Raw genomic sequence first — 1,053,712 nt, forward strand, 5'->3', positions numbered from 1 at the left:
TATTGAAGCAAAACAATTATCCGATACCAACTGGCCTGTGTGAAAATGGATTTGCCCCCGTAGTTACTAATTCCTCAAATCTATGAAACTGCATTTATAATGTGCATCAGCTGGACCAAACGCAACCAGTCCTGTTTAATGCAGCCCTGTTCAATCAAATCAACACTTAAATGGGACTTTTAACAACAGCATGGAGTTGGTTTTAAAGGTCTCAAACAGTAACACTTCGCCAAAGGTGAAAGAAACTCCAGAAATAATGAGGATGAATATGAATACATTACATCTGTCTGTGAGGGATTACAAATCTATTTCAAAGGCTCTTTAAAAAAAAAAAAAAAAAAAAAAAAGCTCGCAACAGTAGCAAACCTTTCCAGAAGTGGCTCATCCAAGAAGTAACAAAAGAGCCAAGAACAAAATTAAAGAAACTGAATTGTTCTGCTTCCAACCAGAAAATCCTAAAGGAGAATATCCGATCTTCAGTTTGTAAGTTGAAGCTCAAGCAGCAAGACAATGATTCAAAGCATAGGAGTAAATTCACATCTAAACGGCTCAAAAAAGCACAATTAAAGTGCTGGAGTGGTCTCAAAGTCCTCAAAGTCCTGACTTGAACCCAATTGAGATGATGGGGCAGGACCTTAAACAAGCCGTTCATGCTTGAAAATCCTCCAATGTGACTGAATTAAAGTAATTCTGCAAGGAAAAGTGGGTCAAAATCCACCATACCGATTAGTTTTTCACATGGGTGAGGTGTTAAAAACTGTACTCTGTGTTTACTGAGGTTGCCTTTGTTTTATGTAGTATTTTTGTTTTAATGTCTAAAACTATTTAGTAGAAGACACACAAATCAGAAGAAATCAGGCAAATACTTTGTCACAGCATAGTAAAGAAACATGTCATATGAAGTTGATTAAAAGGGTGTGATTATATCTGTGTTTATGACTAATTATTGTTCTTTACATGTGAAACAAGAGACATTTGTCTTACTGTACCTTACATGATGAAACCACTTCACTGATGGGTCTGAATTTATGATTGTCAAGTTGTTGTGAAGTAATGTACATGACACACACAGGCTGTTTGTCCTCCAGACAGAAGAGTTTGAGTTTCTCACTGTGTAAACTGCAGATCTCTCAGACCCTGATGAACGCCTCATCCTTCTTTTGATGGATTTCTCTCCTTCAGGAACGACTCACACAAGTTCTTTAACACAAGATTAAATGAAAGTTCCTCTCTTGAGGATCTTCCCCTGCAGACAGGACACTCCTGAATTTTCTTTTCTCCAGAACTGTCGAAGACACTTTTTACAGAAACTGTGACTTCATGATAAATTAACAGGCGCCCTGAAAATAGCACGACACACGGGACAAATATAATCATCTTCAGCTGCTGAAGTCATTTCCACGGTTTCAGCTCCAGCAATCTAAACTTTACTATCACTTTCTAGAGGACTGTTTTAAAAATTAAAAACCAAGAGAATCAAAAAGATACTGTCTGTTCAGAAACAAATGTCAAAAAAAAATCCTTCTTTAAAGTGTTTTTCTTCATCACTGATCGCTGATTCTTCAATGTTTTTGTCGAGACATGAGAGTCAGATTGACAGAAGGGAGAAATGAGAGTCTCTTCCTGGTAAGTTTTTTAAAGAGGTGGACTTTCTTATCACCTTCAGGTGTGTTCAAAAATGTCAGACGACACCATCAGGTTTTCTTCAGTTTAAATTTGAACAAAACGCATTTAAAATTAAACCGTATTGAAGCTCTCTCAATTATAATGCTAGCGAAACATTCGATCAATAAGAACACATGAAATAACACAAATATTAATCATAAAAACACTCAAAGCAATTTATTCTTGTGTTTTATTTATTGCTCTGCACAGCAAAATCCCTAGTGTTAAATTATCACTGCTATTGTGAAGTCCACACTTATATGAGCTCCACATTTTCATCAAAAAGAGAAAACTTTTTATGCCGTTTTACCGCTCATTCAAACGACAAGGAAAGGCAAACTTTTGAAACATTTTTTAAAACCGATACCGTTATCGTCTCCATGTAAACAATAAAAACATGAAATTGTGAAAATAGTGACATCATGCACATGCGTATTACATACAATCTTATGCGCCAGACAATCAAGAGCGCAACCATCTTTAGAATTTGGTCTTTGAACTTCTGTTTTTGCGATAGCTCTGCATATTTCTATTGCATCGTTGTCGAAGAATAATTAGCTGGTGAAGTGGATTTACTTATTACAATGCTCATGATAACTTCCGTTAACTCTACAATGTTTAAAACAGATGTCTTGACAAATGTCAGTAGACCGGGAAGATTTTAAAACAAGCAGTTCATTCATAAATACGTAAGATCGTTGTGGAAATACAAACGGGAAAACAAAAGACAATGATCACAGCGCTGAAAAGGGGCGGAGGTACATACGGTCTGAAGGCGCATAGTGTTTCTTTACAAAGTGACTTTGGCCACGTTTCCACCAAAATTACCTTTCTTTCCCCCAGACCTGTTGCTTTCTGCGTTTCCTCCGCAGTCTAAAGTTCGGTTACGAATAGTCGGTAATTAGTTCGGTTACGTATAGACTGCTTACACCGCAACAGATTTTTAAAAAATGGTTGTTGAAATTAAATACTGCTTGGAGTCAACCAATTAAAATGCGGCATGAAATCAACCAATCAGCATGTTCAGCACCAAAATCCCACCCCTGAAAATTCCTGAACTTTGAAAAGTACTACCTAGCAAGCAGGGACTTTCTGAGGGGGGAGTTTTTATCCGGAACTTACTTAGATCCTGGTTCCTGCGGTCGAAACACACCAAATACCACCCCAAAATTCCTAGTTGCTGGGGGAAGTTCCTGCGGTGGAAACACGGGTTTTGCCAACTACTGGCCTGGCAGCACAATACAGCGATTTTAATCGTTTTTACATATCCTTGTGAATTCATTGTTTTGACAACATTTCATTTGTCTTTGAAACCCTCATCTGTTCATGCCAGGGGTTCCTTAACCTGCTTCTAAAGGGCTGCAGAGTTCAGCTCCAACTCTTACTAAACACACCTGAACCAGCTAATCAAGTCCTTCAGACTCACTACACAGCAAAAACCCCAGGCTGCGTTCCAAACAACATACTCACTGAGCAGGTGCTTGATTTCAATAAGTGCTTACTTAATGAGCGCTAAAAGAGTACATACTCTATTGCCCTGATACGTGTAGTATGAATGTGATCCAGACATCATACGCTATGTTGACATTATAATGTGATCTATGTCGTAATAGCAAGTGCAACAACTTAAAAGATATGAGCGAAAGTTGCACTAACACCTGATTGCATCAGTAACTCAACAACCTTACCTAGCACGTTTTTTTTTATCATTTTTTTTTATCATAACATCAATTTATTCAGATGGTACCTCCACATGAACCACTTCTCTCTTTGCACACACATAGTAAAGTTACAGTGTGAGAAAAACACTCGACAGCAGGTGAAGAGAGTTCAGCTGAGACTTCAGCAGTCTTCCAGGACTTTGTCCACACTGATCGCAAAGAACTTGTGTGCCTGAGACAGAGAAGCGGACATAGCCTGCATTCTCATTAACTGAGCATGCTGGGATGCCTGTTTATGTCACAACAGTGGCCGTGATGTTTCCCTGAGGTTTATTCACAACACCTATGGAAACAGGAGAACCTAAAAGATAGAGGATGGAAAGGCAAGAAGTGCAGATGATCTTATATGCTGTCATGTCTTTCAGTACCACTGGGAAATGATGCAACATATAGCCAGAAACGTACTTTAAGGAAGTTTGCAATCATGCTATCCTGTTGTATATAATGTATGTTCTAGCCTTAGTTTGGTGATTTTAATTACTAAAGATTTTAATAAAGATTTTAATACTAAAATTTCAGTGCTATGTCTTCATCTAGCTAGTTATAATTTTAACAGTGTAGCTCTGTACCTTTACTATAAGATAAAATAAAAATTCTGCATCAAAATTTATAGACAAGTAGTTTGTTTAGGCATGGTTTGTAAGAAATTACAAACCTGCGCACATATATTCAAACGCAGATAACTATAGAATCAATTCTTAATGCGCATGTGAATGCCATCAACGTCTATCACAGGTTCACGTTTAAAGTCTGTTTAGAGAGAACGGTGTCGTCTTAGCGGCCCCTAATTTAATAACAAATGATCATTTAGACGGAAGTGAATCAATCAAAACTAACTTTAGCTGGAAAAAACATTTTTCAAGAGCCACTATAAAACCAAACCAATCTCTGTTACCTTAAATTATATGTTTATCTCTGTAAAGCTGCTTTGAAACAATCTACATTGTTAAAAGCGCTATATAAATGAGGATGACTTGACTTGACTTGACTTTAACTAACTGATTGATAAATTGTTTATCAATCAGATTTAGATTTTATAATTATTTATATAGGTGAATAAGACTGATGTAGAAGCACTTAACCCTTGTTGAAAGTCTAAACTTTCAAAAGAACAATGACTGTAAACTTGTTCCTCAAATCTGATTGGTTGTTTGGACTGTTGTTTCATTATCAACAGTGATGTTGATCCAGGTACATGTTGTACTTGGTGAAATCAGGCTCTGCATTCTCACCACAACTGTGCATTTTTACAAATAAAAAGGAACAAGAAAATACATGTAAAATATTTATATAGAAGATAAATATGAGCTAAATAAGGAGAATAATCATTCTAGAATAAACACATCAATAAATGTTAAGTACATGTATACAATCCATAAGCAGTATAAACCCAATAATGCACCTTTTATGTGCCTTATTGACTTGAATGTTCAAAAGAGCAGTTTGGTGTTCAAATGTCCACATTTGAATATAGAATGATAGAATGATTTCTGAGGGATTGTGTGACAATAAAGACTGGATAAATGGCGCTGACAATGAAGACTTCTGATAAATGGCTGGATAAATAGCTTTGACATTACATGAATAAATAACATTTTATAAAATATATTCAGATAGACAACACTCATTTTAAATTGTAATAATATGTCACAATATTACAGTTTTGCTGTATTTTTGATAAAATAAATGCCTTGGTGAGTATTAAATACTTCTTTCAAAAACAAAAAACTGAATCCATAGTCCAAAACATCATAATGGCTGGTAACACACATATTGAAAAGCCAAATAACATGGAAAAAATTATATGGAAATAAATAAGTAAACAAAGTTTACCTCAGCTACTTTGCAGCATTAATAATCAACCAGCTTGTAAGCTAAGATGGTGAAAGCATCCACACACACAACCTGCCAACACCTCTCCCAGCTGGAGTACAGGTCTCTGTGGAACAGTCATATCAGAGTGTCTACAGAGTACACATCTGTGTGAAGACATATGGGTGAGACCTGTGAGAGCACACACACATACACACACACACACACACACCAAACCACGGGCACCTGCGCTCCCTCTACACCATAATTACATTTACTACTCTATTTATGGGCACTGCAGCACACACACCGGGTGATCTGAGACATCACTTCCGGCTCCTCGTTTTATAGAGACAGGTGCAGATGTGCTCAGCTGGATGGGACATGATTGCGGCCTCAGAGAACTGTCTAGTATCAACACTCCCGTTGAGCGTTCAGAGATATCTGTTCAAATATCCTCTCAAACCTTAATGTATGATTCTGTAGTCAACCCATGTAATTCCTTCCTTGAGTGTGTTTGTGTGTATTTGTTTAGCGCAAACTGTGGTACAAGATATGATAAAAATGTATCATAAAAACATTACTCTGCAAGTTATAGACCGATCACAAGCTGTGCACTTCGAGATATTTACATTTATATTTTTGGCAGATCAAAACAGTTTTGTACAATCAAGGTAATCGAGGCTTGGCGCCCAACCACAGGAAGTACAGGTATTATTCAGTTTGGCCCAAAGAGCGATCTCTAGATTGGTCCTAAAATCTGACTGTCGAGAGGCGTCTCAAAAGTGTTGAAATAATAGCACTGTTCACTGTTTAACCACTCCGCTTTTCTGAGACTTAGCGGTAGTCTGTATATTAGCGGTAGGGAATTACATAGTTACACCAGTAGGTGGCCACAAGTGATGTGCTGCGTCCGAAATCGTCACAATTTCACAATTTTATTGTTTACATGGAGACGGCAACAGAATTGTTTTTAAAAACTTTTCAAAATCCGAAAACGTACTTCTTGACTAGTATGAATGTGTGAAGCATAAATAAAATACGGGCATATACATCCGCCATGTTGTCACCCAGAAAGCAACACAGTGTCGGCCCAGATCCAGGACCTATAAGAATGCAGGCATATTCGGATACAAGGATTGTATTTATAAGTAAACCATTGATTGATTCATTTAAGAAGTTCATTCAGAAACGCTGGTTTATGAAGTGGCTTTCTTTATATGAGTCATTGAAACATTTACTCTACCGATTTGTTAAAAAAAAACGATTAATTCAGTAACAAAACAGCACATATTGATATTTGAGAACTTTTGCTTGAACGATATTTGTGTGAATTTTGCTTGTGTGATGAAGTTAGGCCTAAATGTATGCAATAAATACGATATATGTTTTAAGATCTAATTCCAAAATAAATATTCCACAAAGTTTTTTTTTCATTTTTATGCTGCTCAGGTTTCTTTCAAAGACTGCTAAAATGGCCACTCAAGGGGCTGATGATTTATTTTGACCAGAGCAATGAATATAATCAAGGTATGTCACTCACACAGCTTCTGGACACACAGACATATCAATTAGCTAAACAAATTGTTGTGACTATACAGTAAGTGGTACTAGAAGGTCACATATGAACGAACATACCTGTTTGAGAACCAGTGATTTTAGTTTTATCTCTCCAAGGGGGCTTATGGTGAAAATGTTTAAAATGACAGAAGATACTTGGCAAAGCAGTACACTTATTACAGGAGACGGTCCCCTTTGGGCAAACCTAGAATTAAGCACTTTGCTCAAGGGCACAGTGGTGATGTGGGATTTAAGGAGCTCTTCAGTTCATGGATCAGCAGAGTCTTTCAGAGGTTGCAGGTTCAGATCCTTTACCACCACTCAACTAAGCTTGATTCACTTTTGAGACAGTCATCACTAACCTTCACTCTTTCTTGTTTACTCAGAATTACTACCTTCACTTTACAAAGCCCCAGAGTGGCCATACAGTGTCCACTTGTCTAAACTCTCTAATGTAGGTCTCACAGCTGCCAAACTACATTAAAGAAATGAGGCTTGTAGTCCTTTCATTAGACCAGCGCTGGAGAGGAAGAAAAATGTTTAACGCTGCTAGACAATGTTGGGTTTACATGATTTATGCCAACATTCCATAGACATGATTTTGATACTGCACAAACTGTATATTGTTTCCCCCAACCCTATACTCTACCTCCACACACAATACTCACAAAAAACTTTTTACATTTTTATATTTTCAAAAAAACATAATTTAGGTAAGCAATAAGGGACTCGAGGCTGTGCTGTGTCGTGAATAAAACACAGCTATTGACCAATCAGAATCAAGGCTCGGAACTAACCTTTTTATAATGTGATTTATAAGCTGTTTTCCTCATGGAGACCAAAGAAAAATGTCCAAACAAGGTCAAAAATGACTGGTATTACTATCTTTTTGGGGACCTTTGGCCCTCGTAGCGTTTGCTATAGGACCCCCCACCCCCACAGTTAGGAAACATTAAAGCAGAAGCATAATGATCAGCTATAGCCTGCATAAGTTATATCTCTTCAACCATGCAGCTGACTTAAAATACAAGTTAATTAAACTGAAATATTACTGCCTTCAAGGCATTTGCACAGAGTTCTGAATCTTAGAAGAACACCTCTTCTATTTTATTAATAGTAATTATGTCCAATATTAAGATTAAGTGATTGGATATACAATTCATAGTGTATTTAGTTCTCACAAAATAATGTAATTTGCAAGCATGAAAGTATTTTGTTACCAACAGTCTCCAAAATTGCCAATGCTGTGGCTTGTCAAGTCGTGATTCACCACTCTTGGCTGCAGGAGTCGGGTTTGCACTTAGTGAGGACACATTAAAGTGGACAGGAAAAATTCAGCATTTTGGGGGTGTTGTTATTTACACCTTGTTATTTACACCCGCCTCCTTCTTCCCTGAACTGTGTTACACTGGTGCCGAAACCCAGGAAGAGGGAGGAACGTGCTGTCAGAGAGTCCTCGCCGCTGTGGGGAATCCGCGGTGCCATCGAGCATGGTGTCGAGCCACTCGCTGTGGGCCGGAGCCTGCTGCCATCCACCGAAGAAGGGGAGGAGCAGGGAGCGGGGGACTCGCGCTCGAGGCGGTGCGCTAGAGTGAGTTCCCGGGGGACGGTCTAGCTCGCTGCCGGCCGCCTGGGAGTTGGAGGGGCGGCTGCCGTCCGGGAGGGAGCGGAGGAGTCGCCGCCGCTTGCCGAGGGCCGGAGCCTGCTGTCATCCGCCGAAGAAGGGGAGGAGCAGGGAGCGGGGGACTCACTGCCGGCTGCCCTAGAGCCCAAGGAGCCGTCGCCATCCACCGGCCTGTGAGGGGCAATGGTGGTATGTGGCGAACAGGACGAGGCCGAGGGACGTGAGAGAATGACAAACGAGGGACGTTGTGCGACAAACAGTGTTTAATCTCAAAGCTGCAGGGGGTGAAAATTCTGATTTTATTTACAACAGATAGATATCAATTTAATTTGTGCCATTTAATATGTGAATATTGTCTTTGGGAACTATTGCATCTCATTATGCAATTCATCTTTTTACAAGCATAATTTTCAGTTTGCAAACTACAAGTAGTTCCTAAAAAGACTAGGCATTGTGACACATCTTCAGCACATGGCTTGCTTTCAGCAACCCAAAATCCTAATTACTCTTAGTATTTCATATAGCTTTTTGTTAATAATGTGCACTGACACCATTGTGGTTATGACAAAGGGAGAAAAGGCAAAAGAGAAAAAGATGATGAAATATTCACTTCTTTGAGTCTCACTGTTAAAAATGTAATGTGTTCCCTTGTGTTTTAGACATTGGTTCTGACAGCTCAGATCTGCTGATGCCACATCCTACATCTGTGGCTTTGTGAGGTTAATACCACACTAACAGTGAACACAAATATGTCACTCCTTTCCACAAAGTGGTGGAAATGCAGGCAAACAAATAAAGTATTTCTTGTTTTACTTTTTTTTTTTTTTTTTTGGTTTAATTTTTAAAATTAATTAATTATTGTCTTTTCATCAACTTAAGAACCTTCTGCACTTCTTTCATAAACCAGGTAAATCCTTGCATTTAAAGGGGCTCTAATATGCCCTTGTACAAAGTCTTGATTTTGTTTTTTGGGTGTACTAGAATATATTTTCATGCTTGATTGTTAAAAAAAAGGCATTATTTTTAACATATTTTCCATTATTTCAGCATCTCTCTCCCCAGTCTAGCTAGAACACACTGATTTCGATGAAGCCCCTCCTTTCGGAATACGAAAATGTGCTGTGATTGGTTAGCTGGCCCAGTGTGTTGTGAATGGCAGCACTTAGCACGTGTTCGGGAAACGTCCCACCCCTCCATAACTGCGAGTTCTTCTTTAGTGTAAATATTAATGATGGCGTCAATTTCAACTTCGATGCCAATTCAAACTTAACGAACAAGAGGATCGTGCAGAACGTATTTCATGTGCAGACTTTGCAAGCACAGATTTAACAGGACGTTTCAGAGTGGTATGTTTTTTGTAATTTTCTTATACATTATAGATACGATGTTATCCACCATTTAATCGTAATATTTGTCAGAAAACTAATGTGATACAAACATGTATGATCAAAAGTAATCTAAAAATAAATCAAAAAGTAGTCAGAACACTACTTAATTTATGTAATCTAATACTAAAACTAATCTAATTACTAATTTCCTCATGCAATTTGTAATCAGTAATGGACTACATTTTGTAAGTAATCTAATAAGCACTGAATGTTTGTAATGTTTTCACAATGTTTGTAGTCCGCTAGGCAGATTTTTACTGGAAGATTTCAGCTAATCTAAAAGTAAAATAAGATTATTTCAACTCAAATCAATATTTCATGTGTAGTATTTATTTATTTATTTGGTAAGTGACTACTCTGCTTTGCGCTGCAGTCCTATTTACCCTATCAGAGTTTATTTTGCAATGATGACCAAATAACTGTTATTATCCCTATTAATTATGTGTCCTGGAATCATGTCCAGCAGGCGCTTGAGGGTTTACACAATTCTAGGAACAGATTTCTCATGCAAATACAATATCCAACTCACCTCAAAATCAGAGCTAGCTATTAAAGACACAGCAAGACTCATTAATAATGATTTGTTTTTTTCCCCTCCACTTTTTAAAGTGGCTTTTAATTTTTGAAATTCAAACCAGTTCTGTTTATCTACATTTTGTTCTGAACCAGCAGGACAGATTGTTGACCACAAAAGCAAGATCCTACAGGGGATTTTGACATTTACATGCCACTGTTCAGTGCGCCCGAATATCGAATGGACTCAAACACTCAACCATCCTGCAGAAGGGAATAATATGATGAGTGTTTTCTTCTGTGGAGCTGACACTTCCAACAAAGGAGACTTTTTATGGTCTCTTTCTGGTCAATCAGTCGGGACACGCGCCTCCATCTGCGAAGCTCTATTAATTAATTCTTCTGTCCGTTCAGAGTCATTTTACATGAGCTGCAAGAGGGAAATCAAACTTAATTGACCTTTGCATTGATATTTGAATTTGGCCAGATTGTGCAGTATCCTTTTAAACTGTCATTCCCTGTTGTTTCATGTCAGCTTCTGTCCATAAATAACATCCACCATCCAAGGAAACTGGGATGAAGTCTGTGGTTTTCCCACAAAAACACGTGCAAAATGCTGGATGGACAGCCGATGAGAGATCCCTACTGAGAAGACCAGTGTTCATGAGATAAATGTCATTGCATCTCTAGAACCCCACCAACACAAACCTAGAAGGATACAGTATTATTGTGTAACCTCTTCAAGAGAATCAAGAGAAGTGGTAGCATTTTACAGTCCTGATCCCCATGTGCATGTACTTATTATATTAATTACAATAACTGGGTAATAACTAGGTATTAACCCCAATAAACCTAACCTTCACCCAAGTAGTTACGTTGTATTACACAGGTAAGGTAAGTACTCTGTAAGTTCACATAAGTGCACATACTGTACAATAAAGTGCAACCAGAGAAGTCGATAACCAGATTCTCTTCTGGATTGCTATCAAAGTGACCACATCATACACTTTTGTAGCAATTTGTTCTTCCATTAAATCCAGAAATTTAAATTTAGATGTCAATTTCCACCCTGCCTCTAACTCTAAATTAATAGAGCGTTGTTGCTTTAAGTCAATCATCTGAGCCATAAATGACATGCGACTAATTTACTGGAGCTTCCATCCATCCATCCATCCATCCATCCATCCATCCATCCATCCATCCATCTATCTATCTATCTATCTATCTACCTATCTATCTAAAAAAATTCTTTTAAAAAAGCTTGTAAAGTCAACATTTAAAGTCTTGACAAATTTAGTTTTCTTAGTTAAAATTACATTTGCATTACTTTAAGTTCAATTAAATTTTTAATCCTACATTGATACATAATTGTAATTCTGCATCCTCTTTGCTAACTCAATTCAAATTCAGATGATCCCTTTATACAGACTAATGACACGTTTTGACATTTAAGTTATACTATAATATTATAATATAATATATAAATGTACAAAAGCAGTTCAAGTATAAAAGTATTAAAAACTATACTTTGTGTTCCATCATCTTGGCATTAAATTACAGAGAAGTGTTTCTTATTCAACGGCAGAGGGAGTGACGGCAAATTTGATATCACTCTTTTTTTCTTTTTTCGGAAAGTCATTGAAACACATTTTTTTTTGGTAACATTTTATTTTGATGGTCCCTTTTGAATATTCTGTTGGCAATAAGTAACTTTGCAACTACATGTCAACTAACTGACTCTCATTAGAGTATTAGTAGACTATCTGCTTAATATCTGCTAACTCTTTATTGTGATGGTCCTCCAACAGACATTCTACTGACTATAAGTAATTTTGCAACTACATGCCAACTTATTCTAACCCTAACCCCTAACAGTCTACTAACACTCTAATGAGATTTAGTAGACATGAATAGGTGCAATGTTACTTATAGTCAACATAATGTGTTATAGGGACCATCAAAATAAAGTGAGACCAAATGTAAAAAATATTCAATTCTGATTTGTGTTCCGTAGCTTGTAGACATTGGATGTTTGGCACACATGATGTGCAGTGATCAAGCTTCCGTTTATAGCTAATCCAAACTGCAAAATGACCAGAGAAGAACATTCCAGATGCTTATTTCATGAACATTGTCTTTCATCCATATCCACTCAAATTATTCCAAAACACTGTGCATCTGTGGTGTGCTCGCTTGTTTGTTATTTATGCAAATGTACTCCTCACCAGACAAAACACCTTTTGATGTACGAGGACATACAGAGAAGCACAGGTTTAGGATTACCTTTAATTCTGAAGGTAAGTCCTAAAAAAAATCTGTCAGGGGACTTCACGCAATCATCTAGTTTCTTTAATCTGATCCATCATGAGAAAGATGCAAATGCGATTCAAGTTCAGTGACTTTCTCGCACCGCTGAATGTCAAATCTTAGATTAAAGAGACTTGGCTCATTTGGTTGTGTAACACAAGGGAGCTTGAGCAATCAGAGAAAACCAAATGTGTTTTTCCCTTTCATTTTCTGTTGAATGAATTCAGCAGGTGCAACACTAGAAAGAGGTGTTTTTTTTTTAAATAAACATTCATTTCAGAAAGAAAAAAAAAACACTTACATGGACATTCAATGTCAGTTGCTGAGGATTTATTGGGGTAAACTTTAAATAATCATGTCTAATGCAGAGGACTATAGAATTTGCAAAGTTCTATGCATATATCATGCCCGTAATGATTAATCATGACTAAAGAAATGAGCAGATCGTGCCTCTTATATAGTTAAGCACATTTGGAGGAAGAAGATATTCAAGAAGCCAAGACAGTTAGCCCATGGCAAAATATTCCATTACAGCTGGATGAATCCAGGCATTAATGCATTATTGAAGTGGTATTCGGAGGCTGTTTTTAATTTCAGATGGAGGATTCACCTTCGCATCCTTAGCTAATGGCGCATCAAGTATTAAAATTCGCAGCTATGCTTAGATCAAAGAGCCGTCAGAATGACAGACTTGAGCCCCAGTGCCGAGACTTGTTGAGGTAAACACCCCTGCAAAGTGAGGTGAAAATTCTGTGTGAGAAGTATGACCCAGACTAAGCCTTTTAAGTAATTCACCCTTATAAGACCGCTTAAAGATTTAGATGGAAATTAATAATTTTCAAATAAATCTCAACTAATTCCTCACAAAGCCTTTACCTTACCTTAAAAGAATAGTTCACCTAAAAAAGAAACATCTGTCATTCACTCACCTTCATGTCGTTGCAAACCCATATGACTTTTTCTTTTCCGATAATAAAAGTAGAATTGTAACAAAAATTCAGGAAACTCAAAGGCACTCTATTTGAAAGATTAAAAAGACTTTATTGTTATGGCTTGGTCATCTTAAACCTTTAAAAAAACACTCCGACGCGTTTCGGCATACAAGCCTTCGTCAGGGAGTCAACCTGTTGACGTATGATTATCCCATCCAAAAGCACCTCAAGCAAACATTTTGAGTCCTGAAAGCGCTCCTCTACAGACATTTGGTAATGAAAGTTGAATTGTCAACTTAAAAAGGACAGAAGTGTTCTGAAGCAGTTGGATAACTTTGAATGCAGAACATATTGAATTTTAAGTTATTCCATTCACTTAAAACAGTTCAGGCTACTACGTGATTTCTGAAATTACATAAACCCGAATGGCACTTTCCTTGCGCAGGTTAAGTGGTTAAATGAAACCTGGATATCCTGGATTTCTTTTTTTAATGCACAATTTAAATGCATTCTTATGGGCATGCAGGTCTGTGGACGGGGCCTCAGCTGCATTGGCACATTAATTGCCTCAAGTTACTCACAGTACGCCTTGCGCTGGGCCGCCTCAAAGGGCCACTACATGGCAAGCACGTACTGGTCCATATGGTCTGCACTGCGACCGTTGCATACATCAACCGTCAAGGTGGTCTACGCTCCCGCCGCATGTCGCAACTCACCCGCCATCTCCTCCTATGGAGTCAGAAGCATCTGAGGTCGCTTCGTGCCATTCATATCCCTGGTGTGCTCAATCATGCAGCCGACAGCCTACGTTTCCGAGAAAGTAGCGTCTCCATCCCCAGGTGGTCCAGCTGATATGGGACTTCTTCGAAGCTGCTCAGATAGATCTGATGCACTGGCACAGATGCACTGGCACACAGCTGGCCCTGGAGCTACGCAAGTATGCATTTACTCATGCTCCTCGCTACAGCACCTCCCTGGCCCATTCCTCTGAGGAAGGACCTGCTTTCTCAGAGACGTGCAACTCTATGGCACCCGCATCCAGACCTCTGGAAACTCCATGTCTGGTCCCTGGAACCTGTTCATTGAATGGTGTTCTTTCAACCGGGAAGACCCCCGAAGATGTCCGAACAGAGTCGTGCTTTCTTTCCTGCAAAATAGGTTGGAGCGAAGGCTGTCTCCCTCCACCCTCAAAGTGTATGTTGCCGCTATCACCTCACATCACAATGTAGTCGAAGGTAAGTCGTTGGGAAAGCATGACCTGATCATCAGGTTCCTGAGGGGAGCGAGGAGAGGGGAGACTTGCCCCCCCCTCTATACCCTCTTGGGACCTGTCTCTGGTGCTCAGTGCACTGCAGAGACCTCTCTTTGAACCACTGCAGTCAGCTGAGTTAAATATCATTTCATTTCATTTTAGGTCGACGAATCGTGCCTAGAATTCGGGCCGGGCAACTCTCACGTTGTCATGAGACCCCGGCTTGGATACGTGCCCAAGGTTCCTACCACTCCCTTCAGGGAACCTGCAAGTGCTGGCCCAGCCTTTTCTCTTTCCCGTCCGCTACTTGCGGTTATACGTGGACAGAACGCAAAGCTTTAGGACCTCAGATCAGCTCTTCGTCTGTTACAGAGGCCAGCAGAATGGAAAGGCTTTCTCGAAACAGAGGATTGCCCACTGGATAGTGGATGCCATCGCCTTGGCTTATGAAGCCCAACTAGAAGTGTTGCTTCCTCCTGGGCATTGGCCCAAGGCGCCTCGTTGACAGATATACTGTATGTAGAGCTGCGGGCTGGGCGACACCTAACACATTCGCTAAATTCTATAGCCTCCGTGTAGAGCCAGTTTCTTCCCATATTCTCGCCCCCAGTGGCCAGAAGCACGAGGGACCCATTCTTAGTGTCGGCTTGCAACGCCAGTCTCGCCCCCATGGGCCGGATACATGCGTCTATTTGCTCCAGTAATGTTCCCCAGAAATGGCTATTCCTGTGAGTTTCTCCTTCACCCCTGCGGCAGTCAGATGTTGCGGAGCGTCTACACTTGTATGTATTGTGGAACTTGTGTTAGGCAGGGTGTCCACATGTAGCAGTATCTGCGGCGACACCATATGTGCATTCCTCCACGATCAGCTCCTCTGCGGACGAGCCCATGTCTTTCCATCGACAGAGCCCACTATGTCGTCTCTTCTGGTGTCCTTCCCCCCTACAACTCACTGCGTCAAAAGGGGTGTATACGGGAGAATTCAGACAATGAATACGCCCGCTAAATGTGCTGTTTGGCAGGGATCTTTGGAACTTTGTTACGCGTACCTGTAAATGCCCGCAAAGGCCCGAAAACAGGAACTTGTCTGACCACATGCTGTTAGTTGATGGCTTGCTTTGTAAATGCTAATTTGTTTTGGGACTGGCAGCTCAAGATTGCCCCTATTCCCCTGCCCCCCTCATTAGTATTCAGGAAAAGTGGGCTGATAAGTGCTTTACATTGTGTCAATCTACAACAAAGACTGTAGACCCTGAAAAGCAGTTTGTATCTAGGTGTCCTCTGCTCTTCAAGATGGCTTGCAAAAGATCGCTGGAGTTTTACGGAGAGCAGAGTAGAGATGTTACTCCTTTACGTCGGGACAATGTGGCTATTCAAACTCTGAGTCCGAACGAAAACAGACTGGTGTATATGGTTAATGCAAGTTTGAAGAGGATATTTGAAAAGCTGGAGACGATGGACAAGAGGTTGGATAAGATGGAGGCTGACATCAATGAGCTCAAAGAGGCTCAAAAATGTTGGATGTTTACAGAAAGCTGTACGGAGATTGCACAATGGGGAAAACAACATACACAAATATGACCCACAGACAAGGTATATCTTTAAAACTATTGTTTCATAACAGTCCTTTCTTCTAAATTATATTTTTAATCAACCTTCTTTAATTACTGCTCTACAGTCTATCCTCCCCCCACAAACTCGAGGTCACAACCTATCTTTATAATGGCGTCTCCATGGCTGTACTGGACGTAGATCCTGCTGTTTTTAAAGGTAAGTCACAAGAGAATGTCCCAAGGCTACAACTATTTATCTGTATAGATTAGTTAGTTATAGATAAACACATTATCCCCCCTCACTATCTTCCTCTCTCTAGCATCCTGCAAGACGTATTTTGAAACTGTTAGAAGGGGTTACAGGATGGCCCAAGATTAGAACAAAGACAAGATGGAGGACAGCAGGATCATTGTGCGCATGAGACAAAGAAAAAGAAGAGTAAGTGTAAATAAATATAAATCTCAGTAAAAGACTCAGCCTGGGAGAGGCTCCCATCCCAACCAATTTGATATTTTCAGTGGTTTAATTACTTTTTTGACTCCTATTTTGCAGCTGCTGAGCAGCAGGACTGGCGTTCTCCAGACAAGAGGAAGAGGCAGCTATCTGGAAGACTACAACAGTTGACCACATGTCTGAAGAGGAGGATGCTATCTTGGATGGAAAGTCAGTGTGGGTTGTTCGGCCTCCAGTCCGCAGTACAGTTTTGTCTGCGCTGTGTGGGGTGCTACAAAAAAGACTGGAAGCAGACCAGAAGTACTTGGGAACTCATCATGCACGAGTTGGTGCAGATCGAGTCGTGGTGGAGACCACAGAAGCTGGCCTGTGAATTATTTAAGTATTACGCATCTAAATATTATTCTATACTATAATTTGAATATTCTGTTGTTTTTTTATATATAGTATTATTTATATTATAAAGTATTATTTATAGATTGTATTATATATAATTCTATATAGTTTTCTATATATATACTGCATTTATATATTCTATACAATTCCATATTGTTATCTATTTATAAATTGTATTATTTATATATTGTACTATTTATATATTCTAAAGTATTTGTATATTATATTGTTTTCTATATATTATACACAGACCTTATATATTATATGGGGTTACATATTGTATGACTAATAGTAAAGTGTATTCTGTGCTAATGTATTTTTATTTATAGAATTGTGAATGTGTGTATATATATGTCATGTGCCCAGTGTCATTTACAAATAATAAAAATAACAAACTCAACTTTGTCTATCTGATTGTCTTGACATTATAACCATGAACACCAATGATAATAAATATTAATAATGAGTAATTCTAAACCCAAATGAGGCCATAAACTGGACCAATAGTGTGGGGGTTTAGAGGAGGGACAAAGCATTGTGCAGCCAATCCTATGTAAGACCTCTGACCAATTGAAGGAGGCCACTGCCTTTTGTCCCAAATGTGTGAAATGCTAATATTCCCTTGCATTGACCCCCTACCGGGGGATTATTCACCATGGTAACTGATGGCCCTTAGTGGCTCCCTGCTGTGCCCCAAACTTGGTACATATCCAGGAGTATTCGGGATTGTGTGACGGGACAGCAAACTCCCGTACACACACGTTTATTTGTGGAGTACACTGGAGTACTCAGGAGTTTTACATGCCCGATTACAGCTCTTTTCACGCAGTGACTAGGCTGGAACCACCCCAGAGGCTTCCATATTTTGCACTACCCTGCTTGGCTAGTCCATATGTATATCCGTCACAGTGCCTCACTCAGGGGTAGGATGTGGCTTCCACAGCGTTCCCTTCCCCAAGGGCACGCTTTCCCAGCGTTATCCAATAAGTCACATTGAGTGGGTCTTGCGGAACAGCAGTGACTGACCTTCTCTGTTTAGATCTCCTATTTTCTGCTCAACATTGCGGTCAGGCCAGGAGGCTCAAGCAGTGTGCTGGACGGGCCAGCAGCCGTGGCGTCTTGTTAGATATCCCCATTTGTCAGAATCACTTCTGACTCACGTCTTAGTGAGCTGATGAAGGGGAACGTCTCGGTTACGTATAGTAAACCTCGTTCCCCGAGGAGGGAACAGAGATGTGAGTCCCCTTGCCACAGTTGCTGAGCCGCTGGACGGCCGAGTCACAAATCCGGCTCCTCAGCGAGAAAAACAAGGATGCAACGCACCTTCTGCTCATTATATGCTCGCGCCAATGTGGATTGGGTCATTTAGTTTCACTCAAAGTAGATAGATTCTCGCAAGCGATCTCCATTCGTCAGAATCACTTCTGACTCACGTCTCCGTTCCCTCTTCAGGGAATGAGGGTTAACCATACGTAATCGAGATGCTCTTACTGATGAAGAGTCCACATGTGCATGGGAAAACGCAGGTCAAAAGTACTGCGCTAACAGTGCATATATAGCGCTTCCATGTATTTTTAACTCTTTCCCCGCCAGTGTAATTTAAAAAAGTTGCCAGTCAGCGCCAGCATTTTCGTTTATCTTCACACACTGTATAAATGTGCACAGAATTTGTGGAAATGTTTACAAAAACATATTACTTATGTAACTGAAAGTGCAGTTCCTCACTACTGACAAGCTCAGAATTCTTCTAAAAAGTAGCTTTTAAGATATCTACCATAAGAGATGTTGTCATTTTCTTATTATCGGTTTTAGGACGAGAACCTTTAATGCCCGAAGGATTAACATTCCATTAAGATAAAGGTGGTTTGTAGAGGAAGCTTTGGGAGTGTATTCACAAAGAATAGAATAACTTCAGACAGATTCCATATGCTCGTTACACTATCTGGAATGGGAAGTGAAGGGACAGATGTTGTCTGGAATCATTTGGGGATCCTCTTCATCAAAGAGTTTGAAAACTCTCACGGAATTCCAAAAACACCCGGTGAACTCACAATGCATTTCCTATCTTAAGTCTGTGTGTCTGACTAAATGTGCTGATCAATTTTGGTGTATTATTGAAATTTCTTGGTCGAGTCATATTTATTTTAAACAAGGAGTGGCATCCTTCACAAGGTATATGTGCCTTGTGAAGGATGTGAACTGGAATACAGTCAAGTCAGCGTTATGATAATCTGGATCATTTAGAAAAGAAGAAATACTATTAAATATTGCATTGGATCGATATTAGATATCTCTGATGTTTCGGGAGAGCCATGTAACCTTATGAAACTGATATAAAATTACAATGAGACACAGAATGATACAAAATAGCGGCTGGTAATAAATTTCAATTTCCTACTTCACACATGATTGCTCTTATCTTTATGAATATTCTGTATATCTAAATTAAAATCACTGGGATAATGTTATACTCTGTACATCAGAAGAACATTTTCTTATCTGGAATCATCGATGTGCCTCCATTAATAGATCGTCTGCTGAATATTACTTTCAGAGGGCATCCGCCAAGGTCTCGTGTCAAGGGATAGAACATCAGCAAAAGCCCAATTATAAGGGTGAATATGAGTTTATAAGAATATTAGACATGTACCACATTAACTGAGACCTTTCTGGTTACCTGTCACTCTCTGTTAATTAACATTGGAAAAGTATTTATTTAAGGATTTCTTGTGCATGTATATATGGACTTGTGATATGCCTTCACGTCATACACATTTATGCATCTGCAGTTATATAACTCAGACTAAACTAACACATAATGATAATGAACTCCTGACTGCCCACTGCTTACCAGGAGGTAAGAGAAATGGTTAAATATGTAGTTTGTTGGCTGATAAATCACCACTGCTGATGGTGGTAACTGATCAAAAAGTTTCACATTAATTTCCATGTTGGGCATATGTTGAATATTAAGCACTTCCATCTGCTCCGAAGACAAGCAAGTGTATAGTCATACATAAATGTATGAAATCCTCTCCACCCCTCATCTCTAACCTGTGGCAGAGAAGATTGAAAATATGATATTTATCATGTGTTATATCTCAATAACACTCATTTGATGAGATCCAAATACTGTGAGAAATTAAAAGCTATTTATAATCTCTTGGGAACCAGCAACCAATACATTTTTACCTCATTAGTGTTCAGAAAAAAAACCTCAGAAAAATGTGTTTTTGGGGACTAAGAAACATCAACTTTAAATAAATATTCAATAAACTTCGCACATAGTTTCTCAACTGTGTTATGAAAGTTATTACAGCATGATCAGCTTAAATAAATGAATAAATAAAAAAATAACTACTACAAAATACCACATTAATAATAATAATAATAATAATAATGTTTTTGTATTCCATAAAATACATTAATAATAAATATATATAACAACAATAATGAAAAAGTATTTATTTAATATTAATATACTTATATTAGTATTTTATTCATAATTTAATATTTTCCATTTTCATTTTCAATTTTTATTTTTTAATGTCTATATTGTTTTCATTCATTTTAATTTCTGTTTTAGTTCCCTTTCAGTCGATAACGTCGGACGTAGTCGACGCGACTGAAATGGGATCACGCTAGGGAGCCTATCATCTTCGATTACTATTGAACGAGCCAATGGAATTTGGCGTGCGTGATTTGCATCACACACTCCGCCCCCGCGGCGCGGGTATAAATACGGAAGTGGATGCACGCACTAGTTGCCTTTCGCTTCGGAGCCGTTCGTCTTTGATGTCTCTGAAGAGTGCTGTTGTGTTCAACGAGCGAGTGTGTCGGTGTTCTTGCGGGAAGACCTCTCCAGTGTTGGTGTTCTACAGCGTGGTGCAGCGGTGATCGCGAGCTTCTCAGCTCTCAACTGCTGTTTTAACAGCATCAAATTTCTACTGTTTGTTTGTGTGTTGACGGTTGGTTAGAGGGCGAGAAGTGAGTGCTTCACTGTTAGTTGAAAGACTATTCAGTGTTTGCCGCGGTCATTCCCTGTGTGCTCCGGCACTGGTGACGGTCCCATTTCCTAAAAGAGCAACACGGGTGTGAGTGCGTCTTTTTCAAGATGCCATTCCATCCGTGCGTTTCTGGGTGCGGTCTGGCACTATCCCCTTCTGACGGTCACGAAAGTTGTGTCGCATGTTTGGGCTTACAGCATGCTGAGGCAGCTTTCGTGGATGAGACATGTTCTCACTGCGGGAACATGTCCATCTCGGTGTTGAGATCTAGACTCGCCTTCGTTAAAAGCGTTGGCGCAGTCCCCACCTCTGGGCCCCGCCCCTGTTCTTCCTCTGGGTTACCTTCCCAGAGGAGGACTGGGGTGCCGTCCAAGCTGGGTGATCTGAGGATCACAGTGAGGGGTAATCCGCCCGGCCACGCCCCGTGGGTCCCTCACTCCTCTTTCACACCGCAACCGGTGGAGCTCCCCATTGATCCCGCTGGTCCCTCTGTAATGGACGGGCCAGCCGTGTCATTTGGGGCCCCTCCAGGGGATACGTTGTCAATCGCAGCATCGGAGGGGGAGCTGAACTCTGGAGATGATGACTCGGCTGCGCTGCCTCCCTCCGGGAGACCAGTGTTGCCCGAGCCAGATCCAGAGATGTCAGCTATGCTGAAAAAGGCCGCCGAGGCGGTAGGGCTCGTGTGGAACCCTCCACCGTGTCCCGAGCCGTCTCGGTTGGATGATTGGTATATCGGGGCGGGCCGTACTGGTTCTCAGTCCGCCGCCCCGGTTCCTTTCTTTCCTGAAGTGCATGAGGAGCTTACGAGGGCATGGATGGCACCTTTCTCTGCCAGAAACCGCCTGAGTAGCTCCTCCCCTCTCACTACCCTTGATGGGGGAGCGGTGAAGGGTTACGAGGCTATCCCTCCGGTGGAGCAGGCCGTTGCGATGCAGTTATGCCCAACGGCGGCCGCTTCCTGGAGAGGTGATCCTCGTCACCCCTCTAAAGCCTGTAAGTTCTCGTCCGCTCTTACGGGCAAGGCTTACAAAGCTTGTGGGCAAGCCGCTTCCTCCTTGCATGCCATGGCGTTGCTCCAGGTCCACCAGGCCCAGGCACTCATGAACATGCACGAGGGTAGTTCGGACCCTGAGCTCATGGGTGAGCTCCGCACTGCAACTGACCTCGCCCTCCGGGCGGCGAAGGTTGCAGCTCGCGCGGTGGGTTCGGCGATGTCCACACTAGTGGTCCAGGAGCGCCATCTCTGGCTCAACCTGGCCGATATGAGAGATGCGGACAAGGTTCGGTTCCTGGACTCTCCCATTTCCCAGGTTGGGTTATTCGGCGACGCTGTGGAGAACTTTGCCCAACAGTTCTCTACAGCTCAGAAGCAGACGGAGGCCATCCGGCACATCCTGCCTCGGAGGGACGCTGCTGCCTTCACCCGCCCCCCGAGGTCAGATCCTCCGCCTGCTCGTCGCCGAGGGCGTCCGCCTGCAGCCGCCTCAGCTCCCGCCGAACCACCGCAGCAGCCTTCACCCAGGTTCCGGCGCGGAGCCGGCCGCGGAAGGGGCGCCCAGCCCGCTCCAGGCGCTGCCAAGCCAGGTGGTAAGTTCCAGCGCAAAAGAAAACGCTGAACCTGGACGGGCTCTCAGGGATGGAGGAGTTGCTTGTGGAGTGGTCGCCGATCCACTCCCTCTGGCTGGTTGGAGGGCCGGCTGGAGTTTTTTGTTATGTGTGTGTCTGTTCCGCCGCTGGCCCCTATAAAAACGGGGTCAGCGGTACCCACATATTCAGAAAAAGAGCAATTTTTCTATTCCTGAGTCCCAAGTGGGCCAGTATGGCGGATGTGACCCTGTATAATAGCCTTACATCCCCCAGCTTCCCTTGGTCGCCAACAGGCAGCTTGGGGCGTTCGAGGACCCGGTCATCCGCCTTCTCACGTCCCCTGCCGCTGGTGGAGACAGGTAAGTGTTGCACGGCACACTAACACCACTGTCTCTACTTTGCTGCCCCACCTCAGGCTCGGCGACCCCGCTCAGGTCAGTGATAGTAACATCACATTAGGTGTTGAGCAGACGTGCTCCTGAAAATTCAGTGATATTCTTCACACCAGGTGTTGAGCAGTGCTCCTGACTTGGGCGTGCTTATCTTATCCTGCTGGCGAAGGATTTGATATAGCCGCTCCTCCAGCCGGTACGAAGGCCAGTTGTAAACTCGTTCTTCGTGCTACTAGGTGGTGGGTTGTGACCATCTTGGCCCAAGATTGGTCTGCAGCTTTGGCCTGAAGGACACGTGGTGTCCTTCCCCTCGAGTGCTCCAGAGCCCGTTGGGTCTTCAGGTCAGCTGGAAGAGAGTAATCTCGCCCACGGGCTGAGTATCTCTGTTTCAGTTTTGGAGAGGTACTCGATCCAACACGTCTCTCCAGTGAGAATGTGTTCAGCTGGGGTTGAAGTGAGAAAGGGTCCCACTGAAAAGATTCAGAGGCTCCTGGGGTATACGATAGCGACAGCCTAAGTTGGCTTCCTCCGTATGTGACCGCTTCAGCGCTAGCTTTACGATCGAGTCCCGAGGTGACCGTGGCAGAGCAGCTCACCCTGTGTGACTATAGTTCATCCCGGTCTGCTGCCAAACCCTCCTCAGCAGAGGGGCCATGTACAAAGGGCGTGTTTTAACGGGGGCCTGGGCGACCCCCGACTACACGGGCATTCGTGCCTCGAGTTGTTAGACATTGCGGGTGTCACAAACTCTCCCGTCACCTCCTCCTTGGAGTCAGACGCTTCTGAGGGCGCCTTGTTCCACCCCTCCCGCTTACTCAATCGTGCCGCCATCGAGCCTCACGACAGTTATAGCCAGGGCAAGTGGAGACTCCATCCCCTGGGTCCGCTGGGTCTTGACCATTCCGGGGCCGCTCAATTGCCCCCCCGGTTTTATTTTTCCGCCAGTGTTTGAGTAAACCGAGCGGACTACCCTTGGACAAACACGGGGTCCCAGCTGTCCCAGGGGCCCGCAGAATACGTTTAACCCCAGTGAGCCTTCTAAGAAGTGACGGCGACTCAGGGTCGCCTTGCGCTGCTCAGGTCAGTGAGATCATCACACTTCATGTTGAGCAGAGTTGCTCCTGAAACTCAGTGAAGTTCATCGCACTCAGGTGTTGAGCAGCAATGCTCCTGTAGCTCAGTGAGTCCATCACAGGTAGCGCAGTGAATTCATCACACGCAGTGCTGAGCAGAAATGCTCCTGGTGCTCAGTGAAGTTCCTCGCACTCAAGTGTTGAGCAGTAATGCTCCTGAAGCTCAGTGAGTTTATCACACTCAGGTGTTGAGCAGTAATGCTCCTGAAGCTCAGTGAACTTGTCACACTCAAGTGCTGAGCAGAAATGCTCCTGTCGTTCAGTGAAATTCTTCGCACTCAAGTGTTGAGCAGAAATGCTCCTGAAGCTCAGTGAGGGAATGCTCCTGAAGTTCAGTGAACTTGTCACACTCAAGTGCTGAGCAGAAATGCTCCTGTCGCTCAGTGAGGTTCTTCGTGCTCAGGTGTTGAGCAGAAATGCTCCTGAAGCTCGGTGAGTTTATCACACTCAGGTGTTGAGCAGGAATGCTCCTGAAGCTCAGTGAACTTGTCACACCCAAGTGCTGAGCAGAAAATGCTCCTGAAGCCCAGTGATCTTCACATGTTGTGTTGAGCAATGCTCCTGTCCTTTGCGCCCGTCACTTGCACCTACGTGCCATGTCAGGAGAGGAACAGGTCTTCATAGTTGCCCCTTATTGGCCCAACTAGACCTGGTTCCCTTCAACAGCCTTCCTGACTTCCCCTGGAAACTCTTTCGGGGACGGGGCACGATGGCACACGCGTTCTTCCCCCGGAGATTCCGGGCGGTCTTACATCTGAACGCGGAGGTTCAGGTGGCTATCACAAGACATGTGATAGTTACCATCACTTCTGCGAGCACCCCCTAGAATTGGGTAGCGTGCTTACGCCTTTAGAAGTGGAACCTAGTCGTTGAGTGCGTCTTCTCTCCTGAGGAGATCCTGAAAGCTTTCGATCACTTCAGTGCTCTCTTTCCTGCAAAATGGGTTGCAGTAGGCTGTTTTCCTGAATCACCCTCAAAATGATGTTGCCTCGGTGTTTAAACGACGCTCATCGTGTTGCAGAAGTATGCAGAAGCACGTTCTGGTCGTCAGGTTCCTGAGGAGCAAGGTCTTGTAAATCCTTGTGTCCCTCTTTATCCTCTTGGGCCTTGTCCCTGGTGCGACTGCACTGCAGAGACCGCCCCTGAGCCACTGCAGGTAGTGAGTTAAAAATTCTGTTATATCAGTTCTCCTGCTCGCGTGGTCTCTACTAGAGGGTAGGGACTTGCTCGCTTTCGGTCAACGTATTGTGCCTGGAGTCTGGGCCGGCTAACTCTCACAGGCTGAGACCCCGGCTCGGATTGTGCCCAAGGTTCCTACCTCTCCCGTAATAGGAGCAGGTGGTGAGCCTGCAAGCGCTGCCCTGGAGGAGGCAGATCCAGCCCTGGCTTCTCTGTCCGTTTGCTTGGACGTGTACAGAATGCAAGTCATAGACCTCAGACCAGCTCTTCAAATATCTGTTGGAATTCAGCAGAGAGGGAAGGCTGTTTCCATGCAAAGTTGCACTTAGTGCTTGCCTTCATTTCGGCAAAGATCCGAGATGCAACATGTCCACTTAGGTGTTGAGCTCCTCTATGATGAGTGTAAAGGGCTCCGCCTGGGCGTTGACGATATACTTTGCTAAACAGATTCTAGAGTTGGGGGCTGGACGACACCTGGTTGAACCGCTGCTTCCCGTGGGCTCCCTTCTCATGAAGCCAGTTTCACCGTGAGCCCGGTTCAAGTGTCGGCTTGCTGCGCCATTCCCCTCCTATGGACTGGATACGTGCGCCTTTTTACTCCAGTTGAGTTCCCTTAAAATTGAACCCTGTTGAGTTCCTCCACACCCCTCCGACGTCGGACGTGCGGAACGTCTGGTGTTAGGCCTACCACTCGTAAGCAGTGTGGAACCTGTGTTAGGCTGGGTCCATATGTTGCGGTCCCTTCGGTGACCCCATATGTGTATTCTTCCACGATACGGCTCCCTGCGGTGAGCCCGTGTCTTCCCTCGGCAGAGTCTCTCTGCCGTCACTGTCCGGTGTGTCTCCCCCCGTCTTAGGCTGGAGCCACCCCAGTGACATTCCATATGTTAGACTGCCCGGTTGCCGCCCAGTTCATATGTGTATTCTCCACATTACCTCCCTCTGGGTTGGATGTGGCTTCCGCAGCGTCCCTTCCTTCCAACGTACGGGGAACGCTTTCCCAGTGGTCCTGTAGGAACAGCAGTGACTTCCCTGGCCTAAGCCCTGTCCTTCCCCGCCTTAAGTTTGCGGGGGCATCAGGAGGCTTTGGTTTAGGCACTGGAAGGTGGCAGCGTTAGTGGCGTGTTCAATGGTTGATCCCATTTCAGTCGCGTCGACTACGTCCGACGTTATCGACTGAAAGGGAACGTCCTGGTTGCGTATGCAACCCACCGTTCCCTGAAGGAGGGAACGGAGGACGTAGTCCCCTTGCCACTACCGCTGGACCACCGCTGACCCCGGGTTACTCTCGGCTCCTCAGCGAAAAGCAACTAGTGCGTGCATCCACTTCCGTATTTATACCCGCGCCGCGGGGGCGGAGTGTGTGATGCAAATCACGCACGCCAAATTCCATTGGCTCGTTCAATAGTAATCGAAGATGATAGGCTCCCTAGCGTGATCCCATTTCAGTCGCGTCGACTACGTCCTCCGTTCCCTCCTTCAGGGAACGGTGGGTTGCATACGCAACCAGGACGTTTTACTTAATTTAGTACATCATGTTAAACTAAACATTAAACATCATGTTTAAGTTTATTTTATTTAAAGCAACACATGTTTTAGTTTTAGTCAACTATAATAACTTAAAATAAATAACTACAGCATACCATTTCTCAGTTTTGTAAAAGTGTAAGAGTACACAAGCATATAGATGGCTTCAAAAACAGACAATATTAATTAATATTATATTAATATTCTCATATATTTTCCATTTTAATTTTGTTCATGTTTAAGTATTTTTTTGTTTTTAATTAATTAAAATTTCTGTTTTAGTTATTTGAGTACATATACGTTTAAGGTTTTTATTTATTTTATTTAAGTTTATTTTATTTAAAGCAACACATTTTTTTGTTTTAGTTTAAGTCAACTATAATAACTAAAAATAAATAACTACAGCAGTGTAAGTGTAAGAGTACACAAGCATAGAGATGGCTTCAGAAACAGACATCAACAAAAAGCCACACATCTTGGGTGTTGATGTCACGAGGGTCTTCAGAAGCCTCTCACATCATCAAGTGTGTCACAAAGGCATCACAAAGATTAATGAGATGTTGATTGTTTTTAAAAGCAATTACACATTAGGACCCCTGCCAAAATTGCAGCACGTCCTGCGTGTAATTGTTTGAGTTAAGGTCTTTTCATTACCTCTTTCATTGTCAGTAACCCCACTAGACTCAAGCGCCCATGTTTGGGGATACAGAGATGTAAAGCGCACCGTGATCCACTCTCAAGGTTGAAGGTGAGAGAATAATAGACCAAGAGGGGAAAAAGAGAGAGAGAGAGAGAGAGAGAGAGAGAGAGAGAGAGAGAGAGAGAGAGAGAGAGAGAGAGAGAGAGAGAGAGAGAGAGAGAGACAGAGGAGCGAGAGGAAAAGATGGAGGAGAAGATTGGATGTGAAAGGTAGATAGCAATTGCGTGAGTGTATGAGAGAAATAGAGAGAATGTGGGTAGGAGAAAGAAGGAAGGACAGGTTGAGAGATTAATCTAACCTATGGCGTAATGAGGCTTCGGTCTGGCTGCCTTCCTCCGCAGATAGAGGAAAAATCCACTGTATTTATGCCAACTTGCCATCTAGCATGTCTATTCCATGTCCAAGTCCCATCAGCCAGCTGTATCCCCCGCCCCCAAAAATATCAAATAATGAAATAAACTTTAACGAAGGGACGCCCTATTAACTGACAGAGTACTTTCTTATCCTGGCGAGAGCGATCTCGTGGGTCTGAGTTCTGAAATGCCAATGTGCAATGACAATGCTGCCAACTTCCCTGACAAGGGTCTTTTATCAAGCTCTGCGGAAAGCCAGGTCCCAATCATTTCATTCCTGGAGCGAGAAAGAGAGTAAGCGACAGAGAAAATACAGAGAGAAAACCCAACATCCACCCACATAGACTCTACTTACTTCCTGTTGATGCGGATTGCAGTTGATGTCGTGTTAGACTTGTGTGACTTTTTCTGGCAGTAATCATTTGTTGAGGTTCGTCTCATGCAACCTAAATCTAAAAACATATTTTAAACCAAAAACTGAAGTTTTGTGAAGTTTTTGTGATGTGTAAATATTATATCATATATTAGACAAGTGATAAATATTGGCAGTACGCATGTTTGACGATGATCCAACTGTCTCTATGGTTACTTTGTTTGCGGGCATCTATTTAACACATTATGGGCCCTATTTTAACGATCTGAAACGCAAGCATCAAATGCAAAACGCAAGTAACTTAGTTGGCGGATCTCGGCGCAAATCTAAAATGGGTTGGTCTGAAGTAACTGCATTATTCATTGGTGTGGTTTGGGTGTAATGTGTATAATAAACCAATCAGAGCGTCATCTCACATTCCCTTTAAAAGCAGGCGCGCTTGTTCGATAGCGGATTACTATTATCTTTGGCGGATTTGCCAGACACACGCCAGTAGCGGTTCACAGCCGAGGAGACCGACGTTCTCATCAGGGCCGTAAAAGACAGAGAAGTGACATTGTATAGGGATGGGAGAAACCCACCCAAATTAGCTCCGGTTAAACAGGCGTATAATAATTTGGGTAAATGTGCAAGCTAGATTTATGCCTATTTTTTCACATCTTCATGGACACCACAATGATTTCCCTCGTGTGGTAATATTTTTTCCTTGTAATTATGTATGGTTTGCATAAATGGGAACTGCTGCATCTGTGTAAATGACAGAAGTAAAGTGTATGCGCGTTATGGAGGTCATTCGCAAGAATTGGGCAACTGGTAAAATATGTAAGAATTAGTAAAAATCGCACAAATTCGTAGTACGAGTGAGGTCATATGGATTCGTTCGAATTAGCAACTTCGTAAAATACATACGAATTTCCGAGAGATCGGGTTGAAATTACTTCAAAACCAATAATACTTGCATAGTAATAGCCATAAAAAATGCATATAAATAATTTTGACACGATAATATCAAACGGGTTATGGTTATTTCACTCTTTAGATCGTGATAATTGTAGAAAATTGAAGAAAAAAAATGAAGATAGATTTTCAATGTACATTAAAATTACCTTCATAAAAAAATCTATAGAAATCACATAAATAGTCGCTGTAGTTGAAGAAACATCACTGGCCTAAAGATGGAGAAAATGGAGCTTTGATGAAAGTGTTTGTTTCTGCGTGTGTGTGTCCCATATGTTCAAGGCTAGAAAACTAAAATGCCCTAGCTAGCTAGTGATAATTAATGTAACACCAGAGGGAGTATCTTATATCAAAGTTTGATCACTGAACTCACAAATCATCTGCCATTGGGAGAATTTATGTATTTACGGACTCTGAGAGCTGTATGGGAACTCAGCCTTGGGCTAAATTTAGATTCCCTCATCCGCACATAAACAGCAACTATCATTTACGCTGTATCACAGTGAAGACATCCACCTGTCATTCCACAGAAGAATCCCCCAGTCAGTCGGTGAAGGACACCTTGTGTGTTATTAGGTTAGCGAATCAGACCAAACGCTACACTGAATCTGTTCTCTGATTCGTTGTTTTCCTCCCTGGAACTGCAGTCATTTTTAGAAAGGACTAAACCTATTTATTTTGGCCCTCTTTTCTCAGATCTAGCCAGCAAACATGTCACGCAGTCGCACACCTCCATATACCCTCGGCACCTTTGTGCCTCTGTTTATAGAACGACTTGAGAGGGCTGTGATAGGATTATAAGTTTTCGCCTAAGGTTTTCCTTGTGTACCTGCACAATTTGCCTCCAGCACACATCAGCTGTGCACACTTTGCCAAAAGACACTAATGACAACAAAACATCATTAGAAACCGAGTATTCGCCACTGTAGCGTGAACCGTGAACTTGCGATTCGGGGAATATCACAGACTGGAAACCGTATCTGATGTACAAAAATACATTTATTTGAAACGATTCCAAAATGACAGTAGTTTTCCATAGAAATATTGAAATAAAGATGTAACAATAACCATGAGTCATGCAGCTGTAGATTTTGTGCGACGGGAGATTACAATTATTTGCTTGACAAAACATCACTGGTTTTCTATCACACATAGATCATATGGCAAGTTTCTTTTCAACCAGTTTCATTTTGCTTTAATGCCTACAGTGTCGTTATTGATACAAAGTTATGATTTATATCACAAAGAGAGTGTCGGTACAGCAAATAAAACCTGATGAATATGACAACTCCACTGAATGAGAAAGGGCTCCTTAGCACAGAATGGCAATAAATAAATAAGCTAAAAATAACTAAAAGAGTTGTTAAACATCAGCAAGTACTTTTCTACATTAGCAAGAGATTCTCACTAACATATATACTGTAGCAACAAGTGCTCGGCTCTCGGCTCAGACTAACCATAACTTTTACACTGAAGGCTGTGATAATATGCATGACACAACACAATCACAGCCAATCAGAACTTGTTCTTGTTTGACATACAGTTGTGAAGCTGAATTTTGGACCAATAAGATCAGTGCAGTTTAAGGGTACGTTTACACGACAACGATATGCTTAAAACGGAGAAGTTTGAACACGTAATATGCATGTGCATGACGTCAACCTCTTCAGAGATTCGCATGTTGTTTACACAGAGACCGGTTTCAAAAACTTGCACTTTGAAACCTGTTTTCAAAAGTTTTTGTTTTCAGGCACCCAAAACGCCGTTGTCATGTAAACGAATGTTTAAACGCATTATCCATTTTATGTTTTTAGTCGAAAGCGGTGTCCTGTAAACAGCCCCTAAGTTGGATACAAATCACATACCTACATCATTAACCCATATTTGATATTGTGGAAATTAATTCAAAATGAATTGATAGATCTGCAAATTTTAAAGAAAAATTTGCCAAATCAAGGGAACAACAAAAAGCCTTGATACTTGTAACTTGGCATGATGATAAGGACAAAAATTATTAAACTGGGGAAAGAGTAGCGGTAACACTTTATTTTACACAGCCATTGTTACACACTGTAGTAAAAACTATAAATTATTCATGCAATTGACCCTAAACCAAATCCTCATCCTAACCCTATATTAAGTTTATGTAGTTAATTATTATTACTCAGTACTTAAATGTATAATTACACTGTAATACTGACACCTTAAAATAAAGTGTAACCAAATTAGCTTTATGTCTTATAGATCTTTGGCTTTGGCCTTGTAAAAACACATAGATTAAAGAGAGTGGGGGACTAAGGATATGAGCAACAATGAGTTATCCAGTAATCAAAAAAAAAATCAATGTCGATATTAAAACGAGACAATGACTGTGAATTGTAAAGATAATGCGGCGTGCTGAGATGAACCTGCGGGTGTTAATGAGAGACTGCGCGACAGGATGGTAAAGTACCAGTTTTCCCCCGTTCCCTCAGCTCAAGGCCTGTGCTACTGTAATTGCATGCTGACTTCAGCACACTGTAGAGGCTCTGAGAAGTCGAGATTAAGGGTAAAACACTGTTTCATGTCGCACTGCTTTGACTACACAGACATCATTAATTAAATGAGTCTCTGTGGCCCGTTTTAAGTTTCTTTATGGAGGAGGAAGCGTGTTAAGCATAACTAGCATCTGTTGAGACTATGCTCACGTTTACAAATGCAAAGCTGTTTTCAGCAGCTCTAGAGCTGTTAAAAACGCTGTGGTAAGTTTCATGAAGATGTAGCCTAAAGTAAGACAAAAATGCAATTAGGCCTAGATGTCTACATCTCTTTAATACACACACACACACGCGCGCACACACACACACACACACACACACACACACACACACACACACACACACACACACACACACACACACACACACACACACACACACACACACACACACACACACACACACACACACACAGTTTGGGATTGTAATTTTTTTATGATTTTAAAATAAGTCTCTTATGCTCATCAAGATGAGCCATTGATTTGGCTAAAACAAGAATATTATGAAATATTTTTACACTTTATACACTATGGAAGCTTGTTTCTGCCACCGACTATAAAAAAAAAAAAATCTCTTTTTTTCCACTTTTTCTCTCGCAATTCTGACTTTTTTCTTGCAATTGCGAGTTTATATCTCACAAATCTAAAAGAAGTCAGAGTTGTGCGATATACGCAATTGAGATTCTGATTATTTCTCGCAATTGTGAGTTTATATCTCGTAATTCTGAGAAAAAAAATCAGAATTGCGAGATTAAAAAATCAGAACTGCATTTATCGCAATTATCTTTAATAAAAATGTATACGTGGTGGAAACAAGCTTACATAATATACTGTATATATTAAAATGTAATTTATTCCTGTAAAGCAAAAAGCTGAATTTTCATCATCATTACTCCAGTCTTCAGTGTCACATAATTCTTCAAAAATCATTCTAATATGATGATTTGCAGCTCAAGAAACATTTACTATATTTATCAACGTCGAAAACAGTTGTGTTGATATAATATTCGTGTGGAAACCATGGCACTTTTTTTAACGATTCTTTGGTCACTTTTGATCAAATTAATGCAATCTTGAAGAATAGAAGTATTAATTTCTTAAAAACAAAAATATATAAAAAAAAAAATCTTACTGACATTTAACTTTTGCACAATAGTGCATATGTTCCAAACTCGTATTTTCGAATTTGCTTCCGTGAAACACCTATTGTGGTGGAGTTAGTGCGTCAGGCACTTCTAGATGTTCTACATTCGAAAAATGAGTTCACATTGGATTGAAATCAGAACATACCATAGAACATGTTGAGGTTGTGGTTAGTCTGGCTGGTTTATCAGTAAACTTTGAGTCTGATATGATCAAAATACACTGAATATAATATAAGATCTGTTCCAAAAACCTAGTTAGCTGTCTAGGTAGGTATCATTTTAAGGCATCATAGTGCTCCCAGTGCAAAGACTAAAAAGTATCATTCTAAAACACCCTGTTTTTGGGACAAATTCTGATCACTGGATCTAACATGGAGAAGGCAATCCCATAAAGCAAATAACAATTTAATGCATAAACAATTCAATGTTTAATCTAATTAAAACATCATATTGTACCCAATATTTGTTTGTGCTCTTTATTTTAAGCATTTAATCAGTACCAGAGTATCACACTTTTAGCTTAGCAACATGCTAACAGCAAACGCCATTGTAATCAATTTTGCCTCAAGTCTCTTTACGTGAGGAGCACTATTTGATGACACAATTTCCTAGTTCCAAAACAGAGGTTTTGTTTAAATTAGGACGCTGCCTTAGAAGACAGCAAGGCAGCTGACTAAGTTTTCAAAACAGAATATTAAAGTACGGTGCATGCATTAATTAAAATGATTATAAAACAAAACAAAAAAAAGGCAAATGATTAATTCACTAATTCAGCACTAGTTAAAGAGAAATACTGAGGCATCTAACCATTTACATAATAATATTTTCATTTTTATGAATAAATTGATTGTTCTGTTTCACGCAGGAAAAAAAAACCCCAGAAAATATTCTGAAAATAATTTTGCACTTATAATTCATGGATTATACATGAAGCGCAATGTTTTGATTTGTAATATGTCACTAATTGAATAGAACAGGTATTAATTGCTTGGGAAGTAATTTTGCCCAAAGTCCCTTATATTCTGATATATTGCTATACTATTACATTCACAATGGAATCTGCTTATTCATGAATTATATTCATCTTGTGTGAAACAGGCAATCAACTCCAATACAGAATGTCTAACCATATACTGAAACACTGCTCTCTCTATAGGTTCAACTTTAAATCTGAGGTCAAAATCCAGAATGGCAACACTGAAGCATTTGCAATACCACTTTACTATTTTTCTTGTACAATGCATGAATAATAATAATAATAAAAAAAACTATTTACAGCACCGGTTTATCTACAGCACATCAATGAATCACTGTTTCGATTCATAAAACACCCTTTGAAATGTATAGCAGACTGTGTCCAGTGAAGTCCAGTCTTCATTTCTATTATATTTACAGTATAAGGATATGAAATGAAAATACACTTGCTGTATATACAGAGAAATTAAAACTTGACTTATTGTACAGTTCAATGGTTTTTCAATCCCTGGGAGATGAGACACCTTAAAAATGTATCCAAAAGAACAAATAAAAATAAAATAAAAAAACACTTAACTCAATCATGGCAGTTTGTTAAACTGTTTTAAATTAATTAAAAATTCTAAATGGCCAGCTATTATGATGAATAAACATTATTCAAAAGGCATTCTTATTTATAAGGCATTCACTTATGAAGCAAAATGACCATGTAACCCCTTTTATCTACAAAAAATGAAGTCCAAAGTACAAGCTGAATGTAAAATAATTTCATAGAATGCACACGGACGGTACATTATATATATGAGGAGCTTACAGAAACTTACATTTAGCTGAAGGTATGTTAGATTTAAAGTGAAGTTTTATAATATTTTCAAGAAAGATATCAAGCTCTATTGTGTCTATGTTTGTATATCAAGAGATTTATTCCACAAAACATTCTCAACGTTTGATATTTCATGGACTTTTAACTAAGAAAAAATTAAAGCTTAGCCATAGAGATGTGATTTTTAATAGTATTCTCGCTTTATATAAGTACAAAAAGCTTGCCTTCAAATTGACATTTTATCACAGTGATTTTGGGAAGGTTTCTCACTTCTTGACTGAAAAATTCACATTTTATTCCATATCTCTCCGCCTTCAGACTAAGGCGAGATAAATGTGTATTTAAAAGTTGAAATGTTTCAACAACTAACAATTTAGAAGATTGCTTACATGAAGGCAAAGCTGTGATAGGCCTTTTTACACCTGGTATTAAGCATTTTGGTCGATCGAATCACAAATCACAAGACATACCCGTTTACACTTGGTGTTTAAATCCGTCTCTTTTGTCCACTTTCAACCAATTCTGTCCTGATTTCTTCAAGGGGAGGGTCTATGGGCGGTTAAATGTATGGGCTTTTGTTTCGATCAAATAGACAAAATAAGCTTGCGCAATTTACATTTACAGCTTTCGTTTCTGCTCTGACAGCTGCAAGACCACGCCGAACGCTGTGAGTGTGTGTTAGAAAACAGGAATGGTGAGAGAACATTGTGCTTGGTGTTTTTCGTCTTCAAACCAAACTTGGGTCTCCAGCTGTCAAACTATAAATACCGTCTGCCTAGCGCGCTTCCCATAATGTTCATGCATTAGGTCAGTAGACGGAGAGTAGGAGGTTCTTGTGGCAGTTTGAACGCATTTGACCACATGAGCATTTACAATACGAAAGCAATTCGGTCTAATGTGTTTTTGACTACCTCTGGAAGTGGTCGAAAGTGGACAAGCTCAAAACGTTTTAGACCCCGTTTAAACCTGTATTTAGTGTCGTCCACTTGTGATCCGATCGACCAAAACACATCTTAATACCAGGTGTAAACAGGGCCATAGAGAGGGATTTAAACACTGTTGGCTTTTTTTTGTTGCCTCAGGTGCAATTTTGCTCCTTCAGTTCAAATTATAACAAATATAAAAATGAGATGACCTACTGAAGAGATTAAAAACCTAAAAATGAAGTTAATATAGCCACTAAAAGCACTCTTCACAATGTGTGAAAATCAGTTTGAACAGTTAAACAAACTTGGCATAAGTTGTGACCCAACAAAATCACAGTTTTTGAAACTAAAAGCCACTTTTTTCCCCCCACAATTTATATTAATCTGAAAAACTGTCTCAGACTAACAAGCGTAGTTCAATGATGCACAAAGGAAATGCACTGAGAGAGGTTTAGTGGCTTTTACCCCAACATCTTCGCTTTGTTCTGTAATATTCAGAACGGACCATTTGGAATTTCAAAAGTTGGTCAATTCCTAGGCATGTTTTCAGTGACTTGTACTGTAGTTAAGTCTATTCTTCTTTTCCACACAGATCGTAACAAACAAGACATCCATGCAAATCTGAGCTCCTTAGAAAACTATTAACAATGACAGTGTTTTGAAATTACAAAAAAAGCAAAGGAGGAAAACTGTCAACCTTTAAAATTGTGATACCTCTGTACACATTTTTACAATACACCTCCATCTTTTTTTCCTGATGTTTTCAGACACTCGTGCAGTTTGGGATCTCCCTTGTGCTTTCACAGGTGTTGATCACTCCACCTACGTGTCAAAGACAGAAATGACACATAAGCCTTCATAACTCAACAAATCAAAATTCACTATTTTCTTAACAAATGTCCTTAAAGCTGCAGTCCGTAGTTTTTCCTTTCTCGTCATCTCTATTTGAAATCTGCAATTGCAGTTATTCGCGGAATTATCAACTTTACGTGGGTTGTGCCTCGGCACTGAGCGGATGAAGAATGTGCAGCTGTCAGTCGCCGCGCCGGTGTGGATACTGTCATTCGGAATCACAGATTCTACTTTTTGGAAGTATAACCAACATAAGAATTGTCACCGGAAAATGTCTTCTGTAAGTAAGTTACATCCACTTGCATTGCAGTAAATCACGCTGATTAAATCTAACGATTGCTTATCATATCACGTCAAATCATGCAAACGATACTTTGTTCTCAAATTGTTAATGTTAACAACATCAGCATTGCAAGACTACATTTAATGCCCTTCTGATATTTGTCCTTGTTTTCGCATGGGCCCGGTTGCAGTCTCTTTTTTTCTGTAGCCACTCCGAAGTCCGAACAAAGTCTTTTGCATTTTACAACGGATGAATCTCCAGTTGTCACTGGTGATTGTCGTTTGAACCTCTCTGGATCCGCCATCAAATGGATAAGTTTAATTATATCAAGTGCTGTGAGAAAAGGCTATAGATCTCCACCTCCAACATCCACACACGCAATATAGCCTACTAGCCGAGACACCTTCTTTATGTGTACAGATGTGACGTAATGACGCAAAGACATGCTCGAATTTCCTGCGGAAATCCACCAGTACCACTGGTATTAAAAACACTATTACGAGCTTACCATTTTGAATCTAGCTAAGGCAAGCAGATAGTTTTGAACACTGGCTGGTTATGTACTTGCTTTTTTAACCTAAAAAAGTTACGGAATGCAGCTTTAACAAAAGTGGTTGATTATACATGTTTTCACCATTCAATCAAACCTCAATCAAGTCTGAATATGATTTCAAGTTGAATATATGGTTTTGCTACATTCATAGTGAATGCCATTTCACGTTATCTCTAAATGCTTGCTTATACATCCAACTATATACTACTCATCAATAAATGAACAGACTGAAAGTTTTCTAGTATTAGACTCATTAAAAATTAATATCCTGGTTAAGGGAAGCAAATTAATGTAAAGCAGGCTGGAAACTGAACCATTAAGTGAGAAATAATGTATTTATTTTATTTTTTCTTTCTAATGTACCCCCCCCCCCCCCCCCCCCCCCCCCCCACAGAAACAGTGGTGGGATTTATCTTCTACATGGCACCGAATGTTGCATGTTTATTCATCACAGTTGTTGTTATCACACTGACCCCAATTTGACCCCTTTTATAGTTTAATCAGTGCTCTTTTATAATCACTACTTAATAGCACCAATTAAATATTAATTTGCAGTTATTAAGCAATTACATGATCACAGAAGCATCCACTCGGGAAATAAGGACACTTGGGCCCAATGTAGATAGTTCTCATTAGCATGCATTAGTTGTCAGATTATAAACTCTCCTGATTCCAAAGGGGTTTTTTTTCTGATAGTTTTCACTGTGTAATTCTGAAAGCTGACTGATTCATATTTTTAGTGGGAAACGGAGCATTGCAGAAAATCTCGCCACCACAATATGCATTTTGTTTGAAGTTTTTTAATAATTGATTGATTTTCTAAGCATTTCACTCACGTTTGGCACGGGCCTCCAGCTCTTTCTCCATCAACTCACTCAGGGTGATTTTGGGTGTGGCGTCATTCTGGCCCACCGTGTTGATCATCTCCTGCTCTTTCTCATGGTTTACCTCAGCGTAGATGTTAATCCAGGGGATTTTTCTGCACAAATTGTTGTTAGGAAATGAAAAAAAAAACAATTGTGTTTAAAATGTGAAGTGTAATTTCTGTGCACCACTAGTGGCACTAAATGGAACTGCAATCTGTTCTGTTTGAGCAGATATTCAGAAATCAAAATCATCTCAAATCAAATTACCAAAACAGACAAATATGAACAAATATGTGTGATTTTGCACACATTTCAGTAGCAAATTGGCATAACACGCATGCAACACAAGGTAAGGGCTGTGCACAAGCAAACTTGTTAATCTGCAATATAACAGGTTGTTAAATACTATGCGAGTGCAAGTGAAATCCTTCATTGTATTCCTGAAATAATGATTGCTGAGTATATTTAATAACGTCTGGAGGAGAAGTTGCACAGGCAATCAGAGGTAGAGCGAAGCAAAATACATCGTCTTGATAACGCTGTGACAACCCGGAAAAAATTATAGCAATGTATTAGTAATTCCCCCAAATTTCATGGTGTACTTTTCCAACACACAAACCAGACTGTGATGCGTTTGCCATTTTCTGAGCTCACTCTTAATTTTTATGAATTAGAAATGCCCCCCCCCCCCCCCCCCCCCTAATTTTTTCCTCTTCAAATTACTATTAACTTTGTAAGTTAATTGCTTTGTTTTTCCAAGTGTAACATTTCCATAAATATGCTTCCTTTTTAAATTACTTGGGGGTCGAAAAATTATATCCATTATTAATGATTGTTTCAACATTTCCCTGAGTCTTTTCCATTTGAATTATTTTGAGACCAAATAAATTATTCAAAGCATTACAAAACAGTTTTCCAGTAAAGGAACCACGGCTGCATATTAAACAATCCATTGATATTTCTCTGCACTTTCACAGGAAGGTTTGTCCCCCCAATTGTTTCTACCATATGCAAACTAATAACTAGATATCACAACTATCATGAGTAAAAATAGCACTGCCTGATGCAAAGGAAAGTCGCTCCTGATACCGTCCCATCAAATCTTACTTATCATTATATATAGATAAACAGAAACGAGAACTATGGTGTGCATGAAAAGAAATGAAGTTCAATTGCTCGAGTCCTGGTAAAAGGAATGTGTGATATAAAAACTGTTTGCATGGATATACCTCTTAAATTTGTAGATGAGAAATACAGCTAAACCCAAAAACACCACCGACAGAAGCATCAGCATTGCAGAACTGCTGTGTCTTGGGATGGAGTCAACCAGAGGAGCTGCGACAAAGACAAAAACAATAATTAATGTACACCGTATCTTTTTTATAAAAAAAAACCCTCATATATCTTTCAGGTCTTGCTTTATACGTACAGTTCAATTGTTGGGTCATTAAGATTTTTTTTTTCTTTTTAAAGAAGTTAATATTTTTATTAAGCTAAGACACATTAAATTAATCAAAATTGACAGTAAAACTTTTACATTGTTACTTTTTTTTATTTAAAGGTGCAATGTGTAAAAATGTTGAGTATCTATTAACAGAAATGCAATATAAAATCCATAACTATGTGTTCAGTGGTGTATAAAGAACTTACTTAATAAACCGTAATGTTTTTATTACCTTAGAATGAGGCATTTATATCTACATAGGCGCGGGAATCCCCTTCTATGAAGGTCGACATATTGTGACGTCATTTTTCTACCGTAGCCGACAGCGAACAAACAGCGTTACAGAGCGTGTTTCGTCACTACCTTGAAAGAGAAGCCACAGAAAGCTAGAAGCTAGCCATAAACACCGTGAGTAGTGACTTTTCCCTTGTCAGTGGTGTAAAATATGTAGTTGGATTGTTTCATGTAACTTAATTCTTCTCCCTCGCTGTGTTGTGGCTTTGCTATGTGGGGATAAATGTGCTGGTTACGTTCGTGAGACAGCTGATTAGTACTCCTGTCATTGACCGTAAAACAGTTACAGGAATCACCAACCCGTCGATCTTGGAAGCATTTTAAGTCGATCGAGTTTCCAAAATCAGAGAAAAAAAGCCTATTGTGTGTAGTAAATGGTGTCTAGGGGATGCGGAGGCGCGCGCTGTTACAATCACGTTATTTTTGCCGCACGCACCTTTGGGCTCATGCGGACGCGTCCAGTATAAACAAGGCTTAACGTTTTAACCAGCTCAGCCACAGTAACAGCTCATATGCTGGTAAAAATGGCTGTAAAAAAATAAATCTGCATTGTTTATCCTCTTGATCTTTCATTCAAAATATTCGCACAAATCTAAGCTGAAGTAAAATAATTGAAAGTGTGGGGGTAAATCACATTATGAAATAAATGCTTATCTCCAAAAATCGCTGGCCATAATTATTGGCTCCCTGTTATTAAATACTTTTTGCAACCTCCTTTTGCCAAGATAACAGCTCTGAGTTTTCTTCTATAATGCCTGATGAGTTTGGAGAACACCTGACAGGAGATCAGACCATTCCTCCATACAGAATTTCTCCAGATCCTGCAGATTCCCAGGTCCATGTTGGTGCTTCTTACTCTTCAGTTCAGCCCACTCATTTTCTTTATGGTTCAGTTTAGGGGTGTCATGATTCTGCCATCAGGTCTGTGAGTTCTAGTATTTTGGCAGGATCATGACAGACCCATGTTCTGTGTGCAAGCACATGGCCTTGTGTTTTGGTCATGTGCTTGTGTTGTCTCGTCTCGTTACCCCGCCCCCTTGTTATCCTGATTCTGTCATTAGTGTTTCACCCGTGTCACCTGTTATGTTTGATTAGTCTTCCTATTTAATCCCCTTGTGTTTGCTGTCTTGTGTCGGTTCATTGTTATACGTTGATCGTGAGTACCCTGTGTACATCTAGTCATTGTTAGCATCTCTTGAAGTCTTGTTTGTTTTCTTGTTCATTTGTTTCCCAGTTTAGTCTAGTCAGTCTGGTATTCTGTGTTCCATCTGTTTTGCCCCCTCGTGGGTTTTGTTTTCCTGTTTTTGTCATTAAACCGTGTCTTATTTTATACTGTCTGCGTTTGGGTTTATCTCCTCATCTCACCGTGACAGAATGAACCGACCCATTCTGAACCCAGCGGACAGTATGTCATTCCCACTAAAACAACAATCAGCTGACCAGGAACTATGGTGGCAGTCAGCTATCAACGACAGCAAGTTGGGCAAGCTTCCTTTCCCTCCCCAGGGAGAGAGGTCCCTGAGAGGATATGCTCAGGCCGTGGAGGCAAAGAGAAATTTTTTACCGGAGAGCCTGGTTAACCGTTACCTCATCGCGGGTCTCAAAGTTCCTCCACCTCTGGCGGAACGGGAGAGGCTGGCCCACCGCCCGTTCCGGGACGGTGGGCCAGCCTGGTGGCCCACCGTCTCATGGTGGACTCATGGTGGACTGGGCTGGCCCACCGCCTCATGGTGGACTGCTTGGTTCGTCGGGAGTCACAGGGTCCCATGGTGTCGTCACCTCCTGCCTGTCTGCCGGTGATCCCGGAGGATCTGAGGTTAGGCTTCGTGAGGCTTGGAGAACAGACTCGTCCCAGTTTGACTCCCGAGGCACTCGCTCCGCGAATCAGGAGGAAGAAGAGAAGGAGACCTGCGTCTGCCCAGCCAGAGCCAGTTCACGTCCCGTCTGTCCAGCTAGAGACTGTTCACGCCCCGTCTGTCCAGCTAGAGACTGTTCACGCCCCGTCTGCCTTCCTGAGCTGGGACTATCTGGAGCGTCTGGCTCGGATCTTAGAGAGGCCGGTGTTCGGTGTTTCGGAGCTGAACCCAGTGCCCGTTCCAGAGCCCGCTACGGCAAGCGCTGTTCCAGAGCCCGCTACGGCAAGCGCTGTTCCAGAGCCCGCTACGGCAAGCGCTGTTCCAGAGCCCGGTACGGCAAGCGCTGTTCCAGAGCCCGCTACGGCAAGCGCTGTTCCAGAGCCCGCTACGGCAAGCGCTGTTCCAGAGCCCGCTACGGCAAGCGCTGTTCCAGAGCCCGCTACGGCAAGCGCTGTTCCAGAGCCCGCTACGGCAAGCGCTGTTCCAGAGCCCGCTACGGCAAGCGCTGTTCCAGAGCCCGCTACGGCAAGCGCTGTTCCAGAGCCCGCTACGGCAAGCGCTGTTCCAGAGCCCGCTACGGCAAGCGCTGTTCCAGAGCCCGCTACGGCAAGCGCTGTTCCAGAGCCCGCTACGGCAAGCGCTGTTCCAGAGCCCGCTACGGCAAGCGCTGTTCCAGAGCCCGCTACGGCAAGCGCTGTTCCAGAGCCCGCTACGGCAAGCGCTGTTCCAGAGCCCGCTACGGCAAGCGCTGTTCCAGAGTCGGTCGCCGTGAGCGCGGCACCCAGTCCGTCCCATCACCAACCATGTTCCCCGTCAGAAGTCCCCGGACTGTCTCCTCGTGTGTCCCTGTCTCTACTGCCCCCGGACTCCCGTTTGTTTCCCCCGTCATGGTTCAACCTAGGACTGTTTCTCCGTCTACTCACACCACTCCACCCAAGTCCGTTCGGGTCCCCCGTCCTAAGCCCACACCCTGTAGTTCCAAGATCACCGCCCCGCCCACCCACCCTGGATTCTCGCTCAAAGACTCTGTTGTCCCTCCGCCTCCCCTTCCTTGTTTATTTTTTCTGATATTTCACCCCAACCCGGTCATTGTTCACGCTTGTATGCCCCTGTTATTATTTGTCATGTTTTGTTGGGTCTGGTCTATGTCTCTGTCAGTCTTGTCCCGCGTTTAATGTCTCCTTGGGGAGCGTCTGGTAGCCGCTCTTTAAGGAGGGGGTACTGTCATGATTCTGCCATCAGGTCTGTGAGTTCTAGTATTTTGGCAGGATCATGACAGACCCATGTTCTGTGTGCAAGCACATGGCCTTGTGTTTTGGTCATGTGCTTGTGTTGTCTCGTCTCGTTACCCCGCCCCCTTGTTATCCTGATTCTGTCATTAGTGTTTCACCCGTGTCACCTGTTATGTTTGATTAGTCTTCCTATTTAATCCCCTTGTGTTTGCTGTCTTGTGTCAGTTCATTGTTATACGTTGATCGTGAGTACCCTGTGTACATCTAGTCATTGTTAGCATCTCTTGAAGTCTTGTTTGTTTTCTTGTTCATTTGTTTCCCAGTTTAGTCTAGTCAGTCTGGTATTCTGTGTTCCATCTGTTTTGCCCCCTCGTGGGTTTTGTTTTCCTGTTTTTGTCATTAAACCGTGTCTTATTTTATACTGTCTGCGTTTAGGTTTATCTCCACATCTCACCGTGACAAGGGGACTGTGACGGTCATGGCAGAAGCTTCATTTTGTGCTCCGTTACACATTTTTGTATTGATATTGATGTTTGTTTTGGATCGTTGTGCTGATGGAAGATCCAAACATGGCCCATTATAAGATTTCTAGCAGAGGCAGTCAGGTTTCGATTTTTTTATCTGTTGGTATTTGCTAGAATCCATAATACCATGTAATTGAACAAGATGTCCAGGACCTCCAGAAAAAAAATAGGCCCACAACAAATAAGATCCAGCAGTATATTAAACTGTAGGCATGGGTACTTTTTATCCCTGTTTGCACCAAACACATCTGGAGGGTTTGCTGCCAAAACGCCCTTTTTTGTTTCATCTGACCATAGAATCCGGTCCCTTTTGAAGTTCCAATCATGTCTGACAATTGAATATGCTGGAGTTTGTTTTTGTAGGAGCGAGGAGGATTTTTCTTGAAACCCTCCCAGACAACATGTGGTGATGTATGGGGCTGCTTGATGTATATTTTTTAGGCTTTCTGACCCCCAAGTAATCTCTGCAATTCTCCATCTGTGATCCTTGGAGAGTCTTTGGCTTCTCAAATTTTCCGCCTTGCCATGCATTAAGGCAATATAGACACACATCCTATTCCTGGCAGATTCGTAACATCTTTAGTTGGTTGGAACTTCTTAATTATTGCCCTGATGGTCCAAATGGGGATTTTTAAATCTTTAGTTATTTTCTTAGTCACTATCTATTTTGTAATACTCAACAATCTTTTGATGCACATGATAACTATATTCTTTGGTTTTACTCATTGTGATGATTAAGGGAATTTGGCCTTTGTGTTTCCTCATATTAAAACTCCTGTGAAACAAGAAGTCATAGCTAGACAATTTCATGTTCCTAGTCACTCTGGTGTGCTAAAAGAAGGTAAATATTAATGGGAATATACTTCAGTATGGAAGCCCGTTTCCGCCATAGTTGAGAAAAAAAAAAGATTATCTAAGTCATAATAATGAGAAAGTTTCTCATAATTATGACTTAGTATCTCATTATATTGAGAAAGTTTCTCATAATAATGAGATAATAAGTCATAATTATGAGAAACATTCTCGTAATAATGAGAAATTTTCTCATAATAATGACTTAACATTTCATAATAATGAGAAACTTTCTTGTAATAATGACTTAGCATCTCGTAATAATGAGAAACTTTCTCGTAATAATGACTTAACATCTCATAATAATGAGAAACTTTCTCGTAATAATGACTTAACATCTCGTAATAATGAGAAACTTTCTCGTAATAATGACTTAACAACTCATAATAATGAGAAACTTTCTCATAATAATGACTTATTTTCTCGCACTTCTACGCATGCGCAAAGCAGTGGAACAGAAGGGAGTGCCACGCTGGCGACATCCGCTGGTCAAAGCCGTGAAAATGCATCACAGCAAACATGGCACGATCTGCAAACCAGTTGTTTCCATTAAAGTCAGTGTGAACTAAGAAGTGCAATCTGTAGATTCATAAAATAACATCAATTAAAAATCATCATTATCTTCCATACTTTTCCATACCCATTAAAAAGTGTGAAAGTGCAAAGCAGAAGCAGGACGGTTACCATGGTAACGAAGGACGCCTGCTTGTGCACACCGAGGGTGTTACGTGAACTTCACAAAAATATCAGATTAAAGTTGGAGTTTAAGTGTAACATCTTCATAAAATATATGGGTATATTTGTTAATATATCACGTATTTTGTGGATGCGTCTAGGATATTTGATGTGCAGGTTCATCTGAAGATATCAATGCAATATCAATTAAGATGTTTATTACTTTCAGACATTTACACATAAGTGGGCTGTGGGCAGTGGAATGGGGAAAACGCAAGGTCTTGAGACGTGTTTTTAAAAGCTGAACTTCTTTTCAATTGAGCGCCGCGTTTTTTGAACACTGAACCCTTCTGTGCTGCTTGTTCATACACGCCTGTATGCCTGTACGGAAGCCTGTCTTATATACTGATAATTTATCATTAATGTTATTCACTGCAGAGCGTGCCATGTTTGCTGTGATGCATTTACACGGCTTTGACCAGCGGATGTCGCTAGCGTGGCACTCCCTTCTGCTCCACTGCTTTGCGCATGCGTAGAAGTGCAAGAAAATAAGTCATTATTTCGAGAAAGTTTCTCATTATTACGAGATGTTAAGTTATTATTACGAGAAAGCTTCCATACTTCAGAGATGTTTTACATGTAAAAAAAAAAAATCTAGGGGTGCCAATAATTGTGGCCAATAAATAAAAGTGTTTTGTTGAAAAACATTTATTTCATAATGTGATCTCCCCCACTTTCAATTATTTTACTTCAATGAAAGATTAGATTTTTGCGAATTTTTTGAATGAAAGATCAAAAGGATAAATGCAGATTTTGTTTTTACAGCCATTTTTGATCATATTTACCAGGGGTGCCATTAATTCTGAGCACCGCTGTATATAATATCACTTTAAATCTGAAGTATGTAATTTTTGTGTAAATATTAAAATTTGCTTCCTCATATTCCAGTTTAATATTCAGAGAATAATTTGCTTTCAAAACATTGCTGTTTTAGCATCCCGACCCATCAACATTGTCTCGACCAATAGTGTGAACTGGACTGGACTGTACTATCCGATGGTTTGACCATTGGCGGATGGGAATTGTTCGAGAAATGACCTTGAAAACAAAACCTCCTGGTGATGCAAGTGGCATAGAAACTATACACTTCAGGTTTTAAAAGACATACTTCTAAAACAAATTTTGTATCTATTTTCTCTGAGGATATGACACATGAATCATATTAATGATAACTTGTGAAAGTCAGAGCACTTAACCAAGGCAGATGAAGTAAGATACTAATTTCTTTTGGCCTTACCTTTAATATAATTTCAACAGCACAATATTTGCTAGAGGATTCACTGCTAATTTTGTCAAATAACAATATCATCTGAACAATATCCATTTCAGAACAAAATGTACCAGTCTAAAAATGGCAATTCATGCAGATCTAAGACCTTTTATCTCAAGTGAAGTAAAGAACTGAACTTGAATCGCATCTCCGGTGACAATTTCCACAAAACTTCTGCACTCTCCCAGAGGGACTTCTGCCAAATGTTGGCATCCCTTCAAAATTGTTCTTGGGTGCTTTACACTCACTGACTGTATATTTCCCCCGTGACTATGCTGTTGAAAGATAGCTCCATGAATCCTCTGACCTTTTCGAAAGATTCTTGAATGCTTTCCAGAACTTTGGCTATGAAAACGAGAAAAGAAATGGGCAAAGGAGGCGGCCAATGTTGTGCTGTAAAAATGGCTCATAGCACAGACCATGAGTCAGAGTAAGAGAGCGTTTACTCTCTACTACTCAACGCTATTATCGCTAGAAGAAATTAGTAACCATTATCACATGGCTGGCCTAGTTGTTGCACAGAATAGTAAAGATATATGTGGCACATGCAGAGTGCGAAATACCCCACCATAATTGGGGGGTACTGCCCCTTCACTTCTTATATGACCATCACGGTCCACTACCATATCAATCCCCACCGTGATCGCCAAGTGCAACATGTGTTGTGCAACACACATACAAGGTCTAAACATGCGACAAACTGATAATCAGTAGGCTACAGAATATCTCATTGTTATTATATATCCAGAAAAGAACTGTTTTGATCAACTCCCATAAGTTAGAAGTTAAGTGCACTGAAATACCATTCTAATTACTAGTAAAAGTAATACCTTTTCAAGAAGCCTATTGCCTATTTCATGAAATATTGATTTGGTTTATTTTTAGATTTCATAAGACCTGGAGGTAAGACCCAACCCTCTCATATACTGTATAAACAGAAACCAATTTTCCATTGTAGTCTATGGTAGTCAGTGTCAAATCAACACAATCTTTAATGTGATTAAGGAGCATACTATGAAAAACCATACTACCACCTGGGGTGGCAAAGGGGTGGCATGAGGTTTCAGGAAGGGGGCCATGGACATTATTCATAATTTAAAATGCTACGGTTTTCATTGAATGCGTTTTGTTCTCTACACTACATCACACGGAGTGGGAGTCAAATCAGAGATGTAGCTGGGTTTTTGGATGGTGAGGGTCTTAATTTGTGAATTGTGGACCCTTTCTCTGTGTAATCACTATCAACAGTCTGTGTAGTCTATAATTAAATTGTACTTTGTGAAAAAGCAATTCTTGGGGGTTTGCACCCCAGGATATTTAAAAAAAAAGACCCCTCAAATGATGTCTTCTAGTGAGTTTTGAGGAAATATGAACAGATTTAGTCATAGGACAAACACACACACAGTTCGATCGCGCCCGCGCCTCTCTCTCTCTCACACACACACACACACACAGTTCGATCGCGCCCGCGCCTCTCTCTCTCTCTCTCTCTCTCTCTCACACACACACACACACACACAGTTCGATCGCGCCCGCGCCTCTCTCTCTCTCTTTCTCACACACACACACACACAGTTCGATCGCGCCCAAGCCTCTAATACACTAACAATGTTGTTTGTAGATCCGCCCCTGATTTTACCTCACCACAATGTAAAGCTTGATTTAAATTGAGAATTATCTTGCTACCTAACCTTGGTAAATAAGGTCCACTTAAATAGCATCAATGGGTAAGTAGCAGGTAAGTAGCCGGTAATTCAATGTATGAAGACGTGACATGAGCAATGAAAGAACAAAGCACGTTAATAAATGAAGGTTATAAAATCAACAAGCTAGACGTCAGCTAGCAACTTACATTTATCCATGCACGTCAGCAGCAAACCGTTCTCTATCTCCGTTGCTTCTAGCCACGGTGTTTAAAAATGGTACGGTCCACAATAGGGGTGTCTGAAATCGCTTTACATTAAAATGTTCCTACAGTGAAAATATGAGTTGACTTGTAGCCTATTGTAACTCGAATTATATTTTTTCACAATATCAGAAATATTATCTGACCCCCCCCAAAACTGATATTTCTGTCCCTTTGGGAGGTACTTGGTCTTCATTGGGGGGTATAGTACCCCCCAGTACCCCCTGTAAACTAACTATGGGCACATGGCAGAGTTCAAGATGGATGATGATGAATATAGGCTTGAAGGGGGTGGATTGGAATCCACTGCTGCTTCAATGTACATGTAATGATTAATTATAATTAAGGTATTAATCAATATTTTTCCTTCTAAATATCAAATGAGTTGAATGACCTCTCTGGAGATTTTACTTTATTTATATAAGTTACCATTGTGATTACTGAAATGTTCTTTTCATGTATTCTTTAATGTCTGTATTTGATATCTGAATGCAGTGCTTGCTTATTTAACCCAGCTTCCAGAAATGAAATGGGGACTTGTTTTGTGTTTGAGAAAGGTCTTCAATGTGTTTAAACATATAGGGGTCATTGAAGCCAATAGTTTAAGGGGCCATTTCTTTGTTAAAGCCTTTCTTTCCAGTTAGACTAAAGTTTAGCTATCCTTGAGAGAAAGAACGCATTATCTTGATGTTTGGAGAGGACTCTCCTGTTTATAGTGAGAGCCTGGCCAAATCCAACCTTGGAAAAGCTGTGTGTCGGTGTGTGTGTTAGTCTTCTTGGTTACAGGTTAAGGAACCACTGGCATTATTGGACATTGACTGAGTTGTTGTTCTGGACATGCTGGCGCCCAGCAACCCAAATCTGCGACCTGGAAGGTCATGACGTGCCTAACTTCAGCTGCATAATCGATGGAGATATGCTTCAGTCTATCTGTATATGTGTGGAAAATTACTGTGTTTATCTATTTCATAGCCAATGAGAATCATTCATCCTGTAAGCAATGACGTAGCTTAGACCTTGGAAATCGTATTACTGCTGTGATCTTTGTAACTGTAAGCGGGGCGGCCTACGAACTCCTGTGCGAGTATTGAAGCTGACTTCTGCTGATGAAACTGCAAACTATCTTCAGTAAATATTTTCTTTAATTTTTTATAATTCTGACTCTGGGTCTTCATTCTTCATATCTGGTTCTGGGTCTTTAACTGTACACCCCTTACAGGCTAAATTAGAACAAATTCAGTAAAAGCATACCAGACATCTTTTTATTTGGGATTCTGGTTCCAATTCAAATTATTTATTAATTTGGCCCATGTTTTATCCAAAAAATATTACAGTATTTTTATGTGTTTCCCCTAGGAATCAAACATCACATGACTGTTTCTACCGCTATAATGAAGGTAATATATTTCTGTCATAATTTCAAGTTCACTCATTCATTCTAAGACGTGCATAACATGCGGACTTTATATTTAAAAAGCAGTTTAATAATCACAGACGGCCTCCATACTGCAATTTGAATCTGATTAATTGTATATGCCTAATTTTTGATTTATGAATCCAATTTAGTGGCATTCTTATACAGTATATCCATTTTAATGACTGGAATCCACAATTCCATCCATGATTTCTACATACCAAAAAAATCACATATTCTTCTAGTTTATCTATAGGAAGCGATTTCAGTTAATTTGTTACCTGAAATATTCCTCAGTGGATAAACAACACTTAAAAAAATAAAACAAATAAAACAACACTATTAAATGAAATACCAACTTCTGAATATGAATAATTTTTGCCTACTTTTTCAGGCTATGAACAATGAGTCACTAATTAAACTGATTTAATGACAATCATACTGACTTAAAGTTCAGTGAGTAAGTGAGTGAATAATTCTGAGCTGAATTAAATATCAAGATTGATATTCTTCATGAGTGATTTTGAATCAAATTGCACAAAAGAAAATGTGGCTATAATGTTTTGCAAGTCCAATAATTTTTTTCAAAATCTTATTCAAAAGCTGGCCAAAATAAAACAAAAGACCAGAAAACCTACTTCTAATTGGGGTAGACTCTTTGTCTACTTTGAAAATGAGAAGATCTTGCAAGCTATGATTGCTCGAGAGCAATTATCCAATTATCTTCCATAAGGCTTTCAGCATCACTAGTGGAGTATAAAAGCCCAATCTTTCAACAATTTATAGTGCTGTCAAGCTTCTGGTCTCAAGAAAGCAATCAACGAAATTACTCTACACAGTATATGGCACCAAACAGAGGCTAGAGAGGGAGATCAACTGAAATACCACTAAGGTAATCAAATAAAAGCAGTCGCACTCTTCATTCATCAGCTAAATCATGCCGAAATAGCTACAAACAATATGTTTTCAACAGTTTGTTACCTAAAGTTAATTGCGTGATGTAAACGATGACCCGGGAGCCAGGTTTCAACTCGAACTCCAGCGAAATCTGATTCAATGCATTGATCAGGATTTCTGATATCTAGGAAAAGAAAACAGCATTCAGAACAGTTATATACAGACTTCAGAAAATGTGAGTGGCACTTGCCAGATTGCTAAGTGGTTTTTGCATTTATGCAGTTGCTAAGGTGTTCTACGGTGGATGAAAATAAAAATAAATCCGTTCTGCATCTTCGGTAGTAGATAATAGCCCATATATGCTTCTATTAACAGGATTCTGCACTTCCTACTTATTACATTGTGCATCATCTCCACTGTAATGTCTGTCTAATATCAGATTTTAATAAACTGCAGTGTGACTCATCCACAAGCAAGCAACTTCAGACTATGCTGCGCTATATCCAGTTTCTGTAATGTCATGTCATATTCACTGTGTGTACTGTATGTAAAATTAGCATTGCCTGTTCTTTATTTGAGGATATCTGTATCCCAGTGTGCACAGATTTACCAGATTATTGTGTGCACAGTTGGTGGTTTACTTGCTTTTTGTTCATGAATTAAAAAAGTCATTGCATTTTAAAATGCACTGAAAATGCATAATAGGATTACAAAAGTTGCTATCTTAAAAATATATATTTTTCAATTGATAAAATTATCAATTTATTATTAAATAATTATTAAAATTATTAAATGATTTATTTCAAATTATTTTAGTAAATATTATGTAAAACAAATATAAATGTTACTGCAGAAATTGTTATGCTTGTTATTTACTATTGTGAAATTAAATGATCTGATACTATAGTTATAATGCTTTAAAAATCACTACCAATAAACACTTCACCCTCGAAAGTGTATTCAATTTAGAAGTCCCTACTGTAAATGTCCTTGTCATGTAAGCCTAATTAGACACTAGTATTTCTGCTATTATCACAGAGATAATTTTGCATTTAAGGTGAAAGGAAATAGGTAAAAATGTCATACAATCCCCTTAGGGGATATATTTGACACATCGTCTCCTTTATGTGACAATTACTTCCGTTGTAGCCCCAGGTAGAAGCTGCTCTTTTATTCTGATAAAGGTCCATCATCCTCAAGCGCATTTCAACCTTGACCATTAATGTGAAACCGTAAAATTTGCATCAGATCACATCTAACCTGCTCCAGATCCTCCTCTGTACGTTTCCTGCCATCCGATTGGTTCCCAGGAGGAAGCAGGAATAGTTCCGCAGCAGTCGGAATGCCAGGAAACACGGCCACCAACAGCTGTTCTTCCGGAACGTCAGCGACCTGGACAAAACAACACTAATTACATAAGCCTCAATGATTTATATGTTACCGTCTCCTGCATTTATGAGGGTTACATTTATTTTAAACAAGGCTGATGGCATCCAGTAAATCAGATTTGATGTATACAGAATGAATCCCGGCCAAGAAATTATTAGACGCAAGCGGTTATACACACATTGAATTCCTAAAAACCTCAATCAATATCTTTGTCAGAGAGCCACTACAACAACTCAAAGGTCTAGACGTTATGGGCTGCCGCAAAGCCAATAAAGGGAAGCCCACCATGTACTCTCCTAGAGATACTCACTAAAGGACATTTCCCTCATAAAGAGGAAACTATCCCACCTCAGGTAAATAATCTTTGTTTTATCTGCCACAACCACACAGGGCTCAACCGGTTATAAAACAATAGATCAAGAATAGACAGCCTGAGTATAATTTACAATGAGCAATGTGGCCAGAGCTGAAGCGGTCTTACCAATCAATACTCCGAGTCTAAGTTGGGACTCACCGCTGCAATATTGGAGAAAAAAAAAGCCCTGGGGCTCATTGAAGGATTCAGTCTATGTGCAACTGCTACTGATATTCCTAATGATTAATGCAAATCTCCAAACTCCAGCCTGTATTTCTTTCTCAACACGCTAGATTCAACACAACACACACACACACACACACACACACACACACACACACACACACACACACACACACACACACACACACACACACACACACACACACACACACACACACAGACACAGACACAGACACAGACACAGACACAGACACAGACACAGACACACACACACACACACACACACACACAGACACAGACACAGACACACACACACACACACACACACAGACACAGACACAGACACAGACACACACACACACACACACACACACACACACACACACACACACACACACAGACACAGACACAGACACACACACACACACACACACACACACACACACACACACACACACACACCTTCTGTTGGCGAATTAAGGCCTAGAAAGGCAATTAGACAGCATAAGAGAGACTTAACGTTGCAGGGCTCTTAATTACACCATATAATAGCTTAAGAGTCATTGTTGTAATTAAATCTCTTAATGTCAAAACATTCTCTTCCCAAACCCGAGAACTGTGGAATAACATTAAAAGGCACCGATGCAATAATCCATTATAATAGAGGGCAAAGTTGTTATTAAAGAGGTTGTTTAGACATCTGTTGCGTTTTCTGACATTGTAGTCCATCTTTCCCCATTTAAGTCAATTTTTTTTCTCTAATATTGACACTCCACCAGAATGCAAATAAAGCTTTACAGGCAAATGTAAACAATTCAACACTTCTGTTTATTTACAACTTGTTCCAGTATTTTTCATTCAGATGTATAGTGCTATTAAAAAAAATGCATTATTGTCATCTTTATAACAGAGACCATCCATTGTGTAAATGCTTCCTTGGCCATAAAACCATCAATGTGAAAGTCCTTTTATGAGCACAAGATTCACAGATGAACAATTTACTGAGAATTATTATAAATGGACAAATAAGCACAGCATGAGCTGGATTTTTGCTGAAGAATGTGCAGACGTGCACTCTGGACATGCTTAAAGTTCAGGTAAATGTGGTGCAAATGGAAATGCAGTTCCTCCACTTTCACCTCTATATACAGGCTGGAGTTTGAAGAGTAATGTGTCTTCCTGTTACTGGAGAAACTACATTAACATTTGCACCACATACAAATATATTTACCAAATATAATATATACATATACAATACATACACTACCATTCAAAAGTTTGGGGGTTTTTAAAGTTGATTTGATCAAAAATACAGTAAAAACAGTAATATTGTGAAATATTATTACAATTTAAAGAAGCCGTTAGAAATTTGAATACATTTTAAAATGTAATTTATTCCTGTGATGGCAAAGCTGAATTTTCAGCATCATTACTCCAGTCTTCAGTCTGTCGAAAACAGTTGGGCTGTTTAATATTTTTGTGGAAGCCATTATATATATATATATGTATATATATATATATATATATATATATATATATATATATATATATATATTATTTCTTTTCAGGATTATTTAATACATAGTAAAGTTAAAGAATCACATTTGATCAATTTATTGCAGAATAAAAGTATGCATGTCTTTAAAATAAATCTTACTGAACCCCAGTCTGTTTCCATGTTTTGGAGAATTTCCATAGACATAAATATTTTTATATGACACAAACTGTATATTCTACACTGAAAAAGTGTGTTAGATTGACATGATTTAATCATGTAAATTGGTCCCACATGAATCAGAGAAGTTAAACAAACACAATTTGTTCACGTAATTTCAACATTATGCAATTAAGTCATTTTTAAGAAACCCAAATATGTAGTATTAAAGTGATTGTATAGGTTCCCTGACAGAATTAATTAATTTAAATAAAAAAAAAACTTTTGTCACATGACTGAAAAATAAGATTGAACTAGCTAGCTAAGAAAATATTAGTTAGTAATAGCACAGATTAACATGCTACGTGCTAAGCATAACTCCTTGAGCAAAGCAGATATAAACATGCACTGTACCAGTCCACAGCCTAAACAAATGCTCCACTCTTCTCCACAATGGAGATTAAAACAGTTCTAATAATTCCAACATAATTGAACATTAAACACTATCAAGTCTTGTTCAGAGGAGAATGGCCAAGACTGGATCAAGCTGATAGAAAGGCAACAGTAACTCAAATAACCACTTGTTACAATCAAGGTCTGCAGAAGAGTATCTCTGAATGCACAACACTTTCCTTCTTCGTACCTCGCTTAATATATCTGAGATTATTTGACATCTCAGATCTTCTAATCATGATAACTGATCTTTGTCTAATTTGGTTATTCAAAAGAACTTGTGATTTGATTAAAATATCTGGATTAAATTGTCTGAGATTACTGCACGTTCTTGTGTCAATTGGAAAAGGCAGATATATCGATACTTGTTCAGCAATGCTGCGATCGGCTGGTGGCAAGACTGCAACGTAATGACATGCCTGGGAGATGGGGATGCTGTCATTCTGGCAGTCTGTGTACCATTGTGGAGAGAGGAAGGATGTGATTAAATCACTATCACCCTTTTCTCGTCTAGCTCAAAAACACATAAAATAACACTTAATTTCAACATTTTGACTTCCCTCATTAAGAGCCAATCAAAGCATGCTGGGAATTACAGTTTTAGCAAAAATCATTTTCAAGTGCTTGATTGGTTCACATTCACCCTAAATAATTTAATATATTCGATTGCACATTTTAGAGAATTACATTAATTGAAAGCACAAAGAAATCAAGTTTAGACAAGAAGCACAATTTTGTTGTGTAGATAGCAAATAATATGATGGAGTAAATTGGACAAAATGTTTTCAGTGTATCCCCTGCTAATGTTTGTAATACGTGTGTGATTTTTGGAGAGTGATACTACTTATTTGGCTTGTTATGTGTTGCGTACTTGCTCTCTTCTTTCTCTCTCTCCCTTTGGTAGGCTGCAAATTGGGATCCAGCTGAGTGAACGTCGTTGAAATCCCAAGCATAATGGACTCATTGCATTGAGCTTTGTGATACACTTCCGTTTTTAAATAGTACAACTAATTTTTATTTACGGTTCTGTATATTTTCAACGTGCTGTAGTCACCTAGTTGATTAAACGCCAGCCAAAATGAGTGTCCGCAAGATGATTTAACAATGTGGACATTTACAGAGACAGGAGTAGAAGTAAAAAAAAAAGAAAAAAAGAAATTAAGTTAATCTTAAATCTATCTATCTATCTATCTATCTATCTATCTATCTATCTATCTATCTATCTATCTATCTATCTATCTATCTATCTATCTATCTATCTATCTATCTATCTATCGCAATGAAACCGCACATGATTTGGCAAAAGCTGCAATTATTTTATGTGCAGCTTGTCAGTGCAGTGCGGCTGATCGATAGTAAATGCTGTTCCATCTGAACACCAGAGGACGCTGTCACGCATACAATCCAAATATGCCCCACCGCAGAAGTACGATAACACGCGTCATTACAGGAAATCCCTATGGGCATCATACCATCTGTAGCTGAATAAACAGGAGATTGAAACGCTTTGATTAAACATGACTAATAAACACACAACTACCTTATTCTGTGTAAGAACATCTCACAGAAGGATGCTCAACTGTTGTTATGAAATGAGTTTGGAGTAAAAGCATGTTATAAAATGTTGTCTTTTGTTGGACAAGAGGTTCATAAATGCTTCTCATGTTTGGAAAGATGTTTGGCGGGTTTTGCTTTTTCAAATGCACGTTATAAGTGACTCACATTGCTTTCAGATGAAGCAGCGTTTACAGAGCCGCACATCAATGACAAGCTGCACATAAAAAAATTAATCACAGCCTTTGCTGATCTATAGCATCTAGTATCTCTCTCTCTCTCTCTCTCTCTCTCTCTCTCTCTCTCTCTCTCTCTCTCTCTCTCTCTCTTTCTCTCTCTCTCTATATATATATATTATTTTTAATTGCAATGAATGAGGTCTGAGGCTATTAAGCTTTCATAACCTCTGTAAATCATTACTGGATGTAAACTGTTGTGAAGTAAAAACGTGTTCCCTTTCGTAGTCACTCCGAGTTACAACGGATGACGACGAAAGGGGGTTTCGCTTAGAACACCTATCGTCTTCGAGTATTACAAAACGAGCCAATGGCGATGAAATGCCATGGGTCTGCGGAATTTGCATTGCGTATCTCCGCCCCACCGCGTGTGTATAAAAGGAGGACGCCGGCAACATGCAGATATGTTTTCGCTTCGGAGCCAAGAGTATTTCTTCACTCCACAGTCATCTCTGACTTCGCTCTGCGAGACGAGCTTCTCTCTCCGGTGTTGGTGTGACGGCGATCTGCAGCGAGCTCACAGTGCTTGCCAGTGTGTGTGTGTCTCCCTGTGCGATTCAACATCGCGGAGTTTTTTCTCCTCTCATAAAAGAGCTTGCACGCGGCACGTCTTTTTAAAGACGGCTCGCCCGTGCATTTCTGGTTGCAGCGGACTGGTATCGGACTCTGATGGGCACGAGCGTTCTGTTCCACTGGGTCACGCGAACCATTGGCTCGGCTATGCGATTCAGTTCGCACGGTCTTCTCCCCGCTTCAGGGGAGTCCGCTCCACTTTGGTCGGTGGCTATGCCCCTATCATGAGGTTGCTACCCTACTGGCGAAGGGTGCGATTGAGACTGTCGCTCAAGCCGAAATGAGGTCCGGGTTTACAGCCCCTACCTCATTGTCCCGGAGAAGTCTGGTGGGTTACGGCCAATCCTGGACCTACGCATCTGAACCGCTCCCTTCAAAGGCTGCCGTTCAAGATGCTCCTGGCCAAACGCATTTTTGGATGTGTGCGGCCACAGGATTGGTTTGCAGCAATCGACCAGAAGGACGACTACTTTAATGTCCCCGTTCTCCTTCGACTCAGACCATACCTACGGTTTGCTGTCAGGGTGCGCGCATATCAGTACGCTGTTTTCCCATTCGGGCTAGCACTGTCTCCTCGCGCCTTCACAAGGTTGTTGAGGCAGCCCTTGTTCCTCCATGGGAACACGGGGTTCGCATCCTGAACTATCTCGGTGACTGGCTGTCTTAAGCTCAGTCCTGAGACCAGGTTTGCGAATACAGGGACCCAGTGCTCCGGCACCTAGCTAGGAGTAAACTTTGCCCCGTGCAGAGGAGCTCTTTTCTCGGTATGGACTTGGTCGCCTTCTTCACTCAGCCATTGCTGACTTGCCTGAGACTATCAAGCGCAAGAGTGCGGTTCCACTGAAGTTTTTTCAGAGGCTCTTGGGGCATATGGCATCTGCAGCCGCGGTACGCCGCTCAGATTTCTTCATATGAGACCGCTTCAGCTTTGGCTTCGCGACCGAGTCCCGAGGTGGGCATGGCAACACGGCTCCCTCCGAGTACCAGTTACTCCGACCTGCCGTCAGTACTCACCCCGTGGTCGAACCTCAGTATTCTACGGGCCCGAGTGCCCCTGGAACGAGCTTCCCGGCATGTTGTTGTCTCAATAGATGCCTCCACGGGCTGGGGCGCCATGCGCAATGGACATGCTGTCACACTCTCATGTTGAGCAGAAATGCTCCTGAAAAATTCAGTGAGATTTATCACACCCAGGTGTTGAGCAGAAATGCTCCGGAAGTTCAGTGAATTTCTTCACACCTAGGTGTTGAGCAAGGTTGCTCCTGAAGCTCAGTGATTCTTGCATGTAGTGTTGAGCAGTATGGCTTGTCTATTGCCTCGAGTTGCTGGCAGTACGCCTTGCCCTGCACCGCTTCCGGGCGTTGCTCAGGGGTCAACACATACTAGTCCGATCAGACAATACCGCCACAGTAGTGTAAATCAACCGTCAAGGTGGTCTACGCTCGCGCCGTATGTCGCAACTCCCCCGCCACCTCCTCTTATTGAGTCAGAAGCATCTGAGGTCGTTTTGAGCCATTTTCATTCCGGAGTCCTAAACTGGATGAAGAGCTCTCACGGCTTCAGCCCCTCCCTGGAAAATGGCGACTCCATCCCCAGTCGGTTCAGCTGATTTGGGTCCAGTTCGGGGACGCACAGATAGATCTGTTTGCCTCTCACGACTCGACCCGTTGCGATCTGTATTATACCCTGACCGAGGGCACGTTCGGCATGGATGCACTGGCGCACAGCTGGCCGCGGGGCCGCAAATATGTGTTCCCCCAGTGAGCCTTCATGCGCAGGTTTTGCGCAAAGTCATGGAGGTCGAGGAGCAGGTCCTTCTGGTTGCGCCCTACTGGCCCACCCGGACCTGGTTCTCCGAACTTATACTCCTCGCGACAGCACCTCCTTGGCCCATCCCTCTGAGAAGGGCCTTCTTTCTCAGGGACGGGGCACCCTGTGGCACCCTCGTCCCGATCTTTGGAGCCTCCACGACAGACACGTCTACGCGTTGAAGTGGAACCTCTTCGTCAGCTGGTGCTCTTCTCGCCGAGAAGACCCTCGGAGATGCTCGGTCGGTGTCGTGCTTCCTTCCTTCAAGAAGGGTTGGAGCGAAGGCTGTCTCCCTCCACCCTCAAAGTCTATGTTGCCGCTATTGCTGCACTCAATGACTTGGTAGAAGGTAAGTCTGTGGGGAAGCACGACCTGATCATCAGGTTCCTGAGAGGAGCGAGGAGACTGAATCTTCCTCGCCTCCTCTCGTTCCCCCTTTGAGCCTTTGCAGTCAGTGGAGCCAAGCAGCGCTCCTGGTTGCACCGGCCTCTATCAAGAGGGTAGGGGTCCTGCACGTATTCTCTGTTGATGAAGCGTGCCTTGAATTCGGGCCGGCTTACTCTCACGTGATCCTGAGACCCCAGCCTGGATATGTGCCCAAGGTTCCTACCACTCCCTTCCGGGACCAGGTGGTGAACCTGCAAGCGCTGCCCCTGGAGGAGGCAGACCCAGCCTTGGCACTGCTCTGTCCAGTACACGCACTCCGTGCTTACGTAGACAGGACGCAGTGTTTCAGGACCTCAGACCAGCTCTTTGTCTGTTGTGGTGGGAAGCTGAAGGGAAAGGCTCTCTCCAAGCAGAGGTTGTCTTACTGGATAGTGGACACTATTGCTTTGGCATACCAGCAGCAAGGTCGACCGTGACCCCTTGGTGTGACCGCCCACTCCACCCGGAGTGTGGCGTCCTCTTGGGCTCTAGCGCATGGTGCCTCGCTAACAGACATCTGCAGAGCTGCAGGCTGGGCGACACCTAACTCATTCGCCAGATTTTATAATCTCTGAGTAGAGCCAGTGTCCTCTCATGTACTCGCTTCTACCAGCTAGTATTGGACCCGCTCAGGTGTCTTCGCTTGCTCACCATTCCACTCTACGGACTGGATATGAGCGATATATTCCTCAGGTGAGCCTTCCTCTCTGAGGCCCTGAGTTCCTCCAGCACTCTGACGCTGGCGCCAGTGTCTATTGCCTGTGCGTCCGCTAGGTGCCTCCGTGTGCATGGTTCCTCCCCTGAGTAACAACCACATGTGTATTTCCACTGCAAGCCTCCTTGAGCATGTGTCTTTCCCTTGGCAAGCCACCTTGCCACCCCTGGGGTTGAAATATTCCACCTGGGGCTGGACACCCCAGTGTTCTCCATATGCATCCTTCGGGTCATAATGTGTATTCTCTAACCCCCTACCCCCCCTTAACCCCCCCCCCCCCCCCCCCCCCCCCCCCCCCGTATGGGCTGGCAATATTATGCATATTTCCTCCAAACTATGGGATATGCTCCCCAGTGTACCTTGGTATACTTGCATCATTTCCTATTGTCTCAATTACATCAATAAATGTGGAGAAAAGCCTAAAATAATAAAGACAACTTATCATTGGTACTTCTTTCAGTATCAAAGTGTTTGTGATGCAAGTTGACTGAGGCATTGGCTCTGCCTTTAACCCATCTATTCTCATCTCCTCAGGCTGTTAAAGCGCTATCGCCCCGGTGCACCAGAACAGACACTCACCTCGCCTGCCCACTGCCTCAAACAGACATCTTAAATGGACCTTGACTTTGATTATGTCTGAGCCTCACTCTCCCTCTCTTTTTAATACACTGAGCTGTTTATCATCGGCAGTATGGATAAAGTGTATCTGCTACCTCTAGGGCACTATTGGGTGTGTTTTATATGCGAGAGGATAAATGAAAGGAACGAGGAAAAGTGAGTCTCTTTACCACGAGAGCTCAATATTAAGCCATCAGGCTTTGAACTTGATGTTGAAACAAAGGGTGGAAAAGTTGGAAGAGGACAGTTTTACTTCTGGAGAATTCTGGGGAAAGCCATTTGAGGCCAGGAACCCAGACTGGCAGATAATGAGAGAGAAAGAGCACATGTGGAAGACGGAGGTGCGTGTTACGAGCATATGTGAGATCAGTAAGCTCTTTGTGCTGAGCTATTCTGACCTTGTTCTCTGGCAGATTCCAAGGCTCTGTTCTATATGAGGGAGTTTAGATTTAAATGAGATATTTAGGGACTGTTTTTGTGCATGTCTGAAATAGAGAGGCAATGTGAATGGCTTGATTAGAACAGTTTTGGTAACACTTTACAGTAAGGTTCATTAGTTAACATTAGTTAATGTATTACAGTTTTTTACAGTCGCTAGGACACATTTCTCAATCTTAGGTCACTTTTTCAAAACTCTTCACATAGTGAGCACAACAGACGTATATGTGGGCTAAACTGTGGATCATTTATCATTGCTTTGGCACAAAATGCATTCAATGACTACATCTTTCAAATTACAATAATTATTTTCTCACTTCGACACAACAACCACCAAAACTCTGTGTACTTACAGGCCAATTTGCACATGCTTACATACTGTTTTCAAAACTGTTAAACTTATGTTCAAAACAATAACATAATACAAAACTGAATATGACAGCAATTTGCTACATTTCTACAGTAATATTGTAATGAAATATAATTCGAATCTAAAAATGAAATGCTATAAAAACAATTGGACAATTGGACCAACCACAGCTAATTCCTATTGTATCTGTATCGGTGAATGGTGTGTACAAATTCTTGTATTTTGTAATTAGTCTGTGAAAAAAAAAAAAAAAAAAAAAATATATATATATATATATATATATATATATATATATATATATATATATTGAAGCATACTGCATCATGTCTGATTCATTCCAGTAAAATATATTGGAGTGAATTCTAAACAGTAGAGAGGTGTGCTTGTTTTACAGAAGAAAACATAATGCTACCTGTTGTTAGTGTTTTTTAGGTCATTGTTTTGTGGGTGACAAAGTGTGTTTGTTGTCTGTCAACCTTTGCTAGTGTGATGGAAGAATATGTTGATTTGAGACATGTATGAAGTGATTTGGTAGTTTTAGTGCATTTTCAAAGTGAAATGAACTGCTATGCCGAGCTGAAAGTTGGTTTGGAGAACTGTGAGAAGAGTTTTGAAAAAGTGACCTAAGTATTGAGAAATGTGTCCTAGCGGCTGTAAAAAACTGTACATGAACTAACATGAACTAACAATGAGCAATACATTTGTTGCACTATTTATTAATCTTTGTTACTGTAAGTTAATAAAAATACAGCTGTTCATTGTTTGTTCATGTTAGTTCACAGTGCATTAACTAATGTTAACAAATACATTCTTTGATTTTAATAACATATTACTAAATGTTGAAATGAATATTAACTAAGATTAATAAATGCTGAAGAAGTATTGTTTATTCTTAGTTCATGTTCAAATAATATAGTTAACTAATGTTAACTTATAAACCTTATTGTAAAGTGTTACCACAGTTTTTTTTTAACTGTAACAATATTTTGACAGTCTTCTTAATCAAATAGATAAAATATATAAAATCATTTCTTCAAAAGGATTAAAAAAAATGTCACTGCCACCAAACTGTTTGTGTAACATTACAAAAAATTACTGCAAAATTATTGGGCATAAACAGATTAACCCCTCATCCCCCACCCTACGTTCTTCCCAAAGTTACATCTTACACCGTAAACATTTACAACTTCAACTATCAAGAAAAGTATACACATCCAATATTAACATCCCATATGTATCCTGCTCTGTTATTAATAGAGCATACACATATTAAAAGGGCTGTGATTTACTGCTACTTGGAAGGAAACTGATATTGAGCTGAGACGGTCCCAGGGTTGGACTGACAGCTCAGGTACATGTGTCGGTGTGTGTGTGTGTGTGTGTCTGTGTGTCTGTGTGTGTGTGTGTGTGTGTGTGTGTGTGTGTGTGTGTGTGTGTGTGTGTGTGTGTGTGTGTGTGTGTGTGTGTGTGTGTGTGTGTGTGTGTGTGTGTGTGTGTGTGTGTGTGTGTGTGTGTGTGTGTGTGTGTGTGTGCACTGAGACGGTGTAGTGTCAATGAATCGACCAGCAGTGGGTTCAATCTCTCTGTCAGCACTGAGAGTCACAAGAGCTCCAAACAGTGCGCACGCACACACACACACACACACACACACACACACACACACACACACACACACACACACACACACACACACACACACACACACACACACACACACACACACACACACACACACACACACACACACACACACACACACACCACAGAGGGACTGTCAGAACAGTAAGCCTTTACACCACCCAAACACTTCCCTAGTAGACAATGAATTACTCCCGCTGAGTGCCGTTTGCTGGCTAGTTCACAAGAGGATTTATGCAAATCGGTTAACGCCGCCTACAAAATCTGTGCTGAACACAATTTGCTTGACCTTGTGGGTCAGTTCTGAGTGCTAGGTGAGTACTACATATACTTCACTACCGCTTCACTCCACCACTGTGATCTAGACACCTGAATTGGCTCTTCAGAATGTTCTTGTCTACATGTCTATTTTGGATATATGCCCTGTTATAACTGCTGCCATGATTAGGAATAGGAAAACTGCACACAAACTTCTCCTTAAAATGAAGTTTAATTCACAGCCTGCTTTCTGCGGGCAGTAATATTGTAACGTTAATTGCATCACGGAAATAGGTGCTGAGTTTTGATATCTATAATAAGCCTAATTTACATATAAAGGACTTGTGTTTGTGCTGAAATGGAAGACAATGGCTTAATTAAAATACAGTGCAGTGCTATTTTAGTGCATTTAGCACCTGGTAAAGTCAGCTGTGGGTAGTTTAGCAAATAAGATGCAGGATTTTGGGATGAAATACAGCTAAATGGGTGCAACTGTTTAGTGAATACACCCCACTGTGTGATGAGGAACTCGTTTCCTCCTGAGAGTCAGAGAGAGATATTTTTCATATCTAAATATCATATCATATCATCTCTATATGCAACCAAAAAGTTTGATTTTCTTGTTTTAAGCATAAATTAAGGAAAACATGGTCAAAATCAATTTGCCAGTGAGGTAAGAAAAATAAATGTAGTTAAGTTTGTCTTGTTGCAAGGCTGATTGCTTTCCCTTTAATCTAAATAATATAATAATATAATGCATTTTAATAAAAGATTGTTTCAAATGTAAACAGAGACATTAAAACACTGCAAACCATAATTTTCTTAATCAGTATTTTGGGAACATATCTACATTTTTGCCACCAATATTTTTTAAGCATAAATTCAAAGAAAATATGTTAAAAAACAATTTGCCAATGAGGTCAGAAAAATACATTTAATTAAATTGCATCTTGTTGCTAAGCCGATTGCTTTCTTTGATGTAATGGAATGTTTAATCTAAAAAACATAATAAAATAATTTAATAAATTAGGAATTAAAATGTAGATGGAAAGACATTAATACACATCAAAATGTCATTTTCTAAATTAGTATTTCTTTTCTTGTTTTCGAGTGAAAATAACCAACCAAATAGGATTTTTAAAGCACAAAACAACAAAAATATGGACAAAAATCAGTCAATGTAAAATAAAATGAATTAAAATTTGTCTTGTTGCTAGGCAGATTGATTTCTCTGTAATGGATGTAACAGAGGCTTTAATCTCAATAATATAATAAAATATTGAATATATATTTATACATGTAAATGGATACATGGAAGTACATGGATGTGAAATATTGTTTTGAGTTAAATTATTTAATTAGTATTTAATGTATTTTTTAATACTATATTTAATTTATTATTTCTTTATTTTATATATATATATATATATATATATAACAACTCAAATCAATATTTCACATCTATGTACTTATTACCCTGTCTAGATTTATTTTGTGTTTCTGACCATCTTACATTGCACTATCCTTTGTAAGGATCTTTACTTATTGTGCCCAAAGCACACATTTATTTGTTTTTCAGTGAAAGAGAACACAGAAGGGCAAGTGAAGTGAAAAGGACAAAAGCTCAGGCAAAGACAACAGGAAATATTTGACCAGGATCTCTGGGAACTACAGAGATGAGCCAAGAAAAGACAGCAAGAGACAAGACTGAGGGAATAAATTCCCACTCACCTGAAGAACAGTCTTCTTAATGACCCGGCCCACATCCTGTCTCCACTCTGGGATGTCAGGGTTGGCCTCGTCCAGATTAGGAGAGAAAGATAAAAGAAGCGATTTGAAGAATTCTGTCACAGAGGGAGAGAGAAGCAGACAGACCCTTAATTCTTTCTCTCATAAGATGCCCAACACCTTCTATCTGCTGTGATTTGTTCCAGATGATTTAGTCGAGCTGTAGCAGAGTTATCATTACTGACAGGTATGGAAAGGTTAGCGCTGATCACAAAAATGATTACAGTCTATTTGGCAGTTGCCAGAAGGGAGGTTTATGACTAGCCTGCAGTGTCAAAAGACAATTTCCTGTAATTCTGAACACTCAGAAAGCAATGATAATACATTTCATCTAGGGTTGTCGAATCGGTTAATTTTAATCTCATCTAAAATAAAAGTTAGTGTTTATATAATATATTATACACTACACACACACACACACATACACATACACATATACATACATACATATATATATATATATATTAGGGGTGGAACGGTACATGTATTCGTATTGAACCGAATCGGTACGGGCGTATAAAAATAAATAAAACTCTTAATGGCGACAAAATGCGCTCAATTCGCGTTTGGTTTGAACACAGCATAATGAACAGACTGCGATGTCAATATTGCAATGCTGAACTGTGTGTGTACGCGCGCGAGAGAGGGAGAGGCGCGGGCGCGATCGAACTGTGTGTGTGTGTGTGTGCGTGTGTGTCTGTGTGTGAGAGAGAGAGGCGTGGGCGCGATCGAACTGTGCGTGTGTGTGTGTGAGAGAGAGAGAGAGAGAGAGAGAGAGAGAGAGAGAGAGAGAGAGAGAGAGAGAGAGAGAGAGAGAGGCGCGATCGAACAGTGGAAACAAAAACATGTTGTCATGGCCAAAGCAGCAACTAAAACGAAAAAGGCAAAGGTTTTGTCGGAGGAGACTAGAAAGAGAAAAAAGCAGAGTGACAAAATAAAAGGCCGGACGAGGATCAATATTGGTCCAGCGTTCGCTCGCTGGCGTGAGCTAAAGGAGGAGGAGGGGTGCCCGACCGATGCTGACCTAGCCGCATGCTTTTGGACTAGTAAATATATTGCTTGCATGCCATCTATATTTTTTCGAATTTGTCGTCTGCCTGGCCATGTTACGGAATCTATCTGGTCCTCCATTTATCTTTTGGTCCTCATTTACCTACCACACAAACACTGAATTGAATTAGCATATCCGTTATGTAAAACAGTAGCCAATATGCTACTATAATGACGCTGGTTTGTAAACGTGAGCTACGCAATCTTTTGGCGTTTGAACAAAAATAAAACCCATGAAATTATATTCATATGACGTGCTGAAATATATGCCAATGTACCCGGGATGAAGACATTTCACACGCAACGCTGGCAGTCTGCCCAAGACGTGAGAACTCACGAGAACTCAAGACGGTATCGGCTTGTCAACAAATGCATGTGTATCCCCTGGTGTAACCATGACAGATTTTATGACAATAGTAGAAGACAATACTGTTTCCCAACTGTAGGGGGACCCTGAGTGCAAAAGTTACATGGTGTTGCTTTAAGGCATGAAAAAAAATATTTTCACAGAATTTTTTTTTTTTTAATATGTCATTTTGGTGATCAAAAATGAGTTTTAAGGATAATAATCTTAACTACAGGGGGACTTTAAACAATGATTAAACATACATAGGCCTATATATGTATATATATATTTTTTTAAATCATCGTTGATTTGATTTATATATTTTTTTAACATTTTAAATTCTGAAAAATTGATAAATCCCTTTTTACAAAATAAATATTGAAATGTTTATTTCACTCTTTTTTAAAGATTATTAAGAATACAATCATTCAGATTTTTTACCTAATGCATTTTTTTTGTTTAAAACTGAAAGTCTGGGTTTGAGATTGGAGAAAAACGATAAAAAAAACACAAAAAGGCATTTGAAAAGTAGCAAATAAATGATGAAAGGCATAGTGAAAAGTTTCCAAGACAGTGTCATATATAAAAGAGAGATAGAAAGTAGTGTCCTTATACCTGTCTGAAAGTGAACACCTACCTTTTATGGCAATGGTTCTGGTGTCCTGCAGTATCGAGTCCGCTGACGAGACCTGAACAGTCACGGTGATCATGCCCTCGCTCCTGAACGTGTGGGAGATACTGCTGTCCAACGTAATTATTGGCTAGGGACACAAATGTAGTGGATACAAAACAAAAACAATCAATACTCAATACAACGGTAGACAAGAAATCACATTTTTTAATATATGTACGTTCTATGACTTCCTTAAAAAGCAAACCCTTTTAAAACACAGTGCCAACAGCTTAATTGATGTTTCAGGGCGAACAAGCATAAACTAAAGAATACATCTAAATACCAGAACAAAGACAGGAACAAGAACTACATTATAAACGGTTCATTGCTCCTGTTCTGTTTATCTTCCTACGTAAAATGTCTCGGAGGTATTCGCCCAACAAAGCGAGGCAGAAAATCTGTAATTAGGGGCTGGTTGTACCTCAGTGTTGTTCCCCAGCCACCAGAAATAGGTGAGCGTTCTGAAATGAGAAGGCCAGACCACTGCCGTCAGGTTCACCTCCTTATTCATAATGACTACATATGGAGCCAACAGCTGAATATGTTCCACAGGGCCTGAAACACACACACACACACACACACACACACACACTCACTCAGTACAAGAACAGCGAACATATTTTGGATAATCAACTCGCCGGTGGCTTGAATAATTAGTCTACTATTTGGTCTTGTATAATTAGACTGCTTTCGGCTTCACCTGACCCCAATTGGACGCTTTTCAAACAGAGCTAGACGGAGTGCAAAGAAAACAGGAACAGAACGCAGGGGTCTCGAGACCTGTTTTTAAAAGTTTTAGTATCAAGTATTTTTAACTTGGCACAGCATTTTAGAAACGCAACACTCGCAGTGGGACGCTAAAAAAAAAACAGCGCCAAGGAGTTAGTCAGCATGCGGATGTCTGTATAGCGGAGGCGTTTTAAGCAAGATGAATTTAAACAAGCAACTTTTTCAAGAGAGTTTTATTGGGATGACTGCCTAACACCTAAAGCACAGAACGTTAACTGAAGCAAAAGTGCTAAAAAATGACAAAAAAGGCTATATGGACAAGTAATCGACCTTTTCGACCCATACCTTGTTTGTTCGCAGTCATGAAGAAACAGCCAAAGGATCATAAAACATGAAACAAAAATCCTTACTTTGATTTCCGTCATCATTTACTCCATCATCTCAAATATATCTGTATTCTTTACCCTTCCCCATGTGCATATTTTTGCTTGTTTAAATAGTTCAACTGATGTGTTTTTTTGTTTTAGTTTTTTTTTGCTATTAAATACTCTGTACACATCAGGAAATAAAAGTTGGACCTAATTGCTCTCATCAGATCAGAAGTGGCCACCTCCTGTTTGTTTGTGAAAAGTGCAGAAATAAGCTGCAATTAAGCACCGCAGTCGACTACACCTGCAGAGTTGGAGGACACATGCAGATTTTGGCAGAGCAACTGTATGAAAGACAACCAACCAAGTGTATTGTACATATTTTTTAAATGGATTGTTCTCCCAAAAAAATGAAATTTCTGTTATCATTTACTCACCCTCAAGTTGGTTCAAACCTCTATGAGATTATTTCTTCTGTTGAACACAAAAGAAGATATTTTGAAGAATATTGGTAACCAAGCAGTTGTATTCTTTTTTCCTACTAAGGAAGTCAATGGGGTCCATCAACTGATTGGTTAACCATATTCTTCAAAATGACTTCTTTTGTGTTCAGTAGATGAAATAAATTCATACAGGATTGGAACAAATTGAGGGTGAGTAAACGGTCACTTTTTGGGTGAACTATCACTTTAAAAGATGTTTATTCAAAGTTTACATACCAGTGTTCCTCCACTTAATTGCCTGAGGCGCTAACAATTTTTTCTGTATAAATGTGCTTTATTATTTAACAGAATAGACAAGACAGTCTTTAAGTATTTTTTGCTAGCTAAAAAGGGTATAACATTAGTTAATATATGGGTAACTTAGATTGATAAAGCTTTTTATAAAAAACAATATCAGAGATTGTCTAAATCAATTTGTAAGTCTAAATCGATTTAAAAAAAATCTAAACACCATTAAAACATTTATGTATGTATGTATGTATGTATGTTTCAGAGAACATATCATAAATTAGTTTTTCTTACCCTGAATTAGTTTTTGGGTTTTAAAGCATACCCTTGTGAGAAAGAAGTGCGCTTAAATCCATTGAACTTCTGTGTACTAGACTGAACCTATTCTTGCAAGAATATATACTTATCTTTTTATTAATTTGACTCTGAGTGTCTCTTACGCAGTCATGATGTTTAAAAGGATTTTTGCCACAACAACAAAAACGGTCTTGCATATAATATATATTATATTAATGAAATAAAATGCCACTTAAGTGTACTCAAAGAGAGTACATTTCAATGAAAAACATACTCAAGTACATTTTAAAAAGTGTTTTTTTGATTTTCAAATTAAATTGTTATTTGGTATTGCATTTAAAGTTAACAATTTAAAACATACTAAATTGCAACTTCATAATTAAAAATGTGTAATTACAAATATATATTTATATACATGACATAAAAGTGGTAATTAAATTAAAGCCTATATTTTAGTTTACCATTGTCAGTATATTCAGCAGAATCATATTTCAAAGAAAATATAATTATAACATGACATATGAAGATAAAAAACACTTAATTCAGTTAAATGCATTTAATAATAATTATATATATATAATACATTTTCATTTAATTGCAATTAACATTAAATTGTGTGTCAGAAAACTACATTCAGTCCACACTAAAGTATATTATTTTTTAATACATTATATAAAAAAATAAAAAAATTAAGTATGTTAAAGTGTACTAGGAGGAAAAATAAACCCAAATTAAAAATCTGTTCTCTAACAAACCGTCTTACTATTTTACTTTTTTTTTTCATGAAATGACATTTAGAAAGGCAAAAATGCTATAATTATATTATATAACGTTCCCTCACTTTTGGTACCTCGGCAGATTGGAGAAAGTAATATAACGTGATTGAAATGACATCCCATCATCCTGCAGAATAAAAATAAACCCTGAAGTAGGCACTCGTTTGCGTGTATGTGTGAAACCTACACGTCACATGCAGGTAGAGGGATGAGGTGTCGAACCCGAGGCTGTTCTCTGCCAGCGCTGTTACTCTGAAGATCCCAGCACTGCGGTACACGTGCCTGATGCCCTCCTGCGTCCAGCTCAGGTTAGAGTAGGACACCGCCGTCCCGTCCCCAAAGTCCAGCTGAATGTTTGTCCTAATGGAGTCGCCCTAAAACAACACACAGAGCCAAGTCGAATTATTACAACAACTCTTTAGCACACTTTCCTTAATGACGCTGTCTGGCAGCTGCGACCAAAAACAGCTGCGGGTAACGTCACCATTCTGCTTACACAGACACTGTCCCATCTGTTTTCAGACACGAAGCATTGTTTTCAGCCCCTGAGTTCATTCTTGCTATAACTCTGCTTCATATATGAAATGAAGTGTATAAAATCAGAGACAGGAGAAACAGTTATTGTATCAAATGAATTACCTCTCAGCATGCGTTTCAACTTCCTGTGGGAAGCAGTCATATTACTTTTCATATGCAATATATATTTGATACTTTATATTGTGTTTGTTTTGCATACAGTGAAATCTAAGATATCCTAACGGGTCAAATGTAATCCACCGCAATCATAATTACTGGTTATGAGATAGGATATTGCACAGGGAATATGAGCGTAAATGTGACTCGTACGGCTGTGAGTGAGTCTGCTGTCGAGTGGGAAAACATGAGTCCTCAATCAAACCAATTTCTTACTATGTATTCCAATCCAAACAGGCATAACACTCTGCCATACAGTATGTACACTTTTAACTACATAATACAATAAGATTTATACAAAATGAGCATATCATATACTTCATTCTGCTACAAAGCGGAGACTGTTTAACGTTATGGTAAAATAAAACCCATTTGTTGGCTTAATGGTGACAGTTTTCTTGCATCTAGCACATCAGACTACTGAAAGTCAAAAGTGACAAGCGTTTTTCATTTTTCTAATACCAGTGCTACATAAAGAGTTAAAAAGACAATATTTCTGACTCTGTCTGAGCATGTTTACATTAGGTATTAAAGGGATAGTTCACCCAAAAAGGAATATTCTCTCATCATTTACATTTATGGGTAATCAATCAATTGATGGTCCCCATTGACTTCCATTGTATTATTTTCAAGTCAATGGGATCCATCAACTGTTTGATTACCCCTATTCTTCAAAATAGCTTCTTCTGTGTTCAGCAAAAGAAAGAAATTAATACAGGTTTGGATCAACGAGGATTACTGAGTGCAAGTAAATGATGACAGATTGTTCATTTTTGGGTTAACTATCCCTTTAAGGTTAGCAGAACGTTTTAGCTTTAACTAGTCTAGTCATGACAACTATAGTTTGTAAAACATTGAATTATTGTAAATATAATGTAGGTTTAGTCTTGGCTATGGTTGCTGCTATGAGACCTCCGTAGCAGATCTAGGCAGGTGGTTCTGGGGAGGTGGAGGGATAGAATGAGAATTTGCAAAGTGCGCATTCGTTTGGATGTGTTGTGGTTATATTGGTAAACCCTGATATGTGGAATCTATTGGCTGGGAACATTACATTGAACAAACCAATCAGAGACGAATAGAGTTTCATGGCTGAACTATTCATTCATATTAAAAGATGAATTAAATTAATATGAACAGATGTAAAATGTCATTATATATTTGTAAGTCTATTTGCAGGCATGTGATCAGCTAAGTACAAAAAAGAAGGCACATATTTTTTTTGTCCCCATTCATTATTATTATTCTTTAATACAATATGGTTTATTTTTATTTTTATTAACTATTATAAAATATTTTGTATCTTATTATTTAAACAATATAACATTTAATCATAAAATATTGTATAAATTAAATATTTGGTCACACTTCATTTTAGGGTCCAATTCTCAATAATTAACTAACTACTAATTACAATTTTTGCCTCAAACTACTAATTACTGCTTATTAGGAAGTTGTTGTAGTTAAGTTTAGGTATTGGGTTGGATTAAGGGATGTAGAATGTGGTCATGCAAAGTATAGACATTAATATGTGCTTTATAATTACTAATAAACAGCCAATATTATTGTAATATGCATGCTAATAAGCAACTAGTTAATAGTGAGAATTGGACCCTAAACTAAAGTGTTACCAATTTTTTTTTATTCTATGAAAAAATATATTTTTATTGTTTATAATACTTATTATTATTATATACTTAACACTTCTTATTATAATACTATTGTACTGTAAAATGATTATTTAATAATATTCGAAAATGCAGTCTTTTTTTTTCACCCCTCAGATTTACGGAGCTCAAGAGTCCCAATAAAGGTCGGAAAAAATGGAAATCCTTTTAACTATGGAAAATTAATATCCCTGACTGAATAAAAGGCCATCTATCAATCCACAGATATCAGATCTTATAAGCCTTGCATTTCTTCTGACACTTGAAAGGCCTCTGGTGTAACTCCTGAAACATCTGCACCAAAATCAACCGTTAGCACTAGTTATGCATATGAAACTGCTTTACCAGCCAGTTAAAAACATTAAACACCTAGAAAAGAAAGAAGAAGAGCGGGAAGTTGAGATGAGCCCATGTCTTGAACCATTCCAGATTATAGGTGTCCCGTGCCATGAGAGAAGAAACGCTTAAACGCACGCATGTGGTTGCAATACTCCCAAATCCGTGCTTACGCTTCCCCAAATCCCTCTCCTTTCTCTCTTTCCGCCGTTAGCACATTGTACGCTAATGCTATTGGGATATTAATTTGTAACACTGCATTAGCAGAACATGAAGGAAAGAGGGTGTTTATGCCCTGCATAATGACAAATCCAAAGCTGGCTGCTTTATCCCTGTCTGTTTTACTCTTAGACACTGCTGACTGTGAGAAGTGGCCCGCCTCTGTGCGTTTCTGCGCAAGCATGTGCATGGTCGCTTTTAAGACATTCCACGCCACTTTGTGCAGAAAATCAAGACTACACTGTGGGAGGAGAAAGGAAAACATTACTGAGAGGAGGAACAGTTTGTGTAAGTAATGATGGTATTGTTGTCTGACTATTAGTTAAACTGCTTCCATTGCTCTCATTTGTAAGTTGATTTGGATAAAAGCGTCTGCTAAATGAATACATGTAAACGTAAATGTAAGGACACAGTTTGTGCTGAGATCATGTCCAGACAAAGTCAATTTTAATGGAAATGCACCCAGCAGCTATTTCCAACTGATTCACAGCAGCAATGAATGAATCATTTCCTTAATTTACATTTTTATCGGGTTGTCAAGTACAAAAATATCAATATATGACAAATATTTATCAAGCAAAATAGCGTGATGTGGTAAAACTTAAAGTTAGGGGTTAGTACGATTTTTTTATGAAAGAAATGAGTACATTTATTCAGCATGGATGCATTGAATTGATCAAAAGTGACAGTAAAGCCATTTATAACATTAGAAAAAAATATATAATTTAAAATATATGCTGCTATTTTTAACCTTCTATTCAGTGAAGAATCACGGTTTCCTAAAAAAAAAAATATTAAGCAGCACAACTGTTTTCAACATTGATAATAATAATAATTATCAATGTTGTAAAAATAATAATTATTGAGCAGCAAATCAGCATATTAGAACGATTTCTGAAGGATCATGTGACAGTGAAGACTGCAGGAATGATGCTGAAAATGTAGCTTTGATCACAGGAATAAATTACATTTTATATATTAAGAATGAGACTGGTTATTTAAAATTTGAACAATATTTCCCAATACCACTGTATTTTACTTTTTTCCTGTATTTTCTGTATTCTTTTACAAACTTTGGTCCTTTTTTGAATATTCCGTGAAGCAAAGTTTTTATAAAAAAAAACAACAAACAAAAAAACTGTGTTATACCTTAAAGGCATTAAATATTAAGGTCCATTTGATTTGCCTAAGAAACAGCCCTGACTCTGACCCTCATGAATATAAATAGGTGGAATTCTTAGCCCATCTCACTATCTCTCTCTTGCTCTCTTGCTCTCTCTCTCTCTTGCTCTCTCTCTCTCTCTCTCTCTCTCTCTCTCTCTCTCTCTCTCTCTCTCTCTCTCTCTCTCTCTCTCTCTCTCTCTCTCTCTCTCTTTTACTAGCTCTCTTAATGAAAGGAATAAGCCCTCATTTCCTCATCTCATCATACTGTAATGTGACAACTCTGCTGTGGTGAGATGCCTGGGGGGAAACACTTTACCTGGAATGAGCGTGTGTGTGTGTGTGTGTGTGTGTGTGTGTGTGTGTGTGTGTGTGTGTGTGTGTGTGTGTGTGTGTGTGTGTGTGTGTGTGTGTGTGTGTGTGTGTGTGTGTGTGTGTGTGTGTGTGTGTGTGTGTGTGTGTGTGTGTGTGTGTGTGTGTGTGTGTGAGAGAGAGAAAGAAACTAAGAGAGAGTATGTGTGACCATGTGTGCATTGCACATCAATGACAAGCTATTTCCCAGTAGGCTTGTAATATGTATCCGGCTTGCACTTTCCCTTCTGTACGAGTGAAGGCTTTTCATCTGCCACAGAGCTCCAGCACAGCTCGGAGCGGAGGACACAGAATTAGGGAAAGATTCTAGAATGTCAAAATGACCCATGTGTGTGTAAACGCTCACATAGAGCTTGATGATAGTCTCACTTAGCCACACTGGTCTGCAAGTCTCGGAAGACCGTCAAGCAAAGAGACCACTCATAGTTCATTTTGTGATTGTGTCATTTGGTGGAGGGTTACTATAAAATAGCTAAGACCATAATAACAAATGGCACAGTAAAATCATATTCAAATAATAGCTCAACAGTGTTGGCCCATAACTGGCAGCAAAACCCACTGTAAAACCCCACTGTTTTTTTTTTTTTTTTTTTTTTTTTTTTTTTTTGCTTTAGGTGGTATTTCTATCTGATCTTAACTTTAAAAAGACTTTTGTAAGCTAATGTAGGCTTTATGGGTTGTGTGATTTTACGCAATGATTAATCTTATTTCACAATAACTATATATCACAATAGTTATTTTTGCTTTAAATGAAGTTAGATCAAAATGTTTGATACCATTGAAATTTTGTGATTCTCCTCAAACAATTTCAACATCACAAAAAAAAACGGCCCCACTTTATATTAAGTGGCTCTAAGTATTATGTACTTACATCGAAAAATAAGTAAAATGTACTTATTGGTTTCAGGTTGTATTGTAAAACACTTGCTGCTATTGAGATGTGATACTAGTAAGGTTAGTGTCAGGTGTGGTGTTATGGGTCGGTTTAAGGGTGGGTTGAGGTGTAAGGGAATGGTCAACTGTGTAATTACAAATGTAATTACATAAATTAATTACAGCTGTAATTACATGCAGATATTTTCAAAATATAAGTACAATGTAAAAACACATATGTACATAGTAAGTCCATTGTATCAAATTGTTAATTTCAATTAAGTGCATAGTACTTAAAGCTACTTAATATAAAGTGGGACCAAAAAAACTAATAAAATCTCTAGCTTACTAAAGTATTTTTCATTGTTAGTTCACGTTAACTAATGTAGTTATCTAATGTCTACAAATGGAACATTATAATAAAATCCAATAAATACTGTGTCTACATCAGTGCTTCTCAAATAGTGGATTGTGAATTAAAAATGGGTTGCATTTCTGTTCTGATAGGGTTGTCAGCATGTTAAATACAAATGAAAAAAATGCATCTAAAAATATAATCATGCATTAGTAGGACAGCAAAATAAACACGCTTATCAACTTTAAAAGGGAGAAAACGCTTCCCATTTCTTTTTAGCGTTAATGCCAAAGTCTGTGTCTAATTATAACTATTATTTTTGGATAAATGTATCAGTGACCTGACTGCTACTAATATTTCTATATTTAATAATTTAAAAGTAATATTGTGCATACTGCTGGACCTATAATATGCAAAGTGTATGAGAATTTAACACTGTTACGTTGTAAAATTGTGAAACATTATAATTTTAAGGACCTTTTAAAGAAAAAAAAAATAAGAAAAAAAAAAATATATATATATATATACATATATATATATATACTATTTTGCCACTTGAAATCTCAATCCTGAAGTAAAGCCAGTTGAGAACAACTGTTTGAGTTAACATAAATAATAATTTCCGCATACATGGATGTCCTTATATCTGATCACCTTTTCATATGGAGTTAGCACATCAATTTAATAATTACTACAGCATAATTTAGGTCTTGACTCAATACCAGGCCCATAATTATAGCTTCTGGCCATGCTGCACTTTAAATGATCAGATCAATGGATCTGATATTTTCCATTAGCGTGAGGTGTGAGTTTCTGAGATTCAGATCTCACCTCCTCCAGTCGCAGAAGGAAGGTCACATTGCTGCCCAAGTTGGCTGTGAGTTTGTCATCACGGGTTGTCAGGACTAAACCTCGTGGGGGGCGGTTCGGACACTGCTGTTTCCTGGCCGAGTACATCTCCTTCACTCCTTTTGTGCAGTTATTCGCTACCACTTTACGATACCTGGAACACACACAAAAACAAGCTTTAAAATGTGTCTTTCTTTTGAAATAAAAGATTTGACGGTTTGAAATTATCTGACTCATCTGCATTCGTCTATTTTAAAGTGCGACTTTAGTGTCTGAATACTTGGAGGTCACTGTAGTTATCCATTTGGATACAACACTCTTTATGCAAGCCTGATAGATACATTCTAAGCAACTGTTTTTTCAGGATGAATCGGTTTTGGCCACAATTTATGTGCCAGCTCTTACACAATCTCTGGAAATAATAATCGTGTTATTTCTCTTTCTCTTCCCATGTCTATAATCTTGCACTCTTTGCTCTGAATGGACATGCTTTCTTACTGATGTTGGTTTTCAAATTAGGTTTAAATGAAGTCTTCCCATTACACGCTGTTATCTGTGCGGCTAGGTCTCTTTGTATGGATTGTCTGTCTAGAAAGTTGTCGTAAAGACAGACGCCACAATCTCCAGGAAGTTTAAAACCTGCTCACATCAATATGGCTTGCGCCAGCTCATCAGCACAATAAGTTTAAATCATGGTACACTTAATTAAAAATAACCACTTCCCTAAAACAAGATTAGTGCAAGTCTGATTGAATTGTTTCACAAAATGCTCTCTACTTCATCCCAATGAACACAGGAAAAATAAACGATTATCAGGATGTGGGATCTAAGTTAGTAATTTTTTTCTTATGTATTATTATTTAAAATATATGAAACAAATAATAAAAAAATAAGAATACATATATATTTAATTTTCCTATAATATTTATTCAAATTAACTTTTTATTTTATACATATTTTGTATTTTTATTATTATTAATACAAATAAATATTATTAAAGGCTTTAAAAATATTAAATATTATATATATTCTGAATTAAATTTTAATTTCCATTACTTAAAATAAATGTTAACTCAAATTATATATATATATATATATATATATATATATATATATATATATATATATATATATATATATATATATATATATATATATATATATATATTAGACATACAAATGGACAAAATACAACTAAAAATACAACTACATTACTAAAGCTTTAACTACAGTCAAAATTTAAAAAAAATATATATAATATAAAAACATATATATATATATATATATATATATATATATATATATATATATATATATATATATATATAATGTTATTTTTATATTTTCATTTTATTTGTGAATAGAACAATGCTATTAAGCAGGGACAGGGTTTATGATGTTAATCTAGTCTTTATAATTAGCTTTATGTGAAAATTAGCCATTTAAATAGCTGAGCTACTGTGTTTGGAGGTCCGATTTAGCCATCAGTGACCAAATGTCCCACCAAGGAAAGTAAAATTCCAGCATGATTGAATAAGATCTGTATGTGTATGTGAATGCCTCTTACCCTGTGCTGTTGAGGAAGTTTTGCCCTTGGCTGCAGCTTCGAGTCACCATGAAAGGGTTGAACCAAAATGCTGGCAGACAGTTTCCATCTCCTCTTCTCTCAAAACCATAATCACTACAAAAGATGAAACAATTCTCATATACTGACCATAAAGACTTATTTCTGTGCTCCATTTATTTTCAGTGTTGTTTGATATATCAATCCATTCTAAAAAACATCAATTCAATCCAAGTGTGATTGACTAGTTTCACACAAGGTCAACACAAGTTCAAATTTGCTTTGCGACATTTCCTCATGCCGTTCCCCCCTCTTCTCCATCATTTCTTATCCTGTAAAACATTCTCTTAACTACTTGTACATCCTTTCATTCGTGCACAGCACATCTTGTATTCAAGCGTGTCCCTCTTTTATGCCCTTGAGACAATTGCAGCATTGAGATGTATTAATTCTGGAATGATAAATGTCTTTTCAGCTCTGAGAGCTGCAGGCTTCAACGTATGTCCTCAATGTCTTTCAATTCGCTCTCCTCCCAGAAGCCTTGGAACCTGCTGAAGTGAATGTCTGTTCATATATCACCGGTGACTTTGATTTATCAATTAATTACTGATCCACAACAAAACCCAGCAGACCACACGGTCCCTCTTTGCATCAGGCATTTGGGTTTTTAATTATGAGCAGTTCCAATCCAGCACTCAGATAAGATTCAAGCTTTAAAAGATTTGTGTGCTATAGCGCTCAGATTATTCCTATAAAAAAGAAGTGTTCACACTTCACACGTAAATAGCTAAATTATTCAGTCACACTTTATATTAGGTGTCTTTAACTACTACTGTATGTACTAACATTTAAATTAATAAATTGATAAAATGCACATTGTGTAGATACATGTTTATACATTGTACTTTTATTTAAAAAAAAAAAAGCTGTAATTAATATCATAATATCATGCTGCTTGTGAGCGTTCATGAGTTTTGAAGCGTGGCTTTGGAGAGAGCGCTCTGAACAGAAAGGTGGACTTTCAGATCTAGCTTGCTAGCCTTTACGAAATGGCCCACTCTAGCTTTAACTTGTGTTTAACTATCTACCCACATTGCAAATATTTAATGCAGGTCAAGAAATTAAGAATTCTTAATTACATGTCCTAACAACAAATGCATTACAAATGTTATTTCTTTCTGCACAGCCCTCAGTGATTCTATCAGCATCCCATATTTTATATCTGCAGCTAGAAGATGTGTTTTTAATTCTTACGCCACAACCTAAACCAATAAAACTTATTAGTTGAGCTCTCTGTTGCAGAGTTAATAGAAAGAGGCAATATATTATATTCCACAGAATAATTACTCTGCATATCATGTCACCAGTTCCTTTTTGGCCCTTCAAAACAAATTAAAAGTTCTCTGTGGTTTCACAGCAAATTCAGCAAAACTTTCTTTTCAAGCATTTTCCTATCACACACATGCAGGATGAAATATGTAAAGGTGGGTCAAATTCATCTGGTCAATGAATATAATGAAACAAAATATCACAGCGGCTAATAGACTTAAATTAGACTGCTAAAGTTTGACTTCGTTCAGAAACAAATGAGGCTCAATGGGAGAAAAAAGAAAAGTACCACAGCTTGGCTATATTTAGTTAATTTAAGATAAAAAATCAGAAATGGGTACAATTTGCAAATTAATTAACATGCAAATTAAATCTGTTTAGTAGTTTGTCATATCTGTATCATCCAAACTATTGCAAGTGCAAATCACATAAAAAAATCCATTATAAAAAAACAAATAAACCAAAACAAAAAACGCAAATGTAATAACACTGTGCATTATGGTTCTTTGATTTATCTACACTGAAAAAAAAGCGTATAATCATTCACTTGTGTTTCAGGAAAACTAATCCTAACTTCATTCAAACTTTAATCAATAAAGGAGTTGACGTTTCTTCCCTGCGATTTCAACCGAGGACGTAATCTGTACACATATTCGTGATCACCTCAGTCCCCTTTAAAACTCATATGAAAACAGCAGCAGGCTTCGGCTCATCCCCATCTTTAAGTCTGCATTATTCAGTGTGTTTAATCTGTAACAGAGCAGTGCCAACGTCAGCAGCAGAGGGCAAGGTGTGTGCATTTATTGATAGGTTATCATGACACCTACATCTGTGTAGTTCTTTGTCATTAGTTCAGTTACCATAATTGATGCAGGAGCAATACAATTTGCAATACAATACACTGCGTTCACCCCTCATCACACTACAGTTGTTTTCCTCCAACAAAAATGGAGCACTTCAACATGCGTGAAGTCATACTGTAGTAGTGTTGTCACGGTACCAACATTTCAGTATTCGGTACCAATACCAGTAAAAATCCACGGTTTTCGGTACCAATTTCGGTACAAAGATGGAAACTGTACATCTGTATTAAAAACACTTTACAATAAGATTACATAAAATGACCTAACAATAAACAATAGTTTATAATGTATAATATACTGTATTATTCTCCTTGGGGTTAATTTAAAAATGTACTAATACATTTTTAAAATCAAAATTTTTATCTGTTAACATTATTTAATGCACAATGAATGAAGTGAACAAACATGAACAATCAAGTGTTTGTATTAAATAACATTCCCAAACATGAATTAATGTTGTAAAAATATATTGTTCACTCAATGTGTTGATGTTAGATAACGCATTAAGTAATGTTAATGAATAGTATCTTTTTGTAGTGTTACCAAACTATACAGGAGATAAAACGTGTTTTATTTGACTTGACTGTACTTTTATTTAATCCAAAACTGCATTCATATTTAATTTTAAAAGGGCTTTTTAAAATAGCGTTATCCAGGCAAGGATAAGCCTGGAATTGCTTTCATGACGGACTGATATTAATTACATAAATAGGGATGCACCGATACTGAAACCAGTACTCATCAAGAACCCGGATTAATCCGGAGCTTCTGTACCACCGGTACTTAAGAAAAGCTGGTACCGTAATAGTTTAATTTTTTTAGTACCGACTTTTGACAACACTATACTGTAGAAAGTGAAAATTATGCTATTTTCATTTTAAAATGTAAGTTTTACATTTATAATTTAAATAATAATAATAATAATAATAAATAAACCTGTCTAGGCTGTTGGGACTGGGCTTTTTTATGTTAATTCCCTTTATCTAAATGGCATGAGACTTTGTGATTGCTATAGCTATTTTGCTAAAAAAAAATTATAATAGAAATTTTTTAATAAATCCAAAAGCAAAATGCGTGAAAAGACTCACGAGTGGGAAAAGAGTGGGAAAGGAAAATGAGCTAATAAATGGTCCTCTGCTGCCATCTATTGGTTATATTGAAAATTTCATGTCATATTCCTCATTTAAAAGTGTTTGTTTTCCACCAGGTGACAGAACATTTTCCATGTTATCTCCATGAATGAAAATGAGAAATGTGGATATTTTAAAATTAATATTTTACTGCACAACTGCGGAGTTAAAACATAATAGTCTAAAATATACATGTTGCATGTGTTTAAAACCTTTTATACCCCTGATGAGTTTGCATCTCTGCATTTAATCTGCTCATCAGAGTGAATGACAGAGACAGATAAACATCCCATAGAGTTGACTGTGCATTGATATACAATTGTTATCTTTATGTAAAAGTGTTTCTGGTTTTGATGTCAGTTTGAGTTATAAAATGTCATTGATAGTTTCTTTTTTTTTTTTATATAAAAAAAAAGATTTGATATAGGACAGATTACACATATTTCCAGTCTAGAAAATAACAGTAATATAAGGTTTTTCTATATTCTTAATGAATATTAATTAATACTAGGTGGTTAAAATTATTTGTTATGAAATCAACTCGTTTAGTAATTCCTAAATTCCGCATTCCTATTGCCCTCTGTCAAAAATAAATGCAGCAAAGATAAAATGTTTCTATAATTATATCCCTTGACAGAAAAGGGAATCAATGTTTCCTTCTAAATTATGCGCTGCAGAGCTTTTATATAAATTAATTGGAATGTACTTTTAAGAAGGAAGTTGAATTATATATAATATATATGTATGTAGATCTACATGTATCACAGTTATCAAGAGAAGATTTCTGTGACGGCAGAGGTAATGGTGTTAACATATACAGAGTCTGGCAGGAATATGTAAGTGCAAACATCAAAGGATAAAATCAAGGCAATATAGAAACAAGTTAAGATGTCTTCCCAGATGTCGATTTTCAGACGATTTCAGTTGTAAGCTGCATTAACATTTACAATAACAATAACAAGCTGGCTTTGGGAATTTTTCATATTTTGTGAAAAAGGTCCTCGCAAAGAAATCATAATTTTAGGTGGTCCTTCCGTTTCATATTTTGAACAAAGAATTGTTTAATTAAAAATTATATTATTAGAATCAAAGTACTGGGCAAATTAAAGAGGCATCCTGGGGACTACTTGCATTTAGAGAAGATGAATCAACACATCTCTGAAAGCATGTTTAGATCCCTCCACTGGGTTTCCAAGGGTTTTAACTGCAAAACAAGACTGAACAGGAGAGGAGAATGTGCTAAAAGTAAGGATACATGGTGAGTTGTTGGAAGAAGATGGAACACTTTGTCTGTGAATGTGATAAATGATGTAGATCCCAAGGTTTTTATATATACTTTAAAAGGAGCTCCAGACAGACAACAAAAGACTATGATGATAAAGAACCTCAATATTCTCATCTTCTTTTAGCCCTGTGGACTTCAAAAGCTTTAAAGTCCAGAGACTGTCTGTGTCATGCATCTTGATCCCATCTACACTGACCCTACAGAAGGGGTTAACCAGCTCACTGCTGTAGAAGCACTATGTCTATTCTGAGATCTTTGAAAACACCTCCTGGATCCCAGTGAACAAAACATGAAGGTTTTATAAATACCTGTGAGCCCACCTAAAGAGCAGACTAGGATATAAAACAACAAAGCTGCACTGAACAAGAACATCTAGACCAGACTTTATGTTTTAAAGAGTTTCAGGTCTTGCTCTGTTTAAACTGTTTTTTCTTTACAATAGTTCACTCTAGTATATTATGAGTAGTTTTATTATGATGTGAATATACATTTGTGACCTGGGTTCATACTAAGGCCAGTGGGAGGTTGATATGGGAGCTTCAGACATACACTACTATTCAAAAGTTTGGGGTCAGAAAGATTAATATTTTGTAAATACGTTTCTGATGCTCATAAAGGCTGCATTTATTTAATAAAAATACAGTATAAACAGTAATATTGTGAAATATTATTATAAATTAATATTTTAATATTTCAAAATACTATTTACTCCTGTGACGGCAAAGCTGCATTTTCAGCATCGTTACTCTACTCTTCAGTGTCACATGTTCCATCAGAAATCATTCTAATATGATGATTTGCTGCTCAAGTAACATTACTTATTATTATCAATTTTTGAAAAAAAAAAGTTTTTACACTTTGGGACTTTTTACAGTTTGATTATATTCAGACTAGTGAGTTTGTGAGAATGTGATCAGCAATGTGAATGAATGAGTATAAGCATACTATAATAATAATCAAATGTCTAAATTAAGATAACATCTAAAACTGTGATCAGCATATAATTACAATCAGTCTACATTTGAGACCTTCTTTTAATTGGTGTCAGATCAAATTAATAACAGAGCAAATCTAAAGTAAATGAAAGCTTTCAAGACAGTTTCTTCAGAAGCAGAGGAAAAGATATACATGTACGCATGGAATCATTGCCCATTCTACTAAATATAGCGGTACCACTTCAGTTTAGGGTCCAATTCTCACTATTAACTAGTTGCTTATTAGCATGTAATTACTAGCGTTTTTTGATGTTTATTAGTACTTATAAAGCACATATTAATGCCTTATTCTGCATGACCATATTTTACATCCTTCAATCCTAAATTTAACAACTACCTTACTAGCTATTAATAAGCAGTGATTAGGAGTTTTTTTGAGGCAAAAGTCATAGTTTATGTTAGGTAATAGTAGGGGTTGAACCGACTAGGCGATTAGTCGACCTTAATGCAATGCCGTGACGCTTTAAATGATACTAAAATATTGCAGACGACAACAGATGAAGAGCCCAGAGGGCCATTGCAGCAAGAAAGCAGCATTGGTTAGTGTGTGTAAATACAAGTGTGTGTAAATACTTTACTAACCTAACACTATATTGTTGAAAACGAAAGTAAAAGTATGACGCACGCTCATTGTTTTACCTGGATATGAGAGTTCATTCTCTTTATTAAAATCGTTAAAACGTTATTTTTTTCTTATATTTATTTAAACATATTAATGATGTACCTCTAATTCGCCCGCAATTAATTGGAATATTATTTTGTATTACATGGATCTGCGCATCACTAACGCGCAGATGTGAATTTATAGCTTTTTTTCTTTTCTTTTTTCTTTTCATCCTGAATGATGATGTAAACAGCGGGCTATTTACACCTGGCCACTTCATGTGTTTCTGTGATCTGATAGCTATCCGATCGTGAAAATACCAGGTGTAAATGCCATCCGAAGTGCATTCGAGACGGATTTCAATACAATCGCTCAAACCACTTCAAGAGGAGGTCTGGGCCGCCCGCATTCCAGACGAAACGGGACAAGTGTAAATGCATCTGGTTGTTGAGACCACAAATGTAAATTGGATTTCTCCCAACAATGCTAAAAATAAACGTGTGAGAGTGTCTTAGCCTATATGTCATGTTATATTCATTAAATGATGAAGCTATGGCAACACGCATCACCGCAGATGAGCAGCTGAGCAGCTGAGCATCTATTCATAAAGCCAACGTGCAAACTATCGCAAATCAAAGTGAGAGTAAGTCGCAGACGCTTAACACACAATCATCTTCGTTAAAAGTAAAGAAACGAAATGATCTTACCAGTGCTGTCTCTCTTATTGCGGTCTTTGATTTTGAAATTAGCTGATGATCAATAAAATGCAGCTCATTACTGTTGCCTTCGGTGACGTGAACTCCGTTAAATCTGCATATAGCGCGTTGTTTGAAGATCGGATTTATATCCGTTTTGCGAAAACATATTTATGTGACCAGGTGTAAATGGAATTGTTTTGATAAATCAGATCAATAAAAACGTATGAAGTGTCCAGGAGTAAACGACCCCATTATGAGCTGTCTGTCAGCATCTGTATAATTTTCTGTTATTTAATTGCAAATTGTGGCATGTTGCAAAGCAGTCCCATCTCTTGTGTTCCCTTTCGAGGGAACTCGCGCTGCGTCGAGAATCGACACATTGGTGAACGCCTTCAGCGTGACGCGTCTGAAGCCTGTATGGAACTAGTCCAATCTTGATTGGTGTTGCGTCATGACGTCAGCCGTGACGTCGCATGTGATGGTGAGCGGAAGCAATAAAAGGGAACCGGATCATAACAATGGCAGCTTTCTGTTCTTCAGCAAGCTTCTATGTCAAACTGTGTGTCTTATTTGGTGTTGTTTGTTCGGTAAGGTAATAGTGATGGAATAGACTAAACAATTCAGGCAGTGTGCGTCCCCTTGTCCGCGCTATTTAAGCGAGGGTGACACTCACATTCTTTGTGTTGTTTGTCTTGGAGCGGAGCATGCACGGGCAGCGCTCGGGGGCGCTGTCTGTGCGAACTGTGAACAAATGCCCATGAGAACGCTGCGCTCTCGCCTTGCTCTGTTCGATGAATCAGGCCAGGCTCGCGCTCCCCATGGATCAGGTCCCGCGTCTGTCGAGGCGGCGTGGCGCTTGCATTCATGGGGATCGCAAAGGGATCTGGCTGAGGATGTTGAGACGGCTTCGGCCCTTTCTCAACATTCATCGGCCAGTTCCCACGGCCCGCCCAGCGGCTTCTTCCGCCCGAGAGAGGGACCCGATGTTCGAGCTATCTGGTTCTGAGGGATCAGATAGTTTGAACATCGAGGCAGGTGGATGTGAGACTCCATCATCACATTCACCTGCCTTTGAGGAGTTGCTGGAGGTTGTGACCCGGGCTGTGGGTAAATTAAAAATCGAATGGCCCCTAGATAATCGTCCCTGAGGGCTCCGACGCTTCCCTCCAAGCCCTGCCGTACCTGCTAGGCGCTTGTTGGGAAGGCATATATGGCGGCAGGTCGGGCTGGTGCGTGCCTGCACATTATGGGGCTTCTGCAGGCGTACCAGGCCGACCTCCTTAAGGAGGTGGACGACAGCGGGGAGGTCTCGTTCGACGACATCCAAGAAATGCGTCGATCGGTCGACCTGTCTCTCCATTTTACCAAAGAGACGGCCTGTGCCATTGGCCGCTCTATGGCAGCACTGGTAGCCACGGAGAGACACCTGTGGCTGAATCTGTTGGGCATCGGGGAGAAGGACAGGGCTTTCCTCCTCGATGCCCCGATTTCGTCTTCTGGCCTCTTCGACGACGCAGTCGATACTGTCGTCGAGAGGTTTCAGGAGACAAAACGACAGTCAGCCGCACTCAAACATTTCATCCCCCGCCGTCGTTCCAAGTTTCATGGGTCTGCTGCCAAGGGGGCAGCCCCATGAGGCCACCGACAGCTCCTCACACCAGCAGCAGCAGAAAGAGAGTGTTGCTTCTCGTGCTCCCCTGAAAAAAGCCTGGAGCCAGGGGGAACACACTCAGTCGAAGTCTTCCAGACCAAGGGCAGATCTTAGGACTTTCATCCAGGCTAGGAAGGCTTCAACGAAGAGGCCCTGACGTGTTGCGCAGGCCTCTGAGGGCGGTCCCCCCCCGTGATCGAGCAACAACATCTCGCTCCTTCGCGGAGCCCTCAGGAAATCGATGTGTGCTTTCCGCCGCTACGTGCACTTCGGGACACATCGGTTTTCAACGAACGCAAATCGCAGTGTCCGCCCGAAATGTCCGCCCGAAAACATTGCGGCCCTGTCGACTGCGTTCCCTCTCACGAGGCCTGCAGAAAAATTATTATATCGGTTAGTTCCTGCCAATCAAGTGCTTCAGGTCACCGATATCTCAAACACAACACTCGAGGTCAGTCTCGAGAGGCTGATCCCCCTAGTAGATTATCTAGACGCCTGGAAGGGTCTTCGAAATATATCTCAGTGGGTCCTGCACACAGTGGAAAAGGGGTACAGAATTCAGTTCGAATATCGTCCACCAAGATTCAGTGGGGTGGTTCGTACACTGGTCAGTCCAGAGCAGGGTCAGGTTATGGAGCAAGAAGTTCAGTCCCTCTTGACAAAGGAGGCCATAGAACAGGTGCCTCCCCAAGAAAGGGAAGCCGGGTTCTACAGTCGGTACTTCATAGTTCCCAAAAAGGATGGAGGGTTACGACCTATAATAGATCTAAGGGTATTGAACCGGTCTCTGAGGAGATACAGGTTCAAAATGTTGACTATACCTCTTATCGTGAGTCAGATCAGGTCCGAGGACTGGTTTGTCACAATAGATCTGAAAGATGCTTACTTCCACATTTCCATCCTTCCCCAACACAGGAAGTTCCTAAGATTCACATTTGGGGGAAAAGCGTATCAATGGAGGGTACTTGGAGGGACCATCACCTTTCATGGCACATCAATTGCCTGGAGATGATGGCAGTATTTCTGGCCCTCAGACATTTCCTTCCAGGCCTCAGAGGCCATCATGTTCTAGTGCGAACACACAATACGTCGGTGGTTTCATATATAAATCGACAGGGGGGCCTGAGATCGCGCCCTCTGTGCAGACTGGCGCATCAGGTTCTCCTGTGGTCCCAGGGAAAACTTCTTTCACTCAGAGCCATGTATATCCCTGGGGACAGCAATGTGGGAGCAGACATCCTGTCGAGGCAGGGGCTGAGGCCCGGGGAATGGAGACTCCACCCCGAGGTGGTGGAGTCGATATGGAGGGAGTTCGGTCTGGCGGAAGTGGACCTGTTTGCCTCTCAAGAGAACACTCACTATCCGCTCTGGTACTCCCTCACACATCCAGCTCCTCTGGTACTGGATGCTATGGTGCAGACGTGGCCGAGGCAATGTCTGTACGCATTTCCCCCGATCGCTCTGCTCCCAGGTGTTCTAGAGAGAGTTCGGCGGTACGGGATCAGCTTACTCCTAGTAGCCCCGTACTGGCCGGCCCAAGTGTGGTTTTCGGACATTATGGTTCTTCTAGCAGGCCCTCCGTGGCAAATTCCAATCAGGAGGGATCTTTTGTCTCAGGCTGAGGTCACACTATTTCACCCTCGACCAGAGCTATGGAAGCTGTGGGTTTGGCCCCTGAGGGGGACCATCTCTTAAATGCTGGTCTCTCAACTGAGGTTGTCGAGACCATTCTAAACTCTAGAGCCCCCTCCACGAGGAAACTGTATGCATTAAAATGGAATATATTTTTGGTGCAGAGAACATCAGGTGGACCCAGTTAACTGCCCTGTGGCTTCATTGCTGGAGTTCCTCCAGAGTCGTTTCTCTGACGGGCTCTCCCCGTCCACGCTTAATGTCTATGTGGCGGCCTTAGCTGCCTTCCACACACCTTTAGGGGTGGGCACCTTGGGGAGACACCCACTTATAGTATGTTTCCTTCGTGGAGTTAGGAGGATGAGGTCTGTCATCCAGTCCAGGTTCCCCACGTGGGAGCTGGCAGTGGTTCTTAAGGGGTTATCCCTGGCACCCTTCGAACCTTTGGATGAGGTGACTGAGAAATGTATGTCTTTCAAGGTAGCGTTCCTGCTCGCCATTACGTCCATACAGAGAGTCGGGGACCTTCAGGCTCTATCTGTCGCTCCTTCTTGCCTCGAGCTTGCTCCCGGCAAGGTAAAGGCCATTCTCCACCCTAGACCTGGCTATGTGCCTAAGGTGCCGTCAAATGTGGCACGGCCTTTAATTCTCCAGGCCTTCCATCCTCCACCGCAGTGGCGTGCACAGACCTCCTCAGGGGCAGGGCCGGAGGGACGAAAAAGGGCACTAAATAAAAAAAAATGATTACTTCTTGATTTTTTTTGTTTTTATTCTTTCTTTCCTTGGCATTCTAAGAAAATATGTTGATACAATTATTAGAATACATAACACATCAAATGAAAATAGGGAAATTATGATAATATTAAATATTATATTACCAAACAAAACAGTGAGAATCAAGAAGGTAATTATGGAAAATTAATTTTTAGTTTTGTTGATGTTGTAAATGTAATGTATGTATTATATGTATGAAAGACCGTGTTAGCTATCATGAATCAGTAACACTTTACAATAAGGTTTCATTAGTTAACATTAGCTAATGAACTGCACTTCTACAGCATTTATTTATCTTAGTTAATTTCAGGATTTACTAAAACATTAAAATCAAAAGTTGTATTTGTTATCATTAGTTAATGCACTAATGACATAACATGAATAAACAATTAACAGTTCTAGTATTAACTAAGATATAGCCTACAGTAAAAAATGTGTTGCTCATGGTTAGTTCATGTTAGTTCATACATGAGTAGGCTAATGATGTAAAATTTTTGTAAAGCGTTACTATGAAATCAAAGATATAAGTTCCTCACAATTTAGAGTTGGACATGGACTTAAGATTTCATTAAACTAACTGTTAGATGTATTTCCCCTTGCACTTTTATTCCTTGGATAAAAAAACGAATGACATTGTCACTCAGAATGCGTCTGAAATCGAGTTATACTTTTATTGTAGTTAAGAATAACTCGCATCCTGCAGCAACTTTTAGAGTAGCATGGTGATGGTAGGATAAATTTAATTTTCCGTATTAGCTTAAACGTTACCTGCTGCTCGTTTGAAGAGACTCGCGCGAACTGCTGCGTAGTGCGTACCAGAACCGTTAAATGCGTATGAGGCGCTGCAAAGGAAACTCCGCCCACCACTTCTCCGCCAAATTTTTTTTAATATAATATTTGTTTGTATTATTATTTTTAGTGGCAAGGGTTTGTGTGTGTTTCATTTATTATAATATTTATAATAATAATAATTATTATTTACAATTATCAGAAAAGGGCACAATACATTTGAGACAAAAGGGGCAGGGGCGTGGTTCGACCAATCAAAAGCTGCCATTGTTATGATCTGGTTCTCTTTTATAGCTTCCACTCACCGTCACATGCGACGTCACGGCTGACGTCATGACGCAACACCAATCAAGATTGGACTAGTTCCATACAGGCTTCAGACGTGTCACGCTGAAGGCGTTCCCCAATGTGTCGATTCTCGACGCAGCGTCTCGTTCCCTTCTCAGGGAACGAGGGTTACAGTCGTAACCCGAGACGTTTTTTTGAATGACGTCATCGACTAGTCGACGTCAACTCGACTTTGATGTCATAACAGTCGACTTCAAAAAATCTGAAGTAGTTCAACCCCTAGGTAATAGTGAGAACTGGATCCTAAAATAAAGCGTGACAGATTCAGCTGTTGGATCACTGGATGGATCTAATAAGCTTAAGCTGGTTAAGTTGGTGAAGTGTGCTGTTCACTCACCACTCAAAGTCATGTGCTCTGCAGATGCAGGGTTCTGCAGAAAGGATCCTGGAGTTGTCCCATCCCACCATGCAATAGTTTCCAGGACGACGCTTCATGTAGATCTGCTTTTGACCCATTATGCATGGCTCACCCTAAGAAAATATTAAAGTCAGCTACAGTCAATACTGCAATTTATTGCCCCCGACCCTGTCCTCTCCCTTCTTCTTCTTTTTTTTTTAAACCTGGTTATGCAGGTGCCAGGTTTGGTAGTCTCCATCTGTGCACCTTCTGGTAAATATGGACTTGTAGTCAATTTTGATAAGCTGCCATTCAGACCGGTGGCTGAAGTGTCCGAAAAACCTGTCAATAGACAAAGAAAGGTTTAACTCTCAAACTACTCACTCATTTTCAAGTAAACCAGGAGACCTTCATTAGCTGGTTCGGGCATGTAATGTATGCATTGTAAATAAACTTTGCAAAAAGGTACATCTCCAGAGGCCGGGCAATCCTGGGTTACTTCATTAGCTATGTCTAAAATTGCTCCCTATATCCTATAAAGTGCACGATATAGGGTTTATAGTATTATCTGAATTCAGAGTGAACATTTTATGCACTCTGAAATATATTATACTACCCTGACTAACGTGGATAATGCAATAAATAAATACATATGCAATTGTTCATATTTGTTTATTCTTATTGACAGTTCTTTAATTCTCTTATTTTTAATCATGAGATATTTTAAGCATGGCAAACAAACAGAACAAAGATTTATGAAACAGAAAATGTTAATATAGATATTTACAAAGTAAAGTTATAGCGAATTTGTAATGAGACAGCCAGACACAGTATATTCATAAACATCAGAAGAAATACATACAGTATACCAGCCCTTTGCCTAACGACATAAAACATGGGCTCTATAACCACTGTAACGGGCCAAGGTCCGCCCACTAAAACTGTTTTATTTTTTAGTCTGTAGTCGTGACGTTTGAGGCTGAGACTAAGTAACACCAACTGCTCTGTAGATCTTTATGCAGGATTCCAGTGTTAGCTATAATATTTAACAATAAACCTGATCATTTCCATTCTATCTTATCCAATACTGCAAGGATTGTTTAACGTGTGTTTAAAGTAACAATTAAAAAGCACAAAATGACCCTGTTAAACTAGATACAGTACCAGCACTGAGACATAATGAGAAATGCTGTTGGTTCACTGACTAACAACATTAGCTTAGGAGTCTGATTAATTAACCTTTCCTCATGACTGTATCTCTTGAACGAGCAGAACTCAGAGAAATCTATTCGAAAAATAGGACATAATGAGGATGCACAGGCTGTGGCGATCAAAAACAAACCTCTATATACTTACGTCATGATGTGATTTTCTGCACCTGTCTCCACCAAAACACCATCCACGAACAGTGGCATGGCTGAGAAGCTGTGACGAGTCCACTGACGACCTTCATCGAAGCTGATCCTGCAGCAGACATCGAGATGTTCAAATGTCAGTGGATGACAAAATTTCAAATAGAAGAACGAATGTCATGAGGGTTTGGAATAGTGTTAAGTTTGTCAAATATATATGTTTTAATTTAGCCTTAGTGTGTCAAATGTCCATTTTACTCTATTTAGTCAACCTATCCTGTTTTTGTTTAAAAGTTTTTTTGTAAGTCAAAAATGTTTTGTTTTAAAAGTTTTTTTAAAAGTCTGGGAATTAGGGATGTGCCCAAAGCCAAATACTTTATTTGGAAATGCACGGAGAACGGTTTAAAATGAAAAAAATCTTCCAACTAAAAAAGAAAAATCGCCTTGATAACAGGTGAGCCAGGGAGTAGCACAATATTATAGCCTACATAATTATACATATACATATTATAAGCTAGATGGATCACTCGCATCTTTTGCAGCCTCTCTCTTTCTCTCGCATGACGGCTTTCTAAATACGCGTCACTCAAAAATTGTTCAACTTTTTAAAAAACGCGTCTATGCATCTTGCACTTTTTTTGTTCCAGTGACCAAAAGAACTAATTTTTGCTATTAAAAAAGGGAGACGCAGGTAGAGCTGGGCGGTATATCGAGTTTGTAGAATATATCGATATATTTTTTTGAAAGGATATGGAATGAGGCAATACCGTTTATATCGATACAGTAGTTTGATACAAGCACATCTGAAAAATAACGTTAGCTGAGGACACAGTGTGAGCTCCTGCAGTGAAAGTACAAAGTACAATTTGTCCTAAACATGACACAAGCTTATATTAAGGGCAACTCACTATATTAAGTGAATATCCGCTACAATTCAAGCTTTCATGAATGAGTGTGCCAAAAAGACGGAGCACAGAATAGTAGCGCAATAATTCTGACTAAAATATACATATTGCTAAAATATTTGTTGTTGCAGACAATAAATGTGCCATATGTAGAATTTTAAGTATATTTTTATGAAAGAGACCATTATAATAGGGAAATCAAATGCAGGCTAATATAATTAGTTTGTGCTTTAGTTTTAGTTTTTGTTTTTATTTTCATTTTTAGTTTAGCCTTTGGTCAATTTAAAAACAAAAGCATTATTTTTGTTTTTAAAATGTAATGTTAGAATGTAATGTGATTTTAACCACCTTTTTGCACATAATATATTGCACAGCCTTCAATATCAACATTGTTTGTAGGATATCATTGGGCAGGATGTGAATTTTTATTTTTATTTTTTTATAAATATTGATTTTCTTTATCCAAATAGAAAAAAAACTTAGAAAGTACCAATATATATATCGTATAACGCCATTTAACCAAAAAATACCGGGATATGATTTTTTGGCCATATCGCCCAGCCCTAGACACAGGTCAGTGGAACGAAAAAACGTTTACATTGAAAAATAATGGAAAACCTCTCAGGTTACTATCGTAACCTTGGTTCTCTGAGAGGCAGGAACGAGACATTACGTCAGCTGTGAAGTGTATGGGAACTCCTCCCTTCTCCACCTTCGCTGAAATCTTATGGGCTAACGCCAGCTGGCCAATTGACGCGAAGCATGCAAATACTGACAATAAATTGCATGGGCGCGAGAATCACGACTGAACGCTAGCACAACTGATCAAACAGCGATCACGGCGGCTAACGTAATCTCTCGTTCCCGCCTCTCAGGGAACCGAGGTTACAATAGTAACTGGAGACGTTCCCTTTTAAGGTTGTAACTCAACATTACATCAGCTGTGACGTATATGGGAGCTGTATTAAATCCCGCCGTGAGAGCAGTGAGGATAAGCCCTGACAACAGGGTCAAACCACACCCACAATGAGAGACAGACAGTTCTTGCCAATAGCCATGTTGCTAATAGTACTCGCATCTGATAGGCGGAACTAGACCAATGACACGTCTGCTCCGACCCTATTAAAATTTGCATATCCGAATGCAATGAAAGCAAAGGCTGCACTGATCAGGGCAGCACAACACAATAAGCACTCAAGCATGAGAGTAAAACACAGTGTCGACGGTGTTTTACGATGACAGCTGCATCAACCTTATTAGCCATAACACAAAGTTAGCAGCTATGGTAACTACTGCTAACTGGTTAAAACAGTTCATAAGCAAACTTAACTCACCAAAAGCACTTGTGACACTACAGAATGTACATCCAGCTTGTAAAACCTGGTGAATGTGTTCCGCGACCAGCCAGCAGCAAGACATCATTCCTGGATAGACATATCTCTAGACCAGGCCCATGAGGAAGCAATTGCCCTAGTAGAATGAGCTCTGACATTAAGGGGACAATCTTTCCCCTGGCATCCGTAAACCAAAGCAATATCACCCTGTAGCCCAAGACTGGTTGCCCACTAAAGCTAAGCAGGGCTGAGCCTGGTCAGTACCTGGATGGGAGACCTCCTGAGAAAACCAGGTTACTGCTGTAAGAGGTGTTAGTGAGTCTGTGTGGGTCCTAACGGCCCAGTATAGTGACGGGGAGACACTACTGTCAAAGAGCACCGTCCTACAGATGAGATGTAAAACCGAGGTCCTAACTCTGTGTGGTCATTAAAAATCCCAGGATGTCCTTCGAAAAAGAGTAGGGATGTAACCCCGGCATCCTGGCCAAATTTGCCCCTTGGCCTCTGTCCATCATGGCCTCCTAATCATCCCCATATACTGATTGGCTTCACCACTGTCTCCTCTCCACCAATAAGCTGGTGTGTGGTGGGTGTTCTGGCGCAATATGGCTGCCATTGCATCATCCAGGTGGATGCTGCACATTGGTGGTGGTTGAGGAGATTCCCCCTTCCATGTAAAGTGCTTTGAGCACCCAGAAAAACGCTATATAAATGTAACAAATTATTATTATTATTATTATTATTATTATTAATAATAGCATCCACAATCCAGTGAGAAAGTCTCTGTTTTGAAACAGCACGTCCCTTATTACATCCACCAAAGCACACGAACAGCTAGTCTGACTGATGAAAGGCGGCCGAGCGATCCACGTACATCCACAAGCCCTTACCAGGCAAACAGCGCTCTGAGCGTCACGCGAGGCAGATAAGGCGGGCAGGAAACAACCTGTGCTCTGAACGGTGTATTGAGTGACTTCGGAACGTAGCCTGGTCTCGGCCGGAGAGTGACATCGCAGTCGCCAGGTCCAAAACAGACGCAATCGTCATTCACCGAGAATGCGTGAAGGTCTCCAACGCACTTCGCCAAGGCGAGAGCAAGAAGTAAAGCCGCCTTCAGGGAAAGGACACAATCAGCCGTGAAGGACACAATCTACTCGCTCCCCTGAGAAATCTGATTACCAGAGCGTGCTTACCGATCGATTGCTCGTCAACCGGGGAACGAAAAGCAGCATTAGCGGCCACATACACGATCAGTGTGCAAACTCTGGCCATCCATTCTGTGCTGTAGAAAGCCCAAAACGTCTAACGGCGGAACAGGTCCCCAGGTCAATATCGACGTCTTGGAACCATTTTGTAAAAACTCCCGACTTCAGAGCATAGAGGCGCCTGGTAGAAGGTGCACGCGCCTCCATGAGTGTGCTTAGCACTCGTGAATGCAGAGTGTCCCGCTCATTTAGGGTCCCCGCAGCAGCCACACATAAAGGTTCCAAGGACCCTGACGAGCTCCTCCAGGAGGTCTGCAGGGCCCTCTTGGTCGGGGCGGTCCGATTGAGACGCCCAGTCCTTTTCCGACATCGAGAGCGACATGGAGTCGTTTTTCCCTCCAGCTCCGAAGGAGACGATGTCTTCTACTTGCAACATCCACGATGACTTAGTGATAAGACTTAAGCGTGAAAAAAGAGATTCTGACGTAATTGTCGCGCCCATGCAATTTATACTGCCCACGAACCTGTCAGTATTTGCATGCTTTGTGTCAATTGGCCAGCTGTCCCCAGCTGGCGTTAGCCCATAAGATTTCAGCGAAAGTGAAGAAGGGAGGAGTTCCCATATACGTCACAGCTGACGTAATGTTGAGTTACCGCCTTGAAAGGGAACTAGTGCAGTGGAATGGAAAAACAAGTTTTGTGCGTTTAATAATGTCTGTGTCGTCTTGTCGTTGTCTCAATGGAAAAAGGTTTGTCGTCACAGTTTTCATTCACGGAATTAAAGGGATAGTTTACCCACAAATGAAAATGATAGCCTACCATAAATGACTCACCCTCAAGCCATCCTAGGTGTACATGACTTTCTTCTTTCATCCAAACACAATCGGAGTTATATTAAAAAATATCCTAATAAAGTTATAAATATGGATATATTTCTTACAAAACGCATCACTTCGCTTCAGGAGGCCTTTATTAACGCCCTGGAAACATATGGATTACTTTTATGATGAATGGATGCTGTAGATTTGAAAATCATGCTTTCCCCATTATTGTTGAATCACGGAAGCTACACCAGTTACTTTTCCAAGAGATCTCTATTTATTATGTATCATGTGTCAGACAGAGAGAAACAGGCTTATAAGAATACGGCTATAGGCGAGGAGGCCTTCATTCCAGATTTCTCTGTTACCCATTTCTCTATTCTCTCACCCCATCATGCCATCATTTATAAACCACCCTGGGACTTACAACTTCCTTGTAAGGTAGCAAAACATGTTGCTTATGTTTAAAAATGGAACGGATACCTCATGCTTACACATGGTATAATCCACTTGCCCTCTGTGTATACATTAGTGGTACATTTGCATCAATTGAAACATTACTTTACTTGTAAAGAACATGCCAACTGAAGTATCATCATTAGTGGAACGTCTCTGCTCAGTGAACGTTACATTGCACACATACTTCTAAGCAAAATATATAACTCTCCCAGCTCTCTGCTCAGCACACATGTACAAACATACTCTGACTTCACAAAATACATTATGAAATTATTATAAAAATGAATAAAGAAAAATAATACAAAAAAAAACCTTAAACAGTAAAATGTTAGTTTTCAATGTGCTTTTTTGGACTTGGCCAATGATATTATAATTATATTTTTAATAAATATAACTCTGATTGTGTTTGGCTAAAAGAAGAAAGTAAAATGTACAATAGCTTAAGGGTGAGGTCAAAGTTTGGAACAACATGATTAATAGTAAATTATGACAGAATTTTCATTTATGGCTGAACTACTGTATACCTTGAATAATTTATCTTAGTTTTGAAAGGGAGTACAATGCAACTAAAAGCTAGAGATACAATACATACAACCCAGTACAAAAAAGAAGATGAAAAGGTAAAAAGAAAGGCAGAGGTCTAAAGAAAACCAAAAACAACATGAAAAAAATGCTTTAAGAAAAAAAATAGTTTTTAACATCTTAGGTAGGAGGAAGTAAATGCAAGTAAGAGCTGGAGAACTTTCTTCCTGAAAGTTTGATTATGATACTTCCTGACAGCTTATCAACATCATTTCACAGGTGCAAACAGTATAGTATCATGTGTGACAAGTTCGCAACGAAAGGACTGAAGCGTAATGGCAAAGTTGCCTCCAAGTTGTCTTCACTCTGCTAAAAGCAACAGTCTGAGGCAGTGTTGACGTATCCATTAAGAGAACATACAGTCAGGGCTGTTATTTGAAGTCATACTTGCAGGAAATGACACGACTGCCCTCCACAGTTGTGACTCCACTTACTGTCTCGCTTGAGTTGTTTAAGAGAACTAAAAAAATGAAGCTGCCACACTTCAGTGGGCCTAAAACTAAAGCCAAACGCTTCGAGTGATAAGAGAGAAAAGATTTAAGACTCTGGAGGATTAAACATCACTGAAGCAAAACCAGGGAGGGCCAATTTGAAGGAGGAACCTATGTGTGAACTCTGGGGGATAAGTGGGAGGCTTTAATATGGAACACTTCCCATGGTTCGTCACATAAAAACTGATTCCAATCTGCTGTTTGGCAGCCTTTGTGTCCTGCTGTTTCATTTTTGTTCTTGTAGGGAGCATGTTCGACCCACACCAAGGTGTTTTTTTCTTTCCTTCAACGATCTTAATAACACAGAACTGAACCTGTCAGACAGTCAGAGTGCTGACAGAAAGCAAGTGAAGCAGGAATTTCACCAAACCAGCATGAATAAACGTGGCAGAATCAAAAAAAATTTCACCTACCAAAGATGTCTAGTGGGCACAGTGGGCTGCTTCACGGCAACCAAAGCTCCACCTTTGTCCAAAAACCACACGTTGTGCTCTTCTTCAAAAATCTGCACCATGGGAAAAACAACATGGAGTTATTTTCATCTTATTAAACAAATCAGAACACAAGTGGCTTTGGCACCAGGTAATTCTAGGAACTAGCCACTGAGAACTAATGGTTTCCTTAGGAACAGTTTCTTGGTTGCATTCACACCATCTGTAGGAACTCTGAAGTGACATAAGCCGTGCTTGTTGTTGTGACTTTTATTTTGACGGCGCGGCGGATCTTTATTTTGACGGCCCTGAGAACGCCAGCCTGAGCCACACAGTGCTCGCATTCTCCGTGTTCATTAGTTTACAATCGGTCGAACAGTCCTATCTAAAGCCCTATTCACACGGGATTAGTACTATCTGTGGACCTCGTGTGATTTAGAAATTACACCCCCACATCTGAATTTCATGTGGCGAATTCGCACGGGATAACCGAAGCCTGTAATTTTACTCAAATTTACTGACTTGTCTCCTGGATATGACGTCAATAGGCTATTGCTTGGAAATGTCTTTTCGTTATAGATCTAGCTGTATGATATATTATGAAAAACGGAATAAAGTTCCTTACCGCATGCTGCTATACATGCCATTAATCTCCATCTAATCATTCTTTTTGTTTTTGCTCTTCTGATGATTTTCAGGTTTCACTTTCAGAAAATTGTGTAGTTGTGTATAGCGATATGACCCAGCACCCAAAATACTATAAAAACACTCCAACACAGCCTCTTTTCTTCGCCAAAGATGGATAAAAAGGCGCACATGAAACAAAAACCTTGAAAAAATTATATACGATCCGGCCAAATCACAGAGATGCCGATTCGCACGGGACTAATATTATCACAGGACCAAGGTGTTCGGCGAAATATAGTAGGTAATTTGCGGGGAAACTTTTACTTTACAAATTACAGACATGGCCGATTCGCACGGGATTAAGATCTCAGACAAACTCTGCAATTATTACAAATGACTAGAGGTCACCAGGTAATGCTTATCCCGTGCGAATAGGGCTTAATACGTTGTTAGATAGAACTGTTAAACATAGAAAGTAGACAGTATATGAAAAGGTATTGGCGTTTGCTGTGTGGTTGATGTCCAGTGTTGCTAGCTGAGCGGAAATACATAATCATGTTTTGCTTGATCCACTCAAAGATGCGTTGGATTTTCTCCTTAGCGTAAAAGTTGAGAGGTCCATCTATCACTGTTTTCCATGTTTGTAGTTTGTAGAGTAAATATATAGGCTATAATCTATGTGATTACACAGCTTTTTTTTTAAATGTCAGGTGCTGGTGTTTTGTGTGAGTACGGCCAATAAGCGTACACTTACATCACTGGTAGTTCCTATAGTGCTGGTTTAGACTCTACTCTGAAGTAGGGGCTAAATTAGCTCCTCTGAAAGGAGTTCATAGAACTAAAATCCTTCATAGTTCCTGCGGTGCGAACACGCCAAAATCCGGGTACTTCTGCCAATGGTTCAAGGAACTATGAAAAGGTACCTCTGGTGCGAAAGCCCCTAAAGGCAGTTTGTATATTGAACAAATTTGACTACTTTTCTTGCAGTCAAATGCCCAATTTACACTACAAAGGTGGCACAGAAGCACTTCCGCAGTGGCAAGTATGTGTCTTTACAAAGACCCCTTAATGCTGCTCATAAATGCATTTACACAACAATTTGTACTGCATATTGTTATACTAGGGGCTGAGGTGGTTCAGGGCAGGTATAATTTAGTCTGGCTTTCATGCTGCATTGCGTCTTTACACAAAATTTTGAGCAGGCACAGAGCAGCCTTAACTCAGCTGTGTAAAGATGCCTTTTATTTTTTATGCTAGCTTTTGCACTCTAGTTTAACCTTTTCGGTTTTGCCAAGTAAAAACCAATTAATTGCTATGATACATAATAAAACACTCGGTTAATCTTTGTAACGTTTATCTCCTCAGCTGACATAGACACCTGACAAACTTTGTTGTTGTGATTATACAAGCAATACAGCGAGCTTATGCCTCACCACTACCGCACTGCTTAAGCAAGGTTCCGTGAAAAAGTATCAGCTTTTATTTACGCTCCGAAGAAGATATCACGGGTTCATCAAGTTCGTTTCGATCACTTTTAGTCAGCTTTGACGAAACTCCTCTCAGCTAGCGCGACTTTTCGAAGTGACTAACAGCCTTGTCACCTGACCTGAATACTGCGCGATGACTTATCGGGTTGTGTTCACAAACAACATGGGTGCTTGTCTGTTTATGCAGTAAAACATGAACTTGCGATGCCTTGACAGTGGACAAAACCGGCTTTTGTGACAAAACGTGTTTAGGTTCAGTCAATCTTGTCAGGCTCAGTCTCGTGGATGGCTTGTGTTTAGGGTTCATTCAATATATATATATATATATATATATATATATATATATATATATATATACACACATACATACATATGAATCTTCTTAATTTAACATTGTTAAATTAAATTAGTACAGATATTTGTAGTACAAAGGTGTCAAGCAGCCATACCTGTCTCCAGTTATTGCCTGCGTCTGATGAAATGAACATAGCCACATTATTGTAGGACAGTTCGGAGCCAATATTTCCTAGAAAATAAACCATAAAAAAACATTTGTGTTAAATAATGAAACAGTGTAAAAACCAGCATGCCACATTTAAAATCCATAAACCAACAAATATGTATTTATATTTGAATAAGCAGCCTTTGCAATTGAGGTCAGGCAGTATGGTTCAATATTTGCTCAATTCATGCTCATACAAGCTCAATATACACACAACGTGCATATACACACATACACAAACACACTCAGCTCTGACTGCAATGTTTCCTCACATCCTGACAAAAAAAATGTAATGCACTATCATTAAAATATTTTTGTAATGTTTTTGAGTCTCTATTGCTCACCCAGGCTGCATTTATTTGATAAAAAATACAAAATGTGAAATATTATTTCAATTTAAAATATTTGTAAATAATTGTAATATATTTTAAAATGCAATGTATTCTTTTAAAGCAAAGCTGAATTTTCAGCATCATTCAGCATCATTCAGCGTCTTCAGTGTCACATGATCTTTCAGAAATATACTAATGTGATGATTTGCTACTCAAAAAAACATTAATTATTATCAATGTTGAAAACAGTTGTGCGGCTTAATATTTCTGTAGAAACCATGATACTATATTTTCAGGATTCTTTGATGAATAGAAAGACCGCCGAATCAAAAGAGCACATAGTTGAAATCAAAATCTTTGTAACATTATAAATGTCTTTACAGTCTCTCTTGATCAATATAATGCATCCTTGCAGAATAAAAGTAGGCTATTAAAATATTTCAATATGATTTCAAACCCTTCTAATCAAATTCATCCTCCAAGAGCAAATGGTCTGAGCTACTGTATAGTATCCACACTCATGTTGTATATGTAAATTGTTACTGTATGAAAACAATAAAAAAAATTGTGAATTTTAGGAGAAACATCTGAGTCAATGTTCCGAAGCTCTAAAAGAGAAAGTTCTGAGCAACAAAATTTCCCTCTGGGAACGACTCTGAATTACAGTAGAGCGAACAAGACAGATAAGGAAAGAGTGCTGCCTATTCACAAATGAACTGATACTCTTGTGTAGTTTTGTTGTGTCGATGTTGTTTTACGCCTAGGCACACAAACATGATGGCTAGCGTATAACCTGCAGTCGCCTCTGCTGTGTGCCGTTGCCCTGTCTTCTAAGACTGTCAGAATGAGATGAGAAGTGAGAATGAAGTGATTGTACTTCCTTGAGTTGCCTGTGAGAAATTAGTTTATTTCCTTCGAGTGAAAACTTTAACAACAAACCCGCTGGAGATGTGAAATGAGAGAGATGTTTATGTTTAGAGAAATCCTGTATATTTAATAAATGATTGCACTTGAGGTGATTTCATGACAAATTTTTAACACCTGGCCACTAATTAAAGAACAGGGCAACTGAGAAATGAGTTATGACACTGGATTACTATCAATGTTCAAAACTGTTGTACAGATAGATATTTCTGTGGAAACCAGGATAATTGTAATGGTTTTACGTAACAATACAAAATTTTGGTGCATGGCCTCGAACATGCATCAAAACCGTTGCATAAGCCAAAAAAATGCAGACAAATATGAGGACATTCATATAAGAGAATAATGTGCATTACTGTACATTGCTAACTGCATGGAACTGCATTCGTTTTTTTCTAATAGCAGGGAAGTGTAACACAACCTGAACAACTGAGATTTAAATTTCTTCTTGACTTTCTTCTGCAGAACACAAAAGAAGATATTTTGGAGAATGACTGACTTCCACTGTATGGACATTTCTCAAAAGATCTCATTTTATGTCCCACGGAAGACAAAGTCGTGAGTTTGGAATGACATAAGGTTGAGTAATTGACAGAATTTTCTCTTGTGGTTCGTTTTTGTAATTTAGGGTGAACTGCTCATTGTAAAGCTGAGAGGAGTCGTATGCCAAATCACATTTTCAATTGATGCCAAAAACCACTTTCACACCAACTAACAGGACACATCTCTGACTGCGAACAGCAAAAGCTCTGGTGTGAAAGCATTCTTAGTGACCAGCCTGAAGTAACAAGCAGCATTTTAGTTTCTCACAAACACGCCAACACACACAACAGCAACTAAACATGACAGTCCCACACATGTCATTCAGGTTTTCCATTTACCTGTAGCCACAATGGCTCCCGGCGCCGAGCTCTTGGTGGAGATGGAGCCTGAGAGGTACGGGTTCTCTGACATCTGCAGTTGTAGGTGCAGCGAGCAAAACGGCTGAGCAGAGAGAAAGTGACACATCCTCCATTAGCCACAACAAAGCTATTATGTAGCTGTCAATCAAACCAACCCAACGTGATCCCGCAGGCATGAGAAAGTCTGAGACAATAAGCGCACAAGCAGTGCTGTGTTGGCCATATTATAGGTGACTTTATGCTTAATATTAAACAATTCATGATATAGAAACAACTCCCATAATTCACTGTCATGACCCAAGAGTAACATGGATAATGCTGTGTGATCTATTGTGCACTGAGTACTGTTAATCTTGTGGTCGGATATCTGCATGTAAACAAAATAACAGCTCAGGTAAATCAAGGCAATAAATCTATGAAGCAAACCTAGCCAATCATGTTAAAGGATGATAGAGGACAATGCTGCAAAGAGGTACTACGATTATCAAGGCAACACATGGAGAATTTTGAAAAATACAGCTGTTGTGAGAATAATGCGCGTTCCATTCAAATTCGGATGTAGAATATTCCATATTTGACACCCTGAATCACAAAACCAGTCACAAGTAGCATGGGTATATTTGTGGCAATATTCAACAATACATTGTATGGGTCAAAATGATCGATTTTTCTTTTTTATCAAAAATAATTAGGATATTAAGTAAAGATCATGTTCCATGAAAATATTTTGTACATTTCCTACCGTACATATATAAAACATTTATTTTTTTGAGTGGATGCAGCACAATCGCGAACATTAATGGACAACTTTAAAGGCGATTTTCGCAATATTTAGATTTTCTTGCACCCTCAGATTCCAGATTTTCAAATAGTTATATCTCGGCCAAATATTGTCCTATCATAACAAACCATACATCAATGGAAAGCTTATTTATTCAGCTTTTTCATAAAATTGACCCATGTGACTGGTTTTGTGGTCCAAATTTGATATTTTCTAAATATCTGAAGTACAAACCATAAAGGCCAGATTTTTGGTAGACGATACAAAAACAAAACAAAATGGCAATGCATCTATTAGATTAGTAGGTGTTTGGCTGTCAACACAGTCACCTGGAAAGCAATTTGCAGAGGATAAACAATGTGATGTGATGTTTTATAGGTGTACAATTATCAACACAGATGACCACCCCTGTCTCTGCACACATTTGCTAACATTTTATCACATCATTTCTGAGCTTTGACTCATTGATGTGTTTTGTTTGCTTGATATGTTTTTAAATTAACTTTGAGAATCTCCCTGGGTGCAGAAACACTGCACAATGATGTCCTGAATTGTGAATTTGTGTATACGTTTCCAAGTTCATGTGTTATTCTATTACACTTTTCAAATAAGGAAGTTGATTCCTGAAATTGAAAGCCCTACACTGTGGCATGCCTTGACACGTCAAAACTAAATTGTGGCCATTATAATCACCTGTACTACATGGGAAGCACTAAATGTACATATAATAATGTAAATAAATAATAAATCAGTCTACTTTATTTTGACTGCTATTAAATGACTGTTGTATAATTTTAGTAATCTTCTGTTTTTCAGTTGTAGTTAAACTATCATACACTATTATTTGGGGTTAGCACTTTTTTAAAAGCCAGGATGCATTAAATTGATCAAAAGTGAAAGTAAAGACTTTTAAATTGTTACAAAAAATCTATTAGTTAATCTATTCATTACAAAATTCTGAAAAAAATCATGCTTTTAGCAGTTTTCAACATTGATAATCATAAGAAATGCACCGTATTAGAATGATTTCTAAGGATCATGTGACACTGAAGACGAGTGATGATGCTGATAATTGACATCCAAGGAATAAATTACATTTTTAAACTATTTTGAATCTACTGTTCCTGTTTTACTGTATCTTTAGTCAAATAAATGGTGAGCATAAGAGACTTCCTTTACATTACAATTTCTTTTTATTACCACCAAACTTTTGAATGGTATGTATTTTACTATTCTAAACTAGCTCATGCAAAGTCAATTTCATAGCATTTCCAAATAAAGTAGCATTTTATTTAATTTTACTATTGCTGAAGTAGCCGCACGCTTACAGCTGATTGGTCCATGTTAGTAAATATTCCAAAATAGCATGTAGAAACTAGACAGCCTCAAGCCGTGACTTGTACAAGTATGTGTATGTATTTGAAATAAAGGGCATGTGTGATGTTTTATTACTGAGTGCAATTGTGGGTACATATTATTTATCCAACAGTGAAAAGGTAACATGAATGGGGGTGGGGGGTATAGCATTGTTGAAAGTGCTATCCTTACCATACGGGCAAATTGCCTTTTAAAGTCATTACCGGTAAAAGACAGGGATTTGACATTAAAGCAGAGAAGTAACTCTCCTAGGACCTCCAACATAACAAAACGTCTCAGTTACATATGTAACCCTCATTCCCTGAAGGAGGGACAGGAGAAGTAGTCGACGTGTTGACTGATTGGGATCACGCTTAGGGAGCGTGATCATCTTCGAGTATTGATAAAACGATCTAATGCACATTGGCATGCGAGCTATGCATCTCACGCTCCGCCCCACGGCACGGGTATAAATACGGAAGTGGATGCATGCACCAGTTGTCTTTCGCTGAGGAGCCGAGCAGAGGCCGGTGTCAGCGGCGGTCCAGCAATAGTGGCGACGGGACTACGTCTCCATTCCCTCCTTCAGGGAATGAGGGTTACATACGTGTCATGATTTCATGACAAATATTTAACAACTGGCCACTCATTAAAGTAGATGGCAACTGAGAAATGAGTTATGACACTAAAATACTATCAATGTTCAAAACTGTTGTACAGATAGATATTTCTGTGGAAAACAAGATAATTGTGATGGTTTTACATTACATTACAAAATGTTAGTGCATGGCCTCGAACATGCATCAAAGCCATTGCCAGTGTTGGGATGGATACTTTTACAGAATACAGAATACATGCCCAAAAATGTAATTTGTAACGTATTCCGTTACATTACTCAATCTGAGTAACGTATTCTGAATACTTGGATTACTTCCACATTGAATTGCATTTTATAAGTGTAGGAATGCGGCCATCAAATCCTGCTTACTAAACAGGCCTATTCTGGTGTGTTTTTCTGTTCCAACTGGCTGAATGTGTTAGGCCCATGTCTCCCTGAAAGTGCAATATATTATAATTTGCTATAGAAAAACAAAGACTATAAGTGTATGTTGCGGTCACTGGTGCGATGATGCGGTGGTGACACGTTCATGTAACATGTAAGGGTGGCGCTGCCTATAAAGCACCTAAAAGCTGTCACAAAGAACCGGCAGAAGTAATGATTATGCATATGTTAGTGTCAGCTGCAAAGATGAAGTTGACGATGATGACTCGCGATCTTCGCAGCAGCCTAACGCGTAAGAGAGAAATGCACATTTCATACAGATTACATAAGCAGAGAGCAGTCTGTTTTCTTTCATTTTCAATTGTTGAATTGTTTAAAAGTAGACATGTCTGTGAGGCAAGTAGACTACCTTATACGCTAAGTTTCTCCAGTTCACGCGCCGGCGCCTCCGTGCCGTGATATCTATTGTCTGCTGCATTTACTTCTTATTTATTAAATCCAGGCAATTGGTTGATGAAACATTGATTCAAATTAAGATACAATTAATACAAAACGAAATTCACTTTAAAGAAAGGCTTTTGTGCATCTGTTTGAGGCCTCTTTGAAAGTTTTAAAGCAGTCTTTCAGAGCGGTCACGTCCGTAACATTCTTTTTTCCTCCTAAATGCGAACACGAAAAAAAAAAAAAGTATATTTTATGTTCTATGGAGACCCAACCCTTCCTCATCCGGTGGGTACTATTACTTTTGGTTTGCGCAGTGTTGCCTAATTCACAGAAGTAGTAGCCTACTAAAAAATATTTGGCCAGCTAAAAGTTAAAGATTTTTTGACACGCATGTTTATTTCCCTCATATTAAATATAAAACGCATAGACAGATATTTTTCTAATGTCTGGGCTCCTTTATTAAGGGAGTATGAATATATAAACAGACGTTTCAATGGTATTAAATGCATTTTCTGAGAATTTATATTTCAAGTTTTGTCTGCAAACACATCTGTCTGCTGTCACATCCATAACGCTGGAATTGCTCAATTTTAAATAATTATTCCTCAACTAGTTTTGTGGTGTAGGTCTACGTATTTTATAAAGTTAACTTCAAATTTAAAGATGTGGTAGCATTGGATCTGGACGGGAAGGATAACTCTGGGATTCCGCCTTCTCACACCGCGATAAAGGTTCATGGATCTGAGTGTTGCGATTTCGGTTTCATATTGCATATCATTACAGCCCTGGTAGCTAGTTGTCACGTGGCAGGTTGGAACATTGAAGGAAGCAGGATCCAAATAGAGCAGTAGTACTTTTATTAAATAAACTACAGACTAGACAAACTTAAAAAACTCAGACATAGAGAACGACACAACCAATATCTAACAACATCATGAACCTACAAAAACTGTAACAAGACGCAGGGTTTAAATACAGAGACTAACAAGCTAAACAAGATAACAAGAGGGTGTGGTTATTCAGAAACACCTGGGGATACTAATAAACTAGAAAAAACTACAAGGACTACAAAACATGACACAGAACAGGAAATAACTAAGGTTAACACAAGACAAAGGAAACACAGACAGGAATCATTACATAGGCCCCCACTTAAGGAGTGTATTCCAGACACTCAGAAAACAATAGTCCAGGAGGGTGGTGGAACGGAGGCGGATCCCGGGGCGGGGTGGAGGGCCAGGCCCGTGAAACGGAAGAGGGCCTGGAGACTGCGACATGACGAGAGGCAAGGGCGGAGCAGGCCATGCAGGCGACCAGGGCAGAGCAGGCTGTGCAAGCGACCAGGGCAGAGCAGGCTGTGCAGGCGACCAGGACGGAGCAGGCTGTGCAGGTGACCAGGGCGGAGCAGGCGACACATCGGGCGACCAGGGCGAAGACGTCAGTCTATCGGGCGGCCAGGGTGGAGACTTTCCCTCTGGCGCCCATGGCGGAGAAGACCCTCCGGGCGGCCACGGCGGAGAAGACCCTCCGGGCGGCCACGGCGGAGAAGACCCTTCGGGCGGCCACGGCAGTGAAGACCCTTCGGGCGGCCACGGCGGTGAAGACCCTCTGGGCGGCCACGGCGGTGAAGACCCTTTGGGTGGCCAGGGCGGAGACGACCCTTCAGGCGGCTAGGGCGGAGACGACCCTTCAGGGCGGCCAGAGCAGAGACGACCCTTCAGGCGGCCAGGGTGGAGCAGACGGTTCAGGAGGCCTGGGAGGAGACGACCCTTCGGCTGACCAAGGCAGGGCCTTATTGCCCCCCCCCAAAAAAAAAATCCCTTGGGGGCATCCATGGGATCATGGGCAGGAAAAAACTGGCTCAAAAACAGAAACCGGCTCAGGAACAGACTCTGGCTTAGCGGCAGCCATATTGTCCGGAGACACTGGCTGGGCGGCGGCCATCTTGTCCGAAGACACTGGCTTGGCCGAAGTGACGTGAACAGTCTCTGGATCGGCAGAAGTGACGTGAACAGTCTCTGGATCGGCAGAAGTGACGTGAACAGTCTCTGGATCGGCAGGTGTGACGTGAAAAGTCTCTGGATCGGCAGTAGTGACGTGAACAGTCTCTGGAACGGCAGACGTGACGTGACAAGACTGCGGAATGAGGGCTAATGTGGGAGTACCACGTTTCTCTTCTGTGATCCCCACAGCATATCTCGAATCACTCAGTTGCAGGGCCAAGCCAATATAAAATCCTAAAGTGCAGTGAGGAGGGTGCAGTGGCATGGTTAACCCCAGTGGCTCTGATAGTCTCCCTCTAAAAAATATCATGAGGCACGGAGGGTCAATAGAAGTAACATTTGCCAGATTGATAAAATCCTGTACATACTCCTCAATGGGCCGGTCTCCCTGACGGAGATGCATAATCCGTGCTACTGGATTCCTGGAGGTCATTGCTGCTGGATCCACGTTAGTGGTGGGTTCATCTGTCACGTGGCAGGTTGGAACATAAAAGGAAGCAGGATCCAAATGCAGCAGTAGTACTTTTATTAAATAAATTAAAGACTAGACAGACTCAAAAACTCAGAAATAGAGAACGACCCAACCAACATCTAACAACATCATCATGAACCCACAAACACTGTAACAAGACACAAGGTTTAAATAGAGAGACTAACAAGCTAAAAAAGATAACAGGAGGGCGTGGTTAATCAGAAAAACCTGGGGATACTAATAAACTAGAAAAACTACAAGGACTACAAAACATGACACAGAACAGGAAATAACTAAAGTTCACACAAGACAAGGGAAACACAGACAGGAATCGTTACACTAGTAGCCTACCAGATACAACTATAAAATAACAAGGTGACCAGTAAAACTACAGCAGACGACTACCCCTGGCTAATTAAAAAATAATAATAATAACTTTAAGATGCTTCTTCAGGTTGAAGGTGGAGTCATTCGACGCTGAAAGGAGGATGGTTGCTTGCAAGCAGATGTTGCACTGCACAGTTAGTCTATATTTGTTCTCCCTTCTCTTTCTTTAATGTGAAATGCTGTTTGAATTTCCAATATAGAAACGCATTCTTGCCCTGGCTCTGTTCTTCCGGCTCCATCTCTACCTCTAGCTCCCACTGCTCCTCTTCCGACTCCATTGTGACTGATCACTAAAACCGCACATTTTTTTCGTTTTCATATTGGGGCTTCTGGGAAATGCATAGAGTTGCCTTAATTTATTTAGAGAGTGATTAAACTTGTGAAACAGAAAAGTATCGTCATGTAATCCATTGATTTTAACAATGTAACTGTATTCTACATACCAACTATTTAAATTGTAACTGTAACGGAATACAGTTACTCGTAATTTGTATTCTGAATATGTAACGCCGGTACATGTATTCCGTTACTTCCCAAAACTGGCCATTGCATAAGCCAAACAAATGCAGGCAAATATGAAGACATTCATATAAGATTATATTGTGCATTACTATGCATTGCTAACTGCATGGAAATGCATTAGTTTTTTTTTTTTCAAAATGGCAGGGAAGTGTAACATAACCTGCACAACTGAGATTTAAATTAGCAAATTAAGCATTAAAAGACTACACAAGCTGCTCACTATCAGATTGGATATTAAAATTGTCGTTCTAAACCTGTATGACTTTCTTCTGCAGAACACAAAAGAAGATATTTTGGAGAATGACTGACTTCCACTGTATGGACATTTCTCAAAATATCGTATTTTATGTTACACGGAAGACAAAGTCATGAGTTTGGAATGACTTAAGTTTGAGTAAATGACAGAATTTTCTCTTGTGGTTTGTTTTTGTAATTTAGGGTGAACTGTTCATTGCAAAGCTGAGAGGAGTCGTATACCAAATCACATTTTCAATTGATGCCAAAAACCCCTTTCACACCAACTAACAGGACAGATCTCTGACTGTAGCCTGTCATCTTAGTCATCTCTGATGGGACTACGTCTCCGTTCAGGGAATGAGAGTTACCTAGATAACCGGGACGTTCCTTTTCAGTCGCTCACGTTCGACGTAGTCGTCGACTGATTGGGATCCCAATTAAAACGCCACTAGTGCTGCCAGGGAAGTCACTGCTGTTCCGCAAGACCCACTCAGTTAGACTTAGAAAAAGCACCGGGAAAGCGTGCCCTTTCGATGGAAGGAGGGGCGCTACGGAAGCCACATCCAGCCCGGCAGGGAGGTAACATGTGGAGATACACATATGGACTGGGCAGATTACCGGTCAGTACAACATATGGAATGTCATTGAGGTGGCTCCAGCCTATAAAGGGGGGAGACTTAACCAGCCAGCGCCGGCAGAGCAGGCTCTGCCAAGGGAAAGACACGGGCCTGCCGCAGGGAGCCGTACTATGGAAGAATTGACATATGGGATCGCCGTAGGGATCACAACATATGGACCCAGCATAGCACAAGTTCCACCAGTGCATACGAGTGGTAGGCCTAGCATCGGACTCTCCGCCACGTCCAATGCCGAAGGGGAGTGGATGAACTCAACAGGGTTCAGCTAAAGGGGAACTCAAATCGAGCAAGAATGGCACACATATACAGTCCATAGGAGGGGGATGGGGACACTTACAGTGTTAACTGGCTTCTATGTGAAGAGAGGCAACTGGCTCGACACGTAAGCTATGGAATCTAACCAACGTGTTAGGTGTCACCCAGCTCTACAAACATCTGTCAGCGAGGCATCCTGTGCCAACGCCCAGGAAGTAGCTACACTCTAAGTGGTTGAAAGTGCTATTACTACCATATGGGCTAATTGCCTTTTACAGTCATTACCGGCAAAAGACAGGGACATTAAAGCAGATAAGTAACTCTCCTAGGACCTCCAACATAACAAAACAAAACATAATTGTTTTTTAAAGTCATTACCGGCAAAATACAGGGATTTGACATTAAAGCAGATAATTACCTCTCCTAGGACCTCCAACATAACAAACACTACGACTGACTGTGGTACATCACCTAGAACCTCCATGTCCCGTCCAGAGACCAGACATGGAGTTTCCAGAGGTCTGGACGCGGGTGCCATAAGGTGCCCCATCCCTGAGAGAGAAGTTCCTCCCTCAGAGGAATGGGCCAGGGAGGGGCTGTCGAGAGGAGCACAAGTTCGGGGAACCAGGTCTGGTTGGGCCATTAAGAGGCAACTAGCAAGACCTGCTCCTCTTCCTCCCTGACTTTGCACATAGTCTGTGAAAGAAGGCTAACTGGGGGAAACACATACTTGCAGAGGCCCCGGGGCCAGCTGTGTGCCAGCGCATCCATGCCGAGGGTCCCCTCCATCAGGGAGTAAATCAACTGGCAATGGGATGAGTCCGGAGAGGCAAACAGATATATCTGTGCGTCCTGAAGTGTTCCCACATCAGCTGGAGCGCCTGGGGATGGAGTCGCCACTCTCCCTGGGCCACTGGCTGTCGTGAGAGCTCGTTGGCGGCACGATTGAGCAGGCCGGGTATATAAGTGGCACGAAGCGACCTCAGATGCTTCTGGCTCCATAGGGGAGGTGGCGGGCGAATTGTGACATGCGATGGGATTACAGCATACTGTAAGCCTAAACACGTGATGCAACAACTGTGACCATCAGAGGGGGACAGGAAATGACCGCATCGAGAAACACATGGGTGGAATGACATCTTGAAAAAGACGCAAACGCACACATGTTGTTCTTTCAGGAAATGAAAAACTCTCACCAGTGCCGGAGCACACAGGAAAATGATCGCGGCATCACTGACAGGGATGGTGCAGCCTGTACCAGTGACGCACTCAACCGGCAGTCAGACAAACAAACACAGAATTGTGATGCTATTGAAACAGCAGTTGAGAGCTCAGAAGGCGCGTGACCACCGCTGCACTCGCGCTGTAAAACCACCAGCACCCGGAAGGACTTCCTGAAGAAGCGCCGACACACACGCTCGTTGTAATATAACAACACTCTTTAGAGACATTGGCATGAAGACCGATCGGCTTTAAATCGAAAGGCAACTGGTGCGTGCATCTACTTCCGTATTTATACGCTGCTGGGCGGAGTGTGAGATGCAAAACTCGCACGCCAATGTGCATTGGCTCATTTTATCAATACTCGAAGGTGACAGGCTCCCTAAGCGTGGTCCCAATCAGAACGTGAGCGACGGAAAGGGAACAAGAATTATATCTGCTCTCCACGTGCAAGAAAGTGTCCTTTTCATCCCCTCAATGGATGGCTTGACATTATTACGTGGACGGCAAAGGCAACAGGATTTCAAGTCAATAACCGTAAGGATTATAGGAGGCTAATGAGAGTGTCAAACAAGAGTTTACAGTCAACTCAGATTCAAGCCTCTTCAATCTGCAGGGGCCCTCTGTGTGTATTTCGGCCTTCATTTTTCTTCTGCATCTAAACATTATACTGCTATTAAATATTCATGGTTCCCTATGTGTATCCAAGACCCTAAAACTAGTTTTCATTTAATAATAATAATAATAATAATAATAATAATTATATATTACTTGATCTGTAGCCTTTAATCAAATTATTTGTAGAAATAAAATTACCTTGAGAGAATTAGACAGTTAAGCTGAGTGCATGCCAACAAAAGATATTATCTACATTCCTTGCATATTCTTTTGTATAGCCATAAATAACAAAATAAAATAATAATAAAAAATAATAAAATATTATTTTTGTAATAATTAATGATTAACAAATTGACCAAGTTAAAGGAATAGTTCACTCACTATTAAAAATTGCAATACAATAAAAACAATTACAAATTTAATTTTACTTTATTTTTATTTGATAACAATTACAATGTATAAAATGTATTTTAGTAATGATTAACATGAGATAAATAAATAGTTCACTGAATAATTAAATGAAATGAAGTGAAATAATAAATTAAATGAATTTTCGTCCAACCCACATCTTTATTTCTCTCTCTCACTTCCTTACCAGCACACAATGAATGGGATTTCCAGCCAGGTCAGTAGCAGGCGCCTGCAAAAGTCTCCAGTCACGGCCCTTGTTGTAAGTAATGTACGTCTTCACCTGGTTCTCCACCTTCCTGTTAGCAATGAGCATACCTTCAATTCCTGCTACCTGGGAACAAGGGGGAAGAAATACGATACAAATATGAACATCTATCTCCATGGTTACAGCTCTTTCGACTGTCATCTAATAAAGCCTCTTAATTACGCAGTATCTAGCGCCCACTCTATGATAGCTCAAGCTAACTGACATGTTCCAGACAATTTCAAGGTATTCCTCTAGCTGACAAGCATCTAACCCACAGCCAGGCTGCTCATCCATGGCTTGAAACAAGTCCAAACTCAGAAATATTGAATCGTGACAGTGGTGCTAGCGACCGGTTTAAATCACTCCGGCTAGCAAAGCCTGCTCTAAGGCAGGGTCCGAGTCTGTAAGTGGCACTAATAGGGACTGCATTTGACAGTGTCACAGTGACGGAGCCGCATTGGATGGACACGGCTAATGATGTCCCCTCCTCCGCTGGCCAGACGTGTCAATCACAGTGGTAATTATTTATTATCCTTTAGCTTCCATCTCTCCATTCCAATGTTCTCCCCGGAAGAAGATGGATGTACTGGTTGTGGTAGAGTGGTTCATATTCAGCATGCTCTGCAAATCGGGTCACACTTCAGTGAGTGGATCCGCTGCTCATTCGTGTTTACAATGAATTCATCAGGACTACGTGTTCAGCACTATGCAAACAATCAAAAGAGCAAACAAAGCAAAGATCTTTAGCCTGAAATACATCTGTTAAAAACAGAGTAAAAGCCAAATGACCAAGAAAGTCTTGATGTTTTAACTGTTTGCCATTTGGGATGCAACATACAGTATGTTGGTGACTTTTCAACTGGGAGGAAAAACAAAATTGGAGATCATTGGCAACCTGGGGAAGTGACTTTCTACATCTGCTTATAATCAACTTAGAGACCAGTTGGTTAAAAGTAATAATAAAAATGCCTAAGACAATTTTATTCTGAGAAAGCAAACAATGAAACAATGATGTCAATAAACTTTTTGGGTCTATTGTACACTAAATAAAGGTTCTTTATTCTTATTGTTGGTTCTATGAAAAACCTTTTTGAGGGGATAGTTTTCCCAAAAATGTACTCGCCCTGAAGTTGCTCCAAACACGTATGAATTTCTTTCTTTTGCTCAACACAAAAGATATTTTTAATAATATGGGTAACCAAACAGTTGATGGATTGACTTCCATAGCATGGAAAAAAAGAATATGGAAGCTAAGGGGGTACACAAACTGTTTGGTTACTTCATTCTCTTACTGACATTCTTCTAAATATATTATTTTGTGTTCATCAGAAGAAAGAAACTCATACAGGTTTGAAACAACTTGAGGGTGAGTAAATGATGACATATTTTTCATTTTTGGCTGAACCATTCCTTTTAACATCCACGGAAACTTTCCATTCCACAAAAAGGTTATGTATAGTGCAAAAAGATTCATTAGGTTATTAAAATCTTCTTCACTCTAAGAAAAAAAAAAAAAAAGATTGTTCTATGGCATCCATGAAAAAACATTTTTTTTAGAACTTTACTTTTAAGAGTGTCCCGTTCAAACGATTGAGAATGTTAAGATTATTTTAAAGTTTTTGAAACTTGAAGTCTCTTATGCTCACCATTCATTTTATTATTTTAAAATATTATTACAATTTAAAACAACTTTGATGAATAGAATATTGGACATTTTTATAACAATGTAGAAGTCCTTACTGTTACTTCTAACCAATTTAATACATCATGGCTGAATAAAAGAATTCATTTCTTTAAAAAAAAAAAAAAAAAAAACTTACTGACCCCAAACTTTTGAACCGTAGTCTATATTTTAGTGTTCCAAAGGAAATCATAATGCATCCTTTGCCAATAGAATGATATGCTGCTGATGCCAACACCAAAAAAGTTTGTGCAAATGGTGCCAGAATCAAAAAATGCATTATTAAGCATTACTGTTATAAAACTATATAAAAAAGTAAAACAACCCCACTTCTCGCCGATCAATAAGCAGATAAATATGACAAACTTCCAGCCACAAACCGCGTCTAGGCTCCAACTGGAGTTTCAGTGAAAAAGGCCAGTTTTCAATAAGCAGTAATGAAGGCTGCTGCAATCTATTAGAGATATGGATGGACTGCTGATTCAGTATTGGCAGGGTAAGCGTGCATTGAGCCAGCCTTGGCACAGCAATGGGGAGGCGCATCATAACCAATGCATTAATGAAACCATCCTTGCTTGCAATCACTAATGGAGACTATTTTTAGCTGCTTGGACAAGGGGAGTGAATGTTTCAGTCCTCAACTTTTTTTGTGTAGGCTGCTAATTTTAAAACAATGTAATACAGAATTTGCTGAGAGCAACCATAGTCTGGTGGTAATGTCTTACTGTCATGAAGGAAGAATGGTTTCCTTGAACTCAATTGGCAAATATGTTCTTATAGAAAAACTGCAGACAATATTCTTGGTCACAGGCAGTTGGATCGATCTTGAAATACTTACACTTCCGATGCTTAATATTTCAAGGGAGGACTTATCCTCCCAAAATAATATTGATTGTGGTAGACTAGTGATTTTATTATTTAGTATAAAAATGCATGCAAATCATATGGTTTAAATTAAATTATCAAAATGAATTAAAAATTAACATTACAAATATTTCTATATACATACATATAGCGATGTTTAGGTTATTGTTTGCAAGTATCTATCTAGACGTTATTCAGAGCAGCTACATGAAAGGTATGAAAGCGAGGCTGTGAGGGATTGACTTTGTTTTCAATGGCATCTGCTGTAAAAAGCTGTATAAAGCTCCTATAGATCACTTATACTTTTCCAGAGCTCATTGTTGTTGTTGTTTTTTTTAAGTTACTTGGAAAGATATTTTTGCAGTGTTTCATCAGCAGAGCAATCCAAAAACACATTAAATAACAGCACAACCCAGTGAAGAGATGCATGTCTATCCATCACAGCCTCACTTTCATTCTTGTTAAAAATCAAAGATGGCGCTGCTGTGAATAAGGTCTATTCACTTTAGTACTTAAAAAGAAAAGATCTAACAGCCTATTACTACAACATAGAGAATTTAGCCTTTTTAAAAGAAGCAAGCAAAGCAAATCCATTGACCTGAAAAGGGTATAATGCAGACTACAGCTGATAGGTGTTTAAAGAACATGGGAGGAGACATAACAGCAGAAACTGATAGAGAGAAAGGCACTTCATTTCATTTAGTTCCACTTGCCGTATGTTCTACTCTTTTTATGACCTTTTATGACCTTTTAAACAACTAAAAGACTCATAATTATTAAATAGACATAATAAATAAAAAGTGTCTCTAGAAGTCGACATAAGTACCTATCCTACACAACTATTTTAAGGTTCTAATATGCATTAACATACTAAATAAACAAGAAATAAATATGTAAACAATTAACACAATATGAATTTTTATGTGAGAATTGTAGTGTCATTCCTTAACCGTGCTCGAGACACCAGCTATCATGTTCCAAAACACAGCTAAACTTAAGCTAAATTTTCCCAGAGGGAGAAAGTTACAGTCTGTTTTCATGGTACAATGAACTCTTTTATCTCAAAAGATCAAGGGAAACGTCATTACTCATGATAGGACCCCTTTAAAACGGGGTTGTACACGAAACGCGAGCAGTTCCCATTGAATCAGCAGCCTCTCCCCGCTAGCCCCCCCTCGACAACATTTAACTACAACTCAATTTATCTCTCTGTCTAATTCCTATCGTTCATTTACGCTTGCTAATTCCCCAGAGGCTTAAGATAATGTGGGCTATGCTTGAGTGCCAGGGCGAGAAGTGCCGTCTGACATGAATTCTAATGCAGCCCGAGGAGTCATGAGCATCTAGCATGAAGCGTTGACGTGAAGGCTAATGTTAGCGTGTTAACAAGTTAGTGATGAAGTTATGCCTCGTAAAGGTCGATCATGCTGTTGCCTCCGAGGCCACGGCTGGTCCTGACGTTTTCCAGGGCCAAGGTGAAGTACACCCCACGCGTGTCAGATATGTACAGGTTGTAGGTCTCGTTCTGGTTCCACTCCTGGACGGCGGTGAAAACCTGACCTTGATCTGTGCTCACAATATGCATGTCCTAGAAAAAGAAAGAAGGAGAAAAGACGGCTGAAGGGTGAGAAAAAAGAAAGCAGAAGTCATTAGTAAGGACCCCTGCTAGTTCTTGCTGGGCATGATCTACGGGATTACATGTTTGTGCAGAGCTCAGTTGAACATGTGTTTTAATGTATACCCAGCTGACCAAAGCTAGCCAACTGAAAATATATTGTACTTCAGTTCTGTAACTGGAGAAATGTGCAGAAATGTGCTTGGCATTGGTATTTAAAAAAACCTTTACTTTTGTGTAATCATTCATCCAAGCCAATAGGTGTAAGTATAAAAGCCAAAACCACTGGTGTATCAAGCAAGGTGTCTGCAGGGGATTTGTAAGCTGATCAAAAGCTGAAAATTAATTAAATCATAAAAACGCACAAATAAAATTCATAAATGATTTTAAAATAAACAATCAAAATAAAACAGGAACCCTGTATCTCCATATTTTGTCTTTTTTTTCCTAAATCATTTATTTTGGTCACCCGTTACATCAGTCTATGGGTTTTGCAAATATTTAACCAGTGAAAAGTGTTAAAAAATAGCTTGTGACTAAAACGTGTAACTCCATTGGCTCCGGAAATTGCCGGTTGGTAAAGCCTCAAAACTTGGGGGTGGGAGGAGTGCATGGGCCAAAAAAATAATTTTGTCGACGTTTGAGGCTAACTAAATAAAACTGCAAATATTTAATTTTTCAATCAATCTAATTCATTTGAAATTGTATGTAGCCTCTTACCTTTGGAAGGGAGTATTTGGGGATTTTGATGCGTACAAAATGTTCTCTTTGATAGGATACATAGTAGCTCGCTCTGCCAGTAGTCGTCACCTGAATGGGAAAAAAATACACATATCTCATATCTCAGATATCAAATAACTGGCTTCAACACTGGAAGATCCGCTGACAGTAAATATTGATTTGTCTTTGTACTTTGAAGAAAAGTTAAGAAGGGATCAGTATGACCAAAATCTTACAGTATGAGTAATTTTATATAACGCTGATGCTGTAAATTAAAATATACACTCTAATATTGGCTTTGTCAAAAGTAACTTAACTGGCAACTCAGAGATGGTTAAGTTTCGGACAGAACATATTGGGTTAAATAAGTATAATAAGTTGGGTTAAGTATACAACAAAATTTACAATTTTTAATGCGTCTATCATGATATACCAGAACATCTATCAGCATGTCTATCAGTGTAGACCTTATGTAGCCCCGCCCCCTTTTCAGCACTGCGCTCGTGGAGTTCTGTCTTCCGGTTTGTGTTTCCACAGAATGAACCGCTCATTTTAAACTCTTCCAGGTATACTGACATTTGTTATGACATCCACTTCAAACATCACAATGCCCATGATAACTTTTATAACTCTACAATAAGTAAATCCACATAAACAGCTAATCATTCTTCGAGGCGATGCCATAGAAATATACAGAGCTACCGCAAAAATGGCGCATAAGGTATATACTATAATAGCATCCCTAGCACATTCATTTAATGAGATCCTGAGCTATTAACCTTCTGTCTTCTCCAGCACATCAAACAAAGCTGTAAATTCAGAAGGCTAATTCAGTAACGGAGTGTGCAGGTTATGTCTAGAACGGCTCGTTTAAAAGAATCTCCCCCTATGATTTGGAAGATACTGCATGGTCTGGATTTGTCGATGCCCTTTGCAGTTCAGGAGTGGAGAGTGGTAAATATCTTGTAGGACAATCAATACCCTCATTATTCTCTGTCAAGAGAAATCTTTAATTCTCACAAGCAACGCGGCTGCTCCCATCCCACTCCGAGGGGGGTTGTTGGCACTAATGATAGCGTGTGTAGCGAATACACACTGGTTGTTAGCATACACAGCAAGAACTGTCAGAAGCTTGTCAAATCTACAGCTACACAAGGGATGGAGAATGAAATAAATAACCGTTTCACAGCACAAAAGATACCTCATTCTGCCAAAGTAGCGGGCATGTTTAATTCATTCCACCTCTTTTCATAATTTCAATTAGAGGGCATATATACACCCAACAGGACTCTGATTTGAACATGGGAATAAAATGGGTCCATGATTATATGACAGAAACAATTAAGCTTCTTAGCGGGTAACATGCTTCCAATAAAGGAGGAGAGAGAGGCAGAGGAGGAGAGCGGTGGTCTGGGGAAAGTTGTAAACAAACAGCATGTCCGACGTGTCTCCGAAAAGCGGCTCTGCGTGCAACAGAAGGAAGGAGCAGGCAGGATCGATGGTTTCCAGGGGCAGTGGAACTTCGAAAGAAATTTGGATGATCGATTTTTCTGTTTCACATTCTTTGGACTGTGATGCGACGTGACAAAACATTGGTGTTGAGCATGTTATCTGCTCTGCTGTTCTTCTGAGAGGGATGGGAGTAAATGTTTAGAAACTTCCCATCAATGTGTGGAACTTTTCGGTTGTCTTGGAAATATTGCAATTTATAATTTCCAGCCTGAAGTTGTGGCCAAATTTGGCTATTGACTATAGATGCAATTATTTGTATTTCCCCACACTGCTACATTTTACAAGAAATTACAGAAGGTACCAATGAATTACACGTTAAATTTAAGGGCATTTTCATACCTGTAGATAATTGGATTTGTTCCGAAACAGGGACTAAGGGTACGTTTAAATGACAACGGCGTACAGAAAATGGAAACCTTTTTTTTTGCACAGGTGATAACATTGTCAAAACAATCCCTGTTCACACGGATCTGTGAAAAAAAATAAAAAATCTGTATAATACAGCCAGGCCAGTAGTTGGCGATGTCACTTTGTAAAGAAACACTATGCGCCTATAGATTGAACACGTAATACGCACGTAAATTACATCACTCTTTTCACAGATTCATGTTTTTGTAGTTTACAAGGAGAAGATTTTAAAAAAACTTGCATTTTGAAACTCGTTTTCAAAGGTTTGCGTCTTCAGGCCCCAAAAACGCTGTTGTCGTCTATATGAACGGCCAAAACCCATAAAAAGTTTTCAGTTTTAGTTGAAATCCCCTTAATTTGTTACAATGTTGCATTTTCGTCTTGGTTTCAAAGCATACCATTCAAGTCATTCAAGTCACATGTGAGTAAAACTGTCTTCTTATTGGTCAGAGTTTCCTCCGCGTCATCCTTTAATATGGCAATATGGATTCCCATACAGAAATTTAATATATGTCAATATATGTAAATTACATATATAATGTCAGTGCCCATGTATGTCTGCTGCCTATATGAGAATATATGCAAAAATTCATATATATAAAACACATAGACATATATGAAACATATATTTCAAAATATAGCAAAAATGGCCGTTTTCATGTAAGTGCCATATATTTTCCAGTATATGCACATAAATGTTAAATATATGTAAGACGCATATATGTTTATATGCATATATGTACTTATTTCAATGCATCAGTATCATATGCATGTATGTTTACATACATGTATTAAATATGTGGGAAACAAATATGTATGTCACATATTTTTACTTAATGTTGTCCATATATGCGAGAAACCAATACTATACTGTAATATATGCAGATATATGGTATCATATATGGATGAACTCAAACATTTTCTTCACATGTTTGGACACATAAATGTTCATATATGTTGCAGCCATATATTGTGTTCTCAGGTAAGTCAAATATATGTAAAGATATATGTCATGCTATTTAAAATATAAGTACATATATGGCCATATATTACATTTTTGTATGGGTTGAAAAATTTGGTCCGCTTATTGTGGCTTTATCTGTAGCTGTCAAGAAACTCGCAAACACCGGCCCTAAATGATCAATTATATATTTTTAATTATATTTAAATGTATATAACATTTATAACGCAGTTAGAGTGGGAATCAAGGCTTCGTTGGGACAGCATCATTGCACCGCACAAAGAAAAGCAATCATTCAACATTTTAAGATGAAGAAGCGCTGTTTAGTTTTCAACTGTGAGAACTAATGTGCTCAACTCACAGAATCAGACACTGCTGTTATCAATTATGATACCGCTTGGTTCGTTGGCCCGTTGGATTGGATTACTTTCTCACCTCAATCAAACCGCCCCAGAGTTCGTTTTCAATCAGGCCGAGACCACCAAGTTCGGGTGATCTCGGAGCAATAGTTTTGGTGCGGATCCAATCGGGTTGCCATGTCCATATATGCCCAAACTAACCAAACTAAGACAGAAAGCACACCAGGTTCTGAAACAAATGCTCAAAATGAGCCAGGTGTGAAAACGCCCTTAAAGTACAGAAGGACTAAAATAGCATTTTCTTGTAAAATATACACTAATATATTTGTAAAAATTCATTTTCAGTGTAGGTGGTCTAAAATAGTTCATTTGCACTGTTTCAAAGACAATTGTTTTGCATGCAGACAGAAATTAATATATTCCAAAACTGTCCTGGATTGGAATTGGAAATTTAGGCCATTATCATTTCACTTTTTTCCCTTGAGTATACGATTATTATTCTGATCCACTGGAAAGTTGAAAATGACACAAAAAAGCATAAACATATAGATAAGTATGCATACAAACTTCACCTGAATAGTAAGGAAGCTTCACAAAGTTTTTGGTTTGCAATGTCATGAGGGTGAGGAAATGATAACAGAATGTTCATTTTCAGGTGAACTATTTCTTTAAGGTACATTCACACTGACAGTGATCTGAAGCCCAAAGCAAGCAGAAGTCGTTCATTTTCAATGAGATTTGGTGATTTGAGGCGAAATGAGTGGCAGGAACCATTGTCAATGTGACAAAGGTGAGCAGAGTTCAACTTCATGCAAATGAGTAGCGATGCCATGGGAGTGAATACAGAGGATCTTACGTGATCCGCCTCGTAATAGCTAGATATTTTAATTAAGTATGTACCAAATTTTGGATGCCACTTGTTTCAACGTGATTTTGAAAGGGAAACACTATATTTCACACTGTGTTCCAAAATAAAGTTATTGGTTCAGTTTAGTTGTTAGATTCTCTGTGAAGTCACAAAGCTTGAGATTTTGCAAGACTGTGAGTTACAAGATCACCGTTCTACTAGTGCCTTATAAATGAGGAGCAGACAGAGCATTCCTCAGTGTGAATGAACTAAGAAATTCCAACAGGTCTCGAAAAAGTCCTCATCTCAAAAGCATAGGTTAAAGTAAGGTCTGGTCCTTACCTGAACAAACACGTATTCATCCTGAACCACGAGTGAGTTGGTCTCAATATATCCAGAAAATGGATGGGTCTTGCTGGACTCAGAGCAGGCTTGAGCTCTGCATGTTACATACTGACAGTCTGTAGTAAGGAGAGACAGAAAAAGGATTCTAGCTGTTAATTAGATTCTGATTCTGGGGCCATTGAGTTTAATAACCTCTGATTGCTTCTTAGAATCTCTAAGGTCATCTTAGCTTCAGAGAACATCAAGTGGAAGTCGTTATTTGCTCACCCACCAAATTTTGTTTTTTGGAAGCTTGGTTACTATGAAATATTGTACAGAAAAAATCCTCAATTCTCCCTTTTGTGTTACGCAGAAAAAAGAAAGAAAAAACACCATGAGGGTGAGTAAACATTGTCAGATTTTTCATTTTTGGTGAACTATTCCTTTAACCAATGAGAGAAAGAAAGGTAGAGAGAGTCCGGGTCCTGCATTAATCTGCTATCAGATGGTGTATTTATCATGACGGTAATCCTGTCTGGCTGCCTGCAGGACTGGCTTTATCCTCAGCTTCGGAATTGATCCCCAAGCTCACGGGCTCTCGTCTCATCTCTTTTCCTCCTCTAACATCAGGTTTGAAGGAGGAGTGGACCGCAGAGCAGTAGATGGGATGTGAGAGGAAGGTAAAAGTGAGAAGAGGCAGGAGAAAGAGAATTCGAAATAACCTTATAGTATATAGTGTGAAGAAGCCTTTCTTTAAATGGACGAGCATACTGAAAGAATATATCCCTTTACTGAGCGAGCCAGTGTTTTGAGTCTGAATGAGACTCACAGTGACACTGAACGAAACAAAAAAATATACCTGGTAAAAAGTACTGGGACATGTTTCAGAATTAACAGAAAGAGTGTGTCACGCTCTGGCTTAACTTGATAATACAAAAATGAGGCTTGGCACTGATGTACGATGAAAACAAATTTAATAACACAAGGAAACATAGAGAGAAACTTACAACCACGAAACCTTAACACAAGATGATCAACAAAATGTCGATGCTGCACATTGGTGGTGGTTGAGGAGATTTCCCCATTCTATGTAAAGTGATTTGAGTACAGAAAAGCGCTATATAAATGTAACAAATTATTATTATTATTATTATTATTATTATTAAAAGATGACTGAGTGTTTAAATACACAATATAACAAGGGACTGAATTAAGGAAAGGTGATGGTGATTAGTACTCATGGTAAAAAAAAACTAAAAAAACCAAAAAAAAAAACCAAGGGTTGCTAAGGAGATTATCAAGACAGCAATGGAAACACAGAAAACTGGAACTAAACCACAGGAACTGAAAACCAAACACAACAAGACAAAATAAACTTGAAATGAAATGAAAACAGAGAGACAGGTAATCGTGACAGAATGAGGCATAAGCGAGAATCTGCTGGCTTTTTCTTTTTTCAAATAAATCTGTTGAGTGAATGATAAAATGACTCAAAAAAGTGTTCACTTTAATAATATAATTACTTTTTTCTTTTGTATCCCTTTGATGAATGAATTTGTAGTATTTTAGAGAGTATTATACAATAACTAACATAACTCAGAATAGAATAGAATAGAATAGAATAGAATAGAATAGAATAGAATAGAATAGAATAGAATAGAATAGAATAAACAATGGCTAAAGCCATGAACATTAAAAAAATCTAAAGATTTGAGTCACTGGGATGAATCAAAATTCTCTGCACTAGATTGCAGGAAAGAATAGAATAGAATAGAATAGAATAGAATAGAATAGAATAGAATAGAATAGAATAGAATAGAATAGACAATGGGTAAATCCATAATCATTAAAAAAAAATGTAAAGATTTGAGTCATTGGGATGATTTAAAATTCTCAGCACTAGATTGCAGGAGAGAATTTAAGAATACAGACAAAGAAAGACAGAAGCAACTCACGGCCATCGGGAGTGTGGGCCTCCATGTGCACTAGATCTAACTCCTTGTCCAGACCGGATACTGACCTGCATTGGACACACAACAGAGCGAGGAGAAAGACGTTTTATCACAGAGACGGAAAAAAAAATCCATAACTGATGTCTTACTGAAGGTCCATTTCAGCCAGCAAAGTGACATAAGAGTTGTGAGGTGCTCTTTCTCCAAATACCACATGATGGGAAAAGTAATCAAGGTACATTTTGCAGCAGTAACTAGAAGAGTGTCTAAAACCATGTACTGTATTTGTAGGTGTATATTTGTGCATGGTGGTGACAGTGAAAGAGTATAATGGGAATTAAAATGATGACACCTGCTGGAAACATGAGAGTATGTTGCAAGTCCATACTAGTGCACTAGCCCTTAGACAACCCTACCATTAACTAGACAGTGTCTTTTATAGCTCAAGTAGGCTGTACTAGGGACCACTCTTTCTCTGCGACTCATGCTCAAATTGAAGAACAAATTCTTCTAAAGCTCTGCTTTCTCACCAGCAGTTTAAAGCATCATTAGTGGTTCGCACCGAGTTATAGTATAATAAGTATCATTTTAGCTACATATTGTGTGATTTTTTCACTTTTTAGTCACTATGGTAAAAAAGACATTGACTTAGAATGCAAATGTAGCAAATGCAAAGATTTTCCCTTGCAAATTAAGTACTGTCCATTTCTTTTAGTCTAAAACAGTTGTTTTCATCTTTAAAGTCTAGATGCAGTATGGAGTACACTATTCCTTTCTCCTTTGCTCTCCTAAGCCATCTTTATGCCTCTATTTTCTTTCCATCTTGCCTGCCATGCTTATTCTCTCCCCTTCTTTGCCTCGATATTGAACAGAGAGGAGTTGTGCAATAAAGGTTATAGAGCTCAAACATCTGTGCAGATTTCATCTCACGTAGACACGCATAACAGCCTGTGGCTTTTCTAAGCATAAGAGCGGGCAAAAAAAAGCACACAATTTTCAGCCGTATCCATCTTCTCAATTGCTCAAACTCTTTCCACATTTCATCAATGCGTCAATATCAACCAGCACTCTATAAACTCACGTTGTTTGCCCATAAAAATGTAAGTTAGTAACATTGTGTGAGAAATGGAGATGAGGTGTGATTTTGACAGTATCACCTACCAGTAGAAGCGGTTCGGAGTCACTCGCTCATGAACTAGCTGCCACTTTCGGCCGAAGTCAAACGAGCTGTACAGCTGCAAAAAGAGGAGAAACGAGAGAGAGAAAAAAATAGGCAGCCATTAAAATCTGCAATCATTCGCTCTGTTAAGTTAAGGCAGTTTCTTCTCATCTCATTTAAGAACCTTTTCTGCAGAATAACTGATTCATCATTGTGATTTGTATTTCATTACATAGTTGAATCATTGTGTGTAGTGCTTTTTAAAGGATTGAGCAAAAAGCACATTTCTTAAATCAGTTGTCATGGGTTAAGGAGAGCACCATTATGGTTGAGCTTTTCTAGGTAATTGAACACAAAATCGTATGGAAATATATGCCATTTTAATAGTGTGGAAAATGGAAATTGTATTTACAGCACATAAACATTGTTAAGTGGGTCATATAAGGATCACATTTTTCCAGATCTTTTGATACGTAAAAAAAGTTGTGTTTTAGTTTGAAAATACATTGTAACATTCATAACTCAAAGCCTTTTCCATCTATCCATCTATCTATTGAGAGAGAATATAATGTATATGTAAATATATATTAAACCTTCGAAACTGTGGTTAGTAAGTTATTATTATTGTTTAAATAAATTTTTTTTTTTGCTGTCACATAAATAAGTTATATTTTTTAATATTGTAAAATATGTTATTTATATTTGTATTTTAACTTTATTATAGTTTTATTAATATTTTGAATTAGCTTTTATTTTTATATTTAGTTCTCATGTTAATTTAAGATTATTTTTGTAATTCATTATTTTGCCATTTTATTTGTTTTAATATTTGTTTATTTATGTTTTAAGTATTGCTATTCATTTCAGGCTCACTTTATTTTTATTTCAGTTTTAGCTAGTTTCAGTTTTTATTTAATTCCAGTTAATAATTTTAGTGCTTCAATTTAAAATTATTTCAGTTTATTGTCAAGGCAAGTTTTCAATTAATAGCTTTCAACTAATATTTATATTTTATTTCAGCTTTATTTCAATTAACATAAATGTTTTTAATAGTTTTACATTGAATAAACGATAATAACAGTGTTCTCAAGTGCAGTAATATTTTACAATATCAGTTTAACCAAATATTATATATATATATATATATATATATATATATATATATATATATATATATAGATATATATATATATATATATATATATATATATATATATATATATATATATATATGAGCCCGTTCTCATCCTTTTGCGGCATATGTGACGCCATATGACAAAACGGCGAAATACTACGCACATGGCACCCTTTAGCGTGAATATAACACGCGAACCCAAGGCGTCATAAAGTTGACTGGCATCCTTTAGCGTGAATATGAGATGCAGACCCTACCCCCCACCTAAACCTACCCATCACAGTGCGTGTTATATTGACGATAAAGGGTGCCATGTGCGTAGTATTTCGCCGTTGTGTCATATGGCGTCACATATGACGCCAAAGGATGAGAATGCGTTATATATATATATATATATATATATATATATATATATATATATATATATATATATATATATATATATATAATTGTGATTTGTTTAAGCATATGAAAAAAATTATAATAATGAAAAGAAGTTGCTTAGCACTTTTGCATTTTTAACAGAGTTTTAGCCATGCAGTTTCCTGCTGGACTGTATCTAAATTATCCATTTTAGTACTGCAAAGTCAGAGTCAACGACGATACATTTCCCTATTGTGTTCAGGCAAATGATATTTAGCAAAATACTATCCTTCCGAATCCGTTACTCGTTATTATGGCTCAAATATCGAGACGTGACAGACAGTGGGCCATACAACAGGCAGGAACAAGAGAAGAGAACTGGCAGAAGTTAAAAGCACAGATCATTTGAGCCTCAGCACTTTACCTGGAGCTAGCAGCGCGTGAAACAGAACACACATTATAATGTGTCTAAATGGAATTATTTGGATTGAAGCTGCTAGGTGAATCTCAAGGGAATCTTAATGGATGAGATGAGTTCACTCAGGTCCGGAGGGAATTCATTTGGAAGTTTCTACTCTACTATGTTCTCTAGTCTGTACATTCGTCTCAGTCCACAGAAAATAACAGACTAGGCCTATCCCATCAATCTCTCTTTCTAGAGCCGGTAGGACAGCATTTCTCAAACATTTCTCAAAACGGGATTCTGTCTCAAATAGCCAGGGGGCCCGCAGAAACTTTCTGACTTTTGTACAAAAATTGCGCTGCAAGCAATATGAATGCAACAGAAGCAGCATTTTCTGCAGTCTGAGTTTCCTATTCATTTCCAACATAGACATTTCTAATAAAGTGTTTAAGCGTTGAACCAAACCATTCAGCTCTGAAAAGCAAGATGGGGTCCGTGCTATGACAGCTATGAACTTATGAAAGGGTTCAAAAAGTTAGAGAAACCTTGGCTTAGGGATTTTTTTTTTTCTAACATATAAAAAAAGACAAAATGCAGGTGCCAAGTGTGTTGTGGAGTAGTCATCCTTTCTTAATTTCTACAGAAACATTGATGCAGTCGTTCAAATAATCAGACAAACAGAGACACGAGTCAAACAATGTCTGAAGATTGAATTGTACATCTTTACAAGTCGCTGAACATTACATTAACACAGAATAAAGAGAGTTTGGACCACAAGCTGTTTACTGAAAGGAGCTGGAAGCATCACACAAACACTCAGTAACAGAACTGATGCTTTTGATGAGATCTGAAAAGACTATTTCTGAAAAGACTGACCCATATCATTGAAGCCCCATCAAATCCAGAAATACACAATGTTCAAAATGTACATTAAAAACTAGGGATGTCAGTTTACAAAAATTCCCACAAATCGACTGTTGTCTAAATTAACGATCAATTAATCGTTAACCTTAACCAATTAAATCTGAGGCTACTAAGTTGGAGAACAGTTGGACTCTAACCCATATAGAGTCATGTTTTCCCACACATTACCAGAAATATAAGTTAGACATATTGAACATACTGTCAAAGAAGTGCAGAAAGACCCCTTACTGACTCGAAACATCCCACCAGCTGGCTTCATGACATATGAGTGCCAGCATGACCCTTACAAGTTGCTAAACACATGGCCTAATTTCCACTGCTCTAATTGTGTTTCTGCATGCCCAGCCGCACAATTAATGGCAAAGCCTGGTGCGTTCCTATTACACTGATTGATGCCACTGTTGATCGGCCCCCTGCCGGGAATAGAGCGTTGTTATTCTAGTCTTACAGTGAGAAGGCACCAACCCAGTCAAGCTCTGGCCTATTTCAACCACAATTCTTTATGATTATTGATGGCTAATGGAGACAGAGTATAAAAAATGGAAAGGATATAGGAACTAATGTTCCTTAAGATAGGAAAAAAAATGATTAATGTAACTTTTGTATAAATATTTTTTGCTAGAGGGGACACTAGAGGGATAGTATGTTGAAGTGAACCCCCGAAAGACAATTATACATCACACTTAAAAGTATATGAATGTAACTATAGAAGTTCATCACATTAATGCAAAGGATTGACAATGACACAAATTGTCCAAACAGCTTATTTTCTTAAATGCGTTAGTTCACACAACAATGAAAATGATGTCATTAATTACTCGCCCTCATGTCGTTCCAAACCCGTAAGACTTCCGTTCATCTACAGAACACAAATTAAGATATTTTTAATGAAATCCGAGACCTTTCTGTTCCTCCATTGACAGTCTACGCAACTACCACTTTCAAGGCCCAGAAAAGTAGTAAAGACATCAAGTAATCCATGTGACTCCAGTGGTTTAACCTCAATTTTATGAAGCGACACAAGTGCTTTGTTTGAGTAAAAAAAAACATAATTTACCACTTTATTTACGAAACGTTAATCTCCAACGCGTGTTCATGAGAGCACCACGACGCATGAGAGTTGCGTTGATGAGAGAGCAAACGTTGTTGCATGAACGCACATTGGAAATTAATATTTTGCATATAAAGCAGTAAATTATGTTGTTGTTTTTTTGTTCATGCAAACAAAGCACTTGCGTCGCTTAATACAATTGAGGTTAAACCACTGGATTCACATGGAATACTTTAATGATGTCTTTCTGGGGCTTGAAGGTGGTAGTTGCATAGGCGGTCAATGGAGGGACAGAAAGCTCTCAGATTTCCTCAAAAAGATCTTCATTTGTGTTCCGAAGATGAACGAAAGTCTTACTGGTTTGGAACGACATGAGGGTATTGAGAGTAATTAATCAAAGAATAAAAATTTTTGGGTGAACTATCCTTTTAATTTTAAACTGCATATGTAATGTACAGTCAGCCTGGACATTATTGCTAAACAAATAAATAAAGTGGACAGTTGAAGTTGAAGTTGCGATAGTCTTTTCTTCCCTATTGTGAAGTATATAGGAGAGAAACGGCTTCTCGAATGAGGAAAAAAAAAAGTACCTTCACGCCAGTAAACACATCATCATAAATGAGAAGAGATGAGCTGCAGGAGGGAGGGGAAGTTATGTTGATTAAAGATTACAAGGGTACATGAATTAAAAGATGATTTGCATAGATAAATCATTTATATGATTACTTCTGCAATGTTCCATAAGACTTTTGTTATACAATTTAACATGTATTTGAGACTTTTTATGACCTTAAATTTGATCAAACTGAATGTACGACTTTTTCAGGACCCACAGGGTCCCTGCAAACAAGAGTTTCAGTGCCTCGTCAAATTTTTAGACCTTTCAAAACAAGTCGGTGCTTAATCAGATCTCAAATTGTCCCAGGCCTTTCACATTTGACGCAATCTGTCCAAATACGGGGGACAGGGTGGATTTGGGCAACTTGTATATATCCCTGTCGGTGTAAGAGCCTATGGACCACTGGGTCCCTCATAAGCGTGGACGTTGACATATTGTGCCGCTGGCTGAGCTCAACCTGTAGTCATTCATCAGCCGGATGACATGCTCAATTTTAAAAGCTCGGAGCTGTCACAAAGTCGGCTTCATAGCTTCCCACTTACATCAATAAATCACTAGCTGCAGCAAGGACCCACTGCTGACAGTCAGTGACTGCCAACAGGGAGACTCTGGGGCCTTCTAATAGGAGGTGAGGGGAACAGGGAGAGGAGAGCTGATTTTAATAATGTACTTATAATGAAAAAGAAAATCTATAGTACATATTTGCATAATGCCCTGAACACTTGGATCATTTCCATTAAATTGTGATGGAGAGAGCAGGGAATATCAGGCATGGTTTGGAAGAGGAGGGTTAGAATGAACCATGCCAGAAAAAGACAGGAAATAAGAAACGGCATGTAATAGCATGGAATAAGAAAGCAATTCATCTGGGAATGTTTTAGAGACAGATGAAACAAATGACCATGGTTTGTAAAATAAATTACAGACAAAAACATAACCACAAACACTGAGTTTAGGATTTGTTTCTAATAGGTCAACTTACAGAAGAAATAAATAATCACCCAATCAGAACACAGTGCATTAACATTTGTCCCACATCACGTACATTTTTCTCCTTGCAATATGCAAATTAGGGCTACATGATTTGCCTCGATCATGAACATGTTGATATATACAACACTCCATTTACCGCCGTGTCAAAGGTTTCTATTTACAACATGCACTGAACATTAGCCAAACAGAGTTGAGCGCATGAACCCAATGACCAATCAGAGAAATGTTTAAGTGAGTCACTGGGCAAAAGGATTCTGCTCAAAATGCAGAAGCTGCATCCAAAATTTATATGCATCCGCATATATTTGGTACTACATTTGGTTTGAAACTTACTTTGTGGTCATTAAAAAAAAAGTAAGTTCTTTATAGTATGAATGTAGAGAGTACGAATGAAATTCGGATGTACAGTACTATATCCACCATGTTGTCATTGTCAGTTGCGTAGCTTCACAGTTCCTCTCCCGAGGCCAATGGGTCTTTATGGGATAGTAAAGTGTCTATTGAAACGTACACTTTAGAATCTCGCCAGAAGTAGCAAGTCATCGGGTACTTTTAGCCTAATATTTCTGTGTTTGGATACTGTACAGTACTCTAGATATAATGACTAGATACGAAGATAAATGGGTATTTATGTGACTTTTTTTTAACTAGATTGGGCATATATGACATTAGTTAGATACAACTATAATTACTCGTGCCACGAGATCTAGCGATATTAAAAGGTGACATTGGTGATATTTCTGGTCGAGGTGAAAATTTGTCTTGCAATATCATCAGCATGACAGAGTTGAATTTGAGGCAAAATCTTGCTGTTTGTTTGGGTTCCCAATAATGTGCATTTGGGAATGCATATTACGTCTGACACGCTTTATGCTTCATAGCAAGTGTTGCACTGTTTTTATTTACATGTGTGGCTAAGCAGCTCAGTTTACAAACTCCATCACACCATATGCTGTCGTTTATAACATTCTCTGTAATATCCGATTACTCGGCCGAAAATAATCGACCGATTAATCTATTACCAAAATAATCATAAGATTAGTTAAAACATTTCAAAATGCACCTGCATTGTTTTACATTTTGTGACTTTGAGTTGAAAAAAAAGAAAACATTTCCAGGCGTATATTTCATAATTGCCGATTTATGAAATATTGAGTTAAAATATCATCTAGTCTCATGAACCCAATATCATGTATCGTCTTGTGAGATAAGTGTATCGTCACACAACTAATAATAACACGTAAAAGTCCAAGTAAAAATTGTATACAGTACCTCTAGATGGTAGTAACATTAAAGTTATTCATTTTGTGTGTGCTGACAGCGACCTAAAATGTTTGACACTGCGGGAAACTTGCGTTTGATGCCTAAGTTATGTGAATGATTTTAAGCGTAGGTTATATGAAGCAGGTAAGGTGGCAAAGGAACAATTGCATTCTTCACAAAAGCGTATGAAGACGATTTTCGATCGACGAACTGAGAAACGGAAATGTGTGCCTGGCGGTCAGGTTTTGGCTCTGCTACCTGTTGAGGGCTCCCCATTTCAAGCTCAGTTTATGGGTCCGTATGTGGTAGAAAAACAAGTTACTGACTTAAACTATCTGATTGCCACTCCAGAGAGAAGAAAGTCCACCCAGTTGTGTCATGTTAATTTGTTGAAGCCCTATTATTGCCGTTCTCACAAGATGTCAAACGATGAGGTGAAACCTGCATTAGTAGTTGAGAGAGTTTCGCTTGTGGGGGAGGAAATGGAAAAGGGAGTTTCTTTTCCAGATGATACAGTACTATTGGGACGTATAAAAAATTCAGAGACTCTTAAAGAATTGTATAAAATGCTGGCTCATTTGCCTGAGGATAAATCTGGTGATTTGATTGATATTGTTAATCATCATGTTTCCTTATTTGGTGATGTACCTTCGCGTACACATTGGTTGGAGCACGATATTGATGTTGGGGATTCGAAGCCCATTCGCCAGAATTTTTATCGGGTGTCCCCAAATAAACTCCTGTATTTTAACGCTGAAGTTCAGTATATGCTGCATCATGATATTTGCACGACCGTCATTTTCTAGTTGGGCATCTCCCTGCTTTCTTGTGAATAAACCTGATGGTACTTATCGGTTTTGCACCGACTATCGTAAAATAAATAGAGTAACAAAACCAGACTCATTTCCACTGCCTCGTATTGAGGATTGTGTTGATCGGGTTGGGTCGGCGAAATTTGTAAGCAAGTTCGATCTGCTTAAAGGCTATTGGCAAGTTCCATTGACCAAAAGAGCTCAAGAGATTTCCACTTTTATTACATCGGAGGGGTTATTCTCTTATAATGTTATGAGTTTTGGCCTTAGAAATGCGCCTGCAACCTTTCAGCGGCTTATGAATAGGGTTGCTTCTGGGTTAGAGGGAGTGGCCGTCTATCTAGACGATGTAGTAGTTTTCAGTGATTCATGGGAGCAGCACTTGAAGCATGTCGCAGCCCTGTTCTTTCATCTTGAAGAGGCTGGCTTGACCGTCAATCTGGCTAAATACGAGTTTGCCAAGGCACTGGCACTGTGACTTACTTGGATAAGGTAGTTGGACAAGGATGTGTGCGACCAGTTCGGGCCAGGGTTGAGGACATTGATCACTTTCCTTCTCCTACTACTAAGAAGGAGTTGATGCGGTTTTTGGGGTTAGTAGGTTACTATCGGGGATTTTGCAGGAATTTTTCTACCGTGGTAGCCCCCCTCACTGATCTGTTGAAAGCAAAAGTAGCTTTTGTTTGGACATCTACCTGTCAGGAGGCTTTTGAGGCAGCTAAATCATTGCTTACATCCACTCCTGTGTTGGCAGCGCCTCGTTTTGATCGTTCTTTTCAGGTAGGTGTGGATGCTAGCAATGTGGGTGCTGGAGCAGTGTTGTTACAGGCTGGTGTGGAAGGAATTTATTGTCCAGTTAGCTACTTCTCAAAAAAGTTTAATTCTTATCAGTTGAATTATTCGGTGGTTGAAAAGGAGGCATTAGCTTTGATTTGGAATTGCAACACTTTGAAGTGTATGTGGGATCCGTGTCAGACCCATTGGTTGTGTATACGGACCACAATCCACTTGTCTATTTACATTCTTTGCGGTGCCCAAACCAACGGTTGACTCGTTGGTGCCTTTTCTTGCAATCATATGCACTTGACATCCGACATATCAAGGGGACTGACAATGTGGTAGCTGACGCATTGTCTAGAGCTCCTTATTCTTTTTAACTGATTGACTTACTATGTTTTGCTCTACTTGTCTGTCTTAAATTGCTTCCACAGGGCCCGTGGTTGCTGAGGATATTGGAGAGTATTACAGAGTGGTGGGTCTTTCCAGTTTTGAGAGTTATCAGGTGACGGGTTTTCATAAATGTCCACTCTTTTTTTTATGGGGGGGGGGGGGGGGGGGGGGTGTTACGACCCCAGTGTGGGTCATATTGTGAGGGTTCGGTTGTCTTTGTTACTTTTTTTGTAGGTTGGAGTTGGAGTGAGTGACGTCATGATGACCGATGGTTTACACATGTGCTAGAGCTGATGCCGGTAATCAAAAGCAGCTCCCTTCGGTCGTGACGGGGCGCGCTCTCCCCTCGTGCCATTTTGTTGTTGTTGTCCTAGTTATTGTCTTGCTCCCGTTTTGGTCTATTCTCTTACTTTATTATTTTTACTTTAATAAATGTTATTCCTTTTTGCATACCACTTTAACGTGTCATCTCCTTCTTTGTTGCTGCTTGCGAGTCGGCCGTGACACTCTGTGAAGTAATAAAGAAAGAAAAAAGAGGAGGCAAACAATGTATGACTGGTAAGATGTGTTAATGAATACTAACGTGTTAGTAGTATAAGAATAAATAAATGTTATGATGCTAAGATAGTTGATAGATGCCAGCTTGGTCTCCAGAAGTTAGGCGTTCAGAATCTTAGAGATCTCTACAGTGTTTAAATGATCTGTCAAGCACAAAATGTTTATGCTAGCAAGGCAGATGGCAAGATTAGCCCAATTTATGACTCAAATAGTGGAAGGAGGACACATTTAGCTTGCTCATGTGCGATTTTCAAAGGACTCAGTTTAACTAAGTCCAAAAACAATAACTAGCTAGGCAAAATTCAAAGATGCAGGTAATTTAGAGTTTATACAGTATACACAGGATTTTTGCGTTTGTGTGTATAGCCTACAGATGTTTACCCATAGATTATCTCTCTCATTGGCCATTTCAGTAGTATCGGACCTATTCTATGGCCATCTCTTGCCATACGCGATAGACTGACAATGAATTTTCTTGCCAATTATTTTTATGGGGTAGGTCGCCAGGTCTTCCCCCAACCCTCCCCATTACATGGCACATTACACACGCAAGCTTTCACACCTACGGACAATTTAGCATCTCCAGTTCAACTACTGCATCTTTTTGGATTGCGGGGGAAACCGGAGGAACCAGGAGGAAACCCACGCGGACACAGGGAGAACATGCAAACTCCACACAGAAAAGACTCCTGGCTCACCCGGGACTGGAACCTTCTTGCTGTGAGGTGACAGTGCTACCCATGCTACTTTGAATTTGAGAGTTTTCTAAATTTAGTTCTTACTGTACAACTGTTTATACTAAAAGTTTTTTGTTGTTTTTTATAAAACTTTACAATGAAGCATTCCCTTTGACTACATTTCTTTGTCAATTTTATATTTTTTTATTTTACTTATTCATTTTGTATTTTTCTTTATTTTATTGTAATAATCCAATTTCAATCCATTTTTAAACGCATCCTTTTTCTCTTCTAACTTTTCCTCTAACTCCTAACTTTCTCCTAATTTATGCGTTTTTCTTCTCCTTGGCTATCTGTTTGTAGCCTGGCTCCACCCTCCTACATTCTTCCGCTCAATTTTCATTTTCCTTCAGTACTACGTCTTGGATTGTGCTGTAGTCTTTGGTTTTCTCCGATCATTTTTTTTACCGGGCCAATCAGCAATCAGAGGGAGTGGCTGAGAACGATGACATTGATATCGTGCGTTATTTTAAGTTGTAGTTCACTATTGGCAGCGGAGAGAGACGGGAGCGAAGCCATTCAGTCCGTTGTGGCAACGCTGCCGAATATCAATAAGTTAAAGCCGGAGCAAGAATCTCCCCATGGTTCGGGAAAAGTTAGATTTTTTTGATTTTGATTTCGAAGTTTCGTTAGTGGTGAATGAGTTGGCTAAGGCGAATGCTAGGCGATTGGTTATGGCAGATCCAGAGTGACTCTGGGAAGATCCAATAGTTTTAGACTTCAATAGAGTACCCGCCTACAAGGAAGTTAACGCTTGTCAATGGAGCGGTGCCAGACTCTATGTACAAATAAAATTAAATGTACGAGAGTCTGGTGGGACCAGGCTAATCTGTTTGTCCAACCAATAGAAAATGTAGTGGAAACTTGCAATTCCGTTTGGTGTCTCTAGAGGTCTCTTAAACACTTAAACACTTAAACACTTTCAGATAATATTCAGCTTCTACAGTGAAGTGTTGACCTGCCCTGCAGAGAAGGAGAATGAGTAGGTTATAGAATTATGGAAATGAGCAACCAAGCGTTATTGTTACTGTGTCTGACCATTTTCATAATTCACTTTTATACCAGCTAATTGTGTTAGCTATAAATTCCCGATGCACTTATATACAGCACTCTAAATCATCTGGCGTCCTGTAGAGAGAGCCTGCAATGGCAATAGCTGAACTAATCCTTCCTTTCTTCATTTCCCTGTTGAGCTAAAACACACTCAGTGATCACAATCCCAAGACATTATAGGCAGAAGAAGGTAGCATAATGCAAATCATGCATCACTATTGTTTGGGGTTGGGGTTTATCTTTGACACCCAGGCCCCCAACATTACAGCTCTCTAAACTGTCACTCTCGATTTTGCCAAAACCATTAGCATTTTTTAGAAGTGTTTTGACTGGTGCATTTTTCAAGGGTGTTTGTAGACATGCTCTACCTTTTTGACTTTGAAAGTTTGACTTTGAACTTTATTTAACTTGTCCATTTACAATATCTGACAGTTGATATATGTATTGTTGAAAGTCTGTTTATGAACCAACAAATGTCATGTCCATTTTGATCTTAAATTATGTATTGCATTTAAGAGCATTCTGTGAAATGCACCTTTATTAGTAACAATTGTTGGCTGTCATGCCTCAACTGAGGAACTACAAATAAAATATATACTAAAATTGTGTATTTCATGTTGTTTAGATTATTATAGTTTTCAAAATATATAATTGCAAGAATGTTGGTCTGGTACAATAAGAACAATAAATGAAGGTCCCGTTTGGTTAACACTTTTGAAGAAGAAAAAAATAAACCAACAAAGATTTTAGTTTGCTTTGACCATCATATCAAACCTGGTTCAGATGGTGTCAAGTAAGATCAGAGAGCATGTGTGCATTCCTGTGGGGAAACAGTTGATGAGGTGGTATTATCTGCCCAATGAGCCAGTCACCCCATGGAAATTAATGAATTGATCGGGTTATTAAAGGCACTTTATCAAAGGCACAGTCCTCCAAAATTCTGTCTGGCACAGCGTCGTGCCCTCCAAAGCAAATGAGGTAACCGCCAGAAAACACAGATGTAGAATATAAAAGAAATAGCCATTTTTACTTCTGCTGAAAATGTTTTCCTCATTAACAGATGTTCATTAGAGCATTACCTACACAAAAGTGCACTCCTGCATGTATGTATTCAAGCACTGTGGAAATATTTGAATAATTTATCACAATAGTATGTATAGCTCAAGTGCATCCATTAAATATTACTATAAACATTCATTCATTCGTTACTTTAATGTTATTTAAATTGTAATATGTAACTATTTTTTTTAAGGTCTACAGGTTGCAATTCCATTTGTTGCCAATAGGGGTGCAAAAAAAGGGGTAATAAGATTTTAAAATTGGGAATTGGGTCCAAAAGCCATTTATAACAGTGTTTCAGAATATTGTCCTGTTATTGTTTACACTACTGTTCAAAAGTTTGGGGCCAGTAAGATTATTTTGGTAGCACTTTATTTTACAGTCCTGTTTCACATGAACTTACTACTTTAGTGACTAGTAATTTAGTGACAAGTGAAGTCCAAGTATAGTAACCCACACTCGGAATTTGTCCTCTTCATTTAACCCATCCAAGTTAGTGCACAAATTATTGTAGTAATGATACTAACTAGGTAATAACCCTAAACCTATATCCCTAATCCTTAACCCATGTAGTTACCTTACGCAGTATTTTTGAGGGTAAGTACACTCTAAGTACATTGAAAGTGCATGCACTGTTAAGTAAAGTCCAACAATGTATTTATTTTTCAAAAGTAATGTATACTTTTATTCAGCAAGAAAACACTGAATTGATCAAAAGTGATAGTAAAGACATTTACATAGCTACAAAACATTTCTGTCAAATACATGAAATACACTATTAGTCTTCATGAATACTTCATTAGTCATCATGAATATTCTGAGAAACTAAACAGTCTCTTGGCTTGGCACTGGAATTGTGTGTTCCACATTAAGGGAAGTTCAGAACGCCTGGGAGGCTTCGTCAGGAGGCATTCAAGCGAGGCATGAAGAGGGAGGTTAGACACAGGGAGGTGACAGGCGGGAATCCGGCTAAAGATATGCGCCATCTGGATGAGCAGTGAGCTGAGAAATTTAGCTCTAACAGCACTGAAACAACTGACTTCACAGCAAAGAGATAAAGGTGCACACGGACAAACACGTTCCTTGCTCACACACTCAAAAGAGAAGTCACCAACGGACATACAGAGTTTGAGGGAGGATTATACACAGGGTTGATGGAGTGCATGAACATATACACTAAGGTCGCTCAAGTTATCATGAGCTATGAGGTATGACAGGCCATCATATATTGTGAATATAGACGCGACTAAAGTCCGTTGTCAGGCACGGCACGCAGCGGCCTGTCTGCAAAACCTTCAGCCATGAATATATTCAAAATACTGGATGACCTCATGTTCCTTATTGCTTCATAAAATGCCATTAAAATGTAAATTATTTTATAAATAGAAAAAAAAATTATAATAATAATAAATAAATAAAAATATATATATATATATATTTAAAGCCCCTGGCATGTAAACCATTATTGAAAAGTTTGGGGTCAACAAGACCGTTTTTTTTTTTTTTTTAAAGAAGCCCCATATGCTCACCAAGGCTGCATTTATCAATCAAAATATAGTAAATACAACTAACAAATAACAATGTTTTTTTTTTTAGTAATAAATTTTCAAATGTAATTCATTTCTGTGATGGTAACGCTTTTTTTATTTTTTTTATTACTCCAGTCTTCAGTGTCACATGATCCTTCAGAAATCATTCTAATAAGAGTCATTCTTATATCATTCTGATATGATGCTCAATAAATATTTCTTGTTTTCAATGTTGAAAACACTTGTGCTGTTTAATTTTTAATTTTTGAAACAGTGATAATTTTTAATTATATAAATTAGATAATTTTTAAGAAAGAAAGAAAGAAAGAAAGAAAGAAAGAAAGAAAGAAAGAAAGAAAGAAAGAAAAGAATCTTATTAACTAAAGATTTTGAACAGTATGTGTAAACAATAAAAGAAAGTTATTTGGAAAACCAGCTACATTTACATGGTCACCTTTTGTTTTAATCGGAATGAATCCCTACATAGTGTTTACATGAACACTAAATAAAGTGATCAGGTTGATGGGCGCGTTTACATGTCACAAGCTTCAAATCGGAATCGATTTTTTTTTCATGCCCACACAGCATGAATATAGTTTCCTGCTTTTTGTGCATACTAACCATTCTCCACTTTTCTTTTGTCATCATTTACTTACCCTCAAGTTGTTAAAAACCTGTATGTGTTTATTTCATCTGTTGAACACTAAAGAAGATATTTTGAATGATGTTAGTAACCAGACTCTCGATCAGATTAGAAAAGATTTAAACCACCCCTTACAATCCAAATCCAATTCATTCCGATTGATGTGGTTACATGTGACTTTTTATTCCAACTGTGCTATTTGTCCGATTACAATCGGAATAGTAGGCTCCATGTAAACGCAGGTACTGTTATAAAGGTATTCTTAAATCTTAGGGCCAGTTAAAACGCAAGACGCAGGTCAGCTAAATGAAAAAAAGAACACCACCAGCTCCTTATATTTTGAGTTGGTTGCCTCTTGTGGCTAAGCTTATTTTGGCTAGGAAGGCCTTGGAGGGCGCTCCCCCCCGCGTGGGCATTATAAAACTTCGCCCAGCAGAGCCATCAGGAAATCGATGTTGCTTCCCGCCGCCAAGTGCGCCTCGGGACGCATCGACTTCCCGCGAATGTATTGTACACAGTGTTCATCTAACATCTATGGCCCTGACACGTTCGCTACCTCTCACGAGGCCTGTAGAGAAAATTATTCAGTTAGTTGCTGCCAGAAAATTGCTTCAGGTCACCGAAAATATTACGACACCTGAGATCCGTCCTGAGAGACTGATCCCCCTTGTAGATTATTTAGGGTCTTCTTACCTGGAAGGGTCTTCAAAATATATCTCAATGGGTCCTGAATACAGTTGAGATATAGAATCCAGTTCCAGTATAGACCACCTAGATTTAGTGGTGTTACTCATACACTGGTATCTCCTGATCAGGTGATGGAACAAGAAGTCCAGTCCATCTTAGCCAAGGAGGCCATATAATATGAGATGTTTTTTTGCGTCATCTGAGGAGCTTGGGGTTGAAACTCAATGTGAAGAAAAGTTCCTTAACTCCTCTTCAGAGAACTATGTTCCTGGGAGTAGAGTGGGACTCAGTCACGAAGCAGACACAATTCTCCACTGCTCGTATAAATACTATCTTAACCACAATAAAGAGTATTAGGTTAGGCCAGGCGATCACTGTTTAACACTTTCAAAGACTTTTTGGGCCTCATGGCTGCAGCTTCCATCGTAATTCCTTTTGGTCTGCTCCGCATGAGGGCCTTACAGTTCTCCGCTGGGAAACCCCTTCGTGCTCTTGTCATGTGGAAGAAACCATGGTTCCTGTCTCAAGGCCCGGTTCTGGGAGCACCATATCGGAGAAAGACTTTGACCATGGATGCATCCCTCACGGGCTGGGGTGCGGTTATGGAGGGCCGTTACACCAGAGGTGCTTGGAAGGACCATCATGTCTCATGGATATTAATCGCTTGGAGATGTTGGCCGTATTCTTTGCTCAGAGGTCATCGTGTTCTTGTTAGGACAGACATTATGTCTGTGGTCTCTTATATCAACCGCCAAGGAGGTCTGAAATCACGCCCTCTTTCTAGACTGGCACAATAGATCTTTCTGTGGTCCCAGGATAAATTTCTCTCTTTTAGATCCATTTATATTCCTGGGGTTGATAATGTGGAGATATCCTGTCGAGGCAGGGGCTAAGGCCCGGGGAATGGCGGCTCCACCCTGAAGTAGTTGAGCTCATATGGAGAGAGTTTGGCCAGGCAGAGGTTGACCTGTTCGCCTCTCGTGAGAACACTCACTGCCCGGTCTGGTACTCTCTCTCACATCCAGCTCCTTTGGGCCTGGATGCCATGGTACAGATGTGGCCGAGGTCACATTTGTATGCTTTTCCCCCGATCGCTCTGCTCCCTGGGGTTCTATAAAGGGTAAGGAGGTACAGTGTGAGCTTACTCTTGGTAGCCCGTACTGGCCGGCCCGAATTTGGTTCTCGGACCTTATTAGTCTCTTGGACAGTCCTCCCTGGCATGTCCCTATTAGGAGAGATCTCCTTTCCCAGGCCGGTGGTACAATATTTACATACACGGCCGGAGTTATGCAGACTATGGGTCTGGCCCCTGAGGGGGTCCAACCTGTAAATAGGTGCCCTTTCCACCGAGGTGGTTAGGTCATCCATTCTAGAACCCCACTCTATTAGGAACGAAATATTTGTTAGGGACGGCATTGAACCCAGTTAAATACTGCCCAATGGCTTAGGTACTGGCGTTCCATCCTGTTCTCTAACGTGATCGCCCGTTCACGTGTAGGGCCTCTGTGGCGGCCCCAGTGCCCTCCGCAAGCCTCTAAGGGTGAGCATGTACGGACATTCCCACTAAAACTCCATGTTCCTGTAGATTGGAGGATAAATCCTGTCATCCAGCCTAATGGCATCAGGCTGACGGGTTACCCCTGGCACCCATCATGTACTGTGGATGAGTTATATGAGAATATATAAGAATCTTTTGAGTGTTGCCCCCTCTTACTTAAGGGCGTGGGAGCCACTCTACCTTATTTCTGCCTCGGCACCGAGGTGCCTGTAGGCAATATCATGATTCTTCAGGTATCCATCATCCAAAGGTCATAGCGTTGGAGGCCCCTATGTTAGGCCTCGGGCTGGGAGGGGTCAAATCTATCTAGATATGTATCAAGGGCTAGGAGCTATCCCCCTTTTTGGTCAATTAGACAGTTGGTTATCTGCGGAAACCTCTCATAACTGATGTACGAGGTGCGCCTTGGCCTTCACCTCTCATCTAATATTCCTTTACTGTCTGGGGTTCCCATCCATGGGGTCCGTTGAACCACTGGCTCCAGACGTCCCCTTCTTACACCAAATCTTATGACAATCTAGGTTGGATCTACCTTCTCATTCCTATCGTCCTTGAGTGTGCCAGATGCTTCACACCAGGGCGTATTCAATCAGTGTGGCGCAGTGGGCATTTCGTTCCCCAATGTGTCGATTCTCAACGCAGCGCGAGTTCCCTCGAAAGGGAACGTCTCAGGCCACGACTGTAACCCTTGTTCCCTGAGAAGGGAACGAGACGCTTCGTCCCTCGGCCACACTTTTCGCGCTCCTGAGAACGACTTGCTTCGACCAATCAGAAGCTAACGCTGTTATGATCCGGCGTCCCTTTATAGCTTCCGCATCGCCGTCACATGCCACGTCACGAGTGACGTGATATGGCTACGCCGATCGAAATTGAATAGCCGACTTCAGACGCTTCATGCCGAAGGCATTCCCCAAAGTGTCGATTCTCGACACAGCGTGTCGTTCCCTTCTCAGGGAACGAGGGTTACAGTCGTAACCCGAGACGTTTATTTCATTTATATATTTGTTCTGTTGTATTATTTTTTTTGTGTGTGTGCTATTGCTCGTAATTTGATTGTTTGTTCCTATTTTATTAATTACTGTTTAAATTAGTTAATCTAGTAGCTTTTGGTGTCAAAACTTTATTTATTATGGTTAAATTTATCAAAAATAATGAAAATAATACTAGGCTTATTTTATATAGGCCCATTTTCTTTTCTTTTATAACTTTTTTGTTGTGGGGCCAGTTAAAATTTTGTCAGGGCAAGTAAAAATTTGAACCACTGGCCCGGCTGGGCCAGTAGAAAAAAATCCTTAGCATTGAGCCCTGAGTTGAATGTAAAAAAAGTGTCATGTGCGAACAGCCACATTCTCCCATTTTTGCACCCCTATTGGCAACAAATGGAACTGCAACCTGTTGCTAAACAATGATAAACAATAAACCTTAAGAGTTCTACATAATAAAAAAATAATAAAAAAATACAAAAACAAAATTAATCCTATACAATAAAATAAAATTAACATAAAAAATGCAATTAAACAGTTCAATGACATTCCTATATACCAATGTGAATGGACATCACGCGCACAATTACACTCACTGAAGTTGAAGTCTTGTGCGTCTGCTATTTTACACACTGTAATCCTCTAAAAGGGCACATTTAAAGCAACAAGCCAGATCTTCCTTGCAAAGTCATTCTGCATTACTAATCAAAGCAATGATGAATAAAAGGTGGCGTTCTAGGCTTAAATTACATGATCTCATGCGCTCCGCATTAAGAGACACAAATCCATCTACTTCAGTTAGACATGGTGCGTATTACAGCCAGTAATCTCTCACAGCCTCTCCATAAGTGAGGACTCATCCGCCGAGACACAGTTCAGGCTATTACTATTAACACCTCGTGCTGCTAATTCCGAAACACAATGCATTTTCACTGCAACAGCACGAACGGCACTAAAAAAAGATTCTGTGTCTTTGTCTGTGTTAATACTTGTAATGTTTACCCTTCCCACGTTCTTCTATTTCTAGCGATGTCCCTGAAGCATCAAAGCTAGCTTTTGCAAAGCTAGCAGTTACGATCGTGTGCATAATAATTAACGGGATACATTTGCATCGTTAGAATGCAACCACTTGGAAAACTGTTCAAGGTTTGACGGTAACTGTTATGAACCCAGTATGGGTCATATTTGTGGGTTGTGTGTTTTTCTTTCTGTTTGGTTTGCAGGATGGAGTTAGAGTGAGTGACGTCATTATTGACTAAGGAGTTACACCTGTGTTGGAGCTGATGCCGGCAATTAAAAGCAGTTCCCTTCAGCTGTGACGGGGCGCGCTCTCCCATTCTCGTGCCATTTGTGTCTTGGAGTCCGTTGTTTGTTTATTTTCCGTCTCCGTCTCATTTAATTATTCTTATTGTAATAAATGTTATTCTTTTGAGCAATATCCAACGTGTTGTCTCCTTCTTTGTCGCGGCTTGCGAGCCGGCCGTGACAAATGGGGGCTCGTCCGTTCTTTAACGTTTGAAAATTCCAGTTGTATTTCGACATGATTTGGAAGCGCTTTGGGTTTTTTTTTTTTTTTTGTTTGTTTTTTTTGCGTTCGGTTATTATGTAAGTAAATCGGCGTGTTGATTAACCGAATGTAAAATTGTAAGATTGTTTGTTTAGCGCTATTGTTTGGGATGTTTTTATACATCGTACTTTGAAGGAAATACGCGTTGGGTTTGTTTTTGACAACGGAATGTGTGGAGTGCTGTATCTGTAATTTGGCTGTTCCATGCTGTTTTTGTAGGAGGTAAGTGATTTTTGCAGATCCTGTTGTGGGAGGAATATTTAACAATATATGTGTTCCCTGGTTAGGTTTAGCTGCTCATTCCCTTTTGGAACGAGTGGATGTAATGTAACTTTTTTATTTTTGTGTGGCGACCGTGAGTAGAGCAGTTGTCTCGGGTGCATATCCATGATATGAGTGAGTCGCCAGCGTGCTGGTTGCTTTTCTTCGTATTAGTGGGAGTTGGTGCTTAAAATACCCCTCACCAGTAACCACATGAAGATTATAGGGTTGAGTTAGTTAGATTTTAGAGGGAACTATTTTATTCCTCCTGCTGTGATTTGTAAAAACACTTTTTTTTTTCTATTTGTAACGTGCATTTAAGGTGGAAAGATGTCTAATCTAGTCGAAGAGTTTATTAGTTCTCCTTTTGAAGGTTTGCTTGATTCGTGTACAAAAGATCAGTTAATCGAAATTGCGGATCATTACGAAATTGAACTTGGAGAAAAGAGGTTAAAGGATAGTACAATTAGAGAGGTACTTAAAACAAGACTAATAAAAAAGGCCGTATTGTTTGAAATGTCCGATACAGCTACCACCTCTCAAGTTAAACCTCATGTCGGCTCTTTAACTTTTGAACAACAGGAACGATTATTGTTGTTACAGCTTGAACAGGAACGTTTGAAATTGGAAGTAGAGCGTGAGAAAACTAGAAATGAACAGACTAATGTTGAGCTGCAGAGATATCGCCTGGAAATAATAAGAGAAGGTGGACTAAATGGTTCAACTGATGCTTTGCATGGTGCTCAAGTGTTTGACACTGCTGGGAATTTGAGGTTAATGCCTAAGTTTAACGAGCGAGACCCAGATACCTTTTTTATATTGTTTGAGCGAATAGCGGAGGCAAGAGGTTGGCCTAGTAAGGAACGTACACTGCTTTTACAATGTGTGCTCACAGGCAGGGCTCAAGAAGCTTATTCCGCCCTGTCACTCTCGGACTGCAACGATTACGATACCGTTAAAGCGGCTGTTTTAAAAGCTTATGAGTTAGTACCAGAAGCGTACCGACAAAAATTTAGAACATTGTCTAAGGGTGTGAAGGAGGCTCATGTTGAGTTTGCTAGAGAGCTAAGTACAGCATTTAGTCGCTGGTGTATGGCATCTGAGGTAACCACATTTGAAGAGTTGACTAACTTGATTGTGCTTGAACAGTTTAAGAACTCTGTTCCTGCTCGAATAGCAACATACATAAATGAGCAGAAAGCTGAAACAACGGACTCCAAGACACAAATGGCACGAGAATGGGAGAGCGCGCCCCGTCACAGCTGAAGGGAACTGCTTTTAATTGCCGGCATCAGCTCCAACACAGGTGTAACTCCTTAGTCAATAATGACGTCACTCACTCTAACTCCATCCTGCAAACCAAACAGAAAGAAAAACACACAACCCACAAATATGACCCATACTGGGTTCATAACACCCTCCCCCATAGAAAACAATTTTCAGAGAATTTTCAGAAAATCAGAGAACATGCTTCTGAAGGCAAGCCAAGACAACTAATGCAATCTCTAGCTTTTGAATGAGGGCAAAGTCATGAGGGAGATGGTACAAAAACGAGACATTTTTGTTCTGTTTTGTTTTGTTGCCTCACATGTTGCTAAACTTGACAAACGCCTAATTAATTACTTTCCAGGTAGAGCTTCAGGAAAAAGCAATCACGGTCCGTAAATGTGATGCTTGAACAGCAAAGCAGTATGTAAATCACTGCTGTATCTGTTTCGCATACTAACAAGTAGCATCCATCTGCTTAAACTAATCCTCACCTACAGCTGATAATAACTTACCAGACATCAGTTTTTACAACCAAACATTACATTTCGCACCCTCTCTGAAAGCTAATACCTATAATCCTATGGGCATCTGTCAGGTCAAGCTTATCCAGGTGTATCAGCATCTGTTCAATGTGATCTCACAAAAAATGTCTGGAATAAACTTTATGTCCAGCAAATCCACAAAAATTGAACTGCTGAATACACTCATATATATATATATATATATATATATATATATTTTTTTTTTTTTTACTTTAGCCAGTGTTCAAATTACATGACTGGACAGGATGTCACAGTTATAGCCCCTAGTTATCCCTAAAATTAGGATTATTTTAATAACAATAATAACAACCAAATAACATACAATTACATACATTAATGTGAATTCATATAAAATATAAACATTCTTTTTTTCACCTCATGTGAAGCAAAAAGGAAATGAAAGTATTTGTAAAATCCAGAAAGGCAGTTTTAAAATGTATTAAAGTCCCCTTGTAGTCAATAATTGTATCCGCTGTTATATCTTTGATAACAAAAATGACATTTTTTTTCCTTGAAATAAAATTCTTCATGCCTTAAAATAGCTTGAATGTAACTCTACACCCTTGCCTCATTTAGTATACGCGGTTCTATGAATATGCAAATTAGCCCCGGCTCCACTCACTCACACCAGCTCAGAGATCCACTCGTTAACAATCACACGGTTGATGTGATTGGTTACAAGGTAGTTTGTGACGTCAGAAACACCAGCGATTTCAAACCATGTTTTTGAGTCTGTCTTTGGTTCACTGCAGTTTTAATGAGAAAATACTCAGCAATGGTGTTGACTCATGAATTTGCACATGGTTTGTCTAAAAGCATATTAAAAACACCACATACACACAGGCCCCGGGTGTCTAATCGGGAGAATTCCCGATGGGCTGCTTCACTTTTGGGCCAGTTTTCTCAGGTAGGCTACTGATAGCTGGGCCGGCCCTACCGTAACGGTACGCGTCAGGGAGGATGGATGGGAGGGAGAGGCCAGGAGGGGCTGAAAAAGCCAGGTTGAAAAAAAGAAAGGCATTGGAGGAGAATGCAGACAAATTTGGCAAGCTTACAGATTTATTTTCAAGAGGACAAACACAAGTGGCAACAGGTAAATAGAGATAGGCCTAGTAATGATTAGCATTAGCAACGCTGCAACGTAATTATTCAACTAATACCGTTGTAGCGTTGTCAACCTATTCACAAGCAAAATATTAAATTTAATTAAAATATTAGCCTTTTTGTATCACCCAATATATGGAGATTCATAAACTTTGCAAATATTATGCAAATATTGATAACAAAACTCAAGCTTGATCTGTGTATACAGTAAAATCTTAATTATTTAATTATTTTAATTACCTCTTAATTATTTTTTTGTAGCTTCTGAGCAGCAGATAAGCCAGTCCCCTGCTGAAAATGAGACGGCCATGACTACCGGGACAGGTAGAGAGGATACCAGAGTAAACAATATGAATTAAAGCTATTTAATGTAAGAAAGAGCAGTATATGATGGTACATGATAAAACAATATGTATTGTTTGTTTAGAAGTGGGTGTAGTAAAGGATAAATTACCACAATATGACACCCATGCAGAAAAATGATAATGACCATGACCATTTTTTTCTGCTTTTGTTAATTTATCAACTTAACCTTGTGGAATAGTGGAATGTTTTTTGTTAACATCTCAGCTAAAGTGAATTATGATTTAACCATTACATTATTTGTTGAACCATGGTATTAATAAAAACTACACAATAGTAAGAGCTGAACTGTTGCTTTTATTTATCCAATTTCCACCACCATGAAAAAAGTGGGCCGGTCTTAGGCCTAGGGGTGTAACGATATTCAAACCGAACCGAAAAACCGCGATACAGAACCCACGATACGTATCGCGGTTCTCTCATGGCGTACCAAACACGCCCCCCGCCCCCGCCAAGCCATGAATCATTGGACCTCATGTCTTATGTATACACAACAATTTCAGTTTTGTAGCCAAACCACCATTAACACCATATAATTGCAAGCTCCGTGTTTTGTTACGTTCGATAATAAGCAAGGTGTAATCTTTCAAATTATGTCTATTTGATCACGAAATTCAAACAATAAATGCCGTTTTGGCGCTCTTTGATGTGGCGTGAGTCGTGACAGATCTCTGTACTAGCTCCTCATTTCAAGCGGCAGCTCGGAGCGCGATTAAAAGCGATCATCTCTTCCTCAGTTACAGAATAAACATGAACGGACACCTGAAGGTATGTTGAAAGATACAGTATACTTATTGAAAGGCATCATAACTCGTGTAATCGCTCAATCAGTGTTTCAGCAGCGGAAAGACATCAATAAAACAGCTTTGTCACATAGCATTATATTTACCTCAGCAGGCTAGTCACAATTACAGTGTCCACAGCTTGTTGGTTCCTAGAGAAATGAACTCTTGCACTAAATAAATTCAATATATTAGCCTATATATTAGGCTAGATTTTACTTAACCTGTTAATGATATATTAATTATTTAATGTATGTTTAAAATATATTTAATGAAAATGACAGCAACTTTGTAAATTATTATATTTCAATAACAAATTAGAGTAAAATCATAAGTTATGTATGTTTACATGTTTTCATAAAATGTGTTGGGTGTTGATTATTATCCAGGGATAATCCAAGGAAAACAAAGAATAAGGTACACAGGACACGGAACAGCTACAGGAAATGTCTCACATCAAACAACGACCGACAAACACCAACTGAAGAACAAGGGTATAAATACACAGGCAAACAAGCTAAACAAGATAACAAGGGGGCGTGGCTAATCAGAAACACATGGGGTGACTAATCAACAAAACGGGGAACAGCTGAACATGAAAAGACAGGGAAACACATGACAGACAAAAACAAGGAACAAAACACAAACCCACACCGTGACAGCTGGCTCCATATAGTTTACAGCATTAGCAGATATTTTTTTAAATCCTTGCAAAACGTTTAATTGTAAGTGAATTAATTTAAAGACAAAGACAATTTTTTCATTTAACCACTGTTTTAAAAAAGCAATTTTAGCTTTCTAAACCCCACCCCTCTGAACCGAACCGTACCGAACCAAACCGAGACGTCAAAACCGTGGGAAGAACCGAACCGTCAGTTTTGTGTATCGTTACACCCCTACTTAGGCCTGAAATTCCCGAGCTGAACAGTGGCCCCACTCCGGCCCTGCATAGACATATAAACAACATGAAAAACTTGATTTTCACCATAGGGGGACTTTAATATGTTAAGCCATTTAAGATTGGGTTTACAGTTGTTACAACCTTTTTACCAACACTTGGGACATGAATGGCATGTAAATACATTTTATTCATCCTATGAAATAGGTCATATTCAAAAAATGGGGCATTTTCATGGGGCACTAAAGTTACTGTATTCATGCAGACTGGCAATGGAAGCAATAGTTATAACTTGCAGCCAACAGCTGCTGTCAGCACCAAACACATCTGTAGTAAAAGGTGATGAAACTTGAAAGATTACATTCCAGTTACATAACCAACACTTGTCCCCAGAGCTCCTACTAACTTCTGAGGAAACAAAATTAACTTTTTAATTTTTCCCATAGCTCTTTGCCTGCCAGCAAAACAGGTTTCAGTTTGAAACACTTACATGCGGTGCATACCGAATTAATGGAGCTGGTGGCGAGTTATGGTCATTAGTGGAATAGCAGGGAGTGGAAATGAAGAAGAGAAGATGGACAAAATAACACACAGCTGGCTGGCAGCACTGCGCTTTGTACCTATAAATCTTTGGATCCTCCTTCGCCTCTCTGACCGCGGCACGTTGGCCTTCTAGTTTCATGGCTCAATTAGTAAATGACGGTAAGGTGTCCTGGATGAATTCTATTCCAGTGCCACTCTAAGTGTACAGGTTTTTTGGTCATTCTTTTACTTGCACCATTGCAGGTTGCTTTCACACTTGGTCTGAACTCGAGTTTCCCCTCCCTTCGCCTCCACGGGTCTCTTGTCACATTGTAACTTTGGTTCTGAATGGTTCTACTAATGGTAGCTCTTTACTGCTGTATTTAGGTAACAACTCAGGAGGGGAAGGTGTCAGCTTTAATGTTGTCATTGTGTCTGTCTGTCGCAGATGCACTGCAAGGGATGCTAAGAAAATGAGCTGCTCACAAGTGACAATATCTGTGAAGACAAGCTGCAACAAGAAATGCATCATACTATGATATAGGGCTGTCACGATTCCTCGATTAAAGTCGTGATTTTTTTTTTTTTACCCGTGTCAAGTAACCGGCAAAATACCGGAAGTGGCGTGTTCCACTAACGGGAACCCATGAACCGCATCATAATACAGTTTTCTAAGACTACGCAATATATTAAAACCATTTACAAACATAATACAGTATAGTGCTATTGTGAAATCACAAAGGCTGCGATTCAGTTAAATAAATGTTTGTTTGTTTTTTTTCACAGAGAAACACAACACTTTAATTATTTACATGCGTGCAAATTACCTGAAAATTACCCTAAAAGTACCTCAGCTCCGTTCACAGTAAACACTGCTTCACACAAACTCAGTTTCTGCATGTGCTGTTTGTTTAGGTTTCCAATAACGTGCATTTGGGAAAGCAAAAAGTCTATGTGTTTCATAGTTGCACTGTTATTATTTATATGCGTGGAGCGAGTCTCGTGTTTCTCAAACTCCATCTCTTCATGCTTTGAGTTTCGGTAGCTTATAATGTTTATCTGTGAATGCAGTGTGTGCCATTACAAAACATTTGTAACGTAACTCATCTGTAAATCTGATGTAATATTCGGTAGAAAACTCGATTACTAAAACAGGAATCTTCCTCAATGTTTCCTCTTTCCTTATTTAATCTGTCCCACACAGTAAGTGGCTTTTAACATTCACTCAGAGTAGATCTTAATTACAAATATAAGTCCGCAGCTTGTTATGTTGGAGCTAGTGTTGGAGTTTGTTATGTTGCTGAAAGATGAAGCTTCACTTTTCCTAAAGCAAAACACTTCCAAGGAACAGTAAGGCATGATGAAATGCCATGCTTTTTGACTCCTCCATTGGCTGCTGCATCCACAAGCTTATCAAAAGACTGAAGACATCAGCATGCATGTCTCCACAACACTTCTTTTGACATACTGGCGTCTATGTGAATCCGATTTTTTTTTTTGATTTGTCCTCAACAGGACTTTCCATCACTGGTTGTCACTCTGTGCTACATGGACTTCCATATACTGTAGCTACTGTTGTCTCTTCAGCTAGCTGGTTTTCCGCAAGAATGGTTTCTTAGCTGTAACCAGCTCTTCCAGTTCACTTCTTAAAAGACTTCTCATGGTTGAAGTGTGCACCTTGCTGCTGGATGGCTCCCAGATGCTGAGCAAGCACTTTGATGGATTCTCACAGCCCCTTAAGGAAGTGACCTTTAAGTACCGCAATACCTTTAAACATCATTTGCCTGGGTGGTCTAAGCTAGACATTTATGCATGTCACTGTTTCTAGTGAAGAATAATCTTTCCCTTTTATCGATTTTCTGTTAAAAATAACAAATAAAAACTTTAAATAAACAAACTTAAATAAAAAAGTTTGACACTGGCTCTAGTGCTAAAGTGGTACTATAAGAGTTGAGGCGAATCTCACACAAAAATGTATGCAACGTTACTGTAATACTGTTAATGAAGACCATTGCACCTAGAATTTGTGAGTTTGTAATTCTCATTACATTGAGAAATTACTTTGAGAAATTATTATTGTAATATAATAATGATCATTAAATATAATGATATATATATTTTTTTTCTTGACAAGCTTGCTGCGTAGCATCCATTGATTGAACATTTGTGTCACATCCATCTATATTTTTTTGGTAGTACAATAACTATAGCCGAAGTACAAAAAGTTAAATACATGGAAAATACTTGCATACATGCTCTAAACGTGTGCGAATTGAGGGACATTTGTCTTACACTTCTCAACAGACGTATTGAGGGTACAGAGTGGCGACACTAAGCTGCTCCTGTTTGCGTAAGTAAATGTCAGCCTTGTTTACAGCTCCTATGTGGTCTTCGATGGCAAACTGTGATGACAGGTTCAAAAATGTAGGCAACGACAAAGGAATAATACAGGGAGTGTGAGAGAGGAGAGGTGACATAGGTTGAACAGGAAGCATGTGAGCAACACAGCATCAAGTGACTGCCACAGTGGGTTACTGAGACCTACAGCTTCAGAAAAGTGAAGTGACTCCACTGACAAGGAGTTAAAAGATACAAAACGTCATTAGAAAGTAAGAAATGTATGGTCTTCAGTGACACTTTTGTATCCTTGGTGTGTGTGTGGTTCAGGTATACATTAATTTATGGGAAAGACATTTTTTGGTCCACATGAGGAAAACAGCTAATAAATCATACCAGATGAGTTTTTTTGAAAATGTAAAAATGCTGAAAGTTTTCTGTGATGGTATAGGTTTAGTGATAGAATATACAGTTTGTACAGTATAAAAATCATTATGTGTGTGTGTGTGTGTGTGTGTGTGTGTGTGTGTGTGTGTGTGTGTGTGTGTGTGTGTGTGTGTGTGTGTGTGTGTGTGTGTGTGTGTGTGTGTGTGTGTGTGTGTGTGTGTGTGTGTGTGTGTGTGTGTGTGTGTAAATATATACAATTATATACATTTCTTTATTATTAATATACTGTATATATATATATATATATATATATACATAGATTTGTATCTTTCATAAATCAACCCCTGAAAAATCTAAGTGTCCATAGTTAAAGAAACACCCATTTATTAAAGCTTTATGAAATTCATCTTAAAGGGCAACTGAAACGAACAAAATATAATTCAATAACATGTTGGTTATTAAAATTGCAAACAAACTAATTCAAAAATAATGTTAAAAACAAAACATATATGAAGTTTTCCCCAATACTGAAATGAACTTTGTTGTTCGATGACGTCACTGGCATGGTTCCACTGTAGGCTACCAACCTTATGTCAGGCTACTCTACTGCTACTCTGACTGATTTTGACAGTATGGACCGAGAACTGTACAAGTTAACACTAAAAACAGCATTTAAGTAAGAAATTGAATAATCAAATGAAATAATAAAACTGCATATTCTTCACTGTATGAATGAAACGTATACTGCTTCAGGGTTTCCCGCAGCACTTTGAAACTAAGGCGGCCGCCTAAGCAACACACGCCTGCCGCCCTTAAAAAAATAAAAAAAATTATATGAGCGATATCCGCCGAGTTACTCTGTCCTGTTTTCTCCCTTTCAATCTTTAAATATGTGATAAGCCCTCGTGTTCACTTCAGTCTTGTTATCAGCGCGTTCTTCCGCAGCGGCGCCAATCATGTCAGAACAAACAGAAGACAGGTGTGTGTGTGTGTGTGTGTGTGTGTGTGTGTGTGTGTGTGTTCATCTGAGCCTCATTGGTCTGTCACTGCTCATCAATGTCAGAATATTTGAGATGACCCATCAAATCAACGGGACGGGACAAGATTTCTTTCTATGGGAGTGGGACGGGACAGGAGTGAAAATCCACTCCCGTGTCATCCTCTAGTTCACAGCGCGAATTTTAGCAGAGCGACAGGAGCGACTCGACGCGCTTCAGTTCACGGTCGTCGGGGTCAAGAGCGAGATAAGATGTAAGTTGCTAAACTATACATTTCCTATTTGACTGTTTTTTTTAGGTCATAAATGTTAAACGAATCACAAAAATAATCAGGCAACCTAATAAACTTGTGTCTATTTTCGCCATTTTGAACTGAAAATAGACCACCATGTGACGAGACTCATGTAATGTAACGTTAGCCAAATAATTAGTTTACTGTCATTTTGAGGGGACAAGACACATTAACCAGGGTACCCGCGGGATCTTAAAAGCATTGAAAAATAATCTCAAATTAAGGCCTTAAAAGTGTTGAATTTGGTATACAAAGTCTTGGATTTTGTTACAAAGGTATTATATATGTTTTGCTTTTTCTAGGATTAAGTTCATACCATAACAAAATTAACTGTTACTAAAACTTCATGCAACGTTGAGTGCATCTCGCACTCCACATCATAGCAGAAACGGGAAAGCGTACGCACTGTTACTATTCTAGGCAAGTGAGTTACAGAACAAGATAGTAACGGTAGCCAAGCGTAGTTTGTCGTCTGAAATAGGACAGTTTCAGTTTAATCCGCTGTGGCCACAAATGCCAGAATTCAATAATTTAACCTCCAAATCAGAGCTTTTCTGTTAAAAGAACTTGTTTTCTACCCGGTCTTTTCAATAGTAGCTGGCAACCATGCGCGCGCGCTCTCTACACTGCTCAAGAAGCGCGGATGATCTGAAAACACAGACAAGCTGGAGTTCAGCAATCTTCATTTGAGATTTTCAACCTAAATTAAAGTGTCATTCAGTCGGTCTGTGTTCTGTCACGAGCCGCTTGCTTTTGTGCGAACAAAAAAACAAAAAAACAACTGGCGATTTTAATATAATATTTGTATTAATATTAAACGATTTTTAAAATTGCCTATTTATTGAACATTGTTTCATTTAAGGAATTATTTATTTTTTTAAAGGTATTACAAAGGTAAAAAAATTACATGGAAAAATTGATTAAAGGGGGCAAATATCGTCCCATAATGGAAAAGGTGTGGCTGCAGTCTAAGTGGAAGAGGGGTATGGCACTCTAAAAAATTGGTAATGCAATTCCAATTGTTCGCTTGTTGGACAGATCACAATGCAATAAGACCCCCCTCTCGAACTGTTATGCTCTTGACATGCTATTTTGCTGGAGCTGTCAGGTAGCCTACCATGCCAGTGACGTCATGGCTCAAGATGGCTGCGCCCTTCTAACAAAACAACAAACTAACATCACTGTTTTCCCCCCTTGTAACTACTTCAGTAGATGTAAGTGTCCTACCACAATAACAATGATAACACATCTGTTATATCACCTTTACTTCCTATTTCGTTTCAGTTCCCCTTTAAACAATTTCTTACTCAACAATATGCAGTGTTTTTTTTTTTCCTCCTTTTTCCCCCATTTGTTTTTAATGCTTGGGTCACGTGAAGAACGTCTCGGTTACGTATGTAACCCTCGCTCCCTGAGTAGGGAATGGAGACGTTACGTCGGATGACGACAAATGGGGTTTCGCTTAGAACACCTATCGACTTCGAGTATTACAAAACGAGCCAATGGCAAAGAAATGCCATGGGTCTGCGGAATTTGCATAGCGTAACTCCGCCCCACCTCGTGCGTATAAAAGGAGGAATCCGGCAACATGCAGATATGTTTCTTCGCTGAGGCGCCAAGACTAGCTCAGGCGATCCCCGCGGTACAGCGGAAAGTGGCAGGCAGACGTAACCGAGACGTTCCCTTTCGTTGTCGCTCCGAGTTACGTCGGATGACGACGAATGGGGTTACCAGTCTAATCACGCCACATTCTCGGCTGTCTTCCAGTGCCCTGCGTAAATCTGAGATCCTTGTCGTGAGACTGGCACGGACGAAGGACTCCTATTTAGCACAGGAATACCAAGGTACACTGGGGAGCATATCCCATAGCTTAGAGGAAATATGCAATTATTGCCAACCCAGAGGGGGGGACTTAGAAAATACACATATGACCCAGAGGGATGCATTTTTAGAACACTGGGGTGTCCAGCCGCAGGTGGAATATTTCAACCCAGGGGTGGCAAGATGGCTTGCCAAGGGAAAGACACATGCTTAGAGAGGCTTAAAGTGGAAATACACACGTGGGGGTCGCTCAGAGGAGGGACCATGCACACGGGAGGCACCTAGCCAACGCGCAGGCAATAGACACTGGCACCGACGTCGGGAGTACTGGAGAAACCCAGGGCTTTCGGAGAAGCTCACCTAAGGAGAAATCGCACGTATCCAGTCCGTGGAGTGGAATGGCGAGCAAGCGAAGACACCTGAGCGGGTCCAGTACTAGCTGGTTGAAGCGAGTACATGAGAGGACACTGGCTCCACTCGGAGATTGTAGAATCTGTCGAATGTGTTAGGTGTCGCCCAGCCTGCAGCTCTGCAGATGTCTGTTAGCGAGAGGCTATGCGCTAGAGCCCAAGAGGACGCCACACTCCGGGTGGAGTGGGCAGTCACACCAAGGGGGCACGGTCGACCTTGCTGCTGGTATGCCAAAGCAATGGCGTCCACTATCCAGTGAGACAACCTTTGCTTGGAGAGAGCCTTTCCCTTCAGCTTCCCACTATAACAGACAAAGAGCTGGTCAGAGGTCCTGAAATGCTGCGTCCTGTCTACATAGGCGCGGAGAGCGCGTACTGGACAGAGCAGTGCCAGGGCTGGGTCTGCCTCCTCCAGGGGCAGCGCTTGCAGGTTTACCACCTGGTCCCGGAAGGGAGTGGTAGGAACCTTGGGCACATATCCGAGCCGGGGTCTCAGGATCACGTGAGAGTAAGCCGGCCCGAATTCCAGGCACGATTCGTCAACGGAGAATGCGTGCAGGTCCCCTACCCTCTTGATGGAGGCCAGTGCAACCAGGAGCGCTGTATTCATAGACAGGAATTTAAGCTCAACTGATTGCAGGGGCTCAAATGGAGCACTCTTCAGGGCAGTTAGAACCACTGAGAGGTCCCAAGAGGGAACGAGAGGAGGGCGAGGCGGATTTAGTCCCCTCGCTCCTCTCAGGAACCTGATGACCAGGTCGTGCTTCCCCACCGACTTACCTTCGATGAGGTCATGGTGTGCGGCAATGGCGGCAACATAGACCTTCAGGGTGGAGGGAGACAGCCTTCGCTCCAACCCCTGTTGAAGGAAGGAAAGCACAACGCTGATCGAGCATCTCCGGGGGTCTTCTCGGTGAGAAGAGCACCAGCTGACGAAGAGGTTCCACTTCAACGCATAGACGTGTCTCATGGACGATGCCCTAGCGGTAGAGATGGTAGCCACCACCACTGGTGGTAAGGTACTCAAACCTGGCTCGTCCCATCCAGGAGCCACACGTGGAGGTTCCAGAGATCGGGACGAGGGTGCCATAGGGTGCCCCGTCCCTGAGAAAGAAGGTTCTTCCTCAGAGGGATCGGCCAGGAAGGTGCTGTCGCGAGGAGTACTAGTTCGTGGAACCAGGTCCGGTTGGGCCAGTAAGGGGCAACCAGAAGGACCTGCTCCTCGTCCTCCCTGACCTTGCGCAAAGTCTGCGCAAGAAGACTCACTGGGGGAAACGCATACTTGCGGCCCTGCGGCCAGCTGTGCGCCAGAGCATCCTTGCCGAGCGTGCCCTCGGTCAGGGAATAAAACTGGGCGCAATGGGTCGAGTCGTGAGAGGCAATCAGATCTATCTGTGCGTCCCCGAACTGGTCCCAATCAGCTGAACCGACCGGGGATGGAGTCGCCATTCTCCAGGGAGGGGCTGAAGCCGTGAGAGCTCGTCGGCTGAACAGTTCAGGACTCCGGGAATGAAAATGGCTCGAAGCGACCTCAGATGCTTCTGACTCCATAAGAGGAGGTGGCGGGCGAGTTGTGACATACGCCGCAATCGTAGACCACCTTGACGGTTGATGTACGCTACCGTGGCGGTATTGTCTGATCGGACTAGTACGTGTTGACCCCTGAGCAACGCCCGGAAGCGGTGCAGGCCAAGGCGTACTGCCCGCAACTCTAGACAATAGACATGCCATACTGCTCAACACTACATGCGAGAATCACTGAGCTTCAGGAGCAACCTTGCTCAACACCTAAGTGTGAAGAAATTCACTGAACTTCAGGAGCATTTCTGCTCAACACCTGGTGTGATAAATCTCACAGAATTTTTCAGGAGCATTTCTGCTCAACATGAGAGTGTGACAGCATGTCCATTGCGCATGGCGCCCCAGCCGGTGGAGGCATCTGTTGAGACAACAACATGCCGGGAAGCTCGTTCCAGGGGCACTCGGACCCGTAGAAAACTGAGGTTCGACCACGGGGTGAGTACTGATGGCAGGTCGGAGTAACTGGTACTCGGAGGGTGCCGTGTTGCCATGCCCACCTCGGGACTCGGTCGCGAAGCCAAAGCTGAAGCGGTCTCATATGAAGCAATCTGAGCGGCGTACCACGGCTGCAGATGCCATATGCCCCAGGAGCCTCTGAAAAAACTGCAGTGGAACCGCACTATTGCGCTTGATAGTCTCAGGCAAGTCAGCAATGGCTGAGTGGAGAAGGCGACCAAGTCCATACCGAGAAAAGAGCTCCTCTGCACAGGGCAAAGTTTACTCCTTTCCCAGTTGACCCGAAGGCCCAGACGAGCTAGGTGCCGGAGCACTGGGTCCCTGTATTCGCAAACCTGGTCTCAGGAGTGAGCTTAAGACAGCCAGTCACCGAGATAGTTCAGGATGCGAACCCCGTGTTCCCATGGAGGAACAAGGGCTGCCTCATCAACCTTGTGAAGGCGCGAGGAGACAGGGCTAGCCCGAATGGGAGAACAGCGTACTGATATGCACGCGCCCTGACAGCAAACCGTAGGTATGGTCTGAGTCGAAGGAGAACGGAGACATAAAAGTAGGCGTCCTTCAGGTCGATTACTGCAACTGTGCCAGCGGCGTCAAGAACCACAGACGTCCCCCCGGTGGAGCAGCGAAGCGGAATGACCGGCCCAGACGTGGACGGCATAGCGGCCCGGTGTGGGGGCAAGGTCAAAACCGCACCCTGACAGAGGAGGCCAGGAAAGGACCAGCGTTCCACGGGGGCCTGCTCTGTCAGGGGTCTGGCGACAAAGGGGGACAGGGGCGAAGCGGTCCGTGGACGGCACGCCGTGTCAACCGCCTCTAGGACAGAGGGGGACGAGGAAAGCACGGCTTGTGGGCGGCGCTCTGTGTCGTCCGAGAACTCTGTATGCTCAGAGACGAGAGAGTCAGCTCTTTCTGAATAAGGATTCTTCCCCAGCCCTCCACAAGGGGAAAGGAGTGGCCCTGCTACCAACTCCTGGAAAAAACTGAGTCTCATCTCTGAGCAGCCCATCTCAAAAGTGCCGCTTAACCCGGGGTAGTAGCATGTAGCATGTAGCATGGCACAGTAGCATGGCAACAGATCGTTCAACCGGGGGGACCCGAGTGTACCCATGGGCAGCGGCCCCTGAGGGGAGGAAAGGCGGATGAGACCAACGAGCGGACCCGTGATCTCATCATGCACGTCCGGGAGGAAAGATATTGGGGTTTGCCGTGGACGCGGGTCGGCGGCCTCACCCAAAAACCAATCGTCCCTGGAAAGCATGGCCGTCATCTCCGGATCAGACTCAGGCACAGCCGTATGCACACCAGAGGGTGGCAGCTGTGACGAGTCGTCTTTCCAGAAGAATCAAGCCCACCTAGTGATGCTGCTACAGACACAGCATCATCCTCTGTAGCTTCAAATGAAAACACACGGGCCACCCGAGGGTAGACTCGTGGAATCATCAGTTCGCTAGCGGGCACCGTCATTAAAGAGGGTGGCTGGGGTCGCGGACACAGAGTCGGCGCCTTGTTCCAGACCAACACCCTCAGGTCACCCTGGCCACCAGCCGAAGATCGGGGGGTGGATGAGGGGACTCTCACTCTTGCGAGTTCACCGAGTCTCGACCTATATATGACGCGATGATCACGTTCCCAGCGAGAACATGAGTCACCCACGAGCGCTGTTCAAGCATGATCAAAGCCCAAACACACTAGACAGCGCTCGTGCCCATCAGAAACCGATACCAGTCCGCTGCAACCAGAAATGCACGGGCGAGCCGTCTTTAAAAAGACGTGCCGCGTGCGAGCTCTTTTATGAGAGGAGAAAAAAACTCCGCGATGTTGAAGCGCACAGGGGGACATACACACACTGGCAGATCACTGCACAGATCAGCAGGCACTGTGAGCTCGCTGCAGATCGCCGTCACACCAACACCGGAGAGAGAAGCTCGTCTCGTAGAGCGAAGTCAGAGATGACTGTGGAGTGAAGAAATACTCTTGGCTCCGAAGCGAAAACATATCTGCATGTTGCCGGCTTCCTCCTTTTATACCCACGAGGTGGGGCGGAGTTAGCTATGCAAATTCCGCAGACCCATGCCATTTCTTTGCCATTGGCTCGTTTTGTAATATTCAAAGTCGATAGGTGTTCTAAGTGAAACACCATTCGTCGTCATCCGACGTAACTCGGAGTGACAACGAAAGGGAACTGCAGTTTTACACCAAGTTTACCCTTGGTTATGAAAGGGATCATATTACATTCGTATGGAGTGAACAGAAATTAGGGTCAAACTTTGTTTAAAGAGAGTTTGTGAATATTAACTGAAGTATTTTCAAAGCTGCTTTAAAAATTCTGTAAATTATTAAAAAGCAAAACAAGAAAATCAATTAGAAACTGAAGACATTTCTTACTGATTACCTCGTTATTCCATTATAAACTGTCACGTCCAGTCTAGATTTTACCTCTACATCTACAATTACTTTCTTTTTATTTTCTTAGTATGCCTCTCAGCAGTATGCTTAGTATGCTTCTCTTGTTCTCTCTATTTATAACATGCACACCTTTCTAGCAGTTATTATCCAAGATGACAAAGGCTAAATGACAGCTCCCACCTTTAAGAGAACTGGTCAGTCAAAAAAAATAATAATAATAACGAAAGGTCAGCGCACAGATGAAAAAGCAACGTGCCTGTTGTAGATCTGAATTATAAATACTTTCAGAAAGCAGACAAGTATCTAGCAAGGGCATAAAACATGCTTTCTTTTGAATATAGGCCTCATTGCAGTGGTTTGAAAATGGGAATAATGCACAATAATGATATTTTTCGTAATGAAATATAACTCATCGTTTTAAAGCCTCAATCATGCCACCCTAAATTACACATCATTGCTTCATAAAATCTTAATTGTTGCTTTAGCCTCATGCTGTAATATACACACTGCAAATGTCTCCTTGCAATCCTGAATCTGAGCATCCAAGTTGAATAGTAAACCAGATACAAAATTAATAGCAGACTTTCCATGCAAAATAACAACACATTCCAAATAGATGTTATACCCAAAGAGCCCCATAGATTTAAAATTGCTAAAGAACCCCCCATGTTTATCAATGTTTCTGCTATATCGTCTAACACCTTTCAATTCTGATGCATTTTACCCACAATGCACCATCTGCTAAGCTCACAGTCACAGCACAAGCACTCTATTTCTCAGTCCAACCCAAATGTTATTCCATCTGTCTCCTGGCAATTTTTTTCCATAAAGCAATGGCACTTCATAAGAACCCAACTTTAATTGCAGGTGTGCGGCTGCATTCTTTAGAGATTCAACAGGCGTACAATCGCATCCACCTGTCTTTTTCATCTGCATCATCCAAAGCAACCACAGAAGGAAAAAAGCTGGAAAACTTCACAGATGCAACAACTTCTCAAGTTTATTTATATCTGTTGCGTATTAGTTAACACAAGCACAGCTTTTGCCTCTGTGACTAATGTTGTGTGCCACAGTGACTGCTGTTGTCTTGATCATCACTTTAAAGGGATATTCTTGGGTCCAATACAAGGTAAATGCATTTTAAGCATTTGAGGAATGTTGATTAAATCATAAAAAAGGAACCGACTCTTCTACTTTAAGCAAAAACCAGGGATGCAGTGAGGTACTTACAATGAAAGTGAATGGGGCCAATTTTTGACATATTTAAAAGCAGAAATGTGAAGCTTGTAATTTTATAAAAACACTAACATTAATTCTTCTGTTAAAACCTGGTATTATTCACGCTGTAAAGATGTTTAATTCATTAATATAGTTTAATTAATTTATAGCGCACAGTTGTCTTAGGGTTTTAGTCATTACAACAAAGCAGAAAAGGTTAGTAAGCAATTTGTACAAAAGTTGCGCACCAAACAGTGCTAAACACAGTTTAAAATGTAAAATAAATACATTAAAATAGTTCAACTTATATAATCAATCACATATATTATAATTTAAATAAAAGAAGCATATACATACACTACATAAATAATGTCCGTTTCTGCTGTCACATCAAGAATAAGGTGAATAGGTGTAGACATTTAGTACAGAAGTGTGCAGCCGGTATCACCTTTGCTTATGTCAGACACATGCACAAGTAAATGCATTTAAACATGCTCTCAGATGACTCTCAGTGGATGTGATGCTATCTCAGGGCCTGTAATTAATGTGTGATATGTGGTTATGCTAGTGTCAATCATTTGTAATCTGTACAGCCATTAAGGGGCGAACTTGTCAGAGCGATTGATCTGCGGCGCCTCTCAGACGCTGTTTTATTCTCCTGCAGTGAAAAGGCCGTGGCATTTGATTGACAGTGTGTCTCTGCCTGCGTAACAACTCGCTACCTAATGTTCACACTAAAAGCAAAAGTCATCTTTCTCTGATAATCATGGACTGGTTCTGCCAGAGATGTTATGGGTATGTTGCAGTTTAAAATGGGAAAATGTAATAGTTTTATATATAGATGGCTGGATGTGGAGTACCTTGACGGACGAGGATGCTGCGTTGTTTACTGGCTTACACAACATCAGGACTCGACAGGTATTGCTCGAAATTTGGCAAGCTAATACTACTGATGATGATGATAATCAAATGAAGCATTCCTTTTCAAAGGAATATAAATAAACTGAAAAGATGAAAATGCTTTAAAGCCAGCATTTTTCAGCTGCTGGTTAGTGACCCAGTGATTTACCAATCTAATCTGAGTGGTTAAAAAAAAGTTAAATAACACAATACACAATTGAAAGCACAACCGTTTTTTGTTGTCATTCTTTTTTATGAGATTTGTTGTCCAATGCTTGCATTATTTGGTGTCAACCGGTTAACATGTACGACTGTCTATCTCTGACTGTGCCATCAGGTATATTAAAAATCCAATTGTTTATTCATCCACCATCGCATTGCGTGTTCATGTTTTAATCATTGTATATGTAGGCTACGGGATAAAAATGGTTTCAAATATTAACACTCACACATATAGGTTAGCTGGATAACCATAAAAAAAACACTGCTGTAAATCTGTGCAATTATAATATAATAAAGTAAATAAAATACCCAGCAGAGACGTGATATGAACATAGGCCTATTGCTTAAATACGCTCTTGAGCACATATATTATAATATTTGCTATAGATCGACATAATAACATCTGTTTTAGTAAAAAAAAAAAAAAATATATATATATATATATATATATATATTTATTTATTTTCACACGCGCTGCAAGGATTTTATTCCCATTGTACACACAAAACCCAATGGCCTGGGCTTGTATGCTATGTGGTAGCTTATTATTGTCTAATTTGTCAGCGTGGTTTTGCTTTAAAATAAAATAAAACACACTTTCGGATTTATCAGATGTTTTACTGAAATACAGGGAATTATCATCATTTGCGTAAAATCCTGAGTTTGTGTTTATTCACCGATCCTAATGGAACGAAGAAGCATAAACGAATGATGTAAAATTACCTCAATCAGACAAAAATATTGTCTAAATCAGCCTATATAGAAATGATCTCTCCTTTGATATACCAGTAATTTCATGCAGTCATGCTCATTGCCCACCAAAAGTGGCACTGACTTATCTGCAGGGTAAATTAATATAGTATAGCTAGGCTAAATCTCAAACAGTGTATAATTTGTAAGCAAACATGTGATATCGCAAAGCCAAAAAACTGCTCAATATTAAAGCTTACAATATTACTTTTTGTAAAGCTGCTTTGAAACGATGTGAAATGAGCGCTATACGAATACATTTTGACAGTAACTTCATCTAACTTGATTCGTAAGTTCATTAAAACATTATCCAATTGATCGTTACTGAAATCGCCATGGTTATCACTTAGCGTCGTAGATCATTCATAAACTCGTAGCATTCGTACTACATAAAGGAATTTGAATGTTCATGCATCAAGCGTCTATGGCAATAAGATTTCTGTATTATAAACCAATAAAATCGGGTGTGGGCGGAAAAGTATCGCCCTACCCCATCGTCCAGACTGCACTCTGGGGTTACTCATTCACACGGATCCGAGAAAACAAATAAAAATGCTGTATTCTGCTTCCGGACCATTAGATGGCGATAAAACACTATAGACAGAACACGTAATCAGTGGTGCAAAAAGTGGGTATGCGCTATATGCGGCGCATAGGGGCGCCGCATCATGGGGGCGCCAAAGCGATGGTTAAAAAAAATCAATTTTTTTATAAGTTATATACATTTATATAAAAGTTATACAAGTTAAATATAAAAAAAGTTATATAAATTTTAGAGGACTAACAGGCTAGAGTAGGCGCCGGCGCCCTCATAATATTCCACCATAGAATTTATTTTGACATAGAAGGGTATCGCGAGCGGGCGGGGGCGCGCGCGTGAGTGCTGAGTCAGCAGCACAGGAGTGCGTTATTGTTGAAACTCGAAAAAGATGAATTAAGCAAAAAATCGGTCGGGGGCTAAAAATAGAAAAAGAAGGAGGTTAAAGGAGATGGCATGTCAAGGGGTGCGACAGCAGCTAAATAAGTGGATGGTGAAATGCAACAGGTATGTGATGTTTGTGCTTGGAGGAGGCTTGCAAATATTCATGTTAACAGACTAACGTTTGCTAACTCTGGGAATGTAGCAGCCAGAGCTAGCTAGTTTAGAATATGCAAAACCGAGGTTGCTGAGCTGAAAACTAAAAAATATAAGGTAGCATGTACAATAAATGATAAGAATCTGGAAAACAACTAATGCAATATCTCTGGTTTACCATGGAATCATGCGTAGATTTGCTACCAAGCTTGGAGGCTTGCAAATATTAATGTTAACAGCAAGTGTTTGCTAACTTAATGCAAAATAATATTGCTGATATCTACATTTAGATTTTGGTTAAACCTTATGGTACCAATCCCATGCATGACATATCTAAATTTTATTAAAGTAAAATAACAACTGGAAAATATAAGGTAGCATGCACAATAAATGACTAGAAGCTGGAAAACACGACTTATGCAATAAGGCTGGTTTATCATGGAAACAAATAGATTTTGTTTTACCATTCATGTATGTTCATGTTAGCTGTGCTATCAGCCATACAAGCTATAGTTACATCTGCTGGGTGACATGGAAGCTGTATTTAGGGTCACATCTCTCTCTCTCTTTAAAGATCTGTGCTATATAATATGTATGATCAAGTGGCAAACAGCAAAGAGGCTTTTGTTGACCACTTGGACAAAATCTGTTTCTGTTTTTTTTTTTTTTTTTTGTTCATTGACATAATTTATGTGATCATTGTTGTCATTGTCACAAGTACAGGGATTTGCAAAGAAAAAAAGAACATTTTCTGGGATAAGGAAGATTTGATGGATGATCATTTTGATAGAAATGACAGTATATATATATATATATATATATATATATATATATATATATATATATATATATATATATATATATGTGTGTGTGTGTATTGGGGGGCGCCAAAATTGTTGCTGCATACCCCTCTAACACTGGGTAGTTGCGCCCCTGCACGTAATACATATGTGCATGACGTCAACCTCTTCAGAGATTGGCATTTTTTTGTTGTTTACACAGAGACCGGTTTCAAAAACTTGCACTTTGAAACACGTTTTCAAAACTTTGTGTTTTCAGGCACCCAAAATGCTGTTGTCGTGTAAACGAACGGCCAAAACGCATAAAAAGTTTTACGTTGAAAACGGTGTCCTGTTAACAGCCCCTTACTGTCAGTCTGTGAATGAAGAGTTCAGATCTCTTTCGTTCTCTCCCTGTTTGTCACTATGGTTTCTAATTGAATGTTAGTTCTGTTCAGGTGTGTCTTGTTAATTAGTTCCTCAGCTTTTGTTTAAGCCCTGTGTTTTCGGTTGTCTGTAGTCGTTGCATATTAGCTTGGTTGTTCTGTTCTTGCAAAGAGTCTGTTCATAAGGGTTTTGTTTCTTCTATGTTCTTGAAAATAAAAGCTAAGCTGCTGCAACCAGATCCTCACCTCATCTCTGTTACATTAATATTACTCAAATTTGCCCTTAAATGCATGAATGTTTCTCCAATCATAATTACATATCCGGGTCTTTAGTGACCCGGATCGAACATGGATGGATCTCTAACTGCCTCAATAGTATAAAACTCTACTTATATGTTAATAACAATTACAAAAGAATACAATAAAGCTTTTTTGCTCACTGTCTCTCCCTTCTGGAAAAAAATATGCAAAAATATTGAAGAAATGTTCCCTTGACTAACTTACCTCTGACTAACAAGTGTCTCTATTTGTAAGTAAATACAGGAAAACTTCTATACAATATAAACAATGGATATTCATGGCACTCCATTAAACAAAAGCACAAAAGCTTCACGTGACCCATGAAAAGAAGAAACAAAATCAAAAGGAAGCAACACAGGACAAAAACAAACATCTAAAAACCTCACTAATGCAAGTCTGGTGAAGGTCTGCCTGATGTAACATCTTAAATTAACATATCAGTTGCACTACCCAGTCTGAAGGCCGAGGAAGTTATGCTAATCGACTCCAAGACGAGTGCATTCATTTTTAAATGTTCAGCCCATTGGGAGATCTCCAAAGAGATCTGTTGTACGTATAATAGTCAGTGCATTGAGAGGCATGTAATTCTTCTGTCGCTTTAAAGCACATTGTAGGGAAGGTTCTTTTGTCTACCAATGAATAGTTGAGACTATCTCATGTCATGGCATCTTACTGCTGCTGGTATTGAGTCCTTGTCAGATATTTTCACACCATTCGCTGTTGGCCAGTCAATTAGGGGGCTGGGTAAAGCCCCAGAGAACTGTACAAACCAGAGCCCTATTTCATTTAACAGCGTTCTGTTGTTTTCCACTGTTGTGCATGGCTCGGCTCTTTAAAGATCTATCTGAGCTACTATAGACTTCACCCAGCACTGTCAGTCTGACAGTATAGAAAGCAATGTTGTAAGCTGCCCTTTGATGCAGATCTAGGACTTGGAATGCAGTGGAGACTGTACAGCTGACCTTAGAACGAAATCTGAAAGGACCAAAAATAGTATAACAGGAGAATGTAGACAAACGGTGAAAACTTGCTGCCCTAGATAAAACCTGACCTGCACAGACAGGAAATATGGGACACAATGTTTAGACAAGCATTTTCAGAAAAGGTAAATCATTATTATGTTATTTATATATACAGCAAGTAAAATAAGTATTGAACACGTCAACATTTTTCTCAGTAAATATATGAAGGTGCTATTGACATGCAATGTTCACCAGTTGTTGGTAACAACCCATGCAATCCACACATGCAAAGAAATCAAACTATAGATATCCATAAATTAAGTTATGTGTAATAATGTTAAATTACATAGGGAAAAGGTTTTGAACACATGAAGAAAGGGAGGTGCAAAAGGGCATGGAAAGGCAAGACACTCAGTAATTAGAAAGCAATCCTGCCCCTTGTCAGTGCAAATTAATATCAGCTGGTTCAGTCCAAACTGATGGCCTATAAAAAGGTGTCTCATTACCAAGGTGTCACACAAGAAACATCTCAAAACTTCTGAATGTTCCAGTGAGCACTGCTGGGGCCATAATCCGGAAGTGGAAAGAACATCATTTTACCTTAAACCGGCCACGACCAGGTGTTCCTCGCAAATTTTCTGACAGAGGAGTGAAAATAATTATCAGAACAGTTGTCCAAGAGCCAAGGACCACTTGTGGACAGCTTCAGAAAGACCTTGCCTTAGCAGGTACAATTGTTTCAAAGAAAACAGTAAGTAATGCACTCAACCGCCATGGCCTGTATGCACGCTCACCACGCAAGACTCCATTGCTGAAGAAAAAGAATGTTGAAGGTTGTTTAAAGTTTGCTGCACAACATTTGGACAAGCCTGTGAAATACTTGGAGAATATACAGTATCTCACAAAAGTGAGTACACCCCTCACATTTTTTTCATGGGACAACACTGAAGAAATTAAACTTTGCTACAATGTAAAGTAGTGAGTGTACAGCTTGTATAACAGTGTAAATTTGCTGTCTCCTCAAAATAACTCAACACACAGCCATTAATGTCTAAACCACTGGCAACAAAAGTGAGTACACCCCTAAGTGAAAATGTCCAAATTGGGCCCAATTAGCCATTTACCCTCCCCGCTGGCATGGGACTAGTTAGTGTTACAAGATCTCAGGTGTGAATAGGCAAATAAGCAAACTTCATATAATTGAAGGAAGGATGAATGTAAAAATGTTCAGAGACATTTGTGATATAAATCTGCTGCCATGTACCATGAAGATGAAGCGAGGGTGGACATTTCAGCCAGACAATGATCTAAAACACACAGCCAAGGAAACTCTCAATTGGTTTCAGAGAAATAAAATAAATCTGCTAGAATGGCCCAGCCAATCGCCTGACTTGAATCCAATTGAAAATCTATTGAAAGAACTAAAGATCAGAGTCCATAGAAGAGGCCCACGGAACCTTCAAGATTTGGAGACTGTTTGTGTGGAAGAAATCACACCCGAGCTATGCATGCGACTAGATTCTCCATACAAGAGGCACCTTGAAGCTGTCATTACCAATAAAGGCTTTTGTACAAAGTATTAAATACATTTCAGTAAGCGTGTTCAGTACTTTTCCCCTGTGGCATTTAACATTATTACACATAACTTAATTTATGGGCATCTGCGATTTGATTTATTTGCATGTGTGGTCTGCATTGGTTGTTTCATGTCAATAGCACCTTTAGAAGTGTGTGTGTGTGTGTGTGTGTGTGTGTGTGTGTGTGTGTGTGTGTGTGTGTATATATGTGTATATATATATATATATATATATATATATATATATATATATATATATATATATATATATATAAAAATCTAAAATGGGTCCTATAACGCCCTTTTCACTAGATGTAAAATAAGTATATGATGTCCCCATAGTGTGTATGTGAAGTTTTAGCTCAAAATACCCCACATATTTTTTATAGCATGCAAAATTGTCCCTTTTTGAGGGTGAGCAAAAACCATAGACTGTAAAAAAAATTTACAGAGCGTCTGTGACGTCACCCGTAGACTTTCTGAATAATGGTTTGAGGCCGTTTATGGGGGCTATGGGCGGCGCCATCTTTGAAAATCTTGGGAAATCCTAACCCCGCCCACCTTCTGGCCAATCCATATATGGGTAAAAGGGTGGGCTTTGTGTGAGACTGAGCCAAGCACCAGCAGCCTCAGCTATCTGTAACGTTATAAGATCGACTGGCAGACTAGGCAGTGTTGTCAACTTAGCGCCTTTGTCACTATTTTAGCGACTTTTCAGACCCCTTTAGCGGCATTTTTTTCAAAAAAGCGACTAGCGACAAATCTAGCGACTTTTTTAGACAAACCTCAGTAACCTCCAGATGTTGCCAGTACTGTTCTTTCTCCCTGCCGTCACTATCTCTGCGTCTAACGTTAATTTGTTCAGTGAATGGCTGAGACGAGCAGCAGCACATTCATGTGTTGAGCACGCGCCTTTTTTTTTTTTCACGGAACTGTAATTTATCTGCTTCTCTTTTTATATTTAAAGAGTTTTGTTTGACCATTTTAATTTCCTTTCTTTTCTTGTGCTTATTACTTGTTAAACGCACTATCACAGATCTTTCACTCAGTTCCCGAACTCTCTCAATTCAGATAATTTTACATATAAAAAAAGTTAGTCATTCACTATATCATAGCTATTTGTTCTATTTTCTGACAAAAATAATATATTAGTTAATGAGAACAGCTTTATTGGAAATTCAGCTATATTATATAATATTATATTATATTATATTATTCAGTTGGCAGACGCATTTACAGTGTTTCAAAAATCAGTTATAACCATAGGTAAAGTACCTTGGACGCTAACTTATCTGTCCACAAACATTGATACTAAATAGTGCTAACTACGTGAAATAGTAGTGGAATGTCACTTACCGGAAAAAAAAATGGAGCGAAGTACTCCTACAGTGTCGGTTAGTGCAGTTTATAGAAGAGCAACCCATTTTATGTACGATATTTCAATACAAATGTTCAGAAAGGATCTGAGGTGGTATGATGTCTTGTGTCAGGCGTCACATTTCAGGAAATCCACTCGTCGCAGCCCGTTATCAGCTGTCAATCAAGCTGTCAATCAAAGTTAACCATGCCCTTATTTGTCATACATTTTATATCTAAATACGGTCTAAACCAGTGGTTCTCAAACCTGTCCTGGAGGACCCCCAACACTGCACGTTTTCTTTGTCTCCCTAATAAAAAACACCTGATTCAACTCATCAGCTCATTAACCCATGTGATAATGACCTGATGAGTTGAATCAGGTGTGTTTGATTAGGGAGACAAAGAAAACATGCAGTGTTGGGGGTCCTCCAGGACAGGTTTGAGAACCACTGGTCTAAACTAACGAGTTAGAAAAAAATTCACCCCCCTCACAGTTGTCAGGCACTCAGAACCTATCGAAAAATACAATAAAAGTCCATGGAACAAACCTGTAAAAACATGAATTTATGCTCTGAAACGGACATTTTAACATGGCGTCTATGGACATTTGCTCCCTTTTGGTACCTGCCCCTAGCGGATATTCGATGTATTGCAGTTTTTCGCACTTCCGGGTAGGCTTCATTTTTCAGATTGGAATGTTGCCGCTTGGCAAAAACGCACTGTTTTTGTGTGTCCCTTTAAATGCAAATGAGCTGCTGCTCTCGGCACAGAGGGCGGAGCTTCAAGAGCTTGTGTGTGTTACTTCATTACTTCACACAGACACTCAGAAAATGTCAGAAACTGTTCAGCCTTTTATGTTCAAACCAGAGTCAGACAAAGATAGAGAGACTCAATAAGAAGTGACATGTAGAATGCAACAGGACATTTCTGAATGCTTAGTTGATGAATTTATGTAGCTGATGTGGAGTTAACTATCTTCTAGTCATTGATTAGTATTTTCTGTCTTGATAATATATAAATCGCGTTCCCGGGGGCGGGGTTTATGTCAATTTTGGGGTTAGTGATGTCACTACTCTGTAAGGAATCTCATTGTAGTCCCTACCACCCTTTAGTTGTAGTCCTTAAACTATTTTTGTAAAAGAAAATATCTCCCTTTGTTTTGTTTGAACTTTGAGCGTTGTAACTTTGCAGATGTTGTTTATGCTTAACAGCAACATTACACACTAACTAAAGTTGAAAAAGTGAAATCATAATCAACCAACCCTTTAAGGCAACATGAAGCAAGATGTATTTATTTATTTTCTAATAATTTATTTTTGTATTCTAGACAGGAAAGAAATCCATATTGGTTTGGAACAGCTTCATTTTTTAGAGAACTATCCCTTTAAGACTTCCATAAATTCATATAGACCCTCAACACTTAAATAATACTTAATAGTGGTGATAATCAACAAACACATCATTACATAAATAGATCTGAATATCACTGCAAGACACAAAACAAACAATAATAAATAAAATGAATCCAGCCGAAACTGCATTGCATTTTGGGAACACATAAAACCTTATCCTCAATATAAAAACCTTTATTCCCAAGTTAGCTTGGGCAAAATATGAAGACATTATTATTCATCTGATTTGTGTTTATATGTAGAATCACAGTAATTCACGTTTCTTTGTATCTGTCACTTAAAAAAATACTGATCTCTGCCTCGTTTTTAAGCCAGAACCTCACGGAGCATGTCTGGCAGTCAACTGCCTTCAAATGGATGTGCAAAGTTAGTCTTGTTAGTCTAAATTGATGGGTTGAATGGGATAAACTTGCTAATTGAATTTCAGTTTTAAGTCAAAATATATTTTAATGGTATTGTGTGGAATAAAAAAATGTCCATATGCACAATAACATTGTTTTATTATAATTAATTGGTTTATAATTATTCATATTTTGTAATTTTAGATATATTATTTTATTTATTTGTATTTGTTTATTTATTTACAAATTCAAAATTTTCAATAATATTTTTTTAAACAAAAATAATCTATTTTAAATCACATGTTTTTGGTCAAACCATCATTTTTAAATTTATGTTTGGCCAGAAATAAACCTTAAAAAAAAAAAAAAAAAAAAACTTGCGGACGCAATCACAAGCAAGGCTTAACACCCGGCTCTGTCTCTTCTAATTCTCCCTGTATCTTTCTGGAGAGCCTGTCTTATGAATTCCTATACTGCCATTTCTCTCTTATTCTCTCAATCTGCTATCCCCCATCAACCCTCCCTCTCTTTCCCTGTCTGTCTCTCTGGGGAGGTATTTCAGCTTTTTGAATGATGCGGGAGGTCAGGGAGCACCTGAGGAGTTATCCACAGGCATTTACGAGCCGTCCCGTGAGGCAGCCACCACAGGGGAGAGGTCAGAGAGCTGGAGAACTACAGTGCTGACAGTGTGACTGGGGTTTAAATATGGCCAATGGGTTTTGTATTCCCATAAAGACTGATGGGAAGTAGTGAGGGAGCAAAAACATTACACATTCACAAATATATTGCCAGAACATGCTCACAAAAAATAGGACATAGGGTATATATTTGGAATGACATACTATATTTTCACAACGTCCTGGCCAATAATCTCAGAATGATTATTTGTAGTTGAAATGCTAAACTCATTCAAATACAAGGTATGTTTTTTATTTATAATTTACAATCGGTTGGTTCTGTGGCCAGTTGCATAAACTGCTTAGACTAGTTTTAGACTAGCAATATTTTTTTCTTCAAGAGTGTTTATAACATTTTGAAGTCAGTTATGCCCCTTGCATAACTGCTGCAGTTTACACGGCACCATTTTCAGCTAAAAACGTAAAACTTTATGCGTTTTGGTTGTTCACGATTACAAAATAACAGCGTTTTGGGGGCCTGAAAAAGCAAACCTTCTAAATCGGGTTTCAAAGTGCACGTTTTTAAAAATGATACCTTTACCGTCTCAGTGTCAATGTGAATTTGTAAAAACAGTGACGTCATGCTCATGTGTATTACGTGTTAAGTCTAAAGTGTTTCTTTACAAAGTGACATTGTCCACTACTGTCCTGGCAGCAGAATACAGCGTTTTCAGTCATTTTTGCGGATCCGTGTGAACGGGGATCGTTTTGACGATGGTGACGTCTGAATATTAGTTTTGTATTGTATTTGTTTACACGTTTCAGTGAGTCGAGTGGGAAGTTTTCAGCAACTCTTTCTGCAGGTTACATTATTATGCCAATAGGAGGCAATATCTATAGGAGTCGTTAAATCTTCATTAAAATGATTATTTCAAGCATTCAGGCAATTCATTATTATCTCAATCGATTCGCTTAAAAACGCTGATTCACTCAGAAATGAATCACCTATGATTGACGCAAGTGACTCTTTATCATTGAGCCAATGAATTATTCACTTCAATTGATTTGTTCGAAAACACTCATTCAGAAATGAATTACAGGTACACTCGGTTTAGAACTATGCTTTTTTATCGTTGGCAGAGTAAAAAGCAGACAAAGTAACTGGCAATATTGTGTCTGAAATATAAGTTTCTCAAAATTAGCATTTTGTTTATTAAACTGTTGAATGCAAGCAATATCACATTTGTAGACATACCTTTTTTTACTTCTGAATATCACTACTTTGGCATGATGCTGCTTTAACGGGAACAACAGCTCTCAGTCGTGATGTTGTTTGAACAATAATCTTATTTCTATAATAAATTATTGGTTGATAATGCTTAGACCCCACACCGTAAGAAAATAAAAAGCTTTAGAAAAATGGATAAGGTACATTAATTTTCAGCGAGGAAATTATCTGTTAAGTTTACAGATATTGAACCCTAACCCAAAAAACCCAACACAAATAAAAACATGGGGTAAACACCAGTGTAAAATCTACATGCCTTGAAAAATTCCTTAATTTCAAAATGAATAAAAAAATAAATAATAAAAATAAAATGCAAACTTTCGCATAAAAGTTTTTTATAGTACAAGTAGTGTGGTTACAGTAAGTAATAATCCATTCCTAAAATTCTCAAATGCACAAAACCCTTGCTATTGCTGTTTCCGTCGTATAAATATGGCCTAATATTTCTTCTGTTTATCTCTTTTTCGTGCTTGGATTGGGTGTTTTTTTAACTTTTTTGGGTGTTTAAACTAAACTTGTTTAGTGCATTGTTTATTCTTTATTATCTCTTTCGAAGGAACATTATGAAGGGAATTCTGTAAAATGTCAAGTTATGTATAAAAAAACCCCCATAGATTCATTTCAGACAGGTGTTTGTTTTTGACTCCTCAATACAAGACACAAAAGATGCTTCAAGTGAGTCACAGTTATAAACAAGAGTGTTTATCTGATGTGTCAGATTGTCAGAAGTATGTGACAATGATATGCACTCAGCTGAACAGATTAATGCTTTTTTTGATGGAACAAAGCAACACACTATCATAAGAAAAATCCAAAGCTTTTTACAATGGATTTACTTGTTCTTACAGGGTTTTTTTTATTTTTCATACACTGTACAATAAAATCAGATGCAGATTTTTACTGTCAAACTCCAAAAATTAGAAAAGTATCATAAAAGTGGCCCATGGCGGAGGGGAGATTTACCTGCTAAATGGTGGAGGAGATTTTTGTCACTTTTGAATTAAATTATCGAGATTTGACATCGAGATTTCAGTGTCACATGATCCTTCTGAAATCATTGTGCTAGGGGTGAGCGATATGGCAAAACATATTATAACACTTTTTTTCATGTTGGTTTTTAAGATGTTACAAGTCACAGAGCAGTACAGCCAAACCAATTTATCTATTTTAAAAATTTAGCTTTGTAAGGTAACAAAATGAAGAAAGAAAAGGTAAATCAGAAAAATGATTGTCAGACCATTCAGGCCAAAGTAGAGGTAGGCAATATGACAAATCTTATTTTATCTTTGGAGTCATTCAAACCTGTGATAATATAGTAGAATACAGAGTAGAATCGCACATTGTGCCTCAAAGTAAGTCAGTACATTGCTTCAGTATTGTGGGTTCATAAAACAACCAATAATCACAACATAAAAGAATTTAATATAAATAACATGACAAAAACAAACAATTCTATGAATATTGCTATGGTGCAAAGTCCCTGAAGCTGAAATGAATTCTCTGTCATCTCATTCAAAAGGAATGATAAAGCTGACAATACACCGAAATTCGAGAATGACATGTCTGTTATCAAGAGCAAAATGCTGGAATGATAGAACGTGGGCATCATTTATTTGTCATTTATTTAGACAAATCCTGCAACAACAAGAAACAACAGTTGAATTCTTTAGCAGTGACACTGATGATATATTTTTCTTCAATTTAAAATGGAAGATTACAGGGGAGAAGCCAATGCCTGAGGGAATGAAAGTTTTGTCATCTCTCAACTCTTTGCTGCCGATGAATCAGTGCTGGGCTCTTCCAGAAACACCCAAAGCTGGAAGATTTGCACACCAAACATATGTTTCAGGAAACGGGGTCTGTAATACCTGGTGAAATCCGTCTGACGGGCTGATGGCACCAAAAGCATGTACACAGTCTTTGAGCACAGTCACACTTTTAAGAGCCCTCCAGAAGCAAATTCATCATTGGTAAAATATCTACTTCAATACACTGGATTATTTGCTATTTCTTTGTCATTTCTAGCATATTTTTGAATGGAGAAAATTCTTGCTAACCTGTAAAACCTTGAATCCATGGTTTCAGCCAATTGACTGCGGACAAAACATTCTCATCAGTTCAGGCCACAGTCCTAGATAGACTTCTTTATAGAATTTATTTGGACATGTTTGAAATTCATTAAACCTTTTGCTCGCAGCACATCAAGGCCAGAAGCCTCCCGGAAGACTTTTTAATAGCTTTCACCCTTGTGTGTAAATAAAAAAAAAAGTTACACATACTGTAGGTCCATAGTGGACAAAAATGTCTGTCAAAAAACTGTCATACAAATTTGAAGCTTGGGAGCAGAGGCTTAAGTTTGGTCTCATTGTTTTATATAAAATATATATTTATGAAACATGTTGAACTCTACAACTGCTATAAAATCAAAGCCATAAATATAAGAAGTTGTGTTGATATCTCAAAAATTAGCTTTCAGAAAGATTTTGTTTGGGTACCAGTATTTTTATACACACAATTATAATTTATCCAATTGATGTTATAATATCCAGAAGCAGAAAACAGGAAGAAAAAGAGAGTTCTTTATTGACCAAACCTGAGAAAATGGCACCATCTGGTATTTTTTTTTCTTTTGAAGCCTTGCCAAAAGAATGAAAGCCTATTAACAAAAACTTTCTTCTTTTTAGCAGAACAAAATCAGAGTTGTATTAAATAATATCATGGGTCTTCCCAGCTTTCTAATAGCATTGAATAGTGCCCGAGTTTTTGAAGCCCAAAAAAAGCACATCTGCCCATCATAAAAGTAATCCATACGACTCCAAATGGATTAATAAATGCCATCTGAAGCAAAGCGATGGATTTTTGTAAGAAAAATATCCATAGTTAAAACTTTTGAGTTCAAGCGGAAGGGTGACCTCTAACCCGACTTATGACTCATTAAAATACGTACTGTTCCAATAATATTGCCACGAGATGCAAACAATATGCATGTTACCATGCTTTTAAAATCACTTTTTTTTTTTAATTCCTGTTGGCATGAAAATGCAATGCTATAAACCCCAAAATGACTGTAAATATGATGATTTAACAGCAACATCAAATAATTGTTTTTACAATATAATTATTATATTGAAATAATTTATTATTACAATATTAATAAATTATTATATTGACAATTTTTCTTATTATAATATAATGTCAAATTATAAGCTTCAAGTTTTTGTTTTAAAATCCTCAAAAATTGACCCCATTCACTTCATTTGAAATTGCCTTACTGTAACCTCAATTTTTGCTTCTTTTTAAGTAAATCAACATTATGCAACAAATACTATTGCATAGTTTATATTGCATCAAATAAAGTGAGGCTTGTTTGGTGTAGCTTTAAGTTCATGGCCATGGCTGTTGCCATCTTTTTCCTCACGTTTGCATAAAATGGCCATTTAGAGTCAGCTATTAGTATCATTAAAGACATCGAATGGCTTTTGTGGACTTTTGCTGGTCAATGAAACCTCAGTTAACCAGGCTTAGAGAGTGAGCAGGGATCAATTGCTATTTCTTCTGCTAGATTCCCAGAGGCTCCTTTATAGTAAAAGGTCGTGAGCTGCAGTTCTTTAGAGGAAAGGCAGAAAGCTGGGCCTAAACCACCATCTGTTTTTAATGAATCATCAAGAAGTGGGCCTGACCAGCCCGACGCCTCTCTATAAGATAATGTTACAGGTGTTGACCTAATCCACAGTTCTGCTCTGTTCCTGATGAGACTAGACACAGTGTCAGCCACCCTTGTCCATTCAGAAAATGAGACACTTTAGTGCCATGTCGCCACAGCATTATTGTGTGTCATTTTTTGAGCGAGTAAGCATGACTGTCTCCAAGCACATTGCAGTATTGCTGAGATATTCCATGTTTTATCACTAAAAGTTTAGAGACAGAAGTGAAAAGGATTCTACATTGACAAAATCAGTCTTTTTGGTGGGTCAGTAAGATCTTTTGGTAAACTTTATTTGACAGTGTCCTTGTTACATATGTTACATGTACTTACCATAGTAATAACAGTAAATTATGCATAATTACAATTAATAATTACTCAGTACTTAGATATATAATTTAGTGCTGTCAAACTATTAAAATATTTAATTGTGATTAATCGCATTAATGCCATAGTTAACTCGCGATTAATCGCACATTTTTATCTATTCTAAATGTCCCTTGATTTCTATTTGTCTCATTATTTTTTCTAATTTTAATGCTCTTATCAACATGGAAAAGTGGATCAGCATTAAGTTTGTTCTTAGCTGTGGTATCCATGTGCTTCTGTCTGAAGTCATCCATTGTAGAGCTTAGATCGGGCCCAAAAAAACCAAGCCCGACCCGAGCCCGTGCGCATTGTGTCCGAGCCCGGCCCGACACATAAACTGTAATTATGAGCCCAAGCCCGATTTAAACCCGTCAATTTTTTTCATACGTGGGTCGTTATAACTGAGGTTCTCAACTATTTTCTATGTTACTTTCTCCCGCCCGCAACATTTTTGTCCCGCTCCCGCCCGCAAATACACTCTTTTTTTTGTAGGCTACCTCCAAATACTTTCGCCTACGTGTCGCCACCATACACATCAGCATAAATGCTCCTGATAAATTATTTGTTATTAAAGCATTAACACACAAACCACTGTTATAACATAAAAGCAAGCAGGCTACTGAGTGCATGGTTTGGCATGACTGAATGCACGCAAAGTGCGCTCCCTTAATAATTCCTAAAAAGCTGACATCAGTTCATCGCAATCTCACACATCTGTTATTATCAGTGAAGCTGTCTGCACAATGCATCTTTCATAATATATACACTTTGTTTGTTATAATTTGAGGATTTGCCAGCTTACAGAATTCAGCACTGAACAAAAAGTCTGTTTTGAGCGGTGAGGGGAGTCTATTTTAAATGCTTCTGATGCTTCTTCATATGTCTGTGATTGGCTACATCCCTCAACGCTGCAAACATGTTATAAAAAGAAACTCTGGCCTGTAAATCGTTTCTATTTTGTTTTAGTTGTTCTTGTTGCTTTTCTGCAACATATGAATAAAAATGTATTAGTTTTTATGTTTTATTCATAGATATTTCTAGTTTGCGGGAGTCCCGCGAATCGTTTTATTCTCCCGTATCCGCACACAGAGTGAGTGCATTACCGCTCGAGCCCGCCCTCGCACTCGGCCATCAAATCTAGTCCCGCGCCGCACTCTATTGCGTTGAGAGTGCACGTCTCTAGATCGGCGTCTCGCGCTCGCGCCATCCACTCAAAACGTACCGTTATGCCTGGCTCACACTACAGGAGTTTTAAAATCCTAACCGATTTTAAAATCTGCTTGCACCACACACTTAAGGAGAATCTTTGCAGATTTTCTTCCCTCAAATCTTAAACATGCTCACACTACAAGATTTGAAAATCATGGCGCATCACACACTACAAAATGTTAATAAGATTATCATGCCAGATATGATTCCACCATGATCACGTGATCTCACGCAACAGATCGGAAGCGGAAAAGTGGATGTAAACTAAATATCTGTCCTTCAGATCAAGTCATATTTGAAAAATATGCCGTGACCAAGGAAAGCGAAATCTTTAAAAAAAAAAAATCATCCTTTTAACATTTAAGGATATTTCTAATGAATGGCGTCATCTCTATGAGGTGACGTGTCAGCTTCAGCGTTGCCTTGCCCATGTGCCGGAATGGGCAGCTGAGCCTTATAAAGTGGAGCTCAAAGTTAAAATTAAATGTTAAAATAATTAACAGCTTGTTTCATTACTTATATATTAGAATGAATCCGAATTTCTTGTTATGACTCACTCAAAGGCAGTATCTTGCCGCCACCTAGTGGCCTAATTGTGTAACTGGACTGAGTGACACCCTGTCTATAACACGCAGAGACGAGCAATGACGATACTGATGAAATATCAGCAGAAAGCCTCTCGTTTGGTGAGATTACAGGATCGGAACTAACTGTTATATAACAATGATCTAACAAGCTTGTGTCAGGTTTATGTTCTGTTATACTATGTGGACCCTTATTTTGACACTGTATCTTCTGTTTACTCCACTTTCTTTTGTTTCGGTTTCATTACTGAACATGTACTAGTCTTCGTGCCTGCCGACAACAGTGTAACACTTTTATTTAGCAATAAATAAATAAATAAAGATAATAAATAAAGGTAATACCGCATATCCTTTTTTACAGTCTATGCGCATATCACGCTGTTGAGTCACTCAAAATTACCTCATTCCTTCACCACGACAGCCCTACTTGTTTCTTATTGGCTATTGTGACAATACTGACGTAATCACAATCTTGCTCATCCCGATAAATATCAAACATGTTTGATATGATCGGGGCGACCCCGATTTGTGTGAGAGCAGATCGGGAGGTGCAAGATTCGATCTGTGAACGCCTCACATTACCAGATAATCTGCGCCGAACATCGGAACCGATCGAGGTCCTCGACAAGATATTTTCTCCGATTCTCGGGAGGGGGAAATCGGGCATAAATCGGCCTAAAACTCCTGTAGTGTGAGCCAGGCATTAGCCTACTACTCTTTGGCCGGCGCGCAAGCCCAAACAAGTACGTGCGGCGTGCCTGTTGTTTTGTTTCCGGTCTAGCTATCCGGTGTGGTGTTGTTTGCTAGGCCAAAAAGAGCGTTAATCTCGCGATAAAAAAATTGACGCCGTTAAAATGTGTTTGCGTTAACGCCGTTAATAACGCGTTTAACGCACAGCACTAATATAATTACACTGTGACTTTCTTTTTGAAAGTCTCTCACCAAGGAGGTATTTTTTATCAAAAATACAGTAAAACTGTAATATTGTGAAATATTAAAATAACTGTTTTCTATTTGAATTATATATATATATATATATATATATATATATATATATATATATATATATATATATATGTGTGTGTATGTATATATATATATATATATATATATATATATATATATATATAGTATATATATATATATATATATATATATATAGTATATATATATGTATATACAGGTCCTTCTCAAAAAATTAGCATATTGTGATAAAGTTCATTATTTTCCACAATGTAATGATAAAAATTAAACTTTCATATATTTTAGATTCATTACACACCAACTGAAATATTTCAGGTCTTTTATTGTTTTAATACTGATGATTTTGGCATACAGCTCATGAAAACCCAAAATTCCTGTCTCAAAAAATTAGCATATTTCATCCGACCAATAAAAGAAGTGTTTTTAATACAAAAAAAAAAGTCAACCTTCAAATAATTAAGTTCAGTTATGCACTCAATAGTCAATACTTGGTCGGGAATCCTTTTGCAGAAATGACTGCTTCAATGCGGCGTGGCATGGAGGCAGAAGGCAGAAATCGTCTCTCAACTTTCTCTTCACAATATCCCACAGATTCTCTATGGGGTTCAGGTCAGGAGAGTTGGCAGGCCAATTGAGCACAGTAATACCATGGTCAGTAAACCCTTTACCAGTGGTTTTGGCACTGTGAGCTGGTGCCAGGTCGTGCTGAAAAATGAAATCTTCATCTCCATAAAGCTTTTCAGCAGATGGAAGCATGAAATGCTCCAAAATCTCCTGATAGCTAGCTGCATTGACCCTGCCCTTGATAAAACACAGTGGACCAACACCAGCAGCTGACATGGCACCCCAGACCATCACTGACTGTGGGTACTTGACACTGGACTTCAGGCATTTTGGCATTTCCTTCTCCCCAGGCTTCCTCCAGACTCTGGCACCTTGATTTCCGAATGACATGCAAAACTGAGCAACAGTCCAGTGCTGCTTCTCTGTAGCCTAGGTCAGGCGCTTCTGCTGCTGTTTCTGGTTCAAAAGTGGCTTGACCTGGGGAATGCGGCACCTGTAGCCCATTTCCTCACACGCCTGTGCACGGTGGCTCTGGATGTTTCTACTCCAGACTCAGTCCACTGCTTCCGCAGGTCCCCCAAGGTCTGGAATCGGTCCTTCTCCACAATCTTCCTCAGGGTCCGGTCATCTCTTCTCGTTGTGCAGCGTTTTTTGCCACACTTTTTACTTCCCACAGACTTCCCACTGAGGTGCCTTGATACAGCACTCTGGGAACAGCCTATTTGTTCAGAAATTTCTTTCTGTGTCTTACCCTCTTGCTTGAGGGTGTCAATGATGGCCTTCTGGACAGCAGTCAGGTCGGCAGTCTTACCCATGATTGCGGTTTTGAGTAATGAAACAGGCTGGGAGTTTTTAAAAGCCTCAGGAATCTTTTGCAGGTGTTTAGAGTTAATTAGTTGATTCAGATGATTAGGTTAATAGCTCGTTTAGAGACCCTTTTCATGATATGCTAATTTTTTGAGACAGGAATTTTGGGTTTTCATGAGCTGTATGCCAAAATCATCAGTATTAAAACAATAAAAGACCTGAAATATTTCAGTTGGTGTGCAATGAATCTAAAATATATGAAAGTTTAATTTTTATCATTACATTATGGAAAATAATGAACTTTATCACAATATGCTAATTTTTTGAGAAGGACCTGTATATATATATATATATATATATATGTATATATATATATATATATATATATATATATATATATATATATATATATATATATAATTCAAATAGAAAACAGTTATTTTAATATTTCACAATATTACAGTTTTACTGTATTTTTGATAATGTGACGCCACATACCCCCATCGCCCCTCACAGGCCGGGGGGTACCCACGAGCCTGTGCCTACTCCCCCCCCCGGCGGCGGCGATCCCTGGGGGGTATGGACCGACAAGCCGAGGGAAACGGAGACGGAAGCAGAGGAGCGACAGATCAAGAGAGGGGAGAGAGGAGAAAAAAAAGAAAAAAAAACTTGGTCCGGTTCCAGCAACGCGCTGCCATCTGGTACCCCACCAGCTGGGCGATCTCCTCCGCGGTGCCTGGCGGTGACGCTGGATGGCTCTCGGTGGACGGCTCAATGCTCCTCCGCCGCCCGGTGGACGGCGACGGACACGGCTCCTCGGGGGCCTTGCGCAGACGGCAGGAGTCCCCCGCTCCCTGCTCCTCCCCTTCGTTGGTGGACGGCAGCAGGCTCCAGCCCCCGGCGAGCGGCGACGACTCCTCCTCTCCCTCCCGGATGGCAGCCGCCCCTCCAATACCCAGGCGGCCGGCAGCGAGCTCGACCGTCCAACCGGCAACTCACTCCAGCGCACCGCCTCGAGCGTCCATGGCCGCGAGTCCCCCGCTCCCTGCTCCTCCCCTTCTGGCGGATGGCAGCAGGCTCCGGCCCACGGCGAGCGGCGGCGACTCGCGCACCATGCTCGATGGTACCGCTGATTCCCCACACGGGCGAGGACTCTCTGACAGCACGTTCCTCCCTCTTCCCAAGTTTCGGCACCAGTGTAGCAATGTTCAGGGAAGAAGGAGGCGGGAACCGGCGAACAATTAAACATACTTTATTTAAAATAAAACAAACAAACCAAAATACCGCCAGCAGCCCCTCATGGACGACTGCTGGCTAAAATAAAATACAAATACAAAAACAAAACACAACTAAAATACAGGCCTATTCTTCTCTCGATCATCAACGTCGTCGATCCTCCTTTATGCTTCCCCTCTCCGTGAGAGATGCAAGACCGGTGTGTTTCACAGGTGTTGCTCATTAGCAATCGCACCACCGGCCTCGCGCCGTTCTCTCACGTCCCTCCGCCGTCCCTCGCCACACCATCGTTTAGAAACAGAAATCACCACGATTGTCTACTTTATGCAGCCAAAACAAGCAGAAAATACCCTTCACTGCTCAGTTTCTTATTGTACACTCAACAATTGCTACTCAATGAGACAATTGCTATTCAATGAGTTCTTCAACGGCAGTGCTGCGAAAACCTTTATTTTTGGAGTAGCAAGAACTGATGAGTCATTTTCAATAAGACCAGGTATGCGCATTAAGAAAGCAAATATGGTCAACTGTGGTTTTTACCACTGGAGGCTCATTATTTTGCTCAGAATCAGCAATGCTTACCTTCTGGTCATGGCTGTAGGCTAATGCCCAGTCCTCTTGTGTGTGATGAAAAAGCAGACTTAAGACGAAGAAGCTCAAGCGGTACTTCTGATAACTGGCACCCTCATCGGAGCTGATGAGAACACTGCTTTCAAACTCTGGGTCGGTCAGCACCATTATCTAAGAAAAACAAAACAGAAAAGCACAGAGGTTAACCCTTTAAAGCTCAACATATGAAAGAGTAGTCTGAAAACTCTTGGCCAAAAAGTAAGATTCAATGAAAACCAATAAGATCTTACAGTATAGCAGTATAGCAGACTACTGACATTAAATGCAAATAAATATCAGTTGTCATTCTGTATCTCCCAAGTATATGTCTGTCAGAGTGATCCGACAAGGGAAAATTAAAACTCAGGGTTGTGTATACAAAGGAGAATGATGTGTATAAATCCCCACGGTATGACTATTTTGCTCTATTTAATTTTAATTTTTAGGTGAACTATTCCTCCAATAAGGCTTTAAACCCCCAACTAAAGCTCAGACTAGATCAAGGTTGACCATTACTTCCAGTCTAAATGGAATAATAGTGACACACTGAGCAAACTGGTTCCACTTTAGAACTGACCTTGACTTAGTTTCCAAGCTCTTCCTAAATTGTTTCTGGCTGTAAGGCAACTCTGTGGATGGGAAAACCATTTAATTAAAACTCTTCTGGTACCGAATATGCTGCATTACGGAAAGTGTTTCTTTATTATGCCCGTGCTTGACTGGGCAGCTGCATCTGATCTCCATGATAATTAGAGGGCAAGTACACCTGTCTGCACATTAAATGAGCTCGCACCTGAATGCCAGGCGCCGTGTTCACTGTCATGCCAGGATAGCCTCAGTGCTAAAAACAGTTGCAGACATTTAAGGATTGTTACTGCTTGGAAAAAATATGGCACATTTATATCCAAAGTTATATAAGTTTAAGTGGAAACTAACAGTCTCTAAAGCATTTCGTCGCGCATTAATTTAAGCGTGCACACTTATAGTTGACATCTAGATGTGTTAATATTTAGCAAGCAAACTGTGAAACATAAGCTACCTCTATCGTCTCACTCTATCGTCTCACTCACCTCCATCCACCCTAAATGTAAATGGCTGTTTTCTTCCCACAACTGGATTTGAATTGGAAAAACAGTGGTGCATTTGTCACTGACAAAAATCCCACCTCTCTCTCCACAAGCTTTAACTAAGAATCCTCCGGGGCGGGGATTTAGATAAATTGTTTTTCATTAAGCGGCAATAAACAGCCAGCCGAAACGCAGCCAGGATTTTGTTGGCCTGGGCACCCGATTTTTACTGTTCATTATCATTATAAGAAGATGGAAAAGGGCCCCTTGTGTGTTCTGGTGTCTTTGGGCTTGTCAGATGCAATTCAGAGATTTTAGGGTCTAATCATTTTTCATAATTTTGCATTAAGTAGCAGCGTTTGTTATTGAAGGGAAAAGACTTGCGCATTAGGTCTAGTTAACTTAGTGCTCAGGAAGAACAACTTCCAGTCAATCATCTGAAGCATAGGCACTGATTTATGTTTCTGTCCATAACATGTTATGTTGTAGCGCTAAATATAACGATAGAATTGTGTGTATTACGACCCGCCGGGACCCAATGTGAGCCCCACCAATCAGAGAGATTCCTGAATCTCAATGGATTTTTTGATTGGTTAAAATTACGTAGGATATCTTGTGGTTTGCCATGTGTGCTCGGCAATTTTGCAGCTATGATCTGAAGAATTTTTTTTTTAATATAAATTAGTGTCATCAGATCTAAAACATTTCTTCTGGGTAGGGGTACCAGGCAGGGCTGCCCACTTTCGCCATTATTGTTTGCCCTTGCCGTTGAACCCTTGGCAGAAACGATAAGATATGATTCATTGATTAGTGGGGTTACAATAAGTGACAGTCAACACAAGATTTTACTTTATGCAGACGATTCTGCCATTTTTGTCGGATGCAAATACAACGGTTCCACGACTGGTTGATGTTATACACTTCTTTGGAGAATTTTCTTGTTATAAAATTAATTTGACAAAATCTGTTGCTTTACCATTGGGCAGTCTCACCTCGGAAACACAAATGCTCTCCTCTTTCCCTGTTAAATATTCCATGTCAAGTTTTACTTATATAGGTCTTCATATAACCTCAACATTCCAACTTTTATTTAAAAGTAACTTTGCTCCTCTTTTGAAAAAAATTCATAATGATTTGCAGAGGTGGAATGCTCTTCCCATATCTTTTTTGGGAAGAATTGCTATAATCAAAATGAACATTTTACCTTGTTTAATGTACCATTTAATGATGCTGCCTATTTTACTTTCTAGCAAAGTTATTAAGGAGCTTAATGGATGGCTTTCTTGTTTTATATGGAGTAAAAGGAAACCAAAATTGAAAATGAGCAAACTACAGCTCCCTAGTCATAACGGGTGGTCTAGATGTTCCCAATATCAGATTGTATTAGCTGGCGTGTCAGCTTCGTTTTGTGGCGGATTGGTTGAAGAATGATCCATGTTCTATTTGGCTTGATCTTGAAGCCTCACAATCTATGTGCCCTCTTCAGAATCTTTTGTTTGTTGTCAATCCTAAAAAGTTAAAAGTTCTATATGATAGCCCAATCGTACGGAACACTCTTAAAGCTTGGGCACAGTCGCGCAAGCTAGAGGGTAGGTTCAATTTGACATCAGCTCTTACACCAATTCAAAATAATCCAGATTTTCTTCCTGGTACTGATGACTCTGGGTTTAACCTCTGGAATTCTTTAGGTATTGTGAGGCTGAACGATATATTTGAGGTTTGTTTTGGAAGAAAATTGCAGACTTGCAATATTCTGGGAATGATAATTGATGTTGATCCTTGTTCATTTATTCTAGGTCTGCCGGCTGGTATTATTTTGAATACATATCATAAACTACTTTTTAGTATTTTAACTTTTGCTGCAAGAAAGAACATTTTGATGTTCTGGATAAGTGAGAAAACTCCCTCAATTAAAAAATGCATAACCTTGTGAAAGAACTCATCCCAATGGAATTTTTAACATGTATATTACATTCTTCTACAGATGTATTCAATCGGATATGGACACCCTATTTGGACTATGTTTCTCTCACCTTGGACGATTGCTTACATTTTTCTTGAAAGCTGTTGTGTTGGCTCAAAACGAGAAGCCTATTCCTGTGAATGGTTATGCATTTTCCCTTGTAACCTATTTTATTGAGAATTGATTTGAGAATTGTACATTTTAGGTCTGCCTGAACGGGTTTTTTTTTTAGGTTTTTTTTTTTAGTTTGTGTTCCACTAGTTCCACTTTGTGGGTTCCACTAGTGGGCCTCACCGAATTTGCAAAGGGGCCTCAAGATGACTTAAAAGGGTTAAAAATAAGACAAAACAAGCATGACAAAACAATTCAATATCAATTAATTTCTCATTTTATTAACCCCCTCAACTTTTCCCCCCGACAAGATTCCCACAGGTTTGGAAAACATGGATATATAAGGGAATATTAAAAGTGATTTCTAGACCTGAAAAACTCTAAAATACCTAAAATACCATTAAAATATTTATTGTATCATTTAGTAAAATAAAATAAAAATTCCCATCCTTCTAAATTATAAACAACTGGAAAAGATGAATAGTGTTATGGACAATCAGGGACCTTGGAGACATAAATGTTGAGAAACTGTTGCTGTAAAAGAACATTTTGTGCACTGGAAAGGTTCCATGGATGTTAAATGTTCTTCATGGAACATATGCCTTTATTTCAAGAATGTATATAGTCAGATGTACTGGACTATTTTACTTGACAGTGTTCTCATAGAGCTAAGCATAACATGCTTGCGCTAGCAATTCCCATTTTAGATTAAATTAATGGGTGGAGATCTTCATCCTTTACTGATGTAATATATGGATATTGGATATGCTGTAATGAAGTTAAAAATGAGCAAAAATGTGCTACTTTTTTTTAGTATGCAAGGCAGAATATTCTATAGATTATATGAACATATGGATCACAGTCAGATAATGTACAGTAGAGCTGCAGTCTACTGACTTTTCCATTAATCATTCACAGTTTTTAGTCTATGTTCATGCTAAAAGATTGTCTTGCATCTACATCAGGCATCACTGATCGTATATTATGTTGTCTGGGCGCATCAGAATGACATCACATCACAAAACGGATCCAATTTACACCTCTATTTAGCACTGTCCATGTTAATACCAGGTGTGGACGGGGTCTCCGAGTCACAACTGGGCTGTGCAGCGGGAAACCGCAAATCTGAGGTCAAACTGATACTGATGGAGCATTAGCAGATAATTACGTTTTCAAGTCACTAGAACATGACAACTGTGAACAAATGTTCCTGAGCTGAACAAAAGAGTGAGGAGAGTTGCAAAGAGCAATCAATAGTGTTGAGGGTTTTCTGTTATCTGCCGACACCTAGACGATTACCATCTTGCAAACTAATCTACATGCAGCGCACTGTTAATGGCCCACACCAAGCCTCTCGCCACTGAACGAGATTGGTGTCAGCGCCAGTAAGGCAGTGTAAACAGCAGGAAAAGGACACAGAGTTTCAAATTAATAACGTCATGGCCGATCAACTGTGTTTTATAACAAATAGGGTGGTGGAAATATAAACAGGCTCATTTGTCGGCGATCTTCGCATCAGCATGTAATCTCGTCTCCATCGGGTGCTAAAAGAGACGCACACAAAGCACTTTGGATTCTTGGCAAGTTCCCATTTAAGAGCTCAGGCAGAGCTGCGGAAATGTCATGCCCATCTCACAAATGGAAAAGTGATCTGTTAAAGGTTATAGGCCTAAACTTAGCCCTATTTGAAAATAGCCATGGGATCTGCCAGAGTCAATCCTTTTCCTAGATTGGGACTGTGTTTGCCCACATAGTCAGGGAAATAAGCAGATGCATTAATCCAGTTTGTGCATAGAGACACCAAACAACAACGATACCTTCAGATGATGCTTATTGTGCACTGTGCGTGTCCACTGAGCCTATACAGTTCACAAAAGCAGAAATAAACTAAAATCTAGCGCTGTTCCAAGGAGGCCATCCATCTGTTCTGATGGGAAATTGTACTAATGGGACCAATGAACTGTCTGAGGGCAGATAGGGACGAAAGTTTAAGAAATGCTTGAAGGACTAGTATGAAACTGTGGTTTATTTTTGGATGTTTATGGGCTGTCTTTACAATTTCTTTCAAGAAACTGATACTTTTAATAAGCAAGGGTACGTTGAATTGATTAAAAAAAACATCATGGCAAAGACATGTATAATGCTTCAAAAAGTGTTTTTAAATAAAATGCTGAAAAAAACACTTTCCATACTTCATTAACCATTTACAACTAAGAAGAAGGAGAAGAAGAAGACTGTTAAATGTGACTCTGTGACATGTGACTCTGAAGACTGGGGTAATGGCTGCTGAAAATTCAGCTTTTCATTTACAAATGTAATAAATAAATATAGAAATAGAAATAGAAATAGAAAACGGTTCTTTTAAATGGTAAAACTACACCAACCGGCCACTTTATTGGGTGCATCTTGCTAGTACCAGATTGGACCCCCTTTTTGCATTCAGAACTGCTTTAATTCATCATGGCAGATTCAACAAGGTGCTGGAAACATTCCTCTGAAATAGGTTGAAAGTTGCTGCAGATTTGTCCACTGCACATTAGGGGGTGTAACGATACCCCCATGTCACGATTCGATACGTATCACGATACGATATTATTGTGATACTCTAAGACATATGGTAAGACAAAAAGGTTGACAAAAAATGCACTGTTGATTAAAATGCTAAATTTGATATTACATTGTGGGTGTAAATGAATAGGCCTGGACTTGGTGCTGGAAGCACAATGCACAGGACAATAGAGACACCAGAGTAAAAATAGTCATGATTCTGAAGCTGAAAATACAGAATTATTTCAGATGAATTATGCTTGCACAAATATATATTTAAAATAATGTAGGCCACTTTTACTGGTAACATCAGACATTTGGCATTATCAGGACCCACAACCCACTAATATTCCCCTATTGCATTATTATACATTATATATGGCAGTTAATGTAGTACTGACACTAAAACTCTGAAAACTTTAATTTTTTTCTCACACAGTAGTTTTCATTTTGGGTGAACTATACACAATACAGATTGTCACTATCCACGATACATAGTTACATTTTTGTATTGTGATATATTGTAACACGATATATTGTTACACCCCTACTGCACATCCATGATGTGCATCTCCCGTTCCACCACATCCCAAAGCTGCTCTATTATTGGATTAAGATCCATTTATATTATAGTGAACTCATTGTCATGTTTGAGTTGATTTGAGCTCAGTGGCGGCGCGTTATTCTGCTGGACAGCCATGAGGAGATGATACACTGTGATTATAAAGGAATGGACATGGGCAGCATCAATACTCAGGGGAGACTGTGGTGTTGCAATGCTCAATTGGTACTAAGGGGCCCAAAGTGTGCCAAGAAAATATCCTCACACCATTACAAATGGTACAATGCAGGATGGATCCATGCTTTCATGTTGTTTAGGCCAAATTCTGACCCGACCATCTGAATGTCGCAGCAGAAATCAAGACTCATCAGACCAGGCAACATTTTTCCAATCTTCTAATGACCAAATTTGGTGATCTGACGAGAGTGGCACTGGTGTGTTTTTTGCTGCTGTTACCAGTCTGCTTCAAGGTTCGACTTGTTCAGAGACACTCTTCTGCAGAACTCTGTTGTTACGAGTGGTTATCTGACTCCCTGCTGGCCTGTACTCACATTGCACTTAACGTTCTGGGCTGTGTTTTTGAAGAAAACAGGAAGAAAAGTGCTTTCCCTAATAGACTGTCTAATAGATTTATCACTTACGCAGCGCAGAGATTTTCACTTAATTGTACTGCACGCATCAGAAGATTATTAAGAGGGCATCTGACATTGATGGAGGAAGTTGCAGCTTTACTCGCAAACTACAATTGATGTTCATCAATAAGGTTAGAACCTGACCGGTTATAAACCTAAATACAGTACACTCAAATTAAATCAGCTCAAACCAGTCATTCTCCTCTGACCCCTGACATCAACAAGGCATTTTCACCCAAGTTGTGCGTATAAATCCCAGTAGATCAGCAGTTTCTGAAATACAGCCCGTCCGGCACACATGCCACGTTCAAAGACACATTAAACCCATTTTCTACCCTAGTCTGATGCTCAGTTTTAACTTCAGCAGATCATCTTGACTATCACATGCCGAAATGCATTGAGTTGCTGCCATGTGATTGGCTGATTAGATATTTGTATTAACAAGCAGTTGAACAGGTGTACTTCAATAAAGTGGTCGTTGAATGTATTTCACATATCACTGTTTTTGCTGTATTTTTCACCAAATAAATTCAGTCGTTTCAGGCATAAGAAACGTCCTTTAAAAATATTTTAAAAAAAAATCTTAATCTATTATGGGCACCTTAATCTATTATCAATCTAAAAATCTTAATCTATTAAGGGCATCTATTATGCACAAAACACTTTAACATGATGTTTGGACATAAATGTGTGTTGGCATTGTGTGAACACAATCACCCTACAGTGATAAAATCCACCCTCTCCTTGTTTTTAAATCCCCATTTAAACAAAGCAGTCTCATTAAACATGCCGTTTTGATTCTCTGAGCAGTGTGACATCATACTGACTGACAGTCCTGCATTACCATAGTTTCCGTCCTCAGCAAGTTGTACACTATCTGCCTTTTTCTCCCAGCTCGAGCAGCTGTAGTGACAACAATGTCTCGTAAGCAATCCTGGTGTTCTGTTGTTGGATATAAGAGGGAACTCTTCATTTTCTCCCATCATCTGAGCCACTGAGGATGCAGAGGATTGGTTTTATTTTGAAGGGAATGCGCCCCAAAATATACCTACATTCGTTTATGTCTGGGCAAATTATTTCCCTCCAGACTGCTATGTGAGCGAGGGTCAGTACAAAGCAGGCTTTGCTAAAAAGTTGTTACTCAAGGATTGATCAGTACCAACTGTTCGTGATCCAGCTTATAGTCTCTGGAGAGATACTGGTCACGGCAGTAATGAAAGGGAAGAGCGCGCACTTTATTAAAGTTCATAAGAGTGGTTTTACGGATATAAAGTTTACCAGTTTAAAAGCACCCTCCATAAAATCTATGTATATTAGTTTACTATTAGTTATAACAAGTGTTTCTGTGTAATTCGCAGTGTATGTCGATGATAATGAAACGGAGAGAGAGAGTTTATGGATAAGACTTAAACACTTCTTTTACTGTTTTATTCAGCTCCTACTGTGATTTTCTGGAGTGAAAACGGACACTTCATCGCTAGTATGCCGGAAAATTTAAAGTATGCACTTCTTGAAAGGGGGACGGGAGCAGCAAATTATTTGTATTTAAAGGGACACACACAAAAAGTGGCAATTTTAACATGCTATAAAAATTATCTGTGGTGTATTTTGGGCTAAAACTTCACATACACACTCTGGGGAAAACAGAGACTTATTTTACATCTTGTAAAAAGTAGAATAAAAGGTGCCCTTTAAAAAATCTAACTGAACTGAAAACATTTTAGCATAATATTGGTGCAAAATATTAATATCATTAATACAATACTATAAGTGCACATTCAAAAAATAAAATATCTGAATATAAAATAATTTTATTAATAACTATTATAAATAACTAGGGCTGTAGCGATAACCGCAATATTGTAGTACCGTGCTACTGACAGGCCAACCGCAGAGGAATGCAAGAAACCGATATTCACATGTTTTCTTTTTTCATAAGCCTTCTTGTTTTAAACTTCGTGCCATGTGTATTGAATGTTAAATGAGTTAATAATAATGATAACAAGACTGTTTATCATGGTGATTTTCTACAGAGGCTTCGTAGATTTGCACTTAAGCCTAAACATACAGTGAATGAGAGATCGACCGAGCAAAAAGGTTGCCGTGTCCAAGGAACGTGAAATATTTGTCGTATCACCCTTTTAACGTTTAAGGGTACCATGAATGGCGTTAGCGGCAGCGCTGGTCAGCATCAACAGCGCGAGGAAGCTGTGGGAAGAAAAGTCAGCGAGTCGCGCATTGAATCAATGCCATTGGTCTCTATTAAGTGAAGCATCAGCATCAGCATCAGCGATACCCACGCGACGCATTGCTGGTCAGCTGAGCCTTGAAAAGTGGAGCTCGAAGTTAAAAATAATTAACACCTTGTTTCATTACATCTATCTTTTAATGAATCAGCATTTTTGAAATTTTTGAAAGTCCATTGCCGTAACGATGCGCTGAGTGACAGCCTTTCAATGCGCAGGAACGCTGTTTAGTTTCGGTTACATAGGTTACTTAAAATGTCCTCATTTTTGTATATGCTGACCACATTGTAACACTTATTTATACAGCAACAAATAAATAAAAATAAATAAATGGCGATAATACCGCATATCGCGACACAGCGACAGCCTTATAAATAACTATTATAAATATAATATAATATAATAATATAATGCATGCTGTTCAGGTGTGATTTTGGCTCATTAATCCAAGAATTGTTGCAGGTTGTTCTGGTTGGTATATGATCTTTTTATAGGCTTTTGGAAAGCAGAAAATAAAGAAATATTTCTAAATAACTAGCTTTATTTGAAGTAGGGGAACATGGAGTCTCTCAAAGATAAGAAAAGGCGTCTTACCTTTCTCTTGTTGGTGGGGCAGACATAGAGGTAACTCAAAACGGTCTTGACTCCCACTTTATCATTCAGTCTCTCATAAGTGCTGCCATAATCAGTTGATCTGCAAATAGAAGCAACATTTTCAAAATGGCATTCAGAAGGCGTTTAGTTTCTTGTGTGTGGTGGGTTGGGTCCTGGTATTCCCTATGTTATGGGGACCAAATGTCCCCACATGTATAGTAATACCAGTAAATCTTGACCTTGTGGGTGTACAGTTTTTACAGTATAAAAACCATTATGTCTATGGAGAATCCTCATGATAATAGGTGCACTTGCGTGTGTGTGCGTGTGTGCGTGTGTTTGTGTGTGTGTGTGTGTGTGTGTGTGTGTGTGTGTGTGTGTCTGTGTGTGTGTCTGTGTGTGTGTGTGTGTGTGTGTGTGTGTGTGTGTGTGTGTGTGTGTGTGTGTGTGTGTGTGTGTGTGTGTGTGTGTGTGTGTGTGTGTGTGTGTGTGTGTGTGTGTGTGTGTATTGTATCCAAGCTCCATTCATAACCTGACCGAAATGACTACATTCCCCAGCAAAATGAATCGAGATTGGAATTTGTGGACCTCGGCCGAACTCAAATGATTGAACAGATTTCTGCAAATTATATTCATGAGGGTCTTTCACAGATTTTTTGTTATTTTTCCTGGCTATGTATATTTCCCTGATCCTCAGCGATGAGCGGAATAGCTTGCTAAGACAAACACAATCTGCTGAGCATATGCTGAGCAATTCTGCCTTGTTCTACAAATAGCAAAACTAACATCATCCTGCAACCCCTGGGCATAAAAGTGTGACAACTGATCCAGAGCATACGCTGATTTGTTTGGAAAGGCTAATGATATTTACAGTCTTGCAATACAGACCTGAGCATGGACGGTAGGAACATGTCCCTAACACAGATAAGAGACTACTGAATGATACCGGCATTTCTAACCAATGTATCAAATGAAAGTATTTTATTTCGCGTAATATATTGATGTGCAATGGCACGTCAGAGGGGCTGAGAGGTGTTTATATGTTATGCGTTTATCATTGCAACTAAAACAACAGGTGCTATTGCTGAGAAAATACATTCGGAACTAGTGAGAAACACTTTACAGGTCGCATGAGGAGTTTTTTTTAGTAAAAAAACTAAAACTAAAAAACACCCGACAACCACAATACTAAAGCTGTTGATTTTAACATTTAAAATCCTTTATAAATATCCTTTTATAAAATCACATTGAATTTAAAGGTATACAGTAGTACAGTAAATGCTTTTTTATTTAAATTAATACGATATTATAGAAAAATATAAAAAAAAAATATATATATATATATATATATATATATATATATATATATATATATTAGTTTTATAACCTATACTATAAAGTACATAACATATAACATATATACAACTTGATATACTAACATTGAAAAATGTCTCTAAATATTAAAATGAAACCTATGCCTGTGAATACAGAAACATAACAAAAACACACTTTTTTTTTTTGTAAAAAGACCCACAGTTCTTGTCAACTCTACAAAATCCACTGCATGTACTCGGTTCCTGTGTTTTTTATTTGCCAAAAGCTTAATAGAGCTTCATATTTTACTTTGATTTCCTTTTCCTGAACTGGCTCTCCCCTCCCCTCCAACCCCTCATTTTATCTCAGCAACTCTGTCTTGCCATTCCTGCCATCTCTATTTTTGCCTCCACCTCTCGTTCTCCTGAGTGTTGCCTATTTCAGCTGTGTAAAATATGCTTCCCATGTCTCGCCCACCCATTTCTCTCTCTTATTCAACCTCAGTGTGGGAATATAACGCTCTTTAATAATACAAGCAAATGTATATTTGCTATATAAGCCTTAAAGGAATAGTTCATCCAAAAATATAAATTCTGTTGTCATAATCTACCCACCCTCATGTCACTCTAAACACATTATGATTTTCTTTCTTCCGAGGAACACAAAGGTGAATTTTTGAAGAACATCCTGGCCTGATTCTTTCAAAATATCTGACAACTCTCATTCAAATGTTGTATTTTCCACACAAAAGCTACACCATTTTTTTTTAAGGGTGTGTTCACACTTGTAGTTTGGTTCGCTTGGTTTAAAAAAAACATTTAGTCCTGGTCCATTTAGCGTTCACGTTGGCATTGAACCTAAAGATACCAAACCTAAAGGCATAGGAATATGATCACAACCTGATTGGCCGGCTTTTATTACGTATATTTCGAGACGGAATTTACCGAACATCCAAAACAATGCTGTGTTCTGGGCTAAATGTGCTCGTAGTATGTGCGTAGCCTACATTTGATGGTATTTTGACCAGATGAGAACTTGTGAAGAGCTTATAAAATGTGTAAAGGAGTTAAAACAGAGGCAGGAAACCCTCCGTCACACGAACACAGATCTGCAGAGACGCGGATCTAATGCCTGTACTGAACTGTGATGGGCAACATCACGACTAAGACAAGAAAAGACTCATCTTTTCAGTCCGCTTGTTTGATGTACACCAGGGTTCGGATGGCAGCGTTCACACTTATTCAAATGAACCGCACTAACCGAGCCATCGCACCAAGGTTCGTTTTAATTAAGCCAAACTTCTCAAAGTGTGAGCAGCACACACTAATAGCTTGTATGTGAGGAACAGGTTGAAATGCATGACCAAACGTCTGGAATTCACTGAAGTGAAGTAGCAATCTGATTAATGAATGAATCATTATTTTGAGTTGGATCTTTTCATGTAATCAGAATGATTCATTCATGAATCGGACTAATCAGGTTCTCAAGGTCAACTCATTCCCTCATGAATCGGTTGCAGTTTAACTGGAGGTGAAGATTTTCAGTGCACAATTGACATTTCAGCATGTTCTTCACACAACGCGATCTTACAAAAATACTTCATTTATGATGCTTCTGCATCCTTTTTCAAGATTGCTTCTTCATTCTTTCCCAGAAAACGTGACTCAGTGAAATGTGGCTCTAACATGTCATGTACCTTTACGTATGCTTTTGTATAATCTACTTGTGAACAAGTTAAAGTTGAAAAATATCAAACATGACAGCTCACAAAAAAAAACATTAATTTCTGTGGGGACCAACACAAAGTAAATAATTAATGCTCTCCCAATGACTTGCATGTAAAATATAGCCAAAGCAAAAGCAAGTGAATAGGCCCAGCTTCTCAAGTCTGAATAATTTAGTAGGAGAAACGAGCTGTTAGCCAACACAATCCTCCCCGAATCTCTAATACCTCTCCATCACGTTAGCTTGCTGTTCACAGCAATAGTGCAGAGATGATAGTGTTTTGAACACCATCACTGACCCCATACCAAAGTGACAGTCTCAGAAACACATCCCACACGCCGCTTCCAAACAGAGGCAATCTAATTTGAGGCACCATGGAGGATTCCTATTTTCCATCGCTCAATTCCTGCTTGCCTCTTCCTAGGAGCGGGTCCCACCACCAATGGGGCAGTAATGGATTTCAGTGAAATTACAATGCAATCTTACCTTTACTGTTTAATTTTGGAGTGGCAGCAAAATAAAGTCACAAGGATTATTCACAGTAAAGAGACCGTCACTTCTTAGATATGAATGTAAAAGGAAGGTGAAGTGAGAAATACATACAGGAAAATTATAGAGTAAACTCCATCTAGAGCTAGGTGGTATGATGGTGTAAATACTGTGCAATGTTTGAAATGTATCAACCGGTAGATTTTCTGCTATACAGCAAAACTACAATTTATGCTTTTATGGCTTGAAACAGCTCACCCAATCAGAATTCAGAGCCATATCCATATTATAGTGCTTGTATTATATATTTTTTTGCACTGTTGCCAGGTTAATCATTTAATATCAATGTGATATTTTTCAATGATATACAATCCAATCAATCAAACAAACAAACAAATACATTTTCCTATTTTTAGGATGTAAAAGTGGATTTCATGGCACTCGTATTTGAACAAATCTACTTGAAAAGGAAAGAAAAATAAATAAACGAACGAACGAACCAATGAAATGAATGAAATTTTCCTGCCGTTTTTAGGATGTAAAAACGTCTCAGGTTACGTATGTAACCCTGGTTCCCTGATAGGGAACGAGACGCTGCGTTTGAGACGCGGTGGGAACGCTCTGCGTGATTACGTCGTGAAGCACGTGTAAAATCAGTCCAATGGAAGCCCGCTACGACATAGGTGACGTCATAGACCAGGAAACTATAAAGCAACCCTGAAATCAGACCGCGATAGCTTCTGAAAAACCTGAAGCAAGTCGATCAGGGCATGCAGGAAGTATGGCAGGCAAACGCAGCGTCTCGTTCCCTATCAGGGAACCAGGGTTACATACGTAACCTGAGACGTTCCCTTTCAAGGGAACTCGAGCTGCGTTTGAGACGCGGTGGGAACCCTATACCCACTACGCCATAATGACAAATGCCCGTTCTGTGTGAGGTCCTGCGCACACTAAGAAGCAAGCAACCTCGCCCCAGGAGTGGAGAGGTCAAGGTGATAAAACCTGACAAATGTATGCGGAGAGGACCATCCTGCCGCATTACATACGTCAAGAAGGGAAACTCCCGAAATTAAGGCCATAGAGGCCGCCATACTCCGAGTAGAATGGGCCCGCACAGCTGCAGCACTATTGGGCATCCAACATTCAGTGGGACCTTAGGAATATAACCCGGCCTGGGGTAGAGAAATGCCTTCACCATACCAGGTGCAAATTCCAGACATGAAGGAGCAACCGACAAAGCATGTAAATCACCAATTCTCTTGATAGATGAGATAGCAAGGAGAAATAAAGTCTTTAGAGTGAGGAACTTTTCAGAAACCTCCTCGATGGGCTCAAAGGGAGCTAAAGCCAGACCCTCGAGTACGATGGCCAAGTCCCAAGCCGGTGCTCTAGAGTGCAGTGCAGGTCTCAACCTCAATGTACCAAGGAGAAAGCGAGTAATTAGAGGGTTTCTCCCAATAGAAGTACCCCCCAGAGGGGTGTGGTAGGCAGATATAGCCGCCACGTAAACCTTTAGGGTGGAAGGAGATAACCTGGCCGAGAAACGGTCTTGCAGAAAATCAAGAACTGAACCAACAGGGCAGTTAACAGGATCTAACTGACGTTCAACACACCACGTGGTGAAAAGTTTCCATTTTAGCGCATACAGCCTTCTCGTGGAAGGAGCTCTGGATTGAAGAATGGTTTTTACAACATCGGTCGAAAGACCGGTCTCCCTGAGCCTGGCCCCCTCAGAGGCCAGGCCCACAGTTTCCACAACTCCGGCCGAGGGTGAAATATCGTTCCCCCGGCCTGAGACAGGAGGTCCACCCTGATTGGGATCTCCAAGGGGGAGCCGTCCAGAAGAGACACCAAGTCCGAGAACCAAACTCGGGTCGGCCAATAAGGGGCTACTAGTAGCAGACGAGCCCCTTCTCGGCGAACCCTCTCCAGAACCCCCGGAAGCAAAGATATCGGGGGAAAGGCGTACAGGTGCAGCCTCGGCCACACCTGCACCATAGCATCCAGACCGAGAGGAGCTGGGTGCGTTAGAGAGAACCACATGGGACAATGGGTTGAATCTGATGATGCGAAAAGGTCTACCTGAGCACGACCGAACTTTTCCCACAGGAACTCCACCACTTCTGGGTGAAGTCTCCACTCCCCTGGCCTCAGCCCCTGTCTCGACAGAATATCTGCTCCCACATTCTGACGCCCCGGAATATATACCGCCTTTGAGCTTAAATCTGTCGTGCGACGCAATTCTCGAATTGCGTCAGCACTAACTTCCTCACTATCGTCTATGTCCTTCAGCAGGTCAGCCTGGTACGCTTGGAGAATCGACATAGTGTGCAAACATGCTGCGGCCTGACCTGCTGCCGAATACGCTTTACCCACCAACAAAGATGTATTTTTTAATGGTTTGGTGGGTAACGTCGGGGCTTTCAGAGAAGAAGAAGACTCAGGGGAGAGATAGCTCGCTAGTGTGTCTTCAGCACGAGGCATAGTCAAATAACCATAATGATCAATCCCTTGAACTTTACTGTAATTCTTAGTTTGTGGGTTATGCACTCTGAAAGATGCCGGTTTAATCCACGATCTCGAAACCTCGGCGTGGAGATCGGGAAAAAACGGGAGTTCCCGACGAGGAGGTCGTGATCTAGATGGTAAATAACGTTCATCTAAAAGACTCTTTCTAGATTCAACATCGAAATCATCGGCTGGCCACTCAATATTTAATTTAGTAACAGCACGAGATAAAACCTCCATAAGCTCCTCATCAGCAGGGGTATGAGCTGGCGAACACTCAATATCCCCCATACTACCGACATCCAGATCCTCAGAACTGGATAGCCGTAATATTGGTGCCTCAGCCTGGGAAGGAGAAGCCGCAGCGCGGGCTCCTTCCTGGGCAAAGACACCGAATCCAGTAGGTAAGGGCTGAGAAAGGGCGGGGCCCGTCTCAAACCCCGCTACTAGATCCATCTGCGAACCCCAAGATGAAATTCGACGCTGTGCCTCGGCAGCAGCGGGACCCGCACCTCGGGGAGCGCGAACCGAACCGTCCTCCTCAAAGAACGCTCGGCGAGAGTGGAGAGTTTTCATAGACAAACTCAAGCAATGCTCACAGTCAGCCCCCTCGAGGACTGACTGGGCATGCTCCACTCCCAAACAAGCAATACACATAGGATGTGTGTCCCCACCCGTGATATAACGAGGGCAGGGCACAACACAAGGTTTATAACTTTGCTTGCTCGCCATAGTGATATATATATATATATATATATATATATATATATATATATATATATATATATATATATATAAGGGGCTTGACAGACAACAATAAATAGACAAGGACAGATATACAGAGAGCGCTTGCTGAAGGTGCAGAAGCTATCGCGGTCTGATTTCAGGGTTGCTTTATAGTTTCCTGGTCTATGACGTCACCTATGTCGTAGCGGGCTTCCATTGGACCGATTTTACACGTGCTTCACGACGTAATCACGCAGAGCCTTCCCACCGCGTCTCAAACGCAGCTCGAGTTCCCTTGAAAGGGAACTGTATTTTCATGGCACTCCACCAGAAAAAAGAAGCACAATAGCATGTGACTCATGAAAATAACAAGCAAATAAATAAATGAATAAATAAATAATTAAATGTACAGTAATAAATTGGATATCATCTTTAATATGATATCTATTTAATACTCTGTGTTGTCCAATAATAGACATTACCAAACATAGACATAACCTCAATAGTTATTTAATGTAAATATATACCAGAAAAAAAATATTTCTATATATTGCAAAAATATCTATATTGTTTCAGAGTAAGAAGTGTTCTGCTTGAGACTGCTTTCATATATATTTAGTAAAAGATGAGTTCCTTAAATGGATTCATTAAAAAAAGTGAAAAAAGGAAAATGAAGTGCAGTATCGCCATAGTTAAGGTAGCACAGCAGGAAATGAGCTCATAATATATTGTCTTGTCATAAGCCTCTTATTTAAGAAGATGAGGTGGTTCATATTTTTATAGTATCATGACATCTGAAAGAATAATGTTAATAATGTTCATGTTATATGTTTTATTATTTTTATGATGTCAGAAGACACAGAGTTGAATTATGAAGGTGTAAGCCATTAAGGGTAACCTGCTAAAAGTGGTGTGAGGATTTCCTGCATTTGTATGACGCTATTTTATGTTTATAATGTGTTCCTTGAACACAGCTAAGAAAGATGTGGTTTGTCATGCTATTCAATTATTCAATTCCCACCAGAAGAGCTCTGTTGCGGTGGCTGGTATAATTATGTTTATACACCTGCTAGCGAGTTTGGAGAATTGCGACAGGGACTTTAGAAAACCATTAAGAATAACGAACATCAAAAAACAGTATGTTAGGAGAAAAACACAAGTCAGAGACGTAAAAGACCAATAAAAGCAAATGCCTGAAGCAGTGGTGACATTAACACGGCCTAAAAACACAGAATGGACCTTTTCCAGCCTTCCAGGAGAGAAATGAATGCTGTGAAAAAGCACTGCATCAAAATCCCAGTGTGAATTTAAGGTCCGGAATTAAAAAGAGAATTTGTTCTGCGGTGGCACGTGTGTGAACGTTTCACACTGAAAGCTACGGGGACGGGCACACTTTGGTGAAACATAGGCAATAGCTTTACGGCACATTTCGCGTCTCATATGGTTTCACTGTACCTTGTATTCCATTTTCACGTTGAAGATTGGAATGCACATCTGGGAAATATGGCATTTCAACAGGAAAAACACACACAAGAAAACTGTTTGTCTTCTACAATGTGGGGACACCCAATGCCAAGATGTGATTCCCGACATCTGACCATGTGCCATCTTTGTTTCTTTGAAAATTGGCTTAGTCCTCTGAATCTGGAACCGCACGGCAAAAATGTAAGTCAACACAAACTTTCAGTGAATGTAGAAAGCTTGGTAGACAAAGACATGGAGAGAATGTGAAAACGAGAGGTTTGGTGGCCAGGTATCACGTTAGGGATTGTCTGTGAGGAGAAGCCAGATGGTGAGGCAGTAAAGTAGAACAATGTGGAGGCATGTGCACCAGGCTCCAGGGATGGCAAAAGAACAATGAACACAGCAGAGAACTTCAAAAACAAGCCACCACATTACCAAGAGAGGCTGAACCTCCTCAAAAATGCACTCAAAATAAACCCAATAACCGGGGCTGTAACATTAACTGTTGTTTCAATCAATCCCTTACCTACAGTATAACTCTGATGCATATGATGTATACAAATGATTTTGTTTGATATTTTTTTCTTTCATGTGCAGAAACCTTGGCCCTAGAAGTGTGAAATCACGAAATCCGAGGAGCCCGACGTACCTCTGATGTGTAAATTGACCAGAATGAATATGGAAATTATGTAACGTCATTTATTTCCGGCGCCTGAAAAAGGACAAAGGGAGAAGAAATGATTCTCCTCTTACTGTATAAATAACTAATTGCTGGTGAGCTTTCAAACTAGTTGGCTCTCTGTATCACTTACAGAAGCCTCATCAAGCCTGATCGTGGTTAACAAAATAATGACTATTAACTTTAGCTAAAATACATGGAGTCCAAATTATGGAAGGATTTCAAAAGAAGAAGTTGGCGATTGTACGACAGAGCCATGTATAAATTTGCAGTAATACAGAAGCATTACTAATGTTTATAATGATCATAGTTTGGAGACGGTGCTGTGTGATTTGCTTTATTTGTTTTAATAAATTCACATGTTAGCATCAACACAGAGATGTGAAGGTAAATGCACCATTATAATTTATTGTTACTCTGTCTAAAAAGGGAAGCAATATGACAAAATATAGACTTATAATTAACAAAGCTGTTATCTAAGCTATTGATATATTAACTGACACCCACGACAGGCACTTGTAGTGTAAACCGCTTTGTTGATTATAATGATGAAAAATGTATAATTTAATTCAGAAAGAATGCATTTAATTGTTTAAAAGTGACAGTAAATGCATGTGTAATGTTGCTAATTCTATTTTGAAATAAATGCTGTTCTTTTGAAATAAAAAATAAAAAAGATCACACAGCACAATAATTTTCTACTACTAATAATAAAATAATAAGTTTACTGGGGAATTTAACAAGGACGATATAGCACTGAAGACAAGAGTTATATCTGCTAAAAGTAGTTTCATGATTACAGAAAACCATTAAAAAATACATACAATAAACAAATATTTCAAGATATAATCTTCTATTTTAAACCATAAAAAAATAATCTTATGAACTATAGAATTGCAGTATATGGAACTCTCATTATCTCACTGTTGCCAAGTCTACAGTCCAATTAGTGAAAGATCTGGAAGCGTCAACGTTTCTAGTGTAGACACGATGTAGGACGTACGAGTTTGATCAATATTCATTTGCACATCAGCCTCTCTGGGAAAATCCCACACAGAGCAGCACTTCTCATCAAGACAAACTCCCAAAGATCCAGGCCTAGTTGAGACCTCTGTGATTCCACCTAAAAATATAGAACTTGTTCCTGATCTGTTCCTCAATGCACATACACACATAGCTCTACTTTTCTGATGCCAGCTGGCCACTGTCCAGCAGATAGTGTCCATGTTCGCTCTGATAACACCGGGCAAAAACACAAAGGTGTAGAGAGCAGTGAAAAATTAAAGGGAGGAAAAGATACCCGCTGGATCAATCGCTTGGCCTTATATTCCGAATCCCCAGGGAGACTTGAAAAGGATTCTAAATGGAAGAATAAAAATTCGTACTTGAACTTGTGCTAGTAAGATGAGACTGTGGAGACCTGAATCCCTCTCGCGTTGGCAGCCCTGGGGCTAAAGTGAGCCTGGAGGCTGGCAATACACATTCAGTATTGTTTGGCTGTGTGGGAACAAAGACGGAAAGGGAGGTGAACACGGGCGAAACGCAGGAACGACGCATCACTGCCGGCTTTCTGATTCTGATTCTGTTGTGATATATTATGCCGAGGAAGTTTGTGCGTGAGGTGGAGGTTAATCTGACTCCAGGCTGCCGACGTTGACATAAATCAAGCGTTTGCACTGACAGACTAACTGTGTGGTGGTTTGGGGAAGAGAAACAAGACAGGGAGGAAAGAAGCCTGTTGCCCTGTTTAACCTAACAACCACTATAGATGGGTTTCCGTTTCCGTTTTCTCTAATTACCCATTATCCTCTGCGGCGCGCCACCGTGTTGTGTGTCATCGAAAGTATCGATACTCAAATAAAAATATCGATACTACAGGTTTTTTTTGTGGGTTTTTTTTGTGTTTTTTTTTACCAGTGATTGTGTTAATTTGACAAGAAGTTTAATGCGTACAATATGCATTGAATTGGATGAATAACCTGTTTAGTAAATAATTGTTAGTAAATAACTATTTTCCTGCTTAACTGAACACACGCAAATGCTGCAAGTCAGAAGCAATCAACCACAGAGAGTGTTCACACACTGCCGACAATGCATTCAAACAGGGCTGCGTTTCCCAAAAGTATCGCAAGAAACCATTAATGCTTTGGGAAACGCAGCCCAGAACAATGCTTAACATAAGACAGAAAAATATCATATGTTTGAGCTATTTCACAATAAACTAATTTAAATTGTAGCCTACACAGTTTGGGCAAATAAATTATTTTTTGAATGTTAAAAGTTCATAGTTCTATTTTGTAACTAAATTTAATATAAATCATACACTGTCAGAATAAAAAGGTTGCAGTTTTATGGGTGCAACAGCCGGTCACTGGCAGTCCCTTATGAAAATTATCATTAAAGTGATCATAGTTCAACTAGGCCTATAATATTTTGTAGATTTCCATGGATACCACTACAAGTAAACATTGTAACCACGTGTAAATAAAAATATAATCTAATAAATTCCAATTGAATTCCATATTGAATGTTAAAATGCCTTTAAAATATAATGTTAAGTCGGTATCATTACCCATTTTAATCTTAGTAATTCAATAATTTAAGAAATTTTCAAATTTAAAAGTTCAGTATAGAAGTATCAGTATCGATATCGGCGATACTGGCCTTGAAAGTATCGGTATCGTATCGAAAACAAAATAAGTGGTATCGCCCATCCCTACGAAAAGCCATTCGATGACCATTATCTTGTTAGTCAGCAAGAGAGCTCGCCACCAAGTGGACAAGGGTGAGAATTACAGTTACAAGATACAATATCACCCTCAACTTAACTACCTAAATAACTAACTAACTGTCTTTATCATTGTCTAAGTCATTGAATCACTTCGTTCAAAAACGCAGATTAATTTAGGGACAAAACAATGAGTGTGTTTCTGAGTGGTTTATGAGAATCATCATTCAACCAATTTGTTCAAAAATGGTGTTTAATTCAGTAACTAAACACAATTGACTCTGTTGCTTAGAGCCATTTAGCTGCAAATGTCTATTTAAAATATTATAAGTTATCAGCGATATTTTTAAATATTTTTTAAATGATTTTATGAAATATTATTACATTTTAAAATAACTTGTTTATATATTTTAAATAAAATATAATGTATACTGTGATGTAAAGCTGAATTTTCAGCATCATTACTCCAGTCTTCAGTGTCACATGATCCTTCAGAAATCATTCTAATATGCTGATTTGCTGCTCAAAAAACATGTCTTATTATGATCAATGTTGAAAACAGATGTGCTGCTTAATATGTTTATTTTATTGTTTAAGTTGTTACTATCAAGTTCAATTTGATGCATCCTCGCTGGATAAAAGTATATATATATATATATATATAGTTAATTTTAAAAACCCACCTTGCCTGAACAAGCTGTGCAATTTTGAGGACTTAATATATATATATATATATAAGAAAAAAACTTTAGACTTCAGTTAAAAAGAAGGACCTGAGCCATAGGCACCAAGATTTCATGAATTGAATATTGAATTATACTTGTAACAAACTACATAGAAACCATCCAGAACAACCTGGCAACCACCTAACGATAGAAACAGCAAGCAAAATCCTAGTATAGTGCGTGCCACACTTAAACCCTAGTTTGTTCAAAAATCAAGTCTGCTGTTTTGAGGATGCCACCAGGGCAGATCAATTTAAAAGAAGCATAACAGTGATAAGGGAAACAAAACAGGAAGTTTTGCTGAAACTGCGTGACACTTGATACCGTCTGACAGATATAGAACATGTTGTGTTATAAAGACTAAAGCCTTCACACTCTTGACCTCCAGTTATTGTCTCACTGGTGATTTGTGCATGTTGCTTGGAAAACATCGGAAAGACTGCTTGCGTCACACTGTCAGGATGGAATACTTGCAGTGGAGTAACACACTTTTGTTCATTTTTAAATCCCATTGTTGTATCACTACAGTTTCATTGGAGAGCTCAAACAGACTTGACATCGCACCCAGATGCATGACTGAAAGTTTTATGATGACTATGAAAATACATTCTGCTAAGCCGAGACGAGGACGGCGGATATGTGACGGATGTGTTTGCTATCAGGGTGTCCAAGGAAATGGAAGCAAGTAAAATTTTCATAATCTGGATTTCATCAGCAAGCTTATCTCAGTAAGAAGAGAGCTTGTGTGCATGCTGTCATTGTGTTTAATGCTGGAATGTACATTCACACCAATACTTTTACCTATCAAAACTTTAAAGCAACCCTCTGGTGTAAATCAAGCTTTTTATGTTGTTTATATGTCTATGTGGTGTTTTTAATATGCTTTAAGCCACAAACCATGTGCAAATTCAAGTCAGCACCATTGCTGAGTATTTTCTCCTTAATTAAAACTGCAGTGAACCAAAGTCAGACTCAAAAACGCAGTTTGAAATTGCTGGTGTTTCTGACATCACAAACTACCTTGTAACCAATCACGTCAACGTGTGATAGTCAACGAGTGGATCTCTGAGCTGGTGTGAGTTAGTGGAGGCGGGGCTCATTTGCATATAGAACCACATATACTAAATGAGGCAAGGGTGTAGAGTTACATTCAAGCTATTTTAGGTCATGAAGAATTGTTTAAATATGTTTAAATATGCCATTTCGGGGATCAAAGATGAGTTTTAAGAGACGAAATTATTGCTTTGTTTTTTTATTGTTTATTGCATTATTTTAGTATTGTGTTAATATAGCTAATTGTTCATGGAAATGCCGATATTAAACATATGTAACTTCCTCACTGAAACTGCACAAATACTTTCTATGTGCAAGCCTCACAGGAAGAAATACACACAAGGTACAGTTACTCCATGAATTGAGTCTAATTCAGTCTATTACAATTGGTTGCGCTGTACCCCTGCACTTATGTTGGCAATCCATGACAGCGGATCGGAGAGAAAAGTCACGGGCGGTCGTAATAGTCTGTCACCCAAAAACAGTCGGTTTAGGTGTGACACCCTCATCCAAAAGTGAGTTGGCAGTGGGACGCTGCCCTAAGCAATTTCCTTGTGAAACCGCAACAAAGACAAACGTATATCCTCACACACAAAGACGCTTTCAATCTGGCACAAGTATACACCTTTCAATTTCCTCTCAGACACACAGCAGAGACAATCACACACATGCTCACACAATTCAGGCCTGAGGCAGACTGTCAGCGGCAGCGTCTCTGCTCTAATAACAGAGCTCATTGAAGCATAATTGAAAATGACTTTGGAGAATTGCCACATTAAGGGAGCATGGTGGATATCTGCAGGTGTTGAGGAGAATTGTGTTTGAGAAAAATAGACTGAGAGAGAGAGAAAGAAAGAGATGAAAGCCGTGGAGGGGTTTCCCGACAGACGCAGAGAAGAAGCCACATGCGGAAAAGGAGGGTGATAGGGAGGAACGGAACGGGATAGAGAGTGGATAAATAATAGAACTAATAGCATTTACATTTATAGACTGCCCTCAGTCGGAGAGGACGTTCCCTTCTATACAGGTTCTGAAGGTGACCTCAAGAAATGAGACAGCTTTCAGGGGAGAGATAGAGAGAGGTGAGATAGAGAGAAGAGGAAAACGATGCACGGATTGCAAAAACGACAGTTCCCCTGTAGATGTGCATTTGCAAGGTGTTTCGTAGAGACTGAGAAAGGATTGCTAGTATGATAGTTGAAGCGAATCTCTTCACGCCGACAACACAAAGGTCAGAGAGCTCCAAAAGCAAAAAACTACAAAACAGGGAACAAAATAATAGCTGTGTCCCAATGTGAAGGCTGCATCCTCCGAAGGCCGCATTTGAAGGCCGATTGGCCGCATTTGAAGGCCGATTGCGTCACAGTGGCGCGACGAATCGTCACAACGGCAAGACGAAGGATGTCCCAATTCAAAGGCTGCATCTTCGAAGGCCGCATTTGAAGGGTGATTGCGTCACCGCGGCGCGATGAAGGCTGTCTCAATTCAATTCTCCACCCTTCGAAGGCCGTATTCGAAGGCCGTTTGGGTCATCGTGGCGCGACGAAGGCTACCCTGATTCAAAAGCAACGCCAAATGCACCCTTCGTTTCCCCGTGAAAGGAAGGATATATAAACGGATCCTTAGCGGCCTATCCTACCCCATAAGTCGCCGGTGACGACAGCATTTTTATTAAAGGGTGGTAAAACACGATTTTTAGCTAGTATGAAATGTTGCTGTTTGAGCTTTAACAAATTCTGCAAAGTTACAATGCTCAAAGTGCAAAGCAAAGGGAGATATTTGCTTTTAAAGAAAAGGACTACAACAAACAGCTGGTAGGGAGGGACTACACGACATTCCTCCCGGGTTAGTGACATCACCAACCCTAAAATGTACATAAACGCCGTTTATCTGACTCTTGTTTTAACAATAAAGCCAGAATAGTTTCTGTAATTTTAGTGTGTCTGCGTAAGGTAATCGCAGCTGCTAACACACAAGAGTTCTTGAAACCCCGCCCTCTGAGGCAGCTCATTTGCATTTAAAGGGCTAGGCACAAAACGGTGCGTTTTTGCTAACCCTCAAAAAGTGACAACTTTAACATGCTATATAAAAATATCTGTGGGGTATTTTGTGATAAAACTTTACGCACACTCTCTGTGGACATCAGAGATTTATTTTACATCTTGTGAAAAGGGCATTTTACCACCCCTTTAAAAAAAAAACTACGGACGATTGTTCTTGTCGCCTAGCAACTGTGACAGCTACCGATGACGAGCGGGAGTAACATGTGAACTGCACTTTTTTATATTCAACTGGGTTTTATATTTCCGTATTACGGAGCCCTGGAAGTCACCTGTGGGAAAAAAAATAATAATAATAATCCGTGGCGACGGTTTTGCAATCCGTCCCCTCAGTTTATAAACTGTACTCACGAATTCTTAAACTGTTCCATTGGTTAAACAAATCGTGCCCACGGATAAATAAACCGTTGGCCTACCCACAAGTTCCTAATCCGCGCTCTCGGATTTGTAAACCATGCCTTCACTTTTTGCAATCTGTAACCACAAATTCATAAACCGTGCCCACGCTTTCGCAATCCGTTCCCACGGGTTTGTAAACTGTACTCACGGATTTTTGGCCTCTTCCCCAGTCTGTGCCGGATGATTCAACCAGTGTGGAGTGCGTGGCTTTTTCTAAAACATTATTTGAAATATTTAATAATATAAGGTCCGTGTACTTTTGCATCCATTCGTTTTTCTTTTTTTAACCCAGAATTGAAAAACAAAAAATGAACGGTTGTTGTATTTTAAAACGCAAAGTTGAACACCAACATTTAAATTTAAACTGTAGGCTACACACCAAATGCTGCGCGAAAAAAATAATTAAAAAAAATTGAGGTATTTTCAAATTTATTATCTTTATTTTATAATTAAATTAATTCATAATATTTAATTAATTTATTAAACATTTAAAATATTCACAAATTAATATGGAAAAAAATGTCGATTTTAATGGTTTTCTAAGGTCAAACTAGAACCTGTAAATTATATTTTCCCCGCAGTGCTGAATGAGAAGAGCCATGTCTCTGGAACCATACAGAAAGTTGATTTATAGGCTAATGATAATAAATGTGTCTGAAAAAATAATGAGGCATTTTAATTGTTTGTTTAAAAGTGGACATTTCAAGCTTTATATAGGTAGGTTATATTTTGTTTCAGTTCATTTATGAGACGCGCTCCAGTTCACGGAGATCATGAGAGCACGCCTGATTGTTTTCTTTTATTTTACAAAAGCACAACGTTTTCTTGTTATTGTGAGTTTGGACAAATAAAAGTAGTTGCGAATGAGGTATTATTCTTTTTTGTATGACCAGAAATTATAGAGTATTTTAAGTTGTTTCCCCTGTTGATAGGAAAATTCAAGTGTTTGCCCCGGCGCCTCCGTGCCATGCAGCAAGAGCGCTCCACACTCCGCACAAACACTTGAATATGCGTCAAAATCTTGTGTTTATTTTTGATAATCTTAGCCCTGTATTATTGTTGTCTAACCTGTATTATGACTGACATTTGACAAATTGCTTTGTTCCGATATTGATTTATTATTATGATAATAATAATAATAATAATAAATTATTATTATCATTTTCGTTTATAACTATAAATGAGTTCACCGAAGACAGTAATATGTTAATCATAAAATAATGTATGAATGTTTTATTTTTATATAACCTAACCTTGTGTTTGTGTTATATTTTTTTTTTATATGTGAAGTCTTTTTTTTTTTTTTTGCTTATTCTATTATACTGAGCCTTTTCTCCCAAAAAATAGACGTTAAAGATACAAGTAGCCTAAATGTCTTTTTTTATTTTTGAAAATTCAAGAAATTTTAAAAAATAAAGTTTAAACATAATGAAATGCATCCCGCACCTAAACAGGAGGCCTGGTTGAATCATCCGGCACAGACTGGGGGAGATGCCACAAATCCGTGAGTACAGTTTACAAACCTGTGGGAACGGATTGCGAAAGCGTGGGCACAGTTTATGAATTTGTGGGTATGGAAGGCAAAAAACAAAAGAATAGGAAGTATCATCAGCAAAACTTGAAATGGCTCAGTGATTTACTGCAGAGCAAGTCCTGAATGCAATCAAATAAGTGTCACTGTCACTTGATGGTGGATCTGGTGAAGAAGCTGTCTGTGATCAAAATATTGATTTTGAAGATATTGAAATGATAGTTTTGAGAATTTGTTTGAGATCGTGAATATGAGGCAGATGCTGAATGTACTGGGAAATGAGCTCTGACAAGGATAGTGATGATGGTATAAAACATCTGCTCAAACTGAACCCTTCCAAACTCCAAACGGTAACAAAATATGCGTTATTGTATTCTTCTGTAATTGTTACTTACATGAGGCTGAGACTTGAGGAGAAACAAAATCAATACAGTATAGCCAAGCTATTCTTTTGCCATGATTTTGAATCAATACAATTTAGTATCAATCAGTATCAGTATTATTATCCTGAATTGATTTGATTTTTAGGTAGGCCAACTTATAAAAATCGATTGCTTCTTCTTTAATAGTTCAATAGTTCTGTCTGTCTGTCTGTCTGTCTGTCTGTCTGTCTGTCTGTCTGTCTGTCTGTCTGTCTATCTATCTATCTATCTATCTATCTATCTATCTATCTATCTATCTATCCAGTGCTTGAAGTGGGGGAAAAAAGGTGCCGGTATTCTCTTGCACTGGCATATCATAAAATTTTTCTACTGTGAAAAACAAAACTTGGAGATATTGCTGGTACAACAACAATGTATTGTTATTTATTAACAACATAAATGTATTTAAACAAGTCGTGTGTGTGCGTGTGTGTGTGTGTGTGTGTGTGTGTGTGTGTGTGTGTGTGTGTGTGTGTGTGTGTGTGTGTGTGTGTGTGTGTGTGTGTGTGTGTGTGTGTGTGTGTGTGTGTGTGTGTGTGTGTGTGTGTGTGTGTGTGTGTGTGTGTGTGTGTGTGTGTGTGTGTGTGTGTGTGTGTGTGTGTGTGTGTGTGTGTGTGAGAAAACGGTACTCCTCCAAGTCTGCAAGTCCAAAAATACATTTATGGTGAGATACTATACATTTTATTTAATTAAATGCATTTATGGTAAGATTATTATATTTTCATGTCAATCTGTGTTCATTTTGACCACGAACCATGCGCTGTAACTTTAATTCAGCACGTGCAGCACAGCAGAAATAGACTCGGTGTGTAAACGATCTCTGCACTGCTGTATAGGCTACACACCGCTCCTGGAACGGATCGGCGGAGCGCATCCGCGTGCAGTGTGAACGCTCTAACCTGTTAATACGGTTGCGGAAAAAATATGCACCACATACGCACTGCAAACGGAGTATATGTGAAACGGGCTTGACACTGACGCTTTTTCTGTCAGTGGTAGAGTACCGGCTACATGCGAGAAGTAGCGGTACGCAAGAAAAAGTGCAGGTACGCTTAAGAGTAAAATGTAGAAGTGCCGGTACTCCGTACCGGTGAGTACCGCCCCACTTTGAGCACTGTATCTATCTATCTATCTATCTATCTATCTATCTATCTATCTATCTATCTATCTATGTATGGTCTGTCTGTCTATAAAACAGAACTACAACTAAACTCCAGGATGGTGACATCTTTCTCAACTGCCCATCTTGTCAAGCATGCAGAAAATCCTCTCTAGACCATTCTTTTCTCACAGTGATCTTCAAGATAGCTTTTATGTTCAGAAATGAATCTTTAAAATAAAAGAAGTATAAAAGTTTGACATTTCCACAAGGCACTATTATTCTTGCATGAGAACTGAGACATTCTCAGGTCGCAGCCAGAAGGACAAACATTGGTTACACACACACGCAGATGCTAGCTGGGGACCTAAATGGGGATCAGACTGTGGTCAATTCAGGATCATCCCCAGCATGTCAACATCCAAAAACATGGAGCTGGGAAGAGAGAGAGACAATGAGCTCCCTGTGTAATCCATTTCTGGTTTCAAGGCATCTGTTTTCTGGGTAACTGTTAAGCACAGCTTACATACAGTATGAGTGGATCTGAATGTGGAGAGGAGAGGGATTTGTCCAAAACAGATGCACAGACATGGACGCATCCTCTCAGGACAGGAAGACTGATATAAGGTGACATCTCCATGTCATGAGAATTCAGGTCTGCGAGAGTGTAAATGCATGTTTCTGACTTTATATCCAGAAAATGTGACATAAGGATGAAAAGTAACAAGAGGACACTTTCATACAGGGCCAACCTGTGAGTTTGAGATGACCAGATGACTATAAAATGTATAGAAGTTATACAGTATGTAGAAGATGAGGGAAGATGCCCCTTTTAAGAACTGTGAGCATTCACTGCTAAATATTAAGAGATGAATTTAGCTTTACATGATGCTCATCCAATGCATTATTAAAATAAATAAATTAAACAGCTGCTATAGCACGAAATATTGTCCTACCACGCTGTAAAATCGATATATGCATTTTGATAAATAATTTGGTTAAATAATTGAATGAAGACTGATCAAACAGCATCCTGGTCAAATACATACATCTGATTTACACTTGCCTTTATTTTTAATTCATGACAGCAGTAAACTTTGAATTCAGATCAAATCATTCCACTTATTTGGCCTTCAGGTTGTGATGAATAATGAACATGTTTGAAATGTACAACTCATTTGTGGAATTATTAAATTATGTGAATTACAACAATTGTTCATTAACCTCGTGAAATATTAAAATTCTAAAATGTATTTGAAATACATTTAATTTATGCTAAGTATACTACAAATACATTGACATATCTATGTACGTATTATAAATACCCTGCAACTGTACTTTTAGTATACTAAATTCATATACTTAAAGTCTGCTAAATTTGAACAATTAATTTTGTTCTTAATGTACTTAAGTTATCCAGAAATAGTGCTGAGGTCCAACTAAAGATATACTTAAGTATATTTGATTGTGCTAAAGTGGAAATATTGAAAGTATACTTTAGGTATACTTTAAATCCCAGGTGAAAAGACGTAGTATTAAATGTATTAAACATATACTTGAAATTCAAGTAGTATGTTTAGAATAAATTTGTATTTCCAACATGCTTATTTGAAGTGCATTAAAATATATAGAAATGCATTTTAATATTTTTCTAAAAAGTGTACTATAAGTACTTTGGTAATAAATATATGCTTAGTTACACTTTTAAGAAATATGCTAAACACAAGCATACTTTAATATATTTCTATCGGGTCCTCGGGTCGATGATCCCATGCTGCAACTGTCTGATTCTGAGGAATTAGACGTGCTCAGCGTCATGGAAGGGGATTTTAATGAACAGTTACCACATATTGTGCCATTTCATTCTACACCTGTAAAATATGAGGAGCTTGTGGAGGTTGCGACGCGTGCTGTGGCCAAGTTAAATATTAGTTGGCCGCAAGAGAGACAAGACGTGCGGGCTACAAGTAAGCTTGATAAGCGCTTTCTGCAGCACTTGTGCGAGCCATGGCTAATTTGCAGGCGGAGCAGGCCGACCTGTTAAGGGACCTCGATGAAGGCAAGGGTCCAACCCAAGATGATATTGCTGAACTGCGCAGAGCCACAGATCTGTCTCTCCGGGTTACCAAGGAGACCGCCGGTGCCATTGGCCGCTCCATGGCAGCTCTGGTAACCACGGTGAGGCATCTGTGGCTCAATCTTTCTGGCATTAAAAAGAAAGATAGGGCCTTCCCTCTTGACGCCCCTGTTTCTACGACTGGCCTGTTCGGCGACGTGGTTAATAAGGTCGTCGACAGGTTCCAGGAAGCAAAGAAACAGAGTGCAGCTTTCAGACAATATATCCCTCACCGGTGGGCACCCTCAGCCGTCATCAAGCTCCTCATACCGGCAGGGCCAAAAGGAGAGTGTTGCCTCTAGAGCTCCCCCTCAAATAGCTTGGGACTCTAGACAGTGCTCCCATCTGCAGCCTCCTGAGAAGTTGGATTTGAGAACCGTCTTTCAGGCCAGGAAGGCGAAGGGAAAGAGGTCCTAACTGCTAATGGTGCTTCGGGACACATCAGTTTCCAGCGACTGTCCACCCCACATCAGTTTCCTGCTCTGTCCACCCCACAGGCTAGTAGTCAGGCAGCGTTCGCGTCCGCACAACAAGAGTCGTTTTCGATTATTCCCTGTTGGTCCTCCGCTTCAGGGAATCGTCAAGGGCTCTCATAAAACACTTGACACCAGCACTGACGGTTCCTGTTGCGAATTCCCTTGGTATATCGCCATGGGTCCTGCATGGATTCTGGCCCAGTCTCGAGATCTGGCAAGTTGGCATCGAGATGTCGTCCTTGGCCATATTCAGAGCTTGGGATTGAGACTCAACACGAAAAAGAGCGTGTTGGCACCAGCCCAGAGAACTAAGTTCCTGGGAGTGGTGTGGGACTCGGTGACGATGTGGGCACAGTTGTCTCCATCCTGGCTACGGTGACCAGGATAAAGCTAGGCCAAGCCATCACTGTGAAACATTTTCAGAGAGTTTTAGGGCTCATGTCAGCAGTGTCCACCGTGATACCCTTCAGCCTGATACACATGAGGGGCCTACAGTGGTGGTTGAAAACCAAGGGGTTTTCTCCGAGGGGAATTCCGTTCTGCATAATAAGGGTTACGCGCAGATGCCTTTGTTCCCTATCAATATCAAACTGTCCCAAGGGCCTATGTTGGGAGCCTAATGTCGCCGTAAAGCCGTTTTGACAGAGGCATCCCTCACGGGCTGGGGCACGGTCACGGACGGCTGCTTTACAAGAGGTCTGTGGCAGGACAGGCATTCTTCCTGGCCCATAAACTGCCTAGAGATGTTGTCGGTCTTCCGGCTCTAAGGAGTTTCCTCCCAGACCTCAAAGGTCACCACGTTCTTGTGAGAACAGACAACATGTCAGTGGTGTCCTATTTAAAGCATCAAGGGGGTCTAAGATCGCACCCTCTATGCAGACTGGCGCATCAGATTCTCCTCTGGTCCCAAGGCAAACTGTTGTCTCTCAGAGCAATGTATGTCCCAGGGGACCAGAACCGAGGAGCAGACATCCTGTCGAGGCAGGGGCTGAGGCCCGGGGAATGGAGAATTCACCCCGACGTGGTGAAGTTGATATGGGAAAGGTTCGGCCCAGTGGAAGTGGATCTGTTTGCGTCTCGAGAGACGACACACTGTCCACTGTGGTTCTCCCTCACACATCCAGCCCCGCTGGGGTTGGATGCCATGGTGCAGACGTGGCCGAGGCTGCGTCTGTATGCATTTCCCCGTAATTTCCCGTTATTCACGTAATTTTCACGTTTCGAGTTCTAGAGAGGGTCCGTCGCGGCCCACAGTAGCCCTGTTGTGGCTGGCCCGAGTATGGTTCTCAGATATAATATCGCTCCTCCGTCTAATTTGGCGAGGTCGACGGTTATACAGGCATTTCATCCCCCACCTCATGGGATGGCGGAGGAGAGTAGTTCAGAGATCTTCTCAGTGGAGAAAGGCAGACCAGTTGCTGGACCCGAAACCACTTGTGTTTCGGGTTGCCCAGGATTTCCATTACACGAGAGTAGATGTTAAAACTTCATGCTGATTTGTACTCGGCTTTCGCCAAGATAATCACCAACTAAGACGTAGCTTTACAGTAACCTATGCTTCTCCATCCATTTACGCTTCTTTCAATCTGGTGACGTGAATCTTCTGTCTGGTGTTAATACAGTGTATTGCGCGTCAGCACACACAAGGGCTGCAACCACAGTGCGGTCCCCCCATAACAACCCTCTGGATTGAGTGGAGTAGTGAACATCTCTAGGGTCTTCAAGTGGACACCTTCCGTCCTCAGTGTTTCGTCGACTAGCCCACGACACCTCAAGAGGGCTCGACAGTGACTCTGGCGTCCCAGAGTCACCCCCCTCCGTCCCCCACTTAACTCAGCCCAGCTTACTGACCTCTACTTCCCTCTTGCTGCTGAGACCTAACCACAATCTCACAATCTCTCCACAACCCAACAATACGCGCCAACCCGTTTGACTAAGGCTGTCGAGCCCCAATGGTGCGTTACTATGCAGTTTCAGTGGCAACGGTTCCGTATGGCATACCACCTACCACAAAACACAATATCTGCCCAACCACCCGTCATTCACGCAATATACACAGGAACGTAATGACTGTAAATACTATACAACCTATACAAATAAACCAACAGTTGCTGCTGAGACCTAACCACAATCTCACAATCTCTCCGCAACCCAACCATACGCGCCAACCCGTTTGACTAAGGCTGTCCAGCCCCACTGGTGCGTTAATATGCAGTTTCAGTGCCAACGGTTCCGAATCATGGCGGCCTGTACACAGCCAGCTAGAATCTTTCCGTCTCAACCACAGCCAGTTGCTGCTCCTTTCTGCTGCTTCAGATAAGTTCTTTACTGTACGACGCAACTCTTGGCCACTGAATCCGACGTCTCTGAGGAACCGGGTTGTAGAGTGTGCCACAAAACCTCGACAACCCACTTCCACTGGATAAACCTGGACTCTCCATCCTCGCTGTTCTGCTTCAGTGGCCAGATGAGCATACCGCAGTTTCTTCCTCTCATATGCCTCATCTACCGCATCCTCCCATGGCACTGTTAACTCTATCAGTTGAACAATGCGTGCTGATCCAGACCACAAAACAATATCTGGTCATAGGTTAGTGGTGGCAATCTCAGGTGGAAAAATAAGCCGTTGATCAAGATCAACCAGCATCTTCCAGTCCCTAGCAGCTTCTAGTTGTCCTGGGCGAGAATTGGTGTTAGCACCTTTTCTTGGTGGTTGCTCGCCTGGGCGGAGGAATATTGTCTTCTGCGTGTAATGTTTTGCTAGAACAGGCGGCAATTTATTGGTCATACTACGCTCGGCTTCCAATGCTAAAGCCAAACATTGCAATACTTGGTCATGGCGCCAAGTAAACCGACCCTGGCTAAGAGCCACCTTACATCCTGTCAAAATGTGCCTTAATGTGGCAGGTGATGAACACAAAGGACAAGAGGGATTCTCTCCTACCCAGAGGTTTAGGTTCTGCGGTGATGGGAGAACATCATATGTTGACCTAATAAGGAAACTGATCCTACTCTCTTCCATTGACCAAAGGTCTTGCCAGCCCATTTTGCGTTGTTCCACACTCTCCCATCTCATCCACTCTCCCTGCTTGGCCTGGGAAATGGCCTTTATACATCTCATCCTCTCCTCCTGCTTTCGCACCTCGTTGACTACCAGCTTCCTCCTTTGGGCTGGGCCTGCCATGTGCCATTTAGGAGGAGCTAAACTGAGCCCAAAACCCCCTCTTCCATGCTGTACCTGTCCCACGATATCCCCAATTTGAAGGTCAGCTTTTGCCTCTACTACAGATTTCTTTGCTGACTACTTTCTACCAGTTTTTACCACAGGGGCTGCCTCCCTTACACATTTGTCGTGTGACTCTGCTAAAGTCATTTCCAGTCTGACCTTGGCACACTTAAACTCCTCGGTTAAAGTAGAGACTGGCAGCTGCAATACTCATTTACTATAAAGTCCCACTCTGCTGAGGCAGCGTGGAACTCCCAACCATTTCCTGATGTATGCACTTATTAACGCTTCCAGCTTATCCACTGTTGTCAAAGAAACCTCATACACAGTCAGTGGCCACACCAAACTTGGCAGTAGGCCAAACTGAAAGCACCAGAGTTTCAGTTTGCCTGGTAGAGCACAGCTGTTTATGCTCGTCAACCCTTCCACTGCTTGTCGTCTAACTTCTCCCACTCGAACTGTGTCCTATAGATCCCCATCGTACAATCTCCCTAGACTCTTCACTGGCTTCTGAGAAACTGTTGGTAGTGCCTCACCATTAATGAAGAATGTTTTATCTACTACCTTGCCTTTAATTATTGAGATGCTCCTTGATTTAGAGGGCTTAAATTGCATTCGTGCCCATTAAATATTATCTGTTAACTTCCCCAATAACCGATTAGTGCAGGCTACCGTTGTAGTCATGGTTGTCATGTCATCCATGTATGCTCTGATTGGTGGTAGTCGCATCCCAGAAGCCAAGCGCTCTCCTCCTACTACCCATTTTGATGCCCTAATGATTACTTCCATTGCCATGGTAAAAGCCAGTGGAGAAATGGTGCATCCTGCCATTATTCCAACCTCTAAGCATTGCCATGTAGTTCTGAATTCTGGAGTTGAGAAACTAAATTGCAATGAACTGAATTCATTGCCAGATAATACTGATGTGTTCTGAGCATCCTGAGAATCCTGGAATGCCCGCTTTTTGAACTGAAGTGTCAATGAAGCCATTCTTTAATAGGTAGGTTGACAATCTCTGAGCAATAATGCTGAAGAAAATCTTGCCTTCGACGTTTAATAGTGAAATGGGGCGAAACTGATTGATGCTTGTAGCATCTTTTTCTTTGGGTAGGGGCTTCCTGCATCCAAGCAGACCATCCGTAACTGGATTGTTCAGGCTATTTCCCTGGCCTATCAGGTGCGCAGTTTGCCTTCACCTTTGGCTGTGAGGGCTCACTCTACCAGAGGCATAGCATCCTCTAGAGCCCTCCTTTCAGGGGTATCAATTCATGAGATATGTGACCCGTCACAGAAACCAGGGACACAAGTCGGCAGCACAACTTTCGAGCAAAATGAGAAAGAAGAGTTTTTTTTCAAATTTGGTGAATTTCATTTTTTTGCAGAATCTGTTCATTGAAATCACGAAGAAGCCTCTCCATGTTTGAGATAGCAGTATTGATATATTTAAAAGCTTACATTTTGAGGTTGAAATCGGCTTGTTTTCGGAGATTCTAGCATGCAGTGGGGGCGTGGCGTGTCATTGTCTGTGTGTATCCATACTGAATAACCCAACACTTTTGCCCCCGCCCTCCAAGTGAACCGCATGGCTACTTATTATGCTGTGCTCTGGCCGGCTCTATCTGATATCAAAATTCAATGAAGATGGATACCGCAAAGATTGTCGCAGACGAGCTGAACCGTCTGGCAGTTACACCGAAAATGTTTTCGCCGTACTTCGTGGGCTCGGGAAACTGAACCGGAGGTATGGGCGCGGCGCGCGTGCCCTCAGTGCTTGAATACGGCGGCTCGGCTCACTGACAGCGGTGGCTGGCTGTTTCACACTGACGTCCCGATTGCTTTGAATGGGGAACGTTTTGTGAACAGGGAACAGAGTTAATGGACTGGCAACAATCTCTATAGAACATGAACTGGCACAGAGAATCGAAATAGAGGATGCAGTTAAGACCTTTGCTGCGATGAAGGCCTGCCGTGTGTGTTTCTGAAATGTAAGTTAAGCTTCATTTGCTCTTTAGTCGTTATTTAAGATACTGAACCTGCTGATGATATAATGTGCTTGCGGACATTTCATTTGCGTGTGTATACACACATAAGAAAGTGGTGTAAAGAGATTTGCAACCGTAATTTGAGGAGGTGAAATTTGATTATTTGGAAAATTCCTGTCATGACTGCTTAAAGAAAAATGTCAGCAGGCATTTGCCTCCTGCATCAACTTTAATATTGTTGACATTTTGGGCACGCGAGCGTTGCGCACTATTTGCGTTATATCTAGGCCTATGGCTTATTGGTCTCTGTGTGTTGTTGCTGATTTTGCGTTATATGTATATGGCATATTGGTCTTTGTGTGTTGTTGCTGGTTTTGCGTTATATGTATATGGCATATTGGTCTTTGTGTGTTGTTGCTGGTTTTGCTTTATATGTAGGCTATATGGCATATTGGTCTTTGTGTGTTGTTGCTGGTACGTTGCAAATAGAGGGGCAGCACAATTGTTTTTCGCCTAGTGCGGCAGAAGTGCACTCATTCGAAGTGCAAAAAAAGCTGTAAAGCACAGGGGGGAGCTTTACAGGGGGTATGGCTTATCTAAATGAGATGTAAATGAGCCCTATTGTCACTCCCAGCAGCAGAGACAGGTGAGAACTGCACAATCTTTAGAGGTCGTTTTCTCATCTTTGAGCTTTTTTAAGTGCCTACTTTAAAATGGCCACAACTTCTCCAAATATTATCAGATTTCCACATGTTACACAACGTTGGAAAGCTTGGAGATTACACTTTCAGAATCTATGAATAACTCAAAATGCCCCAGAACCGACTTGTGTCCCTAGTTTCCGTGACCGGTCACATATGTGATGCGGCTGGCTGGGCCACTCTGCACACATTCATAAGATTTTATAGTGTGGACCTCCCATCGACACCTGGTGCACAAGTGATCAGTGATCATACTATCCTTACTAATAGTGATATTAAAACACATTTTAGGCTTAATATTAAGAAATGTGCATTGTACAATAAAAAAGTACTCAAAAAAGTCTCAAGTGATATGTCAGTAAATATTTTAATAGATTTGTAGTATACTTATATATGAAATAAATGTATTTAAAATAAAAATTTCTTTAGGTTTTTTTCAAAGGGGAAATATTACAAATAAAAGCAACAACTGTTCTGCACTGCCAATTGAATGTCTGAATGTGCAAATTTAACTTTTCATGTCCCAAAAATTTTACTGCACAAATATGATGAATAACTGAATAACAAATGAATAACTGCGTCCACAAATCACCATTAACACAGATTTTGAAACGCCAAGATAAAATAAAAAAATATTCTTGTTTATATTACCCAATGAAAAAAAATACATTATTTAACCTCATAATTGCCCAGATGGAATTAATCTTGTAAATTAAAAATTAACATTAATTAGAACATAACCACCAATAATTGGGTTGAGATGTGATTTAGTTTTTACTTTATTAATTTGATCAAATACATGTAGTCTTGATGAGCATAAGAGAATTCTTTCAAAAAACATTAAAATGAATATTATCGACCACAAACTTTTTAATTGTAGTTTACATATGAAATTACTACTGCTTAGAGAAAAAGTTATCTAAATGTTCTACATGCTTACTTTTCATAATTATCTGTCCTTGAACAACTTAAGTGAACAGTTATGTTTCCTTCCAAATCATCTCCAGCCTTTCCCCCCACATCCTGTGATCCTATTATACCCCAACACATACATGCAGTGTTCACATGAACGATTTAACAACATGAACAGATGCAACACGCCAAGCCCTGCTAATGAAAAACGTCTCGGTTACGTATGTAACCCTCGTTCCCTGAGTAGGGAACGGAGACGTTACGTCGGATGACAACGAATGGGGTTTCGCTTAGAACACCTATCGACTTCGAGTATTACAAAACGAGCCAATGGCAAAGAAATGCCATGGGTCTGCGGAATTTGCATAGCGTATCTCCGCCTTACCTCGTGGGTATAAAAGGAGGACGCCGGCAACAGGCAGATATGTTTCTTCGCTGAGGAGCCAAGACTGAGCTCAGGCGATCCCCGCGGTACAGCGGAAAGTGGCAGGAAGACGTAACGTCTCCGTTCCCTACTCAGGGAACGAGGGTTACATACGTAACCGAGACGTTCCCTTTCGTTGTCACTCCGAGTTACGTCGGATGACGACGAATGGGGTTACCAGTCTAATCACGCCACCTTCTCAGCTGTCTTCCAGTGCCCTGCGTAAATCTGAGATCCCTGTCGTGAGACTGGCACGGACGAAGGACTCCTATTTAGCACAGGAATACCAAGGTACACTGGGGAGCATATCCCAAAGTTTAGGGGAAATATGCAATTACTGCCAACCCAGAGGGGGGGACTTAGAGAATACACATATGACCCGAAGGAGACATATGGAGAACACTGGGGTGTCCAGCCGCAGGTGGAATATTTCAACCCCAGGGGTGGCAAGGTGGCTTGCCAAGGGAAAGACACATGCTCAAAGAGGCTTACAGTGGAAATACACATGTGGGGGTCGCTCAGAGGAGGGACCATGCACACGGGAGGCACCTAGCCGACACGCAGGCAATAGACACTGGCGCCGACGTCAGGAGTGCTGGAGGAGCTCAGGGCTTCCGGGGAAGCTCACCTGAGGAGAATATCGCACGTATCCAGTCCGTGGAGTGGAATGGCAAGCAAGCAAAGACACCTGAGCGGGTCCGGTACTAGCTGGTTGAAGCGAGTACACGAGAGGACACTGGCTCCACTCGGAGATTAAAGAATCTGGCGAATGTGTTAGGTGTCGCCCAGCCTGCAGCTCTGCAGATGTCTGTTAGCGAGGCGCCATGCGCTAGAGCCCAAGAGGATGCCACACTCCGGTGGAGTGGGCAGTCACACCAAGGGGGCACAGTCGACCTTGCTGCTGGTATGCCAAAGCAATGGCGTCCACTATCCAGTGAGACAACCTTTGCTTTGAGAGAGCCTTTCCCTTCAGCTTCCCACCATAACAGACAAAGAGCTGGTCTGAGGTCCTGAAACACTGCGTCCTGTCTACATAGGCGCGGAGAGCGCGTACTGGACAGAGCAGTGCAAGGCTGGGTCTGCCTCCTCCAGGGGCAGCGCTTGCAGGTTCACCACCTGGTCCCGGAAGGGAGTGGTAGGAACCTTGGGCACATATCCAGGCCGGGGTCTCAGGATCACGTGAGAGTAAGCCGGCCCGGACTCCAGGCACACTTCGTCAACGGAGAATGCGTGCAGGTTCCCTACCCTCTTGATGGAGGCCAGTGCAACCAGGAGCGCTGTCTTCATAGACAGGAATTTAAGCTCGACTGATTGCAGGGGCTCAGATGGAGCACTCTACAGGGCAGTTAGAACCACTGAGAGGTCCGAAGAGGGAACGAGAGGAGGGGGCGGATTTAGTCTCCTCGCTCCTCTCAGGAACCTGATAACCAGGTCGTGCTTCCCCACCGACTTACCTTCGATGAGGTCATGGTGTGCGGCAATAGCGGCAACGTAGACCTTCAGGGTGGAGGGAGACAGCCTTCGCTCCAGCCCCTGTTGAAGGAAGGAAGGCACAACTCTGATCAAGCATCTCCGGGGGTCTCCTCGGTGAGAAGAGCACCAGCTGACGAAGAGGTTCCACTTCAACGCATAGACGTGTCACGTGGACGACGCCCTAGCGGAAGTGATGGTAGCCACCACCGCTGGTGGTAGGGTACTCAAACCTGCCTCGTCCCATCGAGGAGCCACACTTGGAGGTTCCAGAGATCGGGATGAGGGTGCCATAGGTGGCCCCGTCCCTGAGGAAGAAGGTTCTTCCTCAGAGGGATCGGCCAGGGAGGTGCTGTCGCGAGGAGTACTAGTTCGGAGAACCAGGTCTGGGCGGGCCAGTATGGCGCGACCAGAATGACCTGCTCCGCGTCCTCCCTGACCTTGCGCAAGGTCTGCGCAAGAAGGCTCACTGGGGAAAACGCATACTTGCGGCCCTGCGGCCAGCTGTGCGCCAGAGCATCCGTGCCGAGCGTGCCCTCGGTCAGAAAATAAAACTGGGCGCAATGGGTCGAGTCGTGGGAGGCAAACAGATCTATCTGTGCGTCCCCGAACTGGTCCCAAATCAGCTGAACCGACAGGGGATGGAGTCGCCAATCTCCCGGGAGGGGCTGAAGCCGTGAGAGCTCGTCGGCTGCACAGTTCAGGGCTCCGGGGATATAAATGGCATGAAGCGACCTCAGATGCTTCTGACTCCATATGAGGAGGTGGCGGGCGAGTTGCGACATACGGCGGGAGCGTAAACCACCTTGATGGTTGATGTACGCTACAGAGGCGGTATAGTCTGAACGGACTAGTACGTGTTGGTTCTTGAGCACAGCCCGGAAGCGGCGCAAAGCAAGACGTACGGCCAGCAACTCGAGGCAATTGACGTGCCAGAGGCGTCGGGGTCCTGTCCAGGAGCCCGCGGCAGCACGTCCATTGCACATGGCACCCCAGCCCGTGGAGGAGGCATCTGTCGTTACAACAACATGCCGCGAAGCTTGTTCCAGGGGCACTCGGCCCGTAGAAAGCTGAGGTTCGACCACGGGGTGAAGGTCTGACGGCAGGTCGGAGTAACTGGTACTCGGAGGGTGCCGTGTTGCCATGCCCACCTCGGGACTCGGTCGCGGAGCCAAGCTGAAGCGGTCTCATATGAAGCAATCTGAGCGGCGAACTGCGGCTGCAGATGCCATATGCCCCAGGAGCCTCTGAAGAAACTTCAGTGGAACCGCACTCTTGCGCTTGATAGTCTCAGGCAAGTCAGCAATGGCTGAGTGGAGAAGGCGACCAAGTCCATACCGAGAAAGGAGCTCCTCTGCACGGGGCAAAGTTTACTCCTTCCCCGGTTGACCCGAAGGCCCAGACGAGCTAGGTGCCGGAGCACTGGGTCCCTGTATTCGCAAACCTGGTCTCAGGAGTGAGCTTAAGACAGCCAGTCACCGAGATAGTTCAGGATGCGAACCCCGTGTTCCCATGGAGGAACGAAGGCAGCCTCAACAACCTTGTGAAGGCGCGAAGAGACAGGGCTAGCCCGAATGGGAAAACAGCGTACTGATATGCGCGCGCCCTGACAGCAAACTGTAGGTATGGTCTGAGTCGAGGGAGAACGGAGACATAAAAGTAGGCGTCTTTCAGGTCGATCGCTGCAAACCAATCCTGTGGCCGCACACATCCAGAAATGCGTTTGGCCAGGAGCATCTTGAACGGCAGCCTGTGAAGGGAGCGGATCGGACTAGGATTGGCCGTAACCCACCAGACTTCTCCGGGACAATGAGGTAGGGGCTGTACCCCTGGACCTCCTTTCGGCTGGAGGGACAGTCTCAATCGCACCCTTCGCCAGTAGGGTAGCAACCTCCGCTCTCATGATAGGGCATAGCCATCGACCAAAGTGGAGCGGACTCCCCTGAAGTGGGGAGGAGACCGTGCGAACTGAATCGCATAGCCGAGCCGATGGTTCGCGCGGAACAGAAGGGAAGCTCTAGGCAGGCTCCCAACTGTGCCAGCGGCGTCGAGAACCACAGACGTCCCTCCGGTGGTGCAGCGAAGCGGAATGACCAGCCCAGACGTGGACGGCATAGCGGCCCGGTGTGGGGGCAAGGTCAAAACCGCACCCTGACAGAGGAGGCCAGGGAAGGACCAGCGTTCCACAGGGGCCTGCTCTGTCAAGGGTCTGGCAACAGAGGGGGACAGGGGCGAAGCGGTCGTGGACGGCACGCCGTGTCAACCACCTCCGGGACAGAGGGGGACGAGGAGAGCACGGCATGTCGGCGGCGCTCTGTGTCGTCCGAACTCTCTGTGCTCAGAGACGGGAGAGTCAGTTCTTTGGAGAATAAGGATTCTTCCCCGGCCCTCACCCGGGGAAAGGAGTGGTCCTGCTACCAGCTCCTGGAAAGAACTGAGTCCCATCTCTGAGGAGCCCATCCCAAGAGCGCCGCTTAACCCGGCGTTTAGCGGGGGGCGGGGCTGGAGAGGACTGTTTTGGCTTCCGACCGCGGCCTCCAGAGCCGGCCCGGCTGAGCGGGCGGGGTGGGAGCCGCGGGGGAGCGCCCAAGGCGGTGGGCAGACCGAGGGACCTGAGCGGACGGCGGGGCCGTCGGGACAGAGTCAACCTCAGTCTGCTCCATCCCCGAGGAGCCCGTCTCAGGAGCGCCGCTTAACCCGGCGTGTAGCGGGGGGCGGGGCTGGAGAGGGGCTGTGGCGTCCGCCCGCGGCCCCCAGAGCCGGCCCGGGTGAACGGGCGGGGTGGGAGCCGCGGGGGGGGCGCCTTCGGCGGTGGGCAGACAGAGGGACCTGGGCGGACGGCGGGCCGTCGGGACAGAATCAACGTCAGTCTGCTCATGAGCGGCTGAGAGCTGTTGGTCAAGCCCTCAACCGCACCGCCGGAGAGGCCGACCTGGGATATGGGAATGTCAGACAGACGGGTCCGTGTGACATCCAGCACATCAGACAGGTTCAGCCACAGAATGGTGAGCATCACCTGACCCAGGGAGCGTACGGCCACTTCAGTCGCTCGGAGAGCAAGGTCAGTGACGGCGCGCAGCTCAGTGAAGAGCCCTGGGTCAGTCCCGCCCTCGTGCAGGTCCATGAGCATCTGGGTCAGCCATGGCATGCAGAGAGGCGGCTGCCAGTCCCGTGGCACTATAGGATCTCGCCACAAGCGTAGACGAAAAACTACAGGCCACGGGCGGGTGCTTAGGATTGCGCCGAGAAGAAGCACTCTGAGGACACATAGCATCGCAACAGAGCGTTCAGCCGGGGGAACCCCAGTGTACCCAAGGGCAGCGGCCCCATCGAGGGGAGGAAAGGCGGATGAGATCAGCGAGCGGTCCTGAGAAGACAAGGGGGTCTTCTAGGACTTCGAGATCTCATCATGCACGTCCGGGAAGAGAGGTATTGGGGTTTGCCACGGACGAGGGTCGGCGGCCTTACCCAAAACCAATCGTCCCAGGAAAGCATGGCCGTCATCTCCGGATCAGACTCAGGCACAGCCGTATGCACACCGGAAGGTGGCAGCTGTGACGAGCCCTCACTTCCAGAAGACTCAAGCCCACCTAGTGATGCTGCAACAGACATGGCATCTTCCTCTGTAGCTTCAACTGAAACACGCGGGCCACCAGAGGGTAGACTCGCGGAAATCAGCAGTTCACTAGCGGGCACCGTCATTGAAGAGGGGGGCTGGGGTCACGGACACGTAGTCGGCGCCTTGTTCCAGACCGTAACCCTCAGGTCACCCTGGCCACCAGCCGAAGATCGGGGGGTGGATGAGGGGACTCTCACTCTTGCGAGTTCACCGAGTCTCGACCTATATATGACGCGATGATCACGTTCCCTTGCGAGAACATGAGTCACCCACGAGCGCTGTTCAAGCATGATCAAACACACTAGACAGAGCTCGTGCCCATCAGAGTCCGATACCAGTCCGCTGCAACCAGAAATGCACGGGCGAGCCGTCTTTAAAAAGACGTGCCGCGTGCGAGCTCTTTTATGAGAGGAGAGAAAAAAACTCTGCGATGTTGAAGCGCACAGGGTGACACACACCAGATCGCCGTCACACCAACACCGGAGAGAGAAGCTCGTCTCGTAGAGCGAAGTCAGAGATGACTGTGGAGTGAAGAAATACTCTTGGCTCCGAAGCGAAAACATATCTGCCTGTTGCCGGCGTCCTCCTTTTATACCCACGAGGTAAGGCAGAGATACGCTATGCAAATTCCGCAGACCCATGGCATTTCTTTGCCATTGGCTCGTTTTGTAATACTCGAAGTCGATAGGTGTTCTAAGCGAAACCCCATTCGTCGTCATCCGACGTAACTCGGAGTGACAACGAAAGGGAATGAGTGTTCAATACTGTAGATGAGCATCTCTGCTAGCGGACGATTGCTATAGAAAGACAGAGACAAAGAGGAAATGCCTCGGTTACGACTGTAACCTCGGTTCCCTGAAGAGGGAACGAGACGTTGCGTCGATTGACGCTAAGGGAACGCTTTGCGTAATTATGTATTGAAGCACATGTAAAACAGTCCAAATCAGTCCAATGGCATGACGGGACGTCAGAAGCGGGTGACGTCATGAACCAGGAAGTATAAAGCCGGTTCAAAACCCAGATGCGACAGCATTGCAGGGTCTGAACAAGTCGCTTAAAGGCACGCAGGCGATATGGCAGGTGACGCAACGTCTCGTTCCCTCTTCAAGGAACCGAGGTTACAGTCGTAACCGAAATGTACCCTTTCAAGGGAACTCGTGTTGCATCGATTGACAAGGAGGACAATAGCCAAGTCGGTACCCTAGTGCGTACAGCAGGCCTCAGCCTCAACATGCCACGTAGAAAACGAGATACCAGAGGGTCTTTACCCACAGACAGTCCACCCAAAGGAATGTGGTAAGCACCTATGGCCGGCACATAGACCTTCTGAGTAGAGGGGAATAGACCTGCAGTGAACCGATCCTGCAGAAAACTCTAGCACTGTACCAACCGGGCAGTTAACTGGGTTCAGCTGACGGTCACTGCACCATGAAGAGAAAACCTTCCACTTCAAGGCATAAAGTTTCCTCGTGGAGGGAGCTCTGGATTGTAGAATGGTCTCCACAACCTCGGTTGAGAGACCTGACCCTATGAGCTGGGGCCCCCTTAGAGTCCAAGCCCACAGGTTCCACAGTTCGAGATGAGGGTGAAATATAGAGCCCTTTGCTTGGGACAGAGAGTCTCTCCTGACGGGAAGCTCCATAGGAGGCCTGTAGAGGAGAGACAATAGATCTGGGAACCGTACTCTGCCTGAACTGCCAACAGATGCCACTGAGCTAGAATCGGCAAATCGTCAATGTAGTTCATGATGCGAATACCCTGAGGACGCAGTGGCGCCAGAGCTGCATCTACGAATTACGTGAAAGTGCGGGGTGATAGTGCTAGGTCGAACGGAAGAACTCGATATTGGTATGCTTTGCCCCCCAAAGCAAATCTCAGGAACTTCCCGTGATATGGAAGGAATGGAAAAGTGGAATTATGCGTCCTTGAGATCTTTCGTGACAGACCAGTCCTCGGAGCTCATCTGTGGCACGATTTGTCTCAACATTTTGAACTTTAGTAACATGATGGAAACATACAGAACTATTAAAATCAAAATGGGACGCAACCCCCCATCCTTCTCTGGAACAATGAAATACCGGCTGAAAAAGCCAGTGTCCCTGCTGGAGGGGGGTACATATTCTATGGCCCCTATGTCCAACAGGATTTTCATTTCTTGTTCCATTACCAGAACCTGCTCAGGGCTCACCACGGTGGGATGAAAGCCCCTTATTGTCTGCAGGACCTAACGAGAAATATTTGGCAGTAGCTTCCACGCTGCCAAGAATTTTACTAGAGGTACCAGCCTCTCGAGACTGGTCTCTGGATTCAGTTTTTGTTGAGCAATCAGCCCATTGCCCTGTAACGGCGAACCGGCAGGGAACGACTGAACTGACTGTTCTAGGACCCTCCTCGGAGGGGGCGGGCATCCCAGGGCCACTACGTTTTCGGGTGGCACCTGAGATATGTGCTCGCTGGAGACCGCTGCACCCTGTAACACAGGAGGTGGCAGGGTTAGCATAACGGTTCCCCGAGGGCACCGAAGGGAGACGGGCACCGTAAAATGAGGTGTTAACCGCTCTGCTTCGGTGGGGAACTGCCCTCGATGGTCTGTGCCCTCGGACGTCAGGCCTTTTCTTTGCAGCTTATTATTTCTTGGAAATAACGATGGTCCTCAGATCCGTCTTATCCCTCGAAGGCTGCTGTTAAGCGCGCTTTCCGTGTCCCCAGTCTTTTTGTGGGGGAACACGGGAAGCCATGCTCTGTTTTTGTGTGGCACGGTTTTTAAAAGTTTGGGGCTGCTCCCACTCAGCAACCCCGGAGACATGAGTCTGGCGAGGGAGAAGTTTTTGGAAGGCAGCCGTTTCTTGTATGGCTGACTCCTGAACCCTCTCGACGACCGTGTTCGCTGCGTCGCCGAAGAGGCCAGATAAAGAGATAGGAAAATCCATAAAAATTATTTTCTTTAATATTGCTCAAATTGAGCCAGAAATGTCTCTCAGTGGCCACCAGGGCTGCCAAAGACCGGCCGATAGAAATAGCCGTCTCCTTGGCGACCCTGAGAGACTAATCTGTGGCTCAACGCAGTTCGCAAACTGCGTTCGGGCCAATAGCCCCGCCCTCTATAATGTCTCCTAACATTTCAGCCTGGTAAGCCTGCAGCAGCGACATTGTGTGAAGACATGCTGCAGCCTGACCAGCCGCTGGATAAGCCTTACCCACCAAAGCTGAAGTTACTCTAACTGGTTTGATGTGTAATAATGTGGCTTTAAGGGAAGATGCAGATTCAGGGGAGAGATAGCTCGCAAGCGTCTCTTCCACCTTCGGCATTTCCCCATATCCATGCTCTTTATATTGTGAAATAGAAGAGTAGTGTAATGATTGTGCACTGTACATTCTATATTACACAGGTTTCTTCCACGATTTCGACACCTCAGTGTGGAGATCGGGAAAAAACGGAAGGCTCAGGCGTTGAGATTGTGAAAGAGAGGACAGGAAGTGTTCATCTAGTTTGCTTTTTAAACGAACGTCCTGCTTATCTGCCGGCCAATCGATATGTAATCTTTCGACCGCTCTCGCTACAACCTCAACGAGCTCCTCAAAAGCATGAGACTGAGGTGGCGAATCCTCAGTATCACGAGCATAAACACTAACAACATCTAGTCCCTCGGAACTGGATAGCTGTAGTGTTTGTGCCTGTATCGGGGTGGAAGAAACCGCAGCGCGTGCTTCTGAACCCTGATACGAGGCATTAGATCTGTCAGTTGAAGTCAGAGATAAGGCAGCAAGTCTAACCCTGCTGACAGATCCATTTGCGAACCCCAAGTCTGAAGTCTTCGCTGTGCCTCGGCAGCAGCGGGACCTGAGCCTTGGGGATCATGGGCCGGGGCGTCCTCGTTAAAAAACGCCAGGCGGGATCGGAGTGTCCTCAAGGGAAGCACAATACAGTGCTCACAGTCAGCGCCCTCGTGCGCTGATGGTGCATGCTCCTCTCCCAAACAAACAACACAAAAAGTGTGTGCGTGTCCACCCGTTAAATAACGCGGACAGGGGTGCACACACACTCTAAACTGCTGCTTGCTCGCCATAGTCTTATAAATATATATATATATTTGAATATATATATATATTTGAATATATATATATATTTGAATATATATATATATATATATATATATTGATTTGAATATATATATATATATATATATATACAGTATATATATTTTTATTTATATATATATATATATATATATATATATATTATATATATGACAACATCAAATAACAAGGACAATTTCACATCGATTGCTTGTGAAGACACAAAAGCTGTCGGGTTTTGAACCGGCTTTATACTTCCTGGTTCATGGCGTCACACGCTTCTGACGTCCCGTCACACCATTAGACTGATTTTACATGTGCTTCAATACATCATCAAGCAAAGCGTTCCCTTAGCGCCAATTGACGCAATGCGAGTTCCCTTGAAAGGGAACTGTGATTTATATTTGTCTGGATTTTTTTTTCTGTCTGGACACCTAAATCATTCAGCAAATGTGCAATTGTTTCTTTTTGGCTCCTTTCCTCATGCTCACCCAAGTGAAAAAAAAAAATACTTAAGCACAATTTATTGTAATGTACTTTAGTATTACTAAATGTATTTGTTATGTATTACTAAATGTATTTAAATGTATTGGTATACTTTAAGTCAACAACTAATTTTGTACTCCACCCCCTCTTTTTTCATATAGACCTGAAAATAACAATCCATACTTTTTCACTAGATGGACAGCCAAGCTTCCTTACTGACCATATAAGGGCGCCTCCATTTTCATATGTTTTGAGTGATTTGAGCCATGTATTTACATAATGTTCATACAATTTATGAAGTAGACATCCTATTTAGAAGTATTATGGGTGGTTTGGCAGTATTTGATTTGAATTCAACCTCTAATAAATGTATAAAATGTGCAGCTATGTGCGTTATAGCTTGCAGCCGCATCACAAATCGAGAATCCATAATATTTTTCTTTATATTTAAAACATTTTCAGACCTTTTTTTTCTCATAAAATTGAATTGGTGTTATCCTTTGAACTCTTGGCATGAAAACAAACTGAGGTTTCTACCAATCGTTCATGATTGTTCATGTTTATTGATATTTCAAAATAAATTAAGGCCTAATGAATATGAAATGTTCTTGTTGCAAATTGATAAATTACTGCTCCTCTGTAATTCATTTTAAAAACCAGCCACCAAATAGGAAAACTAGAGACTGTAAGCTTTCAAATGATATATAGTTTGTCAATATGACTTTAAGTTTTTACTAAGATATTATTGTTCTAAATATATAATGGCATGGTGGGACGGTGACAGGGTACACTTTAAATATACTCTTGTATTTAAGTTTTGAAAGGCAGAATTCACAAACTGAGGTCATACTTTTAGTGATTTTAAAACACATTTCAATGGCATTCCAAGTAAACTTGAAGTGTGCTAAATGGCATTATTATTGTGTGCTCCAAATAGAATTAAGTACACTAATCTTTATAAATAGACTTTAAGTATATCAATTTAGAATACCGAAAGTACAATAGCAGGGTATTTATATTAAGTACATAAATATGCAAATTTATTTGTAGTATACTTAGTATAAAATAAATGTATTTAAATTTTTTGGGGGGGAGGTATGGAAGAGTAGACTCTGATATTATGATTTTCATTTTCTCTCTCCTTCCGCTCTCCCAGCATTTCTTTTGTTTTTAGGAGGTGTTTTTGATAGTATGTTCACACAGACTCTCACATCCTCATTAAAATTGCCAGTGTGTTTCAAAGGACTCTGGTTGGTGTTTGAAAAGGCAAAGCTCTGTAAAAGAACTACCCTCAGATTGCAATTGAAAGTTTTAACTTTCATCCCTTCATTCTTATTTCAGTATGTGTGTTTGTTTTGGTTGTGCAATTTGTTTTAAAATGTTCCATTACCTTTATGCATTAGATTTTAATTATTTTACTTATTGATAGTTTAAGAGTAATGGAAGTAAAATTAGTTTTGTTAATGAGTTTAAGTGCAGGCACTATTAAAGGAGTATAGGGTTTACATTAAGTGGAAGTTCATTCTAGGACTCTGCATCAGAACAAACTTCAAAATATTCGTGCAACTTTTTGGACATGAATGATAACCCAAATCATACAAATCGTTGAGGAGTGATGTACTATTACTAAATGATCAATCTTACGAAGTGTCAAAGCAAAAAAAAAAAAAAAAAAAACAGAACAAAACACTAAAAAGAAAAGAAAAGAAAACAGAACAAAACAAAACACACACAAAACAGAGCAACACAGACAATACAAAAACAAATCAAAACGAACCGAAAATAACAGACACAAAACACACAAAATAACAGAGCAGAAATAGAATAAAACACACACACACAAAAACTGAACAGAAAAGACACAAAACAGAGCACAAAAATAAAGTGAAAAAACAACAACAAAAAACAAAACAACAAACAGACAAGACAGATTGGGGCTCTTTTGATTTGGGCAAGTAAGTAATCATCTAATAACTTTAAATAAATCACCCTTATAATAGCACAACAACATAGCAAAATCTACTAAGAATACCTTACAAAACCCATAGCAACTCCATAGCAACCACCCACAAGCATGTGACGTCCAGAAACAAGGATGAGCATGCATCGTTTGCAGTTTTGAAAATGTATTAATAGTAATACAACATGATTTAGTGGTTTGTTCTAATTCCAGGGTATTTTACAGCACAGTGATATATTCTTAGTATTTGCAGCCAACTGAAAACAAGACGTGCTCTGAGTGCCACGACAACAGAAAAGGGGCATTAAATTAACACAGAAACACAAAATAAAAGCCTATCTATAATGCTACTCTTTTTCAGCCTTCCAAGCACTTGCATTTTCTTTGAATATCAGCAAAGTTGATACTAGACTAAAATAAGTATAATTAGTTTATATTCATGCAACAGCACATGCAGCTCAAGGGTTTCAAACCATAGCAACTGTACATGGATTCATTTGTTTTTGGTGTGGATTTGTCTGAACAACATGCTCTGTAGAGTTTTTTTTTTCTTGACAGACTTGCATTAACAGCACAAAAAAGGAAATAAACAACAGTGATGAAACCAGATTTTTCATCAACAGAACCCTCTCAATGCAACAGATAAGCTCTGGAGGCAAGCAAAATATGACATGTGTCATTATAATAAATAATTGGGGCCGTGACAAAAGGAAAATGAGACCTTTAAACCTTCCGTCTTTATGTTGGCAGATATTATCTGTCAAGTATATGAGTCAATTACTCTTTTTAGACTATTTTCCTTAGAATGAAAGACCCTTGGGGCCACTAACGCAGGACAGGGAACGGTCTGACTCCCATTTCTGACACATCTGGTGTGTTGATGGGATTTTAATTTGATTACAGCAAACATAACAAGTGCCTCTGAGGCTGCTTCTGAAACTAGAAACCGCTCGCAAATCCAGTCTAGTGAGCACATGCTGATGGCGGTGATGATATTCTCAATTTATTATTATGACAGACACTAAATTAGAATTGGCTCCAGGATATAAGGGGAAGTCCCACCAGAGTGTAATTAAAAAGGTAAGAATATCAATGAAAAAAACAGAATGTGGTAAATGACCTTCTGAATAATAATCGTTAGTGATTTATGACCGTCGGAAGGCACGGGGAGGGGGCAAAGCAGCACAGAATTTTCATAAATCTTATATATATTAAAAGTAGAGGTTCATACTGAAGAGGTTCATGAGCAATGTTGAAGTACAGCAGAGTAATAAGGAAGGAAGGAAGGAAGGAAGGAAGGAAGGAAGGAAGGAAGGAAGGAAGGAAGGAAGGAAGGAAGGAAGGAAGGAAGGAAGGAAGGAAGGAAGGAAGGAAGGAAGGAAGGAAGGAAGTGGACCTTGTGTTACAACAAGAGACTTTTGAACTACAAACAGATTAAACACTTACTGAAACAAGACATGGGTGGATGGATGGATGGATGGATGGATGGATGGATGGATAGACATATAGACATATAGATAGATAGATGGATGGATGGATGGATGCCAAAACTGATGTCTGGCCTGAAAACAGTACCACGTGTAGACAGTTTAGTATTTACTATAAAAAATAAATTCTAAATTGTTGGAATAGTCAAGATTTCACTCAGTCTGGTCTGATCAGAGTGCGTTGTTTGAAAGTCGAACAAATGTCAATTCCATAAAGCCACTAAGATTGTAAAAAAAAAAAAACGCTAGATGTTTTTGTTTTTGTTTGTTTAACCCTAATAAGAGATGGCACAAAGAGAATCCCTGGGGAAAATGAAGATTGCCCAAGTTCTTGTTTTTCCTCTGGCTGAGAGGTAAGTTCTGACTTCTTTAAAAGGTCAGGGACATCAGGTAAGTCCTGCTCTGAAAGGTCTGACTGGTGTTGCACGCGCTGACCTGTGAAATATCAACTCTATATAGGACCTGCTGCTGCCAAAATGATGCAATTTGAAAGTCTGTCAGCGGTCACCCTTGCATGACCCCTCTCGGGAAGCAACGTCAGACGGAAGGAAGGAATGGGGGAAGATGGTGCAGAAACACGTCCATTTGATGCGGAAACCATATGACGTTTTATATATATATATATATATATATATATATATATTTGGGATCACAGCTATTTCAGTTTTGAACACTTTTCTTCTCCTCCTGTGAATAAACTTCTATCCTAACAAAGCTTAAGGATGTCTCAGACCTTAAGAGTTCTATTTGTTGCTGATGAATTATAAATAAGATATTAGGTGTTTCCTCTTCCTCTGAGAGCGCAGGATGCTTGCATAAGAAAGAGGTACAGTGCTTTGAGCAAAACAAGTGTCAGTTATTTTCCTGCCGTCGATATTTCCTTCTCATCCACATACAGAGGGGTTCATTCACTTTGAATATTATCTGGGAAAAAATGACTGATCCGGCTCCATTGTTTAAGGTCACGCTGTTCATTAAAACTGACACGCCGTTTCTCAGAGCGATGCTCGTGCCCTGACCTTTCTCAAAAAGTCAACAGCTGTCTAGTTTTCTGCTAGCGGAACTAAACTTCAACAATTGCTCCTTCAAAATCCACCTCCATCTTAATTGAACTTTGATCTCAATTAACAATGACGGTGTGTGGGCCTTGAAGTGTATTATATCATGAAAAGCCACTGGTGGTGACCAAAGCTAAACGCAGGCACAGGAAGAAAATGGCAATCGGAGCCAGGGTTGTGCTTAGATTTGCTGCAAGCCTGTGTAAATGAGCACAGAACTCTCCAAAGGCCTGATTTGTGGAAAACTGAGTATTAGCGAGCCATCATTTTGTCAATACATACTTTCATTGCTGTGGGAGCAGTCATTGTGATGTAGTATAACTGCGGCTGCTCTGAGCCGCAGGGTTTAGCAGGCCAGTGTGAGAATTCAGTCTTCCTCATGACAGCTGGGTTTGTGTTTGCATTTGGGTTAGTGCTGATTGGTATTACGATGGTGTTTTTTCAAATATTTCTTTCTCTTCATCTCCATCTTCAATCCATTTTTCTATTTCAAATGACATACATATCAGGGTTGAATAAAATTCTGAATTGAAGAATGAAGAGGCATTTACTAAATTGGAATTCAAAGATATTCAACACTGGCAATGCATTCTGGGCAATGAAATTTTCTTCACCCTTCTATGAAAGGTTTTAAATACTATGAACTGTGTGGTCCCACTCTATATTAAGTGGCTTTAAGTACTATGTACTTACATCAAAAAATAAGTGCAATTTACTTATTGTGTTCAGGTTGTATTGTAAAACACTTGCTGCTATTGAGATGTGATACTAGTAAGGTTAGTGTCAGGTGTGGTGTTATGGGTCGGTTTAAGGGTGGGTTGGGGTGTAAGGGAATGGTCAACAGTGTAATTACAAATGTAATTACATAAATTAATTACAGCTGTAATTACATGCAGGTATTTTCAAAATATAAGTACAATGTAAAAACATATATTTACACAATAAGTCCATTGTATCAAATTATTAATTTCAATGTAAGTACAAAGTACTTAAAACTAAATACAAAACCTATAAACCTTTCAACTAGTGGGCTTTCTTTGTTCCAAAAATTTAATCAAGACAACATTACACAATATCAGAAAACTAAAAAAAATCATTATGTATATATATTAATATCTATGCATCCTTGTATTTAAAATTGTAATTCAACACACTAAAATAATTTGGTGTACATACAATTTTCACAATAATTACAATGAAATGGCAAGTAATACTTTGAATTAAAGGGGTACTTTACCACTGGCAAAATGGGCTTTCAATAAAACTTGGATGCTTATATAGCAGAATTTTTTTTTTAATTGATGCTACCTGCCTAGAGAAAACTGAGAAATAAGGCTGTCTTCCCTTTTGCCAAATAGGAAAACTTCTACACCCATAATCCACTGGGCAGGTTGAGCCCAATTTATACTTCTGCGTCGAACTACGTCGTAAAATGCGTAAATTCTACGCGATTGGTCTGCTGGGACCCCTCCCTCGGGTTTCACATGCTCCCTCTGCATGTGTAATTGCGCGTCAACGCGGACAACGACGCAGAAGTATAAATGTAAACCAACGCATAGTCTATAGCGAAGAGGCTCCGGCGTAGGTCCGACGCAGAAGTATAAATCAGCCTGCAAAGAATCGTAAATAAGTAGAGAGCACCGCGACGGAAAATCTGAAAAACCTCTGTGTTTGTAGTCAACATTTCAAACCAGATGACTATGAACACAGTGCTTTAGAATTAGCCTACACAAGACACATCCTCCATAATGTTTTACATGACTGAATAATGTTGTTTTCTGTCACGATTTGAGCGTTTAGAAACAAAATTTATGAGACAGTTGATGTCAGATTTAATTACGGAAAATAACAAATTTCGGCTGTTGTTCAGCTGAAGTCAGTTCAGTGTTGATTCAGTTTTGTTGTAAAGATAATCAATTATTAAATGAAATTAGTACTAAAGAACTACTACTATAGTAGTAAAATAAGGAATCAAATTCAAATCTAAAAGGCATTCTCAATTTAACTGAAATATAACACAACTGTGATGCACATACATATTATTGCTGTTGCATATACAATTATATTCACATAATAGATGTGATAGGCAAGTAGTGTAAAAGCTTCCATTCTTTAAATGCATTTAAAACTGAATTATATACAGTATAATTGACTTATCCTTCCAAATTCTTTAATCTGTTGTATTGTATATGCTTTAATTCCACAATGATTTATATTGCACAAAGAATGAGACATCCTTGAATAAGAAAATCTATCCATATATTCTCAGAAAATCCATTAACCTTGAAACCCTTCTAAAAAGAGCACTGCACTTGTCATCTCAAATCAGACGTCATCCCAAATCGTCAGACTTAAGCACCTCAATACGGAGCTTCTCTCTGTCCAAATTGAAGTGTTCAGCTCACCGTGTGAAAGATAAGGCTGCTCCTATTACTCTCAATTGCACAAAGCATCTAAAAACACCAGTAAACGAGAATCAAACAGAGCCAATAAGGATTACGAAGGGATGACAAAATGAATTGAATTTGAATTGTAGAGGACTTTTGTAGTTTGGATCAGTGTCAAAGTCTTTTTTTACCCCCTCACAGCTCTGAATATTAAGAATTAGGCTTATGTGCTACTTTCCAACTGAGGATATGAATTATTTAAACTAGTAATAAAAAATAAATATTAAAAACAAATGTTAAAATTAAATTAAATTAAATTAAATTAAATTAAATTAAATTAAATTAAATTAAATTAAATTAAATTAAATTAAATTAAATTAAATAGTATTGGCTAATAACAAATGCTCAAGATGGAATGTTCCTGAAGTTATTACTGCCGCCCCTCACTTCAGGCAAAACCACACAACTCCGCTCCCATACTCTAATGTAATGGAGAACGGGAGATGAGATAAGATGGGAGGAGAGAGATGGGAGACAGAGGAAGAAATGGTATCTTTTAGCTCACCTCCATAGAGTGCTTTCTGTTACACTGCCAAGATGAAAGTCATACAGCTTGGTGAGAATCAGAATCACCTGTGAAAAGAAAATCAAGAACACGATAAATCTATATGCACTGATTTCTTGTCATATATTCATTACCCTTATTTAGTTTATTCACATTTATATTCATTGCTGGGGTTTTTTATTTCTAAATTATTATAACAGGAGACATATTGCCAGAGGCTAATGGCAGGACATAGTAGCGAACAATTCAAGTTAACAATAATAGTGCTAGAGCTCTCAAGAGACAAAACTGAACTTCCATGATTCTCAGTACCATAAAAATAAACTCACTACTTTTTTGAATATCAATAGAAACATTATAATTGGATTCAAGCAATGGCTGTATGTATGTATATAGCAGTATATGCTGTATACTGTTGTACAAATAAAATTTGCCCTGCCTGTTTACATTCACTTATATTAACACAAGACAAACTAACTATGTGAGTAGCAAACTAAAATAGTGCCAAGTTGGACCTTTTTCACTATCAACTTAGCTGTTTAGAAGCCAGTGGCATCTAAGCAAGGGTGGATAGCTATGCTCATTTTCCAAAAGCCCTTCAATTGTTTCTTTTCCTGACCCCTGCGTTGTTGTGTTTACTTCTCTTTTGTGTCAACAGGTGAGACTCAATCAGGCTTCAAGGCTTTAATCTGGGCGGGATTGATAGTTGATAGTTCTCAACCCTGACCTTGGGCTCTATGATCTGTGAGAGCTTTTACCCTCAGGGTCAGTGAGAAGACAGCGGGAGCTGAACCAGCCGTCCAGAACGGCAAACACTCATGCATGCACCCGCATAACACATTCACAACACTGGCCCCATGAAACGCCTCGACATACTTCACTGCGCACACCACTGAAAATAATAAAGGCTTAAAAATGTGTTTTCTCTGTGGTTTCCTTCACTTTATGGTGGCACAGTATAGTGGGGTAAGATGTGTCGCCTACTTAATCTAGCAAATACACGATCATATACAGCTGCCTGGACCAGGCCTAAAACGAACAGGGTATTTATAGTTAACTAAAACTATGGCCATTCAAAAAAATTTTACTTGAAATAAAATAAATGTTAACGGAAATAAAATATAAAAAAATAGTTTAAAAACACTGTATATAGACATATTAAAATTATATGTCTCATGATTCAAAATATAAATAAAAATATAATAGTATCTCGATACAAAAATAAAATGGAAAAACACAAACCACACAGCCATTTTACATAGTTTATATTTCAATTTATTTTATTTTATATGCTCATTACATATATAAAAATAAATTACATATTTTGTTCTTATATTGTATTTTAATTAATGTATTTTTATACTGATTAAAGTAAATATAAGCAAATCACTATTTCTTTCATTTGGTAATTGTTTTCTCCTAAAATCGTTTGGCAGCAGACATTCTCTATAGAGAAACAACATGAAGCAAAAAGTGGCACAGCTTACCCCACTCTTCACTATACATAACCGTTTGGAATTTAAACCAATAAGCTGACAGCATGGAAGATATGTTTACAGCTGTTACAGTAACTTATACAAAGCCAAACACAAAATTTTAGACAAAATATTGGCCTACAAAAACTATAAACAAATCTCTAAAATGACTTCCAAAATGAATTTAGCATCTTCACGCACATTAACACAGTCAAATGGTGGACTGACTTCCACCATGACTTAATTACATTTGAAACCAAAAGCACATACATGAACAGCATGACATTATGACATTAGGCAACAGACAGTTATATAATTAATAAATGGCTCAGTGCTTATACATTTGCCTAACAAACGCAAGGTGGAAGACAGCAACTGACAAAGGGCAGCCATGATTATAAGTCACAGTTGCAACACATGGTCCCTCACGCTGACATTTTACATAATTACAGCCATTTCCTTATGTCAGAAGCTGCTGTGTTTCCTGTTCAGGTCTAGGTAAGTTTGAGATTATGGGTTTCATTTGCATATTCATATTCATTTTCCTTTGATAGCTTTGCCTAGTGTAAAACAGGCCTCTTCCCTGAAGCAGGGCGACAAACAAGGTGTCACTTTGACTCATGTTGGTAGTAGCGACTACTCCGTGTCTGTTTCAGCAGATAAAAGTCACGAAACGTGAACAACATGTTGGAGAGGGGGAAAAAACTGTTCAAACCTGTCTTCCTCAAAGAAAGAGTCTACTTGTTGTCTGAGAGGTGATTTGTGTGATGATGTTTTATGGTATATTTATATGTGTTTGTTGGATTGTCAATTGTATGTCCTTTTCCTGCCTAGGGTTCCAAGAAGCTTGTGTGATGATGTTTTATGATATATTTATATGTGTTTGTTGGATTGTTAATTGTATGTTTTCCTTTCCTGCCCAGGGACTACAGATGAAATTTAGCTTGTAGCTAATTCTGGTATGGCTGAATGCCATACACTGTCCCTATTTAAATAAATAAATAAATAAATAAACTGTACAACCAAGAGGTTAAAGCAAACAAAAAGGCCAGCCGTGCTGCATGCCTAACCGAGCGATGCTGATATTTACAAGCAAAAACAAAAAAATTGTGTTTAGACTGATGGAGAACAGATGGTTCAAACCAAAAAAGATCAGTCTAGCCAACTCAATCTTACAGGAAAATGTAAATATTTTACGAGATGGTGATTTCGTATGAACTTCAAAAGTAAGCATCTTCCCCTAATCCCACCTCAAACTTAACCGCCACTGGGGTGTACGCGGATCATACGAAAATGTACGTACGAGATTGTACGAATTAATACGAATAAGCAGTGCTTGACATTAACTTTTTTGCTCACCAGCCACTGTGTTTTCAGCATTTTTACTGGCCACAATTTTGACATCGATATCATGGGGGAAAACTGCCACATAGATATTTTTAAAATTATATCATAATTTGGCAGCAGGTATATTAGGCTGCTGTCACTTCAAGTCCTTATGCACGGATCCATTATTCTCTCTCAATCATTTACATTCACTTAAAATATAACTGACTGTGTTTATGTAAGTACTCGCCAAGACCGACATTTTTTTTTTTTTTGTGGGTATTTGACTGTTTAAGCGCAATAAGCAATGAAAAAGAGCTCAAATTAGCTCTGAGAGGCGGCTCTACGGCTTTACGCACTTTGGGTGTGAGCACAAAATATGTGGGAATGAGTAAAATTATGAGCAAAAAGTACAGTCCTGCACTAAAATTCAAGCCCTATAACATCAGCAATATTCAACCGGAGCAAATGAAACGAGTGAGTGAGGGGAGGCGGGTTTGTGTGTCAATTTACTGTCGGAGAGATGAGAGAGCGAGAAAGCGTAGCTAGTATTCTGCGGAAAATTTGTATTGGAAGTGTTTCAGATGATTCACTATCAAAATATCATTTTGACAACACTATATTGCACTTAGTTTATAATTCCAGATGCCTTTTTAAAAGACTACAATTGGAAAATGTATATATTATATATAAAATTCAACCAGACAAAGTGGCTAGTAGGAGTCAATGCGTTATTTGCCAGACGCCACTGCTGAAATCTCCCCGCATTTGGAGATTGGGTTGGTCTAGAACAGATAGGGGCGAGCCATTTAAATAAGAAGAGAAACAAATTATGGGAAGTCTTGCCCGAGCAAGAAGAATCACAACCTCTGAACTCTTTACTCCCGCTTAATTCTTATGTCCTGTTCAGAGACCCCGGGCCATTTTAATAGAGATTAACAGTAAATAATTTAAAGAGAAATAAATCCTCTGAAAATATAGACTTGATCTAGAAATTGAGAGACACGCACTTCAAAAATCCTGAAGTGAGCAGAATATAAGCCAAAAGAAAATGATTTTTTTTTTATTATTATTTTTTTAAAATCTTTTTCATAGACTTACTATATTATATTGATCTTTAAAAAATAAATAAAAAAATTACATTGCCGATACAGAGAAAATCCCTGATATATTTGGAATGGATGAAAGCCACAGTGCTAGAAGCAAAAATAGCATAGCAATATAAGGAAAGAAAGAAAGCAAGAAAGAAAGCAAGAAAGAAAGAAAGAAAGAAAGAAAGAAAGAAAGAAAGAAAGAAAGAAAGACTTATACAGGTGTGTGTGAGAGACACAGAGAGATTTCTTGTTGTCCCTCAGGCTTTCAATTGTTTATTGTGTGAAAGCCTCAGCTGCAGTGGCATTTTACACAAGCACAGTGTGGAAGCTCCAACTTCTTTATGCCATTCTGCATTGTACTTTCCAGCAGATCAGCAGAACTCTTGCTGACAAATAAAGCATGGATCCACCTCTGATTACTGGTGCTCGGGATAATACACAATAAACCACTGCAAAACCAGCAGAAGTTAAGTTCCAAAAGTAGACCCCAATCACTCAGTCCTGTTAATCATAATTTCAGGCGTCCCACTGATAATTCTTCCAGTATCCCTCCACCCCAGCAATTATAATTATATTATATTATATTATATTATATTATATTATATTATATTATATTATATTATATTATATTATATTATATTATATTTTATTTTATTTTATAATATTACACTATTGATCTGATGATGACATCACTGTTTTCTGCAGAACTGTTTTGCAGATGAAATAAACTAATTTAATAATTAATCATCTTTACAAAAATAACTAAATCAACAATGAACTGACTTCAGCTGAACAATAACAGTTATCACTGCAAATCTGATTTGAAACTGTATTGTATTGTATAAAGCGCTATATAAATAAAGGTAAGGTGACTTGACAACTTAATGTGTTTTTTTTTTTTAATTAACTTGATTAAACGAAGTAAAATTTGACATCCAATTAGTTTAGGTCAGAACAACAAACATACAACAAGTTAATTTAAATCCATAATGTTTTGATGAACCCACTTAATAAAAATAAAAAAAGTTAATACAGTTTCATTTAACCAGACATGCTGTTATACTAAATACAATTCCATTCACAACATAAATCAAAATCATCACAGAAACTCTTGTAAACATCACTGAGCATTAAACACTAACAACACTAACAGTTAGTTCTCAAAAAACAAAAGATTCACAATCCCAACATAAAATGATTGGGCTAACATCTATTTAAAAAAAGAATTTTTTTTGTTGCATCAGCTCATTTTAACAAAGTAATTTGAACAAGCAGTAAAAATATATATTTTTTAATGTTTAATTCCTTTAAAAAAGTTCCAATTATTGTGTAGTTGTCGTCATCCATTATTACATTCATACATATCCATATCCTTTTTACAATTTGTATTCGCTGCAAGGAGTGTCGGAGCCTATATGAATAAATATAGCCTAACTGTGCATCTAATATATAAAATATTTAATAATTGCAATATGATTTTTTTTTTTTTTACCGAATCTTACATCCCTAGTCAGAAGCCTGAGCAGAAAAGGAAATGTTTGCAAACTATGTTCAGCCACTGATAAATCGGTTTTGAGCATTTCATTATATTTACGTTTGTGCAAAACCCATAATCCATTTAGCTTTCAGACTGTTGGTTTTAATCATTGAGGCTCAGAGTCCCATTCATGAGCTCACCCACTAGTTAATTCATTTATTTAGTCACATGATTACTGTGTGTACTAGTAAAAAGATGATGGAAGTAGACACTACTCATTCACTGATCCTGCTCTCTGCAAAACCCCAATTGACCTGCAATTAATCAAAGAAATGTCAATTATCTATGACTTGGATTATCATTATTGGGCTTTAATTAAAGCAACTGCGACAAACAGAAATATTATTAGCATAACTAAATGTTCCATGCTCACAAAGACCAATTTAAAGTGTCAAACTCAATTTCGAAGTGACACGGTTTGCCCCACTACTAATGAAGGGACTAATGGCTTCTTTAGAAAAACGCCTCTGTCTCTTCCAAACTCTCTTTCCATCCCTTTTGAAGCATCTTGAATCCTTTTATCGCCTGTTAGCTGGAGGCTATTGCAGGGTCAACTACATGCTGACCCGTGTGGCCATAATTTTACTATTGCATTTTAAGCAGGAGAGTGTGAGGCCTGTTTATGAATCTGCTGATTTTTAATCAGCCACTGAAGTCAAAAAGCTCAGCCAAGATTTTTAGGAATCAACTGTTCAACTCATCAACACAAGATGTTTTTAACAAATGCACCTGCAGTTAATGATGGCTGACAGACAAATGTTTGAAAATGTCATCGCTGCCTCTTGGCTGACACTTTTACAATGTTCAGCGAGACATAACGGACGCTGAACAGATTGTTCCTCTGCGGCAGAAGGCAGATTTAATGTTTCAGCGCCACATCATGTCAAAACAGCATTGCAGGTGGGGACTGAAACACTCCCTATGGATTAGAGCAAAGCATTAGCCTTGATGCGTCAACATGTTTGATTTAGATGTTGCAACAGGAGTAAAGGACATATCTATCTATATATCTATCTATCGATCTATCGATCTAGCTAGCCATCTATCTTCTTGACAAACTTTGTTTTTCTAGTTAATAATTAGTCTGAATTCCTGAATTTCAATTTAGTTATTATATTCAAATCTAAACTGCAATGTTTCATCCTGTTTGCTGTTCCAATTCAAATAGGATTTTTGCAATGATTTCTCAATTGAATTCTCAATGTCACAGCCCATGCTTGTTACATACATGCAACATGTACATGGCCCAGCACTTTTTAGTTGATTCATAATGAAAAGAGACAATTGCCTGAATCACATTGGTGAAGCAATTCTGAACAATCCCAGTGAAGTATGCCACTGCTAGTCTGGTAAACTAGTACTGCAAGATGGGAAATTGCACAGCGAAAATTGCATTCAGCTTTAATATTTTTTAGCCGTGTTTGTGTCGTTACCTGATTTGCATAATTCCTTAACAGGCAATGAAGCAAAAAAGACATTGAATGGAAAAAATTACACTATATGTGGGAGCAATTCATTCTTAGTGGATTCCTCCCTTACTGTTCGCAAATATCCAGAAAGAGAGATAGTTCAGCCTCCTCCGGGTATTGGCATTATAACGTATAGAACAAACATCTCAACATTTAGATGTAGTACCAGAGTAATGCCATATAACTCAATTAAATGGCGAGAGAAAATAATCCATACAGTGACATGTGACATGCACTGATGCTAGATTGCTATTCATAACATAGTGTAGTAATGTCAATATGGCTGTTAACAAAATGAGAAGGATTTCTCATTAAAATGAACATGGAATACCCCGTGCTTTCTCTCTCTCTCTCTCTCTCTCTCTCTCTCTCTCTCTCTCTCTCTCTCTCTCTCTCTCTCTCTCTCTCTCTCTCTCTCCCTCTCTCTCTCTCTCTCTTTCTCTCTCTCTCTCTCTCTCTCTCTCTCTCTCTCTCTCTCTCTCTATCTCTCTCACACACACACACACATATAATCCGTCGTGCTCTCAATGTAATTTATGGCATTGACTGCCTCATAACTCAGTGAGGAATCAAACTATTGCCAGCTTGTGTCATTTCACACAACCTTAAAATGAAACATAGACATCTATTTTAAATGAGTCAAGATATCTCCAGGAAGAATACTTTTATAGAGTGTCATTATACAGAACACAGTTGGAGTAAAGACACCAAATGATTTTCATTTTTTCTTCTCACTTTTTTTCTTAGTAGAGAAAATGAAAGCGGATGTCTCATGAAACACACACACACAAACACACACATACAAACACAACATACATACTTAACTTTATGACTTCATGAGTAAATGCATGGTATATTATAGAGTTATAGGGCCCTATTTTAATGATGTAAATGCATGGTCTAAAAGGGTTGTCCCTATTCTCTTAAATAGTAATGGGTGTGTTTTGGGCGTAACGTGCAATAAACCAATCAGAGTCTCATCTCCCATTCCCTTTAAAAGCCAGTTGCGCTCGCGCCATGGCGGATTTGCAATTTACATGGCGGATTTTGCAAACGGAAAAACTGAATGCTTCTCTAGTTAGGAAACGGATCTGCTCATGCACGAGGTTAAAAAGTGTACGCGCATTGTTACTGCTTTTACTACTAGTTATTACTAACACGCTCTTCAAATAACAAAAAAACATAGACTTTAGACCAGCTTTCAGTTGGTCAATGGTGCAGTCTATTTCAGTTGCCTCAAAATAGCAACGCACCAACAATGCTCCTGAACACACCTCGTTTTCAGACCAACAGCCCATGGGTGCACATTATTTTCCATAATGCAATGATAAAAATTAAACTTTGATTTATTTTAGATTCATTGCACACCAACTGAAATATTTCAGGTCTTTTATTGTTTTAATACTGATGATTTTGGCATACAGCTCATGAAAACCCCAAATTCCTATCTCAAAAAATTTGCATATCATGAAAAGGGTCTCTAAACGAGCTATTAACCTAATCATCTGAATCAACTAATTAACTCTAAACACCTGCAAAAGATTCCTGAGGCTTTTAAAAACTCCCAGCCTATTTCATTACTCAAAACCGCAATCATGGGTAAGACTGCCGACCTGACTGCTGTCCAGAAGGCCATCATTGACACCCTGGTGTCACCTGCGGAAGCAGTGAACTGAGTCTGGAGTAGAAACATCCAGAGCCACCGTGCACAGGCGTGTGCAGGAAATGGGCTACAGGTGCCGCATTCCCCAGGTCAAGCCACTTTTGAACCAGAAACCACAATCATGGGTAAGACTGCCGACCTGACTGCTGTCCAGAAGGCCATCATTGACACCCTCAAGCAAGAGGGTAAGACACAGAAAGAAATTTCTGAACAAATAGGCTGTTCCCAGAGTGCTGTATCAAGGCACCTCAGTGGGAAGTCTGTGGGAAGGAAAAAGTGTGGCAAAAAACGCTGCACAAAGAGAAGAGGTGACCGGACCCTGAGGAAGATTGTGGAGAAGGTCCGATTCCAGACGTTGGGGGACCTGCGGAAGCAGTGGACTGAGTCAGGAGTAAAAACATCCAGAGCCCCACACAGGCGTGTGCAGGAAATGGGCTACAGGTGCCGCATTCCCCAGGTCAAGCCACTTTTGAACCAGAAACAGCGGCAGATGGGCCTGACCTGGGCTACAGAGAAGCAGCACTGGACTGTTGCTCAGTGGTCCAAAGTACTTTTTTCGGATGAAAGCAAATTTTGCATGTCATTTGGAAATCAAGGTGCCAAAATGCCTGAAGTCCAGTGTCAAGTACCCACAATCAGTGATAGTCTGGGGTGCCATGTCAGCTGCTGGTGTTGGTCCACTGTGTTTTATCAAGGGCAGGGTCAATGCAGCTAGCTATCAGGAGATTTTGGAGCACTTCATACTTCCATCTGCTGAAAAGCTTTATGGAGATGAAGATTTCATTTTTCAGCACGACCTGGCACCTGCTCACAGTGCCAAAACCACTGGCAAATGGTTTACTGACCTTGGTATTACTGTGCTCAATTGGCCTGCCAACTCTCCTGACCTGAACCCCATATAGAATCTGTGGGATTTTGTGAAGAGAAAGTTGAAAGACGCAAGACCCAACACTCTGGATGAGCTTAAGGCCGCTATCGAAGCATCCTGGGCCTCCATAACACCTCAGCAGTGCCACAGGCTGATGGCCTCCATGCCACGCCGCATTGAAGCAGTCATTTCTGCAAAAGGATTCCCGACCAAGTATTGAGTGCATAACTGAACATAATTATTTGAAGGTTGACTTTTTTTGTATTAAAAACACTTCTTTTATTGGTCGGATTAAATATGCTAATTTTTTGAGATAGGAATTTTGGGTTTTCATGAGCTGTATGCCAAAATCATCAGTATTAAAACAATAAAAGACCTGAAATATTTCAGTTGGTGTGCAATGAATCTAAAACATATGAAAGTTTAATTTTGTATCATTACATTATGGAAAATAATGAACTTTATCACAATATGCTAATTTTTTGAGAAGGACCTATAGACCAACTGAACACATAATCTTATTCTATTAATGGCTATTCAAAACTAGAGAAGTATTCTGATAATATAACTTGTTAAAAGCAACATATACTGTATATATCACTATCGTAGGGTTCAGATGCAGCTGGACCCAATATCAATAACACGTATAGAATACCAAGGCCGTCCCAATATCGTCTTCCAGAAGCCACATGCACCTCTACATAAGCATTACCTCCACACTGTTAATTAACACATTAACTGTCCATTAGCCGCTAATCAGAGCAACAGGCCATGCTAAAACAGAAATGTGAGTTTGCTGCCCTGTGACAGTTTGTCTGGAGGGCTCCTATCACAGTCTAATTAAGTTACTGCAGTTCACTGCCATGAGTCGTCACAGGGTATTCTGAGGAAAAGTGTTGGGGTGCGTGCTATTCTCATTGTTCAGATCTTTTTGTCATTAAATGTAAGAGAAAACGCACAGACGTTCCTGGATCACCACAAAAAATTCCACAACAGAGAGGAACGTCCTGGTTGCGTATGCAACCCACCGTTCCCTGAAGGAGGGAACGGAGGACGTAGTCGACGCGACTGAAATGGGATCACGCTAGGGAGCCTATCATCTTCGATTACTATTGAACGAGCCAATGGAATTTGGCGTGCGTGATTTGCATCACACACTCCGCCCCCGCGGCGCGGGTATAAATACGGAAGTGGATGCACGCACTAGTTGCTTTTCGCTGAGGAGCCGAGAGTAACCCGGGGTCAGCGGTGGTCCAGCGGTAGTGGCAAGGGGACTACGTCCTCCGTTCCCTCCTTCAGGGAACGGTGGGTTGCATACGCAACCAGGACGTTCCCTTTCAGTCGATAACGTCGGACGTAGTCGACGCGACTGAAATGGGATCAACCATTGAACACGCCACTAACGCTGCCACCTTCCAGTGCCTAAACCAAAGCCTCCTGATGCCCCCGCAAACTTAAGGCGGGGAAGGACAGGGCTTAGGCCAGGGAAGTCACTGCTGTTCCTACAGGACCACTGGGAAAGCGTTCCCCGTACGTTGGAAGGAAGGGACGCTGCGGAAGCCACATCCAACCCAGAGGGAGGTAATGTGGAGAATACACATATGAACTGGGCGGCAACCGGGCAGTCTAACATATGGAATGTCACTGGGGTGGCTCCAGCCTAAGACGGGGGGAGACACACCGGACAGTGACGGCAGAGAGACTCTGCCGAGGGAAGACACGGGCTCACCGCAGGGAGCCGTATCGTGGAAGAATACACATATGGGGTCACCGAAGGGACCGCAACATATGGACCCAGCCTAACACAGGTTCCACACTGCTTACGAGTGGTAGGCCTAACACCAGACGTTCCGCACGTCCGACGTCGGAGGGGTGTGGAGGAACTCAACAGGGTTCAATTTTAAAGGAACTCAACTGGAGTAAAAAGGCGCACGTATCCAGTCCATAGGAGGGGAATGGCGCAGCAAGCCGACACTTGAACCGGGCTCACGGTGAAACTGGCTTCATGAGAAGGGAGCCCACGGGAAGCAGCGGTTCAACCAGGTGTCGTCCAGCCCCCAACTCTAGAATCTGTTTAGCAAAGTATATCGTCAACGCCCAGGCGGAGCCCTTTACACTCATCATAGAGGAGCTCAACACCTAAGTGGACATGTTGCATCTCGGATCTTTGCCGAAATGAAGGCAAGCACTAAGTGCAACTTTGCATGGAAACAGCCTTCCCTCTCTGCTGAATTCCAACCGATATTTGAAGAGCTGGTCTGAGGTCTATGACTTGCATTCTGTACACGTCCAAGCAAACGGACAGAGAAGCCAGGGCTGGATCTGCCTCCTCCAGGGCAGCGCTTGCAGGCTCACCACCTGCTCCTATTACGGGAGAGGTAGGAACCTTGGGCACAATCCGAGCCGGGGTCTCAGCCTGTGAGAGTTAGCCGGCCCAGACTCCAGGCACAATACGTTGACCGAAAGCGAGCAAGTCCCTACCCTCTAGTAGAGACCACGCGAGCAGGAGAACTGATATAACAGAATTTTTAACTCACTACCTGCAGTGGCTCAGGGGCGGTCTCTGCAGTGCAGTCGCACCAGGGACAAGGCCCAAGAGGATAAAGAGGGACACAAGGATTTACAAGACCTTGCTCCTCAGGAACCTGACGACCAGAACGTGCTTCTGCATACTTCTGCAACACGATGAGCGTCGCAACATCATTTTGAGGGTGATTCAGGAAAACAGCCTACTGCAACCCATTTTGCAGGAAAGAGAGCACTGAAGTGATCGAAAGCTTTCAGGATCTCCTCAGGAGAGAAGACGCACTCAACGACTAGGTTCCACTTCTAAAGGCGTAAGCACGCTACCCAATTCTAGGGGGTGCTCGCAGAAGTGATGGTAACTATCACATGTCTTGTGATAGCCACCTGAACCTCCGCGTTCAGATGTAAGACCGCCCGGAATCTCCGGGGGAAGAACGCGTGTGCCATCGTGCCCCGTCCCCGAAAGAGTTTCCAGGGGAAGTCAGGAAGGCTGTTGAAGGGAACCAGGTCTAGTTGGGCCAATAAGGGGCAACTATGAAGACCTGTTCCTCTCCTGACATGGCACGTAGGTGCAAGTGACGGGCGCAAAGGACAGGAGCATTGCTCAACACAACATGTGAAGATCACTGGGCTTCAGGAGCATTTTCTGCTCAGCACTTGGGTGTGACAAGTTCACTGAGCTTCAGGAGCATTCCTGCTCAACACCTGAGTGTGATAAACTCACCGAGCTTCAGGAGCATTTCTGCTCAACACCTGAGCACGAAGAACCTCACTGAGCGACAGGAGCATTTCTGCTCAGCACTTGAGTGTGACAAGTTCACTGAACTTCAGGAGCATTCCCTCACTGAGCTTCAGGAGCATTTCTGCTCAACACTTGAGTGCGAAGAATTTCACTGAACGACAGGAGCATTTCTGCTCAGCACTTGAGTGTGACAAGTTCACTGAGCTTCAGGAGCATTACTGCTCAACACCTGAGTGTGATAAACTCACTGAGCTTCAGGAGCATTACTGCTCAACACTTGAGTGCGAGGAACTTCACTGAGCACCAGGAGCATTTCTGCTCAGCACTGCGTGTGATGAATTCACTGCGCTACCTGTGATGGACTCACTGAGCTACAGGAGCATTGCTGCTCAACACCTGAGTGCGATGAACTTCACTGAGTTTCAGGAGCCACTCTGCTCAACATGAAGTGTGATGATCTCACTGACCTGAGCAGCGCAAGGCGACCCTGAGTCGCCGTCACTTCTTAGAAGGCTCACTGGGGTTAACCGTATTCTGCGGGCCCCTGGGACAGCTGGGACCCCGTGTTTGTCCAAGGGTAGTCCGCTCGGTTTACTCAAACACTGGCGGAAAAATAAAACCGGGGGGGCAATTGAGCGGCCCCGGAATGGTCAAGACCCAGCGGACCCAGGGGATGGAGTCTCCACTTGCCCTGGCTATAACTGTCGTGAGGCTCGATGGCGGCACGATTGAGTAAGCGGGAGGGGTGGAACAAGGCGCCCTCAGAAGCGTCTGACTCCAAGGAGGAGGTGACGGGAGAGTTTGTGACACCCGCAATGTCTAACAACTCGAGGCACGAATGCCCGTGTAGTCGGGGGTCGCCCAGGCCCCCGTTAAAACACGCCCTTTGTACATGGCCCCTCTGCTGAGGAGGGTTTGGCAGCAGACCGGGATGAACTATAGTCACACAGGGTGAGCTGCTCTGCCACGGTCACCTCGGGACTCGATCGTAAAGCTAGCGCTGAAGCGGTCACATACGGAGGAAGCCAACTTAGGCTGTCGCTATCGTATACCCCAGGAGCCTCTGAATCTTTTCAGTGGGACCCTTTCTCACTTCAACCCCAGCTGAACACATTCTCACTGGAGAGACGTGTTGGATCGAGTACCTCTCCAAAACTGAAACAGAGATACTCAGCCCGTGGGCGAGATTACTCTCTTCCAGCTGACCTGAAGACCCAACGGGCTCTGGAGCACTCGAGGGGAAGGACACCACGTGTCCTTCAGGCCAAAGCTGCAGACCAATCTTGGGCCAAGATGGTCACAACCCACCACCTAGTAGCACGAAGAACGAGTTTACAACTGGCCTTCGTACCGGCTGGAGGAGCGGCTATATCAAATCCTTCGCCAGCAGGATAAGATAAGCACGCCCAAGTCAGGAGCACTGCTCAACACCTGGTGTGAAGAATATCACTGAATTTTCAGGAGCACGTCTGCTCAACACCTAATGTGATGTTACTATCACTGACCTGAGCGGGGTCGCCGAGCCTGAGGTGGGGCAGCAAAGTAGAGACAGTGGTGTTAGTGTGCAGTGCAACACTTACCTGTCTCCACCAGCGGCAGGGGACGTGAGAAGGCGGATGACCGGGTCCTCGAACGCCCCAAGCTGCCTGTTGGCGACCAAGGGAAGCTGGGGGATGTAAGGCTATTATACAGGGTCACATCCGCCATACTGGCCCACTTGGGACTCAGGAATAGAAAAATTGCTCTTTTTCTGAATATGTGGGTACCGCTGACCCCGTTTTTATAGGGGCCAGCGGCGGAACAGACACACACATAACAAAAAACTCCAGCCGGCCCTCCAACCAGCCAGAGGGAGTGGATCGGCGACCACTCCACAAGCAACTCCTCCATCCCTGAGAGCCCGTCCAGGTTCAGCGTTTTCTTTTGCGCTGGAACTTACCACCTGGCTTGGCAGCGCCTGGAGCGGGCTGGGCGCCCCTTCCGCGGCCGGCTCCGCGCCGGAACCTGGGTGAAGGCTGCTGCGGTGGTTCGGCGGGAGCTGAGGCGGCTGCAGGCGGACGCCCTCGGCGACGAGCAGGCGGAGGATCTGACCTCGGGGGGCGGGTGAAGGCAGCAGCGTCCCTCCGAGGCAGGATGTGCCGGATGGCCTCCGTCTGCTTCTGAGCTGTAGAGAACTGTTGGGCAAAGTTCTCCACAGCGTCGCCGAATAACCCAACCTGGGAAATGGGAGAGTCCAGGAACCGAACCTTGTCCGCATCTCTCATATCGGCCAGGTTGAGCCAGAGATGGCGCTCCTGGACCACTAGTGTGGACATCGCCGAACCCACCGCGCGAGCTGCAACCTTCGCCGCCCGGAGGGCGAGGTCAGTTGCAGTGCGGAGCTCACCCATGAGCTCAGGGTCCGAACTACCCTCGTGCATGTTCATGAGTGCCTGGGCCTGGTGGACCTGGAGCAACGCCATGGCATGCAAGGAGGAAGCGGCTTGCCCACAAGCTTTGTAAGCCTTGCCCGTAAGAGCGGACGAGAACTTACAGGCTTTAGAGGGGTGACGAGGATCACCTCTCCAGGAAGCGGCCGCCGTTGGGCATAACTGCATCGCAACGGCCCGCTCCACCGGAGGGATAGCCTCGTAACCCTTCACCGCTCCCCCATCAAGGGTAGTGAGAGGGGAGGAGCTACTCAGGCGGTTTCTGGCAGAGAAAGGTGCCATCCATGCCCTCGTAAGCTCCTCATGCACTTCAGGAAAGAAAGGAACCGGGGCGGCGGACTGAGAACCAGTACGGCCCGCCCCGATATACCAATCATCCAACCGAGACGGCTCGGGACACGGTGGAGGGTTCCACACGAGCCCTACCGCCTCGGCGGCCTTTTTCAGCATAGCTGACATCTCTGGATCTGGCTCGGGCAACACTGGTCTCCCGGAGGGAGGCAGCGCAGCCGAGTCATCATCTCCAGAGTTCAGCTCCCCCTCCGATGCTGCGATTGACAACGTATCCCCTGGAGGGGCCCCAAATGACACGGCTGGCCCGTCCATTACAGAGGGACCAGCGGGATCAATGGGGAGCTCCACCGGTTGCGGTGTGAAAGAGGAGTGAGGGACCCACGGGGCGTGGCCGGGCGGATTACCCCTCACTGTGATCCTCAGATCACCCAGCTTGGACGGCACCCCAGTCCTCCTCTGGGAAGGTAACCCAGAGGAAGAACAGGGGCGGGGCCCAGAGGTGGGGACTGCGCCAACGCTTTTAACGAAGGCGAGTCTAGATCTCAACACCGAGATGGACATGTTCCCGCAGTGAGAACATGTCTCATCCACGAAAGCTGCCTCAGCATGCTGTAAGCCCAAACATGCGACACAACTTTCGTGACCGTCAGAAGGGGATAGTGCCAGACCGCACCCAGAAACGCACGGATGGAATGGCATCTTGAAAAAGACGCACTCACACCCGTGTTGCTCTTTTAGGAAATGGGACCGTCACCAGTGCCGGAGCACACAGGGAATGACCGCGGCAAACACTGAATAGTCTTTCAACTAACAGTGAAGCACTCACTTCTCGCCCTCTAACCAACCGTCAACACACAAACAAACAGTAGAAATTTGATGCTGTTAAAACAGCAGTTGAGAGCTGAGAAGCTCGCGATCACCGCTGCACCACGCTGTAGAACACCAACACTGGAGAGGTCTTCCCGCAAGAACACCGACACACTCGCTCGTTGAACACAACAGCACTCTTCAGAGACATCAAAGACGAACGGCTCCGAAGCGAAAGGCAACTAGTGCGTGCATCCACTTCCGTATTTATACCCGCGCCGCGGGGGCGGAGTGTGTGATGCAAATCACGCACGCCAAATTCCATTGGCTCGTTCAATAGTAATCGAAGATGATAGGCTCCCTAGCGTGATCCCATTTCAGTCGCGTCGACTACGTCCGACGTTATCGACTGAAAGGGAACTACACACAGCTTGGGGTGTTCATAATTAAAATCAGTGTAAGTGTGATGAATGCCCATAGAACGAAACAGGGAGTGCTTATCTGTGAACATTTTAATTAAGCAAATATTTAAAATATTGACTTCAGCCCATCTGTCAAGTACGTAACTAGACGTAACTTTAGTCTTTTAAGTGAAAATCCGATTCTACTTGGTGATGAGAGAAATGCCAAAACTGATCTAAAGGAAGATATTGAAAGTTTACTTCTATCTGCACGCAGCGTTATGACAGATACCTTGAAACTGTCACTGCAGAAAAAAGTTCCACCTACACTGTCAAAAAAAATGATATGATCAATAAGTTATGACAACATCTGTTTTACATTGCTTTAACAAATCAAAATAAGATAAGTAATTTACAACTCTTTTATAAGCTATACAAGATTTAACTCATTTTTTAAAAAGTGAGTTTAATGTAATTTAAGTTAAATTGACTTAAACATCCAAGTGTAACGGTTGCTCTGTCTATGAGGGCACGAAGAGGAAGATGAAAGGTTTCCAAGATAATTTAATAATATTCCACAAGGTAATACAGACAGCTAGTGCAGACACAACCAAACACATACGAGACCGGACAATGAACATCAGACAAGCAGAAACTTAGAGCAGATAACAAGATGCTAATCAAACACAGCTGAATAATAACTCATAATGATGCGTAACCATGGAGACGGGATACATGTGATTAAACAAACTATAAGTCCAAACCAACAGAGCTGTGACACCAAGTTTATTGTACTTTCTTTTTTTTACTATTTTTTTTTTACTACAGTGTACTTCAGCTTAAAAAATGAAGTTCGGTTGCTATGTGAATACACACAAAAAAAATCATGGACATGATTCGAAAAGGTTAAATGGTCCTGAAAAAATTTGTCACACTTGTGCTCCTCACGGACAAAAATTAGCACATTGGAGATGAAAGGGAGATGAAATTCATCAAGTGAAAACTTTTGGAAATGCAGCCAAACAAAATCTTACTGCAAGCGAAGTTTTTGGGATATCAAGCTCAAATTTGGAACACAACATATTTAGATCTATGGCTTTGATTTTCTTGCAGTTTTAGAGTACAACGGTTTTTTTTTTTTTTAGATATAGATTTCAATTAAAAATTGAAAATAGTATTTTTGTGCATTTTTCATAACAATAAACGTAAAATTTTGTAACTATTTTTAAGTTAACTTTTTTTAACTTTTTTCACTTCAGCAATAATTTGCCAAGTGTCGTCTTTGAAAAGAAATCAAACTTAAGTCAAACTCTAAAGCAGTCAAGATTTACGATAGTTTAAGTTGGAAATTTAATTTTCAGGTCCATGCTCAAAACGTGAATAAATTGAATATAACTACTGCGTAAATATAATGTAGTACCATAAAATCCCCTAAAAATACAAAATTGAGTAATATTAATTAACTACATGTACTTAACTTTAAAATTAGGGTTAGGGTTTGGGGTAGACACTTGCAATAATGCATAATTTACTGTTATTACAATAGTAAGTAAGTACATGTAGTAACGTACATCACCTTAAAATAAAGTATTAAAGCCAAATGCATACATGTTACTTGAACATTGAACAGCAGCATTCTGTGTAGGGAATCATTTAGCACAAACTTTCTGAATGAATGAATTCACTAAATTGAATCAGATTTCCCAATGCTTCAAGCCAAACAGCATTTTGACACGCTACATGCTGCTCAGTGGAAAAAGTAGCTTGTTACTTTAAATGCTAAATGCAAAAGTGGTTCGGATGCTTATGCACGTCTTTACTTTTAATCAAACATAGTAATTAAACACTTCAATCATCTAATGGCTGCCATTGATTCCCATTATATGTCATGTATATCAACAACACAGATTTATACATAATATACATCGCTGACTACACTTATTTCCCAATTCAGTTCTTTAAAGGAGCACGTTACCATGGCAACAAGGCCCCCCACAAAAATCAGTTTTTGCTCTTTAAGACTGGCTGGCAACCACCAGGCATCCAATTTGTGCATAGGAACACGTTTTTATTTGGATGTGAGTACAAAAAGAAAGCAAAAAGGTAAACAGAAAATGTTAAGGTCAAATGACCTCAGTAAACCTGCAAAGTGTTTGCATCCTAAGCTGTCACCTTAGATATGATCAACTCCTCTGAGGGTTTATTTGCTCAAATTTTCTGTTAGAAAAACAGTGACATGACTGCTTTGAGTCTTTCCTTGGAGAAAAATAAAGAGATAGATGACAGAAAAAGCAGTCACTTGCTTTAGTGCAGATCTATTGTATTCATGAACCTACCAGCTTGTTGACAACCCCTGCAAAAAGGAGAAAATAAACTTCAAAATTATGCACAGACTAGTGTTTCCTCTCCCTCGTACGCCCACTTCCCTTTTCCCAGGGTGCATCTGCTTCTCCCTGGCCGCCTCTCCAACAAGTCAAGTGAATCAAACACTGTTTGACTGCCTGGAGTACAAGCATCAGACCCTTAGTGACAGACAAAAGTTAAGTTATCTTTCCGTCTATCTGTCTGTTGGTCGATCTATATATCTATCCATCTATCTATCTATCTGTCTGATATTTCTAAGGTTTTACATTTTACTTTTGAACAATTCAATGATTTTATTCATTCTTTGCCATTTTAAAATAGCTTACACTCAGTCCACTTCGGGCGTCTGCATTCAATGGCGGTCTGTGTGACGTCATTTTCATCATCAGGAGACGGTGCGTATTCAACAGCACATGTCTGAATTGTCTTGAGCGCTTGATAGTCCACTAAATAGTGTGTACATAATTATAGGTAAATAGTGACCTGAATCTGGGTCTGTCCACATCCCTTTTCACTTATATGTAAAAGAGCTTCCAGTACATTTGGAACGACATCAGGTTGAGTAAATGATGACAGAATTTTTATTTTCTGGGAACCAAAGCTTTAATTACAGAAATATTATTATATGATATCAGTAAAATTATGCTGTGTGTATATTGTGCATAATGCACACAATACAAACGTCTGTGATTGAATAAATATTAATTTGCTCACTGCTGGGAAAAAAAAAAACAGTTTGAATTGTTAAATAACCAGTGGCTTTGTATTGAGATCACACTATAAATTAGTTTAACAGTTCCATGACCTTATCAGTTGAACCATAGCCATGATTAAACACTCATCAAGAAACACAAACACTCATCTCTCAAGCATTGAAACCTCACGTGCCTTCACTCAAATCCCTTTACCCTTCCGATGGAATCAAAGCAATTAGCTTGGCTAGGTCCTTGCTTTTTTATTCTTATCTTTCAAGCAATTATATAAATTTCCCCAAAGAAGCAAGGCATCACTTTAGGTTCTCCATGTGTCACACATGCAAACATGAACCCCCGGCCCATACCCCCCACCCCACCCCAATCCCCCCCACCCCCAGACTCAGACGGCATGTCTTCTTGATTAACGTCTTGCTACATCCTTCAGTCTTAATTATGTGTCTCTTTTTTCACACTGAGCTCCTGCCAGCTAATGGGAAACATTTTACCTCAAAGGAAGCGAAGGGGGTAAAAAACACATAGACGTTTGAGAAATTGAGACAAGTAACTAATAGCGCAACCTTACGTCCAGGCATCAATCAGATGAAATTAGAAAGGGAATATGTTGTCTGTTTTACAGCTGTGAGATATGACTTCTGCCCAGTAGGTGTTACCACGGAGACTGCTTGCTGTCATCCATCAAGAAGTGAATCCTTGAGGATTATGGGATATTACCTGATGTGCGATGCACGGCAACTTAGCAAAGCGCCGACTGTCAAGGACAGCATGATGTGAGAGCTAAATGATGATGTTCTTCCAGGGAATGTGACTAATGGTTGCATTACTCAGAGCAAACACTTTGGACAATTAGCACTAGTTAATAGTTTAACTAAAAAATTAAAAAAAACATGTATGGAGTCAAATTTAATGTTGTCCTTCCATGAAAGCTAGGAAGAGTTATAATAGTTAACTAAAACTTAAACCATTAAAGGATGGATGGATGGATGGATGGATGGATGGATGGATGGATGGACGGTTGTATGGATGGTTGGATGGAAGGTTTGTTGTGTGGGTGGGTGGGTGGATGGATGGATGGATGGATGGATGGATGGATGGATGGATGGATGGATGGACGGTTGGATGGATGGTTGGATGGAAGGATGGTTGGGTGGGCGGGTGGGTGGATGGATGGATGGGTGGTTGAGTGGGTGGATGGATGAATGGTTGGATGGATGGATGGTTGGATGGATAGATGGATGGAAGGAAGGATGGATGGATGGATGGATGGATGGATGGATGGATGGATGGATGGTTGGGTGGGTGGATGGATGGATGGATGGTTGGATGGTTGGATGGATTGATGGATGGATGGATGGATGGATGGAAGGATGGTTGGTTGGATGGATGGATGTATGTATGGATGGATGGATGGATAGATATATGGTTGGATGGATGGATGGATGGATGGATGGATGGATGGATGGATGGTTGGATGGATGGATGGATGGATGGATGGTTGGATGGATGGATGGATGGATGAATGAATGGTTGGATGGATAGATGGATGGATGGATGGATGGATGGATGGATGGATGGATGGATGGATGGATGGATGAATGGTTGGATGGATGGATGGATGGATGGATGGATGGTTGGTTGGATGGATGTATGGCAGGATGGAAGGAAGGATGGTTGGATGAATGGATGGATGGATGGATGGATGGTTGGGTGGATGGATGGATAAAGGAATGACAGAAATAACCTAAATAACAGAAATAACCTACAATATTAAACTGTAAAAAAATTGTAATCTAGTTGCCAAGGCAAAATGTCTAATTAACATTTAGATTAACCTGATGTAGTAAAATAACAAACTAAGTCAAATAAAAACAAAAACTGTATAGACATATTTAAAAAGCACAACAAATGATAACAATGGGAAATTAAAAACTGAAAATAGACAAATATATTTTTTTTAAATATTAATACAATATTATTCCACAATGGTATTTTAAAGAAATTAAAATAATGATGCATATAGGAATAACTATATATATAGTATATATATATAGTTATTCATATTTGCATCATTATTTTAATTTCATTAAAATACCATTATAATACACACACAAAAAAAAATGTTTAGCATATGTAGACCATTTAAATAGTCTTAAGGGTTTTTATAGTGATTAAATTTTTTTGGATTGATTCCACAATATCAGAATTCTATAAAAAATGGTCAGAATATCCCCAAGTGGAGTATAACGAATTAACCTCTATTACAGTAAAATACAACAAAAAGTGGGAAAAGAGACAGTGAAATTGCCCATGTGGAAGGAACAAATGTAAAACACAATGACTCAACTCTTCACATGTTAGACTTCCTAAAAAATCTTCTTTCCTCAGAGCAAATGTAGGAAAAACAGGTTCTCCGTGCTTTGTCTGCCGTGATTCAGCCTGACATGCACAGAGAGCCCTTGCAAGGCCCGTACCTGTGAGTCACTGCTTCAGCTCCAGTGCACTGAACTTTACCCCTCGGACTCGACCGCAGAAGCACACAATATTACACGAGAAGCATAGTGAACGAATACCCAATAGGTACTATGAGTTGATGACCGAGAAACTATTTATATAACTTAGGCAACTGGAAAGAATATGCTTCTTATTACACACAGATACAGTACATATACAGTATATATAGAAAGAAAAAGAAAAAGAAATCTGTGTGAAAACCAAGGTGCATAAAACAACTTAAAGGGCTCTAATCCATTTAGAATACAATGTTGCTTTGGGTTATTTTGTTAAAACCAATTAGCACTGGAAAGGTCAAAGGATTAGATGGGAGAGAAAAAAAAACATCAAAGTAGATTGGTCCTTAGTTTAAATTTGACCAACAGAGCTGATGCTTTGCAATTCAATTGTGCATTTTAATAAGAGCACTTGAATTTAAGAGGAAGGAGGAAATGAGTGCAGAGAGAGAGAGAGAGAGAGAGAGAGAGAGAGAGAGAGAGAGAGAGAGAGAGAGAGGGAGGCAAGAAGAAGAGAGAGAGAGAGAGAGAGAGAGAGAGAGAGAGAGAGAGAGAGAGAGAGAGGCAAGAAGAAGAGAGAGAGAGAGAGAGAGAGAGAGAGAGAGAGAGAGAGAGAGAGAGAGAGAGAGAGAGAGAGAGAGAGAGAGAGAGAGAGAGAGAGCGAGAGAGAGAGAGAGTTCAGTGGAGACACAATATGGCGCTGGCCTTTTTTTGTAGCTCATAAGTGCGCACATTATCAGGTGGCTGTTTACCACAAGAACACTTCTGTGCTTGTGTGGGAGCCCGAAACAACAAAAGCCATCATCCAGGAGACCAACCTCTCTGCATATTTTATCTGAACATTCAACATGGTCCACCTGACAGATTTATAAATGACCATAATCATCTATCAAAGGATGCTTTTTGTCCAGAGACTTACAATGCTGTAATTGAAAGGCCAGTCCACATTTCACCTGGGGTTAAGTGTTTTGCACAAGGGCACAGCGGTAATTTGCCAATGGAAGACATTAACTCTCAAGTCAGTGTTTTTTATGCTTTTATGTCACTAATATCTCAACAGGGTTGAAAGCAGGTTCCAAATGTAATGTCTAGCTAATATAAAAGCAATGCAGACGCTCACTGGTGCAAGTAAATCACTGAAATCCAGAATTACACATAGTGAAAATATTGGACACAGCTAGAAACTGTCTTGGAAATGGGTCTTTTGCCTTTTGAGCCTTTTGATATAAAGGTTTGTTGAGGGTTAGAACAACACTAGAAAAACTAGAAAAGCAGCCAACAATGAACATGCAGCCGGTGCAAGTAAATCACTGCAAGTAAATACATGGAAACTCCTTCAGTGCTGATTACAAATTAAATTAAATTAAATTAAATTAAATTAAATTAAATTAAATTAAATTAAATTAAATTAAATTAAATTAAATTAAATTAAATTAATTAAATTAAATTAATTAAATTAAATTAAATTAAATTAAATTAAATTTGTCAAGTGAGGCAAACAATAATTTTGGCCAAGTCAAGAAGTTGGGATGCCTTAAATTAATAGCTTAGTCAAGTAGTCAAGTTAAAAAATGTATTAAAGAAATACAGTTGCATACTTAAAGTGCAACAGAAACCAGGAACAAACTCAGAAGAAGAAAAAAACACACACACACACACACAAAAAAAAACTGTGTGAAAATGCCAATTTGTACCACACTAGCCGTGACAAAATAGCCTACTGGAGCTCTGATCTGGAGCTCTCTGACTCTTCACAGTAATCTATTTCTAAAGTTTTGGAGGGAAATGGAAAAGAAAGCAGCCTAAATTACAGCAATTTATTACAACCATTAAAGCTTATTAGCCAGAACTTAAGCCTCATCAAGTTTCTCCTGGATACTCTGTGCACTTTGAAGATAGCAGACGCAAACAAACAAGCACAAATATCCCGATCGGTACCATGTGTAGCACATTTATTTTGTCTGTCAATATCCTGAGCATAGTCAATGGATCTCATGAATTTCCAATGCCTTTAAGCCACATAGATGCCGAATTTTCCACAGAACAGCAACAACTTCTGAGAAAGGCCTTTTTTGTACGGTCTCTCTTTTTTTTCATTCTGCTCATGTATTCTTTGTTTTTTAAATCATAAGCTCTTTGATGTGATGCATTATATCATAATTTTCCTTTTTAACAAAGATTAATACCAGAGTAGTGGCCTCACATTTATGCCACATTTCTGCCGTAAAGTCATTTTCATTGACCAAGAACACTTGAGGAAACATTATAGCTCTAAAGTTCCAACTGAGAAGAAAATAAATTACATTTGAGATCTATTTAATAACTAAGTTGTTTCGCCTAGACAGCAATAAGGAGAGATGGAGAGATCTCCTGTTTTAAAAGAGATATCAGTGATGCCTCAGACTAAATCAAAATCAGATTTCAATTTCGGCTTAAAACGTTTCCACACCAAAATCTGAGCTATGCTATCAGCATTTGTTTTTTTCAACTAAGAACTGAACCCCAAGTCATCTGAGCAATGAAAGATCAACTTAAACTAGACACTTTCTGAATTAGGTGTATATAAACTGATGGGGGCTCTCATTATTACGGGAGCAAAGCGATCTCAATACTTCCCTTTTCGACTTGATTCAGTATTGTGAAGAAACCTTCCAAGACACCAACACATATTATATACACAATAATATGTTTCACACAGAATGCATTTTTGCTGTTTTGCGGGTCAGTGGAATTGAAAAAAATAAAATAAAATAAAGATTGGAATGCCACTGTATATTTTATAGAAACATTCAAAAAATAGCAATGGCACTAAAGACAACCCTGCTTTCATCTGGTAAAAGCAGTCTCGTGGTAGATCTTTTTTGAGCACTCATTCTGCACGTCCTGTTCTGTTCTAATTCTAGTTCTGTGTACATTAGAGTTAATAAAGCCATCAGGGATTGTGAAGGAGGATGGGAGTTATGTCTATGTGTATATACGCAGTGCGTTTACCATGGACTTCCAAAGGCTTGTTATCTGAAGAGAAGTACACAGCAACATCTGTATTCTATCTCTATCATCCCTTTGTCTGCCTTTATAGCGAACTTTTTATGCATTTTGGCCATTTATTTACATGACAATGGCATTTTGGGGGAGACTGAAAACAGGGTTTAAAGAGCAAATTTTTGAAAACAATACTGTTATCATATATGTATAAACTGCAAAAACATGAATTTGTGAAAACGGTGACGTCATGCTCATGTGTATTAGGCGTGTCGTTTTTCTTTACAAAAGTGACATTAGACGCGTTTCCATTTCGGATTTGCGCAAAACTTTCTAAATGTCGATAAAAAAACTGTTGCGATAAGACGGCGTTTCCATTAACAGATGTTATGCGACTAAAACGTATTTCTACGTATGACTAAAAATCATGGCAATGGATTGTTGGTAGGTTTGTGTATATTCTAGCCACTACACTAGCCATTATTTTTAATCGAAGGAGACATAGGTTTATTATCCAAGCATCACTGGCAAGGAAAGCCCGTTATACTTGGCAGTGGCACGTATGAGGTGTTTCTGGGTGTTTCTCCCTCATATCTGCTTCAAGGTCTTGATAAATTGTGGCATTTCATTGTTGTTAAGAATCCAGTATTCCTGTAATACTTTTGTGTTTTATGAGTTTAATGAAGAACTCTGTCTCGTTTTCTGTCCAACATACCGCGCCATCTATGCCAGGTGACCTGTAAATGCACAAAACCTGTTTTCATTGCAGTTTTGCAAAATATAAATTTTTCGAATTGCCTGAAAAACCACCTCATGTGAGCGTAAAAACTTTTTTGCAATATATGGGAGTTTTTACGTGTTTCCATTGGGCGTATTTTCAATTTTCAATTTCAATTTGCACAATTTGAAGGGTAATGGAAACGCAACTATTGCTGACCTGGAAGCATACTACAACATTTTTAATCGTTTTCGTGGATGCATGTGAAAGGGGATCGTTTCGACAACGTTGTCGTCTGAATGCGAAAAAATCAAGGGAAAAACGTTTCAGTTTTTAGTTTTGTGTTTTTTATTCAGGTCAGAGTTTTTTGGTTCGAGTTGGCTTTCCATGTTTGCTGTTGCCATTTGAAAGATCTCACAGACCACAAGAACACTCAGAGCATGAATAAATCAAGTTTATGCCATAAACCATGATGAATGAATCCTCAGAAGAAGTGTCTTGGTGCTCTGGTGATCAACACCAGGTTTAATGGGAGGAAATAAGAGTACAAGAGAATATTTCCATATCTATGGCATAATTGGAAAACTTTCACACATATTTGAGACAGTCTTTCGGTTTGGAGCACATCCCTGAATGGTGTCGAACCCCTATTGTTTTATTGTGGAGGAAATGTCTGCAAACTGCCGCTTGGTTGAACGGTGAATAAAAGATGGATTTTAAATGGCTTTTTTCTTCTTTTAGACCAGTCTCTGTCTCTTGTCCTCTCTGACTTCCTGTTTAAGCAGCCGGAGGCTAAGAGCATATAGCACATATTAAGATGGAATACAAATTACTTCCTGTTATTTTTTTCCCCTTGCTGTGTCCAGACAGGTCATGAAAACCATGCCCTGATCTGTCATTTCGCTACATGTCTCATTGGTATTCATAGGTATTCATATGTAAATCATTCACACAGACAATGAAATGTGCAATAACAGTTATTGACAGTGATTGAAATTTAGAGATATACAAATAGTTATCGATGCTAGAGACACTATTCAAAAGTGGCATTCATTAATAAATCATTGAGACAAAAATTCAGATAGGAATATTAAAAGCAGTGAAAGACATTTGCACTCCTAATATGGATTAATTTAAATATCATCAAATCTTAACCTCATTAAATGAAATATAATTGAAAATATCAGTCACAATGTGTGTATCGCTCATTTACCGATTTGTGAGTGTGAGTGTGAGTGTGTGTGTTGCGGTATTAAACATTTAATTAATATTCAATGTGTACCTCAAAGAATTAATAAACATTTGTGTGTCAAGAAAGAAAAGAAAGACATTTCAGCATCTATCCAAAAAGATGAAAATGATTGCATGCTAGTATGTATAAGTTTCTTTCTTCAGCTGAACACAAAAGAAGATATTTTGAAGAATGTCTAAAACTAAAGAGTAGAAGGTACCCATTGACTTCCATAGTATTTTTTTCAATGGGGTCTATCAACTGTTTGATTGAACATATTCTTCAAAATATCTTATTTTGTGTTCCGCAGAAGAAAGAAACTCATACAGGTTTGGATCAATTTGAGGGTGAGTAAATAATGACATAATTTTACTTTTTGATTTGAACTACCCAATCAATCGGCTTGCAATCACATCATTCTCTATAGTGCACAGTTGATTGGTTCCTGCTGTATCAGCAGCTAATAAGCTTGCTGCTCAACTTTCAAATACTTGGCCAGCGTTTGCTGTAGCAGTTTGCAGTGCGCTTTAGAAACACTCCACCTTCCCCAGCTCCACCTGTATAGATCTGCTGCATGTCATTTATGTAGTTTTTTACAGCAGCAGCATGTATTTTTGTTCACATCAGTGTGTCGTGTCATGTATGTATTGGCAGTAGCAAGTCCCGTAATTGCTCTGCAGCAGCAGCAATAACCAACAACAACATCAGCAGCAGTGTAGCAGATCTACAGTATTCCGCCAATACCAAACACATGAATATTGGCATACCTATTAACATGCCAAACACTCTGAGTGTTTACAGATTTAGCATTACATTTTTGGTATGAACACCTACAAATACAAAGGAGATGTTGACAATTGTCAAATGTAAATGAATGTAAATGATAATCACCTCAGATTTCTCTGTGGAAGGACAAATATAGGTGAAGCTGCTTTAGGCATAAAAAAGGGGCAAAACTGTCAGTGCCATTTAATTGAATTTTACACACAATAAAAACTAAATTTAAAAGTTAAATATGTTGCGTGATCCATCATAATTTTTTTTATGGTTTGATTTTTCTCTTCGTCTTTCAGTTGTTTATGAAATAAATTCAATTAAAAATAAAATAATAATAACTTGGGACGTAAATCAAATCAATCAATTAAATTTACCTAGCGAAGCATGGAATAAACAAATAGTGGGATGGACATATTGCAGACATGGAGATGGAGACAGGGACCATGCATGGTTCCATGAGCAGATTATATGCGCCGTGGCCATGCATCTCAATTAATATGCCAAATGTAAAATTGGTTTACTTGTACTTGACTGGGTTTTCCAAATTTATTTGTGTACAGCATTACAGAGAAATGTTTAACAAATATTTCTGGGATCTAATGAATGTTTTGAAAATACCCTTTTTGAACACATTTGCCCTCTTATATGTACCCATTTAAAGAGTATCCTTGTTTAAATACCGTGTCTCAAAGGAAAAAAATAGAAGCGGAAGAAGATATGATAAGAATTGTTCTTTTAAGCAATATCACAAAAGCAAAAATCCTATTGCTGCAGGTAGCGAAAATTGCTTAAAATACAGCAATGAATATTACATGTATTCAGAATAGCCCCACACTACAGAATAACTGAAAAATTCCTCACCATTTCTAATCTAACTAGTAGTAGTAACATTCTTTTGTTGATTTTTTTAAGAAACTTTAGATATTTATTCAACAAAATATTCTGGGGGCTATGAATGTTTAGTGAAAGTGATCAAAAATCCTGCAACTGGATGGCAACTTAAAAAAAAAATAGTACCGAAATAGTACACTTACTAGTATACTACTACTAGTACATTGATATCAGTATACTTACAACTTAAAAATATACTTGAACTTTCCTTAAGTATACTTAATAAAAATAATTTGAAGTATAGCCAACTTAATTTTTGTAAGGGTTATCAATTATTAGAAATGTGTTTGTGTTATTCTTAGCACTATACTATGTTATGGCCTTAAAACACTTTTACCATAAGGCATGGTTTGTAAACTAATACATTTTGATTTTTGCATCATGTAACCAGCTCCATATGTATGGCTTTTCTGATAATGTAATAAACGTTCTCAGTAGCTCATCTGGTACAGCACTGTACTTGCAATGCAAAACACATGGGTATGAGTCCAGTGAAACACGAATCACAATAAAAGAGCTCAAAGAGTTGTAGAACCCAGATACAATGGTATGGTTGTTTAAAGGTGCCATGTGTCAGAATTGAGTTAAACATATACAAAAAATGAGTTACACGGATCAAAAGAATGTGAAGAAATAAGGGCGATGATGTCATTAAAAAACTGAAAAGTTATAGTGTTGCAGAGATATCAACCTGAATTAGCATGCTAAATTACTAGCCCTGGCCCGACAGATGTCATAATACCAGTTTCGGCCATGGGAGGCGGTATGCGGGCAACACCAGCCAAACTGCAATACACGAATAAGTCGCACGGCGTGTGGGCGTATTTGAACCTGATGTCAATCGTGTGGAAAGTACACCCCACTGCTACAGTTCAGTTCAGGGAAGAGAGCGGAAGAATGGCTGAAGCCCTTGGCAAGAGACCCTTACCACAACCACCCTCTGCAGGGAAAAAAAACGTGCTCAGAATCACAAATAAAATCGGATAAAAAAAGGAGCAGAACCAGAGTTAACATTGGCACTGCTTTCCATCGTTGGAGACTACTAATGGAAATGAAAGAAATGAGGTTTGACTCCAAACTTGCAACATTTCTTTTGGATTGGTAAGTAAGATGCTGTTAGTATTTCGCTAGAAGTTTGTTTTATATGTTTGTTTAGTTTTTTCGGGAAGTTATAACATAGAAATGTATCGAAGGCTGTTCGATATAAGTTCTAAATTTAGCGATGGCTACATTGAAAGGTGTAATGAGAACTATGTGAGCTATATTATGTTTACTAAATTGTTTTCCTGAGGTAAATCTGACATATTTGTTCTCCAGCTATGTTATTGACCACTGCACGCGGATTAAAAAAATGATTGGTCGGTATCATGTATGAAGAATACATTTTGGTAAGTTGTAGCATACTGTATCTTTCAACATTGTTTGTGTTTTTTACTATTAGCTAGTAGAGATGATCGGTTCACGTGCGCTAGGGATCTGTTGTGTAACCTTAACATTTACAAGCGCCAAAACGGTATTTTTTGTTTGAATTGCGTAACAACATTGACAGAATCGGTGACGGTGAATTCGTGAATGTTGGCAGCTCTGAATGGCGCTAGCTTGGTCAACAGCAGTATGAAGTATGGAGTATGAATTGATTTTTTTTGCGGATATTACACAAGGCACCTTTAAGCAAATGCGTTTTTATCTCACGTTTGATTTTGTTAACACTATAAATTAGGTTTAGGCTTATTTGCACATGCAAAGCATATTAATCATTTAGCGCCACTCACCGGACATTTCATTTCCAAACTCCCGTGCACAACAACCAACATAATAAAATGTTTCCAGATTTGCATCCCTCTGTTTGATAGAAAACTGAATGTGCGATTAACATTCACTTTGAAAATGAAAACATGCTAGAAGTAATGCTACATATTTTTTGCAGAAACGTTGCCACCAAGCGGCAACCTTCTGGTCTCTCTCTTGAAACCTACGTGGAAGTGACTTAAACTGCAAATCATCGACTGGCCGCTAAAGACAGGCTCCAAAAGAGAGTCAATCACATGTTAAAATGCCCAACTTTACAGCCGAAAAAAATGTTTACAGCCTGGTGCAAAAAGGGGTTTTGGTCTATATAGCTAATTAGCTATATATAGCATGACAACTGTGATGGGTGATTTTTTTTTAACTCATCCGTTTAAATTATATTAAGCCTTAAAGTTCTGCATAATTAATGGCGTGACCACTTGAGTGACAGGTGGATATCCACTGCTATCACTACTAGCCGTTTGTCTGCTGTCTGTTATGGCGCTTTTCCACTGCCTGGTACCGCTCGGTACGGCTCAGTACAGTTCGGCTCGGCGTGGCACGGTTCGGCTCGCTTCGCTTTTCCACTGCGTGGTACAACTCGGCTCGGCGAAGCACGGCTCGGTTCGCTTTAGCTCGGTTGCTTTTCCACTGCAGTTAGTACCACTTCAAAGTGGGTGGGATAATGACTGATCGCTATAGTTTACCCTCTCCTCGGCAACTAACAAGAGGAACGTCTGCGCTTCTCGTCCACTGACCACGATTCAGGCATTTCTTTTTTGGAAGTTTTGTTTCTTCAAGCATGTCAAGTAAGTAGTTTTAAAACATTGGAGGCTGTTACTGGCTATTTAAATCTAGCGGGTTTGATGTCTCGCAAATACAATGACGCTGGTAGTGACGATTCTGTCTGTCTGACCAATCAGTGATCTACAGTGCTTCCACGTCACATTTTAGTATCGGTACGGTACGCTTGGAACCTCAACAGAGGTGGTACCATTTAAAGCGAGCCGTACCGTACCGTACCATGCTGTGGAAAAGCGCCACAAGTGAGCCGTGCCGAGCCGAGCCGTACCATACCATGCAGTGGAAAAGTGCCAAAGCGTGCCGTACCGAACCGAACCGTACCATGCAGTGGAAAAGCGCCATTAGCGTCACGTCACCTCAGCTAATCCCGCCTCTTTGACCATTTTCGGTTATCCGGGAGTGACGCGCTGCAAAGATGGCGACGGCCGGCTCCACCTATTTTGGGCTTCAAAAATGCTCTTTAGGAACCAGCGTCAAGGACACTACAAACATATTTTATTACAGTCTATGGTTGCCACACAGGAATGTGTTTCTAATGAGCTTGGGTTGTTCATATCAGTTAGGAAGCCTTTGTAGGAAGTAGCTTTCGAACAGCGCTTTTTTTAGTTCAGATGAAAAACAAGGATTCTAACAACAACATTTTTATGTCTAAATAAATATTGTGGAAGACAAAAGAATATATCTTCAAAAATGTTTCGGTCCATTCGATGACAGTTAGTGGGGTCCAAAACAACATTGAACCCAATTCACTTTCATTGTATGAAAGAAAGGAAAAAAAAAAATCTTCTGCAGAAGAAAGTAATACCGGTATGGAGCAGCATGAGGCTGAGTAAATGATGACCAATTTTCATTTTCATTCTATTTAAGTCCTCTGAAACATCGCCAAACACGTATACACATGCTCTTGCACGCTCGACAGTCAATTTTTCATTTCTTTATCTTTTCCCTGCTGCTTCTCTCAGGGTGTGTCTGCATCTCTCTGTCATTTCTTCAGTCTCTCCCGTCCTCCGTTTCCCCTGAGGCCGTCGCCAGATCAATGTTAGTGAATGGCTAGCCTCCAGCACTTCCGCTGAGTCAGAAAGGTGGGAAAATATGGTGAACAGCGAGGGAAAACCACCCCCTCTTCCAAAGAAGCTGTCCAACCGTCTTTCTCTCTGTACTTGCAGCCTCTATCAGAACCCCTCCCAGGATACAGCCTGGATAAACACAAACCGGGGACAAGCGTCTGAGGTAATTTGTGTCATTGTGAGATGTTCCAGTCTTTCGGAGTAAATCTGCACACGCGCACAGGCTAAAGTCAGCTGATTCGTCTTCATTCATAACAATCTGTCATAACTTGGCCATGTTAAGATTTTCAGGGGAAAGAGTCTTTACCCCGTCTCCCTTCCCACTGCTTTGGGCTAAATGAAAACCAAACAGAGCATAGCGGCGTGTGTGTGTGTGTGTGTGTGTGGGCTAGCAACTACATCCACAGTGTTACGTCTCTCCATGCTTTGGAATTTCCATATGTCTCTGTGGTTACTCCTGCCATCCATCACAATTGTTCTCTAGGCAAGACAGCTGTCCTCGCCTCGGGAATATTCACAGCCCACCAGCCCATCAAATTACATCTAATTCTCTTTCAGTCAAGCCTGAGACTCCAAAGAGAAGTTCAAAACGGCCCGTCACTGCAAGGGAATTCGGGGGCAGAGTTGTTGTTGTCGGCGGTGGCGGCGGCACAATGTGACTCCAGTCGCGCTGCAGCCTTTTGGGGAAGGTGAAAAAGTGTGGGAGTTAGAGGGAGTCAGTGACATTTAAAAATATTACACCGGAATCAAATTTTCTTTGTGTCTTTTCGTCTATGTATGATAAAGTGACAGAAGAGATAAGGTCAACAATAGTGTGAGACATCATTAGTGTTTTGTTTTGGGAGGCATGGAAAAGGCATCAAGCAAACATCTATCTTCTTTCTCTGATTTCTGTTTTATCTTTCACTTTTTTTTCTTGTTCTGTTCCAAAATGTAGTGAGCTGCCTTGCTGTCTGTCTACAAATGCAGATGCCTTCTAAGTTAGCATTCTAACTGAAACTGATTTGGAACACTTTAGTCGTTGACATGTTGCTAACAATGTGATTCTCTAACATGCTTAAAAATACATAGCATACACAAATATTGTGTAAAATAGTTTGCATTACATACTATTTTATCATAATTTTTTCAATATTGAATAAATTATAAGCATACTCACAATATTGTCAACAATGTTTTTTTCTGTTATAAAAAGTGTATACGTATGTGCATTCATGCCATGTCAGAATTACTGCATGAGATTCTGACATGTAAAAAGTATTCAGGTCCTACGAACTTGTAAATCCAACTTGTAAACTCTGTATTTTCTGAGAGCTCCGACTTGTACCACGTGACCGCTGTACCACCTGACCACTGCAGATTAATAGAGTGCAACAGTCTGGCTCCAAAAGTAAAAACTCAATACATTTTCTCCATAGGGAAATATAATTTTTTAACGATAACTTTTATACCTTTAAAAAGAGGAGTTTTTTAACTGTGAGTTACGAGGTTGTTAATTTTTGGTATTTGCTTTTGCTGAAGCCTCCAGCCTGCAGCTAATTTTTAAAACAATCGTGTTTAACAGTGGAATTCTGGTGAATTCTGGTGAAAAACTAGATTACCCATGATGCTATACATAAAATTACACCAATCAGAAAAAACAACATGCTCCAAAATAGCTCTTTAGCTCAGCCCACTCACATCACTGAAACGTTTGTGTGTGTATATATATGCATATTTTGCAATAAACTTAAAGGGGTGGTAAAACACATTTTTTCAAAGGCTTGATTGTGTTTGTGGGGTGCACTGTAACATGTGTTCATGCTTCGTTTAAAAAAAATTGCATTATTTTTCATATATTTTACCTTTATTCTACACTGCTCTGTCCCTCCTTGTAAAATGGTCTGATGGTTTTCGGGTTCTATGAAGCCAGTCCCTCAAAAATACGCAATGGGCTCAGATTGGTTAGCTGGCCCAGTGTGTTGTGATTCGCTAACCAACTAGTGCACGTTTTCCGGAAACGTCACGCCCCGTACCTTTACCGGTAGCCTAGTTTGTGCTTTGGTGTATTATAAACGATGGCGTCAATAAAACCATACCAATTTGAACCCGAATCGGACCCAGAGAATGTTAGTGAAGATGATCGAGCAGAACCTGTTCAAGAACGGCTGTTAAACGACGTTTCAGAAAGGTTTGTTTTTTGTTGTCTCATTACCTTTTAGATACGCTGTTATTTAATTGTACTAATTATTATAGTATTACAAAAAAAATAAGCTTCATAAACAAGAATTTCATATAATCGTTCTAACAAATTATACTACAGTCCTCAAAGGGAATTTTTTTTTAGTGAAGACTGCAGATCTATAGTGATCGTTACTGACTGTATGCCACCGTTACTTTTGTATTTTTTTTTAAATTGTTTTACTTTTGTAATGATTTTAGCCAAATTTCTGTCGCCAGAACTAACCCAAAATGAACACTAAACATTGGCTTTACTGCAGTAGCCAAATCAAACACAGAACCATGTTTAGCATGCCTGTAGATAAACAAGCGATAAACAATACATAAAAGCTCTAATCAAAGAATAATTTACTCTAATTCCAAGTTCGCTGTTGAGATTTAAAAAAAAGTTTGTAACGTTAGGTGTTTGTCGGATAACGTTAAGTATGAATGAGCATTTAACAAGCTGGTTTGCAAAGCCACACAGCGTTGTCATTTGTTTACTGCCTTGATACAAGTACAATTAACAATACGAACTATTACAGGAAAACACATAGATGAAAAAGAAATCATACTTACAGGTTGTGGCCCGTAAACAAAAGCTTCTGTTCTTAAAGTTGGAACTGCTCCATCTTTCAGGACAAGCCGTTGTGCGAATCCTGCATTGAACTCGCCAAGATTGTGGAAGCTTTCCTCCGTAAAATGTGCAGCACAGAGAGCGAGATTTGGCTAATAATTAACCATTGATCCCTAACTCCCGCCACCCTAGGAAGGCTGAACTAAGTGGACCTGCAATCCGGGCACTGATGAAAATAACAGCATTTCGACGACATTGCGGCGGCAACAACACTCCTATACCACAATAACTCCTCTCCAACACAATATAAAATGGCCTCGCCCCCCTTATTTAGTATTCTCGGAGGAGAGGTTTATTGGGGTTGCTGACGTCAGAAAACCTGGAGGAATGTAGTGTAGTCCAAAACCAGTTGTTTGCTGTAGTCCTTAGAAATTGATTTCTTTAAAAGCAAATATCTCCCTTTGCTTTGAACTTTGAGCGCTGTAACTTTGCAGATGTTGTTTATGCTCAAACAGCAACATTACACACAAACTAAAGTTAGAAAAGTGAAATCGTGTGTTTTACCACCCCTTTAAAATATACTGTTTTTATACATATACCGTTTGTAAATGAGTAGTTTTATATTTCTGCATTTTTAATCCGATTATGCTGTAATTCTTGTACCTTTGTCGTTTTGCCCATTTTTTAAAAAACTTTTTTGCTTCAAATCAAACGTTTGTAGTGTTATGATTCACCTCTTCGTTAATTGGCTTGGTTCATGGCACATAACTCTCTCACAAAGATTACTTTAAAATCCCTACGGGAAAAATATTTTTAAAAAATAGTTCCGAAACCAACGCCGCTGAACAGGGGGCAGGCTCAGAGTTGCCATAGAAACGCATAATTCCGACTCCGAGGATGTGAAAAGCTCCGAATAGAACATCACAAATTCTCATCGCATAATTACTTAATTATGGCATGGCCTAATTCCAATAATTAACTACTGTTAATGTCTTAGTGCAAGATCTGCAGACATAGAGACATAACACTTTAAAGCATAGTAGCTAGCACAGAGATGAATAATTATGCCTAATTATCATTAATGAGGCTTTTGCATTTATCAATAAGACAGTTACATTCTCATTGGTAGTTGCTGCAAAAAAAGTTACACTCATTTGCATAAACCTGCATGCTACCAAACTTTGTTGCATTGCCAAACAGTTGAGGCCACTCATATATCTCCAATATTCACTGAAAATAGGTTTGCTTTGTCTTTGCAATTCCCCAATTGTATGAATGGCCATTTAAAACGCTGCCTACACAGACAGCTCACTAGGTTTTGGAACATAGCCACTGTCTGCATTCTCAATATTTTTTCTCTATCTCTCTTCTCCTCTGCTCAGTTAACTGTCCCTTTGTAGCGAATGGCGGCTCAGTTTGTACATGGCCGGTCTCCTGCATAATTAAACACAGCCAGTCTTTTGGGATGGTTTGTTTGTGAGGGAGACTCATTCCATCCCAGCTGTTGTGGTGCGGTACTAAACCTCCCCTCTGCAGATCCATCCGCAGACCTCCTGTTCTGTCCTCAGTCGATCCCTGTAATGTACATCCACGTTTGGTGAGTGAAACATTGTTTATGGGGCTAATGTGCAGAGGGCAGCAGTAAAGTATTAGAAAATGGAAAGAGTGGACAGTGCTTTTCGCAAATGAGCCTATGCAGCAGTTTTGTGATGCTCATTTTTTGATAAAAGATGCAGACAACATCGGCACGTTTGCGCCTGGGGCACTTTTTAAGGATGTTTTTAGCACTTTGTGTGTCCTGGCTGCTGTTACGGAATTGTGAGCCACATCATCAGAAGATAGCAAAACCGAGCATAAGCGCTAAGTGAGGAAGGGTGTGGGAGCTGCATCATATCAGTTTTCTGCCCACTTCATATTCTACGCTAGGGCTTTTGTTCCATGGGGGCCCACTTTGTTGGCTCACTTAAGGAAACTAGAGTGTAATTTATTTGATGTCACATGGCATGTTGCCAGACGGTCTTGATATTCTCTCTGATCGTCTCTTATACTCTACATCACCCTTCTCCGCTTCAACTGATAGCAAGAAAGTATAATAGAAACCACATCACTCCTGAGCGTAAGTGACACCTCCTGTATATCAAGGTCCAAAAATAAAATAAAATAAAATAAGATATTAGTAGGGATGTTTGATGTCAGAGGCAAAGACAAAGACAAAAATGATAAAGATAAAGATATTACCAATTATTGACTATGATTGAATTTTTTAAAACAATCTAGATTTGTTGTCTTCAAATATATGTATGTCCAATCACAAAAATTTATAAATATTACATGACAAAATATTGACTAAATTTAACAGATATTTTTGTCAAAACACACATCCAAAACATACTACACACAGACACACACACACAAAATATATATATATATAAACATAACTTTGGTTTGAAGGAGCTGCATGTTGGAATGAGACAATTTATTTTTAATTTTTTTCATTTAAGACTAAATTTCAATAAAGATTCCAGCATTGATGACTAGGGTTGACTATTGTGTCCACTAGGTGGAAACATTTATATTTGGGATTTCGCTGTTAAGTACTAGACCATGAAGAGAACAGAAAATGGCAATTAAAAAAAATTTAAAAATAGACGATGAAGGTGGAAACAAAAACAAGGGATGTACAGTCAGGATTTATTTGCATTTGTACAAAACTAAACTATCAAATAAAATAAAATAAAATAAAAAAACAAAACAACAAAAGAAAATTAAAATAAATTATAAAATAAATAAAATAAAATAAAAATAAAATAAAATAAAATAAAATAAAATAAAATAAAATAAAATAAAATAAAATAAAATAAAATAAAATAAAGAGCTGTTTACTCTACAGGTCAGCTGTGGTATCACCAAACAGCCATGTGTTTAATTTATCCAGAGTGGTCAAAGACGTGCACATTGAAATGCCAGAACACCTTACCATGTAACAGGAGAAAGATATTATGTCCCACTGGATTTCTCTTTCTATCAGTCTATAAAGTGCCTGCAGCCTCATTATCAGCTCATAGTTTGGTAACCGTTCTCATTCTAACCCTCCATCATGCATTCGCTGTGTTTGTAAAGGTCAGAATCAGACTTTGGCCCCAGACCAAGAAACACAACAAATCATAATAAATAAAACAGTCATGAGAGCTTAGCTTAGTTATAATGATGACTAAAGGTCAGTATTTCTTTACCTGGTCAGGATTTGAGGAAGGAGGAGAGAACATGGCCATCTTATGCCATCAAATCTATACACTTTATTATTTAAATTATTCTTATAACTAGCGACCCATCGATATAAAATGACCAATTTCTGCCGATACAGAAAGTTACAAATTTTCTTAAAGGGGACATAACACACACAGTTTCCTTTCATTCGAGAACGTCAGACGTAGTCTTATGTCGACTGAAAGGGGCATTGTTTTAGAGAGCCTATGGTCTTCGTGTACTATTGAACGAGCCAATGGAATTCGCATCACACACTCTGCCCCCGCGGCGCGGGTATAAATACGGAAGTGGATGCACGCAATAGTTGCCTTTCGCTTTGGAGCCGATCGTTTGATGTCTCTGAAGAGTGCTGTTGTTTACAACAAGCGAATGTGTCGGTGTTCTTCTGGAAGACTCTCCCAGTGCTGGTGGTTTCTACAGCGTGAGTGCGGCGGTGATCGTAAGCTTTGACCTCTCAACTGCTGTTTTAACAGCAACCAATTCTAAAGGTTTGTGTGTGATGATGGCTGGTTAGAGGGGGGGAAAGTGAATGCTTCACTGTTTCAGTTCACTGTTAAGTGTTGCCGTGATCATTCCCCTGTGTGCTCCGCCACTGATGATGGATCTTATTTCCTGAAAGAGCAACACTGGTGTGTTTGTGTCTTTTTCAAGATGTCATTCCACCTGTGCGTTTCTGGATGCGGTCGTTACCTTTTCCACTCTGACGGTCACAATTGTTGCGTCACGTGTTTGAGCTATATATTTATGTGTATATAAATATGTATGCATATATATTTATATGTTCAGCACGCTGAGGCAGCTGTTGTGGACAGCTCGTGTTCTCATTACGGGAATATGACTGTCGCAGTGTTGAGATCGAGACTCGCCTTCTTCCGCGATGCGCGAGTCACCATTACCATGCCCCACCCCCGGGTGCCATGTGGGATGGGTGATCGGAGGATGGTGATCAATGTCTCGCCCGGTAACCATTCCCTGTGGACTTCTCACTCCTCCATCACACCCCAGCCGATGGAATTCCTGTTGAGCGTGCTGGTCCCTCTGTAATGGACCGATCAGCCGTTTCAATTGGGGTTCCCCCAGAGGATAAGATGTCGATAGCACCATCGGAGGGTGAGCTGGCCTCTGGAGATGACGACTCGGCTGTGTTATCTCCTTCTGGGAGTGTAACATTGCCCGAGCCAGATCCAGAAACGGGCCGCCGAGGCTGCTGGGCTCGAGTGGAACTCCACCATGTCCCGTTCAGTCTGGGTTGGAGGATTGGTATCTCGGGGCGGCCCGCGTTGGTTCTCAGCTCGCCGACCCCAGTGCTTTTCTTTTCCAATGTGCATGGAGAGCATATCAAGTTGTGGACGGTACCTTTCTCTGCCAAAAACTGTTTGAATAGCTTTTCCTATGATGGAGGAGTGGTGAAGGGTTGCAAGGCTGTCCTTCCAGTGGAGTGGTCTGTCACGACAGACTGTCTGGCGCCCGCTGCCTTTTGGAGGGATCCTCATCCCCCCTAAGGCCTGTGAGTTCTCGTCCGTTCCAACGGGCAGAGTCTACAAAGCCTATGGGCAAGCCGCCTCCTCTTGCATGCCATGGCGCTGCTACAGGTCTGTAACAGGCCAGAGCACCCATGGACATGCACGAGGGTAGCCCAGACCGTGCGCTCATAGGTGAGCACCGCACTGCTCCGTCCTTGCCCTCCGGGGCACGAATGTCATGGCATGCGCGATCGGTCGGGCGATGTCCACCTTCCTGGTCCAGGAGTGCCATCATTGGCTTAGCCTGGTTGATATGGCAGAAGTGGACAAGGTTCGGTTCCTGGTCTCCCCAATTTACCAGGTTGGGCTGGTCGGCGATGCGGTGAAGAATTGCGTCCAACAGTTCTCTGCCGCCCAAGCATTGACGGAGGCCATCCGGCACATCCTGGCCCGGTGGCCCGTTGCTGCCTCCGGCCCGCCGTCGGTGGAAGTTCCTCCGCCTGCTCGTCGCCGAGGGCATTCCCCGGCTGCCGCTCCCGCTGGGCCTCCACAGTAGCCTCCAGCCAGGCCTCAGCATGGAGCCAGCCGCAGTAGGGATGCCTAGCCTGCTCTAGGCGCTGCCAAGCCAGGTAGCAAGCGACAGCAAAAGCATTCCGGAGCGGGCCGCCCAGGGATGGATGAGGATGCTCTTGGAGTTGGTCACTGATCCACTCCCTACCCCCGTGTGAGGGCCGGGTGGAGTCTTCGCTTGTGTGTGTCTGTTCCACCGCTGGCTCCCAAAAGAAGCGGAGCAAGCGGTACCTACACTTCAAAGAAAGAGCAAATTCATCTGTTCCTGGTTCCCAAGAGGGCCAGTCAGGTTGTGTGTGACCCTGTATAGCCTTACACCCATTAGCTCCCCTTGGTCGCCAGCCGGCATCTTGGTACGTTCGAGGACCCGGTCATCCGCCTTCTCACGCACCCCCTGCCGCTAGTGGAGACAGGTAAGTGTTGCACTGTACATTAACACCACACTCTCCACTTTGCTGCCCCACCTCAGGCTTGGCTATGCCGCTCAAGTCAGTGATGATCATCACACTACGTGTTGAGCAGGCGTGCTCCTGGAAAAGTCAGTGATATTCATCACACCTAGTGTTGAGCAGTGCTCTTGACTTGTGCGCACATATCTTGTCCTGCTGGCGAAGGACGTGATATAGCCGCTAACTCCAGCCGTTATGAAGGCCAGATGTTGTAAACTCGTTCTTCATGCTACTAGGTGGTGGGTTATGACCATCTTGGCCCAAGATGGTCTGCAGCATCTGACCTGAATGACATGTGCTTCAGATCTCTACCTTCTGCACCGCAGGCCATCCAGTGTGTTGCGTGTGAGGGTTTGAAGTATCAGTACAGAGTCCTTCCCTTCAAGTGCTCCATATCCAGTTGGGTCTTCAGGTAAACTGGGAGAGAGCAATCTCACCCACGGGTTGAGTATCTCTTTTTCAGTTTGGATTGGACTCGATCCAACACGTCTCTCCAATGAGAATGTGTTCAGCTGGTGTGTCTATAGAAGTGAGAAAGGGTCCCACTGAAAGAACTTTCAGAGGCTCCTGGGGCATATGGCAGATGCAGCCGCTGGCTTCCTCCATATGAAGACCGCTTCAGCGCTAGCTTCATGATCGAGTCCCGCGATGACCGTGGCAGAGCAGCACACCCTGTGTGACAACAGTTCACTGACTGAGGGGCCATGTACAAAGGGCGTGCTTTAACGGAGGTCTGGGCGACCTCCGACTGCAGGGGCATTCGTGCCTCGAGTTGTTGACATTGCAACCGTTGCGTAAGCTTCCCTCGCATGTCGCAACTCACCAGTCACCTCCTCCTTGGAGTCAAAAGCCTCTGAGGATGCTTCTTTCCACTATTTTCCCGGCCTACTCAATCGTGCCGCCAACGAGCCTCACGACAGTTATGGCCAGGGTGAGTGGAAACTCCATCTCCTGGCGGTCCAGCTGGGTCAAGACCACTCCCGGGCCGCACAGTCATTTTTTTGCCTCTCCGGATTCATCCCCTTGCCAGTTGCGTAGATTCTGTCCGAGCGGACAACCCTTGGACAGACACTGGTTCTCAGCTGCCCCCGGGGGCCCGCAGAAATGCGTTCCCCAGTGAGCCTCCTTAAAAGCGATTATGCGATTCATTGTCGCCTGGCGCCTGTTCAAGTTCAATGATTTCATCGCACTCACGTGTTGAGCAGAAATGTCTCTGGTGCTGCTGCACTGCAGAGACCGCCCCTGAGCCACTGCAGGCAGTGAGTTAAAAATTCTGTTTATAACAGTTCTCCTGCTCGCATGGTCTCTACTAGAGGGTAGGGACTTGCTCGCTTTCGGTCAACGAGTTGTGCCCGGAATTTGGGCCGGCTACCTCTCCCGTAAAGGGACCAGGTGGTGAGCCTGCAAGTGCTGCCCCAGAGGAGGCAGACCCAGCCCTGGCTTCTCTGTCCGTCCGCTTCCCTTCCTTCCATGTACAGGGATTGCTTTCCCAGTGGTCCAGTGGAACAACAGTGACTTCTCCGGCCTAAGCCCTGTCCTTCTCCGCCTGAAAAGTGCGGGGGCATCAGGAGGCTTTTGTCTAAGCACTGGAAGGTGGCAACTTTAGTGGCGCTTTCAAAGGTTGGTCCCCATTCAGTCGACGTAAGACTAGGTCTGACATTCTAGACTGAAAGGGAACTTCCTGGTTGCGTATGCAACCCACCGTTCCCTGAAGGAGGGAACGGAGGACGTAGTCCCCTTGCTACTACTGCTGGACCACCGCTGAGTCCGGGTTTCGCTGGGCTCCTCAGCGAAAAAGCAACTAGTGCGTGCATACACTTCTGTATTTATACCTGCGCCACGGGTAATAATATGATATTATTCCATGGTCTCGTTCAATAGTACTCGAAGGATATTGGCTCTCTGACGCGATCCCCATTCAGTCGACATAAGACTACGTCCTCCGTTCCCTCCTTCAGGGGAACGGTGGGTTGCATACACAACCAGGATGTTTCAGCTAATCTCATTGTTTTTAGTTTTTAATTTAAACTCTAGTTTAATCTAGTCTTTAGTTTTATCAGATTTAGAAAGACAGATACAGCTGTATCGAGCTCCTGGAGGCGTACAGTTCGCGGAGTTAAAGAGTCGCCCAGCTTTTCCGTAGCGATCGTCTGCAAGCTGTGACATCGATATAAATAAAACAGAAACCAAAACTTGATTGTCTTAAATTAATTAATTATAATTAATACAATTTGTATAAAAATGTGTATTTAATTGGAAAAAACTATCGCTTTGTGCTGCCGCTTGAACTGAGGCACTACAGCATTCTGTCACTTCACATTTAAGAGATTATTGGATGGGAGGGATGCTACAAATAATGTATGGTGTTGGGAAAAAAAACACGGACCTGGCGTTTTTGCATTATTGTTGCATTAACTTTGCCAGCCCTAAATTCAACACAAGAGACTTTTTCTTCTTGAAAGTAAGTTGAAGTCTTACACGTTTTTCTGCCCCTTTTTGATTTACAGGATACCATCGACCCTGATGATTGTCTATATTTAAACACTCAGCCGTTTAATTGTGTCAGTTTAGTCAGAATGTTCAGTCAAAATTTTCAAAAAGTTTGGATTTAGAATCATCAGGCATATTTTCACTTTTGAGCCAAGTGGATTCAGAATGTTTGAACTTCGAAGAAAAAAAATTAACAAATCAAAAGCAAAACTACGCAAACATCACAGCAAAACAAAAAGCAGACAAAACAAGCAAACAAAAGCAAAACAAAGCAAAGTCTTCTAAAACAAAATAAAAAATAATAGCAAATGTTCAAAATATGTTAAAATTGCTATTTATTAGACAAAAACTGAAAGTATGTACAATTGATAATTTCTTTTAAAAAATATATGCAGCTGTGACTAGCTCAAGAGAACATGGACATCCTCACACAAATGTTTTTTTTCTTCTCTATTTCACATTAGTCCACTAAGATCAAATTTCTCCATTGAAATTTTCTTTACACATACCTACTAATATCACATAAAAAACAAGAACTAAAACACAAGATTCAATTGACAGATAATATGAGCAGTTTGGTACAAGTGAACTTTCAATGTCATTGATCTTTCATTAACAGAAAGCTTGAAAGATATTGGAATGTATGGCATCTATGGCTTTATGAAATGATTCTCATTAACGACAACACCTCATCAGCACTCCAGCAGATCTCCTTAATGTTTTATTAATGCCGTAATCTGCTAGAGGGTGGAATGTTTTATAGCTATTCCAAACACACACACACACACACACACACACACACGAAATTGGATATCTAAACCAACATGCAATTATGTAATCAGTGTTACATCAATTCAATCTTATGTCTTCATGTCTTCAGTTCAATAGAAATGATCGCTATTTATTTATTTACATGGAAAAGTGGCATTAAAATATCATTTGCGTTGAAGTGTGAAATTTCGCTAGCTTGCGTTATTGATTTTGTTCTTTCACTAAAACAAAAACGGTTTAAAAATGCTTATTATATTGACCTATATAAGTGATACTTCATCTATTTTCTGTTTATTTCTTACTAAAACCAGTTCTCATCTGCATAAACCCCCAAAGAATCTGCAATGAAATTTACGCTTATGGAAACCAAAGCCCACTAGTCATTGGCAAAATTTTATCTCATTGGCTTATTGCCATCAGATCATTGCAGGGATGTTCGGAAAATATTCCTCCACGCATGCACTAAAATTCGGAGTTCAGTTTACCGAGATGGACGAGGAAAACAGAACCAAGGCCAGGACCTTGGACTCTGACCTTTCGGCCAGCCAAGGAATTCAGCCTGCAGGTAGAAGAACTTTGGTGGGTCTCTCTGGATGTAAGAAAGTTAATTCAAAGGTACCTCAGCTGAAACCTTGACCTTGGTGTTCGCAAAACCCGCTTCTCTGATAAGGCTCTGTATTTCATGAAAACATAAAATATATTCATCCACATTTACCTTGTTTATTTGCTCTCTTGCTTTATGTAACCTCAGCCAATCCATCATCCACGGTTGATTTTTCTGGCTTTCTTCTCACCTGTGTTAGGTGCACCATATGGCACATACAAATAAATGAGTACAAAAAAATCTGCATTTGTCTTCATTGCACATGTTCTTAGCTGGCAATGCAGTGAAAGCAGCATTCTGCTCCAACAAATTGAGATGGCTCTTTCGCTCTCCCTCCCAAAAACAATTTATTTAGCAAACCTGAGGTACTTTTTCAAAATGCTTGTTTTTATTGTGAAAATTGCTAAGGATGTCTTTGTAGCATGAATACAAAGAAATCTGTGAAGAAGGGGCATAATAAATTCACACCACTAAAAATGCTGCAAAGTTGGTGGGCACGGGAAATAGCCATATGTTTTTGTCTGCCTAGAGACTCTCCACTGAGCGACAGCTCATCCGTTAGCATATGTTAATTTTTAAAGTGGAGGTTGATGGTCATTTGAGTCATTATCATTGATATCTTGTGACTTCAAAAAGCTTAAAAGACCATCAGCTAAATCTGAGAATGAAAAACACTATGAAATGGTATTCGCAACCCACTAAACATCCATACCATGATGTATTTCCAAGTGAAAGAATATTCAGAGGGAAATACTGTAGGCCAGGACTTGATTTCATCAACTGGGATTTGATTGGATTTGAGAAGTATGCTATGATATTAAAGGGTAATATTTTATTAAGAGTTCACATTCAAGTAATCCTTAATGCCGGATATGGGCAGCACTAAGAATGGGCTTATGGGGATTAAGTGGTTGATGTAAAACTATTTTCTTAACACACAAGCCCTTCACATGCAAGACTGCATTTTGACAGCCTTCTAACTTCTAAACACACTTTTAAACAAACAGCGAGGCAAAGACATAAAACTGTAATTAGCGAACAATGAAGTACTACAACCCCAAAAGAAACCACTTTTAAATGTTTTTTGTTTGTTTGTTTATTTTTTCCCTTACTACAGCGTTCTAAAATGCATGCGGTAATAAAAAACGTTGGCATGCGTAAGGCTAAGAATAAGGTCAATTTGGCCATTTCCAAATTGAATTCCAGTATTAATTAATGATTTGCTTACCAAAAATTATCCCACAAAGATGTAAGACTGCAGCATTTATTATCAAGTGCAACATAAAGCATATTTAATCAAATGATATTTAATATTCACTGAAGCCTGACCCTACAACTGCTTCTGACCGCAGCCATGATTACATAAACAAGAAAAAATGATTATAATAATAACATGCACTGAAAAAATCATGGACAATAAGGAGATGGATGGATGGATGGATGGATGGATGTTTAAAAAAAACTATCTTGATGATCTCAGATCTCAGATGATCCCACTGCACATATCTCAAGCTGTCTGGCGGACATCTCGGCATGGATGAAGGAACATCACCTGCAGCTCAACCTGGCAAAGACTGAGCTTCTCGTCTTCCTGCCAAACAGCACGACTTCGCTATCCATCTGTATTCATCCTCAATCACCCTATCAAGGTCGGTCAGAAATCTTGGAGAAATATTTGATGACCAGCTGACCTTCACAGACCACATTACAAAGACAGCTAGATCATGCAGGTTTGCAATGCACAACATCAGGAAAATCAGGCCTTTCCTAACTGAGCATGCAACACAACTTCTCGTCCAGGCCCTGGTTATTTCTAGGCTTGATTACTGCAATGCTCTTCTGGCTGGACTTCCATCATGTGGAGCTAAACCTCTACAAATGATCCAGAATGCTGCAGCCCGTCTTGTCTTCAAGAAGCCCAAAAGGGCCCACGTCACTCCTCTGTTCATCTTTCTGCACTGGCTACCAATCGCTGCTCGCATCAAGTTCAAGGCACTGACGCTTGCTTACAGATCAACCACAGGCTCAGACCCATCCTACTTTCACTCGCTCCTATGAGTCTACATCCCTACCAGAAGCCTACGATCGGTCAATGAGTGACGGATCATGGTACTATCCCAGAGAGCCACAAAATTACTCTCCCATTCACAGTTCCATGCTGGTGGAATGATCTCCCTACCCTCGTCCGGAATGCAGAATCCCTGACAACATTCAAAAGACAACTGAAAACTCATCTCTTCCGTGAGCACTTAACATGAAAAAAAGGGCTACTGAACTTCTTAGAAAATCAAAATGTCTCTGTTCTATGACCTCAAGTTCAATGTAACTGAACAACAATTACATCAAAGGAAGGTGTCACTGATTAATTGTTTATCATCCACACTGTAAATGTCAGCGGGTTCAGGCCATTTAATTATGAACAGATACACAAAGAACATATTTGTTTGCACTGCCGTGATATTTCAGAAGGCCTGTGTTCGTTATCTGCACCGTAACCTAGAAAGATTACTGGGAGCATGTAGGACAAAATTTAAAATGCCACTTAATTCAAAGTCCCATCTGGGGGATACGGCACGCATGCAGACAAGCATCGTTTCACCTCTATTGAAACACAGCAAAGTCGGCTGCGATGCTCTCCGTACACTAGTCCCGGGAGCTAAATGGGATTAGTTACGCTGCAGTTAATCCATAATTGTTTTTTTGTCTTCTTCAAACAGAGATCTTTTGTGTTGCAAACAGGCTTTTGTTTCTTCCAGAAAATGTAATTGCATATCTCTGATCACCTAATTTATGAACGGTGTTGACTTTGGCATTGACGATGTCCTTACTTGTACAAACTAAAGGATGGAACTAATCGTAGAACCTGATAAAACTCGCAGCTAGAATATATTTCTCCCACATATTTTATTCCTTGCACTGTTTTGTTTTACCTTTATTTAGGCAGATAAGATTATGTAAATCAGTGTGGTTTCTGAATGTCCCTTGAATTTAGATACTTTGGGCCTATAATTCAGAGCAAAAAATATATATTTATAATAAAAAAAATATCTAGACAAATCGTGCCTACCTCCCTACAAGTTAAAGGGTTGGTTGATTATGATTTCACTTTTTTAACTTTAGTTAGTGTGTAATGTTGCTGTTAAGCATAAGCAACATCTGCTAAGTTACGACGCTCAAAGTTCAAAGCAAAGGGAGATATTTTATTTTAAAGAAAACACTTTTTAAGGACTAAAACTAACGGCTGGTAGGGACTACAATGAGCTTATTCACGGGTTAGTGACATCACTAACCCTAACATTTGCATTTTGCATTTTCAGTGAGTGCCTGTGTGAAGTAATCGAAGCGGCTAAAACACACAAGCTCGTGAGGTTCCGCCCTCTGTGCCAGGAGCAGCAACTCAATTGCATTTAAAGGGACACACACACAAAAACGGCCCGTTTTTGCTCACCCTCAAAAAGGGACAATTTTAACATGCTATACAAAATATCTTTGGGTAATCTTGAGCTAAAACTTCACAAACACACTCTGGGGACATCAGAAACTTATTTTACATCTTGTAAAAAAGGGCATTATAGGACCTCTTTAAACTGCATTTCATGTAGTCCTTTAGTAATTTTGTTCATGGTTTTAAAGGATAAAAAAAGCCATTAAGCAGCATGTCCATTTCATCATCTGCCTAATTAAAATTTATATCCGAACTCAATAATATAGGCAGTTAAATTTTATAATTTGCATTTGGCCTTGTTTTTCTCTGCTGTCTGCAACCCTGTAAAAAAAGACCTATGACCCATTTTTGCATTGTGACCCACCAGTTGAGAACCACTGATATAAAGCATTAGTGTGAGAGGAATTTAGTTTACCACACTTAAAGTCATATGAAGGACAAATAAACAAAATGCAGCTCATTAAAACAAGGATGTTTCATTAAGACAGGGGTATGCCACATGCCTTTGCCATCTAATGGAAAACAACATGAAGAAAAATCATCGTATCAGTTAGCTTATACTGTCTTGTTAGAGGGCACATAAACCTTCCTTCCAGACGTCTGCACTCAAAATAAGACACTCTGAAATAACACAAACAACTGAATGTTAACCATTGCAGACATACTGAACGCAAAGGTTGAATCTTTCCCTTGGCTAAACTGGTCCTTTTTTATCATACTTCAGGCATTCATTAACTAGTTTTTGGCAACCATAAACAATGACATCTATGTACTTACTGTACTGCTTTTATTTGTGTGTGTGTGTGTGTGTGTGTGTGTGTGTGTGTGTGTGTGTGTGTGTGTGTGTGTGTGTGTGTGTGTGTGTGCATCATGTCTCTAATGTTTGGTTTTTCCAAGATGCAGGATGTTCTTGGCCATGATTCCTTGTCCAATTTGTCTTCTGGGGCCGGTTGTATAAACATAGCCATTATGTTATGTCTTAAGTTCTAGTGTGACCCACAAGCAGTTAGTCAGGGGCAGTCAGTTTTACTTTTCAGTATTAAATTAGGCTAATCTACGTTTATGTAACTGATTTTAAAAAGCTATGAACAGTCTTAAAGAAAAGAAAAAAAGGTGTCTAACTGGTAAGACTAGTCTTAGCGGTCCCTGGTTTCCATTGTAGTCTGTTAGCCTTTCCATTCATCTCAATGGCAGTTGCTCAGGTGGCATACAGAAGCAGCACTGCATTTAATATTAACATATGTTTTCAGAGAAGGTATCTTTAACAAGTATATATTTTGGCATTGTGCAATAGCATATTTTGTCACTTTTGTAAGTATAAACAAGTTATAACAAGTATAAACAAGTAATAAAATCTGAAAAAGAAAACAAAATTTACAAAATATAATCTAAGTTAATCTAAGTGTTGCTTAAGTAAATTTATCTTGTTTCTGTACTGTAAAAACATGTTTGTAATTTTACAGAAAAATACTGTAAAAAATACTACAGTAGAAACCTGTTAATTGGTTAACTGTAAGTTACCTTTTTGTAGAGTAAAACCTATGAATCACCATAACAGACATTTTTTAACAGTATTCTACTGTATTTAATTAATACGTTTTTTTAATACGAAATCCTGCATCTGCATTGACCTGCATCTGCACCTAACTTACACAGTAATTAAAACATTTTTTTATATTCCTTGTCAGTATTTTCAGTTAGTATTACCATGAAGTAATGTTTGAAATCGATGCTCAGCAAGTGTGTTGTTTTAAAATGTCTCTTCAGCACTGAAATGTGAATCATTCAAACATAACTTATACACGCATTTTACAGTCACCAGGTTTTATCAGTTTTAAAATGCCTATTCAACGCTGAAATGAGAAAAATTCTAAATGATATATTTACACTCATTTTAAAATCACCAGGTTTTATCAGCTTGTTTTAGATCATCTGTAAACTTTGAAGACTGGTAGTGGTTGTAGCAAACTGCAAGTTAATCTGTTTCTAAAATTGATAAAAAGTAATTTAAACAAAAAGGAAAAGTGTGCTAAAAAAAAAAGCAATACAACTTTTAAAAAAATGTTTTTGAAAAATTGAAATCAATTAGACCAACCACAGTTGATTGGCATTGTAGCTGAATATCTGTTCAGGTGTTAGTTACACTGAACAACATTATAAATGCAACACTTTTGTTTTTGCCCCCATTTTTCATGAGCTGAACCTAAAGATCTAAGAAACCATAGGCATGTAAAATGTATGATTGTATGTTGTTTAAATAAATTGGCATATATAAATTAAACATATCGATGACATATATGGTCATAACAATAATCATATACATCATCTTAATATACAGTGGTGTGAAAAAGTGTTTGCCCCCTTCCTCATTTCCTGTTCCTTTGCATGTTTGTCACACTTAAGTGTTTCGAAACATCAAACCAATTTAAACAATAGTCAAGGACAACACAAGTAAACACAAAATGCAATTTGTAAATGAAGGTGTTTATTATTAAAGGTGAAAAAAAATCCAAACCATCATGGCCCTGTGTGAAAAAGTGATTGCCCCCCTTGTTAAAACATACTATAACTGTGGTTGTCCACACCTGAGTTCAATTTCTCTAGCCACACCCAGGCCTGATTATTGCCACACCTGTTCACAATCAAGGCATCACTTAAATAGGAGCTGCTTGACACAGTAAGGTCCACCAGAAGATCCTTAAAAGCTACACATCATGCCGAGACACAAAGAAATTCAGGAACAATTGAGAAAGAAAGTAATTGAGATCTATCAGTCTGGAAAGGGTTATAAAGCCATTTCCAAAGCTTTGGGAATCCAGTGAACCACAGTGAGAGCCATTATCCACAAATGGCGAAGACATGGAACAGTGGTTCCCAGGAGTGGCCGGCCGCCCAAAATTACCCCAAGAGCGCAGCGACGACTCATCCAAGAAGTCACAAAAAACCCCACAACAACGTCCAAAGAACTGCAGGCCTCACTTGCCTCAGTTAAGGTCAGCGTTCATGCCTCCACCATCAGGAAAAGACTGGGCAAAAATGGCCTGCATGGCAGAGTTCCAAGGAGAAAACCACTGCTGAGCAAAAAGAACATCAAAGCTCGTCTCAATTTCTCCACAACACATCTTGATGATCCCCAAGACTTTTGGGACAACATTCTGTGGACCGATGAGACAAAAGTGGAACTCTTTGGAAGGTGTGTGTCCAAGTATATCTGGTGTAGAAGGAACACTGCATTTCATAAAAAGAACATTATACCAACAGTAAAATATGGTGGTGGTAGTGGGATGGTCTGGGGCTGTTTTGCTGCTTCAGGACCTGGAAGACTTGTCGTGATAAAAGGAACTATGAATTCTGCTGTCTACCAAGAGATCCTGAAGGAGAATGTCCGACCATCTGTTCGTGTACTCAAGCTGAAACGAACTTGGGTTCTGCAGCAGGACAATGATCCTAAACACACCAGCAAGTCCACCACCGAATGGCTGAAGAAAAACAAAATGAAGACTTTGGAGTGGCCTAGCCAAAGTCCTGACTTGAATCCTATTGAGATGTTGTGGTATGACCTTAAAAAGGCCGTTCATGCTCGAAAACCCTCTAATGTAACTGAATTAGGACAATTCTGCAAAGATGAGTGAGCCAAAATTCCTCCAGGACGCTGTAAAAGCCTCATTGCACGTTATCGCAAACGCTTGGTTGCAGTTGTTGCTGCTAAGGGTGGCCCAACCAGTTATTAGGTTTAGGGGGCAATCACTTTTTCACACAGGGCCACGATGGTTTGGATTTTTTTTTCACCTTTAATAATAAACACCTTCATTTACAAATTGCATTTTGTGTTTACTTGTGTTGTCCTTGAATATTGTTTAAATTGGTTTGATGTTCCGAAACACTTAAGTGTGACAAACATGCAAAGGAACAGGAAATGAGGAAGGGGGCAAACACTTTTTCACACCACTGTATGTCAATATACTCATTTAATATGAAAAATGTATATATGTTATAAACTTATATCAACATATATCTAGATATATGTATGTATGTGATAGCAATATATTGTCTTATATTTAGCATATATGATGGCGTCACTTGCGATATAGGGACATATATGTCATATATTACATTTCCGTATGGGATTGCATAGGTGTGCATAAGGCTGGCCACAATAAAAGGCCACTGTGTGATGAAATGTGCAGTTTTATCCCACAGCAAAATGCCACAAATGTCGCAAGTTTTGAGGGAGTGTGCAATTGGCATGCTGACTGCAGGAATGTCCACCAGAGCTGTTGCCCGTGAATTGAATGTTCATTTCTCTGTCATAAGCCGTCTCCAAAGGCGTTTCAGAGAATTGGTCAGTACATCCAACTGGCCTCACAACTGCAGACCACGTGTAACCACACCAGCTGAGGATCTCCACATCCAGCATCTTCAACTCCAAAATCGTCTGAGACCAGCCACCCGGACAGCTGCTGCAACAATCAGTTTGCATAACCAAAGAATTTCTGCACAAACTGTCAGAAACCGTCTCAGGGAAGCTCATCGACCTGACTGCAGTTCGTCGTCGTAACTGACTTGAGTGGGCAAATGCTCACATTCGATGGCGTCTGGCACTTTGGCGAGGTGTTCTCTTCACGGATGAATCCCGGTTTTCACTTTACAAGGCAGATGGCAAACAGGGTGTATGGGTGTGTGTGGGTAAGCAGTTTGCGGATGTCAACGTTGTGGATCGAGTGGCCCATGGTGGCGGTGGGGTTATGGTATGGGCAGGCATATGTTATGGACAACGAACACAGGTGCATTTTATTGATGGCTTTTTGAATCCACGTGATCCTGATCCATTGTTGTGCCATTCATCCACAACCATCACCTCATGTTGCAGAACTAAAATGTTACATTTGTTGCATGTTACATGTTCTTAGTAGTGCAATTTTTTGGGGAAAAAAAAACTTAATACGTTTGGTATACTTTGTTATTTATTTATTTATTTTTATTGCCATTGTTTTTATTTGTTAGCCAAAATCTGTCTTCTGTTATTTTACATGGGTCATCTATATTTGGTTTAAAATCCTTGTTGAATGTTGACTGCTCTTTTAAATAAAACTTTATTTTGATTTGATTTTACCGAAAAAAGCTGTTAAATAAAGTATGAATACTGTAAAATAACAGTAAATTGCTGGCCACTCTGTTGCCAGTATTTTACCGTTATTTTACAGAGAAATATTTTATAGTGTGGCCCAAGAGGAAGAGATGTTGGATTCATTTGATTGCATATCTTCTGGCAAAGCACATACTGCAGAGATGACATCTGACCATATCCTGTAAAATAGTGTATAATGTTCTCATAATTATTTCTAATACCTTTAAGGTGAATATACTTTTTTGACCGAAAAGACTTGTAGCCATAATTAATGTTAAAAATGCAGATTCAGAAAATGTATACACTGTTAGATGGAAAACAACGGCTTTGTAAAACTCTCCAGAGTCCATTTCCTCAACTCCCATCATCCCCTCTCAACCCACCTCTATTTCACCCCCAACCCAACATTTACTCTTCCATTGATGAATTTCACTGTGCCTCACAGAGCAGGTTTTCCATTCTCATTAACCTCTCAGTGCGGGCATCCCTCAGGGCTATGTTCTGGGCCCTATATCTTTCAGTCAATACACCCACTCAATGGTACATCTCTGCATTTCTCTCTCCTCCACCTACCCAAATGACCTTTACTTACCACAGGCTAACCACAGATGGTCCAAACTACAGGCTGTCAATTAGACATGCTTCTTTCTCTGAGTCTCAGTATGCTGAATTAACGGTCTCTAGCCTTTTTTTTCACACAGTCTGAACCTGATGGTGGAGTGTCCAACATTTTTTTCATCTCATCAAACCACATTGTCTTGATTTGTGTGTATTCTGGTGTATAGTGTAATTTACTTGAACTCATAATTAACTAAATCTGAAAACGAATGATGCTAGACGTTCTCTCAGAAATAGCTTTTCTCAGCCATTTTTATAATGAATTTCAACTTGTCAAAAAGTAATAAAATACTCGTGTTTGTAATTGTGCCTTTTTTCTAAAAAAATAAAATGCCACTGTTTGATTTAATGCAATAACATTCATACATTTTAAGTTTGATTTAAGTGTGTGCATAACTTTTGGGGTTACTGTAGTCCATAGGTAGGCAGTTAAATAATATTATTTTTTTTAAACCCACAAACCAGCTGATTGCTCTCTAAACCCTAAAAAAGCATGACACATGCAATGTTAATGTGCTTTGATTTGATTTGATTTGTTGCATAATACAAACGTTATATGCATTAAAATGTAAGCTACATTTATGCTTTCAGAAACTTAACAAGATCAACAGAATTAGAGGCTATTGCATGTCTAGCCGGGCATTCAAGATAATGCCAAACGTCTGTCCTATAGTCTTTGAGTCAATCTCCCTGGGAGAAAATCTGTAAAACTGTTCATCTGCAAACTGCAATGGATTAAGAGCTCCACGCTGGCTTTTTGCAACCAGCTTCCTCCAATCCATGCCAGGAGGAAAAGCATTGGAAATTGGTGCCCAGAGCAGATGGAAGCGACAGCATTACAGCATGCATTTCTACAAAGGTAAAGTCACTGAATTTGGGGACAGACGGTGAGAGAATGTCATCCAACCTCAGGTCTCCAAAATAAAGAAGTAAGTGATTAGGGATTTTATTCCCACATTTCTTTCCACGTGGTAACAGAATGACAAATCATGTGAAAATTGTGGGATTCTAGTTGTGTATCCCAATTTATTTGGTTGGGATGGCCTATGAGGGGTGCCCAACCGGTTACCTCCACCCACATCTGGCAGTCAATGTTATTAACCAAAATTTCAGCTGTATGTTAGTGGATATCAGCAGCAGAAGCAGGGACACAAAAAGTTATTTATAAGCAGATTGGATGTCTGGGAGCTGCGCACATTGATTGCTGCCATCGCTTTCCAACACAAATGACAACCGCAACGACCACACAGTAAAAACAACCATTTTCAATGCCTAATCGCCACCCATTTAACTCAATAATGAAAAGAAAACCTATTCAACCTCAATTCTGTCTTCATTTACTCACCCTCATGTTGTTCTAAACCTGTATGACTTTTTTCTGTGGAACACAAAACAAGTTAAGGTTAATTTTGTCAAGGATTCTTTTGTCCGTACTATGAAAGTCAGTGGGGTTTCGCTAATGCTCTGGACCCCATTGACTTTTATTTTACTAATAAATGCAGCTATTTATCTCATTTCTCAACACTGCTTCCTGCTATGATTTAAAAGCAGATTATATATGGTTTTATTAAAGGTCTAAAACAAAATTAAAAATGTTTAGTTGGCCAATCAAATTGTAGGCACCCATCTTAATATTCCCCTTTTTCTCTATACATTATTATTATATACATTTGGCATTTACTGTAAGGTATAAAGTATTAACATTTAAGGTCGTGCGGGTACCATGTTCTCAGACTAAGACTCAGATGAAGCAGAAATTATAGAGCCATCCATTTGTATCCCATTTTAATGAAGTGACTAAACACTGCCTCGGGCTTGGATCTGAAGAGAACAGTAATGAATCCATTACATGAATGAAAAAAAAAAAAAACTTTACACGGAGCTACGAGACCCAGTGCCTTTTCATGCCTAAATGCAATTCAGGTCCTGCTTGTACAAAGTAGATAAGGAGTCCATAAATAGTGTTTTCAATGGCAATACTTTCTTGCTACATGATGCATAATTGTTATATTCCAAATGGTTCACGCAAGGGCTTGTTAAAATTAAATTTAACACCAGCAGAAATGTTTATAGAAAAAAAAACTTGGGGCTTTTGCAAACTTTGTAAGTGTGCTGCATGCAACAATAATACAGTAATATAATTCATCACTGCTTTCATCAAAATATAATCTGAAACAATCAACTGCAATTAAGGGTAATTTCTGATAAGCTTTTGGTATCTTACATCAGTAGACGCTAATCAAATGTTTTCCTTTCCAATCATCAGAGATGCTAATGGTCACATTTCCCCTGCCTTATTCTACCTAGAGGAAAAGTGTATCGCTCAGAATTGTCATTTAGTGTAGACTGAGTTTTATTTAAGTATCTTACTATTTAACATTTTACTATTTAACTTTGTCTGATGTTCGCTCTCAGAGGCCTGAGGCAAAACAAAACAATTTGTTCTACAAAACATTTAACAGAATTTCTACAGGGCTGAAAGCAGTTTCAATAATACCACAGCATTAGCGATACATTCTAATACTGAGAATATTTTAGAAAGGGAAAAATTCTGGCCACTTAAAAAAAAATGCAAATGTTACAGGAACATTTTTATTATCCTAGGCTCATTAGAGAGCGCTTAGGGAGTTTTCCACTGAAACGAAACACAGATGGCTTTAGAAATTGATGTGCTTACAAACAAATGGGCCATGAACATTGTGGTCTCAAAGAATGGTATATATCCCTAATGCTGAGAAAGATGGTGTAAAAAAACATTTCACAACAACCCATGCAAAAAATTCCACATATGATAATTTCAAGGGTTTAAAAGCGTTCATAAGTTTTCATGCTGGGGCAGATTGGTTTATGCAGGTTAGTGCTGGTATGTTTCCATCCATCTATTTTTATGCGCATTTTGGGATATCTAAAAAAATAAAAAAATAAAAATAAACTGCTGGTTGGAAACGCCAAGATGTCCATAAATCCTAAAAATGCAAATAAAAAACTTCAGCATATGTTAAAAAGAGAAGAATCCCAGAAGTCCCCGGATGTTCTACTATTTTCGAATTGTGGATCCGTGCACACTCTAAAGGCTAATATTGCCCACAACCCACTGCGCTTTGGTGTAGGAACTACAAACACGAGTAAAAAGTGTTGAAAAAAATTACAAAACATGTCTTTCCCTTCAACCTTCTACGTCTGACAACCCACCCAACATTCCCGCTGATGTCATTCACGCTGCACGTCAATCACTCCAGCACTCAACACCCACTGCTTCATCCGCTGCCTATGCTAGTCCCATGGACCGACCTACGACATTCACAGGAGAGGCGGAGGATTGCAGCGGATTCCTTTTACAGTGTTCCCTATACTTCGAGATGCAGTCTCACCAGTTCGCCACTGATCGCGCCAGAGTAGCCTTTGTCATCTCACTGCTGTCTGGGCGTGCACTACAGTGAGCTCAATCACTGTGGCAATCCAACCCCAATCATCATTTCACTGTCTGCTTTCTTCAGCCAATTTAAATAAGTGTTTGGACAAAACGCCTGTGATTTGTCAGTTCACGACCAGTTGTTCAACCTGTGCCAAGCCAGTAACTCGATAAGTGCTTACGCTCTCCTGTTTTGCACTCTAGCTGCCGCTAGCGGCTGGAATGAGACTGCACTTCTCACCGCCTTTTGTCAGGAACTCACCTGCTGTCTTCCAGGGTTATATGAATGAGGTGTTCCGGGAATTCCTTCGACGATTTCGTCGTGGTCTACATAGACGACATCCTCATCTACTCCCGGAACCTGGCCAAACATCGCCTCCAGGTGACACAGGTACTTGAGAAACTCCGTCATCCCCATCTCTACCTCAAGCTGGAGAAATGCGATTTCCATACCACCTCCGTCCACTTCCGGGGGTATGTCATTGACCAACATGGCATCCAGATGGACCAGAGGAAGGTGGATACCATCCAGAACTGGCATCAACCCACTACCATCAAAGAACTCCAGCGCTTTCTAGGATTTGCAAACTTCTGCAGACGATTCATCCACAACTATAGCCTTCTCAGTTCACCTCTGACCTCTACACTTAAGGGCCGGCCCAAGTCTCTGTCCTTAACCCCGGCAGCATCAGAAGCTTTCCAACAACTCAAAATGGCCTTCCAAACCGCTTAGATCCTGGTCCACCCACATCAAGCTAGCTCTAGAAGAGTGGAGACACTGGCTGGAGGGAGCACATCACAAATTTGACAATCACAGACCATCATAACCTCGAGTTCCTGCAAGAAGCTAAGAGACTGAACCCACGTCAAGCCCGGTGGGCTTTGTTCTTCACCAAGTTTAATTTCACCGTCTCATATCGACCTGGGGATAAGAACACTAAAGCAGATGACTTATCCCATCTTCATCAACCTGTTCCTGATGATTCTTCTCCTGAAACTATCATCCCTCCAGCCATGATCATTAGTCCTATAAGATGGGCCATCGATGAACAAATTGCCCAAGCCACTCGCTCCAAACCTGCTTCGCCGGGAGGTCCAGAAGGGCTCCTCTATGTTCCACCCACCTTTCGTCTGCCCCTTCTGGACTCAGCTCATACATCTCCGGGCTCTGGACACCCAGGTATCCAACGTACCCTCTTGCTCCTACGTCAACGCTACTTGTGGCCCACCATGACTCAGGATATCTCCCGGTACATCAAGGGATGTTCAGTCTGTGCCGTTACCAATGCTCCCCAAAAACTCCCTGTAGGAAAGGTTACTCTGCCAACTCCACATCGTCCATGGTCACTTCTGGGCTTCGACTTTATGGCGGACCCACCATCTTCAAACAATCACACCTGTGTATTTGTCCTCGTGGATCGCTTCTCAAAGGCCTGTAAGTTGATTCTCCTCAAGGAATTGCCAACTGCCTTCGAAGCGGATGAAGCATTGTTCCAGAGCGTTTTCCGTCATTTCGGCATCCCCGAAGACATAGTATCGGACCGGGGTCCTCAATTCATCTCTCGAGTCTGGCAAGCATTCTTCAAACTCCTCAGAGTATCTGTTAGCCTCTCCTCCGGTTACCATCCTCAAACTAATGGCCAGACTGAGCGGAAGATCCAGGAAATTGGGAGATACCTGAGGTCCTACTGCCACCAGGACAGCTGGAGCCAATTGGTGGGCTGAATACGTCCAGAATTCCCTACGACAGTCCACCACAGGGCTCACCCATTTCCAATGCATCCTGGGATACCAGCCTCCCCTATTCCCTTGGTCGGGTGAGCCCTCGGAGGTTCCAGCTGTCAAACACTGGTTTAAGCAGAGCGAGAGTGTATGGGACTCAGCTCATGTGCATCTCCAAAAGGCAGTGCGGAGACACAAGAGACAAGCGGATACTTATAGAACATCTACCCCAGCTAGACTTGCGACGGCGGGGTCCCAGATTGGAGTACCTCATCGACTGGGAGGATTATGGTCCTGAGGAACGATCCTGGGTAAATCGTCATGATATCCTTGATCCTACACTCCTCACAAAATACCATAGAGAACATCCAGATCGACTGGCTCCCAGGGGTCGAGGTAGGCCTCGTCACCGTTGTCCCATCCAGCCGTCAGGAGCTGCCCGTGGAGGAGGGGGTACTGTCACGGAGTCACCAGATCAGCACGCTCCGACCCACTCGCACCTCACCTGCACTTCATCATCAACACACACTATAAAGAGGCACTTCTCCTTCACTTCCTTGTCTGGTCTCGTCCTTACAAGAACGTACAGACTCTACTCGAATACTTACCGATTCCTACCTACCACGAAAATTCCTCACCTGAACTTTGTCTCCGATCATCCGCTTCCCGTCATCCATCTTCTGTCATCTGTCTCCTGCCATCAGCCTGCCGAATCCTCTTCCATCATCTGCCAACAATGTATTAAGATTATCGTTCAGCTAAGTTCATCATCCAGTTCTGATACTCTTATTCATACTCACCAGTCTCCTCTGCTGTTGCACTCTGTGACTCTGTTCAATAAAATTCTGTTTGAACTATTTACCTGTCTGCTTCACCCTGTACCGTGACACAAACGTTGTATAGAAACCTTCCCCACTTCTTTTTTTTCCCCAATTTTGTTCATGAACATTTTGGAAACTGATGCGCGTTTACATTTAGGATTATTATACGCACGTCTTCATAAATGAGGCCCCTGGTCTTTCTCAGCTAAATAAACAAAAATCTTTTCAAAGTCACTTTTTTAATTACTTCCACAATTTTGGATCCTTTGAAACTGTGTAGAAACTAATGAGATTTCAGAGACTGAGCTAGTGCTGAAAAACACCATGTCAGTTGATACAACTCTTATCTTCACTGACACTCACAACCATTCATTTTCACTGGGTTCCTAATTAAAGTTATGAAGATGAGGAGAAAATGGAATTGAGAATATGACTTTGCATGTGTAATGTAAACCAAATCAGGCTTGATACATACACTACTAGCAACATTGAGAAAACGAACAACCCCTTTTTATTTCTAATCCTATTGCTATCTAATATTAATGGCAAATATACATGCATACATAAAAGTATTAATGATAGCCTTCACAAACATTGTCAATGCACCTTGTTCTAACTTTCAGTGAATACATATTTGATAAGGTAGACGTTTTGAATAAACTCAATTAGCATGAGCTGCTAGCCACTAATGATCACAGGGACATGCAGTGGATTCACTGTGGCGCTCGGCTCGATTGGCGCATTATTGCAAGCGGAAAGGGAACATAAAGTTCACTCACCGCTAATCAACTGTCTTGATGCATTGGGTTGAAGTGGCATGATAATTAGCATAATTTGTCACAGTGCCGAACTAGCTCTACATAAGTTGTGCGCCATGTGGAAAGGCTTCATTCTGAGTTTTATTTGTCTTTATTGTGCTTTCACAATTATGGTTGTGGGCAGTTGAAGAGAAAGAGGTGCTGAATGGGCTTTTAAAAGCAAAAATGAATCCCAGGTTTATTTGAAAAGGGCATATGCTGTCAAGTGATGCTTAGCAAGCTGAAAAATAAATATTTTTGTACTGACAAATTTTTTTTAACTGATTCACATAATATCCTGATCTCATTTCCCCCTCTCTCTCTCTTTCTAATAAGTCTACTTGCTACTAAAAGCCTCTATTAAAAACTGAATATCTTTTAAATGATTTGAAACCTATGACAGCTTTTTTCCGCAACAGAATAAAAAACAAAAAAAGTAATTGTGACTTTTTATCTCACAATTCTGACTTTTTCTCACAATTGGGAGTGAGAAAAAGGTTTTATGTCGTAATTGAGTGTTATAAAGTCAGAATTGTGAAATATAAATTGCATTATAAAGTCAGAATTGCGTGATATAAAGTAGTAATTGCGTGTTATATAGTCAGAATTGTGAGATATAAAAAACTAACTTTTTTTCTCTGAATTGCATGTTTACCCTATATCTCGCAATTCTGACTTTATAACAATTGGGAGTTAATAAGTTAGAAAGTTAGAATTGGAAGATATAAACTTGCAATTGCTTGTTATAAAGTCAGAATTGCAACGTATAAACTCCGTGAGATAAAAAGTCGCAATTATTTTTGCAAACATGTTTTATTCCGTGATGAAAAAAAGCTTCCATAGTAACCATAAACCTGCAAATCTTGCAAACTCAAATTTACATTAGTTCTTCTCAAGCATTTGTAATATAAATGCATTTTTTTTTAGTGTGTTAGTCTCGGAAGACTGACTCCAACTCCCAAAAGTTGTGTTGCAGTTTTCTATTTTCACATGTGCTTTCTAGTTTTGTTTAATGCATCAGATGGTCAGTAAGCGTACTGTGGATACTCGACGGCCGTGCCATCTGAGGCAGAGACTGAAGCTGGGTGCAAACTGTGCTTTTTTGACAGAAGCATTTCTTGTCAGATTGTATGAAGTTATTGGCTAAACGGACAATCACGTATACAGATACACAAAGATTTCTACACCTAGGAGAATACCTTTTAAAAAAGATCTGAAATACAAGCTCTGAGGTCAATGTATGGATAATTCAAGAGGAGAGACTGTCTGCACTAGAAACAAAAAACAAAAAACAAAAACCTTTATCGCACATTGTATTAAATATATATATACATACAGTATATAAAGAGAAAAGTGCTGCTGTGACTTTACATTTGCCCAGGCACTAAACTTAAAATAATCTGCAAGGTTGAGACATATACAACGGTTAATCAGGAAAAAAATAAATATTTTCCACCTGATCTTACCCACCAGCGTTGAAGCTTCCTGTGCAGTGAGGTAATCAGTTTTACATTTTTTGTAGGTTCACTCCAAGGGCAAGTGTCAGTAAAATGAACACATAGTATCATGTTTTGGGGTAATGATCCATGTAATAGCTAAGAGGGATAAAAGCGTCTGTTCTAAAACCCAGGTTTAGGATGGCTTTATACACCCTGAGGTGTCTACACATATACAATGCACACAGATATGCAATGTCTGACAACAAAATTATAACTTATTAAATATAGTCACATGAACTATTTTGACACGTTTTCAGCAGCAGAATTGAGACTGATGCACTGGTCTGACGGCGAAAAGCTTTAAAATGTTAAAACAACAAGTAGTGAACTCATCCGTTTTCATACTTAAGAAATAAATAAATGATTTTGGCTTTCTAAGCATCTTCCTCTAGAGAAGATGAGGCCTAAACAATTGGCTATGACTAAATATACCAACCTACTCACAAACAGGTTGATCTGAATGGTCTTTGAAGCCAAAGGCTGTACAAAAGACAGAGTTAGAGACAATAAAACCCCAAACATGATTCATAGATATTTATGTGATCAATAAACACAATAAGCAAGCGTGCCTAGGTAAAAAGGTACGGTAGGTAGGAAGGTACGGTAGGAAGGTGCAGTAGGTACAGTAGGTAGGAAGGTACAGTAGGAAGGTGCAACAGGTACAGTGGGTAGGAACGTACAGTAGATAGGTAGGTAGGAAGGAAGGTATGGTAGGATGGAAGGTACGGTAGGTAGGAAGGTACAATAAGTAGGTGCAGTAGGTAGGAAGGTACGTTAGGTAGGCACAGTAGGAAGGTACGGTAAGTAGGTGCAGAAGGTACGGTAAGTAGGTGCAGTAGGTACGGTAGGAAGGTACGTAAGTAGGTGCAGTATGTAGTAATGCAGGTAGGAAGGTACGGTAAGTGCAGTAGGTAGGAAGGTACGGTAGGTAGGTACGGTACGGTAGGAAGGTACGGTTGGATGGATGGATGGATGACAAGATGACAAGGCATTAAAAATAGTAAACTAGTTTTTAAACACACCTAATATGTGACTGTATTCAAACTAACTGACCTTGTTACCAGTAATTTGAAGAAACTGGTAAATATATGCCAAACCGTCAAATATGTTACAAAAATATATTGAATAATATTCCAAATCGTTGTAATCAAGATTTTTAAATGCCTTTGAAAGAAATACTCTTATGCTTGCCAAGGCTACATTTATTTGATAAAAAATACAGTAAAAATAGTTATATTGTGAAATATTATTACAATTTAAAATAACTGTTTTCTATTTTAATATATTATAAAATGTAATTTTAAAAATTCCTGTGATGTCAATGCTCAATTTCCAGCATCATTACTAGGCTTGGGTATCGAGTATCGAGTATCGATTGAAACCGGGAATAGCTTTGCGATTTTCCCGTTATCGTTCAAAAGTTTAAATTTCGATTCCTAGTTTCGATTCACAGTCCGCCGACCGGAAGAAGAAACCGCTGAACACCAACAAAGAAGCGTCCACTGGAAGTGTTGGCATAACCGAGAGAAGCAACTCGAGACTCGTCCTAATGCTGCTAATAGAAATTTTTTACGCGCGTAACGCGTCTTTGCATTGAAATCTCTCGCGCCAGACGCTCTATTCGCGTCTGGTGTGAACCCAGCATCAAACCAAGGCATGGATATGTTCCAAAAGTGCTCTCGACGCCGTTCGGAGAACAGGTTATTTCGCTGTTTGCTCTCTATTCGACAGATGACGAAGGTTTTTTAAGTTGTTTCTTATTGTTTATTTGCTATTCTGCACTAGGTTAGCCCATCAGTGGGAGCACAGTAACATGTTTAAGTACCTGCAGCATCATACACTCATGTGTAAATGTGTTTATGAGGTTTTCAAAAATAAAGCTATCTTGAGGAAAGTGTACCCCTGTGAAAATATATTCATAATTTATAATATTTATATTCAAGTTCATAGATTTGATATTTATATTGTAGTTGAAAACAACCCTGTGAGACATTCATAGTAAAGTTCATAAAAAGTAAAAAGTTCATAGAATTAAAACTGATGGAGAAGGTTAGACTATTTCCTTCAGAAGATCGTTGGTTAGCTAGCTCATTTAAAATATCCTAAACTTTTTTGAGCCTGCCTCTTAAAAGAATCGGAATCGAAACAAGGAATTGAAATCGAAATCGGAATCGTTCAAATTCAAACGATACCCAACCCTAATCATTACTCCAGTCTTCCATGTCACATGGTATCATCATCAATCATGATTGATTTTACAGTATTTTTTGTTTTATCAAATAATTGCAGTCTTGGTGATGGGAAATCAATAACTAGCAAACTTCTGGTGCCCCTTTAAATTAACATAGGTGAAATCTTCAATTTACTATTTTAAAATGTATTATTTAATGTGATTTAATATTAGATTTATAATAATAATTAATAATAATGCACAAATCAGGGATTTAAAATGTATACAGACCCAAACTTTAGTAACAGAGTTGAAAATCAAACCAACATTTTTTAAGGTAATGCATATTAACTCTATTTTGAACCCTACCCTACTACTGAATTTAAAGTGCAGTATATATCTTTTTAATAGTACTAGTATCTTTTTTAGTAAATCCGATCACAAATTGAAAATCCATTCTATAAAGTACTTCTAACTGATTATGGCCTATCAGTTGCCCTCAATCACAGAGTTCAAAATGACCCACGGGACTAAAGCTGCTGAAAAGAGATAAAACAAAAGCCCAAATCCCTCTCGATCCCCTGAAAGCTCCAGCTGTTGAGCTGTCCCCGCTATGTGGGGTAGACCTTATCCGAACTGCCAATTAACCACCAGTGCTCGGAAATTTGTGCACACGGAGCACTGAAACTCTCAACACTTTTGACAGAGTGCATCAGAAGCCTTGTGTGAGAATTGGTGGAACACAAAAACAGCTCCTCCACTTGTCTCTCACTTTTCGTCTATATTTGATAGGTGATGTTGGAACACGACTTTACCATCAGTTTCTCTTGACTGCAGTCAGCCTGCAAAGGGGTCTTTGAAATTTTTCTGTGACAATGTATAGGTGCCAGATTTTAAGGGCTTAGGTACAAGCTCGATCTTAACTGACGTTTTGGAAAAGGAAAAAGTTTGCTAATAGCGAATGCATATGGTTAGCTTAAAACAATCCAGAAATAATTGATCTAAGAGAGGAAAGTTGGAAAGAAGCACTTAAGTTGTCTAAATATTCCAATACAATCATTTCAGCGCTTCTTTTAGTGGCAAGATAACTGTAATTTGAACACATGAACATTGCAGTTTCCACTGGAGAATTTCCTTAGAGCAAAGTCACATTAACAACAAACTTTTATCAACATTGTGCTTCAGAATCAGCAGACACAACTGATAATAGGTTTTTTTTTCAAGGGCCAATGTCTCATGGAAGCACTAGCTCTGTAACACGTTGAATGAAACCAGCAGCGTAATTTAGATTCAAAATCAGACAAGACCTACTTTGGCGTTGTCAAATCCTCAGTTTGTTATTTAATGAGGGGTCTTGTCAGAGACGATCTAACAAAGCTCCAGCTCTGTTAAATATTTAGGTTTAGCCTATTTAAACGGCACCACTGATGCTGCTCTTCTAGCATTTGGGCTCTGAAAGTTTGACATTAGCAGTCGACTATGATCTGACACTAGACGAAAAAGGTCCAAAGATGATGAGAACTCGGGAGATTGTAGTGTGGATGCTTTCAACCTGTATTCAGCACGTCCTGCAGCTATGATTCACATATAAAAGAGAGAAGAGAAAAGGAGATAAGGGGAATATTATCTTATGAATTAATGAATTATCTCCCTCTTTCATTATTACTGTATTTTGTCCCCATGAAAAAAAGCCACTAGGAACTAATTGTTGGAAATAAGGGTGCATATGCAGAAGCGGACAGAGAATATGCCCTCAAAACACATAATCAAAGCTTTTGCACAAATTCTGGAGACATTGATGTCCAGCTGCAGGCAGATACACTTTGCACAGAATTGGTGAAGAAATTAAAGGCTGGGGGAAAACTGACAAACCAAAATGTCCCTGTACCAGGGGAAGGTCACTTAATAAAAAAAGGGGCTAAAAAATGCAAAAGAATTAAAGGACACAAAAGTTCAGAAAGGCTCAGAGCAATGTGACATTTTCCTTGTAATCTAGCCATTGATTTTCAGCAGACTTGTGCAGTGCCTGTATTTCTGAGGTTTATCATACAATAAATGGCAAATTTACTTGTGAGACCAGGTTGGTTCTGACTGGGTCCAGGTTTACTGTATATAAATCAAGATCATTCTTAAGAGTTAACAGTGGATATATGTCTGTTTTTTCAAACCAGGACATTGTCCACTAGCACAGAAGAAATTATTGCTAAAGATCTGCAGAATCATTGCTAGTGATAAAGATTATTGCCAAAAACAAAATTTAAAAAATAAAATTTTAATGAGTAACTGTGACAAATTTTCATGTTAAAGGGGAACTTGGCAACTATTTCAACTTAATAAAACAATCATTTGGATGGTTTAAAAACCTCTTCTGGTGAGAATGGTGACTTTCCCCGCTTCCCCCAGCGTTCCCAGGCAGAAATACAACCTTGCAACATGAGGATTAAGGTCACGGTAAGTTGGAAATAGGAAGTCTCGTGAGAAGCGAGAACGAGAAAGAAACACAAAACTGCTTTACGGCAATTTGACATAAACACACACGCTGCCCCTTAATGTGTATGATGTATTACCCACCTCGGTAGACATAGCTCCACACGATAAAGTTGGCCGGCTCCGATAATAACAAATGCACATGAGCAGCGGTAGAAAGGGGTAGGAGCAGTGCTTTAAGTGGGCCGGTACGCGCCGGTACTCAGTACCGCCACTTCCAAATATAGCTCTTGAGCGTACCGCCACCTCTCCATGCACCCAGAACGTACTTTTAGCATACCGGTACGCTCATTTGCACATCTGTTTTAATCCTTTGGCTGCGCTGTCGCTTTTCAGAGCGCCCTTCACAATGCACGCTTCCTAATTCGTCCCAACGAGAGCAGAGACTACATTACCCATACACCCTTGAGTTTTACAAGTGAAAAGAGCATGCGTCGCTTTTGCCGCTGTCAGTACTACGTTTACATGGACACAATCGGAATGAAATCAATACGATTGATGAATCTGAACAAGGTGTTTACATGAATGATAAATAAAGTAATCGTGTTGTTTAGCGCGTTTATATGTCACAAGTTTCAAATCGGATCTGATTTTTTGACATGCACAAACTGCACGAATATACAGAGTTTCCCGCTGTTCGCGCATAAATATTCTCCTCTATTGGTTCTTTATTTGTTTTAAACAGCAGGCGTAATATTAATTCTTCTCTGGTCATAATTTAAAGCATGTTAACCGTTTTGCCGTGCTGATCACGAAGTAAAAATGCCCCTCCCCGCGGCCAAAACCAGGCGTCTGTGGATGAGAATCCACAACAAGGACTTGTGGGACGTTGTCCTGCTTCACTTCACATACGCGCGAGTAAAATGAGAATTTTAGAATGACGGCAAGCTTATTAATATGACACTTTATTCAACAGGAAAAACAGCTCGTTCCGCGCGTTATACTCATTATGTTTATTTAACGTCATTGCACATGTGCAGTCCTTTCAGTTTCGGTTTTCAATCAAGTGTTTACATGTTCTCTCGATCGGATTACATAAGGGATAAACCACCCCTTTCAATCCGATCGAAATGTCATTCGGATCGAGCTCAATCGGATCGATTAAGGTGTTTACATGAGGGTTTTTTAGTCCAATCGAGCCGTCAATCCGATTATAAGTGTCCATGTCTCAATCATGGTGTCAACTCAACGTGGTCCGGAGAGGGTGTGTGAAACGGGTAAAGAAATGAATGAACCAAATCAAGACTCATGTTTATGTTCTACTGTTCTATGGTTATTATGTTAATATGTTTTATTATTTATTTTATGTAGCCTACATTTTGTTCAAAATGTTTTCAATACCCTTTTGCACATTTTATTTATGTTCAGTAGCTCTTTATAGCTCAAGCAAATCCACAATTAAATTATGTTTTATAAGGTCGTCTGTTGACTGTAAATATATATATATATATATATATATATATATATATATATATATATATATATATATATATATATATAAAACCCCTTCAATATAGTTGTTGTTACCTCAGGGGAGGAGGGGAGTCAGCAAAAAAAAAAAAAATAATAATAATAATAGAGTACCAGCACCTCTTTTGGGCTACTTAAAGACTGGGTAGGAGGGTGCCGCAATTGAGTTGTTTTACGAAAGTGTTGTGAAATATACGCCCCACAGCTGTAGGGGGAGCTCGCTGAGAAAACATACGACAACAAAAGTGAAAATCAGCGAAGAAATTGCTAGAGTTGCCAAGTTCTAAAAAAGCCTTGAAGAAAGATATTGTATATTTACTTGAAAATTAACTTTACATAACAGGGCTCGCAAAATCGCTAGGCAGACGTCCCGATGCTAATGTATTTTCCAGTTGGGCAACCAAAATCCATAACTACTGCTAATATCTGTAATAGTGTAATCAAATTGCACACTTTAATCACATGGTTATTTTAAGGAAAAATATGACTGCGCAAGTATTTATTCATGCTGATTTATCCGCAGCGCAATTTTTGATGAATCTCCGTGCCTGTTTTAAGAGAAACACGTGATCAGTGGCGTACGTTTGTTTTAAAAATTGGGTGGGACAGGTGTGTCTGTGTGTGTGTGTGTGAGTATGTTGCCAATACAATGCAAAATCAGATATGTAACAATTCAAATAACAATTTGAGGGGAAAAAAAAACATTGCGATGTATGGAAATCAATTTTAATAGTAACGTTACATTGGGTTTAATTAGTCTTTTAATGAGATCCACTAATAAAGCTTGTGTACCCTTGTGGTTAAAACTTTTGCCAAGTGTGGTTCTGGGTTCTAATCTGCCCACATAAAGATTTTTTTTTTTCTCATCAAAACCGAATATGTTCATCAGCGGTTACAGTTGATATCAAGCAGGGACACATTTGTGTGCATTTTGTTTTTTAATTTCACCGGAATGAATAGATCTCTGCAACGGCGATAGATTGAAGCGTGCGTCCGAGTGAAGACTGCGCGAGCCACAAGAGAACGATCGCCGCGGCAACGAGCACTCAGCTTGATTTCAAAAACAACACATTTTAGCGCTAGATTGTCTCTTATTTAATAAGAACTAAATGAATGCTCTGCTAGTTAACTGGAGATGTTTTATTTATTTGTATCAGGACCATCCGTGCCTCGAAATGTTTCACAAAGTGGTGGGGGACAATATCGACCCTGAGAAAAGTGGTGGGGAATGCCCACCCATAAATTACGCCTATGCACAATAAAAATTAAAGCTCCACTTTAACATGAATGCTTTACTTTGCGTGTTAGAATGTTTGAATCCATGTGCTAACACACTATCACTGTAAAGCTGCTTTGAATCAAACTAATCTGTATGGTAAAAAGCTAAATAAAGGTGACTTGACCATCATATATTCTAAACAGCATTTATTATTTATTGCTACACTTCCATATGTGAATTATTCCATCAGAAACGTATCACTTTTAGCGTTGTCAGACTTTAAAACAATAGAGCTGCGCACTTGTTGATATTTGTGTTTTGAAAAAGTTTTTGATTGATGTTTTGACTCCTCACCAATTTTCTACATAAAAAATTGTCTTTTTATTTGGGCTAGTAAAATTCATTTCGGGCTACCAAAATCTGAAGAGTGCCTGCCCGAAGGGCTACCAGTGATTTTGAAATTTTGCGAGTCCTGCATAAGATATTAAAAATTGTTTTAATGTGAGTGTATTTTGTCTAACTGCACTCTCAGAATGCCTTTTCACACTTACTTTAAGTGTTAAAGTTAGAGAAAAAATGCCAGTGCAGTAAGAAAAAAAAATTGTGTTCAAGATACAATTATCAAAAATGCTGGCACTTGCAGGCAACTTATTTTTTTTTAAACGCTGGCGAGGAAATAATTAGGCCTAATATAAAAAAAACACTGGGGAAAGAATATTAACAAAAAATTATCAACAATAGACTGTGCTATGAAATTGATCACAGTTAAACATTTTAGTTAAACGTACAGTACTAAAAATAAATAAACTAAAACTAGAAAACTCCTCACTATGTCAAAAACGACATCAAACTGAAAAGACAAATTGAAAATAAAATAGAAATAAAAGCTAAATTACAAATTCAAACCTATCATAAACCTGAGTCCATTTTTACACTTTATTTACCGGAAACAGATGATCAAGAGAGGCTTAAAAGGCCTTTACAGACAGGCAAACTGGTGGAGTGCAGGAAGGTGGAGGCTTTGTTTGAGGAACATTAATAAATCATCTGATGGATTGCAGTTTGCCATGCCCAAGCAACTGTAAATTGCGACTGTCATGCAAGATAATATTGCTGTGCAAAGACTATACTGGAAGACCTCCTGGACACGCCTTGGGAGGAAGACAAGGCTGACAAAGTAGATGAAGAGCGAGATGATGTTCACTATAGGCAGAATAATGAAGCACACATTCGCTCCAATCTCTGAAAAAAATAAAATAAATCACTGTCCAGACACTGTGTGTTTGGAACAAATAAAGACTTTTCTCAATCCCATATATTTATTCATTCATATTGAAATTGAGGTAGCTCTTTATTTTACAGTCCTGTTCCCCGTGTCCATTCTATGTACTTGTAATAACTAGGTAACCCTGAACCTACCCCTAAACCTAACCTTAACCCATGTAACGTTAGTTACCTTATATTACTATCTTAGATACGTACGTAAGCAATAAGGTACGAGAGGCTGTGCTGTATCGCTTCGTGTCGTGCCTAGTAATAACGCCCTTCAGCCTTGACTTATTCCCGATACAGCACTAGCCTCTCGTACCTTATTGTTTTTATAAAACGGTTACCACACAATACAAATATTAAAGCCAAGAGATATGTATCAATGCAACTTTCATGAAGTAAAATCACTAAAAGCCTTCCTTCTGCTTGAAAAAATATTCCCAGACCGTGAACAGCAACAGAATTTACATTATTTTGCCATTAGATGGCGGCAAAGACTGTCTTTATGAGTGAGTCTGTCAGTAGAGAAGACTTTTATATTGAAAGGATAGAAACACAGAGAAGCAAGACGCAACTGACAAATGCCTAACTGTTAGGTGTCAGGGCCATATCCCAGCGGACATTCAAACGGGTATTTTATTATGAATATAGGACTGACCTGAAGGAAAATGATACTGTAAATAAAGGTACACTCACTTACTCGATCTCTCACAATACTCGACTCTATAAGCTTCTATGAACAATATCAATGAGCACATATGTTTAAGTTGCTAGGGGTGTTGTGTAGTAATACTAGTACTAGATACTAGTGTGTAGTGAACCGTTGGGGGAAGTATCATTGGCCATTGGCTATTGGCCAATCAGAATCAAGGACTGGAAATAGCCGTTTTATAATGTAAAATAAAGTTCAACCAAATAAAGTGCTATCGAAATTGATGTAGGAATGCCAGGATAGTTGCAAATGTATTTTTTATGAAGTAGAATTGGAGAAGATCTATTTACACTGCATTATACAGTCTAAGGAGTGCTCTGGGGATCTTCTAGGAGGCATCAGCATGTAGCACAACTGCTGATCTCTGGTTTAGCATTTCATTACATATTTTGGATACACTTTTACAATTCAATCTTCCTAACCTAGGTTAGGGTTTCCAATAGCCTAGCCATATACAGTGGTGCCCAAATCTGTATGTAGAACATCAATATAAACTCACAACCACGTAAAGTCTGTCTTACTTTTTTAAAGTCGGTATACTTTTGCGAAAACAAACACAAATTATGTTCTGAGGTTTTTCTCAAAAATGACTGTTCACACCATGGAATCAGAATCCTACAGTTTCAATACTTCATCACACAAGCCCACACCAGTCTGGCCTCTACGATCAATTTCTTCTCAGTGGTAGCAACATGAGTTCAGATTGAACCAGTCAAATTCAGAATACCATCAAGTTTATCTTCAAAATTCACTCAAGACCTCTTACAGATACATATAGTGAACTGCATGTTTCCACACAAATAACCTACAAAATCAAATGTTTTCTAATGACATTGGGTTGCCTCTTTTGAGTGCAACTTTTCTATGTGAGGAGAGCTTCTTTAGCAAGAAAGCATTTCCTAAAAACATTCATGTAAACGTAAAATGCTCAGTCAACTCACTAGTACATATCGTAAATAAGTTTGACATTTACTTTAGATTTTGACTGGTTCTATATATTTCAGCTCAGAGATAATTATTCAAGGTAATTAAAATGGAAATGGTTTGTCTTGATATAAAATTAAGTTATTAAATGATTTTAGGATGACGTTTTGGCCTGGTTCAGTCAGAAGACACATATTTATGGAATAACCCCTCACGCATATGCTTCTAGCTTTATTAGAGGCCACAACCGAGGTGACGCTAAAATGATTTTGGTACATCTGCAACTCATGGGCCTCTAACAGCCACTGACATTAATAAAATGACACATGTGTTTTTTATATATAAACATGACACATAAATGAAAATGTGACCATTAGGGGGTCTAAAATGCACAATGCCATCCAGTGTGGAGAGTAAACAGCATAGATGAGAAACGCAGCATGTGGGTGGATGCTTTGAAAGAGAAAAAAATAGTGGTTTTCTTTCACCATAATGTCTGCTGTGTTGCATCCCTTCAGCAACAGCTTCAAACACGTTCAGTTTGACTTACGTTCACTTTGTAACCCTCCCTCGTTCCCTTATGTGGGCTGTGAGGATAATTTAGCCAATACATTAGCGCCACAGCTAGCCAGCCCTGCACATAAGGTCCTGTTGAAGCCGTGGGCAATATTAGCCAATATTGATGCAGCCCAGCGGTCTTCGGAGAGCTAGAGTTAATGACCAATAACCTGCAGGTGGTCTTACACCACTTTCTCCCATTCATTTTTTCCTCCTCGTTTTCGAGGTGTATTGAATTTCCTCAAAAGGACCGATTTAATTTACTGGACAAATTAACTTTCCTCTTTAAATCACATCCAGAAGAGTGGATTATTCCAAAAATCACAGCATATGCATACAGGGATATGTGAAATGTGATTCAGCAGTGTTGGGTGTATCTCATTACTAATTAATTACTGTAATTTAATTACTTTTCCTACGAAAAAAAGTTAAGTAAGGGATTCCTCTTTTTTTCTGTCATTTAATTACAGTTATGATGTATTTGCATTAATTACTGTATAGACTAGAACAATTCAATATAAAACCATAGTGGATTTAGTGGTTTTTTTACTAATATGGGATTTAGAAAGTAATTTGTAATTAGTAACTTTTTAGAGAGAGTAATTAGTATAGTAATCTATAATTACACAGATGTAAATATAGCTAGTTTAATCACTTTTTTAGACTACCTTACCCAACACTACATTTGAGTAGTGAAAGATAAAAACATAAACATAAGACAAAATGCATGAAAAAAAAAACACTGTTGAGATCGACTTTGTGGTCCTCCATTATTCAGATTAGAAAAAACACAATGTGAAAAATAATATAAAACATATTCAAGTAAACAACTACAGTATTTGATGCCTATGAACTATAGATAACATTTTCCCTTTTATTTACCATAGAGATACAAATAATTTTGCCATTGGCTTCACCCTAACTATAGCAAATGAAAATTGATTGCATTTAACAGTAACAGTTATCTGAGACCCTAGACATATGTAATGCAATACTTCTCACGTAGAAAGTTAAAGCAAAAGTTTAAAGTTACATTTTTTGTAAATAATTAATTAAAGATTAGAAAAAGTCAAATTCGAATCATCATCGAAAGCACATCTGGGCCTCTCAAATCTCAAAAAGAACATGAGGGTTAAGAACACTAAATATTTAAGGATTCTAAAATAATAATCTTTAAATATCAGAGTTTGTGGATGAGAACCATTAACTGATACGTGAGCTGAAAGTTACATATGCTGAAATTGAAAATGCTTGATGCTGCCTGTGTATTGATCCTCAGTACAGCTTCCCACAGTTGGCCTGAGGATGAGCCTGAAATGAAAGACTTTAGACACTCGGTCAGATCCAGTGCCAAGTGTTCCCAGCCCTGTCCTGTTTCAAGCCAGGAATACTAATTGGTCTCTTTTGCCGCTAATAGAAAGAGGGAATGTCTAGGCGCTGAGATCACTGATTAGTTTGACTCAGGGTTTCACGCTTTCTGATGTTGTTCCTACCTCTACACTTTGCACTTTTGCGGAGTTCACAAAACGCACAATGAATACTTAACAATGCTGCTGACACAGAATGCTCTCTATATTCAACTCTGGAAGATCATTTTCAGTGTTCAATAAAGCCTGCAAAAACTTCATGAAATCTGATGGCTAAATAGTTCATATCCTTGTGATATGGTGAATTATTAACCTTTTTGCATTCTGTATTCACGCTTTATACCTTAAAGGGATAGTTCGCCCAAAAATGAAGATTAGCCCATGATATACTCACCCTCAAGTCATCCTGGATGTCTAAAGTTGTGCTAAGACTTAGTTGATTGAAAGTTGTGGAATCCGTATGTTCTTTTGGCCGGAAGCTAGTTATTTTACTTTTTAAAGTTTTAAATATGGATATTTTTCTTATACAAACGCATCGCTTCGCTTCAGAAGGCCTTTATTAACCCACAGAGCCATGTGGATCACTTTTATGATGGATAGATGCACTTTTATGCACTTCAAATCAGAAACAGCAATTCACTGCCATTATAAAGCTTAGAAGAGCCAGGACATTTTTTTAATATAATTCCGATTTTATTCATCTGAAAGAAGAATATCATATACAACTTTGATGACTAGAGGGTGAGTAAATCATTAATTAAATTTTTTAGGATAATTTAAATTTTTAGGTGAACTATCCCTTTAAATCCTGAGAGGAATATTAGCTATAATGCTTGCTCTTATATTGTACATATATTACATTAAAGTAATATTTGATTGGCTGTGGAAAAAAAATGATATTTTCAAACACAAAACACAATTTCCAGAACCTGCAGTGTCTACCCTACTGGTGAATCTTGAGCTAAATGAATCATAGCAGAGCGAAAGGAGAGGATGATTGTGCCGCGGAGGCGAGCTTCATCTCTGTGGGGTCTATGGTGCAATTAATGATGTGCTGATATATTTATTTAGGTCTCATTACAATGCAACCCCTGAGGGGCACATCCTGTCTCTGAAACCCTCCCAACGGAGAGTTCATTTTGTTTGGGCGACATAACAAAGGATAGATAAAGCATAACTAACACACGCTCGAAGTGCCAGACTCGCTTTGAATGTTCTGTAAATATGAGTTACAGTTATAGCACATGTATAAAAATAAATGATATGAAATGTTATTTCCCCAAACCCACATGCATTTCAATTTAATAAGCTAATGTTCAAGCTGATTCAATATGGGGTGTTCAATTCTCTGAAGTCAACCAATCTGAACTCAAATTAAAATAGAAATTACTCTTCAGTGTAGTTTTTGTTTCAGATTTAATGATGCCAGATTAAATTAAACCACATTTCTTCAATCAAACTCAGAAAAAAAAAACCAAAAAAACTATGGTTTATTTTATGATTATTATTTGTAAGGTATCAAAATGAATGTCATTTCAATATTGAGACAATTTCAAGTGGGATGGTGTGGTCATTGGGTCATACGTTTTCAATGTATTGAATTAAAGAGTAGAACATGGCAGTTTATATTATGGTAGTATTGTATGACTAGGGTTGGGTATCGTTTGAATTTGAACGATTCCGATTTCGATTTCGATTCCTTGTTTCGATTCCGGTTCCTAACGATTCTTGATTCCGATTCTTTTAAGAGGCAGGGTCAAACAAGTTTAGGATATTTTAAATGAGCTAGCTAACCAACGATCTTTCTGAAGGAAATAGTCTAACCTTCTCCATCAATTTTAATACTATGAACTTTTTACTTTTTATGAACTTTACTATGAATTTCTCACAGGGGTGTTTTCAACTACAATATAAATATCAAATCTATGAACTTGAATATAAATATTATAAATTATGAATATATTTCCTCAAGAGAACTTTATTTTTGAAAACCTCATGAAAACACATTTACACATGAGTGTATGATGCTGCAGGTACTTAAACATGTTACCGTGCTCCCACTGATGGGCTAACCTAGTGCAGAATAGCAAATAAACAATAAGAAACAACTTGTAAAACCTTCGTCATCTGGCGAGGAGAGAGCAACCAGCGAAATAACCTGTGCTCCGAACGGCGTCGAGAGCACTTTTAGAACATATCCAAGCCTTGGTTTGATGCTGCGTTCACACCAGATGCGAATAGAGCGTCTGGCGCGAGTGATTTCAATGCAAAGACACGTTACGCGCGTAAAAAATTCCTGTGGCGCGAATGGGGACAGACCCGCTTTTCAGTTAATAATGTCTATGTTTATAGACACGGATACTCCTTTTTTACGTGCGTCAATTTCGCTCTTGACGCGCAAATGGATTCAAAGTGTTGAAGCGTATAACTAGACGCGGTAGGCGCGAATTTGACGCGCTATTAGCAGCATTAGGACGACTCTCGAGTTGCTTCGCTCGGTTATGCCAACACCTCCAGTGGACGCTTCTTTGTTGGTGTTCAGCGGTTTCTTCTTCCGGTCGGCGGACTGTGAATCGAAACTAGGAATCGAAATTTAAACTTTTGAACGATACCGGGAAAATCGCAAAGCTAGTCCCGGTTCCAATCGATACTCGATACCCAAGCCTATGTATGACTGAGCACCAGATTCTCTCTCTCTCTCTCTCTCTCTCTCTCTCTCTCTCTCTCTCACACACACACACAAACACACACAATCCCTGAGTGCCAAGCTACCTAAAATGATGCCTTCGGAAGGTACTGAAATGTTTAATCATTATCAACATTATCTATATTTTTTATATATATAAAAATAACTCCATAAAAAAAGACAAAATCTTTTTGGAACTTGACGTTTTGCATCGTTCATTACTGTAATCAATTAGAAATGTTCACAACCACTACAGAAAAATAAAACGTCAATCCTACAACTAGTGGCACCAAAGTGAGTTGAACGAATCAATTGTAGACATATCTTACCAAGATGCAATTTTATATAGTTGATACTCTTTATTATGTACATGAATTGACCAAGGTGAACATATTCAGATTTTTTGTTTTTATGCAGTTAAATACAAAAATTTTACTGCCACTCGTCAACGGCAGCTGTCACAGTTTCAAGAACAGTCCTCCAGTAAGCAAAACAGTCCCAGTTAATAATGCCCTGTCCGACCTTCGAAGACATGGCCTTTGAAATCCAAGCCCTTTGAAGGATGCAGCTTTTGAATTGGGACACAGGTAGAGTGTTGTATTTTCTTCTCCTGCTTCCAATTCTTCTGTGATCCAAAATGGAAGCACAACTGAAAGGTTTATATGAGCAGCGCCCTCTACTGTGCAGGCCTGAATTTGTTTTTCTTTTAGCCTGAGGTTTATTGATTTCAGTTTTGATGTGAAAAGACCTTTTGTTATTACAAAAAAAAGCAAGCCCAGGTGAGAAAAAGCAACGCAAAAGTAACCTAACCCATTACTTTCCCAAAAAAGTAACTAAGTAACACAATTAGTTACTTTTTTAGGAAGTAACGCAATATTGTAATTAATACTTTTAAAAGTCACTTTCCCCAACACTGCAGGTAACACTTTAAATGAAACTGAAATAGAAAGACTAAAATAGTATTTTATGGTCAAACATACTCCAATAATTTTTGTTTTATATACGACTTTCAAAAATATTTTTTCAGTATATAGGCCTTAGCCTTAAATATTTAACTGATATATATTTTCACAACTGAAGTAGAAAGCTAATGTTAATTCTACATATTAGAATTTGTAATTCACATTTTCTTGCAGTTGAATCATACAATATGTCAAAATTTTATTAAAAATAAAGTTTAATTCAACAGAATTTGATTGAAAGGATTCGACAATTCAATAACATTTTGTTTGTTTCCATAGAGGCATCACAGAGTCATTACAGTTCACCCCAAGATAATAAGTCCTCCATTAACAAGAACTTAAATGAGTATGAATAATTTCTCCCAAAATTGTCATAATGAGATTAAAACTAGCTGTTATGAGAAATATTCTTAAAAAGAAATGTGTTAAAGAATGCAGACTAAAGAATGTTTTCAAGCGATAGACAGACAGACACTAATCAATGATCTTTTAAATGGAGAAATGCACACAAGCATAAACACTTGCAACATCAGCTTCTTTACTCGCTGTTGTGATACGTTTGCGCTCTCTTTGAAAACCACAGGGCCTTTAGTTAGAAAGGTGGAGAGACTTCACAGTTTCATCTTCCTCATCTCTCCAGGGACACCCTGGCCTTTTTATCACCCACAATGACCCCCGAGAGTCAACAGATAAGCATGTCATCAAAGCCCCGCTAACACGGCCCAGCCGCGAGGAACTCAGTACATCTATCCGCTTGATCACGTTCAGAGAGCTAATGCCTGCCTATCAGCAGCAGAGCAAAGAAACTTTCCATGTTAAAGAGCTAAGCACTTCAGATAAGAGAATACAACCTACAGAGTCAAAGCATAGATTCCAATTCAAAGCAATCACTATGTTAACAATGAAAGTGAGCATGCGTTTGGAGCATTTCTGTTCTGCTTGTTGGCACTTGACCACTGTGCGGGTCTGCAAAACAAAGAGGTTGTCTCCTATTACAGTAGTATAGAAGAAAAAATAAACTATTTCACTATTTTTGTTAATAATCAGTCCCTACCAGTAACCTGTCCACTGTGATTTGCCATGTGAAAATTGTTTCAAAGTAAATTCTATTTTTTTCCCTTGCATAATTTCCAATATATATTTATAGAAAAGAAGAGATGTAGCTGCAAGAGGGAGGGGAATTTATTTTAATTAAAGATTATGAGGGAATATGAATTTATTATGTGCAAAATAATGATGTGCACAGATAAATCATTTATAATAAATACTGCAATATTCCATAAAATAAATATATATTTTTTTCAAATGCATTTATCATTTTAACAATATATATATATATATATATATATATATATATATATATATATATATATATATATATACATACAAATATTGTTAAAATGATAAATGCATTTGAAAACCTCACCTTTCCCCATGTTGGGAAACAGTGGTGTATTAAGATGCACAGGCACTTATCAGTAGTTTACAGTGCAGGTTAGCCCATACGAGAATTATGTTTCAAAAAATATTTTATCATATCATAAAAAAGCCTTATGCACATTTAAAAGCACCTTTTCGTAGTATAGGCTTAATTTCACCAGATACAAACCTTGAGGGCATAAACGGTTGTCCAATAAAAAACACTTGCAACCCAAGCAAACTCTGGAGGAGAGAAAGCCTCAATCAGCTGTTGAGGAGAATATTTTAGCTTTGTATCGCTAAAGTCACCATGAAATCAAAATTGACCATTCTTACTTTTTTACGGAATTTTGCAGTATTTCTTATAAATGATTTATCTGTGCACATCATTATTTTGTTAAATTCATGTGCCCTCGTAATCTTTAATTAAACTAAACCCCCTCCCTCGTGCAGTGACATCTCTTCTTTTCTGCATCAAAAATCACACACTTCCCTACTATATAGTATAGGCAAAAAACGCAGTATGTCACAACATAAGTAAGTCCTGGTAGCTTCCTCTCTCATGTGTCCTCAAACTATTCTACATTTTCCTGAATCCCCACTCTCGCCCTGTGCTCTGTTCTCTCGCACAAGGGAAAACTTTCCCTCTTTTGACCCATTTCAAGGAACATTTTCACATTCTTCCTCCCTCTGATTGGATCAGTGCCTGAGGAGGATTTGGAAGTGACCGGTCAGTCTCTAAGAGGGTGCATATGGCATGAATGACTTTTAATGCAGCGTTATAATTGATGTGTGCATATCTCTCTAAAGGACTGGATTGGGTTTGGCAGGAGAGAGAGAGAGAGGGAGGGAGAGAGAGAGAGAGAGAGAGAGAGAGAGAGAGAGAGAGAGAGAGAGAGAGAGAATTGAGAATCATTGCCACAGAGCTGGACTATGAAATGGCCGACAGAATATCATGCATTCTCGTTAATTCCGTTGAGTCCAAAATATCTCATTTTAATTAAGCCTTAAATCTGAATTAAATTAGTTATTTGAATTCTCATTTTAGTCTTAATGAAAACACGTCTAAAGGCTCAAACGGTTCAGCGGACCATCTTTGCTCACTTAAATGAAGCAAAAGAGGGAATCATGCTTCTAATCATAAAGTCCTGATTGAGACATAAAATATTAAAAATATTTTTGATAAGGTGCGCAACAGTGGCATGTGTTCCAGGTGGGGAGATAAACTGAGTGAAAAAAAAATCCTTACAAGGATGATAGAATTTATTACCATGTACGTATCTGAAGGATGAGACATCTGCGTATCTGAGAACTAGAACCTGCCAAGTGTAGTCAAGAGCTTTAGTAGGGGTTATGAGCGTTTCATCCGGCCTGTGATGGAGTATAGAAGACGAGATGTTCATTCTCAAGGTCACAGACAGAATGGAAATAACCTGATGTTCAGAACAGGAGATTTTAAATCAGCTTACAATCTAGATTGGCCCCATTTACTTAATAGACATTTTTTTGTCTTTTTGTGAATAATTGGTGCATGATTCTAATTTAATATTATATGTCTCTCATATTTCAGCAGAATAGAGCATGTGAAGAACTGTGAAGAAAGCACTACATTTTTTAAATTGTATCATGCTTTGTTGTGCTAACACTAACTGATGCATATTTTTATTTTTTAATTCTTTATTCCATTAAGGTTATGCGAAATATGTGAATCATCCTTGCAATTTTGGGGAATTTACTCTTAAAATGTCAGTTTGCAATACGATAATGGGAATTGTTCTTAATGGGCTTCATTTTCTTGACTTTCTTACTTTAACATTTAGAATTTGGGGTGAAATGTGACCTGGCCATGTTTTTGTGAGATTCAACAAATTAGCCTGAACAGCCCAAAAAGAGGAGTGAAGACTATCTTTCCTGACATGCTCCATAGGTCAAGGGTGAAGTATCCCAGCTAAAGCAGAAAAAAAAGGAAATTGTAAAATCTTCCATGCCTTGTATGTGTAATTACAGACAGATCAGATAGTGCACGCCGGATTTGCTGGGTAAAATATTGATTTTCCACCTGAGTTGCATCTAGAGGCAAAAGGAAGCTTATTCTAGATGTTGGAACAAACACAGAAGCCTGAGAGACAGAAGGAGAGAGAGGTAAGTCCATGCGAGTGGTCACTTCTGTAATTGCGTGCATGTTGAACACACTGTGACTGTATCTTGTATGCCCTTACATGTAAACACAGACTCACACACAAACACAAACACAGAGCATGCAGATCGGAGCATTTACAGTTGGCTGCATCAGCTCTCCCATGCCGCCTTTGTGCATTGATGCTGGAAATGATAGCTCCATTGCTCCTGTGTATTTGCAAAGTCTCCATATGTTCGTCAGGATCTTTCCTGCACAGCCGTTAACCTCCCTTCGGATTCAGATCACATTATCAGCCTGCAGATCTCTCCAGTTGGGCAGACGTTATAGAAGATTTTAGGAGATATATGTTTGCCCTTGAGATGTTACAACCAAATGTTGCTTACACCACAAAGTGCATAGAATAAAAACTTATTTTCTTTTTTGCTACCCACTAGGCTGCAGAAAATTATATTTATATTATAACTGAATATTGTAGATGAATATCATGAAACATGTCATGGTCATTTTTAACCCTGAAAACTAAACTAAAATTGTGTGTGTGTGTGTGTGTGTGTGTGTGTGTGTGTGTGTGTGTGTGTGTGTGTGTGTGTGTGTGTGTGTGTGTGTGTGTGTGTGTGTGTGTGTGTGTGTGTGTGTGTGTGTGTGCGTGCGTGTGTGTGTGTGTGTGTGTGTGTGTGTGTGTGTGTGTGTGTGTGTGTGTGTGTGTGTGTGTGTGCGTGTGTGTGTGTGTGCGTGTGTTATGAGAACTGGGGTGAAAATAAGTACATAACTGTCATCAATTGACCATCCAGCAACAAAAAAAAGGCCAAAAAATGGCTTATGGCAATTGCTTTTATTCAAAGTAAAAATGTTATCAGCATGTATTCTCTGTGGGTAATTAAACCCATGACCTTGGCAATACGAGTGCTCTGCTCTATAGTAACAATATAAAACACACATATAATTTCAATATTTATTTTCTTTTGAATGGGGCTGTAAGCAAGATGTGTTCATGATATGAGCTTCACTCCTCCGCTACTCCTGCGCTAACCGCTAGGACACAGCTCAACAGAGAAGCCAAACTGTTGATTTGGTGACATGTATCTCATATAACTATTTCTGCATTATTCAAGATACTTGAATACAAGATTACGTTTTTTCATGTGAATGATATTTTAACGTAACAACAAGTGTGGCCATTTATTAACCTGAATGTGCAAGGCTTCCGTTGTTATATCCGCTTCCAGTTATTTTTACCTGTAAAAAACAGGTATTATCATATCATTTCATATATATATTATATTTATGGAATCTTGTTTCAGCCACTGAATAAAAATTAAAAAGGTTAATTAAAAAATTAAAAAAATTGCAACACAATTCTGACTTTTTTCTTACAATTGCAAGTTTACATCTCACACCTCGGACTTTTTTCTCAGGATTGCGAGATATAAACTCGCAGCTACGAGTATAACTTGTAATTGCGAGTTTATATCTCATCATCCAAATAAAAAAAAGTCGGAATTGTGAGATAAAAAGTCCCCCTGGACCGGACTTGCACTGAGCCCCACCCCACGCTTGGGACGGCCCTAAATGACCCATTACATCTATTACAGTTTTTTACCGTAATCAGTAAAGGAAGTTACAGTTAATCCATAAACAGATTTCTACAGTCTTTTACAGTTACAAGTTACGATCATTTTATATTAGATCCCTGTTAAAAAGACCAGCATTGCTGAAAACCAACATATGCTGTATTTTGGATGCTGGTATCCCCAGCAGAAAAACAAGCGATAACCATTCAAATTCACCCTGGTTTAAGCTAGTTTTCCCTCAAAAGAGGAAAAAGAGAGTGATACCAGTCAGCTTTATCGCTGAAGCACTTTCTGAGGGTCAGGAATTGGTTAGCCTGCCTTTCTCTAGCCCTTAAGTCTGTCATATCCCACGCCGTGTGAGAGAAGGATGGAGGGAGGGGGATCAAACAGCCCAGTAGCCTTTGAGCCCATGTTGACAACTCAGGACTCTTCGAGTAGCCTACCAGAAAAGCTCATGAATATTGCATTTGTCGCATCAGAGCCGACAGTGACACAGAAGAACTGACATTTCTGAAACAAACGTCTCGCTGTGTTTTGTCAAGGTTGGATTTTTCGTTGAGACACTCATGTCGACATGAATTAGAGCCGCCGTGGAAAAACGTGGTGATGTCGAACTGAATTTGGGCGTCAAATCCTAATGAAGCATACAACAAACACACCAATTGAAGGCAGCGAAAGAACCACAAGCCACGAGTGTCACCGCTAAAGAGCGGAAATTGCCATCCGCTCCCAGAATGCTTTGCTGCGGTTATAGTTTTGTTGCCGTTTCTGTTGTATGTGGTGCTAGACGTGAACGCTTTGATCTTGACTAAATCTGTAATAGTTGTCTGCATTCTGAGTCTTGCCACATGCTGCTTCTTTCTTTCTCCATTTCCTATAAACCTTGTGATTATGTCTTTCTTCTTGTGCAAGCACAGTACAGAACTCAAACTTTCACTCCACCAGCACACTGACTTTTTACTTGCATTGAAAACTGGTCTCAGGAGCATGTGAGAGAAAAGCAGCCCGAGCGACTTTAAAAAAAGGAGCCATTTTAACAGCTCAGTAGGTGTAGAAAATGGGACGCCTGCAAAAAAAGGACCATCACAACTATTAATGAGATATGAGCACACACACTGCCGCACAATGCGTCCGGCTGTTCAGCTTCAAGCGACACACTCCCCCTAGTGAGCATGTGAGCTCATGCCTCAGGATGTGTCTGCGTGAGCGGAGAGTGTGTTTGTGAGAGCATGAGCCACGGGAAGCGTTCTGAATAGGTCGAGAAATAATTCTCCCTTTCTCCCAAACACATTGCGATGAACTATTTGTAGCATCTCACTCTTACGGTCTTGCTTTTTATGAATCTGGGAAAAGTTAGGCAATAATATGAGAATAATATAATATACTGCATGACATTAAGTAAAAGAGACAACATCAGTGAAATACAGAAGAATGCGGACCTCCAACCATGAAAATATATTTCATGTGCATTGCCCTCTCAATGGAAACATTACTGTTTTAAATGTTTTTGAAAGAAGTCTCTTAAACTCATCAAGCCTGCATTTATTTGATCAAAAATACAGAAAAAAACAGGAATATTGTGAAATAATATTACAATTTAAAATAATGGATTTTTTATTTAATATACTTTAAAAAAAAATTTTTTTCTATGATGCAAAGTTGAATTTTCAGCATCATTACTCCAGTCTTTATTGTCAGATGATCCTTCAGAAATCCTTGTAACATGTGATACTTTTTTCAGGATTCTTTGATAAATACATTTTTTTATTTTTAAAGAACAGAATGTATTATAAATATAAATATTTTGTAACAATATATACTACCATTCAAAAGTTTGGGGCTATTCTTTCTCTTTTTTAAAGAAATTAACACTTTTTTATTCGGCAAGGATGTGTTTGAGTAACAGTAAAGATATATTGTTATTTTGAATAAATGCTGTTCATTTTAACTTAATTATTCAGCATAACTGTTTCCAACACTGATAATAAAGGAGTAACAAATCCGCATATTTGAATGATTTCTGAAGGATCATGTTATTGAAGAAATGATGCTGAAAATTCAGCTTTGCATCACAGAAATAAATTATATTTTAAAGTAAATTTAAATAGAAAACCATAATTTTAAATTGTAATAATATTTCACAATATTACATTTTTTTCAGTATTTTTGATAAAATAAATGCAGGCTTGATGAGCATAAGAGACTTCTCTAAAAAACATTAAAAATAGTAATGTTTCCAAACTTTACAATGTTTGAATCTTTTTGAGATAATTCTCTTATCCTCATCAAAGCTGTATTTATATAATCAAATATATTGTTATAGAAACAGGAAATATTGTGTAATACTATTACATTTTTAAATAAAGGAGTGTGAAAGACTGCAAGTATGAAAGACTGTAAGTGAAGAAATGCCGATGTGTATTGGTGTATCCATGTTATGTGCACGCCAATGAGCCACAAAAGCTCAAGAGGTTATCTTTTGGCTCATTGGCATGTACATAACACAGAAGCACACACAAATGTCCATACAGAATAGAACAGCTCTGACCTCTTGGGGCCTTGTGCCGGTCACGCTCACATAATATGAACTCTCCATTGGTGGAGATACTGAGAAGCGGCATTTCTCAGCACACGCTCAACCTCTGCTCAAAAGTGTAACACACAGACTTATTTTCACACTCACATAAAGAAAGCTCTAAGCCGTTTCTCAGATAATACTTTACCAAAGCCAAGGAAAGCCCTGGTTCAGTTGGCACCCAGACAAGATAAGAAATAACTATGGCCAACATGCATTTTAGATTTATGAAAAAGAGCAGTATCTCCTTTTGTGTTCCTTTAGAGGAACAAGTTATACAAAGGAGGGTGAAGGATAATTTTCAGTGTAAAAAAATTACGAAAAATGCAACCTGATTGGTCTGACAAAGCAAACAGCTGTTTATATATCATTACTAATGATTGCAGAGATTATGCAAAGATGTGCGAAACATTTTTCAAACTTTAGCTCAGAACTCCATCTAATGCTTACTAAATGAATTCACATACACTGTGAACAGCAAAAATGGCCAATTGTTCTGTAATATGCTCAAATTAAAATGAATGAGAAGAGAGGGTGAAAAATTACACATTTTATGGTTTCTAATGAAATCAAAGGCAGTATCCTCAGCACTGAATAATAAGTGGTAATACGAACTTTAAACTGGAAAAGCGGAAAATTATGTGCTTTAAAAGATTTATAAAGCTGGCTATTTGCATATTTGCACAGTTCCATTGTATGCTAATAAGATGGGCCATCTAGGTATTCATATTAAAATATATAAAATCTCAGCCGGAAGAGGTCGGGTCCTGCTATACCCTGTAAATATTAATTGAACTCTAACCTTGATAATACACACTATATGAATACGTATTTAAAGTAATGGTTTTCCCAAAAACGAAAATGTCATCAAAACTTGTCGCCATATTGTTCAAAACTTATTGTTTCTTCTATTGAACAAATTATCAAAATTCTATGTTCCACAGAAAAAAGAAAGTCATACGGGTTTGGAGCGACGTGAGGTGAGAAAATTGCTGCTCTTTTCTATTTAATGAAAACAGATGGAGATCAGGACCTGTCAAGCTCCAAACAGGACATAAGAACCATAAAAGTAGTCTGTCTTATGCACTGTAGTCTTCTGAAGCCATATGGTATTTCTTTGGGGAAAGAATAACCTGGAATTAATGCAGCCTTCACTTGGTATTGGAAACTTCCTTCTTCCCACTTCTGAAGTCACGATTACAAAGTGACATGGCCAACTACTGGCCTGGCAGAACAATACAGCGTTTTTAATCATTTTTTCGCGGATCCGTGTAAACGGGTCGTTTTGACAATGTGTCATCTGTATGCAGAAACTGCAAAGGAAATGTTGTTCAGTTTTTAGTAGCCTACATCATTGTCGTGTAAACATACCCAAAGTTTATGGCACGCCCAACTCGGGAACTTAGGTATCAAAATTATCCCTGAGCTTCCCAGTGGTAAATACAACTCGTCCAAATTTTAATTAGGAAACGTCTCGGTTAAGTATGTAACCCTCGTTGCCTAAGTAGGGAATGGAGACGTTACGTTATGATGATGAGTGGGGTTTCGCTTGGAAAGCCTATATCAACTTCGAGAATATAAAACAAGTCAATGGCAAGAAAATGCCATTGGTCTGAGGAATTTTCATAGCGTAACTCCGCCCCACCTCGTGTGTATAAAAGGAAGGACGCTGGCAACATGCAGATATGTTTCTTCGCTGAGGAGCCGAGACTGAACTCAGGCAATTGGCAGGGAGACGTAATGTCTCCGTTCCCTACTCAGGGAATGAGGGTTACAGAGGGTTACACCGAGACGTTCCCTTTCGTAGTCACTACATGTTACGCCGTGACGACGAATGGGGTTCCCAGTCTAATCACGCCACCTCGGCTGTCTTCCAGTGCCCTGCGTAAGTCTGAGCTCCCTGTTGTGAGACTACTAAAGACGAAGGAGTCCTACTTAACACAGGAATACCAAGGCACACTGGGAAGCATATCTCAGTGGAAATATGCAATCAGTGCCTGCCTGAAGGGGGGGGGGGGGGGGGGGAATACACATATGGCCCGAGAGGGGGTAACATATGGAGAAACACTGGAGTATCCAGCCCGTAGCGTAAGGTGGAATCTTTCAACTCAAGGGGTGGCAGGGTGGCTTGCCAAGGGAAAGCCACATGCTCATAGAGGCTTACAGTGGAAATACACACGTGGGGGTCGCCCAGATGGGGAACCATGAACATGGATGCTCCAAGCCAATGCGAAAGCTGCCGCAGGCATAGACTCTGGCGTTAACGTCATCAGTGCTGGAGGAACTCAGGACTTCTCAGGGAAACTCACCTGAGGAGAATATTGCAGTTACCTTGGGCACATATCCAGGCCGGGGTCTCAGGATCACGTGAGAATAGGCTGGCCCGAATTCCAGGCAAGCTTTGTCAACGGAAAATGCGTGCAGGTCCCCTACCCTCTTAATGGAGGCCAATGAAACCAGGAGCGCTGTCTTAATTGACAGAAACTTAAGCTCCACTGATTGCAGAAGCTCAAAGGGAGCCCTCTGCAGGGCAGTTAAAACACCTGAGAGGTCCCAAGAGGGAACGAGAGGAGGGCGATGATCAGGTCATGCTTTCCCACGGACTTACCTTCAACTGCGTCGTGATGTGCGGCGATAGCGGCAACGTACACTTCCAGGGTGGAGGGAGACAGCCTTCGCTCCAATCCATCTTGCAGGAAGGAAAGCACGACACTGATCGGGCATTTTCTGGGGTCTTCTTGATGAGAAGAGCACTAGTTGAAGAAGAGGTTCCACTTCAACGCGTAGGCAAGTCTCATGGGCGATGCACTAGCGGAAGTGATGGTAACCACCACCGCTGGTGGTAGGGTACTCAAACCTGCCTCATCCCATCCAGGAACCACACGTGGAGGTTCCAAAGATAGTGATGAGGGTGCCATAGGGTGCCCTGTCTCTGAAAAAGAAGGTCCTTCCTCAGAGGAATTGGCCAGGGAGGTGCTGTCGCGAGGAGTACAAGTTCGGAGAACCAGATCCGGGTGGGCCAATGAGGCACAACCAATATGACCTGCTCCTAGTCCTCCCTGATCTTACACAGGGTCTGTTCAAGAAGGTTCACTGGGGAAAACGCATACTTACGGAGGCCCCGCGGCCCCTCGGTCAGGGAATAAAACAGGCTGCAGCGGGAAGAGTTGCGGGAGGCAAACAGATCTATCTGTGCGTCACCAAACTGTTCCCAAATCAGCTGAACCGACTGGGGATGGAGTCGCCATTCTCTAGGAAGAGGCTGAAACCGTGAGAGCTCGTCGGCTGCACAATTCAGGGTTCCCGGAATGTAAATGGCTCGAAGCAACCATAGATGCTCCTGACTCCATAGGAGGAGGTGGCGGGCAAGTTGCGAAATACGGCGGGAGTGTAGACCACCTTGTTGGTGATGTACGCTGTCGCGGTATTGTCTTAGCGGACTAGTATGTGTTGGTTCTTGAGCAACGCAAGGAAGCAGGTCAAACAGGTTCTTCAATAACAACTGCACATTAATAGATAAATAATACTTAGCTATACTTTGTACAAAATACTATTGTATACTATAATTTAATTTGAAAGTATACTTTCAATGCATTGTTACAATGATCATTTCCAGCACAGTTAAAAAATACCCTTAAATGTTTTTTATAAAGTGCAAAAAACCACCTTTAAAAATAAACTGAATTTTCACTTCAAATATATTTTTCAAAGGATTGGACACATCAAATGTATTTTAAATGCTTTTTATGAACTTTTAATGGCATTCCGAGAGGGTTGAACTCAAATGACTAAGCGCAGAGAATTGAGACTAACAGTGTAATGGTAAAGAGACAAAAGTGTGCAGGCCAGGGAATACTGCAGCATACTACAGCCAGATATATATCTAGCAAAGCTCTCACTGTTAACCAACCAGTGTGATTTCTCACATGTTGCACCGCAATGTGTTTTGGGATGAAGCTCAGTAAATAAGGATCAGACACATTTAATTCACTCTTTCACAGTCTTCCCTTTGGCAAACATGCTCGGGATCGTCATAGCAACAACCGTGAACAATTATAGCGCTATTCAGCGACTGCGTTAAATGGGCACAACAATAAAGCACACATACACATGTATATAAACATACTTGTGCAGTGCTATCCTTGGCCCTTTGAGTGCCTAGGCAAACATAGTTATTTCGTCTCCCTTGTTCTTGCTATCTCAACCTTCCATTTTTCTTTTGGCACCTCTTTCATTCATCTCTATTCTCCTCTTCCATGGTCTCTCACTGTATCACTCTCTTTCTGTCTCTCTTCTTTGAATTTAGAGTCAGAGTTGAGATGAGATTGGAAACTTCCAGGTGCACATGAACAGTTAGACATGTAATAAGGACTGAAAGCAATTTCCTCCCTGCTTTATCAAACTCTGAGAGATGGGCAATAACCACATATAGTAAGCCCTGACTTTCTTGTTTATTATTTATATCAGGTTGATTAAGATCCGAGAGTCACACACAACACACACAGTGTTGGCGAGGCGCCAATGTTCTCAGCGAGAAACATTTACTTGATTTACTTACGCATCTGCTTGCATTCGAAATTGCTTAGATGTAGACCTGTCTAGTTACCTAATATCCACCAGTTACTAGTAATGTTGTTGAAATAATGCCCAGGTGAAGACAAAAATAAGGGAAATGAGTGGACATGTGAAACCTTACACATACCTTCATGATAAAACAAAACTACTGACAAATGTATTTTTGTGCCAGCAACGTAAAAGGATGCTTGTGCACCATTTTTCCACCATGTTTGGGTGAAACAGGATGGTGAACATGATTTCACCAAGTAAAATATGTTCCTGGATCAACAGCCTTGTTGATCTTGGAACAACATTCTAATCAGATTTGAGTGACAAGTTTACAGTTAATGCCAAGTTTAGGCTAACAACCAGGGTTACGTGCTTCTACATCAGTGTTATTCACCTCTCATTTCCCTCTGATTTTAGGTAGAAGTTATGGGTATGGTTAGGTTTGGGGTTTAGGACTATGTTCTTAGACATACATATTTTTCTAGGAACATGTCTTGGCAAAATCATGCCGACTGAAACCGGATATTCAGGACAGCAAGAAGAAAATGAGGTGGGACTTTATCCAATGGGAATTGGTTAGATTACGGAAAATTGTCTTGTTTGAGGGAAGGGGTTAAAAAAATCTCTTCAAAATCTCTTAAGACCAATCAATTTTTCAAAATAAGTCAAGGGATGTAATTTTGTGTCAAAAAAAGTGATTCCATCAAAATGCAGACTTAAATGCATGAAAAAATAATTTTCCTGGAAAAGACAAAAATATTGATGGCATAGTTTTTGCCGAATGTTTGCCCATATTGAATGCTTTCTAGAACGAGAATGTACTCTCCAGCTTAATTATAAAGCCCACCTGCCACTTATCTAATGCTTCAACATGTGATTCACATGACAATAGTTTTCAAAGTCTTCAACCTCAGATGTATGATTGTTTACATTGTCACCAAGCTCTAAACTACAAAATGTGGACAACTAGGCATTAAAGTCACCATGAAATAAAAAATGACAATTCTTGCTTTGTTTTGTTTTTTTCTGGAATTTTGTAGTATTTATCTGTGCACATCATTGTTTTTCTTTTATCAAATGCCCTTGCTATATTTAATTAAAATAACTTCCCCTCCCTCTTGTAGAGACATCTCTTCTCTGATGACATGTTAACTGGTGCAAGGGCGGGGCAAGCTGTCACTCTAGGACATCACACCATTAGCAAACCAAAACCATCCAATCAATTCCCCATACATGAAAACCAAGTCCTGCCCTACATTTTTCTTGTTCAAGAAGCCATTTCACTCAGATATACAGGCGAAACTCGAAAAATTAGAATATCGTGCAAAAGTTCATGTATTTCTGTAATTCAAACTAAAAGGTGAAAAATTTGGGGTTTTCATAAGCCGTAAGACATAATCATCAAAATTATAAGTTTTTCACGAAATTCTAATTTCTTGAGTTTCACCTGTATGTCACAATAGGGAAGAAAAGACTCACAACTTCCGTTTCATGTCGACTTAAAGTCATTACATACATTAACTTCAAAGGTTTCTGTAAAGCTTTAAAACAATGTATATTGTGAAAAGGGCCTTGGCTGTATTAAAAAAAAAATGCAATTTTTCAAGGCTGTGATGTAAACTAAAGGCTGCTAAATGCCCAAACGTAATATCTCAAAAGGAAATACATCAATACAGGAGAGAAAGGTTATTCGGCATATTAATTTCAGTGTCAATGCTACAGTATAAACGTCTATCATGAGGGTTTTTTGTTGCACAGCAATGACCTAGAGCTGTTTTAGACTGTGAATTATTCACATACGTGTTAGATAAAGCTGTGCAAGTACTGTAACACCTACTAGTCTTATGATTGAGTAAGGCTAAACAAGCCAGAGTGGGCTGCACCATTAACACAAGCATAAAGACAAGTTAATTGGGTGTACAGTATAGGTCAAAGACAGAATAAAATTAATTAAGTGAAATCGATTCTTGTTTGCAAAATCTACAAGAAGTGTTGCCATAGTGATACCAGCACGCAGCAATCTTTTGACACAGTTCTAGAATTTTTTACCAAATGCATTTTACAAACTACAGAAGACCACACTACAGTACGCAGAGCTCTTCTTTTAGACCCTGACATGACTCAAAACACAGATAAGTGCCTGAACCGCGCAAGATTCTGCTCTGCTGAACTCTTAAACTCAGCCCGTTTTCTCTGGCATCTGCAGACACCTAAGCCCACGTATACAGAGACTTTTAAAGAACTAGAGTCTTTAAAAATTCATCTGCATTTTCTGTTCGGCTCCTCTTGACTTTCCATTAGGCCTTCCAAATCGGTTACAAAAGCATTAAATGTTAAAAAGCAGTTAGACACCAAAGAATATTGACAGATAAACATTTTCATGCTTCACACTATCTCACAGTGCTGTTTTAGCAAGAAACAATGGGTCATTCTATGAAACATGCGGCTTTTATACTTTGATAAACTTTATGTGAGGACAAAATTAGATATAGGAAATAGCTCAAAAGGGAAAATATTATGGTCACAAGGTTGAAACACATTCTTGTTTGTTAACAACTTATTATTTTAATTTAAGTAATACATTGTGTAAAAAAAATGTTTTTGTTTTTATTATCACTGTTACTCACAAAGGATACTTTGAACTGATCTAAAATAGCAGTACAGACTTTTACATTGTTACAAAAGATTTCGATTTCAAATAAATGCTGCTCTTTTGAACTTTTCATTCAATAAAGAATCCTGAATAAATCCATTTCCACATAATAAGAAATGTTTCTTGAGCATCAAATCAGCATATTAGAATGATTTCGAGAGGATCATGTGACGTAATGATGGCATAATGATGCTGAAAATTCAGCTTTGCCATCATCACAGAAAAAAAATTCCTTTTAAAATATATTCAAATAGAAAATATTTGTTTTAAATTTTTAATTATAATAATTTTTTACAATATTATTTTTTTTTTATTTAACTGTATTGTTACATTGTTATTGTTATATTTTGATTAAATAAATATTGGCATAGTAAGCATAAGAGTTAGAAAATTATCTTTGACTGCAACGCACTGTAAAAGTTGGCACTGGCTATGCATGTGGGGTGCAAAAATGGCAAAATTCGATATTTCCTGACAAAGCATCTCCTTTTTTCTCAGTCTATGTAAACAAAGAAAACATGGGCCAGGCCAAGCAAACTATCACATCAGCAAATGATACACATTATCCTTCTGAATAAGGGAAACTGTACACTCAACTTGTTTTGTGCGCAGCATATTGGGCCAGAAAAGCATTAGACTTGCCAGAAAGCAAACAGTGAAGTTGTCAGAAAGAGTAATAATGTTAATGCAGTATATTTTGATTTTAGCCAGCAGAGATGATAAGCTAGGAGATTAGTTTTAATTAGACAGTGTGTGGATAGACTGCTGGTTCTAGGGAGGAATCTGTCAGTCTGCATCATGATCATCAGCTGCTGCAAATGAACGTGAAACACACTCATAAGGACTCTCTCTACCAAACACACACGAGTGTACAGAGTTTCTTGAGCTGACCGTGAGTGTGTAGCCGCTCTACAGTCATGTCTTATTCATCCATCTTTTCCCCTGATTAAAGTGCGTGGGAAAGACACTTTCAGGGCACATGTATACTCTCCCTGAGAGAGGACACAACCACGGTCCAGATGAACTCTCTGAATGCATACACGGTCAACCAATTCTGAGTTCTTTCACAGTCATCTGTAGCAAATCACTTCTTATTGTTATTCCAATTACTAGAATACATTTAGGCCACTTTCATACGGTTCTAAATGTGATATGTTTCTGAGCTAGGCCTACATCTTTACACTTCATCCTAATCTTATCTTGATCTGGGATTTTTTCTAGGCAGGTGGAACTGGGGAAGGTGGAGGAGCTCAGAGGAGCTCTGATTGCGAACTGCAGGAATAGCTCACAGCAAAAATAAAAACCAGACTAATTAAATGTTGAGCAAGCAATCTCATTGGCCAATCAGCTTGTGCCATGCGGTAATGATGTGATTGCTTGCAGAATGCATGTAAATATCTCTAGATACTCTAGATTTTCCTGACTGGACTAGATATAATATATCTACAAGTACAATATATTATATATGAACAAACACACACGAACACACTAAATTATACTAATAAATTATCTAATACTTTACAATAATTTATAATTATTTGACATTCATTTGTAATAATCTATGCATACTTTTTACTAAATTATTTGTATAATTGTTCATATATATATATATATATATTATTATTATTTATTTTTTTTGAAAGTTCAGAACATGATTGAGGATCATTCCATATGGTTAGATCAAAATGTACTTGAGCTTTCTGAATCCTAACACATCTTCCAGAGCACTATTTCCTTCCACATGTATCTGACAGCACCACATTTTAAAGTGGTTTCAACAAGATATGCATTTGATATCATAGCAGAGTTTTTTAATCTACCTCGGAGCGTAGATTGTCACATAGCCAGTTTGTGAAGTAGAGAGAGAGAGAGAGAGAGAGAGAGAGAGAGAGAGAGAGAGAGAGAGAGAGCTTGAGCAGTCCAGTGGGAAAAAAGTGTTTAACGCAACAGAGATGAAACCAAATCACATCTGACACTCTGTTATATCAGTGCAATTAACATAGGGGGACAGATAGATGCAGAGACACCCTTGTTGCTTGCTTTGGTTCAGCGGCCAAGCGTGTGATTATGCCGGAGTGTTCTCCTCTCTAGTGGTTTCAGCCCTTCTACTATGTCTCTCCAACAATGGAGATAATGGCTACATTTAGGCAGCTTGTAAACTGACTCTTCGCGATTCTCATCCGGTAGATGATGCTTTTTGTGATGAATGAGGATTTGTCAGATGTGTTGATGTTGCATGCTCTCTGCACACAAAGCTTGGAGTGCTGAATATTAGGGAGATAAATGGCATATAAATGGAGAGGTTGAATAAAAGGAAATTAAAGTGTTTTGCAGTCCTGAATACAAAAGACAGTGACACTGATTGTTTTGACGTATTCGTGGATTTCATAATTGTTGATTTCTCCAAAAATGAACAGGTTGTAAAATATTTAAAGGTGAACTGTAGCATTTCTGCACCACTTGCATTAGCTAATCGAATTTGATAAAATATTTTAAAAATTAATAATAATAAAAAAATATATAAAAATACATACATTTGAGAGATGGGGAAATCAGTGCACAAATGGTGTAATTATATTTGTCTCTTCACGCTGGAATAGAACAAAATATGTTAACACATCAGCAAAAAAAAAAAGTCCACCTTTACATTTTCCCACTTTTTTATTGTACTGTATATCCTAAAACAAAGGAGTCTACTTTTTCTTGGGGGTAGCTGAGTGTAATTTTGTTCACAAATCATGGAAAGTCAGCCAAAACCTGGTCTCCAAAGACAACCCTGAAGATAAATCCCCTGACTGTACCACCGGCTCTCACCAGGAGGACCTCAGCTTCAGAAAAAAAGAGCCGGGAAACTAATGTGTAAACACGAATTGACGGTTTGGGGGGCATATAGCATATACTATATTAGAATAGCTAAATTATTTATAACATTCCATAGCCTCCTTTACTAGTAATTAGCATCCACACTAAATAAACGAACCTCTCTACAATGCATTAGTGGCACTAAATTATGTTCAGGAGTGCACAAGGAAGATCTGCCAAGCCATTTATGAGTTATTGGTGACTAAATAAGTTTGGCTGGATAAGAGGGCTTAAAATATTAAAATCATTTTGAAAAAGTAGGGGCTGTATCTAAAATAGTATAATTATTAATAATATATTATACAATCGAATTTACAGTACTGTTCAAAGATTGTGGTTGGAAAGATTTTATGATTTTGAAAGACGTTATTTATGGTCACCCAGGCTGCATTTATTTGACCAAAAATACAGTAAAGATTTGAAATATCATTACAGTTTAAAATAACCGTTTTCTATTTTAATATATTTTAAAATGTAATTTATTCTTGTGAGAGCAAAACTGAATTTAATCCAGTCTTCAATGTCACATGATCCTTCAATCTAATATGCTGAATTGCTTATACTCAAGTTATTATCAATGTTGAAAACAGTTAATATGCTTAATATTTTTGAGGAAACCGTGAAACTTTTTCAGGGTTTTTGATGAATAGAAAGTTCAAAAGAACAGCGTTTGTTTGAAATGGAAATATTTTGTAACATTATGTCTTTACTGTCACTTTTTATCCATTTAATGCATTATACATTTGAAGCCAAATGAACAACAATGGAATACTATATTAATCCTGTCAAAACAATTCAAGCAATATTAACTTTAAACCTTGGATTGTACAGTACACATTAAATGGCAAGTAATATCTGTGCTAAAAAGTTCTTTCACTAGTGGTGCCATTTCAACTCTAAAGAAGGTGGCGTTTTTTATCTCAACGTTGATAAAAGTTTGCTTGTGCAAGTTTACAAAGAGCAGTGGATACACCGACTGGCACTGAAACAACTAAAAGAGCCACCAAAGTCAAGCAGTGTACGATATCCCTATTCAAGCCCAACAAGTGTCTTCAACAAACACCACCCTGCCTGCCAACAAACTAAGACAGAATCCTGACAGATGTGTCTCCTAAATGTAAATATCCCATTTATGAGCCAACATCATTCAACACAAAAGGGCAAATACCTCCAGGCAGGACTTCTGGAGCACATGTTGAGTTATATAAAGACTATATACTAGGAGAACAGATGGTTTGACAGAGGAGTGAAGGAGGTCTTAGATGTGAAACGCTGCAATGCTGTTTTCCCCAATTCACAAAGCAATCGAGATTCACACCATGAGAGAAGCAATTCCCTAAGGTAACATATCAGAGAACCTCCACTGTCCTTTAAACCAATGAAGCCATTTGTATGTAAAAACACAACCAGGGTCCTAAATAAACTATAGTGATAAACGCAACACATAGGTAAGCACAATTATAATAATTAATAACAAACTAATGCCAAGATCTTGCCGTTGACCCCCATGTTTAGTGAATCGCATTGCGGCAAAAATAACAGCAGGGAAACACTATTTGACAAAGCTCATTTACAGCTTAGATTTTATACTTAGACTTTCAGTGAGGTGTTTCAAATAAATCCTTTGTGCATATGACAACAGGGTCTATAAGAATGACCCAATCTCAGTAAAGCAGGACTATATCAGAATCCATTCGTGCGTGCCAGGCTTACAAGTTGGATCTTATGCAAATCAGATGCTTTATTTTCCTTTTGCATGCATGACATCAAAAGCATGATGGGACACGTGAATCATAAAATAAATAAATTACATTTAGCCTAAGAAACAAAACACCAGTGATAAGCTCCAGTGGAGTGGATCAATTTCCCCATCTAGTCATACTTCTTCTGAAGGTGAAATATCTCTTAAAATGGTGAGACATATATTCGAATGAAGACAAATCTACTTAATCTTCATTATTACTTTTTTCCCCCAATTTGAGAGCAATAGAAAATGTAGCAATAATAATAGTGTGACCAAAAGTTGTTTTCAAAAATTTGCTTCCGAATTCTCTCAGTCGACTTCATCTTGGGATGCTTTTTGAACAGTGTTAAAAGAAATTCACATGTATACTGGGGACTTGTTAGTTGTAAAATGTTCCAATTCATCCATTTATACAGGTCCTTCTCAAAAAATTAGCATATTTTGATAAAGTTCATTATTTTCCATAATGTAATGATAAAAATTAAACTTTCATATATTTTATATTCATTGCACACCAACTGAAATATTTCAGGTCTTTTATTGTTTTAATACTGATGATTTTGGCATACAGCTCATGAAAACCCAAAATTCCTATCTCAAAAAATTAGCATATCATGAAAAGGGTCTGTAAACAAGCTGTTAACCTAATCATCTGAATCCACTAATTAACTCTAAACACCTGCAAAAGCCTGTTTTATTACTCAAAACCGCAATCATGGGTAAGACTGCCGACCTGACTGCTGTCCAGAAGGCCATCATTGACACCCTCAAGCAAGAGGGTAAGACACAGAAAGACATTTCTGAACAAATAGGCTGTTCCCAGAGTGCTGTATCAAGGCACATCAGTGGGAAGTCTGTGGGAAGGAAAAAGTGTGGCAAAAAACGCTGCACAAAGAGAAGAGGTGACCGGACCCTGAGGAAGATTGTGGAGAAGGACCGATTCCAGACCTTGGGGGACCTGCGGAAGCAGTGGACTGTTGCTCAGTGGTCCAAAGTACTTTTTTCGGATGTAAGCAAATTTTCCATGTCATTCGGAAATCAAGGTGCCAGAGTTTGGAGGAAGACTGAGGAGAAGGAAATGCCAAAATGCCTGAAGTCCAGTGTCAAGTACCCACAGTCAGTGATGGTCTGGGGTGCCATGTCAGCTGCTGGTGTTGGTCCACTGGGTTTTATCAACGGCCGCAATGCAGCTAGCTATCAGGAGATTTTGGAGCACTTCATGCTTCCATCTGCTGAAAAGTTTTATGGAGATGAAGATTTCATTTTTCAGCACGACATGGCACCTGCTCACAGTGCCAAAACCACTGGTAAATGGTTTACTGACCATGGTATTATTACTGTGCTCAATTGGCCTGCCAACTCTCCTGACCTGAACCCAATAGAGAATCTGTGGGATATTGTGAAGAGAAAGTTGAGAGACGCAAGACCCAACACTCTGGATGAGCTTAAGGCTGCTATCGAAGCATCCTGGGCCTCCATAACACCTCAGCAGTGCCACAGGCTGATTGCCTCCATGCAATACATAATTTTCAACATAATCATTTGAAGGTTGACTTTTTTTATATATATATATATACTGTGTATATATATATATATATATATATATATATATATATATATATATATGTATGTATATATGAATGGATGAATTGGACCATTTCACAGCTAACAAGTCCCCAGTATAAGAATAATATAATTATTATAATACTAATACTAATAATAATAATAATAATAATAATAATAGAGTGAAACAAAATAAAAATAGTACATAATAGATGCGTAATAATAATAATAATAGCAACAATATTTCTGAATTGTAAAGAAATGTACATGTAGGCCTTATAGGGACAATTATTATTTGTCTACAAAAGTAATTTTAAGTATTTATTTAAGAATAAACCTATCAAAAGGTTATGGTAATAAGAAGCAAATTCAGTGAGCATCCACATTTTTGACTGTAAGTACCTCCTGAAGAACATATTAAGGGATATCTTACATATGAGCACTGACTGGAACCAGAAACTTGCAAATATTGCAAAAAAAAAGCTTTGGAATATACAACATTATGCAAATGAGATTTACTTGTGTGAATCAAATCACACATTCTGCCCTTGCACACTTCATTCATCTCTCATAAAACCTCCAGCCAATGAAGACAAAGCTCTCCAGCAGGCATGCAAGCAGAGAAAACACGCTTGAGTAGGCAGTCCCTGAACAGGACAAAATCTTTCAAAATGGCTGCTTCAATCCTGAAGATAATTGTAGGAGATTTACAGCTGCAGGGATGAGGGACGGACCTGGCGGGCAGTAACTTCTGCTGAAAATCGCTGCAAATGTTTCCCTGACATCTACTAACAAGTTAATAAAGCTGGATGTAATAGGCCTAGACAGGGCCTGAATACGATGGACAATCTGTTTTGATTTACTGTACTTTTTTTGTGCAAACGGACACAAAGAAACACAATAATGGATGAGGTGGTTCATTTGATAAGGGTGAGCATGTTATTGTTTAACTGCCTTATATATATTACAACTTGATAAATTATTTTACAAATAAAGGCCGGGCTTAAACGAGAAAGCATAGAGAACCTGTGGTAGAACTATCCTCTCAATCCACTGCTTGTTGCTTCAAATTACAGCCCTGCGACAAATCTGACAAAATCATTGGTCTTGGATTAGTTTCCTAAAGCCAAATACAAACCTTAACTATAGGAGCATAAAGGCAAAAGCTGATTCTTGATCAGTGACTTCATATAGAACTTGTACCGAAAACGCATTCCTATATATTCTACATTTAAAATAAAAGTTTTTAATGACAAGAAGAAAGTTCCAATAATGCTTCTTATTTAAAACTATAAATCAAATTAATTTAAGAAAACCTTGCCCTTCTCTATAAAATTAATTTGCTGTATGTCTAAAACCTTGTATGTCAATTGCAACATTCAACCCAAAATCTGCCTTTATTCAGTAATATTACTGTTCATTATGAATTAAAAATTAAACCTTATATTGTACAATGTTGCTTCATGTGTTGCATTTTAACTACTAGAGCACCCTGAGTGAGAAACTTGAGACACATATATTAAATATAATATAATACAATATAAAAGTACAGACATGCACAGCCATACAAAACATGGCTTAAACATGAAAATCTCTTTGAAAAAAAAATCTGAAAATCACCCTTTCTCTCTCTCTCTCTCTCTCTCACTCATAGCTCTCTTCGTTTCACTATCATCAAACACCACCTGTCTGTAACAAAATCCAAACATCCAGGCAATACTCTGTAGACATGCTTAAGCACAAGTTCCCAGTTCTGTTTAACTTTAAGCATTTGAAGTATTTATTTGCCCATGTGCCTCAGTCTACAAAATCGACAAGATGAATCTCTGAATTATTGAGATGTGGCGTGTTATAAAGTCTCCTATCTTGCCAATCCAAAAATCTCCAATCCAAAAAACACAGACAGTGCTGCAGGAGGCTCTAGCCAACAACCTGCTTCACAAGCAAATCGTTTCATCAGAAGAATATACAAACAGTGCAGAAAGATCTTGCATTTGCAGACTTTACCCCAGCAGATTTAACTGACTGCCATTTAAAAATACGTACATTTACAAACGTAAATGATCAGTGCCAGTGAATATGATGTTAGTAAAGCTATGAAATACATTCCAGCTCATCGCAAGAGGTCCTATTGTGATTGATCTCTTTGTTTCACAAACAGGTGGTTAAAACTCCGAACAGGTGTTTTTTGTAAACATGTAGCCTACATCATCTCTGCTGAAAAGACTAAGCTGGTTTGCTGGTCTTAGCTGGTTTAGGAGGGCTCCCAGCCTAGCAAAGCTGAAAAGTGCCAAAATCCCTGTAATAACAGCCTAATCAGCTAGCTTATGTTTGATGAACATGGTCTTTTCAGCAGGAATGTTTGAGGGGGGAGCGTTTCAGGAAAGGTTGGGGAAATTCTCATTATAAATGGCCCTATGGAGTCCAAACAACATGCGCATGTTTCGCCAGAGAAGTTGTCAAGAACTCTTGGCAGCAAAACAAGACAGCATGGACCAGATAAGTGAATAACATATTATTGCACAGAAGTACTGGATGTTGCGGACTTACACTGCTGTTTTTTCCAGACCAGTACACGACTGCGTGGTTGTGCGCGGAGTCTCCAGCCAGAGCAAAAGTGCTGCTGGCCAGTTTGGGTTCATCTGGTCTGGAATCCGATATTCGGGCATCATGCTCATCATCCCGGTTCCAGCGAACTTCGGCGCGTTTACTATGTCCATCCACCCGCATACCGGAGGTCTTTCTCTGCTCCTCCGAGCGGGTATCAACGCTCCGCTCGCTCTCCAGAAACTCAGGCACGCTTCTTTTGACTCTCTCTGATGCGTTCTCGGATTCCAATTCGGATACACTTTCCACATATTCATCCGAAAACAATTCTTCATCTAAAGCGGACTCGGGGAAGTTCCTCAAAGGCGCACGAGAGTATATCCCCTCAGCGTTTCTTCCCAGTTTCGGCGCAATCCCTGAAAAACCATCCGCCTCTCGTCCATTGGGTACTCCAATATTCGGGTAAAGAACTGTGATCAGCTTGGGTTTCTTTTGATCCTGTTTCGGATATTTCCCAAAATCTGGCGGGTCACGCAGATGCTCATCCCCTGCGTAATTCACTTGCATTGGCAACATACATGGAGCGCAACTTATATCTGCCTTTACATTTGGAAACACATACACGGAGGAAAGAATAAGCCAGGTAGAAAGAGTAAAGTGAGCGCCAGGGAATAAACCCAGACCGGTCTCCATCGTTAATAGAGATTTTGGGGAATGCTTCTCCCCTCCCTCCGACTCTCAGACGCACAGGGAAGCAACTCCAGCAAAGTGTCGGGCTTTAAAGAAGTGCTCCTCAGCTACACCGCTCACGTTCGGGGATGTGATGGTGGAGTAAGGCAGCACATAGGGGAGGTAGTGAATCCAATCCAAGCCGCTGCTGCGTCTAGGGAGAGAGAGAGAGAGAGAGAGAGAGAGAGAGAGAGAGAGAGAGAGAGAGAGGGGGGGGGTGGGTATCGTGCGTATTAAAGTCTTTTATTTTTATACAGCGAATTACATTAAAATTGATACTCAAACATTTTACTGCTTTGCACAAAAAAATAGCCTATGCTTGGGCTGCCGTTATTGGTTTACTAGAGCTATAAGCATTTCTATAAATAGCCTGCAAAATGTATTTATCTGTTTTATATAAACCAACATACAATTATAATAGCCTTATAATAATAATCACAATAATAATATGTAGAATATATGTCTTGTCGTATGCAGCCTATTCAAATTGAAATAAATAATAAATTTTTCGTGCATTGACAATTTGACGGTGATCGATTATGTCACGCGACAGATAAAAAATAGCCTAATGCATATAATAAAACCAGCCCAAACGTCGTCTTATGAAGTCATAGCAATTGCGTCATCGTGTAAATTGCACGAATTAGTACTTGTTAAAAAAAAGTAGGCTATTGTTTGAATTGGTTCCTTTCAAAGAATCGGTTGAGTCAGGTAACCGACCGTAGTGGTGAGTTCATGTGAACTGATTCGGTTCTCAAGTTCAACTCACTTAATTTAACGATTATGTTGCAGCGGTCACAGCTCACTTGACTGGAGTGGAGGATTATTAAGCAATTATTTGCTTTTGTATGACTTCTAAAGACTTGCCTACCCACTCATGTGGACCACCTGCCTACTTACGGTGAGTTGTGCATCCTTTTTGAGGCTTATATTCTTCAATTATGCATGACTGACAGGACTGACTTCAATATTCTTCCGCAGAACACAAAATAAGTCATACGGTTTTGGAACGACATGAGGGTGAGTAAATGACGACAGAATTTAAATATTGGTTTGAAATTTTCCTTTAAGACTTCCTGTTTGCAAAGATCACTAGTGACTGCTGTAATCGCTCAAACCACATAAACGCTCGTTTCACATCGTACACATTCATGTACCCATCCCATACCCAATAACAATTTCTGATGTGTTCCTTGTGTGGCTGTAGATCTTAGGTTTGGCACGTGCACGCGCGCAGCAGTAACATTATTCTCCTGTCATGGGTAGACAAGGCGCTCTGTTGACAGGGACAAACTGCAGGAGCTCAGCGTGGAGAAGCAAAGTCCTCACACATCAGCGCACATGGACTGCAGGATAGTTTTTTTCAGCAGGCAAGGGCGTTTTAGATGATCCCATACTGTTTAATGTTGTCTGTGTGAGTTGGGGTCATCTTTGGTTACACTTTAGAATACTGTACTGAATAGCCTAACTACTAACGAACAAATGAGTAACGCACTATTAACATTCTACTAACTAGCCTACTATTAACTAACAAGAAACTCTGATTAACAAATTAGTAACTAATAGCGCTCAGTTGAATGTGGTAGTTCACTTTTAGCTAATCAGTAACTAGGCCTACAGTTTTTCATACCTCACTGAAGACTAGGCCTACTATAAAGAACTACAGGTTCATAATTAATATTAATTATGCATAATGTATAGTATAAAGTAATGGTAACCCACCATTAGTAATGAATCAAATGTAGGCTACTACATCCTTCTAAAGGAACTACTAATAATTTTGATCAGTATTTTAAACTGAAATGCTTGATAACTACCTAATATTGTCTGAAGTCATTGTAAGCTTTTGAGGTTTTTGTAAGGTTTTTGGATAGTAATTACTCAAGTGTTACTACATCTTTCTAAAGGAAATGGGTTACCATTACCTTTTATTAGAAATTATGCATAATGCATGTTAATTATGAACCTGTATATAATTCTCATGGAGGTGATTAGATAATAGTCCACTACCACATTCAACTGAGCACTATTACTTTTTTCTCATTTGTTGATCAGAGTTTCTTGTTAGTTAATAGTCGTAACTAGAATGTTAATAGTGCATTACTCATTTGTTCCTGTGTAGTTATTAATTTATGAAGGAACAGTATTCTAAAATGTTACCTCATCTTTTGCCTATATGTTGAAAGGGTCCTTACAAGATAGTGAATCCAGAAAACAATAAGTTGGCATTTCCAGTCATAAAAACCCTCAAATACAGTGTAGCTATTTTTCAGCTCTTCTGCATCCTAAGGGAACAGAGAATATAGTATTGATAACAGCTTAGCATATGATACACATTCACTCAAATTAGAAGGAAGATGGATTTTTGCCCTCTCCCGCTGTCTCGGCACTAACCCCCACTGGTTACATTATTATGCTGTAGATTACAGCTGGGCTGAGGTGACAAGAGTATCTGCAGGCAGGTGCCGGAAAAGGCTATTAATACTGATCTGAAATGATATTTAAGTAGATAAGATTTTATCTGGGGCAATTAAGATGGTGCTAGATAATCACATGAGAGTCAATTCTGAAAATGAGTGTATAGTATATGCATAAATGAATCCTTATTTGCATAATGATTTTAATTGGAAAAGTAGGAAAACAGACATCATGCACATAAAAAAAAATGTCATGTTAAAATTATGAAAATTGGCATAAACCGCAGACACATATTTGCAAGTAACAAATGTGCATTCATCACTTGCGAGGAAGAAATGGCACATTCAATTTATTGACAGTCAATAAAGACACGCAGTGCAGAGTCGATTACTTACAAATTGTAATTAGTTACTCATTACAAATTTCAAAAATTGCAGTTAGTAACATTATCCATCACACATTTAAGGTAATATTATCTGACTACTTTTTGATTACTTTTTTGATGACTTTTGACATAAATCATTTATCACACAAAGTAATTAAATCATAAAATTGAAAAATTAAAATAAATCATTTTAATATAAAAACAATCAAAATAAAACACTTTGTTAAAAAAAAATATATATATTTATTTTAGTTGTTTACCTGCATGTCATGTGACCATTTCCTGACATCATCATAATTATAGTAGTAGTATTGACTTTGATTATTGACCTAACTTCGAAATCTCAGGGTGTCAAAGAGGTTCAGTTTACAAAAAAGTTAAGGAATCCCTGCATTGCATGTAAATGAAATGACGAGAATTTGTACATTTTAATTTGTTTGAAAGACAAAAGCCTTCCAAAGACGGTAATACAAAAAGCCGTAGGCTTTTTAGAAGGGAACATTTATAAGATGAAAAACAATTTTTAGTGAGAATCAATGAATTATGGCAAATTTACAGGCATTGTAAGAATAACGTAATCAACAGAAAAAGTAACCGTAGTCTTATTATGAGTATTTTAAAAATGTAATAATCTAATTACAAGTACTTCATTTTTGGAATCTGATTACTTAATCCAGATTACATGTAATCAATTATAATTCAGCACTTCCTGACTGCTAGGTTCCCTTTCAAGGGAACTCGAGCTGCGTCGAGATGCTGTGGGAACGCCCCTGTGTGATGGCGTCATGAAGCACCTATGAAATCAGTCCAATGGTGTGACAGAACGTCATGTGACGTCATAGACCAGGAAGTTAAAAAGCACCCCTGAAAACAGACCGTGCTAGCTGTGCCTTCAGCGCTTTGTGTGAATCTGTCTCTGTCTATTTATTGTTTGTCCACAAGCATATATGTGTGTGTAATATATATATAATATATATATATATATATATATTTGAATATACATATATATATATGTATATTCATATATATATATATATATATATATATATATATATATATATATATATAAATATATAAAATATATATTATATACACACAAATATATATCGGTGCGATTCATGTGTTGTTTGTTTGGGAGAGGAGCATGCACGGTCAGCTATAGTAAAGAGGGCTGACGGTGATCATTCATAAATTCCCGACGTGTGACATATGCACTATCGAGAGTTTTTAGCTCGGCTCCTGTTGGCTTTTGTTCTCGAGGGAAGAAAGTCAATAAAGATTCTTTGGCTCGGATCTCGCGTTTTCAGAGGCAGCGCATAGATTGCGGGTCTGCAATAAAGATTCTGTTACTTGATCTCGGATCTCGCGTGTGCTGAGGCAGCGCGTAGATTACGGGGTCTGCAGTAAGAATCTAGTGGCTCATATCTCGCGTTTGCCGAGGCAGCGTGTAGATTATGGGTCTGCATCTCTACAATAAGAATCTAATGGCTCAGATCATGCTTTTGCCGAGGCAGCGCGTAGAATATGGGTCTGCATATCTGCGATAATAATCTAGTGGCTCATCTCGCGTTTGCCGAGGTAACGTGTAGATAATCGGTCCGCAATGTATAAAATGCGCAGGGGATTGAGCAGACAGGAATTTCACTTTCTCTCTTTCTCTTATGATTGTGTGCAAACTAATTATGTATTCTTTATTGTTTGAGATTATAATATGAAAATTCAGCCTGTCATTCAGACCATATATTCTTGTCTGCTTGTTCTGGCTGCATTTATTTTGATGAAATTAAATGTTAAATACTCTTTTTATTTGAAGTCTATATTAATACACTATATATTCAGGCTTTCACCTTGACCGTTTCTACTTGTCTGGTTGATATTTGGTTGCGTTTAATTTTTGAGAAAATTAATATACTATTCAGCTTTTTCATCCAGACTGTGTTTACATGTCTGGTTGATATTTCGCTGCATTTAATTTTTGAGAAAATTAAATATGTAGGCCTACTCATCTTATTTTTGAGGAGTTAGATGTCTATATTAATACACTATATTCAGCCTTTCACCTCCTAGACCGTTTCTACTTGTCTGTTTGATATTTGGCTGCATTTATTTTTTGAGAAAATTAAATAAGTACTCATCTTTGAGTTAGATGTCTGTATTAATATACTATTCAGCTTTTCATCCAGACCGTGTTTACTTGTCTGGTTGATATTTGGCTGTATTTAATTGAGGAAATTAAATATATACTACTGTTCTTTGAGGAGTCATTTAATTCTGATGAAATAAATGGTGAATTCCCAGGGAGAAATGGATCACACCTCATATGGTGCCCATCTTCCTTCGGTACCCTCCAGCGAGTTCTAGTCTCAGTGTCTGACTCGCTGAAGGAGGGTTTAAGAAGGGTCAGTTCGGTTATCTCCTACCGGTCATCCGTTTCAGGATGCTGGATTGGCTTCTCAAGCTATACTAGAGACCATTCTCGAGAGGCTGGGTCTTCCTCCGAGGAGGGTCGTAAAGTAGGGGTGGGAATCTCTAGGCACCTCACGATTCGATTCGATTACGATTCAGAGGCCTGCGATTCGATTCAAAAGCGATTATCTGAATCTTTTGTGTGTGTGTGTGTATGTGTGAATATAAATACTTTGCTTTAAAAGTACAAAGTAATGACCCATAAAGAATTAACGTACAATATATTTTATTAACATTGCAAAGAACCAACAGGAAAATAAATGTGTGCCTGAACTAGCAGCATACTTGTAGTAAATTAATAATATAACAACAACAGGGGTTCTGACGATTCATGCTACCCATCGAGATGTGCTACTTACTGGTGCATGTGCAGACTCATTTTTCTTCTGCTTACCACGCCCATAAATCTATGCATCCTTGCTGTAGAGACTTGTAGGAAACTTTGACAGGTCAAAGATGAATATTTGATGATAATTTTTACTTTTCACACCGTTTTAAAAATAAAAACAGTACATTATACTGTACTCTTAACTTCAAATTTTATTATAACATTTTTACTTGTTATATCAAATGTGATAATTGCTAGTTCATTTAAAATATCAAAATATGCTCCCCATACACTTACCCTGATTAAAATGAAATAACGATGTTATAATATTGTGAGATTTACACCATTATGGAAACAATAGAGAATGAATCAACATTATCTGTGATCGATTCGCGTTTGGGTAGCATTTTTCGACAAGGCAGCAGAAATCGTCTGAACACCGGTACAGCCCAGAGCCATAGAGAGAAACGGCTCTGGTACAGCCGAGTGTTTTTCCTCCTCTGGGTGGAAACGTGTCATATGGCTTCTCATATTTGTCGTGTTGCCGAAATATTTTAGTTTTATTCTACAAAGCTTACAACTAGTGTGGCTCTTGTCCAGCTCCTTTCCCCCTTCAACTTCATAGAAGCCAAAATATTTCCACACGTCAGCTTTTAACGAGGAGGGTGTTTGGATTTCGCGCTCAGCCATCGCGTCTCTGTTATGTGCGCACGCCACAGACAGACGGTCCGGGCACTGCACTTCCGCGCTTCAGAGTTCCGTCTTTTGCGTTCCGTCAATATTACGTCATTATAAATAGGCTACATATCTAAAAAAAAATATATATATTTTTTTTGAAAATCGATTTTTGACATTTGTGAATCGATTCAGAATCGTCCACGTCCGCATCGCGATGCATCTAAGAATCGATTTTTTTCCCCCACCCCTATCGTAAAGCAGTCAGTTCAGTTGTTCCCTGCTGGTTCGCCGCTTCAGGGCGCCGAGGTGCCTGCATTTCCCAACGATCCTCCTCCGAGGGTCGTAGAACAGTCATTTCGGTTGTTCCCCGGTTCGCCGTTACAGGGCACCGAAATATGGTAATAACTTGTGGCCTCCTGCACATGAGACCCCTGCAGTGGTGGCGCAGAACCAAGGGGTTTTCTCCGAGGGGAAATCTTTTTTGCATGATCAAGGTCACGCGGCGATGCCTTAGTCATGTGGAAGAAACCTTAGTTCTAGGGGTGGCACGGTTCACAAAACCCACGGTTCGGTTCGTATCACGGTTTTAGGGTCACGGTTTTCGGTTCTGTACGGTTCTTGTTGTTATTTTTTCTTTTAATCTTTAACACTCCAGAAATTTACTTCACCCTAGGCTATAGCTTAATTACCCACAATTCAGGATACAGTATTAAAAAAAATTTATATCATGTAATCATGCACAAACTTGACTTGACTTTAGCACATTATTGAGACCATCTCTGAGGAAAGGTACGTGACATTTTGATACAGCAAGAGAGAAGACATTGATGAAATGCTCTTGTTTATTTGGCAAAAAAGGAGAATGTGTATTGCTATCTCTACAGGGACTTATGTTCATTTTTAGCACACAAAGATTAAAATTAACTTGCATTTATCAAACTGTCAACTTCAGTGTAGCTCTTACAAAATGTTTATCTTTTAAAAGAAAAAGAGAAGAACTCTTAAAGCACTATCTTTTAAATAAGTGAAAATATGTTACACATAATTGCCAATAATGAGGCTATAACAATAGCAAAGGCCATAACCATAAAGTGAAACATAAGTTCAACCTCAACACAAAAACAGTATCAACAATGCTTCTATTCCCTGAGAGCGAGGGTATTTGTGACCAGTCACGGAAACTAGGGACACAAGTCGGTTCTGGGGCATTTTGAGTTATTCATAGATTCTGAGAGTGTAATATCCAAGCTTTCCAACGATGTGTAACATGTGGAAATCTGATAATATTTGGAGAAGTTGTGGCCATTTTAAAGTAGGCACTTAAAAAAGCTCAAAGAGGAGAAAACGAGCTCTAAAGATTGTGCAGTTCTCACCTGTCTCTGCTGCTGGGGGTGACAATATGGCTCATTTACATCTCATTTAGATAAGCCATACCCCCTGTAAAGCTCCTCCATGTGCTTTACAGCTTTTTTTACACTTCGAATGAGTGCACTTCTGCCGCACTAGGCGAAAAACAATTGTGCTGCCCCTCTATTTGCAACGTACCAGCAACAACACACAAATACCAATAATGCCATATAGCCTGCATATAACGCGAAACCAGCAACAACACATAAAGACCAATATGCCATATACATATAACGCAAAACCAGCAACAACACAAAGACCAATATGCCATATAGCCTGCATATAACGCAAAACCAGCAACAACACACAAAGGCCAATATGCCATATACATACAGTATAACGCAAAACCAGCAACAACACACAAAGACCAATATGCCATATACATATAACGCAAAACCAGCAACAACAAAGAAAGACCAATAAGCCATAGGCCTACATATAGCGCAAATAGTGCGCAACGCTCGTGTGCCCAAAATGTCAACAATATTAAAGTTTATGTAGGAGGCAAATGCCTGCTGGCATTTTTCTTTAAGCAGTCATTTCTGCAATTTTCCAAATAATCACATTTCACCTCCTCAAATTACTGTTGCAAATCTCTTTACACCACTTTCTTATGTGCGTATACACACACAAATGAAATGTCCGCAAGCACATTATATCATCAGCAGGTTCAGCATCTTAAATAACGACTAAAGAGCAAATGAAGCTTAACTTACATTTCAGAAACACGCACGGCAGGCTTTCATCGCAGCAAAGGTCTTAACTGCATCCTCTATTTCGATTCTCCGTCACATATGAAACAGCCAGCCACCGCTGTCAGCGAGCCGAGCCGCCGTATTGAAGCACTGAGGGCGCGCGCGCTGCGCCCATACCTCCGGTTCAGTTTCCCGAGCCCACGAAGTGCGGCGAAAACATTTTCGGTGTAACTGCCAGACGGTTGATCTCGTCTGCGACAATTTTTGCGGCATCCATCTTCATTGAATTTTGATATCAGAGAGAGCCGGCCAGAGCACAGCATAATAAGTAGCCACGTGGTTGACTTGGAGGGCGGGGGCAAAAGCGCCGGGTTATTCAGTATCGAAATACACACAGACAATGACACGCCACGCCCCTACTGCATGCTAGAATCTCCGAAAACAAGCCGATTTCAACCTCAAAATGTAAGCTTTTAAATATACCAATACTGCTATCTCAAACATGGAGAGGCTTCTTCGTGATTTCAATTAACAGATTCTCCAAAAAATTGAAAATCACCAATTTTGAAAAAAAACTCTTCTTTCTCATTTTGCTCGAAAGTTGTGCTGCCGACTTGTGTCCCTGGTTTCTGTGACGGGTCACATTTTTTTTTCACTTGAAATTAAAGTGCAGTATTTGGAAACATATGACGGGAGTTCGTATCTAAACTTAGTGTCACTGTATATATTTAAATATCATAGGTAACATGAAATCCAAAATGTTCCCACACACCGGACTTAGCCATACGACGATGGCGCATCCTCCAACTCCGGTTAGCCTTCCTTATCTCTCCCACTTGACATTTCTATATCTGACGAGACCTGCAGCACTCCATACTCCACTTTTACTGTTTGACTTGAACCGGCGCTGCACAGACCGATCGGTTTGTGACATCAAAGTACCACGAGAGTGATTGAAAAGCATACGGAGCCGTTGCTCTCGCGGTACTTTGATGTTATTCATCGATCGGTCTGTGCAGCGCCGGTTCAAGTCGAACAAGCCTCATATGTATGTCCATTGTCCACACATCTCTTATTACACGCGAAAAGTAAACACACTGTCTGAGGTCACAGGCATGAGGTTACATTGCGCATGCGTCGAACCGTGCAACGCACACACGCACCGAACCGAGACAAGCGAACCGAACGGTTCGGATGTTTTTTCATGTACCGTGCCACCCCTACTTAGTTACTCGCCCAAGGCCCAGTGTTGGGGACTTCTTGTCGTTGCGTAATGCTAACGACAGATGCTTCCTTAACAGGTTGGGGGGCGATCATGAGGGGTCACTTGGCGCAAGGTCCAAAATCGTCTAGAAACGATGGTGGTGTTTTGAGGACTCAAACACTTCCTACCAGACCTTCCTACCAGACCAAGATGGTCTCTTACATCAACCATCAGGGGGATCTGAGGTCACAAATTCTGGAAACTTTGGGCTTGGTCTCTGAGGGGGCCCAGCTCATAAGTTCAGGTCTCTCAACTGAGGTTGTTGAGACCATCCTCCACTCCAGAACTCCCTTAACAAGTAAACTCTACACCGTGAAGTGCATATTGTTCACTTCCTGGTGCGGAGAGCACCAGCTGGACCCAGTTATCTGCCCTGTGGTTGCAGTGCTAGAGTTCCTGCAGGAGCGTTTCTTTCCAGGTCTATCCCCCTCCACACTAAAGTTGTATGTGGCGGCCTTAGCTGCTTACCACGTCCCTTTAAAAGGGGTGTATCCATGGGGAGATAACCCTCTACAGGGCTCCAGACTAACTTTTCCACTGGTTGCACTGGTGCTACCAACTTTCTCAGTTGGTCGCACCAGCATATGATTTGGTCGCACCTTTTTTTTTCTTTTTTTTGTTGCTACATGCCATGGGATTAATCAATGCATGCTGATGAATAGTGGTTTTAATGGACCAAGGCTAGCAAAGGCTTTCTGGGTTGCAGCAGAAATACCTGTAATATATTAATTATCATTGCCAAATTTCAGGATTTTGGACAGTAATTTTAATCTGTAATTTTAAGCATTTTACATTTGAATTATATACAATCTATCTATTTACATTTGAATCATATTCTATCTATCTATCTATCTATCTATCTATCTATCTATCTATCTATTATCATCTTTCTATCTTTTAAAAATCATTAAACATTCAAATGTATGCATTACATTTTAAAAGATTAGAGTATTATAATAAACTGATACAGATTTTTCGTTATCAAAGTTTATAGTTGTAACAAAAAGCAGAAATCTCACACTCCTTACCTTCTGCATTTTATAATAATTTCCTTTTCCTCTGTCGAGCGATCATGAGAGTAATCGCTCGACAGAGGAAAATATAACCGCTGAAAAGACGTAGAAGGAATGGGCTCTGTGTTTCGTGAGACCATTTTTATCATTTTTATATGCCTTAATTCGTGAATTCGTAATTGGCGCGTTTCACCATCAGTGTGCAATGCGCGTGGCGTCTACGTTGGTCAATAAATAAACTGCACGTGTCTTACGGAATAACATTGTAGACGGAACTTCTCTCCGTTAATATCTATAGCAGGCACTGGGCTACTCCGCAGCCCGAGACGACCCCTGGATAAAATAGTCCGAATATAAACACTTATTATAAGCGTACCGTAGTGATTCAGAATAAGTCAAAAACACGGTTTGGAAAATGGATTCATGATATAGCCTACTCGTTCATTTTGAACATAAGTTACGGACTGCAGCAGCTGATACAACAGCGTTCTATTGCTCAAGCGTCCACTCGCACAAATGCGACCAGATAAAAATTTTAACTCGCACATTCTCAAAAAATGGTCGCATATGCGACAAATTTGGTCGCAGTCTGGAACCCTGCTCTAGTAACGTTTCCTTAGTGACACTGTGAGGCATCAGACCAAGATACTAGGAGTATGGCTGCTTCTAAAAGATTATTGTTCGGAGTTTTCCTCCAATATTTTTGTGATGTGGCAGGAGGTTGCCTCGCCGCACACATTAGTGAGGTTTTTGACCTTGACTTCGGCTCCACTCCAGAGGCGCAGGTCCTTTCGTCTTGGTGTGCGCAGAGATTTCACACTTGTTACTATGGCGTTGTGGGTATAGTGTTCCCACAGCGTCTCAACGCAGCTCAAGTTCCCTTGAAAGGGAACGTCTCAGGTTACAACTGTAACCCTGGTTCCCTGAAGATGGAACGAGACGCTGCATCGCCCTGCCATACTCCCTGCAATACACCCTGCATGCCTGTGATCGACAACGGTCTGTTTTCAGGAGTGCTTTATAGCTTCCTGGTCTATGACGTCACATGGCGTTCTGTCACGCCATTGGACTGATTTCATAGGTGCTTCATGACGCAATCACGCAAGGGCGTTCCCACAGCATCTCGACGCAGTGTCTCATTCCCTCTTCAGGGAACCAGGGTTACAGTCGTAGCCTGAGACGTTTTCCTCTCAGATCCAAGATCTGTCAACCCCACACTACTGACCTTTGCACATGATCTAGACTTCCCCATATAAAAGACGTATAGCCCAAGCTATTGATGGCTTGAACATGTGTTTGATACCTCAAGTAAAATAGCAGTTTATGGTCTTCACACAAGAAATCTCTGTTTTTCAACACAACTGTTCTCCTCATGATTACAAGCTGCAAAGGTCCCATTTTTAAAATAGACTGCGCACAGTCTGATCAATATCTTCCCCCGTTATGTTGAATTATTCCCTAGAAATAAAGCCTTTCCTGTCTCCTAACGACCATCCAGGCCTCTTCAGAACATTCAAGCCTTGTTCGCTCCAAGCTCAGATAGCTGTTGAATTTTGTATGCTTTAAAGGTTCATTTAGGTGTGGTAACAAGACACATTAAGACAGGATTCTCATTGTTTGCATAATTGTAATGCATTAGCAGTGGCAGCTTCGACAAGTGAGATTTAACTGTATGTGTTAAGAGCTGCAAAAGCTCTGTAGAGTCACTGCCAATGATTCACTGCATTTAGGATCATCGGGTTAAGAGAATTGTATCAGTATTTCTCTTGAATCAGACTCATAAATAAATTTAAAAAAGTCTGAGCTCATCTTTGTTTCTGCTGGCTAATAATGCTGATGATGTAAATGGATATAAATCTTCTATTGACTGGACTGTCATATTTTACATGGAGTGTTTGACAGTCTGTGCAGAATGTTAATGACCAAGATGCCTTATAGAAAGAAAAAACACCTTTGGAAAGAGTCATGCCCCCTTTGGTCCTTCTCAACTTAGATACCCAAACATTTTCATGAATCTTCAGAACTTCATTAAGCAGTGATGCAAGAAACTTATTCTTCCACCTTCTGTGCCCTTGATGAATTTTATGCAAAACTTTTCACATTTAAAGTCCCAAATCGTGCATGGATTTAATGCCACTTCTCATTGTGCCATGTCGGCTGGGTCTAAGCTTTGGATTCTCACACATTTAAGGGATTTGGTTGAACTTTTTATATAAATTTATATTGCATTACATTTTTGTTTGTAATGAACTTACAGATCTTTATCATATACTGTAGCACACCAAAGACTGATACATGCAAAGCGCACAACAAAACAACCTCTACAATGAAGTGCTTATGCGTTTTTAAATTAAATTGTAAAATGTCTTGCACCTATACAAGACAAAGCTTACGTTTATTTGTCTATGTGGAGTTTTTAATGTGCTTTAAGACAAACCATGTGCAAATTCACGAGTCAACACCATTACTGAGTATTTTCTCCTTAAAACTGCAGTGAACCAAAGACAGTCTCAAAAACACGGTTTGAAATCCCTGGTGTTTCTGACATCACAAACTACCTTGTAACCAATCACGTCAACGTTCCGGCGGGCTTTAGCATATAATTAATTGTGTATGACCGCTCTGAAGCAGTAAAGTCTCGAGAGATGCCAACTTATCCCGGTATATTTTTCTGTCGATATGAAAAATCGGGTAGATTTATCAATATAGTGGGTGTATGATGTATATTATGATGTTATGATGAACTATATGCCTTTCTCCACTGACGTTCTGGGTTGTTCAAAGCGTTTCTGATGATTGTTAGAAGGCAGCTTAGTTAGTTGGCCAAGTGAATCTCTGAGCTGGCAGGAGTGGAGGCAGGGCTAATTAGCATATTCTTGGATCACGTATACTGAATGAAGAAAGGGTGAAGAGTTGCATTCAACCTATTTTAATTAAGGCATGAAGAATATTTTTTCACAGGAAAACATTTTTTTTAAATGTAATTTTGGTGATCAAAGGTGAGTTTTAAGGGATAGAAATATTGACTACAGGGGGACTTTAAAAGCTGCTAATTAATTCTCAATGGAATTCCTTATGCTTATTTTACCAAGGATTTATTCCAACTTTAGTTACAATGTGGTTTATGGATTGAATATTTTCAATAAGATAAGGCGGCGATGTTCTGATGAACACATAAACATAAACACTTTTCCTATCTTTTGTTGTCAAGGGCCATTTGTCCAATCACACTACAGGGTTCTCTGGCACAAATTCATCCACTTGGTGCCAGCAGAATGTGGTAGATGCCAACATGAAGAGGTCCTAACCATATTCCTACCCCTAACCCTATCCATAACTTCTCCCTAAAATCAGAGGGAAATTAGAGGTGAATAAGACTGACTTAGAATAACCTAACAACTTGTAATTTGTAAGCTAAAACTTGACATAAACCGTAAACTTGTCCCTCAAATCTGATTGGTGGAATGGAATGCTGTTCCAGGATCAGCAAAGATGTTGATCCAGGAACATGTTGCACTTGGAGAAATCAGGTTATGCTCACATCTCATGCCAATCAAAATAAATAAATAATTAAAAATAACTTTTCCATGTTTGGCCAAAGAAACTTGTGAAAAAAATAAAATAAAGCTAAAACACCACATTGTATAAGATAAGTTTTGGCTTATTGCAACATAATTTTCTATGATCATCAACTAACTGGTTTCTTAAAATGATATTCAAAATTAAATATTTCGACTCTCTCTGCAACAGTTTTCAAAAGAAGCACCATTTTATTTCATTGTAAAGAGCATGCCTTTAAATCAATGTATATCGAAGCTCTTCTTGCCTGGGGGACACAGCTGGTGGGCTCCCCAGGGTTGCACTTAACCAGGGCCATTTTTGAAAGCATTGGTATGTCAAAATGGTATCTCCATCCATTCAATGTAGCCTAAGGGAACAAAGCCCGACCAGAGCTCTGATCAGAACGCAGCTGGAGAAAAAGAATAACAAATTGGAGACACTTCTGAATGAAAAAAAACATAATAAAAATTACATAAAATAGTAAAAAAAAAAAAAAAAAAAAAAAAAAAGATCAAAATAAAAGCTTGACTCTGTGAAACAGACTTATGGAGCAGTTCTAGAGAGAGAGAATAAAATCAGCAAACATAGCTTTGACATTTAGATGGTATGGATGCATTTGGCACTTCATTTTTCAAAAGTCAAGGAGAAAACTCAAAGTTGGCTGAAACTGGTTACTTACTAACAAACTCTGACGATGATCATTTGGGGGTTACATATCATACAGTTAAGACATAACGCTTTTGCCATTTACTTTCATAATAAGGCCTTATCTTGAGTAATGTGCAAATAAATAAACGTACTAAAGGCAAAGTTATATAGGTCGTAATATTATTTATTTTCTCATGCTCACCAAGCTCTGCATTTATTTGATAAAATACAGTAAATTATGATTAAAATATTATTGCAATTGTAAATAACTGTTCCCTTTCGAGGGAACTCGCGATGTGTCGATGACGCTTTGGGAACGCCTTTGCGTGACTGAGTCTGAAGCACTACTGTCAACTAGTCCAATGGAATGAATGAAGCATCACGGGCGGGTGACATCATGACCAGGAAGATATAAAATTACATCCGGTGCAATGCTCGCGTTAGCTTTTGTGCCTCAGCAAAGCGCTCTGTGTCAAAAATGTCTGTTATATTTATTGTTGTCTGTCTCTCATTTATATTGTTATTATGGCGAAACAACTATTTAAAGCCTGTGCTTCTCCTTGCCCTCGTTATATCACGGGTGGAGATACACATGAGCTTTGTGTAGTTTGTTTGGGAGTGGAGCATGCAATGTCAGCCTTCGAGGGGGCTGACTGTCAGCATTGTGAGCGTCTCCCGCTCCGCATGCTCCGCTCCCGTCTGTCCACATTTGAGGATGATGGACAGGCTCGCGAACCTCTGGGTTCTGGACCCGCGGCTGCCGAGGCAGCCTGGAGAAGGCTCACTTGGGGTTCGCAAATGAATCTCTCGGCTGGGTTGGAGACGGGCTCTGCCTTATCTCCTCCTTTACCCGAGGGATCCATTGCTCTCTTGCCGGTGTCGGAAGCCCGCGCTGCGGCTTCTTCCGCCCGGGAAGAGAGCCCGATGCTTCGGTGCTCTAGCTCTGAGGAGGTAGAGTTACTGAGCATCGGTGAGAGTGACACAAACACTAACAAAGAAACAATAAGGGGAGAGGATTCGCCATCCTTCTCCCCAGCATATGAGGAGCTTATTGAGGTGATAACTCGTGCTGTAGATAAATTAAGTATTGACTGGCCAGCAGAAATAAGAGATTCTCGTCTTAAAAGCAAATAAGACGAGCGTTTTCTCACATCTAATGTTTCATCTCAATCACGGGCCCTTCCATTCTTTCCTGATCTACATAGTGAGCTATGTAGATCATGGAATAAACCATATTCATCACGTCTTTTTAGTCCCCATGTTCACACATATTCAAATATAAGGGGGCTGAAAGATTTTGGTTATGGGTCGATGCCCCCAGCGGAACAGACGCTCGCGAGCTATCTGTCTCCGGGGTCAGCATCGTCCCTGAAGGATCCCGTGTTGCCGAATAAACCACTAAAAACCACATCTAATTTAGTGGGTAAGGCTTTTCTTTTAGATGCCCCTATGTCTCCCTCTGGTCTTTTCGGTGACTCTGTGAATTCGGTTGTTGAAAGATTTCAAGAAAATAAAAAACAATCTGAGGCTTTTAAAAAATTCCTTCCTCGCCGAGTCCATCCCCCTGGGGATGATGGGCGTGAGCATCCCCAGCCAAGCTCCTCGCACCGTGTGCAACAGAAAATAAGTGTTGCGTCTCGTGCTCCCCCAAATAAATCTTGGGGACCGAGCCAACACTCTCAGCCGAAGTCGGCTAAGTGTAAGCCGGATCTGAGGACCGTACTTATGGCTAGGAAGGCTTTGGCTCAGAAAAGGTCCTGACGCTGTGTCAACAGACCATCGAGGACAGCCCCAACCAGGGTGGAGTTGTGTACACCTCAGAATACGGTGCCCGCTCCATTTCGGGGTCCTCAATGGACCGGTCTGCCAACCCCGCCACCCTTGGTGCTTCGGGGCGCAGTGGTATCCAGCGAAAGTTCGGTGCAGTGTCAACTCGACATTGCATCGGACGTGAGCCCTCTGAGGGGGGTTCAAAAACAGTCAGTTCGGTTGTTTCCTGCCAATATGCTTCAGGTCGCCAAAGTGGCTGTTCCTTTAACACCAGAGGCCAGTCTCGAGAGACTGGTACCCTTAGTAGATTTTCTAACAGAGTGGAAGAATCTGGCGAATATATCTCCTTGGGTCCTGCAGATAATAGAGAAAGGTTACAGAATCCAATTCGGTTCTCCTCCGCCTCGTTACAACGGGGTGTTACTTACGTTAGTACATCCGAGCAGGCTCTGGTAATGGAGCAAGAAGTAGAGTCTCTCTTAGCAAAGGGAGCTATAGAACAGGTGTACTCCCCCGACAGAGAATCCGGGTTTTACAGCCGATACTTCATTGTTCCAAAAAAGGATGGGGGATTGCGTCCAATTTTAGATCTCCGTTTGCAGTCATTAAATTGAAATTCAAGATGCTCACACTCAAACAGATAGTGACTCAAATCAGATCCGAGGACTGGTTTGTCACGATAGATTTGAAGGACTCTTACTTCCATGTCTCCATCCTCCCTCAACACAGGAAGTTCTTAAGGTTTTCTTTCAGGGGCAAAGAATACCAATATCGGGTGCTTCCATTCGGTCTAGCTCTGTCACCCCGCACGTTCACGAAGTGCGTAGATGCAGCTCTGGCCCCGCTCAGGCTGCAGGGCATACGCATTCTGAACTATATTGACGATTGGCTGATTCTGGCGGAATCAGAGCAGTCAGCGGTTTGGCATCGAGATGTTGTTCTCGCTCATATGAAGAAATTGGGGTTGAGACTCAAGGCCAAGAAGAGTGTGCTTTCTCCACTACAGAGAACCACTTTCCTTGGTGTGGTATGAGATTCAGTCACGATGCGGGCCACACTATCGCCCGTCCGTGTAGCTGCTATCATCACAGCCACAAAAGAGTTGAAGCTAGGCCAGTCACGCACTGCGAAATAGTTCGTGAGACTGTAAGGCCTCATGGCAGCGGCGTCCAATGTGATCCCCTTTGGCCTGCTGTACATGAGACCTTTGCAGTGGTGGCTCAGGACCAGAGGGTTCTCCCCGAGGGGAAACCCACTTCGTATGATCGAGATCACGCGGCGGTGCATCCGCGCCTTGATTATATGGAGGAAACATTGGTTCCTGTCCCAGGGTCCGGTGTTGGGAGCTCTTTGCCATCGAGTTGCTATCTCGACAGACGCTTCTCTCACCGGCTGGGGAGCGGTAATGGAAGGCCGCTCAGCTCAGGGTCTGTGCAGGAACCATCATCTCTCTTGGCATATAAATTGCCTGGAGATGATGGCCGTCTTCAATGCGTTGAGACATTTCCTCCCAGATCTGATGGGCCATCATGTGCTCGTCCGTACAGACAACACATCGGTGGTCTCTTATTTAAATCGACAGGGGGGTCTGCGTTCGCGTCCACTCTGCAAACTGGCGCACCAGATCCTCTTGTGGTCCCTCGGGAAGATACTCTCCCTGAGGGCAGTGTATATCCCAGGGTACCAGAATATAGGAGCAGACACCCTGTCGAGGCAGGGGCTGAGGCCAGGGGAATGGAGACTCCACCCCGAGGCGGTGGATCTCATTTGGGAATTTTACGGCCAAGCAGAAGTGGATCTGTTTGCGTCCCAGCATACGACACACTGTCCACTTTGGTTCTCCATCATGCAACCAGCCCCCTTGGGGTTGGACGCTATGGTACAGACATGGCCGAGGCTACGTCTGTACGCATTTCCCCCTGTTGCTCTGCTCCCAGGAGTTCTGGAGAGAGTCCGCCAGGACGGAGAAAGTCTATTATTAGTAGCTCCACGCTGGCTGAGTCGAATTTGGTTTGCGGACCTAGTTCATCTCCTCGACAGCCCTCCTTTCGAGATACCTGTCAGGAGAGACCTTCTGTCTCAGGCAGGGGGCACAATATTTCACCCCCGACCAGAGATGTGGAACCTATGGGTTTGGCCTCTGAGGGGGCCCAACTTTTAGAGAGTGGTCTCTCGACTGAGGTCGTTGAGACCATTCTTAGCTCCAGAGCTCCAGCCACGAGGAAATTATATATACTTAAGTGGAAAGTTTCCACATCTTGGTGTCACCAACAGCAACGAGATCCAGTTAACTGTTCAGTCAACACAGTATTTGAGTTTCTCCAGTCTCGTTTCACGTCAGGTTTATGTCCTTCTACCTTAAAGGTTTACGTGGCGGCCATTGCGGCTTTCCACGCTCCTGTGGGTTTTACATCTTTGGGTTGAGACCCCCTGATTATTCGTTTCCTTCGTGGCACCTTGAGGCTGAGGCCTGCAGTTCGAACTAGGGTGCCGGCATGGGATCTGGCGATAGTTTTGGAAGTCTTGTCTGGGGCTCCCTTCGAGCCCCTAGTGTCACAATGCACACACGGGAAACAGAGATCCAATTGCAGTTTTATTTAAAGGGTAATCCGTACTCACAAACTAGTCCAGGCAAAGGTCAAATCCAAAAGGCAATCCAAAAACAAGAAAACAAACAAGAACAGGCAAAAACAGGCTACCAGAAGTGGTGTGACAATATACAAGGACTCCGTAACAAACACTAAACAGGCAGGGTATATATAACACAGAACTAACAATGATAATGGGGAACAGCTGAGTGCAATGATGATGGGGAATAGCTGAGTGCAATGATGCAGTGATGGGTACAGACAAGGATTGTGGGGAATGCAGTTCATAAAGTGGATGACACCGTGGGGAAGGAGGACATCTAGTGGACACCTGGGGAACACAAACCCAACACTGTGACATAACCCCCCCTCTACGGAGCGGCTACCAGACGCTCCAAGACAAAACACACAACACAAGAGTTCAGGAGGGAGGTGGAATGGTGGAGGATCAGGGGGAGGGATGGGGGGCCAGGTCCATGAAAGGGAACAGAAACAGGGGGTGATGGTTTAGCCGGGGGCCAGGGCGAAGCAGACAGTCCATCGGGCGGCCAGGGCGAAGCAGACAGTTCATCGGGCGGCCAGGGCGAAGCAGACAGTCCATCGGGCGGCCAGGGGGAAGCAGACAGTCCATCGGGCGGCCAGGGCGAAGCAGACAGTCCATCGGGCGGCCAGGGCGAAGCAGACAGTCCATCGGGCAGCCAGGGCGAAGCAGACAGTCCATCGGGCGGCCAGGGCGAAGCAGACTGTCCATCGGGCGGCCAGGGCGGTGAAGACCCCTCGGGTGGCCAGAGCGGTGAAGACCCCTCAGGCGGCCAGGGCGGCGAAGACCCCTCGGGCGGCCAGGGCGGCGAAGACCCTTCGGGTGGCCATGGCGGTGACGACCAGGGCGAGGGCTACCATGGCACAGGAACAGCAACAGACACCGGCTCATGAACAGACACCGGCTCATGCACTGGCTTTGGAACAGACATTGGCTCCAGCTCTGGAACAGGCACTGGCTCTGCCTCCAGCTCTGGAACAGGCACTGGCTCTACCGCCGGCTCTGGAACAGGCACTGGCCCTGCCTCCGGCTCTGGAACAGGCATTGGCTCTGCCTCCGGCTCTGGAACAGGCATTGGTTCTGCCTCCGGCTCTGGAACAGGCACTGGCTCTGTCTCCGGCTCTGGAACAGGCACTGCCTCTGGAGCAGCAGCCACCGGCTCAGGAACTGCAAACACTGGCTCAGGAACAGTCACTAGAACAGAAATGGTCACAAGGACAGACACAAACACAGAAACAAACACTGGCTCTGGCGCTGGAACAGGCGCTGGCTCTGGAACAGACATTGGCTCCAGCTCTGGAACAGGCCTTGGCTCTGGCTCCGGCCCTGAAACAGGAGAAACTGGCTCCGGCCCTGGAACAGGAGACACTGGCTCCGGCTCTGGAACAGCAAACACGGGCATGTCCAGGATCCGAGCCAGACGCTTCAGATACTTATGACACTTATGTCCACAGGGCTGCCCCGTGGAGGAGTTCTGATCAGTTGTTTGTCTGTTTTGGTTCACCTAAGAAAGGTCTTACTGCTTCTAAACAGACAATCAGTAAGTGGATAGTCGAGGCTATTTCTCTTGCATATAAGTCCTCTGGCCAGCCATGCCCTTTGGTGGTCAGAGCTCACTCTACCCGAAGTATGGCTGCCTCTAAAGCCCACTTATCAGGAGTTTCCCTTCAGGAGGTTTGTGATGCGGCGGGTTGGTCCTCGCCGCTAACATTTGTGAGGTTTTAAAGCGTGGACCTCGAAGCTGCCCCAGGATCCCAGGTGCTTTTTACTTAATTTGCCTGACATTTTTATCATCTGGCATTTTTTAATTATGGCGTATTGGGTATTATCGTTCCCAAAGAGTCATCGACGCATCGCGAGTTCCCTCGAAAGGGAACGTCTCAGGTTACGACTGTAACCCTAGTTCCCTGAGAAGGGAACGAGACGATGCGTTTCCCTGCCATACTTCCTGCATCCCTGCGATCGACTTTGCTTCGTCTCTATAAGCTAACGCGAGCATTGCACCGGATGTGCTTTTATATCTTCCTGGTCATGACGTCACCCGCCCGTGACGCTTCATTCATTCCATTGGACTAGTTGACAGAAGTGCTTCAGACTCAGTCACGCAAAGGCGTTCCCAAAGCGTCATCGACGCATCGTCTCGTTCCCTTCTCAGGGAACTAGGGTTACAGTCGTAACCTGAGACGTTTTCTATTTAAAATGTAAGTTATTAATGTGATGCAAAGCTTCAATTTCAGCATCATTACTCCAGTCTTCAGTGTCACATGATCCTTCAGAAATCATTCTAATATGCTGCTCAAGAAACAATTTTGATGTTGAAAATAAGTGTGCTGCTTAATATTTTTGTGGAAACTGTGATGCAATATTTTTTTCAGGGTTCTTTGATGAATAGAAAATCAAAAGAACAGGATTTTTATTTAAAATAGAAATTGTTTGCAACATAAATGTCACTTTTGATCAATTTAATTAATGCATGCTGAACACATTTGTACATGAGTATACATTTTCGAAGTATACATACACGCTAGTAGATACTTACACACTAGTAGTATATACATGCTAGTAGATATACTGTAGTGTGTGCATGCACACGAGAGTCTTGTGTGAAATAACGTATTACTGTAAAATCATTTTTTAATAATGTAACATTTGTAACATTCAACATTTCAATATTACTCAACAGTGATAAGCTTCTGAAGTCTAGTTATTGTCAAAATAGACCAGAGAGAAAATATATTAAAAGAGAAATAAATTGAAATTAAAAGTTTATCCTTTAATCCAAGCCATTTTTGAAACCTTCCTCACTTGTATAGAGCTGTCAATTGAGCCGTCAATACAAATCTACAGCTGCCCATTTGCTTGTTAATGGAATCGACAGCTCAATCAAGGCATCATTGGGCACTGCCAAGCCAACCTTGACAGGGAACGTCTCTCATTTTCAGTTAAGTAGGCTTTAAATGGGGAAAGAGTCTAAATGTTCAAATGTGCTTTACAAAAGCCCAGGCAGAAGTCACTTTGCTTTAATCTTCGACCAGACGTCCTTCTAACACAATTCTAACTTTAACGGTCGTAAGGTAAACCGCATAACCGCCCTTAAATCATCACTAAAGGGTAAATCCTAACTACAGCTTTTACCCAAGCTTTCTTGCTCTGTTTGAAAAGTTATTTCATTATTTGTGGATTTGGAGGATGCCTTCTACCCTCTGGCGAGGTTGTGTGGGTTGTTTTGAGTCCCTGTCTTAATTTCCTTGTGCGTTTGAAAGAAGAGTTTCATTCTTGACGTATCTGACTCTACTGTGGGTTTCTTCAGTGACTTATGAAATGCAGTTTTACTCACATTCGCTCTCGGAGGAAAACCAGAATATAAAACTCAAACATTATTAGACAATCTTTAGGGGGTCTGTAGGACATTTTACACTGGAAACCAACATCACTTAACCATGAGGGCGATTCACTATAAGCATATAACTCCTTAAGGCCAAAATATTATCTGACTCAATGCTCATTGATTTCATTGTCAGGCAGGATGTTGTCATACATATTAAAAACCTTTTATTCTCTGAACACCCAAAAGGAGGTCATGATTTTTGGGTTCTCAGAATCAGTAGCTCATGAATTTGCACTGTAGATTTGCACTGAAAAGCCTAATGGCTTTGTTGTTGTTTTTAAACATCAATTTCCCTTTCTAACCCTTGTGACAGTGTTCACAAACACATTTGAGGTCAGTTATAAAACATCAGTGTACGTGATAACAGTAATAGTTAAACTACAACTGCCATTCACACCTTTTAAGCTGCATGCTAGTTCTCAATAAAATCTCATAAAAATCTGTCAAAATGACATTATGATTACACAGCAACATGATAAGATGAAAAAGCCAATGATTACCAGGTTATTTCCTGGATTTGGCTAGATCCTTTGCTGTGTGACTCAGCATTGCTGTGTTGCTAACAGGCTTATTTGCTAATAGCAAGCTGGGGAATACACATTCCGAAAAAGATATCCCCCAACTTCCCCCTAGGGCCCTCTCCATGTAATGCGGAACTTATTTGATCAGCCTTTCTGAATCTGGATGAGCCATTCTGCGGTAGCATTTAGCTTCATGCGAAGCATTCGCTTAATACACAGAAACTGTGCTGAAATAGACCTGCAGAGGTGGAAAATAGCCCCCATTACACTTATGATGTGGAGCCAACAAAATTCACAGAACCCAAGATGCACCTTGACAAAGTTACTGATAACATTCTTGAAGTCTGTATTCAGAGAAAGGTTTGGTTTTTAACATCAAAGGATGGCAAACAAATTTAAACTTTCACAATTCATTTTTAATTGAGCAGCGATTAAATTTCAGTTTGCTTAAGGCCCTAGCATGAATATTGAAAGGAATACAAACATTGTATTCTACTATTCCTCAAAAGGGCATTTTATTATAAAATGATGTCATGCTTTTGAATGAGGTTAAGTGGTTCACATTCTAACCTTAATATATACAAGTAAGTGATGCCCATACATCCAGGTGACATCCAGAAATAATTCATACCCATTCTGTCTAAAGTCATACATATTCTGTCAACCCATGTCATAATATTAAATAATTGTGTAAGATGCTCTTTAGCTAATTTTTCTCTAGAATTTAGCAGGCTGACTAGCTATTTGTATACTTAACTGGCAAGTTTCAAATCCTTGTCACTGATTTTATTGAAAGTTCAGTTCCCCTTCAGGGACTACCGCTGCGTGAAATCGCAGTGGGAACGCCCTCAGCGTGACGCGTCTGAAGCATGAATGAAATCAGTCAATGGAGAGAATGAGCGTACGGCGAGTGACGTCATCGACCAGGAAGCTATAAATATCCCCTGAGTACACAATACGCCAGCTTTTAGTTACTTCAGCAGCTCTGTGTGTGTCTGAATCTGTCGATTGTGTTTGTCTGTTTTGTCAGGAGTTTTAAACTATATATATTTTATATAAAAAAACCAATATGAGCGAGCAGTATAAGAAGTGTGTTCCCCCCTGTACTCGGTACATCACGGGTGGGGATTCACACCAGCTAAGTGTGGCTTGTTTGTGAGTGCAGCAATGCCCAGTCGGCTCTCGAGGGAGTCGATCGTCAGCATTGCGAGCGTTTTCCCTTGAGAACTCTGCGCTCGCGGCGATCGCTCTTCGAGGAGAGTGATTTGCTGCGAGCTCCCCGAGGCTCGGGTCCCGCTTCTGATGAGGCAGAGCGGCGGCGCTTGTCTTGGGGCTCACAGATGGATCTCGCTGGCGACGTTGAGACGGGCTCCGCCCTATCTCAGCTATCTCCGACGAGATCTAGTGCCTCTCACCCGGCTCTGGAAGCACGCGCTGCGGCGGTTACTTCTGCCCGGGTGGAGGCACATGATGATGTTGAATTGAGATTTTCCAGTTCTGAGGAGCTGGATGTCGAAAGTTTTGCATCAGAGAAAACTAGTTTATCACATTATACTGCAAATGAAGAAGGTTTGATGGATGTATTATCTCGGGCTGTTGAAAAGCTAAAAAAAAAAAAAAAACAGTATCGAGTGGCCAGCTGATAGACAGGTTTCTAGAATTAAAAGCAATCTAGATGATAGATTTCTGTCTGCACGACCTCATCCTTCTAGCCGGTGCTTACCGTTCTTCCCAGATCTTCATACTGAGGTTTCAAAGACCTGGGTTAGACCGGTTTCAAGCAGAATTTACACAAATCAGTCCAATGCTTATGGTAACATTGTTGGTGCTAAATCTGCTGGTTATGTGACGATACTGTAGGCGGAGGAGACGCTCGCGAGCTATCTCTCTCCTGCTTCATCGTCTTCACTTAAAGCACCGGCTCTTCCACCAGAAAATAAATAAATAAATAAATATATATACCTCTGTGCTGGTGGGGAAGGCTTACTCGGTGGCTGGGCAGGCGGCTGCATGTTTGCATACGATGACTTTTACGCAGGCTTTTCAGGCCGACCTGCTCAAAGGAAATCTGAGGGGGGTCCCCGCCGAGAGAGACTTGCGTTCACCTCCCTTAAGGGTGCCCTGTCTTCCCGGCGCCCTCAGGGGCCCGTCCTACTAACCCTGCCGAAACAGGGCGTAGAAGGGTCTGGCGAGTGCTTTCCCGAGGGACGCTCGCCGCCTCTAAGGAGGGTTCTAGTGTGTTCAGACCAGTCGTTCCCTGCCGGTGCGCCGTTACAGGGCACTGTGTCTGTCACGCAGAATGTTCAACCAGAGCAAAGTCTTTCGTCGAGTTCGTCTTCCAAAAGAGCACAGCAGAAGCGGAGTGTCACGTCTCGTGCCCCCCTGCAGAGAAACTGGAGGGACGAGGCGGGGCGCTCTCCGGCGCGGCCTTCTCGGGGCAGGACTGATCTGAGGACAATCATTGTCGCCAGAAAGGCCGCGTCGAAAAAGTCCTGACGTGCTGAACGTCAGGACTCTGAGGGTGGTCCCTATCGTGAAAGACCTGAGTTCACTGCACAAGAACACGGTGCCCTGTCTTTTCCGATGCCCTCAGGGGTCTGCTCTACTAACCCTGCCTTCACAGGGCGTAGAGAGACTCGGCGAGCGATTTCCCGAGGGACGCTCGCCCCCTCCGAGGAGGGTTGTGGAGTGCCCAGACCAGCTGTTCCCTGCCAGTACGTTACAGGGCGCTGTGTCTGTCACTGGGGATGTTCAAATCAGATCCGAGGACTGGTTTGTCATGATAGATCTAAAGGACGTTTACTTCCATGTATCTATCCTCCCTCAACACAGGAAGTTCCTGAGGTTCGCTTTCGGGGGCGAAGCGTACCAATATCGGGTTCTTCCGTTCGGCCTAGCACTGTTACCCCGAACATTCACGAAGTGTACGGATGCTGCTATAGCCCCGCTGAGGTTACAGGGCATCCGCTTTCTGTACTATATAGACGATTGCTTGATTCTAGCTCAATCGGAACAACAGGCGGTTCGGCACCGAGATGTCGTTCTTGCTCATATCAAGTGACTGGGGCTGAGGCTCAACGCCAAAAAGAGTGTTCTTTCTCCATTACAGAGAACCACTTTTCTAGGTGTAGTGTGGGATTCAACGACGATGCAGGCACGATTGTCACCTGCTCGTATTGCTTTGATTCTCGCTGCAGTAGATCAGGTCAAGCTAGGCCAGTCATCCACTGTAAAACAGTTCCAGAGACTGTTAGGTCTCATGGCAGCTGCGTCCAACGTGATACCTCTTGGCCTCTTGCACATGAGACTGTTACAGTGATGGCTCAGGACCAAGGGATTCTCCCCGAGGGGAAATCCGCTTCGCATGATCGTGAGTTTGCGACGGTGTCATCACGCCCTAATCATGTGGAAAGATCCTTGGTTTCTGTACCAAGGCCCTGTGTTAGGAGCTCGTTGTGGTCGCGTTATGCTAATGACAGATGCCTCTCTCACGGGTTGGGGGGCGATCATGGATGGTCGCCCGGCTCAGGGTCTGTGGGAGGACCATCATCGTCTGTGGCACTTAAACTGCCTAGAGATGTTGGCGGTGTTTCAGGCTCTGAAACACTTCCTCCCAGACCTAAGGGGCCACCATGTTCTTGTCCAGACAGACAACACATCGGTGGTTTCTTATATCAACCATCAGGGGGGTTTGCGTTCTCGCCCGCTTTACAAACTGGCACGTCAGATCCTTCTATGGTCCCAGGGGAAAATTCTTTCTCTGAGAGCTTTTATCTCCCGGGGTATTTAAATCAGGGGGCAGACATCCTGTCAAGACAGGGGCCGAGGCCCGGGGAATGGAGTCTTCACCCCGAGGTGGTGGAACTCCTATGGAAACATTTCGGTCTTGCCGAGGTAGATCTATTTGCTTCTCGAGAAACATCACACTGCCCGCTGTGGTTCTCTCTCAGCCATCCAGCCCCGCTGGGGTTGGATGCGATGGTACATCCGTGGCCGAGGTCACGCTTGTACGCCTTTCCCCCGATCGCTCTGCTCCCAGGAGTTCTGGAGAGGGTTCGCCGGGACGGGCTCAGTCTCCTGCTAATAGCCCCGTTCTGGTCGGCCCGGGTATGGTTTGCGGACCTAGTGTCTCTCCTCAACGGCTCTCCCCTAGAGATACCGATCAGGAGAGATCTGCTCTCTCAGGCGAGTGGGTCGACCCTTCACCCCCGTCTAGAGCTATGGAGGCTGTGGGCTTGGCCTCTGAGGGGGCCCAGCTCATAGATTCTGGTCTCTCGGCTGAGGTCGTTGAGACCATCCTCCGATCCAGAGCTCCCTCCACGAGGAAGTTATATGCCGCGAGGTGGAAACTTTTCACCTCTTGGTGTGGAGAGCGCCAGCAGGACCCAGTTAACTGCCCGGTTGGTACAGTCCTGGATTTCCTGCAGGACCGTCTCTCCACAGGGTTATCCCACTCCACACTGAAGGTGTATGTGGCGGCCTTAGCTGCTTACCACACCCCTTCAAGTGGAGGTTCCCTCGGGAAACACCCATTTATGTCTCGCTTCCTTCGTGTCACCTTGAGGCTGAGGCCTGCAGTTCGCACGAGGGTACCAGCTTGGGATCTGGCCATCATCTTAGAAGGTCTCTCCCTTGCTCCTTACGAGCCCATCGAGGAAGTTTCGGAAAAGTTTCTTACTCTAAAGACTATCCTTCTTCTCGCTATCTCATCTCTAAAAAGAATTGGAGATATTCAAGCACTTTCGGTGGCTCCCTCGTGCCTGGAATTTGCTCCTGGTTGTTTAAGGCCTTTCTCTTTCCGAGACCAGGTTATGTTCCTAAGGTTCCAACTGTTTCAGTTAGACCTATAGTTCTGCAGGTTTTCTGTCCTCCGCCTTTTCTGACGTCAGACCAGGGAAAATTAATTTGCTGTGCCCAGTTTGGGTTTTGATGCTTACGTCCACAGAGCTGCCCTGTGGAGGAGATCGGAACAACTGTTCGTCTGGTTGGGTCACCTAAGAAAGGGTGTCCTGCATCTAGAAAAAGGATGAGCAAGTGGGTGGTCGAGGCCATCCCACTTGCTTATGGTTCGGCCCATCAGCCTTCACCTTTGGCTGTAAGGGCTCATTCCACCCGGAGTATGGCTGCTTCTACAGCTCTTCTTTCAGGAGCTTCTCTTCAGGACGTTTGTGATGCGGCAGGCTGGTCCTCACCGCACACTTTCGTTAGATTTTATTCCCTCGATCTTAGCTCCACTCCCGGGGCTCAGGTTCTCTCGTCGGTTTGTGTCTCCTAATGACAAACGACGGGGATTTGGTCGTATGGGGATGTGGGTATTGCGTTCCCACTGCGATGTCACGCAGCGGTAGTCCCTGAAGGGGAACGTCCCGGGTTACGTATGTAACCCTAGTTCCCCGAAGGGACGGACGCTGCGTGTCCTGCCATACTCTCGGCATCCCCTTGGGTCGCTGCTTCAGTAACTTTTAAGCTGGCGTATTGTGTACTCAGGGGATATTTATAGCTTCCTGGTCGATGACGTCACTCGCCGTACGCTCATTCTCTCCATTGACTGATTTCATTCATGCTTCAGACGCGTCACGCTGAGGGCGTTCCCACTGCGATTTCACGCAGCGTCCGTCCCTTCGGGGAACTAGGGTTACATACGTAACCCGGGACGGTTTCAGTTTAGCTATGTTTGCATCTAAAATGCTCATAAAAAAATGTATGCGTTCAAATGAGGCGAATACATTTTGTACAAAAAAAATAATAATTCCTTGCATGACTTTGCCTAAACAGTAAATGTGAACCATGTACCAGCGGGCCAATCGCATTGCACAGCATCTCAAATGTTGGTTTGGTAAAATTACTTCTGAGAACTGTCTCATATGATTGCGCTCCAAAAAACAGGCAATAGTGGCTGCCTCCTATTGCAGAAACTTCCATTTTTATAAAAAATAAAGCAAAAATGACAATTATCATTCTTGGATAAACTATACTTTAAACTCTTAGTGTGTGTTCACACTTGGCATGTTTGGCTCAATTAAAACGAACCTTGGTGCGATGGCTCGGTTAGTGCGGTTCATTTGAATAAGTGTGAACGCCGCCATCCGAACCCTGGTGTGCATCAAACAAGCAGACAGAAAACACTGAAAAGATGAGTCTTGATCCGCTTCCAAACAACTCTGGTGCGGTTCGAATAATATATGAACGCAACATGGACCAAAGACATGTAAACTAACCAAATGAGACATGATGTGACAAAATGAGACCCTAAAAAGTACAGTTTTTTTCTCACGAAGTTGCCTAGACCGGTACAGGCATCAGAACTGCGTCTCCTCGCAGCAGATCTTGGTTTGTGTTACGGATGGATTCCTGCCGCTGATTTGACTCCTTTACACATTTTATAAACACATTTTACAAGTTCTCAGCTGGTCAGAATACCATTATATTTAAACTATGGATATAAAACGAGCACATTTAGCCCAGAACACAGCATTGTTTTGGATGTTCGGTAAGTTCGGTCATGAAAAGTAGGTAAAAAAAGCCGACCAATAAGGTTGTGAACGTATCCCTATGCCTTAGGTTCGGTATCTTTAGGTTTGGTGTTAAAATGCCAATGTCAACGCCAAGCGGACCAGGACTAAATGTGTTTTTTTTTTGGTCCAGACTACATGAACCAAGCGAACCGAACTACAAGTGTGAACACACTCTTAAACACATTTTGTATTCATGGTCTCTGTGAAAATATTTCATTAAAAGTACATTTTTGTTCAGCATTTCATTTTTGTCTCATAATATTGAAAAATGACTGATTTTTTACTGTCATCGTTAGCATAACTTTATAGCAACACAAATCAAAATGATTAGCCTAAAACTAGAGCGTCCCAGTCTATATTTTATCACAACAGGGAAGATAAATGTGACCGGTCACGGAAACTAGGGACACAAGTCGGTCCTGGGGCATTTTAAGTTTTCGTAGATTTTGAAAGTGTAGTCTCCAAGCTTTCCAACGATGTGTAACATGTGGAAATCTAATAATATTTGGAGAAGTTGTGGCCATTTGAAGATAGGCACTTAAAAAAGCTCAAAGATGAGAAAACAACCTCTAAAGATTGTGCAGTTCTCACCTGTCTCTGCTGCTGGGAGTGACAACAGGGCTCATTTACATCTCATTTAGATAAGCCATACCCCCTGTAAAGCTCCCCCCTGTGCTTTACAGCTTTTTTGCACTTCGAATGAGTGCACTTCTGCTGCACTAGGCGAAAAACAATTGTGCTGCCCCTCTATTTGCAACGTACCAGCAACAACACACAAAGACCAATATGCCAAATAGCCTACATATAACGCAAAACCAGCAACAACACACAAAGACCAAAATGCCATATACATATAACGCAAAACCAGCAACAACACACAAAGACCAATAAGCCATAGGCCTACATACTGTATAACGCAAATAGCGCGTGTGCCCAAAATGTCAACAATATTAAAGTTTATGCAGGAGGCAAATGCCTGCTGGCATTTTTCTTTAAGCAGTCATGACAGGAATTTTCCAAATAATCACATTTCACCTCAAATTACTGTTGCAAATCTCTTTACACCACTTTCTTATGTGCATATACACACACAAATGAAATGTCTGCAAGCACATTATATCATCAGCAGGTTCAGCATCTTAAATAACGACTAAAGAGCAAATGAAGCCAAAGAGCGCCGCGCCAATACCTCCGGTTCAGTTTCCCGAGCCCACGAAGTGCGGCGAAAACATTTTCGGTGTAACTGCCACGGTTCAGCTCGTCTGCGACAATCTTTGCGGCATCCATCTTCATTGAATTTTGATATCAGATAGAGCTGGCCAGAGCACAGCATAATAAGTAGCCATGCGGTTCACTTGGAGGGCGGGGGCAAAAGCGCCGGGTTATTCAGTATGGAAAAACACACAGACAATGACACGCCACGCCCCACTGCATGCTAGAATCTCCGAAAACAAGCCGTTTTCAACCTCAAAATGTAAGCTTTTAAATATACCAATACTGCTATCTCAAACATGGAGAGGCTTCTTCGTGATTTCAATTAACAGATTCTGCAAAAAATTGAAATTCACCAATTTTGAAAAAAAACTCTTCTTTCTCATTTTCCTCGAAAGTTGTGCTGCCGACTTGTGTCCCTGGTTTCTGTGACGGGTCACACATACCTGCGTGAAGTTGGCCCCCCACCCAACGCAAAACGTCGTCAAACTGTACTCAATCGTTTGTGCTCCGTTTGTGCTGGTTTGTGCTGTAAAAAGTTTCGTTTGTGCTGTTTCGGTTTTTTAGATATTAAAAGAATATTTTTAGGTCATTCTGAGGTCACTCAGCCCCCCACATGCTCCAAATTCACCCAAAATTGGCTCGTTCGTTTGTGCTTCGTTTGTGCTGGTTTGTGCCGGTACAATTTTCGTTTGTGCTGCGTTGGGTTTTAAAATATCGGAAAATTGAATTATAGACGATGACGTCACCAGCCCCCCACATGCTCCAAATTCACCCAAAATAGACGCAATTGTTTGTGCTCCGTTTGTGCTGGTTTGTGCTGTAAAAAGTTTCGTTTGAGCTGCTTCAGTTTTTTAGATATTAAAATAATATTAGGTGGTCATTTTGAGGTCACTCAGCCCCCCACATGCTCCAAATTCACCCAAAATAGTCTCGTTCGTTTGTGCTTCGTTTGTGCTGGTTTGTGCCGGTAAAATTTTCGTTTGTGCTGTGTCAGGTTTTAAAATATCAGAAATTGAATTATAGACGATGACGTCACCAGCCCCCCACATGCTCCAAATTCCCCCAAAATAGTCTCGTTCGTTTGTGCTCCGTTTGTGCTGGTTTGTGCTGTAAAAGGTTTTGTTTGAGCTGCTTCAGCTTTTTAGATATTAAAATAATATTAGGTGGTCATTTTGATGTCACTCAGCCCCCCCACATGCTCCAAATTCACCCAAAATAGTCTCGTTCGTTTGTGCTCCGTTTGTGCTGGTTTGTGCTGTAAAAGGTTTTGTTTGAGCTGCTTCAGTTTTTTAGATATTAAAATAATAGGCTATTAGGTGGTCATTTTGAGGTCACTCAGCCCCCCACATGCTCCAAATTCACCCAAAATAGTCTCGTTCGTTTGTGCTTCGTTTGCGCTGGTTTGTGCCGGTAAAATTTTCGTTTGTGCTGTGTCAGGTTTTAAAATATTAGACGTTCAATTATTGTTGATGACGTCACCAGCCCCCCACATGCTCCAAATTCACCCAAAATAGTCTCGTTCGTTTGTGCTGGTTTGTGCTGTAAAAGGTTTCGTTTGAGCTGCTTCAGTTTTTTAGATATTAAAATAATATTAGGTGGTCATTCTGAGGTCACTAAGCCCCCAAGAGGCCAAGAGAACAGCAAAACTATCCTCGAGGTGAGCACACTTTTAAAGTAGAATTGACGAAGACGTTCTGTCATTACATAATTTGTTCAATAAACAATTATCTTCACTTCAGTCTCTTCTGATTGTATTTTATTTTTACGAGTCTCATCTGCTACACTTCACTGCCACCACTAGGGGCAAGTGACACTTCTGTTCAAGAATGCTCTTGTGTAAAATGCTGTAGAGTTGGTGGAGAAAAGGTCGATATAAATCAAACTACAAAAGTCGTTACTAATCCAAATTTCTGGCCAATGTAAGTATACATTGTTTTAAAACTGTCAGTTACAATATTAGTAGCTTCAAGAATAATTGTACAGCATTCAAGAGAGCTTGTTACTTGTTATTGAACAGAAACCTCATTAATAACACTTATGTTACTAATTTAGCTATGAAATGCTGATTACAATTGCAGAAATGTGCCTTTTAGTATTAAAAAACGACCATGGGTCACATGTGCAACTGTATTTAACATTTCATAGCTAAATTAGTGATATTAGTGTTAGCAATGAGTTTTCGGTTCAATACTGACAATCTAGGTGTCAACATACCATATTGGTCCTAATATAAGGTATGTTATCCATCTACATTATCCTTACTATATTATATTATCCTATTATTCTTATATTCAGACCAATACAGTAATATATTAAAACAAATTTATGCTGTACATGATATTTTTTGGAGTCAGGATAATTGAGGGTAATTATGTTGTGCTTATGCCAGATGCCCAAGAAACCAGCAGTCGACAGGGATTCCATTTTCACAGTCCTGTGTTCATCAAAAGAGGCCATAGTCCAAAATGGCAAAATAGCTACTCCTAATCAGAGCATCTGGACAGAGCTTAGTAAACAGCTAGACAACAAGATCACTGCAAAGGCACTATACACTTTTGTTAAATTAAACAGACACAATATCTGGACTGCTTTAGGGTTTACTCATGAAAGTGATCATGAAACAAGTGGCAGTAGTGATGACACTGATTTTGAGCCAGGGTCCCTTTCCTCCAGTCCAAAAGATTGCTGCACTTTTGATTTTGAAGTTCCATTTCAGAAATGGATTGAATTTATGCCTGAAACAGTAACATACAAAAACAAGTTCTCTAAAACAAAAAAAAGGGAATACACAATTTTGAAGCCTGGTATCTGGACGCATGTGATAAATCATCACATTTGGCAAGAAGTGAAATGCCCCTGCACATTTGCTTTTAAAAGAGCCAAGGTCTATCCATCAGTCACAGACAAATTTATTGTAATCAGAGGCAGCTGTAAGGAGTGTCGTGGCCACATTCACATAAAATGTGACAAAAAGCCTGAAATAAACAGCAAAATGAAGTTCAGGTGTTCACTTAAAAACACTGATGACTCCCTGCACACTGGCTGTTCCAAACGTGCGATGTCTGGTAACTTGCGTGTGCAGATATCCAAAGAACTGTGTGAGGGTAGAAAGGAACCCCATGTATGGAGGGCATCAGAGGCAACAAAGCTGATGGATTTTGGAGATCCTGAGCCAAGTCATCTGCCTAATTTGGCCACCCTGCGCAAAGCAAAGCAAGAGAGAAATGATTTAGAATTAGGCGACAAGGATCCTATTCTGTCATTGCAGATGCTAAAATACAGTGCACCTCACAGTGGTAGCATTAAAGACATTGGACTAGACAAGTTTTTCTGTCACTATTGGAGTCAAACACAAATGTATATGTACAAGACATTATCAAAGACATCTACTAACCCGACTGTGAGTTTTGATGCAACTGGCTCAGTGGTGAGGAAACTACAGAGACCAAATGGCAAGTCTGGCCATATATTCCTATATCAGGGTGTTGTGGCAGGGGGTGAGAGCTCAAGTGTCCCAGTGGTGCAAATGCTGTCAGAGAGACATGATGTTAATGCCATAACACATTGGCTGACAGAATGGATACGCGCAGGTGCACCTACTCCAAAAGAGGTTGTGAGTGACTTTTCTCTGGCTTTGCTCGGAGCTTTGGTCAAGGCTTTTACTTCTCATCCTGATCTTAAGACCTACATCAATGAGTGTTGTGGTGTCTTACTCGGTAGACAGTCAGCAAAAGTCCCACCTTGTTTCGTGCGGGTTGATGTTGCACACTGCATCAAGATGATCTGCCGGTGGGACTGCTTGAAAAAAAAAACACATCGCATTAAAGATTTCTTTGTTAGGTCAATAGCTCAGCTTCTCATGTCACAATCCATGGACGATGCAAGAGAGCTACTAAGATGCATTACTATTGTGGCTCTCAGCGAAACAGAGGGTAGTGACAGCTCTGGAGCCCCCCTAATTTCTGAAAGGTGCAAGAAATACCTAAAAGCCCGAATTGCAGAAGAGCGTGTCATCATTCCAGATGTAGAGGGTGCGGACCTGGAAGAAGTGGATCCATGTGACCAAACACAGACAGACCTGCGGCAGTGGGTAACAGACATATGTGAGGAGAGCAGATCACTTGCCACATCTAATGGTGATCATGACAATATGCACTTCCTCCCTGAGATTATTCCAAATATAATCTGGCTTGCAAATTACTTACCTCTCTGGACAGGGGTAATGATCCCTCACTTCCGGAGCTCCAACATCACCGCAAGTTCAGCCAATGTCGAAGCTGAGTTCAAAAACATCAAACGTGGCCTTTTCAAGCATGAACACTTGCCTATTCGAGTGGATCGATTCATTGCTCGACATCTGTCCTTCATTGAAGGCAACATGCGTATTTTTTCTGCAAAACAAAAGAGTGTGGAAAAAGGTGAAGAGGATGAGGCTGTTGCGACAGTGATCGACACAGGAGTCAATCCACTACCCACCGCAACCTGCAGGATAGATGGAAGGCCAGAGATGGATGCTTCCTGCTCTGGGAAGTCTGACACCGTCACAAACATCCATCCAGCAGATGAAGAAGCTGTTGAAAACTGGAGAGGCTTAGCGGTTCCACCCAAAAAGAGGAAGAGGAGTTCATACCTCTCTCCTTGTCCTGAATGGCTCCATGCAGATCCATCTGTGAGAGGGAAAAGACTAAAAGTGGACCTGTTGAAAAATGGAAACAATCAACAGCCTGTTAAACTCAGGAAATCAAGAATATCTGTGCTTAACACATGTGCATTTGATGCTTTTTGTCAATGCTTATGTTGTGCTTACTGTGATAGTGTCACTTTTGAAAATATTGTTTGCAATGAGGATTCCAACAACCTCCTCCAGCTAGTGAAATCCATCACCACAAAGGGTCTGAATGCACAGGCCTACATACAGAGGGCAGAACAGCTGAGCGAAATATTCAAAGCTGTCCGACTGAAGTCGGGTGCTCTCCAAATCGATGCACAATGCCACATCTCCACTATCATTGAAAAGTCAATGACAAAACGCACTTGTGTTTCATTAACAAAACAGTGCTCCTCACAGTATTGTGGTCTCAGCAAACAAGTCACAAGGGAAATTGCATTTGTTTGTACTTCTGTTGCTGTACTGCAGGCTTCTGGCATGGCTCATCTTCAGACCGCAGTGGAAGAAGGCCTTGACCTTCCGGAGTCCCCCTGCCTCAGGCCGATCCAAAGTCTGTCACAGTGTCCCTCTGCAATCAAGACAGATACCTCAGAAAAAGTGCTCTGTGCAGGGAAAGTTTCACACAGTTACAGTTTGGGAGAACTTATGTGGATTGACACTGACCTGGGAAGCAACTCCACAGAATTTCCTTTGAGTGAATTTCCCTCCAATCTGATGCTCCAGGGAAAGAGATTTACTCTACGGGCAGTCATTGCTTTTAGAGGAGGCTTAACCCAGGATGCTCTTGGGCATTATGTGGCCTACTACAGGAGGTCTCCATGTGTCTGGGAGATGTATGATGACCTGAGAAGTGGAGTGACAGCAGCGTCAGATAAAAACAAAATATGCCCACATGCTGTATTATACACAAAAGACTGATTGCACTATTTATATTTAATTTCACAAGTTAAATTATTTTGGTTGAACTTTTTATGCCACATACCCTTGTTTTCCTACTCCTGTGCTATTTTATGGAAGTTTGCACTCAAGTCTATTATTTTGTGTGGTATCTTTGGTTTGAAGACAGATTTAAACTTGTCAGTATTAAGTGTTTTTAAGTTTAAGTTTTTAAAGTTTTTTTGTTTTTTTGTTAATGGATGTTCGATAGTAAATAATTAAATTTCAAAAGTTAAATCATTTTGACTTAATTGAGTCATGAGTTTCCTCATACATAATAATAATAATAGTAGTAATTAAATGATATACACACAGACACATAAATACACAGACAGCAGCCTAGTCAAAAGATTTAAAAGGTTTATTTTTTAATGTTTCTCAAAGTTTAATGTTCCCTTATGCTCACTAAGGCTATATTTATTTTATCAAAAATACAGTAATATTGTGAAATATTATTCCAATGTAATACTGCAGGTTTATATGTGAATATATAGTAAAGTGTAATTTATTCCTGTAATCAAAGCTGAATTTTAGCATCATTAGTTCAGTGTCAAATGATCCTTCAGAAAACAGTTGTGCTGCTTATTGTTGTTCTTTTCTTCTTCTGAAAACCAATATATACAACAATTCAAAGATTTTGGTTAAGTGATATAAAATAATACTTTTATATAGCAAGGAAGTAATAAATTGATAAAAAGTTGATCAACATTGATCAAAATTAAGAACCTTTCTTAACTGAGCATGCACGAATAATAATTGAGCATACAATCAACATTTTACTATGATTTCTAAAGAATCATGTGATATCGAAAACTGGAGTAGGTCTAATGATACATAAAATTCAGCTTTTACATCAGTCTAAATGACATTGTAATTATATTAAAACCGAAAATAGCTACTTTAAATTGTAATAATATATATGTTTCATCAAAAAAGTGAGCTTAAGAGACATAAAAAAGAAGAATCCAAACTTTTGACGCCATAGCCAATAGGCCTTTACACACATAAACACAGCAAACAGATTATGGTGCGTGTATTTGTGACAATTTTCATATATGTTATAAACAAAACACAACATACAGTAAGTAAAAACACTAACCTTGAAGTTGCATCCACATCCTGTATCCGCAGTGTTCGTTAAAAGTTGAAAACGCACAGGATAACATAACCTAAGTGAATATTGTGATTTGGTTTGCCGATTCTTTAGGTCTTACCTTGTTACTTTAACTAGCCTACTGTTAAAAAAAAGTGGGCTGGTGCACTGTCTATAATTCTCTGTCATTCAGTGTCTCGCCCAAACGGAGCACAAACGAACGAGACTATTTTGGGTGAATTTGGAGCATGTGAGGGGGCTGGTGACGTCATCAACAATAATTGAACGTCTAATATTTTAAAACCTGACACAGCACAAACGAAAATGTTACCGGCACAAACCAGCACAAACGAAGCACAAACGAACGAGACTATTTTGGGTGAATTTGGAGCATGTGGGGGGCTGAGTGACCTCAAAATGACCACCTAATATTATTTTAATATCTAAAAAACTGAAGCAGCTCAAACGAAACTTTTTACAGCACAAACCAGCACAAACGGAGCACAAACGATTGCGTCTATTTTGGGTGAATTTGGAGCATGTGGGGGGCTGGTGACGTCATCGTCTATAATTCAATTTTCCGATATTTTAAAACCCAACGCAGCACAAACGAAAATTGTACCGGCACAAACCAGCACAAACGAAGCACAAACGAACGAGCCTATTTTGGGTGAATTTGGAGCATGTGGGGGGCTGAGTGACCTCAGATTGACCTAAAAATATTCTTTTAATATCTAAAAAACCGAAACAGCACAAACGAAACTTTTTACAGCACAAACCAGCACAAACGGAGCACAAACGATTGAGTATAGTTTGACGACGTTTTGCGTTGGGTGGGGGGCCAACTTCACGCAGGTGTCACACATGTAACAACGTAACATTTAACAGGCGTCCGACAATCTACCTACCTATAACGATATAAATCTCTGCACCATTTATGTAATTTATGTATAGTGTATAGATTAGGAATATTCATAATGAAAAGCATCCACAGAAACGTCCTGGTTGCGTATGCAACCCACCGTTCCCTGAAGGAGGGAACGGAGGACGTAGTCGACGTCGACTGAATTGGGATCACGCTAGGGAGCCTATCATCTTCGATTACTATTGAACGAGCCAATGGAATTTGGCGTGCGTGATTTGCATCACACACTACGCCCCCACGGCGCGGGTATAAATACGGAAGTGGATGCACGTCTAGTTGGTTTTCGCTGAGGAGCCGAGAGTAACCCGGGGTCAGCGGTGGTCCAGCGGTAGTGGCAAGGGGACTACGTCCTCCGTTCCCTCCTTCAGGGAACGGTGGGTTGCATACGCAACCAGGACGTTCTCTTTCAGTCGATAACGTCGGACGTAGTCGACATTGACTGAATTGGGATCACCTTTTGAACACGCCACTAACGCTGCCACCTTCCAGTGCCTAAACCAAAGCCTCCTGATGCCCTCGCAAATTTAAGGCGGGGAAGGACAGGGCTTAGGCCAGGGAAGTCACTGCTGTTCCTACAGGACCACTGGGAAAGCGGTCCCCGTACATTGGAAGGAAGGGACGCTGCGGAAGCCACATCCAACCCAGAGGGAGGTAACGTGGAAAATACACATATGAACTGGGCGGAAACCGGGCAGTCTAACATATGGAATGTCACTGGGGTGGCTCCAGCCTAAGACGGGGGAGACAAACCGGACAGTGACGGCAGATAGACTCTGCCGAGGGAAGACATGGGCCCGCCGCAGGGAGCCGTATCGTGGAAGAATACGCATATGGGGTCGCCGTAGGGACCGCAACATATGGACCCAGCCTAACACAGGTTCCACACTGCTTATGAGTGGTAGGCCTAACACCAGACATTCCGCACGTCCGACGTCGGAGGGGTGTGGAGGAACTCAACAGGGTTCAATTTTAAGGGAACTCAACTGGAGTAGAAAGGCGCACGTATCCAGTCCATAGGAGGGGAATGGCGCAGCAAGCCGACACTTGAACCGGGCTCACGGTGAAACTGGCTTCATGAGAAGGGAGCCCATGGGAAGCAGCGGTTCAACTAGGTGTCGTCCAGCCCCCAACTCTAGAATCTGTTTAGCAAAGCATATCGTCAACGCCCAGGTGGAGCACTTTACACTTATCATAGAGGAGCTCAACACCTAAGTGGACATGTTGCATCTCGGATTTTTACCGAAATGAAGGCAAGCACTAAGTGCAACCTTGCATGGAAACAGCCTTCCCTCTCTGCTGAATTCCAACAGATATTTGTAGAGCTGGTCTGAGGTCTATGGCTTGCGTTCTGTACACGTCCAAGCGAACGGACAGAGAAGCCAGGGCTGGATCTGCCTCCTCCCGGGCAGCGCTTGCAGGCTCACCACCTGCTCCTATTACGGGAGAAGTAGGAACCTTGGGCACAATCCGAGCCGGGGTCTCAGCTTGTGAGAGTTAGCCGGCCCAGACTCCAGGCACAATACGTTGACCAAAAGCGAGCAAGTCCCTACCCTCTAGTATAGACCACGCGAGCAGGAGAACTGATATAACAGAATTTTTAACTCACTGCCTGCAGTGGCTCAGGGGCGGTCTCTGCAGTGCAGTCGCACCAGGGACAAGGCCCAAGAGGATAAAGAGGGACACAAGGATTTACAAGACCTTGCTCCTCAGGAACCTGACGATCAGAACGTGCTTCTGCACACTTTTGCAACACGATGAGCGTCGTTTAAACACCGAGGCAACATCATTTTGAGGGTGAAGGAAAACAGCCTACTGCAACCCATTTTGCAGGAAAGAGAGCACTGAAGTGATCGAAAGCTTTCAGGATCTCCTCTGGAGAGAAGACGCACTCAACGACTAGGTTCCACTTCTAAAGGCGTAAGCACGCTACCCATTTCTAGGGGGTGCTCGCAGAAGTGATGGTAACTATCACATGCCCTGTGATAGCCACCTGAACCTCCGCGTTCAGATGTAAGAGGAATCTCCGGGGGAAGAACGCGGGTGCCCTCGTGCCCCGTCCCTGAAAGAGTTTCCAGGGGAAGTCAGGAAGGCTGTCGATGGGAACCAGGTCTAGTTGGGCCAATAAGGGGCAACTATGAAGACCTGTTCCTCTCCTGACTTAGCACGTAGGTGCAAGCGACGGGCGCAAAAAGACAGGAGCGTTGCTCAACACAACATGTGAAGATCACTGGGCTTCAGGAGCATCTTCTGCTCAGCACTTGAGTGTGACAAGTTCACTGAGCTTCAGGAGCATTCCTGCTCAACACCTGAGTGTGATAAACTCACTGAGCTTCAGGAGCATTTCTGCTCAACACTTGAGTGCGAAGAACTTCACTGAGCACCAGGAGCATTTCTGCTCAGCACTTGAGTGTGACAAGTTCACTGAGCTTCAGGAGCATTCCTGCTCAATACCTGAGTGTGATAAACTCACTGAGCTTCAGGAGCATTTCTGCTCAACACCTGAGTGCGAAGAACTTCACTGAGCACCAGGAGCATTTCTGCTCAGCACTGCGTGTGACGAATTCACTGAGCTACCGGAGCATTTTTGCTCAACACCTGAGTGTGATGAACTCACTGAGCTACAGGAGCATTGCTGCTCAACACCTGAGTGCGATTAACTTCACTGAGTTTCAAGAGCAATTCTGCTCAACATGAAGTGTGATGATTTCACTGACTTGAGCAGGCGCAAGGCGACCATGAGTTGCAGTCACTTTTAGAAGGCTCACTGGGGTTAAACGCATTTCTGCGGGCCCCTGGGGCAGCTGAGACCCAGTGTTTGTCCAAGGGTAGTCCGCTCGGTTTACACAAACACTGGCGGAAAGATGAAACCGGGGGGGCAACTGAGCGGCCTCGGAATGGTCATGACCCAGCTGGAGTCTCCACTTGCCCTGGCTATAACTGTCGTGAGGCTCGATGGCGGCACGATTGAGTAAAGCGGGAGGAGTGGAACAAAGCGCCCTCAGAAGCGTCTGACTCCAAGGAGGAGGTGACGGGTGAGTTGTGACATGCAGGGGAAGCTTGCGCAACGGTCGCAATGTCTAACAACTCGAGGCACGAATGCCCGTGTAGTCGGGGGTCGCCCAGGCCCCCGTTAAAACACGCCCTTTGTACATGGCCCCTCTGTTGAAGAGGGTTTGGCAGCAGACCGGGATGAACTATAGTCACACAGGGTGAGCTGCTCTGCCACGGTCACCTCGGGACTCGATCGTGAAGGTAGCGCTGAAGCGGTCACATATGGAGGAAGCCAAAGGCTGCAACTACCATATACCACAGGAGCCTCTGAAAGTTCTTTCAGTGGGACCCTTTCTCACTTCAACACCAGCTGAACACATTCTCATTGGAGAGAAGTGTTGGACCGAGTCCCTCTCCAAAACTGAAAAAGAGATACTCAGCCCGTGGGCGAGATTACTCTCTTCCAGTTGACCTGAAGACCCAACGGGCTCTGGAGCACTCGAGGGGAAGGACACTGTACTGATACTCCACCCTTGGACGCAACACACAGGATGGCCTGCGGTGCGGAAGGTAGAGATCTGAAGCACATGTCTTTCAGGTCGGAGCTGCAGACCAATCTTGGGCCAAGATGGTCACGACTCACCACCTAGTAGCACGAAAAACGAGTTTGCAACTGGCCTTCGTTGCAAAAAAACTCCAGCCGGCCCTCCAACCAGCCAGAGGGAGTGGATCGGCGACCACTCCACGAGCAACTCCTCCATCCCTGAGAGCCCGTCCAGGTTCAGCGTTTTCTTTTGCGCTGATGCTTACCACCTGGCTTGGCAGCGCCTGGAGCAGGCTGGGCGCCCCTTCCGCGGCCGGCTCCACGCCGGAGCCGTCATCTCCAGAGTTCAGCTCCCCCTCCGATGCTGCGATTGACATCGTATCCCCTGGAGGGGCCCCAAATGACACGGCTGGCCTGTCCATTACAGAGGGACCAGCGGGATCAATGGGGAGCTCCACCGGTTGCGGTGTGAAAGAGGAGTGAGGGACCCACGGGGCCTGGCCGGGCGGATTACCCCTCACTGTGATCCTCAGATCACCCAGCTTGGATGGCACCCCAGTCTTTCTCTGGGAAGGTAACCCAGAGGAAGAACAAGGGCGGGGCCCAGAGGTGGGGACTGCACCAACGCTTTTGAAGAAGGCGAGTCTAGATCTCAACACCGAGATGGTCATGTTCCCGCAGTGAGAACATGACTCATCCACGAAAGCTGCCTCGGCATGCTGTAAGCCCATACATGCGACACAACTTTCGTGACCGTCAGAGGGGGATAGTGCCAGACCGCACCCAGAAACGCACGGATGGAATGGCATCTTGAAAAAGACGCACTCACACCCGTGTTGCTCTTTTAGGAAATGGGACCGTCACCAGTGCCGAAGCACATAGGGAATGACCGCGGCAAACACTGAATAGTCTTTCAACCAACAGTGAAGCACTCACTTCTCGCCCTCTAACCAACCGTCAACACACAAACAAACAATAGAAATTTGATGCTGTTAAAACAGCAGTTGAGAGCTGAGAAGCTCGCGATCACCGCTGCACCACGCTGTAGAACACCAACACTGGAGAGGTCTTCCCGTAAGAACACCGACACACTCGCTCGTTGAATACAACAGCACTCTTCAGAGACATCAAAGACGAACAGCTCCGAAGCGAAAGGCAACTAGACGTGCATCCACTTCCGTATTTATACCCGCGCCGCGGGGGCGGAGTGTGTGATGCAAATCACGCACGCCAAATTCCATTGGCTCGTTCAATAGTAATCGAAGATGATAGGCTCCCTAGCGTGATCCCAATTCAGTCGATGTCGACTACGTCCGACGTTATCGACTGAAAGGGAACCTTTATTAAATTGGTTAATGACAACTGACTGATAAGAGTAAGAATAAAACTGTAAAAGGCATTCATGTCTGTGAGCACCTGACCATCCTTGTCTCTAATTGTAGAAATAGTAGAACTTGATTCATCATACTTCAATCGCAGAGCCAGGAGTATTTCTCTATCCACATAATAATGCCACCCAGTACAGTGCAAAATAAATGCAACTCTAGATGCCAAGAGGGAATGCTATTTGTCTTTCAATGCAATAAGAAAGGTAGCTATTTCCTCTGAGACATCAGCAATGAACCTGCTATATTCAAGCAACTTTATTTTACTCTCAAGATCAGAGTCTCTTATTCTGTGATATGGAGAGATGGAACAAAATACAATACAGTTCACCCCAATAAAGCACTTATGCTTCTGGGCATTATGGTCCCCCATTCTAAATATTCAGTGTCTTATTGGAGAGAAAAGGCGTGTTAAACTTGCACCCTAACAGTCTGGTGGAAGTCATTAAGACAAGTAGAAAATGCCCAATGTAAAAATCAACAAAAAAAAATCATTTATTTCAACAGAAATAAAACAGCTAGCATATAAGGAAATACTACTGTCTCGTTTCCAAAATGCCATTTATTCGTTCATACTTGTTCTCTCTGCACTCGTCATATACCTCATGTGGAGAAAAACAAGGCTACAGTAAAGCATGGCTGATTTATCATATATTATTGCATTTTTTGTGTTAATAGCGTCACACCATATGACTCGGGATGCTTCAGAGGCACTTAGCGCATGGACGTTTGTTTCCATCAGTGTTTAAATTACAGTGGCTGTTACTTTTTCATTCCTGCGATTTTAACTTAGAGAACCCCATTTGGCAGAGTGAATGTCAAGCTACTGCTTTTACTGTCTTAAAAAAACAAGTACCAAACTGTCATCAGAACACATGATGTGCACCAGCGTTCACAAGCACTTAAAGGCAACTTCTTTATCGCTCTGAAAGAAATATTCATCATTGCTGCCTTTCATTCTTCATTTGTCTTAGTTTTACTTACAAGCACAAACAAAAGAAAGGAGAGGGAGTGTTATGTTGCTATTTTGAATTATTTATGCCACGTTTTCTTTTGTCTCTGAGAGAGCGGCAATGACAGAGTGTTTTTTTTTTTTGCTTAAGAAGGAACAGATGCTTCTTAAAAACATGCCCTCTTCTCCATCTAATCATATAGTAAAAATCTACTGAAGCTAAAGGAATGCACAAACAACCTTTATCAGACATCCACCATTTTTATCCGCAATGTCCCTAACAGATGCTTTGGGAAATAAAACCCAAACTAAAACCAATCCAAATGTGCAAAGACAATGCTGCCTAAAACCAGACACCTCTGGAAGCTAAACCTCCCTTAATGTGTGATACTGTGTATACACTCGTCCACTAGTTGTTGATCCAATGTAGAAGAGTCTTGTAATATTTATGAGGTTTGTAACTAATGGGCCATTCACTCCAAGAGCGATAATTATAACGTTAACTATATTAGCATCAACTGCGGCGGACGATAACACTGTTTATCGTGAGCGCAGGCTTATACGTAGAAGAGCCTTGTAATGTTTATGAGGTTTGTGACTAATGGCACCATTCACATCAAGAGCAATAATTATAACGTTAACTATATTAACATCAACACCAGCAGACGATAACGCTGTTTAATCGCAAGTGCATGCTTATGCCGCTTTAAATGCTCAAGCCAAAATGCTCTAAAATCAAAGTGGAGAGGATTCTGATTGGCTTTCAACATTTTTATCGTTCATTAGCTGAAAATAACCCACACATTTTGAAAGTGATTTCATCAATATCGTCCCTCTGTGTTGATATCATTATAGCTGTGATGTGGACTTTGCTATTCTCATAGAATTAGAATGATTATTAAAGATGTACCTACCAGTCCACACCAGAACGATAACTATAACGATAACTATATAAGTGACCACACCAGCACGTTAATGTTAGACGTTAATGTTCCGCTTAATATAAGCATGTGCTGCAGTTTTAATATGCCATCTGCCAATTAAAATGCTTGCACCATTTTTTAAAGGCAGGTGAATTCTGATTGGCTGTCAATGTTTTTATCGTACATTGATATCATTCCTCTGTGTTGTCATCTCTATAGCTGTTGTGTGGACTTCCCTATTCTCATAGTTCACACTAATGGTGCATTCCATTTTCCTTGGAAGTGGGAAAGTCCTAGTTCCCAGTAGGAACTTTTAACGGGAACGCCCCCTCAAGTCAGAGTTGCGACTGGACAACTCAGAATCCTTCAGAATCCAATATGGCTGCTCGGCGCATACATCGTAGTGAAACTGTAGTGATGCATTGCTTACTAGGACTTCTGTTTGTCATGATACTTGTGGACATGATACTTCTGCATTATCTGTGCAAAGTACCACTTTTGTATGTGTTTTTATTCCAAGCACATAAAAGGTTTGCCTGGAGGCGTCCATCCTGTTTTTCTGACCTGTGTACTGGAACGCGGTCAGCTCTTGTGTGACGTTATTCCATGCTACGACATCCCTCATCTGATTTAAATGGAACACTGTATGAGAATGATAACTTTAGCCTAAAAATAACTATAACGGTAAAGCCGCTTTAAGGCAAGCTTCCAAGGTTATCCAAAAAAGCGTAACACAATGTTACACAGGCAAACAAAACAGAGGCCTTTTTTTAATGGATGTCAATGGAGGAGAGGCTTGACTGCGCTGAATGAACTGCTTTTGTGAGAAAATAGCTAATCACTTAATAAATTGACAGCCTATTGGCTAGTCTTCAACATGTTTGCCTTTGAACATTTGTTTTTGATTTATTTTGTCATGAGATTGTATGTTTACGACGAACAAATTGCTGTTTTATAAGAGAAGTCACAGACAATTTTGCAACAGGGGTTCCGTTTATGGCACTACTCAACTATCCAAATCATGCGTTTATTAGCTTCATGTTTCACGTGTAGAAACATTTCTCTGGGTTTCTTATGTACGGAACAGATAGTGGAAGAGACAGGGCGGGTTATGAATGAGTCAGCGAATGAGTCAAAACAGCGATCACGGAAGTGAATAAACACAGTCAGGCAGACAGCGCTGGAAACCGCTAATGCTCATCTGATCGCGTAAATCAATTAATATAAATTATGATTCTGTAAATGTGAAGCAAATGTGTAAATATCAATATTGCAGATATGAGCATTTTTTTTACTAAAAGCCAATGAACGCTGTTCAGTGAAGCTATGTGAACACAAATAAACCGGAGCAGACGTGACTGAATATGAATGCGTGTTATTCTATTCAAAATATCAAAAAATGTTTGCACTCCTGACATAAATTAAGAAATTAATGTTACTGCCACAGTTATCAAATTACTCTTAAATCTTTGTAATGATACTCAAGAGTGTGATGTGAACGTGCAGTGAATGTTGAACAACACTATGTAATTTCAGCTTAAATTATATTAAACTGACTTTATAAAAATGAGTTGAATCTTGTATAACTTACAAAAAAGCTGAAAATTGCTTAAATTACTTTGATGAGTTAAAGCAATGTAAAAACAGATGTTGTCATGACTTATTGATCATATAATTTTTTAAGTTATTGAACTTTGACAAAATTACAATGACTTCAAGACTGTAATGTGATTAGTTATCAAGTCTTGCTATCTCCCAATAATAAGACTTTAAAGTGGAGTGGAATTTGATTGGCTGTCAATGTATTTCATCAGATAAAAAAAAAGTGAAAGTGAAACAATTCTGAAAGTGAAACAATGATTATTAAAGCTTTGTCGTCGTTCCAGTTATCGTCCCTGCCCTGGTGTGAACGGGCCTTAAAAATCATCATGCATGACAACAACATCATAACAGAGGTAGAAAGCTTCAAACCTTGGTGTTTCTAGCATAACGTCCTGTGGTGGGCATTTTGGAACGAGAATAGAAACAGACTTAAGCATTTATGAAATTCACTGATATTCCAGCATAAATATTAATGTCACTGTATATGCAGGACTGCTTTAAATCTGAACTGTTTTCATTGACCTTTGCCTCATGCCTTAAATTATACTTTCATTTCCTGCTTATTTCAAGTGGGAAACTAATCAATGAGAATGGGTTTAGTAAAAATGTCCACATGTCTCAGAAACCATATATTCCCTCTGGCGCTATTCAAATCCAGTGCTCTGGAATAATGCACATTGCAATTTGCAATCATCCAATCCCACCTTTGACACCATAATATATTATATTTAATTTCAGTTTAAGCAGCATGCTAACGAGTAGTTTGCTTAACCCTACAGTATTAGCTTACTCTAATTGACCAAGCTGACATAACTGAGCAGTTGTTTGAGAAGTCTTAATGCGTGGTTACTTACAGCACTTGCCACATTCTCAAGGTTTGTTTGATTTGATTCATAACTTGCACATGAACAAGCAAAACTGACACTTAAGTTAATAAACTGAGGTAATAAGCATTTCTTTCATTATCTGTGATAGAGAACTCACTACTGTGGTATCGGGCTTTCTTTAAGCAATTCTCTGATGCCTTAGCCTTTGTGACCATGTAGATTTAGTTTTTTCTATGCCAAGTTCTAAGCTATTGTCAGTGTGATTTATCCATTTGTGTTGTTTGGGGAAGTGTGGCACGTCTGAACCCTGGCTACTTTAAATTCATCACCGTTTTTACCAGCGGGAGAAATACACTCAAATCATGTCTCAAGAATGCACTCTCAGCCACTCTAGGCATGTTTGCAGGGGAAAGGAATATCAAAAAAGTGCCTTAAACCTGTCTGCGGAGTAAGCTTACAATACTGAGGAAATAGTTTTTTTCCAGATCTGCGTTTGTCATGAACTTCTATCTTTATAGAAACATTCTTAAGTCAAGATTTATTTACAGCAAGTCAAGGTAAAATGACTTACAATATCTGTAAATTTAATACATCCAAAATTACGTGAGTTTATAGCCTACTTAAAACTAGAAAAATATCTGCCAATGAGATATTTTTTTTTAACTTAACATTACTTTACAATATAGTTTTTTTATTGTTAGTTTATTTGTCAGATATTTGTTCGTTTCAAACAAAGCATTTTTTATTTAGCTAAATTCAGAAACAAAACGTTTCTTTTGCTTTCATTTTGCTAAGAATGTTTAGATATTTGTAAATGGAAAACAAGACAAAAATTAAAAGTTAAAAAAAATCATGATTTTAAATTACTATTATTAAATGTTGAAATTAACCAACTTAGATTATTAAATTCTGAAGTAGTATTGTTTATTGCTAGTTCATGTTAACTGCAATTATCTAATGTTGACCAACAAAATCAGTAACACTTAATAAGTATATAGTAAAGTACTTACAAATCATTTGCAAACTGTTAGTTTATGGGTAATTCATAGTTTATACATTGTAGTCTCTCTTTTGGTAATATATTAATATGCTATATACAAATAGTGAGTTATTCATTAATTGTCACTGTAATTAACAATGTGATTAATTTTTAATTAGCTCATATAAAGAGTTTGACCATGTTTTGTATGCTTTGTTAACAACGTATTAACCATATAAGTGATGTACAGTATTTTAAACCAGTAGTAATGGAGTTATTAATGGCTATTTGGAGTAAATAGTTCTCACTTTAGATTAGGTCATGGGAAATCTGGAACGTGTAAATGTTACCAAATAATCAAGTGCTTCAACTTACTTGAAATGTCACACATTATAATTAGTAATAAGTAAAATATCTCCATTCTTCTTTGACTTCAAAATGAATAATTAATAATTCAGAATGACCAAGTACAGAATTGTGGCTATGGAGAATACACAAGCCCTTGAATCATTTATGTATTCTCAGTCAAAGCATGGGAATTTATGGGGACATTTGATAGATGTTCTTAATGTTTGAGCTCTAAGTAAGTAAAACCAATACTTATGCTAAAAAAAATGAACTCGTTAAAAAAGACATGCAATTTCTAACCCACTTAGCTGAGAGAGTATATTTACTTTTTAAAATAATTACATTAGTTTGCATCCTTTGCGTAAGATCAGTCATATTTTACAGTGCATTTGACAGTAAAAGTAAATCAGATTTTAATTAATTTCTACAAAAATAAGTTTTTATTGTGTTGGTGTTACCACAGTGTTGGTCTAATCAATTACTGAATAATTATGTAATATAACTAAAAACAGCTAGTTTTATGACTGCCAGTTAAATTTGCCCCTTTGTGCACTAAAAACCGATGACTGTTTCAGCACCTGGTAAATTACACGTCTGAATGTTTACTTAACCGCAAACAGATTCAAAACAGAAGCTGAAAAACGTAATCAAGGAATAATAAACAGCAGGGCAATAATAAAAGCAGGTTAATGGCTAAATTTGTTGGCTAATGAGACTTTTCACAATCACTTAGAAATGTGCGTGTAAGGCGGCATGAGCTGTTCTTCTACAGATATTTCACTCCAGAACTGTCTCCTTAAAAGAGATTCATTTTGCCCGGCAGGCACAAAATTAGGCTGGAACTGTCCAAGGTGCTGGCCTTTCATCTGCAGTCCTCACCTCATCTGTCTCAAAACACCCAATTTAAAGAGAATCATTTGGAGGGGGGAAATAGGAGCATGGAACACTTTTGTTAACGTGAGTCTCTTCAGGCAGAAATTCTTAATTTCTACCCAAAAAAATTGAGGCAGGAAGATCAATTATCATGTGGGAGGATAAATCAATGTAATGTAAGGAGCAGGATGATCTGAGTGCAAAATAAATACTGTGAGAAAATGGTATCAAAATTCATTTAAATCCACACTTGGTGTCTGGAATCTAATTTAATTTTCATTAATATTTAAAATGTGTAAAATGCACTGTGACAAACAGCATACACACACACACACACACACACACACACACACACACACACACACACACACACACACACACACACACACACACACACACACACACAGACACACACAGACACACACGTACATTTAAGAATTATGTAAATAGCATATTCACTCATTGCACGATGCATTGTTTCTTATCAATACTTTTCACCACTCCACCATTTGGGAAAAAAATAGCCACTCAGACAAAAAAAAAAAATATATATATATATATATATATATATATATATATATACTTAGTGCACTTTAATGAAAGACACTACATTTGGAAGAAAAGTGCAGATCCAAGACAAGATACTTAGAAAAAATGCTGATGAAGGCATTAAAGGACTTTGCATTGGATATAGCTGGAAGCACAGTGAAATTCATCATTAACAAGTACAGAAAGTGAGGAATAACTATATATCTCACTGTAATTAAAAAATGGATGTCAATGGCAGCCTATTAAACATCATCTGAAGAGCATCCTTGGACATTTATTAGAATGAATACATAGTTTAATGAAACCCAAACTGAACTTTGGGCTCCACTGGTGATCTTGGGGACAATAGCATCTGGTTTGAGCATATTTCTTTGTAACATGGTTAAAATGCTGTAGATTTTTACTATGATATTCAAACAATAAATGTCGTTTTGGAGAATTATTTCCACATATGAATGAGGCCTGAAACCGATCTGAGAATAACGGAATACATGTGCTTTTATGCAATCTGTCATATCCAATCTGTGCCACATGGGAGGAAAAAAAAATCTGAATTGGGTCACTTGAACTATGTAAATGTGGTCTAACTTCCTCACATATAACCATGGCTATATGCTGTAATACATACTAAAGTAAAAGAGTCAAAGAGGAATGTTTTCCCGGCACTATATACAGAAAACGGTTACATCATTTACATAGTTGTCTGTTATAGAAACAATGCCAATGTTTATAGTGGCCTCTTTAAAACAGAAACATTGAGCAGGGGCATCAAACTTAGTTCCTGGAGGGCCAAAGCCCTGCAGAGTTTAGCTTCAACCTTAATTAAATGAACCTGATCCAGCTAATCAAGTCCTTCAGGCTTATTTGAAATCTGCAGTATTGGAGCAGTTGGAACTAAACTTTGGGAGCTGAGTTTGACACCCCTGCCTTAGGGGGTATTTACACCACACCGTTTTCAACAAAAAAACGAAAAACTTGGCCATTCATTTACACTACAATGGCATTTTTGGAGACTGAAAACACATAATTTTGAAAACGGGTTTCAAAGTGCAAGTTTTTGAAAAGGATATTGTTATCGTCTCCATGTAAACTACAAAAATGGTGACATCATGCACATGCATATAACATATTGGATCGCTAGAGATGACATCGAAAGTGAAAAACGTTGGTCCAAAATTTATATTTACACACAAACTGACCACCAACTGCAACTTTCGGATGCCTTCTTTCTTTTTTTAGCTTGACTGTCATGGAATGGAACACACAGGATTGTGGGATATTAATGGCAGCGAAGGATCATCTATGCTGCCTTCAAAAATAGATCAGATAAAGGTATCTCAGTAGACAGGAAGTGAAGATAACATTGGATTCAGACGTGGCTTAAAGGGATAGTTCACCCAAAAATGAAAATTCTGTCAGTATTTACTCACCCTCATGTTGTTCCAACCCCGTAAGACCTTCGTTCATCTTCGGAACACAAATTAAGATATTTTTGATGAAATCTGAGAGCTGGATCACTCCTCCATACTAGTCCATAGGCTTCTTGAGGGATTGAACTTGCCGGCCTCGAAAAGTTATTAAAGACATCGTTAAAATAGTCCAAATGACTACAGTGGCTCAATCTTAAGTTTATCAAACGCCGAGAACACTTTTTGTGCGCAAAAAACAAACAAAAATAACGACTTTATTTCAATTCTCTTCATTTATTTCCTTCTCTCTGGGGCTCGAGTCAGTTTACTAGTTTAACAGCGTATGATCATTTGTTGTACGTCACACGCATCACCCACATGACCAGCGTCGGCCAATAGTGAGCCTACGTGTGACGTAGCTCTACGCAATTACACTAGTTTAACTGACTAGAGACCCAAAGAGAAGGAAATGAATAGTTGAAATAAAGTCGTTATTTATGTTTGTTTTTGCGCACAAAAAGGATTCGCGTCGCTTGATAAACTTAATATCGAGCCACTGTAGTCACTTGGACTATTTTAACAATGTCTTTAATAACTTTTCGTAATTTTGACACATTGTCATTTGTATGTGAAAAACGCATCGTTTTAGTACATCGTTGTCGTGTAAACGTACCCTTAAAATCTTAAAAAACAGAGTTAAAGCTATTATCACAAAGAATAATGTCTGCACCAAAAAAATAAAGAAATAAGATTGTTTCCCGACAAATTTCCTAAACAGAGGTATTGATCAGGCAAGCAGATAGTCAGGCCAACCATTGGTTGGGCGAATGCTTCTATGTTTGCCTGGTTGGAGAGCTCACTAGCAACCACCTATTAATGGCTTACTTATATTTGTCTCTGTATATTAAGCTGTACTTTAAATAGGTTAAACATCGAAAATAGTTACAAACTTCTACTTCTACTATAGTGCATTGAATTTTGTAAAAGGATTTGATAGTGCTTCAGAAAAGAGCAAACCATTACATAAGTAGCTGTATTTCCTGTTTTTTTAGGCATGGAACTTTGGCCTTTTTATTTCTTGGATGTAATTAGGTTAACCTTTTAGATACTATATTTGGAACCCAAAAGACTTATTAACTCCCCAGCATTGGACTGTCTCTTGCTCTCTCACAGGTCTGGGCCGAGTAGCCAATCTCCCGTCCAGTCAAGGAATTCATTACAGGTCAAAACAACCTAGCGCTCTTTGAAGCAGTGCCCATTACTCTTTGCTGGACATTTTAGGAGGTCTTACTTGCATGAAAGAACACAACCGCTCTTGGGAATCTCTGCAGATCTAGGTCCAGCAGAGTGGGCTTTGCCCCATTGAACCCCCGCCGAGTCAGCTTCCCTTACCCAATTTTTCATGTTATTCACATAAATAGAAGCAGTCAAACTGAACTGGGGTCCTGTGATAAATTCTCAAAGACCTACTTGTCTAAATCCAGTTGTTGGCATTTGGTCAGACGTAGGCGTTAAAAAGGGACTTTACAAATATCTTTGTTTGATTCGAGAGCCAAATATGCTAATGGTTTGGGAGTCTAAAAACAGGCAATTCAAAATCAGTCTCTTCACATTTTAGATTAAAGGTTGTATCAGTGATTTCTGGCCCCAAAATAAATGTCTAATCTTTCCTAACGATCAAGCTAGCTGCCCGCCCCATAAGCATGCCGTCCAAAAACCGCGTCTCTGTAGGCAGCCTAGGCTCTGAGATCTCCACACAAAAACAAATGGGTACAACCACCACTCAAAGCCAAAATAAACAGTGTTCCAACCAATCACTGACAGGGGCGGGTGTTGTGAGGTTTTGCGCTCGTGCACGGCTGGACGCGAAATCGGAGCAACACCCGCACATATCAATAGAAGAGCACATATCTTGCACTCGTTACGTCTCTCAAGCTACACAGCTTTTGACTGCTGTTTATATTCTGACTCAGCTTTTTCCAATTGTTCATGACAGGCTCTCACAAAACAATGATAAGCCAAAGCTAAAGTTAGCCAAGCAAACAAGCCATCCAATGAGAACTAATTTCTAGTCTAATACGGGCAGGGCCGTCCATTAGGGGGGATAAAGGAGAACGTTTTATGGGGCCCAACCGCTAGGGGGAGCCCATGCAGTCCAGCAATAATTATGTTCATTCTAAATATAAACAGGTTACCATATTTTATTTTGAACCAAAAAAGCACCATTCATTTTTGAAAAAGTGAGAAAAAAATGCATTTTATTTAATGCTGCTTCGCTTGAGTAAAATGTAGCCTCTGTCATAATGAAACACCCCTCTCCTGAAAATGGTCTGAGCAGGCAATTTTTTTTTTTACGTAACGCAACGTCAAAAACGCCAGTGCTTCGTGCCAGTTTGCGGTCAGCAGCAAAGTGACATGAACAAAATAATTATTAGCTATTGTAGTAGCCTACATTTAGTTGGTATGCCAGGTATGTAGTACTCGAGTACATTTCTAATAAAAAAAACCTTTTACTTCGTTACGTTGGGTGACATTCCTCTCGTTACTTTATTTTAATGCAATACGTGCTAAATGCGTAGTTTATTCCAAGCGTGCTGTATCTTTTTTTCTGAGCATGAGCGATGCTCAATTCACAAATGAATCACTCTTTTGAGTCGATTCTGTTCAAAGACTTTATCAAACAAGTTGGCAGATCTGTCTAAATCGGTTCGCGAATCAGTTTGAATGATCTGTTCAGTTCCTGCACGCACTGAATCGTCTGAAGCGCTTTCAATTCACACTTGACTCGAAGTTGTCTAACAGGAAGATTTAAGAACATCACAAGCGTTGCATGAATCGGCCGTGGACTACAGTACAGTCAAGTGAGAGCAAATCTTCAAATGCATCATATTGTTTGCCAGCGTCAGCGATGAAGATCTTTATTAGTTGAACATCTTCTTATGCTGTCTGTGAATTAATGATTCCACAGGACGATACAATCGATTTCATTTCATTCAGGTAATACATTTTACAACCAAACAGATTATTACGCCACGATAGCACTACTACAAAGTATGACATCACCTGTTTTTTGGACATATTAAATGTATTAATTAGTGCAGGGGCGTCATGCAAGCCAAAATTCTGGGGGGGGCACAATCTGAGACGTTGCAATTGTTTTCTGACGGGTGATATGGATCATGTTAGGAGGGGTCAAGGGGTTTCTCCCCCTGAATTTTTTCAATTCTGGCTGCTAAACATACCATTTCAATGCATTTTGGGAGGGACAGAAATACCTTAACGGAGCTAGCAGCAACCCTCCTCTATCTGAGGACTAAGTTAAAGTATCTATTTTGTACGTTTATGTAAAAGACAGGTTGATGAAAGAACTGTAAGCTCAAATTCAAAAGCTTTTGAAGTCTACTTCATTAAAGCATGTTTACACACACACTTACTGTACACTTAGGCCTACTACACATGATTTTAAAAACAGTACCATTGCAGTTTTTATGTTATGATTTTAAATTGGTATGTGACCTAAGAACGATCTCACATTAAAGGTACATAAAGGTGCTGAGGTCTGACTTTGTGGTGCTCTGAAATTTAATTATTTAAATATTAATATGTGATCAAGGACTTTGAAAGAAGTTTGACAGATTTCAGTGCTGAATAAGGTTAACACTACCCCGTTTATTTGAAAATGGTTAATCAACCGTGAATAACAGTCTATGGGAGAAACATCAAGTCGATGCCTTGATAACGTTAGTTTGGATTTTGCAGTTAGCCTACAACAAATTTAACTCCCTCGTTTCTATGAAACTGAAAACAAATGAACCAGCTGGAGACTTTGACACAAGACAAAAGAGAACAGATGTTTCAAAACTGATCAGATAACGTTACTATGGCTTATTGGCTTTGTATGGCAGGCAGTAACGTTAGCCAATAGCCTACGGTTAGACTAGGCTAGCTATCGATAACGTTACACTGACACAACTTAAGTTAATGCTCTGAATTCGCAGCTAATATCAAATCCATAACTTTTTGATCAAGTTAAAATTTCCAGGTCAACCACAAATACTCCCACTACCTTTTAATATCATCCGATAACTAATTCAAAGCCGATTTGTTGCTTTGCCCACTTACCACTTCAAGACCATCTGTAAAACATTGCCAGCTCAACGTGCGAGACGAGCGAGTTGCTTGAACATACACAACAAAGATTCTAGAGCGATACGCGCGTAGCGCTCTAGATTTGATATACACAGACACCATATTAGGAAAAAGGGGCGGGCTGATGCTGACCGATTTATTACACATGAAGAATAATACATTTCAGTCGTTATAGGCTCTGGTAATTATGGAGCATAATAGGAATAAAGTTGTGACAAAAAAATTATCAGGGAGGAAAAATCTGAGGGGGCACATGCCCCTCACTTTGAATGGGCATGACGCCACTGAATTAGTGTACTCATAAATCGTAATTGTTCTTACCTTGAAATGTTTAAGTACAAAATGCAATTTGCCAGTTCTGCTTACTTAAACTTTGAATTTCATAACTTGAGGCAATCGATTGGTAAAACACCTTTTTTCGAAGGCTTTATTGTGTTTGTGGGGTGCACTGTAACGTGTTCATGCTTCATTTGTAACTTTACAGATGCTGTTTATGCTCAAACAGCAACATTACACACTAACTAAAGTTAGAAAAGTGAAATCATATTCAACCACCCCTTTAAATGTTTTGAGTTTTGCCAAAGTATTCGGGTTTACAGTGCAGATCGTTTGTTAACCTTGGTGTGTGTGTGTGTGTGTGTGTGTGTACCAATGTAGCCCCCATCACTGAGTAAGTCTCTCTCAGTTAAATGTATGTTAATGAGAGATAGATCGAGAGAGAGAGAGAGAGAGAGAGAGAGAGAGAGAGAGAGAGAGAGAGAGAGAGAGAGAGAGAGAGAGAGAGAGAGAGAGAGAGAGAGAGAGAACAGGCATGATAGGAGTAGCCTAGCAGATTTGGGGAGGGTGCATTCACTGGACATTTTCAGGGGTCCAGTCATTTCTGTGGGCGGGCCTGAATACGGGTAAGAGATTATCAAGGTCGCCCAAGCTAAGCTAAAAGCTTCCCGCTCTCCCACACGTTAGTGTTAAACCATAGTGAGTCATAGGTGGCGAGTCCCACGGTACTCCGAAGCACAACCCGTTTGTGTTTGTGTTCAGCCAGCCATTCTTGTTTTTTGATAACCCTTTCAAATGGATAGCGTCGTATTAATAGGCACCCAGCAGTGTGGCAGCTCCGGCGTTTATATATTTATATCTGCGTACAAAAGCAAGCCGCCGTCTGTCCCTATTGATTTATAACATTATGGGCAAAAATTGCTTTGTTTGAACCTTTTCTGACCTCGTAGCCACTCTGTGATGCATCTTTAAATGCTCGCTTCCTCTGTTCATGACCTGTCGCTTATACGTTCCGCTGTCAAATCACAGTAGTTTAGCTTATCTCAACCCCTCCCCGGCAAGAGAGGCCTGTTTGGAAATAAACCGAGACTTTTGCGGCTAAAATAACACAAAAGCGTACACGACTGCAATGCTAATGCAGCGATAAGAGGGGATGTTCAGATTTACAGAGGAGAGACAGATGCTGAATTTGGATCCTCTTGCATATCAATGGAGATGCTGCAAGTGGAGCGTTTAAAATATGCCCTTAATGGCATTCCTCCCATTAGGTATCAAGCCCAGAATCAATGGCACTGGATTGAAATAATTACAAAAAGTATGCAAATACCAAAGCTATGGATCGAGGATCCTGCGGGAATTGGTTATCCTTGCCGGTCGGAATAGGAAACAGTCTGTGTTCATTATGATTAACCTTTTAGGGTCATTCCAAGTTAAAATCGCAGTCAGTTACGGCCTGACTGATGTAAGGTAACAGGGCAGATGTACAACAACCTCCATTATCATTGAAAAGGCTGTTCTATATTTAAGCAGTAGTGTATTTAACCAGTAACAGCATAGCCATGAGGGCCTTATTGCTTTCATTTGAGTGAGTGAGTGAGTGAGTACTATGTGCAGTGATATAAAGAGTCCAAACCATTAACAATATATTTATATTGAAGTTATACTATAATATCATTAACATAATGAGTGAAAGGTTTAATCCAAATCAAGAGTTTAGTATGTCCTCCTTTTTTTACTGATAGCTGCATTGAAGCTGCACAAAGTCCTCAAGTGCAAAACTTCCATAAATTCAAAAGAGCAAGAACATCTGACCTTTTGTAGAAAGTATTTCACATGATCAGATGTCACAGATGACCTCAAAATATTGCGTATTTTACATCTTAACTTTTCATTGTATTAAATTTAGTTACTCATATTTGATTTAAGTGAAATTAAAAACAAACAAATTTTCAGTGCGGTTTCAAACTGCACACTAGATGATGTTGTCTCACATCATAGCTGATACTTTGTGTATTTTATAACATCTGAAATGTAATATTGAACAATCAGCATCCATGAAATAAACTACAATCATATTAATTGAATCAACCACAATTCAAATATTTAAATCATTACCATTGATTTAGGGGTAAACTGTTAAGAATTACGTTTTCCCCACTGATAATGGTTTAGCACCCAATTCATTAAAGCAATTATGCAAATCAGGTAACGAAGCAAGCATTCCCATAAAATCTATGCTCTAGGCAATCCCGATCCTCTGGAGTGTTAGGTTGTGGATGATGGAGTCTGTGATCTACTTTGACTAGATTTTGGATATATAAAATTTCATGATCTATAGAAATTGTGCATGCCTCTAAAATAAAATTCCCTTCGCCACCTGCTGTTTTCCACAGATGGTAATAGTGTTAATTGCACCAGGCAAAATAACTCTTTTACAAAGGAGTTTGTGGATAAGGCTCAAACTATAAGCCCAATTTACATAGAAAGGAGGTGCGTTAGTGCAGAAGAGAATGAGAGAAGCCTAAATATGGGTGGATAGTCAAGCTTACTAGGCTCATGCCAAAATTACTAGTTAAATTGCACCAAAACCCAGTTTTCCAAATGATTATTATACATATGGCATTTGTAATGCCAGGTGGAACGTAAAAGAACCGTCATCATCTCCACAAACACGAGTGAATGTCTTTTCAGGCGAAGCACTCGACCAGAGGAGGGAAATAATTTGACTCTGAATGTGGATGTGATTCAGCAGTGAGTCAGTAACATGCAAACACAAACCATGACTAATCCCCAGCTAGACCTATTTTAAGTGGTATCTGTGAGAGACACAAGTCTCCTCCTTGTTTAATGATGTGGCTTTAAGCAGAAGAGGCATTTGGAGCCATGCAACATACCAAAGAACCAACATCTGATCAGCGTTAATCTCGCCAACGAAAGTACTTGCAAAAATGTTTGTTGATGAAGGATTTCTTGATTGTTGACCAGGCAAAAACTATAGGGACTAGTTAAACACATACTGAGTAACAGTGGACTAATAATGTTTTAGAACAAGAGAAATATTGAAAGAATCTGCCTAATCCAATCATAGTACAATGTTCTATATTGGCATCATCAATTGTTCCATGAAGAACCTTTAACATCCATAGAACCTTTCCAATGTACAAAAAGTTATTTTATTGTATAAAAGGGTTCTTCAGATTAGTAAAATGTTCATTACAATAAGAAAATGGTTCTTTAAAGAACTGTGCTCTGAAAGGTTCTGTGAGGAACCAAAAATGGATATTCCATGGCATTGTTTCTCAACTGGTTGGTCACAACCCAAAAGTGGGTGGCAAGAGGAGGGTCGCGGAGTGTGTAAATAAAGAAACAACAACAAAAAAAAGTTGTTCTAAATGTCATCCTAAATAAAATGTTTTCAAGTTACACTAACACAATACTACAAGCATTCTTCTCAATGAACAAAATGCACAACTTAACCAAAACGAAGTCATATACATGTAAATATGCCGCTGACTATTCATGTTTAACTCAAATGTATACACTGGTTTCAAAATGTGTATTATTTTATAAAATACATTTTCTAAAATGTATTTTTTACAACTGTCATTTCAGAGAGAGTAACCTCAACAAAATGAATAACGACATTAGAAAGTATTGAACGTGTTCATCAAAACACAAAACTGTAACTGTCTTGACTGGGTGAAAAAATGACTAAAAAATTAAACAGCATCTGTTGCTATACTGGCTGATCTTTTTTTGGTTAAATAACATGATCATTTTTCTCATGTCTGTGAAATCAAATACTCTGCAATATAGATGATTTCATTTGTTATTTTTGTGCATTATGACTCTGAGAATGCTGTGTACTGACATTTGACGCAGTACTCGTTGTAATTTCCTCTCTTGCCTGGCAGCGTTTCTTAAGGGCCCAGTAATTGAACCCCAGGAGGCTAACTTACAGAAGCTTAGAGAGGTGTTTTTAACTGCACTTACACAATCTTTTAATGCCTCTAAAATCACCTAGTGACTTCCTGTTAGCAGGTCAGAGGAAGATAAACACTCACTAACCACTGCAGCATAAACACAAATGTGCGCCAAGTGTACGATTCAAGAATCGCAGATTTATCTAGATATAGACGACACATTTGTATTTGACAGATACTATAAATCTGCAGAACTGAACTCATTTATCTAAACATGCCAAAGAGGAAATGGACTGATACCGATCAGCAAGTGTAGTATTGCTTCACTTATTACTAAGCCAAGTAATTACCAAATGCCATGATGTTGAATCAGCTTTTCTTTTTTTTCTTCTTTTTTTTATTTACATCACAGCATGATCATTTTTTATATTTAAGAAATGTATATTAAATTAGAAAATAACTAAAAAAATTAAAATGAAAGAGTCATTTTGTTAAATTCAAATGTTAACTCATTTGATAACTTTAGTTCTATTAACTAACATGAACTAACTATTTTACAGTATTTATTAGCCTGTGATGTCACTTTATAAAAATGTTGGTAATACTTTCAGGGATTAAAGTTCTCCGTCGCTACGACGGATTTCCGTCAATTGCAGGGTTCCCGTCTGTCCATGCCTTAAATTCACTTTTCATAATTTTAAGGCCGTAAATAGGCTTTCGTTTCTCAAATAGTGTGATAAATTTCTTAATTTTAGTTTGAATAGGTCTTAAATTAAGGAAAGACAAGGTGTTAACCTCTGCCTCTTTTCATCAACAATAAAACGAAATATATATAAAACGCCTCTTTTCATTTATAAATGAACATATTATCGTAAACATATTGGCCACACAAATGTGATTCACGCAACGCACATTGATTATCTTCACTGCATATATTTATAACAACACGAAATATAAAACACAACCCTGCTGCTATTTTGTTTTCATTTTAAAAATATGAAACAAAAATTGATCATTAAAACTGGCATTTAACAAACAGAGACAGGGTTGTATCGTTTTATTTTATTATACATGTACACATACAGTGAAGAGAATGCATAGTAATATATATATATATATATATATATATATATATATATAAAATATATATATATATATATATTATTATATTTTAGAATATAACATTACACAACCCTGTCTCTTTTTGTTAAATGTCAGTTTTAATGATCAATAATATCCAGTATAAAAGTATAAGTAGCCTAATAGGTAGTCTATAAGAAGCTATACAATGAGAAATAAAGCAAACAATTCAGTCAAACATTAACTTTGTAGCCTATTAGAGAGCTGACTAAAGTTAAATAGCCTAAATATATAAAGTTATGAAACTTCACTTTGCCCTCAGCCAAAACCATTTGCCATCGAACAAACTATATATTAATGTAGTTTAGCATGTTTGGTCTTATAAGATTAGTAAAAACATGCACTGAAAAGTTATGTAGATGGTTGATTATTTGTCAAGCTAAGTAAATCTTTTTCATAGATTAAAATAGCTTTTAAAATACGCAAACTGGCAATATTAAAGCTGTTTAAAACATCTCCCCTTAAAACGCCATTGGTCTCGACTATTTAAATAAAGTTAAAGGAATGTGTCTTGGCCTGAAAAAAGTTCAGTCAGAAGAATCTTTTTCACTTTACTCCCTGTACTTTACAATAAGGTTCATTAGTTAACATTAGTTAATGGATTAACTAACATGAACTAACCTTGAGCAATACATTTGTTCATGTATTTGTTAATCTTTGTTTATGTTAGTTAATAAAAATACAGGCATTCGTTGTATGTTCATGTTAGTTTACAGTGCATTAACTAATGTTAACAAGATGGTAATAATGTATTAATAAATGTTGATATTAACATTAACAAAGAAGTGCAGTTCATTATTAGTTCATGCTAAATGAACTACCATTTTGTTACCAACATTTTTGTTCACAGTGCATACACCGAAATTAATAGATAAAACAACTGATCTTGAGAAATGTATGAGTAAATGTTGAGATTAACATTAGCTAAGATTAATCAATGCGGTAGAAGTAGTATTCATTGTTAGTTCATGTTAACTAATGTATTTAACTACTGCTAACATTAAACCTTATAGTAACGTGTTGCCATAATGCTTATGAAGCCAAGTAGTCAGAAAAGGAGGAGTTAAAAAGAAAAAAAGGAATTAGTGACTATTAGCCGAAAAAGGAAAGTCAATTCAGAGGCGGACACTGATAAATTATTTTGATAAATCAAGCACATTAAGTCCAAGAAAAGGCATTAAGGAAGAAAGTGTGGCAATTTCTGGCACCATATTGACTTTATGCATTCATTATCTCTATGCAAATTGCGAGTTCTTGGTTTCAACTTGATTTGCATTTGCTTTTACAGAAGAATACTTTTTGTACGAGGCAGCGAAAAAACAGGTGTTGGAAGTTTTGGCAAGCTTACAGTAAGTTTGAGATGATGGTTCTGCCTGTTAACCTTCTGGTTAAATGAATCCTGCATCTGAGCCTCAAACGCTGCTGTTGTCATAACAGTCAGTGCGCATTTTGTATACTGTCAGAGCTCAAGAATCAACAGCTTATGTGCTGCCTGTGCAGAACACCAGATCAATCACAGTTCAGTACGCAAAGAAATAAATAAAAAATGATAGAAAGACGACCAACCACAAGACTCGATCCGTATGAAAATTCTAGACTCATTGAGGAAGCAAGGATGACTACAGTTAACATCACATTCAACCTGTCATTTGTACACTGTATGTTGAAAAAGAGGAGATGAACGTTAAGAACATATACATTCAGGTCCATCTCAGAACCTTCAGTGTCGTCTTCACATAAAAAATAAAAACAGCGAGTCAATAGCTTCTGAGAAAGCCGTTTAAAAGCTAATTGAAACAATTTTCTCTTGCTGCAGGGGAGGCCAAATTACATCTTCTTTGAACTGCAAGACTGGGAAAAGGAAATTCTTTGAGTGAACTTAAAGCAATTGCTCAGACACTGCAAGAGAAAAGGCAATCGTGAGAGAGGCAGTTGTAAAGCAAATGGCCATTTCTCTGTCATTATTTTGCTTTACATTACACTTTCATCATATTTGACACCATGCCTACCGCTGCCTTTTGGATATCTCAATAACAATAGCAACATAAAATAAATATTGAGCTGCAAAGAGAAATCATACAGTGACTCTATATGTAGAAATAGCTATGTAAAGTGATTTTAGTGGAATTCAATTGGGCCACAAGGCATCACGTAGACTAGGTACGCATCCCATTAACAACGCTGAAGGCTACTCAAAAGTTAATGGGGATACGACGGGACAGAGACATTTGCATTTAAATTGGAACAACTTCCAAAATCCTATCGACCCACAGGAGTCGAGTGCTGGAGAGGATGGAGTGATTGTAGAGACAGCATCAATGTGAATCCACTCTGAGGCAGGATAGAAAGACATTCATCCATAAATCCTCTCTAGAGAGCAACGGATATACTACTTTCAGAAGCACATTGGTGTACCATTTATGTCCACGTCTGTATACTTAAATTACAAATTGTTTTTACCATCATTGCCCCGCTGCTGTCACAGACACCTTATTATACCATTTTTGTACAATGCTTTAGGTAATGCTTTGAAAATTCTAATTATGAGCTAACATTTATCATATATATATAAAAATAAACAATATACTAAATATTATTTGAAATATATTGACTGGAACAGTAAATTGTCATTGTAAGTCACGCTCGATCAGGCCAATGGGGGTCGTACGATCAGCACGGAAGGTCTCTGCGTGTTACTGTCTTTTCTCGCGGCAAAGTATTTTTGGTTAAATGCAAAACATTTTCTCATATGTATTTTCTCGTTATTTCATCTGACTCCATAAATGAAAAGGCTTTAATGATATCTGTGCATCATTAAATGTGAGCGAATGTTTTACTATTCTTTTAAACTCTTTTAAACTCTAATGTCAAAGTCAATTAGAATAATCAAATATCACAATTTAATGTCAGGTAAATGTATCATTACAATTTCATAATCAATTCAAATATAATCAATGCAAAACATCAAATGCTCTAGAACAAAGAGGAAATGTTTACCCAACAAGAAATACGTGAGGCAGAGAGACTTGGCTCTCGACCTCACGGGCTGATCTGGATACAGAAAAAAGCCCAGAGCTCTCACTGCATTTCATTATATAGACAGACCTCATTTCCAATCTAAACATGGTTCACAGTAGAAATTTACCTGCAAGTAACCATTCGCTAGCAGTGGAAATTTGAAATGAAGTTGCTTCAATGTATTTAGGGGTGTGGTCCTGGTCAAGACAATCTCCTGAACTCCAAACTGAATGTCAGAATGGGAAAGAAAGGTGATTTAAGCAATTTTGAGCGGGGCATGGTTGTTGGTGCCAGACGGGCCGGTCTGAGTATTTCACAATCTCCTCAGTTACTGGGATTTTCACGCACAACCATTTCTAGGGTTTACAAAGAATGGTGTAAAAAGGGAAAAACATCCAGTATGCGGCAGTCCTGTGGGCGAAAATGCCTTGTTGATGCTAGAGGTCAGAGGAGAATGGGCCGACTGATTCAAGCTGATAGAAGAGCAACTTTGACTGAAATAACCACTCGTTACAACAGAGGTATGCAGCAAAGCGTTTGTGAAGCCACAACACGCACAACCTTGTGCCGGATGGGCTACAACAGCAGAAGACCCCACCGGATACCACTCATCTCCACTACAAATAGGAAAAAGAGGCTACAATTTGCAAGAGCTCACAAAAATTGGACAGTTGAAGACTGGAAAAATGTTGCCTGGTCTGATGAGTCTCGATTTCTGTTGAGACATTCAGATGGTAGTGTCAGAATTTGGCGTAAACAGAATGAGAACATGGATCACTGGCCACAAGAACATCTCGGCACAGGAACAGTTTCTTCCCACAGGCCATTTCCCTCCTGAACAGTTAACACACCTCCCAAGGCATATGCCTTTAAGTGCAATACTCCCACTGTTTAGTGCAATATCCTACAACTCAGGTGATACTTATATGTAGATTTATTTATTTATAATATTCAAAACACTGTAAATATGTTCATAATGTGTAAACCTGGAAATGTCTATTCTGACTAAACCCAACTGTTATAGTTTTATTCTCATATATTTATATTTTTATTCTTTATTCTTATAATTTGTAGTATTATGTTTCATGTTTCTTGTTGTATTTCTATATGTCCACTGGAAGCCTCAGCACCAAAACAAATTCCTTGTGTGTGCAAGCACACTTGGCAATAAAGCTCTTTCTGATTCTGATTCTGATCCATCATGCCTTGTTACCACTGTGCAGGCTGGTGGTGGTGGTGTAATGGTCTGGGGGATGTTTTCTTGGCACACTTTAGGCCCCTTAGTGCCACTTTAGGCCCCTTAGGGCATCGTTTAAATGCCATGGCCTACCTGAGCATTGTTTCTGACCATGTCCATCCCTTTATGGCCACCATGTACCCATCCTCTGATGGCTACTTCCAGCAGGATAATGAACCATGTCACAAAGCTCGAATCATTTCAAATTGGTTTCTTGAACATGACAATGAGTTCACTGTACTAAAATGGCCCCCACAGTCACCAGATCTCAACCCAATAGAGCATCTTTGGGATGTGGTGGAACGGGAGCTTCGTGCCCTGGAGTTGCATCCCACAAATCTCCAACAACTATAAGATGCTATCCTATCAATATGTGCCAACATTTCTAAAGAATGCTTTCAGCACCTTGTTGAATCAATGCCACGTAGAATTAAGGCAGTTCTGAAGGCGAAAGGGGGTCAAACACAGTATTAGTATGGTGTTCCTAATAATCCTTTAGGTGAGTGTATTTATACAGGTTTGGAACTTGGAGGTGAGTAAACGATCACAGAATTTTCAATTTTGGGTGAACTATTCCTTTTATTTTGATGTTCCCCTACAGACATTCTTCTGATTATAATTAACTTTGCAACTACATGTCAACTCATTCTACTAACCTCAACCCCTAACAGTCTACTAGAGTTAGGAAGTGAAAGTCCTGCCTCTTGCCACATCTTTACCTTTTCAGTCCAGGCTTGGTGTCTTCCTCCTTGGAAAAGATTCCTCTAGTAGTAAAATGTGTGTGGAGGCCCCTGGCAGTCCAAGGCCTTGAAGCACAAGCACCAATGGCCCCCAGAAGTCCATCCCTTATTCTTACTTCACCCTAGATGAAGACTTTTCTTTCTTCAGACTTCCTCATTTTTTAATCTGAAGTCTTCCAAGCCACTTTTTTTTCTCCCTCAAGTTGCTGTCATATCCAATTGACTGGAAGGCACAATCATCCAGACCCGCAGATGGTGTGCTGAAAAGCAGCGGCCGCTCTTATCTCTATCACTCCTGCAGTTTTGCAGGGACACCCGTCACCAATGAGACATTCGCTCACTTTGACCCAACTTTATCTTTCCCCCACTGGACCCTTCTCACCAGAGCTGGTTGTTTGCTACTCTCTTGAAGGCAAATAGTGGCTTCCTGCTAAGAAATGGACAGAAATACCTCAGGAGCCCGTCTGTATTTAAAGACAGGCTGAGAGGACCAAATGATTTGATATGTGAGATGGCCATTAGCATATGGTAATGAAGTGGCTTATGAAAGATTATTGCCATGTGGAGGGAAAACACATTGCCGTGTACCGCTGTGGGACGTTAATCAGATTTAGATTAAAAACATATTTCACTCTTATGTCATTCCAAGCATTTGTTACTTTCGTGTAGGCCAAAAAGCATCAGCATCATTCAGTTTCTATAGCATGTGGACAGACAGTCCTTTTTTTTTTTTTTAGAAGGGAGCACCATTTCAAGGGACGGATGGAGACAAACCAAGAGCAGTGAGCCAGGGAAAAATAGCCAAATAACTTCTCCATTGCTCTCTGCTAATGCTTTTCTGTAACTGCCTCCATCTCCGTCTGTCTGTCTATGAGCTGGTCAGCTTTCTCTCACTCTTTCAGTCTGGTCAAACCTGCCCCGATAAACCCTTACAGACACAAGCAACGCTCGGCAAACACTGCGGACTGCACGTTCAACAGCCAGGTTATTGAATTGCAGCAAACTTTAGGGTTTGTAAAAACATCTTTACAGTAATAAAGATTATTTTGCTTGCATAAGCATTCAAACTAGCATGTTAGCAAGCTGTACTAATATAAAAAAAAAAATAAAATAAAAAAATATATATATATATATATATATATAAATATAAATATCCTTTAAATGGCACCAAACCAGCAGACTTTTTTTTTATTTTGACACAGCTATAGCTGCCTCTATTATTATTATATATAAATGTGAGAAGCCTATATATAAACAAAAACTATTAAATAGTAATAAATATAACACATAATATAAAGCCAATATAATATAATATAATATTTTGACCCATCATGGAAAATACTCAGATAAAATCAAAATAAAAAAAGAAACATTAATATAATATAATATAATAGTTTGAACTATTTAGGAAAATGCAAACTATAAAATAATACATAATGCCGATATAATATAATATGTTGACCTATTTTGGAAAATACTTAAATTGCATACTTTAAAACATAATAAAATAGTAATTAACTGTTACAGAATACAAAATATAATTCATAATATAAAATAATCTAATATATACCACAAGTATATATATATATATATATATATATATATATATATATATATAAACACCAGTATAATATAATATAACATATAACACCAATATAATATAACAATTTCCACCCCCTAGATAAAAACCAACAAATGTGCTTTCACACAGGAAGCAATCACTAAGAACACCTTAGCAACCGTAGATCAACGCCTTGGCAACCACCCAAAACACCCTAGAATAAAAGTTTTGTTTTGCACAGTCATGCATTCATAATCATGTAAGAGACTCAGAACTCTAAGGCCGTGTGTCCACCAAAGCGTTTTTTCACACAGCTGGCGTAAAATTCCAATTATTTTCAATGGGAGCGCCGCGTTTTTTAAACGCCATGAGCGTAACGAGGTGCTGAGCGTGTATTTAACGCTCAAGCGCTGAGCGCCCGGCGTTTTTTACTGGTCGCCGAGAGTTGAAAAATGTTCAACTTTGGGTAAAACGCTGCGCTCATCACTGTCACTTTTTACACAGCCGTCCAATCACAGTGGAGGAGGGGCGGGACAAATACCACACTGACCAACTGTCACAACATTCTTTCTGTACAACGACGTCAACCAGCAGAGCTAACCGAACAAAATGGATGAAAAAAATGTTTTTAGTATGAAACAAAATTATCTGCGAAATCAGTTACAAGTAAACTGTGCTGCGGATATTCTGTATCATAGCAACGAATCGTCTCAACTGAAAAAACACAGCGCTGCCAAAACGCTCTCAAGCGCCCACAGCTAGGCGTTTTCAGCAGAGCGTCCAGCGTTTTCAGCCGGCTAAAAATGCTTTGGTGGACACACGGCCTAAAACTATAGATTGTTGATCTTAATTAGAACAGGTCACAGTCTAATGCCCCTCACATCTACAAGCTGTATTATGATCTATAACCAGCGACGCAGGCTTATCTGATTGCTATTGACGCATACAGTATTTCATGTATTCAAATGCAGCAGACCTCTGGGGTCTAGTTCCAAAATCACAAACATTTGACGTCAACACTTTTGGACAGATGTCATTTTCACTTGAGCAAGGATATGCCACTCCTGTCCACAGAAAACCAGTTTGGTCCAGGGTGTCACAGCCTCAAAATTAGATCTGGGAGGGAAAAATCATTACGAGTAGATGAACGGTCGAATCTTCTGGGGCCGTCTTACCCTCCCCCTGAGTCCCAGTTGAAATTTGTTTATTTGTATTCTAATGGCCAGCCTGTCACATGCCATCAGGCTATTTCACTGGTTCCCATTTGTGTCTGATGGCACTCGGCATTAGAGGAAGTGCAGAAAACTCCCACGTGCTGGTGTTACGACCCTTCTGCTCACTAACACACACACGACACGAGACCCGCTGATAGCTGACAGATGTGTGTACTGCTCTGCTGCCCTTGTGGAGTTGTAATGAGGCACACATCTTTTTTTCTCAAAATGGTTGTGATAGGATTTCAGGAAGGAATATATTCCTAAACTACTGGAAAGGCCAAATTGTCTGTAATGTTGCAACACTTTTCGCAATAGTGATAATAACATACAAACCAAAAGGCCATTGACATATCATTGAGTAAAAAATAGTTTAGGTGTTAAATTGGGATGCACCACATTCTAAGCCTTTGTTAAATATCACAGATATATAACGAAACTAGGGCTGTCAACGTTAACACGTTAACGCATGCAATTAATTTTTTTCCAGTTTAACCCAACTCAGCATCCGTGTTTTCTGTCATACTGTGGCTAGCTTTACATTATATGATCACGCTCTTCTTCATGCAAATACTTTTCAAACCATTCAAGCGTGACAAGACAAAAGAGAACGCGCTGCCTGTGAGTGTCCTGACGCACACACACAGGGCACATAGAAAGACGAGCGCAGTATCGTGCGCACAGACAGCACGCCAGAATCTATTTCTATATCGGTTGAACGAACAATAACACTTCAAATAATCCTCATATAAACCCATAATAAATGTCACATTTACTTGTGCACTTCCTACCTGTCTAACAGGAAGGAAATATACAGAAATTGAATAAAGTTATCAAACAGTCTACACTGTATTTAATTTATAATTTATGCAGCGTAGACTGTTTGATAACTTTATTCAATTTATGTATATTTCCTTCCTGTTAGACAGGTAGGAAGTGCACAAGTAAATATGACCTTTATTACGGGTTTATATGAGGATTATTTGAAGTTCACTTAAATTAAAAGTTGTTATATTTTTTAAGCCTAATAAATGTTTTAAAAAATAGCATTTATAAAAAGATCCCTTAAAAACAAGTATTTCAAATATACTGTATTTATGTTGTCTCTACATTATTTGAAGATTAACTGTAAAAATGATTATATTATAAAATAAATAAAAAACGTGTTTTAATTTCCATTTATAGCGATTGATCATAGAAAAAAATTGTTATTAATTAGTTGTTTTTTTTAAATTATCGATTGACAGCATTAAACGAAACATGAATTTCTTTGATTGGAAAACAGATCTGGCTAATGAACTAGATAACATTCATCAGGAATGCTCAAGTACTCTTCATCGACATCAGCACTACACTCTGAGGGGGAAAAACATATATTATGTGCCATTTAATAAGCACCAATAGGTTATATACAGGTAAATAAGGTACAAAAGTGCACCTTTTGAAAAGGCATCACCCCAGTTTCTGTAACTTTTTCTCTGGGAGTGTAGATGTGTGTGCGTGTGCCTTTTAATACATTACACAATATAGTGGGTATCATTTAGCAGGATTATTATTACAAAGGGTGAAAAATGACTTAGATGAAAAAAAAAACACTTGAGCTTGTTTGTCTAATCTCATGCTTTGACAATTCTGGGTGCAATCATGGGAAGCTAACCTTGAGGAAGCAGATTTAGTAATGATTGAAATCCAGATGGAAGGTTTTTACTAAAGTAAAATTTCATTTAAAGCTCAAGTATGAAATATAATCCACAGGTCATACAAGTCCCATACAAATGAACACACTCAGTTTATTTTCTTGTCGTTCTTTAAAAATAAAGAGGAAAGTCATATTATGTTACTTCAACCTCAAGTTTAAGTCGTAATTAAGTTGTTTGATATGTACATTCTTAAAAATGAAGGTTCTTTATTGGCATTGATGGTTCCATGAAGAACGTCTTGGTTACGTGTGTAACGCTCGTTCCCTGAAGCAGGCATGTGATTGGCTAAGGACAAAAAAGCAGGAAAATATACTGAGACATGTATAAATTATACATTGATTCTTATTAAAGCTACTATTAAAGTTCTCAGTCAAGAGCAGTGAGTGATTTCCTCTGTGTTTTGTTGTTTTATTAACATTAAATAGATAGTTCTCATAAAAATGTTAATTGTCATCATTTACTCTCTCAAGTTGTTTTAAACCTGAATAAGTTTCTTTCTTCTGTTGAAGTTATTTTGAAGAATGTGGGTAACCAAAAAGTTGGTGTACCCCAGTGATTTCCATAGTATATTTTCCCTATGGAAGTCAATGGGGACCAGCAACTGTCTGGTTACCCACATTCTTCAAAATATCTTCTTTTGTGTTCAGCACAAGAAATACATTAATACAGGTTTGAAACAACATTACAGTGAATCAATAATGACAGAATTTTTATTTTTGGGTGAACTATCTCTTTAAGGACAAGCGGTTGCATGTTTGCTATTAGGGCTACTGTCTCTTTACCTGACCTGTACGCGACGCGTCTATACACGCATTGGACAAGCAGATTTCTCTCAATTTTCTCGGTTTGCTTTCAGTTTAGACATAACCAACTTTCCTTATGTAAACCTTGTGTGTATTTGAGAGTATTAGCGAAATAAGACTCGAAAGATAACTTAGTCCAGTAATCAGGCGCTGTTAAGACAGGCTTTTAGTGCATGTGTGCGTCGGGTGTTCGCGCTCAGTAAAGCGCATGTTAGAACAGCGCATCAGCAGTGGATGACATGTTTAACCGGCAAGGCTTTAAAGCACATGCAAATAATTAACTTTTGTGAACTCACTGAACTGCTGTGTCCCGTTCCTCTACGTTAAGGCGAGACACTACAGGTGAATAGGGTAATTTTTTAACTATCAGATATCACCATGAATCTTTGCCAGTTGATTACTACCTACATTAAGATGAGAAAAAAATGTATTACAAGTTTTCTGTAATTTAATGTTTAAATATGCAAATGAGGCATTGTCTAATTAAATATGCGCTATTTTGCATATATTTTAAAAAACAAAATCTGAGTATTGGACAAAGCCAGGATCAAAATTATTTTTTCATTGTGTTCACATATTAGATGGGAAAACAATTACAGAGGGATTTATTGATATCTACTTTTGTTATCCTGTAAATCAGAATATACTGCCAATAGCCTTAAAAAATGATTTTCGCCATGTTTTTGGGAATAAAATGTTATATAAATCAGGCTAGGAATAATATATTTACAAATCCCTCTGTAAATGTCTTCATAATATAACTAGGTACAAGACTGGAAAGTTTGGTATGGATAGGTGCTACTGAACTGGAGATTTCAGACTTGGAGTATGAGAGACAAGACATTTTGAGAAAACGGGCTTTAAAGCATCAGCCAATGAGATTGCGCATTTAGAGTAAAATCCCCCCTTTTACTTTCACGATTGGTTGCTGATAAAAAGGAAATGACCATATTTGGATCCAGCAGTCTTGTTCAGGAGAGAGAGAGCTTTCTAACGGCGTGTGTGATGACAGGGTGCAGATCGCGATCGCGGAGCAAAGGGATGATTTATAACGACAACTTTTGATGAATTTATGAGAAATGTACAGACGCAAACAGACAAAGTGTAGTAAAATAAAGACCTAAATGTGTATTTCGGACTTTTTTTCACCACAAGTCTGAAAGAAGACATCTCAAAATTGACCAGTGAAAAAAAAACTATGTTTTTGCCTGCCGTGTCTCGCCTTAATATTTGATGTGAGTATTTGTCGCGTTGTACACTAATGCTGTTGAGACGGAGGCGCCAGAACTGCAACTGATAGAATGCACAAAATATTTCTACAAAAGCAGTCAGCAGCTTGCTTGGAGCAAGGATCATAGTGCAAATTTGAACTATATCGGTATATGCGATATGGTCTAATTCCACATTTAATAATATATCTATATATTTTTTATATCGGTATATCGCCCACCCCTACTGGTGGCCTAACGGCGATCTTCTTGTCAACTGACAAAGATACCATTGTAGCGCGAGAGCGACTGAGGTACGAAATTGAGCAGGTGAACAAGCTGAACGCAAATACGTCCTTGTTGATACTTGGAAAGGAAGGAAAAAATCTGTACGCACGTCAGCCTGTTATGTCCTCATATCCTCTCCTTTTCACTCCGACAGCTCTTGAGCTCTATGTGGAGAACTGGGCGGATGACCGGGCAGTACAACATACGGAATGTCACTGGGGTGCCTCCAGCCTATGACAGGAGGGAGACTCAACCGGACAGGGACTGCTCTGCAGAGGGAAGACACGGGCTCGCCACAGGGAGCCATACCATGTAAGAATACACACATGGGATCGCCGTAGGGATCACAACATATGGACCCAGCCTAACACAGGTTCCACCAGTGCATACGAGTGATAGGCCTGGCTTCGGACGTTCTGCCATGTCCGTTGTCGAAGGGTATGGAGGAACTCGACAGGGTTCGGCTAATAAGGGGAACTCTACTGGAGCAAGAATTGTGCACATATCCAGTCCATAGGAGGGGAAGGGCGCAGCAAGGTGACACTTCAAACCGGGCTTATAGTGAAACTGGCTTCATGTGAAGGGAGCCCACGGTAAGCAGCGGTTCGACACGTAGGCTATTTTTCTAGCGAAAATGATAGGTGTCACCCAGCCCGCAGCTCTAAAGCATCTGTCTGCGAGCCAATTAGTGTCAATGCCTAGGCAGGAGCTATACTCTCTTTTTGGAGGAGCTCACTACCCAGCGGGGTACATGCACCTTTTGATGCACCTTGACAACACACCAAAATGATGGCAACCTCTATGCAGTCGGCAAAACCAGCCTTCCCTTTTTGCTGGTCTCCGTAACAGACAAGAGCTAGTCTGAGGTCTGAGGCTTTGCATTCTGTCCAGTTATAACTGCAAGGAGCGGAAAGGACAGAGAAAAGCCAGGGCTGGGTCTGCCTCCTCGGAGGCAGCACTTGCAGGGAGAGGTAGGAACCTTGGGCACACTTTCAGGCCGGGGTCTCAGGATATCGTGAGAGGTAGCCGAGCCGAATTCCAGGCACGATTCGTCGACCGAAAATGCATGCAGGTCCCCTACCCTCTTGATAGAGGCCAAACAAGGTTGGAGAACTGTTCTTTTAAAAACAGGTTTTTAACTGGTGCCTGTAGTGGCTCAAAGGGAGGTTTCGCAGTGCAGTAGCACCAGAGATAAGTGCCAAGAGGGTATAAAGGGGGCGCAAGGCGATTCAGTTTCCTTGCTCCCCTCAGGAACCTGACGATCAAGTCGTGCTTCCCCATGGATTTGTATCCACTGCATCATGATGTGCGACAATGTAGAGGCAACAAACATTTTGAGGGTGGAGGGAGACAGCCCTACTCATCCCATCTTCCAGGAAAGAAAGCACAGTAGTGATCGAACACCTTCGGGGTCTCCTCTCGGAGAGAAGACTCAACTCAACAAACAAATTCCACTCCCGGGCGTAAGCATGCCTCGTTAGAGGGTGCTCAGAGGAATGAGTTAGGAAGGGGCTGTCGAGAGGAGCAAAAGTTCGGGGGAACTAGGTCCAGTTGGGCCAATAAGGGGCAACTAGCAAGACCTGCTCCTTCTCCTCCCTGACTTAGCACAGTGCTGTGCAAAAAAGGCTCACTAGGGAAACGCATTTCTGCGGAGGCCCCGGGGCCAGCTCTAAGCCAGTGTCTCCATGCCGAGGGTTATCCGCTCGGCAAACAGATGTAACTGTGCGACCCCAAAGTGATCCCAGAACAGCTGGACCCCTGGGGATGGAGTCCACACTCTCCCTGGGCCATAAGCTGTCATGAGGCCTTGTTGGCGGCATGATTGAGTAAGCCGGAAACATAAATTAGAATGAAGCAACCTCAGAAGCTTCTGACCCCATAGGAGGAGGTGGCGGGGGAGTTGCAACATGCAAGGGAAGAATAGCGCAACAGTCACAGTGTTTGTACAGACCAGTACAAGCTTGCAGAGCACCAGGGTCTCAAAGCTAGGTGTACTGCCACCAGCTCAAGGCAGTTGATGCCAATGCAGTCGGAGGCCGCCCAGACCCCCGTTACTACATGCCCTTTGTATGTGGCCCCTCAGCCGGTGTTTGGTGGACACCTGTTCCAGGGACGACTGGCCAGGAGAAACAAAGGTCTGATCGTAGGCTGAGGGTTTGGCGGCAGGCCAGGTGATTGTCAGACGGAGCGTGCCACTCTGGCATGGCCACCTTGGGACTCGGCCGTGAAGCCAGTGCTGAAGCGGTCATCATATGGAGGAAGCCATTGCGGCTGTGTCTGCCATACGCCCTGCTGAGTCGGGGCTGAGGGGTGCCAGGCTTTACAAGGTCGCACACCACCAGTCTGGCCCTCTTGGGACCCAGGAACAGAGGAATTTGCTCTTTCTTTTGAGTCAGGTACCGTTGGACTCCGTGGAGCCAGTGTCGGAAGAGTAACCATCTGAAGAGCTCGTTCCCCCATCCCTGGGTGGCCTGTGTCAGGGATGCTTGGCCTTATGCTTGCCACCTGGATTGGTAGCGTCTGACATAGGCTGGGCGGCCTGCCTGCGGCTGGCTCCACGCTGAGGCCTGGGTGGAGGCTGCTGGTGGAGGCCGAGTAGGAGCAGGAGCGGCAGCAGGGGGACACCCTCAGTGACAAGCAATCGGAGGAACTGCCACCGGCGGCAGGGTTGAGGCAGCAGCTGGCCGTCGGGGCAGGATATGTTGGGCGCAGTCCTCCACTGCGTCGACCAACGATGGCGCTCCTGGACCACTAAAGTGGACATCGCCAGACCAATCACGAATGCCACAACGCTCGTGCCCCAGAGGGCAAGTTCAGATGCAGTGCGGAGCTCACCTATGAGCGCACGGTCTGGGCTACCCTCATGCATGTCCATGAGTGACCTGGCCTGATAGCCTAGTGACCTAGACCTGTAGCAACGCCATAGCATGCAAAGAGGAGGCGGCTTACCCACAGGCTTTGTAAGCTCTGCCCATCGGAACGGATGAGAACTAACAGGCCTTAGGGTGGAGACAAGGATCCTCCGTCCAAAAGGCAGCGGCCGCCGAATACAGGTGCACCTGTGTCGCGACAGACCACTCCACTGAAGGGATAGCCACGTAACCCACCACCGCTCCTCCGTCAAGGATAGTAAGGGGGGAGGAGCTACTCAGGCAGTTTCTGGCAGAGAAAGGTGCCGTCCACGACCTGGTAAGCTCTTCATGCACTTTAGGAAAGAAAGCTGAGCGCAGCCCGTCCCGAGATACCAATCATCCAACCAAGACTGTCTGACATTTCTGGAACACTCCCAGAGGGAGATAACGCAGCCGAGTCATCATTTCCAGAGGTCAGCTCACCCTCTGATGCTGCAATCGGCATCCTGTCCTCTGGTGGGGCCCCGAATGAAACTGCTGGTCAGTCCGTTGCAGATCTCGCACACCAATGTGCATTGGCTCGTTTTAACAGTACTTGAAGATGACAGGCTCCCTAAGCGTGATCCCAATCAGTCGACACGTTGACTACATCAAACATGAGCAACTGAAAGGGAACCTTTATCATCCATGGAACAGTTAAATTGCACAAACGGTTCTTTATAGTGGAAAAAGCTTCTTCAGATTATTAAAACCCTTCTTTTAAGAACTTTTCAATAATTTCTTTGGAGAACCCAGAATGGTTCTTCTATGGCATCACTGTGGAAACACTGAGTGGAATAGCAAAATCTGTAATAGCACAGGCCTACTAATATTAGTTTTCTGCTAGATGTAGGGACACCATACTGTACATTTCAAAGTCTTACTGTATTTTGCTGCATGTTATTTTGTACCTAAAAAATCTGTTTTTACAAGAATAAATTTCTAGTATCTTTTTTTTTTCCATGTGGATCTTTCATTGGTGTAAAATCTTTCATTTGATGGTGTAATATCCAAATCTAGTCACAACAAAAACTATGCACAGTTTTCCAGATTACAGGACTGTCACAGCTTACTCACAACACATCTTGCCACATCTCACCATTCCCTATGGTCTACATTTACAATAATTTAATCCATTTGGCAGATGATTTACCCATTAAACCAGTGCAGAAAATGCAAAACAAGGATTCCATTCCTGCTTATTGCTTATTTAAATTAAAGTTGGTTCTTAACACATTCTTCATGTTAAGAATTAATATTCACAGAAGCACATTCTCCTATCAAAGAGAATGCGCTACGTAATAAGCAGCATTATGAATTTGCTTGCAGATATGCTGTGTGTGTGTGTGTGTGTTGCGTCTGGCCTCAAGTCAATCTGTGCATTGATTGCGGTTCTTGATGATATGAGGTCTTTCGGGAGGTATTTTAACTGCAGTTTGCTCTATCATTGGTGCATGTTTGCATCTGCATATGTGCTTGTTTACCGCACCAATTCAACTCTGTAACCACTCATCCTTCCTCTTCTCTTTCATTCTCTTGTTCCTCTTTCTCATTATCATTCCAGCCGCTCCACAGCAGGATTAATTGGTCTGATCAAACTTTCTCCCAATAATGCAAACAGAATCATTACCCCTAATGAAGTGAATACTCTTTACAAAGTCTGGAGAATGCTTTCCCCCTGCTTTATTTTTGAGAAATAAAGGGCTCTTGATGAACCAGGCTGATACAAATGCTTCGTTTTTTCCTTGTACCATCTGATGAGAACACAACTGGACTTAAAGCTCCTAATCTGACGTCTTCGGAGACACAGAACCTGCTGTGCTGAAATGCGTATGAGTCAGACAGAGCCCTGCATGTCCCATAAATGCACACACACCTCCATTTGTGCAATACACTGTCTGTGAGCACAGCTTGTTAACTTCACTCCACCGAGCACCCTGTAGAGATAGCGTGAGAGGAGGAAAAAAAGAATATACAGCACCAGTTGCATTTAACGACCCTCTCACCAGACAGAGGCAGCCAGCATGGGACAGTTCCATTTCACTGGCAGCTCATTGTCATTAGAATGCCTCTCTTCCACCATCATCCACAGGCTGTTTTGTGTTCCTCCTTTGATTCGGCTTTGTGAGCTGGTTCTATAAGCAGAGCAGTACAAAGGCTTCTAAAAGCTGCTGGAATAGTTACGAGTTATCTATTAAAGGATTCTTTAAAGGAACTAGTCGAGTCTACAGTACGTACATCACGTGTAAAAAAAGAAAAAAGTTTACTCAAAGTAGATACTTACAAATTGTAGTCGTTTACTGATTCCAAAATACATTACAAAAATTGTAGTAAGTAATGTAATCCGTTACATTATTTTTTGATTACTTTTAACCTTTTACTGTGACATTTTTTTAGTATCTGAATGATTAATTCCAAAACGTTGATTCATCCAGCAATGAAACAAGTCAAGTATGTGTCCTTGAATCATTTATTCAAACCCCCCACCAGAACCTCCAGTAAATTACATTATTTTGTTTAGTTGTCTGTTTAAAATTGTGGGAGAATCGTGATCTCCATTTGATTAGTAATTTATCCAGAATTGTGCAGCTCTAGTGCCTACAATACCAAAACACATAGTAGGAGCAAAAGCCTTCTTGTACATGGGTCCAACTGTCAGCGCTAGGCACTCGACAGACACACTCTCTGGAGTTCTACCTCCTCAATCAAGCATGCAATGATCCATCATACATTGCTGTATTCCCCTCTGCAGTCCTCTACATCCTTCCAGAAGAGGTCTGAATAGCCTTCTTTTGCACTGTAAATCTCGCTTTTGAACTTTTTGTAATAACTTGTTGTCAGTGCTTACAGACTACCTTTCTATATTCGTATAGTCCTCTTTGGGATTTAGTAATTTGATTTGGATGAGGCAAGGACAATATTTTATTGGAACATATCGGAGCCATAGATTGAAAGATCAAAGCAATGGTGGGTTAAATGAATTCAAAACAATGGCTGGCCCCTGAGATATTATAATGGAAAATAAACAAAAGATAGAGATGACCACAAAAATAATTTGACTCCCTGGAGAGAAGAGGATCATTATTCACAGAGATACAAACAAACTAAAAATGGTGTCAAAGACATAAAACCTCCATTAAAACTTGTCCTGTTCAACTCTAAACTGTCAATATTATTGTGTCAAATGGTTTATTATATTTCTAAAACTATACTGTAAACTGTTATAGACTAAAGCATTTTTGTTGCAAAGGAAGGAGAGAGAAAGACAGAGTGAAAGAACAATATTATTCTCAGGAGTGCATTTTTTTAGATCCACTTTTTCAAATTTAGATTAATGGTTTCCATAGCATACTATCATATACCCCAAAATCCAGTTCCATTGTCATTTCCTGACAACCCCCTAGCAAAATTCCCTAGAAACCTCCCAGAACATCATAGCAAAAAAATAATGTAGACCTCTAGGCCATGAAAGATCAGCAACAAGTCGACGTCATGACAGCGCATAATAAAGTCGACTACTCTGTGCAACACACTGTGTGTGTGTGTGTGTGTGTGTGTGTATATATATATATATATATATATATATATATATATATATATATATATATATATATATATACTGTGTGTTGCACAGACTAGATGGTGTAACGAGTCAGCTCAGAGGGGAAATCGTAATAATCTATAATAACTGGTTATTATTAATTATGAATATTTGGGTCAGTTAATGGTATTAACTTGATGTAGCTAACTTAATATTACAATCAATTAATCAGTTCGTCCAACGAACTGTATTGATTATTAATTTATTCTAAGAAAAGGGGTATCTTCCATGGCTACGGAAAATAATTGTTTCTTAGCATGTACAGCGCTTTGGGCATGTAACAAGATATAAATCATAAAAGAGACGTTGTCTGCAAGCAGTGAATCAGAGCCAAATACATCTTGTGCACAAGTTTTATTAACTAAATCACGAGCATAACTAAACTACACAAACATACATACATAAATACATGTATAGGTAAAAGGGTGAGTGATAGCATGGAACTGGAAACCAGAAAGGGAACTATGAAAAGAACCATCAATATTATCATTTTCAAAGCACCTTCTTAAATTGATACTTGCATGGCTTTGCAGTGGACACAATTCTTGAAGCTGTTGGAAATTGAAGTCGTTGACGGTTCTGTGAGTGTCAAATGTTGAAGTTGCAATCGTTTTGTTCTCCGTTGGATGAAGAAGATGATGAACTGCATGGGTAGTTCGACTCTGTTCTGGTTGGAGGTTTTCTCTCTCTCCATGAGCACATGGCTGAGCACATGCAGATTGTGTGACCTACCGGCCCTGGGCCGGAGAGGCCATGCAGGCAACCAAGGAGTGAGGAAGTCGGCGTAGTTGGTTGCCCATTCAGTGATGGTAAAGTGGTAGTTTTCTTCTGAGATGAAATGAAGAATATACAGTCTGACTCTGTTAGGAAAGTGAAGGCATAGCAAGCTGTGGTCACAGCCTGCCGAGGTCAAACTGTTATTTTGACCAGTTGTCGTTTTCTGCAAATAAATGCTCTAAATGACAATATTTTTGGGGGGGAATTTGGGAGAAATGTTGTCAGTAGCTTATAGAATAAAACAAAAATGTTAATTTTACTCAAACACATATCTATAAATATATAATTTATATTTTATTACTGATATTATAAATATCAGTTATTTATATTAAATATACTATTTATATACACACACATATATATATATATATATATATATATATACAGTATATTACTGTTTAAATTATTATATATGATCATTAACATGTGGCACACTATGACAACTAATCTCATTGACTTAGGCCCTGTTTACACGAGAACGCTCGCGGGTGAAAACGTACAAATATTTTATCAGATGAGCCTTTTGTTTACACAGTGACGGTGTTTTTGGGGCTTAAAAACGCAAAAAAAGTGAAACCACCCTCCAGAGTGGAAATCTTAAAAACGCTCCACTGTCACATTCCCGTCTAAAGGGTAAAAACGCAAATCTGCTCACGGTGGCTCTCGTCGCGTACGCGTTTACGTCACAGGCATTCGCCAGTACTGGAAAATAAAAACCAACATGTCGGATTATTTCCATACGTTGGACCTTCAAGTTGCCCTAGCAGCTCTGATAAACGAACAAAGATATTTTTGCTGTTCGCTTCGCCATGTTTTGATTTCGCACTACTAGGGAGAGAAGTAGAAGGAAGGTTGTACACAGGCGCGCGGACTAGGTGTTGTTGTGTGGCAGTGCTTCACATTGCCACCTAGCCGCCTGGAGTGCATACTACATCGAATTTCACACACTTTTGCGGCACTATATGCACGCAGATTTCCCCCCCAATAACGTTAGTCTAAACGCAGAATAAAAAGTGATAACACAACGCCACTTTTGCGTTTTCTCTTCAGATCGTTTCCGTGTAAACATAGCCTAAATGTACTGTCATGTCATAAGTTGTTAGGGCAAAAATTCAGGCTTAAATGTCACAAATGGCTTTTATCACAGAGCCCTAAGGGACATGGTGATGGAAACAAATATGAGGTCTCAAAACTTTTGTAAGCAAACACAACGGTTTTGCGAGAGAATGCAAAATTAGTCATATTTTTTTTCCATCACAATGTCCCTTTAGGGGTTCTGTACTTTCACTGCTTGAGAGACTGTCCAAAGTAATTCTGTATTTATATATGTATGCATATCATTATAACCATTAAAACAACTCCAAATCCCTTCCATGAGGCTGGTATAGTTAAAGGTATTGGCTATAAAGTCAGCAAAGGCCGATCCTTCAGCAATCCCAGCCTTGATCAAGCCACTTAACCTCAGCCTACTCCTAGGGGCCGTCCTTGTCATAACATGACATTGCTCTATGGCGACGCTGCATGGAAGAACATGAAGTGAGTTCCACTGGCCCCAGTTGTGTGCTGATAAACAATGAGTATCAATTTTATTCCCCGGGCTTCAAAGCGGCTTTACGGTTCATTTCTCTCCCGGCTATCCTACACATCACAAAACCCAAAACAGATCTAGGCAAAACAGTCATAATGAAGCACAAAGAGATGAATGCTGCAATCATCAGCCACTGATAAATGACAGGCATAGAGCCTACTTTAGATGGCAGCCACTGCGCTTTAACAAAATATAACATTTGATATAGACTTGGCAATAACAGTAACTATTTTATGGCACATCTAGTCTCTTTAAAATGTTTCAACACTTCAAAAGCGATTCCGGCTTCAACTGAGTAGAAATTTCCAATCTTTCCTTGGTAAAAGTGCTAATACATCAAAACATTAAAATACATTTGAAGACAGCTATTTAGACTCATGCTTTTTAAGCCAATTTGATCCAAAAACAACAGGGAAGGAAAGCATAGAATGCCCAATTTTCTCATTCATCAACTTGCTTGTGATACATCAGTTATTAATATTCCCCCTATAATAAAAGCATGATTAGTTTGGTCTGATCTTTCAGTCGTGCAATGCATATTAAAACCTGAAACACTCAAATTACACTTGACATTTCATACTGTTCAAATGACTCATCAGTCAGTAATCTGCAAAACAGAACTGAGCAACCTGTCAACAATGGCTCTTTTTTCAAAACCAAGAGAGCGTTCTATGTAGGCAGACTTTTAAGGCATCAAAGGCGCGCTTCCAAAACGAAGACGGTTCAAAGGGTAGGCGGCATGATTGTGTTGCCTTCTGTAACAAAAGCTCAGGCAGAGAAAATGTTAAAGAACCCAAGTGCAAGTGTTCCAAGCGAACAGTACAAAGCAAAGAGTCACAAATATCAAACTACAAACAAGCAACCAGAATAACCCCAAAGAATACACAATGATTCACCAAATCAATACAAGCACATACTTGAACACTTAGGTACGGCACTACACAAAGAGCACATACATTATATATATATATATATATATATATATATATATATATATATATATATATATATATATATATATATATATATATATATATATATATATATATATATATATATATATATATATATATATATATGTGTGGGGTATACAGCTAATATTACCTGGACACAGCCATCCATTAGTATTCCAATTTATCTCAAAGGCATATCTTCAGCTAATGGATGGCCTTCATGCTGCCATCTTTATTTGTTCACAGGCACTCAGTTACACCAGAAACATCATGTGACTAATTATTTTGGAGTTGCAAGGAAAATGACGATTCTAAGGGCCCACACACTTTTGGGGCCCCCAGAGATGGATTTCTTTTTTACGGAATGAGTGCAGTAGCGGGCCCAACATCATATTCTTTCATAGGGCCCAGAATTTCTAGCGGTGCCCCCTGCCTGCAGGTGCTACATGCTAATTTTAAACTTCCAAAGTGATGGTAGATATACATGCTAATGAGAGCAAACAAGGAACAGGTGTAAACAAAGAGGACTAGGCCAGGAACAAAGTCAAGGAAAAATACACTTTCAAAATAAGAGCATGCAGCAGGAAACAGAAAACATCATGAGATCTAGCGACCCCTACTGACTGCTAAAGAAAGGCCTATGAAGACATTATTAAAATCAAGCTTAAAAATAAATAAAACCCACCAGTGGTGGATAAAGCAAGGGGTCATGACGAAGACTACATAATTAATGAAATATATAAATAAAAATAATTCAGTCCACATTAAAATTGACGGTTATCCAATATTTGTGTTTTTATTCTTATTAGGGTGTCTTGTCAATAGCTTAGCAACATGCTAATGCTAAACTTGAAAACAGTTCAATATTACTACATTAAAATGGACTCTGAATTAGAGTATTTTGATGTAAGCTTACTTGCTTATTTATGCTTTTTAGAAAATCTTGTCATCAGCTTAGCAACATTCAAACCTTTATTAAAATCAATATATAATAGTTAAGTCTTGTTTAAAAAAATACTGTTTACTCAATATTTGTGTGTGCTGAGTATTTTACTGCTTATTAGTATAAGCTTATTTTCTTATAGGAACATATTGTCATTAGCTTAGCAACATGCTAAATACAAAGCTCTATTGAAATCAATACAAACTGTTGTCATATTAAACATGTACTGTTTACCTAATACTTGTGTGTGCTGTTTTTGTGCATATTAGAGAATTTTGCTGTAAAGTTATTGGTTTATTTATGCTTATTGGAATATCTCGTCATTAGCTTAGCAACATGCATCAATCTGCTTATTTATGCATTAAAAATGTAGCGACTGTATACTAGATCTACGGAGACCCTAAAGGGACATGGTGATGAAAAAGATATGATATAGGAGGAACAAATGTTTCAATGCTTTTGCTTACAAAGACTTTGCATTCACTCACAAATAACTCACAAGTTTTTTAGGGGTGAAAGCAAAGTTTCTCAGGAAAAAATGCAAAACATTTGTGAGAGAATGCAAATGCATTGACATATGATTTTTCTTCCCATCTCATATTTATCACTATGTCCCTTTAGGGGCTCCGTAGTATACTCAATATTTGTGTGTTATGTATGTTTATACCTATTAGAGAACATCCTATAATTTGCTTAGCAACAATCTAATGATACACTAATAAAACCAATAAAAATAGTTCTTAATTTTAGTTCTAAAATTATAAATTCTTATAAAAAAATAAAAAAAAGTCTGTATGCACAATATTTGTGTGCTTGGTGCATTTTTATGCTTATTAGAACACATCATTAGCTTACCAACATGCAAATCTGTGCACATTATGTGAGGAAGTGAAAAATACTATTTGATGCAAAGAGCTGAGTGTTTCAAATCAGTTATTGAGGTTTCGTTTCAGATAGAATGCTGCCAATGTAGGAAGTGAGCTCACTAGGTTTTGGAATAGAGCCAATGTGGTTTTATGTCAGAAATGGCTTGGAAGCAATTACAGTGTATTGGCTCATTGAACCACCAGAATAAAATGCATTGCACATACTAAAAAATCCACAAAAATCCCACATTCCAAAAAAACAACCTTACAGTATTGAGGATGGTGACAAGTACACAGTGTCATATTATACACAGCAGCCAACAGCACACTAGAAAACAAGAGTGCACTACATCTGAGAGTGACAGAGGACTAGAGGCAAATGGAGATTGTGTTTGTGTGTGGATTTGTGCGAGTGTTTAGTGTAGAGTGAAACAGAAACTTTTCAGTGGAAATAACAGACTTTATTTTATTCCAAAAGGCAAACTGACAGAGCAAAATAAATACCAGAATATACGGTCTATCAGGAGGCGATGATGGGTGAAGAGGGTCCTCGGAGGATTCGGGTGGGCATCAGGATTGCTTTTCCAGGGCTTGAAGTGTCATCCTGTTGTGCTGCTTAAGACTGAAGCCCCCTCCAGTGAATCTGGGGCCGTCCGGACGCTGAGGCTGAATCACAGGCTGTCCTGCCGCCGAGAGATTTCGCTCCTTCTCCCTGCAGAGATGACAGAGAGCAAGACACACGGTTAGGGGTCATACACACAGGAAGTGTTCTTGAGGTCTGTTGGAATTTGTCCATTCACACATGCATCAGATTTTGTAGCTCCTTTGCGAGTTCGTTTTATCAGCGCCTAACTCAGTAAGGGTCACATTTTAACACTGCTATCTTGAAAAATGTATTTTGAAATGTAATTTTTAAAAATTATGTACATTTAGATAAATAAGGAAATAAATAAATCATTTCGATTGTGTGCGTCTAGCCTCAGTTTTATCCAAAGCAATTCACAGAAACACTCATTCTATCTCCTATTTAACAGTTGGCTAGTTTTATTTTTCATACTTTTAAATCTGAACATAATATTTAATATTTTCTATTCATTTCAAGTTTTTAAAATTAATTTTCTTCTGCTCACCAAGGCTGCATTTATTTGATCAAATATACAGTAAGCAGTAATATTGTAAAATATCATTACAATTTAAAATAAATGTTTTCTATTTTAATATAATTTTTAATGTAATTTATTCCGGATCAAAGCTGAATTTTCAGCATCATTACTCCAGTCTTCAGTGTCACATGATCCTTTAGAAATCATTTTTATCCTTATTTGCTGCTCAAGAACAATTACTTATTATCAGTGTTGGAAACAGTTTTTGATGCTTCATATTTTTGTGGATTCTTTGATGAACAGACAATTCAAAAGAACATTATCTATTTGAAATTTAAATCTTACATTATAAACGTTATAAAAGACTTTACTGTCACGTTCGATCAATTTAATGCATTCTTGCTGAATTAACGTAATAATAAAGTATATATAAAAGTCAAAATAAAAAAATAGAACATTTAATTAAATAATAAAAAAATAAAAACAGAAAAAATAAAAAAATATATAAATTGCCTTAACAATACTGCTTCATGTGAAAATATATGCAACTTTTTTTTTTAAATATGCATTTGAAGTTTAAAAAGGCATCAAATTAAAAATAGTTCAACGCTTATACAGTGCTTCAATGTTCGTTTTAAATTATGAATGATTGAACAAAAAAAAGTGAGCCGTGGAACAAGCATCTTGAGTGTAACAGGCGTTTACAGAAGCTTCTGTAACATTAATGTCTTAATTATGGATAACTATTGACAAGTTGTTAAAACATGTCTTGAGACCTTGAGACGTTCCACTCCGTCTAACTGCAGTTAAACGCAAGAAAGCATCCTGAGTGTACGACCCCTTAAAGTGCAGAAAGATGCACGGCTGGTTTTTGTATTATAATCAGATTACATACACTGAGAGGTGAAGTAGCACACATCTAAACAAATCACAAATATATCAAGCAACGCACACAAACTCACATTTAGGTACACTTTCACTGTCGTTTTCTAGCTTACGCTCCTGTCTAACACCTACACACAAAAGATCCACACACTCTTTCCATTTCCCAGAAGAAAACATCTGTTACTATCCAGCTCGCTTTCAACTGTGCTCCAGTGATCATGGATCTCTCATTCAAATCACTATTATTCCAGAACCTCTCAAAAACACACACACACACACACACACACACACACACCTCACTTTGTTTGTCCAATACCAAATGCCATCAATTAATATTCACTGACTGTGTAATGCAATTTCACAGTGGGGCCGATGAAAAAATTTGGCGACAAGCTTTAAACACGAGCAAACACACAGGTCATCCAACATTTGGTAAACAAAAATGTTGCGAGTAAGATGAAATATGTTGATTCTTGGATGTGGCTCTCGACATCTGTGAACGAGCTATGACTGAAACTCTGTGCTTGACAAGTAATGCCATTGTCATCTGGAACAAACGGCTTCTGACAATCCGAGGATCGACATGATGATTAACAACCCAGATCCTCGACCAGTAGAAGGGAAGGGATTTGCTCTGAGAAGTCATTATGAATTAGGAAATTATAGGTTTTATTCCTTTTACCTGGGATGAATTGCCATATTAAAACTATCCCTTTAAATGGTGTCTAATAGCAGATTGTCGCTGGTTTGTATCCTGCTGAAAGCCTGCTTTTATCGATGTCCTTCATCTTTTACATCACGAGCAGACTTGTTGACAGACGCTTGAGCTCACAGGTCTTCCTCGATGTCAGAGCTGCACACTGACTCAACAGTATTTCCAGCTCTGAATGCGGCACACTTGAACTAGTTGCTGATATCAGAGAGTCACAGCTGTGCAGCAGGTTAACCGTACGTGTCCACTGGTGCGGAGTCGAGCGTGCCTTTCCAATGCATTCTCTATTGGAGCTGACTCACGCAGGGGATTATGGGATAGACAGCGGGGAAAGGGGCGAAGGCGTTAAAAAGTCGAGAAATGCTAGATGGTGGGTGTCAGCCAATTGCTGTGAGATGAAGGCTGTAAAATCTGTCATAAGAATTTCAAAAATCTGTCTGGGGCTACATTAATCCAGATACATAGAGTTTTCTTTTCAAAGTGCACTCCTTCCACACTAGCTTTTTCAAGTGTTTTCCAAAAGTTTCTCATCCACAATGAAACGTCGGAAAACGCTAAATTCACCGTACAGCGTATGCGTAAACCCCAAGCAGAAACATTTCGGTCTCTCTCTCGAAACCAACACGGAAGTGACTTAAACTGCAAATTCATCGACTGGCCGCTAGAGACAGGCTCCAAAAGATTTAATCTCATGTTAAAATGCCCAATTTTACACCAGAAAAAAATGTGTTTACAGACTGGTGCAAAAAGAGGTTTTGGTCTATATAGCTGATTTTGCCCTTCATGACAACTGTGAGGGGGGTGATTTTTTTTAACTCATTCGTTTAAATAATATTAAGCCTTAAAGTTCTGCATAATTAACGGTGTGACCACTTGAGTGACAGGTCGAAATCCGCTGCTATCACTACTAGCTGTTTGTCTGCTGTCTGTTATTTCGTGTCATCTTTGCAGGACTGTGATACGAAGTGTGTTCAAAGTAACATATTTTAGCAACTGTGTGAATTTGAATAATGCATAACAAGCACAATACCTGTATAAACATGAATATCTATGGATTCAATATGCGCTCGGAGGCAGCGGATATTAAAGATGTCATCCAGTGGGTGCGGGGAAAGTCCAATGATTTTTTCAGCAGATCTTATAATTCGATTGAGGGATTTCCTGTCCTTCCCTGTGCAGTTGGCATACCATGCAGTCATACAGTATGTTATAACACTCTCGATGGAACAGTGACAGAATCTTAAGCAGCTCAGAAGACAGGTTACTCCTTTTGAGTATTCGTAAAAAGTAAAGCCTTTTTGACCATGGCGGTTGTGTTTATCTCCCATTTTAGGTCCTTTGAGATCCTGATCCCCAAGAATTTAAAACAGGAGACCTTTTCCACCTGCTCACCATTCATGATGAGGGGTTGAGGGTCCTCCTTACACCTTCTGAAGTCAACTATGATCTCCTTTGTTTTCTTGACATTCAGGGTCAGATTGTTGTCTTTGCACCATCCTGTCAGTCTGTCAACTTCATCTCTGTAGCTTCGTCGCTGTTCTAGATATCTCCCACCACAGTTGTGTCAATCTCTGTTACCTTAAATTATATGTTTATCTCTGTAAAGCTGCTTTGAAACAATCTACATTGTTAAAATCACTATATAAATGAGGATGACTTGACTTGTCATCTGTTAATTGTATCAATAGAGCAACGGGCTCAACACGCAGCCTTGAGGTACTCCAGTGCTGAGGGACAGGCTCGAGGATTGGTGTGGGCCCAGTCCCACTGTCTTTGGATGATCATGTCAGGAAATCCTTGATCCACATACACAGGCTTCTGCTGAGGCCCAAGTCAAGGAGTTTGGTGACCTGCTAGTTAGGAATGATGGTGTTAAATGCTGAGCTGTAGTCTATGAAGAGCAGTCTCACATATGTCTTCTCCTTGTCAAGGTGTGTCAGCGCTTTATGGAGGGCTGTAACGATAGCATCCTCTGTGGACCCGTTTTCCCAATAGGCATACTGATGCTGGTCCAGGTTGAGGGGGAGGGCAGATTTAACATGCTTCATCACCAGCCTCTCAAAGCACTTGGCAACAATGGGGGTGAGCCCCACAGGTCTGTAGTCGTTCAGAGTGCTGATGTGGCTTTGCTTGGGCACTGGAATGATGGTTGCTGTTTTTAAGCAGGTCGGTATAGTTGCTATGGCCAGAGACATATTAAAGATGTCTGCAAAGACATCTGCGAGCTGATGGGCACATTCTCTGAGCACTCGGTAACACTTTATTTCGATAGTCCACTTTAGACATTCAACTAACTATAAGTAACTTTGCCGCTACATGTCAACTAACTGTCATTAGAGTATTAGTAGACTGTCTGCTTAATATCTGCTAACACTTTATTGTGTTGGTCCCCCAACAGATATTTTACTGACTATAAGTAACTTAGCAACTACAAGTCAACTTGTTCTCCTAACCCGAACCCTAACACCTAACCATAACCTACCAGTCTACTGACAGTCTACTACAGTCTACTAATACTCTAATGACAGTTAGTTGACATGTAGTTGAAAAGTTACTTATAGTAAGTAGAATGTCTAAAGTGGCTATCGAAATAAAGTGTAACCGAGCACTCTTCCTAGAACCACGTCAAGTCCCTCAGCCTTCCTAGTGTTCACAGACCTAAAGGTGCATCTAACTTTCTCTGCTGTTACCGTAAGTGTGAGGTCTGTATCAGCAAGGGGAGGAGCGGCTCAGTTATTTGGTTCAGGTGTTTCAAAGCCGGCGTAGAAATGGTTGAGCTCGTCTACCAAGGAGGCATTGATGTTTGTAGGTGGTTCACGGCTGCCCCTGTAATTGGTAATTTGTTGTATTCCTTGCCACACCCGTGTTGGATCTCTGTTGGTGAAGTGGCCCTCAATCTTTTCCTTGTACACAGCTTTTGCCTGCTTGATGCCCGTTTTTAAAGTTGTGCCTGGCTGTGCTATATAATGCTCTGTCCCCGGATTTAAAGGCTGTGTTGCGCTCCCTCAGAAGGGCATGGACCTCCACAGTCATCCAAGGTTTCCTGTTAGGGGGAATCCTGATGCGTGTGTTGGTAGTAATGTTTTCAACACAGGTCCTAATGTAACAGAGAGCAGTAAAGGCATATTCATTCACAACCTGATTAAAAAACAAGGTCCAGTTTGTTCGTTCAAAGCAGTCTTGTAGCTGTAGAGATAGATCCCCAGGCCACCTCTTAACAGTTCTGACAGTAGGTTTCTACTTTTAAATAACGGGGCGATACGCTGGAATCAGGGATAGTGACAGGTGATCAGACTGGCCCAGGTGTGCGAAGGGGGAGGCTCTGTATCCCTTTTTAATATTAGAGTATACACAGTCCAGTATAGTATTCCCTCGAGTTGCACACTTGACATGCTGATCAAATCTGGGCAGCAGTTTTTACATTAACATGGTCAAAATCACCAGCCACGATAAAAATGCCCTCTGGGTAATTGTTTTGCTGTTTGTCTATAGCTGCTAGTACATGGCCCAGTGCTAGATTAGCGTTGGCGTCTGGTGGAATGTAGACAGCTGTTACCATGGCAACAGTGAATTCACGTGGCAAATAGAAAGGTGTACACTTAACTACTAGCAGCTCCAGTTGAGGTGAGCAATGCTTATCGATAACAGTAGAATTTGTACACCAGTCCAGTCCTACGGCTCTTACCAGAATCCTGTCGCTTCGAAGTAATGAGCGACCCACTAGCTCAACCGCTGCGTCCGGTATCCCCGGGTGTAGCCAGCTTTCAGTGATAATTATCAGGGAGCTATCTCGTACTGTAGGGTTGACCGACTTGATATATCTAGATGTAGTTCGTCAATCTTATTCGCAAGGGATCGGGCATTCGCGACGAAAAGGCTAGGTAGTGGTGGTCTGTTAGGAGCCCTCTTTAGCCTAGCCAAGACGCCCGACCTGCAGCCCTGCTTTTGTTTACATTCCCTCCTCCGTCTCCGGCGCTTGCCGCTCGGTAAAGCAATCCATGGAGACGCCGGTGCTCTGGCTATTCACAGTGGAATGCTGTGCAAGTGTTGGAAAGCACTCGTTATAGGTGCTTCGCATGTTCTCCAGATATACAATAATTCCTCTCTGTTGTAAAAGATATATGGTGTACCCCGGCTGGTCTTAACAACAAAGAATAATACAAACAGCAGCCACATACAGCATTGTTTTAGGGAGCACTGAGCCGCTGTCTCAGTGTGGACGGAAGGCCAAAACGGAGAGAAAAAGATGTGTTTTCAAACGAAAGTGAATTAGTGTGGACAAGGCCCTGGGGTTTCTAAAGAGTTGAAAGCTTAAATCATATCGTAACAACCTTTCTACAACGCTTTTTAGTAACACTTTTTAAAGTTTTTTAAGGTTCTGTTTGTTAACATTAAAATATACTTCTAAAGCATGTATTGATCATGGTCAATACCAATCTCAGCATTTACTAAAGATTTTGTAATGTTTTTGAAAAGGAAATTTGTGGATGAAGAACATTTTCAACAGTCAGTTTTCAGTGTCACGTGATTCAGAAATCATTCTAATATGCTGATTTGCTGCTCCAGAAACATTTCTATTATTATTATCAGTTGAAAACAGTTGTGCTGCATAATATTTTTGTGTAAACTGTCACTTTTTTTCAAGATTCTTTGATGAACAGAAAGTTCCAGAGAACAGCCTTTCTTTTTAAATAGAAATATTTCGTAAAACTATAAATGTCATAACTGTCACCTTTGATTTAATGCATCCTTGCTGAATAAAATTATTAATTCCTTTAAAAAAAAACTTTTGATCGGTAGTGTATTAGATTTCAAATGCAGTTTCACTGTGGCTATGGGTTTAAATGTATATATTATTTTATTATTTACCAAGACCACAATTTTTAAATTAAATCAAGATTTTGGTGGGAACCTTAAAATCTAGTGGTGATTAGTGATCCTTATTGCCAAAAAAGCATAATAATTATTTGTGTTTTCTAATAGTACATACAAAGATAAGCTAATACATTTTAAATCTTAAGATATTCAATGAATAAGCATATACAGTATAAATCCATCAAAAAAAAAAATCTAATTTTTAAGTGTACAACAAGTGTGGTAAATTCGTCTACAGCTTAAAAGATATTGAAAATGACAGACACAAACAGTCAATATTTTTGTCTGTTTTGAATAAAAGACTGCTTTGAATCATTATGAACAAATTTAACACCTGTTTATTTGTTTATCTGGGGAAAAACAAGGTATACAGCAGTGTTCCCACTCTCCCATGGTCTCTAATTATACGATGGCCCTCCATCACATTGAGTGACACACTCATCTATTGTTTATTAAACGCATGATTCATTAATTGCCGCAAATAAATCCATCAGCATGTTTAGCAGAGCTGTAATAATAGCCAATGAATGTTTAAAAATCAGTGAGTTAGGAATCAGGACATGACCATATAATATGGAATTATGCAGAAAGCAGTTACATTACGTGCAGAGTTTATTCAATACGTCCCCATGCCGGCAGGAATAATAAAGGGGAAGATATGATTATTTGCCTGTCTTTCAAATCAGTCAGCTCACTCCATCTGGCTGATTATACGTCCCCTCTACCACAGTAATTCAATTATGATCTATAGTTCCACGTAGGCGGAAAGAGAGAAACAGAGAATAAAGTAAAGAGAAGGAGAGGGAAGAATGGCCGCTCTAGAGATTATAAATCAATAACAGATGGAGATTTGTGAGTGTGGTTGGAATGTGAAGGTTTTAAATCTTAAGGAGTACAGCAGTGAATATTCCCCTCACACTTTTTACATTTATTTTCATCAGCAGAATCATATCTTCCACCAAACACTTTTCTTCGCCATACAGCTCAACCTGTTCATGTCCTTTCACTCAAAATATTCTGTTAAATATTTTTAGACTATGAAAAGATGGGAGTTAGCGCATATTATTATATTTCACACCTAGATAGATAATGGATTCATTAAACAAAATCTCTAAAATAGCACTCAAAAATGTTCTGCTGCAGAAAAAAAAACCATGAAATATATCTAGGCATGTGCATGCTGGTAATTTTGAGTCGTCTACAGATAAATCAACAGACTAATAATAAATTTAAAAACCACACCGCACCACATCCCATTAATTTTTTTTTGGTAGCCCCCCCTTTTTTTAACGAAAGACTGTCAAGTTATAAATAGTGTGTAACTACTCATGTCATGATTCCCTATGTCGCTGATTTTAAGGACTCTTATTTTGATATTCTTTTGTCTTGTTTTGCCTGTGTTCAGTTCCTGTTTCTTGTGCTTCCATTGTGGTCTTGCTACTTGCCATAGTTATTCATGCTTCATTGATGAGGGTTTCACCTGTTACACATCATCTTATGTATTTAAACCCTCAGTTGTCTTCAGTTCTTGGTCTTGTGTGTAAGTTTCATGCTGCTGTTTTATGTATGTTTCCTAGTGTTTATTAAAAAGTGTTTTCATCTTTCATCTATCAAGTCAAGCCAGCTCGTGACAATAAGGTTATATTTGTTGACATAAACTAAGAATGAAAAATACTAAAACATGTGTTAATCATAGTTAATATTAATTTCAACATTTTACTTGTACATTATTAAAATCAAAAAGCTTTATATGTTAATAATAAATGCAATATTTAACAGAACTGAGCTAACATGAACTAAAAATTAACTGTTGTATTTTATTAAAGTCTCATGTGGTGTAAATCAAGCTTTTAATGTTTATATGTCTACTTTGTATTTTTAATATGCTTTAAGACAAACCATGTGCAATAAGTCATAAGACTTCATAAGTCAACACCATTACTGAGTATTTTCTCCTTAAAATTGCAGTGAACCAAAGACGGTCTCAAAAACACTTTTGAAATCACTGGTGTTTCTGACATCACAAACTGCCTTGTAACCAATCATGTCAATGTGTGATGGTCAACGAGTGGATCTCTGAGCTGGTGTGAGTGAGTGGGGCGGGGTTAATTTGCATATTCATAGAACTGTGTATACTAAATGAGGCAAGGGTGTAGAGTTACATTCAAGCTTTTTTTTCATGTCATTGTGGTGATCAAAGATGAGTTTGATCTGATCAAAATGATTGACTGCATGGCGACTTTAGCTAACGTAAACAAATATTTAAAAATATTGTAATAAATGCATTGGTTACTGTTTTTGTTAGTTATTGCATTAACTACCGTTAATTAATAAGACCTTTAGTATTACCAAAAAGTTTAAACAATAGCAATCAGTCTCAAGGTTACCACCAAACAATTACATTCGCTGCTGCTAGTAGCAAAGGAATTATAGCATACTTAAACACAATCCCGTGTGTTTTTTTAATAACACTGTTGACCTTGCTGGTTCCGTTTCCAACACAAAATTCTGCAAGCCTCCTTGCTAAACTCATAACCAAGAAGCAACCACTCTTGTATCAAGGACGTGTCCTATCCAGCTGTATGAGGTCAGAACAAGACCTCTCATACCGGAGAGCAATTACACGGCTCTCCATGTAGCAGAGGGCTTCAATCCAGCAGACATTGCAACGAGCGCCTACTTCAGGAGAGACGTTTTCATATAGGCTATGGTTTTTCCACTTCCAGAGGTCTACAACCTTCACATAATCCAACGCTGGTGACAGTTTAGTGTAGTATTGAGAATGTTCATGTTTTGCGTGAGCAATCTAACCTTGGTCATGTTTCAGGATCGAATGATTTTCTGGCATTTTAATCAAGTTTGCTACAATCCAACTTATTTTTCCTTCTCAGCTAATTTCATTTCTTTGGGTGTTTCAATGTAAGCAAATCTCCCTTTACAAATAAAATATTTGAAACTGATCCCACTTTAAATGAACTTCACAGAGACGTCAAACAGATCTCTAAAGTCCAGGCAAACGGCCAAACAAATGATTCCTCTTTGAACATCATTGGGAACGTTTCCATCTACTATCAACTGAATACTAATGTAATCAATGTCAATGTCAGATAGACATTGAAAGCTGCCGTCTGTGGAAGGCAATTTCTCCACAGTGCTCAACAGAGGATCATTTGCATTATGTTTTGGCACAAAACACAGACTTAACTGGAGGTTGTTCTAGACAGACAAAAAAAAACATCTCACCATCTTTCACTTAATCTCACTCAGCTTCTTCTTATTTTTTTTTTTACATCTCTCCCATGAGACCATGATGTTTATTGTAATGGCCTAAAAGTGGCTACAGCCACATCTATGACTCAGCGAATAGCTAGAGCAGGGTTTAAGTAAACTACTCCTTAACCACAAGACTTGGCTAAATACCAAGGTTCCTTCCCTAATTAAAGTGCAAGATGCTGCTTTTCAATCTAGAGACACTATAGAGGCTGTATGGTTAGATAGAGTATGACTCACTTTAATGTCATAAGAGGACAGATTCCCCCAGCTGAGCCTGGTTCCTCTCAAGGTTTTTCCGTCCATTACCTAAACGGATGACATTCGCCAGAGTCACTGGAGACTTTAAGACATTAAGGTATGGTTTCCTGCATTCAAACTACATATATTGTAAAAATGTGCTATACAAATACACATAAATTGACCTGACCTTAATGCTAGTCCAAAAAAAAAATACCATCCCAAATGAATATAAAACTTTCAGGACATCTACACATAAAATGCTCATTCCTTTCATGAGTTTTATTACCTGTTTTGCCATTTTTCTTGAAATAAAACGTTTTAGTCTACACTAGCAAAGATGACATCAAAGCTAACAGATGTGGATTCAAAATCACAAAATTTCAAGTACCAATTCATGAAAAAGTCCAGTCAAAGATTACACCATCTCACATGCCATGTAGAAAGAAGAATAGAAAAAAAAGCTCGAGGCTGGTTAGCATATTCCGTAGCCAGTTAGCTACTTGTAGATGTTGTAACTTAACTGTCTGATTTAAAAAAAAAAAATCATATATTGTCCACTGACAGGCATTCAAAAGTATTATGTATTCTGATTAAATAATTTTTTTGCAACCAACATCGTAACCACACATATTTCTTTTTGGTAGATGTTTCACCAGTGTTTGATAGGGTGAAATATCCATATTTCCATACTTTTTTTGCTCCATATTTTTTCAATTTCAAGTTGGCATGAAACACAAAATGCAAGATCTTTTCTACAGCCGAAATTAACTCTGTTTGCATCATTGAATCATTTTCCTGTTATCACTAAAAGCTGCATTGAAACAATCTGTATTGTATAACGCGCTATATAAATAAAGGTGATGATATGTGATATATAATGATATATGAAAACATTTTAAACTACGAAATATAGAGATACCGCAACGATATTTATACAATCCACATATTAAAAATGCTAAGTTGATCAGATTTACACATGAACAGTCCTGTGTCGATGTTGTCAGTTGGCATTATTTACAGATTCACAATGTGCATGTCATACGGACTATCACTCTTAGAGATTTTTATGAACATGAAATACATTTTTTATGACTGCTGAAAGCTGAATTAATCACAGAAACAATGTACTTGCATACTGGAAACTAACAAAACTGTGGCAGCAGTTTTACAAGGAAGAAACTCTCATTCAAAACCTCTGACTTTGCTCTCAACCAAACCTCCACAAGATATTTCTAGTCAGTAAGCGCTCACTCAACTATGAGCCAAGAAGTTATTCCAGGAGCTTTGTATTTGTGTATTTTCTTATATGCACGCTGAGTGTTTCTGCACCTTGTCACGCTTGATCAACTCTCATTAACGCCTCTTGTTTGCATCACACCTCATAATCATGGCCACCGATGCTGCCCGTCTCATTCGCTACCCAGAATGCAATAATCCACATGTCCTCATTTGCATGCAATTTATTGTGAACTTGTCAGCGTCTTGGTTGCCTCCTGTCTATTCTCTCATTTCAAATGAAGGCATCAAGACACCATCGCTCATCGCACGTCATCTGAAACAGAGAATTTACAAACCAAGCCAGCTGTGATTACATTTCTCTCGGTTCCGTACAGCAAGCAAAGGGGGGAAAGTCTGAAAATGAATGATTTGATGACAGGCAGCATTAAAGATCCAGTCTAAAAGTTAAAATGATTTGTTTGCTTTGCAGTGGTTAGCGAAATATTGACAGGCTGTAATAAAATGCTGTCTAGGGACACGGAGCCGTTAATTGACACCGCCAGTTTAGTTCTTCAGGTCAAGAAAACTTTTGGTATCATTATCTCACTGTCCCAAAACCCCTAAAAAAAAACAAAAAAACATCATATAACATTTAGAACATCAAGCAGTGCCATTAAAATATTCTTATTTGCAATCGATTTCTTGTTTTTTGTAGTTCTGACATTTATTGTAAACAGCCTTTGTTTCTATGGAAGAGAGAGAAAAAAGCATGGATTTTTTCAATGTGTGGTCTCTTAGGTTTTAATCAATCAATAAATTGGGGGAAAAAAGCTTGAAGCTTATTATGTGCTTTCCCTAGGAGAGAGGAAGGAAGCAAACGGTGTTTATTTGCTTTGCTCTCAAACGTGTTCTTTATGGTTCTATAAATGTAGTAAAAAAATAACATTCGGTTGACTTAATCCCGTGTGAGGTACCGCGCTTGGCGCTTCAATATGAAAACTAATATGAAATCAAGGCTTAGTCACTCACTCCCCTTTAGATTAGTTATTGCAATATTTAATTTCCACTTAAATGTCCAATCTAATGAGGAAAGGACATTTTTGGGGAGCCACTAATGGAAATAGTGGCACTAAAAAGCATTATTCTAGTCTTCGCCTATATAGTTATTTTTGGTGGTGTTGTTTCTATTGAATCATTTTATTTTGCTGCTGAGATGTTTTCTTGTCTTTCTGGATGTTTGTCATTTAAAAAGTTAACTCTTTGTGCTTATTGTAATGCTTTTTTATTGCAAATCACTGTGGGCTCCATTTCTTGTATTTGTATGCTACAGTATACAATTTCATTATTACTATTATTATTATATTGTTGTAATTTTGTATAATTATTAACTCTACAATCCACATTGCAACACCAACAGTGCAATATAAGGTAATGTAACACTTTACAATAAGGTTCATTACTAAACAACCTTAGTTAACATGCACTAAGAATGAACAATACTTCTTCAGCATTTATTAGTCTTAGTTAATCTTAATTTTAACATACTACATTATTAATACGTTGTTAAAATCAAAGGTTGCATTTGTTAACATTAGTTAATGCACTGTGAACTAACATTAACAAACAATGAACAGTTATATTTATATTAACTAACATTAACAAAGATGAATAAATTCTGTGACAAATGTTTTGCTCATGGTTAGTTCATGTTAGTTAATACATGAACTAATGAAGTGTTATCCAAAGTAATTACACTTTCAACTTCTGTTCTGAGCATGTGATGCATTGGTCAAGTCAAGTCACCTTTATTTTTTATAGCGCTTTATACAATAGAAATAGTGTCAAGCAGCTTTGTAGTAATTAACAGGTAGGTAACATAATTAATGATGCAAACATAAAATATGAGACAAACTCAAGTTCTGCTGTAAAGCAGCTGTAGCAAGATAATAGTGTCATTATTCAGTTCAATTCAGTTCCAGCATTCTTCTCATCCGATAGCGTTAGTGCAGTCAAATAAATAATATTGCTGAATATTAAGTGCTCCCAACTAAGCAAGACAAAGGTGACAGAGGTAAGGAACCAAAATTCCATCAGTTGATAGAAATGGAGAACAAATACCTTGGGAGAAACCAGGCTCATTTCGAGGGAGCAGCTCTCCTCTGGACTAGATGACCTACATTGGTCCACTGTGAAGCCATCAATTTGATAAAGTCATTGATGCAATGAAAAAAGATGCCTGTACATCAGATGCTAAAACCCTTCTTCAAAATACAGACAAATGAGAAGACAATAGCTTTTTTTCAGAGACACCTCAGGATGCTATTAGAGTAGGTTTGTATATCATTCATGTCTGCTGTACTGTAGGCTAGCTTAGTCCTGAAATGGCAAAAGCTCGCCAAGCCTTCATGTTTCCCAATATGTATAAAAAAAAAAACAGTACTATTGTGTGGTTAAAGCAGTTAATCCAAATGTCCTGAGCGAGCCAAAATGGCTTCCGGAGTTTTGGAGCAGATGGAGCCAGTTACCACACCTCAGTGGAGCTGAAGCACACAAGCAGAGAGAACAGAAAGTGTTGGTTGAGATTAAGTTTTAAATGGTCTGTGAGCACATCTGAAAAGTGAAGGGGAGAAAATGAAAAAAAGAGGGAGACAAAAGGAATTTAATGGAAAACAATAGCATGAAGCATAAAAGCCTTTAAGGGAAAGATGGAGAATAAAACCCAACAGGACAAGAAAGAATACAGAGCGGTAAACACACTTGAACCTATCAAAACAAAAACATAGAAGCTTTAGCTTCTGCTCTGTGCTGACAGATTATTTGATAGAAGGGAAAAGGCTGGGCAACTATTTTTATTTTTTTAAATCTAAAATTAATTAGGGGAATTTCATTTGCTCTTGAAATCAACCATGCAGTCATTAACATTAGGAGCAAAATTACACAGCACCAGGCTTTTGATCAGCAAGAGACTGATATTAGGAACAAAGGGAGTGTGATTCATTTACTTCATAATGCCATTGTCGATTCTTTGAAATGTCATTCACAACATATGCGCTGGAGTTTAGATTTTTTTTCACCAAACCCTCAAAAACCAAAACATGCAAATGTGTAAATGCATAATTCAGAGGATATTTTTTCCAATGCAACACCCTTAATGTCCTTATGGTACTGAACAGAACTTTACCACATCACGTAATACACTCACACTTCGCAGAGGTACCTTAGAAGAACCATTTTTGGTTTAATAAAGAACCTTTCTGTGAAAAGTTCTGAAAAGAGCTTTTTTTTCTTAGTGTAAAGACATTTGAATAATCTAAATTCACCGCTATAGAGGTTTACCCAACTCTCTATGGGCACACTGAAGCTCAAGTTTCTCAAAAAATTAGCATATTTCATCCGACCAATAAAATAAGTGTTTGTTTAATACAAAAAAAGTCAACCTTCAAATAATTATGTTCAGTTATGCACTCAATACTTGGTCGGGAATCCTTTTGCAGAAATGACTGCTTCAATGCGGTGTGGCATGGAGGCAATCAGTCTGTGGCACTGCTGAGGTGTTATGGAGGCCCAGGATGCTTCGATAGCGGCCTTAAGCTCATCCAGAGTGTTGGGTCTTGCGTCTCTCAACTTTCTCTTCACAATATCCCACAGATTCTCTATGGGGTTCAGGTCAGGAGAGTTGGCAGGCCAATTGAGCACAGTAATACCATGGTCAGTAAACCATTTACCAGTGGTTTTGGCACTGTGAGCAGGTGCCAGGTTGTGCTGAAAAATGAAATCTTCATCTCCATAAAGCTTTTCAGCAGATGGAAGCATGAAGTGCTCCAAAATCTCCTGATAGCTAGCTGCATTGACCCTGCCCTTGATAAAACACAGTGGACCAACACCAGCAGCTGACATGGCACCACAGACCATCACTGACTGTGGGTACTTGACACTGGACTTCAGGCATTTTGGCATTTCCTTCTCCCCAGTCTACATGCAAAATTTGCTTTCATCCGAAAAAAGTACTTTGGACCACTGAGCAACAGTCCAGTGCTGCTTCTCTGTAGCCCAGGTCAGGCGCTTCTGCCGCTGTTTCTGGTTCAAAAGTGGCTTGACCTGGGGAATGCGGCACCTGTAGCCCATTTCCTGCACACGCCTGTGCACGGTGGCTCTGGATGTTTCTACTCCAGACTCAGTCCACTGCTTCCGCAGGTCCCCCAAGATCTGGAATCGGTCCTTCTCCACAATCTTCCTCAGGGTCCGGTCACCTCTTCTCGTTGTGCAGCGTTTTTTGCCACACTTTTTCCTTCCCACAGACTTCCCACTGAGGTGCCTTGATACAGCACTCTGGGAACAGCCTATTTGTTCAGAAATTTCTTTGTGTGTCTTACCCTCTTGCTTGAGGGTGTCAATGATGGCCTTCTGGACATCCCATGATTGCGGTTTTGAGTAATGAAACAGGCTGGGAGTTTTTAAAAGCCTCAGGAATCTTTTGCAGGTGTTTAGAGTTAATTAGTTGATTCAGATGATTAGGTTAATAGGTCGTTTAGAGACCCTTTTCATGATATGCTAATTTTTTGAGATGGGAATTTTGGGTTTTCATGAGCTGTATGCCAAAATCATCAGTATTAAAACAATAAAAGACCTGAAATATTTCAGTTGGTGTGCAATGAATCTAAAATATATGAAAGTTGAACTTTTATCATTACATTACGGAAAATAATTAACTTTATCACAATATGCTAATTTTTTTAGAAGGACCTGTAGATAGTGGCAGAGTTTGAGGAGTGGGTGAACGTGCCCCTCGGTGAAACCGCAGATGAAGTTACGCAATACTCCAGCCGCAACCACGACATGGAAGAAGAGCGGGATCTCTTGGGTTGGTGGAAAAACAACAGCGGTGTTTTCCCCTTACTGTCAAAACTGGCCCGTAGTATCCTCAGCATCCCTGCAAGTAGCAGCAGCAGCGAGAGGAAATTCAGTGCAGCTGGACTAACTTTCAATCAGAGGAGGACGGCGCTGAAACCTTGCATATTGCAAAAATGGTATTTGCTGTGAGAAACAGAATGGACCTCGGGTTCGGGCTTAATATGTAAATGTAATTGTCGGGTCGGGTCGGGTTGGGTTAAATGATCGCGGGTACAGGCCGGGTTCGGGCTTCAGTTTAAAGCCCGTGCAGACCTCTGTTTCAGACGCCAGACTAAGACAGGTAAATAATTGGCCTGGGACAATCAATCGATGCATCGTGAATTGGCAATTGATTCTATATTGATTCTGAGATTTTCGAAACGCATCGCGATTCTCTCTCGAATCGATTCTGAGCTTAGTTTTTAATGGCAGATACTGTAGCACTGCGTGCTTTAGAAACAGCTGTACTCTGCTTGCTTCCAATGCATTACACACACCCCTAGAACCTTCTATAAAGGTACTAAAGCTATATATAAAATAATCTATTCTATAAATAAAATAAAATAAAGTTCGAAAAGGTTTAAGCGAATTACAAGGGTGTTTGCAGTGGGATGTTTACAATAATCTTGCATCGTAAAAGCATTCTGAAGTGCAAGTAGATTCTCAGACTCTTCAGGCTCAGACTCTTCAGCACTCTTCTTTGTGAGCATTTGAACTTATGAAAGACATCTCAAACATGTGCAAATGAAAAACTTTAATGACGATACAGCACTGTCCCGATCCGGAATCAATCAAGCTATGGCCCTGTCCCAAATGGCACCCTAAGCACTCGCAGTCTTCCTAGGAGTCCACACTTCCGTGACGTCGGGAAGACTGTCCTGGACCAGGGCGGGCTTGGCAGAAGTGCGCATCGAGGGCACATATCGACCACAAAGGGGGCGCTCGTAAGCACCCTTCTGAAACCTAAAATGACAAATGGGACTCCCTACGATCTCATGGAGTTAACGGGCATGACATGCGCAGTGTGCCATTTGGGACAAGGCCTAACTCAATCACGGGCGAGTAAAATTGTACTAGCTATTGGCTAATTAAAGAAATGTTTTAATCGCCAAGCATGAAATCTGGTCGCATTTGCGAGTGATTTAGAGGGAGTGAGTGAGTGGGTTGACGACTTCCGCTTCTGAAAAACTTGGAAATGTGAACAGTCAATTACATCAAATTATTTGAACCCCACTGCATTAGGCTTAATGGCAATACACTGGTCAGTTACACATACACCAAAGTCCTGCATTATTTATTCAACCTTTTAACCATCTATATCCATCCATTGACTCATTCTGACGCATCTAAATCTATTCATTGATGTTCCTACAATTGCTACTTTAAGCATGAACGATTTTCTGCCCATTACTAATGTAGACAGGAAGGGCTGCAACATGTGCTAACCAGAAAGGTTAAAACAAGCTAGGCAAGCAGATTTCTACCCCCTTGATGCCATGCAAACGTGTTCATCTCAACTCCTGCCTTATTTTTTACAAAAACTCGACCATCCTTGCCTCCTTCAATATGCTGAAAATGTGGTCTAAAAACTCATAGCATGCAGCATTTAGTGTTGCCAATCTATTCAATATTTAAAGTAGTTAAAGGTTCACTGAAGTGCCTTGAAACACGCAGCATTATCTAATGTGTTGACGCAATTTCCACTGAAACAGGAAGACAGGGCGGGACATAATGAACAGCTCCTCCCCTTTATTAAAATAGCCAATAGCATTTAGTTTATATCACAGATGCAGTTTCCTCCTAATCTCTAACCATTTCTCCTCGTAATCTCCACCATATTGCTTTAAAATTCAGTGCAGAATTCAAAAGTGTCCGATATACGTTTTGTGGTCTGCGCCGACTTGCGCATATGATCCGCTGTGCTATCGTGTCTCTGGACTGGAGCAGACTGTGTGCGCGCAGAGGCGGTTCGCGTGACACTTATGTGAAACCAGACTTCATTCTACCCAATGGAAAGCATATTTACATTGTCAAATCATTCCCTATCCCATATACTTTATAGTGTACTATGTGCCATTAACCATGTAGAAAATAGTAACTGTGTGAATAAGTGACCAATTTTATAAAGACCAAGTGTCTATTCATAATGTAGGGGCAGGGCTTCAGATTCAAGAGAGCATTTGATTGGACAGAAAATCTGAAAAGTGCAGAGTGATGTCATGAAAATCATTGATCCATAATGGCGGAAGTAAGAGACTGAAGTTTTGAAGGCTTATATCTTCTTAATGCAAATTTTGTCAATGTTTTGGAGCACACTAGCTTATAGACAGTAAGGCTAACATATTCATACTAAAAGCCCCAAAAATGGCGACTTTAAACTAAAGTCAGGTTACCCTAGAAAAAAGTAGTTGGCTAAAAGTTACTAACAAAAAGTGGATAAATACTTTAAAGCTACAATCACTTGCTAGCACAGTGTTTTTAACTACATACATGGTGATTTTGCTTAAACCTTAAAAGCTTATCAATCAATCTCCAATCACCACAATTCAATGTAGCCAAGATTCAGTTACATATCAAGGTGCTTTTCTTCACCTTCAAAACAAGACCTTCCCCATTACTTATGAGCGACTAGTTTTACTTGGTGTGAAAACACTGAAGTGGGATTTGTGTAGAATTAAGCCATTGGTCTGAGCTCACGAGATGTCAGAGGGAAAAAAGGAAATCAATATACTGCCCATCAGCAAGGCTTAAGTGTAATGTTTAAACGTGCAGCCAGGAGAATTCAAAACAGAGGAGGAAGTGATGTCTGCAGTTGACCCAGACAAACGGTTTAAGGCTGTATATGTTACAAACAAGACAAAAGATATGAGCTCCGAAAAGGATATTTGGTCTAAATGTTGTTGGACGTTTTTATGAGAAACAGATCGCAAGAAAATGATGTTAACTATATGACACCTTGGTAAAATGGACATGGTAATCACATTTCATTACCTTATGAATATTATATCTGATAAATGTGCAAACTGTTTTCCTGGACAGGATAGTGGGAAACTTCTGAAATATGAGCCAAATCTCAAATCATCAGCATTTCACAAAGTTTATGAAGCCAAAAGGGTATCAGGTTTATTTTGTATCTAAAAACACATTCAAAGCTCACATAGATAGTGTCTTCTGTTTAGATTTCCCAGGTATAAATGATGTTCTTTTGAACTCAAAGAATCCTGTAAAAATATCAGTTTCCACAAAAACATTGATAATATGAAATGTTTTTTTGTCTGTTTTTTTGAGCAGCAAATCAGCATATTGGAATGATTTTTTAAGGCTCATGTGACACTGAAGACTCGAGTAATGATGCTGAAAATTCAACTTTTATAAAAAGGAATAAATTATCATTTAAATATATATTCAAATATACTTTTTTTGAATAAAACTTTTTTTCAATGGTAGTTTAACTATTTCTACTTCATTACTATGATTAATAGACATATCAAACACAGAATAAATCTACTGTGAGGACTGATAGAACTTTTATCTGAAAAAACTAAATCATTAAACTCAGCTTATATATCTCAATTAGAAACCAAGTCATTCTCTTGTATTCAGTTATGAAATTGTAGATCACCAGAGATGATGGATGCTATTTAATTTTCCTCTTATCAAGACACCACGCAAAGGCAACCAGGCATTTTCCTAAGACTCCTACTGATCCACCAACAAATCATTAACAAGCAGTGGAACATTCTGTGGTGTGACAAGTAGTAAGGCAGTTGGGCTTCAAAACCCGGTGGCAGATGTGGCCAATCAGATCCATGCAATCTGTATCTGTTGTCATAGATGTGTTTCATCTTGAAGGCTTTGTCCTCCAAAGGTCGCATTTGTTGTTCGCATTCGTCATAAAGGGTTCCTCATTTCAGTAAAGTAACCATTATATTCCAAAGTCTTCAGGAAATTATAACAATGCTTCACAGGGAAAACCGTTAATTTTATTATGGTTACCTTTCTGAAAGAAGACAGAAACATGTGCATTGTAATTGCCTTATTAATAAAACACGTGCAGAACTAATTTGTGTTTGAATCATTGTAAACAATATTTTTATGTAAATTATACTGGTCCATTAACATAAGAATGGCATTACATGCAGATTTCCTCTGCTCGTGTTTCACGAATGAGGCCCTAAGAGTGTGTTCTGAATGGATGTGTGTGTGGGGGAACTGGAATAGTTCTGGATGTGACTTGAGTAGTTGTGATAATTGTGTATTTGGGTAACTGTAGTGGTTAGCATATTGCAAACATAAAATCAATGCCCTCCTAAGCAAGTGCTTTAGAAAATAAGACTCCACAGGTTAAACAACAGACATGCTTCCAAAATACCACACCATTAGTCATAATTTCATTCGATCGAAGGCCAATAGCAGTGGAACTTGGAAGGGTCCTACTAATCAGCGTTTTTCTCTGAGTAACACACACCGGCTTTCCGTCACTCTATAATTTTCGGTGTCACGATTTGCTCCCAAGAACACAGTGTCGAAATGAGAGAAATCTTTCCAATTCACTGGCTCATTGATTTCTCTCCAGCTCCAAATGCCTTTTTCCTTTTTCACCGTTATTTGAGGTATCATTTTCGTCCGTGTCAGAGGCTGCCGTTCACGTCTGCTTGTTGGCAATACTGAAGGTCATTTCTGTCAGTGCCATGAAATATATGGATACACAGACACCATGCACATACAAACACGATGAGTGCTTTCTGCTGGTCTGACTTAAACCATGGATATAATGTTACATTTTATGCTGATCTGGGATTAACGTCTTCCACCTGAACCCACATGCACTCATGCTGACATCCTGACACAAGGCTATTTTTAAATGCTTAGTTTAGCCAAATATGAAAATTCTGTCATTATTTATTCATCTTCATTTATGGTGCCTGATGCTTTTAAAGGGGTAGTTCCCCCAAAAATAAGAGGTCACTATTCTGCCGGATACTCGCGTACGGCCGTTTCCGGAAGCCAGTGATTATAGTTTATAAAGTTATAAATATAGATATTTTTCTTACAAAATCCCATCGCTTCGCTTTAAAAGGATTTTATTAACCCCTTGAAGCTGTATGGATTACTTTTATGATGGATGGATGCGCTTTTTGGAGCTTCAATAAGCTCTATTCACTCCCATTATAAAGCTGGGAAGAGCCAGGATCATTTTTTTTATATAACTCCGATTGTGTTTGGATGAAAGAAGAAAGTCATATACACCTAGGATGGCTTGAGGGTGAATAAATTATGGGCTAATTTTTGGGTGAACTAACCCTTTAAGCATTAAAAAGTTGTTATTTTATGTTACACAGAAGAAAGAAAGTCATACAGGTTTAGAAGAACATGAGGGTGGGTAAATGACAGAATTGTAATTTTTGGGTTAACACCCTTCTTTCTCACCTGTACTCCTGGTCTTTCCGTTTCTGTGCGAGGTATTTTTTCTTGGCTTCCTGGAGTTCATGTGCCAAACGTTCCATTTCATACTTGAAGTCTTCTGCTTGGGACTCGCGCATGTTGAGCTCAGCTGTTAAGGCCTGTAGAAGAAATGAAAAAAGGTTTGCGAGTGCTTAAGGTTCCATTTGGGCCATAGCTTGATTGATTCCCGATTGGGCCAGTGCTGTATCGTCATGAAAGTTTTTCATTTGCACATGTTTGACTCAAAACATGTAAAAAATTGTGTTAGTGCAATCAAAAATCTGACTGGACAAGCTGTTTGAAACCATTAAAATAGTTGATATGTGCACGACTGTGACTTTAAGTCATGTAAATTCTGTAATAATGCACCTGATAACCAGGTCAACTGCATGATAAAGTTCATAATGTCATCGTATGAAATTGTACTGTACACATTATAATTTGTTGTACTGAAGTTTAGGCATAATTTAATTAAAATATGTATAAATATATCTGGACAATGAGAAATGAGAAATTAGGCAAATGTGCTTAATTTAATAACAAATGCTGTGATTAATAAAATGTTAAATGTACTTAAAATTAGGCTTTATTTTCTTTATGAAAAATATAATTTCTCAGTTTAATTCAGAGGTTTAAAAAAGTCTACATTTAGTAGGTTAATTCACTTTGCAGACTAATTGTCAAGTGATAAGCAATATAGTGTTTATTGTTTATTTTTATTTTAGTATTTATTGAACATTACTGGTTTTAATTAAATTATAATTTTATGAAAGCAACACATTCCCACAGTGATTGACCATATTTAAGTACTCCACGTTATTCCTAACAACACCGGTGTTGGGTGTAATCCATTACTAAGCATTTCAATTCCTGTCATTTAATTATTTTTCCTCTTGAAAAAGTAAAATAAGGGATTACTCTTATTTTTTTATGTAATTTAATTAGTTACTTCTGATGTAATTGCATTAAACACTGTAAAGACTAGAACAATTCTATATAAAACAATAGTGGATTTCCCATCATAATTTAACGTCTAATGTTAAAATGTATGTTTTTAATGTTACCTTCTCGCTTTAAATACTCCCTTTAAATAATGGTCAAACTTTTATATTCAAGTTTTAAAGAAAAAAAGATCAGTTTCATGTCAATGCTTGTATTGTTCAACTGGATTTTAAAAAGTAATTTGTGGTAACTTAGATTACTCTCTCTCTAAAAAAATTATTGCATTACTAAGTAGTCTAAAAGTACAGCGTTGAAGACGTAATTAATAGCTAGAAATGAATTACTGAACAACACCCCATAACCATGATAAAACACTAAAAGTAGCTAATAGCTTTTATATCCACTGCTTTGATGCTTCCAGTTATGTTGCACACCATCTAAATATTGCAAAGCATCTAAGAGCCCATTTGTCAATTACTTTAAAATGTTTCCCAAAGCCGCGCTCACCCTTCAGTAGGCACCTCTTTGCTATAAATGTGTCCTAGTTGTACAGTTGTGATCTATCACTGAGGATGTGTTCGACTTAACACGCGGTCATCTCATCTCTCCCTCCGAGCGAAAAAAATGAAGTGATTTCCTCTGCGGCATCGCATTGATCTCCGTCAATCTTTGCACATATCAGTCAAGCTCTAATTGTCATTCATCCAATGTGCTCGAAACCACCCACATAGTGCGGATGACCCAACAGCCCAGAGCTCAGTAATCAAAGAAACAGGAGGAGGAAGATGGACAGGAAGTGAGAGAGGAAAGAGAGAGAGAGAATCCCATATTTGCAGTGAACAATTTGGAAAGGATTTTGCGCACAGCAGGCATTCATAATGTTTCTGTTCAATAAAAGTTTTTCACTTTAAATGTTTTTCCATCCACAAAATTGAATACAAATAATTTGAAAAAAAAAATAGCTTTTTGTTTTTTTTCTGCAACAACTGAAACATTTTTTTGATTGAAATTCAGATTCGGGTGTTGAACTGGGCCATCAATTGCATTTTGTAACCAACTTTCAAGCAAAAACTGCACTTTCGGCACATATCACTTTTCAAATTAACAAAATACTTCAACTGCTGTGTGGTTTTCATGAAGCGTATAATAATATTCTGACTCGCATGGGTATTTTATAAAGAAAAAACTCTGGAAACATTTTCCAAACAAGCATGGAGAGTCAAAAGACCGGTGTTAATTAATGTTAATTTCTTAAAGGGAGGCTGAAGCGGGAGGACACGCTTCAATCAAAACAAAGAACGGGATGATTTTTCTGTTTGGCTCATTAGTAGGGCCTCTGTTCTAATGTTAATTACACTGAGCTTTGTTTATTTAAAGCTTTTCCAGTGATGCCTCCGGTGTGTAACTCCTTTTAAGCTTGGCAATAAATTATCAGAAAGCCAAACCCCCCTATGCCTACCTTCAGGCCGTTATTTTTAAGTTCAAGGGCGCCAGAGAGTTTTACACTCCACACTGCAGATATTCTAATAGATCAGCTCAGAATTTCTGCCGAGCTAAGGAGTTTTGAGTCTTTAAAGTCTGTTACATCCATTTTTTTAAAAGATGGCGAACGTAACCGAGAACTTTCTATATTGTCCTGATTGCAGAGGGAGGTTTGCCTCGTTTTCAGATCCAGGGGCAGTTTCCTGGATCCTAATGTTAGCCATTACATGGCAAAAACCTGATCAAAACCCAGCTTAAAGATCAACGTATATCATATGGCCATATGGATATTATAAGGTCACCTAAGGCTCAGCAGAGGCTCATAACTTTTTAACCGCTCTCATCTCTGCTTCTCGCCTTTTTAATAGGACAGGGTGAGGCAGCTTAAACCGAACTGACTCATTAAAAATGACATTAGTGGTATCTGTCTCCAGATGTACCTGAACTCTTAATTAAGTGGTGAAGTAACTAATTATTAATTTTGTGTGATGGTGAGAGGGGGAATAAGGAGACGAGGATGATGGGAGAGGAATGAGAGGAGGAATGATTTATGTGAAAAAACCCTTTAGTGAGTGGGAAGGGGGATCTAGCTGACATATCACAGATAAGTGGGGGTGCAGGTCTGTTAATAAATTAATTTATATTTAATTTAAATAATAGCATTACATTAAACTATTTCATTTGGTAAAATTACTTTTTTATTATAATACACTATTATTGTGTAACCTTATGAAGAAAGAACGGAAAAGACAATAATAGATGAAGTTTTTAAAGCACCTTCAGTTGTTTGGTCTTCTCCCGGAGAGTTCGCTGATAAACCTGCAGTTTTTCTGCTGCCTCCGGACCGGGCTGCCGAGCAAGGATGTGTTTCAGCTCCACATAGAGTTTCTCTTTCTCCTGCAACCACAAAATACACACACAGCATATACCTGTAGTTTAACACTAAGTAAATCAAATCAAAGACATTTTTAAAGTATCCCTATAATGCTTTTGGATATTACATTTTATGTAGTGTGTAATATGGCTGTCTGTGAATGCTAAAGGGCTGCAAAGTTTTAAATATCAAAGTTCACGATAAATAGATAAAAACTCCCAAAAGAACTGATTCTGAACCGCCTGCAACGAGGTGTCAGTAATTCCGGTCTTACTTCCTGCTCGAAACCTACAAAGGTTTGTAACATATTTCCATAATGCCAGTCTGTGGTCTTCACTGGCTGCCCCCGAACAACATCTACTTTGACCCATGTTGTGTTGTGTTGTGTTGTGTTGTGTTGTGTTGTCGACATGTTGAGAAGACGCTGTTCTGCGCTGCGAACGCAAATCCACTTTGCATGCATTACCAGAACATGAGGACTCGGGCTCGAATTGATACAATAAACCGAAGCGCTGAGGTAGACTTCAGAGCTGAAATTCAGATTTGGTAATGTGTGTTTCCGTTCTGACACGCACTGTAAGCAATAGAACAATCACTATAGACTCTGCCATCTGACCAATCAGAGCAGAGTAGGCTCTAAGAAAGGAGGAGTTTAGAGAGACTACTTTAGACACCGTGAGAATAGTGAAGATGCTGCAATGTATATTATGAGAAAATTAAATAGTTTTTTACCTTTCATGCATGTAACCTATTGTAGGAGACCTCTAAAACAAAATTAGGAACCATTAATATAGCAAAATAGGGGCACTTGAAATGTGAAGTACAGACAAATTCAATTCAATTTAAATTAATTTAAGCAAGTAGTACTTGTTAATATTTTCACTATTGTTATTTTATTTTTTATACAAAGAGTGAAAAATTCTAGCGCTGTTATTCCAAATATTCTAAATAAATGAATTTGAGGACCGTAATTAACTCTATACAATGAAATCAATCCTCTACAACAATGTGAACGTTCCCTGATATGTTAAAAATCTGTCACTAAATAGAAGACTTTTTCCCCTTGAAAAGACTTAAAAAGATGTTTTGTTAGTTCATAGTGAGTTCAGAGCATTATGGAGAGATCTTTTGTTTATTGCTAGTCGTACGATCAAAAGCAATAAAGTTATTTTTCAGTCTCACATCACAGGAAAAAGATACAGCTGGATTCAGGGGACTGACAGCTAATTCATTTTGGAAGCTAGTGTTAATTATCCAAATGTGTGGAGGAAAGAAAGAAGTATAACTAAGACTCCATCACAGCGCTGACCAAGTACACACATACACACACACACACACACACACACACACACACACACACACACACACACACACACACACACACACACACACACACACACACACACACACACACACACACACACACACACACACACACAAACACACAAACACACACACACACACGTTGCTAATTAGAGAGGGAGTCCTGACCAGTTTGAACTCATAATGCTAATAAATGCAGCCTGTCTGGTGTCTAAAATGATCACTAATATAAAGGCTCTGAATTTTCCATTGAATATAAATGATGTGCCACAGGAGAAATCATGAATTCAGGGAGTTTAGGACGTCTGAAAGAAGGTCGCTCATGATCAAAAGGTTCAGGATTCAAAATGAAGACACACTCATGGCCTCGACAACCACAAAACTGTTCTTTGTCTCAAACACGTTACTCACACATTACACATGCGCACGCATGCATGCAAGCAAGCACGCACACACGCACACACACACACACGCACACACACAGTATAGATTTATTGCAAAGCCAAAAGCTTAACACATCATTCCTCTAAAGCTTCCAGTATTTTTCTCAAGATATTTTCTGTCCTTCTTCCTTTCTCCGTTTCTTCACAGCCACGGTGGCCGTCTCTTCACAATTCCATCAATAGTGAAGTGAGCGTGTGCGATAGCGAGTCAGCGAATGAATTATTTATGACTGAGAGGCGCCTGGACTTTAATACACTGACTTGTATAGGATCACAACAAGTCTAAGATCAAACCCAGTCTCAGACTGCACCTTACACCAACTCTCTGTCTCAAACAAACATCTGAACTCATAGCTTTAACAAAGAATACATCACTTTAGCACCCAAATACATTTTCATGGCCAGACGTGGGCTGAGCTTTGATAATGCTAATGCAGTTACACGTGTGCTCAACGAGTCCCAACAACCTGTCTATTTTAGTCTTTCTCTTTTATTCTGCCTGTCTTACTATATTTATCATACATATAACACCAAGAATGACACATTTTGGGGGCTTTATTTCTCAGAGGAAATGTTTTATTGCTCCGAGTTTTGTTTTTCGCAATGCCTCTTGCTTACAGATCTTAAATGGATTGTTTCAGGTTCAATACAAGTTAAGCTATTTTGAATGACTTTTAAGAGACTTCTTTCAAAAACATTTGAAAAATCTCATGACCCCAAACTTTTGTGAAGATATTATATTTACATTATATTTACAAAATATGTTTCTATTCTACTAATTTCTATATTGCCATATGGAAATAACTAGTAGTTTGTTCTTATTTGCAGATTGCTTTCGCGATATTCAGTTTTTTGCAACTCGATCCAAAATATGGAAATACTGTATTGCAAAAAAGTTAATCTTGAGTTTCTAATTGAATCTCAGATATGAAGTGTGACATTTAGGATGGGGCCTGAAATTCTAGACGTAGAACCTCTATTCTTAGACATAGGTAAAAACGTATAGATCAAATGATCTACTGCAAATCAAAGCCAATGTCACCTGCTTCTGGATAATGATAGTGGTTAAAATGTGCTTTTGCCAGCTGAATAGAAAAGCATCATCTATAAATACTACAATATGAATTTCTCCATCCTCCCTGATTCAGAGGAAATGACAAAGAACATCTGGCTCTCATCCAATGACCGAATCATGGGTCCTTCAAATCCTCCTCTCTTGATATTCTCGCTCACTTTCTTTCTCTTTCACTCATTTCCATCTCTCTCTCACCCAATCTCATACTTAACAGCATGTCTACAGTCATCATCTTACGTAAGAAGTATTTTTACACCTTGCAAACAAAGGAAAGGGAACAAACAGGAAGTTGTTGCTAAGCTTCATTCTGACTTCATTCCCCCTATATCAGACTGAATAATCATAGAGGGCCATGTGACATGGAAAACACCTGAAGCTTCAGCACGATCGGGAAGGCGAGCTCGATTTAAAAGCAAACAGATGTTCTGTGTGTCACTCCATTCAGAAATGAAGACATGCTGTGACTGACAGTGACGGGAACATAGGCTCAATTTTCACCCCCGCAACAGTTTTCTCTGCCAAAGATTTCGGACGTCAATTGCACGTCTACCGGCTTCCGACCTGTCGTGTCTTACGGCAGAGACGTCCTCCCTTGACAGTTAGAGAAGATTTTGACAATCACAATGGTTTTATTGTGTTGTTGTTACAGTCATGGAAAAACTTCTGTCACAAAAGAGTGGAGGCAAGCGTTCGTGACGTGACTCAATTGGTGGGTCACAGGTCTAATAAGGTCAAAAACAGCACAAACGGGGAAAAAACGATAAATGCAAGTCTTAAAGTAATACATTTAGCTAGATGCTAACACTTAAATGGCTTAAAAGTCGACATTATTTCTATGGAAATCGAGAGAAGGGCGATTAACTATCAATAAAACCTAAGTTGTATTTTACCCTGAATATTCCTCATAACCTTCAGCTTATAAAACTATTTGTGTCCATTTTACGAAGCTAACAAGCCAATCAAATCATGCTCTTGTGCATTTAACCACATTTTAATTTAAAACAACTAAAGAAATCCATTACAATGAAATGTGAGTACACATGTACAGTCATTCATCCTGTAAATCACAAAAATTTTGCAAATATAATTTGGCTGGCAACGATTTTCAACAACGCTGGCGGGGAAAGAGTATGGAAGCCTGTGTATGCCACAGAATAAAACATTTTTAAAAGATATTTGCGACTTTTTATCTCACTTATCATTTTTATCACACATCTTTATTTCTCAGAATTGTGTGATATAAAGTCAGAATTGCATGTTATAAAGTCAGAATTGTGATATATATAAACTCGCAATTGTGAGAAAAATATTGACTCTTTCTCAGAATTGCATGTTTATAACACGCAGTTCTGACTTTAAATCGTGCAATTCTGATACACAGTTGCAATTACCTTTTTTATTTTTTAGTCTGTGGCGGAAACAAGCTTTCATAAAAGAGTTATTGGATCCGCACTAATACCATAAGTTCTGGACACGTCCATGACACTTAAAGTAGTTCATAGCAGCGTTTACTAAACAGGTTAGTCTGTGTAAGCAGCGTGAGAGTACATAGCTGGACTGAAGTGCTTGAAAGACAGTAGCGTTTAAGGAAGTGCTCACACATGAGCTTTGGAAATTAGAGGTCATGACCTTGCTCTGAGTGCTGGATCTTCTGCAATATACAATAATGCTTTATATTCTGTTTTACCCACTTGCGCAGAAAACCCAATCTAACTCTGCGGCACCTTATTCGAAAGTTTCGCTGACCTTACGACCCATCTGTGATATGATGCATATAGTGTTATATTACATTATCTGTAGGGCATAATAAACCCGCTGTTTGTTGCAAAGGTAAAACAACCCTTCCTGTCGTACCTTAGCTGGTAATACGGTGAGCCACTATGCATGATAAAACAGCTGACCGCTAATCACCAGTCCAGATTTGCCTGCACGAATATTAACCGACATGATATGCTCCGTGCCTCTTTTATTACCGCACTGCCTCAATGCAAATAATGCAACAATTAGAGTCTGTGTCTGTGTGAAAAACATCACCTGGGCTTTGGCTGTTGTAAAGTAGTGCATTGTGAATACTTCAAGATCTATAATGGGTATTACATACAAAATGGAGCCTGTCTCGCATCCTTTCTAAATCACAAGTGTCTTCCGTCTACAGAAGTGCAGCATTGTCTTGACTGCAATGGCTTTTTGCTATTGTGTCCTAAACGGTGCTATATTGTACACACTGTCACAATCTTCACTGCAAACAGCTACAAAACAATACAACAATGCCCTGCTGTCTGACGGCTGTTTTAAAAGGCATCAAATGCAGCTCACACACAGCGCGAAAGCCAATACACAGAGATGTGCCTGAGCGACTTCATAATTACACAGTGAGTTATAGGGGTGTTGTAAGGCAGACAGCTTTAACCTAATTAGCACTGAACCCCAATGTTCACTCATACTTCCACGCAAACAATGTGTGCATAAAAAGCTGGAATCAGAATTCGTTTCAATTGGAGGCCATTGGCAACTGAAGTTGTGAGAAAATCGTGCATAGAAATACGCAGTGCTGATTAACTTATGTGTTCTAAAAGTTGTTCATAGTGGCATCAAACAGAATAAAAAAAATAATAATAATAATATGAATCCAAACATATAGAAGCACACAGAGATTAATATATTGGTAACATTTTACAATAAGGTTCATTAGTTAACATTAGTTAATGTATTAACTAACATGAACTAATCAGGAGCAATACATTTGTTACTGTATTTGTTAATATTTGCTAACGTTGGTTAATAAAAATACAGATGTTCATTGTTATTTCACAGTGCATTAACTAATGTTAACACGATTTTAATGAAGTATTAGTAAATGTTGAAATTAACATTAACAAAGAAATATAAATATGTATACGTGCAGTTCATCATGTTAACTAATGAACCTTATTGTAAAGTGTTACCAATATAATATATTAAATACTTATCTTTGCATGTACACTACTGTTTTTTTTGTATGCATTTCTTTTATGCAGAAAGGATGATCAAATGTGACAGTAATGACACCTATAATTTTACAAAAACATATTGATTTCAAATAAATGCTGTTCTTTTAAACTTTCTATTCATCAAAGAAACCTGAAAAAACACCAAATAATAATAATAATTTAAGCAGCATTGATAATATTAAGAACATTTTCTTGAGCACCACATCAGCATATTAGAATGATTTCTGAAGGATCATGTGACACTGAACTGGAGTAATGATGCTGAAAATTCAGTTTTGCCATCACAGGAATATTATCAGAAAACAGTTATTTTAAACTGTAATACTATTTTTACGGTATGTTTAATCAAATAAAGGCATACGATTGTGCTTATTTACCAGAAGACATGGGGTTTATCTTGCAATTTTCAAGCCTAATTCAAGATTTCTTCCTCCTCATTATAAAATTCAATTATAAGAGAAAAAAAAAACAATTTGGTTGAAAATTTTAACTGAAAAATGGCAACAAATCGGCAACAATGATCAACAATGCTCTTCTTATTTTTGTAGATATCATTACTGTATAAAATTAAACAATACATGGCTCTAGTAAAAAGAGCTAAAATGTCCATCCAATTGAATTTAGGTGGTACATTGATACAATGCAAATATAATAGGTTTTGAATTCAGTTAAGGAAGAAAAAGTGAACACATGATTTGATAAGATCTGATACCTAAAAACGGTTGCTTGTGTCCTTGTGTCCTTAGATTGCGAACCAGTCTGTTAAGCTTCATTTGATACAGACAGTGAAAGGAACCTTTTTAAACTGGCTGTCTGATGTTAATGGCATTTTTAAAGCCCATTTTATCATTTCCACTGCATCTGAACTCAAGATCCGAAGTGGCAAAAAAACTCTCAACACCATCAAACTGAACATCACAGTCCATGTCTACACGTCTTGTAATGGCGAAAGTAAAGTAGACAGCTACTCCTGGAACATTTAATCTGTCTCTTTCAGACGAACTGAGAACTTTCTGTCTTATTTATTCCCCCTCTCAGTTCTATAACGTGTCGGCTTAGTTGCTTTGGCGCCACCATTATGGTCCTCAAACAAACCAAATCAATTAAAAATCCCAAATACAATAGCAAGAAAGCATACAAAGTTACCCTAGTCGCTCTCTCCATCTCTCCGTTCATAACCTAATCAGAGATTTCAAGTGCATTTATGTAAACAAATGTTGCTCCCTCAAGAAGCTCTGCTCGAGCACCTGCTACATCTGAGAAATCACATTTGTTTCTAGTCTGAGCAATGAACAGCACGGATCACTTCATTTCAGATAATGGAGGGCTCTCTGAATACTACACACACCACACACAAGGACAAACAGGGAAATGACTCTGCTTCATGGCTAGTTCTAGACTGTAATGTAAGTAGAGCAAGGCTAAACATATAAATAAGAGACTATGCTTGTTGTGTATTATTGGATTAAATGGCAGAAAGGTCAACGATGACAACCCCAAACATTAAAAAATGTGTCTTTCTCTCAGTTCACTGTACTTTAAAAATATACTCTATAGTCAAAGTGACTTATTATCAGTCTGCAGAATATGCAGACTTTTTCTTAGTTTTGGGAAAAATCTGAAGAATTCTGTGGAATGGATTTTAATATGATAAAAGTAGAGAGTGCTTTACTGTTATTAGGCACTGAAAGCATTATCAAATTAGCCCAAATGTAATAATGGAACAAGCCAGGAGCAGAGGATGTGTAAAACTAATGGTGGACATTCTGATTATGTGGAGCTTTCTGCAAAAGTCCTACAGGCACAGAACTAAAAAAAAGTTATTGAGAATATATTTGTATAGACCTTATGCACCAGAGAAACGAGGGTGACGCCATCTTTAGAATATTGTCTTTGAACTTCAGTTCTCTTACGAGAGTATCTCTCGTACTGCGTAATATCTTACGCTATGGGGAAAACCTCTTTTCCACGTGATATTGAAGCCAAAAATTATCCTTTAATTTTGATTAATGTAAAACGCTGTGCGGCAGCGTGCAGACATAGGCAAGATGGCTCGCGCGCCTATTGGCTGCCCTGCGGCCACAGCAGCAAGCCTATCGAGAGAGGCCCTGCGTGACGTGACATCCAATGGGGGTGCTTCGCGCCCATTTCGTCGCGTCCCGCCAGAATTGGCGTGGCCTTGGCCTATAAATACGCTCGACAGGCTCATACAAACTGATTTTCAACTCTTCAGCGAAGCACTACTGCATCGCTGGATCCGGAGTGAGAAGCCGCGCCGTCTGATTGTAAGCCTTCTGCGGGACGAGCCTTCGAGCCTGAAGTCGCTGGCCTGCACCTCGCCGCCTTCAGCTGCCGTACCTGCTACGCTTTCCGGCGTTCATATCCTTTTCACTGCTGAGTGTGTGTTCGCCGCTGCGACTCACACTCTATCCCTGTTTTCTATCTGTTCTAAAAGAGCAAGCGTCTTTTTAAAGATGCAAAGATCCTGCGGCTCGTGCCGAGCCACACTCAGCGACGGGGACCGTCATGTCATCTGCGCTTCCTGCCTGGGTGAGGATCATGCGGCTCTCGCTCTCGTCGAAGGCGGATGCCCTCATTGCGAGCTAATGCCTATGGTGACTCTGAGGACTCGCCTGGCATCCTTCTTAGAGCCTGCACTTCAACCCGCTGCGACGCCGCGCCGTAAAAAGCGCCGCGCTCAGCGCGTTCCCGAGCCCTCTCCTGCCCGCCTAAGCTCGCCGGTTCGCCCGCTAGCTTCGCCGGCATCGCTCGAGTCACTCACCGATGGACAGCGGCCACCGTCTGCCACCGCTTCCGCCATTGAGATCGACGAAACAGCCGAGGCTTGTTCTATCCTGGCGTCGGACAGCGAAGATTGGGCGAGCTCTGTGGACCTCCCCTCCGCTGTTCGCGAGCCTTCCGGGAAAAGAGCGGGCATTGAGTCTGAGGTGATGCTCTCTCAAGCCGTCGACAACCTCGGCCTCGACTGGGAGGCGCCCGCGCAACCCCCGCGCAACCGACTGGATGGATGTTTCCTCAAGAAGGACCACGCCCCATCACAGTACAGACCCGCGCCTTTTCTTCCTGAGCTTCACGAAGAAGTCGCGAGGTCTTGGAACGCCCCCTTCTCGGCCAGAATGCGTACATCTGTCTCTGCTGCATTCTCCACTGTGGACGGTGCGAAAGACAGAGGGTACCTTTCTCTTCCTCCTGTGGAAGCAGCGGTAGCATCACATCTCTGCCCGCCCTCTGCTGGACGGCGAGCACAGACGGTGTTGCCATCTAAAGCCTGCCGAGTGACGTCAGCCATGCACGGTCGCGCTTACACCGCCGCCGGGCAAGCTGTGTCGGCGCTACACACAATGGCCATCCTGCAGATCTTCCAGGCCGACCTTCTCCGAAAAATGGACGAGGAAGGCGTGGGATCGATCAGCATTGCGGATTTAAGGAGCGCTACAGACCTGGCTCTTCGCGCCGCTAAATCTGCTGCACAGGCCGTTGGGCGGAACATGGCCTCTCTCACCGTGGCTGAGAGACACCTATGGCTAACGCTGTCTGAAATGACGGATTCGGAGCGCTCTGTGTTTCTCGACGCGCCCATTTCGCCAGTGGGCCTCTTCGGATCTGCCGTCAAAGATTTCGCGGACAGATTCCAGGAGGTTCAGAAGACATCGCAGGCTATGAAGCACTTCCTCCCGAAGCGCTCTAGCTCCGCAGCAGGTCGCTCGAAACAGCCGTCTGCCCGTAGCTCACAGCCACAGCCTGCACCACCCGCCGCCGCTTCTCAGCGCCGCCAGGCCCGAGAACAGAGACCGCGCTCTCGCTCTGCTGGACGCCGCCCCCCTCAGCGCGGGCCCCGGCCGAAGATTGAGATCAAGCCCGAGGTCTCAAAGCCTTCCTAGCCATCCTAGGAAAGCGACGGTGTTCAAATCTCGCTGCGGCCGGATTTTCACCGAAACATTTAGCTCGTCCAGTTCCATGCGATGTGACTGTTCCAGTGTATTTAGCAGTCAACAAGTCGGTTCATTTGCCCGCTTGCCTGCACACAACAGCCGTTTTTACGGCTACCCAGATAAATCCAATAAAGAGTGTATTTTCTGGTGTCCCGGCCATAGCCGATGGTGTTATGAGTGTTGTAAGAATGCCCACGTCACAGTGCCCATTCCCACACACAGACACAGCCCGCCACAGTTCAGGGCTAGCCCACATAAAATCGACTCATGTCGATTGTGCAAACGTAGTGAATATGCCCACGACACAGTGCCCACAAACACTACACAGTGCGTGTCCCACGGTTTCTGTAAAAACAAAACCAACACATATTCAGTCAGCACAAGCCGACGGTGTTTTCAGTGCAGTAAATGTGCCCGCTGTCCCGCGCCCACATTCACTCACAGACACGCTGAACCCTACGGGGTTTGTCCCGCTCGTTCTCTCTCCACAATTTGTCATAGAGAAAGCGAGTGCGAACAGCCTGCCCGCAGTGATCGGCGCGCCCCCCGCCTCGCGCACTTTAAACACAGTGTTCATGTCTCAGCACACCGAAGCTCTGCAGCCGCCGCTGTGCCGCGGCCAGAGCCCGGATATCATTCTGCCTCTAGCTATCCACGCGAATGCATGGGCAATGCTTCCCGGGGTATCAGAATGGGTGTTGAACACTATAAAGAGAGGCTATTCGCTACAGTTCGCTCGACGTCCCCGCCGTTGCACGGCGCGTGTCGAAACCACGGTGGACAACGAAGTATCTCATCTACTTCGAACCGAAATAGCGAAACTACTGAGCAAAGGGGCCATAGAACCTTTATCTCAGGCTCAGAGCGAAGGGGGTGTATACAGCAGATATTTTCTGGTACCGAAAAAAGACGGGGGTCTCAGACCCATTCTAGATCTGCGACAACTGAACAAAGCGCTTCTGAAACGCAAGTTCAAAATGCTGACAACCAGCAAAATCCTCGCGCACGTGCGCCAGGGAGACTGGTTCATGTCAATAGATCTGAAAGACGCCTATTTCCAAATACAGATTGCGTCACGTCACAGGCGATTCTTGAGATTCGCCTTCGAGGGCCAGGCATATCAATACACAGTCCTACCGTTCGGCCTGTCTCCAGCACCCCGTATATTCACGAAGTGCATGGACGCGGCTCTCGCACCCCTGAGACTTCAGGGCATGCGAATTTTGAACTACTTGGACGACTGGTTGATTCTAGCTCGATCACGATCAGAGCTCATAGAACACAAGACCGCATTACTCGAGCATCTCGAGAATTTGGGTCTCACAGTCAATTGGGCGAAGAGTTCGCTGTCTCCCAGCCAGAAAATCTCCTTCCTGGGAACAGTGATGAACTCGCTGTCTATGACAGCACGTCTGTCGCCGGAGCGAGGACTGAACATTCAGCGCGCCGTGAAATCCTTCCGCCGCGGCTCTATAGTCCAGCTCAAACGGTTTCAGAAAATGCTGGGCCTCATGGCCTCAGCATCTTCAGTACTTCAGCTGGGCCTGCTTCGCATGCGCCCACTGCAGTTATGCAGTGCCTCAGGGTCGACAGGAAATGCGTCTCGGCTCTGAAACCTTGGAAAAAAGCCGACTGGTACCAGTCAGGCGTGAGTCTGGGGACTCCCTCGAGTGTGATGGTGGTGTCCACGGACGCCTCCACCTCGGGGTGGGGAGCGCTGCTCGAGGGCAGACCGTTCTTTGGCCAGTGGTCAGAACGGGAGAAGCTCCTACACATAAACTGTCTAGAAATGCTGGCAGTAGACAACGCGCTAAGGCGTTTTTGTCCCCAGATAAAAGGCCGCCACGTCTTAGTCCGGTCGGACAACATGTCAGTGGTGGCGTACATAAATCACCAGGGCGGCGCCAGGTCCCGAAGCCTTTACAGGCTGACGGAACGCCTCCTGGGCTGGGCTCAGCACAACCTGCTTTCACTGAAAGCAGCGCATGTGCCTGGTCACCTGAATCTGGGACCAGACAGACTGTCCAGAAACAATGTCCCAGCAGGGGAATGGTCGCTGCACCCGCAGACGATCCAACTGCTGTGGGAGACATTCGGCAGAGCGCAGGTGGACCTGTTCGCGTCCCAGGAAAACGCTCACTGTCCGAACTTTTTCTCCAAGAGCAGGGACGCGCTGGCCCACGTATGGCCCCGACGCCCCCTCTATGCTTTTCCCCCCGTCTCGCTCCTGCCTCAAGTGCTGGAACGAATCAGGGAAAATGGATGCCCAGTGCTGCTCGTGGCTCCGCTATGGACGAACCAAACCTGGTTCCCTGTCCTGATGCAGCTGGCCAGCACTGCCCCGTGGCCGATACCGGTGAGGAGAGACCTCCTCTCTCAGGCAAAGGGCTCGATTTGGCATCCTCGCCCAGAGTTATGGTTCCTACATGTGTGGGCCATCAACGGGTACCCGCTAACCTCCCGGAGGGAGTGTTAAACACGATCACGCAGGCTAGGGCCCCGTCTACTAGACGGCTCTACTCCTCGAAATGGTCAGTGTTCTCTACCTGGTGTCAAGCTCAGGGCTTTTCACCCGTAGACTGCGGGGTTACGGAAGTGCTCTCCTTCCTTCAGGAGCTGCTGGATAAGGGTAGAACCCCGTCCACGCTCAAAGTATACGTGGCGGCCATAGCGGCGTTTGCAAAACCGACGTCTGGCCAGTCACTGGGGAAGAACGACCTCGTCGTGCGATTCCTCAGGGGAGCTCGGAGGCTGAATCCTTCCAGACCTCCCTCAGTCCCTATGTGGGACCTTTCTACGGTTCTGGAAGCCCTGAAAGGTGCCCCATTCGAGCCAATCCATTTGTCAGACATGAAGCACCTGTCTTTCAAAACGGTATTTCTTGTGGCTCTTGCTTCAATGAAGCGCGTGGGGGACTTGCAAGCGCTTTCAGTAAGCGCGTCCTGTATTGAGTTTGGGCCTAATGACTCAAAAGTCATACTCAAACCAAGGCACGGGTACGTGCCAAAATCCCTCAACACAACGTTCAGGGCCCAGGTTATTTCCCTGTGCGCCCTCCCGGTGAACAATGAGGAAGCGGATGCTAATCTCCTTTGCCCCGTCAGGGTGCTGAGAGCTTATGTGTCCCGCTCGTCTGTCTTCAGGCAGACCGAGCAGCTCTTTGTTTTGTTTGGCGGACGCTCCAAGGGACTGGCCGCATCAAAACAGAGCCTATCCAGATGGATAGTCGATGCCATAGCGCTGGCTTACACTTCTAAGGGCCTGCAGTGTCCTTTGGGTGTCAGAGCGCACTCCACGAGAGGCGTGGCCTCTTCGTGGGCGTGGTCTAGTGGGATTTCCTTGCATGATATCTGTATGGCGGCGGGCTGGGCCTCGCCGTCTACATTTATAAGGTTCTATAACCTAGAAGTTCCCTCCTTACAGGCCAAGCTGCTGTCGGTCTAGAATTAAGTACTATCTGTCCCGCTGGGCCGGCGCAGAATGCTGAGTTTTGATTGAGTATCGCTCACTGATCGATGGAACAGCTCCATGGGTGTTGAATAGCCCGTATTTTTGCCCAGTTCAGGCTGAACGCGTTCACCCTGTCTGCGGGATATACTGTTGACATAACTAGCTCCTATGGGATGCTATTACGTGGGGAATGATGCTGGTAGCCTCTCTTCTCCGACTCTCTGTGAGTCTACGGTGGTTATGCACTATATGAGCCCCGGGCTACTGCCCTTGGGACTTTGGTGTCGGATCCCAGTACGCACGGCGTCTTACATTGTGTTCCCCATAGCGTAAGATATTACGCAGTACGTGAGATACTCTCGTAAGAGAACGTACTCGGTTACTAACGTAACCTCGGTTCTCTCTAGAGAGGGAACGAGTACTGCGTATCTTGCCGTGCATACAACAGCGCTGGTTCGCTTCAGCGTTGAAAACCAGTTTGTATCAGCCTGTCGAGCGTATTTATAGGCCAAGGCCACGCCTATTCTGGCGGGACGCGACGAAATGGGCGCGAAGCACCCCCATTGGATGTCACGTCACGCAGGGCCTCTCTCGATAGGCTTGCTGCTGTTGCCGCAGGGCAGCCAATAGGCGCGCGAGCCGTCTTGCCTATGTCTGCACGCTGCCGCACAGCGTTTTACATTAATCAAAATTAAAGGATAATTTTTGGCTTCAATATCTCGTGGAAAAGAGGTTTTCCCCATAGCGTAAGATATTACGCAGTACTCGTTCCCTCTCTAGAGAGAACCGAGGTTACGTTAGTAACCGAGTAAGTTTTTGCGGTCGCTCTGTATATTTCTATGGCATCGCTGTCCAGCAGTAATTAGCTGGTGAAGTTGATTTACTTATTGTAGAGTAAACAAAAGTTATCATGAGCATTGTCATTTTTATCATAAGCATTGTAAAGCATATGTCTTAACAAATGGACCATGGAATTTTTTTTTAACGAGCTGTTCATTCATAACTATGCAAGATCGCTGTGAAAATACAGACCGGAAGTCAAAAGACAACGAGCTCAGCGCTGAAAAGAGGCGTGGCTACATAAGGTCTATAGTGGAAACAAAATGTATTAAGTTAAGAAAAATGCCAGATAAACCCCAGTGTCTTCTTGATAATTTGACAATAACTCAAGATCGATTTAACAAGAATTTCTTTTTTTTTCATCTTGATCACAATAAATAAGTGAATACACTACCATTCAACAATTTGTGTTGGTAAGAAGGGTTGGTTTAATGTCTCTAAAAGAACATCCTCGCGATTTATCACATCCAAAATAAAAGTTTGAGTTTACATAATATATGTGTGTACTGTTCATAATTGTTTTATATATATATATAAATACACACATATGCATTTATAATTTTAACAAATGTTTACATGTATACACTACATACATATATACATATATATATATATATATATATATATAATATATATATATATATAAATATCTTCATGGCACATGATCTTTACTTAATATAATAATGATATATATATATATATATATATATCATTATTATATTAAGTAAAGATCATGTGCCATGAAGATATTTTGTAAATTTCCTACTATAAATATATAAAACGTTAATTTTTGTGAGTGAATGCAGCACAATCACGAACATAAATGGGCAAGTTTAAAGGCGATTTTCTCAATGTTTAGATTTAATTGCACACTCAGATTCCAGATTTTCAAATAGTTGTATCTCGGCCAAATATCATCCTATCCTAACAAACCATACATCAATGGAAAGCTTATTTATTCAGATGTATGTTTATTCATTTATACATACATGATACATTTATTCAGATGTATTATGTGATGTATTTTGGTGTCCAGGGTCACACACACACACACGTATATATATATATATATATATATATATATATATATATATACATATATATATACACTGTATAGTTGTAGCAAATGCTGACTTGATGCTCAAGAAGCATTTCTTATTATAATTAATGTTGAAAAAAGTAATAATATATTTGTAGAATCCACTATTTTTCAAGATTCTTTGATGTAAAGTTTTCATATCAAATCTTTTTGTAACAAAAAGTCTTTGTCACTAATGAATGAATAATTGAATGTATTTTTGATAAAGGAAAGAAATAATTTTTAAATAAAGAAATTAATAAAACATTTCAACTAATGGTATGATTCAGGAATGGGACAATATGTTTGTCTGACCAATGACAGGTGAGGCAGAAGGGACACTAGGGTTGTTCAATAACTAGTACCAATAAGATAATATGTTTACCTGTAGCAGAAGCTCTTTCTCCACAACCTCCTGAGTCTTAGCTATCAGCCTCCGCTGCAGACAATGGATCTTCTGAATCAATTCGAAGGAGCTTGGATCAGTTTCCTAAACAGAAAGAGAGATTTTAGAAGCAAAATCTAACTGTTTTGGAAGACTTCATTGATAATACGACTGTTTCGGCAACAAGCCAGTGTAAGCTCATACCGCCAATTTTCTCCAGCGGTGTACATTCATGGGATTTTTTAACTCATCTTCCAGAGCACGACATCTTGTCCTCTCTTTCTGCAACTCCCTCTGCATATGAAACACTTCCTGTCTGCCATCAGAACAAAAGCACACCGGTAAAGTAACTCTGGCTCTGGTTTTCAGGCCATAATAAATGCAACAATAACCAACTAATTTATAGTCAGTCATTTAAAGTCCCCTGCATTCTGGCAGGACGTAACAGCACTTTGAAAAATGAATTTGAACGAGAGGATATAAAGGCCTGCAATTCACTTATTTACTTATGCATCACAACAGGCACAAACAGGGAAATGCAAACAAGAGGGTGAATGGGAGTGAGTGGGAGAAACATATCTCTTGGATCTCATATCGACAGGTTATGGCTCACAACATAATCCTAGCTGACCTTTTTATCTCTGCACCAAGCTTGTTTGAAAAGACATTTGTAGACATATGCTTTTCTATAGACGTACATTCAGAATGCATTCTATCATTCTGTGCTTTTTAGTGGTTGGTCTATGTGCACATTTGCTACGTAGTCTCGTTGTTTATCCGGTTAAAGCCGGCATGAAATGGAAGTTGTGATGGTCTTTTTTTCCCTATTGTGAAAAATCAGAGTGAAACAGCTTCTTGAACAAGAAAAAATGTAGGGTGTCCATCTGAAATTGATTGAATTGTTGTTGTTTCCTATTACTGTGATGTCATGTGAGTGACAGGTAAAAAACATAAGAATTATCAATTTTGATTTTGAGGGGACTCTAAAGCTAGTGTTTCGAGGGAAATTTTGAGCAGTGTTCACCAACACAATGACATGTTGTGGATGGTTGCCAGTGCTTTGCTACACAGTTGCTGATGTTTTGAGAGGTTGTTTTTGAGAGATGGCTTGGGTCCCTCCCTCAATGCAAGTTCCCTCTTTCATCTTTGTTATTGTCCGCCAGTAAACTATAAGTCAGATCATGAAGAAAAGAAATAATGAACCTCACCTTAGCTAGTGCTCCTATAACTGGACCAATCAGAAAAACTTGGGGTTGGGACTAGCGGTTCAAGTATACTGAGTGTTTACTGTAATTTGTGTCTGTTACAGTGTCTGATGCTAAAGTAATCATGGACAACTGGCGAAAAGATCTCTGACTTCTGCTCTGTTTTGTTGCATTTCACCCACCTGTTATTTCTCACAACATTGTACCACGTATGTACGCCACCCTACAGTTAGTTTTCTCAGTGACTTTAGTACATTTCTCAGATCACAACTGAAATTCTCAAAACAACTTGTTCAATCTCAGCATCATCTACAGAAGTAACTTGTGCGGAATGTTCACATCATAAAAGCAATTTCTCATTCGTTTGAACAAGTTGCAAATGCTTTGATATATTCATGCAAATTATTTTGTACAGTTGTCTGCTCTTTCCTACATTATCAATAGCTAATGCCATGTTTCTTAAAATGTATTATACTGGTTCTCTGTTAAAGTTTGCCCCCATAAGAACTGTTGCCAAATATATATCATGCTAGAAACATAATAACGGCAAGAACTATCCAATCATAGACTCTTAAGCATTTGCCTAATTAAATCCAAACAGACTTATTTTTGGCCGGTCAGTGTATTTTCTATACATTTTTCAGACTTTCTTGTAAATGTGTCCTGAATTGATGAATTGTGCAGGTGAATCTGGAATTTTACCAATGAAGGGGAATGTAATGATCAACCAGTTCTCTAAAATAGCTCAGAGATGTATGTCATAAATCTTCAATTGGAAAGCATATTGTTAGTGATCGCCCTAGCGATCGGAGGCAATAATAAGACCAAGGCGACAGGAAATCCCAGTTGAGGTGAATTTATGGCGCAGACAGTGCAAATCCCTCAGCAAAAAACAAAAACAAAGAAAAATAATAATATTTACAAGTTTTTGTGGGAACGTAGCCACAACAGCAGTTTGAATAGTTTGGTTAACAAACTTTCTTGAACACAAGCTTCTATTGGTTTGCTTCCACTTACACAACCAACCTGACCCTCTACTCACCATGTACTTCTCTGGCAGCCATTTATAGTCTAGGCCACACCCCTGGAGTGTACCATTCTACAGGTAAGTTTTACTTTCTTACATATGCACTTCTTATCACCTTATGCATATAAAACAACATCTATCCATGGTTAAATTACACAATAACACAATAAAACAATGCAACTAATGAATAAAAAAATATAAACCTTGTCCTACAGGAATATTGGAAACTAGGCCTGTTGTGGCGCGTCGATGACGTCAAAATTACGTCGACGTCATATTTTCTTGTTGACGCTTCTTTATTTATTTATTTATTGCACCGTTCCCGGCGGTACAGCTCACCACACACACGTGGGAGACCGAAACATTGCAGAATGCAGGACAAAACAGCAACCTCTTCACAGAATTCCCAACAAAGCCATGCAAAAAGCCCCAACAACAAAAAAGTCCAAAAAAAACAGTTTGCACTAAATCATCGAAGGTATGGGAATACTTAAAATTTAGTACCAAACGTAAAGGTGTCGTTATTTGCGCTCTTTACCAAATGGAGTTGACATCCTGTCTCCCGGAAGTCCCCCGCATATTGATAGCGGCTTACTGATGCCCGCAAATTAGTTAAAATCTCCCGGAATCTAGAGCTTGCGAGCTCCAAACCATGTAGCGCGCACGGCAGAGAGGGAGAGAGCGAGAGACCTTGCGTGTGTGTGCAAATGTGCGTGTGTCCCTTATGAAGCGCATGTAAATGTGCACTCCTGCAATTTCCATGTTACAAAAAATAATCGTTCAATTAGTCATTAGATTAGTCGACTAATCGATAAAATAATCGCCAGACTAATCGTTTAATTAATAATCGTTCACCCCAGCCCTATTGGAAACCCCCAGTTACGCCATACCCAATATGGTTTCTCCAAATCAGACAGTGCGTCCACCATGTTTAAACACTCTGCTTTTAAAACAATACAGGTTTGGAGGTTCCAGCACAAATGGGGGTAGAGGGTAATGAGGAGGTTGATCAGTTGGCAAAGAGATCTTTGAAACAAAATGTAATAGACATTAATGTATCATTGAGTAAAACTGAAGTTAAAACAATAATAAAATCTGCTCTAAACAAGATATGGCAACAGAAATGAGGAGGGAGACAAAAGGAAGACATCTGTATAAAATTCAAAATAAAATTGGGGTTGAGAGAAATGAATACGGAAGCAGAAAGGAAGATTTCATAATATCTAGGCTTCGAATAGGGCATACATACCTTAATTACTCAATGTTTATCATAGGGAAAAGAGAATCTGTGAATTGTGATAAATGTGGCTTGTCAGAAACATGTGTTGATTCATTGAACAGAATACAACAGAGAAAGAATCAATTTTGCAGAATCATTAAGCTACGTAGGTATTAATACATTGTCAGTAAATAGTATATTTCAAAACACACAGAAAGAGAAAAGGGTTTATAGTGCTTTAATGAGGTATCTAAGGGAAACAGGATTGGTTAACAGAATATAGTTTAATATATGATTTTTATTTTTTTTTCAGAACTATTTGATTATTTGATCATTTGCTTCACTCGGTTAATGCTTAATACTCCTGTCCAATTGGGGGCGGTATATGCACCTTTTAGATGGTTTGCCAACCGCCATAAAATTCAGAAAGAGGAAGAAGAAGAATACAGGTTTGGTCACTGGAGTTTCAAAAGCAGGTAAGTTATATATGTTATAATGTGTAACCCAATCTTGAATAAAGATTTCAAATCAAACATATGTGTAGTGTGGTTATTTATAACAATAAATGAACAATGTTAGCGTCTAATGTTACAAAAACACATTGTACATATCCACTAAAGATAACGAGCAAATACACATCATACCCTCACATCTTAAACACATTATACACAATACCTTCAAACATTCACAAACATTGCACAAGACAAGTCTGAGTATGCATGATATTGGTCTCAGTAAACAGACTGTGTTAATTCTGCGACAATGTGTGTGTGTGTGTGTGTGTGTGTGTGTGTGTGTGTGTGTGTGTGTGTGTGTGTGTGTGTGTGTGTGTGTGTGTGTGTGTTTGATATGGTGTACGTGCATACAGTCCGTGCGTGTGTGTGTGTGTGTGCGTGTGCGCGTGTGTGTGTGTGTTTGATATGGTGTACTTGCATACTGTCAATTCATGATCACGGGGTTGCACCGTGACACATATATAGACAGAGCAAAACACAGAGTTACAATTTCATATAATTAAAGAACAACAAGGAAACTAACAGGGTCAACAGCTAGGAAGAAGTAGAGGAGTAAGAATGTATGGTGGAAGGGAGGCAAAACAGAGGAAGAGCTTTGTAATTATTACCTTACAATGGCTGACGTGGGTCGAAAGGTGCAACCGAATGTTGGGAAAACAACCGTTTTCACAATCGTTCAAGCATTTCGTAGACAGAACAGGCATGTGTTTCTATGTGCTGCTGTGTATGTAATACTATATACTTACTTACTGTAATGCTTCATATTACACTTGCATTTTACAGTATATAGTGATTTCCATTACACGAGAGTAGATGTTAAAACTTCATGCTGATTTGTACTCGGCTTTCGCCAAGATAATCACCAACTAAGACGTAGCTTTACAGTAACCTATGCTTCTCCATCCATTTACGCTTCTTTCCATCTAGTGACGTGAATCTTCTGTCTGGTGTTAATACAGTGTATTGCGCGTCAGCACACACAACGGCTGCAACCACAGTGCGGTCCCCCATAACAACCCTCTGGATTGAGCGGAGTAGGGAACATCTCTAGGGTCTTCAAGTGGGCACCTTCCGTCCTCAGTGTTTCGTCGACTAGCCCACGACACCTCAAGAGGGCTCGACAGTGACTCTGGCGTCCCAGAGTCACCCCCCTCCGTCCCCCACTCAACTCAGCCCAGCTTACTGACCTCTACTTCCCTCTTGCTGCTGAGACCTAACCACAATCTCACAATCTCTCCGCAACCCAACCATACGCGCCAACCCGTTTGACTAAGGCTGTCGAGCCCCACTGGTGCGTTAATATGCAGTTTCAGTGGCAACGGTTCCGTATGGCATACCACCTACCACAAAACACAATATCTGCCCAACCACCCATCATTCACGCAATATACACAGGAACATAATGACTGTAAATACTATACAACCTATACAAATAAACCAACAGTTGCTGCTGAGACCTAACCACAATCTCACAATCTCTCCGCAACCCAACCATACGCGCCAACCCGTTTGACTAAGGCTGTCGAGCCCCACTGGTGCGTTAATATGCAGTTTCAGTGGCAACGGTTCCGTATGGCATACCACCTACCGCAAAACACAATATCTGCCCAACCACCCGTCATTCACGCAATATACACAGGAACGTAATGACTGTAAATACTATACAACCTATACAAATAAACCAACAGACCTTTCAAGTTTTCAAGAATTCTACGAAACCGTAGCATGGCGGCCTGTACACAGCCAGCTAGAATCTTTCCGTCTCAACCACAGCCAGTTGCTGCTCCTTTCTGCTGCTTCAGATAAGTTCTTTACTGTACGACACAACTCTTGGCCACTGAATCCGACGTCTCTGAGGAACCAGGTTGTAGAGTGTGCCACAAAACCACGACAACCCACTTCCACTGGATAAACCTGGACTCTCCATCCTCGCTGTTCTGCTTCAGTGGCCAGATGAGCATACCGCAGTTTCTTCCTCTCATATGCCTCATCTACCGCATCCTCCCATGGCACTGTTAACTCTATCAGTTGAACAATGCGTGCTGATCCAGACCACAAAACAATATCTGGCCGTAGGTTAGTGGTGGCAATCTCAGGTGGAAAAATAAGCCGTTGATCAAGATCACTTAACACAGATACACTTAATATCATAATCGCACAAACATACATACAAATGTACATATATAAAGTGTATGTATATATTGTCTTGTCTTTTTCTTTTACATACCACAATGACATTTTACTGATATGTTCATTGATATAAATACTTACTTTTGTGAGATGAACTAAGGATTTTGAGCAACTTACAAGCTTTTGCCGGTTGTGAGTTTTGTATGAATGTATTCAAGAAATGAACTTACTGGTTTGCAAGTGTTAAGGAGGATTCAAGAAATGCACCAAAGTGACATAAAAACTGTAATGCAAGACCAGCCACTGCCAGCATGTTCACTGGGTGCTACAGTGATTCAACTCTGCAAATAAACAACTTAAAAGCTCCATCAGCAAACCTATTAGCACTAGTGGCTTGCCAGAGTCTGGGAAAAGCAAATTACACTATTTCAGCCACAATAGAAAAGCCTCTTGAAAATAAATAAATTACAAAATCATTTCTATGGGCACACATGCACACACACAAACCATCTTCCTGGCAGAAAAAAAGGCAGAAAAGTGGATGAACACGGGCTAAAATAAGAAAGATATGACAGATTGTGAGGTCATTTTATCTAATATTTTGTCAAATGTGTGTTAATGTCCCCTTGTAATCTTTAAACAAAGTAACTTCCTATCTCTCTCGAGGGCGGGACAACCTGTCACTCACATGAGTTTGCAACAATAGCAAACCACAACCATTCAAACAATTCCCAATGGACAAAATCAAGTCCCGCCCAACATTTTTTCTTGTTTGAGAAGCCGTTTCACTCAGATATCCTATAATATGGTATAAGATATAAGTGGCTAAAAAAAAAACTATTGCAACCTTATGTAGGATTTGAGGGCAAACCAAACACAAAATAATCTTCCAGGTGATTCGTTCAAACATAATTCCACACAGAACTCAACACTCCAGACCCCCAAATCACCAGTCTAACCTAGGGCCATAAATGGAGTGGGCTCCAACCAGTCTGAGCTAACCAACGAAAAACCCCAGCTAAGAACTTTATGACCATGAAAGCTTCAAAGAGATGTGCCCAACTAAAGGAAGACCGTTGTCAACGTTAGATAGTTTGGGAAAGACTGATTGTTTCAGAGATGGCACCAAGATAACAGCAGAGGTTGTTTGATCCCAAGACAAAGGATTTAAAACAGACCTCCTTCTTCTTAAGGACCTCTGAACGACCCCAGGTTTGAAATCTCTTAAAACCACAGAGACTGAGAGTTTACAAATAAAAATACATAAAATCGCCCCAAAACAATTCTTGACGGACTTATAATCAAACATTGTTCAATTACATAATCCTATATTGTATCTACAACCTCGTATGTGTCTATTAAGCTTAGATCACATACAAGTCATGTAATTGTTATAACTATTAGATGTTTGAATGAAAGTGTGTCTTGTTTCCTATCAGTACGATCATATGTTCTTATTTTCAGAAAATGGCTTGATTGAAATCTGTGTAAAATGTTTCGTGCTCTTATAATAGGAATCATGTACAAACTCTACCCTCTTTAATCTGCTAGAGCCGGAGAGTAAAGCCGGAGAGTATCATCACAGATAACGCATGATTTACGATGAGAGGTGAAGAAAATGCCACCTCTCAAATAAAGACAGTGCCTAATTGATCAGAACTCATCCAGGAGGCTAGACAAACATTTGAGTTTAAATTCTTAGGACCCCAACAAAGCCAGAGTTGAGTAGTGTTGAGTTGGAGAGTTGTTCACTAGAGTAGATTTACAGAAGTCATGGAGAAGCCATGACTGGTAACCGGACAGAGGAGTAACCATGTAGACGAGCAGACAAAAGAACCCAAATCAAGATCAGAAGAACATGGGTTAAACAGCTTCATTCAAGCCATCTAACTATTCTCATCTCAATTTTCTTTCTCTTTCTTAGCTTTATTTTCTTTTCTGTTGACAGTCTCGGTTCTAACTAAAGTTTTGCTGCAAAGTTTTGGTTAAACGATTCGACTGCAAAAGCCCGCTACCAACTTCAAAGACGTTCCATCCATCCGCCAACACACAACGTGATTTGCCACCCAAGACATCTATCTAGGCATGAGGAGACCGCCAGCCAATCAACGAACCCGGGAAACACCCTTTTAGGCCGACAAAAGGAATCCCCAAAGGAACGCAAAGACAATCAAGTAGCCTCCAGACTCTTAACTGAACTGGTGCTTTGATATAAAATTAATAACCCCGCCTAAGAAACGATAGAAGGGTTAAATTAATGATTGATGGTTCGTTCAGGTCATGTCTTATTAGTGCATATAGAAACTTGGGATTTCATTATCTCACTCTTAAAAATTATTTTACCCTCACTCTTTCTTTCTGCAACTTGTATGAATGTGTGTGTGTGCGTCTGATTGTGTTAGATATTAGTTGTATGTGTTAGAATAGCCTAATCAATAAAGTCTTGTTTGTGTTTAAAGATAATTGTTCTTGTGTTATGTGCTTACGAATTTAATGTCTTAAACTGCTGATCTAAGTTACCTTGCTAATATATAGTGTTTCACTATAGTTTGGATATTTTTATCTGTTTAGAGGTGATAGCTAGAGCCCTTTCAAATGAACGCTGGACGAGTCATTTGCTCGGTCATTTAAGTGATTCTTTTAAGATTCCCTATAAATTAATCAATTATTCCTTTTGAGCTAAATTTACCTGTTTGACCGCTACACATTATTACACTTAGTTTCATGTCAAATTGAAGCAAACACAGTTAAAACACCAAATAATTTCCCTTTTCTTTTTGATGCTATAGTAACTTTCAGTAAGAATACATGACAAAGTTTTTTTTGTATATCTTTTTTTATTTTGTATAAAGTTGTAATGTACCCTTTTAAGTTTTTTTAAGGGGGGGGGTTTATCCCTTGTATCCTAGAGATGACAGAGCTGTAACCAACCGAGTGCTAAACCGAAATGATACGATACTCCGTTTAAACAGTATGTCCTAGAACTTTTTTCTCTGAAGCAACGGAGAGAGATGGATGATAATAACTCACAGCTCATTTACCTGAGTGCAATGCAGGTTGAGTTTATGATGGTGTTAGCGATTAGCATCAGTAAGTCATTTCCTTTGAGGGGAAAAATACGCTATTACTAAAATCTTCAGTGTAGTGGCATTTCATCTGCCAATGCAAGTAAATTGGAGAGGATTTGGAAACCGCTGTTGTGCTAAAAAGACGGAAAGATTGCTTCTAAATGCATGGATTGATTGCTCAAGACCTACAAGGCCTTTTTTAGTCATTGATGATTCAAACAAAAGCAATGTTGTTAGTGTTAGCAATGTTTGAGGGAAAAAAAATGCCATTAGCTGTTTGCATGCTTGTCATCTTTATAACCATTATACTGACTCTATTTCAAAACCTACTGAGCTACTAAGGAGACAGTATTTTAAGGTGGCTGATGTGCTCCTCACGCAAAGCCTGTTTTAGATGGTAAGAACTTAATTTAGCTGCGCATGAACAAACAAGCTCAGTGAACATTTTGAGAGTTTGAGAGGATGGATGATGAATAGTTAATAGAAATGCGTAGAATAAATGCTTTTCATTAAACATGTAAATTATAATAAACAACTGTTTAGTGTTAATTATTTTACCTAATATTTGTAGGCTATGTTTTATACTTAACATCCTAATGTCAAATTCAATTGCGAATCGACTTGCCCAAGTCGTGCGTGTATGTAGAGTGGAAGCTCTCTATTACATATCATGTGTTCATATTTAGGGCCTAAACTGAGTCTAAGTGTCTTCACTTATTAAAACGGATGGCAAAGCAAATAAACAAGATGTCAGGCACTTTAATGTGAAGCAGAATCCTCTTGTACACCTGTTGCGTCATTGTCAGACAACGATGTAACACAGACAAAACACACACACACACACATCGCTTTTCTGACAGTTCAATAAACAAGATGTTAATGTCACAGTACATTTTACATTCAATATTTCCAGTTACATTGCCTGTTTTTGTTCCGCCAGTGAAAATATTTCCAAACAAATCCCCAACAGAACCGCTACGCGTTTTGAGTAAGTGTCCGAAATCACATACTTTTTTGAGTAGGTACTTATTCTGAATAAGTAATTACTTCACGACCGCTAAAAAAGTATGTTCTATATAGTAGGAATGTGTTTAGTATGAATGTAATCCGGACATACTACATTCTTTACGTTGTCGTTATCATGTGACCGCTTCACCTCTATTCACAAATCATCTTCCATGGCCTCATGGGATGGTAATATGTCCATTGTATGCACACTTCAGAATCTCGGTGCAGGAAGTAGGTCATCCAGGTAATTTTTGCCTACTCTTTTATGAGAACTATTTAGTGGGGAAATATGCGATTTTGGATGCAGCCACACAGTCAGTGTTGTTCTGTTCATGAATGAATCAAGGTTTTGAATGAGTTAAAAGAATCAATGACTCGCTCATAACAAGAGTAAATTGTTTCATTCCTGAAGGAATCGGCTTTATTAAACAAAACTGACAGAATAATTCAGTGATTCATTTTCTCACTGAATGAATTAGCGTTTTTAACAAATCATTTGAATAAATGATTCAGTGATTAATTCAGAAAGAAAGTCATGTCGCCACCTACTGGTCTACTGATGTATTGTTCAGAAAGAGTCACTGGAAATTCCCTCTAATGCACAGATGGACCATGTCTAGAATGAGCGAAAACAAAATGTATATATACTGTATTTGAATGTTCATAATGATTTCCATTACACGAGAGTAGATGTTAAAACTTCATGCTGATTTGTACTCGGCTTTCGCCAAGATAAGCACCAACTAAGACGTAGCTTTACAGTAACCTATGCTTCTCCATCCACTTACGCTTCTTTCCATATGGTGATGTGAATCTCCTTCTGTCTGGTGTTAATAGCTGCAGTGTATTTTGCGCGTCAGCACACACAACGGCTGCAACCACAGTGCGTTCCACCCATGACACCCGTCTGGATTGAGTTGAGTAGGGGACATCTCTAGGGTCTTCAAGTGGGCACCTTCCGTCCTCAGTGTTTCGTCGACTAGCCCACGACACCTCAAGAGGGCTCGACAGTGACTCTGGCGTCCCAGAGTCCCCCCCCCCCTCCGTCCCCCACTCAACTCAGCCCAGTAACTAACTTTTACATCCTTCCTGCTGCTGAGGTTGCTCCTTCCTCATAGTACACATGTGACCAAACCACAATCTCTCCGCAACCTGACCATACGCGCCAACCCGTTTGACTAAGGCTGTCGAGCCCCACTCCCGACGTTAAAGCAGGTCAGTGGCAACGGTTCCGTATGGCATACTACCTCAAAACAATATCTATCCAAAGACCAATTCTCATTCACGCAAAATACACATGAACGTAATAACTGTGATAACTATGCAAACTATACAAATAAACCAACAGACTCTTGAAGTTTTTCAAGAATTCTTCGAAACCGTAGCGTGGCGGCCTGTACACAGCCAGCCAGAATCTTTCCGTCTCAACCACAGCCAGTTGCTGCTCCTCTCTACTGCTTCAGATAAGTTCTTTACTGTGCGACGCAACTCTTGGCCACTGAATCCGACGTCTCTGAGGAACCGGGTTGTGGAGTGTGCCACAAATCCTCGACAACCCACTTCCACTGGATAAACCCGGACTCTCCATCCTCGCTGTTCTGCTTCAGTGGCCAGTTGAGTATACCGCAGTTTCTTCCTCTCATATGCCTCATCTACAGCATCCTCCCATGGCACTGTTAACTCTATCAGTTGAACAATGCGTGCTGATCCAGACCACAAAACAATATCTGGTCGGAGGTTAGTGGTGGCAATCTCAGGTGGAAAAATAAGCCGTTGATCAAGATCAGCCAGCATTTTCCAGTCCCTAGCAGCTTCCAGTTGTCCTGGGCGAGAATTGGTTTTAACACCTTTTCTTGGTGGTTGCTCGCCTGGGCGGAGAAATATTGTTTTCTGTGTGTAATGTTTTGCTAGAACGGGTGGCAACTAGGGCTGTCACTTTTGTGAAAAAATCCTGTTCGAGTTTTGAGACATATGTGTTCATTGAATCGATTGTAAAATCGATTTTTCCATGTCTAAAGACGTTTCCATTTTCAACACCAAATATTGGCAAATCCACGGACAACTAACAGGCATTAGGACGAACGTAAAGAGGGCGCTTGAGACGCGCACAAGTCAGCAATGTTTCTGATGATTTATTGGCGTGAAGTTTTTTGCAAGGTGACAAACAGGAGTGCAACATTCAAGGATTGAAATGGACACACGCCAAATTCGGATAAAAATGAACTTTGGCGGGTAACGCTGTCATATCACGAGCCAATTTAGCGTGTTTCTATGTTTAGTCACTTTGCTGGGGAAGTTCGTGTACGCCAAATGTGCGTGGATTTAGCTCAAATTCGCAACTCGTGAGTCCTCATAATATATTAAATACAGCGTATTGCGCAGAATCTGCGCATTTCTGGCTTGCTTGAAAACACACACGTCACTAAGCAACAAGTAACGGTAACAACGCGCTTGTTCACTTGCACTAAAGCAATAGCGAATATTAAAAAGCATTTGGTTAACAGAAAAGACATTGTTATTTCCCAACATCCTACATGTTCTGTGCACTGTATTGATCTGTCAAACTAAAACACATTTTTGGTAAAAAAAAAAAAAAAAAAGGCAGTTAAAATCGATTCCCTATTTTCGTTTTCGAAACTTGTGTTGGTTGATCCGATCGATTGTGCAATCGATTTTCGAACGTAAAGTGACAGCCCTAGTGGCAACTTATTGGTCATGTTACGCTTGTCTTCCAATGCTAAAGCCAAACATCGGAGTACTTGGTCATGGCGCCAAGTAAACCGACCTTGGCTAAGAGCCACCTTACATCCTGTCAACATCATATGTTGACCTGATAAGGAAACTGATCCTACTCTCTTCCATTGACCAAAGGTCTTGCCAGCCCATCTTGCGTTGTTCCACACTCTCCCATCTTATCTACTCTCCCTGCTTGGCCTGGGAAATGGCCTTTATGCACCTCATCCTCTCCTCCTGCTTTCGCACCTCATTGACTACCAGCTTCCTCCTTTGAGCTGGGGCTGCCTTTTAGGCCATTTAGGAGAAGCTAAACTGAGACCAAAACTCCCTCTTCCATCCTGTACCTGTCCCACGATATCACCAATTTGAAGGGCAGCCTTTGCCTCTTCCACAGATTTCTTTGCTGACCAATTTCTACCAGTTTTTAACACAGGTGCTGCCTCCCTTACACATTTGTCACGTGACTCTACTAAGGTCATTTCCAGTCTGACCTTGGCACACTTAAACTCCTCGGTTAAAGCAGAGACTGGCAGCTGCAATATTCCTTTACTATAAAGTCCCACTCTGCTGAGGCAGTGTGGAACTCCCAATCATTCCAACTTATTAACGCTTCCAGCTTATCCACTGTTGTCAAAGCAACCTTGTACACAGTCAGTGACCACAGCAACCTCAGCAGTAGACCAAACTGAAAGCACCAGAGTTTTAGCTTACCTGGTAGAGCGCAGCTGTTTATGCTCTTCTACCCTTCCACTGCTTGTCGTCTAACTTCTCCCACTCGAACTGTGTCCTTAAGATCCCCATCGTACCATCTCCCAAGACTCTTCACTGGCTTCTCAGAAACTGCTGGTATTGCCTCACCATTAATGAAGAATGTTTTATCTACTACCTTGCCTTTAATTATCGAGATGCTCCTTGATTGAGAGGGCTTAAATTGCATTTGTCCCCATTCAATGTTATCGGTTAACTTACCCAATAACCGATTAGTGCAAGCTACTGTTGTAGTCATGGTTGTCATGTCATCCATGTATGCTCTGATTGGTGATAGTCGCATCCCAGAAGCCAAGCGCTCTCCTCCTACTGCCCATTTTGATGCCCTAATGTTTACTTCCACTGCCATGGTAAAAGCCAGTGGAGAAATGGTGCATCCTGCCATTATTACAACCTCTAAGCATTGCCATGTAGTGCTGAATTCTGGAGTTGAGAAACTAAACTGCAAATCTCCAAAATAGGCTTTCACTTAATTTGTTATCGACATCGGTAACCTGAAAAAATCAAATGCTGCCCAAAGAAGCTCATGTGGCACTGAACCATATGCATTAGCCAAATCCAGGAATGTCACATGGAGCTCCTCCCTCTTCTTTTTAGCTGATTGAATTTGTTGCCAGATAACATTGATGTGTTCTAAGCATCCTGAGAACCCTGGAATGCCCGCTTTTTGAACTGAAGTGTCAATGAAGCCATTCTTTAATAGGTAGGTTGACAATCTCTGAGCAATAATAGATTCAATTCTAACATTCCTGCGTTATTAAGACCAACTTAATCAAGAAAACAGCTTTTAATGAGGCCTATTCTGTATGTTCTTCAAAACAGAAATAATTTATTGGAATGCAAATGGTAAGCCAAGATTGCCAGCACTACTTCCAAACATTTATCAGGTGAGCAGAATAATTATTTCAGGGATAACTGATCACTCTGCTCAAGACAGGTCTAATCCGACCCTGAAACACAGAGACTTTCTTCATGTTGCACTTCGATTACTCTAGTGCTTGACATAAGTTTATATCTGGGAAATCCAGCACTTCTGGAAGCCAGCATCTTTTCCTGGAGCTTTAATAAAATACTTTTAGTGGCACTCAGTTTGATCTGTCCCAAATAAAAGCTTCTTAGCTTTGTGTGCATTCAAATACATGGCTGTTTTTCTACACTCAAAAGATATACTACATATAAGACAGAGAATACTGTAACATAAAATGTGACACAAGAGCAGCCAGTAATTACCACATCATTGCTCATATTAATCTTAGTCAATGGTCATTTTACTGCACCTTACAAAGAACAATAGAGCCTTGAAAGAATTTCCTGTCCAGATTGGAGGAAATAAAAGCAGCCTTTTGCTGGCTTTGGCCTTCATTTATGCAGTTTAATTGTGTTTTTGGCAAAGCTTTTGTTTTTCTGCTCTCACCATTCTCTCTTCTCAATTGTATTTTGCATAAATGCATCACTGTCCACTAAAAGAAAGCAAGCCATCCATCTTTCGCTGTCAACAAATTAATTCCACTGTGACAAATAAATAACTGATTTAGAATGGGAAAAAAACATGCTTTATTTCAATATGGTTCTCTTAGTGTTTTAGTTTGTATTCCTCTTTCTAGGCATCTTTGCTGTTGTTTCGACTGAGATCTGCATGAAGATACGGAAGGCAGAAAAAAAGAATGGGTTGGGGTATATAGATTGATTTATTCAGGAAGACAGGGTTGATATCAGGGACTTAAACTTTAATCAACACGCTTATAGAGTTCAGGACTCACGCCCACACACACACACATTTCCCTGTGTTGCAGAACGAGTTCTTTCCAGTTGCACCACACACATTTTTGCATACAATAGGAGAAAAAAGGCATACAACAAAAGGCAATGATGTCAAGAATTGGACTTGTTACTGTGTACAGGCCCAACTATCATCAGCACCATTAACGTTTGAATCCTCCCACTAACTCACAAGTCGCAGGGCCCTATTTTAACGATCTAAGTGCATGATCTAAAGCGCACGGCGCAAGTGCACTTAGGCCGTGTCCGAATCCACTTTGCTAGTTTAACGACGGGAAAAATGGTCAGCGCACCCGGCGCATGGTCTAAAAGGGTTGTCCCTATTCTCTTAGTGAGTAATTGGTGTGTTTTGGGCGTAACGTGCAATAAACCAATCAGAGTCTCATGTCCCATTCCCTTTAAAAGCCAGTTGCGCTCACACCATGGCGGATTCGCTATTTACATGGTGGAATTACCTGTGCGCGAGGTTAAAGCACGCTGTAACGTTTTCCCACACTCATTATATGCTGGGGTGCTAGACAGGATTTCTCTCATTAATTTAAGTTTCAGTTAAAGAAAACGTACAAAGATCTTGTGTGGTCTGATTTTTCTTTCACAAAACCCGTCACTTAATGAGATAAGGATTTATACCAGTAATCAATACATAATATATGTAGTAATAATAATAATAATCACTCTCAAATAGAACACAAACCATTAAATACGACAGGACACATATAATTGCATTCAAATATGTATATTCACAAGATGCACAATTTCAAGTGTTTCAAAATTGGCTTTTTTGGTCAGAGAGGAAAGAAGAAAAACAAAACCAAAAATCCATTAAAAAATTGTCCAGTCACAAAAACAGGCTTTCAAAAAGGAAACAAAATTAGTCCAGTTCAAAAGACAATCAGTAATCTCAACAGTAATCCACAGAAAAAAATTGCTCAAAATAGTCAGTTAGGAGGAGAAAAAGATGTAAAAAGAAAAATATCCCTAACAAAAACAGTCTAAATTGTCTGCGGTTTTTGTCAAACATTTTAATTTGTACTTACGACTCCTTTTTTTAATAGTCTGGTGCACATTTTCCGGGACTTCTCAGAAGTGAGTATATAGGCTGGAGGCTCCCAATCTGTTTATCCAGTTCAAGTTTTGGAACTACCCAGTAGTATTGTTTTCCCTCAGCGTCTCAAGGACAATTAGCTAGTCCACAATGACAAGGATACTTTCCTTTTCGTAATCCGGAGCACGGATTTAAATAACAAAAAAGTATTGCTAAAGAAAATAATATTTTTTTTGTTATTTAAAGATTTTCAGTTGCCTCAAAAATAGCAATGTGCCAACAATGCACCTGAACACACCTCGTTTTCAGACCAGCACGCCCATGGGCGCAAAAATGGGCACAAATACATTTGCTATTTAAACAACATAGTGCAACACGTGAAAATTATAACTACGTCAGGCTGAAACTAGCAAAAAACACTTGCATCGCGCATGGCGTTGCATTGCTCCGGGTGTGTGATAGGGCCTGCAAACATTAAAGTATAGTTTGTACTGTACAGTTGCATATGCACAGCACTCATCTGTTGTTCCACTAGGTGGCAACACTGGCCCGGACCATTGTTTCACAGTTGAAAAAAAAACGTAAGAGTCAAAACAACAACAACAACAACAAAATACCTGAGATTGCAACAATAGATGTCCGCATTGGCAAGCGCTTGTTATGAGATAGCCGCAACTTTAGTTTAAAAGAATACAAAGACATTTTTAGCGGTAATAACTTCTGGTGAAAAATAGTACAGACAAACATGAAACTTTCGAGAGCGCATGCGTTGACCGACTGTACGCTTACGCTATAGTGTACGCATAAAACAGTATACTTTGGGCTTAACAATCGCCTTCCATAACCCGTAGCACTTCCACATACAGCATACCATTCTAAAGCTACTGCAAGTGATTCTTTTAAAGAACACACATAGAATGTCTCTATAACCTGACAGATATCACTGAAATGGGTGTCTTGAGATATCCCACCTGTCTCTGTGACAGCCCTGGGCTGTTCACTCTGTACATGCTACCCATAGGAGAAATCATTAGGAAGCATGGCATTAGTTTCCACTGTTATGCCGATGATACTCAGCTCTATATTTCTTCACGCCCTGACGAAATTTGCCAATTCACAAAATTAACGAATGCATAGCTGATATAAAAAACCGGATGACTAGTAATTTCCTACTACTTAATTCTGAAAAAACAGAGATTCTAATTATTGTCAAAAAAACTCCTCATGTAATAACCTAGAATACTGTCTAACACTTGATGGCTGCTCTGTCAAGTCTTCGCAGTCGATTAGGAACCTGGGTGTGCTCTTTGATACTATTCTTTCATTTGGAAGTCACGTGTCTAGTATCTGTAAAACTGCATTTATCCATCTTAAAAATATATCTAAATTACGCCATATGCTCTCAATGACAAATCCAGAACAATTAGTTAATGCGTTCATGTCATCAAGGTTAGATTATTGCAATGTTATTATGGGGGGTTGCCCTACACGCAAAAAACTAAAGGTGGTCCAAAACACAGCAGCTAGAGTTACCAGAACCAGAAAGTATGACCATATTATCCCGGTTCTGTCAACAATGCATTGGCTACCTATTAAACATCGTATACATTTTAAAACATTGCTGATTACTTACAAAGCACTAAATGGTTTAGCTCCCCAGTACTTGAGCAAGCTCTTAAAGGGATAGTTCACCCAAAAATGAAAATTCTGTCAGTAATTACTCACCCTCATGTTGTTCCAACCTCGTAAGACCTTCGTTCATTTTCGGAACACGAATTATGATATTTTTGATTAAATCTGAGAGCTGGTTCACTCCTCCATAGGGTTCTTAAGGGATTGAAGCTTGCCAGCCCCTAAAAGTTATTTAAGATATCGTTAAAATAGTCCAAGTGACTACAGTGACTCAATCTTAAGTTTATCAAACGACAAGAATACTTTTTGTGCGCAAAAAATAAATAAATAACGACTTTATTTCAACTATTCGTTTCCTTCTCTGTGGGCCTCTAGTCAGTTCACTAGTGATATAGCGCAGTTCTTCTGTTGTTGTACGTCACACACATCACACACATGACCAGCGTCGGCCAATAGTGAGCCTACGACGTTGGGCCTCTAGTAGCTACGTAGCGCTACGCTATCAGACTACATTTAACTGACTAGAGGCCCAACAAGAAGGAAATGAATAGTTGAAATAAAGTCTTTTTTTTTTGCGAACAAAAAGTATTCTCGTCGCTTGATAAACTTAAGATGAGCCACTGTAGTCACTTGGACTATTTTAACGATATCTTTAATAACTTTTCGGGGCTGGCAAGTTTCAATCCCTTAGAAGCCTATGGAAGAGTGATCCAGCTCTCAGATTTCATCAAAAATATCTTAATTCGTGTTCCGAAGATGAACGAAGGTCTTACGAGGTTGGAACAACATGAGGGTGAGTAAATACTGACAGAATTTTTTAGCATTTTTGGCTGAACTAACCCTTTAACGCATTATAGTCCTTCACGTCTATTGCGATCTCAAAATTTTTGAAAAAAGTTGTCTCTCTGCCAACTTCAACCAATATTGTTAATAATGTAATAGTGGTACTACTTGTTTTACACAGTGAAGGATGGTGGGGGTGTTTGGGAAACCTGTTTGGAAACTATTGGAAAGAGCTGATTTAGTGTGTGTTCACACTTGGCAGGTTTGGTTGGATTAAAACAAACTCCGTTGCGATTGCTCTGTTAGCGCGGTTAATTTGAATAGGCCTAAGTGTGGCAGCTGCCATCCGAACCCTGGTGCGCAACAAACATGCAGACCAAGACCCAGCTCTTCAGCTTCCAGACCAACACTGGTGCGGTTCGCATTGTTTTGGATGTTTGGTAAGTTCAATTGTAAAATATACGTCTATAAAGCCATTTTTCTCTGGTTTGTATCTTTAAGTTATGTGTTAAAAATTACAGTGAAAAATGCTAAGTAAACCAGGACTACAATCTTTTTCTTTTTTGGTCCAGACCAATAATCTAGAATTCAAGTTTTCTGGAAAACTTGACTTTGATAGGGCAAACGCCAACTATTTTGGAAAGTAATTCGCCACAAGTTGGATAATCTGAAGTCAACTGGCCATTATTGAAAAAAATAAAACTTCAGGATGTTGCAAGACCCCTCTGCTTCGGGGATTATTTTGCAATAATGGCTGTCTGACTGTATTTTATGCATTGCTTAGAATTATTTTATTTTTTTTTAACTAAAAGCAAGCTGATATTTTTCTATCCCTCATTTAAATCAGAGTTTTACCAGCTGCCAAGACATGTGTAAAGACTGCATGCATAAAGCCCCTATTATCTGAGGGATTGCATCTTTGGCTTGTTTGATTGAGCAAAGCAGCCTATTGTGGAATGTTACAAGTAAGGTTCTAGGTAGCTCAGCTAGCAGTTAGCCAATGCTACAGCAACGTTTATTTAATGCTTATGAAATATTCATACTGATCTGAATGGAAGCGGATTACTGGTAATTCGTCTGTTAGAATGCCACTCAGCTGCTTTTTAAGTTGCCATTTATTGAGTCAGAGGATACATGGGAGGAAGACATGGTCTTGTTCTATATGCTTCACCTAGTACAACCAGATGTGGATAAAAGGAGGACCATACAATGATTTTTTTTTTTTTTACACTTTGCGTTAAAAAAGCCCACAGAGTGTACAATAGGGTACCGTTTTTCAATACTGAATAATCCATGACATTAGACAATGCTTCAGGAATTATATTAAATTATATTTCTAATTATTATTATTATTTATGGTACCATGGCCGTTTTTAGCACCATGCCATGCAACCCTAGTGTGCAAAGTAGAGTAAATGTACTTTTGAGCTGTATGACATGAGGAGTATGATGTACCGTACTTCATCACATTTGCCATGTTGCCACATCATTTTCTCCTTTTTAATTCGTTGAAAATGACACATTTCAATGATATACTGGTTGCTGAACAAGAAATGTTCACGGTTAAAAGAGAAAATAGAGTAATAAAGAAAGAAAGGATGGAGGACAAGTGCTAGTGGGCACTGGTGTGAGGCAGATATGGAGGAAGAGAGAAAAAAGAGAGCATTCACAGCCTACAGCAGTACACATATAAAACAATGAGCTGTGAAAGAGTCCAAGGACTCTGTCCAGAAATTGTGCACCAGTGAGATAAAATGTCAAAGGTAAGGTCTCCAAGACCCAATCCCACCCCACCCCCACCCTCTCTCGCTCTCTCATACTGTTTTTCTTTCTATTCCTTTCCATATTTCAATAAAGCAATTATATAATGTTCCTCTAATGCAATAAAAACAGGGGGAATGGAGGGGAGCAGGGAAAAGTTCGAGAGCAGTAGAACATATACTAATGCTCGTGCAAGAGCTGTTTAAATTGAAGTGAAGTGCACCGTAAGGGTAACCATGTGATTCAGGCAGAGTTAGCCAAACATAATTTATTTAGGAGTATGGGCTCTTTGAAATCATTTGAAATGGAAAGACCTCCTCATTACAGTAGACAAACACCCAACGTAATAATTTGCTTCAAAGCTGGATCAAAGAAAAATCTCTCACACACACATAAACACACACTTTCAAATCATTGGTCCGTACTCTGTATTGTTCATTCCACTTCGTGATTTTATTATTCTAATGAATATTACAGGCAAAGTGAAACAGAATTTAGATCATTATGGAATGAATTATCATGGTCTCATTGGTATGAGAAAAATCAGTTCCATACATTTAATATACGGTGATTCTCTGGGAAGCTACATTGAAATTGTTGCTTTCCAAGCTGCAATTTACTAAAAGTACTTCTACTTCAGTCAATCTGCCCATTAAAAAAATAGATAGTTACATCACAAACCACTAATACAAAGTAGTGAACTACATTGAAGCTATTTAAAGGAAGGCCTGGGTGGTCAGAGTACAGGCAACATGTGAGAAGTGTCTGTATGTGAGAAAAAGTGAGGGTACGCTACAGACTAAAATATAGAAGTACTGGTGTGTACCAGCCCACTTCGAGCACTGATAACACATGATGACCTGGTGGGTAGAGTGAAATGTCTGAGAATGTATCTCGGTATAATTTAAAATTGCATACATTATCATTATGTACATGAGCTTTGATTGCAATCTCTTTTGAGACGTAGAGTTCATTTGACTGTCATTATTAAGAAAATAGTTGCATTTACATTCCAATCATTCTCTCTCTCTCTCTCTCTCTCTCTCTCTCTCTCTCTCTCTCTCTCTCTCTCTCTCTCTCTCTCTCTCTCTCTCTCTCTCTCTCTCTCTCTCTCTCTCTCTCTCTCTCTCTCTCTCTCTCTCTCTCTCTCTCTCTCTCTCTCTCTCTCTCTCTCTCTCTCTCTCTCTCTCTCTCTCTCTCTCTCTCTCTCTCTCTCTCTCTCTCTCTCTCTCTCTCTCTCTCTCTCTCTCTCTCTCTCTCTCTCTCTCTCTCTCTCTCTCTCTCTCTCTCTCTCTCTCTCTCTCTCTCTCTCTCTCTCACTATTGAGTGGATGTTGAGACAAGTAAGTTTTCTTGGAACATTTGAGCACAGTTCTTATGAACTGGAGGAATTTTCATCCATTTTTTATTCAGCTTCATTTGTGGTTGTGTATTGCACAATTGAATTGCTAAGTTGCACAGAGGCAGGGAATTATTTATGACAATCACAAGCTTGTTGATAAGAGTTCAGGGGCCCATGACTTGACAAACTAACACAGTGGTGTCAAGTCAAAATTGTCACCTTCCGCTTCAGTAGGTGACGACAACGGTACAGCAACTCTCCTTAGATCACTCTACAGGAATAGATTGACTCCTATTTGAACTCTTTAGGATCTTTTTGAAGCGTCATTAATACATGCTATTCTGATATGTTACAAGATATCTTACTATGAGATTCCTGGATATCTCTTTATGAAGTGTGAGCAATTCCTTTGACACAACAAAGTAAACTGAGAAGTACATTACTATTCAAAAGGCTGAGGTCAGTAAGATCTCTCTAAAAAAGTAGACACTTTATAGTTTTGGATGATGTATCAAAAATGACTTTTTAAAGTCCTTTTTAAGTATTTTAAGTTCTTTCCGCTGCTATCAGAAAAAAAAAATGTGAGTGAACACGCCAGCGCATTTGTCAATTCAAAATGGTTTAAGAAATTAATGCTTTTCATTAGCTACGATGCAGTGAGTACATTTATATAAAGTTAAAGTAAAAACTTATACATTGTTACCAAAAAAAATTAAAAGAAAATTCTTATGAATCTTCCTTCCATCAAAATTTCCACAAAAGCTGACTAAGGACAAACTGTTTTCAACATTGATAATTATAATAAAAACATTTCTTGAGCAGCAAATCAGCATATCAGAATGATTTCTGAAAGATCATGTGACACTAAAGACTGGAGTAATGATTGATGAAAATTCAACTTTGCATCACATGAATAAATTACATTACATCTTGAAAAAAAAAACAGTTATTTTGAATTGTAATAATATTTCACAATATGTCATGTCTGGTGTGTGTTTGTGTTTTGCTTCAGGAAAGTTTGTTTAGGACTGTTCTTAGTTCAGTTTCCTGTGTTCTTTCTTTTTGTTAATGTTCTTCTGTTGCCATGGTTTTTGATTTGCCCTCATGTGTATCATCTGTGTCTTGTTAATTACCTTGTTTAGTCCCTAGTGTTTCTCTTACCCCTTTTCCAGGGACACGGTTTCAGTGCGGGTTCCTGGCCCGTGTCCTATTTTGAACCATTCCGTGCATTTCGATTGAAGAAAATGTGTTTCCCAGCCTTAGGATCGGTTCAACTCCAGTAACAAAAAATGTGACAACGAAAAATGCTACCTATCAGATTTTGCTAACAGCATAACAATCATGCGGTGTGACATAGTTTGAGGCTTTATTAAAGGATAAGTTCACTTCAGAATTTTACTGATAATTTACACACCCCTGCGTCTTCCAAGATAATCATGTCTTTCTTTCTTCAGTAGAAAAGAAATTAAGGTTTTTGAGGAAAACATTACAGGATTTTTCTCCATATAGTGGACTTCAACGGTTATCAACGGGTTGAAGGTCCAAAATGCATTCTCAAAGGGCTCTACACGATCCCAGCAGAGGAATAAAGGTATATTTTTTTATTTAAAAAATAAAAATATATATACTTTTAACCACAAATGCTCATCTTACACCGCACGTTCCCAATTTCACGCATTACGTAATCACATTGGAAAGGTCAGGCGGTAAACTGACGCAGGCGGAAAATGTAGATTAGGGCAAAAAACTTGATCTCATTTTCTCCTCCAACTTCAAAACTCATCCAATATCGTTATTTTACCTTTTATTTTTTTTATTTTTTGTAAAGAGCGTTTGACTTAGTCTTTGCACGTTCGCTTTGTAAACACTAGGTCGGTATACTCCACCTACGTCACGTGTGACCTTTCAACGTGATTACGTAATGTGTTGAGAATCACAGCTAGAGCAAGACGAGCATTTGTGGTCAAAAAGTACATAAATGACTTTTTGTTTTCTTTAAATGACACATCGTTTCGTTAGTTAAGACCCTTATTCCCCGGCTGGGATCGTGTAGAGCCCTTTGAAGCTGCATCGAAACTGAAATTTGGACCTTCAACACGTTGATAACCGTTGAAGTCGACTATATGGAGACAAATCCTGGAATGTTTTCCTCAAAAACCTTAATTTCTTTTCAACTGAAGAAAAAAAGACATGAATATCTTGGATGACGTAGGGGTTAGTAAATTATCAGGAAATTTTAATTCTGAAGTGACATTCCATACCTACCCCAAACCATAAACCTACCCATAAATGTACATTTAGTGTTAGTAGCACAATCCAATAGGTAGCATTATTAGTCAAGACCTCAGGTTGCTAGAATCACTCCTGGTACTGTGAACAGCAAAACAGAAGTGCCGCACTGCCTGCAAAAACACTGGGACGTGCAATGTGTTTTTTTAGACTGTTATAGTCAGGTAAACAATACATAGCAGTGTTACATCAAAGTTTGTTAATCAATTCTGTGGAAACATGTGGCAGATTTGCGACGGGCTCCAGTTCGCCTGGCACAGAACAGGCCCTGGCTACAGAACGTGTGTCATTCTGGTGGAAAAGGGGTATCTGTGTATTTATAGCCCTGTGTTTGGTTCAGTCATCATAAATAAGTGGTTGTTCTGGTCACCATGTTTTGAACAGCATATATTTTGAGATTTTTTTTTTAATTAAAACTGCTTGCAAATAGATCTAGCACTTTTGTTTATGCATTTTTGCAACTGCATGCTGACAATTACTCAAATGATCAAATAAATGCAGCCCTGGAGAGCATAGCGAACTTCTTTCAAAAATTGTAAAAAAAAAAAAAAAAAATATCTTAGGCAATTTTTGGAACTTTGTATTGTAGCACATAGTCATATTACTGGAAGAAACTCAGATTTTATCGCATTCTTCGTTTGTAAGTCGCTTTGGATGAAAGCATCTGCTAAATGTATAAATGTAAACATAGAAGGATGTCAGTTTCTCATGAGACTTTCCTTTCATAGACTTGTCCCAGAAACCCTAATCATGCCTAAAGGAAATATTTCTTCACTCCCAGGCACCGATATGCTACAGTCAGCGTCTTTGAGGGAACTACATTGCACTGATGACAGCAATAATGACTCAAATTTGCCACCTGTTTACCAAGGAGGATTGTATATCTGCAGAGATCTTGGCATCCAAGCTCGGCATCAAGTCAACCCATCTGGCACAGCGGCTGCTGACTAGTCTCTCTGAAACCTTACCACTAGCTTTTTGATGCTCACATATGTTTCAGAATATAGGAAGGATTATGACTCGTCTATGTTTTCTGTTGAGAGTTAAAGGTGCTATGGGGCATGGCTGGTTTGGAGAGAGATGTGACTGCTCACTTTTTAGCAGATAAATGCATTTAAAATATACAGAGTTTTTGAAGCAAGAAAAAGCTCTGAAATGAGAATGTCAATCCAACTGCAGCTGACAAGAAAATCATGTTTCATGGATGTGAAGTCTATGGACTAATAAAAAAGAAGTGTTTAGCCCTTCTGTTATCTCAGAGAAACATACAGTTGTTTCATTCTTGAATGAATCACCACTTTGAGTAAATTATTTGAGTGAATGATTTAAACTTGCTCATTAAGACAGTCACTGTTTTTTTTCATTAATGAATTATAGCTGTAAATGAACTGTTTTAGTGAATGATTCAAGGGCTCCCTCATATACACCCGCTTGTTTTGTTCTTGAATAAATCTGTTGTGAATGAATCATTTGAGTAAATAATTGAATGAGTCACTCATAAACACAATCGCTTGTTGAATGAATAAATGTTGTGGACGTATAGTTTGAGTGAATTCAATGAGTGATTCAATGACTCACTCATAAAGAGTCACGTGTTTCCTTCTGTAATTAATCAATGTTGTGCATGAATCATTTGAGTGAATTTTTCAATGGCTCACTCATAAAGACAGGCTAAAATTGGAACCGCATACTCAACTGCTTTTATCAATTATTTATATGGCAGAAATAGTAAGAGTAGTATGCAAGTATGTGATTTTAAGTTCAGCCATAGTTACTTCTTTCTTCCATTCATAAATCAAAGCTATGAACGAATCGTTGAGTAAGCAATTAATGAGTCATTTATTTAGTCATTTACTCGTTTTGTTATTTCTTATTGTGCCTGATTGAATCAGTGTTTTTGAACAAGTGTTAAAAGTCAGAAAAAGAGCACTAGTGTACTATTCATATTATTCATTTTCATATGCTTGTCGCTTGACACTTCTTTTTTAACTTTTTAATGAATATATGGATTTTTGCTATTTAAGCATTAAATAAAGGTCTCTGAAATGTAAAATTAATTCAATCATTTTGGAACAATGGACATTTCTGTACATAATTCATAGTCACTGAATATTTAGCGACTTTGCAATGGCCTGAGAGATAGAAGAGAAACTTTATGTGAACTCATCCCCAGTCCTCACATTACTAAAATAACCAGTAGAGAGTTAGTAAAACCCATCTATTATAGATCTGGCTTTAGATGCGAGACCTACCAGTGCTTTCAAACGTTCCCTCATTTTCCACAGTGAGCAGTTGATGCCTCCTTTTTACCCAGCCAAGAACTCCATTAAAAGTAATTTTTATCGCATGTCTTTTGTGACAAAAAAAAGTGACTGTTATTGAGAGTGGTGAATTGCGGCTTTTGAAAATATCAATAAACATCTTGCGGGGTCAATACTGACAGGGGAATTATATGACAAATACCCAATTAGCTTTGTCTCTCTGTGCCGTATGTATCTTTGATTGAGGCCTAATCATTATGTCATTATACCTCTAAAGAGTACATGAGTGTTGCAGAAAAGCAATCAAACACCTGCCTCTATGATGTTTTAGAGCGTTAGACGTAAAAAAAAGATTACATTTGTGCCATCAAAGTTTGATCGTGAATCAAAAGTGCATCAAGTGTTTCCCTTTCACAATATTATGCCAGATTACTTTCATACCACTGCCATACTGCAGTCTACATGAACCGTAAACAGCTTTCACACAAACCAAGGGAATCGATCTCTGACGTCATGAAATCGCACTAAGCCCACTCTTCCATATATAAAAACTCTTTCATATATGAACAGAAACTACACCCCCTTGTGTTACCTGAGGTCCTCCACATTTGAGGTGGCCTTGTTCAGGATGTTCTTTTCTCTTCTTTGCTTCTTGATCTCTAGCTTCAAGAGTCTGATATCCTCCACTCTTTCGTTGTAATAAAGATCGCCCTTGTTCATGATGGACTGTTGAATTTTTATCTTTTCGTAGAGTAGTTTCAGCTCATCGTTTTTCTTCACCAAATGTGTCCCCAGGAGGTTCCTCTCACTTGCCATCTTGATAATGAACACATAAACACATGTACAATGAAAACACAAATGATGATATAAGGCAACATACTAAAAAAGTAGTAGTAGACATGTAGTCAATACCAAAACCTTGTTAATCTTGTCAGTATATAACAATTGGTTTAACATAAAAATAACGGTATTGTTACATTCCTTTTATTAGTATCAACTTGGTACCAACGTGGTACTTTTTTACACCTCTACACTCTTAAAAAAAAAAAAAGTTCACTATAAAGAACCTTTTGTGCAATGAAAAGGTTCCATGGATTTTAAAGGCTTAGATGTGTATACATAGAAGCCACAATCGACACGTCGGCGCCCACCATCTTGGAACGGTTAACTTGTCGTCACTCAAGTAAGAATCAGTGACGACATACCATTGCATAGATTCTGGTTGTGAAATCTCCGTTATTTATTACCTTTTACAGGTGAGAATGTGGTAGTTTGGGGGTTTTGTATTTATTAACTTAATATTACAGGTTTTTAAACTAAAAAGATAACCTGGTAACACTTTACAATAAGGTTCATTAGTTAACATTAGTTAATGTATTAACTAACATGAACTAACAATGAGCAATACATTTGTTACTGTATAAGTTAATCTCTGTTAGTTAATAAACATACAGCTGTTTATTGTTTGTTCACGTTATCTCACAGTGCATTAACTAATGTTAACAAATACAATCTTTGATTTTAATAATGTATTAGTAAATGTTGAAATTAATATTAACTAAGATAAATAAAGGCTGTAGAAGTACTGTTCATTCTTAGTTCATGTTAACTAAGGTAGTTAACTAATGTTAACTAATGAACCTTACCTTATTGTAAAGTGTAACCAATAACCTTTTAATGTTGAGTTAACTAACGCCTTCATCTTGTTGTATTGTGTTAGTATAGCAAAATAATCGGTTACACTTTATTTTAAGGTGTCATTGTTACAGTGTAATTAAATATTTAAGTACAGTGTAATATTAATGAATTACATGTACTTACTATAGGGTTAGGGTAGGATTAGAATTTGGTTGAGGGTTAATTGCATGTAATTAGGCATAATTTACTGTTATTACTATGGTAATTACATGTAACATATGTAACAAGGACACTGTAAAATAAAGTGTTACCAAATCATCTGCTGAAGTCTATTGCAGTTATAGATAATCATACATGCATCGAACTATGGTTGCAGACGCACAGTAAATTTGCTCTTGAGTGTTCAGGCCAACTTTGACCACATGGCTTACGTATCGCGGCCCATAGAAACAGCCGCTAATGAGGCATCTATGTCTGGTTCAAGGTTCTTCATAGAATCATAGATGGAAAGAACCTTTATTTTTAAGAGTATACAAGATTCTGTGAGAAAACCATCAGAAGTACATTCACTTCTGACTGAGGTAAGTTGAGAATGATATATTATAGAAATAAAATGCAGGCCTGTGTTTGTGTTTTCTGCAAAGATTTGATGACTCAGCGGTGCTAGTCCTTTCAGGATAGTAGCCAAAAACTTCATGCAACATTACAATGTGGTGTAGGTTTGGGAAAATGTCTTATAAATAAGTTTTAGGGTTGTTTGCTTGTATATGTTTCTTCAGTGGTTTTAATAAAAAGTCAGGGGGAAAAAATGTATTGAAGGCCATGTGCAATAAATAAATGTAACATTTAGGGATGCACCGATACCGATACCAGTATCGGTATCGGGCCCGATACCAAGCTCATGTACTTGTACTCGTACTCGTAAAAATACCCCGATACCAAAGACCGATACCTCACGTATATCCTTAGCTTATATTTCTTAATTCTTATGAACACTCTTCCTGCAGTTATAGTGTTGCTTGATTTAATAGTACACTCTAATATTTCACTTTACACTTTCGGCTGTGATTACATTGTTACTCAGTGTTATGTTAAACATTTGTTCTGTGATTTCTTTGGCACCTTATGACAAATTTGATTGTCTTGTTGTCTGTGATTTCTTTAGCACTTTGACAACTTTGTGACAGGCAGGTAAAAATTACATTCATTATGTCCTTGGTTTTGCCCTTTGGAGGTTATTGGACACTGTGAAATTTGGGCTTTGAAAATTTGTGATAAGCACAATAAGAATTATTTATTTTTTTAGGTTTATTTAAGTTGTTGAAAATAAAGATGCTGATTTGTTCATTAGTCTCATTGTGTTGTTCTTAGAAAATTGCCACATAAAACGAGAACCCCCCCAGTACAACAGGCATCGGTATCGGTATCGGCGAGTACCAGGAAAAAAATATCGGTACTCGTACTCGACCCTTAAAAAGTGGTATCGGTGCATCCCTAGTAACATTCCCTCTCCATCTAAATACTTTTTGCGTTACTGTACACACCATATATACTGAAAGGATATTATTAAAATAGCATATTTAATTTCTTTCTGAACTTTCACTGTATGAATACATTTCTGCATGCCAAATGCCGAACAGCTATATGTGTATTATATGGTATATGTTGCATGACATATATTCAATTTGGTTTAGAGAGATCAGGGATGTACAGACGATGAAGATTTATGAATATGAGCATGGATGGCGAGAGAAATGTGGAAGCTGATGTCAGCAGAGGCAATTTGGACAGAATGCCCTTTGAATTGGCTAACCTTTACCAAAGAACCAATGTCAGCCACGTACAGCAGCAGATGTTAGCATTACATTCACTTTATGATCTTTCTAGTGACCCAACTGACTCACCAAAAAAGACACTAGTCGCGTTTCCATAACAGATTTTTGCAAAACTTTTTGCGATATGTTGTTGATTTTTGTTGATAAAATCTAAACGGAATGACAGCGTTTCCATTAACCGATGTTATGCGACTAAAGCGTAATTTTTTCTCGCACGCCAAGTCATTTCAAAAATCATGGCACGGATGTTGAAAGGTTTATGTATATCGCAGCCACTCGCCAGCCATTATTTTTAATAGAAAGGAGATGTAGGTGTGTTATCCGAGCATTACTGGCAAAGAAAGCCCTTTATACTTGGCAGCGGCCACGTATGACGTGTTTCTGGGTGTTTCTCCCTCATATCTGCTTCAAGGTCTTGATAAAGTGTGGCATTTCTTTGTTGTTTATAATCCAGTAGATATTCCCGTAATTCCTTTGTCTTTTACGAGTTTAATAAAGAATTCTGTCTCGTTCTGTCCAAACACACCGCACCTTTTTTAAAGAATGATCGACTGTTACGTACGCCAGGTGACCTGTAAATGTGAAATAGTGTTGCGAAATATTCCTTTTTCAAATCCTTTTTGCTATATATGGGAGTTTCCATTGGCCGTATTTTCTTTTCACAATTTCAATTTGCGCAATTTGAAGGGTAATGGAAACGCGGCTACTAAAAGTAATAGCATATTTTCCTTACACAGTGAGTTTATATGAGTGCATATACATATTAATCATTATTTGAAAATAAATAATTATATAAATAAACAAATGCATACGTAAATAAACACATTTTCACAGTAATTAGTAAATCCTAAATAACATTAAGTTTTCATGGAGTCCTTCGCATATATCTGAAAGCCTAAACTCATCTTGTCATGAAAAGCAAATTTAAAAAAAATCTACTGACTTTGAGAAACAAACATATTTCATAGGTCAGTTTTTCAAAAATATTATTAATATTTTAAAACATCATTCTGCTTCAATGCTTAAAAAAAAAAAAAATTATTAAAGATTGTGCGAAAATTATTTTTTATATTTTTAAAAGAACTTCAGCTTTTTAATGAGGCTTTATTTTTTTTCTTAACAGCATTTTCCAGACACCACCTAGACATTTTAAATGTTAAGCCTCTAAAGAATATAAAAATACAGTGTTAAAACCATGAAAATATGTTCAACATAAGATGCATATTTCAAGTAGCTATCTGTATGAACAAAAAAAAAAAAGTTCATCACATCAGTGCCTACTATTTGAATTATTTGTCTGCTCAGCTGGTTAAACAGGTTCGACTGCTGACTTACTGAGATCAGAAGCTCTAAATGTTTCAGAATGCCAAGATCAATTTAGACATCCCCAGTGAGTCAAATTTCCTCTCAATGTTTTAAAGAGAGGTTGGCCGTGGCCCCAATGGACTTTCTCAGAAGTGAGACTCCAGATTTAATGACTTTTGAGTGAACCTATATTACTGTCTAAAATATATTACTGTCTCTTTCATCCTTAGCTTAAACATTGTATTGAAGGAGGAACACACGAAGACACAAGGGCCCTCATTTATCAAAAGTGCGTACACCAAATTTCCAGCGTACACCCAAAACCACGGTGACTTTGATATTTATCAATATGGACGTTGGCGTACGGCATGCTCAAATCCTACGCCAGGTCAGGAGGTGGTGTACATGTACGCACGTTTTGAGTTAGTGCGGAAATGCACAGAAAAACAATTCCTAACACCACAAAACGCACTGACAAACTAAAAGATATGAGGAGCTCTTTTCCAAAACGCGATAAACGGCATTTTTAAAAATAAATTTGTATTTTATTTCTATTAATAAACTAGTGTTGTGTCTGCAAAGATGAAATTGATGATCACCATCTCCGTAGTGAAGGCGCCTATAGAGAGAGTAGCCTATTTCTTTTCGTTTATAATTGTTTCGTTTAAAGACATTTCAAGCTTTCCTTATAGATATATTTCTCATGTCTGTGAGGCATATACTGAGTTTTGGTTAATTTGTGATGAGATGCGCTCCAGTTCACATGCAATGCAAGGGACCGCGCCTGCGCCTCCATGTCATGACTCATGATTATATTGTCTGCTATTTGCTTCTTATTTATTAAATCCAGGCAATTGGTTGATGAAAAAAATATTAAAATTAAGATACAATTTATACAAAACGAAATTCACTTTAAAGAAAGGCTTTCTACAAAACAAAACTTAATTAAGTGGCCAAAATCATGTTTGAGCATGTCTCCCGATATATTGCGCATCCTATCTTAGCCTATGTTCACTTTTCATAATCAACATGGATGGGGAAAAAATAACATTATAATTTTGTAACAAATATGAAACTAAAAGCACTTAGTTAATGGGTACAACACGTAGCCTAATAGTAGGCCTGAATATTGTTATCATTACTTTTTTCAAGTTCGGCACAAATTACTATTAGCCTAAATGTGTTACTAAATGATTTGAATGTATTTTTAACATTGTTGTATTTAAGGACTGTATTTGTGTGTTATTTTTAAATTACTTGTTTTATGTGGTGGACAATATTGGAACATGACATTGGAAATATTAATTTTATTTTTACTATTTAATTTATTTTACTATTTATTTTGTTTGGCTTTTATTTATTTCATGCAGTTGCACTTATTTAATTTATATTCATTTATAGTATGAGTCCCTGATTATATGTTACATATTCTCTTGTTGTTGTTGTTGTTGTTTTTGACAAAAAATGGATGGATTTATAGCAGATAAAATGGATTTATATAGAAAAAAAATACAATTAACTTTGAATTTATCATCAACAATATTGTTGTTTGATTTAATAATACATTTTCATGATGGTGATGGTCTCGATCTCCAGAGAAGTGTCTCCTCTTTGCCGTCTTCCGTGTGTCGATGGGGTAAAATGAGGGCGTGGGATACTTGAATATATAGGGGCGTGTTATTCTAATGACGATCGTTTTCAGCCGCGGCATTTATCAAGGGCAGGTATTGCGTACACCTGGATTTCAAAGGTACGCACAGCTTCATAAATCAGGCGGTGAGAGGAGTGTAAGCATAATCTTACGCCAACATATACGCCCGTTTCTATGCAAGAATGATAAATGAGGGCCAGGGACTCACAGAAACCTTCTGTACCTGATCGAGCTGCCTTTTTTGCCGGATATTCTCAGCATTAGCCTCTGCTATAATCTTCAGCAACTCTTGTTCCTCTGCATCCTGTTTGTCAATGAACTGTTTCGTCTCTTGAGCCTGTTGCTTCATCTTCTGTAGTTCAGCCTGTAGGAACAATGCGATTGATGCAAAAGAGAAGAGAATAAAAGTTACAAACAAAACTGAGGGAATTAATCTCTCTATTAACTAGTGTTCATTTTTATACACAAGTTTATTTAACTTTATTTCGACAATTATTTAGAAATTTACTTTAGCCAACAAAACATTTCAGTTGACTACAATGTGCAAAAATGACAAGTGTCATTTTGTAAATCTTTATTAGAATCGGTTAATTATAAGTATGCATGTATGTTAGTCTCATATTGATTATTGCTGACAAAATCTATAAATCATTTTGGAATTAAAAACTTGAAAAAAGTTGAAAAAAGACTACTTCATAAGTAGTCTCAGCTGTTGGCTGAATGTCTGATGCAAATGGCACACGAAATTGCAAACAATTCAGGAGTACATAATTATATATAACTTTGTAACTACATGTCAACTACCAGTCATTAGAATATTAGTAGACTGTCAGCTCAATATCTGCTAACATTTTATTTTGATGGTCTCCAACAGACATACTACTGACTATAAATAACTTTTCAAGTACATGTCAACTTATTCTACTAACACTAACCCTAACCTAACAGTCTATTGCACTAACAATCTAATGAGCATTAGTTGACATGTAGTTGTAAAGTTACTTATAGTTAGTAGAATGTCTAAAATGGACTATCGAAATGTAGAGTAACCCAATTTTCATCAGTAACTTCATTGACATATTTAACACTGCCATTAGCATTCTTGCCTTAAATTTCAAGATTCAAATGCACTTTACTGACATGATAAACAGGTTTACATCGACACAGCATTAGTAAACATTACACATACACGCACAATAGATCCTCTTTGTAGAGGTTTGCATAGGGAGGATCGAATATGTCCCTGATTTATGTGAAGCGCCTGAGGTTCAAAAGTGCAATTGCGTTTCCATCTCATTTTCTGTGCAGTAGGAGCACAGCGTGTCCTCCTGCAGAGAGGCCTGTCTGTGTCTGGCTTCTTTTGAGTCTGTAAACATTCAGGAGTTTAAGTTCAGGGTTGGTCACGGCAGTCAGGTATTCTGACTACAGTTCATGGTGTATTCTATTACAATTTCCTTCCTTTTGTTGTAATTTTTGCCTGAAGTACAAAAGAAAATGTGAAATAAAAATGGAATCTAATTACTCTGCTAATAAATGCCTCTGTTTTTATTATGTGCAATTCATCAGTGCATTTTTGTTTTTATAGCCATTCATCAAAATGTAATCATTTCCTCTGCCTCTTAAAAAGCTTTTGTTTTTTTGCTGATGTAACCAAGTCAGAACAGGCAGGGGAAATAACTTTAATGTTAAAGCCTTCACTTGTTCACTTTTACTAAATGCTCACTTTTTTTCTGCCTGCATTTTTTGTCTCATTTAGTAAGTTCTGTTTTGTGTGTAGACCCCACAATAAGAGAGAGCAATATGTCCTATTACAGATTCAATTAATTTAGTCTGATTCTGATTGGGATGTCAGATTTTATATTCTTTATGTTGGCAAACAAGGCTCTTTGTGCCTTATCCCTCACGTCATTCGACACATGATGTTTCAACCAAGTTCTATGTAGTTTTGTGCATGGTTGACAAGATAACAGCATATATCAATACAGTGAAAGTTAACAATTTGATATCACTTGATACCACAGCAAAAACTATTATTGAACATAATCTTGTATACCTTTCAAAGTACAAAATAAACTTTTGTACTTCCTTTGGCCGTAAGCGCAGTTAGACCGCAGGAGGAGCGAAACTGTGATAAAATGAAGAATACCCAGGCCTTAAGTTTACACTTTGAGTTTTTTTTTTCCTGCAATCTCCAGCGTGTTCCTAGTTGAACACGCAGACTTTAAAATGAAATACATCTCTCGAAGAAATTATTCAAGTAACAAAATGTATAAACGAGTAGTCAAAAAACGACTTAATTTGCATATTATTGGCACAGTTTAACTCTTGGCTTTAATACATTAATATACATTCAACACTCTCCGACTGTGACAGGCAGGAGGCCTGTAATTTAAATTAGCATTACATTTATTTCATTTAGACTTGAGCTTGTTTTCATGTTCGGTTTTAAATGGCTTATTAAAATGAACAATATAATCCAGCCAATCCATTGGTCACATTTTTTCTTTGTTGTCGAATTAATATTAATGACATAGTAATAGATGCTGATAGATCTGTTAGGCAGTGTCTCCCCCCAATTTTTTTTTTTTTTTTTTGTCTTGCCTTTCGTGAGAAATAACCTGCTGTGCTTACACTAATAACTCGACAAGACAGGTGTTTTGACCTAGAAGTCAGGATGTATGTCTGTCAGAAGTTGTGCAAGAGCTCAAAATGTTGCAGTAAATTTCCTTTGGTTGGATACTGTAGTTGTTCATCAAGACATATGACTTCAAAATCCATCTCTGTCTCTCACCCTTTGACACTTATTTGGTTGCCTGGGGGAAATGCAGTGGGGTAAACATATAGGTCTGCCAAGAAGGTAGAAAACAGACCCAAAAAAGGAGACAGAGAGTAGATAGGCGTGAGTGCTTTATACTTCATTTGATACCAGTCTTAACCTTTATCTCCTGAGAGAGGAAGAGAAAGCAAGAAAGGCAGAGTCAGGCTGTAGGAGCAGTAGGTTGGTTGTCTTAAAGACCAAAGATCCTGTTCAGCATCCATCTCAGGTTCACTCCAAGAGCCCACACACTACTAATGTCCCAAGCGCTACAATAGGCTCGTGATGATATGTACCGTAAGTGCTGAATGTTGTTTTCATAATTCCATTTTTGCGGAGTTTTATTCCAGAGTTTTATTCTTGATATACAGTATAAAATGAACATTAAAACTGTCACTCTTTCTATGCCTTCCCCATTTCTATTTGTTATTTAATCCCTGTAGTTACAGATTTTAATGTTTTACATTTGACCCAGAAATAAATTTCTATCAAAAAATATTAAAATCCATTATTTTAAAAATGTAATAGTCACTTATTTAAAAAAAAAAAAAAAACGATACAAATAAGTAATCATTAAAAAAATATATTTACTATGTGAAAATAATTTCTATCAATTAAAAAATAAAGGTTATGGTGTCATTCCCACCAGCATTTTTTTTAAGTTAGAATACTTGGTTATCAAGGAGCCTGGGATGAAATATGAGACATATGATGTGTGAAAATAAAAGTATTAAAAAAGAAATTCATGCAATCAAGCTGTAATTTTGTAAAAGGTGTGGAAATGTCTTTTTATTGTGTGCCTTTAGAATACATAAAATGCTAGCTATTAATTAGCTATAGCATAATAAGGTTGCCTTTGTTATTTTTTTAATTTAAATCTGATTAGTTAATTGGAATGTTGTTTCTAGGATCAACAAAGTTGATCCAGGAACATGTTGCACTTGGTGAAATCACGTTCACCAGAGTTTTCTGTTTTATTCCAAAAATATTCTAAATGTTATTTCCATCACCATCATATCCTTAAAAGAATGCTATTAAAACTATAATAAACCTTTGGAGACTTTCATGAAAAACGACATACTTCAGCTGTGAGCCATGTCCAATGTTTGGCTATGTCCAATGTTGAAAATTGTTAGGAGACAAATTAAATAAATGTTTTAAGAGAGTTTTCTTATTCTGGAGCCTTGATGAAGTTCTCTGACGGCATAGAAATTGGACAACAGTGTGCATACAAGATGACCTTTGACTTGCTCTAAAATCTGGCTTGTTAACACTGAACCAGGACAAAGTGGGAGTGGTCCCTTTAAAGGTCGTTTGCCGCAGCTCCCATTTACAGCGGAATGCCGATGAAATTTCAAAAAGCGGTGGACATCATTTAAAACCCGGCTGCATTCTTTACACATCATCACTTCCTTTTTACGACATTAAATTCTGAAACTTTCTCCCCTCCTCTCTCGGTTCAGTGCTAAACATTTGCAGACAGTGTCTGGAGCATGTAATAAGATTTCTCCGAGATCGATGACGCCTCTCGGCATGCATAACAACCAGCTGGACGGGGCTTGTGCTGAGAGCAACCTCTCACCTCATTACCCCCTGCCGTAGCCTCTCGTGATGAGAAAGTGCAGCCCATTCATTAACATGCTAATCAATTCTTATGAAGTGGCCTAATTGTTTTTTCATGGGGTGAGGGTTAGCCAGTAGACAGACTCCGCACTGGCCAGCTTCAAAGAACACAGGAGCTTCTTTCTTGGTACGTTTGTCAAGGCTTGAGGTAATAAACAACAACAGGAAGAGCTGAAAGGTCAATGTCTTGGCACAATGGACTTTGTATGTGGAGACAAGAGACCAGCAGGACAAAAGGGCATTGCTTCCTATGAAGCCGTCTGTAAGGCTACCCATCTTATAAACACTTGAAAATGCCCTTTAAAGGGATAGTTCACCAAAAAATGAAAATCATCATCATCATTACTCACCCTCCTGTTGTTCCAAAACCTGTAAGACTTTCTTTCTTCTTCAGAACACAAAATAAGTTACTTTGAAGAACGCTGCATAAGATGCAAAAAAAAAAAAAGAAAAAAAGTTGCACTGAAGAAAAAAAGTTATAGAGGTTTGTAACGACATATGGTAATGTAATGATGACCAAATAGTAAACGTTGGGTGAACTATCCCTTTAAATGGTATTTCCAAGTGTTTATAAGATGGTCATTTTTGGGTGTACTATTCATACTTTGCACGTGACATCACAAGTACTGGCTGGCGGGCAAGAACGTCGTTCTCTAGCAACGAAACCCAGTAAACTAATCAAGGATCTTGCCAGGACGTCACCAGTTTTAATATACAAAAGTTGTCGTTTTGAGGTGTAAACGACATGCCAGATAGTTGTTGTGCGATTGGATGCACTATTATTCATCATAATCGGGTTAAGAACGTGCATGTAAATGCGCTCATTCCCCGAAAGTGAAAGTAGAAACGGACTGAGCTTTCAGCATCTGTCGCTGCATTAACGCCGCATTCTCTCAGAGACGACGATGGATATAACGGTATAGCGACTATCTTAATTCACTGGCTTAATATTTCTCTTGTGGACCTACATTAATCACAGTAAACAAATAGAAGAATATTTCTTTTTAAACAAGTTTTTGAAGCTGCTTTTGATTTTCACAGATGGCAGAGTTGTGCTGTTCGTGAAGTAAAGACTGTTTTTAGGCCTATATCATTTTAGTTATATTATTAATATTTAGTAATTGTATTGTTTTTAGTGTTATTAGTGTCATTAAACGTTTTGTTAATGTGCTATGGAAACAAAATAGCCTCGCTGTATAATTGATTGTAGTATTGGCCATTTTGTCAGCGTTTGTTGCCCACCAGGTATCCATGGCAGTCACGTGACTGCAAAGTATGAATTATGTTAAAATTACACTGAAATTTGTAAAATTACACATTTATTTGTAAAACATAATCCAATAATATTTCTTCAAAACTTCAAAAAAAAAAGTATTTTTACAGTGTAAGGAATATTTGGTCTATATATCATATTAATTTCGCTTTTGTCCATTTTACACTTAATTTCAATCTTTAAAAGTTAATTTCAGTTCCTGGTAATGAAAAATATTTAAAATGTTTATCAAGAGAATCAAATTAAGCTTGAAACTTAAACCAAATTTGCAAGCTTTTTGAAAAAAGTATAAACATTTATGTATCAATTATTCAACAAGCACTAATTGTCTTCATTGTCTGCACAATATATGTTTTAATATTATGTTTATGTTGTGTATATAGCTTAAAACAGGAAAATCGGTCTCTAAACATTGTGAGCACTTTCCCACACTTTCACACATTTTCATCAACAGTGATTTCAGTGATTTTTGTTGATCAACAGTTTCAAAGTCATTTGATGTTGCAAGCGTTTGGGGTAAAATACGCACATATGCGTATTATACGCACAATACCCTGCGTTTTCCGCCAACTGGCAGAATGGAGTGACGAAATACTATTGGGTAAATCACACAGACCAAAACAAAAACATACATTCCGACACGGAACGCACATTTCAAAGTAAAATAACTGGCCGTAGCATTGTTTTTCAGAGAAACGAGTATGTGAACTTAGTACAGTATGTTTCCTAAATATCTGCAAATGTATTATGCTATTTTTATGCATAAGTACAATGAAAAAAAAACATTGCAGCGCCTTTAACACTTTCCCAGACTTGACATGGAATCATTACTGGTGTAGCAACGACCCCATTTCCTGCAAGGGTTATGCTTTGACATTGACGCATTCTGACAAGATTAGCGGGTATTGGGAGGTAAAATGTGAAGCAGAGAATGAGTGCTATGACAGCTGCTCCATGGAAATGTAATGAACCCAAGTTTGTCACCATTTACCGAAGGGTGATATTGACTTTCTGTCATAGGCATAATATTGCTGACAATTATTAGATATGTAGGTTGGCTGACAGAGTGTATCTGACAAATTAATAACCGAGGTGACAATGACGAGGTGCAATTCACCTTTTTTACCAGTCAGCCTGATGAAGTGAACGAAGCGTGACCAAAGAGTTGTGTAATACAAAACACAAGTTTTTTTCCCCCATCATGAGTTCCTTGACATGCCAACGGTGAGGTTCAATCTGACAATAAAATATTATGTTATATAAATATAAATATTATATTTTAATATTGTAATATAAGCTTCTGCAGAGCAAGTACAGGACTTGCTAATGTCAATTCATACACGACACGCTGTTGTGAGTAAGTAAGACATGCTGCTGTTGCATGAATTCAAGCATACATGAATTACCCGGAGCAGATCTATACAGGTGGAGCTGGGGAAGGTGGAGGGTTTCTGAAAGTGCGCTGCTAACTGCTATAGCCAAGTATTTTAAAGTTGAGCAGCAAGCTCATTGGCTACCGATACAGCGTGAACCAATCAGCTGTGCCCTATAGAGAATGATGTAATTGCAAGCAGATTAAGATAAGGTCCTTCACCAGGCTGTGCCATATAGTTTAATGACTAATATATATATATATATATATATATATATATATATATATATATATATATATATATATATATATATATATATATATATATACACTTCTGATTTTATCTTCCACAGAATTGTTCCTTAAATAACAACATATATTTGAATTGGCATATAGACTTATTTGTGCAAAACCTGATGATCCATATCCTCCAGCATGAATTGAGAATGTTCCAAAGAGCATCTTGTGCTTCAGTGGAAAGTAAGAAAATCTAATATTTTGTACAAAGGAGATCACATGATCAATGTAACAAAATTACTTAGTGAAGCAAAGTTTTGCTTAGATATTTGCTTAAAATTTATTTTAGTTTAAAATCTAGTTCTAGATCATTATTGGTTCAAATAAAAATAAAACCTAGATTTTCGATGTATTCTCAGACTTCTCTCAGAACTACATATCAAATTCCAGTCATGAGAAGTTCAATAAGTCAATCACAAAATTTGCCCCAAGCTTGTCGAACAGAACATTTCCTTGCTTTCCATGTCCTCCTCCTTCACAGTTCATTACGGACACAAACCCAAGACTAACTAAGAGACATCCAGTAAGAATAATAAATGAGATGTATTAAGGTTTTATGAGAAAATGGGCAAATGGCATGTTCTCCTGCCTACTTCCATCTGCATGTGGCCGAGAACTTTATTGAATAATGAATCTCTCACATTCTATGGCCTTCCATCTGAAGCCAGTGGCAAATGACACATAAGAAAAAAGCATGAAGAAAAGACTAAAAACAGAAATGACTGTTAACGACATGCTAAGAGGCTTCCAACCACTTAAAGCACAATTACGTATTCCTCAAAGCACAGAGAGTGCAACAAACTGGTGACACTTTCAAAAAAATTAAACATATGACTTCCTATTTTAGTAGTGTTCGGAAAGCTGCTTTGAAACTGTTGCATGCCAAACTACAAGCTACTCCTAAAGTAGTTAAATTACAGTAAAGCTACTTTAGAGAATAGACTCAGATAAAGAAAAGATGCTAACTGCACTGAATCAATTTAAAGGGATAGTTCACCCAAAAATGAAAATTGTGGTGAAGAAGTGGTTGGAAGCTAGTTATTTTAGTCGATAAAGTTTTAAATGTGGATATTTTTCTTACATGAACGCATCGCGTCACTTCCGAAGGCCCTTATCAACCCCCCAGAACTTTTATGGAGGACTTTTATCACGGATGGATGCACTTTGATGGGCTTCCAAAAAAATATACCCATTCACTCCCATTATAAAGCTGGGAAGAGCCAGGACATTTTTTATATAACTCCGATTGTGTGCATCTGAAAGAAGAATGTCATATTCACCTAGGATGGCTTCAGGGTGAGTAAATCATGGGCTAATTTTCATTTTTGGGTGAACTATCCCTTTAAGTGGATAATATTTTTGTTTTGTTTTATTGATTACATAATTTATATTTATTATATTTAAATTATATTTACAATCAGAGCAGTATTTATCTGGCAAAACAAAGGACATCTTAATTAGGATGAGAGCATTTAAATTTTTACACAGAATACATTTACATTTAACTGACTACAGCTAATAATCACATCAAAAATGTTACACTGCCTTTCAATATTTTCTAATTTGCTAATTTGGTGCTTAAGAAATATTTGTCATTATTATCAATGTTGTGCTGATTAACATAAATGTGGAAACTGTGATACAATTCTTTCAGGATTCTTTGATGAACAGAAAGTTCGAAAGAACAGCATTTATTTAAAATAGAAAATTATAAAAGTATTAATTTGCCTAAACTTTTGGAAGTTAATGTACAATAACTAAATATCTTGCTGCAAAAACATGTAACAATGACTTCTATGCAAGATGTCAAATGAATGAATCAGTTCATTTGAATGGTGCATGTAAATAATTTCACAAGTGAACCAATTGAACAAACTGAATCAGTCTAAAATGAATCAGAATCCAATGCTACATGGAAAAAGTGGATAGTTTGAAAGTAAGTTGCAGCAGTTTAACTTTATAGCACAATACTGCATATTTTGGAAAAGCTAGACTGCTAAATAGTTAAGGCAGTAATGCCAATACTTGTAGCTCCAAAAATACTTGCAAGGTTTGTGAATGCAAAGCATGTCTTCATTCAGATGTTCTGGATCTGTCTTCCTATTGTTTAAGAGGGAAACTGATGATGGCTTTGACTTGAGAAGTGATGGAAAACAGAAAGGAATAGGGAGAAGGTAAAAGAAAGCAGAAGTAAATTGCAGCTCTGGGGCACCTGTATGCTTTAAAGTACAAAAGGCAAAGGGTGAGACACAGGCTCACAAAAACCAAGAAAACAAATGAATGTAGGTGAAAGAAAGGAAATGCCAGAGAGGGTTACATAAGCCTGCAGTGAACTCCCTATCAATTTAAAGTTTTCTGCATCATGTCCCTGCGGCACCTCAAAACATGAAAGATTGCCTTTGATCGCCATTTCTCTCTTTCGTTCTTTCTCTCTAGTTGTTTGTCGATCTTCTTTGCTCCGATTTCCTTTCCCATCAGTCTATTTAATTCCTTTTGCTCTTTATTTGTAAAGTGGTGCCTGAAAAAATTATACACGGATTACAGGAAAAATAAGTAAGGTTTTCATGTAACACTGTTCATATGACAACATTACATATTATGCAGTGATTGAGCAGTTACAGCAATTAGAAGAGGCAATTATGAAAAGTGTTAATTGTGCAATTAGCCTACTTCCTCTCATTTTAGATTTTTTTTATTGGTAGACCCCAATATTCAGTCCCTCCAGAAAAAACGTTTTTTTTTTAAATACGCCGCACATTCGCCGCATTAATTGCCGATTTCCGTGCAAAATATGCGGGTCTTGCATGATCTCATAATCCTCGCATTTTCGTTGCAAAAAAAGTCACATATATCTTAGCAGAAAGTTGAAAAATGTTGCGTTTGCTTCACACATGAGCAGCCATTTCGCCCTGTTTCCATGGGAACGTTATGAAGTGACGCAATTACGCGACGGGATAGCTCACAGCTGAAGTTGCAGATGCCAGACAGACTCATGGAGGCGATTGGCATCTCACAACTCGCTCTTTATTCCCAAATCGAACTCGTATAACTGTGTCACACGTTCTACTGTCACATCGTTACTTAATAAACAAAATAAGATGAAAGAAGTACCATCAAACAGAAATTACCCGCACACATGTGGTGTTCGAGGCACACATATACAATATAACACTGCAGACAGTTCAACAGGGAGCGCGCACCTCTTAAAGGGCCCACACCTTATTTACACTCATTACAGTCTGAAATAATACAAGATGAGAAATTAAATATTCCCAGCACTTTATATGAAGTAGTATGCTTGCTTATCAAAGGAAGTAATACGAAATGACTCTTTACATTAAGGTAGTAGCCTAGTGAGAACAGGGTGTTGGGGGAATCTCTTTTTTTTCTCTTTTTCATCAAACCGCAGTTTTTGCAAGTTCCCGCAATTTTTGCAAGTTCCCGCAATTTTTGCAAGTTCCCGCAATTTCATTGCATAACATTGCATAAATATCTCACATATTCCATCGCATTTTTAAAGAAAACGTGCCGCATAATCAAGCATTTTTGCCCGCAACAATCACTAAAAAACTCTGCGTTTTTCTGGAAGGACTGAATATTGCTAGATCTCATTCAGACAGCTAAAATGGCATTGCTAATATTGTGTAAACAATACTAAAACAGTGCGAGACTGCATAACACCTGTTGTCCTGAAGCATTAAGATAAACTTTGAAAGTCAGAATTTCTACATTCCGAAAAGTGTTCCAATGTCGTGTTCTAAAAAGACTTTCGTTTTGCCCGCTGATATAATATAGCAAGCTATTTTATTTTATTTTTATTTTTTTTATTTTTTTTTTTTTTTTTTTTTGAGGGCAGTCATGGCCTAATGGTAACAGAGTTGGACTGGTGACCCAAAGGTTGCTGGTTCGATTCCAGTACCGGCAGGAATATGACTGAGGTGTCCTTGAGCAAGGCACCTAACCCCCAATCGCTCCCAGGGCGCCACTCAAGGCTGCCCGCTGCTCCGGGTGTGTGTATCCACGTTTGCAGTGTGTGTGTGTGTGTTCACTACTCACTACTCTGCTCCTAATGTGTGTGCACTTACTTGGATGGGTTAAATGCAGAGGTCAAATTCCAAGTATGGGTTACCATACTTGGCCATCACGTGTCACTTTCACTTTCACTTTCACTATTTACAGTAGTTTCTTTTTTTTTTTTTTCACAAAATACATTTTTTCACTTGTAACAAATGGATTGTAAATGAAAAGTCACAATGACTTTAATCAAATAAAAATAATTCAAGTAGGATAATTATACTTACAGAAATAGTTATAGTAAAGTTATAGTAAAGGACACATTTAATTGATCAAAAGTGACAGTATGACATACATTGTCAGAAAACATATATTTCAAATAAATAATGTTTTTTTGTACTTTCTCTTCATCAAAGAATCTTGAAAATATAATTATATTTTACACACACACACACACACACACACACACACACACACACACACACACACACACACACACACACACACACACACACACTCATAAAAAAACATTTTCACACTGATAATAATGAGAAATGTTTCTTGAGCACCAAATCAGCAAATTGAAATTATTTCTAAAGGACCATGTGACACTGAAAACTGGAGTAATGATGCTGAAGATTCAGTATTGCCATCACGGGAATAAATTACATTTTAGAATATTAATACATAAAAAAACATGTTATTTTAAATTGTTACTGTATTTTTAATCAAATAAATGCACCCTTGGAGAGCACAAGAGACGAATACATTAAAACATCTTATCAACCTCAAACTTTAAAATGTTATTTCCTCTTTATAGTGTGAAAGTTAATTTCCACTGCAGGATGCACAGATCTTTAAGACTCAGTCTTCATGATGATCAGTTAGCTTTCTGAGTGGAAGGGTTGAATGTTTATCAAAGGATCTTGCCTAAAATTCCTTTGTCCTCTGGAAGTAATTGCAAGTGCTCTTCTGTTCCTGATGACGACTGGTCTTTTTCTACTGTTCTCTGTGGCTTTCCTTCATTAGTACAGGAATCTAAACAGAGGGAGTGCTGAGCTCGGCTCAAACATGCCTCCTACTTTGATTAGCAAGGGTGAAGCATGCTCTCCAAAGATTACGCTGATGTCTACCATGAGAGAGGCACAGACTTTAGCTTGCTTTGTAAAGTTTCCCAACGTTTCAGTCTTCAGTGCATCTTTTGTTTTTCTCTCTCTCTTTTCTCTTCCATTGGGCATATTGCCTTTTCACTTCATGATTCAAAGGAGAGGTGAACATCAGAGCCATCATGCTTCCTGATAACCAGTCGGGGCGCCAGACAGCACCTCCTGTGGCATGCTGGGTAAGCTGCTCAAGTTGGGTAGCTGCCCACCAGCCCTTGAGACCCATTTTCTTTTATTAATGAATCTTTCTGTCTAGTTCCTTACAAATGCACAGACCACATTTCACACAAAATGAGCTTTTAAGGATCTTCAGCAGTCACCCAGGAGAGAATATTCAAGTGCATTCGACTATACGCTTCCCAAGACAGTGTTGGGATTAATCAAAAAAGACTGTCAGATATCCATGGATCTATTTAGTTCTGAGACAGCTCATAAGTCTGTGATCTGCAAGTTGAAATTTTCCACCCTTGTCTTCCAGAACTCTACAACCCTCCACCCCATGTGTGGTGGAACCTTCCAGTCTGAGACCATCTGTTCGGACCGCTGGTCCACAATCCTCTGAAACAATCCGTTCAGGCTGATGGACCGATGCCACTGTGCTTCAGATTTTAACAGAATGGATTCCAAAAGTCTGAGATTTTATGTTGGCTTCTTTGTTTAACATTTTTCAAAACCATAAACTTTTCATGCTCAACACTAATACATGACCCAAAAAACATGTATGCAATGGTCTACTTTTTTGTCTTCCTCATCAGACACACCCAATTCAGAGATTGTCTTATTATTGGGAGATGAGAGGGTCTGTGGCTCTTGCATTGGTTGCAGGCTTGCCTTCCAGTGGCTTTGCCCAATTCAAGTCTTGGGCTGCCTGAAGTCGCCCCCTTAAATAATGAAATAGGCCACTATTTGAGGGGACAATCATTTGTAGTGGTGTCCAAAACTATAGTGGACATTATCAAATGCACTCAATCCCACAATGAACCACGTATGGTCAACAGCTAGAGAATACCCATAATGCACTGTGACGGTCACGCCAAATAAATTCCAGCGTCTCGCCAGAAGATTACACCCGCATAGCTGAACCATCTATCCATTTTCTAAACCACTGATCCAATGTGGCTACAGCGTAATGTCATACAGTTATAAAAACCTTTTTACTTGATTATTAAATTGTTTTAGGGTTTATACATGCTAGTTTCCATTAAAAAGTTAAAGATACATCTTTTCATTACTACTGGAGATGCCAGTTGGGTAAGTTTCAAATAATTATTAAACAGCAACGCAAACTATACAAAAGTGACAGCCCTTCCAACACACTCAGTATCCGAATTCACTCCCTCATTTTCATTCATTCCTTCAAGTGAAGGAACTATATTAGGACTATATTAGTGAAGTAATGTAGTGAATAGTGAATGAGGGTATAGGGGGAGATTTCGAACACAGCCTCGCAGTTTCTACTAATGAGCTGATGAGTTGAATCAGGTGTGTTAGTTAAAAGGGTCAAAATAATCCATATGCATTTCCTATGAAACTGTTTGTATTTTTCCTGAACCAATGACAACTATATAATTATCATTGCTGATTCTTACATACTTATAAAAAATACATTGAATATCAATACATTTTATTATTTTAATGAGAAATATTCTATAAATCACATCAGGTCAATTTGAACTCCTTTATGCATTCCAGTGTTCAAATAAATAAAATAAAAAGACACTTCATATATCTTGTTATATAAGACCCATGCCGCATGTGTGCATTAGCTATGCTGCATGTAAATCTAAACTTTAGATCTGTTGCATTGTTCAACCCTATAGGACTGCTGGTCAATCATTCACTCAGGCTTTCTCTCTCATTGTTTTTCCTTTTCTCTGACTAACCTCCCATCCGACCACACCCCTCACTCTGTATCTCAGAACAAGGTCATATATAATTTACAACTCCAATAACCACCGAAAACCACTGCATATTCATTAAGTCTCTCATGTCAGATGTTGAATTTGAAAGTGCGTAGAGTCAAAGCCCTCTCTGAACTCAGATTTATATTTCTGTCATAAAATATGGAGGGATCTTTTGTGTTTTCTTTTATTTCTTTCATTTTTTGTGCAATCCTATTTGATATTCCATTATTATCCTTTGTGAGGGTGATATTGAAAGCTTATGACAGGGAGAAGAAGAGACCTGCCATTGTATTTGATATGCACAAAGATCTGGAAAGTAATAATGAAAGGATTATGAAAAATACCTCCTCGAAGATGAATGCAAGGTTACTTTCCTAATGCTGTCTGGTCATGTCAAGAACCGTAAATGAGCACCTATGAAGACAGTGACCAGTCTGCGTAAAAAAATAAATAATAATAATCACCGTTTCAGCAAAAGTGAAAGATGGGTATTAATTAAATGTATGTATACATTTATATTGGGTATACATAAAAATGTATGTATATTTCTATCATGACAACTCTATGAAGAGTTTAGCATAGCAATATATATGACCGTTAATGTATTAGCTCATGGCTGAACAGATCTGCTACGCTGCTGCTCCTGTTGTTGCTGCTGCTGATATTAATTATTGCTGCTGCTGCAGAGCAAGTACAGAGACTTGCTACTGCCAATCCATACACAGACACGCTGCTGTGAGCAAGTAAGACATACTGCTGCTGCACAAGTAGCATAGAGTTCTCAACGGGCCTGAAAATTACAACCCGACCCGACCCGGCCCGTGGCTTTTAAAGCCCGGACCCGATGTAACCGACACATCAACATGAATTATCTGCCCGAACCCGGCCCGCGGACGATTTTCTTTTTTTTCTTCTTTTTTTCCTCATACGCGTATTATCATGACCAGCAGACGGGAATTCAAATGAACCTTTAATGTTCACGTCTATTAACAATAGCCTACAAACAATACAAACAACTGAAACAAACTTTAAATACATAAATAGACTATATAGGCTACTAAATATGCCTCAAATAAAAATCTTCTGGACGACCCTGTTTTTTTTGCTGTCATATTTCATCAGCACCTTGAATTTTGAGGATTGCACATAACCTGTAGAATTTCCATCAGAATCCAGCACCACTCCAAACACTTTCCAGACCTCTGATTTTCCCACTCCTGAAGTAGTGACGGTGAATTCACCTGCAGCAAGTTTACTTTTCATCAATTCTATCTTCTTCTCCAGGCTAAAGGCGTGCACGCAGCGGCGTCAGGTCTGCCCCCGCGATGCACGTTGCACGCAGCAGCCAGACTTTTTTTACGGTGAACAGCAGTGATGATTAATAAATGTTTTTTTTTTTTCACTGAGCGGAAAAGATTAAGCCCGAGGTCCGACCCGAACCCGAGTCATTTGCTTATATTTTCAACCCGAACCCGGCCCGAACCCGCGGGTCCCGTCGGGTTTGTCGTGCCGACTCGGCCCGTTGAGAACTCTAGAGTAGCATACATGAAATTACCCCGAGCAGATCTATACAGGTGGAGCTGGGGAAGTTGGAGGGTTTCAGAGGAACTTTGAAAGTGTGCTGAAATCTACTACAGAAAACACAGACCTATTGAACTGAATTATTTAAATGTTGAGCAGCAAACTCATTGGCTGCAGATGCAACAGGAACCAATAAGCTTGTGCCATGTAGCTAATGATGTAATTATCTGCAGGTTGCGTTAAGGACCCATTAGCCTGCACCATCTAGAGTTTCATGATGAAAGTGCTGTTAACGCATTTCAGGTACAACATCCAACTTTCCATAAAAATCTAGTTGATAATACAGTTTTGTAGTAGAGATTTGCTAAATAGTACAGGGCTCGACATTAACGCCATTAGTCTAATCACATATTTATATTAATTTAATTACTTAAATATATATGGGAGAAAATACTAAACCATAATGAGCGTTATCGTAATATTGCCTATATTCTGCAAATCAAGCGCATGCATAGAGCTTGCCCCAAAGAACCGGAAAAAGTAGTGTTTATACAGCATGATACATTTTAATTGTTTATTAATAAACTAGTGTTTTCTGGCTGCAAAGATACAGTTGGCGATGTTGACACCATATTCGCATGTAGTGAACGCGCCTATAGAGAGAAATGCACACTTCATACGGATTAGCCTACATAAGCAGAGAGTACCCAATTTCTTATCGATTTGAATTGTTGTTTTTTTTAAAGTAGACATTTCAAGCTTTCTATACGTTCTCAGGTCTGTGAGGCAAGTAGCTTATACGCTGAGTTTCGGTTAATTTATGAGATTTTTACAAAACGAAATTCACTTTAAAGAATGGCTTTCTACAAAACTTAATTAAGGGGTCAAAATCATGTCTGACCCACTCCAAATGTCTCCTGATATTGGGCATCTTATGATCCTATCTTACCCATCTCATGCGGTTCCTTTTACATATAATCAACATAGATTACATTTTTAAAAAGAACATTATATTATATAAAAGAAATATGAAATGTATATTTACGTTTTTAAGTTATATTTAAACGTCAGACCACTCCGCTTTTCTCGTGTGTGACCTTTTCTCTGCGCTTGATGCATGTGTGCGAGCATATGGGGGAGGGGTGCGATTTTCGAATAATAATCGAATAATAACCAGCGATCTTCGAATATTATTAATTTAATTAATTAATTTAATTATTAATTTAACCTTGTGGGCTGCATCAGACTGCTCCATTTTGTTTGTATTTATCTTTGTCATATATTAAGTATATTAAGTATCGGTATCGGCCAATCACCATGACAAGAAATCGGCTATCGGTATCGGCTGCAAAAATCCTGATCGGAGCATCCCTAATAACAATGTAAAGCACAGTATGCCAGTCTGTATGCCAGTCTGTCTGAAAAGTCTCAGTGCTGTTGGGGTCATATTTCGATCAGAGTACCAAAACTAACTGTTGTATAAATATAAAAAATCTTAATATATATAAAAAATCATAAAATAATCTCCAAGAATACACAAAATGAACTCAGTGAACAATGGTTCATTTTTATATAGTTGGAATGTTGGACAATTTAATGAGGGTTTCAAAACATTGTATGTTGTAAAATGACACAAAAAAAACTGTATTTGACTCTGAAATTGTGTGAAATTGTAAGCAAAAAAACTATTTTGATCATTTTATACTTTCATGTCATTTAATTATTTAAACTTAATGTAAACAGCGTTTACATCCTAACTAGTTGTAATAAGTAATGTTAACCAGAGTTTTTGTCCAAACTGGAATGACATTTTTAGTTTATAGTTTACATTCATAGTTTCTTTTCCTGCACATTGCACTGTGTAGCCTGCTCACCATGCAATCTCATTGGACAAAAATTCCACTGCATAACTTTACAGTAAATATCATTGGCTGAGACTGTCAAGTTGTGTTATAGTTGTAATAGTAATAGTGTAATAGACTAGGCATATTAACATTAGACCTGAAGATAAACAGAAGAAAGAGGGCAAGACATGGTAGTTGAGAATAAAATGAGTTACCTTGAGAGATTCCCTCTGTCGCTCTATGTGCTGGAACTCCTGGCGCTCCTTGTCTAAAGCCACCTCTTTTATGGTGATATCATCTTTCAGCTGTTCAATATCGCGGTTCATGTTCTTCACCTTGCGTTTCATCTCAGCATTCAGATCCTAAAAGTGAACGCAAGGAGGCGTGTGAGAGACAGACACAAAGACAGCTGGTCAGGCAGGCAGTCACACTCAAAACAGACAAACGCACACATTCACAGGAAAAAAGTGACAGAGCAGTAATGGGTCATCAACAGTGGCGTATCCAGGACATTTTTTGGGGGGTGGCCAAGATGGGACACAAAGCTAGTGTGGGGTGGCCATGGCATAGCAAAGTTAATGCGTATATGTACGCAGCCGACCATGGTTCGAATCCCGGTCCTTTGCTGCATGTCACATCCTCTCTCTCTCCCATGATTTCCTGTCTCATAACTGTCAAATAAAGGTGACTATCCTGTTAAAAAAAGTCCTAACCACCTATCACAGTCCCCAAGTATCTCTGGTTATTTTAACATGTCTATTTTTAATCAGTAATTATGGTCAGGATAGGGTAAACATTTTCTAAGAGCTATTTTCTTGTAGTGGATTAACTTGTCTCTTCATAAGTTAGATTAGAGTAGCAAAATAAACTGCTCTTAACTCATCCTATATAGAATAACATGCATCAGTCATCAACTCATCATCTGTGTCACCTGTATTGTTACCTGTATTGTTACCTGAGTTTGCTTTACTAATTGAGGCACCATCTTGTGGTTACATAAAAACACAGAAATCCAACAGGACAAACCAAAATGCTTAAAGATAGGACCTTACCTGTAAAAGCAAAAGAAAAATTAAGCTTGTAAGATAAAAAACATAAATATTTGTTGTTCTTTACATGCTTAGTATATGTTATTATTTAGCTTAATTTGTTCTCTGCCAGGTGTGTTTTTATTCAACCACAAGAGGGGACTTAAACAAGTAAAGCAAACACGGGTAACAGGTAACACAGAGGATGGCCTGAAGACTGAATAATATCATTAGGATGCCTTGTGATGTATGAAAATGTGCAAAAAGTGGTTTTCAACTAAGACAGTATTCATATCCAAGGCCCCGATGAAGGTATAAATTTAAACATTGGCTTTGATTCAGCATACATTAATAAGTTAATTTAAGTGAAGATGAGCTAACTGATACAAACAAAAACAGCCCTTAAATAACAGATCAAATAAATAAGTCACAGCTTGTTCTTGTGTTATAACTTAAATCTAGACTGTCACACTATATTTCACACACGGGTTGGCCAAAAATATAACATTAGCTCTATTGAACACACACATCTGCAAAAAACACCCTCAAGTCTTCAGTCCAGAAAAATTGCATTCCATGGCGGTGTAACGAGAGGAAATAAGGTGTGGCCCCTTTAAGAGCTGTGCGCGCGCCCTCTTCAACTGTCTGCACTCTTAACTTGGTTTGCAGGCTGCTAAGCTAGCTAGTACAGTGTAGTTCTTTTTTTTTTCAGTTTTCCTACACATTCAGAGGGAACTACGATATAACTAAACATTAAATTACCATACCTCTCAATCTACAGATTCCAGCGTTTTTATCATTGTTGCTGTTGTAACTGTGACCGACCGTCCTCCTGTTTCACGGAGCAGTAGCAGCCAGCGCGCTCATCTCATGGGTCACCTGACCTGCATGGCCAAACGTCCGCTGAGCAGAAATCAGCTCTAACAGCCTCAGTACGACCATTACGGTGTTAGTTAAAAATGTAAAACTGGCCCTAAATCAGTTGATCAGCTGTCATCATTGATTGACAGCATTTATCTTGTTTCTTGTGTTGACGAACTTGACCAACTACCTATCAGATCTGGGGTGGCCACAGGGGTGGCCAATGAGCTTTCAGGCCACCCCACTCATTCACTCAAGACCAGTGCAGTGACAGTGACAGAAAAGGCTTTTATATTGTTACAAAAAAATCCTATTTCAAATCAATGTTGTTTTGAGTTTTCTATATTTATCAAAGAATCCTGAATAAAATATATTGGGGTTTCTACTAAATATTTTAATAAATATAAATATTAAGCAGCACAACTTTTTCCAAAATTGATAATAATAAGAAATGTTTATTGAGCTCCAAACCATCATATTAGATTGATTTCTTAAGGATCATGTGAAGACTGGAGTAATGATGCTGAAAATTTAGCTTTGCCATCACAGGAAATATTATATATATATATATATATATATATATATATATATATATATATATATATATATATATATTAAAATAGAAAACAATTATTTTAAATCGTAATTATATTTTGCAGCATTTTTTTAACTGTATATTTGATCAAATAAAAGCAGCCTTGGTGAGCATAAGATACAAATACATAAAAAAATCGTACAAACCCTAAACTATTGAACAGTAGTGTACTTCCTATTAATGCAAAACGATTGACATATTGAAAGGCTTGTCTCTTAAAAAAACAGGTTTTAGTTACATCACAGAAACAAACCATGATTTGCTTATTTTGGAGAACATTTGACTGGACAAAAATCTGTGTAGTGCAGAATGAGTCATCAATATTTTGGTCATATTTCTAGAAGAAAAATACTGTAATATGTGTATATGCTAAAGGTTAGTTTTTAGGAGCACAATAGCTCCTAAAGATTATAGCATATAGATTAGCTTCAAAAGCTAATACACATGGACTAAAAGCTGATAAATTTTGATTTTATGGGGTCCTTAAGATATCAGTGAATTGAAAAATAACTGGTTTCTTACGTGCTATTTTTATTTTTCATCTAAACTTCTATTCAGCCCAGGAACATTATTTTTTATGTAATGCTATTAATTTAATTAACTTGCTCAATAAAAGTCTCTTCAAACTGTTGCTCCACCGTAACAGTAGAGGACCTGAAAGAGAAAACTGGCCCCACTATAGAGCTCCTTGCGGCAATGCTGAGAATGCAACTTGGGTTGCACTATGAATTGCATTCGGACCCATTTGGGAACGCATTGATGCGTGAAAATGATTTTTCTGTAGCTAGAAGCATCTGCATTCATGTACTTTTGTAGAGTTTCAAGCCTAAATCCACACAGCAGGATTGGTACATATGGGACGGATTCTCGGACAAAGATTTATGTTCACGCCAACTTCAGATAAGCTTCCGAGGGGCGTATTTCCCATAGAAGTCCTCCCATGGATCTACTGGCCTCTATGTCTGCTCTGATGTTCATTGGGAGCAGATCTATAATATAAAGGTCTACACACACACACACACACACACACACACACACACACACACACACACACATTTTACCTTGGCCTCGATCAGATTATTACTGAAGAGGTCCCTCTCTGTCCTGACATCCTCAAAGAGATTCTGTTGCTGCTTCATTTTTGCTTCAGCTTCTTCGATTCTCTTCTCATACTTACATATCTGTATCTCCTTCAGTTTAGTGTCCTCTATATTCTCCAAAACCTTTAAAGTCAGACAAAGACAGTGGGGTTAAATCAGCAAGATCACAGGTAGTCTGTAGCTCTGTTTAAAACCTAGTGAGTTATCTGTTGTCTACATACAGTAGTATTCTAAAAAAAAAAATCAAGATGTAAAATGAAATAATGTTTATTTTTTTTCTTCAATACATATTGTTTTTTACTGAAGAACAGCTTTTGGAATCACAAAATAAATTGTGGTAAATAAATATACCTATTATCAACACTCCTAGTTCCTAATAATAAATTATAGTTAATGTATGTTATAGGAGTTATTTGAGGGCACAAAGATTAAGAACCACTGATTTAGATTGGATGTCTTGAAAGTAAATTAGGTAATTGCAATGAATTTTGGGATTGCCTTGTCCGTGAAGGATAAGTGTGATATGCCCATAGATTTTGTATACAGCTTTTCTGCCAAAATTTTGGAACTAACTTTATGTTATTCATTGAGAGGTTATGCAACCTTGCTCATCTCAGTATTGCATATACCCTTTTTCCAACCTTGTCATGTTTTGAATTCCTTTGTTTTACTCAGATATACCCATGTCAGGAGAAGTTTAGAGAACCAAACAAACAACTTGCCTTTATTGAATTTCACTGCAGTTTGAAAAGTTGCCAATCCATGTTAACCTTTTCACTTGTGCATTTAGCAAAGAACAAAGCACACAGTTTCAGAGGAGTTCAGTGGAGTGAGCACATGTTTTATGGATGATTTTTACACTAAATTGAAAGCAGAATGTGTCCAAGGCTATGCCATTCAAACTCACATGTGCTATATTCCGGGTTAAATTTCTCAATTTTTCGACAATTTCACAACAGCCTTCAGACATATATGCCAAACAAATTGTGTTTCTAGAGATAACGAAGGGTGTATGTGTCAGGCGAACCTACAGGTTGCAAATACTCAGCCCTTTTCCAAATAGTGTGTATATTATCAACCAAAGCGTGATAAAATAACACGTAAATTCAACAACTCGCAATTCATAGTCAGCTCCAGGGCCTTATAAATCAAACTTGTGAACACCATAGAGTTTTTCCATCATCTCATCAATAAATCTAACTAAATTCACTGATCTAAACCTTACAAATGTCATAATTTTTTATTCCCTTAAATGTCGTCCAATAAGACACAAATAATAAAGTGATCAGCTTTGCCCACTGGGTGATTTTGTGGAGCACCACAGAGTCATCAATCATGTCAGATGTCAAACAATCTAAAAAGTGAAGAGAGGAAATTGTGCTCCAGCGGCCAGATTCACAAAACATTATTATGAACAAATTTCTTCTTCTTAACTTGTTGTTTAAAAATAAAATTATGAATAGTTTGTGTTTTCAAAAACCATGGTGGACAGTAACAAAGGATTTTTACTTTGTTACTACTTACAGGTAGGTCATTTTTTTACTTTGGGAAACTTTTACTTCACTACATTCCAAAACATTATATTGTACTTTTTACTCCACTACATTTCATAATAACATATCATTCCTCGTTATTTTGAACTGAAGAATGACGTGATCACACAGTGTCGGATTCGTGAACGAGCTTAGTCTTTCCATTTAACCCATTAAATCGGCTTGCAAATTGCACTGATTGGTTAATTTGTGAATTGGACCAATCTGCTCTTGAGTCAACAACTCACTGATTCAAATGATCCAATCAGAGCGATTCTCCAGTTAACAATTCGCTGTTCGCCAAGAAAGGGAGATCCTCCGAGCTTGAGTGCACGCACACCTTTATTTATGAATTTATTGTTTTTTTTCAAATATATTCATCGCCAAGTGCTGAACTCCCTGTAACAAGCCAGTCACCAACAAAAATAGTTTGCATTCTTATTATGATTATCAGCAAATCGTCTGTAAGAACAGTCATACAATCAGACAGCAACAAAGCTTATCATTTTCTCCTTAAACGAAAAAAAGAGAGATGTTCTTAAAAAAATATTTGAGAACTTTGTAAGATTTTATCAAGAATTGCACTTTCTGACAAAGTTGAATGTTGTCAATATGTTGTAACTTTTTTTCTTAAGTACCATCCAGCCCCAGTACCATCTTTACATACACGTCTACTAGTACATGAATGCATGTGTCCTCTTCTATAGAAAGAAGGATTTCAGAATATATTCCAGAATCTATGTGCTCAAATGACTCACCTCATTACATAGCTTAACTTTACAGCTCATATAAGATCCTGAAAATAATATTATTCATGCACATATCTCTCATCCTCTCATTATTTAAAGGTCCACCAATAAAATGCAAGCACATTTCTATCAGTCTTATTATTTAGGAGTACAGGACAATCACCCTTAATGGTTTTCACTAAATAACATGCCTTTAATGATGGTGGAACATTGGTAAAATGTAATGAGACAGTCTGGAGGAGGTTTGTGCTGGCCTTACAAACTGAACATCTACAGACCTGTGTTGAAATGAAAATTAAATCTGTAAGCCACTAGAGCAAGTTAACATCTGTTTTCAAAATAACTATTTTATACAATGCTGGTGTGTGAAGGAGCCAACAGATAATGGTGTAAATAAATGTTTAATATCACTATGCGTTTATGGATTGTCTCAAAAACTTCTGTGCCAAGATGGCACATTTAATGTCTGAATGGGAATGCTAACGAATAGCTTTCCTCTGGCATTATAGACCTACTTGTTTTGAACCATTTTTCTTATTTCTAAATCAGGAGAATATTTATTCTCTGTAAAGTACTACAGTGTGGAGTCAGATCTCAGGAGGCAATCTCAAAACCATCAGCTAAGAGCTTTTTCAACACACGGCCTAACTAATGCTTACGGCTGAACATTTTTTACCTGGAATTATATTATTAACTTTTTATACAAAAAAAAAAAATATGTCTGAAAGAAATCAAATGTTAGCAATGCTGAATACATGAAAGCGGTGTCTTAAATAGCCTCTGGTTCCTAGGAAACTGTGAAAGCTGTTCCAAAATAAACACCTTCTGCAGTGCAACCTTCATGCTCGCAATGTTTGCATGTAAGACAGTATAATGTGAGCTATATAGACGCTGTGCATCCAGTATGTATCCTCAGTTGGGGCTTTAAAGACAGTTAACATTCCGAAATGTAATCAATTTCACGATTTGACTTAACTAACACTATCGAACTGAATTGAGCTGAATAATTACACTACTGTCTTCTGTAGAGCTGCTTTATAGCTGAATTGAACTAATTTCATAATTGATGAACTATGCAAAATTGGCATAGTTCCTTAAGAGTGGCTTCCAGACGCTCACAAAAAAAAAAAGACAAAGAAAAGTCTAGGTGGTAGGTGGAGCAGAGGCAGAAGAGGGGGAGGGATGCTGGGCTATGTCCGTGGAGTTGAAGAGGGCCTGTAGACTGTGGCAGGACAGGCGGCCAGGGCGTATCAGGAAGTGCAGGCGGCCAGGATGGAGTTGATGTGTGTGCTGCCCACACATACAAAATAGCCGTGGCCATGATGATCAGTGCTGTATCATCCGGAGCTGACTCAGGCGCGGCGGCCATCTTGTTCGAGAACTCTGGACGGGAAAAAGCTCAGTCTCGACAGGCATGACATGGAGAAGCTCAGGCTTGACAGGTATGACGTGAAGAAGCTCAGGCTCGGCAGGCATGACGGGAAGAAGCTCAGGCTCGACGAGCATTACGTGAAGAAGCTCAGGCTCGGCGGGCAAGACGTGAAGAAGCTCAGGCTCGAGGCGGGCATGAATTGAAGAAGATCAGGCTCGACGGGCATGACGTGAAGAATCTCAGGCTCGGCGGGCATAGCATGAAGAAGATCAGGCTGGACGAGCATGACGTGAAGAAGCTCAGGCTCGACGGGCATTACGTGAAGAAGCTCAGGCTCGACGGGCATTACACGAAGAAGCTCAGGCTCGGCGGGCATGACGTGAAGAAGCTCAGGCTCGGGGCGGGTATGAAGTGAAGAAGCTCAGGCTCGGCAGGCATGACGTGAAGAAGCTCTGGATTAGGAAACACAGGAAGGTACAGAAAGGACAGGACTGCCGACCGTCAGAACTGGGCAAGCTGGTGACTGTGATGGTGGGTTGGAAACATCCTCATATACTTCCCCAACAGTAAAGGAGGACCCACTTAACAAAAGAGCATAATCTATAAATTGTTCTAAGGTTAGGTAATTTTCCCCTCTTAGCAGAATTTATTTTACAGGTTAATTTAGTCCATGGCAATAAAAGTCTTTCAGAACAGCATCCTTCCGGTTCATACTATTGGCTAAAGCACAGAAATGAGCCGTGTACTCCTTGATGGTACAAATACCTTGACGAAGGAAAAAAACCTCTTCAAGTTTCAAGTTTGTATTTATTTATAGCACATTTAAAAACAGCAAATGGGGCTGACCAACGTGCTGAACAATACACAAACCACACAAGAAAAAGAACAAGGACAAACCACACATTCATGACAGAAGCTCACAATGAATTAAAAGCTAAGAAAAGAAAAAAATAGGTTTTAAGAGAGGATTTAAAAACAGTTAAAGATTGAGCAGTTCTGATGTAAACCAAAAGGCTGTTCCACAGCCTAGGGCCAGCAATCGCAAAGGCTCTGTCCCCTCTATTCTTTAACTGTGATCTGGGGACAGACAGAAGTCTCTGATCACCAGACATCAGGTTCCGTTGTGGGATTGTGTGGGTAGAGTAGCTCAGACAAATAGCTTGGTGCCAGGTTATTTACGGATTTAAAAACAAACAACATTATCAAACTCGATTCTAAAATGCACAGGTAGCCAATGCAGATTTTAAGATAGGTGAAACATGATCAAATTTACATTTTCATTTGAGGAACTTTGCAGCAGCATTCTGTACTAATTGTAGACGAGCAATAGAGTGTTTGGGTATGCCATAGTAAAGATAGTTGCAATAATCCAACTGCGATGTAATGAGCATATGGAAAGCAATCTCTAAGCTTCTGCTAGATCTATGTGTGTGGTCAGTCGTTCTATAACATTGAGAGAAAACAAGCACACTGGAAGCGGAACCACGTGCAGGTTAGATTTATTAAAGACAAAACCAGGGAATCAGTCCTTCCAGAAAAACGGGGAGTTGTTTTGTGATTGTTGCGGGCAAAAATCCTTGATTATGCGGCCCGTTTTCTTAAAAAATGCAATGGAATATGCAGGATATTTATGAAATTGTATGCGGTGAAACTGCGGGAACTTGCAAAAATTGCGGGAACTTGCAAAAACTGCGGGAACTTGCAAAAACTCAATTTGATGAAAAAGAGAAAAAAAAAGTGATTCCCCAACACCCTGTTCTCACTAGGCTACTACCTTAATGTAAAGAGTCATTTCTTATTACTTCCTATGATAAGCAAGCATACTACATCACAGAAAGTGCTGGAATATTTCAATTCTCATCTTGTTTTATGTCAGACTTAAAAAAAACATCACACTTACAAAACATTGATGAGTTAAACAAGTTCTGTAGCTTTACAAAAGGAATATGCTACAACTTCTGTAAAAATGTAAAAAATAAAATATAAAAAAATAAGCCAACGCAACATTTTTCAACTTTCTGCTAAGATATATGTGACTTTTTTGCAAAGAAAATGCGATTATGAAATAATCCCTGCATGATTTTTATAATCTTTTATTATATATATATATAATAAAAGATAAAAGGGGGTGTGGCTAATAAGAAACACCTGGGAGACTCATCAACATTAAACCTACAAAGAACTGCAAAACATGGAGCAAGACAGGAAATAACATAAAAGTCTAGGAACACACAAGACAGGGGAACACAGGTTAGAATCATAACAGTATCTATATATATATATATATATATATATATATATATATATATATATGCACAAATTGACAGTAGGTTTGGAATGTGCAGGTGAAAATCCTGGCAATATTTTACAGTGTAGATCTTCAAAGGCATTGATGCACCTAGTATACACAGAAACAGGAACACTATTATATGGAATATATTATAGCTAGTCTTATCTGTCTGAGACAGAAAGAAAGTTAGAGGATGTGCCTGGAGCTGAATGTAAACCTGAATCTTGCTGTTCATGGTGCAGTGCACTTACCCAACATAAAACCTGAGAAAACAAATGTCAGGGCAAATGCCAGGATGCTAGAGGGTGTGTCAACACCAAAAAATATAGATTTTTCATGGACTACTGTTCAAGACAGATTTTATTTTAGCACAAAGGTATTTAACGACCACATCATAGTCTGTCATTATAATTACCACCACTTTCTGATTTGAAAAAAGAAAATAAAAGAGGTAAACAGATGGTTTTAATCATAAGAACAGGTCATTTGAAAAGATTAACTTGTTAGCAGCAGAAATCTTTTTGGTATATTAATACTGTATTCACTATTTGGTTAATCAATCATCTTAAAACACCTCTTTTTTGCATTAAATTCATTACTACAGGTACTTTTAAATGAATGACACATTAACTGAGAATAGCAGGTGACACATTAACCAAACTGTAATTTTCTTATGTTATAACTTATAATTTCTATAAAAGAGATAATAAAGCAGACTTCAGAGTTGATTTACAGGAATAGTTCACCCTCAAATAATAATGCTGTCATCAATTACTCACCCTGATGTTGTTCCAAACCTTAATTACTTTATTTCTTCCATAGAGCACAAAAGGAGTTGTTAAGCAGAATGTTCACACTGGTCTTTCCCGTTCATTGACAGCATACAGTAATTATGTTAATAATACACTCTTAGAAAAAAAAAGGTTCAGTAGGGTTATTTATAGAACCATAGGGTTCTTGACTGAATTTTAAAGAAAACTTTATTCCAAAAAATTGCCAAAATTTGCCAAATTTCTAGTGATAAAGCATGTTTACAAGCTGTTTAATTACAAAATATTAAAATAAAATGAATTAATTAAAACTAAAGCCATACAAAGATCCTGATGGGGACACCTTAATGGTTCTATATAGCTCCATAAACACTGTAAAGTTTCACGAGTGACTACCGCATTTAATTTCGGGAATGAATTCCCTAAATTACCGTTCTGTATATGTACAGAACACGACTCACTCCAGAAACTGCAATGATTGACAGCAACTTTCCCGGTCTCTTGTGAGTTTGTTATCCGTTATTTTGACCGAAGTAATATTACAGCGACAAAAGCCTCATTACTTTCTGTTCTGCAATTTTAACTAAAGTACCATCAACAGATGTGTGTTGTGTTTGAAGGCTGCTTTGCAGAGCACACACTTGAAGTGTTGCCTTGTCCACTTATTATAAGCGTTTTTTGGGCTTGTTGTTTGAGCGTGAAGAGATAGTTCATCCAAAAATGAAAATGATGCCATTACGTACCCACCCTCAAGTTTTTCCAAACCTGTATGAGTTTCTTCTTCAGTTGAACACATATGAAAGATATTTTAAAGAATGTTGGTAACCAGACAGTTGATAGTAGCCATTGACTTCCATAGTAATGTTATTTTTTCCTGCTATAATAGTCAGTGGCTATCAACAACTGTCTGGTTACCAACATTATTGAAAATACCTTCTTTTGTGTTCAACAGAAGAATAAACTCATACAGGTTTGGAACAACTTGAGGGTGAGTAAATGATGATAAAACTTTCATTTTTGGTGAACTATCCCTTTAAATCATAAAGCCATCCTGGAGTTAATAAAGTTGGCAGGTGGTGGTCGCCATACTTTGGTCTTGTTTTCAATATATATCGCATTTGGATTTTTCTCAGTTTATTATAGGCATGTTCTTGTTCACTGTATTTTTTTTCTAGAAAGATTTAGCAACACAAACAAGTCAAGGCTCGTACCTCTTTCCCTGTCCTTTTCTTCGGCACACATACATAAGAAAGAAAAATCTCTGACACTCTTTTAAATTCATAATTAACAAATACTAGTTGTTCAGTTCGGTTCCGTACACACTGCATAGAATTTTGTAATTCAGTTGTAGAATGCGGTTGTCACTCCTGTAAATTATTGAACTGTGTGTCTACAGAACAGGATTAAACACAAAAAGGTGACAACCAAATTTAGCTGTGGTGTGTGTGTGGCCTTTATGAAGCGTCTGAAAACTTTTCTATATAAAGCGTCTGAAAACTTTTCTATATAAAGTTTACAGAATTTCATTTTTGGGTGATTGTCCATTTATGAAATGAAGCTTAATGGCCATATAAGTAAAACAGGTTGAAGATTAGTCCTAATTAGACCGGTTCTCTAATTATCTTATTCATTGCACTCTTGACTCAACTTGATAGTTGCCCATTTTAAACAAGTTTGCCCATAAGTGCCTAAACGTCACTGTCTTGAACAGTGTAAAGAGCGGCACAGTTGCGATAGCAACAGTATTATAAAGTCATTAGTAAGATGACTCACACAAGCACACTGAAGTTCTACAGAATGAAGATATGCCTTCAGGGATTACAAGAGAAAAACAAGAGACTCACAACTCTCACCAACTCTTAGAAAGTAAAAGATTTTAAGAAAAAGAAATGTGGAGACATTTAGATTTTTTTTTTCACTCTTAGGCCTGAAACATACTGTATGAACGTATGAATGTAAACATTTTAAGCTGTGCAAGTTAGATTTCATGTGCCATGTTTTGAAATGGGTTCAAATTCAATTCGCATTTCAGTGCATTTATGTGTTGCATTTTTGGTACTGCCACAAGGGACACAAGCTGTTTTCTTCTATACTTGATTTTCTATTTTTCATAGTTTTAGAGACTCTTGCTGAGTAAGTTAAAGCTAGTTAAACTAGCTAAATGTTTTTGGCTATCTACCAGTTAAGTGTCACCGTCCTGCTAGCGGGACGCCTAAGGGGCAGTCATGGCCTAATGGTAGCAGAGTTGGACTGGTGACCCAAAGGTTGCTGGTTCAATTCCAGTACCGGCAGGAATATGACTGAGGTGTCCTTGAGCAAGGCACCTAACCCCCAATCGCTCCCCGGGCGCCACTCAAGGCTGCCCGCTGCTCCGGGTGTGTGTATCCACGTTTGCAGTGTGTGTGTGTACACTACTCACTACTCTGCTCCTAATGTGTGTGCACTTACTTGGATGGGTTAAATGCAGAGGTCAAATTCCAAGTATGGGTTACCATACTTGGCCATCACGTGTCACTTTCACTTTCACTTTCACTTTCACTAACTTTACTTCAATATATTACTATTAAATCCTAATTTAATCATGACAAACTATTTATCGTTGGAAAGGTCTAAGACTCCTAAATAGATATTTTAGCGCTGGTTTTTTATTACAAATTATGTAGGAACAGTAATATATGAATTTATGACAAGAGCGCGCCTCAAAAAATACACACAAATTGTCACAAAAAGTCAACGCACACACTTTTAATAATTGAAACTTTGGTTTTTAATGCTAAAAGTTCATAATAAAACATAATTTAGAATTTGTCAATAAAAAAGATGAAATAATATTTTAAAAAGTAAAGTAAAAAGTCCTCTAAAAAGTATACTATATATTATATATATATATATATTTTTTTATTATTATTATTATTATTATTATTACATCACATATTTTAGTAGTTATCATAAATTAGGTACCATTTGAAAGCTTACGAACTCAGAATTCATTCTAGGAAAACCGTTTTGAAATTGGACGTTGCGTTACCATAGAAACGGTATTTTTGTATTACGCTCCTCCCTTTTGGGCATCGTCTTTTCTAATCTTGACAAAACACATATTGTCAGAAAGGTCTGAGTCTCAAGGTTCCATTTTTAGTGACAAAAGTGATATTTGGATAGAGATGTATTAATTTGTTATGGTAGAATGCATACAATTAAATTCGATGGAATTCAATGGCACCCGGTGGCTATATTTGGTACTACGCCTAAACAAAATCTCATGGGAACTTCAATTTTTGTGATATCAACTTAAAATTTGGAACACAACTTGGTTAGATATATAGCTTTCATTTTATAGTAAAAAATATTTAGTAAAATATTTATTTTATATTAAAAAAAATATTAATAAAGTATATTTGATTTACCTGTAAATTTAAACGTCCATAACTTTTTAATATTTTAATTATGCTTTCACTTAAGTAATAATCTGCTAAATGTCTTCTTTAAAACAAGACCAAACTTAGGTCTATATTCCAAAGTATTCTTGAATTACAACCATTTAAGTTTGTTTAGTGCATTTTAATGTGCATTTGTAAAAGGGGGGGGGGGGGGGGTGACACTTAAGGGGTAATAGCACAGACATTTGAAGGTTACTCCATTCCTCCATTGAGGTGTGTTACTGCCACATTAACATTGCATGTACGCGTTTACATTCGTCAACTGTCATTCTGACTGTCATCAGACAAATGTCTAATATTCCACTCAGAGAGGAAAGTACACAGATACGTTTTTTGGGATTTCTAGGCGTTGTATTTCATGTCACATTTTTGGCAATCTCAATTTCTCTTAGCTAATGGAGTCTCATGAACATCATCGTGCAGAGAAGACCAATGGCCAACTTCAGTTAAATAATACATTAAATTTGTTTTTGTTTTTTTCTTAACTCTATTGTATACCCCCAGAACATTTGGAATATACTTGTTTCGCATGAGATCATTCTGTGATATTTTTGCGTTTTTTTTTTTAAAAAGCTTGATGCTGGTTGCTATTCACTGCCACTATATGGACAGGGAGAGTGGGACATATTTAAAAAATTATCCTTTTGTGGTCCATAAAAGAAAGGCATATGGCATTAGAACAACACCAGGGTGAGTAGATGATCACTTAAAGTCCTTCTGTAGTCAATCATTGTATCCCTCAAAACTCACCTTTTACTTGAAGAAAATCTTTCATACCTTAAAATAGCTTCAATGCAACTCTACACCCTTGTCTCATTTAGCATACGTGGTTCTAAGAATGTGAAAATTAACCACGCCCCCACTCACTCACACCAGCTCAGAGATCAACTTGTTGATGATCACACATTGACCTGATTGCAGGGTTTGAAATGAACACCTGCCAACCCACCAAATGCGAATAAAAATCAATTGTGGCGGGTAACGGTGTTAAATCACAAGCCAATTTGGCGTGTTACTTTTTATGTTTACTCACTTTGCTAGGAAAATTTGTGTAAGCCAAATCTGCGCAGATTTAGCGCAAATACTCAACTCGTGAATCATCATGATATATTAAATACAGATATTGCGCAGAATCTGCGCATATCTGGATACTTGAACACACATGTCACTAAGCAACAAATAACGACACGCTTGTTAATTTGCATTGAAGCAATAGCGAAGATTAAAAAGCATTTTATTAACAGACATTGTCATTTTCCAACATCATAAATGTTCTTTGTACTATATTGATCTGTCCACCTAAAACAAATTCTTGGTGAAAAGGATAAGGATGAAAGAGGAACAGAGGAGATGGATGCTGGATGACAGAATTTTGTTTGAAAAATAAATGAATGTTTGAAATCCAAATATTATAATATATATATATATATATATATATATATATATATATATATATATATATGTATATAAAAAGTATATTATATTATATTATATTTTATATATATATATATATATATATATATATAGTCTCTGACGTAGTCTGGTTATTTATTTATTTATTTTGGCTAGTAGAAGTTCTTAATGGCCGGTAACTTAAAAAATTAAGTGGCCAAATTGGTAGATGAGTGAAAAAGTTAATTTCCAAACCTGGTTACAAGGTAGTTTGTGATGTCAGAAACACCAGCGATTTCAAACCGAGTTTTTTAAAACTGTCTTTGGTTTACTGCAGTTTTAAGGAGAAAATACTCAGCAATGGTGTTGACTTATGAATTTGCACATGGTTCGTATAAAGCAGATTAAAAACACCCCATAGACATTTAAACAACATTAAAAGCTTGATTTTCACCACAGGGGGACTTAAATTTTCCCGATTAGGGTGAACTATCCCTTTAAAATCATTTAATTATGATAGAAATTAACTTTAAGTTGACATTCTCACTTCCTCAATGAGCAATGTCTAAAGCCGGATGCACACTGTACGATTTTGACCGCAATTTGACCTTCTTAGACCAAATTTAACCTGAATTTGAGGCACAGTCCAGCAGAGTGACTCTCCTACGACGACCGTTAAATCAACAACCAATAGGAGCGCAGAACCTGATGACACAATTAGTGCAACAACCACCACATGCTCCACACATATCATCTTGTTTATTTAGGTTTTTTGTTTGTCTTTTTTTCTTTTCTTTTCTTTTCAAGACAAGCCATGATCAAAATTAATGCTACAGATTCTTTTTGTTAGCAAGCCACAATTTTAATCCCGCATGTAAATGCAGCTCACCATCAGCGAACATGTCACGGATTGATGATGCAAAACTCTGGATAAGTCTTCTTGCATGCGTCCATATTTGACATTAATGGCCACTGAGATCCCACTGTGTGACATGGCTTACTGTGACAAGCAACAATCGCAAAGGCCTATTATAAATCTTACAGTGTGCACTCGGTTTGTGTGTTTCTGTGTGTGTGTGTGTGTGTGTGTTCAAACATGCTTTTACCTTCTTTTTGAGCTCACTGGCCTCATTTATGTAGTGATTCCTCTCCTTCTCCATATGGAAGATGATCTTTCGTTGTTTCTCGGCTTCCTCCCTGGTGTTTAAAATCTCTTGTTCTAGATACTTATTTGACTGTTCGTGTTGCTTAACATTGTTCAGTTGTTTGTCTGTTTCATTTGCCGCCTTGATCATATTCTGGGAAAATATGCAAATACAACATGCAAGAGGTTACACAAAAGATCACTTTGTAAATATACTTATCAAGAGTGACTCAAGATTTTCAGAAAATAGGCGTAATAAAACGGGCTTGAGAATAGGAGGATTTTACTCTGTAATGTATTGCTGTTCAATAGATCAAAGAAGTGATTCTCCAAGGTAAGCTGATATCAAAAGCTATGTTTGTATGCAACAGTGTGTGCATTTGTGAGACAGTGTGTCTCCTGTGCAATTAAATATGAATATCCTGTTATTTTCATATGCACAATAGCAATGTAATATTCAGCACATCAGTAAAAACATCATGCACCTTCTCTTGTTTTCTGAAATCCATCTGTGCATCATAACAGCGTGGGGAAGCTATGAGAACTATGAAACTGCAGAACTGCAGCAGAAAATAGCCATGACGACGAAAAAATAATCCTCAAAGACTCGCATAAAAGCTAACCTGGTATTAAGAGTTGTCTCAGGTGATGCGAAGCACGTCCAAAACACAGACCCGGCATCATGCTATTATCTCAATCCCTCCTCCCCCTTCTATTTTACACAGTAACAATGTTTTTGCGGTCTACTAGAATAGGTTTTCATGCTTGAATGTTAAAAAAGCACATTTTATAATTGTTTCCATACTTCTCTTTCCAGTCTGTCAGAAACACTCTGTTTAGTTTCGATCTCTATGAAGCCCCTCCTTCTGAAAAGCGCAAAGTGCTCTGATTGGTCAGCTGAATCGGTGTTTTGTGATTGGTCAATCACTTCAAATGTGTTTTAGAAATGTCACGCCCCTTACCATAACCGTGAGTTTCAACTAGGGATGCTCTGATCGATCAGCCAGAGATCGGTAATGGCCGATAATCACATTTTATGACTCGATCGGTACTCACTGAACTTGGCCAATCTCACAAACCGATCACGTCAAAACGTGAGAAGGTGCATGATGCATGGGGACTTAAATGATTGGGCAGTCATGTCATCGCCGGTGTGGAATTACAATGATGTGTCAAGAAACAATGAAAAATATGAGTTATTGGCCATGTAGCCTATGTTTCAAAGGAATCTCTTGTGGAGGAGCATTGCCCTCCAGAGAGATCGCCTTCTGAAGAGTTGCTTCGCTCGCTCAGAACGCCCGCAGTGACGTGCTGTTTAGGAAAATATGTGAAATAAGAAGGGCGGCCCGTGCACGACTAAAGTTTTTTTCTAGTTGACTAAGAGTAGTTGATTTAAGCCATTAGTCTAATCACATATTTATATTAATTTAATTACTTAAATATATATGGGAGAAAATACTAAACCATAATTAGCGTTATTGTAATATTGCCTATATTCCGCATATCAAGCGCATGCATAGAGCTTGCCACAAAGAACCGGCACAAGTAATGTTTATGCAGTGTTAATGTTTAATTTTTTTAAATAGACATTTCAAGCTTTCTATACGTTCTCAGGTCTGTGAGGCAAGTAGCTTATACGCTGAGTTTCGGTTCATTTATGAGACACGCTCCAGTTCACGCGCGGGTGCCTCCGTGTCCTATTGTATTGTCTGCTATATTCGCTTCTTATTTATTAAATCCAGGTTGATGAAACATTGATTGAAATTAAGATACATTTTTTACAAAAACGAAATTCACTGTAAAGAATGGTTTTCTACAAAACAAAACTTAATTAAGTGGTAAAAATCATGTCTGACCCACTCCAAATGTCTCCTGATATATTGGGCATCTTATGATCCTATCTTACCCATCTCATGCGGTTCCTTTTCATTATAATCAACATACGAAAAACATAACATACAAACATAACATAACAAACATAACAAACATAAAGAACAATATATTATATAAAACAAGTATGAAATGTATATTTACGTTTTTAAGTTATATTTAAACGTCAGACCACTCCGCTTTTCTCACGTGTGTGGCCTATACATATGTGCGTGCATATGGGCAATACATATTTTCGAATAATACCCAGTGATCTTCGAATATTATTTTTGCTTGAAATGCCCATCCCTTCTAATGAGTAGCATCAAACTACTCCAATTTGTTCTTTTATGAGTTTAAATTATTTATGTATTTATTTTTTGTCCTGCTCAGACTTGTGACAAGGTTTAAGTTACATCAGACTTCTCTATTTTAGGTGATTAAATGTTTACGTTGTCTTCCAAAGTTTACTATTGGACATTTTTTTTTATTTAACCTTGTGGGCTGCATCAGACTGCTCCATTTTGTTTGTATTTATCTTTATCTTATATTAAGTATATTAAGCCTTGGTATCGGGATCGGTATCGGACGATCACCATGACAAGAAATCGGCTATCGGTATCGGCTGCAAAAATCCTGATCGGAGCATCCCTAGTTTCAACACACTACTAACACAACTCAACCAGGCCTCACCAACTTTTTTTGCGTATGCCTAGGGAAGGGAATTATTTATATGAGGAATATTGCGACGTGTTCGTTTCAAGTCAAGTCAAGTCAAGTCACCTTTGTTTATATAGCGCTTTTACAATACAGATTGTTTCAAAGCAGCTTTACAGAGATAACAGGAAAGTAAAGTTGTAATAGTATTGTTAAATTCAAAATTAAATTTTAAATGTCCCCAACTAAGCAAGCCAAAAGCCAATGGCAAATGAAGGCGAAAAAAAGGCGACAGTGGCAAGGAATCCATCAGGTGACAGAATGGAGAAAAAAACCTTGGGAGAACCCAGGCTCAGTCGGGGGCCAGTCCTCCTTTGGCCAACAAACGAACAGTGTATGATTATGATTTAGGCGGCATAATAGGTCAGAAGTCAGATTTGATCAGAACTTTCACAATATTTATCCAGTTCATCTGGTTAGGGGTCGGAGTCATCACGCCGGTATGGAGATGAGTTTTTTCAAGTAAGAAAACGTGTTCCTTATCAGTGGTTTCATACGTTTTAATATAGTTGCGAGGTCATTTTGCTTCAAGTAAATTACAAACACGTGTCCACACACACCTTATTAAGAATGCCCCTCTCCCGCACCAGTTCATCTATAGCCTTCTTGTCCATATCCATCTGATTTTTTGAGGCCTCCATTTCTAAGAAAAACAGAAAAAAGACACTTATGATTATTTAATTTTTTTTGTTCTTCTTTCAAGGCCAGTGGGATATAGCGCTAATTGTTACATTTCTTTTTGAAAGGCTTTTCGCTAATAGAGTTGTTTTCAGAAGCACTTTCCACAGTCTGTGAAGGACCACCTTAAAATAATTACACAATTCAAAAAGCCCATTATACAGCTGCAGGCGAAAGGAGGTAGAAAAGAGAACTGGGACATGCAAAGACAGAAAGAAAGAGTGAGAATCAGCGAAACAGGAGAATGCAACCGTGCCATGTCTCGGCCATCAGCAAAGAGGCTTGCATGAGTGGACAATGTAGGACTGCGCTGTCATGTGAAATGGCTATTCCATGTTCTATCCTCTGATGACCCTGCCTCCCTCGCTCTTTGGACAGCCAGCTCACTGACCCCACTGTCACAGCCCATCTCATCAATCATCCAGCCAGCCCTGATTAAGATGACAACATCCATCACCGTGGAATCCCCGATTAAGATGACAACAGGGCTCTGCCTCCATCCATCAAGCGCCAAACACCCTCCATCCCAACCGTCCAATCAGAGCTTGGAGACTTTTACTAATATGAGGTATCTTTATAAATTACTAGCTTGATGACAAGTCTGATCATTTGTCAAACTGCCCAGATGGGATCAAGGACACTAAGATAAATTAAGTGTACATTTTGTTTTTGTCACTCCATGAGACTTCCACGCATACTTATGCTCCTCCATTTGGAGATGTTCTGTAATTTCACAGAATGCTGATAGGATCACAGGGGAAAAAATGCTAAATGAAAACATTTAAAAGTAACTAAACATTCTATAGCTAATGCAAAAGAGTAATTCTACTGTATTCCGGTGCAAATTTGTCTCATTTGATAAAATATGAGGATGACAGCATCGATAGATTGCATGAAATGTCCTCACCCTTAAAAAAAGAACACAACTATGTAAATGAAAAACAAAAAGACTAAGTTAAATATGGGTTCCCTATCAGGGAACTCGAGCTGCGTGACAACGCTTTGGGAACGCCCCTGCGTGAGTGCGTCATGAAGCACGTATGAAATCAGTCCAATGGCGAGACGGAACGTCATAGGCGGGTGACGTCATCGACCAGGAAACTATATAAGCACCCCAAAACACAAGTCTTCAGCAAGCGCTCTGTGTGTGAAATCATATCAGTCTGTCTCTCAAGTGTTTTTGTCTGTCCTTAGTATTGCTAGGCAGGAGTTTTTCACATATATAAAAAAAAAAAAAAACTATAAGGAGACGATATATATATATATATATATATATATATATATATATATATATAATATGGCGAGCGAACAGCAGTTCAGAAAGTGTGTTCATCCCTGCCCACGTTATATCATGGGTGGGGACACTCACGATCTGTGTGTTGTTTGTATGGGAGTGCAGCATGCCCAGTCAGCTCTCGAGGGAGCTGATTGTGTGCATTGCGAGCATTTGTCCATGAAAACGCTCCGCTCCCGCCGAGCTCTCTTCGAGAAGAGTGGTTCGGTGCGCTCTCCCCGCGGTTCGAGTCCCTCGGCTTCAATCGTGGGGATCGCAGATGGATCTATCAGCGGGGATGGAGACGGGCTCTGCCCTATCTCTGCCCTTACCTGGTAGATCCAGCGCCTCAGATCCGGGTTTGGAAGCACGCGCTGCGGTTTCTTCCGCCCGGGCTGAGGCACCATCACTTCAGCTATCGAGTTCTGAGGAACTGGACATTGAAAGTGTGGATACTGCAGAGACTGGGGACTCGTCACTTCAGTCTCCTGCTAGTGAGGAGCTTATAGAGGTGTTAACTCGTGCCCTTGAAAGATTAAGCATTGAGTGGCCAGCTGATAGACAGGAGTCTAGATCTAAGAGCAAGCTGGATGAGAGATTTTTGCCATCTCGCGCTGCACCTCTGCGCCGGTGTCTGCCATTCTTTCCTGATCTCCACACCGAGGTTTCGAGATCATGGAAAAGACCGGTTTCGTCCAGAATATTCACACAAACATCGTTATATTCTAATATTTCTGAGGCGAAAACTTATGGCTATGGGGCGATGCCTAAAGCTGAGGAAGTGTTGGCGAGCCACCTTTCTCCTGATACGGCATCGTCCTTCAAGACACCGGCGTTGCCCACCAGACCACTAAGAAACACTTTGGCTCTGGTGGGCAAAGCTTACTCGGCGGCTGGACAGGCAGCATCCTGTTTACACACTATGTCGATTCTTCAAGCCTATCAAGCTGATCTGTTGAAAGATATTAGTGAGGGGCAGGAATTGAGTGCTGATGTATTGAGAGAGTTACGTCAGGCAGCCGATCTCTCTCTCCGTGCCACCAAGGAGACGGCCAGATCAGTAGGCCGTTCTATGGCAGCCCTTTTGGCAACGGAGAGGCACTTATGGCTAAATCTTTCCAATATGAAGGAGAAAGAGAAATCCTTCCTTCTGGACGCCCCGCTGTCGACTGCTGGCCTCTTTGGTGACTCGGTAAATACGGTCATCGAGAGGTTTCAAGAAGAGAAGAAGCAGGCGGCGGCGCTCCAGAAGTTCCTCCCCCTTAGGGTGCATGTCCCCGGGGCTGCTGGGCGGAAAGAGTAGCCCCGGCCGTCGAGTAGCTCCTCGCACAGGGCGCAACAGAAAAGCAGCGTCGCGTCTCGTGCTCCTCCCCAGCAAGACTGGGCCGAGGCGCGGCGCTCTCAGTCGAGGCCTTCCAGGGGCAAAACCGATTTGAGGACGGTTATTGTCGCCAGGAAGGCTTCGTCGAAGAAGCCCTGACGCCACAAACGTCAGGGTACTGAGGGTAGTCCCCACCAAGAGAGAAAGGTGTTCGCCGCAGTACACGGCGCCCGTTCTCTCTCGTTGCCCTCAGGGGCCCGTTCTGCCAACCCCGCCTGCGTGCCGGGGCGTAGACGGTCCCAGCGAGCGCTTTCCCGAGGGACGCTCGCTCGCTCCGAGGAGCGGTGTGATGCGGTTAGACCAGTTGTTCCCTGCCGGTGCGCCGTTACAGGGCACTGTGTCTGCCACTCAAAATATTCCAGAGGTCAGTCTCGAGAGACTGGTACCCTTAGTAGAATTTTTGGCGGATTGGAACAGCCTTCCAAATATTTCTCAGTTTGTCCTGCAGACTATCGAGCACGGGTACGCGATTCAGTTCAGATCACGCCCGCCACGCTTCAGAGGGGTTATTCCCACAGTGGTGGACCCCGAGCAGGCTCTGGTTATGGAACAGGAGGTGAAAACTCTGCTGCTGAAGGGGGCTATAGAACGAGTTCTTCCTCCCAGCAGAGAGTTGGGTTATTACAGCCGATATTTCATCGTTCCGAAGAAGGATGGGGGGTTGCGTCCAATTTTAGATCTGCGTCTACTAATCGCTCAGTAGGGAAGCTCAAGTTCAAGATGCTGACTCTCAAGCAGATCGTGTCACAGATCAGGTCCGAGGACTGGTTTGTCACGATAGATCTAAAGGACGCATACTTCCACATTTCCATCCTTCCACAACACGGGGGCGAAGCGTACCAATATCGGGTTCTTCCTTTCGGCCTAGCACTGTCTCCCCGAACTTTGACGAAATGTATGGATGCAGCCCTGGCTCCGCTGCGACTCCAGGGCATCCGCATTTTAAACTATATCGACGATTGGTTGATTCTGGCTCAATCGGAGCATCAGGCGATTCGGCATCGAGATGTCGTTCTCGCCCATATAAAGAAGTTAGGGCTGAGGCTCAACGCCAAGAAGAGTGTGCTTTCTCCAGTACAGAGGACCACCTTTCTGGGCGTGGTTTGGAATTCGACAACGATGCAGGCACGTCTGTCTCCTGCTCGTATAGCTTCGATTCTCTTAACCGTCAAACAGGCAAAGCTAGGCCAGTCACTCACTGTAAAAGAGTATCAGAGAATTCTGGGTCTGATGGCAGCTGCGTCCAACGTTATACCTTGCGGCCTGCTGTACATGAGACCACTGCAGTGGTGGCTCAGGTCCAAGGGGTTCTCCCCGAGGGGAAACCCGCTCCGCAAGATCAAGGTCACGCGACGGTGTCTCCGTGCCCTCGCTATGTGGAAAGAACCTTGGTTCCTGTCCCAATTCCTGTGTTGGGGGCTCCGTGTCATCGTGTAACACTAACGACGGATGCCTCTCTCACAGGTTGGGGGGTGATCATGAGTGGTCGCTCAGCTCAGGGTCTGTGGCAGGACCATCATCTTCAATGGCATATAAATTGTCTAGAAATGCTGGCGGTGTTTCAGGCTCTGAAACACTTCCTCCCAGACCTGAGAGGTCATCATGTTCTTGTCCGGTCAGACAACACATCGGTGGTCTCTTATATAAACCATCAAGGGGGTCTGCGTTCGCGCCCGTTATACAAGCTGGCTCGCCAGATCCTTCTATGGTCCCAAGGGAAGCTACTTTCATTGAGGGCGATCTACATCCCGGGGTATTTAAATCAGGGGGCAGACATCCCTGTCGAGGCAGGGGCCGAGGCCCGGAGAATGGAGACTCCACCCCGAGGCGGTGGAGCTCCTATGGAAACATTTCGGTCATGCCGAGGTAGACCTATTTGCATCCAGAGAAACTTCACACTGCTAACTGTGGTTTTCCCTAAGTCCTCCAGCCCCTCTGGGGTTGGACGCTATGGTACAGGAGTGGCCGAGGTCACGCATGTACGCATTTCCCCCGATTGCTCTGCTCCCAGGAGTTCTGGAGAGGGTTCGCCGGGACGGGGTCAGTCTACTGTTGGTAGCCCCGTACTGGCCGGCCCGAGTTTGGTTTGCGGACCTAATATCTCTCCTCGACGGCTCTCCTCTGGAGATTCCGATCAGGAGGGACCTTCTCTCTCAGGCGAGCGGGTCGATACTTCACCCCCGCCCAGATCTATGGAGGTTGTGGGCTTGGCCTCTGAGGGGGCCCAGCTCATAGAATCTGGTCTCTCGACCGAGGTCGTGGAGACCATCCTCCAATCCAGAGCTCCGGCCACTAGGAAATTATATGCCCTGAGGTGGAAAATGTTCACCTCTTGGTGTGGAGAACACCAGTTGGACCCAGTTAACTGCCCAGTGGGTGCAGTGCTGGAATTCCTTCAGGAGCGTTTCTCCACAGGGTTATCCCACTCCACACTGAAGGTGTATGTGGCGGCCTTATCTGCTTACCACGTCCCTTTGAGTGGAGCTTCTCTCGGGAGACACCCACTTGTAACCCGTTTCCTTCGTGGCACTCTGAGGCTGAGGCCAGCAGTTCGCACGAGGGTGCCGACCTGGGACCTGCCGGTTGTTCTAGAAGGTCTCTCTCTAGCACCGTTCGAGCCCATTGAAGAAGTTTCTGAGAAATTCCTCACTCTAAAGACTGTATTTCTTCTTGCTATATCTTCATTAAAAAGAATAGGAGATATTCAAGCTCTGTCGGTTTTCTCCCTCGTGGTTGGAATTTTCACCCGGCATGGTCAAGGCTTTCCTCCTTCCTAGGCCGGGGTATGTTCCCAAGGTTCCAACTAATGTGGTCAGGCCTATTGTACTGCAGGCTTTCTGTCCTCCTCCATTTTTGACGTCGGACCAAGAGAAACTAAATCTGCTCTGCCCTGTTAGGGCTTTAGATGCGTATGTCCACAGAGCTGCCCTGTGGAGAAAGAGCGAGCAACTGTTCGTTTGCTTCGGACCCCCTAAGAAGGGATGTCCAGTATCTAAGCAGAGGTTGAGCAAGTGGGTGGTTGAGGCCATCTCTCTTGCCTACGAGTCCTCCGGTCAGCCTTCTCCTTTGGCTGTCCGGGCTCATTCAACCAGGGGTATGGCTGCCTCTAAGGCTATTTTGTCAGGAGTATCTATTCAGGATGTTTGCGATGCGGCAGGATGGTCTTCACCGCATACATTCGTTAAGTTTTATCATCTTGACTTCAGCTCCACTCCAGGGGCGCAGGTGCTTTCGTCCGAATGTGCGCTCTGACTTCACACGATGGACACTTGCTCGTATGGCGGCGTTGGTATTAGCGTTCCAAAAGCGTTGTCACGCAGCTCGAGTTCCCTGATAGGGAACGTCTCTGGTTACGTATGTAACCCTAGTTCCCTGAAGGGAACGAGACGCTGCGTGTCTTTGCCATACTCCCGGCATGCCCGTGAGCACTTACTTCAGTTTATCAGAAGCTGACGCGCTTGTGTTTTGGGGTGCTTATATAGTTTCCTGGTCGATGACGTCACCCGCCTATGACGTTCCGTCTCGCCATTGGACTGATTTCATACGTGCTTCATGACGCACTCACGCAGGGGCGTTCCCAAAGCGTTGTCACGCAGCGTCTCGTTCCCTTCAGGGAACTAGGGTTACATACGTAACCAGAGACGTTCAGTTTTAAAGATTTGTTTTTGTGTTTGTAGTGAATTATCAGCTGCCAAATGCACGAAACCAACAAAATTCAAGAGACATTGAAAAATGTTGTATTTAAATGTTCCTATTCAAACTATGCTATGGTAATAGTTTAACTATTATTTATTCAAATAATTTATGTGTTATTACTTTTAAATTATTTATATTATATAAATTATATTTATAAAAAATACCATTGCTTTTATACATTTTATTGTTAATAATTTATTGTTGGTTCTATGTAGTTCATGATATTGTTATTAAATATTATTAATTTAATTTACATTACTTTTTGTTAACTTTTCATTCTATGAATTATATCATTCTATGAATTTAGTTTTAATTATTTAATTTAGTTTTAATTGTTTTTTAATTTTAATTGAACTTTAAGAATTAAACAGCTCTTATACATACTTATCACCAGAAAAAAACTAAACCTGTGAAACATGATAGTATTATGCAATCATTTAAGACATTCCTCCTTTTAGAATCTTTTTGGAATAAAGCGTTCTTTAAAATTGAGGTTCCTTTAAGGTCTTTAAGGTTCCATATAGTACCCCATTGAACCTTTTTTTCTAAGAGTGATGATCAAAAATGCTGGTACTGTGCTGAATCACCACTTGATTCCCAATATACAATCTGAGTTCTGAATCGAAACCAGCTGTGTAGATTCACTGTGTACAGTGGTTTTACATAAACACAGTGTTTCTGGCCAGAGAACATTATAAAACAGCCAAATAACTTTAATTGAATGTTCACATTCACATACTCATGTTATAGGCATACACATTTACATATTACTATATTCAACAATTATTTTAAAAAAAGTACAAAGAATGGCACAAGGAAGGTCTTTTGTGTTGCAATTGTTCAACTCACAACCTACTCAAAGCTCTCTGGATTACAGGTCAGATGGTCAACCACTGATGCGACTGATGGAAGTGTCCATCTACATTGGCCCTCGGGTCTCTCTGATCAGTGCAGCATGTGGTCTGAAGGTAAGATACTCGTCATTTAGCCAATGCTTTGACCCAAAGTAACACATTTTTTCAGGTACAGTCCTTCTAGAGCAACAAACAAAGTGCTGTATTCAGTGGTGACGGGCTCAACCTGCAGCCTTCTGATCACCAGCCCAGATCTTTACCACTACTGTATATCTACCTCATCAGACACTTGGAGCTGAAACTAGTAGGATCCACAGCCTTTATTATAGTCTCCTGAGAAATCTATCTTCACATGCTCAGCTGGGATGGACAGCCCATGAGTATCATCAGGGTAATGGATGCTGGTGTTGGTGAGAGGTCATATAGTGTCTGGAAGAAGAACAATGTGAGCAGGTGTGGAGTGTGTGTGTGTTTGGGGGGGGATTTGGGAGCAAGAGATGAAAGACCAAAGGACTCGAGTACAATCTGTTAAAGAACAGTTTCAAAGCATACGTCATTCACCGCAGAAATTTGTCTTGGATATAAACACACAATCCTGCCTCAAAATGAATACTTTCAGTAGACAAAATATTTACGCTGGATATCTTTTAATCATAAGCACATGGATCTCTTTCACAGTGGTTCTCAAATTGTTTCACTTCTCATCCCACATTTTACACTGGACATCAAGTGGTAACCCAACAAACCCAACATAAATGTCCATAAATCACTGAAATTGAAATGGATTGAAATTTGGAAACACTGAAATGGATTAAAGGGTAACTAAACCCTAAAACAACTTTTTTTTAGTTAATGGTCTGTAAGACTGGGGCTTTATTAATGCTGTTCATTGTTTCAAGTACAAATTTTGGTATAAAGTGTTTTAATTCTACAATATATGGTGTAAAAACATCTGAGTGCTGCCCTCTTCAGGTTGAACGGTGGCTACTGCAGATGAATCTTCCTATTGGATGTTGTGGTACTGCGTGAGTAAGCAGGCCCCAGCTCACCACGCCCTTGCCTACAGAGAGACGCGGGTCTCAGGTGCGCAGGAGGATGGAAAATTGAGGAGGCTCTGGAGGGGGAAAGACATCCAGGAGCTCAAACAAAAAAAGACCTGGGTGGTGCTGATGGTGGTGAAGTCCAAGGCATAGCCTTGAGCAGAGGAAGATAGTCGCTGATCCAGGCCACAAGGAAAAGCCATGGAGATGTTGTCATTGACGCCACCATGTGGACGACCGGAGGGGACGATGACGTGGAGGGAGGAGCCCACCACGCAGCAGGTGAGCCGATGCAGCGAAGGTTCTCCGATGAGCTAGGTGGCCGCAATGTAGGCGCATTGACAATGCGCATTGTGCGCATTGATGGCATCATGGGATCATGGGATGGGATCAGGAGGGTTGAGGTCGAGCTGGAGTAACCGAGGGCGGAAGCAGAGGAGCTGGCCGAAGCTGAAGGGGTGGAGGGCTGGAGAGCAACGAACAGCCCGGCCCGCAAGTCCACTGCGCAGGCACAGAGATGCCCGAGGGAGCCGAAGTACCGAGGGAGTCCAGCGAGGCATCAAGGGAGGAAGGAGAGCAGGAGCCAGGGTGAAAGGTCGAGGAAGAGTGGAGCACTCAGGGTAGGAGGCGGAGCCACGGGCTTCCCACATCCAAGAAGAGATGGCTCCCAGCAGGCCCAAGGTGTTGACTTGCCACTGAGGTACTGATGAGAAGTAGCGATGACTGGGTGGCAGGAATAGCTGGGGACTGGAGAGGAGCTTGGAGGGTGGTACAAAATCCAACAAAAAAATTTAGCAGTCTCAGTAGCATTAGGGAGAGGTGGTGGGAGAGGGAGGCTGGGTAGGACCAGAGAGTTCAGGACATTACAGACTGATCGGCAGATAAGGGGGGCAGAAAATTAACCTCTCCAAAATTAAAGCAGTTGTCCAACATTCACTCTCAGAGGGTGCGGTATCCTTCAGCTCAAGGCACAGTTACTGTATGGAAGATCCAGAGTTAGAAAAAAAAAAGGAAAAACAAACAAATGCAAACAAGAAAAAAAAACTTCAAAAAGCACACCGCTATTCTATTCTAGGTCTGTGCCCGGTTGCATAAAGCACCTTAAGTTTTTCCCTTACGTGCGATACTTAAGGGGCGATTTCCCCTTACCTAAGAGAATAACTTAAGGGTGTTGCATATAATCTCTTAAACGGTTCTCTTAGGTAAGGGAAACATTTAAGTGTTTCACGACAGCGATCCTGGATTGACGTTATAAACGTCTGTTGTTGCCATAGATACGCAAAACACTAACACTAGCAATTACGCGTTTTCATCAAATAAAGTAGGCTAATAAAGTAGGCTATGATATCGGAATGGATAAAGAAAACAAAAAAAGAAAGCCTAATTGGACAGAGGAGAAATGCATTCTTCTTGACGAATATGATAAAAGAAAAACAATTTTGAAAAGCAAAATAAATCCCAATGTAACTGCTGCAATAAAACAGAAACAGTGGGAAGAAATAACGGAAAAAATCAACGCAAGGAATCTTGATGTGAAGAGGACGGTTCAGGAAGTCCTTAAAAAATATGAAAACATCACTGTGGTCGCAAAAAAAGAGTTGAGCGCTTATAAGACAGAAGCCAACAAAACAGGTAAGATTGAGCAAGACTACGCTTTTAAGATTGTATGCACAGCACCCTGGTGAAGAGTGCGCTTTATTGCTGTACAGTGTTAAGACCTAACGATTACAAAACTGACCAACAGGTGGAGGACCCCCACCGGCTGAGTTGTCAGACTGTACTATAATGGTACAAAACATCATTGGAGCTGCCTCACCTGTCCTGTCTGGCATCTGTGGCGGTTTAGAGAGTGAAGCTGAACCAGTGCAACAGTGTAACATAGAGTGAGGCATTAAATTATTGTCCTGCATAACATAATGATTTAACTGACATTCATTTCACATTTAGACCCTTACAGCACTCTGAAAAACAACTTCAGCACCATCAGATCGTCAGCAGAGCGCCGATACAGGCAACCGCTAAGTAATGATTTATGTTAACTATTGCTTCAGCCTATAATTAATCCAACGTAGAAGAGCTTTAATATTATTTTTAAGATTTTCTTAATTTTCCCCATTACTTGCGTATTTCAGAAGACCGCAAATATCACCTGCAGCCAAAACAAGAGAAGATGTGCTGGAACTGCAGAGAGAGGTTCTACAGCTACAAAAAGAGAAACTGCAGCTGGAGATTGAAAAGCTGAAGAAGGAGACGGAAAATAAGGAGCTCTATAATTTTATTCTAAATAACAAACTTTTACAGCTAAAGGCTGAAGGAAAAATAACAATAACTACAATTGAGTAATTTTTTGACAATTGTTTTTTCAGATTGTGTGTGTGTGTGAATGTTATAATAATAAAAACTACTACTACTACTTCTTATTAAGATGACTACTATTATTAATACAACTATATTATCAGTTAAAGAAAGCATTTACAATGGCATCTCTAGCAGCATATCCAGCCTGTTGGAAATCTTGATTTTGAATCAGATGCAGGTCTTCATAGCCCTCTTCATTCCCGTGCTCATCCTTTTCTTCGATAGCAGAATACGTCTTGGAAAGGTTGAAGAGCACAACACAGGCTACAATAATTCTGCATGCCCTTGAAGGCTCAATACGCAGTTCGCTGTGGAGAAAGTGAAACCTGCGCTTCAGCTGTCCGATGGTCCTCTCAATAATTGACCTTGTGTGGGTCAGCGCATTATTGTACCTTCCCTATTCGGGTAAAAAAAAATAAAGAAAAAATAATAAAGATTTTTACCAGTATCAACAGTGCTTTAAGATAAATACTACGAAGGTAATTTATTGCATAAAAGATTTTCTTTCAGAGTGAAAAATATTTGAGGCTTTGATTATTTTAAAACATACACAAATCAGGTAAGGTGTTACAGAATTGACAACGTGTATAGCAGCAACACAACAGAAAGTACATACCTATTTTAAATACATATTTTAATACATATATATAATTCAGTAAACTACTGCTAATATTTCTTTAATGCTCACAATTTGATTAACATTTTCCATGCAAATCTTTTAGGCACCAAATTATACCTTCATAGGAATATACGTATTAATTAATTACTTGCCTGTGCAGCATTACGGGGATTCATGAAAGGCGTCATGAGCCATGGATGGCAGGGGTAACCACTGTCCCCGAGCAGGAGACCAGTGTGCACTCCAGCTTCAAAATCACTCCCTAGTTTGCTCTCCGCCAAAATCCTGGAGTCATGTGTACTCCCGGGCCATGATGCAACAACATTTGTAATTTTGCAGAGATGGTCACACACTAATTGTACATTTATTGAATGGTAGCCTTTTCTGTTTACGTACTGGTCTTCGTGTGTTTGGGGCGCCTGTATTCTGATATGTGTGCCGTCAATAACACCACATATGCGAGGAAAACCTGCTTTCCGAAAAAAACTGGTTTGAATGACCTCCTCATGACGGGATGGAAACTTGACCGTTGCGTTTAAATGAAGGGAAAGAGCCCCCGCAACCCGGTGAACCACTCTGCTGACAGACAATTTATGCACGTGGAAAACATCTCCCACTACCGTCTGAAAACTTCCAGTTGCAAAAAAACGTAATGCTATAAGCAGTTGTAACACTGCAGGTAAAGAGTGGTTGCGATGTGTGACATGGTCATGGTCGCCGTCTAGTTTGTTAGCGATGTCAAATATTGCGCGTCGATCAAACCGGTATTCAAGCAAGAATTTTCCATCGCTAAGATGGTCCAAAGGGTTCTCCCGATCGCTAAAAATTCGTCTTTGCACATAATTATCTTCAACTGGTTCCATAAATTCAGCCATGTCGTCTTATTTTTGTCCGCGTTACTCTTAAGGTTACGATTTCCAAACCTTAAATTATACTTAGGGAAATGACCGTTAAGGGGTTTTATGCAACACTTAACGCTTTTTAAGGGATTACTTAAAGGTGCAAAACGCAAGTCTCTGAGTTTTTGCAGAACTATGCCCCTTCTGGCGACAAGCGAAACTGCAACCAGAGTTGTGCACGCTCATGGACCACACGCACACGCACGCATGGACGAGCACGAGCTGTTCATAACTAAAGGAGCATCTGCCGCACAGATCTTTGGTGTACAGCCAAAATGTCTTCAGTGGTAATAAAGTTATAAATCTGCAAGCCATTTCAAATATATGGAAGGAAAGACATTTGAGTAAATTACTCTTATGTGTGAGGGGAAAAACGGGGGTAGTAGAAAACTTTGTTTATGTTTTTACTGTATCCACCTATGATTGTATTGTTATGAAAACACGTTCATGAACAATATAATTGATTACTTCGCAAAAGCTCAAAATAATAATCATACCATACACGGTTGGTCAACAACGTTCACTCAAATGTCTCAAGGTAATAAACAATCAAATGTCACCATGACGTTTTCATAAAAGCCAAACAGGCTAATCCGCCGAAGACTTGCGGGGTTCAGCCTGTTATTGATCTGCTAAGTAGAATATTCCAATGACAATACATCCTTTTTCTGTTATAATTTACTCAAAATTTCTGTCTAATTATCGGTCATTTTTTCAGCATGTTATATCACACTCAAGAATCTTGAACTGTTTTGCTAATCACTAAACTACATGTAGCGCTGATTTATTTAGTAGATATTTTGACAGGGACAATACACACTGACAAACATTAATGTGAAATGTGTCAATACTTTATTTAGTAAATAGTTAGTCTGCTAAACAGTATGAGTAAAGTAAAAATATTTACCCCTTTACCATTGTATTTCCCTTCCTGCAATGTTCAGAATAAAACATGTATTTTATCACAATACCAAAATATTTTACGTTTTCCTCGTTTTGATAGAATACGAGCTCCCACATACCTCATATATACTACATACAAAATGTACCACATTCACGAGAACAATTGACTATTTTTACCGAAAAATACAATATAGTCAATGTAACGGCGTTCTTCCTTGTTGGTTAATGACATGAACACCTTAGCATGTTAGCAATGGACACAAGGCTAACTATACCAGTAGGCCATACACAAAAACATAGTTAGCATCTTTTATTGGATATGTTTTATGTTTCATGTTGTACTATTCTTCCGAACACAATTCCTAGTTTATGAAACTGTTCACTAACAATGGTAGTAAAACCAATTCTGATTGTACATGTATCTAGCTTACGCTAAAGCATTACACATTTTACGCATCGTCATTTGTTGTCATACATAGATTGGCCGTATCAAACATTAGAGACTGGGCTATATCTTACCGTTTTATCAAGTAAAAAGCCAACTGAGGATCCCGTTTGAGACCAAGAGCAGACCGGAGATCTCTCCATTTGTTGAATGCCTTCCCGAGGTTGACTCTCGTCTTACTCCGACGCCTGTCTGACTCCAATTTGGAGTTTGCGTTGGGGTTCGGAGCGGACTACAAGCCGGTCTCTTTGAATCCATCTTCTACCTTTGACGCTTGAGTTGTCTTCGCTGATGCGGAGAATGGCGGCGCCGGCTTATACACAAACCTGCGAGACATAGCCTGGTGAGCGTGAAAGCGCATGACGTCACGCCCAGTCTCAAATTCGAACCCGAATCCCTCTTATTTATTTTACTGTACAGGATTATAGAGGCAATTGCAGTGATCAGAGAAGGGCTCATTCAGCCCATCAGGCAATTGTTTATGCATGTATGGGTTAGAAAACGTGTATTTTTAACATGAATTGTTGCGCAATGCACCTTTAAGTGAAAAAACAGCATTTAAGGGAAATTCTAAGTGTTTATGACGTTTCACTTAAAGAAACCCTTAAGTAACACTCAAGGTTTTTTTTCTGCAACACCCTTAGGTTTAAGGGAAACATAAGGGCGAACTTAAGGGAAAATTACACTTAAGGTGCTTTATGCAACCGGGCACTGGCCTTTTGTCGCTACTTGTAGTAGAAACACACACAAGGACGAAGATGAACGATCAAGTGTCTATAATAAAAACAATATAATTTTCAGGATCACAGAATTAGCTTACTCACACAGAGTCATAGTGTAGACAAGGGCAGACAACACAAACTGAAAAGGCATGAACTTAAACAGAGGCAGTGATGAGACTTAATACAATCAAATAAATAACCAGGACAACAGATTAACTAAGGCGGGAAAACGGTACAAAACTTAAGCAAAGTCCACATGGTTAGTGTGCGTGTGACTTAACAAATTTTAGGCTAAATATTGTAGCAGTATTAGCCATGTTATTAAGGGATAAATTTGGCCTTTGATGTACGCAACAAAAGATATGGTAAGTTTTTTCTCGCTGTTAGTTGATAGATAATAGACCTATTTTGCTGCCCTATGCACAATTATATGGTAAGTTGCATTTTATTATCTGCATCATTTCGTCCCTCATGTACACAATGCTTTCAGAACAGAACTTCGGCCAATTTTTTAGTGTCGCAGCCCACTGATTTACAACCTGATCCCACATGATCCTGTAAACATTGGTTTTGAAAATTGACAACATTTTGTTCCATTCATTTCCCCTTTTTTATTGTTTCGTTATATTACCCCTTACAAACACAAATAAACAGACCGTTTAACGCCTCCAGATAAGCAGTCTGAGCTCTGAACATGAATCAGACAGAGACTAAGGTCACTTTATTACCGTGAACTCCAATGCCACCCATGTTTCCTTTCCTTTTCTACTCTGGAACTGTGTTGCACACACACTCGAGGCCTCTGGGGCCGTGCAAGGAAAAATTTGTAACAGCGGAAAATGTAGCTATAAATGTACAGGTTTAACATGAGCTCATATGTCAATGTTTTATTGAAAAATAGAAGTTTACAATACAGGCATTAAACATAATGCAAGCCTTTTTTTAATGCCATGTATTAAATTTACCAACAACCCAACAGAAATCATTAAAATAGATGTCCTACAATATTCCACCTTTCTCTGTAAACAGCACAAAAGAGTCAGGGAAGCAGCTCACACTTTTTTAGCCTACAAGAAACGGTCTTTCCCTTTCAAGGCAACTCGACCTGCGTCAAACGCTGTGGGAACGCCCCTACGTTGTGCGTCATGAAGCACGTATGGAATCACCCCAATGGAGAAATGGAACGTCATAGGCGGGTGACGTCATCGACCAGGAAACTATAAAGCACCCCATAAACACAAGCGCAACAGCTTTCTGTGCCTTCAGTCGCGCTATATGTGAATCTGTCCCTGTGTGAATATTGTCTGTCTTTACATACTCTGCACCACACAAACAATTATATATATATATATATATATATATATATATATATATTAAGAGAGATATGGCGAACGAACAGCAGTTTAGGAAGTGTGTCCCTCCCTGCTCGCGTTATTTTACGAGTGGGGATACACACGTTCTTTGTGTTGTTTGTTTGGGAGTGCAGCATGCCCAGTCAGCTCTCGAGGGAGCTGATTGTGAGCATCGCGAGCGTCTGCCATTAAGGACGCTCCGCTCCCGCCGGGCGCTCTTCGAGGAGAGCGGTTCGGTGCGCGCTCCCCGCGGTTCGGGTCCCGCTCTTGCCGAGGCAGAGCGACGACGCGTATCGTGGGGATCGCAGATGGATCTCTCAGCGGGGTTAGAGACGGGCTCTGCCTTATCTCTCCCTTCACCTGTGAGATCCAGTGCCTCAGTCCCGTGTTCGGAAGCACGCGCTGCGGTTTCTTCCGCTTGGGCTGAGGCACCAGTTATAAATGAAGGAGATGTGGAGGATTCGCCACCTTACACTCCCGAAAGTGATGAGCTAGTGGAGGTATTAACAAGAGCTGTAGAAAAACTCAGCATTGTATGGCCAGTGACTAGACAGGAGTCTGTTTCTAAATCAAAATTAGATGAGAGATTTTTGCCGTCACGAGTGCAACCTCCACGCCGGTGCTTGCCGTTTTTTCCCGATCCCCACACTGAGGTGTCGAAATCGTGGAAAAAAAACGGTGTCATATAGAGTGTTTAGTCCCCAGACTTTAACATATTCTAATATTGTGGGGGCAAAATCATATGGTTATTCGGCTATGCCTCGCGTGGAAGAGACGCTTGCGAGTTTTCTCTCCCTCGAGGCTGCGTCATCTGTTTAGGCACCGGCATTACCCACCAAGCCTCTTAGAAATATTTCGGTTTTTGTGGGTAAAGCGTATTCGGCGGCGGGTCAGGCTGCGTCATGTCTGCATACTACGTCTATTATGCAGGCATACCAGGCTGACCTGCTGAGGGACGTGAGTGAGAGTGAGGAGGTCAGTGCTGACGTGGTTCGCGAACTGCGTCAGGCTGCTGATTTATCCCTGCGGCCACCAACCAAGCTCTGGTGGCCGCAGAAAGACATCTGTGGTTAAATCAGACAAATATAAAAGAAAAAGCGAAAGCTTTCCTTTTAGACACTCCTCTCTCACCCCTGGGTTTATTTGGCGATGCTGTAAATTCTGTCATCGATAAATTCCAGGAGAAGGAAAAGCAAACAACAGCTTTTAAGAAATTTCTCCCTTTAAAAATTCATGTCCCTGGGGCTGCTGGGCGGGACCAGCCCCGGCCGTCTGCGAGCTCATCATATAGGGCGCTGAAGCAGAGTGTCGCGTCTCGTGCTCCCCCTACTGGACAGTGGGCTCAGCCGCGGCACTCTCAGCCGAAATCTCCCAGTAATAGAACTGATCTGAGGACAGTTATATTAGCTAAGAAGGCTTCGGCTAAGAAGAAGTCCTGGCGCCACGGCGCGCAGGACACTGAGGGTGGTCCCCACCGAGGCGGAAAGGTGTTCACCTCTTCTACGGTGCCCATTCTTCCTCGGTGCCCTCAGGGGCCCGTTCTGCCAACCCCGCCTTCATGCCGGGGCGCAGACGGTCCCAGCAAGCGATTTCCCGAGGGACGCTCGCTCCCTCTGAGGAGGGTTTCAGAGCGGTTAGACCAGTTGTTCCCTGCCGGTGTGCCGTTACAGGGCGCTGTGTTTGCTGCTCAAGTTACACCAGAGGCCAGTCTCGAGAGACTGGTACCCTTAGTAGAATTTCTGGCAGAGTGGAAAAGCCTTCCAAAAATATCTCATTGGGTCCTGCAGACAATAGAAAGGGATTATGCTATCCAATTCAGGTGTCGTCCACCAAGATTCAGAGGGGTTTCTCGCTACAGTGGTGGGCCCCGAGCAGGCTCTGGTTATGGAACAAGAGGTGAAAGCACTACTTCAAAAGGAGGCTATAGAACGGGTTCCTCCTCCCAGTGGGGAGTCAGGCTATTACAGCCGATATTTCATCGTTCCAAAATAGGATGGGGGGTTGCGTCCAATTTTAGACCTGCGCCTATTGAATCGCTCGGTAGGGAAGCCAAAATTCAAGATGCTCAATATCAAGCAGATCGTGTCACAAATCAGATCCGAGGACTGGTCTGTCACGATAGATCTAAGGGATGCGTACTTCCACATTTCCATCCTTCCACAACACAGGAAGTTCCTGAGGTTCGCCTTTGGGGGCGAGGTTTACCAGCACAGGGTTCTTCCGTTTGGCCTAGCTTTATCTCCCCGCACTTTCACGAAATGCATGGACGCAGCACTAGTGCCCCTGAGGCTTCAGGGTGTTCGTGTCCTCAATTACATCAACGATTGGTTGATTTTAGCTCAGACAGAGCAGATGGCGGTTCGACATTGAGATGTCGCTCTCGTTCATATCTGGAAGTTGGGGTTGAGGCTGAACGCAAAGAAAAGTGTATTATCTCCTCAGAAGACCACTTTTCTGGGTGTATTTTGGGTTTCGGTTTCGATGCAGGCGCAACTCGCTCCGACCCGCATCGTTTCGATTCTCTCAGCTGTGAAACAAGTAAAGCCAGGCCAGCTACTTACTGTAAAACAGTTTTAGAGACTGTCGGGTCTGATGGCAGCAGCGCCTGACGTTATACCTTGCCGCCTGTTGTACATGAGATCGCTACAGTGGTGGCTCAGGACCAAGGGATTCTCCCCGAGGGGAAATCTGCTCCGCACGGTCAAAGTCACGCGGCGCTGCCTTCGTGCTCTGGTCATGTGGAAAGAAACTTGGTTCCTATTCAAAGGGCCTGTGTTGGGGGCTCTTTGTCGTCGCGTAACGCTAACGACGGATGCTTCCCTCACAGGGTGGGGGGGCGGTCACGAGTGGTCGTCCAGCCCAAGGCCTGTCGCAGGACCATCATCTATCACGGCTTATAAATTGTCTAGAGATGTTGGCGGTGTTACAGGCTCTGAAACACTTCCTAGCAGGCCTGAGAGGTCATCATGTGATAGTTCAGTCAGACAACACGTCGGTGGTCTCTTATATAAATCATCAGTGGGGCCTGCGATTTCGCCGGCTTTACAAGTTGGCCCGTCAGATCCTCCTGTGGTCCCAAGGGAGGTTACTATTTCTGAGAGCAATGTATCTTCCTGGGTATTTGAATGTGGTAGCAGATTCCCTGTCGAGACAGGGGCCGAGGCAAAGGGGGATTGGAGACTCCATCCCGAGGTGGTGAGCTTCTTTGGTTGAGTTTCGGTCGCGCCGAGGTGGACCTATTCGCTTCCAAGGAGACCACGCATTGTCATCTGTAGTTTTCCATCAGCCATCCAGTCCCTCTGGGGTTGGACGCTATGGTGCAGCCGTGGCCGAGGTCACGTCTGTTCGCCTTTCCCCCGATTGCTCTGCTACCTGGAGTTCTGGAGAGGGTTCGCCGGGACGGGGTCAGCCTACTATTAGTAGCCCCGTTCTGGCCGGCCCGAGTATGGTTTGCGGACCTGATTTCTCTCCTGGACGGCTCTCCCTTGGAGCTCCCGGTCAGGAGGGATCTACTCTCTCAGGCGGGCAGCATGATATTTCACCCCCGCCAGTATTGTGGGCTTGGCCTCTGAGGGGGCCCAGCTCATGAACTCTGGATTCTCAACCGGGGTTGTTGAGACCATTCTTCACTCCAGAGCTCCATCCACGAGGAAGCTTTATGCCTTGAAGTGGAAGCTCTTCACTTCTTGGTGTGGAGAGCACCTGCAGGACCCAGTTAACTGACCAGTGGGTGCAGTGCTGGAATTCCTCCAGGAGCGCTTCTCCACAGGGCTATCCCCCTCCACACTAAAGGTGTATGTGGCGGCACTGGCTGCTTACCACGTCCCTTTCAGTGGAGTTTCTCTTGGGAGACACCCGCTTATAACTCGTTTCCTTCGTGGCACACTGAGGCTGAGGCCAGCAGTTCGTACGAGGGTGCCGGCCTGGGATCTGGCCATCGTATTAGAAGGTCTTTCCCTAGCTCCTCTTGAACCTATCGAAGAAGTTCCTGAGAAGTTTCTCGTTTAAGACTATCTTTCTTCTTGCTATCTCCTCACTAAAGAGAATCGGAGATTTGCAGGCTCTGTCGGTTTCACCCTCGTCCCTGGAATTTTCGCCTGGCATGGTTAAGGCTTTTCTGCATCCTAGACCAGGTTACGTTCCCAAGGTCAACTAATGTTGTTAGACCTACAGTTCTGCAGGCCTTTTTGTCCTCCTCCATTTCTGTCGTCTGACCAGGAGAAACTTAATTTACTCTGCCCTGTTAGGGCGTTAGACGCCTATGTCCACAGAACTGCCCTGTGGAGGAAATTTGGGCCACCCAAGGGGTGTCCCGCGTCTAAACAGAGAATGAGCAAGTGGGTGGTCGAGGCTATCTCACTTGCCTATGAGTCGGCTGGTCAGCCTTCACCTTTGGCTGTACGAGCCCACTCTACCAGGAGTATGGCGGCTTCTAAAGCCTTACTGTCAGGAGTTTCCCTCAGTGACGTTTGTGATGCGGCTGGATGGTCTTCACCGCATACTTTCATTAAGTTCTACGACCTAGACTTAAGTTCTACCCCTGGGGCACAGGTGCTCTCGTCCTCTGTGCGCTAGTTCTCACATGGCGGTCACTTGGTCCTATGGCGACGTGGGTATTAGCGTTCCCACAGCGTTTGACGCAGCTCGAGTTCCCTTGAAAGGGAACGTCTCGGTTACGTATGTAACCCTAGTTCCCTGATAGGGAACGAGACGCTGCGTCATTCCACCATACTCCCGGCATTTCCGCTAGCGCTTCCGTCAGGCCTATCAGAAGCTGTTGCGCTTGTGTTTATGGGGTGCTTTATAGTTTCCTGGTCGATGACGTCACCCGCCTATGACGTTCCATCTCTCCATTGGGCTGATTCCATACGTGCTTCATGACGCACAACGCAGGGGCGTTCCCACAGCGTTTGACGCAGTGTCTCGTTCCCTATCAGGGAACTAGGGTTACATACGTAACCGAGACGTTTCCTATCAATCCTTTTGTGACTTTGTGGTTGCTCACATCTCTGGAGTGAGATAAATAATATGGAGTGGATTTCTTTTGGAGTGAGGGCATGAGATTTTAGCAAAACATTTGAACTCATACAAATATTGCTCATTTTATTAAATACCTGTGTCTATTTTCTGGATTAGCATGAGAGTTAATAAGTAGCCTGAATATCACAACACTTGCAAATATACACAGTTTATTCGAGGCAGAATACAAAAGGAGATGATAATAAGACTTGATTTAAAAATAACTAAATTATTTCTATGAAGTTTGCTCTACGACACAGAGCTTTCCTTTGCATCCTTTTTTCTTATCATTCCTTTGATATCTAAATATTCTCTGAAACAGAATGCTGAACATTTCTTTTACAATGTGATTTTTGTTGTACCGTGCAGATTTAAGTCAAACAAACTAATTTAATAATCAAAAACAGAAGCGTATTTTTAATGAATAAGATATTTCTAACTGAGTTCTTGTTTAGCATTTTACTTTTTTTGTTAACACATTATTTTCTAACTGTCACAAACGCAAAGGCTTTGTAGTAGAAACTCACACAATGAAGATGAATTAGCTTGAAATGACTTTACTAAAAGACTCAACGATGACCCAAGACTCAAGATATCAATGATAACTGTGACACTAACATTCTGTTGGTCATCTTTATTTTTCCAACTTAGTTATATAAAATAGTTTTATTTTGTCCAAACTTTTTTGTTCAAGTAAAGGTTGTCAACCTAATTGGGATCGTTATTGCTTTATGTGCCAGATAAAAACTGTTCTGATTTAAAAAAAAAAAAAAAAAAAGATCTGATAGTTACATATTTAAAAATAAATTGCCCATTAAAACAGCTTTGATGTAGTTAGCCACAATTTTTTTTTTTTAAACCTTGACTGTAGTACTATAAATAATGAGAAGCCTATGCTTGGTAAACAACATGTTAGGTCGCCATCAGCTCAATGGGGAACCAACAAGAGGGTTTGGCGAGAAAGAATATTGGGGACTGATTAAAATCAGAAAAGAAAGAAAGAGATACATATGAATGTGAAGAGTCAGTGGTCTGTAAAAAAGACACAAACCGAGACAAAAAGAATAACAAACTGACAGAAGTATAATTTTCTTTCCAAAAACCTGCAATATTCAAATAGTAGGGAAGAACCAAAGACGGACAGGACAGTATGTACAATTGGAAATCAAAATCAGAGAAGTGGAGAGGAAAGTAAAGAGGTCAAATGAAAATAAAATGAAATTAGATGTATTCATTGTTTGACTGTAATTACTCTGAGCTCTATCTTCCTTCGAAACTAATTACCTGTATTTAGAAAGAGAAAGAGAACAAAGCAAGTAAGATGAGGGTTTTTGAAAGAACAGAAGTCCTCCCTTAAGTCGTCTTGATAATGTTAGTCAAGGTTTCTTTCCCTGAAAACATCATAATTTAGTTTTACATCTCCATTTCTCAAGCTCTCTTTGTCCAGGCAAAAATATACAAGAAAAAATGATTATAGTATTTATTTTCTTGTAGAACATACTGCAATAATCTTTATTTAATTAACAACGAACGTTATCGTTCTGTTTATTCTAAGTGTGCACTGCAGTTTTGTCGTCTAGCGTTTAAATGCTCGAGCTCTTTAAAGCTGGCTGGATTCTGAATGGCTGTCAACGTTTTTATCGTTAATCAGCAGGGGGAAATAGTTCTGAAAGTGACGTCGTTTCTCTGATCCATTGTCGTTATAGTTGTAGAGTGGACTCTGCTATTCCTTTGCATTTAGAATGATTTTTAGAACCATATCTTTATTGTTATAGTTATCGTCCTTGTGTACGGGCCTTAGGGAACGCATTTTACCATTCGACTGAGCTACTTTTCCATTGTTTTTGAACATGCGCTAGATGGACTTGGCCTTGAAATTTGCAATGATTTTGCTGCCTATGGCTGGTTCAGAAACTGGTCTCAGATTTCATCAAAAATATCTTCATTTGTGTTCCGAAGATGAACGAATGTCTTACGGGTTTGGAACGACATGAGGGTGAGTAATTAATGACAAAATTTCATTTTTGGGTGAACTAACTCTTTAACCATTGCACTCACATCTCTTGTCATTTGAAGCGGCTCTAGACCTTGCACTTTTTTTGTTCCAATGACCTGCGTCTCGCATTTATAACAGCAAAAACAAATTCTGTGTGAACCAGCCCTAATTGGTACAAATTAATCGTTTCACTTGACTTTTCCATTCATACACCATATTGGCGTGACCATCAGCAGGGTTTTCCTGTTCATGTGTTTGCATTCATCACCATTACTTTGCCCCGCTGATGACTGAAACAGATGAATATCATAACACTTTTTTATAGTATCTAGTTTTAAACTATGCTTTTTTATTTCAAATTTCAATATGATTGAGAAGGGGAATTGACATTCGCAACCGCTATCTTTTATGGTCCAGTGGAACGCATGTATAATTTCTCATGGCTTTGTCTCACTTTTGTGAACTTTTCCATCACAGAATCGGTGAGGGTGCAAGAAAATTGAAGTGGATATCCTAGGGAGAAAGTTATTGGTTTGTCAGTGGCAGTGTTCTTCTTTTAATTCATGTAATATTTGCCTAGCTAACAACAGTCTTGGGAGCCAACCGAACCGAAAGATTACAGATTTTGAATACGGGTGGGTTTTTGATTTGCCATGCAAAATATTTAAAATCCAACACACAAATCGCTAACACTCAACTCCAATTTGAAAAAAATTTGGTTGATACCCCATGACACAATTTTAAAAGCTAAAACACACAATGACAGTAATCAGTAAGTACATTTTTGCATTCTTAGCAGTCATAAGTTATGACCAGTATGATTTCAGAATTAATTATTTCTTAGCTTAGTTGTCATGAATTCTGAAAGTCAGAGTATGTTTCATCACTCATAAGAGGGCAATTCCATGCAAAGGTCATCTTTACCATGAAAAAATAAAGTTTTAACCAAAAGAACAAACCCCTTTTTAAGTTGTCCATTTAGGTCTGTAATATACTGTATTAATGTGCTTTTACCAGAATTTTAAGAAAATGTCCTTGTTTATCCATCACATATGAGGTGAGCAACAATGCTTAAATTACATTTTCAACCAGCCATATTTCATGCTTTCAAAAAAAGGTATCAAAGACCCCCCTTTTTAAACTTTATTTTAACAGTAAGTATTTTGCAGAAAGATGGAGGCATGCCTGAGAAATAAATATACTAATTTGGTCATAACAGCACTGCCTGTTGAATTTATAAGGGCTATAATAAAGAGGTCTTGACGCTTCAGTTTACTGTCACGTCCATAACGTTTTAAAGGTTTAGTTTATTTAATATGACAATTATAAATGCAAATAACTTGAAACTTTATTTACAAAGCTAAATTATGTTTATGCGTATTAGGATAGACAATTAATCTCACTACTTTGCTCTGAACAACCATAATAATGTGTTACGGACGTGACCGTTACGGACGCTTCATATTAAATCATGCATATGACTATTGTGATCTGTTTCAAGACAGAAATGATTTTGGCCACTTCATTTCAAGTTTTGTTTTGTAGAAAGACTTTATTTAAAGTGAATTTCGTTTTGTATAAATTGTATTTTAATTTTAAATCAAAGTTTCATCAACCAATTGCCTGGATTTAATAAATAAGCAAATATAGCATGGAGGTGCGATCACTTGCAACACGTAAACTTGAGCGCGTCTCATAACTGAACAGAAACTCGACGTATGCCTGTCAGAAATATAGCCTATCTATAGAAAGATTGCAAAGATCAAAACAAAAAGAAATAGGCAACTCTCTGATTGTGTAATCTGTATGTGCTTTTTCCACCACCACGTCCCTTTAGAGGCTTGGTACGATCAAGCTGACAAAATAATAATAATAATAGGCTAATAATATTGTGTGTCAATTATTTTGTCAAATCATTTTTATACGAAATAAAATGTGATGATTTTGACTCGTGACTGTGCATTAAAATCCATAAACTGGCCGAAAACCGTGCGATCATTTAGACACAAAAAACGTAGGCGTTACATGATTGCTAGTGACTCACATCTACGGACAATAATGTCCATCGGTTCACCTGACTGTGGAGGAAACCTTTTGAACTCCTATATGACAAACATTAATTTTTAATGTATTTTAATTTTGACTGTCTTCCGTAATAGTCTCTGCTTTAATGTTCCGTCTATGTGTTTATAGTATTACGTCCAAGTCGAGAGGCGTCCTGCAATTGCGCGAGGAACCTGATTGGTTTAGGCGCGAAACAGGCGCCCTCTAATTCGCACGCGCTTCCTGTCATTCAGGCTCAGGTTTTGACAGCTCGAAGATAGCGTTATCTTAAAGCTAAACACCTACCACAACAAAAGATGGATAAAATGGTAAGATGATACTAAAAACCAATACTTCAATACTTTTACATATTGAATTAAGATGTACAGTAAGATCCAAGCTAAAAAAAAACTAATTCATAATTGGTTGGGTCTTCAGAATCATTTCAGACAGTCTTCTTAATGTGAAAACACAGCCATTATGCGTCAACAAAAGTGCCATGATGGTTTGATTGTTGATTTTCCAAACAGATTCTATGTATTTCAGACGCGTCACATCCATAACAGGGTTTTTGTCACATCCATAACGTTGTTTTTTCCTCATAATACACTTCATAAAAATATATATATTTTAAACATTGATATTTTTATGTTCAGCTAAGACCCCTTCATCATGTGGATAGCAATATTTATACATTGGATTTAAAAGTTCACAGACTTTAAAGGAAATCGAACAGTATACCAAAAACTCTGTCATTTTCCGTCACATCCATAACGCATGCATATTTTCCTTTTTTGGGGGTGCTTAAATATATTTTAGAAAAACATATTTTGCCTATCAATTCCCCAGATTGGGTGCTCTGAGAATATGCATTTCCAATTTAAATATTGTAAGAAGTTTTTTTTTTCTGAGACATTTCACCTGTCATTATGAGTTCAAATGTCACATCCATAACGCTGGAATTACCCAAGAGTGAGTCCTGCTGTCTGTCCATGATATGACCCTTTTAAAATAAATTAGACCCCAGAAGAATGTATAGAAAGAAATACTATAGGCTGAACAGTACAGTGTCTATACAGCTGAAAAGATCTGAATAGAGTTGCAGAATTGCAAAGAATTTGATTGAAGGAAACAAGCTTATAAATCATACAGAATGATCTTTTTTGAAAATCAAAAATAGTAGAAAGTTTTGTGTGATGGGTATGTTTAGGGGTAGGGTTAGTGTAGGGGGATAAAATATACAGTACAGTACAATGTGTGTGTGTGTGTGTGTGCGTGTTGTTGTCTGTGTGTGTGTGTGTGTGTGTGTGTGTGTGTGTGTGTGTGTGTGTGTGTGTGTGTGTGTGTGTGTGTGTGTGTGTGTGTGTGTGTGTGTGTGTGTGTGTGTGTGTGTGTGTGTGTGTGTGCGCGTTCTTGCCTCTCTCCAGTCCTATGATCTGATTCCTGAGTGTTTCCCTTTGGTTCTCCGCCTCCATTTTCTGCTCCTGCATCTGCTGGAGTCTCCTCTGCACCCCCTCTCTCATTTTTGTAATCTTCGAGATCTCCTGTTTCAGCTGGGTTACTTCCTGTTCCTTTATCTTAACCACACAAGACATGAACCATTAGTGTGTCAAGGTGTGTATACATGTGAAGCCCAAACTAACCATCACTAGTCAAACAAACTTGTAACTTTAGGGGTACAACAGTTTGTAACTGGGATAGTACCCTTAAACTGACAACTTTGTACCTTATTTATTTATAAAAGTTCATAGAAGTTCCTTAAGCGTACACATTCCTACTCTAGGTACTAAAATGGGTTGATAAGGTACAAAGTACCACTAAAGGTAGAACATTTATTTTCAGCACAACTGTTTAAAAGTTTGGGGGCAGTAAGATTTTTTTTATAAGTTTTTAAAAGTAGTCTCCTATATGTTCACCAAGGCTGCATTTATTTGATCAAAAATACAGTAATGTTGTGAAATATTATTACAATTTAAAATAACTGTTTTCTATTTAAGTATATTGTAAAATGTAATTTATTTCTGGGATGTCAAAGCTGAATCTTCAGCATCATTACTCTCATTCTAATACGCTGATTTGGTGCTCAAGAAACATTTTCTTATTATCAATGTTGAAAACAGTTGTGCTGCTTAATATTTTGGTGGAAACTGTGATACATTGTTTCTGGATGCTTTACTGAATAGAAAGTTAAAAAGAACAGCATTTTTTGTATCAATGTAAACGGTTTTTACTGTCACGTTTGATAGAATTAATGCATCTTCTCTGAATTATTAAAAAAAAAAATTAAACCATAAAAAACTAACATTTTTGAATGGTAATGTAAATTAAATGTTTAATTTAAAACTTATGCTTCTGCGGGCTTGGAGTGGGCATTATGGGAACTAATTTGATTATATCATCACTGTGAATTGAATTAACTGATTAACCGACTAATATAAATGCCAATAAACAGAACAACAAAATGCTAATTGCTGGAGAATAAGCAGGACAAGCATATTAGGAGCAAGAGTGATCCAGAGTGCTGAATCTGTGCCCCCTTGTGGCGACCATGAGGCTTGCAATCATTACACTGACTCACAGGGCGAGCTGGGAGTGACAACACTACAAAAAAAAAAGGTGCAGTAAAATAGAATAGGGAAATCTGTTTTGTTGAATTGTTGCACAAGTTGACTTTGTGTCTTTCTAGAATGCTGCAGAAAATGAAGACAGAAAGAAAGCCTCACATTTTCAGTCAGTCTGTGTGAAACTTAGTCTTTTTGTTCTTTATTATACTTAATTGGTCAACAATACTATACGACAAAAGACATGCCCATATTAAAACAGAATTCCTAATATAGCTTCAGCATATCCTGCAGAGCGGTGAATTCAACCCACCGATCTCCCACCAGACTCAAGCCACTACAATACAAGCCAGAACAAAGAGAATAAAGGGCATTTCATTAAATGTAACATTTGCTATATTAACCCCCACTGTGACTCAGTTGGAAGCCTGACGGAAGTTTTGAGCAGGAAAGATCCATCACTAGTCTGACGGGAGAGGAAAAGGAATGGAAACCTTCGTCCTCTAGAGCTCTAATTATATAAGACTGAGACAATTTTGTCAGACTTAAAGAGGGCAGCTCAATAAATCTGTAGGTGTGTGTGTGTGTGTGTGTGTGTGTGTGTGTGTGTGTGTGTGTGTGTGTGTGTGTGTGTGTGTGTGTGTGTGTGTGTGTGTGTGTGTGTGTGTGTGTGTGTGTGTGTGTGTGTGTGTGTGTGTGTGTGTGTGTGTGTGTGTGTGTGTGTGTGTGTGTGTGTGTGTGTGTGTGTGTGTGTGTGTGTGTGTGTGCACCTACAGTTTGATGCCTATAATTGATTGCCAAGTACTGTATGCATCAATGTAGAACAGAGATTTGTTCTTTTTTTTTCACAGGGAACGTGAAGTACCACATCTGTGGTGCCCAAATGTAAAATGCTAAATATACACCGTGTTCCAGGTTATTATGCAAGTGACATATCAGAAAGGATTTCTGTACAATAAACATTCTGATTTTAGTTTTTCAACGAAAGTGTTTGTTTGTTTTATTCCTCTTATCTTTTTAGATAAATGGTCTCAGTCTCAGACAGGTTCGTTAAATAGTTTGCTGGTGATCTTATCTGGTAAATGCAAAACCTACTTAAAGAGGTTGTTCCACGTTATTAAGCCAGTCAAAGTTCTCATGTAATATGGGAAGGAAGGAAGATCTTTCTGAAGATGGGAAGCATGAAAATATTCTGCAAAAGGCATGCAAACAACATATTTTGCGAACTGAAAAACTGAATAGAGATTATCTAACTGTCAAAAGATTTGTGAGTGATTTAGAGCACAGAAGAACTTTTATTAGAACAACCGTATCTAATTAGTGTGTGTATGTGTACCTTCAGGTCTGATGCTCGCTGTTGGTTCTGTTGGGAGAGTTGCTCTAGGCTGATGGAGTTTTGTTCTATATCTTGCTGGAATTTAGTGTTGCGATGTTGGAGTTGTTCCATTTCTTTACTGGTTTTCTCATTTATAATCTGTCAGCAAGAACACAAATTAATTTTAATGGTCATAGTCACAAGTTCTGCATGTGTGTATTCATTTGTTTCCAACCTAGCTGTTCTGTGGAACAATATAGTTGAAAACATTTCTTCAGATATTAGCTAAATCTGATAAACCATCCCTTTAGAGGTTCTCAAACGGAAATCACATGGAAATATTGTCATAAAGTTTTCTTTTTCTTTTCTTTTTTTACAGAGATAAAAGTTAAAAAGTTACAGGGTTTTTCTTTTTAAAGTTTTTTTTTTTAACAGAAAAGGTTCTTTCAGTGTTATGATAGTGAACTAAGATTGTCCTACAACTAACTCGTTCATGATGCTTCATGTCACTACCCTAGATCAGAGTCTCTTACTTTGTTTTCCTGTAGCTGTTGTTCCAGTTTCTGCTGATCTTCTTGCAAACGCTGGTTCTGCTGAGTGAGTGATTTAATCTTTGATTGTTTGGACTCCAAGTCAGTTTGAAGCTGCTTCACTTCCTTTTCCAACTTCTCCTTCCTCCTAGTCTCTCGTTGAACCTCATTCTGACGCACCTGGATGTCCTGCTGGAGCTGTGAAAGACAGAAAGTTTTGGTTAGAGACAGTGTCTATCTATCTATCTATCTATCTATCTATCTATCTATCTATCTATCTATCTATCTATCTATCTATCTATCTATCTATCTATCTATCTATGTATCAATCTGTCTGTCTGTCTGTCTGTCTGTCTGTCTGTCTGTCTATCTATCTATCTATCTACCCTTACGTAAAAGAAGTATACTTTATCACTTCATTTTATGAAGTATACTTAAGAAATGTTCAAGCATATTGTAAGTAATTACGTAGTAAATATACTAATGTCAATATGTACTAGTAGTAAACTTGTAGTGTACTATTTTAATACCGCTTGCGGAGCGGTTTGCGGCGACGCAGAGGGGTCTGCGGGGGTACGCCGTCGATTCGACGCAGAAGCATAAAACAGGCTTTACTAATTATATATTATTTTTGCTCTTTTGGTGTACTCTCAGTAAACTACTAGTTTAGTAGTTTTATACTTGCACGGTTTCTAGTAGTGTATTCTCAGTAAACTACTAGTTTAGTAGAAAGTTCTAAGTGAACTTAACATTAAACTTACAGTTTACTATTTATATATTATTTTTGCACTTGCAGTAGGCCTATACTATATGTATATATAGTATATACGTTAGGCCTATACTATATGTTCAAATGTTATTTTTTTATACTTGAAAATACCTTTAACTGTACTTTAAAGGGATAATGTGTAGTTCCCTTTTCAACGGTCACTTCGTATTGCGCAGCTATACGCAGTGGGGGAAACTCCTTTTCCTCGATTTACTGAAGCCTTTATGTAAAGCGCCGTATTTGCAGCTGCACAGCTAGAACATGAGCGTCTGGCTCGCTCATAGGCTGCGCTGCGGCAACTGCACATCCAATGGCGCAGGCTCAATAATTGGTCAGAGATGTGAAGTTTGTTGCTGAAGGAGTAAAATCTGCTATAATGGCGAATTCGGGGACTATTATACACTGAGGTCACGCACCCTTGGCGGGCTCTGACGTGTATGACGCAGAGTGATCTCATTGGTCGCACGTCAGAGCCCGCCAAGGGTGCGTGACCTCAGTGTATAATAGTCCCCGAATTCGCCATTATAGCAGATTTTACTCCTTCAGCAACAAAATTCACATCTCTGACCAATTATTGAGCCTTCGCCGTCGAACAAGCCTTCAGCCTGAGCGAGCTACAGTTCAGCAGACTACACATCTCAACCGTGTTTCTCCTGACGCCGTCTCTCCTGTGGCTATCCAGCGATATCCTTTTCAATATCTTTTTATTATGTTTTTATATCTGTATGAGCGTTGTTCCATATGCCTCGTGTTAAGCGAGGCCTATGAACACGCGAGCTGCATTTCATGCCTGGGATTCTACCATGCAGAGAATGCACTCTCTGTCGCCGGATGTGTGGCCTGCGAGTGCATGCCTATCTCCGTGCTGCGAACTCGGCTAGCTCTCGGTGAGAGAGAGACGGTGGCGCCGCGTCACCCGCGTCACTCCTAGAAACTCACATAGATCCTCCGACTTCGGTGGTCCCAAGCCCGGTGATCCGGGAGGATCCAACTTCGGTGGTCTCAAGCCCGGTGGTCCGGGAGGACTCAACTTCGGGGGGCTCAAGTCTGGTGGTCCAGGAGGCCCAGATTTCAGTTGCCCCATAGCTGTCCACTCTCTCAGTCACGTCTCCAGTGGTGGCTGAGGAGACTGCAGCATCCTCTCGCTCTCGGAGACGGAGGAGGAAGAGAGCTTCCGGTCAACCACAACGCCCGGAGCTTGTTCCGTGGCCCGCAGTCGAGACCCCGAAGCATCCAGTGAGGCCTGCAGCGGGGCCACCCAAGCTTCTCGCCCTGACGGCGCCACCCAAGCGTCTCGCCCTGACGGTGCCATCCAAGCTTCTCGCCCTTAAGGCGCCACCCAAGCGCCTCGCCCTGACGCCGCCACCCAAGCGCCTCGCCCTGACGCCGCCACCCAAGCGCCTCGCCTTGACGGCGCCACCCAAGCGTCTGGGCCTACCGATGCCACCCAGACCCCTTGCCCTGCCTGCGCCGCCCAAGCTCCTTGTTGTGCCAGCGCCGCCCAAGCACGTCACGTCTGCCGATCCAGAGACCGTTCACGTCGTGCCTGCTGCACAAGAGACTGTTTGCGTTGGGTTTCCTGAGCCGGTGCCTGTCCCTGAGCAGGTGCCTGTCCCTGAGCTGGTGCCTGTTCGTCCACCAAGAACGCCAGAAGGGTGGTTCCCACCATGGCAGCCCAAAGGGTGGTTTCCACCATGGCCACCTGAATGGTTATCTCCACCATGGCCGCCCGAAGGTTCTACACAGCCTGATCCGCCCTGGGGTCCTGCACAGCCTGATCCGCCCTGGTGTACTGTCCAGCCTGCACCACTCTGGACCTCAGCCAGGACTCCTGACAAGCCTGAGATTACCTGGCTCAACCCTCCTGTTCCTCCCTGGCTCAACCCTCCTGGCCCTCCCTGGTCTATGCTTAGGACTTTGTGGCCCGCTAGGCGGGTAGTGACTGGAATGACTTCCCTCCCTCCCCTCCCTGTCTTGGTGTTTTGATCTGTCTGTCCGGTCCGTGGTTGTGTTTGGGTGCTTTGTATTTTCATGTTCCTGTCTTGTTTTTGGTGTCCCTCCTTGGTGAGGGGGGGTAGTGTCACAGTTCTGTCACTATTATCTGTGTCTTCTCTGAGTTTAGTGACAGAGCTGTGACACTCCCGGTTTGTCATGTTTTTGTGTTGGTCTGGTTTATTGTGAGCACATGGCTTGTCTTGTATTCATTGTGCCATGTGTTCTCCTGTCAATTGTCTAGCCCCTCCCATCTTGTTTCCGGATAATTAATTAATCTTTCCCACCTGCCTTGTCCGTTACCCTCCTTGTTTGTTCCCTATTTAGTCTCCCTGTGTTTGTAGTCCTGTGCTTGTTCGTTATTGATGTTCACCTGTGTTATGAGTAATAACCTGTTTCATGCCTGCTTTGTTTTTGTTATACCTGGATTTATTTTCTGTCTTAATTATATGCTCATTCTCTGCATTTGAGTCCTCGCTCTCCTTTCCACAGCTATCCTGTGACAATATCTTAATCAGTATGTTCAAACAATGTAAGTTTCATAAGACTGTACATGGAAAAACTATGTTAAAAAAGTAGGCTATATTTAATAGGCTACTCGAACGAAAGAGTTAACACAACTACAAGCCAAGTGTACTTTGAATACTTAATTATACTTTTAAGTATATCTCGATCAAAATATTGAGAACAAGTATAGGCCAAATATACTTGGACTTTTCTCTCAGAATAAGTTAAGTATTCTGGTGTAATTTTAACTATTAGTCAGTCTTTCTGCCTATCTCTTTGTCAGTCTGTCTATCAATGTCTGTCTAACACACAGAGACATATATATATATATATATATATATATATATATATATATATATATATATATATATATATAATTAGCATTGTAAATTACTGTTACTTTTTTCCCTTCCACTCTCTAATTTTTTGTACCCACTTATTTAGTTTAAAATGGTTTGTTGGGCCACTTATTGACTTTCTTACTGTTATACACTGTAAACAATTTAAGCTAGTTTATTTTACCAGGGAGGTGACAGAAGAATCAAACATGTCCAATTTTACAAGTTTAAGTGCCACATTCACATGGTTTATGTTCCATTTCACACAACATATAAAGATTCAAGACTAGAACTGCTATAAATCCGTAAAATTTTGAAGAGTAACAATCACCAGGCACCATTTTTCAAATATTGATTAGCTGACAGCGAGACATTGGAGACAAAATGCTTTCATTTATTCCTAAAACATTCTCCTGGCCTTAAAATGAGAATAACAGCAGTAGAGCACTACCGATATTGATGCCAGGGATGAAAAGAGCCAATTATATCTTTGAATAACTGTTTTTGTATGCATCTGTGTGATTTTTAATATAATTTGAATAAAATGCCATGACAGTTACTCTGCACACTCAGATTATTTTATCAAAAGACCCAGTGGCGTCATATACAAAGCTTTTTATGTAATACCTGGGCAATCATGTCCATGGCTTTGTTCTTCTCCGCCTCCATAACCTGCTGAGCATCATTGGCTTTAGTGAGGTTTTCCCGAAGTGTCACCACCTCTGACAGCAGCTTGTCTCTCTGATTGGTCAGCTCCTCTCTGATCTTTAACAGATCACCCATGCTAGAAACATTCAAAAAAGCTTTATGAACAAGCATTGCTCTCCATCCCCACCAGAACACCTCAACAAGGTTATAATTGCTCTGAACGCCATCACACAGAATATACAAGCATATAGTTAAGAATAAATATACATTTTGTCAGGACCACTATCGTCAAATACGATTGACAATTAGCATATGGTTAGGATTGGCGGTATGGTTCTGTTCTGGGCAGCCTAGCATGGATAAGAGCAGGGAGAGCAGCAATAACCCCTCTTAGGGTAAAGAGAACAGAACCAACATGGATGTATGCAGATATCATTCATTAATAAAGATTTTAATGTACAACATAATTCGAGAATTTATTCTGATTCAAAGGGGAATCAGAATGCCAAATCCTGACTGACAAGAGGAGGAGCTGGGGATGGAGGAGGGTAATTCACTCCTGAGAAACGCGATAGTTGTTGATAATACTGAAAGATCTTATATAAGTATTGTATACAGTGATAGGCGTCATATTCCTATAGGTAGACGTGGATCAGCTGAGAGTCAGCTGATGCAAGCTTGACTAACGTGACCTGCCAGAACTGATGCTATGCTTAATTATTAGAAGAAGAATTGCGTCAGAGATACAAAAATGTTATCTGCGTGTATGATACTTACTGTAACTGCCTCCATTCTACCAGAATCAAAATTAAAACTGAGAACAGACTGAATGTTCAGTTGTATAATATTGATTACCTGTATTCTTGGCCCTCGAAGACTTCAGCCCCTTTTCCATCAAGCTTTTTGAGATTGGTTATTTCCTCCTTTAGTTTCAGGATTGTTTCTTTTGCCTGCATCTCCTTTTCGTGTGAAGCTTCAACCGTTTTCCAGGCCTTTTCAATTTCCTAAGCAACGGTAAAATACACAGATGATAATTTTCTAGGGAAAAGGATGTGGCAACAGAAATCTAATGTTATGAGGAAATCATTTAGAGGTCATCTTGTTAAAGTTTGAAGACACAATAAACACAACATCCATTTTAGAGTGCCGTAATTTCAGGCTAATGTACCATTTTAAGGGTGCTGATTGTGGTTTGATCTTCATCAGATAGTTTCATGGCTGTGGATAATTTGACAGAGTTGGACACCATCTCTGCGTTCAGCTCCCTGCATTTGGCCATCAGTCTCTTTTCGTTCTTGTGGGACTTCTGCAGAGCTTTGGCGACCTTCTCATATTCCATACGAAACCTCTCAAATTTTTCATCTCCTGATAACTCATTTAAAACCTCCTGGGTCTCTATGTCCATGGTTTCAAACGCGCTGTCCTCGGCCTGAAAATGTATTTCGAAATAATAAATGTGACATCATAAGATGGTATCTGATAACTTATGCTGACAGTGTACTGTAAATAAGTTGAAGTGAGTCTGAGCATTACAGATTTGTAACAGTTTGCAAGTCTACTCTAGCACTGCATGCTGATATTGTACTGAAATGATCAAACACAAAGAACAAAGAGCTGGCAACAGGTGCTGGTTTTAAAACAGATGCTGGAGTGTTCACAGGCTTCATGGAGAAACCATCACACACACACACACACACAAAGAAAAGAATCATACAATGGAGCTTTCTCTAATCCATCTAAATATACATCAATTTTGGTAAATCATTTTTTTCAAATGATCATTTCAGATCTCTCAGCACTTCAAAGATATACAAGAGATTGATGGGATGAAAAAGCCTGAGGCAGTTTGCAGCAGAAAAAAAAAAATAGTGAAGAAAAGAAGAACTGTTACAGGAACCGTTAACTGACCAAGACTCGTAATTAGTGGTTAATTTGCAATTCATGCTTTAAAACAAAATTAAACAGTTTTACACGTATGTTATTAGAAGGATAAAGAGTTAAAGTGGGACATTTTCTGATAATTTGCCATTTGTGTTCTTTTAAATAGGCCTATCATTTGAAATAGATACACATCTTAAAGGGATAGCCTAGTTCTCCCAAAAACAAAAATTACGTCATTATTTACTCACCCTTATGTTGTTCCAAACCTGAATAAATTTCATTATTGTGTTGAAAATAAAAGATGATGTGTTGAACACAAAAGAAGATATTTTGAAGAATGTTGTTGGTAATCAAACAGTTGACTGTAAGTTAGCTATTGACTTCCATAGTATTTTTTCCTACTATGGAAGTCGATGGCTAACGTTACCGTCAACAGTCTGGTTACCAACAACATTCTTCAAAATATCTTCTTTTGTGTTCAACACATCATCTTTTGTTTTTAACACAATAATGAAATTTATACAAGTTTGGAACAACATAAGGGTGAGTAAATGATAACGAAAACTATCCCTTTAAGTGTCACACTTTATCTGTGTTGACTAACGTTAACCAAATCGGTCATTGCTAACTTAATGTTTAAATGATGTTGACATTGTTACTTAAAAACTTCTTATCAACCTGGAAAAGGCTCATAAAAATAGGTTTCATAAAATTGACCAAGTAAACTTTTTTGTACTTATTTATCTTGTATTAAATAATAATACAATCATATTTTTTAGCGTAAATTACAGCTATTTTATCTAGCAATGACTGTTGGTCTAACGTTAACGCTCACTTCATTGTAACGTAACAACTCGAAACACGGACATGCCTCAGGATACAGCCTAACGTTAATGCATTAAATATGAAAGATATTTCACTGGGCCCACAACTAGAATTCAGTGTTTGAGATGCTAATAATAACGTTAACTAATATCTAGTAAGCGTATTTCACTCCACAGTAAGGCAAAAGTTTCAGTTTAACAGCCTACCTCCTCCATTGCGGTCGATTGTCAGTCCTCTCTAAAACCCTCAAAATTTTGGTTTTTTTTTTTATAATTAATAACTGAAACGTTAACACATAAGTTACAGTGCGTGTTTTGCTTCAACAACACCCACGACGACACTGTTTTTTGGTCACCGTGGATACGGCATGCGTCCTTGTTGCCTGACAACCGCGACCCATTGAACACTTCGTGGTTCAACTATGTACCTCACTTGTAACGGGACAAAGCGCTCTCAACACTGCAAAATATTTTACAGCGATAAGACACCTGAAATTAACAATAATGAGTAAATCTAGCAATGTTCATCAGAGCTTTTTAGTGGATGAATCCTGCTTTGTTTATGTGTTGTTCTTTACACTAGGTGGCAGCTTTACACAGTGCTGAAGTCTAATAATAAGGAGCAGTGAAAATTAAGTGTTTTTAAACTGTCAGAATCCTCGATTTCGTTAAAATAAATGTATATAGCATATGGTGAGTTCAGAAATTGGGACAAATGAGTTGTATGACCAATTTCCCTGTATAAATGAAGATGGCAATAGTCATTAATAATTGACACACAGTGTCATTCTAAAAAAAAAGAATTAATTAATTTGACATCATAGTAGTGGATCATCAAAATTCAGCATGATCTAACAGAATAGAAATCACCTACTTAAAACTTTAATAGTGGTTTTTAAAGGATGGTTGACAAGGTACATTATGTAAGGATATGCTGTAAGTACTAGCTATAAAGACATTTTTTAAAAACACTTCTCTCATCTGGCTACGCCTCGTCCTTTCGTCCCCCTGGCTCTGTTGGACTCCTCACTCCCCTCAGTTCCCCTTTGGTCCTCACTCCCTCTGCCTCCACCGTGCCCTTCCGTGTGCCCCCCCGAGCCCCCTGCACTTCTGTCACCAGAGCCTGCGGCGTCGCCATGTCCCGCCGGACCCTCGGCTTCGCCTAAGTTCGCCGGCTCGCTGGCTCTGTTGCTCCACCCTGGTCTCCGCTCCCACCTGCTCCGCCCACGTCAGTCGGGCCCGTGGAGTCGTCAGCCATGGCTCCTCCCTCCGTCTGCTCCGCCCTGTCCGCCTGCCAGTTTGGTCCGCCCTGGGCGCCTGCACAACCTGTTCCGCTCAGGCCGCCTGCATTCTGTCTACCGCCTGCTTTTCGTCCTCCTTCTGTGTCCCCACCCTTGTTGTTGGTTTACGGCGTACTCAAATGCATACCAAAACCAGCTTAAAAACCTTAAGGTGACATGAATTATTATTATTATTATTTTTTGTTTGTTTTTTGTTTTTAAAGGATCATACCCTATGTCTACCTAAGTTTAAATTGAAGTAAAAATATTTTATATTTTTTTATATTCTATATTTATATGCAGAGCCGTTTTAGTATATTTACATTAGGAGGGTTTACAAAAAAGAGTTGAGAGCATAAAACTTTATCAGTGCTGCATCACAAACAAAAATTATATCCAACTTCACCCTATAGGCTATAACAGACATCTATTCAGGGCCAGATCCTCTCAATCCTACCTGAAACAAATCCTTTATGAGTCATCACAAATCTGCAAATGTACTCAGATAAAGAACATGCCGATTACATAAGATGGCAAAGTTATGTTAATCATTTTATAATTGCTCTTCACTGTCCATAGCCCTGCTGAATTATGTCAGATGACACAATTGAAGGTGTGTAAGTTCCTAGAGTTCAGTTGAGTCACTTGTGTCTAGTCCAAATGTGTTAGTATTTTCTGGAATAGGCTACTCGAGTTTATGTCCTGATATTGAAGACAATTTGTCATTTAAAATAGTCAATTATATTAAATAAATTCACAATATTACCAAATAAAATAGACTTACAAATTATTATTAATAAAAAAATAATAATTTTTGCATATATTCCAATATTTCCAAATTAGAGTACATGCAAAAAAGTATATTTTATTAATAATAATTTTCCTTTTATAGGCTAATTTGTATTTATTTATGTATATAGTTGGTTGGTTTATAATAAAGTCCAAATGTACTGAATAATAATAATAGATCATTTGTTTCTTTTCTTTCTTTTCTTTTTTTTATTCAATGTTTAAATCTACCAATACTTGAAAACAATAGCTTAAAATTTAAGAACACTATGAAATGTGTAACTGTTAAGATATGTTTTGGCTGTTCCCTATTCAGGATCTCCCTTGTTTTGTTCGTATATTCTTGAAGTATAATGTTGAGTCACAGACGCCAATAAGTGACACATTGTCATGACTTCGTGCGTCAACACCTGAGCTATTAAAGTCTGATCTAGCAGCAAATAATGTTCATATAGCCTACAGAAGTTTTGATTGGTTGGCTTCCCTACTATTTGTAAGCAAACATAGCCAAATTGTAGCCTATAGGTGAGTGGATTATATAATTATGAGGACGCATTATCCTGTTGGTTGAGGCTGTGTATATTTGATCTAATCTAAAGTAGAAGCAGAGGCGACAGATGCGCGTTAAATCCCCGATGGAGAATAACTCACCAAAGCAGGATGACAAAACAACTATCTGAGGGAAGAAAAGTTAGCAAATCAAATCGGTTTTGAGCTGACCTACATAAAATATCCAATTTATTGCCGTATCACTTATTGCAAGCCTCCCTGTGTGGCTTGTCGTGCTTTTTGCCGAAGCGCAAACGCGCGTCTTTCCACCTGCAGCTTGAGCGCGTTTGGACAGCTGATGTGTTTTTCAATGACACTTCATCGAGCAGAGAAAAACTTGTGGGTCTGTACTCGATTCGAATCACACCTGACTTGTCACGGACATAATAGCAACAACGAGCTAAAAAGAAGGACGATAAGGGTGAGTTACTAGAGCCTGACGCTCGAAGTGTAACATCTGGAGATCAGCAGTCATGGGCAACAGCGTGTCCGGAATCAGAGCGCTGCACAGGGGACAGTCGAACAGGTTTCAAAGACTTCCAAACTCACACAAAGGTTAGTATTTCATTTCTATTCTATTCTATATTATCTCTTGCTAGAAAATACAACTTAAACTAGTTGCTATATTTTGGAATATGGTAGCTGCTCCAAGTCAGTTATTAGCTATAGTTAACCAGTTACCATGTTCCAAAAAAATCTTGACCACCTTAGGTTGTACAAGATAGCTAATCAGATTACATGCAGGGAACGTTCCCAAACTTTTTACTAATGTTTTGTAGGTATGTATTTTAAATAACATTTTTAGAGTGTTCTTATAACATTATTAATATTTGATACGTTCTGAGGACAACATTTTTAGAACATCCATGTGATGTTATTTGTACATGATAAATGTTAAGTTTAACCTTCTTGGAATATTATAAATAAACGTTTACCGAATGGGTCACACTTTAGCTTAGGGTCCAATTCTCACTATTAACTAACCATTAACAATGATTTTTGCTACTTGCTATTTGCTATTTTTGCTCCTACTGCTTATCAGTTAGTAAGGTAGTTTTTAAGTTTAGGTATTGGGTAGAATTAAGGGATGTAGAATATGGTCATGCAGAATAAGGCAGTAATATGTGCATTACTAATAAACAGCCAATATCCTAGTAATATGCATGCTAATGAGCAACTTGTTAATGAGAATTGGAGCCCAAACTGAAGTGTTACCAAATAATTAAATAAAGAGTATGCATATTTGGTGTACTGTCCGAGCCCGGAATTTGTCCCGAAACCAAAGTTCTCCCCCTGTATCCCTCGCTGGGACATGAAAGGAAAGGAGGGATGCAGAAAAACTGTCGAGGAACATAGTTGAGTAGGCTGTGTATATACGTAGGCTTCCTCTCTTGCTGATTGGGTAGATAATTTGAGCGTGTTCCTCCCGAACATTGTTACAAAAACATGATTTATCAAAACCTTTTAAACAGCGTTCTAATCACGACAAGAAACCTGGACTTTAACGTTTTAGAAACATTGCAAACCACTGTTCCTAAAATGTTTTTAGAACATGAATTTGTTTGCTGGGTAGCAACTGTTCCAAATTTCGACAGCCTAACAATCCTTTAACGGACGTGAATTATAGAAATTAGATAAAGTGTTGTGTATTCCAGGTTAAAGAGATTTAGACAAACAACCAGCACTTGAATTTCAGGAGAGAAGACATTTTCTTTACTTTTTTCTAAAAGTTAAACATTCTGCACCATAAAGCATTTATTTATTTATTTTATTTATTTATTTGTCTGTGAATTGTATCGATTATGATGTTTCTCATGGTAACTGTTCATGAATTCTGAATGAATTCATGTAGGTGCTGAAAGACAGCGCTCAGATAGGCTAAAGGTTCCTACACTGTGAAAAAAAAAACGGTTGTTTTAACCTAAAAACATAAGTGTTTGCTTTGCCTCAAATTTTTAAGTTAGGTCAACTCAGATATCCAATGTGTCACTTTTTCACTTTCATATTTCAAGTTGACCAAACTTGAAATTTTAAGGCAGAACAAACACTTACTTTAAGTAACAACAACAACAAAAAATCAGTTTGTAAGAACCTTGTGTAAGTTTAGTCAAATTGAAATGTGAAATTGAAAAAGTGACAACTTGGATATTTATGTTGACTATACTTAAAATTTTAAGGCAGCACGAATACTTACTTTTTTAACTTAAAACAATTTTTTTACACTGCACTTGTGCCGCATTCATCAGCAATTCTAATGGGTGAAACTGTACAGTATTCACTCATCGTGGTACACATTACTATGATTAATTATTACAGTCATAATAATAACAATGCACAATTATGAGCAGCTCTGCAAAATAATTAAACACTAAGGACATCATGTTCATTAACATTACTCAGCTTTTACTTGTAACATACTGTACTGCTGTACTGTGTGTTTGATCATCACTGTACAGTACAGTTAGATCCAAGTTATAAATTATGAGACCAATTCAAGAATCCGAGTTATTAGAACAGCTCATTTTTTCAGTCTGTGCCGAAAGTTCAACCAGGCCCAGTTCACCAGATGAAAAGTTTAATGGTCTCACTTTCTCTGACTGAATGTCCTTCAGAAACATTATTTTATGTAAGCCAACACTTTGCCAGCTCTTGAACTCCTCTCCAACTGCGTAGGACGTTTGCAGCGATGGAGGTAATTTTGGAGATTCTGTTCTGTTTCAAAGCTCTTCTGATTCATGCATAACAGATAATTATGAAGATTATGCCAGTGCGGATATAATTGCGCCCCTCATTAGCAAAAAAAGTCATTATATTCAAATAAAGACATGCTGAAGGGGGCTTTAATTATCTGCGGCATTGACAAGGCACTCCAGTGCATTTACAGATTGCACCGAAGGGCCAGCAACAACAATCAAAGGGTGATACAAACGAATTGTAAATTTAATGATTTGTAATTGATATAAAATGAGCATGAGAGCACATAAGTCTCTCTCTCTCTCTCTCTCTCTCTCTCTCCTAATGACTTCCTTTTCAGCAAAGCACAAAGAAAATGATTTTTTTTTTCCAGAGATATTATTAGTGCACAGATTACACCATAGGTGGATCAAAATGCTTTGTCCTCCAGGAAACCATCCATTTTAGGAGTTTATTAGGAAACTCACTTTATTAAACTGCTAAAGTAAATAGTGAGGTCATTTGCCGAGAAATTTCCTGATTTGGTGTTTGCATGCGTGTGCTCTTGTGATGAATTGTAACGAGAGGCAGAAGGGACAGTGGAACCCATTATCCTGTCAGACGAGATCTCCTTGACAACCGAGCATAGCATGTAAACCGTTACCATGGCGATTGTCCCTCAGTGTTATAAGATAACAGGAGGAAGGTTAGGTTCATATACAGTATTTTTGTCACCTTTTTTTGCACCAGAAATGTAGCATGCAAGATTATAGGTTGGAACTAATTGTTACTTTGAACATTGAGATGAAACCTGTGATGTTTAATTTTGTCCTGTAATGGCACGGAAACATCCCCACCTCCTTCTTTTTCCACTTATGCTGTCACTGGATAACTAAATAACCAATTTCCCTTTCTCTAAAGGAGAGATGTAACACTTCAAGCCAGTTTGTGTCCCATCATAAATGATAAGGATATAATGTTTAATTTCCATACCAATTAGCCCCACTGACATCAGTGGCATCAAGACTGAGAAACTATATTTCTGGCCAAATGACTCACCACAACATGTTGCTCTTAGTGTGATTTTTATGTAATTTGGTCTAAATGTGTTTCTGAAAATGAAGTATATGAAAAGATGAGCGTTGCGGGAGAAGGGGATATTGTGTGTGTGTGTGTGTGTGTGTGTGTGTGTGTGTGTGTGTGTGTGTGTGTGTGTGTGTGTGTGTGTGTGTGTGTGTGTGTGTGTGTGTGTGTGTGTGTGTGTGTGTGTGTGTGTGTCAGTGTCTGCATCTATGCTCATGTCATACATGGATGTATGTTTTTGTCAATTCATGATTACATGCTTATTTATACTCAGATGTGTGGGAGGGAGGGCATAGCCTACTAATATACCTCTCTTAGTATTTTTTAGGTTACCCAAAATTTGATCAAAGTCGGCATGAAACGGTAATATGCAAAGTTATTATTCTGTATTATTCATGCCAGGCCAGTAGTTGGCGATGTTACTTTGTAAAGAAACACTACACGCCTGAACACGTAATAAAGTGATGCAGGTATAGCGTAATGTTGTGGTCCAAACGGCAGTTAGCGTCACACTGGTTCCCTCGACAAAAACCCAATAGGATTTTCCCATTTATGGATTATCGCTAAAAACAAGCTCTGTGATCAACAAAAGTGTATAATACTTGCACGTTTTGTCCATCAAGATAATTATCACACATAAACGTACCTTTTTATACATTTTGAAGCCTTAATGTAGCAGAAGTAAAAAGCTAAAGGTATAGGCTATAAACAAACTAAACCACACTCCCACGATTTATACGTCACCATCACTAAGCTTCCCACAACTCTTTCAGTTTTTATCTAAAACATTTTCCCAGAACGTTTGAGTTAGAATAGTTTATAAGAGCACAATTATAACCATAACGATGCTGTAAAAGCGGACTGAGTTTCCCTGTTCGGCGTGATGATGTTTTATCTCCACGACAGCCTCTGTAGTCCCATTTAGCCACTTGTTAGCAACCGCCTTTTTCAAGACACATAACAGCTTCAAAGAATCACGACTGGGGTAATACTGATGTATTTTATGTCGTAGAATAAAACGTGAAAGTGTCTTAAGCTTGTGTTCACCACAGTCCTTATTTCAGCCATTTAACCAAAACCCCATTCAAAAAACCATTGACTTCGAGACGATGGAACCCGGAAGTGCGAAAATGCTAGCTTGTTTCTGCGTTTTGCCCTTTAAAGTGGTGTCATACCGGCACCACTCTATATGCATGGGCATTAGAGATGTGCGGATGGGCTATTATTTCATCCGCAACTGCATCACAAAAGATTGGGGATACAAGGCACTGCTGGTGACATTTAATCAAGACAATTTAATGCAGCGAATTTAATTAAAATATTTTTTTTCGTCACGTCATCCGCCCGATCCGCGGTTTATCCGAGCCTGTGGGGCAGACAGAGCAGCGTGCGTTCGCTGGAAACCGATGTGTCCCGAAGTGCACTTAACGGCGGGATACAGAAATCGACTTCCTGAGGGCTCCCCTGAGGGGAGGCTCTTTCGGTTTCGTTCTCGACACCCTGAAGCGGAGGACCAGCAGGGAATAATCGAAAACCGTTTCCGATGGGCGAACATGAGCACTGCCTGGCCGCAAGCCATTGGGGCGGACACTGCAGCGCTCATTTGCTGAAAACCGATGTGTCCCGAAGCGCACTTGACGCTGGATACAAACATCGATTTTCTGAGGGCTCCTCGGAAGAGCAATTCTCGCTCGTCCCTCCACAGGGGGGATAGCCCTGTTATTTTTGTCTCATTTTCGATACCCTGAAGCGGAAGACCGGCAGGGAAGAATCGAAAAACTATTTTTGATGTGCAGAAGGAACACTGCATGGCCGCAAGCCTGCGTTCGCTGCTTATCATTTTAATTCCTCAGAAATAAATGTAGCCATAAACACTGTATAAGTGAAACACGTAGGTATTGAATGGTAGGTTGAATTAAAATATCTAACATCCGATATTCAAAAGTCAGAATATTTCATAATTTTAATTTCTTAAAATTAAATGCAGCCATAATTACCAGACAATACTGTTTTGTGTTAGGCTATCTCGTAATCCACACGCTGCCTCGGCGACGCGAGATTCGAGTCGTTCACAGTATATTTGGCTTCCAACCCAAGAAGAAAGTCAACAGGTGCGAGGCTGAAACATCCGACAGCGCACGGATATATGCGTCGAGATATTTCTCAATGAACACAGCCAGCACCCTCGGGAGCGACTGTTCATGCCTCGCACACACACAGAATCGTTATTGCAAAGTAGACACGTAATCTACGCGTTGCCTCGGCAAACGCGAGATCCGAGCAACTAGATTCTGTATTGCAATGTAGACCTTTGATCTACACGCTGCCTCGACAAACGCGAGATCCAAGTCACAGAATCTTATTGCAGAGTAGACCCGTAATCAACGCGCTGCCTCGGCAAACGCGAGATCCGAGCCACTATAGATTCTACACTCACCTAAAGGATTATTAGGAACACCATACTAATACTGTGTTTGACCCCTTTTCGCCTTAATTCTACGTGGCATTGATTCAACAAGGTGCTGAAAGCATTCTTTAGAAATGTTGGCCCATATTGATAGGATAGCATCTTGCAGTTGATGGAGATTTGTGGGATGAACATCCAGGGCATGAAGCTCTCGTTCCACCACATCCCAAAGATGCTCTATTGGGTTGAGATCTGGTGACTGTGGGGGCCATTTTAGTACAGTGAACTCATTGTCATGTTCAAGAAACCAATTTGAAATGATTCGAGCTTTGTGACATGGTGCATTATCCTGCTGGAAGTAGCCATCAGAGGATGGGTACATGGTGGCCAAAAAAGGATGGACATGGTCAGAAACAATCCTCAGGTAGGCCGTGGCATATAAACGATGCCCAATTGGCACTAAGGGGCCTAAAGTGTGCCAAGAAAACATCCCCAACACCATTACACCAACACCACCAGCCTGCACAGTGGTAACAAGGCATGATGGATCCATGTTCTCATTCTGTTTACGCCAAATTCTGACTCTACCATCTGAATATCTCAACAGAAATCGAGACTCATCAGACCAGGCAACATTTTTCCAGTCTTCAACTGTCCAATTTTGGTGAGCTCTTGCTAATTGTAGCCTCTTTTTCCTATTTGTAGTGGAGATGAGTGGTACCCGGAGGGGTCTTCTGCTGTTGTAGCCCATCTGCCTCAAGGTTGTGCGTGTTGTGGCTTCACAAATGCTTTGCTGCATACCTTGGTTGTAATGAGTGGTTATTTCAGTCAAAGCTATTCTTCTATCAGCTTGAATCAGTCGGCCCATTCTCCTCTGACCTCTAGCATCAACAAGGCATTTTTGCTCACAGGACTGCTGCATACTGGATGTTTTTCCCTTTTCACACCATTCTTTGTAAACCCTAGAAATGGTTGTGCGTGAAAATTCCAGTAACTGAGCAGATTGTGAAATACTCAGACCGGCCCATCTGGCACCAACAACCATGCCATGCTCAAAATTGCTTAAATCACCTTTCTTTCCCATTCTGACATTCAGTTTGGAGTTCAGGAGATTGTCTTGACCAGGACCACACCCCTAAATGCATTGAAGCAACTGCAATGTGATATGTTGATTAGATAATTGCATTAATGAGAAATTGAACAGGTGTTCCTAATAATCCTTTAGGTGAGTGTATATTGCAACAGACCCATTTGCGAGCCCCATGAAGAGCGTTGCCGCGCCGCCTCAGCAGACGCGGGTCCCGCACAACGAGATTGGCTTAGTTTCATTCATACTTCAGAGGCGCTACGCTGAGGGGCGTTCCCCCAAAGTGTCAATCGACGCAGTCCGAGTTCCCACGAAAGGGAACCAAGAAAACAGGAACTAGGAAAAGAAAAGACAGGAACAACGGAATGAAATAAACTTCAAAATAAGAGTCTTAACACAAAAACATTGGTAAGACATGACACTACTGTAGGTTACAAATATAAGTTTTAAGGTGTAAACCAGAGAGAAAAAGACGATTTACCCTGTAAAGCCTGAAGTATGAAATAATAATCTGAAAAATCCAATCGTTGAAAGTGAAAACAAAATAAAAAAATTAATTAATCCAATAAATTTGCATATGTGTTTTTATAGAATATCATATTTGATACATCAGGCGGTTGGCTCATATACCTGTAGTATGTATGATATAGGAGAATATGGAGCTCATACTCCTTAATTTTATTCAGAGGCCCAGAGTAAGCAGAAATGTGCAATTTAGCATACTTGCATAAACTATTTGCACTACTTGCATATATCAGTTGTCACTTAATATCTCCCAATAATCTCTTAGTCAGGTGATATTTGAATGCTTTGTTTTATGATCAAAGCTCTGTAGGTTTTATTGTGGAGGGAAAAACATAAAACGCAATGCAAATAACATTTCCAAAAGGCCTGATGAATCATATTTCATTTTAAGAAAAAAAGAAAACAATATATATTTCTAAGAAAAATCTGGAGAAAAAAAATAGTGTTTTGATGGCTCATTTGTCATCCCAATTGGCTAATTCTTTAATTCCATACAATTTGTAAATGAGAAAGTCTTCTCAACCAGGCACAATGCGATAAAGTGGCAAACGATAAAAAAACGCTACTGTGAAAAGTGACAGGCAACATAACATTTTGTTGATCACTTGGTTTCTATATCTGACCTCAAATTCCACTCATACTGGCAAAACTCACTCATTGTATGTTTCAACCATGCATCATGTGATTGAAATCAAAGCTTGAAAGGCAGAAGGAGGCCATCAGGGAGATTATTTTACAGATTGCTTTTTCAAAATGCTGTACAAGCCCACACACACATTTGCACAGAGGGCATACACATTCACATACACAAACCAACACTATAAAATGTAAAGATATTCACAGCCAGAGGGTTCCCACAGTTTAGTTCCGGTACATTGGAAGTCACTATTTAGCATGGCGGGAGGGAGGGAGGGAGGGAGTGAGAGTGAGAGAGAGAGAGAGAGAGAGAGAGAGAGAGAGAGAGAGAGAGAGAGAGAGAGAGAGAGAGAGAGAGAGAGAGAGAGAGAGAGAGAGAGAGAGAGAGAGAGAGAGAGAGAGAGAGAGAGAGAGAGAGAGAGAGAGAGAGAGAGAGAGAGAGAGAGAATCTGAAGTCTGCTGTGAACTGAATGAATAATGGCTCACGGCTCATTTCTGACAACTGCCTGATATGCCTCAGACAAATTAAAAAGGTCAGACTCACAGAGAGTTGTTAATAGCTCAAAGGCTTTTTGTGGTTTATTAAGCATTGAAAAGGTGCACAAAATTGCCTGTTATGTGAAATGAACTCATGTAAGGCAATTTAACTGATCTGAACTCTGAAAGCATGGTTTAATACAGAGTATCTCAAAATGGAAACACTGTAAATCCGAATAAGTTGGCAAAACTCACTTAGGACACTTAGGTAATCAGTTACATCAACGTTTAGTTAATTAAGTTAATTAAGTTTAGCTAATTAAGTAAAAAAAATCAGTATATTCAGTGTAATTCACAATTCAGTGTAAGAAGAACTTGCAGATTTTTATTTTGTACTCATTCTTTTTAATTAGAAATAGAAATCCAAGGCCAGTTTCAGTAGAATTGAAGTTTGTTTAAATTAAAAGAAGCAAGTTCATAAAACTCAAAACGATGAAACAATTCAGATTACTTAAAATGTGTCTGTTTTTTTTTACTCAAAAGAAAAAGAAATTTCTGAATACTCAAAAAACTTTATTTGATTGAACAAATTTGTTTAATTTAAGTTTGCCTTACTCAAACCAATTAAATATTTTGAGTGCTAGGGTTTGCAGTCACCCTCGTATCGTTTCAAACCTGCATTACTTTCCAAACAACATCGGACCCCATTGAATTTCATTGCATGGACTCAAGGGTTCTTGAATCAATTGTAAATGCCATAAAGGTTCTATAGAATAGGGTTTTTGAATCAATTTAAAAAAAGGTCCTAGATAAGGAGAAATGTCTTAAATTATTGCATAATACTTTCGTGTTTAATGGATTAGCTTTTTTTCTGGTGATACAAGCTAGATTTAAATAAAAAATGAATAAAACAAAACTAATTTATTATCCAAATTCATAAAATGATACCATGATGAGAACCCCTAAAAGGTTTTATAAGTGCCTGACAGAACCCATTTTATACAAAAATTCTAAGAGTTTAGATTTTATTATAAATAAAGAACAAAATGTAAGTGATACTTACCTGTGCAACGCTTGCTAAGTATGCTGATCATAAAGCATTTCATTAGCAAGCACCATGGTTGATGGGTGAACCTACATTAAGTGTTCCATTGCTCTCTCTTTGTGTACATGGTCCGAGTTGTTTAGTTACAGAATAACTCTGCAGGTATTCAGTTCTCATAAGAACAAGGTGTTTTTATCCAAAAGAAAACAGCCCCCAGATCTATTGGCTGCTCAGGACTATTAATCAGCAGGCCTGATTGTGCAGACCGTTGATGGGAACATTTAACTTTTCCACTAAGCTCATGAGCTGAAATCTTGCAACACACATGGCTAACATGAATTTGACTTCGTCCAAAATGCCCTCATCCAGGTTGCTCAACTGTAAGCAGATACATTTCAACTCACTCCCAGTTTGACCTTCTCCTAGATTTCCTCATTAAGGAAATGATGTTTGTTTAGTGATTGCATAGCAGTTGTTTAGCATTAGAGTTTTGAAACTGAGACTGGAATGCTGTGATCTATGCTTGACCCGCAGTGATTTCTCTTTCAAGGCCGTATTTGATGAATGGCACTTAAAGGTGCACCAAGTCATTTTGGAAATATGCTATTGGCGCGGATGCTGCATCTTTCAGTTTTTCTTATATTTTTCTTCATAATTCACGGACGACAACAAATCTTTTGGTAGACGAAATATGTGCTATGTACTAAAAGTAGACGTACAATTAACTGACTAAGAACGAGAAAGACAAGGTCATAATTTTGTATTTAATACAAGAAGTATTGAGTATTATATGAAGTATTAGTATTATATTTTGCCCAGAAAAAGAAAAAATTTTAAAACGTAAATTAAATAAGAAATGAACTAATAAATAAATGAATGATTGAATCAATCAATCAATCAAAAATAAGTCAATAATATAAATAAATAATATAAAAATGAATACTAAAAAAATAATTACATTAGGTACAACTGCACAGTTATTTAGTATCATTGATATACTATTACATTTTTTGTTAATACTTTGAATTTGAATTATAATTAATATTTTTTAGTTAAAGTTTAAGTAATTTTGTTTTTTGAAAAAAAAGTTTTCACTAGCTGAAATTTTACAGTTTTTCTCAATCGCTTTGGCTCAATTCTCGAATGAGATTTTTTTTTTTTCAAAACAATAAGTTCAGATTTCTGAACGATTCGTTTCTTTTTCACATTAGTTTTAATTTTTTTTTTTTTTATTATTGATTTAAGCCAATTGTGATGCCAAAAGGTGTTTTGGCATGTGAGCAAAAGAGTAAGTACTCTACAATTTGCACTATAACTAAATGCATTGTTGATCAAAACTGATGAGTTGATTGATTTTCAGTGAAACTCTTCACAACTTCTAAATATTATTTCACATAAGCCATCACATGCAAAATTATCCATTCAATTATCAAAATCAGTCAGAGATACGTATATTCCATAAGTATCTGACATGGAATGTTTGTAATGTCTGATATATTGGCAAATGACCAATCAGCTAATCAAGTTTGGATTTTTGGAGTTTGCCCACAGCACAATCATAGCATTTTTGAGAAAAAATGGAGGAACGTCACAACCCTGAACGGCAGCAACATGCTTGTGGAAGAGCAATGGGAAGGCATGTAAGAATATGTGGTGGTGGTGTTAGGGGAAAACATAATAGAGGAAGAGGTAGAATTAGAAAAGTTAATATAAATTCTGTCAGTATAGACAGAGTTTTGAAAAGACGTCAAACAACTATGAACAACTCTACAAGCTGCCATTTGAGAGGAATAGTGAATGAGTTAAGGAGTTGCAGTAACAGTATGTCCAGGTCAACCAATGGTGTTCAGTATATTGTACAGGGAGTTGTACTGTACTTCTAAGATGCCTGTATATATTTCTTGAAGTTTTAGATACCCATTAGAACAGAAAACATTTGCTAAACTGTCTAGAATAAGCTATGTAAAAATAATTGTATTATGTTTCTGTGTTTCTTTAGAGAATAATGAAGTTAGAAGGACATGAAACAACCCAGTCTTGTTTTTGAGACGTGGCTGCAGTCTCATTGGACACCGAGCCATAATTGTCACATCAGGCCAACATGGGTCAATATTACAATGTGCTGCCAATTCAAAGAATGGTGCGAGCACATATATTCCACACATTGGGCCATATAACACCCAACTTCTCTTGGCCTTCCTAAATCAGATCAAGAAAGGTTTAGTTAGACCAGATTTGCCAATTTATGTTGTTGTCTGGGATAATGTCAGTTTCCAACATACCAATATTGTTAAGGAATGGTCTGCTGCACATGAAAGGATAACAATGAAGTTCCTGCCACCATACTCCCCATTCCTAAATCAAAGGAGATTTTTTTCCCCGGTGCATCGCAAGGGAATACATCAGATGTGATGTTGATGAAAGTCTTTGGGCATACCAACAAGAGCGACAGGATGTCCACCAAGAATTATTTTTTCTTCATGGATGTCATTTTGTGGAAATGTTCTGTTCACAGTAACGTAAGAAATTTGAGATTTAAAATGAAAAAATAAAATTGGACAAGCAACTGCGTTTTCAATGGAAGCTTGTTTCTGCCACTGAGTAAAACTTTTGATCTCACAATTAGGATCTTTTACTCAGAATTGAGAGATATAAACTTATTTAGTTATAAAGTCAGAATTGCAAGTTATAAACTCGCAATTCTGACCTTTTTTTGACTGAGTTAAAGTCTGAGTTGTTAGATAAAAAGTCCCAATTACCTTTTTTATTTTTTTATTCTGTGGCGGAAACAAGCTTCCATAGTTTTCAGTTTACATGTAAACACATTTGTACAAAAATAAATGTAGGCCTACTGTATAAATACACATGTTCATATTCTTTTTCTGCGTATTGCAGTATTGACTCTTCCCGACAAACATGACATTTTTATACAACAATTTCCATGGTTGACTGTCATGGCAAAACAACATCTAAACATTTTGACCAGTGTGGCTCACACGATGACAAAAACTCTTTTTATTTTGGTGGCATTGGCCAATTTACTGGCACGATCCCTGTGCTGTGACGTGTTCTGTAAGGATTTTTATGTTGAAGTGTATTCTCGGTTCCCCTTGTTTCTGTCTTCACTTCCTGTGTTGCCTTGTACCTTGTTTGTCGCCATAGTAATCCTTATTAGTTCCCATGACATCAAATCACCAACACATGTCCCTCATCAGCTCCTTGTTAACCTGTCTATTTAAACCTCTGTGCTTCAGTTGTTGCTTGTCAGCCATTGCTTCTGTAAGTCTGTTTCTGATGTTGTTCTCCCGTCTGCACTCTTTGGATTATACTCTTGTTCTTGGAATATGAGTATTTATGTTTTTAAATAAACTTTTGTGCTTGCGTTTGGATTCTCGCTCCGTCTCGTGCCTGCTCACATGTTACAATTAACTAAGTTTTGAAGCATGAATTAAATGTTTTGGGGGAGTAACTATTTTGCACACATGCAATAGAGTTCTGATGTTCCAGCAAGGAGTTTTGACAATTGAACATACAGCTCAGAAGACGACAGGACCGATCCTTACAAGTTTCGGAAAGACTGTTGATCTTTGAATTAAAATATGTTTGGTTCAGGTTTGAAATTCATTATCTTTTATTATAGGCTATGTAGTCTAATATCATAGTAGGCCTACCCATAAACACCAACACGATAAAGTGTGCAGTGGCTAAAAACTTAAAAAAGCAAAGCACACCTTATGCAAATCTTTGTTCTTCCTTTTTTAGAACTAGAGTTTAAGAGCCTTGCTGTATTTTTGTGTAATTAATTAAGAGAAAGTACATCACCATCTTACTCCGACGAAAGTGACTTGAACGCACCTGCCGTCGTAAACACGACTTCCCACCTCGTAAGTACGAACTTCCCACGAGGACTTGAAATTCTTGCAGAGAAAGGCATACCAAAACAAAGTTACTGGGTTGTCACTTTTCATGTTTTCTGGGTTAGTAGATGCACAGAGGACCCAATTATAGCACTTAAAAAGTCAGATTTTCATGATATGTCCCCTTTAAGACTGTTTCGCAAAATGTACCAAAGCGATTATTACAATAGACCTTATTCAGAGCAGCGCCATGACAGGTATGAAAGTGAGGCTGTGAGGGATAGACGTACCGTGTTTCCAATGGCATCCACTGTAAAAATCTGAATAAAGCTTGTAGATTACTTACAAATTTCCACAGTTTATATTGTCTGGAGTTTTTTGTCAACTTTTGATATTTTTCCAATGTTTCATGAGCACTTAATTATTCAAATAAAATTTATTATACAAATAAAAAAAATATTTTTAAATATTATTAAAAATATTTAGTGTGGTGCAATTATTTTACATAATTGTAAATATTTACAAAAAAAATACAAAGTATTTATTCCAGGTAAAATTGTGGAAAAGAGGAAAGAAATTTGTAAAAAAAAAATGGTCAAGTCTAATATTGCAACATCAATTAAAGTTAGCCTGAAAGACGTGGAGGTTAAATGTGCACAATGTGCAGTAGTTTTTATTGTATAGTTCTTCCTTAAAGCTATTACGCAACACCATTCACTCTCCATTTCTCTTGCCATTACCTCATAGAAACCCAGAAGTAGACTGAAGATAGGCCTCTGTTTCACAGCTAGAGATATAAAAGCTCTGAGGTCATTGCAGGACTGTGAAAGACACATAAACACATGTTTAAAAAGGGCCTTAGAACAGGATCAGTCATCTGATTAAGCCTTTTCATCTAATATTACATAAACAGAGTTGCAGCAGTAAGTCAGGACATATATCTTGAGACAATTATTATAATCAGTCCTGAAGTTTGTCTCACATGACACTCCCACAGACCATTTTTGTGTTTACAAGTTGCATGTATTAATACATTGGGCCACATTCATGAAACAAGAGCATAGCATATTTCTTATATTTATTTGTATGTAAATTTGCAAATCAATTCAACAGGATAAAATATGTAGAATTGTGATAGATAGATAGATAGATAGATAGATAGATAGATAGATAGATAGATAGATAGATAGATAGAAAGAAAGAAAGAAAGAAAGAAAGAAAGAAAGAAAGAAACCAAACAAACAAAGAAAGAAAGAAAGAAAGAAAGAAAGAAAGAAAGAAAGAAAGAAAGAAAGAAAGAAAGAAAGAAAGAAAGAAAGAAAGAAAGAAAGAAAGAAAGAAAGAAAGAAAGAAAGAAAGAAAGAAAGAAAGAAAGACCCGTAAACGGTACAACAAGATAAATTGTGTTTGGTCACTTAAATGTCAGTCAAAAAAGTAATTTTCTTCTCTGAATGGATGATTTTTGAATTGGTCCTTACATGTATGTGTTATAAGCAGAAGGTGTGGCTATGCAAGACTATATTTGTCTAGCTTACTGTATGTCTGTGTATGGAGTGTAAATCATATGAGGCATACAAACATGCAATTTGTTCTTTGACAGATGATTGATGGATACTTTGTGATCCCTCATGATAAGAAGTACTGTAGTGTATATAATGTACACCACATAACTGCACATGCTGAAACATACGTGCACATACAGCACACTCAACATGTTGGACTTGTCTCTCTGGGTACGCATTGTGATTGACAAATGAAAATACCCATAACAATGGCACATCCATAACAGTTAAACTTATCGTAGGTTGTGTATAAAAGCAACAAAAAAAACACTAAAGACATCTTGTGATGTGGGACATCAGTTAGAGATGATCTGACTTTCCAATAATAAAAAGGAACTATAACATCTGCTGCTCACAGAAACAGTACAATAGTCCTGTATTTACTTTTGTTTTATCAACAGTCAAGTCCGTTTTGTTTGCATAACACCTTTCACAATCTGCAGTGACTAAGCTAAAGGCCACATATATGGTTATAAAATTGTGCCGTATTTATACAAACTCTTTTTTAAAAAAAGGTACAAAAACTGTCACTAGGACGGTATCTTTTCCAAAGGTACACTTAAGATTACATATTGGTACCTTAAAGTTACATAGTACCTAAAGTGTACATATTAGTACTTAAAAGGAACAAAAGTGTGCCTTTTGAAAAGGTATCACCCCAGTTATAGCTTTTGTACCTTCCCAAATTTATATTGTGATACTAAAAGTCATAAGTTGAAGCAATGTCTTTTTTACGTGGTATTTGGGGGGAAATTACGGAACCCCTAAAGGGACCTTTGCAAAACAGACTTTCACGAGCGCGTGAAAGTCTGTATATTTTTATTTTTGCAAAGGTCCTTTTAGTGGCTCCGTAAAAAAATACTGTAACATGCCATGAGATTATTTTCCTTGGGAAGAGGCGGCCTTTGCAATCCAGAGGCCCGTTTCAAAGGAAATAAAATGTGAAAATATGATAAAGACATTATATTCAATGCGACTGCTATTACATCATTATCTCTGTTATATTGAAAAATGTTATAGTTCCAAACAAACCCACAGTAGGCCAAGAGCCGTTGCGCGTCTCCGAGCAACACAGTGAGTTCACGCTTTGGAGCGAATCGGTCTAATGAATGACTCGATGACTCACTCATAAAAACTGTTGCTGCATTCGAATGAGCCTACTTTACTTCCATACTATATACAGTACATATATAACGTATGTGAGCCGAGTAGTATGTTCATTTTAGCTGAGGGGCTCAGGGAGTGATTTTCTTTGGCAAAATAGAGCAAAAACAGACAGTATTGACCATAAATGTAAGTCACCTAATATTAACTTGTTGTTTATTGAACTGTTGTATAAAATCAATATCACATTTGCAAACGTTCTGATATTTGTTAAAACAGAACTTTCGCTTGTGTGGTATTGCTTATAAATATTAAAAACAAGAACTTGTACAGAGACATATTTTTTGCACCATATCTTGGATTTTGGGGGCATTTTTATAAATTTTGGTGGCATTTTTGCCACCCCAAGCCCCTGGTAATTTAAAATAAAAAGGTCGCTATAATTCCTTGGTAAAAACAATTAGCATAACCTATCGACTTGTTTCTTGCAAACGGACCCTTTTGGAGTATGAGTTCCCTTTAAAATCAAGGATTCACCAAACAAAACCTTGGTTCTTCATCCAACACAAGCATATATAAGAGGACCATGAAAATAAGCCTTACAAATTCAAACCAGCTAAGTGTAACCAGCTAACATACACACTTGTTTTATATTCTAGGCATTAGCGCAATAGAAGTAGAAAGTGGCTGTACAACAAGCGATACAACAAACAGTAAGCTAGAAAGGTGAAACATCTTGATCCCCAGTTTGGCTGGACTAAACTTTTGTGTTTTGAAACCTATAATTAGCTATACAGAGACAGAACGATCATTGAGTCCAGACAGATGATACATGAGTTTATATTTGTGAAGCCATGGCTATGAGTAACAGTGGGATGTTTCTACAATATAGCCCTAAATGGAAAAACAAGTTTCGTTACTATGTTGTTCTTCGGGGAAGGAAGCTAGCTAAAGTCAGCGAATAAAACACTGACACAATGATCAACAAGTAACAATAATATTTGCAATAACTTATCGTTTTTCTGAATAATAAAGTAAACCTAATTTCCTAATTTATCTTTGTAAAGAAACCTCGTTGCTTAAAGGGTAACTAAACCCTAAAACAACTTTTTTTTTGTTAATGATCTGTAAGACTGGGTCTTTATTAATGCTGGGGCCGGTTTTATAAACATAGCCATTATGTTAAGACGGTGTCTTAAGTTCTAGTGTGACCCACTAGCAGTGAGTCAGGGGCAGTCAGTTTTACTTTTCGGTATTAAATTAGGCTAATATACGTTTTTATGTAAGTCTAACTTGTAAGTCTAGTCTTAGCGGTTTATGCAACCGGCCCCTGTTCATTGATTCGAGTACATTTTTGCTGCATAGATGCTGCTAAGATCACACACTGCACATTTAAAGGGATAGTTCACTCAAAAATTAACATAACAGATGCAACTTTTGATTGTAATAATGTCTTTGTAAATGCTGAGATTAACATGAATTAAGATTAATAAATGCTTTAGAAGTAGTTTGTAGTTAACTAATGTAGTTAACTAATGTTAACAAATAGAACCTTATTGCAAAGTGTTGCCAAATATAGTCAATGGGGTCCAAAACAGAATTGTTCAGTATAAAAAAAATACTGAGACATTTTCAAAATATATTGTTTTGTGTTTTTCCGAAAAAGAAGTGCAAATGGTTTGAAACGGCATGAGGTTGAGTAAATGATTGCAGAATTTTCCTTTTTGGATGAACTATCCCTTTAAATAATTTCACTGTACTGGATGTGTATTTTCATAGTTAAGTAAGACCAGAATTGGAGCTTGCCTGATGTTTAGGGTTTCTTGCCAAGTTTCTCGTTATAGTTGAAAGGGATTCTCTGTAAGTTTAGTTTAGGGGACGTTTTAATGCATTTCAGAGCTTTATAAGCCATGCATGATCAGTTAGGCATTCGGCCCCCTGCTGTAACTCTCTGTTGGGGTTTCCCCCACCACGTCACAGGTGGAGTCCAAACCAACCAAGAACCAGATGCAGAAACAAATGATTCCCCCAAAGAAAAATCACTAGGGAAGATTTGGAACTGTTCTTTTCATGCACATTTCATGCATACACAAAGAATGTTGAAAAAAAAGGCTGCACAGCAAACGCTGTTCGTTGAAACTAACAGGGCACAATAAATCACTGTTTCAGTGCTTTAGAGTTAAAGGGGTGGTTCAGGATTTTGGACATCGGACCTCATTTCCAAGTTAGCCTGGGTGTTATTTATCAGTGGAGACAGTTTTCAAAAATTTTCATCCAGTCCTTCCAGTTGCATAGTTCGCCGGTGCTAGGCTAGCGCGAGTCAACGGTATCTGCTAGCCTGCCATCAAAAACAGTTTTACACACTCCACAGTACACCAAAAGCAAATAAATTAAAACGTCAGACTATCGATGTAAATGTCTGTTGAGAGAATAATGTTAGAAATCAAACTACCCTTTCATTGCAATAGTTATACTTTGTTCCCTGTATTTATTAGCACAGTCTACAGCAGCGGCGGAGTGATATTAAGTTACCTAGGCAACCGAGAGAGCCGGTCCACATGACAATCACGCAAGTGTATTTACCTGTTGCTGACACTCATCACTACAGAAGCAGAGTATATCACCATGTTGCCAATTGACCCTTTGCAGGGAGCTTGATTGACAGGTGATCTGACCAATCATACTTCACCATCCGCCATTTTGTCCGACAAAGCAGTCAGGAGAGTTAGTAGATTAACATCGGAGGATTTGAACTTGAAAAAATGAATATACTGACGCCTTTCCGCGGTTAAAACAACATTCCTTCTTATGTTCATTCATGTTTATTTGATGCTATAAATGAACTAGAAGGAAGAGAAGATCGATTCACGAGCAGCTTTAACTGAGGCTCTACAGCGATCTGTAACGACACATTAAAGAGCCACAAAACGGTATTTATTGTTTAAATTTCTTTTTAAAGATGACCAAATTTGAAAGGTGAGACTTTGTTTAATATGTTTAATATCAAAAGTAACCGAAAAGTAACCTGGTCTGTCCTGTCTGTCAGCATATTGTCAGTCTACTCTCTGATCCGCGATGTATTTTTCACTGCGTGAGAACATGGTGTGTGCGTGAGAGCGGCGTAGCTTGTCGGACATAGCGACAGTAACTAAGGGGGGCGGGTCTTCGCGAAGGGTCAATTCCTTTGTTTACAATCGAATGTTTCAATATCATTGTTCAAGGCTACTACTAGCTAGCTAGACGTCCCGACTGTAGTGCGCTTCTGTTCTGTGTTTTCTTTTCGGCGCAGTACTAACCGGAGCAAAGTAAAATTCCGCCGCTGCTGAGGAACTACTTCCTGTAAATGTAATGCGATCATTGAGATGTAAGAGTAGTTTGATTTCTAACATTATTCTCTCAACAGACATTTACATCAATTCTTCTTATCACGAGGGATCACAAAGTATCCATCAATTTATTTGCTTTTGGTGTACTGTGGAGTGGGTAAAACTGTTTTTAATGGCAGGCTAGCAGATTCCGTTGATTCTCGCTAGCCTAGCATGGATGAAAATTTTTGAAAACTGTCTCCACTGATAAATAACTTGGAAATGAGGTTCGATGAAATTCAAAACAAAAAATTCAAAATCCTGAACCACCCCTTTAAAATACACTGTGTCCACAGACCCAAAGAGATATAAGCAATTGAAACTTCTATATAACTATACTGTATAAAAGTAACCATATGTTCTTGGTTATGAAGTCCTTTGTAGTTTTTCTTGTTGATTAGATCCTGATTGTTACCCTTGTGTTCCCATGACAATTTGCCACGCCCCCTTGTTACCTTGTGTATTTATACCCCTGTGTTTCTCTTGTTCAGTGTCAGTGGATATTTAATGCTGGGTTGAACGAAAGCAGGATGAGGCGGATCCACATGCAGATTAGGTTGTTGATGAAAACAAACATGGGTAAACTAGGAAATACACAAGGTAACAAGGGGGTGTGGTAAATTGTAATGGGAACACATGAGGGTAACTATCAGGAACTAATCAAGAAGAAAAACTACCTGGGACTATAAAACAGAAAAGCAAACCAGGAAATATCATAACAACAGGCTATTTTTAAAATTTACAAATTTCAATTGTACTGTATAGTAAAGTTCCATCAAATTGAATAGAATAATCCTTACATATTGTTCATATTATTTTGTATAAATCTTAATGGAACAAGGGAATGGACCATTTCAGTTTATGTAATTCGTATTCATAAATAAAATAAAATAAAGTGTTGAAATGTATGAATGCGAATCACAAATGAAATGGTCCATTCCCTCTTTCCATTAGGATTTATACAAAATGTTTTATTACGCTCTATTTTTTTTTACTCAGTTACAATTCTTAATTCATGATATGAATAATAAGCATTATTCAATTTATGTAATTTCTATATATAATTGAAATTTGTAAATCTTAAAAAAAAGGCTTAACATTTATGCCTTTTTAAGCGAATATTGGATTTAAATCATATGACTTCACATCTTCTGAATTCAATTCAGTTCACTGTTGTACTTTTTTTTATTATTAACTAATTTTATCTTTCAACATTTCTTAAAAAATATATTTTTTAATTTAATAAATTAGGTCTATTTAAAGGAGAACTCCGGGCAATTTTTAAGTTAATCTTGATCGTTAGACCTTTGTGAGTACTGACTATAGAAAAAAAACGAACCGGATTGGTGCTTGCTACGCGGAGCTGCGACCGCGAATGCCCAGAGCTCCCACCCAGCTAAAACGGCAGCTATGGGGGCATCGACATAAAGAGCGTTTTTGAACCTCTTAACAGACACAAAATGCAATTAAAATGTCTGTCCAACATGAACAGGGACCCTACATGTGAACAATACGCGTTTAGCAACTTAGCCATTGTTTCAACTCACCTAAATAGTCTTTTAGACGGCAAGCTGTAGTCTCGCGCTGCAGTCCCGTGCTGTAGCCGGAAAAGGTAAACAATGTCCAGGTGGGAGGAGCGTTGATCATGTGCGACGAGTTATGATCAGAGTTGCTTACAAGTGAAGAAGAAATGGTTCGTGTTTGTGCCTTTCCGAATTGTGACAACAGAATGCGAAAATATAAGAGCTTATATTTTCATCGTCTTCCTTTCCATGACCTCGAGATTCTGCAGTTTGTGGCTACGCGCTAAAGATTACCGCATTTGCAGTGAACACTTTGACAAGGATGACTACACACACTCAACACAGCGGGGCCGTTTGAAGAAAAATGCCATTCCATGTACGAAGACTCGTCGCACATGATCAACATTCCTCCCACCTGGACATTGTTTACCTTTTCCGGCTACAGCACGGGACTGCAGCGCGAGACTACAGCTTGCCGTCTAAAAGACTATTTAGGTGAGTTGAAACAATGGCTAAGTTGCTAAACGCATCTTGTTCACATGTAGGGTCCCTGTTCATGTTGGACAGACATTTTAATTGCATTTTGTGTCTGTTAAGAGGCTCAAAAACGCTCTTTATGTCGATGCCCCCATAGCTGCCGTTTTAGCTGGGTGGGAGCTCTGGGCATTCGCGGTCGCAGCTCCGCGTAGCAAGCACCAATCCGGTTCGTTTTTTTTTCTATAGTCAGTACTCCCAAAGGTCTAACGATCAAGATTAACTTAAAAATTGCCCGGAGTTCTCCTTTAATTTTGATGTAATGTGCTATAATTTTAATAAATTCAATATGTTGAAAAAAATCAAGGTAACAGGGTTGCAAAAAAAATTGTAAAGCTCAAATAAACTGAAAACAAAAGAGCATATATTGTATAATATTTAGTTTGATATCATGAGATTGACCATCAATATTTTAAGAAGATTGTGCACTTCTTTTCACTGACCAATTGTTAAAAAGAAAAACCCTTTTTGTTCCCTATACATGGAAAGATAAACAGTGCTGCATTGTGTTGTTGTGTAGGTGGTTTTTGGCCACAGTGACACTATTTGTTGTGTCTGTTGAAAAACCTGTTGCAGATTTTAAGCCTTTAGTGATAGTTGTAGTCAAAATTATTCAGGAGGTTGAATAATTTCGAGATTGCAGAAGTCATTAAAAGTTGCATTTTCAGTTGAATTTGGGCAAACCACTTGTTGTTGAGCTATTTCAATTACTTTGGTTTGATTTGTTCATTGCAAACAGCTGCAAGTCTGTAAAATTTGACAGTAAACCTGATATGCAATGGGGGTTGAATGATTTCGATTACAACTACAATTGCCATATTGTGTGACATTATCTAGAGAACCAGTATTCTCTCTTTTCCGCCTCATCTCTGTCTTTATCCACCTCCACATCCCGGCCCTCGGGCCTAGACTGCACTGCGTGGGCACCGGCGTGTGTGCTTTGTGTTTTGACCTATAGTTGACATAGCGCTCTGTACTGGATGCTGTAGATGCGTAAGCTGATAAAAATACAAGCGTTTGCGCTGCGGAGCTCAGGTCCTGTGGTATTACACAATCGGAGCACTGGCCCGTGTATTGTGATATTATAAAATAAGAGATTTTATCACCAGAGGCATTTTAAATGGTGTTTTAAAGGTATATAAACTATATAAAAGAGTAGCTAGTGTTACACAACCGAGTCCCATAAGCCAGTGGTGTATGTAAGCTTTGGCTTAACAGTACGTTTAACATCATACACAACCACACACTGATGCTGTTCTAAAACCTATGAGCTGCCCATGGAAACAGTATTTTTAACAGATAATAATAATAAAAAAATATATTATGATTATTATTATGATAATTTTAATTAGTCTGTGATCTCTTAAAAATACTGTTTCCATATGACAGTTTAAAAAAAAAGTTGCTGCCTTAAAATTTTAAGAGCAATCTACTTGGCTGTATAAGTTATTTCAACTTTAAACAAAATAGTTGGATCTTGTATAACTTATCAAAATTAGTTACGAAATGTTTTACTTTTTTATGAGAAAAAGTAATGTAAAAACTGTGCTGTCAAATCGCAATTAAACGCATGTAACATTAAAGTTTGTAAATATATATATATATATATATATATATATATATACAGTATATATATATATACATATATATATATATATACATATAGTGTATATATGTGTGTGTGTGTGTGTGTGTGTGTGTGTGTGTGTGTGTGTGTGTGTGTGTGTGTGTGTGTGTGTGTGTGTGTGTGTGTGTGTGTGTGTGTGTGTGTGTGTGTGTGTGTGTGTGTGTGTGTGTGTGTGTGTGTGTGTGTTTACAAACTTTTACAAACTTCGCAATTAATCGATTTGATGGCATTAGTAAAAACATGTTGTCATGACTTATTGATCATATATTTTTTTTTACAGTGAAGGGGTATTTAATAGCCATTTGTCAATTAATTATTTTAAACCTCTGTGATTTTTATCCACTCTAAATCCCCTTGTCTCAGTTCCTCTTAGAAGCCAAGAGGAAAACACAACACCCTTACAGCTGAGACAGCTCTCATCAGAGTCAGAAATGATTTGCTCTTATCATCCGATCGTGGTTGTATCTCTCTATTAGTGTTACTCAATCTTAGTGCTGCATTTGACACCATTGACCACAACATTATTTTAAATAGACTTGAAAATTATGTTGGCATTAGTGGAATTGCATTAGCATGGTTTAAATCATACTTATCTGACCGTTATCAGTTTGTAGCAGTAAATGAAGAGATGTCTTATCGATCAAAAGTTCAGTATGGCATACCACATATCATTAGGAAGCATGGCATTAGTTTTCACTGTTATGCTGATGATACTCAGCTCTATATTTCTTCACGCCCTGATGAAACCTACCGATTCACAAAATTAACAGAATGCATAGTTGATATAAAAAAACTGGATGACTAGTAATTTCCTACTACCTAATTGGACAAAAAACTTCCTCACATACTAACCTAGAATACTGTCTAACACTTGATGGCTGCTCTGTCAAGTTTTCGTCGTCGGTTAGGAACCTGGGTGTGCTCTTTGATACCAATCTTTCATTTGAAAAACACATGTCTAGTATCTGTAAAACCGCATTTTTCCATCTTAAAGATATATCTAAATTACGTCATATGCTCTCAATGACAAATGGGGAACAGTTAGTTCATGCGTTCATGACATCAAGGTTAGATTATTGTAATGCTATTATGGGTGGTTGCCCCTACACGCTTAATAAACAAACTACAGCTGGTCCAAAACACAGCAGATACCAGCTTCTTACCAGAACCAGGAAGTATGACCATATCAGCCTGGTTCTGTCAACACTGCATTGGCTCCCTATTAAACATCGTATAAATTTTAAAATATTTCTTATTACTTACAAAGCACTAAGTGGTTTAGCTCCCCAGTACTTGAGCGAGCTCTTAACGCATTAGTCCTTAATGTCTATTGCGATCTCAAAATTCCAGCCAGTTGATAATACCTAGAATATCAAAATCGACTGCTGGCGGTAGATCTTTTTCCTATTTAGCAACAAAACTTTGGATCAGTCTTCCTAACATTGTCCGGGAAGCAGACACAGTCTGTCAGTTCAAATCTAGACTAAAAACACATCTCTTTGACCTAGCATTCACATAACACTCTATAGACTTCTATAATTCAATGTTAGGCTGCATAGTTTAGATCAGCCGCAAACGGGAACACTTCCCATAAATCCTGATGACCTTGGTACATCATAAGAAGGATGGCGTCTACGCTAATATTAGTCTCTCTGTTTATCCCGAGGTTTACAACCTATATTGTTAAAAGCGCTATATAAATGAAGGTGACTTGATTTGACTTGACTTATCCATTCCTTCTTCACCTTTACCATTTACACTCTCCTTTCGCTATCCACATCCTCTCCCTCCCTCCCTCTCTCCCTCTCTCTCTTCCTCTCTCCCTCATCCTCCCTCCCTCTCTCTCTCTCTCTCTCTCTCTCTCTCTCTCTCTCTCTCTCTCTCTCTCTCCTCTCTCTCTCTCTCTCTCTCTCTCTCTCTCTCTCTCTCTCTCTCTCTCTCTCTCTCTCTCTCTCTGATAGGATAATCTGGCGAGTGAGTGTCAACCCATGTGAGGACGGGATTACACTTTTATTTGCAGAGTTTTTATCCCGCTTGCCATCTGTCAGAGTTACACACGAGAGAAACAGAAAGCGGCTTTGACTTTCAGGGTCCATACCACTCTGCTTCACAAATTGTCATTTAATTTTTTGCCCTCATGTGTGCACAGACTTTCTAGCAATATTCATAGCGGCCTTTATTACAATACAACAACATCTATATATGAACTACTATTACCATAATTACCTTATAATAGCCTACCGAACCCATATAATATACAGTAAGGTCGTTTATTATACAGTACACCTATATATTTAACTACTATTAAATATCTTGTGCGACATCACAACTATGAAGATTTTATTTCAATAAATTTTCTTGAAGGACTGAGTGTCGTGAATGTTAGAGTATGTCTACACGGACTACATTTTTCAAATTCAAAAGAGCAAATAAAATCTGTCTTTCCTTGATACGTCCTTTTTTAGAGCTTAGCTAGAGGTCAACATTTCACCCTTCAGGATCCGTCTTGTCCTTCATCGCCTCCAATTAACAGCAGCACTCCTTGCAATCTGATCCTGGAGCCCTACAGGCGAGTCCTGCTGTCAGCTTATCACCTCCCCTGCCACGTCTACTTCAGTTCCTACAGCGCTCCAAGTGTCTCCCAGGCAAAAGCCATTAGAGCCCAGTAAGAGAGATTTATCCCTAGATAATTAAGTCTACTGATATACGTCATGTCTGTGGTTGCGACAGGTCCTTGTGTTTATTGTTATGAGAACTAACCCCTTAGGTGTGAACTGAAGACATAGCGAAAAGTAAAGAATTTTCTCAGAGTGGAAAAGAATATGATACCAGACTCATGGCATGTAGAAAGGCATGGGCAGGTGCCAACACAAACACTCATAAACATTATATATATATATATATATATATATACGGTCACACAAACTTGTACACCAATTCTTGTAAAGATCTTCTATACACTTTAATTGTTCTTAAAGGAACACTTCACCAAAAAAAAAAAATATATATATATATATATAAATCTGCCATCAGTTTCACACCCAGTTTCGCAATGAGATTTTAGTGTGGGTGGGGCTACCGAAAAAAAAAAAAATGTACATGGAAGGGCTTGTCACTTGTAAGCCAAATCCCATACCTTTTTGCTTTAAGACAACCAACTTCTATCTCTATCAATCTCTATCTCTTTGAGGACACATTTGGCTCTCGAAACTATAACCAAACACTCTAACCATCAAACACCTACACATACAAACATTTCACAGCGAACTAACCAAAACAGAAAAAATAAACCAAATCAGTTTTGTAGCTTTTATGGTCCACTGAAAAATGTTCTGTGTCCGTTTCAGTACATCTCTGGCCTCATAAAACCTTGACCATAAACCTTGAACATAAAAGCTTGATTTAAAAAGTTTCAAAATTTAAATGTTTTGATTCTGTGTCCTTTCAACAACTCTGAGAGTAAGAACACTCACTTTAGAGTTGAACGTCAGATTCAATCGAATCTGAGTTATGAGAGCAGCATTTGGCACATGTTTAATATAGCCTTGACCATATTTTTAAATATGTATCAGTTATTCTTGTATGCACATGGTCTTGAGGGAATCTGGGGTTTGTGATCAAATCGGTTGTGGTGTGTAAGTTTGACTGTTGCGCTTCTTCCATCGTGGTTTACAGCCAGAGTTTAGTGACGGATTGGCCCAAATGTAATCCTGAAACCGCACAGTGTATTAGAGCTAATACTTGTGGCTTCACCTCATTGGACATGCTTTAGCACAGACTCACAGTCAGATATAAGTCAAACGCTCAAATCTTGACGCCAGAGAGTTTTAAAGAGAAGCAGACTTTGCTATTCCTCAGTCACTATAGCACACAAATATATGCACTAAAGCCTATTTGTGTTAAATGTCAATGGCTATGAATGCTTTGTTGATGGTTTTTCAATGTTTAACAATCTATTTTAGACTAATGCATTTACAGTGAGGTCCAAATTTGAAAAGTTGAAAGAAATCAATACATTTATTCATCTAGAATGCATGAAATTGATCAAAGTACACTGTAAAAAGTGGCAACCTGTGATTTTTATACCTTAAAGAGCTATTTCACTACTGATCTCAGGTTGGACCTGAGCACTGCGTTCAAGCCAAAAACCATGAACTAAAAATCTGAAACGTGCAACCCAGTAAGCTGATACAACATCCGTGTGGATAGGTAGATTTATCAACGTACGGCCCATGACTGATCAATAATCAAATGTAACTCAACTCAACACAATGTATGAAAATATGGAACAGCTGGAGTGGATTAACACTAATAGAATGAATAATAAACAGCTTGTAATGATCAGATCAGTCATTTTGACGATACACATGACATCTTCAAATAATACCATATGGACCACAGGATGTAGGGCCTGAGATAATGGCTACTAGGCCACAAAAAAATCCATCCATCCGTCCATCATTTCAGCAAGTATTTATCATGATCAATGCTTCACATTTAATAATATTGAATCCTCCTTCTCTAATATCTTACTTTTAAGTCAAACTATATGGCTATTTTTTAGATATAATCACGCTCTCTCTCTCTCTCACTTTCGTTTGTGTGTGTGTGTGTGCGCGCGCGCGTGTGCGTGCGTGCGTGCGTGCGTGTGTGTGTGTGTGCGCGCGCGTGTGTGTATTATTAAACCTCAATGACAGATCCTTTTACCACTTGACTTTCATCTCCTCTCATTGGTTCACTAAGTATGAGCTCACAACTCTCTCCTCTTTTATTAAATACAATGAGCCCAAACCACCCAGGATGTACTCTGATATAAGACATTGTTATGGATGAAATTAATAAACACACTAAAGAGAGTCCAAAGCAGGGGTATTCAAAATGGGTTAGAATAGAACAAGTTAGAATTTTTATAAAAAAAATTGCTTTTAGCTAAAAATGCTCAATTATATATCATGATACTACCTCCATGGTATGTGAAAACCATGATATATTAATACTGTAATCATTCATATTTGTATTGCCATCAAATACCATGATGCAACAGGCTTCAATAGCGCCAATATCGAGCTGTTTACTTCTCTCTCCCTGCACATGTCTGTAATAATGAGAGCATCTAATGTTCTTTTGTAATATTTTGCACATGGTATGCTGCTGTACAAGAGATCTGTATTTGAATGGCCTTTTTGTTGAGAGACTTTATGTGTGTGTGTGTGTGTGTGTGTGTGTGTGTGTGTGTGTGTGTGTGTGTGTGTGTGTGTGTGTGTGTGTGTGTGTGTGTGTGTGTGTGTATGTGTGTGTCTATAGACCCTCCTCGACTCTCTCTGCAGCTGCCTCCATATTTAGTTACTGCAGTGACTCAGTAAAAAAGACAGAATCATATTTGCTACTTTTGTCTTATAGGATGTACTTCACTTAAACCGATTATTATATTTTTTGTACACCATACAATTACCTTTTTTTTACCTTCAAGGTATTATTTGATGTATTAACAATGTGCATATAAGATGACAACATGTAAAATCCAAGATGGCTTTACCTGGTTCTAGATGGGCATTGCTGGTTACTGCCACAAGCTATCTGGTTACTGCCGAGCAGTTTTACCATGATGGCTGCCCTACTGAAAACATAAACAATACAAGCAAACAAACAGACAGTTTGCACGCACAGATTTACTTAATTTACTTTAAGTGAAATCGAAACAAACTGTTGTGATGTCATTTCAAACAATATCAAGCCGAATCAAGGTTTGTTTGGTGTTCGTTTTGGGAGTTTGAAACAGCTTGCTGTGGTTGGTAAACACCTTCGAATTACCATTGGTCCATAGCAATAATGTAATAAGTAGGAGTGGCTCTTAGGCTCCGCCTTCTTTGACAACAAAATCTTCTCTGGCTCATTTGTTTTGTTCAATTGTCCGAAATGGAGAGCTGGAGCAAATATATCCACATCGCTGCGATCAGATGCTTTCTTAACTGCTGTTTTCTCACTGCTTACATTTTTGTTTTATGTTTATTTTGTTATTGAGATGAAAGCACGCAGCACATATTTTGCATATTTATCTAAACGCCGCCCTCAGCAGGGCAGCATTGGGATGTTCAATAACAGTATACCGCTGGAAAGGGGGTTTCAAAATTAATTTTACCGCTAAGCGAACAACGAAAAAGAACTTCGCCGTGAGTTTATCAGGTCCATTAACTGGTTTGATGGTGGAACTGGTCTGGTCAGGTTGTATTTCATTTCATTTGGGAATCCAGCTAAGACCAGCAAATCATCTTAGTCTGTAATTATTTTTTTTTTATCCAGTGTATACTAGTCACTTGCTGAATCAACTTACCAAGTCTTTTTCCGGAGGCTGCCATCATAATGACTAAAATCGATTTACATCAATTGTAAATGTTCAGCATACATGCATCAAAATGCACATAATTGCATACAGCATACAGACGTTCACATTTTATGTAGCTGAAAATGTGTATGCTTACATTATTTCTTTATAAGAGACACGTGTGATTTAAACACTGTGAAACCATGATCTCTTGTTCACACACTCTCATACTCATACACATTACACACGGAGACACACACCTCTGGGGGACAGGGAGTGTTTACTGGATACACACCAGCTTACACGGCACCGTGACACTAGCAGCAATGTCTGTCCTTGATCAATAATTACAAGCTAAATTTGGCTCTGGCCTGCAGTTTCCACAACCAAACAACAAGGAGATACTCCGCTGGACTCAATGTGACTACAAGTATCATTCAAGAGTGTATGATTCACTTTATACAATATCAAAATAAGCATTATGAATCCACATAATGGAAGCATATGCAGTTTCAAAGTCCAGCACGTCACCCAAACTGGAATTTTATGTTATTAAACATCAGCAACTAAAGAACACTCAGTGTCAGAATATAGTGTTTATCCATATGTCATGTAATTTACATACATACACACATACACATACTGCACAATGTTTTTGAAAGAAGTCTCTTAAGCTCACCAAGGTAACATTGTGATATAATAATATTGTAAAATATTTTGAATTATTATTACAATTGAAAATAATGGTTTCTATTTTAATTAATTATGAAACGTAATATACTCCCGTGATGCAAAGCTGAATTTTCAGCATCATTACTCCAGTTTTCAGTGTCACGTGATCCATGACGCTGATATACAGTATATATAGCCCTCACTTTCTGTTCATCCCTATTCAACCTCATGTCAATGTACAGTTGGTTGTGTTTATCCTGTTCTGCTGAGCTTATCATGTGCAGCTGCGTTGCTGCAGTTCTTCTACATTTGTTAATTTGGAATTTTTTTTGTTGTTGTTGCATTAGATCCTGCCTCTCTACTCTCCTTGCTACAACCTCCTGTGACAATAACATTTTGTCTTTTTAATAATGTACTTATCCCCCCCTCCCCTCACACATTATAGACGAGTAAAAAATATATTAGTTGCCTATATATTTTATGTTACTTGGCTTCCAAAAAAAAAAAAATCCAGAAAACCGTACAATAAACCTGGTGAATATAGTTTTTTTTTGTATAATTTCTCTTAAGTTTAACAATGAATTAACTGACTGGCAATGCATTATAAAACTTGTGAGATTATTCATTGTTGAGACTGTTTGCAGGATTCATGAAATTATGAGGTCTAATTATAAAATGTAAATTGAAGTTTTTTGGCATAGGATGAGAAATATACTGGATTGTTCTATTAGCAGAGCCTCCCCAAAGCATTTTATCTATCTGAGTCTATTATGTAAGAGAATATGTATTTAGAATTAAAGGGGCGAGGGGGCAACCTCGTGAGATCCTAGTGCAGCATGCACAAACAAAATACACACAGATACAGCCTCAGCAAACTCCCCTGTGACTGCAGGATTGACGTTGTATCCGCAAAGGAACATTCCCACTTTGGGATCTGAATCCTAAAGGTCAGCATCATTAGCCTCGGCTTTCTCCCCAGCTCTCAAATGCAGGCTGGGGTTCAGCCGCAGTGCCTGTCAAGTCATCCATAAGTGCTGTTCCAGCATCGACTGTCTCTTGGTTCTAATGAGGATAGCATTTCATGGACACTTTGTCAGCCAATCTCCAATTGCAATGTGCTTCAAATCATTTCAGGTTTCAGAGTTTAGCCATTTTTATAAAGCACTTACCATACATTTGTTTACCCTGAGTATATGGCGAGAATGGTCGAAAGCCATTTACTCTTTGCTTTGTACACCACACACACACACACACACACACACACACACACACACACAACGCTTGGAATAGTATTCAACAGCATTTTATTTAAGAATGGAATCTACTTTGTCTTGGCAGACTAGATCAGTCTGTTGCCGAAACATAAATACAGTAAATAGGACATGAGCTGCTGCATGGAAAGTGGGGAGAAGACCCCTAGCAGATCTAGACAGGTGGTGCTGGGGAAGTAGGGGAGCTGTGAAAATTCACATGGGTCGCTGCACTTAGATGAGCCGTTTTAGGACAAGTACCCCCCAAAGAAACAGGGGTGCGTTTCCCGAAAGCATCGTAAGCCAACTACAGTATGGTCGCAAGTTCCGTCGTTGTCAGCATATCAGCATCACGAGTCGGTGTTTCCCGAAACTATAGTTCCAAAGAACATTTGCAGCAGCATCACAAAGTTGTGTGGTTGGAACGACAGCTCTCGAGCTGTGGTTAGATGCATAGTTTCTTGTTTACATGACATGTGGGCTTAATAAATCATTATCTTGAACAAAATAAGCAAGCTGACTTTCAGTACAATCTGTATTTTTTATTCAGAATATGTACAAATGTCATTTACATCTTTTAGTTTGTCGAGAAATTTAATGCACCTTTTTTAAATAGTGCACATGTGCGTACGAGCTCTAGTACGCAAGAACGAGCCTATGATTGAATCCGTAAATAAAGCAAAATAAATGAGAAAAATTTGAAATAGTCCTCAGATGCCATGTCCGTAATTTATAGCAAACCATCTAGTATTAATTCGATCTCAAACAGATTCATTGAAAGAAGTTATTACTCCACTAATTCGTGACATCATTAACCAATGTGGTTGAATGCCAATTTTGCGACAGTAATTATGGCTACGGGAAACAGTCGTGACTAGCTAGTTGATTTCTTCAAAGATGCATTTTACTTTTTAGTTAAGCAGCGAGTTGTGTCGTTGTACGGGAAACACACCACAGATCGATTGGCCAGAGCAGTCAGTGTCTTGGATACAGAAAATAAAATGACTCCAACAGTTACCTCAACCCAAAAACAACTAAATGGCAAACATGCACTGTCATAATTCTCAGAAGGAGGTTTTTGTTAGAGCACCATTCATTTCTGTTTGTCATGTATTGCAGAGGATATCGATTCATCATTCATGCGCTGCTAATGAAAGCCGTATGACAATCCCCAATTCCTGAACACAAAAGTAGCACAAGCGCTTGTGCGTTTCGGAAATGAGCTCCAAAAAATGTGTGCACCATGTGTGAGCGAGAGTGTACCAATCAGCCCATCGTTGCGGAGTAAGCGATGATTTCATTTTGATCAAAGTGGTGGTGTTCTGGAGCGAAGGCCTGTGGTTTGTTATGGTTCCCTTCAAAATTCCAATTGTTAAAAAGGGGGAAGGCAAAAAAAAAGTAAATATTATTGCTAACGTGATTTTAGTGGATAATGTTTTCCACGTAATCAGAGAGGCAATAGTGAGAATGAGTTTAATTGAGTTTATATCCTCCCAGCCCACTTTGTTGATCACATTTATTTATTAACTTGAAACAGTGAAATTCTCAGGCAATTTGTTTATTAACTGATATATATAACCAAATGAAAATTCTGCCATGTCATTTCTAAAGTGTTATGAATTAACCATCCTCTGAACTGTATCAGAAATAATACTGGCTGAAGAAACGTTTCTTAAAGTGGACGAGGTTCAAATCTGGGCAACCTGTTCCCAGATCAGTGGAGTGAAAGTAAGTAGATTGACCCGAGATGACATTATCAGGGCATAATTCTTAAGGGTCACAGAAGAGAGAGGACACCTTTCCCAGAAAGCCAGGGAGGAAAGGAAGTTCTGTTGTTCAGTCATTCTGCTGAGATGTAGAGAGGGTTGGCCATATGGACTTTGTTTGGCGTTATACTGTATCTCAAAGACATGACAAAAAAGGGATTGTAAGCATAATTTTCCCATAAGCATATTTCGTTTGACATTATGTTGTGGCTGTTTGCTAAAAACCATGCATTATTTGTCACTTCCTCTTTACTTTAAATTGAAAGCAGTACTTCCTCTTGAGATATTGTTTTAGGTCAACCACATTAGCGAAGTGTGCATATGTATACCCAACAGTGCAGTTTTGTTTACAATAGTGGACAAATATTTTTGTTCAAATATCTAGAACCTTTTTCTTGCAAACAAATATTACACAACGCCGGTGAGTGAAACTGTAAAGGTAGATTACTAACTTTATAGATAAACTCACCATTGCACATTTGACAGCATCTTCTCCCTTTGAACTTGGAAATGAAAATATGACATAAAAATGCATAAAAAATAATGTCGTCCCTGAATCCCTACACTAAAATAAAATCCATAAAAATAAATAAATAAATATTCTTTTAATTATAATACCGAAATGTATACATGGATATATACAGTATACTGTAAATATAATAGATATAGGCCTATAACCATGAACAGCGTTGCGTAAGTAACACGAAAAATTAATTAATTACTAGCTACTAATGACATCTTCAACAGTGTAATTATATAACTGTATTAATTACTCTCTCTAAAAAGTAATGCATTAGCCTACTTATTTTCTAAATCCCATTTCAGTCTCGACCAGTTGAACAATATAAGGATTGACATGAAACTGTTCTTTTAATTCTTTCAAATAAACAATATAAAATTGCATAAATTATTCTTGAACTGACCAAAGTATTTAGAAAGGGGAAGGTTACATTAAAAATACATTTTAACATTAGAAGTTAAATTGTGATGTTAAATCTATATTGTTTAATATAGAACTATACCGTTTTTAATGCAATTACATCAGAAGTAAATTACAGAAAAATGAATCCCTTACTTTACTTTTTCAAGGGGAAAGTGATTGAATTACAGTAGGCTAATTACTTACTTAGTAATGCATTACATGCAACACTGTAAATTGTATAATGTATAATGGGTATCTAGCAATTTTAAATAGGCTAATTGTTAGAAAATGTCCACAACAATATACTTCCATTGCATGTGTTTAAGAAAATATTAGGTTATAGAATGGGTGTTATGTTATGTACATTTTTACAGTGTGTTTCTTGAGTATTTGATATGTCTTTATGCGTGGGTCTGTAGTGGATGGGAGTGACACCCAGTGAAGGGCCTTTAGACTCCGCCTTCTATGTAAATGAGTCAGTGTGGCGCTGGTGTCCGCGCGCTCAGTCAATGAGCACCGAGACTGGAGGAGTGTCTGACTGTTTACATCTCGTTTCGGGGGGCCGAGAGATATTTTCCTCCAGCATGATGTCGGTGTGGAATTATCGCACTCTCCACCTTTGAAAAATAAACGCGGCCAGCGCAAAAAACAGTGACCCGGCGTTGAGTCATGGGAGGCCAGATAACCCGAAACGCATTATACGGTGAGGAACTGCGTTAAGGATCTACATGCAACCGCTGAATGATGTTCCTTCTGTTACGCTCTGCTTCAGCTGTATTGTAGGCTACGTGATAGATTAATTCAAGAGAATTTGGAAGGAAAACGTCTCCCTTTAAATGCTACATGCATATTAGAATACTTGGAAGGAATAGAATAAAACACATTCGAGCACAAGTCACAGACTTAATGTAGACTGTATTTTGGTTTCTGGAGATTTTGCGCTCGTGTCAGTGAACGCGCTTTCGACATCAGACGTGTTTCCCCCACAGCAGCTTGAAAGCGTGAGAAAGGGAAGGGATTTTGTGGGGATTCCCTCTGCTGTTGGGAATAAGAAGGATTTACTGCGGGGTTTCCCACAACGTTTCATTTTACTAGGTGATTTACATGCCCGTGAAGCAGCTGGCTCAAAAGAGAATCAAATAAATCAATAAATGAATTGATTGGTTGTACATAAAAATGCACGGTTGTCGGTTACTCAGAGAAAAAGCCTACTGACATTCCCTGAAATTCATGTTCAGGCTGTTGTGCTGCTAGAGTAGTCTATATGCTTTGGCAAGCCCTTCTAACATGTATTTCTTGCTTTGCAATTTCCAACTAGTATCTGTTTTTCATGTCATTGCATTATCGACAGACTGACTGACAGATAGACAGACAGACAGACAGACAGATAGATAGATAGATAGATAGATAGATAGATAGATAGATCTGGTACAGGATGATTTCCGTTGGCCTGCAGGGTGAATGGGTGAATAATCTTCCTTGTTGGATGTGTGGCTGTAATTGAAACAGACGTGAGCTGGTTTATGTAAATCTCTCTGTTTTACTGGCCAGTAGGAGTTAATCTGAACCCTTGGTGGATCAGACTCACTTGATCATTAATTAGATCATTAGAGATATGACAGTCCATTATGTGTAGTAGCACCTGGTGTTAGTGCACTTGTTCGAAATGTAAAGTCCTGAGGAAAGGTATGAATTAAAATAAATAAATCACATTGCAAAACCACAATGAGCAATATGAGTGCTCTGTCAGCTCTAAAATGACAACATTACATTTGATCAGAAGTATAAAAAAGTATTTAAAAACCATAAAAAAACAACAACAAAAAAAGCATAGTCATTTGGTTGATGGATGCCTTGAACTTGAATTTTATTTGTGGAGAGTATTAAGAAGACAAAAGGAAATGATGGGAAGAGGTGGAAACAGGATTGGGAAATGACGCAAGCCAGATCTGAGCATCATTTTTGCTTAACGTATTACAGCACAAGCACTCTACCAAAGTCCCTTTAAGGCAAGTCATTTCACTCGGCGGCCATCTTTGAAACGCCTTTCTAGCAGATATTTCAGTCATGCAAGTACAACATCTCTTTAAATGGAGAAACATCAAATTCTCCAAAGCTGTTGACCAAGCTTACCATAATTCCCTATTTGAAATCACCAATGAAACCTGACAACTACTCAAATCATGAAAAAAAAAAAAAAACAACGCATTTTTCAGACTGGGCCAGCCAATGCGCTTGTGAAGCCATAAGCACGCGTCTCTCACAATGACTTCACCAATTGGCGATTGTTTTATTTAGAAGGTGCGACTTATCCCGTCATATTGTGTGTTGCACTTTCTCCAATTCATAGTAATATGAGTGCACTGTCTTCGTGTATCTAATGTCTTTGACTAGGCTGCTGCTCTTCTGCCTCAACAATGTTTTTAGTGTATCTTCATAAAGAAAAAAAATTTGCTCATAACTTTCTGGTTTCTCTTTCCAGTTCCCATTTCTGAGTTAGGGCATGTTTTTAATTTCTTGCAGCAGGCTGACAGTGTATATAAATTGCTTATCCGGGTACGCTCGCATCTTTCACCTCAAATATAGTACATAACAACGCTTTATCTGATCTTTGTATGAAACCAGAAACCATACAGAACTGAGAACACGATTGTCTGGTTTGTAGTGTTTGAGCTGGATAGAGACACTTGTACTGTATGTTTGTGTGTGTGTGTGTTTAAGACTGGAGTGTTTCTCATGCAACTCTGGAACACATCCTGGCCTCTGAGGCAGGAAAGATATGAATAATTCGTTTTTTTTTTTATAAAGGCTGTTAAAAATGGAACATTATGACAGTTGTTCCCGATATTTCCTACTCCACCTTAAACCGTTACAAATATGGAAAGTTAAATGCAAATTGTCTGTACTTGCATGTGTTTTTTGCACATACAAATTCTCTGGTCTATTCTTTTTTGTACCATTATTTGATTTGCATATGGTTACATAATTCCTTTTGTGCAATAAATGGCAATTGTGCAATTCATTCTTAGTAAGGATGCAACAATATAAAACTGTAAAAAATTATTTTGTTGGTTTAACTTAAAGTAACCTGGCTGACTTAAAATGTTAAGTTCGTTGGAACAATGAAGGAGATTGGTTTAATCAACAGAAACTCAATTATCTGAACCACATTAGTTGATTTGACGAAAGAAAAAAAAGTTGTGATAAATCTTTTAAATAATGTTTTACAGTGTGGTACTGATAAATTCCTTTATATTAATAATATTAAAATACTTAATACCCATATTAAAAATTCTATACTATTTTGTCTAAAAATAACAAAGGTGTTTATAGTGAATTTAGGCATGTCATTATAATGTACAATATGAAAAATGGATAGGTTAACTGTGCAGTGTCTGTAAAGATTCACTTTAAGTGAGCATTAGATGATGGCAAAGGTAATCTAAATCTTAAAATAGGAGAAATGAGCATGGACAATTTAAACATCCAACATTAGCCAATATCCAGCTGAAAACCATTATTATGTAAACTTATGCAAATCAGATTATGGCACAAATAAGAATAGCCCAGGGGTGTATTTCCCAAAAGCATCGTTAGCCAACTATGGTCGCAAGTTCCATTGAACTCAATTGGCAATGACGGAACTTGCGATCATAGCTGATTTTGGGAAACACGCCCCAGTATGGTACTGATATTCCGTGCATCCCCAATTCTTACTCATCATTGCTGAATCAGTTATTCACTGCTAATTTGTTTATAACAGCACGAAAAGTATTGTAATTACTAAATCAATTACCAAAGTGTTATTTTTTGAATCCACAGTAAGACAGCCATGCACACAAATAACATGAGGAAACCGTTAGCACTGGAGTTTGTTTGGACTGGGATTTTTAATGGGGCATGTTGGGATTGATTATCAGTGACATGCAGACAAGGATTCAGTGCGCTGTAGTGACAGATTATTGTAAGGCAAACAGAAGAAGTGCTCTTATCTCAATCCCTGCTGTGGTTCCATGGCTCAGTTAGTGTGTTGTGTCAGAAACATATGTTTGCAGGTCAGGTGCTGATGCTGCTAAGTAACCGTCTGCTGCACCTCTGCTGAGCACAACATCCTTGATGAGTCACTTAATCCTCGCTCTCACCGCAGAAATTAAATGACACCCCCCACACACTGGTGTTTGTGTATACGGATCAGATCACCTAGCCAGCCGGCCAGCGCTTAATATGTTCACTCATTCATGATACTTTACTTTATTACAGGGCAAGTTAGTTGCTAGCTGGCTTCAGGACACAATTACAAACACGGACATCCACACCCCAGGAACAAAAATAAAATAAAGGACACTTACGTAACCCAAACTGTCAATAATTGTGCTAAATAATACAAATAATGTCACTAAAAATTTGATAAAATTATATTATTATTTTTATTATAAATAAATCAATTATATATATATATATACACAGTGTATATATTTTTTTGCATGTTCATTTCTTCTGTTTTTACATTTAGATTCACTTCTTAATTTCCATTCTCTTCCAGATTGCCATCTAACACTCATTTAAAGATAATCTTTACGGACAGTAAGGACATGTAAAGATAATCTTTACAATTCAATAACAATGCCAAATATTTAGAATATCTTAAAAATGAATAGCCATTTTTCATACTATACATAATTATTTAAAATGGTGTGATAACTAAATTCACTTCAAACACTTTTATTTAAGTGTTTTATTTTGAATTTATTTAAATAAAATATTATAGAATTATAAAATCGGCCAATTATTGGTTATCAGTACTAGCTAGAATATTGTTGCATCCCTAAAAAAAAATCCCATACTATTTGGACTACAGTGTAGTTGAAAAGGGCTCTATAATATATCTATCTATCTATCTATCTATCTATCTATCTATCTATCTATCTATCTATCTATCTATCTATCTATCTATCTATCTATCTATCTATCTATCTATCTATATATATATATTATACATACAGTGGGGGAAATAAGTATTCAACACAGCATTTTTTTTATTAAACACACTTTCAATGCAGCAATTCACATGAATTCTGCAATTCCCCCCCCCCCCCCCACACACACACACACACTTTAACACCACAAAGGACTATAGAGTCAGAAAAAAATACAAATATAAAACATCATAGCATAGCAAAGAATATATATTCACACACACACACACACACACACACACATACACACACACACACACACACACACACACACACACTGTATATATAGTTCAGTATATGTTGTTCACAAAACGTTCTCTCTACTTGCTCAATGTTAGGCTAAAACATTTTTGGTAATGTTCTGAGCTGTTGTTTGAATGTGAAATAAATAAACAGACAGTGATGCATTCTTCTAGTGTTGATGCTTGATACTAAGTGACAGCGTGTGTGTTCTGATTGATGTGTGTGACGACACTCGAGCGAGGGCTTTGTATACACCAGAGGCCAGAGGGTGTGTGCTCAGCCAGGTGAAACTCCCTGTTATTCAGGGGGGTTTTTTTGGACCAGAATAACTATTAGCATATGAATCTTTAGCCAAGCCTGCAGCCATGGTGACTGATGTGTTGTGGTCACATGACATACAAATTAATTTTTTACAGTAGCCTATTTACCATACAGCCATGTTTTTCAGATAATCTTTTACGCGAGTTAGTGAAATTTAACTGTTTAATGATAAAGATTTAAAAGAAACAGATTCTCAAGTAGATTACTTTCTGGTGTGTGATACCTAAAAACAGCTTTAATAATGAAGTTATATTGAGTATCAGAACACATGTACTTACAGTAGCACAGTTAATGTGATTACAGACAAAGCAAATTAAAAGCTTATAGAGACTAGACTCAGAAACGAGGACAATGCGTGACATAATCAAACAAAATACAGTTATTTCATTAAAAGGATTTTAATTCTGAAATGATTTAAGAAACATTTCCACTGCAATACAATGTAAAGCATTTGTGAACTACTTTTACAATACTAAAAATATATTCACTTATGCAAACAATATCATTATCTCATCAATGACCTGACGTGACTTGTTGAGCCTGCAGCTTTCCCAGACCACACACACTACAATTACGCTAGGACAGGAAAAACATTCAAAAAGCTTGCACATCAGCTCAAGGCACATCTAAAATTGCTTCACTAGTTGTGTCCCAAATGATGCACTACTTATGCACTATGTATTCAACCATGCATTTTATAAGGTTATATTGACATTTAACATCTGAGTCTGATAGCCCTTCCCCCTTCGTATTTAAATCTGCGACATCTTTATATATATAGTGTCCAACTTTTTTCGGTTAATTAAGTGCATCATCCTGGTATTTAAAGTGCACTTTTTCTATTTGGAATGTTCAGTGTAAACACACTACTCGCACTATTTATACTACAAAACGTCATAGAATAGTGCATAAGTACACAAATTGGGACATGCCTATATCTTTTGCAGCTGTTGCACAGATGAAACAGAACAGATATTGTACTGTCTGTTTGCAGAGTATATTTGGCTGGAGACTTTGCCTCTTCGTGATGCATATAATCAAATACTTTCTCTCCTTTGCAAGTCACTTTGGAACAAACTTTCTGTATATTCAGCAAACGAAACTGTGAAAAGTGAGCCTCGGGATGTTCTGTTGTGAAAACGGCCTTTTGAGTGCTGCAGACCAAGCAGTTTTATTTTAACATTGAGTGTATGAGAGTGTCTGTGATGTGAGGTGTTACACATAACATGACATTCTCTTACCTACAGTCAGACATCTGAACCTGCCCTGAGCACGTCTGCATGGTAATGAGGATGTAATGGAGATAAAGATAGCAGCTACCTGACAACCTTACACAGCCAATTTAAACCATGACCTTAGCTGTTGGAGATCCTCTTTAATGCAAGAAAAAAGGAAATAAAGAAAGAAACACAAATGATTTACTATTTACACAAGTGTGCTTTACTAAACCTCTTTCCCAATTTAGAAATGATCTAAAAACCTTTTAAAGATTCATCCATACTGGCTTCACATAAAATTGCAGTATGAATAATATACACTATTGGTCAAAAGTTTGGAATAATTACGATTTTTTCAAAATGTTTTTGAAGGAAACATTACACACTTATGCTCAACAAGGCTACTTTTATTTGATCAAAAAAATGCATTATATGTGAAATATTATTACAATTTTAAAAAAAGCATTTTCCACCAAAATATTAAGCAATATAACTATTTTCAACCCTGGTAATAAGAAATGTTTCTTGAGCACGCACCAAATCAGCGAATTAGTATGATTCCTGAAGGATTAGTATTGAATTGATTGCTGAAAATTCAGCTTTGCCGTCTCAGAAATTAATTACATTTAAATATATATTAAAACAGAAAAGTTTTAAATTGTAATAATATTTAACAATATTACAGTTGTTGTTTTTTTTTTATGAATGAAGGCCAGTATGACCGATATTAGTAAGATATGTCAATGTTTGAACTACTTTAATGATTTTTACATTTGTATCATTAGATATTTGAGTAAGTTGAACCCAATACTTACAACCCCAAATCAGAAAAAGTTGGAACATTTTGTAAAATGCAATAAAATCAAGAATCTGTGATTTGTTCATTCTATTTAACCTTTTATTAACTGACAAAAGTACAAAGAAACGTTTTCCAATGTTTTCACTGACTACCATAATTGTATTTTGTAAATATGAACAAATTTTGATTTTGATGGCTGCAACACACCCCAAAAAAGTCGGGACAGAGACCAAATAAAAGTGAAAAGATTATCCAAATCAGATAATCCAACTATTTTGAATCAGTCCTCAATGAGCAGGTGAATTGGTAATAGTTGAGTGTATCATATTTGGGTGTAAAAGTGCTTCTCAGTATTTTTAAGCAAAGATGGGTCATGGCTCATCACTTTGTGCCAAATATCATGAGAGAATTGTCAAACAATTAAAAAATCCCATTTCTCAATGCAAGATTGCAAAGAATTTATGCCTTTCATCATCTTCCATACATAATATTGTCACAAGATTCAGGGAATCCAGAGAAATCTCAGTCTGTGTTGGGTAAGGCAGTAGACCTCTGTTGAATGTGCGTGACCTTTGAGCCCTCAGATGGCATTCCACAAGATACCATCATGCTAATCCGTTGAATACAGACACATGTGCTCAGGAGTAATTTGGAAAACCGTTTTCACTGAACACAGTCTGACGCTGCATTAAGAAATGCCACTTGAATCTCTGTTACGCAAGGAGAAAGCTTTACATCAGTTCTATGTGGAGATGCCGGCAAGTTCTCTGGGCCTGAGTTCATCTCAGATGGTCTAGAAGAAAGTGGAAATGTGTGCTGTGGTCAGATGAGTCCATGTTTCATCTTGTTTTTGGGAAAAAATGGACACAGAGTTCTTAGTCCCAAAGATGAAAGGGACCAACCAGACTTTCACCAGCGACAGGTGCAAAAGCAAACATCTGTGCTGGTATGAGGTGCATCACTGCAAACGGTATGGGTAACTTGCATTATTGTGATGGTACCATTGCCATGGAGGCATATATTTGGATTGTACGGAGACAAAAACTGCCATCAAGATGACATCTTTCCTGGGAAGCAAGACAATGCCAGGCCTCATTCGGCACGTGCTACAACTGAGTGGTTTCTAGACACTCTGCAGCATAGAAGGGATGTGCCTGCCTGTTTACTGCAGTCCAGATATGTCTCTTATGGAAAATGTATGACTCATCATGAAAAGGAGAATCAGGCAACGATGACCAAAACTGTTGAGCGGCTGTCTTGTATCAGACAAGCTTTGGCAAATATTCCACTATCAAAACTCCAACAATTAGTATCCTCAACTCCCAAATAATTAAAAAGTGTAATTAAAAGGAAAGGTGATGTGACAGTGGTAAACATGTCTCTGTCCCAACTTTTTTGGGGTGTGTTGCAGCCATCAAAATCAAAATTTGTTCATATTTACAAAATACAATTATGTTGGTCAGTGAAAACATTGGAAAACGTTTCTTTGTATTTTTGTCAGTTAATAAAAGGTTAAATAGAATGAACAAATCACAGATTCTTGATTTTATTGCATTTTACAAAATGTCCCAAATTTTTCTGATTTGGGGTATGTTTAAAGCTGTAATTTGGAAATTTCTCTCTCTCAAAAAAAAAAAATCCCTGTCAACACTGGCACGCAATGAATTCTGGGGTAGGCAAGGCCACAAAGGATCCATCTGTTGTATCCTTCATTGTACGGGAAACAAAAAACGCATTTGATGGCCACATTCGTAGGAGCCTTCGGTTCGGGACAGCCTTCGTTGCGCAGCTTCGAAGGACGCAGCCTCTGAATTAGGACGCAGCTATTAGGGTTAGGCCGATAGACAATGCCATCACAATCCCCCCTCCCCCCATCGCCCAAACCTAGCAGCTAAACTGTAGCGCTAACCAAAGGATGTGGGCAGAAATTAGCATTGCTACTTCTGGAAGGGAAAAAATGCTGTGTTAATTGCATTATATATTTGTAATGCGTTAAACAGAAAATAACATTATTTTTGAAAGCCCTAGATTATTCAGATGCTCAAGTGTGTTGATTCAGGCCCTCCAAGCTGTTCTTTATGGAATAAACATAAGAAACATCTTCTGTCCTTTGGTTACCTTAAAAAAGAATGTGGTTACCATAGAAATAGCAGCATTATGATGTGTTCGGTAGCCCAGGGTGGAATCTGCTTGTGTGTTAGCTATGTCACTGGCTTCTATTACTTACAAAGAGTGTTTGTGTTTCTGCATGTCCGGTGCTGTTACTTTTTATGACTTAAGTGCGTCTTATGTAATAAAATTTAGGATGACAACAGAAATGTATTAAAGGCTATGCGAATTGCTGTTCACAACACATTTTTTACAGAGAAAAATGTGGGTTGGGAATGGGATTTGATTTAATCGTAAAAAGTCAGTGTTACATTATAGAATGGAGACAGACTTAATATAAGTTTGCTAAATCAGTACCTATACCTTTTCCTTTGGAATAATGTGGAGCAATGAATAATGTATAATAAGTCCAGGAACATCATTAAGAACAACAATAGGGCAATAATGTACCTCAGTTGTTGACTGAACATTTAACGCCGCACCTTAACTAGTTCTGCAACGTGTCTTCCACCTAGTCCCAAAGTAGGGACTTTCTTTTTGCAGATTAAACCTTGAGAGATTTTTACACTGATCTGGGACCAACTTCCCCTGTCCATACAGATGAAGCGAAAGCACACACACTGAACTCAGCTCAGCAGAAAACGGAAACTCTCGCCATGCCAGCGTTGCTAAGGAACATGAGCTGCTACTTAACCTCCATTTTCTGTCTGACAGCTGCAGCTCTTGTGTTTGCTAATGTATTCATTTCAGTGTGCTCAGACTATGAGTGTTATACACGGTGTCCATCCGCAAACAGACCTGCCCACACACACACACACACTACAGACATGCAACGTACAAAGTCTGAAAAGCAAATTAACGCTTTTATAATACAATGTTTTCTCATATGATTGTTTCACATAGGCTATTTACATGGCTAGATATAGACAAACATTTCTAGTCTATATTCTCTTCTCTGGTGACCAGTGTAGCCTTATCTGCATTGCTCAGGAAACATGTCATTGCCCACTATCAGTTTCTACATGGGAGCCACAATAGCTGAGAGGACTGGTGTCATCACTGGACGCTCCTCCAACCGTGCCATGACGGACCTGTGAGGGTGTGTTATCTTGTTAAAGGAACCCCTTGCCAACTCGGTGAATGTTGGACATGAATGAATGTAGATAGGAAAGCCATTAAGCTGGAACCTCTCATGGATCTCTCTAAATGCGACATTGTGCCAACTGAACGCATTGCAAAACATTCCCGTGCCTCCGCTAAAATAGATATTCAACTTCTGTAGATCGAAAGATCCGAATTCATTACTCAGGCCATTATTTAGGCCACGTCTGCATCTAGTCTAAAGGTACTTTAATGTTATAATTTGGACTTGGGTAGTAAAACACACACACAATGTAACTAGAGCTGCACGGTTAATCGTTAAAAGAGCGTGATCTCGATTAAAATAACCACACAATCTTATTCCTAAATGATAACAATATGGCTTTAAACCTTTGACAAGTACGTTCACAGCGAACATTCAAATCTGCATTAGCACTGCTGCTGACCCAAAGTATGAAACATAGTATCACTATTTCTGTTACAATAATTCAAATTATCACAGAAGTACTGGGATAAAGTTAATGGTTCAGATATAAACACTGATGTCTATGGCAGCGATCAAAATAGAGTAAATCATCTATTGAAAATAACTTGATGGTTTAAATAAAGATTGTCTTAATTACTTAATTACACCAGTAGGTGGCGACAAGTGACTGTTAAAAACATGTATTTGTCATTGAATAATTCTTTCAAGAGATTCATTAAAAAATGCTGATTCGTCCAGTGAAGTCTTTATGAGCGAGTCAATTAATCATTTATTCAAACCGATTTTGTCATAATTAAAATTTTAAATTAATTATATATATATATATATATATATATATATATATAAATGCAATTAATATTTTGTCAGAAAGAGTTAACCTTGCCTAGAAGAAAGAGTGTATTGAAGGTTATACGATAAATAGATAGATAGATAGATAGATAGATAGATAGATAGATAGATAGATAGATAGATAGAACGCTATAATGATACGATAATACAAAATAAATACAATAGATTGATAGAACGAGATACAGCTCTACTAGTTTAGATAGAAGGCCTAGTTTAAAATGACTAGAAAACCTCTATTGTTTTGGCACAAGTATGCGTAGTTAAAAAGCGTTCAGACCTTGCTTGTGCGTTGTTCATCATTCATGTTGTATATGTGCACTTAAGTCTCAAATGAGCATGCCTGTGTTTCCTGCACCTCTATTCAGGAGTGGAGCTTTACACACACACACACACACACACTCACATGCATGCACACACATTTGAGTTGTGAGCTTGTAAGTGAGAAAAAGACTGCACAAGATAAAGACTGGCTGTTATGAATGAATACAGTGACAATAATCAGTCAACTAAATTTTCCATTACGTGACTAAAAGCAAAGACAAATCTGCAGTGCAACATACTATCCAATTCGTAAACTAATTGCAATAATTAAATGCTGTAGGAAACGCTGTAGCACTTTATGCTTCAGTATTGAAATTGTGCAGTTCAGTGCAGCCTGTTGGGAAAAAGATGAATCAGATTTATCTACAAAACTAAAAATCACTTTGTCCTATGAAAATGCTGTACATAAATGGGGTCAGACAAATCTCACCATGCAAGGGCTGATGCTGTTTTATGCGGTTCATTGATTTGAAAGTAAAGGCCAGGCTTTAGTCATATTGAGCTGGGGGTCTAAACATGATTACGGCTGAGAGAAGACTTATTTTCACACCATTATGTAGTTTTATAATTTTATCATTTGCAGTATTTTACCATGTTGACAGACCATGGTTTATAAATCGTCTTTCTTTCTCTCTTCTAGATTCTCTAGGTGGTCCGTTCCCATCAACAGCTCACCGATGCCACCACAAACCGAAGCGCTGTTTACCCTTGCATCCGTGCGGAGGTGTCCCCATGAGCCCCCTTCTCTTCCACCCCAATGCTAAAGGATCTCAGATAGTCATGGATCTATCACAGAGGAGCGCCAAACGCCAGGCCAGCTTTTGCAACGCAATCACGTTCAGCAACCGGCCCATTGCTCTTTATGAGCAGGTCCGCTTAAAGGTAAGAACAAGGATAGACACAGATGAATCTAGAGCAAGTTGAATATTTGGGAACTGTGGGATAATCTGAGGAGGAAGGTGGGTCCGGATTACACAAGTGGATGACACATGCAGCAAAAGAAAAGGTCTTTTTTTAAAAGGTACAGGGTATAATTGTTTTATGTTAAAATTAGGGCTGGGCAACGAGTAATCGCATCCAAAATAAAAGTTTGTGTTTACATAATATATGTGTGTGTACTGCGTATAATTATTTTGTATATTAATCGTGATTAATCGTTGCCCAGCCCTAGAATATGTAACCCATAACTCGTAAATAGAGATGCACCGATGTATAGTGGATATAATTATAATACCGATTATCAGCCGATAAAAGCAATTATTTTTTGGCATCATGCTGATGCCAAAATTTGAATTTGCACAGTACGCGCACCCAAGTGCACGGTTCCTCAATCCTGTCCTGCTGGGCCACTGTATTGCAGAATTTAGTTTCAACCCTAATCAAACACCTGAACAAGCTGGTCAAGGTCTTCAGTTACTAGAAAACTGCAAGTAGGCAATTTCAATCATGGTTAAAACTCTGCAGGACAGTGGCCCTCCAGGGCTGGATTTGAGGAACACTGCTCCAGCGGATGTGTAAAAAACAAAGTATACTTTAGGGAAATATGTTTGAAAACATTTGTGCAATTCCATTTGTTTCCACTAGAGGTGAAAAAATGCACTTCACCTTCCCACTTTTTTTTTTTTTTTTGCCTGCAATAGCGTTTTCTTTTTCTGTCTTTCTTGGTTTGTCCTTCTATCTTCACTGTACTTTAAAAGCACCACTCTAGAAAAGTTGGGCAAGTTCCCTCTTCCTATGTCAATGCAGTAAAAATCTAAAATAAACACTCCAATCTCAGACTGTGGCTCTCAATCTAGCCCAACCAGTTATTCTACCAACATACACAGATGGTTTTGTGTGTAAACTCACTCATTAGTCAAGTTCTCAATACTGGTATTCTCAGCAGCGTAGAGCCGCTGTGACATAAGTCATTGTGTTCTTGAATTGTTTGTAGGGCTCATTCCTGGAGTTACTGTAAATCAAATAAAACAGAGTGTCTCTATAGTCTAAACACACCACATGACTGCCTCATACATCCCCTGAATTGTCCGCTACGCTCAACCATTTAGGACCATCACAAAACATGCCCCCTGTTTGGCCTTCAGCTCTGCAACTGAAAGAAATACTAAAGCCAACTTTGATGGAATTACATTGAAAATAATCACGTTTAACAAGGTTTTAAAAGAAAGAACTGGAACCTTTTCAGCCAACAGAAAAGAAAAAAACACAAATGAAATGTAACAAAAATGAGATTAAATAGAGAGTGAATTAAGAATTTTGAATTTGGGAAACTTAATTAATTTTGGTTCTGCTAATGGCACACTGCACCTTTTAAAAGTGGCTTCAAAAATTAAAAGGACAACTCTGTATCTTAATTTCTACACAAATTAGGGGCATGTTAGTACCTTAGAGTAGTAATATGTACCCTTAAGGTACTACTATGAACCTTTTAGGGGTAAATAAGGTTACAAAGATTTCCCTTTAAGGGTACTGTCCCAGTGACAAGCTGCTGTATGCCTAAAGGTACAATCTTTGTTTCCATGTTTTCTTCAACATTTCTATGCTATGCAATGACTCAAAAAGAACACCGTCTTATGTCATAAAGATAACAGATACATTTTTTCCTGTCTTTAGATAACTAAAAAGCAGTGCTGCTGGAGTGGCGCTCTCCGACTGGGCTTCACTTCTAAAGACCCGTCTCGAATCAACCCCGACAGTCTACCCAAATATGCCTGCCCTGACCTGGTATCCCAGAGTGGCTTCTGGGCCAAGGCCCTGCCAGAAGAGTTTGCAAATGAAGGAAACCTCATTTCCTTCTGGGTGGATAAGAAAGGGAGAGTATTTTATCGCATCAACGATTCCAGCCCCATGCTGTTCTTTAGCGGCGTTCGGACCACAGAGCCACTGTGGGCCCTTATAGATGTCTATGGTCTGACCAGAGGAGTGCAACTGCTGGGTGAGAAAAATAACTGTCCACATGTGTATCATCACCTTAATAAGTTTTCTGCTCTAACAGTGTGTAAAAGGAAATACTTCGCAGCAATGTTTTTAAAAGTTTGTTTTTAGAAAAACTCAATGTGTATCTTAAATTGTCACATTCAATTGAACAAATTACGTGAGATTGATTTTTACAATTTACTGAGAAATTTGTTCTGCTAGTATAGCTATGAGTGAATCCCGGTGTTAGTCATACAAGCGTTTTTCGAGGAATGGTGAAAATTAGACAATGAACTTTGTGTGCAAATTTTAGATGCAAAAAAAAAATCTTTAGGAATATTTTACGCTTATGTTTTTCCCTTACATGAACAAACAATTTCCTCCAGTTTCCTCCCAAAATCTTTTAATCTAAGGCCCTTTGTCTATGAAAACCTGCTAATCAAGCAATCCCACATTCGCCATGCATAGTTAACTCACTTAAAGTTCTTGATAGAAAAAAACTGAATCGAAAATTAGTTCTGGATTGATGACGCTAGACGCACATCCGAAGTAGCGCGTCGACTCAAAAATAACCGAATGAGCCGGTTCAACCAACTGTCGAAGTTTGCCGAGGATGACAAGTGAGTTGCTGACACTACGCACATGCGTGTGTATTACCGAGGACTTGAATGAGCCTGATGTGCAATGTAAGTTTCTTTAAAAACAAGAAAATAAATTTTCTAATGACTAATTTTATTAAATAGGGCTACATTTTTTTATTAAAACATGGGAAAAACCTGAATTTTACTATGGTTTATTGTGGATGCAGATTATATTTTAAGATTATATATTAAAATAAATCCAGGAGTTTATAAAACGGTTTAAGTTTATAATGGTTTATTTCATTCAATATAGATGTGTAGAGCATATATGCATTTGTGCATCAATGTCTGTAATGTGTGCTGTAGGTGCGAAACTTTTAGGAAACTTATATCCATGATTGGTCAGTCATATCCAACACGAAGGATCAGCGAACACCATTAACTTAAGTAAATGAAAAGTGAATGAAAATGAATGCGTTCACACAAATAATTTTATTTGAATGTTTCAATATGCGTTGTTGACGCAAATCAAGCGTAGCATCAGTTCTGGCAGGTCACGTTAGTCAAGCTCGCGTCAGCTGATTCACGTCTATAGGAATACGACACCTATCACTGTATACTTATATAAGCTCCTTCAGTATTATCAGCAGCTAGTTTTTTTTTTTTACAGAGAATTACCCTCCTCCATCCCCAGCTCCTCCTCTTGTCAGTCAGGATTTGGCATTCTGATTCCCCTTTGAATCAGAATAAATTCTCGAACTATGTTGTACTTTAAAATCTTGAATTAATGATATCTGCATACATTCATGCTCGTTCTGTTCTGTTTACCCTAAGGGGGGTTATTGTGCTCTCCCTGCTCTTATCCATTTTAGGCTGCATTGATCCACAGGGAGTTCTTGTCCAGAATGGAACCATACCGCCAATCCAGATTATATGCTAATTGTCAATCGTATTTGACAATAGTGGTCCTGACAGAAATTACTTTATTTGTATGTCATTGATATAACATGACACTGAGTAGTTAGAAAAGCAATGATTAGTGACATCATTGCTTGATGACATAACCAGTTCATTGAAACGAACTGTCCGAAAGAGCCGGTTCTCAGAAATGAATCGGATTTTACATCACTAATCTACACCCCCAAAACTTGTACAGTCCTGGACCCAGTAACATTAAACAGTTTTGATTTATATTCTGTTGAATGTTTGATGATCGCATAGCTTTCATGTGCGTAAGCAATGATGCGTTATTGCGCCCCCTACCGTAAAACAATGAAAACATGGATTGCCAGAAAAACTCATCAATCGCGGGGAAATGTTGGTCATAAAAAACAGAAAAATCTTGCCAATGGTGGGGAAATATTTAAGCTTACATTTATCAATTTAAAAGTGCTTTTCTACTTTAGTTAAACACAAGATACATTTTGGGATAATAAACTGGCTGCTCATGAAAAAAAAGTTTTGAACGAATCATTCAGACCAGTTTTGTGAACCGAATATCTGACTGAAAATAATGATTTGTTCACAAATCGGACATCATTACATCTCTGAACTAGGGTGCATTTCCTCCAATTTTCCTAAAATGTGCATTTTCCCTATGTAAAGCATTGAGTTTTTGAGTAAATTAAATTATACAAAGTTGTCTTGAAAACTATTTTTTTGACTGTTTGACTGCAAGTGTGTGATCAAGAATAGTTCTTGCTCTAAACACAGTAAATCAGAGAGCTTAAACCTGAAGGCAGCGGTCTGGATGTATTGCTGTATATAATCACAGTCAACATTGTCATGAGTAGAACATACCATACGCCATGCTTTGATGTACCGCTGTGTGTACGGGTGTCTGTGCTTGAAGTGGAGGTTTGGCGGTAAGAGGAGAGACATTCACATCTCACACGCATACATACAGCAGGCTTTAATGCTGTCATCCCCCAGGGTTAATTATAGAACCAGGTCACATACACCAGAGATAGCTCCATTTATCCTAATTGAGCACTGTGGCAATTGACGGCAGCCTCTCTGTCTGCTATCTGTCCACGGTGTGGGATGTGTTTCGTTACATGTGCGAGTAACATTATCAGTACCTTTGCCTCACAAAGACAGCGTTGACATGCACTGCTGAACCTGTGTTCTTCGACGGTCTACTGCCACGCTGAAACAAAAGAATGTGTGCGTGTAAGTCTGTTCCACACTGCATGCAAAAGAAGCATGAACAGTCAAACCAAAAATTAATCAGACAACACTTTTTTTTTTACTAGTGGGTATATATACTGCTGGACATATAGTTCTACACTACAGACGCTATAGACACTTTAGTTTATGTAAGTGAGGATAGCAAAATAAAGTTAACTGTCACATATTATATCCCAAAATTCTTCATACAGTGGGCTACTAGTAAAATGTATAAACATTTGGGTCCAAAAATGATTCAGACACTTTGACCTGACCATGTTTTGCTTGAGTGTTTTTTCTTTAATAACTAATGTGACTTTTTTACACCGCAGACTGAATAAAATTAAGCATTGCCTGGTAATTGGTATTATCTAATTGTGTACTTAAATTTAACAGCTGACAGCTATTCAACTTAATTCATTTGTGAGACAGTGGCCATATCAACTGATTTGATAACTCCTGAGTTCTTTTCATATTTTATTACCATTTTCTAAACTATAGCGAATAAACTGTGATAATGTGAGAAATGTTGATGGTGTCTAAATAAATTTTGGTTTGACTGTTTTTATTAGCCGCCTATATTAGCAGATAACAGCACTGTCCATATGTACGCAGCACGGTGCTTCCTAGCACAAGCATAGGTGTAAGATTCGGCACTGAAAGTGCTCTAGAAACTTATCAAGACCATTTTTCGCAACACCGACTATGAACAACCACAAAAAAGCAAACTGTTCATCCGACATTTGAAATGTGTAAGCATATCCACGCTTTTTTACCTCACAAGCAGTACGTCACATTTTATCTTCCCAGAAGGGTTTGTAAGTGTGTGTAGAGCCTGCAGAGCACGATCAAAAGAGCTCTTCCTGTATTTCCATCAAACGTTGCTCCTGGAGTGCTGATGCCAGAACTGAAACAATCACATTTGAGTGTCAATTTCCTGTGGGCTGACATGTAATGCCATTATTTACAGGACGCAGGAAGGAAGAACTTGTGACAGTACACAAAGCCTGAAGAATCACAAATTGACCCCATTAGCATTTACTTTCTTAATACACTTGCTTGGTCTTATTTATCCCTTTTCCACCAAAAAAGAACTGGTTCGGAACTGGTGCTGGTTCAAAGTTGGTTCAAACTTGGTTCTACTTGCGAACCTTCTAAGAACCTATTTGTTTTTCCACTAACTAGAGAGCCCAGCGAACGACGTCGTTACGTCACTGTGTACGTCGCGTCTTAGCTTTCCCTGAAACGCTTGCGACAAATTTAAGCATAACAATTACAATGGCGGACTACAACGTCTTTCTGCAAATGTTTCTCCTGGCTTTGCGATCCTATATTGGGGTCAGACTATCTTTCTACTAGCACTGTGTTTTTAGCAATGGCGGTCACAACCTTTCCCGTCGTGTTGTTGGTCACCCCGTCCCCAGCGTAAGCATGACGTGGTAAAAGAACGGTTCTCTGGTTCTAGTCCAGCAAAGAGTTGGTGCCGGTTTGGAACCAATTCTCCTGGCCGAGAACCGGTTCTTTGACTGTCGAAACACAAAGAACTGGTTCGCGAGTAGGCACCGGCTCCAAACCAGCTCTCAAAATGCGTTGGTGGAAAAGGGGTAATTGTGAACCACTGGTGCATAATCAATCAATAAAGATTTAGCCTTAGTATTAAGTTACTTTTGTTTGCAATGGTGCCTTTCTAAATAATAATTTTTATCCTGGATGACATTAATGCAATGAAGGTTAGGTCAATAATAATAACAAATAACAATAAATTATTAGCAAATCACTAAATAGTGCATTACCATTGTAATGCTCTTGAGGGTGAACTTGACCTTTAGCTTCCACGTCCCAGTTAAAAGGCTAAAAGTGGCTGACGGCAGCTGTTTCAGAAGGGAGTAGTCCTCCACAATCATACGCAAACTCAAAACGGGTCTAGCTTCATTTTGGTCTAGAACGCCCACTTTTCTCAATTAAGATCCCAATGGATAAAAGTCCCAACCTACATTTTTATTCTTTAATATTCTGTCCTACATGGTTGGAGATGTAGGCCTAATGGTTAGAGAGTCAAAGCAAGGCCCCTAACCCCGAATCGCTCCCAGGGCACTGCAGTGAATGGCTACCCACTGTTCTTAGTGTGTTAAATGCAGAGGACAAATTCAGGCCTTCACGTCACTTCACTTACTAGGAAATGTCGCATTACAGAAGAAAAACTATGGTGAATGCAGTTTCATGTTAACATAAATAAAAGGGTTTTTTTCTTTTTCATTTGTTCCTCAGTTCTTGTGCTTGATAAATAAAGCTTTGATTGGGAATGGAATAACCATTTGCGAATCATTTATAGAATGAGGTTTCAAGATTAATTGAAAACATTCTGTGGCCCATTTGTACAGATGCCATAAGTTCTTTCTTGTAATTTCAGGCGTTCTTATCTTCTGTTTTAAGTGCCTTAGGCCTAAATATGTGATGAAATTTTCACATGCACCTGTGACTTTGAAACATACACACACACATACAGATGATTGTACACACTCTTACGACACAGCTTTCACTAAGGCTTGAGATCCTTTCAGGTACCTGTCCAACTGAATAACATGCCTATTATGCTGGTGTATATGAGCATTTATTGCTGAAACGTACATTGATCATGGCCTGAAGTATGCATTCGAGGACAGTCTCCAAGTTGACATTTAATAAATCCACCATAACTCATAAAGCACTATGATTATTTTATGATTTATCATAATCTTGAGTCTTGAGAAAGGGTTAATTGTAAAAACTATTTTTACTTGCCTGTACAAATTAAGACCAGCATTGTTAAAGGTGATTTTATTTTCCTATGGTTAAATTACTTTCTAGCTTGAAACAGCAACATTGGCTCAACCAGGTGTGCATTTGTGGGCGTGGCTATCTGTGTAACCAAGCAATGACAGGGTGTTTGGGAAACCTGTTTGAAAACATTATTTTTGCAGTTCTAGTTTGTGACACTTGTAGCGCAGAAATTACACACTTTACCTTTAAGAGAAGGCTTTTCCAGTCACTTTAAAATAGGCAGTGACACTGATATACTGTATCCTTGCTTCTGAAAGGTGTTAAAATTCTCCCTGCTCAATAAAACTCTGACAGGGAAAAATATAGCTATGAGCAGTAAACCAGCCTCCTGCACGTAAATACTCATTCACTCCTTAGAGGCAACCACTCACACACTGTGATCTCCTGTCTGTTGAACTTCCCTTTTCTCGTGTAATATCCGCTCCTCAACACTCTTTATCGCCCCTGCAGCTAGGAGGTGATACCATGACAGTTCTGCGGTAATTCTTTCTAGCATGTGATTAAAATCTTGCAGGACTTTGAACCTTGCTAGTGTGTTGTAGTTATCAGGGTTCCAGAATATAAAGGTGAAATTAAATCGTCCCCTGAGGCATTTGGAAATGCAATGAGGCTGGAATGTTGTTTAATAAATAACCCAGCCCTCAGCTACCCTCTCCTGAAATACGCTGGCCAGGCTAAATGCGTCAAATGCTGGTAAACCATTTCATTGGAAAGCACCTATTCACCCCCCAAAAATTATATAGTGGCACAAACCTTTGTACTAAATACAGTTTCCCAATTAGCAGGCCAGAATTCTCACCCTTTACATTCATAAATTGGATTTGGAATTGGAATGACAGGAAGAGTAATTTACCAAATTGCAATTCAAACAAAGACAGCGTAATGCATTCTGGGAAAGTGTTCTTCCACTCTGGTCCACAAAAGTTAACTTATTAAATATGATTAAATATATAAACTAAATACAAATTTCAGTGTCTATCAATACATTTATATAAAAAGCAGATAAACTTTCAAATGGTTTTGTACTGATAAAAATGTGATTTTTTTATTAGACTATACTGCATGAACTCAAAACCCTGATGGATTGGGATGGAAACTTGAAACCCTGATGAAAACTATTGAACATTTCAGATGTGACTAACAAGACTAAAGAGAAGAAGAGCCCATAGTGTAAGTCTGGTACAGAAGCCATGTATATTTACGTTTTACTGACAGAAATGTGATATGAATCTGTTTAAATCATTTGAGATAAAGTTTGCTGAAAAATTTATTATTGTTTAAAGGGTTAGTTCACCCAAAAATGAAAATTATATCATTAATTACTCATCCTCATGTCATTCTAAACCCGTAAGACTTAAGTTTATCTGTGGAACACAAATTAAGGTATTTGTAACGAAATCTGAGAGATTTCTGTCCCTCCATTGTCAGCTACGCAACTGATACTTTGACGTTTCAAAAAGTTCATAAAGAGATCATACAACTAATTCATATGAATTAAGCGGTTTAGTCCAAATTTTCTGAGGAGACTCGATTGCTTTATTTGATATAACAGATTGAATGTAGGCTTTTATTCACATATAAACATTGATCAGCACACATAAACAGAAGCTCAACCGAATCTGCTTGACGCACGAGAACAAACCTCTTGCTGAAGCTCAAACGTGCTGCGTAACACACGAGAATGAACCTCATTGGTTCTCGCACATCAAGTAAACATGCTTGAGCTTCCGTTTATAACAACTGATGTGTACGTTGATGAATGTTCATATGTGAAAAGCTTAAATTAAATCTGTTCAGCGTATAAAACGATCGTGTTTAGAAAATTTTGTACCGCTCAATTCATATGGATCAGTTTTACGGCCCCTTTATGAACATGAACGGTCAATGGAGAGTACAGAAATCTCTCAGATTTCATCAAAAATATCTTTGTTTCGAAGATGAATGGAAGTCTGGCAGGTCTGGTACCACATCACAGTGAGTAAATGATGACAGAATTTTCACTTTAACTTAAAGGCTTTGTGTTCCCAGTGTACAGAAATCTAGCGAAAGAAAATATTATATTATAAGAAAATCTAATAAAAATAGAATAAGATTTTCCTTCATTAAAAATATTCTACTAGAGGAAAGCTTTCTGGGTAATTAGAAACAAAATTAGTAAGAATGAGTTTTTAGTTTACAAAAGACCCATTTTGATTGACATGCAAGTTTGACTTGGCTACGGTCAGTCATTCCAGGCTATATATCCCTAATTGAAATTCCCATGCTGAAAGCATAAAATCCTTCAAAAAATATTTCTTAAATATGGACTATTTACACTATTCTGCCAGAAAGAGTGAATTAGTGAGACTGATGGGTTTATCTGCGCAGAGTTATTAACAGTAGTAATTGCATTTGTTTGGCTGGCCAGCTGCATTTGGGAGGAGCAAATTAAATAAATTAGAACAACAGATGTTGTACCATTTGGCTATTTGACAGTATTTTATGTTTTGAAAAATAAGGAAGAAGTGCTTGTCATGGGGTCAGATTGTGTTTTTAAGAGCTCACACCAACATAGGAAGCTCTGGGAAGAGTGCTCAAGGTGACGGGAAAGTGTAGCGTGACCCATCCCAAAAACAGAACACCTTCCTTTTCCTGCCGTTAAGTGTCCTTATATCCCTTCTCCACACTTAGAACTCCCCTTTTCCTTAATTTTTCTCATGCCAAGGCCTTAGGACATCCAAACATGGACAGTGCTGCTGAGATAAGGTGTGGCTGTCTTATATATAGGCAGAGCACTTCAGGGCCTCTTTGAGGGAGTTATGGCCAAACATCAGTTTATAGACTGCTAGATAAACATCCACATATTCGGAGCTACGCAGACCTTCTCACATTTCCTGGGTTAGAGTCTTGGTGCAAAATCTCAGTATGCCTTCAATTTGCTGGGTTTAATTAATCATGGTGGTACAACTGAGAAAAGCCTTGGACTGTTAACATTGTTATTGTATGGGAATGGGGGGAAAATAATAACATAATTAGTTCGTAATCCACAGCCTAGTCTTATTTACTTTTTGTGGTTTGAATTGGTTAGTGTGATTTTCCAGCCCCAGGCGAGGGGTTGAAAAATAAGTGGGATTTGTAATATAGCTGACATTTTATAGCATTTTAATAAAAGACTACCAAGATAAAATTAGTATTTCTTTAGAATAAGCTGCACCATTAAATCGTTCACAGTAAGACCAGGAACATGTATTGTAAAAGTAAAACGGGTTAATTTGGATTCCATGTGAACTTCAGTCGTGATGTGAGGCAAGGAAACCATGATTGGCCTGACAAAAAATTAGATATGAGCCACATTGAGGGTCTTTTGTGGCTTTCTGGTTGTTTTTGGCTATATATGTGTGTTTCAGAGAGAGAAAGTGAGAAATGACCCCAGGGAAGGAGGTTTGTGACCCAGAGATCATTTGTCAATGGGTCCACGTGTTGCCTGTGTGGCCATTATTCCAAACAAAGAGACCCAACAGCCAAGCATGGCATAGAGCCAGCACGTTGTACTGAAACCTCTCCTGTCTCCCCCTACTGTTTCTCTTAAACACACACACACACACACTTACATGTGCCATATGCACCAGCATCACACTGCACTGCGGGCCCACGCTCTCTTCCCACGTCCAGTTTTTTGTTCATGTTGAACTTCTAACAAACTGGGATACAATCATGAACCTTGTGAGACAGAACGAAAAATTTCCTTTCAATAAAATGAGAAAATGACATGCACAAAAATAATACAGCTACTTCTATAGAAATAGATAAATCAGCAAATAAAATCGAGAATGACAAATTCATAAGAACCTTATACAGTGCCTGTAAACGTTCAAAGAACGTGCACTTCCATTTTTGGCTATTACATTCCCGCCCAGGATCTTTCTGATTGAACCAAGAGCTGCTTTTGTTTATCAAAAGCCTCATCTGGTAATTTTCCACTGCTTTTTTGTGTTTAGCCCAACAGGTGCTGGAGCCTGGTGCTAACCAAAAAAAAGCACCTTAAATAAAAAAGGACAATCAAAATGGGTATTTGCTTTCGGTCAGCGCAGCTGCGTCCCATCGCCAAAGTAACACAATAATGCGCAAGCCTGGATTCGTTTTTTTTTTCTTATCTAGAGAGATTTATATTTTCAAAGAGATTACAAACTGGTCTCAGCCAGTCAAATTGCAGAATAGGTTTGTGTGAAAGCTGCCAATGAGACAAAGGAAATGTGGCGATTGGCAGCCAAGCAGGTGCAGGGTAATTAGAGGGGCAGCAGCTGCCACCGGTCATAGACATCTTGGCACGAACGCTCTCTTGTCTTTGCCCCTCCCTCGCTTTTTCCATTCCCCTTCCTTCAAGCTTCCCAGTCAGAGCATGCACAAACCCTGGAGTCGATGTCTGCTCCCTCGGAGTGGCTAAGCAAGTTCATTCAGTAATTAAAACTCACTTGTTCGCTAAAATGGAGAATATCACATGGAAACTGTAGGCAAACCTTCAGGCGTCTAACGGCTCCTTTTGAAGAGTCTGTTGATGAATGTTCAGAGCAGACAGATTTAAGCCACTTTTGTCAGACGTTCTGTCATGACTGACAAAGACAATTTGTGTCTCAGCTATGTAAAAACCATATTGACAGCTAGAGTCAAGAACTCCGCATCCTATAGACCATGTTATGTGCTTCTGCAAGCTGCCATGATGCTCATAGTCAAACAAGTTGAAAGCATTCCATTCTCAAATGAATATAAAAACTTGAAACCCTTACAACTCGCCTGCATTAAACATGCCACTAGATAGCATTTACGCTAATTTGCCAACATATAAATGTTTGTGGTCCTAAGATAATAAAGCGAATTAAACAAACTAAAAAACGTTGAAAAAAACAAAAACAATGATATAGTGAAAACTAAAGAAAAAAGAAACTAAAAAACGTGTATGAACATCATCTTTGATATGTTTGCAGGCGTTTTTCACTGCTTTTATAAGAACAGAAAAGGGGCTTGACTTTAGTTAATCATTAATCCAGACAGTATTCAAACCGCTACTGTGAGCAAGACAATTCAAGTGACATGTTAGTAAATATGATTAATCCCAAACACTGACTGTGTGAATCTAACCTTTGTCACTGTAAAACTGATTATATCACATCTTTTGCACATCTGTTATCAGTCAGAATCCTGAGACAGATCTGGTTATAGTACTGTATGATCCCACAAAGATTGAGAACAGCTATAGGGGAAAAAAAAAGATAGGAACATGAAGAGACAGGAATGAGATGGCGAGAGAGAGACAAGGATGAACAACATAAGAATAGCTGGATAACATCCACCCAAAAGCATTCAATATAATTTTTGATCATTGCTTGTATCCCTGTCCACTTCTTTTTTTTCCTCTTATTTGATTTGTCCAGAAAGAAGCGTCATGTCTATTCAAACTAGACTTTAGGTTTGTGTTAGTACTAGGGAGGTTGGCCACTGAAGCCTGGATTAATCCTGTTTACAGCATGGCTTTACTCTAATGAACCTGATCTGAGACACACTCCAGCCAGACCCCCTGCGGTGATGTCATTATCCGGTTCTCTGCCCAATCCAACTGGGTGGGTTCAGATGCATGTGGATTTTAACCATGCATTTAGCTGTTAGTTCATCCAGAAATTAAATTCTGATTCATCTAATCACCCTCATGTCAATCCCCAAACAAAAATAACTTTTTTTTTTCAGAAAAAAAATGAATTTCATAAAATGAAACCATACGGTTACCAGGGGCTGTGAGGCTTCCTGGTGGATAAAAAGGCACCATAAAAGTGGTTTCAGTCAGCAATGCCAATTCCTTTATGTGGCAAGTTTGAACATGTGCAATCGAGAGTAAGATTTGAGAGCTACGGCAGAGGGCTTTTTGATTACCATATACTTTTGCTAAATGAGAAAGAGCAGCTTGAACATTTTTCAAAACAAATCTCTACTGGAGAAAGTAATCATAAAATTGGATCAACATAGAGGCGAGTAAATCATTTTCATTTTACAATAGTTATTTGGTAAATTATACTTTTGCTAAAAGGAGGCAAGGAAGCTCTCATTTTAATGATGTCTTTATTATCTCCAGAGATTTTTTCCCCTTCTTTCCCATAAATGACTTTAATACATTTGTGGTTGTGTTAAAGTTAGTGCCCCTGGGCTGTCCCCACACTCTCCTTTGGAGTGTTTAATATTACACTAATTAGCTCAGACTACCACACTTGTTTCTTTCCAAGACACTTTGAAGCTCCCAGAAAAAAATGTCTTTAAAGGGATCAATAAGGAAAATTAAGTCATATGTTGGGACACCTCATGCAGCAGCTCAATGAATTTGAAAACATCTAGGCAGATTTTCTGTGTGCAAATTAAAGTCTACGTACTCAGATTCATTTATCTTAGAGTGATGTAATATCTGGGAGTCATTTGAGAGCCGATTATGGGATTCAGAGAGCTGCTAAACAGAATACTTTTTCCATAAATATCCAAGTCAGATATTGCTAGTAGGAAGATCAGAAAATGGAGGCAGGCCTAATACTTTACACACAAACACAAAATACCTATATGGTATAACTAGCATGAAAGGACAATGAACCCTAACCAACACAAGAAAAGGAAAAAAAGTCTTTATTACTTTATTACTAAACAAGTACTGTTTATCTGTACTAAACAAGCTGTAGTAAGCCGTTTTTATCCCCAAGTCATGTTAATACTGCTTTGTTGACTTTTATTCTGAAGAAAAGCAATTGTGTCACAGATATTGCTTCATTGTGTTTGTACAGTAGCCTTGAATATTAGGAATTAATCTCTATGTCAACCACACTTCGTCTTTCATCCTGATGGAAATGAGTAACGTCCTTATAAAACTAGATATAGGGGGGTTGAAGAATCATTTTTTCTTGATCTGTCTCTTTCGCTTTTGTTTGCTGACACACACACACACACACACACACACACACACACACACACACACACACACACACACACACACACACACACTCGCTTTATCAACAGTCAACAGTCTCTGTGGGTCACAGGAAGAGAAATATAGGCAGAAGGAGAGAGTGGCCCTCTGGAGGAAAGGTCTCTCACTTTCCTTTTATCTTCCTCTATCACACTTCTTGACCTCCACCTTCTTTTCATCTTCAAGTCGCTTCCTTCTCTGTTTAACCATCTCTATGTTTGTAAAAGATGTAAAATATTGTTATATGCCTGTGGGGACAAAATGCCCTTCTCATAAAAATAGTTTTGCTTTGTAATGAAAAAGCAAATGTCTGATGCTGGTGTATAGATACATTTGAAATATATTTCACTGAGTAGGTTGAATAATGTTCTTCTAAGTTATCAATGTTATGGAGAAAGGGCTAATTTTAACAAGCTAATTAGCACGGGGCAGCCAATTTTAGTGCTAATATTTTTGTCTGGGGTCTGACGGTCTTCGATTGCACAGATGAGGTCTAAATACAGAGCACACTCCAGTGGGGCTATCTGTTACAAAAGGATGCACGACAGTCTTCAGCTTGTTTGAGTGCTGAGCTATGATAAGCTAAGCTAGCCTACTTCTAAACTACTGTAATATGCTATTTGAGGCTACTAGGAATGAGGAATTAAATCTGGTGTATGCATTGCATGTTGCTAGCGTAGCATTTCATTCATATTTTTTACTATTTTAGGCAGTTGGGTGAGGCGCAGAGGGTATGTTGTGATTGCTGTACTATGCTGGCCTACTATACCATTACTATAAAGTTCTATTCCTGGTAGCCGGTTAAGTAACTGGTATAAATGGTAAAGAATGTAAAGAGACACTCGTTGGTACATTTTGGAAACAACTTTAGCTCGGTGTATACTAATGAACAGTAGGACTCAAGTTAGATTTTTGAATTCTTTTTTATGCTTGTTGTATTAGTCTTTGTAGCATGCTTTTGTTTGGCAATAGTCTGGTCAAGCTGGTGTTCAATTGGTTGTCCAGATGTTCTCCCAGTTGACAATTGCCCGAAAACCATCCAAAACTCAAGGTTGCTTCTCAAGCAAGGGGTTGTGGGCCACTAGGGGGCCTCAGCAAACCCCCAATAAGTCTTAAAATTATTTAAATTTAGTTAACAATCTTAATTAAAATGTAAAAGAAAAAGAGAACTTAAAGATTAACAACAATAAACTTGCAGTTACAGGTCAGATGTTTTTCAATGCGACCTCAGTATGAACAGTCATATCAGAATGCATGCTAGACTGGGTAAACCCAGCCCGATCTGCCGGCGATTTGATTTTGCCCTGCAGCTCAGGCTGAAAACCTGTACATTTTTCTATCCTGCTTCCATTACAAATCTGAAGGGACCAATCACAAACTGGCTTATCCACCTGGCGCGGTATTGACGGGTTTAACACGATGAGGAAAGAGAAGCGACGGCAAGCAGCTTTTGACAAATCGAGTGGGGGTAAATACCACTCACTTTCATGTTGTTGTTTTTTTGCACAACCTGCAAAAATCGCTTGATGCCATTTCTGCTTCTGCAAACTGCTGGTCAGTGCTACAAACCATCATGTTTGTTGACACGTTTCTTGCCTGGAGTTTTCGCGTCGCTCTGCAAATGCAAAGTACGTCACCGGATCATTGGACTGATTGGTTGAAGGACTATCCAAATGCGTACAGAGTCATTTGAACTATGCCCGTTGATCACGCCTCTTGTGCAGTAGAAAATACAGAGCAGACTTCCCAGACTAATGTTCAATCTTAAAAGATTGAGCTTGGTCTGGTGATAGCCAGACTAAATGCATGCCACTTTTTCATCACTCTAGAGCAGTGATTCTCAAACCTGTCCTAGGGTCCCCTCGCCACTGCACATTTTATATGTTTCCCTCATCAGACACACCCAATTCAAGTCTTGCAGTCTGTACTAATGTGCTAATGAGTTGAATCAGGTGTGTTAGGTGAGGGAGACATGCAAAATGTGCAGTGGCTAGGGGTCCCCAGGACAGGTTTGAGAATCACTGCTCTAGAGCAACATCCATCACAATTCTGCGCTCATGGGAGTCACTTCAAAGATTTTACATACCCGACGTTATTAAGACAGCTTGCAAAAGGTAGTCAGTGGAAGGACAGTGATGTGTCAGAACTCATAAGTATTAGTGACAGCTCTATATACAAGCAAAACATGAGGGATCATATCATAAATGTTTAAAAACTCGGTAACACTTTACAATAAAGTATAATTTGTTAACTAACATGGACTAACCATGAGCAATACATTTATTACTGTAATCTGTATTACTGTTCATTGTTTGTTCATGTTAGTTCACAGTGCATTAACTAATGTTAACAAATACAACTTTTGATTTTAATAATGTATTGGTAAGGGCTGAAATTAAAATGAACAAAGATTAATAAATGCTGTAGAAGTACAGGTCATTATTATTTCATGTTATCTAATAAAGTTAACTAATGTTTACTAATGTTATTGTAAAGTGTTACCAAAAACTGTGCTCTTTTTTTGCATCCTCCTCTTTGTTTGTTTTTTATATTGCCTGCGCTTAAATTCACTAGCTTTGGCGGCAGATCAAAATATGAATAAACACATAATCTCTTACTTTAATATCCTCCATGTTTACTTCCGTCTTTTTACGGTTCTTTTGCGTTCTTCTTTTGTTATCTTTTCTCATGCGGTTCAGTCCAGGACCATGATCTGTTCACACTGGAATCTGATATTTGCCACATTTAAAACAACAATGTGAACAGCTATACAAAAAAAATCTGATCTGAGCAATAAATCGGAATTGAGCACTGAGGCTCGCAGTGTGAACGTAGCCTTAGTGATAGATGGTGATATTGTCCAAGCTGATTAATTGCTTAATGTTTGTCAATTATCTAGGCTCAACCATTAAATAAGGCAATACTATATGAAACAATTAGCTAATCTGTGCATCTCATCTCTGTCCCACAGACAGTGAAGTCGTCCCTCCAGACCTTCTCCGCCCACGATCCTTCACTACAGTACGTGGATCCACCTCTTTACGACGTGAAGTAGACACCTCCCGCCTGTCCGTCAGTCTATGTGATCTTAACCTGCAACAAGATGATGCCAGGCTTCGACTCCCTCCCGCTCCCGTTGCCTGTCCCATTCCTCAAAACTCCATGAACTCCCAGCAGTCCACACTGCTTCCTCACACCTTGGAATGTGATCTACGTTTCCACCAGCTTCGAGGTGCCCACATCAGAACCCTTAACGAACAGACCGTGGCACGATCCGAACACAACCGTGAAGAACGCACGCTGGTCTTCACGGATCGCCCGCTGCGAATTGGCGAAACCATCTTCATCAAAGTCATTAAGTCCAGCCCTGCTCGTTTTGGGTCTCTTTCATATGGTGTGACATCATGTGACCCCGCAGTGCTTCGCCCGAGTGACCTTCCTTACAATCCCGAAGCACTGGTAGACCGTAAGGAGTTCTGGGCGGTGTGCAGGGTGCCTACTGCTTTGCAGAGTGGCGATATACTGGGATTCTTGGTCACACAGGAAGGGGAAGTAATTCTGAGTCATAATGGCACCAATGTTGGCATGCAGGTGTGTGTGGACAACTCACGACCACTCTGGATGTTCTTTGGACTGCATGGTGCTGTCACACAGTTGAGGATTCTAGGTAAGCATTACCTAGATGTGTTAGTTCAACTTCGACAAAACTAGGGATGCACGATATATCGGCCACCATATCTGTATCGATGTTCATATTTAATGGCATCATTATTGGCCCATTAAGAAAATGTTGGCGATATATTAAAGCCGATTAAGGATCATTTCCTTCAGATGCACACTGTTCGCCACAGTGGTTTTGAATTGCTTGAAATATGATTAAGATCACTTCAAAAAAGGAAATGGCTATATAATCATATAGGCTACATAAAATTATCATCACAACATTATAAATGTGTGCTTGGGACATGTTTTTTATGGTGAGACTTTTGGTTTTGCAATCAGACTCTAAAAAATTATTTACAAATTTGGATTTAGATTTATCGGACAATATATTGGTTAATGGTGTTCAAATATAAATAATTATCGGCTATTTGTGTCAGCCAAAATTTTCATATCCTGCATCCCTACACAAAACAAACTGGTATGATTTCAGTTGGACTAAAACTTTGACATGAACATTTTTAAATAATTATCCATTTAGTCCAACTGAAATTGGGGCTTAAAATGTGTTTAAAATGCGACTGCAAACTCACATTCAGGTGTGGAATGCCACTTTTCACAAATCAATTCTTGCTGGGTAATATGACATCAAGTCCTGTCCTTCTATTTATAGTTACATATTTTGTCCTCTAATAAAACAGCGTTGTAATACAGTTTCACACTGAACTGTAAGGATTTTGCTTACACATCTCAGCTTATTAAACCCAAGGTGGGTTCCAATATATTTTATTAAATTATATACATTTAAAATAGTCTTTGCTATTTAATTCCTTAAAGCAGTACATTATATACAATCAAATAACTTTTAAAAAATGTGCTGTTGCTAGGTCTAACAGATTCATTTCAATTAAAACATTTTTTATCACTTCAATTTTGTTGATAAATAAACAATTCAGAAGCACTCAAGTAACCTTTCAGAACACCAGACAGTGCTCCAGGTCTCACCCACACACCTGTGACTGACACACTTTCAGTAAAGTTTGAACTAAACAAAGTACTGTATATGCTAAAGACAGGTATTACAGGAGTATGAGTGGGAGGGGTGTGACCTCCGTTAGCTTTGTATGCACTTTCCAAGATGTCTGTGTCGCTGGAAGCACATTCCTCTCGCTCCTCACGCTGCACACACATCTCATTAGCATGCAGCGAAGGAAAAGAAATGAGAAAGTGAAGAGGAGAGTGGGCGATTCACACTTCATTTGAGAGCATTCATTTGAGAACATTTCTCTCGTTTACATCTTTTTTTTCTTTCAAGATTCAAGGTTCAAAACGTCATTGTAATAACAATTTAGTTGTGCTCTGATTGTGCTTATTTAACAGTACCGGCAGAAGTAATATAGAATAATAGACATGAAACATAAGGAAATCTGAAAGAAATACCAGAGTTTGCAATTCTACAAAAGAATAGTTTTATGTAAGCTTAGGTTTTAGAATTTGGTTCTGTGTAAATAAAGATAATTAAAATATTAATCCATTTAGCATTACTAATCTGCAAGTATCATTTTGATTCAAAAATGCCATCAATTAGTGACTGTAATTGGAAAATAAAACAAGCCAGTGGAAGGATACTAGAGATTTGAAAGTAGCAACCCCTGTGTTGCCATAGACAATGGTTAATATAAAACTATGCTTAATGTTATTATTGATCAAGAAGAATCAAGTATACCAGAGAGCCATGTAGTAAAGATACATTTATATATTTTTAAGACCACACAATTCAGAATGCAAAGATTGTGACTGTTAGTAAGCATACAGGTAACTCTCTGTTAGATTGCACTGTCCTGCAAGCACAGTAATTAAATCTAGTGTCAATAAATAAAATGCACAAACACATGAATATAATAGAAACAATACAAACACTTTTCCTTCTTGATTCTCTCCATCTGCAGTTTATTTGTTATGGAAAGGTGTGTCTGCTAGCTAATTGATCACTTAACGCATTATATATATATATATATATATATATATAAATATATATATATCCCCACATTTTGAATGGTAGTGTATACACATATGAAATATACTTGTTCTAAAATCAGTGTGAATGTGTGAACCTGACTAAAAGTGACATTTAATTAACGTCTGTTCATTTTTCTCAACCAAACCACTTCTATACTGAATGCAGTGCACTGCCACTAGAGTGCGGATCGGGCCGAATTTTTTGTCCGAGCCCGGCCCGCGTCCGACAGAGCAGTAACCGAACCTGACCCGAGCCCGACAGGCATAAAGATATTTATGTCCGAGCCCGACCCCGACAGTTAAAATCCCATTTTTTTCTCATACTAATGACACATGTGCATTTGTTTGTGTGGAAAGTCTGCTTTTATTAAGCAACTGTAGGAAGACATTCGGAAACGTCAGCAGGATGAGTGCATCAGCGCGCACGGAGAAACAAGCGCACTTAACGCAGGCGCGCATTCACGTGTTTCGTTGTCACGGCTACATAAACAAATTTCCGCACACAGGAAGACAGATGTTATGGACAGATGTAATATTTTACATGTATTTTAATCACAAAAACGAACATTTGCATCACGTGAAAGCATCGGGCACATTGGCTACCAACATAATAAGCTGTTTTAAATTTAAAATGTTCAATGCCATATCGCGCTGATGTGACCGAGCCCGACCCGAACCCGAACATAATTTCTAAATATCTGTCCGAACCCGGCCCGGCCCGTCGGGCTCGGTTCGGGTATCCATCCTCTAACTGCCACCAGTAATTTCAGTTCGAGACCCCTGATGTTGGACATATGTGAAGACATAGGCAGCTCAGAGCTTGGCTTAAGCATAAAATGAACTATTTGACAGATGAATGTTGTGACTGTTTATACCACGCAAGCTGATTTAGTCAGTACCTCTTTGGTATTCAAAATATAGAAAAGACTTTCTGCCATGTTGACACATAGTGCTCATTTTACACATGGCAAAGGGCTTTAGAGAGGGCTGACTTTCTCTATTAGTTTTTTTTTTTTTTTTAAGTCTCTCCCTCTACGGGTGGAGGTTAGAGAGACTCAGCTGTTCTTGTGTCTCTGTTAATCTAGTAGAGATGCGCTTGACAAGGCCTGGCCCTTGTGATCCAGGGCCAGTTGCTGAGGCCCTGTTGAAGGGGATTTATGATGCATCTATGTGTGGAATGACAGAAAGGTGGAATGGCATGTCAGGCTCACAAAGGATCACGCTCTGTGGACCCCATCTCATATATAACCCCTCACCCTGACTCCATCTTAATCGAGGATCACACTGTAGGACTTGCATACTGTATGCAAATATGTGAGGAAAGAAAACACACATGTATAATTTACACCACTGACGGGCCCAAGACAGAACCTTGGGGAATCCCACCGACTCCTAATGTTATTAACTCTAATACTGTCATAGATCTCATCCAGGGTAAATACACACAACACGCATATATAGACTAATCTCAGAGAGAGTATATTCATGGGTTTTTAGGTCAGCATAGCATTTTAGTTCAGCCAATTCTGCCTCTCATATGCACACACACACATATATATATATATATATATATATATATATATATATATATATATATATATATATATCAGAAGATCCAGCATACTAGAAATGAGGTCAGTTCAATTTAATTGAGTCTAGGCTCTACTTTAAAAGGCCCTGAAATCTTACCGTGCCCATTATTAAGGATGGAAAGGGAGTCTGTTTCCGATTCAGATTCCAATTAATGGTTACCTTAATAATTATTTTAATAATTCTATAAGAACAGACTAGCACCCCTCAAATATGCATGATCATATACACCATATATAATCATATATTCTAAAACAAGCCTTATCAACAGATTTTCATGTTTCTTCATATTAAAATACAATTTAATACAAAACCCAATATGTATCATTTGTTATAGGAACAACCAATCAGTAAATAGGCTGAATTTATTTGCGGTTCAGTGAATAAGTCAATAAGTGCTCCAAATGATTCAGTCAGTGAGAGAATTGCTGTTCTATTCTATTCAAGCTGTATAGATTAGGTCTGCTAGTTAAAATTCTTGCTAAAGATAGGTGGCTTTACTTTTTGGTCGCCTGGATGTCGGATCTGTTAACGAATCTCAGGCCAGCATGATCTTTAAAGATTTTAGGTGACACTTGATTTAAACCTGACATTTTAAAACTTAGATTTAAATCTGACACCTTTAAAGGTGTCAGATTTAGATTCCGTCCTGAAGCTCCAACAGCCAGAACAATGTACTGAGATTAGTGAAACAAACACCCCCATAACATCCACAAACACAGTACCTGTACTGTGTAGTTCTGCGAAGAGGGTGACACAGTTACAATACCAGCTTCCTTGATAAGTTTCTGATATAGACTACAGTCTCCTACGGTTTGCACCAAAAAAAGTGTCTAAGTCTGAGGCGGTAACTAGGGTTGCAAAATTCTGGGAATTTTCAAAGATGGAAACTTTCCATGGGAATTAATGGGAATTTAAGGGAATTAACATGAATTTATGGGAATAAACGGGAAATCGGGAATAAAGTGGGAATTTTCAAAGTTGAGGGTTGGCTCTTCATATGGAACTTAATTATAGTTGAGGAAAGTATATTTTAGCATAATCTTGACTAAAACAAACAGATGCCATTCAAATACACTTGAATATCCATGCCATTCCTCAATATAGAACACTGCTTACTGCATGGCTATTGAGACCACACCCCCTACTGGCACTGTGCATGCCTCCATCACATGTACAGAAGCCCAAAGCACAAGACTATTGAAGGCACACATTTGAGCCTGTGGACTAAACAAAGTGAAGTAAGTTTTGATGTTATGGGAAAATATATTTATTAAATGTTTAAATTGCAAATATCACATACAAATGTATTCATCTAGTAGCAATGCTGATAAGTTAGATGCTAAATAAGCTAGCATAACTTTATTTACCACATAAGGCAGATTCTAGCTACCTCATGTGGCTGTTTTTCTCTGCCTCCTGTAATATGTTTTCAAGATCATTCCAGTTTAGCTAGCCTTACTATTTATGTATCTGTTCATGCCATTGCATTAGTATTCTTACTAGGCTGACAGACATCACGATGTTTAGCTGACGTCGCAATGCCCCCCCCCCCCCCCCATGGTTTCCATGGTGACGCGTCATGCTTGGCACGTGATTCACCACAGCCAAAATAGCGCTGTATGATTAATTCTAAATATTAACAAACTTGCTTAACGTGTTATAAACTATCTTCTATTCCGATTCTCAAATATGTGTAAGTGAGTTTGTTTTGTAGTTTAAAAAACCTTTATAAGTTATCTTGATCTGTAACGTGAGATGGGCGCCGTGTTTGGGCCGCAGTTCAGAGATTCCTGTCTGTTGGATTTAAGTTATTACAGCGTGTGAATTCATCAGTTTCTCCCGAAATACATGAAAGTAAGTGGCCGGTGAACCGAAAATAATAAATTCTTCCATGAAACAAGTGATTGTTCAGTAAAATAATTAAAACTTGTTCTTTTCTACTTACAAATAAATCTGTTGAAATCTCTGTTGAAAACATTTTGCATGGATGTTTTCTCATGACTTCTGTTTATATTTATGCTTGGATATGATACAATGATCGATTTCATTACAATGAATTCCCAGTTAGTTCCCCTAAATTCCCATTAATTCCCATAATTCCCAATATTCCCATGGAAAGTTTCTAATATGGAATATTTCCAAAATTCCCCAGCTTAACTTCCCATGGAAACTTTCCGGAAATTTACCGGAAATGTTTCCGCCCTTTTCCAACCCTAGCGGTAACTTCACTGATTATGTGATGTATATTACACACAAAATGTTTCAATCTCTGATCCAATTGGTTTTACACAATATCTGGGAGTCAGAAAGCACAGGTCTGCAGTCATAATTAATAGTATAGGATTGTGACAATTAGGGCTTCAGGGAAAGATCTAATGAGTGAAGTGTGGAATGTTTGTCATGAAAGTCATAAAATATTTGTTTCTAGTGTGCAGAATCCATTATTTGTAGAACTAAAAGAAATCATATTAAAAAGTCTGTCACCTGTTTTTATCTACTATGTGCATATTCAGGCTCCACTTTCTTGGGCGATGCTCGTGACCCTTCCAGCCCTGGCTCGCCCTCTGCCTCGCCCCTCTCACCCTCAGGCCTGTGTGGTGGAAGCCCAGAGCCCATCTTAAATGAACACGGCTGTTCTGCTGCCTTCTGCAGCTCCACTGAAGGTCTGCATTTTTATCATATTTCAGGATTTCCTGGAAAAATAAATTTGTACATTTTATTATCAACTGATAAGATTTTTGGCATATGGAAAAAAATTGAATTGTATTTTGATCTGTTTCTCTCACAAATTTTCTTTGACATTGATTATATTCATACATATATTAATATGACCACTTTTATGACACAGTTGCATCCTTTTTTGGCTTGAAAGCCTCATGTTAACTAATTGCCTGGAGCAACTACTACAATTAACGATGTATAAATGTTAATCCATTTTTCCTGTCTTTCTTTGTCACAGGAACGACACCCAACTCGCCCATCAGTCTCCCCAAATCACCCACTTTCCCATCTGCCTCAGGCTCATGGCCGGACGAGTGCTCTATCTGCTATGAAAACACAGTGGACACCGTCATCTACGCCTGTGGACACATGTGTCTCTGCTACACCTGTGGCCTCCGCCTCAAAAAAATGGCCAACGCTAGCTGTCCTATCTGTAGGAGAGCTATCAAAGACATTATAAAGACCTACCGGAGCACTTAGCGGGGCCCCAAACCCCCCCAAACCCAAGTCACATAAGGGCCATTACGGATCTCGAATAGATCTTTGTTTCAAGAAAGGGTTGGTGTCACAGTTCAGGGACTTTCTCTGGCACTGCATGGGTCTCCGTTCCCATGGCGATGATTTTTGAACCCTGGAACCTTCAAGGCTCAGGCATCCATTTGCAAAGGTCTTTTGTATTTCATTGCTCAAGTCTCTGTTGCTATGGTAACCAGTGATGCTGCTGATCCTCAGGAGCATCTGGCTTTTCAACTGATGTATGACAAAAAAAATCATGGGCAGTATCTCATCGAATTCAGGACATTTCAGGTGATACAGGAGATATTCAAGGATGCACATCTCGCGTTTCTTTTACCTTCTTGGTGAGCCATAATAGACTGCAGTAATCTTATTCATAGCACCCTTAAAAGCTGGAATCATATTACAACAGAGTGTTACAGTCTCTTTTCTTCTGCTGTCCTCAGTGCTAGTCAGATCAGCTAAGGCACTTTCACTAATGAAATTCATACAAAAATGTCTCAGTGTTTCACAATTTTTGTCTGTGCTGGGCTGAGACAGAGATAGGAATACAGATATAAAGGTACAGTGCTTTTTTCTCATACCTCACATTTCATGCTAGTTGTGTAACCGACAGCTTGTCCTTATTATGTGCTCTGAAGTGAGTTGATCTGGAGGTCTTTGTGCATTGATGAGTATTTGATCATGTGTTTTGTAATGTAATCTGAAGCTTTGGTAGGTAGCAGGTAAAATCAGCTAACGGTCTGCTATAATTTTGCTTATGCGTGTGTTCAACAAGCAGGACGTTGTGGTGTAATTAAAGAGAAATAATTTGTTATAACAATACACAGGAATGATTAACCAATGAGTCATGTGGCAGATTGTTATATAACAACTCATTTCTGGACAAAAGAAGACTAATATTGGATATTTGAATTCATCTAACGGATCTGGGAAATGTGATTGCCACAGAGAAGTGCGGTTTAAATAGAGCGCCTCACTTCACGACCCTAAAACATGTTGGCCTAATCAAACCTTAATTTACTGTGAAATTGTTCTTGACTGTCGATCCGAACACGCAAGCTTTGGGTTTTCTACTAAAGCAATTGCAATGTTGCCATGGAGACCAAAATCTAGAAAGAAGGAAAACAGCCGTGAGGCATTAACCAATGAAAGAGTCATTTGTGGTCAGAGGATATTTGATTTGCGCAGTTAATCCATATTTCTCCCAGCCCCCCACATCAGACAGTTTCTGTAGGCAAGACAAGGTGTGTATGGGGATAATAGTGAGCGCAGGTCACTGATGAAATAACTGATTCAAATGGAATATGTTAGGAAAACAGTTGAAAAGCCATAAGGCTGGCTCAGTGTCCCTGCTGGTGCTGAGAAAGAAAAAAAGGAGGATCAAAAATATCATCAAGATTTGCCCTCCAAGGCCACATTCATTTTTAAAGTAACATTTGACATCAGACTCCTCATTTGGACCTTTACAAACTGTCTGAAAATCTTATTGAGGTTACTGAAGGATAATTCATTTATAGAAAGTCCTGCTGCTGTAGGATATAGTTGAGTGGGTTTGTTCTTGGAAACAGGAGGACATCTAAGGTTGTCACTGAGAGGCGAATTTTATCTCACTTTGAACCTGATATCTCCTGATATCTGAAGAGCCGCATAAATGAATGTCACGAAACAGGTCAAGAAAATGTCCTTGTCATATTTCACCCCAATTTAATGAAAATTGGGGTGAAATGTGCAAAAAATATTAATTGTCTTATAATATGCTTATTTTCTTTATGCAAAACTTCTTAAATATTTTCCCGCCAGCATTTTAAGTTACCAGTCTCCGTCAGCGTTTTTGATCATTTTTACAAAAATGTCATGGCCGCCAGATATATCTGTTACATTTATACTTGGCATCTAACACACACACTGGCGAGTAAAATCTAAGAATTTATTAGCCAATGGGTAATGATAGACATTATTTAGTCACTCAGAGTGAAATTTACTCGCATTGTAGTTTTAATCTAACTTTATTCAACATTTGAATGTGGGTAAGTTTCATTAAAAAAAGCAACATTTTGAACAAAAACATGAGAAAATCACGACTAAAATGTGCATAAAGCAATGCTTTTATCGCTTGTTTCTGCTCCTTTTTTGACTGTTTTCAATTGCAAGGGAAGCGCTGTCTCATAATTGACGGAAAAGCGTCGTCTCATAAATGACGGAGAAGTCAGTGAGTGACGGGGAAGCTTTGTCTCATAATAAATGATGGAAAATGCCGTCAATGGCGGGGAAAGAGTTAATGATCTTGAACCATTTAGAAATGTGGCATGACCATGTTTTATAAGATTGGTAAGGTTAGATGTCATATTCCATCAGTGAACAGCAGTTTCAATTTTTGGTTCTAGATCTCCTATGAACATCACTTATCCCATGATCCACATTAAATGCTGGAACAGCCTTTTTATGAACTCCAGATCACATTTGGCAATTTATGGCAATTTTGGCAAATAAGCAAAAGAGGTCTCAATAATGTGCATTTGTGTGTACGTATGGATGTTAAAGCAGCTCAAGAGAAATATCAGTGATCTACAATTGACTGCAGGTTAATATTGTTCATAACTAGCCAGTTAGCTTGTGTAAAGCGATCGTGACGACTGGCGCTTAAATCCATGCTGCTATTAGTATTAGCCAGCTCTCCTACAGGCAATGCTAACACCGTGTCGAGAAAATACCCTGTCGCACTCGACGGGATATTCTCTTAAGAGTTTTACTCTATTGTTTGAAGTGGTGATTCACTTTTGAATGTTAATTTATGTTAATTAGACGAACCTATTAGAATAGCTGTATCTGAGGTGTTTCTATAGCGCTTTGTTTTTATCATTTTGTTTTTCTCTTTTTGAATTATTGGACCGAAGTTTATGATTGTACAGTTTGCTTGTCAATCCTCTGTGGTTTATAGAGCAATGTATTTCTTGAATTTTGTGCTGGCTTTCTTGTATTCAAGCTATACTGAACAGTACACAAATCAGGGGCTTAGCAGTAAACAATCAGAACCAACTCTATGTTGGGAGCAGGATAAACTAAAGATTATGTACACTTCCTTTGATGTCAGGTTTTATGATTTCATTGGCTATGTATTTTGTTCTGAGGTGTCTATTTATGGGGAAATTTAATGATCCAATTTGATTAAAGTAAATTCAGTCCTGAAAATGTCCTGAAAGCCTAATATCTAATATTTCTGATTATATCTTTTGTTAAGATTTTGGGAAAACTTGAGCAAATTTTCTATTAAACAAACCTGTCACTTTTTCTGTCAATTTCAGTCACTTTATAAGATCATCAATATTCCCCCCAATTTTTTTTTCTTTCACCCTAGTTGTATCTAATGATGTCTTTTGCACAGTTTGGGTGTTAATATAAGGGCAATATTTGTGTTTGTCACTTTATAAAATTTGATTGTAAATTATTTTTTTGGGACATCATCTTTATGTTGATATTTGGACAAAATGAAGCTAATCCTGTTTGAATAAGTGTACTAATCTTACACCGCATTTCTATCATTTAATGCTTGTATGAAATCACTATAGAATGGGATTGTTTATTTTCCATTTGCGTTACTCCCACCTTGTTTTTCTGAGGATCTACAGAGGGACATACAGTCCTTACCGATGCGCCACTGTTGGATTTGCTTTTGATTGTTGTCGACCCTGTAATGTACTTTATTTAGAGTATGATGTGTTGAATCTGATGTCTGTTGCAGAATCTTTGGTAAATGTCATTTACCTTATTTAGCTTTTTTTATTTTTTATTATTTGTAAAATCAAAGCTAGAAATAATGAAAACAGCCATATTCGCACATAGGCCCAATTTTCTGTTTGTTTCAGAAAAATAAAGTTTGATATTTTGCGAAGTAACCAGAAATGGGATCAGGGATTGCATAAATTATCACCCCAACCCTAAATAATGCTGATCAAATCTGAATATTTTTTAAATATTGATGACAATTTTTTTTTATCTTATATACGTTTTTTTTTTTTTTTAAATCTGAATTGCTTTTCTTGTTTCCTGTTCGGCATTTATGGCCAGTGTGTTTCGTTCACTCATTACCCATTGGTGAACAGTGGGACCAAACTAATAACGAATCAAAACATGTTAGATTCCCCTTTCCCAGGGTCCATTCAAGGGCTGTGTTAAATGAATTATTAATTCATAGAGTCCATGAGGTCAGTAGTGATTTAGTCACAAGAAATGGCTCGATTTTTGACTCAAACCCATGTCTGATTTTTTTCTTCCTAATGTCTGTGATCAGTTTATGAAGCTTTGTTTTGTCTGAGTCAAAGATGACTGTCAATAAACTTTGCAGATGCATTTCAGCGAGTGGTGTCTATTCTGTTCCCTCTTTGTTCAAATAAATGTTCAAATATAGGCTAGTCAATTATTTATGACACTTGATCAATTGATCTACAAGTGCATATCATTTTACACTTTTATAAGCAATGTCAAGTGCTTCAACTGGACTTCCTATAAGTGATCACTAGCTCACAGAATCTGACTAGGAATCAAAGTCTGAAAATATACAGTATGAACCATGATGGCAACCTGACCCTGAATCAGACGTTAAAGGTGGATTGTAACAGGAGTAGGCCTACTTGATAGGCCTGAGATCAGAGGTGTGCCGACGAAGGGTGAAAGGTTTCTTTCTTTGATGATTTTCTCTAAAGTTGAGAGGAGGATGAAGATCTCCCCTCATGGTTAAGGGTACATGTTTCTGAGACCCACAGTGAACACGCTCATTTCCATCTGATTTTGAAAAGATGGTTAAGCCTGGTTAAGCCTGCTTAAGGCTGCCCCCTAATGGACAAAAATACGTGTATCATGCTTTATTTCTAATGCTAATCAAACCTATTATACCCACTACCGGCACATCCGGGAACGTAACTGCCAATTTCGTCACCTACCCTTTTTAGGGGAAGATAAACTAGACTTACCATAGACTTCAATGCAAAATAGCGGCACAAAATAATGTCCGTACACAACGGCAGGTGTGAATAACTTAAGAAATCACCAAGATTAAACATGTGAAGTAATTATATGTCCACCCTGCCTGCCATAGACCGTGAAAGATACATCCACAAACTTAATTTGGTCAATTTAAAAACATGTCCCTTCATTCTCCCAGCGTCACATTGGTGTTGATATCATCCATATCTTGCTGTTATGCTATCGAAAGCTAAGTCAGGCTAGTTGTATGGCTGGACAGAAAAGTGCACTCAGTAGGCCTAATCTAAATATAAAGACATAATAGGCAAGATGTTTCAAAAACGAAGTAAATTCATTCACTGGCTTACCTGGTGAGTGACTCGATGAGGTACGAGTCGGCCTAAATGTCCGGGTAAGACACATCTGGCCACTGGGTGGGGTTGTTACACCAATTTGACACTGGGAGAATGAAGGGATATGTTTTTAAATTGACCAAATTAGGCGAGATATATCCAGCTGCAGACCCGCAGCACCACCAGTTTCAGAACCCCAGTGCCAGAACCCCAGCGCCAGAACCGGAAGTGAGGGAGGGGCGGAATTATTTACAATGACACAAGCATGGTTATTTTTGCAAGTATTTAAAAATATTAAAAATTGTTGCACCTTTTAAATAATATTTAGGGTATGTTTTTATTACACAGTGAGTCACTGCTCGTTGTATGAACTATAACTGGTATGTGACAAATAAAGAGCAAGACAGTGCTCAGGTGTCAGCGTTTGAAGACGTGAGTGCGCGCGCGCGCGGCCGGGGCTCTCTCTCTCTCTGCTCGTTAAGCGCCCTGTCATGCGCAGCAGTCATTCTATTCCGCCAAAAAGCGGACGATCTGACGGGTTTTAGAAGATTTAATACAACCTGAAACTAAAAAACAGACCCGACCTCTATTTGAGACCGGACTTATATTTACCCAGACCTGCAGCCACACCAGGCGTGTAAAGAGACAATCGTCGATTTGGGACTCGGCTATTATTTGAAGTACGGTACATTTTTATGGTTTCTTTTAAAACAATGCCGGATTTTCTCTCTCTTTTTAGATTTTTGACATTATTTTACATAAAGAAAAATGCATGCTGCACATGTTCTTGTGAAATAAAGTATATTTTATATAAAATGACCATAAGTTTCAAGCATTATTTTCACGATCAGGAAGTAACTCTCATAATACAATAAAACGGATAACTATATAGAATTATATTACACAAAATCAATGTTTTAAATGCTTATTGTACTATACCTTAATGTATCATTATAATAAGTATAAAGTATGACATTTCGTGTGTAATAATGACGTTTCGTGTCTAAGCAAATTACGCTCCAAAACGTTAGGTGGCGTTACTCGGTTTAGAACGTAAGCTCCGCCCCTCACTTCCGGTCCTGGCGCTGGTGTTAGAACGTAAGCTCCGCCCCTTACTTCCGGTTCTGGCGCTGGGGTTCTGAAACTGGTGGTGCTGCGGGTCTGCAGGTGGATACTATTGGATTAGGCTAAGTTTGTGGATGTATCTTTCACGCTCTATGGGAGGCAGGGTGGACATATAATTACTTGACATGTTCAATCTAAGTGTTTTTTTTTAAGTTATTCACACCTGTGTACGGACGATGTTTTGTGCCACTATTTTGCATTGAAGTGTTTGGGAAGTCTACGTTAGTTTATTTTCCCCTAAAAGGGGCGGTGACGAAATTGACACAGTTAAGTTCCGGATTTGGCGGTAGTGACGTTGTATCCTCCCTGTGACGGTTATGACAGCGTTTACAAACAATTAGAAATAATTTTTCATTTTCACCTATCTTCTAATATTACTCCATGGTCCAGTACATCAAAGGCTTCGTTTTCAGGTTAAAATCGTATAGGCCATAGCCTACTGGTCAAATATTTATTCTTATGCTGAAATATATCACATGAAATGAAAATTCTCTCATCACTTAGGCTATACTGTAGCCTACCCTCGAGGCAATATCTGCAGAATATCAGAGTTACATTGTCAGTTGATAGCTAGGCCTATACTCCGTTACTCCATTTTCTTCCCGCCCAAGTAGGCATAATATACAAAATGTTAATGATATGATTGCTACGTCACACGCGAAAGACAATGGGGTTTTAGGTCTATTACAGGTTCAACGCGTTTTTCTGCGCTAATGTTAACAAAAATGATTGACAAAGTATTTTTATAATACATTCATTTACAATTACGTATTTAGCAGAGGCTTTTATCCAAAGCGAATTAAATTGCATTAAAGTTAAACATTTATAAGGTAAACATCAGGTCTTACTTTCCTTGTGAATCGAAACCGAAGACTACACTGCTAGTGCAAATTCATCATTTCAACCGGTCCAGGATACAATATTCCACACAAAACTGTGTTGCCACTTGCAGTCAAATTATACTATAGGGTGCTTCTCAATATCCCTCCTCGTCTCCTCGCTCCTCTGTCCTCCATCCTATGACCCGGAAACCAATCAAGCACAGCCATCTTGAAGGACATCTCAATTCTCTAATTACACCGCGAGGAGTCGAGGAACGAGGAGTGAGGAGGCTTTCAGAGGAGTCATGAGCAAGGATAGACAGGTGTATCCTATGCGGAACTGTTCCATTGACTAAACGTGACGCACGTATATATTCTCCTCCCCCTTCACATCGGTCACAATCTTTTTAAATTATACAGGTCCTTCTCAAAAAATTAGCATATTGTGATAAAGTTCATTATTTTCCATAATGTAATGATAAAAATTAAACTTTCATATATTTTAGATTCATTGCACACCAACTGAAATCAGGTCTTTTATTGTTTTAATACTGATGATTTTGGCATACAGCTCATGAAAGCCCAAAATTCCTATCTCAAAAAATTAGCATATTTCATCCGACCAATAAAAGAAGTGTTTTTAATACAAAAAAAGTCAACCTTCAAATAATTATGTTCAGTTATGCACTCAGTACTTGGTCGGGAATCCTTTTGCAGAAATGACTGCTTCAATGCGGCGTGGCATGGAGGCAATCAGCCTGTGGCACTGCTGAGGTGTTATGGAGGCCCAGGATGCTTCGATAGCGGCCTTAAGCTCATCCAGAGTGTTGGGTCTTGCGTCTCTCAACTTTCTCTTCACAATATCCCACAGATTCTCTATGGGGTTCAGGTCAGGAGAGTTGGCAGGCCAATTGAGCACAGTAATACCATGGTCAGTAAACCATTTACCAGTGGTTTTGGCACTGTGAGCAGGTGCCAGGTCGTGCTGAAAAATGAAATCAGATGGAAGCATGAAGTGCTCCAAAATCTCCTGATAGTTAGCTGCATTGACCCTGCCCTTGATAAAACACAGTGGACCAACACCAGCAGCTGACATGGCACCCCAGACCATCACTGACTGTGGGTACTTGACACTGGACTTCAGGCATTTTGGCATTTCCTTCTCCCCAGTCTTCCTCCAGACTCTGGCACCTTGATTTCCGAATGACATGCAAAATTTGCTTTCATCCGAAAAAAGTACTTTGGACCACTGAGCAACAGTCCAGTGCTGCTTTCTCTGTAGCCCAGGTCAGGCGCTTCTGCCGCTGTTTCTGGTTCAAAAGTGGCTTGACCTGGGGAATGCGGCACCTGTAGCCCATTTCCTGCACACGCCTGTGCACGGTGGCTCTGGATGTTTCTACTCCAGACTCAGTCCACTGCTTCCGCAGGTCCCCCAAGGTCTGGAATCGGTCCTTCTCCACAATCTTCCTCAGGGTCCGGTCACCTCTTCTCGTTGTGCAGCGTTTTTTGCCATACTTTTTCCTTCCCACAGACTTCCCACTGAGGTGCCTTGATACAGCACTCTGGGAACAGCCTATTTGTTCAGAAATTTCTTTCTGTGTCTTACCCTCTTGCTTGAGGGTGTCAATGATGGCCTTCTGGACAGCAGTCAGGTCGGCAGTCTTACCCATGATTGCGGTTTTGAGTAATGAAACAGGCTGGGAGTTTTTAAAAGCCTCAGGAATCTTTTGCAGGTGTTTAGAGTTAATTAGTTGATTCAGATGATTAGGTTAATAGCTCGTTTAGAGAACCTTTTCATAATATGCAAATTTTTTGATAGGAATTTTGGGTTTTCATGAGCTGTATGCCAAAATCATCAGTATTAAAACAATAAAAGACCTGAAATATTTCAGTTGGTGTGCAATGAATCTAAAATATATGAAAGTTTAATTTTTAGCATTACATTATGGAAAATAATGAACTTTATCACAATATGCAAATTTTTTGAGAAGGACCTGTATTTACCTATGCAGTTTATATAAACCACACATCTCACATATTTCAACAGGGTATCTTGCTTTATTATTATTCATTATGAATTTCTTAAATAAACAAACTTCAACAACATAAGGGCAGATGCTTTGATCGCTGCTGATGACGCTGTGAAGTGACGCTCGAATGATCAAGTATTCCAATGTATAAAAAAAGCTTTCATTCGATTCCTCCATCCTCATTTTCTTTCCTTGCGTCCTTCCGCAGGAAAGGAAACGAGGATGCACAAATAAGAAATGAGAAGCACCCTATGTATTTATGGAGGTGAGTACTGTGCACACTGCACAGTATTTATAACCTATGTAGGCCTACTTACATTTGTTCATCCATAATAATATGGTAGCACGCTAGCATTTAACAATTGTTATCACATGACCTTTCATATGTGTAGTTATCATCTTAGAAATGTAGGCTATATGGTTTGTTTTTAATTACATTTTATTCAAACATCTTTGTCGATGTTAAAAATGATTACAAATATAGGCTACTTTCAGTTATTCACACTGGAAATGGAAGGTAAAGCATTGTGTATTCGCATTGTGTGATATTGTACTCCACAGTGTCAGTTGTATAGGCCATCATCTCGGTAACCCATGCCATGCATGCAGAAAATGTGCAAATTGTGTAAAGTTTGCTATTCCAATGACAGAATTTTCTTTTCCTTTCTGAATGAATGAATGTGCTCTGCTAAATGGAGAACAAATTATGACAGTGAAATTTAAGAACAAGGAGGATACATTTTATTGTGTTTTCCATTAGGACAATGCAAGATACAATGTAAACATAAAAAGGTACAAAAACAAAACGTAAAGTAAAAATCACAAAACAAAAATGCTGAAAATTAAAAGCTATGCAGACCTTTAGATCTTTGAAAGAAATGCATACAAAATGAAGATTTGGCTGAGCGCTGAATAATATAAATGCAAGGCTTTCTCTCATTATGTCCAAGGGAACAGTTTTTAATATATCTTATGAGGGTTTGCAAATATCCATCCTAACATCCGTTACATCCAATGGCCTGTAACAGAAAAACAACGTGGCATCTCATGTAGGCATCTTCACTTCCTATCTGAGAATCCAACTTTGCTTGAAGAATTACTTGAGGAGTACTTTGATTACAAAGACTGTCCAAGAATCTGCTGTACATGTATAAGATAATTTTTAAAAGAAAAAAAGAAAAACCCTTGCACACAGGCAGCAGTCTGTTAAGTGGATGCATGATGAAGGCAATCAATCAATTTTAACTTTCAGAGAAAGTGACGCTCTCATCAAAACACTCTTTTAAGCGAGACGTTACCTGCCTCATGTGCTGTTTTTTGTGTGCTGTTAATTAAGAGAAGAGGAATGATAATTAGTGCAGACAGCCAAGCAAAGACAGGGACAGAAAACAGCAAGAGATTAGACTGCCGCAGCATGTTCCCTCTCTTCACTTGTTCGCACCTAAAAGAACAAACGCTGTCGCCTTGCACCAAACACTGATGCATCCGATCATAAATTAAAATTAACACAGAAAAAACCTAACAAACTCCCTTTAAAAACTTCATACATGACAGTGTTCACACATACATCTCTCTCCATCCTAATCCATGCCTAATATAGGCCTACTTCCTTGTTATCCAAGTAAGGTCACATGTAATGTTAGTTGATTATTACTGAAATATTTAACTAATTACAGGTACTTCCCACCTCTTTTAACCAATTAATTTCCATTCGCAATGACCAAATCAATTCATCATTTACTGTAATTATTGCCAATTAAATAATTTTGAGCTACAAAAATATAAATCCATCCATGAATTTCTCAGGCATGAAACTCACAATTGTAATACCCTGTAAATTACACCCTGGCACAATCGATCATGTACATTCTTACATCTTTATGGTTTACACCAACATAACACGTGGACGCCTCAGTAAATCCAGCCATTCGCTGACACGGGAAGCTCAAATGAATCCTCTTGATGATGTTAATACATCTCGACATGCTGTGAACCATTAGAGACACGATCAATCTATCTCTCCATCTGATCCAACCCCCTGGCAGCTCGACATCCACAATCAGTGTGACATTTGTATTCACAGCGCTCTTCCCAAGCATCTGTAATTAACCGAGCACTCGGGTAATATGATTTCACAGCGCGCATGTAAGCCTGCTCCTCCTGGAGACAAGGAGCCCTATTCTTTTACAGCAACATTCTGCCAGCAACTTTTTAATTGTTATAAAGAGGTTTGCAGCAGCAGCAAGCCGGTGTGGATGTACATTCGCGAGTTTCTGAACCTCAGCATGTGTAGCCTACTCTAAGTTATGTTTTGAAAAAACAATGGCCTCAAAGACAAGGCTGCTCGCTTGAATTAAGTAGCAGTCAGTTTTCCAACAGAAATAACTAGTGTGTTTCTAGAACACAGTGCCTCACTGCAGCTATTGTGACACCATAATGAGCTGCTGCAAGCGCTCTGAAGTGCTAATTATCGTAAAAAGCCTTGCTTTTCTTTCCACGGCGAACACTTCTTCAAATCCATTAGAGCTGTTTAATCACGCCTAACCTTACCTGACTGGATTCCCTTCTAACCAAACATCATAAACAAACATTATCTCTATTCACCTTCTCTTGCCACCATTTAAAAACTTCTTTACACAAACCATCACAGAATACACCACACAAACACACAAAAATACACCAACAATCTTTTCTTAAAGTAACAATTGTCTCTTCCGATTCAGGAGCATATGGGATGTTCCAGGTTCAATACAAAGTATTGTATACGTATTTGTGTGCAAACCAACACACTCTCATTGCAATTCGTGACTATTTTCACTATCTCATTCGTAGGCTACTGGTTCTTACGCCCCACTGATGGTTAGGTTTAGAAGTGGACCGCCACGCTTACTTTTTATAAATATCATACGTTTTCATACGAATCACACTGTACAAATTCATGGACCTTCGAAATGTACAAATTCATGAAGGTGGACCTTGATACATTTCTAAAAAAACGTATGGCCCGGTTGTACTTAATTTTCCATGTTCTGCTTCGTCTCACACACAGATAAGCGCGCAAGCCTTTCAAAGTGTACTCCTTTGTGTGCGAGTGCAGAAAGACGCATTTGGCATGTAGGCCTACACACTATCTAGTGGACTTTGTTTGTTCCTTTGCTCAAGTCACTCGCATGTGTGCTGTTGTATGCGCACCGTCCACGCGGTCACAAAAATCGGGCTGCACACGGACCCTCCTGATGACGAAAATTACGTCACGCGGAACGTGGAAGGCGAAGCTATACTTTTAGCTTTACATTTTTGTGCAAATTCATATAAAATCGCCACCTCATAAAATAGTTACGTTTTTTATTCACGAGATGGTGTTGGTGCAAATGATTTTCGTCTGTTTTTACTACATTAATTTTCGACAGCACGTCACAGAACCTGGAACATTCCTGTATATGTATGCCATATATCCTCCCATATAAACTGTTAACCATAAAAACGGAAACCTTAATATCTTAATGTGAAAAAACAGAAAAGAAAACACAACATTAAGCAAAAACCATAGCAAGCCTCTTTCTGAGAGGGCCTATTTCAATAGAAAAAAATGTAACGTCATTTCAACTCTCATAAAATTATCTTTTTCTCTTGACCAGAAACTCCAAGACAGTCTTCTATAACTCTCCTCATTTTTGACCAAAGCAAAATTTGTTGAAACTCTCAGTACATGCGTTCCAATGTGTAAAAGTACAGATATTCATGAATTCAGACAGAAAGAGAAGCAAATATATGCAGCCCATGTTATTTTAAGCTGTGGAAAATTAAACCTGGACTTTCAGAGTAAAATGAACTTGTTAGTAGATAAACCAAATTTTAAAAGGAAACAGACAATGCTAGTCCTTGCTGTCGACGATTGGGACGTAGGATAGAGAAGTCATGTTTGCCATGTAGGAACGGATGTCAAAGAGACATGTCGAGCAGTTGGCAGTGTGTGCTGCGACGCTCATATGGCTGCTGATGGTTTTGCCCCACCATCTCAGAGTTGTGATTCGACAGGCTGAACTGACAAATGCCTCTGAGAAAAAGATATGCCCATGCTTCCCTATTATTTCCATACTAATTGACCATGGGTATGAGAGAAGCAAGATACGGTTCAGTGGATAAATGCAGAAGTGGGAATGCAGAAATCAAGTCATGGTTGGCCGGAAGACTGAAGGTGTCAATCTATAAGGGGATATTTGAACACATATTGTGCGGCACGTTCCGGCACTTAAAAAAAAAACACACAAAAAAACACTATGGGACAAAACCAGGCATTATGTGACATAAAATTGTCATGAAAAGTAAAAACAAAGATATAGGTATTTCCAAATACTATGGTTCTTAACTAATGAGATGCCTGTTTTTGTATTGCACATTTCCTCATTCCATCTGAGTAATGTCAAAAGTGAACAGGAGAAAGAAAAAGAAAAAATAGCAAAACACAACATTGTTCCTGAAAAACGCATTGAAAAATTAAATAAATAAAGAACACAAAACAAAGCTAGCAGATACACAAGTAATATGAGATAAGAACTAGTTTGACACTTAACAGTTCCCTTGCAAATTCTATAGGCGCAAATGAAGAAAAAGCATAGCGTTAATGGACCTCAGCAACATCCATCACAAGCTGCTGCGCTGTAGTGAGTCGACACATTTCTATAATGCCATCGTCAAAGGAAAGTTGCAATTGAGAGTTCCATGGCTTCATTTTCATGTTCAAATTTAAACGTTAAATAAATAAAATCACCCAAATTAAAACTTTAAAATTCCATTATTGCTGTTTTTTTGGTTGTTGTTTTTTAAGATAACATTTAAAAGAAACACTCAAATCAAATTTGGTCCAGTCACAATTTGGGATCCACATATACTATATAACTATAGAGCCCTGCATGTTTTAATTATAAAATTTATGACAGTTGCTATTTGATCATTCCCATTTTAATGCTGGCTTTTAATTAGGAGGATTGATTGATTATCATTTAGATTTTTTCTAAGGTGTTTTTTTTTAAGTGTTATGATATTAAAATAAGAAAAAATTATTTTTTGCTTAAATAATCTGGCATTATATGTGGCTCAATAACGAGAAAGGAAGTGTCCATAGTTGCTAAAGGTGCAGCTTTCAGCTTGGTTGAAAATGCATTCCTGATTTAAAAAAAAAAAAAAAAATTAGGAAAAAGATGGGGGAAATGGTCCTATGAATTAAAATAAATTCAAATGTCAAGAGTATGAGTAATGAAGTCCTACATAAGAGACAAAAAATCATCTTGGTAGGAAAAAAGCTCAGAATATAGCAGTAGCCAATTACTACAGAACTACCAAGAGTGCCAAATGACAATTAAAAAGAAAAAAAAAATAATTAAAATAATAAATACAACAAAAATGTTGTGAAATAAATTATATGCTGATGAAGTACACTGCATCTTTTAACCAATGCATTCAAGAAAAAGTTCAAATGCATTGATTCACAACAAATGAACGACTTCATTCATCATTATTGTCCATGTGTGATCACACAACAACCAACAAACAAACAAAACAAAATAAACAACTTTCTGCTAAATAGAATATAACTGCAATCTAGCAGGTAATTAATGTTTTAACTGTTTAACACTAAAATACTGTCCAGCAGAAAAAATAAATCAAAGTATTGCGAAACCCAATTAAGAGCTCACACTATTCATTAGAAAAATATTTCAGCAGTCTTGAACATCAGCTGTTTGATGCTATTGTTAATGAGTATTATATGACTGAATCAGGGAGAAGTAATCATTCTGAGCTCAGACGTCTAAAAAAAAGAAGACAAAGATTGGACTATGGACTAATATCATTTTTTGGATATCTGTCGACGGAAAATGAAGCGCTATTCTTAAATGATAGAAGTTTAAACTGCTTATTGTGTAACTTCTGATTCAATACTGCCCAGCAATATCATAACGTACAAATTAACCTTGCATATTAATGTGCTTTTCTTTGGGTTCAAAAAATCAAGTGCTTCCAGATATAACAATTAAATATACTTTGTTCTCTGTTCTGAAACCTGGTTTAGGTTTTGTCTAATACACTGTATTTGTACCCATACAAATAAATACTAACTCTAAAACAAAATGTGTCTGTAATTCTTCTTTGGTGTGATCACATTTCCGGCTCAATTTTATGTTACTACTTCCCTGGGATAAAATGCTGAGCAAAACACGATTTTCCAGTCCTAATTTCATGACTAAGCACACAGAGAGCAGCAATATCTAAAGTCCTCTCCTATGAAGCTGTCTACCCTCCTAACATGACCAGATGCACTTTGTAAACTAAACTTGGGTTTAAACCCAATAAAGAGGCGGGCATGAGGTGATCTATGCATATAGCTTTCACAGACTGTTTTTCTTGAACATGATTTATTCATTTTGGCCTGTGAATATTTATAGAATGGGGAAGACAAAAGAGATTGATCCGTCATTATTTACGACAACTGATCAGGACAGGAAGTCAGTGACTGTTTTGATGGGTTAGGATGTTACAAGAAAGCAGAAATACATCTCTAAGGAAGATATAAAAACATCAACACAAAACGATTTCTAAAAAATGATAGTTTTTTTAAAAAAACGACAATCAAAGTTATGCTTTGTTTTTTTGAATGCACTCAAAGCTTTGATACAATTTTGATGTTGGTTTTTCTGTTCAAAACATTTTTAACAGAAATTTCTTGTTTTTGAGTGCTTAAGATTGAATTTGCACATTTTGTTATGCATCTATGCTGAAATTATCTTTCTCTCTTTTCAACGTTGTAACAAAAAGAAGTTTGTTGCTTTCAGTACTTGTAGGCCTATGGCACTAAGTTATAGTTTGGTATTTTCGTTGCTTCACTGGTATTTGACCAATTCCTCTTAACATTCAGTGAAAGATGTAAGAAGGCACCTATTTGGCATAAAGTTTCGGCAGGTATTTTGCTAAACATTCACCTGCATTAATCTAGTTTTAATGTAAACTCCTTTCTAAAAGGCTCGGTCCCTCTCGTTTCAAACCAAAAGTCCTTCAGTCAGTTCGTCTTTTTACATTTGATTACAATTGTGCATGTTTAAAACATTTTTGGGGAATTACTTTTTTCTCTCCAGGTAGTTAGACGGTACCCAGCCTTTACGTCCCTGTAAGCCATCGAGAACCTGGCAGTACCACCATCCATTTGGATTCTTCTCCAAAACTTCAAGACTAGTGCCCTCCGAGAAACCCATGGTCTCTTCATCGCCACGGTAATCAGCAATAGATACGTAAACCTCTCGAAGGTTGTTGTGAATGAGGTGTGTCTTCTCGATGGGCTTGGGTCTTACTGTAGAGATTGGTATTCCATTTCTCTGGGAAATCAAGGGGCTTGAACTTCCGACGGGAGCTGTAATGGTGGTCCCAGCCCTCACCCGCACATCGGTCGCTGTCTGCGGTCGAACGGCAGTAAAGGAGGAGTTTCGCCTTACTCCTGTGGACCTCAAGTGGTCGCCTGCACCCAGTGATTCATTTCTCCTCAAAGACCCTGTATGGATGTTGGTGTCCTTCAGAGGCTGTGGGGGAGAAACAAACACTGACTGCGGTCGCACTGCTGCCTGACGGACACCGTTCCGCATCCGTACGCCTGAACCATTCAGCATTGCGGTTGGTTTGCTAAATCCCCCTGGTGGTTTGGATGGGATTGGTGGGCTAGGGTTACTCATACTCCTCAGGTTCTGCTGGTTGAGGTTGTTAAGGGCCTGAACACGCTGCTCGTTTTTCTCGAGGCTGTTGGACTTGTTGGTGCAACCGAGATCCACAAGAGGGCCATCACGTGATTCTTGAACCTCGACGTTATGGGTATGCTTGACTGGCTCCAAGTAGAAAGTAGGTGCCCAACCCTCATCACTGCCCCAACGGACATACCACCATCCACTTTCCTGCTTCTCCAGCACCTCAACATCCACACCGGCTGGGAAGCTAACCTCAGACTCTTGGGCTCGTTCGTAGGCATCTGTGGTCCTGTAGATCGAACTTTCATGGTCGGATTCCCCACCTCGGCTACATTTGGAATAGACGCTGGAGAGATCGGATGTACTTCTTGAGGAGATGGAATCCTCTGAGGACACAATGGAAGCCGTCTCAGAATCTTCACCGCGTACTGCACGGACCACTCCTTGCCGAAGACTTCCCGTGGGCCGAAGCTGGCGACGTAGGCTTTTGATGTCCATTCTTTCTGGACTTTGTGGCTCTGACTTTGTAAGCAAAGGTTTAGGTCGCACTACTGGTTTGGGCCTGGCTAAAGGACTCTGACCAATCCGGATCTCCACATCTTTACGCATAACAGGCTCTCTTTTGGGATTGCGTCCTGATTCGTCTGATGATGACTTTGGGCTGTGTCTCTCAGCACGACCAAGAGAGTGGCTCCGGTTTAGATCTGGCGTTACTTTCCGTAGGGGCTTCCCTCCTCCAGACGAGGACCCGAAAGGTTTGCGACCCAATGTGAGACTCCTTGGTGTATCCGAATCACAACCACTGGCAAAGTCATCAGAGGAAAACCTAAACCCTTCATTTTCATAGATCACTTCCTCCCTATTGACATCCTCTAATGAGTTTCTTTTCCTCAAGGGGGAGGTCATCACTTTTAGTAAAGGTGACGCTTTGCCAGCCTGTGCGATCCTTTCGGCAGCTGCTGGGTTGCTTTTAATTTCAAACTTACGGGGCTCTGGTTTTGGGGAATTGTTTGTTTTTTGTTTCGGAGGATTACTGTCCAGATCGGATTCAAAACCAATGGCAGGAACGTCATATTCCGGCTCCTCATAGACACGCTGAGTGGGGGATTCTGGAGCTTTGGAGGCAGAGCCACCCAGAGAAGGTGATTCCTCAGAATCCTGTTTTTTGACTGGTGGAGCAGGGGGTGGAACTTTGGGGCGGGTGAGTGTACTGGTTCGCCTGCTTAGGTTGGGCTTTTTGCGTTTATCAATGTAGGAGCAGGGTGCCCAGCCTTCCATTTCCCCGATCTGGACGTACCACCAACCACCAGAGTTCTTCTCTATGACCTGAAGACCACATATTACATGTTTACATTATACAATGGCATATATTTATCATACAGTGCGATCCAAACTTTGAAAATTTGTTTATATTAAGTTTTAAACAAATAAATCCCATTGTTAATGTGGTAAAAGTATTTTGAACCCCAATGAATATATATTAATTATTTAATATATTTTCATATTTTCATTAGTCAAACGATATTTATATTAGAATATATCAGCCTTACATCAGCCTTTTGTCCTCCACGGAAACTGATTCCATCTGAGATACTGGATTGAAACTCTGCTATGGTGTAGTACTCCGCTTCCACAGTAGGGGCCTCTGGAGGTTTGGGCAACTGGAATGCCTTGAGTTTTGGAGAAAAAGACATTAGTGTCTAAATAAATGCTGCTCTCTATGAATTAATTTGATAATAAATGCTGTTTGGTCCACTTAACTTACCAGATTTGTATCTCTTCGAGGAGGAGGTTTCTGTCTGAGGTTTGGAGATCCTGCCAATTGAATACAAAACATCTCAGCTCAAGACACAAACATTACCATAGTTTAATCAAATTTAGGACATTAAAATAGGAGAGTTCCTAATTTGTCTGTCACCATTTTTTATTTTTTTATTTTTTTACAAAATCAATTGGAGCCAAACTGGATTACAGTGCCATCACTAGCCCTCATTATAAGAGAGAAGTTCAACACACTCAAGCATGCATTCACAACAAGCATGTTTTAAGAAAAAAACTTATGAGAAGGAAATCTTGTAGTGTGAGAAATGTGATGGCCTGGGTATGATGATTGAGTAGCGAGAGTAATGATAAAAAATCGAATGAGAAAATAGAACATTAACCATTGTCTCCTTAAATGTCATCTTTCATCTTCTTTGTTTTTAGATTTATTAGCAAAAAGTACCATGCATACAACTTAAGCTGCTGTTATTTGAATAGAATGAGTCACTTTGCAAGTTTTAAAAAAGGCAAAAAAATTTGGGAACATATGCTGTCTGTTAAGGACCTGTTAAGGTGAAATAATAGTGTGTGCATCTCAGCATCCACAACAAAACAGATTTAACAAGAATGTCAGGAATGCCATGTAATGTGAGCAGTACAGCACTATGGGGGGAAAAAAATTCAGTTGTATAGTGTGCACTTAGCATTAGAAAAATAAGTAAGCACAAGAACAAACAAAAATCAAACAAACAGCAGTTGACAGGCTGAATGTTGAGCAACAGAGACAGTGAATGTGTCACTATCAAGGTACACAACACCCGGACAAAATGTTAGGAAACATCTGTTTACCACAAAGAAATGTTACCTATGGCATCAAATCCTATGTGCAAAAATAACAGGAACATAAACATATTTATTATATCAAATATGGAGATATAATTATACAATTATATAGAAAATATGATAATATATTAAATATAAAACATATAGCTATATACATTTTAAGAAAAATAATTTAATTATAATTGTACTTGTTTTGGATAAACTAAATAAATACTGTAAGTCATATATCTAACTTTTCTATTCTATTCTGAACATGTGGATGCTGTATACATTTAGTTATACATGTGATAAACCAACTGTTTACTCACCTATCTCAACTCTGTGTGGTGCCACCCGGGCTATGGCAGGTGACCCCGGCTCTGCCCTGCTCTTGTTCTCCTGTAGGGCGGCGCTAGATCCAGAGTTCATTCCCAAACCAGTGACCACTGTGGGTGCCACTCCAGCCTCTGGGGCATATGGGATAGGTAAACTGATTTCACTTTTGGAAATGTGGCGCTCAGGGCTGGTGGCCTCGCCATCAGTTTGAATGTCCTTCTCGCTTACAGCCTTCTTGTTGAGGAGGTTGCTGATCTCCATTATGTTTCCAATTATCTCCACAGGGCCAGTCAGAGTCTTCTTCCTTGGGGAAAGGTCATCTTTCAGTTTCTTCAGGTATGAGGCTGGGGCCCAGCCCTCCTTACCCTGATACCTGCAACACATTAGTAGCAGTATTACACATCTTTCAAAACATAGTGGGGGGATTAAAAATGAAATGCATTAACCATTCTCCTACTTCACCACTAGAGGTCAGCAAAACATTTTAAGTAAGATAAAGTCATACTGACCCTCCAGAGATTGAAAAAAATGTGTAAAACTATTTTTTTCTATTTATCCTTAATATGCAGAAGCATCTACTGTATAAGCCATTTCATATATAATATATATACACACACTCATTATATGGCATCATATGTAATTGTACAGCCCCAATCACTCTACATATGGTTTCAAAGGAGCTTTTACAGAAGATCATGATGTTAAAATTTATAACATCTTAATATCTTCATGCCTTTAGCAGATTAGAGGTGGGCGGTAATTTAGTTTCTATTTAATAAAAAACAAGCAATTTAGCAATTGAGATATGCTATAGGCCAATAGTATATACTGCTTATATAATCAAGTTGGATATACTTACATATCTAAATTTATTTATAGAGCTATATTTACATTTTGTGACCAAATAAAAAAATCAGGCAGTTGAGATTTACTATATAGTATATATTTATCTGTATATGAGTGTACTGTATGCAGGGAATATAGGATGCACCACATATCCTACTTTGAATTTATATAATCAAGCAGTTGAGATTCGCTATATACAATTAATACAGTGATAACATAGTAAACTATTGTAGTGCAGATGTTTCTGAAGACCCAAAATGCAATACCATCAGACATATTGCAGATAAGAAATGAAATATCATCAGCAAAAATATTACCAAATAATAAAAAAAGCAAATATTTCCATAACAAACCACCTTTAAGTGTGAGGTCCAGATTGATTACCTGATGTACCACCATCCCTCCAGGTTCTTCTGGATGACCTCCACGGTTACTCCTTTCTCGAACCCGATCTCATCCTTTCCCTGACTGCCATACGCCTGGACAGTGACATATTTCTCCTCTAAAAAAGACAGATAAGGGAAAAAGAATGAGAAAGGACTTCTTTGTTATTTTTTTTCCCCTGCACTTGGGTCTTTGCCTTTTCTGCGGTGTGAAAGAAGGTTGACTAATGGATTTAACTGCTAACTTATAAACTTACAAATGTAAGTTCCTTGGGAAAACAGAGGCAGAAGTAAAACCACAAAATTTGCAGTAAGACCGGTCCAAAACTCATCCTTCACCACAGGCACAATAACACAATCATCTCACAATCCGTCAATAGTAATAACATTAACGAAACCTCCAGGAGACAGTGGGCCTGTTGTAACCAGAGCAAAACAAGCCCAAGACACAATAATTAGCATAAGCCTCTCCACTCCGGTTCTAGTATTATTCCATATGAAATACCTAGTAGGGTCAGTCTTATACAAACATGTCCAGGTCCTGACAAGTCAAAAGAATTATTTAATTTTTTTTACATATTGCATTAGGAATATAGAATCACCATAATGCATCAGAACATTTTGTCAGCAAATATTAAAAATAGGACAACACATACTACCATTTTTACAATTTAAATAATATATTATTTTCCCATTACAATAAAGAGAATGAGACAATAATCTCACATTGCAAAAAAAAAAAGAAAAGGAAAAAAAAAAGAAAAAAAAAAGAAAAAGGAACGGTCCAAAACCTAGACACCATTTTCTTTCATCAAGATAGGAGACTTATTTTTTCTAAAATATGTCCTGGATATGATCATGACAGGTTTTGTAAGATTCACCCAGTAAGACATATAACTGATCAGAACCAGTTTTATTCCCTCCATTTTGCATTGAAGACTCCTGAGATCTTATAAAGCATTTATTTTCCCTAAAAACACACATAAAACATTATTCAGTATTGTTTACATATGACACAACTGTGTTTAACATCTACATATCAAACTCTGATGTCTTTCCCTTTGCGAAAGAGCTTACAGTCTGCTCAGAGCAACGCTATAAATTTCGATTTAGTGAAACAGAAATAGAGCTGATAAAAAAACATATTAATAGTGGGAGAAGTGTTGAAAAAGAAAAACAATAAAAAAGAGAGATGAATATCCTATATGTAGTTTTTTTAAGCAGTGAATAACACAGTCTGCCAACAACAGATGACATGAGGTCGTAACGTCTCTATCAACACTTAATTCTTTCGCGGGAGCAGACAAGCTGGGAAATCTGATAAGTGAACATATGAAAGAGAAGAAACTACCCTGTGCTGATCTCATTCTGAACTTCTGACCTAAAACCAACACTAATCTTTTTTTACCAAATGAAGAAGAACTGATTGCAGGCATTCTGCTAAATATCTCCTTTTGAGTTCCACAGAAGAAAGTCATAGTGTGGACAGATGACAACCAACAGGAGTTAGAGACGTGAGGGTAAAAATAAAAGAGCTAAAAACACACAAAAAGAAACGCCTGAAAAACACATTTTCCAACAGTCAGCAGTATTTTCATGGACTGTTCTGGATGGTGGAAAAATTCAGGTCGGTCCAGAACACATTACTTGAGTTTTGCATGCACTTGTGGAGTTGTGTGCCAACAGACGCATTTTCTCCTTCAGCCTCCGTGACCTAAAAACCACTGCGATACGAAATGAGAGAGAGATTGTGGGTACACAGAATATTCTAGCTGTCATATTGACCTTCCTGAAACTTGCTTGCTTTAACATTTCTTATAAGCTAACCAAAAGTCGTGCTCGGTCCGGCAGGAGTTGTCTGAATCTGATCTGCACCCGAAAACTTCATCTAAAAATGAAAATAGTTCATTTACTCATCCTTATGTCATTCCGAACCTTTTATTATTTTAATTTTTTCATAGAACAGACAAGGTTAAATTTAGAGGAATGCTGATTGAAAGTGAATGATGATCACCATGTCTGATCAAGCTAGTAGAGATAGTTCACCCAGAAATTAACTTTTTGTCATTACTTACTCACCCTCAAGTTGTTCCAAACCTATATGCATTCCTTTCTTCAGCTGACCGAAAAATGTATTTTAAAGAAAATGGGTAATCAAACAGCTGATGGGCCCGTTGACTTCCATAGTGTGGAAGGAAAAACAATAGAATGAAAGTCAATGGGGACCATTACCAACATTCTTCAAAATATCTTATTTTGTGCTCAACAGAAGAAAGAAACCCATACAGGTTTTGAAACAACTTGAGGGTGAGTAAATGACAGAATTAAAATTTTTGGGCGAACCATCCCTTTAAATTTCAGTCATTATTTACTTGTACAATATTTACAAAGAAGAAAAGAGCAGCATGAACATACTGCCTAGCATCTCCTTTTGTGGTATATGGAAGAATAGTACTTTAAAAAAAGATAAATACATTTAAAATTCTGGTTTGGAGAATGTGGGTGAATAAATGATCATCAATATCATCAATCAATAATGACAAATTAGGGTCCAAGGGCTCCTAGTACTGTATTTCAGTACGGATTTTGAAACCATTACGTTACAAAAGATTATTAGTTTATTTCAAGCAACCACTCTGAAGCCATCACAACCTCTGACCTGTTTTGAAGGTTGCAACTTGTGTAAATGGAGAAACGTTCCCTCTGAAACTCCTGGCTGTTCTTTGTCTCTGGATCAACCGTGGTGCTCTCTGACTCATTAGTATGTATACGGTAAAAAAAAATGACAGGATTAAATGCAGTCACACACAGCGAGCCAATGACCTACTTCCACACTTTCCACTGTGAGTTTCCAAAGGCTTCTCCAATGATGCAGAGCAAAGTAAGGGAGAAATAATGAGGGAAAAGCAGTTACTGTAACAGTGTCGCATCCAATCTAGAACCAGAATTTTTATCCCGATCTGCATAAGCCACTTTCGGAAGAAAAGAGAAAAATGTATAATACTTATAAAATTTGACCACGGTAACCATAGTTTTGCCTAAAATGCGATAGTTACCACGGTTTTTAGTGGTGGTTGTTGGAGGACTTGAAGATTTGAAGAGACTATTTAACAAAACTCATCCCATAAACATAAGCCCTGGTATTTCATATCTTATGCCTGCTACGGACTGTGCGATTTCGGCAATCATCATTACAAATTACACTGTACGACATGGATCTAATAAACTTGGGTATGACATATTTAGACTGTATGATGGTGACACCTATTGAATCGTACGATCGTATGAGTATAGAAGAATAAAACGTCATCAGTACGCGTTAGTGGTAAACAAATAGAGCAAGATGAATCCCACTTTGGTTTTATGTGTGCTGAAAAAAAGAGGAGAATATGGACAAGGGAAAAGAGGCCAACTTGGCATGCCAATTTTGCAAATGGAGCTTGAGGTATATAGTTTTAGTGACACGTCGCCTTGATCAATACGCCATTTCATGTTGCATTTTTATTGGCTAGTCAGTAGACATAGGTGGTAGCATCAAACACACTGTGAGATGATCATGCAAAATTTATGACACTGTCAAAAATTTATTGCAGGCTATCTTTGGTCGCAAGACAACGGCCATCTTTGAACCTCTCTCATTGTACGACCTACAGTAGGATCACAGTTTAGGAGCCACGACTACAGAAATTGCCATGATTGGTCATCTTTCATCTGGGACAGAAATCGTAAAATGTGTACCGGCATTAGGAGTCACAGTAGACAGTCACACAGTCCCAGTCAGGCTGATATTCATGCACTTGCCAAAGCAGCATGGTAAATCTCTTATCAGCTCCCACCAATTCACGATCCAGCATGCTCTAGTCTAGTCTACCAACAGCCATGTGCATGGTGTTCATTTCATGTTAGTCATTACACTCTAAGAGTACACAAATGGAAAACTGCACATTACAACCGTGGATGTCTATTCCTTATGACTCAACATGAAACGGCAGATCTCCAAGGAGACTCATTACCATACAAACATACAATTCCACCAAAGGTCTAGACATTAGTAATTATTTGAGGTCTGGGTGTTTATAATTAAACACTGGGATTTTGAAAGGTCAAACCTCCTGTGTGAACTACAGGATGCCAGACCTGACAGCTGAATAATTTTTTTTTTTTAAACCAGAATGACGTTTTTTTTCTTCTGTACAACACCAAAAAAGATGTTTGATGTTAGATGTTGAAGTATTTTTTTGTCCATACAATGGTAGTAATTAAATGGGGGTCCAAAACAACATTGCTCCCCGTTGACTTTCATTGTATGGACAAAAAAAGAAAAAAGAAAAAAAAAGTCGTACAGGTTTGGAACAACATAAGGGTGAGTAGACACCATAACCATTTTTTTTTACAAATTGTATGGGGTGAACTATCCCTTTAAACCAGGGGTTCCCAAAGCCGCTCCTGGAGGGCCAATGTCCTGCAGAGTTTAGCTCCAAACCTACTTAAAAACACTGGGCTCATATAACAACTCGTGTAAACTCAACATCTGAATACCCATAATCAGTGTTGTGCTAGTTACTAAGATATAGTAACTAGTTACAGTTACTAGTTACTTCATTCAAAAAGTAACTCAATTACTTTGTTGATTACTTACACCAAAAAGTTATGCATTACTGTTAAAAGTAACTTTTTAGTTACTTAAAAAAAAAAAACATTCTTTAATGTTCCCATTAATGTTCTTTTATGCGTTATGGTCTACACAAACACAAAACTGACTTAAACAGAAAGTAATTTTTAAACACTATTTTATTTAAGTCAGACCAGCACAAACTGAATATATCACAAGGATTTCTGAGGATACTCCCTATGCTGACTCGCGATCTTCGCAGTAGATGCGCCATAGAGAAATGCACATTTCATACAGATTACATAAGCAGAGAGCAGTCTGTAGTCTGTTTTCTTTCGTTTTGAAATGTTCTGTTTAAAAGTAGGTTACCTTATACGCCGAGTTTCGGTTTATTTATGAGACGAGCTCCAGTTCACGCGCTGGCGCCTCCGTTTCGTGATTATCTATCGTCAGCTATATTTACTTCTTATTTATTATATCCAGGCAATTGGTTGATGAAACATTGATTAAAATTAAGATACGATTAATACAAAACGAAATTCACTTTAAAGAAAGGTTTTGTGCTTTCTGTTTGATGTCTCTGTGAAAGTTTTAAAGCATCTTTTAGTGCCGCTTTCAGAGCGCTCACGTACGGAGAACTGTCACGTCCGTCACATTGTTTCTTCCTCATAAATGCGAACACTAAAAATAAAATAAAATAAAATAAATATTTTGTTCTGTGGAGACTGAGAGCCAACCCTTCTTCATCCGGTGGGTAGTATTACTGTGTAATTCACAGAATTACTAAACAATATTTTAGGCCTATACAATTTTAGCCCGTATAAATGTGCATTTTCTAAGCTTAGAAAATGGACCAAATTAATTTGATTCTAATCATAATGTAACATTATTGTGAAATTGATTTCTTTATAGGCTATTTGCTGTTAGTATAGTAAATCCTTATGTTTTTATCCAACTAGGCTATGTGTGGGCCTTATGTAAAATACGGGACAAATCGCTTCGCTTATTGATTTGATACGGGACGCATAATTTCACTTGTAAATACGGGACAATTCCGTATTTTAAGCGACGGGTGGCAAGCAACCCTACCACCAATCCTACAATGCGTCGCTGCTGCAAACAGGTTAGGCTGTAGGCTACACTTCAGCCAAAATTAATTAATTTAAAAAAGTAACGGACAACGCACCATATGGTAACGGTAAAGGAGTTAATTTATTTAAAAAGTAATGCGTTACAGTATGAGTTACTGTCAAAAGTAACTGCGTTACAGTATGGCGTTACTAGTAACGCGTTACTGCCCAACACTGCCCATAATGCACTGTGATCGTCGTGCCGAATGAATTCACACGTCTCACCAGAAGATGACGCCCTCAGATGAATCATCGCTATATAAATGCCTCATTCATTCATTCAGATGAATCATCCATACATTCATTTTCCAAACCGCTGGTCCAATGTACAGAAGGTACAGAGCAGGCCCGCACGGAATACGCACCCGCAGACTTCTGCAGATTGTAGTACCCGTCATTGATAAGAACAACCTGCGCGTGCGCGATTGTGAGGGGTAATAGGCTGCGCTGATTGATGAAACGTTTTTTTTTATAAGAGAGTCTAAAATAAAACTGAATGCGGAGGAATTAAGGATGTCACTTTTGTTTGCAAAAATCACAGCACAGGACAAAGCAAACGAATTTGCGAACGATGCTTGCCACAAGAACAGAAAGGAATGCTCTTGTTAAGTTTTATTTAAAGTTGTATTTACTTTATGTAGTGTCTCTAAAAGTGTCATTATCCTAAATACAACCTAAATGTATCATGATGAGAACAGTGCTGGGTAGTGTATGATATATTTTCTACTATTTGCTATCGCGCACACCGGCGCAAAGCTGAAATAACTAGGCTACTCTGTCTATTCACTGCCGATTATAATATCAAGTCGCTATATTGACTAGTGTCTGTGAATATTAAAGCCTGCTATTAAAGTCTGATTGTTCTGCGAATCTCTGTAAATAAGCACCGCAGATTTGTGTACTACACATACTTGTTTACGCATCCATCTCCTTGGATCTTCAGATACACTCAGAAACCCATCAAAATAAAAGTTCGGTTTAACGTGAAGAAATTATCATCGTCGTTTAGTGGATGGACGATAAGAGAGATTTAGTTTTGTTTTGGAAAGTTGTTCTATTTGTATTTGTATTGTAAACCTTAAATAAAAATTAAGAAGTGAATATTTTATTTTGTAATGTTTTCAGTTCCAATACTCTAAGATCGGTTAAACACATTTAAAACCATTCCGCATAATTCCGCAGATTTTTCCAAAAATTCAGTCAAAAAAAGTCTGCAGATTCCTTATGGCCCTGGTACAGAGTAATATAATACAGGTATAAAATATCCTACATATCCTTTTTAATTGAGTCTTAAATTGTTTAATTAAGGTTTATACATGGTAGTTTCCATTAAAGAGTTTAAGAGAAATCTTTTCATTACTACTGGAGATGCCAGTTTGCTACGTTTCAAATGATTATTAAAGAGCAAGCACAAACTATGCAAAAACGGCAGGCCATCCAGCACACTTAGTATCTGAATTCACTCACTCGTTTTCATTCACTCCTTCAAGTGGACTATATTGGTGAAGTAATGTAGGCAAAAGTGAATGAGGGTATAGGGGACGATTTCGAACAGAGCTAAGGTCTTCAGACTCGCTATAAACTTCTATAAACTGTAAAAATACAGCCAAGTATTTTGGAGCTGGTTGAAGCTAAACCCCAGGGGTGGTAAAAGTACTCAAAAAATATACTCGAGTAAAAGTATATATACCTAAATAAAAAATGACTCCAGTAAAAGTAGAAAGTCCTCCATTCAAACATCACTTGAGTAAAAGTACAAAAGTATCCGATTTAAAACGTATTTAAGTACCGAAAGTAAAAAGTAAATATTCAAACTGTAAATATTATTAATTAAACAGATCAATTGTTTTGGGAGTGATATGCAATGTTTTAATTGAACAAATTATTAGATACTGCAATTAAGAATTTGTTAGATTTGCAATCAGTCAAGAGACAATGAAGCACCTTGCATCAATTCTAAACAATTTCATTAAGTTTAGTGACAGCATATTATGGTGCAATGACTGGTAGGCCATTCTTTGATACAAATTCTACAATTTCAATTCAATTATTGTGGTTTGATTCCGATCTTGATTCAATATAGATTCATTTTGATAAATATTTGGTACAGTAGATACATGTTAATTTTTAAATTAAGAAAATCTCACCTAATTCTGTAAACATAGGCTACAGAGAGCCCTGTCAGCTGGTATTATTAAATGTTAAAAATAAATGTGATTTTTATTATAATAACAACTTTATAATATTTTAATGATATAAGTAAAAAATATAATAAATATATAGTGCACATATTTAGCAAAATACTAATTTATACTAATATCAAATATATTATAAAATACTAATTTTTCTAGCAAACTAACGTGCTATGCTCATTAAATGTTTTTTTTTTTTTCTGAGGTAGCCTAAATGTAACGTTATGTGACATATTGTTCTCCAGCTGTTTTACTGACCTCTTTCTGCGGTTGAAAAACACTGATTTATTGATATTATGTATAAGGTATATACATTTCGGTAAGTTGTACTGTATCTTTCAACATAGGCTACCTATTATTGTTCATTTGTGTTTATTTACAATTAACTAGAGTAGTAAAGAGATTAACGGCACCCCATAGCAGGCGCTAGCTATCTGTCACGTCACATTTAAAAGCTCCAAAACGGTATTTATTGTTTGAATTTCGTAATAAAATTGACAGAATCTGAGAGCTGAGAATTTATTTAATATCAGAGGTAACCCACTCTGCCCTGTCTGTCGGTGTCAATGTCCTCTTTGCTTCGCGATTTTCCTCTGCGTGAGAAATTGGATGTGTCGTGAGAGCGTGTGGAAAGTGTCGATTGCGTGAGTCTGAATGAGTGAGAGTTGGCAGCTCTGCAATAGACATGTTCCATAACATTAGCTGTATCAAACAGAAGATGTGCAAGATACAGTGTAAGCGGGAATCTCTGGGTCATTGCTGGGCAGAGCTGCACCTTCACCTGTTTCTGCGTCATCTTCCATAATGGCGAACTGACTGCTATGCGAGCGTATGCTGGCATAGAGCTCGTGCGTTCTTTTTTTCAAAATAAAACCAAGTTTTTCATTGGTTTGGAAAGCCAGTGTAATAAATACTTGGAGCAGGCACGGGGAAATGTAACAGAGTAAAAAGTAAACTTTGTCTTTAATATTGTAGTGGAGTAAGAGTAAAAGTAGATGCAAATAAAACATACTCAAGTAAAGTACAGATCCCCGAAAAAAATACTTAAGTAAAGTAACGAAGTATTTTTACTTCGTTACTTACCACCACTGCTAAACCCTGCAGGACCTTGGTCCTTCAACTGTAGGATTGGACACCCCTGCTTTAAACTATGTTAACCTGCAAGCGATACTTGGTTAGTAGGCTTTAATAGAAAAGTAGAAAATGAAGCAGCTAGACCAGAACCAAATCAATCAGCTCTTATATGATCAATACTCTAACCTCCCAACTCAAAATCGTCTAGTGACTGGTCACATCTAAAATTTTCAATTGGTCCAAGTGACATTCTGCAAATTGATCAAATTAAATGTGAAAAATTTAGATGTGACCAGTCACTAGAAAATTTTTAGTTGGGGAGGTTAGAAATATTTTACAGTGCCGGAACTTTGAACTCTAATGCCACACATGAGATTTCAAGCATAAAGATATCAGACCACAATATTTCAGAATTAATAGGTAGCCTACTTCTAAACCAATCTTTATCCAGAGAAACATAATTTTCATCATCTGCAAACAGTCTTAATTATATCATTTTGAGTTCATACACATAAACACAAATAGAGGCCTAATGCAAGCAAATTATAATAAAGATTTTGTGATGGAGCGCAGATGAAACAGATCTCCCAGCATGCTTTGGGAGCCAGATCCAAAAGTTTTATCCAGAAAGAGAGTTTAGGTTTCTAAAGAGCGTGTTTGTGTGCATATTCAAGCTAATCATTGTGTAAACTAGCACAAACGCACCATGCAGATTGGTCACACACACACGTGACTGCTTGCATGTGATCAGTCTATGCAGGCATGCGTGATTGCATGTGTGTTCACCTCGGCTCTGTTGACGGTTGACTATTCCCCCTAGTGTCCATCTCCGGTCAAGCCTCTTCAGATGAGCCTTACGTCTCTTAGTAACTGACACGGGTGAATGAGGACAGCAGAAAGAGAACAGAGACATGACAAACTCAACATAAACAACTCAGGAGGAACACTGGTATTAGTGTAATGATGAAGACATATTACATGAAAGAAAAGAGTTTTGTGATAGGTTAGGAGGGTTTTTGGCTTGAGCGATGATGTATTTGGATTAATACATGTGTTATTGGATTTTAGTGGTACACATAAAGTGCTTATGGTTTTTATTGTGCTTGAGAGTGGAAAATTAATGTATTATACAGTATATATATATTAACCACTCATTATCTCCAAACATTCAAAAAGGAAGAAAGGTGTGGAAGTAAAGAAACAGTAGATGGTCTATCTCAAATAAAGTTCAGTCTGAAAAGACTGCAGCAACATCACCAAATGAAGCTGTTATGGCCATATGGAAAGGTAAATTACCCCTAGGGGATCGATCAATTGTGCTGGGATGTTTCGATCTATTCAAGACAAAGATAGTAGCGGAAGCTTTATCTCCAGCCTAACCACTCCTAATCTTACACATTGAGCTCTTCAGTGGCATACATTTCAAGATGCAGCTAAAAATGTGGTTCTGAACCCAGAAAATGCTGATGGCAGCGGATGATTGATTGGGGTTTGGGAAGACGGTAAAGGAGGATTAGAAAGGGACAAATTTATAATGAGACTTCTCAATGTTTGTTTCTTTGCGGTGAGAAAACAGATGAGGTTTTTTTCAACTTTGGCCAATTTATGTTCCAGGATTTGACATGAAATGAAAATTATTTTGCAAATACAGTACATCTTTTTGTGAATGATTCATCAATGTATTTTTTGTTTGTTTGTTAAATAAAAATGTCGATCTTCTGAGATAGAAGACAAAAAAACTTCTCTCTGTTGATGCATGTCGGACATCTGATGGAAAGAACCCAGTCTTTTTCTTTTTCAATAATCTGTTACACAGAATAAAAGATCTGTCTGTACTTCTGTTTCATTGCAACTTTAAAACCAACAGATTTCCACTTTGTCGTATGAAGATCTTCATCACTTTTATTTGTCACTTTTCAAATGCCATTTTATTCTGAAATGTTCAACCACACAGTGCTAATAAACACAATGCGTAACTTGAGATGTGGTGGAAATGACACAGTGGTGGGAATCTTCATTAAATAAATGAATCAAATTCTGTCTAAATGTTATAAAGCAGCACTATGCAGTTTTTTTGAGCTTAACTGAACAGCTTCAGAGTTCTTGGAATGGTTATATGACTCTTTTCGGGTTGAATGGTGGAAATCCTGCATAGTGCCGCTTTAAAAAGTCCACAGGGCCAAAAGTGTCCAAAGTTGAGGAAACACCCAGATGCACTATGGTGTGTAGTTATAACACACTATGAAGTACAACCAATGTATTAGTGCAACCTTTTAGAGAAGAAGTAATTTATTATGTATAGATTCAAAGAAATGATAGGAGCACTTTTATGATAGCGGAGCCACCCTTCTTTCCTGTATTTCTCCTTCTCCAATCGATGGTCTCTCACAGTCCTTAAGTCCTCACTCTTTTTCTCAAAAGAAAATTGAGTATACAGACTTTGGAATACTCCATTATAAAATCAATATGTACGGTTCTGGGTGGTCAATAAATGCGAAACAGGTCATCTTATACTGGTTTTGGTGAAGATTTCTTGGGGTATAAGAGTGTTTGTGCATGGGAAAGTAGGAGAGAGAGTGTAATTGGTGTCTCCTACCTTCTCCAGATCTAGATGTTCCCAGGTCCAGATCATCTCTGGTGCCGCTCTGAGAGTCCAGGTACGTGGCAGGAACCCAACCCTGTTCTTCAGCAGTGCTGACAAACCACCAGCCTACAAAAAACATCCAAAATATATTATTTTTCACCTAATACAGTGCAAAATACTGATTGATCTCATGAATAAATTATGCTGTTTTCACCACCTGGACAGTGTTTAGAGAAAGGTGATGCATCTATGCTTTGCAAACAAACACTAATGCACAAACATTTGGATTTTACTGATCTGATTGGATGCAATGTTTGGCTTCAATCCTATTCACAAACACACTGGCCCTCATTTATCAAAACTGCGTACACCAAATTTCCAGCGTACACCTGGCGTACACCCAAAACCACGGTGACTTTGATATCAATATGGACGTTGGCGTACAGCACGCTCAAATCCTACGCCAGGTCAGGAGGTGGTGTACATGTTCGCACGTTTTGAGTTAGTGCGGAAATACGCAGAAAAACAATTCCTAACACCACAAAACGCACTGACAAACTAAAAGATATGAGGAGCTCTTTTCCAAAACGCGATAAACGCCATTTTTAAAAATAAATTTGTATTTTATTTCTATTAATAAACTAGTGTTGTGTCTGCAAAGATGAAATTGATGATCACCATCTCTGTAGTGAACGCGCCTATAGAGAGAGTAGCCTATTTCTTTTCATTTATAATTGTTTCGTTTAAAGACATTTCAAGGTTTCTTTATAAATCTATTTCTCATGTCTGTGAGGCATATACTGAGTTTTGGTTAATTTGTGATGAGATGCGCCCCAGTTCACGTGCAATGCAAGGGACCGCGCCTGCGCCTCCATGTCATGACTCATGATTATATTGTCTGCTATTTGCTTCTTATTTATTAAATCCAGGCAATGGTTGATGAAAAAAATATTAAAATTAAGATACAATTTATACAAAACGAAATTCACTTTAAAGAAAGGCTTTCTACAAAACAAAACTTAATTAAGTGGCCAAAATCATGTCTGAGCATGTCTCTCGATATATTGCGCATCCTATCTTAGCCTATGTTCACTTTTCATAATCAACATAGATGGGGATAAAATAACATTATAATTTTTTAACAAATATGAAACTAAATGCACTTAGTTAATTGCTACAACACGTAGCCTAATAGTAGGCCTGAATATTGTTATTACTTTTTTCAAGTTCGGCACGAATTACTATTAGCCTAAATGTGTTACTAAATGATTTGAATGTATTTTTAACATTGTTGTATTTAAGGACTGTATTTGTGTGTTATTTTTAAATTAGTGTTTTATGTGGTGGACAATATTGGAACGTGACATTGGAAATATTTATTTTATTTTTACTATTTAATTTATTTTACTATTTATTTTGTTTGGCTTTTATTTATTTCATGCAGTTGCACTTATTTAATTTATATTAATTTGTAGTATAGAATCCCTGATTATATGTTGCATGTTCTCTTGTTGTTGTTTTTCTTGTTGTTTTTTTAGGCAAAAAATGGATGGATTTATAGCGTTTTGAAAAAAAAATACAATTAACTTTGAATTTATCATCAACAATATTGTTGTTTGATTTAATAATAAATTTTCATGATGGTGATGGTCTCGATCTCCAGAGAAGTGTCTCCTCTTTGCCGTCTTCCGTGTGTCGATGGCGTAAAATGAGGGCGTGGGGGAAGCGGATACTTGAATATATAGGGGCGTGTTATTCTAATGACGATCGTTTTCAGCCGCGGCATTTATCAAGGGCAGGTATTGCGTACACCTGGATTCAAAGGTACGCACAGCTTCATAAATCAGGCGGTGAGAGGAGTGAGAGCATAATCTTACGCCAACATATACGCACGTTTATATGCAAGAATAATAAATGAGGGCCACTCTCTCTAGTGTTACGCCCGTTTCACACATACTCCGTTTGCAGTGCGTATGCGGTGCGTATTTTTTTGAAGTACCCATGTTAACAGGTTAGAGCTTTCACACTGCACGCGGGTGCGGTCCGGCGATCCGTTCCAGGTGCGGTGCGTGCGTATACAGCAGTGCAGCGATCGTTTCCGCATCGAGTCTATTTTTGCTGTGCTGCACTGCACTAAATTAAAGTGGCAGCGCATTGTTCACATTAAAATAGACATAGATTGACAAGAAACTGTATTAATTTCATCATATGCACATAATTACAGTTAATGTGTTCTACAGTTACTAAAACAAAAAAGTATGATTATAGCAATATCATTAATATGATTAATACAATCATATATCATTTTTTCCCCTCAGAAAATATATGATATATATATATTGGGGAGGGGGTGGGGGGAACACTTGCATCACAGCAGGCAATCACGTGATAGGCTGGTGGACAGAAAAGTAGCCTACTGAAAAACTTGTTTTAGTTGTTTTCAAAATTCATGTTGAATGTGTTGTAACATATTGAACAATAATATGTTGTACAAAGATTTAAATGCCAAGGAAAAGGCATGGGAAGCAATTTCCTCGGCTATTGGTGTCGATGGTAAGTTTAAAAATGTTTGTTTCAAGTGTGATGTTTACATAGGCCTATAGAGGCTATTTAAACTTGCTTTAGTTGGCTATCTAATGAATAGCCTATAGAAAATGTATTTATATGATTTTTGCTTTTAAACGAGAATACAAATATATTATTGCTGTATGTTCTTCTGTTTAAACTTGAATACTGTACTGTGTTGCCCTTTTTATCTATTTTATTGATCGTTACCTTTCACCTACATGTCATGCAAATTAATTTAATTATTAAATTTAATGTATGAAGGTCTGAACAGGAGATATTTATAGAAAGTCTGAATATATAAATTAGCATCTGAATATGTAGTTGTAGCCTATGCCTGAATTCCTAAGTAAATCTTGTTAGGCTATATAGTTAAAAAAATGTAATATACAAAAGTTAAACAGAGTACAATTTATGTTTGTTAATTATATAGTTATAATTTTAACTATGTAATTTTACATTTTTGATTTTGTGGCACACAGAAACTGCGGATCAGTAGCGCACTGCAAACGCAGCATATGAGAAAGCACTATAGCGCGTGCTGCTCCTGTACCGTATACGCACCGCATACACACTGCACACCGAGTATGTATGAAACGGGCGTAAGTTTCGGGCGTGTGTTTATTAATTCAGTACACTTCCTGTGTATCATTTGGAATCAATTAGGCCTCACACATCATAAATATCATTGAGGGTGAAAATTATTGTGTTTGTATGCACAGTCAAACATGAGGAAAGTTGGATGTGTCTGACATGCTCTTATTCGCTAACATGATTACATGTTTTATGAGTTTATATGTGTGTGCTTGTGCGTTTTCGGCCAAAATAACCTCATCAATTAAATGTATGTATTTCAGCTCCTCCTTCATGTGTCTGAATAAGTGCTGAATTTGTTAAATGTGCTGTCAGGATTATTATTTGTTTTTGAAATATGGATTGTGATGGGTTTTTTTTTTTTCATTTCCACAATAACTCAAAGATGATTCTGAGCAGCTTTAAAAACAAAGCAGCAAAAAAGATGGTCAAAGAAAAAGAGTGTTATGCCAAGAGAGGCTCATACTGTACAACCATTTGAGTACATCAAACTGTGCAGAACTTACAGTTACAGTTACACTTAAATGCAGTTAACATAAGTTACCGCCAATGAATGAACATTCAAAATGGTTCTCCAGCTGAAACAGATATTTCTGAGCGAGCCTGTTGGCAAGGTAACAGGGTATTGCTGGAAAGCTGTTCATAACAGTGTGATGTCATAAGTCAGCAGTAATCAAGCTCTGACATCATAATGGCACAGAAGCCAATGGCACAAAAGTCTTTTGACAGGGTGCTAAGTGATCAACAGCAAATGTTCCAAACCAGCACATGCCAATAATGATGTCAAATACTGTACGCTTTAGAATACAATTATTTACCCACATCACACATGTGCAAAAATACTTAAATACGCATATACACTACCATTCAAAAGTTTGAGGTCAGTAAGACCTTTTTTCTTTCTTAGAATGAATAATTTTTTTAGCAAAGATGTGTTAAACTGATGAGTGGCAGTATAGACATTTATGACGTTTTATGATTTACCGCAAAAATATTAAGCAGCACAACAGTTGTCAACATTGATAATCATAAGAAATGTTACTTCAGCACCGAATCAGAGAATGATTTCTGAAGGATCATGTGACACTGAAGACTGAAGTAATTCATCTTTGCCATCACAGTTACATTTTAAAATATATTAAAAGATATTTAAATTGTAAAATAATTTTACAATATTAGTTTTTAATCAAATAAATGCAGCCTAGGAGATGAGCTAGAGACTGACCCCAAACATCTGAACGGTAAAATATTTGCGGTTGCATTATGCACAAGACCCTTCAAGACCAAGGCTAAACCCCATATCCAGTTTATCATCCGAAACAGAGACAATTTACTGCATCTTTCTTTTCAAACCCTACTTTGTACAGTGGCTTTGTTGCCATTTACAGTCATGGAATTCTTGCAAATCCTTTGCAAGGGTGAAGATGCCGCACCGACCTGTGGTGGACATAATTATCATCTTCAGTATGTTGGAAATAGACTGTGGTCTTTTCTGAAACCATAAACCAAGATCCAAATCCAGACCAAAACTTCAAGTTTTGAGACCCAGACCCAGACCATGTTTATGTGGTCTCAAAACCACAAGATAAAGATTTCAACTCTAGAATTAACAAAATACTAAAAGCAAAAATGTATCCAAATTCATAGTACGTGATTCTTGAGTTTATCATTTCATCGCTCAAAATTTGCCTATAAAATCTCAATTAAAAGTCAAACTTAATCCAGTCTGATATAGTTAAAGTAGAAGTACATAAAGGTTTATATTACAGGGCTTTTCACACGAACTAAAGTTTCCCTGGGTCTGTCTCAACAGAATCCTGAGTTAACTTGCTGCACAGTTCACACTGCTCACATTGTGCATTCTTATATGTTAATGTTGTTATTTGAATATTTTCCGTCAGTGTTTATTTACAAAAAAGAGCACCTAGCATTGCGCATCCTCGTACTATACATTGTCGACTGTACTATCAAGTTTATCCTGAATGGACTTTTCAGACAAAGGCCTGCATGGTTTCTCAGACAGGGCTTAGATTAAGCCAGGATTAGGCCTTAGTTCAATTAGGACATTTAAGTAGCTTTTATAAACATGCCTTAGAAAAAAACATTACTGGTGTGACATATTTAAAGTTACAATATGTCAGAGTTTAAAGTTGCTTTCAGCAGCTCGAACATGAATTTAAGTCTGGCGTTAGGTTTAAGCCTTATCTGTGAAACCGGAGATATAAGAATGAATGAATTAAACAGTCTCTAATCTGAATAAATGTATAACAAAAGTGTGATAAATGTAACAGCAACTGGAAAAGTTATATTATACAGATATAAACAAATTTTACGTTGAAATCTCTTTCAACAGAAAATTGCCTCCTCAAACTCTAGACATATCTTAAAGGCAGAGTATGTCAGTTTTGCCTTTAAAGATAATTTTTTCAGAATAATAACAAAGGACTAGCTTAATGACGCCGTGAATGAGTGTGGAATCATGGGAGTTGTCGTCTTCACCTCCACATCCGATTGAAAGCAATCTGACGGGACTCAGGCAGAAACCGTGTTCATGGATAAGTTAATTTATTAAAGTTTTATGAACGTTATGAATTAATGAATATTAAGCAGTACAACTGTTTTCAACAGAAATGTTTCTTGAGGAGTAAATCAGCAAATTAAAATGATTTATAAAGGATCAGGAAAAATGCAGCCTTGGTGAGCCTAAGAGGCTTCTTTCTAAAAACACTAAAAAATCTTACTGACCCCAAACTTTTGGATGGCAATGTTCATTTTAAACCCACAGAAACAGTGGCTCTCATTTTTAAAAATGTAATGGCGATGCCAGTAGTTGGAAGACATACACTGAGAGACAGAAACAAACACAGAGATCAGAAAACTAGCGCGGAGTCAGTGTGCCAAAAAAATCACAACAGTGCTTACATACAGAAATCCTAGATTCATTTGAGCCAAATAGACCACACTGACATATATACCACCCTGACACAGCAAATCTCTCACAAATGCATACACACGAGTACTATGAACTTGCTAATGAATTTGTGAGAGAGCTGAGAGCAGGTTGTGGCCACCCTGCCTGACTGACCCTTTTTCAATGAGATACTGTCTCCCTGTTTGTGCACACCAGGAACCGTCTACGGCAAGCACAGAGGGTCAATTCAATCAGAATGCAAAATGGCAAGGGTTGCACACAGTTCAGCCATCACAAAGATGCTTTTCATTGGAATCATTGGGGATTTGTTTATGTATTTGTGAGTATAGGTGAGTCATCACAGCTTTCAGAACAACATTTGAGGTGCACCCAGTCATTTATCCCACATTAAAAACTATACACATCAACAAATTGAATAGTACTTTTAAGATACCTTTAATAATGTATTATTTAAAAAAAATGTATACACACATAAGATGAAGACTGTAGTCTTATCAGTAGCCTAATAAAAGCTTTTTTAAGGGGGTGGGTGGCCTCATGGAGGCAGCCATGTTGAAATCACATGACAAGCCAAATACTGCTCACTTTATTTCCAAAATTGCACTGGTAACTGGAAACGTTTCTGTGATGTTGCATCCGCACCAATAGGTGTCAGTATACATCGAAGACAACATAAACAAAGTAGACTGAGTGCAACTTTTAAAAAAAATAATCTCACACCTTCAGAGGACACATTTGAGAGCATTTCAAATACTGGACATCCAATCTAGCAATAATGACTATGAACAGTCAGAAAAATCCGAGTACTATGCGTTATGCCTGCCAAGTTTCAAAGCTAAACTTTTGCTTGACAAAGCAGAAACTAATTCTTTAGCCAAAACAACAGACACACACAGCTCCAGATAGACAACAGGAATGCTGTTTTGATTTAACTATGTTCTCCTCTTCAGTTCAGGACGTTGCGATCCTCTCACACAAAAACAGACAACAGAAGTTTTTCGGCCGAGATACAGGTGGGCTTGCTCTTCAAAGCAAAAGATCTAGGCCTTTCTGAGAAAGATGGTGCTTCTGCAAAACAGGCTAATAAATCTTACACTGCGTATCTGCTTCTGAGAAATGTTTCTTCTGAAAGCTGCATGTGTGTGCCATGAACTTCTGTTCCGATACACATGGTAGTGGAGTAGGTCATGAAAGCTTGTTTTTGTATGCGTGTACACAGTTAGATAAGATTAGAATTTGAGGTTTAATCCTTTCTCCTATTCTAGTTTAATGTGCAGACACCTTGCCACTATCAAACCCTTGTTTGAGCAATTCAACATGTCTGGCTCAACCAGTGGTATGAGTTTTGGATTCCCTGTTTTGTTGAAGAATTGAAGGACAGTTAATAAGTTTAAAAACAAATCCCTTTGCCGCCACTAGTAGAAATAACAAAAATCACCATTAACAAATAAATGAAAGAACAAAAAACAGATTGGAAGGAGGGAAGAACAGACAAACAGTCAAGTGTCCATTGGATGAGAGAAATAATGCAAAGAAAAAGGAATGGATGAGAGAACAATGAATGAAAAAAGCAAAGGAAAGAATAATGAATGACACTATAAATACTTTTGTTTAACTTTAAATTTGAAAGTCTTGCAATAAAGACAGCAGCATATAATTCTTAATAAAAAGTTATTTTAAGCACTAAAGGCCTGAAAACGAAGATCCGATTAGGATGTCAATGCTCGCAGGCAGATTCATAACCACCAACATTCCCAACATAAAGATTAATGTTCAATCAAAATGGATTTCAGGCGTTTCGACCCTCAGTATTGAATATTTGGTCATATCCTGCTGAATGACACTTGTAGATTTGAGCTCATGTGATACAATTCTGATGTTCACCTCTGTTAAAATTAAAATGAACTGAATGAGAGGAAAGGAAAGGCAAGAACCAAGAGAGGCTGAACAAAAGAAAAGAGGAAAGAGAGAGTGAAAGAGAGAGCAGATGTTTGGCCTAAACTTCAAAGCTAGAGTTTTACCACACATTCCCTCCATCCAAACCAAGAAGAAGAAAAACCATCAAGACAGCCAAAAATTCAAGTGCCTTTCACTTTCTTATTTTAGAGCTGAAGTAGCAAACGGAAATTTGCTAGGCTGACGAAGGCTTGACGAAGGCTTAAAATATGTCCAGAAGTGAAGAAAAAATGTAATACGTTGCTTTCATAAGGTTCACAATCTGGCCACTCAGTTCTTGACAGAAGCAGAAGTCAAGTCAAAAAAAGAAAAGAACAAAAAAAGATTCAATTTACAGTTATTTAATGTTATTCAAAAATAACCGCTGTTTTTTGAGCTCCGACTGAAATCACTGGAAGGGTATTTCAGCTGACGTTCTCCAAAATCCAGGCCAGTGGAGAATCTGGCCTACATTCGGTCACACTCAAGCTCTTTCCTGAAAAGCTGGAGTATCAGGTTTTGGGCTTAGTACCAAAATGGGTTTGGTGTAATCTAACAAAGCCGAGGCAGTGGAGGGGGCTTCTCTTTGGTCTGAACATCAAAGGCTGATGATGTCGGTCGCTCATGCACATTAATCTAAGATCACTGTTGCGGTTTTAATTTCAAGAGCTCCAGTAGTTGAGATTTGTTCAGGAACAGCTGGTCTTAGATTAGCATAAACATGTTATTTCTTTCCTGCACTTGTTTTCCTGGACCGGTTCATTGAAAAGAGAGTGATGTTTTCAAGGAAACTGGCTACCAATCAGAAACGTAATCAGGGAGATGGAAAACGATGGAGATCTTCAGAAACAAACAACACGAATCAAAAACACAAAACATGCCTAAGCAGAACATGAAAGAGAAGCACAAAATTTGAATAGGAGTGCATACCGGTTTGGAACGACAAAAGGATGACAGAATTTTCTTTTTTGTTTATGTAAACATAAAAAAACATTAAAACTACACTTGTAGAAAAAAGTTAAATAGGGTTCTATACAGAACTTTAGGGTTCTTAAGGAGATATTTCTTAAATGATTGCATAATACTTTCATGTTTAAAATGTCTTAAATGATTGCATAATACTTTCATGTTTAACGGGTTATTTAATGTTTTTCTAGTGAAAAAGCATGTTTACAAGCCATTTAATTCATAAAATGTAATTTAAAAAAAAGAATCCATAAAATTATCCCATAATGGGAACCCCTAAAGATCAATTTACACCATATAAACAACCGCCAACAAAAAAGTTGGCCGTTGGATTTAGAATTGTATCTGTGCGGCTAAAAATAGTCTCTATATGAATCGCCTGACAGAAACCTTTAAGGTTCTATATAGAACCTTTTCTTCTAAGAGTGTAGGAGGTTCTTAAAGAAATGGTTCTCCCAAAAATCAAAGCTCTGTCAACATTTACTCATCCTCATGTCATTCCAAACCTGTATGACTTTGTTTTTTTCTGCAGAACACAAAAGAAGATATTTTGAACAAGGTCTCAAAAACCAAACACAATTGAGTCCAATGTTGTTTTGGGCCCCATTACTTTTATAAAATGTACGAAAAAAAAACAGTTCTTCAGAATAACATCTTTTGTGTTCTACAGAAGTCATACTGGTTTGAGGCTGTGTAAATGATGACAATTTTCGTTTTTTTAGTTGACCTATCCCTTTAAGGTTGAAAGCCTGCATACTGATTGATTTTCCCTGCCACACTACTACAGAAATAAATAAATGTATTGATCATTCGATTCTCAAAATGGTTAGAGCCAGTTATTTCAGCTTTATGGCTTTCTTACTATCAAGACTATTATCTCAATGACCTTAATCAATTAAACAATACAGACTCCTGAGAGGTGAAGCACTAGGCTTATAAAAAACTTTTCAGACAGCTCCATTGAAATAAGTGTTTGAACCCTTTGGTCCAGGTTCAGCGTGGCTCTCCACGGACCGGATCTCCAACAGGAGCGAAGCCAAGATAAACCAGCCTACCCGAGACCGCGAGCAGCTCTCTATTGACTCTGTTACAGTGTGCGGGGGTTACCGGCTGAATGAATGGACCCAGGGGAGAGAGAGGCGAGAGGATGGAAGGGAACCTCACAATATTGATGGCACAGAGCAATTTTCATAGTAGAGCATTGTTCAGGAAGCACAGCAGCTCTGTGAAAAAACCAAAAGCGCTAAAAGATTTAAATACGCTTAGATACTCAATGGAATAATAAAAGTTTATTTTTAGCAATCACTAATAAAATACTTAAATGGAGATTTGACATTACCATTTAAAAAGTGTGGGGTCTGTACGATTATTTTCATGTTTTTGAAAGAAGGATAAAGCTCACCAATACGGCATTTATTGGATAAAAACACAAATTAAATTTAAAAGAACTGTTTTCTATTTAAATACATTTTAAAATGTTAATTTATATAAATATGAATTTTTACTCCAGTCTTCGGTTTCACATGATCCTTCAGAAATCATTATAATATGCTGATTTGCTGCTTGCTTACTATTATCCATGTTGAAAACAGTTGTCCTGCTTAATATTTTAGTTTTTTCCTCACTTTTTGATTAATAGAAATTTCAAAAGAACAGCATTTATATGAAATAGTTTTATATGAAAAGATGTATGAAATATGAAACATATGAAAATGTGTTTACTGACATTATTATAATGCATCCTTGATGAATAAAGTATTAGGTATTATTTTTAAAAATCTTACTGACCCCAAACTTTTGAACAGTAGTTTAGAAGAGCCATTGGTCAAAATTAGCATCGAATATCATACATCCAGACAATATCAGTCTGCAATTCATATAGTATACTCTTTTCTATACAAAGCTGCAAAAGTATTAAACAGTCTTTAGAATATATTACAATTTTTTGAGTTGTACATTTCTCGTAGCAGTTATTTTTTTCTTTTTAGCTTACCAAAATATAGTTCTCTAAAAATGAAAATTATGTAATTTCAAACACCTTATGACCACAGTAAAAGGGGATTTGGTAGAATGTCCAGTCTCTGTTTTATAGTACAAAAGTGGATGACAATTTACAGTTTCTTTAAAAAATAACAAAAAAGTACAGTAAAATTTAAAAATACGACTTGTGGGATTTATTCAAAGTCTTCTAAAACCATACAATAGCTTCGTGTGGAAAACACATAAAAAGTAGCTATTTGCTGACAACCTATTTAACTTGTCATGTGTCAAAGATGTGGTGTGCCAGGTCTAATATCAGTGACAGCAAACGTCATTGACCTCCAACCTGATCCATAAATAACCCTCAAATTTATTTGGAGGTTTTGCTAAAAACAGTATTTTTACGTGGAAGAGTATAGCAAAAAATAATGACAAAAACAGCACATTGACCTAAAAACTCTTGATGGCTTTGACTGTGTTGTCTATATCACAGACATTTAACAAAAACTTTTGAATGCTTTCTGGTGGTATTGGTTTGGAATGCGTGACACTGTAACAACTCTGTAAGAATCTAAGGCCCTGCAAGATCCATTATCTCATAATGCAACTAAGGACAAGGGGGATTTTTCCATCGTTCCCTCTCCATGACCTAAAGGGAAGCCAGAGCAGCCCAACTTCTGCCAGTCGCTTCTTATAAACGCAATTCCAGCCACATTAAAAAGTTGGTTTGAATTATATCCAATCTTAATAAATATACTGCCTCTGAAAGATACACTAGGGTACTGATTTAATTCTGTAGTACAAAATATGGATTTTAGAGGATGGGCTTCTAGTGCTGTGATATCAAGCTGCTGCAACTCATCTTCAGTTTCAATAAATGCTTTGAACATTTGAGGAATTCTGGAGTCAGTGAAGGACAGACAGTTCACTCTAGGGGTAAGCCTAGACTGATTTAAAGGAATGGTTCACTCAAAAATAACAATTCCCCAATCATTTTTTCACTTTCGAAACAGCTCCAACATATACTTTCTTTTTTGGGGGTCAGCCATTCCTTTACATTATTCTGTCACTGTGTTTATATTTTATTATCTTCTCCCATTCAGATATTTTCTGCTTTTGTTTCTCAAGTTCATTAATCCTGTGGCCCTGCGTGGTTCATCTCTCCCCAACCCAAGCGAAGTTGTCAAGCTTTGCCTGCACTGTAAAACAGCTGGAGTTTAACTGTGGCTAAGGAAGCCAAGGGTTTCTTACTCAAGGACAACTGCATCATGAGCAAGACTCTTATGCCTGGAGACTCTCTGAATCTTTTGTGTGATTAAATTACTTGTCCAGTTGTGAGAATCAATGAGTACAAGCCATTGTAGCTGAAAATCTATACTCGGCTTGAACAAATAAACCAGTAATCTACCGTTAATAGAAAGGCATAGAGTAAAGGTCTGTTCACACAAAGAATGATAACTATGCTAACTACAAGGTTTTAAAAAGAGAACAGTGGATTCTTTGAAATCACTTTTGGAGTTGTTGTTTTTTTTAGCTGGGAAAAAAAAACTAAAATTTGACAGCCAACCCAAATCTGACTTTAAAGAATAAATATAACGTCATAGTTCTTTATGTGGACACTAATATAGATTTAATTATAGCTATTGTTACAACTATATGTCTTAACTCTTAGGGTTAAATTGTAAAATAAAAGCTAAATGAACGTTAACCAGACTGATTTAAGACGGTTGGATTGATTACTATGTAATGGTCATAATTAGGTTAGGTTAGGTTACTTTAGTAGTACCTGTAGGTAAAGTAGTCTTACAGCCTGAGAGGCAGGATATCCTTAAAACTTAGTGCTCAAATGTATTCAAGATCAGGTTCATCCAATGGAAGAGGAGGAATTTTTCCTCTAGACATTCTGAAAAGACAGTGTATGAATGATATCATGGCACTATCTTGCTCGAAAATACTTTATATAAAGCGATAATTTGAAACAGCATTCAATTTCTAAAACAGTGGTTCTCATTCAAGGGACCGGGGCCCACTAGGGGGCATCAGCAAACTTCCAAAATAAGATGGCCCTAATAAGTCTTAAAATTATTTAAATGTAGTTTATTTTCATCATAACAGAATAACCAACCTATCAGTTTAGATAAGAGGGCCTTGGAATATTGTCTTTGACAACATGGGCCTCGGAGTCAATTAGGTTGACACGCCCATTGCTCTAAAATCTCTCTTAATATTTACACTGTATAACTACAAAAAATAACCTTTAACCTGGCACCCCAAAATAGACTGAATCATCCGAAAGATGAGTTTAGGGTGAGACAGTGCCAAAATCAATAGAACAGTCAGTAAACAAACTAAAGTGTCTCACAGAGAATGCCATTGAGATTAGTTTAGTCTCAGTCTAGACTAGTTTAGTCATAGGATTATGTTTGAAACCAGGAGGTCAAACTCTCTTTGAGTAGACAACGGTCTTACTCAATGACATTATTGAGATCAAATGGGTTTACTGGATCTTTGCTCATCTTGATGACTCCTGTCAACTCCTCCTAAGCCTCCAAACTGATTTAAAGGAAAAGATAAAATGATTACTCACAAACTTTTTTTTCTTTCAATAGAAGGATGCTAGTTCTTGAGATCCTGTTGTGTATAATTACTAACTCTCTGGATGTGTAAACAAGTTATTGGCAAACATGACTAGAGACAAAGTGGAAGAGACAGCATCCAACCTCTAATATACAAGGCTACGAGATATGCTGGCAGGAAAAGTTTGCACTAAGTTTAAACATTTACAGCATTAACATTAATCTGGGAAAACAAACCAAAGGGAAAAAATAAAAACACTCAAGGCTCTCTATCTTCCCATTGTTGTTGTCAATTTCTACATTCCACATGAACTCTAATGGTGTGTGTGACCTTGATCCATTAGCACATCTTCCAACTGACAAACTTCTCATGACTATCTCATGGACATTCCAGATCAATCTGGCCTCCATCCCAGAGATCTGGAGGGGGTTCAGGCCCACCAACCGCCAAGAAAACTGGCCATACGACACCTCCAGGTGGGGCCAAGAGCCAGACTGTAGATTTACAGGGAGAGGGGAATGTCAGAAGAGGGAACCAGGGGATCTTAAGGACAAAGACTAAATGAGGAGTTCAACATCAAAGAGGAAGAATGTATCAGAAAAGACAAGAAAGATTAAACAGATCCGCTTAACATTTGGATCGTGAGCATATGAAAGCAATAACGTTTGCAGGTGACTATGTGTTTGTGGTTTGTGTATACACCAGTTTTGCCAATAAATACCACGTGGTAACCCAATTAGTTTGTTTGTGTGTGTGTGTGTGTGTGTGTGTGTGTGTGTGTGTGTGTGTGTGTGTGTGTGTGTGTGTGTGTGTGTGTGTGTGTGTGTGTGTGTGTGTGTGTGTAAAGGGCATTTCACACCAAGAATTAGAACTATAAAGGTAACTATAATGATATTTGCATCCACACCAATTCATAATATAGTTTTGTTTATTATAAGCATGCCTGCCACTTTAAATGCTTGCACTCTTCAAAGTCAGGTAAATTCTGATTGGCTGTCAATGTTTTTTTCAGCTGGGAAAAAAATCATTTTGAAAGTGATTCCAACAATTTCTCTGTGCTGTTATCATTATGGTTGTGGTGTGGTGCTATTCTTTTTGAATTTAGTGTACTATATCGTTATTATCCTTGGTGTGAATTAGCCTTAAGGGACTCACCGCTTTCACTCTTCTCGATCACGTCCACCGTCTCTCCAGCCTTTAGACTGATCTCCGAGTTCTCCTGCCGCTCGTAGTTGGCCACCACCACGTACTGCTCCAGCACCATGGGCTCACTGCTGTCCAGTCCTGCCGGCGAGGAGAAGAAACAGGCTGTCAGCCACCGTCCCGCCAACCCCGCACCTCCCCCGCCAACTCTGCCCTGCCAGCGACCTCTGGCTTGACCCCTGTACACCGCCATCCGCTCTCCGAAGCCTAGCGCAACTCAAACTCCTGCTGACTGAGCATGCTCCACAACGATGGGCCATTTAGACGAACCTTCGCCCTCGCTGGACTTGCATTTGAACGGGGGGGAAGAACGATCACGAAAAAGTAATGCGAGGTAAATTTCCTTCAGGGATTCGAGAGCTCGGTAGGGACTTGGTGATGCCGGGTCTCCATAATAAAGTGAAGGTTTTCCTGAGGAAACGGGGAGGGATGTTAGGAAGGGAAAAGAGACTGGGAGAGAGCTGTTTACGGTAGGGGACGTGACTCGCGAGTGGAGGAATAGAAAGTTTTTCTTCATCAGACGAGCAAGAACAGGCCTCCCACCCTCCCTCCTGCCCTCCCTTTCTCGTTTTTCACTCTAATTCTCTCTCTTTCTCCGTCCCTCCTCCCATCTGGCTGAAACGGGGAGAGCGAAAAACGCCAATCAGGGTAGACTGCTCTCCAAGCCTTAAATAGAAACATATGAGTGGGCCGAGTAAAGAGAGAGAAGCTGTGTTTATGTGAAACGCAAGAAGAAAGCATTTCAGCTGGGGTTAAGCAACACTCTCTTACTCTGTTCTTCTCTCTTTCTTTTGTATTTCCTCTGACAATCTCTTTAACCTGTTCTTCTTCATCAATGACTTTAAGGGATATTTCAGCCAAAAATGTAAATGCTGTAATTATTTAGTCAACCTTATGTTGCCCTAAACCTGTATCACTTGCTTTATTCCATAAAGGTATATTTTCTGAAGAATATCCTTTTTTGTTGTTGTTGTTGTTGTTTTTTTTTTTTTTTTACACATAATGAGAGTGAATAAGGACTAGGCCTTTCAATCTCCAAAATAATGGGATAGTAAATTACGACAGAATTCAAATTTTTGCATGAACTATCCATTTAAGATTCCACTGGCCCTATCAGATGATCATATGTGCAAATCAGTAGAATGGAGTAGAAATCGAGAATAGATTTTTCACAGTACTAAAGTATAAATTATTTATAATAAAATCCTAAAAAAAATATATGTATTGTGAATTTTCACAACAATATTAAGTAGCACAGCTGTTTTCAACATAATGAAAACATAATGATAATAATAAAAAATGTAATAAATTATTTGACCACCAAATCAGTGTATTATAATAATGTCTGAAAGACCATGTGACACTAAAGACTGGAATAATGATTCAGAAACTCAGCTTTTCCATCACAAGAATAAATTACATTTTAAAAAACAGTTATTTTAAATTGTAATAACATTTCAAAAATATTCACTGTTTTTACTATAATACTTCTTTAAAAAGAAAAAAGAAAGAAACAGCCTCAAACTTTTCACTGGTACTGTTTTGTTTTTTAATTGAATATCCTGTTTAACTCAGAAAAACATGACAGCAATAAAATGGGCTGAAATTGCTGTTCCATGTTTTAAAACGAAAATCAAACGCTTCTGGCTTGTGCATTTCAATACTTTCTGCATATAGTTACTAAAACTTCAAATGATATATTTGTACTTCTAAGAACTACTTCTGTAGTTTCTTTATATGTGCTTGAACTTCAAAACACTGTGTGGTTGCTTTCTCCCAGTTCTTCTCATAGTGTGGTCTTCTGGACCCTAGAGGCTTTTAATAGGAAATGTCTTACATGCTCTTAAAAACATCAAATGTGCAATGCATCTTTTTTTTCTTCTATTAATTTCTAAAGGCCAAAGAGGTGGCAGGCAGGTGCTTTTGCTTTACAACTTTTTACACACAAGGTAAATGTATGTAATACCATGGTATATGAATATGGTGATCATTTTACCATAGCAGTGGCCTAGTGTTATTTTGTACAGACAATAATTTACTCATGTAGTCTTGGTAGATAAAGGATGCTCATTAATTCAGGGTGTATTAACAAATTCTCTCAAATTAATATTATTATTTAATAATATTAAATATTAGTTAAATTAATCAAATTAAAATTTTGTACCAAACAAATCTAGCATACAATCAGGTCTTGTATTCTTATTCAATGTCAAGCTGTCATGATGCCAACAGCCTGTCTGTGCTGCTAGTGCAATGGGTTTTAACACTCATGAGCCCTTAAATCAGGATTATAGGGAATCCTTTGAGTTCAGTTGTTCGGTGCTGTCGACGCTGTTGGAGAGAAGAGAGAGAGCAGGGCAGGAGTTCTGTATCTTGTCACTATCACCCTCAGTATGGAACAAGCTAATTAGTGTTGCCTCACACATCATGCTAACATGACAACATACTGCATTGCTCAACCAAATACTTGCGGGTTGTGCTGAAGTCAACTGTGAAATATATTTTTGACATTTAATGCTGTTTGTGCCAATGGCAGATATATTGCCCTTCCATCTGACAGTCACCACAAAGAAAACAGTTCTAATTCCAAACTTTCCATTAGCGTCCGTTTACTGTTACTTTTACCCCTGGTGGAAAATCCATCATAAACAGGTTTCTTGCTTGTCGGACATGATATGGTTATTAGCTGGTAGGCAATCTTTAACTAGCAATTAACAAGTTATATTAGCTCAAAATTGTTAAGCTGGGTGTGTTTTCTTAGTTTTGCAGTAAATTGACCAAATATGTAGGGTGTGTGTGATGTTCATGGTGAAAACACACTCCACATGGGCTATAGCTCTGTGAGCGTCAGCATTTATTTCCGAAAACAGAGTGCATTCTTTTCTGAAATGTTTATTTGCAGGCCGTCGTCTCAAAGACTTCCCAGGAGAACGCTGAGGGGACCACAGGCTCTCGTGTCATGTTTTACATCCTCCGTTTTCTTCTGCACTGTTAGCCTTGCAACACCTATTATAAATATTTCGTCTTCTAGCATAAACTTTATAAGCCAAATGTAAATCCACAAAGATGAAAGATCTGCTCTTAAATAATAAAGGGTTTTACATCCTGATGTTTTAGGAGAACAGTTCAATCTTTTATGCCTCTTTAGCCAGTTAAATTCCAATAGCAATTTCCATACACACACCACTTGCCTAGTGCATGGACTTCTCTCTTCTTGAAAGTCATGTTTATCATTATATTGAATTCAAAATTCAAATCAGACAATGCAATTGATACCAAGTATTATGTTGCAATTCCTAATGAAGTTATCATCAAATGGTGATTCATGGTATATTTTTTCTTTGCCAAAGTCAATTTTGACTAACATTTGGCGCTAGAAGGATGTTAATTTTGGACTCTGGGCAAGAGCTGTTTTAGGAGTCATTCTTGTAAAAACTGGAAAAATTACCACATTGCGGAGTTGCAAAAGGAAAAGTAACAGTTGCAAAAGTTGCAAAAGGAAAAGTGACACACATATAAAGCAGTTACCTGAGGCCTCAGACTTGGTTGGACTGTCCTGAAGGCCATACATCCAAACTGAGGGCAGCGGAAAAGAGAGGAGAGGAAAGGAAAGAAATGGAGAAGAAAAGGAGCACAAATGTTAGTCAGAACAGAGTGGGAAAAGACACAACAGCCAGCATTGCATGTTTTCAAGCTACAAAATCCAGCCAAAGTAACCTTTTTTTATGTCCTGCAATACAGACTTCCTCCAAATTTGTGACTTGTTTATAGGCCATTAGCAATAGCTTTGACATTAGAGTTCGCCCTATGATAGGAAATTATATACTTCTTAGAAAATGCAGCCAAGTTTTAGGAGCATTGAATAATTTTGTGGCAAAGTTATTTTCATCCACATTTAGGTTGCTGTAATGTGAACAAATTTTATGTAACACAGCAATGAATATCATGCTGCCAATGATTTGTTTTTATCAAAACAAATTTAGTGCAACAAATACTATTAAATGTCCCTTAAGCTAAATGTGTATTTTTACACAACAAAATAAATAGGCAATCCCGTTGCCTAACACATCTCAGCATCTTCTTAACTGGATTTGCCAAATATCCCATACCGGATAAATGGTAAATAGTGCAGTGAATAGTGCAGCTTAACAGAGTTATTAAGCAAGGCGCCATCTGGTTACAATACCCATAAAGCGTCACATGCTGTTGAAAAACAATGTGACTGTGTGTGTGTGCTCTGACAAATCTTTTGCCTGGAAAGGCAATGCAAAAAAGAAGTTGAGGTCACAGCAGAGTTTCCTAATATCTCCTCTGTTATCACACACACACAGACCAATCTCCATCAGGAAATTAAATGTCACACGTCACTATCGGTAAAAAATATGAGAAGGCGTCGGGGGAGACGTCTCGGCTGACAGGAACAATTACTTTGTTTTTATAATTTATTTCTTTTCAACACTTTAATGGATTCCCGGCAAAGGCCCTTGCATGTATGACACCAAAAAATGAGGTGTAATTTAACCTGTGTAAACAATGAACGCACTTAAAACTGGCAGAATTCAAGAGGTACTCGCCGTTGCGTTTATACCCCACAGGACGAACCTCGCCCAATATCCCTCCACCCTTCCGCTCCTTTTAACACCTCCGTCTCCTAATCCATTCATTCCTGACATTTCTTTCCCCCTACAGTCTATTTGATTAACACAACGAATAAAAATGTAAAATTTGATCCGTGCAGTGGTTAGCCTTTCATAAACATAGGGATTGTTTCCCACCCAAACCCTGATCTGAACACTGAAGAATGGCATCAGCTTAACAGGCGAACTGGCGAACATGGTAATATTTTTGTCCCCTTTTGGCTTCAAAGGAGCACTAATAACTTCCAAAACTTTATCAGATCTAGATTCAAAATCTTCTAGATTACGTTAAACATGATTGCGGCATAAAAAGCTGCAAAACTATAATTTTGTATATGGGTGTCAAAAGTACTAGTGCTTTGATACCAAGTTGACAAAAAAAAAAAATAACTAGTATCTGTTACCACAAAGACTCGATCCGGTCTCTCTAAACTCCTCCTTTCCGAGGGCCTACTCGGCTGTGATTGGTCAGATGGCTCAGTCTGTTGTGATTGGTCTGCTGCTTAAAAAATGCTAAACGCCTTTCAGATATGAAGGCTTCCTCAGCTCATGATAAGTGATATGAAGAGTAACGATGGTGTCGGTTTTATCGTATCAATTCGAGCCCTAGAGTCCTAATCTTTTGGTAGTGCATGCAAAGTGGATTTGCTTTCACAGCGCAGAAAACAGTGTATTCTCGACAACACAAACCAGACTCTACCAGGCCTCAGCTACAACTACAGTGTTTGAGGGCGGGTTAAAGTAGATGTTGCTCACGGGCAGCCAGTGAAGACCATAGGATGGCATTCGAGCCGGAATAATAGCAGGCATAATAGGGTCACTTTAACTAAACAACAATAATAACGAGAAAGGGAGAAAATAAATCTTTAAATGCTCTTAATTTATTTACGCTCTTCATTTCTAACTGTTCACTTTAAAATAATGATTTGGAAAAACTTTTTTTTACTTAACAAGAACATTAGCTACATTCCATAGTATTTTAGTACACATATTAACTTTAAAAAATAAATATATGAGTTGTTATTCCTTTAGTATTAAAAAAGGTATTGAATATTTCATTTTTGTTTTGCTGTCATGACAATCCTTCCTACTTTCCAGCTCAGGGTTGATCTCGAGGTCAACACTGTACTCCACCAACCTTCATGGAGTTTGAATTAAACTGACTCAAGTGTCTTGGAGGTCGAATAATTAAAAAATGCTCCATACCCCCACATCCCTCCCTTTAGTGAAGCTGTTCACATCTGACAGATATTAACTTTCCACCTCTCTGACCCTTCCTTCACACAGAAACGCTGAAACACTTAATGTTATGAACATATTCTCAATCTCTCCCACTCCCACTATGATAAATCGACACACACAAACACACACACACACACACACACACACACACACACACACACACACACACACACACACACACACACACACACACACACACACACACACTGGTGATTAAGCTCAGGTCACTGCTGTTAGAACTGAGTGAACGTCTGTTTTGGTTTCTCTCACTGTAATTTACGTCTCTTTCCTGACCCCAAACGGTCAACCTACCTCCATTACAGGAAACATATATGTCTTTCTTACTTTTGTGTGGAAGGAATTGTGTTTCACCCATGCTATTGTATTACCATAAACATATCTGAAGATAAATACAAAACTTGTGCATTTTGGACATCCTTGTCGAAAGAGAGAGACTCTTTGATCGGTGTGGTTAGACATCTCTTGGCATTTGCATTCCCTATAGCACACTGGAGATATTTTAGGCGCTATGTAAAAGACGGTTATGTTGATTTTAATATTTTGAACTGATTCAATTGTTGGCTATGAAGGCTCAGCATGTAGACTTGCAAAATCAAGAAAATATCAACAAATTAAATCAAACCATATGCTGACCAATTTTGTTTTGGCAAAGAGGTCACATGAGTTTTGGAGAACTTTTATGCCCCAGGGGTTGATTTTTATTATATAGATTTTTTTTAAATCTTTTTATTATAAGCAGTTCACATTAAAACTTTGAAACATATTTTTAAAATTAAAAAGTTTTATTATTCTATTGTTATGTGCATTTTGTCATTTTTTCAGCTTGTTCAAATCTTATTTTAATCTAGTTTCTAAATTTTTGTTTAGTTTGAGTTTCATCTAATATTTATATTTTATTTTATTTTAAGTTGTTTATTTAAAATGTTTTCTTAAATAGTTTTAGTTTTAGTTAACTATAAAAACACTTACAGGGGCTTTCTTTTAAAAACAAAAATAAATCCATCAAAATGCGTCATTTAAATGTTTTTTTAAAATAATGATAATCTACACACATAATGAAATAATCATAATTAATTTATCAATTATAATGTATTGTTTATATAATTATAATAAATATAAAATGCCAACATGGCCACTGAAAATTCAGCTGTCATTTATAGTTTTCACAGTTAAACATAATTCTGGAGACAGTATAATTTTTTACAATAATTACATGAATTCCTTATAAACAAGCCAACTTCATCAGAACAAATGCCTGGGACAAATTTGAATTAAACATCTTGTCATTTTCCAGTAGCTAACATCTTTAATTGGTCAAACTACATTCATTAATTCCTCTTCCCCTAAAACTCCCATCTGTTCCGCACGGCTCTCTCTCGTTCTCTCTCCTTATGGCCCCTCCACTCCTCCACAGAACCCTGAATCTTGTGTAAACAAGGTTAGCTAGTCTGACGTCACACTGAACACACTGCCACGTAAACCAGGGCCTGTCTGACTGACCCCATTCCAGCAGAACCCCACAATCCACCCTCCGTATTTCCCTCCTCACATCTGACTCACACGAGGAGCAGAATGTGGGAAACTGCAATGCGTGTCCTTTCCTCACAGTGCATGAAGGGCCCAGACAGTAACACATCTGAACAATCTAAGAGTAGTGTCGGTAAAAACATCCAGGCACCTGGAGCCTAGTGGTCAAAGCTCAACCCAAATATTCACAGAGGTACGATTTGTGAACTATCACCACTGGGTCTTTAAGATACTTAACCTCAGGATAACCTCAAGGGATATTGGATTGATAAACTATAAGATGCTTTGCACAAAAGTTGCAGATAAATAACAAATTAGCAGAAAAAGTATCGCTTTCTTATTACACTACTGTTCAAAAGTTTGGGGTCAGTAAGATTTTTTAAAGAACTGAATACTTCTATTTAGCAAGGATACATTAAATTGATCAAAAACATTTACAATGTTACAAAATATTTCCATTTTAAATAAACGCTGTTCTTTTGAGTTTCCACAGTAATATTAAGCAGCACAACTGTTTTCAGCACTGATATTAATAATAAATGAATTTGAGCACCAAATCAGCATATTACATGATTTCTGAAGGATCACATGACACTGTAGACTAGAGTATTGATGCTGAAAAGTTATTTTAAACTATAACAATATTTAGCAAAATCTGTGTTTTTACTGTATCTTTAAAGAAGACATTAAAAAATCTTACTGACCCCAAACGTTTGAACTGTAAGTGAGTTGGAAGTCTTGTAAAAAACAAGACTTATGTTATGAAAAACTTTTTTTGTGTGCATGATCATTTTTGATGATGATCTCTTCCTCTTTACTATTGGTTATAGCACAAAACATGAATGACCATCATAAAGTATGTTGAAAGATACAGTCCAACTTACTGAAATATACTGTATCATGTAATCACCAAATCAATGTTTCAACCGCAGAAGCACATACTTAAAATAAACTTCAGAGAAGAGCATATCACTAAAATCATTCAAATTTATATATTGTTAAATACACTATATTTCATAAATCAGTATATATTTTACTTAATTATATTTTACTTTGTCTTAATTATTTAATGTATGTTCAAAAAATATATATTTCTGTCAAGTGTTTTATGACCGTCCCCATTTAAAGCACTAAGGGCCCGAATTACTAAACAGTGGAAATTAGCGTGCGAGCGCAATTCAAAAAAAAGCGCAGACGGGAGTGTAAAGTTATGTGCGTGATCTAATGACGACGAGCAAATTAAGAACACAGTATTTCCAAAATGACCAATGCAATCTACCAAGAGCAGCAGAAACTAGCATCTGGTTTAAGACATGTTTTTTGGGGGCAGTTAATTATGGCGCAAACACCAGTACATCGACGAGCGCAAACCTTAGGAAATCACCTTGCGTGATTCATTTAAATACTCTCCTGCCATAAATGTTGCGTCTGAAACTCCTACAAATTAATGCATATGCAATAAGGTCAGCCACAAAAATAACCCTGTCCACGCCTTTTTTTTTTACTTTAGTAAAACCTGACAGTAGTTTTTTAACGCCAAAAGAGGGTTTGCAAGCTGTTAGTAAATCTGGCCCTATATCTCAACAATTTCTCAACGGTTTGAAGCACAAAACTATGTCACATATAAACTTCCCCTATTGTGAGCCCTGAAGGACAGATCATATGGTTTTGGCACACTTAAACTAATTCTCAGGGTTTTGAACTTCTGAACAGGTGGTTGGTGTCTTCAGGCTGACATAAGAGCAGTTCTGAGTGGACAGTCTTCTAGCAGCATCAGGCCAAAACTGATCCCTATTTGAGGCTTAAGTGTCTTAAACCCATCTGCTTGTCAAGATGGTCTGTCCCCAAGCAAAACGGGACTAACGAGCCAAACTGAGCTCGTTAGGGTCTTAGAGAGTTATGTAACATACTTATTGAGTTTACTGCATTATAATGGAAGACAAAAAAACTGACTTTGAGGGGTCCGTTATGGGCAGAATGCATACTAATCACATAGATGTCATTTGGCTAGAAGTAACAACAAACCATAAGGAATATCAGAGCAGTTTAAAACATTTACTGGAGGTTCTACTACTTAACTATAAAGGGTTCAGTTGAGTCTCTGACATTTATTTTGTGAAAAGCCACACAGCTATAGCGTAATGCTATTGAATTATGCTCTGCGTGAGTGATTATATTGTAATTATATACTGTAAAAGGGCACCTCAGAGGGAAGCAAAGCCCCGGTCTTCCTACCACCGTAAAGCAATGCAAGTTTACTTGTGACCTCTCTCTTTAAACTGTTTACCTTAGCCTACAAGGAAACAGTTCTTTAGTTTGTGAGTCTCTAATGCAATATCAAAGTTTGTCTCATGATACACATCATTTCAGTTTGATTATACAAATTTGTCGTCAGTCCTGGAAAAGCAAATGTGAGAAACCATGCCATATTGTGAATAATAAAAAAAATGAATAGATGTGAATATATAATACAACAAATTTATTAAATATTATTATTTAAGTAATACTGGGCTACTGAACCGCTCTTAGTTCAGAAGCCCGTTATGAGACATAATATATCAAGGACGTTGCCCGGCATGGCACAGCCGGGGCCTCACCCTGGAGCCAGAACCGGGGTTGGGGCTCGCTTTAGGGACGTGGAACTTTACCTCGCTGGCAGGGAAGGAGCCTGGGCTTGTGCAGGAGGTTGAGAGGTACCGACTAGAGACTGTCTGGCTCACCTCCACACACAGCTTGGGCTCTGGAACCACACTCCTTGAGAGAGGCTGGACTCTCTACCACTCTAGAGTTACCCATGGTGAGAGACGGTGGGCTGGTGTGGGTTTGCTTATAGCCCCCCAACTCAGCCGCCATGTGTTGGAGTACACCCTGGTGAACGAGGGGGTCGCTTCCCTGCGCCTTCGGATCTGGGAAAGGTCTCTCACTGTCGTGTGTGCCTACGGGCCGAACGGCAGTGCAGAGTACCCGGCCCTCTCTGAGTCTCTGGGAGGGGTGCTGGAAAGTGCTCCGATTGGGGACTCTGTCGTTCTGCTGGGGGACTTCAACGCCCACGTGGGCAGCGACTCGTGGGTCTGTTGGGAACGTTTGCCCAAGTCCCCTGTCAGAGATATGTTCAACTCCCACCTCCGGCAGATCTTCGACCAGATCCCGATGGAGTCTGGAGACATTGAGTCCGAGTGGGCCATGTTCTCCAACTCCATTGTCGATGCAGCCACTCGGAGCTGTGGTTGTACGGTCTCCGGTGCCTGACGAGGCGGCAATCCCCGAACCCGGTGGTGGACACCAGAAGTAAGGGATGCCGTCAAGCTGAAGAAGGAGTCCTATCAGACCTGGCTGGCTAGTGGGACTCCTGAGTAGGGATGGGCATCGTTAAGAAATTATCGATATCGATGCCATTGTTGAGTCTGCTTATCGATGCGATTCCTTATCGATTCCCATATTGATCCCTGTACCATTTGCTGAACACTTACAGGGTGGCTTTGAGATTTGTTAGCTTTAAATGTCTAAAGTGGTTTTAGAGAATGAAAACCAAGTGTGCAATATCAATACAGAAGTTGAATGTATTGAAATTTCTAAAAAAAGTAAACATTTCTAAAACAAAGCTTTGTATTGTAATCACACTTAGTCGACTCGTGTGTGCTAAACTATAAAAGAGTAAACAATGTATCATGGTTTACATTTTAACTTTAACTTTTATTGTGTTCACAAAAACTTCATCAATTGGTCACTTATCTAGCATTAATGTTTTGATATAACTTATAAGCCTACCTACCATTGTTTGTGGACCGCAGGCTGTCAAATATAGTGCACTCCTGGTATTTAATGCCAAAGATGTTATTTAAATGTTTGAGCATATTTGTTGTGCTCCCCCCCCCTTACAAGCGAGAACCGCTTTGCAAACATTACACTCTGAATGTTGCTGATCGTTTTTTTTTGTAAAATGAAGCCACACTCTCGATCGTTTACGTCTCGTAGCCATCGCGCTTTTGGGGGATTTAAAAATCCAGTCGCATACTGTAACGTCATGCCGCGACGCGGGAATGGATCCAGTCGCATACTGTGTCTGTGACCGACGTCATGCCGCGACGCGGGAATGGATGTAACGGAACATTCGGAATCATTAGTGGAATCGTTAACGTGTGGACGTGTACGATTTCCGATGGATCGGAACGTTTGGAACCGGTTCCAAACCGGAACCTGGAACCGATTCCCAAGCCTACTCCTGAGGCAGCTGATGGGTAGCGGCAGGTCAAGTGGACTGTAGCCCGGGTGGTTGTGAAGGCAAAAAATCGGGCCTGGGAGGAGTTAAATGAGGCCATGAAGAAGGACTATCGGTTGGACCCGAAGAAATTATGGCAAACCATCCAGCACCTCAGGAGGGGGAAACAGTCCCCTAGCAACACTGTTTGTTAGGGCGGCTGTTGACCTCAACTGGGGATATCGTCGGCTGGTGGAAGGAATACTTAGAGGATCTCCTCAATCCGACCAACACGTCTTCCATTGAAGAAGCAGAGGCAGAGGGCTCAGAGGGGGACTCGTCCACCACCCAAGCTGAAGTCACCAAGGTAGTTAAGAAGCTCCTCAGTGGCAAGGCACCGGGGGTGGATGAGATCTGCCCTGAGTACCTCAAGTCTCTGGATGTTGTGGGGCTCTCTTGGCTTACATGCCACTGCAGCTTCGCATGGCGGTCGGGGATAGTACCTCTGGTGGTCCCTCTTTTCAAGAAAGGGGACCCGGAGGGTGTTATCCAACTACAGGGGGATCACACTTCTCAGCCTCCCCAGGAAAGTCTATTCCAGGGTAGTGGAGAGGAGAATTCAGCCGATAGTTGAACCCCGGATTCAAGAGGAACAGTGTGGTTTTCATCCTAGTCGTGGAACACTGGACCAGCTCTATACCCTCTCCAGGGTGCTGGAGGGTTCATGGGAGTTTGCCCAACAAATCCACATGTGCTTTGTGGATTTGGAGAAGGCATTTGACTGTGTCCCTCGCAATGTCCTGTGGAGGGTGCTCTGGGAGTATGGGGTTCTCTGTTAAGGGCTGTCCGGTCTCTGTACGACCGGAGCAGGAGCTTGGTTCGCAATGCCGGCAGTAAGTCAGACTTGTTCCCGGTGCATGTTGGACTCCGGAAGGGCTGCCCTTTGTCACCTGTTCTGTTCATAATTTTTGGGCCGGAGGTTGTCCGGTTTGGGGACCACACGATTTCGTCTCTGCTTTTTGCGGATGATGTTATCATGTTGGCCTCATCAGACCAGGACCTTCGGCGTGCACTGGGACGGTTTGCAACCGTTTGCACTTCAGTCTGAAGTGGCTGGGATGAGAATCAGCACCTCCAAGTCCGAGGCCATGGTTCTCAGTCAGAAAAGGATGGCTTGCTCACTTCAGGTTGGTGGAGAGTTCCTGGCTCAAGTGGAGGAGTTCAATCTTGGGGTCTTGTTCACGAGTGAGGGAAGGATGGAACGGGAGATTGACAGACGGATCGGTGCAGCTTCTGCAGTAATGCGGCCAATGTACCAGTTTGTCGTGGTAAAGAAGAAGCTGAGCTGCAGGTCAAGGCCATAGACTGTAAAAAAATATGGACGTAGTGTCCATAACGTCACCCGTAGGTTTCTGAAGAGCGTTTTTGAAGCCTAAAGTGGGCGGAGTCGCTCGTTGCCATCTTGGAAGCGCGTCACAGTGCGTCACTCCCGGATAAACAAAAATGGGCAAAAAGGCGGGATGTGGGAGGAGTTGAGGTGCCTGGATGCTGAAACTACACCCGCCTAGCTCAACGTGATCGAGTTTGCTCAGCAGGCTAAGTAGCTAATGTGCTACTGGCCGTGCGCTAAAGTGACAGCTGACTTGAAGAAGTAGACCTAAAGCCAATAGTTAAAGTTCATGTTTTTGCCCTTTGAAATACTATAATAGTTAAAAGAAAAAACTAACCATGAGACTGTGTATTGTGATGCATTATTATTCTCATACAGTAACTTACAATATATGCTCTGAGCGTGTGTGTGACAGTGATTCATGCGCATACATGTCAGTCAGCGCGGCATCGCACGTCAAGTTCGTAGAGAGCTTTATTCAGTCCATTTTCAATTCTGATGGATATTACCTAAGAAAGTCAAGTAATGCACTAGAAATCCGCGCTCATTTAAGGGACGAAGAGAAAGCACTGACACCTGCAGGATTTCATCTGACGGTACTTTTTATTGAACACTAAAAAGTTAAATAAGCATATTATAGTCTATCTGCTCCTTAAGATCAACGGTACAGCAGAACGAGTGTGGCCTCTAACTTTAGATCTTAGACGTTTTTAAATCTGAACTCCAAAAAGCAACGATATTGTCAGACATCCACGAGAGCATGTTCACAGAGGAAAACAACTGAAGGACAGCGCAGGTTGTTCTCTCGACACTCGACAACGACGGAATCCAACGGCGTGGGTGAAGGTATAAAGGTGGCGTGTAATAAACTGTATGAAATAATCCCGAAAAAAGTACAAACACGGCAGAGATGACAAGTTCAGCAGCTGGAATCAGCTGAGGTGACATGATGGCTAATAGAGAGTAGATAAACGGCTAGTAACAGCAGCGGCAATCCACCTGTCACTCAAGTGCCCACGCCCTTGATTATGCAGCATTTTAAGGCTTAATATAATTTAAACGGATGAGTTCTAAAAAAAATTCACCCCCCTCACAGTTGTCATGAATGGCAAAATTAGCTGTATCGACCAAAACAACTTAGGACACCTGGCTGTAAACATATTTTTTTCTGCGGTAAAGTTCCTGGAGAAACAGACTGTTTGTGAGAGAGGTGACTCGGGCATCTGTTCCGGATGCCTCCTGGACGCCTTCCCGGGGAGGTGTTTCAGGCGCGTCTCACCAGGAGGAGACCCCGAGGAAGATCTAGGACACGCTGGGGGAATTATGTCTCCCGGCTGGCCTGGGAACGCCTCGGTATTCCCCCGGGAAGAGCTGGAGGAAGTGTATAGGGAGAGGAAAGTCTGGGCGTCTCTGCTTATGCCAAAATGTCTTTTTGTCTAGTATCTTCATAACATAAGAGCAGTCTTATGATCAACATAAAGAGTTGTGAGTTGTAACTCGTGAGAGAATGAGGCGCGTGTGAGATCCGCATCTCTGTCATCAGCGGCTAGTCTTAAAGGGTAAGTACACAGTAGCCACTAATTATCTCTGTCATTAAAGTTAATCAAAGAACAAAGGGAATAGACACTCCCTGCTCTTGACTAAAGAACTTTTGTTACTTTAATAAGGATTAGTCTATATATAATTTATAATTTATGCAGCGCAAAATTCTTTTGTCACATACTGTTGTCACAATTTCACTTACAATATAGGGAAGTATGCAATTTCAAATGCAGATGCTTGTTTTGCAACTGAAAGAATCAGCAAATGAATCTGCCAGAGGGACTGCCAGAGGATATACTGTATGGACGCCTAGAACAAGTTTCTTTTTGATGATGACACTCCTCAGCAGCAGTTTCCACCAGCTAAACTCTGAGGTAATTCATTCGGTTGGAAACCAAAGAGCCAGACATTCAAACTGACAGAAAGATGGGGACCATTTGAAACCACAGATCTTTAAATATAAAAATAAATTACAAATTTCCAAAAATTAAAAATACATACTTGAATAATTAGTATAACATCTCCAGGATGCTATGCACTTTTAGCTAACACAAATGATTACTGATGTCTGACAGATGCACATCCGGTGGTTATCTTAAAAAACAGGCTGGAAAAGAGGATGATGTTGATTATATAAATTCCAGTGATCCAACAGACTGATGATAAATGGTTACATATGATTTATTGTCAAATGAGAAGTGAAGGGGGGAAAAAACAACAGATGGAATTGTTTAATACATCACTTCAGCTGCTGGTCGAATTAATCCAAATGTTAGCTATTTTCAAATGTTGTGAGAGCAAATAAATGGGAATTAACAAACAGATGATGAATGGAAAGACAAATATTTGAAAAGACACTGCAGACCATAGACATACTGCAAATGGGTCAACGCTATGTATGTTTCTTAAGAATAACTATATCAATACCTATGGGTGGATGTTTGTCTGGATTAGGTTTTGACAAGACTAAAACTATCCAAACTGAATGGTGACCTGAAATCACCATACTCAAGGATGTCATGGAGTCTAGTTTCGCTACTGGAGGCGCGCATGTGTGTGTGTTTTTTTCTTCTTCTTTATAATAAACACAAATTTGCAAATCTTAATGTTGTAGCTCTTTAAAATCTGGTCTAGTACGCCTACTTTCCCTCATCACAAATGTACTGTACTGAAATGACTACAGCATAAGGCCATAACTTTGCACTTCTTCTCAAAAATGACTATAAATTACTCTAGGCTGAACTACATGCATGTGATCGTACATGTGTATTTTACCTTCCAAACACATTCAGCTCGTAACATCAGAATCACATGAGTACTAGTTTCTATCTGAAAACATCGGTTTAAGTGTAGCAACACAAAACCTGTGGCACATTTTATGTTAAAAACTTTCTTCTGTGTCAGCTTAATGTGCATGAGATTTGAAGATGACAAACAACTGATATTCAAGATTCAGAATTGCACCTTAAAACTTTTTTCCCTTTTTTTCTAATTGAAATTATAGATACATATAAGCTTGTCAGAATTGTGAGATAAAAAAGTTCCAATTAACTTTTTTAGTTAATAAAATTTTTTTTATTATTATTATTCCATGTCGGAAACTTCCATAGATAAATGTTAAAAGGACAGAAAATAAAATGACATCTGGAATTATTTAATACATCAAAACAAAAACTAAATCCAAATGGCGGATTTCAAATATTGTAATAGCAAATGAATATGTGTGTGCAAGCAGAAAGCAAACAGATCAAAAACGGAAAATGTTTCAAAGGGATGTGTGTGGGAGAAAAGACAGGAACTCCAATGTTCACTCCAATCCAAATTACATTAGTGTGTGTGTGTGTGTGTGTGTGTGTGTGTGTGTGTGTGTGTGTGTGTGTGTGTGTGTGTGTGTGTGTGTGTGTGTGTGTGTGTGTGTGTGTGTGTGTGTGTGTGTGTGTGTGTGTGTGTGTATGTGTGTGTGTGTGTGTGTGTCTGGATATGCATCCCAACTGCAGAACGGCTGTTCACTCACAAAACACACACACCCTACACCCTAGCATGCTATGCAAAGGAAACTTGGTTTAATCCTTTTCATAAATCAGATCACTGTGCCTTAACATTATAATAACAGTCTGAAAAATAATTATACATATTTATTTAAACATGCACATTCAGAAAAAAAAAATATATATATATATATATATATTTTTTTTTTTTTTTTTTAAAGCACCAACTGCTAAGCACAGGTTGGTTACATGCTTTTCTGTGCCTTCAGCCAGACGACTTGGCTGAGACCACTTTGGCAACAGTGTGAAGTACAAATGCACATACTTTCATGTGGCTTTCTTTCAAAATCCTGCCAGTTATTCCCAAACCTTTTACAGATGACACTCCCAGAGCTCTACAAACCTCTCTGAGTCATGTCCAATTCTTAAAAGAAACTCAGTCAAAAACCCTTTCCCTCCCCTGAGTTGAGTGCAAAACAGCAAGTCATTCAATGCCGCAATAACAACGATGGCATGCTGAGTTAGTTAGCAGGGCTGACTTAGTACTTTAACCCGGCAACAGGTTTTACACTGAAACGAGAGGTAAATAAAAGGCTGTCTTACCTGACTTGCGTTTGGATCCATAATCCCTGTAGAAAAAGCAACAGCAGAGTGACATAGTAAGTCACAGTGAATACAATGTCCTGCAGCAGACAGCTGTCACACACATACATACACACACACACATACACACACACACTAGAGATGCATTGAGAGCAAGACGTGTGCCAGGAAAGGGAGTGAGTCTGTGTTAAGATCGAAGGGGCCAGCTGCTATCGGCACAACGTCTGATCATGTGACCCAAACAGAACCATGGCTCTTTCTCTATCCTTTTATCACCCCCCGTCCTCTCATCCTCCGGCTCTGGGAGGGCGGATCTCTTAACACACCCTGATTAATAGATCAGAATGACACGCGGCCTGTGTGTGTCGCCTATCCATCAGCGTAAAATTAAGTTAAACTGTGACGAAGGATGAGATCTATTTATGGAAAATGGAGGCAATGTGGCAAACAATAAAAGTGAGCAAAAATGCAGACACATACAGTACAGTTGCATCCTGACAGACACAAAATGGAAAGATGAATTATGAGACAAAGGCACAAATAGAATAACTACATTTTTTATGTTTTCTAAAGAAAATGAGTGGTATTTGCCATAATGTTGTAGTTGGTCTGTGAACTTCACATAGGCGGTTTCTAAATATTTGCTCTCTCTGATATTGTGGTTATGTGCCAATGGTTAATAGAGTACTATACCTACAGTATATATAATTTACAAGTCACTTTATTCTTTATTATGTTTTTGCTGGCAAGTATTTGTTCACAACCTTTGTGTGGCTATCAAGTGGTTGTTTTTACCTATATACTTATCTTTTTGATGTTTTGGGTTTTTTTGTCGTCTTTGTGGTAGTGTGTTGATTTTGGTATTGTTTTTGTCTTATTATTGTAATGTGTTTGATTTGTCCCTTGTTCTGTATTGTATTGTATATTAGGACCCCCTCGAAAACGAGATGGTTCATCTCAAAAGGTTTATTCTATTCAATAAACTTATATATATATATATATATATTTATATATATATATATATATATATATATATATATATATATATATATATATATATATTACCATTAAAAATTGCTTTAAAAAAGCGTTTCTTCTGACATTTCAAGCGGAGAGAAACATTCAAGTCTGTTGACTCTTCACGTTACTGAATTTTTAAAGAAGCCCTACAATTTGTCGCTCTACACTCAAAATAATTTATTGTAAATAAATTACTGAAGCACGTGAAATTGCATCATTAACATAATTTGCGTCACGGAGGTAGATGATCCACGAGTTTATCACACTGAGCATCTACAATGGCACAAGCCTGTAACCCTAAGCGGAAATTTTTATTCTAACCCTTTACATTTACGGTAACCTCACTTCTTTGTTCTCGATCAGATCATTTTAAGCCGCTAAACTCCGGGAAAGTTTTCAGTCCAATCATCCAGTAAGCGAATTCATTAAATCAGTCCGAAACCGCGCTAATGTAAAGAAAACCAGGCTGATGGCAGAGAGAATAGAGACTCACGTTGCATTGTTAGTGAATTATTCTGCTTTAAAGGGGTGGTAAAACACTATTTCACTTTTCTAACTTTAGCTAGTGTTTAATGTTGCTGTTTGAGCATAAACAACATCTGCAAAGTTACAGCGCTCAAAGTTCAAAGCAAAGGGAGATATTTGCTTTTAAAGAAATCAATTTCTAAGGACTACAACAAACGGCCGTTAGGGACTACACGACATTCCTCCAGGGTTGCTGACATCACTAACCCCACTAAACCCCTCCTCCGAGAATACTAAATAGGGGGGGCATTTCATATTGCATTGGAGAAGACTTGTTGTGTTATAGTAGGCTGTTGTTGCCTCAATGCCGTCAAAACGCTGTTATTTTCATCTGGATTGCAGGTCCACTTTGTTCAGCCTTCCTAGGGTCGCGGGAGTTAGGGATTAATGGTTAATTATTAGCCAAATCTCGCTCTCTGTGCTGCACATTTTACGGAGGAAAGCTTCCACAATCTTCGCGAGCTCAATGCAGGATTCGCACATCGGCTTGTGCTGAAAGATGGAGCAGTTCCAACTTTAAGAACAGAAGCTTTTGTTTACGGGCCACAACCTGTAAGTATGATTTAATTTTCGTCGATGTGTTTTCCTGTAATAGTTTGTATTGTTAATTGTACGTTGTAGCAAGGAAGTAAACAAATGACAACGCTGTGTGGCTCTGCAAACCAAGTTGTTAAAAGCTCATTCATACTTAACGTTATCTGACAAACACCTAACGTTACAAACTTTTTTTTAATCTCAACAGCGAACTTGGAATTAGTGTAAATTATTCTTTGATTAGAGCTTTTATGTATTGTTTATCTATATGCATGCTAAACATGGTTCTGTGTTTGATTTGGCTACTGTAGAAAAGCCAATGTTTAGTGTTCGTTTTGGGTTAATAGTTCTGGCAACAGATATTTGTCTACAATCGTTCTAAAAATACAAAAGTAACCGTGCCATACAGTCAGTAATGATCACTATAGATCCGCAGTCTTTACTCAACAAAAAATCCCTTTGAGGACAGTAGTATAATTTGTTAGACCGATTATATGAAATTCTTGTTTATTAAGCTTAATTTTTGTAATACTATAATAATTAGTACAATTAACCTGTTAACAGCGTATCTAAAAAGTAATGAGACAACAAAAACAAACCTTTCTGAAACGTCGTTTAACAGCCATTCTTGAACAGGTTCTGCTCGATCATCTTCACTAACATTCTCTGGGTCCGATTCGGGTTCAAATTTACTGACTGGACAAATGCAGCATGTGACCTGTTTACATAATGGCTTTAGCATTGCTGGTCCTCATATTACACATTGCTGACTGTAATATTAAGTTTTTTCTGAGTGAACAAAGCATACCGTTCTTGGAAGTGGCTGAATTGACTAGTTGGATTTGAATAGATTGAGTTTTTTACATGACATACATATTATGAAAATATGCCAAACTGTCTCTCTGATCACATTCAAGCTCATTCACACATTCATGACTGGTATTCCCCCCAAAAAAACCTTAAGGACATTTGCTCTGAATATCCAAATTCCCCCCATGTAGTCCAAAATATGACAAGCTCTTCATCCTCTCATCTGTATCTGCATCTCTTTCTTTTCATCCTTCTCTCTCACTCAATCTCCTCCTTTGTGGCTCCCGTGGGAGAATGAATACTCTCTTTTTCAGATCAGCGGTATGAGGTCACTGCAAGCCTTCTAGAATGAACTCCTTTGTAGCCGAATAGAGGCAGGACACTTTCCTAAAAGCCCTAAATCAGAGAGATCTGCTATCTGTCTCGCATAAAAAGAAACTGCCACAATTAAGACGCATATAGGACATGACATTTATGAATAATATGCAGAAGGACAATTCCCAGTTTTAAGAGACTTAAGCATGCCAATATCTGTATCAAGCATCATACTCAGTTCTACGGGGCTACACTCCAAAAAACAATAATAAATAAAAGATTTAAAAAAAAATAGATTATAATATAAATAATATAATATAATAATAATATAATATAAAGTGAATTCTAAGTATTATATATATATATATATATATATATATATATATATATATATATATGGCTTAATTTTTAAATATTGTAGTTGCTAGTATGTTTTCCATGGCAAAAATTCAGTAAAATCTCTGCAAAATTTCTTCAGAACAGTTGTTCCTGCTGTTAACCTCTTGCGGCGTATCTCAAAGTAAATACTTCACATTTATCGCTTGAGACCGTTTAGCAGAGAAAGTGTTATTGGAAGTGACTGTTCACAGTTCCCTGCAGTGGACCGTCTGCACGTAATATACAACATCACTTGGGTCGCCGCAAAAGTTTTAGACAAAAAATCTACAGTTCTCAGCTTTATAACTCCCAGAGTCACTATTAAATGAAAGGCGGGAGAGGAAAGGCACAACATAGTAGATTGTGCTTTTTTTCATTCACTCAGCCTGACCATACAAGTAATGTATTATACATCTAGGAGTGATGCATCGCTTTTTTGTGGCTTCCTCTGTTATGTGCCTTGGTGATATCTTCATACAGTCATCTCTGGCATTTGCAGTGGTATATTTAAATAACAGGCCTGTTCTGTGTTTGTCAAACTTATGGTGACCACCAGCACATACACCAGTGAAGTGTGTGAATTGTACAATGACTTTCAGGGAGGTCAGCTTTTTTAATATTTCATGTTTAAATATATGTTAAATGTCAGTTTTGATGTGCAATCATGTAATCGAAGGAAGGAAGGGAGGAAAGAAGGAAGGAAGGAAGGAAGGAAGGAAGGAAGGAAGGTGGACCGTGTGTTACAACACAAGACTTTTGAACTGCAAACAGATCCAACACTTACTGGATCAAAACCTTCAGGAAAGAAAGGAATAAATGAATGTATGCATGAAGGAAAGAAGGAATGGGGGAGGGAGGGAGGGAGGGAGGGAGGAAGGGAGGGAGGGAGGGAGGAAGGAAGGAAGGAAGGAAAGAAAGGAAGGGAGGGAGGAAGGAATGGAGGGAGTGAGGGAGGGAGGGAGGGAGGAAGGAAGGGAGGGGGGGAGGGAGGGAGGGAGGAAGGGAGGGAGGAAGGAAAGAAGGAAGGAAGGAAGGAAGGGAGGGAGGGAGGGAGGAAGGAAGGAAGGAAGGAAGGAAGGAAGGAAGGGAGGGAGGAAGGGAGGGAGGAAGGGAGGGAGGAAGGGAGGAAGGGAGGGAGGGAGGAAGGAAGGAAGGAAGGAAGGAAGGAGGGAGGGAGGGAGGAAGGAAGGAAGGAAGGAATTAAGGAAGGAAAGAAGGGAAGGAAAGAAGGGAAGGAAAGAAGGGAAGGGAGGAAGGGAAGGGAAGGGAAGGGAAGGAAGGAAGGAAGGAAGGAAGGAAGGAAGGAAGGAAGGAAGGAAGGAAGGGAGGGAGGAAGGGAGGGAGGGAGGGAGGAAGGAAGGGAGGGAGGAAGGGAGGAAGGAAGAGAGGGAGGGAGGGAGGGAGGGAGGAAGAGAGGGAGGGAGGAAGAGAGGGAGGGAGGGAGGGAGGGAGGGAGGGAGGGAGGGAGGGAGGGAGGGAGGAAGGTGGGTGGGTGGGAGGGAGGGAGGAAGGGAGGGAGGAAGGGAGGGAAGGAAGGAAGGAAGGAAGGAAGGTGGACCGTGTGTTACAACAAGAGTCTTTTGAACTACAAACAGATCCAACACTTACTGGATCAAAACCTTCAAGAATGAATGAATGAATGAATGAATGAATGTATGAATGAATGAATGAATGCATGAAGGAAAGAAGGGAGGGAGGGAGGGAGGGAGGGAGGAAGGAAGGGAGGGAGGGAGGGAGGGAGGGAGGAAGGAAGGAAGGAAGGAAGGAAGGAAAGAAAGAAGGAAGGAACAAACGAAGGAAGGAAGGAAGGAAGGAAGGAAGGAAGGAACAAACGAAGGAAGGAAGGAAGGAAGGAAAGAAGGAAGGAAGGAACAAACGAAGGAAGGAAGGAAGGAAGGAACAAACGAAGGAAGGAAGGATGGAAAGAAGGAAGGAAGGAAGGAACAAACGAAGGAAAGAAGGAAGGAAGGAACAAACGAAGGAAGGAAGGAAGGAAGGAAGGAAGGAAGGAAGGAACAAACGAAGGAAAGAAGGAAAGAAGGAAGGAAGGAACAAACAAAGGAAGGAAGGAAGGAAGGAAGGAAGGAAGGAAGGAAGGAAGGAAGGAACAAACGAAGGAAAGAAGGAAAGAAGGAAGGAAGGAACAAACGAAGGAAGGAAGGAAGGAAGCTGAACCGTGTGTTACAACACAAGACTTGAAGGAACTGCAAACAGATCCAACTGGATCAAAATTTTTCGGAATTATTTGAATAGAAAGTTCAAAAGAACAGCATTTATTTGAACTGTCTTTACTGTATTTACTGTCACTTTTGCACACACACACACACACACACACACACACACACACACACACACACAAGAGCAAAAAATACCAATAAATGACAAGCAGTGTTTCATAACTAGCCTCCGGCTGCTCCCTCTGGTTTCTGTTATTATTCTGTTTCTGCATCAGTGTGGACGGGAAACTGGACCAACTGGATACGAGTTACAACACAAGACTTTTGAGCTACAAACAGATCCAACATTTAATAAAAACAAATCCTTCATGATGCACGTTTACACAGAGCACAGGAGCACAAAACAGAGGTCCTCCCTCACACTCCAGATCTGCAGAAATGGAACTTCACACTGTTTGCTTCTGAACTTCCTCAAAGGTTTAATGATGTTTAGATCTGATGATTGGAGAAGCCTTGAAAGGTGTCTGAAATCTGCTGTTCATGAAACCATTCTCCATTTGTTTGGGAGATGGAAAACATTGAGGGAACAGTGTTTGTCCAAACTGATTCTGAAATGTCAAACTGAAATGTTTGTTGGCTGTTACTAGACCATGCCGAGCAATAGGCTAACGGTTCCTAACAGTAAACCCATCCGGTTTTAAAAATAAGGCTGAAAGATGACTCAACAGAGTGTAGTATTTTTTTCCATTGCTCGAGGGGGACTTTAATGGTTTTGGAACCATTTTGCCATGTTTATGATGTTGTTCTGCCAGTTTCAGCATTGCCATTGCTTCCATTATGGGAAACGGTTTGGTTACCAATATTCTTCAAAATATCTTTTTTTATTTTCCACAAAAGAAAGAAAGTCATACAGGTTTGGAGCAACTTGTGGGTGAGTAAATTAGTGAATTTCCATTTTTGGGTGGACTATCCCTTTAAGAGCTAGCGCATGTTCTTGTGGTCTTATCAGCCAATCAGTGTTGTCATGATGTCATTTTCCTTCCACATTCAACATCAATTTGCTCCATGAACGTTCCCTGGCCTAAAAGGACGCACCATATGAAACAGGCCTTTAACTTTGCACTAAATCACAATTATTTTTGGCCATCCTCTGTACTTACTCTCTGTGTGCCTCATTGTCTGTCTCTTTCCTTGACTGATCATCTTATCAGATCTTTCAGCAACACCACTTTAGATAATGAACTAGTTTTATCCTGCATTAACCCCCTGAGGAGCCACACAATAATCAGTCACTGTGACCAGTGACCACCTGGGTCTGCACCTAAACCAACCAATCATGACAGGGTCACCACTGAATGAGTCTTTCACTTCATACTAAATCCCTTAAAGGGATAGTTCACCCAAAAAATCTGTCGTTATTTACTCACACGCAAGTTGATCCAAACCTGTATGACTTTCCTTCTTTTGTGGAACATAAAATAAGATATTTTGAAGAATGTTGGTAACCAAACCGTCTCCCATAATGGATACAGTGGAAGTCAATTCCGAAACTGGTAGAACAACATCATAAACATGGCAACAACAAAAAACTGCACTCAGCCTTATTCCTAAGTTCTTTCTTCCGTTGAACATAAAGAAAGATATTTTGAAGAATGTTTTAATCAAAAAGTTACTGGTCCCCATTGACTTCCATTGGTGTCGAAAAAAAATACTATGGAAGTCAAAGGGGACCAGAAACTGTTCAAAATATCTTCGTTTGTGTTCAGCAGAAGAAAGAAATTCATACAGGTTTGGAACAACTTGACAATGAATAAATTACAGAATTTACATTTTGGGTGGACTAAGCCTTTTAAATTTCGATGATGACATGCCCACACACATTTTAATCTATTGCATATGTCTTTCGTATAATAAATTTACACTGAAATGTCACAGGAGTAAATAAAAAATCACATACAATTTGCATATACACTGTTGTTCAAAGGTTTGGTGTCAGTGAGATTTCATTTGTATTATTTTTGAAAGAAATTAACACTAGTTTGATTTAACAAGGATGCATTAAATTGATCAAAAGTGAGAGTATCAACATTTACAGTGTGACAAACGTTTTCTATTTCAAATAAATATTGTTCTTTTGAACTTTCTTCTTATCAAAGATTTTTTAATAAATCCTGTTTAAACAAAAATATTACAACTGTTCAACATTGAATAAACTGAAACTGTATTTGGACGCTTTGTGGTTGTCAAATATTAGGGAAACGTAATATAAAAAAAATAATAAAATGAATTAAAAATTTAAAAAAAATATATATAGTATATATATATAAATTGAAAACATGAAAATACACTGAAACCATAGATTTTTCACCTGTGTAGTGTTGAGTGTATTTATTTCCAGAACTGCGATCAGATGTCACTTGTTTCTCTAAGGGGTTTAAGTCAGATATACCCCCCACCTCCCATTTAATTACGTAGAAAGACTATAGGATAACCAGCTCAGGATTTACAGCACTCCATGTGGGAATACACAGTCTACCAGCAACCATCCATCATACCAGCTAATAAAAAATGTTCCCCTGTACACAGCCGGCAAACAGAGAGAGACAGTGACTGCTCAACATCAGATGGTCTAAAATAGCAAATGTGTGTGTTGTGGTGGAAACACTGCTCTGATCATTGCCATCTGTCTCAGATCTGATGTAAGTGTAAGGCTTGGACTAATGGACAGACAGAGAGATACTGGAGGGATTTTGAATGGCAATGTAATTTTAAAGCTATTTTTTGGGACCATTTATCACAGATCTATTGTGCAATTATGTAATACAGTAGGTTCCATGACAACTCAATTCTGATTGTACCGGATAGCAGCTTTTGTGTGAATTTCTATTTTAAAGTTAATGGTAAAATGCATCCCAGTGTGCTCTGAACGCATGCTGCAGTGTTCGAAGATCTCCTGGGATTCCAGTCACTTGTCTATGAGCTCTGGATATGTAAAGAATTCCGAGTCAAAAAAATGTGTCTAACAGAAAAAACACCAGCCATAGTGCATTTACATTATGTGTATGTGTGTGTGTGTGTGTGTGTGTGTGTGTGTGTGTGTGTGTGTGTGTGTGTGTGTGTGTGTGTGTGGGGGGGGGGGGGGGGGGGGGTGTGTGTGTGTGTGAGGGAAAGAGAGAGAGAAACTAACACACAGCAGAAGACTGTCAGTTTGGTCTATAAACCAAGCTACTGATGCATCTATAACGAATACTAATACTATTTTCAGCATTCAGTGTCCAAAATTAACATTCAAGAAGTCCCAAAATGCAAATGAACACTGGTATTGTTGAGTGTTGTACTGGTTCCTAAAAATACCTAAAAAAAAGAAGTAAAAAACGATTTTAAAATAATTGATAAGAATAATGACTGAATCCAGCAGATTTTCAGAGTGACAGTGACCTCTAGTGTTCATTACAGTTACACTCCACTGCCAATTTCATTATGTCAGGTTTTTATATGCTCACGTTTAACATATAAACTAAGTATACTTTCTATATAATGCAGTATTTTCCGACATTAGTACTTTAATTTACACCGCATTTCTGGTCAACTAAAAATGTCTGGAAAATAATTACAAAACATTAGGATGTACAGAATTAAATTTGTTTATTTATATATATATATATATATATATATATATATATATATATATATATATATATATATATATTTATTTATTTATTAGATTTAAATTTTACTGTTCAAAATTCAAAGAATATGTATTTGGACAATTTGTGGTTATTAAATGTTAGTGTAACGTACAAAAATGTTTCTCTAAGTGGAATCAGGATCCAGTCAGAATTTTGGTCAAATTAAAACATCCAGAAAATAAATGCATGACATGTGTGTATAAATGCGTGTATACAGAAATACTCTGATTTAAAGAATTAAATCATAATAAAAGCAGAATACTTCGTCTTTTACAAAAAAACAAAAAAAAGATAAAAGTGATCAATAATTAACATGAAATGTTCAATGAAATCCATCATTAGACCAAATGAACAAATAATGGCATTAGGGTTTAGGCTGCAATTCTCATGTCTTCCAGCAGATGGCTCTAAAAGCGTACCTCCGCAAGATATCTATAGCACATCGATTTTATATTGAATGACTGAAGTCAATATCTTATTCTGTGGCACTTTAATATATATGAGGATATGATTTTTTCCCATTTTTCTTTTTTTGTGAGAACTATTATGTTATCTAACACAAAAGTAGTTACTGCAGTCCTGAGCTGACACTCCTGATACACAAAAAGTATAACACTTACCTTTTCTCTCAAATTTAGGCTATATCTGGAACACAATATGTCTGACTCGCACTCCCATAATTCACAGTCCAATGTAGAGCAGTGGAAACTATGAATCAGTCATGGCTTATTCTGAGTTTTCAAAGAGCATCTTTGCCTATCTTTGTCAGATGTTCTTGTCAGAGTTCTTTCCCTCCAGCTGTGTTAATGGAGGGGTTTCTTTGTCAACGGTGCCCTACATTGTCCCTGAGAACAGCCATGCAGCACACACACACTATAAGTCTTAATGGCAGAAACTGTGGTAGTTAGAAAACAAACACTAAACAAAACAAAGGCCAAGCTGTGAACGCGCTGGTGTTGTGACCTAAGCGAGAAGCCCTGAAAACAGGCACTGAGGTTGTGTTATCTCTGCTCCATACATAAGTAACATTAGCTGTTTCCATCCACCTATTTTGCATAAAAAACAAAAAACTATGGAAACGCCAAAATACGCATAAATTGCGTAAGATTCCGATAAAAACCTTATGCGCTTAATTGAATCGGATATACTTTTTGTTTGGCAAGTAAACATGCGCATAAACTACGATGGAAACACATTCACCAAAGAAATTCCTCCATGCGCATCAAAAAAGACATATGACTTTGCCATGGGACGGCATAACTGGACTAACCATGGAACTGATCTCGTTGCACAGCATCTGAGATGCTGTTTTGGTTGGTCTGAAATGCCTGAGCAAAGTCTGTCGTCAAAGTGGTTCGGTGCTCCGAAAGCAAGATGGCTTTATTGCATTTGCTTGCATGCTCTGAGCCGCAAGTTATTTATTATATACAAAATTATTATATACAGTGGCATCTCCTACTGCATCAACTTCCATTTTTCTTGGTGATATTTGGTGCCAGTTTATCAGAAAGTGACGATTTTGTTCACTTTGGCTCACTGGATGGAAACGGTGCTTTTTTGCACATTTTTTTTTTTAGTTTTTTAACCAAAAAACGTTTTTTTGGGCGGAGCAGACTGTGTAGGCGGTCAGGGCGGAGCAGGCTGTGCAGGCGGCCAGGGCGGAGCAGGCTGTGCAGGCAGCCAGGGCGGAGCAGGTCGTGCAGGCAGACAGGGCGGAACAGGCAGACAGGGCGGAGTAGGCTGTGCAGGCGGAGCTGGCAGTTTAGGGGACCAGGGGGGAGCAGGCTGTGCAGGCGGACAGGGCGGAGCAGGCTGTGCAGGCGGACAGGGCAGAGCAGGTTGTGCAGGCGAACAGGGCAGAGTAGGCTGTGCAGGTGGCCAGGGCGGAGCAGGCTGTGTAGGTGGACAGGGCTGAGCAGGCTGTGCAGGCGGACAGGGCGGAGTAGGCTGTGCAGGCGGAGCTGGCAGTTTAGGGGACCAGGGCGGAGCGGACGGAGCAGGCTGTGCAGGCGGCCAAGGCAGACCAGGTTGTGCAGGCGGCCAGGGCAGAGCAGGTTGTGCAGGCGGCCAGGGCGGAGCAGCCTGTGCAGGCGGCCAGGCCGGAGCAGGTTGTGCAGGCGCCAGGGCGGAGCAGGCTGTGCAGGCGGCCAGGGCAGAGCAGGCTGTGCAGGCGGCCAGGGCGGAGCTGGCAGTTTAGGGGACCAGGGCGGAGCAGGCTGTGCAGGCGGACAGGGCAGAGCAGGTTGTGCAGGCGGACAGGGCGGAGTAGGCTGTGCAGGCGGACAGGGCGAAGCAGGCTGTGCAGGCGGACAAGGCAGAGCAGGCTGTGCAGGCAGACAGGGTTGGAGCAGGTTGTGCAGGCAGACAGGGCCGAGCAGGCTGTGCAGGCGGACAGGGCGGAACAGGCTGTGCAGGCGGACAGGGCGGAGCAGGCTGTGCAGGCGGACAGGGGGGAGCAGGCTGTGCAGGCGGACAGGGCGGAGTAGGCTGTGCAGGCGGAGCTGGCAGTTCAGGGGACCAGGGCGGAGCAGGCTGTGCAGGCGGACAGGGCGGAGCAGGCTGTGCAGGCGGACAGGGCGGAGCAGGCTGTGCAGGCGGACAGGGCGGAGCAGGCTATGCAGGCGGACAGGGCGGAGTAGGCTGTGCAGGCCCAGCTGGCAGTTTAGGGGACCAGGGCGGAGCAGGCTGTGCAGGCGGACAGGGCGGAGCAGGCTGTGCAGGCGGACAGGGCGGAGTAGGCTGTGCAGGCGGAGCTGTCAGTTTAGGGGACCAGGGCGGAGCAGGCTGTGCAGGCGGACAGGGCTGAGTAGGCTGTGCAGGCGGAGCTGGCAGTTTAGGGGACCAGGGCGGAGCAGGCTGTGCAGGCGGACAGGGCGGAGTCGGCTGTGCAGGCGGAGCTGGCAGTTTAGGGGACCAGGGCGGAGCAGGCATTGCAGGCGGCCAGGGCAGAGCAGGCTGTGCAGGCGGCCAGGGCAGAGCAGGCTGTGCAGACGGCCAGGGCGGAGCAGCCTGAGCAGGCGGCCAAGGTGGAGATGGCAGTTCAGGGGACCAGGACGGAGCAGGCTGTGCAGGTGGCCACGGCGGGGAAGGCCCTTCGGGCGGCCACGGCGGAGATGACCCTTCGGGCGGCCAGGCCTTCCCATGAGGCTCAGGCCTGTCCCCAATGACCGGGGACCCACAGCCCCCCTCCCCCCAAAAAAATTCTTGGGAGGAGTAACAAGTTGAGGGACATGCTCAAGGACAGGCTCAGGGACAGGCTCAGCTTCGGGGATAGAAGGCTCAGGGACCATGACATGAACAGTCCTAAGTGCGGTAGGCACCACTTGAACAGTCTCTTGCTCGGCGGGCATGACGTGAACAATCTCTGGTTCGGCAGGACTGACGTGATCAGTCTCTGGTTAGGTGGGCATGACGTGAACAGTCTCTGATTCGGTGGGCATGAAGTAAACAGTTTCTAGTTCGGCAGGACTGACGTGAACAGTCTCTGGTTCAGTGGGCATGACGTGAACAGTCTCTGGCTCGGCACGACTGACATGAACAGTCTCTGGTTTGGCGGGCATGACGTGAACAGCCTCTGGCTCGGCAGGACTGACGTGAACAGTCTCTTGCTCGACAGGACTGATGTGTATCGCAGGCTTGGCAGGGCTGACGTGGAGCGCAGGCTTGGCAGGTAAGAGACTCTGGCAGGACCGTCTCGGCGGGACGAGACTCTGGCAGGACTGTCTTGGCGGGACGAGACTCTGGCAGGACGGTCTTGGCGAGGCAAAACTCTGGAGCGGTGGTCTCAGCGGGACGAGACTCTGGCAGGACGGTCTTGGCGGGACGAGACTCTGGCAGGACGGTCTTGGCGAGGCAAAACTCTGGAGCGGTGGTCTCAGCGGGACGAGACTCAGGCAGGGCAGTCTCGGCGGGACGAAACTCTGGAGTAACGGTGATCTTTGCAGATCGTGCAGACTTTAGCGGGGGATCTGCCAAGCTGGAGATTGGCCCCGGATGCCCATAGACCGATCCGGTGGCAGGCCTGATGGCTGGCTTGATTTTAAAGTATTATTACTGGTATATAAATCATTCAATGAATGGCCAAGGACCCAAATGCATTGCAGATATGATCACTGAATATAAACCCAACAGGTCACTCAGATCATTAGGATCACATCAGCTAGAAATACCAAGGGTTCACTCTTGAACCAGCTTCCAGAAGAGATCAGATGTGCTCCTACAGTACTCACATTCAAATCCAGACTCAAAACACATCTGTTTAGCTGTGAATTTACTGAATGAGCACTGTGCCACTGTTCGTCTGACTGTTTGTACTGTATTTTATTTTATTTTTTATTCTAAACTGTTTCAATTATTCTTATTTCTTTTGATTATTTTAATGAATTCTATGTAAGCACTTTGAATTACCATTGTATATGAAATGTGCTATACAAATAAACTTGCCTTGCCTTAAAAACTGATCATTATTGTTATTTTTTTAAATTAATTCAAAGTGTAAATAACCACTGCCTTTTTTTAATTGGCTGATGTTGTTGGTTAAGGTTTAAATGCAGTTTTGTCTTTCTCTTTTGTGTTGTTCTACACTTAATTGAATTGATATCGTCATGTGATATTGTTAGATTGGATGACGTCACCTGAACCTGCAATACCTTGACTTTTGGCGAATTGACGCCATGGTGTGAATATTACTTCAGGTGGTAAATTTGATCATAGATCAGTATTTGCTGAAAGTAGCCAAGCTCTCAAGATCAAGAGTGCTCACACTTGTCAGTGTGTTTTCCTCAGGGGAATTTATTTCCAGGGGGAAATCTTCAGTGCATCAATAATTCATATCAATCTAAAAACAGAAACACTAGCAGCACACTTACACAGCACAAACGCATCTCAAATTTCACCTTCACTTCAACCGTCCTCACGACAGACCACATTAAACCAATCCATTATTCCACATCCATTCAATGAACTCCATGACTCCAGATCTCTCCTTAAATGAGAGGCTAGGTAATGTTACGAAATGACCATCTGCTTCAAGCAATAACAATCTGGCAACATGAGTTTAACAGTTCATAAAGATGAAAAACGACACAATTTAAAAAGCTAGCTTGATTCAGAAATCTGGTCGTTTCAAATAATAGTTCATCCAGAAATTAAAATGTATTCTTTTTTATTTAAAAATTATATTTAATATTTTCAATATAAAGCACTATAAAATAAGTGAATATTGAGATGCATTTCAGTCATTTCGTCATTCGAAGCTATGGTTTCAGAAGATTTAAAATATAGTGCATTAGCTCATAGGAACAGCATTTATTTAAAATAGAAATAAATATTTTGTTACATTATAAATTTCATAATTTTTAATGATTTTCTTTATGACAACAAAGCCTGTATTGTTCATGGTCTAGCTTTATTAAACCTAGCTAAGGCCGTGTGTCCACCAAAGCGTTTTTTCACGCTCCTGGCGTAAAATTCTAATTGTTTTCAGTGGGAGCGCCGCGTTTTTTAAACGCCATGAGCGTAACGAGGCGCTGAGCGTGTATTTAACGCTCAAGCGCTGAGCGCCCGGCGTTTTTTACTGGTCGCCGAGAGTTGAAAAATGTTCAACTTTGGGTAAAACGCTGCGCTCATCACTGTCACTTTTTACACAGCCGTCCGTCCAATCACAGTGGAGGAGGGGCGGGACAAATATCACACCGACCAACTGTCACAACATTCTACCTGTACAAAGACATCAACCAGCAGAGCTAACCGAACAAAATGGATGAAAAATACATTTTTAGTATGAAACAAATTTTCTACGAAATCAGTTACAAGTAAACTGTGCTGCGGATATTCTGTATCATAGCAACGAATCGTCTCAACTGAAAAAACACAGCGCTGCCAAAACGCTCTCAAGCGCCCACAGCTAGGCGTTTTCAGCAGAGCGCCTAACGTTTTCAGCCGGCTAAAAACGCATTTGTGGACACACGGCCTAAAGAGCATTCCATGGTGCATATTCAATAACCATGATATATTTTGATATATCTGCATTTGCATCAAATTAAAGTTTGAGTATTGTTTTGGGTTTTTTTTTGTTTGTTTTTTGCTGCTGCTGCTGCTGCAGTAAAGCCTGAAAAAAATAATTATTTTGTCCATTGCTCCAAGATTCAAAAAAGAGTCATCATTCAAAAGGCACAGGCAAGAGTCCGGAGTCAAGTTTTTCTAAATCACAACAAACTTGACCCAATAACATATACATATACATTGTGCCAACTATAACATTTTGACAAATGGTGCAGTTAGAATCAGATGTTAAGCTCTGTAAAAGGCTTTAAAATGGATAAACTGGTGACTCAACTTTCGAGATATTTCACTTATATTTGACTATACTGTGATCCAATCAGGGCTAAGTCCAACAGCCAAAATCCAACAAGCAAATGTTTACATTGTGTATAAATTTGTGAAACCAGACCTCTAGAACCCTTTACATACAGTAATCAAACCATCATTTGATGTGAAGATAGTGATGTGTTCCATGGATCTCAGTCTCAATCTCAGATAGAGACAAAAAGAGGAACCAGGTAGATCAAACAAGGTTTATAAATGATGACATGAGTGTAAACCATCTTCACTGAGTATATCAATTTACTCTCACATTAGATCAATTAAATGCATCCTTGCTGAATAGTGTGTCTTTGCTGCATAGGCGGAGCATGTGTAAGGCTGGGGAAGGCCTCAGAATTTGAATAAAACGTATGTTTTGCTGCATTGGTTAAGGCATATTCGGTTAGGTTTTCTTTTATTTGAACGGGCCGTAATGCCAGATCACACGTATGCATGCCTGTTCGAATTATAGTGGTTTGTGAACGTAACCTTAATAACAAGAGCGTTTACGCTGGGATACGTAGGTTGTGGATAGGTGACGTAATTATTTCATGACATTCTATTTAAATGTGTTTTAAGGAGGAATCGCATCTAGCCTTACCCTGGAGTTGGTTCACCCTCCGCCTATGCTTTACTGTATTCATTTCTAAAATTCTTACTGACCCCAAACTTTTGAACGGTAGTGTATGTTCTATAAAACTAATCTCTCAACCAACCGTAACAAAGCCTGCTGAAATCTAAATGGCTGCAGACATACATCAGGCTGATGGCATGTGAGACTGGATTTAAAGGCCCGATTATATTTCATTTTCCACATTCCGCTCCGTCCCGCGCACAGTTGAGAGCACGAGCCTTTCAAACGCCCGGTCCCAAATGGAACCCTAAGTCCTAACAATCTTACTCCGAATCCACACTTTCGTGAAAAAATGCTACTTTGACTATCAGGTAGAAGTCTGCTGTGGAGCTCACTTCAGTGCGGTCTTGGAAAAAGTGCGCATCGAGGGCGCATATCGGCCACGAAGGGGGGTGCTCATGAGTACCCTTCTGAAACCTAAAATGACAAATGGGAAACCCTAAGATCTTGTTATCAAGTGCACATGAAGTGTGCCATTTGGGACAGGGCCAACATATACTCCTTTGTGTGGAAAGACGCGTTTGGCACGTGCACGCTATCTAGTGGACATGTTTTCAAGCGCTCAATTTCTCGCACATGCACAGTTGTACGTGCACTGTCCACACGGACACAAAAATTGGACATCCGCGGACCCTCCTGATGACGAAAACTACATCGATAGGACCATCGTGGAATGTGGACTTATAGACTTAAACCATTCCAAGTGTCTCACACAAGTTAAGAATCACACACATCTGTGAAATCACACCACGGAAAAAGATCAGCACAGTATCAACTGAATATAGAATGTATGCTACTGCTAGATAATACTGTACAGAAAGATACATACACTTGTGTGGGCAAATATATCTACTGCCAGTCACACAAATTTAATATGTGTGAGTTACAGTTCAAACCAAAGTCAAACACATACAGAGACTGATCGCTGATAGGATGCACACTCACAGGCACACTCTCTTAAACATCAGGGTCCCCGTTTCATTTTGATTGACTAACTGCTGGTCTCCAAGTGATTCAGCCCATATATCTCAGACTGAGAGACGTACTCATCTAGGTTGACATGTCATTTTGCCATTGTCGTTTGGCGGTGGTTGGTTGCATGGATGAGAAAGTAATGACCAGAGTCTTCTGTCTCGTATGGCATGAAACAAGCTAGCTCCAGACAGACCAGTCAATGTCGTAATATTATCCAGCCAGCTTATTCTCAGTCTTCCACGACTTCTGAAACCTTCCACTACCCCTGTCATGATACTGCCTTCTTTCCTTCATGCCTCCATTACATGACCAAAATAGCGTAAATTGCAGGGTTTAACGTGATTCAGTAATCCGCTCTTTATTCTAGCCATTTGTAAACCCGCTAAATTTTGTCCATTAGAATTCGTAACAACCATTTACACTTGTTCTCAAAAGCCTAGATTCGCCTTTCTTCCTCTTTCTTCACGACTCGACTACCCAGGTGTGTAAAGAAATGAACCTGTTCTAACTTATAACCACCCAGACACTTTGTTGCTGCATGCGCACCCACTCGGATCTTGATTTCTCCATCAGTATTCGTCATTTCTTTTGTTTTCGTGACAATAATCAACATATTATGCTCCTTTGAATTAATTTCTATGCGCTGCAATAGTTCCTGTACTAAGATTTATAACGGTCAATCCGGAAACCTCCGAAAAAATTGTGTAGTGCATTTCTCATCCAGCTTAGCCTGATACAAATCCACCAATCACATACAGCTCCCTCTAGGGCACAGTCTGTATACCACACACACAGACACACACACACACACACACACTAACATGTGCCATAACAAATACCTGCAGAGGTGAGTGACATTAGGCTGTTAGCTATTAGCAGCAATGTGTCTGTTCTAATGGAGCTCTGACAATTAACACTTGGATATTTGAATAACACATCACTGCAACATGATAGTCCAGGCAGGCAGTTTCCAAACATCAGGTGCATAACCACTAAAACGGATAAAGAGGAACATCCTCGAAACTGAGGACAGGAACAGACGCCATTTAAAGCTGAGTGATTGAAATGAACCGACTAGTGCGGCAACAAATATAACTTTATATGGATTATGAGTTAATAAATCCACAAAAAATCCACAGAATAAAAAAATCCACAGAATTTTTCATCTCACTTTTTTTTTCTCCATGTAATTGTAAGTTTATATCACTCAATTCAGACTTTTTTTCTCCGAAATGTAAGATATAAAATTGAGATTACCTTTTTTATTTGTTATTCCGTGGCGGAAACAAGCTTCCATAAATGAATACTTTATTTCAGGAAGGACATATTAAATTGACCAAAAGTGACAGTAAAGATATTTACAATGCAATGAAAATGTTTTATTTCAAATAAATGCTGTTCTTTTTAAACTTTCTATTCATCAAAATATCATGGGAAAAAAATCAGAAAATGTTAAATAGCACAACAGTTTTTAACTCTTTCTCCGCCAGCGTTTTATTTAAAAGGGGTCATTTGATGCGATTTCATGTTTTCCTTTTCCTTTAGTGTGTTATGTAGCTGTTAGACACTATTTATTAGACACTAGTGTCTTTTGTAATTGTTACTAGTTACTATTCTTATTTTACTAGTCACAACTGCTTTTTTAACTCGTCTAATGTTATGACTAGTCAGAACGGCCACTGTAGAGTTCAATTAAAAAATCTTACTAGTAAAATAAAAAATCTTACTGGTAACATTTGGAATAAATACTAGTATCTAATAAATAGGTGCTAGTATCTATTGAATAAGTACTAGTAGTTAATTAATAAGTAGCCTACTAGTATCTAATTAATAGGTACTAGTATCTAATAAATAAGTAGGCTACTAGTACCAATTTAAAGGTGCTCTAAGCGATGTCGGGTGACATCACTTCTTGTTGACGTTTAAAGTATTGTCAAACAAAACGAAGGCTAGCTAGACCCTCCCTCCTGCTGATCCGCGCACTAACCCCCCAAACCCCACCCCCAAACCCTTCTTATCGGTTATTGGCTGGAACAGTTTGTTATGTTTCGTGATGCGGGTTAGCCCAGTTTGTTTTTGTTGCCGTTTGTGGAGCCTGGGGTGTCTGCAGAGACCGTGTTTTTTACAGTGTGTTCATGGGACAGGCAGCTAGCGGATAGTGAGGAGATGTTTGTTGTATGTGACAAAAAATGTTTTGGCCTAAAAAACGTGTGACATCGCTTTGAACACCTTTAATAGGCACTAGAATCTAATGAATAAGCACTAGTATCTTTTAAAAGGGTATAGTAGTATCTAAGAATAGGCACTAGTAAAGAATAAGCATTTGTAGCTAATGAATAAGTACTAGTACTTAATGGAATAGATACTAGTATCTAAAAAGTACTAGTAGCATGAAAATATAGATTAGTAGGTTTGAAACGGCTTTACTAAAACGGCTTGCCATACTCATAGCGCGACGTGTACAAAGACAGTATAAGTAATTATAATCAGTAATTATGTCCCCAATGAAACAAAACCTTACCAATCTGATACGATCTGGTCCAGTGGCGCTTGCAAAGTTGATCGATCAGCTTGGTCATCTGCATTTTCCGGATCAGATTCGGGCTCGAATTGATAAGGTAGTGCTTACATTATTACCTGTCATTATTGCTTTGGGAGCTGATGTTCCAAATATGGTAACGAACGTGACATATCCGTCACACGCTTAAGGTTTTTGGGCCAATCACAATGCACTGGATCACTGGCCAATCAGAGCACACCGCGCTTTTCAGAACGATGAGCTTTGTAAAAATCTATGCATTTCAGAAAGGTGGGGCATAGAGTAGCAACAATAATGTACAGTATGTGTAAAATAATGACCTTTTTAACCTAAAACCGCGTAAACACATTGCATTAACACAAATACACAAAATAATGTTCTTTTTTAGAACCATCATTTGACCCCTTTAAGTTTCAAGCCAGCGCCAGCATTTTTGATAATTGTCACAAAAATATCATACCACCCAGAAGATTTATTTTTTGTATGAATACCGAAACATACAATAAATAAAAAAAAGAACAGAGCCTCTGCTTTAAAAAATAAAATAAAAAACAACACTAGAATGTAGGTAACATTCTTTTTTTGTGTTCTTAACATTGTGTTATAAATTATGGAAAATTCTGTCAATGGCGGGGAAAGAATTAGCATTGATATTAATAAGAAATGTTTCTTGAGCAGTAAATCAGCATAGTAGAATGATTTTTGAAGGATCACTTGACACTGAAGACTGCTCAAAATTCAGCTTCAGTATATTTTAAATGTAAGTCCTTGATTATAACATTCTGTAAGGTATGTTTTCGCCCACCTATAGAGCACACACGCATCCAAGGACACCTATACTACACACACACACACACACACACACACACACACACACACACGTAAACACAAGCACACACACTCATATTTTACTGTCATGGACTTTGACTGTTATAATATAAAGAACTGTCCACAGACGAGCAGCAATATAAAATCAGGAGAGTGTTCAAGGATGCACTGTAGATGACAGACAAAACGAAGTTGTTTTTTATGATTGTAAAGAGTGAGCAGTGTGTGTGTTGGTGTCAGTGCGTGGTGTGTGTAGCCACTGCAGCATATGATGAATGTGTTTTGAACATGAAAATAGATTGCCTACTTCATATCACTAGGGAGACAAAAAAAAGCAGGGAATTTGAAAGAAGTATGTGACGGACAGCTCCGAGTACAGAAAAGGTGCAAGAGAAACAGAAAAGAAAAGATACAAGGATGAAAGTAAAATGGTTACAGGCTCGTGTTCTTTTTTGTTTTTTTGTTCCACTACTACAGCAAACAAGGCTGCCTGCATGAGATTACAAAACAATCCAACAGCGCGAGAGACTGACAATTACCATTTAAACGTGCACTAAAGAAAAAAGAAAAAAAAACTTGGATGCATAAGTTATTTGTAGCCTACTACGTTTATGGTGCCTTTTATTATTTAAAAATAAATGAATAGAAATAAATAAATAATTGAAAAAATATATAATTTTTTTAATACTTATTATGTATATGTGCACTGCCGTTCAAAACTGTATAGTCAGTAAGATTTTTAATGTTTTTGATAGAAGTCTCTCGCGTTCACCAAGGCTGCATTTATTTGATAAAAAATACAGTAAAAACAGTAATATTGTGAAATATTACAATTTAAAATAACTGTTTCCTATGGACGCTTGATTCCGCTGTGGGATATATGTTTATATTTCGCAAAATATATTATAAAATATAATTATTTTTTTCCTCAGATTTCTCAGTTTATCTCATAATTCTGTTTCTATAATAAACTCGTAAATAAAAAAGTCATAATTTCCTTTTTTTCTTATTTGGACATGAGCTTCCTTTCTATCCATCCTATTATAATATATTTTTGAATATATCTCTCAAGAAATGTCTTTAAAGACACATTTCTTATTTTAATCAATGTTGAAAACTGTTAATGTTAATTGCTTAAAATATTAAATGTTTAATATTTCTGTGGAAACCATGATACACTTTTAAAATGATTCTATGAGTTTTAAAGAACAGCATTTATTTGAAATAGATTTTTTTTGTAACATTATATGTCACCATTGTCACTTTTGATTACTTTAATATATCATTAAAATAAATAATAGTTTTATTCAGCAAAGGAATACTTCACCCAAAAATTTAACATTTGTCATAATTTACTGACTCTCAAGTTGATCCAAACCTGTATGAGTTTCTTTCTTCGGTTGAACACAAAAGAAGATATTTTGAAGAATGATGGTAACCAGACAGTTAATGGTAGCCATTGATTTAAAGTATATTTAGTTGGCTGCCATCAACTGTACTGTCAAACAGGTTTGGAACAACTTGAGGGCTAGTAAATGATGGGGGAAAAAATCATTTTTGAATGAACTATCCCTTTAAAAAAAAATTACTGACCCCAAACTTTTGAATGGCAGTGTATATAAATAATGAATTATTCCTAACATGGGCTTCTCCTTCTCTATTCATTTTGTAGGTTAATTCTTTTGGCTCGAATTTTCATGGGATTCACAGGAGCTAATTATGGACCGGCCTAGGGAAAGACGTTCACATACACACTCACAGAGGACTGTGCATATCCACATCAGTGTTAATTAAACAATACCATCGCATCACTGTGATTAAAATGTGTCGGGATGGGAGTAACTTAAAGCTGGAGAATGAAGAAAATCTCTGTCTTTTTCTTTTTCACACATAGAAACACATTTGCACCTCTCCTGAAACCCACACAGATTCTCTTACAATGAAGATGTGACATTCTTGAGAGCCAAATTATGAACATTTTTACAGAGCTAATCAAAGAAAAGTATGTAAATACAGCAGGAGGCTTTAAGATTTACCAACACCATTCAGAGTGTGTGGGAGTGTGAGAAATCATGCACGTCTGCATGTGTGTCCATTTTTTTAGCACAGTATGCAGCATGTCATCAGCAAATTGAATGTCCAGATGATATGAACAAAATCGTGCATGGAATACTGTATCCCGCAATGCAATTCACTCATCTTCCATTTCCAGTGCCATAATAAATAAAATAATACTATTTTAAAGTCCCCCTGTGGTGTAAATCAAGCTTTTAATGTTGTATTTGTCTATGTGGTGTTTTTAATGTGCTTTTAGACAAACCATGTGCAAATTCATGAGTCAACATCATTACTGAGTATTTTCTCCTTAAAACTGCAGTGAACCAAAGACAGTCTCAAAAACACGATTTGAAATCGCTGGTGTTTCTGACGTCACAAGCTACCTTGTAACCAATCACATCAAGAGGGGGGTGGGCTTTTATTAACAATGAACTAGCAGGGGAGTCTCGAGAAATGGCAGGTTATACCGGTATATTTTTTGTCGATATGGAAAATTTTAGCAATATAGCAGGTGAATTATGAATATGATGTATATATCAATGCTATGATTAAATATATGGCGTTGTTGTTCAAAGCGTTATTACTAATACTGATTTTAAGAAGGAAGCTGTCTGACTCTGAGATGGTGAATGGGAACATGGTTTGTGTAACATTAGCAACACATTATTAGGTGTTTGATAACGTAGTCAAGCAAAAGGCTAATCATATTAATTACCGTCATACGTCCGACGTTGTAAAGAGCGATATCATTGTGCAGCGTTTACCTCGGTAAACCGAGTGAATCTCTGAGCTGGCGGGAGTGAGTGGAGGCGGGGCTAATTAGCATATTAATAAATCCGCGTTTACTAAGTGAAGCAAGGGTTTAACATTCAAGCTATCTAAAGGCATGAAGATTTTTTTTTAGAGGAAAAATGTTTAAATATGTCATTTTGGTGATCAAAGATGAGTTTTAAGGGATACAATTATTGACTACAGTGGGACGTTAAAAAATATTATTCACCATATGGTACAGTTCAGTGTGCATTAAGCACTACGCAGCACTTTGTTTTATTCATATCTGGCTTTATTTAGGTTTCTCTATGTGGTAGAGTGTGCAGACATTGGTTTGTGAAGGTCTGTGTGACACTCACTCTACGGGAGGGCTGATATCATCTGGTTTGGTCTCAAAGAAGCGGAGAACTTCCTCGCTCTGTGAAATCTGGGGAGGAAGCCGGACCAGCGCCTGACAAGACAGAAAGAACATGAAACCGGACAATCAAAACATCAAGACACCCACCCAGAAACACAACAGACTAATAAATACACAACTATACCAAATGTTGTTTCCTTTGAAATCCAGGTAAGGAGATTTCGTCTAAGATGAACAAATTAAAACATCACCACAGACAAGGTTTTTTCAAGTGTGCATAATGAATAAATGTAAATGTAAAAACCTCAAGGAGTTTTTATTTTTACTAAAACAATTCTAGAAAGAAAGAAAACACTACTTGATTTTAGTTTAAAATACTTTAATGGCATTCTAAAGACGCCATTTTGCTTCAACAAACTGCATAAATGTTTGTCTAACTAATTCATTCTGTGTTCCAACTGCTTTCAAAGCTCTCAAACATGATTTTTGAAAATTAGCGAAAGAACAGAGGAAAATAAAAAGGAAAGAGAGAGAGGGAGAGAGAGAGAGAGAGACAACTCCTCTGAAGAATCCCTGGAGTAAACGCTGTTGTTTATTTATCTTTGAAGAACACAATGCAATTAAATGGAGATCTAATTAAAGCTTTCAGGAAAAAGCTGGTAAACATTCTACATTTAAGCCCTTCAAAGATCTCTCTCTCTCTCTCTCTTTCTCTCTCTCTCTCTCTCTCTCTCTCTCTCTCTCTCTCTCTCTCTCTCTCTCTCTCTCTCTCTCTCTCTCTCTCTCTCTCTCTCTCTCTCTCTCTCTCTCTCATGGAAGGATGTTGATGGGATCTACAGTGGAAGGACAGAGGAAATCTGGAGGAAGTTAGTTATCAAATTGTCATATAAGCAACTGTCACATAATTAAAGGTTGATTTAAATAAATGTTAAACTAGGGCTGTAAATTTAGTCCTTTAATTTAGTGTGATTACATGTTTTTATTCAAAATTGAACTAAAATAAAATAAAACTATAGACATGCCCCCTGAACCTTTCATAAAGTAAACTCCATTAAGGATATGTACAACCAAAAATGCACCTTCATTTCTTTTTTTCTTTTTTTTTTGCCAATTAATATGCAGTCTTTATCAAAAAAGTCTTTGAGTTGTCTTTATTTAGGGGCATTTCTAATAAAATATTTACATATGAAGCTAATTAGAAATGTATTGTATTCATTGTTTAATCGATTGACTTTATAAATGGGCATCTGAAGATTAATTCTATGTTCTATTTTTTTAAAGTGTAGTTTTAATGTCCTTTGTGTGGATGTCATGGAGATTGTTGTCACAACAGTAGTCTTTCCAAGACATCCCATAATGCTGCCTATCTCACTATCTCAGCTCAGTTTAACAGCTGCTCTCCACTAGTGTGTGTGTGTGTGTGTGTGTGTGTGTGTGTGTGTGTGTGTGTGTGTGTGTGTGTGTGTGTGTGTGTGTGTGTGTGTGTGTGTGTGTGTGTGTGTGTGTGTGTGTGTGTGTCTGTGTGTGTGTGTCTGTGTGTTTGTTTACATCCACTGTTAAAAAAGTGGGCTCTATTCCATCAGGAAGGAGGGGGAAGGAAAGAAAACGAGACAAGACACTTGAAGGGAAAAGATAAAGAGAGGGAGAAATAGAGAGGAGGAACAAACAAGTCGTTAAAATCCCACAAACTAATCTTAAGGGTGTTATTCAGTAACCTATAGCTATTGCAAAGTAAACATGACAGCGGACAAGAATAAATGCAAGTGTCTGTTTGGTGTAATAGCATTATCATATTTCAACAAGATGGCAGATATTCTCTGATAATTAGGCAAATTCACTCTCAAAACTTGACGTGGAACATGTAGTTCAGGGTCAAATGTTTGGTTTGCGGGGATCTGACAACACTATTTAAGGCTTGAAACCCACTAGAGGAAGTCGAAACAAAAGGTCAATGAGTCTTGAAGGTTCTAAATAGTTTCAATACAATATTTTATATAAAATGTTAGATGTAATTTATTAAACAAGTTGGTCAGTGTATGCATATTAGAAAGCCGTTCTAACTGCTTTTTTAAAAGAAAATGAAAAGAGCCTATATAATTACAACAGTTGACCACCCTAAAATACATTGTATGCCATTAATACTGGTTTATATATATATATATATATATATATATATATATATATATATATATATATATATATATAATAATTTTGTATAATTATTATATATAATGTTATAAATATATTATATATAATGTTTCAGTAGCTGTTAAGTAAAAAAAATTAAATAAAAAGTACTTATCCTTTTTGAATGGATTTTAAATTAGTTATTTTAGGTAATTCTTCTTTGAGCAGCAGGAATGTAGTCCAAAGAATATCAGTACAGAACAAAAAGGGGCTTAATATTGAACCCTGAGGAACGCCAATGCCATAGCCACACTCTTAATGATTTTCTTAACATCATGTGCTGAACACACACGTGTGTGAGCAACACTTTCCGATGACAACATGTAACACACACTGTGTTTTTCAAAGGAAAAGGCTTATAAATAACCTCTCACAGTTTAATGGTTTTCTACATAAAGTAATACAGCTTACACATAATTGATAAGAAAACAAATTAGGACAAAACACAAAAGCACAGACAAAGAGGAAGGAAGGAAGCGAAAAAGCAACTTACTCTGCAATAGTCGTCAATAAAGCGTAGTCTTTTCATGGCTACGTCTCTCACATGACTTCGTCGGAATAGGATTTTGCCTTTAAAATAAAAGGTACAGTCAAATATGTGTTCTACTTCACAAGACCATGTAACTTGTAAGCATCATGAAAAATAAGCAAATGAGGGCTCAACAATAAGAGATTTTTATCATGTTTGTATGTTTAAATTAAAATATTCAGTCTACTGTGATACATTTAAAAAATGTTGCTCATTTACATATGCCAGCTTCAAGAAATTTGTTGACATTGGAAGAATAATTTGAAAGACAGTTTGGAAAGCAGTTAGAATGCATTGGAAAATTATACACACATCTGTTGCATTGTATTCCATTGCTTTCCAGAAGTAATTTTATTCTGCCACAAAGTAACATTACTGCCTTTTGAAAATATAACAAAAAATGAGAAAAATAATATATATATATTTTTTTTGTTACGTAAAATATTATATAAAAGGATATACACACAAATATGCACATATAAAAATATAAAAAAATAATAATAAATATTAATAAAAAAAAAGTACTGGCCCAACTGGAAAAAATGTTCATTGTTGAGCCCTGCTCAATATAAGCAAAGCCCAAAGCATTTTAGAATAACCCATCAGACAGTGTTCAGAAACATGAGCAGCTCCTGAAGAGAGACGCCATGTGTTCTTCTTGAGATCTGGAACATCTTAATCAGATTCAGACATTTGGAGGAGATAAGATCACCACGTAGCACCAAACTCCAGCTGTCACGCTCTCCTGTCTCAAGCTGTTTATTCTCAAGTAAAAACTGAGAGATACTCAGCAACTTGCAGAATGATTTCCTTATGAAACAAACATTTATAAAACAACTGTATATTCACCATCATCTGTTCATTCTCATATTGTAGAATCACTGTATGTGCTCCTGCCTCATCATCATCCTCAAAAAAAAAAATGACGTAAAGACCTGGGGCCTCATTTATAAAACTTTGCGTAGGTTTTGCGTCAGAAGTGGCGTACGGATGAAACATAGGACGTGCGTACGCACAGAAATATTCGGATTTATAAAACCGTGCGCATGCACATCCTACGCATTTTTCCCTTAATAAATCACAACCAATTCTAAATATAGCGCAGCTTTTACGGCTTCATGTCACGCCCATAGTTGCCCATAAATAGTCCGTGAAACGCCCACAAGTTAATATTCATCGATTGCGAAAGCATGGTGAACACAGAGAGGAAATCAAAAAAACATAACTTCACTCAATGTGAATTAGAAGTTATCGTGGCGAAGTGGAAAAGAGGAGAAAAATGTTGTTTGGAGGGCACAGTGTGGGCATTACTAATGCCAAAAAGGCACTTGAGTGGCAAATGGTTGCAGACGCCGTAAATGCTGTAGCCTCAGAACATCGGACTGTGGCCGAAATAAAAAAGAAATGGTCGGACATTTGCCTCATTTGCCAGCAAGTCTTTTGCTGTCTGAAGATGCGTTCACTCCGAATCCTTCCATTTTCCACATCTTCTAAGAGCGCAAGATCAGCCATTGTGCGTCATTACGCATTGTGATGGGGCATTTTATTTCCATCCATTTAATTGCATCCATTTAATTTTAATATATTAAAATTGCGGTTATAATCTACTTGGAAATGGGAAATAGTTCAGCGCAAATGTAATTTCTAGCAGTTTTCTGAATGTTTGAGACATACGTCATACGTTATTTTATCTAAAATAAAACAAACTAATGGCATATGCATGAATACCATAATTCCGTAGCTGATGAAGACATTTTTACTAAAACAACTTTCCCCAGTGGACAAATAATCTATCTATCTATCTATCTATCTATCTATCTATCTATCTATCTATCTATCTATCTATCTATCTATCTATCTATCTATCTCCCTAATTATCTATCTATCTATCTGACTGACTATCTAATTGCATCTATATCTGCTCCGCCAGACGGACACATTGGCGAGAATATCAGTTTTGTACATTATTTTGTTCTGTTTACCATCTTATTTATGAGGATAAATTGTATAACATGCCAATATTATTGCAGAACATATTTCACTTTTCTTTTGCAAATAGGCCCTATGTGTTAATTTGCATTTCTGTTGCAGATCGATTAAACGGGTGTTCGTGTAGGCTGTTAATTGTAAGACTTGCTTTGTGAAGCTTCGTTTTATTTATGAGAGGCAGTATTGCCATTTATTTTACACAACGGTGTACAGTTTCACACACTTTCACGTGTTTCTTCCATCTGCCGACGGTGTCGCCATTTCTCATTTCACCCGTTTTTGTGCGTACGCCTGGGTCAGAGCTTGCGTGAAGGACCGCACATTTTACCGTCAAGTTTGCTTTTTATAAATACCAATTATTGCGTAGAGAGCGGCGTACGCCTTCTTTTGTGCGTACGCAACGTTTATAAATGAGGCCCCTGATGAGGTCAAAGCATGAGGGTATCTAAAAGTTGCTTTATAAAGTTTTCAAGATATAAACCATTAAACTCAAGGAAAATGGACCTAAAATACTGAGGAAAATATGGCAAAGTTTATAGAAGGCTTGATATATATCCTCAGGTATAAAATATGAATATGCCTTTTAACAAAAGAAAATCATTACAAAATGATTGCTAGTGCATTGATGTAATCTGTGTATTGATAAAAATCTGATCTGTCCCTCTTTACTGTCCCGGTGGAGTTCAATAATCAGACCGCAATTAAATGGAGACGATGCATAGATTTAATGGTTTGACACTTGACACCCTAAAATTCCCTTACAATGGCTGCAAATGGTTTTATAATCCACTTAATATTATAGTAATCCAACCAATTACATTGCATTTCAGTAAACAATTCAATGGAGCCAGTGATAATCTGAGTTTGTGTGTTCATACTGAAGGATGTGAAAACAAACAGAGTATCAGAGGGACTGCTGGATGACAATACATTTCCAGGGAACAGAGCAGCCGCGTCAGCAAGGAAAACGTGTTTCGAGCTCCTCTTTTTCTTCTTATTGATGGCTCTTGTTCTCAGGGAATGGTGCTGCTCATCTCAGTGACTCGTGTGCCTGTTTCCAGCATGTGTGTGTGTGTGTAAGTCAAGAACAGAAGCACGACCCTGTCCCAGCATAACCATGACTTATTGTGGACAGATCTGCTGACACTATGTATTTATAGGTCTGTGTATTTGTGTGTGTGCAGAGGAGAGGAAGGGGAGGACAAATTCCTCCCAAAATCACCTGGAAGAAAAGGGATAATCCGTTTTTTGGGATCTTTCTGCCCTCCCTCGATTGGGAACTTGTCAAGAATCTGCATCTGTGGGAAGACACCAGAAACACAAAATGTAAACGACAAACTAGATGATAATAGACACCATCAACTCATAATAAAACCATCAATAGTACAAAAGAGCACTATTTAGATGCATAACATTTAATAATAAAAAATAGTAATATATGAAAAATGCTACATGGAGAATTTTTTAACGATTTAACGAATTAAGTGTTGAATCAGAGTTTAGAAACGATTCACTGACAGTTTAAAATGATTCACAAAAATAAAATGCAACATACTACACTCTTAAAAAATAAAGGTTTCAAAAGGGTTTTATTTCCTGCAGTGATGCCAAAGATGAACCATTTATGGTCCCTTATGGAACTTTTCAGTGAACAGTTCTTAAAAGAACCCAATTATTTTGTTTGCTTCACTTTCCGTCGCTTTCCAAAAAATGTTGCCTTATAGGGATTTGAAGTACAAACAGCTGCAGATTATTTCTAAGGATCCCACAAACAAATGTAAATCTCAGTTCTAAGAATTAAAAAAATTAGTTCTAAGAAAACAACTACTGGAAACCATTAACAGAAGCTGGAAGATTCAACATGAGCTGCTCCCATGCAAATGTGACCGTGTAAGAGCTCTGACTGGAAACTACCGGTGGGCTGTGCTCATTAGTAAGAAACATTTACAAGAACTGAGGGATTGCGTAAAGTTTAGAAGAAGCTGTTGTGGGAACCAAATTGCTGACCATTACAAAGAACAAAAATATTAGGCAAAGATTACGAGGTTAAAGAAACTCTAAATAAAAACGAGTAATAATAACGTCTTTCCACATAAAAATGAAAAGCTTTGGGTATATAATTAAAAATAAAATATACTAATAAATTCAGCGGGGATGCTAGTTTAATTCCAGACTTTTCCTGAGCCCACTTGTTTCCAGCCAATAGAATCTTTGGAGCAGTGGTAATTTTGACTATTTAGATGTAATACCTCTTTAAAACGTTTTTTTATTTTTTTTTTATAGTCTTTAGATTTAGAACTTTTAAAATCTTTAGTTAAAAAAAAAGGGAAGTTTCATAAACACTTTTTGTTATTCTGGTTGAAACTCTCTACACATCCTGATAGCGATCAATAATAGAAGTGGTCTAAATATTAAAACATTGTGGATATCTCTTTTGTGGAAGTCTCAGGACCAAAAAATTTTCGTCCAGTCATTGCATTCGGTCCAGCTCAGACTCGGATTTATATCAATATAACAGTTGTGCTGCTTAAAATTTTTGTGGATATTGTGAGAGTTTTTTTTTTTTCAGGATTCTTTGATGAAAATACCATTTCCTGCCAATTTTGATCAATTTAAAATGTCCTTGCTGAATAAAAATATTAATTCCATTCCATTGCACTGACCCCAAACTTTTGAACGGTAGTGTACAGTGCAACATGCAATTCACAAATTAATTAATCAGTTGGCACAGTAAATTTTAATGAGACAATCGACCAATTGTTAAATCAGACTGAATTGAGCACAGGAGTTACTGGTCTGTATCACAGATGTAATTAGTTACTGACTTACTCAATGAATAGGCTTAAAGTATTTGCTCACTCACTGAACCGAATGTTAAGATGTCTAATTCAAAATTACCCAAGTAATATACTGTGTTATGAGTAGGCTACTTTCGAAACCTTAGGCCGTAAGTCCACCAAATCGTTTTTTCACGCAGCTGGCGTAAAATTCCAATTGTTTTCAATGGGAGCGCCGCGTTTTTTAAACGCCATGAGCGTAACGAGGTGCTGAGCGTGTATTTAACGCTCAAGCGCTGAGCGCCCGGCGTTTTTTACTGGTCGCCGAGAGTTGAAAAATTTTCAACTTTGTGTAAAACGCTGCGCTCATCACTGTCACTTTTTACACAGCCGTCCAATCACATTGGAGGAGGGGCGGGACAAATACCACACTGACCAACTGTCACAACATTCTTTCTGTACAACAACGTCGACCAGCAGAGCTAACCGAACAAAATGGATAAAAAATAAATTTGTAGTATGAAACAAATTATCTGCGAAATCAGTTACAAGTAAACTGTGCTGCGGATATTCTGTATCATAGCAACGAATCGTCTCAACTGAAAAAAACGGCGCTGTCAAAACGCTCTCAAGCGCCCACAGCTAGGCGTTTTCAGCAGAGCGCCTAACGTTTTCAGACGGCTAAAAACGCTTTGGTGGACACACGGCCTTAAATCTTAAAAATGCCCATTTACAAGCCAAGCTAAATTTCAGTGAAATTAGTCAACTCACTAACCAACTCAAAAAGAAAAAAAAATGATGCAGGAAACATTGTTTGATTCTTTACAATTAAAAAATCAGATTATTTAAATTTAGAATCTTTAGTTCTAAATAAAAAAAAAAGACAAAAAGGGGGGGGAAGCTACACGAAATATAGTTTGGAGGCTCTATTTCTCTTTGCTATCTTAATAGGCTTTTACTGTCTTTCCCACAAAGCCTGTCAGAATGTATGTTCTCCAGGTACAACAAGGTCAGACTGTGGAGCCAGGACACACCAGATGTGCAGTGTCTCTCACTGTTTCTCACTGCTGGTCCTGTTGATCTCCCCCAGAACCCTCTTGCTCATGCTTTAGCATGAATCCGTGGCAGTGAGTAATTAAAATCTGAGCCTGAATCTGTAATTGAGGGCATCAAACACACATGCAGCTAACCTCTGTGTTTATATATGTGTGGGTCACTGGCGCACACTAATAGGGTTGTGAGGATCTGGGTCAAATCAGATGGCATGAAGAATTGGAGGCTAAAAACGGATCACGTCTCACAGATGTAAAACATATTTCGTTTCCCAGACCCTGAACTTATAATAATGATAATATCGCATCATTTGTGCTTTTCGCAGAATATCTGAGACACTATCAACCATAGAGCAGCAGAATGTATGTCTATGTTACTTTTAAACAGTCAGCAGATCTTGTTTATTGTTTACACTACCAGTGAAAAGTTTGGTGAAATTCTGCTTAAAACTTCTGTGGAAACCGTGATATACTGCCATTTAAAAGTTTGGGGTAATGTGTTAAATTTATCAAATGTCAGTAACATCGAATTATACAAATAAATACAAAATATTTATTTATCAAATAAATGCTGTTGAACTTTCTATTCATAAAAACAAATCCGGAAAATCTGGAGAATTTTTTTTTATTTTGAATTTTTTTTTTCATGAGCAGCAAATTTTAGAATGATTTCTTCAGGATCATGTGACAATGAAGACTGGAGTAATAATGCTGAAAATGTAGTTTTGCATCACATGAATAAATGATATTTTAAAATATATTCAAATTGAAAAAAACTGTTGATTTAAATTGTAATAATATTTCACAACATTACTGTTTTTACTGTATTTTTGTTTAAATAAATGCATCTTTAGAGAGCATTAGAGACTTCTTTTTAAAAAATATTAATGATTCCAAACTTTTCAACGGCAGTGTAGAATATTTTCAAAGTTTATCAGGTGTTTGTACACAAATGTGACTATTAGAATAGGATGTGTTCCAGATATACTTTTTGACCCTGTTTGAGAGCAAATTCAAGAGGATGCATATTTACACTATATACATAAAACAGTGGCCTAAGTGTTGATCAGCGTTTAACCAGAGAGAAATAAATAAATAAATAAAATAACTTGTATGTAGAACTCTGGAGGTTGTGGAGAAGGAATACAAGACATTCCCTGTTCTGTGTGAAGAGCAAAACAGAGGAGGAAAAAAAATCATGCAAAAATCAAGATACAGAGATAAAGAGAGATGAGGATTGTACAAGAAAAGACAATGAGAAATGGAAATATATACATGAAATGACAGTGAGCAGGAGAAGAGGATGGGAGAGAAGAGGAAAAATAAAGATATGAGTGAGAACAGACAGAACGAGGAGAAGTTGCTGAATTTCCCAACCACTGAGGCACCTGGAAAACTTCCTGAGTCTCCATAGCAACAGGGGGCGGGAAGAGAGGAGAACGAGCCAGTGATTGGGTGATGGTGTGTGTGGAAGAGAATGGATGTGAAGAATGAATGGACAGACACACAAACACACACACACACACACACACACACAAACACACACACACACACACAAACACACACACAAACACACACACAAACACACACACACACACACACACACACCCCTTTTCAGTTCCTATGAGTTCTGCTGACTGAGCATGTGTGGAACATGTTCATTCCCATAATACCTCTTGTGATATTATAGGTACAGCACACAGCATAATTCCAAATTACTCTAAGGGTGAATGTCACACAAAAAAAATAGTATATTTTACCCCAGAAAACAAAACGAAAATATATATATATATATTTCAACTCATAGCATGGTAATGACAATTGGGAAGATAGTACTTGTTATGAATAATATCACACAATCATCTAAATAAAATGGACTTTATCAAAACGTTTTTGCAAATAATTGAATGTTAAATCTATTGTGATTTATTTTCAAAGTGTATTAACAACTACAACAGAAGCAATAATAGTAAAACTTAATTTTTGTTTTTATTTTGGGAGTGAAATATGACTTGAAACATTTCTCCTATCCTCCTATGAGACCGATTGTAACTCCAGCAAATTCACAGCTACAATGTTTTGGGTGGTTGCCAGGGTGTTGCAACCACCCAAAACATTGGTGGTAAACATAAGTAAATATATAATATTAATTTTTAATAATAAAAAATAAATTATTTTTGCTATTTGTTTTTATTTTGGGGTAAAATATGGCTTGGAACATTTCTAGAAAGAGAGAGAGAGAAATATACATGAATTGAATGAATTGATATACATTGCTGCCCCATGGGGCCCTATATCAAATCCAGCTCCATGAGGTCTCCTATTCGATATGAGAGTGATTGTAACTCCAGTAAAGTCAGAGATAAGTGTGTGAACCACACAAACCTCTTGATTAGCCATTTGAAGGAGCTGCACCAGGGGGCCCTCCTAGTAAAACACAGCCACAGAGTTTGAGGATATTGCAAGAGAGTGAGCTCTGTCATGCAGCTCCATCAATGGGCTTATTGAAGTCCAAACTTCTATGCATATTTCATGGCACTTAAAACAGTGATCTGAACCCTGCTATAGAGCTACACACAGGGGCTGCTCTGCAGTATTAAAGGGGCTATATTCTACACCTTCATAGCCTTTCTAATAATCAAATGTTGTTAAGGATTCTTGCTTCTTTTTGTATCTGTCTTGCTCCTTTTGTACATATGCACACTCCCCATGACCCAAATAAGGACAGTGGTCATGTGACCCATTGCTAATGCTTGCTGATTGGGCTCATGTTGCATGATGCAATAAGCAACCAATTACACAGAGTTCAGTTTGTACAAACATTTACTGATTCTAAGAACAAGATGTCAGCTTCAAAGATTTTTTTTTTTTTCGGGGAGAACTGTGAAGTATTTAAAATGAGTCAAACAGTCTCGAAAATTACTTGCTGTGTGAGATTCGGCAGGGTGACAGATATCCAAACATGAAAAACTCTCACACGGCATAATCCACCTGGAACCATACAAAGCGTGCTCTGAGTCTGAACATTCACTCAACAAACTGATTTTGCACAGAGAATTAAAAAAAATAAACGTTCACGTTCTGTCAAGAAAATGTAAGTGGTGCTTGCCTGTTCAAAAATCACCACTACGATTATAGGGTGTTTTGGATGGCTGCTACGGCGTTGCTATGCAGTTGATAGATGTTTTGGATGGTTGCTAGGGCGTTGCTATGCAGTTGATAGATGTATAAGTCCTTGCTAGGGTGTTGTTTGGGTGTTATTATTATTATTATTATTATCATCATTTAGCACCACCAAAATAATCACAGTGCCGTTTAATAATATTATTACATTATTAATATATAATCAGTGGCCATTGAAACTAACTAGCAAACAGATCTCAGGCAAACCAGAACATGGCAAAGAATAAAAACGAGACCAAAACAGAACTAGAACTTAACAGCTATATTATTAATTAATATTCTGGTTCATAAATTTGGTTTAGACAGCTTGATCACTAATTTAGTGTAATGTGATCTTTCACCAATATTTATAAAATAAGCAAGTCTGGTAATTGCATTTGAGGTACCAAGCATGATGGGTTGCACTGAATATTTTTACTTAGGGTTTGAGGTTTGTTCAAATCCCTGACTTCAAGTATATAAGCAATAGTAATGCCTTAGCGAGCAGCACAAATAATCAAAGGTTCCCTGTTTGGGTACAGAGAAATAAACTCTCTGGCTTTGGCGTTTCTGTCGGCTTTTATAAACAGCTTTCAAGCTGATCTAAGATCAGCTCTTACCCATCCAAAACACTGGAGTGCCTGTCTTAAATCAAGGTAAAAGGCGACTGGTAGCCAAAGGGTGAGAGTAGTTACACTGATCCAAGAACGCAGTAAATCCCCTGATTACAGCATTACGGGCAGCTTTATTGATTCCATTTGAGTAAAGAGTGTGAGAGATGGAGTACAGCGAAAGAGAAAAAGAAAGAGAACGGTTCATAGAGAGAGAGAAAGCTGTTTCCCTTGAATTATTCTGTTGGCTGGAGCTCTGATTGACAGGACACACATGGATTCAATGGCGTACAATCACAAAAGCACCTCCACTACACACATGAACACAAACACATTTCTGGAACCTAATAGTGAGTGTGACTCACTCCAGGCCTGCACACACACACACATACACAGGTTACTAATGGATGGTGTGAATCAAGTCCGGACATGCATTAGAGAGCACAGTATCTGGTTTCAGGAGACATATGTGCACTTGGACTGACAACACACTTACACATATACACACACTATACAGTATACAGATCAGGATTCTTTCTGGTGGGAAGTGAAATAAAAAGGTTGCTCTGTGATGTTGAATGAGCAGCAGCCCAACATTGAGAGAATACTGAATTTACTCCATTTGAGTTCCCTTTGAGGTTATATATGTTAGTGTACTTGATGCAGTGACGCATCTAAAAGTCCTTCTCTTGTATGAAATCGAAACAAAAATACTGATGACTGAACCTGGACTGGTTGGTAAGAATTTTATTTTTTATTTTTATATATATATAGAAGCCCTTATGCTCACACCCAGGCAGCATTTATTTGACCAAAAAAAACCAGTAATATTGTGAAATATTATTACAATTTAAAAGTGCTGTTTTCTATTTGAATATAGTTTAAAATGTAACTTATTCCTGTGATGGTAAAGATGAATTTTCAGCATCATTACTCCAGTCTTCAGTGTCACATGATCCTTCAGAAATCATTCCAATACGTTCCTCAAGAAATTTTACTTATTATCACTGTTGAAAACAGTCTGTGATACAGGTTCTTAGATTTTAAAAAAAGTTAAATCATTTATTTGAAATAGACAATTTTGTTATATATAATTTTGCAATTATAATTGTCTTTACTATCACTGTCGATCAATTTAATGCATTCTAACAGCATAAAAGTCTTTTAAAGGAATAAAAAAAATCATACTGTGTAGATTTTTGTCCAATGCTCTAGAATAAGAATGTCCCTCCCCCTAAAATCATTTAACGATATCTGTGTAATTTTAACACATTTTTGTATTTTTTTCCACTGTGAATTTTTCGTTAATTTTTCTTGTTAACATACATTTATGCTAAAACAGGAAAGCATCAATTTACGTAAGAAAGATTTTACAATTTATACAGAAATTCATCATGCTCATGTTTCATGAATGACGCTCAGTATGTTGATGAAACTGAAAAATGTTACCCTAGCCAAGCGCAACGAGATTAATTGCAACCGTTGTCAGTTGCTTGGTTACCATTTTTATCATACTGCATTGACTGTGACTTTATGCCATGTAGCATTTTGAAACAGTCTGAAATCTTCAATAAGTCATACTGAACAAATTGTTCTTCCATTCCTTACAGCCTCCAATTATAGGAATAGCCCAGTTCTGCCATCATTACACAACTCCAGTAATTCCAAACAAAAAAAAGTGTCTTTAAAGAAAAACTATTCCATTAAATATGGAATGTATTCTGACAAACCAAGCTCTATCGCAGGGTTCAAACCTAAACTTTTGGTTACCAGCCTTGATCTTTTTTGCACCACCCCAAATTGCAACTTAGATCTGAGGTCAGTCTGAAATTGTAAGTTCAACCAAGACAAAGAGGGAATCCAATGCCCTTCATGTGACCCTAAGCCTGACCCCGAAGACCAGCCAAAATTCTGTGGGCTGTGCAATGACAGATTGTCAGATGTTATATGTGTCATCAGAGACGCTTGATGCAACATACGGCTCCATATTAAAATTAATCACACACTGACACACACATTCCCAAATGTGTCACGTATTCCTCACCTGTCTCTTGTTACATTTGGCGGACGTGCCTGAAATCCACCCACACACACACATAAATACACATATACTACTAAGATCTGAGACTAAAGAGAAGGAGCATATGAGTAACTGTGGGTGTCCACACAGATTATTTGAGCAGTATATGTAGGGCAGCCAGCAGCAGGGATGAAGACTTTTGGCAGTCTCCTCTGCCCACACCCAGATTTAGCCCCTGTTCTCCTCACTCACTCCATATGAGCAGCCAGGACTGGCTTGAACCTCAAAGACAGCACAGACACAATCAGGACATACCGTACTCTTACTGACTTTTGGACAGTGACAGCACTGCAGACTGCTACTACACACTAGTTTAGTCTCACTGACTTGACACGTATAAGGAACTGTGTCGAGTTGGTTGAATGCGGTGTGTATTCTGTAAAGAAACAGGAGATTGGCATATGTCTTGGAAAAGCGTGGTTGCACATTCCGGTGTTACAATAAAAAATATTTGCGAGATCTAGTATGCACCCTGGTATGGAAACTCATTTCCACTTCAAAGTAAAAAAAATAAAAAATAAAAGGTAACTGCAACTTCATATTCCACAATTAGGACATTGATTCTTAAAACTGTGAATTTATATCTCCAAATGTTTACTTTATATCTTACAATAGGGCTACACGATTAATCAAAATAAAAACGAAATCGTAATAATTCCTTAGTGCAATTATCAAATCGCAAAAACTGTTATTTAATTACATAAATTTCAGAGTGAAGTGTGTCATTGTGTTCTTACACGTTAGAAGCTCATTATCCAGCAATGTATGCAGCGTCTCTGATTGTTTTTTAAATTCAAATAGCAATTTATCACAAAAAATAGCAATTAGATTTTTTCCCCAAATCATGCAGCACTATTATCTCATGCAAATCTTGCCATTGCAATTTTTTCTCATAAATGTGACTTTATATATCATAAAGTGACTATATCTTGCAATATTACTATTCATCTTGCAATTGCGACTTTATATCTCACAATATGACTTTAAATCTCGCAATTGTGGCTTTGTTTCTTGCAATAGCAACTTTAACTCACAAATTTCACAATTCTCAATTGTGACTTTATATCTCATAATGTAACTTTGTGTCACGGCCGGGTGAAGCAGACAAGGCAGTAGGATCCATTTGCAGTATTGTTAAAATACACAAACTCAGATGCACACACGAAAACTCTGGAACAGGAAACCGGACTCAGGAACTGGACAACAAGCCACATAACATTAAGAACTCAACAAAGACTGCACGACACACACCGACTTAAATACAAGGGTAGACAAGCTAAACAAGATAACAAGAGGGTGTGGCTAATGGGAAAAACCTGGGAACACTAATAACATGACAGAGAGCTGTAACACATGAAACAAGACAAAAACATAGACTAAACTCATGACATAACCACCACCCCCTACCCCCCCCCCCCCCCCCCTCCTTAAAAAGTGGATTCCAGATGCTTCTCAGAGTCCAGGGTGGTAGTGGCCCAGAAGCGATCTTGGGGAAGATGGGAGGGCCAGGTCGATAGAATAAACCATGCGGGCGACCAGGGCGGAGCATGCTGAGAATGCAACCAAAATGGCCCAGACAGGGACCCGCAGCAGACCAGACAGTTCAGGGGCAGACTCAATAGCGCCCTCCACCGAGTGTTCAGGGACAGGCTCCTCCGCAGCGGACTCAGGGACAGGCTCCTCCGCAGCGGACTCAGGGACAGGCTCCTCCGCAGCGGACTCAGGGACAGCCTCCTCCGCAACGTGCTCAGGGATAGGCTCCTCCGCAGCGTGCTCAGGGATAGGCTCCTCCGCAGCGTGCTCAGGGACAGCCTACTCCGCAGCGGACTCAGGGACAGCCTACTCCGCAGCGGACTCAGGGACGGCCTACTCCACAGCGGACCCAGGAACAGCTTCCTCCGCAGCGGACTCAGGGACAGCCTCCTCCGCAGCGGACTAAGGGATAGCCTCCTCCGCAGCAGACTCAGGGATAGCCTCCTCCGCAGCAGACTCAGGGACAGCCTACTCCGCAGCGGACTCAGGGACAGCCTACTCCACAGCGGACCCAGGAACAGCTTCCTCCGCAGCGGACTCAGGGACAGCCTCCTCCGCAGCGGACTCAGGGACAGCCTCCTCCGCAGCAGACTCAGGGACAGCCTCCTCCGCAGCGGACTAAGGGACAGCCTCCTCCGCAGCGGACTCAGGGACAGCCTCCTCCGCAGCGGACTCAGGGACAGCCTCCTCCGCACTGTGCTCAGGGATAGGCTCCTCCGGAGCGTGCTCAGGGATAGGCTCCTCCGCAGCGTGCTCAGGGACAGCCTACTCCGCAGCGGACTCAGGGACAGCCTACTCCGCAGCGGACTCAGGGACAGCCTACTCCGCAGCGGACTCAAGGACAGCCTACTCCGTCCACCTCATGACAAAAATCAAAAAACTCCCTTACATATTCCTCCATCGGACGCTTCTCCTGGTGGAGGCAAAAGGGACAATCTGCTGGATCCATTCTTGGTTGAGTTCTTCTGTCACGGCCGGGTGAAGCAGACAAGGCAGTAGGATCCATTTGCAGCATTGTTTAATGCACAAACTCAGATACACACACGAAAAGGAAACCGGACTCAGGAACTGGACAACCACCCACATAACATTAAGAACTCAACAAAGACTGCACGACACACACCGACTTAAATACAAGGGTAGACAAGCTAAACAAGATAACAAGAGGGTGTGGCTAATGGGAAACACCCTGGGAACACTAATAACATGACAGATAGCTGTAACACATGAAACAAGACAAAAACATAGACTAAACTCATGACACTTTGTATCTTGCAATTTGACTTTCAAATTTTGCAATTGCAACTATGTGAGATATAAAGTCGCAATAACGAGAAGCAATGTGACTTTATATCGCGCAATAGGACTTTATATATCGCAATGTCGCAATAAAACTTTATATATCACAATATCGCAATAAAACTTTTAAATCTTGCAATTGCAATTTTGATTCTTGTAAATGCAACTTTATATATTGCAATGCGACTTTAACTCACAATATGACTATATCTCGGAAAATTACTTTAAATCTTGCAATTGTGATTTTGTTTGTGATCGTAAATGCGACTATTTCTCACAATGTGACTTTAAATCTCACAATTGTGACTGTTTCTCGTAATAGCAATTTCCTCACAATCTTGCAATACCACGTTAAATTTCACAGTTCTTATAACTGTGACTTTATATCTCATAATGTAACTATATCTCGCAAATATGACTATATATCTTGCAATTTGTCTTTAAATTTTGCAATTGCAATATGTGAGATATAAAGTCGGACAGAAACAATGTGACTTAAAATCTTGCAATTAAGATTTTGTTTCTCGTAAACGCAAATTTATATATCGTAATGTGACTATATCTTGCAATATTACTATAAATATTGCAATTGCTACTTTGTTTCAACTTTACCTCACAATATTGCAATATCACTTTAAATTTTTAATTAAAGTCACTTTAATGTGACTTAAAATCTCATAATGTGACTACATCTCGCAATATGACTTTAAATTTTACAATTGCAAATTTGTGGAATGTAAAGAAGAAATTATGAGAAACAATGCGACTATATCTCACAATATGACTTTAACTCACACAAATCTTATATTGACATTTTATCCCAAAATGTGATTTTATTGTGATCCAAATTGTTACTGTATATCTTACGATGTGACTTTAGATCTAACAATTATGATTTTAAGTGTATCTCACAAATAACTTTTTTACACAATTTACCTTGTTTACTCCTTTTATAAACCTGCTTCTACACCCATTTAATTCAAAGAACAAAAAGATGATGAAAAAATTGCCCAAAAAAAAGTCAATTGTTTTGGTGCACGAAACCTTCACTAACATTATAGTGAACTTCAGGGGGGGAAATAAAATGATACAAAAGTAACAGTAGGCAGTGGACCTTGAAATAGCCTCGAAAAAGAAGCTCAGAACATGCTTTGTTGAATGTCTACTACAGCATGTGAGAGAAAGAGAGAGAGAGAGAGAGAGAGAGAGAGAGAGAGAGAGAGAGAGAGAGAGAGAGAGAGAGAGAGAGAGAGAGAGAGAGAGAGAGAGAGAGAGAGAGAGAGAGAGAACATGTGTGTGTATATGAGAGTGTGCCAAAGGACTTCCCCTGGGAGAGTGGCAGTGCCCAAAGTAAGTGTGTGGTTCTGTTTAAGTGTGGCTGTGTGTGTGTGTGTCTACTGTAACCAGGTGCAGAGAAAACCCCAGCAAATCTGGGTCACCCAAGAAAACCAACACTTCATATCTGGATATATAAACGCGACCTGATCTCATTCCTGCCAGCGATATAATTACATATTCCATATCTGTCCATCACAATACATACAGAAACAGTGCTTTAAAGTCACATTCAGTAAGACACATTCATTATTCTGAATAATTTCCATGTTTTGTGCCAACCAGGCTAACTTCAGCAAGTGGGATCAAACGGAGGAACGTGCCCGTCCCAGCGACGGTGTGTGTGTAAATTATACCGTGACAACTCCAGAGGGAAGAGTTTAAACAAACAGAGTCCTCCCTTTCATAGAAAGACTTCTACAACTAACCCAGTTTAAAGCTGGCTTCCCGTGCACACCCTTCCTTTTGGGGTTTTGTGTGAGTGTTTGCCCAAATTTTAGACCAAAGGGAGATTCATTTATTTATTCTGAGCGACCTTATTCACAAGATTTGTGCCACACAACTTAACATTATGACGAAAACATTCAATGACAGTGTGTGTGTGGTAGGTAACAAGGAGTCAGTAAATATATAATGTGCACTGTGTTCCATGTCAAAAAACCTAGTGAACTACCTAGACAACATTTTAAAGTCACCATGAAATCAAACAATTCTTGTTTTTTATGGAATATTGTGGTATGTAATATAAATGATTTATCCGTGCACATAATTTTTTTTTTTAATTCATGTTCCCTCATAATCTTGAATCAAAATAACTTCCCCTCCCTCTTGCAGATTCATCTTTTCTCTTCTCTGATGATGTATTTACTGGAGTGTGGGCGGGACAACCTGTCACTCACATGATATCGACCAATAGCAAACCACAAGTATCCCATCAATTCCACATGGACAATATCAAGTCCCGCCCTACATTTTGTCTTGTTCGAGAAGCCATTTCACTCGGATTTAAGTCACAATAGGAAAGAAACGCCCATCGCAATTTTATACACAAAGGGCTGTTCCAATAATTAGGCCGCAACATTATCCTTCCTTCTAAAATTCCTAATTTTAGTCAAATTTTAAGGCAACATCACAAGTATCTTTTGAAGAGAAGACAGCAATCAGAGTGAAATTTTTTTTTCAAAAAAGTGTTAATTATATAAGAAGTGTCAATTAAAATAGCTTGAGACTATTCAACTCAATATTTTTCGTGGTATTTTTATGCTTATTACAGTTAACAAAAATAAGTAGCTTCGCAACATGCTAACATCAAAGTCAACTGGAATAACTAGTGAGTCGCCTCTGTGTTTCACATGAGGAAAGCTATTTTGTATGGTGAGCACGTCTACAAGAGAAAGTGAGCCTTCATTTTGTTTTCAAGAGTGTAAAATCTTGAGACCTGCATGTTGGTTACTCCACATTTACTTACTAATATTAATAATTTAAACTGTTTCACTGTTTCAAGTATTATAGCATAATCCTTGTATTATTATTTCTTTAAAAGATTATTACATGTAATTTAGTCACTCACTGCAGCTTACATTAGTTTTTACATATAAAATCTCAGTCTCAGTTGTCCCCAATCTGTTCCAAAACAGCTTAGATGTTGTCCATGGTGCCACTGATGAATAGAAGGGAAATTATTTACTATTTTTTATTCTAATACTCATCGGCGGGTTTCAGTCGTATACTAGCTCAAAGCTTGTTTGTGCGGCAGTACAGACTCAAAGTCTATGAAAAGATCAAAACACATCAGAGAGGTGGTCAAAAGCCCAGAGTCTGGCACCAACACAGAGAAATACACAATAATCCCACATTCAGACATGCGAGTACACACACAAACATGACCACAGCAAACACATCAAAAGAATCCCAACTCATTACTAGAACCAAAGCATCCATCACAACACTGGCACACACGTCCAGATCACACATCCTGTTACACAAAATTTTAAATCCAATGCTTATTAGCTTTGAAAGCTCTGCAATTATGCTGCATTTAAGCATTCAGTTGTGTTTCAGATGTTTCGTTAGGAAAATAACAGAAACGAATGAAATGGTGGTTATCAAAAAAAAAGTTGATTTGCTGATTTTAGCTGATCTCACAACCTACTCAAGCTGGTCTGTTGGCAGGAGTTACAGACTTTCCCCAGCTGGTCAGGCTGAAAGACCAGCTTAAACACGGCTGGCTCAAGCGCTTTTGTTTCTAGCATCAAGTCTATATAATTTGTTTATGGAAGAATTTAATGACAGATACATAAATAATATATATTTATTATCTTTATTATCTTATTATTATATATAAAATTAAATTAAATTAAATAAATTGATTTTTTTGCTTTATAAAATTAGACCTTAAAAATAAAATAAAATACAATAAAAAAGCACTTCAAAGGTATAAAGTAGAATATTTTTATAAATAAAATGATATAATTTTAAATAACAATATGATAAAATACAATAAAAAAATATTTATTAAAAAGATTCCTTCAAAAATAAAAAATAAATATAAAAAAAATAAGGAAGCATCAAGTCCAGATAATTCAGTTATGGAAGGTAAATAAATTTGAAAAAGGTTTAAGTTCATATTGAAATGAAAAGATATAATTTGTTTCTCTCTCTCTCTCTCTGGTTGGTTCTGAAACCCAAACATGAAATGACCAATTAAATAAAGAAAAGACTAGAGTAGGATGAAAACCCCCTTCTAAATGGACTCGACTATGAAACACTAAATTTAGTCTCTCTTGCTTTCTTGCTTGCTGGCCTCAGATCAGGAGCCAAGGGCAACTTCTCTCTTCACCACAGGCTCAAAACCCTCCATTGTCCCTTTGAGCACAAGGCCAGAGTGTCTCTGAAGTGTAGGTGTCAGTCTTCTGACTACAACTCGACCTTACTCATGAAACAGGCCTTTATCCAGCATCAACAATCAAGCTCCTTCTTCCCATACTGACATCAGTACAGTAGGCAGAGCTGAGAGTCCCTGAACACCACCAAAGTGCTGAGGCCTTGAGTTACTCCAGCCATTGGCGCCATTGGCATGCCTGTAATGCCTTGGTCTAGACACCCATTTTGGATTTTCGGGCCGGGCCGGGCTGCCTACGCATTCCCAAATCTAGATTGAATGACCCTCCATTTGCCAGAGCACGTACTGACGAGATCCTCCAGTGTCAGACGGGTTCATGTTCTTATTGTATAAGACCTATATATTTGGGATGGTGTTCTACAGTGGTTGTAGATGTAAACTGTCTTAATCAGTATCAGTATTCATTTTGGCAATACTGGCCTTGATATTACTTGCTCAAAAGGTGCCTTTACATTTTTTGTTGTTAAAATATCTCAATAAAATTCAATTAAAATATATATTTTTAAAAATGTATAAAAAATGATAAACATAAGATAGTAGCTATATGTTAAACAGATGACTAGAATATATTGTTCGTATATAAACAATATGATCAAATAAAACGATAGTACTAGTAAAAAAATCTTCAACAAGCTAAAATAAAGTAAAATTCAATAAATAAATAAATAAATAAATAAAAATAAGATAGTACTTGTTAAAAAGATGTCTCTAAAATATTATTTAAAATATATATAAATAAATAATTATTGCGTCGAAAGTACTTGTTAAAAAATGCCTTTAAAAAATAACTAAAATACATAATAATAATACATAATTAAACTAAAATAAGACTGTGCTTGTTAAAAATATGCCTTCATAAATATAAAATAAAGCTAAATAAAACAAAATGTAAAATAAAAATTAAATAAAGATAAAATAAGATAATACTTTTTAAAAAGATGCATGCAAAACATTTTTTCAAGAAAATGTAGCAATCAAACGAATGCAGTTCCTATGCGCAACATCAAGAGCCTCTCACTCGATGCATGTTAAATCCTGCAGTCAGCTGGTCTTGGTTTGGTCTTGGACAGCTTAGATGAGAGGAAAACGCAAAGCAGATGTCTTGACTATGATGTTTTGTCAGGTGTATTATTGTCCTTATCCTCATCTCAACCAGCTTAGCAGCCCACACAATGATGCTGGGGAGCCTGCATGTATGTCCGGGCTTTCAGATCGAGAACTCTATAAGACATGTATGAAGAATGACGCATTTTGCCATCCTGTGCTTCTATTGTGCCTTCCACAAAATGCTTTCATTTTATCGCATATAAAAGTGGGTTATTGCTCACTAGATATGTGCAAACCTATTAAATTACAAAACAGACTAGTCAGCTAGTTGCTTAGTATGGATCTGGATAAACTCAACTATTGACTAGCCAGATGCTGGATGACTAATCGAAAGCTTGCTGACTCATTCCTATTGCTGTCAGACCAGCTGTCTGTTACCCTTTTTTGTTACCCGTTCATTATATTCAATTTCTCTCACCTTCTTCCTAAAACAAAGAAAAGAACACAAATTTAGAGTTATAGGGTCAAAACTTCAGGATGAATCACCTGGTGCATTATGCAGAAATCAGGAGTCTGCAGTGCTGTATGATAAGATGAAGGCCTGAGCAAAGTACAGTACTGGAGCCCTGCCAGATTACTTGACAATGAGACACAACCACCTCCTCTAAGGAGTATGAGAGGAGTAACCTAAGCAACAGAGGTCACCTCTTAACATTCTGCACACAATACTTCATTCTGTACCTGCATATCCTTGTGGGATAGAGAACCCACTATAACCAGTCTCCAAGCTTTGAGACGGAGGCAAGCTTCCATTTACATAACATCACAAAATTGCCACTAGTCCACAGTTTAAGACTGAGTTAGCTATACATAAGCTCTGTGGGTGGCTGTTCCGCAGAGACCAAAGAGGACAAATAAACCTGAAACTTCAAACAAGAACATAGAAGTACAAAAAATACAGGCTTCCTGATATACATCCAAGAATATACACCCACCGCTTATGGCCAAAGTACTCGCTTAATAACCATATTTCACTGTTTATAACCATTGGCAAAAAAAAATTAGATCATTGTAGCTATGGTTTCTACAAAACCATTTTTTCCCGCATAGGAAGTGGAAAAACATGCCTATTCCTACATTTTTGCAAATCTCCCCCAAAAATTTTAATAAAATAAAAAAACATACCTATACAATTCACTGCAGTTTTCAGCTCAAACACTATTGGCATTACAACGCCAATCTTTTTTTTTTTCTCCTTGCAATATAGGATATCACCTTAAAACACAAATGTGTGTATATTTCGCGTTTGCTTTTGTTGACACTATCGGTTAAGTTTAGGATCGAGTTTAGTGTAGGTGGAACGTTATTTTCAAATGAGATAGAGCATTAACCTTTTAACGCCACTCACCGGACATCTCATTTCTGAACTGCTGCAAACCATACAACAACCAACAAAATGTTCCCAATCATCTGTTTCGGATCAAACTGAAAAAGCTTTCAGTGCCACTGACTGAGCATTTCACTTTGAAAGTATTGCAAAACGTGCAAGAAGCAACGTAATATAATTTTACAGCAATGTCACCACAGGCTTGTTTTTTTGTTTGTTTTTGTTTTTACAGTGTGTTAGAAGAGAAATAATGCTGCTAATGTACTAAAGCCATAAAGTATAATTCTTTCCAAACATTCAAAACAGTTCCTGCAGTTATATTACTACTGTAAAAGCACTATTATTGGGGCCTTCATAAATTTTCTGTGCTTTTTTTTTACTTTTGAATTCTTACCAAGCCTAACCACGGTTTAGTGCAGTCGCATGGTAGGCTATTACATAGAAAACTATAGTTACCATGGTAAATGTTTGTAAGGGAAAATTAAAGGATGTTCCAGAATATGAAGCCCTTTGTTAGTACAATTAGGGCCGAACTTGCAGACGTCTCACATTTGGGTTTGCACACGTGTTTGGACAACTAAAGACCTCAGCTCAGCTAACAGAAAATTAGCCGAATGAAAGCACAGGGCCTTATTCTTGGCCAGCGTGAATGATTTTATTTTAAATGAACTGTGGAGCATTAAAAAATGATTGAATAGTGTTTAACCAGCGGTCATTGTGTATGGGAAGCTTTTAAGCACAATTCACTTGTTTAGCTTGGAGTTCAACTACACTTTTATACATGCAATGCTAATGCTAACCAACAGCGCATTGGCAATAACACTGAAAGATAATGAGTTCTTACATTGATGACTGCTCTAATACACAACAAAATCATCTTTAGGCACATTTAAAAAATAGTTTACTCCCTGATTCTCTTAACAATGTTATAGACAACAGTGTATGTCGGGTTTATTCTCACTGCATGCAACTAGGTAATGATAACATTACAAGAGCAACTTTAGACGTACAAAGACACTATGGATATAAACTTGTAGTAGTCCACATGTATATGGGGAAAATAAGCCTTCTTAAAACATTGTTCATTCTCTTTATTTAATATACTCTATTGTGCAAGAGTCTCTTATGCTCACCAAGGATGATCAAAAACACAGTAAAAACAGTAATATTGTGAAATATTATTACTATTAAAATAACTATTTTCTACTTAAATATATTGTAAAATGCTTTTTATTCCTGTGATGTAAAGCTACATTTTCAGCATTATTACTCCAGTCACATGATCCTTCCGAAATCATTCTAATGATGATTTGATGCTCGAGAAAGAATTCATATTATTATCAATGTTGAAAATAGATGTGCTGCTTATTATGTTTGTGGAAACCGTGATACTTTTTAAGCATACTTTGAAGAACAGAAAGTTCAAAAGAACAGCATTTATTTTAAATAGTAAAGACATTTATAATGTTACAAAAGATTTCTGTCACTTTGATTAATTTAATGCATCCTTGCAGAATAACAGTATAAGTTTCTTTAAAAATCCTACTGACCCCAAACTTTTAAACAGTAGTGTACTATCCAAAACCAAACTAAGCCTCTAAACTACAAAACTACTTAAGCCATGAAGCACAGCCGAGTTCATTATTTATACATTCTTAGAATGATCTGAAACATCTGCTGACACCTCGTAAAAGGCACATCCCTCTTCCTAATGTTTGTTATTGTTCCTGTCGTCTGTCCCACATGGAGAGGCAGGAACTCAAGAGGAGGGAAGTGATTGACAGAGTTAGTCGCCCTCTTAACTTATCAATGGAGGCTTTGACTTCATTCCTCCGCCCTGTACACAACATGGCCGCCATTAGCTCCTGTGTCAAACACTGGAGTCTTTGAGACATAAAACTAACCACTAATAACCTCAACAGACTGAAGATATGTAAAAGAGGCCAGGGGGAGCCCAGAACTCCCTACACACACAACTACAAAAAAACATTACACACTGTGGCGAGGGGGGCGTGGTTCAGCGAAGTCTGTAGCGCGAGAGCAACGACGGAGCCGAGCGGTGAGTAAGTAGGTCAAGTGCAAAATGACGAACACCTGTCTCTGATTGCAGTAATTGGCGTGGGGAGATCGCATAAAAGCTGGCTGCTGCAAGAGAGCGGGAGAGAGAAGGACTGGGTACTCGTGCACGAGACGTGAGCTGGACGCTGAAGAGTGATGTTTGATATTGGAAAGAGTGATATTGATATTGGAAAGAGTGATATTGGATATAGTGGAAAGAGTGATATTTTGGAACGTGAACGTGATTTATGTTAGAGCGCGCACAGCGCATTTCTTCTTAACTAAATAAAAGTGTACGAGTCCCAGTCACGCCGACCCCTGTCTTCTTCCATCACACCAACACTGAACCTTTACTACACTGGTGCCGAAACCCGGGATGGAAGAAGAGGCCGCCGCCACACAGCCCCCGTCCCCACTTGCGGACATCATCCACGCGCTCGCGGGACTCCACCAGCAACAACATCGGGCCCTGCTGGCCATGGAGGAGCACCAGGAGCGTCGGTTCGAGACACTCCTCCGGGCCCAGCAGGAGGACCGTGAGCAGTTCCGGAGCAGGATGGACCAGGAGGTTCGGGCCACACCATCATCGCCAGCTCCAGCCTCGGCCCAGCCCATGCACCTCCACAAAATGGGTCCAGGAGACGATCCCGAAGCCTTCCTCGAGCTGTTCGAGAGGTCGGCCGAGGCCTGGGGCTGGCCGTCCACGGACTGGCCGATGCGGCTGATCCCGCTGCTGGCCGGAGAAGCCCAGATCGCCGCACAACAGCTGCCAGTCCAGAACCTCCTGGTCTATGAAGACCTCAAGCGCGCCATTCTGCAGCGGGTTGGCCGGACCCCGGAGCAGAGCAGACAGCGGTTCCGGTCACTGGAGCTCGGGGAATCCGGCCGACCCTTCGCCTTTGCGCAGCAGCTCCGGGACGCGTGCCGCAAGTGGTTGATGGCCGACGGACGCGACGTCGAGGGAATTATAGACCACGTGGTACTGGAGCAATTCGTCGCGCGGCTCCCCCGGAAGACCGCGCAGTGGGTCCAGTGCCACCGCCCGACGTCGCTGAACCAGGCCATCCAGTTGGCGGAGGACCAGATGGTGGCGTGCCCAGGGGTCGGCGAACCCCTTCCAGCAGCTTCTCTCTCTCTCTCTCTCTCTTCTCGCCCTGTCCCTCTACCCAGGTCCCGTGGAGGATTCCTGCCCAGGCCAGCGCCCCGCTGGAGGACCGGACCTACGGCTGAGCCTGTTCCCGCACCCAGAACGCCGTCCAGGGGAACAGCCTCCGCCACTGCGCCTCCTGCACCCCCGCTCTCCCCACGCCAATCGCTTGACCCACTTCCCGCCATTGGGGCGGCGGGAAGGACTGGGCCGGCCTGTTGGCGTTGCGGGGACCCTGGACATTTTATCGATCGTTGTCCCGTAATGGAGGTGGGGACACTGGTCAGGGTCCCTGACACACCGCAGGCTGCCCCCGATCAAGCTGGGTTGTACCAAATACCTGTGAGTATTAAGGGGGGTACCTATCAGGCTTTGGTGGATTCAGGCTGTAACCAAACCTCCATCCATCAAAATCTGATACAACCAGAGGCATTGGATAAGAGCCGCACGGTTAGGGTTCGGTGTGTGCACGGGGAGGTGATGGATTACCCTTTAATGCCAGTCATTATCCAATTTCGGGGCCAAAAGCATAGTGTGGAGGTGGCCGTTAGCCAACACCTCCGGCACCCGTTAATTTTGGGGACCAATTGGCCGGGGTTTAAAACACTATTGGGTTATTTGTGTGCGGGTGCTTCTGGGACAAAAAGGAAGCAGGAGAGGGGAGCGGTCGCTCAGGTTGGAGAGGCTGTGCCGGGGCCCTCGGTATCTGTCCCAGAGGTTCGGAACGCGGTTGAAAGAAGGATTCTTTCAGAGCGTGATGACTTTCCTCTGGAACAGTCCCGAGATGAGACGCTTAAAAATGCGTTTGACCAGGTCCGTACGATCGACGGGCAGCCCCTCCACCCCGACCGACCGCCCTCATATCCTTATTTTGCTATCATAAAAGATAAGTTGTATCGGGTGACCCAAGACACCCAGTCAAAGCAAGATACAACTCAGTTATTAGTTCCAAAGAGCCGTCGGGAAATGCTTTTCCAGGCGGCTCACTGTAATCCGATGGCTGGTCATTTAGGGCAGGCAGCTACACTAAATCGTTTAATGACCCGATTTTTCTGGCCGGGCATTCACGAGAACGTGCGCAAGTGGTGCGCGTCTTGTCGTGAATGTCAGTTGGTGAATCCACCGGCCAACCCAAAAGCACCTTTGTGCCCTCTTCCCTTAATGGAGGTCCCCTTCGAAAGAATTGGAATGGACCTCATCGGGCCATTAGAACGATCTGCACGGGGGCATCGCTTTGCATTAGTCCTGGTGGATTATGCAACGCGATACCCAGAAGCAGTGCCGCTTCGCAATATTTCCGCTAAAAGCGTGGCGAGCGCACTGTTTCAATTAATCTCCCGGGTAGGAATCCCGAAAGAGATTCTCACCGATCAAGGCACGGCGTTTATGTCACGCACTATTCGCGAACTGTACGAATTATTGGGCATTAAATCGATTCGCACCAACGTCTATCACCCACAAACAGACGGCTTGGTGGAACGTTTTAACCGCACGTTAAAATCCATGATTCGTAAGTTCGTACGGGAAGACGCCAAAAATTGGGATAAGTGGCTAGAACCCCTCTTGTTCGCTGTACGCGAGGTCCCCCAAGCCTCCACAGGGTTTTCCCCCTTCGAGCTTCTCTATGGGCGTCAGCCCCGCGGGGTGCTGGACGTACTTAGAGAAGCTTGGGAGGACGGACCTTCGAATAGCAAAAACGAAATTCAGTATGTCTTGGACCTGAGAACAAAACTCCACACTTTGGGGCGCCTCTCTATGGAGAATTTGTTACAGGCTCAGGACAAGCAAAGTCGGCTGTACAACAGGGGGACTAGACTACGCAAATTTGCACCGGGAGATAAAGTCCTTGTATTGCTTCCCACATCCAGCTCTAAATTACTCGCGAAGTGGCAAGGGCCGTTTGTGGTCACACGGCGAGTCGGGGACCTCGACTATGAGGTTGTCCGATCAGATAGGGACGGGGCACATCAAATTTACCACCTTAACCTCCTTAAAAAATGGAATGAGGCGGAGTCAGTGATGCTGGCGACGGTGGTAAGTGGGGAGGAGGATCTCGGTCCAGAAGCGAGCTCAAAATCCCAATCTCTCGCTCTGGCATTTGGCGGAGACCACCTCTCACCGTCCCAGATCACTGACATACGTAATTTACAAGCAGAGTTTGCTGATGTGTTTTCGCCCCTACCTGGTCGGACAAATCTCATTCAGCACCACGTTGAGACCGAACCGGGCGTAATAGTACGCAGCCGGCCGTATCGTTTACCTGAACATAAAAAGAAAGTAGTTCAGGATGAATTAGAAGCTATGCTGGACATGGGGGTAATAGAAGAATCCAACAGTGACTGGGCAAGCCCGATAGTTTTAGTGCCTAAAACCGACGGCTCCGTCCGGTTCTGTGTGGATTATCGCAAGGTGAATGCTGTGTCGAAATTCGATGCGTATCCAATGCCGCGGGTTGACGAATTGCTTGATCGGCTCGGTACCGCTCGTTTTTATTCGACACTGGATTTGACAAAAGGGTATTGGCAGATCCCCTTATCTCCAATATCTAAAGAAAAAACTGCTTTCACGACGCCGTTTGGATTACACCAATTTGTTACTCTTCCTTTCGGCTTGTTCGGGGCTCCCGCGACCTTCCAGCGCCTGATGGACAGAATTCTCCGGCCGCATACTGCATATGCTGCTGCTTACTTGGATGACATTATCATCTATAGTAACGACTGGCAGCGGCATATGCAGCATTTGCGAGCTGTCCTCAGGACGCTGCGAGGGGCGGGGCTCACCGCCAACCCAAAGAAGTGTGCAATTGGGCGCGTGGAAGTTAGGTATCTGGGCTTCCACTTGGGTCATGGACAGGTGCGTCCCCAAATTGATAAAACCGCAGCAGTTGCGACCTGTCCAAGACCTAAGACCAAAAAGGAGGTTAGACAGTTCCTGGGGCTAGCTGGATATTACAGGAGGTTTGTGCCTAATTATTCGGACCTGGCTAGCCCGCTGACTGATCTGACTAAAAAGGAAGCACCAGATACTGTCCAGTGGACGGAGCGGTGTCAGCAGGCCTTTACCCAGATAAAGGCTGCTCTATGTGGCGGACCGCTCCTACAGGCTCCTAACTTTTCTCTCCCTTTTTCCCTACAGACTGACGCGTCGGACAGGGGGCTGGGCGCAGTCTTGTCCCAGGAGATAGAGGGCGAAGAACGGCCGGTGCTGTACATTAGTCGGAAGCTCTCGAAGAGAGAGACTATGTACAGCACCATTGAAAAGGAAGCTTTAGCCATCAAGTGGGCCGTTCTCACCCTCCGCTACTACCTCCTGGGTCGAGAATTCACCCTCTGTTCGGAACCCCGCTCCCCTGCAGTGGCTCCACCGCATGAAGGAAATCAATGCGCGGATCACCCGTTGGTATCTGGCCTTACAGCCTTTTAAGTTCAAGGTGATCCACAGGCCGGGTGCACAGATGGTTGTGGCTGACTTCCTCTCCAGGAGGAGGGGGGAGAGGGGGGAGGCTGCAGGCCGGACGGCTCCCCGGCCTGAGTCGGGCGGTGGGGGTATGTGGCGAGGGGGGCGTGGTTCAGCGAAGTCTGTAGCGCGAGAGCAACGACGGAGCCGAGCGGTGAGTAAGTAGGTCAAGTGCAAAATGACGAACACCTGTCTCTGATTGCAGTAATTGGCGTGGGGAGATCGCATAAAAGCTGGCTGCTGCAAGAGAGCGGGAGAGAGAAGGACTGGGTACTCGTGCACGAGACGTGAGCTGGACGCTGAAGAGTGATGTTTGATATTGGAAAGAGTGATATTGATATTGGAAAGAGTGATATTGGATATAGTGGAAAGAGTGATATTTTGGAACGTGAACGTGATTTATGTTAGAGCGCGCACAGCGCATTTCTTCTTAACTAAATAAAAGTGTACGAGTCCCAGTCACGCCGACCCCTGTCTTCTTCCATCACACCAACACTGAACCTTTACTACACACACATACACACAGGCCCCTACATCCGTCCCCCCAAACAAAAACAGTGTACCATGGTAGAGTGAATGTATCAGATGTTGATGTTTATCACTTTGTTGTTTTAACCAATCAATTTCCATTTTTATTTATTTATTTATGTATTTTTGCCGGGATTGTAACCACAAAGAGGAATGTTAAGCTGATAAAATATAAACATTTCAGAAATGAAAAAAAAAACATTTATTTGTAGGAAACCCTGCAAATAAAGTGTCATCACCCTGTTACCTTGTCAAAAACCAAGGTGTTCCCATACATATCCAAAAAATATGGCACTACTATGGTTTAAGTTTAAAAACAACAACATGGTAATACTATAGTACATTATCAAAAAATAATAGTATTACCATGAAGTACATTTAAGTATGAGCTCAGTATGTTCAGAAGTTCAAAAGTATGAGCTCAGTCAATTTTTATATAATATTTAAATATTTGTATTCATCAAAGGGCACATTAAATTGATCAAAAGCGACAGTAAAATGGTAAAGATAGTTACAAAAGACTTATATTTCAAATGATTGCTGTTCTTACAATTCATCAAAGAATCCTGAAAATAATTTCATCACAGTTTCCACAAATATTAAGCAACAGTTTTCAACATTTAAAATAATGTTATAATGCAATATAATGCAATGTTTCTTGAGCAGCAAATCAGAATATTCTAATGATTGTCATGTGACTCTGAAGACTGGAGTAATGATGCTAAAAATTCAGCTTTGCCATCACAAAAAAAATATTTTAAAATATATTAAAATGAAAAAAAATATATATATAAATTGTAATAATACTTCACAATATTACTGTTAAAAAAAACATTCCCATTGTACATTTCCAAAAACATGCAGATAAATTGTTACTTGTTAGCACTTTTGTTAGTGCTTGCCACAAAACAAAAATACACATCCACTACTGTACCAATTGTACAGACATGTTCACAGAGACATGCTTACACTGCAACTAAATGTGCGCAGTCATCCTAACCCTATACACGTTCTCACACACCAACACACACATCATTTTTCTTCCCAGACTTTACAGAGGGGCCTGCTGCACCTGAAGGGTTGGGTGTGAACGCTGCGGTCCCTCCATTCTACTTCCAAAGCAAATACTGTTATTGGCGGAGGTGTCCTGAGAGCTCTGTTGCAGAGTTAAGACTTTAATTTGTAAAATACACCCATAAATGTCATTCAGAGTAACCCCTTGGCTGAGGCCTATAATGCATGCTACATTAAATAGCATTAGACTCATATCACATTCTTTCTTCCCCTTATTATTAATTTTCCTCTAACTTGCCACTGCTGTTGGAATTAAAATACACTGTTATTAATGTGTAATGCTTATAAAGCATATTTAAATGTAAGAAATAAGGAGAAATAGGAGTGCAAACATGTGCTTAAACAAGTGTTTAAGCCCAACATTAAAAAGACATTAAACTCAGTGCTGAGGTGACACCTAAAAAAATGTAACCTACTTTCTATTTAAACCTACTTTAAATATAAAAGTAAAGTGAAAGAACTTAGACAGAGATAGAATTCGCAACTGTTAAACTTAAGAAAGCCTACCTGAAGGTCAAAGAATTTACTGTATCTTCTGTAGATGATGTGGCATGTGGAGTCAGAGTATGTGACATTGATGAGATACACCTGAAAAGAGAAAAAGAGAAGACAATTAGATTCTCTACAATTTAAAGGTCCCCTATTATGCCCCTTTTCACAAGATGTAAAATAAGTCTCTGATGTCCCCAGAGTGTGTATTTGAAGTTTTAGCTCAAAATACCCAAAAGATCATTTTTCACAGCATGTTTAAATTGTCATTTTTAGGTGCTCAGAAAAACGGCCGTTTTAGTGTGTGCCCTTTAAATGCAAATGAGCACGGCACAGGGGGCGGAGCTTCAAGAGCTCGCGCTCAGTCTCAGGCCAATTTCATCTCACAGAATGATGATAATAATATCAGAAACTCTCAGTAACGGTGTCCATTTCGACCCGGAGTCGGACAATAATGACTGCAGAGTCAGAGTGCTGTATAGAGATTGAACAGGTATAGTTTAGTAGTTTAATTACGGTAATAACATATTTGTCATCTGCTTGTATATCCACTATTAATAGCCTACAAGTCTGCTGTTTCGGACCAGGTCCGAATGATGATCAAACATATACTGATGAGTTTAATTGTTTATTTATTGTTAAGTTTATTGTACATAACACAAAAGATGAAGCGTCAGTTTTACTTCAGAAACTCACCGTAAGAGCGGAGTAAACAGTAAGATATAAGAAGTGCGCAAGTAGCTGCTACATAAACGAATTTCTGTAGAGTTGAGGGAGCATTTTCTTTAAAAACGAAATAATTCCACCTCGTCTTCAGCGGCTGCCTCAGATTTCGGGAGTAAATAGAGAGAGCTGTGTGGATTAATACATCCAGCCACACAACACCTACAACGCTGGGAGACATTCTCGTCAGTACAGCAGCCGTGAACTCGATCAGGGCGGGTCTATGTTAGAACGTGGGCGGGGCCTGTACTTAGTGATGTCACTAAAACAGCATTCTAAAAAACAGGTCGTTGGGAAACACTGCTGATGATTTATGGGGATTAATAAAAAAGGAGTGAGTGGATTTTTATCACTATTGGGTGGTTGTGTACACACACTGCCAACACACATTTATGTCCAAACAGCATGCAAAAGTGAATTTTGCATAATATGGGACCTTTAATCTACAGGTTAGCTATGCATTTCAATATAAAGTCAAGTTTACACCAAACAATAATGATAACTCTAAAATTCTAGTAACTCTTCTAATTCTATAAGAATAGAGAAGTCCACACTACAACAATAACGATAACGCCACAGTGAAACGATATCGCTTGAATCACTTTCAGAACGACAGAGATGGTCTTATTATTGGGAGACACGAGAGCTCTACCATTGGAGAAAGTTTAACGGCCAACTTGGATCACGTGTGCCTTTATAACCAATCACATTACAACCTTGATGTCATTGAATTTCGTTCATAGTTGTGCGGCAGTCAATCACTGTTTGCGGATACCATAGAAATTAATGAATGCCATAAACTGAATCATACCTGCGCAATTGTCCATGACTTCTGTTATAAAACAGCGTTTTTTTGGGGGGTTAAACTCTAAAAGTAATCGATGTTTGGATCAATCCAAAACTAATGTTTAAGAGCAAACATGTTGAAGATTAGCCGATAGGCTGTCGATTCATTAAATGATAAGCCACTCTGGTCTCTTTCCCTGCGTACCGCAGCATTAGCAAGCGTTTTTTTTTTTTGCTAACCTTGGAGGCTTGCCTTATGCCTGCCACAGATTGTGCGATTTCGGGTATTCCTATAAGATCATTACAAATCACACTGTACGAAATGTGTTTAAACTGTACGATGATGACATTTATTGAATCGTAGACTACGATGCAAGGGAGTATAGAAGAATAAAACATCATCAGCATGCGCTAGTGGTAAACAAATAGAGCAAGAACAATTTTATGTGCGCTGAAAAAAAGAAGAGGAAGCGAAATAGGGAGAGTATGTATGCGGTCATGGCTAGGGAAAACAGGCCATTTTGTCATGCCAATTTTGCAAATGGAGCTTGAGGTAAGTAGTTTTAAGCTTTATCGCCATGTCAGGTTGATCAATAGACAATTTAGGAGCCATGACCACAGATATCAACACGATTGGTCATCTTTCGTCTGGGACAGCCCAAAATCATACAGGGCCCTATCTTGCACCCGGCGCAAATGACTTTGTACACTGACGCATGTATCATTCCTATTTTGCACCCACGCAAAGTGGACTTTTCCCTCCACAGACACACGTCGGTTAACTAAGAAATACACTTGCGCTCCCCGGGGCGGTTCAGCGCAAAGAGGAGCCGTGTTCCGGCGCAAACTTTCCCTCATGCTATTTTGCTGTTCTATAAAACAATTGCACCACTAACCAGAAAAAAACTAGTCTAAAGTCAATGGCGCGTTGCGCGTACATTCAGATGCTATTTTAAGCGCGCATGCTTGGCCATAATACAGAGTGTGAACAACACGCATACACTGTAGATGATTCTCTCATCTACACAGATGCATTTAACTTTTTGCAAATTATACTTTATTATAAGGAAAAATATTAAAACACGAGGGAAATCATTGTTGTGTCCATGACGATGGGGAAAATAGGCATAAAGCTTACACATTTACCCAAATTATTATATGCATGTTTAACCGAAGCTAATTTGGGAGGGTTTGTCCCATCCCCAATGTCACTTCTCTTTCTTTTACGGCCCTGACGAGAACATCGATCTCCTCGGCTGTGAACCGATTCTGAAGCGCGCCTGGTAAATGCGCCGTTATAATAGTATTGCGCCATGGAACAAGCGCACCTCGTTCATCATGCTCTTAAAGGGAATGTGATACAAAGCTCTTATTGGTTTGTTTCCCGTTACGCCCAAACCACACCTATGAATAATGAAGCTACTTCAGACCAACCCCTTTTAGATTTGCGCCAGGCGCAAGAGGCATTTATCCCGCCGGGAAAATAGCAACAGCGCCGGGATCCGCCCACAAAGTTACTTGCGCTTTGCGCTTTGACACTTGCGCTTCAGATCGTTAAAATATGGCCCACAATGTGTACCGGGCATTTGAGAACAATCTTTTCCAGCTGATGAACGATTGACATTGACAGCCAATCAGAATCCATTCTGATATAGACCACTAGCATTTAAAGGTGCAGTGTGTGATTTTTAGCGACATCAAGTGGTGAGGTTACGAATTGCAATCAACAGAAGTTACGGTGGCCGACAGGAAAATATGTCATCGTCTGAGACAGCAGAGAGTAGCAAGTTCAGCAATGAGGTTTCTTTACAAGGATAAATTAAGAAATTATGTTTACTTAATTATTCAGTAAAACTATATGTTATTGCGAATATTATTGTTACTTGTTCATCATTGTGTGAGCGTTTTATTCGCTGAACCAAGCTTGCTTCCTTGCACGAAGAGCAACATAGTAACGAAACGCGTTTGTCCGTTTAGGGCTGCTGTAGAAACATGTCGGCGCATATCAATGTAAGGGTAGCCGCGGTGTATGTAGATAGAAACTACTCATTCTAAGGTAATACAAATATAACGGTTTATTAAGTAAGGTCTTTATACACCACTGAAAACATAGTTATGGATCTTATATTGCATTTCTGTAAATAGATCCTCAGAAATATTACACATTGCACCTTTAAATGGCAGACAACAAACTCAGAGAGAGAGAGAGATAATGGCATCGCAGCATTGACTAGTCAGTGGAAACACCACTGTATAGTCAGGGACAAGTATTTCCTGCACATATACAATACCCAACAGATCCAGCTCTATTGTCCTGCAAGAGAAATGATGATCAGAAGTGTAGTTCCTCCACAAGGCCACCAACAGACAATATGACATCATGCAGAACCGAGTACTGGGTGGAAACAGAGATGAGGGAAACTCCTGTTTGCAGGAATTTCCCCCAGGACGGGATAATTGCAGGGTGCCTCTGCCCTGCACCCGACTCAGCAGAGGACAGGACAGCTTCCTCTGTCCTCTAAACACAGGACATACGTGATCCGTCTTTCATGACACACTGAACACAGTGTACATACAGTGAATGTGTAATATTACAGGCTCATTTCAGCATAATATTCAAACTACAGCTCTCTAAGCATCAAGCCTTTGAATAAATAGTCCTACCAATTGTGGGCTGCAGGACAGTGTGTTGACATCTCCTCTCTGGGGTCTTAACACTAAAAGGTACGTCAAGCCCGTTCAAGGTCTTCTCCGTGAGCAGCATGTGTGTGAGCTGATCCTGGAGGAGCATCTGGAAAGCTGTATTTGTGACACTTGGGATCTAACAGCTTTAGAATTTTGCTGTGATCTCTAGTGATCTCCTGTCAACTGGTCAACATGCTGTATGAAGTAGCCACATATGTGTGTCTTTGAATGTAATGTGTATGTGTAATAAAATGGTCCTTGATGTGCAAGAGATAGACAATACATCAGTAAGCATTGCTACATTTTTGCTCAACATTGCATAGTATTGCATGTCTTTTTACCATGGTCACCAACAAAATACCAGTTACTACAGTTATTAGTGATTCTGCTCAGGAAAGCATTACTACTGCTTCAAAAACTTGTGGGGTTTGATGATAGGAGGTGTTGCTTTTCTAAAGAATCAGATTTACACCTGACAGATAATAAAATAGGCAAAAAAGACACAGATATCAAAAGAGCGACCCAGTCATTGACAGGGGCCAGTAAGTAACTACCTAGCAACCACTGAGAACACCCTAGCAACATGCTAACAACTCCGAGTTTTGGACCTAGCAACGACTCAGAATAGGTTTTATTGACCAAGTGTGCTTAAAAGATTTTTGTTCCATTGGAAAAAACAGTACTTCATTTAAATACAAGATAGAAACCAGTACTTCATATAAATACAAGAAAGAGAAAGCAAAAAAAATACACAAATACAGTTTACACAATTATATGTTCAAAGCACTAGCAACAACCTAAACACTGTAACCAACATGATAGCAAAAACACCCATGCTGTGTCCGAAATTGAATACTTCTCTACTATATAGTATACAAAAAACAGTACACCAAAAGATTAGTATGTCCGATTACATAGTATCCGAAAAACAGAAGGTGAAAAGTCCCTGGATGACCTACTACTTCCACCGAGATTGTGAACTGTGTATTCGATGGACACTTTACCATCCCATGAGGCCACGGGAGAGGATTTATGAATGGCACTGAAGTGACACAACTGAGACTGGTAGTTCATGTGACAGTAACAACATGGCGGATGTAGTACGCTTGAATTTCATTCATACCCATATTCATACTAAATAGAACATAATTTTTTAACGGTTACAAAGTAACTATGGTAAATAGCAGATACCGTACGTTTTTTTCTATTTCACAGTATGTTTAGCACAATTAAGTCTGGGTTCAATTATTAGACAAGCAACATAGTCGGTCGTGTATCAAAGATTACGTCATGGGCCATTAGGGTTGGGTACCGAAACACGGTGCCAATAGGGAACCGGTTCCGACGTAAACGGTAGTAACGAGACCGAATAAGAGCGAAAATTTCGGTGCCTGACTTTTTTTTACCGCCCCCTGGTGTTCCAGCGTCAACTTGCATGATGTCAGTGCTGCTACTCTGCACACTTGTTGAACTGATAGCGAGGGAATTAATGAAGATGCTGAAGGCAAAACGCTCCAAGGTTTGGCTGTATTTCACATGTAAAATTACGGGTCAGACGCCCTCTGGGTTTGCCGATTGTCTGAACCCCATATAGAATCACGCCATTCCACTGGCTGATGGCGCAGGCGCCGCCTCAACGCTCTTACTTCGTCATATTATATTGGCGCGCGCACCATCTGCTCCTCAGATTTCTCTGCCGAAATAGGAAGCTTGTTGGCAGCGCGAGGAGCTTGGCAGCGAACGAAGTGTCTCGTTCCCTATTCAGAGAAAATAGGTTACACCAGTAACCAGAGACTTTCATAGGTTCACTCAACATTGCGTAGCTAAGACACAGTGGGAACGAAATACCAAACTCGCCAAGCTAAGCGCTGCCGTAACTAGTACAACGACCAGATAACTTATATGACTGGTTCAAGCAGACAAAACATGGGAACCTGTAGCCATGTTGAGATTAGATTACCCTGCTAGTAATCTCTATTAATCTCCAGTATTATTACATTGTTAGATAAAATATTGTTTTATTTTTATATTATGTAAATGTGAATTTTTATTTTACATTGGTTAATTTATTATTACCATATGTTACTTGTATTTATATTGTTGAAAGATTTAAGTTAATATTGTGTCCAGTTTGGCCCTGTAAATAAAAGGGTATTATTTTTTGACAAAGTGTGTCCGGTTTAAGCACCGGAACCGTTTAAAAAATACAGAGTAGGTACTGGTATCGGATAAAACCCAACCCTATGGGCCATAAAGTGGAAAGAGACATCAGCTTTTCTGTGTGTAATAAAACATGACTGCTATCATATGAAACAGGCAGATGTTTGTGGCGGAGAGAGGGAGAGACAGAGACAGACGGCTTACATGCTTGTGAATATCTGCATTGTGCCAGGTTAAAGTGCCCCCTCTGTTAGTTGAATGCTGTGAATCGGCCTTGGCTAAACCACCTCACGCTGTTTCCCACAGTGTGTGTGTGCAGCTATCCAAACAGATACATGCTTATCACACACCGCGTGCCTGGAAAAGTGTGTGAATGTGTGAGAGAGAGGCCATGAGAGCCTTTCTTTGAAAGCATGTGCTAAAAAGATACTCCCATGTATGCATATGTGTGTGCGTGTCCGGGTGTTTGAGTTATTTAAAGACCTCTGACCGGACTGGCATGTTTGGTTGCTGATTCTGCCCTTCCTTGCTCAACTGTAATTTGTAATTTCACCACAGAGAGCAGCCTCAATCATGTCTGTGGGCTTGTGTAAGATGCAAACTCATCAAATCTTTGTCTTGATTGGCTGATGGGACCATCCTCATGGTAACCACAGTGGAAAACAGGACTGCTGAAAACCCACGCCCAAAATATCAAGCGTAAATTCACTGTCCCAGAGAGCAAAAATAGCACTGGAACAGCACCGACTAAGCCAACAGAACATCCACCACGAGCAAAATTTCTAAACAAAACTGTTCCCTTTACATTTTCTAAAATGGAAAATGTCCAAAGGTTTTTGACTGAACAATGCTAATAAAACCGTGCAAGCTACAACAGTACAACGTTTTCTATCCTGTCCTTTGCACTGACTCAGTCCCAAGTGTCCCGAGAACTGTTTGAGTTGCATTAGTAGTGTGTTTTTGAAAATTGCGAAAATTGCGAAACTATTCTTCTAACCACAGCTCCTTGTGAGTTTGCAAAGCTGTTTGCGAATGTTCATTGGAACTATGGTTTCGTAACTATGTTGGAAACAACGGAACTTACACCTTATCTAGTCTTAAGTCTTATCTAGTTACTTATGAAAAACGTACGTTTTCAAAAATGAACATACCTGCTTCAAAATTCACGTTTCCACCATGGGTGTGTCTAATTTATGTTTTAGAACAAAACGTCATTGTATAGTCAATTTATGTTTACCATAGGCTTTATTTTACACATAAATAAATAAAAAAACATTATAAAACCCCATAGGAAAATCTCGTAAGGAACCAGCAGCGAATTAGTTTTTCTGGTTCTGATATCATGCCGGCACCACACTATATGGTCTATTACCATAACTGAACTTCAGCTCCAGAGGCTTCCTCAGTCTTCAGTGATTGTACACACTGTAAAGACTGTAACAATGGTGTCAATTTTACCATATCAATTCGAGCGCGAGTCAGATGATGAAACATTGGAAGAACTACAGTAGCTACTCAGTTTGTTGTTTATGATGCAACTGTAATTCCTCACCATCAGCATTAACAAGTGTATATCCATCAACAAAACGATGTGTACATTTCTAATTTATTGCAGTGCACATGTGGGTACTGCATCATTAACTGTATCAACAACAGTGCATATGTTAGCCGAATACTAATTTCAATGACTGTAATGTAACATTAAAGTTTGTAAAACAAATTGCTCCATCTTTTATCATTTCTCAAAGTAGCAAGAACAACAGACAATCGGTATTAATAGACACAATTTTAGGTAATAGTGACCCACAATTGATTAGCAGAAGTATTTCATTAAAACAGTAATAACAAGAGTTAGACGGTTAACTGGAGACCTACACAATATAAAACACAAAACAATGTATTTTGAACACCCGGTAGAAAATATATACATCAATAATTATTCATACTTACAGGTTGTGATTCTGAGGAGCAAGTTGGTCCAAATAATGTGGGTACTGTCCCATCTTTAATGGATAAGTGTTTTGTAAACCCCATTTAGACCTCACAGAGATTTGAGAAGCAATCGTCAAAAGGTTATACGCTACTGCTGTTGTATCGCTGTGGTAATTTTAACTCCTGACTCTTCACATCCTCATCCTTTGAAAGAGTTTACAAAGGAATTTGCTTTTGCAGAGCAGAAAACAGCGTCTTCTCGACATTTACACAACACGAACCAGCTACATTATTTGAAGGTATGTCAAAGTAGACGTTGTTTGCAGACAGCAATTCAGGATCATGGGTGGGCATTATGCAAATGTGTTACATTGTTACACATGTAAGTTACGGAAGTAAAACTGGAATTACTGCCGGCTCGTTTCGGGAGTTCAGAATAGATTATTTATTTTGGGAGTCAATAACTTTATTTATCGTGGACTTTGATCTTTAAAACTTTGCAGACGTTTTACATTCATAAACAGCTATATAACACACTAAATGAAAGGGAATATCTGAAAAAGCATAATAGGGACACTTTAAAAACAGTGCTAAAAAGAGCCTTTTGCCGGTAAAATCTATTCTCCAACATGGGATTTGATTATATCCATTGATGTTGTAGAAAAAAATGCAACAAAGGGTCCTGATTTCAATTGTTCTTCAAACCTTTTAGACAGAAAGGAACAGACGTAACACAATGGAGACCTTCCTCTCCTAAATAATTATCCGGTGACAGAGTCAGAGAACAAGATTAAGACAAAATATATGGCCAAAAAGAAACTGAATATATGTATATGAGCACAAGAGCACATTCAACCATTTAGTCTACATTCCATCTCATCATTTGAGAGAAAAAAACCCTCATTCTGTTTCCAATGAGATGCAGAGATGCCACACAAAAGCTCTCTTCAAGCAATTCAATCCCTGCAGAATCAACAATAATCTTCAAAATATTGCAGCAGACAAAGCACATCAACCACTGATTAAAAACTTCAGCTAAACTTTCAAAGGTTTGGCCGTACACATTTTATACTGCTCATAAATAAATGTCAGCCCAAACACTCTGATCACAGGAACAGGAAGTGTCTTAGAAGGCAAAACTCTGCATTTCATCAAAAACCAAAGCTTTCCATATAATCATGCATTGAATTAATATCAACAGACTTTAGCATATCCAACCGAAGAACATATTTCTAAATAACAAGTGCTTGCAGCTTTTCCAATAGACAATGAAAAGTAAAGCCAGAGAAACTTACTGAAAAGCAGTCGTCTTGTCTTCAGATTTGTCTTAAAGAAAAGGATGAGGAGTGTTTAAGCTTTAAGTCTTGGTGGGGCTTAAAAGTACAGGCCTCACCACTGAAGTCAACCCCGCCTAAAGATACTATTTCAAGAGACACATAAAAGATTATCCATCTACCATAATTCCAACCATAGTCCATTCATAGCCACAAAATGGCATTTCATTCAGCTGGTTATACAGTACAAACTTGTGATGCTGAGCAAGTAGTTTAAGATCTTCCAAACTTTTTTTCCAGACATGAAATGAATGCATATGCTTATGCTTATAGGGGTTAAGATAGAATTTTAGAAGTGGTAGATCACTTAAATGAGGTGAGGAGCCAGCTCTCATAATCAACACCAGCTTGAGTATCTGGTACTGTGAAAAATTCATTGGTGCCATTAAAGAATTAAAATACAAAAATAAACAAATCAATTAATAAAAATGTAAATGATTAAATATTCAATTACTTAAAGGGATAGTTCACCCAAAACTGAAAATTCTGTCAGTATTTACTCACCCTCATGTTGTCCCAACCCCGTAAGACCTTCGTTCATCTTCGGAACACGAATGAAGATATTTTTGATGAAATCTGAGAGCTGGATCTCTCCTTCATACTAGTCCATAGGCTTCTTCAGGGATTGAAACTTGCCAGCCCCGAAAAGTCATTAAAAACATCGTTAAAATAGTCCAAGTGACTACAGTGGCTCAATCTTAAGTTTATCAAACGACGAGAATACTTTTTGTGCGCAAAGCAAAACAAAAATAACGACTTTATTTAAACTATTAATTTCCTTCTCTCTGGGCCTCGAGTCAGTTCACTAGTTTAACAGCGTAAGCTTCTGTTGTTATACGTCACACGCATCACACACATGACCAGCGTCGGCCAATAGTGAGCCTACATGTGACGTAGCTCTATGCAATCACACTACGTTAACTGACTAGAGGCCCATAGAGAAAGAAATGAATAGTTGAAATAAAGTTGTTATTTTTGTTTGTTTTTGCGCACAAAAAGTATTCTCGTCGTTTGATAAACTTAAGATTGAGCCACTTGGACTATTTTAACAATGTCTTTAATGACTGTACGGGGCTGGCAAGTTTCAATCCCTGAAGAAGCCTATGGAGGAGTGATCCAGCTCTCAGATTTCATCAAAAATATCTTGATTCGTGTCCGGAGATGAGCGAAGGTCTTACGGGGTTGGAACAACATGAGGGTGAGTAAATACTGACAGAATTTTCATTTTTGGGTGAACTAACCCTTTAAGATAGATTAAATAGCAATTTGCACCTTAATACTGATAAAACAATGTGTATGTTTTTTTCGAAATCCACAAATAGAGATATAGACCCAGATATCATAGTAGCAGGGAAAAGACTTCCAGTAGTTCAAGAGTTAAAATATCTGGGAATAATAATAGATTCATGTTTTTCATTTAAAACACAGGTGAAAAAGGTCACAAATAGAATTAAATTTAATTTGGCAAATTTCAGACACATTAGGAATAATTTGACTACAGAGGCCTCAAAGTTATATATTAATGCTATGATCATATCACACATTAACTACTGTCTTACCAGTTGGACACAGACAAGTCGGACTACATTACGATCAGTTGAAATACTTTACAAACGGGCCTTAAAAACGTTAGATAAAAAGTCAAATTCATATCACCATTGTAAACTTTTAATTAAATATGACCTGTTAAATTGGGAAAACATGATTAAGTTTGCAGATATTTTACTTGTATATAAAATTTTTCATGGTAGGGCTCCCCCTCCGCTCAATAAATTTGTCCAACAAAATGTTAACTCATCCACCAGAGCATCTACAAGAGGGGATTGTAAAATACCATGTAAAAAAAGTAGCTTTGGACAGTCGGCTTTCTCTTTTCGAGCAGCTCATGCATGGAATACCATACCCACAGAACTAAGGAAGATCACGTCTATCAAATCATTTTCTAAATCCATAAAACATTGGTTATTAACAAATCAAATATGTTGCCATAATACAGAATAATGTGTTTGTATTTATTATGTTTTTTTTTTGTTTTTTTTTTTATTGTAGTAGTGTATTTATTGTTTAAATGTTTAACCTGCTAGGGACTGCAGATGAAAATTAGCCTGTATGGCTAAATCTGGCACATTTACATGTTGGACCTTGTACCCATGTTAATTAATGTGCACTGTCCCTTTAAATAAAGAAACTCAAACTCAAACTCAATTACAAAAAAATCTATTTATTATTTTAATAATAAATTAATGAAATAAAATGCAATCTTTCATTAAAAACCCAACACTGAACCATTTGTCAAATATATAGAGAACATGTGTCACGAACTTGCCGTGGAAGGAAGACGAATGCAGGATCCAAAATAACATTAAAGTTTACTGGTGAGTAACAAATATGGGGTGACCACATTCAATAACTGACAAAGGATGAACAGAACAGGGAGTATAAATACACAGAGTAAGGAGGGCGCTGGTGGAGGAAGGTAAACTAATCAGGGACTAAGGAGAACAGGTGCAGACAATATTTCAATGCCCAATGAATAACAATCTAATTCCACCCAAATATCAATCACATTACAAAGTAAAATGGGTTAAGAGCGCCGCATCATTTGTGTACTCAATTAAATGTACAAAAAAAATTAGATTAGATTCACAGACAAACTGCCCACACTGCAAAAAAATATTTTTGTTTTGTTTCCAGTCCAAATATCTCAAATATCTCAAATTAAATTAAAACTAAAATCAAGATGCATTTGCTATTCAAGTAAAATGGCAAAATATATTATGTCTCTAGTCTAGGATCTAAATTAAGTGAGTTTTTTTTACTTAAAACAAGCAAAATTATCTGCCAATGGTGTAAGAAAAATAATCTTAGTTAGTTTTTTTTGTTTTTTGAAAACCAAACATAATCTTATGTCATTTTACTTGTCTAGTAAACGCATCTTGATGTAAGATTATTTTAGATATTTAGACTAGAAACAAGACAAAAATACTAAGTAAGAAATGCCTTTTTTGTGTGGTGGTGAAAAGTTCCAGATAATTGTATCTACATTTAACCCTTTATACTACAAATTACCAACAAAATAGTTGTTGAAACCTGTGACAGATGCATATTTAGAAAAAAAAGCATTCTTTTCTATAGCGGGAATATACATTTTCCCAAACAACAACAATGACCCAAACAAAGACCCACAAACTATCACAGCAACTTTGGCAATAGTTCTAGGTCTCAAGGGGTGAGCATTTACTGCGCAGTTTAAGCTGCGTAACTGCAGCCGAGACCACTGGTAATGGGATTCTGGAAAGGGAATCTCCCCCAGGAAGTGATAATCTTGTAAATCTTTAATTAAACAGTATGAAGATCAAGGCAGAGAGAGCAAAAGATGAAAGGTATAGCTTTCTGAACCTCCTCACTGAGCACTGTGATCAACAATGATCCAAACAACATAAACCTATTTGACACTCATTTTCTCACTTCCTTTGCATTTTGTTGTGGTCATTTCCAGTTTGCTGGTGTCACTGGTCACCCCTCTTCACCCGTTTCACCCCAATACCTACATACAAAGCACATTCCAGCTTCCGGAAAGGGATGCTGAACAGGAAGTGGAACTAGAGTGAACAATGTTTCCTGAAGAAGTGCAGATGAAAAAGTGTCAACTCAGCGTACACATAAACCTGTCAGCGTCACAACCTTTGGCCACAATTGTGCATCAAATATTGTGTTGGGTGTAGCACAAAAAAACTTTATTCCTGATTGTTTCATTCTGATCTGAAGTGATTGTTTTGTGATCCTGTCAAAATTAAATGTACAGAGCCCTGCACAAGACATGCGGACAAAAATATATAATATATATATTCTCTCGTTTTAGATCAATCATGGCCATGAATTAGAATTTGTTCCCTCAATTTAGAAAACCGGGGCCACATTGAACTAATTTGTTCCCTCGTTTTGATTAAACAAAAGTAATGGAACAAATTATTATAATGTGGCCACGATTTAGTAAAATGAGGGAACAAATTATCGTGCTCAAGATTTCCTTAAAATGAGGGAATAAATTAATCTTATCGTCACTGGCGTCACACAATTTAAACATGTTTACATATTAGTAAATCATGTAAGTCAGTGACAACTTTACAACTTCATTGTCATGACAACATAACGCCTACATCCTTAAAACAACCATAAAACCAAGAGAAAACTTGACAGCTCTAATAATACACACGTTTTAGCAGAAGAATTAGGGCAAGTGCTTTAATAAAATCAATGTGTCTGCTTTAAAATCCTCCACAAATTGCCACAATTTAATTGCATTGAAAAGTTACCTCTCTTCCTTTTTTAAAGAAAACGATGGATTGCCTTAAAGGAATATTTCACCCAAAACTATCCTAAAATTTACTCACCCTCAAGCCTTTCTAGGTGTATATGACTTTCTTCTTTCAGCCGAACACACTCAGAGTTAAATTAAATAATATCCTGGCTCTTCCCAGCTTTGTAATGCCATTGAATAGTACCCAAGTTTATGTACCTCAAAAAAGCACATCCATCCATTATAAAAGTAATCCATACAACTCCAGTGGGATAATAAATGCCTTCTAAAGTGAAGGGTTTTTGTAAGAAAAATATCCATATTTAAAACTTTATAAACTATAATCACTGGCCTCTCACAATGGCCGTACATGCAATCACAAAAGAGTCGAGTTCCAGATGAAGGGTGACTGTGTCACTGACGTCACACAATTTACTTAAAATGAGGGAACGAATTTAAACATGTTTACATATTAGTAAGTCATGGGAACGAACTGTAGATTTGGAGCAAAGATACAAATTTTTGTCCTGCATGTCATGTGCAGGGCTACATAGAAATGGGTGCAAAGAGGCTGTTATAAAAGGATGTGGCGAATTGCTAGCATTTAAATAACAATGTTTAATTATGCTTTAATATAGTTTGTGTTTATTGTAAAAGTAGAAAAAGTTTATTGTCCACGCCTCAGATATCACGCCCAGGAACGTCTGATGCATGTGGCACACTTAATTGGAAAGTTGTCAGATTTTCAAAGTTGTCATCTGATTGGTTGAATTCTATAGGATGTCTGGAAGACGTGTGTATCACGTTTTTTAATGCTCTGCCTGGAAACTAAAATGCATGTGATGCCAAACCCCCTCATGGAAGAAGAACCCTGTTGTGTTTACAAATGTGACAATGAGAGCCTATCAGGATCAACTAAACACTGGATTTTCAAAAGTATGTGAAGTATGTTAAGTTTGCGCCATAGACTCTTTAAAATAAGTCCAAGAGTTTTACACAACGGTCTGTTATTGTAGGGACATCGGCGTTACATTTTCACACCCCTAAACATGACGTGGAACAAAACGGCCTGTGATTGGTTGCTTTACATGAAAGACCACCTCTGGGCAGTCCTTGGCCAATGAAAGCTGCTATGGAGTCAATCTGAAGGTCTAATTGTCCACTAACAAGGATGTTTAAATGTTTGAACTGTAACAAACCGATAATCTGAAAACATCCAAATATCATCAGCTGAATTGTGATTATTACTATTTGAAGTCAGACACTTAAACTAGGAGCGAACAGTCAGTCGCCTCCGAAAGATCTTACGTGTCTACTGAATGTTGTAACTGGTGGTGTGTAGACAAACCCGCCAGAGAAGGAACATCTTACTGCTATTTTTCAGCTCCATTACACCTACGTGGCCTTTCAAACCCCCTCAACAATCTCATCTTTCATCATAGAGCCCTTTGAGAGAGCCAGACCCAGTGTCCCAGACAATAAAAAGCTAAACAAAGCATCATAAACAAACACATCATTAGTTCACGTAATTCAAGCTTCAGCTGTTGAACAACAGAAAACCATTAGAATGTATCAAATGCACTAGAAAATATGATACAATTCTGATAAAGTATTCCAGGAAAGCCCTTGGCAGGATCATTTCTCCTTATGGGTGACGCCATCATTAGTTACGGTGAGAGAGAAAGCCATTTCCCATGAAGGCTGCTCTACTGTGGCAGGGCCTTCGCTTTCTGCCCACACATGTTGTCACCAGCAGCTCTGGCATCATTTGTTCTCTATGATGTAATCAAGCTGCACTGAAAGCAATAGCATTTGCTTCGCAACTGGCGGCAGGGAGACAGTAACTCTACAGAAAGGAGCAATGAGCTTTAGTGCTCCGAGATGTCATGTTGGACAAGGAACAAGCAAAGAGGATGGGAAATGAAAACGTGGAAATTAAAAACAGACAGGATGCTGCAGGAGTCATTCATCAGTACATCAATGTATGTGAGCGCTGGAATAGGATGTGTGGGATATGGCGGGAGGGGGGAGGGGGGGGGGGTTGTTTAAAGGCATAGTTCAGCCAAAAACTAAAAATCTGGGTTACTGAGACACTTACAAAGGATGTGAATTTGATCAATCTGAAAACGTCCATTCATTTCAATAGTTTAGCCACAAGACGTATAATAATATGCATGTTAACATGACAGCTGTATTTTAAAAAAAATTGCTTACTAATCTTTTCTGTGTACACTACTATTCAAAAACTTGGGGTCAGTCTTTTTTTTTATTTTAAGAAATTAATACTTTTAATTCATCAAGGATGCATTAAATTATTCAAACATGACAGTAACAAAAAATGAATCACGGTTTCCACAAAAGTACGACTGTTTTCAACATTAATAATAATCAGAATGATTTCTAAAGGATCATGTGACTCCGAAGACTGGCGTAATAGATGCTGAAAATTCAGCTTTGACATCACAGGAATAGATTACATTTTAAAATATATTACAATAGAAAACAGTTATTTTAAATTGTAACAATATTTCACAGCATTCCTGTTTTTACAGTATTTTTGATCACATAAAAACAGCCTTGAGCATTTTTAAATGCAAAAATATTTTTAAAAACTTTTAGCAGTAGTTTATATGCAACTTTACAACTTCATTGTCATGACAACGTAATGCCAACATCCTTAAAACAACCATAAAAACCAAGAGAACAACTTTACAGCTCTAATAACAAGTTTTAACAGAAGAATTAGGGCAAGTCCTGTAATAAAATCAAAGGACATGTGTCTGCTTTAAAATCCTCCACAAATTGGCCCAATTTAATTGCATTGAAAAGTTACCTCTCTTCCTTTTTTAAAGAAAACGATGGATTGCCTTAAAGGAATATTTCACCCAAAACTATCCCATAATTTACTCATCCTCAAGCCTTTCGAGCTGTATATGACTTTCTTCTTTCAGCCGAACACACTCAGAGTTAAATTAAATAATATCCTGGCTCTTCCCAGCTTTGTAATGCCATTGAATAGTACCCTTGAAAAGTAAAGTTTATGTACCTCAAAAAAGAGCATCCATCCATTATAAAAGTAATCCATACAACTCCAGTGGGATAATAAATGCCTTCTAAAGTGAACGTTTTTTTGTAAAAAAAAGTATCCATATTTAAAACTTTATAAACTATAATCACTGGCTTCCAAAAATTGCCGTACATGCATTCACAAAGGAGTCGAGTTCCAGATGAAGGGTGACTGGAGTTGTTTGGATTACTTTTATGATGGATTCCTTTTTGTATGAACTATTTTTTAAACCAAAGAGAGAGAGAGAGAGAGAGAGAGAGAGAGAGAGAGAGAGAGAGAGAGAGAGAGAGAGGAGAGAGAGAGAGAGAGAGAGAGAGAGGGAGAGAGAGGGAGGGAGGGAGGAGAGGGAGGGAGGAGGGGGAGGGAGAGAGAGAGAGAGAGAGAGAGAGAGAGAGAGAGAGAGAGAGAGAGAGAGAGAGAGAGAGAGAGACGAGTAACAATCATGGCTTTAGTCCCTTTTTGTGCTGAATAAAATCGTTTTAATAGCCATTACACCGGGCAAACGATCAGGATTCATGGCATTTTGTGGCATGAACGTTTTGTAGTGGTCTATGATTTAACAGATGGAAACAGCTAAGGAAATGTGTCACATACAAAAGCTGACAAGACAGCAGATTGTCTAGGGAGAGCCTCAAGGCGGCGCCGTGTAACGTTCACACACACAAACACATTTGAGACATGTGGGGCTCTGTTGGGAGCCAGTGCTCACTAATGAAGTGAGTGTGTGAGAAAACATGTCTCAAACACACACGATTCCCACAAAGGCATAATAGAACCAATTCTGTCCACCTTCGGACAAGTGATTCAGTGCTCACTTCCACATTTTCCATCGTATGATCCCCTATTTTTTCTCTACTTCAAACTCTCAGCTGACTAATCATGACAAACCTGCACTTCTTTTCCGAAGCGGTTGTGAGTACACTCTTTATCATCCTACCGATGCATCCCGGATCAAAGTAAAGGGCAGAAAGAACGTTGTCTAGTGTGTGAAGGAAAAGAGTTTTTTGCACTTGGTTTAAATACAGCCAAGCTTCCATTCAAAGAGAGGAAGTCGGGTTGCTTCTGGGGATTAAAAACAAGGGCATGTGGGTTCACATTTCCCCTCCTCCTTTTCTCTATATCTCTCTCTCGAAAGGAAAGCATACCCCAGCTGTTTGACAAACATTACTAATGAGACTGAACAACTGCCTTTCTTTTTTTACTCTCTTTCCAGAGAACGTAGAAGCCTGTGGGATATGGGGCCGTGCATATTCCGAAAGTCTCGCTCTCCCGGGAGAGAATGCAGTGAATCTATGGCTAAGCAAATGACTCCAGTGAGAGTTATGGGGGAGGATGTTGCACTAATGCCGATCTGAGAACAGTTCTGAAGCTTTCGGTGGTTAGGAAATTTAGAGACAATGGGCCCACGTTGAAGAAGCTCTTTAAAACAAAAAGCCACAACCACTGATGAATGTCAAGGGCTGATTTGGATGTTAAAATGTACTGTTGTTAAGAATGACCGAATATTTGATTCACTGGCTACTGTTTAAATTGGGTTTCTCCAATTTTATGACAGGTTAAACTTATATTTGTAGCATAAACGGAATAAAAAATCAAGAAATATTTAGGTTTATGATGTCACTAATAAAGATGCTCTTTGGGTTCATTCTAAAATCATGCTGGAGAACATGATCACTGAACATCAAGTAACACATGTCATACAGAAAAGGGGGGACATGCCAAAAGACAAAAACAAATAATTATCAAACTCTACTTTTAAAATCAATTTGCACTGGAATTGCACTGGAATTTGTAATGACGTTGAATGGGGCATGGTTTTATATTAGCCTACATGTCAAAAAAATGCCCAAATCCAGCCTATATTATTTATGTATAACTAGTCTGAAGCTAATCTATACCGTCTAGCTAGCATATGCTTGCAAGAAGTGGTATCATAAATATTTAAAACAAACCCCACCATGCATCTTTTGAAGGAAATACATATGCTTCTACTCCAGCCATATATGGGCACTTATTTCAAGCCACTAAACCCCCAAATCTGTCATCGAAGGGGTAGCCTAAATTGATTGAAAAGGGAGTGCGACAGAAAGTTCAATCACTTCTGATCAAAACACGCACGTCATTGATCAGTTCCTCAGAATCACTAGTGGGGTGCATAAATATTTTTCATAAGATATAGTTTTGGAACATTTGATCAAAATGTAGAACTCTTCGTTTTGCATAACGGAGTTAGAAACAACATAGCTTTTTTGTCTTGCCATTTTCACACAAAAAATGATCAGATTGTTATTGGTCATGCTACAACTGATAATTCCTGCTGCAAAGATGGGCTTATTTCACTTGAATTTTAATATTGAAAACTGAATAATATGGTGTAGATCTAAAGTCATTCATGCTTTAATAATTAAATAGCTAAAGGGCTGTCTCAAACAATAAATGAAAATCTTCTAATTCATTTGCCAAATTAAGTGAATATAATTAATAGTGAGTCCAAGTGTTCAATCTGAGGTCATTCTTCTCTTTTATTTATTTATCTGTTGTTTCTTTATCTCTGTAACCCCCATGCATATATACCAGACTTTTTATTGGACAAAACAGAATCGGCTCATAACGTATTCGTGTCTATAATGTTGCAGAAATGTTCTTTATCATTATCCAGATGCGTCTTTCTGCGCCTATCTCAGCATCAGGTTCGAGAAGGACGCAAGGTGAATAGGTAGCCAACTCACGTAATGTTTGGATGGATTCCTCCTCTTCTCCACATCCACCACTTTTACATCCAAAACTGTCCGAAACTGCATTGTGAAAACAGAGGCTACAGAAGCACCGTTGGTAATCAGACAGAGACTGAATAAATGGACAGTCACGAAGACGTTTGCACGAATAAAATCGCAGTTCTTCTTCACAATGAAAGCGAACGATTTTTGCCCCCCGGCCCGTCAGTTTAATCAGTCCGTTTATTCCCCTAGACGTAATGTAGATGTGAAGATCGAGTAATAAATGAGGCAAAACTTATATCCGTCTGCAGGAAACGAACATGCTCGTATCCATTTCTCTCACAGCGCAGAACGGGTTTTCGAACCGCCGCGTTCCAGCCGAATTCGAATCGAGACGCGTTCTAGAGTGTCATTCTGCAATCCGGATCGACGCGTCATAAGGGAACGAGCGCGTCTTCTTTGTGTGGACTACAGTAGTGTCGCTGAAGTCAGGGGGTTCTCCTTAAACGTGAGCGGCGCGCGTCATTAAGGCCGGTGGGGCGCATTCACCGCGAAGTCCATTCGGCAGGAAGCGCGCGCACACACTGGTCTGGGATATTTGGGCAATGGGGATGGGCTTCTTTGACAAGGACTCTGTTGCAGTTTAAGAGCCTCTACGGGGGGGGGGTTGATATCATTGTCTTCCTTCGAAATAGAGACAATGGCTGGATTTTACAGAGCATGCATTGTTTGTTTGTTTCTTTAAATTCAGTTTGTTTATTGTGAGGAAAAACATTGCAATAGAGTAGCCTATCTGTAACAAAACCATGCCATATGCTAGATATGAACAGTCATTTGATGAACGTTTAATTATGAATGCATTTTTTGCATAGTGTAAATGGAACATTAACAAACAAAACAAAAAAACATATGGTCTGCTGCGAATCTATTCCATAATCTAAGATTATTAAGGACAGTGTGAGACGTGATTTCCGTTACTCACACAGCAAATTAGCATAAATAGACCTGAACGCGCACAGATACAGTTGTGCTCGCGGATGGTGACGTATCTATTTGCTCACAGCGTCCTCCTATGGCCATTGAGTGTATCTACCGTTTTAAACGACCCATTTGTATCCAAAATGAATCACTTACTCGCCCTCATTATCATATTGTACCAAATCTGTATGACTTTCTTCCTTGGAACACAAAATGTTTTATTTTGAAGAATATCCAGGCCACTCCTTTCTATATAATTAAAGTGAAAGGGAACTAGATCTGTCAGCTCCAATTTTTAAAAGTGACAGAAAGTAAAGGTTAAACAGTAAAAATATTCAGGAGATCTCAAATATTTATGTTAGCCCATTAAAGAGGCAATTTCTGTATTATGCTGAAGTAAATATATCTGTATATTTTCATTCAACCATAAAAAGCAACATGTAAGAAAACAAAGAGCCATTAGATAACTTTAATGATTTATATTAAAAAGGGTTCTGTAACGGTTTACAATCTTTCTTCATGATTGCTTTGAACTCTTTGCTTGTATTTTTATTAACTTAATATTTTAAAATGATGCTACAAAACAATGTAGTGGGCTTCTGTTGTGCTTATTATGTCACTATTGCACTCTAAGTATGTCAGAGCAACTTCCAGCACCTCTCGACTCAGGTTTTGGCTGTAGCGCTGCTTCATGCTGGACAAAATATGTAAGACATGGCATCCTTTCTCAGCATCTGCAACAACAAAAAAAGCAACATGAGGGTCCTCTACTCACATATTTGGATCAGGTTTTATTTTGAAATAATGGCCACCTGCTTGTATATGATCCCACTTAGAACACCGTTTAATTATAAAATAAAATAATAATGAAGAATAAATATATATAATAACTAAACACTGATTCAAATTGAAAGTTTTATGTGACAGCCTGACAACCATCAATTACATAGTTAAACATTATAAAAAATAATTTGAACCGAATATGCAGTGCTTGACCAACCAATATCAAGCATTGAGTGTAATAATAATAATATTATATGCATACACAACTAGTATTTAAAAAAAGACCTCACATTTTTCCCGTTTGGTATCCTCTCGTAAAATGTCCTTGATCGCTGTGTGGAGATCTTTGTCTTGTTCTGTTACCTACAGCAGCCACGGTAATAAAAATATAATTACGTTCTAAAGTAGTTTTAGAAATTATATTTCAGTTATGGTTGAACCACATTAAAGTCCCCCTATTGTGCTATTTTTGTTTTGAAGGTCTCCTACAATAGGTGTACATGCATCCATGGTCAAAAAACACTTACATTTGATCATAATATACATTGCAGCATGACCTCATTCTCACAGTAACTGAAACAGTTCGATAAAGTATCCGGTCTCTATAAACCCCTCCTTTCTGAAAGCCTACTCTGTTCTGATTGGTCAGATTGCCCAGTCTGTATCAATTCGAACCTGAATTCTCATGCTTTGGAACTGCATGCAAAGTGGATTTCGCAGCACAGAAACCAGCATCTTCTCGACAACACAAACCAAACTCTACCAGGCCTCGGCTACAACTACAGTGTTTGAGGCCTGGTTCAAAGTAGATGTTGTTTGCAGGCAGCCAATTTGCCATAGGTTGGCATTATGCAAATTTGTTGCAAACCTACATAGTTTTGTGCCGGAAGTAAGACTGGAATTACTGACGACTCATTTTTAAGCAGTTCAGAATCGTTTTTTTCTTTTTCTTTTTCTTTTGGGAGACAATAACTCCATTTATCGTGCAACTTTTACATTCCCAAGCAGCTTTATTACACACTACATGAAATGGAATATCTGAAAAAGCATAATAGGGGCACTTTTAATATAATCCTCTTTTAAAATCCTAAGGGTACAACCCTATTCAGACCTACAAGTAGATGTGTAGGAAGCGAATATTACACATTTTCCTTTTAATTTTGTTAAGAGTCTCCTCAGGTAAAATTAACCACAGCTTCTCTCTCTCTCTCTCTCTCTCTCTCTCTGTCTCTCTTTCTCTCTCTCTCTCTCTCTCTCTGTCTCTCTCTCTCTGTCTGTCTCTCTCTCTCTCTCTCTCTCTGTCTCTCTCTTTCTCTCTCTCTCTCTCTCTGTCTCTCTCTCTCTCTGTCTGTCTCTCTCTCTCTCTCTCTCTCTCTCTCTCTCTCTCTCTCTCTCTGTCTCTCTCTCTCTCTCTCTCTCTCTCTCTCTCTCTCTCTCTCTCTCTCTCTCTGTCTGTCTCTCTCTCTCTCTCTCTCTCTCTCTCTCTGATGATGTCAAACTTGCTTAGAGGTGTCTGTATGTGTATGCACTGTGCACATACATTGTAGACTTCATCCTGGGTCCGTATTTTGCGAAATATTTGTCCCTCATCCTGGAGGACGCTCAGGGTCTCTTTCAGAAGTTTTCGAATTTGCGTAGCCAATGCCGTTCTGGGCTGATCTGACTCCTTCAGGCAAAAATAAGAAATTAAATGATGAGTCACCCAAACAATGAATCACATTTCTGTGATGCACCATTCAAAATTACCATTTCAGCTCCTTTTAACAAATAAAGAATGTTTAAATGAACCGCATACTTCATGTACGTTCTCATTTGATAACTAACGAAGATATGGACAGGCTTCTCATTAGCATACTTCTTTCTAATCACCGTATGCTGCTGTCCTTGAATCTCCAGACTAGCAGCATCTAATAAAATGTTACAGACGATCACTCCCTGCTGCCATCAAACAGCACAACACATCCTCCCTGCCGTGCCCACAAATTATTACTGGCTCTTATATCCTGATATACTCCAGCCAAGAGTAGTGACATTGAACAAGGACAGTTTACTTTGGTAGACGTGTGCATTCATCTTTTGCATAGTGACATTGTTCAGCTTTATTGGTACTGGACAGTGAAGGAAAGACATGAAACATACTCTGTCGAATACAATGGAGGTCAAGGTCAGGCCCAGTACCTGTTCTGCTGAAGAACTTTGGATCAGGGGATGTAAGAGGAACTCGACATCATAAGGACGAAACCTGGCCAACTCTTTCTCTAAGAGGAACTCCTTAAGGGTGAGAACTGACCGAGACAGCAAATAGTGGAAATGTGAGGAGCCACCTGCTCTGTAAATAAAATTGAAAAGCACAGAAAGCATGTTTGATGTATTTCACGAGTAGGCCCTACATTTAAAATTTGAGGTCTGAATCAAGACATTACATTTCAGATGCATTTGTTTCCAAGCTTGGGGGGAAAAATGCAGGGATTTTTGTATACTCTAAGACACGTTAGTATTTTCCTCCACAAAAAAAAAATGGTTTTAAGCCAGTTATTTATATTTTTTTGCTGTTTTTTCTGTTCTCGATGATGGTGAGATCAGATCTCTGTGTCGTGTGGATCATACCGGCTGTTGTCAGACGCCTTGTGGATACAAAAATCTCACTGGATTATTAAAATTAATGGCAAAAGGAATGTTTGGAAATGTAAACTGATATTTCCTACTGACACACTACAGCAAAGATATAAATAACTGGCTTAAACCCATTTTCTAGGGGTGAAATACTAACGTGCCAAAGACTTTTGCACATATATATATATTTGTATATTTTTGCCCCCTTATATATTTTTGTTATTATTATATATTTATGTCATGCATTTATCTCACATAAAGGGCAAAATGTCTGCATGCATTTTTTTCCCCTGTAACACAATTAAGTTCATGTCACTGCAGGTGTAAGATGTAAATGATGTCATGTAAAATAACAGATGTAAATGAGACCTCCATCATTCTGTGTGACTCACTCTGTGCCGCCCAGGTCATCACTCTGCATCTTGAACGGCTCATCATAGCACTTTCTGTACAGCTGAGGCATTTCCAGCATATGCGAGATCTGCACTGCCATCATAGGGTCATTGACTTTATCTAAACGCACACACACACACACACACACACAAAGAATTACAGAGTGATGATTACAGCAAAATAACCATGTGTTCTGCAAACAAGCTCACTCTAACTGATTAAACAGACATTATTATGTGCATCTAAATCCCTTAACATTTGACTTACAGAAGCAGGTGGCCTTGATCTCCCTCGCATCCCTGGAGGTTTTGACAGTCCCTCGTACCCTCAGCACGTCTCCGATCTCCAGCTCAGTGCTCTGCCTTTCAGCCTCCTGCAGGCGTTTGAGTTCGTCTTCAATGTTAAAGCCTCTGGAGGACCCGCTAGGATCTCTGCCTATTAACATTAGCACTTGATTAGTACACCTACACCTACTGAATTAATATTCCTTACGCATCAGATTTTCTACATCTACAGCTGGCTTGCTTAAAATAAAATTAAGTCATTTTAAAAAAGATTGTACTAAGAAAATACTATTTTTGCCGATTAAATATTTACAGCAGTGAAAACATTATTTTCACTATAGGAGTTTCCATCTTTTAAGGCTTTAAAATATTTTTGACACACTACTGTTTAAAAGTTTGGGGTCAGCTAATTAAAAAATATATATTAATACTTATATTCAAAAAGAAGGCAATTGATCAAAAATGACAGTAATATGCTGTTTTTCTTTTACTTTCTATTCATCAGGGATTACTGAATTTATTTTTATACGATACCCACAGAAATATAACAGACAGCAACGCTGTTTACTATTTTTTTTAAACCAATGTTTTCAACATTGATAATAATAATAAATGTTTCTTGAGTAGCAAATCAGCATATTAGAATGATTTCTGAAGGATCATGTGACACTGAAGACTGGAGTAATGATGCTGAAAATACAGCTGTGATATCAGGAATAAATTTCATTTTAGAACATATTCAAATACAAAGCAGTTATTTTACATTGTAATAATATTTCACAATATTAATATTTGTACTGTATTTTTTATAAAAAAACAAATGCTTTGGCAAACTATAAGAGACTGCTTTAAAAAACATTAAAAATCTTACTAACCGCAAATTTGTGAACAGTAGTGTGGATTCAAAATATATATTTCTGTAATTGTACTGAATTGATGTGAAATGTTAATGTTACTAATGTAGCGTCAAAGACAGTTTTTGTAACTTACATTTAGTTGGTTCTCCTTGATCCCTCCATTTCTCATCTTTCCAACAAAGACAATTTATGACACCAGAACTATCATCCACTATGTGTTAAAGGAAAACAGACAAGCAATAGTAAGACCAGGTGCAACATGTGCCCACATTTGAAAGGCAGTACTGGCTCACTTGCTTCCCAAGGCAAGATAAGACATGACCAAGTGGTCGAGTTTATGAAGGAACCAAAAACATTTGCAACAGTATACAATATAAAATATTTGATGATGATGATAACATTTGATTAGTTTATTTGATCACAAAATACAGCTCAATAAAATGCCAAACTAAAAAGTTGATGTTTCTATGACAGTAAAAAAGGGGATGATGCAGAAATAATGTTTTTCCAGACCTCCATAACAGTAGAAATCGTCTCTCTCCCGCTTGTAAACAACCGTCCCCAGTACATCCACCTGGAAGAGTGGGTGATTCTTGTAGAAATAAACTCCTACAAAACATCATGTACAGGGCCTTCTTATATATATGCATTATCTATTTTAAAAACAGCAGAACAAAAAACATGTGGCTCATGCAACACATTATGTTGCAGTATAACAAATATTTAGAAAAATGGTTTAGTATTGTTTATCAATGCTTTATTATTAAGTAAGTATTATGTATGTGTAGATAGATAAAGATAGCAAAGGTTAACTGCTGTATTTTACGTTACCAGGTACTTGTCTGGACTCTTTCATCTGCAGGATGTCAGTAATGTAGAGTCTGGAATATGCGGAGAACACGGGGTCCAGACCCCACAGTATAGACGGCGGCTCTTCGGCATCAGCATCAGCACCTCCCGGATCATTCACAGCCATCAGACATCGCTGACAACACAATAAACACGACGACAGGGAATCTCCGTGCTTCAGAGGTCAGCTTGGTTAAACTTAAGTTGTTTTACTTGATGATGCGGGAATAGAAACTAAGAAACCCTGGAGTCTGTACAACTCACGGACGGTGTCATGTTTGTGTTTTTCCGCTCTTTGCGCAGTTGACTCACTGCGCACATAGGAAGGAACTACGTTTGCCTCATGAATATTAATTAGCGTAAGTGACTGGACGTGTTTAAAGGGATAGTTCACCCACAAATTAAAATTCTGTCAGAAAATATTGATAAAATAATATTGATAAAATTGATCGTTTATTTGAAAATATTATTGATATTAACCTTATTATTCTATAATGTTATTGATAATATTGATAATGTATTGATACAATTTTTCACCATACTATGGAAGTCAATGGGGCCCATCAACTGTTTGGTTACCCATATTCAAAATATCTTATTTTTTGTTCAGCAGGAGAAATAAATTCATTCGTTTGGAACAACTTGAGTGTGAGTAAATGATGACAGACTTTTCATTTTTGGGTGAAATATCCCTTTAACAAGCATATTTGACACGCTTTCGTAATTTATCAGAGCCATTCTCCAAGAATACATACAAAAACATAAACAAATACGTATATCTTTTAAATGATTTAATACATAGACATTTAAGGCCCAAATAGAGTGTAATTATAATAGTATAAATAAATTGTTTTAGTTGAAAAACGATTGTTAGATTACAGATGTTTTGATTTAGTTCTAATTGTCAATCTCCTTTAATTCATATAGAAACAAAATGATTATGAATGCTCATATAACATGCAAATACTTTTGTATAACTTTATATATATATATAAACAGTTATCGTAGTTTATGACCGAAAGTCAAATATCGTGAGGTAGTCATTACCTATAGTCATTTTGAACAACATAGTACGTTACATTAACGTTATATTGAATTTTCAGAAGACAGCAACGTTGAAGTGAATGGAAAGAAAACTTTTGTTCCCTGACCGGGAATCGAACCCGGGCCGCGGCGGTGAGAGCGCCGAATCCTAACCACTAGACCACCAGGGAGCGCTGAAAGTTCTACGCTTGGTTGTCGTCAAAAATATTACACATACTGACACATACTTTAATACTTGCGTTTAATACTCAAGTTTAATACTTTTAAAGAATATTGCAGTTACAGAAAGTATGACAATCACCTCCACCAAAACATTCGATGGAGATCATTATCCAAAATACACTCATAATCTTCACTGGAGCACTAGCTATATCCTACATTAGACTCGAGTCTTGCTGTTGAGAAACACTGTAAAGTAAGACTGTGTACAGTTGAGACATGAGTATAGTTGAGACACCTTAAATAACTTGCGTGCCCAGCATGCACAAGTTGTGATTTTTGCCATGCACATGTGTATTAGTGTCCTCTTTGATCATGGGAAATTTTAACAACGTAAACATATCCGATCCGAAGGTATCACTATCAGCAAAAGTTTTTTCTAAGATAAGACTTTCACTTCATCATGCAAACTCCACCATGAATAGCTTATTATCCTTATGCGACTGTTAAACGTAACTGGTATCATCATAAACGTTATTCTGTGCCCCTAAAAACTGGCATATTTCATGGTATTGTGTCATGCATGGTCATTGCAAAATCTAGAGAAATGTGCGAGGTGGCCAGCGGGGTATGGTTGAGACACAAGTGTACCAACTGTACCCCCGATAGATTTCTATTAGGAAACACACTGTTTAGTTGTTCAGTTTTATTATAACAGGTTTAACGTCGTAATTAGGCAGCATAGGATGCAAATGAAAATAAAATTTGATATTTAAACTGTATTATTAATAAATATATTAAATATATTGTTCCTGTTTTATATATTTTAACCAGTGCTAATTTAAATAAAATGAATGAATTTAAATGGATGAATAAATAAACATGTTGCCCAATTTTTTTTTTTTTCTTTATTTGTCTTTATTTATTATATGTGCAATGAACCTTTACATCATTAAAAATGGGTGTCTCAGCTTTACCATGGTACTGTCTCAACTGTGCCACATATGGGTACAGTTGAGACAAAGTTGAAACAAAAAGCACCTTATTTGCTATTTATGAGCTAATTGTGGGAAATATAAACTACTTATGGGTATTATTGATTGATAATATCTTAGTCTACAAGCTAATGAAATGTCATGTGGCATGTCATGTAGAAATGCACTTCTTTTCAGTATCTATTTTTGGGAGAAAAATCAAAACGCAAAAAGTGTCTCAACTGTACTCAGTCTACCCTACAATGTCGGGTTAGGCAATTTTTCTTCTTTACCATCCACATGAGTCTTGAAATATGGGCTATGGAATATGGATCTTTCCTCCCTGAAAAGCTTGCTGGTCTCCCAATCTGACGAGTGCACAAAACCTCTTTAAAACCAGCTAACAGACTGGGCGACCAGATAAAACATATTTTGTACAGCATGGAGAGCCTACTTACTACATTTCTTAATTTAGTTATCTAAAAATGTTTATATGTGCACTGAAATGTCAGACCTGTGAAGTTGCTGAATCATCCTACCTTTGAAATCATTTTGTAAATCTGTCCAGAGAGAGATGGAGAGGTGTCGCAATCTGTGTCATGTCACTGTATGATCGTAAACCGTGATAAAAGACGGTTATTTGCAGTAAGAGTGAGAGTAGCCACGTCTGGTGCTGGAATTCAAGAGTGCATTGAAATTGGCCATAAATGCAACTGTCAGATATTGATGTGAACTGACTGACCCAAACCCTCAGACAATGCCATCCACATTGTGCGATACTGTTAAAATTATCATCACTGTAAGTGATCTATCTAGACTGGCTGAAACGACGACTATTGCTGACAAGAAACACACACAGCAGATAAGTTATCATTAAGGTGTAGAGTATCTATGTTTTATTGTTATTAGGACCATTATGAGCTCTAGAGACCGTAAACACTACCGAAACCTTTTCGCTATAGCCAAACTTTTGACAAAAAGACAAAATACAAAAAAAAAGTGTTCTTTAGCATGTAACTATTTTCAAAGTTGTGTCATGGATGATAGCTTTACATAAATTCCCGAAATGTGTGAAGTAGCCATCATAGTCCATAACCTGACCTTTGGACAGAAGAGTTAGAGCAGATTAACAGTCAATACAAAGAAGAGGTCAAAGAGTAACAGTTCACGTATTGATCACATTTTCCAGAAGTGCAAAGCAGTCAATTTGTTCTCTATTTGCCAGTAGGCTTTATCTATGGCAAGCTGACCCACTTGAAATATTGTTTTAGGCAAGATGGTAACGTTTTCAGATGCCCCTTGAGCACCGTTAGAAGGAATAGTTCACAATTTTCATTCGTTTCTCACCCTCATGTCATTTCAAACAAGTTTGCGTTTGGCCTCCATGGAACATAAACAGTGAACTTTCCAAAACACCATAAAAGAACATTAACAGTCATTCATTTGATTATATACAGTATCAAAAGTCTTCTGAAGTCATCAAAAATATATATATATACATGAGAGTTTGTAATGGCATGAGGGTGAGAACCACCCGCGGCGCTACCATTGGGGTCCGGGCCCGCCCATTTTGACCCAGTCCTATAGTGAGTAGTGAGTGATTTTTATTCTAGCAGTTCATCCAATAAACAGCCCGAGGAAAGCTTTGTGTGAAAGCTTCTCAACCAATCAGCGGCTTCTACCCCACGTGTGACTTCGAACACTGTACACACACCGGCGGCGCCATTCGTCGTCTGTCTGCGGCGCCCAGCATCGGCTCAGGGCCTTGTTTAAAATCCTGCCGCGCCACAGAGCGCCATTTCTTTTGTTTTATATTAAATTTAAATGTATTTGTCTCAAATCGTCATTAATGTATACACTGACTTCACCCTGTGCTGCAATATACATTTAGTTTTATATTCATTTACAGAAATCAGCTGAATGAAAATTGCTTATGTTATCGGATTTTCAGCTGACATTCTCAATTAATTCAGTTAATGGACGCTCTGAGGTAAAGTGTTCAGACTGCAAAGTCAGCAACGATTGTATTTAATTGTACAGTACAATCATAACGTAATACAGGCATTATCTTAATTCCATAATGTCCTTAAACATAACAGTATTGCTAGCCATAAACTGAGAAAGTGCGCGTCCAGTGTGCGATACTTTGAGTTGTCCTAGACGCGACGCTGCACAGCGCTGCGCTTCTCGTCCAGTGTGCAACCCCCCAGTTAGGCTAACGTCACTGCACTGAGCTGAGGACACAAGAGCCACACAGGTAGACTACTGAGTCGCTGTCCTCAGTGCCGCAGAAAAGCGCTGAAACGGAGATGAAGGGGAACCCGTTTTTCCTTTTTTTGCTTATTTTTAACTGGCCCATCCAGTTTTCTGGAGGCCCACCTACAATCAAATTCCTGGCGCCGCTAGTGGTGAGAACATGACAGAATTTTCATTTTTGAATGAACTGTCCCTTTAAACCCAATAAACTTTGAGTTACAGTTCAAACCTACCTGTTTTAATCACAGTTAAACAATATAGCCATGCAGTGCTTTTTTTAGTTGAGTCACTAAAACATTTCTAAATGTTGAAATGAAGCGTTTAATGGAAGTCCTGTGTCGGATCGGAGGTTTCTTCCTATCCCAGCAGTACTCTCTGGAGTCTGTCTGCAGGGACACTGTTCTCCTCCTCTGACTCTGCGTCGCTCTGTGGGTTTGAGCTGCAGGGAGAGGAACACTGCGGGGAACAGAGGTAATGCATGAGCGGCAGGCGGTACTTCCCACAGAAATCCACAAACTTGATGTGCCTCACACACGAGTCGAAATAAACACCTGAAGGGCATGAAGAGAGAGATATGGTGTCAAGGGTGCACAGATATTCAAAATGTTAAAGACAATGATAAAAAAAATCAGCTTTTTGTCAACTTATAAAGTAATAACGCCATTAGTCAACTGCATTTGTAGCATACTATTGAGTATCACACATAGAAAACTGTCAATCAGGCAAATTTGTAAACTTAAAAATCTTTTTTTAAAAAGAATCAAACAACATACACGTTAACTCTTTCACCGCCAGCAGTTTTAAAAACGTTTTATTCTAGCTTCATGCAGTCTTTTTTTTATCAACACTTGAATGTGAGTAAGTTTCGTAAAAAAACAACAACATTTTGAACAAAAAGCTACCAAAATTGCTAAGAAAAAGACTACAACGTGCATAATCAATACTTTTATCGCTTGTTTCTGCTAATTTTTTCCCCTGTGTTTTGATCCGGAGATTCTCTACCCTTTCAAAAGTAATGGGCGTAATAGCGCCCCCTGTCATATAACACTGAAAACCCTGCGGACTGCAAGAGAGGGGCGTAACAGTAAGGGCGTAACTTGGAAGTTGTCCAAATCACATATCATTATAATGATTTAGCCAAAGTAAAATATGTAATATAGTGCACATATTTAGCAAAATACTCCTTTCTATAGCAAATTTTTCTAGCCAACTAATATGCTACGGTCATTAAATGGCTTTCCTGAGGTAGCCTATGTAAGGTTATGTGACGTATTGTTCTCCAGCTGTTTTATTGACCTCTTTCCCCGGGTGAAAAACACTGATTGACCAATATTATGTATGAAGTATATATATTTCTTCGTTTCTTCCACCTTCCGTTTGTTTTCTATCTAACCTGGAATATCTGGATATGAGCAATAATGCGCTCACGGTCTTTCAACGTACCTATTGTTCATTTGTGTTTATTTACTATTAACTAGTAAAAGAGTATTAGAGATTATCGGTTCACGTGCCGCTTGAACTGAGGCGCTACAGCGATGTCGTGTCACATTTACAAGTGCCTAAACAGTATTTTGGTTGAATTTTGTATTAAAATTGACAGAATCTGAGAGCTGGGAATTTGTTTCATATTAAAATTAAGCTGCTCTGTCTTGTCTTTCGGTGTCAGTGTCCTCTTTGCTTCGCGTTTCTCTGCGTGAGAAAATGGATGCGTGGCGTGAGAGCTTGTGAAAAGTGTCGAATGCGTGAGAGTTGGCATCCATTATCAATACCCTGGCACTAATGCATATTGCAGCTTGCTTTACTGTATACAGGCAAAACAAGCATTTTGAAGATGTCATCTCAGAGGTTTCGGTTCTTGAACAGCTAAGAGAAATCTTAATCAACTCGCGTATGTTCAGTTATGTTAAACTCGTGCAAGAGCAAGGTTTTTTCTCCGATCGCTCTTGCTGTAAGCTACTTTGAAGTGGGCGTAACTTGAAGGGGCGTAAGACACTTCGAGACATTTTTCGTGCAAACACCAGAAAGTTTTGAGTGACGTCTGCACGAAAAATGTCTCATTTACACATGAAAGTTTCACATGGGCATGCAGAGGCCAGTAACTTTTTCTCGTTCCTATGAGAAAAAGTCAGATTATTTTATTTTAGCAAATATCCCATTTGGAGTGTCATATTATCTTTTCTGTGTGAAGTTTCATACATTTTTACAATTTTGTCACCATGACATTGCAAAACGACAATACTCGTTAAAACGACTTTAAAAAATGAGTTAAACAGCTTTACAGCTCAAATAATACACACGTTTAACAGAGAAATAGATATAAGTGCGTTTTTAAAATTATAAAAGCGCATTTTGCTTTTAAACCCCTCAGAAACTGTCCCATTCACTTCCATTGTGAGTGCCCCACTGTAATGTCGATTTTTGCTTTTTTAAAGAAAATAAAGGGTTATGTTATAATGTTTAATGTTGAATTTATGAAATTAGTAGTCATCTAAACTTTCAATTCTAAAGTTTAAAAGGTACTGACCAAGAATATTCCTTTGATCAATGCATTATGTGGCTTAAAGTAGTGGTACAGTTTTTTCTAAATATGTCACTTTTTCACAGATTATACAGTCTTATTGTGCTCCCCTACCTGCACACTTTGGGTTGGGACATTCGCTAGCCAGGTTTAAATAATGGATCAGATTGGAAGGTAGATCACACGAGCGGAACCGAAGGTTCTGGGACTTGACCGTGCGTCCTGCTAGCTCTATAAGTGATGGAGGGTCGTAGGTCATGTCCTTGATAAAGCGCACAACAAGAGGATTTCCACGGAGACTGAGCTCCTGCAAGTGGACGAGGCTGAGGATCTCACGAGGGAGGAAGGTCAGCAGGTTGTTGTGGAGACTGAGAGAGAGCAGGGAGTGTAGTCTGCAAGGAGAGAAATCGGATGATTTTTTTTTTTTTTTAAATCACCTCACTGCTTTGACTTTATAACATACAGTAAGAGAATAAGTAACTAAAAACCTCACTTGTTGAGTTGGGGCGGTATGCTTTGGATGCGATTGTCACACAGAACCAGGTATCTCAGACTGGTGAGGTTAGACACTTCAGGTGGGATGGAGGAGATGAGGTTACCTCCCAAATACAGCATCTCTAGACTATAGCAGAGGTCAAAAGTTAAAGGAATAGTTCACTTCACCCAAAAATCATCCCATAATTTGCTCACCCTCAAGACATCCTAGGTGTATATGACTTTCTTCTTTCAGCAGAACACAATCAGTTATATTATTAAATAATGTCCTGGCTTTTACCAGCTTTGTAATGGCATTAAATAGTGCCTGAGTTCCATAGTTTCCATAATACATGCGACTCAGTGGGTTAATAAATGCCTTCTGAAGCAATGATTTTTTTTAAACTGTAATCATTGGCTTCCAGCAACAGCCGTAACACGTTCACGAAAGAGTCGAGTTCCAGCGGAAGGCTTGTAGTTTATTAAGTTTTAAATATGGATATTTTTCTTACAAAAACCCATCACTTCACTTCAGAAGGCATTTATTAACCCACTGGCGTCAAATTAATTACTTTTATGATGGACTGATGTGATTTTCGGAGCTTTAAAAACTCAGGCACTATTCAATGCCATTAAAAAGCCGGGAAGAGCCAGGATATTATTTAAAGGAGCTGTATGTAAAAAAATTATTTAAATTAATCATAAAATGGCCCTGATATGTCACTAGACATTAAGAAACCATGTTCATTTCAAATACTTATATCACTGACAACAGTAGTCCGGCCAGGATATTGTCATTTAAAAAGTGAAGTTGCAGCCCTCAACTGATGTTGATGTTGTCATGTTGTGTTTTGGTCTGATGCGTCACCCTCCACCTATCTACCAATCACGAAGTCAGTAGTGTTGCGGCATCCGGGTTGCCAGCTCTGCTCTAGTTACCACAGCTGCAGCTACAAACTTGTCGGAATCGGATCAAAAAAAAAGTCTAACGTTGCGAATCAGATAAACTGATAAACCCATAAACTCGTTATGAATCCGAAATACTTCGTGACAAAGTCCGAAATAAAACAAGGATCTGTATAGGAGATGCCTTTGAAAGATGGAGACGGCTGAAAACGGAGAAGAATTTCTGGACAGGTAAGATTCAACTATGTTTGGCTGACTTGTACTTGATGTAAATGGACATTTCAAATATTCATGACAGTCGAACAAAGTTATGCATGTTCGTGCAAAGTATCGTTACGTTAGCTCATATGGAGGAGGTGGGTCATCGAATTGGAAGCACTATAGGCGCAATTCCACGGTAAAATAACTTTTTCTAACGTCCATAACACCAATGAAAAGCACATTGTAGCCTATGATGTGAATAATGTGTCCCACTTGGAACGTTTTGTAGCCTACTTGTTTATCATGCATGTTCTACAGCCAAAAATAATAGAATGACATGTAATCTTTCACATCACATCTTTTAGCGTTATGGACGTGTACTGCAGAGTAAGTTAAAAAATACAGCTGGTCGCTTTCACTTATAGTGTCAGCTAAATGAATAGCTGTATCTTTGATATCGATTACACACGGTGACTGAGGCTTGTGCTTGTACTTACGTTAATGACAGATACCTACTGTTAGTATACTAACAGCTACTGTTCTAACAATGTACTGTCACATACGAGCGTACATCTTTACTATTATATTTGGCTAATCGCCATTAGTAAATTTTTGAGATATATAATTACTTTGCAAAACATCTCTCATTTGAAGCATAAACATAATTAACAGAAAAAAAAACTTAGCCTACTGTGTAGGACTCGTCACTTGCCATTGGAAGCTTCTGTAGCAGCCTACGTTCCTGCTGTATCCTGCAACCTCGATTAAGGGAGGAGGGAGAGGGGATACACCGCTCTACAGTAATTTGAAGGTGATTGCAGTACCAGTTTTGGCCACAATCCTACATACTGCTCCTTTAAAGCTCCAGTAGGTAGCTTTTGTAAACAAATATTTGTTAAAACTGTCATTATGTCCTGAAAGTAGAATATGAGACAGATAATCTGTGAAAAAAATCAAGCTCCTCTGGCTCCTCCCTGTGGTCCTACAGCCATTTGCAGAAATACACCGCTCCCGGTCAGAAACAACCAATCAGAGCCAGGAGGAATGTCTTAGCAGTGTCAATCACGCTCGTGTACGCGCTGATCACCCCTCTCTTGCACAGCGCGAGCGCGTACCGTCGTTCGTGACTCTCCTGTTCGAACTCGTTCATCCAAATGAACGAATCTTTTTTCGAGTCATTTCGTTCATTCAACGAACGAAATGACTCGAAAAAAGATTTGTTCATTTTGAACGAGTCTTTTTCGGAGTCATTTCGTTCATTCAACGAACGAATGACTCGAAAAAAGATTTGTTCATTTGGATGAACGAGTTCGAACAGGATCACGAACGTGCATCACAGAACAGAGCAAGGCGAGCATTTGTTTTTATAAAACTTAAAGTTTTTTATTTATTTATGAAATGACCGATCGTTTCACTAGATAAGAACCTTATTCATCGTCTGGTATCGTTTAAAACCCTTTGAAGCTGTGCTGAAACTGTCATTTGGTCCTCGAAACGTTTGTGTCCTATTGAAGTCCATTATATGGAGAAAAAGCCTGGAATGTTTTCATCAAAAAACTTAATTTCTTTTCGACTGAAGAAAGAAAGACATGGACATCTTGGATGACATGGGGGTGAGTAAATTATCAGCAAAAGTTTTTTTTTAAAGTGAACTAATCCTTTAACGTTATCTTAGTAGCTATAACTTATAGAAAGAGTGCAACCTTATAAAGTTACATGTATTGCAAAATACGTAATGATTTGAGGACAAAGTTTGTAGTCAAAGTAGGGGCAGGCCATAGTCAATGTAAAGCATATTATTGATGTTTCGTCCCTATTAGTGAATGTTCCATAACTGTTTATAATCCGCCATCATCGGTGGTCCTGCTTACTAGCCTGCGCGTTCACGGCAGGCTCCGCTGTGGGGGAGGAGCTGTGGAGGGAGGGCTGTAGATCAGCAGAGAGCAAGGGGGTTGGACCTGTAAGTTGTGCTTGTTCAAATTTTCAGGCTAAGTCAACATTTTCTCAAAACTCCCTACTGCAGCTTTAATATAACTCTGTGTTCTGCTGAAAGAAGAATACCTAGAATGGCTTGAGGGGGAGTAAATTATATGATCATTTCATTTTTGAGTGAACTATTCCTTTAAAGATCCATGAAATTAAATTCAAAGTTTTGAATAGCTTTTAGTTTGTTTTAGCTTTGAGGCTAGCGTATACTCCTACATGTTGACAAAAAAAGTCTTTCTCCTCCTGGATAATTGGGATGAACCGGGAATGAACCAAATTTAGTCCAATAAAATGCTTGAATAAAAACGTCCCTGTTTTCAAATGTACTTTAAAAAATATTAACAACTATGAAGACCGTGTGGAGTAATAGGCCTATGTGAAAAGCTAAATTAGTATTACAGTATTGTGATCACAACGAGGACAAAAAAAAACATACAAAGGAAAAACAGTGTCCCGCCAATGGGGGGAATACCGAGAAGTAAAAATGTAGCAATGTAATGATGAAGCAGGAAGATCTAATTTTAACTTTCTAGGTATGAATGAAAACAGAGATCATTAACCTTAGAGTAAACAGTCTGTTATGTCATAAGTATTTGCCTAAGAATAGGCCCTAGCTTCGTTCTTTCAATCTATTGGTTCATGTTACCCAAAAGCCCCCTAACCAGCCCCTCGCCATGGAATTTATTCAACTACTGTCTAGTTTTGTAACTCTCACCGGGTCAGACCCGAGTCTGTCTGGCTCTCAACAGATACAGTATCTCTCTCTCTAGCTTATCTCCTATTATATAGGGTCGTCGTTCCCCAGGACAGCTGCTGACTGTGAGCCATTTCCCACACAGTAGAAAACTGATCTAATGAGCTGCTTATTTTGTCCTAAAGCAATAGAAACAAACAATCACATACCTGATCAGGTTCTCTATTTCTGAAGGGATGTTCTTTAATCTGTTTCCTCCAAGTGACAGGGACTGTAGTGTGGTCATTTTTAGAAACTGTATGGGAATATCCTCAAACCTGTTTCCACTCATATTCAGAGTTTCTACCTGCATGCACTCAAACTCCTTAGGGAACGAGAACTCGTTCAGAAGATTGTTCTTTGCCACAAACGTCTTTAGGTTTGTAAGTCGCATAAAGTCATCTGGTATGACCGTGAGCGCATTATTGCTCATATCCAGATATTCCAGGTTAGATAGAAAACAAACGGAAGGTGGAAGAAACGATAAACGATTGTAAGCGAGATGCAGCTGCTGGATTTGTTTTCTTTTACTGTCCGCGAGATGATCCAAGTTCAAGTCGTCCAGATGCAGACGTGATAAATGTAAAACAGCACACTTGTCGTCCATGCTTGGGAAACGAGCCATATGGACTGTTTAGTAAGGTAAAATAATAATATAGGAATAAGTATCACACGTTTTAAATGGTGCAGCAGTCTTAAAATGTATCGCTTCGAGTTATAATCCATACACTTATAACCTTTGACTAAAGTGTCCGAAATGCGCGCTCCTGACCGAAGACTTTGGTGGCTTTATCTGTGCTAGAATGCGCGTGTCACGCCTCCTGCAGTCAGTGGTTGGTCATCCAAACATGAGGCAAGTTTGCTCCGTCTCATAAGTCTCTTATGTAACCCTGCACGTTTAGTTTGAGTGCGTGGTTTACATAAAAACCTGTTGGCAGTCAGCAGGTCTTCTTTTATTAAAGATTAGTTATTGCATTAAATGCATAAAGAATACATCTATTGTCCACATGTAGATGGTGAGACAATAAAAAGCATTTTACTTTAAGGTACAGTACTCTTTTTATTGGCATGACATGAGCATGCCCGGACTTACTGTAGTCAAAACAGTTCCTAAGGTTATATTGATATATTTATATGCACATATTTATAGTTATCTATTCATGTAGCAATAATGAATTTGATTACATATAATGACAATATATTCATGGCACAATCAGACATGCCCATTTGGCAGCTGTGATGCTTGATAACTAGATTAAACTTGGCCAAGTTTTTTTTTAAGACTATTGCTTTATAGTTTTATTACACAATAGACACAATAGACCAATTAGAGAAGTTAGAGGTGAAACAGCTGTTGTATTTCCATGAATAAAAAAATGCTAGTATTTCCATGGTAAAAGCTGGTTTAAGCTGGAATGGTCTCCCAGCCTGACCAGATGAAAAATGCCAAAACAACAAGCAAACAGTCCAATCTGAGCAGTATGTTTTGAATAAATCCAGATTTATTTATTAAATTCTACACTGTACATCAGATATTTATCATAATACAATAATCAAAATTAGAGGGGTATAATTTTACTATTATACGTTCAAGAATCTTGTTGATCATACTGGTCTTTATACAAAATATAATTTCATATTTTCTGTTAACTTTAAGGTGAAATATGAACCCCTGCCTAGAAACATTAAAAGTATAGTGAAAGGTTACAAAAAGGTTGCAGTAATTTATACTACAGATCATACATACTCTCTTATAATATTACCCCACCCACCCCCCAAAAAAAAGACTATAACAAATAATATAACAGAACACAGCTATGAAACCTTCAATAATTAATATAATAATAAACTAACAGAAAATATGAAACTTTCTCTTTCCAGTCAAACACAGGTTGAATGAAGTTGAAATCCGGACAAATGTTCATTATTCCTCTTCAACTACTCCTCAAACCTTGTTAGTTGCCAGTTTCATCTCCTCCGCAGTTTCCTATGGGGGCAAAACAATTCCAAAGTCACACATTTTATTTGCTTTAGGTCCATAATGACCCAGACAAATACACATGCCATCGAAGCAGAACATGATGTTATTTACTTGAGAGCTCAGGCGTCCAGCATTACACTCTGTACAAACCTGATGTTTATTAAGTTCGTCAACTCTCCGAGTCCACTCCTCTTCCGTCATCTCCTGATCATTTCCCTCAATTTCCTCAAGATCATGTAACTTATTTGTACCTGTAGAGAGAAAGAGAGAGAAGACACATTCCACTGATAAAAAATCCAATTTTATCCAGCTTTACAGTCCAAATCCCAGCCTTTGCAGAAAAAAAGCCACAGCAATATCTCAGGTCAGAGTTTTGGCTCACCATCACAAATAACAGCAGTGCAAACCCAGTTCCCGCAGGCACAAACACAGCGGTTACATTCCACCTGAGTCTCAGCACCATCTTCGTACGTCTCATCTTCTAAGGCGCACTCTAAAAACACAGGCTATATGTTCATACAGGTCTGTTTATATATGATATGCGTTATTACAGTATGCCAGGGAAAGTAGGCTTAGTGCTGGTAGATCTTACTCCTCTCTGGAGGGTTGAATCCAGGCCTGAGGCAGTTGAGGAACTCATCAAAGCTCAGTTTCCAGTCAGCATTCTCATCAGACAGCTCAATGAGGGCATCAACACACAGACTCCTGTAGGACACAATCACCATTTTATTGCATTCTCCAGTGCAATATTTTTCTTATAACCTTCTGTTAGCATTACAATCATTTCCATGTCCACAATCATACATGAACATATATGACAAGAACATGAACAAGAACAAGTTACCCTTTAGAAAAAAAATATGTTGTTTCCAAGCTGGTAAAGAACATTAAAGAATGCCCTAGATACAACTACCGTTTCAAAAAAGGGGTTGGTAACATTTTTTATGTTATATTGATACATGATTAAAAAACAATACAGTAATACTGTGAAATACTATTGCAATTTAATTGACCCGTTTTCTCTTTTTTATGTATTTTAAAATGTAATTCATTACTGCAATGGCAAAGCAGAATTTGCTGAAGTCTTCGGTGTCGCAAGATCCTTTAGAAATCATTATAATATGCTGATTTGTTTCTCAGGAAACATTACTTATTTTCAATTTTGAAAATTGCTTAATATTCTTTTTGTGGAGACTGATACACTTTGATTATTTGATGAATACCAACTTCAAAAATAAAAATTTTGTAACATTATAAATGTCCTTACTGTCACTTTTAATCACATTAATGAGTCCTTGCTGAATAAAACTATACATTTCTTCTTCGGGGGAAACATGCTAGTATAACATCAGTTTGCAATCAGATATTATGTCTGCTTTATAGCCACTAAAAAGGATTATAAGAATAATCAACAAAACATTTTTTCTCTCTGCTGAGTATAGATTTAATCTAAATTCGATTCAGATTCCAATGCATTATAGTGATTATGAAATATTTCCCACAGTGATCTTCCATGTTAAAATGTGTTATAGATTGGACTGTAATAGTCTGTTTAATTAAATAATGTATAAAGCATTTCTTTTCATTTGTCCTACAATCTGCAAACTGTATTTTGATATACACTGGCCATTGGCCAACCTCATCTCTAGATATCAGTATCGACATTGACCTTTCGAAGAACTTGTATCGTATACTTGATGAAGGATTTTTGTGCCAAATGTAATACAATTCAAATGCTAAATGCACAAAGTAAATACAGCTGTATATATAGAGCCAGATCAGCCTAAAAAAAAACTACAAAAACTTTTTTTTTAAATGCGAGCATTTGGGAAATTATTTATGCTTTTACTTCTGCATTAATGATTTGTGTTTTGAATTTACGAATCTGATTTTTTAAATGTGAATTGTGCTGTGCATTTATGAATTTTGTTTCGTCTTGTCATCTTCTGTGAGAAAATTGTGAGCATATTGAAAGACTTCTTTTGTGCAGCTGTCAGAGGACAGTGAGGTCATAATCATTATGTTTTATAGAGTAGCCCAGAGATTTATCGGTTATCAGAGTTTTTCAGAATCTTCAGAAAGACATTATCAGAAGTGGCTGTAAAGAGTATTGACATAGATAGTGATAAACTGATAAAGACTGCATTCAGCTTAATAAAACTCACAACTCCAAACTGTGTCTATCTGATTTGTGTAGGTCAAATGATAAAAAAAAAACATGATTACTGAGATGGAGATAAACCAACAAGGGCAATAGGACATGATAAACATGATAGAGCATGTCAATATGACATCTATTATGAACGTTGTGCCTGAATGCATGTGAGCATCTTTTTAAAGATGCATTGTTAAACTAAACTAAAATGAAGGAACACTTTATACACCGTAAAAGCCATTTACACCAAAAGAAATATGTTTAAAATTTTCTTTGGTTACTACTCTACTAAAGATATATACACATAAAACTTTATATTTGTGTTATCCAATATAAGGAATTAAATTAAGCAAATTAACGCTTTGGGTTTCTTTCTTTTTTTTAAATGAATACTTTTATTCAGCAAGGACATGTTAAATTGATAAAAAGTGACAGTGAAGAAATTATAATGTTAGAAAGATTTCTGTTTCATATAAATACTGATCTTTTGAGCTTTCATCAAAGAATCCTGAAAAAATAATTAAGCAGCATTGAGAGCATTGATAACAGCACCAAATCAGCATATTAGACTGATTTCTGAAGGATCATGCGACACTGAAGACTGAAGTAATGAAAACAGTCCTTTTAAATTGTAATAATATTTCACAATATTACAGATTTACACAATATTATCAAATAAATCCAGATGAGCATCTTTCAAAAACATTAAACAAAATCTTACTGACCCCAAACATTTGAACTCTAATGTGCAATATAACACAAAATTAGACTTTGTTATGAGTGTGTGTGTGTGTGTGTGTGTGTGTGTGTGTGTGTGTGTGTGTGTGTGTGTGTGTGTGTGTGTGTGTGTGTGTGTGTGTGTGTGTGTGTGTGTGTGTGTGTGACCTGAGCAGGCGGTTGTTCTCCTCCTCAGCATAAGGAGAGGTGACATTTATTGCAGTTTCATTATGCTGAATGAACTTCAGGAATTCTGTTGAATCCAACTGAGTGTCTCCATTATCATAGTTCTGTTGAGACAAACAACACAAAAAGTGGGAGACAGACGTGCATATTTAAATGCATATGCTCTGTACACACACACACACACACACACACACACACACACACACACAAACCTTGAAGTATTTGAGCAGGACATCTGAGAAGTTGGATCCTTTAGAAAACCAGCCGTCAGGCATCACCTCAGACTGCAACCACTCAATCACATGACTCCTCAACTCATTGCGGTCCGTAAGGTAACAAACAACTAAATAATAAAACGGGTCAAATAAGCACAACGCGTTACTATGCATCTGAAAACTTAAAGACGTGCCCTTTCAAAGCATAATCTTAGACCCTTGAATAGTGAATGATTAAAATGAAAATACTACTTTTCATACTTTTCACAGAAAACGTTATGCGTTTTGGTCGTTAATTTACACGACAACCGCGTTTTGGTGGCCTGAAAATGCAAACTTCTGAAAACGGGTTTCAAAGTGCAAGTTTTTTTGTGTGTTTTTTTTTTTTTTTTTGTATTATGTGTTCATTCGGCGTGTAGTGTTTCTTTACAAAGTAACATCACCAACTACTGGCCTGGCAGCATAATACAGCAACAATGCTGTCGTCTGTATGCAAAAAACAAAAAGGCAAAGGAAAAGCTTTTCTGCTTTAAGAAGCATCGATGTCGTGTAAATGTTCCCTTAATTTTAGGTTCTGTTTCTCATACTTAATTTTGTCCAACAAAACTGCTTAGAACCTGAGAAGCCTATTGGACGTTGAATGGTGGTCTCTAACAATAAAAATACATAATTCCACCACATTTTTAATAAAATGTTTAATGATAACCAGTTCTGAATCGAATAGATGATTGTTTACTCACTTGGGCTGTCGATGATCTTTTCAATTTTTTTCTCTAAATGAGAAAGCAGAAAACAGGTTAGTGACTTTCAGCTGAAAACAGCTGCTCTTTGTGCAAAGTTCTTAAAATCTCTTGCATATTTATTTATGTATTCTAATGTAGGAAAATGTAGTGAAATTTCTGAGAGGAAATGACTGCTATTATTTAAATAGCACCCAAAACTAGGTTACAATGAGATTTCGTTGTAACAGCTTCCTCGTGCACATCTATGGATTTGCGGTGAAGCATCTACACACACTAGTCATTGAAACAGAAAGGTCTGTAATCTTTATTGCAACATTCCATTAATGTATCATGCTATTTAGACACTATAAACTGAACCTACATACACACTTACCTTCACAATGTCCATGATGGGCCACCTGTACTTTGAGTCCCGTGAGACAGGCATCACGATGCAGCTCACAGTGATTACGGTAGGTTTTCCCATTACTTCCGCAGACTGGACGCTTATGGGGTTTACATTGCTGATAAAAACACAGACATTAAAATAAGTGTACATTTGGTATATCTACGTAGTTTATATCAACGGTTCCCTTTCGAACGGTCACTTCGTATTGCGTAGCTATACGCAGTGGGGAAACTCCTTTTCCTCGATTTACTGAAGCCTTTATGTAAAGCGCATTTGCAGCTGCACAGCTAGAACATGAGCGTCTGGCTCGCTCATAGGCTGCGCTGCGGCAACTGCACATCCAATGGCGCAGGCGCCTCTGACGTGCAACCAATGAGATAACTCTGCGTCATACACGTCAGAGCCCGCCAAGGGGGCGTGACCTCAGTCTATAATAGCCCCCGAATTCGCCATTATAGCAGATTTTACTCCTTCAGCGACAAACTTCACGTCTCTGACCATTTATTGAGCCTTCGCCGTCGAACAAGCCTTCAGCCTGAGCCAGCTACAGTTCAGCAGACGACACATTTCACCGTGTTTCTCCTGACGCCGTCTCTCCTGTGGCTATCCGGCGATATCCTTTTCATTGCTCTTTGTATATTGTATTATTTGTACGAGCGTTGTTCAAATGCATCGTGTTAAGACCTGCGCCACGTGCGGATGCAAGCTGCACGAGGCGGACGAACACGCTAGCTGCATTCCATGCCTGGGACTTCACCACGCGGAGAATGCACTATCTGCCGGCGGATGTGCGGCCTGCGAGAGCATGCCCATCTCCGTGCTGCGAACTCGGCTAGCCCTCTCCCGTGACGGCGACGCCGCCTCTCCCGCGCTTCCTTTTCCGGCCCTACTTCAGCCAAGGAAGAAGAAGCGCCGCAGCCAACGGCAGCCGGAGAACATGGATGTTAGTGAACGCACGCCGGCCTCGTCCCCGCGTGCCTCACTCTCTCCAACCCGTTCATCTCCGGTCCTGTTCGAGGGAGATCAGCGCCCCCCCCACGTGGCGGGCCTTGTCTCCTTCGGCGGGCCTAGCGAGCACGACGACAGCCTGTCTATCGCTGCGTCTGAGGAAGAATGGCCGGGCTCTTTCGACCCCGTCATGGCTTCCCAGCCAACGCCCAACGCCTCAGCTACCAGGACTAACTCCGACGCGGAAATGCTTCGGATCCTGACGCAGGCCGTAGCGGACCTCGAGCTCGAGTGGGCCGCGCCCGCTGAACCCCCTCGAAGTCGGCTGGATGGCTGGTTTCTGCCAGGGTACCAACAGGCCCCTCGTCACAAGCCAGCGCCATTTTTTCCTGAGGTACACGAGGAGCTTACCAAGGCCTGGCGCACTCCTTATTCTACACGAGGCCCCGCAGTTTTCGCGACGCTCTCCTCCGTGGACGGAGCAGCGGAAAAAGGCTATGAGTCGTTGCCGCCCCTCGAAGAGGCGTTGGCCGCTCATCTCTGCCCGAACACAGCTGCTAGCTGGCGAACTAGAGCTGTGCATCCCAACAAGCCGTGCCGTAGCACTTCAGCCCTCGCCGGACGCGCGTATTCCGCCTCCGGTCAGGCTGCATCGGCCCTGCACACGATGGCCGTGCTGCAGGTTTACCAGGCCAAACTCCTCCGGTCTATGGACGAGGCTGGCCCGGACCCTGAGGCTTTTCGGGACCTTCGGAGCGCCACAGACCTGGCCCTGAGAGCTACTAAGGCCACAGCGCAGGCTATCGGGAGGAATATGGCGAGTTTGGTCGTGCTCGAGCGCCACCTCTGGCTTACCCTCACTGACATTAAGGACGCGGAGAGAACAAAGTTCCTCGACGCCCCAGTATCCAGCACCGGCCTCTTCGGCCCGGCAGTGAAGGGGTTCTCAGAAAGATACACCGAGGCACAGAAAGCGTCCCAGGCCATGCGTCACTTCCTGCCTAAGCGCTCTAGCTCGGCGTCGAGTGCTCACAAGCTAGCCCCGCCGACGCCTCGGCCAACAAAGCCCACGAAGCAGGCCTCTCAGCCCCGCCCTGCGGCTGATGCCCAGCGCCAGCCGAGAGCAACCAAGCGCTTCCCGCTTCCCCGACGCCAAGGCCCCAGACCAAGCGCCGCGCCTCACACAGCGCCGCCAAAGTCGTCCTAGCATGCAGGGGAAAGAGAGAGGGCACGGGTCCCGCACTCGCCGGACCACCCTCGAAGAAGTCAACAAAACTTCCCACAGCCCCTTGTTCAGTTCAGGTGGCTGGGGATTTTATTACTGCAAACAGGCCCGCAACAGTAAGCGCGTTCTTGCAAACAAACGCCGTTTTCACGGCGACCCATATAAAGCACAAAAAGAGTATGTTTCACAAACACAACACGTGGGTTCACGGTCCCCCTTCATCAGGCGGCCCCTCCCCCGTTATAATACTGCCTTCCCTACACGCAAATGCTTGTACAGTCAGTCCAATACTCAATGTGTGCACAAATCACAATATAAGGGTATCAGGTCCCCCTTCACTAGGCGGCCCCTCCCCTGTTGTAACACTGACTTCCCCACACGCGAATGCCTGTACAGTCAGTCCAATACTCAATGTATGCACAAATCACATGATAAGGGTATCCGGTCCCCCTACATTAGGCGACCAGCCCCAGTCAGTGTGTCAAGCCCTAGCCACACGCGTTCTAGCCTGGCAAGCTATCCCCGGTGTGTCGAGTTGGGTCATAAACACTATAAAGCGAGGTTACTCGCTCCAATTCGCTCGCAGACCCCCGAAATTTCAGGCGGTTCTCGAGACTTCGGTGAGAAGCAACGTGGGTCACGTGCTTCGCACCGAAGTACAGAATCTATTAGCAAAAGGGGCGATAGAATTAGTCCCCCCCGCGCTAAAACACATGGGTTTTTACAGCCGCTATTTTCTGATTCCGAAAAAAGACGGCGGTCTCAGACCCATTCTAGATTTGAGACATTTGAACAAAGCTCTCATGAGACGGCCGTTCAAAATGTTAACTATCAAACATATCCTCGCGCAAGTGCGCACGGGGGATTGGTTTGTCACAATGGATCTGAAAGACGCTTACTTTCACATTCAGATAAACCCTCGTCACAGGCCATTCTTGAGATTCGCCTTCGAGGGCCAAGCTTATCAATACACCGTTCTGCCGTTCGGTCTATCGTTAGCACCCCGTACATTCACGAAGTGTGTGGATGCAGCGCTTTCTCCCCTGAGACATCAGGGAGTGCGTGTGTTAAATTATCTCGACGACTGGCTGGTGCTGGCACAGTCGAGAACCGAGCTATTAGCTCACAGGGATTTGATTCTCAGCCATCTAAAATGCCTGGGTTTCACAATCAATGTGTCAAAAAGCAAACTAACCCCCAGCCAGAGTGTGATCTTTCTGGGTACAGTTTTAGACTCGAGAGCGATGACAGCGCGACTCACACCAGAGCGCGCGCTCTCAGTGCGAGCGCTTACAGGCACTTTCAGAGCGCGCGAGCACGCGCCACTGAAGAAATTTCAGAAACTGCTTGGTCTCATGGCAGCAGCATCGCCAGTACTCCGCTTGGGATTACTGCGCATGCGCCCGCTGCAGCATTGGCTGAAACGGCGTGTGCCAACTCACGCATGGCAGTCAGGCAACTTGCGCATTATGGTAAATCACGGTTGTTTAAGAACCCTGATTCCCTGGCGAGCGCAGAACTGGTACCACGAGGGGGTGACAATGGGAACAATTTCCAGAAGGAAAATGGTTCTTACAGATGCGTCCAACCTGGGTTGGGGAGCGCTGCACGAGGGCATGCCTGCATCCGGCCTCTGGTCGAGCACGGAGCAGAGCTTACATATCAACTGCCTGGAGATGAAAGCAGTTGGATTGGCCCTGAAAGCATTTCTGTCGAACCTCAGGGGTCACCACGTTTTAGTCCGCACAGACAATATATCAGTGGTGGCCTACATAAATCGCCAGGGGGGCATCAGGTCAGGAAACCTGCATGCGATGGCGAGAGACCTCCTCTTATGGGCACAAACCAACCTGAGCTCTCTGAGAGCAGCGCATATACCGGGCATCCAGAATGTGGGCGCGGATATGCTTTCACGGGGCAACACTCCCCTCGGCGAGTGGTCCCTGAACCCACAGACGGTCAGTCTGATATGGAAGGTGTTTGGCGAGGCCGAAGTCGACCTGTTCGCCTCGAGAATCAACACCCACTGCAAATTGTTCTTCTCGAAGGACAGGGACGCGCTGGCCCATGTCTGGCCCAACCGTCCCCTTTATGCCTTTCCCCCCGTCTCGATGATTCCACAAGTCATCAAACGGGTCAGAGAGAGCGGGTGCCCAGTCCTTCTGGTGGCCCCTCTCTGGAAAACCAGACCGTGGTTCCCGGAACTGGTTCAGTTATCGGACACAATCCCATGGCCTGTCCCACTGAGGAAAGACCTCCTCACACAGGCGAACGGGACATTGTGGCATCCGAGACCCGATTTATGGGCCCTCCATGTGTGGCCCCTCAACGGGTACCCAAAGACCTTCCTGAGAAGGTCTTAAGCACTATATCTGAAGCCAGGGCCCCGTCGACTCGGCGCCTTTACGCTTCGAAATGGTCGGGTTTTTCCAGCTGGTGCTCGAAAAATCAGGCTGACCCAGAGTCATGTGAGATATCTGTAGTTCTCTCATTCTTACAGGAGCTGCTGGATGCGGGTCGCTCCCCGTCCACGCTCAAAGTGTATGTGGCAGCCATAGCAGCACATCATGTTCTGGTGGCTGGCCAGTCACTAGGAAGAAACGACCTGGTCGTCAGATTCCTTAAAGGTGCTAGGAGAATGAACCCCTCCAGACCTCCATCTGTGCCATCTTGGGACCTCTCCACGGTCCTGGGGGCTCTGAAAGGTCCACCTTTCGAACCGCTCCAATCGGTTGATCTAAAACCCCTCTCGCTGAAGACCGCTCTCCTTATGGCTTTGGCATCTATCAAGCGAGTGGGAGATCTGCAGGCACTCTCTGTGAGCCCTGCATGTTTGGAGTGGGGTCCAGATGACTCCAGAGTCATCCTCAAGCCCAGACATGGTTACGTTCCTAAAGTGCTCTCAACACTGTGGTGACGTTATCAGCCCTCCCTCCTTCTGCAGAGGATGGAGAGGTTAATCTTCTCTGCCCTGTCAGAGCGCTGAGAATCTATCTGGAGCGTTCTGCGTCTTTTAGACAATCAGAACAGCTTTTTGTCTGCTTTGGTGGTAGATCCAAGGGGGATCCAGTCACTAAGCAAAGACTGTCTAGATGGATAGTGGATGCTATTTCTATGGCTTATACCGCAGCGGGTCAAGTTTGCCCTATAGGCGTCAAGGCCCATTCAACCAGAGGTATGGCCTCGTCATGGGCTTGGTCATCTGGCATTCCCATTAGTGATATTTGTGATGCGGCCGGCTGGTCCTCGCCTTCCACATTTATGAGTTTTTATAATATGGAAGTGCCTTCCCTGCAGGCGAAGGTGCTTTCGGTATGATTAAGACCCGTGGGTGGCCGGTCTTGTCATATATTACTGTGCACAATCACATTCACATATATACATGAAACCCGCTGCTGGCCGGTTGTAGTTCATACATAAACCCGCTGTGGCTGGTTATATTTATATATATATAAACCCGCTTTGGGCCGGTTATATGACATATACAAACCCGCTTTGGCCGGTTATATGACATATATAAATTCCATACATATATAAAACCCGCTTCGGCCGGTTATATTCCATAACAGATATCAACCCGCTTTAGCTGGTTAAGATTTCATATATAAACCCACTTGACTGGGTATATGTTCGTATACTAATAACCCCGACAGAGTCTGGGTTCATTGGTGTAGTATATTGGGTATTTCTACTGATGTATACTACGGAGATCTGACGGTGTCTGGTCTATTTTTACATAAATTATGCGGTTATGGCTTGTTCTGTACGCTCAGGGGTCCTGAGTTGCAGTGACAGCCAGTTACTCAGTGCGGCGTTTTGCATGGCGTCCCCACTGCGTATAGCTACGCAATACGAAGTGACCGTTCGAAAGGGAACTACTCGGTTACTCACGTAACCTCAGTTCCCTGAGTTAGGGAACGAGTATTGCGTAGCCAGCCGCACTATGGTAACATGGCAAGTTGTCGCTTCAGTCGTTAAACCTGCTATAATGGCGAATTCGGGGGCTATTATAGACTGAGGTCACGCCCCCTTGGCGGGCTCTGACGTGTATGACGCAGAGTTATCTCATTGGTTGCACGTCAGAGGCGCCTGCGCCATTGGATGTGCAGTTGCCGCAGCGCAGCCTATGAGCGAGCCAGACGCTCATGTTCTAGCTGTGCAGCTGCAAATGCGCTTTACATAAAGGCTTCAGTAAATCGAGGAAAAGGAGTTTCCCCACTGCGTATAGCTACGCAATACTCGTTCCCTAACTCAGGGAACTGAGGTTACGTGAGTAACCGAGTAGTTCTCAACTAGTCAGACTTAAGTGGGTCACGGGTCTGTTATGATAGGACAACAGCTAAAAAAACTGTGCTAAATGCAAACAATATTAATATGCCAGCGAACTATTTACTTTTGCATATTTTAATAGCAAAAAATGGCTTAACTACTTTTAAAATTGAGGTAAAAACCTTTCCGTGTTTCGTTGTTGATGTAAAACGCTGTGTCCAATCGAATTTGACTTTTTTTCCACCTGTCATTTTCATGTTATTAAGTTTGCATATTGTTAGGTTGTTGCAGCTCGTGGTCTTAGTTTAAAAGTAAAAAATAAAGATACTTGTTGGGTCTCCACCATCTCAACTTGACAACCAATGCAAAAACACCCAGTATTTTTATAATATATTTCAGAGAACAGTAAGTAGTGGTGGAAAATAGGGTTGTCAGTAGTTTAGAGTATTGGGTTACTTTGCCACAGGTTGATTTTTTCTCTCCCTAGATAAATAAAAATGATTGCCTATTTTTAGGAATGCCTATCCATAACCACAACCATAAATGGCAACCCTGGTGGGAAAGTTAGCATGTGGGTGTTTTCAGGGTCGCAGTGAATGGGCTGAATGTCTTTGCACTTTGACCTTACATGATGTATTTCCTGTATTTGTTCAAAGCACTACACTTTGGCATTTTTTAGACATGGGACAGTCTCGCACAGACTTACACTTACTTCCTGTCGAGTGTACACGCTCTCAATTGGCCAAGACCGTAAGTGGATATTTATAAAGGCACAATGTGTGTCTGAATACAGTGACTCACCTCGACGCACAGACAGGTTGGTTCTCCTTTCTCTGTGACAGCGCATTCTCTTCCTGCTCCACAGAACACATTCGCACAAACTTTACTTTTACTCCTCACCTCCTGCACACAACACACAAGAATAAATAAAAAAACGTTGTCCATTACGCCAAACACACAGGACTTTGGTTCCAACTCCTGGTGAAGATTAAGTTATAATAATATACCCGTATGCTGAAGGACCTATTGTTTTAATACTCTTAGTAATACTGAAAAGGGATAGTTCACCCAAAAATTATATTTCTGTCATAATTTACGCACCCTCAAGTTGTTCCAAACCTGCATGTATGAATGGATCGACTTCCAGTATTTTTTTTTTTCTAATATGGAAGTCAATGTCTGTTGTCATCAACTGTTTGGTTACCGACATTCTTCAAAATTAATACAGGTTGGGAACAGCTTGTGAGTGAGTAGCCTAAATGATGGCAGAATTTTCATTCAACTAATTCTTTAAGTTAGTCCTAATACTAAACCCCAAACTCTATATTAATCTCATTTTTTCCAAGTCTAAAATCGCACATGCCGATTTTAAACTTAACCACAAGATGGCAGACTGCACTTTATTATCTAGTGCACTAGTTCATATCTAACAAAATCTGGAGCAGAATTGTACTAAATGACAATCAAATTGCAGTTTTCTTTATTCGGTAATATCCAAATAACAAATTACCTTAGACACACACTCACAGTAGTACAAAAATTGACTTTTACTCATGTTTTCAGCTAAATAAACAGATTTCGCTTACTCACTCCGCACAGACATGTGCTGCTCTTTTATTGTGCTGTCTGATTGGTGCAGACTGAAGTGAAAGCCATAAGGACACAGCTCCAGATGGGAGACAGACCTGTTGACCTTTGCCATGTAATAAAGAGGGTGAGTAACAAAGAGTCTGACAATGACAATACACCAGCGCATGCTGTTACTCACTGAAACACACATACATATAAAAGAAGCACGTCACGTCTGCAAGACAAATGGCACACACACACTCCCACATATGTACAAACCATCTGCAACATCTGTGTATCCTATATTAAACAAATTAAAAAGGTAATTGTGACTTTTTAACCTTACAGTTCTGACATTTGTCTTGCATTTGCAAGTTTATCTGGCGCCATCTTGCAATTGCGAGAAATTAGGAATGTGATAAATGAAATCAGAATTGTGAGATGTAAACCTATGTCTGACCATTTTTTTTTCTCAGAATTGAGATATAAATTCGAAATTGCGAGAAAAAATTAAGAGTTGCTTGTTTATATTGACTTAATTTATCAAATTCTGAGAGAAAAAGTCAAAATTGTGGGGGGGGTTTTAGCACCTTTTTTAACCTCTACCAATTTGCAAGTCTTTCACCTCTGTCAAAGTTTATTTTATTGCATTATACAGTATTTTTTTAGTTTAGTTTAAAGTGCAACTAAAAATATCAAAAATGGAACACTGTTAATATTCGTGACAATAAAATAAAATTAATTTTGTGATATATTCTTTTTCTATTCTATTATAAATAGCAAGTGCATACTTGCTGGCTCGGTGGAGACTGCATTGGAATGTACAGGAAGATGCCGTAATAGTTGGATACATGTTGACATATGGCCTTAGGACATCTGTCCATTTCTCCATGCCCTGTGACCCTTTCACTCTGACCTTTAACATCTCACTGGGAAGATTGGAAGACAATAGAATGGTATTTCAAGGAAGAGAGTATCATGTAGGGTGGAGTAGTCTAATGCAATGCTTCTCTTTCTTTCTACCTCACAGAAATAGTGCACATAAATATTTCACATAAAATGTGCATTGAGTGCCAATAATAAGATCTCATTTGGAGAAAGCGTCACAATTTTCCAGTGTGTGTGTGTGTGTGTGTGTGTGTGTGTGTGTGTGTGTGTGTGTGTGTGTGTGTGTGTGTGTTTGTAAATGTGTTTACCAGTGATGACCAATAAATGTGCACAAATGTCAACGCTAATCTGTTAACAGGACAAAAAAAAATTCCCCTGCTTCCTCACTAGATACTTTTCAAGTTTTTAGACTGGGTCTGATTTAAGATATTTCAGCATTGCTGCATGGCTCTTCTAAACTATGGAAAGCAGCTTGTTTATTACTCTTCTATATTCATTTGTGCTCCATAACCAATCCAACACAGCAACATTGGCACAACCAATGGCATGACTTCCACAAATATTAAGCGCTAGAAAAGGGCCATATAAATGTAACAAATTATTTATTATTATAAATGTTTCTTGAGCAGCAAATATTATCATATTAGAATGATTTCTGATGGATCATGTGACACTGAAGACTGGAGTAATGATGCTGAAAATTCAGCTTTGCATCACATTCAGCTTTGCATTTTTTGTTTAAAAAAAGTACAAAATATATAATAAGCGAGTACATCATGAATCCTTCTTCCAAACAGTGTTTTTGTCTTCTCCTGAATCACTATGTTCCGCCTATAATAAGTGTTTATATACAGACTAGCCCAGTACCTGTGTGACTCATCGTATACATAAACAGAGAGAAGTAGCTCCGGCTACAATGTTCGTTCTAAAGACGCATGCAGTTGTTAATTAACATCTAAAGCGCCAAAAATTACATAGTGTACCTTCAGAGACAGTTATTTAAAAGTGTAATAATGTTTTAACTGTATTTTAATCAAATAAATGCAGCCTTGGCGAGCATAAGAGACTACTTTCAAAAACATTTAAAAATCTAACAGACCCCATACTTTTAAACTGTAGTGTATTTCAGTTGTTGAGTATGTCAATACAGTCAGTGTTCCCTTTATACATATTAACAACAAGTTAGAGAGAGAGAGAGAGAGAGAGAGAGAGAAACAGGAATTCACACCCTTACAGATTGTGCCTAGATTGAGACTCCCCCACAGATTCAACAGAACATTAACAGCAATAAGCTGAGCTGAGCGGAAACTATTTTCACACAAATATCACCACCAACAGGCTATATAAAGCATAGAAGACACACAAACACCAGGCTCTGACCGAAAACCAGAGGTCTGACAGAACATTCCTCACATTCCAGAGTGTGTCAGCTGAGATCGTCTGATGGAGATCAGAGCAGACAGACTCTGTTAGATGACACCAAAGCATTAGTGAACAGAAGTCACTATACACTCACTGTAGTGGTCCTAACCATGAAATAAACCCCTGGTATAAAAAGACTGACAGCATTGCCTGTTCTTATTCTGGCTTTTGTTCTGATGCAGTCTGGCGCCCGTTTCACTATCCGTAGGCAGTACGTGCCCATGTTAACAGGTTAGAGAATTATCACTGGAAATCAATGTGGTCTGGCAATGCGTTGCAGAAGCAGTGCAGATTCAGCAGCGCAACCTTCGTTTTCGGTCTATTTTTGCAATGCTGCCGGCACAGAATTAAAGTGATAGGTCATTGTTTGTTCATGTTCAAAATGAACATGGAATGACAAAAATATATATATATAATTTCTCCATAAATGCATATAATTAAAGTTATTTCACAGGCAACATATGACTTCCTGCAATGTTTTGTGATGGCAAACAATTTTACAATAAGAGACAAACATGTACCAATTGACTTTAAAGGTTACGGTTATTTATTTTCTTGCAAGAAGAGGTCAACAGTCATACAGCCATACACCGGTGCCTGCAGAGTGTGACAATTTACGGGAGGGCATCCTTCCTTCTTTATAGTTGTTCCTCCCCAAAGATTTGTATCTCGAGGCTAAATGAATATGTCTTAGCCATAACTAACACATTGTTCAGATTTGTTTATCATACTACCCTTGAGTGGAGACCCTCATAAAATTAGTCACACAGTACTTTTTGTCAAGTCACTTATACAAGGTCATACACATACATACATACATACAGTCATTCAAAACTACACCTTACCTCACATTTTGAAAAGTCAACACAATAGATTGCACTGATTTCATCGTGGAGGTGGAAAAACAAAGTTCAGTATGATCCACAGGATTTCTTGTAAAGGTTTAAAGTGCCCCTATTATGCTTTTTTGAAAATGACCTTTCATGCACTGAGTAATACCGCTGCTTGTAAATGTAAAATCTCTGCAAAGTTTCAAAGATCAAATGGAGTTATTGTCTCCCAAAAGAACTGATTCTGAACAGCCTGCAACGAGTCGTCAGTAACTCCAGCCTTACTTCCTGCATGAACATAGGTTTGTAACAAATTTGCATGATGCCAGCCTAAGGACTTCATCTTCCAAAGGATGAGGACTCGGACTCAAATTGATACGGTAAAACCAACGCCACCATTACTGTTTGTATCATTGTGTATCAAATGCTGAGGAAGCCTCAGGAGCTCAAAATCAGATATTGTATTGGGCGTTTCATTTCCGATATGCGCTTTAAGGGTTTGACAAATCACATGACTGAGCCATCTGACTAATCTTAACTGTGAACACACGTTTCACATTCATTAACACCACGCTAAAAAAAAACAATAAAACATGTACTTGTCCACATTTTAACACTTCAAACCAATTTGAAACCCCAGGCATGAAACAATACAAGTATGCATCAAAGACAAGATGTAAGAAAAATATGGTCACTTCGTCAATGGTAGAAGTATTTTAGGCATTATGCCAAATACTCGGAATTGCTTGCTTTGTCTCGGTTTTGCAACAATTTTTCATTGCAACACCCTTCAGTAAGTGATGAAAAACAATCTAAAACTGTTTGTTCCTGTTTGTTGCAGCACAATCTGCAGCATTTGTAATAAACACGGTCCATAAGTAATTTAGTCCATTCCCAAACCTAAACACATTTTTGAAACCCTGAGTTATACCACTAATTCGTTCAGGTTCAATCTCAGGCCTTTGGTATATCGATAAATCCATATTTCTATCCTCACAATAATAGTAAAGGAGTCTTACTTTCTAGTTCTGCTGAGTGCTAAACACACGTCTACAGTCAAAGGTTCAGGTGGGTTTCAAGGGACCAGAATGTTTTGTAACTTGCACAAATAAGCATCCACACAACTCGCAAAACCCACTCAGAAGACCTTAGCAACACCCTATCAACCACCCCCAACACCCTTTTGCGCAGGCCCCACTGGTTGAATTCTCCACTGAAAGAAATGTGACTTTATATTTATACTCACAGGCCACCATCCAGAAGCTCATTAGATTCGGACCCTGCAGTGGCAGAATGCAAATTATCTGATACCATCCTGTCCCTCTAACATAAATACCGTTACGCTGGCATTCTGATCATGCAATCATATGAACATGGGCAATCATTCAGACAGACAGATGAATGAGATCTAGGCCCCCTCAAGCAGAGAGAGGCTTAAATGCTTTGCTCAAAAATTCTGATAAACAAAAATAACTAGATAAACACACACTCAAAAAACTAAGCTGTTGAACAAACTTAAATTAAGGAAAGCTTTTCCACGAAAATTAATTAGATTTTTCCAACAAAATATAATTTGTTTGAAATTATTTGTTGTAATCTTGTTATATGAACTTAAATTAATTTAGTTAAATTAATTTAGTTTTTTGAGTGTAGCAATGAAGTATAGACTGTGGATACATGGTGAGTTTAAGTAAATTAGGCCACTTTTTGGCATTGATATGACTGTCAAAATTGGCCCAATTTACTCAAATACACCTTACTTTTAGTATGATGACATAAACATGCTCCTCTCCAACTTTTGTTAAACCTGCATAGTGGAAACAATACATCTAAATGAGTTTATAAGCACCAATGGACACGTTATAAAGATGGAAAAGTGTATACACATACACCATTATTCAAAAGCTTGGGGATTTTGAAAGAAAACATTTAAAAAAGAATAAAAATCTTAGACCCCAAACTTTCCAAAAGGTCAATCTGTTCCTCAACCATCTCATCATCATGCAGATGTTAGCTGTGAAGTCATCTCTGAAACTATACCCTCTACACAACTGTTCTTACTGAACGCTAGAGCTTCGGTGTGTGAGACCTGTTGTTTGGTGTCTAATGAAAAGGCATGTGGTCGTTCGTCTTGATCTGCAGATGTAACAGGCCTCCAGGCGCCCACATGAAAAGACTAGCACATCTGCCATGTCTAACTATGTCAACACAGCACAAGACCAGAGGACTGATCACATGCCAGAGCTTCAATTCTGATAGGTACGCACACACGTTTGTGTTTGTGACAGACAGAATGGCTGTGCCTTTGCATCTGTGTGAAGTAATGGTGTTAAAATGCCCCTTATCCCACCCAGGTGGTAACGTCTGCTGTTGTTTTGCTTTCCATTACAGCACTTACCAATTACTTTGCTTTTACCTGCCAAGACAAACAGCAGCTGTTCATGCCCAGAAAATTTAGCTCACGTCTGAAACCCTCGCTGCTGCGTTAACAGTCCAAAAGAAGGTGCTTCAGGGCTTCTGAAGTCACAGTAAGTTTTAACTATCTCAGTGTGAAAACATTTCGTATAGAAAAACGTAAAGAGTAGTCATTTTCGAGCCAGTATATTATCCGTTATGTTTACAGTCCTTTCCTTAGCCCTTAAACACAACTCAATGCAATTCTCTAGGGAAAAAAAGGTTTGATGGGGTTCTGTATAGAACTCTAGGGTTCTTGACTCAATTTTAAAGAACACTTTATGCATTAATGCATAATGCTTTCATGTTTAATGGGTTATTTCAATTTTTCTAGCGATGAATTGTTTACAAGCTGTTTAATTCATGATTAAAAAAAATACAGAATAAACAGACATCTGTTTTATTCTTAAACAGAATAAATAAAAAATATTTATATTATTCAGATTTTTTTTATTAAATAACTAAATACATAAAATGATAGGAACCCCTAAAAGTTTCTATATATGAAGTGCCTGACAGAACTCTTTAATTTTCTATAGAACCTTTTGTTCTGCCTGTGAGAAATCAATACGGACAAAAAAATCCTTTAAATTAACACTAAATTTATTAACCTTTCTTACCACATTTAAATGACATAAATACACATGAACTCGCAAGAGATAGTACTACTTTAGAAACCCGTTTATTAATAAAAAGCATAAAAATAATATTTTAGTGACTGTCTCAATGATTAGGCTTTAATATCATACATGCCAAATGAATTAAATCCTCTGATACCTGGATGGATTTATGGCTGTATTTTTTTGCAGTTATTCATATCAGCAATATCCAAGATAGGAAATATACTAAAGTGTTCCATTCAACTCCTAAAGCCACTTTTTCTTCTATTAGAGAATGTTGTCCAAAGAATTCAGAAAGCTTTCTGTCCTACCTGTGCGTAACAGCAGACAACGAAGAGGGCAATGAATGGAGAAAGTGTCCTAATAATCTGCGGAAAGACACAAAAATATAAGAACAGATATATCAGATGTATCATTGCACATATAAGGTCGGATTCATAAAGCTTGATGACTTACCATTATCAGGAGATGAGAGGAGAAAGGAGAGATGAGAGGAGCTGCTGCACGGGCTGAGTAAGAACTGAAGGACAACACAGACTTCTGGAGAGATCCAGTGATTCACCCTCCCCCAGACCCCCACCCCCAAACACACACACACACACACACACACACACACACACACACACACACACACACATTTTCATGTTTTATGGGGACTTTCCATAGACATAATGGTTTTATACTGTACAAGCTGTATATTCTATCCCCTTAGACTAACCCTACTACTAAAACTACCCATCACAGAAAACTTTCTGCATTCTTACATCTTACAAAAAATGTCCCCACAAGGACTTCGGATATTGCCATCTTTGTGCAATGTAGGGTTTACCAGGCCACACACACATACACAGAGTTTGTTTCGCTATATTAGTGAGGACACTGCATAGACTTACACGAATGTTGACTTAGACTTAATTCTTACACGAACGCATCGCTTCAGAACGCCTTTATTAACCCACAGGGCCGTGTTGAGCACTTTTATGATGGATAGATGCACTTTGATGGACTCCAAAACATAAACGGCAATTTACTGCCATTATAAAGCTTAGAAGAGCCAGGGCATTTTTTAATACAACTCTGATTGTATTCGTCTGAAAGAACAATATCATATAGCCTACACCTAGGATAACTTGAGGGTGAGTAAATCATGGGCTAATTTTCATTTTTGTTTGGTCAAACCCCATTAATGATGTATTCTATGGCCTAACCCAATGCCTACCCCTAAACATAACCCTCACAGAAACATATGCAAAACACTAGATTTAAAGTCCCCCTGTGGTGAAAATCAAGCTTTTAATGTTGTTTATATTTCAATGTGGTGTTTTTAATATGCTTTAAGACAAACCATGTACAAATTCATGAGTCAGCACTAGTACTGTGTATTTTCTCCTCAAAACTGCAGTGACCCAAAGACGGTCTCAAAAACACGGTTTGAAATCGCTGGTATTTCTGACTTCACAAACTACCTTGTAACCAATCGTGTGATCATCAACGCCTGAGCTGGTGCGAGTGAGTGGGGGCGGGGCTAATTTGCATATTCATGACACCGCATATGATCTAAAACAGAAATAAATTCCGCTGTAAATTAGCTCTAGAAAAAACAAAAGTAAGCAGTCATTATTCAGTTGAAATCAGTTCAGCGTTGATTCATTTTGGTTCAGCAACTAAAGTACGTCAACTATGAAATGAGTTCAATTCAGCAATAAAGCAGTTCTTAATGTCATTGTCCATCTCAGTTTAGTATTCTATATTCTATCCACAACACTACCATCACAGAAAACTTTCTGCATTTTTACATATTCAATAAACATAATCTGTATGATTTAGGCCTACAAAATGTTTTCCTCATGGGGACAAAAAAAAAAGTCCCCTCAAAGTCAAGAAATACTGGTATTACTATCCTTATCGGAATATTTGGTCACATAGAAAATACCAGGACCACACACACAGGCCATTCTAGGTCAGAATTCAACTTTATTGGCATGGTTTATATGGATTACAATTGCCAAACCATTTAAGTTGTTAAGTAGCAGGTGAATGGAATAAAAATGAAAATTGCATGTGGGTAACTTGATTAAAAGTAATAAACAACAATTATACTGCATGATAAAATGGGGTTCAAAAGTCTAGACCACATTTAAAATTCAGAATTTAAACTTGGGAATAAACAATATTTAAGAATTTAAAAAAAACTCTTAGGCTATAATATATAGGCTATGTTTTGGAACAACATGAGTGAGTAAATGACAGAATTATCATTATCATTTTTCGGGTGAACCTATAATATAACTGCATCCAGGACTGATTTTGTGCAACAGCGCCTTCTGCTGGATTGTCATGACAAATGCAAACAAAACAATACTGAACCATTTCAGCAGCCTTTATAATAGTTAATAGTCTGCCTTGCATGTTACGTATTTGACAATGTTTGCAATTATAATTCAATATAATGCATTAAGACATTTCTATCATTGTTTTTGACTCTGAATTGCTGGGTTTCCACTCTGGTGAGTGATCCGTAAACCACTCATAGTAAACTGAGTTTACCCTCTCTTTGTAACTTTTATGATTTTCTCGTATTCTCGTCTTTTCAGAGACCTGAAAATAAAGACGAAGCACAATTGAATTATCATTGGCATAGACAGATACTAAATAGTTAAAGTTGAGGTTTGACACTTAGGAGGTGTGAATTCTCAATTATAACTCGTTTAAAGAGACATCTGTGTTTGTGACCTTTTAGAATCAGACAACAACATATTAATAATCAATCTCCCTGTTTGTCTATACATCAATGCATTGCTGTCCTTTGCATTTGCCACAGTTATAAGTGAATATAAAAATATTTTACCTCATTTTGTTGAGTGTTCCATAAAGACAAGCAGATAATGAATACCAGAAGAAAAACAATACACCAGATCACAGTCAACACGACCACTGTTGAAAGGCTGGCTAGCTTCGAAAAGCTGGAAGACAGCGAATGATCTACAAAATAATAATAATAGTAAAAATTTGACCTCTTTTAATGTCTGCTTGGAGTTTTAAAACCACTATTACTTTTCCTCTTGAAATTAGATTTCTTTCCATGCCGTTCATAACAGCACTGAAGAATTATAATTTAAAAATGAAAGTCTCACTTTAGTTTCTGAGTGACCGCAGTCTCAACTCACCTCCATTATTAGAACTATTATTGAAACTCATTGTTATCCATTCATCTGCTGAATTCAAGATGGTACAACACAAAGTAACATGAGATTGGTGAAAATACTTGTGTAGGCTACCTAGCATTTTCCTCTTATAAATACTAGGTTAAAAAAACGTCAGTGTGATCTAAAACAATGAAGACTGACAGTAAAACTCACCCTGACATCGACTGGTTGATAAAGCCCTTCAGCTGCAGTGTGCGAGTGTAGTCTGCTTGTTATGCCACACTGTGTGGTGGACTATTCTTACATTTCCTATGAACGGCCTTACAAAGGAAATGCTCTTCAAAGATTCACACCCTCAGAATTCTCTGCAGAAAAACTTTAGAAATAAAACAAAAAAATATTAACACATGGTGTTTGCTGTTCTACTGTCACAAAACACAAAAGTATTGATTTATTTTTTATAGTTGCAGTGAGCATTGCAACAAGTTTAGGAAAGAGGGAGACGGGAACGGGCAAACTATCAATATAAAACTTTAATCACAAAAACTAACAACAAAGCTGCAGACCCTCACGTATGACTGCCGCATATAAACATAATAAAACCCCAACATAATGTCCCAGGCCTGGTCCTCTCTTGTCTTCCACTGTCGTCACTCCTCCTTTTATCCTTCCGGAGCTTCTCCGTGGGACTCGAGACAGGTGTGGCCCGCTGGTGACGTTTATTAACACTAGCGCCAATGGCGTCCGTTCCCACGCCTGCTTGTTATACAAGCATCTTCTCTCATATTAATTAATCAGTTAGCCACAGCTGTATAGTTTTTAAACGTCCATAAAGACATCTTTACCCATTCAAATCTAAATTGCTGATTTTTTTTTCTGGTTCTCACACTGTTTTGTAATGGAAATGTTTTACTAGAAATAAAATGATTCAACAGATGACCACAGCGGACGTGTTCTGCGTCTCAGCTGAACCTTACAAAAGAGACCGTGGAAGTACTGTGGTGCAATTGTGTAGGAGGTAGTACTGTGGTGCTGAATCATTACCATATTCGTGCAGTTTGGATGCTTTAAATAATAGTTTGTTTCTGATGGCTTTAAGTATTCTTATCCATGTTAATTTGCTTGTAAAACTTGAAGGCAAAATGATACCCAAGAAGTTAGCTAAATCTAGCAAAAGCTCCCTTCTGGAGATGTTTCCAACATCTGGGGGGATCAAATCAATCAATGTAGTTTATAAACATTAAAATATGAATTACATATAAAATATATATTATTATATATATAAATTAAATTATATCGTGTGTGTGTGTGTGTGTGTGTGTGTGTGTGTGTGTGTGTGTGTGTGTGTGTGTGTGTGTGTGTGTGTGTGTGTGTGTGTGTGTGTGTGTGTGTGTGTGTGTGTGTGTGTGTGTTTTTTTAATAGATTGTATACGAATATTGTACAACATAAAAAAGAAACAGTGATTTCCATTACACGAGAGTAGATGTTAAAACTTCATGCTGATTTGTACTCGGCTTTCGCCAAGATAAGCACCAACTAAGACGTAGCTTTACAGTAATAGTGATAGTATGTCCTTATTTAGAGTTAAATGTGTGCAAGAGACATCTGTATATGTACACTTGTTTGTGTTGGAGAGCATGAATTTTAACACTAATATTAATAAATACTGGCAGACAGTCTTGTTGACCACACATGACCTTTTATTGGCTTTATTCACAGGTTTCAACTGACAATCATTTCTGCAGGAAAGGACTACAAGTTAGTAAAAATGAATGAAATGATAAAGGCCTTAAATCAAAATTACTTATGAGAAAAATTCGCCATTGAAACTTACAGTTAAGAACCAATAATCAAACAGAATTTCTCTCAACATCCTGAAATCTGATGAGTTCTTTTATGATGTGGCGAACTGATGATGTTGATCGCTGTCTGCTCAAATTCAGCGACTACATATAGATTCAGTCCTCGGCTACAAACTTTGCACTAATGTGTATCAGGCTGTTTCGATTTGAATTTCACAGATCGTGAAACCAAGCTTCTCTAAGAAATCTCATGCTCTTATCAGTAGCAGACCTCAATGTTCCACTGTTGTTTCCACAAACCAGCTCTCAGAAAAATACAGTGAAGAACTGTTTAGCAGTGACACAAAACAGAATAGACAAACCCTTTAATGACCGCTGTTAAACATTCCTTTTGAATAGACAATGACGTCCTTCACATTAGTACAGTAACTAGGGGGCAAAATGATGATCATTCCTCTGTTTGTCAGGTTTTTTTTATACTGTTACATTTTTTTTTTATTTGACCTTCAGTACTTTATCACCTTTGATGTTTCTAAACTGCATGCGCTCATGCATACTGCCCTAGCATCTTGTGTTTTTGCCATTAAATAATGATCACTGTGATTTTCCCAAGTAAGACATGTTCCTGGATCAGCATTCCCATCCAAAAATGTAGTCCTAACCCCACCCATATATCTAAAATCAGAGGGAATTGATAGGTGAATAACTCTGATGTAGTAGCACCAAAACCTGGTTGTAAGCTAAAACGTGACACAAAACTGAACGTGTCCCTCAAATCTGATTGGTTGATTGGAATGTTGTACCAGGATCAGATGTTGATCCAGGGGCATGTTGTACTTAGTGAAATCACGTTCACTTTAAAGGACACATCATTCACATACGGCATATAGCCGCTAAAAAGTACAGAAAATTTGTTTTTCAGTTCTAGTTCCAGTCATTTCTTTGGGTTCTGGAAAAGTTTATCTTCTCTACATGGCAACAACACAAAATAAAACAATTTTACATTCAAACCAAACTAATATGAAACCATTAGCAGGGTAGAGGAGAAAAGAAAAGATATAAAATGCAGGTAGTTTGACCTCTTTTGACATCATAAACACTAATTTGACGTGAAATGAATTTTTTTATACATTTCAGTAGATTATGTTATGACTTTGGTAGAACTGTGGATTTTTTACAAACAAAGGGACAATTTATTTGGTCAGGAGTAATAATAACAATAAATAATAAAGTAAAATAAGTGGATACTGAAACTCTTCAATTTTTTTTCTTTTTTTTTTCTATATGTCATACTCTTACACTTTTTTTTCTCTATATATCATACTAAATTCCAAGGCATATTTTACAACAAAAGACATGTCTCTGCCACTTCTGTTCTCGCCCTTTAAAATATTTTCATTTAAATAAAGCATCATGGAGGGTAAAAGTGTGAAAATGGTGTTTCCAACAACATCAAAGATGTCAGACTGTCTGTGTTGACATGTCATGTAATGTAATGTTGTTTTATTGTCTCTTGTTGAACAATACTTTGTGCTGATTGGGCATGATCTTTATCATCATCATCATCATGGTTGCATGCGCAGAGAGACTAGAAAGAATGTGGCCTACAATCTTTTCTATGGCTAATGCAATTATTATTATTAATTACAGTTATTGCTCGATACACTCTGACCTACAGTTTATGAAATCAAGAGACTCATAATGTAATTTACTGAATAGAGAAACAAGGAATTATGTTTAACGTATATCAGCGTTGGTCATTTCTTTTAAATAAATAGTCTATATTTTGCTAATATGCCATGATGAACGGCTGTGCAACGAAACTATCAGCATGCGTTTCACCTCACACATACACCTATCCATTACAGTACCATTCACATACAAATCAAAATAAGATTGATTATTTATCATCATGTGTGGTTGAAATTGTTGAGGTGAAAAGAATGATGCCCTGACATTTTTTTCTTATCAGAATAACAAAATATCACATACAACATTCAGCTAATGGCTAATCCAAAAAATGTAAACATCAGAATCTCACCTTCGATAAGTAAAACTCTGGATAGAAAATGTTATTATTAAAAAAAACAGCACATTTTGCCAAATAAGTTCCCCCAACTCCTCCCGACGTAGATCTAGCTGCTGCAGATCGCTAACTTTGGTTTGTTAACTGTTTGATAAAAACAGTACAAAAAATACTGCTGTATAAAAAAGATGAATCAAGCTCTCAAGTTTCCTCATGAAAATTGCACAGCATTATTTTTTTCAATTGTTTTCTTCCTTAAAATAACAAGCTGGTATTATAAGTGTCGTCGCAATTGCCTAAAGGCCCCTCTTTTTTTCCCCCTCTCACTAGTTTTGACTTTCTACGCTTTCCCAAAACTACAATTTATACTGCTGCACTTCTAATCCAGTTCTATATTATTTATACCGTCAAGTCATCTGACCTTGCCCGACTGCTGGCCTTGCTCAGGCTGCTGAGCGGTCGAGTGTCTTCTATCCTCTCACTGGCTTCCAAGTCTGCTTCGACGGCCATCTCGTCCTCGTCTTCATCCCTGTGTAGAACTCCCGCCGATGCACTCGGTCCTATCACTGTCGTCTGGGCGTAGGTGGGCAGCGTTTCATCGTACACCTTAGAGACATCTTTTTTAGGTAGGGTCGCGTCGTCCGATTTCTCCTCAAATGGCTCGTACTGAGCCGGCAGCCGGCCAGCCTCCATCCCCACTACCTCAGTCAGGGGAAAGAAGTGCGACGTGGCTCTGTCCTCCTCCAACATCTTGTAGCCTTTGGCTTTCTGGATGGAGCAGGCTGCTATGGAAGGCAAGGCCTTCTCGCCCGCCCCTGGTCCCTCGACTTGCGGCCGCACCGGTTTACGGAACACAAAGTGGATCTTTTTCAAGCCTAAATGGCTGATTTCCACAAAGTTGAGGAAAAGCGAGACACAGGCCACGGCTAACATGAAGATGATGAAAATGGTTTTCTCTGTAGGTCTTGAGACGAAGCAGTCAACTGTGTTTGGGCACGGCCAACGGCTGCACTTGTACAGGGGCAGAATTCGGAAGCCATACAAATAGTACTGGCCCACCACGAAGCCTATCTCAAAGAGAGTCTTGAAGATAATGTGGCAGATATAGGTCCTCAAGAGAGTGCCCTCTAGACGAAACTTCTTGCTGCCCTTTGTGCTCGTCTCCTTGGCCGTACGGACGCTTCCCTGATCGGGCGCGAGCGGCAGCCTCTCCTCGTTCATCTCTTGCTGTCTATTGAGCTCAGCCTCCTCCCGTTCCTTGCGCTTCTCCTCCATGTGTACATGGTGAACAGCATGGCCCACGTACACCAAAGAGGGTGTGGAAACAAAGATGATCTGGAGTACCCACAGCCGAATGTGCGAGATGGGGAATGCCTCGTCGTAGCAAACGTTCTCGCAACCCGGCTGCTGAGTGTTGCACACGTAATCCGATTGCTCGTCGCCCCACACGAACTCCGCGGCGGTGCCCAAGATGAGGATTCGGAAGATGAAAAGGACCGTGAGCCACACCCTACCGATTACAGTCGAATGCTCGTTTACTTCCTCGAGGATGTTGCCCAAGAAACTCCAGTCACCCATGGTTGACTGTCAGCACTGCGGAACAAACAAAAGAGATGTGAAGGAATCTTATTAGACTACAAATGAAGTTACACTTCATGATAATAGATTGTCCCAAACATTGTACTGTTGTAAAGTTCATTCCGTTTGTGATAGTTATTTTTAAAACTAAAGTTTGCGGCATCAGTACCATCTGATAATTATCTAGAATTTGAAGATAGTCAAATCAAACAATGACACTATATTTTTCCACCCTGGTCTAACAAGACAGGCCAAACAAGCCAGAAAAAAAAGACTCAAAATTCTTTACAACTGATTAAAATGCATACCTTCACACCAACAGTGCTCTATATAGAACAAACAGCAGTATAGGTAAACAGTATTAAATGGGCAATTTGCCACAGTAAGAGCTCCAGAGTATGTGTGTTCCCCCTTCTCTTGGCACACTGTGGTGTGAAGTGAACTTTTTGCTCTCTGGTTCCCACCTATGGCCTCCAATCCTTGTCGCCCGAGTGAGCAGAAGTGAATGAATCTAGTCTGATGGTTGGTTTTTAGTTTGCTGCAATATTTAAGCTGGGAGCCAGACAGCCTTTATTCAGAGGGCGATGCATGGTGACGCAGAGCACAATAGGAATCACAACCACAAATGGGAACGTATGTGACTCTGGCATTGGGAAAAGGGTCATTTTAAAAGTGTAAACGTGACATGGTCATAATTAAAGCATGATTATGAGTTTCACTACTATGAGATTCACTACACTGTCACCTGAGTTTGAACTAGCAGTGTTCTATCTATCTAGCAATCATCTATCTATGGTCACATTTCTCAGAAACATTTGTTCTTGGACTCACAGGAAGTGAGCACTGAAGTGGTAAGTTGGGCTTTTCACAAAAGAAAACCATCATGTGTTTACATGTACACTTTTACTTTAAAATGCACCAGGGTAATCCTATGCTAACTGCTAAAACGATTAGAGAAAGTTTGTTTCATCACAGTGATAGATTCATTATTTTTTGAAGGCATATAATAGCTTAAAAGCTAGCAACAGGCTAGTTTGATTTAAAAAAAGAAGCAACATTTTCAAAATCCCAATCAAGCAAACATTTAAACATGCTAATTTTGTTGTATTTTTAGAGTTTATGATATATGGTTGATAACACTAAATCGAACTTAATCAAGAGAAATCAGTCTTATTTATTTATTTTGTATCTCATGTGACATCATAATGCATCAGGGAATGGCTAAAACAACACCATGTTATCATGAAACTGATGATAGTTTCCTATGGTAAACTGGAACCATTTTTTTGCATACATTACAAGTCATGAAAGGGGACATGCATTTGGATTTTAAAAAAATGTAGATAAGTAACTTTAATACAGTAGGTCAAGCAAAGTTTTACACATACTTCTTGACTCAAACATATCAAGTCTAATTAGTCAGAACCACAACCAATAATCCCTCTCTAGACAATGCTTTAGCCCGTGTGGACCACTTTTATATCCAACTGGAATGTGCTCTTGAAATGACATCATGGACCAAGCATTGTCCAGAGGCAGGGCATTTGCATGTATGCAAAAATATTTTCCTATTAAACACTAATTACTCCTCTGTATAATAGCAATACATTTTTTAACACCTACTTGTGATTTATTGCAAAGTCCTGGATACTGACCCTGTTGCATTTACTATAGAATGAAATACAATGAAATACAGATCGCCTAAAAAAACCCCTCTACTATAATTTTAACAGAAGAAAATAACTGGATCAACAGGGAAGGATCTGAGATTGAAGGATCTACGATTGGGAACTGAGATTCTACAGTTACTGGGTTGATTGCACCATGATTTTTCAAGATGCCAGTGTTAAAAGTTGGGAAAACAAATATAAGTACATGGGAATTTTCCCTATTTCTGCTACTACATAAGACCATCTCATAAATAGACCATGTATTCTATCCTAACCTTTGCAACTTTTTGTCTAAAGTCAACTCTTACATGGGGTTTCAAACAGAGCCCTACACTAAGTAGTTCAACACCATCTGCACAGAGTACGGGAAAAGTTGGAGCAAACAGTCCTCATGTTAGCCTGACCCTGGAGCCTTCATTTAAAGGTGCTACTTGTTTATATTGCTGGCGCTGGCAGCCTAAGCCAGCAGCATAGTGGTGAATGGGTGTTGGGATTTCAAACAAAGGCATGATGTCATTATGAAGTCCGCTGTGTCTATTAAACGTGCGCATTGAGGCATGATCCCAGATTGTGCGAATGAAGCAGGCCCCAGGCTATGGTTAGGCATTGGACATTCCCTCAAACAAAGTTATCTTACAGGGATCTGCCTACATGCTGTTACACATCGTTTCCTGCTCCTGAGGGACGATTTCGCTGACTGCCATAAAACTACGTAGGATACAGTGAAAGAGTAGCATTAGCATATACAGATCCTTCTCAAAAAATTGGCATATTGTGATAAAGTTCATTATTTTCCATAATGTAATGATAAAAAATAAACTTTCATATATTTTAGATTCATTGCACACCAACTGAAATATTTCAGGTCTTTTATTGTTTTAATACTGATGATTTTGGCATACAGCTCATGAAAACCCAAAATTCCTATCTCCAAAAATTAGCATATTTCATCCGACCAATAAAAGAAGTGTTTTTAATACAAAAAAAGTCAACCTTCAAATAATTATGTTCAGTTATGCACTCAATACTTGGTCGGGAATCCTTTTGCAGAAATGACTGCTTCAATGCGGCGTGGCATGGAGGCAATCAGCCTGTGGCACTGCTGAGGTGTTATGGAGGCCCAGGATGCTTCGATAGCGGCCTTAAGCTCATCCAGAGTGTTGGGTCTTGCGTCTCTCAACTTTCTCTTCACAATATCCCACATATTCTCTATGGGGTTCAGGTCAGGAGAGTTGGCAGGCCAATTGAAAACAGTAATACCATGGTCAGTAAACCATTTACCAGTGGTTTTGGCACTGTGAGCATGAGCCAGGTCTTGCTGAAAAATGAAATCAGATGGAAGCATGAAGTGCTCCAAAATCTCCTGATAGCTAGCTGCATTGACCCTGCCCACAGTGGACCAACACCAGCAGCTGACATGGCACCCCAGACCATCACTGACTGTGGGTACTTGACACTGGACTTCAGGCATTTTGGCATTTCCTTCTCCCCAGTCTTCCTCCAGACTCTGGCACCTTGATTTCCGAATGACATGCAAAATTGGCTTTCATCCGAAAAAAGTACTTTGGACCACTGAGCAACAGTCCAGTGCTGCTTGACCTGTAGTTAGCTTTCTCCATTAGCAAGGTAAAAGGCTGGGAGCAACATACTGTCTGCTCTCAATCTCAGTACACGAAGGCAAGTTGAGTATGACACTTTCACTAGCACAGTTCTGAATTACTAAACAAACTATTGCTTTTCCAGCCATAGTCATTATATTCCATCTAAGAACCCACTTGCTGTAATGCTGGTCTATGCTGGTTATTGTTGGTCTAGCTCAGGGGTGTCCAAACCTGCTTCTGGAGGGCCACTTTCCTCCAACTCTAATTATGTCTGCTACAGAGTGTGCGATTTCGGCAATCCTATAAGATCATTACAAATCACACTGTACGATCTAATATCTAATAATATGGATCTAATAAACTTGGGTACGACATGTATGTAGACTGTACGATGATGACACCTATTGAATCATAGGCTATGACGCAAGTTATAAAAGAAGAATAAAACGTAATCAGCATGCGATAGTTGTAAATAAATAGAGCAAGATGAATCACACTTTGGCAATTGTGGTATTTGTGTGCGATGAAAAAAAAAGAGGAGGACGCGAAAGAGGAGAATATGTCATGTGGTCATCATGGCTATGGAAAAGAGGTCAGGTTGGCATACCCATCTTGCAAATGGAGCTTGAGTTAAGTAGTTTTAGTGCCATGTCATGTTAATCAATACGCCATTTCATGTTGCATTTTTATTGGCTAGTCAGTAGACGTAGGTCGTAGCAGCAAACACACTGGACATACAAACCATTCACATCATCTTTTGGTTAATGGGGGTTGACCAAGGAAGTCTCACTAGTTAAGTTAGTTTAGAAGCCTGCTGGGAAAATCAGTTCACTGAATCCCATTCTGGAGAGCAACATCAAAAACACAACATATACTGGTCTTTCCAGCTAGACCACACATTTGTAAACTATAGATAGATGTACCTTGTGGGGTTACGTCTTTGTGAGCAATATTATTAACACAATGTACTAAATTTAATTTAAAAGTAGATTTGATTTTTAAATATTGCTCTCGACTCACAGAGAACGCCTGCCTGGTTTGACAGTGGTGCCTATCCTCTTGTTCTTCTGTGGTAATCCCATTAATCCCTATTCCAGCGCCAGTTATTTGATGGATCCAATGTGGGTCTCTCTGTTCTCTGTTCTTTGTGCATACCAGAGATACCAGCAACAATAAGGAGGATTTACCTGATTCAGTTCACTTCCATTCCACATGTAAGACTGAAGAGTGAATGAAGCCTCGTTGTAGACTTGCAGTGCAGAATTATAGAATTATTTCAGCATATCTCTGTATGCCACTTTCTAGAGTAAAACAACTGCTTGGAATACAATGTAGAACACTCTTGGGATGCATCTTAACTACTTAGTTTGTTTGGCCGATTGTTAGAGTTGATAAACTTCCAGTTAATAAAGATTAGTTGAAAATTCAATATTGGACCTTTACTGGGACACTGTCCAGTCTTTCTGGAAACAAATGCCTAAACATCCATAAGTGACCCGGAATGTACTGGAAGACAAGGTGTCCACATACATAGCATTAGGGTTTAAAATAGTTATTTTCCTGGAAGTATGGTAACAAACAACTATCTAACCACACCCTGACCTGACCTGTCCCAGCTTTCTATGGCCTTTAATGCATCCCATACGATAGTGAATTGGCAGGAGAAAGGGTGGAGAAAAGGTGATCAATTGTTCTGTCCAATCTCTAAGGAAATGGATATGAGACTTCCTGTGTGTGTACACATTGGTTTAGGGTACAGCAAGAGGAAAGAAAGGCCTATGGCAATACAATAGAAAGACGGAAGGTAGAGTGGTCACAAGTCACAAAGAGACGCTAAAAGATTGAGTCCAATGGCCCTAAAAGTAAAGAACATGGATTGTCTAAGGAGGTTAAAAAAGGGGAAATCATCTTGACAATCAACCTGGCCATCAATTCAAAGTAGAGTTCTTATTGAGCGCTTTTTTCTTCATGCTTCACTTAAAGTCGGCATGGAATGAAAATTCACAGTATCTGTTTTCTATAAACATCTATGGATGTTTCATTTTTTTATTTAAATTGTCCTCGTAATATTCCAGTGAAACAACATACTTCTCTCTGGTGAAGTATGCCGGACTTCATCATTTGGTCAACCTTATACCTAAGGTCAATAAAACAGTCTACAATACATTGTTATAAATGCATGGCTCAGGCAACAGCTAAATGTAACGGTACATTAATTTTGAAGAATTATGCTGGATTATGCTGAGTCATTGACAATTTAATCTAGTTAATTTGGAAATCTACAGGAACTCTACTAACCAAATAAATGCATGCAACTGTCATTGGCGTGTAGGAACGTCTGGTTCTTTCTCTCAGCCAGGATTCTGTCAGGATGTGGTCAGAGCGGTCTCTAACACCAGGTCGTAGAAGGGTCCACTCTCTCTCAGGCGATAACCCTGATGCACAGGGTGTCTTTATCACTTGCTAGCATTCTGCAGCTTTGCGGATCCCTATAAAAAGAGATAGAGGTGATTTAAGCTTCGTGATTAGTTTCACACTCCCATGTATCATATGTGCAAAAAAGGGCACTTGAACAATTAAAAAATATTTCTACCATCAGTTCCTGTCTTAGCTGCAATTTTCACACCTTCATTGCCGGTTTAACTGACTACAAAGACATGACTTTTTTTTTTCATTTTTCATGCAAGAAAAACATTGTAAAGATTTGTAGGTTACACTTAAGCCACAAATAAAATATCCAACAAGATCTTTATTTAAAAGATAAGTAGCACAAGTACACTTTCAAAGCAAAACATTAAAAGAAAAAAAGATAATATTAGGTGTGTACTTTATATCTGCAGGAAATAACATTTTTTGGATTACTTCCTTCTGCTTGAAATGACAATTCACACATCTGATAAAAATGGTTTAGTTAGTTCTGAGAAAAGCTTTAGCAATTTTTTTTTGCAGATGTCTACTTAATATATTTTTTTTAACCTCTGCCCCCTGTAATCTTAAAGCTGAGTCTGAATGTCAGATTTGAAAGTAGTCTAAGGTATCAGCACAACCATTGTGCTGAATACGAATTTCGATAAAGATTTTTGCTGAGTGTGGAAAGCTGCCATCTTTTCTCCATTGTTTCCAAAGGGTGAACAAGAAAATGAGCTTTGACACCAGAACACAAGAGGAGATTGAGACAGACACCAAGAGGTTGCTCTGCTTTTTTTGGTCTATGTTTGTCTATGTCACTTTGAACGTTGCCAATGTTTTGTTTAGCTTTTACGAATGTTTGCAGAGGCCTTTTGCGTAATAATCCGCTCGGCTGTTAGGACAACAATAAAGGTCAATATGAGTGACAACAGCTTACAAGCAATAAATAAAGGAAAAGTTTGTCTTTTCATGCACGATCATCAAGTGGATTAACGCTGTCTAGGTGAGTAAAATGTGAGGGGTCAGGGCAGGTCACCATCCTTACAATGGTCCATGCAAGGATTTCCAAAGATTGAAATACAATTGATATGACTTAAAGTGTCATTGTTTTCTCAAGTTTAATGAATACAGGTGGTGTAATTAGAGCTGAGAAAAACCACTGTTGACCTTCAGCTGTCTGAGCAATATACTGTATAGCATTGGTCTATATAATCATTTTTACCCCTCACTGACCTTGTTTCAGACTTGCTTTAGGCACATGGATGATTCTCTTCTCACGATCCTGTGGCTGAGCTAAATGAAGAGAAAGGCATTTTATCTCTGCCCGTATGTGCCATGGGTCACAGTGGTGTTGATGACAACTTCAAGTGCCACAGTCACACTCTCCCTTGAGTGATTCCTGCACCCAGATCAGCTCTAGTAGGGAACACAAGCAACATTGGTTTGTATTATTAGTTATGTTTCTAAAGGCAAGCCTCGTTCATTCTATAGCTCATATTACGATTAGAGATTAAAACCTTTTCAGTGCAATCATACATGCAATGCACCCAATGTACTAACAGTAAAAGAGGGAAATAAGCCATCATAGAATAGTAAAGATGTTTAGTCAGCTCTTTTGACTGCACAGCAATGATCTGGCAACCACCCACAATACCATAGCATAATAACCCACAATTTTTGCAAGGACAAGAACACTTATATTTCTCAATAATACTTATGTGATTTATAAACTGATAACATGTTTAATTGATTAGAGATCACATTTCTGAAGACAGGTATAAATACATTTCACTGTGTCAGAAACAAAGAAACCAAGCTCCAAACTCAACAGTGGCCCAAAGCTAGTTTGGTCACATGGTGGGTCTCTTCAATGTCCCATTGCCAATACCATGTCTTAGCAGGCGTCATGCGCCTGCAATCACTCATAAAAGTGAAGGATTATAAAAGAGACATTTGTTGTCGAGCTGGTAGTGTGCCATCTTAATTTTTTTTAAAGGTTGTGAGGGAGTCAGTGAGAAGCATTGTAATTGTAATGGCTTTGATAAGGAAAATCCCACATGTTCTGTTAGAGACAGGGCCGGATTTATGCATCGACATGACCAGGGGGCCCAAATATATGTTTATTTTAAAATTATTATTACAATTACACTCTAATGGTAGAACACTTTAAGAGATTTACTACATGAATTAACAAAATTTTAAATATAGTTGAGAAAACTTGTATCATCATTATTTTCTATTTTTTTTTCCCATAAATCATTATTATTGGTCACCCTTTATGTCTGTCCGTGGGTTTTGCGAATATTTAACCAATGAAACGTATTAGTTAGAGCTTGTGACTAAACCTCGTAGCTCCGTTGGATCTTCAAACTGTCGTGTGCTACTCGCTCAGATTGTGCTAACGCCCATTAAAACAATTAGATAGTATTCGAAAATACTACCTATCAGATTATGCTACCAGCATCATATTCATGTGCTTTAAGGCTTTATTAACGTCCATACCTACCCCTACCCTTAAAACAATGCAAATATTGTGTTGGTAGCACAATCTGATTGGTAGCATTACTTGTCACAACTGTCTCTGCTCGTTTGCACTGCAAGGGTAGATAAAGAACTGTTTGTTTGAATAAGTACAAGTTTACTCAAGAAACAATGTAAAGGCTAATGTTTTATGTATTTGAGGAGCTGAGAAGATACCATTTGTCTAAGTGCGTAGCACTTCATCTTTTATGACATAAGATTTTGGACAAATGTCAGAAAAAACTGAGCACCCACATCAGTCGATGAAAGCGTAATGCAATGTGGCCCTTCTAATGATGGACAAAACACGTATGTCCGAAATTCAGTGGTCAAAATCCTCGTAACTTCATTTGAGCTTGATTTCAGAGACCACAAGGCACTTTAAATAGCTTGGCAGGTATTGAAGTCACGTTGATACTTGATGGGTTTTCTTAATCTTGATCATACTGATGATAAACTGATTATAAACAGTGACAGTGAAGACATTTGTTTCAAAATGTACACCAAATCAGCATATCAGAATGATTTCTGAAGGATCATGTGACACCGAAGACTGGAGTAATGATGCTGAAAATTCAGCTTTACGTCACAGGAATAAATTACAGTTTAAAATATATTCAAATAGAAAACAGGTATTTTAAACTGTAATAACATTTTACAATATTCCTGTTTTTACTGTAGTTTTGAATAAATAAGTGCAGCCTGTTCTAAAATAATAAAAAGGATCCAGCATTTTTCAGAGACCACAGGTATAAAACATAAATACATTAATTTTCAATCATTTTGTCATCAGAGAATGCAGACGAAATCGCAGGGAATTTCTATGAACTGTGTTAAATAAAGAAAAAATTAACCTTAGAAAATGTGTTGCTATAAAATACTACTGTATAATGTACGAGTATAATCTTTCGAAAAGAGTGCATGCTAGTTTCTGATAAAACCGCGGAATAACACTTCAAAAATATCTGCCTACTTGGTTCTTGCTGGGCTTCGCACATATTAAAGTAAAGCTGAAAGCAACAAGTCACATAAAACTTCTAGAGCTCTGAATAATTACCATGAGACCACAAGCCTGAGTCCAATCCCCATTGTTTCTCAATACAATCTCACTTTCCTTCCTGATGATGAGATATTCCTCCAACTAAAATAGAGTGGCAGCGAAGCATTGTGAGAGGAGAGGGGAAGGAGGAGTAGAAGAAGGTGGAGAAGGAAAGGGAGAGAAAGGAGGTGGTACGGCTCTGTTGGTATTTCTTCACATGCCCTTTGAGTACGAGGGCATTTCCAGATGGTTCATGACGGTGGTCGGCCCGCTAGCAGCTGCTTCTGGTTATCAGTCCGTCTGTAATCTGTCGTCCCCTGGAAATGACACCGAGAGGACAAGGACTCATCTAAAGGAAGACTGAATTGATTTGCTTGTTTTACACTAGATGTATCAGAAGGTTTCTTTCTTGGGCGGAAACAACAGAGTTGACCATCTATAAAGTTCATCTTTCCTTTCTCAAACCTAGCAGAGATTCTGAACAACTGCAGCGGTTCATCAATCAATTCAAGCTTTATCGTTGAAGGAGACAGATTTCTTTTGGTCAACCGGGGTAATAAAGAGTCCATTTTCGCCATCAGCCTGTGGATTATACTGACAACAAGTGAACGATAAGCGATCTGTCTGCAAACGGCCTTGTGTCCTAACTCGACACTGTCAGGAAGATACGACAATGATAAGAGGAAGCATAGTTCAATCACCTGTATCACGCTGAGGTGTCAACGTACCTGCTTCAGCTCTTCAACATCCACACCAATAAAAAAGCATCAACAGTCTGACTGTTCCAGATTGTTCAGTGTGGATCTTTGATCTGAGACACTCGACCTCAGGCGTTAATCACAGAGAACATACGAACTGAACCATTTATCAAAGTGAAGCTTCGGAGGCTCTGTGACTGTCAGACCGCCAAGTGGTTCTGGCAACTAATCCCACATCCTAAAGGCAGAAGAGACAGCAAGGGTTCTCGGGTAGAGAGACGGAGAGAACAAGAATCTATCAAGCATCAAGTCTTTACCCATCAGTCTACAGAGAGACAAACACACTCCCGTCTGATCTTTAAGAGTCACCTGTCAGATACAGCTGTTAAAGGTATGAAAACACAGATTCACACACACACACTTATTCGTTTTCAGTTAGCTGTTTGTTAAGGTGTAGCTTCTATATCCTCTTGCTAATTGTCAGTTTAAACAGATTCACTACAGCTGAAAAAGCTTGGCCTGAGTTACTGCTTCATAAAACACTGCAGATGAAGCCTTTAATGCAGAAGTTTTTATAGACAGTATCGCTGACCTTTCATACACTGTAAACCTGTAGTAATATCACTGACAAATCTTACTCTTAAAGGTCTCCAGTCCCAAAAGGTATTTTTTGTACATCTCTTATTTGTTGCCAGAGAATATGTATATGTATATGTATATATATATATATATAGGGATGCACCGATACCGATACCAGTATCGGTATCGGGCCCGATACCAAGCTCATGTACTTGTACTCGTACTCGTAAAAATACCCCGATACCAAAGACCGATACCTCACGTATATCCTTAGCTTATATTTCTTAATTCTTATGAACACTCTTCCTGCAGTTATAGTGTTGCTAGATTTAATAGTACACTCTAATATTTCACTTTACATTTTCGGCTGTGATTACATTGTTACTCAGTGTTATGTTAAACATTTGTTCTATGATTTCTTTGGCACCTTATGACAAATTTGTTTGTCTTGTTGTCTGTGATTTCTTTAGCACTTTGACAACTTTGTGACAGGCAGGTAAAAATTACATTCATTATGTCCTTGGTTTTGCCCTTTGGAGGTTATTGGACACTGTGAAATTTGGGCTTTGAAAATTTGTTGTAAGCACAATAAGAATTATTTATTTTTTTAGGTTTATTTAAGTTGTTGAAAATAAAGATGCTGATTTGTTCATTAGTCTCACTGTGTTGTTCTTAGAAAATTGCCACATAAAACGAGAACCCCCCCAGTACAACAGGCATCGGTATCGGTATCGGCGAGTACCAGGAAAAAAATATCGGCACTCGTACTCGACCCTTAAAAAGTGGTATCGGTGCATCCCTAATATATATATATACACACACACACACACATATACTAATATATATATATATATATATATATATATATATATACACACACACACGTATATATATATATATACTCTAATAATTATACACACACACACGTGTATATATATATATATATATATATATATATATATATATATATATACACACACACACATACATACACACACAAACACACACACGTGTGTATATATATATATACACACATACACACACCTTCATGAATTTAATTAGAGTTTAAGGAGTTGAATTTTGAATATGAAATTCAATACGTGCTTGACTGATCTAATTTAATCTAACCTTACAGACTTTGGCTGCGGATCAATATTTGGTCTAATAAATTAACATGCTGGGAACTAATAGGAAAAGCCTGATGAATGAAGGGTCATGATGGTTCCCAGGAGAGCATCTCTGAATACATAGACACACACAGTGGGAGCCTTGAACGGACTCGTGAGGGAGGATCCGATGGCAGAACTCAATCTCTAAAGCTTAGCATATCTGCTCCTTTTGCTGTTCTTAGTTTCCAGATGTCATCAAGTTATTTCAGTCACGCTGTCAGCTGCATTAAATGGCTGATCACACACTCATGCACACACACCCATTCTTCTGAAAGCACTCCTGCAGCTCATCTTCTGCTAGATTCTCTGGACTGTAAACCAGACGCTGTTCATCTGTTCAGAGGCAGAAGAGCAGACAGTGAAGACAATCATGCAAAAGAATCAGTGTAAGACGAATATCAACTATATAATACTCATCCTCTCTGTGCTGATCGGGAAACTTCATGATTTCACTTCCAGTAGCACAGACATATCTTGTTTGAATCCTAAAACCAAACCAAAAAAATTAGCACAGATAAAGAGGAAAAAGTTGGGTAGAATTCAGTAGTGAGAGCAGTAACCTAAGATCATATCAGTTTTAATGTGCTTTATAAGCATGACGACTAATTGTTCTGTTGTACTGCCAAATTATCTGAAACTTAGCAGAATACAAACACAAAACTATTACAATAAAAATATTAATATAAATGAATACAAATAAACAATAAATGAATAAAAAAATAAAAACAATTAAGTCAATAGAACAAATAAATGGAACAAATAAAAATAAATGGTAACACTTTACAATAAGGTTCATTAGTTAACATGAACTAATAATGAACTGCACTTATAAAGCATTTATTAATCTATGTTCATGTTCATTTCAACATTTACTAATACTTTATTAAAATCTTGTTAACATTAGTTAATGCACTGTGAACAAACAATGAACAGCTGTATTTTTATTAACTAACATTAACAAAGCTTAACAAATACAGTAACAAATGTATTGCTCATGGTTAGTTCATGTTAGTTAACATTAACTAATGTACCTTATTGTAAAGTGTTACCAAATAAAACCAAAGACAAGATACAAACAAAGGAATGCATGAATAAATAAATACATAGAATCATACATAGGCTACACTGTAAAAAAAAATCCCGTTGTTTTTACGGAATAAAACCGGCAGCTGTGGTTACCAGAACTTTACCGTCAAAAATACAGTATCAACGTTATTGGTTTTACAGACTTAACGTAAAATTTACAGTAATAAATCGTATTTCATAATCTGATTTAATGTTAATTTACCAACCCATTGAAGTATTAATATCTGTTTTGTACCATTGTAATACACTGACAACCAACAATCACCACAGCAGTGATGAGAGTCACGAGATAAATCAAAGCTTATCACAAGCAATCTTCCACAAGAAAGTTAATACTATTATATAGAAGCTGCACAGTGTCATTCGCAAAAACATTAAACACCATCACGGTAACACACATGAAATTATAAAAATGCAATAAACATTAATTTAACAACATTAAATGTGACATAAAACACTAATGTACATAACTGATTAGAAAAGAACTAAGAAAACTAAGAAGAAACATAGTTATTTCAATAAAAATACATAAAATGTGAAGTGTCACGCAGGGAATTGTGGGAATGTCAATTTACGGTTTTTCACTGTAAATTATACAATGAGTTGTTCTTTTTCACTTTCAAAAACTGTAAATTTAACGGTATTTTACAGTAAAATTACATTAAATGTACCGTTAGATCTATCACAGTTATTTACCGTATATAGTAAGGAAACTTTCTGTTAACCAATTAACAGTTTTGCACTGTAGCATTTTTACAGTCTTTTATCGTTAAAATCACGATCGTTTTTTACAGTTTACATATAATGACATGTTAAATTTCTCACTGAAACCAAAAGAGAAAGAAGAAAGGTCATTGGTTACTTGTGTTAGATTAATCTTTCTCTCTGTCACTCAAACAAGCATGATATTATCACAAAATAAATACCTTCAGAGAGATACAAGACCCCTCCTTATCTCCGTGTCTGGATTATGTTTGCAATAATGCCTTAGCTGTTGAATTCACTTCATTAAAACTAAGCTCAATTTGAACTGTATTTTATACATTTAGAATCATCATTTTCCTTGCTATTGACGTGGACTTTCACATCTATGTAGCTAGAAGCCTTTCAGTGCTGACTCAAACACAGACAGGGGAAACAGAGACCGGAAGAGCATGGTTCTCTTCTTGATGCAGCTTCTTAGCAGCTCCTTTATCTCCAGATGCCCCTGCCGCAAAAACCACACACACACACAAAAAAAAACTCCCACATTGTTCTCCTTTCCTCGTGTAAACAAGTGAAGAAGGGAGTAGGTCTCGCCACCTTCCTCCTGAAAGTTTCACTGACACTGAAATAGCGCCGAGAAAAGTTCACGTACAGTAGACTGTTGATGTACAGTTTGCTTACCCATGGCCTACTTTTTGAATAACCTAAAAACATCCCTGCAACAAAACCCACAGGTAAATATCTGGTTTGCATAAGCTTCAATTTGGTTGATATGGACATATTTACTTTACTTACTTAACAATAGAATTAAGGCTCAACTAACACATTAAGATAACTTGGCAAAAATAAATACAGCTAAGATGATTAAAGATTTTGTTATGGCACCTTCACAGTGCTAATGAAAAGAAATTGAACTGTCACATTAAATATCACATCAATATCATATATCATACATCATATAATGTCACACAGTTAGCTAACAATGTATTAATGCCTTAAATTAGACAGTCATAGACAGTCACCTTTGATAGCAGATTACTCTAAACTGTAATGCAGACACATACATTTTCTGTAAAGCTGCTTTGAAACGATATGTATTGTGAAAAGCGTTACGCAAATAAATGTGAACTGAACTTAACTGAGTATCATATATCACATATCATATATTGTATTATTTAATATATCATTTATCATATCATATGCCAAACTTTTGAAATACACCCAAAGTTTAACAATTTAAATTTTAAAAACGGATTTGTGTTCATGGTTCTCTGATTTTAATAGTCACTTGACATTCAGGTAAAATATTTAATATTTAGAATATTGCAAATATAAAAAAATTTGCTTTATTTTGATTGTTTTCATTTTGAAATTATTAATTTATTTTAATTAAATTTAAACGCTTTTCATCCACTCACTAACCTAGTTTGGGAAACCATTACATTTATATTATATTATTCTAACAAAATTTTAAATAAAATAAATTAAATATAACTTCTATATTATACTATATTATTCTAACAACTTTTAAAATAAAATGAATGAAATATAACATATTAGATTAGATTACAAATAAAATAAATATAACTAACATTTGAACTGAATGACTGTATACACACACATACACACACACACACACACACACACACACACACAGTCTTTTTAGTGTGCCGTTAACCTCTTTGGCCACAGTGACTTGAACCCCGTCAGTTTCCTTTCAAGTGCCTTGTAAGAGGGAAATTATATTGTTTAAGATTATTTCCTTAAAGGGGAGTGGAGCGAGACACACTTATAGAGACTCCACCACATTCAGTCTGTCTATAAAGACGTGGTTCCCACATCTGATGCCAAACTGCCCTTCCTGGTATTTGTTGATAACATTATAATAGGTTACATATAGCAAACAGGAAATAATTATATAAATTCTGAATATATAACAATAAATCTGAACTTATAGTAAACTTTGCAACGGATATGTACAGTCAGTTGGTCATTATTGAGAGAGAAAAACAGACATGTCGAGATCAGGTCTTCTATCACCCTAAAGGGGTTTATTTTCGGTTAATGACCAGATGACTGTACATTTTTCCACTTATTAATAAATAAATAAAACATCTAATTTTAATTTTGATTAAAATTATTTTATTATCTTTCTTATCTTAAGGCCATTTTACAAAAATAGATTTGACCTCTCAATGTCACAAATGAAAAATCATCATGTATTCCAGTACAATAATAAATAAATGTATGCAAGTCTGATTATACACGCACGTAAATCCTACATAAAGATATAATTATGTTCAGCCATAATTAATGAAAGCATGCCAATTTTTATAATAAAATATAGAAAACAAATATCTGTCTATAAAGTATGAAGCTGTATTAATAATTTAAGAGACAAATCAAAACTTGTTAGCCAAACCAGTAATAAAGCAATAAGTCCATTCTGTGTGTGGTTAGCATTAGAGAAGCCAGCTGATAAAGACTGAAAACCTCCCTCCTTACTGAAACATTTTCTTAAAATAATGTGAATCTGAATAAGGTCTGTTTACACAGAGTTATACTCTTCAATGCTTCCCACAGACAAACTGCTCCTTAAACACACACAGTCTTACCCAAGTTCTCATGTTAAAGTGATGAGAGTATTTTGGGCTCCCTCTTTCCATAAACCCCCTGGAGGACTGAGACTCTGACGCTAAATTTCAGATTAATCCAGTGAGAGACAGAGACAAATAAGGAACATTGTTAAACTGAATAATTGGTATAAAAGGACGGAACAGAGAGACTAAGTCAAAAAAGCTACACAATACACATGATGTTTGTGCAGCAACACCCTGCCGTAAAGGACAAATGGAACTTTCCCCATGGCATTTAAATTTGTTAAGCTTTAGCAGCTGATTTGGGACTTCTACTATTTTTAAATATTGTGCTAAAGTCTATTAAATAAATAAATAAATAAAATGCAGCACAATGTTGTTGAGTACCGTTTAAACACATTTATTGGATTTTAATATACCGAAATAATTTCATTAATGGTGAATGTTACAATGAATGAGCAAATATACATATGGCTTTAGAATGATAACAGGAAACATTCCAACCCAGAAAAACAAATTCCACTAAATATCATCTTCCTCGCTTATTTTTAGCTGTTGGTTCCTTAAATTCTTTTGCCTCCTTTTCCCAGACTCCCAGCACTCGAGTGTGTGGGAAAAGTTTGTGGGAAAAGTTTGTATCGAAGAACACAAACACAACCTAAATATACAGTCTTTGCATGTTGACATCTTTGTCCTTGTTTTCGAATAGCAGGAGAAGGCACTAGGGCAGTGGCTAACATGATTATACAAACTATGATTGAATCGAAATAGCATACTTGCATACTACTAGTATTATTTTTCCCATATCCTAATAATTTGGCAGAAATAGTATGAGTATAGTATGCCATTCTGCTCCCTTCATTTGACTCTACCTCTTTTTCTCAGGCTCTTCTGACCAGTCATGGCTGACTGGAGTCTGCTGGGGAACTTTCTAGAAGAAGTTCAGGAACATTCCACCTCGGTGGGAAAGGTGTGGCTCACCATTCTTTTCATCTTCCGGATCCTGGTCCTGGGAACTGCTGCCGAGTCCTCGTGGGGCGACGAGCAGGAAGACTTCACCTGCGACACGGAGCAGCCCGGTTGTGAGAACGTTTGTTACGACCAAGCATTTCCCATCGCGCATATACGCTACTGGGTGCTCCAGATAGTGTTCGTGTCCACACCGTCTCTCATCTACATGGGACATGCGATGCACAGCGTCCGCACCGAGGAAAAGAAGCGGAAAGAGCAGGAAGATGGTGATGGAGAGAAGTACCCAGAAAAAAACAAGGACTGTGGGAAGGAGGATGAAGGTGGAGGTGGGAAAGTGCGATTGAAGGGTGCTTTGCTACAAACTTACGTACTTAGTATCCTCATCCGCTTCGTGATGGAGGTGGTCTTCATCATAGTCCAGTATCTGATCTACGGAGTCTTCCTCAACGCGCTCTACGTGTGTAAGGCTCCTCCGTGTCCACATGCGGTCAACTGCTACATCTCAAGACCTACGGAGAAGAACGTGTTCATTGTGTTCATGCTGGCGGTAGCCGGCGTGTCTCTGTTTCTCAGTGTCGTGGAACTGTATCATTTGGCATGGAAGCAGTGCAAGAGGTGGTTACATGATTATAAGACTTCCAAACAACGACCGATCACGCCGTCCACCGTGGCTGCAGTCTCCCCAAACCCGTCCACGCCAAACCGAGCCTGCACTCCACCTCCCGACTTCAACCAGTGCCTGACATCGCCACCGTCTTCCCCTACTATACAGACACACGCACACTCGCAAATACATCCAACATGTCCGCCGTTTCACGACCGACTGGTGCACCAACAGAACTCTGCAAACATGGTTACCGAACGCCACCGGGGTCAAGACTACCTAGGGGTCAACTTTTTGAGCTTCTCACAAGCACCTACAGAGACGCCCAACACATGTGCCTCGCCTTCATTTCTAAGCAGCGAATTTGATGAGGACAAGCGAAGGTTTAGCAAGAGCAGCGGGACCAGCAGCCGCATGAGACCGGACGACCTTGCAGTATAGCACCGACCAATCACATCTAGAAAAGGGTCGTCTACTCTACGATTAGTCATAAACATGATATGATTTTGCACTTGCAATAACTTGTCTACGTTACTGCTGTCGAAAAGACTGAGACAGAATATTAGTTCACATGTTTGCACAAATGCATAATGAGAGTGGAGTGATGCATATAAAGAGAATCATTCAACTTCTGAAAAGTCAACGTGAAATCAAAATGGAATTCTTTATACATGTTCCCGGTCTTACTACGAACAACGCGACATTCCTTGACTGCATTTTGACTTATGCATTGGAAATTTTGTCTTTGCCTACTTTTTCCTCTCTGAATTTGTTGACTACACCACAATTTCACTTTGAAGTTAACCAATAATGCACTAGAACAGTAATGCACTATTGAGATGTTTTCACTGACTTTGGATTTTTTATTCTTCCCTTACTGGCAAATGAGATTGTATAGGTGATTTCTTGATGTTTATGATATATTTGTTTATATATTTGCTGATCTCAGCAGCATGTAAATATTCTGGACTGCTGATGAGAGAGGGAACGTGACGCATCTTGGTCAAAAGCAGTTCTTAAAAGGAAAATAGATGTAGAACTAACTGTCTGACACAGACATTTTACATTTTTGAATACTCACTGTTAATGTACTGTGAGTTTGTACTCACTGCAAACCCTTTTGATTTTGTGAGACAATTGTGACTTGTAATAGTACTGAAAAAAGGAAACATTACTGTGAATATATGTGAGACTGTCATAAGAGGCCAGCTCTGCAGAAACAATTCCATCTAATTCGACAAAATCCAATAACTCCAACAGTGAAAGAGTGATTTCAATTTTGAAAATCTGGGTGAAGAGCTCTTCAACTAAATCCAGTTGTACATATTATGCCTGAAAATATGAAAGAAAAAAGAACGTAAACAACAGTTTCCATTTAACTTTTGTGTTCGCATTTGTTATCCTATTTTGTAAAACAGATTGTTTAATGTTATTACTGTTCAATGAAGTAAAGATAAATGTTGCAAAATCGAAAATTGCCAACATACAATGAATGAATTTGTTTTAACAAGCATGGATGATTTTTTTAATAAAGTTTTGGGAAAAAAATCCATCAGAACAATACATTCATATAGTAAAATAAACAAAAAAACAAAAACCTTGGCATAGACCTTATTCAGACCAACGCCATGACAAGTATGAAAGCGTGGCTGCGAGGGTTAGACTTACCGTTTTCAACAGTATCCACTGTTAAACCACTCCTGGGTAACTTTTTAAATTTTCTTATGCTGTCTGCAGTTTTGTTTTGTTTTTTGATATTTTTGCAGTGTTTCGTCAGCAGAACCACCCAAAAACATTAAATAACAGTGCAACTCACTGATAAGTGAGTCTATCCCTCACAACCTCTTTCATTCCTGTTAAAAATGGCGCTGCTATGAATAAGGTCTATTATGTCAAACTACATCCAACAAATCATGCCATCGCTACCACAAGATGTCGCAATAACTCTTCACTACAATTTCATGCTAGTCAGTGGTGTTGAGCAAGACTCGCCCTCATCAGAGTGCTTGGTTGGTGTAAGCTAATAGGTCATGTGCTGACATCCTGACACTTAAGTTCTTTACATTTTTGTGCTCAGATAAATAGGGACCAAACAAGTGAGCTAGTCTACATGCAGCACCTGTTAAACAATCTCAGCTAAAATTATCCCTGCAGTGGAAAGCATTCTTCACCATTGGTCTGTGAGGAACATGTGTTGGCTCATAGCACCACAGCAAACATGGGTTTTGAAGAAACTTGGCGAAAAAGCAACTGAAGACAGAATAGGACTGGTCCGCTTCCAGCACAGATTCAAGCAATGGTAAACCAAGCATGAATTCCCTGTATATTTAACTAAAGAATTTACCTAAACGATTACAATTGAAACTAAAAGGCTAAATATTTCCATTCGAATTAAATAAAACACACAGAGATAAATTTAAATGTTAAGCAAGTTATAACTTTTCTTGCAGGGTTCACTGCATCTGCTAACCCAGTATTGGTAAACTTACCCATTTTTCTCCAATATACAGTCACATCACAGATGCTGGACACACTCACCCGGAGCAATGGGCAGTCATTTACTGCAGCACCCGGGGATCGATTGGGGTTTAGGTGCCTTGCTCAAGGGCAGCTCAGTCATGCGTATTGAGAGTGGAAGAGAGCACTGTTCATTCACTCCCCCAGCTACATTTTCCTGAAGTTTTTGAGAATCAAGCTGGCAACCTTAGGGTTACAAGTCTGACTCCTACCATTAGGCCACGACTGCCCTGTATCCGTAAGCTGGCCATATAGAATCTGTAAATGTTGGTGAATTTTAACATTGTAAAATAAATTTATATATATATTTTTTTTTTTAAAGGATCAAAGTGTAGTTTGCAAGGTTACCATATTAAAACCATTGCTTCAAATTACAGATTTTTCAAAACAAATCTCAGAAATTGTAAATTCAGCTGGGAATCTGCTGTACATAAGTAATCACAAATTCATTATTTACCTGATGGTTTTATCCAAAGCAAACTGAAGTATGCTATTAATTGTTAAATGCATTACTCAAAATGCTCACTTTGAGGAATAAACATTACAACTAAAAACATTATAGTACCAGACTAGATCATAAACACTTGGTACACTACTTCTATAATTGGGTTAAATGTTCCATCCTAGCTCAATCCTAAAAAAAAACCCAGATTAAATACAACCATAACAGATCATAAAAATCATGTCTTATTGGTTTAGTGCAACTGGTAGTCAAATTTTAATAACCTACACTCCCACTAGGGGGCAGAGGAAGACCATAAAGAGCCATGAGATATACACAAAGCCATTGAGACTCTTTATACCAAACAATATATTTTATTTGTCGTCCAACACCACAGCCCAGTCTTAGGGAGTGGTTCAGTACCAAATTCAATGGAGTTACACATGACGAGCATCAACACAGGAGGGGCAGGGACAAGAGGACAACCTATTAGCTTTTTTTCTGTTTTTGTTTTAATAATCATTTGTTTTCTACAACAACAAAAAAAGCCCACCTTCCAGTAGCTCCGATGTTGCCAGTGCTGCACTGTATAGCTGTACACAGCCAAGCAATTTAAAAAAAAATCTTTTCAATGTATTCCGCAGTGGTGGCAAACAGCGACAGTCCTTGTCGAAACAGACACGGATATGCAGACAGTAGCCTAAGCGTCACTGCAGAACTGAGTGCTGGTTTACGGGGTTTAAAAACACCCCTCCAGAGTCACCCTCACCTGTAGCCAGACCAGCTTACAGAAGTTTCTAAAACAGGAACGGGAGACCACACTGCATAAATCTGATTACTGCTCCTACTTACGGTCAAAGTGTTTTTCTCTACGATTAAAAAAAAGGAGAAAAGAAAACACTTTATTCTTTACAGTTAATTCTTGTTTGTGCTTTTTTTTAATAATACTATGATCTGTATGAGGTCTTAGTTTGGTTTTATCATACACTGGAGTAGCAAAGAAAATTAAATTTAAAATATTCTGTACGCACCACAGTACACAGTATTTTGTGGTGCTGTTGTGTCAACTACTGTCCACAAACAACCACCTCAATCCCCCCTTTACAAATGAAGATGGAAAAAAAAAACTATAGAAATCACTGGTAGAATCCCTTTAACAACACAAGTACAGTACACACATATAAAGAGCATTTCCTGTTTGGAGGGAAGTGATGCGATGAGATGTAAACATATAGCCAAGACGGTGCACCTTGTGACAAAATGTTCCTTGACTTTTCCATTTTCAACTGTTCTTTCAGTTCTTGGACTTTTTTTTTTTCAACAATCTTTCTTGGTTTCCACCCATGTATAAAAGTACAATGAAGCCCCTAAACATACATACTTGGTTTGCTGTAGACTTATATGTGGCATCATGCCACGATGTCAAGCAAATATCCTTGACACGAGTCAGTCTTGTAAATTCCATATACATTCCCAAGTTGGAGAAAAAGTACCTTCCAAATGGTGCCGGACCTGAGCCCAACTTTGAGGAAAGCACAATTCGCTTCACACTTCCACCTGTTGAATGACTTTACCATTGGAGAAGATTCCCTGTGAACAGATCCATGTGTTTGTGATGGATACCCATCGCTGTGTAAGCTATAAACCTTGTTCTAACCAGGTGTCAGGGTGTGTATGTGCACAGAAAAATGTCCTGGTTTCCATACATATCTGCTTAAAAACACAGTTTCTTTTTGTATTTCATTACGAAGGTTGCCATTTCACAGGTTACACAGTTTCTCGATTGTTAATAACTGTAATGAAGGCTCAAAACATTAAATTCCCAGGGTTCCCTGGTCCAGGGTTAAATCCCATGCCCATATCTGCTGCCATTCCTCGAGGCCTCATCTGAGAGGGCATCATCATAGTCTGCTGAGGACCGCTCATCCCTTGTAGTGACATCATCATGTTAGGAGAGCCTACAGGGCCAGGGTGGTTGTACATCGGCCTTTCCTTTCCCTGCATCATTCCAGGGCCTCCCATCATTCCTGGCTGCTGACCAGGAGACAACATCCTGTGCTGAGGCCCCATCATACCCTGACCCATGAAACCTGGGGGTCTCATAGGGTTGTGGCCTGGATTACCCATGGGCATGTCCTGTGGTCCCATATGTCCAGGGCCAGGAGGACCACCCATTCCCTGCATGGGGAGGCCCATCCTTGGGTTGCTCTCACCCATCATCCCCTGCATTTGGGGAAAGCCAGGTGGGCCAGACGGGTGTGGTGGCTTCCCACCAGGGGCATCCCCACCACGAGGGAAGTAGGATAGAGTCTGGCTGGGCTTCTCTGAAGGGATAATTCGAGAGAGGTCAAACTCGGGGATACCTGACGCACCTGGTCGCATGACCTCATGTAGATCCGAATCATTGAAGACACCCGGCATGTTATTAAACTCCTGGCCACCTGGAGTATTAGGTTTACACATAACTGGCTCACCACCAGGTCCATGAGGCATATTGCTCATCCTGCTCAGTGGGCCCCCTTCTCCTTGGAAACCCATCACATGAGGAAAGCCACCCTGGTGACCAGGACCATTGTGAGGGAAAGGGATCTGTTGTGGAGGTGATTGTCCAGGGGGGAAGCCCTGTCCTCGGTGAGAAAGACCCATACGTCCCTGTGACATCATCTGGTTGTTGACCATGCCAGGATCTTGAGAGACGGGGTTCATCATAATACCATGAGGCATCATGCCTGGACCCATAGGCCCAGAGTGAGGAGGCATATTAGGGCCCATGGGATTGGGCGAGGGCATCTGGTTTGGCATGCCATGGGAAAGTGGCTGGGAGCCCATAGTGTTCATCCCCATTGGGCTAAGGGAAGGCATGGGGCCAGAAGAGTTAGGTGTCATCATTCGAGGATGACCTGGGTGATGGTTCACACCCATACCTATAAAGAGAACAAAAAGATTGTGATTTAGTGGAAAAGCCCTCCAAGAAATGACACCAATAATACTACAGCATATTTATTAACTCCTATGGACATTACCGGGCATGCTGTTGTTCATAGATGGCAGGTTTGGCGATCGAGCAGGCGGCGAGTCATCATCAGAGCTGGCCACGGTTTTGATTGCATCATGGTAGAGAGGTGTAGAACTGGGCATGGCAAACTTGGACATGCGGGACATCATGATGGAAAGAGGATTTTGGGATAGCGTTGGCTCTGGGGGCATGGTGTAGGGGCTGCTGGATGGAAGACTTCCTTGCACATTCATACCACCTGGTTGACTGGAGGAACTACTGGATGGAGGAGCTGAGGGAGGAGGATTACCACCTGAGAACAGGAGAAGAGGGCAGAAGAGGTTAAGAGGAGAGAAAAGGAAGGATGAAGAGCTTTTACCAATGACCTTTTATTTGACATCTCTTAGCTCCTACAAAAACATTACTAAAAACAGTCCTGCTGTAACAGTATTATTAGCAGGAATAATTGGGACCACATGAAAACAGAAAGAGGCTTTCAAAGTTCCTGCATCCACATAAAAATATGGCGTATGAACATATACTAAAAAGTAAACGTATACAATATTCATAATGGTCAATTAAGGAGGCAGGAATTTTTATTTTACCTTGCTCTACACTGCCCATCAAATTTGGTGACGTCATGCTAAGGGGAGGTTTGTTGTTCTGAGGGATTCCTGGGCTTTGCATGGGTGGCTTCGGTGATGACGTCCAGCCGGGGGAGGGGGCAGGGAGCGAGGGTGACTTCATATGGACAGGTGATGCCCCTGCTGAGCCCATCATAGGAGGAGATTTAATGGCTGCCGCTGCTGCTACTGCTGCAGCTGAAGGCCCACTAAGCATACCAGCCAGCTGGGACGGTGTCTGTGGAGACTTGAGGTTACCTGATGGTGAGCCCAACATTGGAGACTGGACCTGCCGCAGTGTTGGTGATTTTAGCGGGTTGACATTGGGTGAGTTAGCGGGGCCAGACTGGACATTCAGGTCTGAGGGCTTGCGACTCATATTCCTCTGGCCGGGCGGAAGCCCTGAGCTGTTGGGAGCCTGGTTTGGTGGTAAAGGAGGCATATGACTAAGACGTCCATTTCCACCCACATTACCTCTTTGGTCAGGTAGAAAGGGTGGCTCGCCTCTGGGACCTCTGGGATTTCCAGGGCCTTGGGGACCCATGCCAGGGAACTGTCGGTTGGGTCCCATGTTGAGGTCTCCTGGATGGGGCTGGTCAGGGAAAGGAGGTCCCTGCATCATTCTCTGTGAAGGAATCACATTCTCAGGCATTGGACCTCCACCTTGCCTCATCTTCATAATTTCCTCTGGACTAAGATTCATTGGTGGTTCTCTCATCTTAGGGGGCATCATCTGAGGGCTAGGGCCCATGTTTACATTGAGGTTACCAGGCCCCATACCAAATTCACCCATGTCTCGACCAAGACCTTTCACAAACTCCATTCTTGAGGAGGGGCTCATTGGACCATCAACAGGCATTCTGGGAAACATCATGCCACCTCCATTTCCAGGCTCCATGGGTCTTTGATTACCCATCATTCGATTCATCTCCATCATCATGCCAGGTGTAAGACCCATGCCTTGCTTATCACCCATACCTTGATGGAACATAGCTTCCTGTACAGACTGAGGATTGGGGAATCTTTCCACCCTTCCACCTGGACCTCCAAACATGCCTTGGCCAGGAGGGAATCCCCTCCCATCGCCCATTTTGGGCATATCATCAGGCCAGTTCATTCCAGGTCTGGGCATAGCATTTGGCCCTCCATCCATATCAGGGTTCATCATACCTGGGAAGCCAGGCATCCTCTGCATGTGTGGATGCATCCCTCTGGGGCCCATGTTCATCTGGTCAGGGAAAGGTTCAGGGCCACCAGGTCCCCACACCTCTCCAGGATTCATCTGGTAGGGTGGTGGTGGGCCTCGCATCATTCCTCTAGGTCCACCCTGATGGAGCATCATGTCTCCCATTGGTCTGTGCTGCATTTGTTCCTGCTTGCGCTTCTTCTCCTCATAGAACTCTTGCTGCAGTTTTAGCCAGGCAATCTGCTCTGGAGTCATATGGTCTCCATGCTCTCCACCAGGATGCGAGTTCATAGGTCCTGGACCTGGTGGCGGGGGTCCAAGATCATCTGGAGAAAAGGGCATGTCCCTAGGACCAGGTGGACCAAAGGGAGGCCCATCAGGACGTGGTCCTCCTGGACCACCTGGCTTCCCAAGGCTTTGTGACTGAGCCATCATGGCTTGGAGTGGCCCTTGTTCTGGTTTCTTGGGCCCTCCTTCCATCATTGCAGAATTGGATGGAGGTCCAACCATGTTTCCTTGGCCCATCGAAGCCATGTCCTTGTCATCCGGGAAGAGCATTCGCTGTATATCACGTAAAGTCTGTAGGGAACGTTCCCGGTGTTCAAGTTGCTCTTGGGAAAGCCCCTCAGAGTTGTCCCCCATGCTAGACATGATTTCATGAGCCAGCTGCTGGTGGTGTTGCGCTGTGAGCTTAGCATCTGCCCCTTTAGGTAGATCTAGGGATGGGAAGCTCTGTTGAGGGCCAGCATTGGGAGGCTGGTTGGAGGCCTGGCTACCAGGTGTCCCTGCAGAGTTGCTACCATCATGGGATCCAGCACCATCCTGTGGGCTACTGCTGGGGAGGCTCTTAGAGTCCATACCAGCTGAAGGTGCATTGTCTGGAGGGAGGCTAGTTGGTTTTGCCCCCTGGGTTGGCTGCTGAGGTTGGGTGGGTTGCGCTTGAGGTTGTTGCTGCTGGCCTGACTGCGCTACTTTAGAGGCTGCTTGGTGGTTCTGATCACTGGAGAGAGATGAGGGCTGTTGCTGGGACGGAACTCCCTGTTGTTTAGTGTCACTTCTGAGGGACCCAATCTGATTGTTCTAAAACAGACACATGGAAAAAAAAAACATTTACAATGGGTCTGTGAAAATCATGAAATTTAGGGCAAACACAATTCAGTGATGTCCTTTCTTACCAAGGGGAGCTGGGGCTTTCCACCCTTGCCGTTAGAGATATTATTCATGTGGTAAGTGATGATGTTTTCTACGTGCCCCGTTATGACTGCATCTGCTGCCCTGAGAAGGGAAGAAAAGGGTCACAGTCAAACCTTTGCATAACTGCACTGATGAATAATAAATGTCTTCTGAGGAACCTTTCATGTCTAATTTTTTTAGAGCAAGTAATTTTTGTTAAAATCACCAATACCAGTTTAATGTGTAAAAACAACTCAATCATTTGTTTGTTTATTTTCTTAAAAAGTAAGCATTCTGAATCTGTGGCACTATCATATCATTGCTCTGTTTAAGCATCCCAAATAGTCACACACAGCAACATTGGCACGACCAATTAGAGAACTTCTTTGCTATTCTGTTCGGTGATGATAGTGTCCGATGACAGATGACAGAAATAGCACAATTCAGCTTTATTATTTAGAACGCTCTCACCACTTAAACTAATAATTGGTACTGTTAATGTCCATGCAGCAGACCCTATCCACATTTACAACAAAAGATCTAGAAGATGGACAAACAGTCTGAAGAATTTGACACTGGGCTCAGTCCCATCTAGTGTGATGTCAGAGCAGTAATGGCACTGCTCTGTGGGAGACTCTTCTTATGATCACAGAATGTCTGAAAGCTCCTGTCACCTAATATCAGGCATTCTAATTTCTGCCATCTGAGGGTCTAGTTTAAGCAAACATGCTGCTGTCAGTACTTGAACACTTTCATCTTTTACCACTACTACTTTTAGACATTTCTTAGCTCAGCAAAAAGGAAATGTGAAAGAGATAGTGATAGTGGGATTTGCTTCTTTGAACTGACAAAACCTTGACACTACGATATAACAAAACAACTGCATTCTAGCAGTGCACCTGAGGGCATCCTGTTTTCTTTTAAATGTTAGCACACATTCACAATTATAATAACAACAAACATTATTAAAAAATGAACAAACAAGAAAACATTTACTTGTTGGCCATTTCTGTGGTGAAGACGTAAACAACCTTTGACCCTGGTTTCTGACCACTCCCCAGTTCAGACGTTGTGCTTTGTCCTCCAACTGTATTGTGGGTAGGCGTAGAGGCTGAAAGAGCACCTGAATCTGGCTTTATGTCAGTGGAGTTACAGTCTGTGCAAAACATAAATGTAATGGCTTTCATTAAATAGCATTAGCAACAATAAGTTTTATTTTGCCAATCATTCCATTTTGTGATATGCGCATCCACAAAGAATCTGCAGACTTTTTGCATTTTCAAATTTTTGGGAAAAACAACCAAATGCATTTGGAAAAATCTGTTAAAAACACATCTGAAAGTACTACACTCTTACTACTCACTATAAATCAAGGGAACCAAAAAGACGGATTGATAGTCATGGATGCTTGCATGTATGTACACAACTTTATTAATCCTAGCAAAGAATCTGCAAACAAAGAATCTGCAGACTTTTTGCATTTTCAAATTTTTGGGAAAAACAACCGAATGCATTTGGAAAAATCTGTTAAAAACACATCTGAAAGTACTACACTCTTACTACTCACTATAAATCAAGGGAACTAAAAAGACGGATTGATAGTCATGGATGCTTGCATGTATGTACACAACTTTATTAATCCTAGCAGTTCCAATTTAATGTGTAAATACACAAAAGTTCTGTGTGTAAATTTTGTGTGAGTCTGATGATATACCAAGCATGGCAAAACATTGACATTAACATTAACATTTGACTGCAGTAACAGCAATACTTTTAAATGTCATTAGTTTATAAATTGCATTAGTAATCATGCAAAGTTCTTCAATAGAAGATATTACAAATTCTTGATCTAAATGTGGATATTGCACAATACATCTATGCCACCAGGTGGCAACAATAACCATCATCAACCGAGTTTCATACCTACATTTTAAGGTAAAAAATATTAATGTATAGTTTACATGCACTTTATTACAAATACAATAAACAAATATATAAATGAAATACTGAAACTACGTACTGAAGAATCCTGGGTCATCTTCATCGCTCTCTCCTCCTGAACACCAATCTGCACCGCTGTAGGGCAACCGCCGCTCTCCAACACATAACCTTTTTGCTCTACTACCTATTTCTTTAGAGAGACAGAAGAGCATGATTACCATAATGTTCATGAAATGGTCATGATATTACTACTGCCATGGAGTACACGGCTACTGAATTGTAGGTTTGTTTCTCAAACACCAAGAGGATAGAAAATATAACAAATCCCCAATGGCAGTGTAGTGCAATACCAGACAGGTATTAAGGCTTGTTTCCACCGAGCAGTACGGTATGCAATTATTTCCGTTTCCACTGTCAAAAGTTGTGAATGGTACAAAAATTCCGAACCGTACCACTTTTTCGGTAGCCTTCTGTTGGGGTACCTAGCACAGTGGTACGGTACCTAAAGGGTGGTGCTAGACTCACTGCAGAACATTGATTGGTTGACAGAATCGTCACTTGCGCATGCTACAAGGGGAATGACAACATAATCGCCATTTTTTTAAATATACAGTTGAAATATAATTAGAGATGCACTGATTGATCGGCTGGTGATCGGATTGGAGACCGGCCGGTCAGCCTGACATATTCCGATTTTATGCCCGTCAAATGCATTCGGGCGCCACATGATTAACATCGCGCAACATCAGAATCACACGTGCACAAGGAACGCACAAGTAGGGAACCTCGTGAATTACGTCTGTTTCACACCGCAAGTGTGAGCAGCGCGTTTTATTTTTTCTTTCGCCGTGCATGTTAATCAATGAGTGCATTCACAGGAGCGTTGTGTGAGCGTCAAGCAGGAGCGTCGCGTGATCAAAGGTGAAGCGGGAGGCTGGACATATGGCAGAGAGAGAAGAAAAAGACTATCTGGTGACAAAGTAAAAATGCTTCAGTTTGCGAAGAAAAACTTGCCATTGATGTACAAGTGATTGCAATAGGCCTGTGTTTGTGTTTTGAGAAATATCTTTATACTGCAAGGCTATATTTATTTTATTTTTATTTGTTATTTATATATTATTTTATTGCCATTACCCGTTTTCATACAGATGTTTAGTTTGCTAAACAGATATTTTTTTTAGTTGGATATTGAATGTGAAAAGAAGGAAACAGTTCTTCCATAACACTGCACTTAAGATGTGTGTGAATTTCCCACACCAGGAGTATATAGTTCTATGTTCCATGCAAAATGTTCTATTAAAGTAAAGATAGAAAATAAATATTTGTGTGTGCTGTAAAGTGGTTGGAAAAAATTAAATCGGAATCGGCTAAAATCGGTATCGGCAGGCCAAACTCAATGAAAAATGGGAATGGGCCAAGAAAATTGTAATCAGAGCATCTCTAAATATAATATTACTATTATTGTGTCACGAAATTTAGTTAAGAGTTTTTCAGGCGAGAATTTAGTTGTTTAAAGCTCAGATCTGTGGTTTATTTATAAAGATTTATGAAAATTTGATCCAGGTTGTGAGATCCATTCCAGGCGATCACCGAGGCGCTCATGTACCCCGCCTGGAACAGCGTTCCTAGTCGTTCTGACATTTGCCGCTGACTCTGACATCTCTGTAGTGGTTAAACATGAGATATAATTAAACTTGTGTAGACCTAACCGGCGATCTTTGGTCTCATGAATCTATATCTATAATTCCCTGGCCCCATGGCTGAGGGCTAAGAAGTTTCATAATTTGATATATTTAGGCCATTTAACTTTACCGTTGTAACGTTAGACTAGAGCGCTGACTTTGAATGTTTGATAAATGTGCATATTGCCTGGACCATATTAATATGTTTAATATTTTTTTTAAATTAAATGAAAAGGAGGCAGGGTTGTGTTTTAGATTTCATTTTGTTATAAATAGGTTAATGTTATACATGCAGTGAATATAATCAATTGTTGTTTACTAGGCTATGTCTCTTTCTTCTTCGTGCGAAAATTACGTTGATCGCTTCTTTCCGGCATAGGCTACACCACGCCTATCAAGTATGGTACTGTTGGCGGTGGAAAAGCAAGCCGGATCAGGGTTTACCGTCCTGAAACGTATCATACTGTACCGTACCACTCGGTGGAAACGAGCCATTAGTCTTTCTGAGCAAATGTCTGAGCTAAAGTTTTAAACTTGCATGAATACACCAAGCACTTCTATTCATAATAAATTACATATTTGTGTGGAAAGTGGCAATCCTCTGGCATTCTCTCCTCATGCCATGCTGACAAATCCAAGCTGTCCTGAAACTATTACAGGAATCTAGGATGGCTTAAAACTAGGGATGTGCGATACTAGCAGACTAGTTGATTAAACGATACTACTATTTTACAAGCAGCGGGTTTAGAGAAATGTCCACTCATAAGATGAGCAAGATGAGTATTTTGACAGCCTAATCAAAACTTTTCCGTTTTCTTCTATGTCATGTCAAACTAGTATAACATTTAAACGTGCATATAGGCTTATACTACCGGTTATGAGGGATACAACATAACATTTTATATCGGATTATGGAGAAACATTATCAATGAAAATTACTTCAGACTTGAACAGTTTCAATGTCAACATCCTAATGAAGAGAATATGCTTAAATAATGTGTATAGTTGTCAGAACACATCAGGCTTTTCTTGAGATTTATGTAAAATTTATATAATAAGCAAACATCATGAATCCATTTTCCAAACCATGTTGTTGTCTTATCCGGAATCACTACAGTACACTGAGACTGGTACGGGTTTTACCACTGCGGAGTAGCCCAGCACCTGCATGACTCGTTATAAACAAACAGAGAGAAGTAGCTTCGGCTACAATGTTTATCCGCAAGACGCATGCAGTTCTGTTAAGAGAAAAAGTTACGGACTGCTGATTTAAGTGAATGCTCAAGTTTAATATAAAATGATCATAATGCAAGGCAAGCACATCGTACCTATTTTTAGTGGCATTTAGTATGAGATTTGACTGTTAATAGTTTAAGTAGTCTATTTCAAATGGTCTCCGGGGGGCCGGGGTTGTAGCCTCGGAAAACCCAGAAGAACTTCCGGCAAATTTAGATTTGCTCTGCAAGTTAGTCTGGCGAAGAGCCCATTCAAGCTCATTTCAAATCTTTCCAAATCGAGGCACCAATCACAAACGTTGAGGCGGGCTTTATAAGATGACGATCGATCTGATTGGTTTTAGGTCTATCCAATTGCGCCAAGAGGCATCTGAGCAACATCCATTGGTGACGGCCAAATGGCACTTTAGAAGTGAGCTGTGAATAAACCTTCCCCAGACCCTAACTCAATTACGACTTAGAAGGGTCTGGTTTTAACCAGGCTAGCGGGGTTGACTAGACAATTGCAAAATTTCAGTTTAAACTAATGAAATTAGTCATTGCGCACATCCCTACTTAAAACAAACTTTGGATAACTCAACCAAAAACACACACATTGCTCTCTCCAGACAAAGAATAAAATTTTCTTGGGCGTGTAAAAAGTTCTGAGTCACCATTAAAGTGTCGTGGAACCACAGGCCAGTTCACAACAAAGTTTGGAGCACTGTAGCGACCCAGTTACTTAAATTTGAATTTATTTATTTTAAAAGGGACAATGCACATTAATTAACATGAGCACTCCAGTCCATCATGTAAATGTGCCAGATTTAGCCATACAGGCTATTTTTCAACTGTAGTCTCTGGCAGGTTGAAGGTATAATCCATAAAACATAAAAAACATATAAAAACACATTCCAACAAACATAACCATAATCAAAGCATATTAATAAAAATACAGAATGACTTTAAATATAAGGAGACAAAAACAAGCCATCACTCCAAATTATTGGATGAAATGTTCCACCAATCATTAGATTAAAATGGTTTCAGAAACTCTCAGTGATGCACACAGCAGTTTACAGATGCATGAAATAAAATGCACAAATACCGCTTCGTAAGTTTAATGCAAAAACATACACTGCACAACATGTATCTACAGACTAATGCACAAACAGATGCATTAGGTTGTGAATTAGCTTTTGCATACACTTTCAAGACTAAGTTTATTCCACCATATTTTAATGGAAAGAACTTCTTGTAAAAACAAATTAATCTTATTTTTACTGGCAATAATTTTCATGTATTTTTGTTAATCTATGGCCACTTGTGCAGTCAACCTAAAACGTTATGGCATTCAGTTAAAAGGAACACCTACAACAATCAACAAGACATCTGACTGCCAGTGAGGAGAAGAAAAAAAACAATCACTGCCAATGTGAACAAGGTTTAAGAAAGAGAATAAAATAGCTCTATTGTTTCTATACCACTGGTTAGTTCACAGACCACAACATCTCACTGAAACTGGGACACGGTCAGGTCAGAAGGGTAGATATAAGACTTCCTGTGTACAGACAACACACACATCTCAAACAAACGACAAGAGCAAACTTTCGACAGCTTGAACAAACACAAACATGCACACCAAACTGCCTTACAAGCTGTCTCCCTGTGAGCACACAAGCACATCAGTACACAAAGAAAACAAACAGGTTGCTTCTGGACAAGCAATTTCTGACTTAAACATCAACAGCAGTATTTAAAACACACACATGTAGCCTAAACATTCTTTATGTGCTGCACCTCAAGCACAAAGAATTAACCTTTTTTTTTTTAAGATTCTCAAACAAAAACATAAAATAAAAATAAAATTGCCTGAGCTTCATACTGAAATATGTTTATGTAGAGGCATTAACAACCAGCAGGGGTCCTTTAGACTGTCAAGCACACCAACCTATAAGAGGGGGGGGGGGGGGAGAAGGTGTCCCCCCCTCACTCAGCAAACCAAATGGTACATTCCCTGGCGTTCCCAAACCAGGCCTATCTTGTGATGCTGCCACTAGGAAACATACAGGGTTGTGGATGTCTTGATGCATCACTACAGTCCTCAGTGCAACCCAGAGGAGGCGGGCAAACATGCACATAAACGCATTTGCGAGACAGGAAAACCAGCAAAAATGTGTGACCCTTGGGATATTTGCATTTGTATCCTGAATCATTAAAAGGTCATTCCCAATGGAACATTGCCATAGTCTATCATGCCACAAGGACACAGAACTGGGACCAGAACCACATAAAAATTATATAACAGGACGACATAAAAGCATAAAAATGCCCTTATCAAACAAGCAAAAAAAAAAAAAAAAAAAAACTATAGTATTACTGGCTCAATCTCAGGACACCATACAAAAAGTGTAAAATAAATAAAAGATTATTGTCCATGTGATTGTTGAACATTGAAACAAAGCTATGTTACAATATTTCAGTATTTTATCATGTTTATATTTGTATTTGCCTTGTCAAGCTAAAAATATAAAAATCATCATGGTTTATTAATATTTACTCCATGATCTAATTTCATCCAATTATAACATGTGAATTATTACAAGGCAGAAAAACGTCAACCAGATACTACCAAACTTTCCTCAGTTATTTATTCAAATTGTACGCAAATTAATTCCCTACTGTGAAAGGGCTGAATAATGTAGCACTTAAGGTTTGGTGATGATAAATAACTACTGGTACTTTGCAAGGCTGTAACCACATATTTAATTTTGAAGGTAGTAGTTTTAAATGTATCATTAAAAAAAAAAAAACTTTAAAGTTGACCACTAATCTCAATACTGGGGAGCCATCTCGCTATGGGGGTTACAGTGCTGGTACGTGGGCCTGAGGCGGGAAAAATATAGTTTCTTGGAAGATCCACAGTCACTTTTTCAAATGAAATACAGCAAAGAATTTTCTTAGACAGAAACTTCTTCATTTTCTGAGAACGGGCCTAATGGTCGCTCTGCAAAAAAATAATGTCCATTCAATGTCAGAACAAGGTGGTAACAGTATCATTCTGTGCCACAGGATGATCATAATATTCAGCAATACAAAAATAACTGCACATCATGACACCGCTCAATATAATTACCGGACCAAGATGGTAAGGCTAGATACTAGAGTTGCTTTAAACCATACTTTAGGTCATTTAAAACCACAATGGATAAATGATCCCTTTATTGAATGACACATTATGAATGCAAGAGCTCTGAATCAGCTTCATAATTCAACTTGTAGTAGGAAAAAATAAACAATTCACACATTTTTTTTTACCTTTCTGGTCCCCTTCATTGCTTGGCGTTCCTGTATCCCTTTGTTCGAATGACTCCACTGAAGTGCTTCTCTCTCTCTTAATCTTTCCTTTTGCACCATTGCCTGAACTCAGGCCTTGTCCATTTTTGATTCCCATACTCCCTATGGGCCCTTGGGGGCCTTTGGGTGTGTGGCTTCCACTCAGCGACTTGGAGTCACAAGGAGACGACTGTGATTGGCTGCCAGCGCCCCCCTGCTTTCCCTGGTTGGGCAGTTTGGAGTCCATCTGTGCAGCGCTGGAGGGGGACATCACGGGTGGCGACCTCACCATGGCCTCCTGTTTGGATTTCGGACTGCTGAGAAAAGCGTAAAGAAAAGTCTGTGAAAATGGCCCAGGGCACACGTGGATGGTCAAGATCTCTGATTTCAGAACTAATAAAACATTAGTGCTGCTAAACGAAAACACTCTCAACTCTAGACCTGGGGACCCACCTCCAAGAATGTTTTAGATGTCTCACTAAATAAACACCTGTTTTAACTCATCAGTTTTTTAGTGTGTTGAATAGGGAAACATCTAAAACATCCTGGGTGGAGGGTCTCGAGGACTGGAGTTGAGAAAGACATAATATTGTGAAATATTTTTACAACTAAATTTTTTTGTAATTTGTAAATGGTGTGTGCTATTATTAAAATGTAGTATACAAATGTATAACAGTAACAGCAGTTGCAATTTCATAACTGCACTAAGCTAAATTTTTATTTTGGTCAATTGTGCAGCCCTAATTATTGTATATTTTAAGTTATGAATTTATAACTGACATAGATTGTAACCCATTCACATTAACTTGCAACGAGACAAAAAAAAAAGCCTTCAATCAATAGTTTTACACGTAGTATCAGGAATACAAAACAAGACCTTAAAAAACAGAGCACTAAACGTTTTTGGAGTTTACACTTTTGTCTGTGGAAAACAAACGGCAACCTTCCGGTCTCTCTCTCGAAACCAACACGAAAGTGACTTAAACTGCAATTCATCAACTAGCCGTTAGAGACTGGATGCAAAAGAGTCAATCCCATATACCCCCCCTTTCCTTTATATTAAGCCTTAAAGTTCTGCATAATGGTGTGATCACTTGAGTGACAGGTGGATATCCGCTGCTATCACTACTAGCCGTTTGTCTGCTGTCTGTTAGCCGTCAATTCACCTCAGCTAATCCCGCCTCTTTTACCATTTTCGGTTATCCGGGAGCGACGCGCTGCCAAGATTTCAGATCTTTTAAAAAATGCTCTTCAGAAACCTACGGCTGGTGTCATGAACACTACATCCATATTTTTTTACAGTCTATGGTGGAAAAGCAATGGAATCCCAAGTCATAACTATTACCTTCCCTCACTTTGGTAAAGAACCCACCAAAACACAGGGCAGAGACAACTGAGTCATATCTTAGCAGCTGACCGGCTGCAGCCACCACACCCTGAAAACACGCCATTCAATAATAGGAAAATCTTGATGTGTACCGGTGACGCAATTACAGTACTCTCAGTGACCTTATGTCCTAGCCCTGTTCTTTGTTGACAGAGTGCCAGGTTAATATTTAATCAAAACTTGTCAAACCAGATCTCCCACAAGCTAGCCTCCATCCATACCCAATGCATTGGGTCCACAGTGTCCGGTTACATGCCAACTGTAAGAAAACCAGGGGAAACTAGTAAGAGCTGGTCATTGTTAGACACCTTTGAGTTGCAATGGTGGCAATGGACAAGGAATATGAGTTTTACTGCCGTAAACACTCATATTCCTTGTCCACTGCCACCATTTTGGATCTTGAATGTGTGCCTAAAAGCGCAAACCACTTTCCAGAAGTAAGGTACCCGTTTCAGAGCTCTGCACAGTACAAGGCAAAATATTTTCCAACATTCAAGAGAAAATCCAAACTCCTTGGACAGCAGCTGCAAACATATCCAAAATGGGGAGTGATTAGGCTATGTGCCATAGTGTTCACTGAAGGACTCCCAAGAGCCCCTCTGCAAATGCCTTAACCAGCTCCAGATCTGTGAATCAGCAAGAACAGCCATTTTGGAACCAACGTCCAGCAGGGCGGGATGTATAAGCTCTGGCTGAGCTGAAGTGGGTCAGTTTCTCATATGCTCAATGAGGTTCTGGAAGCTTTCCAGGTCCAGCACTGCCTTTAGGGCACAGTTTCCCCTACACTTCTGCTGCAGTTACTTCAGCTTGCACTAGTTTCCTGTCCACAAGAGACAGCTCAATGGCCATAAGCAGAGTGGGAATTGCAAGCAAGTGGGCAGCAAATAATTTTTTGCTGGTGTGGTGCATCTCCATTAAAATGAGATTAAAACAACTCCTCCTCATACACTTAACAACAGTTTAATAGAATCGCAGTGAATTAATTGTATCTAGATTTGCCCTACTGCATTTAAACAGTTTGTTAACACATTTAACCCAGGCAATGCTATGAAACTAGAGATGAAAAAAAAAACACTATTTTGATACTTATCATTAGGGATGTTTAAAACTACATATTTTCAAAATCAACTAGTCAATGACTAGTCGATAAAAATCTAGAAAGACATATACTCTATTCAATTGCTGGACGGCTAGTCGACTGTGGTGACATCCTTGTTGATTATTTTGTTATTGATACATTTCCATAAAAATGTCAAATATTGTTTTCAGCATTATTGAAAATGCATGCTAATCCATACAATTCCCAATGCTCTATTCACTTCTAAACATTTTTGCATGCCACACTGCACAAAAAAACTATTTTTTTTATTACAGAATTTTATTAATTTTAGCTTTTTGTTTTATTGCTATATGCATTACCATTGAAAAGATTGTGGTTAGATTTTTAAATGCTTTTGAAAGAAGTCTCTGCAAAAAACAAAAAACAAAAATTCATTACAAAATAACATAACTACGGATTTTGTAGTGCATGATTTACTAATTTGTTCCCTCGATTTATAAATTGTGCGCACGATATAGCAAATCAAGTGAACGAAATAGTAAATCGTGCACACGATTTAGCCTACTATGTTTTTCCTGCATGTCATGTGAGGGGCTCCATAAATAACAGGTTTCTATTTGAATATATTTTAATATGCAATTTATTCTTGTGATGGCAAAGCTCCATTTTCAGCATTATTACTCCAGTCTTGTGTCGCATGATCCTTCAGAAATCATTTTAATATGCTGATTTGCTGTACAGGAAAAATTGCTTATTATTATCAGTGTTGGTCTGCTTAATTATTTTTAGGGAAACAGTGATAACTTTTTATTTCAGGTTTTCTTTGATTAGGGGTGTGCCATATCATACCGTCCACGATAATACCGGTATACATTTTTACATGATAAAAAAGTGTCATATCGCGATATCAATGATATAGCGACGCAATGACGTATGGCGCATTTACGTTCCCTAGCACGCACAACAACAACACCTGTCTGAGCGCGAGAGCAGCCTGTCAGCCTCCGATGACGATTTAGCAATTTCACAAACAGGCAGCTTGAGTGTTGAGCGGGGCTGCCGACGCGCGTCTTCTCTCGCGCGCGTTTAGGAGTCGGGACATGACTGAATGGTCTCTTGCACAATCGGGCCATCAGTGCATCGTAACTAAAGTTTATAATTTTCAAGTCTTCTTAATTCTTATCAGTTTAAACATTCAAGCGGTTTTAAACTATCCAGTAAGCTAGGTTACTCGCGCACTGTCTGAGAGAGTTGCACTGCGTGCATAGAGTACAGCTCGCGAGAAACTAAAGTTATTTTTCGCGGATTATATCGCTTTAATGGGAGGAAAAACGCAAAATTGTGTAAAACTTCCGGTCTTGGTAAGTATACTCATAAACACAGTTGGTTATGTATAAAACGCATGTGACAGTGTGACAGACAGTATAATGAAAACAGCAATGGATCCGTGCACCAGCTGTAAAAGTGACAGCAGCCATAGGCTATGCGTCTGTCATTAATGTTGTCGTCAAAACAACAAAAGATAGCTTTAATTGTAATGAATGAGAATTATTAGCCTATGTATTTAATTTAATCAGGAAACAGAACTAAAAGACTATGTGTTATTTTACATTTGATTACTTTATTAGGTTTCTGTAGTATTTCCCAATACTGGTGTTAGACCTACACACATTTAACATTTAATTCAAAGATTGAAATCAAGCTTCCTTGTGTTGTGTAAACTCTTAACTGCATACTAAAAACGCAATGAGTGAGCAAACATTTAGACGAGATAAACATAAGAAAATTTTCAACAACAACAAAAAAAATGTCTATATCGTCATAAATATCATTATCGCAAATATTCTTGAAATATCCTGATAGAATTTTGAGGCTACATCGCCCACCCCTATCTTTGATGAATAGAAATATACTTTTGAAACACGATATTTGTCTTTACTGTCACTTTTGATCAATTTAACGCATCCTTGCTGAATGAAAGTATTCTTTTCATTTAAAAAATAAAAACATACCTACTTCAAACTTTTGATCTGTAGTGCATGTATACAAGTATAAAAGTTCATATACTTGCATGTAGGGTTCTCTCACCTCTGAGTGTTAGCCGATGGAGAGTTCCTCACTTTGGGGTTGCTGGAATGCATTGACGTCAGTCCCAGTGCGACAGAGGCAGGAGCAGTAGAGTGCTGGTGGGGACTGTGGGTGTGTGTATGTGTGTGGGAGTGTGTATGTGTAGTGGAGGGCGTAGCTTTGGCCCGGGTGCTCCGGGGCCCGGTATTGGGGGTTGCGACAGGGCTGCTGCAGTCCTGGCCCTCTTCTTGCCGTTCTTTGGCTCTCTCCTTCCTGCCTGAAGCGTTTCCTGTGGTTCCGGTAGCTGTGGTGGTAGCCGTGGCTGCTGCTGCTGGTCTCTCCTCCTGCACCTCCAGCATTCTCTGTGTGGGCTTGTCTGGAGTCTCCCCGAGGAGCCCTCACAGCCCCTGGCCACACTAAACACAAACAAACAAGTAAAGAACAGTGTGTTGAGACCATGAGAGCAAGCAAACATTTTCCTTGTACTTCACTTCAATTAATTCAATATGAAAGATTAAGAAAAAAACTAAAAACCTGGCAAACTTTCAGAAAATCAAAGTGCAATAATCAAAATGTTTAACATTTAGAAAAAAACTAAATGTCCAACAAAACACAAAAAATGTAATTACATAGATTTAAAAAAAAAAATCTAAATACAAGACACCAAACCAAACAGTTAAAGCGCAATTTTGTATTTGTTTACATTTCATTAAATAAAAAATAATATTCAAAACACACCAAGTCTAGAAAAACATAAAAATATGATTAGCCCATGTCTCAATAATGTGAAGGCGATTTAGAACAAAAGTTTGGGGTTGTTATTTTTTTTTTTAAATGTTATTGAAAGGAGTCTAATGATAATCAAGGATGCATGCACTTGTTTAAAAACACAGTAAAGAGAAAAATATTGTGAAACATTTATAATTTAAAATAACTTTTCTCTTTTAATGCATTTTAAAACGTAATTAATTCCTATGATACAAAGCTGAATTTTCAGCATCATTACTCCAGTCCTCAGTACCACATGATCCTTCAGAAATCATTCTGATATGCTGATTTGCTCAAGAAAATCTGCTTAATATTTTTGTGGTAATGTGATACTTTTTTCAGCATTCTTTCAAGAAAATAAAGTTTGAATAGAAAGCATTTATTTGAAATTGTAACAAAATTCATAATGTTGCTAAAGATCTTTAACTTTTGATCAATTTAAATGTCCTTCCTGGAAAAAAAATGCAAAAAAATATTTCACTGATCACAAATTTTGAATGGCAGTGCATATTTTAAATCTACTTTTCTCCTTGCATTGCCACACCCAAAACTAGCTCTAAAGTAACCAACTTCAAGTCAAGCTTACTTGTTTGTACACCTGTGCAGACATGCTCCGTATGAGTTCTGAATAAGTAGCTGCGATACATGGACCCTTATAATCGGATTGACGGCTCAATCGGACTAATAAAACATTAATGTAAACACCTTAATCGATCTGATTGAGCTCGATCCGATTGGAATTTTGATCGGATTGAAAGGGGTGGTTTATTCCTTTTGTAATCTGATCGAGAGAACATGTAAGCACTAGCCTAGAAACCTAAAAAATATTTTGCAGCCAGTGTGGTCTAGCAACTCTCCGTTGGCTTTCGAGCTGGAAAAACCAAACTCTGGTCATGCCAATCACATCGTGTATAGAGTTGGTGGGCGGGCTTAACATAATGACGGCAGAGTTGTGACGGTTCCACGTGATTTCCATAGGTGATTTCCCTCTGCTACTTGAAAACAAAGAAGATGCTGCTGGCGAACAGCGGCCTTTCGAATCGTCTTTGGCCGCGACTCTGGAGGACTTGGAGTTAAGAGAACGTCACTTAAGTCATTCTTAAAAAAGGAAGATGTGTTCAGAGTTTTGACGACCGGATACGGCAAAAGTTAAATATATCAACTAGCTAGGCTGGTGGAAAAACGCATGGGACTCACTCAGCCACAGCCATCCATTGCTCTGGTTGGTTGTAGCGCTGTCCTATTGCGTGCAGTAAACAACCGTTTATCCCGTCCCTCGGATTGAGGTATGCCAATTGTGAGTTCCCAGACCTAACATCTTGGTGTAGGTCTGGCTTGCCAGGCTATGTAAGCACTTGTTCAGATTGAAAACCGAAACTGAAAGGATTGCGCATGTGCAATGACGTTGAAATAGCGTAATGACGTATGACGCACGGAATGAGCTTTTCTTCCTGTTGAATAAAGTGTCATATAAATGAGTGTCCCGTTATCCTTAAATTCTCATTTCACTCAGCGTCTGAGACCAGGAAAATGTCCCACCAATCCTTGTTTCAGACTCTAACCCACACACGACTGGTTTTGGGCTCGGGGTTTTACTGCGTGATAAATAAAAGCAGCACGGCAAAGCGGTTCATATGCTCATTGTCTCCAAATCATGACCAGAGACAGATAAATATTAAATCTGCTATTTAAAACAAATAAAGAACCAATAGAGAACCAAAAAATATCAGTCATTCCAAGAATATAAGAACATTTTAAAGCACTGCATATTCGCCAAACCACTGAAATTTAAGGTGAGAAAATGTGGAACTGTAAATCTGCCAGGCATAGGCCATCATCCAAAATTGACTGAAGAGTCAGACTGAAGGCCACCAAAATACCGATTTGTTGAAAACAAGAAGTCATGTAACATCTCAGATGGAGGCGTGTGATAGACTGAAAACAGTTTGCTGGCGGAACATAACCAGAACATCATACTGAGGACACATTTACAGTAAAAAGAACCATCATGTGTTAGGAGCGAGTCTCAGTAACAGGATTGGAAAACTTAATCCAACCAAAATGGATGGAACCAAAGATGGAAAATTCAAATAACCAACTGGACAATCCCTCGAAACATTCAGCAAAAGCCAGTCTCAGATGAAATCTGCAGATGTACTCCGATTTAAAGAGTTGAAGTGATTTGTTAATTATTTAAGTTTGGTGTCAGTATTTTTTTTCTAAAGAAAATTAATACTTCTATTCAGCAAGGTGGCATTAATTTGATCAAAAGCAATAAAGACACTTACAAATATATATATATATATATATATATATATATATATATATATGTGTATATATATATATATATATATATGTGCTTCAATTCAATGCTGTTCTTTTAAGCAGGTATTTTAAGTTGCAATATATGATCACAATACATATTACAGTGAATAAAGAGACAGAGAGACAGAGACAGAGAGAGACAGACAGAGAGAGAGAGAGACAGAGAGAGAGAGAAACAGAGAGAGAGAGAGAGAGAGAGAGAGAGAGAGAGAGAGAGAGAGAGAGAGAGAGAGAGAGAGAGAGAGAATATGTACCACCTCAAAAACTTAACTGACTAGAACAAATCTTTTGTTTTTACTCCGCAAAAACGTACAAAAATCAAAAAAAATTCACAGGAATGAGAATGATCGAGTTTGTCTTTCAGGGTGTGCTAGTGCTTCCATGTGTGAATGAGATAGTAAACATGTAGTGGCCTTCTGCAGTTACGCAAACGATAGCTTTCATAAGATATGAGAACCCTCTCAAAAAGCTGCAGAGTCAAACTGCGTTGTCATCCAGGAAATATTCAGGGCCGCTTCCAAAACACTCAAATGATGAAAGCATCTCACATATTCCCTCCCAGTTTAACAGTGAGGACTGAAAGACAGCACTAACTCAACCATAAACTAAATGCTTTTATGAAGCTTCTCAGAAAAAAAGGGCAAATGTTTATTATAATGCAGGCAAATTATTTATTTTAATGTATAATGCGTTTATTCAAATTTAGGTACATTCCAAACAAAACATTCCTGGTTGCAGTTGACCATCTAAAGTTAAACCCAATCACAATCCAGGTCAACATTCTTCAAACACTTAAAACAAAAACATATGCCACTTACATGTAACATGATTTAATATCAGGGCTCTATAGTTTGAGCATATTGTTTGCATTGGCAACTAAAAAAAAAAAGTATGAATATGAAAAATTTGGGCACATCGGTGACAAATGATTAAAACTTAATATCATCAGAATAAAAACTCAATTAATTTAAAGCTGCAATTTGTTTCACACTCTGATTGGCTGCTTTTCATTCCTTTACATCATGTCAACAGAGAAACAAGTATACATACATGTTGATGCGTTAACGCTTGTGATTGACGTATTAAAATGATTATAAAAGTGCTAACATTTTATAACAGAGATCAGTCTGATATAGTTTAGTTTCACATGTCAGGTTACCTGGAAAGATTCACACTGCGATTTATAATAGTCCTTTACGTTTGGTGCTTGTCAGACTGTACGAACATGATCCTCGCTGTTAGCCATGTCACACTGTACAATCTCAGCTGTCATTAATGTCAGACTGTATGACAGTCAAGACTCGTTATATACGTACATGCACAAGAAAACTACCAGAATTTTACATCAATCAATGACGCGTTCGGTGACGGTGAGATGCATTACGGGTGGGATTGAAATGGTGGCTATAAAGAATTATCTAACGCTTGTCTTGAAAAACAAAGATAATTTGACGGTTGTCATAGGAGAAGTCACACTGCAGGAGGTAAAAAAATGTAGGCTATCGCAACGGTCATTGCTGTCAGTGAACGTCAAAATAGCAATCAAAGACTTTAGATTTTAGCCTAGGATTAGAGGAATCTTTTAAGATTTTCTAAATTTGGCTCAGAAGGCCAAATCGTGACCAAAACTCGCACAGTGTGAACTGTGAACCCGGCTTCAATTGATCTGTGAAATTTAAAAGAAACGTTCACTATTTGAATATATTTTAAAATGAAATTTATTCATTTAAATGGCAGAGCTGAATTTTCAGCATCATTACTCCAGTCTTCAGTGTCACATGATCCTTCAGAAATCATTCTAATATGCTGATTTGGTGCTTAAAGTTTTTTTTTACTGTACAATAGCATAAAACACCATATGTTTGCAGTTATTTAGGAAACATGCTAAGTTCACATACTTGTTTATCTGAACAATGAAATGCGTGTTTGTGTCGGAATGTCCGTTTTTGTTTCGGTCTGTGATCCGCCCACTGCCATTTTACCCAATAGTATTTCGACACCCTGGGTTGCCAGTTGGTGGGAAGCACAGTGTATTGCAGCCATAAGGCCAGCAAACAAAGTCAAACTGGGTCAGAGATCGCAGTTGCGTGTCCTCAATCTGGCATCCCACATGAACACCAAGTCTAAAGAGGGGGCGAGGGAAAAACACACCAAATATTTTGAATTTGGACTGTGGTACCCATTTCAACCACTAGCTATCAATATTACAAACTGCACCTTTAAGAAACATTTCTTACTAATATCTGTGTGGAAACAAATATTTTTTCTGCGGGTGGATTCCTGACGCCCAAATTATAGAGATGAATTTGGCCCCAGACGGAGAAAATCGTTATGCACTATTTTTAATTGGCCATTGGGATTGTTTTGTTGCGAAGACCTGGCCAGCCCGATATTGATACTTTATTTTTAGGAGTCTTTGATGACAAGTTAAAAAAAAACAGTATTTATTTAAAATAGAATTTTTCGTAGCATTATAAAATTTCTTTACTGACACTTTTGATCAATTTAATGCATCCTTGCAGGAATAATTTCTTTAACAAAAACAACCATAGAGCTCCGTTTAATATCGAAACGTAAAAAGGAAACACAGTAAGAGAAATGAACACGTCAATTGAGGCAGCCATTTCAATTTTTTGTCATTTAAAGCATGGTTTCCTCTCATGGCCCCTCTCTCTCCTCCTGAACCCACACTTGCATACTGACATTCTCAGATTTCACCGTTTGTAGTTCGAGAGGCCGGTGTGCTGCTCTAATGGCGTACAGCGGCAGCAGCATGGCCGTCAAGCGTTCTCTAGCCGGCCACAGACATTTCTCTTCATGCACGCACACCCACCAACATCGTTGCCAGGGCAACCCCAACCTACAGGCCCTGGATCTACAACAGCCTCGAAAACACACGCGCACCAACCAATCTGCTTTAAGAATTAACACATGTCCACTTAAAGGTACAGACAGATACTTGCACACAGTTTTACTACATTTCTAAATGCGTCTAAAGGCTTACAAGAGACAGATGATTTTTCTCCTAGAAATAGCATGCCCCAACATATGCATATTTTTCAAAATGCTAAATTATTCGATATGAAAAAAAAAAAATCAATGTCTATTTTGATTTTTTTTAAAACCTGTTAAACTGAATGCCCGATTGTGAGTCTAAGAAGCCTGGGACGAGGTTTGAACTTGAGGCAAGAAACTGGTGAAGAGAATGCATGTTGTGCATTCAAGATCAGACTTTTCCACTTCCTTCTCAGAAATGGACAAACATTCCAGTATGTGCTTACACTTCCTGTCCAGCCTTGAGTGAGTGAACAAGAAAGAGGTGGCCAGTGCGATGAGATATCCAGTTAAATCTGGAATGGCGAGATGAAATAAATCTAATATACAAGAAAGGTCAAATGCACCCCAAAACATACCCTTTCAATGAGAAGAAAAATCACAGCTTCAACAATGCAGGCTGAAAACATTCACACTTTTAATATATCATACATAAAATAAAAAAATTGAATAAAAGTTAACATTATATACAGTAATAAAGCCAAATGTAACAACTTTTTTCCTATACATTTATTAGCATATAACATATACAACATTATATATAACAAACAAAATGTATAACATTGTACAGTCGAGCTCAAAAGTTTACAAACCCCTTTGCAGAATCAGCAAAATGTTAATTTCAACCAAATAAGACGGAACATACAAAATGCGTGTTATTTTCTATTTGCTGATGCCCTCAGCCAAAACGATTTGCCAGGGAACAAATTATGGATTAATGAGACCAAATATCGCCCGTTATATATATGCACAAGACGGATTATATCTCATGTTTAATCACTAGACTCAAAACATCAGAGTCAGCGGCAAACATCAGAAGGACTAGCCGAAGTAAAGCTGCTCCATGCGGGGTACATAAGCGCCCGTTGATCGCATGGATCTCACAACTCCGAAAACATCAGATAAAAATTTCAAATAGGCGCTATCTTCATAAAGAAACCCCAGATTTGAGCTTTAAAGGGTAACTAAACCCCTGGTCAAAGCCTGACTCCACCCACTGGCAATATTTGAAAAATGCTGGAAAAGTGGGCAGAACCCAGCGGAGATAGAGGCGACGAACCGAGGGCGGGGCTGAGCGGGGGGGCGTGCACCTGAGACCCGCAGTGACAGCTGCTATCAAACTAGCTAAAATGGAGTGACGCAAGTAGCTTTGCAACAGAGCGGTCATTTGAAGTCGAGAACTTTTCTCCCCCACCTTCACCTGAAGTGGAGGAGGGTGAATTGTCTGTGGACACCAGCTCAAACTGCGGTCTTGACTCCCGCATTGCGATCGGCATCCGATTATTCTTATATTCAGTCATTTTGAGGTATTATTTTCCAGGATTATTATTACTATTACGTTCATTATATTTTGCTGCTATGTGAAAAAAATAATCAGCAAATCGCACCGGCGCGTTTGTCGACACCAGAGGATTAACTTTAGCCTAATAAGAAGGAACATAAATTGTGATTACAAATATATGCTCACTCACATCATGACGCCGCTGCGGTGGTGGAGTTCATTCAGGAAGAGCAGTGTTTGGCAGCATGAGCTGTGTGGAGAAGCCCATTTCCACCTCCATTGCGTTGGAGAAGCAGTCCCACGTAAAATGCAGGTTGCACACTGGAGCGATAGGCGAGATTAACTACCTAGGCAACACGAAATAATCTAAATAACTATATAAATGCTATGCTAACTAGATGCTAATATATACAGTATCTATCCTGATCATTTTCAATACTTGTAATTCCAACTCCTGACTCGCTACAGTAGTTTTGAGGAACCAGATGCTTTTATACCAGGGGCTGCCAAGGGCGTGGTGAGCTCGCACCAAGGGCGTGACAGAGTGACGTCAGAGAGTATTCTACGTCAGAGAGTACCCCTACTGCAGGAGCTTTCCGTTTAACCTGAAGAGGGAAGCACTCAGACGTTTTTACACCATATATTTGAAAATTAAAATACTTTATACCAAAATCGCAAAAAATGTACTCGAATCAATGTACAGCATTTATGAAGCTCCATTCTTACAGATAATTAACTAAAAAAAGTTGTTTTAGTGTTTAGTTTCCCTTTAAACAACTACATTCTCGCCTGAAAAACTGTTAAAACTACAGATTTGAGCTTTAAACATCTACATTCTCGCCTGAACAACTGTTAAAACTACATTTCGCGACACAACAGTAGTGTTTTTTATATTAAGCGGGTTCTCCCCTCTGCTATTGAAGCTTGCTGGTTGGTGCGAAATGCATCCTGGGATACCTGGCTGTCTCAAGACCGCACGAGTCACCTCTCAATGCATCCTCTGTAATCCGGGGATTTGTACTGGACTTGGCTAGATGTGAACTTTGAATTTGAACAGTATACTTGGGCAGCGACTGATGACGTTTCACAAGTCCACAAGAACACAAGTACAGACAAGAACGCATATTGCGAAAACGGCAAGAAAGAAAGAAAGAGAAAATAGATTCAACTGTATTGTGCAGTGCTACACAAGTAGATCAAGACAGTTCGCTGTATATTTCCACAATCCATTACCGCAAAACTGGCACAGCAATATCAAGGCTACACGGCAAGGCGCTCGGGATGCGGCCGGCGGACGTTTCGCTACAGGGCATCATCAGGAACGCAAACAGGCAAATAGGAAAATAGCAGGAGGTGCTCACAGACAGCAGAGCTGGACGCCACAGAGCCGTGAGGCTTAAATGACTATATGAACTGTGTAATGGGCTGTTTACAGCAGAGGTCCTGCCACCCTTATTCAGTTAAAGCAAAGCTTCCTAAACTGCATTTCCATTTTGCATGGCTCAAGGGCTGTATACTCCCACTTATAAATCATAAAGAGACTGTGCATGTGTGTAGGAGACGTGTGGGCGCGACCACTCACGCGTGCGGCATCATGGTGAAAAGGATTTTTTAAATATTTTTCCTTACACAGACAAAAAGAGCTGCTATAACCTTGAAAGCCATTGCCTTTGGGTGGAAAAAAATAAATAAACACATCCACACACTTAAGTTGTCGTTTAATGCTAGCTGTGGTTTTCCACACCAAAATCCTAGTCTTTACCAATATAGACGCCGTATGAAACTGGTATTATATTGCTATTAGACAGAGCTTCTGTTAATATAATAAAGACAGCTAAAGAGACAGCTAGCATGATTTAAGGCTAGATATAGCAGCCAGAACAAACAGTCGACAAAAAATCCATCAATCTAAACTGTTCAGTGTTAGATGCTTACGGAGAATGGTTTTCATTCCTTATAAAAACGGCCAGACATATGCAAATCCCATTTAGAAAGCAAAAATGATTGAGTCTAAACTGACCGTCAGCCTTGGCTTACTTCCTAAAGTGACAAAGAAGCAAACAAGCTGATCTGCCTGTCAACTCTAGATGGACTAACTGCAGGGTCGTTCATGCATCGACCGACTCTTTTACAGAAAACAACAAGCAGTGCATTCAAACTATACACTGTATAGCGTGAATCGAACTCACGACCTTCACGTTACAAGCTGAAGGCTCAAGCAACAGGAGTGTTTCAATGACTACGTTTACATGTGCACCACCAATAATGCAACTTTTTACATTAATCAGATAAAGGACTTAATCGCAGCAAGATGTTTACATGACGAGCACTTCAATTAAGTAATTAGTCTATTTAGTCAGTCCTGCACCTGCAGATCTTTCTTCCAGCAGAGATCTGCTCGAACACACCTGACTGTAATTTATAAGTGATAAAGTGAACCAAAGACCCTGATTAGCTCTTTCAGGTGGGCATGTATTTACAGACGTAGCTCAAGTCTGCAAGAAGGCAGGTCTTCAGCAGGAGGATGATCCATTTTAAGGAATTTTAAAGAATCTAACAATATTAAAAAATAAAACAAATAACATTAAATGCAAATTTAGGGATGTCAACAGTACTGGTTGTAGAACTAACAATTTCCATGATATCTGTAGTAGACAGAAAATAAAATAAACGAGAACAGCACTCACTGATCTTCGCTCTGTAACTTTAATATAAGTCCTCTACAATCTAACATGAACAAAACTTTTAGCTTGTACTCATTTTAATTACAGGTCTCTTTCTCAGTCAAACCAATCAGTATTAAATAATCAGCATTAAAAAAATCCTTACAGCCAATAAACATGCAGTGAACGCCATGCTAATAATTGAATTGATACTGGAAGGCTACACTGCATTGTTTTATTGTTTAAAGAGGAATATGTTCATTTAGCATATTAGTTTTTGTGGTATCAAAATTATCAGAATCAATCAAATTGCCCACAGCTATATAGCAAGCAAAACAAATGAAAGTGAGCATTAAACACAAAATGTTAATAACAAGTAATAAAATGTTACAACCATTAATTGCACTGCTAAAGTAAAGCTAAAGACAACTCAGTTCAATCACTTCAAGCTCAGTTCTTAGCAGTGCATGCTGGGAGAGAAAAAAAAGGTTGAGATGTGTACTTTGTCATTCTCACAGATAAAGGGATTCATTGGTCATAAACCAGCATTATTAGCTAAAAGTTAATTAACTGGGGGATTTCAACCAATGAACCTAACCAATAGGGGTCCATCTATTTGTTAAAAAAAAGTCCACCAGTTTGAATGAAGGTCATGAACAATGGCTGTAATGATCACCACATATCTTCAACCAGTTGTGTGATTCAAAAATATCACAACAAACTCCAAACCAATCACTGGACATCAATGGTCCAGAACAGCTGCAAGTGGTAATATGAATAGGGTCAGTAAAAATATATTATATATTAAAAAAAAATTAAAAAAAAAAATTATATATATATATATATATTAGGGATGTCAATATAGGAGGAGCAGGGTTGGGCACCCCTGCCGTAAGAACTTCGTTCATCTTCGGAGTACAAAGTAAGATATTTTTGATGAAATCCGAGAGCTGGATCACTCCTCCATACTAGTCCATAGGCTTCTTCAGGGATTGAAACTTGCCAGCCCCGAAAAGTCATTAAAGATATCGTTAAGATTGAGCCACTGTAGTCACTTGGACTATTTTAACTTTATCAAACGACGAGAATACTTTTTGTGCGCAAAAACAAACAAAAATAACGACTTTATTTCAACTATTAATTTCCTTATCTGTTGGCCTCTAGTCAGTTAACGTAGTGTGATAGCGTAGAGCTACGTCACACGTAGGCTCACTATTGGCGGACGCTGGTCATGTGGGTGATGTACAACAACAGAAGCTTACGCTATTACACTAGTGAACTGACTCGAGGCCCACAGAGAAGGAAATTAATAGTTGAAATAAAGTCGTTATTTTTTGTGTGTTTTTTACGCACAAAAAGTGTTCTCGTCGTTTGATAAACTTAAGACTGAGCCACTGTAGTCACTTGGACTATTTTAACGATGTCTTTAATGACTTTTTGGGGCTGGCAAGTTTCAATCTCTGAAGAAGCCTATGGACTAGTATGAAGGAGTGATCCAGCTCTCAGATTTCATCAAAATATCTTAATTCGTGTTACGAAGATAAACGAAGGTCTTCTGGGGTTGGAACAACATGAGGGTGAGTAAATACTGACAGAATTTTCATTTTTGGGTGAACTATCCCTTTAATCTAAATAAAGGGCTAAAGGATTGTAAACATTTTCGATGTGATTGATAATTTAAATTTATTATTGAATTATCAAATAACGATAATCAATTATCTAATACAATGTGTCACCAACGGCGTCTCAGATGCGTGCTTGTCAGAATGTGTGACCGTCGTGGACGCGCTCTTCCTGGAACAACGCGCTGAAAACAGCAACTAAACCCAATGAATTCACAATGATTTAATAAAATGGTGTTCTCATGTTTCGTACTATGACAGTCCCAATCATCATTATTATTAGCTGTGCATTGCTGTTTGAGCTGCATGCGCTGAATGAACACCGGTAAACTGGAGTACTTTGCTAGTGCGTTATTTAACTCAAAGAAACGCATCCTATGTGAGATTAATAAATAAAAGACAATATAAACATAATATTACAAATTATATCTGCACAAAATTACGAGAATGCATAAGTGAATTTGAACTAATTTACGTGCCATTCAGAAAGACTCATGTTGTGGACACGCTCTTCCTGGAGCAACGCGACAGCAACTAAACCAAAATAATTCAGTGTTTTATTATTACAATATTATTCTCTTTATAATGTTATGTAATATAAAAACACATTACATAACTCCGGCACGCTCGCTTTACATGTTTCACGGTTGAGCAGCAAAAAGCATTTATTAATCTTTGTTAATTTCAACATTTACTTATACTTTATTAAAATCTTGTTAACATTAGTTAATGTACTGAGAAACAGCATGAACAGCTGTATTTTTATTAACTAACATTAACTAATCATGAGCAATACATTTGTTACTGTATTTATTAATGTTAGTTAACACATTAATTAATATTAACTAATGAACCTTATTGTATAGTGTTACCGAATAATTGATCAAATGATCAAAAGTGAAAGTAAAGACTAAGGATGCAACAACAATAATCAATCAATTGATTAATTAATTAAACTTATTTAATAATCGTCACTCAACTAGCTTAAACTGAGTTATACAAACATTTAAATTGCACAAAGTAGTTTTTAGATCAAGAGTTTTTATATCAAAACGTGCCATCGGAGAGTTTATTCAACATCTGTTTTGGTCACTGATTTAGCCCAGAAACCGAAAATAGCTGTAGCCGAAATTTCGTTGCATCCCAAGTTAGGACATTTACCATGTTATAAATGATCCATTTCATATAAATGTTGTTCATTTGAACTTTCTATTCATCAAAGAATCCTAAAAAACTTAAAAATTATTATCATAGAAATGTAAAGCAGCAACACTGGGTTTGAACATTGATAAGAATACATATCAAGCAGCAAGTAAACATATAAGAATGATTTCTGGACATTTACTGAAAAATCCGATTTGCCATCACAGAAATAATTAACACTTCAACATATATTAAAATAGAAAACTGTTTTTAAAAATTTTAATAATATATATTTCACAACACTACTGTTGATACTATATTTCTGATCAAATAAATGCAGCCTTGGTGAGCATAAGCCCCCAAACTCTTGAACATGTATGAAACCCATAAATACATCACAGCTGTTGTTTGACATGGATGTGTTAACACAGGCATGAAAATAAGATATGTAAGCTGCACTCACCATGTCCCTCTTTGTCACGATATAGCTGTGGCCATGACTGCAACAGAACACCACCAACCGCACAACGATCTAAGAGAGAGAGAGACAGAGAATACACATTTATTAAACGCACTCAGAGGGCCAATGTAACACCACTGAGGAAATGCTTTAAGAGGGAAGAGTAGTGTGTTAAAGCCAAATCTGCAGAATGGACTGAGGTAATGGCTTGATTAATAATAGATGGGCGAACCAGATTTTGATTGAATGACACTTGTTTGAAATGTGTATCGTTATAAAGAACCTTCAGAATCGTCAAGCTTGTCAAACCCTCTCCCACACTCACACTATATGCTGTAATATACCATTATGAAGCCTTTGAAAGGAATATATCAATCAAATCGCCGTTTACCCAGCCATGCCATTTAATACCTGTATGATTCCTTGTCTTAAATATGCACAAGCAAGAATGACATTTGAAAGTGGATACCAAGAATTAATATTTTTTTCGTTCAAACTACTGCTCAAATGTATATGACCAGTAAGATTTTCTTGTTTTTAAAAGTAAGAATTTTATTACATTTGAAAATAGTGTTGTCACGATGCTGAAATTTCTAACTTTGATATGATACCTTGAAAAATATTGATATTCTATACCGTGTGAAAAACCGCCATATAAGCTACTGCCAAACAGATAGGCCTATATTTTTTTTAATTATTTCTTTTTTTATCATTTGGGTAATTTTGTTGCAATAGCTTACACAGTGAGGCTTTATTTAAAACTTCGAACTAAATTTACAAAAAAAAAACAGTAAACAGTAATAAAATAAGAACAAAAAGTAAACGAATTAAAAAAAATAAAAAGTAGCACAAATACAACAGAATTAGTAGACTAAATAAAATAAACAGCTTTAAGTTTTTCAGGCGGGTCTAATAATATTCAGGTAAGAAATGCTAATAATAATCAAATGTAAAATAACACTGGATATTTTTCATTGTAAAAATTAAATACAGATTAATGCTTACAATTAAAGGGTAACTAAACACTAAAACAACTTTTTTTAGTTAATTAACTGTAAGAATGGAGCTTCATAAATGCTGTTCATTGATTAGAGTACATTTTTTGACATTTGGGTATAAAGTGTTTTAATTTTCAAATATATGGTGTAAAAACGTCTGAGTGCTGCCCTCTTCAGGTTAAACGGAAAGCTCCTGCAGTAGGGGTACTCTCTGACGTAGAATACTCTCTGACGTCACTCTGTCACGCCCTTGGTGCGAGCTCACCACGCCCTTGGCAGCCCCTGGTATAAAAGCATCTGGTTCCTCAAAACTACTGTAGCGAGTCAGGAGTTGGAATTACAAGTATTAAAAACGATCAGGATAGATACTGTATATATTAGCATCTAGTTAGCATAGCATTTATATAGTTATTTAGATTATTTCGTGTAGCCTAGGTAGTTAATCTCGCCTATCGCTCCAGTGTGCAACCTGCATTTTACGTTGGATTGCTTCTCCAAACGCAATGGAGGTGGAAATGGGCTTCTCCACACAGCTCGTGCTGCCAAACACTGCTCTTCTTGAATGAACTCCACCACCGCAGCGGCGTCATGATGTGAGTGAGCATATATTTGTAATCACAATTTATGTTCCTTCTTATAAGGCTAAAGTTAATCCTCTGGTGTCGACAAATGCGCCGGCGCGATTTGCTGATTATTTTTTTCACATAGCAGCAAAATATAATGAACGTAATAGTAATAATAATCCTGAATATATATGACTGAATATAAGAATAATCGGATGCCGATCGCGATGCGGGAGTTAAGACCGCAGTTTGAGCTGGTGTCCACAGACAATTCACCCTCCTCCACTTCAGGTGAAGGTGGGGGAGAAAAGTTCTCGACTTCAAATGACCGCTCTGTTGCAAAGCTACTGCGTCACTCCATTTTAGCTAGTTTGATAGCAGCTGTCACTGCGGGTCTCTCAGTGAGTGGAGAGGTCAGCGTCATTTTACCAGCGTTGCCCAGAACCACTATACCACACCATGTCACAGCAGAGTAGGGCTATTGCACACAGAAACAAGTCTTCTACTGAGAAATTTCAGGTCGGCATTTAATTTTTGCTTTTCTGGTGAGGATGAGCGGTACATGGAGTGGAGCGTTCGCTTGGGCCGTGAGCTCAGCACGCACACAGCGCTGGGTGCTGGTATAGAAATGACTTTGATGGCAAGCAAAAGTTTGACACTTTATTTTTTGGAGAGTTATTGCTTTAACAAAAAAAAAAAAAAACACCACACTAACATGTAAAGTCTTTGGAACACGCACAAATACAACAAAGTAGACACATTTAAATGCATTGACCAGGTGAGTGGCTCTTCTATTCCAAGCGTGATGAAGTCTGCAAGCTTGTACCTTGCAGTTCAAGAGTAGGTGAATGAATAAAAGCGAAAGACAAAGTGTGAATCTGTGTGGGTGTCCCCAAATATAATAAACTTAGAGATAAGACATAAAAGAACTTTATCAAAGGTTCCAAGCACATGTAAAAAAAAAAACATGTCGCCCACAAACTAAGCTTCAAAGCCCACAATCAGACAAAGAGCAGAGAAATACAACGGTGTGAAGAAACGACGCATTGTTTTGTTTTAAAGTGACACTCTAAATCCCATCAGAGGCATCCTCATATAATGAGGTCACTTCCTACTCCAAACAGGAGCTGATCTACATCCAGTTTCCTCTTTCCCCAAAGTCGTTAAAAGAATCTTCCTGCATCTGGCTCATTGTCATTGCCAAGTCCAGTGAAGCCTAAGTTTGATTATTATGACATTTTATTATTTGTACTACTTTTAACTGGATAGTGGCAAAGGTGGGTGGTATTGTGTAATAAAGTTTCCTGCACGCTATTTGTTAAAGCATGTGGACAATTCAACAGGCATAGTAATTTTGGTTTAATAAATGTGAGCATCAATTTTAAAAATGCATTTAGTTGCGTCAGCAGAATATTATACCAAATCAAACCAGAAGAAACTGTGCATATCCACATGAGAACCATTTCTGTGCGGTTTCGAACAGTGAAATTATTTCTTCCAATGTGACATCAATTGGCCATATCATCGGAGGAAGTCACATTCAGTACAAACTCCAGTGTGATGTTGAGCCACTAACAGAGACCGAACGGCTGCAGAATTCGGATTATCCTATGGTCGCCAGCACAGCAAAGTGTGACTTGAATGCGTTTAAGGACAGAGCGAGTGAGAGACAGACGTTGACATGTGACTGCAAAGGCAGATTCTGTGCATAAGATAAACACATCAACACAATGTTTCAATTTTCTCCTACACATACAAACACACATATAACCACTTTTAACTTTCCAGACCAGGGATTTACTCACTTCTCATGTAGTTTCTAATTCATGTTGTTTTCTTCTGTGGAACTCAGAACAAGACACTTTTAAAGAATATTCAGGCAAAGAAATAAAAAATGAATAAAATTAAAAATAAATAAAAATAAAATTGTGCGGTCCAAGATGCTGCTCCACCATCCCTGTGTCCCTACATAGGAAAAGCAATTTGGAGATTGCATGGATGAAAAAAAAAGTAAAAAATAAAATAAAAATAAGTAAATAACTGTACTGTGCAAACTGTCCAAACACCTCATGTACAGCAAGCTGTCAGCATGTCAAGTCCTGTTACTAAAACTTGAAAAAAAAAAAAACTATTCCCTGATAGAACAGTCAGTTTAGTAAGACAAGTAGTTGTGCTTTGTGATCAATTACCATTCACACCCACTAATATCGGTCTTCTAATGCTATACAATAGAAGAAAAACAGACTAAAAGTTTAACATTTCCGCTTCAGCATTTATCATGAGAGGGAGTTATTAATGGAAGTTTTCATTATGGGGTGATTGTTCCTTTAAATCCACAATGAAAGCATAAACATTTTAACAATCTAACAAAACATTAACGACCTTTCCTCGCCTTCCCTTGTTTCCTGTCAATTACATCAAGACTTTTCTCATTCAGCATCTAAAAACATCCTTCAACCTGCCCGTGTCTACGCCCAGGGTTATGTTATAGTCAATCTTTATAACAGTTTTATAGTTATGCATCAATTAAAGGCTTACAAAATTTGTATCCGCACCGAGCTAGGGGACGGCAGACAAGCACAGAGGTGCGAACAAAAGCATTACGTGCATGAGATGCACCTCAACTGGGTGTCGTCACAAGTCTGTCAGATAATGTTGCCTCAAATTATAGGTTCTTTTGTGTGCGAACACACAAAACCCTGCCTTCAATCAGAGGACAGTGACGCAAGCAGACATGGTACGACTTAACCTTTTGAGCACAGAGCTTTCACAATAGAATTCCACACATGCTCCAACAAACCAGTTCATGTGTTCAGGGAAAGACTGGTGCAGAAACCTATAGGTTTCCCTGCTGCTGGAAGGCAATGATTCCGTCTCTGTCCAGAACTGTGGAACAAAAATAAGCCTTGCTCTCACTGCCAATCTGAACCTGAGTGTACTGTAACTCTCTGGCCCTCACAAAGGAAGTAGAACACTCTGGAAAAGCATTTAGGGCCAGCAGGTTTCAATCTAGAAAGCATAAGATGTACTACTGTGTCAAAGATAGGAAATCTGATCCAACTCTTTTCAAACACACACTAAACGAATCTTCGTGCAATCAGTGTTTGGGATTGACAGCGATATTTCACTGTTTCTTTAGGACTGGGGCAAATACTAAAAAAGAAAAGAAAAAATAAATGTGTCAAGAATTATTTTTTGCTGAATCGAGTTGGTAAGATTTTTTAATGTTTTTGAAAGAAGTCTTTTATGCTCGCCAAGGCTTATTTTATTAGATCAAGAATAAAGTCAAAACTGTAATATTGTGAAAAAATATTCCTGAAACGCAATTTATTCCGGTGATGTTAAATCTGAACTTTCAGCATCATTCCAGTCTTCAGTATCACATGATCCTCCAGAAATCATTCTAACATGTTGATTTGCTGCTCAAGAAACACTTATTATCATCAATGATGACACAGTTGGGCTAGTGTTGGGCGATATGCTCATACTCTCCTATCGTCAGCCTGTGAGCTGATACATAATATTATCACACATGCGGGGGATGCAATAGTCTACTAATTTGATTTAATTTACTTATTTATTTACGCATGTAATTATGTACTTCAGGACATTTTTATTAACATTATTTTGCAAGCAAAGATGGAGTTGAAGAGTAAAAAAAGTGTCACGTCACAAATATTTCACCCAGAAGGAGAGCCCTGGATATCACACATACATTTTGCAAGCTTGGCATCGGAGTTATGCCAGTGAAGGAGTCTCAAACCAATCAATTATTCCCTGAACGTGAAAGTAAAAACATCTTTTGGCATCTGACGCTGCATGGCACATTAATTCTCTCAGACACAAGAGCTCAGTGCTGATAATGGTATATCAACCATCTTGATTTATTAGCTGAATATTTCTCTTGTGGACCATACACTAATGACAGTAGGGAAAAAATGAGAAGAATCAATATTTCTTGTTAAACAAGTTGTCAGTGTTGCAAGTGTATGTGGTGATTTTGTTACGAACTTAGGAAAGGCAAATTTCATTTAACAATACTAGCCTTACGACAACAACAAAATACATTAATTGGAAAATGAGCCAATAATCACCTTAATAGCGTCAAATGCATCAGCCATCGATGAACAATCGCCAATACACTCGTCTATCGACACAACACTTAATTGACCCTTCGCAAAGACCCGCCCCCCCTTAGTTACTGTTGCTATGTCCGACAAGCTACGCCGCTCTCACGCACACACCATGTTCTCACGCAGTGAAGAATTCATCGCGGATCAGAGAGTAGACTGACAATATGCTGACAGACAGGACAGACCAGGTTACTTTTCGGTTACTTTTGATATTAAACATTAAACAGTCTCACCTTTCAAATTTGGTCATTTAAAAAAAAAAATTAAACAAATACCGTTTTGTGGCTCTTTAATGTGTCGTGACAGATCCCTGTAGAGCCTCAGTTAAAGCTGCTTGTGAACTGATCATTTCTTCCTTCTAGTTCATTTATAGCATCAAATAAACATGAATGAACATAAGAAGGAATGTTGTTTTAACCGCGGAAAGGCGTCAGTATATTCAGTTTTTCAAGTTCAAATCCTCCCATGTTAATCTACGAACTCTCCTGACTGCTTTGTCGGACAAAATGGCGGATGGCGAAGTATAATTGGTCAGATCACCTGTCAATCAAGGTCCTTGCGAAGGGTCAATTGGGCTGCATAATGTTTTTGTGTTAACAGATGCTTTTTTAGGATTATTTGACGAATAGAAAGTTTCAAAGAACAGCATTTTTTTTAAACTAAAAAAGAACAGAAGACATTATGTTGTTACAAAAGCCACTTTCTAAGCCAGAATTTTTGCTGCTTCCATTTTCTCACAAAAATGGCCTTTTCCTTTTTTATCAGTCAATCAATACGAGTCAACACCGCCAAAATATTCATTCATTCATTCTTTGAATGAATAAATGGAGACTACATCATGATGGTTTCAACAAAATATTTAACGCATCACTAGGCCTTGGCTAATAACTGCCCACTCAGCGGATTTTTATTTATTACATACAATACATATTCAGAATTTAAAGCAGAACATATAAAAATAAAAGATTCAAGTTAAGATTATAGAACTATTAAGGAATAGTTCCCCCAAAAATATAGATTTTTTGTCATCCTTTATTTATTCCAAACCTGTATGTTTCTCATATGAAACTCAGATGAAGTCATATGGTAAAATGTCCAAACATTTTTTTCCATACAATAAATGTGATTGTTGACAAAGAAATTCTCTTGCCCCCTTCCACTTGCATGGCAAAACAGCAGATTAGATATATGGATATATTCTTTTGTGTTCTACGCAAGAAATAAAAGTTTAGAATGTAATGAGCATTAAACTCCTCATTTATTCACCTTTAACAGTTATTGGTCAGTCCCTCCAGGATTTCACGATTTTATGTGATTTTTGCGATCAAAATGACTGATTTTGTGGTGGTAATTTCCAGAAATTTGTGAAAAAATTTACGATTTTTATATTTTAGAATTAGGACATCACATTTACCATAATAGTATTATGTCAGATGCACAATAGTCATACATGACACAAATCACAAAAAAAAATGCATAAAGCTTGTTTATTTGGTCTAATCAAATACATTTTTTTAAAATTGTGCTGTAGCCTTTTGTTGTTGCTTGATTAACATTAACAACAGCAGGTAAATTAGGTTACTGTCACTTTAAGACCTACTACAGTAATGACAAACGTCCCAATCAGTTATTACTGATTTTTTCACGTAAATACTTGCCAAGATGAATATTTTGAAGTAATTGTAGCTATGTGTATTTGTTCAAACGCTATAAAGAGAATTCAATATTCTAACTAGGCCGACATGTGGTGACACGCAGTCAGTCATTCAGTCAGTCACACACACACACACACACACACACACACACACACACTTGCAGTCAGAGACAGACTGTCACTCGAGAAATCAGTTCTCTTTCACGGTATACTACGCTTTTAAAAATTATTTTTAGTACCATCGAGCATATCATATTTTTGGTTATGTCATTCAATCATGTTAAACGCGTTAATAAGTTTGCCGTAGCCTACTGCCCAATGAAAACCTGGGCGCTTATGTGAGAGGGCAGGAGAGACGCATTTTTTTTCGCCATGTTTCTGACAGACCGCACACAGACATCACGCGTGCGCAACATCTGTACCCACTTAAAAATGCATTGAAACTTTAATTAACTAAAGATATTTCAATTGGGTGATTATAATTTAATGTTTTGTGAGGTCTTTTTTTGATTTTTTGTGATTATTTTGTGGTTAAATTAGGAATTATGCAGGATCGCAAAAAAATGCGACATTTTGTTGATTGTATTCAGCGATCGCAGAATCGCGAAAAACAGGAGGGACTGATTGGTCAATTGTCTTTACTTTGCCAAACAATCGATTAATATATTGACCTAACCAATTCATTGGCTATCACAACAAGAAAGCTAACAAGGAAATCAAGAAGCAAAGAGACCTCATCCAAATCAAGAGTTTCAGTAGCCGCGTTTTCATTACAGATTTGCGCAAAGTCATTGCGCACTAGCCATTTGTTTTATGGGAGATGTAGGTGTGTTATCCAAGCATTACTGGCAAGTAAAGCCCCTTATACTTGTGAGTGGCACGTATGAGGTGTCCTAGGTGTTTCTCCCTCATATCTGCTTCAAGGTCTTGATAAAGTGTGGCATTTCTTTCTTGTCAAGAATCTAGTATTGGCGTAATTCTTTTGTCTTTTATGAGTTTAAAGAAGAACTCAGTCTCGTCTTCTGTCCAAACATACCGCACCATCTATGTCAGGTGTCCTGTAAATGCGCAGAAACTGTTTCCATTGCAGTTTTTGCGAAATAATCCTTTAATGAATTGCCTGAAAAACCATCTCATGTGAGCGTAAAAGATTTTTTGTGATATATGGGAGTTTTTGTAAAATGCACGCTTTTTCAATTCCCAATTTCAATTTGCGCAATTTGAAGGGTAATGGGAACGTGGCTACTGATGTTGAGATCAAACTGTGGTATTTCTCATCTTAAAGAAGGACAGATATCCTTCTTACACCAGGATTTCCCTAACATAACTCAACGAAGGTCCCCAAACGGTTCACAGACCATGCAAACATGTGGATGTATTCTACCATTTTGCTTTCGGCTTTTTATTTTTCCAATTTAACTCAAAAAGACCCAGCCTGAAAAACACTGTTCTACAAAATACCCACAATGCTCTTTGGATGTTCAAATGACCATTTCTATCAGGCGTGTGTCGGTTTCCTCCACAGCACCTGAACATATTCCAAACGCATTAGCCGTAAACTGTGCAGGCCTGGGCTGAACCCAGCGAACTTAAACAGTAGACAAATGTTCAGTGCCTCTATCCCTTCTCCTCCTCATTCCCTCTAAATGCAGCGCTGCACTCTTGGCCGTGTACGTTCCTTTGTTCAGTGGAGTGTCTGTGTCTGTCTAGTGAAGTGAGCTCTCCTGATCTGAGACCACCGCTGGCATGGATCACACTCGCTCCTGTGTGTATGTGTGTGTCTGTGGTAGAAGGCTCTCCTGCTTGGCTACCAGAGTTGGCATGGCGTTCCCGCTCCCGCTCCCTAAATGCAAGACTAAACTTCTGTTTCTCTATGTGTGTGTGTGTGTGTGTGTGTGTGTGTGTGTGTGTGGTTGGCATGGTGCTGCAGGCTTCTACAGGCCGCCAAAGGCCTGGCGCCATGGTGACATGATGTCAGACGACCAGCTGGTGAGAAGGGTGATGTGCACTGGCACGTAAGTGTGTGCACGTGCATGCATGCATTCACTTACTCACAACTGGTGAAAACAAGCACGCTTACACACATACAACAATACTTCATGTGCACAATGTATAGATGGCCACTACACATTTTAAAAATTGACTCAGTACTTGAAAGACTAGTCAACTAATTGTCTTAAGAAAGCCCTGAATAGATTTTCATTTAGTACTCCATGTATTAAATCACTAAAAAACTGAAATAAAAATAAAGTAAAAAATAATAAAAATGGCAAATAATTACAAAAACGGACATCATAAAAATAAATAAATAATTCAAAATATTAATAAAAATTATAGTAGTGGTATTTCAGTGATATTTAACACTGGCACTACATTTCTAGTCTATATCTATACGCTAATAATTGTATGATATGACACTAAATACAAAACAAAAAAGCCTAAAAAATAAAATCAAACTACAAGTTAATTTAGGCATTGCAATATTACAACATGCAGATCAAAAATTATTTGTTTTATGCTATGTCAGTAAAGCTATTTCCATGGCAAGAGAAGGGTAAAAATTGGCTAAATTAAGCTGATAAGGGACAGACAAAAAGAATAAATCATTTATATAGAAAAAGACTAAGCTTTCTGGAAAAAGTTTCATGATGATATTACAAGCTGTGCAAGTAGCATAAAATAACACAAAAGATGATATTTTAATAAATGTGGTGGTGTTTTTTGGAACCCAATTCTTATTATAGTACAGAAAAAAAGTTTTAAAAAAAAGTTAATGGGAACTGACTAATTCTTTTGAGTTCGCAGAAGAAAATAATTTTCAATTTTGGGTGAACTATCCCTTTAACTATTTGATCATCATGACCCATGCTTACCAGAGTTACTTCACATTAACTAGCAAAAAAACACGTGTAATTTGCAAATCTGTTTCATTTAGATTCCAACTTATCAGGATACACACAAAACCACAGACAGACATCCAACAAAATGACACTGTCAAATTCGGGTCCATTTAGCATGCTGGCACACAGACCCCCCACATTCACTTATGAACTGGCACACAGATGCTCAGGCCCAAACTGCTCTTGGCTTGGTGGGTGTAAGCTGGCACAGCTGGACCTCTCAATATCCCACAGAGGCTGCAACTATGAACACGTGCACCATAAATGACACAGCTTTAGGTGAGCAGTACCCAATAATTGGCAAAGGCAAATTAGAAACCTTAACACCCGTCCAATGTAGACTCAAGTATAGCCAATATGGCAAGCATGGCATCATGCAATGATGCAGTGGATGGCAAATGCTGAAGTCACTGGACAGCTTACTCAAAACCAGTTCAGCATTCATAATATATATATATATATATATTTTTTTTATACAAGTAGGAGATTTATGACATCTGCAATTCTAATAGGCCTAGGTTAAAACTAGTTAAACTCTTGAACACTTTCACACTGTGTTTGCAGTAGGCTAGCTGCAGTAGTCAGTGTGGTGGTGTTTTTTTATAGAAATAAAAACCATTTAGTGAACAGTATGCTCCATACAGCACGCCTTGAGAAAGAGGAGTAAGAAAACGACTGACAAGATCATGGCGAAGGATTTTGTGCGCAATAGATCCTGGTAGTCACTGACAAATATCTTCTCTTGTAAAATGTGCGGTCAGTACCGTCACTCCCTATAGACAGAGTACAAGAGTGTGATCGTGAATTCGTGAAGCGAAAGTGAAAAGCGAGACACTACATGAATTCGGACACTACATTCACCAGCGTCAGGTCACTGCCATTTACAACTCTTCCACTGTGGCCTCATGGGATAGTAAAGTGTCCATTGAATGCACAGTCAAAAATCTTGAAGTAGTAGGATATCCGGGTACGTTCCACCTACCAATTTTTCAAATGATTTTTTAAAGAAAAAAATATATCATTTTGAATGAATATTCATTGACTAAACAAGACTTAACTTGTTTAATTACTGTATGAATCAGCATTTCTAAATGAATCTCTTGAATTAATGATTCAATGACATTTTTAACAGTCACTTGTCACCACCTACTAACAATGTAATATCTACCATCTTCATTTGAAGAGTCAAGTTACTTTCAAAGAGTGATTTATTTGTTTCTATCCATGATTAGGGCTGCTCGATTATGGAAAAAATCATAATCACGATTATTTTGGTCAGTATTGAAATCACGATTATGTAACACGATTATTTTACATGACTTTGGGAACGTGTTGCATTTATTAAAAGACACCTTTCAACAACTCTTAAAAAAAATCTAAATGTGAACATTTATTGTACTTTTTGAACTATTAAACCGACTTGCAAACTCACAAGTGGTGAAAAGGGTGACATGTTTACAAATTAATTAGTTGTAGGGGGTCACCAGGGCGTTTTTTGCCTTTATAAAGGACAATTTATTGTATGTGTTATGTCAAATTCTTACATTTGATCAAATTCAGTTGTAATAAAAAGGGCTGGTATCCATTCAATTAATTTACACTGCAAAATTACAACTTTTTTACAACAAAAAATATTATGAGATTAAAACAAATAATAAAATAAAAAATAAAATCAATGATACCTTTAAACAATAGGTGGCGACAAGTGACCGTCTTAATAAATGAATCATTGACTCATTCATTAAAACGATTCGTTCAAAATAATGAATCATTCAGTAACAAAACACAGCGCTTAGAGATGCTTTTCTTTTGTAACAATTTTCGTCGGTGAAATAGAACAAAACCAGTCAATATTGCATCTAAAATGTAAGTTACTAAATATAAACTAGGCTAGCTGCTACTTGTTTACGAAACTATAAATTCAATGTAACATTTGCAATCGTGATATAGAACAGCCCTTAGTCGTGTTATGTTACTTAACTACATATGTTAAAAAAAAACTCAACACATACACACTCAACACACTCATACACATTTCTACCTCATTATGTTTCTTCTGTGAGTTTTTGTGTGAGCTGTTAGGCTCATTTGTTTTTGATTTCTCCACTAATGTCTCCCTCACAAATAGACAGGCAGCGCAGCTTCCAGAAACTATCCATTACCGATCTCTGTTTACACTCTGACTGTATAAGATCAAACCCATCACGCGTTTCGATCGGTCGGGCAAGTAAAACTCTTTAACTTCAAACTTAAAAATCCCCTTTTCCCGGACAAGCAGACAAGTGTTGATGTCGCTCCCTGTGTTCATTATCGATTTGTTTCGTGCTGTAAAGCGGAACAGATGATCAGTTCATGTGCGCTCGCGCTGCCGTTCGCTTTAACTGAGGCGCTACAGTGATCGAGCAGAGATCTGCGACAGCTCGAGATACGTCTATGGTCTCACTCCAGTCTATATTAAATTAGCCAATTGTTATTGTGAAGTTTATTGTGCTTGCAGTTTATGACTGTATAGGCTGAGAGAGTTTATGGCTTCGGGAGAGGCGGATGTGCGCGTGCGCGAGTCATTCAGAACACAGGACAAAATAATCGTTTTTAGTCGATTGTACTATTTTGGAGATCGTTGGGAGCCAAAATCAAAATTGAAATCGAAATTCGATTAATTGCACAGCCCTATCCATGATATAAACGCATCTCAGAATTTCTGTGATCATTTAAATTATTGGAACAAAAAATTCTGATATCGTGTGGTTGAAAAGACCGTTTGTGAAGCCATTTCATACCTATACAAGAAAACTGCTCTCTCTGGGTCAGTGCCAACGCAGATTTGTACGTTCCACTGTGATCGCACTTCTCAAAGGCTTAGACATAACCGAATCATTGTCATTTAGGAATAAGATTGCATAGGTCTTTGAATCGAGATTGCAATCTTTTAACGATTAGGCTAATTGTGCAGCTTTAGTAAGTGTGGTTCTTGACTTACTGCACTGACTTACCAAATCACCTACAGAAACCTACTCAAACGTACTAAAAGAATGAAAAAGGAATCAGAACCAGAATCATTTAATTGCTTTAGATTCCCATTCCTACTCTCTACTGTTTGCCTGACACCCAAAATCCATGGTGAATAAGGAAGCAAAGACGGACAACATGGTTGGGGGCTTTGTCTACATGAATCAATGTTACTTCATAGACCCACTGCAAATTAGCATGAATGATATGCACACAACCGCATGAATTTCACACAGCGTCTGTGCAGAAGGTAGGAGCATCCTCGATCTTAATACCTCATTCTTAAATTAAGCTTGGCAAAATAGTATGCGCACAAAGATTAGCAAAGCAGTATGGTTTCGCGCAAAGATTAAAAGAGCCTTTTTCGTTAAAGCTGCTCTGGATGACAGCTGTGAGGGTGGACAGATGGTGAGCTGGCCTGTAGGGGAGAAGCCAGCGAGACTGTGTCAGGACAGGGTTACTTGGTCATCAGTGAGAAACCATGAGACCAAAAAGCTTATAGCTGCAGCGCAGCACCCAGCGGCCATGATTAGCATTTAATGACGCTTGCATACTGAGAACGCTACTCTCGGAGACAAATATGGTTACATACAAAAGAGCCCTAAAAAGTCTTGAGACTGCTAAATACGGTTACAACTACCGTTTGGTAAGAAATAAAAACATTTTGTTTTAAGTCAAAGAAAGTTTGAATAAATCTAGGACTATTTTGATTCATATTGAATCACATTTGTCTGAACTTTTTCTTGTCTGTTCCATGGTGGTGGAATGACCTGCCCAACTCAACCAGAGCTGCTGAGTCCGTGGCCATTTTCAAGAAATGGCTAAAGATGCATCTTTTTCGGCAACACTTGATCCATTAATAAGAACACTTTCTTCTATTCTATATCTATTATCTTTATAAAAATAAAAGTACACGTACTGCGTTAGATTAAACTGGGAAGGGTCATAGCACTTGCATTTTGTTGTCCTATTGTTAGTAAACTGCTTCTATTGTTCTCATTTGTAAGTCGTTTTGGATAAAAGCGTCAGCTAAATGAATAAATGTAAATATTGCTAAGAAAAATTCAGATAAATATTGCACACAAAAAAAAATACTTACTGCTAATATATCAGGGCTTGAATTTCGGTGCGGGATTGCGCATCATTTTAATCATTCCCGCAGGTCTTGCGTTTATAATGCGGGAAATTCCCGCAAACATTCATTCAATCTAGCATGTAGGCCTATGAGTAAATTTAACCTAACAGATTATAAGATCAAATCAGTCATTTTAAAACATTCTGCGAGACGCAATTTCACAAACATTGTGAGTGATTCTGCCAATGCCGCGTCTTCTCTGTCTCTCAAAATAGGTTGCACAAAGCAAGCCAATCGCGCTGCAGCTGCAGGCGGTGATTCTAGACTCACGCGTTTCAGAGTCGGGACATATGATGGAAATGTCACTTGCACAATCGGGCCATTGCATCGTCACTATTGTTTATAATTTGTGCGTCTTTTTAAGTCTTACCTATTTAAACATTCGAGCGATTTTAAACCGCATAACAAACAGCTCGTGAGTAACAAAACTGAGTTCTTTTTCGCGAATTGTAGCGCTTTAACGGTCAAAAGACCACAACATTGTCTAAATTCCAGTCTTGGGGAGTATCCTCTCAAACACAATCGGTTTTGTCTTAAAAAAATAATACAAAAAGAAAATGCATGTGACACTATAAGAAAAACAGTATGGGCCGTTCACGTTACGTCTTTTGCGCGCTCATCCTTTACTGAAACGTCTTTGTCTTCATGGAGAACATGGCTCATGATTGCTTAGCAACAGGAAGCCCTTTTTAAAAGAGGAGAAAGTGGCGCGGACTGCGCTTTACACGCAACATGTGAACGGCCCCTTAATGGATCCGTGCACTAGCTCTTAAAGTGAGAGTAGCCTAAAATGTGTCTGACATTATTGTATATAAAACAACAAAAGATAGCATTAATTGTAAGGAATCAGGATTAATAGCCTATGTATTCAAATTATACAGGACTAAAAGACTATTCCGTGTTATTTTTTCCGTTTCTAGCATTTCTGAATACTAGTGTTCGACCTACAATTTTCTCTTTATTTCATGTATTTATTTGTGCTACTTTTTTCAATTTAATTCAAAGATTGAAATCAAGCTTCCTTTTGTTGTGTAAACTAAAAAAAATGACCCCATTGTAAAAGCACAAATACAATGAGTGAGCAAACATTTAGCTAAACTTTTTTTTTTTTAAATTGTCTAAAAAAACTCCCCCCTCAAATTAAAAAATCCCCCCATAAGAATGACCTAAAGGGGGATTTCCCCCCTATTTTCCAAAACGAAATTCAGGCCCTGTATATGATGAGTATTGTTATTCAACAAGTGCAAGAGGAGGGGGGTTAAGTATGTCTAGGATGTTTAAAAAATATAGGCTATATACACTTATATAAAAGGTTCCGAGTTAAAATTCTTGAGATTTGATCGTATATGTGCACTTTACGACTGTATAAATGTGGTTAGCAGGAGTTTGAAGCTCTTGCTCTCTTCATTCGCTTGAGGCTACAATTTTGCTAACAGAGTTGGTGAACTGCAGGTCGATTTAATGCTGCTAGATTCTCTCTGAAAACAGACAATGATTACACTATTACACAACACTCCACTTCTAATCAGCAAATTTAAACTACAAATTAAATTTCAGGGTATTTTCTGAACTGTTTAATAGATATACTCCCCGACAGCTTACCAGCAAACCAACTACAATAAGACAAAAGGAAAGGACTAAAGAAAATTCCTTACAAAAACATACTACAACAGGACCATAATAATCAGAGATTACTTTAATTTACACTACTGACTGATTACCATATTCAGGCCATCCTTAAAAATATTTTGGTTTGCAGTAACAGTAAAAAAAAAAAAAAAAAAAAAAGGAAAATTTTGGTGATGGTGATTACGTAGGTATGAATTTAAACAATTTTGCATGTTGTGACGTCACTGACTGGGTCTTCAAACCGTGCATCCACCGCTAGGTGTGAATGCTACCTACAAATCAGAGACCGGTTATGTTTTAGGGCTGTCACTTTTGTGAAAAAATTCTGTTCGATTTTTGAGACATAAGTATTCATTGAATCGATTGTAAAATCCATTTTCCAAGTCTAAAGACGTTTCCATTTTTGCCAAATATAGGCAAATCCACAGACAACTAACAGGCATTAGGACGAACATAAAAAGGGCGTTTGAGACGCGCACAAGTCAGCAATATTTCTGATGATTTATTGGCGTGAAGTTTCGTGCACAATGACAAACAGGAGTGCAACATTCAGGGATTGAAATGAACACCCTCCAACCCGCCAAATAAGGGTAAAAATGAACTTTGGCGGGTAACGCTGTCAAATCACGAGCCAATTTGGCGTGTTTCTATGTTTGCTCACTTTGCTGGGGAAGTTAGTCTAAGCAAAATCTGCGCGGCTTTAGCGCAAATACGCAACTCGTGAGTCCTCATGATATATTAAATACAGCGTATTGCACAGAATCTGCGCATTTCCGGCTTACTTGAACACGCACGTCACTAAGCAACAAATAACGACGCGCTTGTTCACTTGCATTGAAGTAATAGCTCATATTAAAATGAGCATTTGGTTAACAGACAAGACATTGTTATTTTCCAACATCCTACATGTTCTGTGTTTTGTATTTATCTGTCCACCTAAAACACATTTTTGGTAAAAAAAAAAAAAGGCCGGTGGTGGTGACTCACTTTGAAATTTCAATTTAGAAGAAACCACTTTGATTTTTTGGGTCAAATTGTAGCACGTCCTCAATAGTTTGACTTTCCTCCACCAACATTTTAGTGGTTTCCTTAAGGTCAGTCGATACGATCACCGTTAGACAGGGGAGAAGGGAAGGGAAAAGATCTGGGCACAGTTTTCCAGAACTTCGTGCCAAGTTAAAGCGGTTTCGAGATGTTTTAATGCATTTTTTAGATGTATTATGGTGCCCGAACTCGTATAACTTTGAACGGTGACCGCGAACATTTTATAAACTGCAGCCGCAGCCATCACCACGCGCGAACAGTGAATGAAACGAAGCGAATGTACAAGCCATAGTGTGACATCCGTAAACAAATGGTGTAAACATAATCATAGAAGATGATGACGCCACAGGTTTTTATTTAAAAGAAGGAGCGTAGCCTACGTTTGTATGTAGACATAAGCAATTTATATTCACAATACTTAATAAAATATAATTATTATTTTATTGAATTTGTATTAGTTGTTTTAAAAGTTGAAAAAAATATAAAAAAAATATTGGTCTGTCTTAACGCAAGTTTACAACCGGCAAGTCGGTCAGACTAAAAGGAGAAAAAAAAACAAGCAAACAAGAAAATTAAGGATGGCCTCATGCACATTTTAATTTGCATCCCTGTTGAAAAAACAGCTAAAATCCGACTAAGCTGGTTGGCTGGTCTCCCAGGCTTGTCAGCTGGTTTAAGAAAGGTTTTTTCCACTTTTTTAAAGCTGATCTTAAACCAGCCAAGACAAGCTAAACAGCGTTAGAGGTTGTTTTTTTTCTGCAACAGGGCGAATAGGGCAAAAGGAATAAATAAATAAAACACAGCAAATGTGCAATGGTAATCCTATAGGGCTGGGTATTGACACAAATTTCACAATTCGATTCGATTTCGATTCACAAGCTTGCAATTCGATTCGATTTCGATTACGATTCGATTCGATTCAATATTGATTATTTTGTATATCAGGTACAATACATGGCAAATGTTCTCAAGGAAAACAAATCTCTTAACCAATGCTGTAAACTATGGGAGTCAGTTGTATCATTAAAATTGTTTCATTAGCCTAATAGCCTAATATTAAAGGTAAAGATTTACTGATTTGTATACAAACAATTACACTTTTATTTATTTTTCTAATAATAAAGTTATATGAAATATAAATATTTAAATGGTGGCTGTCATAAAAACTTGCCAGATTTATTCAAACATGCATTAAATATTGAAAAACAAAATAATTATAAAATAACATAAAATGCATATGTAATATGGTGCATATATTTAGCTAAATGCTCCTCTCTAGTGTTCATTTTTCTAGCTGACTAACGAGTTCATGGTCACTGGATATGGTTTTTCTGAGGTAAATGTGACGTTACATGACATTGTTTACAAGCTGTTTCACTGACGTCTTTCCTCGGTTGAAACAATGATTGAGCGATTCCATGTGACAACAAGGATTTCGATAAGTTATACTCTATCTTTTAACACACTTTCAGATGCTCATTCATGTTTATTTCACGCTGTAACTGGTAATATTAAGGCGGAAGAGAAGATTATGTGTGCTCGGCGCTGCTGCTTCTCTTGAGCTGCGCCAGAGCGATCTCACTCCACAGCGCCAAAACGGTATTTATGTTTTTGAATTTCGTAAGAAAATGGACGTAATTTGAAATCTGAGACTTTGTTTCATATCAATAGTAACAAAGCACAAAGATTATTGCGTTTATTGGATGGGATGCACGCTACAATGTTCCATTCATTCATCAACTGAAAACAGGATGACTAATCGATTCTGGGGATTTAAGAATCGATATCGGTTCGTAAAAATGAGAATCGATTAAAATCGAGAAATCGATATTTTTTACCCAGCCCTATAATCCTAGATATTTTGGTGGCACTATGAGGTAAATAAACAATGCAAGTCAATACAGGCTTCTGCTTTATCTAACATAAACTGAATTAGATTACAATGAGTTCAATCTATACCAGTCTATAAGAGAGTAATGCATCTTAGACCCAGTCTACGACTTCAGTCTCTGGTGATACAATCGATTACAAGTGGTCAGACCTACACAGTGTCCAAAATGTTTTGTGATCCAAACCGTACACTAATGGACCCTGAATGATGCAGACAAGAAAACAGCACAGGATAGCCCACTCATCGGTCAATCAACTATTGCAGTAAAACAATGATTTTTAAATGTCCATTTACATGTAGCTTCAAAAGAAAATCAGCCTCCAATTGGAAAACTATGAAAAAGACCATACATGTAAATGCACAAGATTTCAATAAGACTCACCAGTTTGCCTTATATCACCATACATCATGTGAAGCACACACATCTGAAGTTTAGGTTATATAGAAATTGAACAACAAGTACTGTCAAACTATCAAAAACCAGAGACCCCATTTGTGAGAAAATTTGATCACAAATGGTCACAGAAGACACATTTGGGACATATACTACCACCAGGGTCTTCATTTAATCAGGAATGGCAACTTGCATTGTGTCCCAACCAGACGCGATACGATAAGATTCCAGCGACAAGCAATTTGTCTGTCCACACCAGACGTGACAAAATCAATCAAAAACCACAGCCAATCAGAACAAATAAAGCACATAAACATTACCTGAGATTATCATTGCCATACTTTGTTTTGTTATTTCAGCAACGACACTGCAGAAAAATAGAAACAGTTTGTATAGTGCATTTTTGACATGCATATTTATTAGCAAATTTTAAAAGATTTACTTTGGACATAATTTGATAGTTAGACATTTATAGACAAATAAGGCAGTGTGGAGCATAAAACTAGCATGAAATGAAAATTCAACCTATTTTCTAAACATTATTAAATTGTTTGTGTAATAAGTTTCAGCCATATTTTTTGAAATTTTTTAATTTAATCAAAATGTCATAACTCAATCTTCCACTAAAAATGACAGACTTCTCTTTGGTGACGTATGCTGGACTTCTCCAATCATTTAGTTGGCTTAAACCCCACCCCTTTTTTAAACTGACTGCAAGATAGTATTCAGTTCTGCCTCCATCCAATCAACACCTGATAGAACCAAGTCCCCACCTCACTAAACGGTTTCATTTGGATGTAATTCACAATCACAATCACAATGCAAAAAAAGATGCAAAAAAAAAGATGTGCCGCTACTTCCGTTACATCGTGACTTTAAAGGTGATGATACACAGTCAGGGCCACTTTTCTTAAGCAATGTTGCCGAGTGATGTTGCTTGGGCATGGACACTTTTCCATTGAGTAGAGGACTGGGTATCGATTCAGATGTTCCAACTCGATTAGATTTCTATTCGATTTCGAATTCTGATTTGGTACATTAAAACAGAAGCCAACTCTATATTTCAAATGCATTCAATGAATAGACATTTTCGCATGCCTTGATCAAACAGGATCAGGTTATTTTATGTTTAAGATAAAACAAACATAAAATCTTACAGCATTAGCTGTAACATGGAGGCTGTAAGCCTATTAACAGTGTAGGAAAACTAATACTGGCTTTTGGGTGATAGATAAAAAAGTATGGAAAAAAAATAGATTCATGGCCTTTGAGAATCGATTTTGAATCGACCACATCAAAAAAAAACACAAAAAAAACGATTATTCGTTTATTGTATTCGATTTATCCTTTCTCGTCTTAACCTGTTTGCCCATTGACTGCAACATTGCTCAAAAAGTAGCCCTGTGTATTATCACCATAAGGGACAGATTCAAATGAGTATATAATGCTTCATATTTTCAAAGGTAAATACCTCTCCGTGAAAAGCAAAAACAGAGTCTGAACATTTACAAATGCAAATCCTATTTTTCCAGGAGAAACCAGCTCTTTTTTTGACAAGCAACCTGCTTGTTTGCTTCCAATTTATGCAAAACAAGCATTTGGTTTTTTGGTCAAAAACATTCAACTACAGGTTAAACTGGGACTAAACTTAAAAAAAAAAAAACATGGGTTTAGAAGTTTGTCAGTGACAAATTACACAATTCAGTGAGGTAACCCAGGCAACAAGACAACCAATAAAGTAAAGTATGACCCGCACCGGTTTAAAGGCAGGATTTCCGCTGTGGCCAGTGGGGTTTATAAAATCCTCCTGCACATTTATCAAAATCACCTTTAATTATGAATTGCAAAGGAAATGCAAACCACAAACTAACATACACAGACCTGAAAGAGGGGATAGTACTAAATCAAAGAGCAAGCAAGCAAACGGGCAAGACATCGAAAATAATTCACACAAACCCCATTAACAGACAAACAAGCACTATACATTTTTCTCACCATAAAGATCTTAGACATATAGAGAGACCAACCAGCTCAAAACAAATGAAAGACCATCTGCACAAAGACTGTAGCGATGATTACAGGTTGCATTCTGTGTCTATGTGTCCACAGAGAAAATTCCCAGAGTCCCAACTCACTTGCACACAAACTTTAATATGGTTCCTTACCTGCAAAAGAACACAAACAACACTAGGTTTAACACTGCCAAACAACATTGATTTATACAATGGTCTGTCTGAATACATGATTCTGATTGGCTGGAAGATGTGCAATAAAATAATTTAATGCACAGGTAAGTTCACTTTTATTACTGTTATATTAATGCGCTGTTTTCATTGAAGCACACACAGAGAGCGGAGATCGCAACTTTTAGTAATAAAATAGCTTTGCTATTAAAATGCAAATAAAAATATTTGCATATTTTTCAGCAACAAGGTGGTTACATTGCTATTTTGAAGTGATTAAACTCACAGCTTCATTGTTAATAGAGAGAGAGACATTGAACAGACGCATACAAATCTCTCTCTCTCGATCAATAATTAGGCTACTAATTCAAATAAATTATATAATTCATTCATTCAAAGAAATGTAATCTTAAGCACTACTTTATCTCGGTGTCTGATTCAAAGTGGGCAGAATGCTAGATCTAACAAGCCGCAACTGACAAAAAAAATTTACTAAATATAATCGATTTACTTTGAATTTTCCATTCAATTAATAACAATAAAAAAAGCAAGCGCTTTAACAGTTTTTCATATAATGTTAACTTTCTTTAAAGCCGTCTAAATTTATTAGACAGAACTGTTAAAACAAACTAACTGATAAACAGGTACAGTAAACTAATGAAGAAAGGGCAATCTCTTTGCATTAACTGAAAATTTGAGTTTCAATGAACTCAATTTTAAAGCAACCAGGTTACTTTAAGTTAAACCAACAATATCTTTTTATACTGTACGTTGCAAAATTAAATGTCCAGATTCCACAACTACGCCCAATGGCCTTAATTAAAAAAATACTAAATGTCGGCCGAAAAATATGCTTTGGCAGATTTCATGGTTTCAAAACCAACATGAAAATAATTAGTTTATTAGCGTGTCGCCAACACAATTCCAAATTGTAAATGCCTGCAGTTATCTTTGATCAAAAGACAGTAGGTTGCTAGCATCAGTCACCTCTGGGCATACCACAACTACAGCCAAGCCTGTGATACAAAATACTAAGAACATCTGCCAAATATGAGAATGGAACAGATATTGAAAAAGCAAGACAGTAAAATTGCATCAGAAGAAACAATCAAATCATTGTTTCCCATTACCTCTCACAAACTCACTTTCACTTAATTGACAAATGTAGCAAGTAAATTCCACTCATGCTTTGTAACACCTAGGCTATACTGTGAAAATAAACATCGTCAAAAGCAAATGTCTTATTAGACTTAGATTACATGAACATGAGTGATGCTTGCCTATGCAAAACTTGACGCCACAATGGTCAGGTGTGTATTTTTTTTAGCATGTTGCTACGTGGTTCCTTCCTAAAACAGTGTCCAGTCTCTATAATATTCTGGTTCCTAAATATGGTTCGAGTCGTTCATTCAATGTTGACAATTTTTACGCATTTTATCCACCAGGAGAAAATCTGAATGCTTAAATGAACAGTCAACTCAAATGAAAATGTTCATTATTTACTCACTGGTGTCATTTTAAAACCATGCGACAATACGGGAAAAATTAACTACATGCCTGTAATTTTCTTCCACGCAATTGCAGTTAATGGGGACTAGAGTTTTTAAGCTTCATAAAGAATGCAAATGCACCAAATACACAAATCTCTTGAAGCCATTAAACAACAACAACAACAAAAACAACATTATTCTTTGAGTGAATATTTTGCATGAATTGGCTGAGCTGGATCACAAAATCAGGCTGAGCAATTCACAAAAAAGACTACTCCAGTTCTCAAATTAAACTCAATGACTAGAATGGAAATTTAAAGTGAATAACGACTTACATTTTGTCTTGTTCCACATACAAAAATTTCATAAGAATGTGGAACATAGCATGACTACTTTTTGTCTCTATAGTTGTAACAACATGGAACAAAACAGTCAGAACAAGCTCAAATTTCTCCAGAAGACAGAAAGTTTGGAATCTTTGGGTGTACCATTGCTTTTAAGCAATAGCAAACCTATCCTCAAGACGCACAATTTAATGTATCAGTCATGTCCGTAAAACAATTTCAAATCTCAAGCATGGAGAACAGTAATGCAGCAAACTCAACGATTAATACAACCAATCCCATTCAAATCAATCTACTGGGCTGTCTCACTCCTCAAATAGATTTCCAGGGTCTCCCATTTTATAATAGGAGGATCTTGTAAAAGCACAATTGATTTTAAGTACAATAATATTGTGATTCATTCTTAGCAGAATCAGAAAGGTCTTATATTTAAGCCTAGCCTACATTTCAGATCTGTGCAAAACAAGATGGTTTGTGCATTGCACAACAATTATCTTACCTTGAACGCCCCTCAGGTTTCAGAGTCTCCTGTTCTCCCTCATCTGAAGAGCGTGCAAATAATTTCCACTGTAAATGGTGTGAATTTGTGTCCGGCTCTTCACTCGTAGATTAAACCAGTGAACTCAGGAGATCACAGACACTATCCGAACACCTGTGGAGAAAAAAGAAGCCAGAGTCAGACAACAAACCTACACATAACCACAGAAGATCTGAAGATAGTGGTAGATGTCTGTTGGTGAAAGAGGTTGTTGTGCGATTTACTTATTTGAACATTTATTCTTAGGTTTCAGGTAGAACTGGTTGCACTTAGATTATGTATAGCTCATAAAAGCGAGGATGAAATTTCATGGAAAGTGCAGGAATGAAGTTAAAACCGGGAAGCTATTTTTGTAAGCGAGATTCCAAATAATGCCAATGCAGTTCTGTATTACTCAGCAGCAAGAAACCAAGATTCAATAAAGAAAAACCAAGTAGTTCTCAAATATCACAGTATGCAATATTTCAGAAAAAAAAAACTAAATAAGTTTAGAGTTGGGCTTCACTTGCTGCACAGTGACCTGGGACAAATACCAGGTATTATTGCTGAATGCTGTGATGAGACGAAGCCAAAACGAATAGAACGCTTGCCAGAATAAACCCCAAGAAACACAAGAACTTCCTCCATTTCCAATCATTCTAACGAACTTCACCACATGCTAATTCTTGACAAAACCAAACCTACGGCAGCAATTACATGACTCACTCTGTGGATAGGTACAACAAGGATTCCATTATCTAAACACACACACAGACTAGTTCAAGACAGGGTAAGATTTCCCTGAGGTTTACTATGGGTTAGTCTACACAACTGTTAAAGTCAAGGCTCAGATCAGAGGTAACAAGCATTGCATTAGTACACTGTAAACGTTCTTTTGAGTGTGGTATAGTATTTCAAGAAAAATACTTATAAAACAATCTATATAATAAAAAAAACTATCTAAATTGTGGTCTTATGCCAAGTATCAGCAAGTCCACAACAATATATAGGAAGACCAGACTTTAATGTTCATACATAATGCACTAAAAGTCACTTTCGTTCAAACCAGGGTAACCAGAGGTTGCAATACCAATAAATAAAGAATTTAAGGTTGTGTATTCATGCTTGGCAAACCACACCCAGCAAACATGGGCTTTCCTTTTCAATAATATCACAAATATGCAGAGTGTGAGTTTTCCTCAACTGTGGAAACATCATCAAGCACAAAACCAAAACTTCCTGAGGTCATATACACTTTGACAATCTTCTCAATAAGATGTAGTCCCAAAACACCTTGGTTGTTTGTGTTTGCCAATTTGTGATACACCCTGTTGAGTGCAGGCCTGGGCAGAGTTAACCTCTCTCGAGTAACCCAACACAGATACCTGCACACAGAGGAAGCTAATAGACAACAAAACACCGTTTATATCTGCAGTCGAGTGGTGTATCACGTTCAGCCGGATATACGGTTTCAAAACGAGGGGTTTAGCAACATTGTAAGAAAAGTAAATGGGGTTTGATATAACAATGGAGAGCTGTAAAAACACGCAGCGGCGGCCTCACGAACTTCCTTGTAACCTGGTGGATTCTCTGAATAGGACAAAAAAACCCGAGGAACGTTGGAGAAGCAAAGGAGTTTGCAAGGGGAACACAAGTGATGTTAACGAATTAAAATGGTGCATACGGAAATACATGTTTTAAAATTAAATGTTGAGATTTGTTGCGATTAAAAGTAGGTATGAGAGTGGGACAAACCGCGGGGTGGGAAAACAAGCTTCCTTTAGCATCTCCAGCCATAATGGTATTTGCAAGAAAGTTATAAGCATCTTACTATGAATGCATATTGATAAAGGGAAATAAATACAACACAATCACGGTAAATGAATAGCACTTAGTCCATTTAAATGTGATGTTTTAAATCCTATAATCTTAAAATAAGGCATTCTTTAGGGTTTCCCCAAGTATATTTCTATGGGAGCCAGGCCAATCGAGCATGGAAGAAAAGTAGGAACGAAAGCAAAACAAATCTTACCCATATTGAGCACGGTAACAGCAAATATTCCACACAAAGCACTTTTCCCATTGCATTTGCAAGTGATAAAAAAAATCAGGGCTCCGCGAATTCCATTCCCACCGAAAAAAAGTGAAGTTATTCCACAAGCGAGCGCGTTCCCCTCATTATAATCCTAGAGGTATCCCGTTTTCCAAAGAAAAAATTCAAGAGCACGGATGCCCGAGCCTTCTCGGTAACAAAGGGCTCCGACCATCCAAGGTAAACCCCAAAGAATCGGTGAACGGAAAAAAAAATCTCAGCTCCAGACTACAAATGGCCAAACGGCTGATCCAAGACGTCCCAAACTTGTGCAGCCCTTTTTCTCTCTCAAAGAAGTTGTTCCTGTTTCGCCAAAGCTTGGGGGAGGGGAGCTGTTTTATCAAGCTCCTGTCCAAAGAGAGCGAGAGAGAGCTTAAAATCCTGCTGGCTCTTGTATGCTAGAGATTCGAGATCCACTAGAATAAACGCTTTAAATCAAGTCTGCCGTGTGTTTGTAGAGCGAGCGATATTTGTTAAAAATAGCAGTGGTTTAAATAATAACCGCAGCTGGTTGCACTAAACACAAAGATATGATATGAGAATCAACGTCAGTCCTTATAGACAATACATCGGACCACTTGTAGGGCTTTGCTTTCCTTGTTAGTCGACATTAAGTGTTTTAGAAGGAAAAGGATACTCTATTTCCTTTATCCTTTGGACTGCTCTCCTTTTACAGTGGTTGGGAAAAGCCGCTATATTTTAATGGTGAAAAGTGTGCGGTTGGAAAAACACAGAGGGGTGTCCGATTCCGCGCGACGAGGGTTCACGAGCGATTTACTCTCCCCAAAACGTGCTAGTCACAGACCTTCCTTGTGAAACACAAGTGATTAAAATAGCTCACGGCACTAACACGGCTTCCCCCATCAGAAATCAGCGAGTGCCGCTGATGTGCTCGCCTCCCCCCGCTATGATCCGGCCGGATGGTTTAGTCCATATTGTAATAAGTAGCAATTCTAGGTCAGGTTGACTTGCTATTGAATATAGACTGACGGCGGACATCAATTCGAGCGACTGTGCTCCGCATCAACCGCTATGATTTGTGGTTCAGATATAGGTAGGTAATGGTCAAACAAAGCAAGGAAGAGCTCACTAGGACACGGTGAATCGTGGTGTACTGCTGTTTTGATGAGAGTGAGACATGAGAGAAGGTGTCAAAACATGACATTATAGTCACATTTCCAGCCATATAATTGATGTATGATGGTAGATATGGGACGAATCTAATAAAAATAATATATATCGTATATATATATATGTCGTATATATATATATATATATATATATATATATATATATATATATATATATGTATATAAACCAACTCGACTCGTATATGAGTTGAGTAAAGTGTTCTATAATCACTCAGTTTTAGATTCTTTTCAGGATTTACATTTCACGCCAAACACACATTAGAGAGAGAAACCCTGCTCTTGAGTGATCATTGCGCATCAAAAACCACCAGCACTTCAGATGACATCACACAACTTCCATTTCCATGTGTTTACTGTAATATAATAACAAAACGTATTCTGTCTGGACAGTATCCTCACATCTTAATATGCATACTTCCCTACTAAATGCGTGTGATGAGAACATTCATAACAATATAGGCAAACAATTCCTGGATGAAGTGCAAAGTAGGCCTACAGCATAAATGAAATCCATACCGCTTGAATAAGTACACTACCAAATACTTTACAACTCAATTATTGTATTGTTTTCCTTTTTATATTTTTTTATTTTGGGGTATGACATGTTCTTGACAGGTTTTAGCAAAACACACATAGAATCAAATGGTAATGTAGTATAACGATATTGGCATTATTCAACAGAAAAAAATATATATTTTGTCCATTTTCAGGGCACATAGTTCATGTGAAACACATTCACACTAAAATATACCATAGGGCCAACAATCTTTCCCAAAATCTTTTGTTGATTCTCTGTTTAAATGTCATTTGGGTAGACACAATCCTTATATCACCCCGTTCCTCTGAGACACTCCTACTCTTATAGTGGCAAAACAAGAGAGCAGTAGTCAGAATACAAAAGGATTTCATAAGTATAAGATGAGCACAATAGCAGAAATATATTTACTTATTTAAACAACAAGAAATTGCAATTTATTCAAGCCTGAAATAGAGAGCGAGAAGGGACATTCTCTTTAATTTCTCTAAATTTTGACGACAACAAAACATCTAGTGTGAGTGAGTGAGAGCTCAGAGTTGACAGAATCTGTTGTTCACACTACAGAATATTAAATGCTGAGGAAGAGGTGAGACTCATGGGATTAAATGCATTTGCTGGCAATCTAATCCTGAACCGTCACTACCACCAACAAACCAAAGCGATTACACGGCCCCGTTTGGGGGGGGCTGGCTAAAAACAACAGCACCAGATTCTCCTTCCATTCTGGAGTGTACTCAATTCCCCGTGATGTTAGCAATTGCTTTCCTCGCTTTTTACCCACTGCTGAGTCCCGAACTGGGTCCCCCCAGGTAACAAAGGAGAGGAAAACCGATGATCTGTTGCCTTTTCCTCCAGCAGTGATACGTACAAACAGTGCTTCCCTGCTGATCGAAAGGAAATGTATTAACTCTCTTCCAGGAGAGAAAAAACATGAAAGTGTCTTAGTAGAGTATGAAGCTTTTACCTTGCTGCTCTATGAAGGAGAGAACAGGGACAGATGACACTGTTTACATACTTTAATGTGCTCGACTGAGCTTTCCTGTTTTGGTATCATTGATTTACTATATACTATATCTGTTGAACACAAAAGAAGATATTTTGAAGAGTGTTGGTAACCAGACAGCTGATGGTAGCCATTGACTTCCATAGTATTTTTTTTCCATACTATGGAAGTCAATTGGGTTCATCAACCGGTTCTTCAAATTCTTCAAAACATCTTCTTTTGAGTTCAACAGAAGAACAAAACTCATACAGGTTTGAGACAAGATAAGGATGAGTAAATTATGACCCAATTTTTATTTTGGGTGAACTATTTCTTTAACGGTTTAATTAAATGGTTCAGAAAGTTATAGTGCCCCTTGTGGCAGTGACATGTCAAATCAAGCATGTCTCGCTAGAAGCATTCATGTTCATGTACCTGTTTTGGACCTACTGTTGATTTGACACCAGATTTGTTAGATTCTCTAATAATGAAGACGATGTGGATGAAGATGTGTTGGAAACATAAGCCCTCAAAGCCATATGTCACAGGTGTGTTTAACCATCAAGTGTCACCAGGTGACATCTGGTTGAATGAAAGAGCACAAACATTACCAGGGCACAGATCACTGTCTTGATCCAGCTGTCAAATATTAACTCTGTAAGACCTGGTATATGAAATAATAATAATAAAAAAATCTAATATTTTTAAATGGAACAGTTTATTGAACATTTAGATCAAATTTAAACATATTTTAACATGCTTTTTCTATAAATAAATAAAATGCATAGATAGTCAACTAAACCAAAGTTGCTAAGAGTTCATCTTGAAATATTACTAACAATAATTTACTTTATAAAAATGAGGTAAAAAAAAATTCACAGTAAAAAGACATGTGAACCACAACCTGTTGGTGGACGTTTTTAAATTTATACTAAAAGGCCTTTACTTTCTTTAAAAAAATAAACTATCAATCAGACAGAAGGCATATAAGATTGTGTAAAACAGGCCTTAGAAATTTGTGTATCAGATATGAACAGTAGGCTTTTTATGGTTAAATTTTTTATTCGAGACAGTGATGTGAGAGAAATTGTGGGGGGGGGGGGTTAGAGAAATACAATCCACAAGGCAAAACGAGGCATAAACGATTCATGAAACAGGAATAATGTAAAAGGTAACATACAAAAATGTCAAAAAATTATGACTAGCCCCTATATTTATTTTTTCTACACTATTTTGTTTTCCCTCAGGGTCAAATATCAACTACAACTGCTTCAGTCGCATTAAAACGCACAAATGTGTTCTGAAAAGAACAATTAACATGTCATCAACATGCCACTTAATACCAAACAATTTAATCAAGCACCATAATTTATTCGATAATAGCATATCAAAGCTCTGAATTAAACCGTGAGTTATCAAAATTAATTCCTGTGTAATTGTTGTTAAAAAAATTAAATAATACATTTACTTAACTTGGGCATGTACATTTTTTTTAAACTGTATATTAAGTAGAAAATAAGTGAAATGCTTGAGTGATCATGTGTGCAATGCTTTCATGTTTTTTTTTTTTTTTCAGTGCTGCCAGTGTGAGAGAGCTATGATCTCTCTTCAACTTTTGGCTGTAGTTTGAAGGAAAGATTTTTTGGCCGCAGTCATATCCGCCTCGACAGGACAGAAGATCTTTCGACTGCACAAACGTCACAGCAAAACAAACTTCCTTTGCTGGGGCCGCACTCCTCCTCTTTAATTTATATCTACGATTTTGGCAGCATGCATAGCTTAGTTGCACCATCCATCCTTGCCTTTCCCTCTCTCTCTCTCTCTCTCTCTCTCCATTCCTCTGTTAATTTCCTTCATGCCACTCTACCCTCCTTCTCCCTTCAACCTCCATCTCATTCGTCTCTGTGTTGCACACTCTGTCACTTTAATAGGAAACATTTCTCTCTATCCCTTGTAAGCAGCTTCAGTTTTACACAAAGAGAGTCAAGAGCAACACCAGGTTGCTACATAAACGCCTCGCGTGCTCTGTATACGACGTAAATATCATAAGAGGTTGGAGTCATGGTGCAGTGGTTAGCAACAGGTTGAGTCAGTGCTCAGTTACTGCAGGTTCAAGTCTGACAAGTCGGTTCACTCGGCTGTCATCTTGGCAATGTCTCCAGACAGTTCATTTCTATGTAGAAAATAGACATTCATGATTCGGGAAAGACCAAAATCTTAAAATACACTAGCATCCTAAAATATGTGGTTGGTAAGTTTTAATGTTTTAGATAGACGTCTCACCAAGCTGCATTTATTTAATAAAAATAACTGTAAAACATATGATTTTTTAAATATTATTGATTTTATAAATAATTTAAAATAACTGCTCTCTTTTTTAAATATAATTTATCCATGTGATGGCAAAGCTGATTTGGCGCTTACATTACGTATTATCAATGATAAAAACATTTGTCCTGCTTATAGTTTGTGGAAACTGTGATTAAAAAAAATCCATAATTCTTTGATACATTTATCCAAAATTTTGTTTTTGGATAAAACAAATTGGATTGTTTTATCCACACACACACTTAACATTGACGATACCGGACAATGAACAGAACACAGGAAGGAACTTAAAGCTCCAGTAGGTAACTTTTGTAAACAAATATTTGTTAAAAGTGTCATTATGTCCAGACTGTAGAATATGAGACAGATAATCTGTGGAAAAATCAAGCTCCTCTGGCTCCTCCCTGTGGTCCTACTGCCATTTGCAGAAATACACCGCTCCCGGTCAGAAACAACCAATCAGAGCCAGGAGGAATGTCTTAGCAGTGTCAATCACGCTCGTGTACACGCTGATCACCCCTCTCTTTCACAGCTCGAGCGCGTACCGTCGTTCGTGACTCTCCTGTTCGAACTCGTTCATCCAAATAAACGAATCTTTTTTCGAGTCATTTCGTTCATTCAACGAACGAAATGACTCGAAAAAAAAGTTCATTTTGATGAACGAGTTCGAACAGGATCACGAACGTGCATCACAGAACAGAGCAAGGTGAGCATTTGTGCTTATAAAACTTAAAGTTTTTTATTTATTTTTGAAATGACCGATCGTTTCGCAAGATAAGACCCTTTTTCATCGTCTGGTATCGTTTAAAGCCCTTTGAAGCTGCACTGAAACTGTCATTTGTCCTTGAAACGTTTGTGTCCTATTGAAGTCCATTATATGGAGAAAAAGCCTGGAATGTTTTCATCCAAAACCTTAATTTCTTTTCAACTGAAGAAAGAAAGACATGGACATCTTGGATGACATGGGGGTGAGTAAATTATCAGCAAAAGTTTTTTTTTAAAGTGAACTAATCCTTTTACGTTATCTTACTAGCTATTTATAACTTATAGAAAGAGTGCAACGTTATAAAGTTACATGTATTGCAAAATACATAATGATTTGAGGACCAAGTTTGTAGTCAAAGTATGGGCAGGCCATAGTCATTGTAAAGCATATTGTTAATGTTTCGTCCCTATTAGTGAATGTTCCATAACTGTTTATAATCCGCCGTCATCGGTGGTCCTACTTACTAGCCTGCGCGTTCACGGCAGGCTCCGCTGTGTGGGAGGAGCTGTGGAGGGAGGAGCTGTGGAGGGAGGAGCTGTGGAGGGAGGAGCTGTGGGGGAGGAGCTGTGGAGGGAGGAGCTGTGGAGGGAGGAGCTGTGGGGGAGGAGCTGTGGAGGGAGGAGCTGTGGAGGGAGGAGCTGTGGAGGGAGGAGCTGTGGAGGGAGGAGCTGTGGAGGATGGAGCTGTGGGGGAGGAGCTGTGGAGGGAGGAGCTGTGGAGGGAGGAGCTGTGGAGGATGGAGCTGTGGGGGAGGAGCTGTGGAGGGAGGAGCTGTGGGGGAGGAGCTGTGGAGGGAGGAGCTGTGGAGGGAGGAGCTGTGGAGGATGGAGCTGTGGGGGAGGAGCTGTGGAGGGAGGAGCTGTGGAGGGAGGAGCTGTGGAGGATGGAGCTGTGGGGGAGGAGCTGTGGAGGGAGGAGCTGTGGGGGAGGAGCTGTGGAGGGAGGAGCTGTGGAGGGAGGAGCTGTGGAGGGAGGAGCTGTGGAGGGAGGAGCTGTGGAGGGAGGGCTGTAGCGCAGCAGAGAGCAAGGGGGTTGGACCTGTAAGTTGTGCTTGTTCAAATTTTCAGGCTAAGTCAACATTTTCTCAAAACTCCCACTGCAGCTTTAAATACACAGAGATGCTTAACTAAACGGTAAACATACAGCTGTAATGATTGTTAGTATCCATGGTGACAGATGAGTGGCAGGAAATAAGAACAAGGAACACGAGACAGGAATGACAATAAACTAAAAGTCCTAGAACACAATTGAACATAAAGCTGACAGTAGTGTAGACGCTCATGTGGTCGAATGCGTTCGAACAGCCACAAAGGCCGTCTACTATCCTCCTACTGACCTACTACGTAAACATTATGCTAGCTAGACGGATTTAAACTTTGTCGGCTGAAGACCCCAATTTGGTTTGAAGACAAAAAACATACAAAGCACAATGTTCTCTCACCATTCCTGACTTCTAACACACACTCACAGCGTTCAGCGTCTTCTTGTGGCTGTCAGAGCAGAAATGAAACTGATGCTCTCAGTATGTTTTCTGTTGTCTCCTAGCAAGTTCATATGTTAATTGTGTGAGCTTATTTTGTCCATTAGATCGGAAGATCTGAAAAACACATTAATTTACGTGCCCATATATCTTCCACTTGAAGAAATCAGGACAGAAGTGTTTAAAAGTGACTAAAGAAACGGGTTATAACACCAGGTGTAAACGGGAATGTCTCTCCCTCGTCTACTTGTGATTCGATCGACCAAGACGCATCTTAATGTGTTCACAGGGCCTTAGAGTAAAGTAAAAGCTTCCATTCTTACGCCACAATATTGTGCAGATGCCACCATGATTTTGTTATTTCTTCGCGTTTCCACTTAAACTTTCTCTGTGGAAGATGTTTCCTTATCCCATACATTTTCTTAATTAATACATTAAGTTAAAGTTTTTTTTTCTAATGAGGCAGAATTCCTCCAAAAAGTTCCACATAAACAATACATTAGTTAATGGTATTATAGAAAATATACATGTTAATCATTGACCCTGTACCAAATGATGTACCTCAGCCCATGCAGTCTCATACAAGCCATTTGAACACATTCATAGACAAGATGTCTTGTTTTTAGATATAGTTGTAATTCTGTAGTTCTAGTGATTATCCAAACAGCCATAGCATTCCAACACCCACATATGTCTCTCTTGGGCTTTGCCTGAGCCATGAGATGTTATCTTCAACAGAAATGGATGTGCTTGTCCCCCACTAGAAGGTGAAGACTGGACCACCAAGGCTGTGTTGATGGGGGGTTTACACATGTCATCTGTTCAGACAGGTATCCAGTCATTATGTGGCTGTAGTTTGCACGCAAACCCCAATGCTACATTTCAGATGCAGGTGTCCCTGTCTTCTGCCATCTACCTTTAGAGATACAAATACCTCAACACATGACACTCAAGAGTTTCTATGGACACAAATAAACATCTAAGCACAATAAACATTTACACAAACTGCATCTTTTCGCTTCCCTCTCACGTTAACCATTGTCTCTCATTGTGTGTCTCAGAGGGTGTTTACTGTTATGTAGCTTTAGCGGTTTGTGGTTGTCAGGGTGGCTGAGGAGGCCATTGTGGTGTTTGCTAAACAGACTGAGGTTTTCTTCACTCAACAACACATTTATTTCCACATCTTTTCTCTCAGTCAGCAACATGAGATCAGTTTAAAGAGCTTTAATGTTTTTACTTGTCTCTTGATGTTCACATGGATATAATACTGCTCCTAATCACTTAGATTTGTTAAATGGTAACCACACACTAGAGTGCCTAGTAGTAGTACATATACACCAATGAGCCAAAACAGAATGACCACCTGCCCAATATGTTGTTGGTGCACTGCATGGTGTCAAAACAGCGCCGACCCACTGAGACATGGACTCTACAAGACCTCTGAAGATGTCCTGTGGGATCTGGCACCAAAACGTTAGTAGGAGATCATACCAGTCCTGTAGGTTGCGAAGTGAACCCGAAGAACTTGTTGGTCCAACACATCCCACACATGCTCAACTGTAGAGATCTGGGGAATTTGGAGACCAGGGCAACACCTTGAACTCTTCATGTTCCTCAAAGCATTCCTGAACAATATGTGCAGTGTGGCCGGGTGCGTTATACTGCTGAAACAGGCCACTTTCACCAGGGAACACCGTTATCATGAAGGGGTTTACCTGGTCCAGAACAATGTTTAGGTAGGTGACCCGTGTCAAATTCACATCCACCAACATGACATCATGACTTTGCGTAAACATACACGCCACTTTCAAGTCAATTGGCGTGTTATCTATACGCATTTTGAGCTATCCGCGTGTATGTCCACGCCGAAATCTTTTGCGTGTATGTCTACGCCATCAAACGTCCGAGTGATTCCGCGTGTATGTGTACCCCGTTAAATGTCCGAGCGAAACGAAGCAAAATCTATATCTACATCTGTGGAGCGATCTTTTTTTTCCTAGGATGGTAGGAGAACACTCATAAATGGTATTAACCCCAGTGACGGGTAGGTTTAGGGACGGGGTTGGGGTAGGTCATATATCTATATATACATAATACAGTAATATAACGTTAAGTCAAAGGCGTTGATAAACACGCTGAAAAGCGATTATGCGTGTTGATAGCACGCCAAAAATAGAAATACGAATTGGCGTGTCATACATACGCCATTTCATGAGATCAGTCTGCATCCACATGAATGAGCGGACTCAGAGTTTCCCAACAGAACATTGCCCAGAGAATCACACTCCCTCCACCGGCTTGTATCCTGGTGCCATCACTTGCCCAGGAAAACAGACTGGATAGCGCTTGTTGCCCTCGTGCATCAATGAGTCTAGGGCGCCCAACACCCTGTCACCGGATTGTGGTTTGTCCATCCTCAGACCACTGTTGGTAAATGGTCAGCACTGCTGACCTGAAACAACCCACAGGCCTTGCCGTTTCAGAAACACTCTGACCCAGTCGCCTTGCCATAACAATTTGGCCCTTATCAAAGTCCCTCAGATCTTTATTCCTGTCCATTTCTCCTGCATCCAAACACGTTGATTACGAGAACAGATTGTTTTCTTACCATCTAATCTACCCAGTGCCTAATATCTGGCTTAAGGAGATGATCAACGTGAGTCACCTTTCTATCTATTTATCTATCTATCTATCTGTCTATCTATCTATCTATCTATCTATCTATCTATCTATCTATCTATCTATCTATCTATCTATCTATCTTTGCAAAATCCTCATTCAAAACATTCGATTCAAATTTTGATTAGTTTAAAATATGAAACAATAAATATATGAAGAATAAATTAAATAATAAATTAGGAAAAATGCTTGGACACATTCTGGTTGTAAGTTATTGTTAATTTAATGAAATATACCGGTTCTGCTAAGGACACTTGTGTGAATTTGAAGGTAAATGATTTCATAGTACATAAATTAAAAAATGACAGACAGACAGACAGACAGACAGACAGACAGACAGACAGACAGACAGACAGACAGACAGACAGACAGACAGACAGACAGACAGACAGACAGACAGACAGACAGACAGACAGACAGACAGATAGATAGATAGATAGATAGATAGATAGATAGATAGATAGATAGATAGATAGATAGATAGATAGATAGATAGATAGATAGATAGATAGATAGATAGATAGATAGATGGATGGATGGATGGATGGATGGATGGATGGATGGATGGATTTCATAGGAAATACTGTATGTCAACAGAGGAAAGAAAACAACTCTTTGAACCATTTATGGTCTTTAAAGCATACTGTGAAAAATGTTGACTTTGTGAAACACAAATGTACATCAATACACATTAGAATCAGTATAAGTGCCTCCCTGCAGATCTGGGACCGGCTCTAGAGAGCCCCTCCACCCCATGGGCAGCGTGACTCAGCGATTCCTGGCAAATAGGCCAGTCAGCACGGCTGCCAGTCAGTCACTAGGTCATCAGGCCAGCCAGCCAGCCAACCAGCCAGCAGGATGTCTATATATACTGTGCAGAGAGAGCGTGTTGAGTCTGATAAATAATTGAAGAGCACATTCATTAGCCTAGATTATTTAGCTTAAACGCTAGCTTCAATTCACCACAATCAGAAGTCATTACCTCACAATGAGCAAGAGGAACATTCAAAGTTACGAGCCAACACCTGCCAATCAAACAGGGAGGAATAGATTGTGCCTGATGCCAGTATAGAGGAAGGAAAGAACAGCAGTTTGCACTCAGGGAAACTCCGTTAGAAAAGAAAGCTGTAAGGTTTATGAAGGCATACAGCAAGACTAAAGAAAGATATTCCTCCCAGCCACCCTGAAACAGTTTGCTCTCTGCTGGGCCCCTTGACCCGCTTGGAGGATCGCCAGAACACATACATACAAACACACTGTCCAACCCACAGCACATCCAGAATTTCTAAAAAACATACACGCCAGCTTATTTCAGTACAGAAAGGCATATGCATACACACAAACTCAAAACTTATAGACTGAATATTTATCACTTCATTAAAAAGGGGTCATATTTTAAATAAATAATTATTCATAATGAATTGATCTTTTGACATAGGAAGTAAGGAAAAATAATCCTCCACAAAAATCTTCTTTGCACAGTGTGATATTGCTTTAAAAAACAGTTCAATATGTTAATAATGATCTCAAAATATTGTCAGTTACTACTACGTTTCGTTCGTTAATGAATCAGCATTGTTAAACGAATCGGTTAATGGTTCAATGACTCATTAATAGACGAATGAATCAGTGTTTTGAATGGATCGGTTGAATTAATAAATCACTGACTCACTCAAAAACAGTCAATTGTCGCCACAAATGGGTATAACAAAATCATAACATAACATTTATGCACAGACTGTCTGGAATGCGCAAACATTGAACATTGAAGTCATGGAGCTGCATGTTGGATAGGGTGACCATATTTTGATGACCAAAAACCAGGACACTCGGCCCGGCAAACAGATACTCAAATGATATTCGAAGTTTACTCAAAGATGCCTTATTAATTTCAATACATTTAAAGGAGGCTATGCCTCCTCTTTGTGGATAGAAAATTGTTACATTACAAGACACAAATTCAGATAGGCTTCTCAGAGGTTACTCAACAAATTTTATTGACAGGTTTCAAAATTAATGAATGAAATAATGATAGAAATAATGTCTCTTCTGTATTAGAAAAATAAATATATAAATAATAAAATACCTCCAAATTGAACAAAAATAGCTCTCACAAACTTACACACATGAACTAACAAAATATGTTTATATCTTTAGTTTTCTTCCTCTTTATCCTGTTTTTCTTCCTCATCCTCCTTGTTTGCCCATCTATATTTTGCTTTAGAGATGATCTTTCCCAGCAGTTTTTTGAAAACCAGGACATTTTCATTACTTTATAAAAAACAGCCAGGACGGCCAGGACAGGACGTGAAAACAGGACATGTCCTGGGAAAACAGGACTGTTGGTCACCCTAATGTTGGACTGACCAATCAGAACCAGAACTGACTGAATCTGTTAAATCTTAAAGGTGACATTTTATGCCCCTTTTCACAAGATGTAATATAAATCTATTGGTGTCCCCAGAATGTGTCGGTGAAATTTCATCTCAAAATACCCCCCAGATTATTCATTATTGTTTTCACCTAGTTCACATGCAAAGATTGATCAAATTAACGATTAGCAAAATTAGCGAAAATTTGGTGAGCAAAAAAGGCCCATTTCTATTGCAAATAGAGTAGCTTTGTATTAAGTAGGGTACACACTAAAGTAACTTTCAATACAAGCAGCTTTTTTAAGATGTTCAAAGTGTCAAATCCTTAAAGCCGTTTTGAAAATTAGCTTGGGAAAATATTTTGTGACCGCACCTAAACTCTTAAAGGTACAACAGCCAAAAATCAGTGTATTTAATTGGAAAATGCTCATGTACGATTAAATTTGTTTGTAAGAGTAAATTTGTTAAATTAATGTTTTGGTCCAAACATTAAAATAATTAAAAACAAGCTTCACAAATGCAGATAGTGAATATGACTTTCTCGTTTCCCTTCTCTTTCACCCATCTCTCTCTCTCTCTCTCTCTCTCTCTCTCTCTCTCTCTCTCTCTCTGGTCTCTGTCCTCTGATAAAGAGCGGTTTGAATATCAATGAGGTTTATTCACTCCCGGGTCTGCGGCCAGCTGTTACAGAGTGAGCGCCATTCTGCTGCTATTTTGAGGCAAGATACGTAATTAAAAAATCAATACCTTCAGATGAAACCCTTTCACTATACAAAACCATACTGGCCTTGTTAACACATCCTGGTTCACTTATACCCAAACACAAATACCGCTAAACAACACATGTGGCATCAAGAATAACGTCAATTCATGTCCCTGCCTATTTTAATATATCTGTTTTCTGAGTCCAGATATGTTAAAAGCAATAAAAAGAGAAAAACTAGTTTTTGTAATGGTGCATCTTGTGTGTTTGAGATGGGGAGTAGCACCCCTGCAGATTTCCCTGACGCTTGAGGCTCGGACGCAATCGTCTGTTTTGACAGCGACAAGACGTGAAGATTTCTGTATGCAAATAAGATGTAAACAGACCATCAGGGAGCCATCTGTGTGGCTGGAACTCCCTGAGTGGGCGGGGCCTCTGTAGCCAGAGAGACGGGCAAGCGAATGAAAGCTCACAGCACCAGTTCGGGTCACCAGTGTAGACCTCTACGAATGTAAACAGAAGTGTTATTACCTCCGTCTTTGCCCGTTTAAGGGCCACACTGACATGGCCGTGAATTAGTGTTCGTTTAGTGCTTACAAATGAGTCGACTGTCTACTACGCTCTTCACACACACAATAGGGGGAGCTTGGCCAGTCCCTTGTAATTAACTATTCTAAATGAGGAAGGAAAAATGAGGTTGAAGGTTAATATCTACAAGCTTTTTGTGGATACATACAACATGCTGTTGCATCAGCACAGATAGAGGTTGTCCTCTCATTCTGACCTGAGCAGTGCTGCTGTTTATAGACAAGTTTAAACCTGGGTAACTCAATTGGGTAACCAATTGAAACGGGATCCGTGAGACATTTAACTTCTGTAATGTGCAGTATTTTAATGTTCAGTGGGAAATAATGCAGGGTATAGGCTTGGATCTGGAATTGATTGATTGAAAAGGGGCCATTCAGCATCAGAACAGAGCCACGTTGACTTGAAAGAAAAAAAAACATGGCAATTTGCAAAACATTTAATGTAACTGTAATGTGTATTTATGAGTGAGACAGAATACTTGTTGGGAAATAATTTAAGAATATTAAAATGTAATAATACCGCAGAATAGCTTGTACTGTTGAATTCTGCAAGGCACATTTGCTAAGTAGATATATTGGATTTCTTATAACCTTTCATTTTTAATCTGGATAACAGAGTAAAATTAGTTCTTACTGTATTAATACAGCAAATTTAAAAGCAACAGACGTTGACCCAAAGTGCACAATTCAGCAATTTGAACAAATACTCTAATAAGAAAGAAATAAAGACCAAATAAAACTCTGAAAACCTCAGCATGGGATTTATAGGTATGCAATTTTAATGCTCAATTTAGGACAGAGTTCTTTTTAGGGGAACACTTTGTGTCTCTATATGTGTACATGTGTGCGCTATGGAAGTTTTTGCTGTTAGCACTGGAGCTTGTTTCCGAAACACACAAGAGTGTTTCAGCAGCACCACCTCTCATGAAGGGAACAAGCTAAAAATATCACACACACACGCTTACAAGAAAGGCAAGGCAATCTCTCTTTTACACACACACACACAGAGTTCTTTGCCCTCTTTTCAACTACTTAGTGTTGCCACAAATGCCCTCTTAGCAACAAATAACACCCAAACCACAAATGAGTATAATTACTTATTAAAATCATTAGTTCTAGTATACTAGTGGAAGTATACAGTTCAGTCTTTCACCCTAACCTTCACATATAGTTTTTCACTCCGTCTGAATTAAGCCCAGCACCTTGACTCAACCTTGCCTGCGGCTCTATTCCAGATCAGCAGATGAACAGCGTAGACCACCAGCATTACATTAATACTTTACATTTTAAAGGCTCTATAGTGCCTATCAATTTAATTGATTAATTTGGTTTATTTCACTTTATTCTAGACATAGTATTTTATCAGGGTGAGACCCTGGAAGCTTGCATTTGATTATTGCATTAGTAAAATGAACGGAGTAGTTCACCCAAAAAAATTGTGTCATTGGTGTTATTTACTCACCAAATCTGTATGACTTTCTTCCCTCTGTGGAACACAAAGGCCTGGTTTCACAGACAAGGCTTAGATTATGCCAGGATTAGGCCTCAAATAGGACATTTAAGTAGCTTTTTTTAAACGTGCCCTAGAAAAAAACATTAGTGGTGTGCATCTTGAGACAAAACAATTGCACTGACACTTTAAGATATGTTAGAACAAGTTACTTTCAGTTCAGACAGCTCAAACATGCATTTTAGTCTGGGACTAGACTTAAGCTTTGTCAGTGAAACTGCACCAAAAAAAAAAAGAGGTATTTTGCAGAATCTTTTCTATGCAATAAAAATGGACAGTCAAAGGTAGTTAAACATAAAAAGTAATTGTAATAGTTTTATGTGAGGACCAGAGTTCTTGACCTCAAACCAAACACATTTCAGGTTTGACAACAATGACTTTGGGGATGATTTTCAGCACATAATGGCAAACATTGGTTGGTTCCTTACACAAAGCTATATCGTATGCCTTATATCGTATGGTATGACCAAATGATTTAGAATATAAGTCGTGTAGACTGCTTTTTTTCAGTTTTGGAGCTTGGCAGCATGAATTTCTATTTTCATTCTATGGAAATGAGCAGCTTAGACATTCTGCTAAACATCTCCTTCTATGTTCCACAGAAGATAAAACGTCATAGAGGTTTGGAACAACGCAAGAGTGAGTAAACGATTTCAGAATTGAAATAATGTATTTAAAATCCAGATTGTGACGGCAAAGATCCGAGCTGTGAACGTAGAAGTTGTGGGCTCAAACTCAAGTAGTGTTGACCCAGGAACTGAGAAGTGCTATGATTTCAGCCCTATTCTGTCACTGCTCTTCCCTGGAGCGCGACACTTCCCCATGTTCCGCCCCAGGTTGTTCCAGAGGGTCTGTCCTGGCAATTAGTGTAGCGAAAGTCACTTTAAATGAGAATTTATGTGCTACAAAGCCAAGTGACTAAATTGATTGCCTGTTTAAAATCCTGACAGACCATATGAGGTTTGGAATATCATGTTAACATTTAACTTTGCTCATTATGTTTTATGATTTGTATCCATATCTAAATACCAACCCAATGTCATTGTAAAAAAAATGGAGATATTTCAGCAAAATATTACTTTTGATTCTTGCACACTTTTTTACATTTTCAAAGTGAAATATCCAGTGAGTGGCAGTAAAAGCGTGTTCACAGGTGAATGTCAACATTATATTCAGTTGGTTGTACTTGCTGAAGCAGTTTGGAAATTAAATGTCCGGTCAGTAAGGCTAAAACGTTTATGGTCTATTGCGTTCGAAAATAACATACCACCTATACCTATACTAAATCCGACCTTAAACCTAACCGATATAGAAAACATGAGATTAAAACTCATTTTCTGAAGTAACCATGGTAGTTTATCTTGTTTCTGCAAGTCTTTGAGCCTTTTTATTGTGACTCGTACGTACTCAAGCACGGCACAACACAAGTGCAAAGTGAAAAGTACAGAGCCATGGTGGGATGGGACAAAAAATCGTTTCAATGCTTTTACTTTTGCTTGCTTATTCCCCCAAGAAACTTTTCCTTCACTTGCAAAAGCACTGCAATATAGTTTTCATCCCACCTTATATTATTTAATCACAGTGCACACAAAGTTTCTCAGGGAAATGCAAAAGTTTTGTGAGTTTTCCTAAAATGGAGGTAGAGGCATGTTTTTCTCCAATGAGTCTAGGTTGCTAAATGTAACAAGCTCAAGACGGAAGGGCAAAGGTTATGGATATCTCGGAAAAGACGTGGAATTGACTTTGAGAAACTGGTCTTGGATCAGTGCAATGTTTAAGTGGGGCTGGTACTTTTCCATGCATGATAAAATCCCCTCATTGGCCCAAAGCTGTCATCAGAGACGGGGAGCTGTTTCCTACAGCTGGCCTACCTAAAGAGCCCCCTTTTCTCAAAATACACCGACACACGCACACAGGACACATATAACACAACCTCATAATGCGCTGGAAGTCTTCGAACCCATTACACCATGCACACACACACACACACACACACACACACACACACACACACACACACACACACACACACACACACACACACACACACACACACACACACACACACACACACACACACACACACACACACACACACACACACACAAACAGTGTTTACATCTAGACTATACCCCCTCCCCTTGAGACCCATTCCACATTCCTTCACCAGACTCCCTGCATTCCTCTTCTACTGAGGAGGGGGTCTGACCGACTTTCCCCCTCTTTCTCTTTCTCTATCTTTCTCCTTTTTTATATCTCTCTCTTGGCCTTTCTTTGTCTTGCCCCTTTCTCCTTCTCTCCCTTAGTGAGAAATGTGTGCGACAGAGAAGTAGATGGGGAGGAGACAAACAACTGGTAATACAGCAATGATCTGGGTCATCATCTAGAGTCGTCTGATTTAGTTTGAATAAGTGTAAGAAAGACGGCTGCAACAACTGTAAACAGGAAAATAAGTACACGGCCTCTCTACCACAGCCTAGCAAGCTGCCTCAAAGTCTATGCCTAAAGGCAGCTGCTTTTAACCATTTTGAAACACCCCCAGCAAGCAATTTTGCGTTTAAAAGACGTATTTTAGCCGTCCAAACACAGCCTGACGTCTAGGCTAAAACAAGGAAAATTTGGGCTGTCAGTGAACATTGAATAGACGTCTAACCATATCCCAAGAATAGACTAGTCTTCAATTAGACTAAATGAAATGAAACACCAAATGAAATTAAACCAAACACCTTATAATCACTGTTGACTTTGCTTACATAATGGAATATCCTACATCTTGCAAGTTATTTTGGCTAGAAGTGGGTTACTCATAGCCGGACTATCAAGTCTATAGTTAAAGGAGAACTCTGGGCAATTTTTAAGTTAATATTGATCGTTATACCTTTGTGAGCTCCAACTCAACTAAAACGACAGTTATGGGGGCATATACATAAAGAGTGTCTTTGTGCCTCTTAACAGACACAAAATGCAATTAAAATGTCTGTCCAACAAGAACAGGGCCCTTACATGTGAACAAGATGCGTTTAGCAACTTAGCCATTGTTTAAATTCACCTAAATAGTGTTTTAGACGGCTAGCTGTAGTCTCGCTCTGAAGTCTGAAGAAAAAGGTAAATAGAAAGGTAGAAGAAATGGTTCACGTTTGTGCCGTTCCAAATTGTGGCAGCAGAATGCGAAAATACAAGAACTTAAATTTTCATCGTCTTCCTTTCCATAACCTCGAGATTCTGTAGTTTTGGCTAGTTGTACTTCAACTTGATGTGCAAACTCCCATACAAGTACTACGCGCTAAAGATTACTAATTTAGATTACTTTAGTGATTACTTTCACTAAAGAAAAAACCCATTAAGTGGACGAAGACGGGTGCAACCACTGTGGAGGTAATGTAAACTTTATTTATCCTTCCATTTGGGCACACACGGCTTGAGGAGAGATATTTACCTTTTTCCGGCTACAACTGCGTTCCCACGGGACTTCAGCGTGAGACTACAGCTAGCCGTCTAAAACACTATTTAGGTGAATTTAAATAATTGCCCGGAGTTCTCCTTTAACCTAGAGTAGACGTTGAAATGACGGCTAATGCTTGTTTGGTACAGCAACTTACCACATACCACACAAATAGCGCTCCGTACCGGATAATCAGCGAACTATTGATTTCAACAGAGTTTGATGTTACCATGTTGCTAAGCTAGAGCCAATGCTAGACATTAACTTTTTTACTCACCAGCCACTGTAGCTAGTGGTTTTCCAAAGTTACTATCCACTCAGCATTTTCACTGGCCACAATTTTGACATCGATGCCATGGGGGAAAAACTTCCATATAGATATTTTTAATATTATCTCATAATTTTGTAGCAGGTATATTTGGCTGCTATCTCTTTAAGTCCTCATGCATGGATCCATTATGCTTTTTCTTTTGCCTTGACTATGATGGCAACTTTCTGGGTGTTGGAACGGAGCAACAGATTCAATGTGGAGCCACACATACCGATGTTATGAAAGACAAGAATAAGCGCCTGTAGCAGTATTGTTCCCAAGGTTTTCAGTCTGGTTTTCCAATCTGAGCTGAAGCTAATTCCAGTGAAGTGTTCTTCTCAGGGAAGCAGCGGTAGATTTTCCCCCTCGCTCTGTCCTCACACACTCCCTGCTTGTTCACCCAGTCTACAGCCTGATTGTGTGTTCAGCTCAAAGTTTCTTTCCTAGGGGCAGACCTGCAGTGTGTGTGTGTGTGTGTGTGTGTGTGTGTGTGTGTGTGTGTGTGTGTGTGTGTGTGTGTGTGTGTGTGTGTGTGTGTGTGTGTGTGTGTGTGTGTGTGTGTGTGTGTGTGTGTGTGTGTGTGTGTGTGTGTGTGTGTGTGTGTGTCATAAGTCTCTCAAGATGGTTTTGTCTTTGGCTGGACAGAATATTTAATCGGGAATACTTGGTGAAAATACACACAAACATAAACTCACATTTCTAGTGATGTACATTTTACATAAACTATTGTAAAAGTAGTGTACAGTAGCATTCATTTAGTAGTGTAGAGTACAATTATATGTTATTTGTTAGTAGTTTCGTGCACATTTCCAAAAGAGGAGTTTGTTATATTTACTATTGTAATGTGCATGCTCATGTTTGATGTTGGCATTTGGCAAATGATCTTAAACAAAGCAACTTACGTTCAAGGTACACATTTGATCAGTTCTTACTTTCCCTGGAAATCGAACCCATGACCTTGGCGTTGCTAGCACCATGCTCCACTGTTTAGGATACAAGAAAGCTTCTGACAGAATCCTGAAACAAATGAAATTAAACAAATTATTGATGTCAAATTTAGAGGTATATTTAGTAATTTCCATGTTTTATTTACTATTGTAGTAATTAATTTAGTAGTGTAGTGTTCACTTCCATGTTACATTTACTACTGTATTATACAGTACACTTCTGTTTTAGATATACAGTACTGTTCAAAAGGTTGGGGTTGTGTGATTTTTTTATAAATCAGTCTCATGCTCATCAAGACTACATTTATTTGATCAAAACTGCAGTAAAAAGCAGTTATACTGTGAAATATTATTGCAATTTAATATATTTTAAAATGTAATTTATTCCTGTGATCGAAGCTGAATTTTCAGCATTATTCCTCCTGTCTTCAGTGTCACATGATCCTTCAGAAATCATTCAAATATGGTGAATTGCTGCAACAAAAAAAATCGTATTAATCATGTCTTATAATGTTACAATATTTTTGTGGAATCCATGATACATTTTCTCAGGACTCTTTAATACAGATCCATTCTACGTGTATTTACTAATGTAATGTTTTCGTTGGGGTAACATTTGCATGTATATAATGTAGTGCAGCATTACGAACACACAGAGATGAAAATGACTGTCTTGAAACATGTTTTTAAAAGTTGAACTTTTTATATGACGTCTTTAAACGTGGAGCTCATGCACGAGAAGCGACCTGAAAAAGCAGCAAGACGCGGTGCAACGGTCCTATATGTCCATCTAACGCATGTTTACGCAGAAAAGCAACTGAAACCCAGCACGTTCTGTGTCAACGACTCCATGAAATTATGTTTATTAGATTACAAGCATCATATTTACTGGAGTGTACATCGGCCAGCAGGTCCTGAAGCGGAGAGCTGTGTTGGTATGGTAACAGGAATATCAGCAGAAGGGGGGAGGGGAGAAAGGGAAGGAGATGAGGATAGGTGAGCGAAAGAGAATGAGGAAAAGAGCAAAGAGACAGGAAAACCAGAGGTGAGTTGAGTTCTCAGGGCTTCAGCAAGAAATGTCTCTCTTTATTATCTATGACCACATCCAATGTCTCACGCGATCCCTTATTCTTTCTCTTACATATCTCACTCTTGCTTCTGTCTCTCTGGAGTCACTGTCACTTTTGACCTGATCACTTTTTGCCTCATTCTCCTATTCATGTCCTCTCCATACCAGCCAATGTGTGTGTGTGTGTGTGTGTGTGTGTGTGTGTGTGTGTGTGTGTGTGTGTGTGTGTGTGTGTGTGTGTGTGTGTGTGTGTGTGTGTGTGTGTGTGTGTGTGTGAGTGGTGGCCGATTCCATTCTGAGATACTGAAATGTCTCCTCAGTGCACTATTTCTGTCATCGTACTCCCCTGCTGCAGCGGTAATAAGGAACCGAGCTGTGAACTGTGATTCCAGCTCCAGCAAACCTCTAATCCAATCCTACAACAATACAGCACACATGTAAATTGAATACCACCTCTTAATAGGTTTAAATTTCGTTTTTATGTAAAATACGACACACACACACACACACTGTCTAACTAACACAGTTTTATGTTTTTTCCAAAAGCCCTCGGCTCTTCAGTAGACAATATGAGCTTTACACTAACTAACAAAATTGTCTCAAAAGCAATGAAGGGCTTTGATATATACCCACTTATGACTGATTAAACAGACTTTATATTTTTTTATTTGCGCTCTCGCTCTCTTATGCACAATTGCATAATAAGACCACCTGTCCAAAACAAAAAGTGTCTGCGTTCGCTCCAACACTCGATCGAGCTTAAGAGCAACATTATAATTCATTCAGGGGTGTTTTGCTATGCTTTGCGTTGACTGGCTCAGAAGAAGGAACAGTTGCACCCCCCCCCCCCCCCCCCCCCCCCCCCCCCCACAGTGCTGAATGATAAGTCGAGCCACCAACACACACCACTGTCAATCAGAGCCGGAATGGCTCACCAGATGGAAGCCATTTTGAATATGTCACTAAACTCAGATACTTATGCTGCCTTCAAGTCCCCTGGGAAAAAAATACAAATTGATAAATTTAATAGTTATTTCTCTCGTTTACAATTCCTGACAATTCCTGTGCATTTAATAGTGCTGCCACCGAGAATCATGGGAAATTTGGCTGCACAAGCTTGTCAACTCATAAACCAGATAAATGAGTAGTATTTTCAAGCTAGCTTGAATACTATTCTTCATGAACAGTACTAAAATAGGCATTTAAACTTTACAGTTAGCAATTACCATTCACCCCTTATGATCAATATCAATTAGCTTCCGCTAATTCACACACTTCCATATTGCAAAGTCAGAGCTCACACTGGTATTTATATGTCTGTGCTAGATTTAAAGTAGGCTTATGTTGTAAATATGATCACTATGAGATGACTTGAAGGCAGCATTAAGCGCTAACTGTGTATATAGAACATATACAGATGAATGTTTACCGCCCTGACTAGCATTAGCACCATTCATTCCACATTAATCAAGAAAGCCATTTACTCTAATTAAACAGTAAAATGGGTTGCAGACCTAAGGAAAAGAGGACAAATATATGCAAAGATTAATTCAATTTCCCGCCATTTGTCTTTAATGGAAATCTTGGGAGTTCCATACACATTCTTAAATCTGAAGAATTGGTGTGAGACTGTTGGCTATCTTTAAACCGGATTCATGGTCACTTTGAGCACAAAATGCTATTGAACAGTGACTAAGCAACTACTTTCAATAACATCAACACCTCATGAGCTTTAATAAGGAACCAGTTGACCCGCATGCAACTGCAATCCATCATTTGTTAGTTAGTGAATCAATGTGCTGTCACTTTTAGAGTCCGTACTGAAATATGACCGCAACACTGTCAGCGTCTACAGTGGCTACCGAACTCCTCTATAGAAAACAGTTTTTAATTTTCAATTGTAATGATATCACAATATTTATAATGTATTTTCGATCAAATAAATGCAGCCTTGGTGAGCATAAGAGACTTCTTTCAAGAAATTAAAAAAATCTTACAGACCCCAACATTTTGAACAGTAGTGTATTAATACGAGAAAAGTCTAGAAGTGGAATAATTAAAGGGGCAGTGTGTGATTTTTAGCGCCATCTAGTGGTGAGGTTATGAATTGCAACCAACAAAAGTTACGGTGGCTGACAGGAAAATATGTCATCGTCTGAGACAGCAGAGAGTAGCCAGTTCAGCAATGAGGTTTCTTTACAAGGATAAATTAAGAAATTATGTTTACTTAATTATTCAGTAAACTATATGTTATTGCAAATATTATTGTTAATTGTTCATCATTGTTTCAGTGTTTTATTCGCTGAAATAAACTTGCTTCCTTGCACGAAGAGCAACAGGGTAACAAAACGCGTTTGTAACTGTAGAAACATGTCGGCGCATTTCAATGTAAGGGTAGCCGCGGTGTATGTAGATAGAAACTGCTCATTCTAAGGTAATACAAATATAACGATTCATTAAGTAAGGTCTTTCTACACCACTGAAAACATAGTTATGGATCTTATATTGCATTTCTGTCAATTGATCCTCAGAAATATTACACAATGCACCTTTAAGTAATTTCTGAAATTTCTGATACAACAAATAACAACAATCATTGCATGTTTTTAACATCTGGCTACTGTACAACATGCCGGAAACCTGAATATGAATATGAAATTGTCTCTTTTATTAACATTCTAAAACCACTAATAAAATACTCCCTTAAAAAGTTTTGGCACCAGATAAGATTTCTCAAATTCCTAAATGTCTGGACCCCATTTATCTTATGCTGGTGGAAGAGAAAAAAAAAACAGGGCACTCACTTATTTGCTATCCATTCATTCCTGTCCTCTAGTTCTCTTAAGAGTCACAGGTCCTGACAATACTGCCTCTGTTCTATGAGGAAGATCTCAAACCAGCAGAAAGGCACTCAGCAAGAGTGCTCCATCTGAACGCCTGTCTGTTTTAGTCTAAACAACAAGGATTTTTGTTTTATATTTATATATTTTTTAAAAAGCATATATCAGAAATATTCTTTAGATGGTTTCCTTGGAAATAGACAAATGTTTTACATTTACATGTTTTACATTTACATTCACAAAACACTATAAATTCAGCTATAATATAATTCCATGACAACTATACATTCATAAACACCCTTTCTTTTACTGGAAGACGATGGCATAAACTTCAAAACATTACTGATTTGTGAACCTTATTTTAGCCTGATTTGTGAACCTTTTTGCAATTGTAAGTCAGTTACTGTTAAATGTGATCAGTTGATTTAACTTAAAAAAAAGTGAGGAAACCCATTGCCTAAAAGTAAATAAAGAATTGTCAAGTTCACATAACCTAATTCTTTCAATTACACGTGGTTTATTACTTTATCATTTGAAGGCAACGGGTTTCCTCAATTTTTTTAAGTTAAGTGAACTGATCACTTCTTACAGTGTACGTGTCTACACTGGACGTGAGTGGCACAATACAACATGAAAAAAGACAATAGAACAGTTATGATTTTAAACTGCACCAGACGACGTGACAAAGGAAAATCGAATCTATCATCATCAGTGATGTTGTCTCTGGATATGGCGCTACACGACACGACAAATTCCCGACAGTAAACTGGGATGACTCGTTCTATTTCTGACGTACTTCCACTGCTCGCACTACTTTCACGACTCGACAACTGTCACGTCCGATGTAAACACTTGTGTTAGAAGAAAAGGTTCTATATGGGGTTCTGTCAGGCACATCATATATAGAACCTTGTAGAGGTTCACATCATTTTATGGATTTATTTTTAAGTAATTATTTTTTTTAAATTACATAGTATGAATTAAGCAGCTCGTAAACACTGTAAAAAATTAACTTTTTTCCATTTCAAATAATTAAAAAAAACTTTCTTTTCTCATTTCTCATTTATTTTGTCAAAACAACTTGGATAATTAATGTGGTTCAGATAAAATAATATTTTGAGTTTCTGTTGATTAAACCAACTAAAAAATATATTTCAATGAACTCAAATTTTTAAGGCAACCATGGTAGCTTACTTTTTTAAGTTAAACCAAGTCATTTTTACAGTGTATACTCATTACTAGAAACAAATTAAATAACTCATTAAATATGAAATTATTATGCAATCATAAGACATTCTCCTTATATAGAACCTTTTTGACATAAACAGTTCTTTAAAACTGAGTCAAGAACCCTAGGATTCTATATAGAACATCATTGAACTTTTATTTCTACAAGTGAATCGAATTCCTTTGTGAGAAAACATGCCCAGAAATGTCTCCTACCAACAATCCAACCATGTTTTCGTATACCTTGCCTCATACCTGAAATCAATTAAGTAGGTCACCAGGTTGAGATAACGTACGAATTCTAGCCACACTAAATGTTACGTGTTCAGATTCCTTACACCAGCTCAATCAAATATCGCTTCTCTCCACAGACAGAGAAGTTTGGGCTCAATGAGTGGACTCAATAAACTGAAGCAGAACCACTATACTGATCTGAAATAAATATAGCAGTTTGACATAAAATAGCTAAAGGTGTCCATTTTGATAGGATAGCTGAGTAGTTTTGCTCCAGTCCAGGCTCCTCCGGTCTATCCTAAATATCACTATGCAAATGGGGGATGGGGAAACCTGGAGAGCTGTAAATGAGAGAGAAATCAAGAGAGATGAGGGGAGTTTCAGGGACCGAGTGAGTAATGGATATGGAGAGAGACAGTATGAGGGAGGCGTCAGGAGGAACACTGTTTATGTGTGTTGCACGGTTTACTCAAGCATGTATTTATATGGGAAGGACATATGTGTGAATGTGTGTGAGTGTGTTGAGACCCAGTGGTCTGAAGCCTGATACTGGCCCCCTGTATGCAGCTGCTCCCAGTCTGTCTGTCTGTCGGTCTGTCTCTTTTTTAGCTTTCTCTCGGCGCAATAGGATGACTGTCATTAACAACTATGCTTTCCGGATCACGCAAATGGGTAAATCTCACAAAACCAATTAGAAACATATAACAGTCAGAATTCACCCCAAAATCAAAAGAAGAAAATAAGTTTTGAAAATATTTTGCCATTGAGATTATTTTTGCTTTGTGAAAAATTCATGAATAATCAAGCCAGCAAGAAATCAAAATTGACCAAATTTCCTTCCTTACTTGTGAACTATTCAGCCATGCATGTTATTCCAAAGGAAAGAAAAATATATTCATACTCTTTAATCAAATATATATCAATTATTTTTACTCGTGAGTTATTTATTTATTTACTATTTTATAATTTCCATAATTTTCAATTGGGATTTTCATTTATTTGTTTTTTATTGGTTTGATTGTTTATTATTTTGTAATTTCCATTATTATTATTTAGTATTTTTCATTACTGTAATGCAGTATTTAATTATTTTATTCATAATATTTAATCAAAATAGACCACAACTCATTTTACTGGTTATGCATTTATATATTTATTATTATATAAGTATATTATTTTGCAATTTCCATTATTGTAAATGGGGTTTCTAATTACTGTAATACAGTTTTTTTATGTTTTGTTTATTAGTAAAAAGTACAACAAATAATACCATATTGTACAATTAATGAACTTTATTGTAATTTTTTATCAAAATTTTCTTTTGGGCATCAAAGTAATAAGCATTTTGGGGGGAAATTATTAATTCTCATAAAAATACTTTTGCAGTGCAAAAAACTATATTTATTTACACCGAACAATTTATTTTATTTTTTTTTCTTCTTTTTTTTAAAATTGTGGCCGGACATGTTCTTGACAGCTTTCGTGCGATTCGCCCAACTTCAGGGCAACAGAAAATGAAAGACATACTTAAAACAGACAAACAGAGGAAGACCGAGATAAAGCTAGAGAGACCGAGGCTGTAAAACAGAGCCCACTTGTTAACAACCATATTACAAACAATCTCTCCACTCATGTGAAAAAGAATAAACAGGCCGTATCAGCAGAAAGCGCTCTCTGAGTAAGAGCTCATTCAGCATATGAAGTACAGATGTGCTCAGCGAGAGTAAGTGATCACAAAAGAGGAAGACTGTTGACAAGGTGTTGCACAAGGAAGGAGTGGTGGAGGAGAGGAAAGCAAGAAGAGAGGGGAGGGAAAGAGAGAGCGAGAGAAGGGAGGAAAGCAGCCAAGTTGGCAGGATGAATGGAGAGTGCAGAAGGAGGGTAATGTGGGAGTTTGATAAATTGTGTGCGTTTTCAAGTGTGTGGGTGTTTGTTTTGTGTGTGTGTGTGTGTGTGTGTGTGTGTGTGTGTGTGTGTGTGTGTGTGTGTGTGTGTGTGTGTGTGTGTGTGTGTGTGTGTGTGTGTGTGTGTGTGTGTGTGTGTGTGTGGCTTGAGGCTGTAACACAGACATGGCGCTTAAGCGAGTCTAGCCCAGAGACGGACAGGAAATAATTTTGCCTCTTCACACTAGAAGCTGCTGGACAGTCTCTCTGTAAACTTGCCTGACTGGTTGCCAAAGTATATATATGTGTGTTAGAGGGAGCAAAAGAGTTCATTTGTGTGGTATGCGATGTGACACCTCCCCCCAAACACACACACACACACACACACAGTTCACCTATATTACCCTGCCATTTGAACAAAGCCCTGACCGTATGTATTAAAATTTAACACGTAACTCATCCAGCACTGTTGATTGTTCCACCATCCGGCTTACTGAGGAGAGGTGTGCTATGACTAAATGAACATGAATTAACTGGTGATAAAACAGGGAAAAAAATCCCATAGACCTACATTGAAGGAGGAAACAGAGTCATATATAGGTATAGCACAGAGGCTTGGTGATGGGCTCTTTTGACTAGGAGCAGTAACCAACAACCTAGAAACCATTCAGAATACCTTAGATCCCACATCTGATTATATTTAATACAATAGTTTTACATATATTGAATTAAATTATATATATATATATATATATATATATATATATATATATATATATATATATATATATATATATATATATATATATATATATATATATATATAATATGTATATGTATATATATATATAATATATATATATAACCGTTTTATACATTATTATAAAAAAGATAACTAACAATTATTTGCATAAATAATCATCAGTTTTATTTTTACAAATGTCATATATAATGTATATATATTTCTTGTCACATTTTGTGATATTTGCGTTTGTTTTATTTTTGTAATATGTAACAATTTTATTTTCCCCACCAATTTTTTGAGGATGTTTATCTTCAACATTACCCTTGCCTCCTCGGAGGAAACACCCTTGTTCCTCCGTATATTACTACCCATATTACACAATATCACAAAATGTGACATTAAATGTGTATAAACAGTCTCTGGTATAAATCATTCGTTTTTCCTAATTAACACTGTCCAACAGCGACACCAGCAAGTAAAGTTATAGCAGATGCCGTGTCACTCTTGTCTCCCCTGAGCCCATTGAGTTTTAATAGACCCCCTAAAGCGTGCGCTGGGTTTGGTGGGGGGTAATTAAAAATAAATGGGGAAAAGGTCATGTGAGTGGAGGCAATGCCTCCATCGCGTTATGAATAAATATGATGGGTTATGATTGGATTTTATTTTGTGCGATTTAGTATGTGCGATGTATCCCACTTCTTGTTTTTGTGTGCGTTCGCGAATCAACAAAAGGAATTAGCAAAATTATGGCGTTAATAGGAAGACTAATTCAAAAGTAAACTCATCCTCTTAGACATTACTGCTTTTATCTCGTCAAAATCAAACTTGAAATAGCCTGAAAAGATGATGACTGTGTTTTTTTTTAGTGAGCAATATGCTTGGGGAAACTAAAGGTACATATTCATGTCTGAACAGTGTTTATTGGGCATGACTGATGATCTGAAAATAAGTTGACTATTAAAAATAACAGCTGCAAATCAGTTTAAAAATAAAACATGTTTAAATTATTACTGCCTTTTATTTACTTTTTACGTTACTATTTTGCCATTCTTTTAAAAATGTAAAAAAAAACTAACTTGATGAAAATGTATAGACTTGGATTAATAAATAGAACATCAACAACATTGTTAATGTAAAAATACAAAATAGAATTGAATTTGGTTTCTTTTTATGTAATGTTTCTATAACCAGGAAAATGTGACAATATTAAGTGTAATTGGGACATGAATTTTTATTTGAAAATGTACATTTATATTTAAAAAAAATTTGAAAAAAAATGGAGGTCTTTGCCTCCTCATTTCAGAACACCACTGATCACCGATTAAACGATTGTTTAAAGTTTAGTTTAGCTTAACGGGGTCTTGTGAAAATTCTGCATTAAATAATAATAATTTAAAGTAATTCTGATTCATCTACATGTGTTCGAAAAGCCCTTTGTGTCACAATATCAACCGTTTGGACTCTTTGTCCAAAAAAGTTGCATCTTTTCCCGCCACTAGTTTGTTGTCATGGTTTCTAATTTGGTTTGTCATCACTGTCAGCTGTATCATCGTTAATCACCTTATTTGTCTGTGTATTTAAGTCCTGTGCATTCCTGTGCTGTGTATTTAAGTCCAGATCACCCTTGTCCGGTCTTGTTTACGTATGGTTGTGTTTGCTTGCTGTTCTTTGTGTGGAATTTACCTTGTGGATATTATTAAATACTATTTGAACCTTCATCTTCGTGCCTTTATATGCAGCTTAACCGTTACACTTTGAGTGTTTGACAGTGATGAAGTGGGATTGATGGAAAGGTAAAAGCTGTCTGTCTTTGGCGCGCTAACAAAAAGACACAACATTTGAGAATCAGGTTTGCTTCTGATTTTGTTTATACTAAGCAGCTTTTTTTTTTAAAGTAAACCTGACATGCTTTTCGTGTGATCGTATTTGTGTGGGTAAATGTGTGTGTTGTCACAGTTGCTCAGTTGGAGGGACGGTGTGTGTGTGTGGCTGTAATCCTTCATCATCCCTTGAAAACACACACGTACTATCCTCCCACTATACTACACTGCAGGTGTGTGTGTGTGTGCGCGCTCTGACAGCTTCAACACACCTCTGTGGTAAATCAGCAGCAGCTGCGAGAACCGATCACGCGAGTCTGTCATCAAATCAGATGGCGTCACCATGTGTGTACACTGCATGGGCCACAATCCCCGCAGTGGGAGCTACGCAGAACCAATGACCCTGTAAAACTGGACAAATGAATCAGTGGCTTAGAGTCTAGTCCCCATCAGTTTATAATCATAGGTGTTCAGTAAATATGGGCTGCTTCTGAAACCTGAAAATGCTGCATCCTTTGCCAGTATGTGGAAATAGGCAGGCTTCAGTTACAATAGATGCATCCTTCGCTGCCTATGATATCCCACAATCCTGTGTGTAAAGAATCAATACAGCATCCAAATACGTAAATTATTCATTTTTATTAACTTTATATATGTGTGTTTTTATTCATATATAGTTGTATGTAACCAGATTTACTTATTCACTAAACACCCACAGTCCAGTTTAACCAGGCATTCTCGGCACTGATATCGCACCATGTATATTGAGTTTATCTATTTATTTCAATTAAATCATTAATTTTCGTCCCAGAAGATGCTCAATTGCACTGTGAAAATTGTTATCAGAACTTTTCCATTTTTTTTATCTGCTCGGGCTGTTGAGGTGGTAAAACAATGCAGACAGTGCATGCACGTAAACTACGCTATTTATTTTATACCAAAATAATTCCTTCGTACAAAAGAAATTGCTTCTGTTTTAGACACAGCCATGATTTCTCTACTTAAAAAAAGCCCATACTATAATAAATAGTGAAAAATAATACTAAAATGTATTTGAAACACATTTATTTTATGCTATGTGTACTACAAAATACATTTACATATTGTGTACTTAATATAAATAACCTGCAATTGTACTTTCGGTATACTGATATACTTAAAGTCTGCTAAATTGGAACTAATTTTGTACTTAATGTACTTTAGTTATCCAGAAATAGTGCTGAGGTCCAACTAAAGATATATTAAGTATATTTGATTGGGCTAAAATGGAACTATTGTACACTTAAAATATCTTGCATTTAAAGACTGATATTATACAGCGATCATACTATCCTTACTAATAGTGGTATTAAACACATTTTAAGCGTAATATTAAGAAATGTGCAATGTACAATGAACACTCAAAATAAAGTTTAATTATATTTATATCAGTAACTCTCAAGCGATATGTCAGTAAATATTTTAATGGCTTTGTAGTATACTTAGTATGAAATACATGCATTTTAAAGACATTTTGGTATAGGTTTTTTCTAGGGAACTCTCACTATTTTAGAATGTATCCAAACTGGAGCCTCTAAAATCAGATTAAACATTTCACGTGTTTAATAAAAATTCATAAAACAGTTTAAGTTAGGCGGATAGTGTGCACGAGAAATCATTTTCATTCTGTTAATCTCTCTCTCTCTCTCTCTCTCTCTCTCTCTCTCTCTCTCTCTCTCTCTCTCTCTCTCTCAGCCGTGCTCTGGCTGGGTTGCTATGGGAACAACAGCAGACAGGTTCTCACATCCCCTCCTTCAGATTCTTCCTGGCTCACTCACCATTTATATTCATGCACAGCAGCTCCATAAACACACACACACATACACATAAACACATACACAAACGTGCAAAAACATGCTTAAAACAAACAGCGTCACTGAGCGTGCACACAAACACACACCCCAGAGACACACACACATACCTATAAACGCACTCATAAATACACAAACACATCCCCTGCTCAAACACTATCGATTCTCTCCTGGGGAGGTGTTTGTATTTGGATGAAGCATTAAACCGCACTGGCATTACAATTTCTGACACACAAAGCCAATAAACACCATCAGCTCAATACAAATATGCAGCTTTCAGGTTTAATCAGAACTAATGACCGCACTGGAAAACACACTGATGTTCACTTTCTCTCATTTTATTGTTCAGGCATGCGATTATTTCCCTCAGTAATGAAACAGACCTGACTAGAAATGAGGAACACCAGTGATGGAGGTTTTGGAATGATCAAAATTAATACGCAGCAACACTCTTAACACATTAGCCACACACACGCAACAGCAGAGGGATGGATAAATTCCTCCTCCTGTTTTTCAAGATGGGGTTATTAGAATTGAGGAGAGTAAGAAGGCATGTGTGTGAGAGAGATAACAGTTTTTCTTGCTCTTTCTTGAGCTCATTTAGCGGGATAAGCATCGACAGAGAAAGAGAGGGATCTTTTTTTCTCTGAATGGATGGAGGGGAATTGATATGCTGAATAATATTGCCATCTCTCTCGCTTACACTGCGTCTAAGCGAACAGCAAACGGCTAGAATGATCATGCTGTAACCAAGAGAGTTGAATGTCTTCAGTATAGACTGCAACAGTAGTTCTGGAAATAACTAGTCGCAAGCGTGATTAAATTATAAATTAGATCAAAAATACTGCAAAAACACCAATATTGTGAAATATTATTACAATTTTAAATAACTCTTTTCTATTTAAATGTATTGTAAAATGTAATTTATTAAGTATGTAAAGCTGAATTTTCAGCATCATTACTCCAGTCTTCAGTGTCACATGAACCTTCAGAAATCAATCTAATATGATGATTTGAAGCTCAAGAAACATTTCTTATTATTATCAATGTTGAAAACAGTTGTGCTGCTTATGTTTCTGGAAACCATGACACATTTGTTTCTATTTATTGGATTCTTTGATGAATATGAAGTTCAAAATAACTCCATAAGCTGGCAATGTCTGATACACAATGATGAAGGGATGTTTCACTCATAGTTACAGCAGGCAGAAAACAAAAGAATAGGAAGTATCATCAGCAAACTTGAAATGTCTCAGTGATTTACTGCAGAGCAAGTCCTGAATGCAATCAAATATAAGTGTCACTGCCACTTGATGGTGGATCTTTTGAAGAAGCTGTCTGTGATCAAAATATTGATTTTGAAGATGTTGAAAATGATAGTTTTGAGAATATGTTTGAGATCGTGAATATGAGCCAGATGCTGAATGTACTGGGAAATGAGCTCTGACGAGGACAGTGTTGATGGTATAAAACATCCGCTCAAACTGAACCCTTCCAAGCTCAAAACGGTAACAAAACATGCTTAATTTTATTCTTCTGTAATTGTTACTCTAATATGAGGAGAGTTTTATTTATTTTATTAAGTAGAAATCCATCCTTGTTAGATATAGATCCGGGTCGCTAAAGACCCGAATATGTAATAATGATTGGTCAGACATTCATGCATTTAAGGGTTAAAATAAATTTGTACTATAAATAAAAATGTACCTACTTATAATCAATTACTATAAGTGGTCATTCTACCATAATTACTGATTCAATTGTGATATTCTCAATGCTTTATAAGATGAGTACAGTTCAAGTCAAGTTACCTTTATTTATAACAGCGCTTTAGATTGTTTCAAAGCAAAACAGTTCATTTCAGCTGTAAAGCAGCTCTAAAAAAAGTGTCATTGTTCAGCTGAAGTCAGTTCAGTTATTAGCAGTTCCGTCTTACTGATTTTTCAGCATCTTGCACCATGAGTGCGGCTTTTGTCAGAGTTTGAAAAATGTTACATTATGTTGCACTCCATCCAGCTGTTTTTGAACCCAAGAAATGTCCTGCGTGAAGCTCGTGAAGCGGATCACATGAGCTGCACTGTCTGCACACTCATTATTAGTCATTAGAATCATATTTAATTAAACAACAAATTAGTCTATATAATTAATGCTATGTGGCTGTATTACATCTGTTGAAATTAACATCTATGCATGCATGCATGTAAGCCTTGTTTAAATATGTGCCAGCCCGAGGAATGTACTCAAACATCTTAGTTTTTCCTTGCCTTATTGCCTTTGGCTAGCTTACTATAGTGCAAATGTGCTTTAGGACAACGTATATTGTGAAGAGCGATATACAAATAAATCAAAGTTGAATAGTCGTTGCGCCTTAGCATAAAGTTGAACTCTGCTCGCTTCGCCAACGGCTGTTGTTGCCCGTGTCACCTCAAATCGCCAGCCTTCACTGCAACCCAATGACTTTCAGACGCTTTGTCGCTGCAAATCGGCGTCTAGTATAGTGGTGTCATTCGCTTTTAGAGTATGGGGTCTCTCTCTCACAGTCATTCCTACTTTCTTCAATCTCTATCTCTCACAAACACACACACACTTCAATCTGAATGTTGATATTGTACTCAGAATACTAACCAGGCACTGAGCCTCTGTAATAGACAGCACATCACTGCCTCTGAGATTAAGACGGACAGAGAGAGAGGTGGTTTGAGGTAAATGAAGCTGATTCTGTGCTGTGCTTTATTCCGTCTGTCTGTGTTTCAGCCCTGTTACATCAGCCAGGTTTCCTACCTGCACAACAGCACCAGCATATGCCATATTGTGCACACACCATTAGATCGTAACCGTTAACTAGATTCATAGCTAATAAGAGTCAGCCACTGGATTTGATGAATAATATGTTAATTTCTCACTTTCACAATCTCCAGGTCTGATTTACATGAAAAGCCACAGGAATGGATATGTTTTTATAGGCCTCGTTGTCTCCCTGCAGTTTCTACAGTCAGATTCTGTTATTGGTCCTGCGTGCTGATTGGTCAATATTTCGTTCCAGCTGTGCAAAAACACTAGTAAATGACCATAAAGACATTATTAATGTTACAAAAGACTTCTTTCTATTGCTTAAAGATTCCGGGGGGGAAAGTGTATCATGAAAAATTCCACAAAAAATTAAGCAGCAGATCTGTTTTCACCATTGATAATAAGAAGAAATGACTCTTGAGCAGCAAATCAGCGTATTAGATTGATTTCTGAAGGATCATGTGACACTAAAAACTGGAGTAATGATGCTGAAAATTCAGCTTTGCATCACTGGAATAAATACAATTTTAAAGTATATTAAAATAGAAAATAATTATCTTAAATTGTAATAATATTTCACCATATGGCTGTTTTAACAAAACGTACTTAACTTTTGAAGAGGAGTGTAACTCTCTCTGTGAGTAAAGGTTCTTCCAAGAGAATACATTTTAATGTGCTAGCAAGATGAAATGCTACTAAATTTTCTCTTTAAAAATATAATCTAAAGGTTTTTAATTTGAAAAATTGTGATCTTAAATTGCCTCGTGCAAACAGTCAAGGACTGCGTCAGTCAATGCAAACACACTGATTAATTTGGGAACACGTTACAATAAGGTTTCATTAGTTAACATGAACTAAGAATTAACAATACTTCTACAGCATTTATTAATCTTAGTTAATGTTAATTTCAACATTTACTAAGTCATTATTACAATCAAAAGTTGTATTTGTTAACATTAGTTAATTCACTGTGAACTAACATGGACAATCAATGAACAAAGGTATTTTCATTACATTAACAAAGATGAATAAATACTGTAAATGTAAATACTGTAAAATGCATTGCTCATTGTTAGTTCATGTTAGTTAATACATTAACAAATGAGATCTTATTGTTAAGTGTTAGTAATTCTAAATACAGATACGCAAAAGAGGACAACTTTCATTTCATTCAGTTTCCATGTTTCATTGTTTTCATGCAGTTTGCTTGATTAAACAAACAAAAGTCAGTAGCTGGCCCCTCTCCCTTTCTCTTCTTGTTTTTTCTTCCTCTCCTTCTTTTTGTGTCTGCAACATGGAGCCCATCTGGGATGGGCAGCCATCGTTGTCATGGTGACGCTTTCCACCGGGGCATCCGATTGGCCAGTGGACACGAAGCAGTCTCTGTCTGGTTTGGACGCAGCCGTTTGAGTCCTCAGGGACAGCGGTGGGGACGGGCGTTTCATGCAATGCAAATATGACACCTTTGAACTGACTGGGTGTTGTAATTTTGAATCACTTGAAAATGTGGAGTTTTTATGCATGAAAACCGCGGTTTCACTTGTAAGCAGCCACGTGTACAGACGTACTTTCACTAACATCGAATGAGGATTCATTTTACAGACAGAATCACTAAATGGACCTCTATAAATCACTGTTTTTCTTGGAACCATGTACAAAATACATTTTCCTCCTCTCAACTGTTACTCTTTTACATGTTTCAATAATTGTTCAATAAACATTACAAGGCACAGATTCAAGTGGCTACACTCTTAACGTAAAGGTTATGTATTGGCATCTATGGTTCCATTAAGAACCTTTAACATCCAACAAGGTTCTTTACAGTGGAAAGGGGTTCTTTAGATTATTAAAATGTTCTTCACACTAAAAGAAAAGGTTAGTTTGAGAAATGTTTGCTGAAAGGTTCTTTGGGAACACTGTAAAAAGTGATCAGTTGACTTAACTTAAAAAAAGTGAGGAATTGAATTTGCGTAATTGAAATCTTTTTAAAAAATAACTTATTTTTTTCAATTACGCATGAAGCTTATTTACTTAATAATTTTAAGGCAATTTAAGGCACTTTTTTTGTCATCATTTACTCATGTCATGGAACACAAAAGGAAAAAGTTTAAGCTCTCATTTCAAAACATTGACTGACTCAATTTGTCTTAAAATGTCATCATAATGCCATTGGTTCTTGCGTGTCAAGTGAATGCAGCATGACTTGTGAGAGCGACGTCAAAGAGGAAGATGTTTCGGCATGTTCCTCACATAAAGTCATCGTATGACTTCAGAAGCCTTCAAATATATTACTTTTATTATGCTTTTCTTGTTTTCTTAGCTTGAAAGTCACTGCTTCAATGGAAAAAAATCATAGATTTTGAATGACATGAGGGTTAGTAAACAGTGACATAATTTTTATGGTGAACTTTAGTTACTGGCGACCTCTCAGCACTGACTCGAGCAGATTGACTGGCCTTTAAACTGGGGGGGGGGGGCTGCATGGGCTGTGGTCTACTGCCCAGATTAGCATGATCAGCACACGCTTGCTGTTTTTCATTATCCGGAAGGCACAAATCAATACCTCACAGGAAAAGCCGTCTCTATTAATGATGTTTGCATGATTAACTGCTGAGTGTGATTCTACCGATTACCGTATGTAAGGAAGAAAATTCCTAACCCACACGCACAGGTCAGCGTTCAGACATCTGTATGCACAATGAGGTCGTAAGTAGTTCAGATATCTTTTCTTATGACAGTCAATAGTTATGATTTATAGGGTTAGTTCACCCAAAAAGGTAATTTCTGTCATCATTTACTCACCCTCATGTCTTTCCAAACACAGAGGACATTCATTCATCAACACAAATTAAGATATTTTTAATGAAACCTGAAAGATTTCGGTCTCTCCATTGAAACTTCAAAAAGTTTCAAAAAAATCGGTAACACTTTATTTTAGTGTAATTGTTACATGTTACATGTAGTTACTGTATTAATAACTAAAAATTATGCATAATTACATGCAATTAACCTTAAACCAAACCCCTATCCTAACCCTATGGCACTTATATGTAATTAATTATTATTACTCAGTACTTAAATGTATAATTACACTGTAATACTGACACCTTAAAAAAAGTGTGTTACACTTTATTTTAAGGTGTCGTTGTTACAATGTAATTTTATATTGAACTACTGAGTAATATTAAGCAACTAAATGTACTTACTATAGGGTTAATTGCATGTAATTATACCTAATTTACAGTTAATACTATGGTAAGTACATATATGTAACAAGGACACTGTAAAATAAAGTGTTACCAAAAAGTGTAACCAAAACATCCATATGAATCGAGCCATTGAATCCAAGTCACATGATCACTTTATATTATAAACAGGTTTAATTAAGCTTTTTATCCATATATAAATATTGATCAAGCACAAAGCCCATCAAACATCTTAAATGGAAGCTCAAACATGCTTGATAATGACATAATTAAAAAGCTCAACTTTTACTATTCTCGGTTAGCATAGAGGAAAACAGACAGTGCCACAACAGCCTGCAGAGTTTAAACGACTCCAGAGGAAAAATTATTTACTTTTCCGTTTTCTTGAGAGAGTGACTGAGCAGAAGAAATCAAGAGAGAGGAATGCTGAAGAGAGCAAGAGAGAGAGAGAGGGAATGAACAAGCGGCGGTCTTTGATGACGGCTGCTGATTCTCCAATACAGAAGGAGACAACTGAGGGCTTTTTAGCTACTGTGGAAGCGATATTGATTGCACTGCCATACTGCACTGAGCTGCTCTCAAAAATGCTTTGTCTTCCTTTATTTATCCAAACCAAGGTGGGTGTGTGTGTGTCTGTGTGCGTGCGTGCGTGCGTGCGTGCGTGTCCGTGTTTACCAAATGTCCCCACAAGGATAGTAAAACCTGAGATCACCTACATTGTGTGGACCAGCCATCAGTCCCCACGAGGGAAATGGTTTAATAAATATTCTAAACTTTGAATTTTGAAAATGTAAAAATGCATAAAGTTTTTTGTGATGGGTAGGATTAGTGTAAGGGGATAGAATATACAGTTTGTACAGTATAAAAACCATTATGCCTATGGAGAGTCCCCACAAACATAGCGAACCAGACATACTGTATGTGTGTGTGTGTGTGTGTACATGGAGAGAGAAAGGAGAAGGGTGTAAAGCTGAACTAGGCATGAGGCCTTTATTTATACCCTATGTCTCATTATCAACTAAATGTAGACACTGGCAGGTCCACACAAACCTGCAACCGCAGAACTCTGCAAAAAGCACTGCAGATTTCCACATACTTTGTGTCATTCACAAAGTTTTACATATTCTGTGTGTTCATTTACGAAACATTTTGGCTAATCCAGTGGTTCTCAACTCCAGTCCTCGGGACCCACTGCTCTGCACATTTTTTATGTCTCCTTATTTATCACACCAGATTCAGATCACCAGCTCGTTAGGAGAGACTCCTTGATCTGAACTGAGTGTGTCAGATAAGAGAGACATACAAAAAGTGTCATATTAATAAGTTTCCCGTCATTCTAAAATTCTCATTTTACTCGCGCGTATGTGAAGTGAAGCAGGACAACGTCCCACCAGTCCTTGTTGTGGATTCTCATCCACCACAGACGTCTGGTTTTGGCCGCGGGGAGGGGCGTTTTTACTGCGTGATCAGCACGGCAAAACGGTTAATATGCTCTAAATTATGACCAGAGACGAATTAATATTACGTCTGCTGTTTAAAACAAATAAAGAACCAATAGAGGAGAATATTTATGCGCGAACAGCGGGAAACTCTGTATATTCGTGCAATTTGCGCATGTCAAAAAATCAGATCCGATTTGAAACTTGTGACATAAACGCGCACATCAACCCGATTACTTTATTTATCATTCATGTAAACACCTTGTTCGGATTCATCAATCGTATTGATTTCCTTCTGATTGTGTCCATGTAAACGTAGCAACTGACAGCGGCAAAAGCGACGCATGCTCTTAAACTCAAGTGTGTATGGGTAATGTAGTCTCTGCTCTCCGTGGGACGAATTAGGAAGCGTGCATTGTGAAGGGCGCTCTGAAAAGCGACAGCGCAGCCAAAGGATTAAAACAGATGTGCAAATGAGCGTACCGGTACGCTAAAAGCACGTTCTGGGCTCACGGAGAGGTGGCGGTACGCTCAAGAGCAATATTTGGAAGTGGCGGTACTGAGTACCGGTGCGTACCGGCCCACTTAAAGCACTGATTTAACATATTTATCTAATTTCCTGCAAAATGTCACAGATTCCTGCAGATTTTCCACATATACTGTGTAAAAAAAAGTTTGTAGAGTCAAGTTCATTTACTTAAAGTTAGGGTAGGCCATTTTTTTCAAAATTTTTTTGTTATTCTAGTTGAAACTCTCTTCACATCCTGATAGCAATCAATAGCTAATAGAAGTGGTCTAAATATTAAAACATGTACATCAAATGACCACAAAATTTTCATCCAATTACTGCATTCGATGGCCTACCAGCCTGTCAACATATGCATTTCCATATCTCCGTGCACCCTGTTCGCGCAGAGATCACACGTCGTCAGTGCGTTTAATAAGGCAGCCGCCTTTTATAGTTTCTTATGAACCAAAACAACAAGCTTAAGCGGTGTTCACGCCATGTTGTAACCATGTTTACAAGATGGCAACCTGTGACGTTCTACCCAGAGCCGTTCACATCCTCAGACTCAGATTTATACATTTCTCTGGCAACACTATCAACACTGTCAGTCAGGTGGTACAGGTCAGAGCTCTTTAAGTTGTTTACGTTCATTATTATTGTAATGTTATGTGCTTTAAGACATGAGGTAATTTAATGCTTTCTCTGTTTGTTTGAAGAGCCTGACAGCCCAACATAGCAACAATGGCTTAACCAATGGGGTGAGATGGGGGCGGAGCTATCTGTTTAACTGACCAATGGAGAGCAAGGGGAGTATTTGGGGAAACTGTTTGAAATCAAACACTGTTTCTTCAATTCTGTTTGATACTAGAGGCAAAAAATGACAATTCTTTTTTATAGCATGCACAGAGACCAATGACAAAAAATTTACACTTACCGGTATAAAAAAACACAAATACACAATAAAATCCTCAACAGCCATTGCTGGAAACATTTTCCTCATCTCTGCCTAAACAAAATCAACACACAGCACTATATATTCCCCTTCTGAATCTCTCTTTCTTTTTATCATTCTGTCTCTCTCAAGCCCCTTTCACATAGGGCGTTTCTCAATATGCGTTCTTGTCTGTACTTGTGTTCTTGTGGACTTGTGAAACGTCATCAGTCGCTGCCCAAGTACTGTCTCAATACACAAGTTTGCATTTTGGCAAGAACGGTTAAAAATCCCGGAAGTGTTCTTGACACGCCCATTTTACCGAGGATGGATCGGTTGGTAACTTGTGTGAACTTGACGGCAGAAATATCCCAGCATTCATTTCGGCATTCAAGGAAGGAGCGGTGAGCAGAAAGGCAGAACAACAGTAAGTCGTTTTTCTACAATTTCGTATGCTATTTCATCACTAAATTCACTTCTGAGAGCATTTGATGCGAGAAATCTACTGTGTAGATTTCAAATATTGCCATTTTTACGAAAATTTATGGCGAATCGAAAATATGCTCAAACGTTTTCGGTAGTGAAGAATCTCCATAAGCGCACGCGGGTGTAGCTAGTGAGCCAACAGGCCAGTAATGCTAAAAACCTGGCTGTTATCATCAATAATTCTTGTTATGTTTGCGTACTGAAGACGGCGCTGTGCGGGGGTATTGCGCAATACCAGCAAGAACACATCGCCTCAAACTGTCAGCAGCGTTCTGTGTGCTCGTCACCTTGTAAGTTTATTCTTCCAAGAACAACTAGCAAGAGCGTTCTCCCCAAGAACACAAGTCCGTTCTTTGCATTCTTGGTTTTGAGAAACGGCCATAGAGATTCCGGAAAATACACAGATAATGTGTCCCGGGATTAGATTTTTCTTTTGATTTTGGTTCATTCACACTGCCAGTGATTTTCCGGCATCTGTGAGTGAATTCATACACATCCCGTAAAGATACGTGACGTCAGGATGTGGCGTGTAACATACGCGTCGTACTGTTCCACAAAGCTGGCGAACGATCTCAGCTTCTGCACGGATAGTTAGGAGCTCCCTGGTCTTTGCTTCATTCCAGTTTGCCGACAATTTTCTTTCATTCTTTGTTGATGATGAACATAAACTTTTTTCTAAGAGCAACAGAGTCGCACGATAACTACGTCATTGCGATGGCACGTGAGTCATCACTATGACACACACCTTACGGCATTGGTCCTGGCTTTTGTTCACACAAGGCGTATTCCAGGATTGATCCCGGGAATGTTACTAGATCCCCATCCCGGCATCGATCCCGGCATCAATCCCGGGACATGTTTGCATTCACACAGAAGGCACTCTAGCAATTTTACGGCCATTTCCCGGGATCAACACGCTGTGTGAAAGGGGCTTTAGACACACAAATACACAATTTCTTCTAAGCATTTTCACAAATGCTGATTGAAGAAAAAGGACACCACACACATTGCTAATCTCCATCAGATAAAACAGAGAGCCTTAAGGTGCTTGAGCTCTGGCTGAGCCCTATGCTGAAATGCCATTCAATGACCTTTTATCTCTCTCTCTCTCTCTCTCTCTCTCTCTCTCTCTCTCTCTCTCTCTCTCTCTCTCTCTCTGAAACCCTGAAGCTGTTTGTCTTTAAAGGATGGAAAGACTGTTCCTGTGCGATTATGATTATTTATGTCCCTCTAAATTAAACATATAAACATCCCAATGGCGTGTGGAGGACTTTTAAAATGTATTTTACCATTACATGTAATGCCATTACACCCCTTGTATTCACAGCATGTTTTAGGGTCTCGATAAGTGCATTTATATGCACATTAAAAGTTTGATTTCGTTGGAATAAAGCAATAATTCATCTTTTTATAATGCCAAGTAAATGCTTTCGGCAAACTGAAATAGTTACTGTCCAATTTTTCTGAAGTCAGATTAACAAACCACTAAAGAATAAAAACTGGCCTCAGAGTTGTGCACTTGCTAGGAAAGACAGGTGATTTATGTATGTATGTATGTATGTATGTATGTACAATGTATACTTGGACAGACAGATTAAGACATCCTCCAAACCTGTATGACTTTCATTCTTTGGTTGAACACAAAGGAAAATATTTTGAAGAACTTTTTTTTTCCATACAATGAAAGTCCATGGGGTCCAAAAAACAACATTAAACCCCATTGGAAGAAAAAAAAACACTAAATGGGATTTACTAACAGCAAAGTTCTTTTTTTTTAAATTCTTCACTTCGAAATACCTGTGCAGTGATATACTGTTTTTACTATAAAGCAGCTCTCCAGTGTGTTCATGTTTTACCTCGCATCTGACCTCGACGGACTGAAGAGAAAAAAACTGGACAAAATTTCCATGTCAAAGGAAAGCCTCAGAGCACACCTACCTATTACATAATCGCCACGGGCCAATGGTAGTTTAAAGCCGTTTACCAGCCGGAGCAAACATTTTCCCCGGAAAGTTTGCTTTGGCAAGCAGTTTTGAACTCCCAAAACAAACTCCGAACGAACTGTCTTTTGGCTTGATTTTGTTCGAAATTATGTCCCACCAGTTCGTCTCTTTGGTCGAGGCCTTAAGACATTTTTCAAAATATCTTCTTTTGTGTTCCACAGAAGTCATACAGGTTTGGAACAACAGGATGTTGAATAAATGATGACATAATTGTAATTTTTGGGGAAATCTTTAATGAGACTGCAACAAAGCTCAAGGGAGGTAAAAGGCGCACTCTCCCTCTGAAACTTTACCTGCAAGTGTTTCAGTTTGGTGCTACTTTTGAAATATGACATTGTTCAAGCTCATATTTCGTAATATTCGCTTTGCTCTATTGTTGTACTGTCATTTGCCTCCTCGGAGAAAACGCCCCCGGGTACATCTTTACTCCGAGTTTATTTGCTGCCCAATAAGTGTAAGAATAAGCTGTAGAAATCAGAACGGAGTTGTGTATGTGTTGTCTGTGGTCTCTCAGAGGAGCAGTCACCAGTACAGCTGCACAGATGCTGGTGTGACGTGCTAGACTGAGCATAAGCATTGCTGCCATGCATCACGGCACAAACACTCACACATACTACAGTAACACCGCTTCATAGTGAATCTGCCAACGAGTACTCGCACTATACAAACCGTGGACAAATACAGACGTTTCCAAACGGTGCTTAATGTACACTGCTCACATGCTTTCCATCTGATGCACAGGATATACAGTGTACAGCTTGGCATAATCAAGAATCACCCACCCACATACACACATAAGTTTTCTCGTCGACTGGTGTTGCAGGTATAATTGGCCTGAAAAATAAGAACCCGGTGAATGGCAGTTCTAAAGACCTGGACGGAGTATAATGCCTAGCCAAGACGTTTTTCACACACACACACACACACACACACACACACACACACACACACACACACACACACACACACACACACACACACACATACACAGGAGATAATACCACTGTTGCCATGGGAGACAAGTCCTAAAGGTATTTGTCTGCAAATGCTATATTGAGAAGAAATCTATTCTCCTTGACTGTTTGCCTGAATATTCAACAAGACGATGGCTGGATGTGGATTGGGTTTTAATCTAGAAACATATTGTGAATGAGTTCACTAGAAGGCAAATGATCAGGGCGAATCAGAACTAAGAACGGCATGCATAAGTTATGATGTCATTATGATGTACCATCATGGAGAGCAGGTTTAAGGAATAGTTCACCTCAAGTCTTTCATCCACTGAGTATAAAAAGAGAAGTATAGGAGAAAAGCACTATGACGGTATTCTGTACGATTCATACACTGTATCATGGCCATACGATCGATATTCATTCCTTTTGCCGTAGCTCACGAATCTAATTTGAACTTCTGAAAATTTTGCAGATTGAAAAATAGTGGTCTGTTTGAGTCATAAGAACTACTTCTATGTTGACTGGTCAACATAGCATTTCTATACTGGAAGAACGAACAACACAAATATTTTTGTGTTCCATGGAAGTAGTAAAGTCATACGGGTTTGTAACAATATGATGATGAGTAAGTCATGACAAGAATTTCTTTTTTGGCTGAACTATTCCTTTAAAGAGGGGCATATACAGGCTCTTAAATGAAACTCAAATCAAATCAAGAGTGCCAATTTAGGTCTACAAAGGTAGAAACCTCTTTACAAACCAAGTTTGTTGCTAAGCAAAAGGTAGTCACATTTACCATTCTCAATGAAATTTCACAGCGAAATCCAGATATGTCTATAGGAATCCATACGGTTGGGAGTTTCGGTTAAGGACAAAAAGTTTCCCCACACACTTTTTGTTTGTGTCCAAGTTGGTCGTGTGTATTCCCCACTTTGACCAACAGAAAGTTGCTTGGTTTGATTTCTGTGTGAGCTTATTATTATGGATGATAATGGACCAGAGACTAGTACGACCACAGAATTAATATTGTAAAACTCTACGCACAAACATTCACACAAATCAATTTAAAAAAAATGGATATCGAAAAATTGGGCAGTAACTATTTCAGTTTGCCTAAAGCATTTACATGACGATCACTTTGTCCACGTTCTTGGATGTAATTTTTTACTAAGCTCTTTGCAATTCATAGTTTTCAGTCATGTGACTGGCACATAGATGTGTGAGGCAAAACATCCATAGAACTGTCAATCAAACTCTTCCATCTGTTTCAAGCCATGGATATATAAAGATAATATTATTAAATTAACTGATATTAAAAGATCAAATTCAATATACACCTTATTGATGATGCATACAATATACAGGCAAGCAGATGAGCTTAGAATATGAATGCACCGATCGCCTACGCTAAATTGAATGTTGTTCTGCTTGCCTGTATATAGTATGCGTCAATAGCATAGTGAATTTGGTGTTTTAATATCATTTTCTAAGTACGTTGATACAAACCTGGCAAAAATAACTGCCGGGTAGCGGAGGAAACCTTGTATTGCCCTCCAGGTGGGCATCCCTATGGGCTGAAAATGAATGAGTTCATTATAATATACCTAACTTTAAAACAGCGTTTGTTTTGGAAGCATGCCTATGACTCCTTAAAATGCATCTCACTAGTTTTTGGACAGAGCCTGACAAATGGTTGGGTTTCTTCAGCTCAAACAGTAGCTTATGATGCTATAGAAAGACCAAGGTCATGGGTTCGATTCCCAGGCCGTGCAAGAACAGCTAAAATATCTACCTTGAATTCAATGTAAGTCCCCATGGATGAAAGCATCTATCAAATGCAAAAAAAAGTAAATGAATGATTGTATTTACGAAGTGCAGAAAGACGAACGCTTTCCGATTTTTTATATTTGTTCTATTTACTCCTGAGCCTGGCTCCCTGATCATAAGTGTATTTACAGGAGCAAAGTGTTTAAAATCAAGGGGGTTGGATTGCAATCACAACCGACACACACACAGACACACACACACACACACACACACGGTGTCTCTCATTCACAGGAGAAGTGTCATTAGCATCTTTCCCGAAGCTTCCATGGGCCAATAAACGCTAGCAGTCAAGCAAGACTGCTCTGAATTCATCACTCTCTCGGCTTCTCTCTATATCATCCCCATATTTCTCTCTCTCTCACTCCCCTCCCCATCCCTTCTTTCTTCTTTCTCTCTGTCTGTAGATGTGAGCAGTGTGCCCCCCTGATGAGTCACCTCTGTCATCAGAGCACCGCAAAGGGAGAAAAAGACACACACACAGAGAGAGAGAGAGAGAGAGAGAGAGAGAGAGAGAGAGAGAGAGAGAGAGACAGACAGCATCTCTTCTGCAAAGTCTCACCCCATCCTCAACCCACACACACAAATATAACAAAAATCGACAGACTTAAAGATGAAAATTTACATTTTTATCTTTTTTACTCTCTCTCTCTCTTTCATTCACTCCTCCTATCTACCCCCTCCCCCATCTCTCTCTTTCGCTCTCTCAGAATCAAATTTCTAAGATCCAAAGCGTATCGAATGTGCGGCATTTCTTTGTGCACTGAAGAGAGAGGAGAGGAACTGTGATGCTTTCTAAAATACCAGAGGAAGTGGAAGACTCCCCCAGCAGAGCAGCAAAATTATGGAAAAGATAAATAAATAATCGTACGGCTGGCAGTGTCGTTTCCCTGCTACTGTGACTAATCAGAGGGTGTGAGCGAATATGCGTGTTGATTCGGGACCTTCTGCAAAACACATGGTGCTGCGGCAACATCGCTGAAAAGACTATCCTTACTTCATTGGCGTTCACATTAATGAAAACTAAAAGCAATAATAAAATATAATTAATACTAAAATAACACTGATTATATTCCCAATCTGATTCAATTATCATTTGGCTTTGTCTGAATTATCATGGAAATTCATAATTGGACTGTACCTAAACCTTAAATTCTAAATCTCATTCACATTGAATACAGTACTGAAATCGGATAATATGTAAAATAACAAACTATTCAACCCTTCAAAATGTATTTCTCTCATAAGCAGCCTTACAAAAAGTACAGCAACTATACTTTTCTGGAAAAATGTGAACTCTGAAATCGAGGGACAAGGAAGGAGGAGGAAGATGATGACGAGGGGGAAATGGAGACCACCCCTCCAGCTCTTCCGATCGTTCTCGTCAGCCGGAGAGATTCTTTCCTAGGGACGTGCTGAAATTGGATTTCTGTCACCGCCGGAGAAGCATGGTGGCTGAGCACGGCAAGTAAAAATGCCGCTTTAAGATAGAAGACCGACACACAGGTTGAACCGAAACGACGTAAACGAAACCAATGTTCACAAGCCACTCAGTGTGTATTCTTCTGTACAGCATGGCAGTTAGTTGCCAAGTTATGAGTTAATTTCATTCACTTTATTAAACTATGTATATGTTTCTGCTGATACATAATGACCTCTCCAAACACTATCAGGGACCTTCAGTGTTTTTGCTTTACTGAAGAACACGCCAGAAATTGCACTTCAAGATTTTAGCCAGTGAACGCAACTGAAAATTTTTCATTCACAACGTCTGTTCTGGGAAGCTCCATAAATCCCTGAATCCTACTAAAATGAACTACAAGAAGCTGCAAATGTTTTTATTTTGAAGTAGAACTGGCTGAGATCCTTTGTAAATGTACAATGACTCACCAATACAGTGCAATACTGGATCATTTTGATCTACAGAGAAGAATTTTAAACTGTTTAAAGGCAATCCTTTTTGGGTATAGTACAATGTTGAGACACTAAAATCCACAAAAACCCAGAAAACCTTTCCAGTCACAGACCTGATAGTTGTAGGTAGCCAGGCTTCTTGCTACTGGCAAAAGTCTGCTTCAGTTTTCAGCGAGTTCTGGCCAAGAACCGCCCACTGAGTCAGAAAGAGAATTTCTGTGCATCAAAAAAGAAAAAATCCTGATTATTCCACACACTTGACTCAGCCTGATCTAGTTTACTTGATGCTAAGATGCTAACAAACCTAGCAACCTGGCTCCTTGTAAAAATGATAAACCTGTGTTATTTATTTATGTATTTTTTACCTCTGAAAGTTTCATACGGCCAGCCAGCCAATCAGATTAGATCTTGGGGATTACATCTCTTGCCTCTTTTCCTTGTAATAAAAAAACAGACAGTCAAGGAACATCTGAGGCTGAGATTACAAACTGCTAAATGCTAATGTTAGCAATGTAAACAATGTTAGCGCAAAACTAAAGTTTGAAAGTCATCGAGCTAAACGAACAAATGTTCATTTATGGCATCAGCCCTAAAAACCCTTGACATAAGCACTTGAGTATGTCAACACAAGCCCCAAACACAAAACCACAAGCTGAGCTTGAATCTGTGACGATTATAGAAGGATATTGTTCTATTACAATAACACAAACCCTCTGTTTGAGAGGAGCCTTTTATCATTCAAGTCTCTGTCCCTCTGTTTACTCTAATGTATTATGTACCAATGAATGTTTGATACTTCTAAAGCAATCTGATGATTGTAATCAAGTATCTGTTGAGAAGATGATGAGCCCCTCTCTGATGTTGAGGATCCTGCCAAAGAGGGGGGAGGAAGAGGAGGAGGCAATAAGAGATGTACAGAAGAAAAAATAGGGGGAGAGATTTAAAGGGAAACATAAAATGATTGCGATCATAGATGACGATAATTAAAAATTATTGAAATAGTTTCGATGTTAAATGCAGGTTGGTCAATACAACATTCAAGATGGCTTATTTTGTTCAATATGGATTGGGTTTTTTGGGGGGTTTTTTGGAAGAGGTAAACTTTTTTGTTAATTTTGGATGCATTAAATTGATCAAAAGTAACAGCAAAGACATTTATAATTTAATAAAATAGTTCTGTTTTAAAATAAATGCTGTTGTTTTGAACTTTCTATTCATTTCATATTTCACAATATTACTTTTTTTTACTGTATTTTTGATCAAATAAATTACAGCTTTTGTGAGCTTTCGAAAACATTTTTAAAAATCGTAATCGTGATAGTAATTATCATAACATGGCCTCTCATACTTTACTGCTAAATTAATTTACTTTAGCAAATCATAATGTGATGTAATTCTAAATCAAATCTAATATTTTGTAGGGCGGGATTTGATTTTATCCAATGAAGTTAAAAGAAGGCTATAACGTTATTGGCTAATTCTATCCACCCTCCAAAACAAAAGGCATTTTGGTGGTGGAGAACCTTGATTATGAAAGATTGAGAGTTTGAATAAAGGTAATGGCTGAAGAAGTATGCACAAGAATGCGAGGAACATTGATTAAAGTCCCCCTGTAGTCAATAATTTGATCCCTTAAAACTCCTATTTATTTAGCATATCACCAAAATTACATATTTAAAAGTTTTTTTACTTGAAAACAAATTTCTTCATACCTTAAAATAGCTTGAATGTAACTCTACACCCTTGCCTCATTTAGTATATGTGGTTCTATGAATATAATAATAATAATAATAATACATTTTATTTATATAGGCGCCTTCTGGACACTCAAGGTCACCTTACAAAACATGATTAAACATCAATAAATCCCAAGCAATAAATATGAAAAGTTACAACTATAGTTACTTCATATAAAATCAGAGTACAAAAACAAACTAGAAACAATTGAGAAGGAAAGATCCCAAGGAATAAGCCAGTTTAAAAAGATGTGTCTTAAGCTGAGATTTAAAGATGGAAAGCGATTCACTATCACGGATGCCAATGTGTAAATTATGTAATATGTACATGAATATGTAAATTAGCCCCGCCTCCAATCCACTCCACTCTGAGCACCAGCTCAGAGATCCACTGGTTGACAATCACACTTTGACGTGATTGGTTACAAGATAGTTTGTGACGTCAGAAACACCAGCGATTTCAAATTGCGTTTTTGAGACTGTCCTTTGTTCACTGCAGTTTTAAGGAGAAAATACTCATACAAAATACAAATGGTGTTGACGTATGCTTTAAGACAAACCATGTGAAAATTCATATTTAAATCACTACATAGACATAAACATTAAAAGCTTAATTTTATCAGAGGGGGACTTTAAGAAGGCAGATAGAGTTTTAATTTCATGTTGTCTATCTAGGAAGGAAGGTAGAGAGGAATATACGATACATTCAGAGAAGAATAGAGAGAGGAGGAGGAAGAGATGCAGGGGGTAGGGAAGGTAGAGGTGTTGGCATATCGCTGATGATTACACACTGTCCGTGGATATGTGCAACCAGTGACACCATGGCAACAACGCTTTTCACCCGGCGATCCAGGCAGGCGATCTGCTTAGAAGTTAAGTGATCTCTCTCTTTCTCGCATTTACTCTCCCTCACCATGCCTAAACTAGTTTATTTCTCTTCCTTCTAGGAAACCTCACTCTGTCTTTTATTTTGGAAATGAGTCTGCTCTTACCCACACACATACAAATAAACACACATTGGGGATCTAAAGGGTAAACAATCACTATGCGTTTTGTGCTGTTCAACAGCAAAATCCGAATGAGCATTGGTTGTTTCCAAAACAGGTTCTAAAATAGTCATAGGTTTAACCACCAAGACGGGAGCCAAGACGGCTTTCCACCTCCAATCGCCTGATGTCACTGGCCCATGATGCAGGCCCTCTGCCAATCGGTGCAAAGCACAGAGTAGCAATACCCTGGACCTTTGGATTTGAGCGCTTATGTTTAGATGTGCTGGTCTTACTACAGGAACTGGAGCCAAAATGGCTCCAGGTGGAGTGGCCATGACTTGAGCCAAGATGGCAGCCAATGCAGCATGTCTGGCTTGTAGTGGAGGGCCTCTGGTCTTAATGGGCAAGACGCAGACAGTCAGGACAAGGTTTGTTTTTTCCTGAAACTGGACCTGAATGATTCTGCAGTCTCGGAGACAGATGGTGAAGTTATTAAGAAGGCAGAGGAGGGAAAAAATAGGTATGAACACCAGGGACAGACGAAGAGTGTTGCCAGCATTAGCATAAATGTCGGTTGTCATTTTACTATATGATAGTAAAAACTGGTCCCTCATCATCCAACCCTCTGGAGCACGAACACAGCAGCATATATAGTCCACATTGTCACAAGGATATTTTTCTCACCTCTCCTCCATCTCTCCTCATCCTCTTCCCACCATTTCATCTGCCCTCCATCATGACAGAAGCCACAAGCCGCACGGTTGACTGGGCCGGTCAGTGCAAGACTGTACAGTCCAAAGCAGGAAAATTGATCTCCATATCAATTATAGAGCTGCTGGGGTCTTTTTCCTTCCTGGCTGGAGAAGCCTGGAGAAATTGCTTGGCTATAGCCATGGCATATTTTTCACCACTTTGGGCAAAAATCCATGTCGATTACGCAGCCAATCGATGGCCTGCGTCTCTTGCTCAGCGGTGCTGCTAAACGCATCAATGATGAGCCCAGTGTGGGCGGCAGAGCCAGAGAGACAGGGATGGAAAAGAGAGAGGGAGAGAATGAGAGGGAGAAGGGTAGAGGGGGAGAAAGACAAGGAGATAAAAAGGGAGACTGACAGGGAAGAAAAGAGTAAGGGAGAAGGAGTGGGAGTGGGAGATAGACAGGGAGAGAAAACGAGAGTAAGACTAGCAGAGAGGGAAAAAGAATGGGAGAAAGAGAGAGACGGGAGGTAAAGAGGGATGGAAATTGATAGGAAAAAGACAGGGGGGTGAGAAAGAAAAGACAGTAAGATATACAGAGAGGAAAGAGGGTAGGGAAGCAAGAATGAGACGGACAGGGAGAAAACAAGAGTGAGACAAACAGAAAAGGAAAATAGAGAGGGCGAAAGAAAGTGAGACAGACAGGTAAGGAAAATGAGAGTGAGACGGTATAGAAAAATTGAGACTGACTGAGGAAAAAGAGAAGGAAAACAAGAATGCGACAGACAGGGAAAATGAGAGAGAGACAGAGAGGAAAATAGTGAGGGTGAAAGAAAGTGAGACAGACATGGAGGGGAAATGAGAGAGAGTTGGTAGGAAAAGAGAAAGAGAGAGAAAGAAATCGAGATAGACAGGGAGGAAAGGAAAGCGAGACAGACAAGGAGGGGGAATGAAACCAAAAAAGTAGGGAGAAAGAGAGAAAGACAGACAGGAAAGGAAAATAGAGGCAGACAGCCACAGAAACCAAGAATGAGATAGGACAAAATGAGAGAAAACGACTTCAAAAAAGATAGAGATAAGAGAGACAGGGAGGACAAGAGTGAGATGTGATGCTTTCTCTTCCTTAAATCAGTAGTTTGGTTCAACTGTGTATGTGCGTGTGTGAGGCGCCTGATGTAATCGGTCGTTGGAGTGTGCGAGCATGTCCTGTGTCACTAGTGGAGCGTAGCGAAAGCTGTGAATTACAGGAGGCTGTGGGGGGAGCTGAGAGACAGAGAGAGAGAAAAAGAGAGAGAGAGAGATACTCTTTAGAAGTATGAGGATGCTGTGACCAGAGCCTCCAAAGCACAATAAATGACATCTCCATTGCCATCTTTCATACTGAGCTTACACACAAATACCCAAACACTCTGAACACCCACAACGTCCATGGTAAAACATACATGCTCCCACAATGCATTTCTGCGACTGCTAGATGTCGTAAAGTGGCCAATTGATGCTACTCAATAGTAGTTTTCGAGCATTTTACTTTAGATTTATTACGCAAGCAAAATACTTTATTATATAACTGACGATTATCGCCAAGTTCAGTCCAAAAAATAAACATAGTGCAAATGCCTCAGCTAGCCGGTAACAGCGCCCCGCTGCGATTGAATTATTTACGTCAGAGTTCTGACACAGTGTTCCGAGCGGATTTGCTCCACTTTACATCAGCGAACGCTGGATTGTGACATCAGCACTCGGCCTGAACCGGGCGTTTGGCATTCTGCTAGCGCCTGTCATACTAATCTGGCTAGCCTCCTCCTAACGTCTGTCACGCTAAGGTAGCCGCCTCCTCTCTCGTTCTCTGCGCTCTCCTCCTCCATGACATGAATACAAATGTGCTTTAAAAAACCCAAGGCATCATCTCTCTGCACCCCACCCCCTCCATCTCTCTCTCCATCCCCACATCTTTGTGTGATAGGCACCTCTAAATGAATTTGCAATCATCTCGGCGGCTAACCACACAAGGCTAGCGCGCACATTTCCAGCTATTCAGAAAGATATTAGAGCAGAGGATACATCGGAAGGCAAGGGCGTTCAAAAGAGGGATGCTTTTCAAAGGAGAGTTTGGGAATCTTTCACTTTTTTACGGCTCGAAAATCCCTGCTGACCGAGATGCGCCTTGTCTCCAATGAAATAATGAAACAATTATGACCGTGCAGACGCGCATCCCAGAATTAACTAAACTGTCATCTAACTAAATGTGTTTTATGTTTGCTGTGAGTTATTAGCCGTCCCCTTAACACACTCGTAATTTATGCATTGGATATTTGACAACTGTGAAGAATAAATCCATTTATTTCCTTTGGTGCTCTCTCTGGAGGCACATCTCTCCATCCTACTGATCAAATCCCTACCATTTCTCAGTCCAAACGCTGCAATCTACCTCCCTCATTGGCACACTCTTGGTATTTATTGGAAATGAATGTGGATGGATCTCGCTATGTGGGATTATAGCGTAGACAGATTTAATTTGATGCAAACAAAAAAGGATAGAACTACAGCTGAAACTGAAAACTTGGTCGTTTTTCTTGTCTAAGCTTCCCAGGCTGGTTTAAGTGTTTTCAGGAGGTGCTCGTTAAACTTGGTTTGGCTGGGACACCAGATGGCTGACCAGCTAAACCAGTTGAACACCAGCTGAGCCAGGCCAGGAGACTAGCTAGACCAGATTAAACCAGCGTATGTCATCCTGAACAGACTTCTATCCCTCACAGCCTTTGTTTTCATCCCCTTTATGGCCAGAAGTAGGAATATTCCATAACAGAGTTTGAACGAAAAATAGTATTTGGTGGCCTTGGTTTTATAGCGCAAACTTCAGACAGATTTCATTTGCTGCAAACGAAAATAGGTTGTGCAGGCTAGACATACAGTAACTAAGCTGGTTTACTGGTCTAAGCTGGTCTCCCAGCCTAGTCAAGCTGGTTTTAGAGTGTACAGGTGCTCGTTAAACTTGGTTTGGCTGGGACACCAGATGACTGACCAGCTAAACCAGATGAACACCAGCTGAGCCAGGCCGGGAGACTATTTAGACCAGATTAAACCAGTGTATGTCATTCTGAACAGACTTCTATCCCTCACAGCCTCATCTTCATCTGCTTTATTGTCTGAAGTTGAAATATTCAACGTCAGACTTTTTGGCCTATGGTTTTAGGCACATAAGGATTAATATAATGGTTTGTTGACAGGAATATTGTTCGAAAGACGTCCTACTTGGCCAAATCTCGGTCACCTCCATTTTAAATCATCATACAGCGAGGTATGAAGGAGACATTTGACCCTGTGCTTTTTACTTTTCTCAAGCCCTCTGTCACGACCTCTCGCTGTCAAGCAGACTGACATTAACCGCAAAACAAACAAACAAATAAATAAATAAACAATGAAGCTGCCATTCCAAAACTGCAGGATGCATTTACATTCTCTATTGGCATGTGTGATGCTTTTAAAACATGATTAATGAGCTTTCGCAAACCACTGTAATTTTTATTCCACTTGATTTTCAGTTTGCGTGTAATTGCTATTAAACCCAGGGGACATATAACCATTATATTCACATCAAATAAAACACTATGTTCATGTTCCTCTGTTCCATCTCAAACATTATACAAATCTATTAAACTGTGTAGCTGTAAATATTTTAATACGAACTATTCAGTATTACATAATTTATAAAACTGTTGCTGTTTATACATACATTACAAGGTCCACTGAAGCCATATTAAGGGATTAAGTTTAAAGCTTTAAGTTGTAGTTTTAAAGGTTTTTTAATGCTTTTATAAAGTAGCAACATGCATTTTGAATAAATATTTTTAAATCTACCTGTTTACTGTTGCCAAAAACACCTCACAAATATAGAATGCACATTAATTTTCAAAGTGTAGTCACAACTGTAGATTTATCACAATTTGACAGTGGGTTTGAACGTGGCTCAGCCAATCAGAATTTAGAGTGAAAACATTGGTTACACTTTACAATAAGGTTCCATTTGTTAACAAGAAATAACAATAACAAATATTTCTAAAGCATTTATTAAGCATAGTTAATGCTGAATTCAATATTTACGAATACATTATTTCAATTAAAAGTGGTTTAATGGATTATTTAATGGATCTGAGTTTTTAATTACCTAGTTCATTTTTATTACTTAGTTAAAAAACATGAATAAATATGGTATTGCTCATTGTTCGGTAATGTTATAATACATCTAGCGGTTCGGTTGCGAGTTTGCCCTAAGGGCTCAGTCCACTGCTCACCCCTCCCTTTCGAAGAAGCTACGGTGGCTAAAACGGGACAAACATCGTCGTCTGAGACAGCAGAGAATAGCCAGAGTATGGCTAGCCTCCGCATCCCCTAGACACCACTTACTACCCACAATAGGCTTTTTTCTCTGATTTTGGAAACTCGATCGACTTAAAATGCTTCCAAGATCGACGGGTTGGTGATTCCTGTAACTGTTTTACGGTCAATGACAAGAGTAGCCTACTAATCAGCTGTCTCACGAACGTAACCAGCACATTTATCCCCACATAGCAAAGCCATAACACAGCGAGGGAGAAGAATTAAGTTACATGAAACAATCCAACTACATATTTACACCACTGACAAGGGAAAAGTCACTACTCACGGTGTTTATGGCTAGCTTCTTCTAGCTTTCTGCGGCTTCTCTTTCAAGGTAGTGACGAAACGCGCTCTGTAACGCTGTTTGTTCGCTGTCGGCTACGGTAGAAACATGACGTCACAATATGGCGACCTTCATAGAAGGGGATTCCCGCGCCTATGTAGATATAAATGCCTCACTCTAAGGTAATAAAAACATTACGGTTTATTAAGTAAGTTCTTTATACACCACTGAACACATAGTTATGGATGTCATATTGCATTTCTGTTAATAGATACTCTTAATGTTAGTTAAAGGTGCAGTGTGTAAACATTTTGAGATAAGACCTTATTGTAAAGTGTTACCAAACTATCTTCTTTATAATTATATATTAGTCATCAATAACTGACCTAATACCTTTATTACTCAATAATTTCCACAATCTTTGGAACTTTATGAAAATAGTGTTTCACATGATGCCTAAACTATTGTAAATAGAAAACTAGAAGGTTTTCAAATTTGAATTACATCTAGGAAACCTGAGTTACAGAGAATAAACTACATTGCTATTTTGGTCATATATACATTTATGTATATCTGTAACCATTTGCTGAATGTTGTACATTTTTGCACAGCGAAAAGAACATGAGTATGTCCGTTATCAGTTTCTCTTGAACTCTTGAACAGGAATAAATAGCATCTTCTGACAAGCAAGTAAAGGCAACATATATCCTGAGACCTATGGAATAAAAGACACTGTAGTGCCCATAACTCTTAAAATATAAAATAATAATAATAAATAAATAAGTAAACAATTGTTTTGACTTTTCCAACAACTGGTTTATTGACATCAAAAAGCAACAGAGATTGCATATGCATGTCACACCGCTGACGATTGGATAACCTTTAGCGTGAGAGATGGGCAGAAAGAAAGAACAAAATCACTGCAGGTTTTCAGAACAGCTGGTAGTGTAAAAGCAGTCTGCTACCAGGAGGGCACAGACTGAGAAACCCCCCAGGCAGAATAGAACCGCCCCCAAACACACACACACACACGGCTCCAATTATTGCACAATTCACCCGCTGCCGAGAGTGACAATCCTGACACATACAGAAAGAGAAAAGCTCTTGTTGCTTTGCAGCCATCACACACATGGACTGCTTGAATAACCAGACAATAATGAGAGGAGAGCAGAGGAGGTTTATACTGGCATGGAGGGCAACTCATCCAGACTATCCAATGACACATTCCAAACCATCCACTCCCCCCTTCACCCCCTTGCTCTTTCCACATATCCATATATCTTTTCAAGGACTAAGAATAACGGAGCGTAATTGTTTTTACCCACGCTCACGTAGACGCTCCAACCAGGAATAACCACAATAATACCAGCGCACAACTTCGGCACCAACTCTGGGTCTACTCGTTTTTCGCACACCCACCCCCCTCGAACAAAAGAGAGAGATAAAGTAAGAAAGGCGAATTTAAAAAAAAAAGAGTGATCTGGTGCTGAAGAAGAAGATACAGTATACTCACCCCCTCTCTTTCTCTGTCACTCTATCAGCCCCCGTGTATGAGCGTCTCCTCCTATTTCTCTCGCTCTTCTCCCTTTCTGTGTGCCCTCTCACACACAGCAGCCATACAAAAACACGTTCAGGATCATTTGGGTTTTCATCATTTGTTTCTTCTCTTATTTCTCTCCAGGCTTTTGTACCCCTCCCTTTTGTCCGTGCTGGCCCAAAAAGTGCACACACATCCACACAAAGGGCTGCTCTTCCCTGCAGTCCCCGGTCCCCTTCAGCATCTAGACACTAGGACAACATCAAAGCAACTTGGGGGGAACACTTCAGGGGCCTATTGTCTCCAGTCTGATCGTTTTTTCTCGCCTCTGTCCCCCCCTTCGCTTTTGCCGCCACTTGGTACGGTCCAGGCATTCAAGCCAAGCAGCTTTCACACATGCAGGGGAAGCTTGTCTCAGGCAATTGCTGACAAGCTACAAACAAGGCAGCCATCCCCCTTCACTGCACACGCACACTCTCACACACTCGTGTGTTAACAACTCGCATCTCTCGCTGAGACTCAAGCCCTCTCTTACCGGACGCTGTTGAGCCCAACAACATCATTCACGCCCCATATCTCTCTATCCTACTATCTCGAAGTGTGAGCTTCAGCATTGGGGAAGCTACTTTGAAACTGTCTTGGCAAGCTATAATGACAAGTTATGTTTTTGGGGAAAGAAACTACACAAGCTTTAAACACTAAACCAATAAACGTAATGTATAAATAAAACACTCTTAAAAATAACTGTTCTAAAACGTTTTTTTGCCGTAATGCCACAGAAGAACCATTTCTGGTTCCATTTCCTTTCAGTGAACAGTTAAAAGAACCTTTTATTTTTTCTTAGTGAGAAGAACATTTTAACAATCTGAAGAAACTTTTACCAGAATAAAGAAACGTTTGTGGAATGGAAAGGTTTCATGGATTTTTCATGTTACCAACAAGGCCAATAAAGAACTTTTAATTTATAAGTGTAACAATGTGTTTCACTATAAAAAAATGTTTTAAAAAGCTCAACTGAGTACTGATTCAAATGAGCATTTTAACCCAGTTCATTAAACCAGCTCATCATGAATCAGATTGAGACAGTCTAGTAAAGCACGAAGGATCATTGCCTCAGTTTGCTCAGTTTCAGGCTGTGTGCGCAAAATAATGAAATGCTGCACAGAACGACCACATGCATGACTGAGAACCAAATTCAAATGAATCAGTTTCCTAATCTGTTTAATTAAAATGACTCGTTCGAACCACATACTCGTTAAATGAATCAGACCTCCTACACTGCTGCTAAAGAGAGAGAGAGAGATTCTAGTACATTGCGAATGATCATTGCCTCAGTTCGCTTGGATTCAAAGAAGCTTGCACAAAATTATGAAATTCTGCTTAGACAGTACCACACGACTGAGAAACTTTTTGTTTCTTGTTTGTTTGTTTGTTTCCTTAAGACTATCGGACTCTAATGTTGGATGACAAAATAACCATATAAATTCAAACACTAATGAAATCCCCAAACCGAAAAATAATGACTGTTTTTACACAGGTTTCCTCAAACACTCCCCCATCTGCCATTGGTCAATAAACAGATAGTCCCACCCAAACTCTTACAATTACTTGATTATTGATTATTTATAATTGGCTCTCAATATTAATCCGGAATAGGGGAAACTAACTACACACATCACCTTTAAATTAGTTGCTTTGTTACTTTTAGTAAGATCTCCAACACTGATGAGTTTACGTAAGTCTAACTTGTGAACATACACATCAATGGCTTGTTGGGGGGCTCGTGGGATGCAGGAGCTTTCTCTTTTTTCCTTTCGCTCCTTCACTCCATCTCTGTTACTCCCGGGGAGTGAAAAAAAACACAAGAGTGGGAGAGGGGGACAAGAAAAGTGAGAAGGGAAGGGGGGTAGGGTGGGACGGTATTCGTGCTCTCATCTGGCTTCTATAGCAGTAGGGAGAGAAAGAGAGAAACGGAGGGTCAGGGGCCGCAGAAGTAGGGGGAGAGAGAGAGAGAGAGAGAGAGAGAGAGAGAGAGAGAGAGAGAGAGAGAGAGAGAGAGAGAGAGAGAGAAGGAAAAAAATGGTGATGTGAAGGTGGGGGGAGGAGGAGGATTAAGGAACAATGAATCCCAGACCCCAAACTGAGGGGTAAGAGTTCTCAAGTTGTGGGCCGTTAAAATCATGCCTCAAAGTGAAGCCCTCATCTTGCTCCGACTCAAAACAAACAGTTCGAAAGTTGCTTGTTTTCAGATAACCACAAAGTGAGATACACTAGAGCAGTGTTTGCCAACCCCTTTTTGCCTTTTGAATGCCCCGCTCAGTGAGGCTATGAAATATTGTTTAGCATTATCATTAGTAATGGTTATCTTCAATAATTTCCTCATTAAAAAAGTTTTACAAATAAGAAAATAGCACTTTTGATAATTAAAATGAAGTGCAGTCCAGACTCCAGTCATGTCGGTAGCCTGATGACAGCCGTTTATTTTACATGTATAGGGTCCGCCAAATTGAGATGAGATCACATGACCTGCCAAATATTGCTTGCTTTTTCTCTATAACCACCCTTTTGAAGACACCTGTTCTCACTGCATAAATTAGCCATGACTGACTAATATATCCATTCCATTAAATAAATAAATAAATAATCCATTAAAGTGCCCCATATATTATGCTGGAAGTGTCCATCACATAATATTTGTGTAAATCTTATACACAAAACAATTCCTTAAAAAGGAACTGAAAACTGTCATAATTTACTCACCATCAAGTCGTTCCAAGCCTGTACTTTCCTTCTGTGGATATTTTAAGAAATGTCTCAGTGTTTTTTAATGGGCTCCAGTGTTATTTGGTTGTCTTCTTTTGTGTTCTGCAGAAGAAATGGTCACCCATGCTTGGAAACTACATGATATTACGTAAATGTTGACAGAATTTTCATTTTTGAGTGAACTATCCCTTTAACAAAGCAAAATGAAAATCTTACCCGCTTGAATCTACTTAAATATCCCCTGGGTACACTTATCCCAGGTTGGGAATCACTGTAGTAAAGGACGTGAAAGAGTGAAGCGAAATGAGGGAATGAAAATAAGCATGGAAGAGGAGGGGGTAATAGCTGAGAAGTAGACATATGTGTCAATCAGAAGCAATTGTAACCAGATGGACACAAAGACGCCAACAGCCTTCCTCGCAGTTTAACCATAGTTTTTACCACCAAGCCATTATTTTAAAGGTTCAACAAAAACAAATACATTAAATCATATTTACATTATAAAAGGGGGCTACTGAGGCAGCAACTTTTTTTTAACAGTGTAAGTTTGGTCACTTGGCAGATTATTGTAGATGTGAAAACAATTATGAAAGTGAAATTTAAAAAAGTTATAGAAGTTTAAGTTTTTGAACTTTTTATATTTTTATATTTTATGTAAAATAAATATTTAACAAAACCTGTTCGACGCAAAAACTGCAACAAATTCAAAGCCAAAAATCGGAACATTTTGTGTTCTAAATTCTAGGTTGATATCTTAAAAAATTAGCTTTCAGTTAGATTTTGTTTGGGCGTAGGAACAAACTTTTCCCCGAGAGGATATCCAGGCTCCATTGGTGACTTTTGCTGCGTTCACGCCATACCATAATTACCGTAAATAAAGCTCATACATTTGATGTCATACACCGATCGGTCTGCACAGCGGCGCTTCAAACCCAACCCACCTTAAATCTTCAGTGGTCAGGTGGTACAAGTCATAGCTCTCAGAAAATTACCATTTTACACATTGTAATTGCAAGTTCTACAAGCATGTGAAGCTTTTTTACAGTTCAGAATCGGTTACGGTAATTACGACATGGAGTGAACTCACCTTAAAGACTCTTCCATTTGGTTTGATGGATCTGAACCATAGATTTCCATAATCTTCATATCATTTATGAAGTAGAAGTAGAATCAGAAGTAATATGGCAGTATTTGATATATGAATTCAACCTCTAACAAACATAAAAGACCAGGAAAAAAACACGGCCATTATAGCTCGCTGCTGCATTCCAGATGATGAATATAACGGGGTTTTTTTTTTTTTTTTTCAAAAGAAATTGAATATATGTTATTTTTTAAATCTTTGGCATGAAAAAAAACTGAGGTTTCTAACAATCTTTCATGATTTAAAAACTCACTTCATTTTTATTATTTTTTCAGAAAACATTAATAAATAATAAAATATATTAATAAATAATTTTGTCATTTAGCATCTGAAGCCGTCACTGGGATGGTACCCTTTAAAAAGGTTCTAATGTAGCCAACAATTTAGGTGTTGATATGTACTTGTGGTACCAATATGTACAATAAAGCTGCTCTTTAGGTACAAAGATGTACTTTTTGAAAGGGTGTTGACCCCGTGACAGATGTTGTACCTTTTTTTTCCCCTGAGAGAGTGGAAAACAAAAAAGAAATACTGAGGAAGGTTTTTTTTTTAGCAGCTTGCACACGAAGAGTTAACATTCAAACGGCTGGTTGCTGGTGTGGAGGACAGGAGGGGGCGGAGTCACGGGACGGGCTTCCATTGAGAATTGAGCTCTCTGTGATTGAGCTGAACTATTCCAGGCCACTGGGGGAGGGTCTCAGTCTCGCGTCTACCTTCCTTTGCATGCCATGTTGAAAATGCCACATTACACATATTTTCTCATAGTCGTTGATTACTAACGTGCTGTAAATGTGAGAAAACTACCCCCTTGTGGATGTATCTTTAAAACAACCGTCAAAACAAATCCTACCACCCCTGTGATAGTATTCCCAGCATCAATGAATGGTGGTGGATTTATAGCTTGGTATGTGGAAAAAGTATAGCTTCTGTAGATTATCACAAAGTACCAGGCTATTAAAAGAAACCTTGGAGGTTTGTAACGACCGCATTTATGATTTCAACAATCTCAGCTGCCGTAAACTGCGCTAGGGTCAAAGCAATTAATGTTGTTTATGAAAAGCAAACTGTTTTGTTTTTTTTGAGCCACACTTCTATCCTGTGTAGTAATAACATCTGTTTCACTACTACACTTCAACATTATTCTACACCAAACAAATGCTTTGAAACTGATCTTGAGTCAGTTCAAATTGAGCTTTATTATTTCAGTCAATCCTATACACATACTTCCCGCACTGTTTTCACAAGTCAAGCTTTACTGTTCAAATGTTTGGGTCAGTAAGGTTTTTTTTTTTCAGTGACAGTAAAGACTAGCACTGTGTCAAAAAAATATCTTTCACAGTTTCCACAAAAAGATTGTGATTATTATTGTATTAAAAAAACTGTTTTCAAAATTGATAATGATAAATGTTTCTTGAGCATCAAATCAGCATATTGAAATGATTTTTGAAGAATCATGACTCTGAAGACTGGAGTAATAATGCTGAAAATTCAGCTTTGAATCGCATGGATAAATTACATTTTAAGATATGTTTAAGATGGAAAACATTTCTTTGAAATTGTAATAATATTTCACAATATTATATGTTTTACTGTATTTTTGTTCTAATAAATGCAGCCTTGGTGACTCTGAGCATAAGAGACTTCTTTCAAAATCATTGAAAAATATATTTTTCAGTCAATGAATGCAATTAGAAATGTTCTCCTATAAACAAGTCAGTTTCTGACACCCACATTATGTTAATCTTAGCGTTAATGTGTTATAAATGAAACCAAATGGGCCAGTTGACAGTGTTCATGGCAAATCTGATTTACTGGACAGAATGAGCTCAAAATTAGGCAGTTTCTAGCTGTCATTCAGACAATCGAGGCAATTGTATCCAATCACATTCCACTGCATTACAGGCCACTGCACATTTGGACAGTGTCCAGACGTCGCTGCGAGACCTCATGCTGGCTGGGATGATCGCTAACATGCCACAGCCTGAAGGAGAAATGCATCAGACACTGGACGGCTCTGGGTGAGGAACACACATGGGATGGCAGATGCATCAGCAGGCGTTCTCCTGCGCGCTGCTATAACACGCTGTTTCATTCTGAAGTCAAGGGGGGCAATGCCGTGACATATGTCTACGCATATCAGAGGAACCTTGAGAAGGAACGTGCACTCCTTCAAGGAAATACAAGGCAAGAATGTTTCGAATACAACAGCAGCGTTCAAATATTTGGGTTCTTTTTTTAAAAGAAATTAATACATTTATTCATTAAGGAAGCATTATTCATTAAAGAATCCTGAAGAAAAATGGTTCCCACACAAATATTAAGCAGCACAACTGTTTTCAACATTGATAATAATAAGCGATGTTTCTTGAGCAGCAAATCAGCCTATTAGAATGATATCTGACGGGATCATGTGACACTGGAGACTGGAATGATGATAATTCATCTTTACCTCCACATGAATAAATTAGATGTTAACATATATTCAAATGCAAAACAGAATTGTAATAATATTTCACAATATTACTGTTTTTACTGTATTTTTGTCAAATAAATGCAGCCTTGGTAAGCATACGAGAGTTTTTTCAAAAACATTTTAAAAAAATTACAGGCCCCAAACTTTTGGACAGTACATCAAAAACAAATTCAGGTAGTGACTCACGCCCTATTCTTTGGCTCCTTTACAGTGCAAAAATAAACTTTCTTATTTTCCATTATAATATTAAAACACCCGTCAAAACGATACATGTACTTGAGAGGTAAAACTGCATAAGAAATGAATACTCTTATGCAAAAATTATTGAATTGAGCTGGCCATTTTTATTGTTTTAAGGATAGATCTAAAGTAAATTTATCAAAGTTTGTGCTTAAAACAAGAGGGGGGAAAGCCAATGCCAATTATCTCGACATCTTCATTCTCAAGTAAATATAAACTGTTTAAAGACAAAAAATTATTAAAAATGTAATTGCTTTAGTGCTTCTCTGCACTCATCCTCTCTTCTCCATCCTCAAAAACTGCTTCAGGATATTTTATATATATATATATATATATATATATATATAAAATGAAGATATATTTCACTTTTCATTGTATCCTTGATAAGAGATGATGTAATGACCATGTATGTTCATTTTAGACCAGCTCGACCTTCTTTTGGCAGAAATCTTGCATCAAACAGCAACTTTTAACATCACACATTTTCCATCTATTAAGGTAGTTGAATCCTGGCTGGATAAGGTAATAATGGCTCTCATTCTGAACTCACACACAGAATTACTGCAGATCAGGGGCTGTATTACAGTAACTTCCTATCTTTAGTTAAGATCTGACTCCTAACTCAAATCGCCATGGTAACTGATCAGATAAGAAAGGGATGTTTCTGTAATACGGCCTCAGAGGACAAAGTTTCTAGTTTTCACCACTTTGACTTGTGGTGTCAGAAATGGGATAAAGGGGCTAGTTATCTCAGCATAATTGCACACTATTTTTTGTACAATATTTAAATAGAACATTTGTCAGCTAAAATGAAACCTTATTCTGTACAAAATAGTGGGATTGTCAACATTTTTAAATGTTGTTGAAAGAAGTCTCTAATGCTCACATGGCTGCATTTATTTGATCAGAAATACATAATAAACAGTAATATTGTGAAATATTATTACAAATAAAAGAACTGTTTTCTATTTGAGTATATTGTAAAATGCAATTTATTCCTGTAATGTCAAAGGTGAATTTTCAGCATCATTACTCCAGTCTTTAGTGTCACATGATCATTCAGAAATCATTTGAATATGCCGATTTGCAGCTCAAGAAACATTTATTATTATTATCAAAGATTTGCAATAGATTTTTTTGTAACAATGTAAGTCTGTACAGTTACATTTGATCAATTCAATGCGTCCTTGCTGAATAAAACAATATGTAATTGTGAAAAGCGCTATACAAATAAATTTGAATTGAATTGAATTAAAAGCATTAATTTCTTTATTTAGAAAAAAAATATTATTGACCTCAAATGATCAATTCAATGCATCCTTGCTGAAAAAAAGCAATAATTTCTTTCTTTAAAAAATAAAATTCTCATTGACTTGAAATTAAAAAAAACTACAATAGGCTGTTCCACTGTGACATCACATCCTGCTATTGGGGCATGTTGTCACCCTTGAAAACATTTTTTTAAATAACAGTAAAAAAAAAAATTATACTGGGCAGAAATGGTGGAAATATTGAATAGTTTTTTAAAAAACAAGACTTGCTACACATAAGGTATGTGTGCCCACTCTGAAAGATAACGTGTGACAACTAGCCCCGGCCTCCCTAATACACCCTATTCTTCTTCTCTAATGTCTCACCATATCTTCTCTCAACTCACTTCCACCCTCTCAGTCGCTCTCTCCTATATCCCTCGACTCTAGTGGTGTTTCTAGTAGAGACAGACAGATATGAGACGGAAGGCACGTGGCCCGTTGTGTCCTCATTACGACTTCAGAGCTGTGACATGACCGTACAGCCAGGAATTCAATCACATTTCTCACTCCCAAGTGATGCTGCTACTGCTTAAGGGGAGCAGAAAGGCACGAGAACGTTCCCAAACGCTACATGTCTGTTATTTAAACATTATATAAAGATTACAGAAGTGTAATCACATTATGGCATCTACAGGAGGACGAAAAGGATTCTCAGGTTTGGAAAGAAAGGATAGTGTCGTCTCATCAGTTCTCACTATCATCAGAATAAATTATTTAATAACTGCACATTGATTCTTGTTCCAGTGTTTTTTTTCGTTGGTTATAATAATTATAGCAACCATAGTGTAAATAATTAAATCTTTGCTTATATTTTCCAGATTGAACATGCATATTGTTGAGCTTTTTGATTCATGTAGGATAAAGCTGTGTAAAAGCAGTACTGAGCGTCCCCTTGTGGACACTTGGGGAAATGAATTTGGGTAGATGAATAACATCAAGATTTAGGTCCAGACTCTTTAGTAATATACATTCAAAAACTGCTAAACTGTAAAAATAATATATGATCAATAAGTTATGACAACATGTGTTTTTTTTACATTGCTTTAACTCGTCAAAACAGGTTAAGCAATATTCAACTTTCTTTTATTTAAGTTATTATATAACTTAAATAATTTTTTTTAAGTCAGTCTAATGCAATTTAAGTTTAAATGACTTAAACATCCAAGTTGATTGTACTTAAAAATTTAAGGCAGCAACTTTTTTTTACAGTGTAGTAAATTTTCACAAATAATTACAAACAATAGAACATTTTAAACCCGAACTTTAAAGTAGAAAGACTTTAAAGGGGTCATATAATGGTACATGCACTTTTTTTAAGTTGATTGTACTGAAATATGCAGTGCCTGTACACAACCATCATATAATAATAAAAAATCCATCCAGTGTTTTTGTTTTAATCTCCTTGTATGTTTTCCCCTGCCTCAAATTGAGCCGCTCGATTTAGTGACGTCAATAAATCGTACGCCCCTCCCACGATTGATAATTGACAGCAGCGTTTCTATGGTTTCAACACAGACCCGCCCTGAGGAGCTGTCATCGTAGTCCGCCATTGTTGATACACTGCAGCAGAATGGCGTATAAGCGATTGTGGTGTTCTGTTCTATCTAGGCTGTAATAAGGAACACAGCAGTCATTTTGGTGTTCCTAAATTCGAACCGCTGAAGACGCAGTGGATGAGTTTTATTTTTGAAGGGAATATTTCCAACTTCTCACCGGACTGCTTTATATAAACGAGGGTCAGTGTAAATCTGGTTTTGCTAAGAAGCTGGTCCTGAAAAAAGAATCGGTAATGTAACCAAATATTCGTGTTCCTGCTGCACTTCTAGAAGAAGTGAGTGTAACGTTTTATTAACCTTTAGATATTAATTTTTGCAAATCGCTTCACGATGAATGCGGCTAATGTTTACACTCAGGGTATATTACGGCATGTTTTCAATGTAACGTTTCGACGTTCTCAATATAATTCATAATCCCACGTTTATAATGAATAACGGGTTATGGTTAATGTGTAATTAAAAACACTGCCAGTACATACAAAAAGAGATCAAAGTGACATTACCTTAACCAACCATTCAGAAACGTCCTGTTCGAGCCTTAATTGTCGAACTTTCCCTGGGCCGTCATCTTGTTCCGGATCTGACTCCGGTTTAAATTGATACGGTTGCACAGATGTGTCCTCAGAGACTCCCGCTGCCATTCTTACTCCAAAATATACCCTAACTGTTGTCAAGGAAACACTCCACGTGCGTTGTCTAAACGCCTCACAGAACATAGGGGCGGAGTGAACAAAGCTCATTATCATTTAAAGGCATATGCACTGAAACGGCGTGCTGGAAACAGAGCTGTTTTTGAGCAGGTAAAATGAGTGTTTTCTTACAATACTAATGAGAATTTTTAATACAAGTATATTACAAAGTTTTCATTTAGACCCTAAAGATTCATATTAACTTGTACAAAAATGGCATTATGTGACCATTCGATTCATTTCTTTTTACAGTGTATTAATATTTTTCACATTTTACAACACCTGCAGTTAGATGCAATTGCTTGCAACTGTTGATGGGTGGAAAGTGTTTGCATCTCTATTTTTAACTAACAAAAGCACAAGTAAAACAATACTACCAGGTACGGTCCGGAGTCAATACAATCTTGCTTCCTCAGGGACCGGTTTACTTCCTATCTTTTAAAAGGGCACACTTGAATGAATTATTGCATGAAAATATCTTAACTCTGTTATCTTGGATAAAAATTAAGTTAAAAAGATATGATGACAAGAAATCACCAAAAACTGTCAACGCAACGCATTCGTAACACCACCCTTTATATATACACAACTCTCACAGGCCTAGAACAAGTTGAGATGGACTGATCTGAAGAGTGAAATTGAGCTTTCTGATAAGATGTAATCTGAAATAACTCCACTAAATGTGACTTCATTAAAATACAATTTGATACCCGGATATGACTCAGCGTGTGGGCAATAAGTCAACATACAGTATTCAGAGGTAAAGATTAAAGAAAATCACATAACCCTTGGGATTCATCACAATAGTAAACGTGTAAGAAATGGACCTTTCTAATTTTGCAAGTATAGAAAAATGGCTGACCTTTGGACCTGGTGACTTCAGGATTTGGGTTGGGTGTCTTTTATTTCTCAGTTCCCAAGTCTATTTCATATTGACCTCCACCAACATTCTGCATGAAGTAAAAAGTCAAGTGAAAAATGTTTATAATGTCAAAAGATAAATGTCCAGATCATCCCAGTGTGGTTATTAAGACCAGGTTCCAATTAGGTTATACATGAAGGTTCCAATTAGAACCTAAAGAAAGAACCTTTTACTTTCCAGGAATTACTTTCTAGGAATTTCCAACCATCAATAGAACAAAAAAACCAATATGCTGTTCTGCAGAACCTGTCACTTTTAGATGTTTTTTTTTTTATTTCGAGAGAATCATACAGTGAGGGAATTAAAGTTCTTGATGAAAAAAATCTCTTTTCTGAACCAAAGGTCATCGAAGAACCTTGAACCATAACAGTTCTTTAATGGCATTGATAGTTCCATGAAGAAACTTTAACATCCACAGAAACTTTCCATTCCACATTCTTTATAGTGAAAAGAGGGTTCTTTCAGTGAAATGGTGTTCTGTAAAGTGTCATTTGGGGAACCAAAAATGGTTTTTCTATTGCATCGCTGCGAAAACCCTCTTTTGGAACCTTTATTTTGAAGAGTGTATGGAAAGATTTTTGGTGAATTTTGTTGGTTGGCTTCAGAATATACAGTAATGCATGAGTCATATGGACTAATTATATGACCAAATTTTATGGTTCTTTTTCATTTTGGAGCTTGACAGTCCTATAACTTATTCACCTTCATTATATTTATAAATAGTGGCTAGTTTAAAAAAAACACCTGTGTCTACAGAAGGAGGAAAGTCATATAGTTTGTGAACAATATGAGGACAATCTAATGGCAACTTTTGTGTGAACTAGTCCTTTAAAGGGGTCATCGGATGCCCATTTTCCACAAATTGATATGATTCTTTAGGGTCTTCATGTAAAGTTTGTAACATACTTTGGGTAAAATTCCTTAATGGTTGTGCAAAACAACACCGTGTTTACCTCCTCAAAAACAGCTCTGTTCATAGAGACCCGTTTTGGTGCATGTCCCTTTAAATAATAATGAGCAACTGTTCACCCCAGCCCTCTCTTCCATGGGGGTGTCCACACAAGACACTTAAAGTGCTGCCTTGGCGGACTGTATACAAATGGCTGAGGGCGGAAATATGCTAATACGGGAAATATGCTAATACGGGACAGTCCGTCAGTGGTCGTGGGCGGAGCATGAGCAATATTGGTCAGAAAATCCAAACAGCTTGATTATTGAGACTGTTTAGGTTTTTTGAGGATTAAAAGGATTTGAGTGAATGGATTTTTTTCATTGTATGGTGGTTGTGTCTACACACTGAAAAGACACATTTAAATGCAAGCACCATATAAAAGTGAATTTTGCATCGAATGACCCCTTTAAATTACAGTATTACCAGGCTATGACACAGCCATGCCACTGCTCTTCAAGACATTACATCTGACTGTTATGCGCTGGCAGGGCCAGTGTAATATTTTGGTAACCTTAAGCATTTAATGAGCCCGGTTGCAATAAGACAGTCATGTAAGCTTCCCAAGAGTCGTCCGTTTATAACACTGACAGGTGTTGCATGAAATTTGCCTGAAAAGAGTCTGAAGAATTAACATCTGCTGGGGCAATCTTGCCTGATTAGTACGTTGTATTAACATCGAGAAACAAAATCTGTATGTACACTAGTTCAAAAGTTTGAGGTCGACACAATTTTTTATGTTTTTCAAAGGAGTCTCTTATGCTCACCAAGGCTGCATTCCTGTGAGGTCAAAGCTGAATTTGAAAAAGAACAGCATTTATAAAAATAAAAACGGTAATCTTTTGTTACATTCTAAATGTCTTTACTGTCACTTTTAATTTTATGCATTCTTGCTGAATAAAAGTATTAATTACTTTCTTCAAAAATCTTTCAAAATAAATGGGCCTGATTGAGAAGGCCATCAAGTTATGACCTTTAATTCATAGGGGTATTCATTAATGTTTTATGTCAGTCTCTCCCTGGCAGACTGTGATGGTGAACATAAAAAAAGCCTTTTAATGATCAGGTCACATCTATAGGTTTTATTTTCAGCGCAAATGGATGTAAGACGATAGGTCACTGCTGAGGTCACAGAGTGCCCTTTTTATGCATTTATTAGAAGATGTCTTTAAAAGTGAGAGAGTGTGTGTGTGTGTGTGTGTGTGTGTGTGTGTGTGTGTGTGTGTGTGTGTGTGTGTGTGTGTGTGTGTGTTAAAGAGCAAGAAAACATATAGAGGCCATAATGAAAAAAATCTATGAGAAGTGACTAAATCTATGAGAAATTAACATCTGGTACCTGAATGTGAGCATATTAATCTTTATTGGAGCAGGTCGGTTCACTTGGCGGCCATCTTGGTTTCGCTATTTTCTAGGCATGCAAGACCAGCTCCAATGTACTTTGTGGGGGGGGGAAACAGAAATGTCCAATACATTTGGTTTCTTCACCTTATATCACACTGAAAAACTCTGTTACATTATTTAATTTTTTTAAGCTACCCCAGCTAATGCTAGAAAAAAACAAAAAACAGGTGAAGCCTCTTTTAGAAAGGCTCTTAAAAAGATTTTTTCTCAAATTGATTTACCCCAATCAATTTTCTTCTAGTGATCTAGAAGCCCATTTCCACCACATAAGAAAAAAAAATCATACTTATGACATACTAAGTTATAATTATGGGTATCGGTATCGGGCCCGATACCAAGCTCATGTACTTGTACTCGTACTCGTAAAAATACCCCGATACCAAAGACCGATACCTCACGTATATCCTTAGCTTATATTTCTTAATTCTTATGAACACTCTTCCTGCAGTTATAGTGTTGCTAGATTTAATAGTACACTCTAATATTTCACTTTACACTTTCGGCTGTGATTACATTGTTACTCAGTGTTATGTTAAACATTTGTTCTATGATTTCTTTGGCACCTTATGACAAATTTGATTGTCTTGTTGTCTGTGATTTCTTTAGCACTTTGACAACTTTGTGACAGGCAGGTAAAAATTACATTCATTATGTCCTTGGTTTTGCCCTTTGGAGGTTATTGGACACTGTGAAATTTGGGCTTTGAAAATTTGTGATAAGCACAATAAGAATTATTTATTTTTTTAGGTTTATTTAAGTTGTTGAAAATAAAGATGCTGATTTGTTCATTAGTCTCATTGTGTTGTTCTTAGAAAATTGCCACATAAAACGAGAACCCCCCCAGTACAACAGGCATCGGTATCGGTATCGGCGAGTACCAGGAAAAAAATATCGGCACTCGTACTCGACCCTTAAAAAGTGGTATCGGTGCATCCCTAATTATGGGATTACAGTCAAAATAATGAGATAAAAACTTTGTCATAATTTCAACTTTTTACCAGTTAATTGAATTAGTATGTACTAATTATGACTTAGTCTGTCATAATTCTGAATTTATCTCACAATTTCAACATGTCATAATTGGGACTTATGTCATAATTAAGATTTATCAAAGTATGCATTTTTATTTATATATATAGCATAAATGGGCTTTCATAGTCTCCTCCAACACTTAGATTTTAAATTTATCTAATAAATGTAAATATGACAGTAGTACATGTATACCCAGTTACAACAATACTCAAATTTTACACCAACACAAGAAATTCTAGGTGTAAATCTTTAGAATCCAATCTGACAGACATTCTGAAAAATCAGAGAAATTGTTTTATGTGATGTGTTCCAGGACCGTATCTATGACATCACTGCTGTCCACATGCTCAAGATGAAGAGAAGGAATGAAAGACACCAGCAGATGGCTCAGGTTTAGACGCAGTGTCCTCAGTCTTTCTCTTCCTAGCCTCTCTTGCTCTGTTCCCAGGAGCTTTGACAGTTGACACTTCAGCTGATCACACAGGGCAGAAATAGGCTGGTCTTCCTCTACCCTCTTCACCTAGAAACAGCACATAGAAATTCAATACATTTAAGGAAAACATGCATAAATAGACTTTTGTAGTTCCAGAAGACAATGCTAGGTTGTTGTGGGTGTTGCTATGGTGTTCTGTGAGGCTGCTTTTGAAATTTTGGACTATCGTCTCTATCGCAGTTACGCTCATGAGACGTACCCGTGCTGCGCCGTCACAAAAGCTTATCATTTGAACGAGTTAAGGCTTGTGGTTTAAAAACAAGTAATTTTTTTAACTGTTCAAGCTCAATAAGCAGTGAAAGAGGACTCGTTGTGATATATGCGCTGTAAGAGAGATGTGCGTGTTACTCTGGCTGGGTGAGCGAGTTCAATCTCCACCGCGGTGGAGCTCTGAAAAACATGAAACTTCCAGGAAAGGGTGGGCTGATTTTCCTCTAAAGTCCATCCCAGGCTGGGTGCAACTCTCCTGGGCACGAATAAAGCTCAAACGCCCCAAGGTGGAATGCCAAGCTTTAAAAATGACTGAGTCCATAATGGTGCAGTGGTCTCAAAGCTCTAGGGCCTTCAAGGCAGTGACCCAACCCCGAGAGGGCCCACTCTGGCTGGGGGAGCGAGTTCAATCTCCGCCGTGGTGGAACTCCAAAAAACATGAAACCTCCAGGAAAAGACAGGCCCGTTCTTCTGAAAAGTCCATCCCAGGCAAAAGCCCATGGAGAAAATGACTCTGAAGCCAAGCTCTTGAAGTCCAAAAAGTTGCGGTGGGTTCAGAGCTCTTCGTCCACCAGGGCGACGCTGTGCTCTCTCCCTCTAGTTCCTGTCGGCACTGTCTCCATTATCTCCTCCTGCCACTGTTGCACCTCTGTCAAGTTCCATCCCTCTTCCTCCTCCTCTTCTTCTTCTTCATCACCAACATGACCTTCGGGATGCACCACCCCTTTCTTCTCATTTTTCAAGGGCAATTCAATTATGTCCTCCGCAGCTGAGCTGTATCCCCTCCCTGTCCCAGATGATGCATCTCTTTCACATGTCTCTGCAGCAGCGGGCCCCTGATACGACTCAAATCCTTCCATCATTCCGCTCTCAGCTTTGGTTGCGAGTATGTCAGACTGAGTGAGAATCTTTCTCTCCTTATTCAAAGTGGGCCAGTAGTGAGTCTGCGACGAGAGAACTTGGGGTTCGGTGAGAGGGGGGACAAGAGAGGATGGCGTGTGTTTTTCTATGATAAAAAAAAGTCTGTTTGCCTCTGTAAAAATAAAAATAAAAGTTAAATGACACATATTTACAATAGAAATATGGGTAGCACTTTATTTTACACTGTTCCGCATGTATATACTATGTACGTCATGTAGTAATTACAATAACTCTGTAGTAACTATAGGTGCCAACCCTGTAAACCTAACCTTAAAGGGATAGTTCATCCAAAAATTAAACTTTTTTTTATTTCACCCTCAAGTTGTTCCAAATCAGTTTCTTGCTTCTGTTGAACACAAAAGATGATATTTTGAACAGTTGCATTATCGATTGAATTCATAGTAGGAGAGAATACTATAAATTCAATGGCTACCATCAACTGTCTGGTTACCGATATGCTTTAAAATATATTCTCTTGTGTTCAACAGAAGAAAGAAACTCATACGGATTTAGAACAACATGTTGTTGAGTAAATGACGACAGAATTTTCCTTTTTGGGTGAACTATCCCTTTAACTCATGCAGTTACCTTATATTGTCCAATACTTTGTTAGGTAAGGATGCTGTAATTTTATGTAAGTGCATGTACAGCAAAATAAAGTCCAACTGAAATATGTATGAATAATCACCAGTTGTAATATTCCTACCTTCTTAGAGACCTGGAGACAGCGGTCAGGTTAATGAGGGGCAAAGGGGACCTTTCAGCTGAAGACAGTCCTTACATAAAATGAATACTAGTTGACCAAAAAAAAGAGATGAAAATGCAGTCATTATTTACTCGCCTTCATGTTGTTCCAAATTTCTTCTTTTATGGAACTCAAAAGAAGATATTTAGAAAAATGTCTGTGACATGGTGAGCAAATGAGGACTATTCCTGTAGGGAAAGTAGATGTGCCATTTTGAAAAGGATAATTGAGTCTCTACCTTTAAATACATTTAAAACATGTTAAATTAATGTTTGGGGTTAGTAAGATTTTTTTTTTTTTTGAAAGAATTATACTTATTCTAGAATAATTTTTGATGAATCATGTAACACTAAAGACTGGAGTAATGGCTGCTGAAAATGAAGCTTTCAGCCATCATAGAAATGAATGACATTTTAAAATTTCAAATGGTAGAGTAGCCTACATTGTTTTATAACTTGTCATAAAACGTAACTTGATAAGTTACAGTAAATACAGTGAAAATGTGTATAACACTCAAGTTTGTTGTGTGGTTTGTTTGTTCACACAGATATCACCATGGCAGAAAACACTATCACATGCTCAAATGTTGCATTTCTCAGCTGAGAGAAAACAAGATGAAAACACACTGATTATCATGAAAAGCCTAAGTGTAAGGTGCCTCTAATGAGGCATGTCATTAACAAAACCAAAAGCCACATCAGAGCCTCTTCAAACTAAGTGGTAAGGTGTTTGAAAGCTATTTTAGTATGGCTTTTATGTGGCATACTGGCATTGCATCTTTACCAGACAAAACAGAGGCTGGTGGATGTCTGGGTGCCTGACTGGTTGTAAACGCTCCTGGTCGCTCTTGAAGTCTAAAAGGAGAAGACAAGATTCTAATATAGCTTTTTGATGAATAATCAATTTGCATTGGCATCTGGGACACAGGATATTTTATTTGTTTGCTTCAAAACCTTCAAGATATTTAGAGTATCATAATATCTATCCAGAACTTCATATAGTTGAGGTTTGTCTTAAAGCATATTAAAAACACCACAGACATATAAACAACATTAAAAACTTGATTTTCTCACAGAGGGACTAACAGTAACAACACTGCTTTTGTGTTCCACCAAAGAAAGAAAGTCATTGAGGTTTGGAACAACATAATGTTGAGTAAATGATAACAGGGGTTTTTTAACTATTCCTTTAAATTATCTATTCTTTGTGCGTGTTACTGACAGGTTATTAATGGCAATACACACAACACATCTTCTATTGCTACTGTTCACTTTGTTTCATCTTTCTTTTTTATTTGTAGCAGATTTCGTTCCAGCTCTCCTCCAGCTTTATGAGGTTGTGCATGATCTTCCTGTTTAAATAGCGCCTTTCCATGAAAGTAGCCCAAGGGCATCATTTGGAGTACATGCCGGTAGAGTGATAAACAGCGTTTGTTCAACTCACCTGTATTTATCAGGTGTCATCAAAGTCTTGTTTGTTGTGAGTGGGCTGAAGAAAATTGCACTCTATAACACCAATAACTCCCACACACCTTTTCTTTCGGCCTGTTATAAAAGCAAGCCACAGCTTTTAGTATTGAATTGATGGGTAAAGGAAGCAGAGGAAAGATGCAATAATTTCTGGTTACCTTACAATGGCAGCACACTTTCACGTACGGCTTTATCAGTCTGTTCTTATGACACATCATAATCCCCTAATGCTCTTGGCTTTTGGTGTTGTATCCGAAAGTGATGCGTTAAGAAATGTTGAGAAGGTAATGTTATGTGTGCACTCCAAAAAAACAATCTATTTTGTAAAGATACAAGGAATGACGGCCTGTAGTTGTACTGCGCAATATAAGCCAGACTCTTGGATATCAGCTGGCTCTTCACTCTTTACCCTCGAATAATGATTTGCATGAGAGGCTTCAGATACAAGATGCTACAGTATGCCTACATTACAAAAACAAAGAATCAATCACGCAACTAAACCACTAAACCATCTTTTTTTCCAACTCCATCAGGAAAATGTGTTATGCACTATATATACACAAATGTTAAACATTAAAAAAAAAAAATGTGTTTTACACTTTCGAACAACATTACAATCAACCAATCAGTTTTAAGAGACAAGTATAGGGTTTATGTCAAGTTTAGGGTTTATGTCAAGTTTAGGGTTTATGTCAAGTTTAGGCTTACAACCAGGGTTAGGTACTTCTACATCACCTCTCATTTCCCTCTGATTTTAGGGAAACGTTATGGGTAGATTTAGGTTTAGGACTAAATTTTCGGACAGGACTGTTGTTCCAGAAACAACAATTTATGTTGACTGATCCAGGAACTTGTCTTCCTTGGCAAAATAACAGTGACCGCTGTTTTCAACAGCACCAAATCACAGGAATAAATTACATTTTAAAATATATTAAAATAGAAAAGTTACTTTAAATTGTAAAACATTTCACAAAATGACTTTACTGTATTTTTTTGATCAATTATATGCAGCCTTGATGAACATAAGAGACTGATAAATACTTAATAATCACCAAAAGTTTACAGCTCCATTCATTCACAACTAGGCAAGATAAGTATTGTAATTACAAAACCAATTAGGTGTTGTTAATTGTTCTGGCTTTGGGCCCTAATGCTCAGTGTTGGTTTAAAGTTATAGGCTTTTAGTGCTAATGCTATAAGACCACTGTGAATCCCTTGAATTAAGTGACTAAGAGTTCTTGATTCTCTTGCAATTATAGCAATCAGTAATTACAAGTCCATTTCACACACGTTTCACTTGCTGTACTTAAAATGAATAATAAATCAGCTTAAATGACAGGACAGGCATGCTGTTGTGCTTTGTACCTGAGCATCTTGTGCAGTCTGGCTCTGGTCAAACCCTCCCCATTATCCATAAAAGAGAGACAGACTAGTCCTCTGATGCGTGTCCAGATCTGTCTGGCACGAGCATCTGGGCCATAAGCATCTGTAACACAATTCACTTTTCACGAAATAGTTTGACCAAAACTGGAGCATCTGATGCAGTGTTGCTAATTTAATGAGATTTATGCAAGATTTCTCCACACAAAAAAAGCTACTAGCAACATATCTTGCAACTTTTTTGACTCCTGGGCGGTGTTCGAAATCGTCCCCTAATCCCTAAATCACTATTCCCTACATCAGTCCGCTAATATAGTCCACTTAAAGGAGTATTGCCCTATTTAAGGGTATTAAGGACGATTTCGGACATAGCCCCGTAAATAGGGTTCAGACGCGGGCTCGGTGGGCGGGACTCTGGGCAGGCGGGCTCGGCGGGACGGGACGGGACTCTGGGCGGGCGGGCTCGGCGGGACGGGACGGGACTCTGGGCCGGCGGCCATCTTGGCTGAAGACGAGGGCATTACATGAAAAGGCCTTGGGTCTGGCTCGCTTTCAAATATTTTGAGTGTCCCTTATTTTCCTGTAAAGAACCACGATTGTCCCGGTAATACTTTACAATAAAAGGGCATGAATAATCATATACTAATACCTGAATTAATAGTTACTTCAACATGAACTCATTATTAGTGAAGATATGAACCAATGAAGAGCGATCCTTAACTGGCAGGAGTCATGATTCATGTATGAATAACAGCAGCCTTAAACATGTTAGTAGCCTACATTTGATAGTTAATGCATTAATTAACTTTTAGAGGGTAAACAAAATCAACAAGTATCCGTAAGAATAAATAAGAAGTAATCTAAATTTGAATTAAACATAATACTGTTTAATACTGACGTCAACACTAGGAATTTCAGACTGATCTACATAAAGAAAATAAGGTGGTGATTAGGAAAAAAGAAGCATGCAAAAGGATTGCGTTTTAAAAGCAGCATTTTGCAAATTATGCATATCATCATAGCTACATCTTGCAATTAAAATTTAAATATATTTTTAAAATTAAGGATATTGTCAATTGAATTTGATTTTAAGGTAGAACGTTAATTATTATTAAAATATGTTGACATACATAACAATAAAAATATGTATTGTTAATAAAACAAAAAAGGTCAAAATGACTGCATTTTTCACCTTTTTGAATCCAACAATCATCATTATAGATCATAGCAAGCGAATCTACATTTTTTTTTATTATAAATTAATTACTGTGCTCAGTGCCACATTTTCTGGTGGCCATATTGCAGAAAGATATTGAAGAAAGCTGCAGAGAAGGGTTGATGAGCCAATGAGCTTTTGCTGTCTGTGTCCAGATATATACCGCACACACTATTGTTGTGAGCAATAAATGCTGCTATGATTGTATAATCACTAACCGGACACATCTTTTATTTATGTCTTGGAAATGCGACTATTATTTCAGCAGGTGCTTTAAATGCCCTTTTATATTCTGTAATATACATGGCGAAGATGTTGGATATTCTCAGAGGTGGAAAGTAACAAAGTACATTTACTTGAGTACTGTACTTAAGTACACTTTTTTGAGTATCTGTACTTTACTTGAGTAATATTTTTTTCTGGAAACTTTTTACTTTAACTTCACTACATTTGAAAGACAATATAGTACTTTTTACTCCACTACATTTCCAAGGTCCTTGAGTAGAAAGTTGTCAGTCAGGGGATGATTTTGGGTGCAGGGGTTGCATTTTGGTTGGAAATTAAGTCTAGCAACATCAGCACTATTTTTATTTTCAACCACAATACCACATCTGTCCAACGTTGGAGATTAACTTCAATATGACGTGGGATTCTGAAATCAAGCTGATTTTCATTTTCAACATTGTGTTTGGTCTTCTTAATGCGAATTGTGTCATTGTTTTGGAGCACACTAGCTTATAGATAACAGTAAGGCTAACATATCGATACTAAACGCCAAAAAACTTTAAATATGGCACTATTTGAGGGAACAGACATTTTAAGTGTCCGAAACCATTGTGGACGCTATTGAGTGCACTTATTCAATCTCACATTCAATCCCACTACTGGAACTGTGTTCTAGAAATAAATTTGATATTGATATGAGGGTAGGTAGGCAGGCATATATTCAGAGGCATAAGGTACTGTAAGTATTGCATACAACAATGCAAAACAATAATAAAACAATGCACTGACATTTACTTGAGTACTTTTACTTAAGTAAAAATCTTTAGTTTGTTGTGTACTTTGTCTACCTCTGGATATTCTCTTCCAAACCAGCACTTTTTTCCATGGATTTTAAGAGAAAGCAATACATTTGGGTGAGAAAGATCATGGAATTTTATTTATTTTTGTAATGCAAAATCTTCCAGATTCATGAAATTATTATTTATGCGTACAACATTCATCACATTCACAAAATTCGTTATAATCCACTGAGTAAAATTAATTTGTCATTTAGAATTAATTGATGTAGTTGACATTGTATTTGCATTTTGCATCATTAAATATTTAACATACACAAGCTGATATTCTAAACTATTGATCTTAAACTTATGAACACATAAATCCTGCAATATGGATCTTTGAGCACACATTTTGGTCTGTTCATTTGAACAAAACTGCAGGTTCCAGATGATGATGCATTTTCCTGTGTATGCATTGCATTTTAACAAAATTGTACTTTAAATGTTTTTTGGGTATACTTTTTGTCTATTCAGTAGAGGTTTGTTCAAATTTTAAAGCTTTTTGTGTTTTATTTACAATAATAAGAAATTACACAATGCACATAGTAACTTTGTGTATTTTTTGAGTACCTGAAGTCTTAGTTCAGTCCAAAACTTTCTAGAACTAGACTGTCTGAAACTGGAGGGGTTAGTCTGAATGTGTCTGAACTTGACTCCATCTTTTCAACACAAACAAACACAACCTGTTCTCTCTTTCTTTCTCTCACCAGGGCTGCACTTTCTTCTCTGAAACAAACTGCCCATGAGGCTCTTTGGCCCCTGCAGGCAGCAATGCCAAGTACACTGGAGTGATGGCGCCCTCATCTGGAGATTTGGTCGCATTTGGTCCAGCCATGTCAGTCCTGACCCATCCTGGACAGCAGGCATTGCATAGGATCTCATCTCCAGGCCTCTCTTTCGTCAGATTTCGGGCTAGGATTCTAGTCAGGGTCGTCAGGCCGGTTTTGGAGACCCCATACGCAGTGCTGGGCCAGCCTTTTTCTGAATGAACCCCTTCCTGAGCATCACGAACGAATCGCTCCATCAGCCCAACCAGTTCTTCCTCTGTGATGTCGTCGCTTCGGAAACGGGCCTGGAGTTCTGGACTGCAGCGGCTTAAAGCCATTGAGCCCATTCCGCTGGAGACATTCACTAGCCGACCTAGAAGCAATCAAAAAAGCATTTGAGGGAAGAGAGGAGAAGAGAAAAACCACCTGACAAGCAGGTTCTGCAAGGCATAACTGATATATGACTTACCTCCTGGCTTGATAATGGGCAAGAACACATTGCACATATCTCTAGTAGCAAAGAAATTGGTCTTCAGCGTCACATCTGCTTGGGTCCCAAAGGGAGTTGTGTCCGCATCTGACATGAAGAAATCAAACATTGTTTTCTTTACACATAACACAAAATTATGAGAAAAATGTTAACCCTCTGGTGATCTTCTGTCATTTTAGACTAAGCCATTTAGCATTTTGAATTTTTACTTCATCGGAATGGTATAAAACTTACAAATGTAATAGCAACTTTTCTCTGTACTTGACTTCATTTTTGAATAAGAATATACTCTCTACTCCAATACATTTGAGATAGTAATGCAATTACTCCTTACATTTTGCATGATGCCTAACTTTTTTGGCAGATTATTTCTGCTACAAAAAAAGCCAAATCGCCATCTACATCGGCATTGAGTGTCCTATATCTTGTGCGTTTTGCTCAGTACTCACCAAGGAGATGACATTACATGAATGTGACTGCATTAGCTGATCATTGTGAATCGCAGGTATTTTATATATGAGCAATCTTTTTCAAGTATATTGGTTTACTTATGCCCTTTTTGAGCCCTTAAGCTTAACTGAGACTTGAGTGTGTACTTTTAAGAGGCTGTTGTGTCGACCTTGATTTATTGCTACATTGAAGTGTTCAGTTTTTTTATTTCAGAAAATAAACATGTGATTGCTCTCCTCACAGATGAACTGTTTCTTGTTTTACCACTGGCATGTCTCTTAGTTGTTGAAGACTAGTGCATCATTGGGGGTTAAAGTATTGGATTTCAATGTAGGCTCAGTTTCACAGACAAGGCTTAAGCTAATCCCAGACTAAATGCATGTTTGAGCCGTTTTAACTGAAAGCAACTTGCACTGAAATATGCCAGTTCCATTGTTTTGTCTCAAGATGCACAACAGTAATGTTTTTACTAAGGCACGTTTATAAAAGCTACTTGAGTGTTTTAATTGAACAAAAGTCTAATCCTGGCTTAATCTAAACCCTGTCTGTGAAACCAGGCCTAAGACTTTTACTCAAGTCGTATTGGAATTGGTGACTTGTATCTTGTAAAGGAGTAATTTTCAATCCTTTACAAAATACAAGATACTGCTTTCACTAAGGTATCTGTAGTTTTACTCAAGTAAGGTTTCCAGGTACTCTTAAAAAATGTCTTTAATAACTTTTGAAGGCGATCCCAGCGTTGTTGACGAGCACGTCCAGGCCCCCGTACTTCTCTCTGAAGAAGTCCCGTGCTTTGCGGATGCTGTTTGGGTCATTGATGTCCAGCTGATGGAAAAGAGGAGTCAGCCCCTCCTTCTTCAGACTGTCCACCGCTGCGGTTCCTAGACCAGCATCTCGGGCTGTCAGGTAAACGTCCCCGGCGTACTGTTTGCACATTGCCCGCACGATTGCGAACCCGATGCCTTTATTTGCACCCGTGACCAGAGCTACTTTACTGTTGCTCATTGCTGTAATGTGTCTACAATGGAAAATAAACTGAAAATAACTGGATATCCTGTGGCATAACAGAAACAACAGCCTAATCAATAAAACAACGAATTTGAATGCATATGGAAAACGTATGCATGGTTACAACAAAACACGTACCTGTTCTTGTCCGTCCAGTTTTGTTTTTGCCTGTTTTTAGTGTGTCGCTGCTTACTGCGCATGCGCGGAGGAATACGCTTTCATAAGCATCGCAGTTTGATATTTATGTCATGTGCATCAAGTTTTACTTACCGAACGAGAAAAAAATTGGAGTGCTTTGAATTATTTTTTAAACGTCAATATTTTAAATTATTTTTTATACATACTACGATTGGTTAAAACTAAGACAATGACGTAACGAAGACCTAAGCACGTGATCCGGCTGTGTTTTTGACCATGTGGATGAGTGTTTTGTTTCTAACTGAAGTTTAGAATGACAAGCTTCATGTAGGTGTTATGTGGAAACTTTAAGATGAATAAATCTGGGTGCCGTACCGGGAGAAGAGCGAGGAAAAAAAGACGGAAAAAACACGAGTCTCATGTCTCCAAAGGTATTCGGTTTCTATGCTGATATATTGTAACTTTGTATTAGAGTGTGTATAATGCTTAAATAAATGTTTTGTATGTATTTTGGTCCTAGTTACTCTGACTCACGAAGTACAGTTTGTTCTTTTGAGGAGATGGCTGAAAGAAAGAGGATTCACCTCACAGTCTCTCATCCCTGTCAACTTCCATGGCAAGTAACCGCTGTAGATAGTTTTCACACTTATGTAATGATTATGCTAACTTATAATTTTTTCCTCAGACACTGGAAGGGGGCTTATGGCAACTCAGACTATCAAGGTACTATATACTGCAGGTCAAAAGTTAAAAACATTGTTTTTACTTATGCTCAACAAGGATGCATTTATTTTAACAAAAAATATTATTAAAATTAGTATATTATTACTCTATATATTATTATTATTTAAAATACCTATCTTTTCTAACCTATCTTTTCTTTTCCTTTGTTATATATTTTACTATGTAATTTACTCCTGTGGTAGTTTTTTCAGCAACCTTTACTCCAGTATTCAGTGTCAAATAATTATAATATGCTAATATGGCACTCAATAACCATTTCTTATTTTTATCACTGTTGAAAACAGTTGTTGCTTCATATTTTTGAAAATATATAGCATGAAATACTACCATTCAAAAGTTTTGGGTAAGCAGTTCCAACAACATTTTAAGAAGTAAAAACTGTTTTCAACATCGATAATAATAAGAAATGTTATTGATTGGATTCAAATATCTGAAACCACATTGAAAATATATTTGTCACCCTTTCAGGCCAAAGACATGGTGATTTCCTTACCTGAGAAATGCTTACTAACATCCAGCACAGTTCTGAAGAGTTACATGGGTGACTATATTAAAAGGTAGTTTTTGGATCGGTATATCACCCCAAAACAACATTTAAAAATGAATCCTTTTGGAGGACCATGTAAGATTTTCTGTGCACCAAAATATTTTCTCTTTCTAACTGTAGATGGCATCCTCCCATATCTCCTCTTCTGGCTCTGTGTTGTTTCCTCATTGCTGAGAGATATCGTGGAGATGCATCAGAGTGGAGTCCCTACATTAATATCCTCCCAAAGACCTACACATGCCCTGTGTACTTGTCTGATGACATCATAAGCCTTTTGCCTAGGAGTCTCCAGAAAAAAGCTACAGAGCAGAAAGAACAGTTTCAGGAACTATGCTGCTCTTCCCTGATGTTTTTTAACTCCCTCCAGCCACTCTTCAACCAGCCCACAGAGGAGTTGTTTACCCAGGATGCAATGCGGTGGGCTTGGTGTAGCGTTAACACGCGTACAGTGTACATGGAGCATGATCGGAGCAACTATCTCTCCAGGGAGAAAGATGTCTATGCACTTGCACCATACCTTGACCTGCTCAACCACTGTCCTAATGTCCAAGTAAGAGCATCTTACAGAAATACACAACTGTTCAAACGTTTGGGGTCAGTAAGATTTTATGTTTTTAAAATAACACTCTTATGCTCACCAAGGCTGCATTTAATTGATATTTTTAAAATGACCTTTTTTCTATTTGAATATATTGTAAAATGTAATTTATTCCTGATCAAAGCTGTGTTTTCAGCATCATTACTCCAGTCTTCAGAGTCACATGATGCTTCAGAAATCATTGTGATATCTTGTTTTGCTTATTATTATCAATGTCGAAAACTGTTGTGCAATATTTTGGTGGAAACCGTGATACATTTCTTTCAGGATTCTTTGATAACTAGACAGTTTTTTTTTTTTAAAAACAGCATTTATTTGAAATAGAAATCTTTTGTAACGTTATAAATGTCTTTACTGTCACTTTTGATCAATTTAATGGTGTATCATTTACTTTGTAAAAAATCTTACCGACCCCAAACTTTTGAATGGTAGTGCAATTTCTTACAAAACAATAAAGTTGCATTGCTATAAGTAAGGAGAATTTTGAACTTCCCCTGGTGCGCAGGTTGAAGCTGGCTTTAACAAAGACACTTGCTGCTACGAGGTTAAAAGTGTCCAAGGCTGTAAGAAGTTCCAGCAAGCATTCATCAATTACGGTCCTCATGATAACCACAGACTGCTTTTGGAATATGGCTTTGTTGCTCCTGGCAACCCCCACAGCGTAGTATATGTGGATTTAGGTAAGCAACATTCATACTGAAATATTACATTTTCTGAACCTGTATCAATCACTATTTGTTGTTATTGTAGGAACTCTAAAGTTGTGTCTAAACGAAAGAGACAAACAGCTAACACAAAAACTACTCTACCTGAAGGACAATGATTTTTTAAGGTAAGTAATAGATATATTATGTCAATAACAATCATATGTGACATTTTTGGGTATCATGGTTTCCACAAAACTATTAAGCACACCTTTTTTTAAAGGTCTTTTTTACACAGGAGAACGACTCGGTTACTAACGTAACCTCGGTTCCCTGAGAGGAGGGAACGAGTATTGCGTAAGTAGCTTACGCTATGGGAAAACTCCTTTTCTCGAGAATATTGAAGTCTTTATGTAAAACGCATTGCAGCTGCACAGCTGACAGCAATGAACGAAGGCAGCTCGGTCATTGGCTGTGCTGCGGCAACTTGCTCGAACCAACGACGGGGCGACTCTGAATGCGCGACCAATGAGCGCGCTTCGCGCCCGCGCGCGTCAGAGCCCGCCAAGATGGGCGTGGCCAAGAGCTATATATTGGGCGCCCCGTCATGAGAGTTCTTTAGGTTAAAACGACTGAAGCGAACTAACCAAGCACAAGCACGGCAGCTTACGCAATACTCGTTCCCTCCTCTCAGGGAACCGAGGTTACGTTAGTAACCGAGTCGTTCCCTTTCGAGAGGTCTCTCCTATTGCGTAAGTAGCTTACGCTATGGGAACACCATGCAAAACGCCGTGCGTGCTGAACTTCGCCTTATGATAGCCAGAGGCAGGTGCCTGAGCTAAAAAAGCAAAGTTATCATCCAACTAGCCGGCAGAGGCGAGCTTTATATGTGGGAAAGAATACAGAGCGGCTAGAAGGCGCTCAGTGTGACACAAGCACATACATAATCTAGATACGAACTCGTAGTTCAACTAGCATCATGCTGATAGTACATTGGAATGCAGTGTCGGGACCTGTAGGTTGTAGAACCTGATAAATGTGGACGGTGAGGCCCAGCCTGCCGCCGCACAAATATCCTCGATCGGTATCCCGCTCGACCATGCCCAGGAAGAAGCCACACTCCTGGTGGAGTGTGCTTTGACTCCCCAGGGGCATTGAAGTCCCTTAGCTTCATAAGCCAGCGCTATAGCTTCAACTATCCAGTGAGAGATTCTCTGCTTTGAAACGGCGGAACCTTTCGTACGGCCGCCAAAGCATACAAACAGTTGTTCTGTCTGTCTGAATAGGGCAGAACGCTCCAAATACACTCTGAGAGCCCTAACGGGGCAGAGTAGATTAGCGTCGTGTTCGTCTGCTGGGGACGATAGCGCAGTTAGGGAGATAACCTGTGCTCTGAAGGGAGTGGTGAGCACTTTAGGAATATACCCATGTTTCGGTCTAAGGACGACCCTGCAGTCGTTAGGTCCGAATTCTAGGCAGGCAGCGCTTGTCGAAAGCGCGTGCAGGTCGCCCACTCTCTTGACCGAGGCGAGTGCCAGCAAGAGCGCAGTCTTGAGCGAGAGCTGTTTAAGGTGCACGGTTCGGAGTGGTTCGAACGGAGGCCCTTTAAGAGCGTCTAGGACAGTAGCTAGGTCCCAGATCGGCACTGAGGGGGGGCGTGAAGGGTTCATCCTCCTAGCGCCCCTTAGGAAACGAATAATTAGGTCGTTTCTTCCCAATGGACGTTCCATTACAGGGTCGTGTGATGCTGTGATGGCCGCCACATATACTTTGAGCGTGGAGGGGGCGCGGCCCGCCTCCAGAAGCCCTTGTAGAAAAGCGAGTACGTTCGTAATCTCGCATGTTTCAGGGTTCAGGCCCTTGGCATTACACCAGACACTGAACACTTTCCATTTCTGGGCATATAAGCGTCTCGTGGAGGGCGCCCGCGCCTCAGCGATGGTTTTTAGTGCTCCGCTCGTGAGGTTCCTGGGAACCCGTTGAGGGGCCATTCATGAAGGGCCCACAGATCGGGGCGGGGATGAAATATCATCCCGTTGGCCTGACTGAGGAGGTCTGGCCTCAGTGGAATCGGCCGTGGTGCAGATTGCATTTGCATCAGATCTGGAAACCATGTTTGGTTCTTCCAGAGTGGGGCTATCAGCAGCACTGCGTCTTTCTCCTCTCTGACCCGACTGATGACCTGCGGTAGCATCGCGATCGGGGGAAAGGCATATAAGGGACGGCTCGGCCAGCTCTGGGCGAGCGCATCCATGCTTTTCGTGAAGAAAAGAGGGCAGTGCGCGTTCTCCTTGGAGGCGAAGAGGTCGATCTCCGCTTTGCCAAAGGTTTTCCATAACCAGTGAATCGTCAGCGGGTTGAGAGCCCATTCTCCTGGGAGAATTTTGTCTCTGGATAGCATGTCCGCCCCCTGGTTCAGGGCACCTGGCACATGCGCTGCTCTCAGCGAGCGCAAGTTGTGCTGGGACCATAAAATGAGTCTCCTGGCCATTGAATGCATGGAGCTCGACCTGAGTCCACCCTGGCGATTTATGTACGATACTACCGTCATGTTGTCCGTTCGGACCAAGACGTGTTCGTTTCTCAGCTGTGGGAGCAGGGCTCTGAGAGCCAAAGCGACCGCTTTCATTTCCAGACAGTTTATGTGTAGGCGCTTCTCCGGGTTTGACCAAAAGCCGGAGACAGGCCTGCCCTCGTAAAGGGCCCCCCAACCTATTTTGGAGGCATCTGTCGTTATCATCTTTCTCCTTGTGTTCACACCCAGACTCACGCCTGACTGGTACCAGTCGGCGGCTTTCCAGTGCGTCAGGGCTTTTATACAGCCGTGGTTCGCTCTGATTAAAAGGTGGCCCGAACGCCACGCGTGAGTAGGGACGCGGCTCTTGAGCCAGCGTTGGAGAGGGCGCATATGCAACAATCCTAGCTGGAGTACGGCCGATGCTGAGGCCATGAGACCGAGCATCCTCTGAAACCGCTTGACGGGGGCGAGCGCACCCGCCCTGAATGATGTTGCAAGGCGCCGGATGGTGAGCGCGCGCTCTGATGAGAGACGCGCTGTCATTTGCATCGAGTCTAGAACTATTCCCAGGAAAGAAATCCTCTGGCTGGGAGATAGTATGCTTTTTGCAAAATTGATTCTTAGACCCAGGCATTCTAAATGGCTGATAATCCAAGATCTGTGTGTTATTAACTGACTCTCTGATTGTGCTAGAATCAGCCAATCGTCGAGATAATTCAGTATTCGCACTCCCCTTCGCCTTAGGGGGGAAAGTGCTGCATCCATACATTTCGTGAATGTACGGGGAGCCAGGGACAGGCCGAACGGAAGTACTGTGTACTGGTACGACTGTCCCTCGAAAGCGAATCTCAGAAACGGCCTGTGATGAGGCGCTATTGGAATGTGAAAGTAAGCATCTTTCAGATCCACTGAGAGAAACCAATCTCCTGGGCGTACTTGCGCGAGGATATGCTTGGTTGTTAACATTCTGAACGAGCGAATCATTAGTGCTTTGTTCAGGTGTCTGAGATCTAGGATGGGGCGGAGACCGCCATCCTTTTTCGGGACGAGAAAATAGCGGCTGTAAAAACCTGCCTCGCTCAGAGAGGGGGGAACAGTTTCCACAGCACCCTTTTCTATTAGTTTGCGCACCTCGGTGCGTAGAACATGTGAGCACTCTTTTCTCACTTTCGTCTCGACCACAGTCGTAAAACGTGGTGGTCTGCGAGCGAACTGGAGCGAGTATCCGTGCTTTACTATATTCAATACCCATTTCGGCATATCTGGAATATTTTCCCATGCCGCTGCGTGTACAGATATGGGCTGAATACAGGCTAGGGGCGGGCCGCTGTGACGCAGGGACCCGGCCAGCGAATCGCCTGAGCTCATAGCTCTCAGAGGCGCGGGCGCGCGCTGAGCAGCTGAGTGAATGGGCGCGTGTGTGATTACAGCAGCGCGCGCTGTGTCTGTAAAACTCGCAGCCTGGGCTGGGGTTGTGTTTGACACTGTAAGGACGGTGTTTATAAGTGGGGGTGCATAAACAGTGGTAGGCACACGCGTCACTTTTATAATGTTTCCCGCTTTTACTGGGGATGAATTTATAACTGTGTGAACAGTGCTTGTGTGTAGTGGTGCGTACATGACCGTAGGCACGTGATCTACATTCATGGGGTGCGCAGCTTGAGCTGGGAATGAATTTGGCACTGTTTTGACAGTATCTGGGAATGCACACCTTGTGGACATGTGAACCCTTAGTGACACAGGCAGAAAAAGACTCTTTTTGTGTTTTCTGTGCGTCGCCGTAAAAACGGCGTTTGTTTGCAGGTGAGCGAGCTCTGTGACTGGCCCATTGACTGCTGTATGAACATATCCAGCCGCCTGTAAGGGGACTGGGTAATGCTTGAGCTTTTGCAGAGAGAGTGGTCCGGCTTTTGCGAGACACGCACTCTCTCTTTTCATTCTTGTGGCTAGGACGGCTTTCGAGGCTCGGGGTTCAGCACAATCTTGGGCCGAGGACCCCGTCGCTCAGAAGGCGGCTTGCGGTTGTGAGAGCGCGAGCGGCGTCGAGCGTCAGCCTGAGGCGCGGGCTGAGAGGCGGTGGGGGCTGTTCTAGCCCGCTGCGGCTGCGGCGGCCTCTGTCTGCTCTGCGATGAGCTGGAGCGCTTGGGCAGGAAATGCCGCATAGCTTGTGAAGCATTCTGGGCCTCAGTGAAGCGTTCGGCGAAACCCTTAACCGCCGGTCCAAACAGCCCGCTGGTGGAGATAGGCGCGTCGAGAAATGGCGCCTTATCCGCGTCCTTCATCTCAGTCAGAGTCAACCACAGATGGCGCTCGAGAACAGTCAAATTAGCCATGGCACGGCCGATAGACTGGGCGGTGGCCTTCGTGGCTCGCAGGGCTATGTCAGTCGCGCTGCGTAGGTCCTTAAAGGCTTCGGGTTCGGGGCCAGACTCGTCCATAGAGCGGAGAAGCTTGGCTTGGAACACTTGAAGTACCGCCATAGAGTGAAGCGCTGATGCAGCTTGGCCGGCGGCGGCGTAGGCGCGACCGGCGAGAGCTGAAGTAGTGCGGCAGGGCTTCGAGGGGTGGGAAGCTTTGGCTTTCCATCCGGTGGTGGAGGGCGGGCAGAGATGATTGGCCACGGCCTCCTCGAGGGGCGGTGTTCCCTCGTAGCCTCTTTCCTTCGCGCCGTCCACAGAGGAGAGCGAGGAAGAAAAAGAAGGCTTTAGGCGCGCAGAGTGGGGGGCTTTCCACGACTTGGTGAGTTCGTCGTGAACTTCCGGGAAGAAGGGAGAAGGCCTTTGCCGAGGGGCCTGCTGGCGCCCCTGCAGAAACCACTCATCCAGTCGGCTCCGGGTTGGTTCTTCGGGAGAAGACCAATCGAGCCCGAGGTCTTCCACGGCCTTAGAGAGAACGCGGATAATCTCGCTATCCATGGTGGAGCCCCCGCTCGCGCTAGCTAGCGTCGACGGGGCGGGGTCGAGAGTGGAGCCCGGCCAGTCGTCCGATGCAGCGTCGATTGACAAGCTGTCATCCATTCCCCCGTCGTCCTCGGACGCGCCGAAAGTCACAAGGCCCACCGCTCTGCTAGAGGGGTGTGGGTCCGGCTGGGTGAACTGAACCGGCGGTGGGGAAGGCAAGAGCGGCGGTGAAGCACGCGGAGACTGGCTCGGCGTGACGTCACTGAGCTCAGGTTCAGGAAGCCTCTGTGAGCGGCGCTTTTTCTTAGTGCGCGGCTCGAACAGAGGGATGGCGGCGATGGGCTCGCTCACGGCGAAAGCGGCGAGGCGAGCCCGCAGTGCGGAGAGACCCAGGTCGTCACATTCGGGGCATCCGCCCTTGGTCAAAGCAGCTTCTGCGTGGTCCCGGCCCAGGCAGCGAGCGCAGATGATGTGACGATCCCCGTCCGGGAGAAGGTCTCTGCACGACGCGCAGGAAGGCATTTGAAACAACGCCTTGGAAAATTTGCTCTTTTACAAGTGTCGCAGAGCGAACAGATGTAAATACTTGCGTGAGCAGTACGCCGGATGGCTCAGTAGGATCGCGTTAGAAGGCGGCTGAAGGTGCCGACGTCCTCGTAGCAAATCCCGCTGGTATGCTTTTCGACGGCGAAGCTTCAATAATCCGGAGGATCCAGCGAAGAAGGTGTTCGCTGAAGGAGATTAAATCTAAAGAACTCTCATGACGGGGCGCCCAATATATAGCTCTTGGCCACGCCCATCTTGGCGGGCTCTGACGCGCGCGGGCGCGAAGCGCGCTCATTGGTCGCGCATTCAGAGTCGCCCCGTCATTGGTTCGAGCAAGTTGCCGCAGCACAGCCAATGACCGAGCTGCCTTCGTTCATTGCTGTCAGCTGTGCAGCTGCAATGCGTTTTACATAAAGACTTCAATATTCTCGAGAAAAGGAGTTTTCCCATAGCGTAAGCTACTTATGCAATAGGAGAGACCTCTCGAAAGGGAACATTGTTTTGGTTGTGCTTCGGCTCTGCGTGACTGTGCGGATGAATATGGTTATCCTAATCCTCATAAAACATTTAATACTAGGCTTAAGCGATATAACTAGTTTAGATGGAAAGGATCTCAAGCTGACTAGCTGAATGACGTTAGTGTTGCTATACACTTTAATAGACACGGTACTTCCTTGAAAATAAATTCCAGCACAGCACTACAACAAACATAATGAAATGACCCTTCACAAATATAATGCTTTACAATCATCTCTATTAGACTTACATATGGCAATTTATTTGTTCAATAAAATACCTTACTCACCCATCGAGTAATAAAAATGTAATCTCGTCGCTTTTAAAACAATTCAAATCCCTCAGTTCTCGCCATCTCTGAAAAGGCCAAGCTAATGTTGATGATTCTCGTTTTATTTCGAGCTATCACGTTCTCTTTTTGCAAGCAGATGCTCTGTTCTGTTGTTTTTATAATGGGTGATTCACCGGACGTTCGATATTTATCGTGTTTCGTGTCAACCTTTCTTGCTTGTTGTCAAGACAACTAACCTTTGCCATTTTTAAAAAAAAAATAGCTTGCAAGGAATGCAGCATAAAAAGGCCACATTACTGTTCTTACAGTTTGATGTATAACTGTGTAATGTTGCAGTTCTTGAAGAGTGTTAATTTCGAACTCTGACTTAAATTCATGATCTTGGGGACATTTAGCAGTTCTAATAAATTCTGTTGCATCATTATGTGTTCATTATGACAGAGGCCAGTTCTTACAGTACAGTTAGTGTATAGAACAGCAAATTCAGTTCCCATATGTTCTCACTCTTCAGAAACTTGACATTTGGGATGGATGGCCCTTCCTGGCGACTGATGACTGCACTGAGACTGCTGTCCTTGACACCTGAGCAATAGTGAGAAGTTATCATCCTAAACACATTGTTTGTATGAGTGGAAATTTGACTGTGTGAGTGTGTGATCATGCAAAATACAGGCCACAGTCTTGTCATTGTTATTGCTTTTACTTGCATACATTTTATTTCATGACAATTATTTGAATACATTCAAAACTCACTTAATGCTGTTGTCTGCAGTAGTAGTTGGAAGAGTGTCCTCTTGGGGGCAGCAGTGAGCCAGGATAGGGAAGAGTGGTGCATTCAGTCTGCCCTAAAGCTTTGCAATAACCTCACTGATGGCAATGTCAAAGCACTAGAGAGGGTGAGTCTAATTATAATCTATTCATTCTTAATGCTTCCTGTGTCTAATTAAAGATTTGAAACCACTTACAGCCCAAGTCTTTCCATTTTTTACAGCTATCGCAGCTCAAACAGGGTGCAAACCTGTCTCGCCTTGAACAACTGTGTGTGGTGGAGAGCCTGAGACTAGAGGAGCAAAGGATTCTGGAACACACACAAGTGGTTCTTCAAAACAATAGACAGTGAGACAATAGTCACTGTGGTAACAGTAGGTCATTCCTCAGGCTGTCACTGCCAAGATTTTAAACGCAAGCCAAGACTGAGTACAGAACCAACAGATCCGGTTAACCATTGCACTACAGCCCTTAACCCAATCATCTCTAATGCTATAGGAAATATGGAGTCTAAAATATTTAAAAGAATAGTTCACCCAAAAACTAAACACTCAAACCTGTATGTCTTCCTTTTTTTTCTGTGGAACTCGAAAGGAAACATTTTTAAGAATGTTCATGCTGGTCTTTTCTACCGTTGTAGTTATCTTAATTTTGTCCGAAAAGAACAATGCTCACTTTCACTGCATGGAAATGATCTGCGTGAACATATTAGTAACATCTAGCGAGTAGAACTTTTTAGGTGAACTTTTTCCTGTATGACAATTTTGATAATAATTGTGGACAGGAAGACAAGGGGACATTTAGGATAATGAGATCTTAACAAATACCAATCTTCTATTGAAAGCAAATGAGCTGCATGCTGAGTTTTTGATAGAAGACCACTGGTAATCAAATGCATACCTCTGAACAATGATGCCGGATTCTAGGTCAGCGTTATCTGTCCTTTTCCACACAAAGCTGCCCATATTAATGGGCAAGAGAAATGGGATCAGATGGTGGCGTTAATAATCCATTGGGAATGCTTGAGAAGGGGAGAATCGCATCTAAAGTATGTCATAACTAGGCTAAAGTTCCTAGCCAAAATATTTCACAAAATATCAATTTCAAATGTTTATTTTATATATATATATATATATATATATATATATATATATATATATATAGTTTTTGGTTTGTGATGTGTCTATTGTTTTGGAAAACAAGGAGCTTGATTTCCATTTAAAGAATTTTAATGTTTACAATAAAAGTGCAACTGACAACATGAGATTAATAACAACAACGACTACAATTTACATTATTATGGAAAACATATTTTCAGTCCTCTTTAAAGCTTAACAACTATTCTCTTCCTTGTTTGCTTTCTCTGCACCATCTCCATGGAGACCGTGGCTTCATATAAAGGCACAGGTTGCTCCAACTGCGGCCTGCGTGGAGACAACAGTCAAATTCAACAAAGATGATTTCACACTTTTCCTCTCTGCATTACAGACACAGTCCACATACATTCAGTTTTAAGTCCATAATTTCTCCTCCTGTACAGACTCTCATTCACGCAACCTTTTGCTCCTTTCACACACTTGTTTATTCCTCATTCTCACCTGAAAGTGCCTGTGCTTAGTTTATCCATCACATCTTTCAAGATATCTGAGAGAGAGCAGACTAAAGGCGAATAACCCAGTTACTGACCGGAAACCATGTGTCTTGCATGTTGTTGAAAAGATCGTTCCAGTAGCCTGAGGACACTGGGAGAAAACCCTCAGGTCTCAAATATATCAAATGGGCATGGAAAAACCATATGCACACTGAGGAACCCAATGACCTCATTGCAACATATAGCGATTTTAAAAAAAAATGTCTGATACAATCTAGTCAGATCTCTTTCCTTCATTCCACTTGAGAGTAAAACATTAGTGGTTTGTCTAAAGAAAAAAGATCTGCCTATCAGAGCCAGAGTCTATATTGAGGCTTCATGGCAAATCATTTACAAAAGAAAATGCATACAAGTCACTTTGGATAAAAGCATTTGTTAAATACATAAACTACACTATAGATTGAGCTTGATCTCTTAAACATAGGCTGCATTTACATTACATGGTCCAAGTGACCCAATACCAATTTTTCCCTCCCATGTGGCACAGATCGGATATATGACCCACGAACGTGTAAGGAAAAAAGCACATGGATTCTGATATTCTCAGATCGATTATAGGCCTGAGTCATATAAATCTGATATTAATCGGAAATGGGGATTTCGTTCTACCATGTGAGCGGACAGATCAAAAGATGATGTAAGATGGTCTTCAAAAAACTCGGATCAATCGGAATTGGGCATCAAGACCTGCAGTGTAAATGCGTATTTGAGAGTTTTTGACTTTTCAATGCTGATAAACAAAGCAGAGGCCTGAATGCTTTGTGATATAACTGGGCCAATCAAGAGCCAGTGTTCAGTTACAGATTAATTAAGTTTGTAGTAAAAGATACGAAGATATCGGCCCTGCTTGGCACGAGATGATGTCCACACCTCGTCATTAAGGAACGAGAGAGACGCTGCCTTCAGGAAAAGAATGTGGCTGTCAGGAGGATCCAGCTTGGAAAAGAGGATAAGAATGATTTTATTAAGTGTATCTAAACCTGCTGCAAGTCAATCAATATTTGATGGATAAAATGAAGACAAAATGCTGAATGTTAAAGTATATTGAAGAGAACAGGGAGCGACTAACCTGTAAGTGTTGTTCTGTGGTGACCCAATGACCTCCAACTGAAAGAAGGGTAAGGAGGTCATGTTTATGTGGGCGATGCCTCTGAGTTTCTGCCTCCTCCTCATAGAGTCTCACTGTTCAAGAAAGGCTCAAAATCATACACTGCTAATTGAAACTGAACTATGTGAAAATTAACATGACATTAGAAGTGTAAATGTACACTACCATTCAAAGGTTTGAGGGTCACGTAAGATTATTTTTAAAGAAAATGAATGCTTTTATTCAGCAAGGACACATTAAATTCTGCAAAAGTTATACTTAAGTCTTTTACAATTGTACAAAAGATATCTATTTCAAATAAATGCTGTTTGAACTTTCTATCAATCACAATATTCTGTAAAGTGCATCAAAGTTTCCACAAAAATATCAAGCACAGCTATTTTCAACCTAATAATAAATAATAATAACAATAAATGTTTCTTGAGCACCAAAACAGCATATTAAAATAATTTCTGAAGGATCATGTGACACTAAAAACTGGAGCAAAAAATTCAGCTTTGCCGTCAGAGGAATTAATTACATTTCAAAATATATAAATAGAAAACGGTTATTTTACAATGTAAAAATATTTCACAATATTACTGTTTTTACTAAAAAAAACATTTCAAAGAAATGCCGCCTTGTTGAGCATAGACTTCTTTAAAAAAAAAAAAAAGGTAGTGTAAATTAAATTACATTTTGCAACACAAATGTTTATAGGACTCAAAGTCAGTATTTATATAATTAATTAAAACCAGATATGAGAAGACTACGTTGAAATGGTTAGAAATGTCATATAAAGTAGCCGTAAACCTCCTGAATCAATGATGATGTCCACTCCAAGACCTCCAGTTTCTTCAAGGCACGAGTCCACCAAGTTCTCCTTTGAGTCCCACACTCTGATCACTCGAGCTGAAGGAAGAGATATACATTTCAGTACTGATGCTAAAAAAAACATCTAATATCAACAAAACATTTAAAATACTTGTACATGGTGTCAATCAAAGAATATGTTAGTGTGAATAGATATATACCTATAGAAGAGATTTCTGCCGTACACAACTTACCTAAAAGTGATTCCTGCACACCTTGAGCAAGTGCAAACAGCAGGAAGAAACAATATGAAGAAAGACACATGGCGAAGAAAGACAAAGAAATGATCAAGGTAGAAGTGAGAAGATAAAGAAAAGTTTTGACAATCAATGTGAGTGAATTTAAAGAAAAAAAATCTAGGACAAATCTGTTTTGATTTTCAGAGGAACAAAGAAGAAAGGAAGAGGTTTGAATCTTTGAAATATGAGAACATGCCCTCTGCAACAATCAAAACTTATAGATTTCTACATTTGATTAGACTACTTTGGTAGATTTAAGACTTCTCGCTTATACATAAAATGTGAAGATGGTTTTCATATGCTCGTGAAATGAGAACACATCTAACACTGTAAATACAAAAGAACAGATAACTTTACAAGAGATAACAACTAGAGATTAAAAAAAGATTTGCCCCATTTCGCTCCCCAGCCTGACATTTCAGTTTGTCTGGTGTTTATCAGGGATTTCAGAATAACTCATGCCAAGTTTTTCAAGAATCAAAACTTCCAGTGAAGCGGTAAGTCAAACCAAGCTTGGAATCCCTCCTAAACTGACACTTCATTGAGAAAATATCTTGGCTGTCATTCCTCTCCACAATGCACACTTTTAGTACCCACCCACACTCGGTCGGAGCTCTTCCAAAAACTTCTGGTCGTCCGGAGACAAAGCTGTAGCCAAGACTTTCACACCGTGATAGTGGGCGAGCTGAATGGCCAGAACTCCAAAGGGCTGCATGCACACAAAACAGGAAGTACGATAATGATTTTAGACATCGAATGCAGGGCGCCAAACAATGCTTATAGATATGCTGTGCTGATTCTGATATGAGAAGACAACTAAATGATAACAACAAAAATCCTTTTTTTTTTTTTTAAATCAATATATGAAAAAATTGACTTGTTTCAACATTGATACAGTATCGTTCAAAAGTTTGGGGTCAGTAAGATTAAAAAAAAAAAAAAAATTAATACTTTTATTCAGTAAGGACACATTAAATTATTCACGTTACAGTAAAGATATTTAGGCCCAGTTCATAGACAGAGCTTAGATTAGGCCAGGATTCTTAGTTTAAATAGGACATTTCACAAACTTAGGGAAAAAACATTAATGGTGTGCATCTTGAGACAAAACAATGGCACTGACATATTTTAAGATATGTTAGTGCAAGTTACTTTCAGTTAAAACAGCTCAAACATGCATTTTAGTCTGAGACTAGCTTAAACATTGTCTGTGAAACCGTGGGTTAAAGTGTTAACCAAAGATTTCTATTTCAAATATATGCTGTTCTTTGGGACTTTCTATAAATCAAAGATTGCATCACATTTTCCAAGATATTTTAAGCAGCACAACTGTTTTCAACATTGATAATAGTAAGAAATGTTTCTTAAGCAGCAAATCAACATATTAGAATGATTTCTGAAGGATCATGTGACACTAAAGACTGGAGAGTAATGATGCTGAAAATTCAGCTTTGACCTCACAGGAATAAATTATTTTTAAAATATATGACAATAGAAATTAGTTATTTTAAATGGTAATAATAAGTCATTTTTTTTAAATCAAATAAATGCAGCTTTGGTGAGCATATGAAATTTAGAAACTTCCGAACCCAAACTTATACTAAAACTAATAGGAATCATCCGGAAGGTGGGCTCTGCACAGATACCTACACCAGCCCCATCCAAAACTAGTACAGTCTGACCCGCAGCCATCCGAGCCAGAGTATGGAGAGCAGTGTACGCCCTGAGACCGTCTTTAATGACCGCTGCTGCTTCAAACCAGCTCACTTTCTCAGGTTTCTGAACTGTTAGCATATGGAAAACAAAAAGTACATTGTCAGAGAAGCAGTGTATCTTTAAGGAACTAGGTAGGATTGTAATGCGAACAACAATACCTAAATTATATTCATCAATAAGCACTAAGGAACAAAGGCCAGACTGCTCAGCATCCAGAGGGAGAATTCCTGAGAAGACATGCAAATGTTTATTTGATTATCTACATATAGAGCAGACTCTAATAAAAAAGAGAGTCTGATAAAGTTCTTACCAACAACCTCATCATCTGGCTGGAAAAACGTCACTTTGGGTCCAACTGGAAAAGGATATGCATCGCATTAGATTTAACGGTCAAGTTTATTTGGTTAGTAATCAGCAGTAAAATGTAATGGCGTCAAATACACAAGAAGTCATGCAAACCTTGTAGAACAACCCCAGTGATCTCCCTTCCAACTGGGACATTCTCGCTCTCAAGCCTGAGGTCTTCGTACAGCTGAAAAACAGATTAAGAGATGGATGCAAATATTCATAAAAAATAAAATGTAGTCTGTGAAATGAGGGCTAAATAATGTCCATCATGTTTTGTAAACATCTTTGAAGTTTGAGCCTCCATACGCTCTTCTGCAGGTCAATCACATTAAATCACTAGACGTCGTTCAAGATCTTGTAGACATGGTGGAAAATCATATTACCTTGAAATCAACCGGACTAAGTGCACATATTTTTACTTGAACTTTGACCTGATGGCTGCCGATGTTAGTGGGTGCATTCTGTGAAAAAAAGCAAAGGACGTCAGACAATTTCAAATGCCTTATTACAGATTTCTTTAGGATACTTTGGATATGTAAATCCATGCATTTTCAGGCACTCTCACCGTCTCCTGTAAGACAAACTTCACATCACCCTGATCTCCACCTGGTTTACAGTAAAGTCCCTTCATGGCAATTCTAGCTGTTCTGGAATAATAATAACACAATCAATAAAAATAACAGAATAAGAATAGCACAAGCAATGACAACAAGCTGATTGAAATGCTGTATTAAACATATTATTGTAATAGTATGTAATACAGAATGATCGCGACAGAAATTCATCACATTTATTGCATGTGCAATCTCTTTTGCACTTGAACTGTTCAAGTTAAATATGATAAAATCCAATTTATGCAGAATACCTTACTCTTGCTTACTAAGTTAGCTGCTTCTTTTCCTACGCATAACCCTTTATGCCTCGCTAAAATTGGTGATATAATGTCTGCTTATGTTACGCTATATAATATTTTTGCAGGTAAGAGTATTATAGAAGATACTAACATGTAGTTGACTGCGGTAGTGTTTTGTTCATTTCCTTCACGTGACTCGTCACACGTGACGTAGTGGAGTAGAAGAAGAAGTATAAAAACAGAGAAAGGAAACGCAAACAGCTCAGATGAATGAGGGATTATGTTAGATAACCGCATATTTGAACTAAATAAATGTCCTCAGAAAATCTACAACATAGAGACCGATATAACGTTACTCTAAATAATATCAATGTAGCAGTTTATTTTTAAATAAATAAATAATGTAATAAATCAGCAATGTCTGCTTCGTCCAACGAATCGTCATTTATAAATGAGTCTGTTGAATAGATTCACGATGCATGAACGATTCGTTGACGAGGCGGTTCCCGAGTCGAGTTTAGGATCAATTCGTAACAAACCGACAGCACTGAGAAAGAAAAAGCGTACAAAATTACAAATAAAAAAGTGTGTCAATGGAAACGAGTCGTACTTCCCCCTTCCATCCTACTAATTAATTACATATCTATCATATATTCAAATTTATAAACGTAGTATTTATAGATTAAAAAGATATAACGTCAATAAACTGCTGTAAATACATTAAACAGAAATACATTTAATAAAGAACACAACATATTTCCTCTAGTGTTCTTGGTGAATGAATTCGTTGGGCCACAGTGCGCCCTCTGTCGTCATTATACGCACACACACGGATGCCTGAATGACGTCCGCAAGGTTTCATTTTTCCCCCTTTTTACTTCATTACTGGCGAAGCTGTGCGGAGGAAACGAGGAGCCAGAAGGAGCAGCGAAATAAGCCTGGAAATTATCTCGCTCATTTTAAATAAGGAAAAAAGAGCCCGCCGCCTGTCATCCCATGCTCCTGTAGTTTATTCCCTCACAGAGTGTTGGAGATATAATGGAAACTGAATGATGAGGTAAGAGTGTTTGTGTGTGTCAGGCCGATTGTCCTTTTTTGACAGTGACTGTGTCCGCTGCGCGAGCGAGCAATCCACAGCATTTCAGCGCGCGCTTTCGTGCGAATTTAGTCGCTCGCGAGAGGCATTGATCACTTCAACGGTTATTTCAGCTCAGTAACACTAATACTACTATCCCCTAGTCGTTTATTCATAGAAATAGGCCTATGTATGCTCCCTGTTCGCGCAGAGATTGCAGCTAAAGCTCAGCTCTGATTTAACGTTACTGGTTTAGCTAGCACACCGGCTAACGGCTGCTGGTGTGATATTATCAGTGACAGCAGCTCGAAAACTGAGGATTTCTGTGGTAAAACCGCATGGACCTAGTGGCCTATTAGGACCATGAGAGGGCTGAGGTGATGTGTGTTATATGTAGGATGTTGTAACATTGAGTTTAGTCAATGTGCTGGTGTTGCTGAATAATGAAGATACAGCTCATCTCCACACATGGCTGCAGGTCTCATCTCCACACATGGATAATATCCAGCCATCTCTTCTCCAATGCAGTGTCAATACACACGTGAGTACATGTTGGCCAGGAGAAACACAAGTTATTCTCCTGTGATTATGTCTAAAGGAAGGTGATTAAGACTCAGATACTGTAGTGCTGGCTGGCCGTGGATTTGGGTGCTTTGTCTTAAAGCCACTATCATGTGTAGTATGTAAACACTGTCAGATTGGACTGGAGGGAGGTTTATGAGATCTTATGAGAAATGCAGCTGGAGGCTTTTTGGCCTGAAACAGTATGGTCGTAAACCTGGTCAGGTCCTGGTTTATAGAGACACTCCTTGATCGCATGACTAAAGTGGAAAACCTCCCACACTGAGTAATGCCTCAAAAATGTGACCTCAGGCTGATTTAATAGCAGATCTTAACATAGGATCTTCCCAAATTTTTAAAGATTGAGTTGTCCAAGCATAAACATCTTAACCAATATTGATTGAAATATCAGTTCATCTGAATTTTGAGGTGTTTCTACAATTGGCTGTTTGAGTGCTTAATAATATTCCAATAATAATCCAAATTTTGGTCATATTCTGATCTTATATTAGTATAAAAACATCAACCTGGTTGACATAATCATATTAAGCTTGTTTTTAGAAACTTGGTTTCTAGAAATCGGAGAAAACTGGCATATGTGTATTAATCAGTTTTTTTTTTAAAGTAAAAAATACCCATCATAACCGAATGTCAATTTATATTCGCGTAAAGAAATCAAAGTAATTCTGGGTGTCGTGTATTTTAAATAATGAGTCTGGATTCGAACTGTATAAACGTGTTTACTTTAGTTCCTTCAGGCAACGTTTAACTTCCATAATGCATAAAACATCTCATGCGTGAGAAGTTCTTTATTTTAATAACTATTACTTTAATATCTTTAAATGAAGTAGCCTAGCATTTATAAGAGTCTTATATACGATATTTTGCAGATGAATGAAAATGAATGGGTCGATTAGACTACTGTTCGAAATGTCCAATCAAGCTAAAAGCATTTCCCTTATTACCAGATGAGAATAAAATGGAAGCAATGCACATTTTATGCCATACAGTAGTTGACACTAGACTATAACAAATAATAATCCCAAAATGTAAAAATATACAACCTGCTCCACTTTCCTGCAACACTACAAACCTGCAGTTAGTGTTGTAACTCTGTTTATCGGTCATATCGGTCTTCTATTGGTCACACATCTTCACCTGATAAGAATTCACAGCTCAGTCACCAAACTTGACCATTGGAACACCGTGAAATGCAAAACTTGCGTTTCTGGTGTCCCGCATTTGCATGCGTATGAATGACATTCAATCAAAATTTAATTTAGAAAAGGGCCTTTAATCTGAAAGTAATGTTCATGTGAACATGCTCAGTGTCAGTGGTGCTTCCATTCTTGTTTAGATGAGGATAATGGAGCGTTTGAAAGCCTCTGTTTTAAGTGCAGGCTCAAGAGGAGCTTATTGTTAGGCCATTCAGTTCATGAGTCATTAGAGGCTGTTTTTTGCAACCTCAAGTTTATCCGGCCACTTTCTCTCCCTGTCTCTTCACTATCCTCTGTTCCCCATCCCCCACAGGTGTACAGCAGAGATTTAGTCTGGGGTGTGAGATAAAAGAGATCCTCAATCCACTGTGCATCGCTCGATCTCAGCAGGATGGATGATAGGCCAGCGGTGTGTGTGTGTGTGCGTGGCTGGTCTTTTTTTGTTCACCGCTGATGTACGCGCTGCCCTTTAGCTGCTCACTTTGAAATTTGTTTCTCTTTGTGCGATCGTTGGCTCAGAAGCAGCTTTTTGTCTAGATAATTAGGTTAGCAGGAAGAGAGCTGGACCCTCAATCTCTCACCCCAATGCTCTGCTCCAGAAGGCCTGAATAATTTCAGTTACTCCTGCCTGCTTTTTGCTGAACAAATTAGAAATGGTGGTCTGTAAGTGTATTTGCTTTGCTCCTCAGGGGCTTTAATGTAAAGCTGTGTTTATAGCTTGTGAATATACTTCTGTAGGGCAGGGTCTGTCATTTTCTAAATGCATAATTTGCGATGAAATAATATGTAGGCCTATGTTATACAACATTGTGATTACTGTCTGATTAATATGAATGCATCCTTGGCCAAGTCAAACTACAGTTGGATTATCGAGTAAATCAAATCAAAATGATTTGTATAGCGCTTTTCACAATGCACAACATATAAATTAGCCGCGTTTCCGCTTTCGGGCCAAAAACGGGCGTGCAAGGGCCAGTCGCGTTTCCACGGTCAGCATTAAAGACTTTTAAAATAATTTACTTCAAAACTCACTTTCATGTTTGAAGGCCTTCTGTTTGTGATCCGATGTAAATTCTGATCACCCTATAAGGAAATATGTATACGCAATGCAAAAGACTACGCACGCTAACCATTACCATTTATAGGCTAGTAAACATGGTAAATATGAACACTTGAAGAAATTAGACAAATCATAAAGGCCATCACAATCATGTTTTTTATTGTATCCTTCAGTCTCGTCTCTTACCGGACTATCATAAAATAAAGCAACTCTTTTTTCGGGAGCTTCCTCTGCTTCTCTGACTGATAATATAACTGTAGTCTACTGAGAGAGAGTGCTAAAGCTCCTCAAGTCGTATTTTTGATGGCATATTTGTAGGAATTATCATTCTTTCTAAATGTGATGTAAATATGTCCTGTAACTACCAAATAAACAGAAACAGAGGCGACTGAATAAGTAAAGCCTTGTTTATACTCAACGCGTCCGCAAGAGCGCGAAGGTTCGCGCGGCAAAATGACGTCATTGCGGTGTGGGCGGTCGTGCGCGTTGGGTGCGCAAGACCCCATTTCGGGCATAGCACTTTTTGTAACATCGCGCGCGGCGCCACATCCGAAGATGAACGACTTCGAGCCAAATCTGGCCGAACTGGTACGTCTGTATCCGTGTATACCTTCTATACACGGATAAATTTGCATTGATGGGCGAAAAATGGACTGGCTCCCACTGGCCCGACAGTGGAAACACGGCTATTGTTTCAGAGCAGCTTTATAGAATATCATGATGTTTGTTGATGCTTATAATATCTTAATGCCTTTGTCACATTTATCAGATTAGAGCTGGGCAATAATATAGTTTACATTTTGTGACAATATAAGCAATCAAGCCACTGAGAAATGCGGTACGTATATGGTGTGTATATATATATCGCCCTATGATAATGGATATACTTAAATATCCAACTTTAATATAAAAATAACAATATAATATAGTTAATATTTTTTCTGATATAAAGCACTTGCTTCAGTTGCTTGCTCTTTGTGCGGGTTTGCTGCATATAAATTGTTACTGACAATATACCTATGTTTATCCTCATTTTAATGCATATTTTGTTATTGTAGTAAACCTATATAGGTATAGATCAGCCATGAATCTTTAGTCTGGCTATTTAGGGTGTGTGGCTTCTTGTACAGAGCAGTGACTGTCTGTAACCTTGTCTTAACATTGGACAGAAGCACAACAATACAGGCCCTCTTCCGGAAGCTGTTGTATTTAGTATCCCGGCCGATTCTTTCTTTACCGACTGATCCCGGCTCAGATTCTGCTCAGACGAAGCTCTATAAAATCCATTGAAGAAGTACTATCCGTTCTCGCTGTTACAGCTGAGCTGTTCTGCCTACCTCAGCTGCCGAGAAAGCACTTCTGACTCCGTGGGTTATGGCCTTTCTTTAAATGCTTCAAGATGGAAGTGAACAAATGATACGAGACTAGATTTTGGACTGTGGTTTTTGTTTTTAAACTTGAGAACAGTGAAGAGAACAGGTTGCGATACTGAATCTTTTACTAGCCTAGCAGCGTGTTATGAAAGATCGTTTTGGGTGGTTTGCTATCAGTGATGATAAAAGCTTGAAGTTCCACTTCATTTTAAGCTGGATTTCTCTGCATGTGTCTGGAGTGCATTAAATATGGGTGGAGTGCACATTGTGTGTGATTTATTGAGTAGTGAAAATAGCTGTTGGGGGTGTCACTGGAACCATAAGCATCTCTGAGTCTGAATTTTATTTGAACTCTCTAAGACTAGTGAGACTGACTCCCACATCTCTTTCTGTCATGCCTTAAAGAAAACCAGTGATTTGCTCTTCTCGAGTTCCTTTGCTTTCTAGTCCCGTATCAGGTATTGATGTTGACAAGGTTGAAATTGGATTCATTCAGCGACTGTTCAGGCTCAAATGTGCAATGAAAGTGACCTGTGGGTAGAAGTTTAAATACTGTTTCTCTGTACTTACTTTTTTCAGTCAAAGTCAAACATGGTCCAGGAAAGCCTGTTGTTGCTTTTGTGTGGAATGCAAACGTGTGGGTGTGTTTGGCTGACTTGTTCTCGTAGGACCCCAAGCTTTCTTGGAAGGAATGCAGACAGGAGTGTGAGTGTGATGTTGACACTATTAATACTTGCACTCTCTTTGCCCCTGGTTTCTCGCATCACCTGACTAATGAATCCACCGCTGGATGCGTTTGTGTGTGTGTGTCTGTCTGTGTGAATTGCACATGTGTTTTTTCGCTGTCTCTGTTCAGGGTGAAGTTGTAACTTCGGAGAGTGAGGGAGACTAAACGGCTTCTCGAACGAGAAAAAATGTAGGATGGGACTTGATTTGGTCCGTCAGACTGATCCTGCTTCTGAATCTGTTATTGATTGATGAATGGATAGCCTCGTCAGGCCTGTCACGATAACAAATTTTGCTGGACGATAAATTGTCCAAGAAATTATTGCGATAAACGATAATGTTGATAATAAACGATAATATTGTCGTTCTGAGACCATTTTCATCTAAAATAATGATAATGGCATATAATGCAGGTATACCTTTCCAAAGATCAATAAACTTTTATTTCTAAAGACTATTTAAATGAACAAAACAACCAAAAACAATAAAAGCAATGGACTCTGTACTGTGTGAGCATGCGTCTCATATGAGTATGTGCGCGGAGAGTTTGTGTGTGTGCTCCGTCTCATTGAGTTTGTGTGTGTGTGTGTGTGTGTGTGTGTGCGTGCGTGCGCACTCGCGTCTCATATGAGTATGTGCGTGGAGAGTTTGTGTGTGCGCGCGTCTCATATGAGTAGGCTATGTGCGTGGAGAGTTTGTGTGTGCGCGCATTTCTCGTGTGTGAGTTTGCGTGAGTGACTTTAGGTGTGTCGTAGTGCATTTCATATGTATTTGTTTGAGCATTCAGCAGTACATGTATGTTTGACTACTTATGTGTATGCAAGTGTTTCATATTTGTGCGTGAATGAAGTTTGATTTAAGCCCTAGACGGCGCCTCATGAGGTAGAGAGAGTGCGCGCGCGAGAGAGAGGGACGAGCGAGAGGTAGTGCTTGCGCTACGGCACGTTGCAATCAAATACGATTGTAAATAGGCTCAGTAAAAAAAAACACAATAATATTTAAAAAGAACATTCGAAAATCAATGTGTGGCGGTCAGCGTTAATATTGTCATCCAGCCTCTTTGGTAGAGAGAGAGAGAGAGACGAGGAGAACAAACAAGCATGCAAATGGAAATTATTGAGCTCATTTTTTTATCGTGCAATTAATTGATTTATTGATTATCGCGACAGGCCTAAAGGACCGTTCACACCAAGCACGATAACGATAAAGATAACTATATGCGTCCACACCAACGACCGATAACGGTCTTTTTATTCAAAGCACGCCCGCGCTGCAATAGCTTTAATGATATTGACTGATGTTATAGATTACATTTTAGTATAATTGTTGTTTACAACATGTCATTGAATATGTTTTTGCTGTTCTTATTGCCTTTACACGTCTTTGCCAGCAGATATCCTCAGCCAGCTATGTCCCGAGCGCATCTAAACAGTGAATCTAGCAAGTCTAGTGTAATCGATCTAATCTAACTGTGAATTTAGTTGACGAAGTCAATGATGGGATAAAACATCGCCTAGTCAACACCTTTATGTATACAACGCCTTTTTCACTGCAACTTCAGCAATGTTGTCAAAACTAGCGCTGGATAGTCTACCTGAGGTAATTTTGTTACACTATGCTAAACTGCATACTATCTCATCGTTAATACTTCTCACGACACGACTGATTGCTTTCCATATATCCATCTTTGTTAGTGTATCCTTGAAAAGAGGGTTTGACTTGTCAAACAGTGGAGGATTTTTTTGTACCTCGACAATTAGCTTCTCTACAATGTCATCTGCCATTTTAAATGCGCGAGACCTTTAAATTAGAATGGATTCTGATTGGCTGTCAGTGTTTTATCGTTCGATAGCTGGAAAAAAATCGTTCTGAAAGTGATCCCAACGATATTGTTCCTCATATCTTTATCGTTATAGTTGTGGTGTGAACTGTTATTCTTTAATATGGAGATTTTTAGAATTATATCTTAATCGTTATCTTTATAGTTATCATGCTTGGTGTGAACGGGCCTTAAGCCTCGTGTGAATGTTTTCAAGCTTTTACTTGTCTTGAAAAGGTGGTTGCTACCAAGTGGCTAAATGAGGCACGCGTATGTGTAAATTACATCAAGACCCATTTACTTGCTAGTTTGCAAACTATTCTAACTCAAACTTTCAGGGAAAATGTTTTTTAACCATGACTCAGTTGTCTGGAGCTTAGTTATGGTGATGTTTAAGTCATGTGATCGTGGTGTAGTTCGTTTATAGCCTATGTTTAGCCTTTTACTTCTGCTGATTGTATTTCATGCTTAAATTCATAAAAGTTGTGTTAGAATTAACAAGATTCTCGTTATGATCATATATACTTTTGTTAGTCGGCAAGTTTATTTTGTGCAATAATCCAGAAGACAATGTAAAAATCGTATTGGGTTTTTTTGTCGAAGGAACCAGAGAGATCCGGGTTTCAGGTTTGCCTGATAAAATACATCATCACTGCAGTGCTTTATATCCATTAAACTTCCTCACCCAGATTCATCTCACCTAGTGACGGCATTCCTGCATTATGACATCACCTCCCTTTGCCCCACCCTCTATTGAGCATGTCTTGATTCACTGTGCCGGATTTGGATTTGGATCAGTGAGGCAGGTTGGTCATGAATAAGAGTAAATCTAAACTCGTCTGAGACACGCAGATCTTCTGAAAGCATTGGTTTGTTTGTGTTTCTACTGTGTTCTGCAAAAACGTTTCCCCTTCCTGGGTTTTCATTCAGATTGGCTGTGTTTGAGAGAATTGTCCCGGGGAAAAGCTTCATTTGAATCAGAAAAAGGGTGACAGGAAAAAGTAGGTCAGATGCTCAAAGACACACACACACACACACACACACACACACACACTCTCTTACGGTCATTAGCAGGGCTGTGACAAGGGCCGGTTCTACTGTGTGACAGTGTCACTAGCACTGCAGTGTTTGACACTGCACTCTGCCAGTGAGAGAGAGCGTGTGAGTCACCAGTGTCCTGTTTGATCAGGGGAACTTGATGTTTTCAGTATTGAGTCAAGGCTCTGTGAAGAGCTTAGTCCTCCATCTTGAGAAATACCCCACTGCCTCAGATTAGAACTCAGACAGTACAAACACTCCCTGGAGCCAAAGACATTCAGACATAATGGATTTCCGCAAATAGTGGTAAAATAAGAAAAATTGTGAACTATAGAAACTGTCATTCACAAACTATATAGCTTATGATAGAACTCTGCTCAAACGCACGCAAATGAATACTTCAGATAGTACTGATATTTAGTAAACTCTAGTTTTGTTCAGCATGAAACTGCTTCATAATCAAATGTCAGATGCTGTATGTGAAGTGAAAATGAAGCACATTCCCGCATCAGCATATTTCGAATTTTGAAGGGCAGGGTGTTGTGATCTGTTGGTTAGAGTGATGAAACATTATGATTTCCACACAACTTCAGTTTCTGCATTGCTTTCTGCCAGCCCTTCAGACGAACAGTCATTGAAAGCTATCAGCAGGTGAGTAACCATGCTAGTGCGTATCTGGTTTTTATCACATTTTATTTACAGTACGTTCTAATTTTTCTAATAATTGAAATATTACTTTGTGTATCATCTCACCTCTTTAGGATTATGTTTTTTTCTTTTTCCTTTTTCTCGTGATGTATATCTTAGTGAAACTGCTTGTCGAACAAAACATGTTGGATGAGTCAGAGAAGAAATGTCATTGTGATTGCAAGTGAGAAGGGAAGTTAATTTGATGAAAGATTATGAGGGCACATGAATTAAAAAAATGTGCACAGATCAATCATTTATAAAAAAAACATAAAACTTTTATTGCATAAAAGTGCAATACTCCATAAAAAAAGAATGGGCAATTTTGATTTCATGGCGACTTTATCTTGATCACTATTGTAAAGTAAGAGCTGTTATTTATTGTTCTAGATACATGATTTCCACGATGCGCAAAACGCGGACGGTATCGCAGAGTCAAGAAAAAAAACAACCGGAATTTACTGTATAACGTGGAATTTCGCGGAATTTGTCAAAAAAATGATAAACAAATAAAAAGCAAGTCAGTACACTTAATTCAAATCGTGATACAGACTATCTGTTTATATTAAACTGCAAAAATACTATTTATATAATGAATCCTGCATGTTCTGTGTGTCTCTGTGTGAATGAATGGCACAGACGCAAGGTTTAATTTACCACACACACACTGAAGTGTGTTTTTTCAGCCTCTGCCTCTTCACTATATGAGGACATGAATAGATGAACTTCAGCTTCGTCATTTTACCATTTTATTTGAGAAAAACTATAGACATATAAGCACACTGAAACTCAAAGGTCTTCACTGCAACCGGTCAAAATAAAATTTCGGTTTATTACTGTTGTACAGTAGAATTTAGCTACATCTCAATGTAATTATAATACTAACACCAATTATAAATTATTAAAACTTAATAATATAATAATCTCAATAATCTCAATGAGATTAATGAGATTAAAAAATAATCTCAATTTTTCTTCTATGCAATAATTTTAACAGTAAAGCTCTGTTGTGCAGCACGTTGTCTGACAAAAAAGTTTGTTTAATTTCATACTGTACGATTAAAAGATAAATTAAATTATTGTTTTATGCCTTTATTTGATTGCCAGAAAAATTAAAATACACAACTCAGAATTTCTGGAAAAAAATAATAAATTGTTTTTGTGAACTCAAATAATTCGACATGCTTTTTGATTATTCAAATTTAATTAAACCATTAAAATGCAATCCAGAAAACGTAAAACAGAAGTTGGTCGGACAAAAAAATAAAACTTTTAATAAATTGTTGTTAAATTGTATAAGTTTCATGATTTCAATTAATTAGACATACTTTTAGATTAATAAAATTTAATTTAACCATCCATAAAAAATAAAACGGAATTTCTGAAAAATAAATGGATTTCATTGGGCTTGACATACAGTATTGCTACAACAGTTTTCCCCAGTGACTGGATTATCATTTTTCTTTATTTTATTTGTAAAACCCTTTCAGTTTGCGCTGTGATTGGACCCTGTGGAGCAGAGAAATGAATTCCATTATGCAGGATCTGAAAGGAAGAAAAGAGTGGAGGAAGAATGGGGGAGAGACAGAGAGAGAGAACAGTCTGGCACTGATTAAAATACTTTGTCCAAGGTGTGTGTGTGTGTGTGTGTGTGTGTGTGTGTGTGTGTGTGTGTGTGTGTGTGTGTGTGTGTGTGTGTGTGTGTGTGTGTGTGTGTGAGAATTCTTGCAGTGCGTTTACACAGCTGGGAGATTTCCAGTATGAGGCCTTCAGATAGTTCTCTTACTTTCTCACCGTTTTGTGTCCAAGTGTGTTACTGAGGTTATTTTTCAGATTTACTGTAAATGAGAACTACAACAAACGCAGGTTAGGGATGTGCACACACATACACACACACACACACACACACACACATATATATATATATATAAACCAGTTGGTGGGTTATAGTGGAGCTAGTAATGAGGAAAATATTATACACTAAACTTCTCTGATGAAGATTACTGTACTAATGTTGACTAACATCCCCTCAAATAAGCGTATCACAATTAATTCCTTTTAAATTTGTGATGAAACCGGAAGTACCAACGTTTCGACTGCTTCCTGGTGGATGGCCAGGAGGTGGCTTTAGGTCATAAACCCCACCCTCTAAATGTAATTGAATGGGACTTGAGTCAAACAATATGATACAATTACACTTGAAATATAATTTTTTTCTCTGGAAGATGGTTTCTGTCATCTCTGTCATCGTTTCTGATGATGAGAACCATGATGATGGTTCTCATCATCATGCTGACACGCTAAAATGTAAATTTTTATTTCAATAAGTGTGGTTTTATTAAAAACGGGGTGTACCTTCATGATTGACAGATGTGCTTTGCGATTGAGCCTGCAGACTTGAGCAGCGACAACTGGTTCTGGGATATTTTGACTTAATTTTAACAACGGCATTTTCGAGGCCTGAAAACGCAAAGTTTTGAAAACAAAGTTTATGAAAATGACTCCGCCATCAACTCTGTGTAAATTTCAAAAACGTGAATTTGTGAAAACTGTGACGTCATGCATATTACATGTTCAGTCTATAGGTGTGTAGTGTTTCTTTAAAAATGTGACACCGCCAACTACAGGCCTGGCAGCAGATTACAGTGTTTTTGTGGATCCGTTTGATCAGGGATCGTTTTGGCAACATTGTTGTCTGTATGTGAAAAACGCAAAGGAAAACACTTTTCCATTTTTAGTACGTTGTCGTCGTGTCAATGTACCCTAAGTGATAAAGCGGAAATTTATTTGTGGGGAGTTCACTGTTTTGTCCTTCCTCTCTCAGCAAGTTTTCTAATGGTCAGAAGCAATTCACTCAGATGTCTTTTCCTCTTTTTTTTCTGACAAGAAGGATTTTGTGTGTTCAGGACAATGAACGTGTTTCTTTATGTTGTTTCTCAGAGGTTGCATGAGTGTAAGAATGAAAGCTCAAGGTTTCTTTGTGTCGTTTTGCAGGAATTTGAGGCTGGACGGCAGCTGACGGACTGAACCATGGCTCAGTTTCCCACACCCTTCGGAGGTGAGTTGATGCATTGACTGGCTGACTGACACGTGTCTGTTTGTGTGATGGAGGATGGGTGGATATGTATGAAGTGCAGTGTGTGTTTGAGAGACAAAGAGAGAATGTATTCAAGTGAGTCAGTGAATTGAAGAGAAACGCCCTCACAGAACTGTTGTCACTTTGGTTAGCAGGTTTTTATGTGTGCGTTTCATTTTCTGTTTCCATTTCTGATTTTATTCAGTGGGATCATATAAGTCATCCAAATGATTTACATTTTTGAATATAACTTTTTATTACGATATTATCTAGAGCTGCAACAGCTAATATGTCAGTAATAGTTGGTTTGTGATTAGTTTTGCCCTGTCGCTTAATAAAAATGTTAGTAGATTGAACACATGTTGAAGCATCATACTGATGTTTGTCTGTCTCTGTAGGGGGGTCGGAGACATGGGTAATATCTGTGGATGAGAGAGCCAAACATGACCAGCAGTTCCACAGTTTGACCCCCACACCTTCTGGCTTCATCACAGGTAATCACCAGTTTTCATTCTATGAGAAAAGTAAAGAACACTCATTAGTCCTGATGTTTGCTAAAACCCTTTGGAGTTTGATGTTCTCTGAAATACGTGAACACATTTTTTGAGTTCTGTGCAATCGCAAATGACCACCAGCAGTGCAGTCAGTTATAGAACTTTGGTAGTCTGATTTTTATGCCTATTATTTCTCTGTAGGATACACAGACACAGAGAGATAGATCAAATAAAGTGAGAACAGAAAAACAAAAGCAACCCCCTCTTTCCCGTCATCCTTTTTTAAACACATCCCTGCATGCTGATAACAATTCCATGTAGGCTTGGGCGGTATCCACATTTTGATACCGTCAAACCTCCCTATTTTCCTGGGGTATACGGTATTACCGTGACTAATTAAAAATGATGACATAAGGCAGCGTCACCAAACTGTTGGCTTGTGCCTACACCGTTCAGAAACTGAAAACCAGATCGAAAAAAAAAAAAAAATCAAGGCCAACCCGTGCACGTATGATCCCGGCTGACGGCATTAAATGTAATATGAGCCGTAGCCCTATTTAGACTCGACTATTTTTAATACGTGGCCCGTTATAATATGGTGGCGCCAAATAATTTTTTAACCCAGGCGCTGAGGGAGTGGTAGATATAAATACTATTTATAAATGAGCAAAAATGGGACACTTAATAATATTTATTTATTTTAATTATGAAAATTAAAGTATTCATTTTATTAATTATTTTAAATTAAATTAACAAGCAAGAAGTGCATTTGTAAATCCGGTGACACGCGTCCATTGATTTTTATTAATACAACTTTTCTGTCAATGCTGCAAAGATTAAGTTGACGATCGCCATCACCTAGTGAACGCGCATATATAGAGAGAAATGGAAATGATGGATTACATAATCAGAAGGTATAGGCTAGCCTTTTTCTTTTCGTTTTGAATTGTTTCGTTTAAAGAAATTGACGATTGATATCTCCGTAGTGAACGCGCCTATAGAGAGAAATGCACATCATGGATTAATCAGAGAGTATGCTGCCTATATTTCTTTTCCTTTTGAATTGTTTCGTTTAAAGAAATTGACGGTTGATATCTCCGTAGTGAACGATAGAGAGAAATGCACATCATGGATTACATAATCAGAGAGTAGGCTAGCCTATTTCTTTTCGTTTTGAATTGTTTCGTTTAATGACATTTCAAGCTTTATTTAGATATCTGTCATGTCTGTGAGACATACACTGAGTTTCGGTTAATTTATGCTGAGATTACAATGCAAGTGACCGCGGCGCGCCAGCGCACGATCATGTCATGATTATGTTGTTTGCTATATTTGATTCTTATTTATTAAATCCAGGCAATTGGTTGATTAAAAAATATTAAAATTAAGATACAATTTATACAAAACGAAATTCACTTTAAAGAAAGGCCTTTTACAAATTGAAACTTAATTAAGTGGTCAATGTCTGACTCCCGATGCGTCCCATCTTACTCGTGCTGTTCAGTTTTCATTATCAACGTAAAGAAAATAACATTATAATATTTTAACAAATATAAACTAATGCGCTTATTTAATGAACTCGGGGCAAAATGCATCTTCGCAGCAGTGAGTGGGTGGTTGTTTCGGAGATGCGACATTAGGTTAGAGGTGTTTCCATCTCTCGCGGTCACCTTTTTTATTGCAACATTTACATATTGCCTCGTCAGTATTTACCGCCTCTCCCTTCTCTTTCTCTCTCTTTCTCCTCCACACTGTCACTTGATGACAACTACATAAGCATTTTTAGGCATTGAATAAATTATATTTATATATTATATATAGGTGCCCGTAATGACGGTATTGAAACTGATACCGTTGCTATTTTAAGACCCCGCGGTATACGATATTACCGTAATACCGCCCAACCCTAATTCCATGGATATTCTTCATGAGTTTTTTAAAACCATACCACTTCCTGTTTTCTGCTCATAATGGGTGGAAATATCTACTTGCATGGTCTACGGTCAGACTCACATTAGGCCGGTACACATCAAACCAACGTCAAAGAATTAGCTGCCAATGGTCGTGTCGGCTGTGTCTGGCCAAAAAAGTTGTGCTTGAGCACATCGCAAAAACTACAGCTGACGGCCAACTAGCATACGTTCTGTCCCTGCGTGAGCGATAATAACTGTCCACAACAGATGGCAGTAGTCTGTAACTGCCAGTCAGAGTGATCTCTTTTTCCAATGTTCCTGTGCCGATTCAACATGCTCAATCGACATCCAGAACACACCGCAAAAAACTGCCGCCCAACCGACGCTCACACACTGCCCAACATTGGCCAACGGAAAACCGGCAGCTTTGAGTGTCCTGTCCTTTAAGTACTATAAAAAACAGCCTGAGAACTGTTAATGTCAGTCTCAGTACCTCCTCAGATGAAACAAACAAACTCTGGCTTTGCTGCTGACCTGCAGTAAAAACCGTCCCATGTTTACATTAGTCAAAAGAGCAAACATCTAATGCTTGTGTAAACGTTTGCGCAATGCTGGTGTATTAGAGTTCAAATTCTGATTCCCTGGAAACATGTACTGAATGTTTTAGTTATATAGTTTACTTAATGTTTTAGTTGATAGAGTGTAATGTCAACTGAATCAATGAGACAAAAAAAATACAGAGAAGGAAACAGATCAGGGTGTGGCATGTTGCAGAAAAGCTAATTTCTCTGTCAATTTTACTGAGGCCGTTTGTTTTTGGAGTCTCTAGTTGATGCTTTCACATGTTTGTTCCTGTTATAGAAGGCTTTCTTTCTCATCGGAGTCACTTTGGAGACATTTTGCCAGTCTGATGAAAATTCTGGAACATTTTCACTAGCCAAAACTGTTCATACATTGCAATGAAAGAAGTGTTCATTGTACAAAAAGACCATGGAGTGTGTTTTGTGTACAATGTATGCCAATCCAAAGGGCCAATCAAAATCACAAGACTCGAAACAGTAAAACCAGCTTGTCCCAGCTGGACTTTGGATGTCTACTGAAGAGATGGTACTTGTGAGTTTCCTGTTGGCCAGTGGATCTCAAAGAGCCTCTTTGTGTTGACTGAAGGACGGCTGAAATAGTGAGTGGCCCACAGGCAGACGGAGGAGATTGAGTCTGTTTTTGGCTCTGAGAGTATAAAGGCGTTCTGTGTGTGTGTGCCAAGGAAGACACCTGTTATCAAGATGAACAGTGTTAAGAGGAAGGTGAAAGTGTCATCTAACCTGCTACATCATTTTGCTTTTAACACTGCAGAGGGACAAACTCTCACATTCACATCTTTCATTGCTTTGTGTGTTGACTGGTAGGTTGTAAAAGGGAAAACATAGGTTATCTAGGATGCTGTGGTATTATTAGTTGACAAGGCTGTGGTGTAATCTTTCATTATAGTTTATGTATAAAAACAAAAAAAAACTTTAGGTTAGATAACATATGAGCACACTTTCTTTTCTTACTCAAACTGTAGCCGGCAGATCACTCGCCCCGTAGGGCAATGTCACTCAAGTGCGGTCAATAAACCCTGAACATGTTTGTTGACAAGATGGTTTAAACAGGCTTACGTAAAAATTAATTGTTATCAGTGTTTTACTAGAACAATAAAATTGACCTAGAATAATTAAAATTGACATGAACTGTTCCATTGTGTTCATTTATTCAATGATGCATAATACTGTTTATTTATACATTTAAGTATATTCATTTCATTATTTTTCTCTTTCTCTTTTTCTGTAGGTGACCAGGCAAGGAATTTCTTTCTGCAGTCAGGTCTACCTCCCCCCATCCTGGCCCAGATATGGTACAATTCCTAAATAACACATTCATTTATAATCCAGAGCACTACATTCAACAATCCACTACGTGCTACTGTTCAATTTGAATACTCTAAAGTATATCCCATTAAATTTACAGTAAATAAAACTGGCAGCTGTTTTTGCCAGAAATTCACACAAAAAATACTATCACAATGCTTCCAATATTTTGGGATGCTTGTATATTCTACACAGCTTATAATCTTATATATCTCATTAAATAATACAAGGTTGATATACCTCAATCTTTTTTCTTGATCTTGTAAAACACATTGATAACCACCATAATAATACTGGTGGTATCATAGGAAACCACAGTTTTCATCATATTCATCATATATGGCCTGTCCATAGGCCATTGTCAATACAGGTATTTAGGGTTGTCACAGTACACAAATTCCAGTAATTGGTACCTTTACCAGAAGAATTTCATGGTTCTCTGTACCAATTTTGGTACCATAGTTGGAACTATTTTACAAATTTATTTGCAGGTCTGTTAGTTTGCATTAACACCCTTAGATTTAATGCACATCTATTTTGACAAAGTATTAAGATTGTTTTATCCTGTCTATTGCTGTGGTTATATCACTGTCAATCATTGCGGTTTCGGATGCAATCGGTCATTTATATACAGTTGTAAATCCAGAAACTGCAGTGTACTGAGCAGCATGAAAAACAAAACTTTTATTGAAATTGTTTATGCCTCTTTTTTTGATCACTGAAGCTGTCAATCATGGGTGCGGTGAACAAAAATTCTGGTGTTTTGAGAGGTGTTGAGCGGATTCTTTCTTAAAACTCTGTGATTGGCCATTGCATTCACGTGCTCAACAGATGTGTATGTGATTGGCTACAACGATCAAATGGAAACCTTTGATACTCATCACAGAGCGCTTACACATACTGACGGGAGGCTTTGAAAACAGCCTCGTATCAGTGGGTACCGAATGTACCCATTACTCAGTACTACCATTGCTTCAGAAAGGCTGGTATCGTCACATTATCGTGAAATTAAAATTTCAGTACCAACTTGGTAGCAAAGTACTCCTACTCGTATATATAGATGGTGCACAGGGCCATACACACAAAAACAAAACACCAGGATAACACACATGAGACTATTTCAAAATTATGCAATAAAGATGGGCTAAACATCATAAAATGTAACACATCACCCTAATGTTTCACAGGGCTCTGGCCGACATGAACAATGATGGGAAGATGGACATGCTTGAATTTTCCATCGCAATGAAGCTGATTAAATTGAAGCTGCAGGGTCACCCCCTCCCTCCTTCATTGCCCCCCTCCATGAAGCAGCAGCCCATCTCCATACCATTTGGTAAAAACACTCTCATTCTGATGGCTTGAAAACACATATCATTGGGACATATCAAATCTAGTTCAAGACCATTTATTATCAGTGGTTCTCAACCTTTTTGACTCGAAGGGCCCACCCATTGTCCAACACAAATATTCAAAGGCCTTCCACATCCAATAAGATATTTCTACTGTTATTCTGCTGAAAGTGGAAGTGTTGATATATTACATTTAAATATTACATTTAATTTAACTCTCATTCTGTATGTTCTTCAAGAAAAACAATAGTTAATGAGAGGGTGAAAAGAAATGATACATAATTATATATACATTAATTCTGTTGCGAACCACTGATTTAGATTAGACATCATTGTGTAGACTAGGTCTATATTAGAAAAGACTGAATGCTAAATGCAAACTTTTAGTCTAGATCAACTCTGGCCCTAAAGGTCCACTTTCCTACAGAGTTTTGCTTCACCCCTAATCAAACACACCTGAACAAGCTAAGCAAGGTCTTCAGGGTTACTAGAAAGCTACAGACAGTTGAGTTTGATCAGAGTCAGCTTAACTCTGCAGAAAAGTGGATCTCGAGGGCCAAAGTTACCCAGCCTTGGGGTCAGTTGCAAAAACGTAGCCACTATGTAAAGACGGTGTCTTAAGAACTAGTTTGACCTACGAGCAGTTAACAAAGTGGTAATCAGTCTTATGGCCCTTTTCCACTACACAGTACCAGCTCGCCTTTGTTTGGTTTTCCACTCTGAAAAGTTTTACCTGTACCTGCTTTCGGGTACTTTATTTCGTTTCACCTCCGGCGAGGTTCTGACCGAGCTGAGGCGATACTAAAATGTGACGTATAAACACGGCAGACTGCTGGCTGATTGGTCAGAGAGAATCGTCACTATTAACTGCGTCATCATTGCATGCACCAGACGGAGTATCCTGAATAACCCCGCCATTTTTAAATAATTTGGCCAGAGATTGCGTGATTTTTAAATAGATATAACTTTACCCATGGCAACTCGGATGGATACGCCGTGTGAGAAACAGCCACATCCCGAGGATCAAAAACAGACACTCAATTTCCTCCATTGTCCTGTGTGTGGATAGCAGGTGTGTGTCGCATTGAAAATTACATCACGGCAGTTTCCTGCGGCGTCGCTATGACGACCAGGTACTATTGGGCAGGTACTATCTGCAATGGAAAATGGAGCAAAAAGCGAGCCGAGTCGAGTCGAGTTGAGCTGGTACTGGTATTGGAAAAGCGCCATTACAATTAATTCATTAATTAGACAAATATACCTTTTTATGTAACTGACTTTTAAAAGTTAGGACCAGTCTTGAAGAAACAATTTAGATGACTAACTTTTTACACTTGTCTAAGCAGTTTATGCAACTGACCACTGGTCTATGTCTACATTAGACAAGACCTCTCTGCTAATGGCAGACCCCTTGTTCTGGGCGATGTCTTGGATCCTGGTTCAGTCACTCAAAGAATTAGAGTCGCTCATTGAATGTTATAAGTAAATTAATTTAGCAGTACATCAACATTATTAGCATATGTTGTTTGTCCCACTATTTATTTCTATAAAAAATGTCATCAATTATTATTCAATTATGTCTTTGGTTACCATCTGCAGGGATGCCCAGTATGGGTGCCATGCCAGGCCTGCCAGCAGTGTCCCTGCCCCCTCTGCCTCCAGGAGTGCCAGGAGTAGGCGTGTCTCCTCCACTGGTAGCATCGGTGACACCACCCCTTCCATCCCTTGCCAACGGAGCACCCGCTATAATACAACCCATTAGTGGATTCACACATCCAGGTAATGTAAATACACACTCGCACTACCCAGACCAGCTCATGCAGTTTATCTTCTTTTGCTGAAAAATTTATGGGTGTTTCTCTTTCTCTCAGCTGCTGCACTCAACAAAACCTCTTCGTTCAATCGTTCCAGTATTAAGCTACAGAAGGTCCAGTCTGTAGAGGCACCCAGGTACACACACACACACACACACACACACACACACACACACACACACACACACACTTACACTGTATTTGCAGAAATTTCATAGACGTTAACACAAACATTGTCTCTCTAGTGCTCCAGCAGTTCCTCCGCCCACTGACTGGGCCGTGCCTCAGTCCTCTCGGCTCAAGTACCGCCAACTCTTCAACAGTCATGACAAAATGATGAGTGGCTATCTCACAGGTATGGTCACACAAAGAAAGACACATGACAAGCATTAGGCAATTGAACACTTTTGTTGTTTGGCTCTTGTAGCCAGATCTTCAGACTGATAGACTCCATTGCAACTTTCATTGGCCAAGGACTGCCCAGAGGCCATCTGACTGACATGTTAAGCATCCAATCATAGTTCGTTTTCTTAAGCGTCATGTTTAGAAGCGTAAAAATGTAACGTTGATGTCCCTTACAATAACAGACTGGCGTGTAAAACTGTTGGACATATTTTAAAGAGCCTCTCTCTCTGTGAACTACACATTCTTCACATGCTTTTGATTATCCAGCATTTAGTTGATCCTGATAAGTGCTTATTGTCACAGTTGTATACACGAAAACTTGCTCCTTCTATGAAGGTTTTTGGCATCAAGACAGCTTTGTTACCAGAGTAGCCTTGCCCACATCTTATTTATATATCAAATTTATACGCTACATTGCTGTATATTTAACAATGTTATTATAGTTTGTCATTTTTAAACTTGCTTCTATTTGAATTCTATTTCCAAATAAATCTTCTGTTTTGTCCATATTTTCTTTAGAAAATATAATAATCTACTTAAGTCAATGTATTTGACGAGCTCAAAGCTCTTGTGATGTGTCTCAGTGATTACTTAGTACAGCTTAAAGCAAACAAAGGCTGCTGACTCAACTTGCTCAACTCTTTCACTTCTGTTTCCTCTCTCTCTCTCTCTCTCTCTCTCTCTCTCTCTCTCTCTCTCTCTCTCTCTCTCTCTCTCTCTCTCTCTCTCTCTTTCTTCCTCTCTCTCTTCCTCTTCTGCCTCAGGTCCACAAGCCAGAACTATTCTAATGCAGTCCAGTCTACCACAGGCTCAGCTGGCCACCATATGGTACGGATCCAACACATTTTTCATATTGTGTCTCCGTCTCGCATTTAAAACTCAAACAAAGCTCAGAGTTCTGAAATGTGGATCAGTGTAAACATAAGAATTGGTGTCTGGTTATCGTTATGAATACATCTGATTTATTTTAACATGCTGTTCTTGGGATCTTTGTATCGCCTAGGGCCCTATTTACATTGATGTTAACATCCGTCTCTGGTGATCTGGTCACATGTGGACAGGAAAGATTAAATTGCTGTTTTGACTCCATATAACATCTACTTGTTTCTCTGTATAGGAATCTGTCAGATATAGATCAGGATGGGAAGTTGACTGCAGAAGAGTTTATTCTGGCCATGCACTTGATTGACATGGCCATGTCTGGTCTGCCTCTCCCCCCTTTACTGACCCCTGACCTCATACCTCCGACATTCAGGTGAGAGACTTCAACTGACGACACAAATCTATAACTTCACATTTTCACTTATCGTTTTATTCAAAGGTTTAGTAGTCCGTTTATCAGCTTCAATTTTTGTTGAAAAATAGCTGCTAATTTATTTGAAAGTTAATAGTTACATAAATTGTTACATTTAGAGGTCAGGTTTCATTGAATGTTCTAAATGTAAATGTTTTTGATATCCTTCCTGTTTGTGTAGGAGAGTGCGTTCTGGTAGCGGTGTGTCTTTGACCAGTATCCATTCGACAGACCTACGATCCCAGGATGAGCCTGAGGAGGAGGAGAAAGAGGCAGATAAAAAACTTCCAGGTCAGGGGATAAGAGTAAATACTGACCAGTTTTCAAAACGAAACTCGTCTCGCTCACTGATAAACTATTTGTCAGTGAGATTTGTCTCACTGCACATTGTCTCAGGTCACACGTATAGACAAGCCACCCCCCACCCACCCCTTTTTCTTGTATTGATGCATGTTGTATCTGGGTAGTCTCTAACTGGATTTAGCTCTTTAAATTGCATTAACACCTTCCAACGGAATGTGTTGTGAGATCTGATACCACTTTTCGAGACAAAAAAGGAAAACGGCACAGAGGTTTTGTTAATTGTAAATTTTCCACCATTAAAAGATCTTAAAAATATTGATGGATAATTTAGAGTGCTTTCCCTCATTTTGGCTGATAAAATATCAGGTTTCTGGCTTACTTTGACCTACATTACAAACAGTATCACTGAAAGTGATGCTAATGGGCAATAGAAGTCAAGAAAATGGGTGAAAGAAGTTTTAAAGTTACTTTCTCTAAATAAAGGCACCCTGATAGAGATGTGATTGAGGATCTAGGGCATGGGTCACCAATCTCGGTCCTGGAGGGCCGCTGTCCTGCAGAGTTTAGCTCCAACCCCAATTAAACACACCTGAACCAGCTAATCAAAATCTCACTAGGCATAATAGAAACTTTCAGGCAGGTGTGTTGGACCTGGTTGGAGCTAAACCCTGCAGGATATCGGCCCTCCAGGACCGAGATTGGTGACCCCTGATCTAGGGAGAAGAAATTCCAGGTATAGTCCAGTGGAATAATTCATGAGATATTGTTCTTTTATTTGACCAGATCAGAAGACATACTAAAAGTAGAGCATGACGGAAAATTTACAACCCAACCTGTCAAAGTGAGAGTTAATCTTTTATGTGTAGTGCAACCTTTTACATATAACTTGCATAGTTGTTTATGGTTAACAAAACTGCATTGGCATGTATTCATTTTCAGTGAATGTGGTCAGAAGCTATCATGACCACCTCTGAAACTGGTTTCGGTGATCCCAATCCTAATACTATTTACATATGTTAATGCAAGGTGTAAAATGGGGGTCAAAGATTTCTACAAGTCTTTTGAAACATTTAAATGTTGTATGTAAATATCTTAAAATTCTCCATTCCTCCCCGCAGTCACATTTGAGGATAAGAAACGAGAGAACTTTGAGCGTGGGAACCTGGAGCTGGAGAAACGTCGGCAGGCATTGCTTGAGCTGCAGAGAAAAGAGCAGGAGCGACTGGCAGCGCTGGAGAAAGAGGAGCAAGAAAGGAAGGAAAGAGAACGAATGGAGCATGAGAGACGCAGGCAGCAGGAGCTGGACAAACAACTTGAGAGACAGAGAGAGCAGGAGCGACAGAGGGAGGAGGAGAGACGCAAGGAGATCGAGAGAAGAGAGGTGCGTTCAAAAAATTCAGTGCATGTTTAGCACTATCAACAGCATTTGTAAACCTTTTAAGTGTGTTTTGTTTGCAAAGGCTGCTAAGCGGGAGCTGGAGCGTCAGCGGCAGTTAGAGTGGGAGAGATCGCGCAGACAGGAGCTGCTCACCCAGAGAAACCGAGAACAGGAGAACATCGTCCTGCTCAAAGCACGCAAGAAAACACTCGAGTTTGAACTGGAGGCTCTGGTACACTATACTTCACTACACTTCACTGTTTTAACGGATTTAAATATGCAAGCTTGGTCATATATCAGATGTCCACACATTGATAAAGCAGTTAAAAAATCTTTTTTAAAGTTGTCATTTGTGATTGCTGTACCGTTAGTGGCACCAAACGGAGTTGTAATCTATTTGAGGGGCTTAATGTGAGTTTAATAGATTGACTTGTGGTGTTCTTTTTGGCTCTTATCTAGAATGATAAGAAGTCTCAGTTGGATGGTAAACTGCAGGACATTCGTTTCCGTCTCTCGGCTCAGAGACACGAGATCGAGAGCACCAATAAGACGCGAGAGCTCCGCATTGCAGAGATCACCAGCCTGCAACAGCAGCTGCAGGTGTGCACTTCTTCCCTTTTCTCTCTTTTCTCTCTTTCCTCATCTCTCCCTTCTTTGGCTTCATTCAAAAGCATCATCAGCGTCCTTTCAGCATTCACTCTATTTGAAAAGGTCTCTCCTCTCCAGTTTGGGTGAGTGTGTGGAATAGAAGAGGGAATTTAAACCCCTCATAAGCAGACAAGAACTTTAGGCTAGTTATCTTCTTTTTTTATGTATATGTATACACAAGATATTAGTTTTAAGTTGCATTGTACACAAGTCTTTCAAAGTAATCGGAATATTTTGTGATTTCTCTCTCTTTTGTATCCATCAGGAGTCTCAGCAGTGGTTGAGTCGGTTGATTCCTGATAAACAGTGTCTAAATGACCAGCTGAAGCAGGTTCAGCAGAACAGTCTGCACAGTAAGGACATTTTCTTCAACACTGCTTTAAAGATCCAAAACTCTAGACTAGTCTTTTTGGTGCAATCCCGAATCCAATTGACGTCGGAATTTAGTTGGAGTGAAAGTGTATTCCAGACTGTGAACTTCTGTGAACCAATCAATTCAGCCTAACTTAAGCATACTTTGCTGCTTTTCTCCTACTGTCACACTTGCTAGTATGTCTTTCTTTGAGTAAAGTGCTTTATATTTGCATCTCTTCAAAATACAGCAATAGCATACAAATGCTTGGGTCGTTGTGTGTTTGTAAAGTATACATGGTCTAAAGTGACAAAAACATGTTGAATTAAAAAGTAAAGCTGGTATCTGCTCGTCCTGAGTTGCTACCTAGTTAACGTGGTAAACAGCTGCCATTAGTACTTGTTGTGGTTTTTGTGCTGATGGCACAGATGCACTGTTTGGACCCAAACATGTGACCTTATGTTTCTTTGGGCACTGTTTGTTCAAAGTCCACGCCCACATAAAGCTTTAGCAACATTTAAGAAAACAATGTACTGTAATCACTGTAATCTGTAAAGTAGTTGCTGGCTGGTCACATCTGGCACTGCAGAACAAGTTTACAAACTACAGTTGTTCATTGAACACAAAAACAGCATCTTAGGTCACAGAGGTATGAAAACAGTCCTGATCTTATTAACTACGTAATCAGATTGGTGAATTATGCATTATTAGAACAATATTACCATTTATTTTGCACATTGAGCTTTTTTTGGTGATTGTATATTGATGGTTAAAACTTCCTTTTGTTTACATCAGTGTAACAAAGTGAAGAATAAAGCTTTTCCTTTTTTTTGCAGAATGGTTCATGAGGATGTTAATATCTCAGAAATGTTCTTTAATAGTTGTCTGTTTATTTCTACTTTGTAGGGGACTCTCTGTCCAGTCTTCAGAGGGCAATTGATATGAAGGAATCCACCAAACAGCAGCTTAGAGAACAGCTGGACGCTGTGGAGAAGGAGACACGTTCCAAACTATTGGAGATAGATGCCTTCAACACACAGCTGAAGGTACTGAAGCCCTGAAATACCTAAACACACAAAAACACATACAGACAGTCAGTCCTAGAAGTTCAATACTTTTATATTTTGCATTGTGTGTGTGTACAGGGTGCAAAATTAACATTTGTGCAAAATCCAAGTAAAAATTGTCTTTGGAGAGTTACTCAATTGTATTCATTCACCAGCTTATTAGAGCTGTGACATAATACTTGTTTATAGTGTTTATAGAAACCTATATATAATTGCCACCATTCAAAAGTTTGGGGGTATACGATGTTTAAATGCCATTGAAACATTTATTCTCTTATGCTTAGCAATGCTGCATTTATTTAATCAAAACTACAGTAAAAACAGTAATATTGTTAAATATGATTACAATTTAAAAAAAAATGTTTTCTATTTTAAACTGATTTATTCCTGTGACGCAAAGCTTAACATTTTGTTGAAACCATGATATATTTTTTCCCAGGATTCATTGTTGAATAGAAAGTTCAAAAGCATATAATAGAATAAAATAGAAATCTTCAGTAACATTATAAATGTCTTTACTGTATCTTTACTTTACTTTGAAGGATAAAGATATAAAACATTTTTTTTTTATCTTACTGACCCCAAACTTTTGAATGGTGGTGTGTATATATATATTTATTTATTTATTTATTTATTTATTTATTAAAAATGCAAACAGCTGTTTCATGGCACGTAAGAAAAATATTGGGGGGAAAAGCCACTCCCCTGGAGAGGCAATTTGTTACCTTTGGACCTTGTGTGTGTCTGTACAAATGATAGAGGAAGTAAGAGAGAGTGCATAATGAGATCTCGTTGACATTCCACCCAAACTTACATACAATGTATATGATAAAACCAACAGAACACCAACACACTTAATTTTGCCTTAATGTGCCTTCATTCAGAATGAGACAAAGAGAGAGTGTGAGAGAGAAAGTAGAAGCATTTTCACAACATCACACAATCTCTTGATCCTCACTGTATCTGCCTGCTGCTCACTCTGTCACCCCGTCCCTCGTCTTCCCTATCGTCCTCCATCCATCCTGGCCGAATCCCTCTCAACTCCCCCCTCCTCCGTGTTTATACGACTTGGCTGGCCCTCTTTGTTCTGGCTTGTTCCGCTTTATCCTTCGTGCTGGGACAGTCCTTGGGGCTGTTCTATCAGACCCACGCTGCCAGGATGGAGAACCTTCAGTCGGAGCTACTAATTGAAGAGGAGAGTGGGCGACAGGTAGACAACCTGAAAATGCCGTTAACCTTGTCACAACTTCCAGTTGTGTCTTGTCTTGACTACTTCCCTTTACTAAGCCAGCAACAGGGCTCAACTATAAGGATATTTTATCTGCTCAGATTTTGCCCCAGTCGCATCTTCATTATAGATGACTAAAATACTTAAAATAATACAAAAAACACCTTATAATAATTACTACTATATAACAATGAATATATAAAATAATCCCTTAAAAAAGGAATAAATAAGTGTTTACTTATAATAATGTGTTAACAAAAAATAACAGTCGCAGGAAATGTATCATGGACTCTGTTTTGAGTCCTGTAACGAACCATTGGAAAACCAGTCCCTCCAATTTTTTTGCGGTTCGACGATCATGGAACACAATGTAAAATCAAAATGTTGCATTTTTTGCTATACAGCATAATTACCCATTTAACAGCAATTAAACAGCACACGCTTCAATGGTCAAATGCACACAAAGTTGCAGTATTTACATGAACGCAGATGGTTTAGTATACGTAAATCACACCAAAAAAAATTCTGGTGGGAATAGAAAAGAAGATGTGTGCAAGTTGTCATGTTAACAGCAGAGTTTAAGGGTGTGTATATGTAGGATGTGCTCTTGTTTTTTGGTTCGGACATACACTAGACAGAACTCTTTGGTCATTGTATCGCATCTCGCTGTTTTTTGTGCATCTTCCGCTTGATCGTACTCAAGTCTTTCATACTGACCCTGTAACATGGGTCTATCTTTATTGTCGAGCCCTGATCTATAATATTCCTGAAATAATCAGTTTGGAGAATTGTTATCCCCAAGCCTGTAGCTTGCACTAATTAACAGAGCAATAGGCTTCGTCGCTCTGCTTTGGTTAATATGTTGTCTAGTCCGTTTGTCTTACGCTCTATACTTAAAATGATTATTAACTTTAAGAAGCTCTGCATTGAGTAGAGCTGAGTACACATTAGTACAGAGTGCAAACACTGATGATGATAACAATGATGATGATGGTGGTGTGACCGTATGGGTGGCTCTGTGTCTCTTGCAGTCAGGGAGCTCTGTGGACGAGGTGCTGTTGGACTGTCTCGCAGCACTGATGGCCTGTTTGAAGCATATACACTTCTACTTCCAGGTCATCCCTCCCCCTCCCCCCTGACCTTTTATTTCTCCCTACACCGTGTCCCCTGCTCGTGTGTCTCACTGCACCTCCTCCAGCTCCCTTTGAGAAGCCCATCAAAGGCAGCGTTGTAGCTATTCTAAACCTTCACGTATCGGTAGAAAGCTATTCCTTTTTGCACACTGATCTGAGGCTGGTCTTTAGATCAGCGTAATTAACGCCTACGTTTGATCTTGCTACTTTTTTTCTAAGCCATGTGTGTCAGTTAATTCCAAAATCAACCTTGTGCATGAACCTGGACTTTAACATTTTTTGGGGATACATTCTTTGAAGTCTTTACTTAAAAAGCTTAGCAGCTATTACATGCATTTTAATGTGATTTTACAATTCTAGTCATTTAAGGAGAACATAATTTTGAGGTTTCCAAAATTGTGGCCAAAACATTTTCAAAATAGAGTAACTAGCTGTAAAGTAAAACGGTGCATTCTCAGGAACTCCTTTGCACCAAATTTGAGACATGTTGTTTTCCAGTGTTCTGTTTTGTTGTTGTTGTTGTTGTTTCCCCCACTAGCTAGTGAAAAAAAAAACATTTATTTATTAAGTTGGATACTGAACAATTCATTCTGGAATTCAAACATTCCTCAGAAATTGACATAATATAAAAGTCTTTAATGCAAATATTTATTTATTTTTGATACATTTTTTTACATATTATTATTATTATTATTATTATTATTATAATTTTTATAATTTAGTTACATTGGTCTTGGTGTGATCAGGAATATGCTATATAGACTTGCCCAGGAAAAAATACATTTAAAAAATGAATAGTGTATTTTATAGTATTAACTTGTTTGCAGAAGCAAACTTCAGTGTGAATTTACAAATGCATTAGAAATTGCACGTCTGGTTCATGAAATCTAAACACTCACATCCGTTGGCTCTGCTTTGGTGCGTGTATATGTTTTGCACTCGAATGGCTAACTCTCTCTGTTTTTCTAGAGTCTGTCTATTACCAAACCGCTTGCAGTGATCTTTCTATAATAGCTCTTATTTATGTAAATTGTGCTTATGTAACATTAAATCTTGAGCAGAAATGTAACTTAAGAGATCCCAGAGCATAAAAGTATATGCTATCCATAGATCTGTCATTTGAATCTTTATATATATATTTTCAATATTTTTATATATATATATATATATATAGACATACATACACATATATAATATCTGACTCAACCGTATCCTGATGGTGTTCTAAAGATCTTGCTTATTGTTGGAATGGTATGGCATTACATAAGCTGCAGTGTTTCCATTGGTCTGCTGAATTAGTCCTCTTTTCTTGAGATTTCCATGTTTCCTCTCTTGTGACTCCAGTGGTTCATGTGAAGTTATCAAGCAGGCATTGCAGCCTGCCATCATGAACGCAATCGCTATGCAGTTTGCACCATGTGCCATGCAAGTGTACGATTTATGCATGCAATCTTTAAATATTAGTCAGTTTTTACATCAGTGGGTCATTTGCCATTTATTAACATTATAAACATTTACATAATACATTCAAGCACACACATTGTATATGCTATTTTTTGTTTCCTTTTTTAAATATTTAAAAAGCTCAGAGATGGCCGGATGTTTTGAATAGATTGGAATAGACTGTTGACACTTTTGACATCAATACTTTAGTAAGATGGTCAGAAATAAAAAATAAAGTCTATGTGACTGAGACAGATTGTCCACACAGCACTTGCAGGGCGCAGTTGTGAACGTGTTGAGTGTGTCTGAATGTGAGAGAGTGCAAACAGAGCCCCGTTGCCCCCTATATTCCCCCTTACCTGTCCTCCAATATCCCATCATGCATTGCAGGAGCTGAGAGAAATCCACAACAAACAACAGAGGCAGAAACAAAAGGAGCTGGAGGCTGACATCACCCAGCCGTCCCATGACAGGAAGTCCACAGAATTACAAGAGTCTAGGTATTTTTATGTTCTTCTATGGCTATTCTTTGCGGGAAAAACTTCACTTTAACTTTTTTAACAGGCATTCCTTTTGTCTCTTACTTTCCTCCAGGTTGTCGGGGGCAGATGATGGTGTGTCTCCAGCATGGAGAGACGATGGGCTGGGTAAAGCTCCCACTCCTCCTGTGACTCAGGCCTGGATGAGCCGAGTGAGTGAAGAGGAGAACCACAGCAGAGGTGAAATTCAGGAGAACCTCACCAAACTCTTCACACAGCATCCGATACCGGGAAAACTACAGGCTCATTCCCCCTGGTCTATGACAGGTGAGGAAAAAGAGGATTGTAGAACCAGACATAAATTGGATTAGTTTTGCAGCTGTTTTTTATTTATTTATCAATATCGAGATGTTTTAAGCTTACCCTAAAAGGCATAAATCGACTTAACTCATGTTTTTGTGTTATAGATAAGATCCCAGTGTCTGGTTTTAGTCAGGAGAAGGTAAAGGTGGTCTTCTATAGAGCACTGTATCCCTTTGAGGCCCGCAGCCACGATGAGATCACCATCATTCCTGGAGACATAGTGATGGTAAGCCAACTGTTAGAAAGTGTATTCACACTTTTTTAATACCAAAATGTGTATTAAGGTTTCAACTAGTTATTATTCTACTCGTAAAATTTCATTTCAATTATTTAATTATTCTGATAGACATACACTATCTTTTAAAAGTTGGGGTTAGTAAGACTCGTTTTTTAAAGAAATTAATACTTATCAGCAAGGAACCATTAAATTGATCAAAAGTGACAGTAAAAACATTTATATGGTTATGAAAGATTTCTATTTAAATTATTACGGTTTCCACAAAAATAGTAATCAGCATAACAGCATAATTTCAACAATAATAATAATAAGAAGAAATGTTTCTTGAGCTGCAAATCAACTTATTAGAATGATTTCGAAAGGATCATGTGATGACTTTGCCATTAGTTACATTTTAAAATGTATTCTAATTGAAAACAGTTATTTTAAATTGTAATGTTTCACAATATTGCTGTTTTTACTGTATTTTGATGACATAAATGCTGTCTTGGTGAGCAAAAGAGTCTTTAAAAAACAAAAAAATCTTGCCAACCACAAACTTTTGAATGGTAGTGTACATAGATGATTTAAAACAACAATTAATACAAATATTATATTATTTTACAGTAATTAAGAATAGAAAAATCTTATCAATAACATTCTTGGGAAATCTGAGGATTAGTTTCAGTCCTAGAGTGTGTGTGTGTGTGTGTTTATGTTCTGATGTGTGCTTGTCAGAGAGTGTGCGATTTGTTTCTTCATCTGAAAGAGAGAATGCACGTGTGCAGTTAGTGTGCACATTTATTGACCTCTGACCCTGCCTCTGTCCTCCCTTTGCTCACTCTGCCTGAAGGTGAAGGGAGAGTGGGTAAGTCGAGGTTTTCTGCTCCTCGTGCACTTTTATTTGTTTCTAGTTTGTCTTTGTCTTTGATGATTTTCTGTATTGTTCATCTGTCACTGGGCTAAAACACACCCTGTGTACAGAGATCATAATATGTGTGTGTCTGTTGTTGAGTCATTTGCAAGATTTCAGAGGCTTTGCTATATATGGCATAAGCTCACTCAGAAAGGCAATACAATTTCCTGTATTCAATCAACATGAGTCCTTTATTTTGTTATTACATACAGTCACTTTGTATTCTGATTCTTGTGTTTGTATTCAGATCTCTGATGCATATCACAATGAAGATCCTGTGGTTCCCTGTGATTTTTCATCACTCAGTTATTTTAGATTGTTTTGTGTCCTTTCACATCCTGATTCTGTGTCTCTCATTTGCTTTCTCTTTTCAGGTGGATGAGTCTCAGACAGGTGAACCTGGATGGTTAGGAGGAGAGATTAAAGGGAAGACTGGCTGGTTCCCTGCCAATTATGCAGAGAAGATTCCAGAATCTGAAGTTCCTCTTAGTTTGAGGACTAGTGCTGCTTCTAGTTCCACCCCTAAATTGGGTTCTCATATATCATCCGCTTCTTCATCGACCACAACCACACCCATACAGCCAGTCTCCACAGAGCCTGCATCGATAGGCCCGCCCTCCTCAGCCCCTCCCCCTCCATGCCCCACCTCTTCCTCAACATCCAGTAACTGGGCAGATTTCAGCACTACGTAAGTAGTTTGTTCGTGAGGATATTTACAGATTCCATTTTCTCAGTTCAGGCAGAATATTGTCATTTAAATATGCCTGAGTTTTGTCTGCATCCATTTTTATTCTGTGCTCATGTGACTTTAGATGGCCATCTAATTCTGCTGGGGAGAAGCAGGACAGTGATGGATGGGATGCATGGCCAACACAGCCCACTCAGCCGTCCCTGTCAGTGCCCAGTGGGGGACAGATCAGACAGCGTTCTGCTTTCACCCCTGCCACGCTTTCCGGTTCCTCACCCTCACCTGTGCTCGGCCAGGTACGCATATGAGATTCCCTCTCAAATACGGCTCCTCTGCGTGATTGGGAAATTTACAGTAAAATTCTTACAATTTACCAACTTCAACTAAGGAGTAAATCTGTATTGATGCTAAATTGCTCGATCCTGCACAATATTTTCAAGAGTATAAGGCCTCTTTCTTTCAGGCTATTGCATTACTGCTGCATATGAAAAGAATTATAGCATTCATCATTTGTTTAAGTGCTCCTATTATGCTATATTAAAGGTTTCTAATTTTGTTTAGTTCTCCTACAATAGGTTTAAATGTATCCAAGGTCAAAACACTTTAGTTTCCCATAATATATATAATGCATAATATACATTCTACATTTCTTTTCTATCATTGTCTGAAATAGTTAATAAATGATTAGATCTCTGAACCCTCCTTTCAGAGAGAGTCTCCTCTGCTCTGATTGGTCACATGGCCCAGTCTGTTGCTTTCACAGCGCAGAAAACAGTGTCTTCTCGACAACACAAACCAAACTCTACCAGGCCTCAGCTATAACTACAGTGTTTGAGGGCGGGGCAAAGTAGACGTTCACAGCAGCCTATGGCCATAGGCTGGCATTATTCAAGTTTGTTACAAACCTGCAGTGGTGGTCAGAATTAATGGCACCCCTGGTAAATATGATCAAAAATGCCTGTAAAAAAAAATCTGCATTGTTTATCCTTTTGATCTTTCATTAAAAAAATTAGCAAAAATCAAACCTTTCATTGAAGTAAAATAATTGAAACGGGGGGAAATCACATTATGAAACAAACGTTTTTCTACAAAACACGTTGGCCACAATTATTGGAACCGCTAGAATTCTTTACGAGTAAAATATCTCTAAAGTATATTCTCATTAATATTTACCTTTTTTCAGCACACCTGAGTGACTAGGAACATGAAATTGTCTTGCTATGAATTCTTGTTTCACAGGAGTTTAAATATGAGGAAACACAAAGGCCAAATTCCCTTAATCATGAGTAACTGAGTAAAACCAAAGAATATAGTTCTGATGTGCATCAAAAGATTGAGCATTTCAAAATAGAAAGTGGCTGTAAGAAAATAGCTAAAGAATTGAAAATCCCCATTTTGACCATCAGGGCAATAATTAAGAAGTTTCAACCAACTAAAGATGTTACGAATCTGCTAGGAAGAGGACGTGTGTTTATATTGCCTTAATGGACGGTGAGGAGGAAAGTGTGAGTGGCCAAAAGCTCTCCAAGGATCACAGGTGGAGAATTGCAGAGATTACTAGAGTCTTGGGGGTCAGAAAGCCTAAAAGAATATATCAAACCCCATACATCACCACATGTTGTTTGGGAGGGTTTCAAGAAAAATCCTCCTCGCTCCTCCAAAAACAAACTCCAGCATATTCAGTTTTCAGACATGACTGGAACTTCAAAAGGGACCGGATTTTATGGTCAGATCAAACAAAAAAGGGTTTTTGGCAGCAAACCATCCAGATGTGTTTGGTGCAAACAGGGATAAAAAGTACCCATGCCTAGAGTTAAATATACTGCTGGATCTTATATGTTGTGGGCCTATTTTTTTGCTGGAGGTCCTGGACATTTTGTTCAGATACACGGTATTATGGATTCTAGCAAATACCTACAGATACAAAAATCAAAACTTGACTTGACTCAAGCTGGCAACTAATTTCAGCAGTTCAGAATCGGTTCTTTCTTTTGGGAGACAATAACTCAATTTAGTGTGCACTTTGAGCTTTTAAACTTCTTCACAAACAGCTATTTTGTGCAGATATTACCTTCTTGAAAGGTAATATCCAAAAAAGCAGCATACGAGGACTTTAAGATGGTAGTTATGGTTAGGTACTGGAGTATTTTTGAAAAACTGATCTTTTTATTGGTTTCACTTTGAAAACTCTGATTTTTATTTCTAGGGTGAGAAAGTGGAGGGTCTGCAGGCACAGGCTTTGTACCCATGGAGAGCTAAGAAAGACAATCACCTGAACTTTAACAAAAATGACGTGATCACCGTACTGGAGCAGCAGGATATGTGGTGGTTTGGAGAGGTACAAGGGCAGAGAGGCTGGTTCCCAAAATCTTACGTCAAACTAATCTCTGGGCCCGTCCGGAAATCTATGAGGTGTGTATCTGTGCGATTTATATCATTACTATAGTTGTATAGATAGTTCATCAATCAATATTGATGCCTAAATTCACTAAATTAGCCTATTAAAATGTTTATTTCAGTTTACAGTGAATTTATCTGTGCAAAATATCATAGATTTTTAACAAAATCATATTTGTAATATATATTGTTTATTACTTTTCGAGGTTAGCACAATAAACACAACAAACAAAGTCCAGTTTTTTAATAAAAATAAAGCCTTAGAAAAATGGAATTTAATTAAAAGTCATTGTTTAATTGAAAGGGAAGTTCATAATATTTGATATTTGTAATTATATTTATTTTAATCCAGACTCCATTGTATAGTACCTGTTGTCTTTTATTCCAAAGACTGTGATGTTGAATGCTTGGTTAGGTGTTTCATCCGGACTATAAAGTTGAATATACTGTATGAATGCTGTTGTTCTCATGTTTCAGTATTGAGTCTGGCTCTTCGGACAGCCCTCCCAGTGTTAAGAGACCCAGCCCCTCTCCAAACAAACCCACGGATCTCGGAGAAGGTCAGAATACAGCGACAACTCGATGGATCATCTATAACTTCCTCTCTCATCTTAATCATTTTGTATCTAAAACTCTTGTGTGATTTTGTCTATCACAGAGTATGTGGCCATGTATACATATGAAAGCAGTGAGCAGGGTGACTTGACCTTCCAGCAAGGTGATGTCATCACGGTCACAAAGAAAGAAGGAGATTGGTGGACTGGCACTGTGGGCGGGAAGACCGGAGTCTTCCCTTCAAATTATGTCAAACCTAAAGATTCAGAGGTACTGCATTAGAATGTTCAACAGAACTTGAATTTTTTTAATTTGAAGTGTTTATACATGAATATCAGATGATGTCACCAACGTCTCCTCACTGACGTCACTGAATTCTAAAACTTGTCTTCCGCCATCTTGAGTACCTGATTCGGCAAGATCGATACGTCAGTCGCAAAGGAACTAGAGCTTATTCTCTGGCCGAGCCCGAACTTGCGGGCCGATATTTCCCGTCACTATCCTCGGGCCGGGCCCTTGATCTAGAGATGTGCACTCCCAATGCAAAAGAGTGCGGCGCGGGACTAGATTTGATGGCCGAGTGCGAGAGGCAATGCACTCTCTGTGTGTGTGCGCGTTGCAGGGAGAATAAAACGATTCGCAGGACTCCCGCAAACTAGAAATATCTACGAATAAAACATAAAAACTAATACATTTTTGCAGAAAAGCAACAAGAACTAAAACAAAATAGAAACGATTTACAGGCCAGAGTTTCCTTTTAAAACACGTTTGCAGCGTTGAGCGATGTAGCCAATCACAGACATACGTGTTGATTTCTTCAACGCAAAGGCCAATCAGAAGCATTTAAGATAGACTCCCCTCACCGCTCAAAACCTCTATGCTCAAAACAGACTTTTTGTTGAGAGCTCTGTATGCTGACAAATCCCCTAATTGTAACAAACAAAGTGTATATATTATGAAAGATACATTGTGCAGTCAGCTTAATTGATATTAACCGAGATGTGAGATCGCGATTAACTGATGTCAGCTTTTTAGGAATTATTAAGGGAGCGCACTTTGCGCGCATTCAGTCAAAATCCTTCAATGATATGCCCAACCATGGCCGCAACTGCTCGCTCTTATGTTATAACAGGGGTTTGTGTGTGCAAACTCTCTGTGCAGTTTTCATGTTGTCTGTGGTGAGTGGATGTAAATGATAATGAGTTTACTTGGCTAGCTTAGGGGTAGGCGATATCACGATTTATGATCGTGGATTAAAATATATCCACCATCTGCTTTTGAAGAAATGTCGTAGTATCGCGCATTCTATCAGTTGCAGTTCTGGCGCCTCCGTCTCAGCATAGACTACAACGCGACGTATATTCACATCAAATGTTAACGCAAAGGAACGGGACAATGCAGTTCACATAAGTTCATTATTTGCATGTGCTAACAAGTCTTTCACGTGTTGATGCGCGGTTCTAACCAGCGCTTTTCTGAGCGCGTACACCCGATGCGCACGCGCACTAAGCCTGTCTAACAACAGCGACAGGTTACTGAACGAAGTTATCTTTCTAGTCTTATTGCGCGAATACTGTCAAATAAACACAGGGTTTACATAAACAAAGTTGGTTATGTATAAAGTGAAACAAACAGAGAAAATCTGCTTCCTAGCTAATGCCGTCAGTATTGTAGACAGTACTCGGCATGTACTCAAGATGGCGGTAGTCAACTGGAAAAAGAGCGGATGACGTAAGAGGTCATGTGACTGATATTCATGTATAAGCAGTACTTTATTTGTAAATACAATTGCATTCAAAAAGTTATTACTGTAGTCAAAAACCAAATAGACCAGTACAACCATAGCGTTCTTTCAACTTATTTTCTAGGGTTTGGGATCTGCTGGGAAAGCAGGAAGTTTAGGGAAGAAACCAGGTGAGTGCTGGTGCTCAAGTTTTATTTAAAAAAATAAATAATTAAGCATCAGTTTTGTGGCCTTCATAACTGAATTCTCTAACCAAATTTAGACCATAACAGCATTTTATTAGAGATCGGTCCAATGCTTCAGCTCTTCTCTCCTTTTACCTGTTTTTCGTCTGTGTTCAGAGATTGCCCAGGTGATCGCCCCTTACACAGCCACCGGTGCGGAGCAGCTCACCCTAGCACCAGGCCAGCTCATTCTCATTCGCAAGAAAAACCCAGGAGGATGGTGGGAAGGAGAACTTCAGGTCTGAAAAACACACTCGGAGACATGCTATTAAGTGCATCCACACTTTCTACCACAGCAACACACACCTTTTACTTAAAACATTTACTAATAAAACATTTAATCAGGGTTCCCATCGGTCCTTGAAATCCTTGAAAGTTTGTGAATATGAAAAATATATTTCAAGGCCCTGGAAAGTTTTTGAAAATAAACATACATAGATACAGGTCCTTGAAAGTACTTGAATTTATTTTGTGCAAGAAGTTTTCTGTAAAAAAATTCCATATTATTCCCGCCGGTCAGCTACTGTGTTATTTCGTCAACACTTCGTGGCCTATGCAATATGCATACTAGCTTGCTTGATTTACGTTAGTTACACTCAGGGCGCGATTTGCCGGGGGGGAATGCGTGGGACTTTCCCCCCCTTTCTGGTCAATGTATCCCTGCCTCTGCTTAATTATTTTTATCCCCGGTGGGGATAAATTTATCCCCCCCTCAAAGTGATCAGTGCAACTACACTAGTGGCGAGACGGATCACAATACTTATCACGGATCCG

General features: G+C 39.4%; 14 protein-coding genes, 2 long non-coding RNA genes, 1 other non-coding gene and 2 pseudogenes across 46 annotated transcripts in view; 4 read left to right on the plus strand and 15 right to left on the minus strand.

The window, feature by feature from the left end:
• LOC143754017 (E3 ubiquitin-protein ligase TRIM35-like) overlaps positions 1-1,436 on the minus strand; it is a 7,997-nt pseudogene extending 6,561 nt beyond the window's left edge.
• Positions 1,437-33,531: 32,095 nt separating this feature from the next.
• Positions 33,532-343,019, minus strand: sorcs3a (sortilin related VPS10 domain containing receptor 3a). The gene is made up of 27 exons (XM_077246248.1): positions 342,222-343,019; positions 240,450-240,517; positions 194,582-194,681; positions 184,833-184,991; positions 126,073-126,146; positions 124,915-124,979; positions 122,978-123,096; positions 118,549-118,638; positions 117,622-117,801; positions 113,606-113,752; positions 103,053-103,155; positions 100,863-100,939; positions 98,282-98,373; positions 92,076-92,183; positions 90,944-91,061; positions 90,720-90,853; positions 78,288-78,401; positions 76,703-76,874; positions 70,386-70,572; positions 67,719-67,852; positions 67,262-67,385; positions 65,172-65,284; positions 52,032-52,163; positions 50,856-50,955; positions 39,577-39,682; positions 38,318-38,460; positions 33,532-36,615 (listed from the first exon to the last, which is right to left on the minus strand). Exons 1-27 carry the CDS (start codon positions 342,909-342,911, stop codon positions 36,557-36,559), a joined length of 3,708 nt encoding a protein of 1,235 aa, XP_077102363.1. The 5' UTR covers positions 342,912-343,019; the 3' UTR covers positions 33,532-36,556.
• A 79,917-nt stretch (positions 343,020-422,936) lies between these two features.
• Positions 422,937-575,885, minus strand: cfap58 (cilia and flagella associated protein 58). 2 transcript variants are annotated; one of them, XR_013207789.1, is made up of 19 exons: positions 575,736-575,885; positions 573,992-574,252; positions 573,679-573,827; positions 572,803-572,959; positions 568,573-568,767; positions 568,061-568,198; positions 565,581-565,740; positions 539,446-539,528; positions 536,262-536,453; positions 523,572-523,733; positions 520,242-520,388; positions 502,424-502,564; positions 496,364-496,587; positions 469,409-469,520; positions 469,205-469,309; positions 453,571-453,690; positions 450,355-450,488; positions 428,233-428,440; positions 422,937-423,429 (listed from the first exon to the last, which is right to left on the minus strand). XR_013207789.1 is itself a non-coding variant. In XM_077246258.1 (18 exons), the coding sequence occupies exons 1-18, from the start codon at positions 575,742-575,744 to the stop codon at positions 428,299-428,301; spliced, it is 2,631 nt and encodes an 876-aa protein (XP_077102373.1). In that variant the 5' UTR covers positions 575,745-575,885; the 3' UTR covers positions 428,168-428,298. The 2 variants fall into 2 exon arrangements, 1 of the variants encoding a protein (XP_077102373.1); XM_077246258.1 differs by lacking the exon at positions 422,937-423,429 and having other exon boundaries at positions 428,168-428,440.
• LOC143753991 (uncharacterized) lies at positions 549,489-551,690 on the minus strand. Its single transcript, XR_013207851.1, has 3 exons — positions 551,639-551,690; positions 551,307-551,363; positions 549,489-549,540 (listed from the first exon to the last, which is right to left on the minus strand). It is a non-coding gene; the product is annotated as an uncharacterized LOC143753991 (long non-coding RNA).
• Positions 575,886-577,337: 1,452 nt separating the features above from the next.
• neurl1aa (neuralized E3 ubiquitin protein ligase 1Aa) lies at positions 577,338-654,823 on the plus strand. Of its 2 annotated transcripts, none has more exons than XM_077246259.1 (6): positions 577,338-578,701; positions 625,146-625,387; positions 627,119-627,440; positions 642,936-643,631; positions 649,750-649,899; positions 650,196-654,823. In XM_077246259.1, the coding sequence occupies exons 1-6, from the start codon at positions 578,620-578,622 to the stop codon at positions 650,435-650,437; spliced, it is 1,734 nt and encodes a 577-aa protein (XP_077102374.1). In that variant the 5' UTR covers positions 577,338-578,619; the 3' UTR covers positions 650,438-654,823. The 2 variants fall into 2 exon arrangements, with proteins under 2 accessions (XP_077102374.1, XP_077102375.1); XM_077246260.1 differs by lacking the exon at positions 577,338-578,701 and adding an exon at positions 613,035-613,286.
• A 5,659-nt stretch (positions 654,824-660,482) lies between these two features.
• On the minus strand, positions 660,483-792,037 carry sh3pxd2aa (SH3 and PX domains 2Aa). Of its 8 annotated transcripts, XM_077246249.1 has the most exons (16): positions 791,464-791,926; positions 771,766-771,846; positions 745,033-745,108; positions 741,786-741,862; positions 739,107-739,198; positions 715,132-715,157; positions 701,512-701,559; positions 697,936-698,064; positions 683,244-683,357; positions 681,434-681,517; positions 671,641-671,758; positions 670,404-670,783; positions 670,118-670,132; positions 669,257-669,306; positions 669,042-669,161; positions 660,483-668,817 (listed from the first exon to the last, which is right to left on the minus strand). In XM_077246249.1, exons 1-16 carry the CDS (start codon positions 791,533-791,535, stop codon positions 666,877-666,879), a joined length of 3,423 nt encoding a protein of 1,140 aa, XP_077102364.1. In that variant the 5' UTR covers positions 791,536-791,926; the 3' UTR covers positions 660,483-666,876. The 8 variants fall into 8 exon arrangements, with proteins under 8 accessions (XP_077102364.1, XP_077102369.1, XP_077102365.1 ...); XM_077246254.1 differs by lacking the exon at positions 681,434-681,517; XM_077246250.1 differs by lacking the exon at positions 670,118-670,132.
• Positions 792,038-792,884: 847 nt separating this feature from the next.
• Positions 792,885-798,536, minus strand: stn1 (STN1 subunit of CST complex). The gene is made up of 9 exons (XM_077246261.1): positions 798,191-798,536; positions 797,873-797,968; positions 797,493-797,570; positions 796,486-796,653; positions 796,218-796,338; positions 795,391-795,541; positions 794,753-794,878; positions 793,503-793,575; positions 792,885-793,163 (listed from the first exon to the last, which is right to left on the minus strand). The coding sequence occupies exons 1-9, from the start codon at positions 798,333-798,335 to the stop codon at positions 793,006-793,008; spliced, it is 1,116 nt and encodes a 371-aa protein (XP_077102376.1). The 5' UTR covers positions 798,336-798,536; the 3' UTR covers positions 792,885-793,005.
• An 814-nt stretch (positions 798,537-799,350) lies between these two features.
• Positions 799,351-799,422, minus strand: trnae-cuc (transfer RNA glutamic acid (anticodon CUC)). Its single transcript has one exon. It is a non-coding gene; the product is annotated as a tRNA-Glu (tRNA).
• Positions 799,423-801,252: 1,830 nt separating this feature from the next.
• On the minus strand, positions 801,253-810,254 carry lrrc58a (leucine rich repeat containing 58a). Of its 2 annotated transcripts, XM_077246200.1 has the most exons (5): positions 809,767-810,251; positions 809,630-809,691; positions 805,653-805,781; positions 805,274-805,551; positions 801,253-803,192 (listed from the first exon to the last, which is right to left on the minus strand). In XM_077246200.1, exons 1-5 carry the CDS (start codon positions 810,082-810,084, stop codon positions 802,999-803,001), a joined length of 981 nt encoding a protein of 326 aa, XP_077102315.1. In that variant the 5' UTR covers positions 810,085-810,251; the 3' UTR covers positions 801,253-802,998. The 2 variants fall into 2 exon arrangements, with proteins under 2 accessions (XP_077102315.1, XP_077102316.1); XM_077246201.1 differs by having other exon boundaries at positions 809,630-810,254.
• A 685-nt stretch (positions 810,255-810,939) lies between these two features.
• On the minus strand, positions 810,940-830,604 carry fstl1a (follistatin-like 1a). The gene is made up of 11 exons (XM_077246205.1): positions 830,526-830,604; positions 830,381-830,437; positions 823,088-823,189; positions 815,830-815,959; positions 815,454-815,486; positions 814,711-814,841; positions 814,481-814,602; positions 812,033-812,145; positions 811,823-811,933; positions 811,591-811,691; positions 810,940-811,446 (listed from the first exon to the last, which is right to left on the minus strand). Exons 1-11 carry the CDS (start codon positions 830,526-830,528, stop codon positions 811,405-811,407), a joined length of 945 nt encoding a protein of 314 aa, XP_077102320.1. The 5' UTR covers positions 830,529-830,604; the 3' UTR covers positions 810,940-811,404.
• Positions 830,605-832,770: 2,166 nt separating this feature from the next.
• LOC143753649 (uncharacterized) lies at positions 832,771-833,603 on the minus strand. Its single transcript, XR_013207786.1, has 3 exons — positions 833,429-833,603; positions 832,918-833,284; positions 832,771-832,802 (listed from the first exon to the last, which is right to left on the minus strand). It is a non-coding gene; the product is annotated as an uncharacterized LOC143753649 (long non-coding RNA).
• Positions 833,604-834,898: 1,295 nt separating this feature from the next.
• On the minus strand, positions 834,899-847,980 carry gja8b (gap junction protein alpha 8 paralog b). The gene is made up of 4 exons (XM_077246203.1): positions 847,880-847,980; positions 845,536-845,718; positions 844,192-844,382; positions 834,899-838,637 (listed from the first exon to the last, which is right to left on the minus strand). The coding sequence occupies exon 4, from the start codon at positions 838,620-838,622 to the stop codon at positions 837,444-837,446; it is 1,179 nt and encodes a 392-aa protein (XP_077102318.1). The 5' UTR covers positions 838,623-838,637; positions 844,192-844,382; positions 845,536-845,718; positions 847,880-847,980; the 3' UTR covers positions 834,899-837,443.
• A 34-nt stretch (positions 847,981-848,014) lies between these two features.
• gja5b (gap junction protein, alpha 5b) lies at positions 848,015-857,746 on the plus strand. Its single transcript, XM_077246204.1, has 2 exons — positions 848,015-848,950; positions 855,581-857,746. The coding sequence occupies exon 2, from the start codon at positions 855,597-855,599 to the stop codon at positions 856,710-856,712; it is 1,116 nt and encodes a 371-aa protein (XP_077102319.1). The 5' UTR covers positions 848,015-848,950; positions 855,581-855,596; the 3' UTR covers positions 856,713-857,746.
• Positions 857,747-859,584: 1,838 nt separating this feature from the next.
• Positions 859,585-974,812, minus strand: bcl9 (BCL9 transcription coactivator). 5 transcript variants are annotated; one of them, XM_077246240.1, is made up of 13 exons: positions 965,070-965,140; positions 964,818-964,920; positions 936,938-937,052; positions 915,078-915,230; positions 891,215-891,283; positions 877,916-878,310; positions 873,363-873,697; positions 867,228-867,338; positions 866,204-866,363; positions 865,210-865,309; positions 862,831-865,114; positions 862,254-862,538; positions 859,585-862,154 (listed from the first exon to the last, which is right to left on the minus strand). In XM_077246240.1, exons 6-13 carry the CDS (start codon positions 878,251-878,253, stop codon positions 861,037-861,039), a joined length of 4,731 nt encoding a protein of 1,576 aa, XP_077102355.1. In that variant the 5' UTR covers positions 878,254-878,310; positions 891,215-891,283; positions 915,078-915,230; positions 936,938-937,052; positions 964,818-964,920; positions 965,070-965,140; the 3' UTR covers positions 859,585-861,036. The 5 variants fall into 5 exon arrangements, with proteins under 5 accessions (XP_077102355.1, XP_077102357.1, XP_077102354.1 ...); XM_077246242.1 differs by lacking the exons at positions 964,818-964,920; positions 965,070-965,140 and adding an exon at positions 974,296-974,812 and having other exon boundaries at positions 873,363-873,694; XM_077246239.1 differs by lacking the exons at positions 964,818-964,920; positions 965,070-965,140 and adding an exon at positions 974,296-974,812.
• A 14,284-nt stretch (positions 974,813-989,096) lies between these two features.
• Positions 989,097-992,514, minus strand: LOC143754018 (uncharacterized; annotated as a pseudogene).
• Positions 992,515-996,369: 3,855 nt separating this feature from the next.
• cbr1 (carbonyl reductase 1) lies at positions 996,370-999,285 on the minus strand. Of its 2 annotated transcripts, none has more exons than XM_077246208.1 (4): positions 999,153-999,285; positions 998,726-999,060; positions 997,536-997,643; positions 996,370-997,439 (listed from the first exon to the last, which is right to left on the minus strand). In XM_077246208.1, exons 1-4 carry the CDS (start codon positions 999,212-999,214, stop codon positions 997,003-997,005), a joined length of 942 nt encoding a protein of 313 aa, XP_077102323.1. In that variant the 5' UTR covers positions 999,215-999,285; the 3' UTR covers positions 996,370-997,002. The 2 variants fall into 2 exon arrangements, with proteins under 2 accessions (XP_077102323.1, XP_077102324.1); XM_077246209.1 differs by having other exon boundaries at positions 998,726-999,024; positions 999,153-999,283.
• A 111-nt stretch (positions 999,286-999,396) lies between these two features.
• setd4 (SET domain containing 4) lies at positions 999,397-1,009,781 on the plus strand. 2 transcript variants are annotated; one of them, XM_077246206.1, is made up of 10 exons: positions 999,397-999,583; positions 999,673-999,768; positions 999,838-999,875; positions 1,000,365-1,000,453; positions 1,000,564-1,000,993; positions 1,001,547-1,001,721; positions 1,001,792-1,001,873; positions 1,008,969-1,009,049; positions 1,009,230-1,009,353; positions 1,009,449-1,009,781. In XM_077246206.1, exons 1-10 carry the CDS (start codon positions 999,505-999,507, stop codon positions 1,009,575-1,009,577), a joined length of 1,323 nt encoding a protein of 440 aa, XP_077102321.1. In that variant the 5' UTR covers positions 999,397-999,504; the 3' UTR covers positions 1,009,578-1,009,781. The 2 variants fall into 2 exon arrangements, with proteins under 2 accessions (XP_077102321.1, XP_077102322.1); XM_077246207.1 differs by having other exon boundaries at positions 1,009,233-1,009,353.
• A 655-nt stretch (positions 1,009,782-1,010,436) lies between these two features.
• cryzl1 (crystallin, zeta (quinone reductase)-like 1) lies at positions 1,010,437-1,016,210 on the minus strand. 5 transcript variants are annotated; one of them, XM_077246211.1, is made up of 14 exons: positions 1,016,144-1,016,210; positions 1,015,705-1,015,786; positions 1,015,523-1,015,600; positions 1,015,251-1,015,323; positions 1,015,102-1,015,146; positions 1,014,950-1,015,018; positions 1,014,726-1,014,859; positions 1,013,673-1,013,784; positions 1,013,031-1,013,051; positions 1,012,777-1,012,875; positions 1,011,946-1,012,058; positions 1,011,707-1,011,812; positions 1,010,824-1,010,869; positions 1,010,437-1,010,649 (listed from the first exon to the last, which is right to left on the minus strand). In XM_077246211.1, the coding sequence occupies exons 2-14, from the start codon at positions 1,015,768-1,015,770 to the stop codon at positions 1,010,550-1,010,552; spliced, it is 1,062 nt and encodes a 353-aa protein (XP_077102326.1). In that variant the 5' UTR covers positions 1,015,771-1,015,786; positions 1,016,144-1,016,210; the 3' UTR covers positions 1,010,437-1,010,549. The 5 variants fall into 5 exon arrangements, with proteins under 5 accessions (XP_077102326.1, XP_077102327.1, XP_077102328.1 ...); XM_077246212.1 differs by having other exon boundaries at positions 1,016,020-1,016,149; XM_077246213.1 differs by lacking the exon at positions 1,016,144-1,016,210 and adding an exon at positions 1,016,005-1,016,137.
• A 607-nt stretch (positions 1,016,211-1,016,817) lies between these two features.
• Positions 1,016,818-1,053,712, plus strand: part of itsn1 (intersectin 1 (SH3 domain protein)) — a 54,506-nt gene continuing 17,611 nt past the window's right edge. For 3 of the 10 annotated variants that reach the window (XM_077246233.1, XM_077246235.1, XM_077246237.1), the window contains exons 1-26: positions 1,016,818-1,017,049; positions 1,028,543-1,028,606; positions 1,029,023-1,029,118; positions 1,032,862-1,032,925; positions 1,034,126-1,034,274; positions 1,035,890-1,036,069; positions 1,036,162-1,036,240; positions 1,036,350-1,036,459; positions 1,037,274-1,037,337; positions 1,037,627-1,037,764; positions 1,037,985-1,038,094; positions 1,039,225-1,039,487; positions 1,039,567-1,039,716; positions 1,039,944-1,040,084; positions 1,040,398-1,040,485; positions 1,041,391-1,041,530; positions 1,045,746-1,045,855; positions 1,045,950-1,046,161; positions 1,046,302-1,046,423; positions 1,047,705-1,048,018; positions 1,048,143-1,048,314; positions 1,050,225-1,050,430; positions 1,050,893-1,050,975; positions 1,051,074-1,051,240; positions 1,052,839-1,052,884; positions 1,053,056-1,053,177. In XM_077246233.1, coding sequence (XP_077102348.1) covers positions 1,028,579-1,028,606; positions 1,029,023-1,029,118; positions 1,032,862-1,032,925; positions 1,034,126-1,034,274; positions 1,035,890-1,036,069; positions 1,036,162-1,036,240; positions 1,036,350-1,036,459; positions 1,037,274-1,037,337; positions 1,037,627-1,037,764; positions 1,037,985-1,038,094; positions 1,039,225-1,039,487; positions 1,039,567-1,039,716; positions 1,039,944-1,040,084; positions 1,040,398-1,040,485; positions 1,041,391-1,041,530; positions 1,045,746-1,045,855; positions 1,045,950-1,046,161; positions 1,046,302-1,046,423; positions 1,047,705-1,048,018; positions 1,048,143-1,048,314; positions 1,050,225-1,050,430; positions 1,050,893-1,050,975; positions 1,051,074-1,051,240; positions 1,052,839-1,052,884; positions 1,053,056-1,053,177 — 3,354 coding nt within the window. In that variant the 5' untranslated portion in view covers positions 1,016,818-1,017,049; positions 1,028,543-1,028,578. Of the gene's footprint in view, positions 1,017,050-1,025,488; positions 1,025,513-1,028,542; positions 1,028,607-1,029,022; positions 1,029,119-1,032,861; positions 1,032,926-1,034,125; positions 1,034,275-1,035,889; positions 1,036,070-1,036,161; positions 1,036,241-1,036,349; positions 1,036,460-1,037,273; positions 1,037,338-1,037,626; positions 1,037,765-1,037,984; positions 1,038,095-1,039,224; positions 1,039,488-1,039,566; positions 1,039,717-1,039,943; positions 1,040,085-1,040,397; positions 1,040,486-1,041,390; positions 1,041,531-1,042,674; positions 1,042,762-1,043,810; positions 1,043,895-1,045,745; positions 1,045,856-1,045,949; positions 1,046,162-1,046,301; positions 1,046,424-1,047,267; positions 1,047,283-1,047,704; positions 1,048,019-1,048,142; positions 1,048,315-1,050,224; positions 1,050,431-1,050,892; positions 1,050,976-1,051,073; positions 1,051,241-1,052,838; positions 1,052,885-1,053,055; positions 1,053,178-1,053,712 lie in introns of those variants that run through there. The other 7 variants (XM_077246227.1, XM_077246228.1, XM_077246229.1 and 4 more) reach the window with 7 other exon arrangements.

Source organism: Siphateles boraxobius, unplaced genomic scaffold (genome assembly GCF_051911475.1).
Source record: "Siphateles boraxobius isolate OS27281-9 unplaced genomic scaffold, OSU_SipBor_1 29, whole genome shotgun sequence".
Classification (NCBI taxonomy): domain Eukaryota; kingdom Metazoa; phylum Chordata; class Actinopteri; order Cypriniformes; family Leuciscidae; genus Siphateles; species Siphateles boraxobius.

Coding starts and splice junctions, on each gene's coding strand:
- lrrc58a (XM_077246201.1), bottom strand. CDS start 810,084: ATGGCTCGTTTCCCAAGCATGGACGACAAGTGTGCTGTTTTACATTTA. Junction 805,782..809,629: donor GAAATAGAGAACCTGATCAG/GTATGTGATTGT, acceptor CCTCTGCTATAG/TCTAGAGATGCTGTATTTGG. Junction 805,552..805,652: donor ATACCGCCCCAACTCAACAA/GTGAGGTTTTTA, acceptor CTCTCCTTGCAG/ACTACACTCCCTGCTCTCTC.
- setd4 (XM_077246206.1), top strand. CDS start 999,505: ATGAATAAATCTGGGTGCCGTACCGGGAGAAGAGCGAGGAAAAAAAGA. Junction 1,000,454..1,000,563: donor ATGGGTGACTATATTAAAAG/GTAGTTTTTGGA, acceptor TTCTAACTGTAG/ATGGCATCCTCCCATATCTC. Junction 1,001,722..1,001,791: donor CGTAGTATATGTGGATTTAG/GTAAGCAACATT, acceptor TTGTTATTGTAG/GAACTCTAAAGTTGTGTCTA.
- cfap58 (XM_077246258.1), bottom strand. Junction 539,529..565,580: donor GATCATAGGACTGGAGAGAG/GCAAGAACGCGC, acceptor TGTTTTTCTTAG/AAATGGAGGCCTCAAAAAAT. Junction 520,389..523,571: donor ATAATCTGATCGAGGCCAAG/GTAAAATGTGTG, acceptor GTTCACTTTTAG/GATCTGAATGCTGAGATGAA.
- gja5b (XM_077246204.1), top strand. CDS start 855,597: ATGGCTGACTGGAGTCTGCTGGGGAACTTTCTAGAAGAAGTTCAGGAA.
- cbr1 (XM_077246208.1), bottom strand. CDS start 999,214: ATGCGCAGTAAGCAGCGACACACTAAAAACAGGCAAAAACAAAACTGG. Junction 999,061..999,152: donor AACTGGACGGACAAGAACAG/GTACGTGTTTTG, acceptor GTTATGCCACAG/GATATCCAGTTATTTTCAGT. Junction 997,644..998,725: donor CGCTGGGATCGCCTTCAAAA/GTTATTAAAGAC, acceptor TCTTCATGTCAG/ATGCGGACACAACTCCCTTT.
- bcl9 (XM_077246239.1), bottom strand. CDS start 878,253: ATGCTGGAGGTGCAGGAGGAGAGACCAGCAGCAGCAGCCACGGCTACC. Junction 866,364..867,227: donor AGATGACCCAGGATTCTTCA/GTACGTAGTTTC, acceptor TGTTTTGCACAG/ACTGTAACTCCACTGACATA. Junction 865,310..866,203: donor ACCACAGAAATGGCCAACAA/GTAAATGTTTTC, acceptor TTCCCTTCTCAG/GGCAGCAGATGCAGTCATAA.
- fstl1a (XM_077246205.1), bottom strand. Junction 823,190..830,380: donor TTGTCTGCTGTTACGCACAG/GTAGGACAGAAA, acceptor TGTTGTGTGCAG/GAGGTGAGGAGTAAAAGTAA. Junction 811,447..811,590: donor ACGAACTTAATAAACATCAG/GTTTGTACAGAG, acceptor TTGCCCCCATAG/GAAACTGCGGAGGAGATGAA.
- neurl1aa (XM_077246259.1), top strand. CDS start 578,620: ATGGGCAACAGCGTGTCCGGAATCAGAGCGCTGCACAGGGGACAGTCG. Junction 627,441..642,935: donor CAGAGGAGTGCAACTGCTGG/GTGAGAAAAATA, acceptor TCTGTCCCACAG/ACAGTGAAGTCGTCCCTCCA. Junction 649,900..650,195: donor CTTCTGCAGCTCCACTGAAG/GTCTGCATTTTT, acceptor TCTTTGTCACAG/GAACGACACCCAACTCGCCC.
- gja8b (XM_077246203.1), bottom strand. CDS start 838,622: ATGGGTGACTGGAGTTTCTTGGGCAACATCCTCGAGGAAGTAAACGAG.
- sorcs3a (XM_077246248.1), bottom strand. CDS start 342,911: ATGGAGACCGGTCTGGGTTTATTCCCTGGCGCTCACTTTACTCTTTCT. Junction 67,386..67,718: donor GGCTGGGGAACAACACTGAG/GTACAACCAGCC, acceptor TTGTGTCCCTAG/CCAATAATTACGTTGGACAG. Junction 50,956..52,031: donor CAGAGGAGGATCTGGAGCAG/GTTAGATGTGAT, acceptor TTCTTTTCCTAG/ATATCAGAAATCCTGATCAA.
- sh3pxd2aa (XM_077246249.1), bottom strand. CDS start 791,535: ATGCAGTTTCGGACAGTTTTGGATGTAAAAGTGGTGGATGTGGAGAAG. Junction 771,847..791,463: donor GGAATCCATCCAAACATTAC/GTGAGTTGGCTA, acceptor TTCTCTTTTCAG/GTGTATCTCATCAATGTCAC. Junction 701,560..715,131: donor TGGATCCAAACGCAAGTCAG/GTAAGACAGCCT, acceptor CGCTGCCCTCAG/TTTGGATGTATGGCCTTCAG.
- cryzl1 (XM_077246211.1), bottom strand. CDS start 1,015,770: ATGAAGGGACTTTACTGTAAACCAGGTGGAGATCAGGGTGATGTGAAG. Junction 1,013,785..1,014,725: donor TAGTTTTGGATGGGGCTGGT/GTAGGTATCTGT, acceptor GTGTGCATGCAG/CCCTTTGGAGTTCTGGCCAT. Junction 1,010,650..1,010,823: donor CTAAGCACAGGCACTTTCAG/GTGAGAATGAGG, acceptor GTCTCCACGCAG/GCCGCAGTTGGAGCAACCTG.
- stn1 (XM_077246261.1), bottom strand. CDS start 798,335: ATGGCTGTGAATGATCCGGGAGGTGCTGATGCTGATGCCGAAGAGCCG. Junction 795,542..796,217: donor GATGACCTGGGCGGCACAGA/GTGAGTCACACA, acceptor TTTTATTTACAG/AGCAGGTGGCTCCTCACATT. Junction 793,576..794,752: donor CCCAGGATGAAGTCTACAAT/GTATGTGCACAG, acceptor TGGCTGCTGTAG/GTAACAGAACAAGACAAAGA.